This window comes from Leucoraja erinacea, chromosome 10 (assembly GCF_028641065.1).
Source record: "Leucoraja erinacea ecotype New England chromosome 10, Leri_hhj_1, whole genome shotgun sequence".
Taxonomy (NCBI): Eukaryota; Metazoa; Chordata; class Chondrichthyes; order Rajiformes; family Rajidae; genus Leucoraja; species Leucoraja erinaceus.
Genome location: NC_073386.1, coordinates 58,873,483 through 60,026,915, shown reverse-complemented (window position 1 = coordinate 60,026,915; position 1,153,433 = coordinate 58,873,483). Strand labels below are relative to the sequence as shown.

The following is a 1,153,433-nucleotide window of genomic DNA, read 5'->3' as shown; positions in this document are numbered from 1 at the left end:
CCACCAATGGGGCATCTGCCTCTGATGCTGTGTCACACACAGGAGAAAGGGCTGCTTTGCTGCCTTCAAATGAGGCAGTGAAGGATGGGGTGGTGGTGGGGACATGTACTACCACCCTGGTCTCCTCCTCCAGGCGTCTCTCATGCAGGGCTACCTCCTGTACTAACACCTCCTGTGGCATCACCTCCTGCCGCTCCTCCTCCTGGGTGGGCAACAACTGCATGGCAGGTGTTTTTCAGAGTTGTGCCGTCCCCCTGCGCTGCTGCCTTTTTGGTGCCATCTCTAATACACAACAAGTCTCCTCTCCAAAACACTCTCCAGCTATGAATGAACATGCCTTGGAGTGACAGAGGTGACGTTCTGCTGTTTAAATTACCTTTTTTGTTCTCTACTGACCTTTATTTCACCCCGGAGCCCTTACCTACTGCCTCCGACCACCTACGACTACCATCACCACCTACCGTCACTACTACGACCTACCTACGACCAACCTACGAGTAAAAATTATCAATTTTTTCCATGCCGATCGTTTTTTTACTCGTGGACATTTTTTATCAGGCTAGAAAAAACGCCGCGACCTACGTGAGGCCACGTGTACGCGGAGCCCACTCACGAGCATGAGGAAGACCTCCTACGACCTGCTACAACCTCCTACGACCTCGTGGCAGAGGTCGTGAATTAGGTTGTGAAAGTGGGACATGGGCTTAACTCCAGCACTCCATGTCTATCTTCAAAATAACATTGTTGGGTTTGTCATTTCACGTCAAGTGTCAAGAGTGTTTTATTGTCACATGTTCCAGATAGAACAATGACATTCTTACTTGGAGCAGCACAACAGAATATGTCAACATAGTACACTGTAAACAATATAATAAACAAGAAAAGTTCAAGCCAATCTCCAATGTACTGAGCTACAGGGGATGTCAAGTGGAGGAGATGTCAGTCTTGGCTGTTGTCTATGTATCTCTCTCTGCTTGTGTTGTGGAATTATAGTACACCGTAAGCTGCAACGTAGGCTGCAGTGCAGGCGAATCTCTGAGCAGATCCTGGAAACATCTTCCACATGACCCCCACTCGGATGCACACTCCGTGGATACCAGCATGCAGGACCATCGTCAGTAGACCCAGCTCTATTGCCCATAGTTGGGCACTAGGTCATCCCTACTGTGAGCCAGTACCAGTGGAGGGTGATGCACAGTTTCATAGCTGTTGTATGAGATGCATTGTTGGCCTGGCCACTTCAGCTTGTGATCCATTTGATAAGGTCCCACATAGGGGATTAGTGGGCAAAATTAGGGCACGTGGTATTGGGGGTAGATTGCTGTCATGGAATGAAAATTGGTTGGCAGACAGGAAACAAAGAGTAGGGATTAACGGGTCCCATTCAGAATGGCAGGCAGACTAGTGGGGCACCACAAGGCAACCAGCTATTTACAATATATATTAATGATTTAGATGAAGGGATTCAAAGTAACATTAGCAAATTTGCAGATGACACAAAGCTGGGTGGCAGTGTGAACTGTGAGGAGGATGCTATGAGAATGCAGGGTGATTTGGACAGGTTGGGTGAGTGGGAAGATGCATGGCAGATGCAGTTTAATGCGGATAAATGTGAGGTTATCCACTTTGGTAGCAAAAACAGGAAGGCAGATTACTATCTAAATGGTGATGTTGGGAAAAGGGGAAGCACAACGGGATCTGTGGAAACTTGTTCATCAGTCAATGAAAGTAAGCATGTAGGTACAGCAGGCAGTGAAGAAAGCGAATGGCATGTTGGCCTTCATAACAAGAGGAGTTGAGTATGGGAGCAAAAAGGTCCTTCTGCAGTTGTATAGGGCCCGAGTGAGACCACACCTGGAGTATTGTGTGCAGTTTTGGTCCCCTAATTTGAGGTAGGACATTCTTGCTATTGAGGGAGTGCAGCGTTGGTTCACAAGGTTAATTCCCAGGATGGCGGGACTGTCATATGCTGAGAGAATGGAGCAGCTGGGCTTGTATACTCTAGAATTTAGAAGGATGAGAGGGTATCTTATTGAAACATATAAGATTATTAAGGGTTTGGACACACTAGAGGCAGGAAACATGTTCCCGATGTTGGGGGAGTCCAGAACCAGGGACCACAGCTTAAGAATAAGTGGTAAGCCATTTAGAATGGAGACGAGGAAACACTTTTTCTCACAGAGAGTTGTGAGTGTGGAATTCTCTGCCTCAGGTGGAGGCCGGATCTCTGGATGCTTTCAAGAGAGAGCTTGATAGAAACATAGAAACATAGAAATTAGGTGCAGGAGTAGGCCATTCGGCCCTTCGAGCCTGCACCGCCATTCAATATGATCATGGCTGATCATCCAACTCAGTATCCCGTACCTGCCTTCTCTCCATACCCTCTGACCCCCTTGGCCACAAGGGCCACATCTAACTCCCTCTTAAATATAGCCAATGAACTGGCCTCAACTACCCTCTGTGGCAGAGAGTTCCAGAGATTCACCACTCTCTGTGTGAAAAAAGTTCTCCTCATCTCGGTTTTAAAGGATTTCCCCCTTATCCTTAAGCTGTGACACCTTGTCCTGGACTTCCCCAACATCGGGACAATCTTCCTGCATCTAGCCTGTCCAACCCCTTAAGAATTTTGTAAGTTTCTATAAGATCCCCTCTCAATCTCCTAAATTCTAGAGAGTATAAACCAAGTCTATCCAGTCTTTCTTCATAAGACAGTCCCTTCTCTGCACTCCCTCTACATCCCAGGAATCTCCCCCTTTCCCAAACGGCCACCATTTAGATAATAGTCTGCTTTCCCGTTTTTGCCACTAAAATGGATAACCCCACATTTATCCACATTATACTGCATCTGCCAAACATTTGCCCACTCACCCAATCCAAGTCACCTTGCAGTCTCCTAGCATTCCGGGAAAAAACTGCCCCCCAGCTTAGTGTTCCGTGGAGATATTGTCCAGTTCATTAATATATATTGTAAATAGCTGGGGTCCCAGCACTAAGCCTTGCGGTACCCCACTAGTCACTGCCTGCCATTGTGAAAAGGACCCGTTTACACCTACTCTTTGCTTCCTGTTTGCCAGCCAGTTCTCTATCCACATCAATACTGAACCCCCAATGCTGTGTGTTTTAAATAGGGCTCTTAAAGATAGCGGAGTCAGGGGATATGGGGAGAAGGCGGGAACGGGGTACTGATTGTGGATGATCAGCCATGATCACATTGAATGGTGGTGCTTGCTCGAAGGGGCGAATGGCCTCCTCCTGCACCTATTGTCTATTGTCTATTGTCTATCACCATCAACACCAAGTTTGTAGGTTGCTCGTACAAAGCTGATTTAATAGCAGGTGAGCGAGAATGAATCCCAGCGACTCAGACTGCATATGTCAGACATGCAGAAAAGTACTTAGCAGCAGTAAGGCCCTCTCATGATCGGGTGGCTCACCGGTAGAGTAGCTGACACTACAGAACCAGAGACTCGGGTTAGACCCTGACACTGCGGAGTTTGTATGTTCTTGCTGTGACCAAGTAGGGTATTTCCGGTTTCCCTCCCACACTCCAAAGACATGCAGGTTTGTAGGTTAATTGACCAAATTGCAAATTGTGTGTAGGATAGTGCTGCTGTTTGGGGTGATCGCAGGTCTGCACAGACTTGGTGGGCCGAAGGGCCTGTTTCCATGCTGTTCCCTAGACTAAAGTAAATCTGTGCCACATGGAGGAATCACCAACTACCAGCAGGTTTTAAGTTGACTATCTTCCACTATCCCTCCCTCTGGCTTCGCATTTCAATCCTCCATTTCCATCCTTGTCAGATTCCTGATCCTCGGTTACGATCCCCACCTATCATTCATCATCACCTGGGTCCATCTACCATTTGCCTGGCTTTGTCCCACTTTCCCCCACCAATCTTTCCCAGCTTTCTCTCCTCCACTCCATCGGTCTGAAGAAGCATCGCCTGGCCCGCTGAGTTAATCGGTTATTTTGGCATTTCCTGGTTTCATTAATTAACGATGCTTTTTTTCTGCAAGACAGGCAATATCTCTGGAGAGACGGAATGGGTGACGTTTCGGGTCCAGACCCTTCTTCAGACCATGGATGTCTACACCTATCTAGTTTCCTGCACCCCATTTAAAACTATTCCACTGGGGTGTCTACTTTAGATTAGAGAATCAGCACGGAAATAGGCCCTTCAGCCCACCAAGTCTGCGCCAACCAGCAATCACCCCATACACTAGCACAAAGTGCAATTTACAATGTACAGAGCCACTTAACCCACAAACCTGTACGTCTTTGGAGTGTGGGAAGAAACTGGAGCACCTGGAGAAAATGCATGCGGTCACAGGGAGAACGTGCAAACTCCGTACAGGCAGCACCCGTAGTCAGGTCGAACACAGGTCTCTGGTGCTGAAAGGTAGCAACCTTTCACTGCTAACATAGAAACATAGAAAATAGGTGCAGGAGGAGGCCATTCGGCCCTTCGAACCAGCACCGCCATTAATTGTGATCATCGCTGATCATCCCCAATCAATAACCCATGCCTGCCTTCTTCCCATATCCCTTGATTCCACTAGCCCCTAGAGCTCTATCTAACTCTCTCTTCAATCCATCCAGTGATTTGGCCTCCATTGCCCTCTGTGGCAGGGAATTCCATAAATTCACAACTCTCTGGGTGAAAAAGTTTGTTCTTACCTCAGTCTTAAATGACCTCCCCTTTATTCTAAGACTGTGGCCCCCTAGTTCTGGACTCGCCCAACATTGGGATTTTTTTTCCTGCATCTTGTCTGTCCAGTCCTTTTATAATTTTATATGTTTCCATAAGATCCCTCCTCATCCTTCTAAACTCTAGTGAATACAAGCCTAGTCTTTTCAATCTTTCCTCATATGACAATCCCGCCATCCCAGGGATCAATCTCGAGAATCTATGCTGCACCGCCTCAATCACAAGGATGTCCTTCCTCAAATTAGGAGACCAAACTGTACACAATACACCAGATGTGGTCTCACCAGAGCCCTATACAACTGCAGAAGAACCTCTTTACTCCTATACTGAAATCCTCTTGTTATGAAGGCCAATATTCCATTAGCTTTCTTCACTGCCTGCTGTACCTGCACGCCAACTTTCAGTATTGTCCTTAGGTCCATTCTTATTGATCTCCTGATCAATATTTGCCAATGAACACTCTCATGTGCGAAATTTCCTCCACTGCGTACTAGTCAATGGCAACAGGCTGCAAGATAATGGGGCAACCCATCTGAGATCTTCATGTTTAATCATAAACGGAATCTGTTGGAGGTGAAATAGCATTCACTGCTCCATTTCCAGCTCCTCATTTTGTTAAACAGTTTTAACAAAGAGGAATGTTGTGGCTATAGTAATTGGCAGGGGGAAAGACGTTATAGGCGGTGGAATGGAGACTTTTAGCGTGATCACTGCACTGGGATTTCTCTGTGGTGCTCAACACAGCGTCTGGACAAGTGCCAGGCACCTCCGCCCCATTAAAGTGCAACGAGCAACTGCAAATGGAGTCAGTGCACAGCAGTGAGCACTTTATATCAAAATATTAATATTTAATAAATGTGTAATTTTGGTCCCAGTCTTTTAATTTAAAATTAATCAAGCTTAGATTATTTGTAATCACCAGCGTTATGCGGTGGCGCGGTGGCGCAGCGGTAGTATTGCTGCCTTACAGCGCTTGCAGCGCTAGGTTCCATTCTGACTACGGGTGCTGTCTGTACGGAATTTGTACGTTCTCCCCGTAACCTGCGTGGGTTTTCTCCGAGATCTTCGATTGCCTCCTACACTACAAAGACGTACAGGTTTGTAGGTAAATTGGCTTGGTACAAGTGTAAATTGTCCCCAATGTGTGTCGGGTAATGTTAATGTGCGGGGATCGCTGGTCGGTGCGGACTCGGTGGGTCGAAGGGCCTGTTTCCGCGCTGTATCTCTAAACGTTACTGGTTAGAATCTGAGCAATTCTGATTGGTTATTTTGTTCACCTCGTCTCTAAATATCTTTTGTAATTGGCTGTAGGGCTGCCCATTGCTTCATGGCTCATTCTCATCTCGATGTGATAGGATAAAGAAAGTCTATATAGAAGGATCCTGAGAAGAGGTTGGTACAGAAACCCCGTCATCTGTCCATTCCCTCCACAGATGCTGCCTGCCAGGAGCTGAGTTTCTCCAGCATTTTGTCTTTGGCTCAAGATCCCAGCTGGTGCAGGTTCTTCAAAGGTTTCAAAGGTCTTTTATTGTCACGTGTACCAATTAAGGTACAGTGAAACTCGATTTACCATACAGCCAAACTAAAAAAGGCACCAAGACACACAACTACATAAATGTTAACATAAACCTCCACCACAGTGCATTCCCTACATTCCCCACTGTGATGGAATGGCAATAAAGTCTAATCTTCTTCCTCCTTTTCCCCCGTGGTCCATTCGTGGTCGGGGTGATTGAAGCTCCCGCATCAGGGCGGTCGAAGAGACTGCGTCGGGGCGATCGAAGCTCCTACGGTTGAAGCTCCTGAAGTCGGTATCTAACCAGGGACCGCGAGCTCTGCGATGTTAAAGTCCGCAGGCTCCGGCAGTTGGAGCTCTGAGGTCGATCCCCGACAAGGACCGCCAGCTCCACGATGTTAGGCCGCAGTGCGGGTGGAGATACGACACAGTAAGAGATTACAAAAAGTTTCACCCAACCCCCACCCCCCACATAAAACATACATTTAACACATGCTAAAAAACAACAGAGAAAGAAGGGACAGACAGACTGTTGGCGAGGCAGCCATAGTGGGCGCCACCTGGTGGTTTCCATTGGTGCAGAAAGAGTTTGTCCATCCATGCTGGTGGATCTCATAGCAGGGGACTGTTTCTCATCAAACACTTAACACGCACAGAGTCCTCAAATACATGGTGAAGTGCCCGCGGATGGAGTAGTGGGGCATTTCGCAAAATTGACAATTAAGTGGATTACGGCTACATGCAGACATCTTGATCCAACTGAATAATGGTCCCATCAAAGGAGAACACAAACATGGGAAGACACAGAGTGCTGGAGTAACTCAGCGGGTCAGGCAGCATCTCTGGAGAACATGGATAAGTGATGTTTTGGGTCGGACCTCTATGCAAACCAGCATTTGGGCTGGGCAGATGGTGCAATTTTACCGCATTTGAAAGATTTATGAATGAAAACATTACAATTCACCTCACAGTGCACAAAGATAGTGTTCATACAGAAAGGCTTCCCGCCCAATGATTGAAAGTTAAAAGAGTGAGCATCAAAGTCTCCCTCCCACTGTCAGCATTGAGATTACTTACTATCACTCATACGTAATGCCACCGGTTCATTACAACACCATGTCACTGAACATTTACTGAAATATTACTTATCAATTATAACATGAATTAAAGCAAATATTCCTACTTTACTCCTTTTACACCCATGTATATTTATTAATATATATATAAAAATATATATTTGTTATAAAAAATGATATTTAATTTTTAATGCTGCCAGTGGTTGTAGTCAAGGCAGGGGCTATAGCAGAAATTTAAAAGATAGATAGATAGAGATAGATAGATAGATAGATAGATAGATAGATAGATAGATAGATAGATAGATAGATAGATAGATAGATAGCAATAGATAGATAGATAGAAAGAGATAGATAGATAGATAGATAGATAGATAGATAGATAGATAGATAGATAGATAGATAGAGATAGATAGATAGATAGATAAAAGAGAGAGATAGATAGATAGAAAGATATAGATAGATAGATAGATAGATAGATAGATAGATAGATAGATAGATAGATAGATAGATAGATAGATAGATAGATAAAAGAGAGAGATAGATAGATAGAAAGATATAGATAGATAGATAGATAGATAGATAGATAGATAGATAGATAGATAGATAGATAGATAGATAGATAGATAGATAGATAGATAGATATAGAGAGAGATAGATAGATAGATAGATAGATAGATAGATAGATAGATAGATAGATAGATAGATAGATAGATAGATAGATAGATAGATAGAGGGACTAGCGTGGATGGGGTATATCGGGCAGGATGGGCAAGCTGGGCTGAAGGGCCTGTTTCACGCTGTATGCCTTCATGACTCTATGGCCACCAGCCACAGTTGCTGGAAATGTAAAATGCTAATAGAAAATGCTAGTAATGCCCCTGTCCCACTTAGGAAACCTGAACGGAAACCTCTGGAGACTTTGCGCCCTGCGCAAGGTTTCCGTGCGGTTCCCGGAGGTTGCAGGTAGTGGAAGCAGGCCGGGAGACTGACTATAACCTCCGGGAACCGTACGGAAACCTTGGGTGGGGCGCAAAGTCTCCAGAGGTTTCCGGTCAGGTTTCCTAAGTGGGACAGGGGCATAAGACTCCAAGTTGTGACGAAGGGTCTCATTTCCACCAACATGATGACAAGCTAAGTACAGGACTAGCAAGGTGTTCCACACTACACACTCTCGTCCATTTTCTAAATGCCATGATGTTGATTTGAATCTTTCATTGGCAGGCCGCTGAAATGTTAATGCTTCTGAATAAATGGAAATGATGTTGATTTATTGATTTGGATTTGCTGTTTGTTTTGGACCTTATCCCTCGTCATACACGGCAGAATCGCACACATTATTAATGCATATTGACCAATGCATAGAAATCCATTGCAGTATTAAAGCAGTGCAGAAACATAATCATCACTAACTCTTCCAGGAGTCAAAGAATTTTGATTGGTTACTATTTTTGTTTTTACTCTGTACCTTTGAACTTTATTCAGAAAATAATGTCTATTTCTGTTCTGAAATGTGAATACAGTAATATGCTTCAGTGGTAGAAGTGACTTGTTGGACCCAACTTCAGACTGATGGAGTACGAGATGGGAGAAAGCTGGAAAAGAGAGGTGGGGGCAGAACAAAGCCTGCCAAGTGATAGATAGAGACACAGAGTAACTCTGTGGAGTTGGGGAGGGGGGGAGGAGCGATTGGTGGGTGGGTGAAGTAAGTGACAAAGGCTGGAGGTGAAAAGGAGACAAAGGGTATCTGATAAGGAGAGAATAGGCAGTCGGAAAAGTCAAACCGGGGGAAGGATATGGGTGGAAGGAATCAGAGATGGGGAGAATGCTGGATAATGAGGCTGAGGTAAAGATAGATTAGCCATGATTGAATGGCGGAGTAGACTTCATTGGGGCCGAATGACCTACTTGTGCCCCAATGAAGTAAATAGATCCGGCTATAGAACAGCGGGGAATCACCCAGGGCAAGGTTTGATTTATGCTCAAAACTGCAGGTGTGGGCACCAATTCAGTTCAGTTCAGTCTAGTTTATTGTCACATGTACTGAGGTACAGTGAAAAGATTTTGTTGCGTGCTATCCAGCCAGTGGAAAGACAATACATGATGACACTCAAATAATTCACAGTGTGCAGGTACATGATAAGGGGATAAGAAACAAGGGAGTAAGCAGTGCTGAACTACTATCTACCTCAGTGGTGACCCTCAGCCTATCCTTGATCGGACTTTGCTGGCTTTTTACCTTGCACTAAATGTTATCCCCTTATCATGTATCTATACACTGTAAATGGCTCGATTGTAATCATGCATTGTCTGACTGGATAGAAAGCAACAAAAGCTTTTCACTGTACCTCGGTACACGTGACAATAAACTAAACTGAACTGAAATGTTGCTGCAGGAATGTGGAGCGATTGTAATATGTGATTCTGTGACGAGCACGCAAACAGTCGCTTGCGTTGGGCGCCATCTTGGAATTGTTACTCTGTTCCTGCCACCACTAAATCCAGACCCTATTTCTTCTTCAATTTGGTTCCGAGCGATATTACCCATGAATCATTTGCAGCCATGTGTTTCATCCCAACCTTTGACATCAGAGTCGGAGGCAATATTCGCAACAGTGGGAATAGACTCTACAAAACACAGAATCAAATCGGCCCATATTAAACTTTGACATCAAGCAAATGAATTAGGTGGATCAATTTGTGGTGAATGCGTGACACTCATGAATGGAATATTTTATACAGAGCCGTTCCCAGTTGCCTCTGATCACTCATTAGAACCAAACCACTTTTACAGGGTTAAAGTGTAACATGTAAGCAAGCAGGTTTCACAGATATCGGACAGGGTTTCATTCTGCAACTCAGGCAATTAGCAGTGTTCCACGGCTGGCGTTTGATAAAAGGTTCATTGTTGCGGTGCTTGTGGTTAATCCGTGAGTTAGTGTGTTTAATGGGGTGGAACTGTCTGTGCAACTGCTCGGCTATCTCTCACAAGCCCGGCCACGATTGCCGTCAAGTCCTTGGGTATTTAAGCCCTCGTGCAATTGTCTCCCCTCACTGTACACAGTGGACCTGCGCCGTCTGTAAGAGGGAAACGGCCGCTGTGCGGTTCGCATCATCCCAGCGGAAGGCGTGTACTCTCTGGGTCCTGGACAGCCCTAAATCATTCATGCCCAGGGCACTTTAGTTCTCTCCAAACCACTCTGCAAGCGGCTGTATCAACACACAGCACTCCAGCCTGGCTCTGATTGCAAATTAACTAAGTAGATGGTTTTAATCGGAATTAATCAGGTCAAGCGCATGTGGAGTGGGACAAGACGGCAGTGCTGGCTGATGTATCAGAGTACACTCTGCTCCTGTCAGCAGTCTGTGTTACACACTCCAGCCCTCGCTCCTGCTTCAGCCTCACCAAGGTCTTGGCTCCTCGTCTGAAGCACACACTGCTTTCTCACTTATTCACCGTCCTGTTCACCTCTCTTTATACCACTTCTTTTGCCTCTCTCTGTCACCCAGTCGTGCAACGCGAGCATTTATTTCACGAGGGCTAGAATACGAAAACAGGGATGCAATGCTGAGTTAGGCACAAAATGCTGGAGTAATATCAGCGGCAAAAGGCAGCATCACTGGAGAAAGGGAATGGGTGATGTTTCGGGTCGAGACCTTTCTTCAGACTGATTAATGTAATGCTGAGGCTCTATATGGCACTGGTCAGGCCGGGTTTGGAGCATTGTGAGCAATGAGGAAGGATGTGCTGGATCTGGAGAGGGTCCAGAGGAAGTTTTATGAGAATGATCCCAGGAATGAGTGCTTGAATTGAATTGAATTGAATCCTTTATTTGTCATTCAGACCTTTCGGTCTGAACGAAATGTTGTTGCCTGCAGCCATACATGTAATAATAAACAACACACAATAAACACAAATTAACATCCACCACAGTGAGTTCACCAAGCACCTCCTCACTGTGATGGAGGCAAAAGTCTTAGAGTTACTGTCTCTTCCCTCCTCTTCTCCCTCTGCGCTGAGACGATACCCCACCGGGCGATGGTAAGTCAGTCCCGCGGTTCAAGCTCCGCGGCCCGGGGGTGGTCGAAGCTGCCGCCCTCCAGTCCAGCGGACGCAGCTGTTGCCACGGGAGCTCCGGAAAACAGGCACCAGCCTGTGACCTGCGAGCTCCCGACGATGCCGTCCACTGGCCCACGGCCGAGCCCCGGATTCAGGTCGCCGCCGCCAGAACGCAGCCTCAGCCACCGGAGCACCGTCTCAGCCCCCGCACCGGGCTGCCCCCACGGGAGCGTCTCAGCCCTGCACCGGGCTGCCCCCACGGGAGCACCTTCCAGCCGGGAGCCGGGCCGCCCACACGGGAGTGTCTCAGCCCCGCGCCGTCCGCCCTCACCGGACCGTCGAGTCGAGCCGCTGCCCGAAAGCCGCCGCAGCTCGAAGACGGCCAGCCTCGCGTTGGTAAGTCCTGGCTGGCTCTACCTCTGGATCCTCGAGGTCGGTCGCAGGTTCGAGGCCGCCAGCTCCGCAATTGGGCCTCAGCTCAGGCGGGGGAAGAGAAGGGGGATACGACAAGAAAGTCGCATTCCCCCGAAGGGAGAGACAGAAAGCCCTGTTTCACCCCCTTCCCCCCACAAATCTTAGTTAGCATACGATGAGCATTTCAGGTCAACACTTTTTTCTCACAGAGTGTGGTGAGTCTATGCAATTCTCTGCCTCAGAGGGCGGTGGAGGCAGGTTCTCTGGATGCTTTCATGACAGAGCTAGATAGGGCTCTTAAAAATAGCAGAGTCAGGGGATATGGAGAGAAAGGCAGGAACTGATTGTGGATGATCAGCCATAATCACATTGAATGGTGGTGCTGGCTCGAAGGGCCAAATGGCCTCCTCCTGCACCTACTGTCTATTGTCTATTGCCTATTGGGCCTGTACTCGCTGGAGTTTAGAAGAATGAGGGGGGACCTCATTGAAACGTACCAAATAGTTTCCTTTAGGAATGAGATGGGAAGGAGTTTCTATGGTCAGAGGGTGGTGTATCTGGAATTCCTTGCCACAGATGGCTGTGGAGGCCAAGCTAATGGGTATTTTGAAGGCAAAGATAGATAGATTCTTGATTAGTACATGTGTCGGGGGTTATGTGGAGAAGGCAGGAGAATGAGATTAGGAAGGAGAGATACATAAGCCACGATTGAATGGCGGAGTAGACTTGATGGGCTGAATGGCCTAATTCTGCTCCTATCACTTATAACCTTACGACCTTATGATCCAGTCCATATCCTCATCTCTGTCTCCTTACGGTACAGTGGCACCAAGGTAGAGTTGCTGACTACACCACCAGAGACCCGGGCTTTATCCAGACTACCTGTGCTGTCTTTACGGAGTTTGTACGTTCTTTCTGTGGCTGCATAGGTTTCTCCAGATGCTACGGTTTCCTCCCACACTCCAGAGATGTGCATGTTTGTAGCTTAATTGGCTTGTGTAAATTGTCCCTCATGTGTGGGATGTAACTAGTGTGGAAGGAGGATCGATGGTTGGCGTGTACGCGCGCGGTGAGCTGAAGGAACTGTTTCTACACCGTATCTCAAAACTAAACTGAAAGTCTCCCTTTCCCTCTCACTCTCTTGTGCTCACCTCCTTCTCCCCTCCCTCTGTTTCTCTCTCTCCCCGACAAAACCTTTTTTTGCATCACAATAGTGAGATGTTTCTGATGTTGATGGATCCTATAAGCGCTCTCATACAACGACGCATCGTGACACGTAAATTCTGTCACGTAAATTACGTTCAAATGACGGTCAAGTGGGACAGGCCCTTTAATCTCAGGGCCAGGAGACACACAGGAGGATATGAATACATAAAGGATATTAGTTTTAGTTTAGTTTAGAGATACAGGACTTTCGGCCCAAGTCTGCAGAGACAATTTACATTTATACCAAGCAAATTAACCTACAAACCTATACGCCTTTGGAGTGTGGGAGGAAAGCGAAGATCTCGGAGCAAACCCACGCAGGTCACAGGGAGAACGTTCAAACTCTATACAGACAAAGGTTCAAAGGTTTCAAAGGTCTTTTATTGTCACGTGTACCAATTAAAGTGCAGTGATATGCAAATTACCATACAGCCATATGAAAAAAGACATACAAATGCATAAAAGTTAACATAAACATCCACCACAGCGGATCCCACACATTGCTTACTGTGATGGAAGGAAAGAAATGTTTAAACTTCTTCCTCTTTATTTCTCCCGCATTTGGAGCAGTCAAACCATCCGTCAGGGTGATCATAGCTCCCACAGCCAGCGGCTGAAGCTCTCGTGTTGGGGCGATCGAAACTCCCGCCCGCATTGGGGCGGTCGAAACTCCCACGGCATGGATTTTCCAGTCCAGTCTCTGACCAGAGACCGCGGACTCCATGACGGACTGGACGGTGGGGGCGCTGTGAGTTGGCTGCCCTGCCAGCAGCGTGTTCGTTATTTTGACTTTTTATGGGGTTTTTTGTGTGTGTCTAATGTTAGTTTAGGTGTCTCTTGGTGTGTCTTGTGGGGGGTGGTGGGGAAGGGGGGGGGAAGGGGGAAGCGCTTTCAGTTGTCTCTTCGACAGAGAAGTAACTTTTTCCATGTCGACTCCTAACAGCATAGAAACATAGAAACATAGACATTAGGTGCAGGAGTAGGCCATTCGGCCCTTCGAGCCTGCACCGCCATTCAATATGATCATGGCTGATCATCCAACTCAGTATCCCGTACTTGCCTTCTCTCCATACCCCCTGATCCCCTTAGCCACAAGGGCCACATCTAACTCCCTCTTAAATATAGCCAATGAACTGGCCTCAACTACCCTCTGTGGCAGAGAGTTCCAGAGATTCACCACTCTCTGTGTGAAAAAAGTTCTTCTCATCTCGGTTTTAAAGGATTTCCCCCTTATCCTTAAGCTGTGACCCCCTTGTCCTGGACAAGGGCAGCATGAGCGGCCTTTCCCGGAGTCGGGCCCAGAGAATCGGCAGCAGGCGCAGCGGGCGAACACTTGCCGGGGGTCGTCAGAGAGGAGTGCTCCGATCGCTGGTCTGGTGACTTTGGCATCATGGGTCTGTGGTCTGCGGAGCTCCTAGCCACGGGCGTGGCGTGGATTTGCCATCCGAAGTCTGGGATTCCTCGCCGAGGATTGCCGGAGAAGAGCTCCGACCGCCGGCCTGCGGCCTATAATATCCTGAAGCCATGGTCTCCGGTAGGAAAGTGCCGATTTGGGCAATCCAAGCCGCGGGGTGTGTTTGACCGTAGTGACATCAGAGTTTTGATCATCCCGACGAGAGGGCCTGTACATCCGGCCATCCGTAGCGGCGACTGCGGAGGTTTATGGCCCCGACCACGGATGAACAAAGGACGAGGACTGGCTGAACTTTGTTGCCTTCCACCACAGTGAAGAATGCTGTGGTGGATATTTGTGTTAAATTCTATTGCGTATTGTGTGTTCTTTTTTTAACTGTATCGCTGCTGGCAAATTCATTTCACTGCACCTTCGGGTCCATGTGACGAGTAAAATTGACTTTGACTTTGACTTTTAAGTCTGCAAGAACCCACGGTTGCAGCTCCGAGGTCGATCCCTGGCAAAAAGGATCGCAGGCTCCGCAATGTTAAAGTCCCGTAGGCTCCAGCGGTGGAGCTCTCAAAAGTCGGTCTGTGTTTCCTGCATAACATACCACTACCCTCAGAAATAATTTGATAATGGCAACTTTGAAATTCAGTTCCTAAATCCAAAATAAGGGTCATGAAGTTATACAGTGTGGAAACAGCCCCTTCTGCCCAACTTGCCCACATCCATCAACATCCCCATCTACACTAGTCCCACCTGCCTGCATTTGGCCCTTATCCCTCTAAATCTGTCCTATCCATATACCTGTCGCAATGTTACTTAAATGTTGGGATAGTCCCTGCCTCAACTACCTCCTCCGGCAGTGTGTTCCATACACACACCACCCTGTGTGTAAAAATGTTATCTACCTGTCAGGTTCTAAGGAAGTTGCCCTTCGGATGCATAAAATGATTCTAACTTCCATTTTCAGTGGTTTGAAAGTGACCACAATGTGACCACGTTTTGCAAAATGCACCGACCACCAGCATATCATGTCAAGAGTGTTTAATTGTTAAATTTACTGGCAATGGAACAATGCAATTCTTATTGCTGCTGTTTTGCAGGCCCATTCATGCAGCAACACACAGACAGATATATAATATCAATAATACAATCAAGTAATAATCATTAAAAATAAAATAAAAAACAAATTCTGTGGTGCAGAGAAAGTCCAAAAAGACTCAGTGCCCGTTGAACACAAGTCCAGGTTCCAATGGAGAATCAGACACAAAATGCTGGAGTAACTCAGCGGGACAGGCAGCATCACTAGATAGAAGGAATGGGTGACGATTCAAGTCGAGTCCAGCATCTGCAGTTCCTTCCTACACATTAACTGCTCCACTGCGAATTCTCCACAAGGTATGCCTACTTTGAAGAGGTTCTCCTCCTGTCTCTGACCAAGAGATGCTGCCTGTCCCGTGGAGTTACTCCAGCATTTTGCTTCTATCTTCGGTGTAAACCAGCATCTGCAGTTCCCTCCTACACTCCCAGTGGAGAATGCTCTTGTAGGTTGCATTTGGGTCATGTTTGGCACACAATGAACCTGTACATACCATACACACTGGACTGTTAAGCCTCTGTTTTGCAACCAACATTATCCAACCCAGGATAGTAGTATCCAACAAATGATCCTTGGAACGTTGATCCACGTTAAAATCTTTCACATGCATTACTTTGTACAGCCAGAAGAACAGAATCACATCAGTACATCAGGCAGATGTGGGCAGTAATCCCTGTATCCACTCTGATCTATTCCTCTCATGATTTTATACACCTCTATAAGATTACCCCTCATCCAAAGATAAAATCTTACTTTTCCACAAACAAAGTCGTTGGCTTGGTTTCTTTCAATAGATTGAAGGGATAACTTTTCTCCATGTGTCCACAGCATTGTACCTCCACCAGTTGTGCCACAAATTCTAACATAAAAAGCTCAGTTCAGTTCATTGTCACGTGTACCGAGGTACAGTGAAAAGCTTTTGCTGCGTGCTATCCAGTCAGCAGAAAGACAATACATGATTACAATCGACCCATTTACAGTGTATAGATACATGATATGGGAATAACGTTTAGTGCAAAGTAAACCCAGCAAAGTCCGATCAAAGATAGTCCGAGTGTCACCAATGAGGTAGATAGTATTTTGGGACTGCTCTCTGGTTGTGGTAGGATGGTTCAGTTGCCTGATAACAGCTGGGAAGAAAGTGTCCCAGAATCTGGAGGTGTGCGTTTTCACACTTCTGTACCTTTTGCCTGATGGGAGAGGGCAGAAGAGGGAGTGGCCAGGATGTGACTTGTCTTTGATGACACCAAGTACATCCTACATATGCCTCACCTTGCCTCAGGGAACCAACTCAGTGAGCCAAGCAAACCCATTTGCAGTTAAAGGTCATGTATATGATGCGATAGAATTTTATTTAACCCAGGAGGGAAATTGGTCTGCCAACAGTCATGAAACACAACAACATCCACGAAACATGAAATTAGAGTGACGAGTGGAAAGGATTGGGGATGTCAAATGTATAACTTAAAAACCTGAACTTAACGTCATTGGACAGGTGTTGTGTCATCGAGTGACCAGGTCATGGAGCTGTATAGCAGAGGAACTGCCCCTTGGGACCACCTTATCCCTGCACACTACATTAGTACACCGGGCCAGTTCCTGTATTTGCCTACATCTGGCCCATATCCCTCTGGATCCTTCCTATCTATATACCTGTCCAAATGGCTGTGTGGGAATGGGAGGGGGTGCTAAAGAGTTTAGCAAAGTGCTTAGTCACACTTTAACTCCCCTTCCCATTCCCACATTGACCTTTCTATCCTGGGCCTCCTCTACTGTCAGAGTGAGGCCCAGCGCAAATTGGAGGAAGAGCACCTCATGTTTTGCTTGGGCAGCTTACATCCCAGCGGTATGAACATTGACTTCTCTAACTTCAAGTAACCCTTGCTTTTCCTCTCTCTCCGCCCCTCCCCCATCCGATTTCTCCGACTAGTCTGACTGTCCTCATTTACATTTTATCTCTGTTTGTTTTGTTGTTTCCTTCTCCTAACTAACAGTCATCTGTTGTACATATTCCTTGATCTCCACCCCCTTTGTCTCCTTTTCACACCTTATACTTCCTTATCTCTGTATCTCCCTCTCCACTGAAGAAGGGTCTTGACCCGAAACATCACCCATTCCTTCTCTCCAGAGATGCTGCCTGTCTTGCTGAGTTACTCCAGCAATTTGTGTCCATCCGCAGTTGAAACCAGAATCTGTAGTTCCTTCCTCCTACTGTATATATATAAATTGTTGCTGTTTTTACAGATGTTTACAGAGTGCTATGTTTGCGGATCTGTTGTTCTGCTGTAGGTAAAAATTTCATTATTCCGTTTCGGGACATACGGCAATAAAACACTCTTGGCTCTTTACTTTCCTCCGGCAACTCATTCCAGAAACTGAGACTCGCTGAATGCAATAGTTACCTCTGCAGTACTTTTTAAATCTCTGCCCTCTCACCTTAAGCCTGTGCCCTCTAGTCCTCTAGCACCTTAATCCTCTCTCCTCTGAGTATTCATTTCATCCGTGTCGCTCAAGACTGTGTTGAGTGTTAATGCCCCTGTCCCACTTAGGAAACCTGAACGGAAACCTCTGGAGACTTTGCGCCCCACCCAAGGTTTCTGTACGGTTCCCGGAGGTTGCAGGTGGTTGCCGGAGGTTGCAGGTGGTTGCCAGAGGTTGCAGGTAGTGGAAGCAGGTAGGGAGACTGACAAAAACCTCCGGGAACTGCACAGACACCTTGGGTGGGGCGCAAAGTCTCCAGAGGTTTCCGTTCAGGTTTCAGGTTTCCTAAGTGGGACAGGGGCATTAGTCATAAGGTCATTAGTGATAGGAGCAAATTAGGCCTTTCAGCCCATCAGGTCTACTGCACCATTCAATCATGGCTGATTTATCTCTCCCTCCTAACCCCATTCTTCTTCCTTCTCCCCATAACCCCTGACACCCGTACTAATCAAGAATCTATCTGTCTGCCTTAAAAATATCCATTAACTTGGCCTCCACAGCCTTCAGTGGCAATGATTTCCACAGATTCACCACCCTGTGACTAAAGAAATTCCTCGAAGATAGACACAAAAAGCTGGAGTATCTCTGGAGAGAAGGAACGGGTAACGTTTTGAGTCGAGACCCTTCTTCAGAAATTCCTCCTCATCTTCCTAAAGGAATATCCTTTAATTCTACAGGACAAGGGGTCACAGCTTAAGGATAAAGGGGAAATCCTTTTTAAAACCGAGATGAGAAGAACTTTTTTTCACGCAGAGAGTGGTGAATCTCTGGAACTCTCTGCCACAGAGGGTAGTTGAGGCCAGTTTCATTGGCTATATTTTTAGATGTGGCCCTTGTGGCTAAGGGGATCAGGGGGTATGGAGAGAAGGCAGGTACTTCTGAGTTGGATGATTAGCCATGATCATATTGAATGGCGGTGCAGGCTCGAGGGGCCGAATGGCCTACTCCTGCACCTAATTTCTATGTTTCTATGTTTCTATGTTTCTAATTCTGAGACGGTGACCTGTAGTCCTAGACTCTTCCACTAGTGGAAACATCCTCTCCACATCCACTCTATCCAGGCTTTTTACTATTTGGTAAGTTTCAATGAGGTCCCCCCCCCATTCTTCTAAACTCCAGCGAAGTACAGGCCCAGTGCCGTCAAACGCTCATCATATGTTAACCCACTCATTCCTGGGATCATTCTCGTAAACCACCTCTGGGGAGGATGTCCCTGGAGTGAAGTGCACGCCGTTTCAGGGAAATGTTCTCTGCTCTTTGCTGAACCGTGGGCTGAATTGGCCCTGGTAGCCAAGTGACACCTCCACTGTGTAGAGGCCTTGCCTTCCATGCAGAACCAAAGTACCTCTGCTCCAGTAAATCCTGCATAGAGTTTCAATTTTCAAAAAAGTGGCTGATTTTTTATTATCTACAAAGACTGAAGGCGGCTCGGTACACATGCATATTTCACTCACTGTGGATTTATTAAAAATAAATCTAGCACCTCTTTTGGAATGATTTCAGACTGTAAAGAAAGTACATTTAATTACTGTTCTCTATTAGGCACAAGCTCACCAAAGGGCAATATAATTTTATTACCTCATACTTAACCTTCTGGTGAACAGTTTCTATCGAAGATTTAGGAATTGGCTTTTAACTGCACCCTCTGCAGGAGTTGAAACATCTCTCCTAGTTTATCTAGATCTGGTTGTTGTTCCTCAGTCAGCTCTCCATTGCAGCGGCCAAGTCGAACAATTCAACCCACCTCCTGGACTGGCCCTTCCTTCATGAGCTTAACACAGTTATTCCAATTTGATTCTTCTCATTTGCTTTTGGGAAAATATTTCCCAATTAGTATCTTGATCCTGCCAAGTGTGGTGATTAAACTGGAGAACTTCCAGGGTTTATGAGGAAAGGATAAGAGTTGCCACGTAACACTGCGTCGTTTAACACAACCGTGGCGATTGCTTCCCACTTAGTGCAGAAAATAATTGACTTAATGACCAATGAAACATCAAACTCCGTCAGTGCCAGTAAATTTCCACTTAAAAAATACCCAATGACGGCCCCCACTGCCGTCTGTGGCAATGAATTCCAAAATTCACCACCCTCTGGCTAAAGAAATTCCTCCTCATCTCCCTTCGAAAGGTATTTGACGACACTGACGGCATTGGCTGGAGTTTAGATGAATGAGGGAGTCCTCGTTGAAACTTAGTGAAAGGCTCGGATAGAGGTAGGTTCTTTATTGTTATTATAACATGTAAACATGTACAACAAAATTAAAAATGCCAACCAGTCAGTGCACCATTCACACATTATCTAAAAGCTAACGATACGTAAAAGAGAATATCTGAAATAAACAACTAAAATAAATAACATGAAAAAACCAAGCATAAACACACAACCATACATTCTTCTGTCGATTGCACAATCCCTTTGGTATGTAGCGCACCTGCGCTCATTTGGTGGCTATATTAAGTGTAGTTATTGCTGTGGGATAAAAACTGTTTTTGAGTCTGTTTGTCCTTGTCCTCATTGATCTGTACCGTCTGCCTGATGGCAACAGTTCAAACAGGGAGTGTCCGGGGTGGGAAATGTCCTTTATAATGTTCTGGGATTTCTTGAGACAGTGGGAACTGTGTAAGTCCTCCAAGGTGAGGAGAGGGCAGCCGACAATCTTCTGGGCATTGTCAATAGCCCTCTGGAGTGCTTTCCTCTTAGCCGCTGTGCAGCTGGTGTACCACACGCATACACAGTATGTTAGGATGCTCTCTATGGAGCACCGATAAAAGGACAGCAGCAGTCTCTGAGTGATGTTGTTCTTCCTGAGCACCCTCAGGAAGTGCAGTCTCTGCTGAACCTTATTCAGCAGCGCAGAGGTGTTCACGCTCCATGTCAGGTCCTCCTCAATGTGGATTCCCAGGAAGACATCCCATAGAGTGGATGTGGAGAGGATGTTTCCACCATTGGGAGTGGCTAGGACCAGAGGTCATAGCCTCAGAATTAAAGGACGTTCTGGTCTAGACTCTCCAACTATTGGAAAGCCCAGCACCTGATTGCAGGTCATCGTAGGCTCACATAATGAAATGTTCTTTGGAAACAGGAGCTGGTACTTTAGTAGAAGAAAAGGTTGGACAAACTAATGCAAAATAAGTTGTCAGATGTTAAAGAAATACCTGGGAGAGGAGTGTTCATGCTTCCCTGGTGAGTCAGGCCATGTCCTGGAACAAGGACATGGCAGACCAATTGAATAACTACTTTGGTTCTGTCTTCACTAAGGAAGACATAAATAATCTGCCGGAAATAGCAGGGGAACGGGGGTCAAATGAGATGGAGGAACTGAGTGAAATCCAGGTTAGCCAGGAAGTGGTGTTAGGTAAATTGAATGGATTAAAGGCCGATAAATCCCCAGGGCCAGGTAGGCTGCATCCCAGAGTACTTAAGGAAGTAGTCCCAGAAATAATGGATGCATTAGTGATAATTTTTAAAAACTCTTTAGATTCTGGAGTAGTTCCTGAGGATTGGAGGGTAGTTAATGTAACCCCACTTTTTAAAAAGTGAGGGAGAGAGAAAACGGGGAATTACAGACCAGTTAGTCTAACATCAGTAGTGGGGAAACTGCTAGAGTCATTGTGGATGATGTGGATAGAGAATTGGATCATTGAACCACTGGATCATTGGATCATTGAACCATTGGACTAGAGATATTTTAAAAAACGGGTTATGTAGCATCTCTGGAGGACATGAACAGGGAATGTTTTGGGTCGGGACCCTTCTTCAGGTCCATGTCTCTGCCCACCAGAAATGCTGCCTAACCCTCTGAATTATCCCAGCAGTGTATTTTATGTAAAGCAGCATCTGTAGCCCCTTGTGTCTATATTCAGAGATAATCATGTCTAAGTATGAACATAAAACGTAGAACAGTACAGCACAAGGCCAGGCCCTTCGGCCCACAATGTCTGTACTGTACATAATGTCAGGTCCAACTCTGATCTGCCTGCATATGATCCATATCATTCCTTGCAAAAAGGCTGCAATCTTCATCCAATCACTTTACATCGCACTTTAGTGTTAATTACCGGATTGATTAGAAGTCTTAGGTGAATTAATAATCTATCAGCATTAATAATCAGATAAGGACTGACGGACTGCAGTGAGACCGTAGGGCCTCAACCTGAAACGTCACCTATCCATGTTCTCCAGAGATGCTGCCTGACCCGCTGTTACTCCAGCACTCTGTGAAACGTCACCTATCCATGTTCTCCACAGATGCTGCCTGACCCGCTGAGTTACTCCAGCACTCTGTGAAACGTCACCTATCCATGTTCAACAGAGATGCTGCCTGACCCGCTTAGTTACTCCAGCACTCTGTGAAACGTCACCTATCCATGTTCTCCACGGATGCTGCCTGACCCACAGAGTTACTCCAGCACTTTGTATATTTTTTCCCCTCCATTTTTTTTACCGCATTCTGTCCCAATTCCTTACACAAATTGTACAATTTAGATGAGGTGTTTGACACAGCTTCAGACAAAATGTTTGGCTGTGGGCTAACACTTTATTTCTGTCCTGCAGCAATGTTCTTTGGCTATTGTGGCTGTCGGCAGCTTTGTGTTGTCAGATCAATGAGCTGAGGCAGTTTTCATTCCAAGCAGTGGAATTTCATTCCAAAGTGCCAGTGTGTCGTTACTCTGCAAGTTCCATGCTCACAGCTCTAGTGCGTATATTCACAGATTAACCCTGTCTCTGAGCATCAGGTTTGGATAGAGTGGATGTGGAGAGGATATTTCCACTTGTGGAAGAGTTTAGGACCAGAGGCCGTAGCCTCAGAATTAAAGTACGTTCCTTTAGGAAAATGAGGAGGAATTTCTTCAGTCAGAGTGTGGTGAATCTGTGAAATCTGTGGAGGCCAAGTCAATGGATATTTTAAAAGTAGAGATAGATAGATTTTTGATCAGTATGGGTGTCAGAGGTTATGGGGAGAAGGCAGGAGAATGGGGTTAGGAGGGAGAAATAGATCAGCCTATTGCATGGACCATACTTGATGGGCCAAATGGCCTAATACTGCTCCAATCACTTATGACCTTGTGACCCAGACTTTGGCTTCCTCTAAGTAATTCACATCTGCAGGGTTCAGTTTCCATGCATAAGTCTCGGTAAGCCTTGTGCTGTTGGGAGCTAGCATAGGTCTGTGAAGTCTTGACTAGGTCTCAGCCGTCTATTGATAGGCATCTGAGAACACTTCAATCTCCTGCCTGTATGGCTGTGCTTTGAAAATGTTTTATTATTTTGTCAGTGGATCCACAGAGACCTCCTCCAGAACTTTTCTAATCCATGCCAGGGCTCCTAAAAGTCTAACTCCAACATGCACTGCCTCTCATGGATAGAAATCAGATCCTCTGCTTGTGATCTGCCTTTCCATAAAAATACACACATCTTGATTCAATATTGACACCTCTTACAGGGAATATGTACTGGTGGTTTATAGAGGGGGTAGATTGTGGTGCTCTGATCCATGGTGGGATTTAGGCACTGGGCCAGTGGGTAGCTCTCTGTAGCAAGGTGCCCCCTACACCACATCCAGCACTGAGATCCCCCATCAGAACCAGGGCTCCCTCTTCGACCACCTGAATGCCAATCTCAGTGTGAAGAAGGGTCCCAACGCAAAACATCACCCAGGATAGCAGATGTTGTGGACTGGAATGGCATACTTGTGGCACAGTGAATTCTTTGCTTGCATAGACAGGGTATGCAAATAGGTGCCACATAGAGGGCGCTTACAAAGTTATGAAGTACACAGGTACCTCCTTTGTTCTGCCCCCCCCCCACCCCCCTCCTCCCCCACAGTGGCCCCCCGCGCTGGGTCCCCATTGTCCATTGTCCATTGTGAAGATTAATGTTTGATTCTGTCCAAACACCTTCACACCTTGACCACCTCCTGCCTTCCACGAGATTCCTGATATCACCTGTGTTTCATTACAATACACTTATATAATTCACAACAATACAATTGTGTAATCAAAATAATTAGCAAAATAATTAGGTACAAGCTATAACAAGCACAAAGTGATTAGCATTTTAATAGCAGCTGACGTGTGGGATGTACTGTGTCATAAGTTCAATGTTGCCACACAGATTTTTCCAGCTTCTCTCTGGCCCCTACAATTAGTCTGTGGAAGGGCCCCAACCTGAAACGTCACCTTTCCATATTCTCCACAGATGCTGCCTGACCTGCTGAGTTACTCCAGCACTCTGTGTCTATCTCCCTGTGGAACCACCTCTGGTTAAGGAAAGAGATGAGGAACTGCATAATAAATGTCACCACATTGGTTCCCGCTGCAGGAACACCTCATTTTCTAAACCAGTGTGTGAATTACTAAAGTGCAGGTGTTGATTGTAAAAGTTTAGGCCTTGTAAAATAAGGCCACGTTCGCTCACAAGACCATTCAGTGCGGCAGAATTGGACCTGACATTGGTCCATCCTTACATCAGGTATAAAGTGGGTAGTAGGATGAGCCGGGTCCCAGTGCAGTTGCAATGTGATTGATCGTAACTCCTGCATCAGCCAGACTGCATGGACAGGCAACTTTCATTGATTGTAATAATTGATTGCATTCTACTTCTTCTTCTTCGAGCCCGTTGCAATCTCAGATGTCGTTCTGCCAGTATCTGGCGCAGGTCACAGCTCGGGTCGGGTCGGTTCAGCCAGGTCCTGGGGGCTGCACTGGGGGGCGTCGTCACACTCCAGTAGGTGGGACATTGTCTGTACTGCTCCACAGCTGCATGTGTCTTCTGCCTGGTAGTTCCATGCTTTCATAAGTGCTTTGCACCTCCCCTGCTCCACTCGTAATCTGTTGTGGGTCTTCCAGGTTGGCCACGGGAGGTCGTGCCCGCTGGCGAGGCATTCAGTCGGAGTGATTCCTCTCTCCATCCAGTCGTGGGCTCGTGTGTTGAGCTGGTTCCATTCATCTTTCCAGATGTTGGTCCTTGCTGTTTCTTTGGTTGTCTGGAGAGGTGGGACTGTCTGCAAGAAACTGGCTCTAGATTTCAGTCGGGGTGGAGGTGCTGTGTGTCCGTGCAGGGGGTGCCTGGTATCGGTCTCCTGTGCTCTCCGCTTGTCTTGGGTGATGATGGGTCGTCTGATATGGGGGGGGGGGGGGCAATACCAGCTAGGGCGTAGAGGCACGGGACTGGCGTTGTCTTTATGCATCCCGTGATAATGCGGCAGGTGTCGTTGAGGGCTGTGTCAACCAGTTTGGTGTGGTGGGAGCGGCTCCAGCTTGAGCACGCGTATTCAGCTGTGGAGAAGCACAGGGCTAGGGCAGTTGCACGGATGGTTGGTGGATCAGCGCCCCATTTTGAGTTTACCAGTTTGCGCAGGATGATGTTGCGAGTGTTGACCTTGGCTTTGGTGTTCTGAAGGTGGGTTTTGAAAGAGAGTGTCCTGTCGAGTGTGACTCCGAGGTACACGGGGTGGAGGTGGTTGGAGAGTTTGTGGCCATCCCATGAGACGCTCAGTTGTTTTCCTGCATCTCGATTTTTAAGATGGAAGCTGCATAGTTGGGTTTTTGATGGGTTGGGTTTCAGGTGGTTGTTATTGTAGTAGGTTGTCATCTCTTGGAGGGCGGGCGCTTTCCAGGACAGACTCGATCTTCTGGAAGTTCTCCTGTTGGGTGGTGATGCAGAGGTCATCAGCATAGATGAAGCGGTGGCATTGTGGGGGAAGTGGTTGGTCGTTGGTGTAGATGTTGAAGAGGAGGGGGGCCAGTACGCTGCCTTGTGGTAGGCCATTTTTTGGGCTTTCCATTTGCTCTTCTTGTCGTTTAGTTGAATGAAGAAGCACCTGTTGTTGAGAAGGCTTTTGATGACTTGGCACAGGTCGAGGTCACCAGTCATGTCAAAATGTTTCCTGATCGTGGTGCGGTGCTGGACAGTGTCGTAGGCAGCGGTGAGATCTATGAAAGCTGCTCCGGTGATGAGTTTGCACTCAAAACCGTCCTCAATGTGTTGGGTGAGGTTCAGTATCTGCCCGGCACAGGAGCGACCAGGGCAGAAGCCAGCTTGATCTTTAGTAAGCTTGGAGTCTATAAGTGGCATAAGGCGTTGGAGTAGTAGCCTCTCGTAGAGCTTGTAGGTGGTGCAGAGGAGGGAAATGGGTCTGTAGCTCTTAGGGGATGATGGGTCCTCCAGGTTTGGGAATTGCGACAGTCTTGATTGCATTGATTGCATACAATAGGTTGGGGGCGCTGCGAGTCGGCTGCCCTGCCAGCAGTGTGTTCGTTATTTCAACTTTTTTTGGATTTTTTAGTATTTCCAAATGTTTGTTTTATGTGGGGGGTGGTGTGGAGAAAAGGGAGAAACCGTTTTTCAGTCACTTCCTCGATGGAGAGGTGACTTTTTCCATGTCGTTTCTCCGCCTCCCCTCTTGCGGCCTAACAGATTGGAGCGGCTTTCCCGGAGTCGGGCCCAGAGCCTCAGCAGCAGTGACTTTGTCATCATGCGGGCTGTGGTCAACGGAGCTTCTAGCCGCGGGCGTGGCATGGACTTACCATCCAGAGCCTGGGACCCTTTGCCGGGGATCGCCGGAGAAGAGCTCCGACCGCCGGCCTGCGGCCTATAACACCCTGAAGCCGCAGTCTCAGGTAAGAAAGTGGCTGATTCGGGTACTCCAAGCTGCGGAGTGAGTCCGATAGTCTCGACGTCGGAGTTTCGATCATCCTGACGAGGATCTGTACATCGGGCCTTCTGTAGCGGCGATTACGGTGAGTTTATGGCCCCGACCACGAATGAACAAAGGAGAAGGACTGACTGAACTTTGTTGCCTTTCATTACAGTGAAGAATGCTGTGGTGGATGTATAAGTTAAATTCTATTGTGTATTGTGTGTTCTTTTTTCAATTGTATCGCTGCTGGCAAATTCATTTCACTGCACCTTACTTGGTGCATGTGACGAATAAATGTGCATTGTATTATATTGCATTGGTTGTAATCATGTATTGTCTTTCTGCTGTTTGGACAGCACGCAACAAAAGCTTTTCACTGTACTCCGGTACACGTGACAATAAACTAAACTCTTAATTGCATTTGAGGACCAGAGACCAGTATTGCAGGCACCAGCACTGGGCATAGTGCATGCACCAGCATTGGTGACTTGTCTTGTGATACCCGCCTCATGGTATGAGATCTCCTCATGTTCTGAGTTGTCCGTGTTTGATCTGGTCATCATTGGGTCAGTTTCGCATGATTTCCTGAATGGAAAAGTAACAGCATGGTTGCCATTCCTTAAAATGGTATAGAGTCATAGAGCGATACACCGTGGAGACTGGCCCATCGGCCCAACCTGACCGTACCGACCAACATGTCACAGCTACAGTAGTCCCACCTACCTGCGTTAGGCCCATGCGATCTTTCCTTCCTCCTGATCACAATTCTCCACACAACTGGGTGTGCTGGTGCAATGAAATCTCCAAGAGTTTTCTATTTCCCTGGTGGGATATGTGACAGCTCTCTCATCCAAGGAGATACTGGGGAGCTGGTTGTCATGGAGGCCTTTTGCCCAAAGTAGGTGAATCAAGAACCAGAGGACATAGATTTAAGTTGAGTGGGGAGATATTTATAACCAGAGGGGTAACTTGTTCACACACAGGGGGGTGGGTGCATGGAATGAGCTGCTGGTGGAGGTAGATGAGGCAGGGACTATCGCAATGTTTAAGAAACATTTAGACAGGTAGATGGTCCCACCTGCCTGATATGGGCCAAAACAGGCAGGTGGGACGAGTGTAGATGGGACATGTTGGCCGGTGTGGGTAAGTTGGGCTGAAGGCTGCTGTTTCCATGCTATAAAACTCTATGACTATGCAGCTGAATCTAACCTGCAGACTATTAATTTAAACCCAGTGTGGACCCGTCACCAATTGAGCCGTTCCTCTCACTATGGTACGCTAGGACTGATGCTAGGACCTGCCTTCCTGAGATTATGTAAATCATTCGGATTAATTCCGTCTTCATACACATGATGGTGAGTCAAAGAGGTTACTGCCTGTCTATCCATAGGCATTGATCATTCCATTCTCTGAAATACTAGAGCAAATTTCCAACATGGCTTTGCTAATTTTGCTCGGATGAAACAAATCTTCATCTCCTGTGCATAGTGCGGGCCCAGTCACTGCTTTCAAACAAAGGGCATCTGATATGAAATCCTCCAGCCCTACAAACCTCCATCATCTCAGCATCCACACAGTTTTTGACCCTTATGCACGTTGACATCTACTGGCAACTTGTTCTTTAACATGTTCAGTAAAAACTCGTGTCATGGTCAATAGTGATAAAAAACTTGACAGTGAACAGGTTAACAGTCTGGGTTTTAACACCTGAAAAATTGCCGTGGCCTCCATCTTATCCTCCTCCTCGAAATCTACCTCTGTGATCTTGGTTACTGTCATCTATCCCAATCTCTGTCGGTGCCTATGTGTGAAACATACGTGTAGATGTACCATTGAAACAGGTGTAGGAAGGAACTGCTGGTTTACACTGAAGACAGACACCAAATGCTGGAGTAACTCAGCGGGAAAGGCAGCATCTCTGGAGAGAAGGAATGGGTGACGTTTCGGGTGAGACCCTTCTACAGACGGAGAGTCAGGGGAGAGGGATTTGGGCTTTCTCAACGATTTGATGGTCTCAAACCAATAGTAGAGCTAATAGGACTTGATATTTCAATCCCTGTAGTAGGTCGACACTCTTGGTATTAGCAGTGGGATTAGACGTGTGAAAGGTCGGGTAGGTACATATTCGGGGTCATCAGGCGGGCACCCTCCTTCTTTGACATTTCATTGATAAGCCCACAACATCTCCAGAGAGCTCAACGGTGATACCTGGCGTCCCAGATACACCCCCTCAATTCCATACCCTCCTGTCTTCATCTTGCAGCCCAATTGTTATCTGTCCTTTTACTCCAAATCCAATTGCTGCTTTTTTCTGCAGAATTTGACAATGACTTGATTGCTTGTTGGAGGGAGCGACCCCTCACCCCCATTTTCTTTAATAGCCTGGTCATAGATGTAGCAACAGATCCCCTGCATCCCACTTCTACACGGAGAATCTTGGTCTTCCAGCCATTCTGGGAAGCTTCAGTTGCCAGCTCAGAGAACTTGGTCTTTTTCCTCTCATAAGCTTCTTCAACACCATCGTCCCATGGAACTGTCAATTCCACAACGTATGCCAACCTGGCTGTTGTGGACCACAGGACCATGTCTGGCCGGAGTGTTGTAGCCACAATGTATGGGGGAAACACAAGGTTTTTATCCAAGTCCACGTCCATTTTCCAATCCCGAGCAGGCTGCAGAATGCTTGCATCTGATGTTATCTGGTGCTCTGGAGGTTGGCCTGCTGGTACAAATGTTGTGGAGTGGACATTTCCTGCCGATGTTGGTGGGGAAGCATTTGTGATTGTTCGCCTCTGTTCCAGGATTGATGCCAGCTGTCTGAGATCGTGGTTATGCCGCCAAGTGTAACGCCCTTGGGCGAGGCTCATAGTGCATCCTGTTAAAATGTTCCTTAGTGATGCAGGTGCTTGGCAAAGGGAGCAAGTGGGGTCTTCTCCGAACCACTGCTTCAGGTTCTGGGGTGATGGTAGAACATCATGAGTGGCCCTGATGACAAAACTTAGCCGAGTTCCCTCCATTTGCCAGATGTCACGCTAGCTGAGTTTCCTCTTTTCCAGGCTCTCCCAGTTAGTCCATTGGCCCTGCTTGGCCATTGAGACGGCCTTGGCGTGTTGCTCTGCCTCCTCCCGTCTTCTCACCTCCTCCACCACGAGCCGTCTCTTCTGCACTGATGTTGCCTTGTGCCATTGAGGAGGTTTTAGGACCAGCCCGAGCCCGACTATCCCGTGTTGGACTTGGCCAACCACATCCCGGAAATGAAGAGCAGACACAGGACACTGAACGGCTTCAGATGGGGTCCACTTCCTCCCCGTTGCCACAAGGGGGGCCGCTGTTCGAATAACAGTATCTGCAGATTTAGTGAGGGCCATGACCAACCTTGCATTAGTGCATTTGAACTCTTCCACAAGTCCTGCAATGGGTAATTCCAATTTGCCACTCCCGTACAGTCCGACAGCACTTAAGCATCGTGGACGTCCAAGCCACTGTTTCACGTGTGTGCTGACCATTCTTTCCAGCTTGTCCACTTTGTTGATGGGGATTTCATACATAGTTAAAGGCCACATGATTCTTGGTAGTATGCCAAATTGGAAGCACCACAGCTTGAGTTTTCCTGGTAGCAAGGTCTTGCTGATGCGACCTATGTGCGTGATCCTTTTTGAGTTGTTCAAACTGCTCGGTGTCCTTGAGCTTTGCATCATACCATCGGCCCAAACTCTTCACTGGCATTTCTGAAACAGTTGGAACAGGTATTCCGTCAATATGAAATCTTTGGTCCTTGACTTGCCATTTGACAATGGAGATGCTTCTGTACTTGCTGGGTTTAATCCTCATCCTTGCCCATGTGATGTTTTGAAGAATTTTTTCCAGAAGTCTCTTGGTACAGGGGACAGTTGTTAGTGTTGTTATATCGTCCATATAGGCGGCAATCGCTGAACACACTGTAGCCAATTTCCTCCCACAACCCATTTTGATGCTCTGATAATGAGCTCCATTGTCATAGTGAAGGTCAATGGGGAGATGGTGCACCTTGCCATGATGCCTACTTCCAGTGGTTGCCACGCTGTGGTGAAGTCTGATGTTGGGAGACAGAATTACAGATCCTGGAAGTAGTTTTTTACCAGATTTGTTATTGTTGCATGCACCTGAAAGAATTCTAAAGTAGTCCGCAGTAGCGAATGAGGAACTGATCAATAGACGTTGGCCAGGTCGAGGAACAAGACATGCAGATTCTTTCATTCTTTCTTAGCAGTCTGGATTTGATGCCATATGATGCTGGGATGTTCAAGGCATCTCGACAAGCCTGCTATGCCAGCCTTTCGGATTGACGTATGGTTTTGTTCCAGATATTTTGTAAGTCTTTTCGCCACCACACTGAAAAATATCTTGCCTTCTATGTTATGAAGGTTTATTTGCCGAAACTGTTCGATGGTGGAAGCATTTTTTTCTTTTGGGATCCCGCTCTTTGCCAGGCTTTGGGGATGACTTCCTTTTCCCACGCAACCCTCATGTTTCTCCAGAGGAATTTCAGAATACCTAGGGCATTCTTGTAGACACAATACAGAACACCATTAAGGCCTGGTGCAGAGGCTGTTCTTACCTTCCTCACTATCACCTCACTCAGCTTGGGAGAACTGATGTCAAATTGATGTTGTGGGGGTGAGATTGATGGGATGTCAGTGGGGACAAAAATCGGTTCATCTTTTAACTCATCATTGTGGATGGTTCTGATGTGTTCTTCAACCTCTTTTTTTGACGCTTTCTGGGATCCGCTTTCCTCTATTGTGAAAATGTCTTTCACAAACTTTCACAGATCTTTGTAGGTCTGTTCTTGCTTTTTGCGTTGATTCCTTCAATTCTCCGCTCTGCGCAGCTTCGAGAGCCTTGAAGGAGATTGATGCCATCCCTTTCTTGTGCTGTTGCTTTTTTCCACACCTTCCTCAGGCCTTTCTTTAACAAGTCATTGGATTTCCTGGAGACGACGGGACTTGGGGGGAGGAGGCCTCTTTCCTGCTGAATTGTTCTTTCTCACCAAATGTCTCCTTTCCATAGCTGTAGACTAGATCACCCATCTCCTCCGACTTCCTTTCTGCTGATCCCTTGATTCCACTTAAGATTAAGGTTACATCTGCATTGATAGTTTCCCACTCCTTGCTATTAGACTTTGGCCATTTCACCAACGGCTTACATCCTTGCATGTTCTCCACTTTACCATGTGCCTAGTTGCGCCTTGGACTGTTGTCTAAAACGTCTGCCACATCCCATAGGTTGCTGATGCTCTGCGGACAGTGGATTTTTTCCTGCCTCTGAGTTTCGTCCGAATGATTTGACCTTGCTCTTGACAGAATCAGGTCAATGCGGGGCCCTGCGTTGGGGATTTTCAAGCATTTCTTCCGTCCCTCATGAATTTTGAGACCACGAGTTGATGTAACTTTAGTCCAGCCACACCTACAGGTCTGAAGAACGTGCCCAACTGCTCATTTTTCAAGAGTTTTGCCACTTACCTGATTCAACGTCATGTCCGTTCCAAGGTTTGTTACCGGGTGGTCAGTCGATGAGTCATCTTGCGCCCCCGCTCTCGCAGACTCTGGGGGTATTCTTCTCTTTGAACTTTTTGTAGCCAAGTGAGGGTGGCTCTTGTGCCCTAACAAGGTGACGGAGCCAGCTGTTATGGGTAGCTAGCCCATAACAGCCCCGTTGGGGTCTATTTCCTCCTGTCAGCTGTCACCCCAAGCTGTCACACGGTTGTCGTCAGCTGCACTTTCACAGCAGTCACTGATTTTTTCTTCCAGAAGATCAGTAGATGTTTCAATCCCTGTAGTGAGTCAGCACTCTTGATATTGGCAGTGGGATTGGAGTGGGAGTTGTGGGAGAGAGATTTGGGCTTTCTCATTGAATTGGAGGTCTCAAACCAATGGTTTATTCATAGGTTTACATCCAAACTTTGTAAAATAAAAACAAAATAGTGCAAATAGTCACAGGGTATTCATAAAGCAGTGGAGTGATACTTTACAGGCTATTGGCCCTCTATAAAGGGCTGTACTTTAAACGTGAAGCAAAGTTGTGCACCATCATAATGAACGCACAGACTATATTTCTTGCCATGTGTGTTCCTGTTCTCCGGAGTCTTTTAAAATATATAAATATATCTGTGTACACAGTGCTGTTAAACCGATTCCCAATATTTATCTGGCATGTTGAGATTTTGCTAATGTAGTAAAAATTCTTAAAAGCCAAAGAAATCAGAACAAGATGTTCTGTGTCTTAACTTGGGCGCCTATAATCTCTGAGCTTGCAATTTTAGTTTTCAAATAATTTCTATGCATTTTGTTGTGTGCTAAGTGGCGACTTGCAGGCAGTCATAATATATTTGCAGAGGTTTTTAATCCGAGCATTGGATCTTATTGACGGAGAGCAATGGTGGAGTTGGCTACAAAGGTTACTTTCTGACTTACTGACAGGACTAAGATTGCAGATTGAGTCTCTGGTCATTTACTCAGAACCCACCTGCCCAAACTTGAAGCAAGGTCTTGACCCAACACCTATCCATGTTGCGTAGAGATGCTGCCTGACCCGCTGAGTTACTCCAGCACTCTGTGAAACGTCACCTATCCATGTTCTCCAGAGATGCTGCCTGACCAGTTGAGTTACTCCAGCACTCTGTGAAACGTCACCTATCCATGTTCTCCACAGATGCTGCCTGACCCGCTGAGTTACTCCAGCACTCTGTGAAACGTCACCTATCCATGTTCTCCACAGCTGCTGCCTGACCCGCTGAGGTACTCCAGCACTCTGTAAAACGTCAGCTATCCATGTTCTCCACAGATGCCGCCTGACCCGCTGAGTTACTCCAGCACTCTGTGTCCTTTAGTGTTCTGTTACAGATCCAGTCAATGAACAGTCATCAGCATCCCACTGATTTCTGGGAGGAAGTCAAACCACCAGGAATGAGGGAGGGTGAGGTGCAGACCATGAGTTAACAATACTACTTCCTTCCCAGTTGCGGTCGTGCTGCAGACCTGATAACACAGGAACTGCCACCGGCTTGTGGCGTTTTGGGAGCTCAGCTGATTACTCAATAGTTTTATTATTTGTTTAAAATCCCTGGTTTGGTGGTCAGTGCAGAACAACAATAATAACATACACATACTGAGTTCTAGAGCTTTATGCAATATTTAGCAACACATTAGAACAGGCAGATGACAGTATATTGAACTATCTTTTGAAATAATGAACAGGTTTAGTTTAGTTTAGTTTAGTTTAGTTTAGTTTAGTTTAGTTTAGTTTAGTTTAGTTTAGTGATACAATGCGGAAACAGGCCCCTCGACCCACCAAGTCCGCGCCAACCAGTGATCACCCATTCATACTCGTTCTATCCCACAGACTGCGCACAATTTACAGAAGCCAATTAACATACGTCTTTGGAGTGTGGGAGAAAACCAGAACACCCAGAGAAAAACCACGTGGTCATGGGGAGAACGTACATACTCCATATGTGCAGCATCTGTAGTCATGTTCATAATGTCACATTTGACCAGCTAATGTTTTGTTTGTCATTCTTAACTGTCACTGTATGTCATGTTGTCACTTGCGGGCGGAGCACCAAGGCAAATTTCTTGTATGTGAATAAACTTGGCCAATAAACTTATTTATTCATTCATTCAGCGTGTAGAAATGAGGAACTGCAGATGCTGGTTTACATGGATAAGTAATGTTACATAGAAACAAAGATACGTGCAGGAGTAGGCCATTCGGCCCTTCAAGCCAGAACTGCCATTCAATATGATCATGGCTGATCTTCCAAAATCAGTACCCTGCTCTGGCTTTTTCCCCATATCCCTTGAAATCCAGAAAATGCTGGAGTAACTCAGCGGGTCAGGCAGCATCTGTGGAGTAGGTGACGTTTCACAGCGTGCTGGAGTAACTCAGCGGGTCAGGCAGCATCTCTGGAGAACATGGATAGGTGACGTTTGTAACTCAGCGGGTGGAGAGAACATGGATAGGTGACGTTTCACAGAGTGCTGGAGTAACTGCTCAGGAGTGGAGAACATGGATAGGTGACGTTTCACAGAGTGCTGGGTCAGCGGGTCAGGCAGCATCTCTGGATAGGTGAACAGAGTGCTGGAGTAACTCATGGGTCAGGCAGCATCTGTGGAGAACATGGATAGGTGACGTTTCACAGAGTGCTTGAGTAACTCAGCGGGTCAGGCAGCATCTGTGGAGAACATGGATAGGTGACGTTTCACAGAGTGCTGGAGTAACTCAGCGGGTCAGGCAGCATCACTGGAGAACATGGAGAGCTGACATTTCAGGTCAGGACCTTCTCCCTAACACAGATTTACATCGACAGAAAACAAAGTGAGCAGATTGTCGTGAGTCAGCACAGTGACACAGAGTGGTTTCAGGATGTGGTGAGGGGCGAGGTGTACTGACAGACCAGACTGATAAATTAATGAGTGCTTCTTTCATCAAAGCTTTCTGCATACTTCCAGGGAGGATTTGTTGTGTCGTTGTTCCAAATCTCTCTTTCTTAATTATGTTTAAAAACTTCAATCTGTGACTTACACCATGGATATTGTCAGACGACAGATACAAGCTGCCAAAAGATACACAATGAGCTTTCTCTACGGACTGCTGAGTTACACGGTGTACATGTTATACTGATCACTGATATCAATTTCCCAACAGCAATATACTCATTCATGGTATAACATTACAATTCTTCAATCAGCTATCTATTTTTGTAAAAATGTTAAACTTGGATACCTGTATTAACAATTGTCATTTTTCTGGTAGTATCAGCCGTGAATTGTTGAATTTCTCACCTGAATATGGTCATTCTTCTCTGCTGTGAATTGCTGCCTGGTTTTGATGTTTGGGATGCCTGTTGATCCAGTTCCTGATGTTACACCAGTTTTGTTAGTTCTAATGCAGATGGAGATGGATTCGTAGTAACTCAGCGGGTCAGGCAGCATCTCTGGAGAACATGGATAGGTGACGTTTCACAGAGTGCTGGAGTAACTCAGCGGGTCAGGCAGCATCTCTGGAGAACATGGATAGGTGACGTTTCACAGAGTGCTGGAGTAACTCAGCGGGTCAGGCAGCATCTGTGGAGAACATGGATAGGTGACGTTTCACAGAATGCTGGAGTAACTCAGCGGGTCAGGCACATCTATGGAGAACATGGATAGGTGGCGTTTCACAGAGTGCTGGAGTAACTCAGCGGGTCAGGCAGCATCTGTGGAGAACATGGATAGGTGGCGTTTCACAGAGTGCTGGATTAACTCAGTGGGTCAGGCAGCATCTCTGGAGAACATGGATAGGTGACGTTTCACAGAGTGCTGGAGTAACTCAGCGGGTCAGGCAGCATCTTGGAGAACATGGATAGGTGACAGGGGGGACCGACTTTCTAGCAGGCACGTGTAGGTTTAAACTAAATAGTAGGGGGGAGGGATTGACAAATTGGGAGTATAAAGGTGGAGTTAAAGGGGAAGTGAGTACAGGAAAAGTTACAAAAGACTCCTGAATTAATGGGAAGGAAAGTTTGAGAAGGGATAAAAGAGCAAAGCGGGCCAATTGCGAGCAGTGCGAGGGGGAAGACGTGAATACGGAGTTGTATATGAGTGTGCAAAGTGTTGTATATGAATGCGCAAAGAATAAGAAATAAAATGAACGAGCTTGAGGCTCAGTTAGAAATTGGCAAGTATGGTGTTGTGGGAATTACAGAGACATGGCTGCAAGAGGGCCAGGGCTGGGAACTGAATATTCAAGGGTATACCTCCTATCGAAAAGACGGACAGGTAGGCAGAGGGGGTGGGGTAGCTCTGTTGGTGAGGAATGAAATTCAGTCCTTTGCAAGGGGTGACATTGAAAAAGGAGGTGCATTCAATATGGATAGAACTAAGGAATTGTAAGGGTAAAAATAACCTAATGGGACTTATCTACAGGCCCACAAACAGTAGCCTGGATATAGGGTGCAAGTTGAATCAAGGGTTAAAATTGGCATGTCGTAAAGGTATTGATATGGATGTTATGGGAGATTTCAACATGCAGGTAGACTGGGAAAATCAGGTTGGTACTGGACCCCAAGAAAGGGAGTTTGTGGAGTGCCTCCATGATGGATTCATAGAGCAGCTTGTATTGGAGCCTACCAGGGAGAAGGCAATTCTGGATTTAGTGTTGTGTAATGAACCAGATTAAGGAACGAGGTTAAGGAGCCATTAGGAAGTAGTGACCATAATATGGTAAGTTTTAATCTACAATTGGAAAGGGAGAAGGGTAAATCAGAGGTGTCAGTGTAACAGTTGAATAAAGGGGGGACTATGGGGCCATGGGGTGGGAGATTGCAACCTTCATGTGGTCCACCCTGTTTCAACAAATGCAATGAACCTGGCGTTCAGAAACAGAAGATCATACAGAACAAGTTTTCTTACAACTTTAGGCTGTGCACGCCATATGCAAGAAGAAGAAGATGGAGCTATGTGGGTGGAGCTGGCCAAAGTTGACTGGAAAGATACCCTAGCAGGGATGACAGTGGAACAACAATGGCAGGTATTTCTGGGAATAATACAGAAGGTGCAGGATCAGTTTATTTCAAATAGGAAGAAAGATTCCAAGGGGAGTAAGGGTCGACCGTGGCTGACAAGGGAAGTCAGGGACTGTATGAAAATAAAAGAGAAGTACAACATGGCAAAGATGAGCGGGGAGCAAGAGGATTGGGTAATGTTTAAAGAGCAACAGAAGATAACTAAAAAGGCAATATGGGGAGAAAAGATGAGGTACGAAGGTAAGCTAGCCAAGAATATAAAGGAGGATAGTAAAAGCTTATTTAGCTATGTGAAGAGGAAAAAATTAGTTAAGACCAAATTTGGACCCTTGAAGAATGAAAAAGGTGAATTTATTATGGGGAACAAGGAAATGGCAGATGTTGAACAGGTAGTTTAGATCTGTCTTCAATAAGGAGGACACAAACAATCTTCCTGATGTACTAGTGGCCAGAAGATCTGGGGTGATGGAGGTACTGAAGGAAATCCACATTAGGCAGGAAATGGTGTTGGGTAGACTGATGGGACTGAAGGCTGATAAATCCCCAGGGCCTGATGGTCTGCATCCCAGGGTACTTAAGGAAGTGGCTCTAGAAATCGTGGACGCATTGGTGATCATTTTCCAATGTTCTATAGATTCAGGATCAGATCTTGTGGATTGGAGGGTAGCTAATGTTATCCCACTTTATAAGAAAGGCGGGAGAGAGAAAACAGGGAATTATAGACCAGTTAGCCTGACATCGGTGGTGGGGAAGATGCTGGAGTCAATCATAATATGAAATAGCGGCACATTTGGATAGCAGTAACAGGATCGGTCCGAGTCAGCATGGATTTACGAAGGGGAAATCTTGCTTGGCTAATCTTCTGGAATTTTTTGAGGATTCAATTAGGAAAATGGACAACGGAGAGCCAGTGGATGTAGTGTACCTGGACTTTCAGAAAGCATTTGATAAGGTCCCACATAGGAGATTAGTGGGCAAAATTAGGGCACATGGTATTGGGGGTAGAGTGCTGACATGGATAGAAAATTGGTTGGCAGACAGGAAACAAAGAGTAGGGATTAACGGGTCCCTTTCCGAATGGCAGGCAGTGACTAGTGGGGTACCGCAAGGCTCGGTGCTGGGGCCGCACCTATTTACAATATACATCAAATTCAAAGTAGCATTAGCAAATTTGCAGATGACACAAAGCTGGGTGGCAGTGTGAACTGTGAGGAAGATGCTATGAGAATGCAGGGTGATTTGGACAGTTTGGGTGAGTGGGTAGATGCATGGCAGATGCAGTTTAATGTGGATAAATGTGAGGTTATCCACTTTGGTAGCAAAAACAGGAAGGCAGATATCTATGTGGTGTCAAGTTGGGAAAAGGGGATGTACAACGGGATCTGGGTGTCCTTGTTCATCAGTCAATGAAAGTAAACATTCAGATACAGCAGGCAGTGAAGAAAGCGAATGGCATGTTGGCCTTCATAACATGAGGAGTTGAGTATAGGAGCAAAGAGATCCTTTTGCAGTTGTACAGGGCCCTAGTGAGACCACACCTGGAGTATTGTGTGCAGTTTTGTTCCCCTAGTTTGAGGAAGGACATTTTTGCTATGGTGAAGTACAGCGTAGGTTTACAAGGTTAATTCCCGGGATAGCGGGACTGTCATATGCTGAGTGAATGGAGCAGCTAGGCTTGTAAACTCTGGAATTTAGAAGGATGAGAGGGAATCTTATTAAAACATATAAGATTATTAAGGGTTTGGACATGCTAGAGGCAGGAAACTTTGTTCCCGATGTTGGGGGAGTCCTGAACAAGGGCCACAGTTTAAGAATAAGGAGTAAGCCATTTAGAACAGAAATGAGGAAACACATTTTCATACCAAGAGTTGTGAATCTGCGGAATTCTCTGCCTCGGAGGGTGGTGGAGGCCGGTTCTCTGGATACTTTCAAGAGAGAGCTAGATAGGACTCTTAAAGATAACGGAGTCAGTAGATTGTTGGGGAAGGCAGGAACAGGGTACTGATTGGGGATGATCAGCCATGATCGCATTGAATGGCTGTGCTGGCTCGAAGAGCCGAATGGCCTACTCCTGGACCTATTGTCTATTGCCTATTGTCTATTGTGACATTTCACAGAGTGCTGCTCAGCGGGTCAGGCAACATCTCTGGAGAACATGGATAGGTGACGTTTCACAGAGTGCTCGAGTAACTCAGTGGATCAGGCAACATCTCGGAGGAACATGGATAGGTGACATTTCAATGAGTGCTGGAGAAACTCAGTGGATCAGGCAGCATCTCTGGAGAACATGGATAGGTGACGTTTCACAGAGTGCTCCAGTAACTCAGTGGATCAGGCAACATCTCAGAGGAACATGGATAGGTGACGTTTCACAGAGTGCTGGAGAAACTCAGTGGATCAGGCAGCATCTCTGGAGAACATGGATAGGTGACGTTTCATGTCGGTACCAGTTTTCAGTCATGTCCTCCAGAGATTCCACCTGATGAGTTGAATTACTCCAGCGCTATGTTCCACACAAGATTCCAGCATTTGTACTTTCTTGTGTCAACAGAGGTAGATTTCATATCAGTAGGTTCCATATCATCTGTTAACTTGCCTTGGTTTCAACAACATACCACTCTCAGTAACAATTTTATCAACTCATTTAACCAGTTGGATCCTGTGCTTGTTCTCTTACCAAGTCAAGTTCAAATTAAACTTGGTCATGTTCTACTGGGTTTAGGTATCAGTGTTGGGACCTCTATTGTTGTGATGCATATATAAATGAAAATACAATACAATACAAATTTATTATCATTTGAGCCCCAGTGAGACTCAAACGAAATGTTGTTTCCACAGCCATACAAACAAAGACACTGTCTTACAGACATACACATAATTAAATTCACACAAACATCCATCACAGTGGACCCACTGTGATGGAAGGCAAGTCTTTTCTCTCCCCTGTTCTCCGTGTCTCTCCCGATGTCCAAGCCCCAGGCGGGCGATGATGAGTCCCACGGCCATTTTAGGCCGTGCCGGGCGATTTACGGCCCCGCTCCCGGTCTAAAAGTCACAATGTTGGAGGCCCCGGCGGGCGCTGGAATGTCCCACGGCCATGAAGCCGCGCCGGGCGATGTTCGACCCCGCTCCGGGTCGTTCCAACCCCGCGACACGGGCTGGAGAAATCGCGTTGCGGGAGCTCCGGGAAGCGGTCTCTCTCTCTCCCCCCGGACCCGCGAGCTCCCGATGTCCCAGTCCACCGGACCTGCGGCTGCGTTGCTGGAGCCTCCGAGCCCCAGGAGTCGAGTCGCAGCAGCGAGTCACCACCGCTCCCCACGCTCCGAGGCCGGCCAGCCCCACGATGGTGAGTCCGCAGCTCCGCAGCTCCGCAGTCTCCCGAGCCCCCGGGTCGTTCAGGTTGGAGGCCGCTCCACGGTGCTAGGCCCCAACGACAGCCGAGACCCGACAGGGAAAAGTCGGGTCTCCCGGACAGGGAAGAGATTTAAACAGTTTCCCCCCCCCCGCCCCCCACATTTACACATTTAAAAATACTATTAAAAAACACCAACACTACATTTAACTAGACAAAAAATAAAAAAAAGACAGACAGGCTGTAGGGGCCGCTGCAACGGGTGAGTCGCGCCGCCAACCACAAATGTAAATTGGTTAATAAGCTGACAGACGATACACAGATTGGGGGTTGTTGCAGACAGTGAAGAAGACCCTCAAAGCAAAGTAAACAGTTAATGGCAACACCTTTAACAACATTGATGCACAGAGGGATCTTAAGACCTAAGCCCATTGATCCTTGAAAGTAGCAAGACAAGTAGGTAGAGTGGCAAGGAAGTTTGTATCTTCTCCCTGTGATGTATAACCATGTGAGTTTTCTCCGGGTGCTTCAGTTTCCTCCCTCACACCAAAGACGTGCAGATTTTAGGTTAATTGGCCTCTGTAAATTGTCCCCAGTGTGTAGGATAGTGTTTGTGCACAGGGATCGCCTTTCGACATGGACCTGGTGCCTGTTTCCACCCTGTATCTCTAAATGAAACTAAAAATAAGAAAGGCTTGGGAAAAGAACCTCTTTCGAGTGTTAGGACTCCATTTGTCCACATCTACTTTGTATAGACTTTCAAATAGTTCTTGCCAAATATCTGAGATCAAGGTTATATCCTTCAAAAAACTTCCCTTCCTCTGTGTAAAAATTGCATTTCATTTCTGGACCGATTAATATGAGGTACTTTGATGTTCACTCACTTTAAATCGTTGCTTTTGCTGAACGCATAAATTCCACTTTCCATTAATTGTTTTACTAAAGCAGTGAACTGGATGCCCCCCTGAATGTGGTTAATAGCCTTCGGAAATTCATTTAGCTTCAATTACTTCCAGCATAAAAGTCATTCACTTAATAATTGAGGCTCGTAGTTCCTCTGATCTCTCATTTAATAAAAGCTCTCCAAAGTAGAGCCGAACCACAGTGCACAGAGAACTCTCAGCTCCATCCCTGGGTTGTGCTGGCTGATTCCAATGTAGTGTGGAGACCTCGAGGTTCAGGAGAGGAGAGTGGAAAGCCTCACCCAGAAAGGAAGCAAATGTACAGATGAAGCCCAGGGTCAGAAATTGAAAGACTTCATCCCCCCCACCCCCAACAACCCCCCCGAGAACTCCCACCTAGCTTGCAAAGATAATCTCTGAGTGTGCAGCAGGTAATATTGGCTTCTCCCACTGGGCAAGCTGATACAACTGGGGTTGTAAGCATGCTCTGGAGATGCTGCCCATTCACTGCTCAGTCCAAGGTTAAATATGGGCATGGATTAATTCTATTCCAGTGTCTTCAGGAAAGGTTGAATGAAGGGAAATATTTTAGTCATCAAGACACAGTAGACTGGTAATTCTGAGTTTAAGGAATAAGGGAAACCTCTGTTAACTAATAGGCAGTGAATTCAGTAAATTAATATTCCTTTCAATTGATCAGGTAAATAAAGCTACTATATTTAATTTGATTATGTACAGTACATTCAGGGGAGGGGAAGGCTGGAGCGGCCCATCCTGCCTTGCGAGTGCATTGTGACGTCACTTGGATTTTCTTCCCGAAAGAGTTTGAAGAAATCGGGTTGTTTTTTTAAAATTCAACGATTATTAACTTCGGAAATATAGGTGGAAATGCGACGGGAAGATGTTTATCGCCACCACGGGAAAATGTTAGTAGGATGTGTGAAAATGTGAAGGCTGTGGCCTAGCATTTGGAAGAAAATAGGAATTAACCAGATTGACACACACACACACACACATCATGGGTACAAACAAGACAAAGACTTTTAGTTATATAGAGATAACTGTAGCGAATTCCATAGCTTTTTTTTGTATTAGTCTTCGAGATACAGCACGGAAAAAGGCCTTTCGACCCACCGACTCATCACCGGCCAGCGATCCCCGCGCATTAACACTATCCTACACACACTAGGAACAATTTTACATTTATAACTAAAGGGCCTGCCCCACGAGCATGCGACTCCACGAGCATGCGACTCCATGCGGCGAGCGCGACCAAACCAGAAGCGGGAGCCGCGCGGAGGTCGAGTAAGTGACATGAAGTTCAAGCGAAGTCCGTGGGAAGTTCGCGTATGACGTACGGCGTCGAGGCGGCTGCAGCACGTTGCCGCGCGGAATTTTTGAACACGGTCGGTTTTTCGGAGCCCCGCACAATGTTGGGACCAGCTCCGCACAACTCCATACGGCTCCGACGATCAAAGTGGGACAGGCCCCGCGAGACTGTACAGGTCAAGCAACCACGTTAGGTCGCGCTTGCCGCATGGAGTCGCATGCTGGTGGGACAAGCCCTTTAGGTCGCGCTTGCCGCATGGAGTCGCATGCTCGTGGGACAGGCCCTTAAGCCAATTAACCCACATACCTGTACGTCTTTGGAGTGTGGGAGGACATGGGGGATCTTGGAGAAAACCCATGCAGTCACGGGGAGAACGTACAAACTCCGTACAGACAGCACCTGTGGTCGGGATCACACCCGGGACTTTGGCGCTGTAAGCGCCTAAAGGCAGCAACTCTACTGCTGCGCCACCGTGCTGCAGCGTGCAGCTCATTCCTGCCGTATTCAGAGGTCTAACTTGAAACCTTGACCAGTGTTTCTGTTCAGGATTTGAGTGACACAAGTACAATGGCAGAGCCTGCAGACTGCAGTAGGACCAAGATCAATATTTATGGTAACGACACGAAGTGGTGAAAGCAATTCTAAGAAGAAATGTGTCCCATCCCAGTGCCACAGCTGGTGGAGCTGTTGCCACACAACATCAGCGACCCCGGTTAAATCCAGGCTCCTGGTGCTATCTGTGTGGAGCTTGCATGTTTTCTCAGTGACTGTTCGAAGTTCGCCCGTGTGATCCGGTTTCCTCCCACATCCCAAAGATGACTCAGTGGGTTCATTAGCCATTGTAAATTGGCCCCAGTGTGTGGATGAGGGGAAGAATCTGCAGAGAGTTGATGGGGACGGGCGAGAATAAAATAATTAGCATGGACTCAGTGGGCCGAAGGGCCTGTCTCCATATTGCATGATTTTGTGACTGTATCAGTGCTGAAGTAAGAATCTTTCTGAAAAAAGGGATGTGTTAATTAGAACATAGGTACCGCAGAAGAGTCAGACTGGAAACACAATTGTAAATATGTCCAAGACGATATTATATATCTATCTATATATATTGCGTCTTGTTTGGACGTCTGTCTGCGTGCGTGCGATCTCAAGGATCTACGCCAAAGTTGTACACAATAGTGCAGCAATGTTTGCACCACTTCACTCACCTAATTGGCCTGTGGTTGTTGTATCAAGTTTCATTCAGATTGATGTTATATTTCACAAATTATCACATTTTTTTAGTTTACTAAATCTACTTTGATAATCACTTCAACATTTCAGTACTGGCACTTGCAGCTATGACATCACAATGGGATCTCACAGTCCTCCACCGACATTTGCAACAATGTTGCCATCATAGAACACTTAGTCGTGGTCCTGGCAGCAAGTGATTGAACAGGATGGGGATGTGCCAGGGGTGGTGGAATTGGAATTGGAAGTGCTGCGGGAGGCAGGGGAAGTGCAATTGGAATTTATTTTTGGTCCAGTGCTGGGGAAGCAGGGGAATGGTGGAATCTTACGTTGGGGAACGGGTTGGATTGGGGGACCAGGCCACCCGTCGGGGCAATGGGTGAGTGATGGAATAATGCGTTGGGGGAACGGGTTACATTGGGGGAATGGGTGAGTGGTGGGGAATAGGGCCCAATGGGTCCCACTTGGTCTAATATATAACTAAAAGTCTCATCTTGTATGTATGTATGTATGTACGTGTGTATGTATGTGTATATGTTCCTGAAATTCAGTGAAAATGGTACACGATAGTGCAACAATTTTAGGGGCACCTTACTCATTCGCCTACGATGGGCAGTATCAACTTTTGTTCGATTTTACAAAGAAATTCCCTTTATTATCATTAATTAACTTTAAAGTGTGAACGGAACAAGTTAAGTGTGTATGAAATCCTCATCAACAAAGTGGAGAAGCTGGAAAGAATGGCCAGCACACACGTGAAACAGTGGCTTGGACGTCCACGATGCTTAAGTGCTGTCGGACTGTACGGGAGTGGCAAATTGGAATTGCCCATTGCAGGACTTGTGGAAGAGTTCAAATGCACTAAAGCAAGGTTGGTCATGGCCCTCACTGAATCTGAAGATACTGTTATTCGAACAGCGGCTCCCCTTGTGGCCACGGGGAGGAAGTGGACCCCATCTGAAGCCGTTCAGAGTGCTAAGTCTGCTTTTCATTTCCGGGATGTGGTTGGCCAAGTCCAATATGGGAGAGCTGGGTTTGGGCTCTCCCCAAAAGCTCCTCCATGGCACAAGGCAACATCAGTGCAGAACGGCTCGTGGTGGAGGAGGTGAGAAGACGGGAGGAGGCAGAGCGACATGCCAAGGCCGTCTCAAAGGCCAAGCAGGGCCAATGGACTAACTGGGAGAGCCTGGAAAAGAGGAAACTCAGCTGGCGTGACATCTGGCAAATGGAGGGATCTCGGCGAAGTTTTGTCATCAGAGGCACTTATGATGTTCTACCGTCACCCCAGAAGCTGAAGCAGTGGTTCGGAGAAGACCCCACTTGCTCCCTTTGCCAAGCACCTGCATCACTAAGGCACATTTTAACAGGATGCACTATGAGCCTCGGCCAAGGGCATTACACTTGGCGGCATAACCACGATCTCAGACAGCTGGCATCAATCCTGGAACAGAGGTGAATGATCACAATTGCTTCCCCACCAACATCGGCAGGAAATGTCCACTCCACAACATTTGTACCAGCAGGCCAACCTCCAGAGCACCAGATAACATCAGATGCAAGCATTCTGCAGCCTGCTCGGGATTGGAAAATGGACGTGGACTTGGAAAAAGGGCTTGTGTTTCCCCCATACATTGTGGCTACAACACTCCGGCCAGACATGGTCCCGTGGTCCACAACAGCCAGGTTGGCATACGTTGTGGAATTGACAGTTCCATGGGAAGATGGTGTTGAAGAAGCTTATGAGAGGAAAAAGACCAAGTTCTCTGAACTGGCAACTGAAGCTTCCCAGAATGGCTGGAAGACCAAGATTCTCCGTGTAGAAGTGGGATGCAGGGGATTTGTTGCTACATCTATGACCAGGCTATTAAAGAAAATGGGGGTGAGGGGTCGCTTCCTCCAACAAGCAATCAAGTCATTGTCAAATTCTGCAGAAAAAAGCAGCAATTGGATTTGGGGTAAAAGGACAGACAACAATTGGGCTGCAAGATGAAGACAGGAGGGTGTGGAACTGAGGGCGGTGTAACTGGGATGGCAGGTATCACCGTTGAGCCCTCTGGAGACGTTGTGGGCTTATCAATGAAACGTCAAAGGAGGAGGGTGCCCGCCTGATGACCCCGAATACGTACCTACCCGACCTTTCACACGTCCAATCCCACTGCTAATAGCAAGAGTACCGACCTACTACAGGGATTGAAACAGCAAGTCCTATTAGCTCTACCATCTGTACTTGACTGGCGACTCAAAAGGGACCCAATGGGTCCTCAGCCTTGCCTGCGCAGTTCGGGGAGGGTTGCCAGGACCGTTATCCGCCCGCACATGCGGAATTTGAAATAACTGGACGTGACTGGCAGCACAGCGGGGACCCAACGGGTCCTCGGGTCGTCTAGGATATTATCAGTCAGCAATATCAAAATAAATAGATGCACAAGATGCTGCAGATGCTGGAATCATGAGTAAAACACAAAGTAACAATGGACCAGGCAACCTCTGTGGAGTACATGGACTGACAATGTTTCACATCAGGGCTCTTCTCTTCCCCAGTCGAAGCCAATATGGTCAACATTTACATGAATTATTTTGCAACTAAGAGGCTTTTACATAAGCAGATAGGGAGAGGTAAGTAGAGCATGGATCACACACTCAACAATACACTCACTGTGCTATTGCACTCCTTAGAACTCCATTTAAGATTTGAGCCATCGAGAATTTGTTCTCTCAATTCTCCATCTCCTGTTGCCCTCCCCTAATTCTCCATTTACCATTGCCCTGAAGAACTACCCAGGGAAAACCCACACGGTCACAGGGAAATCACCCACGATCAGGTTTGAACCCAGGTGTCTGACTGTGAGGTGGCAGCTCTCCCTCCCTGGTGCCCTCCAATAACTCCCTCCCCTCCATTTACCAGTGCCCTCCCCTAATTGCCCATTTACTGGTGCCATCCCCTAATTGCCCACGTTACTGCCTGTTATGTTGTTCGATGTTCTATATCCTATGGGCTATTACAATGGATCTAATTGAAAGAATGAAGATAGGCACAAATTGCTGGAGTAACTCAGTGGGACTGGCTGCATCTCAGTAGAAAAGAAATAGGTGACATTTCAGGTCAAAATCCATTGTCAGACAGGTTAAGAAAAATGGTTTGTTCTGACAAGCACCTATTTTGCAAATTGTTATTGAGAGATGATCCTAGAACGGGAGAGGTTTCAACGTGGCAGTCGCGCCAGCGCAGTTCGCTCCCACTTGCCGTGCCTGTCAGCCTCGTCACAATTGGAAATGGTGCCAGGCCCGGCAGCCCCTCCCCCAACTGTGCAGGCGCGGTTGACAGGCTGAGATCGCCATTTTCAGATCGCCATTTTGATCAAATACGTCCGTGTGTACTTGACTGGTGTCACAATGGGGACCCAACGTCTAGTAGAAAATAAGCATTGGCAGTGTGTAGGAAGGTACTGCAGATGCTGATTTAAACTGAAGATTGACGCAAAAGCTGCAATAGCGGGACAGGCAGCATCTCTGGAGAGAAAGAATGGGTGATGTTTCAGGTCGAGACCCTTCTCCAGACCTTGGCATTCAACATTGTCAGTCATTGGCACACTGCTGGAGAACTATGGTCTATTGTCTATGTGAAAAATATACATCTTCTGGGATGCATCTTCAGTGATGTGACCTGTGGTCATCGGGTGTTTTGCGTCTCACAACATCAGACACCCTCGCCCAGGCGACCCAGCCGGGGTTGATCAGGCCCTGACTTGCGTCCCAGCAGCAACCGCCCATGGATCAGCCATCTTAGTAACCACTCTGCAGGGGTTGGGAGACTCTAGTGCGTGGAGGGACTGGGCTCTGTGGGGTGAGTCTGGGCCAGGCTCCTCCTGCGTCTCACCAGGTTCAAGGCCTGGGCGCTGCACCTCTTTCTCCTTCTCCGACCATTTCATTCTCGCCTGATGGATTTTTAGGCCACAGCTTTGTTGGGTGTCTTTCTCACGAAAGACACAGACTGGGGTGCTAACCCAGCCATCTATCCATGCCGTCAACTGTCTCTCCAGTAGTCACCAAACTATTCTTGGTTGTCACCCAGTCTATTCCTGGATGCCACTGGCTGAGCCGGACTTCAGTGTGAAAAATATACATCTTCAAGATGCTCTGGGACGCATCCTCAGCGATCACCCAAGTTAAGGGTTTGAAACCAGGTCTCTGGTGCTGTGAGGTGGCAGCTCTCCTTCCCTGGTTCCCTCCTGTAACTCTCCATTTACCTTCTATAATTCTCCCTTTACTGGTACACTCCCCTGCTTGTCCATTTACCAGTGCCCTCTCCTAATTCCCTATTTACCAGTGCCCTCCCCTAATTGTCCATTTACTGGTGCCCTCCCCTAATTCCCCACGTTACTGCCTGTTATGTTGTTCGATGTTCTATATCCTATGGGCTATTACAATGGATCTAATTGAAAGAATGAAGATAGGCGCAAATTGCTGGAGTAACTCAGTGGGACTGGCTGCATCTCAGTAGAAAAGAAATAGGTGACATTTCAGGTCAAAATCCATCGTCAGACAGGTTAAGAAAAATGGTTTGTTCTGACAAGCACCTATTTTGCAAATTGTTATTGAGAGATGCTCCTAGAACGGGGGAAGTTTCAACGTGGCAGTCGCGCCAGCGCAGTTCGCTCCCACTTGCCGTGCCTGTCAGCCTCGTCACAATTGGAAATGGTGCCAGGCCCGGCAGCCCCTCCCCCAACTGTGCAGGCGCGGTTGAAAGGCTGAGATCGCCATTTTCAGATCGCCATTTTGCTCAAATACTTCTGTGCGTACCTGACTGGTGTCACAATGGGGACCCAACGGGTTGACGGGTTGTCTAGTAGAAAATAAACATTGGCAGTATGTAGGAAGGAACTGCAGATGCTGATTTAAATCGAAGATAGACGCAAAAGGGTGGAGAAACTCTGCGGGCCAGGCAGCATCTCTGGAGAGAAGGAATGGGTGACGTTTTAAGGCCAAGACCCTCCTCCAGATCTTGGCATTCAACATTGGCAGTCATTGGCACACTGCTGGAGAACTATTGTCTATTGTCTATTGTCTATTGTCCATAAATCATCTTCCCCTTTCCCCCGTCAGGCAGTTGTTGCAAAGGCTAGAGAGCATGTACCATCGGATTCAGGAACAGCTCCTGTTATCAAACTACTGAATGGTCCTCCCATAAACTAAGGTGTAGTCCTAATCTTCCATCCTACCTAACTGTGGACATTGGATATATTCTCTGCAGCTGTAATACTATATTCTGAACTATGGTACTTTTCTCTTTGCACTATCTGTTGCGCTTGTGAATAGCTTGATTGTACACATGTGTGGTACGATTTGATTTGAATGGATGGCAAACAAATATTTTTCACCATTCCTCGGTACAGGGGACAATAGTAAACACTGTTGCTTTATCAAACTTTGATCAGACTCTTTTTGTTTAGTTTAGTTTAGAGATACAGCGCGGAAACAGGCCCTTTGGCCCACTGAGTCCGAGCCGACCAGCGATCCCCGCACATTAACACTACCCAACACAAACTAGGGACAATTTACACTTTTACCAAGCCAATTAACCTACAAACCTGTATGTCTTTAGACGCATGCGGTCACGGGGGGAACGTACAAACTCCGTACAGACAGCACCAGTAGTCGGAACGGAACCCTGATCTCTGGCGCTGTGATGTAGCAACTCTACCGCTGAGCCACCGTGTCGCCCCACTGTGCTTCAGTATCTTGTTACATTGATTTAATCATGGAGTGCAGAAAGTAGAGAGGCGGGAAGCCAAGTTTGATGCAGAGATGTGATTGATTCAGATTGAGGAGAAGCATGGCTTGGCATTGGGGCACCAAGGCAAAGAACACATTGGATTGCAGATTATTTGTCCATCAATCACATCACACTAGTGGGAGAGTAGGACCAGAGGTCCCTACTTCAGCATAAAAGGACATTCCTTCAGGAGGGAGATGAGGAGGAATTTCTTTAGTCAGTGGGTGGTGAATCTGTGGAATTCATTGACACAGAAGGCCGTGGAGGCCAAGTAATTTGTGTATTTTTAAGGCAGAGATAGATAGGTTCTTGATTAGTATGGGTGTCAGGGGTTATGGGGAGAAGGCAGAAGAATGGGGTTGAGGGGGGAAGATAAATCAGCCATGATTGAATGGCAGATTGTACTTGATGGGCCGAATGGCCTAATTCTGCTCCTGCAATTTATGAACGTATCATCTTAGAGATTAGAGAAAGATAATCTTTGCAGCTCACCACTCTCAGTGATGTGAGAGTTATTGACAAACCTCAGTCAAAATCTCAAAGAAAATAAACAATCCCAATTGTAAAATCTTCCTCCTCCAGGTCATGTATTGTTGATAGAGACTCAAGACGTCAACATTTCTTGGCTCCATATCTCGTTATTTTTTTTTCATGATCATAATCATATTGGGATACTGGGAGAGCTTGGTGTGGGGCCTCGCATTGACCATTACCTTCTAAGAGGTAGGCCAAATCAGTCGAGTGAAGCCCAGTGGCAGGTTGACCACCAGTCCACAGGGTATCAGCACCCCAGGTGAAGCTCAACCAGGTACTGTCTCACCAACGGACACGAGTCCAGAGCCCAACTAGCCACAATCAGCGGTAGAGAGGAAGATGGAGGGAAAAAAGCAGAATGGAGCAGTCACTGGTTGTGACTGAAGAGAAAAGATGCTGTCTGGGCTGCTACGTGACCATCTAGAGGCTAACCACAAGACACACACCCAGGGCTGATCACCCTGCGGTGGGCCTGCCTCGACTGAGGGTGTCTTGTGATAAAAGGCCGAAACACCCAGTGATGTTGAGGTACACAACTGAAGATGTGTCTGATTGGTAGCAAAATCACCGAGTGGTCACCCCCAAGGTGTCAGTTGTGGTGAAGAACCTTAGGGATTGTAACATCCAGTCCTACTCATCAATAACAATATTCATCATTGTAATTTATTAGCCAAGGATGTTTTGCAACATTAGATGAATTTGGTTTGCCATACAGTCATACCAAAAAAGCAAAAAGACACACAACTACATGAAAATTTGACATAAACATCCACCACAGCGGCTCCTCCACATTCCCCCACTGTGATAGAAGGCAATAAAGTCGTCTTTCCTCCTTTCTTGCCGCCAGCTCCACGATGTTAGGCCGCAGTGCAGACAGAGATACGACACGGTAAAAGTTGCATCTCCTTCGAGGAAGAGATAAGAAAAGTTCCTTAAACCCCACCACCCCCCCCCCCCCCCCCCCCCCCCCCCCCCCCCCCCCCCCCCCCCACGCCACCCCACGCCCCCCTACAAATACAAAACTAAAGTTAAACTGAAACATACATTTAACAACAAACTAAAAACACAAGAAGGAAAAGGACAAAGACAGACTGTTGGCGAGGCAGCCATCGTGCGGCGCCCATTGGAGGAATTCCATTTGCTAATTCACTCAGACTCACTGCCCCCGTTATTCACCATGTACGCAGTCTCTCTGATACTCTTGTTATCCCTATGTTAAAATGCAGTCTCAGCTGTACTGAGGGCAATACGGTGGCACAGCGGTAGTTGCTGCCTTACAGCACCAGAAACCTGAGTTCGATCCTGACTCTGGGTGCAGTCTGTCCAGAATTTGTACATTCTTTCCGTGACCTGCGTGGGTTTTCTCCACGTGCTCCAGTTTCCTCCCATCGGTTTGTAGGGGTGAGGGTAAGGGTAGGGTGTTGACGTGGATAGAAAATTGGTTGGCAGACAGGAAGCAAAGAGTAGGAATGAACGGGTCCTTTTCAAATGGCAGGCAGTGGCGAGTGGAGTGCCGCAAGGCTCGGTCTTAGTGCGGCAATTATTTACCATATATATTAATGATTTGGAAGAGGGAATTAGGAGCAACACTAGCAAGTTTGCGGATGACACAAAGCTGGGTGGCAGTGTGAACTGTGAAGAGGATGTTAGGAGGTTGCAGGGTGGCCTGGACAGGTTGAGTGAGTGGGCAGATGCGTGGCAGATGCAGTATAATATAGATAAATGTGAGGTTATCCACTTTGGTGGCAAAAACAAGGGGGCAGATTATTGTCTCAATGGGGTTAGGTTAGGTAAGGGAGTGGTACAGCGAGACCTTGTACACCGGTCACTGAAAGTTGGCGTGCAGTTACAGCAGGCAGTGAAGAAAGCTAATGGAATGTTGGCCTTCATAACAAGAGGATTTCAGGATAGGAATAGAGAGGTTCTTCTGCAGTTGTATAGGGCTCTGGTGAGACCACATCTGGAGTATTGAGTACAGTTCTGTCTCCTAATTTGTGGAAGGACATCCTTGTGATTGAGGCAGTGCAGCGTAGGTTCACAAGATTGATCCCTGGGATGGTGGGACTGTCATATGAGGAAAGATTGAAAAGACTAGGCTTGTATTCACTGGAGTTTAGAAGGATGAGGGGGATTCTTATAGAAACATATAAAATTATAAAAGGATTGGACAAACTAGATGCAGGAAAAATGTTCCCAATGTTGGGCGAGTCCAGAACCAGGGGGCCACACTTAGAATGAAGGGGAGGCCATTTAAGACTGAGGTGAGAAAAAACTTTTTCACCCAGAGTTGTGAATTTGTGGAATACTCTGCCACTGAGGCCAAATCACTGGATAGATTTAAGAGAGAGTTAGATAGAGCTCTAGGGGCTAGTGGAATCAAGGGATATGGGGAGAAGGCAGGCACGGTTTATTGATAGGGGATGATCAGCCATGAATGGTGGTGCTGGCTTGAAGGGCCGAATGTCTTCCTCCTGCACCTATTTTCTATGTTTCTGTTTCTATGTAAGTTATTTGACTTGCTATAATTGTAAATTGTCCCTAGTGTGTGTAGGGTAGTGTTCGTGTGTGGGGATCGATGGTCAGCGCGGACTCCGTGGGCCAAAGGGCCTATTCCACGGCGGAATGTCTACACACGATTCTGCTCAAGTCATCCATACTGTACAGGTATAGGATGGAAGGAATAACCTTTAGTGCAAGATAAAGTCCAGTAAAGTCCATTTAAAGATAATGTGAGGATCTCCAAAGAGGTAGAGTCAGAGTGGGTTAAAATGTGGTCATAGAGTGAAGAAGTGTCTCGACCCGCAACGTTACCCATTCCTGCTCTCCAGGGTTGCTGAGTTACTCCAGCTGTTTGTGTCTATCTCTATTTCGTTGTCTCTGTACAGTACACTGCACAATGACAATATAGTTTGAATCTGAATCTGAATCTAAAGACTGTGCAATCCTGTTCCTTCTTGACCTCAGCGCAGCATTTGATACTGTCGACCACACCATCCTAATTGACCATCTCCGGTATGGGGTTGGTATCGATGGCACTGCCCTGAGCTGGTTCATCTCCTACCTCAAAGGTAGGAGTTTCTCTACTAACATAGGTAACTCTTTCTCCTCCCCAGCTAATCTCTGCTGTGGGGTTCCACAAGGTTCCATCCTTGGCCCCATTCTCTTCTCCCTGTATATGCTCCCCTTTGGCCAAGTCATTGAAAGGCACGGCATTTCCTTCCATCGCTATGCAGACAATACACAACTCTATCTCCCCCTGTTGCCCAAAAAACAATGACATCTGCTTAACCTTACCCGCTGCCTCGAGGATAAAAAGTGCAGGATGGCCCAGAACTTCCTCCAACTAAACGAGAGTAAGTCTGAGGTCATCCTTCTCGGCCCCTCGGACTAAATCAAAATGATAGCGGGCAGCCTTGGAAGCCGTACCCCACTACTCAAACCTCACGGCCAAAACATCGGCGTGATATTTGACTCAGCATGAAATTTGACGAACAAGTTAATGCCGTGGTAAAAGCTAGCTTCTTCCAGCTTTGGACGATAGCTAAAATAAAACAATTCCCCCACTTTGATGACCTCGAAAAGATCATCCACACATTTATCTCCTCCCGCCTAGATTACTGCAACTCCCTTTACACTGGCATCAGCCAATCTTCCCTGGCCCGCCTGCAACTGGTCCAAAACGCCGCAGCGAGACTCCTGACGGGCACCCGAAACAGAGACCACATCACCCCGATCCTGGCCTCTCTCCACTGGATGAAGCTCACACCAGGGTCTCATCTATACCCGCAACACTGCTCTCTCTCCCCATCCCCGCACTTGCAACAAGGGCAGAGTCCCTCTGGTCCTCACCTTTCACCCCACCAGCCGGCAAATACAACCCATAATTCTCCGCCATTTCCGCCACCTCCAACGTGACCCCACCACTCGCCACATCTTCCCATCTCCCCCCTTGTCTGCTTTCCGCAAAGACCGCTCCCTCCGCAACTCCCTTGTCAATTCTTCCCTTCCCTCCCGCACCACCCCCTCCCCGGGTACTTTCCGTTGCAACCGCAAGAAATGCAACACCTGTCCCTTCACCTCCCCCCTCGACTCCATTCAAGGACCCAAGCAGTCGTTCCAGGTGCGACAAAGGTTCACCTGTATCTCCTCCAACCTCATCTACTGCATCCGCTGCTCTAGATGTCAGCTGATTTACATCGGGGAGACTAAGCGGAGGTTGGGCGATCGTTTCGCCGAATACCTCCGCTCACTCCGCAATAACCAACCTGACCTCCCGGTGGCTCAGCACTTCAACTCCCCCTCCCATTCTCAATCCGACCTCTCTGTCCTGGGTCTCCTCCATTGCCAGAGTGAGCAACAGCGGAAATTGGAGGAACAGCACCTCATATTCCGCCTGGGGACCTTGCGTCCGGATGGCATTAACATTCTCCCAATTTTGCTAGCCCTTGCTGTCTCCTCCCCTTCCTTAATCCTCTAGCTGTCTCCTCCCACCCACCCGCCCTCGGGCTCCTCCTCCCCTCCTCCCTTTTTCCTTCCTTCTCCCCCCCCACCCCCCATCAGTCTGAAGAAGGGTTTCGGCCCGAAACGTTGCCTATTTCCTTCGCTCCATAGATGCTGCTGCACCCACTGAGTTTCTCCAGCAATTTTGTGTACCTTCGATCTTCCAGCATCTGCAGTTCCTTCTTGAACACTCTCTCCACTGGCTCCCTGTGCGGTTCCGTATACATTTCAAGACCCTCCTCTATGTCTACAAAGCCCTCAATGGACTTGCCCCCTCCTACATTAAAAGTCTTCTCACCCACCACTCCACCTCCAGGTCCCTCAGATCGGCCGACTTGGGGCTGCTGAATATCCCGGGGTCTAGGCATAAGCTCAGGGGCGACCGTGCCTTTGCGGTTGCAGCTCCTAGACTGTGGAACAGCATCCCCCTCCCCATCAGAAATACCCCCTCCATCGACTCCTTTAAGTCAAGACTAAAAACTTATCTATACTCCCTAGCCTTTCCTGACGTCCACTGAGCGAGGGCTATATGTATATATGTATGTAGTTTGCTTGTTTATACTATTCTTATAACAAATGTAAAGCACTTTGGCCAACGAGAGTTGTTTTTTAAATGTGCTATATAAATAAATGTGACTTGACTTGACTTGACTAAAGAGGTAGATGGGAGGTCAGGACCACTGTCTAGTTGGTGATCGGATGGTTCATTTACCTGATATTAGCTGGGAAGAAACTAAAGCCTAAACATACAGAATCAAATCTAGCTAATGTGGCATTGCACAAGATGCTTTGTTCAACTAACGTGTGTGTTTACCATGTCAAGTACTGTGGCATCTTGATCGGCATGGATGAGTTGGGCCGAAGGGCCTGTTTCCATGCTGTAGAACTGTGACTTTGTGACCATGTAACAGTTCCCTGACTCCTTTCTCCTTCATACACCCGGTGTTATATTGAGCGGATTAAATTAAGAAAGCTCTAAAATTATAATCAAAAACGGTGGTCGAGCAGTCACCATTCAAATCATCCCAAATGTTGACACCAAAAGTCCACACCTGGAGTATTGAGTACAGTTTTGGTCTCCAAATCTGAGGAAGGACATTATTGCCATAGAGGGAGTGCAGAGACGGTTCACCAGACTGATTCCTGGGATGGCAGGACTGTCTTATGAAGAAAGACTGGATAGACTTGGTTTATACTCTCTAGAATTTAGGAGATTGAGAGGGGATCTTATAGAAACTTACAAAATTCTTAAGGGGTTGGACAGGCTAGATGCAGGAAGATTGTTCCCGATGTTAGGGAAGTCCAGGACAAGGGGTCACAGCTTAAGGATAAGGGGGAAATCCTTTAAAACCGAGATGAGAAGAACTTTTTTTCACACAGAGAGTGGTGAATCTCTGGAATTCTCTGCCACAGAAGGTAGTTGAGGCCAGTTCATTGGCCATATTTAAGAGGGAGTTAGATGTGGCCCTTGTGGCTAAGGGGATCAGAGGGTATGGAGAGAAGGCAGGTACGGGATACTGAGTTGGATGATCAGCCATGATCATATTGAATGGCGGTGCAGGCTCGAAGGGCCGAATGGCCTACTCCTGCACCTAATTTCTATGTTTCTATGTTTCTAAGTAATCTCAATCTTAGCAAGGATCGCACAGTTTGGGTGGGGGTACCACGGTGGAGCAGCTGGTAGAGTCGCTACCCCACAGCACCAGAGACCCGGGTTCAATGCTGACCTTGGGTATGGAGTTTGCACGTTCTCCCTGTGACCGCTTGGGTTTCCTCATGGTGCTCCGGTTTCCTCCCACATCCCAAAGACGTGCGTGTTTGTAGGTTAATTGTCCCTCTGTAAATTGCCCCCTACTGTGTAGGGAGTGGGTGAAAAAGTGGGGTAACATAGAACTAGGGTAAAGGGGTGATCGATGGTCGGAGTGGACTCGGTGGGCAGAAGGGCCTGTTTCCTTGCCTTATCTCTAAACTAAACCGAAGACGTGATAGTGTTAAAAAGAACTTTCTTATTAAAAAAAAAAACTGATGACCCAGCTCAAGTGAAAGTTTGACGCAACTGGAGACAGTATTTCTAATCAGTTTCTATTATCTTGTCCTTTCTCTGTTACCTAATCTTGGCCTAGACACAATAATGTTGGAACTACAGCAGATTCAGAGGGATATCTCGAAGAGACAAAAGCCTATTGAAAAAAGGCACAAACATGAAATCTTTGCAAAGCAAACAGTTTTAAAATTTGTTTTTTTTTTAATTGTACGAGTAATACTTAGCGATAACCTGTGACATAGTCTGATTCTCTTCGAAATATAACGTGGAGAGTTATGTGAAAGGTTTGTTTTAAAGTGCTTTACTGTTGGAGTTTTTAATTATTGATTCTTTCATTGGCAATAGCTCGTTGGTAATCCATTTCTCCCCTTCCCTTCTCCATACAAAATTATTTCACTGGATTCTCTCATTGATTTTAGTTTCAGATATTCTACATATTTTATGGTGCATTACACAGATTATGGACCTCTTGCAAAACTGATTAGTTGCTTGGCTGGCATTGATTTTTGTTAAGATCCAGAATCTGTAAGTATTTCATTGAACGTTTTTTCATCTTCCAGCACTGTGTGACCTCTTTAAGTGATCGCAGGTCCAGCGCTTATTCTGAGATGGCGATCGTGAACTTAAAACACAAGCTTGAATGCATCTTATAGAACAGTACAGCACAAGAACAGGCCCTTCTGCCCATTATGGGGTCACAGTGGCTCAGCGGTAGAGTTGCTGCCTTACAGCAAAATGCAGCGCCAGAGACCCGGGTTCGATCCCGACTACGGGTGCTGTCTGCATGGAGTTTGTACATTCTCCCCGTGATCTGCGTGCGTTTTCGCCGAGATCTTCGGTTTCCTCCCACACTCCAAAGATGTACAGGTTTGTAGGTTAAGTGGCTTGATCAATTGGCTTGATAAAAATGTAAAATTGTTCAAGTTGGCGATATGCAGAGTACTGCCCTGCCGACTACAAAATTCAGAAACATAGAAACATAGAAACATAGAAATTAGGTGCAGGAGTAGGCCATTCGGCCCTTCGACCCTGCACCGCCATTCAATATGATCATGGCTGATCATCCAACTCAGTATCCCGTACCTGCCGTCTCTCCATACCCTCTGATCCCCTTGGCCACAAGGGCCACATCTAACTCCCTCTTAAATATAACCAATGAACTGGCCTCAACTACCCTCTGTGGCAGAGAGTTCCAGAGATTCACCACTCTCTGTGTGAAAAAAGTTCTCCTCATCTCGGTTTTAAAGGATTTCCCCCTTATCCTTAAGCTGTGACCCCTTGTCCTGGACTTCCCCAACATCGGGAACAATCATCCTGCATCTAGCCTGTCCAACCCCTTAAGAATTTTGTAAGTTTCTATAAGGTCCCCTCTCAATCTCCTAAATTCTAGAGAGTATAAACCAAATTATGTCTTTGCCCAAATTGATGCCAAGATTAGCCCCATCTGCCTGCACACGACCCAGATACCTCCATTCCATGCATATCCATGCAGCTATCCGGAAATCTCTTAAACACCGCGCCTCCATCAACACTCCAGGCACTCACCTAAAAAACTTGCCCCACACTTCTCCGTTGAACTTTGCTCCTCTCAACTTTAAGCTATGGTCTCTAGTATTTGATCTTTCCAACCTTGGAAAAAAGTTGCAACTGGTCACCCTATCTATCCCTCTCATCATGTTATATACTTCTATCAGGTCTCTCATCAACCTCCAGCGATCCAACTTGTTTTATGTTTTATTATTAAATGTTTTATTATTCATGTTTAATGTTTTATGTGTCATTCCTAACTGTCACTGTATGTCATGTTGCCAGTTGCGGGCGGAGCATCAAGATAAATCCCTTGTATGTAAATTCTTGGCCAATAAACTTATTCATGCATTCAGTCATTCACTCATTCATGCATTGGGAGAATTGTGAATCTGTGGAATTACCCAGAGAGTTGTGAATCTGTGGAATTCTGTAGTGAATCTGTGGAATTGGAGTGAATCTGTGGAATTCTCTGCCACAGAAGGCAGTGGAGGCCAATACACTGCACGTTTTCAAGAGAGAGTTACATATAGCTCAGGGTTAACGGAATCAAGGGATATGGGGAAAAAGCAGGAACAGGGTACTGATGTAGGATGATCAGTCATGATAATATTGAATGATTTGAAGGGCCAAATGGCCTACTACTGCACCTATTGTCTATGTTTCTATGTTGACTTAATTTCTATGAGGCAGCATCTGTTCCATCTCAAGAACTGATTCTTGGTCTAAAGAAGGGTCTCGACATGAAATGACACGAAACGATGCTGTCTGACCCGTTGAGTTACTCCAGCTTTTAATGTCCCTCTCCAGTACTTTACAAGGGGTCACAGCTTAAGGATAAGGGGGAAATCCTTTAAAACCGAGATGAGAAGAACTTTTTTCACACAGAGAATGGTGAATCTTTGGAACTCTCTGCCACTGAGGGTAGTCGAGGCCAGTTCATTGGCTATATTTAAGAGGGAGTTAGATGTGGCCCTTGTGGCTAAGGGGATCAGAGGGTATGGAGAGAAGGCAGGTACGGGATACTGAGTTGGATGATCAGCCATGATCATATTGAATGGCGGTGCAGGCTCGGAGGGCCGAATGGCCTACTCCTGCACCTAATTTCTATGTTTCTATGTTTCTATGTTTATCATCTCATTTGGGAAATCCAGCATTGAATCACTTCAGAGAAGACATGGATGGCCATGGTCTTCATTGAAGATGATTGTTAGGGAGTTTCTCACACACAAGACCACGATACTGCAATGGGACTGGTTTGGACTTGGTAGGCGACAATAATTATGGTAGAAAAAGTGTAATAAGGCTCAAATGTTTCCTCAATAATAGTTTTTCCTTCTCTCCCTGATTCCATCAATACTTTACTTGGCAGTCAATTATGCCTTCACAACATTTCAGCTGTAGGGTTTGAGAAGCAGCAGCCAATTCTGCATTCCATGTTAATACCCTAAGGGTAGCTTTGTACTGACTTAACGATGCAGCGTATTTATACCCTGAAGCATGCACACTTTAGACTGAGATCACTATTGCTGTAGGGCATTATCACTGTACACTAAAAATAATTGCAAATTCCAATCCTCTCGAAGGCATTCCTTCTCATATCATCCCACGTGAATGTTCCTGGGAGCTCCATAATTATACACAGGTACACACTTTGCATCCTGAAATTCAATACTCGGTCAGAAGCCTGGATTTTAACATGGGTGCCGCTGTTAATCTTTTAAAGAGGTGGATTTCTGTTGAGGTGGAGCAGTTATTGGTGTCTCGATCTTATTGCCAGCTCACACTTTTTTTACGGTTTCCCATATCAAAGCACAATTGCCTAGTGACTTCTGCTGGGAGGTGTTTATAGACAGCATGGGGTATGTGGTGAGGCTATAGATCGGGGGCTTGCATGGAGAAACTACTAACCTACTTCTTGTTCTTTATGCAGATGATCAGACTGGTGTCGGGAGGACTGGCTTTGCAATGGAGATACATGGTAATTTGACCATTACATTATTAACCACCAAGCTTCGTTGGGAGATTGATGCCATGGCAACCTATGCTTGCAATGAGTGAGGGGGAGATTCTATTTCTGCTGTTCAACCTCACATTTTATTTTCAATATGCTTGTCATATCGAAAACTCTGACCGATCACTTGGTAAATGGAGGAAATCAGCAGACTTGTGTAACTTGGTTGGCGCCAAGGCATGGTGACACCTTTGTACTGCCTAGGTGAGATGTTTAGGGAGGAACTACAGATGCTAGTATAAACTGAAGATAGACACAAAATGCTGGAGTATAGTGGTGACGTTTCGGGTCGAGCTGGAGTTTTTACGGACATTTTCAACCTCTCACTTCTCAGGTCCGAGGTTCCCACCTGCTTTAAAAGGGCATCAATAATACCGGTGCCCAAGAAGAGCAAGGTGACGTGCCTCAATGACTATCGACCAGTGGCACTAACGTCTGTGGTGATGAAGTGCTTTGAGAGGCTGATCATGGCTCAAATCAACTCATACCTCGACAAAATCCTGGATCCGCTGTGGTTTGTGAATGAGGGAGTCGAGGATCCAATTGTAGAGGGAATGCGCAGAGACCTAGATCTGAGAGCTTGGTAACCAGCTTGGAGGGGATGATCAACGGTGGATGTGATCTCACTGGCTCTCCCCTCCGCTCTGGACCACTAGGACAACAAAAACATATGTCAGGTTGTTATTCATTGACTACAGATCGGCATTTAATTCTATCATTCCCTCCAAGCAGGTTACCAAGCTCTCAGATCTGGGTCTCTACACATCCCTCTGCAATTGGATCCTCGACTTCCTCATCCACAGACCACAGTCTGTCCGTATTGGTGGAAACGTGTCATCCTCGATAACAATCAGCACGGGAGCACCTCAAGGCTGCATGCTCAGCCCCCTGCTGTACTCACTCTATACTCATGACTGCGTAGCCGGACACAGTGCAAACTCCAACATAAAGTTCGCCGACGACATCACTGTCATGGGACGTATCACTGATGGTGATGAGTCAGAGGATAGAAGCGAGATTGACCGATTGACCAAATGGTGCCAGCACAATAACCTGGCTCTCAACACCAGCAAAACCAAGGAACTGATTGTGGACTTTGGAAGGGGTAGGATAGGGACCCACAATCCTGTTTATATCAACGATGGTGTAAAGGGTCGATGGTGGAAAGGGTCAAGAACTTCAAATTCCTGGGCGTGCATATTTCCGAAGATCTTTCCTGGTCCCAGCACACTGATGCAATTATAAAGAAAGCACATCAGCGCCTCTACTTCCTGAGAAGATTACGGAGAGTCGGTATGACAAAGAGGCTTCTCTCTAACATCTACAGGTGCACAGTAGAGAGCATGCTGACCAGTTGCATTGTGGCTTGGTTCAGCAACCTGAGCGTCCAGGAGCAGAAAAGACTGCAAAAAGTCGTAACCACTGCCCAGTCCATCATCGGTTCTGACCTCCCTACCATCGAGGGGACCTATCGTAGCTGCTGCCTCAAAAAGGCTGGCAGCATCATCAAGGACCCACACCATCCTGGCCACACACTCATCTCTCGGCTGCCATCGGGTAGAAGGTACAGGAGCCTGAAATCTGCAGCATCCAGATTCAGGAACAGCTTCTTCCCCACAGCCATCTGGCTATTAAACTCACCATCAAACAAACTATGAACTATAACAGCCTATTGCACTTTATCTGTTACTGATGTGTATATATATATATATATATATATATATATTCTATGGTAGACGGACACACTGACTACAATATTCTGTTTAAGAAGGAACTGCAGATGCTGGAAAATCGAAGGTACACAAAAATGCTGGAGAAACTCAACGGGTGCAGCAGCATCCATGGAGCGAAGGAAATAGGCAACGTTTCAGGCCGAAACCCTTCTTTAGACAGTCTGTTGTGCTGCAGCAATGCAAGACTTTCATTGTCCTATCTGGGACACATGACAATAAACTCTCTTGACTTGAATTGACTTGACTTGACCCTTCTTCAGACTGAAGAAGGGTCTTGACCCGAAACGTCACCCATTCTTTCTCTCCAGAGATGCTGCTGAGTTACTCCAGCTTTTTGTGTCTATCTAATGCCTAGGTGAGGTCTGCTGTATGATTTTACCAGGTTGTATGCAAAGCAAACTATTTCTCTGTACCTAGGTACATGTGACATAAAAGCATCATTGAATCATTGAATCATTGAAGTTTATTGGAGACATGAGCAACTGCAGATGCTGGTTTACCAAAATAGTTACAAAAGTGCTGGAGTAACTCAATGGGGCAAGCAGCATCTCTGGAGATCATAGACAGGTGACGTTTCGGATTGACATCCTTCTTCAGACTTATTGTGGTCGAGGAGAGAAAGCTGGTTGAGAGGTGTGTTTCACAGGGTAACCAACCTTCTCAGCAGAGATGAGAATTGTCCAGTTGTGATGGCAGGTCATCAGACTCAACATTAACTCGACATTTCTCTCTTTACAGATGTTGTCGGCCAGCTGAACACTTTTATTTCAGATTTCCAGAAACTGCTCTGGTCTGTGTTTCAGTTGGTATAATTTTCCACAATCGAGCCTCGCTCACTCCTCCTTCAATCAATCCTCATTCATTCCTCATTCACTCCTCATTCACTCCCTCATTCACTCCTCATTCACTCCTCATTCACTCCCTCAGTCACTCCCTCATTCACTCCTCATTAACTCCCTCATTCATTCACTCCCTCATTCACTCCCTCATTCACTCCCTCATTCACTCCTCATTCACTCCTCATTCACTCCCTCAGTCACTCCCTCATTCACTCCTCATTAACTCTCATTCATTCACTCCCTCATTCACTCCCTCATTCACTCCTCATTCACTCCTCATTCACTCCCTCATTCACTCCTCATTCACTCCCTCATTCACTCCCCTCATTCACTCCCTCATTCATTCCTCATTCACTGCTCATTCACTCTCATTCACTCCCTCATTCACTCTCTCATTCATCCCTCAGTCACATTCATTCCTCATTCACTCATTCACTCACTCATTCATTCCTTCACTCCTCCCTCTTTCACTCCTCATTCACTCCCTCATTCACTCCTCATTCACTCCCTCATTCACTCCCTCATTCATTCCTTCCTCATTCACTCCTCATTCACTCCTCATTCACTCCCATTCATTCCTCATTCACTCCTCCCTCTTTCATTCCTCATTCACTCCTCTTTCACTTCTCCTTCACTCCCTCATTCCCTCCTCATTCACTCCTCATTCACTCCTCTTTCACTCCTCATTCACTCCTCATTCACTCCCTCATTCACTCCCTTATTCATTCCTCATTCACTGCTCATTCACTCTCATTCACTCCCTCATTCACTCTCTCATTCCTCATCCCTCAGTCACATTCATTCCTCATTCACAACCTCATTCACTCATTCATTCATTCATTCCTCCTCCCTCATTCACTCCTCATTCACTCCTCATTCACTCCCCTCACATTCATTCCCTCCTCATTCACTCCCTCATTCACTCTCCTCATCACTTCACTCCCTCATTCATTCACTTCCTCATTCACTCCTCATTCCTCCTCACTCCTCACTCCCCCATTCATTCCTCATTCACTCCTCATTCACTCTCATTCACTTCCTCATTCAAATTCCTCATTCATTCATTCATTCCATTCACTCATCCACTCATTCACTCCTCATTCACTCCTCATTCACTCCTCATTCACTCACTCCTCATTCATTCCTCATTCACTCCTCATTCACTCCTCATTCACTCCTCATTCACTCCTCATTCACTCCCATTCATTCCTCATTCACTCCTCCCTCTTTCATTCCTCATTCACTCCTCATTCATTCCTCATTCACTCCCTCATTCATTCCTCATTCACTCCTCATTCATTCCTCATTCACTCCTCATTCACTCCTCATTCACTCCTCCATCATTCACTTCTACTTACACTCCATAGATCTGCTGGAAATACAACCATTCATTGCTTGATGGTAGATATTTAGACAGGTTCATGGATCGGGCAGATTTGGAGGGATATGGGCCACACCCAGGCAGGTGGGACATGTTGGTGTGTGTGGGCAAGTTGGGCCGCTGGGCCTGTCTCAAAGCTGCATCACTCTATGACATCAACACTGGTGTTACCAATAAACCTCAGTCTCCACCTCTCACTGTCATTCCCTTTATTTTCCCATTCCTCCCCTTTCTCTGTAACTTTTAAAACATTTTTGTCATTTTTTTACATCTCCAGTTCTGTTCAAATGTCATCAAACTGAAACACTTACTCTCGTTCTCTCCACAGACATTGCCAAACCTGCTGGATACATCAGTCATTCCTTATTTTAGAGAAAAGATTTGCTTCCATTTCCATTAGATATTATATCTAATAAATAAACAGGGTAAATAAAGAGGATAGACAGCAAGAAGCTATTTCCCAAGATGGAAAAATCAAAGACTAGAGGGCATAGCTTTAAGGTGAGAGGAACAAACTTTAAAGAAGTCAAGTCAAGTGTTTTATTGTTATATGTCCCAGATAGAACAATGACATTCTTACTCACAGCAATGCCACAGAATGTGTAAACACTGTAAACAATATAATAAAGGAGACAAGAGTGTGTTCATATACACATACTCTCACATACACAGTAACACACAGTACACACGTTCACAGAAAAAACAAACAAATAATAATTGTGCAAAAAGACAAAACCAATACCCCCAAATCTATGTTTAAGAAGGAACTGCAGATGCTGGAAAATCGAAGTTAGACAAAAATGCTGGAGAAACTCAGCGGGTGTGGCAGCATCTGTGGAGCAAAGGAAATAGGCAACGTTTCAGGCTGAAACGTTCTGAACTCTTCAGAAGAAGGGTTTCGGCCCGAAACGTTGCCTATTTCCTTAGCTCCATAGATGCTGCCTCACCCGCTGAGTTTCTCCAGCATTTTTGTCTAACCCCAAGTCTATGTAGTGCAGAGCTTATTTGAGGTTGTTGTGTTTAATAGCCTGATAGCTGAAGGGGATAAGCTGTTCCTGAACATGGACGTTACAGTTTTCAGGCTCCTGTATCTTTTTCCCGATATGCAGGGCAACTTTTTAACATAGTGGGTGCCTGGACCAAGCGCAGGCAAGTGGGACAAGTGTAGCTGGGACATTGTTGGCCGGCAGGGGCGAATTGGGCCGAAGGGCCTGTTTCCATACTGTATCACTCTATGACTCTTTGACTCTATTTATCTATTAATATAGATATAAGTGCCTGATTGTTGGCATGGACTCAGTGGGCCGAAGGGCCTGTTACAATGCTGCATCTTTCCATCAGCCTGTTCCTCTCTTTGTGAAGGGTTTGTGAGGGCATTGTCTTTGAAATACTGTGACTTCATGCCATATAATAGAACGTGAAGAGAGCAGCAGAACACGGGTGGAAATGTAAGGGCCTGTCCCACTTATGCAACCTATCGGCCCGCGTACGCACACAGGCGCATTGCGTCTTGACGGCGTACGCGTAGCGCGTGGCATTGCGTGATGACGTCACCGCCCGGCGTGGCGTTGCGCGATGATGTCACTGACGCCGTGCGATGCACAAATTCAGTCGGCCCGCCTCCTGCCCAGCTGATTTGTAAGCTTGACATAAATGACGTCACTCGCGAACTCCGGTTGGTCGCGCCAAACGCACGCAATCGCATGCAAGTGGGACAGGCCCTTAAGGAACACAACCTACCACATCTTTCCTTCTTTGCACAGATTGTTTCAAAGTTGCCGAATTGATCAAGACATACCGCAAAGTCAGAAGAGTGCTGGGCTGGATGCAAATCCAGGTTTGGGAAGTTGAAGGGCTAGCTCTAATTTAGCATGTCTCACTTTTCTTTACGTTCCTTTAGACTTCAGAGATACGGCACAAAAAACAGGAGCTTCTGCTGGGTCCACGCCACCCAGCGATCACCCTGTACACCAGCACTATCCTACACACACTAGGGACAATTTACAATTTTACCAAAGCCAATGAACCTACAAACCTGTATGTCTTCGGAGTGGGGAAAGAAACCGGAGCATCCGGAGAAAACCCTCACGGTCACAGGGTGAAGGTACAAACTCCGTACAGACAAGCACCCGTGGTCAGGATTGAACCCGGGTCTCTGGCGCTGTGAGGCAGCAACTCTACCGCTGTGCCACCGTGCCGCCCCTGCATCTGCACATGCCAGTCTGTACAATGTTAATATTAGGATTTGTGGCAATCAAACTCCTTGGGAATCACTGTTTTACAATATCAGGGAGCGTTGCACGGATTTATTTGGTCTCTTCAGGAAGCAGTTACACTCCTTTCCATGAATTCACTCATGGTTTAAATTGTAAGCCAGAACTTTGTTGTGTTACATTAAGTCATAATGTCTTGGTTCTGAACCAAAAAGTCACTTACCTGAAGTACATGATTGTAAAGAAATGTTAACCAGCCCCAGAGGATGGGAGAGTGATGATGTTGACCTTGGATACATGATTATGGGTTGTTATTATTATCTATGATGCTGCAATCAGTAGTTATACATGGAGCCAGGCTGGCCAGTTGGAATAAACGTAGAACACAATGTCTAAGACCAAGCGCAGGCTCGGCGATCGTTTCGCTGAACACCTCCGCTCAGTCTGCCTAAACCTACCTGATCTCCCAGTTGCTAATCACTTTAACTCCCCCTCCCATTCCCACACTGACCTTTCTGTCCTGGGCCTCCTCCACTGTCAGAGTGAGGCCCAGCGCTAATTGGAGGAACAACACCTCAAATTTTGCTTGGGCAGCTTACAACCTAGCGGTGTGAACATTGACTTCGCCAACTTCAAGTAACTCTTGCTTTCCCTCTCTCTCCATCCCTCCCCCTTCCCAGTTCTCCGACCAGTCTGACTGTCCCCGACTACATTTTATCTCTGTTTGCTCTGTTACCTTCTCCCAGCTAACAATGATCTATTCTACATTTCACTCGAACCCCAGTCGCTATGTCCCCTGTATTCACACCTTACGCTTCCTTATCTATGTATCTCCCTCTCCCCTGACATCAGTCTAAAGAAGGGTCTCGCCCCGAAACGTCACCGTCACCCATTCCTTCTCTCCAGAGATGCTGCCTGTCCCACTGATTGAGTTATATGATGGTCAGGGCTGCGTCCACAATTCTCCGCAATATCTAGCGGTCTTGGATGGAGCTGTTCCCAAACCATGCTGTGATGCATTCTGATAAAATGCTTTCTACAGTACATTGTTACATTTTGGGTTATTGGGGACAGGCTGAACCTCTTAAGCCTTCTAAGGAAGTAGAGACATTGGTGTGCTTTCTTGGCTATTTTTTCAATATGGGTGGTCCAGGACAAGTTGTTGGTGATATTCACTCCCAGGAACTAGAAGCTTTCAAGCATCTCTATCTACACGCCGTTAAGGTATACGAACTTCATAAGTTCACAAGTTCATAAGTTATAGGAGCAGAATTGGATCATTCGCCCCATCAAGCTTACTATGCCATTTAAACATGGCTGATCTATTTATCCCTCTCAACCCCATCCTGCCTTCTCCCCATAACCCCCCACACTCCTACTAATCTAGAAACTCTCAATTGCCACAGATTCACCTCCCTCTGAATGAAGAAATCCCTCCTCATCTTTTTTTCTGAGGCAAGGCTATGGTCTCTGGTCGTAGTCTCCCCCACTGGTGGAAACATCCTCCTCACTCTCACTCTATCCCGGCCTTTCAATGTCCGTTATTCAACATGAGAGTGGGTTCAACCAGAGAAAGGAAGGTGGAAGTGGAAGGGATGTGATTCAGAAAGTGTGAATGACACAGGCATGGCGAGGAGATCAGAGGGAGTGGACATCCAGCTGGGACCAGGAGGCGGAATTATTGTGGTGGCCAAGAGCATCAGGGGTGGGAAGGGAACTGACAAGAGGAGAGCAAATATTGTCAAAGAAGGAATGATTACGGGCAAGAGCGGGAAGAAGCAACAGGTCTAAGAGGAGTCAAAAGAGTTTAATTATCTGAAGATGGTTTCTGATCCAAAACCGTCACCCATCCTTTTTCTCCAGAGATGCTGCCTGAACCGCTGATTTACTCCAGTACTTTGTATCTCTATTCAGTATAAACCAGTATAAACCAGCATCTGCAGTTCCGCCCTGCACAGTTTAGTTGTGATATGAGAATCATCGTCATAATGCATAAAACAGGCCCTCAGCCCAACTCGTCCATGCTGAGAAAGATGCCACATCTAAGCTAATGTCATTTGTCTGCATTTGATCCATTTCAATCAATCAATGTGTTCCTGCAAGGAACAATAACATGGTTACTTGCTGCAACTTTACAGGTCCATTCAGACACAGCTACATAAGCAATAATCAATAATATAATATACCACAATAGGTCAAATCTGAAGTACATAGTGTTACCACCATACTTGTGGATCTTGAAGTGGGTGGCTAGAAGCAGGTGCTTGAGGAAGTGGATGGAAGATCTTAACAGGAGATGTGGTTTAGAAACCAATGGACTAGATCTTCACAGGAGATGTTGTCTGGAAGGTGATGGACATACTCAGTGGAGACATCATGGCCGAGAGTCATATGAAGAGGTGTCAGAGAGTCCACATTTGCAAAGAGAGGGAACCTTGTCAAACAGCAGCAGAAGTGCCACATTTGTCGGTTGGCGTGATGACAATGTTGAGGTTGTCTTTAGTGACTTAGTGCTAAAAGTTCAAAGTAGGGCAAGCCTGAACAAGTATATGAGCTGGTCAATGTAACTTCAGTCATTGTCCATGGATAGATCTTGAGAGATGAGAAACCAAAGGGAAAGGCCCAATTGGACCAAGAATTCTGGAGATAAAAGTTTGGGGTAAAGACTTTGTGGCCAAATAAGTGTGCATGAAGGCAAAGGTAGGAGGGAGGATACTATACAGGATACTACTATCTACTGATCAGTCAGGATCATAGAGGCAAAGATCAGAAGAAATAATGAAAAAAAGGCAAGGGCGATGACTTCAGAGGGAGATGAAATGAGAGGAAATTGAAGAAGGGACAGATCCGGGAGAGAATTAAACTTCAGGGCCAGTGGAAGTTGCAACCATTAATGCATGAAAGAAAATATACATTGAAGAACCATATCCAGTGCAGAGTAAAATGGAATTGTGGTCCAGGAAAGCTTTGAAATTGTGCTGCTGAAAAGAAAGTGCATGTGTTCATACATGACATTAATTTTGGACACAGAGTGCTGGAGTAACTCAGCGGGTCAGGCAGCATCTGTGGAGAACATGGATAGGTGACGTTTCACATAGTGCTGGAGTAACTCAGCAGGTCAGGCAGCATCTGTGGAGAACATGGATAGGTGACGTTTCACAGAGTGCTGGAATAACTCAGCGGGTCAGGCAGCATCTGTGGAGAACATGGATAGGTGACGTTTCACAGAGTGCTGGAGTAACTCAGCGGGTCAGGCAGCATCTGTGGAGAACATGGATGGGTGACGTTTCACAGAGTGCTGGAGTAACTCAGCGGGTCAGGCAGCATCTGTGGAGAACATGGATAGGTGACGTTTCACAGAGTGATGGAGTAACTCAGCGGGTCAGGCAGCATCTGTGGAGAACATGGATGGGTGACATTTCACAGAGTGCTGGAGTAACTCAGCGGGTCAGGCAGCATCTCTGGAGAACATGGATGGGTGACGTTTCACAGAGTGCTGGAGTAACTCAGCGGGTCAGGCAGCATCTGTGGAGAACATGGATAGGTGACGTTTCAGGTGGTGATTCCTCTTCACAGTGGAGAAGAATCTGAAGAAGAGTCTCGACCCTAAAAGTTACCTATCGGTGTTCTCTAGAGATACTGCCAGACCTGCTGAGTTACTCCAGTAATTTGCGTATTTTTGTGCGTAAAGCAGCATATGCAGTTCCTTGTTTCAACATTATGTTTGTATCTCAGGATGCAATGAGAATGGTGATTCAGGAATGCTGCATAGTGTGAACCTATCCAACATTACCCGACCCGGAAATGTGAACGGGATAGAATTGGAATATGTGGGAGCAGGAGACATTCAGGAATGAGGTCCAAAATGCTCGAGTAACTCAATGGAACTGGAGAGAAGGAATAGGTGCCACTTTGGGTCGAGACCTTTCTTCAGACGGGGATGTCACCCATTCAGTAATAGACAATAGACAATAGGTGCAGGAGTAGGCCATTCGGCCCTTCGAGCCAGCACCGCCATTCATGTGATCATGGCTGATCATCCACAATCCTGCCTTCTCCCCCTATGCCCTGACTCCTCTATCTTCAAGAGCCCTGTCTAGCTCTCTCTTGAATTAGTTCTCTCCAGAGATGCTGGCCGTCCCGCTGAGTTACTCCAGCATTTTGTGTCTACCTTCGGTGTAAACCAGCATCTGTAGTTGCTTCCTCCCCATTCAGGAATGCGATGTGACTGGAGAGGTGTTTGGATCAATACCTTATCAAAAGCAAGAAGGGAAATAGAAAGCAGTTAGTCCTGACGTTTGTCCAGTTGTTGATGGCCTTTGTTGCCGGGTTACACAGTGCCAATTGAGAACGTTTAAAATTAGCTGGTGCGGAAAGGCTGGATTTCCCCACAGTGTCCAACACTCTCAGATTCATATGATATCAAACAGTGAAACAAAGGAATATCAAGAGATCACTGAGAAAGAAAAGTATCAGGAACTACTTCAAACTTTACTAGAGCTGCTTGCAACAACTCCATGTGCGTTAGGCCCCTCTATATATAGATGAGGGGTAATTAGAGATAGTCTTATAAAGTTTATTGTAGGGCAAAAGTCATAAATCTGGTTCAATCTTGTTCTGGGCTGTACAATTACTGGCAGACACAGTGAACAGCTGTCTCTTTAGCCCAAGAATTACACACACAATCTAATCTCTTCCTCTTTAATCATCCACTCCTCCCTATCACGACAGTGGCAATCACAAAGCGTTGTAAAGATTTATTGAAGGAACATTATTACAATATTGAGTGAAGTATTTTAAGATTACATTACTTGCAGTAACAAGATTCTTAAGCTAATTATAAAATGGACTGCGTGATTTAAATGTTTGAAGAATCGCAAACAGGTCTCATATAGAGTCATCGAGTGTGGAAACAGGCCAACTTGCCCACACCGGCTAACAATGTCCCAGCTACACTAGTCCCACCTGCCTGCGCCTGGTCCACATGTCCTATCCATATATTTTTCTATTCTCTTGCTGTATCTGTATAAACAACTTTCAATGTTTATATAGGCTACAGTTATGCTGCCGCCTTATCAATGATGCAGAAATGTTTTCAGTACAAAGCAATGAAAAGTGAAAATATCATTTGCTACATATCTTGTGTTCTTTTATTTTAAAGTTCAAATGATACTGCGTTAATCAGTGGAGACACTGCAGATGCTGGCTTACTGAAAAAGACACAACGTGCTGGAGTAACTCAGCAGGCCAGGTAGTAACTCTGGAGAGCATTGATAGGTGACTTTTCAGGCCACGACCCTTCTTTAGACTGATCTTAATCCATACATTGTGTTTACATTCACTTCTTGGAACCCAAATTCGTATTTTGAAAAAATCTTTTTTTTACAAAAAACTAATATGTTTCGTGCTAATAATAGTTTGTTCAGCCATCTTTTAAAAAGACAGGTACATGTTTTGTTTCATTGGGCAGCTCTGGTCATGAATACAGTTGTTTCGTTCAGATCAGTTTAGTTTATTGTCACGTGTACCGAGGTACAGTGAAAAGCTTTTGTTGCGTGCTAACCAGTCAGCAGAAAGGCAATATATGATTACAATCGAGCCATCCACAGAGTATAGATACATATAACCATATAACCATATAACAATTACAGCACGGAAACAGGCCATCTCGGCCCTACAAGTCCATGCCGAACAAATGTTTTTTCCCCTTAGTCCCACCTGCCTGCACTCGTACCATAACCCTCCATTCCCTTCTCATCCATATGCCTATCCAATTTATTTTTAAATGATACCAATGAACCTGCCTCCACCACTTCCACTGGGAGCTCATTCCACACCGCCACCACTCTCTGCGTAAAGAAGTTCCCCCTCATATTACCCCTAAACTTCTGTCCCTTAATTCTGAAGTCATGTCCCCTTGTTTGAATCTTCCCTATTCTCAAAGGGAAAAGCTTGTCCACATCAACTCTGTCTATCCCTCTCATCATTTTAAAGACCTCTATCAGGTCCCCCCTTAACCTTAACATGATAAGGGAATAACATTTAGTGCAAGGTAAAGCCAGCAAAGTCCGATCAAGGATTGTCTGAGGGTCACCAATGAGGTAGATAGTAGTTCAGCACTGCTCTCTGGTTGTGGTAGGATGGTTCAGTTGCCTGATAATAGCTGGGAAGAAACTGTCCCTGAATCTGGAGGTGTGCGTTTTCATTTACTTTTGCGTGATGGGAGAGGGGAGAAGAGAGAGTGGCCAGGGTGTAACTCCTCCTTGATTATGTTGCTGGCCTTGCCGAGGCAGCGTGAGGTGTAGATGGAGCCAATGGAAGGGAGGTTGCAGTGGGGCATCTGCTGACAAAGGTGGTGCATGAGTGTTTGTGTGTTTGCGTATGTGTGCGTGTGTGTGTGTGTGCGTGTGTGTGTGCGTGTGTGTGTGCATGTGCGTGCGTGTGTGTGTCTGGAAAAGAGCAAGAATAGTGGGGTAACATAGAATGAGTGTGAACGAGTGTTCGATGGTCAGCATGGACCCGGTGGGTTGAAGGGCCTGTTTTCATGCTGTATCTCAAAACTAAACTAAATGCCCAGCCTCCAGCAGACTCTGCTGACACAGATGCAACTTAGAGTTAGCAGTGTGATGTGAAATGTTTTGCTTAACATTGATTTAAAAGGCACTTGGACAGGCACATGGATAGGAAAGGTTTAGATGGATATGGGCCAAACACATATTGGGGTTATGAGGAGAGGACAGGTGGATTGGGCTTGAGAAGAAAAAAATAGATCAACAATGATTGAATGACAGAGTAGTCTTGATGGGCAGAATGGCCTAAGCCTACTCCTATGTCTTACGGTAACACAGGGAAATGGGGCTAGCACGTCTGGGGCATCTTGGTCGGCATGGACAAATTGGAGATACAAGAACTGCAGATGCTGTTTTATGCCAAAGAAAGACACAAAGTGCTGGAGTAACTCAGCAGGTCAGGTGGCATGTCTGGGTGAATAAGGGACAAATTAGGCCTGTTTCTGGGCTGTTTGACTCTAACTTTGAAATAGTGTTTTATTAAACGTCAGGTTGATTGTGTTTCATTTGAATTCCATTGAGTAAGCAGTTTACTGTTATTGTTCTTTTTGTTGGTTAAATCTATTTAAAACAATGATTTCTTTTTGCTGACTTTTCAAAACTGAAGAAGGGCCCAAGATTAACAATGTCAAAGCACGAATATACCAGGAATTACTAATTACAGGTTGGGTGGCTAAATAATTACACCCAAATATTATTTTGCTTTATTTATTAATAAAACACAAATTAACTTAACGTAACTATTAACTTTCAAAATTCCAAGAAGGAGAAATGTAAAGGCTTCTATTTACGAGAAATGTGTCTGATTTCATCGCAGGAACTTTAATGACAGGGAACTCCAAATTTCTAGTCAAAACCTTTCTTTTCCAAATAAAATTGTGAGGTCAAAAAGTTATTTCATAATATGAATTATATTAATTAGGGCGGCATGCTGGCTAGCGAGGCTGGAGGGGGGCCCACCGCTGGGGATGTGCACACATTCTCGGTGTCAGAGCATGACGTGAGGAGAACTCTGACACGTGTGAACACGAGGAAAGCTGTAGGCCCAGATGGTATATCTGGGCGAGTACTAAAGTCTTGTGCTAATCAGCTAGGTCCAGTGTTCACCACAATATTCAACCTCTCCCTGGCCAAGTCCGTGGTCCCTGCCTGCTTCAAAAGATCCACCATTGTACCAGTGCCTTAGAATGCCTCTCCAGCCTGCTTGAATGAGGTGGCCCTCGCCTCAGTGGTCATGAAATGCTACAAGAGGCTGATCAAGGACTATATCTGCGCCTTCCTCCCTTGCAACATGGATCCGTTGCAGTTTGCATACCGTCCGAACAGATCCACGGATGATGCGGTCTCCTAGGTTTTGTACACTGCTCTCTCTCATCTTGACAGCCTGAAGGAGGGCTATGTGAGGATGCTGTTCATAGACTTCAGTTTAGCTTTCAACACCATAGTTCCCACCAGACTGGCTGAGAAGCTGCTGGAACTGGGGCTGAACATCCCCTGTGTGCCTGGGTCCTGGACTTTCTCACCGCCAGGCCCCAGGTGGTCAAGATGGGGAGACATACCTCCAACCCCCTCACCCTGAGCGCAGGATTCCCCCCAGGGTTGCGTCCTCAGCCCCCTACTGTACTCCCTGTACACATATGACTGTGTGGCTAGGTTCAGCTCCAACTCTATGATCAAGTTTGCTGATGACACTGGGGTGGTGGGCCTGATCTCAGACAATGATGAGAAGGCCTACCTGGAGGAGGTGGCTGATCTAGCACTCTGGTGTCAGAACAACAGCCTCCTCTTGAATGTCACTAAAACTAAGGAGCTGATTGTGGACTTTAGGAGGGCACAACATCCGAGGACCTACACGCCACTGGGGGTAAATGGGACTACTGTGGATAGTGTGAGCAGCTTTAAATACCTGGGAGTCCACATCACAGAGGATCTGACATGGACAACACACACTGGTGAGAAAGGCAAGCCAGCGTCTTGGCCACCACAGGCAGCTGAGGAAATTCAGAGTCTCTCTGAGGATCCTCCAGTGCTTCTACTCAGGGGCTGTAGAAAGCATCCTGTCCGCTAACTTCTCTATCTGATTTGGGAACAGCTCTGCCCAGGACAGGAAGGCTCTGCAGAGAGTAGTGCGTTCGGCCAAACGTACTATGGGAACTACACTCGCCCCCTGCAGGAACTATACACCAGGAGGTGTAGATCCAGAAGCCAGCAACATTATGGGGGACCCCTACCACCCCAGCAATGGACTGTTCCAGCTGCTACGGTCAGGCAAACACCTCCGCTGTCACGCTGCGATAACAGAGAGGATGAGACGGAATTTCTTCCCACAGGCCATCAGGACTGTAAACTCTGATCTCACCAGAGCGTAAATACTGTTGTGTGTTCTTTTTAAATGTAAATACCGGTTCTGTTCTGTTCTGTTGTTTTGCACAATCCCACAAGCATTGCCACTTTCATTTCACTGTACATCTTGTATGTGTATGTGACAAATAAAGTTGACTTGACTTAACTTGGTGCAGCCTCAGAGCATCAGAGACCCAGGTTCGATCCTGACTACGGGTGCTGTCTGTACGGAATTTGTACTTTCTCCCCGTGACCGCGTGGGTTTTCTCCGAGATTTTCGATTTCCTCCCACACTACAAAGACGTACAGGTTTGTTGGTTAATTGCCGTGGTTTGAGTGTAAATTGTCCCTAGTGTGTGTAGGATTGTGTTATCGCTGGGGATCGCTGGTTGGTGCCAACACGGTGGGCCGCGCTGTATCTCTAAACTTAAAGGATAATTTAACAAAATTTATTACTTTAAATAATTACTAGGCTTAATAAGATAATTATTTACATTTTTAATAATTGTGTTGTTGCAGGTGCTAACTGATTGGAAACATAAAGATAGCTTTGTAACATGTCCGCAAGTGTAAATGCCAGGTTAAAGAAGACAACTTTAATTTGGTCTTAAGTCAAAGGAGTTAGTCTTATCATCATGTTCAGGGCAGACATTGCCTGTTACTGTCCTGTTCCATGATCTATATTGTATGCACAAAGGTACAGGCAAGGTGGTGACAGTATGTGTGCCTGGATGAATCTTGTAGACCACAGGGCAACACAGTGGTGCAGCATTAGAGTTGCTGCCTTAAGGGCCTGTCCCACTTTCCGCACCTTTGCGGTTGCAGCTCCTAGACTGTGGAACAGCATCCCCTTTCCCATCAGAACTGCCCCCTCCATCGACTCTTTTAAGTCAATACTAAAGACTTATCTATACTCCCAAGCCTTTCCTGACGTCCTCTGAGTGAGGGCTACATGTATATATGTATGTAGTTTGTTTTGTTGTGCTATTCTTATAACAAATGTAAAGCACTTTGGCCAACGAGAGTTGTTTTTTAAATATGCTATATAAATAAATGTGACTTGACTTGATTTTCGTGAGTTATTCACGAATTCCCCCGAGTTTTCCCCTTGATTCGAACTCGCAGAAAGTTCGTAACGAGTCCGTCGGAGGCCGTAGGAGTTCATGGATATATCGTAGCGGCTCGTTATGCCAGCCGTAGGTACTCGTGGCATCAGGTAAGTCGGGACGTTTTTTCCAGCAAGATAAAAAATGTCCACGAGTAAAAGAATGGTCGGGATGAAAGAAATTGCAACTTTTTACTCGTCAGGAGGGCATCGCAATAGTCGTGGGAATTCGTAGACGTACTCGTGGGAGTTCGTGAACATCGTCGTGGAAGGTCGTAGCAGTTCGTATATTACCACGATCTTGATGTTTTTTAGATCCTTTAAACTCGGCAGAGGTTTTGAATTGTCGTGAAAGTGGGACAAGCCCTTTACAGCACCAGACACCCAGGTTTGACCCTGACCTCTGCTGCTGCCTGTGTGGAGTTTATATGTTCCCCCTGCGACCAGGTAGGTATCCTCAGGGTGCTCCGTTTCCTCCCACATCCCAAAGATGTTGGTTAATTGGCTTCTGTAAATTGCCCCTAGTGTGTACGGAGTGGATGAGAAAGTGGGATAACATGGAACTAGTATGAATGGGTTATCGATGGCCGGGGTGGACCCTATGGGCCGAAAGAAGGGATGTAACTGTGCATTGCAAAAAAAGATTTAAAAAGAACATTGATCCCAGGCACAGAAACTAAATCCCTCCTGCAATTAATCCTAAAGTAGACAGACAAAGCTGGAGTAACTCAGACAGCATAAGGTTATGTCATAAGAAATAGGAGCAGAATTAGGCCATTTGACCCATCAAGTCAAGTCTACACCACTCACCATACAATCAATGCTGATCCATCTCTCCCTCATAACCCCATTCCCCTACCTTCTCCCTATAACCCCAGACCTCCACAGTTGTCTCTGGCAAAGAATTCCACAGATTTCACAGATTCACCACCCTCTGACTAAAGACATTTCTCCTCATCTCCTTGATAAAAGAACGTCCTTTCATTCTGAGAAAATAAATAAGTGACGTTTCAGATCGAGACGAGATCCTTCTTCAGGTCTGGTCTCAACCCGAAAGGTCACCTATTCCTTTTCTCCAGAGATGCTGTGTGATCCGCTGAGTTACTCCAGCTTTTTGTGTCTATCTTCGATTTAAACCAGCATCTGCAGTTCCTTCCTACACACTCCGATTGCTCCTGTTGGCCAGTGTTTGATCTCAAGCTTTAGAGTTTCAAATGTCCACTGAAATCAATGTGACTCTAGCACGACAATGATTGTTTAGATGGGTTTTGTGTAGTTCCTGGCTATCTCCATGCAGTCATCAGTCCATGTTAATCCCCATCCCCTACCTAAAGAGTCACACAAGACAGCAGTTAAATAGTACAAGAGTGGAAATAGAAATGGGCAGCATACAAGAGCTTGAGCGACAAGTAGTTGCCACTTCCATACACTGCCCGTTGTCGTTATGCGACAACATCTTCAGTATTTTAGCAATTAATCACTGAGACAGGCTGGACAATGGCTTGTCGACACAAGGAACTGCAGATGCTGGTTTACTAACGCCAACACAAAGTGCTGGAGTAACTCAGCGGGTCAGGCAGTATCTCTGGAGAACCTTTTGGGTGAGGACCTTTTTTCAGTCTGTTGTGTTACTCCAGCACTGCGAAATATCACCTATCCATGTTCCCCACAGATGCTGCCTGACCCGCTGAGTTACTCCAGCACTCTGTGAAACGTCACCTATCCATGTTCTCCACAGATGCTGCCTGACCCGCTGAGTTACTCCGGCACTTTGTGAAACGTCACCTATCCCTGTTCTCCACAGATGCTGCCTGACCCGCTGAGTTACTCCAGCACTCTGTGAAACGTCACCTATCCATGTTCTCCACAGATGCTGCCTGACCCGCTGAGTTACTCCAGCACTCTGTGAAACGTCACCTATCCATGTTCTACAGAGATGCTGCCTGACCCGCTGAGTTACTCCAGCACTCTGTGAAATGTCACCTATCCATGTTCTCCACAGATGCTGCCTGACCCGCTGAGTTACTCCAGCACTCTGTGAAACGTCACCTATCCATGTTCTCCAGAGATGCTGCCTGACCCGCTGAGTTACTCCAGCACTCTGTCATTTTTTGAACAACAGGTAGGTTTTCTTTTGATAATCTTGAAGTGTACCCACATCACTGGGTAATGGAAAATGATCCCTAGACGTAAAAGTCTAGTATTTGATTGTGAGGATGGCAGTTTCATCGATGCACCTTGCTCTTGTTGAGGGCTAGGTTTTCAGTGAGTTTGGTGAAGAGTTACACTGAATCTTGCATTATTTTGGTGGAAATTTGAAATGCTTAAACTAGAGATGAAAATCTTTAGCAGGCAGCAAGTTCCCGTATCACTCATTGGAATGTTTATAAACTGATTCACCTCAGGGACGCTCAGAGGGGGGGGGGTTCAGACAAATAGTGGTCCAGGGTTAGACACAACTAACGGACACTTCTGAGCCAGTGCAGTCAGATGAAAGGATTGACATCGTCCAACATGTAAGGAGATTGCTGGCTTCTGATCTGAAGGAGCAGGTGGGGATTGATGGCAGGAAATGCACCCAATTCCACACACAGCTTAACCTACAACATAAAGGTTCTCACTTCTCGATGTTGCACCAAAAAATGATAACGAAAGGGGATCAGGTAAACTATGGTCCTCTGAGGCACTGTCTAATTCTGCTGGTTAATGGGATACGCTATCTTCAAGTATTGGAAATGGACTTAAACGGAAAACTGAAACACAACTTTTACTTGAGATAGGCACAAAAAACTGGAGTAACTCTGCGGGTCTGACAGCATCTCTGGAGAAAAGGAATAGGTGACATTTCGGGTCAAGACCCTTCTTCAGATAACCAAGTGCAGTTTACATCCAAACTCATGGAGACCCTACATCTAGGAAGAATTAGACTTGTCCTTAATGGACAAACAAGAACTTTTTGTTAAAATATGGGCTCCGTTCATTAATTATTTGAAGGGATTAGACTGGCCCGGCACGAAAACCCAACTGAAGCTTGAACTCAGGATTAGATGAAAAGTTATACTTTATAATCTGCGAACCTATCTCCAATGACGTATTATAAGTAATTCATTCCACCTTTCCTCTTTTTTGATATTTGTAATACTTTTTTCTCTCTTTCTCACTCTTTCTATCTATATAAAAAAACACTAGAAGCAGAAGTAATCGATAATTGAAATTTTAATAATGTATGACTGATGTATATGAAATGTTTTTTACTATAATATGTAACTATACTTTACCATAATATGTTTGCTTCTAATAAAAATATAAAAAATAAAAAAAAATGTACTCATGAATATTTCAGCACCTTTCTTCAATCTTTTCTGGTCACAGTTCCTGCTTCCTTGTCTATTGTCCTGGCCTGGAATTGGATCATAGAAAGCTTTCTGTTACATATATATCGGGCGGTACGGGCACGGTGGCGCAGCAGTAGTGTTGCTGCCTTACAACGCCAGGGACCCGGGTTCGATCCTGACTACGGGTGCTGTCTGTAGGGAGCTTGGCCGTTCTCCCTGTGACCTGCGTGGGTTTTCTCTGAGATCTTCGGTTTCCTCCCACACTCCAAAGACGTACAGGTTTGTAGGTTAATCGGCTTGGTATAAATGTAAATTGTCCCTAGTGTGTGTGGGATAGTCAGGGCCGAGAAGAGAGGGTTGCAGAGAGCACATCGTACCCAGGCCCGGGGTCCAAAAGGGGGCCTGGGAGCCAAAGGAGGGGGGACGGGAATTTCCTGAAATCTCAGAAAATGTTTGCATATATTTTGTGAAGACTAGCATTCACATTTTGTGTTAGCCTACAGAGTTTTATATATCGTAATTCATAGAAATTGTGATCCATAATAAAGCGGGGAATTTTAACCAGCGGGTGTGTGGTCGGGGTAACCTGATTAAAAGAGGGGGAAATGGGAAGACCCATCACTACTGATGGGTCTTCCCTGTAGGAGGGAGGGTGGAACACTAGGACCCAGCAGAGCCAGACCACGTGCTGTCTGCATGGTGGAGGTTGTGGGCCTGGTGCTGAGCGGGGAACTCTGGTAAGGTGACGGTTCTGGCCCGCTGGTGGCTGGTGGAGAGGCGAGGGAGGGTCGGCGGAGTCACTGGTGGAGGCCCGTGGGGGGCTGGAGTAGAGATACGGGCAGCAGCATCGGTGGCTTTATGAAGACAGTGAAGGTCGGCGACAGTGGCTGTTGTGGCCGCGCCCGGAGAGGTGGTGAGAGTCGGCAGCCGCGGGAGGCAGTTTCAGTCCGGGCCTGGGTTTGGCCAGGGAGGTGGTGTGGATCGGAGAGGCGGTGGATGTTGTTGCTGCTCCTCGTGGTGGCCATCTCGGCTTCATGGCGGTCAGGCAGTGAGCGCCGTGATCCAGCGGTGGAGCTCTGGGCCTCTTCCTTCTTCTATATAGTGTTTTTTGGCGGTTGGCAAACAACTTTTTTGGTGCATTACCGCCACCAACTGGCATGGAGTGTGGATCAAACAACACCATTACATATACTAATAAGCTATATCCTTCTGAACAAATTGGTTACCCTAAGAAAAAGCAACAGGATTTGATAGCACTTATATGAACTCCCTTGCAAAATATCTATCAAATCAAATTGTACTCTTTCTTTTCTGAACTGCTCACTCATCCGTTCTCTCTCCTCCTCATACCTCTCACAATGTACAATGACATGCTCTATTGTCTCTTCTTGCCCACAGTATTCACATCTGCCTGTATGATGCTTGCCTATTATAAAAAGTGTACTGTTCAGACCAGTGTGTCCAAATCTAATTCTTGAAATTACTGTTTCCTCTTTTCTGTTTTTTTCCTGCACATCTCATCTTTCCCACTTTCCTCTGGACTCTGTAGAACCACCGCCCTTTCCGCTCTTCCTCCCATTACTTTTGCCATCTTTCCTTCAGTCTTTGCTTAATAATGTCTTTGATTTCAGTTTTACCTATATTAATACTTAAATCAATCTTACTTCTTTTTGTTACCTCTTTTGCTACCTTATCTGCCATTTCATTTCCTCTAATGCCAATGTGTGCTGGTACCCATAAAAATATGACTGTAAGCCTGTAAGACATTTGAATTCTGAATAGTGTTTGTTGTATTTCAATCAAAATGTCTGGTCTACTGTCTGAATGGCTGTGCTGTAAACTCTTTATTGCTAAACTTGAATCTGAACAAATAACTGTCCTTAAAGGCCTAGTATCCTCGACCCACTGTACCGCTAACAATATTGCAATCATTTCACCTGTGTATACTGAGACTTCATTATTGATCCTCTTCCCTACTTTGATGTGAAATTCTGGTACAATAAATGCTACTCCTACTTTATCTACTGAATCGTTTGATGCATCTGTATAAATTTGGACAAAACTGTAGTATCTGTCAATGTATTCCTGTATGATGACTGAATTATACATATGTTGTTTATCCCTGTTTTCCTGTTCTAATATTGTAAAGTCTACTGTTGCATCTGGAAGTATCCAAGGTGGAATTGAAGGTAATGGAACCGTTGGAACCACATTTAATTGTGCTATGCTGATTTGTAATGCTCTCTGGGTCACTGTCCATCCAAAACTTTTTGTTTCCCTTCTCTTGGGTGTGTGTGTGTGTGTGTGTGTGTGTGTGTGTGTGTGTGTGTGTGTGTGTGTGTGTGTGTGTGTGTGTGTGCGTGTGTGGGTGTGTGTGTGTGTGTGTGTGTGTGTGCGTGTGTGTGTGTGTCTGTGTGTGTGTGTGTGTGTGTGTGTGTGGGTGTGTGTGTGTGTGTGTGTGTGTGTGTGTGTGTGTGTGTGTGTGTGTGTGTGTGTGTGTGTGTGTGTGTGAGTGGGTGTGTGTGAGTGAGTGTGTGTGTGTGTGGGTGTGGGTGTGTGAGTGGGCGTGTGTGGGGGTGTGTGTGGGTGTGTGTGTGTGTGTGTGTGAATGGGTGTGGGGGTGTGAGTGAGTGTGGGGGTGGATGTTGGCGTGTGTGTGTGTGTGAGTAGGTGTGCGTGAGTATGTGGGTGTGTGTGTGTGTGAGTGGGGGTGTGTGAGTGGGTGGGTAGATGTGTGTGAGAGTAAGTGGTGTGTGTGTGAGTGTGGGTGTGTGTGTGTGTGTGTGTGTAAGTGGGTGTGTGTGTGGGTGAGTGGGGTGTGTGTGGGTGAGTGAGTGTGTGTGTTAGTGGGAGCGTGAATTTTGTAAATGCACAGTTAAAGCCATTAGATCTGATGAACTTGTTAACAAAGTACAGACTTGGTGACCTGTTTCCAAATGTTTGTGTTAGCTTAAGAATACTATTAACAATTCCTGCAACAGTAGGTTCTGCAGAGAGGTCATTTAACAAACGCAAGCTGATTAAGAATTATATAAGGTCAACAATCTCAGGAACGTCTTGTGAATTTGGCCAGGGTAAGTATTGAACCAAACATTGCCAGAACATTACATTTCCATGCTGAGTTTTTGACATTTTTCACAAAAAAAGGCCAGGAAAGCTCTTTATTTAAAGTAAGTATTAAGCCTATCTAACTTTGTTCTACTTTTTGCTGATAATTATGTCTTCTGATGATCTGATCTGCATTGAAATATGAAAGGATGTTTCAATGTGAATTCTTTCTCCTTATCTGTATTGTTGCAGATAGAAAAATGGTCAAAACAAATGTTCTTTCTTCTCCCTGATCCTTTTATTTGATTTATATTTATCATTGAGGGAGTATAGGAGCATAAGGACTCAAATGCAGAAAATCAACAGAGCGCTCCATTCCACCCCTCTCTCATCTTCCATACCCTTTCTGGCCTTACAGGCAACACGTGGCATAAAACCGTGGTGGATCAAAACAGGATGACTAATGGAGAAGGGAAGAAACTTTGTACCCAATGATAAAATTCCTCTCAGAAGGCCCTGAGGATAGTGTTAGTGTGCGGGGATCGCTGGTCGGTGTGGACTCGGTGGGCCGAAGGGCCTGTTTCCACGCTGTATCTCTAAACTAAACTAAATAATGGAACCAAATAACACTCTTCAATGGTAAATCTGGATGGATCAAACTGATTTACTCTTCAGATTCAGATTCAATTTAATGTGTCATTGTCAGTGTACAGTACAGAGACAACGAAATGCATTTAGCATCTCCCTTGAAGAGCGACATAGCAAACGATTTGAAATAAAAAATAATAAGTGTCCGGTGGGGGGGGGGGGTGGTGATTGACAGTCACCGAGGTACGTTGTTGAGTAGAGTGACAGCCGCCGGAAAGAAGCTGTTCCTCGACCTGCTAGTTCGGCAACGGAGAGACCTGTAGCGCCTCCCGGATGGTAGGAGGGTAAACAGTCCATGGTTGGGGTGAGAGCAGTCTTCCGTGGTTTCTTCCGTGGTTTCAGCTCAGCGGGGAGTCAAAGTTATGCCAATCTGTAGCCACTTCAGTGGAATTGGATTAAATGGGGGGCAATGTAAGGTGCGAGGGGCAAGGTTTAAAGGAGGTGTGCGGGGCAGGTTTTTTAACAGTGCCTGGAACATGCTGCCAGGGGTGATGGTGGAAGCGGATACGATAGTGGTGTTTAATAGATTTTTGGATAGGCGCATAGATATGCAGGGAATGGAGGGAATTGGGTTATGTGCAGGCAGATAAGTGATGGTCTTGGCATCATGTGTGGCAGGGGCATAGTGGGCCGAAGGGCCTGTGCCTGTGCCGTACAATTCCATGTCCTATGATGTAGCAATGTTACAAAATTTTGAGATTTTAAAAATCAAGTCTGCAATTGATCCCATCAGATAAAGCATAACAATAAGTTTAATTTGACACCTAATTCACTTTCATATCTCAAGTAATAAAAAGGTTATGGCCATTTTCATACTCGGAAATTAGCATCTTGTTCCCTATTGATTTTCTATGGACATAACAAAAAAGCTGTGATCGTGGACAATCAAAAGCCCATAACCTTCTTAAAAATTAAGAGAACTGAATGAAATTTTCAGTTATCATAGATTGAAGCATTCTGAAACAAATATAAAATAATCTTACTTGGATGACCCGAAATTAAAGCATATAATTAGTTAGTTACCCAATTGTAGCTAATTTCAAACTTCAATTTCAAACTTCAAACATCTATCCATTTCTTAATAAATGATTAACATTTTTAAATAGCCCAAGTGTCCAAATAATATTCACAAATAATTCACAATAAAACATGATTTTTAAATCTCATTTACATCAATTTATAGGCCAAATGGAAGGAATTTAGTGTTCATTTGCTGTAAATTAAAGTAAATTTAAATCGGCTTTCTAGTGGGTTCCTGTGAACGCGCTGGTTTAGAACGTTCACATTGCGCTGGATTTGTGCCCTCAAATGCCCAGAAAAATACTGCGGGATATAAAGAGCCCAAAATGAACTACTCGCTATAGAAAACTTTATATACAGGGTTATACACAAGCCCCATTTAATGTAAAAATAAGGTACATACCTTTAATTGTTTGCTTTATAAAACCCTGGGGCTGCGAGAGGTTGCGGAGTGAGAGAGTGATTTTTAAGCTACTATAAATATTATACAAGGCCATAAAAACTAATAATACCTTTTGCGACGGGGTCTTTCAGCGATTTTCCATTAATGATTTACTAGGCTGAACATTTTCGATTGGAACAGCCTAGTAAAAATCGAGTTTTAAACCCGCCCCCTCTAAACAGCGCCAAAATCGCGCACACGGGGCAGGGCAGATGCTCAGCCACGATTCAGGTAGGTTTTGTAACATACCTATATGATGTACTTTGGCTCAGCACAAAGCATCATTCACTCATAGAGTAGACAATGAACTTCTTCAAAGTCTGAAGAAGGGTTTTGGCCCGAAATGTTGCCTATTTCCTTCGCTCCATAGATGCTGCTGCACCCGCTGAGTTTCTCCAGCGTTTTTGTGTATATTCACTCATAGGATTCTGTTTATCAGGATGTCGAAGGAACAACACAAACAATTTGAATATTTCAGTGACCTTCGCTGTTACTGTTCATTGCTGAGATGCGAACAATGTTGAAAAGAGCAGCATTTATTGCCCAATGCAACAGGTCTCAGAGGACGTGGTGGTAAATGTCTTCTCAAAGTGCTGCTCAAAGGGACTTCCAAAGAAAATTAAACATTCATTACAATATTATAACGTTTTCACACACAGGGTGGTGGGCGTGTGGAACAAGCTGCCAGAGGATGTAGTTGAGGCAGGGACTATCCTAATGTTTAAGAAACAGTTAGACAGGTTCATGGATAGGACAGGTTTGGAGGGATGTGGACCAAACGCAGGCAGGTGGGACTGGGACAATGTAGATGGGACATTATTGGTCGGTGTAGATGCCACATTGTCGTCCGGTGTGGGCAAGTAGGGCTGAAGGGCCTGTTTCCACGCTGTATCTTTCCATGAATCTATAATGTTTCATGTTACATTTAAAAGCGATAACCTTTATGTGGGATTTAGATGCAAACGTGAGGAAGTAATGATATATTTTTCAAGTCAAGATGTTATGTGGTTGAACGGGATGTGATGCATGTTGTAGAATCAGGAGTTTTGAATAATCCATTCCAAAGAATAAACTAAGAACCATATAATCAGTCATACATTTGAACCTTGGCCCGATGTAGTGTTGAGCCAAAGATAGACACAAATTGTTGGAGGAACTCAGCGGGTTAGGCAGCAACCCTGGAGAACATGGATAGGTGCCATTTCACCAAGCGCTGGAGTAACTCGGTGGGTCAGGCAGCATCTCTCCAGAAAAAGGGTGGGTGATGTTTTGTCAGGGAACTTCTCTTTTCTCTAGTGATGCTGCTTGACCCGCTGAGTTACTCCAGCACTCTGTCAAATATCACCTATCCATGTTCTCCACAGATGCTGCCTGACCCACTGAGTTACTCCAGCACTCTGTGAAACATCACCTATCCATGTTCTCCACAGATGCTGCCTGACCCTCTGAGTTACTCCAGCACTCTGTGAAACGTCACCTATCCATGTTCTCCACAGATGCTGCCTGACCCGCTGAGTTACTCTAGCACTCTGTGAAACGTCACCTATCCATGTTCTCCAGAGATGCTGCCTGACCCGCTGAGTTACTCCAGCACTCTGTGAAACGTCACCTATCCATGTTCTCCACAGATGCTGCCTGACCCGCTGAGTTACTCCAGCACTCTGTGAAAACGTCACCTATCCATGTTCTCCACAGATGCTGCCTGACCCGCTGAGCTACTCCAGCACTTTGTGTCGATCTTTGGTATAAATCAGCATCTGCAGTTCCTTCCTATTACAAATGGGTAGTCCTGAGCTGGTCTGCCATGGATGGGTGATGGAGTGTGGGATTGAGCGTTGTATGGCACCAAGCCTATGGTTACGGTGGATCCTCACTCCCTGATTGAAGGTCCTGGATAGAGTGCCCAACTTGTCACACGCTGACAAGGTGGGCTTCGTAGCTTGTCACCTGCCAACACATTGGATGTTGAACTAAATAAACAAGCTTTTGTTTTCTGCATCAGCTCGGTTAGTTTTCATGCTGGCAGCAGTACATTCATCTCCTAACTATATTTGACGGATGAAATGGAAGCTCATAGACAGTACGCTGGCTAAACAGAGGTGGCCAGACAGAGAACCAGCAAGGTGTATTGATCTGTCATCGAATTATTTATGTGGGAATTGTAAATGAACAAAAAGGGAAGCTGTTCGATTAAAACTACATCGGGATGCTTTCACTGTGTTTACCGTTTGCCCGGGCTTGTGGGAATCACTAACTATTATAACTAGTTAAACCAGTGATACATTCACCCGACATCCACTCTGGGTCCCATCTCCCTGAGGCCATGCAGTCTGCGGCAACCGATCTTGTCTATCCCACCTGACCAGGCCCAAACCATACAAAGTGCCAGGACTAGGCCCAGACCACATGCCCAAGGCCCCAGCACCAGGCCCAGACACAGCCACAGGCCCAATCCTAGACCCCGCCCCAGACCCCAGCCCCAGGCCACAGGACTAGCCCAGACCACAGGCCCCAGGCCCAATGGTTTTTAGTTTAGTTTAGAGATACAGTGTGGAAACAGGCCCTTCAGCCCACCAGCTATCCATGCACATTAACATATCCCTACACATACTAGGAACAATTTTACATTTATACCAAGCCAATTAACCTACAAACCTGCCTCAATGACTATCGACCAGTGGCACTAACGCCGGTGGTGATGAAGTGCTTTGAGAGGTTGATCATGGAGCAAATCAACTCCTACCTCGACAAAAACCTGGACCCACTGCAGTTTGCTTACCGCCACAACAGATCAACGGTGGATGCGATCTCGCTGGCCCTCCATTCCGCACTGGACCACTTGGACAACAAAAACTCGTATGTCAGGCTGTTATTCATTGATTACAGCTCGGCATTTAATACAATCATCCCCTCACAGAACTGGGTCTCTGCGCATCCCTCTGCAATTGGATCCTCGACTTCCTCATACACAGACCATAATCTGTTCATTTTGGTGGAAATGTATCAGCCTCGATAACAATCAGCACGGGAGCACCTCAAGGCTGCGTGCTCAGCCCTCTGCTGTACTCACTCTATACTCATGACCGCATAGCCGGTCACAGTGCGAACTCCATCATCAAGTTTGCTGACGACACCACTGTTGTGGGACGTATCACTGATGGGGATGAGTCAGAGTGCAGAAGAGAGTTCGAGCAACTGTCCATATGGTGGCACAATAACCTGGCCCTCAACACCAGCAAAACCAAGGAACTGATTGTGGACTTTGGAAGGAGTAGGAGGGGGACCCACAGCCCCATTTATATCAACTGGTCGATGGTTGAAAGGGTCAAGAGCTTCAAATTCCTGGGCGTGCACATCTCTGAAGATCTTTCCTGGTCCGAGAACACTAATGCAATTATCAAGAAAGCTCATCAGCACCTCTACTTCCTGAGAAGATTACAGAGAGTCGGTTTATCAAGGAGGACTCTCTCTAACTTCTACAGGTGCACAGTCGAGAGCATGCTGACTGGTTGCATCGTGGCTTGGTTCTGCAACTTGAGCACCCTGGAGAGGAAAAGACTACAAAAAGTAGTAAACACTGCCCAGTCCATCATTGGCTCTGACCTTCCTTCCATCGAGGGGATTTATCGCAGTCGCTGCCTCAAAAAGGCTGGCAAGAATTTCATTGTCCTATCAGGGACACATGACAATAAACTCACATTGGAGTGTGGGAATACACCAGAGTTCCTGGAGAAAACCCACGCAGTTCAGGGGGAGAACGTACAAACTCCGTACAGTCAGCACCCGTAGTCAGGATCAAACCCGGGTCTGTGGCGCTGTAAGGCAGCAACTCTGCCGCTGTGCCACACTGGTGTTGGGCAAAGGCCCTGCGTCTTTAAGGATTATTGTAAAAGGAAAGGATATTTGTAATGCTTTGTCATATTTCTAATGTTTGGGGGACAATAAGAGGAGGCTAAAGTTCCTGTAAAAGGATCCAAAGTAAAATGTCAGAACATCTTTTTGTTGAGCTACCTTTCGGCACACAAACAGAAAAGCACACATCCTCTGTTCAATCATCCTTGCTCTCTCTTTCATCAAATGAACTCAGTTACAGTTAGAGGAATAGGATAAATGATTTTCTTTACTATTTTCTATTTTCATGAATTACATGCTGAATATTGGCTGGAGTAAGGTTCAGTGTTTCACATAACAGCTTTGGGCAACTACACTGCAGCTGGAGTTAGAATTAGTTCAGTTTAGTTTATTGTTGTCAAATGTGCCGAGGTACAGGAAAAGCTTTTTTGTTACGTGCTAACGTCAGCGGAAAGACAATACATGATTACAATCTAGCCGTCCACCATGTACAGATAAAGGATAAATGGTGTTACAAAATTTTGAGATTTAAAAAATCAAGTCTGCAATTTATCCCATCACATAAAGCATAAAAAGAAGTTTAATTTGAAACCTAATTCACTTTCATATCTCAAGTATTCAAAACGTTATGGCCATTTTCATACTCGGAAATTAGCATCTTGTTCCCTATTGATTTTCTATTGACATAACAGAAAAGCTGTGATCGTGGACAGTCAAAAGCCCGTAACTTTCTTAAAAATTAAGAGAACTGAATGAAATTTTCAGTTATCATAGATTGAAGCATTCTGAAACAAATATAAAAATCAATCTTACTTGGATTACCTGAAATTAAAGCATATAATTCGTTAGTTACCCAATTGTAGCTAATTTCAAACTTCAATTACTAGATCTAAACATCTATCTATTTCTTAATAAATGATTAACATTTTTTAATAGCCTAAGTGTCCAAATAATATTCACAAATAATTCACAATAAAACATGATTTTTAAATCTCATTTACATTAATTTATAGGCCAAATGGAAGGAATTTAGTGTTCAATTGCTGTAAATTAAAGTCAATTTAAATCAGCTTTCTAGTGGGTTCCTGTGAACGCACTGGTTTAGAACGTTCACATTGCGTTAGATTTGTACCCTCAACTGCCCAGAAAAATACTGCGGGATATAATGGGCCCAAAATTAGCTACTCGCAACTTTAAACTTTGTATAAAGGGATCTTAAGAAGCCCTTTTAAATGTAAAAATAAACAGCCTACCTTCTGTTGTCTGCTATATGAGACCCTGCCGGTTGCTGGTGGTCGCGGGTTTAGAGGTTAATTTTTAAACTACTACAACAATTATATAAAGCCTTTAAAACTAATAATAGCTAAAGCGACGGAATATTCCAGCAATTTTCCGTTAATAATTAACTAGGCTGAACATCCTCAATTGGAACAGCCTAGGGAAAATCGTGTTTTAAACCCACCCCCCTCTAAACGGCGACAAAATCGCGCACACCCGCAGCGACAGATTTTCAGCGACGCTTCAGGTAGGCTTTGCAACATGCCTATAAATGGTACAAGGTTCTGGGGACAGATTCTCCCCAGCTGTTATCAGGCAGTGTACAGATACAGGATAAAGGGAATAACATTTAGTGCAAGTTAAAGTCCGATTAAAGATCGTCTGGGGGTCTCCAATTGTAGCTCAGGATCTCTCTTTACTTGTTGTTAGGATGGTTCAGTTGCCTGACAACAGCTGGGAAAAACCTGTCCCTGAATCTGGAAGACTGAGTTTTCACACTTCTGTATCTTCTACCCGATAGGAGACGACGGGAGAAGAGTGACGAGAGAGGGGAATATGGTGGCACGGTGGCGCAGTGGTACAGTTGCTACCTTACAGCACCAGAGACCCGAGTTCAATCCCGACCATGGGTGCTGTCTGTACGGAGTTTGCACGTTCTTCCCATGACCGCGTGGATTTTCTCCGAGATCGTCGGTTTCCTCCCACTCTCCAAAGACGTACAGTTTTGTAGTTTAATCGGCTTGGTGTAAATGTAAAATTGTCCCTAGTGTGTGTAGAATAGTGTTAATGCCCAGGGATTGTTGGTCGGTGCGAACTCGGTGGGCCGAAGAGCCTGATTCCGAGCTGCATCTCCATAAACTAAACTAAACTTAAAGAAGGAGTGTCCGGGGCCTCAGCAGAGATGTAGAAGCTTCTAATTCCAAGTACTATCGCAGGGAATTGATTTGCACCATACCCCGAGACCTCAGTACAGCATTAGGGAGCGCACTGTCCATGGTCCTGAGATGCCATCAGAAGTATCTGTTGAAGGTGTAGGAGGGAACTGCAGATGCTGGTTTACACTGCAGCTAGATACAAAATGCACAGTACTTCAGCAGGACAGGCAGCATCTCTGCTTAGTAGGAATGGGTGACGTTTCGGGTCGAGACGCTTCTTCGGACTGATTAAATATTATTTTGTATGCCTCATACTCACCTGCATTTAGTTAACAATCTCTTCTACATTTTCCTTGAACTTCGTCCCCTTTAATCTCTTATTTTCACACCTTACCCTTCCATATCTCTGTGTCTCCCTCACCCCTAAAACACAGGAGACTGGCCAATATTCATAACTGGAAAAAAACAGCATATCTGGCCATTGTTGTACCCTGAGCCTTATTGCGTACAAATCTACCTCCATGTTTCATGCATTACAAGAATCACTTCACCTCTAAGGCCACGTAAGTGAAAACCAAAAGAAACTGCAGAGGCTGGAAACTTGAAATAAAACAGAGAGTGCAGGAAGAATCAGGAGGTCAGGCAGCAACTGAACGGACACTGACTTTTGTCTCAGATTCAAGTCCCCACGTCAGATGTTGCACGGGTCAGTTCTGATAAAGATGTTTCGAGCTGAAATATAAATTCTGTTTCTTTGTCAACAGATGTTGTCTGAACCATTGAATGTTTCCAGCAGTCCCTGTTTACCCGTGAAGTGCTTTGAGAATCCCGAAAGGTGCTAGTAGGATGAAAGAATGGGTTGGTATTCACTAGAATTTAGGATGAGAGGGGATCTTCTAGAAACATATGACATTCTTAAGAGATAGGACAGGCTAGATGCAGGAAAAATGTTGCAGAATCACAGTTCTTCTTCACGGCCTAAAGTTGTAGGACAACTTGTTCTATTTAATCTTATTTGATTGTAGTCACAGTTTAAGAATAAGGGGGAGGCCATTTAGGACTGAGATGAGGAAAAACCTTTTCAGCCAGAGAGTTGTGAATCTGTGGAAGGAATTCAGAAGGCAGTGGTAGCAAATTCATTGGATGCTTTCAAGAGAGAGTTAGATATATCTCTGAGGGCTAACGGAATCAAGGGATACGGGGAGAAAGTAGGAACAGGGATACTGATTTTGGATGATCAGCCATGATCATGTTGAATGGCGGTGCTGGCTCGAAGAGCCGAATGGCCTACTCCTGCACCTATTTTCCATGTTTCTATGTTTCTATTTTAATGCAACTAATTCTACCTGGCCTCACTTGTTGAACAGACGTTACTTTGTTGGTGAGATGCAATTGCATGTTATTGTATGAGCCATCGGTTTAAATAATCACAGAGCAGTTGACAAAGGTTATATTTCAATGAAATGCATTGGGAATATTTAATTCTGAAAGTAGGCCAAATCTTTCCTCCGACACCCTAGCTAATTAAATAACAACTGAAGCACTCAAATTGAAAAATTGCTGCATTCATCACAAAATCGTAGAAAATCCTAAAGTGATCTTTACTGATCCATTTAGGTAAACGGATACAACCTGTGTCACAGAGGAAGGGGAACAGAGAGAGAGACAGATGGACGGAGACAGAGACAGACACACACACAGACAGACAGACGGGGAGAGAGAGACAGACAGACAGACAGAGAGATGGAGAGAGATGTTGAGAGAAGGAAGGGGAGGGGGGGAGAGAGGGGGGAGGGGGAGAGGGAGATGGAGTGAGAGGGAGATAAGGGAGAGAGGGAGATGGGAGGGTGAGGAGAGAGGGAGAGGGGAGGGTGAGAGAGACAGATGGGGGAAGAAAAGGGAGGGAAAGGGAGAGAGGGAGAGAGAGGGAGATGGAGCGAGAGGGAGAGAAGGGGAGGGAGAGGAAGACGGGGAGGGGGAAGGAGAAGGGGGAGGGGGTGGGAGAGCGGATGCTCTGGTCTGTTAGAGGACTCTCTCTAGCCTGAGTCCTGTCTGCAGGGACCTATCTAAGAGAGAGGTTGTCAGGTAGATACACTACAGTACAGCATGTTGTTCACATATTGAGGCTCCTGTCAATAACAGGCCAGGGCTTTGAGCTATCCCTTACGTGAGACTAATTAGTTTTCTCCTAAAACATACAACGGATCAATGCGGGGACGTAAAGAGCTGTGCATAATGATGAGGTGCATTAGAGGGACCCCAGGTGAAACCACACGCAATGGTGTCTTCAGCAGCCTTCCTGAGCCGTGCACGGCTACCTTAGGGACCTTCCCAAAAGTTGTACCCCACGGGGCAGCTAAAGTAGTGGGCTGTTCCCTGAGGCTTAGGTAGATTTGTCAATTTTAGAAAAATGAATAGTTGTCATTATGTTTGGCTGGATAGTGATGAATTGGTGACCAGACAAAAAGACTCAGATATCAATCCAACGGGTTGAAAATGATCCACCTGCTGATGTATTCATCATTCATTACAACAAGGAGGTTGCAGCATTTCACCTTTCCTTTTCACAAAGTCTCATCAGAATAACAAGAACCGGAAAGGCTTGTGATTTATCTCCCGATAAATCACCCAGGTGCCATGCTGGAAACTGTCTTAAAGTGGAGTAACTCAGCGGGTCAGGCAGCATCTGTGGAGAACATGGATAGGTGACGTTCCACAGAGTGCTGGAGTAACTCAGCGGGTCAGGCAGCATCTGTGGAGAACATGGATAGGTGACGTTCCACAGAGTGCTGGTGTAACTCAGCGGGTCAGGCAGCATCTGTGGAGAACATGGATAGGTGACGTTTCACAGAGTGCTGGAGTAACTCAGCGGGTCAGGCAGCAACTGTGGAGAACATGGATAGGTGACGTTTCACAGAGTGCTGGAGAAACTCAGCGGGTCAGGCAGCATCTGTGGAGAACATGGATAGGTGACATTTCACAGAGTGCTGGTGTAACTCAGCGGGTCAGGCAGCATCTCTGGAGAATATGGATAGGTGACGTTTCAGGTTGGGACCCTCTAAAAGAGAAGCACAAAGTGATGGAGGCTTCCATAGCTACCTGATACAGTTGGGGCAACATTCCCAGTCAATTAAATTGTTTCAATGGAGACATTGCTTCAGGCAAAAAAAAAAGACAAGCTATTGATGTAAATTTATACATTCACTTTGTAATGTGATTTTTTTAGATAAGTTTCACAGATTTCATCGAGTTCATAAGTTCATAATGATAGGCGCAGAATTAGGCCATTCAGCCCATAAAGTCTACTCCACCATTCAATCATGGCTGATCTATCTCTCCCTCTCAACCCCATTCTCCTGCCTTCTCCCCATAATCCCTGGATTATGTACTAATCATATCTCTGTGCTAATCATATGTCTGCTTTAAAAATATCCAGCAATCATGACTTTTGTCTTGTACATAAATTGCATTGCACTTCACGTAAATTTAATTTGGAATCAACTCTTTTTTTCACCACTCTTATATTTGATTCCTTACTACACATTTTGACTGCTTCACTGCAAAATCTTTTCTCACCATCCTGATCTCCAAAGGTTGAAGCACTACTTGTTAAAACGATAAACACTTATTTTACACCCAAAGGATACAGTGAACTCCAAATTGTGGCATCTCAGGGCCAACCAGAGTACAAGCCAACAATGGCAATTGTCAAATTGCCCCACCACTGACAAAACTGATCGGTATTATTGATCCAAGAAGTTTGCCAGCATTTCCAAGAGTAATATATAATACTAGATCAAGTGGGACTGGTTGGGCCCCATCCACCAATGCAGGGCGGGGGGGGGGGGCGGACATGGTGTCACATGGGAGGTCTGGTCCCCGAACGCAGAGTCAGTGCTCACCCCGGAGCCAATCACCCCCATCACCCGTTCCCCTAACGTAACCCATTCGCCCAACACAATATTCCACCAACTCACCCGTAAGCCCCAACTGTGCAGGTGCGGCTCATTTCCCCTCCAACACTCCCTCCTCCACCTCTCCCTCCCTCTCCTTTCCCTTACCCTCACTCAATCCCTACCCTCAGTCACTCCCTCCCACCCTCCATAACCCCACTCCCCTCCCTACCCCTCTGATCCACTGGGTCCCTTTTCCCAAATGGAACATTCCACCACGCACCCAGTTCCCCAACGCAACCCGTTCCCCCAGTGCAATCGATCCTTCCCACATGGGGGCGGGGAGGGGGGTGGGGGGGGGGGGGGGGGGGGGGGGGGGGAGGGCGATCGTAGGCGCTTCCCGGAGTCAAGTTCTAGTTCAAGTTATATTTATTGTCACGTGCAGCATTGGGTACAGTGAAATTTGAGTTACCGTACAGCCATACAAATAACAAGAACGTAATACACATTAGAGTTTAACATAAACATCCACCACAGTGGAATCAACATTTCTCACTGCGATGGAAGGCAATAAAGTCAATCTTCTTCTTTGTTCACTCGTGGTCGGGGTCTAGAACCCTCTGCAGTCGCCGCTACAGACAGCCTGAAGTACAGGCCTTCTCGCCAGGATGATTGGAACTCCGACATCGGGATGGATCGGAACGCACTCTGCGGCTTGGAGTACTCGAATCAGCCACTTCTTACTGGAGGCCACGGCTTCCAAAGTCCACAGGCCGAGCTGGACGGAGCTCCAACACTGGCGATCATTGAATGGACTCGACTTCTGGGTCGGTGTTGGGGCTCTCTTGAGCCAATCAATCCTTCTCACATGGGGGAGGGGGGTGAAATTTCACTCTCTCCTTACTCCCCTTGAAGCGGCTGATCCCTTTGTCTCTCTGTCACCTCTCCCTCCCCCCCCTTTTCCCTCCCTCATCTCTCCCCTTTCGCACCCCCCCCATTAAAGACAATGTTTAAATACAATTTCTTCTCCTCCCATCCCCCACTCCGTCAACTCTCACAGCTTCTGTCTTGACAGCAGAGATCACATTGTGTTGCCATGTTCAGTTGTCAGAATGTTCACTGCAGCGTGTACCTGAGATCCCGTTGTGATTGGATGACTGTGAGATGCCATTGTGACATCATCACTGGAAGATGCTAGAAAAGTCTCACTCTCACAGGCAGTTATTATTTTCCAATTTGGCTTTTTTTTAAACTTTAAAGATCAATAACTTGTGAAATATAACATCAAATGTGAAGAAACTTGATACTAACGACAACGGGAAAAAGTAGAGTAAGATTCTGCAAAAAGAATTATGTTATTGTGTACCACTTTGGCGTAGTTCCTTGATCTCACAGACAGACAAACAAGCCAAGACTTTTAATAGTATATAGATAATAAAATCACATTATAACTGAAGCAGCTTAACAATGTCAACAAAACCCACAGATAATTGAAGAAACCATTAACTTATACTGCAATAGCCATTGCTGTTTCCTGATTCAATCTTACATAGTTTTAGATTTTTTTTAGTTTAGTTTAGAGATACAGCATGGAAACATGCCCACCGACAAGCGATCCCTGCACAATAACACTATCCTACACACGGTAGGAACAATTTACAATCTTTACTGAAGCCAATTAACCTACAAACCTGTTCATCTTTGGAGTGTGAGGGGAAACCGGAGTACCTGGGGAAAACGTACGCAGTCACAGGGAGAATGTCCAAACTCTGTACAGAATGCCCCGAAAGCCAGCGTTGAACTCGGGTCTCTGGTGCAGTAAGGATCAACTCTACCGCTGCGCCACTGTGCCACTCGATTATTCGGGAAACACTTCCTACTTTAGGGAGGTTGTGAAGCTATTCATTTCAGCCATGTATAGTTGATGCTTTCAGTCTGACTCGTGCTTTCATCCAGAAGCCTCACCAACCACTAAGTAAGAGCCAGAGGGGAAAGGGCAGATATCAGTGATACGATCTGCCAGAATTCCGATGAGGCTCTAACTAGTGCAGTCTGTTTCGAATAATTCCTCAAATGTTCTGATCAGATGTATGCACATCAGGTGCTAACTTCTGAATTGCTGTACATTTCCTTCAAATAATTCCACATTTGTATTCAGGAAGATGGAAATTTGACCAATTAACAACATTCAATAAGTAATTTCACCCAGTCGATGATTAACAAAGTCAGGCAAACTTTGCCTACTTCAAAGGGGAATTCCCTTCCCATTAGGCAGCTGTTGCTGTTCAGTGAATACACAAGCTTCTCATAAATAGGTTAGTTTAGAGATACAGCACGGAAACAGGCCCTTCAGCCTACTGAGTCCATGCCGACCAGCGATGCCCGCTGTGTATTAACACTACCCTACACACACTAGAGACAATTTTACATTTATACCAATTAACCTACAAAACTGTACACCATTGGCGTGTGGAAGGAAACCAAAGATCTCGGAGAAAACCCATGTGATTATGGGGAGAACCTAAAAGCTCCGTACAGACAGGACCCGTAGTCAGGTTCGATCCTGGGTTTCTGGTGCTGTAAGGCAGCAACTCTACTGCTGCGCCACCATCACAAGTTTCAAACAAACCTCAATGGCCCAGAAACTGGGCTTTAGTGAGTAATAAAGGTCCTCGTTAAACGGAATTTGTATGATGTCATAAACAATGAGAGACAATTCTTTGTGTAACTTATTGCGGTTCCCTGGACCCCTAGTTTAATCATTATTCCCAGTGGTGTATTATCGTCCCTGAATACCTTATGACCTTTTTGATACAAATACATGGATAGATGCTCCTGAACACATCATCAGTGATGTAACCTGGGGTCATTGGGTGTTTCGGGTCTTTCAACATCAGATACCCTCACCCAGGCGACCCAGCCGTGGTTGATCAGACCACGACTTGTGTTCAGGTGGCATTCGCTCCTCCCCATGGACCTCCTCTCCTGATCCAGAGCCATCTTGATGCCTTCTCCGCTGCCTCTGTGGTGTTCTTGATGGCCCTTCTCCTCGCCACTCCGTTGATGCCCAGTGCACTCAAGGCTTTGTAGAGTGATTGCCCTGCAAAACCTCTGCAGCCAACCTCGATGGGCATACACCTTGCCTTCCAGCCCTGCTCACGGCAGTCTATGACCAGCTCATCATAGTTGGCCATCTTCCTCTCGTGGGCCTCCTCCAGACGGTCCTCCCACGGCACTGTCAGTTCCAACAAGGCGATGTTTTTGGTCGCCTCTGAGACCTGGAGGATATCAGGAGAAATATAAACGATGATAGCGAGATAAAATCTGTAAGACTCTGATCACTGTGAATGTAATTACAACAAGAATTACCACAAGAAGGCACAGGAGCCTGAAAACTGTAATATCCAGGCTCAAGAACAGCTTCGTCCCTACAGCCATTCGGGCAGTCACGGTGGCGCAGCGGTAGAGTTGCTGCCTTGCAGCAAATGCAGCGCCGGAGACCCGGGTTCGATCCCGACTACGGGTGCTGTCTGTACAGAGTTTGTACATTCTGCCCATGACCTGCGTGGGTTTTCTCCGAGATCTTCAGTTTCCTCCCACATTCCAAAGATTTGTCGGTGAATTGGCTTGGTAAATGTAAAAATTCCCCCTAGTGGGTGTTAATGTGCGGGGATCGCTGGTCAAGGCAGACCCAGTGGGCCGAAGGGCCTGTTTCCGTGCTGTATTGCTAAACTAAACTAAACTAAATTAGGCTGTTAACAACCATAGCCTCAAATAAGCTGAACTACATAGACTATTATTGCAGTTATTGGTTTTTGTGTGTGTGTGTGTGTGTGTGTGTGTGTGTGTGTGTGTGTGTGTGTGTGTGTGTATTTGTGAGTATGTGTATATAAAATGTATATGCACATATATAATATATATATGTACATATATACTTTTTATATATACAAACACATACACTCACACAAACGCTCATATATGTATATATATATATATGCACACAGCTTTGGTCTCGTTTATCATGTTGTTTACAGTGTACTATGTTCACCTATTCTGTTGTGCTGCTGCAAGTAACAATGCCATTGTTCTATCTGGGACACATGACAATAAAACACTCTTGACTCTCAAATGTGTGTCACAACAAAAAATATAATCAAGGAATGATATCCTAATTTAAAAGAAAAATTGTTGGTCTATTGTGGGGCATCAAATAAATGTAAATGTAAAAACAATGCCTTTATAGTTTGAAGTAGGAGCATTTAATTGTTTTAGATTTCCTACCATGTTGCCTCTTACAGCAGGATATCGTTGCAAATTTGTGATATGAATTTCATTCTTTGACGGTGCTCCACTTGGCAGTAACCAAATTGATGCAGGATAGGACCGGTGGTCCTGGTACTGTCTCTGTTGCCTCCAGGGCCTGTGGGAGAGAGGGGAGCACTACATACAAGAAGGTGGCTGGCCAAGATGCGAATGTGAACTCACATCCCCCAGTCAGAACGCTTGTCACTTCCTCAATGAGCCTGTGAAACGCCGACATGTTTGAGTACATTTTGATCGCTGGAGACATGTTGAAAGGATCAATTGTATCGTTTTTCTCTCGGATGATATATGACTGAATGTGTCAGAACGTTCTTATCTGACATGGTCTTTCATGCCGTTTCATCTGTAATGCTTCATAAATGTTTGATTTTTTACTTCCTGAGACAATGGTAGTCAAACATGACAAGAGACAGCTCCATAATACGGTGTCTTGAAAAGGCACTTTATAATTCATATTTCAGCCCACTAACAGCAGTCCATGGATCAAGCTGAGCTGCTGATGGGGAGTTCCCGTAACTCATAACGCTAAGAGCCACTAATAGCTAAGCAGCGTGCACTCCTGACTGACATGGCTCTGTCCACTCGTGGGGGCATCAATAGTAAGGAGCGCGATTACTGTAACAACAACCCACGGAATCAGGCAAATTGCTCTCCTGGCAAATTGTGTACATCATGCACGCTTTCCCAATTGTGCCTTGAATGTTTGTCATAGCAGCTTTGAGAGAAACCAGGAAAATGAAGATGCCATTTGTAACATATAAAACAATGCAATCAAATCTCATTTAAAGTTCCTACCAGTCCTCAGCCTTGCAAAACTGATTAATGATTTGGACGAGGGAATTGAATGCAACATCTCCAAGTTTGCGGATGACACAAAGCTGGGGGGCAGTGTTAGCTGTGAGGAGGATGCTAGGAGGCTGCAAGGTGCCTTGGATAGGCTGGGTGAGTGGGCAAATCATGGCAGATGAAGTATAATGTGGATAAATGTGAGGTTATCCACTTTGGTGGCAAAAACAGGAAAGTAGATTATTATCTGAATGGTGGCCGATTAGGAAAGGGGGAGATGCAACGAGACCTGGGTGTCATGGTACACCAGTCATTAAAAGTAGGCATGCAGGTGCAGCAGGCAGTGAAGAAAACAAATGGTATGTTAGTATTCATAGCAAAAGGATTTGAGTATAGGAGCAGGGAGGTTCTACTGCAGTTGTACAGGGTCTTGGTGAGATCACACCTGGAGTATTGCGTACAGTTTTGGTCTCCTAATCTGAGGAAAGACATTCTTGCCATAGAGGGAGCACAGAGAAGGTTCACCAGACTGATTTCTGGGATGTCAGGACTTTCATATGAAGAAAGACTGCATAGACTCGGTTTGTACTCGCTAGAATTTAGAAGATTGAGGGGGGATCTTATAGAAACTTACAAAATTCTTAAGGGGTTGGACAGGCTAGATGCAGGAAGATTGTTCCCGATGTTGGGGAAGTCCAGAACAAGGGGTCACAGCTTAAGGATAAGGGGAAATCTTTTAGGACCGAGATGAGGAAAACTTTTTTCACACAGAGAGTGGTGAATCTTTGGAATTCTCTGCCGCAGAAGGTAGTTGAGGCCAGTTTATTGGTTATATTTAAGAGGGAGTTAGATGTGCCCTTGTGGCTAAAGTGATGGGGGGTATGGAGAGAAGGCAGGTACAGGATACTGAGTTGGATGATCAGCCATGATCATATTGAATGGCGGTGCAGGCTCGAAGGGCCGAATGGCCTACACCTATTTTCTATGTTTCTATGTTTCCCTGTGGCAGGAGGTCATCAAAGGCAGGCGTGAAATCTAACTCGCATTCTTGAGCATGTTGACCAGTCTGCAGTTGCTAACATGCAAGCATTATGCACAGTGCACCCTCTATCTTTTATCCATGCACTGTGTAGGAAGGAACTGCAGATGCTGGTTTACACCGAAGATAGACACAAAATGCTGGAGTAACTCAGCGGGACAGGCAGCATCTCTGGAGAGAATGAATGGGTGACGTTTCGGTTCAAGACCCTTCTTCAGACTAGGGAAGGGTTTTGACCCGACACGTCACCCATTCCTTCTATCTAGAGATGCTGCCTATCCATGCACTGTGGACAGCTAGATTGTACTCATGAATTGTCTTTTCTTTGACTGGACCGCACACAAATGAAAGCTTTTCACTGCACCTCGATACATGTGACAATAATAAACTAAGCTATATTTAAGCATACTTTCCACTGTATTAGCCACAAACACACAACGACAATTACACCTCTGAACAGTTTGAACAGTGCACAAGGAAAACTAATATGCATTTAAATATAGAACATAGAACAGTACAGCACAAAAAACAGGCCCTTTGGTCCACAATGTCTGTGCTGTGCGGCACAGTGGTACAGCAGTAGAGTTGCTGCCTACAGCGCTTGCAGCACCGGAGAGACAGGTTCAATCCCGACTACAGGTGCTGTCTGTACAGAGTGTGTATGTTCTGCCCGTGACCACGTAGGTTTTCTCCGAGATCTTCGGATTCCTCCCACACTCCAAAGACGTAAAGGTTTGGAGGTTAATTGGCTTGGTATAAGTGTAAATTATCTGTCGTGTGTGTAGGATAGTGTTAGTGTACTGGTCAGTGGGTCGAAGGACCTGATTCCGCACTGTATCTCTAAACTAGACTAAACTAAACTAAACTAAACTAAACTAAACTAAACTAAACTAAACTAAACTAAACTATAAATAAATAATGCCATGTGCCTGAATATAATCCATATCCCTCAATCCCCTTCATATCCATGTACCTATCCAAAAGTCTCTTGAATACCACTATCATACCTGCTTCCACCTCCACCCCCAGCAGCGCGTTCCAGACCCCACCACCCTCTGTGGAAACAATAACCTCTCCCACACATCTTGTAACTATCAAAAATCTCGTCTCCGTTAAACGTTCCCCCTCTTACCTTAAAGCTATGCCCTCTAATACGTGATTTTACTTTGGAGTCACGTGAGTGACTACGTGAAGAGCCCGCTCAGCACGCATGCGCGGCATTTACGTTCAGCAGTGCAACAGCGGCGCATCGGGAGTCAGGCGCTCCCGCTACGGGGTGAAAGAACGGACCGTCAGGTAAGCTCTGAGGTCGGGGTTTCTTTCACAGAGAGCCTTCTGCTTTCAGGCAGAGAAGAAAGGCTCTAGAACAAACCTGTCCCCCGCTCGACTCCACAGAGGAGAGTTCCATCTGGGGGGGGGGGGGCAGCAACAAGGCGGTAGGACCGCTTACCGGGCGCTCCGCTATTCCCCGACACCACGCTGGAAGTAAAGCCACGGAAGAGGCGTCCGGCCGGTGGCTTCCGACTTGTCGGACGGGGACGTCTCTCCACCCGCCCGGGGGAGAGACAGCCGCCTGAGCCGCATGGAGCGGCTCCTGGAGCAGGAGCTCCAGCGAGACGCGCTTCGTGAGGGGCGCTCTCGCAGGGGGAGTTCAGGCACTCCCTCCACAGTGCCTTCTGCACTGTCCATTGCTTCCTCCTTACCCGAGGGTAGCTTTGGTGACCAGGACTGGGCTGGTCAAGAAGAGGGGACGATGGCTGAAGATCTCGGGAGTATGCAAGGGGTGCAGGAACAGGAAGAGCTGCTAGGTGTGGTGGACCGCTACGTGGCAACCCCACGTGCAGGAGGCCGTTAAAGGCCAAACCAGCGGCCAGCATTAACCACCTCTCCAACAGGCCCCTACAGGAGAGGTGGTCAATAAGGCCTTAGAAAACTGCAGCGGATCCTCAGGCTCCTGACGTCAGCCATCACATCGTTTGCTCGTTCCGTGGACAAATACGGAGATGACCACAACCTTCGTAAACAAATCATAAAACCTGCCATAAAATCCTAAATTTGCGGGGTTGTGCAAAACCCCAGCCACTGAGCCAAGACCCACTGCTCTTTGGCAAAAACCTCACAAAGCATATGAAGGATATGGAAGAGGCTTTAAAAAACTTTCGGTCTCATGAGGGCAGGCCCCGGGACGAGCAAACCAAAAACAATAATTCCTAAGCAGCAGCACCCCATCGTGTCCATCAGTCGACGTCTACCATATGGGACTGGTGAAAGCTTGGGGTCCGCATTCTATCCCCGGAAGTCTTCTTTAGACCAGGGCCCAGAGCGGACCCCATGGAAAATGCGCCACCCCCCAACATCACTGCCACGTCAGACAACGTGCAAGACTCGTTGGACCGGCAGGAAACAGAACAATACCCATAACCATGGAGGTAGGTGGGTCTGGTTCCTACCAGCATATAGAAAATAGGGGCTTAATACTAACAGGGGGGAGATTACACCTGTTTTAAGAAGCACGGGAGTCTATCACGAGTGATCAGTATATACTCAATGGCATTAGTGGATATAAAATACAATTCATGCTAGAAAAAATTGCCACCAGGTCAACATTCACCCCAGAGGGTATTTTCCCTCTCCGTTAGAGAAACGAGAGGGACAAGCTGAACTGGTGAGACTAATTACAAAGGGTATCATGGGAAAACATGAACCCTTGGAATTTGTATCAAATATTCGTCACTAAACCCAAAAAAGATGGTGGATGTCACATCATCATTGACTAAACTTCACTAAATATGTTTGTTAAGTATATACTTTCAAAGGGAAACGGTTGTTACTGCCAAACAACTAATTTCCAAAGGATACTTCATGGCAAGCATTGACCTTAAAAATGTTTACTATTTAGTACCATTCACAAGGATCATCGCAGATACCTGAAATTTACCTGGATGGGGCAACTATGGCAGTTTAAAGCGTTACCCAATGTATTCACATCAGCCCAAGATTATTCACCAAGATACTAAAACCAGCTCTGGCAATATTCAGAAGACAAAAGCATATTGTCATGGTATATCTTGATGATATCTTAAATAATAGGCAAGACCATGGAATTGACTATGTTAGCTGTATCAGCGACCAAACAGTTATTCGAAACCCTGGGATTGTCTTACATCCAGATAAATCTAAGTTGAAGCCATCCACAATCATGGACTACTTGGGCTTCACAATTAATTCAGTCTACGTGACTGTAACATTGCCAAGGGACAAAACAGTTGAATTGGCACAATCATGCAACAATTTAATGATTCGGACCTTTGCACTGTCAAAACTTACAAAAAGCAAAGGTACAGGCACCAAAACGACACACAGGTCATTATGATCGTGTCATAAAGTTACCCACTGAAGCAATATCAGAACTACAGTGGTGGGCAAAAAACGTTTGGCATAGTTTCAGCCCTATTATCATCACTAACCCTACGTTAGTTATCCCAACAGATGCCAGTGCTCAAGGCTGGGGAGCAACTAACTCTATATCCAGCACAGGTAGTAGATGGACTAACCCAGAGTCATTGTTACCACTTACACTGGGCATTAATTATCTAGAGATGTTGGGTGACTTTTATGGTTTAAAAGCATATGCACAAATATGCATCACTTGCATGTACGGTTACAAATAGATAATACTACGGTGGTGGCCTACATTAACCATATGGGCGGCATAAAATCGGTATCATGCGACAAGTTGGTCAACACAATTTGGCAATGGTGTGTCAAAAGACATATTTGGCTATCAGCAACTTACCTGCCAGGTAAGCTAAATACAGTGGCAGACACCAGGTCACGTAAATTTAATGACAACATCGAATGGATGTTAAACCCCAAAAAATTTGCAAAAGTTATCAAGCAATATGGCACGCCAGATATCGATTTATTTGCATCAAGGCTAAATCACCAGGTACCTATGTATGTCGCTTGGGAACCAGACCCTGAGGCAGCAGCGGTAGATGCGTTCGCGCTGGATTGGGGAAATTCTTCTTCTATGCATTTCCTCCCTTCTGCCTCATCAGTCGGGGACTACGCACAATACAAATGGATTCTGCTTCAGGTATTTTGATAGTACCCGACTGGCCTACGCAGCCATGGTTCCCAATACTCCATGACATGGTTGTTGAAACTCCGATGGTATTCCCCAGTGACCCAGAGTTATTAACACCCAGTGTCGGGCACAAGCCACCCGTGCCATGAAAAAATCAAACTCCTGGGTTGCAGATTCTGCACAAACCACTTCTGGGACTGGGATTATCAGAACAAACCGTCGACACCATGTCAGCATCCCTCCGAACATCCACTAAAAAACAGCACTTGTCCAGCATCAAAAAATGGGAGAAGTACTGCTTGGATACAGGGACCACCTACTCAACCGCTACAGTTACCAACGTACTGGAATTCCTGGCGAACCTTCACCACGATGAAGGACTCAGCTACAGAGCCATCAACACAGCTAGAAGTGCCCTGCCTGTCTATTTAAAACCAGCTCCAGGACAACAGGCCATGGGGTCCCACCCGCTGGTGGTCAAACTAATGAAGGGTATTTACAACTCTAAACCCCCTAGACCAAGGTACACCCATATATGGGATGTCAGTGTGGTCCTGACATACCTCAGGGGATGGCCACCAGCCAGATCCCTCAACCTGGAACAATCTATGCTCAAAACACTCATGTTGATGGCACTTGTATCTGCACAGAGGGTCCAGTCACTACACCTATTGCGACTGGACAGCATGCTCACAGCTCCAGACCAGATCTCTGTCGTTATCCAGGGACTGATCAAACAGAGCAGACCAGGAACACCTAATCCAGTCGTGGAATTCCGGGCTTACCCGCCAGAACCACGGTTATGTGCCATGACCCACCTACTATCCTACATAGACACAACCAAAATATTCGCGGGAGATGAAAAGCCTTGTGGGTCAGTCATAAAAAACCTTATGGTCGGGTGACGAGCCAAACCATTTTGAGATGGCTCAAGCAGGTGCTAAAAGCTGCTGGGATAAACACTAACATGTACAAATTTCATTCCACCAGGGCAGCATCCACGTCAACGGCTAAAAAGATTGGACGTGCCTAAAGACCACATCCTGGCTACAGCAGGATGGTGGGGGGAAAGACCGTTCAGAAATTTTATAATAAGCCGTTGGCAAAACCTGTTTTATTTGCAGAAAAGATTTTACAGACTGCAAATATTTAATTTAAGCCCAGGGGAGCAATTTAATTTCTTTGTTGTTATTGTTAAAAAAATACCATTGTGTTTTTCTACAAACAGATTCATTGGTTGATTACGATAACACACTTCCTCCCTCAAGGACTTCGGCAGTGCGTGAAGTAATACCTGTTACACGGTTTGAAATCACAGAGCTTTGAAGTCTTCACGTAGTCACTCACGTGACTCCCAAGTAAAATAGTAAGATTAAACGAGAACTTACCAGTTTGAAGTTTGATCTGTATTTTATGAGGAGTTACGATGAGGGATTACGTGCCCTCCGCTCCCACCCTCAATAATATGGGTCAAACTGATAAACTGATGTCTCTTTGTCTTTACTATGTTTACTTCAATAACTGTGTCTATCTGTGATTCCACACCGCTGCTTTGAAGTATGCCGCGCATGCGTGCTGAGCGGGCTCTTCACGTAATCCCTCATCGTAACGCCTCATAAAATACAGATCAAACTTCAAACTGGTAAGTTCTCGTTTAATCTTACTATTTTTCCATCCTGGGACTAAGGTTCTGACTACCATTTCTATGCCTCTCATAATTTTATACACTTCTGTCAGGCCTCCCTGCGACTTCTGGCATTGCAGAGACAAAATTGAGATATGATCACAATAACTGCACCTGCATGTTTACTTTGACCCATTTGAACATTTTCAATTGAAAGCAGGGAAGTTTGCTGATCAGTGTGAATTCTACACTCACCTAGTATTTGTTGAGTACATGTACTGGTGAAGTACCATGAAGTGTTCCATGTGAGTCTACATCGGGCGTTCTGTACTGAACTTTGTGCACAGAAAAAACAAGAGTTGTGTTGAAACTACATCAGTGGTTGGTCAGTAACACTTATCAGACGTTGTTGTCCTGTAAAATCAAACAGCATTCCTGTACTCAACGGGAATGCAGTGTTGTTGCTAGAAATGTGTCTCTGTACTGATTTGAATGAGGATTGCATTGGGTACAATACATCGATAACCAAATGACTGCCGATCTTTGACATGAACACCCAGGAAGTAGGGTCTCGACCCGGAACGTCACCCATTCTGTTTCTCCAGAGATACTGCCTGTTATTCCAGCATTTTGTGTCAGCCCATGAAGAATAATTGCCTTGGGTTAAGCAGTAAAGAAACACTTTTGTCCATAGGACTACATGTCCAATACTATCACCAGTTTCAGAAGAAATGTAGAGAGATTTTGAGAAGAGTGAAGTTACTTTATTTAAAATAGAAAAGAGAAAAACTGATGTTAAAATTATTGAATTGTTTTTAAATCTGCAAATTTAGTTTAGTTTAGTCTAGTTTAGAGATACAGTGCGGAAACGGGCCTTTCGGCTCACCGAGTCTGCGCCGACCAATGATCCCCGCAGATTAACACTATCCTATACACATTAGGGACAATTTAAATTTACACCAAGACAATTAACCCACAAACCTGTACGTCTTGGGGGTTCAGTATTGATGTGGATAGAGAACTGGCTGGCAGACAGGAAGCAAAGAGTAGGAGTAAATGGGTCCTTTTCACAATGGCAGGCAGTGACTACTGGGGTACCGCAAGGCTCAGTGCTGCGGCCCCAGCTATTTACAATATATATTAATGGTCTGGATGAGGGAATTGAATGCAACATCTCCAAGTTTGCGGATGACACAAAGCTGGGGGACAGTGTTAACTGTGAGGAGGATGCTAGGAGGCTGCAAAGTGACTTGGATAGGCTGGGTGAGTGGGCAAATGCATGGCAGATGCAGTATAATGTGGATAAATGTGAGGTTATCCACTTTGGTGGCAAAAACAGGAAAGTAGATTATTATCTGAATGGTGGCCGATTAGAAAAAGGGGAGATGCAACGAGACCTGGGTGTCATGGTACACCAATTATTGAAAGTAGGCATGCTGGTGCAGCAGGCAGTGAAAAAAGCGAATGGTATGTTAGCATTCATGGCAAAAGGATTTGAGTATAAGAGCAGGGAGGTTCTACTGCAGTTGTACAGGGTCTTGGTGAGACCACACCTGGAGTATTGCGTACAGTTTTGGTCTCCTAATCTGAGGAAAGACATTCTTCCCATAGAGGGAGTACAGAGAAGGTTCACCAGACTAATTCCTGGGATGTCAGGATTTTCATATGAAGGAAGACTGGATAGACTCGGCTTGTACTCATTAGAATTTAGAAGATTGAGGGGGGATCTTATAGAAACTTACAAAATTCTTAAGGGGTTGGACAGGCTAGATGCAGGAAGATTGTTCCTGATGTTGGGGAAGTCCAGAACAAGGGGTCACAGTTTAAGGATAAGGGGGAAATCTTTTAAGACCAAGATGAGAAAAAAAAATGTTCACACAGAGAATGGTGAATCTCTGGAATTCTCTGCCACAGAAGGTAGTTGAGGCCAGTTCATTGGCTATATTTAAGAGGGAGTTAGATGTGGCCCTTGTGGCTAAAGGGATCAGGGGGTATGGAGAGAAGGCAGGTACGGGATACTGAGTTGGATGATCAGCCATGATCATATTGAATGGCGGTGCAGGCTCGAAGGGCCGAATGGCCCACTCCTGCATCTAATTTCTATGTTTCTATGTTTCTATGTTTCTATGTCTTTGGAGTGTGGGAGGAAGCCGAAGATCTCGGAGAAAACCCACTTGGTCACGGGGAGAACGTACAAACTCCATACAGACAGCACCTATAGTCACGATCGTACCCGGGTCTACTGGTGCTGTAAGGCAACTATTCTACCGCTGTTTTTAATACAGGAAATTCTGTTATCACATGTGTTTCCAGAACTTTAATTCAAATATAACGCAAATGATGAATAAGGGACTCTAATGTATTATGTGTGCAGCAATGATTATAACAATTTCAATTGGAATCCAGAGAACCATTTAAATGTTGCCTAGGACATAAACAGAATAAAAATCTGACTTCATACAAGTCAAGAGTGTTTTATTGTCATTTGTCAAAGATAGAACAATGAAAGTATTACTTGCAGCAGCACAACTGAATATGTAAACATAGTACACTGTAAACAATATGACAAAAAGTTCACTGTGTATGCATATGCACACACCTACAATATGCATATACAGTGTATAGATCAAATACACATATATATATATATACAGATGGCTGCAATTGTGGGCTGCATCCGCATGAATACAGAGGTGTAATCAATGACTTTGTTGAATGGTGTGGGCTCAATCACCTGCAGGTCAACACCGACAAGACTAAGGAGTTAGAGGTGGACTTTAAGAGGAGAGGCACACCCCTGTCCCTTGTCTCCATCAAAGGTGTGGGTGTGCAGTTTACCAGGGAGTACAGATACCTGGGAGTGTACCTGGCCAGTAAACTGGACTGGTCCAGGAACGCTGAGGCACCTGTACAAGAAGGGACAGTCGGCTGTACATTTTGAGAAGGCTCCGCTCCTTCAACATCTGCAGTGAGATGCTACAGATGTCCTATCAATCGGTGGCAGCCAGTGCCATCTTCTTTGCTGCCGTGTGCTGGGGCAGCAGGGCGAAGGCTGCAGACGCAAATATATCAACAAACTCATCAATAGACAATAAACAATAGGTGCAGGAATGCTGCCATTCGGCCCCTCAAGAAGGCTGGCTCCATCCTGGGTGTGGAGTTGGATTCATGGGAGGTGGGCTTGGAGTGGAGGTACTCCACAAACTGCAGAGCAGCCTTGTCAATACAGCTCACCCCCTCCATGACACACTGGTCAACCTGAGGAGCACCTTCAGCAACAGACTGGTTCCACCAAGATGCAGGACAGAACGCCACAGGAGATCCTTCTTCCCCGTGGCTATCAACCTATACAACTCCTCCCCCTTCTATCATTGGGTAGACTGAGACTGACTCAGGAGCAACCGTGATGCTGAGAGAGTCCATAGTGTTTAATTGTCCTACGTTCCAAAATAGAACAATACAATACTTACTTTCAGCAGCATAACATGCCTATAAACACAGCACTTAATAACTGAGGAAGGAACTGCAGATACTGGTTTAAACCAAAGATAGACACAAAATACTGGAATAACTCAGCAGAACAGGCATCATGTCTGGAAAAAAGGAATGGGTGACGTTTCAGGCCGAGACCCTTCTTCAGATACCCTCAATAGTTTAGTTTAGTGTCACGTGTTACTCCAGCTTTTTGTGTCCAGCCATTCCCCTCTCTAACAACTATAGCATTTGGGATATGTAGGAAGGAACTGCAGATGCTGGCTTAAACCAAAGAAAGACACAAAAAGCTGGAGTAACTCGTGACACTAAATTAAACCAAGGTACAGTGAAAAGCTTTTGTTGCGTGCTATCCAGTCAGCGGAAAGACAATACTTGATTAGAATGGAGCCATTCACAGTGTGCAGATACATGATAAGGGAATAACGTTTAGTGCAAGAGAAAGCCAGCAAAGTCTGATCATGGATAGTCCGAGGGTCACCAGTGATGCAGATAGTAGTTCAGGACTGCTCTCTGGGTGCGGTTGGATGGTTTAGTTGCCTGATAACAGCTAGAGATAACATATTAAAACAAACAAAACAAGGAGCTCAATAAATTAAAAATAACAATATTATTGTAAAACAAAACATTATCCAAAGTCCCTAGTGCAACCAAGACAGTTTTTAGTTTTAGTTTAGTTGGAGCTTGAGGTGATCGATAGCATGATGGTAGTTTAGAGGAAGCTGCTCCCGAACCTGGTGGCTGAGGTTTTCAGACTCCCACATCTTCCTAATGGCAGGGGTGAAATGAGTGTGTGGCCAGGGTGGTGTGGGTCTCCGATGATGCTGACTGCCTTTTTGAGGCAGCGCCTCCTGTAGATCCCATCGATGGTAGGGAGGTCAGTACCTGAGATGGACCATGTGTAGGAGTTTCAGTGAGGGGGTCACACTGAGGGTGAAGGTGGCAGGTTGCAGGGGGACCACCAGGAGAGGTAGAGGGCACAGCATTGGCCCTGAGGCCATTCCCCTCTCTAACAACTATAGCATTTGGGATATGTAAAAAGGAACTGCAGATGCTGGCTTAAACCGAAGAAAGACACAGAGTGCTGGAGTAACTCAGCGGGTCGGACAGCATCTCTGGAGAACATGGATAGGTGATGTTTCACAGAGTGCTGGAGTAACTCAGCGGGTCAGGCAGCATCTGTGGAGAACATGGATAGGTGACGTTTCACAGAGTGCTGGAGTAACTCAGCGGGTCAGGCAGCATCTGTGGAGAACATGGACAGGTGACGTTTCACAGAGTGCTGGAGTAACTCAGCAGGTCAGGCAGCATCTGTGGAGAACATGGATAGGTGATGTTTCACAGAGTGCTGGAGTAACTCAGCGGGTCAGGCAGCATCTCTGGAGAACATGGATAGGTGACGTTTCACAGAGTGCTGGAGTAACTCAGCGGGTCAGGCAGCATCTCTGGAGAACATGGATAGGTGACGTTTCGGGTCGAGACCCTTCTTCAGGCTAAGAGTCAGCGGAAAGGGAAACAAGAGATATAGATGGTGATTTATAGAGATATAGAACAAATGAATGAAAGATATTCAAAAAAGTAACGACGATAAAGGAAACAGGCCATTGTTAGCTGTGGGCTAGATGAAAATGAGTTACAGACAATGTTTCACTGGTGTTTACCTATGATGAGAAGGTTTAGCCAGTGATCAATGACAACGATGCAGAACCTTGTGTTGGCTGAATGGGTGCCTCATTTTAACGCGTGTTTTCAAAAAGACAATTGTCGGCTGCAACAATTAAACATCAAAGGTTTGTGCACTGGGTCAGAGACAGCATAGACTTGTTTACGTTTAATTGATTTGTACATTTCTGAATAGTTTGAGATTTTTGAGATCACAATGACTTTAACTGAGTCATTCCTGGTGCCATGGAGCTGTCAAATGGAACAAAGCACAGAGACAGAAATAAACACATCCACACACAGAGGGCATCAGCGCTTCTGCAAAAGAACACTTCATCAGCCTTGCATTCATACTTATTTCAATTACAATTCTGAAAGTTAGCCTGAAATCAAACTTAGTTTAAAGCCAGGAGTTACGGTGATACCAAGGAATCAACACCAATATGAGATTCCTGACTGTGCAAGTGCTGCCCCGGTCTAACGTACCAAAGTGCAGCATCTAGTGCAACACCAGACAGGGACATGGATAGGATAGGACCAAACACAGGCAGGTGGGACTAGTGTAGGTGTAGATGGGGAAGGTAGGTCACTGTGGGCTGAACAAACTGTTTTCATGCTGTATGACTATCTCACACTTGTCAGGGTTAAATTCCATTTGCCATTCCTTGGCCCACCATCCCAACTGATCTAGATCTTGTTGTCAATTGAGATGCTCACTGTCCACATGGCCAGCTATTTCAGTGCCATTTCCAAATTGACTACAATTACATTCTCATCCAAATTGTTAACGTTGATAACAAATCATTGATGACTGGGTTACTCCACTGGGCACTGAAGAAGAACTCCTCACACCTACGCTTTGACTATCTCTTTCAGGCCAATCTCGAATACAAAGGACAGCACACCTTTGACTCCATGTGATCTGACTTACCAGACCAGCCGACAGTGTGGGACCTGAGGCCAGTGGGCATGAGGGAGGTGGAGAGGCAGCGAGGTGAGCCGTCACTAATAATCAAAGCCTTGTGATGGCTCCATCAGGAAGATAATGGCACCTTGACATATCAGGCCATGTACCAAATAATGCTCTCCTTTGCAACATTTGGAAGCTGTTTGAAGAGAAAACAATCCAGTTCCGTTCAATTTATTGTCACGTGTACTGAGGTACAGTGAAAAGCTTTTGTTGCGTGCTAACCAGTCAGCAGAAAGGCAATACATGATTACAATCGAGCCATTTACAGTGTATAGATACATGATAAGGGAATAACGTTTAGTGCAAGGGAAAGCCAGCAAAGTCCGATCAAGGATATTCTGAGGGTCAGCAATGAGGTAGATAGTAGTTCAGCACTGCTCTCTAGTTGTGGTAGGATGGTTCAGTTGCCCGATAACAGCTGGGAAGAAACTGCCCCTGAATCTGGGGGTGTGCATTTTCACACTTCTGTGCCTTTTGCCTGCTGGGAGAGGGGAGAAGAGGGAGTGGCCAGGGTGCGACCCATCCTTGATGATGCTGCTGGCCTTGCCGAGGCAGCGTGAGGTATAAATTGAGTCAATGGAAGGGAGGTTGGTTTGTGTGATGGTCTGGGCTGCGTCCACAATTCAAAGCTGTAACCACGCCCTGTTTAATATGTCCAAGGTTCTGCTCCAATCTTCAGGAACCACTCCTAACTCAAGTGATTCTTGCAATATCACAACTAATGCCTCCACAATCCCTCCTTCAGAGCCCCAAGGTGCAGTTCAGACCCTCTCCCTCCCTCCTTCTGTAACAGGTGACTTATCCACCTTCAGACCTTTCTGTTTTCCTAGCACCTTCTCCTTACTAATCGCCACTCCACTAACATCCACCCCGACTCATAGGTTTGCAGGCACACTGCTGGTGTCTTCCACTGTGAAGACTGATGCAAAACGTTATTCAACTCCTCTGCCATTTCTTGATTCCCCATTATCACTTCTCTGCATCATTCTCCAGCGGCCCAACACCAAATCTTGCCTCTTTTTTACTCTTTATATATCTGTAGGAATTCTAGCTGTCCTCTTTTATATTATTGGCTTGCTTACATTCGTCTTTTCACTCCGTAGTGTCCTTTCAGTTAGCTTTTGTTGCTCTTTAAAAACATCCCGCTCCTCTGGCTTCCCACTAATCTTTGCAATGTTATATGTCTTCTCTTTTTCTTTTATGTTGTCCTTGACCTCCCTTCTCAGCCATGGTCGTTTTATTCTCCCCCTGGATTTTTTCTTCCTCTTTCTTCTACTAGATACATGATACGGGAATAACGTTTAGTGCAAGGTAAAGCTAGCTAAGTCCGATCAAGGATAGTCCGAGGATCACCAATGAGGTAGATAGTAGTTCAGGACTGCTCTCTGGTTGTGGTAGGATGGTTCAGTTCCCTGATAACAGCTGGGAAGAAATCTGGAGGTGTGCATTTTCACACCTATATCCTGCCTGGTGGGAGAGACAATAGAAATCGACAATAGGTGCAGGAGTAGGCCATTCGGCCCTTTGAGCCAGCACCGCCATCTAATGAGATCATGGCTGATCATCCACAATCAGTACCCTGTCCTTGCCTTCTCCCTAGATCCCCTAACTCTGCTATTTTTAAGAGCCCTATCTAGCTCCCTGTCTCCAGAGAACCAGCCTCCACCGCCCTCCACCGAGAATTCCACAGACAAATAACTCTCTGTGTGAAAAAGTGCTTCCTCATCTCCGTTCGATATGGCTTGCCCATTATTCTTCAACTGTGGCCCCTGGTTCTGGACTCCCCCAACATCGGGAACATGTTTCCTGCCTCTATTGTTGTCCAAACCCTTAATAATCTTATATGTTTCAATGAAATACCCCTCTCAGGTGTGCAATTTTCCAATTTCCCAAGGTGAATGCTCCACCAGATTTGGCCAGGATTCCCAAGTGATGATGCTGCTGGCCTCCACTTTAAAAGAGTCAATAGAGGGAGTGGCCAGTCGAGGCTGTGCTGACTCACGCCTTGATGATGTCTAACTTGCTCCAATCTCCTGCCCAAGAGTGAGGTATAACTTGGCGAAGTCAATATTTCCTGATGTGAGATGGGCCACTACAATGCAGCTTGTGTTATGGTCTAGGCTGTGTTCCACAATTCTTGTCCAAGCTGTACCCACAATTTGTCTCCTGTTTAAACTAAGTGTCCAAGGTCTTGCTCCAATCTCCTGCCCAAGAGTTATACAACACCTGTTGTATAACACAAGTTAAACATAAATCGCACAACTTACACAAATTTTAAATGTCGGTGTAAAGAAAGACTGAAAAAAAAACAAGGCATTAGTGCAAGAGTAAACAATGAGAAAACAAGTCCATGGCAGTGGGAGAGATGAGCTGCAGAGTTCCGTTGTTGAGATAGGATTAGGGTCATAGACTTACAGAGTGATACAGTGTGGAAACAGGTCCCTCGGCCCAACTTGCCCACACCAGCCAACATGTCCCAGCCACACTAGTCCCACCTGACTGCACTTGGCCCACATCCCTCCAAACCTGTCCTATCCATGTACCTGTCTAACTGCTTCTCAAACGTTGGGATGGTCTCGACCTCAACGACCTCCTCTGGCAGCTTGTTCCATGCACCCTTTGTGTGAAACAGTTACCCCTCATATTCCTATTCCCCTTCACCTTAAATCTATGTCCTCTGATCCTCGATTCCCCTACCCTGGGCAAGAAACTCTACCCGATCTATTCCTCTCATGATTTAATACACCCTCTATAAGATCACCCCTCATCCTCCTGTGCTCCAAGGAATAGAGTCCCAGCCTGCTCAACCTCTCCCTATAGCTCACACCCTCTAGTCCTGGCAACATCTGTTTTCTACCCTCTCTTGGTTGACAGCATGGTGCCCAGAACTGAACACAATACTCGACATGCGACCTCACCAACGTCTTATACAACTGCAACATGACCTTTAAGGTTGTGCAGGTCGGTTCATGAGCCTGATGGATGCAGGGAAACTGCTGATCCTGAATCTGGCGGTGTGGGACTTCAGGCTTGTGCACCTACTGCCCGATGGTCTCAGTGAGAAGAAGGCACGGCGATGGTGATACAACAGAATTTCATGCCGTTATCCCTGAACTAATCATTGAAACCAACGCAAATCTTGCCTACCACAGGACAAAACTCTCACCAGCTCTTGACGGATGCACCAAAGAAATTGGGAAAGGAAATGGTTAACAAATGTAATGTACGTACCACCTCGATATTAAGGCATAATTCACACAGAAATGGAAGAATCGACATGCCTTCAAATATAAATCTATTCTAAATTAAACAAATCTACAATTGGAAGGATACAACAGGATATATTTATGATAATTTTCCAATTTGGAAAGAGAACGAGCTGCTGTGGAGTGGATTACAAGCCGTTTCTCTCATAGTCTATCTCTTTGTTTTGCACTCCCAAGTCAGAATGCCTCCTCTTTAAAAGCAGAATGCATGTGTTTTCGACTTGCTGTCTTCGCACTGTGCTATTTCAATGGGATTTCATATTTACATCTTCTAATCTCAATGAAACAGAATGTTCCTTGGTATATTTCTCTCCGTGCTGTTTGGCTGAAAGGAAACAATTGGGCTTTCATTTCAGTCTCTAGTTCTAGCAGCGCTTCTGAATACAGGTGTGTGGTACTATTGATGCTGCAAATTGCTGCACCTCATATTCAATGCTGCCTTTCTGTTTCAAAGATTGTCACTCTAGACTTGCATGACCTTGGGAAGAGAAAGGCACGCAGCTTCTCTACAGCCGAGGAATTCCGTATTATTAAATACTTCTTTATTCTCTTCTCTCCCTCTTATTTTGTAATGTTCTCCTTATACTAAAAAAATTGTAATAATTCTGTGTAGGAGTCTCTTTCTCTCAGCAGTTGCTATGCAACGTCGCCGAGCTGTCTGCGGCCTTATTTCACCGTTCAGGATAGACAGTGGAGTACTTGGTCGTTTTGTGTTCTTCTACACCCCCTAATCAGGCCACGAGGCTGAGGGGTGATCTTACAGAGGTGTGTAAAACAAAAATGGACAGACAGGGAGAATACACAGGGCTATGTCATAGATGCAGAATTAGGCCATTTGTCCAATCGAGTCTACTCCATCATTCTACAGGTGCACAGTCGAGAGCATGCTGTCCGGTTGCATCGTGGATTGTTTCGGCAACTTGAGCGCCCTGGAGAGAAAAAGACTACAAAAAGTTGTAAGCGCTGCCCAGTCCATCATCGGCTCTGACTTCCCTACCATCGAGGGGATCTATCGCAGTCGGTGCCTCAAAAAGGCTGGCAGTATCATCAAAGACCCACACCATCCTGGCCACACACTCATCTCCCTGCTACCTTCAGGTAGAAGGTACAGGAACCTGAAATCTGCAACGTCCAGGTTCAGGAATAGCTACTTCCCCACAGCCACCAGGCTATTAAACTCAACTCAAACAAAACTCTGATCATTAATAGCCCATTGCACTTTATCTGTTTATTTATGTGTGTGTATATATATATATTCATTAGTATATGGTCACACTGATCAGATCTGTTCTGTATTTATTTATGCCTACTATATTCTGTATTTCATTGTACTACTGGGACACATGACAATAAACTCTCTTGAATCTTGAATCTTGAATCTCATTCAATCCTGGCTGATCCATCTTTTCCTCTCAATCCCATTCTCCTGCCTTCTCCCCGTAACCTTTGACACCCTTACTAATCAAGAACCTATCAATCTCCGCTTTAAAATAACCATTGACTTGGCCTCCACAGCCGTTTGTGGCAATGAGTTATATCGTTCTATCCGACACACTAGTGGCAATTCACACACACCAATTAACCTACAAACCTGCACGTCTTTGGGATGTGGGAGGAAACCGGAGCATCCGGAGAAAACCCACGCAGTCAAAGAGAGAACGTGCAAACTCCACACAGCCAACAACTGGGGTGAGGATTAAACCGGTGTCTCCGGTGCTGTGAGGCAGCAACTCTACCATCTGAGCTAAGGTGCAGTCTAATTATGACTGTCTGACTACACAAGTCACTAAAAACCTTTCTAAATGGAATCCCTTTGTCACCCTTGATGGTGCCTTTGTCCAATTGATGACAGCCACTGGAGTTTTTAAGCAGGCAAAATTCTGCGGAGAAGTGGAAAGGGGTAATGCTGGTCGGCAGCACGGCACATCCAATACCGGGCTTGTTATTGAGAGATAATCACAGTATCACAGTACCGTGAGCACATTTTTGACCAATATCTGAGGAGGGATGTGCTCGCTCTGGAGAGGGTCCAGAAATGGGATTAGGAGGCAGAAATCAGCCATGATTGAATGGTGGTCGACTCGATGGGGCCGAATGGCCTAATTTTACTTCGGAGTCACGTGAGTGACTATGTGAAGACCCCGCCAGCACACATGCGCGACATAGCGTCTCATGCAGTGCACAGCGACAGATGGGAGAATGAGCTCTCCCGCAGCAAGTTTAAAAACGGGACCTCCAGGTAAGTAAACTACTCTGAGGTCGTATTTTGGAAATCCTTGTTCTGCTTCTCGTTACAGCGCAATGAACAAGGGAAGACAACCAAAGAAGGTTGTACCCCGTCCGACTGCGATGGACCAGGAGGGTCCCGGCAGTGGGTGGCGACCGGCGGCACCTGGACCGCACACACTGCGGTCCTCAGTCACCGACAATATCTCCGTACAGCCAAGCCCAGTGCCGGCAATACTAAGAAAACAAAAACATATTGTCATGGCATATCTTGATGATATTTTGATAATAGGCAAAACCATGGAATTAGCTAATTCAGCACGATTAGCTTAAACATTTATTTGAAACCTTGGGGTTTGTCATACATCCAGATAAATCTAAGTTGACACCATCCACAACTATGGACTATCTGGGATTCACAATTAACTCAGTCCACATGTCTGTAATGTTGCCAAAAGAAAAATCAGCAGAATTGGCACAAGCCTGTAACAAATTAATGGTTAATAATCAACCATTCGACAAGTGGCAAGAGTAATTGCAAAATTAGTAGCAGCATTTCCAGCTACCCAGTTTGGACCTTTGCATTATCAAAACTTACAAAGAGCAAAGGTGCAAGCGTTAAAACAACATGCAGGTCACTTTGACCGAACCATGAAATTACCAATCGAAGCAATATCAGAGTTACAATGGTGGAAAGAGAACATTTGGCATAGTTCCAGTCCCATCATCATCATCAATAATCCAACATTAACAATACAAACAGTTGCTAGTGCTCAAGGCTGGGGAGCAACTAATACTATATCCAGTACAGGTGGTAGATGGAATAATCTAGAATCATCATTACTACAGACACTGGGTATAAACTATTTGGAAATGTTGGGTGCGTTCTATGGGTTAAAAGCTTATTGTTCAACTATGCACCATTTGCATGTCCGCTTACAGATTGACAATTTTTAGATTTAGATTTAGATTTTTAGATTTAGATCCTTTATTTGCCATTCAGACCTTTTGGTCTGAACGAAATGTCGTTGCCTGCAGCCATACATGTAATAATCTATATATCTATAAAAAAACACACAATAAACATAAATTAACATTCACCACAGTGAGTTCACCAGGCACCTCCTCACTGTGATGGAGGCAAAAATCTTAGGGTTACTGTCTCTTCCCTCCTCTTCTCCCTCTACGCTGAGGCGATACCCCACCAGGCGATGGTAAGTCAGTCCCGCGGCTCACCGAGCTCCGCGAAAGTGCCGGTTCAAGCTCCACGGCCCGGGGGGGTCGAAGCTGCCGCCCTCCAGTCCAGCGGACACAGCTGTTGCCGCAGGAGCTCCGGAAAACAGGCACCAGCCTGTGACCTGCGAGCTCCCGATGATGTCGTCCACTGGCCCGCGGCCGAGCCCCGGATTCAGGTCGCCGCCACCAGAACGCCGCCTCAGCTACCGGAGCACCATCTCAGCCCCCCGCCGGGCCGACCCAACCTCGAGTCATGCCGCTGCCATCGGAGCGTCTCAGCCAGCACCGTCTCAGCCCCGCGCCGGGCCGGCCTCACCAGAGCGCCGAGTCGTGCCGCTGCCACTGGAGCGCATGAACGCCGCCACAGCTCAAAGTTGGCCAGCCTCGCGTTGGTGAGTCCTGGCTGGCTCTACATCCGGAGCCTCGAGGTCAGTCGCAGGTTGGAGGCTGCCAGCTTCGTCATTAGGCCTCAGCGCAGATGAAGGCAGAGAAGGGGGATATGACAAGAAAAAGTTGCATTCCCCCGAAGGGAGAGACAGAAAGCCCTGTTTAACCCAGCCCCCTCCCCCACACATAACCCCCCCATGCATAACACACACACACATAACACAACCTAATAACCAAAATTTTAATTAAACAAGACAAAAAAAAAAAGTAAAAACAGACGGACTGCAGGCGAGCCGCTGCCGTTCAACTTCCAGACAATACCACGTGGTGGCCTATATTAACCATATGGGCGGGATAAAATCGATATCATGTGATAATCTGGTCAACACAATCTGACAATGGTGTGTCGACAAACATATTTGGCTATCAGCAACTTACCTATCAGGTAAGCTAAATACAGTGGCAGACACCAGGTCACGCAAACCCCAAAGCATTTGCTGAAATTACAAAGCAATATGGAACACCAGATATCGATCTCTTTGCATCCCGACTGAATCACCAGGTACCACCATATGTCACTTGGGAACCAGACCCTGAGGCAGCGGCAATGGATGCATTCTCGCTGAACTGGGGGAACAACTTTTTCTATGCCTTTCCCCCCTTCTGCCTCATCAGTCGGGTACTACGCAAAATACAGATGGACTCTGCTTCAGGTATTTTGGTAGTACCCGACTGGCCTACACAGCCATGGTTCCCAGTGGTCGTTGACAGGGTCATTGAACCACCCATGACCATTCCCAGCAGACCAGATCTACTGATCCGCCCTGTCTTAGGCGAAAGTCACCCATGCCATGACAGAATAAACCTGTTGGGTTGCAGACTCTAAAAATACCTTTACTGGACCTGAGATTGTCAAATAGGACCATGCACATGATGACAGCATCTCACCGACTTTCCACCAAGAAACAATATCTCTCCAGTATCAGAAAATGGGAAACATACTGCTCAAGAACAGGGACAACATACAGATCAACAACCATAACTAATGTACTGGAGTTCCTCTCCAGCCTTCACCACGATGAAGGTCTGAGCTATAGCACTATCAATTTTGCTAGAAGAGAACTGTCAGCCTATCTGGGGCAGGCACCAGGACAACAGGCCATAGGGTCTCATCCGCGGGTGGCCAAATTAATGAGAGGGATCTTCAATACAAACCCCCCTAGACCTAGGTACACCAAGATCTGGGATGTCAGTGTTGTCCTGACATACCTAAGGGGATGGCCACCAGCCAGATCCCTCACTCTGGAACAGCTAACCCTGAAAACAGCTATGCTGATAGTGTTAGTCTCAGCACAAAGGGTCCAGTCCCTTTACCTAGTCAGACTGGACAATATGGTCATAACATCAGACCAAATAACGTTCACTATTCCGGAGCTGGTAAAACAGAGCACACCAGGAACAGGAGCCGACCAGGACTCATTATGGAATTCCGGGTGTACCCACCTGACCCCCGTTTATGTGTCATGACACACCTACTACAATATATCAACACATCCAAAGATCCCCGAGGGAGAGAAAAGGCACTATGGGTCAGCTACAAAAAGCCACATGGTCGGGTGTCGTGTCAAACCATCTCCAGATGGCTCAAACAGGTATTGGGAGCTGCTGGAGTGGATACTGATATTTACACATCTCACTCCACCAGGGCAGCATCTACATCGGCGGCTAACAGAATGGACGTGCCATTGGACCACATCCTGGCAACAGCGGGGTGGTCGATGGAAAGAACTTTCCAAACATTCTACAACAATCCAATAGTAAAACGTGTTTCATTTGCAGATATAATTTTAGACTCTGCAAATATATAATTTAAGCCCGGGGGATCATTATTTTCTTTGTTATTGTTTCAAATAAATATCATTATTGTTTTATAAACAGCTTCATGGTTGATTACGATAACATACTTCCTCCCTTGGATGACTTTGGCAGTGAGTGAAGCATGGACTGTTACATGGTTTGAAATCACAGAGCTTTAAAATCTTCACGTAGTCACTCACGTGACTCCAAAGTAAAATAGTAAGATTAAACGAGAACTTACCAGTTTGGAGTTTGATCTTTATTTTATGGGGAGTTACGATGAGGGATTACGTGCCCTCCGCTCCCACTGGTATCTTAGTTCTCCTTATCTTTACTATGTTTATTTCAATTATTGTGTTGTTTCTGTGATTCCACACCGGTGCTTTGAAGTATGTCGCGCATGCGTGCTGGCGGGGTCTTCACGTAATCCCTCATCGTAACTCCTCATGAAATAAAGATCAAACTTCAAACTGGTAGGTTCTCGTTTAATCTTACTATTCTACTTCTACAACTGGTGAACCTGTGAACATGTGTTATGAGTGATAATGTTGGTGAACAGTAAGTTAGTAAGTAAGTAAGTAAGTTTATTGGCCAAGTATTCACATACAAGGAATTTGTCTTGGTGCTCCGCCCACAAGGAACAACATGACACACAGTGACAGTTACGAATGACTCGGAAAACATTAATAATAATAAAACATTAATGATAAAGCACCATTGATCAAGCATGTGTAGGGTTTTCACAGACAACACAAATGAACAAACACATACAAAACAGCAAGGAGCAGTACACCGTGACCGCCATCGTCAACGCCAACAGCAGCAAGCAGCAGCAGCAGCTACACTGCTAGGCTTGTTATTGAGAGGTAATGTTGGTGTATCACACTACACTTGCAATGCCTAGGGTTATAGAGTGCACATGCTGGTGAACTAGATGCCAGGCACATTATTAGGAGGTAATGTGGTGAATTATACAACACATCCAATGCCAGACTCGCTATTGAGAGGTAACACTGGCAAACAGCGCTACACTTCCAATGTCAGGCAAGTTTTTAACAAGCCGTTAGTTGCTGCCGCTTCACCTTAGTCGATGTCCAAGCTGCACTGTTGCCATCAGATCACCAGCAAAAATCGTCTCACCGTTTAAAGGTATCAGTTTGAAGTGCAGCTAGCCCTATGATAACCTACACAATCTGCTGGCAGCGTTGACTCTGTTTGATTCATAGTGCAGATGCCATTTTACACAAAGAAGTTAATATTTTATCAAGAGAACCCAGAATTATTTACGATTCCAATCAATATCTTCATTTGCATCGGCTTAAAATGTGAGTCTGATCATTTCTCTCCTCAGCACCTGTGAGAAAGCCTCCAGTATGATCAGTGGGAAGGAACGCCTCTCTATGTGGACACTTGTAGCTCAACAGCAGAACAATTAAAAGCTAGACATTGAGATGATGTCCTTTCTGTATCTTCCATTAGTAACAGTGCCAGTGACAGGATCGGCTGACGTCAACCACTCGGAAGGCGGTGATCAGTCTCGAGGACAATCGCCAAAGCCGACTCGTTAGTGCCAGAGACAGGAGGAAGGCTGCAACCCTAAGGAACATCGTGGACAATACAGCTCACCCCCTCCATGACACTGGTCAACCTGAGGAGTACCTTCAGCAACAGACTGGTTCCACCAAGATGCAGTACAGAACGCCACAGGAGATCCTTCTTCCCTGTGGCTATCAAACTGTACAACTCCTCCCCCTTCTGTCGTGGGTAGACTAATTCCCCCCCCCCCCAATCTGTGTACATACCCAATCCTATCCACTTGTCACTTTAATTTCATGTTTCATGTATTTTGTGTTTTAATGCTGTTGGCAGATCAATTTCCCTCCTGGGATAAATAAAGTTCTATTGTATCGTATCGTAAATCCCTTCACAGCGGCCTTCATGTGCTCCCGCGTACGTGTATGGCTCGCACATCAGACTCCTGAGCCACACTCCATCCCATGAGACACAAGACTGCACAACCATGCTATCATCGTCTACGAAGGGCCACCACCATCTACCATCAGACAATACTCTCCACGGTGCATAATACCAAATATAGCTTCCATCACGCCCATGTCTCATAGAAAATGAGTGGAAAATGAGCTTAAAAGAGTATCGATCTTACCTCGACAAGAACCTTTACCCACTGCAGTTCGCGTACCGCCACAACAGATCAACGGTGGATGTGATCTCACTGGCCCTCCACTCCGCTCTGGCCAACGTGGACAACAAAAACTCATATGTCAGGCTGTTACTCATTGATTACAGCTCGGCATTTAATACAATCATCCCCTCCAAGCTGGTTACCAAGCTCTCAGATCTGGGTCTCTGCGCATCCCTCTGCAATTGGATCCTCAACTTCCTCATCCACAGACCAGTCTGTCCGTATTGGTGGAAATGTGTCATCCTCGATAACAATCAGCACGGGAGCACCTCAAGGCTGCGTGCTCAGCCCCCTGCTGTACTCACTCTATACTCATGACTGCGTAGCCGGACATAGTGCGAACTCCATCATCAAGTTTGCCGATGACATCACTGTCATGGGACGCACCACTGATGGGGATGAGTCAGAGTATAGAAGTGAGATCGACCGATTGACCAAATGGTGCCAGCACAATAACCTGGCCCTCAACACCAACAAAACCAAGGAACTGATTTTGGACTTTGGAAGGGGTAGGATAGGGACCCACAGTCCCATTTACATCAACGATGGTGAAAATGGTCATAAACTTCAAATTCCTGGGCGTACATATTTCGGAAGATCTTTCCTTGTCCCAGAATACTTATGCAATTCTAAAGAAGGCACATCAGCGCCTCTACTTCATGAGAAGATTACAGAGAGTCGGTATGTCAAGGGGGACTCTCTCGAACTTCTATAGGTGCACAGTAGAGAGCATGCTGACTGGTTGCATCGTGGCCTGGTTCGGCAAACTGAGCGTCCAGGAGCGGAAAAGAATGCAGAAAGTTGTGACCACTGCCCAGACCATCATCGACTCTGACCTCCCCACCATCGAAGTGATTTATCGCAGTCGCTGGCTCAAAAAGGCTGCCAACATCATCAAGGACCCACACCATCTTGGCCACACACTCATCTCTCCACTGCCATCAGGTAGAAGGTGCAGGAGCCTGAAGACTGCAATGTCTAGGTTCAGGAACAGCTTCTTCCCCACAGCCATCAGGCTATTAAACACGCCATCAAACAAACTCTGAACTATAACAGCCTATTGCACTTTATCTGTTTATTTATGTGTATGTTATATGGTCTATGCTATATAGACACACTGATCTGTTCTGTATGTATGCTTACTATATTCTGTTGTGCTGCAGCAAGCAAGAATTTCATTGTCCTATCTGGGACACATGACAATCAAACTCTCTTGACTTGACTTGACTTGACTTGATCAGCATGTAACCCCAGAGGAGCCATCACTAGGGAATGAATGCCAGGCCAAATAGATCACTACCGTAGTATCAAGGCATTCTCCCTGATCACCTTGAATGTTTATCTTTACATCCACCAACATATTAGATGCCCATTCTCATGTTGAATTCTCGCATTGTATTGCATTTGCACTGTAAGGTTTGGCTGGTACATCACCCCCCATTGCAGGTGATGTGCCGACATTTCCAAAGGACTTCATTGGCTGTTATTCTATTTGGGATGGCCTGGGAATGAAAAAGGGGCTTAATAAATGCAGAAGGTTCCAGAACCTTTCCAGGGACCAGAAGTCCAGAAATCTAGAAGAGACTACACCCGAAACGTTTCCTATCCATGTTCTCCACAGATGCTGCCTGACCCACTGAGTTACTCCAGCACTCTGTGAAACGTCACCTATCCATGTTCTCCAGAGATGCTGCCTGACCCGTTGAGTTCCTCCAGCACTCTTTCTAAATTAAATTCTTACTTCAAATTCTTTGTCCAAACACGTTGGTAGCAGTGAAGGTTACACAGAAAGGCTGGAGAAACTCAGCGGGTGCAGCAGCATCTATGGAGCGAAGGAAATAGGCAACGTTTCGGGCCGAAACCCTTCTTCAGACTGATCGGGGGCGGGGGTGGGTGGGGACAAGAAAGGGAAAAGGAGGAGTAGCCGGAAGGCTGGAGGGTGGGAGGAGACAGCAGGGGAGCTGAGGAAGGGGAGGAGACAGCAAGGACTAACAGAATTGGGAGAAGTCGATGTTCATGCCCCCGGGATGCAGACTCCCCAAACGGAATATGAGGTGCTGTTCCTCCAATTTCCGGTGCTGCTCGCTGTGGCCATGGAGGAGACCCAGGACAGAGAGGTCGGAGGCGGAGTGGGAGGGGGAGTTGAAGTGCTGAGCCACCGGGAGGTCAGCTTGGTTATTGCGGACCGAGCGGAGGTGTTCGGCGAAACGATCGCCCAACCTCCGCTTGGTCTCACCGATATAGATCTGCTGACATCTAGAGCAGCGGACGCAATAGATGAGGTTGGAAGAGATGCAGGTAAACCTCTGTCGCACCTGGAACGATTGCTTGGGTCCCTGAAAGGAGTTGAGGGGGGAGGTAAAGGGACAAGTGTTGCATCTGCTGCGGCCGCAAGGGAAAGTGCCCGGGGAGGGGGTGGACCGAGAGGGAAGGGAAGAATTGACAAGGGAGTTATGGAGGGAGCGGTCTTTGCGGAAGGCAGATATGGGGGGAGATGGGAAGATGTGGCCAGTAGTGGGGTCACGTTGGAGGTGGCGAAACTGACGGAGGATTATTTTTTGTATGTGATGGCTGGTGGGGTGAAAGGTGAGGACTAGGGGGACTCGGCCCTTGTTGCGAGTGCGGGGATGGGGAGAGAGAGCAGTGTTGCGGGGTATGGAAGAGACCCTGGTGCGAGCCTCATTTATGGTGGAGGAGGGGAACCCCCGTTCCCTGAATAGTGAGGACATTTCAGATGTCCTGGTGTGGAACGCCTCATCCGTGGAGCAGATACGGCGTAGACGGAGGAATTGGGAGTAGGGGATGGAGTCCTTACAGGAAGCAGGGTGGGAAGAAGTGTAGTCCAGATAGCCATGGGAGTCAGTGGGTTTATAGTGTATGTCGGTTAGAAGTCTATCACCTGCAATGGAGATAGTGAGGTCAAGGAATGGTAGGGAAGTGTCGGAGATGGTCCAGGTGTATTTCAGTGCCGGGTGGAAATTAGTGGTGAAGTGGATGAAGTCAGTCAGTTGTGTGCGGGTGCAGGAGGTGGCACCAAAGCAGTCGTCGATGTAGCAGTGAATGTAATTTGATGACCAAGTAATCATAACCTTTGTTAACCATAACCATCAGACCAACCAGTGTGTAGTAAGGAACTGCAGATGCTAGTATAAACCAAAGATAGACACAAAGTGCTGGAGTAACTCAGCGAGACAGGCAGCACATCTGGAGAGAAGGAATGGGAGACCCTTCTTCAGACCAGCCAGACTAACCAGTGACTGGTGTCAAATGCTGGAAACCTCTATGGGTTTCCAGAAGCGGTGTGTCAGAGATGGGTACCCATCAGATGAGTGTACACCACTCCTTGTTAAACAAAGCCAGGATTATAAATAGTTGTCACATTCTTGCATGGCTTCAATGTTGTCTCCATGTGTTGACATCTTTGCCCACAACTTTGAGATGTATATGCTAACTGATTCTAATCTATTGATTAATCTCAAAATGAATGCTTTTACCGTTGGTATGTGTGTGATTAGCTGCCAGGGCCTGTGGTGTTGGGGATGTCGCTGGGTTGGACAGTGACCACACCCTCGCTCGCAGTAGGGTCAACTCGCATGGTGTCATTTATTTAAAGTGGTAATGAAGCCCAGGACCACATGGGGGCGCTGTCCCTTGCCATCAGGGCACAGGCGGTAGGTGCTGCCGATCTTGAGCTTGTCCTGGTAGCTCAGTCCTGGTCTCGATGGAGGAGGCGCGCTGATCTCAGGTTCATCCCATCAATCTCAGGTGTATCCCCGTCATATCAGGTTTGGGCTAGAGGAGGCACATTGACGGTCTTTGGATTATCCTGACGGCTCTCTCTCTCTTTTTTTTTTTTTTTTTTTTTTTTTTTCAAAGACTTTATTCAACACATCAAATACTACAACAGATCAAGTCATACACAAAACGGACTTACATTATATCGTGTCATTATAGTACAACATTACAATCATTATTCACAATACTCTCAACCCCACGCGGTGACCAGGGCCCACGGAATACCTCCAAAGTCCCCGTGAGCACCGCATGTTCCCTCTCCAGGGACACACGGCACGGACAAAGGCCCGAAAGAGGGGCAAGCAGCCGACTATTGCCTGACCATCCACCGCCTGCTGCCTACGGCTCTCTCTCTCTCTCTCTCTCTCTCCTCCTCCTCTCTCTCTCTCTCTCTCTCTCTCTCTCTCTCTCTCTCTCTCTCTCTCTCTCTCTCTCTCTCTCTCTCTCTCTCTCTCTCTCTCTCTCTCTCTCTCTCTCTCTCTCTCCTCTCTCCTCCTCTCCTCTCGCCCTCTCTCTCTTTCTGTCTCTATCTATCTTTCTTTCACTTTCTTGAACAACACAGAACACCAGTAAGTCCGGAACGGGTCCCAACCAGAAACGCACCTATCCATGTTCTCCACAGATGCTGCCTGACCCGCTGAGTTACTCCAGCACTGTGTATCCTTTTCAGCAGTGGTTTCCAGTCACTGGAGGGAAGAATCTGCAATGCATTTATGGTCATTCATAGAAACATAGAAACATAGAAAATAAGTGCAGGAGTAGGCCATTCGGCCCTTTGAGCCTGCACCGCCATTCAATATGATCATGGCTGATCATCCAAATCAATATCCCATACCTGCCTTCTCTCCATACCCCCTGATCCCTTTAGCCACAAGGGCCACATCTAACTCCCTCTTAAATATAGCCAATGAACTGACCTCAACTACCTTCTTTGGCAGAGAATTCCACAGATTCGTCCCTCTGTGTAAAAAATGATTTTCTCATCTCGGTCCTAAAAGACTTCCCTCTTATCCTTAAACTGTGACCCCTTGTTCTGGACTTCCCCAACATCGGGAATAATCTTCCTGCATCTAGCCTGTCCAACCCCTTAAGAATTTTGTAAGTTTCTATAAAATCCCCTCTCAATCTTCTAAATTCTAGCGAGTACAAGCCAAGTCTATCCAGTCTTTCTTCATATGAAAATCCTGCCATCCCAGGAATCAGTCTGGTGAACCTTCTCTGTACTCCCTCTATGGGAAGAATGTCTTTCCTCAGATTAGGAGACCAAAACTGTTCACAATACTCCAGGTGTGGTCTCACCAAGACCCTGTACAACTGCAGTAGAACCTCCCTGCTCTTATACTCAAATCTGAATATACTCATATATTCAGAACTGAAAAATCGATGAAGGCATCTGCTGGGATACAACTAGCCTACAACTGTTACCACATTTATTCTTCCAAAAGGAATATGAAAATGTATAGGTAGAGAAAAACACTGGAGAAACTTAGGGGGCGAGGCAGCATCTATGGAGAGAAGGAAATAGACCACGTATAGGGTCAAGACAGAAAAAGTATAGGAGCCATTCTTGGAAAGGAACCATTGGTCACATCAGTGAGACCAAGTCTAGGCTTGGCGATCGTTTCACCGAACACCTCCGCTCGGTCCTCATTAACCAACCTGATCTACCTGTGGCTCAGTACTTCAACTCCCCCTCCCATTCCGAATCCGACCTTTCTGTCCTGGGCCTCCTCCATGGCCAGAGTGAGCACCACAGGAAATTGGAGGAGCAGCACCTCATAGTTACAGAGAAAGGTTGAACAAGTTAGGGCTTTATTCTTTGGAGCGCAGAAGGTTAAGGGGGTACTTGATAGAGGTCTTTAAAATGATGAGAGGGATAGACAGAGTTGACGTGGAAAAGCTTTTCCCACTGAGAGTAGGGAAGATTCAAACAAGGGGACATGACTTGAGAATTAAGGGACTGAAGTTTAGGGGTAACATGAGGGGGAACTTCTTTACTCAGAGAGTGGTAGCTGTGTGGAATGAGCTTCCAGTGAAGGTGGTGGAGGCAGGTTCGTTTTTATCATTTAAAAATAAATTGGATAGTTATATGGATGGATAGAGAATGGAGGGTTATGGTCTGAGCGCAGGTATATGGGACTATGGGAGATTATGTGTTCGGCACGGACTAGAAGGGTCGAGATGGCCTGTTTCCGTGCTGTAATTGTTATATGGTTATATGGTTATATGGTTATATTCCGTGCAGTTTGCACCCTAGCGGCATGAACATTAACCTCCAATTTCGAGTAGCCCTTGCTGTCTCCTCCCTTTCCTATCTCTCCCTCAGCCCTCGGGCACCAAAAAGGATCCTCCTTTTTCCTGTCTTCTCCCCGCCCCCACCCCCAATCAGTCTAAAGAATGGTTTTGGCCCAAAACGTTGCCTATTTCCTCCACTCCATAGATGCTGCTGCACCCGCTGAGTTTCTCCAGCACTTTTGTCTACCTTCGATTTTCCAGCATGTGCAGTCCCTTCTTAAACACCATTGTCAATATATGTGCAAGAGTTTTACAGTGGTTTGCAAAAGGAAAAAAAGTACTGTAATAGTTTGTGTTATTTGCTTAACGTAAACCATTAACTAAAGCCATGGGAAGCTTTGTGTTTGTCTCCTGGCCATAAGGCACTCTCTGAATACGTTGCAGAGATGGAATGTGGGTGGACATCAGCAGGAAAGACATAATTACTATGGAAACCTTTCCATTAAATTAGTGAGAGAAAATGGCCAATTAATTAGAGAAGTGGGGTGTGCTCCTCTATAATAGATATCTCTCTCTGCACTGTCTGACAAGGTCGAGATCTCTTTCACCCTCCACATAAGCTGCCTGACCTGCTGAGCATTCCTGCTTTTTCTGCATTTAGTTTGGATTTTTAGCATCCATATTATTTGGCTTGTGTGAGAGCAAGATGTCTTTGCAGTGTTTGGCAAAGAGACGCAGAAATCTGAGGCCAAGCTACAAAGTCCCTTCTAAAAAGCAACATTGTGGCAGTTCCCGGGGAGTAGGCCACTCCCTGGGTCATCCCCCTCGGCACATGATGGGCAGGTCCGGAGGCGCCTTCCAGCTACGAAGATAAGAGCGGGGATTTTTGGCGCGAGACCAGTCTACAGTCTCTCACTGAAGCGGAGAGTAGTGTGCTGTGCTCATTAAAGACTACAGAATTTGCCTGGCTCCTCGCCTTCATTCCGGGCTCTCTCACACACACACTACAACATCTTTAAAATGTTGCAGACTCTCAGAGATGCACAGTCTAGATTTTGTGGTCGTTGGTCTGGAGAATGACCTGAATCCATGACCATCGATAACCTGATGTCAGGAGTTATGGGAAGAAGGCAGGAGAATGGTGTTCGGAGGGAGATATAGATCAGCCATGATTGAATGGTGGAGTAGACTAGATGAGCCAAGTGGCCTATTTCTGCTCCTATCACTTATGAATTTATGAATTTATGAACTCATGCTATCACAGAAGTGCCACTACTGACTAGTATCACCCCAGTAAACAATCAGTTGGAGCCACAATCATGTGAAGATGAGATGAGAATGAGAAGGGATGGGATGGGATGGATAGGTTGGGATGGGATGGGATGGGATGGTTGGGATAGGGGGATGGGTTGGCATGGGGTTTTGGGATGGGATGGGATGGGATTGGATGGGTTTGGGATGGGATGGGTTGGGATGGGATGGGATGGGGTGGGATAGGATGGGATGGGTTGGGATGGGATGGGATTGGGATGGGATGGGATGGATGGGATGGGTTGGGATGGGATGCAGCTGGGGATGGGATGGGAGTGGATTGGATGGAATGGTAGGAATGGGATGGAGCTGGGGATGGGATGGGATTGGATTGGATGGAATGGTGGGAATGGGATGGAGCTGGGGATGGGATTGGATTGGATTGAATGAAATGGTGGGAATGGGATGGAGCTGGAGATGGGATGAGATGGGATTGGATAGGTTGGGATGGGATGGGATGGATTGGGATGGGTTGGGATTGGGGACGGGATGGGATGGGGAAGAATGGGATGGGAGATGAGATGAGATGAGATTAAACGAGATGAGAGATGGGATAGAATGGGATGAGATGGGATGTGATGAGGAGATTAGATGGGATGAGATGAGAGATGGGATGGGATGGGAAGGGATGAGATGGGAAGTGATGAGATGGGGTGAGATGGGACAGGATGCGGTGGAATGGGATGGGATGGGATGGGATGAGATGGGATGATATGGGGTGGGGTGGGGGGGATGGGATGAGAGGACAAGAAACCTTATTCTGCCGAACATAATAATGACCATCATAAAGTTAAGGTATTGGGCAACAAATAGAAGATCAGTAAATACCTCTGTTGATGAACGTGGATGTTGTCCCTTGTTGACCATGAATATTCTGTTGGCATCCAAAAGCACTACCACAATTCACAAACCACTAAATGTAGATCCTGATATTCGAAGATAACAGATGAACAGAGAACAATAGAGCACAGGACCAGGCCCTTTGGCCCACAATGTTAGTGGCAACATGATGGCAACCAAACTCCTGTGCATGCATGTGATTCCTATCCCTCCTTTATCTGCACGTCCATATGACTATCCAAACGTCTCTTTAAATGCCACCATTGTATTGCGTCAACCAATGCGATCCAGGCACCCACTGCCCAGTGTGTATAAAAATTTGCACACCTCCTTTAACCTTCACCAAGAGTCATAGAGAGATACAGCGTGGAAACAGGCCCTTTGGCCCAATTTGCCCACACTGGCCAACAATGTCGCAACTACATTAGTCACCTGATGCTGTGCCCTCTAGCATTTGATTTTTCCATCTTGCAAGAAAGGTTCTGACCGTCCATCATTTCCTGTACCTCTCAGATTGCTTTTAGCTTCTATCAGGGTTCGGCTCAACCTCTGATGCTCCAGAGAGTAATGGAAGGAAGCTAGATGTAAGATCTAGGAAGGGACTCTGCCACAACCCGTCTTTCAGATAAGCTCCAGATTGACTTGTAAAAAGCCTGCCATATTGTGCAGCAAACCAGAGGGGCTATCTACGGTATCGCAAGCCCGTGCCAATATGTATCTCCCCATCAGCATTTTAAACAGATGATCAGATCTTTAGACAGACACAAAATGTTGGAGTAACTCGGCAGGTCAGGTAGCAGCTCTGGAAAGGAATGGGTGACGTTTCTGGTCAAGACCTTCCTTCAAACTGAGAGTCAGGGGAGAGGGACACTCAGAGATATCGATGGGTAAGGTGTGAAAACGAGACATCAAAGGGGACGCTGATTAATAGAGTAGATCATTGTTAGCAAGGGGAAGTTGACAACGAAGCATACAAAGATAAAATGTAATCAGGAGGACAGTCAGCCTGGTTAATAAACTAGGATGGGGGAGGGATGGAGAGAGAGGGAAAGTGCGGGTGACTTGAAGTTAGAGGAGTCACTATTCATACTGAGCTGTAAGCTGTCCAAGCAAAATATAAGGTGCTGCTTACCTTTATCTTGCTGCTGTTTGTGGATCTCATAGAGATAAGAAAGATGAGGGGAAAGGTTTAATGGGAACCTGAGGGGTAATTTATTCACACAGAGGGTGGTGGGTGCATGAAACAAGCTGCCAAAGGAGGTAGTTGAGGCAGGTACTATAACAACATTTAAAATATTTTTGAGCAGGTACATGGATAGGAAAGGTTTAGAGAGATATGGGTGTACAGCAGGCAGGTGGGACTAGTGTAGATGGACCTTGTTGGTCCACACGGGCCAACAGGCCTGTTTCCATTATGCATAACTCTATAACTCCAAGACACAGAGTTCCAGTCCCCAAATATCAGCAGGAAAGATACTTCCAAATTATGGGATTGAGTTTCAGGTGCATGATATTTATAATGAAGTGCCCATAGAAACATAGAAACAGAAATTAGGTGCAGGAGTAGGCCATTCGGCCCTTCGAGCCTGCACCGCCATTCAATATGATCATGGCTGATCATCCAACTCAGTATCCCGCACCTGCCTTCTCTCCATACCCTCTGATCCCCTTAGCCACAAGGGCCACATCTAACTCCCTCTTAAATATAGCGTGATTTAAAAAATAATTACCTTTTTTTAGAACTTTTATACTTTTGGAACCTTATTCAGAGCAAACTTAGAACCTAGAACTCTCTGTAACTAGCTGAAATATTTTTTATTCAATGTTCATGGTATCAAGATTGGACATAATCCATTTAGAGAGGACTGGTGTTTTGGGTTTAGATTTGCAGACTTCACTATTTTTTAATTGACACTTTGTGCACTGAGAAACCAAATACAGGTAGAGTCATAGAGTGTCGACTATGGGCTGTCAGCGAGTGGCGACTATGGATCAGCCATTATGGGACCATGGGTCACCACTGGTTGGATATCACGGGCCATTATTGTGCAACCACTAAGGGATCATGGGCCAATTGCGACTTGTGACCATGGGCCACCCACCATTTGAGTGGAGACCAGAGGCCACTGTCGAATGGCCACCGTGGGATATCAGTGGTGGCCTCCAGGTTGACAACGAGTGGCTACCAGGGGAACTTGACTGGCCCACTGGCGTGTGTCTCGTCTGACTGGGAGATGATGAGAAGCTTTGACCAGAACCCTGGCAGGTGTGGGGCAGCGGCAGGTGTCTCTTATTCTGGCATCTCATCCCTAAAAACATCTCTGGGGTGTGATGGTTGTATTCGCGTGGTCGCAGCTCAGCCTCCACAACAGAGGCAGGTGCCTGGCCTGGGGCCATGGGGAAGGGTGCGCTGGAGGGAGGGAGTGAGGCCAGAGGAAGGGGGGGGAGGGTGGGGAGAAGGAGAGAGAGCGAGGGGGAGAGCGAGAGTGGTCGGGGAAGGGTGGAGTGGGGGGAGGAATGAAGGGGGGGGGAGAGAACGAGGCCTCGGGAGCGGAAAATGAGCGAGGGGAGAGGGGATTTATTATTGTAAATGTGTCTAATTATTATTGTAAATAATAAATAGACACATTGGTAGAAAGTCGCGAGAGAGAGAGAGAGAGAGGGGGGGGGGAGTTGGGAGAAATGTATAGAAACATAGAAACATAGAAATTAGGTGCAGGAGTAGGCCATTCGGCCCTTTGAGTCTGCACCGCCATTCAATATGATCATGGCTGATCATCCAACTCAGTATCCCGTACCTGCCTTCTCTCCATACCCTCTGATCCCCTTAGCCACAAGGGCCACATCTAACTCCCTCTTAAATATAGCGTGATTTAAAAAATAATTACCTTTGAAAAATACTTTTATACTTTTGGAACCTTATTCAGAGCAAACTTAGAACCTAGAACTCTCTGTAACTAGCTGAAATATTTTTTATTCAAGGTTCATGGTATCAAGATTGGACATAATCCATTTAGAGAGGACTGGTGTTTTGGGTTTAGATTTGCAGACTTCACTATTTTTTAATTAACACTTTGTGCACTGAGAAACCAAATACAGGTAGAGTCATAGAGTGTTACATTGTGGAAACAGGCCCTTCGGCCCAACTTGCCCATACCGGCCAACATCCCAGCTACACTAGTCCCACCTGCCTGCATTTGGCCCATATCGCATCAAACCTGTCCTATCTGAATTTCGCTGAGTTTCTCCAGCATTTTTGTGTACCTTCGATCTTCCAGCATCTGCAGTTCCTTCTTGAACACTATCAATTTACATGTCTAACTGTTTCCTAAATTTTGGGATAGTTCGTGCTTCAACTACCTCCTCTGGCAGCTTGTTTCATGCACCCAGCGTGTGAAAAGGTTACCCCTCAATGGTTTCCCCTTCACCCGAAACCTATGTCCACTGGTCGTCGAGTCACCTACTCTGGACCGGAGGCTGTGTTTGTTTTATGTGGAGGGTGGGGGAGGGGGTCGGGGGAACCTTTTTATCAATCTCTTACCTTGCCGGAGATGCGATTGTTTTCCGGATCGTATCTTCGGTCGCTCTGCGGCCTAACATCATGGAGCTGGCGGCCTTGTTCGAGACTGACTTTGAGCCCCACTGTGGGGCTATGCACTTACCATCGGAGCCTGCGATCCTTTGCATGTGATCGACACTCGGGTAGAGACTGATGTCAAGAAGCTACAAGCGCAGGAGGTTCAACCAGCCCCGACTCGGGGTCTGATCACCCGGCGCGGGGAGCTGAGATCCCCCAGTGCGGGAGCTTGATTGCTCCGATGCAGAGGGCTCGACCGCCGGCTGCAGGAGCCAAGTTCACCTCGACAACGGAATGTTTGAGTGCCCCGACCGCGGGAGAACAAAAAAGGGAAGAAGATTGAATATTTTTAGCCTTTCATCACAGTGAGGTCGCTGTGGTGGATGTTTATGGTAAAATATTATTGGGGTGTCTTGTTGCCCTTTATTGGTATGTCTGCATGGCAAATCAAATTCCTCGTATGGTGCAAAACATACTTGGCTAATAAAGTACTATTATGATTATGATGATCTACCGGATCTAATGATTTTATAATGAAATAGACCAAGGGGGAAACGTTGGGTCCCGTCCCCTCAAAGTGCGGTTGAGGGGGGAGGGGGGGTGGCCTCGGGCGTCACACACACACACACACACTAACCACCCTCCACACACACTAACCCCTTGATATTATATTAATATTATTAATTTGCTCCTTTTACCCCATCCCACACCCTATCCACTCACGCATAGCCCCCAACTGCGCAGGCATGCTAGAGAGGTGGGGGGGGTGTGGAGAGGGAGGGGGAGAGGGGTAGAGAGGGAGAGGGATGGGGGTAGAGATTGAGGGGTGGGGGGAGGGAGACACGGCATCACAGGGGAGGGCTGGTTCCCGAATACTCCACCACTCACCCTTGTAGGTCTCAATATTCACTACTCCCTAGAGAGGGATGGGGGCAGAGATGGGGGGGGCAAGGGAGGCAAGGGGGGGGGGGGGGCAGAGACGGAGGGGGGGCAGAGAGGGAGGGCCCCCTTTCCCCCCTCTCCTCTCCCCTTTTTCCTCCTCCCTCTCCCCCTCTCCTCTCCCCCCTCTCCCCCACCCCTCTCCACTCCCCCTTCTCCACCCCTTCTCTCCCCCCTCCCTCCCACTCGCCCTCCCTCTCTTTCTCTGCCCCGGGGAGGTGGTAGAGAGGGAGGGAGGGATGGAGGCAGCACCTACACCGATCGTAGAGCAGGCTTCCCCACCAGGTGCTGGGCCCGAGCTACGTTGAGGACGGTGAAAAGCAGCAGAGGGCCGGCCGATCGTGGCTTCCACAAGGGGAAGCACAGCCACCACCGTGATAGATGATCGGGTGGGGGAGACGGCGAGGAGGTCATCCCCTGTGACGGCCGCCATGACCACTTTTCAACTGCGTTTGTCCGTGGCCACGCTGTGATAACAAACGCCGCCGCCATGTTGTACAACTTGAAGGAGCCCAGCGGAGCGTGCAGCACGACTTAACTACGTGTTCAATGGCTTCAATCCAGAGCCGGAGGAGGGGAGAGGGCGGCTGGACCACGTAACTCACAGCTCGTGGCCCAGACTACCCTCTGAGTGAATAAGTTGCCCCTAAAGTCCCTCTTAAATCTCTTCCCTGTCACTTTACATTGATGTCCATTACCCTGGGAAAAAGAATGTTCACTTTATCCGTGCCCCTCATGATCTTGTACATTTCAGAATGATCACCCCACAGCTTCCTACTCTCCAAAGAAAAAACTCCCAGACTGTCCAACCTCTCGCTTTGATTTAAGCCCACAATCCCAGGCAACAAAGGGCGGCACAGTGGAGCAGCGGTAGAGTTGCTGCCTCACAGCACCAGAGACCCGGGTTAGATCCTAACTACAGGCACTGTCTGTATGGAGTATGCACGTTCTCCCCACGACCGCATGGGTTTGACCCGGGACCACCCCCACTCCACAGATGTACAGGTTTGTAGGTTAATTGCCTTCTGTAAAAATTATAAATTGTCCCTAGTGTGTAGGACAGTGTTAGTGTAAGTACAGGGATTATTTGTGGGCACGGACTCGGTGGGCTGAAGTCCTTGTTTCCAATCTGTATCTATATATGTTACATAAAGTCTCATCTTGTTTGTTTGTTTGTTTGTTTGTGTCCGTGATTTCCGGAATCTCCGCCAAAATGGTACACGATAGCGTTACAATTTTTGGCCCACCTTACTCACCATTGTCCTGCGGTGTGCATTAGCCAAATTTCGTTCAGATTGATGATGTATTTTACAAGTTATTGACATTTTAAACTTTACAAAAACCACTTTACAAAGACACTTTTCCTCTTGCCCTGTCCGTCAGCCGCATTCAACGTCACAATGATGTCACAATGGGATCCGAATTTAATTTACATTAAAAAATCACGATTTTCATTGACATTGAATTTATTATTTTTAAAATTCTCTTTTAATCAAATTCTTCCGTTTTCATTAATAGCTAACATTGTGTTCAGGTTATTTTAAAGAAAAAAACACGATTTTCATTGAGAATTTCATTTCAAAAACCCTCATTGTTCATTCTGGGGGAAGGGGGTGGGATAGGGAGGAGGTGAGGAATGGGGAAGCATAAAAAACACAATTTTCATTGTGTGGGGTGGGGTGGGATGGGGGGAGCGACCGGAAAGCACTGCAGAGGGTGGTGAAAATTGCCCAACGCATCACCGGTTCCTCGCTCCCCTCCATTGAGTCTGTCCAAAGCAAGCGCTGTCTGCGGAGGGCGCTCAGCATCGTCAAGGACTGCTCCCACCCCAACCACAGACTGTTTACCCTCCTACCATCTGGGAGGCGCTACAGGTCTCTCCGTTGCCGGACCAGCAGGTCCAGGAATAGCTACTTCCCTGCTGCTGTTACATTACTCAACTGGGTAACCCGGTGATTTCCACCCCCCCCCCCCCCCGGACACTCCTTCCACCAAGAAAAAAAATAATTGCACTACTATGACTGTATGCATGTAAATATATTTATTTATTGCTCATATTCTATGTCGCTCTTCTAGGGAGATGCTAACTGCATTTCGTTGTCTCTGTACTATACACTGGACAATAAAGTTTGAATCTGAATCTGAATCTGAATCTGGGAGGTGAGATGTGGGGGAGCAGAGAAAAAGCGATTTTCATTGAGAATTTCATTTAAAAAAACATTGCGATTTTCATTGTGGGGGTGAGATGGAGAAGGTGAGGAGTGGCGGAGCAGGTGAATAGAGGGAGAGGAGGGGGTTAGGGAGGGGAGAGGCATTATGGAGGGAGGGAGGGAGGGAGGGAGTGACTGAGAGTAGGGAAAAGAAGAGGTAGGGAGGGAGTGGGGGAGCGGAGGAGAGGGGAAAGTAGGAGGGTGAAGAGGAGGGGGAGGGAGTGCTGGGGGATGGAGGAGGATAGGGATAGGAGGAGGGATGGCGAGGTAATGGAGCAGGGGAGGGGGAAGAGGGAGGAGGGGAGGGAGGGGTGAGGGGATGAAGCAGAGGAGGGTTGATGGAGAGTTGGTGGAGGGTGGGGAGATGGAGCATAATGGGGGAGGGGAACAAGAGATTGAAGAGGGAGAGTGAGATGCGTTCACTTTGATCTTATGTTTTACATGTTATTGCCATTTTGAACTTTAAAAACGTCTCAGTCGCACTCCCACTTATCGGCTCGCGCCTGCGCAGTTGGGTAGGATTGTAACGTGTAACGTGCCACACCAAGGATCTCTGGCATCACAATGGGAACCCGTCATCCGCACTGCGTAGATTGGTGGAATATTGCGTTGGGGGAACAGGGCCCAATGAGACCCACTTGTTCCGGTCTCCAATAAAAAACATCACAGTGAATTTTCAGGAGGGATTATTAACAGGGTCTGATTTTACCACAATCCTCTTTTGGCCCAAATCACATGGATTGATATCAATATAGATTAGTTTAAAGATGCTGCTCGAAAACAGGCCCTTCCGCTCACCCTGACCGACCAGAAATCCCCGCACATTAACACTACGCTACACACACTGGGGATCATTTTACATTTATACGAAGCTAAATAACCTCATGTGCGTGTCTTTGGAGTGTGGGAGGAAACTGAAGACCTCGGAGAAAACCCATGCCAGTAATGGGGAGAATGTACCGACTCTGTACAAACCATAGTCAGGATCGAACCCGAGTCTACATTTATCCAAGATAGACCAGAGTTGTGATAGAGTTATAGAGCTGTACAGCATGGAAACAGGCCCTTCGGCCTGCCTGGTCATTCTCTCTCTCTATCTATATATATATATATATATATATATATATATACACACACACACATATGTACCAATAAAAAACAAACAACAACACAGTTGGTCATATCTTTCTAAACCTGTCCTATCACTGTCCTGTCTGTTGTTTTCTCACTAACAAGTGAGCTTCAGTATAATTTGGATATCGCTAACAGCTTGTCAAACAGTTGACTTTAAACCAAAGTTCTTGAGTAACAGGCATTATCTCTGGACGACATGGATAAGTGACATTACACATCAGGGCCCTTCTTCAGTCTGGAGATGCTGCCTGACCCACTGAGTTACTCCAGCACTTTGTGTTATTTTGTGTAAACTAACAACCAGGGTGGCACAGTGGCGCAGCGGTTGAGTTGAGTCCTGGGCGTGCACATCTCTGAAGATCTTTCCTGGTCCGAGAACACTAACGCAATTATCAAAAAAGCTCAACAGCGCCTCTACTTCCTGAGAAGATTACAGAGAGTCGGTTTGTCAAGGGAGACTCTCTCTAACTTCTACAGGTGCACAGTAGAGAGCATGCTGACCGGTTGCATCGTGGCTTGGTTCGGCAATTTGAGCGCCCTGGAGAGGAAAAGACTACAAAAAGTAGTAAACACTGCCCAGTCCATCATCGGCTCTGACCTTCCTTCCATCAAGGGGATTTATCGCAGTCGCTGCCTCAAAAAGGCTGGCAGTATCATTAAAGACCCACACCATCCTGGCCACACACTCATCTCCCTGCTACCTTCAGGTAGAAGGTACAGGAGCCTGAAGACTGCAACAACCAGGTTCAGGAATAGCTACTTCCCCTCAGCCATCAGGCTATTAAACCTGGCTCGGACAAAACTCTGATTATTAATAACCACTTCCTGCTACAGGTGCACAACCTTTTATCCGACAGCCTTGGGACCAGACACTTTTCGTAATTCGGAATTTGTCGGCCTTCGGAATGGAAATTTTTTAGCGTAGATTTTAATGGCTGGCTCAGTGGTAGAGTGCTCGGCTCATATCCGCAAGGTCGCGAGTTTGCGCCTTGATCCCAGCAGTTCCTCGGTCGTGAGTTTGAGTCTTCAATGTAGTTTTTTCTTGCAGAATAAATGTCTGTATGAAACGCAGTGTGTTGAATGAATTCCTGAATTTGTAAATGTGACCGCAGCATTGAATCACCTCCCGCACTCATGTCACCCTAGTGGGGTTACATGCCCTAAGGCGACATTTTCACACTCTTATATCCGTGTGCAGCAGAGGCGACGTGCGTTTGGCGCCAAACGTGAGCTTTGGTGTGCAAACGACATCCTGGAAAAAATGTCCGGTTTCTTCCAGGTAGGCGATATACCCTCCCAGGCAATATACCCCCCACTTCTCTTTTATGAAGGTGATTTAGTTCCCCTTTCTTCCAGGACCGACCCGAGGTTCCGCTGTCACCTCTGCGGGCCACCCTCGGTGAACGCTCACTCAACTTTGTCTTGGGATTCCTACTCTCCCACGCAATGTACCCTCACCTTTTCTTTTATGAATGGGGAATTAGTTCCCCTTTCGTCGAGGACCGACCGGAGGTTCCGCTGTCACCTCTGCGGGCCGCCCTCGGTGAACGTCCTGTCTCCCTGTCCCTGGGATAGCAGGGGGCGATCAAACAGCACAATACCCCCCTCCCCCTCCAACTCCAGAGGAATCCGCTCCCCGATGGGCCGCTACGGCGACAAGTGGCAGTTCGCCCACAGCCCGAGCTGCGCGACCCCAAGAACAATACGTACCTTGAACACCATCAGCTTCTGCCCATACTCACTGTGTATCGTGAGTCTACCGTGGGAACTTTTAAACTCAGCGGGCAGACAGCAGCATATTGTCAATTATTAACCCTCCCGCGCAATATACCCTCACCTTTTTTATGAATGGGGATTTAGTTCCCCTTTCTTCGAGGACCGACCGGAGGTTCCCCAGTCACCTCTGCGGGCCGCCCTTGGTGAACGTTTTCAAAGACCTTTCTTCAAGGACTGAAAAAATGTCCGCTATTCGGAGGTTTTCGTTATTTGGATCTTCGGATAAAAGGTTGTGCACCTGTATTTGCACTTTATCAGTTTATTTATTCATGTGTGTATATATTTAGATCAGGGTATATGGACACATTTATCTGTTTTGTAGTAAATGCCTACTATTTTCTGTGTGCTTAAGCAAAGCACGAATTTCATTGTCCAATACAGGGACACTTGACAATAAACTCACTTGAACTTGAACTTGAACTTGAACTTGAGTTGCTACCTCACAATGCTAAAGACCTTGGTTTGATCCTGGCTACTGATGCTGTCTGTACCGAGTTTCCATGTTCTCCCTGCGACCACGTGGGTGTTCTCCAGGTGATCCAGGTTTCATCCCACATTCCAAAAGGTGCGCAGTTAATTGGCTTCTGTAAATTGTCCCCAGAGTGTAGGATAGAACTAGTGTACAGGGTGATCGCTGGTCAGCATGGACTCATGGAAAGCCTTTTTCCACGTTGAATATGAATCAATCAATTAATCAATCAATTAATTAATTGCTACTTTGTTGTTACATATGACAAGTCACAGTGAAATTCTTTGCTTGTCCCACATAAAGTGCGCTGACAAAGTTATAAAATACCTGACAAGGTTATAAAATACAGGCCCCCTTTTGTTCTCCCCCTCCCCTCACGACAGTCGGTCTCCCCACGCCTGGTCTAAACTAATTTATACTGTAGTTGCTTGTTTCTGATTTTTTTTTTACTGCTGGGTTTCTCTGGGTACAGTCGCTATAATAGGTCACATGCCGATCGCACAGACGTTTGTTCAACATTGCTTTGGTTAATAAATCCCAAAGCTTCCCGGGCTCTCGTTCTGCTGCTCTGTGACCCTGCTGAGGGGTTGGCTGCCCTGAGAGTGTAGTCACTGTGAACAAAGGGGGCGGGCTCTGAGGGAATTATCTGTGTGACCCTGAATAAGAAGTTAAAGATCTTTTGCATCCCCTCTCTCTCTCCTTCCCTCCCCCACCCAAGTTGTGGTACTAGGTTCAAACGGTCTTGAGTTTCATTGTCTGTAACTCGTTTTCACCTAGCTCACAGCTAACAATGGCCTGTTTCTGTATCATCGTTACTTTTTTGCATATCTTTCATTTAATTTGTTCTATATCTCTCTACAACACCGTCTATATCTCTAGTTTCCCTCTCCCCTGAACGTCTTGACCCGAAACGTTATCTATTCCTTTTCTCCAGAAATGCTATCTGACCCGCTGAGTTACTCCAGCATTTTGTGTCTATTTTATATCTTTGAGTTTACTTGGATCATAGAAATCTTTATTTATCATTGCAAAAAATGTAACTGTAGACCTGAAACTATTGCATAAATTTAGAGCACGATATCCCAAATAAGAAACATAGTGTTTTCACTAAACTGTTTATGGATCGGAGTGTGTCGGAAGGAACTGCAGATGCTGGTTTACACCAAAGACAGACACATAATGCTGGAGTGACTCAGCGGGACAGGCAGCATCTCTGGAGAGAAGGAACTCTCAGTCCCTCAGTTAACTCAGACTCGTTACCACATCCACGTGTGTTTCGTCGGTGCTTGCCTACACCATCTCTGTATGCTTCGTTGTCACCTTCTCCTACCTAACAATTATCTATTCTACATTTTCATTGAGCTGCATCCCCTTTGATGTCTCGTTTTCACACCTTACCCTTCCTTATCTCTGTTGTTTGTTTGTTTGTCTTTTTGCACAAAGTCCGCGAGCATTGCCACTTTTCATTTCACTGCACTTCTCGTATGTGTATGTGACGAATAAACTTGACTTGATTTGACTAGACTTGAACGGGTGACGTTTCGGGTCAAGACCCTTCTTCAAGGTTCTTTATGATTTTGATGGACAACTCTTTATGGACATTATATCCCAGTCTTAACGATTTGGGGATCAAGTAAAGGAGGAGGATAAAATGTGAAGGGTCCTGACCCGAAACGTCACCTATCCATGTTCACCACAGGTGCTGCCTGACCCGCTGAGTTACTCCAGCACTCTGTGAAACGTCACCTATCCATGTTCTCCACAGATGCTGCCTGACCTGCTGAGTTACTCCGGCTCTGTTTGTCTGTTTATGTAAACCTGTATCTGTAGCTCCTCGTGCCTCCTAGGATGAATAATTTGTCAGGTCTGCTGAACGGTATTATCAAGAACATTTGGTATGGAAGAGGAATGAAATGGTCAAACACTCCATGACTCAGTGGTTCAATGATTCCTTTATTATGACGAGTTTTAAGATACAGATCTTTTTACGTACAGATCAGAAAATTTGTTGCCATACATAAGTACAGTCCCTGCTTAGGTACATAAAGTATACAAACAGGCCACTGAGCTCCACTGCAAAATCTTCTCAAGGTATGTCAACTTTGAAGAAGTTCCCCTCCTCTCTGCTGCCTGTTCCTCTGAGTTACTCCAGCATTTTGTGTCTACCTATATGCAATAGTCGCCTGGTTTTGGTGCCATTTTTAAAAGGTCTAAGTACCGGGAGAATGGCAGCAAGTATGAGATGTCCTGATACATCCAGAGAGTACATCCAGTGCCGGATTTAGATGAAGAGATGCCCTAAGCTGTTCCACTTGTGAGGCCCCCAACCACCGGACAGCCATGGCGGCCAAATCTCCCACAATTCAAAGCGAGGGAGGAAGTGCCGAGCGCCGACTATTTGCCGTTGCAGTGCGCATGCGCAGGGCGGCCGATGATGTGCTGGCCGTGGTTGTGCGCATGTGCAAGGCGGCCTGCCGTGCCGGCGGATGAGGAGCGAGCGGAGCCCGGCGGCCCGGACACGGATAGCGGGGGGAGATGGAGAGAGAGAGAGATAGAGAGGGGGGCCGCCCAGAGTTGAACGGTAGGTGTCCTGCCTTGGCCGGAGGCCCCCCTAGACCTTGAGGCCCATCAATTTATTCGTGGGCCCCCTAGTAAGTGGGGGCTCTAAGCTATAGCTTGTTTAGCTTATACGTAAATCCGGCACTGAGTACATCCTTATTTAGACAGCTCCCTGAGCCAGTTTCTCACGGGGCGACTGCCCCAGAGAGTCTCGGCTTTGTCTGCCCCTATTAGTGAGAGCCTGGGATCCACACCAAACATGCGTGGAATTCACTCATGTTTGTCTTGCTTCTCTTTCAGGTTCAACTGTGCCTGTTTCAAACAAAGGGATTATTGATGGAGATAAGGATGACGCATCAAAAAGGCCAGTGTGTGTCAAATGCGGTAATAGTTTAAAATTATTCATTAAACAACAGATAAATAATATACAGTCACAGCCAAGTGAAGTGTCCAGAATTTGCAATATTAACGGATCATTTCAGGATTCAGCACCATTGCTGCACAGTTGGGGGCTATGGGTGAGTGGTGGAATATTGCTATGGGGGAATGGGTTGCTTTGGGGATCGGGTGAGTGGTGGAAATGGGTTGCGTTGGAGGAACGGGTGAGTGGTGCAATATTGCATTGGGGGAACGAGGCCCAACGGGTCCCACTTGGTCTAGTATCTCTTTATATCCATCTACATCTCTCATTTCCCATTCCCCTTGACTCTCAGTCTGAAGAAGGGTCTTGACCCAAAACGTCACCTATTCCTTTTCTCCTGCGATGCTGACTGATCCACTGAGTTACTCCAGCTTTTTGTGTCTATCTAGTGTCATTACCATGCTTATTCTTCCAAAAGAAGCATGTCCAGGTACATTATATCCACTGGCTCTCCCTTGTCCATTTTCCTAGTTACATCCTCAAAAAATTCCAGAAGATTAGTCAAGCATGATTTCCCCTTCATAAATCCATTGATCAAGTCAAGTCAAGTCAAGTTTATTCATCCCATACACATACGAGATGTGTAGTGAAATGAAAAGTGGCAATGCTCACGGACTTAGTGCAAAAAACAAACAAACAAACAAACAAACAAACTACAAACAGAATGGAACAGAATCACATATTCTTTTACATATTACATATTGTGGGAGGAAGGAAAAAGGGGAAAAAAACAGCAATTTAAAAAAAAAAAACAGTAAAATGGGACTAGGGGAGAATACGTGTTCGGCAAGGACTAGAATGGTCGAGATGGCCTGTTTCCGTACTGTAATTGTTATATGGTTATATGGTTATAATGGTACGGTAAAGTTAGTCCCTGATGAGATAGGGGCTGATTCGGACCCGATATTGTTCTAACTTATAATGGTTGTAAGGAGAAAATAGTTTAAAGGTATTTTAAAGGTGGTTAACGTGAGGTTACTGGAGAAGGAGTTTGAATTCCGGGAGACTAAGTTACTCTGGTAGATGAGCAATGCCAGGTTACATCACAGACTGTGGTGAGAAACTGTACAGATACGTTGAGGTCAGTAATACATAACATCAGGGTGTGACTGGGATAACTGTTTGGCCAGTGTGGACATACCAAGAGAGAGCTAGTGGGGGCGTGATAAATCCCACCATGTCTCCTCCATGTAGCATGCAATATTGTCCCATTGTTCCTCCATCTCTTGTTTCCATGATCATTTCCCAGCTTCAGACAACTTGATCCCATTCTCTGAAGCCGTAGATCCAAATGTACGTCCCGCAGCTCACGGGAGATGTCACCTGAACATAAAATGAAATCCGGATTTCATCAATAATTCCATCCATTCTTACATTTAACATTGGCGCGGCTGGTGGAGTTACTGCCTTACACCGCCTGTTAACCGGGTTCAATCCTAGACTATGGGTTCCGTCTGTACACCTTGTACGTTCTCCCCGTGACCCGTGTGGGTTTTCTCCAGGAGCTCCGGTTTCCTCCCACACTCCAAAGAAGTACAGCTTTCTAGATTAACTTGACTCTGTAAAATGCCCGCCAGTGTGTAGCAAGTTGATGAGAAAGTGGGCTAATATAGAACTAGCGTGAACAGATGATCGATGGTCGGCATGGACTCGGTGGGCCGAAGGGCCTGTTTAGACGATTGAGGGGGTGATCTTATAGAAACTTACAAAATTCTTAAGCGGTTGGACAGGCTAGATGCAGGAAGATTGTTCCAGATGTTGGGGAAGTCCAGAACAAGGGGTCACAGTTTAAGGATAAGGGGGATGAGGTGAGGAAAACAGAGAGTGGTGAATCTCTGGAATTCTCTGCCACAGAAGGTAGTTGAGGCCAGTTCATTGGCTATATTTAAGCGGGAGTTAGATGTGGCCCTTGTGGCTAAAGGGATCAGGGGGTATGGAGAGAAGGCAGGTACAGGATACTGAGTTGGATGATCAGCCATGATCATATTGAATGGCGGTGCAGGCTCGAAGGGCCGAATGGCCTCTACTCCTGCACCTAATTTCTATGTTTCTATGTTTCTATGTTGTATCTCTAAAACTAAACTAAACCAGGAAAATGATTGAATACATCAATAATGCTCTCCAGCAAGTCCAGTCACTAAAAGTCACTCTGATAGAGCGCTGGGCAAATGTTTAACATTAATATAATATTGCTCATTTAAGCAACACTGTTCTCTCTGCTGCCAAACTGGTTCCAGTTGTATATATGGGCTGGTATAGCAAGTGGATAGGTTGCATGTGCAGGAATGAATTGCAGATGCTGCTTTAAACCAAAGACATACACAAAAAGCTGGAGTGGCTACAGGTGACGTATTGGGTCTAGACCCTTCTTCAAAGAGTTAAGCTGCCCAAACGAAAAATGAGGTGCTGTTCATCCAATTTGCGTTTGGCCACTCTCTGAGGCCCAGGCCAGAGAAGGTCCTGAAGAACCTGAAGAAGGGCCTCGACCCCAAACATCACCTATTATTTTTCTCCAGCGATGCTGCCTAACCCGCTGAGTTACTCCAGCTCTTTGGGTCTATCTTCAGATAGTTGACATTTCGGGTTGAGAAACCTTCTTCAGGCTGAATCTGAATTTGAGTCTGAATTTGCGCCTGAAGAAGGGTCCTGATCCGAAATGTCACCTATCCATTTTCTCCAGTTACTCCAGCAGTTTGTGTCTATCTATGGTATAAACCAGCATCTGCAGTTCCTTTCTATTGCACTTGATGTAGCAAGTACCTGTCTCTCACTGGCAGTAATTCAATTCAAGGGTTTGACTAAGGTTCATAAAGCACTCGAGTCAGCTCCTGCAGTTTATGACACCAGAGCCACTAGACTGACTTACTGCTCACACACCTGCCCTCCTACATCTATTAGCCCGTACATAAAGTATATGAAGAATTTTATCTGCTCAGTATTTTATGAAAGGGAGAAATTACCACATCCAGCATGGTTGTAACTCACGCAGTTGCAATTTTCCTGATTATCCATCATTGACACATAATTCTTGCAGCCAGCAGTAATCAAAATGGAATGACAATTCCAAAAGCTTTTCACTGTACCTCAGTACACATGACAATAAACTAAACTAAACACAATTCCTGCAGAGTGTACCAATTAAAATGGAATGAAAATTCCTCCAACAGTTGAATTTATGGAATACTAAGCACCGCTCAGCCCAATGCATCTCAGGCTTTAATTTCAGAGTTTAACAGTGTGTATTTGGAAACACGTCAAAGGTTACAGGGAGAATGCAGAATGGGGTTGAGAGGGGAAAATAGATCAGCCATGATTGATGGGCTGAATGGCCAAATTCTGCTCCTATAGGGCCTGTCCCACTTGGTGCTTTTTTTTTCGGCGACTGCCTGCATCATTGACGGACGTATCAAGGTCTCTGGAAGATTTTGCACATTTCAAAATCCAGTGGCGACAAAACAAATGTTGCAACACTCGAGGGAACACCGCACGTCAATACATCATCACGCCGTGACTTTTTCGGTGACCTGATACGCCAGTCAATGATTCCAACAGTTGCCGAAAAAATCGCCAAGTGGGACAGGCCCTTTATGTCTTATGGTCTTATATGTTCTTCCCTTGCCAGAGATGCGATTGTTTTCTGGATCGTATCTGCGGCCTAACATCTTGGAGCTGGAGGCCTCGCTCGGGACTGACTTTGAGCCTCCCCGAGGGGCATGGACTTACCATCGGAGCCGATCCCTTGCTTGAGTTTCGCTCCAACCATGGCCCGTGGACTTTACCATCGTGACCTCACAGTCTCGGGAGAGATTGAGTCGGGATACTCCAACGACACAGAAGGTTGGACCAGCCCCGACCCAGGGTCAGATCGCCTGAGATGAGCTGAGATTCCCCCCACTGCTGCAGGAGCTGGATCATCCCCAATGTGGAGGGCTTGACCACCGGCCACGGGAGTAATTTGATTTGATTTGATTTGATTTAATTTATTGTCATTGTCTTCAATTAAGAGACAACGAAATTCTCTCTCCCTTACTGTCATACAACAAATAAAATTTAAATAAACAAAAACACAGACCACAGTAGTCCACAACACAAACATCCCCACATCAGCACCAACGTTCCCCACTGTGAGGGAAGGAACCAAAGTCCAGTCAATCTCCTCACTGATGTTCCCCAATGTTCACCCGTGGTCGTGGCCTCCCGAGCCCCCCGCAGTCGCCGCTACAGGCGATGGAATCCCGGCGTAGAACGGGAGAACGTCCTCATCCTCTAAATCAGCCACCTCCCACCGTAGTCCGCGGCTCCCGAAGTCCACAGGCCACGCTGGGTGGAGATTCGCGCTGGCAACCCCCCGGCAAAGGATCCCAGGACTCGGCAATGTTAAAGTCAGCGCCGCCCGCATTGAGAGCACCGCACCCACTGTTCCGCGATGTTGGAGCAGCGGCCCAGCACTCCGGAGCTCAAAGCGGCAATCCCAGGTAAGGCCTCGCCCGCTCCGCGATGTATCAAGCGCAGCGCCGCCGCTGCTGAAGCTCTGGTCTGGTCCCGGCAGGAAAGGCCGTGCCAATCCAGTTGGTAGGCCGCGGCGGGGGGGGCGAGGATGAGACTTGGATAATAGCCGCATTCTCGCCAGGAAGCGACAAAAGGGCGATTTCCCCCTTACCCTACCCGCTTCCCCCCACATAAAATACTGAAAATAACTAAAAAACACACTTTAAACATAACAAAAAATAAAAAAGACACCCAGACCGTGGGCGGAGGTAGCCAATAACAGTGCCACCAGATGTCCAGATCATTCTGAAAACAAAGAAGGGAAGAGATTGAACTTTTTTTCGCCTTCCATCACAGTGAGGAATGTGGAGGAGTCACTGTGGTGGATGTTTATGTTAAAATGTATTTTGTGTGTTCCGTTGCTTTTTATTTTTATAACTGACTTGGCAAATGAAATTCCTCGTATGTTGTAAAATATACTTGGCTAATAAAAGATTATTGTATTATATTGTATGTTATGCTCCTTAAAATTTCCAACTTCCTGCCCTTGGCAATTAAAAAGATTTGTGTCATTACTATTACTATCAGTGAACTGAACCATCCTACCAGAGAGCATTTCTGAACTACCATCCACCTCATTGGGAATCCTCGGACTATCTTTGATCTGACTTTGCTGGACTTTATCTTGCACTAAACGTTATTCTCTAATCATGTATCTGTATTTTGTGGACGGCTCGATTGTAATCATGTGTTGTCTTTCCACTGACAGGTTTAGCACGCAACAAAAGCTTTTCACTGTACCTCGGTACACGTGACAATAAACAAAACAAAACTAATAAAATTTGGATGAATGTGGCAGTGTGTTCAGCTCTGTGAATATTGTAGTGTGTCTGTTCCTTCTGCCATATAAGTTGGTGGCATCTACACTGATATCTCATCATGCACTTTCTATCCTCTACAAAGCTTTTCGTGCAACAAATTATGAGGTATTTTGATTTTAATGCTTCACGTTTCCAGCACCAAAGGGCTATGGGTAAGTGGTTGAATATTGCTTTGGGGAACAGGTTGTGTTAGGGCACCAGGCCTCCCGTGTGACAGAGACCCAACGGGTCCCACTTGGTCTATCTATATCTATATCTACTATCTAAATCTATCTATCAATCTATCTATCTATCTATCTATCTATCTATCTATCTATCTATCTATCTATCTATCTATCTATCTATCTATCTATCTATCTATCTATCTATATCTATCTATCTATCTATCTATCTCTGTCTGTCTGTCTGTCTGTCTGTCTATCTGTCTTCTGTCTGTCTGTCTGTCTGTCTGTCTGTCTGTCTGTCTATCTATCTATCTATCTATCTATCTATCTATCTATCTATCTATCTATCTATCTATCTATCTATCTATCCTCCCATAACTACGTAAAAATGGTACACAATAGCACTAACATTTTTGCACCACCTTAATCACAATTGTCCTGTGGTTGTTTTCTGTCATGTTTTGTTCAGATTGATGTTATAATTCACAAGTCATTGACATTTTTAGATTTACAAAATCCAATTTGAGAAAAATGTCTCCCCTGCGCTTACAGCTATGACGTCACAGTGGGATTGTAGCATCACTCGCAACATTGTTGCTATCCAAGTACACTGAGTCCTGTTAGCTCTAGCAGTTGCAAATGCATTTTTCTTAAAGTCACAGTACACTGAATTTTTTTAAAGTTTTAAATGAGGGAGGGTGAATAAGGCAAAATGAGTAGCCCCTGCGCAGATGGGGGGCTATGGGTGAGTGGTGGAATATTTAGTTGGGGGAATGGGTTGCGGGTTGGGGGAACGGGTGAATGGTGGAATATTGTGTTGGGGAACAGATTGCGTTGGGAGACCAGGCCTCCCTTGGGGGCTATGAGTGAGTGGTCAAATATTGCGTTGGGAGAACAGGTTGCGTTGGGGGATCAGGCCTCCCATGTGACAGGGACCCAACTGGTCCCACTTGGTCTAGTATATAACTAAAACTCTCATCTTGTCTGTGTGTTTGTTTGCGTGCTTGTGTGTGTGGGATTCATGGCTTGAATTACGCCAAAACAGTACACAATAGCGCTAAAATTGTTGGACCACCTTACTCACTATTATCCTGTGGTGTGTTGTATCAAGTTTTCATTCACATTGAGGTGACTCCCACAGCCGACCTTGGGGGCACAGAAGGTAAGACCCTGGTTCCCTCTTCTGCTTGTCACTGCTCCTCACGTCCGAGTTTGCCGCCTCCCTCCTCTCTGGTTCTCTGGACCGGGGAAGAGTAGGGGCCAGACTCGGCACACCCCCCCCCCCCCCCGCGGACCACGGCCAGCTGATCTGTGTTGGGAAACTGAGTTTACATTTCATCAGAACTAGAATAAATGGAGGTGGCCAAGATTCCAAGTAGCAGAGAGAGCAGGTGAAGGAATGTAGGAACGAACAAGGTGGGTGAAGGGGGGCGTGCGAGAGAGATGGGAACAAAAAGTGACTTCCTCTTGAAATACTATCCCACCATGGAGCAATGGAAATATTCCTGTGTAGGAAGGAACTGCAGATGCTGGTTTTAAATAAAAATCAAACTCGTGGTATTCTACCAACTCCTACGACCTTCCACAAGTATGTTCACGAGCTCCTCCTACGAATAAAAAGTAACGATTTTATTCATCACGAGTATCTTTTTACTCGTGAATTTTTTTCAAAACTGTGAAAAATGTCCACGAGTAGAAAAATACTCGTGATGAAAAAAATTGTTACTTTTTACTCGTAGGAGCTCGTGAACATACTCGTGGAAGGTCGTGGGAGTTCAAAGAATATCACGAGTTCGATTTTTTTTTTAAACTCGGGAGAGCTCTTGGGTGAATTCGCATCGTGGGACAGTCCCTTAAGGCTGATGGGCGCAGATCAAGGGAACAACACGATGTGAATGATTCCCTTCCAAGGTGCACGGGACACAACACATAAAGGCAGCGGTGGGCTAAATGCAAGCACTGCTATTCCTGAGGTGCACGTCTCCCGTTCCCACAGACTGACACTTCTCACCTCAATCAGCAGAATCTGTCATCAGAATATATTTATGGAATACCTTCATGCATTTTTCTCTCAAACAAATTGTCAGTGCTGCATTAAAAAGTTGGTAGGTAAACAGGTTTGAAGGAAAGAGTAATGTGTACACATAGTAATGTACAGAGAGATATGGTGGCATGCACTATCCATCTTCCCCTTAGTCGGACAAGTCTTATATTGACTTTATTAAGATGTAAGCATGCAATTATCAGCTTCCGATTGATAGATCCTGTGACATTAACAACCAGTTCACTGCATTATCAGATGAGAAGAGATCTATTCATAATTTAGCTTCAACCATTGAGTGTTTTCCAGAGCTGTGAAAATTAATCGCCGAGCTTCTCAAAGACACACACAGCGCTGAGCTTTGATAAAGCAGAGGAACATGGAAGAAAGGTCTCGACCCGAAACGCCACCCATTCCTACTCTCCAGAGATGTTGTCTGTCCTGCTGAGTTACTCCAGTATTTTGGGCCTACATATGGAATGTGTGTTCACCCATATTCCGGGCTCCCTGCCTGAGTGCACGGGCCAGATGGAACGGAATCTCAGAATTACCCACTCAGGCTGTGGCCACACATCGACAGCAGGCCCTGCCGCGGAAACAGGAGTCCACCTGAAATCATCCGAGGCTCGTCTCCTGCTCGACTCCGAAGACTGCAACCATGGAGGAGGGTGGTGGGAGTCGGCGATGGCGGCGGACGTTGAACAAAGCACCATTTTCAAGATGGCGGTGGATGGTGAGGATCAGTGCCGCCATGGCAACGGGCCTTTAAGACCAAGATAAGACTGCAATCTTAACAACTTTGAAACTCTGTGGAAGCCAGAACCGTGACAACGCTTTGTGCAATTCCTCTGCCGACCACAGTCTGTCGGGTCTCCAGGATTAACCGTGTTTCTTTGTGTGTTTTGTGTGGGGGTGGTGTGGGGGGGGTGAGGGGGAAACCGTTTCGGTCGCCTCCTCCATGGAGAGGCGACTATTTCCAGGCTGCCTCCCCCGTGGCCTAACAACAAGGATCGGTGCGGATTTTCCCGGAGACGCACCTGAGGTTCCAGCGGCGGGCGCAGCGCGGGCTCTCGGCGCGGAGCGGGCGAGCCCTCACCGGGGCTCGCCGGAGGGGAGCGCTCCGTTTCGCTGGCCCGCGGCAGCCTGGAGCCGCGGTCTGTAGAGCTCCAGCTGGCGCGGCGTCTGCAGCCTGGGATCCCTCGTGGGGAACTCAGGAGAAGAAGAAGCTTCCACCGCCGGCCCGCGGCCTATATCTACCGCGGGTGCGGAGTCGACTTACCATCAGGAGTGGGGTCCCTCGCCGAGGACCCCTAGAGGGGAGCTTTGACCTTCGGCCCTACGGTCTGCGGTGCTTCTGGCTGCGGCACGGCGGGGACTTTAAATCTTCGGCCACCGGCCTGTGGCCTACACCAACCTGAAGCCGTGGTCTCCGGTGGGGAAGAGCCGATTGTGGACTTTCCTGGACTTTTTACCTTGTTTGCACATCTGGACGCCCGCAGCAACGGCTGCGGAGGGTTGAGGTCCCGACCACGGGGGAAAATGGAGGAGGACTGGCCAAATTCTGTGCCTTCCACAACAGTGATAAATGCTGTGGTGGATAACCATATAACCATATCACAATTACAGCACGGAAACAGGCCATCTCGACCCTTCTAGTCCGTGCCGAACACGTATTCTCCCCTAGTCCCATATACCTGCGCTCAGACCATAACCCTCCATTCCTTTCTCATCCATATAACTATAACTGGATGTTTGTGTTACATTTTTATTGTGTATTGTGTGTTTTTTATCATTGTACCGCTGCTGGCAAATTCATTTCAATTGCACTTTATGTACAATGTGACGAATAAAACTGATTGGTGTTATTGTTGATGATGGGGGACCAGCTCAGTGGGATCTCCTGGTAGCCACAATCTGCAGTGTCTTCCATTCTGGCTAACAATGGTGGTTTCATTCATCAAAGGTGATCAGTATGGAGGAGATGTGTAAACAGGAGGGGAAGGAAAACAGTGGAGAGACTAAGCAGATAAATGAAAATACGGACACGATGGATAAAAGCACTGACGGAACCATGGGATTCAAAATATGGAGGGAACTGAAATTCCCTCCCACACTCCAGAGAAATACAGGGTTGGAGGTTAATTGGCTTGGTATAAATGTAGAATTATCCCTAGTGTGTGTACGATAGTGTCAGTGTGCGGGGATCGCTGGTCGGTGCAGACTTGGTGGGCTGAAGGGCCTGTTTCCGTGCCGTATCTCCAAACTAAACTAAACTAAACTAAATTAAACTAAAAGCAGCGACTGCTGAAAATCAGTCAAGTTGTGACATGGAACACAGAACATAGAATATACAACATTGAACATAGAAGATTGAAATTAGAACATACAACATACAACGTAACAGCACTAGTACGAGCCTTCAGCCCCCCAATGTCGGTGCCGAACATGATGCCGCTAATCCATACCGCATCAACACACTAAACAGGCTATACAGAAACATCAGCATGTATCTTGGAAATGGAAAGGAAATCAGTGGCAAACTACAACATGGTGACGTAACCAGAACTAACCAAGAACAAATTCAAAACCAATTAAATCCACTCGACTCTGAAGAAGGGTCCCAACCTGAAACGTAGCCTATCCATGTTCTCCAGAGATGCTGCCTGACCCGCTGAGTTACTCCAGCACTCTGTGAAACGTCACCTATCCATGTTCTCCAGAGATGCTGCCTGACCCACTGAGTTACTCCAGCACTCTGTGAAACGTCACCTATCCATGTTCTCCAGAGATGCTGCCTGACCCACTGAGTTACTCCAGCACTCTGTGAAACGTCACCTATCCATGTTCTCCACACACTCTGCCTGACCTGCTGGGTTACTCCAGCACTCTGTGTCTTTTTTTTGTAAACTAGTATCTGCAATTCATTGTGTCCACTTAAGTCAACAATTTCAGATAACCGTTTTTTCCAATTTTTGGTAAACTAACTGGTTTTGATGAAAGATCATCAAACTAAAACACTAACTATATTTTCTCTCTTCACTGATGCTGCCAAACATGTTAAATGTCGTGTCCTTTATCCTGTATCTGTACATTGTGGACAGCTCGATTGTAGTCTTTTCGCTGACTGGATAGCACGCAACAAAATTTTTTTTATTGCACCTCACTGTATGCATGATAGTAATAAACTAAACCAAACTTTGATGGCACAGTGGTGCAGCCTTACAGCACAAGAGACCCGGGTTTGATACTGACTACGGGTGCTGTCTGCACAGACTTTGTACGTTCTCCCCATGATTGTGTGGATTTTCTCCGAGATCTTCGGTTTCCTCCCACATTCCGAAGACGTACAGGTTTGTAGGTTAATTGACTTGCAATAAATGTAAAATTGCCCCTAGTGTGTGTCGGATAGTGTTATTGTGCGTGTGTCGCTGGTTGGCGCGGACTCAGAAGGCCGAAGGGCCTGTTTCCGCGCTGTATCTCTAAACTAAACTAACTAAATGATAGTAAAATAAAATATTCCCAACATTTTTTGCCTTGATCATGGAATGAAAATTTGGACACTTAAAGGTAGTGTATGCATTTTATTGCATTTGGAGCTTATGACCTTCAACTTTTAGTGAACTGATTGCCAAAATAAAAACTCTGTCCGTAGAACTGAAATATCTCTCATCAGTTAAATCTCACCCAAAATCCGCCTATAAATCTCTGCCATCACCAACAGAAAAGATGAGCCCTGTCCCGGGTCTCTCCATAGCAGGGCATGCTGCATGCTTGTCATACTGAAATCAATTGCTTTTTATGCCCATATAAAAACAACAAGAGACCTGGAGAGTTGTGTCTGTTTACTGAGCCCAGAATAGCAGTATTTTCCAGCAACCTGAATAATTCTTTCCGGTCCTTCAGATCAATAAGTGCTTGTTTTTTCCCCCAGACGATTTAGTATTCAATACAGCTGTCATCAGTTTTAAAACATAGGTAGTTTATATACATTTGTTAGTAGATGTTAACTAAGATTTATATGATAGATGTTGGCCATTGAGGACAAGGTACTTGGGGGTTTTTTGTTCATTTATTGACAGTATTTGCTGTTGTGCAGATCCATCAATGAGTGTCACTGCTTGGCGTTCTTGTCTGCCAGCATTCACAGTGAAATATAGGAAAACACCAATACACAATATGATGACTATCGGTAGCTCGAAACAAACCACCGTCTTATAATTAATCACTGAAGCTGCACATGAGCTTGTAAATATTCACAATAAACTGATTGGGTCAATGGAGTAGATTGGAACTAATCACTGAACATTACCGCTCAGTCTGACTAAACCTACCCGATCTCCCGGTTGCTAAACACTTTAACTCACCCTCCCATTCCCACACTGACCTTTCTGTCCTGGGCCTCCTCCACTGTCCAAGTGAGGTCTAGCACAAATTGGAGGAACAGCACCTCATACTTTGCTTGGGCAGCTTACACCCCAGCGGTATGAATATCGACCTCTAACTTCAAGTAACCCTTGCCTTCTTTGTGCCTCCCCCATCCTAGTTCCCCAACCTGTCTGACTGTCCTCCTGATTACATTTTCTCTCTGTACACTTTGTTGTCACATTCCCCTAGCTAACAATGATCCATTCTCCATTTTCCTTAAACCTCATCCCCTTTGGTGTCTGGTTTTCACACCTTACCCTTCCATATCTCTGTGTCCCCCTGTCCTCTGATTCAGTCACCCATTCCTTCTCTCCAGAGATGGCGCTTGTCCCGCTGAGTTACTCCAGAATTTTGTGTCTATCTTCGGAGAAAGCATCTCTTTATTTGCTACTTTTATTAATGTAAGCGAATTTGAATCAGATTTATGATCTATACCCGACCTGGTAATCGTGAAGTTAAAAGGTGCTTTTGATTTCACCCTACGTTTTGTGTGATCACTTGTCTCTCTTTAGAATTCACCTCAGCAGAAGCTTTCCCGTTCTTTGTGAACGAGAGGCCGACCCTGTGTCGCAGCGGGTAGAGCTGCTGCCTCACAGCGCCAGAGGCCCGGATTTGATCCTCCAGGTTTATCCTACATCCCAAAGATGCTCGGGTTGGTGGGTTAATTGGTCCTCCATGAAAAAGTGTATAGAGAGCAGATGAGAAGTTGGATAACATAGAACTAGAGTGAGCGGGTCAGCATGGACTCGATGGGCCGAAGGGCCTGCTTCCATGTTGTATATAAACTATACCATGAATTTCCCTAATTCCCCATACTCTCCTTTCCACTAAGTTTATTTCTGTTTAATATACATAATGTTTAAGATGTCCAGTTTGTACATATTGCTCTCTCCGGCTATTTTTCTTTGATTCAGTTTTATTTTTTTTTATAGCTATATATCTACTGAAGTCAATGAAAATTTAAAAATAGTATGAACGTCTAGTTGAAGGTAGGGCATTGGGGGTATGAACAGCACTGTAGTTAATTCTTCAGCTTTAAAGCAGCTGAAGAAACTTGTAACGATATGCAGCTTCGAGGTAAACAAGGCTAGGAGTGCATTATTAATGTTAACACACTGTTAACTAACTTGTGCAGAGGAGGGGTAGGGAAGTCCAGTTACAATTTATAGCTAGACTCGAAGGCATGACTTTAGGCTGAGAGGGGCAAAGTTTAAAAGAGATGTGCGGGACAGGTCTTTTGCAGGTGGGTGCCTGGAAAGTAATGCCAGAGGTGCTGGTGGAAGCAGATATGATAATGTGTTTAAGAAGGAACTGCAGATGCTGGAAAATCGAAGGTAGACAAAAATGCTGGAGAAACTCAGCGGGTGCAGCAGCATCTATGGAGCGAAGGAAATAGGCAACGTTTCAGGCCGAAACTCTTCTTCAGACTGATGTGAGGGTTGGGAGGTGGGAAGAAGAAAGGAAGAGGCGGAGACAGTGGGCTTGAGGGAGAGCTGAGAAGGGGAGGAGACGGTAAGGACTACCTGAAATTGGAGAAGTCAATGTTCATCCCGCTGGGGTACAAACTGCCCAAGCGAAATATGAGGTGCTGCTCCTCCAATTTACGGTGGTCCTCACTCTGACCATGGAGGAGGCCCAGGACAGAAAGGTCGGATACGGAATGGGAGGGGGAGTTGAAGTGCTGAGTCACCGGGAGATCAGGTTGGTTAATGCAGAGCGAGCGGGGGTGTTGGGCGAAGCGATCGCCAAGCCTGCGCTGGTCTCGCTGATGTAGATCAGCTGTCACCTAGAGCAGCGGATGCAATAGATGAGGTTGGAGGAGATGCAGGTGAACCTCTGTCGCACCTGGAATGACTGCCTGGGTCCTTGAATGGAGTCAGGGGGGGGGGTAAAGCGACAAGTGTAGCAGTGTTTAAGAGGCTTTTGGATAGGCACATAGATATACGTGGAATGGAGGGATATGAATCACAGGAAAGGAGGCCAGTTTCACTTGGCATTGTGGACCAAATGGCCTGTTCCTACACTATACTATTCTATGCTCTAGAGTAGGAATGATTTAGTTAACAAGATTTATTTTATGATAAAATATTCTTTGAACTTCAAACGTTTGTTTGATTGGTCCTGAGCAGCACTATAGAAAACAATATGCAAAGTAATATGCCTGGAATACGTGTAAATGGACATTTTATTTCAATGAAAGGTTAAGATGTGACCCAGAGGGAAGACCAATGTTTTCCACCCTTATGAACAAATACTATTACTAATAATGGGAGTTATTTTGATGCGTAATGTTAGTGTAAGATGTGTAATTGGCAAATTAGCAGCCTTATTTATGTACATCTTGATTTTTATTTCAATTTAGGTCAATTAAGTCTATTCAAGAGGGTCGGTGCAGTGGCGCAGCGGTAGAGTTGCTGCCTTACAGAGCTTGCAGCGCCGAAGACCCGTGTTTGATCCTGACTATGGGTGCTGTCTGTACAGAGTTTGTACCTTCTCCCCATGACCTGTGTGGATTTTCTCTGAGATCTTCAGTTTCCTCCCACACTCCAACGGCCAATTTGCTTGGTGTAAGTTTAAAATGTCCCTAGTGTGTGTTGGATAGTGTTAATGTGCAGGGATCGCTGGTCGGCACAGACTCGGTGGGCTAAAGGGTCTGTTTCCGTGCTGTATCTCCAAACTAAACTAAACTATAGGAGCAGCATTAATCCAATTGGTGCTTCAAGTCTACTCTGCCATTCATTCATGACTGATATATATTTCCCTCTCAACCCCATTCTCCTGCCTTCATAAGTGAAAGGAGCAGCAATAGGCCCATCAAGTCTACTCCGCCATTCAATCCGGGATTCGATCTATCCTTCCCTCCTAACCCCATCCTCCTGCCTTCTCACCATAACCTCTGACTCCAGATAATTTCTTACTTTAAACTACCTTATTTAAAAACCCATCAAATATGAGTTGAAAGCAAGTGGCATTAAATTGAGGTTATTGAAATTCAAACTGGCATGTTAACTATCCATGGGTTTCCCAGTTCACTGAATCACCTTTCTCTTGTTGAAGTCACTGCTCCTATTAACCTTGTGAATAAAATCTTGTGCAGAAGTGAGAAGGGTTTAATGCTTGTATTCGACTTCTTGAAGACATTGCATTTGATTGAACCTGGACGACCCTCCTACAGACGACACCTGGGAACATTAATGAATGACTAGGACGAGGAAGAATGTCATTACAACTTTGTCGCCAATAAGGCAAGCGTTAAACCTATTCTAGAAGCTACTCTCAGTGAATTTAAAACTAAAAAATTAAATTTGACTGAGTGCAGCCCTTTTGCAACAATCAACTGAGTGGCAGATACAAGGTTCACCAGAGAAGGGATTGTGACTGGATTGTTTTAAAGACTGTTAGAATGTTATTTACAGCTGAATGATGATACACAATATGAATATGCTGAATGAATTAGTTGGTGGATCTCCAACCAACCTCCCTTCCATTGACTCCATTAATACCTCACGCTGCCTCGGCAAGGCCAGCAGCATAATCAAGGACGAGTCGCACCCTGGCCATTCCCTCTTCTCCCCTCTCCCATCAGGCAGAAGCTATAGAAGTGTGAAAACGCACACCTCCAGATTCAGGGGCAGTTTCTTCCCAGCTGTTATCAGGCAACTGAATCATCCTACCACAACCAGAGAGCAGTCCTGAACTACTATCTACCTCATTGGTGAGCCTCGGACTATCTTTTATCGGACTTTGCTGGCTTTACCTTGCACTAAACATTATTCCCTTATCATGTATCTACACGCTGTAAATGGCTCGATTGTAATCATGTATTGCCTTTCCACTGGCTGGATAGCACAGAATAAAATAAACAACAAACTAAACTGAAACTGATAAACTAAACTGAACTGAAACAATATTACCTGCACTAAGCAGAAGTATACTTTCATATGATAGAGACAAAAAGCTGGAGTAACTCAGCGGGTCAGACAGCATCTCTGGGGAAAAGGAATAGGTGACGTTTTGGGTCGAGACTCTTCTTCAGAGTATGCAGACAAGGGCAGTGCGGACTTGGCTACTATTCCCCTGCTTTGTATGAGCAGCCGACAATAGTAGCGCAGCGGTAGAGTTGCTGCCTTACAGTGCTTGCAGCGCCGGAGACCCAGGTTCGATCCCGATGACGGGTGCTGTCTGTACGGAGTTTGTACATTCTCCCCGTGACCGCGTGGGTTTTCTCCGAGATCTTTGGTTTCCTCCCACACTCCAAAGACGTACAGGTTTGTAGGTTAATTGGCTTGGTATAAGCTTAAATTGTGTATAGAATAGTGTTAATGTGCGGGGATTGCTGGTTGGCGCTGACTCGGTGGGCCGAAGGGCCTGTTTCCGCACTGTATCTCTAAACTAAACTAAACTAAAACAGATTGTTCAGTATTGTTCAGTTGGGCTTGCGATGGTTTTCAAGCCGTGCAAGATTCAAACAAAAACTCCACAGAATGTAACTTTTAATAGCTGTGCCGTTTAATCCCCAGGGGTAGCAGGCTTTATGGGGTCAATCACAATAAGATGACCATGTTGAGGACTGGCAGTTTTATGCTGACTTGGCAGTGTACAGCTGGCAAATATTGATCACTGAGAAATATTTGGAGGCTTGCATCACTAAAGTTGCTTACAAGGGATATTCCATCAGGTCAACAGCAAACACTTGAAGCCACTTTGTTTTGATGATAAATAGCCTTCCCTTGACAGTTAGTTCTTTTCTACCTATAACTGCAATTTGTACCTTCGTTCAGGCCACAACCTATCTAGTTTTCTTTTAAGATGACAGATTTCTTGCTATCGTACGGAGGAAAATATACAGAGTGAAAAGCTTGGTTAGAACACAGAAGTAAAACATTAAAGCACAAAGCTAGCTACTTTGTGCTATTTGTACATACCTATCTTGTGATGCTGTACTCTGTGCCGTACAAAACAGAACATGTGCCTGGCTTTTTAATTTGTGAGTTTAACCACTTCTGACACATTCAGATATGAACTGTACAATTCAACTTCTTATTTCCATGTGCAATGATTTCCCGCACTTCTTGAAAGGATGTTGGTCCCCACTTGCATACTGTGATGGCACACAGCATTAATCCAGCCTGTGAGCACCTTGCATTTGACACCAAACCACATATGGGGCCAGGAACCTGGAATAATAACTGACCCCTGGCATCTGCAGCATTGCAATGGCTTGTATTTGACCCTGTGACCCACCACCACTGTCACGTACCAACTACTTGTTATAGAAAGGGCCAATCTCCAGGAAAGCACAAAGGTGGATTTTCCTGAGATTCAAATGTTTCAAAGGACTTTTATTGTCATGTGTGCCAATTAAGGTACAGTGATATGCAAATTACCATACAGCCATACTAAAAAAGCAACGACACACAACTGCATAAACGTTAACATAAACATCCACCACAGTGGATTCCCACATTCCTCACTGTGATGGAAGGCAATAAAGTCTAATCTTCTTCCCTCATTTTTCTCTCGCGGTCGGGGCAGTCGAACCATCCGTCGGGACGATCGAAACTCCTGCGTCGGGGCGATTGAAGCTCGCATGTTGGGACGATCGAAACTCCTGCGTTGGGGCGATTGAAGCTCGCATGTTGGGACGATCGAAACTCCTGCGTTGGGGCGATCGAAGCTCGCATGTTGGGACGATCGAAACTCCTGCGTTGGGGCGATTGAAGCTCGCATGTTGGGACGATCGAAACTCCTGCGTTGGGGCGATCGAAGCTCACGTGGCTGGGAGTTCCCAAAGTCAGTCGCTAAACAGGGACCGCGAGCTCCGTGACGGTAAGTCCACAGGCTCCCGCGGTTATTGCTCCCAAAGTCAGTCGCCAGCAAAGGCCACCAATTCCTCGATGTTTGGCCGCAGTGCGGACGGAGATACGATAAAGAAAAAAAATCACATCTCTGGCGAGGTAAGAGATTAAAAAAAAATTCTCCCAACCCCCCTCCACCCCCCATCCTCCACATAAAACAAGCTAAAGAACACTAAAAACATACATTTAACAACATAGGAGGAAGGGACAGACAGACTATTGGCGAGGCAGCCATTGCTAGCGCCACCCGGTGGTGTTCATGCAATTTAAGTGCATTTTCAGTACTCCGTGCTACCCATTTAAGCTAGAGAGAGATTAAAATGTCTTTGCAAATACCACGGAGGAGCTAAATATAATTGTTATTAAAGTCAAAGTAATTTGACTTACCTTGGCTTTACCTTGCATGAAATGTTATTATAAATGTTATAAATGGATAGACTCGACTTGTACTCGCTAGAATTTAGAAGATTGAGGGCGGATCTTATAAAATTCTTAAGGGGTTGGACAGGCTCGATGCAGGAAGATTGTTCCCGATGTTGGGGAAGTCCAGAACAAGGGGTCACAGTTTAAGGATAAGGGGGAAATCCTTTAGGACCGAGATGAGAAAAACATTTTTCACACAGAGAGTGGTGAATCTGTGGAATTCTCTGCCACAGAAGGTAGTTGAGGTCACAGTTCATTGGCTATATTTAAGAGGGAGTTAGATGTGGCCCTTGTGGCTAAAGGGATCAGGGGGTATGGAGAGAAGGCAGGTACGGGATACTGAGTTGGATGATCAGCCATGATCATATTGAATGGCGGTGCAGGCTCGAAGGGCCGAATGGCCTACTCCTGCACTTATTTTCTATGTTTCTATGTTATTCCCTTATCATGTATCTATACTCTGCAAACAGCTGGATTGTAATCATGTATTGTCTTTCTGCTGACTGGATAGCATGCAACAAAAGCTGTACACAGTACCACGGTACATGTGATAATAAACTAAACTGAACTGGAACTTGATTCATAACAGACCAAACTATAGTTGTCAGCTGTGTGTGGTGCTTTCGTTATCCCGGTCGAAGTCCACCTTCATAACTAAATGAGAAGTAACTAGAACAAGGCAGCGATGGAATTGTGATCAGTATTGTATTAGACACAAGTTCGCAAATTGAAAATAATGTGGGAAAGAATAAAATTATCTACTTGGGTGTGAAAGCAGATTTCAGAAAATAGAAGTATTCAGAGCAACTTATAAATCATCTCAAGCTCATTTGCATTTTAGCAAACAACAAGCAAGGCAAATTATATGTCAACTTCTACCGCTGCACCATCGAGAGCATCCTTACCAACTGCATCACAGTATGGTATGGCAACTGCTCTGTCTCCGACCGGAAGGCATTGCAGAGGGTGGTGAAAATTGCCCAACGCATCACCGGTTCCTCGCTCACCTCCATTGAGTCTGTCCAAAGCAAGCGCTGTCTGCGGAGGGCGCTCAGCATCGCCAAGGACTGCTCTCACCCCAACCATGGACTGTTTACCCTCCTACCATCCGGGAGGCGCTACAGGTCTCTCCGTTGCCGAACCAGCAGGTCGAGGAACAGCTTCTTCCCGGCGGCTGTCACTCTACTCAACAACGTACCTTGGTGACTGACAATCACCACCCCCCCCCGGACACTTATTATTATTTATTCAAATCATTTGCTATGTCGCTCTTCCAGGGAGATGCTAAATGCGTTTCATTGTCTCTGTACTGTACACTGACAATGACAATTAAAATTGAATCTGAATCTGAATCTGAATCTGAATCTGAGATATTATACATTAGTACCTCCACCAATGTAAAGCATTTTGGCCAACGAGAGTTGTTTTTTAAATGGTTCAGACAGCATCTCTGGAGAAAAGGAATAGGTGACATTGTTCTCCAGAGATGATGTCTGACACATTGAGTTACTCCAGCATTTTGTGCCCATCTTCGGTTTAAACCAGCATCTGCAGTTCCTTCCAACACATTATATGTCAGTGCTTACTGCAGGGGAGCGGGGAGATTAGACGATGGGATTGCTCCAATTATATGGATCTCTGCACTCATTACCCTTCCAAAAAATGGATAAACTTACCTTGCAGACACTTGCAGTCATTGATCCCTGGGATAAGATCACTGTCCCGTCGGTAGAGATTGGGAGGAGATTGGGCGGAGGAGAGGATTTGGATGTATTGATGCTACAACTGCCTCACCTCAAGTGACTGTCTGTTGAGGACTGAATCAAGGAGAAATGTCTTCACCAAAGGAGTGTTCTGAAATTTTGGATATCTCTATCCTTGAGAACCGTGAATGCAGTTATTAAGCAAATTTAAGACGAGGACTAATATATTTTTTCGGATCTGAAAGGATGAATAACAACACGTACAGGTTTTAGTTTAGTTTAGAGATACAGCATGGAGACAGGCCCTCCGGCCCACCGAGTTAGTGGTGCAAACCAGCGATGCCCGCACATATTAACATTGCCCGACACACACTAGGGACAATTGCCACATACACCGTCAATTAACCTACAAACCTGTATGTCTTTGGAGTGTGGGAGGAAACCGAAGATCTCGGAGAAAACCCACATGGTCATGTGGAGAATGTACAAACTCTGTGCAGACAACAGCCAGAGTCGGGTTTCTGGCGCTGCAAACGCTGTAAGGCAGCAACTCTACCGCTGCGCCACCGTGCCAATTGAGGAGGTGATGTTGTAAATGACTGACTCAAAGAGGTGCATGGTTATCTCAACACCTATTCCATCTGGCCTTATGTTCTGAAGCAGAGACTCGTTGACCTGGTTTCACCGTTTTGTGCATTTGGGCTTATTTTGCCCAAAGTCTTCCTTTGGCCTTGAATCCCCATATAGAAGGCACAGATTGGCAGTGATCCATTAACATTCCATTGGCTGGTCCATTCAACCTTTTATTTAAGTTTAGTTTTAGAGATACAGGTGCACAACCTTTTATCCGAAAGCCTTGGGACCAGACACTTGTCGGATTTCGGACATTTTCGGATTTCCGAATGGAAGATTGTTAGCGTAGATTAGGTAGGTAGCGCGGGCGGCTTGAAAAGTCTGGAGCAGCTGCCTCCTCCCCGGAGACCGGGAGAATCATTGCATAAATGTTAGTCAGTTAGTTTGGAGGGATTTTATGTGGTGGTGGTGGAGTAGGGGTGAAGGGGGAAACTTTAATTCTTAGTCCCCTACCTGGTCGGCGACTCCCAACCTCGCGGAGCTGGGGCGTCCGGCCGCGGGCCGCGCTGGATTTGGAGCGCCCGGTTGGAGCTCCGACCCCGGCAACTCTACCCCTGGCTGCGCGGCTCCAAATCCAGCGACGCTCCGCGAACGTTGGGAGTCGGCGGCCACAGCGCTCCGGAGCTTGCCGCACGGCGACCCGGTAAGGCATTGCCTGCTCCCCGCTGGTATCCCAGTGCTGCGGCGCCGCCGACTCCCGACATTCGCGGAGCTGGGGCGTCCGGCCGCGGGCCGCGCTGGATTTGGAGCGCCCGGTTGGAGCTCCGACCCCGGCAACTCTACCCCTGGCTGCGCGGCTCCAAATCCAGCGACGCTCCGCGAACGTTGGGAGTCGGCGGCCACAGCGCTCCGGAGCTTGCCGCACGGCGACCCGGTAAGGCATTGCCTGCTCCCCGCTGGTATCCCAGTGCTGCGGCGCCGCCGACTCCCGACATTCGCGGAGCTGGGGCGTCCGGCCGCGGGCCGCGCTGGATTTGGAGCGCCTCGCAGCCAGGGGTAGAGTTGCCGGGGTCGGAGCTACAACCGGCGCCACCCGCTGCCCCACCGGCCACAGCGCTGCGGAGCTTACTGCATGGCGACCCGGTAAGGCATTGACCGCTCCCCGCCTCTCCGACCAGGTAGGGGACTAAGAATTAAAGTTTACCCCTTCACCCCCCCTTCACATAAAAGCCCTCCAAACTAACTGACTAACATTTAAGCAATGATTTACAGATGTTTAAGCGTCTCCCGGTCTCCGGGGAGGAGGCAGCCGCTACAGTAGTACAGACCTGGGTTGACCGTGGGTCGTTTCGGGTCAAGTTTGGCGCCAAACACGAGCTTTGGTGTGCAGACGACATCTGGAAAAAATGGCCGGTTTTCGGAGTTTTTCGGTTTCCGGAACACCGGATAAAAGGTTGTGCACCTGTACAGCGTGGAAACAGGCCCTTTGACCAACCAGCGATACCCAGACATTAACACTATCCTGCACATACTAAGGACAATTTTACATTTGCACCAAGCCAATTAACCTATAAACCTGTACGTCATTGAAGTGTAGGAGGAAAGCGAAGATCTCGGAACAAACTCTGTACAGACAGCACCCGCAGTCAGGATCGAACCCGGGTCTCTGGCGCTTTAAGGCGTAGCACTACCGCTGAAGCCTTGTGAAAAAGTGTTAGCACATCACTTCAACTCTGCTCAATTCTTTCCATCTCATTACCAGTCGCTTGTCTGAACTATCGTGCTCAGTTCCAAATACCAGCGACAACATTTTGTAACGTATTCCAATATTCCTATTAGTTCTTTCTCATTTTAATCAAACAAATGTTTTATTGATGTTAGTTGTTAAGTTGGGGGTTTTAATGAAAGACATCTGTACACAGACTATACCATGCAGTTTGTTTTTTAATTGACTAGATTGTTTTTTATCCAAATAACTCTGATGGTGCAGAAATAGTTTGGATGACCATTGATCTGTAGTAGAGTTGCATTGAACATAGAACATGAAAAAGATTTCCGAAGGGTCTCAATCCGAAACGTCACCGATTTCTTTTCTCCAGCCTGACCGGTTGAGTTACTCTATCTTTTTGTGAGTATCTTCGGTTTAAACCAGCAAATGGAGCCTTTTAACACATTTTATCTGAAAATCAGCGCATTGTGTTATTAATTGAGGAAGTAGGAAAGCGGTACTAATAAAATTTTAGATAAGGGTAATTTGAAAAACATAATTCCGTTTTGTAAAATGATTTGCTCATAAAATCCATAACAAAATATGCCCAACCATTTTAACAATTCTGGATCTGAATTTTTTAAATTCCACAAAAAGTAATGGATTGAATTTTGTTCTTGAGATTAAAAATCGTTAAAATAAATATAAAGAAGATGTTTCTCTAAGATCCTGGTGTAATTCGGTATAAATAATGACTAATTATGCACGGTGGCACAGCAGTAGACTTGCTGCCAGTGGATACTGCCAATCTGTGCCTTCTATACGGCGATTCAAGGCCAAAGGAAGACTTTAGGCAAAATAAGCCCAAATGCAAGAAACGGTGAAACTAGGATGATTGGTCTCTACTTCAGAACATTAGGCCAGATGGAATAGGTGTTGAGATAACCAAACATCTCTGAGTTAGTCAATCCACTCATTTACATCAAACACCTACTCAACCAGCATGGTGGTGCAGCGGTAGAGTTGATGCCTTACAGAGCTTGCACTGCCAGAAACCCAGATTCAATCCCAACTACAGGTGCTGTCTGTACGGAGTTTGTACGTTCTCCCCGTGATCACATGGGTTTTCTCCGAGATCTTCGGTTTGGTATAGTTGGTCAGTGTGGACTCGATGGGCCGAAGGACCTGTTTCCCAAGGTACCCCTAAGTTGAACTAAACAAAACCAATAGTTATAAAACTTGCAGATTTTGGAATGCAAACCCTGATCTTCATTTTCCAATGCACCCAGTCAGGAAGAGTGTTGAATGATACTTCTGTGTCTTCAAAGAGGGGACTAATGCAACACTGAGTTTTTCAGTTGCTGCAGACGAGCACTTTAACTGCTCAAGTCAAGTCAAGTTTATTTGTCACATACAAATACGAGATGTGCAGTGAAATGAAAGTGGCAATGCTCGCGGACTTTTGTGCAAAAGACAAACAACAAAACAACCAAACAAATTATAAACACAATCATAACACACATATTCTTTTACATAATAAATAATGGAAGGAAAAACGTTCTGTAGAGTTAGTCCCTGGTGAGATAGGCGTTTACAGTCCGAATTGCCTCTGGGAAGAAACTCCTTCTCAACCTCTCCGTTCTCACCGCATGGCAACGGAGGCGTTTGCCTGACCGTAGCGGCTGGAACAGTCCGTTGCAGGGGTGGAAGGGGTCTCCCATGATTTTATTTGCTCTGGAGTTGCACCTCCTGTTGTATAGTTCCTGCAGGGGGGCGAGTGAAGTTCCCATAGTGCGTTCGGCCGAACGCACTACTCTCTGCAGAGCCTTCTTGTCCTTGGCAGAGCAATTCCCAAACCAGATGGTAATGTTCCCGGACAAGATGCTTTCCACCGCCGCTGCGTAGAAGCACTGGAGGATCCTCGGAGACACTCTGAATTTCCTCAATTGCCTGAGGTGGTAAAGGCGCTGCCTTGCCTTACTCACGAGTGCTGAGCCGTGTGATGCCCATGTCATATCCTCGGAGATGTGGACTCCCAGATATTTAAAACAGTTCACCCTATCCACAGGATCCCCATTTATCCTCAATGGAGTGTACGTCCTCGGATGATGTGCCCTCCTAAAGTCCATGATCAGCTCCTTCGTTTTTTTGATGTTCAAGAGGAGGCTGTTATCCTGGCACCAGTGTGCTAGATCAGCCACCTCCTCCCGGTAGGCCTTCTCGTCTTTGTCTGAGATCAGGCCCACCACCACAGTGTCATCAGCAAACTTAATTATTGAATTGGAGCTGAACCTAGCCACACAGTCATGTGTGTACAGGGAGTACAATAGGGGGCTGAGGACGCAACCCTGGGGCGATCCTGTGCTCAGGGTGAGGGACTTCCGATGTATTCCCTCCCATCTTGACTACCTGGGGCCTGGCGGTGAGAAAGTCCAGGACCCAGGCACACAAGGAGGTGTTGAGCCCCAATTCCAGTAGCTTCCCGGCCAGTCTGGTGGGGGCTATCGTGTTGAAGGCTGAACTGTAGTCTATGAACAGCATCCTCACGTAGCCCCCCTTCTGGCTGTCCAGATGGGAGAGAGCGGTGTGCAAGACCTGGGAGACCGCATCGTCCGTGGACCTGTTCGGACGGTATGCGAACTGCAACGGGTCCATGTTCCGAGGGAGGAAGGCGCAGATGTGATTCTTCACCAGCCTCTCAAAGCATTTCATGACTACCGAGGTAAGGGCCACCGGACGGTAGTCATTCAGACAGGCTGGGGAGGCATTTCATGACTACTGAGGTAAGGTATTGTCACCATGTTCACGTGTGTTCAGTGCAGTTTTTTGCTCATTCTTTAATTTGGTTCAGGGGAATAAAATAATTTTCTGAATAATTGCAAATAATTGGATAGGCTGGGTGAGTGGGCAAATGTTTGGCAGATGCAGTATAACGTGGATAAATGTGAGGTTATCCATTTTCTTGGCAAAAACAGGAAAGCAGACTATTATCTAAATGGTGGCCGAGTAGGAAAAGGGGGAGATGCAGTGAGACCTGGGTGTCATGGTACACCAGTTATTGAAGGTAGGCATGCAGGTGCAGCAGGCAGTAAAGAAAGCGAATGGTATGTTAGCTTTCATAGCAAAAGGATTTGAGTATAGGCGCAGGGAGGTACTACTGCAGTTGTACAGGGTCTTGGTGAGACCACACCTGGAGTATTGCGTACAGTTTTGGTCTCCAAATCTGAGGAAGGACATTCTTGCGATAGAGGGAGTGCAGAGAAGGTTCACCAGACTGATTCCTGGGATGTCAGGACTGTCTTATGAAGAAAGACTGGATAGACTTGGTTTATACTCTCTAGAATTTAGGAGATTGAGAGGGGATCTTATAGAAACTTACAACATTCTTAAGGGGTTGGACAGGCCAGATGCAGGAAGATTGCTCCCGATGTTGGGGAAGTCCAGGACAAGGGGTCACAGCTTAAGGATAAGGGGGAAATCCTTTAAAACCGAGATGAGAAGAACTTTTTTCACACACAGAGAGTGGTGAATCTCTGGAACTCTCTGCCACAGAGGGTAGTCGAGGCCAGTGCATTGGCTATATTTAAGAGGGAGGTAGATGTGGCCCTTGTGGCTAAGGGGATCAGAGGGTATGGAGAGAAGGCAGGTACGGGATACTGAGTTGGATGATCAGCCATGATCATATTGAATGGCGGTGCAGGCTCGAAGGGCCGAAAGGCCTACTCCTGCACCTAATTTCTATGTTTCTAATAAGTGGATACGGTGATGTTCCACTTAGGCGATTTTTTCAGCGACTGCCGGCGACCGTCACAGTCGTAACAGGTTGCCGAAAAAGATGCAACTGGACCCCCCCCTACCACCTAGTCGACGTCAAGCTACAGAAAGCTACCGACAATTGGCGACCCATTAGGATGTCCACCTATGACCACACCTACGACAACCTACGACAACCGGTTAACGTACGCCCACCCGCGACAAGCAACGACCCTGTCGGCAACAACTGAAGACAATTCAGTCGCCGGTACCTGGCGCCGGTTGACGTAGGTAGTCGTCAATGGAATTCACCAAAGTCAGCACCCGGCAACAACCAACGTCACCTAGCGACAACCTACGTCATCCTGCCGACAACCTACGACAGCACCTACGTCAGGAGAAGACAAGCTACGTCAAGCCCACAGTCGCCAAAAAGTTTTGAACATTTCAAAACCCAGCGGCGTCCAAAAAAACGTTACCACTCTTTAGGCGACTTGAGGAGACTCCTCACGACTACACAGGCGTCACCCCACGACCATGTGGCGGCCGGCAGCCTAGTCACCTGTTGTTGCCAACAAAATCGCCTGAGTGGAACAGGGGCTTTATGAGTTCACTGAATACAAAGTGTTCAGCTGTGTGCATTGTCTGAACTCGGCAATGTAAACCATTTGACCGACTCACAGTAAGTGGATCAAGTTGCATATTGTAAAGATCTTGGATGACGCTACAGCAGACAGGGTCAAATGATCTATTTCAGCCACTGTTGATGTAGTCCTGTTCCCAGGGGCACAAATTGAAACCTCGTCCAGTTCACATCTGTAGCAAATGGTGCTGCAAGTAAATGACAAAGGCATTGGTTATTTTAAGTGATGATAGAATGAGAGCAGATGGACATCAGAGTCCTCTTCATCCAAAGTTTTCTTGCAAGAGCCAAAGTGTGTCTTCAGATCATCAGCGACCACTATCATCCACAGCTGGTTTGAACCCATGAGCAATGTATTGTAGTGCCATGTGTGATGTGTGATTTGCGGGGCAGTGGGATGTGGTGATGAGATGTGGGGGGGTGAGATGTGGGGGGGGGGGCAGGGAGAGGTTGGGGGGGTGGGTGGGGGGGGGGGGTGGGGGGGTGGGGGTGGGGGTGGGGGTGGGTGGGGGGGGGGGTGGGGATGAGATGTGGGGCGATGAGGTTTGTGGGGTTGGAGGTTAGATGTGGGGGAGGGAGCGGGGAGAGGTTGGGGGTGTGGGTAGGGGTGAGGGTGGGGGAAATGGAGGGATTGAGGGAGAGCGTGGAGGAGGGGTAAGACGTGGGGATGGGTGTAAACAGCATTTAATATTTCGCTTGGGCAGCTTACAACCCAGCAGTATGAATTTGATTTCTCGAACTTCAAGTAGCATCTGTTTTCCCTCTCTTTCATCCTTCCCCCTTCCCAGTTCTCTGACGAATCTGACTATCCCTGGTTACATTGGATCTCTGTTTGCTTTGTTATTACTATCTCCCAGCTAACAATGATCTATTCCACATATTCCTTGATCTCCACCCCTTTTGGTGTCTTTTTCTCACACTTCCTTATCTCTGTATCTCCCCCTCCTCTGACTCTCAGTTTGAAGAAGGGTCTCGACCTGAAACGTTACCCATCCCTTCTCTCCAGAGATGTTGTCTGTCCCGCTGAGTTACTCCAGCACTTTGCGTCAATCTTCGGTGTAAACCAGACATCACCAGCATCTGCACTTCCTTCCAACACATTTTGTCTGCTCCACTGTGCTGACATTGTTCAGCCCTCCACAATAAACCTCAGCAGACTAACTCCTACAGCTGAAAACGGTTTGTTCAAATCTCTTTGATTGCCACTGCTAAGTGATCCTTTTCTCAGAGTGAGCCGACAGCAAAGGAAGATGGTTTAGCCAGTTTTATTTTATTGACAGCAGGCAGGTTTACAATCCCAAGAGAGTTAAAATGTGATGCCTGTTCCTCCCACACTGGGGTATTGTCACCTGGTGACTATACAAGCAGTAATTCTGTTACTGCTAAAGCTGCAAATCTTTACACAGTAAGTGTGAGGCGTATTATTTATTAATTTCCTGCGGTGACATTTATTATTTTAGGCAAAAAAAGTATATTTCTCGTGAAGAACGTTTTGAATTGTCCGATCTTGTTGCTGTTTTAGTAGCTCCCATTCCTGCACAGACTGAGTGCCAACATGGCTAACAGGTTAATAGTTAAACTCACTGTTTGCATTGCCATTAAATCCACTGGTGTGGTACAAGAACAGAGCCTGATGTAAGTACAGGCTCGTGAAGCAAGGGCTGTTCAGTTCTGGACCCTGCTTTAACTTGCCCATAGAATGCACGCAGCACAAAATACCAGGCCTATTTGATCAAGTCAAGTCAAGTTTATTTGTCACATACACATACGAGATGTGCAGTGAAATGAAAGTGGCAATGCTCGCGGACTTTTGTGCAAAAGACAAACAACAAAACAACCAAACAAATTATAAACACAATCATAACACACATATTCTTTTACATAATAAATAATGGAAGGAAAAACGTTCTGTAAAACGTCAGTTCAATAAAATGGGTCGCGGGACCAGGTAGCATTTCTGTATAGAAGAAGGATCTCGACCGGAAACGTCACCCATTCCTACTCTCCATAGATGCTGTCCGTCCCACTGAGTTACTCCTGCATTTTATGTCTATTTGCAGTTCCATCATACAGATTCAGATTCAGATTCAGATTCAGATTCAGATTCAGATTCAGATTCAACTTTAATTATCATTGTCAGTGTACAGTACAGAGACAACGAAATGCAGTTAGCATCTCCCTGGAAGAGCGATTTAGAACATGATTTCAATAAATAAATAATTTATCTGTAAGATCACAGATTATACAAATATAATCTGTGATCTTACAATGAAGAACTGCTATGCATACTTAAAAGGAACACAGTATTTTACTTTTAAACTTGTCTGAGTATTCCTTATTCCAATTATTTGCTCGTGTTGCAGCTATGTCTCTGTGTTCGGCTACATGTACAATGTACAATCTTCAATGTATTTTGCTGAGTTGATGCCTTATCTATCAGCTTGGCTCCAATCAACCCTCTGCCCACCGTTGGCCCGAGGAGGATTTAGAGATTCTCCAGACATATTTAACAGAGGGCTTCTCCTGAAGAGCTTGCAAATGTCTCATTCCATTAAACTTACTCCTGATGCTTGCAAGCCAGTTTAAGTGTGTTCAGTTTCCTGTATTCTGCCTCGTAGTATAGCGTTTGGTGGGAATTGTGATTGCAATACTCATCGTCTGTGTTACAGGAACCTGAAGGACACAATTAATTCCTCTGCTCCAAGGCTCTCACTTTGGTTCTCTATGGAGATGGTGTCCACACAGCTAACATGCTGCAAATGCTGGTTTACACAGAGTGCTGGAGTAACTCAGTGGGTCAGGCAGCATCTGTGGAGAACATGGATAGGTGACGTTTCACAGAGTGCTGGAGTAACTCAGCGGGTCAGGCAGCATCTGTGGAGAACATGGATAGGTGATGTTTCGGGTTAGGACTGAAGAATATTTCTCCAGAGATGCTGCCTGACCCGCTGAGTTACTCCAGCACTCTGTGTCTATGCCAGACATCATAAAGGTGCAATCAGTAGTGCCAGAGACTCAGGTTCAGTACTGACCTCAAGTGTTGCTTTGTGGAGTTTGCACGTTCTGCCTGAGACTCTGGTTTCCTCTGTATGGTCTTTTCTTCCTCCCACACCCCAGAGACAAGCGGGTTATGTAGATTAATTGGCTTCAGTAAATTGTCAGTAGTACGTGTAGGTGAGTGGTAGAAGGGTGGAATTGATGAGAATGTGAAGACGATTGTCAAAGTGGGATTGATGTGGAATGAGTGTAAATGGATGGTCGATGATTAAAAAAAAGCAGTGGGTCGAGAGTCCAGTTCCCCTGCTCCGTGACATGATAACACTGATCTGTTTCTGATTATCTATCATTTAAAACATTACCAAGTAATTACCAGTTTGTACTGAAGGTCATAATCATAGAATCATGGAGTGATACAGTGTGGAAACAGACCCTTTGGCCCAATTGTCCATACCGGCCAACAATGTCCCATCTACACTAGTCCCACCTGCCTGAGTTTGGCCAGTATCCATCCAAGCCTGTCTTATGTACCTGTCCAGCTGTTTCTTAAATGTTGGGATAGTCCCTACCTCAACTACCTCCTCTGGCAGCTTGTTCCATACACCCACCACCCTTTGTGTGAAAAAGTTACCCCTTAGGTTCCTATTAAATGTTTTCCCTTTCACCTTAAACCTATGTCCTCTGGTCCTCCATTCCTCTACTCTGGGCAAGAGACTGTCCATCTATCCGATCTATTCCTCTCATGATTTAATACACTATAAGATCACCCCTCAACCTCCTGCACTCCAAGGAATAGAGTCCCAGCCTGCTCAACCTCTCCCTATAGCTCACACCCTCTAGTCCTGGCAACATCCTCGTAAATCTTCTCTATACTTTTTCCAGCTTGACAGCATCTTTCCTATAACATGGTATAACTGGGTAAATTAGAAACTTAGAAACATAGAAAATAGGTGCAGGAGGCCATTCGGCCCATCGAGCCAGCACCGCCATTCATTGTGATCATGGCTGATCGTTCCCAATCAATAACCCGTGCCCGCCTTCTCCCCATATCCCTAGATTCCACTAGCCCCTAGAGCTCTATCTAACTCTCTTAAATCCATCCAGTGATTTGCCCACTGCCCTCTGTGGCAGGGAATTCCACAAATTCACAACTCTCTGGGTGAAAAAGTTTTTTCTCGCCTCAGTCTTAAATGGCCTCCCCTTTATTCTAAGACTGTGGCCCCTGGTTCTGGACTCGCCCAACATTGGGAACATTTTTTCCTGCAAATTGACAAATTCCCTGAAAATTCAGAATTAAGCTGAGAATTCTGAGTTAGGGGTGAAGTTAGTAGTTTTAAAGAACGCTAATTTCAGAGGGAAAGCTCCTCAGAAAAAACGTTTGGTTCACGACTGTACAAAGACAGTGTAATATACTGGACTGTAATCCATGATTGTTCCAGTAAGGTATATATAATTCACTATGCATTATGTATTTGAACATTTAAAGAAAAAGACAACAATTTCAAAGATTGTTCCTCCGAAATTTTTGGAATAGTAACAACCTTGGAATTCTCAACATAGTTGGATTCTCTGCTGCAGCAGAAATGGTGCAGTATGTAACAGTGTGTCTGGCCAGAATCTGTCACTAATTCATCACCTCTCTTGCATCTAATACTGATTCTCCCAGTATTAGAATGTGATGTGTGACAGATTGGGCAGCATGGTAGCGCAGCGGGTAGAGTCACTGCCTCACAGCACCAGAGACCCGGGTTCGATTCCGACCTCAGGCGCTGACTATGTGGAGGATGCATGCACTCCCCGTGTGACTGCGTAGGTTTTGTCCGGGTGCTCCGGTTTCCTCCTACATTCCAAAGACGTGTAAGTTTGTAGGTTAATTGGTCCCTAGTGTGTCGGGAATAGATGAGAAAGTGGGAACACATAGAACCAGTGTGAACATTGATGGTCAGCATGGGGACTCAGTGGGCCGAAGGGCCTGTTTCCATGCTGTATCTCCAAACTAAATGATAACGCATTGAGAAAAAATGGTCTTTTTACCAACATTATTTTAAATATTTTGATGATTTTGCTTGAGTTTACCAACCTCCTCAATCAATCCTGAGTGGTAGCAACCCAGGACCTTGGCACTTCATCTAACACATCCATGTAACAGAGAGAGTAGGAACGAACTGAAGATGCTGGAGTAACTCAGCGGGACAGGCAGCATCTCTGGAGTGAAGGACTGGATGATGATTCTGGTCTGGACCCAACTTCAGACTGAGAGTTAGGGGAGAGGGAGTCTGGAGATATGGAAAGGTAAGTTGTGAAAACGACAGATGAAAGCAGATGCTGACAGAGTGAGGCCCAACGCAAATTGGAGGAACAGCACCTCATTTTCACTTGGGCAGTTTACACCCCAGCGGCATGAATATTGATTTCTCTAACTTCAAGTAACCCTTGCTTTCCTCTCTCTCCATCCCTCCCCCATCCAAGTTCTCTGACTAATTTCACTGTCCTCCGAAATAAATCTGTATGCCTCACTGTCACCTTCCCATCAGCCAACAATTAACCATTTTACATCTTCCTTATTAGCATCTGCTTTGATGTCATTTTCACACCCTACCCTTCCATATCTCTAGACTCCCTCTCCGCTGACTCTCAGTCTCGAGAAGGGTCTTGACCCGAAACGTCACCCACTCCTTCTCTCCAGAGATGCTGCCTGTCCCGCCGAGTTACTCCAGCATTTATCTATCTTTAGTGTGGGGAGTGCTGCTTTGAAGAATGTTGCACTGTGTAAATCCCACACTGTTAGAGCCAACCATGTTTAGAAGAATGGAAGGGGATTTTCTGTCCTCCAATTCTTCCTTCAAACAACAGAGCTAAAAACAAATTATTTCATTGTGCATCCATTTGTGGATCTATGATGTACAAAGTTCCAATAACAGCAGTAAGTTCATTCCAAAAATAATTATATGATAACATCAAAACATTTTGGAAATACTTTTGGCCTTTATAGAAGTCGTAGGTTCATTGGTTCTCATGTGATGTCTCGGTAGTGCATCAATGCTCACCTTCTTTTTATTGAGTCCACAACACAAGATTAGAAATTGTTCAGCCAGAGCTGAACACACTTCTCGGCATCTTAGCAAAAGGATTTGAGTATAGGAGCAGGGAGGTTCTACTGCAGTTGTACAGGGTCTTGGTGAGACCACACCTGGAGTATTGCGTACAGTTTTGGTCTCCTAATCTGAGGAAAAACATTCTTGCCATAGAGGGAGTACAGAGTAGGTTCACCAGACTGATTCCTGGGATGTCAGGACTTTCATATGAAGAAAGACTGGATAGACTCGGCTTGTACTCGCTGGAATTTAGAAGATTGAGGGGGTATCTTATAGAAACTTACAAAATTCTTAAGGGGTTGGACAGGCTAGATGCAGCAAGATTGTTCCCGATGTTGGGGAAGTCCAGAACAAGGGGTCACAGTTTAAGGATAAGGGGGAAATCTTTTAGGACCGAGATGAGAAAAACATTTTTCACAGAGAGTGGTGAATCTCTGGAATTCTCTGCCACAGAAGGTAGTTGAGGCCAGTTCATTGGCTATATTTAAGAGGGAGTTAGATGTGGCCCTTGTGGCTAAAGGGATCAGGGTGTATGGGGAGAAGGCAGGTACAGGATACTGAGTTGGATGATCAGCCATGATCATATTGAATGGCGGTGCAGGCTCGAAGGGCCGAATGGCCTACTCCTGCACCTATTTTCTATGTTGCTATGTTTCTATCTGCATATAATGGCGTCTTGCGCTTCTTGCGCTTCTTGTGCGTGGTGGTGGAAACAAGGCCGCGACGTGAACGCTCTTTCCTTGACCCCAACGCTCACCTGATTAACATGTTGTGTTCACCAGGTTGTAGTTTGTTCTTTGCCCCCCTATGTTCAACATTTTCAAATTACTTCCTCCTTTAGACTTTACTGAAAGAGCTGCAGCGTGGAAACAGGCCCTTCGGCCCACCGACCAGCGATCACCCCGTACACTAGCACTATCCTACACACACTGGGGTCGATTCACAATTTACCTACAAACTTTGTGTAAGAAAGAACTGCAGGTGCTGGTTTAAATCGAAGGCGGACACAAAATGCTGGAGTAACTCAGCAGGTGAGGCGAGCAGCTCTGGAGAGAAGCAATGGACGACATTTTGGGTCGAGACCCTTGTCTCAACCCGAATCGTTGCCCATTCCTTCTCTCCAGAGATGCTGCTGCCTCACCTGCTGAGTTACTCCAGCATTTTGTGTCAACCTATAAACCTTTACGTCTTTGGAACGGAGGGGAAAACCCACACGGTCATATGGAGGACGTGCAAACTCCGCACTCGTGGTCAGGTTCAAACCGGGGTCTCTGGCGCAGTGGGACTAATTATCCTTCAAAAATGAATAGTGGGCCTGCCAGACTAAGATCTGATTCCCACTTTGAGATTATTTCCTTTAGATAGTTGATAACAAAAAGAGCATAACTCATATCAAACAACTCCCCTCTAACCGGATCTTTAGAGCTGGAATCCCCTCCTGTACACAACACCAAGGAGAGTGAGAGCATAACAGCGCTGGCATGAATTAAAACTAACACTGATCACCCCAGCACATATGTAAGCTCACACAAACCTAACCCTCAGCATGGACCAGTTCTATTGAATTTAAGAAACTCAGCATTTAGCACCTGGCTTTGATAGTTTATAGCTAAAGAAACTCTATCAGAATCGTGGTGGGAATGCAGCAACGGGTAAACCAAAAGAATTTCTCCTGACTCATGCGATTGTTTAAAAAAAGGTAATTGGCGGTAGGAATCCACGGACAGAATCATTCTTCAAATCTTCTTTGCAAACTTTCTTTCTGATTGATATGAGAACCTCGCCAGCTGGGCGTATAGATAATGTGTTTTACAAAGTTCAATTGAGAGAAGGTAAACATGCTGACATTTTATGGCGCTAATAATTAAACGAATAATGCGGGGTTTTCTAGTGGAAAGACTAGCGTGCCAAAGAGACCTGTCATTGTATAAAGCTACACTTTGTCATCCAAATGAACCAGTCGACATCCATCGTGATTAAATACAAGATGGCGCCAAAGTCAGGTGACTCAGCGAGCTGGTCCCAGAAGCGCATCTGCTATTTATATAATAATAATAATAATAATAATTTTATTTATAGAGCACTTTAAAAACAAACATAGCTGCAACAAAGTGCTGTACATCACTAATCATTGACAAAAAAGTTAATACACACCAAAAATAACAATCAAAAGAAATAGTAGGAAAAGACATGTAAAATAAAGAAACATCAAAAACACCACAAACAGAAGCAAAGCCTCAGGCATGGTCAAAAGCCAGGGAGTACAAACGCGTTTTAACACTGGATTTGAAGATGGACAGTGAGGGGGCCTGTCTGATGTGCAATGGCAGGGTGTTCCAGAGTGCCGGAGCAGCAACAGAGAAGGCTCTATCCCCTCTGAGCCTCCGACTAGACCTCGGTACCTCCAGGAGCAGCTGACCAGCTGACCTGAGGGACCGGGCAGGAGTGTATGGGTGGAGCAGCTCAGAGAGGTAAGGCGGGGCGAGCCCATTCAGAGATTTAAAAACAAATAACAGTATCTTAAAATGAACCCGAAAGTGCACCGGGAGCCAGTGTAGGGAGGCCAGAATTGGCGATATGTGTTCCCTCTTTCGAGTCCCTGTTAAAAGGCGAGCAGCAGCATTCAACCATCAATTACAATACCCTTTATCCTGTATCTGTACACTGTGGATGGCTTGATTGTACTCATGTATAGTCTTATAGTCTCATGTATAGACTTTGCTGACTGGATAGCACACTAAGGTACATGTGACACTAGCAAGAAACCAAACTAAACTAAACCAAACCAAACTTTTTAACTTGACTTGACTTAACTTCCGAAAGACACAAAAAGCTGGAGTAACTCAGCAGGACTGTCAGCATCTCTGGAGCGAGAGATTGGGTGACATTTTGGGTCAAGACCCTTCATCAGACAGGTAACAACTTAACTTAACTTAAGACTAATGCCTTACCGACACCAAAATACCATCCTGGAAAGTTTCCAATCAGGTTTCAGGGCCCACCACAGCACAGAGTCTGCGTTGGTGAAGATACACAATGACTTGCTTCTCGCCATTGGCTCCGGCGACTGTGCAATCCTGCTCCTTCTCGACCTCAACGCAGCATTTGATACAGTGGAGCACACCATCCTAATTGGCCGTCTCTGGTATGGGGTTGGTATTTACGGCACTGCCCTGAGCTGGTTCGTTTCCTACCTCAAAGATAGGTGTCTCGACAAACATAGGCAACTGTTTCTCTTCCCCAGCTAGCCTTTGCTGCAGGGTTCCACAAGGCTCCATCCTAGGCCCCATTCTCTTCTCTCTGTACATGCTCCCCCTCGGCTGACATCTAGAACTTCTCCCTTGACTCCATTCAACGACCCAAGCAGTTCGTTCCAGGTGCGACAGAGGTTCACCTGCACCTCCTCCAACCTCATCTATTGCATCTGCTGCTCTAGATGTCAGCTGCTCTACATTGGTGAGACCAAGCGTAGGCTTGGCGATCGCTTCGCCAAACACCTCCGCTCGGTCCGCATTAACCAACCTGATCTCCCTGTGGCTCAGTACTTCAACTCCCCCTCCCATTCCGTATCCGACCTCTCTGTCCTGGGCCTTCTCCATGGCCAGAGTGAGCAACACTGGAAATTAGAGGAGCAGCACCTCATATTCTGCTTGGGCAGTCTGCACCCTAGCGGCATAAACATTGAATTCTCCAATTTCCAGTAGCCTTTGCTGCCTCCTCCCCTTCTCAGCTCTCCCTCAGCCCTCGGGCTCCTCCTCTTCCTTTTTCCACCTCCTCCACCACCCTACATCAGTCTGAAGAAGGGTTTTGGCCCGAAACGTTGCCTATTTCCTTCGCTCCATAGATGCTGCTGCACCTGCTGAGTTTGTTCACCACTTTTGTGTACATTCAAAGGAAAGGCATTTCCTTCCACTGCTATGCAGACGATACACAGCTCTATCTCCCCGCTGAAACCCAACAACCGATCAAATCTACTCAGTCTCATGCACTGCTTCGAGGATATAAAGTGTTGGATGGCACAGAACTTCCTCCAACTAAACGAGACCAAGTCAGACTCCATCAAAATGATAGCAGGCAGCCTTGGAAGCCTAACCTACTTACTGAAACCTCACATCAAAAACCTTGGCGTGATATTTGACTCTGCATTGAAGTTTGATAAACAAGTCAATGCTGTGGTAAAACCCAACTTCTTCCAGCTTCGCACGATAGCTAAAATCAAACTATTCCTCCAATTTAATGACCTTGAAAAGATCATCCACACATTTATCTCCTCCCGCCTTGATTACTGCAACTCCCTTTACACTGGCATCAGTCAATCATCCCTGTCCCGCCTGCAATTGGTCCAAAATGCCACAGCGAGTCTCCTGACGGGTACCCGTAAAAGGGACCACATCACCCTGATTCTGGCCACTCTCCACTGTCTCCCAGTCCAGTACAGAATCAATTTCAAGCTCCTCCTGTATGTATACAATGCCCCCACCTACATCCAAAATCTGCTAACCCACCATTCCACCTCCAGGTCCCTCAGGTCAGCCGACTTGGGACTACTGACCATCCCGCGGTCCAGGTTTAAGCTCAGGGGTGACCGCGTTTTGCAGTTGCAGCACCTAGACTGGTACAGCATCCCTCTTCCCATCACAATTGCCCCCTCCATCGACTCCTTTAAGTCTAGACTTAAACCCTATTTCTACTCACAAGTGTTTCTTGAGGTCGTCTGAGGGGGCGCTGTGTGTATGTATGTATTTATGTATGTATCTATGTTAGATCTATGTACCACTGTATGTAGCACATTAGTACCTGCACTGATATAAAGCACTTTGGTCAACGAGAGTTGTTTTTAAATGTGCTATAGAAATAAATTCGACTTGACTTGACTTAACTCAACTTAACTTAAGTCAACTTAACTTAACTACAAAAGCCCAGTTGTTGTTTACCTTGTCTTGGATGCACACGTGAAAATCATACATTCATAGCTACATCTCTTCTCCAGATAAAAACTGTCCAGGGTCTAACCTCACAAGAGGAGCATGGGTGAAGCTCAACAGACTTGCTACTGGAGTTGGGCGTTTCAATGCCAGCGTGTGGAGATGGGGGCTCCGCCAGAGCCCAGCCTGTGAATGTGGAGCAGAACAACAGACAGCCAACCCTGTCATCTCTGGGTGCCCGCTCTACCACCCACCACATGGAGCTCAGGGCCTGGCAGACATTGACGCAGAGACACCAACCTGTCTGTTCAACACCCGGCTTGAGATCGAACTATTCCTTTGGTTTATTTAGGTTTCATTCGCTGGAAGAAGACAGAGTCACAGACTCATGGAGTTTTACAGCGTGGAAATGGCCCACACCAGCCAACATGTCCCATCTACACTAGTCCCACCTGCCTACATCTGGCCCATATCCCACCAAACCTGTCCTATCCATTTCCTGTTACACCAACTGAACCATGCCTGAGCTGGAGCTGTTTGTGTGAAGGTTATTTTTGCCCAGATCATCACAAGGATTAGATGGGATACCAGCTTTACACCTCAACAGTAAGGCATGGAGTATAGAGGTTGGGACGTTATGTTACAGCTGTACAAGATGTAGGTAAGGCCACACTTGGAGTACTGTGTTCAATTTTAGTCTCCATGCTATACGAAAGATGTAATTAACCTGGAAAGAGTGCAAAGAAGATTTACAAGGATGTGGCCAGAACATGAGGAACTGAGCTACAGGGCCAATTCGGCAAGCTAGGACCTTATTCCTTGGAGTATAGGAGACTGAGAGGCGTATAAAATCATGACGGGCATAGATATAGTAAATGCACGTAAGGTTTGAAAATTAAGTGTTTGGCGGCACTGGGCCAGTACTCACTGGAGTATAAAAGAATGAGGGGGGACCTCATTGAAATGTACAGAATAGTGAAAGGCTTGGATAGTGTTGATGTGGAGAGGATGTTTCCACTAGTGGGAGAGTCTAGGACTAGAGGCCATAACCTCAGAATTAAAGGACGTTCTTTTAGGAAGGAGATGAGGAGGAATTTCTTTAGTCAGAGGGTGGTGAATCTGTGGAATTCTTTGCCACAGGAGGTTGTGGAGGCCAAGTCAGTGGATATATTTAAGGCAGAGATAGATAGATTCTTGATTAATACAGATGTCAGACGTTATGGGGAGAAGGCAGGAGAATGGGGTTAGGCTGGAGAGATAGCCAATGATTGAATGGCGGAGTAGACTTGATGGGCTGAATGGCCTAATTCTACTCTTATCACTTATGATCTTATGATCCTATGATCTAAACAGCATAGGTTTCAGGTGAAAGATTGAATTGGATCCTGAGCGGCAACTTTTCCACTCAGAGGGTGGTGGGTGCATGGAACAAGCTGGAAGAGGAGGTAATTCAGGCTGAAGAAGCAATATCAACATTTAAGGGACATTTTGTACAGGTACATGGATGGTAAATGTTTAGAGGGATATGGATCAAATGTGGGGCTGGGCGAGTTGGGCCTGTTTCCACGCTGGATGACTATAACTAAAGAGTTAAAATTCCACATCAGACTGATCTTGTCAGTTTGCAGACTGTCAAGTGAAATTTAACTTGCTCTTTATGTTTCCGCTGTAAGGATTGGCTGTTGCGTGGCTACCAAGGTCACACTCGATGCTGCTGCAGATGCTTGATTGAAGTGTGTCTCGGTTCCATCTATTGTAGACTAAGGGCCATTCAGTTATAGCGGCGCTGTTTGCTGCAGCACCCAGCAAACGGTGTGCACAAGCACCAAGCAACGATGAAACTAATCCTTCCCCTCATCATCATCATTCCCAACTTGAAACTTTTCCCAGCGACGGGAAAAGGAAATACTAGAGAAAATAGCTTTAACGTCAATGGGGCAAAGTTTAAAGGTTTAGTTTAGTTTAGGTTATTGTCACGTGTTCCAGTGAAAAGCTTTTGTTGCGTGCTATCCAGTCAGCGGAAAGATGATACATGTAAAGTTCAATCAAAGATAGCCCGATAGTAGTTCTTGAGCAGGGTCTCGACCCGACACATCACCCATTCCTTCTCTCCAGAGATTCTGCCTGTCCCGCTGAGTTACTCCAGATTTGCGTGTCTATCTTTGGTTTAAAGCAGCATCTGCAGTTCCTTCTTACACAATAGTCCAGCACTGCTCTCTAGTTGTGGTAGGATGGTGCAGTTGCTTGATAACAGCTGGGAAGAAACTGTCCCTGAATCTGGAGGTGTGCGTTTTCACACTTCTATACCTTTTAACTCGATGGGAGAGGGGAGAAGAGGGAGTGGCCAGGGTGCGACTCATCCTTGATTATGTAGCTGGCCTTGCCGAGGCAGCGTGAGGTATAGATAAAGTCAATGGAAGGGAGGTCCTCGCCACTTTCTACAGAAGCACAATTGAGTCGGTCCTGACCAGCTGCATCTCTACGTGGTGCGGCAGCTGTACAGCTGCGGACTGGAAGTGCCTTCAGAGAGTGGTGAGGACAGCGGAAAAAATCACTGGGACTTCTCTTCCTTCCATCATGGACATGGGGTACAAGCGCTGTCTGAGTAGAGCTAAGGGCATTACCAGAGCCCCCACACACCCACAATTTGGACTGTTCATACTGCTTAACTCTGGGAGGAGGTACCGCAGCATGAAGAGCGGGACAACCAGGTTCTGCAACAGCTTCATCCCCCAGGCCATAAGATTACTGAACAATCAAAAAAACCGAGGCTAGAACTTTTTAAATATCGTCACTTTTAAAAACTTTTTAATATATATTTATTTTACAGAACCATGCACATGACGCATTTTTATGGACGCACCTGGAACTTTTAACTTTTAACTGATTTTGGAGAGTAAAATGCAACGAAATTTCGTTCAAGGTGCACTGTGTCTAGGTGTATATCTGAATGACAATAAAGTTTTCATTCAGTTCATGCATTCATTCATTCAATCATTCATTCATTCATTCATTCATTCAGGTTGGTTTGTATGATAGTCTGGGCTACGTCCACAATTCGCTACAATTTCTTGTGGTCTTGAATTTTTTTGCACAGAGGGGTGGTCAGTGCCAGGTGGAGGCAGATAGGATAGTGGTGTTTAAGAGACCTTTGGGTAGGCACATGGATATGGAGTGAATGAAGCTTGTGTGGACCTGAGATCCTGAGAGTGATGCGGTCTGGAGCTATGCTCCTGGAAGGACCACCCATGGCTGTAAGGTCGAGGAGGAGATCCCTGACAAAGAGCAATCCAACCAAGACCTCAACGGTGGAACAGGCGGAGGACGATGGCTGAGAATGGAGCGTCACAACGGCTGGGAAGGCGGATGAAGGCTGCAGCAGAAAAAGGTCTCCAGTCGTCTTGGCACTAGATCCTGACCCAGATCTGTCTAGGACCGTGTGGTGGCTGTCTGTGCACCAGTCTCCCCACATTAAACAAAGTCACACACAGGCGTCCTCCATATAGGGAATAGCACCCTGGAGACATCCATGGTCAGCCACGACTGAAGGGGGCCTAAGAAGGGATATGGATTACGTGCAGGTAGATAAGGTTAGATCTTGGCATCATGTTCAACACTGACGCTGTGGGCCGAAGGGCCTGTTGATGTGTTGTACTGTTACATTCTCTATGTTCTGTGGCCCAACTTATTTATCTTTAGAGTCAGGGTAGAACCAAAATTCCAGGACTTTACTCATTCTTCACTTCTGTTATTCGCCCTTAGTATTGAGTCAAGAATCAAGAATTGTTGCATGCACCGGAAACCGAACAACTTAACTCCCATCTGCTGCATCTTAACGGACCTATTAATGCAATAACTCACCAACTACGTATACAATAATCAATAAAATAATAAATTAATAATCACCAATACAAGGGAACCAGACCATAATAGTGCAAATCCGAGGTCTGCACTGCAGCCAAAACAGCTTCCATTGGAGATCACATTGGAGGTAATGGCAAGTTGTGCAGTGTTCAAGAGCGCTCTGGTTGCTAATAATTCCATGATCCCTGTGGCTCAGCAATGATTCGATTCAAATAATTATCTCCCTCCTTATCCTTTAAGACTTGCGATGCCTTTCATAATCAGCTACTGATCTAATGGTGATGTAGCTGTAGAGTTGCTGCCTCACAGCGCCAGGGACCTGGTTTCGATCCTGACTATGGGTGCTGTCTGTTCTCCCTGCGAACTGTGTGGGTTTTCTCCGAGATCGTCGGTTTCCTCCCACACTTCAAAGACGTGCAGATCTGTAGGTTAATTGGCATGGTATAAATGTAAATTGTCCCTAGTGTGTGTAGGATGATGTTAGTGTGCGGGGATCGCTGGACGGTGCGGACTCGGTGGGCCGAAGGGCCTGTTTCCACACTGTATCTCCAAACTACGAAGCTACTTAACCTCGTCTATTTCAAGACTTGAACTTCAAACAGAGAATTAAAATTCCAGCTGCAAATTTCCCTGCACTTCCAAATTCCTGACAGAAGATAAATAAAGCAAAAACCAAAATCCATTTTATATTCCATGTTGCTATAATTCGTTAGAAAAAATTGTTTCTCGTTATTTTCTAAACTTAATGCCATCCTTTCTTTACCTTTATGTCAATGGAAATAAATCCAGATCTCATAATAGTTTCGAATTTGCTTCCAGAATCACCTTGTTTTTAGTTCACCTCTGTTTTTAAATGATAAATTCTGAAAATTGTAATTGATATTTGAAATGTGCATTCAATGCGATTTAGGAAAGTCTCAAGCAACTTTGTGAAATGCTTTTGTGATGGATTCCAGTGCCTGGCACCGTAAACTTGCTGAACAGATTCAAAATATTTTTTATCATTCAGCAAATGCTCAAAAATATCACGTTAAAATACTTTCCAATTCCATTCTTCTCCTGAAGGCACACACGTAGGTTTTTCATGTTTGTAGGAAGGAACTGCAGGTGCTGGTTTACACGGAAGATAGACACAAAATGCTGGAGTAACTCAGCGGGACAAGCAGCATCTGTGGATTAAAGGAATGGGTGACGTTTTAGGTCAAGACCCGACTTCAGACTGAAGGGTCTCGACCCGAAACGTCACCCATTCCTTCTTTCCAGAGATGCTGCTTGTCCCGCTGAGTTCAGCATTTTATGTCTATGTTTCATGTGTCCTGGGTCTAATGCTTAAAACGATTACTTTATTGTACAGTTTTAAGGAATAAAAGACTAGACTAAGTGGGACCTGTTGGGTCCCAGCTTCACACGGGAGGGCTTGTCCCCCAACGCAATATTCCACCTCTCCACCAATTCCAATATTGGTGGCCAGTGAGAGGAGATGGGGGGGGGGGGGGGGGGGCTTTCTAGGGAGCCCTAGTATGGGTGTTGTGGGCTGAAGGGACTGGTTTCCAGAGGGCTAGTATGGACATTGTGGGCCGAATGGATTCTTGGGCTGGCGGCTCAGTCACGCAAGCCTGGTGTGCTGGCAGCTCACTCACTCACAGCTGGTGGGCTGGCAGTTAACTCACGGCTATTCCTTGAAATTCCACTTCAGGCAGGGTGCAAGGCCACCAAACTCAAGTGCAGTTTCATGCCACTTCAGGCACGGTGCAAGGCCACTAAACTCAAGTGCAGTTGCATACTACTTCAAGCAGGGGGTGCAAGGCCACCAAACTCAAGTGTACTTTTATACCATTTCAAGCAGGGTGCACACCACATTTTCAAAGCAACCACATTTTCAAAGCAACCACCATTTTCACTTTCAAATCAACCACCATTTTCAAAGCAAACACCATTTTCATTTTCAAAGCAACCACCATTTTCATTTTCAAAGCAACCACATTTTCAAAGCAACCACCATTTACATTTTCAATAAGCCAAAAACAGCCTTTGCATTTTCAATAAGCTAAAAACACTTTAGCATTTAAAAACCAAAAAACAATTTTGCATTAAAAAAAAACATTTTCACACCAGATTAAGGGCACTGACAGGTCAGTAAAACCATTCACAGTTTAGTAGACATGTGTTAGAAACATAGAAACATAGAAAATAGGTGCAGGAGTAGGCCATTCGGCCCTTCGAGCCTGCACCGCCATTCAATATGATCATGGTTGATCATCCAACTCAGTATCCTGTACCTGCCTTCTCTCCATACCCCCTGATCCCTTTAGCCACAAGGGCCACATCTAACTCCCTCTTAAATATAGCTAATGAACTGGCCTCAACTACCTTCTGCGGCAGAGAATTCCAGAGATTTAACACTCTCTGTGTGAACATTTTTTTCCTCATCTCGGTCCTAAAAGATTTCCCCCTTATCCTTAAACTGTGACCCCTTGTTCTGGACTTCCCCAACATCGGGAACAATTTTCCTGCATCTAGCCTGTCCAACCCCTTAAGAATTTTGTAAGTTTCTATAAGATCCCCCCTCAATCTTCTAAATTCTAGCGAGTACAAACCGAGTCTATCCAGTCTTTCTTCATATGAAAGTCCTGACATCCCAAGAATCAGTCTGGTGAACCTTCTCTGTACTCCCTCTATGGCAAGAATGTCTTTCCTCAGATTAGGAGACCAAAACTGTACGCAATACTCCAGGTGTGGTCTCACCAAGACCCTGTACAACTGCAATGTTCAGTGTTATTCACAGCTCAAACTGAGAGTCGTGACCAGTCGCTCCGCCATCTTGCAGAGAACTGAGGCACCTCCACTTCTGGGTTGTATAGTCCCTCCCCCTCACACCAGAAGGGGTGTGGCCTTCATGGCATGATTGACAGGAGAGAGAATCTCAACATTTTAAAAAACATTAATGTCTTTTATTTTTCATTGATGGGAAAAATCCTCTTGTTCTGCACAGCAGAGAGGGACTCTGAGTAAGATGGCCATAAAATCACAGCTGTAAGTGGTAGCGTTTTTTCTAAAATCAATATGCAGTGCAGCAGGAAGTGGTCAAGATCAATGTTTTAATTATACTGATGTATTAAACAGTTTAATTTTCAACTTTTCTTTTATACCTCTGTTTTCCTGTAAAACCATTCCTACCCAAACCTACCACTGGAGAAATGTCAAAGGTTATTGTAAGGGGTTCTTCAACAACAGCATGGCTGGTATGCAACTCTTTTATGTTGGAAGGGACTGCAGATGCTGGTTTAAATCACAGATGGACACAAAAGCTGGAGTAACTCAGCAGGTCAGGCAGCATCTCTGGAGAGAAGGCGCAGGTGACGTTTCGGGTCGAGACCCTTCTTCACATTTTTTATTTGAACTCAATCAAACATTGAGTGAGATTTGTTTACTGAAGATCCCTGATTAGTTCAAAATGGTTCAATCTGATATGTTGTCTGAATCATCACAGTGTTTGTTTCAACAGCAGCTGGGGATCAGCACTTGAGTGGATTATGTGGGATTAGTCAACCAGGGTATGTCACATACTTTCTACTTTGTTCAGAAATACCTGTGACGCCAGGTCTATTGTACAGCAGGAGGTGGCTGTTATAGCAACAGACGATACGAGGATACAGTAAATAGTCCCCGATGCATAGGGAGTGGATGTGAAAGTGGTAAGGATTGCTGCCTTACAGCGCTTACAACGCCAGAGACCTGGGGTTCAATCCCAACTACAGGTGCTGTCTGTATGGAGTGTGTATGTTCTCCCCGTGATGGCGTGCATTTCCACTGAGATCTTGTGTCTCCTCCCACACTCCAAAGACATACAGGCTTGGAGATTAATTGGCTTGGTGCAAATGTAAAATGGTCCCTAGTGTGTGTAGGATGATGGTACTGTGCGGGGATCGCTGGTCGGCGTGGATTCGGTGTGGGCCGAAAGGCCTATTTCTGTGCTACATCTCCAAACTAAACTAAACTAAACTAAAAGTGGGCAATGTTGGGTTGAGGCTGATGGAATTGGGATGTTGTTGGATTGTGAAATCTAGGTGTAATATCGTCCGAACAGTTTGTAAGTTATAGGAGCTGAATTAGGCCATTCGGCCCATCAAATCTACTCTGCTATTCAATCGTGCCTGATCTATCTTTCTCTCTCAACCCCATTCTCCTGCCTTCACCCCATAACCCCTAACACCCTAACTAATCAAGTATCTCCATCTTAAAAATTGCTTGGCCTCCACAGCCGTCTGCGGCAATGAATTCCACAGATTCACTACACTCTGGCTAAAGAAGTCCTAAGTCTCAGGTCAGACGTCCTGCCTCATACAACGGGTTTGTGTGGTTGGAGGCATTGGAGGATTCTCAGCAGTGAGCAGCTTTCAATGACCGTAAGACTTGTCGTAAGCTAGACCTTGCTGGAGGGCTGCAGTTGGTGGAACCAAGCGTGAGAGTTTGCTGATTCCCGATTCTATTTACCACCAGATAGATTTCTAGAATTAAGCAAAAGTCTTTTCAATAGGATACTGAATTTCAACTCAGCATCAAATTCGAATCCTGCACTGAATATTGTCTTCCCCCGCCTTGTATGTGAGCTTGGTGAAACAAGGAATTGCAGATGCTGGTTTACAAAAAAAAAACACAAAGTGCTGGAGTAGCTCAGCGGGGCAGGAAGCATCTCTGAAGAACATGGATACGTGAGGTTTTGGATTAGGACACTTCTTCAGGCTGAAAGGTGGAAAAGCCCAAAACGTCACCTACCCATGTTCTCCAGAGATGCTGCCTGACCTGCTGAGTTACTCCAGCACTCTGTGAAACGTCACCTATCCATGTTCTCCACAGATGCTGCCTGACCCGCTGAGTTACTCCAACACTCTGTGAAACGTCACCTATCCTTATTCTCCATATGCTGCCTGACCCGCTGAGTTACTCCAGCACTCTGAAACGTCACCTATCCATGTTCTCCAGAGATGCTGCCTGACCCACTGAGTTACTCCAGCACTCTGTGAAACGTCACCTATCTATGTTCTCCACAAATGCTGCCTGACCAGCTGAGTTATTCCAGCATTCTGTGAAACATCACCTATCCATGTTCTCCACAGATGCTGCCTGACCCACTGAGTTACTCCAGCACTTTGTGTCTTTTTTATATGTGAGCTTCACCAGTCCCAGTTCGATCCACTAGATGGAGCACAATACAGCCCCGTACTTTGGAAGAGGTAAAAAATATTTGGAAGGGAGTTGGAACAGGAAACTTCAGAAAGGTTACAAACTTCAGAAAGGCTACGCGCGCAAAATATTGTACATTAGATCATTAGTGTGCTTCAACTCATCCACAAAAAGGCAAGATATCGTGAACAGTGGGAAACTAGGTTAGAATCGCAAATTAACTAGGGATGTAATAGACCATCCCAAAGACAGATGTATCACTGCTACAACATGTTAACAACTGCATGTAAATTGCTTTTGACAATTTTAATAAGCATTATCTTTTGTTAATGATTATTTTCTAAATGCACATTGTGAATGACAGCACAGAGAAACAAAGAGATTCAGATGACTGACAACGTTGGCCACTTAACATTCCATCGCCAGCGAACATCTACACCAGTCTGACCCACCACTTCTCCAAAAAGTGTCGGGTCAGACAGCATCTCTGGAGAGATAGAATAGGTGACGTTTCAGGTCAAGACCCTTCTACAAACCTTCTTCTTCTGACCCGAAACGTCACCTATTCCTTTTCGGCCATCAGATCTGCTAGATTACTCCAAAAGGTTTAGAGATACAGCGCGGAAACAGACCCTTCAGCCCACTGACTCCGCACCGACCAGCGATCGTCAAACTCAGTACAATAGGTAGAGGAAAGGGGAAGATACAAAGTGCAGAATATAGTTCTCAGCATTGTAGCGCACCAGTTCTAGAGTCAAAGTCCAATGTCCACAATGAGGTGGAGGTGATGAAGTAACAAGGTTCAAGTGAGTATGTCACTTTTCCGCACAGATTGTTGAAAATCTCCCAGCTGAGGCAGTTTCTGTTGCTTTAACATTGGTGAGATAGATCTGCATGGGAATGAGCCTGAGTCAAACCGTTATGTTTTAAATGGCAAGGCAATTTTTAGTTAAATATGATCAGAGCTGAACGTTTATCATGAGCAGGAAGATGAGATTATTATATCTTGGCATTGTCTTTGGCACAGACATTGTGGGCTGAAGAGCCTGGTGCTGTGCTGTACTATTCAACAGGTAGACACAAAATGTCAGAGTAACTCAGCGGGACAGGCAGCATCTCTGGAGAGAAGGAATGGGTGACGTTTTGGGTCGAGACCCTTCTTCGGACTGAGTCAGGGCAGAGGGAGATACAGAGATAAGGGAGTGTAAGGTGTGAAAATGAGACAAAGGGGATGGTGATCAAGGAAAATGTAGATCATTGTGATGTAGGAGAAGGTAGCAACAAAGCAAACAGATAAAATGTAGTCAGAAATGGTCAGACTTGTCTGGGAAGTGGGAATGGGAAGGGACGGAGACAGTGGGAAGGCAAGGGTTACTTGAAATTAGAGAAGTCAATGTTTATACGGCAGGGTGTAAGCTGCCCAAGTGAAATATGAAGTACTGGTCCTCCAATTCGCATTGGGCCTCAATCTGACAATGGAGAAGGCCAGGACAGAAAGGTCAGTGTGGGAATGGGAGGGGAGTTAAAGTGTTTAGCAACCCCCACCCTCCACCCATTCCCATACTGCACCTGTGCACAACAATACCCCATATTCCGCTTGGCAGCTTACACCCCAGCGGTATGAATATAGACGTCCCTGACTTCAGGTAACCCTTGCCTTCCCCCTCTCATCATCCCTCCACCTTCCGAGTTCTCCGAATAATCTGACTGTCCTCGTTTACATTTTATATATTTGTTTTGTTGTCGATTTCTCCGAGATAACAATGATCTATTTTGCATTTTCCCTGATCTCCATTCCACTTTGTCACATTTTCACACCTTACACTGCCAACTCTTTATCTCAGTCTGAAGAAGGGTCTCATCCCGAAACGTCACCCAATACTTCTATCCAGAGACGCTGCCTGTCCCGCTGAGTTACTCCGGCATTTTGTGTCTATTTGTGTCTAACTGCACCTGCAGTTCCTTCCCGCAACTGTACTGTTCTTTGTTCCATGGTCAAAGCTGAACATTATTCAACATGACATGAAGTTCTTCTTGGTTCTTGGTTATAGGGCCTCCAATATATTCCAAATGATGTCTTGATGGTAAATGGATACCCGTGGACTCTGGGCTGGAGTCCTTACAGTTTCTAATCTACATGGTGATCTGATTTAAGGAACACAATGCAAGGTGATTGAAGATGCCGTCTGTACGGAACTAGGAAAGTGATTGCAATTTGAGAAGTTTAGCAGGAACTAAAGAAGGAACAATTGCAAGTGGACAAATGTGGCAACTGGAATTGAAACACATATTGCTACTAATAAAACATTACAAACTGGAAGGAGATAATAGAATTAATGGCCACTCATTGTGGACTATTAACATGGCTGGATGGGACTGCAAAGACTGCAGAAATATGTTGACTATTTAGGAGATCGAGTCAGTTTACAACAGCAACCAACACCTCCCACAACAAAACAGAATCAGACCTTTGGAAATAATTAATTTTATATTCTCTGACTGTGCCCACAGTAAAGGGCCTGTCCCACGAGCATGCGACCTGCATGCGGCAAGCGCAACCGAACCGGAAGTGGGGGCCGCAAAGGTCCGTGGGAAGTTCGCGCGTGACGTACGGCGTCAAGACGCTGCGTTCGGCGACAAGACGCTGCGTACGCCCATCGAGGCGGCTGCGAGCCGGCAGGCCGTTGTTGCGCGGAATTTTTGAACACGGTCAGTTTTTCGGAGCCCCGCGCGATGTCGGGACCAGCTCCGCACAACTCCATACAGCTCCGGCGATCGAAGTGGGACCGGCCCCACGAGGCCGTACGGCTCAAGCGACCACGTTAGGTCACGCTTGCCGCATGCAGTCGCATGCTCGTGGGACAGGCCCTTAACTACCCTACTTGGTTTCAGTCCAATTGGCCAGGCCAATGTTGACTTGTGTATCCCTGCTGCATCTCACTGTGGAGGCAGGGGTGGGACAAAGCCGGGCCCCTCACCTCACGTCAGATACCTGACACGTCAGGATGTACCTCGTATTCTGTTACACCTCAGGGTTTAGACAGCAGACTTTGGCAAGACATTCTGATGCATTCTCTGTGTGTCAGGTCCCATCCATGTAGCCTCTTCTCCAGCGGGTGAATGAGAAATGACCTCTCCAGCCACATTAAATGTCTACAATGAGTCGGAATGCTTCTATTTCCAGCTTGCAATGTTTTATAATTAGCAGGTATATGTTTCAATACCATTTGCCACATTTTGTCCACTTGCAATCGTTCCGTCTTTAGTCACTTCTCAGCTTCTCAGCTTGCATTCCTAGTTCCGTACAGACCGCATCTTTCATCACCTTGCCTTGTGCTTCTTAAACCAGGTCACCATGTAGTTTAGAAACACTCATTGAGTCATGAACATTTAAGAGAGACTAAAGGGTTGATGCTGTGAGCTATCCCACTAATTGGAGGATTGAGAGTTAGAGGGAGCATGTGCTCAAGATAAAAGGCTGGCCATTTAGATCAGGGATGGGAAGATAGACACAAAACGCTGGAGTAACTCAGCGGGTCAGACAGCATCTCTGGTGAGAAGGAATAGGTGACATTTCAGGTCGAGACCCTCCTACAGAGCTTCTTCTACTGACCCGAAACGTCACCTATTCCTTTTCAACCAGAGATACCATCAGATCTACTAAGTTACTCCAACTTTTTGTGCATAGCTTTAGTTTAAACCAGCATCTGCAGTTCCTTCCTACACCAGGATAGATTTGTTTATTTGGGGTCATTGCAACCTTAGTTACTCCAGAGGGTGTGAATGTTCAAAGGATGAATATATTTAAGGCTGAGACAGTTTGTTTAAGATAAGAGAATCAGAGGACACCATGATTTGACAGCAGGGTCAGCCCTGATCCTACTGCACAATGAAGCTACTCAAAGGAACATCGTCTCACTCCCAATGTTCATTTTATGTCACAGTATCTGGTAATGTTACATTTAGGGTGAGGATGAATTTTGATGTGATGCTAGGGTATAGTTACGATCTTCCAACCAACCTCACTTGACTTTTTCTCTCTAACTGTAACTCTATAACACTGTGACACTATATTCTGCAATCTGTTATTTTTCTCTTTGCATACGTTCCTGTTGAACTTTGACTGGATACATACAAAAACTTTGCACTGTCTCTCAGTGTGTAACAGTAAGAAACCAAATCAATCCTAATACTCTAATGTCATAGACTGGAGGTCCCACGGAGGCAAAGGATAATTGCCAGTCATTGAAAAGTAATGATCAGATTTGGTTTGCTGATGCTTATACCCAGTAGGGAATTTTAAGAGAGAGCTAGATAGGGCTCTTAAAGATAGCGGCGTCAATAGATATGGGGAGAAGTCAGGAACGGGGTACTGATTGGAGATGATCAGCCATGATCACATTGAATGGCGGTGCTGGCTGGAATGGCCGAATGGCCTACTGCTGCAGCTATTGTCTATTGTCTATTGTCTACAGGGTTATTGAAACGTAAATCAGATCTTGAGGCCCGAACAATGACAAAATTATGGAGGTGTGGAAGCCACTGACAGCATGACATTTTCACAACACTGTAAGTATCATCGATGGATACAACACAGGAGAGCTTTCAGGCCAACGCCAAGATGTATCTGAACATTCTCCTGTCCATTTATAAATCAATAAGTGGATGTAGTGAGCAGTCTGAAGAAGAGTCCCGACCCGAAACATCATCTATAAAGGTTCTCCAGAGATGCTGCCTGACCCGCTGAGTTATTCCAACACTTTGTGTCCTTTTTAGAAAAAACAGCAAGTTTTGTAAAAATGTCAGGAGGTTCCTATGAGTCTAAATAGTATCTGGAATTGTTTCCTTGGTACAAGAGTAAAAACTGTAACTCTGAAACCATTTAGATGTTATTTTTAGCTGCAAAACCCCATATAAGGATAAGGTGGCAAGATCAACTTGTTTCCCTCAAATGCACTTGAGTTTGCTACAGAACTGGACAAGAATTGACCAAGTGAAATTAATGAGCTTTAAATGCAGTCTTCGAGATGTTGACTCCATAGTAGCTTTCCAGAGAAAATAACTGATTTTATACATTTAATACCAGATAAAATATACTGGCATGTTAAGAGAGGATAGACACAAAAAGCTGGAGTATCTCAGCAGGTTAGACCCGCTGAATTACATCTCATATTTTGCTTGTTTAAGAAGGAACTGCAGATGCTGGAAAATCGAAGGTAGACAAAAATGCTGTAGAAACTCAGCGGGTTAGGCAGTATCCATGGAGCGAAGGAAATAGGCAACGCTTCGGGACAAACCCCTTCTTCAGACTGAAGAAAGGTTTCGACCCGAAACGTTGCCTATTTCCTTCGCTCCATAGATGCTGCCTCACCCGCTGAGTTTCTACAGCATTTTTGTCTACCCTCATATTTCCCTTGGGCAGCTTACAGCCCTGTGGTATGAATATTGAGTTCTCTAACGTCAAGTAGCCCCTGCATTGCCTCTCTCTCCATCCCTCCCCCACCAAAGTTGCACCAGCTTCTCATTCTCACCTAGCAAACAACTAACAATAGCGTTTCCCTCATCATCATTACTTTTTTGCACATCTTTCATTTGTTTGTTGTATATCTCTCAATCTCACCATCTATATCTCTTGTTTCCCTTTCGGCAGTAGGGACTCGACCCAAAACATCACCCATTCCTTCTCTCCAGAGATGCTGCCTGTCACGCTGAGTTACTCCAGCTATTTGTGTCAATCTTCAGTTTAAACCAGCGTCTGCAGTTCCATCCTACACATGGGCAGTACGGTGGCACAGCGGTAGAGTTGCTGCCTTACAGCGCTTGCTGCGCCGGAGACCCGAATTTGATCCCAACTACGGGTCTGTACGGAGTTTGTACATTCTCCCCGTGACCGCATGGGTTTTCTCCGGGATCTATGGTTTTCTCCCACACTCCAATGACGTACTGGTTTGTTGGTTAATGTATAAGTGTATAAGCTATAAGTGTAAATTGTCCCTAGTGTGTGTAGGATAGTGTTAATGAGTGGAGATCATTGGTCGGCACAGACTCTAGAGTTCAGAAGGATAAGAGGGGATCTCATTGAAATATAAAATTGTTAAGGGCTTGGACACGCTAGAGGCAGGAAACATGTTCTCGATGTTGGGGGAGTCCAGAACCAGGGGCCACAGTTTAAGAATAAGGAGTAAGCCTTTTAGAACGGAGACGAGGAAACACGTTTTCTCACAGAGAGTGGTGAGTCTGTGGAATTCTCTGCCTCAGAGGGCGGAGGAGGCAGGTTCTCTGGATGCTTTCAAGAGCGAGCTAGATAGGGCTCTTAAAAATAGTGGTGTCAGGGGATATGGGGAGAAGGCAGGAACGGGGTACTGACTGGGGATGATCAGCCACGATCACATTGAATGGTGGTGTTGGCTCGAAGGGCCGAATGGCCTACTCCTGCACCCATTGTCTATTGCCTATTGTCTATTGACTCGGTGGGCTGAAGGGCCTGTTTCCACGCAGTATCTCTAAACATGTTAAAGGGGGTGGGGGCCTGGAAAGACTTTGCTGGAGTATGTCTCAGGCGAAAAGAGGTTGTGGATGCTCTGTGTAAGATATAGTCTCATAGCATGGTGTATAGGTTCTGGGCATTGCAAATAGTTGAATTATCTGGTCATTGAATTGCGTTTGCTCACATACCAAAGACCAACCAATTTAACAAATACACTTTCCTAATTGTTGCCAACTTTGTCATTTCAACACATTCGGGAAAATTATCCAATTGACTAAGAAAGCAGATAATTAAGTTAATTACTATATGTAACTGTCTGGATTTAAACAATATTGAAACAAGTGGAACAAAACAAAATGTATGGCAAAGTTAGTCATGATTCCAGGGTTGCAGGGTTGATTTCTAAAGAGTAACAACATTTTCTCTCTCCACAACAATAATAGAACTGTACTTACCATTTAATGTATAACTAAGGCCTGGTGAATGAATGTGGGGTAATCAATAAGTTAAGTCAATGCCTGGCAGGATTTCCAATCCGTGGCATTTAGTGCTTAAAAATGGATCATTCTTTCCTGTTCCTTTTCACCGTGTCCAAACTATGAATATAAATTGGATTCTCTTCACCTCAGTAATTTCCCAAAGACCCTGTGCTAACTGTGGGAGGCTTAGAAGCTTGGCTCAAGGCCTAAGCAATGCCAGTTTCAGAGAGGACTTCCCACCCACGCATTCACTCACCACCCACTCCTCAACTCTCCCCGATACTGGGTGAAACCAGGAAGAATTAACCAGGCTTCTCATGACTGAGACTGTCGCCACCCAAGCTACTGCGGAATGTATGTTGGCAGGAACTGAGAACTTCTTTTGTATGTTCTCCCCGTAACCTGCGTGGGTTTTCTCTGAGATCTTTGTTTCCTCCCACACTCCAAAGATGTACAGGTTTGCAGGTTAATTGGCTTGGTATAAGTGTAAATTGTAAATTGACCCTAGTGTGTGTAGGATAGTGTGAATGTGCAGGGATCGCTGGTCGGTGCGGACTCGGTGTGCCGGCAGGCATGTTTCTCCATTGTATCTCTAAAACTAAAACTCGTTGACACATCGAAAGCAAAGCATTGGAATAAACAGGTCCATTCCAGGCTGGAGGGATGCAACTGGTGGAGGGACCCAGGGTTCAACAACTCTTCACTATCTACATCAATGAAAATGAAGGGGGTGCAAAGTGTCAGGATTCCAAGTTGGTCAATGTTACGAAAATAGATGGGCGGCATGTTGTGTTAAAGACCTTGTGGCTCTGAATGGAATATAGACACAGTGAATAATTGAGCATAAACTGGGCTCAAGGTGAGGGTTTGCGGTTCGGTAGGAGTATAGAAAGATGAAGCGACTGCAAATAAGTGAGGTTCAGGAGATTTGAGGTGTTCTAGTGCACTAATCACAAAGTTGGCAGGCACAGGTGCTGTGGGTACACAACAGGTATTTAAGAAAAGGGAAATAGACAGATAAGGCTAAGAATGGTTTAGTTCCAGTTGTACGTGATGTTGGAGAGACCTTGTTTAATTTGCTTTACTTTAGTTTAGAGATACAGCGCAGAAACAGGCCCTTCGGCCCACCGAGTCCATGCTGACCAGTGATCCTTACACAGTTACACTACCCTACACACACTTTGGACAGCTTACATTTATACCAAGCCAATTAATCTACAAACTTGAAGGTAGACAACAATGCTGGAGAAACTCAGCGGGTGAGGCAGCATCTATGGAGCAAAGGAAATAGGCAACGTTTCGGGCCGAAACCCTTCTTCCCGAAGCGTTGCCTATTTCCTTCGCTCCATAGATGCTGCCTCACCCACTGAGTTTCTCCAGCATTTTCGTCTACCTTCGATTTTCCAGCATCTGCAGTTCGTTCATAAACAATCTACAAACTTGCATGTCTTTGGAGCGTGGGAAGAAACCAAGGATCTCGGAGAAAACCCACACAGGTCATGGGGAGAATGTACAAACTCTATACAGACCAGCATTCATAGTCAGGATCGAACCAGGATCTCCGGAACGAGCTGCCAGAGGAGGTAGTTGACACGGACACTTAAAAGACATTTGGACAGGCACAGGGATAGGAAAGGTTTAGAGGGATATGGGCCAAATGTGGGCAGGTGGGACTAATGTAGATGGGGCATCTTGATCGGTGTGGGCTAGTTGGGCCAAAAGGCTTGTTTCCCTGCTCTTTGACACTCTCTTTAAGAGGTGTTGAGGGGACCATAAGTTGGATGAAGGTGTGTGGGAAATTACACAACATGTGCACCTATATTAACAATTCTTTGTCCAACGTTATTGATCATTTATTGAAGTGTACAGCGCTGATCAGCAGGATAGTGTTTAAAATAATCACCGGCTACAGTCATTGAAACGGTGGCTCCTTCCAGAGAAGGCCCAGCCTCACAACCGCTGGATGTGATCTTCTGTCCCCTGCTCCACATCAATGTCACCCCCCTCCCGCTCTTCATGTTAATCATTCCCCTGCCGCTATCTGAGCAGGGTTCTTATCTCCTGCGACTCTCAGTCGTAACCTACGCCGCATCAGGTGTCGTGGTCCACGCCTGTAGCTGCCTCCCGGTGTCCACCCCCTTCTGAGTGGAGCCGGCATGTGGTACACTGTTCCCCGCCGACCCCCGGCCATTGAGGCGGCTCAGAGTTCGGCCGGTACCCGCTGGTCCTGAACCAACCCCGCTCCAGTTGCAACTCCGCACGTCCCGCTCCAAGGTGGGACCGACCGGCAGACTTTCCTGTCCCGGGACTTCCCGCTGCAGGTCGGCGGCCTCGACTGAAGCATCGGCCGGCGTCTCCTCGCCCTGCGTTCCCCGGTAGGTGGGTGGCGATTGTTAAAGTGGTCAGCGCGGCGACTGATGGCGGGAGTGGAGATGGATTGGTGGCCACCGTGGGATATCAGCGGGTGGACATCATGGACCACCATTGGGAGATGTCAGGGGCCATCATTGAGGGACATCATTGGCCAGTGGCTATCAGGGGCCATCATTGGGGGACATTGTGGGCCATCATTGAGTTGCTATTAGGGACCACCGTTGTGTGGCGTCCATGCACAATCATTAACCATATAACCATATAACCATATAACAATTACAGCATGGAAACAGACCATCTCGGCCCTACAATTCCGTGCCGAACAAATGGTCTTCCCCTTAGTCCCACCTCCCTGCACTCAGACCCTAACTCTCCATTCCCCTCTCATCCATGTGCCTTTCCAATTTATTTTTAAATGATCCCAATGAACCTGCCTCCACAACTTCCACTGGAAGCTCATTCCACACCGCTACCACTCTCTGAGTAAAGAAGTTCCCCCTCATATTACTCCTAAACTTCTGTCCCTTAATTCTGAAGTCATGTCCTCTTGTTTGCATCTTCCCTATTCTCAAAGGGAAAAGCTTGTCCCCATCAACTCTGTCTATCCCCCTCTCATCATTTTAAAGACCTCTATCAAGTCCCCCCTTAACCTTCTGCGCTCCAGTTGAAACTCCGCAAGACCTAACTTATTGGGACCTTTCTCTGTAACTTAGTTGTTGAAACCCAGGTCAACGGCCTCGACTAAGCATCTCCTCTGTACTCTCTCTATTTTGTAGGTGGGTGGCCTTCCTATAATTGGGCGAGCGCAAAATTGTACACCATACTTGGTGGCCACCGTTTGGTCTCACCAATGGCCTTGTACCACCATTTTAATGTCACATCCCAGCATTCTATACTCATTGGCCATGGCTATTTTAAAAAATCATTTACTTACTTGTGGGCCACCATTTGGTGTGCTATTAGGAACCATCATTGGCTATCATGGGCTATCATTGTATGCCGACCAGGCACCATCATTGGAGGACATCATGAGCATTAATTGGGTGGCGACCAAGGGGGCAACATTGGATGGCGACTGTTGGATATCAGCGGGTGGATACCACAGGCCATCATTTTGTGGTGCCATTCCCCACAGTAGAAAGCGTTGATTCTGCTGTTGCGGGGACGTTCGTGTTGAATCCTATAGTGTATTGTGTCTTTGTTTCTTCTTCTTTTATTTTATACGGATGTATGGTAATCTAATTTATTTTTCTCTGTAAAACAGTTTGTCTTCAACATGATTTGATTTTAAAGTGCTATATATATTAAAAAATTACTTACTTACTTGTGAGCACCATTTGGTGTCCATCGTGAACCATCATTGGCTATCATGGGCTATCAGCGAGTGGCGACTATGGATCAGCCATTATGGGACCACGGGTCACCACTGGTTGGACATCACGGGCCATTATTGTGTGACCACTAAGGAATCATGAGCCAATTGCGACTTGTGACCATGGGCCACCCACCATTTGAGTGGCGACCAGAGGCCACTGTCGAATGGCCACCGTGGGATATCAGTGGTGGCCTCCAGGTTGACAACGGGTGGCTACCAGGAGCACTTGACTGGCCCACTGGCGTGTGTCTCGTCTGACTGGGAGATGATGAGAAGCTTTGACCAGAACCCTGGCAGGTGTGGGACAGCGGCAGGTGGCTCTTATTCTGGCATCTCATCCCTAAAAACATCTCTGGGGTGTGATGGTTGTATTCGCGTGGTCGCAGCTCAGCCTCCACAACAGAGGCAGGTGCCCGCCCTGGGGCCACGGGGAAGGGTGCGCTGGAGGGAGGGAGTGAGGCCAGATGGAGGGGGGAGGGTGGGGAGAAGGAGAGAGAGCGAGAGTGGTCGGGGAAGGGTGGAGTGGGGGGAGGAATGAAGGGGGGGGGGAGCGAACGAGGCCTCGGGAGCGGAAAATGAGCGAGGGGAGAGGAGATTTATTATTGTAAATGTGTCTAATTATTATTGTAAATAATAAATAGAAACATTGGTAGAAAGTCGCGAGAGAGAGAGAGGGAGAGGGGGGGAAGTTGGGAGAAATGTATAGAAACATAGAAACATAGACATTAGGTGCAGGAGTAGGCCATTCGGCCCTTTGAGCCTGCACCGCCATTCAATATGATCATGGCTGATCATCCAACTCAGTATCCCGTACCTGCCTTCTCTCCATACCCCCTTAGCCACAAGGGCCACATCTAACTCCCTCTTAAATATAGCCAATGAACTGGCCTCAACTGCCCTCTGTGGCAGAGAGTTCCAGAGATTCACCACTCTCTGTGTGAAAAAAGTTCTTCCCATCTCGGTTTTAAAGAATTTCCCCCTTACCCTTAAGCTGTGACCCCTTGTCCTGGACTTCCCCAACATCGGGAACAATCTTCCTGCATCTGGTCTGTCCAACCCCTTAAGAATTTTGTAAGTTTCTATAAGATCCCCTCTCAATCTCCTTTTTACGATCACTGAGCGGGGTTGGTCATAGTCATAGAGTGATATAGTGGAGACAGGCCCTTCGGCCCAAGCTGCCCACACCGGCTAACATGTCCCAGCTACTCTAGTCCCACCTGCCTGCGCTTGGTCCTTGTCCCTCCAAACCTGTCCTATCCATGTACCTGCCTAACTGTTTCTGAAATGTTGGGATGGTCCCAGCATCAACTACCTCCTCTGGCAGCTCGTTCCATACACCCACCACTCTTTGTGTGAAAATGGTTACCCCCTCACATCCCTATTGAATCTTTTCCGCTTCACCTGAAAATGTCCTCATGTCCTCGATTCACCTGCTCCGTGCAAGGGACCCGATCTATTCCTCTTGTGATCTTATACGTGTCAATAAGATCAGCCCCTCCTCATTATGTACGCTGGTTGGTGCATTTTGTACAACCTTTGGTGGAGGTGCCTGGGGTTTATTAATGGGCAGATGGACAATTGATAGAAACTTGGTGGGCAGACAGAGGCTGCGAGGCGGCGTGATTCACAGACCGCCGTGGTAACCTCACCATACTAAACTGCACTGTATTTAAACACGGACAATGTGGCATCTTAATCGGGTTGAGGACGGTTTCTCTTTAAATAACTGTTATCGGATCATTGCACCAAATGACAATACCCTGTTACTATTCCGATATATTTATCAAACTCGGAGAAAAAGTGATGATAAGCAAATATAACCGTTCAGTGCAAGAAGGAACTGCAGATGCTGGTTTAAACTGAAGATAGACACAACATGCTGGAGTGACTCAGCGGGACAGGCAGCATCTCTGGAGGGAAGGAATGGGTGACATTTCGGGTCGAGACCCTTCTTTAGACTGAGAGTCAGGGGAGAGGGAAAGGAGAGATATGGAAGGGTAAGGTGTGAACACGAGAGGTCAAAGGGGACGCTGTTCAATGAACATGTAGAATGGATCATTGTTCGCTGAGGGGAAGTTGACAACGAGGCGTCCAATCAGTAATATTAATCAGGAGGACAGAGAAACTAGTCAGAGAACTAGGATGGGGGAGGGACTGACCGAGAGGGAAAGTAAGTAAGATAAATCAATATTCATACCGCTGGGGTGTAAGGCGAGCGGAGAAGCGAGGAGATAGATAGCTAGGATTAGTTTGAGCCGGTGTTGTATTCTTGGCAGTCTAGGGTGAGTTCGTTGTCAGGGTTGTGTGAAATGCGCTGGCCAGCGAGGGAGAGAGAGAGAGAGACCTTTGCAAGTATGTGCGCTGTCAGGAGCCGAGCAAAGAATAGCGGGCAGTATTAATGACTCCTGAAGAGTGTGAGATTCACTCAGCGCGGCTGATGTTACAATAGGGCACAGCTAGCGAGATTCTCTCTACCTCATCGCCTCTATCCACACCCTTGAAATCCCGACAACATTATCCGACACCGTTAGATTGGTGCAGGAAGGAACTGCAGATGCTGGTTTAAATCGAAGGTAGACACAAAAATGCTGGAGTAACTCAGCGGGACAGGCAGCATCTCTGGAGAGAAGGAATGGGTGGCGTTTCGCGTCGGAAATCCTTCTTCAGACTGACAGTCATGGGAGAGGGAGACACAGAGATAAGGAAGGGTAAGGTGGGAAAACGAGACATCAATGGGGATGGAGATCAAGGAAAATATAGAATAGATCATTGTTAGCTAGGAGAAGTTGACAACGAAGCATACAGAGATAAAATTTAATCAGGGGGGTGCAGTCAAACTGGTCGGAAAACTATGAAGGGGAGGGATGGAGATAGAGGGGAAGCAAGGGTTACTTAAAGTTAGAGAAGTCAATGGGGTGGAGGCTGTCCAAGTGAAATATGAGGTGCTGTTCCACCAATTTGCGCTGGGCCTCACTCTGACAGTGGAGGAGGCCCAGGACAGAAAGGTCAGTGTGGGAATGGGAGGGGGAGGGGGAGGGGGGGGTTATTCAGTGTGGAACAATGTGGCAGCCATGTGTAAAGTCTTAGATTTATAAAATATGGTTTGTGAGGGTGGAGGGTGTGAAGGGAGGTTTATTCACGACTTTTACCGGTGCACGTCTAGTGTTTAACGGGGGAGGGGGAGACCATGCATTTATGTGGCGCCTTTGACTCCAGGCTCTGAAGAAGGGCCCCGACCAGAAACGTCATCTGTCCGTTCTCCACGGATGCTGCCTGACCCGCTGAGTTACTCCAGTATCTTGTGTCTATCGTCGGTGTAAATCAGCATCGGCGATTCTTTCTTACACATGTGTGGCGCCCCGAACGCCCTCTCGTCTGACGAACAGGGGCCGTAACGCCCACATTGCAAACTCTCACAAGTTGCAACGCCGTTTTTTACAAATATTGATGTACGGATGAATCTCACGCGGGCGCCGGGGATATCTCCCGTTTTCAGTAACGCTTGATGCGAGATTAACGGTTAACGGTTCAGCCGCAGCCCCCGGCCTGGCCACACTCACCCGGGGCTGGGCCGATCCTGATGTTGCTATTCTAGTCTTCAGAGTAAGATTGGATCCCACAACCGCCCCCAGAGAGGCGAACGCCCGACCCGACCCGACCCGACCCGACCCGCCTTCTCGCTACAGGTGAATCCTCGCCGACACACCTGCATCCCCGACCCCACGCCCCGCACTTTCCTCTTTAAAACTCAAGGGACTAAATGACAAAGTTGACCACAGCGTTCATTGTGTCCTTTCCCGCGGCATTCCCAAACAAAAATGAAAACGAAGTTGCAGCAACGAATGTGTAGGAAGGAACTGTAGACGCTGGTTTATACCGAAGTGCTGGAGTAACTCAGCGGGTCGGGCAATATCTGAAGAAGGGTCCCGACCCGAACCGTCACCTATCCATGTTCTCCACAGATGCTGCCTGACCCGCTGAGTTACTCCAGCACTCTGTGAAACGTCACCTATCCACGTTCTCCACAGATGCTGCCTGACCCGCTGAGTTACTCCAACACTCTGTGAAACGTCACCTATCCATGTTCTCCAGAGATGCTGCCTGACCCGCTGAGTTACTCCAGCACTCTGTGCCTGTCTTGCAGCAACGAATGCTTTGTGCAGACCTTGCCCGCCGGATCGAAAGCGAGCGGTGTATCCGGATAGCGTGGCCACATTCTGCAGCAACCCCGGCAATAGCACCTCTCCTCCCAACGCCAGAAACGTGGGGCGCTTTTACGAATCCGGGCCAACGTGCCTCTGGAATAACACAACCCCTCTTCAATTCCTGCTAAATCCAACTCCGAACATTCTTTGTACAGGAAGGAACTAGATGCTGGTTTACACCGAAGATAGACACAAAATGCTGTAGAAACTCAGCGGGACAGGCAGCATCTCTGCAGAGGAGTGGGGGGTATTCTTCGAACATTCTTTGCATTGGCAGTAATCCCATTACCTCTGCTGACGGGACTGTGAGCGAGATTCTGGTTACCCGTGTTCAATCGGATTTCCCAACCCATCCACGCTAGTCACAATAAATGTGATCAAAGATATTCCCAATATTCTACCGGTTTATAAACCGTTTATAGTGGAGTGACATCAGAGACACGTTCACTAATTGCAGTTTATATTAAACCACCGTTTGATGCACAATAAATGGTTTGTGACATTTGTGATGCCCCGTGGGAGATTGTGCGCCGTGAACACAACCCTGAATGAAATAAGTGGCCATGTTTTAACACGGGCGCCAACACTGTTATTGTCATAGAGTCGTGCAGCGTGGAAACAGCCCCCTCGGCCCAACTTGTCCACACCGGACAACGAGCCCCGGCTACACAACCCCCACATCCTAACGAATGGCCCATATCCCTCCTATCCATGTCCCTGTCTAGCTGTTTCATAGACATCGAAATAGTCCCTGTCTCAACTATCTCCTCATTAGGAGATAGTTCGTTCCTTGCACCCTTTGTGTGAAAAGGCAATGCCCCTGTCCCACTTAGGAAACCTGAACGGAAACCTCTGGAGACTTTGCACCCCACCCAAGGTTTCCGTGCGGTTCCCGGAGGTTGCAGGTGGTTGCCGGAGGTTGCAGGTAGTGGAAGCAGGTAGGGAGACTGACAAAAACCTCCGAGAACCACATGGAAACCTTGGGTGGGGCGCAAAGTCTCCAGAGGTTTCCGTTCATGTTTCCTACGTGAGACAGGGGCATCACCCCCCATGTTCCGATTAAATCTCCCCCCCTCCTCTCCCCTCACCTTAAAGCTATGTCCTCTGGTCCACGATTCCCCTACCCTGGGCAAGAGGCTCTGTGAGTCTGCCCGATCTTTGGCGATGTACGCTCTGACTCGCTCTGCAAAGAGGGGAGACGAGTTGAAGTGAAGCGCAGCTTGTTAGACAATAGACAATAGGTGCAGGAGGAGGCCATTCAGCCCTTCGAGCCAGCACCGCCATTCAATGTGATCATGGCTGATCATCCCCAATCAGTACCCCGTTCCTGCCTTCTCCCCATATCCCTTAATTCCGCTATGAGACTGACACTTCACACCTGTTCAAACCACTTGCCAATTCCGCACATCCCACACAAGGAACTGCAGAGACTGAAGCCTGGAGCAAAACACAGAGTGTAATGGAACTCGGCGGGTCCTGCAGTACATGTGGGGTTAGGGAATGGACATATTGGATCATTTTTGTGTCGCTTTCCACTATATTAGGGTTGGTGTGGGCTGGAGTTCGGGACCAAATCCACAATCAAATTCTCTAACTTCAAGTAACCGTTGCATTCCCCCTCTCCGTCCCTCCCCCACGCGTGTCCGTTATACTAGTTTTATTGTCGTCCTGCTGAGTTTCATTGTCTGTAACTCGTTTTCACCTAGGCCACCGTTGCCTAGATCATCGTTACTTTTTCTGCACAAATTTCATTCATTTGTTCTTTATCTCTCTGCATCACCGTCTATATCTCGTTTCCCTCTCCCCTGACTCAGTCTGAAGAAGGGTCTTGTTCCGAAACGTCAGCTATTCCTTCTCTCCAGAGATGCTGCCTGACCCGTTGAGTTAACTCCAGCATATTGTGTCTATGTTCTCTTTAGGTGGCGATCTCTTTAATCCGCCCTTGCCCGACCCAGTGACTTGTGGCAGCAAGTAAAACAACTCAGTGAATGATGTTAAGCCAAAATACATGACACTATGAACATGTGTGTGACTCTTGGCATCTTCCATACGTGCAAAGGAAACATAATCTGCGGAAAATGAACGATATAACGCCGCAAACTGCAGGCCTTGTGACCCTGCAGTGGCCAGGGAAAGGGTTATTAGTTCCTAGTGTTAGATTTTGATGGGTCGCGGGTAGGGGAAGGGGCGGCGAGCGGGATAGAGTATCGTAGCCGCATCCCCTTGTTCCTGCAGGCGTGTGAGACTCTGTGGGGCAGGCGGGGGTGTAGAGGCCTTGGAGAGGGGAGATGAGGAAGGGGGGGATGTTCAGGGTGGAGGAGGGGATGGGAGGTGTGGGGGGTGGGGAAATGTTGGGGAGGGCGGGAGGGGAGTGGTGTGTGATGGAGGGAGTGTTGAGGAGGGGGTGGGTGGAGGGGAGCGGGGTGCTGGCTGAAGGGGGCGGCGGGGAGGTGATGGGGGGCGGGCAGGCAAGGAGGGAGAGGAGGAGAGGAGGAGGGAGAGGAGAGGGAGGGGGATAGAGGGAATGGGAGAGATGGGTGGGTGGAGGGAAGGGGAGAGAGGTGTAGGGGAGGGGAGGGATTGAGAGAAGCGGAGAGAGGGGTGAGGGAGGGAGAGAGGAAGGGAGGGAAGGGACAGGGGAGAGAGGGGTGGGGGAGGGAGACGGAGGGAGGGGGGAGGGAGTTGTAGGGGAAGGGGGAGAGGAGGGGTGAGAGGGAGGGGATGAGGGAGAGGAGGGAGAGGGGAGGGAGAGAGGGAGGGAGGGGAGGAGAGGAGAGAGGATGGAGGGAAGGGGGAGAGAGGGGTGTAGGGGAGGGAGAGATGGATGGAGGAGGGAAGGGAAGGGAGGAGATTGAGGGGTGAGGGGGGTAAGGGGAGAGAGGGGGAGGGGGGAGGGAGGGGAGAGGGGAGGGGAGGGAAGGGGAGGGAGAGAGGATGGAGGGGGGAGTGAGTGAGATAGGGGAAGGGGAGGGGGAGTTGAGAGGGGGAGGAGGAGGAAGGAAGGAAGGGGAGGAGGAGAGAGAGTGCAGTGCCACACATTGACCCCAGCAAGCAGAGACACCGCTCGCCGCTGTCCCGCCCCGCCCAGCCCAGCCCGGCCCAGCCCAGCCCGCTGTAACGAGTTTTGCCCCGTTCAGGTGGAGTGTGGATCCGCGCACGGATCGCGGCGGCGGCGACGGCCGGGACACCAGTGATATGCTGCCCAAGGCGGAGACTGGAGCGCTGGCTGCCGGCGGGTGGCGAGGGGAGCGGATGCACGGTGAGATAGCGCTGGACGGGTGCGGGGTGAGGGGGAGCGGGGAGACTGGGCGAGGGGGGACTTATAGCCACCGGCTTTGCCACTGCCAGAGTATTCCCAATGCTGATCGCTGGGGGATATGTGGCCGTGTGTGTGTTGGCCGTGCGCCGTGAGCTCTGTGCTGGCGAGAGGTGAAGCTTTGAACCCTGTAGCGGCGCGCAATGACCCGGGCACGGGGGTTAGACACAATCCTCCAGTGACAATTGTCCCAGAAACACGCAGCAATATCCCTGGTAGAAAGCGGGTGCTTGCGCGACACTTGTTCCCTCTCTCTCCTGGAACCTTCACAATTTAATCTGTTCCGGCTCTGGGGGGTGCAACTAATGTATAACAAACTACATCTCCGGCGGGGAGAAGGGGCCGGCTGCTTCCAGTTAAGACTCTGGGCTTTTGCAAGACGAGGTGCGGCGGTTTTGAACGCGATAATCCCACCGTCAGATGCAGAGCGGAGCGGCGGCACACTTGAAACTTGTGCGGTGATGGGTTGTTGCGTTTTTGGAGAGAGTGTATAGAGTCGGACATGGTTTTAGCCGCGGCGGGGCTGCTGTAACTCCAGCCTGGAGGGTCTCTCTCCCGAGTGTCATGCCTACAGGCAGATTCATAGATCACGGCAGCGGTAACACTTTAGATCCAGCCGGGAGACTTAACTCTGCGTGTGGGAAGGAACTGCAGATGCCGGTTTACACCGAAGATAGACACAAAAAGCCGGAGTAACTCAGCGGGACACGGGGCATCTGTGGAGAGAAGGAATGGATCGAGACCCTTCTTCTCTCCAAAGATGTCACCCATTCCTTCTCTCCAGAGATGCTGCCTGTCTCGCTGAGTTACTCCAGCATTGTTTATATCCCCAGAATTAGCTACGATCCTTGTTTTCGCGTTTAAATAAGCACACAATAGCCGAAGCCCAATCACACGGAGATTTACAAATCGGGACACGTGTGTGTGTGTCCGAATTAATTTGAATTTGCAACAAAAATAATAATTCTGGATGTTGACATTAATTTGCCGGGAGTGCGCTGGACAAGACGGGAGCGCGCGTTCCACTTTTGTCCAGTCCCGGGACATTTCCCCGTCTCGCAATACCCGCGCTCCGATCTTCGCCTAATATGTTGCCCCCCGGCCCGATCTACGATCTCCCGGGGTAGGAAGAGGGCGCAGGGATGAGTGGTCGCGGTTTTGCCCGGGGAGGTGAGCGGGGAGCTGCTCCCGGTGGCCAGTGACCGAGAGACAGGGCTGCCGCGGGTTCCCAAACACCCCGGGCAGGTCTTTCACACCCCCCCCCCCCCCCCCCCCCCCCCCCCCCTCGGCTCCACGGTCTGTTGGCCGTTTGTGGATGTAAAGTCGCACCGTCTGTGTCTCAGGTGAGAAAGTGCACCCGTTCTTCACCCCGTGTGGACCCCACACAGTCCCGGCACCACTCCAAGCCCCGGGAAGGTTAGATTCGGTGGGATAGTGAAGTGTGGCGGGGCAAAGTGCCGCCATCCCAAATCTGGGCAGATCCACTGGCCGTTTGAACCAAGTCTTTCCTTGCACCTGTTTGGCCCGGAGACACGTGGCGGGCGATGTTATCCCAACCACTTCAATTCACAACATCACAATAGGCGTATAAATAACGGCGCCCGAAATAGAGCCGCTCGCACGGCGCTAGAAATAGCGGCGGAACAACAGGCAGTTTCTCCCCGCGCTACAATTCCACACACAGTTCGCTACTGTTTCAGAAATAAAATGAACTAGGAAGACAAAATCCGTTCGTGTGGCCTCCCGTTTTACTCCAGCCCCCAAGTCGCGTTTCCATCTCTGTATTCCCTGACACCAGAACACAAAACAAAACCAGAACACTTGCAGAAACATTAATATAATACTTTGTGATCAATAAACAGAGCTGTCGGCCCCGTGACCGCACGCTTAATCCGCCGCGCGTTTCTTATATAAACAGGTTTCTCTTTGAAACTGCGAGCAGACAACGAGCAAGAGTTCACGTTTTGTTTCTCAACAAAAGTTTGAAAAGAATGTGAACTTTAGCCCGTGGACAGGGCCGGGGCTAGAGGGATAGATTAGACTATCGAGCGCCGCAGTGATTGCACAAGCCATCCGATACTCCCATTCACACCAACATTTCTCACCTCACGAACCACCACACACGCCAATTGCCAACAATCTCCTAGACACTTTCTATAGGGAACATGTATGTTTCACTGATACATTGAGGGGATATGTCTAGCGTCCCACCCAGGCACCCGTTTCCCGTCAACATAGCAGCAGACCCCCGGGATTTACACGCGCGGTTCAAACACAACTCTGTGGTTTAAATAGATCTTTAAATGCATGTTGCTGGGCGAAACAAGGCAGTCAGCGTTCTGTTATCCCCCGGTTGAACGGACCCGTTTAGATCTGAGCAGAGGTGATCCAGGGAAGAAATTGTGAACCTTCTGTGATCAGAACCCCGCTCTGTTCTGTCCCCGCCAGCGCGGGGTTCCTGACTCTGCATGCACGATATTCCCTGCCATCCTGACTCACTCTCACTCTCACACACACTCACACTGTAACCCCCACACACACTCACACTGTAACCCCCCCCCACACTCACACTGTAACCCACACACACACTCACTGTAACCCCCCCACACTCTCACACTGTAACCCACACACACACACACACACTGTAACCCCCACACACACACTCACACTGTAACCCCCACACACACCCACACTGTAACCCCCACACACACACACACTCACACACACACCCACCCACACACACACACACTCACACACTCACACACCCACACACACACACACTCACACTGTAACCCCCACACACACACACACTGTAACCCCCACACACACTCACTGTAACCCCCACACACACTCACACTGTAACCCCCCACACACACACTCACACTGTAACCCCCACACACACACTCACTGTAACCCCCACACACACACTCACTGTAACCCCCACACACACTCACTGTAACCCCCACACACACTCACTGTAACCCCCCCACACACACTCACTGTAACCCCCACACACACTCACTGTAAACCCCACACACACACTCACTGTAACCCCCCCCACACACACTCACTGTAACCCCCCACACACACTCACTGTAACCCCCACAACACACACTCACTGTAACCCCCCACACACACTCACTGTAACCCCCCACACACACTCACTGTAACCCCCACACACACACTCACTGTAAACCCCCACACACACACTCACTGTACCCCCCACACACACACTGTAACCCCCACACACACACTCACTGTAACCCCCCACACACACACTCACTGTAAACCCCCACACACACACACACTGTAACCCCCACACACCTCACTGTAACCCCCCCACACACTCACTGTAACCCCCACACACACACTCACTGTAACCCCCCACACACACACTCACTGTAACCCCCCACACACACTCACTGTACCCCCCCCACACACTCACTGTAACCCCCACACACACTCACATTGTAACCCCCCACACACACTCACATTGTAACCCCCACACACACTCACATTGTAACCCCCCCACACACTCACTGTAACCCCCCACACACACTCACGCTGTAACCCCCCACACACACTCACATTGTAAACCCCCCCACACACTCACTGTAACCCCCCCACACACACTCACATTGTAACCCCCACACACACTCACATTGTAACCCCCCCCCACACACACACACTCACGCTGTAACCCCCACACACACTCACATTGTAACCCCCACACACACTCACATTGTAAACCCCCACACACACTCACGCTGTAACCCCCCACACACACTCACATTGTAACCCCCCCCACACACGCACACTCACACTGTAACCCCCACACACACCCACACTGTAACCCCCACACACACACACTCACATTGTAACCCCCACACACACTCACATTGTAACCCCCCCACACACTCACACTGTAACCCCCCACACACTCACACTGTAAACCCCACACACACACACACTCTCTCTCTCTCTGCTCTCTCTCTCTCACACACACTTTGTCTGTCGCTATCTGTCTGTCTCCCCACACCCCTCCACCCCCCACACACACACTCTCTCTCTCTCTCCCCCTCTCCCATCCCTCTCTATCTATCTATCTCTCTCTCTGTGACCCCCTCCTCTCTCTCGCTCTCTCTGTGCCCCCCTTCTCTCTCTCTGACCCCCCCCCCTCTCTCCTGTTCGCCCTCTCCCCCTCCATCTCTCTCTGTGCTCCCCCCCTCCTCTCTCTCCTCTCTCTGACCCTCTGACCCTCCCACCCCCCCCTCTCTCTCCCCCCCTCCCCCCCCTCCCCCACCCCCCCCCCCCCCCCCCCCTCTCTCTCTCTCTCTCTCTCTCTCTCTCTCTCTCTCTCTCTCTCTCTCTCTCTCTCTCTCTGACACTGCGGCTCCACAGTCACTCGCACAGTTCACATCGCCGAGGGTAGATGGGCAATTCTTTCTGTGATCTGTGGCGCCTCTCCGCGACTTTCGGCTGCTCGTTCTCGCAGCGGGGCCGAGAAGGTGAGGGGTCGGGCAGTTTTGTAACCAAGGGCCGTGCCGGCGAGTTTCCGGCTCGTTTGTGGCCACGAACTTTAAAGGCGAGAGTCTGGCAGCTTTTAATTGAAAGGTGAAGTCTGATTAAAGGCACAGTGACTCGGGCACGGGGAGTGAAGCTGGGCCAAGCGAACAGCTCCCGCGGACAGGGGGTCGGCCGGCCGGCTGTGGTGGGTTCACTGTAGAACCGCACTCCCGGGTCTATCAGCACAGTATTGGCTGGATTCCTGTTCACCTGTTGTGTGTGTGTGTGTGTGTGTGGCAGCCACACGATGCTTTGTAAAGTGTGCCGCCGCCGTGGGTATCAATGGATATATCTTATGTTTGGCGACAGAAGCGCGTCGGCAGTGAAGTGAGACAGGGTTGGCTTGTGTGGTTCTGGGATCAGACTGGATCCAAGCCCGGGAGCAGCGCAGAGCACAGAGCCCAGACCCGAACCCGCCGCCCCAAACACAGCCACTGTTCACAAACACCGCCACGGCGCAGCGGGCTGAATATCTCCCGCTATCTCCTCCCCGTAAAGTTCTCATTCGGAGGTAGTTCACATTGTCTGTGTCGCTCTCTCTGCCCCTTCGCTGACGCCAGCCACCCGAGTCAGAGTCAGAGTCAGAGTCAGAGAGCTTCTTGCCCGAAATTGAGGAGCTTGAGAGTTGAGAGCAAAACGATCGCAGTTTCACAGTCAGTGCGACCAGGTGCGTTGCCAATACCTGCGCCTTCAGTTTAGTCTGCGCCCGCTCTCCAGACATGAAACCCGCTGAATATAGCCGCTCTCGTGTAGGGATCTTCAATTACTGCCCAACCTGTGAACACCTATTTGTCAGCAATTGTCCCCCTTCTCCTTTTCTACACCACCTCCTTTCTCTAACCTCCCTCCACCCCCTTCTGTACACCCCCCCCCCCATGTTCAAACACCTCCCCCGCCCTCATTCTCTACACTCCCTCCATTCTCTCCATCCTCTACACTTCCTCCTCTCTCCCATTTTCTGCCCCCCCCCCCCCTTCTCTATCTACACCCCCCCCTCCACCCCCGTCTGATGTGAAGTATCATTTGAGTAATAAGATCCGTGCCCCGACCCCCGCCCCGCGCACTCCACTCCGCCGGCAGCACCGCCGCCACCTCTCCTCCTCCTCCACCGCCCGTGTATTTAGCGGGAGTGATTTACAACCCCCTCTCCCCCTCCCCCCCTCTCTCCTCCCTGGTGAGATGTACAGCTACCCCACCCCCTCCCATCCCACACACACACACACACACACACACACACACCACCAAGTGAGCTATGTGAAAGAGGTGTCGTGTTGTCATCCACAGCCGCCCGCTCTCAGATGATGGAGTATGCCTACGACGAAGACCTGGACGAGTTGTGCCCCGTGTGCGGCGACAAGGTCTCGGGATACCACTACGGGCTCCTCACCTGTGAAAGCTGCAAGGTTCGTGCCGCCCGCTCCCGCCCCCCAGTATTTCCTGCGTTATTGCCGGCCGCCCCCCCCCTCCCTCTCCCTCCCCCAGTCCCCCCCCCTCCAGCCCTCCCTCCATGCCAGCTACCCCACCCCCTCTCCAGCCCACACCCCTGTCCCGAGGCCCCCCTCCTCCAGCCACCCCCCCTGTCCCGCCGCCCCCCCCTCCACTCTCCAGCCCCCACCCCCTGTCCCGCTGCCCCCCTCCACTCTCCACCCCCCACCCCGTCCCTGCCCTCCCTCCACTCTCCGCCCCCCCCCTGTCCCGCCTCCCCCCCCACACTCTCCCCCTCCTCCAGCCCCCACCCCTGTCCGGCTGCCTCACCTCCACTCCCTCCAAAGCCCCACCCCTGTCCGGCCGCCCTCCCTCCACTCTCCCCCCCACCCCTGTCCCGCCGCCCCCCTCCCCCCCCCCCCCCCCCCCGTGTGTGCCCATCTATTCCCGGCCGTTTCATCCACACACGGGGAGCCGCAGATGCCGGTTTACAAATGGAAAAAATACACAGAGTGCTGGAGTAACTGAGCGGGTCAGGCAGCATCTCTGGGGAACAGTGTGAAGAAGGGTCCCGACCCGAAACGTCATCTATCCATGTTCTCCAGAGATGCTGCCTGACCCGCTGAGTTACTCCAGCACTCTGTGTGTCTAGTTTGACCACATTGTTGCCTTGAACCACTACCTACATCTGTAGCTGACCTTCCTGCACCGACACTCGCACTCAGATGTGCCGTTTGCTTTGGGAATCAACAATCGCTCGCTTTTAAATAAAACTCTCCGCGTTGTCTGTCGGTGGATGACCGAGCGGGTTCCCGCCGCGGGACAAGGCCGTTTCTCGGAGGAGCCGCCGGCGGGGACCTGAGGGACCTGGGCCTCGCAAAGTGCTCCCACCTCCCTCTTGCATGCTCTCACCTTCCCCCTCTCCTCTCTCCAGGGTTTCTTCAAACGCACAGTTCAAAATAACAAGAGGTACACGTGTATAGAGAACCAGACCTGCCCTATCGACAAAACTCAACGCAAGAGGTGTCCTTACTGCCGCTTCCAGAAATGCCTCAACGTCGGGATGAAGCTGGAAGGTAAATCAAGGCAGCGGGATGCGGTCCCATGGGTGCTCCCAGGGTGGGCGAGGGCTGAGAAAGCTCGAGATACAGACATAATGCTGGAGTAATTCAGCGGACCGGGCAGCATCGCTGGAGAATGTGCATCAGGTCCTTTCTTCAAACCCGAAACGTCACCCACCCACCCTTATTCTCCAGAGATGCTGCCCGATCCGCTGAGTTACTCCAGTACTTTGTGCCTATCTTTGGTATAAACTTTGGTGCAAATTTGTATGTCTCATTGTCTGCAACTCGTTCTCACTTAACACAACCTAACAATTGCTTGTTTCCTTTTATCATCGTTACGTTTCTTTCATTCATTTGTTCTATATATCTCTACATCACCGTCTATATATCGCTCGCTTCCCTCTCCCCCGACTCAATAGACAATAGACAATAGGTGCAGGAGTAGGCCATTCGGCCCTTCGAGCCAGCACCGCCATTCAATGTGATCATGGCTGATCATCCCCAATCAGTTCCCCGTTCCTGCCTTCTCTCCATATCCACTGACTCCGCTATTTTTTAGAGCCTCGCTCTTGAAAGCATCCAGAGAACCGCCCTCTGAGGCAGACTCCCAGCCTGGAGAAGGGACTCGACCCGAAACGTCACCCATTCCTTCTCTCCAGAGATGTTGCCAGTCCCGCTGAGTTACTCCAGCATTTTGTGCCAATCTCTCTAATCCGCCCTTGCCCGACTAGTGACTTGGGGCAGCAATCGTTGATGTGTATATGATGTTAAACTAATACGTGACTATAAACACGTGTGTGAGTCTTGGCATCTGCCATACGTGCAAATGAATCAGAATCTGCAGAAAATTAACAATATAACTGCAGGCCCCGAGAGCCTGTGACCCACGAGAGGTTTATTAGTTCCTAGTATGAGATTGAGATGGAACGCGGGCAGGGGAAGGGGCGGCGAGCGGGATAGAGTATTGTAGCTCAAATGTCACTCCACTATACACGGCTGTGAACCGGTGGAATATTGTGAATATCTTCGATATAATTTGGCCACTGATTGCGATTAGCGGGGATGGTTTTTGAAATTTACCCCGGGTAACCAGAACCTCAACCCCGACAGTCCCGTCAGCCGAGGTCGTGGCATTATCGCCAATCCAAAGAATGTTCAAAGAATACATATTCCTTTTCTCCAGGGACGCTGTCTGACCCGCTGAGTTACTCCAGCTTTTTGTGTCTATCTTCGGTTTAAACCAGCATCTGCGGTTCCTTCCTATGCATAAACCAGCGTCTGCTGTTCGTTGTTTCGACAATGTCCGAGCATTGTCGTTCCGTCTAACGAGACGTAAATGCGAGTTGACCTGTAGAAGGGTCTCGTCACGAAACGTTGCCTATTTCCTTCGCTCCATAGATGCTGCCTCACCCGCTGAGTTTCTCCAGCATTTTTGTCTACCGTCGATTTTCCAGCATCTGCAGTTCATTCTTGAAGAGTAAATGCGAGTTGCTGGCTAGATTGTGGAATCAACGAAACCTCCTCGAAACGTTTCGGGTCGAGACCCTTCTTCAGACAGTCTCGACCCAAAACATCACCTATTCCTTCTCTCCAGAGTTACTCCAGCATTTTGTGTCTCTCTTCGGTAATTCCCTCTCGCCTGTATCTGTGCACTGTGGATGGCTCGATTGTAATCATGTATAGTCTTTCCGTTAGCAGGCAAAAACATGTTTCCACTGTATTTCAGCATACGTGAAAAATAAAATATACTGCACTAAAAAGGGGTCGGGTGACGGGGATCTTGTAAAGGGGATCTTGTAACGGGGATCTTGTAACAAGTGATCGTATAACGATGAATCGCGTAACCGGGGATCTTGCAACGGGGATCGGGTAACGCGAACAGGTCACGGGGAATCGGTTATCGAGTGATCTTGTAACAAAGGAGACGAGCAGGCGACGGCATTCGGTCTCCTGTACTCGGACTGAGGCGACCTCCCACGTGTCGGACATGTTCACCCGCGGCCAACTACAATACAATTTCACCCGTTATAACCCTATAACCATATAACAATTACAGCACGGAAACAGGCCATCTCGGCCCTTTTAGTCCGTGCCGAACATTTACTCTCCCCTAGTCCCATCTACCTACACTGAGACCATAACCCTCCATTCCTTTCCCATCCATATACCGATCCAATTTATTTTTAAATGGTAAAATCGAACCTGCCTTCAGCGCTTCCGCTAGAAGCTCATTCCACACCGCTACCACTCTGAGTAAAGAAGTTCCCCTCATGTTACCCCTAAACTTCTGTCCTTTAATTCTCAAATCATGTCCTCTTGTTTGAATCTTCCCTACTCTCAATGGAAAAAGCTTATCCACATCAACTCTGTCTATCCCTCTCATCATTTTAAAGACCTCTATCAAGTCCCCCCTTAACCTTCTGCGTTCCAAAGAATAAAGACCTAACTTGGTCAACCTTTCTCTGTAACTTAGTTGCTGAAACCCAGGCAACATTTTAGTAAATCGCCTCGTAAATCTCATTATATTCAAATCAATTTATTAGCTCCTATAAAAATATTATTTAAAAAAAAATTATTAGCTCCTGTCTTATAGATTAAAAAAGAATAGAACTAACCAAAATTGAAAATTGGTTATCCAAACTTCCTGCTTTCCAGGAATCGGTGTCTTGATGGGCGAGGGGAGGGGGGGGGAGGCAGGTTAAACGTGATGTGATTTGTAACTGCGAAGGAAGGAACTCCTGATGCTGGTTGACACCGAAGGTAGACGCACAATGCTGGAGTAACTCAGCGGGACAGGCAGCATCTCTGGAGGGAAAGAATGGGTGACGTTTCGGGTCTGAAGAAAGGTCTCGACCGGTATCGTCACCCATTCCATCTCCCCAGAGATGCTGCCTGTCCCGCTGAGTTACTCCAGCTCTGCTGGATATTATTAGTTGGAAACATTGTACGGTGTGGAAGATGGGTGCGGTTACTGTTGCTGTGTGGTGTGGGGGGGGGGGGGGGGGGGGGGGGGGGGGGGGGTGAGGGAGCGCAGGAAGGTGAGGGGTGATCTTATAGAGGTACACAAAATCATGAGATGAATAGATCGGATAGATGCACAGAGTCTCTTGCCTAGAGTAGGGGAATCGAGGACCAGAGGGCATAGGTAGTTGAGGCTGGGACAATCACAACGTTTAAGAAACAGTTAGACATGCACATGGATAAGACAGGTTTGGAGGTATATGGGCCAAACGCGGGCAGGTGGGACTAGTGTAGCTGGGACATGTTGGCCGGTGTGGGCTAGTTAGGCCGAGGGACCTGTTTCCACGCTGTATCACGCTCCGACTCTCTGACTGTGGCTGTATGGGTCAGGTCAAACTCCAGACCACTCACTTGCCAATATCAATACCGTGCATCTGCAAATACAGTGTCTACAGACCCGTTGTGCTGCTGCAAGTTAGAATGTCATTGTTGTGATTTCGGCACCCGTGACGATTGAAACACCCTTAACCCGACTCTTGGGTCTGAGCGATCACCTGTTACAAAATGTGCAGGAAGGAACTGCAGATTCTGGTTTATACCGATGATAGACACAAAATGCTGGAGTAACTCAGCGGGGCATGCAGCGTCTGTGGAGAGAAGGAATGGGCGACGTTTCGGGTCAAGACCCTTTTTTAAGATAGCGGAGTCAGGGGATGTGGGGAGAAGGCAGGAACGCGGTACTGATTCTGGATGATCAGCCATGATCACATTGAATGGCGGTGCTGACTCGAAGGGCCGAATGGCCTACCTCTGCACCTATTGTCTATTGTCTATTGTCTATTTAGACTGTGGTAAACTGCAAGACCGTGTAGGTGGTCGGGGTAACGAGGCCTCGGTCACGCACCCGCTCCCGCTCCCGCTCCCGGCCGCTTAGTTGTGGCTTCGGGCGACTGTTCACTGACGGACCGCAGCCAGGAGTTCAGTTTAAGTTGCACCGTTCACCGTTCAGTTTTAATGGAACGGCCGCGGGTGGATAGGTGTCTGAAGAAGGGTCTCAACCCGAAATGTTACCGATCCCATCTCTCCAGAGATGCTACCTGTCCCGCTAAGTTACTCCAGCTTTTTGCGCATATCTTCGATGTAAACCAGCATCTGCAGTTCCTTCCTACATATCGTAACGTCGTGTGTTCCCCTTTAGCAGAGGGGCCGCGGGTGGACGGAGACAAGTTACAAGCGGGCTGGCACGGTGCGACTTCAATGCCGTCCATTGATCGTTGCCAATCTGTCCCAGCATTGGGACAGTGCCCACACACTAGCCTTCACCCCGAGTTAATAAAGGCATTCCCAGCACATGGCCACGCTGTTCTGTGTGGATGCCCGCCGGTGGTCACATTGGCTGCAGCATTTCTTACTGAATGACCGCGCTTGGAAACCGTGTAGGAAGGAACTGCAGATGCTGGTTTACACCGAAGATAGACACAACATGCTGGAGTAACTCAGCGGAGCAGGCAGCTTCTCTGGAGAGCAGGAATGGGTCTCGACCCGAAATATCACCCATTCCTTCTCTGCAGAGACGCTGCCTGTCCCGCTGAGTTGCTCCAGTATTTTGCGTCCATCAGCGCTCGAAAACTGCCTGACCGGGTTTAAAGCGCTTTGGGAAGTGATAGGCGCTACATAAATGCAAACAGGAACTGTTGTAATTGCTGGTTAGATCGGGGAACATCCTGGAGTGAGGGAATCGGGGCCATCGCTTCCTATAACCACACAATTCCCGTCTCTCTCTCTCTCTCTCTCTCTCTCCATACACCCTGCCAACCTGCCCCACAGTCTCCCAGCTAAAACTCCACACACTCCACTAGTTCATCGCAGACCCATTGATATCGCCGCACGACCGCGGGGCTGAGAGAATTGTCCCATCTCCCCGCTCTGTCGCTTTGCCCTTGAGAGGCGTCGATATAAGAGTTTTAAAAACTCGTTGATAAAAATTCCGAAACTGTTCAAGAATTGTCAAGTTGCGAGCAGCGAGCAAGTAAAGGATTCCGACACCCTTGCTTTAGAATAAGGGAGACTGTAGTTCCAGCAATTGCATTTTCAACATGTAAAAGCGGCCGGGGAGGATCGGCCGTAGAATGACTGGAGTAGCGGGGATGAAATTACACCCAATGCCGCTCTTGTCAGCTCCTTTCAATTGATTTGGAAATTAAAAAATTTAATTTAAAAGGAACGGAAGCGTGCGTTTAAACCTCCCCGCGCCGTGCCTTGGTATTGAACATTAGATCAGGTCACCTCCCTGCTTTTTCCCCACACCAACCCCGCCGGCCACCGGCTGCCCTTCGTGGATTAACAGTTAGATTTCGTGGCCATTGATTCAGTATTTCGTGTGTGAGTCTTCCATTTGACCACTTTAAATACAAGCGAATGTCCCGATGTTAAAAGCAAACCAACCTTGATAATAGTAACCGTGAAACGACAGCAATCTATTTCATGAAAACCCCTCTGGATGGGAAGCCCCCTGTTTTAAAAAATATCCAATCTGAGATGTGAACTCAGATCTCGCAATCTCGTTGATACTTAATTGCCCGTCGGTTCAAGAGGCAATTAACTGAAGATAGACACAAAATGCTGGAGTAGCCCAGCGAGACAGGCAGCATCCCTGGAGAGAAGGAATGGGTCGACACCCTTCTTCATAAACAGTTTCCCATTTACACTTCATCTCGCTACTCTTGCTCGGAATCTCCGCCGCGACGACCCCTCTGCCTCATTTTAACATCATCCCATCTGATGCTATTGTGTGGTCCGATACATTTTACAGCTGGGCAGATGTAAACACGGGGTTTCCAAAGCTTCCTGTTCTCTGAAACAAAAAAAACAAAGTGGAATTGTTGTAACAAATAAATTGAACATAATATTACAAGGTATTACGAAACATTCTTAGTGGAGGATAGAAGATTTTTTTTGCTCGGTATAAATAATTTTAATTTGATCCTATTTCCTCGTCATTCTGGACTACATCACTGCCTTATGTTTTATTTGGTTCTAATTCCTGTCCTTTTGTATAATTCTCTAAAGATGCATCTTAACCCACAACTACTATCAAGGGTAGCTCTACATCCTGAAATTCTCCCGTTAATTCCATATTTATATACACCATTTGAATATATATATATATATATATATATATATATATATATATATATATATATATATATATATATATATATATATATATATATATATATATATATATATTATATATATATACAATTCACCCATCCCTCCTTCAGGGATATATATATATATATATATATATATATATATATTGAAAGAGAGATGGGTGAATTGCCACTGGTAATATCAGAGAATTGGCAACAATTTACTGTTCACAATACAGTGTATATTGTGTACACAAAAATGCTGGAGAAACTCAGCGGGTGCAGCAGCATCTATGGAGCGAAGGAAATAGGCAAAGTGTATTTTGGGTGTTGTTTGATGCACAGAAGCCTCAAGATTATTCAAAATAATCCAGTTAATGTACAAACTAATAGATTTAAACAAATACAACATTTGAAGTAGTATTTTAGGATATTTCAGATCCTGATTCTTATAATTTTTGTGATGTAAAGTTTAAATTACTAGCCTGACTACCATTGCATGTTAACCATGGTGAAGATTTCAAAACACTTCTGAAGAAGTTCATGGTGCCCCAGGAGCAAGAATATCTTTAATTCTGAAACAATAGTGTCTGCAATAGGGTTTTTTTCTGTGGCTCTTAGTAAACTGAGAATTAATCAATTCAGTGTCCAGCCTGAACAAGATAACCCCAGTCTCTGGCTTACACTTGGGTAGCTTACAACCCAGCTGCATGAATATTAACTTCTCTAACTACAAGTAACCCTTGCATTCCGACTCTCTCCATCCCTCCCCCATCTTAATTCTTCGGCCCGTCTGGATGTCCTCCTGATTAAATTTTACATAGTTTTCCTCGTTGTCACCTTCCCCTAGCTAACAATGGTTTATTCTGCATCTTCCTTGAACTTTTCCAGCTTCGACCTCTCATTTTCACACCTTACCCTTCCGTATCTCTCGTTTCCCTCTCCCCTGACTCTCATTCTTAAGAAGGGTCTCGACCCGAAACAACACCCATTCCTTCCTTCCAGAGATGCTGCCTGTCCTGCTGAGTCACTCCAGCATTTTGTGTCTATTTTTGACACAACCTTCCTCCACATTCTGGCTTTCAATATTTGTACAGTTTACACCAAGAGTGGCCACTGCAGGGTCCTGAACACACACCGTACAGAGCTGCTTCTTTTAAAAACAAATCAATGTATTGGTGGTTAATAATGAATCAACAATCTATTATTGGGACACAATAGGGAACACTGGATGAGGATCTGTGATGCCAGGAATGCTGGCGAATAGTTACCAATGCACATTCCACCATGTAGGTTTAAACCTCCAATTGTCAAAAGTCTTTAAAATGGATACACACAGCCGACTACACATTTTTAATGTGGTGCTAATTTCTAAGATGACTCATAGTTCTCATGGCAACCTCAAGTGTGAGTCTCAGCAGTCTCAATATGTCGCAAAGCAGTCAAAGGTCCAACATTAGCTTTGGTAACCAGTGGATGAAACGGGCTCAGAGAGAACTTCTCAAAAGCCGTTAGACCTATTCGCCACTGACAGACACGGCTGTGACTGAGACCATTAAAATAGCTCCCAAGACGTCCATTGAATTGGATTTGGTTTAATTTTTTTTTCCAGAGATATTACAATATATAACCCTGACACCAGCTCTCTCAAAGAGCTCACATTGTCTACCTTGAAAGCATTACGTTGGTGCACTTCAGCTAATATTTCTCTTCAGCGAAAAGAAAAGGGGCATGCAGGCAGAAATATTGTAAGGAGCTGCAAACAGAAATTAAATAAGGACAAAAATATCAAGCTCCAGGAATTAGAAAAAAAATATTCATTAAACAAGAGACAAATTAAAAAGTTTAAAAATAAATCTTGAAAAGGAAAAGTTCAGAAGAATGCAACAAGCACATTTTCTTTTAACTAGGCACGGGGGAATTTTAGAATAAAGTTACTTCACAGATACAAGAGCATTTAATGTAAAGCCTGAAATGGCTCGATTGACAATAGACAATAGACAATAGGTGCAGGAGTAGGCCATTCGGCCCTTCGAGCCAGCACCGCCATTCACTGTGATCATGGCTGATCATCCCCAATCAGTACCCCGCTCCTGCCTTCTCCCCATATCCGCTGACTCCGCTATCTTTAAGAGTAATCGTGTGTTGTCTTTCCACTGACTGGTTGGCACGCAACAAAAACTTTTCACTGTACCTCGGTATACGTGACAATAAACTAATCTGAAGCTGATCTGAACTGAAATGATGTTAGAGAATCAGACGGTACCATGAATGTGTTTAAGATGGAACCGCAGATGCTGGAAAATCGAAGGTAGACAAAAGTGCTGGAGAAACTCAGCGGGTGCAGCAGCATCTATGGAGCGAAGGAAATAGGCAACGTTTCGTCCCGAAACGTTGCCTATTTCCTTCGCTCCATAGATGCAGCTGCACCCGCTGAGTTTCTCCAGCACTTTTGTCTACCTTTATGTTCAGTATCGCTGGCGTCCCTTGTATCATTGCACAGTACTGCCATTGTGAACATAGTGACGATCATTCAAGGCAGAATGAGTGGCGGTTCATTCTTGCAAACACATAGTCATATAGGTGCGTCCAATCTAAAGGTTTGAAATGCTTTGTTCCAACAGGTAAATGCAAGCCTTCCTGAAGCACGTTCTAAGGCACCCATTTACTGTGGAGTAAAGGCAGGCACAGAGTGCTGGAGTAACTCAGGTGGGACAGCATCTCTGGAGCGAAGGAATGGACGACGTTTCAAGTCAAGACCCTTCCTCTCTCCAGAGATGCTGCCTCACTCGCTGAGTTACTCCAGCATTTTGTGTCTACCTTCGATTTAAACCAGCACCTGCAGTTCTTTCTTACACATCCATTGTAATTGTCAACAAAAATAGAGAGAGTACAGAGGAGATTTACTAGAATGTTGCCTGGGTTTCAACAACTAAGTTACAGAGAAAGGTTGAACAAGTTAGGTCTTATTCTTTGGAGCGCAGAAGGTTAAGGGGGGACTTGATAGAGGTTTTTAAAATGATGAGAGGGATAGACAGAGTTGACGTGGATAAGCTTTTCCCGTAGAGAGTAGGGAAGATTCAAACAAGGGGACATGACTTGAGAATTAAGGGACTGAAGTTTAGGGGTAACATGAGGGGGAACTTCTTTACTCAGAGAGTGGTAGCTGTGTGGAATGAGCTTCCAGTGAATGTGGTGGAGGCAGGTTCGTTTTTATCATTTAAAAATAAATTGGATAGTTATATGGACGGGAAGGGAATGGAAGGTTATGGTCTGAGCGCAGGTATATGGGACTAGGGGAGATTATGTGTTCGGCACGGACTAGAAGGGTCGAGATGGCCTGTTTCCGTGCTGTAGTTGTTATATGGTTATATGGTTATATGGTTATAGTAAAGATTTTTATTCCAATTAAAATGATGGTTGGCCTGTTAATGGTCGTGTCACAAACCAACCAAACCAGTCAAGTTAAATTTTGGGATGCACAAATTGTAGTCTAAATATTTTTGAATTAAACCAGTACAATATGTGCAATTAAGTGTACAATACCCACTTCCTCTTTTCTGTATTATTTTACAGCAATAATGTTTGGGAATGCAGCTATCAGGAGATGTTGGACAAATTGCCATTGCTTTCTCTGGGGCATTAGAATCTGTGGGGAGACCTGATAGAAATGTATTTAAAAAATGATGAGAGGCATAGATGAGGTAGACAGTCAGAACTTTTTTCCCAGGGTGGAAATCAAATACTGGAGGGCACAATTTCAATGTGAGAGAGGCAAAGCTTGAAGGAGATGTGTGGGGCAAGTTTGTTACAAAGAGGGTGGTGGTGGAAGGGAATGCACTGCTGAAACTGGTTGTAAGTTGACTCCTACACTATAGGCAGATAGTGGCATTTCAGAGGCTTTTACTTGGCACATGGATATGAAGGGAATGGATCACATTCAGCAGATGAGATTATTTTGCCTGCTTTACCTTGCACTAAACATTATTCCTTTATCATGTATCTATACACTGTGGATGGCTCGATTGTAATCGTGTATTGTCTTTCCGCTGACTGGTTAGCACTCAACAAAAGCTTTACACTGTACGTCGATACACGTGACAATAAACTAAACTGAACTATATAATCTTAGCATCATTTTGGACACATACTGTACATTGTGTGCCAAAGGGTTTTTTTTTCCTGCGTTGTACTGTTTTATGTTATGTGAGAATCAATTATTTCTTAGAGTGCAGGAGGATGAGGGTGAGGTGACCTTATAGAGGTGTACAAGATCACGAGAGGAATAGATAAGGTAAATGTACAGAGTCTTCTACCCAGAGTTGGGGAATCAAGAATAAGAGGACATGGGTTTAAGGTGAAGGGGGAAAGATTTAATAGGAATCTGAGGGGCACTTTTTCTCACAAAGGGTGGTGGGTGGTAGACAAAAGTGCAGGTGTGGCAGCATCTATGGAGCGAAGGAAATAGGCAACATTTCAGGCCAAAACCATGGTGGGTGGATGGAACGAGCTGCCGGATGAGGTAGTTGAGGCAGGTACAATGGGAATGTTTAAGAATCATTCAGACAGGTGGATAGGGCAGGTTTAGAGGGATATGGGCCACATGCAGGCAGGTAGAACAAGCGTAGATGGGGCGTGTTGGCTGGCATGGGCAAGTTGGGCCAAAGAGCCTGTTTCCTTGCTGTATGACTCTAGCACTCTTCAACTCTGTACATCCATGTTCCTGTGTTTTCATCCCTCGGTAGATTAATTTCTCCAAATGCACTGTACTCCACAGCTGTGAGGGCTGATCGCATGCGGGGAGGTCGAAACAAGTTTGGGCCAATGTACAAGAGGGACCGGGCTTTGAAGCAGCAGAAGAAGGCTCTGATCCGAGCAAATGGACTTAAGCTAGAAGCCATGACTCAGGTGATGCAGACCATGCCAACCGACCTGACAATATCTTCTGCCATTCAGAACATCCACTCAGCCTCCAAAGGACTACCTCTAAACCACCCTGCCTTGCCACCCACAGACTACGACCGAAGTCCGTTTGGCACGTCTCCAATTAGTATGGCAATGCCGACACACGGCAGTCTGCAAGGCTACCAGACCTACAGTCCTTACCCGAGTCGTACCATCAAGTCCGAATATCCCGACCCTTACACTAGCTCGCCCGAGTCTCTCATGGGCTACTCCTACATGGACACTTACCCATCCAGCTCTCCATCCAGCATCCCACACCTGATCCTGGAACTCCTGAAGTGTGAGCCCGATGAGCCCCAGGTGCAAGCCAAGATCCTGGCCTACCTCCAGCAGGAGCAGGCCAGCCGGGGGAAGCACGAGAAACTCAACACCTTCGGACTAATGTGCAAGATGGCCGATCAAACCCTCTTCTCCATCGTGGAGTGGGCCCGAAGCAGCATATTCTTCAGAGAACTTAAGGTATGGCCATCATTTTTTGCATTGTAATTGTATGTCAGAGAGGCCGGCAGAGGTAGTAGGAGGATGGCGGCAGCTGTGATATATCAACGGGTGCACCATCCACATTTTGATCAGGCGAGTTTATACACTCCCGAAAAACCACTGGAGTGGATTTCCGACTGTGTCATCTGGTCTTAAGTTATGACCTTGGGCAGCCTGTAGCATGGGAAATATGGAGGGAAGTACCGTGCTAAATGAATGGATAAAAAATTAAATGGGATCAAGGATATCATCCGTGCACTTGTTATGTATCACACCTCCCTAAACACTACCACACTGGTGCTACATTTAACTCAATGTATGATATCGCTGCAAGGTCTTGAACCTGACCCTAATTTTATCACCAGTGTCAGGTCCAATATTTACATTGCTTCAATATTTCTGGGCTAGTCACCATCAAAAACACCATCAAAGTGAGCAAAATGCAAAGGTTCCAGGTTTTATATACTTTCTTCCTCTGTCAGGTTCAGTCGTCTTAGAAATAGATTTTCCTTCAGTTAATTATTAAAAATCCATCCTTTCAAAGTGCATAAACAAACTCAAAAGTCAATTCACCAGAGACGATCAAAGATTTATTAGCTCTGAAAAATAATGGACATAGCTGTTATACGTACAAAGAAAATGTTTTCAAATTTGGGTATGCTTTTGTAAGAAATATTCCTGAAGTGTTTGGTGGTATATTTTGCCAGAGGGGCTGCAAATGCATAATACTGAATAGTTCATGTTTCCGATTATTTTCTGTTATTCATGACTGAAGAAGAAAACCTTTGTTTGATGCTGGTTAATCTTCTAAAATGTGGCGTTCGATATTGTCTCGTTGCTGTACAGAATTGCAGGTGCCTGGGCAGGGCATTCAGTGAGTACTCAGCATCGTATTCAATCAGAACTGAAGTTGCGAATGTTCTCCTGATTCTCTGCCCACGGCTCAGAACTAACCATTTATCTAATCTTGACTAATCTTCTGGGATTTTTTCAGGATGTAACAAGTACAATTGATAAGGGAGAGCCAGTGGATGTGGGTATATCTAGACTTTCAGAAAACCTTTGACAAGGTCCCACACAAGAGATTAGTGTGCAAAATGAGAGCACGTGTTATTGGGGGTAGGGTATTGACATGGATAGAGAACTGGTTGGCAGACAGGAAACAAAGAGTAGGAATAAACGGGTCCTTTTCAGAATGGCAGGCAGTGACTAGTGGGGTGCCGCAAGGCTCGGTGCTGGAACCCCAGTTATTTAGCATATATATTAACGATTTAGACGAGGGAATTAAATGTGACATCTCCAAGTTTGCGGATGACGCAAAGCTGGGCGGCAGTGTGCGCTGTGATGAGGATGCTATGAGGCTGCAGGGTGACTTGGATAGATTGAGTGAGTGGTATAATGTGGATAAAGGTGAGGTTATCCACTTTGGTGTCAAAAATTGGAGGGCAGATTATTATCTTAATGGTGTCAGATTAGGAAAAGGAGAGGTGCAAGGAGATCTGGGTGTGCTTGTATATCAGTCACTGAAAGTAAGCATGCAGGTACAGCAGGCAGTAAAGAAAGCTAATGGCATTTCGGCCTTCATTGCGAGAGGATTTGACTTTAGGAGCAAGGAGGTCCTACTGCAGTTGTACAGGGCCCTGGTGAGACTGCACCTGGAGTATTGTGTGCAGTTTTGGTCTCCTAATCTCAGGAAGGACATTATTGCTATTGAGAGAGCGCAGCATAGGTTCACCAGGTTAATTCCTGGGATGGCGGGACTGACAAATGATGAGAATAGGTTGACTGGGCTTGTATTCACTGGAATTTAGAAGGATGATGTTATAGAAACATCTAAAATTCTTAAAGGATTGGACAGGGTAGATGCAGGAAACATGTTCCTGATGTTGGGGGAGTCCAGAACCAGGGGTCACAGTTTAAGAATAAGGGGTAGGCCATTTAGGACTGAGATGAGGAAAACTTTTTCACCCAGAGAGTTGTGAATCTGTGGAATTCTCTGCCACAGAAGGCAGTGGTGGCCAATTCACTGGATGTTTTCAAGAGAGAGTTAGATTTAGCTCTTAGGGCTAAAGGATTTAACGGATATGGGGAAAAAGCAGGAACGGGGTACTGATTTTAGATGATCAGCCATGGTCATATTGAATGGTGGTGCTGGCTCAAAGGGCCGAATGGCCTCCTCTTGCACCTGCATTTCTATGGTTCTAACTACAAAAGGTGAACTCCAAGGTTTTGCTGCAAGAACTGGTACCAGGTTTTCAGATCAAGGTTGCAATGGTTGTCACGAACAAACAGACTTGGTGGAAAGATTGCTTGTGGATCCTTCTGCATATAGTCTCAGCACAAACAGTGTACATGCAAGTGTGTAGGAAGGAACTACAGATGCCTGTTTACAAAACTACATATGCTGGTTTACAAGATAGACGCAAAATGTTGGAGTAACTCAGTGGGACAGGCAGCATCTCTGGAGAGAAGGAATGGGTGACGTTCTGGGTCGAGACCCTTCTTTAGACTGAGAGTCAGGGGAGAGTGAGACAGAGATAAGGAAGGGTAAGGTGTGAAAACGAGACATCAAAAGAGGTGGGGTCAATGACAATGTAGAATAGATCATTGTTAGCCAGGGGAAGGTGACAATGAAGCACACCAAGATAAAATTTAATTAGGGGGAGCAGTCAGACTGATCGGAGAACCCTGAGTGGGGTGATGGTGGGGTGGATGGAGAGAGAGGGAAAGCAAGGGTTGACATTTTTAGTATTGATTTTTTAGTTGAGTTTGGAGATCTTTATTTGTTAGTTCTCTTTGGTGAAATCAGGTGGTTTTTGGTTTTTAAAACTGATTCTGTTTGAATAAATTGCAACTGAATTAGTAGTGACGATAAACAAGTACGCAACGTGTTGAAACTCACCTATTACCAGCGGGTAATTTACGTACAAGTCAGGTCTGAGACTAACCTAGCTCCTGCCCATAGACAACTGTAATTGGTCGGTAGTCTGTGATTACTATTAAAACACAGAGTACTTGTGCTATAACATCTGGATAAGCGCTCAACCAAGGAAACTAAGCCCAAAGCCAAAGTACTGTCGAAACAGATTATACAAACGTATGCGAAGGGTAATAACTAACTCCAGATGCAATAATCAGCTGCCTACATGTTAACAAGTTCATTAAATAAAACTGCTTGTGTAGATGCCAGTATATCATTGGGGTTATCAAGTGGGCACCTCCCGTCACTGGTGTTTCGTTGAGTTAGCCCCACGACACCTCGGGAAGTTAGTTCTGACGTCCCAGAACAACCCCTCTCAATACCTGCTCTCATCACCAATACTACCAATATTCACTCAATAATGGAAATCACAGATGATTGATTCACTCTAACAAATGCTACACACTCGCATCTTGGTTTACACTTATCCTAACCCATCATTAAACTCGTCACAAATATCAACCTTCATTAAACGCGCCACAAATATGAACCTTGCAGGAAAACCGGGATATGCTTACCTAGAAATACATTATCGGAATATAAAAATATTGGCAACACAGTGATTTGTCAATGTGAAGAACAAGGAACAAAGCTTTGAGGCAGGTTTTCAGAGCGGCTCTTTTCAGTACGTCATTGAAAATGTAACATTTCAAGCCCAATAGGGTGTTAGTGATTTCAACCTTTTATCAAACCTATTGCTGAGTCATATGTCGGGACAAATTTTGACTTTGTCTTACAGATGATATGATGCAGGCAGCCTGTTGTGCATCATTCCTAGTTTTAATGTTCACTTGTTGCTAAAGGAAACAGGCTGTGAACTCATCATCACCCATTTAATCAGTGTGGATATGTCGAGCACACAAGGGAAGAAAGCCACAAGCATCATATATCCCCCTGGGCCACTATAGTTCCCGACCAAGCCAGATTTTAGACATTTTTCTTTTTCCAAGAGTCAAGAGTGTTTTATTGTCATATTTCCTGAAACGGGAACAACAAACTTCTTGCTTCCAATAGCACAACAGATAGGTAAACATATTACTCTGTAAAACCCATAATAAACAACAACAATAGTTCACTATATATTTTTTTAAAAAGCAGACAAATAAATAGACAAGAGTAGTGCAAAGTCAAAAATAATGTCCCCAATGGGCCTGTCCCACTTAGGCGACTTTTTAGGCGACTGCAGGAGACTATGCAGTCACCACATGTTAGTGGGTGTTTGCCGGGGAGTCGCCTTCATGGTCGTGAGGAGTTCCCGCATTCTGGGAACTAGTCGCGGCCTCGTTTTGGTCGCCGTGAAATTTTCAACATGTTGAAAAATTCACGGCGACTAGAATGTAGCCGCCATGGAGAGTAGCGAGAACTCTCGTGATGTAGGTGCGGTGGTGGTGGGTTGCCAGGAGGTCGTAGGTTCTCGTAAGTTCTTGTAGGTTGTAGCCGGTGCTGACTGGTGAATTTCATTGGTTCATTGGGAAAAAAAAACGGTAAGCAGTAGTTTTCAGAACCAAGGATAACCGACCGGTAATGTTAAATGTCCGCCGAGCTTCAGTCCCAAGTCCGCCAAGTTGTCTCCACTAACACCCCCCCCCCCCCTCCCCCCCTCCCCCCCCCTCTTTTAAGGGACAGGTGACCCTTCCCGTACACTGTTCTTTCACCGTCTTAATTACAGCGCCAACCTTCCAGTTCATCGCGGTGTGTGTCTGTATCACATTGGTTTTGCACCGTGTGAATTTCACTCAGACAACGCTCCCCCCCGCTTGCCCTGTCCCCCGCCTGCATAGCGGGATGGTGAAGGAAGCGATGTGTGTGTGTGTGTGTGTGTGTGTGTGTGTGTGTGTGTGTGTGTGTGTGTGTGTGTGTGTGTGTGTGTGTGTGTGTGTGTGTGTGTGTGTGTGTGTGTGTGTGTGTGTGTGTGTGTGTGTGTGTGTGTGTGTGTGTGTGTGTGTGTGTGTGTGTGTGTGTGTGTGTGTGTGTGTGTGTGTGTGTGGATGTGTGTCCTCACCTTAGAGCCAGCAGTCCATAGGTTCAAGACTGCTGTAGGAAACTCCAGGGTGGCACGGTGGCACTGCGGTAGAGTTGCTGCCTTACAGCATCAGAGACCCAGGTTCGATCCTGACTAAGGGTGCTGTCTGTATGGAGTTTGTACATTCTCACTGTGACCTGATGGGGTTTCTCCGAGATCTTCGCTTTCCTCCCACACTCCAAAGATGTATAGGTTTGTAGATTAATTGGCTTTATAAATGTATAAATGTAAAATTTCCCCTTGTGTGTGTGTGGGATAGTGTTAATGTGCGGGGATTGCTGGCCAGCGAGGACTCAGTGGGCTGAAGGGCCTGTTCCTGCATTGTATCTCTAAACTAAACTAGAACACATGGGGCTAAGCTGGAACATGGAGGATTGCTGCACTGTCAGCAGCTTAGTCTGTGGTACACTGAAGATCCTTTAAACTTGTTGTACCAAGACCACATCAGGTAGCTTTAGGATTAGGGGTATTCTAAATCTAATTTAATAAGTTCATTAGGCAAAAGAGCAGAATTAGGCCCTTCGGCCCATCAATATTCCGCCATTCAATCATGCCTGATTTATCTTTCCCTCCCAACTCCTTTCTCCTGCCTTCTCCCCGTAACCTTTGACACACTCACTAATCAAGAACCTATCAATCTCCACTTTAAAAATACCCAATAACTTGTCCGTGTTATATAACAGCCGTCTGTGGCAATCAATTCCACAGATTCACCACCCTCTATCAACATTCCTCCTCGTCGCCATTCTAAAAGTATGTCCTTTTATTCAGAGGTTGTGCCCTCTGATCCTAGACTCTCCCACTAGTGGAAACATTCTCTCGGCGTTCACTCTGTCCAGGCTTTTCATTATTCCGTAAGTTTCAATGAGATCTCCCTCTGCTTTCCCGAGGCAGCATGAAGTGCAGATGGAGTCAATGGCGGGGAGTCTGGTCTGTGTGATGGACTGGGCAACATCCTCAAGCTGTGATGCACCCCGACAGTATGCTTTCTACAGTGCATCTGTTGATGTTTATAAGAGTGCCTGGAGATATGCTGAATTTCCTCAGTCTACTAAGGAAGTAGAGGCACTGATGTGCATTCTTGTCCGTCGCACCAATGTAGTTGGTCAATGACAGATCGTTGATCATATTTATGTGAAGGAACTTGTAGCTTTCATAGAAACATAGAAAATAGGTGCAGGAGGAGGCCATTTGGTCCTTCGAGCCAGCACCGCCATACATTGTGATCATGGCTGATCATCCACAATCAGTGCTTGCCTTCTCCCCATATACCTTGATTCCTTGGTTCTTAATCTGAGGAAGGACATTATTGCCATAGAGGGAGTGCAGAGACGGTTCACCAGACTGATTCCTGGGATGTCAGGACTGTCTTATGAAGAAAGACTGGATAGACTTGGTTTATACTCTCTAGAATTTAGAAGATTGAGAGGGGATCTTATAGAAACTTACAAAATTCTTAAGGGGTTGGACAGGCTAGATGCAGGAAGATTGTTCCCGATGTTAGGGAAGTCCAGGACAAGGGGTCACAGCTTAAGGATAAGGGGGAAAATCTTTAAAACCGAGATGAGAAGAACTTTTTTCACACAGAGAGTGGTGAATCTCTGGAACTCTCTGCCACAGAGGGTAGTTGAGGCCAGTTCATTGGCTATATTTAAGAGGGAGTTAGATGTGGCCCTTGTGGCTAAGGGGATCAGGGGGTATGGAGAGAAGGCAGGTACGGATACTGAGTTGGATGATCAGCCATGATCATATTGAATGGCGGTGCAGGCTCGAAGGGCCGAATGGCCTACTCCTGCACCTAATTTCTATGTTTCTATGTTTCTATGTTTCTATGTTTCCACTAGCCCCTATAGCTCTATCTAACTCTTTTAAATCCATCCAGTGAATTGGCTTCAACTACCTTCTGTGGCAGAGAATTCCACAAATTCACAACTCTCTGGATGAAATCGTTTTTTCTCACCTCAGCCTTAAATGGCCTCCCGTTTATTCTAAGACTGTGGCCCCTGGTTCTGGACTCGCCCAACATTGGGAACATTTTTTTGCATCTAGCTTGTCCAGTCCTTTTATAATTTTATATGTTTCTATGAGATCCCCCTCATCCTTCTTCTTCTTCTTGCGTATGGCGTGCACAGCCTAAAGTTGTAAGACAACTTGTTCTGTTTGATGTTTGTGTTCAAGAAGGAACTGCAGATGCTGGAAGATCGAAGGTACACAAAAATGCTGGAGAAACTTCAACTCCCCCTCCCATTCCCAATCCGACCTCTCTGTCCTGGGTCTCCTCCATTGCCAGAGTGAGCAACACCGGAAATTGGAGGAACAGCACCTCATATTCCGCCTGGGTTGCTTGCGTCCGGTTGGCATGAACATTGAATTCTCCCAATTTTGCTAGCCCTTGCTGTCTCCTCCCCTTCCTTAACCCTTGAGCTGTCTCCTCCCATCCCCCCCACCCTCGGGCTCCTCCTCCTCCCTTTTTCCTTCCTTCTTCCCCCCACCCCCCCATCATTCTGAAGAAGGGTTTTGGCCCGAAACGTCACCTATTTCCTTCGCTCCATAGATGCTGCTGCACCCGCTGAGTTTCTCCAGCATTTTTTTATACCTTTGTTCTGTTTGATCTTCTGTTTGTGCACGCCAGGTTGATTGCATTCGCTGAAACAGGGTGGACCACGTGAAGGTTGCAATCTCCCACCCCTCTCATCCTTCTAAATTCCTGTCAAACCCAGTCTGTCCAATCTTCCCTCATATGACAGTCCCGCCATCCCGGGGATTAACCTCGTGAACCTACGCTGCATTGCCTCAATAGCAAGGATATCCTTCCTCAAATTAGGAGACCAAAACCGCACACAACACTCCAGATGTGGTCTCACCAGAACCCTGCACAACTGCAGAAGGAACTCTCTACTCCTATACTCAAATCTTCCCGTTATGAAGGCCAACATGCCATTAGCTTTCTTCACTGCCAACGTTCAACAATTTCCACTTCAGCACCATTGATGCTGATTGGGGCATGTACTCCACCATGCTTCCTGAAGTCAATAACTAGCGCCTTCAGATGCTGAAGGTGATGGTTGACACCATGTTACTAAGTTCTCCATCTCCTTCCTGTACTCCATATTGTCATTGTTGGTGATCTGGCCCACCGAACAAATGCTGGTCTCCTCTAATGACCCAACTTCTCCATTATGCCCATCCATGGTGAAGTTACTTATTAAAAATCTATTCTCTGGCATAGTTGCTACCAGATCATTTCTTCAGACAGGCCATTTGTACAATTGCTGCCCTCAGATCAGCGACTGTTGCTTGAATGTTTGCCTGTTTCCTGTTTGCACGCAAATGCTCAAATTAGTTGACATAGTATGCATTTTATGTAAAGTATTACGAGATGGGAATTGGCAATGACAAGAGTCTTGTTTATTCCAATTGTAGCAAACCTTTGATACTTTGTGCATTGACAACCATTGGTGATAAAAGATTGCAACTGTGTAACTGGCCCCAGTTCCTGCCCCTTCTTCTCCAGTCGAGTTTGGCAACACAACCTCACTGCGATCACTGGAAACTCTCACTTTCAGAAATGCTGCTGTTGAACCTGTTGCCTCTCATTGCTCCTCTCTGCTTAGTTGGAAGCAGCTGTAATCGACCGATATCCAGTGAGGCTCCTGACATGATTTATGTTTATGAAGTGGGACCTATTAGTTTTAAAGATGCAGCGTGGAAACAGGCCCTTCGGCCCACCGAGTCCATGCCAACCAGCGATCACCCATGCACTAATTCTATCCAGCACGCTACTGACTATTTACAGAAGCCTATTAACCTACAAACCCACGTCCTTGGGATGTGGGAGGAAACCGGAGCACCCGGTAGAAACCCACACGGTCACCAGGAGAACGTGCAAACTCCCCAAGGGCAGCACCCAAGGTCAGGATCGAACCGGGTTCTCTGGCGCAGTGAGGCAGCGGCTCTACCTGCTGTGCCACAGTGCTGCCCTTCCCCTCAGAGTTGACGCTGCCCGGAATTGGCACCATCGCTGCCAGAACCACGCTGACATTTCGGTTGGATGTGGAATCTGCTTACGCAAAGCATTTGAAACAATTTCTACTCTGAAACATTTTTATCGTCCATAATTTTCTGCAGCAGTGAATCGATGAACTATTTTTTAAAAGCATGTGTGACAATTTTGTGGGCGTTTTTAGACGCTGATACCTCTTTTTACTCAGGCTCATGTATCTTCCTTTGAGAGATTTAGAGATGAACTCAATGTTTAAAAGTCCTTTCCTTTAAACAGGCTGGAGCTGTTGGCCATTACCAGAGGGTCATGTCCTCACATTAGTGTCAGCGGTCCATAGGTTCAAGTCAGCTGTACAAACCCACAGGCACAGCGGTAGAGTTGCTGCTTAACCGGGTCTTCAGAGACCCAGGTTCGATACCGACTACGGGTGCTGTCTGTACGGAGTTTGTACGTTCTCCCCGTGACCCTGGTGGGTTTTCTCCGAGATCTTCGGTTTCCTCCCACACTCCAAAGACGTACATGTTTGTAGGTTAATTAGCTTGGCACATACAGTGCATTGAGAAAGTATTCAGACCCCTTCACTTTTCCCACATTTTGTTACATTACAGCCTTATTCTAAAATTGGTTACAGTCATTTTTTTAAATCATCAATCTGCGCACAACACCTCATAATATAAAAGTGAAAACAGGTGTTTAGTAATTATTGCAAAATAATTAAAAATAAATAACTGAAATATCACATTTACGTAAGTATTCAGACCCTTTGCTGTGACTCTCAAAATTGAGCTTTGGTGCATCGTGTTTCCATTGATTATCCTTGAGATGTTTCTACAACTTGATTGGAGTCCACCAGTGGTAAATTAAATTGATTGGACATGATTTGGAAAGGCACACACCTGTCTATATAAGGTCCCACAGTTGACAGTGCATGTCAGAGCAAAAACCAAGCCATGAAGACGAAGGAATTGTCTGTAGACCTCCGAGACAGGATTGTGTTGAGACACAGATCTGGGGAAGGGTATAAAACAATTTTTGGAGCATTGCAGGTCCCGAAGAGCACAGTGGCCTCCGTCATTCATGAATAGAACTTTGAAACCACCAGGGCTCTTCATAGAGCCTGGCCAAACTGAGCAATCGGGGGAGAAGGGCCTTAGGATAGAGACTTACTAACATATTCAGGGAGGTGACCAAGAACCCGATGGTCACTCTGACAGAGCTCCAGAGTTCCTCTGTGGAGATGGGAGAAACTTCCAGAAGGACAACTATATCTGCAGCACTCCACCAATCAGGCCTTTATGGTAGAGTGGCCAGACAGAAGCCACTCCTCAGTTAAAGGCACATGACAGCCCGCTTGGAGTTTGCCAAAAGGCACCTAAACAAGATTCCCTGGCCTGATGAAACCAAGATTGAACTCTTTGGCCTGAATGCCAAGTGTCACGTCTGGAGGAAACCAGGCACCGCTCATCACCTGGCCAATACCATATCTACGGTGAAGCATTGTGGTGGCAGCATCATGCTGTAGGGATGTTTTTCAGCGGTAGGAACTGGGAGACCAGTCAGGATCAAGGTAAAGATGAACGGAGCAAAGTATAGAGAGATCCTTGATGAAAACCTGCTCCAGAGCGTTCAGGACCTCGGACTGGGGCAGACGTTCACCTTCCAACAGGACAACGACCTAAAGCACACGTCCAAGACAACGCAGGAGTGGCTTTGTGACAAGTCTGTGAATGTCCGTAAGTGGCCCGGCCAGAGCCCGGACTTGAACCCGATCGAACATCTCTGGAGGGACCAGAAAATAGCTGTGCATCAACGCTCCCCATCCAACCTGACAGAGCTTGAGAGGATCTGCAGAGAAGAATGGGATAAATTACCCAAATACAGGTGTGCCAAGCTTGTAGTGTCATACCCAAGAAGACTTGAGGCTGTAATCGCTGCCAAAGGTGCCTCAATAAAGTACTGAGTAAAGGGTCTGAATACTTATGTAATTGTGATATTTCAGTTATTTATTTTTAATTATTTTGCAAAAATTTCTAAACACCTGTTTTCACTTTTTTTATTGTGGGCTATTGTGTGTAGATTGATGATAAAAAAAATGAATTTAATCCATTTTAGAATAAGGCTGTAACGTAACAAAATGTGGAAAAAGTGAAGGGGTCTGAATGCACTGTATGTCTAAATGTAAAATTGTCGCATGTGTGTGTGGGATAGTGTTAATGTGTGGGGATTGTTGGTCAGTGCAAACTCGGTGGGCTGAAGGGCCTGTTCCCGCTAGTGTGAGTGGTGACAATGAGGGCAAGCCGAGTGATTGGGGAAGATCACCATGGGCGTGGGAACAATGCTTGGTGACAAATAAGTGAAGGTGTTTCAATTCAATGTCAGGTCAGGTCGTGAAAGGGAAATAAAGCAAGGATACGGTCATGGTGTATAAGAGGCTTTTAGATAGGCACATGAAAGTGCAGGGAATGGAGGGATATGGATCACCTGCAGGCAGCTGAGATCAGTTCCCGCTGGTGTCAGAAACATTGTGGGCTGAAGCGCCCCTTCCTATGCTGGCCTGTTCTGTAGATGGACACAAAAAGCTGGAGCATCTCAGCGGTTCAGACAGCATCTCGGGAAAGAAGGAATAGGTGACATTTTGGGTCTGGACCCTTCTTCAGACCTGAAACGTCACTATTCATTTTCTCTGAAGATACTGCCTGAACCGCAGAGTAACTCTAGCTTTTTGTGTCTATCTTCGGTTTAAACCAGCATCTACAGTGCAATAGACAATAGACAATAGGTGCAGGAATAGGCCATTCGGCCCTTCGAGCCAGCACCGCCATACATTGTGATCATGGCTGATCATCCACAATCAGTAACCCGTGCCTGCCTTCTCCCCATATATCTTGATTCCACTAGCCCCTAGAACTCTATCTAACTCTCTCTTAAATCCATCCATATCTAGCTCTCTCTTGAAAGCATCCAGAGAACCTGCCTCCACCACCCTCTGAGGCAGAGAATTCCACAGACTCACAACTCTCTGTGAAAAAAAGTGTTTCCTCGTCTCCGTTCTAAATGGCTTACTCCTTATTCTTAAACTGTGGCCCCTGGTTCTGGACTCCCCCAACATCGGGAACATGTTTCCTGCCTCTAGTGTGTCCAAGCCCTTAACAATCTTATATGTTTCAGTAAGATCCCCTCTCATTCTTCTAAACTCCAGAGTGTACAAGCCCAGCTGCTCCATTCTCTCAGCATATAACAGTCCCGCCATCCCGGGAATTAATCTTGTAAACCTACGCTGTACTCCCTCAATAGCAAGAATGTCCTTCCTCAAATTAGGGGACCAAAACTGCACACAATACTCCAGGTGTGGTCTCACTAGGGCTCTGTACAACTGCAGAAGGACCTCTTTGCTCCTATACTCGACTCCTCGTGTTATAAAGGCCAACATGCCATTCGCTTTCTTCACTGCCTGCTGTACCTGCATGCTTACTTTCATAGACTGATGTACAAGGACCCCCAGATCCCGTTGTACTTCCCCTTTTCCCAACGACGCCATTTAGATAGTAATCTGCTCTCCTGTTTTTGCTACCAAAGTGGATAACCTCACATTTATCCGCATTAAACTTCATCTGCCATGCATCTGCCCGCTCCCGCAACCTGTCCAAGTCACCCTGCATTCTCATACTGTGTCTTCCAACACTGTGCTGTTCTGGGTTCTATTTTCCAAAAGGGGAAGGCAGATTAGGATAAAGAGGGGAGAAAAGCAGCTCTGAAGAGATACAAGGAACTGTCGGTGCTAGAATCTTGAGGAAAAGATACAAAGTGCTGGAGGAACTCAACGGGACAGGCAGCATCACTGGAGTGAATGTCACAGATGCTGCCTGGCCTACTTTGTGTTTTACTCACAAAGTAATGATTGATTTGATTTCAATTATTTTACATCTCCGAGTGTTCAGATCGGAAGGAGTGGGGCTCTGCAGTAGTTTTTGGTGCTTTGAATGCCTTTCCTTGCCTTGCCTTGCCTTCAATGCCTTGCTTTCAATGCCTTTCCTTGCTTGCAATGTATTAGTGTGCAGAACATGCATCTCCTGCACCGCTGAATCACTTCATTGGAGCACAATGTCATTTTCTCAAAAATAATGGCCCGTGAGACAGTAAATTTCAGATTTCCGCATTTAACCACACATTTGTCCACCGCTGAAATTGCTGCAGGACTCGAGCATGCCGTTAGGCTCACCGCTACTCTGACAAGGGATTATGTCTCATTAAATTTATGGTGCATTTTGTGCACTCCCTATTTGGGCATTGCATGGTCTAACCTGCAGCCAGACATGACCACCATGAAGAGATCTCCCATCCCCAGAAGTGCTAGATTCACACTCCACGCTTACATTAATGCGCAAAGGTCTCTTTATCCCAAGCTTATCCTTGATCTGTGCAATGTGGACAGTTTACTGGTTCAATGGAAGACAGACACAAAATGCTGGAGGAACTCAGCGGGACAAGTAGCATCTGTGGAGAGAGAGAGAAGGAATCAAGTCAAGTCAAGTCAGATTTATTCGTCACGTGCATACTAAAGTGCAGTGAAATGAATTTACCAGCAGTGATACATTAAAAAAAGGAACACACAATACACAATTTTGGGGGGGGGTTGAAACAGGGCTTGCTGTCTCTCCCCTTCGGGGGAATGCGACTTTTTTGTCGTATCCCCCTTCTCTGCCTCCGTCTGCGCTGAGGCCTAATGGCGGAGCTGGCGACCTCGAGACTCCGGAGGCAGCCAGTCAGGACTTGCCCTGGGCTCGCTCCCGTGAGGGCGGTCCGGCTCGGGGCTGGAACGGCGCTCCCGTGAGGGGCTGTGACGCTCCCGTGAGGGCGGCCTGGCGCGGGGCTGAGATTCTCCCGTGAAGGGCTGTGGCACTCCCGTCGGGGCGGCTCAGCTCGAGGGAGGAACGGCACGCACGTGAGGGCGATCCGGCTCGGGGCTGGAACGGTGCTCCGGTGGCTGGGACGGCGTTCTGGTGGCTATGACCTGAGTCCGGGGTTCAGCCGCGGGCCGGCGGCTGCGCCCGCTGGACTGGAGGGCGGCAGCTTCGACCACCCCGGGCCGCGGTGTTTGAGCCGGCCCGTTCGCGGGGTTCGGTGAGCCGCGGGACTGTTTGTACCATCGCCCGGTGGGGAATCGCCTCAGCACAGAGGGAGAAGAGGAGGGAACAGACTGCAGCCCTAAGATTTTTGCCTCCACCACAGTGAGGAGGTGTTTGGAGGACTCACTGTGGTGGATGTTAATTTGTGTTTATTGTTGTTTATTATTGTATTATTGTATGTATGACTGCAGGCACGAAATTTCGTTCAGACTGTAAGGTCTGGATGACAATAAAGGAAATTCTAATTCTAATAAAAATCCAACACAAACATCCACCACAGCATTCATCACTGTGATGGAAGGTACAAATTCTAGTCAGTCCTCCTCCATTTTCCCCCGTGGTCGGGTGACGTTTCGGGTCGAGACCCTTCTTCAAACTCGTTTAGTTTAGTTTAGAGATACAGTGCAGAAACAGGCACTTCGGCCCATTAAGTCCATGCCGACCAGCGATCCCCGCACACTTAAACCCCGGTCCCATGGTACGAGTTCATTCCAAGAGTTCTCCCGAGTTTGCCCTGATTCGTACTCGGAGATTTACGGTAATGGCCACTCGTCAGTACTCGGGGCTCTCGTGGACATTTTTCAACACGTTGAAAAATCTTCACGAGTCTTCCCGAGTACCTGCCGTTAGCGAGTCTTCCCGAGTACCTGCCGTTAGCCTGCCTTCTCCCCATATCCCTTGATTCCACTAGCCCCTAGAGCTCTATCTATCTCTCTCTTAAATCCATTCAGTGATTTGGCCTCCACTGCCCTCTATGGCAGGGAATTCGACAAGTTCACAACTCTCTGGGTGAAAAAGTATTTTCTCACCTCAGTCTTAAATTAATCCCCTTTTATTCTAAGACTGTGGCCCCTGGTTCTGGACTCGCCCAACATTGGGAACCTTTTTCCTGCATCTAGCTTGTCCGGTCCTTCTATAATTTTATATGTTTCTATAAGATTCCCCTCATCCTTCTAAACTCCAGTGAATACAAGTCTAGTCTTTTCAATCTTTCCTCATATGACAGTCCCGCCATCCCAGGGATATATAGAAACATAGAAACATAGAAAATAGGTGCAGGAGTAGGCCATTTGGCCCTTCGAGCTTGCACCGCCATTCAATATGATCATGGCTGATCATCCAACTCAGTATCCTGTACCTGCCTTCTCTTCATACCCCCTGATCCCTTTAGCCACAAGGGCGACATCTAACTCCCTCTTAAATATAGCCAATGAAGTGGCCTCAACTACATTCTGTTTTTCTCATCTCGGTCCCAAAAGATTTCCACCTCATCCTTAAACTGTGACCCCTTGTTCTTGGACTTCCCCAACATCGGGAACAATCTTCCTGTATCTGGCCTGTGCAACCACATTTTGTAAGTTTCTATAAGATCCCCCCTCAATCTTCTAAATTCTAGCGAGTACAAGCTGAGTCTATCCATTTTTTTTTCATATGAAAGTCCTGAAATCCCAGGAATCAGTCTGGTGAACCTTCTCAGTACTCCCTCTATGGCAAGAATGTCCTTCCTCAGATTAGGAGACCAAAACTGTACGCAATACTCCAGGTGTGATCTCACCAAGGCCCTGTACAACTGCAGTAGAACATCCCTGATAATAAGCTAAACTAAAGAATTCCACCCTGAAAGCCACAGTATTGTGTCTGTGTTCTCCTAGTTCCCAACTCGCTATCATCATTACACTGATAGTGCTTTCGATAGATGTTTATTTGCCACAAATGCAACTGCAGAGTGAAATTCATTGTGCATATATTACATATGCAGGTGCTGCCTTTTTTGGTGCCTATATTCAAAGTCCAAAGACCAGTTTATCTAACAAAGATCTATTCTACATCTTCCTTCACCGTCTCATTTTCACACCTTACTCTCCCATATCTCAAATAATTGATCTTAGATATTTAACATCAGATAAAAGATACTGGCATGTTAAGAAAGGATAGACACATACATTTTGCTTGAGCAGCTTACAGCCCAGTGGTATGAATATTGATTTCTCTAACTTCAAGTATCCCCTGCATTCCCCCTCTCTCCATCCCTCCCCCACCAAAGTCACACCAGCTTCTCATTCACACCTAGCAAACAGCTAACAATGGCTTCATCACCGTTACTTTTTTGCACATCTTTCATTCATTTGTTCTATATCTCTCAACCTCACTGTTTCCCTTTCCCCTGACTCTCGTCGGCAGAAGGGTCTCGACACAAAACGTCACCCATTCCTTCTCTCCAGATATGCTGCCTGTCCCGCTGAGTTACTCCAGCATTTTGTGTCTATCTACAGGGTTATGTATGACCTCAGTATTATTGGTATTCGTGGTCTGATGCCTGGAGGCCACTCTAGAAGCCATTCCATGGACCTTGCTCTGACAGCCTTCCTTGCTCTGACAGCCTTTCTGCTGCGTCCCTCTTCATTACCTCAAGCTTGAGGACATTGATCTGAATTATCTGTAACTTTTGGTAGTAATTGGCATTCGCTCCTGAAGTTTACACCCAGATTTCAGAGTCTAGCGTGTCCTTCCTGTGAAACACACAGCCACATCTCTGTGCTGAGGGACTGATGTAAACACATGTTGTTCAAGCCTTTCATCGGTTTTCAAAGTGGTCAATTGGAAGATCTAACACAACGAGGTAGATAGAGCTCTAGGGCTAGTGGAATCAACGGATATGGGGAGAAGGCAGGCACGGGTTATTGATTGGGGACGATCAGCCATGATCACAATGAATGGCGGTGCAGGCTCGAAGGGCTGAACGGCCTCCTCCTGCACCTATTTTCTATGTTTCTATGTTTCTAAACATCCCTTGATTTGCTGGAAGGGAAAGTTACACCTTTACCAAGAATGTACACAAATAAAGGGCCAACGTTACAAATCTATACATTCAAAGGCAAGTCATATGTTGAATTGTGAAAGCATCTGGACATTGTGCCAGTGTTTCTCTGATGAATAAGCTGTAGTGTCTTCTTGCAAATTCATCCATAAAGGAGAACATTCGATTAAAACAGTGAAATTATGCCAGCAGGCTGGATCTAGAAACGTGTAGTTGGGCAGAAGGGCCTGTTTCCACACTATGAATGTATCTCCCTGCTGCTCGGCAATATCATTTGCTTTCATTATCTCTGCTCTACCACCAAGGGTGAGTTTAGAGGATGCAGTGTTCCCTTTACCACCAATAACACTCTCCATTCTTTCCACCTCCCACACACACACCCACACACACACCCACCGTAAACAGACACTTTTAAAAAATTCAATAAATATATACAATACGGGAACTTTGTAGAAAATTCTTCTGACATTTTCAGAGGCTGTACATTCATTCAATTAGTCATTACATAGTGTTTACACAAATGACCCAATTTTACCCCACACCCATGCCACTCGTGTGGGCCCCTGGCGTTAACTACCTTCCCTTAATTAGCGGGGGTGTCACCACCACACCCTGACTCCCCCCATGTTAAACGTTTGGGCCCCATCTCTAATGAATGATGTGTTGGCTCTGTAGAGGGTCCAGAGGAGGTTCACAAGAATGATCCCAGGAATTAGTGGATTAGCATTCGATGAGCGTTTGACAGCACTGGGCCTGTACCGGCTGGAGTTTAGAAGGTTGAGGGGGGACTTCATTGAAACTTACAGAATAATGAAAGGCATAAATAGAGTAGATGTGGAGAGGATGTTTCCACTGGTGGTCGAGTCTAGGACCAGAGGTCGTAGCCTCAGAATTAAAGGGCGCTCTTTTAGAAAGGAGAAACTTCTTTAGTCAGAGGGTAGTTAATCTGTGGAACTCATTGACACAGGAGGCCAAGTCACTGGATAATTTTAAGGCAGAGATAGACAAATTCTTGATTAGAACGGGTGTCAAGGGTTATGGGGAGAAGGCAGGAAAATGGGATTAGGAAGCAGAGATCAGCCATGATAGCGGAGTAGACTCGATGTGCCGAATGGCCTAATTCTACTATAACGTGTGATCGTGTCCAGCAACGGAAGGAAACTAGACTGTCGTCTCAGTTCTGGTCTTCTCCGCAGGTGTTATCAGATGTGACCTCACAGGGGAGAGAAATGGAAACAGATAAATGATTGTAATCACCTCCTGGCCCGGGTTGTACTGTTTCAGCTCCTCGGTTGCTCCCGTCTGCAATCGATCCTCCTCTTTTGAAAACAGCCGCTTTTCCCAGAACACCAGCATAACACGATACTCCCAGCACAGATGTTTCCGATTGAATTGTAGACATTTCAGCTGGAGTTTGGGCCTGATATTTACTTCTCTTTTGTGGACTCTTGACTTGCAGGCTCATGAGCTGCCCTGTTTCCGCTCCAGTCTCCTGCAGTGGTTAGCGTGAGGTTACACCAGCATGCACTCATTGATCCAAGTTTATTCTAACTTTCTGCAATATGACGGATTTGTTCCCTTAACTAAAAGGAACACGCTGGGTGTTCAGGGGCAATGGAAGGGCTTTGTTTCCCAAGGACATGTGTACTTTCAAGAGTCAATAGTGTTTTATTCTCATATGTCCCAGATAGAACAAATACATTCTTAAGGGCCTGTCCCACTTTCATGATTTAATTCAAAACCTCTGTCGAGTTTAAAGGACCTAAAAAAACCCCCAAGATTGTGGTCATCTACGACCTTCCATGAATATGTTCACAAACTCCTATGAACTCCTATGAGTACGTCTATGCATGCCCACGGCTATTTCGATGCCCTCCTTACCAGTTAAAAGTTGCAATTTATTTCATCCCGAACATTTTTTTACTCGTGGACATTTCTTATCGGGCTGGAAAAAACGTCCCGACTTACCTGATGCCACGAGTACCTACGGCTGGTATAACGAGCCGCTACAATATATCCACAAACTCCTACGGACTCGTTACGGACTTTCTGCGAGTTTGAATCAAGGGGAAAACTCGGGAGAATTCGTGAATAACTCGGGAAAGTGGGACAGGCCCTTTACTTGCAGCAGCACAACAGAACATGTCAACATAGTACCCTGCAAACAATGTAATCAATGAGAACAAAAGGTTCAGTGTATGTGTATATACGTTTACACATACACACATACGTACACATAAAAAACAATAATGGTGCGATAATATTATTATAGTGCAATAATAACTGGAATTTAATACAGATAAATGTGAGGTGTCATAGAGTCATGGAGTGATACAGTGTGGAAACTTTAGGCCCTTCAGCCTAACTCGCCCATACTGGCCAACAATGTCCCAGCTATACTAGCCCCACTTGCCTGCATTTGGCCCATATCCCTCCAATCCTGTCCTACCCATGTACCTCTTAAATGTGGGATAGTCCCAGCCTCAACTACCTCCTCTGGCAGCTTGTTCCATACACCCACCACCCTTCGTATAACAAAAAGGTTACCCTTCAGATTCCTATTAAATCTTTTCCTCTTCACATTGAACCTATGGCCTCTGGATCTCGATTCCCCTACTCTGGGCAAGAGACTCTGTGCATCTACCCGATCTATTCCTCTCATGATTTTATTCACCTCAATAAGATGCCCCCTTATCCTCCTGCGCTCCATGGAATAGAGACCCAGCCTACTCAACCTCTCCCTATAGCTCACACCCTCTAGTCCTGGCAACATCCTGGTAAAATCTTCTCAGAACCCTTTCAAGCTTGACAATATCTTTCCGATAACATGGTGCCCAGAACTGAGCATGATGTTCTAAATGCGGTCTCACCAACGTCTTATACAACTGCAACATGGCCTCCCAACTTCTATACTCAATACTCTGACTGATGAAGGCCAATGTACCAAAAGCCTTATCTACCTGAGACTGGACCTTCAAGGAACCATGCACCTGCACTCCTAGATCCCTCTTCTCTACAACACTCCCCAGAGGCCTACCATTCATTGTAGCTTCTGTCCTTGTTAGACGTCCCAAAACACAACACCTCCCCATTCTCTGTTAACCAGTGCAAACCAGTCAGCAAAGGACAATACATGATTACAATGGAGCCATTTACAGGATATAGATATATGATGAAGGGGATAAGGTGAATAACATTTAGTGTAAGATAAAGTCCAGTAAAACCTGATCAAGGGTAGTTTGATCCACTGCGGATGGTGGGAGGTCAGGACTGCTCTCTATTAGCTGGTAGGATGGTTCAGTTGCCTGATTTCTCCATGGGGTGGGTTCTGGCATGTCTGATGGGCGATCACTGGGGAAGACATGCTTCCAACCTCAAGTGATCTGGTGTCAATTTGTAATTGGTGATGTTTACACTGAGAATACAGGCCTTGGCAGGTCTGTGAGTAGCAACAAACCAGCTGATTTGAAGCTGGGATTGTCAGGAACTAGACCTCACTGGGGAATATTGACATGGAGATTTAGCCTTTTACTGCCAAGAATTTCAGTCACTTCCTGTGATAAGATGTCAATAACTAAGATTCTGTAGCCTCCCTTCAAAGATATGAACATTTTGAACGTAAATGTGCAGTATCTGTCATTCTGCTAACTAATTTTAAATTATTCCGAGCAGGCTAACTTCTCTGAAGCATTTTAGTTTAGGAGAAATAGTTAGCACAATAATTTGGAACAGTATTTCCCTAACACTAAGCACCAAGATACAATTGTTTGAATCCTCCTCTAAGTCTTCTAGCATAGCTACAATTGTCCTGTTCAGTTCAGTTTTGTTTATTGTCACGTGTACCGAGGTACAGTGAAAAGCTTACGTTGTGTGCTATCCAGTCAGCAGAAAGACAATACATGATTACAATCGAGCCATTTACAGTGTGCAGATACATGCTAAGGTTTGCAAGGTAAAGCCAGCAAAGTCCGATCAAGGATAGTCCGAGGGTCACCAATGAGGTAGATAGTAGTTCAGCGCTGCTCTCTGGTTGAGGTAGGATGATTCAGTTGCCTGATAACAGCTGGGAAGAAACTGTCCCTGAATCTGGAGGTGTGCGTTTTCACACTTCTGTACCTCTTGCCTGATGGGAGAGGGGAGAAGAGGGAGTGGCCAGGGTGTGACTCATCCTTGATTATGCTGCTGGCCTTGTTGAGGTATAAATTGAGTCAATGGAAGAAGAAGGGTCTCGACCTTAAACAGCACCCATTCCTTCTCTCCAGAGATGCTGCCTGTCCAGCTGAGTTACTCCAGCTTTTTGTGTCTATCTTCAATGGAGGTTGGTTTGTGTGATGGTCAGGGCTGCGTCCAAAATTTGTTGCAATTTCTTGCGGTCTTGGGTGGAGCTGTTCCTAAACCAAGCTGTGATGCCACCTGATAAAATGCTTTCTATGGTCCTGAGTGAATTAACTGAGTATTGTGTTGTCTCAAATTTGATCAGTTAGGAACGTAGCAACCCCAGGAAGCTATCACTTGGAAATAATTCAGGTTTAGTAGAGAAAGGTGTAAAAAACAGATTATTTAGGATACAATTGTCTTGCTAAAGCAATAGAACTTCAATTGGTTAGTTTTTAATCTACGTTCATCAGCCTTTAAACAGGGTCTCGTCCCGAAACGTCACCCATTCCTTCTCTCCAGAGATGCTGCCTGACCCGCTGAGTTACTCCAGCATTTTGTGTCTACCTTCGATTTAAGCCAAATGTTGCGAGTGCAATGTGGCAAAATGTGCCAAACCGTCCCACCCAGTTCAAAGTTGGAGAATGCAAACGCAAGAAACTGCAGATGCTGGCTTACATTAAAACACAAAGTGCTGGAGTAACTCAGCAGGTCAGATAGCAACCGACACTGCTGCAGCACTGTGTGTCTGTCAAAGTTGGGGAATATTTTTTGCACTGGACAACTAATCTACAATGTGTAGGAAGACACTGCAGATGCTGGTTTACACAAGACACAGAAAGCTGGAGTAACTCAGCGAGTCAGGCAGCATCTCTGGAGAAAAGAAATAGGGTGCGTTTCGGATCGAGACCCTTCTTCAGAGTGAGAGTCGGAGGAAAGGGTAATGAGAGATATAGACCGTGTTAGAGATATAGAACAAATGAATGAAAGATATGCAAAAAAGTAAGGATGATAAAGGAAATATTGCATTGTTGGCAGTGGGCTAGGTGGGTGGTGATCTGAATATGTACTGCATCAGCTGGGAGATAGGATTTGGAAGTGAATAACACAGCTGATGAAAGGCATCACATCGCAGATTGCTTCTCTCATCATGCTGTCTTGACAGACCATAAGGATATTTTTGTTGATTTTTATAGGTTGCAGCTGGATCCTGTTATGATGTACACACAGCATGAAGGCACCATTACTCAACAGTGTTTCCGTTTTAGACTTTACCACCTATTCCAGTTGAAAGCTCCAAGTTTGGATGCAGTCCTGATTAAGATACATTAAGTTGCTCCAATGAGCTCACAATGTTCTTTACTAAGCAGAACAATGTGTTGGAAGGAACTGTAGATGCTGGTTTAAACCCAGATAGACACAAAAAGCTGCAGTAACTCAGCTGGACAGGTAGCATCTCTGGAGAGAAGAAATAGGTAATGTTTTGGGTCCAGACTCTTCTCCAGACATCCTGCGCCCAAGCAGAACTCACGGACTTCATTAACTTCACAACTAACTTCCAAACAGAACAAATTAACTTTAACATTTATATTTTCCTGATCAATTTGCTCACAGATGTTTCCTTTGTTGAAACAACTGCAAAACCTATAATAAAATCACCCTGGTCATTGCAACGTCCCCAAGCTGTAGCCGGGCATGTAGACCTCAGATAGATGGTTAGCCTGATGAATGTAACACAATTTAAACCTCCTACCTTCTCAAAATGAGAAGTGTAGTCCCTGCAGCAAAAACATCTCAGTTACAATCTACATCCCAGGTTGCAGGGGAGACTGAGACATTGCCTGGCATAGAAGGCACACTGCAATATGCTTTGTCAAACATTGGCTTGGATCACTGGTAGACAAAAGTGCTGGAGAAACTCAGCGGGTGCAGAAGCATCTATGGAGCGAAGGAAATAGGCAGCATTTCGGGCCGAAACCCTTTGTCAGAAAAATATAAATGTTTCGGCCTGAAACGTTGCCTATTTCCTTCGCTCCATAGATGCTGCTGCACCCGCTGAGTTTCTCCAGCATTTTTGTCTACCTTCGATTTTCTAGCATCTGCAGTTCCTTCTTAAAGGCTTGGATCCCTGTATGTCTTGATTAACCATTCAAATTTGGTTTGGTTGGGTTTAATTTAGTTTAGTTTAACCATATAACCATATAACAATTACAGCACGGAAACAGGCCATCTCGGCCCTACAAGTCCGTGCCGAACAAATTTTTTTCCCCTTAGTCCCACCTGCCTGCACTCGTACCATAACCCTCCATTCCCTTCTCATCCATATGCCTATCCAATTTATTTTTAAATGATACCAATGAACCTGCCTCCACCACTTCCACTGGGAGCTCATTCCACACCGCCACCACTCTCTGCGTAAAGAAGTTTCCCCTCATATTACCCCTAAACTTCTGTCCCTTAGTTTAGTTTAATTTCGTGATACAGCGCCGAAACAGGCCCTTCGGCCCACCAATTCTGCACCGACCAGCGATCCCCGCACATTAATACTACCCTACATACACTGGGGACAATTTTTTTTATATCTATACATTTATACCAAGCCAATTAACCTACAAACCTGTACGTATTTGGAATGTGGGAGGAAACGTAAGATCTCGGAGAAAGCCCGCGCAGTTCACGGGAAGAACGTGCAAACTCTGTACAGACAGCACCCGTAGTTAGGATCAAACCCAGGTCTCTTGTGCTGTAAGGCACTCGCTCTACCGCTGTGCCACCATGCCACACGCAACAGTTAGTTCAGGTTAGATCAGACTAAGTACTTCAAGTCAAAGTAATTTGCTTTGTATGACTTCAGTGTCCTTGATCAATATTTGATGTTTCAGCCTTGGACAGATCAATAATATGTTTAAGATTGGATTGGGTTTATAAAGATATAGAGTGGAGTGCAGAGTCTGTTCAAGTAAAAATACACCAAACCCTTACCTGATCAAATCCACCCACAAACCTGACGTATCCCAGTACATCATGTATCTTCCACTGCCAGCCCAAGCTGACATGATTGGCAACCACTGTCAATATAACACTGACCATGCTGTTGATGTATCAGGGTGAAACACCAACACAACATCTCAGCTTTCTGACCCTTACCTGCCAACCAAGTCACCCGGACCTGATGATGTTCCGTGTCACCATGGCATATTAATGGCTCTAAGGTCATAAGACCATAAATTATAGGAGCAGAATTTAACGCAGAGATAGATAGATACTTGATTAGTACGGGTGTCAGAGGTCATGGGGAGAAGGCAGGAAAATGGGGTTAGGAGGGAGAGATAGATCAGCCATGATTGACTGGCGGAACAGACTTGATTGGACGAATCACTTATGATCTTATGGTCTTATGATATTTGCACCAGCGTTGGATGTTCCTATCTATTTAATATCCTATATAAAATAAAGTGCCTTTAAAGGAGATGAGGAGGAATTTCTTTAGTCAGAGGGTGGTGAATCTGTGGAATTAATTGCCATAGATGGCTGTGGAGGCCAAGCAATGGATATTTTTAAGGCGGAGATTGACAGATTGTTGATTAGTATGGGTGTCGGGGGTTATGGGGAGAAGGCAGGAGATTGGAGGTGAGTGGGAAAGATAGATCAGCCATGATTGAATGGTGGAATAGATCCAGTGAGCCGAATTGCCGAATGCGGCTCCTATGTCATATGAACCTATGTTTTTTTTAAATTACTAAATTTAAATCATATTGTGATTTTGCAATTGCAATTAATAGTGATTTTTTTAAATGATTCATTTGGATGAATACCAGGTTGTCTGTAATGCTTGACTCCTTGGCACTATAGCGACTATTGTCATTGCCTGACTTAGAACATGGAAACTGGCTTGTATAGAAAATACAGTATGTATCGCACCACCAATATGGGTTGCTTATTTTGGCCTCTACTGCCCCGCCTTCGTCAAAAAGAGTAAAGAAAATTTGCCAAAATAGTTAAGAAATAGTTATACAGGCGCATAGATAGGACAGGTTTGGAGGGATATGGACCAAATACGGGCAGGTGGGACTAATGTAGCTGGGACATGTTGGCCAGTGTGGGGCAAGTTGGGCCAAAGGGCCTGTTTCCACGCTGTATCAATAGACAATAGACAATAGGTGCAGGAGTGGGCCATTCGGCCCCTCGAGCCAGCACCGCCATTCAATGTGATCATGGCTGATCATCCCCAATCAGTACCCCGTTCCTGCCTTCTCCACATATGCCCTGACTCCACTATCTTTAAGAGCCCTATCTAGCTCTCTCGTGAAAGTATCCAGAGAACCTGCCTCCACCGGAGAGGCAGAGAATTCCACAGACTCACCACTCTCTTGTGAGATAAAGTGTTTCCTCGTCTTCGTTCTAAATGGCTTACCTCTTATTCTTAAACTATGTCCCCTGGTTCTGGACTCCCATTGGGAACATGTTTCCTGCCTCTAGTGTGTCCAAACCCTTAACAATCATATATGTTGCAATGAGATACCCTCTCATCCTTCTTAACTCAGTATCACTCTATGACTCTAAACACCAGCATGACTGAGCTACACAACGGCAACAATTCCTGTACCTGTACTTACTATTGTGGCACTTACAGAATTAACATTGAACTGAAAATAGACTGATCTTTCCTACAATGTGAGTTCATACATAAACAAATCGAGTTGTAGATCGTATCTGTACACTGCTCCTTAAACTGCACTGCTCCAACACTTTCACTGATGTTGAAACTCCAAATGGATTGTGGAAGGAAGTGTTCTATCATATCTCATCTGAGAGGCCGAGCAGCTACTGAGGGAGCTGCTTCCCAATACTCTGAGACCTCTCTTTCCAGTAACTAATGGCAGCAATTGATTTGTATTTTCTTAACCACGCACAGATCATTTATAGCAGATAAGCGTGATTGTGTCAAACTTGTGTACTCATCGTATTCTTGTGGAGAACTGCATTCCATTCTTAGAACACAATAGAAATAGCTTTGGCAGGAAGTCGTGTATTATTGGCAAAGGTGCGTTGTGCTGAGTCTTTGTTGAGACAAGAATTCCTCAGTGTTTCCACTGTAAGTTTCTAAAATCGGATTGCTGAGATTTCTTCAGGATTCACCTGTCCTTTGCACACATTAAAACACAGATGTTCAGGAACTTGGAAGAGTCGACCCCTCTCTGCGCTTCCCCTCAACAAAGCAAAGAGAGAGGAGTAGGCTTTGGACGGGTTCTACACAATGCACACACTGCAGGTGTCTCTCTTAAAATAGCCGCAAGAGACAGTGTAAATCTCTGTAGAGTGTTAGAAAATAGTTGGCAGGCCTGAGCTGCATGGTAACCCCTTAACTTAGAATTAGAATGAGCTATTGATCTCAAAGTAGTGTGGGAGTCAGTGACCTCCTGCCGTTTAGTTTAGTTTAGTTTAGTTTAGAGATACAGCGCGGAAACAGGCCCTTCAGCCCTCCGGGTCCGAGCCAACCACTGTGTGTGCATGTAATTCCCGCACATTAACACTACCCGACGTACACAGCGGACAATTTACATTTAGACCAAGCGTTTTGGAGTGTGGAAGGAAACCGAAGATCTTGGAGAAAACGCTCGCAGGTCACGGGGAGAACGTGCAAACTCCTTACAGACAGCACCCGTAGTCATAGAAACATAGAAACATAGAAAATAGGTGCAGAAGGAGGCCATTTGGCCCTTCGAACCAGCACCACCATTCATTGTGATCATGGCTGATCATCCCCAATCAATAACCCGTGCCTGCCTTCTCCCCATATCCCATAGAAACATAGAAAATAGGATGGAAACAGGCCCTTCGGCTCAACTTGCCCACACCGGCAAACATGTCCCATCCCTACTAGTCCCACCCGCCTGTGTTTAGAGCATATTTCTTTAAACCTGTCCTATCCATGTACCCGTCTAAATGTTTATTAAACATTGTGATAATATCTGCCTCAACGACCTCCTCCGACAGCTCGTTCCATACACCCACCACCCTTTGTGTTAAAAAGTTAACCCTCCTATTGCTATTAAATCTTTCCCCCCCCCCCCCCCCCCCCCCCCCCCCCCCCCCACAAACCTATGTCCTCTGGTTCTCAATTCCCCTACTCTGGGCAAGAGACTCTGTGTGTTTGTCCAAATTTGAAAGGACTGGAATATTAAAAGTTTGTAAGATTGGAGTTTATGATATTAGGATGTTCACCGTGTTAATAGGATGTTCGTGTAAAGGGGCTGTCCCACTGCGGCGACCTAATTGGTGAGTTTAGAAAAATGACTCATAATGCAATGGTGACACTAATCAATTTCGTTGTCTTAATGTCATTGTCGTTGTACTGTACAGAGACAACGAAATGACAATTTTAATTGAATCTCCCTCTGAAAGGGAGACACAGGGTCCGTCGCGGTGTAACTCTCCGCCTGCCGCCAGTAGTCCCCCGCAATCAATGCCTCAGCTGGGCGTGGCGTACTTGCCCAACATGCTGAACAACTGACAGTAAAACTCCAAGGTCGCCATTTGAACCGGCTACGATTTATGTTCGCCAGCCGTTTTAGAAGTATTGTGCTATCTGTCGCCATGGTAGTTTAGAAGAGTTTGCCCTCGAAGGTACTTGCGGCATGGTCGACACGATCGTCCGAAGCGAGGTTCTTTGTAACTCGTCTTCATCTCCATTAGTGGTGTCCGCATTTTCAATGCCTCAGCTAGTCGTGGCGTATTCTTCAACATGACACTTGTTGCGAAACTCTAAAAAACTGTTCGCCATGGCCAAAATGGATTATTTTGTTTACTCGGAAGGTTTAGTCGAAGTTGGTCGTAGTAGGTTGGCATGTTAGTCGTAGGTAATCAAGGGTAGTCGAAGGTAGTTCGTAGATAGTCGTCAACATCGTCGAAGCGAGGTTGAAGGAGACCGTCTTCACTAAAAATGTGGATGTCCAATATGTCCCGAACATTACATCGAAGAGAAGAACTTTTTTCACACAGACACTTTTTGAATCTCTCCTAACTCTCTTCCACAACTCGCCAGATTGGATTATCTTTAAGAATATTAGAAGGGCCCTTGTGAACTAAATCAGGGGGTTTCAGAAGAATTTATTTAATTACGGGTTGGATGATGGGAAAAAAGATCATACTTAAATGGTGGTGCAGGCTCGAAGGGCCAACAATAAAAATGTGGATACCTAATTTGTATGAAACATTACATCTGGTTTCTATGAGATTCCTCTTAGCAGGTAAAGCAGACCAATTCCAAAAGACGTGGTCTATGTTTCTGGACCTATTACAAGTATGAGGTGCAATAGTAATTTAAATAAACAAATAAATAAATAAATGGTATCAGGACCTGGTAACGGGAGGTAAAACAACAAAAACAGACTTGGTTGGTAGTCCCCTTTCTGCGGAGTTTAATGTTATAATAGAGCGATTGTTCCTATTTTCTTTTTCTTTCTTTTCTAGGGTCTATTTTCTCACTTTACTTCCTTCTCTAACTTCTTTTCTAAGGGGCTTTCTTTTCCCAACACTCTTGCACTTCACGACTTGCGCACTTTCTTTACTTTCCTTACTTCTATCTTTTTCTTAAAGCTCAAAAAAAAAATGAAGCGGTACAAAAAATGTATTAAGATATATGTGTTGTGTAGGATTGTAATTTACCGTACTTCTAATAAAAAAACAAATTTAAAAAAAAAACTCGCCAGTTAGGTTGCCGCAGTGGGACAGCCCCTTTACTACAGATCACTCTCGTGGGAGGTTCATACTCAGTGTTTTGTTCACAGCATGAAGTTCTCAATGCGAGTTCATTAAGGTGGGTGAGTATCAGTGTCCATGACACATGTATGTTCCAGACATACATAAGCGGCGGCACGGTTGTGTAGCAATAGAGTTGCTGCCTTAAGGGGCTGTCCCACTTGGGCGACCTAATTGGAGAGTTTGGAAGAGTTTGAAAAAATGACATGTTGAAGACCTCCTTCAACTGTGGAAGACCTCATTCGACCTCCTTCGACTATGTTGAAGACTATCTACGACTACCTTAGACTACCTTTGATTACCTTAGACTACCCTCGATTACCTACCACTAACATGCCGACCTACTACGACTAAACCTACGAGTAAAAAGGTATTGATTTTTTCCGTGACGACCTTTTTTTACTCGCGGGCATTTTTTAACATATTGAAAAAAACGCCGCGACCTAGCTGAGGCCTCGAGTAGGCGGAGACCACTCTCGAGCATGAAGGAGAGTTATGAAGACCTCCCACAACCTTGTGTCGACCATGCTGCGAGTATGAGTCGAGGGCAAACTCGCCAGAACTCGCGGATTAGGTCGCCCAAGTGGGACAGGCCCTTTGCAGCGTAAGAGACCCGACTACAGGTGCTGTCTGGATGGAGTTTGTACATTCTCCCCGTGATCTCCGAAAACTGATGGCTTTCAAGGGATTGTGAGAAATGGGGCTTTGCTGAGGTAGAAGGGAGCTCAAGAAATGGGCTCCGTACAGACAGTACCCGCAGTCAGGATCAAACCCTGTCTCTGGCGCTGTGAGGCAGCAACTCTACCGCTGCACCACCTGGATTCCCCATCCCTGGGGAGTGTCACAGGCGAGTGGGAATGAAGATTTGTGGGGAAGGATTTCTTCTCACCAGAAAGTATCTGGAGCTCACTGCCAGAGGAGGTATTGGAGTCAGTTACAGCTGTGTTGAAGAAGCATGAAATAAACTGGGGATAGAGGGCTACTGACCCACTATAGACAGATTGTGTGGATGAGCAATAGGATTCTATTTTGTTTCTTTGCTGTACAACTCGATGACTGAAACCAAAACAGATAAACTATCATTGAATATTATTGCTGTTGTGGGATGTTGTGTGTATTGGCAGCAGTGTCGTACACTACAACTGTGGTTACTGTGCAATGATTCCTAATGTGCTTTGGCACAGTCTGGTGTTAGGAAAGGTGTTAGCAAAACACAAGATTATATTTTCTGTTTTGCTCGTCCAAGAGCTGAATTGTGCCTCAGAATATCCAAATCACTAGCGTAAGTGATAAAGAATTGAGCGATTACTGTTCGCTGTTAAATCACCACTTTTCCGATACGACTATTGTGAATCAATATAAAATATAACAATATTTGACCCTCCTGAAAATCATTGTCTGCTGTGTGATTTTGTTTTCAGTAAATATCAGCAAAGCATGAACACCTAAGTTTGTTTCAAAGTGTTCTCCTGCTTTTTCTCTCTTAAATCCTTCGAGGTTATGCATTGGGCAAATTTCTTTCATTACTTTCCCCTACTTGTTCAAGGCCAGCAGCATAATCAAGGACGAGTCGCACCCTGGCCACTCTCTCTTCTCCCCTCTCCCATGTGTGAAAACGCACCCCTCCAGATTCAGGGACAGTTTCTTCCCAGCTGTTATCAGGCAACTGAATCATCCTACCACAACCAGAGAGCAGTGCTGAACTACTATCTACCTCATTGGTGACACTCGGACTATCCTTGATCGAACATTGCTGGCTTTACCTTGCACTAAACGTTATTCCCTTATCATGTACACTGTAAATGGATCGATTGTAATCATTTATTGCCTCTCTGCTGACTGGTTAGCACGCAACAAAAGCTTTTCACTGTACCTCGGTACACGTGACAATAAACTAGACTGAACTAAATGGAGGCTGATCTGTTCTATTGAGTGGGAATGGATACAAGAATACTTGGTGTAAACATTTTAACACACTGCTGTTCCTTCCTCCACTCTTGATCTCTGCACACCTCCAGCCTCTTGCACATCCACAGTTTTCATTGCTCCATCTGGTGAGAGCGGCAAACTTTAACGGAGATGGCTGGGGCAAGTTTCTTTACACGGAGGGTGATGGGTACTTGGAACACACTGCCAGGGATGGCGGTGGAGGCAGATATGATAGTGTTGTTTAACAGACCTTTGGAAGGGCGCTGCGTGGATACGCAGGGAAATGGATTATGTGATAAGAATTAGTCTTGGTATCATTATCGGCACAGACATTGTGGGGCAAATGTCCTGTTCCTGCGCTGTGCTGTTCTATGTTCTATCGTAAGTATCCATTTCTATAGCGGATTGGATTCATAAATCCAAATGTGTAGGAAGGAACTGCAGATGCTGGTTTACACTGAAGATAGACACAAAATGCTTGTGTTACTCAGCGGGACAGGCAGCATCTCTGGAGAGAAGGAATGGGTAATGTTTTGGGTTGAGAAGGGTCTGGACCCATAATATCACCCATGTCTTTTCTCTAGAGATGCTGCTGCCTGTTACTCTATCTTCCAAAATCCTCTACCTATGCATCGCATTGACTTTACCTTTTTTTAAATGCTCCTTCAACCTATTTCTTTGAGCTGTCTTGATGCGGCTTTGATTTTTGATAAAAGATTATGTGGCCTCTTTGATGTTTCGTCCACAAAGTGGGATGGGAAGTGTTAGAGAGAGGACAGTTCATGATTACAGGCGTTTGTTGTGTGTGGCTCTGGGGATCACTAGAAACGACGTCTCTGTAACTTCAGCACAATACTTATCTCCCAATGACCAACTTAGGACTGTTTGTTTGTGTATACTCAGCTAAGAATAGCATCCTCTTCACTGTGTATTTATAGAGTACAATAAGGCTCTATCAGCAGAAAAGCAAGTCATATTTCCTTGCTTTACTCTCTCACAAGTTTTTTTTTAATTGCACTATTGAAAAATGTAGTGGATCTATAAAACATTATAAAATGTCTGGAAGCCAACTGCTGCACCAAAGTGGGACAGACACAATTATAACAAGGTCACAAGTTATAGGAGTAGAATCAGGCCATTCGGACCACCGAGTCTACTCCGCCATTCAATCATTGCTGATCTCTGCCTCCTTATCCCATTATCCTGCCTTCTTCCCATAACCCTTGACACGCGTTCTAATCAAAGACTTGTCTATCTCTGCCTTTAAAATATCCACTGACGTGGCCTCCACAGCCCTCCGTGGCAATGTTTCACAGATTAACCACACTCTGACTAAAGAAGTTTCTCCTCACCTCCTTTCTAAAAGAGCGCCCTTTAATTCTGAGGCTATGACCTCTGGTTCTAGACTCTCCCACCAGTGGAAACATCCCTTCCATATCCACTCTATCCAAGCCTTTCACTATGCTGTAAGTTTCAATGAGGTCCCCCCTCAACCTTCTAAACTCCAGACAGTAGAGGCCCAGTGCTGTCAAACGCTCATCCTATGCTATATACGTGGGATACAAGGCCACCAGTCTGTGGCTAGGATGTTGCCATTAACAACTCTGTTATACCGACCACTGGTCTTCCAAGTGATGTTCTTCTATTTAACAGGGATACAGGGAAAAGGCAGGGGAATGGGATTAGGAGGGAGAACCATCTTCTTGCGTACAGCGTGCACAGCCTAAAGTTGTAGGTCAACTTGTTCTATTTGATCTATTTGTTTGTGCATGTTGTGTTGATTGCATTAGTCGAAACTGGGTGGATGGACTGGGTGGATGAAGGTTGCAATCTCCCACCCCAGGAGGGAGAAATAGATCAGCCATGATTGAATGGCGTAGTAGACTTGATGGGCCAAATGGCCTCATTCTGCTCCTATCACTTATGAACATTTGGGATAAATGCAGTGGTACCAGGGAGAAGAATCTTTCGAAGCGTATTCTATGATCTCTCACGCCAGACATTTAGTTCTTGTTACAATGTTCCAAAAGGATGGCATGGCAGAGAATGCAGTACTCAGAACTGCACAGACTTTACATTGCATTCTCCATAATGCGAGGCAAACTCACCAGCCTGTAGTTCAACGGTAATTGTGATATGAACAGACAGCAACAATAAGTTACAGCCATACAACACCCTCAGCACTTCTGCAAAGTGTTTCAGGAACACAAGAAGCCAACAGTTTCTACAATGACCCTTCCCCCATCCTCCGCAACCAGTTCCACTGTCCGCATGCGTGTGTCCCTCTTGTTATCACACCTTCCATGGCCAACAATGGGCCATTATGGGCCCCACCCTTCCTGAGGTCATCTATTGCCGGTTCTGATACGTTCTAGATATTTCTCACCTACAGTTTATTTCCTGCCCCCATCCTCATCCCCACTTGTAGCCTGAAGAAGGGTTCCGACCCAAAACACCACTTACTCTTTTTCTCCAGCGATGCTGTGTGAAATGTGATGTCCAAGACTAAGGCTTTTGCCTCCATCACAGTGAGGAGGTGCTTGGTGAACTCACTGTGGTGGATGTTAATTTGTGTTTTTTGTATGTTTTGTTATTTATTATTATTGTGTATGACTGGAGGCAACAAAATTTCGTTCAGACCAGAAGGTTTGAATGACAATAAAGGAATCAAATCAAATCAAATCAAATCAAAACATACTCTCACTGCCATAGTGGAGGTCTTACAATAAACAGAAAAGTTAGCTGGATCCAAAGAGAGACACAGAATACTGGAGTAACTCAGCGGGACAGACAGCATCTCTGGAGACCATGGATAGGTGACGTTTTGGGTCGAGACCCTTGTTCAGAGGTAAATCACAGGCTTCCATAACCTCCCATGGACCCAAGCACTCCTCCACAGGTTAACTATGATTGTACATCATCCAAAACAAAATATATCGATGGATAATTGACTCTGATATTATAATAAACCAGTATAAATATCCTTCCAGCATGACATTTAGGAGTACGCTCATTATAACACAATTACAGATTTACGTTATAACACTTCAATATCGAAAAATCTCAAATAGGACATATTGCATGTTCTAACCTTGCAGTATAACAATCAGGAATATGGCAAACCACATCATGCAGCATATTTTGTTATTAAAAATCTTAGATTAGTTTAGATATACAGTATGGATACGGACCCCTTGGCCCACCGAGTCCGCACCGACCAGTGATCCCCGCATATTAACACTATCCTCCACACACACACTCGGGATAATTTTACACCAAGCCAATTAACCTACAAACCTGTACGTCTTTGGAGTGTGGGAGGAAACCGAAGATATCGGAGAAAACCCACGCGGTCACGGCGAGAACGTACAAACTCTGTACAGAATTGAATTTGGGTCTTTGGCGCTGTAAGGCAGCAACTCTACTGCTACAGCACCGTCTGTGGCATACACTTGTAGTGACTGTGTATCATGTGTCATGGACACTGATACTCACCCACCCTAATGAACTCGCATTGAGAACTTCATGCTGTGAACAAACACTGAGACCATGAAACTCCCACGAGAGTGAGCTGTAGTAACACGAACATCCCATTAACAGGATGAACATCCGCATATCACAAACTCTAATCCTACAAACATTTAATATTCCAGTCCATTCAGGCTGGTGGGACTAGTGTAGATGGGACATGTTGGCCAGTGTGGGCAAGTTGGGCCGAAGGGGCTGTACTACTCTAGAATTCTCTGTAACTTATTAAATACAATTATTTCCATTAAATATATAACTTCTAGCGTTATGCTTCTTGTAATTAACAAATCTATCCAGCCCTCCATTTGTAAAGAAATTTTTTCATATAATGCATGGGAGCTACAGCCTGAATGCAACAACCTTGGATAAAAGACCATCACAGGTCTAGAACCAGGAGATCTACAAACAGCATGGTGGTAGAGTTGCTGCCTTACAGCACCAGAGACCCAGGTTCGATCCTGACTATGGGTGCTGTCTATACGGAGTTTGTATGTTCTCCCCGTGACACGCGTGGGGTTTATCCCAGATCTTCGGTTTTTCTCCCACTATCCAAAGATGTACAGGTTTGGAGATCAAGTGGCTTGGTGTATGTGTAAATTGTCCCTAGTGTGTGCAGAATAGTGTTAATGTGCGGGGATCGCTGAACAGCGCGGAAGTGCCCGTTTCCACGCTGTATCTCTAAACTGGAGTGCAGAGGTTGAAGGTGAGAGGTGACCAGGGTGCACAACAGGAGCAGCAACTCGAGGTATAGTGCTTCCTCTATGGTCCACACCTGCTGCTTACAGGTAATAACTGTAATGCCCCATGTCTATTTTCACGTTGAAGATGCTTCAACGCATTGCCACAGTCGGAGACCGCAGGAAGTCTGCGTGACTGGGGTATCCTGCCCTAGACCTCAGCCTCTCCACAGAGTAATTCTGTATAGATGTAAGGCTGTAATTCCTGCTGCTCTCTTCCTCGTTAAAGTGCACTCCGGATGGTTGGTGTTAGAAAGGCCTCATCGAATAGTGACTTGGAATGCTTGCCATCCATTGAAACCAGCAAGCAAGACTGAATATCAGGCAGAATGCAGGCCATGATCTAAACTAGAGTCTCAGCCCAATGCTTGAATCGAAGGTAAACCCACCCCTTCCAGCTCAAGGCAAGGATGCCATCGACTGATGTCACGGAGTCTTGCTCATGAGTTATGTCCCAGGTTGTGGCTTGCCGAAACTTCCGTGTCAATGGAAACCCTCAGAGTAGGATCATTTCGCGATTCGTAACGACAGGCTATGTGGCAATTTGAGAGGCAACACTTGATCAGTTCCGTAAGGGAAATTTACCATTCATGATCAAAGCCAATGCAAACCTCATAACCAGGGCCTTTAGAAATCCTGCTCATCCCTTGTCAGCATGGGCCAGGTGGTAATTAGTTCAGTTTAGTTTATTGTCACATGTACCGAGTGACAGTGAAAAGCTGTGTACTACCCAGCCAGCGGAAAGACAATACACGATTACACAAGTATTGAGGATTGAAGATTCGGAACTGCACAACTTGTCTCTGTATTTGCTTTTGTGAATAGAAATCTGAGACTCAGATCTTTTCATCCACTTTTCCCAACAGTCACGTTTACAGTAATTCTCTGGTAATCTCGTTGGCGGTGTCGGTCTGGCAGATTTTCTACACAATTGGATATTTCCCCTTTTCATAAACCAAAGCACTTCTAATTCACATTTTTCTTTCGATAAGACACCACAGTATCATGAACGTTTCGGGAATCTGATAGGTTTCATAAAGTCGTGAGGAATAGGATTAGAATTAGGCCATTCGGCCCATCAAGTCTACTCCGCCATTCAATCGTGGCTGCTCTATCTCTCCCTCCCAATCCCAATTCCCTGCCTTCTGCCCATAACCTCTGACACCCGTACTAATCAAGAATCTATCTATAGTATCTCTGTCTTAAGGGGGTGTGAGAAATGTGGCTTTGGTGAGGTTGAAGGGAGCGCAAGATATGGGGATGGGAAACCATGGGGCATGATGCCAGTGGGTTTACAAGCGAAACAGAGCATACAAGCTGACCAAACCATGAGGGACATGAACTGGTGAACTTCAAGGATATGCAAGAAAGAGCCGTGGATAGTTTCAGATCTGTAGAGAAACTTCACCCAGTGAATTTATCATCTGCCGAGCCAGACACCAAACAGTACAATAGATACGATAAGATAGAATTTTGTTTATTCCAGGCTGGAGATTGATCTGCCGATAGTCATAAAACACAAAATACATGAAACATGAAATTAAAGTGGTGAATGGAAAGGATTGGGGATGTGCAAAGATTGGGGAGGAGGGGAGTCAGTCTACACCACGACAGAAGGGGGAGGAGTTGTACAGTTTGATAGCCACATGGAAGAAGGATCTCCTGTGGCGTTCTGTGCTGCATCTTGGTGGAACCAGTCTGTTGATGAAGGTGCTCCTCAGGTTGACCAGTGTGTCATGGAGGGGGTGAGCTGTATTGTCCAAGATGCTTCCCAGTTTGAGGAGCATCCTCCCCTCCAAGACCATCTCCCATGCATCCAACTCCAACTCCGCCACCAGGATGGAGCCAGCCTTCCTGATGAGCTTGTTATCCTGTTAATGTCCGCAGCCTTTGCCCTGCTGCCCCAGCACATGACAGTGAAGAAGATGGCACTGGCTACCACCGATTGGTAGAACAGGGCCTCTTGTTCCTGGACCAGTCCACTTTACTGTCCAGGTACACTCCAAGGTACTTGGTAAACTGCACATCCACACCATTGATGGAGACTCCTCCTAAAGTCCACCACTAAATCTTTCGTCTTGTCGATGTAGAGCTGCTGGTGTTGAAACAATCGACAATTCCCCTTCATTGTATCGTTAACCATCAGAATGTCATTGTATGTCATTAGAGTTAGTGCTGGATGCAGTTAATACAGATCTTCCTCAGTTTTTAGATGCTTCCACTGAAGTCATTGTTTAGCTTAGATTAGTTTAGTTTAGAAATACCGAGTGAAACAGGCCCTTCGGCCCACCGAGTCCGCACCGACCCACGGTCTCTGCACATTCACACTATCCTACACACACCAGGGACAATTTTACATTCTATCCGGCCAATTAACCTACATACCTGTACATCTTTGGAGTGTGGGAGGAAACCAAAGATCCCGGAGAAAACTCATGCAGGTCACGGGGAGAACGTACAAACTCCATAAAGAAAAGCACCCGGAGTCAGGATTGAACCCGGGTCTCTGGCGCTGTGAGGCAGGAACTCTACCACTCTGCCGTTGCCATACCATTTCATAAATTTGCCATCTAGAGTCATATAGAGTCTGAAGTCATAGAGCCCACCCTAAACAACACCCCTGTAGCCCACCCCTCCTGTAGCCCACCCCTCCAGTAAACCACCCATCCTGATTCCTGGGATGTCAGGACTGTCTTATGAAGAAAGACTGGATAGACTTGGTTTATACTCTCTAGAATTTAGAAGATTGAGAGGGGATCTTATAGAAACTTACAAAATTCTTAAGGGGTTGGACAGGCTAGATGCAGGAAGATTGCTCCCGATGTTGGCGAAGCCCAGGACAAGGGGTCACAGCTTAAGGATAAAGGGGAAATCCTTTAAAACCGAGATGAGAAGAACTTTTTTCACACAGAGAGTGGTGAATCTCTGGAACTCTCTGCCACAGAGGGTAGTTGAGGCAGGTTCATTGGCTATATTTAAGAGGGAGTTAGATGTGGCTAAGGGGATCAGGGGATATGGAGAGAAGGCAGGTACGGGATACTGAGTTGGATGATCAGCCATGATCATATTGAATGGCGGTGCAGGCTCGAAGGGCCGAATGGCCTACTCCTGCACTTAATTTCTATGTTTCTATGTTTCTATCCCCTCTCCTTCCCCTCGCCTCCTGTAACCCACCCCTCCCCTCCCTCACCCTCCTGTAGACCACCCCCTCCCCTCCCTCCTCCCCCCTCCCCCACCCCCCGGTAAACCCACCCCCTCCTGTGGCCCACTCTCCCCTCCCATCCCCCACCTATCCTGTAGCCCACCCCTCCCCCAACCACCCTGTAGCCTGCCCCTCCCCTCCCTTCCCCTCCCCCACCTCTCCAGTGGCCGACCCCTCCCCCGACCCCTCCCCTCTGCTGACTCCCTGCAAGAGTGCTGGCACTGAGACAACAATGCAGAGCCAGGCCCGGTACTTAGTGTCCAGTGTCAGGGTGCAAGAGTGACCCTGACCCACCCGGGCAGCCCTGCGGCTCCACACCTGCGGTGGTGCTGTTCCTTCAGACTGGCCCACAGACTGTGTGTCCACCAGCTCCTATCCCAGGCCACTGATCTAATGCTGAGGCTCAGGCTGGAGTGTGAGCACACAGAGTGGTTTAACACTGTGGGCACCATGGTGGCGCAGCAGTAGAGTTGCTGCCTTACAGCGCGAGACCCAGGTTCCATCCTGCCTGTATGGAGTCTATACATTCCCCCCGTGACCTGGTCGCTGGTGGGATTTCTCCGGCTGCTCCAGTTCCCTCCTACACTCCAAAGGCATACAGCTCTGTGGGTTAATTGGCTCGGTATCAATGTAAATTGTCCCTAGTGTGTGTAGGATGGTGTTAGTGTGTGGGCATCACTGCCTCAGTGCCTTTGAATCATTCCACCAGCCCCTCTGCTTCACGTTACACACAGTCGAACAGTCGATGAGCAGGAAGTGGAAGTGAAACCAAGGGCAAGAGATGGTGTGAAGGGGAAGGGGAGACAAGTGTAAGGTTAAGTGACTCTGAAGTACTTGTGGCTTGATGTATGGCCTTTGGGCCTGAAATGGGCATTGGCTTTTAAAAGATATATTATTTCATTTGAGAACTTGCATTCCAAAGTTGCTGCGTTTGTCCCCCTGATAGATGATCTGCCGCCCGCAATCGTGGTGCCATGCCAGCCAGCACTGGCCTCATTCTGCATCTGAGGATTGTGCTGAGCTGGTCAACCCTTCACATTCCTCTCCTGGCCAGCGATCTGATCCGCAGCCTCCTGCTGTAACTCTATCTGCTTGTACGGGACAATGGAAGGCGGGGGGGAGGGGATGCGTGGGGGGGGGGGGGGGGGGGGGGAGGGGGTCCATTCATAAATAGCGTGGCAAAAAGCAAACCTGTCAAACAACGAGCACCGCTCTTAGTCCTCTGTGTGCCTGCACACAAACACAGTCCTGGAGAGGCAAGGTCTAAAATAACAGAGTAACTCAGCGGGTCAGGCAGCATCTGTGGAGAACATGGATAGGTGATGTTTCACAGAGTGCTGGAGTAACTCAGCGGGTCAGGCAGCATCTGTGGAGAACATGGATAGGTGATGTTTCACAGAGTGCTGGAGTAACTCAGCGGGTCAGGCAGCATCTGTGGAGAACATGGATAGGTTTTTGGTCAGGACCCTTCTTCCAGATTTCTATCTATCGTTCCCATAATTCTCAGCCAGGGCCACCCTGAGCTACCAGTCGCTACATTTTAATTGCCCTTTCTACTCCCACTATGACTTGGCTATCGGCCTTCTACATGGCTGAACAGGACATCAACATGAGTTCAACATCAACAAGTAATTATAATCTTGACACCTTTTCTCAGACAGGTTATTAGCCGGGGCTATGACAGAAATATTTCAAATGTCATTAGAAACGGGAATAGTCCCCGAGGATTGGCGTACTGCGCATGTTGTTCCATTGTTTAAAAAGGGGTCTAAGTGTAAACCTAGCAATTATAGACCTGTTAGTTTGACTTCAGTGGTTGGCAAATTAATGGAAAAGATACTTAGAGATAATATATATATAAGCATCTAGATAAACAGGGTCTGATTAGGAACAGTCAACATGGATTTGTGCCTGGAAGGTCATGTTTGACTAATCTTGAATTTTTTGAAGAGGTTACTAGGGAAATTGACGAGGGTAAAGCAGTGGATGTTGTCTATATGGACTTTAGTAAGGCCTTTGACAAGGTTCCTCATGGAAGGTTGGTTAAGAAGGTTCAACTGTTGGGTATAAATGCAGGAATAGCAAGATGGATTCAACAGTGGCTGAATGGGAGAAGCCAGAGGGTAATGGTGGATGGCTGTTTATCGGGTTGGAGGCAGGTGACTAGTGGGGTGCCTCAGGGATCTGTGTTGGGTCCTTTGTTGTTTGTCATGTACATCAATGATCTGGATGAAGGTGTGGTAAATTGGATTAGTAAGTATGCAGATGATACCAAGATAGGGGGTGTTGTGGATAATGAAGAGGATTTCCAAAGTCTACAGAGTGATTTAGGCCATTTGAAAAAATGGGCTGAAAGATGGCAGATGGAGTTTAATGCTGATACAAGTGAGGTTCTACACCTTGGCAGGACAAATCAAAATAGGACGTACATGGTAAATGGTAGGGAATTGAAGAATACAGTTGAACAGAGGGATCTGGGTATAACCGTGCATAGTTCCTTGAAGGTGGAATCTCATATAGATAGGGTGGTAAAGAAAGCTTTTGGTATGCTAGCCTTTATAAATCAGAGCATTGAGTATAGAAACTGGGATGTAATGTTAAAATTGAACAAGGCATTGGTGAGACCAAATCTGGAGTATGGTGTACAATTTTGGTCGCCCAATTATAGGAAGGATGTCAACAAAATAGAGAGAGTACAGAGGAGATTTACTAGAATGTTGCCTGGGTTTCAACAACTAAGTTACAGAGATAGGTTGAATAAGTTAGGTCTTTATTCTCTGGAGAACAGAAGGTTAAGGGGGGACTTGATAGAGGTCTTTAAAATGATGAGAGGGATAGACAGAGTTGATGTGGACAAGCTTTTCCCTTTGAGAATAGGGAAGATTCAAACAAGAGGACATGACTTCAGAATTAAGGGACAGAAGTTTAGGGGTAATATGAGGGGGAACATCTTTACTCAGAGAGTGGTAGTGGTGTGGAATGAGCTTCCAGTGGAAGTGGTGGAGGCAGGTTCATTGGTATCATTTAAAAATAAATTGGATAGGCATATGGATGAGAAGGGAATGGAGGGTTATGGTATGAGTACAGGCAGGTGGGACTAAGGGAAAAAAAGTTGTTCGGCACGGACTTGTAGGGCCGAGATGGCCTGTTTCCGTGCTGTAATTGTTATATGGTTATATGGTTATATGGTTATTTCCACTCACTCCCCCCTCTGCATCTTAAAACATGCTTGTCTTCTATAGTTCTGATTAATAGATGCCTGATGCAGAGTTTCAGTTTAGTTTTTAGTTTCAGTTTAGTTTATGATCACGTGTATCGAGGTACAGTGAAAAGCTTTTGTTTCGTTTCTGTCCAGTCAGCAGAAAGACAACACATGATTACAATCGAGCCATTTACAGTGTAGAGATACATGATAATGTTTAGTGCAAGTAAAGCCAGCAAAGTCCAATCAAGGATAGTCTGAGGGTCTCTAATGAGGTAGATAGTAGTTCAGCACTGCTCTCTGGTTGAGGTAGGATGGTTCAGTTGCCTGATAACAACTGGGAAGAAACTGTCCCTGAATCTGGAGGTGTGCGTTTTCACATTTTTATACCTTTTGCCCGATGGGAGAGTGGAGAAGAGAGAATGACCACGATGAGACTGGTCCTTGATTATGCTGCTGGCCTTGCCGAGGTAGCGTGAGGTGTAGTTGGAGTGAATGGAAGGGAGTTTCGGGGAAGCACGGTGGCTTAGCAATAGAGTTGGTGCCTTGAGCGCCAGAGACCCGGGTTCGATCCTGACTGGGGGTGCTATCTGTACGGCATTTCTACGTTCTCCCTGTGACCTGCGTGGGTCTTCTCCTGGTGCCCTTCCCACATGCCAAAGGACGTGAGGTATGTAGGTTCATTGGCTTCTGTAAATTTCTAAACTGGCCCTTTCTATGAGTCTCACCCTGTTTCATCACCTATTGAAAACACGTATTTTTTTTTTCGTTTCATTGCTGCCTTGAGCGCCAGAGACCCGGGTTCGATCCTGACTGGGGGTGCTATCTGTACGGCATTTCTACGTTCTCCCTGTGACCTGCGTGGGTCTTCTCCTGGTGCCCTTCCCACATCCCAAAGACGTGCAGGTTTGTAGGTTAATTGGCTTCTGTAAATTTCTAAATTGTCCCTAGTGTGTGTGGGATAGTACTAGTGTCTGGGATGATCGCTGGTTGGCGTGGACTCGGTGGGCCGAAGGGCCTGTTCCCGAGCTGGATCTCTATAGTCTAAAAGATTCGCTGCCCGTGGCTACTGCCTGGCCTGCCGAGTACTGCCAGCATTAAATCCTCACTTTGTCTCAGTGGTCAGCTGATATCTATCCAAGCTACACACAATACTCCACCTGTCACATGGATGTGATGTTAATCTGTTGCCTCAATCTGATATGTTTTGGTGCATTTACCGACTGAACACTTGATACCAAGATCTGAAGTGAGTTTGAGAAATCCACATTAACATTTATAACCAAAGCTTCAAATGTTTCTGCTTTGCCGCCACTTTCATTCTTTCATTCTGATTTTGGTCTCCTAATGCGAGGAAAGACATTATTGCTACTGAGGTAGTGCAGCATAGGTTCACCAGGTTAATTCCCGGGATGGCTGGACTGACATATGATGAAAGAATGGGATTTTAGATTCATCTCTGGAATTCAGAAGGATGAGAGGTTTTCTTGTAGAAACATATAAGATTACTAAGGGATTGAACAGGGTAGATGCAAGTAAAATGTTCCCGATTTTGGGGGAGTCCAGAACCAGGGGTCTCATTTTAAGAATAAGAGGTAGGTCATTTAGGACAGAGATGAGGAAAAAAAAATTCACCCAGAAAGTTGTGAGTCTGTGGAATTCTCTGCCACAGAACGCAGTGGAGGCCAATTCGCTGGATGTTTTAAATAGAGAGTTAGATTTAGCTCTTAGGGCTAATGGAATCAAGGGATATGGGGAAAAAGCAGGAACAGGGTACTGATTGTGGATGATCGGCCATGATCATATTGGATGGCTCGAAGGACCGAATGGCCTACTCCTGCACCTATTTTCCATGTTTCTGTGGGTCTATGTTTCATCACCTATTGAAAACATTTTTTTTATCGTTTCATACAATAAAACATCCAGTTTCAGACTTGCACAAAAACAAACGTGTTTCAATATTTAAATACTTTAATCAATTAAGTATTAAATTAAACATTCAATCCCCTTATTTACTAATTTATTTAGAACCATGATTGACATTCTCAAAGTTCATCTGAAACTCCAAGAAACAATCCAGTTACAATGGGTATATTTATTTGCCCACTGACAATGTTAGCGTCAAGAATAGATTCTGTTTATATGTTCCCTTCCCCTTTCCCTAGCTAACAATGATCTATTCTACATTTTTCTTGAACTTATTCTCCTTTGATGCCGCATTTTCACACTTTATCTTTCCATATTGTGTCTCCCTCTTCCTGACTCTCAGTCTGAAGAAGGGTCTCAACCCGAAACGTCACCCATTCCTTCTCTCCAGAGATGCCGCCTGTTCCGCTGAGTTACTCCTGCATTTTATGTCTATCTTTTGTTTATACATTTCCTTTGATGTATTTATTTAATAATAACTATGGACGTTGGAAACCCTTCCTGCTCCATTGCCCAACAATCAGTTTATTCATACAACACTGATGTGCTTGGCTATGCTGACTTTGTTTTTTACAGTGGGTGTTCTGGTATAACATTATGTAAGTGCCATATAATTAAATGGCAAGATCAATATCAGACTAACATCAAGCTTTACGGCCTCATTATTGTCTCCCTGCTCCAGCTCAGTAAATCTTCCATTGGTACTAAGGCTGAGTGGTTCTCCAGATTTCTCTCGAGATCGATGCCTCTGTAATGCCTTTGGTCGGCATACATGTTCTTGGTTTAGGAAGAAGGACCTAATTTCTGTCCATTTCAATGGAGTTGAGAGGGAAAAAATGATCAGCCATGATTCAACGGTACAGTGGATTCAATGGGCTGGATGGCCTATTTCTGCTGCTATGTCTCCTGGTCTTATGATGGGCCATTGCCATGTATGGACGGGGTAAGGTGGAAGATGGAAGGTTCCCAGAGAGCTAGCTGGAGGATTAACGTGGCACAATAGGTGAACGTTGCTCAGTTCACCTTAGTTTATAGTCATGTGTACCGAGGTTCAGTGAAAAGCTTTTGTCATGGGCTAACCAGTCAGCTGAAAGACAATACCTGTATACAATCAATCCATTGACAGCGTACAGATACATGCTAAGGGAATAATGTTTAGTGCAAGGTAAAGCCAGCAAAGTCCAATCAAGGAAACTCCGAGAGTCACCAAAGAGATAGATAGTAGTTCAGCGCTGCTCTCTGGTTGTGGTAGGATGGTTCAGTTGCCTGATAACAGCTGGGAAGAAACTGTCCCTGAATCTGATGGCGTGTATTGTCTCTCTTCTGTTATTGGGGAATTCTTACTTGCAAGACTTTACCATAAACCTAGAATGGTGAGTTTGAAGAGGTCTCGGGAAGATCAGGGAGGGATCTAGTCTATCATAGACATACAGAATGGAAACAGGCCCTTCGGCCCAACTTTCCCACACCGACCAACATGTCCCATCTACACTAGTCCCACCCGCCTGCATTTGTCCCATATCCCTTTAAACCTATCTTATCCATGTACCTGTCCAACTGTATTTTAAATGTTTTTACAGTACTCTCCTCAACTACCTCGTCTGGCAGCTCATTCCACAAACGGAATATATAGAGTAGAATATATATGTCAGGGATAATTTTGTAAATGTTCTTGTTTTACAGAACGAGTTCTTTAATAAAAGGTTAGTGAGAATGGAGTCATTGAAATGTCAATGGTGATTGGCAATGAGTGTTATCAGGTATCTGTGGAAGTCTACCTTCAATTTTATTGCTGAACATTAGTTTTCATGGCCCTATGCTATCGTTATTAGTTCCTTTCCCATCATCTGCCCGAATCTGTATTTCAGAAGTGACACAAATCAAATAACAAGTGCCGCTACTTTGTAAATCCAGCTTGTCAGGACTGAAGAGCACTTTTAATGGGTCATTAAATGAAGATTGAGATGAATTATCCCAGGTCTAATCGGTTGTATCTGTCTCAAATTGTTGGAATCCTTTCGACAACGAGGAAGTCTGATTATGTGTAAATTTTCAACATCTTTTTGCTGCTGAGAGGAATGTGTGATTCCTTAAACCAAGAAAATGTGCCTTTGGTCTGAAGAAGGGTCTTGACCCAAAACGTCACCAATTCCTTTTCTCCAGAGATGTTGTCTGTCCCGCCAAGTTACTCCAGCGTTTTAGAAACATAGAAACATAGAAATTAGGTGCAGGAGTAGGCCATTCGGCCCTTCGAGCCTGCACCGCCATTCAATATGATCATGGCTGATCATCCAACTCAGTATCCCGTACCTGCCTTCTCTCCATACCCTCTGATCCCCTTAGCCACAAGGGCCACATCTAACTCCCTCTTAAATATAGCCAATGAACTGGCCTCAACTATCCTCTGTGGCAGAGAGTTCCAGAGATTCACCACTCTCTGTATGAAAAAAGTTCTTCTCGTCTCGGTTTTTAAAGGATTTCCCCCTTATCCTTAAGCTGTGACCCCTTGTCCTGGACTTCCCCAACATCGGGAGCAATCTTCCTGCATCTAGCCTGTCCAACCCCTTAAGAATTTTGTAAGTTTCTATAAGATCCCCTCTCAATCTCCTAAATTCTAGAGAGTATAAACCAAGTCTATCCAGTCTTTCTTCATAAGACAGTCCTGACATCCCAGGAATCAGTCTGGTGAACCTTCTTTGCACTCCCTCTATGGCAATAATGTCCTTCCTCAGATTTGGAGACCAAAACTGTACTCAATACTCCAGGTGTGGTCTCACCAAGACCCTGTACAACTGCAGTAGAACCTCCCTGCTCCTATACTCAAATCCTTTTGTCTATCTTTGGTCTAAACCAGCATCTGCAGTTCCTTCCTACATATTTTGTCTGTCTTTTGTTCTTGTTGCACCAGTCATCTCGATGCTCAATAATTTTTGAGCAACTCAAGACTCTTGTTCAGCTTTTAAAACGGTATTTACTTTAGAATATCTGGTCGAGGGATTGAAAGACAGTTCCATTGCTGGTCTTCCAGCACCAAGGATTTTGAGAGTGTCAGAACACGACATCCATTTGGTTTAGTTCAGCTTATTGTCACTTGTACCGAGATGCAGTGAAAAGCTTTTGTTGCATGCTAACCAGTCAGTGGAAAGACAATACGTGATTACAATCAAGTCATCCACAGTGGACAGATACATGATAATGGGAATAATGATTAGTGCATGATGAAGTCCAATAAAGTCCAATTATAGGTTGACCACGGGTCACCAATGAGGTAGATGGGAGATCAGGTCCACTCTCTAGTTGGTGATGGGATGGTTCAGTTGCCTGATAACAAGTTGCCTGATCCCAAAGCCCAGGGGAAGGTTTAACGTCAATGCAAAGTGGGTGAAAAACTCATCGCACCAGATACGCACTCCAAAGACGTACAGGTGTGTAGGTTAATTGGCTTTGTAAATGTAAAAATTGTCCCTAGTGGGTGTAGGATGGTGTTAATGTGCGGGGATCGCTGGTTGGCACGGACACCGTGGGCCGAAGGGCCTGTTTCCGCGCTGTATCTCTAAACTAAACTAAACTATATTGAAATAAAAGCGGAAATGCTTGAAGCATTCAACCGGACAGGCAGCATTTGGCCCATCAAGTCTACTCTGCCATTCAATCATGGCTGATCTATCTCTCCCTCCTAACCCCATTCTCTTGCATTCTCCCCGTAACCCCTGACACTCGTACTAATCAAGAATCTATCTATCTCTGCCTTAAAAATATCCATTGCATTGACCTCCACAGCCTTCTGTGGCAATGAATTCCACAGATTCACCACCCTCTGATGAAATATATTCCTCCTCATTTCCTTCTTGAAGGAACGTTCTTTCATTCTGATATTACAACCTCTGGTCCTAGACTCTCCCATGGGTGGAAACTCCACATCTAGCCTATCCAGGCCATTCTTGGCATCTCTTCACTTTCCGCAGTTGCTGCCGAAGCTGCACAGTGTCTCCACCAGTTCCCGCTTTAATCTCGAATGTCCAGCACCTGTGTTGGAACCTGTGCTGGTTTCCACCTGATGTTCGGTCTGCTCGAGCTCAGTGACAGATTGACAGGGTGGTCAAAGTGGAGTTTCTATCCCACACTGACTGAACCTCACTAGTTCAGAGTCCAATCGCTTTATGTGTACCAGAGAGCGGTGATATTCCTTGTTCACATGGAGCTCACTGTGTAAGCAGCACCGGTTAATGATCGATGCATCGATGAATACTGAGACCAAGGCAAGGCAGCAGAATGGTGCAATATTGTCGTGCAATCTGCTATAAAACTACAAGTCTGCATCACTCCGATGTAAATGCATTTCCGCTGTTTGCAAATAGTTAAATGTAACTCTGCATACACCAACTCCATTACACCCTATCTCCCCTACACCTCACCTCCCCTACACCCTAACTCCCCTACACCCTCACTCTCCTACACTCACTCCCCTACACCCTAACTCCATTACACCCCAACTCCATTACACCCAAACCCCTGTCCGACTTAGGAAACCTGAACGGAAACGTCTGGAGACTTTGTGCCCCACCCCAGGTTTCCGTGCGGTTTCTGGAGGTTTTTGTCAGTCTCCCTACCTGCTTCCACTACCTGCAACCTCCAGCAACCACCTGCAACCTCCGGGAACCGCACGGAAACCTTGGGTGGGGCGCAAAGTCTCCAGAGGTTTCCGTTCAGGTTTCCTAAGTGGGACAGGGGCATAATTACTCCCCTACACTCTCACTCCCCTCCACCCTAACCCTTACACCCTCATTCCCCCTCCACCTTTGCTCCCCTACACCTGAAACCCGTACACCTTAACTAGGTATGTTACAAAACTGACCTTTAGTGGCGATGCAATTCTGCCACTGGCCGTGTGCGGGATTTTGGCGCGTTTGAGGGGGGTAGGGTTTAAAACGGGGTTTTTTCCCGACCTGGTCCTGAATTATATTTGTTGGATGCAAGATGTTGCTAAAGAATCGTTCCTACGGCCGTTCTGTGTGTTTTAAAAAAAAATTCACCCGACAAGTTAATCGCTGGAATGATTTAAAATCAGCTTCTGAAGCCGTGAATGCCGACAACTGGGACGGATTTTATGGAGGACCACGTAAAAGAAAGTAGTTTATTTTTATGTATAAACGTGTTTCTTAAGATGTATTTAATTCACATTTTAAGTTACGAAACGGTGATTTTTCCCCCCGAAGAACTGGCAGTGTCTTTGCTGCCGATATGGGGGTATAAATTCATTACATCTGAACGTTCCAAATTGTCCCGTTCCAGAAAATCCCACTCGTAAGCTGATTTAAATGGCCATTAATTTACAGGTATTAAATATTAAATTCCTTCCATTTGGCCTATAAACCCATGACAATGAGATTTAAAAATTATGTTATATTCTGAATTCTTGTGTGAATGTTATTTGGACACTTCGGCTATTTAAAAATGTTAATCTATTCTTAAGAAATGGATAGATGTTTAGATCTGGTAATTGAATTTTGTAATTAGCTACAATTAGGTAACTAACTAATTATATGCTTTAATTTCGTCATCTAAAAATTAAGGGAACTGAAATAAATTTTCAGTTATTATGGATTGAAGCATTCTGAAACAAATATGAAACAATCAAGATTGTTTCATATTTGTTTCAGAATGCTTCAATCCATAATAACTGAAAATTTATTTCAGTTCCCTTAATTTTTAAGAAGGTTATCGGATTTTAAATGTTCTTGATCACAGTGTTAAGTCAATGAAAAAGCAATAGGGAACAAGATGCTCATTTCCAAGTATGAAAATGGCCATAACTTTTTTAATACTGAAGATATGAAAGTGAATTAAGTGTCAAATTAAACGTCTGTTTATGCTTTATCTGATGGGATAAATTAAAGACATGATATTTAAAATCTCAAAATGTTGTAACATTGCTACCGTTTATCAGATGCCACAGTGTAGGTTACTTTCTTGTTAGACCCACAAAATTACAGTGTAAAAATGTTCCAGATCTTCACATCCACTTTGGTGCTGACTTGCAGCACAGATATCCGCGGGGTTGCCACACCGACGCACATCGTGAGCTTATTGTGCGTTGATTATCAGACGGATTGATTGATTTGCCTGACACAATCTTGATAAATCCAACAACCAGTTCATCTTCCACAGATCTGTACCCATATCATGCTGAATTAACATAGATTATTGACTTTCCCTACGGTCAATAGATCAATATTTTCATATTCCCAGCACTGATATACCAATGTTTCAATATTCCCATCACCTACTGAGTGCTTAGAAAAGAAAATCGATAAGTGCGATCAAGACATTTGTGGTTCCGCATTTATTGGTATCAAGATCGCTTCACATCAAGACCCCGACCCTGTTTGGTACAGATGCTGAAGCGGCACTTACACGCCAGCACATCAGATTTGTGATTAGCAATAGTTAATTTACCAAACTCTCCATCAATCACGCAACGTGGAGCAGGCGAGTGCGTGGAAAGCGTTCAGACACAGTTCATTAGGGATCTCCTTTGCAGAGTTTCATCAGTCAAGTTGCACTCTAGCCACTTAATGAACTGTAGATTGTACAGTTCATATTTTTTAAATCGCGTAATGCACACTCTCTGGTGCATAAACATTTGTTTCCCCGATGCCTGGGTTTCAAGATGCGTGTGACCTCGCGTGTGAGGCTGAAAATGAGTATGTGAGTGCAGTTTGTGCTATTGACAAGTGGGGTTATTTAGCTTTACAGTCTCTCTCCCACAGGAGACGAACACTAATTAATAGGAAACAGAGACCTTTGACCTGCATTACTCTTATTCAGAAAATGGTGAGGTTGAATTGTGTTTAAGTCATTCTGCTGGTCAGAGTTCACGTTTGGGAGTCTCTTAATGCGGTCACCGAGGGAACTGATCAATCTCCATACCTTAATTCATTGATCTGCACCTCATCAGTCCGCCCCACCTGCACTCCATCCACTGGTGGGCAAATGCACGCCCAGAAGACCCAAAGGAACATGTGAATCAACTGGAGTGCACTTACACCACGATTTCTTCGAGGAACCTGCTGCTTTCTCGTGCTAGTGTCAGGTTGCACTGGCGAGGGACAGCTTATGTGCGGGAAGGAACTGCAGATGGTGGTTTAAACCGAAGATGGACATAAAAAGCTGGAGTAACCCAGCGGGACAGGCAGCATCTCTGGAGAGAAGGAATGGGTGACGTTTCAGGTTGAGACCCTTCTTCAGACAGAGAGTCAGTGGGAAAGGGAAACGAGAGATATAGATGGTGATATAGAGAGATATAGAACAAATGAATGAAAGATATGCAAAAAAGTAATGATGATGCAGGAACCAGCCCATTGTTAGCTGTGTGCTAGGTGAAAACGAGTTACAGACAATGAGACTCAACAAGATGACTTTGAAGCTAGTACAACTTGGGTGGGGGAGAGATGGAGAGAGAGGGGATGCCATGGGTTACTTGAAGTTAGAGAAATCGTAATTCTGGGTTGTAAACTGCCCAAATGAAATACGAATTGCTGTTCCTCCAAATTGTGTTTAGCCCCACCCTGACAATGTGGGAGGTCTAGGACAGAAAGGTCAGTGTGGGAATGGGAGGGGGAGTTAAAGTGTTTGGCAACTGGGAGATCAGGTAGGCCCAGGCGGACTGAGCGGAGGTTTTCAGTGAAACGATCGCCCAGTCTGTGTTGTGTCCGTTGAGCGTTTGTACTCCCTTCTCCTTCACCTCAGGCATATACAAACCGTGCTGAAGTACAGACGATTACAAACACACACGATTACAAGATGATTACAAAGTAGCGCTGATATTTCTTGTTCCCTGTAAACTTTATCAAAACATATTCTGCTCTTTAGCAGCCAATAACGAATGTTCCAAATGAGCAAAACAAATAGGATTGTAGAATTTGCTACCCAGATCCTTTAAGACAGAAGAATAATGCTCCTGTCCTCAGAGATTTGGAGGATTTGTTCGTAAGCCTGTTATATCCATGCAAGGTCCAAGAGGATTTTTGAATGGAGTAACGAAGAATTCTTGTATGAATCCTGGGGTCTACCGGGTGTTAGGGTAGTGTGTGTGGATGCTTAGAATAGAGGCATTTAATTAACTCGAGCAAATGATTCTTTGAACATGTGATGTGTATTTTAGTGTAGTTTAGCTTATGGTTTAGTATCACAGCTCCATCCACAACTGCATGAAATTGCAGTGAATTGTAGACGCAGCCCAGACCGTCAAACCAACCTCACTTCCATTGACTCCATTTATACCTCACGCTGCCTCGGCAAGGCCAGCAGCATCATCAAGGATGAGTCGCACCCAGGCCACTCCCTCTTCTCCCCTCTCCCATCGGGCAAAAGATATAGAAGTGTGAAAACGCACACCTCCAGATTCAGGGACAGTTTCTTCCCAGCTGTCATCGGGCAACTGAATCATCCTACCACAACCAGAGAGCAGCGCTGAACTACTATCTACCTCATTGGTGACCTTCAGACCATCCTTGATCTGACTTTACTGGCTTTACCTTGCACTAAACGTTATTCCCTTATCATGTATCTGTACACTGGAAATGGCTCGATTGTAATCATGTATTATCTTTCCGCAGACTGGTCTGCACGTAACAAAAGCTTTTCACTGTACCTTGGTACACGTGACAATAAACTAAACTGAATAAACTAAACTGAAAGTGTACCGAGGTAGATTGAAATGCCTTTTTGTCGCGTGCTAACCAGTCAGCATATAGACGATATATGATTACAATCGAGCCACAGATACAAGATAAAGAGAATAACATTTAGTGCAAGATAAAGTCCAGCAATGTCCAACTAAAAATAATCCGAGGGTCTCCAATGAGGTAGATGGGAGGTCAGGACCACTCTCTAGTTGGTAATAGGATGGTTCAGTACCACTAACAATAAGTAGCCTCTTTTTGCATGATTAGCACGTGCAGATCCATCGTGGAATCTTACAGCGCGGAAACAGCCCTTTCGGCCCATGCCAGAATGTTGTACAGATTTTGCTAATAGCCCTGTCCCACAGTACAAGTTCATTCCAAGAGCTCTCCCAAGTTTTAAAAAATCGAACTCGTGGTAAGCACGAGAATGAACGTAGCGGGTACGTCGGAGCTCGGGGACGTCTGTTAGCGGCTTGTAACGCTAACGGCAGGTACTTGGGAAGACTCGCTTACGGCAGGTAAGCTCGAGAATACTCGTGAAGATTTGTCAACATGGAGACGGCGAGTAGCGACGAGCGGCCATTACCGTAAATCTTCGAGTTCGAATCAGGGCAAACTCGGGAGAAATCTTGGAATGAACTCGTACCGTGGGACAGGGCTTTAAGGAGTTGTGAATGGAATTGAGCATTGTGTAAGATCAGTAAACATCCCCCACATACTGGGAGGCAAGTCACTGATGAATCAGCTGAAGAAAGTTGGGCCAGGACACTGTCCTGAAGATCCGAGTCATACAGAATGGAAACAGGCCCTACGGCCCGACTGGTACTGCCAACCAAAATACCCCATCTACACTAGTCCCACCTGCATGCATTTGGCACATATACCTCTCACTTTTCCTATCCATATACCTCTCAAAATGATGTTGTGATGTTATAAAGGTTAAATGATTAAGTGATCTTATAAGTGTTCAAAGGCCAGTTTATTGTCACGTGTACAGTGAAACCCGAATTACATATAGTACCTGCCTCCGCTACCTCCTCTGGCAGCTCGTTCCAAACACCCACCACCCTCTGTGTGAAAAAGTTGCCCATCAGGTTCCTATTAAACCTTTCCCCTATCATCTTAAACCTATGGTTGTTGATTCCCCTACTCTAGATAAAAGACTCTGTGCGTTCATCCTATCTATTCCCATCATGGTTTTATTCACCTCTATAAGTTCACCCCTCAGTCTCCTGTGCTCCAAGGAATACAGTCCTAACCTGCCCAACCTCTCCCTGCAGCTCTGGCTCCTGAGTCCTGGCAACATCCTCGTAAAATGTACTAGGATGAACCTCTGCTCTCTTAAGAAATTAATTGTGAGAGGAATCTGTGTGTGTAATTATGTGCACTCACCCAGGACCATACACTAGTCTGGTGAGATTTTCAGATATGTTATTATAGTCCTTGAGGTATTGAATTTTATTTACGTTGGCCAGGAGGCGAGGAGCAGGCATTGAGAGACCTGAATTAAATCGACAAGCAGCATGATCTTCAAATCAGTTTTATTCATCCTTCATCCAAAAATCTATTTTAATTTACAGATATTGTATAACAAGAAGAACGTTTCCTTATAATATAAATTCCTTTTGTGGAAAGGAATCTGCTGAATAGCCTTGGACGTATTCATTCATTTTGTACCCAGCATGCTTGCTTTGAATGCCCCCTCCCACATCAGTCTGAAGAAGGGTCTCGTCCCGAAATGTCGCCAATTCCTTCTCTCCATCGATGCTGCCTCACCCGCTGAGTTTCTCCAGCATTTTTTGTCATGCTCGCTTTGAAGATTATTTTTCCAAGTCTTGTATCATAGATATAGTGTGGAAACAGGACCTTCGGCCCAACTTGCCCACACCGGCCAACATGTCCCAGCTACACTAGTCCCACCTGCCCGTGTTTGGCCTGTATCTCTCCAAACCTGTCCTATCCATGTACCTGTCTAACTGTTTCATAAACGTTGGGATAGTCTCAGCCTCAACTACCTCATCTGGTAGCTTGTTCCATGCACCCACCTCCCTTTGTGTGTAAAAACTACCCCTCGGATTCCTATTAAATCTTTTCCCATTCACCTCAAACCTATGTCCTCTGGCACTCGATTCCCCTATAGGCAAGTGAATCTGTGCATGAGATTACTTCCAAATGGTTCGGTTGGATGGGTGGTCTGAGTCTGATTTGTCTTCCCAGTCGGGTTAGACCACCCCCTCTTTGGGACTAGTGTTCAGGGGAAGGGTTGCTTTGGAGGAGTGGAGGGAGAGCCTTTGTGGATGTATGGTTCTGCAGGCACTTCAACAATGCAGAGTTAGGGAGGCAAACTTTGCTCATTGTATCCAGGTTCAGGCTCGGTAAAGTGAAGCCAGGCGCAAAGTGCTGGAGTAACTCAGCGGGTCAGGCAGCATCTCTAGAGAGAAGTCTTCTTCAGTCTGACAAAGGGTCTCGACCTGAAACATTACCCATACCTTCTCTCCTGAGATGCTGCCAGTCCTGCTGAGTTACTCCAGCATTTTGTGTCTATCTTCGGCATAATCCGGCATCTGCAGTTCCTTCCTACACACTCCTATCCATAAAGAGTTTACCGAAAACACTATGTTTCTTATTTGGGATATCGTGCTCTAAATTTATGCAATAATTTCAGGTCTACAGTTACATTTTTGAAATGATAAATAAAGATTTATTATGATCCCAGTAAACTCAAAGATATAATATAGACACCAAATGCTGGAGTAACTCAGCGGGTCAGACAGCATTTCCGGAGAAAAGGAATAGGGGTGACATTTCGGGTCGAGACCTTTCTTCAGACTGAGATTCAGGGGAAAGGGAAACAAGAGATATAGACGGTGATGTAGAGAGATAAAGAACAAATGAAAGATATGCAAAAAAGTAACGATGATGCAGGAAACAGGCCGTTGTTAGCTGTGTGCTAGGTGAAAACGAGTTACAGACAATGAGACTCAACAAGATGACTTTGAATCTACTACAATGACAAGGGTGGGTGAGGGACGGAGGCAGAGGGGATGCATGAGTAGTACTTCATTTCTTTCCTACACATTCGGAAAAGCAAAAGGCAGGTTGTGATCTGGCGTCTGGCTTTAGGAGTCTCAGAGAGATTACACAATGAGGCTGCGCAATGTGCGTGTCAGTCCGTGTCTTCAAAAGAGAGTGCCAGGATTAGTAAGGATTAGGAAGGGCAAGCCAACACTTCAGACTGAGATCCCCCCGCGGTGGAACATTGCCACTTCTGCTGCACACACTAAGTCTTTACAATCCTCAACAACATCCCACAAAAAATAAATTCTTCCAGCTTTTTTGAAGTGCAGCCTTTGGAATAAAAGGTATTTAAAATATAATAGGAATTGTATTTGAATGATTGAATGGTCGGCTTCTGAATGCCCTGACCTCACGCAGATGTTTCCTGGTTCTGCGTGTGTCAGTACTAGCAGCTCTAAGATTACATATTGCTGCCGTGACATTAGGGAACACATGTTGGATGAGTTCATTTGACATTTCTCCGCCTGTTATTATGATGGGAGATTTAACCCTTGGCGTTTCGGTTTTTTGTAGGCTAATGTCTCCCTCGGAAGACCATTTCTTTCACCCCTGGGACCTTAATTCAGATCACCAGATTAAATTGGATGAGAAGGTCACTTTGCGTCTTAATTTATTCATCCGGACTGACCTTCCACTTATCCCTATCCACTGCAACATCTGATTACTCAAGATGATGGGTTGCTGTTTTAACTTCAATACTCCACCTGGAACATATTCCCCTCTGTGGATCCTACATTGTTGGTAGCACCCCTTGCCACTGGCTCCAACTTTACTTTCGAAACTAATGTAATCATTCAAATCCTGGTCCCCATATTTTACTTTTACAATAAGACAAGGGAATGGTGGAAACGCTCACAGGTGGAGAGAGAAACAGAGTTTACATCTCTTGTTAACGGCTTGTCTCAGAGCTGAAACTTAGTCATAGAGACATAGTCATAGAGTGATACAACTTGGAAACAGGCCCTTCAGCCCAACCTGCACACACCAAACATCATGCCCCATCTACACTAGTTCCTCCTGCCTGCATTTGGCCCACATCCCTCCAAACCTGTCCTATCCATGTACCAGTCTAACTGTTTCTTAAACGTTGGGATAGTCCCTGCCTCAACTACCACCTCTGGCAGCTTGGTTCATACAACCACCACCCTTTGTGTGGAAAAGTTACCCCGATTCCTATTAAATCTTTACGCCTTCATCTTAAGCCTACTGTATTCTCTGGTTCTTGATTCCTACGTAAAAGACTCGATTCCCCTACTCTGGGCAAGAGAATCTGTGCATCTACCCGATCTATTCCTCTCATGATTTTATACACCTCAAGATCACCCCTCACCCTCCTGTGCTCCAAGGAATAGAGACTCAGCCTACTCAACCTCTCCCTGTAGCTCAGACTCTTTAGTCCTGGCAACATCCTCGTAAATCTTGTCTGTGCCCTTTCCAGCTTGACAACCTATTTCCTATAATATGTTATTGATCAGATCTATTCCAGAGTTGTCTGATCCATACAGGTGGCCGTGCTTTGTAACAGTACTGCATCAGTATTGAAATGCAGATACCCCCGAATGGGCGCGAGAACTGCCTTACGGACGGATAATGGAGAAGTCACTCTTGATACAACCATCCTGCAAGAAGCCCGCAGAGAGTACCAAGGGTGTGAGCGTCCATTCAGCTCTCTGACTCTGTGAGGCACTGTCTTCCATCAGGTGAAAAATCCCACAACAGTATTTCAACAGGAAGGTTCCCACCAGTCGATCTTTATCCATCAGCCATAAACATTAAAACTATCTAAACCATTTAATCTTCCTACTTCCAGTACACTGCTGAATGTAGATTGGGTGTCAATATTCCTACGTTAAGTCCCTGTCCCACTGTACGAGTTTACCCAAGAGCTCTCCCGAGTTTAAAAAAAAATCAAACTCGTGGTAAGTACGTAGAATGTACGTAGCGGGTACGTCGGAGCTCGGGACGTCTCTTAGCGGTTCGTAACGCTAACGGCAGGTACTCGGGAAACGCGGTAAGCTCGTGAAGTTTTCAACAGTGCGGAGAGGGTCCACAACAGCCCCCGAGTACCTACGGACGGCTATTACAGTAATTCTCCGAATTCGAATCAGGGGAAACTCAGGAGAACTCGTGAATTACCTCGTACAGTGGGACAGAGGCTTTACAACGCGTTAATAAGTTAATTGCACTTGAAGGAAGAGCGTTTCACCAGCGCTAGAGATACTGCGGATGTACTGGATAGACACAAAAAGCTGGCGTAACTCAGCGGGTCAGACGGCATCTCTGGATACAAGGAACAGGAGACGTTTTGGGTCGAGACCCGATCCAGTGGGATTACAAAAAGGATTGGATGTGCAGACTTTTGCTTGTCTTCTTTCTGTTGAGGAGATCATAGAAAACTTGTATTATGCTGAAACAATGCTGGAATTGTACAACGCTTAGAGTGTAGAATGTGTGTTAGGTTTTTCACACTAGCTGAGTGTCTGGGTTTGGAACGTAGGGCAGCAGTTGCATGCGAGCTAGCAGTGCTTGGTCCAACAGGAGACCAGTCATTGTAACGAGGTCCCATTGCAGCCGACAAGGTAGCTGGTTATTTTTATAACACATCCTGCTTGACGGTTTACACAATGAGAAAATGTTCCCTGCAAAAGATAAACAGGATATATATTTAAATATCAGTGGTTGGGGACATTTTACATGGATCGGGGAAGACTGCTGGTTTCAAACCCTCAAGAATTGGGAGAGGGTGGTGGGAGATGACCTGGAACAGGTGTCCAGAGAGGGGGAGGAGTAGCGTTGGATGGAGAAGGGGGAGGGGGGGGGTGAGGGGTGGCCGAGGAAGGGGCACGAGTGGACAGGTCACAATTGAGTCGTTGAGAAATCACCTCAGCAGAGAATGGCACAAGCTTTGTTCCTGACATCCCATAATTTTCCCTTAAAAAACTGAGCAGTGTAATTAGATTGTAGGCATCCCAGGATAAGAACACATCACCCTGGAGATTTAACCAAGCATTGGTGAATTGCTTGTGGATGCTATGACTCCTGTACAGATGGTGTAATGCAGCTTGGGGCTTCTAATGTAGAAGGGCCTTGCCCTACCTGGCTAGAATGTGACCTTGGTAACTCACCAATGACACCTCTCCTCATCCCCCTACCCAAGCTGGTTATAGAAACATAGACATAGAAACATAGAAATGAGGTGCAGGAGTAGGCCATTCGGCCCTTCGAGCCTGCACCGCCATTTAATATGATCATGGCTGATCATCCAACTCAGTATCCCGTACCTGCCTTCTCTCCATACCCTCTGATCCCCTTAGCCCCAAGGGCCACATCTAACTCCCTCTTAAATATAGCCAATGAACTGGCCTCGACTACCCTCTGCGGCAGAGAGTTCCAGATATTCACCACTCTCTGTGTGAAAAAAGTTCTTCTCATCTCGGTTTTAAAGGATTTCCCCCTTATCCTTAAGCTGTGACCCCTTGTTCTGGACTTCCCCAACATCGGGAGCAATCTTCCTGCATCTAGCCTGTCCAACCCCTTAAGAATTTTGTAAGTTTCTATAAGATCCCCTCTCAATCTCCTAAATTCTAGAGAGTATAAACCAGGTCTATCCAGTCTTTCTTCATAAGACAGTCCTGACATCCCAGGAATCAGTCTGGTGAACCTTCTCTGCACTCCCTCTATGGCAATAATGTCCTTCCTCAGATTTGGAGACCAAAACTGTACGCAATACTCCAGGTGTGGTCTCACCAAGGCCCTGTACAACTGCAGTAGAACCTCCCTGCTCCTATACTCAAATCCTTTTGCTATGAATGCTAACATACCATTCGCTTTCTTCACTGCCTGCTGCACCTGCATGCCTACTTTCAATGACTGGTGTACCATGACACCCAGGTCTCGCTGCATCTCCCCATTTCCTAATCGGCCACCATTTAGATAATAGTCTGCTTTCCTGTTTTTGCTGTTATCAATCCCCACAGGTTGCTACCCCTCCCCGTTCCTTCCCCATCCCACCCAGCTACACCCCCCCCCCCCCCCCCCCCCCCCCCCCCCCCCCCCCGAGAGTCCCTACCCCCTCACAGGTCACTCCCCCCCCCCCCCAACTTCCTGTCCCTACCCAGCCATGACCAGGATTCCTTCTCATTCCCCATTTGTAGCAGAATTCTGTGAAATGTGGTTTTCATTTGCTGCAGTGAAGTACTGTGTGACTCTTCACAGAGTCCCCTCTGTGGACCCTCAGTGGACCCTCTGCATAAAGAACTCAAAGGATGCTGGTCCCCACAGGCCTCTGTAGGTCACAGTCATATCCATATAGTGATACTGCAAGGAAACAGCCCCTTCAGTCAAACCTGCCCATTACACTAGTCCCACCTGCCCGCGTTTGGTCCATATCCCTCCAGTCCTATCCTATCCACACCATCATGCCTTCAGCAGCCTGGGTCCTCCCATCATTGCAGCTTTGGTTCTTTCAGAAAGAAGCCCTCCGAAGCCCTCCACACCAGCTGAGGAATGCTGCTTGTATTGCATCATTTCCTCAAACTCAACAGCGATAAGACAGAATTCCTCCTCATAAGCTCCAAAGCCACACTCTTTGATTCCACACTCTCCCTTGAGCCTCACATCCGCCATGTCATTAAAACCTCCTTCTTTCATCTCCGCAACATCGCCAAACTCAGACCCTCTCTCACACTGCCCGCTGCTGAAAGACTCATCCATGCCTTCATCTCCTCCCGACTGGACTATTGCAACTCACTTCTCCTTGGCATCAGCTCCACCTACATCAACCGTCTCCAACTGGTCCAGAACGCAGCCGCCCGACTCATCACCCACACCAAATCCTGGCATCACATCACTCCAGTCCTCAAACAACTTCACTGGCTTCCCATCTCCCACCGGATCACCTACAAAATCCTGATCCTCACCTACAAAGCCCCCCACCATCTGTCCCCCCCATATCTCACCGACCTCCTCTCCCCCTACCAACCCTCACGGTCCCTCAGATCCACATCAGCCGGTCTCCTCTCCATCCACAAGTCCAACCTCCGCAGTTTAGGGGACAGAGCCTTCTCCAGGGCAGCTCCCAGGCTCTGGAACTCCCTCCCCCAACTGATCCGCAATTCCGCGTCTCTCACCATCTTCCAGTCCCGCCTCAAGACCCATCTCTTCACCTCTGCCTATCCTTAGCCCCACGTCCCCCTCCCTTTTCATCTGTGCATTAATTGCCTTATTATTGTGTTTTGTATTGAATTATGTCTTTTCTTTGTGTACTAGTCATGTCTCTACTATTTATTTCATTCCCCTTATATGTTTTTCCTCTAGGTGCTAAATTTTTGTAAGGTGTCCTTGAGACTCTTGAAAGGCGCCCATAAATAAAATGTATTATTATTATTATTATTGGGCTCTATCCCTTTAAGAAAGGTTGTTGTTGCCCCAAGTGAAGTGCCGGTGGGGAGAGAGATCATGTAGGTCAATAGAGTCCCGCAGTGGGCTGTAACTGATACTGTGGCTTTGCAACTGTACATTGCAAACTTCATTGGTGAATTACAAACAGCATGTACAACGCTGTCTCCATGCTGTATCACTAAAGGAAATACATGCTGTATCTCTAAAGTAAAGTCGGAAAGTAATTCCTGGACAAACAAGACAAGAGGGAGACCCAAGTGTGTGAGATGCAATTTGGCGACAAATCAGAAGGCTAATATTTTGATAAATGATTTGTCAAATCTTTGATTTTTCTTTCCCTTCTGGGTTCCCAAAGTTTAATTGAGAAACTAAGGATAATGTGTGCACAAAGTGTTCTTACTCTAGATCAATATTAATTTATAATGTGCAGGGTGGCGCAGCGGTAGAGTTGCTGCCTTACAGCACCGGAGACCCGGGGTCCATCCTGACTACGGGTGCTGTCTGTACGAGTTTGTACGTTCTCCCTGTGACCCCGTGGGTTTTCTCCGAGATAATCAGTTTCCTCCCACACTCCAAAGACAAACAGCTTTGCAGGTTAATTGGCTTGCTATCATTGTAAATTGTCCCTAGATTTGATTAGATTCGTTTATTGTCATTCAGACCTTTCGGTCTGAACGAAATTTTGTTGGGTAGGATAGTGCTTGTGTGCGGGGATCGCTGGTCGGCACGGACTCAGTGGGCTGAAGGGCCTGTTTCTGTGCTCTAAATCTAAACTAGACTAAACTAAAACTAAACATGTAACGTGGGAACAGCTGACTGGGTCACGATGCAAGAACGGAGACGAGGAAACACTTTTTCTCGCAGAGAGTGGTGAGTCTGTGGAATTCTCTGCCTCAGAGGGCTGTGGAGGCAGGTCATCTGGATGCTTTCAAGAGAAAGCTAGATAGGGCTCTTAAAAATAGCGCAGTCAGGGGATATGGGGAGAAGGCAGGAACGGGGTACTGATTGTGGATGATCGGCCATGATCACATTGAATGGCGGTGCTGGCTGGAAGGGCCGAATGGCCTCCTCCTGCACCTATTGTCTATTGTCTATTGTCTATTGCAACATTGCAATATAATGTTACAATGTAAAATTAATCTTCATAATTTTTATTATGTCTCGAATGTGGTAGTTCAGATATTCTCAGCATTGTTGGTGCTATTGGTGAGGACACTCATTTATACACATAAAGAAATATTAACTCACGATATTCAACCTCGAGGCAGAGTAATGGCCATTTGTTTGCACTGATGTACATGAGATTGCACCTGTTAAAACAGTGAAAATAGGAAGGAAGATTTATGGGGTATGGATACTTTCCAAACTGCATGTTTGGAATCCTGCACTGTCCTCTGATCTCTGAAGATAGACACAAAATGCTGGAGTAACTCAGCGGGACTGGGTGGGAGGAATTGGTGACGTTTCAGGTCGAGACCCTTCTTCAGACCATCTCTGAACTCAATCTAATTCCACAAGTCCACAATCGCAATATATGTTCATCAGTTTGTCCGATTTTGGAGGCACCTCCTGCTGCAGTTTTTAAGTTGGTAGGCTTAATTACGAGATGAGATGGGGATAAATCGAGTCTCACCCCAGTGTTACTGTAAACACTGATTCTGCGGAGTGGGTCAGGGGCAGAGCTGCTTTTGCATAAATGCACTGGCTATTTCTAAAGCTTTGTGAATCTTTGCAGAGTTTTAAAGAGTTTCCCATTTGCCGGGCCCTGTTTAAAAAAGATCAAGTGCAGGCTTTAGTATTAGAAACATAGAGAAACATAGAAAATAGGTGCAGGAGGAGGCCATTCGTCCCTTTGAGCCAGCACCGCCATTCATTTTGATCATGGCTGATCGTCCCCTATCAATAACCCGTGCCTGCCTTCTCCCCATATCACCTTGATTCCACTAGAGCTCTATCTAACTCTCCCTTAAATCCATCCAGTGATTTGGCCTCCACTGCCCTCTGTGGCAGGGAATTCCACAAATTCACAACTCTCTGGGTGAAAAAGTTTTTTCTCACCTCAGTATTAAATGGCCTCTCCTTTATTCTAAGACCATGGCCCCTGGTTCTGGACTCGCCCAACATTGGGAACATTTTTCCTGCATCTAGCATCTAGGAATTCCTCCATTCCTGAGGTACTTTGAACAAGCAATCAGCTTAGAATATAATAAGGACTGTTAGTTAGCTTTAGTTTCAGTTTTAGTTTATTTTATTGTCATGTGTGCCGAGGTACAGTGAAAAGCTGTAGGAAGGAACTGCAGATGGCTGCTTTAAACCGAAGATTGATACAAAAAGCTGGAGTAACTCAGCGGGTCTGACAGCATCTCTGGAGAAAAGGAATAGGCGATTTTTCCAGTCGAGGCCCTTCTTCTGAATAAGGATCTCAACTCGGAATGTCACCTGCCCCTTTTCTCCAGAGAATCTGTCTGACCTGTTAAGTAATGCCCCTGTCCCACTTAGGAAACCTGAACGGAAACCTCTGGAGACTTTGCGCCCCACCCAAGGTTTCCGTGCGGTTTCCGTGCGGTTCCCGGAGGTTTTTGTCAGGCTCCCTACCTGCTTCCACTCCCTGCAACCTCCGGCAACCAAACTGCAACCTCCGGGAACCGCACGGAAACCTTGGGCGGGGCGCAAAGTCTCCAGAGGTTTCCGTTCAGGTTTCCTAAGTGGGACAGGGACATTACTCCAGCTTTTTGTATCTATCTACAGTGAAAAGCTCTTTGTTGCATGTTAATCAGTCAGCGGAAAGACTATACATGATTACAATCGAGCCGTCCACAGTATTTAAAAGAGTGGGTCGATTGTAATGAGTGATTGCAGATCTACCTCTGAGATCAGCACGTGGGCAGTTTGGCCACCATCTTCCGTCAATGAAGATGATCTATTGTCACAGTTATTATTCCTGAAACAGAACAGCATGAAAGAGGCTTTGAGAGAAACCTTTCTTGTTTTTCGTATTCTAGAATCAAAGAAGATTTATTTTAACACTGAATCCAATACTTTAAACGTTTGTTATTTACTGCAACATCTATGCAATTCTTTCTCATCCTGCTTTTGTGGGCCATCAGCCATGGTCACAATGAATGGGGGCGCTGGCTCGAAGGGCCGAATGGCCTCCTCCTGCAACTATTGTCTATTGTCACCAGGCTGCTGAGGCACAGTTGGTGATTCAGATTCAGATTCAGATTCAATTTTAATTGTCATTGTCAGTGTACAGTACAGAGACAACGAAATGCATTTAGCATCTCCCTTGAAGAGCGACATAGCAAACGATTTGAATAAAAAAATAATAAGTGTCCGGGGGGGGGGGGGGGGGGTGGTGATTGGCAGTCACCGAGGTACGTTGTTGAGTAGAGTGACAGCCGCCGGAAAGAAGCTGTTCCTCGACCTGCTGGTTCGGCAACGGAGAGACCTGTAGCGCCTCCCGGATGGTAGGAGGGTAAACAGTCCATGGTTGGGGTGAGAGCAGTCCTTGGCGATGCTGAGCGCCCTCCGCAGACAGCGCTTGCTTTGGACAGACTCAATGGAGGGGAGCGAGGAACCGGTGATGCGTTGGGCAATTTTCACCACCCTCTGCAATGCCTTCCGGTCGGAGACAGAGCAGTTACCATACCATACTGTGATGCAGTTGGTAAGGATGCTCTCGATGGTGCAGCGGTAGAAGTTCACCAGGATCTGAGGAGACAGATGGACCTTCTTCAGTCTCCTCAGGAAGAAGAGACGCCGATGAGCCTTCTTGATCAGAGTAGAGGTATTGTGGGTCCAAGAGAGGTCATCGGAGATGTTGACTCCCAGTCATGATGGAGTCATAACGGTGTGGAAACAGGCCCTTCAGCCCATCTTGCCCGCACTGACCACCCTGACCTGCTGACTACACTGACATGCCCCATCCACACTTTAGTTCCATTAGCCTGTGTTTAGCCCATATCCCTCTAAAGCATCTCTCTTGGCTGGCCCGGTGGCGTAGCAGTAGGATTACTGCTTTACAGGGCGCTGTCTGTGTGGAGTTTGTACGTTCTCCCCGTGACCTGCGTGGGTTTTCTCAGAGATCTTCGGTTTCCTCCCACACTCCAAAGACGTACAGGTTCGTAAGTTGTTGTTATAAATGATTGGTTGTTAGAAAATAGTATAAATAGGTTTTTGAAAAACTACGCATCTGTAGCGGTGTGGAATGAGCTCCCAGTGGAAGTGGTGGAGGCAGGTTCATTAGTATCATTTAAAAATAAATGGGATAGGCATATGGATGAGAAGGGATGGAGGGTTATGGTGAGTGCAGACAGGTGGGACTAAGGGGTCGGCATGGACTTGTAGGGCCGAGATGGCCTGTTTCCGTGCTGAATTGTTGTTATTTTGGTTTTTTGGGGGGGGGGTAGGGTTGAGTAAACATAATGTGCAGGAGTAGGGGCTCGCCCTTCGGTCAGTGCGCCATTTAATATGATCACGGCTGATCATCCAACTCAGTATCCCGTACCTGCCTTCTCTCCATACCCTCTGATCCCCTTGGCCACAAGGGCCACATCTAACTCCCTCTTAAATATAGCCAATGAACTGGCCTCAACTACCCTCTGTGGCAGAAAGTTCCAGAGATTCACCACTCTCTGTGTGTAGGGTAGAGTTAATGTGCGGGGCTCGCTGGTCGGTACGGACTCGATGGGCCGAACGGCCTGTTATCCGCGCAATATCTCTAAACTAAATTAAACTAAACCTTTCCTACGCCTAATTGCTTCTGGAGTAGAGAAAGAACGGTCTAACGACACAAGCTCACAACATCCCAGACTGCTCTCCAGCCAATTGAGAATTTTTCACCACTATAGTGGGTCCAATAAGATCACAGTGGCCAGGATTGACCATCAGTTCTCTCCCCTTGTTCCAGAACGTTCTTCTGCCTGAATCTCAGCTGAAAGCGCATCAGAAGTTGAAGGGAGACTTGACTGAAGTATAAAATATTATGTGAGGCATAGATGTGGTGGACAGTCAGAACCTTTTTCCCAAGGTGGAAATGTCCAACAGTAGAGGGATTAGCTATAAGATAAGAGGGGGAATGTTTAATGGAGATGTAGGGGGCATGTTTTTACATAAAGGGTGGTTAGTGCCTGGAATGTGCTTCCAGGGATGGTGGTGGAAGCGGATATGATAGTGGTGTTTAAGAGGTATTTAGATGTGATCACATGCAGGCAGATGAGATCAGTTTAACTTGGCATCATGCTTGGTGCTAACATGGTGGGCTGAAGGAGTCAGGCCTGTTCTGTATTCTGTGTACGTGAAGCTGCGATAGTCAGAGCTAAATGACAAACACACCTCACCACTACGCTGTGCTCTCTGCATGGGTGAGACAGTCTCAACCACCTGAGATCTCCCCACACTGACAGCTTTTACTTTGTAGTGTTCAAAATGTTGACCTTGAATTGACTAGTGCTTTCAACCGCACGCCACTCCCAGGGTATGTCCTCACCTATAATATGTTCGGCACATGCAGATGCGTCAAATACAGTGAGCAGTAGAGCACACAACAGGCCCTTTGGCCCATCATGATGCCGTTAAACTAGCCCTTTCTGCCTGCTCATGATCCATAACCGCCCATTCCAACCATATTCATACACCTATCTAAAAGCTCCGAAAAGTCACGGTTGTATCTGCCTCCTTGGCAGCGTCTTCTAGGCACCCACCCCTCTCAGTGGGGGAAAAACAACTTGCCCAGCACATCTCCTTTAACACTGGTCCTCCTCACCTTAAAGCTGAGGGGCTGTGGTGTTTGAGACCCCTTCAGGCGCCGACAGATTAATGGTGCAAAATGGGGGCTCCAGGAGCAAGGGGGGGGGGTTCCAACAGCCAGAGAGGGGGTTCGAACAGGAAGAGAGGGGGCAAAGAGGGGCTCAATGGCAAGAGGGGGGGGCAAACGTCATTCAACTCATCTCCTCATTAAAAGTCCACGAAAAGGGAAGAAGGTACAGGAGCCTGAAAACTGCAACATCCAGGTTCAGGAACAGCTTCTCCCCTACAATCACTTAAACACAACAACCTCCAAATAAGCTCTGAAATACATAGACATGGGAGCAATATTTTTGCACTACTATTGTCTATTTAATTGTCTTATACATATATATATCTTTCAAGTCAAGTCAAGTCAAGAAAGTCAAGAGAGTTTTATTGTCATGTGGCCCAGATGGGACATGACATTCTTGCTCGCTGCAGCACAACAGAATATTGTAAGCATGAATACAGAACAGTACCATGTGTATATATAGCATAGACCATGTATATACACATAAATAGTAAGATTAAACGAGAACTTGCCAGTTTGAAGTTTGATCTTTATTTTATGAGGAGTAACGCTGAGGGATTAGGTGAAGACCCCGCCAGCACGCATGCGTTTCAATCTTCAAAGCAGCGAAAAGGTGTGAAATCACAGACAACAGTTATTGAACTAAATATAGTAAGATAAGAGAAACTAGAACACCAGTTAAACTTTATGATAGAGGGTGGGCGTGGAGGGCACGTAATCCCTCAGAAAGCGCCTGGACCTGATGGTATACCCGGTCGTGTTCTAGAAACCTGTGCGGACCAACTGGCTGGAGTTTTTACGCACATTTTTAACCTCTCACTTCTGAGGTCTGAGGTCCCCACCTGCTTTAAAAGGGCATCAATTATACCGGTGCCCAAGAAGAGCAAGGTGATGTGCCTCAATGACTATCGACCAGTGGCACTAGCGCCGGTGGTGATGAAGTGCTTCGAGAGGTTGATCATGGAGCAAATCAACTCCTACCTCGACAAAAACCTGGACCCACTGCAGTTCGCTTACCGCCACAACAGGTCAACGGTGGATGCGATCTCGCTGGCCCTCCACTCCGCTCTGGACCACTTGGACAACAAAAACTCATATGTCAGGCTGTTATTCATTGACTACAGCTCGGCATTTAATACAAACATCCCCTCCAAGCTGGTTACCAAACTCCCAAGCTCTCAAGCCAAGCTTTCACCCCAGAGATGCTGCCTGCCCAGTCGTGTTACTCCAGCATTTTGTGTCTATGTAGACATATTACTCTGTAAAACTATATTATTGAACTTTTTAATAGTTTTTTATGGGTTTTACAGAGTAATATGTTTACATAGACACAAAATGCTGGAGTAACACATCGGAACAGGCAGCATCTCTGGAGAGAAGCAATGGGTGACGTTTTGGGTCAAGACCCTTCTTCTGACCTCTCAACCCGAAACGCCACCCATTCCTTCTCTCCAGTGATGCTGTCTGATCCGCTGAGTTACTCCAGCTTTTTGTGTCTAACTTTTTGGTGAAGTTAGGTTTAGAGATACAGCACGGAAACAGGCCCTTCAGCCCACCGAGTCCGCACCAACCAGTGATCCTTGCATATTAATACTACCCTACACACACTCTACCAACCAGTACGTCTTTGTAGTGTGGGAAGAAACCAAAGATCTCAGAGAAAACGCACGTGGTCACGGGGAGAACATACAAACCCCGTGCAGACAGCACCCTTAGTCGGGATTGAACCCGGACCTCTGCCGCTGAAAAGCGTTGTAAAGCAGCAACTCAGCCACTGCGCTACCATTCCACCCTATGCTGCACATTTTCACCTGTACATACGTTGACAAATGTGGTGATAACTTTAATGAAGCCCAACTTGTTGTTACTTTATTTGAGTATTTGATATGTGGATACGGCAGGTTTGGTGGGATATGGACCAAACCGCCGGGCTGCTGGGACTAGTGTAACTGGGACATGTGGGCTGGTGTGGGCAGGTTGGACCGAAGGGCCTGTTTCCATGCTGTATCACTCTAATTAGTTCATCTTTCATTGCAGTTGGAAGCATCAATTTTCTATTGGCTGTTAATGAATCATTCAAGAGGGGACGATGCCGTTTTAAATGTTCCACAACTTATTAAAGATTTGGATCAGGTCTTAACAACTGAAACAGATGAGATGCAGTTGGGGTCACAAATCTAAGTTCATGTTTGTCCATGGGCACTGATGTACAGATGACAGACTGTTTAATTGCTGATTTATTGGCAATTTATCGCCACTTATGGATCACAGTTAAAGAGCTTCAGTCATTAAACCAGTATATGAATTATTTTCTAAATACAGTTTTGTCAGGAGAATATTTCCTCAGCGAAATGCTTCTTACAGACTTGTTTCACCTTTTTATGCTGATGAGCTAAAGTACTTAGAAGTATGAGGGGGGAACCTCATTGAAACTTCCGAATAGTGAAAGGCCAGGACAGGGTAGATGTGGAGAGGATGTTTCCACTAGTGGGGGAGTCTAGGACCAGAGGGCACAGCACCAGTAAAACAATACATCTCTTTAGAAATCTGGGGTTTCTTTAGTCAAAGGGTTGTGAATCTGTGGAATTCATTGCCACGGACGGCTGTGGAGGCCGTCATTCGGTATTTTTAAAGCGGAGATTGACAGATTGACAAATAATTGATTGGTACGGGTGTCAAGGGTTATGGGGAGAAGGCAGGAGAATAGGGTTGAGAGGGAAAAATAGATCAGCCATGATGGAGTGGCGGAGTAGACTCAATGGGCTTAATGGTCTAATTCTGCTCCTATGACATGAATGTATTAGTTTGTACTCCAGTGTAGAATGAAGTACAGATAAATCTGTTGCTGTGTTGACACAAAAGGACACCAAGTGCTGGAGTAACTCAGCGGGTCAGGCAGCATCTGTGGAGAACATGGATAGGTGACGTTTCATAGAGTGCTGGAGTAACTCAGCGGGTCAGGCAGCATCTGTGGAGAACATGGATAGGTGACGTTTCACAGAGTGCTGGAGTAACTCAGCGGGTCAGGCAGCATCTGTGGGAACATGGATAGGTGACGTTTCAGGGAGGGCTGGAGTCAACTCTGCGGGTTGCATACTTGTAAGATACGGGGGAACACAGCTCGACAGTTTCAGTTCAATTTATTGCCACGTGTACCGAGGCACAGAGAAAAGCTTTTGTTGCGTGTTAACTAGTCAGCAGAAAGACTATACATGATTACAATTGGGCCATTCACAGTGTACAGATACATGATGTAGGAATAACGTTTAGTGCAAGGTAAAGATCAAGGATATTCCGAGGGTCACCAATGAAGTAGATAGTAGTTCAGCGCTGCTCTCTGGTTGTGGTAGGATGGTTCAGTTGCCTGATAACAGCTGGGAAGAAACTGTCCCTGTATCTGGAGGTGTGCGTTTTCACACTTGGATAGCTTTTGCCTGATGGGAGAGGGGAGAAGAGGGAGTGGCCAGGGTGCGACTGGTCCTTGATTATGCTGCTGGACATTATACTCAGATCCACAGGAAACCTACAGGAGAGGCACAAATCCACATTTGGCAACAATGTGTATGGTTTTGCAGGGCTTAGGTCCGTGCACTGGGCTTTTCATGGTCCCTCTGTGAATGATCTCAATGTGAATATAAGGGCCATTGTCCCTATGCTGTTCTAATTAAGGCATTTGTCACGACACTATATTTACCCATATGGCTGATGATGAGGTAGGAAGATGCAGACGCGTGAGAGAACACATTGGAGGAGGCAAACGTGGGTGAGGAACAGGCAGTAAATAACAGAAGATCATGGGAGTGGGACAGGCCACTCGGCCCATCGAGGCTGCACTGTCGTTCGGTGGGATCATGCTTTGCATGCCTCAGTCTCATCTCCTCATCTGTACCCCAGGAAGGCAACAAAGTGATGTGGACAGCATGCCCATGATTTTTAGAAGGCAGTGTTATAGACAATAGGTGCAGGAGTAGGCCATTCGGCCCTTCAAGCCAGCACCGCCATTCAATGTGATCATGGCTGATCAACCCCAATCAGTACCCCGTTCCTGCCTTCTCCCCATATCCCCTGACTCTGCTATCTTTAAGAGCCCTCTCTTGAAAGCATCCAGAGAACCTGCCTCCACCGCCCTCTGAGGCAGAGAATCCCACAGACTCACAACTCTCTGTGTGAAAAAGTGTTTCCTCGTCTCCATTCTAAATGGCTTGCCCCTTATTCTTAAACTGTGGCCCCTGGTTCTGAACTCCCCCAACATCGGGAACATGTTTCCTACCTCTAGTGGCAAGTGAGAGAAGGCATAAGGAATACAAGTGCAGAGAGATCATTCAAGAACTTTATAACACATTAGTCAAGCTGCCTGTACTGTGAACAATTCTTCTCTTCAAACTTTCTCTCCCCACCCACCCCCCACCACAATCAATCTGAAGAAGGGTCCCACTCCAAAACGTCACCTACCCATGTTCTCCATAGATGCTGCCTGACCTGCCCAGTTACACGAGCACCTTGTTTGTTTTTGGTAAACCACCATCCGCAGTTTCTTGTGTCTCTCTAAGGAGAATAATCTTTTAACTACACTTCACTTGGCCTCAGAACAACAGAAATTCAAAGCCTTCATTTTGCACATTAGATGAATTCAGAGAGTCTTGCGTTCCAATGAATCATTTTTCGAGTCTAATCGCTGTGGGGAGCAGTGAATATTGTAGCTGGGTATACGAATGTACCACAACATTGGGGTATTTTTAAGGTGGAGATTGATGGGTTCTTGATTAGTATGGGTGTCAAGGGTTACAGGGAGAAGGCAGGAGAATGGGGTTGAGAAGGAAAGATAGATCAGCTGTGATTGAACGGCAGTGTGGACTTGAAGCACCGATTGGATTAATTCTACTCCTATAGTTTATTTTATTTTATAGAAAATAAACTGGAGTAACTCAGAGGGTTAGGCAGCATGGAAACAGGCCCTTCGGCCCACTGAGTCCGCATCGATTGGCGATCCCCACACATTAACACTAACCTCCACACACTCAGAACAATGTTCTACATCTATACCAAGCCAAATATCCTACAAACCTGCACGTCTTTGGGGTGTGGAAGGAAACCGAAGATCTCGGAGAAAACCCACACAAGTCACGAGGAGAATCTACAAACTTCATACAGACAGCACCCGTAGTCAGGATCGAACCCGGGTCACTCTACCACCGCCCCAAACATATAGAACAACGAGAAGTGGGAATGTGAGTGGAGAATCCTGTTGTGCTGATACTAGTTGTGGGGGTAGAGGTTGCCAAATAGCCTGCAACACACCTTGTTGAGGACCCAACATAGCCATACCTTCCAGCACAAAGCGAAAATTACAATTTGTCCTTTATTTGAAGAAAAGTGATAAATAGTTTTGTGGAATGTCACAGAATGTACAACGGATGGCTACAGTGTGGAGATAAGGGGAACACAGATGTCACTTTACTGGTGTAGGAAAGAGATTTTTCTTCAGCTGTTTGCCGAGTTCAATGGGCCCGTTCATTGATCAGCAACAGTTTAAGTGAACGATTGTGAGGAGGTGTGGGAAGAGCGAGGCAAACAACAATCATGCTCTTGTTCAGGCCCGGACTCCTTCATATTTAATGACACCTCAGGCATTTGTTTTGGCTTGCAGATTTACTAGCTGAAGATAACCCCTAACTGAAGCAGAATGAATAATAAATGATTATGCAGACCTCACTAAGCAAATTAATTAATTAATAACTTTCACAAAGGCCGCGCACGTCACAGGGAATAGTTAAAGTTGGACAGTTTGGGAGATTGGATGACACAATGTATTTGTGTGTGAATTGACACAAAATCTCGCCTCCAACATGGAATGTCCACTTCAATGAGCATTGAGTGCAGTGTCTGGGCATTCTGTCTGGGCAGCTGCCATTGGGGAGAAGCCAAGTTGTTGGGGCGGTGCTTCTGGTAGGAAACTTCAGCACTGCTCGATGCCTGTGCTAAAACATCGTGGGGAAAGCCTGATCACGGGTCACGGGGACAGTGCAACCTTGTGTTAATCAACTCCTTCACCCTTGCTTCACTGGGGAGAGAAGCTACTGTCTTTACTCAAGTTACTTCTCATCATGGACTGCACTCAATATAACATATAACATATATATATATAACATATAACAATTACAGCACGGAAACAGGCAATCTCGACCCTTCTAGTCCGTGCAGAACACATAATCTCCCCTAGTCCCATATACCTGCGCTCAGACCATAACCCTCCATTCCCTTCCCGTCCATATAACTATCCAATTTATTTTTAAATCATAAAAACGAACCTGCCTCCACCACCTTCACTGGAAGCTCATTCCACACAGCTACCACTCTCTGAGTAAAGAAGTTCCCCCTCATGTTACCCCTAAACTTCAGTCCCTTAATCCTCATGTCATGTCCCCTTGTTTGAATCTTCCCAACTCTCAGTGGGAAAAGCTTTTCCACGTCAACTCTGTCTATCCCTCTCATCATTTTAAAAACCTCTATCAAGTCCCCCCTTAACCTTCTGCGCTCCAAAGAATAAAGCCCTAACTTATTCAACCTTTCTCTGTAACTTAGTTGCTGAAACCCAGGCAACATTCTAGTAAATCTCCTCTGTACTCTCTCTATTTTGTTGACATCCTTCCTATAATTAGGCGACCAAAATTGTACACCATACTCCAGAATTGGCCTCACCAATGCCTTGTACAATTTTAACATTACATCCCAACTTCTATACTCAATGCTCTGATTTATAAAGGCCAGCACACCAAAAGCTTTCTTTACCACCCTATCTACCACCCAATATGTTATATTCAGTGTAAAAATCCACTTCTAACTGTACAAAATGAGTAAGCATTCACAGTGTGGAATGGGGAGTGATTTAGGACAACTTTGACCATTTCCTGTTGCTGAACTGTGTCTGTTTGTTTAAGGGAGCACCTGACTTGTACGTTACCCTACCTAGCCATGGTAATCCAGGCGTAGAAGCGTAAAGCAGAACAAACAGTTCCCAGGCCAGGTTAAGGGAAGCATATTAATATTTTGTTTCACTCAATCATATGTGTTGGACTTTAATTCCAGAGATGTCAACTCGGTAATGTCAGGTTGCCTTCTCACTGGCTGGATAGCGCGCCACAAAAACACTTCCACGGTACCTTGGGACTGAACTAAGCCAGACTAACCGTGTGCGGACAAAAACCCGAAGCAATAAGTCGAAGCCAAAGAACCGAATGGAAACGGAGCTGAAACGCCAATAAACCGAAAGAATGGGATGCCTAAAAGCAAATTCACCGAATGGCCGCTGTGTCGAAACGCCACCTACCCGAAAGGCCAATGAACCGACTGCCGCTCAACAGAAAAGTCCAATAACAGACATGACGTTGCTGGGGGGGGCGGGACTTGTCAGCGATTGGTCCAGACCCCCGCGTCCATCACATCAAACCTTCGCTCCACCCGACCCACAGCCATGGCCGTGGGAGAGTGGGGGCTGCCCCGAGGGATGCACACCTTCGGCCACTTACCACTTGGTGCTTGGGTTCAGATTGCCCAGTCACCTATGGCTTGTGTGGAAAAATTACCCCCATGCACCCGTCTCCCACTTCTCTCTCCCCTCTTCTCTATCTCCCCCTCTCTCTCCCCCTCTCTCTCCCTCTCTCCCTCTCTCTCTCCCCCTCTCTCTCTCTCTCTCTCTCTCCCTCTCTCTCTCTCTCTCCCTCCCCTCTCTCTCCCCTCTCTCTCCCCCTTCTTTCTCTGATCCTCTCTCTCCCTCTCTCTCTCTCCCTTCTTTCTCTCCCCTTCTCTCTTTCTCTCCCTCTCTCTCTCTCTCTCTCTCCCTCTCTCCCTCTCTCTCTCCCCCTCTCTCCCCCTCTCTCGCCCTTCTCTCTATCGCCCTTCTCTCTTTCTCTCCCCCCTCTTTCTCGCTTCTCTCTCCCCTATCTCTCTCCCCTATCTCTCCTCCTTCTCTCTCTCCCCCACTTATGCAGAGCTGCTATGGAAGTTGAGAAAAGTGGCACTGACAGCAAAGATAGACACAAAATGCTGGAGTGACTCAGTGGGACAGGGTGGTGGGTGATGTTTCAGGTCGAGACTCTTCCGACTCAGTCGTCAGGTCTGAAGAAGGGTCTCGACACGAAATGTCATCCATTTCTTCTATCCAGAGATGCTGCCTGTCCCACTGAGTCACTCCAGCATTTTGTGTCTATCTTCGGTTAAAACAGTTTACAGATTCTGGTGTTTTGTGCGTGGGAGCTTGCTGTGTGCATTCCCGAGGGAGATGGGGGCTGTCCCGAGGGATGCGCACCTTTGGCCGATTACAACTTGGTGCTTGGGTTCAGATTGCCCAGTCACCACGGCTTGTGTGGGAAAATGACCCCCCCACCCTACCACCAGTGGAGACGGAAGAGTAAGAGGGGGAGAGAGAGAGGGGGAGAGAGAGGAGGGGGAGAGAGAGGGGGAGAGAGAGGGGTAGAGAGAGAGGGAGAGAGGGAGGGGAGAGAGAGAGAAGGAGAGAGAGAGGAGGGAGAGAAGGGAGGAGAGAGAGAGGGAGAGAGAGAGAGAGAGAGGGAGAGAGAGAGAGAGAAGGAGAGAGAGAGGGTAGAGAGAGAGGGGGAGAGAGGGAGAGAGAGAGAGAGAGGAGAGGGGGAGAGAGAGAGAGAGGGGGAGAGAGAGGAGAGAGAGAGAGGAGAGAGAGAGAGAGAGAGAGAGAGAGAGAGAGAGAGAGAGAGAGAGAGAGAGAGAGAGAGAGAGAGAGGGGAGAGAGAAGAGAGAGAGAGAGAGCGGGAGAGAGAGGGGGGGTAGAGAGAGGGGGAGAGAGAGGAGAGAGAGAGAGGAGGAGAGAGAGAGAGAGGGGGTAGAGAGAGGGGGGGAGAGAGAGGGAGGGAGGGAGAGAAGGGGAGAGAGAGAGAGGGAGAGAGAGAGAGAGAGAGGAGAGAGGAGAGGGAGGGAGAGAGAGGGAGAGAGAGGAAGGGAGAGAGAGAAGGGAGAGAGAGAGGGGAAGAGAGAGAGGGGAGAGAGGGAAGAGGGGTGAGAGAGGGGGGAGAGAGAGGGGGGGGAGAGAGAGAGGGGGAGAGAGAAGAAGGGGAGAGCGAGAGAAGGGGGAGACGCGAGCATGGGAGCGTGGGTCATTTTCCCACACAAGCCATAGGTGACTGGGCAATCTGAACCCAAGCGGCCAAAGGTGCGCATCCCTCGGGACAGCCCCCATCTCCCTCGGAACGCACACAGCAAGCTCCCACACACAAAACACCGTAAACTGTTTTAACCGAAGATGGACACAAAAAAGCTGGAGTAACTCAGCGGAACAGGCAGCATCTCTGGAGAGAAGAAATGGGTGACTTTTCATGTTGAGACCATTCTTCAGACCTGAAGACTGAGTGAGAAGGGTCTTGACCCGAAACACTACCCATTCCTTCTCTCCAGAGCTGCTGCCTGTCCCACTGAGTCACTCCAGCATTTTGTGTCTATCTTTGCTGTCAGTGCTAGTTTTCTCAACTTCCACAGCAGCTCTGCATAAGTGGGGGAGAGAGAGAGAGAAGGGGGAGAGAGGGGTGAGAGGGAGAGGGGGGAGAGAGGAGGGGAGAGAGAAGAGGGGAGAGAGAGAAGGGAGAGAGAGGAGGAGGGAGAGAAAGAGAGGGGGAGAGAGAGAGAGAGGGGAGAGAGAGAGGGGGGGGGAGAGGAGGAGAGAGTGGGGGGAGAGAGAGGATGGGGTGAGAGGAAGAGAGAGAGAAGAGTGGAGAGAAAGGGAGAAGGGGAGAGAGAGAGAGAGAGGAGGGGGAGAGAGAGGAGAAGAGAGGGAGGGGGCAGAGAGAGAAGAGGGGAGAGAAAGAGAGAAGGGGAGAGAGAAGGAGAGAGGGGGAGAGAGAGAAGGGGGAAAGAGATGAGGAGAGAGAGAATGGGGTGAGAGAGGGGGGAGAAAGAGGGGAGGGAGATAGTGTGAAGGGAAAGAGAGAGAAGGGAGAGGGAGAGGGAGAGAGAAGAGGAAAGAGAGAAGGGGGAGCGTGGGGGTCATTTTCCCACACAAGCCATAGGTGACTGGGCAATCTGAACCCAAGCACCAAGTTGTAAGCGGCCGAAGGTGCGCATCCCTCGGGACAGCCCCCACTCTCCCACGGCCACCCGCCGCGGGCTGTGGGTGGGTCAGGTGGAACAGAGGTTTGGGACAATGTTCATGCCTTCACAGTCCTGCCCCCCGGCAACGTCATGTCCGTTATTGGACTTTTCTGTTGAGCGGCAGTCGTTTCGTTGGCGTGTAGGCAACGCCGCCTTTCGGGTAGATGGTGTTTCGACAGAGCGGCCGTTCGGTGAGTTTGCTATTAGGCAACGCAGCTTTTCGGTTAGTTGGCTTTTAGGCGTCCCATCCTTTCAGTTTGTTAACATTTTGGCTTCGTACGCTTTCGGTTATTTGGCGTTTCAGCCTCGTTTTTATTCGGTGCTTTGGCTTCGACTTCTTTGCTTCGGCTTCTCATCCGTCGGCACCACGACACCGTGAAAACGAGACATCAAAGGGGACAAAGTTCAAGGAAAATATAGAATAGATCGTTGTTAGCTAGGGGAAGGTGACAACGAAGCATACAGAGATAAAAATTAAATCGGGGGCCAGTCAGACTGGTCTGAGAACTAGGATGGGAAGGGATGGAGCGAGGGAAAGCAAGGGTGACTTGAAGTTAGAGAAGTCAATATTGATACAGCTGGGCAGGAGGCGGGCCGACTGAATTTGGACGTCGCACGGCGTCGGGCAGTGATGTCATCACGCAACACCACGCGCTAGGCGTACGCCGTCAATATTGATACTCTGTGTCCATGTGTTTATTAACGCTGTGTCTAACCTTCTTTAGAATACATTTACATCAGAGAGAGTTCTTTACAAACGGAAAATTCTGATTGGGTCTCAAATGAGCTATGAATCATAGCGAGTTGAAAATGAATGAAAATGAATGAAAAGTAGAAGATTGAGGGGGGATCTTTACAAACGGAAAATTCTGAGGGGTTGGACAGGCTAGATGCAGGAAGATTGTTCCCGATGTTGGGGAAGTCCAGAACAAGGGGTCACAGTTTAAGGATAAGAGGGAAGTCTTTTAGGACCGAGATGAGAAAAACATTTTTTACACAGAGAGTGGTGAATCTCTGGAATTCTCTGCCACAGAGGGTAGTTGAGGCCAGTTCATTGGCTATATTTAAGAGGGAGTTAGATGTGGCCCTTGTGGCTAAAGGGATCAGGGGGTATGGAGAGAAGGTAGGTACAGGATACTGAGTTGGATGATCAGCCATGATCGTATTGAATGGCGGTGCAGGCTCGAAGGGCCGAATGGCCTACTCCTGCATCTATTGTCTATTGTCTATTGTATCTGTGACTCAGAGGAACAGGGCAACTTGCCAAGGATACCAAGGTTGCACAGAATTCTCTGAACTCGGACAACAACACTGTATTGCAGTTTCCCTTAACTTTGTGGGAATACATGCCTTATGCTAGTTTCCGATCATCATTCTGGCGATAGACACTGCCCAGACCATCACCCAAACTAACCTCCCTTCCATTGATTCAATTTATACCTCACGCTGCCTCGGCAAGGCCAGCGGCATAATCAACGACGAGTCCCACCCTGGCCACTCCCTCTTCTCCCCTCTCCCATCGGGCAAAAGGTTCAGAAGTGTGAAAACGCACACCCTCAGATTCTGGGACAGTTTATTCCCAGCTGTTATCAGGCAAATGAACCATCCTACCCCAACCAGAGAGCAGCGCTGAACTACTATTTACCTCATTGGAGACCCTCAAACTATCGTTGATCAGGTTTTGCTGGCTATCTTGCACTAAACGCTATTATCTTATGTATCTATGCATTGTAAACGGATTGATTATAATCATGTATAGTCTTTCCGCTGACTGGTTAGCACCCAACAAAAGCTTTCTCTGTACCTCGGCACACGTGACAATAAACTAAACAAAACTGAACTAAACCTTCAGCCACCTTGATTGTCAGGTTCTTGATTAGTAAGGATACCAAAGAGTTTTGGTTTGAGATTGAGGGAAAAATAGATCAGCCATGACCTTCTTCTTCTTATCGTGTCCATCTTGTTACAAATGTTTACCTCGCTGTCATCGTCCGCCCTGACTGGCGGAGTAGACTCAAGGGGCTGAATGACTTAATTCTGCTCCTATGTCTTATGATGTTAAGGGCCTGTCCCACCAGCATGCGATTGCATGCGTCTAGCGTGACCAAACGCGGTGGCTTGAGGCGTGCGGCCTTGCGGGGCCGGTCCCACTTCCAACCGCGGAGCCGTCTGGACTTGTGCGGGGCTGGTCCCGACATCATACTCACCAATCAGCTGGGCAGGAGGTGGGCCGACTGAATTTGGACGTCGCACGGCGTCGGGCAGTGACGTCATCACGCAACAGCACGCGGGGCGGTGACGTCATCGCGCAACACCACGCGCTAGGCGTACGCCATCAAGACGCTGCATACGGCGTCCAGATGTTGCGTACGCCCGTCGAGACGCTGCGTACGGCCTCAATGTGGCAGCGGGCTGACAGGCCGTTGGCGCGCGGGATTTTCGGAGCCCCGCGCGATGTCGGGACCAGCCCCGCACAACTCCATACGCCTCCGCCGATCGAAGTGGGAGCAGCTTGGTCGCGCTAGACGCATGCTATTGCATGCTGGTGGGACAGGCCCTTTATGATCTTGTCCGAGTTGGCCTAGTTGTATTTGCCTGCAATTCGCCAACAGCCAAGTCCTTCCTATCCATATATCTGTCCAAATATCTTTGAAATGTCCCAGTAACTATATGCAATGTCCAGGGGCTCTTTTATTAGTCTGTGCCACTGCTTCTTATTACTGATTATGTGAGGCAATTGTAAAACTGAAACTCTGAACTTTGAGACTTGAAGATAGGTGTTGCCTGGTTGAAATAAACTCTTAACACCTTGTTCGACCAGTGGTCTGGTCAATAGACAATAGACAATAGACAATAGACAATAGGTGCAGGAGTAGGCCATTTGGCCCTTCGAGCCAGCACCACCATTTATGGCTGATCATCCCCAATCAGTATATAAGAAGGAACTGCAGATGCTGGAAATTCAAATGTTACACAAAAATGCTGCAGAAACTCAGTGGGTGCAGCAGCATCTATGGAGTGAAGAAGGTAGGTGACGTTTCGGGCCGAAACATTGCCTATCTCCTTTGCTCCATAGATGCTGCTGCACCCGCTGAGTTTCTCCAGCATTTTTGTGTAAATCCCCAATGTACCCCGTTCTTCCCTTCTCCCCATATCCCTTGAGCGCTATTTTTAAGAGCCCTATCTAGCTCTCTCTTGAAAGCATCGAGAGAACCTGCCTCTACTGCCCCCGAGGCAGAGAATTCCACAGATTCACCACTCTCTGTTCTTACTCCTTATTCCTAAACTGTGGCCCCTGGTTCTGAACTCCCCCAAAATCGGGAACATGTTTCCCGATTTTGGGGGAGTTCAGAACCCTTAACAATCTTATATGTTTCAATAAGATACCCTCTCATCCTTCTAAACTCCACAGTGTACAAGCCCAGCTGCTCCATTCTCTCAACATATGACAGTCCCGCCATCCCGGGAATGAACCTTGTAAACCTACGCTGCACTCCCTCAATAGCAGGAATGTCCTTCCTCAAATTAGGGGACCAAAACCGCACACAATACTCCAGGTGTGGTCTCACTAGGGCTCTGTACAACTGCAGAAGTTCCTAGAAACAGCATTCAAATCCTCCAAAATGATAGGTTCTGAAGGCTCTGAATGAATTTCACAGGGATGGGGGTGATTTGGATTTCAGAAGAAATTGAAGAAAGATGCGAGTCGTGAATCAGAAACTACGTTGAGCACCAGGCAGGTTTTTACGAGAGGATTCGGTTACCACCGCAAATAAATTTATAGTTTCCTTTATTTCATTGGATTAGTGTGTCAAGTTCAAAATGGCAGCGCATGTGGTTTTGGGCCAGATGCCTTTGTATATTCCAGCCCAGAAACTGAAGGAAATGGGCTCAGCAATGGGCCTGTGCTGACACGCTGAGCATCTGCTACAGTACTCAGTCAGCAGCACAATGAGTGCACGGGATTCCTACATCGCACAGCTCACGACTTCCCCGGACTCCGCTGATGTGCAGCATGGTCTGGGGGCTCTCGGATGTGGTTCCAGGCCTGAGGGAGGTTGGAGCTGAAACGGGCAGCGGATATGTTCTTCCCCCAAACAAGCGGGAGCCCTCCCGACCATGGAGGTCGGCCTTGTCTCTGCATTATCAGAGCTGTAGGAGACACAGTACATCATTCACCAACGATGGTCCCTACCGTGACAATCAACTGAACTGATATGATAGAAATATTATTGGTGAGACGGGCAGCGGAATATCATCCACTTGCCCACTCCAGCTCCCAACAATCACAGTCGCCAATTGATTTCCAAACAAAACCGTGGCTTTTCACTGCTTTGGTATACAGGAGGGAGTTGAATTTTGAAAATTGCTTCTTCACCGAGATTAAATATCTAGCTAATTTTCATTACCCAGCCAATTTCAACCAGATTGGTCTGAGATGGAGATTCTGTTTATACCGCATGTCAATTGTAAGTGACGGGTGGTCCCAGTGTGTGCTTTGGACCAGTGGACCAGAGAAAGCTGTAAGTCAACTCTAGAAAATGATTCTCAGAAATGTTTTCAGAATGTAAAGGGAATCTTGATAGTGGAAACAAGGTGTGTTCTCCTTGAGGCCAGTACATAGGAAATACTTACATGAAATACCCACTAGTGCAAACATCCTCTCCACATCCACTCTATCCAAGCCTACATACTTACATACTTACACACTTACCGAATACTGAAAGGCTTGGAGAGAGTGGATGTGGGGAGGATGTTTCCACTAGTGGGAGAGTCTAGGACCAGAGGTCGTAGTCTCTGAATTAAAGGACGTTCCTTTCGGAAGGAGATGAGGAGGAATTTCTTCAGTCAGAGGATGGTGAATCTGTGGATTTTTTTTACCATGGGAGGATGTGGAGGCCATCGATGGATATATTTAAGGCAGAGATAGATACATTCTTGATTAGTATCAGGGTGTCAAGGGTTATGGAGAGAATGCAGGAGAATGGGGTTAGGAGGGCGAGAAAGATCAGTCATGATTGAATGGCGGAGTAGACTTGATGGGCCGAATGACCTACTACTGCTCCAATCACTTTTGACCTTATGACCTTATGAAATTGTCCCCTCCTTATAAAATGAGGCGTGTCTTTGGTGAGTGGTAGATAGCAAGTCTCAGGATGAATAGCAAACCGCTTTTACTAAAGAAGACCAAATACCATGCACGACATGGCATTGAATCAGCAGTTCTGATCTCCTTGGTCTAGAGGTGCGGCAACATTAAACTAGGTCCATCGCAAAGAGCTACGGAGAAAGTATCAGGAAATGAGCGACTTCAGAGCAAAACAGATCCACTCCATTATAAGTACGTCTAACACAAAATGTTAAAAGTCAGCACACAGCAGAATTGCCAACAGAGGGAGCAGGGAACTGGAGAGTACACATTTAACTTCCAAAAGAAATTCTATCTGCTATTGGCTGTTACAAAGAAAGCTGGAGAGATAATGTTCACAATTGGTCACATTGAAGCATTCATTACAACTAATAAAAGTGCTAATAAACGTGTTTGTTCACAGTATGGTGTCTTTGGTACCATTAGATGATCTCTTTAACATTTAGGACACAGCCAACTCTGATAACTCTGCGTACAAGTTTCACTGATTGGATCATCAAAGGGGCCATTGATGAAGAACTAAGCATTTTCTCTCCTGCTGATGATAATTAAGTGTTGCTATTACCCAAGTGGATATTTTGACACAAGGAACTGCAGGTGCTGGTTTACAAAAAGATACCCAGAGTGCTGGAGTAACTCAGCGGGTCAGGCAGCATCTGTGGAGAACATGGATAGGTGACGTTTCACAGAGTGCTGGAGTAACTCAGCGGGTCAGGCAGCATCTCTGGAGAACATGGATAGGTGACGTTTCACAGAGTGCTGGAGTAACCCGGGTCAGGCAGCATCGTGAGAACATGATTTGATGTTTTAGGAATTCCTTCTTCAGACGTGTAGTCCTGGTTTTCATTTGTCTTCATTAGTACTGGTCAGTTTGTCATGTTGTAGTTTGTCTCTGATTTCCTTTCCATTTCCAAGCATCGCGCTGATTTTTCTGTCAGCGTGTTTAGTGTGCTGGAAGGAACTGCAGGTGCTGGGTTGAAGCGAAGTGTGTTGATGGGGATGGATGGGATGGATTTGTGGCCAAGCATCACCTTGTGCATGAGGAGATCCATGTACAAAACAGCAAACGGGACGGGATGGGAGGTGGGAGGTGGCAAAATGCATAAAATAGTTTTCTACATCTCTCACCTTGCCCTATACACCAAGGCAATGACAAGCCTATAAAAGATTATCGTACTGGTGCCACATTTCCAATGAAATATTAGGACAGATTGTCCAAGCCGTTTTATGCACCAGCGGCACGATATCACTTGGCCTGAGGGATCTTCACAATTAGGCTTCTTGAGGTTCTCAGGACCAGGGAAGACCCCCCTCCCTCTCCCTCTCTATCCCCCCCCTCCCTCTCTAGGGATTGAAGAGGGAGGGTGAAGAGGAGGATGAGGGAGTGCTGCGGGATGAGGACAAATGAGTTAGGGGCTATGCGTGAGTGGTGCAATTTCATTGGGGGAATGGCTTGCGTTGGGGGAACGGGTGAGTGGTGGATTCTTGAGTTGGGGAGCAGACCCAACGGGTCAGCACTTGGTCTATGTTCATTTAAATCAATGCAATATATATGACTAACACATCATTTATTTATTTCAGATCTGGGAAAATGTTAAGTGAAAGGTGTAGAAAGCAGTTTACAATTTTGATAATTAATTCCTTTGCCAGATTCATGATTTCTTGTGCACATTAACTATTCTCCATGATGCAGTTGGCAAGATGTTGATGGGGTCATGGCAGGGTGGGGAGGAGGTGTCCTCTGGTGGGAAGATGTTGAAACAGGGGTTTCTGTTGAAAGGTGAGGGGTCGCCCATTAAATCAGGGCCAGCCTTTATTCCTCTCTTGTTCAAAAGAGTACAAGTGTTTGGAATTGCTTTCCTCGAAGGAAACTGAATATTTTTTACCAAAGATAGACACAAAAAGCTGGAGTAACTCGACTGGACAGGCAGCAACTCTGGAGCGAATGAATAGGTGAAGTTTTGGGTCAAAACCCTTCTTCAGTGAGAGTCAGGGGAAAGAGAAACGAGAGATATAGACAGTGATGTAGAGAGATATAGAACAAATGAATGAAAGTTGTGCAAAATAAGTAACGAATGATAAAGGAAAGTTGTTAGCTGAGGGCTAGGTGAAAATGAGTTACAGACAATGAGACTCAACAAGACGACTTTAAAACTAGTACAACGACTTGGGTGGAGAGGGATGGAGAGAGAGGGGATGCAAGGGTAATATTTTTACAGCAGGTGTAGAAAGAATCTTCAAAAGAGAGGAGACAGTCCGTGATGGAGAGTATTGCCCAGAGTTGAGGCCTCAGTCGCACTGACCACCATCTTGCTGAATGATGGAGCAGGCTCGAGGGGCTGGGTGGCCTTCACCAGATCTGATTCCGATCACATGATCAAGAGCAGATGGACAGGCACTGAGGTCCACTCTTGGGTAAAACTCATTTGAACATCCATGTAATGGGGAAGTGCATCGTAACTTGAGAGGCAAGGCCTGTTTCCGCAGCCCATCCTGGACTGTGGTTGGGGAAGTCAGAGGCTTCCATTTTCTGAGGAGCTGTCATTGATGTTCAGTCCCACACGTTACACGTAACCATGGTCTATGGCCAATGGTTCTTTATTATCACATGCACAGACGTAAAGTTAAATTCTTTGTTGCACACAGTTCAGTAAAGTATTACCAAGCCTAAGCACGATCCACGACCCATCGTCCCTTCAGCCCTTGTGCCTCCTGCAGCCAACCTAGAAGGCGCGGAAGATAAGACCCCGGTTCAGTCTATTACCGGCCCTTGATGTTGCGTCCACCATTGCTGGTTCCATCTTCCTCTCAGGTTCTCCAGTCTTCAGAGGACGAGCAGAGGGCGCGACCTGCCGGTCCTTCCTTCTGGCCACACGATCTTGTCTTTGTCACACAAAATCGCCCTTTTCTGATTATCTCTACCCAACACCTCACTACCCAGCTAGAAACCTGCACCCCAATGTCTATTCCTTCGATGTTCATTTCCCCCACAGTTTTGGCCCTCCCCTGACAACCCTGACTGCTTGTTCCATCCATGCAATAAACCCCATCTCCCAAGCAACCCACGGACCACCTCCGTTGCCAGGCAACCCCTGGCCTACCCCCGTTGTCAAGCAACCCTATGCCTACATCTGTCGCCAGGCCACCCAGGGAATTCCTTCGCCGCCTGGCAACCCCGGGCCTACCTTTGTCACCAGGCAACCCAGGCCTACCTCCGTTTCCAGGCAACTCAGGGCCTACCACCGTTGTCAGACAACCCAGGGCCTGCATCCTTCGCTAGGCTACCCTGGGCCTACCTCTGTCATGAGGTAATCCTGAGCATACCTCCATTGCCAAGCAACCCAGGGCATTCCTCCATTGCCAGGCTAGCATGCCGACGTGGAGACGGGCCATGGTGCATGTCTGCGTGTGTGCTTTGTGCCAGCTGCCTTGCATCTCATGCGTGACACGACATGGGCACCGAGGGGCAGCCGGGCAAATTGTTTGGGCCATCTCGTCCATCTGTGCAACTGCTAATGTTGGCCAACCTCTTATACAAACCTGCAATGTCTCAATACTGGTGGATCTCAGTGCCTGTACTCCCATTCTTGGTCACTGGATGATCGAGAATTGAACAGGTCTCGATCTGTGAATATGATCGATGGACGGGGTGGACTTGGTGGGCCGAAGGGCCTGTTTCTGTGCTGCATCTTTCAATTGATCAAGGTGAAGATCACACAGCCCCTGGAGCCCTGCCCCATCATTCAGCAAGATCGCGGTGTGTGACTGTCACCTCTGCGCTACGCTCCCCTCTCCCTCACCACCGACCCACACCAAACTGTTCACACCTCACCTTCTCAACATTCCCACAGCTGCCGTAAAACTCACTGTTCAACGTCACTCACAGTGTGTTCGTGCTTTTGTGGATATCAACATTGTAGACACGGCGATCAAAACAGATTTTTGAAATCTCATAATTGAAGCACAAATATTTTAGATTAAATTCCTTGACACAGTGTACTTATAAAAGGCCACGGCAAAGAATTTCTAGCTCACACTATGTATAGATTTCAGATAAGTATGTATCGATCACCTGTCAGCTGTTACTAGTTACATAATGCAGTTATTAATATTCCTCTGAAAAATATAACTTGAGGACTGCACAGTTATTAAAATGTAACCTATACTATTGATGCTATGTTATTACAGATTGAAATCTCTTTTGTGAAAAAAAAATGGATCCATTTGGGCAAATAATTAGCTTGAAACTTATTCTTGTCCAGGACCACAAAAGAACCCTTCAGCCCATTATGTCCGTACCAAACTTTTTGCCCATCTACAAATCCCATTTGGCCCTATTATGTCTGTTCTCGTTTCTTATGCCTGTTTAAATATCATTTAAACACAGCGTCTGTATCTAACTCCACTACCTCCTCTGCCAAGTGAGTTCCAGATGTCAACACTGTGTGTGTGTGTGTGTGTGTGTGTGTGTGTGTGTGTGTGTGTGTGTGTGTGTGTGTGTGTGTGTGTGTGTGTGTGTGTGTGTGTGTGTGTGTGTGTGTGTGTGTGTGTGTGTGTGTGTGTGTGTGTGTGTGTGTGTGTGTGTGTGTGTGTGTGTGTGTACGTCTCTGTATGTCAAAGTCTCTATTCTTCCAGGGAAAATAAACCATCAAATATCAAGGTGTGTAGGAAGGAACTGCAGATGCTGATTTACACCGAAGATAGACACAAAATGCTGGAGTAACTCAGCGGGTCAGGCAGCATATCTGGTGAGAAGGAATGGATGATGTTTCGAGCCTCGACCCGAAACCGCACCCATTCCCTCTGTCCAGAAATGCTGCCAGTCCTGCTGAGTTACTCCAGCATTTTGTGTCTATCTTCATCATAGGCCTAGTCTCTCTCCATAACTAATGTCCTGCAACCCAGGTGAATGGCCTTTGCATTCTGCCAAGTGCAATCACATCCTTCCCGTAACCAGAACTACACAAGCTACTCTGTGCGGTATAACCAGTGGTTTGGAACAGTTCCAACATCCCAATTTTTATATTCTACATCCTAAAGTATGAAGGCATGCATGCCATATGTGTGCTGTTTTGCCCCACCTACCTGAATTGCCATTACCAAGGAACGGTGGACTTGAACCCTAAGTTCTCTCAACATTCCTCTGTCCCCGACCCTGAGAAGACACAAAGTGCTGGATAGTTAATGTTTTGAGTCGGGAGCCATCTTCAGACTCACCATGCCCTATCCATGCTCTCCTGAGATGCTGCCTAACCCGCTGAGGTACTCTAGCAACCAGTGTCTTCTTTTGTAAATGAGTATCTGCCATTCCTAGTTTCTATATCTCTATGACCTGCCCCTGGGTATTTCTTTGCAGTTCTCTGGATTAAATTCCATCTGCCAGTGTTCCACCCAACTTTCCACCTGATCTAATTCCTGCTGTAGTCTTAGGCAACCTTCCTCTCTGCCCACTGAATCACCAACATCCCTGCCATTCAGAGAAGCGCACATCACACCTCCTACATACACGTCCAAGTGGTCAATGTGAATCAGATGGAGCAAAGGGCCCAGCACTGAGCCCTGCTGGACACTACCATTTGTGGCCTCCTCCCACCATCAGCCTCTGGCTCCCATCACTTGCCCAAGACCACGCACCACCTTGAGGACCAGCCTACCATGCAGGGCCTTGTCAAAAGCCTCACTCAATAGACAATAGGTGCAGGAGTAGGCCATTCAGCCCTTTGCACCAGCACCACCATTCAATGTGATCATGGCTGATCATCCACAATCAGTACCCCGTTCCTGCCTTCTCCCCATATCCCCTGACTCCGCTGTCTTTAAGAGCTCTTAGCTCTCTTTTGAAAGTATGCAGAGAACTAGCCTCCACCAGGCAGAGAATTCCACAGACTCACAACTCTCTGTGTGAAAAAGTTTTTCCTCACATCCGTTCTAAATGGCTTACCCCTTATTCTTAAACTGTGGCCCCTGCTTCTGGACTCCCCCAACATCAGGAACGTGTTTCCTGCCTCTAGCGTGTCCAATCCCTTAATAATGTTATATGTCCATGTGGATGATGTTTCCTATTCCAGTGTCAGTATTACAGTGCAGTCTAATGGACTGACTATGTGTTGGAGTCATTGTGCCCATGTGTGGTCCCACTACTGAGGGAAGGCAGTCTGCCATCAAAACAGTAAATGTTGGGCAATTGAACACTGACCAAATGTCTCTTTGTCTGTGTTGGCAGGTTGATGACCAAATGAAACTACTTCAGAACTGCTGGAGTGAGCTTTTAATCCTGGATCACATTTACAGGCAAGTGGCACATTGGAAAGAAGGTGCCATCCTCCTGGTGACTGGGCAGCAGGTGAGTGTCGAGTGCAAGACCTACCCTGATGCAAAGACCTTGGGTCCAGTTACTGGTCTCTCACCCCTTTACAGTACTGCAAAGAAGCTATTAAATTCTGCTTTCTTCCAAACACGGCATCCAGCCTATATTTGTTTTAGCGGTAATAAAACTAACATCAATACCTCCCCACATAGCTTGTGTGGCATCATTTGTTGGTGACAGAGTGATGTTGAGATAACGACATGGGGGATAATCCCATCCATGAGAATAGTAATTCCATTTTAAAAGTGTACAAGATGGAAACAGGCCCTTCGGCCCAACTAGCCCATGTCAACCAAGACACCCCACCTACACTGGTCTAACGTGCCCTCGTTTGGCCCAGACCCTTCCAAACCTAAACCTTTCCGAAGAAGGGTCCCAAGATGAAGCGTCACCCATTCCTTTTCTCCAGAGATGCTGTCTGATCCGCTGAGTTTTTTTGTCCATCTTCGATTTAACTGCATCTGCAGTTCCATCCTACACCTATCCACACTACTAGACTGGAAACTTACATAAAACTGCTGCCAGGAAACAGTGAATGAAAATTTGGTGTGTTGTTATAAAGACATAACGGGAATGCTAATTTATGCAAAGGAAGCCCGGTTCTGGAAGGACGGTTTTTAGTTTAGAGAAGATAGACACAAAAAGCATGAATAACTCAGCGGGTCAGACAGCATCTCAGGGATTTAAAGATACAGCATGGAAACAGGCCCTTCAGCCCACCAGGTCTGTGCCAACCACCGCTCACCCACTGACATTAGTTGTATATTATCCCCCTTTCTCATCGACTCACTACACATTCAGGACACTGTACACAGGAAAATTCATTTACAAACCCTCACATGTTTGGAGTGTGGAAGGAAACCGAAGCGCCCAGAGAAAATCCACATGGCCACAGAGAGGACGTGCAAACCCCGTACAGACAGCACTCAATTCAGGATCAAAGCCCAGTCTCTGGCACTGTGTAGCAGCACGTCTACCTGCTGCACCATTGTGCCGCCCACTAATGTTACATCAATGGGTTTGGCTGCATATTCGGGATGTTGTGCATCCTAGTGGCGATGAAGCCCAGACAAGTGCAGGGAGGTCCATCACTCTCCTGGCCTGTGCTTCGTAGATGGTGAAAAGGCTTTGCGCAGTCAGGAGATGGATGACGTGGAACACAACATCCTGCCTCTGATCAATGTCTGTAGCCACACTCACCCTGGAGTTAATCTGGGCATGCTTCTGCTGTATGGTGAAGCCCAGGATAGATAAGACCATATGAGCGGGATTAGGCCTTTCAGCCCATCGATTCTACTCTGCCATTCAATCATGGTTGATCTATCACTCCCACTCAACTACCTTCCCCTGCCTTCTCCCCATAACCTTTGATGTCCTTTCTATTCCAAAACCTATCTATCTCAGCTTTAAAAATGCCCAATGGCTTGGCCTCCACCACCACCTGTGGCAATGAGTTCCACAGATTCACCTCCCTCTGACTCCTCATCTCCAATCTATAGGTACATCCTTTTATTCTGAGGCTGTGCCTTCTGGTCCTAGACTCTCCCAATACTGGAAATATCCTCTCCTATCTTGGTCTTTCATTATTTAGTAAGTTTCAATGAGATCCCCTAATCTTTCTAAACTGCAGCGAGTACAGGCCCAGAGCTATCAAACCCTCCTCATGTTAACCCAATCATTCCTGCAATCATTTTTGTACACCTCCTCTGGGCCATGTTCAATGTCAGCACATCCTCAGAAATTAGGCCGAAAACTGCTCACAATACTCCAAAGCTGGCCTCATAAACCCTCAGCATTCCATCCCTGCTTTCATATTCTTGGTGAGACCACACCTGGAGTATTGCGTACAGTTTTGGTCTCCAAATCAGAGGAAGGACATTATTGCCATAGAGGGAGTGCAGAGAAGGTTCACCAGACTGATTCCTGGGATGTCAGGACTGTCTTATGAAGAAAGACTGGATAGACTTGGTTTATACTCTCTAGAATTTAGGAGATTGAGAGGGGATCTTATAGAAACTTACAAATTCTTAAGGGGTTGGACAGACTAGATGCAGGAAGATTGTTCCCAATGTTGGGGAAATCCAGGACAAGGGGTCACAGCTTAAGGATAAGGGGGAAATCCTTTAAAACAGAGATGAGAAAAAACATTTTTCACCCAGAGAGTGGTGAATCTCTGGAACTCTCTGCCACAGAGGGTAGTCGAGGCCAGTTCATTGGCTTTATTTAAGAGGGAGTTAGATGTGGCCCTTGTGGCTAAGGGGATCAGAGGGTATGGAGAGAAGGCAGGTACGGGATACTGAGTTGGATGATCAACCATGATCATATTAAATGGCGGTGCAGGCTCGAAGGGCCGAATGGCCTACTCCTGCACCTAATTTTTATGTTTCTATGTTTCTATGTTTGGCCTCTCAAATTGAATGCCAACATTGCATTTGCCTTCCTTGCTACATCCTACTTCCATACAACTACATTGATGGGTGGGATATTCAGCTGAGGTGTTAGTAGGCATGTTTGACCTTGGCCCGGGCTCAGGGTCATGGCCCACCATTGTTACTGCCGTTGAATGTAGTTTGGATACAGCTTTGTACACACGTGGTTTGCTTCAGTGGAATTGTTCATGTGAATTAGTATTGATCACAAAATATGTTTCCCAACTTCACCAGTTTTATACAACTCCTTCTTCTAGATCACTCAGTTTGTGCACTAAAGATCCCACAAATCAGATGTGTTTGGAGCATAGAGTGGAGCTCTTGCATTGTGTAATTTATACAATGTGAACATAAAGACACATGTACTGCTCTATCACTTTAGCCTTTAGAGATACAGCGTGGAAACAGCTCGCCAACCAGCAATCACCCTATGTAACTAGCACGGTCCTACACTCTACGGGCATAGAAACATAGAAACATAGAAACATAGAAAATAGGTGCAGGAGTAGGCCATTCGGCCCTTCGAGCCTGCACCACCATTCAATATGATCCTGGCTGATCATCCAACTCAGTATCCTGTACCTGCCTTCTCTCCATACCCCCTGATCCGTTTAGCCACAATGGCCACATCTAACTCCCTATTAAATATAGCCAATGAAATGGCCTCAACTACCTTCTGTGGCAGAGAGTTCCAGAGATTCACCACTCTCTGTGTGAAAAATGTTTTTCTCATCTCGGTCCTAAAGGATTTCCCCCTTATCCTTAAGCTGTGACCCCTTGTCCTGGACTCCCCCAACATCGGGAACAATCTTCCTGCATCTAGCCTGTCCAACCCCTTAAGAATTTTGTAAGTTTCTATAAGATCACCCCTCAATCTTCTAAATTCTAACGAGTACAAGCCAAGTCTATCCAGTCTTTCTTCATATGAAAGTCCTGCCATCCCAGGAATCAGGCTGGTGAACCTTCACTGTACTCCCTCTATGGCAAGAATGTCTTTCCTCAGATTAGGAGACCAAAACTGTACGCAATACTCCAGGTGTGGTCTCAATTAAAAAATTTACCGAAGTCAAATTAACCTGCAGAATAGCACTTCTTTTGTATTTTGGAGGAAACCTGAGCACCCAGAGGAAACCCACGCAGTCACAGGGAGAACATACAAACTCTGCGCAGACAGCACCCATACTCGGGATCAAACCCAGGTCTCTGGCGCTATAAGGCAGCAACTCGACCGCTGCCCCACACAACCAGCTAGTTGCCTTGTGCGCTGAATAAACATTTGAGCATTTGAGCCAAACAGATCTCACTTCTGCAGAGGTTATTTTGGTCAAAAAAGTACAAGTCATTTCTCTGTTCTTGGAGCATTAAAACACAGCTCTCTGAATGTCACACACACACACACACACACACACACACACACACACACACACACACACACACACACACACACACACACACACACACACACACACACACACACACACACACACACACACACACACACACACACACACACACACACACACACACACACACTGGTCTTTAAGGCAATTAAAGAACGCTCCAGTTTAAATTACTGGCCATGAGTGGCAGATTCTTTTGTTACTTAATCAATAGTTCTTGAGGAAGTTTTCCGCCTCACCAGCACAATTTCCTCTGCTGCTCGTGTTTGTTAGTTAGTCCACACATAACCCTAGGTTTGATATATTGTGTGTGACGTTGAAAAAGCAGCCAAAGGCGAAATAAAAGGAATAACAATTTTTTGTCTTGTTGCATTGTCTGCTGCAGAGTGTTATCAGTATTGTGATTGGTATCATAACAGCAGGTTATTTATAATTAAGGCTTAATGCTTTGATGCATTTTTGCAAAAGCCGGGGGGTGATGTTTCAAGCTTTGATGCCTCACTGTAAGATATGACAGGACGATAGCACAAGATCACTGTTTTCAGATGGATTAAGTTGTTTGGGATTTTTTTTAAATTCTAATAAATAAGTCAACACAGCTTTAAAGTTGAGTTGATGCATTGTGAGGAGTTTTTTGCTTGAGCAGTAGGCACAAAGCTTTATTTAATCACACAAACAAGCCCGCTGATCTTCCTCACTGTACACATCAATGAGTTATCAGTGTTGAGCATTTTCGGAAGTTATTTGATTCATTCACTAAGCAACGGGAATGGTTTCCAGTCTTTCTTCAGAAAATATTTGGAAGTGTATTGGTTGGCCACTGCTGAATGCAATATTTAACTCGGTAAATTCGTCTCGGCTCTGATAAGCATAACTGATACCTTCTGTGATAGTAGCAGGCAGTGATGCACATTTTACCCAGGAATGAATGAGTTAACATACGATGAGCATTTGACGGCACTGGGCCTGTACTCGCTGGAGTTTAGAAGGTTGAGGGGGGACCTCATTGAAACTTATCGAATAGTGAAAGGCTTGGATGGAGTGGATGGGGAGTTATGTTTCCACTAGTGGGAGAGTCTAGGACTAGAGGTCTCAGAATTAAAGGACGTTACTATAGGAAGGGGATGAGGAGGGATTTCTGTAGTCAGAGGGTGAGGAACATGTGGAAGGCTGCGGATCTTCTAAGGCAGAGATAGATAGATTCTTGATTAGTACGGGAGTCAGCAGTTATGCGGGAGAGATAGATCAGCCATGATTGCATGGCAAAGTAGACTTGATGGGCTGAATGGCCTAATTCTGCTCTGATCACTTCTGTCCTAGTGACCTTTTGACATTAAATTGATGTCCCTTTCACTCATAAAAATGGACCATTGATATCAGTCTTGCCTCATGTGGACTGAGTGAGACTGGGGGTAGGTTCAGCTTTGAGGGGCCCCAGGGCAAGTAGGTATTTATGGGCCTTTGTCCACAAAGACCATCTCTGCAGAAGGACTAAGTAACGGGCACTGAAATTGGTTTAGTAAATGTGGTAAGTTGAGATATTATCTTCACCACACCAGGGCTGCCATCTGATAGCAGTTATAATAGTCTGGGAAATTCCACAGGCTGGAATTCCATTTCTGATTCAAATATGACCACTCACTGATCTGGAAACACACAGGAATGTTTTCTCATTACTTCGCCCTTAGATCAGAGAAACCGCTCTCTGCAGAAAAACAAGACGCGTTTGCGATCTCTTCCATTTCATTGTGCATCTGCCCAGGTCCGGTGGCGTCCCCAGCTGTAATTACACATGTGACGTAATAAGCTGCGAAATACTAAATTAAACATTTGCCACAAATTTCTCCGCTTTCCCAACAATTCTCCAAAATTGTGAACTGTGTGATTTCAAAGATGAAAAGTTAAAATGTGCGCCAATTATAAGCAAACTATTTTCTTCTCAAAATCACTCATTTGGATCACACCTTTTAAATTTCAAGGACATTTGATGTAGTGGGAAAATCATTGAAAATTGCACATCATAAAACTACCATCCAATTTCTTGATTAGTTCGGGTGTCAGAGGTAATGGGGAGAAGGCAGGAGAATGGTGTTAGGAGGGAGAGATAGATCAGCCATGATCGAATGGCGGAGTAGACTTGATAGGTCGAATGGCCTATTTTTACTACTATTCCTTATGACCTTAATATAGATTTGCCTGCACATACCCGCTTTTGATGCTAAGATGGCCGCAAATTGCTGGAGTAATGTCCCTGTTCCACTTAGGAAACCTAAACGGAAACCTCTGGAGACTTTGCGCCCCACCCAAGGTTTCCATGTGGTTCCCGGAGGTTGCAGGTGGTTGCCGGAGGTTGCAGGTAGTGGAAGCAGGTAGGGAGACTGACAAAAACCTCCGGGAACCGCACGGAAACCTTGGGTGGGGCGCAAAGCCTCCAGTGGTTTCTGTTCAGGTTTCCTAAGTGGGACAGGGGCATAACTCAGCAGGTCAGGCAGCATCTTGGTGTAGACCAGCATCTGCACTTCCATCCTACCCGAGTTGGGGCTTTTGGACTTGAATGCTGGTGTACATATGATGGGTGAGTCAGTACTGTACAGCATTCACGTTGTCAACTCTGTTTCTCAGCAGCGCAAGGTTCCCGTGAGAGGGCAGCAGCACTAGTTCTCCCCGAGTACACACCAGCCTCCATTTACATGCACGTTGCGGAACTCCAACAGCGTGCTTGCCTGCAGGTCACAAGCGCTGCTCTTTGCCGGCATTTGCATACACTGATTAATGAACATCTGGTATTGCTTTGCCATTGGGGAACAACTCGATGCCAAACAGTTCATTATCTTCCATTATTTTACACTCTATTAAAATGACAGGCATCAGCCAGCATCTCCCAACTAAGTCCGTTTGTTAGGGAGCACGTGAAACGCTACCCTCCCTTTGCAGTTGTTCCTCCTAATTCCAATTGATGTTAACGGATTATCTAATTTCATGCCAGTGTACATCGTAGTTTCAAACTGAAACGTGTGACATGAACAAAACATCGAACACGTTTAATCTGCGCTGACAGTGTACGCTGAACCACACCTACTATTATGGGGTTATGGGGAGACGGCAGGAGAATGGGGTTAGGAGGTAGAGTTAGATCAGCCATGATTAAATGGTAGAGTAGACTTGATGGGCCAAATGGCCTCATTCTACTGCTATCGCTTATGACATTATGACCTAATAACTACCGGGACATTTTGAATGCTAGGTTTTCAGTCCTGGTTGTAGACCATCGGGCTAAATACCTCATTATCTATGGCGTGTTTGCCTGAGCTCACAGCTACCCTCCAACCTACCTGCTTCACCTCCCAAGAATGCTCATTTAAACCAAAGATGGACACAAAAACCTGGAGTAACTCAGCGGATCAGACAGCATCTCTTGAGAAAAGGAATAAGTGGTGTTTCGGGTCGAGATCTTGTTCAGACATCTCCAGAACACTGATCCGGGAGATCTGGCTTACTTGACATCCTGTAGCAACATTCCTGATGGGAATATCAGCAGATCGCTGGTCAACGTTGGTTCAGAATGAATCCCCATCCCACAGATGGATCTAAACACTGACATTGACATCTCTCTATCAATAATTGCAAATTAACACTGTTAGCTTATTCCACGTTTAATTTTGAATTCAATTTTTTTCCCTGTCACATCTGTGGCAGTTTTATTCCTCGCTAGCTCACCCTACACCTGTATGGAGAAGCAGGAGAAACACTTTGGGCCAAAGCCAACACTGAAAGGGTGTGTGTGTGGCTGTGCTGGAATAATCCCCTTGTTCCTTCTCTCTCTGCCCACTGCTATAATCTCGGAGAGTATCTGTTTCAGACAGCCAGTCTATACTCTTCTGTACATCATGTGGGATCAATCTCTGGCACTGAAATTGTTCCATGGCTGCACAATTTTTTTAATTATTATTTATATACACACGCACACGCACGCACTCGCACACACACACACACACACACACACACACGCACACACACGCACACACACACACACACACACACACACACACACACACACACACACACACACGCATATATATATTGTGTAAGAAAGAACTGCAGATGCTGGTTTAAATCAAAGATAGACACAAAATGCTGGAGTCACTCAGCAGGACTGGCAGCACTTCTGGAGAGAAAGAATGGGTGAAGTTTTGGGTCAAGACCCGAAGCGTCACCCATTCCTTCTCTCCAAAGTGCTGCCTGTACTGCTGAGTTACCCCAGCATTTTGTGTCTATTTTTGGTTTAAAGCATGTATATATATATATATATATATATCACATACACTCACATATATTCGCATATACCTCAGATTCAATTTTCAATTTTAATTGTCATTGTCAGTGTACACAGAACTGCTGTATATATACTGTACACCAACTGTCTCATAGAAACATAGAAACATAGAAATTAGGAGCAGGAGTAGGCCATTTGGCCCTTCGAGCCTGCACCACCATTCAATATGATCATGGCTGATCATCCAACTCAGTATCCCGTACCTGCCTTCTCTCCATACCCCCTGATCCCCTTAGCCACAAGGGCCACATCTAACTCCCTCTTAAATATAGCCAATGAACTGGCCTCAACTACCCTCTGTGGCAGAGAGTTCCAGAGATTCACCACTCTCTGTGTGAAAAAAGTTCTTCTCATCTCGGTTTTTAAAGGATTTCCCCCTTATCCTTAAGCTGTGACCCCTTGTCCTGGACTTCCCCAACATCGGGAGCAATCATCCTGCATCTAGCCTGTCCAACCCCTTATGAATTTTGTAAGTTTCTATAAGATCCCCTCTCAATCTCCTAAATTCTAGAGAGTATAAACCAAGTCTATCCAGTCTTTCTTCATAAGACAGTCCTGATATCCCAGGAATCAGTCTGGTGAACCGTCTCTGCATTCCCTCTATGGCAATAATGTCCTTCCTTTACTAAACATCCTTTACTAAACATGAAAATGACCACATACAGGAATACATACATTTTTCAGTGCTGTGGGCTAGGCAGGGGAGTTGGATAAATACTGGGAAGGTATTAAGTTGCAGGTACGTGTAGAGAGAGAGTGCCAGCATTGCTGCAGGATAGAACTAGTGCAGGCTAAACAAGCTCCTGTTCTGTTACAGTCAGGAATCTCCAGCACATCAGTGCCGGTTTACTTCAAGTGAGCTGCCTTTCAACTGACTCCAAATGTACAGTTAAGGCCAACTATGACGAACATTCTTGTTTCTGTATAGTGTGTTTGCTGGAGTCCCTTAAATCAATCCGATGTCATGGCCTGCAGTCACAATTACTTAGACAGTTGCCTGAGAACAGCAGTCGGAGCGTTACTTAAAATAAATGAAAGATGCCTGCTGGTAAATTCCATCACACGTGGTTACTGCAGGAAATGCAGTTGCTGGTTTCAACCGAAAAAAGGCACAAAAAGCTGGAGTAACTCAACGGGTCAGGCAACATCTCTGGGAGAAAAGGAATAGGTAACGTTTCAGGTTGAGACCCTTCTTCGGACTGTCTGAACAAATCAGACTGTCTGAAACATAGAAACAGAAACATAGAAAATAGGTGGAGGAGTAGGTCATTCGGCCCTTCGAGCCTGCACCGCCATTCAATATGATCATGGCTGATCATCCAACTCAGTATCCCGTACCTGCCTTCTCTCCATACCCCCTGATCCCTTTAGCCACAAGGGCCACATCTAACTCCCTCTTAAATATAGCCAATGAACTGGCCTCAACCACCTTCTGTGGCAGAGAATTCCACAGATTCACCACTCTGTGTAAAAAATGTTTTTTCTCATCTCGGTCCTAAAAGACTTCCCCCTTATCCTTAAACTGTGACCCCTTGTTCTGGACTTCCCCAGCATTGGGAATAATTGTCTAGCCTGTCCAACCCTTTAAGAATTTTGTAAGTTTCTATAAGATCCCCCCTCAATCTTCTAAATTCTAGCGAGTACAAGCCGAGTCTATCCAGTCTTTCTTCATATGAAAGTCCTGCCATCACAGGAATCAGTCTGGTGAACCTTCTCTGTGCTCCCTCTATGGCAAGAATGTCTTTCCTCAGATTAGGAGACCAAAACTGTACGCAATACTCCAGGGGTGGTCTCACCAAAACCCTGTACAACTGCAGTGGAACCTCCCTGCTCTTATACTCAAAACCTTTTGCTATGAATGCTAACATACCATTCGCTGACGAAGGGTCTCGACCCGAAACGCCACCTACCACTTTCCTCCAGAGATGCTGCCTGGCCCGCTGAGTCACTCCAGCCCTTTTGTGTCGACACATGGACTCTGAGCATCCTTGTTACATCGGTTCACATCCGATACATCCACATTGTCAACAAGTTTCAGATTGGGAGACGCCAGGAGAGGTCACATTCAATTAGTTGTAACTGATTCAAGTACTAAGCCGCCTCTGCCTTGATGCACACAGGTAGCATCATTAACATACTTTCCAGCGCAATTAAATTGATGTACAATGATTGACACCTTTGGGTGAGAGTTTCACTGACATAATTATTTCTCCGGATCCATCATAGGAGAAAGAGCTGGTCTCCATCTCAAATTCTCTAGGCTTGCAGATAAAACTAAAGATTCTACTCATCATATTTACTCAATAAAAAATTCAAGTCTGCCTTGTTTTTAATTGCAAATCCTTCTCCAGAGGATGGCTTACTTGCTTAAGAGGCAGCAACGTTGGTTTCACCGCTGAACGTACTGCAGTCAATTATGGTAATGAATTGTCAATAAATATAAAAATTTAATATAGTCGACTCTGAGTGAGTGGCAGATATGGACCTGCCTCACAGACAAATCTGCTACTGCTGCAAATATTAAGTGCACCTGAAAGAGCTGCTGGCAAGCGGACAAGTCTGGAAGGACCAACAGCACAGCTCGGGGAGTTGAAGAAGTCCCAGGTGACGGCATCTCACCATGCTCTCAGAGCCAACATCCACCTCAACGTTGCAAAGTACTTCACAGTTAAGATCAAAGGTCTGAAGTGAAAATAAATTAGAGGAGACCACAGAGTTTTTAGAGCTCGCCATTTCCTGGTGAGCCTTCGCTTATTGTTGATTGCTGGGATTAAATAAGGGTTGTGGGAAACCAGCGCACTACATGGGCAGGCTTTGGTCTCGATCCTTTATTAATCTGTTCTCCATTGTTAAACCACAAAGCAAGCAAGCAAGCACTTATCTCCTGGTTTAAAAGTTAAACCGCATTTTATTATCGATGTGATCACATCTTAAGTTGAAGCAGGGAATATAAAAGTTATTCCTCGGAATTAAAATTGCCGTAATAAATTATAAATTTTAAAAGATCAATTTGTTTTGTGTTGTCCAGGTGGATTTCTCCGTGATTGCCTCACAAGCCGGGAGCACTCTGAATAATCTCATGAGCCACGCTCAGGAGCTTGTGGTGAAACTCCGCACACTACAGCTCGACCAGCGAGAGTTTGTGTGCCTCAAGTTCCTGGTGCTCTTCAGCCTTGGCAAGTATCTCACATCTGATTCATTTTCATCAAACGCTGATGCCCTTGGCCTTTTGTCCCCAGGTACATTGCCTCTCGAGCTAAGATATTGTGGGCAGTTGTTCACGGTCTTTATACATGGGGAGATGTTTATCTTATTCTCTGGAGCTCTGGCTTCTGGTCATGTTAAAGCAAAATACAGCAGATGCTGGAAACCTGAAATTAAAGCAGAATATGCGAGGGCGCTCTGCAGGTTGGGCAGCATCTGCGGAGAGAGAAACAAGGTAAGGTTTCAGGCCTCTCATCACACTTGCATCCCACACTGTTGATTCTATTAACCTGGGTGGAAATGTATCATTTCCTGTATGTATCAAATGAAATGTATCATTTAGTTTAGTTTAGAGATACAGCACGGAAGCAGGCCATTCGGCCCACCAAGACCGTGCCGACCAGCGATCCCCGCATATTAACACTATCCTATCACACTAGGGACAATTTACAATTATACCAAGCTGATCAACCTACAAACCTAAAGGTCTTCAGAGTGTGGGAGGAAACCAGAGCACCCGGAGAAAACCCATGTGGTCCAGGGGAGAGCATACAAACTACACACAGACATCACCCATGGTCGGGATCGAACCAGGGCTGTAAGACAGTAACTCCACCGCTGCACCACCACACCGCCTCTAGTATAAGCCCTTGGACATGTCAAACTCAGGGGATCAAAACAATTTTCCCCGTCAGAGTAACAGGATATTACTGTAAGTGTACAGAGTAAATCGAAATGTGTGGGAAGGAACTGCAGATGCTGGTTTAAACTGAAGATAGGCACAAAATACTGGCGTAACTCAGCGGGACAGGCAGGAGAGAGAGTGACAGGCAGGTGATGTTTCGGGTCAAGGCTCTTCTTCAGACTGAAGAGTGAATCACTGAGCCAGATGTGGGAATCTCTGAGATGAATGAGATTGGGAACTAAAGGCCTCTATTATTGTGCGGTGGGAACATGCTTCCCCTTATCTCCATCTTGAGGAGGGATATACGCAGTTTGAAGCCCACATTCTAATCTCCCCATAAGAAGGTAGATACTCTGGACATTTGAGTGTCCAGCCCCTTCAAGTTCTCGTTTAGTTTAATGAGATTACTGCTAAATCTCCCCATCACATCCTGCTCAACATTTCCTGTAAAAACCACCTCTTCATTCCAGAAATCTATCCAGTGAATCTTCTGTGGAATCCTCCCGATGCTGGGATATCACTCAACTGTTCATCACCCTTTCACACTGGTGAACAATGTCAGTGTCAGGGCAGGTGTGTCAAGCAGACACTTCAACCACTGCCAATGAATCCACCTACAGCCAAAATTGAAAACTCACCACTAGTGGGAGAGTCTAGGACCAGAGGGCACACTCAGATTAAAGGACGTACCTTTAGAAAGGAGACGAGGAGGAATTTCTTCAGCCAGAGGGTGGCGAATCTGTGGAATTCATTGCCACAGACGGAAGTGGAGGCCATGCCATTGGCTAATTTCAAAGCGGAGATTGACAGATTCTTGATTAGTCCAAGATTGTGGGGAAATGTAGGAGAATGGGGTTGGGAGGGAAAGATGATCGAATTGCAGAATAGACTCGATGGGCTGAATGGCCTAATTCTGCCCTTATCACTTCTGACCTTATGATCCTTTGATGACAATGGTGGTTAGGACAGCCATTGATTGGTGGTGAGGATACTGCTTCTCGTTAATCCCTCATTGTTAGTCAATAGCCACTTTATTGTAATGATATCAATGCAGGTTTATCATATCATTAATGGCAGCAATGCCATCTCATTCATCACCTGGAAAATTATGAGGTCAATATATGTAAATCCAAATGAATATTCTGTCATATCAGTGTTTAGAGTTGGGTGTTGCTTCTTTGGTGAAGATCAGCAGGATTTGTTGGTGTGGCAAGAGGGTTCGTTCAGTGCCATCAACATAGACGGAGATTGTGGGTGAACACAGGGCAAGAATGTGTTGTTCTTTGCCACCGTGCCAGTATCCTCAGGGCACCTGACCACGAAAGCCACCTGAGAAATGTGTACAGGTTCCATCCTGACCCAGATGCTGTCTGTACGGAGTTTAAACATCCTCCCCGTGCTTTGGTTTCCACCAACATTCCAAAGACGTGCAGCTTTGTAGGTTAATTGGCATCTGTACATTGTCCCTAGAACGTATGATAGAACTAATGTACGGGGTGATCATTGGTCAACATGGACTCGGTGGGCCGAAGGGCCTGTTTCCACACTGCAAACCCTAACACTAAACTAAACTAAACTAAACTAAACTAAACTAAACTAAACTAAAACTAAACTAACCTAAAAGATAATTTTGTGTAAGAAGGAACTGGAGATGCTGGTTTAAACCGAAGATAGACACAAAAAGCTGGAGTAACTCAGCGGGACAGGCAGCATCTCTGGAGTGACGTTTCGGGTCAAGACCATTCTTCAGACATAATTTTTTCAGAAAAGATAAGATTATTTTTTCGATGTATCTGTTCTTTAAGGGTTTGTGCAATAGTGGGAGGGCCTTGAATTATGCTCTGGGCCTCTCGTACAGTGGTGGTGCTGGTCCCGTTAGATCTCAATGGATTGCTGGCACTGCAGAATGTCTGAATGGACACCAGTTGATGGTTTTCCACAGTGGAGGGGTGGTCCCACTGTCCATACCCTGTGGCTGAATCCCTCTGCCTGACATGGTTTTCGAAAGATCACAGCAGAAGTTGGCAAAGATTTACATCAGTGAAAAATAACTGGAGGATGTTTTTTAAATAAACCAAGAATTAAAGTTCTAATCCAGAAAGCCTTGTCACTCACGGCCCATTCATTATCCACACTGCATGTGAATTGATACGAGAAATGAGTAGGTATTGATCAAATCCATCTCCACGTTCTTCACTTAATCAAATATTTAGGTGAAGTATTGGCTGTGCACCTGGTGCAGGAGAAAAGCAAAATGAACAGTCGTTCAACATGTGTAGAAACAAGGAATTGCAGATGCTGTTTAATACACAAAAGGACCCAGAGTGCTGGAGTAACTCAGAGAGTCAGGCAGCATCTGTGGAGAACATGGATAGGTGACATTTCACAGAGTGCTAGAGTAACTCAGCGGGGTCAGGCAGCATCTGTGGAGAACATGGATAGGTGACGTTTCACAGAGTGCTGGAGTAACTCAGCGGGTCAGGCAGCATCTGTGGAGAACATGGATAGGTGACGTTTCACAGAGTGCTGGAGTAACTCAGCGGGTCAGGCAGCATCTGCGGAATACATGGATAGGTGACGTTTCACAGAGTGCTGGAGTAACTCAGCGGGTCAGACAGCATCTCTGGAGAACATGGATAGGTGACGTTTCACAGAGTGCTGGAGTAACTCAGTAGATCAGGCAGCATCTCTGGAGAACATGGATAGATGACGTTTTGGGTTGAGACCCATCTTCAGACCAATCCATGTTCTCCACAGATGCTGCCTGAACCGCTGAGTTACTGCACACTTTGGGCCCTTCAACAGCTGTTGCTCACTTTAGCGTGTATCAGTATTATTATCCTGATCACACACTCATTTCACCCCTGCCATCGGGAAGAAGGTACAGGAGCCTGAATACCATAACGTCCAGGTTCAGGAACAACTTCTCTCCTACAGCCTATGGATACAGGCTATTAAGTACTACCACTTCCATTAAGGTCTGAACTACATAGACTACTATTGTTATTATAATGCACTATTATTGTTGTTTGGTTTTTATTATTACATATATGTGTGTGTATACATGTGTAGGAAGGAACTGCAGATGCTGGTTTAAACCAAAGATAGACACAAAAAGCTGGAGTAACTCAGCGGGCCAGGCAGCATCTCTGGAGAAAAGGAACAGATGACATTTTGAGTCAAGACACATCTTCATATATATATATTTATATATATAATACATATATGTGTGTGTGCGTGTTTGTGTGCGTTGTGACAGTATGTGTATATATATACACACACTGAGCTTTTTTTCTCGTTAATTATTTTGTTTACAGAGTACTATATTTCCATATTGTGTTGTGCTGCTGCAAGTAAGAATGCCATTGTTCCATCTGGGACACATGACAATAAAACCCTCTTGAGTCTTGACAAAGCAAAAACTCATCTAGGGTGAAGCATATCGTAACATTTCAGCATGAGTATCTGTGTAGTATAATCTGCAGTCAGCAGGCATAGACTTCTGGTGGCGATTTGCCAGCGATGTGCGTGCAGAATGCTGACGTAAAAACTCGGTGACATGCAGGTGGGTGGGTGATATCTCCAGCCTAATTATTTCATCGTCCTTGCAACCTTTAACTTAAAACCTGCTGGCAGGGTGTGGGCATTGCTCACATAGTGTTGGCCATCCTCAATTCTTGTTAAAAAACACCTGAGAGAACTGAAGATAGAAAAAAAGCTGGAGTAACTCATCGGGACAGGCAGTATCTCTGGAGAGAAGGAACGGGTGACGTTTCGGGTCAGAGAAGAGATACCTCACCGTTTTGGTGGGCTGGAGTCACATATATAGACCAGGGCCCGAGCAATGGTAAATCCGTAAGGGGCATTGGTGAATCTGATGGGATGTTACAACAATCATATGTTTTGTGTTCACTATCAGTGACGTTGAGTTATCTCATCCCACATTTATTTAATTACTTGGTGTTAAGTTTCACCACTATGATGTAGTGCTTGAACTCATGATCCAGATCAATAATCCATCCCTCCAGTGACCACTTCAGTATCTGATTGTCAGCCTGATTCCCCTGTGGTGATAGTGTCGCTTTCACTTGACATCATTGTGTAAGCAACCAGCCAACAACAGTATGTTAGTGAAACCTGATGCCAGATTACACCTCAATAATATCGCTTCTGTTAACATCGTCAAATGGTTCACGTCTAGGTGAATGTTACAGAATCTGAAGGGGGTAGTCTCTGAATCCTGGGCTAGTTTATCAAGCCAGCAATCAGGGAAATAAATAATCTGTAGGTAGGAACTGCAGATGCTGGTTTACACCGAAGATAGGCACAAAATGCAGGAGTAACTCAGCGGGTCAGGCAGCACCTCTGGAGAAAAAGGATAGGTGACGTTTTGGGTCGAGACCCTTCTTCAGTCTCCCGGGGTAATCTGGATATTCTGAATCTCTTTCATACCATGTGAGCTACTACCTTTTCAATGAAAAGATTTTGTACATTCTTCCCGTGACCACAAGGGTTTTCCCCTGTGCTCCAGTTTCCTCCCACATCCTAAAGACGTACAGGTTTGTAGGTTAATTGAAAATTGTAAAATATCCCTAGTGTGTAGGATGGTGATAATGTGTGGGGGTCGCTGGTCAGCACGGACCCGGTGGGCCGAAGGGCCTGTTTCCACTCTGTATCTCTAAACTAAACTGATAGAAAAGTCACAGAGTAAAAGCCATCTTGGTTTGAAAGAAATTGATTTTAATGCAGAGTGGGATCGTAGAAATGGTTGTTAATGCTATTTAATCTCAGCTGCGTTGACCAGTGACAGCTCTGACTATCAGCCAAATCTCATGAGGGTTAAAATAGACTAGGGAGCAAACTGGCAATGGGTAGTGAGCATGTGGTGGGATGAGGTCTCTCTCCCCCCCGACTCTCAGTTGGAAGAAGGGTCTCGACCCGAAACGTCACCCATTCCTTCTCTCCAGAGATGCTGCCTGACCCGCAGAGTTACTCCAGCTTTTTGTGTCTATCTTCTGTTTTATCCCCCAGACAGCATTTCCCTCTCTCTGTAGTCCTCAATGGTGTTTTTATGAAAGATGAAAAGCATCCATAGAAACATAGTAACATAGAAAATAGTTGCTGGAGTAGCCATTCAGCCCTTCGAGCCAGCACCGCCATTCAATGTGATCATGGCTGATCATCCGAAATCAGCTTTCTCCCCAAATCCCTTGATTCCGTTAGCCCTAAGAGCTATATCTCACTCTCTCTTGAAAACATCCAGGGAATTGGCCTCCACTGCCTTCTGTGGCAGAGAATTCCACAGATTCACAACACTCTGGGCGAAAAAGTGTTTCCTCATCTCAGTCCTCAATGGCCAACACCTCATTCTTAAACTGTGACCCCTGGTTCTGGACCCCCAACATCGGGAACATGTTTTGTACATCTAGCCTGTGCAATCCTTTAAGAATTTTATAAGTTTCTATAAGATCTGCCTCTCATCCTTCTAAATTCCGGTGAATACAAGCCCAGTCGACCCATTCTCTCATCATATGTCCAAGTCAGAGGAAGGTGAATTCATTGAGATTGAAGGTAAAAATGTAAAAGCAAAGGCAGTAAATGACTGTGAATGGCGTGGCTGTGAATATTGCCCTGCCAGGGTGAGTGGTTGGACTATACGGGAGCATCAATTTGAGGAGCACTGTGACAGAGTGAGCCTTCATTAAACGGGGAGCGGGTGGAGCAAGGTGCAGTATTTCATGTAATTCAGGTAGTGACTCTCTGGCGGAGCGGTCAATGATTGTTCCCAGGCCAGTGCACACACCTGACAAGCTGTGCATGTGTACGATGAATGCATGAAGGTTTAAAAGTCATCTGCACTTGCACTGCATGATAAATATTTATGTCAGAAGCACGGCATCCTCTGCCATGTTATTGATGGTGCAGATTTACCTCTTAACAAGACTGCTTATAGTGAAGGCATCGACTTTGTCTTCTCATCTGCATCGTAAAGGCATGTGATGCAGAGGCACTGAAACATCAGCTGCAGGCGTGTAGTTATTTGTTGTGACTTTGTAGAATGCTTGCAAAATTGCATTATCATGGGGGATTAAACCAAACTTCAACATTTTAAAAAACCAAGCCTCAAGATAGGTCTCACCCATTCCTTCTATACCGAGCCAGTACAACTGAGTTGAAAACCAGCATCTCCAGTTCCTTCCTACACATTAAAAGCCCTGTCCCACAGTATGAGTTCATTCCAAGAGCTCTCCCGAGTTTGCCCTGATTCGAACTCGGAGATTTGTGGTAATGGCCACTCGTCGGTACTCGGGGCTCTCGTGGACATTTTTCAACAAGTTGAAAAATCTTCACGAGTCTTCCCGAATACCTGCCGTTAGCATTACGAGCCGCTAAGAGACGTCCCCGAGCTCCGACGTACCCGCTACGTTCATTCTCCGTGCTTACCACGAGTTTGATTTTTTTTAAACTCGGGGGAGCTCTTGGAATGAACTCGTACCATGGGACAGGGCTTTAGCAACGTAAATGACTGGAAGTGGTGCTTGGACAAACTATTTGCTTAACTGGGGTCTCTTGTTCTTAAACCAGTTATAGAGCTATGAGCAAAAACAAAGAATTTGTGAGGATGTTGCCAGGACTTGAGGGCCTGAACTACAGGGAGAGGTTGAGCAGGCCAGGACTGTATTCCTTGGAGCACAAGAAGCTGAGGGGTGATCTTATAGAGGTGTATAAGATCATGAGGGGAACAGATAGGGTGGATGCACAGTCTTTTACCCAGAGTAGGGGAATCAAGAACCAAAGGATGTAGGTTTAAGGTGAGAGGGGAAAGAGTTTTGATGATCAGTCTTGCATTCACAAAGAGAAATCTGAGGTGTGACTTTTTCACACAAAGGATAGTATGTTTATGGAGGAGGTAGTTGAGGCAGAATCGATAACAACATGGATGGGAAAGGTTTTGAAGGGTTTTTTTTCACACAGAGAGTGGTGAATCTCTGGAACTCTCTGCCGCAGAGGGTAGTCAAGGCCAGTTCATTGGCTATATTTAAGAGGGAGTTAGATGTGGCCCTTGTGGCTAAAGGGATCAGAGGGTATGGAGAGAAGGCAGGTACAGGATACTGAGTTGGATGATCAGCCATGATCATATTGAATGGCGGTGCAGGCTCGAAGGGCCGAATGGCCTACTCCTGCACCTAATTTCTATGTTTCTATGTTTCTATGAAGGATATGGGCCAAATGATGGCTGGTGGGACTAGTGTAGATGGGGCACCTTGGTTAGCATGGGCAAGCTGGGCTGAAGAGCCTGGTTCCGTGCTGTATGACTCCATGACTCTAGTAAACTACAGATGCTGGTGTACACAACGTGCGGGAGTGAATCAGAGGATCAGGGGTCATCTCTCGAGCTATTGTTGACCGAGTCAGAAACTACTGCCCTGATTGTGCATCCATTTTAGATAATCAAAGTTTCACGAACACAGAGATTTGTGCTAACATTTTTTGTTCTAACTTCAGATAGCCCCTGCCTTCCCTCTCTCTCCATCCCCTCCCCCTTCACAGTTCTCCGACCAGTCTTACTGAGCCATTCATACTCTCCAGAGATGCTGCCTGTCCCAATGATTTGCGCCAGATTTTAGTGTCTACATTTTATCTCTGTTTGTTTTGCTGTTTCCTTCTCCCAACCAACAATGATCTATTCTAAGGTACACAAAAATGTTGGAGAAACTCAGCAGGTGCAACAGCATCTATGGATGCTGCTGCACCTGCTGAGTTTCTCCAGCATTTTTGTGTACCTTCAATTTTCCAGCAGTTCCTTCTTAAACACAATGATCTATTTTACATTTTCCTTGATCTGCATTCCCTTTGTCCTGTTTTCATACCTTCGACTTCATTATCTATACACTTCCTTAACTATGCACCACCCACTTCCCTGACATCAGTCTGTAGAAGGGTCTCAACCCGAAACGTCACCGATTCCTTCTCTCCAGAGATGCTGCCTGACCCACTGAGTTACTCCAGCATTTTGTGCCTATCTTCGATTTAAACCAGCATCTGCAGTTCCTTTCCGACACAGAGATTCGCGCTGTGCATAAATCGTCATCCATGTTATTCCCACCAACCTTAAATGTAGGATTATCCGGCTTCTTGATAAGAGCGGCTTTGACTTGTATTCCACCACCCGCAGTGGTACCAAGTTCCACCTACTCACCACTCTGAGCTTTTCCCACTCCTGTACATACAATATTCTAAGGACAAGTGGTTCAGGTTGCAAATCTGCTGTGGAATTGGGCATATTTTAAAGCTAAAAGCAATAAGTAAATAGTGTTTAAGTCTTGCTTCTCATCACCATGGAAACCATGGCAAAGAGGACGCCTCAATTTGTGAATGCAAGACTGATCATCAAAACTTAATTCTGCTTTTATATTTTACACTTCCTGTGGCTAAAAGTTATTTCAGGTTATTTTCTTTGGGATCTGAAAGTGTTTCCTGCATTTGTTGAACTCCAGGTTTAAATTATATTAGCTGGGGGAATGAAAGGCATCTTTGCAAGAGGCATTTTGTTTGCTACCTGCTTCAACTACAGATCTTATTACCATGTTCTTTAACTACCGCAGGACTCCATTCCCCTTCACTACAAATCTCTGATTAACAGCAGTCAGCTCTGTGGCTAGCCTCCAAGAGGATATCAATTATTTAATGCATCTCATGTTTTTTATTCATTCATATGATGTGGGCAAGGTCAGCATTTATTGCTTATCCCAACAGCTCTTGTGAAGGCAAAGGCAAGTCTGTTTTCTGGAACTGCTCCAGTCTGTGTTGGGAAGTTACTCCCTGAAGACTGAGGCAGGGACTGAACCAGTGATCTGAAGGATCGGTTCTTGGTTCTTGGTTTCTTGGTCCTCCAAAATATTCCAACTGGAATTTAAACTGGAGGTGGTGAAGGGAGGGCTTAAGCCAGAAAAGGTTATTGGGAAGAAAGAGCTACTTTAAATGTCGTTGCATCTGGTTGGGTAACTATAGTTGGGTGGAGATTATTCCATGCTTTAATTGTGCGGGGGAAGAACGAATTGCTGTACACATCTGTCTTTGTAGCTGGGATCACAAATTGGATCGAACACCCTCGTCTGCTCCTAATTGGTTTGGGTTTGGTGTAGGTCTTGTAGTCTATGTCGAGTTGACCATTTAACATTTTGTAGTAACAGGTCAAACGGTGAGCTTCAGTTGACCGGGTGGGTTTTCTCTGTGATCTTCGGTCTCCTCCTACACTCCAAAGACGTACAGGTTTGTAGGTTAATTGGCTTGGTAGAAATGTAAAAGATTGTCCCTAGTGTGTGTGGGGTAGTGTTAATGTGTGGGGATCGCAGGTGGATGTTGTCCCATTGGGCTGAGGGGCCTGTTTCCACGCTGTATCCCTAAACTAAAGTCGCCAAGTCTTAGCGCCATTTCCAAAGTCCAAGTTGTTTTAAATGCAGCTGGCCGTAAAGGCCCATTGTCCATCGACCTGGCCATAAAGGCCCATTGTCCATCGACCTGGCCGTAAAGGCCCATTGTCCATCGACCTGGCCATAAAGGCCCGTTGTTGCAGGGTCGGCCTGGCGAAGCAAAGTTGTAGATGTCCTCCACTGTTGCTCCACTGCAGGCCGCGTCAGGCCCGCCCGCTCAGTCTGTTTTGATGCATTAAAAGGGCTACTTTACCCTGGGTGGTGTTGACCTTCTAGTTTGGCCTGTGATGCGTCTTGTCCAGAACTATGCTTTGTTTATGCTGCAAGGTTATGATGAGAGGGGAACAGCAATGGTAAATGGTCAACCCATGGTGGACTATTGCAGCCATACATTTGGAGGGATTAGGGCTCGCTTTTTGTGATGCAGTTGAACAGAGGTTTTCACTCTGAAGATGGTCACTGCTTGGCCCTGTATCCATTCGCATCGTTGTTCTGAGTACTGACTTCTGCAATGTGTGGGAAGGAACTGCAGATGCTGGTTTATACCGAAGATAGACGCACAGTGCTGGAGTACACGGCCCGTCCCACTTTCACGACCTTATTCACAACCTTTTTTACTCGTGGACATTTTACATCAGGCTAGAAAAACCCCCCGACCTACTTGATGCCACGAGTACCTACGACTAGTATCACGGCTGCTACGACCTACCTACGACCTTGGGACGACCATGATGCGAGTATGAGTCAAGGGCAAACTCGGCAGAGGTCGTGAATTAGGTCGTGAAGGTGGGACAGTCCCTTAACTCAGCGGGTCAGCGCAACGTAGGCCAACTAGGGTCGGGGGGAGGGCAGAGGGGGAGGAAATGCAGGAGTTACTTGAAATTGGTTTCTGTAATGGTGGCTACTGTTATATCATGATAGATCTTGCAGCCAGCTTCAAACTACGAAACTCATCAGCCTCCCATATGGATTGGGTGCATGTGGCTACATTGCTGTTGTAAATGGGGATGTTTGTGGCATTTCCTGCACACATCAATTGCTTTATCGACATCGGTGACTAGATATGGTGAAAAAACAGTAACAATCTCACCTTCAGACCAGCACCTACATCTACAGTTCCTTGTTTCTGTATCCCAGGTGATCACGCATGCCACATGTCCATGTCCAGGCTGGATGCAGACAGAGAATTTCCTTTACCAAGGAACACCAGTGCCCATCTGAGGTTTACAGCAGTTTAGTTTAGTTTTAGTTTAGCATTAGTTCACCTTTAATTTAGTTTATTGTCACGTGTACCTAGGTAGAGTGTTTAGTTTAGTTTAGAGGTACAGCGTGGAAACAGGACCCTTTGGCCCACCGAGTCTGCACCAGCCAGTAATACTCGCATATCAACAATATCCTACACACACCAGGGACAAATTAAAACGATACCATGTCAATCAACCTACAAACCTAAGGTAGACACAAAATGCAGGAGTAATTCAGCAGGACCGGCAGCATCTGTGGCTGTGGATGATCAGCCATGTGAATGGAGGTGCTGGCTCGAAGGGCCGAATGGCCTACTCCTGCACCTATTGTCTATTGTCTATCATCTCTGGAGAGAAGGAATGGGTGACGTTTCGGGTCGAGACCCTTCTTCAGACTTAACTTTAAACCAGTATCTGCAGTTCTTTCCTACACAACCTACAAAGCTGCACGTCTTTGGAGTATGGGAGGAAATGAAGATCTCGGAGAAAACCCACGCAGGTTACGGGGAGAACATACAACCTAGTCAGGGTTGAACCCGGGTCTCTGGCACTGGAAGGCAGTCACTCTACTGCTGCGCCACCGTGCTGTAATTAAGCAATTAAGCAAAAGTGAAAAGCTTATTTTGTTTTTTGATAACCTCAAGGTCACAATGTTTGATGTTATGATTTTATCTCCTGATTATTTCATGAATCGAATTTAAACCTCTGACCTGCGATGCTGCAGGTTCATGGGCCTCGGCATTTGTCCACGTGAATGGAACCATTCTGCCTCCACTGCCAAGTGTATCCTTATGGTTTACCTTGCAGGTATTTATATAAATGTGGGAAAGCCCACAGTTCGGGCGCAGCGGTAGAGTTGCTGCCTTACAGAGCCAGAGACACGAGTTCGACCCTGACTACAGTACGGAGTTTGTACGTTCTCCCCGTGGCAGCGTGGGTTTCCTCCTACACTCCAAAGCCATGCAGGATTGTAAGTTAATTGGCTTTGGTGAAATTGTAAATTGTCCCTGCTGTGTAGGATAGTGCAAGTGTTTGGGGTGATCGCTGGTCGTCGTGGACTCGGTGGGTCAAAGGGCCTGTTTCTGCACCGTATCTCCAAAGTCTACAGTTCATCTTCAGGCAGCACTGCACAAATTTCTCGGGCCCTCACCATTCACCACCAATACTCAGTGGGTTTTGAAGGCAGGCTAACGATGAACTGTTCCTTCCACAAGAAGTACGATCTTTGACTAACTGAGTAGTTTTGCATAATGTGGTCTCGAAGGTCAGTAAATATGTTTCAGAGGAATTATGTAGATGCACGACGTGTTTAACCAATGATCTCAGCATTTAAACGTGAAATCTCAAATTCTGCTGTTCAGTGCAGAACAAAAGATTTACATTTTGGACAATATATTTCCCAATGTGGCAAAGCGCTTGATGTAGCTGAAGTGTATTCGATGAAGCACTGTGTGCTAGCAAGGAGCTAGGAATGTCCATAATCTGTCCTTCTTCACACCACTAGCTGATATCCTGAGTCATTTGAGGATCATTCTGCCTGGCTCCCTCCTGTTCAGGAAATCACCCTTCAACAACCCAGGAACTACCAGGCATGAGTTACTGGGCGATATCGGCCAAGCTCTCCGGCTGTTAAGGGATTGCAGGGGAAGGCAGATGACTATCCATGATATTTAGGCCTTTGTAGATCCCACATATAATGCACGATTCTGTATCAGAGCTGACAATGTTGGGAGGGGGTCTCAGATCTTGCCTGGAGAGAGCATTCTGGAGTGAAACATAGAAACATAGAAACATAGAAAGTAGGTGCGAGAGTAGACCACCAGGTCCATCGAGCCCGCACCGCCATTCGCTCATGGCTGAACACTAAACAGACACACTTACCCACAAACAGTAGACACAAGACACAGAACACAAGACACTACCCTCCCCTTTATACCGCTATCACCCCTCTCCACCCCAAGAACCTCGTGATCTCCTGGGGGAGGCAAAAAAACGGATAAAAACCCAGGTCCAATTCGGGAAAAAAATCCGGGAAATTCCTCTCCGACCCCAATCAAGGCGATCGACACTTGTCCAGGAGATCACTCAGGTCTTACTATACTAACCATACCTAGGTCCATATCCCTGCCCTCTCCCCGTAGCCCCTTATCCCCTTGGCAGCTAAAAAACCATCTATTTTAGTCTTAAATATATTTAAAGTTTCTGCTTCCACTGCTCCCTGGGGCAGTGAATTCCATAAATTAACCACCCTCTGGGTGAAGAAGTTCTTCCTCATCTCAGTTTTAAAAGAGCCCCCCCTTATTCTGCAACTATGTCCCCTAGTTCTAGTTTCCCCGATCATTGGGAACATCCTCGGTGCATCCACCCGATCAAGGCCCCTCACGATCTTATATGTTTCAATGAGACCGCCTCTCATTCTTCTAAACTCCAAAGAGTAGAGTTCCAGCCTACTTAACCTTTCCTCATATGTCAATCCCCTCATTGCAGGAATTAATCTTGTAAACCTTCGCTGCACTGCCTCCAGGGCTAGTACATCCTTTCTTAAGTATGGACCCCAGAACTGTACACAGTATCCCAAATGTGGTCTCACTAATACTGTGTACAGCTGCAGCAAGACCTCCGTGTTTTTATACTCAATCCCCCTAGCAATAAAGGCCAAAACTCCATTGGCCTTCCTGATTGCTTGCTGCACCTGCATACTAACTTTCAGTGATTCATGTACTAATACCCCTAGATCCCTTTGCGTTGCATTACAACGCAGCTCCTCCTCATTTAGAAAATAACTTGCCCTATCATTTTTTTTCCCAAAGTGAATGACTTCACATTTATTAGTATTAAATTTCATCTGCCAAGTTGTTGCCCACTCACCTAGCTTATCTATATCCTTTTGCAGACTCTTCCTATCCTTCTCATCCCCTACTTTTCCTCCCATTTTTGTATCGTCCGCAAATTTTGATATATTACACTTGGTTCCCTCCTCCAAATCATTTATATAAATTGTGAACAACTGGGGTCCCAGCACCGACCCTTGCGGAACCCCGCTAGTTACCGGTTGCCATCCCGAGTATGAACCATTTATCCCCACTCTCTGCTTCCTATTTGTTAGCCAATCCTCTACCCATGCTAATATATTACCCCCAATCCCATAATTTTTTATTTTTAACAATAGTCTCTTATGTGGCACCTTGTCAAAAGCCTTTTGGAAGTCCAAGTATACCACATCCACCGGTTCCCCTTTATCCACCCGGGTTGTTACTTCCTCAAAGAATTCGAGCAGATTCGTTAAACAGGACTTCCCCTTCACAAAACCATGCTGGTTCTGTCCGATGAAGTCATGTTTATCCAAGTGCCCCGTTAGTGTTTCTTTAATAATTGTCTCTAACATTTTACCCACCACCGATGTTAGACTAACCGGTCTATAGTTACCCGCCTTCTGTTTACTTCCTTTTTTAAATATAGGTGTTGCATTGGCCATTTTCCAATCCACTGGGACCGTTCCTGCCTCCAGGGAGTTTTGGAAAATTATCACCAATGCATCCACAATCCCCACCGCTATCTCCCTCAAGACCCTTGGATGTAATCCATCAGGCCCAGGGGATTTATCCTCCTTCAGTCTCATTAATTTCCCTAATACCACCTCCTTGGTGATCTTAATAGTATTTAGCTCCTCCATTCCTACCGCCCCCTGTTTATCCAGCGTTGGAATATTTTTTGTGTCTTCTATGGTGAAGACTGATACAAAATACTCGTTTAATGCCTTTGCCATTTCCATGTTCCCCACCAACAACTCTCCAGTCTCACCCTCCAATGGACCAACGTTCACCTTAGCCACCCTTTTTCTTTTTATATAGCTATAAAAACTCTTACTATTAGTTTTTATGTTGTTCACTAAATTCCTTTCATAGTCTATTTTCCCCGTCTTAATTAATCTCTTAGTTATTTTTTGCTGACCTTTAAATGCTTCCCAATCCTCTACCCTCCCACTATCTCTGGCTACCTTATATGCCCTTGCCTTCAGCTATCCTTTATAGTTTTACTGAGCCATGGCTGACTGTTCTTACCCTTACCCCTTTTTTTCTTCATAGGAATAAATTTTTCTTGAAGGTTATACAGTATACCCTTAAACGTACACCACTGCTCATGTACCGTCTTATTCTTGAGTCTGCTATCCCAGTCAACTTTGATCAGCTCAGTCCTCATACCTTCATAATCCCCCTTATTTAGACTAAGCACCCTAGCCTGAGTTTCAACCTGCTCCCCTTCTATTTGAATATGGAATTCGACCATATTGTGGTCACTTGTTCCCAACGAGTCCCTAACTATGACATTTTTAATTAATCCTGCTTCATTACACAGGACCAGATCCAAGATTGCCTCCCCCCTTGTCGGTTCTGTGACATACTGTTCTAGGAACCCGTGGGGTGATGTATCAATAGGAGACACAGAGTGCTGGAGTAACTCAGCGGGTCAGGCAGCATCTCTGGAGAACATGGATAGGTGACGTTTTGGCTCAGGACCCTCCTTCAGATTGATATGTTATGACGGTTATGGATCAAACTCTAGTTTGGTCCAGTTTAGTTTTGTTTAGAGATACGGCATGGAAAGGCCCTTCGGCCCATCGAATGCGCACTGACCAATGATCACCCATACATTCCTTCTGTCCTACATGCTAAGGTCAATTTACAGAAGCCAATTAACCTACAAACCTCTACGTCTTTGGAGTGTGGGAAGAAACTGGAGCACCTGGAGAAAACCCACACGGTCACAGGGAGGATGTACAAACTCACAGACAGCACCCACAGTCAGGATCGAACCCCAAACTCCGGCGCTGTGAGGCAGCAACTCTACCACTGCACCACTGTAATAATCAGGAATGGAAAATATATTTAGCTCTGATCACAAGACAAAAAGTAATTAAATTAGATGTGCCAGTCACAGGATTGTATTGTATGGGGTGACTGCGTATTACCAACCCATATCCCTCTCTCTGAAAAATTGTAGAATTATCATCAGTGTGGAGAACGTTGTGTGTAAAGGCCATTACACTGAGCCTACACAGCAGATGGTGTGGTTTCCACCTAAGCTTTGTGGGCTGAATGCATTGTGTGGGTGAAATATGTTTGTGGGATGATTCAATGTTAAGCACACTTAGTACAAAGTCTATCCAGAATGATATAAAGTGTTCTAATATAAGGGTCTAGTTCCACGTCTTCCAACCTATCTCCTGGCAGCCGTTGCACTTTTTTACCTGCACTTTATTTGTAACAGTAATGCCATGACACCGTAACAAACCCAGGTGCATGGATGGGGAAGGTTTCGAGTGATATGGGCCAAACGCGGTCAATTGGAACTAGTGTACATGGGGCATCTTGGTTGGGACTGGCAAGTTGGGCAGAAGGGCCTGTTTTCGTGCTGTATGACTCCATGGTTATATTCAGCTCGCTGATTTGCCTGGATAGCATGAAGACACCTTTTTCACTGCATCTCCAGTGCACTTGACAACAATAAACCAACACCAACCTTCAGGCAAGTTGGGCAGAGAGCAAGTAGAGTTCTGTCAGCAAACGTTTCTGGATTAGAAGGCAGACAGAATGGTCACGGTGAGAATGTCCAAGACACACCGATACCACTGGTCAAACCATCAGCTGTGTGGAATACTAGTGATTATTGGTAGAAAAGTGGAAAGTCTCTGAATCTGAGTCCACCTTTTTTGGGGGGAAAGGCCCAAGATAATAGATAAAATAGCCACAGAGGTATTGTCACATGGAAACAGACCCTTCAGCCCAACTTGCCCACACCAGCCAACATGCCCCAGCTACACTAGTCCTACATGCCTGTGCTTGGTCCATCTCCCTCCAAACCTGTCCTATCCATGTACCTGTCCAACTGTTTCTTAAATGTTGTGATAGTTCCTGCCTCAACTACCTCCTCTGGCAGCTTGTTCCATACACTCCATGTAGTTTGTTTGGTTGTTTGTCTGTTTGTCCTTTTTGCACAAAGTCCACGAGCATTGCCACTTTTCATTTCACTGCACATCTCATATGTGTATGTGTCGAATAAACTTGACTTGACTTGACACCCACCACCCTTTGTGTGAAAAAAGTTACCCCTCAGATTCCTGTTACATTTTTTCTCCACCACCTAAAATCTATGTAGTCTGGTCCTCGATTCACCTACTCTGGGCCAAGAGACTGTGCATCTATTCCTCTCATGATCTTATACACCTATAGAAGATCACTCCACATCCCCCTGCGCTCCAAGGAATAGAGTCCCAGCCTACACAACCTCTGCCTATAGCTCAGACCTTCTAGTCCTGGCAACATCCTTGTAGATCTTCTCTGTACTGTTTCCAGCTTGACAACATCTTTCCAATAACACAGTGCCCAGAACTGAACACAATACTCTAAATGTGGCTTCACCAACATCTTATACGACTGCAACATGACCTCCCAACTTCTATACTCAATACTCTGGCTGATGAAGGCCAATGTGCCAAAAGCCGTTTTGACCAAAAAGCCGATCTACCTGCGACTCCACCTTCAAAGAACTATGAATGAATACGCTTATTGGCCAAGTATGTACACATACAAGGTATTTGCCTTGGTGCTCTGCTCGCAAGTAACAACATGCCATACAGTAAACCATTAAGAATAAAATATAAAACATTAAAACATTAAGAATAAAACATAATCGATTAAACCTCTGATGAAATAAAATACCAGATCAAAAGGAGGCTACAGATTTTTGGCTGTTGAGTAGAGCAACTACTCGTGGATAAAAAATGTTTTTATGTCTGGCTGTGGCAGCTTTGACAGTCCGGAGTTGCCTTCCAGAGGGAAGTGATTCAAAGAGTTTGTGGCCAGGGTGAGAAGGGTCAGAGATGATCTTGCCCGCTCGCTTCCTGGCCCTTGCAGTGTACAGTTCGTCAATGGGGGTGGGTTGCAGCCAACAAACTTCTCAGCTGATCGGACGATTCGCTGCAGCCTCCGGGTGTCGTGCTTGGTGGCTGAGCCAAACCAGACCATGATGGAGAAGGTGAGGACAGACTCTACGATGGCCGTGTAGAATTGGACCATCATTGCCTGTGGCAGATTGTGCTTCCTCAGCTGCCGCAGGAAGTACATCCACTGTTGTGCCTTTTTGACTGTGGAGTCGATGGTGGCCTCCCATTTAAGGTCCCTGGAGGAACTTAAAGGACTCCACAGATGTGACTGTGGTGGTGAATGGGGGGAGGGGAGGGGGAGCTCTCCTAAAGTCTACAATCAATTCAAAACCTTATGCAAATGCATAAGGAGCAAGCTTGACTTAATAATGAGATTTACTAAACCATGCAAGGCCATTAAATGAGCTGGAGAAATCCAAAGCAAATGATATCTGAAGAAAGGTCCTGACACAAAATATCACCTGTCCATGTTCTGCAGAGATGCTGCCTGGCCTTCTGAGTTCTCCAGCACTACATGTCGTTTTGTGTGATATCTTTGACTACATTTTAGTTCAATAGACAATAGGCAATAGGTGCAGGAGTGGGCCATTCGGCCCTTCGAGACAGCACCGCCATTCAATGTGATCATGGCTGATCATCCCCAATCAGTACCCCATTCCTGCCTTCTCCCCACATCCCCTGACTCTGCTATCTTTAAGAGCCCTATCTAACTCTCACTTGAAAGTATCTAGAGAACCGGCCTCCACCGCCCTCTGAGGCGGAGAATTCCACAGACTCACAACTCTCTGTGGGAAAAATTGTTTTTCCTCGTCTCCGTTCTAAATGGCTTACCCCTTATTCTTAAACTGTGGCCCCTGGTTCTGGACTCCCCCAACATCGGGAACATGTTTCCTGCCTCTAGCGTGTCCAAACCCTTAATAATCTTATATGTCCATGTAGGCGATATTTTCTGTTCCAGTGTCGGTATTACAGTGCAGTTTAATGTACTGACGTTGTGTTGGAGCCATTGTGTCCATGTCTGGTCCCATTACTGAGGGAAGGCAGTCTGCCATCAAAACAGTAAACGTTGGGCAATTGAACACTGACCAAATGTCTCTTTGTGTGTGTTGGCAGGTTGACGACCAAACCCTTAACAATCTTATATGTTTCAATAAGATCCCCTCTCATCTTCTAAACTCCAGAGTGTACAAGCCCAGCCGCTCTATTCTCTCAGCATATGACAGTCCCGCCATCCCGGGAATTAACCTTGTAAACCTACGCTGCACTCCCTCAATAGCAAGAATGTCCTTCCTCAGATTAGTGGACCAAAACTGCACACAATACTCCAGGTGTGGTCTCACTAGGGCTCTGTACAACTGCAGAAGGACCTCTTTACTGGTCATGGAAGCCAAAGAGAGTACAGTACAGTGGCGCCATGGTGCAGCAGTAGAGTTGTTGTCTCACAGCACCAGAGACCCGGGTTTGATCCTGGCTATGGGTGCTGTCTGTACGGAGTTTGCACGTTCTCCCCGTGACCACGTGCTATTTCTCCGAGACCTTCGGTTTCCTCCCACACTCCAATGACATACAGCTTTGCAGGTTAATTGGCTTTTGGTAAGAAATGTAATATTGTCCCTAATGTGTAGGATAGTGTAAGTGTATGGGGATCGCTGGTCGGCACAGATTCGATGGGCCGAAGGGCCTGTTTCCGCACTGTATCCCTCAGCTAAACTAAAGGGTGCAAGTTAATAGAGTTTCAATGCAATGCATGTGCGGTTAGGGCCCGGACTAATGGAAGGTGGCAGAGGAGATAAGCAGTGATTTGTCACTGGCTGTGTTTGACCGGGTGCCTGTAAAATGAAGTGCCAATAAAGATGAGGTTAGACATTACTTGACCCATGTTCTCCTCAGTCAGCAGCTTGTCTTTACACTGAAACAAGCACCAAGTGACTGGCACCACATTACAGACACTGTCAAGCCTTAGATAAATGTAGTTCATTTAAAAATGAAGGGTTTATCAATGAGCAAATAATTGCAGAGCACTATTGATTCCTTGCATCTCACTCAGCCTGGGACATCAGGGTTTGCTGAAATGGTAAACATTTAATCAGCATGCATGTCAAACAATGGGCTCCATTCACCAGCTGCAAACCAGTGCAAAGAAAGACCAAGAGACTTTAAACACCACTCTGACCTGGCCTGACAATACATATTTAATCTACTGTGTCCACATGTTATATGGTGCAGGAGGGGATATATTTTTGCTTTTTCTGCCTGATAACAGAAGCATTAGCAAACCGCCGCGGTTGTCTGCCGATTGTCTTAAAGACATGATACACAGAATGTGATGATATTTACTGAGCACAAGTCGGGGGAGGGACGTCTAATATTTGCAGAGCCTGACGGAGCTTGGTGTCCCGACCAGCCCAAAGGTCAAGCATTGTAATTGTAAATGTGCGAGTCCTGGCTCACCACTTAGCTTGGCTCCTGATGCTCAGCGATCCGGGCACTTGTGTTCTACTTTGTAGACACAGGTCACAGAGCACTGTAAATTCTAATATCGTGTAAAGTAAGTTGAGAGATGATCCTGGAGCAAATAAAAGGACAATAGCTCATTAAAGCAATAATTGAATATTGGCACATTGTGTGCTCAGGCAGCTGGTTCCCTTAAATTAGAATTCCAGATCATCTCCAGCAGGGAATGAATTGGGGCTGTTAATATCATTGGAACACGAGAGATGCATATCTCAATTTTATTTTTCTAACAGTAGCGAGCGGGGACTTGACATGCACACTTTGAGTATGAGGGGTGTCATGCACGCACACACCAAACTCGACTATATGGAGATGAAACATTCCTCTTGTACAACGCTGGCTGTTCATTGCAAGTAGACTTAGAAATGGATGGCTTAAAGACAATAGACAATAGGTGCAGGAGTAGGCCATTCGGCCCCTCGAGCCAGCACCGCCATTCAATGTGATCATGGCTGATCACCCACAATCAGTAGCCCGTTCCTGCCTTCTCCCCATATCCCCTGACTCCACATCTCACACAGATGGAATATTGGGCGTTACAGTTTGAAACGAAACGTATCTTTAGTTTAGAGATGCAGCGCGGAAACAGGCCCATCGGCCCACAGAGTCCGCACCGACCAGCGATCCCCGCACATCAACACTATACTGCACACACTGGGGACAATTTCACACTTACGTCAAGCTAATTAGCCGACAAACCAGTGCGTCTTTGGAGTGTGGGAGGAAACCGAAGATCTCGGAGAATTCCAACGCGGTTACGGGGTGAACGTACAAACTCCGTACAGACTGCTGCGGCAGTCGGGATTGAACCCGGGTCTCTGGCGCTGGAAGGCAACAATTCTACCGCTGCACCACCGTGCCACCATCTTGTGCGTGGTGAAATTATTATAGTGTCCAGTCAGTGTCATTGGACCCAATTCAACTAATATCCGTTGAGGAAAATGTCATTGAAACTCGATTGATAAATGAGCAGAGACACATTGTCGCTCTGATGGGTGGACTAACTATAACACATCTTTACAGCTGCCACTGCCACAGGGATAGCACGGAGGCTGAATATTTCTCAGAAACATAGAAACATAGACAATAGGTGCAGGAGGAGGCCATTTGGCCCTTCGAGCCAGCACCGCCATTCATTGTGATCATGGCTGATCGTCCCCTATCAATAACCCGCCTGCCTTCTCCCCATATCCCTCGACTCCACTAGCCCCTAGAGCTCTATCTAACTCTCTCTTAAATCCATCCAATGATTTGGCCTCCACTGCCCTCTGTGGCAGGGAATTCCACAAATTCACAACTCTCTGGGTGAAAAATTATTTTCTCACCTCAGTCTTAAATGGCCTCCCCTTTATTCTAAGACTGTGGCCCCTGGTTCTGGACTCGCCCAACATTGGGAACATTTTTTCCTGCATCTAGCTTGTCCAGTCCTTTTATAATTTTATATGTTTCGATAAGATCCAACCACATTTGTGTTCAATGCAATTCTCACAACAGGCACTAACATTATACGACAATAAAATGAGAATGTCGATTAAACGCAGTGTGGTTTAAACCCACTAATGGACACAAAGTGCTGGAGTAACTCAGCGGGCAAGGCAGCATCTCTACAGAACGTGGATAGGTGATGTTTAAGTTTGTTCGGATGAGCAGCAAAAAAACCCAATGGGTTAATTTAAGACCAAACGATATTTTCAAACAATGATTCTGACCATCCCTCGCTCATCGCATACTATTTTCTATCGAATTCCCAGAAATAGTAACCTAATTAACCACAAATGCTATCAGCTGTCAAAATTGATGTTCATTTCTTTATAATGTGCATACAAGGGAGTTTGTGGTTATGTACTCCAGAGACAAGAGAACACGGTTTGCAAATTACCATTTCTTAAATATATGAAATAATTTTAAATTCTGTAAAGATTGATTAACATTCAGTGGTGGTGACGGTTCGATATTTACACCTCTGAGAGTTGGCAGAAGCACATTATGGTGCATAAAACTGCTGGTATGTCTTAATTAACTGCAAGATAATAGGAGTGTTTTTTTTAGTGAGCAAAGCAGTTCGGCAGTTGCTGAATATAAGTCATTTCCAAGTTCAGAGTTTACGATTAATCAATGTGGCACAAGCAGGAAGCAGAGTCCACGCTGGGAGCTGGGAGCTCTGGCCGTTTGAGGTCTGACAAGCAAGTGGATCTGAGACACTTTAAACACAATCAAAGGGCAAACGCATGAAATAGAATTGGAAACAGCAAGGACGTCGTTGCCATTACAATCAGTGTTTGTTAACGTGTGGAGAAATGGGTAGAAAGCTTTCGGCAATCAAACAACACAGCCCATTGTGCACTGGTGTGTACCAGGTGTAGTCTGGAGAATGGTCTCAACTCAATCCAAACCCGAAGATAGACACAAAAAGCTGGAGTAACTCAGCGGGACAGGCAGCATCTCTGGAGAGAAGGAATGGGAGACGTTTCGGGTCGAGACCCTTCCTCAACCCGCAACCTCATCCATCCCTTCTCTCCAAGTTACTCCAGCTTTTTGTACCAATCTTCTGCTGTTACTCACAAACGCAGCTGACGTACTTCTGTGGTAGAAACAAGGAACTGCAGAGGCTGGGTGACAAAACAAAAAAGACACAAAGTGCTGGAGTAACTCAGCGGGGCAGGCAGCATCTCTGGAGAGAAGAAATGGGTGAGCGGACAGGAAATGGGTCCACTGCAACCCCCGCATAGTAACACTATCCTACACACATTTACAAAGCCAATGTATCTACAACCTGTACATTTTGGGAGTGTGGGAGGAAACCGAAGATCTCGGAGAAAACCCACGCAGGTCACGGGGAGAACGTGCAAGCTCCGTACAGACAGCACCCGTAGTCAGGGTCTCTGGCGTTGCAAGCGCTGTAGGGCAGCAACTCTACCGCTGCGCCACCGTGACTGCCCTAACCTGTGGGAAATATTACACAATAGCAGCAGGGAGCTTCGAGAATGTCAGAGCAAGGTTTATGATTTGAGGAAGACATGGAGGACGGCAACTAAGATAAAAAAGGTTCTGAAAGAAGAAATGTAGGTTAAAACAAACAAACCAAAATCAATCAGCAAATTGGGCCATGCAGAGATACAGTGTGGGAACTTGCTCTTCAACCATTTACATTCACACCAGCAAAGCTTTTTATTCAATTGTGGTTGCTACATACAGGACTGGCTTCATGTTAAGTCCATTCACCTTACATAATGCCATGACTCCCTTGCTAATGCCATCTCCTGGCATTAAGCATTGTTCATTACTTCTTCAGTCAGAGGGTGTGAATCTGTGGAATTTTTTGCCACAGAAGGCTGCAGAGGCCGTCAGTTGTTATTTTTAAGGCAGAGGTAGATAGATTCTTGATTAGTACATGTGTCAAGTTTATGGGGAGAAGGCAGGAGAATGGAATGGGAGGGAGAGATAGATCAGCCATCATTGAATGGCAGCATAGACTTGATGGGCCGAAAGGCCTCATTCTACTCCTATCACTTATGACCTTATGGCCGCCTATTAATTTATCCCAGTAAGGCTGTTATGGCTAATGCTAAAGTTAGATAAGTAGAAAGAGTCATAGAGTGTAGAAGCAGGCCCTTCGGCCCAACTTTCCGATGCTGACCAACATACCCCATCTACACCAGCCCCACCCACCTGCGCTTGGCCCATTACCCCCTAAGCCTATCCTATAAAAATGTACCTATCCAAATGTTTCAAAGATTGAAAATAAAGTTGTGAAATGCTCTACATACGCAGCAAGGACTGGAGGAACTAATTGTCCTTCAAATACTATATCTCCGTGTTATTTGGTCAAATGTTTTTGCACCATTTTGTGTGAGATTCTCAAAAATGTTGCCATTTGTGTTCTGATTGTTATGATCTCAGCGGGTGCCAAAGTCTTAAAAACATTGGCATTAGTGGATCTAGTTTTAATATTGTTCACCGATAACTCCTAAACATTCCATCAAGAAACAGGCTTGCTGATAATACTAAACCAGGCAATATGAACAGACTAAGATAACAAATGTTTTGATAAAGAAAATAGACACAAAATGCTGTAGTAACTCAGCAGGACAGGCAGCATCTCTGGAGAGAAGAAATGGGTGAGCGGCCAGGTTAAAGTGGCCCTGTCTCACGGTGAGAGTCCACCCACGAGTGATCCTGAGTTTAAAACAAATCAAACTCGTGGTAATCACGTAGAATTAACGTAGCGGGAACATCGGGACTCGTAACGCTAACGGCAGGTACTCGGGAAACTTGTTAACTCGTAAAAATCTTTCAACATGATGAAAGATTTCAACAAGTCAAATTTACTCTTGAAGTAAACATTTTAAACTTTTAAACTCGTTGTAAGAACGTTGTGGCCCGTGCGTTTACCGTAGTGACCCGTGAGTCTACCGCGGGCAGTCTTTAACTCAGTGCGCCAGGCAGCATCTCTGGAGAGAAGGAATGGGTGATGGGATGACGTTTCCAAAATTCTGCTGTGTGTTTGTGTTACTCCAGCACTGAGTGTTCACTTTGTGTTACTCCAGCACTGTGTGTTCACTTTGTGTCAACCAGCATCTGCCCTTTCTTGTGTATGACATTATTTGTATCCGTGGCAGTTGATTGTCACTCCCTTCAGACTGAGAGCCGGGGGAGAGGAAGTCTAGAGATATGGAAGGGTAAGGTGTGAAAATGACAGATCAAAGCAGATGGTGATAAGGAAATGCAGAATGGTTCATTGTTAGCCGAGGGGAAGGTGACAATGAGGCATACAATCAGCAATATTTAATCAGGAGGACAGTAGAATGAGTCGGATAACTAAAGTCAAAGTCAAAGTCTTGACCAGGGGTTCTCTTCCCTCCAGAGATGCTGCCTGTCCCGCTGAGTTACTCCAGCATTTTGTGCCTATCTTCGGTGTAAACCAGCATCTGCAGTTCCTTCCTACACTTTACTTTAGGATAAAACATTCTTAAGTTTGCGTTACTGGTATTCACATTGACACCTGCTTTAAAAACAGCAGTAATTGAGCATATCATCTATTAGTTCAAATAAAACAAATTCTTAATCAAAAACCACTCTAAATAAATGAAATAAACAACATGCATAAGGGGTGGACGTGGAAACAAGTAGGAAGGCAATTGATTATTACAAAGTAACAATTTTGTTTACTTGTCTGTGGATTAGAGAGAATGCAGGAGGTGAGTGGTTATAGGTTGTGATCATGAGGAAGGTATTGACTCTCGGGAGATCAGTCTAGTCAGTGCAGTCTGTTTGGGGCTCATCAGAAACATTGTGCTTATACTCTCCTGTTGGTGCATCAGGTGTCACTGTTTGAATGCGCTGCAGGCAAATCAATACCCAGTCATCGTTCATGGATCTTTAAACAAAGGAGGGGATATCAAGGTGCTAACAGCCCCCACCACCCACTGTGGTCGAGTTGCTGCCTTACAGCGCTTGCAGTGCCAGAGACCCAGGTTCGATCCTGACTGTGGGTGCTGTCTGTATGGAGTTTGCACGTCGACCCCGTGGGTTTACGCCGAGAGCATCATTTCCCCCCACACTCCAAAGACGTGCAGGTGTGTAGGTTAATTGGCTTGGTATAAATATAAATTGTCACTAGTGTGTGTAGGATAGTGTTAGTGGGCATGGATTGCTGGACGGCGCGGTGGGCTGAGGGGCCTGTTTCCGCACTGTATCTCTAACCCCCCCCCCCCCCTTTCATAAACATCAGAGTTTACAGTGTAAAAGCATAGACAAGCTTAATGGACCTATTTACCACTCTAGTACTCTTGCCTCCCTCAGTGGCCAATTTGGCGTTTCTAAATCGCACGTGGATGGCCTCCTTGTTTATCTCCCAGGGGTTTGCTCCGGGACCCTCGTATTGTAGTGGAAAGCTTTCCCCGACCATTGGAAATCTTACTCATTGAGTCACACAGTGTGGAAACAGGACCCTCGGCCCAACTTGCCCACGCCGACCAACATACCCCATCTACACCACATTTTTCAGCAACTGAAACCCAATGAAGCCAAAGACTTTGTCCAAATTCACCCAAAGAAATCACAACTTCCTGATGTGAAATCACAACTTCCTGGTGTGAAATCACAACTTCCTGATGTGAAATCACAACTTCCTGGTGTGAAATCACAACTTCCTGATGTGAAATCACACTGTGATATTGACCAACTCCACCATTTCTATCTCCATCTGGATTCTCCCATTTCACTCTTTATCCAGTCTTGAAGAGCCTTTATTTCCTTCAGCCAAGCACTTCAAAGATGGAAGGCATCCTCCCCAGTCACACATTCCGTGCCCTTTCCCTAGCTACGAATGGTGACTGCACTGCACCATTTGAGATCCTGTCGTATAAACCACTGATTTACGCTTTACATGATAAAGATCAAACGTTTGTACTTGTGACGTTATCCAGAGTGCCCGCTCATCTGCTGCTGTATACCTCCCCCGTCCTTTCGATTCAATATGATACGATACAACACAACTTTATTTATCCCAGGAGGGAGATTGATCTGTTGACAGTCATAAAACGCAAAATACACGAAACATGAAATTAAAGTGACCAGTGGAGAGGTTGGGGGGGGGGAGTCAGTCTACCCCACGACACAATTGGGGAGGAGTTGTACAGTTTGATAGCCACAGGGAAGAAGGATCTCCTGTGGCGTTCTGTACTGCATCTTGGTGGAACCAGTCTGTTGCTGAAGGTACTATTCCTCTTCTAGACTCGGTGTTCCTCGGCTCCGCTAGCTCATCCCCCCCTATCCCAGCTTCTCACAGATCTGACACAGATGTCAACTCAGCCGCCAATGCTCTCATCCATTCACCCACTCGTTCCTTCTGCCCCCCATCTTCATCCAATCCTGCAACATCTACAATGTAAGGTTCATAAGTTCATCAGTGATAGGAGCAGAATTAGGCCGTTCGACCCATCAAGTCGACTCCGCCATTCAATGATAGCTGATCTATGGCATGAGTGGTACAGTGTGGAAACAGGCCCTTCAGCCAAACATGCCCACACCAGCCAACATGTCCCAGCTACACTCGTCCCACCTCCCCGCATTTGGCCCATGTCCCTCCAAACCCGTCCTATCCATGTACCTGTCTAACTGTTTCTTAAACATAGGGATAGTCCCAGCCTTAATCACCTCCTCTGGCAGCTTGTTCCATACACCCACCACCCTTTGTGTGAAAAAGTTACCCCTCAGATTCTTATAAAATCCTTTCCCCTTCACCTTCAACCTATGTCCGCTCGTCCACAATTCACCCACTCTGGGCAAGCTATCTCCCTCCTAACCCCATTCTCCTGCCTTCTCCCCATAATCCCTGACACCTGTACTAATCAAGAATCCATCCATCTCTGCCTTATACATATCTGTTGACTAAGGTGATCATCTTTTTGTTCAACTTACTCCAGCTCCTTGTTTTGTTTCACATGGTGGCTGTGTCCACAACGCTGACTCCTAGTGGGAACATCTGAGCAGATGAAGTTCCCTGTAGCCTGGTTCCCCATTCAATTATCCTGGCAGATTTGAGAAGTTAATATCTATATTCATCTTTTGACACATATCCTTAACCAGCTGATGGTTGGAAAATGTTTCGCGATTTCAGAATGAATATTTGACGAGGACTGTGTTCTATCGTTCTATCTCCATGCCGTCATCCTTCTGAGATGGTGAGGAGATGGGATTGTTGACTGTTGTAGTGCGTGTGCTGAATATTCTCCCACAGGGCTGCCCGACATGGAGGTACAGATTCATATCTGACTTGTCCAGATCAGGAGAACGTGTGCACCTCTGACGTAACACAGTAATCTTCCCTGGGATTATATGGTCAAACCTCTACCATGGGACTCCAACCCCTGACCCAGGCAAGACAGTATCATTGCAAGCCTAGGGCTTGTAAACTTGCACCATGTTAGCAGACCTTGGGAACATTAAGAAGGCAGGCCCACCGAATCTGCATAGTTAGTATCGAAGCCATGTCCCTGGCGATGAAAGGCAGCAACTCTACCACTGCGACTCTGTGCCACCCTTGTTGGGTACATTTGAAGAAGGTCTGGTCCCATGGGCTACTTGCACCAGGGGATCTGTGCCACTTGGTAAAAACACTGACCTTCAGCCACCTGAAGTCTCCTTTCCACAAGTGAATTGATGAGGGTTTCAAACTGAGTTTGACACCTGATGAATGTGAATCCCGCAGTTTAGTGCAAGACCTGGAATAGCCACAGTCATACAGCACGGAAACAGACCCTATGACCCAACCTTCCCAATGCTGCCCTAGTTGCCTCAGCTATACTAGTCCCACCTGCCCACGTTTGGCCCATATTCCTCTAAATCTTAGGTAGACACAAAATGCTGGAGTAACTCAGCGGGTGAGGCAGCATCTCTGGAGAGAAGGAATGGGCGACGTTTCAGGTCGAGACCCTTCTTCAGGCTGCAGTTAATATATATATTCAGACTGAAGAAGGGTCTCGCCCATTCCTTCTCTCCAGAGATGCTGCCTGACCCGCTGAGTTACTCCAGCATTTTGTGTCTACCTTCGATTTAAACCAGCATCTGCAGTTCTTTCATACACATTTCCTCTAAATTGGCCCTATCCATGCGCCTGTCCAGATGTCTTTTAAATGTTGTTATGGTCCCTGCCTCAACTACCTCCTCTGGCAGCTCATTCCACATACCCACCAAAATTTGTGTGAAAAAAATGGACAATAAATAAATAAATGAAATAAATGTACAAAAAAGCTTCAAGCACATTTACAGGAAGAACTGTCCTTGTTCTAAAAGCCTGAAAGGGAAGATATACAATGTTATTGCACGCTATAATATTTGTATTCTTCCTGTGGAACGTTGGGGCTTTTGGCTTGCAGAGCAACAAAAGCTTCAATCCAGACTACAGGTGCTGTCTGTACGGAGTTTGTACGTTCTCCCCGTGACTTGTATGGGTTTTCTCTGAGATCTTCGTTTTCCTCCCACACTCCAAAGACGTACAGGTTTGTATGTTGACAAAAATGCTGGAGAAACTCAGTGGGTGAGGCAGCATCTATGGAGCGAAGGAAATAGGGAAAGCTTCAGGTCGAGACCCTTCTTCAGGCTGATTTGAGGGTGGGGTGGGGGTGGGGGGGGGGGGGGGGGGGCGGGAAGAAGAAAGGAAGAGGAGGAGCCAGTGGGCTGAGGGAGAGCTGAGAAGGGGAGGAGAAAGTAAGGACTACCTGAAATTAGAGAAGTCAATGTTCACACCGCTGGGGTACAAACTGCCCAAACAAAATATGAGGTGCTGCTCCTCCAATTTACGGTGGTCCTCACTCTGGCCATGGAGGAGGCCCAGGACAGAAAGGTCGGATTTGGAATGGGAGGGGGAGTTGAAGTGCTGAGCCACCGGGAGATCAGGTTGGTTAATGCGAACCGAGTGGAGGTGTTCAGCGAAGTGATCGCCAAGCCTACGCTTGGTCTCACCGATGTAGAGCAGCTGACATCTAGAGCAGCGGATGCAATAGATGAGGTTGGAGGAGGTGCAGGTGAACCTCTGTCGCACCTGGAACGACTGCCTGGGTCGTTGAATGGAGTCGAGGGGGGAGGTAAAGCGACAAGTGTAGCATTTCCTGCAGTTGCAAGGGAAAGTGCCCGGAGAGGGGGTGGTTCGGGTGGGAAGGGACGAAATGACCAGGGAGTTACGGAGGGAGCGGTCTCTGCGGAAAGCAGACAGGGGAGGAGATGGAATGATGTGGCAAGTTGTGGGATCGCGTTGGAGGTGGCGAAAATGTTGGAGGATTATTTGTTGTATGTGACGGCTGGTAGGGTGGAAGCTGAGGACAAGGGGGACTCTACCCTTGTTACGAGTGGGGGAGTGAGGAGCAGAATCTCACTCCCCATTACTTGATGGGGAGTGAGAGCAAAACCATGGGGTATAGAAGAGACCCTGGTGAGAGCCTCATCTATAGCAAAGGAATAGGCGATGTTTTGGGTCTCGACCCGAAATGTCACCTATTCCTTCGCTCCATAGATGCTGCCTCACCCGCTGAGTTTCTCCAGCATTTCTGTCTACCTTCGATTTTTCCAGCATCTGCAGTTCCTTCTTAAACTATGTTAGTATTCTTCCTGTAGAACTTGGGGACTTTAGCCTTGCAGGGCCACTTTGAGTATCAGTCAGAAAGAGATGGAAATGGACACATTAGTGAGCAGGGCTTGTCAACATTGACCATTATACGAAGGAGAGACTGGAGAGCAAGGCCTGGAGTTTGCAGGCGGGGAAGGTAGAACGAGGAGAGAGTGGCCATGTTCAGCTGTGCACCAGATGTGACCATAGAAACGTAGAAATTAGGTGCAGGAGTAGGCCATTCGGCCTTTCGAGCCTGCACCACCATTCAATATGATCATGGCTGATCATCCAACTCAGTATCCCATCCCTGCCTTCTCTCCATACCCTCTGATCCCTTTAGCCACAAGGGCCACATCTAACTCCCTCTTAAATATAGCCAATGAACTGGCCTCAACTACCTTCTGTGGCAGAGAATTCCACAGATTCACCACTCTATGTGTGAAAAATGTTTTTTCTCATCTCGGTCCTAAAAGATTTCCCCCTTATCCTTAAACTGTGACCCCTTGTTCGGGACTTCCCCAACATCGGGAACAATCTTCCTGCATCTAGCCTGTCCAACCCCTGAAGAATTTTGTAAGTTTCTCTAAGATCCCCCCTCAATCTTCTAAATTCTAGCGAGTACAAGCCGAGTCTATCCAGTCTTTCTTCATATGAAAGTCCTGACATCCCAGAAATCAGTCTGGTGAACCTTCTCTGTACTCCCTCTATGGCAAGAATGTCTTGCAAGTTGCAGCCCTGTGCGTGAGGAAGAACAATGAGCTCCAAATGTGGGCAGCAGGGGCTTCAGGGGGGGATGTGGAGTGAAGCACAAATACTGCAATTGGTGGTGAAGAAATCAATAGGCTTTTTTGTTCAGAGTGACAAAGTGTTTGTAAAAGTAAAGATCACAGCAACTGCAGATATTATGGGCAGGGGCAGAGTGCACCATGAAGATTGACTGAGCCATTTGGAGAAGGTCTCGAGACCTTGACCTCTGGATCGAGAGTGTGGTCACTCTGAGCGTCTGCATGGGGTGAGAGTGGGGAGTTATCCGATTCCTTCACTAAACACCAAACCATTTGAAGCCATAGCTTCTATACCAAATGGATCAATTATTCATTCCTCACCTTTATTGATCGATTGCTGAATTTTTATCTTTTATTATTTATGGTGGACAAGCCTTAATTTCATGCTTCTCTAATATCCCAGCAAAGTCTTTGATATCGTCAGTGAAGTAGGGGCCGAGGGGGGTGAAATGACTCATGTCAATATCTCCAACTAACAAAGAGGTTTTCTGGAGATCTGATAAAAATGTCCCACATAAGCAATTCTCCTATTTGTTACAGCAATTTGTCAAAACCAGAAAAATGGTCAATATGTCACGGAGATACAATTGTGAAATGTTCCTTGATTTCAGAATGAGCTTTTGCTAATAACCATACAAGATACAAGATACAAGATACATTTAATTGTCATTTGGACCCCTTGAGGTCCAAACGAAATGCCGTTTCTGCAGCCATACATTACAAACAAATAGACCCAAGACACAACATAATTTATATAAACATCCATCACATTGCTGTGATTGAAGGCCACACAAACTTAACTCTCCACTGCACTCCCCCCCCCCCCCCCCCCCCCCCCGATGTCAGAGTCAAAGTCAAAGCCCCCGGCTGGCGATGGCGATTGTCCCGCGGCCATTAAAGCCACGCCGGGTGGTGCGAGGTCGCACACCGGGTCTTGGTGTTAGAGCCCCCGGCGTGCGCTCGCAGAGTCCCGCGGCCATTCCAAGCCACGCGGGGCGGTGATGTCAGGCCCCGCTCCAGGAGCTCTTCGACCCCGCAACTCGGGCGGGGGAAGTCGCCGTTGCGAGAGCCCTGAAAAAGCGGACTCCCTCCAGGGACCCGCGGGCTCCCGGTGCCGCCGTCCACAGACCTGCAGTTGAAGCCTCCGACTCTCCGGTCGGGCCGCAGGGCAGCAGCAGCAGCAGCAGCAGCAGCGCTCCTCCACCGCTCCACCCGCTCCGGACTCGGCCAGCTCCGCGACGGTGAGGTGAGTCGTCGGCACCAGAGTCCCCGGTCTCTTCCTGTTGGAGGCCGCTCCTCATTGCAGCCCCAACGATAACGGAGACCCGACGAGAAAAGGTCGGGTCTCCCGTGCAGGGAGAGATTTTAAAAGTTTCCCCCTCCCTCCCCACCCCACCCCCCCCCCCCCCCCCCACACACACACACCCCAATAAAAAATAACAAAAACCACATAAAAACATAGACAGAAAATAATAAAACGCGGACGGGCTGCAGAGGCCGCTGCTGACCAGAGTCGCGCCGCCCACCGGAAGGTGTTGGGCAAGTTATATGGTTATATATAACCATATAACAATTACAGCACGGAAACGGGCCGTGCCGAACACTGATTCTCCCTAGTCCCATCTACCTGCACTCAGACCATAACCCTCCATTCCTTTCCCATCCATATACCTATCCAATTTATTTTTTAATTATAAAATCGAACCTGCCTCCACCACTTCCACTGGAAGCTCATTCCACATGGCCACCACTCTCTGAGTGGTACACACTCAGCCTCATGTTACACACTAACCCTCATGTTACCCCTAAACTTCTGTCCCTTAATTCTGGTCATGTCCTCTTGTTTGAATCTTCCCTATTCTCAATGGGAAAAGCTTGTCCACGTCAACTCTGTCTATCCCTCTCATCATTTTAAAGACCTCTATCAAGTCCCCCCTTAACCTTCTGCGCTCCAGAGAATAAAGACCTATCATTCAACCTTTCTCTGTAACTTAGTTGCTGAAACCCAGGCAATGGGGTGAACCACCCTGATCCCATACCTGTGGTGCATACCCAATGCATGCCACCTTGTGTAGACACCCCTGAGAAGTCTACATGTTAAAGGCCATCCAGATGGATCTCCTCCACTGCTCGTATATGCTTGCACTTGGAGTATCGCGTTCAGCTTTGGCTGCCCGTGCACAGAAGGTTTATGAAGATGGTGCTAGGACTTGAGGGCCTGCCCTGAGCTAAAGGGAGAGGTTGGGCATGCTAGGACTGTGCTCCTTGGCGTGCAGGATGCTAAGGGTTGATTTTATAGCTCGTGAAGGGAATGGATCCTCTAGACACACAGAGTCTCTTGCCCAGAGTGGGGAAATCAGGAACCTGAGGACATAGGTTTACGGTGAGAGGGGAAAGATGGCCGAGGAGAACCTGAGAATAGACAATAGACAATAGGTGCAGGAGTAGGCCATTCGGCCCTTCGAGCCAGCACCGCCATTCAATGTGATCATGGCTGATCATCCCCAATCAGTACCCCGTTCCTGCCTTCTCCCCATATCCCCTGACTCCGCTATTTTTAAGAGCCCTATCTAGCTCTCTCTTGAAAGCATCCAGAGAACCTGCCTCCAGAGAATTCCACAGACTCACCACTCTCTGTGAGAAAAAGTGGTTCCTTGTCTCCGTTCTAAATGGCTTCCTCCTTATTCTTGAACTGTGGCCCCTGGTTCTGGACTCCCCCAACATCGGGAACATGTTTCCTGCCTCTAGCGTGTCCAAGCCCTTAACAATCTTATATGTTTCAATGATATCCTCTCATCCTTCTGAGGGGCAGCTTTTTCCCACAGAGGGTGGTTGGGTATATGGAACGAGCTGCCAGAGGAGGTTGGTGAGGCAAGTACAATTAAAATACAGTTGGACAGGTGCATGGATAGAAAAGGATTAGAAGGATATGGGCCAAAATCTGGGCAGGTGCAACTAGCCTAGATGTGGCATCTTGGTTGGCATGGATTGGGCATCTTGGATGGCGTGCTGTATGAATCTATGACTTTATAAATGAATTGATAATCATCACAGCATAGACATCGGACTTAGACGTCCACATATGTATTGTGCCACACATACCATTGTGGGAGCATTAAGGTTGACACTGTCTGAGAAGGAAAGCCAAAGATAGACACAAAACGCTGGAGCAACTCAGCAGGACAGGCAGCATCTCTGGAGAGAAGGAATAGTTGACATTTCTGGTCGAGACCCTTCTTCAGACTGAGGGATGATGTTGCCTGACCCGCTGAGTTACTCCAGCATTTTGGTGTACTCCATCTTTGGTGTAAACCAGCATCTGCAGTTCCTTCCTACACAGAAGGAAAGCCAATATTGGCTGATTGCCAAGCCTGTCCATCATAAAAGGTATGCTGAGATCTCGGCTGAAATGGAAGAAGTCGCTATGGGCAAAAGTCAGAATAGATCACAGCAACATCCTGAACAAAAACCTCTTCGCCACTTCCATGCTGGACAATGTTCAGAGAATACAGACTATGTCACATTTTTCTCCAATGAAGCTCAAATCAAAGTAATAAATGAATGAATGAATTAATAAGTTTAAGTTTATGAATACGTTTATTGGCCAAGTATGTACACATAGAAAATAGGTGCAGGAGTAGGCCATTCGGCCCTTTGAGCCTGCACCGCCATTCAATATGATCATGGCTGATCATCCAACTCAGTATCCCATCCCTGCCTTCTCTCCATACCCCCTGATCCCTTTAGCCACAAGGGCCACATCTAACTCCCTCATACAAGGAATTTGCCTTGGTGCTCCGCTCGCAAGTAGCAACATGACATACGGTAATTAAGGATGACACATAAAACAGTAAACATTAATAATGAAACATTATAGTTTAAACATTTGAATGAAATAAAATACCAGAGCACATGGAGCAAAAGTGGATGGTGTCTGTTCCAGCACATGTCACTGATGGTTCCACTTGATGCCAAATCCTGTCTCTGGAGCCTAAATGCTGATATATAATTTGTCACCACTTCAATGAGATTCAAAGGCCAAACACCCAGTGAATCAAAAGGCCACAACTGGTTGATCCAGGAAACATAGAAACATAGAAATTAGGTGCAGGAGTAGGCCATTCGGCCCTTCGAGCCTGCACCGCCATTCAACTCAGTATCCCGTACCTGCCTTCTCTCCATACCCTCTGATCCCCTTAGCCACAAGGGCCACATCTAACTCCCTCTTAAATATAGCCAATGAACTTGCCTCGACTACCCTCTGTGGCAGAGAGTTCCAGAGATTCACCACTCTCTGTGTGAAAAAAGTTCTTCTCATCTCGGTTTTAAAGGATTTCCCCCTTATCCTTAAGCTGTGACCCCTTGTCCTGGACTTCCCCAACATCGGGAGCAATCTTCCTGCATCTAGCCTGTCCAACCCCTTAAGAATTTTGTAAGTTTCTATAAGATCCCCTCTCAATCTCCTAAATTCTAGAGAGTATAAACCAAGTCTATCCAGTCTTTCTTCATAAGACCGTCCTGACATCCCAGGAATTAGTCTGGTGAACCTTCTCTGCACTCCCTCTATGGCAATAATGTCCTTCCTCAGATTTGGAGACCAAAACTGTACGCAATACTCCAGGTGTGGTCTCACCAAGATCCTGTACAACTGCAGTAGAACCTCCCTGCTCCTATACTCAAATCATTTTGCTATGAAAGCTAACATACCATTTACTTTCTTCACTGCCTGCTGCACCTGCATGCCTACTTTCAATGACTGGTGTACCATGACACCCAGGTCTCGCTGCATCTCCCCTTTTCCTAGTCGGCCACCAGTCATGTCTGTTTAGTTTAATGAGGCTAAGCATGCTCCCTGGAGCCACCTCCTTGTGTGTTTGATAGTGTTCTTAGAGTCACAGATTGGAAATCTTACTCATAAGTCATACAGCATGGAGACAGGCCCTTTGGCCCAGCTAGCCCATGCCGATCATTAGTCCCACCTGCCCGCATTTGGCCAATATCCCTCTAACCCTCTTCTGCATGTAGGATAGCACAGGTTATCCGTGAGTGAATTAGGGAACATTTGACGATCCCGTTGAAGAGTGGAGTGAGGGCATGTTTGCATCGTTCCTGTGTCTGAAAACCTTCATCCTTCAATAACAGTGAAAGATACAAACCATCCTGCAGTTAGAAGGCATGGGATAATTGATTCCACACTGTGCCATGTCTGGCTTCTGAGACATGCAGGAAATGCTTGTGTACTCTTGCTTAAAGAGTAGTCTATTTTAGACCAGCTGAAATGGCGCACAGCTCCAAGGTACACTGAACTGCAGATATTATTCATCCATAATCAGTACAAGAATATTACCTTGGAATAAACAAATGTACATGATAACACATTTCTCTAGTCAGCAGGTATTGCCATCGTCAAAGTTTGGAAAAGAAAAGAAAAATTTGCAATATGGATTAGCTGTCCTTCACGCACAAAATATACATCCCAAGACACTTCAATGAATTATTAATTAAAATTTGTCAAAAAATTATTGATGGAAGCTTGGCTTTAATGACCTCATTAGGTGAGCAGTTTCCAACCACAGGCTTGTGAGCTTCCCTCAGATTCACAACAAGAACAGATACTTGACCCCAGAATGATTTTCTGTCATTTTTGGCCCCTTCTTACCAATAGTCAGTGAATATTAGATTTAATTCACCTCTTTGCTGCTTCTCATTTCAGAGCAGACTATGTACATTAACGGAATCCAAATATTAATGGAATCGTCATACGTACCTCTGTACCTGAGTCACGGCCTCCTGGGTGGCCTCCCAGTTTGCTGGGTGGGTGGCGGACTCCAGAGGCACCTGAGAGCTTTGTGATTTGGCCATTTAAAACTAACCACATGTGGTGGTTGAACTGGCGTGTAGGGGGCCAGTCCAGGTGTACCGGGATGAATTCCCTCACATATGTGTGAAGTTTAGCTTGGTTTAGTTTAGACACACAGCGCAGAAACAGGCCCTACGGCCCACAGTGTCCATGCCGACCAGCGATCCACGCACATTAACATTATCCAACACACGCTATGGACAATTTCACTTATACCAAGTCAATTAACCTACAAACCTGTACGTCTTTGGAGTGTGGGAGGAAACTGAAGATCTCGGAGCAAACCCACACGCGATCATGGGGAGAGTGTACAAACTCCATACAGACAGCGCCCATAGTCAGGATCGAACCCGGGTCTCTGCCGCTGTAAGGCAGCAACTCTACCACTGCGCAACTGTGCTCACCTGGAATGGTGTAAAAACCTATTGCGTTTGGTCTTTGCAAATGTGACTCCAGTTCCAAGTCCCAACGAGGTCCGACCTGTGGGCGCCTCTTCCTCCCCAACCTCTCCTGACCCACAACAAAACCGCCACCCCCGCCTAAAATAAACATCCCGAATTATATGTGTCGGAAGGAACACATCTTCACTGGTGGGAGAGTCTAAGACCAGAGGTCATAGCCTCAGAATTAAAGGGTGCTCTTGAAGATAGGAGGTGAGGAGAAACGTCTTTAGTCAGAGGGTAGTTAATCCGTGGAACTCTTTGCCACAGAGGGCTGTGGAGGCCAAGTCAGTGGATATTTAGAAGGCAGAGATAGACAAATTCCTGATTAGAACGGGTGTCAAGGGTTACGGAGAGAAGGCAGGAAAATGGGATTAGGAGGCCGAGATCAGCCATGATTGAATGGTGGAGTAGACTTGATGGGCCGAATGGCCTAATTCTACTCCTATAGCGTGAACTTGTGAACGCTGCCAATCAAAAGCACATCAAAATAACTTAAAATGGAAGCATGAGATTTTAGACAGTGAAAATCATTGCCACAGGGCTGTGGAAACCATCAATAGATATTTTAAAAGCAGAGGTAGATAGATTCTCGATTAGTACAGGTGTCTAGGTTGATTAATTTAAGTATTATTTATTTTTAATTTATTTATATATATTTTAAAAATATTTTGTTATTTTTATATTTTTTAAATTAATAAAGAGTTTACTAAAACACAGAAAAGTAGAATTATTTTGGAGAGATATGGGCCAAACCTCTCCAACCGTTATAACTCTTTCACCTTTATACGGTGGAACGGACTTGATGACAAACAGGGACTTAAATTGTTGAAATTCTTTGCAGCCCAGATTCTGTTTTTTTTTGTTTTTTCTAGTTTACGGGGTTTTGTTTTTCTCTTTTTTCTCTTCTTTTTTTTTTTTTTTCTTTTTATCTTTTGGTTTTTATATATACTTTTAAACACTTAACTTTATTTACATAGAGACCAGGAGGTCTATCTATACTCAATGTGTGTTTTGACTGTGGACTCATATTTAGGTTATACCTGTTATTATTAATCCTGTGTTTAAGAAGGAACTGCAGATGCTGGAAAATCGAAGGTACACAAAAGTGCTGGAGAAACTCAGCAACTATGGAGCGAAGGAAATAGGCAACGTTTCGGGCCGAAACCCTTCTTCAGACTGATGGGGGGTGGGGGCGGGGAGAAGAAAGGAAAAAGGAGGAGGAGGAGGAGCCCGAGGGCTGAGGGAGAGATAGGAAGGGGAGGAGACAGCAAGGGCTAACAAAATTGGGAGAATTCAATGTTCATGCCCGCAGGATGCACACACCCCAAGCGGAATATGAGATGCTGTTCCTCCAATTTCTGGTGTTGCTCTCTCTGGCCATGGAGGAGACCCAGGACAGAGAGGTCGGATACGGAATGGGAGGGGGAGTTGAAGTGCTGTAATCCTGATCCCTATGTATCAATATCATTGTTACGTTTATCATTATTCTTTTTGGTTTGGTTTTTGAAAAAAACGAATAAAAAGATTTTAAAAGAAAGAGAGGACTAGTGTGGATAGGGCATCTTGGTCCGCGGGGGCAAGTTGTGCCGCAGAGCTTGTTTCTGTGCTGAATGACTCTAGAAATACTTTATAAAGATTAAATAAAGGAAGATATTAGTTATTTCAAGATGTATGGAAATGAATGCTTCTTGCCGCAAACAGGCTAATTCAGTTTCCAAAGTGGTGGAGGTGTTTTTCTACAATGGGTATCAACTAAAAGGTAGTAAGTAACAGGTAAAAGATAGCAAGAGAGATGCTGCCTGGCCACCTGAGTTACTCCAGCATTTTGTGTCTATCTAAACTAAACTAAATACTTTTATTTTACTTAAATTATCAACGGGTTCTATGTGTTGCACCAGTGCAGTTAATGAAACAGTCTATTTGGTGGATCTTTCATTCATTCTCAGGGTGCAGCAATAACATTTCTTGCACATCTAATTGCCCTGAGGTGATGGTTGCCCTTTCTAGACCTTGGAGAGCAGAATGATCGAAAGTCACGTACTAGATGCACTGAGCAGCATGTCTCAACCTGTTTGATTTTCATGGTCACTTTTACCCAAAGCAGGCTTTTATTTATTTCCAGCTTCTTTCAAATTGAATTTAAATCTTTCAACTCAATTGCAGGGATTTAAACCCAAATTCAGTGGAGAATTGGCCCAAGCCTTTTCGAGGGCTCTTTAACCGACGGCTAGCCCCATCAGACGGTTTTGCCGTCGATCATAAATAGAGTACGGACATGCCGATGATGCATCGGTGTGAAGCAGCATTGTGTACACTGGAGGTTGCAGCATAGCACAGCCCACTCAGGCAGCCTACACCAGGCACACACGCAACTGAGCATCGGGATTCCATCAGGGACCTGATGACCTGGAGGAGGAACTCCATTGGTGACCCTGGTGCAGGGTCCATGGGCACATATTGACCTAGTGTAGACTCCATCAGGTACATGGTGATCCTGGTATAGGTCACACAGTGATCTGGTGCAGGAGGTCCATGAGCACAAGGTCATAAGGTCATAAGTGATAGTAGCAGAATTAGGCCATTCAGCCCATCAAGTCTACTCCGCCACCATTCAATCATGGCTGATCTATCTCTCTCTCCTAACCCCGTTCTCCTGCTTTTTCCCCATATCCTCTGACACCCGCAATAATCAAGATTCTATCAGGAGGTCCATGGACACATGGTGTTTGGTGCAGGGTACATGGTCAGAGTTGTACAGGACTGGTGCGCATGTAGCATTGTACACAGCAGTATTAAGCATTCAAAGCCATTGTCGAGGCAAAATTAATTCCTAACTGTTTTGTTTGGACTTCTGCTGCTCTGCCTTTATTCTTCTTATGTTCAAACTTACTATCAGTTTTGTTTTCGACCTTAAAAGAAAACAAAGACAGCAACCAACATTGTTCTTGAAAAATGTTTCAGCCAACTTTACTCATTTGTATCACCAAATACTTGAGTCACGTATCCATGTTCTCCAGAGATGCTGCCTGACCTCGGCATTGTTGCATCTTATTTATTAGTTCACCTCTATGGCTGCTCTGGATCAGTTATCAATGATTTAAGATCTAAACTATTGTACTGGCGGTCATTGTGTTGGCTCAGTTGGATTTGGGACGAAGACTGCTGCAGTCCATGTGGTGGAGACCCCTCCACAGCTGGGGAGTGAGCACCCGCACAGACACAGTGGTGGAGAATGACCAAGTCAGGAGCGTACATCACTCGGAGGAGACTGCAAGCTGTGTGGCTCTGGGGGGTGGAAGTTGTAGGTTAGGCGTTATCCTCAGAATGGCCAGAGCGAGTGGCAGCACAGCCACTGTCTATCGTGACTGCGGTATCAAGCATGTAGCATTGCACACATGGTATCAAGCATGTAGCATTGCACACACGGTATCAGGCATGTAGCATTGCACACACGGTATCAAGCATGTAGCTTTGTACACAGAAATTCACTGATAGTGGTTGGTCACTGATAGTGGACATTAATTGATAGTGGATACTCACTGTGTAGTGACCACAGTGTGTGTGTGTGACCAGTGTGTATTGTGTGTGTGTGTGTGTGTAGTGACCAGTGTGTGTGTGTGTAGTGACCAGTGTGTGTGTGTGTGTGTGTGTGTGTAGTGACCAGTGTGTGTGTGTGTGTGTAGTGACCAGTGTGTGTGTGTAGTGACCAGTGTGTGTGTGTGTGTAGTGACCAGTGTGTGTGTGTAGTGACCAGTGTGTGTGTAGTGACCAGTGTGTGTGTAGTGACCAGTGTGTGTGTGTGTAGTGACCAGAGTGTGTGTGTGTGTGTAGTGACCAGTGTGTGTGTGTGTGTGTAGTGTGTATGTGTGTGTGTAGTGAGTCTCGTGTGTGTGTGTGTGTGTGTGTAGTGACCAGTGTGTGTGTGTAGTGACCAGTGTGTGTTTGTGGTGACGAGTGTGTGTGTGTGTAGTGATCAGTGTGTGTGTGTAGTGACCAGTGTGTGTGTGTAGTGACCAGTGTGTGTGTGTGTGTGTGTAGTGACCAGTGTGTGTGTGTGTGTGTGTGTAGTGACCAGTGTGTGTGTGTGTGTGTATAGTGTGGGTGTGTATATATAGTATCTGCGTGTGTGTAGTGTGTGTGTGTGTGTGTAGTGACCAGTGTGTGTGTGTAGTGACCAGTGTGTGTGTGTAGTGACCAGTGTGTGTGTGTAGTGACCAGTGTGTGTGTGTAGTGACCAGTGTGTGTGTGTGTAGTGACCAGTGTGTGTGTGTAGTGACCAGTGTGTGTGTGTAGTGACCAGTGTGTGTGTGTAGTGACCAGTGTGTGTAGTGACCAGTGTGTGTGTGTGTGTAGTGACCAGTGTGTGTGTGTGTGTGTGTGTAGTGACCAGTGTGTGTGTGTGTGACCATTGTGTGTGTGTAGTGACCACTGTGTGTGTGTGTGTGTGTGTAGTGACCAGTGTGTGTGTGTAGTGACCATTGTGTGTGTGTATTGACCAGTGTGTGTGTGTGTGTGTCTAAGTCACCAGTGTGTGTGTGTGTGTGTGTGTGTGTGTGTAGTGTGTGTGTGTGTGTGTGTGTGTGTGTGTAGTGACCAGTGTGTGTGTGTAGTGACCAGTGTGTGTGTGTAGTGACCAGTGTGTGTGTGTAGTGACCAGTGTGTGTGTGTGTGTGTGTGTGACCAGTGTGTGTGTGTGTAGTGACCAGTGTGTGTGTGTGTGTGTGTGTGTGTGTGTGAGAGTGATCAGTGTGTGTGTGTGTGTGTATGTAGTGATCAGTGTGTGTATGTAGTGATCAGTGTGTGTGTGTAGTGACCAGTGTGTGTGTGTGTGTGTGTGTGTGTAGTGACCAGTGTGTGTGTGTAGTGACCAGTGTGTGTGTAGTGACCAGTGTGTGTGTGTGTAGTGACCAGTGTGTGTGTGTAGTGACCAGTGTGTGTGTGTAGTGACCACAGTGCACTGTGTATGTACAGTGACCACAGCAACTACACAGCAGTGTATCTGGAACTGCTCTCCCACAAAGGGTTAAATGACCCAGGGTGGGGAGGAGCGCGGGGTTGGACTGTCGTGGTGTTTGGGGCCCCCGCATGGTCAGACCCTACCTGTAAATTGAAATAAATGTCATAAATGCTTGGAGTAGAATTAGGCCATTCGGCCCATCAAGTCTACATTCAATCATGGCTGATCTATTTCTCGCTCCTAACGCCATTCTCCTGCCTTCTCCCCATAACCCGTGACATCCATACTAATCAAGAATCTATCCAAGGAGAGAAGGAATGGGTGACATTTCGGGTCGAGACCCATCTTCAGGTTACCCATTCCTTCTCTCCAGAGATGCTGCTTGTTCCGCTGAGTTACTCCAGCTTTTTGTGTCTATCTTCGGTTTAAACCAGCATCTGCAGTTCGTTCCTACAAAAATCTGTCTATCTCTGCCTGAATAATATCCATTGACTTGGCCTCCACAGCCTACTGTGGTATCCGGAAGTGGCGGCACTGCCCTAGCAGCTGCGGCTCGCCTGCAGTCCATCTTTTTCTTTTGACTTATTGCAGTATGTTTTAGTTTATTTTTAGTTGTGAATGTGCGGGAGAAACTTGTTTTAGTCTCCTCCTGTGGTAGGGGGGAGGGGGGTGGGGGTGGGGGGGGGGGGGGGGGGGGGGAATGCGACCTTTTCTTTGTTGTACCCCCGTCTCCATATGCGCTGAGGCCTAATCGTGGAGCTGGCGGCCTCCAACTGGGACCGACCTCGAGGCTCCCGGGGACTTCGGGGCTGTGATGGCGCTGCGGCGGCGGCCCACTTCGGAGGCGTCGGAGGCTTCAGCCGCGGGCCCAGTGGACGACAGCATCGGGAGCTCGCAGGTCCAAGGTTGGTGACCGATTCTCCGGAGGTCCTGCAACAACCGCTGGACTGGAGGGTGGCTGCTTCGTCCGCCCCGGGCCGCGGAGTTTGAACCGGCCCGTTCACAGAGCTCGGATTCGGCCGCGGGACTTACCATCACCCGGCGGGGGGGCCCAACATCGAAAGCCTGCATTGTCTCAACGCAGAGGGAGAACAAGGAGGGAAGAGACAAGGACTTTTGCCTTCTATCACAGTGAGGAGGTGCCTGGTAGACTCACTGTGGTGGATGTTAATGGCCGGTTCTCACGGTGCGACCTGACACAAGATGTCACCCGAGTGAAGTGGTCGTGGTCCAGCACGAGTTCCGCACGATATAACGGGGGGTAGATAAAGAGTTCCCACGGTACTCGGCAATTCTGTCATTTGTGCGAGTGACTTGTCCGTCTCCTGATCTTTCCCGTTAATCGTGAATGAACATCGTGGACTGTAGTGTAGTTAATCACGTGGCACAAATGATGTCACTTTTTTCACACACTATATAAATATCCTCTGTTCATAGAATTGGCTCATTTGCAGGCATGCCTATACAAAGTTGGTTCGAGTACAGGCTGGTTGTTATTTTCATTGACGCGCTGTATTAGAGACATGATTCCTACTTCAAACAAAGAGGGTCTGTCTTTCAAACTTACTACTTCCTACTTCAAAAAGCTGTCTGCCACTACTTTTACATTGCAGCTGCAGGGAACAGACAGACTTATAAGATAAATGAAAGGTAACTGCAAAAACAGCACTTTTACATCTGTAGCATTGTATGTTTTTAAATCATGGATAACATTAAATTGTTCTCCTGTACATAAACTAATATATTGTTATAGATACTCACATGAGCACCCGGGATACTCTGCAGCCTTCGTCTCCAGCAGGTTGCGCTTTCGCTCCCTATTTCTATAATCCTCTCTGGATTTGTCATAGAGAATCTCATTGCATTGGTACCACTCCACCAGTTCCCCCTCTTGTTCCCTGTTGAAGTTATATGGCCTTACCTTCTGCCATCTTCCCTTTATGTTATTGTCTGCTGAGGCTATTGGGGAGGCAACAGCTACTGGGGAGGCAATCTCAAATCCACCTTGATCACCCTCTCCCTGCTCCAAGGAGCCCACAGGCAGTGGTATCTCTGGCATCTCCTCTTGCCTCTCCACCTGTCTCTCTTGCTGAGTCTCCTCCTCATTTACCTGCATGGCTAAAAACTTTCTGACTTTCTTTGACCCATTTCTTTGCGCTTTTCTGAGAGGCATCTCTGCAATTCTTACTGTGTAAAAGATTCTCAAACAATGACAATTAGGTGGGACGTCCTCGATGGACACATGGTCCATTGGCGATATTGAGACCACCTTTTTTACTCACCTTATGTCCCCTCTGTCAAGCTTCCGGGTTTACCGTTCGCAGGAGTTCCCACGGTACCCGCAAGAGTCATTACGGATATCGCACTGGCATCTGCGTTCATACAATGTTGCAACACTAACCAAAAAACGCTGCTCAAGTCACTCTTGGAGAAATTCAAAAATGTTTGAATTTTCTCCCGACCTTACAAAGTTACACGACTACCTGCCGTTAGCGCCACGGAGGTCCTCGGTGGTCCACGAATGCCGTACTGTTATCGCAGGAGGTTCCCACGATGTTAAACTCTTGTTAAGTCTTGCGTCAGGTCGCACCGTGAGAAAGCCCTTTAAACTGTGTTAAGTGTGTGTTCTGTTATTTTATTCTCTGTCATGACTGCAAGGCACGAAATTTCATTCAAACCAAAAGTTTGAACGACAATAAAGGAAACGTTATACTTTATGAGTTCCACAGATTCACTGTCCTCTAATGCGGGAGGATGAGGGGTATACTTGGCCTTCAGCATCTTCCCAGCCAGTCGGTCCTCAGGGCTGAGCTGGTAACTGGAATGTCTGTATCTGTGGCCAACAGGCAAATCCTGAGGGTGCTTTGCTCAGCTCAGCCTTGATGGGAGGTTGGGGTCAGGGACAGTCCATGGCTAAATGTTGTAATTGGGCGTTGGGCCAACTCAACCCATTATTACAACCATTATTGCCTTCCAATTGAAAGAGGACAGTTACTAATAGGCATTGATAGAGTTAGTTTCTGCTGCTACTCCTGGCATTTATACTACATAAATTGATTGCCTTCTTTATTATGTGAGTGAAACGTGCATTAGAGAGATCGATGATCATCTTCACCAACCTTCTCAATGAGGACTCTATTTATAGTCACAACGGAAAATTGAAGGTAATGCTGTCAATATGTAAAGAGGAGTTTTGTAAAGTGTAACTTGTAGACCCCAGATCAGGGGAAACAGCAGGATCGCAGCAAGAATGCCTTGAGAAACATAATAGCATTATGCCCCTGTCCAACTTAGGAAACCTGAACGGAAACGTCTCGAGACTTTGTGCCCCGTCCCCAGGTTTCCGTGCGGTTCCCGGAGGTTGCAGGTAGTTGAAGCAGGTAGGGAGACTGACAAAACCTCCGGGAACCGCACGGAAACCTTGGGTGGGGCGCAAAGTGTCCAGGGGTTTCCGTTCAGGTTTCCTAAGTGGGACAGGGGCATAACTCAAGGCCTTTCTGAAACCATGTTGGCAACAGTCATATAGCATAAAAACAGGCCCTTCAGCACAACTTGTCCAAGCCAACCAAGATGCTCCATCTGCACTTGTCCCACCTACTGGCTTGTTTGGAAGAACGTGCCATCGGATTCAGGAACACCTTTTCCCCCACTGTTGCATGGATCTCTTTCATAAGCCTGGGGTGTGTTTCCAATCACCCAGTTTATCTTGTTGTGTCCTTGCAAAGGCGTGCGGGTTTGTAGGTTAATTGTCCCTCAGTAACTTGCTCCTGGTGTGCAGGGAGTGGATGAGAAAATGGGACAACATTGAACTAATGTGAATGGGGAATCGCTGGTCAGCGTGAACTCGGTGTGTCGATGGGCCTGTTTCCATGCTGCATCTCTAAACTATCACACGCAGCGAGAACAATAATGGCAGCTTGAGTTTTAGACATGGGAGCAAGTTCCATGCTGGTACTTGTCTATAAAATCCATCTTGGGTCCACATTGGGTTCTGTATCATAGAGTCGTACAGTGTGGCAACAGGCCCATCAGCCCAACTTGTCCACGCTGGCCAACATGTCCCAGCTACACTAGTCCCACCTGCCTGCGCTTGGTCCATATCCCTCCAGGCCTGCCTTATCCATAGAAACATAGAAACACAGAAATTAGGTGCAGGAGTAGGCCATTCGGCCCTTCGAGCCTGCACCGCCATTCAATATGATCATGGCTGATCATCCAATTCAGCATCCCGTACCTGCCTTCTCTCCATACCCTCTGATCCCCTTAGCCACAAGGGCCACATCTAACTCCCTCTTAAATATAGCCAATGAACTGGCCTCAACTACCCTCTGTGGCAGACAGTTCCAGAGATTCACCACTCTCTGTGTGAAAAAAGTTTTCCTCATCTCGGTTTTAAAGGATTTCCCTCTTATCCTTAAGCTGTGACCCCTTGTCCTGGACTTCCCCAACATCGGGAACAATCTTCCTGCATCTAGCCTGTCCAACCCCTTAAGAATTTAGTAAGTTTCTATAAGATCCCCTCTCAATCTCCTAAATTCTAGAGAGTATAAACCAAGTCTATCCAGTCTTTCTTCATAAGACAGTCCTGACATCCCAGGAATCAGTCTGGTGAACCTTCTCTGTACTCCCTCTATGGCAAGAATGTCCTTCCTCAGATTTGGAGACCAAAACTGTATGCAATACTCCAGGTGTGGTCTCACCAAGACCCTGTACAACTGCAGTAGAACCTCCCTGCTCCTATACTCAAATACTTTTGCTATGAAAGCTAACATACCATTTGCTTTCTTCACTGCCTGCTGCACCTGCATGCCTACTTTCAATGACTGGTGTACCATGACACCCAGGTCTCGCTGCATCTCCCCTTTTCCTAATCGGCCACCATTTAGATAATAGTCTACTTTCCTGTTTTTGCCACCAAAATGGATAACCTCACATTTATCCACATTATACTGCATCTGCCAAATATTTGCCCACTCACCCAGCCTATCCAAGTCACCTTGCAGTCTCCTAGCATCCTCCTCACAGCTAACACTGCCCCCCAGCTTAGTGTCATTCGCAAACTTGGAGATATTGCCTTCAATTCCCTCATCCAGATCATTAATATATATTGTAAATAGCTGGGGTCCCAGCACTGAGCCTTGCGGTACCCCACTAGTCACTGCCCGCCATTGTGAAAAGGACCCGTTTACTCCTACTCTTTGCTTCCTGTTTGCCAGCCAGTTCTCTATCCACATCAATACTGAACCCCCAATGCCGTGTGCTTTAAGTTTGTATACTAATCTCTTATGTGGGACCTTGTCGAAAGCCTTCTGGAAGTCCAGATTCACCACATCCACTAGTTCTCCCCTATCCACGCTACTAGTTACATCCTCGAAAAATTCTATAAGATTCGTCAGACATGATTTACCTTTCGTAAATCCATGCTGACTTTGTCCAATGATTTCACCACTTTCCAAATGTGCTGCTATCCCATCTTTAATAACTGACTCTAGCAGTTTCCCCACTACCGATGTTAGACTAACTGGTCTGTAATTCCCCGTTTTCCCTCTCCCTCCCTTCTTAAAAAGTGGGGTTACGTTTGCTACCCGCCAATCCTCTGGAACTACTCCAGAATCTAAAGAGTTTTGAAAGATTATTACTAATGCATCCACTATTTCTGGAGCTACTTCCTTAAGTACTCTGGGATGCAGCCTATCTGGCCCTGGGGATTTATCGGCCTTTAATCCATTCAATTTACCCAACACCACTTCCTGACTAACCTGGATTTCACTCAATTCCTCCAACTCCTTTGACCCGCGGTCCCCTGCTATTTCCGGCAGATTATTTATGTCTTCCTTAGTGAAGAGGGAACCAAAGTAGTTATTCAATTGGTCCGCCATATCCTTGTTCCCCATGATCAACTCACCTGTTTCTGACTGCAAGGGACCTGCATTTGTTTTAACTAATCTCTTTCTTTTCACATATCTATAAAAACGTTTGTAGTCAGTTTTTATGTTCCCTGCCAGTTTTCTTTCATAATCTATTTTTCCTTTCCTAATTAAGCCCTTTGTCCTCTGCTGTTCTCTGAATTTTTCCCAGTCCTCTGGTATGCTGCTTTTTCTGGCTAATTTGTACGCATCATCCTTCGCTTTGATACTATCCCTGATTTCCCTTGTTATCCACGGATGCACTAACTTCCCTGATTTATTCTTTTGCCAAACTGGGATGAATAATTTTTGTAGTTCATCCATGCAGTCTTTAAATGTCTTCCATTGCATATCCACCGTCAACCCTTTTAGAATTAATTGCCAGTCAATCTTGGCCAATTCACGTCTCATACCCTCAAAGTTACCTTTCTTTAAGCTCAGAACCATTGTTTCTGAATTAACAATGTCACTCTCCATCCTAATGAAGAACTCAACCATATTATGGTCACTCTTGCCCAAGGGGGCACGTACAACAAGACTGCTAACTAACCCTTCCTCATTACTCAATACTCAGTCTAAAATATCCATGAGACTGTATAACTGTCTCTTAAATGGTGGGATAGTCCCAGCCTCAACTACCTCCTCTGGTAACTCGTTCCATACACCCAATATCCTTTGGGTGAAAAAGTTACCCCGCAGATTCTTATAAAATGTTTTCCCCTTCACCTTGAACCTGGGTCCTCTGGTTCTCGATTCGCCTACTCTAGGCAAGAGACTCTGTGGATCTACCCGATCTATTCCTCTCATGATGTTATGCACCTCTGAAAGATTACACCGCATCCTCCTGCACTCCATGGAATAGAGTCCCAGCCTACTCAACCTCTCCCTGTAGCTCACACCCTCTAGTCCTGGCAACATCCTCGTAAATCTTCTCTGTACCCTTTCCAGCTTGACAGTATCTTTCCTATAACTTGGTGCCCAGAACTGAAGACAATACTTTAAACGAGGCCTCACCAACATCTTATACAACTGCAACATGACTTCCCAACTTCTATCCTCAATACACTTCCCTGTCATTCCTCCCGGTATTCGCTCATCCCTGGATGTGCATGTTTATGCATTTCAAACATTATAGCAATGCTACCCTTATCCCTAAATCCAACAGGTTCCCTCGATACCAACCTTTGAATCTGAAATTGGAAGTGTTTAGCCTTCTGGCGACCTGCTTCAAACAAAATGCCAGCAATAATGGTCAGTTCAACAGTGAATTAATGAAGATAGACACAAGATGCTGGAGTAACTCAGCGGGACAGGCAGCATCTCTGGATCCCTTCTTCAGACTGAAGGCTCTCGAGCCGAAACGTCACCCATTCCTTCTCTTCGTTGATGCTGCCTGCCCCGCTGAGTTACTCCAGCATTTTGTGTCTTTCTTCGGTGTAAACCAGCATCTGCAGTTCCTTCCTACATATTTACTCCATATTTTAGTGTGCTTTTGAAACACATAAAATCACAGCCAATAATCAGATTTAAATTTCAGGAAAGGCGCTGTGCTGTGCTGTGCTGTGCTGTGCCTACGGTTGTTTGTTTGCAAATCACTGTGTGAAAATGCCACTGACTTTCCGTACGTGTATCTCTGTGAAACGACATTCTACACAGTGTGATATTCAGGTGAAACGAGGTCCAGGCATCAGGCTACACACGACATAGAAACATAGAAACATTGAAATTAGGTGCAGGAGTAGGCCATTCGGCCCTTCGAGCCTGCACCATTCGCCATTCAATATGATCATGGCTGATCATCCAACTCAGTATCCCGTACCTGCCTTCTCTCCATACCCCCTGATCCCCTTAGCCACAAGGGCCACATCTAACTCCCTCTTAAATATAGCCAATGAACTGGCCTCGACTACCCTCTGTGGCAGAGAGTTCCAGAGATTCACCACTCTCTGCGTGAAAAAAGTTCTTCTCATCTCGGTTTTAAAGGATTTCCCCCTTATCCTTAAGCTGTGACCCCTTGTCCTGGACTTCCCAAACATTGGGAACAATCTTCCTGCATCTAGCCTGTCCAACCCCTTAAGAATTTTCTATAAGATCGCCTCTCAATCTCCTAAATTCTAGAGAGTATAAACCAAGTCTATCCAGTCTTACTTCCCAGGAATCCCAGGAATCAGTCTGGTGAACCTTCTCTGCACTCCCTCTATGGCAATAATGTCCTTCCTCAGATTTGGAGGAGACCAAAACTGTACGCAATACTCCAGGTGTGGTCTCTCCGTTGTCGTTGGGGCTGCAACGTGGAGCGGCCTCCAGCAGGAAGGACCTAGGGCTCCAGTCGCGGAGCTGCGGACTACTCATCATCGTAGAGCTGGCCGAGTTCAGAGCGGGTGGGGCGGTGGTGGCGCACTGCTGCGACCGGACCCTGGGGATTCGGAGGCTCCAACCGCAGGTCTGGTGGACAGTGACACCGGGAGCCCGCGGGTTTCCGCAACGGCGACTTCACCCGCCCGAGTCGCGGGGTCGAGGAGTGCCTGTAGCGGGGCCTTACATCATCGCCCGGCGCGGCTTCAACGGCTGCGGGACTTTGCTAACGCCCGCCCGGGGCTCCAACAACAAGACCCGGAGCGCGGCCTTGCATCACCCGGCGTTAATGGCCGCGGGACAATTGCCATTGCCTGCCGGGGGCTTTGACTCTGACATCGGGAGGGGAATGGGGAGTGCAGGGGAGAGATAGGTTTTTTTGCCTTCCATCACAGCGAGGAGGAGATGCGCTGTGATGGATGTCTGTGTAAATTGTGTTATGCCTTGGGTCTTTTTTTCTTGTGTGTACGACTGCAGAAACAACATTTCATTTGAGTCTCTATGAGGTTCAAGTGACAAATAAATTGTATTGCGTATTGTGTATTGTACCAAGACCCTGTACAACTGCAGTAGAACCTCCCTGCTCCTATACTCAAATCCTCAAATCCTTTTGCTATGAACTATTCAATCCCCATTTCAAAGCCCGTGCCTCAGCTGTACATAGACAGTTTTAGTTATCAATGTATATACAGGAATTTATAATAGAATTAGATGGCACAAAGGATCAATCTATTGCGAGGGTGAATGTGACAAGTCCAGAGAAAACATGGGCTTCTGATGAAGAGGGTTTAGAGCAGAGGGAATAATTGGACAATGGCAACCAGCATAATTCAATATTACATTCATATTTCTCTCATAAATTCCTGCGTCCACATTTACAATGGAACTGCTGTGAACATGTCATACTGTAATTATAATCCCCGTTATAAATCTCTGCGGATATTTACGGTGGGAAACTACATGAATGCTCCACGTTTAATAGTATATGCAGTGCTTCGATCATGACTGCAAGAATCCAGTGCTCTGTAAATGATGCTGCTGCGTGTTTATTAGGGATGATATCTGAATGATTAAATAACATGATGATTAAAAACTCAAACTATATTTTTATTAGAGGATACATTCTGCAACGGTAGCTGGTTATCTTGGCATAAAATGATATGCAGATACGGGACTCAATGGAACTATATTTTCCTGCTGCAATTTGCGGGTGGTCAGTGGTTTATCAGCTTGTCAACGGCTGATGGCTCTTGTTGCATTTGGTGAGTGGATAACGTCCAATTACAGGTGGGGGAAGCTCATAAGTGACAGGAGCAGAATAAGGCTCTTCGGCCCATCCTCTACTACCCCATTCAATTACAGCTGATCTATCTCTTCCACCTAATCCCATACTCCTGCCTTCTCCCCACAACCTCTGACACCCGCACTAATCAAGAGATATAGAGGTGGTGGTGTGTAGGAAGGAACTGCAGGTGCTGGTTTAAACCAAAGATAGACACAAAATGCTGGAGTAAGTCAACGGGACAGGCAGCATCCCTGAAGAGTCTGAAGAAGGGTCTCGATCCAAAACGTCACCCATTCCTTGTCTCCAGAGATGCTGCCTGTCCCGCTGAGCTACTCCAGCATTTTGTGCCTATCTATTAGAGTTAGTGATGGTTGGGGTATGATGCTGTGAGGTCCAGGAGCTCTCCGGCTTACAGTACATGAATATTACAGAATAGCTACACTGTTGAAAGTGCTGACGGGGTGAAGCTGTGCGGCAGATAATGAGCTGAAAGTAAATTGGCCCCAGTCTATGAAAAGATAATCAATTATGCAGATGGGCTGGGATATGACGGAAGATTCCTAATGCAGTCTTGAATAGAGGGTAATGTATATATGAGCAGGTAATCGTTAATGAGCCGGGGTCTTGTTGTGTATTGTGTCAGTAGATTGTTGAGACACCAAACCAGTGGGGTACAATCGCAACGCAAGGGTGCAGGATAGGGAATGATGGGCCCACCCTGAAGAAAATATCAAACAACATCCAAACCAAAAATCTGCAGCAAACAGACTAAAACCGGAAAGGTTTCCTCCTGATTGTTGACATCACTCTGAGCTTTGCGAAGAAGTTCTCAATTAAACATTGTGGTACAAGAGGGCAGCTTCAAACACTGACCGTCTGAACGAGAATGACTGAAGCAGCAGGGGCAAGTCCTGACCCACGGACCATGTACAGTAGCACAGCAGTAGAGTTGCTGCTCACAACGCTTGCAGCGCCAGAGACCCAGGTTCGATCCTGACTACGAGTACTGTCTGTACAGAGTTTGAACACTCTCCCCAGGACCTGCAAGTTGCGGGAAGACCTGGTGGTAGTATATAAAATTATGAGAGGCATTGAAAGGATCGACAGTCAAGATATTTTTCAAAACCAGTCTTGGCGTCTAGTTACAAGCCATGGAGCTAGTGACATCAAATACTAGAGGGCATAGCTTTAAGGTGAGAGGGGGGAAAGTTTAAAGGAGATTTTTTTTTAACACAGACACAGATATTTCTCCGAGATCTTCGGTTTCCTCCCACACTCCAAAGACGTGCAGGTTTGTAGGTAAATTAGCTTGGTACAGGTGTAAATTGTCCCTGGTATGTGCAGGATAGTGGAGGATCTCTGGTCTGTGCGGACTTGATGGGCCGATGGGCCGGTTTCTGCACAGTACATCTAAAACTAAAAACTAAAAGTAGCCCCTCCTCACAGTGCAGATCAGGACCCACTTTATTACGTTAGACGACTTTGTTAACTAACCCACTATGATATGCGGGGGGGCTGGTGGAAAGTTGAAAAGATTCACAGAGCAGAATGTTTTAACCTGACATCATGACTCTCAGTCTGAAGATGTTTCTCGACCCGAAACGTCACTTGTTCATTTTCTCCAGAGATGCTGCCAGACCCGCCGAGTTACTCCAGCCTTTTGTGTCCATCTTCGGTTTAAACTCTGCATCTGCAGTTCCTTCCTGCACATCATGGTTGGAGTATTGCATGCTATTTGATGTAATGCGGGCAGTTCTGGTCAACGCATTAACGGACGGATGGAGAGGACACAGAGGAGGTTTACCAATGGTGCCTGAATTAGAGGGTTTCAGCTACTGGGAGAGCTTGGACAGACTTGGATTGTTTTCTCTGGAATACTAAAGGGTGCGGGAAGACCTAATAGTGGTATATAAAATTATGAGGGGCATTGAAAGGATTGACATCAAAGCATTTTTCAAAACCAGTCTTGGCATCTAGTTGCAACCCATGGAGCTAGTAAAATCAAATACAAGAGGGCATAGCTTTAAGGTAAGAGGGGGAAGGTTTAGGTGAGAGGGGGAATGTTTAAAGGAGATTGTTTCTAACACAGAGATTGGTGGGTGCCTGGAATGCACTGCCAGAGGTGATGATTGAGGCAGATACGATAGTGGCACCAGGGACTTTTAGATTGGCACACGGAGGGATACGGATTATATGCGGGCCAGATATGAGTTGGTGGGCACCAACATTGTGGGCCAAAGGGCCTGTTTTTGTGCTGTACTGTTCTCAATTGTGACCAATTACTGTTCTGTGACCAACTTCCCTCCTGGGCTATCATAGATCATATCTGTTCTATGTGTTTGCTGGAGACCAAAGATGCTGATGTACAAGGTGTGATGTTGCATACAGAGAAGTGTGAGGTGTTGGGATGTCGAACAAGGGCAGAACATACACAATTAATGGTAGGCGTTGTAAAACAGAGGGATCTAGGAGTTTTGAAGGTGGAGTCGCTGGTAGATAAAGTCATCAAAAAGGCTTTTGGCATTTTGGCCTTCATCAGTCAGAGTATTGAGTATAGATGTTGGGAGGTCATGTTGCAGTTGTATAAGACGCTGGTGAGACCGCATTTAGAATATTGTGTTCAGTTCTGGGCACCATGTTATAGGAAAGATATTGTCAAGCTTGAAAGGGTTCAGAAAAGATGTATGAGGGTGTTGCCAGGATTAGAGGGTGTGAGCTATAGGGAGAGGTTGAGTAGGCTGGGTCTTTATTCAATGGAGTGCAGGAGGATGAGGGGGCATCTTATAGAGGAGTACAAAACCATGAGTGGAATAGATTGGGTAGTTGCACAGAGTCTCTTGTCCAGAGTAGGGGAATCGAGGACCAGAGGACACAGGTTCAAGGTGAAGGAGGAAAAGATTTAATAGGAATCCGATGGGGAACTTTTTCACACAGAGGGTGGTGGGTGTATGGAACAAGCTGCCAGAGGAGGTAGTTGTGACTGGGACTATCCCATTGTTTAAGAAACAGTTGGAAAGGTACCTGGGTAGGACAGGTTTGGAGGGATATGGACCAAGCACAGGCAAGTGGGACAAGTGTAGATGGGACATTGTTGGCCGGTGTGGGCAAGTTGGGCCGAAGGGCCTGTTTCCACACTGTATCACTCTATCACTCTAGGACTCTATGAGGTAAGGTCTTTAAAGTAAAGCCACAGGGCAGAGACGCACACCCCTGTGTCATTACCCAGATACTGAGAATATTTTGTCCAGAAAGCAGCATTAAACTGTGAAGTTTAAGGTATTACTCCATATTATACAGCACTGCTTGATAATTGAAGAGGATTTTGTGTCACCAATGTGGTGAAGTAACAGATGATATATTCTGTAAGGCCAAACTCGTGAGTAAATTTGGAGTGGAACAAGCCTTAACTTTCTTTAGTTTCATCTGGAGATAGAGCTTGGAAACGGTCCCTTCAGACCACCGAGTCCCCACTGATCTCCCGTTCACACGAGTTCTATGTTATCCCGCATTTTCACCCACTCCCTACGCACTAGGAGTCAATTTACAGAGGGCCAATTATCCTACAAACCCGCACGTCTTTGGGATGTGGGAGGAAACTGGAGCACCAGGAAGAAACCCACACGGTCACAGGGAGAACGTGCAAACTCCAAACAGACAGCACCCGAGGTCAGGATCGAATGCAGGTCTCTGGCGCTGTATGGCTCTATGAATAAAGAATTTGTGAGCCTTCATCAGGTATCTATCTACACCTTCGTTAGAAACTACCTTTGCTTTGGTGTAGTGTGAAGCTAGACAGAGAATTGCAACTTTACCTGATGCAGCATAATGAGCTATAGGGAGAGGTTGAGTAGGCTTGGAGCGCAGGAGGATAAGGGGTGATCTTATCGAAGCGTATCAAATCATGAGAGGAATAGATCAGGTAGATGCACAGATTCTTTTGTCCAGAGTTGGTGAGTCATGGACCAGTGGACATAGGTTTAAAGTGACAGGGAAAAGATTTAATAGGAATCTGTGGGGTAACATATTCACACAGAGGGTGGTGGGTGTATGGAACAAGCTGCCAGAAGAGGTAGTTGAGGCAGGGAATATACCAACGTTTAAGAGACAGTTAGACAGGTACATGAATAGGGCAGGTTTGGAGGGATATGGGCCAAACGCAGACAGGTGGGACTAGAGCAGCTGGGGCATGTTGGCTGGTGTGGGCAGGTTGGGCCAAATGGCCTGTTTCCACACTGTATCACTCCATGACTATGAAGAAAGAATTTGTGAGCTGATGCATCAGGAGACTGTTGAAATGAGACACTGCATTATCCCTTCAATGGCTACAAGGAACAAGTTTATTCATAAAGTACCATCTAACATTAACCTACAACGCTCTATTCTGCAGTCAATCAGCAAGTTATAGCACTAGGGTACTTTGTATAATTAATGATATAGTTCTGGATAAAGATATATATGACTCGATGACTCTAAATGATTCATGTATTGTGAATGCTACACGGTTTGAATGATCAAAAGAACAATTGTCGTTGGTTTCGATACAGAAATTGTGTTGTGCGACTTTGTTAAAATTATACCAGTTAGCGTGGAGTATTCAAAGATCTAACTAGCACCCAATGAAACTGGCAAAGGGAGATACAATCGTTTGCTGGCATTTGTGTTGAACAGCAGATTGTGAAGTGATAATCACCTGCCTTGCACTATTGTGTTTAAGAAGGAACTGCAGATGCTGGAAAATCGAAGGTACACAAAAATGCTGGAGAAACTCAGCGTGGTGCAGCAGCATCTATGGAGCGGAGGAAATAGGCAACGTTTCGACCCGAAACCCTTGGGTTTCAGGCTCTTGGATTTACGTTTCATTTTTCATGCTAAAAGTCTCCAGCACTGTGTGTTATTTTTCTAAACTGTATCTGCCAGTTCCTGGTGATTTGATTTTATATACCTCTTTTTCGCTCTCTTATGGGTGGAAAATATTGAATGAATATTGTGCAAATCAGTTGACCAGTATAAAATGGGTCTCTCACACATATGAGCCGGTAGTAATCAAGTGCATTAATAAAGTTGCCTGACTTTGTGCAAGGCCAGAATTGAATCTTATGTAACAATAATTAGAGAGGGGTTTTGGGCTGTTTGATGAGCAGCTCGTAACACAATAGAGTCTTGGCGTCTCGTTATAACCCACAGAGCAAGTAATGACTGCTATTGATTTAATTTGTTTTCCTACGGTTGATAGATAGAAAAATCAGTCCATTCCTTGAATACTATGAAGGTTGGGAATTTGGGCCACAGGCAGAGAGAAAAATGCAGCCCAGTGATATCTTTGTAGAATAATCTGCTGTAGCCTAGATTTCAATAAAGGTGTCGCTTTCACTTAAAAAGAAGTGGGGGAAAGCATTCCTCACGGACCCTGCATACAACGTACTTCATGCTTACTGGCAATTTTTTTTAAAAAAATCAGAAAAGCAGAACATTTACGAGATTATGGAATCTTAAGATGACTTTGATTGTTATTGGCACACAGGCAATAGTCTGAGATGAAACAGACCATTTTAACATTCGATTCTTTTCATACTGTCCTTTTACCCACAAGAAACCGGTAAGAATTAGGAGCACTTTAGCAGCCATTAGAAAAGGGGAAATTGCAAATGTGCTTTTTTTAATGTTGTCACGAGGTCGAAGGGCATTCCAATGTGGTGTCCCCCGTGAAGGACACGCACGTCATTTACCTGCAACTCATCACTCAGACAGCATCTCCGTCCAAAGGCTTGCGCGGACGATTATTTTATGAGCCATCTGACTGTAGCAGATGGTTCATTACACATGTGCGCACAGGTCAAAGGCTTCCAGTGTCACAGAGACGCAGCAGACCAAAACAAAACCATCGTCACGTTTCAACCAGGACGTACAGCAAAATGTTTGGATATTAATTCAATATTTTCAATTTAGCATGAAAAATGAAACGTCCTGATTAGAGATATGAATTATTATTAACCAAAGCCAGTGGGGAAGTAGAGTTTCTGTGGATCCTTGTGTGTAACATTCTCTAGAATCCATGGGCTATTACTCTGTGATAGAAGAATATTTGCAAGAGCCAGCCCCTCTAACCTATACGTGTCCATCTGCGCACATTAATAGTGCAAGGCAGGTACACAGAAATGCTGGAGAAACTCAGCGGGTGCAGCAACATCTATGGAGCGATGGAAATAGGCAACGTTGCTGAGCTGATATTGAATTAATTTAGTCAAACATGCAGGTAATTCGGAAATATAGGCAGCATAAAAAAGGACTGCTTCGTGATTTTATCACATTCAGAATATTCCCCAACACATCATATTGCAGGATTACAATGTATAATGCAATCTCACTAAATGCGCCTTACCGCACAGTTCCCTCTGTTCATTTTTCCTCACACACACCGAGGAAAGACAACAGCATTATCCTTCCCGCAAACCTGCACTTGAAAGCAAAAAAAACGTAAATGTAATCGGATTCCAATTATCAAGCACATTCTTCCAATGATTTGGCCTTCACCTGTAATACTGTAACAGTTTTAACCTTTCAATATAATGCAGCCGTTTATTTCCTTTCCCCATTGTAATTGGAAGTTGAGGAATAAAACCAGTGGTGACGGCATCATCTATCATTGGGAATGGAGTGCACCTGCAGGTTACTAATTAAACACTGCATGTTGGGAAAGAAAGACGCAAATGCATTCTTGCCACCACACCCTCTCCATTCATCTCCACACAGTGGGATTCATTGCCACAGAAGCTGTGGAAGCTCTCAGTGGATATTTTAAGGCAGAGACATACAGATTCTTGATTAGTACGAGTGTCAGAGGTTATGGGGAGAAGGCAGGAGAATGGGGTTCGGAGGGACAGAGAGGTCAGCCATGATTGGGTGGCGTAGTAGACTTGAAGGGCCGAATGGCCTAATTCTGTGCCTACGACATCAATTTATCTCAGACTGCTTTAGCTGGTTTATTAATCAAGGTTCAACTGTTTCTTGCAGATGTGAAAAACCTGGAGAACTACCACCTGGTTGAAAGTGTACAGGAGCAGGTGAATGCCGCACTGCTGGACTACACGATATGTAATTATCCACAACATACAGACAAGTTTGGGCAGGTGCTGCTTCGACTACCTGAGATCCGAGCGGTCAGCATGCAGGCTGAAGAATACCTCTACTACAAGCACCTGAATGGAGATGTACCCTGCAACAACCTTCTCATTGAAATGCTGCATGCCAAACGAGCATAGGCTGCAAGGCCAGGGCCTCTGCACCTCCAACAAGCCTTCTGGGCTGCACCATGCAATCGTAACTTTAAATGGGGAAGCAGAAGAAATGTTTCAGTGCACTGTGTGGCAAGGAGACAACACAACGAGATCTGGTCGTCATTAGGCACGGGATGGATCAGGCTCTTGCCTTGGAATCTGATCCAGGGATCCCACCACACCTTCAATGCATCAACCACCCACCCCCAGCCCCCCCCCACACCCACCCCACCCAACCCCCCCCCAACTCCCCCCCCCCCCCCCACCCCCTCCCCCCCCCCACCCCACCCCCCCACCCCCACCCCCCCTCCCCCCCCCCCACCCCACTCCTCCCCCCCCCCCCGCTCTCCCCCCCCCCCCCCCACACCCCCCACACCACTCCCTCCACAAGGGAAACCTCTGAGAGGCCTTTAAGGAAGAGCTTACTCATATCAAGTTTAATATCACAACATCATTTCCCGTCTCTTTAGATAGACCATTGAATCTGGGAAATGTAAGAATAAGAGTGGGTCTTGTGCACTATTGGTATCGCAGTTGGGGCCTCACATGCACCAAGATGCCCAGAGATTTCAAAGCATGTGGGACTGGAAGCAAACCCGGTGTTAGTAACGAGCTCTCATCAACCTAGTCCCTCCCTCCTCTTCCCCAATGAAAGTGTCCCTGGTGATTGTAGGTATGGTACCTGATACGGGATCTGAAGGCCCGACTCCAAAATGGCTTCATTCTCCATTAGTTTGCTCAGATCCCATCACAAGAGCCCATCACTGTGTTGGGCCCAGACAGGCAGCAAGGAACCATCTGTCAAGTCATTAGCTTGACAGTCACCTTACGTACCCATTAGGTTTCCTTAGCCAGAGTGCGTACACTGTTTGACGACCAAGGCCTGGCCGCAGAACAATCATGGGAGAAGGAAAAGCAAACTTTAAACTGATCTGGGATGTCAAAGGCTCATTTCACATTCACAACTCTTAATACTTAGCATTGTAGTATTAAACCTGTGATGTCACAGTTAAGTAGAGCATTGCCTTATTTCTGTGAATCTTGAATATGCGAAAGATTATAATTGAAGTATTAATACTTCAAACTCAGCAACGAAGCTGTTTACATTTACGAGCTCCTCTGTGAAGAACTGTGATGATATGAATTGCAAAGCAATGACTTCCTTCATTACTTCCTTCATTACGTTTGATCGGTAACTTTTTTACCAGTACTTAATGTTTATGTCGTGAGACACTAAAATCAAAAAGGGAATTCTCACTAAGACTTTTAATTTCAACAGATCAATCTTTGACCACAATGATCACTTGTATATACAATTAGATTTTTTTTTTTGTCGGGATTGTTGGCTTTGTCACTGGACTAGTTCCGTTGATATTGTACATCATAGTTTACGGAGTAGACAATTATGTTACTATTTATTTATCCGTTGTCTCATCTCGCTGTGGAAGAGAGCACGACTGACAAAGCCAAATAACTGCATAACTTTCACTGCAGCACCTTTCAAAAATTTGCAGTTACAGCCAGTTCAGGGACAAACATATCTTAAAAAGAATCGAGCAGTTTGTTTAAATATATATTATATATATAGTAGGAATCAGATAATGTAAAAAAAAAAGATAAATCTGTTGCAAATGATGTGAATTATGGCTTCATCTTTAACTAAGCAGAAAGCTTTAAAGTTGAAATCTTGCATTAAATAATAAATTGTCTTGTAAACTATATGTTCTATACCAAAGACTGTAGTTAGCTTATGTTTTTCTGTACTCCGTGGTCTTACTGCAGTGCAGAATTGTAAAACCGTGATACTTACTTCAATGGGCATACTGATAGCACTGAACAAGCTTTATCTGCTCCATGGAGAGTGAACGCGTGGCTCCTCCTTATACTCTTAGCTGCCTGCTCCAGGTCTTAGGAAATCCCTTTACTGACGTCTTACAGAACATTCGTGAAGCTTCTTCTCCTCTTGTGTTGTTTACAGTTCTTTTGGAGGGTGTTGGAATTCAATCAGAACAGTTCTACCTTGCGATTGACTTCAAGGACACTGCTAGGCCAAAGAAGGGCTCCTTTCACACTGCCCAAGACTGTACATTAACGAAATAGGCTGCGGTAAAATGATTCATCTGGCCAGCTCTGGTAGTAATTATAAAAGGATGCAGAGAACACAAAATAATGTTAAGCTTTTACTGTTTTCTGATTGTGCTACACTTTGTGAACAGACATTCTGTCTCATCAGTACTTTCCATGTAGGCTGTTGTTCTTTGGCTCCCCTTGGATTTCAGACCATTCAGCCCATCATCAGTGTGCAGATACTCCACCCCTCCTCTCTCAATGTACAATATAACGGCTGGAATGACATGCTGTCATTTCTGGCCAACAGTTTCTTTACACTGACTGGTGGAGTTTTACAGTATTTCAATAAATAATGATATGCACGGCATATCGCTTGTCGAGTCCACAACCTTTGTCGTGTTATTTGTGTGTGCTTTACTTTGTACCAGAGGGAAATCAAATGAACACTGCACATTACTGCTTACATTGATATAACCACCATGCACTGAACTCATTCCTCTGTGTCTGGTGAAGGATATGTTGAAAACTCACTATCTCACTACTGGCTGCTCCACACCCACCCAATTACTTAGTTAGAACATAGAACAGTACTGCGCAACAATAGGCCCTTCAGCCCACAAAGTCTGTGCTGAACATAATGACTATCCCTTATCTCACTGCACAAAATCCACATCCACCTCCATAGGCCAGCACGGTGGCGTAGCGATAGAGACCCGGGTTCGATCCTGACTGCGGGTGCTGTCTGTACGGAGTTTGTATGTTCTTCCCGTGACCTGCGTGGGTTTTCGTCGAGATCTTCAGTTTCCTCTCACACTCCAAAGATGTACAGGTTTGTAGGTTAATTGGCTTTGGTGTAAATGTAAAAGTTATCTCTAGTGTAGGATTGTGTCAATGTGCGGGAATCGCTGGTCGGTACGGACTCAGTGGGCCGAAGGGCCTGTTTCCGCGTTATATCTCTATAACTAAAAACTAAAACTCCGCTATATGTTAAACTGGGTTGCTGTGTCATGTGTAACATATCAAAAGCACAGCAGCAAAATAATCGATGACTGCCTTACTAGAAAATAGTTCGTTCTAATAGATTATCGAGCATCTCTTCTAACTCGTCTCTGCAAATGTTTGCACTTTTACAAGACCAAGTTTGGGGTATAACTCTCAGTTGCCCCTTTTTTACAGCTGCCACCTAAGCAAAGTCACCTAAGCCGAGCCTGTGAAACTATGACATCCTTGCCATTGAGGCAGCATAGTGTAGGTTCACGAGGTTAATCCCCGGGATGGCGGGACTGTCATATGAGGATAGATTGGAAAGACTGGGCTTGCATTCACTGGAATTTAGAAGGATGAGAAGGGATCTTACAGAAACGTATAAAATTATAAAAGGACTGGGCAAGCTAGATGCAGGAAAATGTTCCCAATGTTGGGCGAGTTTAGAAACAGGGGCCACAGTCTTAGAATAAACGGGAGGCCATTTAAGACGGAGGTGACAAAAAACTTTTTCACCCAGAGAGTTGTGAATTTGTGGAATTCCCTGCCACAGAGGGCAGTGGAGGCCAAGTCACTGGATGGATTTAAAAGAGAGTTACATAGAGCTCTCGGGGCTAGTGGAATCAAGGGATATGGGGAGAAGGCAGGCACGGGTTACTGATTGTGGATGATCAGCCATGATCACAATGAATGGCGTGCTGGCTCGAAGGGCCGAATGGCCTCCTCCTGCACCTATTTTCTATGTTTCTATTTTCTATGTTTGATATCCTAAACATTACGAACAAGTTCTCCGGTGCTGTCTTACCTGTTGCACACAGAACATAGCTAAGTACAGCACACGAACAGGCTCTTTGGGCTAAAATGTCTGCGCCAAACATGAAGCCAAGACAAACTGGCATTCTCTGCCCATACATAATCCATATCCTTCCATTGCCTGCATATCCACGTGCCTATCTAAACACCACTGTTGTATCTGCCTCCACCATCACCCTTGACAGCGTGTCCCAGGCACCCACCACTTTGTGGAATATGAAAACTCGCCCCCCCCTCGTACCTTAAAGCTATGCCCTCTAGTATTTAATTTTCCCACCCTGAGAAAAAGATTCTGACTGTCCACCCTATCGATGCCTTTCATGATGTTAAGTACTTCTGTGAAGTACAGTTAAACATACTTTAGTCCATCTGTAAATATTCTGGAACTTACCTTATTTCTGAGACCAAAATATTGAGCAGAGGTTTAAAACATGTGGCAAATGCTGGGTACCTCATAAACTAACAATGGATAGGGCAGGTTTTGAAAATCCTCGGGGGGACAGGGACATCTTGTTTGTCCCCCCGCCCCCCCATGTTTTGGGAGGTGGGGGACAAACCCCCCCATGTTTTATGAAACATGTTGCAGTAAAACCACCACCACAGCCTCCGAGGTCAGCCAGCTCCGTGATGGTCAATCGACAGGCTCTGGTCGATTCCAGTTGGAAGCCGCCAGCTCCTAGAATCTAGCAGCACGGGACTAGCTGTTGGGCCCACGTCAGCTCATCTGCCCCGGGACTGGCTGTAGCACCCAGGTCAGCTGGCAGGTCTCGTTGTAGCGCCCAGATTGTCTGCGTGCCCTGCAATTATCAGGTCGCGAAAACTAATTGAAATAAAATATGCCTGCGGGCCAGATGATTTTGGGTTAAGGGCCGGATCCGGCCGTGGGTTGCCGACCCCTATCCTAAATGTCAGACCTCATTGTATCCCCCCACCCCCCCCATTTGATAAAAGCGATTTCTGCCCATGTTTGGTGGGATATGGACCAAACGCGGGCAGGTGGGGCTAGTGTAACTGGGACATATTGGCCGGTGTAGGCAAGTTGGGCCGAAGGGCCTGTTTCCACGCTGTATCACTCTACGACTCAAGTGGAAAGAGAAGTAGCTGAAGTGAATGGGCTACTCAGTATCTGAAAGAGAAACAAAGGCCATCTCTGGCCTCAAGCATCAGCCTGACCCGCTGAGTTCCTCCAGCACTTGGAGTTTCACTGCATACTGATTGCTATGTATGGAACAAGCTGCCAGAGGAGGTAGTTGCAGCAGGGACTATCGCAACGTTTATGAAACAGTTAGACGGGTACTTACATAGGACAGGTTTGGATATGGGCCAAACGCGGGCAAGTGGGACCAGTGTAGCTGAGACATGTGGGGCAAGTTGGGCCGAAGGGCCTGTTTCCTTCCACGCTGTATCACTCTATGACAATGCATTTCGTTGTCTCTGTACTGTACACTGACAATGACAATTAAAATTGAATCGGAATCTGAATCTGACTCTACGAATAAAGAATTTGTGAGCTAATGCATCAGGAGACTGTTGAAATGAGACACTCTGCATTATCCCTTCAATGGCTACAAAGGAACAAGTGTATTCATAATTTACCATCTAACATTAACCCACATCTCTCTGTCCTGCAGTTAATCAGCAAGTTTTAGCACTAGGATACTTATTATAATTCAAGCTTTCTAAGGTTTCAAGGCCAGTTTCTAATTAACGATATCGTTCTGAATAAAGATACATTTGTGCATGTTATCTTTTGAAGCCCGTGACACATCAAGTAACTCTATGGAATAGTTAACAGCATGAAAACCCATGTAGAATGAATTATGCTTTAAAACTTTTAGACTACTTCTGTACAAAAGTACCTCTAGTGAGTTGATGGTGAAACTCCAGGATTATTTCAATGCTACATAGACAAATGATTTCACTCACTGCAGAACAAAATCGAGGGTCACACACACGTGATCCATTACAATATATTCATAACAGATGCAATCCATTTTAAATGCATGTCATGTAGAAAGTGACAATAATGTGACAAGCTGTAAATCTCACCACAGCCTGGAGAATTTAAAGTCCTTTGAGTTATGTTCCTCTGTTAATCTATCATAATTACAATTGTTATGATAGATTTTAACCACTATAAAAAAGCAAATGACGACAATTAATTTCACGTGTCTCAAATATCGATACATCATGGGCATGGCAACATTTCTTCTTCACAAATTGGATCTCAGTGGTAAATCCTGCAGGTTCTAACGAAAACATATTTGTAGCATTCAGATTCCTTTGTGTATCTGATAATATTAGCTTATCGTATTATCAAATGATAAAACTAGTGCTACATGCAGCACCTCAGATTTGTGCATTTCCAACAAGAATTAGTCCATCCTTTTGTGATTATTGACGAATAATGTTTAATATTTGGTAAAACAGATACAGAGTAATACCAAGGTCCAGTTACTATGCAGAGTGACAATCTCTGATTAATATTGAAGATAGTTACATGCATGGTGTTTAAGAATTGGTTGCTACGTCAGGTCGTGTTGCTCTTTATATTGTATGACTTTGACCATCGGTTTTTACTACAAGTGTTAATAACTACAACTCACACAATCGTTACTTTTGCTACTTTCAACTGGAGTAATTATTTCAGTCAGGAGTCACGTTCCAGATATAAGATAAAGAGCAATAAATAATAGTTGCTAACGCTGTTTCACAGTAAAAACTCAAAAATGCCATTTCCCTAAGGATTGTTGTTGGTCTGATGTGTTTTAGTCAAGTGGAACACAGTTAAACTGGAGACTAACCTCCTTGGTCTTATGAAGGATAGCAATTGTTTAGGTGGCAGAGAGTGCCGGAGTATTAATGATGACAGAACGCCCATCATCAATCTGTTTTACCAGAGTTCTTAAAGACACTCAAGAGCATTCGGCACCGCACACCAAGGTTCCGCTGCAGCACCGTTACTTCCCAACCTTGTGCATAACACAAGTCAGAAGGACACCCTGTCATCTTGATTTAATCAGTCCAGATACAAGCTGCCAACTTGCTTTATAGCCGTGACATTCAGCGAGAGGCAAGAGTGGTCCTCCAGCTCCAGAGGAACGTGCAGGCTGCAAACATCTTCCTTGTTCTCCTGTCCTCTGGCAAGTGGGTCGGCAGCTTTGCAGCCCTGCGGGGAGAATAAACAAAAGGTGTTGAATTAAGACAAGGAGCAGCATTTCTTCCTCTTTAAGAGCTCAAATGTCCCGGAAACTATTACTATCTTTCAAAAGCATCACGGATGAGTGATCTGTTGTCTTGGTGGCGACTTTCAAATCCCTTTTAATTGGTTTGCGTTATTCTGAGAGTTTCCACCTGCTTGACAGAAAATCCTTAACACAAGAACTCAATGGCAAATATCACATTTATTCCCATGTTGTCTGGGTTTCTCCGAATGCTCACAAAATTCCCACCCGTTAAATGAATGCTAAATAAATTATTATTAATATTATTTGACAGCGTCCTGCAAAAAATATATGTTTTGGGAATAATGTTTGAAAAACGAATTGAAGCAGACTAAAATTATTCTGTTTATATAAAAAGCCCATTTTCAATCTCTTCCATATGCTGCGGCTTTTTATAAAATGATAACGGCCACAAAGTAAGTTCTATTGAAGAGAAAAATATTTAGATGCTGTAATGTGGTTTACATCAAATGCCAATATAAAGAAAAGAAAAAGCCAGAATGGGTTTCTGATTTTGGATCTTCAGCCATGATCATATTGAATGGAGGTGCTGGCTCGATGGGCCGAATGGCCTACTCCTGGCACCTATTTTCGATGTTTCTATAAAAAATACATTCAGAGCATTTTGAGAAGTTCTTTAGAATGCATCGATGAAAGCTTTATATTTTTTCCATCCTTTCAATAGTAACAATCTTCGCTGCCCAACCACAACATTTCCCAACATCCCATTAATTAACAGAACAATGGTCAGGCTTTACAAAACCAATCTGTCAGATTCAAAATACAAATACACAATTCAGCCTCTTCAGGCACAAAACCCTCCCGTGGTATTTAAATTGTACAGACACAACATAAAAGATTCAAGGCTACCTACAATCGAAAGCCCAAGCAGTACATTGACAAAAAAAAATAGAACAACTAAATAAAAGATGTCATCCTTTTAAAGGTGGCTTCAGCGTGAACTCAATTCTCAGGTTATCTGTCCTTTTTTCTTCGGTCTTTTTAAAACCTCTGCTTTGCACAAAGCCCTGATATGTGGGCCGAAACTCCTCCATTTCCTGAGTCCTGGTGCACATGCTCGTTGCCAACTTGGTGAGAGCTCCGACACTTCCTGGCGTGAACACGAACCTACCTGGGAAGCTCAGACCACTCACGCCTGTGTCCAAGGTGTCGGCAGAGAAACAAGGAAGTGCAGATGCTGGTTTATATTACTGTATTCTCCAACACCAGTCCGAAGAAGGGGCCCGCACCCAAAACGTCACCTATCCATGTTCTCCACAGATGCTGCCTGACCCGCTGAGTTACTCCAGCACTCTGTGAAACGTCACCTATCCATGTTCTCCACAGATGCTGCCTGACCAGCTGAGTTACTCCAGTACTTTATATGATCTTACCCTCTGCTCCACTGGTGCCCATGGTATCTTATTCACCTCAGCACCCAACTGCCTTTGTTCTTCATGACTTGTGACCAATGATTAGACCTCTTCTCTAACAGTCCTTCCAGTACGTTTAGCACCAATCTCCAATTACTGAGCTGTGCTCTGTTTGAGTAGCAAGAAACTGCAGATGTTCAAAGTTCAAAGTTCAAGTTCAAAGTAAACTTTATTGTCAATTCAATTATGCAACAGTAGTTACACAGAGGATCGAAATTACGTTTCCCCATACTCCAAATGTGCAAGTAATATTAAAAACACAGACAGACAACATACCAATAAATATAGACAATAGACATACATTATTTAAAATATTAAAATATTCACAGTATGCCAAAATGTAGCAAAAACGTTGAGGTATTTTAAAAAGGGTGCAACAATGAAAGGTGCAATATAGAAAAAGTGCTAATTTCGTACTGGAGACATTGAGCCAAAGTTATTTTCACAGTTTGTTGTCTTTGTTTGGATATTGTTCATGGAATTTTCTTAAGTGTGTTGAGTAGTCTGATGGCCTGAGGGAAAAAGCTGTTTTTGAATCTGGTGGTTTTGCTCCGCATGCTGCGGTAGCGCTTACCGGAAGGTAGGAGGGTTAACAGATGCTGGTTTAAACCAAAGATAGACACAAAATGCTGGAGTAAGTCAGAGGACAGGCAGCATCTCTAGAGAAAAGGAATGGGTGACATTTTGGATTGGGACTCTGGAGAGAAGGAATGGGTGACGTTTCGGGTGGAGATCTCTCACCCATTCCTTCTCTCCAGAGATGCTAAGTTACTCTTGCATTTTGTGTCTATCGTCAAGTTTATGTGAGAGGCACCAGAATTTAGGAGAGGGAGATGGAGTTGAAACATGCATGATCCTGAGAGCTCTCAGTGGGGTGGATGTACAGAGGACCTACATGGAAGAATCAAGAGACAGCGGTCACAACTTTACAAATGAGGAATGGTCCATTTCCGACATATGTCAGTTTCGGGACATATGACAATAAAACACCCTTGTCTTGAAATATCATTCTCTCTGCTAGAAGCAGAGGCTTTGAATACTTATGCAGCAGAATCTGGAGTGGTGTTGCTCCTAGATTAGCCTTGATCTCACCAACCCAAGGAGCGGGCTGAGGGCGATTGCTGATCTATACTCCTACCTCCAAGGTCTCCATGTTCAGGGGAGGTTGGCCTGCTCTTACTGAAGTGGAAGACTTGCTTGACATGATCAAGTCAAGGGTGTACAGTTTAGTTTAGTTTCTTGTCACGTGTACCGAGGTGCAGTGAAAAGCTTCTTGTTATATGCTAACCAGTCAGCGGAAAGACAACACATGATTACGATAAAGGGCCTGTCCCACTGATGTGACTTTTCAACGACCTTCAAGCTCGCTTGAAAAACCTCGAGCTGGATCGACCGTCAGCGATGAAACCGCGAGCCAGATCAACCGTGTGCGCACACACACACACACACACACACACACACGCACACACACACACGCACACACACACACGCACACACTCACGCACACGCACACGCACACGCACACACACACACACGCATGCACACGCACGCACACACACGCACACACACACACACACACACACACACACACACACACACACACACACACACACACACACACACACACACACACACACACACACACACACACACACACGTTGGGGGGCCAGGGACAGCAGGGGAACGCTGTGTGAAATTCACACCCGCGATGAACAGGAAGGTAAAAGACGGCTGGCACAGTGTACGGTAAGTCCTTTTGAGAGGGGGGGGGGCGAGAAGGGGAGAGAAGGGGGGGAGACACTTTATAAGAAGCCAGCCAACGTTTAATAAAGTTTAGCGGGCATTTAACATTACCGGTCGGTTTACTTCCCTTTCGTTGCTCTATGAGCTTTACCTTCGACTACCTTCGACTACCTTTGATTAACTCCCATTGACTTCGATTACCTACGATAGCATTACGACCTACTATGACCTACCTCGACCAAACCTACGAGTAAAAAAAATAACGACTTTTTTCCATGGCGACCTTTTTTCACTCTCGGTCATTTTTCAGCATGTTAATGTCACAGAGAGTTGTGAGTCTGTGGAATTCTCTGCCACAGAAGGCAGTAGAGGCAGGTTCTAGATACTTTCAAGAGAGAGCTAGACAGAGCTCTTAAAGATAGCGGAGTCGGGGGATACGGGGAGAAGGCAGGAACGGGGTACTGATTGGGGATGATCAGCCATGATCACATTGAATGGCGGTGGGACTCAAAGGGCCAAATGGCCTACTCCTACACCTATTGTCTATTGTCTATTGTTTATTTCCCAGGGTATTCTAAAACTTGAGCGCTTAGGCTTAAGGTGAGGATGGAGAGATTTAAGAGTGACCTCAGGGGTAATTTTTTCACTTTGAATCTTAGAGGGTAGCCAGTATCTGGAATAAGCTGCCAGAGGAAGCTATAGACATGGATACAATTACGACTGTTAAAAGGCGATTGGACATATGGATAGGAAGGGAATAGAGGATACGGGCTAAATGTAGGAAGATGGGATTTGCCAAGAATCTCATCTTGATCAGCATGAACAGGGTGGGCTGAAGGGCCTGTTTCTGTGCTGTACGACTCTGATTCCATGAAGGTGGACAAGAGTCAAATCAGAGCGTATAAAGGAATAGCAGAAAGAGGCCAGTAAATACCAATTCAGAACATTCCTATTTCTCTTACAAAAACATTTTTAAGAGATTAGATTAGATAATAATACCTTTCTTGGTGAATTACAAAACTCAGAGGATAAACAAAAATCAGTTCTACAAATCAAAAACTAAGGGCGGGCTTGCTCTTCCAAATTTCAGATTATATTACTGGGCCTCCGCCATTAAGTCCTTTCCTTTCTGGCTGGCCACCTCAAATATCCCTCCGAATTGGCTAAAAGTAGAACAAGGAGATTGTCACCCATACTCAATAGCTACCATCCTACTAGCTCCTATCATATTATGTATTTAATCCTGTTATGCACAATTTGATACGTGTATGGAAGCAAACCAGAACCCATTTTGAACTTAAACCTATATCTTCTCGCTTTGCCCATAGCAAACAATCCCACATTCAAGCTATCTATTTTAGATAAGACTTTCTCTACATGGAGTGAATTAGGAATGCACAGTGTCAGAGACCTATATATCGATGGTACATTTGCCACCTTTACACAGTTACGAAAGAAAGTTGAACTCCCAAATAGTAACTTCTTCAGATACTAGCAAATCAAGGATTATATACGAAAGCATGTCGGGATTTGAAGTTGAGAGGCAGTCTCAAATAGATGACTGCCTTAAAACATCACCATATCAAGACAAATCCATCTCCTATATGTGTGATGTCCTATCAATAACCTCTACATCCTCTAGCAAGTGTAAGATCAATTGGGAAAAGACATAAATGTGCAAATACCAGATGAAATATGGGAGGAAAGCCTCAAACTTATACATAGGTGCTCAAACAATGCCTCATACAGTTCAAAATTATACATGGACTTCACTACTCCAAGGCAAAAATACACAGTATATATCCAAATGTTTCTCCGACGTGATAAATGTCACTCCTCAGATGCTACTCTTTGTCATAACTTTGTATGGTGCCCTAAACTCACCTCTTTCTGGTCTGATATATTTAAGAATATCTCAGACACTCTTAACATCCCATTAAACCCTTATTAATCATCTTTGGGGTATCTGAAACATCAAGACAACTCGCAACTGCTCAACGACAATTCCTCTCCTACTGTCTCATCACGGCAAAGAAACTACTGCTCATGTCATGGGAAAAAAACAACAGCTCTCAATTCAGAATGTGGCTTCATGTCTTGACTGGTACAATGCATTTAGAAGGAATAAGATATGTTCTAAATAAGATATGCTATATTTAAGAGGGAGTTAGATGTGGCCCTTGTGGCCAAGGTCATCAGAGGGTATGGAGAGAAGGCAGGTACGGGATACTGAGTTGGATGATCAGCCATGATCATATTGAATGGCGGTGCAGGCTCGAAGGGCCGAATGGCCTACTCCTGCACCTAATTTCTATGTTTCTATGTAAAGGATAGAGTCAACTAATTTAATAATATCTGGCAACCATTTATGTCATTGCTTGCACAGAAGAATATTGACACGTAACACAAACCTACCTACACTCTAAACTGTCCATTTTAATGAAATTATGAGTAAGGGATATAACCATATAACAATTACAACATGGAAACAGGCCACTCAGCCCTTCTAGTCCCTGCCGAACACTTAGAAGAAGAGAGATAGAAGCTTTAGAAACAAGAGTCTCCATAAAGAATCATTGCACGGAACTGCAAAATTATTGATTTATTATTATTTTTCAATGTTGTTTTTATAAACATACCCGTCCATATTGTTTGTATAATACTCAAATGTTCCGTTTTGATATGTACATTTGGAAAAAATGAGCTTGGATATGGCAACATAATCTGTGACCATTTGTTTTATTGCTCAAGAAAATTTATATATAAAAAAATAATAAAAATAGTGTAGCATGCATGCCATGCCTGACAAGTGCCATGTAGGAAGGAATTGCAGATGCTGCTTTATATTGGACAGGCAGCCTCTCTGCATAGAAGGAATGGGTGACGTTTCGGGTCGTGACCTTTCTAGGGACTGAAGAAGGGTCTCGACTCGAAAGGTCTCCCATTCCTTCTCTCCAGAGATGCTGCTTGTCCCGCTGAGTTACTCTGAGTAACAGAGCAACTCAGCTTAAACAGCTGAGTGCTGAGATGTGTGGCACAAAGTTTAACAGAGTGTGATCAAAGGGAGTACGGCTGAGCATTGGTTTGCACTCCCACCAGATTCACACTGCTTCTTCTCATGATAAACACCCGTGACTACCTGTCAGCAACCTGTCACAGCTGCATCACTCACTCCAACAAGCCCTCCTGCTCCTCGCAAACACCCCTCATAGTCGACAGCCTGGTAATGAACAAGAACATAGGCTGGGCAGATCTAAATACACATTAGGATTAACACAAAGTGCAACAAGGAGACACTTTCCAGAGCCTTAATGAAGGCAGTGCCTGAGGATACGAGCCCTTTTGAAAAGCAAATTGCCCATCGTGTGAATCTAACCCACATTTAACATTTAATTGAAGAGATTTAATAGGAGTAACTCAGCGGGACAGGCAGCATCTCTGGAGAGAAGGAATGGGTGACGTTTCGGGTTGAGGAACTTCTTCAGACCTAACATTTAATTGAAATCTAACGTCGTCTAAAGCAGAGCAGTAGGAGACAGAATGCCTGGATCTCTCTCCAGTAATTTACTGCCCTTGTGCGGGAAACTTAGGAGGTGCATCCCTAACGTAACCTGGTGCATTTTTACTGGTTGTTTGCACACTGCCCCTGCAGCATTCCTCTTCCGCCTGTGTTTGTTCGATGTGGGAGAGAGCTGTCTCAAGGTTAATTCTTCCCATGCAAGCGAGCAAAACACTTACGCATTCATTTGTTTCAGGTTGTAGCATTGAATTAATTCTCAGTGGCATTGGTAACTAATCCATTCGCAGAGACTTGCTCTATACCTTTCAGTGCCATTACAAAGCACTTAGAAATGTGCATCCATTAGCTGACACCGTATGAACCCTTAAAGTAACTGACATCTTCCCCGCACCCCATGTATTTATAAAATAAACTCTGTCCCCCTTACTCTTTGATATTGCTCTGGAGCCCCTCGCAATAGGTATCAGGAGTCACCCAAACATCAGGGGAATGTGGAAAGTCGTGTGGGGCTTTACGCCGATGACACATTACTATATCTCTCCGATCCAGAAACCTCTGTTCTTCCCTTGTTAGATTTTATTAAATCATTTGGCAAGCTTTCTGGATACACAGTCAACTGGAGTAAGAGCGAGTTCATGCCTTTATCAGACAATATAGATTCAGATTTTCTTGAGGCTCTACCATTTAAGATAGTATATGACCATTTTACATATCTAGGACTCAAAATACCCCTAAACCCCAAACTTATATTCAAACTCAACTATGCTGATATGATTACAAAGTTAAAACTGAACATAGAGAAATGGAGGATTTTACCCTTGTCTATAGTGGGGTGTATTAACGCTATCAAGATGGTGTCTCTTCCTAGATTCATATATTTAAGCCAAAATCTTCCAATTTTTCTTACTTCATCATTTTTTTAAAAATTGGACTCCACTATCCTTCCATTCATTTGGGGCTATAAAGCCCACCGTATATCAAAGGCACATCTTCAAACGCCAAAAAATGAGGGAGGCATGGGCCTTCCTATATTTAGGCAGTCAATGCTAGAGCTCTGATGTACTGGCAATGGGGATTCCCAGATGAACCTCTGGATAATAATAATAATACCCCTTTGTGGCTAAACATTGAAAACACAGCAGTGAAAAATTCCTCCCTCTGTACTTTGCTTTTTTCCAAAACAGAATCCCCACATAAGTTGGTTGGTGAGAACTTCATTTTAAGAAATTCTATTCGAATCAGATAAGAAGTTTCAGTACATTGTCAAATGTCTCTATTTACACCCCCATATGTCACAACCACTCCTTTTTGCCATCACAGACAGATGGGGTGTTTGCTGTCTGGAGGGACAAGGGCCTTGCGACCCTCAGAGACCTATATATTGACAAAAAGTTTGCTTCGTTTAATCAGCTGAAATCAAAATTTAACCTTTCCAACTCTCATTTTTTTTGCTATCTCCAAATTAGGCACAATGTTAAAGATCAAATTGCAAATTTTCAAACCATGCCTGACAGTTGCCCACTCTATGAGCTCCTGCAGCTTCCTCCAGACTCCAAACATCTAATATCTCGCTTTGTGAGTCTATTCACCACCTCTGTATCCACTACCCATCTGAAAGAAGCCTGGTCTACTGAGCTGAATTTCGAGGTGTCTGACGACACTTGGAATGAAGGTCTGACCAGAATCCAAACTTGTTCGATCAATGTCAGGTATAAACTGATTCAGTTTAAAGTCATCCACAGACTCCATTACTCAAAGACCAAATTACATCGAATCTACCCTGCTATTTCTCCATTATGTGACAGATGCAAAAGTGCAGATGGTTCTTTAACACATATTTTCTGGCTCTGTCCTCATATACAAAGATACTGGTCTAAAATATTTAATTGGTTTTCTGGGGTCTATGGAAAAGATATTCTCCCTGATCCAGAACTGGCACTTTTTGGATGCTCAGAGACTGCTTTGTACTTCACGTCTGAAGAACAACAAGCACTGATGCTTGGTATGGTGGCAGCCAAGAAAATGATCCTAACAGACTGGAAATCATCTACACCCCCCTGCTTCGAAAAATGGCTCAATGAAATGATAATAATCATACAGATGGAAAGGATACGCTTCTACAACTCCAAGGTACCAAACAACTTTTTAAGTGTTTGGGGACCATTTATCAACCATCTCAAAGTCCAATAATTTCATAATTTCATATTATCTGCAGTGATGTAGTCCTGTGACCTTTACTTCTGCTTTTGCAATGCATGACTGTGTAGCACCATGTGGATTGTACCAATACTGTTATGTCTGGCGGCTTTGTTTTATTATTATTTTTTTTTAAATTATAATTATTTTTTTTTCCCTCCTTTTTTTTTCCTGTTGTCTTTTTCAGTTTTTTTTTTTTTATTTTATTTTGTTTGTTTTGTGAAAAAATTGTATAAAATAATAAAAAATATTAAAAACAAAATAAAATAAACTCAAGTTTTAGGACACCAGTCAAAAGGGCGGCAAGGTGGCACAGCGTTGGAGTTGCTGCCTCACAGCGCCAGAGACCCAGGTTCGATCCCGACTACGGGTGCTGTCTGTACGGAGTTTGTACGTTCCCCCGCGACCCGCGTGGGTTTTCGCCTGGTGCTTCTGTTTTCTCCCGCACTCCAAAGACGTACAGGTTTGTAGATTGATTGGCTTGGTATGATTGTAAAATTGTCCCCCCTAGTGTGTGTGTGTGGGATAGTAATAGTGTGCAGGGATCGCTGGTCGGTGCGGACTCGGTGGGCCAAAGGGCCTGTTCCCGTGCTATACCTCTAAACTAAACCAATCTCTCCAAAAATGGCACCACAGGAATTTAACACAAGTACGCTCACTATTTTTACAATAAAAAATGATCCATGTTAAAGCAAGGGGATTGGTACAAGTGCTCAAGTCAGGGGAACCTCAACAATCAAACAGAACATTATGTATACAAACTAATCAGAAATTCTGTTCACATTTATACTTTATAAACTGCAGATATAAGAAAGCAAACTCCTTCATCGATGTATTTGTTCAATGAATTAATTATTAACAAAAAAAAAATCACATTACAAAACGATTTCCTGACAGTCATGCATCCCATGGGAGTTTAAGGTTATGGGGAGAAGACAGGAGAATAGGGTTGCAAAAGGGAGATCTACAAACACATAGTAGAATCGCTCCGCACTCTAAATCTTTAGACAATAGACAATAGGTGCAGGAGTCGGCCATTCTACCCTTCGAGCCAGCACACCGCCATTCAATGTGATCATGGCTGATCATCCACAATCAGTACCCCGTTCCTGCCTTCTCCCCATATCCCTTGATTCCGCTATTTTTAAGAGCCCTATCTAGCTCTCTCTTGAAAGTATCCAGAGAACCTGCCTCCAAGCAGGCAGAGAATTCCACAGACTCACCACTCTCTGTGAGAAAAAGTCTTTCCTCGTCTCCATTCTAAATTGCGTACCCCTTATTCTTAAACTGTGGCCCCTGGTTCTGGACTCCCCCAACATCGGGAACATGTTTCCTGCCTCTAGCGTGTCCAAACTCTTAACAATCTTATATGTTTCAATGAGTTACCCTCTCATCCTTCTAAACTCCAGAGTGTACAAGCCCAGCTGCTCCATTCTCTCAGCATGACAGTCCCGCCATCCCGGGAATTAACCTTGTAAACCTACGCTGCACTCCCTCAATAGCAAGAATGTCCTTCCTCAAATTAGGAGACCAAAACTGCACACAATACTCCAGGTGTGGTCTCACTAGGGCTCTGTACAACTATCTATTCCTATAGCACACTGTAAATGGCACCATTGTAATCATGTATTGTCTTTCTGCTGACTGGTTAGCACACAACAAAAGCTTTTCACTGTACCTCAATATACATGACAACAAAACGGAGATCAGCCATAATCGAATGGTAGAGCAGACCTGATGGACCAAATGACCTAATTCTGCTCCTATGTCTTATGCTCTCATGGACGACTTCAAAAAAGATTCCAACGGCTTCAAAAAAAGTCTTTGCACAAATGAGTCACTGTCTAAAAATGGAATCAAGATCTGTAGCAACATTCTAAAGCATCCTCCTGAAAGTTACAATTGCCAATGTCCACATTCAGACTGCAGTCTTGGAATCACGGTGTGATACAATGTGGAAACAGACCCTTTGGCCAAAGTTGCCCACACAGGCCAACATGTCCCAGCTACACTAGTCCCACTTGCTTGCATTTGGCCCATATCTCTCTAAACCTTACCATCCATGTACCTGCCTATCATTGGGGTAGTCCCTGCCTCAGCTACCTCCTCTGGCAGCTTGTTCCATACACTCACCACCCTTTATGTGAAACAGTTACCCCTCAGATTCTTATTAAAACTTTCCTCCCTCACCTTGAACCTATGACCTCTGGTCCTCGATTCACCTACTCTGGGCAAGAGACTCTGTGCTGCATCTACCCAATCTATTCCTCTGATGAATGTATACACTTGTAGTGCAACACAAACCTTGATCCAGGTCCTTAAAGAAACAACTGTGTATAAACAGCATACATGGGAATTTAACATGAGTGCATTGGTCGGCTATAACTTTGGGTCAGATATTCAAAGTTACCTCTGAATATCTAAGGTCAAAGTTGGAACTGTGATGGAGATAGACAAAAGTGCTGGAGAAACTCAGTGGGAGCGGCAGCATCTTTGGAGCGAAAGGAATAGGCAACATTTCGGGTCGAAACCCTTCTTCAGACTGCTGAGTCAGATTCAGATTCAGATTCAATTTTAATTGTCATTGTCAGTGTACATTACAGAGACAACGAAATGCATTTAGCATCTCCCTGGAAGAGCGACATAGCAAATGATTTGAATAAATAATAATAAGTGTCCGGGGGGGGGTGGTGATTGGCAGTCACCGAGGTACGTTGTTGAGTAGAGTGACAGCCGCCGGGAAGAAGCTGTTCCTCGACCTGCTGGTTCGGCAACGGAGAGACCTGTAGCGCCTCCCGGATGGTAGGAGGGTAAACAGTCCATGGTTGGGGTGAGAGCAGTCCTTGGCGATGCTGAGCGCCCTCCGCAGACAACGCTTGCTTTGAACAGACTCAATGGAGGGGAGCGAGGAACCGGTGATGCGTTGGGCAATTTTCACCACCCTCAGCAATGCCTTCCGGTCGGAGACAGAGCAGTTGCCATACCATACTGTGATGCAGTTGGTAAGGATGCTCTCGATGGTGCAGCGGTAGAAGTTCACCAGGATCTGAGGAGACTCGGCCCCAGTAGTAGCAGTCAAATAAGGAACAAGGGCAGTCCCCTATGGGACAAACCGATTTAGCCCAATGTACGGGATGACCCGGCTAATACAGGATAGTTGGCAACCCTAAATTTCCCCTTTGCCAGGCTGCTTATACTGAGGCAGGTGCAACATATCCACTCCTTCCCATTGGAATCAACCTTCTCTGCACCCGCCAGTTGCCATTCATCAACACCTCAACCGAGTTTGCTTTCTTTGCAAATATAATATTGGGCATGTTAGAAGTTGGGAGGTCAAGTTATATAAGACATTGGTGAGGCCACGTTTGCAGGATTGCGTTCAGTTCGGGGCGCCGTGTTATAGGAAAGATGTTTTCAAGTTGGAAAGGGTGCAGAGAAGATTTACGAGATCGCGGCCAGGACTGGAGGGTCTGAGCTTTAGGGAGAGGTTGAGCAGCCGAGGTCTCCATTCCTTGGAGCACAGGAAAATGAGGGGTGATCCTATAGAGGAGTAAAAAATCATGGGGGATCGATCAGGTAAACACACAGATTCTCATGCCCTGAGTGGGGAAATCAAGAACCAGAGGACATAGGTTTAAGGTGAGGGTGGGGGGGAGGGAGAGGGGGAGGGGGAAGATTTAATAGGAATCTGAGAGGTTTATTATTTTTTTACACAAAGGGTGGTAGGTGTATAGAACGAGCTGCTGGAGGAGGTATTTGCGGCAGGGACTATCGCACCATTTAGAAAACATTTAGACAGGTACATGGATAGGACAGGTTTAGAGGGATAGGGGCCAAATGCAGGCTATAGACAATATGTGCAGGAGTAGGCCATTTGGCCCTTCGAGCCAGCACCGCCATTCAATGTGATCATGGCTGATCATCTCCAATCAGTACCCCATTCCTGCCTTCTCCCCATATCCCCTGACCCCGCTATTTTTAAGAGCCCTATCTAGCTCTCTCTTGAAAGCATCCAGAGAATCTGCCTCCACCACCCTCCACCAGGCAGGTGAGACTAGTGTAGAGTCAAGTCAAGTCAAGTCAAATTTATTTGTCACATACACATACGAGATGTGCAGTGAAATGAAAGTGACAATGCTCGCGGACTTTTGTGCAAATGACAAACAACAAAACAACCAAACAAATTATAAACACAATCATAACACACATATTCTTTTACATAATAAATAATGGAAGGAAAAACGTTCTGTAGAGTTAGTCCCTGGTGCATGGGGCATGTTGGTTGGTGTGGACAAGTCGTGCTGAAGGGCCTGTTTCCACGCTGTATGACTCGATTACACCAGAAGCTGGGAACTATTTCATTAAAGAGCTGTATTGATGCTTTTTAGGGAAATGCAGCAGGGTGTCAGTGCAGCAGGTGCCACTAATCAATGTGAATGTGTTTGGGGAGATGCCCAAATTCACCAATGTACAGTGTGATCACAGCAGCATTGTAATGTGATATGGTCTGGGGAGCACATTCACAGAGAACTCTCCCAGACTGGGCTTCACATCTGGGACCAACTTCAGTCCCTGGGAATGCACAAGGGCTTTTCAATAGGTCAAGGTGTTTGTGAGCATTGGGAGCAGGGCTGGAGTAGAGTGGCCTGCTTGGACGCAGGGGTGGGATCCAGGTTTTGAAGTTGCCGTTGAAAGGTAAATATTGTGAAACCTTATAACCTGAGGCCAAAGTAGAAAGGACACCCTGGACCTGCTTGTGTTGCTCGTCATCAATCTAAAGCTCAAACAAGTGAAAAATAAAACTAACAATGCAGCTTTATTGCCTGACGACCTCTGAGCCGTGAGAATTATACCATTGGTTCACAGGCCTCAATATCGTGCACTCGAGATAAACTGTGAGAAAGCTAAATGATCCTTCATTTTTATAAATCTATATTTGCATTGATTTTCTGACCTGCACAAAATATATGGTCAAATGGACACAAAAAGGGAAACCTCTTCTGCTGTAAACACCATTAACTAAAACATGTCTTCATTGATAGGATGTGTGTGATGTATCGCTGTTGGTTTATGATTGTAACGTTCACCGAGATACAAGGAAAAACTTTGTTTGCCTGCTATCCAGTCAGATCATCCGTACATACGTACAATCACGCCAAATGTGCCAGATATTTAATTATTCCTACAATTATTCCTACTTACACCTTTTATAGTAAGTGTTTCTCATTCAATTAATGTTATTTTGCAATCATGAAATAATGTAGTTTAGTTTAGTTTAGAGATACAGGCCCTTCGGCCCATCGTGTCTGTACTGGCCATCGATCGCCACACATTAATACTATTCTACACACACTGGGGACAATTTTACACTTCACACCAAGCCAATTTTAATCTTTATACACCAAGCCAATTAGCCTACAAGCCTGTGTGTCTTTGTAGTGTGGGAGCAAACCGGAGATCCCGGAGAAAACCCACATGGTCACGGGGAGAACGTAAAACTCCGTACAGACAGCACCCCGAGTCAGGATCGAACCCGGGTCATAGAAACATAGAAAGTAGGTGCAGGAGTAGGCCATTCGGCCCTTCGAGCCTGCATCGTCATTCAATATGATCATGGCTGATCATCCAACTCAGTATCCCGTACCTGCCTTCTCTACATACCTCCTGATCCCCTTAGCCACAAGGGCCACATCTAACTCCCTCTTAAATATAGCCAATGAACTGGCCTCAACTACCTTCTGTGGCAGAGAGTTCCAGAGATTCACCACTGTCTGGGTCTCCGGCGCTGCAAGCGCTGTAAGGCAGCAGCTCTACCGCTGCACCATCGCGCCGCCCTATATACTGAGGACAATATTGCCTTTGTCACTGTGACGGCTTCATAAGGACTTTCTCTTGGCTATCAGTACACACAGGAAATGTTGAAAATGTTTAAAGTGACGCGTGGGTGCCCCAATGTGCGACCTACAAAGACAAAGGGAATCTTTACGTAATATTTAATTGTTACCAATACTTACATATGGTCCTTCAACCTCGCATAACTGATGATCAATTTGCAAACTGGATTGAATGGAAGCAACCCTTTAATAAACTACAGGCTGTATGCACTAGATAGACAGAAAAAAAAAGCTGGAGTAACTCAGCAGGACAGGCAGCATCTCTGGAGAGAAGGAATGGGTGACGTTTCGGGTCGAGACCCTTCTTCAGACCTGCCACGGCTTTGATATAAAAACAAACATACTTTCTTGAAAATTGAAGTTTGAATTTGGTGCCCATAAAATCTCAGTGCATATCAATCCTTCAGAGCCCAAGACGAATTGCAACATTCAATGAGATCACAGATAATCTGGGATCAAACGCCATTCAAATAAGTTTTCTTTATTTCCCCCCATACCTATTTTTAACAAAAAAATATCGACCTCACATTCAAATGTAACAGCAGACCAAGTCATCCACTGTTCCTCATGAGCTCCATGGATTGAGGCATTTACTAACCCTAACATTTTGAAAGATTCAATGAAATTACTGGTTACATTTCTAAAAGGTGAATATAAATAAACTTTTTGGTATGTGTAACAAGAGCTGGTATGATTTCATGCACTTTGATGATGAAATAATTGTAGCCCATTGTAGCGTTTTACAATTTTATATGTCTGGGAATTCTAAAACTAAAAGCACATCGTCAACTCTGGGCTAAAATGTGTAATTCAGTGAGTCATCGTGCAAATATTGAAGAGAACGGCAGCTCTGGTCTGGAACTAATTACTCCAACTTACTGAAGAAAGTTCTATGAAGATCGCCTAATGGTTTAATCAGTTCAGTTTAGTTTATTGTCACGTGTACCGAGGTACAGTGAAAAGCTTTTGTTGCGTGCTATCCAGTCAGTGGAAAGACTATACATGATTACAATCGAGCCATCCACAGTGTATGGATACATGATAATGGAATAACGTTTAGTGCAAGGTAAAGCCAGCAAAGTTGCCGAATATGATGATTATTAATTTAATGTACTTCTGATTATTATATATAACTTAGTGCAAGGTCGGTGCACAAATATTGTTGATACCGACAGAACAATCGGTGAATAACTAAAGGACATGTATTGAGCTGCTGGGAGAAAGGTATTAAGAGTTCCTGAAAGTTAATTTGCTCTGATCAATGAGAAAAAAATGTTCTTTCAGTAACGCAACAAACTTCCCGTATATTTATTAAAGCTATTTCTTTGCAGACCAAAATGTTCCCTTTTCAATGTAGGCAAAACACTATTTCCAAAGTGTTTGAAAGAGGTGTTGGTGAGTGCATGTAACTGTCGATGATTAAATAATAGAGTGGCTCACTTAAAGTGTGAGTCAGTGCGATATGGGAAGGAAGGAACTGCAGATGCTGGTTTAAACCGAAGAAAGACACTGGAGTAACTCAGCGGGGCAGGCAGCTTCTCTGGAGAGAAGGAATGGGTGACGTTTCGGGTCGAGACCCTTCTTCAGACTGATGTCAGGGGTGAGGGAGATGAAAAGATAAGGAAGTGTAAGGTGTGAAAACAGGACAAAGGATATGAAGATCAAGGAAAATGTAGAATAGATCATTTTTAGCCGGGAGAAGGTGACAAAAAAGCAAACAGAGATAAAATGTAGTCAGAGACAGTCAGACTGGTCGGAGAACTGGAAAGGGGGAAAGTAGGAGAGAGAGGGAAAGCAAGGGTTACTTGAAGTTAGAGAAGTCAATGTTCACACCGCTGGGTTGCAAGCTGCCCAAGCGAAACATGAGATGCTGTTCCTCCAATTTGCGCTGAGCCTCACTCTGACAGTGGTGGAGGCCCAGGACAGAGAGGTCAGTGTGGGAATGGGAGGGGGAGTTAAACTGATTAGCAATTGGTGGATCGGGTAGGTTTATGTGGACTGAGCGGAGGTGTTCAGCGAAACGATTGCCGAGTCTGCGCTTGGTCTCGCCTATAAATAGGAGCCCACTCCTGGAACAGCGGGAACAGAGGATGAGGTTAGAGGAGGTACAAGTGAACCTCTGCCTCACCTGAAAAGACTGTAGGGGTCCTTGCACGGATTCGAGGGGAGGAGGGTAACGGGTACAGGTAAAAAGTACCTGGAGAGAGGGTGGTTTGGGTGGGACGGGACGAGTTGACCAGGGAGTTGTGGAGGGAACGGTCTCTGCGGAAAGTGGTGGAGATGGGAAGATGTGGCGAGTTGCGGTATCCCGTTGGAGGTACCAAAAATATCAAAGGATTATGTGCTGTATGTGACGGCTGATGAGGTGGAAGGTGAGGACTAGAGGGACTCTGGACACTCCTTTATGCTCCTGAAAACTGGAGGAAAAGCTGGAATCTCAGCTCTTTAATTTCACATCCTATACCAATCCAAATATCTCTGTTAGCAATTTTAGGCCCCATATCTGGGGAAGGATGTGATGGTGCTGAAGAGAGTCCAGAGGAGGTTTACAAGAATGATCCCAGGAATGAGTGGGTTGGCATGCGGTGAGTGTTTGATGATGATGGGCCTGTACTCGCTGGAGTTTAGAAGAATGAGGGGGGGCCTCATTGAAACAAACCGAACAGTGAAAGGATTTGAGTATAGGAGCAGGGAAGTTCTACTGCAGTTGTACAGGGTCTTGGTGAGACCACACCTGGAGTATTGCGTACAGTTTTGGTCCCCAAATCTGAGGAAGGACATTCTTGCCATAGAGGGAGTACAGAGAAGGTTCACCAGACTGATTCCTGGGATGTCAGGACTTTCACATGAAGAAAGACTGGATAGACTCGGTTTGTACTCGCTAGAATTTAGAAGATTGAGGGAGGATCTTATAGAAACGTACAAAATTCTTAAGGGGTTGGACAGGCTAGATGCAGGAAGATTGTTCCCGATGTTGGGGAAGTCCAGAACAAGGGGTCACAGTTTAAGGATAAAGGGGAAATCTTTTAGGGCCGAGATGAGGAAAACTTTTTTCACACAGAGAGTGGTAAATCTGTGGAATTCTCTCCCGCAGAAGGTAGTTGAGGCTAGTTCATTGGCAATATTTAAGAGGGAGTTAGATGTGGCCCTTGTGGCTAAAGGGATCAGGGGGTATTGCGAGAAGGCAGGTACAGGATACTGAGTTGGATGATCAGCCATGATCATGTTGAATGGCGGTGCAGGCTCGAAGGGCCGAATGGCCTACTCCTGCACCTATTTTCTATGTTTCTATGAAAGGCCTGGATAGAGTGGATGTGGAGAGGATGTTTTCACCAGTGGGAAAGTCTAAGACCAGAGGTCATAGCCTCAGAATGAAAGGACTTTCCTTCAGAATGGAGATGAGGAGGAATTTCTTTGGTCAGAGGGTGGTGAATCTGTGGAATTCATTGACATAGAAGGCTGTGGAGGCTGTCAATGGATATTGTTAAGGCAGAGATAGATAGATTCTTGATTAATAAAGGTGTCAGGGGTTATAGAAACATAGAAAATAGATGCAGGAGTAGGACATTCAGCCCTTTGAGCCTGCAGCGCCATTCAATATGATCATGGCTGATCATCCAACTCAGTATCCTGTACCTGCCTTCTCTCCATACCCCCTGATACCTTTAGCCACAAGGGCCACATCTAACTCCCTATTAAATATAGCCAATGAACTGGCCTGTGGCAGAGAATTCCACAGATTCACCACTCTCTGTGTGAAAAATTATTTTCTCATCTCGGTCCGAAAAGACTTCCCTCTTATCCTTAAACTGTGACCCCTTGTTCTGGAGTTCCCCAACATCGGGAATAATCTTCCTGCATCTAGCATGTCCAACCCCTTAAGAATTTTATACGTTTCTATAAGATCCCCCCCTCAATCTTCTAAATTCTAGCGAGTACAAGCCGAGTCTATCCAGTCTTTCTTCATATGAAAGTCCTGACATCCCAGGAATCAGTCTGGTGAACCTTCTCTGTACTCCCTCTATGGCAAGAATGTCTTTCCTCAGATTAGGACACCAAAACTGTACGCAATACTCCAGGTGTGGTCTCACCAAGACCCAGTACAACTGCAGAAGAACCTCCCTGCTCTTATGCTCAAATCCTTTTGCTATGAATGCTAACATATCATTCGCTTTCTTCACTGCCTGCTGCACCTGCATGCCTACTTTCAATGACTGGTGTACCATGACACCCAGATCTCGTTGCATCTCCCTTTTTCCTAATCGGCCACCATTCAGATAATAGGGGAGAAGGCAGGAGTGTGGGATTAAGGGGGGAAGATAGACCAGCCACGATTGAATGGCAGTAGATTTGATGCGCCGAATGGGCTAATTCTGCACCTATCATTTATGAACTTATGAACTTATAGCAGTCTGTATGGAGTTTGTACGTTCTCACTGTGACTGTGTGAGTTTTCTCCGGTTTCCTCCCACGCTCCCAAGACGTACAGGTTTGTAGGTTAATTGGCTTGGTATAAATGTAAATTGTCCCTAGTGTGTGTAGGATAGTGTTAGTGTGCGGGGATCGCTGGGGTTTGTGCGGACTCTGTGGGCCGAAGGGCCTGTTTCCGCGCTGTATATATAAAACAAAATAAAACGAAAGTTAAAAAAACAGCTTTTTTCCATGAGCAGTAGCTCTACTCAACAACCAAAAGTCTGTAGCCTCCTTGTGCTTTGGTATTTGATTTCATTCTTCACATGTTTAAATTATAATGTTTTATATTTAATTGTCGCCTGTATATTGCGTTGTTATCCTTGCGAGCAAAGCACCAAAGCAAATTCCTTATATGTACACATACTTGGCTAATAAAATGTATTCAATTCAATTCAAGTTAGTGCAATCTCATTGTCCATATTGTCCAGCAAAACATTTTGAGATATTGACAATATTTCATATGTTCCACACACATAAAAATACTTTGGTCTCAATAAATAAATGCTGGGTGTTATCCTAATGATCATCAATATGGAGCAGGAACTCGATTCCAGCTCTTGTAACTGGTTCGAGCACAACAAGCAGATATACATTTCCTCCACACAGCAACAGAAGTCATTATTAATATTACTATTACATTAGTACAAATATATAAAACTAAACCAGGGCACATGTTCGTCATTGCAACACATAATCCATTACCTGCAGGGAGAATTCCTACGCCCATCAATGCGTTCTCAGATAACACTCGAAGGCAATGTTTTGACATTGGCATCTAGTTAATAGCTTTCCCTCTTTAAAAAAAAAGCCTATTTGATACCAGTTTATTCTCTGAATCAGCTCCTGCCAAAACATTTTGCAGGCGAGAATGGCTGAAGTTAAAACTAATTAGGCAAAATAGCCAAAAGGGAATACACAAGAAAGAAAACGCAGAATTTAAGTCTATGCCAACTCCATTTAGCTTGAAGATAGACACAAAATGCTGGAGTAACTCAGCGGGACAGGCAGCATCTCCGGATAAAAGGAATGGGTGACGTTTTGGGTTGAGACCTTTCTTCAGACTCTTTTTTTAAAATGGGGACAAAGATCAAGGAAAATGTAGAATAGATCATTGTTTGTTAGGGGAAGGTGACAATGAAGCATCCAGAGATTAAGCAGCATACAGGGGGGCAGTCAGACTGATTGGAGAACTGGGTAGGGGGAGATGGAGAGAGAGGGAAAGCAAGGGCTACTTGAAGTTGGAGAAGTCAATATTCATACCACTGAGCTGTAAACTGCCCAAGCAGAATATGAGATGCTGGTCCTCCAATTAGCACTGGGTCTCACTCTGACAATGGAGGAGGCCCAGGACAGAAAGGTCAGTGTGGGAATGGGAAGGGGAGTTTAAATGTTTAGCAACCTGGAGATCATTTAGGCGGACTGAGGGGAAGTGTTGAGACAAACGATAGTCGAGCCTGCGCTTGGTCTCGCTGATATATAGGAGTCCACACCTGGAACAGCGGATACATTAGATGAGGTTGGAGGAGGTGCCCGACAACAGCATTGGACTGATTCTACACCGTCCACGAAGCGGACGATTCTGAGTCTCCTAGAAATGATTAGTTATTTAATCAATAACACAACGAGAATTTGCAATTCCTTACAGATGACACTGTAAGATCGAGAATGTCTGGAGTTCAGTGGGAGTAGACAGATATGCAATAACTTGAAAACTTACAACTTAGAATACTGCAGCACAGGAACAGGCCCTTTGGCCCACAACGTCTGTGCTGAACATTAAGCCAAGACGAGATAATAGAGCAGGCCATTCGGCCCATCGAGCCTGCACCACTATTCACTGTGATCATGGCTGATCATCCACAATCAGTACCCCGTTCCTGCCTTCGCCCCATATCCCTTGACTCCGCTATCTTTAAGAGCTCCATCTAACTCTCTCTTGAAAACATCCAGAGAATTGGCCTCCACTGCCTTCTGAGGCAGATCATTCCCCAGATTCACAACTCTTTGGGTGAAAAAGTTGTTCCTCATCTCCGTTCTAAATGGCCAGCCCCTTATTCTTAAAGTGTGGCCCCTGGTTCTGGACTACCCCAACATCGGGAACATGTTTCCTGCCTCTAGCGTGTCCAACCCCTTAATAATCTTATATGTTTCAATAAGATTCCCGCTCATCCTTCTAAATTCCAGAGTGTACACGCCCAGCTGCTCCATTCTTTCAACATATGACAGTCCGGCCATCCTGAGAATTAACCTCGTGAACCTACGCTGCACTCCCTCAATAACAAGAATGTCCTTCCTCAAATTTGGAAACCAAAACTGCACACAAGACTCCAGGTGTGGTCTCACTTGGGCTCTGTACAACTGCAGTAGAACCTATTTGCTCCTATACTCAAATCCTCTTGCTATGAAGGCCAACATGCCATTTGCTTTCTTCACTGCCTGCTGTACCCGCATGCTTACTTTCAATGATTGATGAACAAGGACCCCAAGATCTCATTGTACTTCCCCTTTTCCTAAATTGACACCATGCAGAAGTAATCTGCCGTCCCGTTCGTGCCACCAAAGTGGATAACCTCACATTTGTCCACATTCAACTGCATCTGCCATGCATCTGCCCACTCACCCAACCTGTCCAAGTCACCCTGCATTCTCACAGCATCCTCCTCACTATTCGCACTGCCACCCAGCTTTGTATCATCTGCAAATTTGCTAATGTTACTTTGAATCCCTTCATCTACATCATTGATGTATATTGTAAATAGCTGTGGTCCCAGCACCGAGCCTTGCGGTACCCCACTAGTCACTGCATCTCACCACTAGTCACTGCATCTCACCACTAGTCATTGCTTCACTAGTCACTGCTTAACTAGTCACCGTTTCACTAGTCACTAATCTCCTCAACATAATCCATATCCCTCCATTTCCCACATATCCATGTTCCTATTCTAAAGCCCCTTAGATGCCACTATGGTAGTTGCCTCTACCCCCACCCCTGGCAGCACATTCCAGGCACCCATGACTCTATGCATAAAAACACACCCTGCACATCTCCCTTTAATGGTCCCCTCAAGCAATGCCCTCCAGTCTTTGACATTTCCATCTTTCGTGGACAACAAGCAACAGGAAACCTGGGCCTCTGACCCTCTACTCTTGTCCCTGCCTGTCATCATTTATGGTGGTGTGCTGGCCTTTATAAATCAGAGCATTGAGTATAGAAGTTGGGATGTAATGTTAAAATTGTACAAGGCATTGGTGAGGCCAATTCTGGAGTATGGTGTACAATTTTGGTCGCCTAATTATAGGAAGGATGTCAACAAAATAGAGAGAGTACAGAGAAGATTTACTAGAATGTTGCCTGGGTTTCAGCAACTAAGTTACAGAGAAAGGTTGAACAAGTTAGGGCTTTATTCTTTGGAGCGCAGAAGGTTGAGGGGGGACTTGATAGAGGTCTTTAAAATGATGAGAGGGATAGACAGAGTCGGCGTGGATAAGCTTTTCCCAATGAGAGTAGGGAAGATTCAAACAAGGGGACATGACTTGAGAATTAAGGGACAGAAGTTTAGGGGTAACATGAGGGGGAACTTCTTTACTCAGAGAGTGGTGGCTGTGTGGAATGAGCTTCCAGTGAAGGTGGTGGAGGCAGGTTCGTTTTTATCATTTAAAAATAGATTGGATAGTTATATGGACGGGAATGGTATGGAGGGTTATGGTCTGAGCGCAGGTATATGGGACTAGGGGAGATTATGTGTTCGGCACGGACTAGAAGGGTCGAGATGGCCTGTTTCCGTGCTGAAATTGTTATATGGTTATATGGTTATATACTTTTATTAGGTCTCTCCTCAGCCTTCAACACTCCACAGAACACAATTCAGGATTGTCCAACCTTTCCTAATCGCCATCACTTTAATTCAGGCAACGCCAGTGTAAACCTCTTAGAATCATACAGCATGCAGCATGGAAACAGGCCCTTCGGCCCAACTAGCTGATGGCAGCCCCATCTACAATTCCCACCTACCCGTGTTTGACCCATATTCCTCTGAACCTTTCCTATCCATTCTCTGCACTCTCTCTAAAGATTCTGCACCCTTAGATTAATGGGGCGATCACAATTGAACGGAAGGACAGACAACATCTCTGGAGAAAAGGATTAGGTGACGTTTCGGGTCGAGACCTTTCTTCAGGGTGAGACTCTCTCCGTTTGAAGAAGGGACTCAACCAGAAATGTCACCTATTCCTTTTCTCCAGAGATACTGCCTGTCCCGCTGAGTTACTCCAACTTCTAGTGTCTAAACTTCAGTGTAATCCAGCATCTGCAGTTTCTTCCTACACTGTACGGAAGGTAGTTTACTTCGCTACTCCTCATCAACCACCAACCCTCCTCGTGAACACACCTTCCCCCATCGTCCCTTCTCATTGAGTCGCCCTTTAGTAGGTATGTTACAAAACCTACCTGAATCGCCATTGGGAATCTGCCCTCAGCCAGGCCCACGATTTTGGCGCTGTTTGGAGGGGGCGGGTTTAAAACGCGATTTTTACTAGGCTGTACTAATCGCACATGTTCAGCCTAGTAAATCATTAACGAAAAATCGCTGCAAGACCCGGTCGCAAAAGGTATTATTAGTTTTATAGGCCTCGATAATATAGTTCTAATAGATTTAAAATTACTGTTTCATTTCGCAACCTCTCGCAGCCCCAGGGTTTTATAGAGCAAACAATTAAAGGTATGTACCTTATTTTTACATTAAATGGGGCATATATATAACCCTATATATCAAATTATCTATAACGAATAGCTCATTTTGGGCTTTTTATATCCCGCAGTATTTTTCTCGGCATTTGAGGGCACTAATCCAGCGCTATGTCAACGTTCTAAACCGGCGCGTTCCACATGAACCCACTAGAAAGCCGATTTAAATGGGCATTTATTTACAGCAATTGAACACTAAATTCCTTCCATTTGGCCTATAAATGAATGTAAATTAGATATAAAAATCATGTTATATTGTGAATTATTTGTGAATAATCTTTGGACACTTAGGCTATTTAAAAATGTTAATCTTTCCTTAAGAAATGGGCGTTTGATTATCCAAGATCACAGCTTTTTTGTAATGTCCATTGAAAATCAATAGGGAACAAGATGCTAATTTCCGAGTATGAAAATGGTCATAACTTTTTTAATACTTGAGATATGAAAGTGAATTTGGTGTCAAATTAAACTTATTGTTATGCTTTATCTGATGGGATAAATTGCAGACTTGATTTTTTAAATCTCAAAATTTTGTAACATTGCTACCTTTAGTAAAGGCTTCCACATCTGCAATGCTACAGAGAAGCTGCTGAACACGACTTGTGCAGGTTCACATGGGTTAAGCTTCACAGTCCCCAGTAAACAGAAGTGGGAGCCTGTACGGAGTTTGTACCTGACTTGCATGGGTTCTCTCCGAGATCTTCGCTTTCCTCCCACACTCCAGATATGTACATGTTTGCAGTTTAATTGGCTTGGTATAAATGTACAAATTATCCCTAGTGTAGGATAGTGTTAATGTGCAGGGATCGCTGGTCGGTGCAGACTCGGTTGGCCAAAGAGCCTGTTTCTGCCCTGTATCTCCAAACTAAATTTTAAACTAAACTAAACTAAATTAGGTGAAGCATTAGCGGTACAACATCAAGGCAATGTTGGGCAAATTAAACCCATCAGTTATTGTCTGATGGACACAGAGTGCTGGAGTAACTCAGCGGGTCAGGCAGCATCTCTGGAGAACATGGATAGGTGATGTTTCACAGAGTGCTGGAGTAACTCAGTGGGTCAGGCAACATCTGTGGACAACATGGATAGGTGACGTTTCACAGAGTGCTGGAGTAACTCAGCGGGTCAGGCAGCATCTCTGGATTACATGGATAGGTGATGTTTCGGGTCAAGATTCTGAAGGAAGTTCCGACTCGAAACGTCACCTATCCATGTACTCCACATATACTGCCTGACCCACTGAGTTACTCCAGCACTTTGTGATATTTGGGTACTAACCCGCATCTGAAGTTCTTTACTTCCGCCAGTTATAGTCTAATAACTTGGACTCTTAGCCAATTTGGTTTTGGATGTTAACTGTATTTTTGAGATGGTGTTTTGAGATCCTCGTCACAACACCAGGAACTGCGGGGATATCTTTATTGAACAGCAACAAGCTCAGAACTGAACTGCAATTGAGGCACAGGGCAAGGGTAATGGCAGTCAATGTAGCTTCCCTTGTCAATCCCTGCATTTCAGCAAAAGAGCAGTCTGCCAAGGACTTGACTGGCTGATTTTATGAAAAATATCATTTTATTGAATTTTCCCACCTTGACACATCATGACATTATCATGCTTTTTACCATAGATTGAAATTACTCAATGATCAGCTGAATGTGACCACATAATTCATTCAATGGTTTAGATTTGATAGGATAATTACGAAGAAGGGTCCCCACCCGAAACGTCACCTACCCACGTACTCCAGAAATGCTGCTGGAGTAATGCCCCCTGTCCCACTTAGGAAACCTGCACGGAAACCTCTGGAGACTTTGCGCCCCACCCAAGGTTTCCGTGCAGTTCCCGGAGGTTTTTGTCAGTCTCCCTACCTGCTTCCACTACCTGAAACCTCCGGCAACCACCTGCAACCTCCGGGAACCGCACGGAAACCTTGGGTGGGGCGCAAAGTCTCCAGAGGTTTCCGTTCAGGTTTCCTCAGTGGGACAGGGGCATTACTTCAGCACTCTGTGAAACGTCACCTATCCATGATCTCCACAGATGCTGCCTGACCCGCTGAGTTACTCCAGCACTCTGTGAAACGTCACCTATCCATGTTCTCCACGGATGCTGCCTGACCCGCTGAGTTACTCCAGCACTCTGTGCTTCACTTATAATTAAGAAGCATATTCCTTTTTAAAGAGTTCAAGTAAGATCACCTTTCTTACTCCACAGAGAATCACCAGGAGGTTGGGCTGAGCGGATAAGGTTTGTCGCAAGCAAAATGTGTAGGAGAGAACTGGAGGTGCTGGTTTAAAGCAAAGATGGTTACAAAATGCTGGAGTAACTCGTCAGACAGCATCTCTAGAGAAAAAGAATGAGAGACATTCCGGGTTGTGGAATGGTCTTGACCAGAAACGTCACCCAATCCTTCTTCACCCATCAGAGAGCCGTCTTCAGTGTGCTGAAAGTCTCCGTGTTACTGCCACCGGCAGATTACTACGCCCTTGATGATTTCAGATCATCAACCGTTGCTGGCACTCCCTCAAGTAAATCACCTCATGTAAATATTTTTGAACTATATTCTACACTGAGCCTTGAAGGCATGAGACGGGAAGAACCAGAGGGCTGCCTGGCTGGATGCAAAAGGCATGGTGTGTCACGGAATGCGGGGTGGGGAGGCGCTGAGATCGTACCCCGAATACCGGACAACCCATGATGAGGGACACGTTGAGCAAGACTGGTAGGAAAGTGAGCTGGGGGTCACACCTTCCGCACCCTCATGGCTGGCTACGGGAGGCACTACTGTGGCACAAAGGTGGGCAAAGAGAGGGACAACTGTCCACTGAATGATCCAGACAGAGGCAATGGCTGGAGGCCCTACAGCAGCCTGAGGCTTGCCTGGATCGGGGGCCGCTCCATAAGACCAAGATCGTGGATCCAGTTTTGGAAATGGCACCACATCTAGCAACTTGAAAAAGAATGTGCCTGTGTTTTGTACATGTGACATTAAGCTCCGTTGAAGTGAAATAAAGATTGTGAGGAATGAATAAATGTATTTATGGTCCAAGACACAGGAGGGGAGGAAGGGTTATTGACTGTGGTTTACAGTGCGTTGAATGTTAACCGTTTGATAAGCAGCAGAAACATAGGGAGGGAGCAAAGGAGAACTTTGGACATGCAGACAAAAGGCAATGGGGCATACAGCTGTGATTTAATGGGAACCTTTTTTCCCCCCCAAATAGTGGTGGGTGTATGGAACAAGCTGCTGAGGAGGTAGTTGAGGCAGGTACTATTGCAATGTTTAAGAGACATTTCGACAGGTACATGGATAGTTGAGGTTTATGTGGATGTAGGTCAAACGCAGGCAGATATAAGATTCCATATCATTCCTCTTTCTCGTCCACTCTCCACACACTAGGAAGCAATTTAAAGAGGCCAATTAACCTGCACAATTGCAGGTCTTTGGAATGTGAGAGGAAACCAGAGCACCTGGAGGAAACCCACGCAGTCACAGGGGGAAGGTGCAAACTCCACACAGACAGCACCCAAAGTCAGGATTGAACCCAGGTCTTTGGCGCTGTGAGGCAGCAGCTCCAACAGCAGTGCCATCGTGCCGCCCCTCAGCAAGTACCAATACCCTCTTTATTGCGCTACCACCTCTGACGGGCAGAACAAGATACAAGATACATTTAATTGTCATTTGGACCCCTTGAGGTCCAAACGAAATGCCGTTTCTGCAGCCATACATTACAAACACATAGACCCAAGACACAACATAATTTACATAAACATCCATCACATCGCTGTGATGGAAGGCCAAATAAACCATTCCACTGCACTCTCCTCCCCCCATGTCAGAGTCAAAGTCAAAGCCCCCGGCTGGCGATGGTGATTGTCCCGCGGCCATTAAAGCCACGCCGGGTGGTGCGAGGTCGCGCACCGGGTCTTGGTGTTAGAGCCCCCGGCGTGCGCTCGCAGAGTCCCGCGGCCATTCCAAGCCGCGCGGGGCAGTGGTGTAGGCCCCGCTCCAGGAGCTCTTCGACCCCGCAACTCGGGCGGGAGAAGTCGCCAATTTACAGAACAATTTACCTTCACTGATTTAACACTAAAGTTTGAATTTCAATGCCATCGGGCGGAGCATGTGTTGATGTCGAAATCAACTAGTTCCATAATCAACTCGTGTAACTAGAAACCAACAGTAGGAATCCTGGGGTTTAAAACCATTAGCCAAATCCAATTTAAGACCCATGTATAGGTTTCCCTTCAGCGGTTCCGATCAGTTTGTGCCACATTCCTATAATGTGTCTGGTCACTGTAGCTGAACATTTGGAGCAGCTAATTAAACACTCTGCCCACCCTTTTGCATCGTATAGTCAAACTCATTTAGTACCGCTAATTCAGATAGAAACTGGTCACTCAAAGTGAAGCAGCGTGAAATAAGAAACTGCTCAAAATGATTGTCGACGTGCTTTATAACACCCCGCTGTTTATCTCACTCAGTGAATTTGAAGCACCTTTAAGCGTTCCGATCCTGTCTTCACTGTGACCTAGGACAACATTTAATTTGCTTCTCACTAACCCCAAAGAAAAGAGGGGCAAGCATGCAACACGAAAACAAAGAGATTCTAGAAATCTGAGATTAAATCAGATAAGCATTCAAGACAATGATCTTTAATCCAAAGTTTCAAAAAATGTTTCAACAACTAATTAAAAGAACAAATGGCCCATGTACAAAACACATTTATATTACTAAAACTCTGCCCTTGTTTGTGTGTGTGTGTGTGTGTGTGTATGTGTGTGTGTGTGTGTATATGTGTGTGTATATGTGTGTGTGTGTGTGTATACGTGTATGTGTATATATGTGTGTGTATGTGTGTGTGTGTGAGTGTGTGTATATGTGTACGTATGTGTGTGTGTGTGTATGTGTGTGTGTGTGTGTATATGTGTGTGTGTATGTGTGTATTTACGTGTGTATGTGTTTATAGATGTGTTTTGGTGTGTATATGCTTGTGTGTGTGTGTGTGTGCGTGTGCGTGTGCGTGTGCATATGTCACCTGAGCACAATCTGGTTAATTCCTATTTTCTTCCAAACGTTAGTCCACAGCATTCCCATTTTCACACATCCTACTCACATTTCTCTCCTGGAGGCAATAAACATCTTCCCGTCGCATTTCCACCTATATTTCTGAACTTTTTGATCCTTGAAATTTAAAAAAAACAGCCGAAACTCACCCATTTTGAGGAAAGAAATCCGAGTGTCATCACAATGCACTCACAAGGCAGGACGGGTCACTCCGGGAGGGAGAGGCACTCCAGCACTCGCGGTCCAGAGCCCAACGCCCAAGTGACGTCATAATGCATTCGCAAGGCAGGACGGGTCACTCCGGGCGGGAGAGGCACTCCAGAGCTAGCGGTGAATGAGGAGTGGCGGCAGCTGCCGACGCCTGGTGCCTGGTAGGGAGGCTGTTGCCGCGGGCCGAGCCCGGCAACTGGGCCTAGGCTGGAGCCGAGCCTGGAGCTGGAGTGTGGGCCGAGCCGGGTGTCCCCTTCCCATTAGTATGGAACATTTGCATTTTTCAGTATGAAATTGTGCAATATGGTGCATACTGTAGCGAGTCTTTTAACTTACACTTGAATGCAATATATATGCTTTAAATTGGATTTGAGCGTTTTTGAAAGGGGGGGAGGCTGTGCGATCACTGATCAGTGGCCTTGGGGGTACCTGGTGAGGGAGTGGAGCAACCGAGTGGGGAGAGGGCGTGGAAGAAGGGTGTCCCCCCTTCCCAACTTTTTGAAATTTGATGGATTAAAATCATGTTTTAGTGCACTGTAGAAGTATGATTTCAATGTTTTTTGTATGAAGTATTTTTAAGAGGTGACTTTTTAAGGGGTAACTTTATCCACACAATGGGTGATGGATGTATGGAACAAGCTGCCAGAGGAGGTAGTTGAGGCAGGGACCACCCCAACATTTAAGAAAAAGTTGGACTGATACATGGATAGGACAGGTTTAGAGGTATGGACCAAAAGCAGGTGGCGTAGCTGGGACATGTTGGCGGGTGTGGACAAGTTGCACGGAAAGGTCTGTTTTCACACTGTATCACTATGACTACATTATACCTCCACCATGCATGAATGCTTCAAAATTAAGTGATCGAGTTTTATTGCCATATACACAAGCATTGAAACATAGAAAATAGGTGCAGGAATAGGCCATCAGCCCTTCGAGCCAGCACTGCATTCAATATGATCATGGCTATTCATCTAAAATCAGTACCTCTTTCCTGTTTTTTCCCCATATCCCTGGATGTCGTTAACCCCAAGAACTAAACGTAACTCTCTTGAAAACATCCAGTGAATTGGCCTGCACTGCCTTCTGTGGCAGAGAATTCCACAGATTCACAACTCTCTACGTGAAGAAAGTTTGTCCTCATCTCAGTCCTAACTGCCCCCCCCCTTTATTCTTAAACTGTGACCCCTGGTTCTGAACGCCCCCAACATCGGGAACATTTTTCCTGCAGTTACAGTAAGTGAAAATCTAGAAGGCAAGCAGGATGCTTTCACCAACCACCCCCATTTGAAGTCCACTATCTTCCACCGTTTCTACCCAGTGCTTGGTACTTACTTCCAGCAGCCACTGGTTGTCCTCCAGGATGCGCCGAGCCGCAGCCTGATCCATGCTGGTCACCTGGGCGAATTCGGCACAGAGACTCTCACGGCAGCAGCGCAACGCTTCGACGCCTCCGACGGCCTGGGACTCTTGCACTGAGGCTGCTCCATGGCTGGAGCTGCAGAGAACGACTCGCCAGCCCGGCAAACACTCTCCAGCCCCGCTCCCCGTCCGCATCTGTCCCCGCCGCTGCTTCTGCTTCCAACACCCGCGGCCCATGCAGTTGATATGAGTATTGAAATTTTCGTTATCACAGAATTTCTCACAACAGAGCGAGAGAAATTTGTGATCGGCGTGAGAATTTGGTGAAATGCGTGATTCTCACGCTCAATGCATGGGAGTTGGCAGCCCTGCCTCTCTATCCACCTCTCCCTCCCCTCTCTCTCCCCCCCTCTCTCTCCACCTCTCTTTCTCTCCCCTCTCTCTCTCCCTCCCACCTCACTCTCCCTCTCTCTCTCCTTCCCTCTCCTCCTCTCTCTCTCCTCCCTCCCTCTCTCTCTCCCCCTCTCTCTCTCTCCCCTCTCTCTCTCTCTCTCCCTCTCTATCTCTCTCTCTCTCTCTCTCTCTCTCTCTCCTCCCCTCTTCTCTCTCCCTCCCTCTCTCTCTCTCTCTCTCTCTCTCTCCCTCCCCCTCTCCCCCCTCTCTCCCCCCCTCTCCCCCCCTCTCTCTCCCCCCTCTCTCCCCCTCTCTCTCCCTCCCTCCTCCTCTCTCCCCCTCTCTCTCCTCTCTCCCTCCCTCTCTCTCTCCCCCCTCTCTCTCTCTCCTTTCTTACCCTCTCTCTCCCGCCCTCTCTCTTCCCCCTCTCTCCGTCCCACCTCTCTACCCCTCTCTCTCGTCCCCCCTCTCTCTCTCTCCCCCTCTCTCTCTCTCCCCCCTCTCTTTCTCCTAACTCTCTCCCCTCTTCCCCTCTAACTCTCTCTCTCCCCTCTCTCTGTTGACACTTCTCTCAGTCCTCTCTCTCTCTCTCTCTCTCTCTCTCTCTCTCTCTTTCTCCCTCTCTCTCTCTGTCTGCCTCTTAGTCTCTGTCAACCTCTCTGTCTCTCAATGGCTCTGTCTCTCCCTCCCCCAGTATCTCCGTCTCACTCCTCGTCTCTCTCTCCCTTTCTGACTCTCATCTCTCTCTCTCTCTCTCTCCCTCATTTCACCTTTATCGCATCTCTCTCTCTTTCTCCTCTCTCCCTCTCTCTTTCTCTGTCTCTATCTCCTCTTTCTCTTTCCCCCTCTCTCCCCTCTCTCTCTCTTTCCCTCTCTCTCTCTCTTCTGCCCCTCTCTCTCCCCCTCTCTCTCTCCCCCCCTCTCTCCATTCACGCCCCCTCTCTCTCCTCTCACCCTCTCTCTCTCTCCCCACTGTCTCCCTATCTCCTTCCCCTCTGTCTCTCTCTCCACCTCCCTTTGAGAGTCTGTCCCTTCGGCACAGAGACTCTCGCGGCAGCGGCAGCGGCACAACGTTACCGATGCCCCCAACGCCCCGGGACTTGCACTGTCCGGAGCGCTCCATGGCCGGAGCTGCAGCGTCAGCACCGCAAACACTCGCCAGCCCCGGCTCCCCGCATCTGTTCCCGCCGCTGGTTCTGCTCCCATCCCTCCCGCAGCCCCTGCTCCCCAACACCCGCGGACCATGCAGTTTATCCGAGTTTTGAAATTTTCGTTGATCACAAAATTTCTCACCACTGAGCGTGAGAAATGTCTGATCAGCGTGAGGGCGTGAGAGATTGCTTGAGGGCGTGAGTCTCACGCTCAAAGCGTGAGAGTTGGCAGCCCTGCAACGAAAACACAAAGGACTTGTGTTATAACTCCATGATAAGCGCTCAACTAAGAAAACTAAGCCCAAAGCCAATGTATTATCTAACTATATATACACCAACCTACAATCAATAACTCCGTATGCAAAAAAACAGCCACCTACATATTAACTAGCTCTTTAAATAAAACTGCTTGTGTAGATGCCAGTATATCATTGGGGTTATCAAGTGGGCACCTCCCCTCACTGGTGCATCGTTGAGTTAGGCCCACAACACCTCGGAAAGGCATCCCAGAACCACCCCCCTCAATATCTGCATTCACCACCTATGCTACCAGTATCTAGTAAATATAGGAAGCTGCAGTCACAATGAGCTCACTCTGACAATTGCTATACACTTGCATCCTGTCTGAAACTTATCCCAGCCCATCATGAAGCTTGTAACATCACAAACATCACCCTTGCATAAGACCGGGATACACTTACACAGACTACAATTACAAAGAAACACACATACTGCATGTCATACGTTTCCTCTCTGCCCCCAACTGACGTTATTTCTTCTCCACCAATTATTATTATTTCATGTTTTCACTGCATCAAAATGGGTTCAATTTGCACCTGGATAGATCCTACATCAGGTTAACACCAATGTCAAATGTAGGTGTCGCGTTACGGCACTTTGTCAATGATTACTCTAAATTGCTGCATTCAATTCAGCCTTTTTTTCCGTTGCCGGAACAAAGTTATTCTGATTAGATTCGACTTTGCTGAAAATTAAATCCAGACATGTTCGTGGAGTATGAATTCCTGTTACATATCTTTTAAAAAACTCATTGCGTGCAATAGAAATATATTGGCGATCCCACAAAGCTTTTGATCTGTACCATCTTATTAAAGTTTTATGAAAAATCAATAAGGGTTCAATCTTGTTATAGGCCATACCACAAACCTCTGTCAGCTGTGAACTAAGGTTATTGAACACATGTATTACTGCTTGTGCACACAATCATCCCAGTTTGTAGACAAATAGAATGATGTGAATCTATATACCACCAGACCTAAAGCAGACACAAAGTGCTCTATATTAGTGATCACTTCTGTATTAAGTGATCCATGTCTGTCCACAGACATTCCCCCAGTTCCAGCGGTAAAGATTTTAATGGGAGTCACAGTCACCCGTCCCACCCAACAAACTCGGTCCCGTTAAGACATCCAATGCATGACTCCAATGACACATTCTCTCCACCACATACAAACCAGGATCGATGCAAAATGCTGGCGTAACTCAGCAGGACAGGCAGCATCCATCCCTGGAGAGAAAGAATGGGTGGCATTCACTATTCGGTAAATTTAACTAATAGACGCCACTATTCGGTAAGTTACAATGAGGTACTTCTAAACTCCAGCGGGTAGAGGCCCAGTGCCATCAAACGCTCATCATATGATAACCCACTCATTCCTGGGATTATTCTGGTAAACCTTCTCTGGACCCTGTTCAGTGTCAGAATCTGTGCTGCCCAATCTCCATCTCCATCTCCTACAGAGTCACAAAGCTGTACAGCACAGAAACAGGCCCTTCGGCCCACCTTGTCCATGCCGACTCAGTTGACATACTGGGCTAGTTTGATTTGACTACAAACTTTAGAGAGCCCCTAGCTCTCTAAAGTCGTCATATCCATAATCCATTTATCTGTACAAGTATCTTAGAATCAGAGTCATTCAGCAGGGAAACAGGCATTCACCCGATCTATTCTCTTCATGACCTCTATAAGATCACCCCTCATCCTCCTGCGCTCCAAGGAATAAAGTCCGAGCCTGCCCAACCTCTCTCTGTAGCTCAGACCCTCATGTTCTGGGGACATCCTTGTAAATCTTCTCTGCATACATTGAAGGGCCCGTCCCACTTTCACCACCTAATTCACCACCTTTTTTACTCGTGGACATTTTTCATCAGGCTAGAAAAACGCCCCGACCTACTTGATCCCACGAGTACCCACGACTAGCATCACAACCTACCTACGACCTCGCTATGACCCCCTACGACCTCGTGACGGCCATGCTGCGAGTATGAGTCAAGGGCAAACTCGGCAGAGGTCGTGAATTAGGTCGTGAAATGGGGACAGGACCTTTAAAAGTCATAAATAGCTTCCTCTGGCAGCTCATTCCAGATATGGACTACCCTCTGAGTGAAAAAGTAGCTACAGTGGCCACTAGCCAAATCATACTAATACAACGTATGGACACTAGTGAAACTATAACTCACTATTTGAATGTTCTTTATTTTCATTGCTCACTATATGAAATTTCTATCCATGATTCAGATTCAGATTCAGATTCAATTTTAATTGTCATTGTCAGTGTACAGTACAGAGACAACGAAATGCATGATGTCTGTGCATACAATAATTATATGCTCAGATCAGTTTTTTTGATTTTAATTCCAAGTGTAATGAAATGTACCTTGCCCGATCAACCAATGGAGTAGGCAGTGAACAGGCTGGGTGAGGTTTTAAATTATAGTGAACTGTGAAATAATGAAAGGCATGAATAGAGTGGATGTGGAGAGGATGTTTCCAGAGTAAAGAATGGATCAATTGGGCTTATATTCACTGGAATTTAGAAGGATGGGACAGGATCTTATAGAAACATAAAGGCTCGATGCAGGAAAAATGTTCCCGATGTTGGCGGAGTCCAGAACCAGGGGTCACAGTTTAAGAATAAGGGGTAGGTCATTTTGGACTGAGATGAGGAAAAACTTTTTCACCCAGGGAGTCGTGAATCTGTGGAATTCTCTGCCGCAGAAGGCAGTGGTGGCCAATTCATTGGATGTTTTCAAGAGACAGTTAGATATAGCTCGCAGGGCTAACGGAATCAAGGGATATGGGGAGAAGGCAGGAACGGGGTACTGATTTTGGATGATCAGCCATAATCATATTGAATGGCGGTGCTGGCTCGAAGGGCCGAATGGCCTACTCCTGCACCTATTTTCTATGTTTCTATGTTTCCACTCGTGGGAGAGTCTAGGTCCAGAGGTCATAGCCTCAGAATTAAAGGACGTTACTTCAGAAAGGAGATGATGTGAAATTTCTTTAGTCAGAGGGTGGTGAATCTGTGGAACTCATTGCCACAGAAGGCTGTGGAGGCCAAGTCAATGGATATTTTTAAGGCAGAGATACAGTAGATTGATTCATGATTTGTTCGGGTGTCAGGGGTTATGGGGAGACGGCAGGAGAATGGGGTTAGGACACAGAGATAGGTCAGCCATGATTGCATGGCAGAGCAGACTTGATGGGCTGAATGGCCTCATTCTGCTCCTATGACCTTATGAACTTATGAAGATCCTTACTCAGTAGCTGGATAGTCTGCACTCCACCCCACCAGCCAGAGGGCTGCCTTTTACTGAGCCCCACCTTCAGACAACTGCAAACACGGTGGCGCAGCGGTAGAGTTGCTGCCTTACAGCTCCAGAGACCCGCCTTCCATCCTGACTACGGGTGCTGTCTGTACGGAGTTTGTACGTTCTCCCTGTGACCGCGTGGGTTTTCTCCGGTGATCCGGTTTCCTCCCACACTCCAAAGACGTACAGGTTTGGAGGTTAATTGGCTTGATATAAATGTAAATTGCCGCCAGCATGTGTAGGATAGTGTTAATGTGCGGGGATCGCTGGTCGGTGCGGACCTGGTGGGCCGAAGGGCCTGTTTCCGCGCTGTTTCTCTAAACTAAATTAAACGAAAATCAAGTAAACTATTTGCGGCATTTGTTCATTAGTGCAGTAAACGCCCGCCAGCAGTTACAAACATGCTTGCTCCGCACACCTCACCCTCCTGAACAAGTCACCAGGCCCACGTTAAACGCTGTTAGAGTTGGTGTCATATATCGCATTCTGTAGATCATAAATGAATTACAGACTTACGTTGGGTACCCTAGTTATACTCTCAAACAAGCAGTGGTAGAGTTGCTGCCTCACAGCGCCAGAGACCCGGGTTCAATCCTGACCATGGCCGCTGTCGGTGTGGAGTTTGTACATTCTCCCTGTGACCACGCGGGCTTCCTGCAGGTACTCTGGTTTCCTCCCACATTCCAAAGACATTCAGATTTGTAGGTTTATTGGCTTCTGTAAAGGGCCTGTCCCACTGTACGAGGTAATTCAAGAGTTCTCCCGAGTTTTCCCCTGATTCGAACTCACAGAATGTCCGTAGCGGGTCCATAGGAGTTCGTGGATGTCCCGTAGCGGCTCGTACGAGTAACGGTAGGTACTGGGGAAATCCAGTAAACTCCTGACGTTTTTTTCAACACTGTGAAAAATATCCACAAGTAAAAAAATACTCGCGATGAAAAAAATGGTTACTTTTTACTCGTACGAGCCGTACGAGCCGTACGAGTTCGAATTGGGGGAAAACTCGGGAGAACTCTTGAATTACCTCGTACAGTGGGACAGGCCCTTGAATTGTAACTTGTCCCCAGTGTGCAGTATAGTGCTAGTAATCGCTGCTCGGCGCAGACACGATGGGCCGAAGGGCATGTTTCCACGCAGTCTCTCTAAATTCTAAACTAATTGTGATTAAAAAAACGCTTGAGAATCACAGGGGATTATTGTTTCTCCAGCTTATTTGCAGAATGACAAAGCCATTATCAAATTATCCACAGCATGCTGAGTAATTACAAATGCCAAGAGGCGATGACAGCATGAAAAACACCATCATTTACACTGCAGCTCTCATCCTGTTTTCTCCGTATACAACATCCTCCCATGGGAACCCCATCCTGCACCAACTCCTGAACCTGACTCACTACAAACAGGAAGCCCCATGTGTTCCCGGTCTCCCAATACTCAGTCTGTAGCCATTCAGACATCAGCAGCTCTGTAGACCCACCAGCATCAGACAAACAAACACTTTAGGTTCTAAGGTGCGAGTGTTGAGATGTTTCCAATAATGGGAGCCTCAAACAAGGAGAAGGGGGGGAAAGTCATTTAAAACTGTGGTGTGTCTGACTTACTTGTACCAGAGGTGAATCACACAGTCGATAGACACAAAATGCTGGAGTAACTCAGCGGGTCAGGCAGCATCTCTAGAGAAAAGGAATAGTTGACGTTTTGGGTCAAGACCCTTCTTCAGACAGTCGAGACCCGAAACGTCACCTATTCCTTTTCTCCAGAGATGCTGCCTGACCTGCTGAGTTACTCCGGCATTTTGGATCCATCTTCGGTTTAAACCAGCATCTATAGTTCCTTCCTACACATGAATCTCAGAGAGGTGGTGGAAGCAATCAACTCTCAGCTAGCAGGTTGGACCAAAGGGCCCAATTCCACGCTGCATGACTCCATGACTTTATGAGATCACCCGACCAACAGTGATGGACCTGGCATGAGATTTATTTTAAAGGAGCAGCAACTAGAATCTAAATAGAGCTACAGGGTTTGGTACATGTCAGGTCAGCTAGGAGCACATTCATCCTGTTCAAGGGATGAGTGCTCGACTCCCATATTCTCTCCACTCTTCCCCCCGGCTCTGATGAGGGGCTCCACACACCTGAAACATCAACTGTTCCACAGTCCCACACCTGAAACATCAACTGTTCCACAGTCCCACACATGAAACATCAACTGTTCCTCTGTCCACAGATACTGTGAGCCCTGAGTATTTAAACCATTGGCACCATGTTCAGCATATACATTCTGGGCCGTTCCTATGCTGCGCTGGACTGTTCTATGTTTAGTTTAGTTTAGAGATACAGTGCAGAAACAGGCCCTTCAACCCCCCGTGTTTGCGCCGACCAGCGATCCCCGCACACTAACGCCACCCTACACACACTAGGGACAATTTACAATTTTAACCAAAGCCAATTAACCGAAAAACCTGTACATCCTTTGGAGTGTGGGAGTAAACCGGAACACCTGGAGAAACCCACTCAGGTCTAGGGGAAAACGTACAAACTCCACACTGACAGCCTTTGTAGTCAGGATCGAACCAGGATCTCTGGCACTGTAAGGCAGCAACTCTACCGCTGCACCACCTTACTGCTATGCTCATTCTCTGTCACTATTCCAGATTTGCAGCATCTGCATTTTTGTTTGTTGTCTACACTCCTGGTTTAATTTGTATCTTTGTAGAAACACATGAGATGACTGTACACAGAGCTCACATCTTGAGAGGCAGGGATTGTCCATCGGGACTGCCGCATGCCTGTTAGCTCCTCTCGTTCCCTCCCTCAAGGAAATCAAAGCTGAAGTGCCCCTGAATGAGGCACAGTGATACTGAGCTGTTGTCAGAAGATCATGTGATCAGAGTAGAAAACATAGAAAATAGGTTCACGAGTAGCCAGCACCGCCATTCAACATGATCATGGCTGATCATCCAAAATCAGTACCCCATTCCTGCTTTCTCCCCATATCCATTGATTCCTTTAGCCCTAAGAGCTATATCTAACACGCAGTGAATTGGCTTCCACTGCCTTCTGTGGCTTGATCTATCTCTCCCTCCAAACCCCATTTTCCTGCCTTCTCCCCATAATTCCTGACACGTGTACTAATCAAGAAACCTGTCCATCAGTTTCCACAATGTACAGGTTAGCTTGTAATCTTATTGAAATATTTTAGGTTCTAAGGGGCGGATGTTGAGATGTTTCCAATGATGGAAGAATCTCAAACAAGGAGAGGGTGTTACAGGTGAAAGGTGAAGGTCATTTATAACTAAGGTGTGTCTGACTTACTTGTATCAGAGATGGATCTCTGAAACTCCCAGACTGCATACAGACCCGATCCCTGGGGATATGTATAGAGGAGGAGATCTGGGGCAGCAGGAGGATGGCGCTGAGGTCCGTTGAGATACGGTGCATCAGCCTGATTCAACTGTTCATGACAATGTCTTGCTGAGGGCAGCAAATACTATAGTGCTGCACAAAGGCATGAACCATTCAGGGATGGGGTATGAGGAGAGGATGTGCACAGGATGCGTTTAATTTAGCATCTTGGTCAACAGTGATGGGCTGGAGGAGGTGTTACGCTGTGCTGTTCTACATTCTATGCTTGAAGGGGCAATCGAGTGGGGAGGATTGCAACATACATAACTCTGATCGCTGGTCGGTGCAGAGTCGGTGAGCCGAAGGGCCTGTTTCCTCGCTGTATCTCTGAACCAAAAAACATTTAACTGAGATCAACACCTACCCCAAAGAGTAGCAATGTTACAACATTTTGAGATTTTAAAAATCAAGTCTTTAATTTATCCCATCAGATAAAGCATAAAAAGTTTAATTTGACACCTAATTCACTTTCATATCTTCAGTATTAAAAAAGTGATGGCCATTTTCATACTTGGAAATTGGCATCTTGTTCCCTATTGCTTTTCCATTGACTTAACACAAAAGCTGTGATCGAGAACATTTTAAAGCCCATAACTTTCTTAAAATTTAAGAGAACTGAAAGAAATTTTCAGTTATTATATATTGAAGCATTCTGAAACAAATATGAAACAATCTTACTTAGATGACTTGAAATTAAAGCATATAGTTAGTTAGTTACCTAATTGTAGCTAATTACAAAATTCAATTACTATATCTAAACATCTATCCATTTCTTAAGAATAGATTAACATTTTTAAATAGCCTATGTGTCCAAATAACATTCACGCAAGAATTCACTATATAACATAATTTTTAAATCTCATTGTCATGGGTTTATAGGCCAAATGGAAGGAATTGAATGTTTAATACCTGTAAATTAATGGCCATTTAAATCAGCTTGCGAGTGGGGTTTTCTGGAACGGGACCATTTGGAACGTTGAGGCTGCAGTGAATTTATACCCCCAGATCAGCAGCAAATACACTGCCGGTTCTTCGGGGGAAAAAATCACCGTTTCGCAACATAAAATGTGAATTAAATACATCTTAAGAAACACTTTTTTACATAAAAATAAACTACTTTCTTTTACCTGGTCCTCCATAAAATCCGGCCCCGTTGTCGGCGTTGACGGCTTCAGAAGCTGATTTTAAAATCATTCCAGCGATTAACTTGTCAGGCTAATTTTTTTTTAAAAACACACAGAACGGCCGTCGGAACGATTCTTTAGCAACATCTTGCACTCCAACAAATATAATCCAGGACCAGGTCGGAAAAAACCCCGTTTTAACCCCCCCCCCCCCCCAAACACGCCAAAATCGCGCACACGGCCAGTGGCAGAATTGCAGCGCTGCTGAAGTGTATTGTAACACACCTACAAAGAGGAAAATCTGCATATTGAAAAAGAAAGAGAGATGCAACAATGACTAATCCAAGAAAGATCAGAGGCAAAAGACAAGTAAAATGTGGATCCTGCCTGTGGGGTGGGGATGGATAAACAGCGACAAATGTGTTTCGGAGATGAAACTCTACAATGAGCCTATGGTCAAGGTATGTTCACCATTAATGCCGCCAATCTTGTACATGCAGAGCAGCACTCTCCATAGACCACCCTTCATCACGTGCTGTGATAAGCTGAAGATGCCTGTGAACGGGTCACGGCACAAAACTTCACCTATTCCTTCTCTCCAGGGATGCTGCCTGTTCCGCTTTTGTATCTACGGTTTAAACCAACATCTGCAATTCTTTCCGAAACATTATAAGCTAGTTCTCCAACCAGTCCACCTGTCATCCTCATTAAATTTTATCTTTGCATGCTTCGTTGGCAGCTTCCCTTAGCTAACAATGACCTATTCTACATTATCCTTGAACTTTGTCCCTTTTGATGTTTTGTTTTCACGCCATGCCCTTCCATATCTCAGTCTCCCTCTCCCCTGACTCTCAGTCTGAAGAAGGGGGTTGACCCAAAACATCACCCATCCCTTCTATCCAGAGATGCTGCCTGTCCCATTGAGTTACTCCAGCATTTTGTGTCTATCTTCAGTGCAGTTCCTTCCTACACATTATGAGCTGTGACAGACCTTTCCCTCAAGCCTTACAGTCTCAGTGCTTGGGCAATCAGTGTCCTTGGTTATAACACACAGTTTGGAATTGGTAGTCAGTCACTAAGTTGGAGCTGTGAGTTGCTACTCTGATAGTTACAACTGACAAAAGGCAGAACAGGCTGCCAACATCTCCACAGGCAATTTCCCACTTTCAGCAAGTAATTTTTGCCACAATTACAATCTCTGCAGAATCAAAAATTTGTCAAGATTTTCCAATTTCCCACAATACACGAGTTACATGCTGGGAAGCTGTACAGTCTTCTAATTATAGGAAATAAACTACAGGCTCTCAAATTGGCCGTGGTATGGGCTCAGGAACAATGAAAACATGCAGCTTATTGTTGCCGTAAATACATTGCATAACGTTTCGCAGCAGTTTGCGTTTCTGAGTGTATCCCGTTTGAACTGAATCCTGTGAGTAATGGATTTCCTCAGTTGTCTGTACTGCTTAGTGCAACAGTCTCTTGAAAAATTATATTCTGTGACGGTTTAACAACAAAATAGAACTAGTTGACAATGGTATGACTTCATTATGTTTCTGGAGAATGAACAGATGTAGATTTGGAAAGTAGACAAAAAATGCTGGAGAAACTCAACGGGTGAGGCACCATCTATGGAGAAAAGGAGTAGGCGACGTTTCGGGTCGAAACCCTTCTTCATTTGGGCTCATTACGAAGATCCTATACATGATTTTTATATGAGCGCCGCTGACATGAATCCAACTAGTTGGAATGCCATAAGAAGTGCAGCAATAAGATGATCAACTTCCAGCACCAAAACATCAATATTGCAACTCCCTGCCTTTGCCCATCAGGCAAGTTGGTGCAGCGTGTTTCCTGCAGGATGTGGGAAGTCTGGGACCATGCCGGTACTTCTGGAAACCACACCTGTGGAAATTGTGTCCAGGTGCAACTCCTGAATGGACATGTTGGGGAGCTGGAGCAGCAGTTGGATGACCTCAGGACCATCCGGGAAAATGAGAATTTCCTGGGCAGGACCTTCCGTGAGGTTGCCACACCAAGGATACAGGAAGAGTGAAGGTGGGTGACTGTGAGAAAGAGGAGTACCCATGGAGTGCTGGTGGCTGTACCTACTGAAAACAGATACACCCTCTTGGAAGCAGACGACGCAACAAGACTGAGTGGTAGCCAGGGCTGTGATTCCAACCCTGGTGCTGAGGCTCAACGGGGAAGAGTGACGTCAGGCAGAGCCATAGTGGTGGGAGACGCCATTGTCAGAGGTGCGGACAGGAGATTCTGCGGCAACAGGTAAGACTCCAGGATGGTGTGTTGCCTCCCTGGTGCCAGGGTTCAGGACGTCTCGGAGCGGCTGCACGGCATCCCCAAGAGTGAGGGGGAGCAGCCGGAGGTTGTTGTACATGTTGGCATGAATGATATAGGTCGGAAGAGGGAGGTTCTGCAACACGGGTTTATGGAATTGGGTAGAAGACTGAAAAGCAGGACCAGCAGGGTAGTGATCTCAGGATTGCTTCCAGTGCCTCGTGCTAGTGAAGGTGAGAACAGGAAGATAGAGGGAATGAATGTGTGGCTGAGGAGTTGGTGCAGGAGGCAGGGATTTCCATTTCTGGATCATTGGGATCTCTTCCGGGGCAGGGGTGACCTGTACAAAAGGGACGGGTTGCACCTAAACTGGAGGGGAACCAACATCCTAGCGGGAAGGTTTGCTAATGCTACACGGGAGGGTTTAAACTAGATTGGCAGGGGGGGTGGGATCTTGTGCAGGACAGAGGCACGTGAGAGGCTAGAAGTTGTTATGGAGGGTGGTGTGGGAAAGGTTAGTGGACACAATAGGCAGGTGAAAGGCGGAGAGTGAGGAAGGAGGGTTGGTTTAAACTGCACGTATTTTAATGCAAGGGGCCTGACGGGTAAGGCAGATGAGATTAGCGCACGGATCGGTACGAGCGACTGGGACGTTGTAGCCATGACTGAAACCTGGTTAATGGAGGGGCAGGACTGGCAGCTCAATGTTCCTGGGTACAGGAGCTTCAGGAGAGACAGGGGTGAGGGAAAAGGAGGAGGGGGGTTGCATTGTTGGGTAAGGAGGCTGTCACGGCTGTGAGCAGAGGTGACATTACGGACGGTTCGTCTAGTGAGGCTATATGGGTGGAGCTGAGGAACAAGAAAGGGATGATCACCTTGTTGGGGGGGTACTACAGACCCCCAAATAGTCAACGGGAATTAGAAGAGCAAATGTGCCGGGAGATTGCAGACAGCTGCAGGTCAAATTGTTGTAGTCGGGGATTTCAACTTTCCCAATGTGGACTGGGAAAATCATAGCATGAAGGGTTTAGATGGGGTGCAATTCCTCAAACGTGTTCAGGAGAGTTTTCTTAAACAGTTTGTGGAGGCCCCCACATGTGAGGGGGTAATGCTGGATCTAGTATTGGGGAAATTGGGATGGGCAAGTTAATGACGTGTGTGTGGAGGAGCCTTTTGGGACCAGTGACCACAGTTTGATTAGGTTTAAGATAGTTATGGATCGGGACGGAGAGGGGGAAGTGGGGGGGGGTGGGGAGGGGGGGTGTATGTGGGGGGGGGGGGTGTGGGGGTAGCAGGGGATGGGGGGGGGGGGGTGGGGGAGGGGGGGTGGGGGCGAAGGGGGGATGGGGGGGGGTGTGGGGGTTGGGGGGGGGGGTGTGGGGGTGTGGGATGCGGGGGGTGTAGGGGGGGGAAGGGGGGGTGTGGGAAGCGGGGGGTGGTCGCAGCAGAAGCAGCCCGCACGCTGCTCTCTGCCAGCCCAGCTTGTGGACATAATCAGCACGGTTCACGGACACAGCCACGCCAACGGGGCTTTATTCTCCTCGTCCCGGTGATTGACAGCGAGTGCCGGAAAGGGTGTTACCTTTATGGTGAGTGACAGGCGAGAAGATCAATCTGCTGATCTCACAATTTTTTAAACCTTCATAACTTTTGTAATATACCACCAATTGGAACAAAACTTGATGCTCGTGGAGCAGAGGAGAACGGTGAGTAAGGTGGCGAAAAATCCTAGCAATATAGGGTACCGTTTTTGCACACATTTAAAAACAGCACAGACCGGAAGAGGACAAGATGAGAGTTTTAGTAATAGTATAGATAGATATAAGATTATTAAGGGTTTGGACACGCTTGAGGAAGGAAACATGTTACCGATGTTGGGGGAGTCCAGAACCAGGGGCCACAGTTTAAGAAGAAGGGGTAAGCCATTTAGAACGGTTCTCTGGATGCTTTCAAGAGAGACCTAGATAGGGCTCTTAATGATAGTGGAGTCAGGGAATATGGGGAGAAGGCAGGAACGGGGTACTGATTGTGGATGATCAGCCATGATCCCATTGAATGGCGATGCTGGCTCGAAGGGCCGAATGGCCTACTCCTGAACCTATTGTCTATTGTCTCTCCCATGACTATGACGCTATGTATATAACCTTCATTCATCCCCTGGTTTTTCCACAACCATCTGTTCCTATATTATGACCAGTCTGACACCTTCCGCCTGCCACACACTCGTACTTGTCTAGGGACTTGTGCTACTGCCCATCATACAACTCGCACAAGGTTAACTTTCATTCAATAACAAGGAACTGCAGATGCTGGTTTACACCAAAGATAGACAGAAAGTACTGGAGTGGCTCAGTGGGTCAGGCAGCATCTCTGGAGAAAATGGATAGGTGACGTTTGGGGTCGGGACCCTTTTTCAAACTGACTGCAGGGGGTCGCGGGAAAAAACTGGGCGTGAAGAAGGGGAGCAGACAAATCATGGCTGGCAACAGATGACCTTGCAGAGAAAGATTTGAGCACTGCTGGACACTATCCTGAGGAAACCAGGGAGGATTCCTGTAGTTGGTAGGCTGCTCGGAGGCAACGTTGAAGTCCTTGATTGCACCAAAAGTCCTCACTTCCACAGCAAAGAAGACAAAACATTAGCAGAAGTAGCAGAGGCTGAAGCCGGAAAAGAATTGGAAACACCGGGGCCAATCAGGACAACAGTCTGAGATGATTTGTGAAGTTAGTGGGAAAATGTTGTGGAGTAGGACGCCAGTTTGTCGTTGGGAAACGCATCCCCAGACTCAGAAACAGCTGGTTATTAGGCCTCTGAACACTTCTTCCAGAAGCAAGGGTACTGTCTGATTCACCTCTTCCCCCATTGCGGACATTGGGCTTTGTCCATGGAACTCTTGGCCTTACGTGCTGAGAACTATATTCGCCACTCTTTGCTCTACCTATTGTACTCAAATGGACAGTTATATTTACGTACAGTATGATCTTATAGAAACTTACAAAACTTATAAAAACTTACAAAACTCATAGAAACTTACAAAATTCTTAAGGGGTTGGACAGGCTAGATGCAGGAAGATTGTTCCCAATGTTGGGCAAGTCCAGAACAAGGGGGGTCACAGTTTAAGGATAAGGGGGAAATCTTTTAGGACCGAGATGATAAAAAAAAAAAATTCACACAGAGAGTGATGAATCTGTGGAATTCTCTGCCACAGAAAGTAGTTGAGGCCGGTTCATTGGCTATATTTAAGAGGGAGTTAGATGTGGCCCATGTGGCTAAAGGGGGTGTGGAGAGAAGGCAGGTACAGGATACTGAGTGGATGATCAGCCATGATCATATCGAAGGGCTGAATGGCCTACTCCTGCACCTATTTTCTATATTTCTATGTTTCTATGATCTGATTGATGAGATAGCATGCAACACAAAGCTTTTCACTGTACCTCGGTACACATGACAATAATAAACCTAAACTTGAGGGGAGGAGATGACCTCATGCCTATTTGCCACATCAAGGTATCCTATGCAGGGAGAGTGAAGCTTCAGTGTGAAGAGGGTAACCAAGGAAAGAGATTTAGTGCAGGTAGGAACTGCAGATGCTGCTTAACACCGAAGATAGTGACAAAATGCTGGAGTAACTCAGCGGGACAGGCAGCATCTCTGGATGGAAGGAAAGGGTGATGTTTCTTCGAGAGTTAGAGGAGAGGGAGTCTAGAGATATGAAATGCAAAATGCTGGAGTAACTCAGCGGGAGACACAACACGCTGTAGGCAGCTGATCAAAGCACTTTGCTGAATCTTCTGATTCACTGAAGAGAGGTAACTTCAAATTTAAGGTATAATTTAACTAAGAATTTCATTGGTATATATTTCATTCTGGTGTATTTCATTCTGTATATATGACAATTAAACACTCTTGAAGTACCACATATTGGTGGTTGAAGACCATCGTATTGCTCGATTTGCTTAGTCCCGAGTTTCCACAATCAAATAATAATCATGTGCCAGTGATCTCAGCACAGGGCTTAAAATTAGCCAGGATACTCTATTAAAATCTACAAACACATTAAAATTGCTGATCATTGGTTTTCTAACGACATAGTTATTACAAGTAATGGTCTCCGCAATCAATAACTGATGCGTACAATGCATTCAAACGTACAGTTATGAACAGCTGATCCATAACCTTGTGTAAAATGCCTCACAGCTTACACAAAGGTGCATGTGAAGACTTGTGCTGCCACGGAAACCACCACAAACCTAAAACATGCATAAGGTATACTGCCAAGGATGGACAGGGGCCCCAGCGGGCCAGAAACATCACTAGAGTTGTCAACATGAAGAGGGTTCATAATATGGAAGAATGGGATGTCATTATAAAGAAGCTGCATACTTACAACAAGTACACCGCAAACCAGCAGCATAATCAAGGATGAGTCGCACCCCTGGCCACTCCCTCATCTCCCCTCTCCCATCAGGCAAAAGGTACAGAAGTGAGAAAACGCACACCTCCAGATTCAGGGACAGTTTCTTCCCAGCTGTTACCAAGCAACTGAATCATCCTACCACAACCAGAGAGCAGTGCTGAACTATTATCTACCTCATTGGTGACCCTGGGACTATACTTGATCGAACTTTGCTGGCTTAACCTTGCGCTAAACATTATTCCCTTATCATGTATCTACACGCTGTAATGTGTAATAAAAGACTACTGACCGACATCTACTACAAACCCACTGACTCCCATGGCTATTTGGGCTACATTTCTTTCCACTCTGCTTCCTGTAAAGACTCCATCCCCTACTCCCAATTCCTCCGTCCACGCCGCATCTGCTCCCAGGATGAGGTGTTCCACACCAGGGCATCGGACATGTCCTCATTCTTTAGGGAACGGGGGTTCCCCTCTTCGACTATAGATGAGGCTCTCACGAGGGTCTCCTCTATATCCCGCAGCTCCGTTCTCACTCCCCACCCCCCGCTCATAACAAGGGCAGAGTCCCCCTTGTCCTCACCTTCCCCCCCTACCCATTGTCACATACAACAAATAATCCTCCGACATTTTCGCCACCTCCAACAGGATCCCACCACTGGCCACATCTTCCCATCTCCTCCCCTGTCGGCTTTCCGCAGAGACCGCTCCCTCCATAACTCCCTGGTCAATTCGCCCCTTCCCACCCAAACCACCCCCTCTCCGGGCACTTTCCCTTGCAACCGCAGGAAATGCTACACTTGTCGCTTTACCTCCCCCCTTGACTCCATTCAAGGACCCAAGCAGTCTTTCCAGGTGCGACAGAGGTTCACCTGCACCTCCTCCAACCTCATCTATTGCATCCGCTGCTCTAGGTGTCAGCTGATCTACATCGGTAAGACCAAGCATAGGCTTGGCGATCGCTTCGCCCAACACCTCCGCACAGTTCGCATTAACCAACCTGATCTCTCGGTGGCTCGGCACTTCAACTCCCCCTCCCATTCCAAATCCGACCTTTCTGTCCTGGGCCTCCTCCATGGCCAGAGTGAGTCCCACCGCAAATAGGAGGAGCAGCACCTCATATTTCGCTTGGGTAGTTTACACCCCAGCGGTATGAACATTGACTTCTCCAATTTCAGGTAGTCCTTGCTTTCTCCCTCCTTCCCTTCCCCTTCCCAGCTCTCCCGCAGCCCACTGACTCCGCCTCTTCCTTTCTTCTTCCCACCCCCCCCAACTCCCATATTAGTCTGAAGACGGATCTCCACCCGAAACGTCACCTATTCCTTTGCCCCATCGATGCTGCCTTAATCCTCTGAGTTTCTCCAGCATTTTTGTCTACCTTCGATTTTTCCAGCATCTGTAGTTCTTTCTTATACACACTGTAATGGATCAATTGTAATGATGTATTGTCTTTCTGCTGACTGGTTAGAATGCAACAAAAACTTTCCACTGTACCTCGGTACACGTGACAATAAACTGATCTGAACATTGAGGTGCTGTAAGGTACAGGCTAGCTTTAAAAGGAAGAGAGAGTATTGAGGATTAATAATGAAATGGATTATATAGCAACGTTACAAAATATTGAGATTTAAAAAATCAAGTCTTTAATTTATCCCATCAGATAAAGCATAAAAAGAAGTTTAATTTGACACCTAATTTACTTTCATATCTTCAGTATTAAAAAAGTTATGGCCATTTTCATACTCGGAAATTGGCATCTTGTTCTCTATTGCTTTTTCATTGACTTAACACAAAAGCTGTGATCGAGAACATTTAAAAGCTGATAACTTTCTTAAAATTTAAGAGAACTGAAAGAAATTTTCAGTTATTATAGATTGAAGCATTTTTATATGGTTTATAGGCCAAATGGAAGGAATTTAATGTTTAATACCTGTAAATTAATGGGCATTTAAATCAGCTTGCGAGTGGGATTTTCTGGAACGGGACCGTTTGGAACGTTGAGGTTGCAGTGATTTATACCACCATATCGGCAGCAAAGACACTGCTGGTTCTTCGGGGAAAAAAATCACCGTTTCGCAACTTAAAATGTGAATTAAATGTATCTTAAGAAACACTTTTATACATATAAATAAACTACTTTCTTTTACCTGTCCCCTACATAAAATCCGTCCCCGTTGTCGGTGTTGACGGCTTCAGAAGCTGATTTTAAAATCATTCCAGCGATTAAATTGTCGGGCAAATTTTTTTTAAAAACACACAGAACGGCCATCGGAACGATTCTTTAGCGTTTTAACCCCGCCTCCCCCCCTCAAATGCGCCAAAATCGCGCACACGGCCAGTGGCAGAATTGCAGCGCCGCTGAAGGAAGTATTGTAACATACCTAGATTATAATCCCAGAATATGACAACAAGAAATCAGGCCAAGGAAATGACACAGTGGTGATATATTAGACAGTGAAGATGGTTATCAAGAATTTTCAAAACTCGTGTGATCTTAATCAGATAAGAAAGTGGACCGAGGAATGGCTAATGGCATTCAATTATTAGAAGTATGAGATGTTACATTTGGGAAATTAAACTGGGACAGGATTTTCACGGTGAAAGGTAGGGCACTGGGAAGTGTTGTAGAGCAGGGATCTACAGTAGCAGTGCCAGTACGTAGTGCCCTGAAAATGGCATCGCAAGTATATAGGATGGTAAGGAAGGCTTTTGGCACATTGGTCTTAATCAGTCAGGGAACTGAGTATGAAAGTTAGACCACAATTTTACAGTTGTACAAAACACTGGTGAGGCTGTCCGAGCTGTCTTGTATTCAGTTTTTGTCTCCCTGTTAGAGCAAGGAGGTCCTTCTGCAGTTGTACAGAGCCCTAGTGAGACCACACCTGGAGTATTGTGTGCAGTTTTGGTCCCCTAATTTGAGGAAGGACATTCTTGCTATTGAGGGAGTACAGCGTAGGTTTACAAGGTTAATTCCCGGGATGGCGGGACTGTCATATGCTGAGAGAATGGAGCAGCTAGGCTTGTACACTCTGGAGTTTAGAAGGATGAGAGGGTATCTCATTGAAACATATAAGATTGTTAAGGTGCTTGGACAAACCAGAGGGAGGAAACATGTTCCCGATGTTGGGGAGTCCAGAACCAGGGGCCACAGTTTAAGAATAGCCATTAGAATGGAGACGACGAAACACTTTTTCTCACAGAGAGTGGTGAGTCTATGGAATTCTCTGCCTCAGAGGGCGGTGGAGGCAGGTTCTCTGGATGCTTTCAAGAGAAAGCTAGATAGGGCTTTTAAAAATAGTGGAGTCAGGGGATATGGGGAGAAGGCAGGAACAGGGTACTGATTGGGGATGATCAGCCATGATCACATTGAATGGCGGTGCTGGCTCGAAGGGCCAAATGGCCTCCTCCTGCACCTATTGTCTATTGTCTAAAGGAAGTTGAAGCTGGGAACAGTGTAGATAAGATTTTCAAGGACCCAAGCTACAGGGAGAGGCTGGGCAGGCTAGGACATTATTCCTTGGAGCGCAGGAGGATGAGGGGTAAATATAGAGGTGTATAAAATCTTGAGGGGAATAGATAGGCACAGAGTCCTTTTCCCAAGTTATAGAAATCAAGACTTAGAGACCATAGTTTTCAAGGAAAACTTAATAAGAACCTGAGGGACAACTTTCCCATGCATATTTGCCAGAGGAGGTAGTTGAGGCATGTACAATAACAACATTTAAAATGCATTTGGACTGGTACATGGGTAGGAAAGGTTTTGAGGGATATGGGCTAAATGGGACTAGCTTATATAGGGCATCTTGGTCTGCTTTGGATGAGCTGGGCAGAAAGGCCTGTTTCTGCACTGTATGAATCTATGTCCCTCAAAGCAAGGCAACGGACAAAAAATACAAATTGCTTTGGAAAATAAATTGTGGTTATAATACCATGTGTATTATTAAAAATGGGAAGTAAGATATGTCCAAACTTTGCAGTAATGCTCAGGATAAGAAATGATAAGATGGATAAGGGCCTTTAAAGATCCAGGGGATATCTAGAGGATAGTGGGCAGGTGGGACTAGTGTAGATGGGGCATGTTGGTAGGCATGGGCAAGTTGGGCCGAAGGGCCTTGCTGTATGACGCTATGACTCTCTGAATACATGGGCAAAAGCATCTGCAAGTGTGAACTAAGGAGGAAGGAAATGTTGACAATCACAAGAAGTAGATGTGAAATTGCCGCATGAGAAACAGTTTCCACCACTTTGTATTTGAATGTGAAAATGCAAGGAGGCTGATGGTTATTAATATGAATGATGCCACCTCCACAGACTAGAATAACTTGAGTATATTCTCACTTGATGACCGTCGAGCCTTGTACAAAAGATAAATTGATTACACGATCTGATGGTTCAGCATCTGCAGCAACTTTGAGTTACGTTATGCTGATGTGATCCAGGCCGTTACCTTTAGAGGCTGAACGAGTTTTAAACTCATTTCGTATGACAGATGGGTCCATTGCTAGAAAATAAAGCAACTTTAAAAAAAGGTTCATAACTCGTGAGACTTCAATTTGGTTCAGATACACAGAAGTCTCCTCAGACAGAGAAAATAATGGTTGTAGAATTCATCTCGTTCTCATTAACGAAGGCTGCTTTAAAATGCCGCCAGAAAATGGAAGAACCAAATTTTAGTTAATTGTGTAGCTACTTCTCGCCGAGGATGTTTAGCACAGACACAAACTATTTGTATACTTTAGCTTTAGTAATTAGTACAGGTGTCAGAGGTTATGGGGAGGGGGCAGGAGAGTGGGGTTAGGAGGGAGAGATAGATCAGCGGAGTAATTGAATGGCGGAGTAGACTTGATGGGCTGAATGGCCTAATTCTGCTCCAATCACTTATGATCTTATGACTTTCGTTCTTAAGGACAGTGGATTGGAAAAAAAGACTCATCTTTTCTTTAAGGCTTTAGAGTGGCACGGTGGTGCAGTGGTAGGGTTTGCGCCTTACTGCGCTTGCAGCTCCGAAGACCCAGGTTCGATCCCGACTACGGGTGCAGAGTTTGTACGTTCCCCCTGTGACTGCATTGGTTTTCACCGAAATCTTGAGTTACCTCCCACACTCCAAAGACACAGAGGTTTGTAGGTTAATTGTCTTGGGTTTGTATACTTGGTGTAAGTGTAAATTGCCCCTAGTGTGTCGGCTTGTATTAATGTGTGGGGATCACTGGTCAGTGCGGACTTGGTGGGCCGAATGGCCTGTTTCCGCGCTGTATCTCTAAAATAAATAAACTAGCTATGTTTGTTATAATCTGTTGCCCCATGATACGCTACAGGCAGGAAACATGTTCCCAATGTTGGGGGAGTCCAGAACCAGGGGTCGCAGTTTAAGAATATGGGGTATACCATTTAAAAGGGAGACGAGGAAATGCTTTTTCTCTCAGAAAGTTTTGAGTGTGGAGTTCTCTGCCACAGAGGGCGGTGGAGGCCGGTTCTCTGAATATTTTCAAGAGAGAAGTAGATAGGGCTCTTAAAGATACGCGGAGAAGGCAGGAACGAGGTACTGATTGGGGATGATCAGCCATGATCACATTGAATGGCGGTGCTGGCTTGAAGGGCCGAATGGTCTACTCCTGCACCTATTGTCTAATGTCTATTGATATGATTTTGTCTGAAGAAGAGTCCTGACCCGGAACGTCACCTGTCCATGTCCTCCAGAGTATTACTCCGGCACTTTGCGTCCCTATTGTAAAGCAGCATTCTGCAGTTCCTTGTCTACACACGTGTAGTCATATTAGTTATCTGCTGATAGGAATGATAATGTTAGTGTATGGACACAGATATTGGTTTACTTAGTGTGCAAATGGTTGAGTACAAGGACGTTGCAATGTGTGATCCCAGCATGAGAACAGAACCCCCTGCATCATTACTGTTAGTGGTGGCCATCCACAAAATGAGATGGATTGATTGGGCACGGAGGCCGAGGGCATTTCTGGTGCCAGTCAGCTGCTGAAAGCCCGATGGGCATCACCATCACTGAGTTGAGTTTTATGTTAATAACAACAATTAAAACAGCCAAAACGTCTTCACTCCAATTCTGTAGGTGGGACTAAGATATAGACTTGCATTGATATAAAGATGTTAGTGCACTAAACGTTATTTCCTTATCATGTATCGGTACACTAAATGGCTAAATGTACCCATGTATTATCTTTCCGCTGATTGGATAGCACGCAACAAAAGCTTTTCAATGTACCTCAATACACATGACAACTGAAACTCATCCCTTCTAAGATAGACACAAAATGCTGGAGTAACTCAGCGGGACAGGCAACATCTCTGGAGACAAGGAATGGGTGACATTTCGGGTCGAGACCCTTCTTCAGACCCTTCTATCCAGAGATGCTTGCTGTCCAGTTAATTTCATCCAGCATTTTGTGTCTATCTTTCCTGCCATGCATTCTTTGTCAAATTAAGTAATGTGTTCAATCTTAGCACCAGAAGTTAATTGTTCATGGAAGAACGACATCAAGTGCTGGAGTAACTCAGCGGGTCAGGCAGCATCTGTGGAGAACATGGATAGGTGACGTTTCACAGAGTGCTGGAGTAACTCAGCGGGTCAGGCAGCATCTGTGGAGAACATGGATAGGTGACGTTTCACAGAGTGCTGGAGTAACTCAGCGGGTCAGGCAGCATCTCTGGAGAACATGGATAGGTGGATAGGTGGGTCAGGCAGCATCTGTGGAGAACATGGATAGGTGACGTTTCACAAATTGCTGGAGTAACTCAGCGGGTCAGGCAGCATCTGTGGAGAACATGGATAGGTGACGTTTCACAGAGTGCTGGAGTAACTCAGCGGGTCCGGCAGCATCTGTGGAGAACATGGATAGGTGATGTTTCACAGAGTACTGGAGTAACTCAATGGGTCAGGCAGAATCTCTAAAGGACATGGATAGTTGACGTTTCAGGTCGGGACTCTTCCTTAGCAATTAACTATTCATAATCTTCTTTCATACTGGAGGTTAGTTGAGTTAAATTTATTGTCACGTGTAAAGCTTTTGTTGCGTGCTAACCAGTCAGCGGAAAGATAATACATGATTACAATCGAGCCATCTACAGTGTACAGATGCATGATGGACCGATTGTAATCATGTATTGTCTTTCCGCTGACTGGTTACCACGCAACAAAAGCTTTACAATGTACCTTGGTACACGTGACAATAAGCTAAACTAAGTTAAAAGTAAAGTAAAGGGAATAATATGAATAAGTTAGACGAATGTTAGAAGCAACGCTCTGAACAAGTACTATACATATTGCATTTTTCAGTCTTTTGTGAATTGTGTGGGGTGGGGGGGGGGGGGGGGGGAGGGGTGGTGGTGGGGGTATAGAATTTAGACATGGTGATGGGGAAGGACTGGTGGTATTTTTCCAAGTCCGGGAGGTGGAGAAATTCCCAAGGATTCGGTGCACGGTCCTGGCCCGAAGCATCACCTATCCATTTTCTCCAAAGATCCTGCCTGCCCATGTTACTCCAGCACTGTGCCTATCTTTAGGAAATATTCAACAGCGCACAAATAATTTACATACTAATTGTTCCTGCACAAGTATTTCCAGGAGATTTTTCTCACAGGTCAAAAGATGTTCAGACAACGCATCTAAAAGGAAGAGTCATTAGTGTTTTACTTTCTTCTCAGTAACACAAATAATCTGGTTTTGCTCTTGAGGAAGTCCTATCATCGTTTAAGAACATTGCATTAATTCTGTGCTATTTTCTAATGAGACTGCTTACAGATTCATGATTTCAGCAGTGAACACATACTGAATCTTGGATACAAAGTGATGGGAATAGGATTAAAACAAAGAACTCCGAAATTAGAGAAATGATTCACATTCCTAAATGTAATGCAATGTTTACACAGAATATGCTGGTAACCTATGGAAAATTATTTCAGACTCAAAATGAAACTTAAAAAAATTAATAAGCCAGCACTTGAACAATGTCTTAGAAATATCAACTCCCTCCCATACTGCTAATAATTTACGGAATAAGCTGCCACCTAGTGCTAAAAACTCCCTCTCTACATCGAGAGAAGTAAATCAGTGCTTCCTGCAAAATGCGGATGTTTAAACTCAGGGCAGAAGTTTTGAAGAAGCTATTCCCCTCATTGCAGGAAAATGATGGAGTGCTTAAAATGGGCCAATCTGGAAATTTAATATCTGCACATTTTCTTGTAGCCAGCAATAACAAAAGGCATCTTCTACATTTCTGACGCTTGGGTCATTGACTCCCGAAGATAGAGTATTCTCGGGGAGTCAATGAAAAGCTGGAGTAACTCAGCGGGACAGACAACATCTCTGGAGAAAGGAATAGGTGACGTTTCGGGTCTTCAGACTTGTCTGACTCTCCCAGTTGCTAAACACTTTAACTCCCACTCCCATTCCCACTCTGACCTTTCTGTCCTGGGCCTCCTCCACTGTCAGAGTGGGGCCCAGTGCAAATTGGAAGAACATCATCTCATATTTCGCTTGGGCAGCTTACACCCCAGCAGTGTGAACATTGACTTCTCTAACTTCAAGTACCCCTCACAGCGTCTCTTCTTCCTGAGGAGACTGAAGAAGGTCCATCTGTCTCCTCAGAACCTGGTGAACTTCTACCGCTGCACCATCGAGAGCATCCTTACCAACTGCATCACAGTATGGTATGGCAACTGCTCTGTCTCTGACCGGAAGGCATTGCAGAGGGTGGTGAAAATTGCCCAACGCATCACCGGTTCCACGCTCCCCTCCATTGAGTCTGTCCAAAGCAAGCGCTGTCTGCGGAAGGGCGCTCAGCATCGACAAGGACTGCTCTCACCCCAACCATGGACTGTTTACCCTCCTACCATCCGGGAGGCGCTACAGGTCTCTCCGTTGCCGAACCAGCAGGTCGAGGAACAGCTTCTTCCCGGCGGCTGTCACTCTACTCAACAACGTACCTCGGTGACTGCCAATCACCACCCCCACTTATTATTATTTATTCAAAGCATTTGCTATGTCGCTCTTCCAGGGAGATGCTAAATGCATTTTGTTGTCTCTGTACTGTACACTGACAATGACAATTAAAATTGAATCTGAATCTGAATCTGATCTGAATCTTTCCCTCTCTCTCTCCAACCCTCCCTCATCCCAGTTCTCCCACCAGTCTGACCGCTCACCTGATTAAGTTTTATCTCTGTATGCCTCGTTGTCACATTCCCCATGCTAACAATGATCGATTCTACATTTCCCTTTGATGTCTGCTTTTCACACCTTATCCATCCATATATCTGTGTCTCCCTCTCCACTGACTCATTCTGAAGAAGGGTCACGACTCGAAACGTCACCCATTCCTTCTCTCCAGAGATGCTGCCTGTGCCGCTGAGTTACTCCAGCTTTTTGTGTCTATCTTCAATAATGTACAAGCTGCTGATCAATTGATGGCATTCTATTCATTGGCCAATTGACCCTTTGCTTGTTCAGACATCTACCTGGGCTGTTGTGTAGGAAGGAACTGCAGATGCTGGTTTAAATCGAAGATAGACACAAAATGCTGGAGTAACTCAGCGGGCCAGGCAGCATCTCTGGAGAGAAGGAATGGGTGACCTTTCGGGTCGAGGCCCCTCTTCAGACTGATGTCAGGGGAGAGGGAGATACATAGACAAGGAAGTGTGGGGTGTGAAAACAGGACTAAGGGATTGGAGATCAAGGGACATGTAGAATAGATCATTGTAGGCTGGGAGAAGGTAACAACAAAGATAACAGAGATAAAATGTAGTCGGAGACAGTCAGAATGGTTGGAGAACTGGGAAGGGGGAGGGATGGAGAGAGAGGGAAAGCAAGGGTTACTTGAAATAACGTGGGCTGTTTTAAGTTTTCAAGCTTTCTTTAAATTCTCTGACAACCTGAGTAACCCAACACAATGATTTGATGATTCATCTTTGGTTTACAGTGAGTAGGTTTGGCCTTGCTATTCTGAAAACCTTAAAATCATTCAGTGATCCTCCAAATTACATCTCAATGACACTGCAATAGTTGAGTACTGGATTTGTGCCATGCGAGTGAAGGAACAACACAATTAATAATAATAATAATAATCACTTTATTTATAGAGCACTTTAAAAACAACCCCTGTTGCAACAAAGTGCTGTACATGACTAATCATGGACAAAAAATTATTACACGACAATAAAAACATTAAAAGAGAGAGTAAAGGCAATAAAATTAAAAACATTAAAAGCACTAAAACAGGAGCAAAGTCTCAAGCAGGGTCAAAAGCCAAGGAATATAAATGTGTTTTAATACTGGTTTTGAAGATGGATAGTGAGGGGGCCTGTCTGATGTGCAACAGCAGAGTGTTCCATAGTGCCAGAGCAGCAACAGAGAAGGCTCTATCCCCTCTGAGCTTCCACTTAGACCTCGGTACCTCCAGGAGCAGCTGATCAGCGGCACCGGGCAGGAGCGTATGGATGAAGCAGCTCAGATTGGTAAGGCGGGGCGAGCCCATTTAAAGATTTAAAAACAAATAAAAGAATTTTAAAATTGCATTATTTATTTCACAAAGATAGGTTTACCATTGTTATACGCGCCTCCTTAGACCAATACAGCATGGCAGGAAACATAGAAACATAGAAAATAGTGGCAGGAGTAGGCCATTCAGCCCCTCTAGCCAGCACCGCCATTCAATATGATCATGGGTGATCATCCAAGATCAGTAAGAGTTATATCAAGTCAAGTCTATTCGTCACGTACACATACGAGGTGTGCAGTGAAATGAAAAGTGGCAATGCTCGCGGACTTTGTGCAAAAAACAAACAAACTACAAGCAGAATGGAACAGAATCACATATTCTTTTACATATTAAATATTGTGCGCAGAAGGAAAAAGGGAGAAAAAAAAAAACAGCAATTTAAAAAAAAACTCTCTTGCAAACATCCAGTGAATCGGCTTCCTGGTTTTATAGTCCCTCCCCCTCCCTCCAGCGGGGGCAGCAGAGAGAATGGGGAATTTTGTAAAAACATTAATATCTCTCTCATTTTTCATCGACGGGAAAAATCCTCGGCACATACTCGGCGGAGGGGGGCTCTGAGGGAGGTGGCCAAAAATGACGGCCGTAGGTGGCGGCGTTCTCTCAGAAATTGCAGCACAGGTGGCAAAAAGCGGTCAAGAACAGAGATTTAGTAATATATAGATAAGCCCATCATGTGGTGAAACATGATGTAGTGTTTAACGGGTATTCTTGTGACTGGAAGGCCCTTATCAGAAGGTTTCACAGGCTTCAGACAATATCTCAATAAATTAGACAAATATGTAGGGGCAGGAGAAAACTATTTGCAGATGAGAAGGTTGGTTTAGACTGAGCCAATATGGATATGGAGAGTCCAGCCAGTTAGGCACTAACTATAACACGAACCATACTTTGGTTTTGCACTAACATGTCCTGATTTAGTTTAGAGATGCAGCGGGGAAACAGGCCCTTTGGCCCACCAAGTCCGCACCGATCGCCGATCCCCACACATTAACGCTATCCTATACACACCAGGGACAATTTTAAATTTACACCCAGCCAATCAACCTACAAACCTGTACGTCTTTGGAGTGTGGGAGGAAACCGAAGATCTTGAAGGTCATGGGGAGAACGTACAAACTCCGTACAGAGAAGCACCCACAGTCAGGATCGAACCCAAGTCTCTGGTGCTGTAGGGCAGCAACTCTACTGCTGCGCCACCGTGCCACACTGAAGGCCAACTTGCTCATGTAGACCAAGATGCCCCATCTACACTGCAGGGGCAACGTCTTCACACAGAGGGTGGCGAGTGTTTGAAACAAACTACGAGGGGAGGTAGTTGCGGCAGCTACTATAACAATATTTAAACCAGGTGGGTGCATGGATGATAAAGGTTTAGAGGGATATGGGCCAAATGCAGGCATATGGAACTAGTGAAGATGGGGCATCTGAGTCAACGTGGATGATTTGGGCCGAAGGGCCTGTTTCTATGCTGTATAGGAATAAGCAGCGTTTCGGGTCGAGACCCTTCTCCTACCCTGGCCAGCAATACTAAACACACCACGTGGTTGCAAAAGACCATTGTGCCCTATGTCTGAAGCAACTGAATTTCAGTGGCACGATCAATTCAGCACCAGAGACCCGGGTTCAATCCCAACCTTGGGTGCTGTCTGCGTGGAGTCTGCACGTTCTCCCTGTGACTGCGTGGGCTTTCTCTGTTGCCAGTCAACAATTTCTTCAGCTACTCATCCCCACATTTCGCAGTGTCTGATTTTCAATGGTCTTTCAACTGGGTTTGTTTGAAGATCTGTTGAAACTCTAGATAAACTACATCTAACACAATAGCCGTTGTTGCTTGAAGGGACACTAAATGTTGGAGTGGGATCTCAGTGGGGCCGGCAGCATCTCTGGAGAGGAGGAACGGGTGATGTTTTAGGTTGAGAGTCTGAAGTTTAAAGAAGGGTCTCGACCCGAACGTCACCCATTCCGTCTCTCCAGAGATGCTGTCTGACTCGCTGAGTTACTCCAGCATTTTGGTTATGACTTTGGTGTAAACCAGCATCTGCAGTTCCTTCCTACCCAACCACCGCTGCTCGCTCATCTCATCAGCACCACACCATTGGCCAGGGACAGCCTTTGTAGTGTCATTTGCGGAGCGTGAGGGAGGGAGGACCTTAGTTTGTTGCGAACTGTAATCTATCTCTGGTTTGGGTCAGGACCTCTGCCTCGGCACCTTAGAGCTGTGATCCAGCCTTGAAATCCGATCACAGTAAAGGACAAGAGGGAGCCCACCACGAGTGGTGGCCGCTGGCTGCTTCAGAAGCTCAGTGTCTGGGCCAGCTGTGTGTGGCAGGTTTTACACATCATTAGCACAGAAACACGATCAGCTTACGCTGCATCGATGAGTTGAGAGGCACACTGTCTGCCGGTGGGCAAACCAGACTACAGAGCATTCACCAACTCCATTCTAACTGCAAGTGAAAACTCACTAATGTGTAACAGCATCTCCACTCATACTCCTCCGAGAGGTGATGAAGTGGTTTCGAAGATGTAACAGGAAGTACGACAATGAATGATCAAACGCTGGTTGTTCCAATCAAGCACAGGAGCTTCTGGAGGTTGGCCTGTACACTGGGTGGGTCACATTCATGTGAGGCAGCGGCTCAGAGCTCCTTGTCTCTTGACACCCCACCAGCAATTAGCCCGGACACACCGCACCTTATTCATTGTAATTGTACACAGGTTGGGGTGGCACTGGGGCGCAGCAGTAGAGTTGCGGACTGTCCCACTTAGGCTATTGTTTAGTCGACTACAGGTGACTCGGCTATTGCCACATGATCGTCAGGGTGTCGCCTGTATGGTCATGAGTAGTCTCCTCAGTCACCCAAAGAGTCGTGGCGTCTGTCTGGTCGCTGCTGAATTTTCAACATGTTCATAACCTGATGTAGGTGATATCGCAGGTTGTCGCCAGGTGGCGTTGGTGCTGACTTTGGTGAATTCCATTGGCGACTACCTACGTCAACCGGCGACAGGTACTGGCGACTGAATTGTCTTCAGTTGTCGCCGACAGGGTCGTAGCTTGTCGCGTTGATTTCGGTTGTCGTCTGTGTGGTCCTAGGTTGTCGTAGGTGTGGTCGTAGGTGGACGTCCTAATGGATCGCCGGTTGTCGATAGTTTGCCGTAGCTTGACGTCGACTAGGAGGTAGTTGTTGTAGTTTGTCGTAGACATTGTCATCGGGGGGGGGTCCAGTCGCCAGTTTTGCAGCGACCTGCTCCAACTATGATAGTTGCCGGCAGTCGACTAAAACATCGCCTCAGTGGGAATCGCCTAAGGGGAGACCCAGGTTCCATCCAGACTACAGGTGCTGTCTATACGGAGTTTGTACCTTCTCCCTATGACCACGTGGGTTTTCTCCTGGTGCTCCAGTTTCCTCCCACACTCCAAAGATGTGTAGGATTGTAGGTTAATTGGCTTCGGTAAAATTGTAAATTGTCCCTGGTGTATAGGGTAGTGCGAGTGTATCGGGTATTCGCTGGTCCGAAGGGCCTGTTTCCAGACTGCATCTCTAAAGTCTAAATGAAAGTCCACAGTTCCTCCAGCATTTGGGTTACCTTCAGGTTCCCTGCACATCCCAGAGATTTCTCGGTTAATTGGCTTCAGGAAAATTGTTTTCTAGTGTGTGTGTGTGTAGAATAGCGTTAATATAAGGGGTGATCGCTGATCGGCGGTGGGCAGACTCGGTGGGCTGAAGGGTCTGTTTCCATGCTGCGTCTCCAAATTCTAAAAGTCATTCTATCGTTGGCTGCCATGTACATTGCTGGGAGTTGCAGAGACCAGGACTCGGAGAAAGGAGATCAGCCAAATCTCAAAGCTAGCCCAGCTGCCCACGGATATGTTGCCTCCAGCAATAGCAAATTAAAAGATAAATACAGCAGATAAATATGCTTTTAAAATATCTCTGCCAATGTGTGCACAGTATCTGCCTAACAAGCATGCAAGCAAAAGCAGGCTTCATTTGGATCATAGTCTCCCTGTTTACGAGGTCGACCATCAGAATTGACTTTATATTCTACACTTCTACAGAGAGCATACTGACTGGTTGCATCGTGGACTGGTTTGGCAACTTGAACGTCCAGGAGAGGAAAAGGCTACAAAAAGTTGTGACCACTGCCCAGTCCATCATTGGCTCTGACCTCCCCAACTATCGAAGGGATGAATTCGAGTCGCTGCCTCAAAAAGGCAGCCAACATCATCAGAGACCCACACCAACCTGGCCACACACTCATCTCACCACTGGCATCGGCAAGAAGGTACAGGAGCCAGGTTCAGGAACAGTAACGTCCAGGTTCAGGAGCAGCTTCTTCCCTACAGCCAACAGGCTACTAAACACTACAACCACATAAGCTATGAACTACAATAGACTATTATTATTGCTCTGTTATTATTTGGGGTGTTTTCTGAGTTTTTTTTGTTATATTATTTATTATGATTATATATTGTGTTGTGCTGCTGCAAGTAAGAATGTCATTGTTCTATCTGGGACACATGACAATAAAATACTCTTGATGCTTGCATTCCTCTCTTTCCATCCCTCCCCTCCCCCACCCCCCCCCGAATTCTCCAACTAGTTTCACTGCCCTCCTGATTAATATTACTGACTGTATGCCTCCTTGTCACCTTCCCCTCAGCTAACAATGAGCCATTCTACATTTCCTTACTATCGTCTGGTTTGATCGGTCTTTTTCACACTTTACCCTTCCATATCTCCTGGCACTCTCTCCCCTGAATCTTAGTCTGAAGAAGGGTCCCGACCCGAAACGTCACCCATTCCTTCTCTCCAAAGATGCTGCCTGTCCCCGTGAGTTACTCCAGCATTTTGTGTCTATCTTCGGCATATACCCAACACCTGCAGTTCCTTCTGCCATAAATGACTTTGTGTCATTCATCAGGAGCAAGACAATAGTTTCAAAAGCCAGAGTTTATGTGGTATCTATTTCCAGTGAATGGTAGCTCTGTGGTGAGTGGGTCTGCTACAGTACAGCTCGGCTGCTGATGGAGCAGTCCTGGTAGATCTACCCAAGATAGTGCTGCAGTAACTCAGCAGCTCAGGCAGCGTCTCTGAGGAACATGGATAGGGACATTTTAGGTCAGGAACCATCTTCAGACTGATTGTAGACAAAAGTGCTGGGGAAACTCAGCGGGTGCAGCAGCATCTATGGAGCAAAGGAAATACGCAACGTTTCAGGCCGAAACATTTATATTTTTCTGAAGAAGCGTTTCGGCCCGAAACGTTGCCTATTTCCTTCGCTCCATAGATGCTGCTGCACCCGTTGAGTTTCTCCAGCACTTTTGTCTACCTTCGATTTTCCAGCATCTGCAGTTCCTTCTTAAACATTCAGACTGATTGTACTAGGGGATGGGTGGGGGGAGGACTAGAAGAGAGGAGGGACAGGACAAAGCCTAGTAGGTAACAGGTTCATACAGGTGAAGGGAGTTTGTAAGTTCATAAGAGATTGGAGCAGAATTAGGCCATTCGACCCATCTAGACCCATAGATTCAATCATGGCTGATCTATCTTTCCCTCCTAACCCCATTCTGCTGCCTTCTCCCCATAGCCCCTGACACACATACTGATCAAGAATCAATCTACCGTATCTCTGCCATAAAGATATCCATTGACTTGACCTCCACAGCCTTCTGTGGCAATGCATTCCACAGATTCACCACCCTCTGTCTAAAGAAATTACTCCTCATCCCCTACCTAACGGAATGCCCTGTACATCTGACCCTATGACCTCTGATCCCAGACTTGTTTCCACTCGTGGAAACATTATCCCACATCCACTCTATCCAGGCATTTCACTATTTGGTAAGTTTCAATGACGTCCCCCTCATTCTTCTGAACTCCAGCGGGTACAGGCCCTTTCTGATGGTGGACAAAGGCCAGAGATGCAAAGATAGATGATGTGAGACAAACGGATTGAAGAGTTGCAAATTGTGAAGCTAGAGGAAGGAATGTAGGAGGAGGGAGGAAATAGGTGGGACACGGGGAGATTGTGGGGGAAGAAGAAGATGGGGGGGTTTTGTACTTACCTAAAAATGAAGAATTCAACATTCATACCGTTAGATTGTAAGTTTCCCAATCGGAATATGAAGAAGAGCCCTGACCCAAAACGTCACCTATCCATGTTCTCCACAGATGCTGCCTGACCCGCTGAGTTACTCCAGCACTTGATGTCTTTCTGCCTTTCTGTTGGCGCAAAAATGGTACGCGAAGTGCTACGATGTTTAGCCACCTTATTCACCACTCTCCTGTGCTGCAAGTTTTGTTCGATCAGTGGTATATTTTAAAAGTTATTAAGTTTTAAAAATCGAAAAAACCGCGCATGCGCAGATTGGTCTCCTCTCCTGTCACTCACATCTGGGACGGCGATGTCCCTTCCTGCACATTCACTGCACCGATTAGCCGTGTCCACTGTCCGCCCGCCTCTGCCCAGACCGCTTCTGCCCAGCGCTGTTTCCGGTCGGTGCGGACTCCGGTCAAGGCAATGGGGGAGGTGAGGAGGGTGACTACGGGAGGAGGGGGAATAGAGGGAGTGGAGGGAGTAGGGACGGGAGAGGGGAGAAAGTGGGGGAGGTGAGGTGGGACAGTGGGGGAGGAGGGGGGGATAGAGGGACAGGGGGGAATTTTGGTGAGGGGAGAGGTGATACGGAGGGAGGGAGGGAGTGACTGAGGTTACGGGAAAGGAGAGGTGAGGGAGGGATTGGGGAGGGTAGGAGAGGTGAAAGAAGAGGAAGGTGAGGAGGGAGAGTGGTGGAGGGGGAATAGAGGGAGGAGCGGGGAGTGGGGGATAGAGGGATAGGAGGGAGGTAGCGAGGGGAGAGGAGTTATGGAGGGAGTGACTGAGTGTAGGGGAAAGGAGAAGGGGGTGAGGAGGGAGAGTGGCGGCGGGGGAATAGAGGGAGAGGAGGGGGGGGGGGGGGGTGTGTGTGTGGGGGGGGGAGGGGGGGCGTGGGGGGGGGGGGGGGGAGATTTTAAACCTCGCTCGTTTGCATTAGACCACCGATTGGAACGACACTTGGTGCAATCGCAGCGTAGGGGAACGGTGAGTAAGTTGGCGAAAAATCATAGCGCTATTGCGTAACGTTTTTGCGCAAATACAATGATCGCGCAAACCAGAAGATAACACGATCAGAGCTTTATTTATATATAGATAGATAGATATACATGTGTGTGTGTGGTTGGGTGTGTTTGCATGCATATATATATATACTATACCAAGTGCAAACACGTTAGGTCTGTTCCCACAACGTGCGGTTGTGGGGGGGAGGCGGCATGCAGCGTCACACACATTAATTATATCCCCCCAAGCCCCCCCCCCCCCCCCCCCCCCCCCCCGCTCACGCTAATTACCCCCCTTGATATTATATTAATATTATTAATTTGCTCCTATTACCCCATAACCACCCCTATGACGCATAGCCCCCAACTTGCAGTCACATCTAGAGAGGGTGGGGGGGGGGGGGGGGGGGGTGGTAGAGAGTGAGGGCAGGGGGGGAAGAGGAAGAGGGAGAGGGGGGGAGAGGAGAGGGGGGAGGAGAGGAGGGAGGAGGAGAGGGGGGAGTGAGGAGAGGGGGGAGTGAGGGGGGTGTGCTGAGGGGGGGTGAGATGAGGGGAGGGGGAGCAGGGAGGGGGAGGGGGAGGGGGAGGGGGAGGGGGGTGGAGGGAAGGGGGTAGGGGTGTTCTGAGGGGGGAGGGGGGTTTTAGGGGATGGATGTTTGGGGGAGGAGATGGAGGGGGAAAAAAAAGAGGGGAGAGAGAGGGGGGGGAGTGGAGAGGAGAGGAGGGGGGGAAGAGGAGAGGAGGGAGAGGAGAGGGGGAGAGGAGAGGAGAGGGGGGAGAGGAGGGGGGGGGAGGAGGGGGGGTGAGGGGGGGGGGAGAGGAGGGGGGGAGAGGAGAGGGGGGAGAGTAGGAGGGGGGAGAGGGAGGAGGGGGGGGGAGGGGGGGAGAGGAGGGGGGGGGGGAGAGGAGGGGGGGGGGGGAGAGAGTGCCTTTTTATTTCAACCCAACCAACCATTTGCAGGCAGTGCTTTTTTACTTTAACCATATTTTCATTTTCAAACCACATTAAGGGTACTTACTCACAGTTGTGTGGTCATGTGTTCAGTGTTATTCACAGCTCAGAGAAACGTGACCCTCTGCCTTCCTCCAGCTTGCAGACTAATTGAGGCTCACCACTTCCTGGTTTTATAGTCCATCCCCCCTGCCACCAGCGGGGGCAGCAGAGAGAATGGGGAATTTTGTAAAATCATTAATATATCTGTCATTTTTCATCGACTGGAAAAATCCTCGGCACACATGTGGCAGAGGGGGGCTCTGAGCGAGGTGGCCAAAAATGGCAGCCGTAGGTGGCAGCGTTCTCTCGGAAATCGCAGCACAGATCGCCAAAACCGGTCAAGAACAGACTTTTAGTAATATAGATATATATATATCATACATATATACATACACTGAACTATTTTTTTTCTCGTTTATTATATTGTTTACAGTGTACTATGTTTACATATTCTGTTGTGCGGCTGCAGGTAACGATCTCATTGTTCTATCTGGGACATATAACAATAAAACACTCTTGACTCTTGACATTGCCAGTATCTCCATCAACACTCTGTTCCACAGCAACAGCAGGTTGAACTGAGACAGTATCTATTGTTGTAGGAAGGAACTGCAGATGCTGGTTTACACCAAAGATAGACACAAATTGCTGGAGTAACTCAGCAGGTCAGGCAGCATCTCTGGAGAAAAGGAATAGGTGACGTTTCGGATCTGAAGAAGGGTCTCGACCCATTCCTTCTCTCCAGAGATGCTACATCCATTGACTCCACACAGACCCATCACAGGGACACAGTGGCAATCTTACTCTGTTGCAAACGCACTTTTAGCAATTCTGTGTTCAGACTGGCTACTGAACAGAACATTACACATGATGTTATGGGACAGTTAATCTGCTAATAAATCAAATCAGACCATCAGTTTGCGTCAGGCTGCCCCGTATATTGGTTTCAGTGTGTAACTTGCATTTGGAGCTGATTTGTAACGTGGAAACGGCACTATTTTTACTGTCAGTGTGAGATTAGATTTTGCAAAGTGACAAGGCTACTTTAATCATTAATCGACAATCCAAATCAGGCATCAACGGACCGATAAGTACGTATCAGTTACTTAATCAAGAACATCACATTGTCCTGGTTCCCAATGTTAAACGTGGGAATCTGCACTAAATATGCTTTGTTTCAAGTCTAAAATTTCCCTCCAACCTTCTCCCATCGGGCAAAAGGTACAGAAGTGTGAAAGCGCACACCTCCACATTCAGAAGGTAGGCAAAAGTGCTGGAGAAACTCAGCGGATGAGGCAGCATCTATGGAGAGAAGGAATAGGCGATGTTTCAGGATGTTTCCGTTTCTTCCCAGCTGTTATCAGGCAACTGAATCATCCTACCACAACCAGAGAGCAGTGCTGAACTACTATCTACCTCATTGGTGACCGTCAGACTATCCTTGATCGGACTTTGCTGGCTTTCCCTGCACTAAACATTATTCCCTTATCATGTATCTATATACTGTAAATTGATCGATTGTAATCATGTATAGTCTTTCCGCTAAATTGGTTAGCACGCAACAAAAGCTTTTCACTGCACCTCGGTACACGTGATAATAAACTAAACGAACTAATTACCAGAAATCTTATCTTTTGTAGTATATGATGTACTGTTGCAATTTTTCAATCATGAGATCAGAGTAGCAGAGAATTTAAAAGCAGGGCAGTTCAGCATTAAACAGTCGGCACCTTCGCAGAGCTGGGAATGTAATAGTGAGTCGTTCTCTCACACTGATGATAATATGGCCCCACCGCGCCCATTACTGTCACCGGCACAAAGACTCGGAATTTCCCTCCAACCTATTTTACAGGAATGTGAAACAAATATAATTGTTGCTAACAGTAATGTCAGAGGAATGGCAGGCAGGCTATTTCTCACTGAGGCACAGACGAAAGATCGAAGGGTCTTGACCCGAAACGACGCCCATTCCTTCTCTCCAGAGATGCTGCCTCAGTTACTCCAGCATTTTGTGTCTATTGAAAGATCGAATCGTTTAGTTTCAATATCTCCGTGTCTCAAGGCATGCAGGAGAATTCATAATTTCGGAGGAAGTGCTTAATTAGCACCAGAACAAGGACCTTGGACTATAATTTTGCTGGGCTGAGTAAATTAATGCTTATTGCAGGTGTGTAAAAGTGCCTTGCACAGGAGTTAAGATTCCAACAGTTTAGTTTGATGATAAATGAGCACAGTCTCGATTATTCTCAGGGGAGGAGGTTTGGTGGGGGGGGGGGGGGGGGGTGGGGGGGGGCGGCGAGCAGCTGGGGGGAGGGATGCTGAACTGCACATGGGTCAAACAGGAGCCACACATCCTTCCACTGAGTCGACAGTCTGGTCCCACATTTACCACAGCCAGTGGCTGAAGCACTCAACGTGTAGGAAGGAACTGCAGGTGCTGGTTTACACTGAAGATCGACACGAAAAGCTGGAGTAACTCAACGGGACTGGCAGCATCTCTGGAGAGAAGGAATGGGTGACGTTTCGAGTCTGAAGGAGGGCCACGACCCGAAACATCACCTATTTGTTTTCTTCCGAGATGCTGCCTGACCCACTGAGTTACTCCAGCTTTTTGTGCCTCTCTGTGGAGGGACTGGTCGGATGACATTATGGATCAGGACCATTCTCCAGACTCTTCAGCTGAGGATATACGACGACAAGAGGAGTAGCAAAACACAACAGCTGATTTCCAACATGTTGTTCCACAGTCACAGGTCACAGACCCTATTTAGGACATATCCATCCACCAATTACCTATTTACTTTTCCCACTCAGCTGTTCAGAGGTGGGTAGAAAAGGGCAGAAACCCTTTTCATTTTCATTACATAGAATCATTACTTGCCTGCACAAAGGTGAGAACCAACAGTCCACACTCTGTTCTGACCAGCGCTTTCTCTCTCCACAGAAACTGCCCGACCATTAGTGCAGTTTTAGATATACAGCACAGAAACAGGCCCTTCGGCCCGCCAAGTCCATGCAGACCAGCGATCCCCGCACAGTAGCACTATCCTACACACACTAAGGACAATTGTTTTACATTTATACCAAGCCTATTAACCTACAAATCTGTATGTCTTTGGAATGTGGGAGGAAGCAGAAGATCTCAGAGAGAGCTAGATAGGGCACTTAAAAATTGCAGAGTCAGGGGATATGGGAAAAATGCAGGAACGGGGTACTGATTGGGGACGATCAGCCATGGTCACATTGAATGGCGGTGCTGGCTCGAAGGGTCAAATGGCCTACCCCTGCACCCATTGTCTATTGTCTATTGTCTATAAAACCCACGCAGGTCACGGGGAGAACGTACAAACTCCATACAGAGAGCACGTCTTCAGGATGGAACTCGGGTCTCTGGTGCTGTAAGGCAGCAACTCTACCGTGCTGACCCAATGAGTGTTATTTCATATTTCCAGCATCTGCAGGTTTCTTTGCCTTCCGATCCAGAGTTGGCACCCAATTTACCACATTAGCAGGTTAATGTCTGTGCTGCCGACAGCTCAGCTTAAATGGGCTAGCTGAGGTTCCTGGTCAGCTGCAGCCTGCAATTGCCAAGCGTCACAGGAAGAGGTAGATGTGCACAGTGAGGAAAGTTATGGTGTCAATTTTAGGCTCATGGTGTGAGCTCAGGTAACAGAGTGACAAGATCAGATTGTGAATGTGGGGTGGGAGGCAGAACAGGCATAGACACGGAGAACTGCAAGTGCAGATTAATACACACAAGGACAAAAAAAAATGCTGGAGTAACTCAGCGGGTCAGGCAGCATCTGTGGAGAACATGGATAGGTGACGTTTCACAGAGTGCTGGAGTAACTCAGCGGGTCAGGCAGCATCTGTGGAGAACATGGATAGGTGACGTTTCACAGAGTGCTGGAGTAACTCAGCGGGTCAGGCAGCATCTGTGGAGAACATGGATAGGTGACGTTTCACAGAGTGCTGGAGTAACTCAGCAGGTCAGGCAGCATCTCTGTTCTATAAAGTTCTATGGTATCATATCCTATCTATGAGAACTTGTGTTTACAGTCCTGTTAAGCTGCTGCAAGTAAGAGTGTCATTGTCCTGTTGTCGGTACCGATGACAATTAAACATTCTTGACACTTGAGCCTAAAGTGTGGCAATTCTGCCTTGACCAGACTGTCATAGTACCACATCTGCTGAGACTGGGCCAGGATTTTCTGAAGCTGATATCCAGCTACTGCTAGTTTTGCAGGTTGTGCCTATCCCCGATGTAGAAGGGGAACATCGAGCTCTGCTGTTAGAGCTTTGCATTATAAATATTGTATCGCTAATGTGCACGTCTATGCATTTACGTTGGTATCGGTGTTCGGACTTGATTAAAATCCTTCTGTCACAAATGCACTGAGCTGACTCAGCAGCAGTGAATTAATAAACAACAGACTTATTGACATTGCTGTCTGCTTTTGATAGATTGTAATACGCAGACTTACAAAAACCTGCACTAGTACTGTACACTTCTCTACCTTAATTTTGCAACACAAACTTCAATCCTCAACCCGTAACCCCCCATCCACAACAGTAAAAAAAAATTAACCTGCTGAATGCTCTGCCGAGGTCAAAGGGCATCTGTTCCGAACATGTTCTCTCAGATGCATCATCCATCAAAAAGGTCAGAGGTCGGTCACCCCCAAAAACACCCAAGACCAAATTTGCGATGAACTTCCATGAATATTTTTGTCTTGGCTATCGAATAATTTATTCTGTTCCTTTAATTAAATCTGCAATTTTACATTTGTGAATGAGAGGCAGGGAAGGAAACAGGTGGCTGAGGGTTGGAATATTCTGTTCTGTTCCGATCGCTATGCTATAGGGAATATGTGTTTAAGCTATTCAAAATGTGTAACCTTATGGAGGTTCATAAAATCATGAGGGGCATGGATGATGGATGATCAGGCTCTTTTTCAGGGTATGGGAGTCCAACACTAGAGGGCGTAGGTTGAGGGCGAGAAGGGAAAGATTTAAAGTGAATTTGAGGGGCAAGTTACTCATACAGAGGGTGGTGGGTATATAGAACAAGCTGCCAGAGGAAGTGGTAGATCTGGGTACAATTACAATGTTTTAAAGATATTTAGACAGGTTAATGGATTGGAAAGAATTAGAGGGATATGGCCCATATATATAACCATATAACAATTACAGCACGGAAACAGGCCATCTCGACCCTTCTAGTCCGTGCCGAACACGTATTCTCCCCTAGTCCCATATACCTGCGCTCAGACCATAACCCTCCATTCCTTTCCCGTCCATATAACTATCCAATTTATTTTTAAATGATAAAAACGAACCTGCCTCCACCACCTTCACTGGAAGTTCATTCCACACAGCCACCACTCTCTGAGTAAAGAAGTTCCCCCTCATGTTACCCCTAAACATCTGTCCCTTAATTCTCAAGTCATGTCCCTTGTTTGAATCTTCCCTACTCTCAGTGGGAAAAGCTTATCCACGTCAACTCGGTCTATCCCCCTCACCACCTCTATCAAGTCCCCCCTTAACCTTCTGCGCTCCAAAGAATAAAGCCCTAACTTGTTCAACCTTTCTCTGTAACTTAGTTGCTGAAACCCAGGCAACATTCTAGTAAATCTCCTCTGTACTCTCTCTATTTTGTTGACATCCTTCCTATAATTAGGCCACCAAAATTGTACACTATACTCCAAAATTGGCCTCACTAATGCCTTGTACAATTTTAACATTACATCCCAACTTCTATACTCATTCCATCCCAACTTCTATACTGCAGGCAAATGAGACAAACCCAGGAAGGCATATTGGTCGGCATGGATTAGTTGGTCTGAAAGGTCTGACTAGGACACCTGCTGTGACTGGCTCAATGGTGTATGGTCCACTCTGCATCAAAAGATTCTCGACTGACACTTCAGTGGAGACCATAGGGATATCTAAAAGACAGTGCTTGATCCATTGCATTTTAAAGCAAGGCTAGTCAATGCTCTCAAATGACTACAGCACAGTTGGTGAGACTTAGCTGTGTGCAAGTAGCTCTTGCGTTCCCTATATTACAGCAGTGATTGAATTAGAGTTTGTAGGACCCTCCTGAAGTTATGAAAGGCACCATGTCAACACAAATGTCCTTTTCCTCTTCAAATCGGTATTTAATGAGGTTGATTCACGGGAACAGTTAACCCTTTCTGTTCTTATTAAATTACAATACCCAGACTTCAGCATAAGAACCCTTCTCATTTCACAGTGGCACACTGGTGCAGCGGTAGAGTTGCTGCCTTTGTGGTGCTGTCTGTACGGAGTTTGTACCTAATCCCTGTGGCCTGCATGGGTTTCCCCTGGGAGCTCCACTTTCCTCCCATATGGTTTGTAGGTAAATTGGCTTGGTAAAATTGTAAATTGTCCCTAGTGTGTGTAGGATGGTGTTAACGTGCGGGGATCGCTGGTCGAGGCAGACTCAGTATCTCTAAACTAAAACAACTAAATGCCTCAATGGACATCATGTTACACAGAGGATTACTCAATGATGGCAAATAGCAATGTCTGTAACAAATGGAAAGATAGCAATGTTCTTCAACAGTTTATACAATCAATCAATTTAAATGAAAGTTGAGCTGATGGCACAGATTGGTATGGTCTTCTGTTTGATGGTATAGATGTTATGTTCTAGTTGATGGTATAGATGTTATGTTCTGTTTGATGGAATGGATGGTATGTTCAATTTGATGGTAAAGATGGTATGATAGATGGTTGCTGGTGCAGACATTTGTTTTGTTTGATGGTTTAGATGTTGAGTATGATTTTCAGTTTGATGGTATGGATGTTACATTCTGTTGGATGGTATAGATGGTATGGTAGATGTTTGATGTTCGGTGAAGCCTACAAGCGTGAGGTGCATTGAGATTGATGTCAAACTTTATCGCGAGACAAGGGTGTTCAGCAACTGGTCATTGGGCTGTAACCAACAAGTCTATGCAGAGAAACCACTACCTCAAGAGCTACAACATTCAGCAAGGGAAGAAAGCAGAGGAGAAAATATATTTTACATTTGTGGTAGATCTGGTCTACAACCGGTCTACAACCGATGATGAGGCAACAAACCCAGGAATGACACAACTTGCCAGCCAGTCTGCATGGACTTCCTTCAGCTTCATGAACATTGAATGGCAACTTTGACTTCCAAATGTTTGACACAGTAGCTGCTTTTGTACAGTCATTATCAACTAGCATTTATTTTGAGAGCACTAGAATATGGGTGTCAGAGGTTATAGGAGAAGGCAGGAGAATGGGGTTGGGAGGGAGAGATAGATCAGCCATGATTGAATGGCGGAGTAGACTCGATGGGCCGGGTGGCCTAATTCTACTCTTATCACTTATGAATATAAAAACAGGGATGCAATGCTGAAGTTTTATAAGGCACTGGTCAGATCGCATTTGGAGTATTGTGAACAGTTTTGGGCACCAGATGTGAGGAAGGATGTACTGGCGTTGGAGAGGGTCCAGAGGAAGTTGACTCGAATGATCCCAGGGATGAGTGGTTTATGATGAGCGTTTGATGGCATTGGGCCTGTACTCGCTGAAGGATGAGGAGGGATTTCATTGAAACTTACCGAATAGTGAGAGACCTGGATAGAGTGGATGTGGAGAGGATGTTTCCACTAGTTGGAGAATCTAGGACCAGAGGCCAGAGCCTCAGAATTAAAGGACATTCCTTTAGGAAGGAGATGAGGAGGAATTTCTTTAGTCAGAGGATGATGAATCTGTGGAATTAATTGTCACAAAAGGCTGTGGAGGCCAAGTCAATGGATATTTTTAAGGCGGATTAGATAGATTCTTGATTAGTATGCGTGTTGGGGTTATGGGGAGAAAGCCGGAGAATGGGGTTGAGAGAGAAAGATAGATCAGCCATGATTGAATGGTGGAGTAGCCTTGATGGGCCGAATGACCAAATTCTGCTCCTACAACTTATGAACATGAACTAGATTTACCAGAGAAACCTTAAGTTGAGATTGTATCTTGCGGCCTAAATTTTTTATTTTTTAGTTAACTTGAACAGATACATGGACAGGAAAGGTTTAGAGGAATGTGGAGCTAACACAGGCAGGTGGGACTAGCGTGGATGAAGTATTCACGAGATGGGCCTAAGCCTAGGCGCTGTTTCCATGTGACTCGTGCATTGCTTCCTTGTTTTTGTCACTTTTTTCCTCTTAACCCAATGTTTCTTTCCATCTCGATGTATCTTTCTGCATCTGATATGACATTGAATGTATCCAACTCTGATTCAGTCCTTCCCCATTCATTCTTCAGTCACTTAATCTCATTAGTATTGTCACCATGATTTCAGGTGTCCTGTGCGTGCCATTATAAGATTATATGTCCAATGAACTGGTGACCAAAGATATTTGGGTCCATAAGGACATAAGAGATAGGAGCAGAATTAGACCACTCGGCCCATCAAGTCATGGCTGATCTATCTCTCTCTCCTAACCCCATTCTTCTGCCTTCTCCCCATAACCCCCGACACCCTGATACTAATCAAGAATCTATCTATCTCTGCCTTAAATATATCCATTGACTTGGCCCCCACAGCCTTCTGTGTCAAAGAACTCCACAGATTCATCACCCTCTGACTAAAGAAATTCCACTGAAGAAGAACCATAAAGGTATTGTAACAAATCTAACACATAAAATGATGCAATGATTGACGTTACTGTAGCAAAGTCTAGGTGAAGTAGTTTTGGCACAACGCCAGATATGTTCCATCAACGAGATAAATGTTGATAGTTTTGTTACTCGTTGACATGGTGCAAGGTCAGCAGATATTGCCGTTCCGAACTGCACTTGAACCGAGTAACCAACTATTCCATTTCAGTTAGACCGGATCGGGCAAGGACTCTGTCCCCTTCAGCAAAGAACGTGCTTGCAACAACCTTTTACAACAATCAGCAGTCTCATAATCTCGTTCACCGATATCAATGCTCTGCAGATTTGTAACCTCGTGTCCCTGATTTACTCACACTTCGTAGACTACTGCCTGACAAAACACCTCCACCACTGATTTGTTGTGGCAATGCGTTCCTATTCCTCAAACCCAGTGACAGGAGTCGCTGCCTTTGGCAGCCAGCATCATCAAAGACCCACACCACCCCGGCCACACACTCATTTCACCACTGCCATCGGGCTGAAGGTACAGGAGTCTGAAAACAGTAACGTCCTGGTTCAGGAACATCAGGCTATTAAACACTACAACCTCAAATAAGCTCTGAACTAAGACTATTATTGTACTATTATTGTTTGTTTGGTTTTTATGTGTACCTATGCATAAGTGTGTGTGGCTATATAAATACAGTATATGTGTATGTGGTTTTGTTTCTCATTTATTATACTGTTTAGAATGTACTTTACATATTCTGTTGTGCTGCTGCAAGTGAGAATTTCATTGTTCCATCTGGGACAAATAACAACAAAACACTCTTGACTCTCTCGATTCCCTGTACAGTTTGGAGTTTAAGAAAGCCAACACTAACAAACGATGCAACGAGATTTCCTCGGCAACTGCTTATCATTAGAACGAAAGCCCAGATTATCGCCAGAGTCTCTCTACCAAGTTCCTTCAAACTGAAATCAATTAGATCAGAGGATAACAGTCTGTGAACAGTATAGTGCAGGAAGGAACTGCAGATGCTGGTTTAAACCAAAGATAGACACAAAATGCTGGAGTAGCTCGGCGGGACAGGCAGCATCTCAGGAGAGAAGGAATGGCGGATGTTTCGGCTCAAGACCCTCTTCATTTTGGGTAGCAGTAAAAGGATTGGTCCAAGTCAGCACTGATTTATGAAGAGGAAATCCGGTTTGACTAATCTTCTGGATTTTTTTTGAGGATGTCACAAGTAAAATGGATGAAGGAGAACCAGTGGATGAAATGTATCCGGACTTTCAGAAAGCCTTTGATAAGGTCCCACACAAGAGATTAGTGTGCAAAATTAGAGCACATGGTATTGGGGGTTGGGTATTGACATGGATAGAAAATTGGTTGGCAGACCTGTTGATACAAATACATGGATAGATGCTCCTGAACACATCATCAGTGATGTAACCTGGGGCCATTGGGTGTTTCGGGTCTTTCAACATCAGATACCCTCACCCAGGCGACCCAGCCGTGGTTGATCAGACCACGACTTGTGTTCAGGTGGCATTCGCTCCTCCCCATGGACCTCCTCTCCTGATCCAGAGCCATCTCGATGCCTTCTCCGCTGCCTCTGTGGTGTTCTTGATGGCCCTTCTCCTCGCCACTCCGTTTATGCCCAGTGCACTCAAGGCTTTGTAGAGCGATTGCCCTGCAAAACCTCTGCAGCCAACCTCGATGGGCATACACCTTGCCTTCCAGCCCTGCTTGCGGCAGTCTATGACCAGCTCATCATAGTTGGCCATCTTCCTCTCGTGGGCCTCCTCCAGACGGTCCTCCCACGGCACAGTCAGTTCCAACAAGATGATGTTTTTGGTCGCCTCTGAGACCTGGAGGATATCTGGCCTCGGGGTGGTCGTGGCAATGTGCCGTGGGAACTTCAGCTGTTTCACCAGGTCTACGGAAAGCTGCCAGTCCTGCGCAGTCGGTAGGATTCCTGACGGATTCCTGGCTGCTGTGGTTCTTGGCAGCTGCACTCCGGCCTTCACGAAGGTGATCATCTGGGTGGTGGGGCGTGCTCGTCTGCAGCTGCTGATTCCCATGCTGATGGTTTCTGCAATGGGTTTGAGAACCTGGTCGTGATGCCATGTGTACCGGCCCTGCCCAAGAGCCTTTGGGCAACAGCTCAGGATGTGTTCCAACGTCCCCTTGCCTGAGCATTGCGGGCAATCTGGAGATTCTGCTTTGCCCCAGATGAAGAGGTTCGATGGGCTGGGCAGGACATCATACACTGCCTGGACCAGGAACTTGATGCGCTGTGGTTCAGCCTGCCAGAGCTCAGTCCATGTGACTTGTCAGTCCATGGCCTGCTCCCACCATGTCCAGGCTCCCTGCTGCCTCAATCCAACTGCTCTGGTACACCTCTCCTCCTCCACCACTGCCCTCACTTCCTCCTGGACCAGCCTGCGCCTCTCCTTCCCCTTGGCCTTGTCAAACTGGGGAGATGGGAAGATTCCCAGGCCTGCTCTTCCCCAAGTCACTGCTCCCACCAGGACTCTGTGGCGTATCCGGGACTCTGCTTGCAGCACGGCTTCACCAGCTCTCCACTTCCTCCCAGTTTTCACCTCCACCCCTGCTTGAGCCACCTTGGGGTCGCTGGAGTCCCTGTACAGCATCACCTCTCTGGCCCGAGTCACCTTGAACTCCTCCTCCAGGGACTTCAGGGGCAGCTGGAGCTTGGTGTTATTTCCGTAAAGGGCGATGCTGCTAAGGCTCCTGAGCAGTCCCAGCCACCTTTTGAGAAAGCTGCTGACTTTCCTCTCCAATCTCTCTACAATGGATATTGGGACTTCGTAGACAAGCAGTGGCCAGAGTATCCTTGGCAGGATACCATGCTGGTAAATCCATGCCTTGAACTTGCCGGGAAGCCCCGACTGGTCCACTGCTCTCAACCAACTCTCCAGCTCCTGACAGGTTGCCTGGACAGATGCTGTATCCTTCGGGCTGATGTTAAACACCTTGCCAAGACTCTTCACTGGCCTTTCGGAGACAGTTGGGATTGGTGACCCTTCGATGCTGAAGCGGAACCTGTCCGTGACTTTGCCCTTCTTCAGCACCAGTCACCTTGATTTTCCTGGCTTAAACCTCATCGTTGCCCATCCAATCAGTTTCTCCAACCCCCGCAGGATCCACCTGCCTCCTGGCACTGACTCAGTGGTGACAGTCAGGTCGTCCATGAAGGCTCTGATTGGTGGTTGGCTCATTCCTGACTTGGTCCGAGGGCCCTGGCACTCTGTCTCAGCAGACTTGACGATCATGTTCATCGCCAAGGCAACAAGGATCACAGAGATGGTACTTGATGGTGATGATCCCAACCTCCAGTCTGTGCCACTCTGATGTTGCTGACCCTGATGAGACTCTCATGCTGAACTGGTTGTAATAGTCCAGGATGAGATCTGCCACTTGGCCCGGCACATGATGCTTGGTCATGACTGTCTGGATCAGCTTGTGGGGGATGGAGCCGTAGGTGTTGACCAGGTCAAACCAGAGCACTGTCAGGTCACCCTTGTTCTCCCTGGCTTCTCCGATGTGTTGGGTCACCACTCCCGTGTGCTCTAGACACCCCGGTACTCCAGATAAGCCTCCCTTTTGCACTGAGCTGTCGATGTAACCATTGCTGGAGAGGAAGTTGGTCAGCCGCCTCGCCACTATGCTGAAGAAGATCTTGCCTTCAACGCTTAGCAAGGAGATGATTCTGAACTGATCGATCGTCTTGGAATCTTCCTCCTTTGGGATCCAGACTCCTTCAGCGAATCGCCACTGCTGCGCCACTTTTCCTCTCCTCCAGATGACTTTCAGGATCTTCCACAGCCGTTTCAGTAACAAGGGGCAGTTCTTGTAGACCCTGTAGGGGACTCCGCTCGGGCCAGGGGCTGAGCCAGCTCTTGCTCTCTTCACAACGTCCTGGACCTCTTTCAGGAGTGGCTCTCTACTATCAAACTCCTTGATGGGTGGAGGTGGTTTTATCAGGATGTTGCACTGGCCCAGCTCCTGCTGCCTGACGGGGTCACTGTAGGTCGTCTGGATGTGCCGGTCGATCTCCTCCTTAGAGCAAGCCAAACTCCCACTGCGCTTCTGCCCGAGTAGTTGTTTGGTGAAGCCGAAGGGGTTGGCTATGAAGGATGATGCTCGCTTCCTGGCTCTTTCCTTCCGGTGTCTTCGGTGCCACTCAGCTCTACGGAGGGTCATCAGCTTCTTCCTCAGGATGGTTCACAGCTCAGCCAAGGGGGGGACGTTGCTTTTCCCTGGCCTCTTTATACTGCTTCTTGAGGGACTTCAGTTCCTGCTGGATCTTGTGGATCTTTGTTGCTCGTTGGTTCATGGTGAAAGGTGTTCTGGCCGGCTTCTTCTCCGCTTCTCCAAACCTTTCCACAGCTAGGCTGACGATGATTGTCATCATCGACCTCAACCTTCAGTCCACATCTCCCTTCGCAGTTGCTTCTAGCACCTTGTCGACGTCCTCGTCGAACTGATACCAGACTGCCGTCTTGCAGGCCTGAGGCCATCTGACTCGACGAGACTCAAGAGATTAGTGTACAAAATTGGAGCACATGGTAGTGGGGGTTGGGTATTGACATGGATAGAAAATTGGTCGACAGACCGGAAACAAAGAGTAGGAATAAACGGGCCCTTTTCAGAATGGCAGGCAGTGGCGAGTGGAGTGCCGCAATGCTCGGTGCTGGGGCCCCGACTATTTACAATATATATTAATGATTTAGATGATGGGATTAAAAATAACACTAGCAAATTTGCAGATGACGCAAAGCTGGGTGGCAGCGTGAACTGCGAAGAGGATGCTAGGAGGTTGCAGGGTGACTTGGGACAGGTGGAGTGAGTGGGCAGATGCATGGCAGATGCAGTATAATGTAGATAAATGTGAGGTTAGAATAAAGGGGGGGGGGCATTTAAAACTGAGATGAGAAAAAACGTTTTCACCCAGAGAGATGTGAATTTGTGGAATTCTCTGCCACAGAAGGCAGTAGGGGCCAATTCACTGGATGAATTTAAAAGAGAGTTAGATAGAGCCCTGGGGGCTAGCGGAGTCAAGGGATATGGGGAGAAGGCAGGGTTACTGATTGTAGATGATCAGCCATGATCATATTGAATGGTGGTGCAGGCTCGAAGGGCCAAATGGCCTCCTCCTGCACCAATTTTCTATGTTTCTGTGTTTCAGAATGAGAGTCAGGGGAGAGGGAGACACCCAGAGAGGGACTCTCAGTCTGAAGGGTCTCGACCCGAAACATCATCCATTCCTTCTCTCCAGAGATACTGCCTGTCCTGCTGAGTTACTCCAGCATTTTGTGTCTATCTTCGATGTGAACAGTATATGTATGTACACTTGCACAGTATATATACACAGTGGCACTGCAGCACACACACACATGCAAGTCTATTACATGAATGTGTGCATATATAATTGTTTTATATACATTTGCATGCTTATATTCATGGACCTTTACATTAAATGTGCACGTTACACATAACATACATGTAATATAGGAAACACAATCTTCTGAAAACCTTAGGACAACAAAAGTTTATCACAGCTTGCTTGGGTCAGATAATCACAGCATGGCCATGGGTGTTGATGTTGTCTGGGCTACGGGATTACAGGCTGGTACAAAAGGTTAGTGTGGAGACCGTACCTTGGTGCAGGTGGAGGGGCTCTGAGAACAGCTGGACAGCTCATCATCCGCTCCTGCTGGCAGGCTGGGTGTGGACATCTGCCCTGTGGGACAGCAAGTACCAGAGGGGACAGTCATTGTAACATCACTCAATCCAAATCCAACTATACATCTGCTCAAGTTAACATTGAAATCACAGTGACCGAGGTGACTACTTCCTGGAACGTTGCAACGCCTACTGTGGTGAAGAAAGCACGTTGGCCTTCCTCAGTCAAGGCACTGAGTACAGGCGTTGGGATGTCATGCTGTAAGTGTGCAAGACCACACTCGGAGTATCGTGTGCAGTTCTAATTGCCTTGCTATTGGAAGAGTGTGATTAAGCTGGAACAGTACAGGAAAATTCACCAAGATGCAACCCGGCTGGAAGGCTTGAGTTCATAAGGTCATAAGTGAAAGGACCCATTCGGCCTATTAAATCTACTCTGTCATTAAATCATGACTGATCTATCTGTCCCTCCTGACCCCATTCCCCTGCCTTCTCCCTGACACCTGTATTAATCAAGAACCTATCTATCTCTGCCTTAAAAATACCCATTGACTTGGCCTCCATAGCCTTCTGTGGCAATGAATTCCATAGATTCTCCACCCTCGAACTAAAACAAACCTCCTCATCTCCTTCCTAAAGCAACGTCCTTTAAATCTGAGTCTATAACCACTGGTCCTGGACTATCCCGTGAGTGGCAACATCCAGTTATGAGGTTGGACAGACTAGGACCTTTTTACCCTGGAGTGTCAGAGGTTGAGAGGTAGCTTTAAGGTTTGGGTTATAGAATTATATAAAATTGTAAGATGAAAAACCAGTCTTTAACCCAGGACAGGAGAGCCAAAACTAGAGCATACAGATTTAAAATGCGAGGGGGAAGATTTAATATGCACCCGAGGGGCAAGCCTTTCCACAGAGAGGGTGGCGGGACTAGCATTGACATTTTGGTCAGCATGAACAGGTTGGGCTGAAGGGCCTGTTTTTGTGCCACTTAACTCTCTCATTCTATTCAATGGTTCCCTTCAGTGTGAACCTTGGCACTGCAAGTCAAACATGGCAGATAACAACAACAACTTTGATCGTCTCGTCATTATATATGATCTTCCACGGGGGGAAAATGAGATGAAATAGCTCACAAATGAAGCAGTCACCTCTAGATTAACTTCGACAGTATGTAACGTCATAATGCACCGAGTTCACATACCACGCACGTTATCTAACAGCAGGAGATTTATATTTTTAAACATGGAAAATTCGTCCTAGTCTTCTTTAAAGACTTCATAATAGTGTACACTTCCATGATTGACACTAAAACCTCGTTATCTCATTGAGGATGCATCAGGATCAGGATCATTATCAGGAGGCATCACAGCTGGGATTGGGAACAGCTCCATCCAAGACTGCAAGAAATTGCAGTGGATTGTGGAGGCAGCCCAGACCATCACACAAACCAACCTCCCTTGACACCATTTATACCTCACGCTGCCTCGGCAAGGCCAGCAGCATCATCAAGGACAAGTCACAGCCTGGCCACTCCATCTTCCCCCCTCTCCCATCAGGCAAAAGGTACAGAAGTGTGAAAATGCACACCCCCAGATTTGCGAACAGTTTCTTCCCAGCTGTTATCAGGCAACTGAACCATCCTACCACAACCAGAGAACAATGCTGAACTCCTATCATTGGTGACCTTTGGGCTATCTCTGATCGGATTTTGCTGGCTTTACCTTGCACTAAACGTTATTCTCTTAACGTGTATCAAGTTCACTGTAAATGGCTTGATTGTCATTTCTTTCTGCTGACTGGTTAGCATGCAACAAAACCTATTCGCGGTACCTCAGTACAAGTGACAATAAACTAAACTTATAAACTGATAGCGGAAGACAATGAAGGATGTCTTCAAATAGAAGGAACATCAGTACCAATCTCAATTAGATCCTCACTCTTATGCTCTTCACTTCACCATTGGCTTGTAGTTAATGGATAGATACTTTACTAACAGCCCAGCAGTGCCCATTATTCAAACACCATCAGATCAAAGCAGGCACTGATTCAGCCCAAATGGACATTTAATTTAATGCAGGAAGGAACTGCAGACACTGGCTTATACAGAGAATAGGCACAAAATGCTGGAGTAACTCAGCGGGTAAGGCAGCATCTCTTGAGAAAAGGAATAGATGACGGCTCGGGTCCGAACCCATCTTCAGACATTCTTCAGGGCATTTCATTCCATTCATCTTCTTTTAAAATCTATTGACAATGAACTATTTAATGGCTTCAGAGTGGAGCGTACGTGGGGAAACTGGTTTCAAAGAATTGTAAACCCGCTGATCATCATCACCTCTTTCACTAAACAATGCTAACATATGCATTTCAGAAATTGCGCTCCTAATATTGATTGGATGACCAACTTGAGATTCATTCTAAGGATGAATGCTCGGAATAGATTTGGATACAGAAATCAATTCAGAAGTTATTCCGGAAAGTGCAGGATTGCAGCATTTAATCCCACATACCTTACCTTGACATCAACTCTAGAACCTTTACGTAAGATAAGTTCGTAAGTTCATAAGTAATAGGACCAGAATTAGGCCATTCAGCCCATCAAGTCTACTCCATGGCTGATCTAACCTTCCTTCTCAACGCCATTCTCCTGCCTTCTCCCATAACCCCTGACACCCGTACTAATCACAAATTTATCTCTGCCTTAAAAATATCCATTGACTTGGTCTCCAAAGCCATTTGTGGCAATAAATTCCACAGATTCACCACCCTCTGACTAAAGAAATTCCTCCTCATCTCCTTCCTGAAGGAATGTTCTTTTATTCTGAGGCTATGACTTCTGGTCCTAGACTCTTCCATGATTGGAAACACCCTCTCCACATCCACTCTAACCAGGCATTCATCTGGTGTGAGCTCATTACACTGCAGGGTTAATACGAACAATCGTTTTTTTTTTGCTCATGCCGTATAAATGTTGGGAGCTTACGAGGTTCAGAGCTGCGATGGAAGCGATACGTGGAACACGGCGACTTGGCATCCTCACGCTATTTATTTGTAGCACAAAATAAAATAAGTCGTAGTACTGGAAGTTGATGTAAACAGCTGGAAATAGCAGTTCACATCTTGTGCACTTTGTTCAAGCCATCTGGATGTCCCATTGTGTTTGGTCAGCTCCGACTGTTGACATCTGACAGTTGATGTATGTTCTGTTCATGTAAACCACCGAGCCTGCTCTTGGGAACCCTGTGCTTCGGGATCTTAGATTTTTTCCGTGAAAATTTCTGTCAGACGGGAACAAAGTTGTCCGTATCCTCTGTGGCAACGCACCAAATTCCTCGGGCATTTTATTGGAGGGCTGTTCTGCTTTAGTTCTTTGTGGGTTGTGAAAACTCTGCCAAAAAGTTCCAGTTAGCAGCTGGGAGTATGTCAGCTGACAGGAATGATCTTTCAATATGCACGGTGGAATACAGAGGAAGCTGCTCCTGAGAGAATCATATTTGTGTGTGTGTTTGACAAGAAAGACATCGAACAAATGAGCCACTACAGAAGTCACATCATTGTTGTTTGATATTCTTCTGTCCCTCTAGCACAGAGGAATGACAGGGGAGACTATACAGCATTACCAACGGAACAATGGTATTCATTGGTAACTGCACAACACATACACATAGATCTGGACTAATATAGTTGCAAGCTCAGCTCACCCAAATATCATTTAAATCATAGAAACATAGAAAATAGGTGCAGGAGCAGGCCATTCGACACTTCGAGCCAGCACCGTAATTCAATACGTCATGGCTGATCATTTAAAATCAGTAGGTACACAAAATTGCTGGAGAAACTCAGCGGGTGCAGCAGCATCTATGCAGCAGCATCTATGGAGCGAAGGAAATAGGCGACGTTTCGGGTCGAAACCCTTTGGGTTTCGGCCCGAAACGTCGCCTATTTCCTTCGCTCCATAGATGCTGCTGCACCCGCTGAGTATCTCCAGCAATTTTGTGTACCTTCGATCTTCCAGCATCTGCAGTTCCTTCTTGAACACATTTAAAATCAGTAGCCGGTTTCTGCTTTTTCCCCCATATCCCTTGATTCCTTAAGAGCTATACCTTAAAAACATCTAGTGAATTGGCCTCCACTGCCTTCTGTGGCAGGGAATGCCACAGATTAACAACTGTGGACTGAGAATGATGGAGCTCATTCCAGGTACAAACATTAATCAAGACCAAAACACAAAGTGCTGGAGAAACTTTCAGAGGAATCGATCGGATGGATACCCTTGCCTAGAGTAGGTGAATCGAGGACCAAAGGTGAAGGGGACAAGATATTATAGGAATTTGAGGGGTAACTTTTTCACACAAAGGGTGGTGGGTGTATGGAACGAGCTGCAGGAGGAGGTACTTGAGGCTGGGACTATCCTAATAACCATATATAACCATATAAAAATTACAGCACGGAAACAGGCCATCTCGACCCTTCTAGTCCGTGCCGAACACGTATTCTCCCCTAGTCCCATATACCTGCGTTCAGACCATAACCCTCCATTCCTTTCCCGTCCATATAACTATCCAATTTATTTTTAAATGATAAAAACGAACCTGCCTCCACCACCTTCACTGGAAGCTCATTCCACACAGCCACCACTCTCTGAGTAAAGAAGTTCCCCCTCATGTTACCCCTAAACTTCTGTCCCTTAATTCTCAAGTCATGTCCACTTGTTTGAATCTTCCCTACTCTCAGTGGGAAAAGCTTATCCACGTCAACTCTGTCTATCCCTCTCATCATTTTAAAGACCTCTATCAAGTCCCGCCTTAACCTTCTGCGCTCCAAAGAATAAAGCCCTAACTTGTTCAACCTTTCTCTGTAACTTAGTTGCTGAAACCCAGGCAACATTCTAGTAAATCTCCTCTGTACTCTCTCTATTTTGTTGACATCCTTCATGTTTAAGAAACAGTTAGACAGGTAGATGGATAGGACAGGTTTGGAGGGTTAGGGACCAAACGTGGGCAGGTGGGGCCAGTGTAGCTGGGGCATGTTGGCAAGTGGACAAGTTGGGCCTGTTTCCACAGTGTATCACTTCTATGACTCTATAACTCATTGGGTAAGTGCAGCAACTGTGGAGGGGATGGACAGGTGATGTTTCAGGTCGGGACCCTTCCCCAGATTGAAAGTTAGCCAACCCATTTACTTTCTGCTAACTTCATCCTACATCAGACTCCAGCCTGCGTGAGTTATGCAGGACGAGGTGACAACTCGTTCAACGTCCATTGGGTGAGATCTAGTGATCCAACAGCAAGCTCCAAAGCCTCTGGAGTTGTTCTGCGATCTCCAGAAATTAAAAGCAAATCTCTTAACCAGCAGCGTGAGTAAAACCCAGGAGAAAAATTCTTCAGAAAACCATGAAAAAACCGAAGGTGGACACAAAGTGCTGGAGTAACTCAGCTAGTCAGACAGCATCTCTGGAGATAAAGGATGGGTGACTTTTCAGGTGGGGACCTTTCTTCAGATTGAAAGCAGAGGGGAGGGAACTGGAGCAAAGCAGGACAGGCGATAAATGGCCAAGGAAGGTTGGAGCCCACAATGGCCCATTGTTGGCTGGGGAAGGGATACATAGAAACATAGAAACATAGAAAATAGGTGCAGGAGTAGGCCATTCGGCCCTTCGAGCCTGGACCGCCATTCAATATGATCATGGCTGATCATCCAACTCAGTATCCTGTTCCTGCCTTCTCTCCATACCCCCTGATCCCTTTAGCCACAAGGGACACATCTAACTCCCTCTTAAATATAGCCAATGAACTGGCCTCAACTACCTTCTGCGGCAGAGAATTCCAGAGATTCACCACTCTCTGTGTGAAAAAAGTTTTCCTCATCTCGGTCCTAAAAGATTTCCCCCTTATCCTTAAACTGTGACCCCTTGTTCTGGACTTCCCCAACATCGGGAGCAATCTTCCTGCATCTAGCCTGTCCAACCCCTTAAGAATTTTGTAAGTTTCTATAAGATCCCCCCTCAATCTTCTAAATTCTAGCGAGTATAAACCGAGTCTATCCAGTCTATCCAGATACAAGGATATGAACAGTGGAACTAGAAGGACAACCAGGGTGGGGGCGGGCGAGAGAGGAAATGCAAGAGTTGTTGGAAAGCAGAAGCCAATATTCATACCACTGGGGTGTAAGCTGCCCAAACAAAATAAGAGGTCCTGTTCCTCGAATTGGGACCTGCAGAGTGTCCGGTTTTGGTTTGGAGTCCTGATGCCAGGAGTACTGGCTGAGCCCAGGGCACTCCCGATCACCAGGGCACGGTGTGTCAGGTCTCATGGGCAGCCGGGCAAGGCCTACTCTCAGAGCAGTTGAGGGCTCATGGTAGGAGCCAGCCCTGCCGAGCTCACTCAAACACCAGACTGGTAAACTCCCAAGCAATCCTCACCCACTGCAAAGGGACACAGAGTGCTGGAGCCCGCCAGCCCAGGCCAGGCACCATCTCTGCAGCACATGGACAGGTGACGCCTCAGGTCCAGACTCAACAACTTCAACTTGCTGAAGATAGCTCATAAGTGATAGGAGCAGAATTAGGCCATTCGGCCCATCACGTCTACTCTGCCATTCTATCATGGCTGATCTATCTCTTCTTACTTACCTCATTCACCTGCCTTCTCCCCATAACCCCTGATACCCACATTAATCAAGAATCTATCTATCTCTTCCTTAAACATATCTTTTGACTTGGCCTTCAAAGCCTTCTGCAGGGTTGAATTCCACAGATTCACCACCCTCTGACAAGAGAAATTCCTCCACATCTCCTTCCTAAAGGAACGTCCTTTAATTCTGAGGCTGGTTAACACAAGTGGAAACATCCTCTCCACATCCACTCTATCCAGGTCTTTAGCTATTCGGTAAGTTTCAATGAGGTGTCCCCTCATTCCAGAGGCTCAGTACTGTCAAACGCTCATCGTATGTTAACCCACTCATTCCTGGTCACAAAGGAAACAAAAAGGTGGAGTAACTCAGCGGGTCAGGCAGCATCTCAGGAGAACCAGGAACAGGCGGCGTTTCGGGTCGAGACCCTTCCTCAAACATCCGACTCACCTTCACCTTGCTTCTGTCTATATCTGGTTTCAACTGTATCTATATTTCACACTAACTATGATATCCAAGGTTGCATTATCAATTCTGCTCTAGATCACTCCCGGATAATGCATTGTGATCTTGTTCAACGTTATGTTTATTTTTATCAACAGAAATTCTGCGTTGCCGGAAAGCAAAGACCCAAACATGTCTTTTGGCAAAGCATCGTTCCAAGATCACTTCATCAGTGGAATTCCACGCAAAGAAGAGTCAATTAACCACCGAGTGGTCAAATAAAATCCATGCAACCAAGGTGGCCGTTAGAATAACTTGACCACCTCCAACTTCAGCAGTCCCTTGAGATTGAGTATGACTTGCTTCCACTCTGGTTTTGAGGGTTCTGGTGAGACTAGTGTGGGAACCGCACTGCCTTCAGGGTGATGCTGGGGACAGGCAGGTGAGTACTGTAGCTTTGTGGTGATACACTCGCTCAATTCATAACTTCATAAGTGATAGGAGTAGAATTAGGAGTAGAATTAGGCCATTGAGACCATCAAGTCGACTCGGCCATTCAATCATGGCTCCCTCCTAACCCCATTCTCGTGCCTTCTCCACATAACCTCTAACACCCGTACCAATCAAAAATCTGTCTATCTCTGCCTTAAATATATAGATATAGATATAGATATGCCATTTATTGTCACTATACATGTACAGTGAAACTGAAAGCTGCTCGTACTCAGTGCATACATACAATTAGCACAAAAAACAAGAAACAGAAAAAACAAAAAACAGAAGGGAGATGGAATAGAAGGGGTGGAATAGGTGCACAAATTCTGCGGCGCTACATACATATATACATATATACAGATGGAAGTCCGTGTTGGGCGGTGTAGTCAGTGCATGTGTGAATTTGAATTTATAGTAGATATAATTCTCGGAAAGCAACTATTCCTGAGTCTGTTTGTCCTGGATTTGATGCACCTATAGCGCCTTCCAGAGGGCAGCAGGTCGAACAGTCCAAACGCAGGATGGGAGCTGTCTTTGATGATCTTCTTTGCCCTGCTAAGGCAGCGGGAGGTGTAGATGTCCATCAGGGAGGGGAGAGGGCAGCCAATGATCCTCTGCGCTGTCCTGGTTACCCTCTGAAGCCTCTCCCTGTCTGCCATGGTGCAGCTGCCATACCATGCTGTAATGCAGTATGTCAGCAGGCTCTCGATGGACGAGCGGTAGAAGGTCAGCAGCAGGTTAGAGTCCAGGTTGTGCTTCCTGAGGACCCTCAGGAAGTGTAGCCGCTGCTGAGCCTTCTTGATGACCGCTGTCGTGTTGTCCGTCCAGGAGATGTCAGCAGCGATATGGACGCCGAGAAACCGGAAGGTGTTGACCCTCTCCACACACTCGCCGTTGATGTGTAGGGGGGCTAAGTCGGTGCTGTGCCTCCTGAAGTCGACAATGAGCTCTTTTGTTTTCCTGGTGTTCAGAGCCAGATTGTTTTCTGAGCACCAGGTTGTCAACTCCAGGACTTCCTCTCTGTAGGCTACCTCGTCTCCCTTTGAAATAAGTCCGACCACAGTAGTGTCGTCAGCAAATTTGACGATGCAGTTGTTGTGGTGGGCCGGACTACAGTCGTAGGTGTAGAGACAGTATAAGAGGGGGCTTAGCACACAGCCCTGTGGGGAACCGGTACTCAACCTGAGAGTGGAGGAGAGGTGGGGGCCGAGTCTCACAGTCTGGGGCCGATTGGTGAGGAAATCCTTTATCCAGGCACATGTGACAGTGGGGAGGCCGAGAGTGACCAGTTTACCAATGAGAATGTCCGGAATGATTGTATTAAAGGCTGAACTAAAATCCACAAAGAGCATCCGGACGTAGCTCTGCCCCTGCTCCAGATGGCTCAGCACAGAGTGGAGAGCTACGGTGATGGCGTCTTCTGTGGATCTGTTTTTGGCGATAGGCGAATTGGTGGGGGTTGAAGTCTGGTGGTAGATAGTCCTTGATGTGCTGGAGGACCAATCTCTCGAAGCACTTTGTGATTACCGGAGTGAGGGCCACAGGACGGTAGTCATTAAGGCTGGTGATGGGAGACTTCTTCGGCACAGACTTATCCACTGACTTGGCCTCCACAGCCGTCTGTGGCAAAGAATTCCACAGATTCGCCACTCAAAGAAATTCCTCCTCATCACCTTCCTAAAAGAACTTCCTTTAATTCTGAGGCTATGACCTCTAGTTCTAGACTCTCTCACAAGTGAAAACATCGTCTCCACATCCACTCTATCCAAGCTTTTCACTTTTCTGTACGTTTTAATGAGGTCAGCCCTCATTCTTCTAAACTCCAGTGAATACAGGCCCAGTGTCGACAAACGTTCATCATATGTTATGCTACCTACACACAAACTCTCTGTGCTCCCATGGAACAGCTACAGACACTCAATGCCATTCCAAGTGCTCCGTGTCCACTTTGAGCTGTCCATGGAGATAGTAATTGACAGCAGGAGGTGAAGCGCTGCACATACCAGTTTGCATTGACGGTGCTAAAGTTGAGACGGTTGAAAACTTCAGATTCCTAGGAGTAAATATCACCAATGACATCTCCTGGACCACCCATATTGAAGCAACAACCATGAAAGCACACCAATGCCATGACATCCTTAGAAGGCTCAGAACGTTCGGCATGTCCCCTACAACTCTCAACAACTTCTACAGATGCTCCATAAAACACATTTTATCGGGATGCATCACTGCATGGTTTGGGAACAGCTCCATCCAAGAGCGCAAGAAATTGCAGCGAAATGTGGACGCAGCCCAGACGATTACACAAACCAACCATTGATTCCATCTACACCTCACGTTGCCTCAACAAGGCCAGCAGCATAATCAAGGATGAGTCGCACCCTGGTCACTCCCTCTTCTCCCCTCTCCCATCAGGCAAAAGTTATAGAAGTGTGAAAACGCACACCTCCAGATTCAGGGACAGTTTCTTCCCAGCTGTTATCAGGCAACTGAACCATCCTACCACAACCAGAGAGCAGTGCTGTACTACTATCTACCTCATTGGAGATCCTTGGACTATCTTTGATTGGACTTTACCTTGCATGAAACGTTATTCCCTACACTGTATCTCTACACTGGGAATGGCTGGATTGTAATCATCTTCAAATCCAGTGTTAAAACACATTTGTACTCCCTGGCTTTTGACCATGCCTGAGGCTTTGCTTCTGTTTGTGGTGTTTTTGATGTTTCTTTATTTTACATGTCTTTTCCTACTATTTCTTTTGATTGTTATTTTTAGTGTGTATTAACTTTTTTGTCAATGATTAGTGGTGTACAGCACTTTGTTGCAGCTATGTTTGTTTTTAAAATGCTCTATAAATAAAATTATTATTATTATTATTATTATGTATTGCCTTTCCGCTGACTGGATAGCACACAACAAGAGCTTTTCACTGTACCTCGGTACATATGACAATAAACTAAAACGGAAACATGGCCAGAGGTTTCTGTGTTGTCACTGGGGATGTTGTTTTTGGAGATCCCCAAGGAGATTTTGAGTTCATCCTTGATTAGATTTTCTGTTGAATGGCTTGATAATTGCTCCCTATGACAGGGCCCCAAAATGAGAGCCTGCGTCAAAGATAGAGTTGAGGGCAGGATGGATGTGACGTGCCCAACATATCTGACCAAGGATAACAGCTGGAGATGTGGGCTACAGACTGGACACTGGTGTTGGTTAACTTGTCCTTCCATTGACTATGAGGATATTGCCAAGACAAGAAGATGAACAAGACCTTGACACAACTCAATGACCATCAAATACATATTTTGGTGAGGTTACAAAGATATGCCAGGATGACTCCAGATATACAGTAATACCACAAAGAAAAGCTCTTTGGCCCACTGCTGACCAAAATGCCCCTTCGAAGCTAACTTGGGGTTCAGTAAGTGAGCAGAGATATGTTTACGGCAGAAAATGCAAAGAGCAGATTTAATAAGCACACTTAACATCATAAATTGTTTCTGTTGAGTAGATGTGAATATGAGCAGTCGGTCAGTGAGTCAGATTGATGATAATTGCCAAGAAGAAAAGAGAAATGTTGGCTTGTTGTGAGATGGAACTTATTGTCTGAAAGGGAACCACATTCATTAAAAGAAATGTGGGAATTACATATTTGCGGCACGGCACTGGAAAGAGTGGGAGAGGTGAGGAGTCTTTCTCAAAGACCCGTCACAGGCCCGGTGGGCATGAATGCTGTGATCCAACACAATCTCCAACCACATGGAAACATGGTTTGGCTGTGGCAAGCTATATATCTGCAGAAAACTACAAGGCATAAAAAGTTAAAACTCTGTACTTAGAAGCAATTAAAATAATGTTTCTGTTTAGCAGGAATCACAGATTTCGAAATATACTGTATATTCTGCTATTAAATCAATTTTGCAGCTGTTATTTGCAGCGAGCCAATTTTAAGGCTTTCCAACTCAAGCTCTTCCTCCCCCATGGCTATTTGGATTAAAAGACCGAAAATCACCACTGATTTAATATAAGAACAACAGTTTGAAGGACCCAATTTCTTCCCAATATTTCCATCACAATATACTTATTAATCTCTTACTAATATGCAGGGACATCCACAGCATGGACTCCGCAAACACCATTGCTTTGTATGGAGTAGTGATGTCCAAGATAAAGCTGAACGATCTCTATCTACATCCCAATCAAGAACACTCCAGGGCAGCTGCAAGTTACCGACGCTCAGCAATGGAATGTGTAGGAAGGAACTGCAGATGCTGGTTTCTGCCGAAGATAAATGCTGGAGTATCTCAGCGGCACAGGCAGCATTTCTGGAGAGAAGGAATGGGTGATGTTTCGCGTCGAGACCCTTCTTCAGAATTCAACTCAAACCGTCACCCATTCCTTCTCTCCAGAGATGCTACCTGTTCCATGAGTTACTCCAGCATTTTGTGTCTATCCTCAATATTAGAATGCCTGCTTGTCTTGAAGGACTTTGAATGGAGAAATTTCAAAGGAATTAAATTTGATCCTGTGCATACGCTACCCTCTATTACATCAATAAACGCTTGCAGTACATAAGCCTTTAAAATAAAATTTCAAAGCATTAAACCTGACACCACTAAATTTATAGAAAGTACTTTAATATTAAAAGAGCCTACTGTCTATGATCTGTGGCACAATGCTAAGAAATTTAATGCAAAGGCTTCATTCAGAAACTCTTTTGTACTCTCACCTCTGGCAATGTAAAAAAAAAAATCAAAATTTTATAGTGCAACTGGGAACACGAGGATACGAGAAAACTGTGTAATTACCTTAATCTTTTTATTATAATTCATGATTTCAAGAGCACTCACTTTATGCAATAATCTTTAAACCTCCCATCAAACCACGGTGGGCCATTAAGCAGGGAAAGGAAAATGCACTGAGGCATGTCATCACATATTTACAGTAACTGCGGATTTTAACAGACATGGCCAAATCTATATGACACTAAGTAAATACATGTAACGCAAATTAAATGGTAATTTAAGGGTAAGTTGGTTTTTTATCAAAGATAAAGGAATTAATGATATCTAAATTGTGAGGGTAATAATTTTGCTGATGAAGTAGTTATTTCCTCTGGTGCCCTATTCATTATGTAAAGTTAAAAATGTACCGTAGTCCGTGCCACAAATTCCTTAATGATATCCAGCACCTGCTCATCTGGTACATTTTTAATTAACACTCTAAGGAGGTTTGTCAGTAGTAATCAAAAACATTGTCACTTATAAAGCTGTGGCAAAAAATCAATAGTTTTTCATCAGAAAAGGTTATTTCTGGCATAAGTGAACCATTTAATTACTTCATTCAAATAAACAGAACTGCACATTTTAATGCCTCGATTCTATGAATCAATACAGCCCATACATTTTATTAAGCAGCAACATGTAGGAAGATATTTTACTCCTTCTAATCAAGGCACAAGCATGTTCCTTATTTTCATTTCCTTGGCAACGGCAATAAGTTTCAAGTCCCATGCAACCCTCTGATTTATACACAGGAATTGACTCCCGTGGCAGAAGCACAGTGATGGGTGACTAGTTCTCAACAGTAACCTACTGGCACTTGACAAAGTGCCTGGAGCAGAATGAATTCACTTCTTTTTTCCTCGGTCATCAACAGGCTCTGCCCTGAGCCCCCACCCCCGGCCTGATGTATGTGACAGGTCTCGTCGTTTTTGACTGGGAAACTGACTGGCAGGGCTCATCCTTGCAGTGCCAACTTTGCATTCTCCGTCTGCAAAGTGGGGCCGGGAACACGAGAGGATTTAACGCTAACATAACATTTATGGATAGTTTGAAACAATGACACTGAACTGCAACTCCCGACACAAAAAAAAAAAAAATAGAAGAGCATTAACTTTCAATTCTCCTCCAGGCATTGCTTCACAGCTCCTGGCTATTGCTTTTTGCAATTTCTCCCCAGAGAGTCAGGAGTTATTACCCCTGTCGATGGAGGAGAAAGGGATGTTATTCCCCCGTCACCCACCCAACTCTGGCATATTCCCTTCCCTGATCTATAGCCTTCCACAGAAACAGAGGCTGACATGCTGTTAGTTCTCAACTATGTCACATTCATCTAGCTGCACTGCTGCAATTATTTCAGGACCAGATTGGCACAATGTCGGATGAAAGGAGTCAGATGAAAGGAGCTTCAAAGCAGAAATGGTGCAAAAGACACAGCTACACTGAAGCGAATGCAAAAGGTGCAGAGTTACCATGATGGCCATTATCTACATCCGTGTTAAAACCAGAACCCGGCACTGAATGAGCAGGCCTTACATGTCCTTTGCATTGTCCTGGTCTACAGTATGTAAATAAATCACTGGTTTGCATTTGAAAGCAGAACCAATAACTCTGATTAATTGTGGTTTTAACTGGTGCTAGAAGACAATAAAGACATATTTTCTGGGCAGCAGATGCACTCTATACTGCGTCTCCACAATATGGATTTTCACTGGGATGACAGCCTGATTAGGTTGTGTTTTTAAGTGCTTTACATGGAGAAATATGGAATAATATCGACAGATTTCGCTGGTTGGAGCTGGCATTTACAATTGGAACCACCATTGTTCAAGTAATTAAGTAAGTAAAGTAAGTAAATAAGTTTATTGGCCAAGTATTCACATACAAGGAATTTGCCTTGGTGCTCCGCCCACAAGTAACAACATGACACACTGTGACAGTTACGAATGACTCAGAAAACACTAAACATTAATAATAATAAAACATTAATGATAAAACACCATTGATCAAGCATGTGAACCAACAAAAGACCAGATCAAACGGAGGCTACAGATTTTTGGCTGTTGAGTAGAGCAACTACTTGTGGATTTTATGTCTGGCTGTGGCAGCTTTGACAATCCGGAGTCACCTTCCAGAGGGAAATGATTCAAAGTCAACTGTGTGAAGGTAAAGGGCCTGTCCCATGAGCATGCGACTCCATGCGGCAAGCACGACCTAACATGGTCGCTTGAGCCGTACGGCCTCGCGGGGCCGGTCCCACTTCGATCGCTGGAGCCGTATCAAGTTGTGCGGAGACCATGCTCGACGGGCGAAAATGCTGGAGTGACTCAGCGGGCCAGGCAGCACCTCTGGAGAGAGGGAATGGGTGATGTTTCGGTTCGAGACCCTTCTTCAGACTGAGAGTCAGGGAAGAGGAAGACACAAAGATAAGGAAGGCTAAGGTGTGAAAACAAGACATCAAAAGAGATGCAGCTCTTAGCTCAGAGAAGGTGACAACAATCAGCTGCCTGAAATGAAATGTCCATGTTTCAGACAATATGAGACGATGAATGTACTCTGTGACTGAGAACATCTAGCTGCTCAGCCTTATCTTCTTCATGGGAGGTCAGACCTCATCATGGGATGTCAGAAGGATGAGAGGATATCTTAGAGAAACATATAACATTTTTAAGGGATTAGACAGGCTAGATGCAGGAAAAGTTTTCCCGATATCAGGGGTGTCCAGAATCAGGGGTCACAGTTTAAGAATAAGGCGTTGACAATTAAGGACTGAGATAAGGAAAAACCTTTTCACCCAGAGAGATGAGAACCTGTGGAATTTTCTGCCACAGGAGGTAGTGGAGGCTAATTCACCGGATGTTTTCAAAAGAGAGTTCGATATAGCTCTTAGAGCGAATGGAATCAAGGGATATGGGGAGAAAGCAGGGAAGGGATACTGATTTTGGATGATCAGCCATGATCATATTGAATGACGGTGCTGGCTAGAAGTGCCGAATGGCCTCCTCCTGCACCTATTTATATGTTTCTATGGTTGTCATCTCAGCCCTGCCACCTAGACCCAGGGACACTGTAGGCTGGGTATCCCCAGCACCATCTCACCCATGTTCTCCACATATTCTCACTGACATCCTACTTGCTCACAAAGATACAAACATTACGCCCAACAGAACCAAATTATATATTTTAATACAGTTTTACGGCCAGTGAGAAAAAAAAAAAAAAACATTTCCAGGTAAGATTTAAAATATTTAGGAGAATTTAAATATTTGTTTTTAAGTGGCAACAATATTGTATGAGAATATAAAATTTATGACCGTTATGAGACACAAAATGCTGGAGTAACTCAGCGGGACAGGCAGCATCTCTGGAGAGAAGGAATGGGTGACGTTTCGGGTCGAGACCCTTCTTCAGACCCGAAATGGCACCCATTCCTCTGCAGAGAGGCTGCCTGCCCCGCTGAGTTACTCCAGTATTTTGTGTCTATCTTCGGTGTAAACCAGCATCTGCAGTTCCTTCCTACACATTATAACCATTGTGCATCGGGGGGAATGTGTGAGCAGAGTATTAATTGATAGAGGTGGATAATCCACAGACAATAGACAATAGGTGCAGGAGTAGGCCATTTGGGCCTTCGAGCATGGCTGATCATCCCCAATCATTACCCCGTTCCTGCCTTCTCCCCATATCCCCTGACTCCGCTATTTTTAAGAGCCCAATCTAGCTCTCTCCTGAAAGCATCCAGAGAATTCCACAAAATCGCCACTCTCTGTGAGAAAAAGTGTTTCCTCATCTCTGTTCTAAATGGCTTACTCCTTATTCTTAAACTGTGGCCCCTGGATCTTGACTCCCCCAACATCGGGAACATGTTTCCTGCCTCTAGCGTGTCCAAGCCCTTAACAATCTTATATGTTTCGATGACCATCTGAGTGTTATAGAAACCGGCTGAATCTGTGGCACTGTGAGTGTACGAGACTGGTGTATTCCCAGCGAGCTGAGGCTCTATAAAGCGCTGGTCAGGCCGCATTTGGACCACTGTGAGCAAATTTGGGTTGTGCTGGCTCTGGAGAGGGTCCAGAGGAGGTTTCCAAGAATAATTCCAGGAATTATTGGGGTAGCATATGATAAGCGTTTAACAGCACTGGGCCTCTACTTGCTGGAGTTTAGAACATTGAGGGGGGAACCTCATTGAAACTTACAGAATAATGAAAGGCACAGATAGAGTGGATGTGGAAAGGATGTTTCCACTGGTGGGAGAGTCTAGAATCATAGTCTGAGTCAAAGCCTCAGAATTAAAGGGCGCTCTTTTATAAAGGAGGTGAGGAGAAACTTCTTTAACCAGAGGGTAGTCAATCTGTGGAACTCATTGCCACAGAGGGCTTTGGAGGCCAAGTCAGTGGATATTTTTAAGGCAAAGATAGACTTGTTCTTGATTAGAACGGGTGTCAAGGGTTGTGTGGAGAAAGCAGGAGAATGGGATTCAGTGGCAGAGATCAGCCATGATTGAATGGCATAATGTGCTTGATGGGCCGAATGGCCTAATTCTACACCTATAACTTGTGAATTTGTGAATCCACACTGACTCGTGCATATCCACTGGTTACATGAGCCTGGTTTTACAACTTTCCCTGCAACAATGGCAACGTATCATGAAAATCTGGTCAGCTTGGGACACTATCGGAAACGTGACATATTGAGATTGTTAAATATAAATCTCATAAACTATGTACCACTAGATTCAACTAGTTTCTCTAATAACTCTTAATGCAAAACAAATAAAGGAACAATAACTTAAAAATGCTTACATTTGAAAAAAAAAAAAGCTTTTAAAACTATTTATTTCAAAAAAGTACACAAAATATTGGATGACTAGTAATGAACAGAACCAATATGTACAATATTGTACAATATGTACAATATGTACAAATCCAGAATCAACAAATTTACCCCCTGGGTAGGCAAAACGTACCCTCTGAGGGTAACTTTACCCCAGGTTGGGAACCCTTGCTCAATGACTCTACAAGTCCCACTGACTTTTAATTCTTCTGATGATACAATTCTGGCATATTTCTCCCGTTAATCACTGGGCAACTGCAGGTTAATTCTTACGCTGAGATAAGTGCAATTATTAGATGAAGAGGAATGAACTGGAAATGGGGTGAATGTGGCAACTATGAAGACACAGTGGTCATGACACACTATTTACTGTAACTTAGCTACAATTAAAGCCAGAGTTGCAGAAACCAGCTGTCAAACAGTTGACAAAGAGGGGAAGTTTAAAGCTAGTTTGGGCTTAAAATTAACAGTCCCCTTAGGAAACTGAATCTGAGGTCAAACAATTTATTTTATTAAGCTTCATTGTTTGTTGCGGTACTTGTCATTCCTGGGGATTCTTCTAAATTAGACTACACCCAGGGCGTGTTCTCACGGAACTAGTGGCCAGTCTCTTATACTGTAGTTTGGTTGTTAATTATGCATTCTGTAAAATCATTTATTTATTTGTTTGCAATAACACACAGAGTGAAGCAAATCCTATCAAAGAATGCAGGAGGACATTGCCGTCAAGACCAGCCTTTCCAAAGCATGTACAATCCCAGCATTAGGGATTCTGTGATTTAATTATAATCTTGTAAATGAAAATAATTAAGGGTGAAATCTCAGACCACTCTCACAGAGAGTGGTGAGTGTGTGGAATTCTCTGCCTCAGAGGGCAGTGGAGGCAGGTTCTCTGGATGCTTTCAAGAGAGAGCTAGATAGGGCTCTTAAAGATAGCGGAGTCAGGGGAAATGGGGAGAAGGCAGGAACGGGGTACTGATTGGGGATGATCAGCCATGATCACATTGAATGGCGGTGCTGGCTCGAAGGGCCGAATGGCCTACTCCTGCACCTGTTGTCTATTGTCTATTGAATGCAAATAAAGAGTTCAGAGGCTGCAGCCCATGTCCCACTTTCACGACCTAATTCACGACCTCTGCCGAGTTTGCCCTTGACTCATACTCATGGTCGTCACGAGGTCGTAGGAGATCGGTAGGAGGTCGTAGCGGGCCGTGATGCTAGTCGTAGGTACTCGTGGCATCAAGTAGGTCGGGGCGTTTTTCTAGCCTGATGAAAAATGTCCACGAGTAAAAAAGGTGGTGAATTAGGTGGTGAAAGTGGGACAGGCCCTTTACTCCACCATGGTTGAGCCAAATACTATTGTCACATCTACACTCCTCACATTCATTTATGGGACCTGAATTATACCCAAACTTTCTGCTGATGAAAAATAAGCTGCAAATACTTGGATCATTCTCTGAAACTTGCCCAAAGAGAAAGAGCTTCCCTGGTGCCATTCCTCATCACAGGGCCTTGTCATGTTCTCTGCAACCAATAAAGTCATTTTGACCAAAATAGGACACAAAGTGCTGGAGTAGCTCAGCGGGTCAGGCAGCATCCATGGAGAACATGAAGAGGTGACGGGGTGGCAAGGTGGCGCATTGGTAGAGCTTACAACGCCAGAGACCCAGGTTCGATCCTGGCTACGGATGTTTGTCTGTCTGGAGTTTGCACGTTCTCCCCGTGACCCGTGTGGGTTTTCTACGAGAACCGGTTTCCGCACCATAATCCAAAGGCGTGTAGGTTTGTAGATTAATTGGCTTGGTATAAATGTTAAAAAATTGTCCCTAGTGCAGGATAGTGTTAATGTGTGAGGATTATAGGTCGGTGCAGACTCGGTGGGCCGAAGGGCCTGTTTCCACACTGTATCTGTAAACTAAACTAAAGGAAGCTAAACAAAACTAAACCACACTAGACTAAACTAAACTAAGGTGACGTTCCACGTCGAGACCTTCTTGCCTTTCATCCTCCCTGTGTGATTGATCCATTAGAGTAACCCTACGCTGAGCCTAACCGCAGCCTACACAGAATCCCAGGAAGCCCACACTCCACCCAGCTGCTCGGTGCCGCAAAATCAACCAACCATGGTGGCTGGAAATCCATCAGCAAGTTTGTCACTTCCTGATTTGGAAATGAAGTCCACCTGGACCCACCTGATCTACCAGTTGCGAAACAGTCTCCCATTCCCACACTGACAGGGTCTGAAGAAGGGTTTCGGCCCGAAACATCGCCTATTTCCTTCACCCCATAAATGCTGCTGTACCCGCTGAGTTTCTCCAGCAATTTTGTGTACCCACACTGACATTTCTGTCCTCGGTCTCCTACTTTGTCAGAGTGAGGCCCAGCGCAAATTGGAGGAACAGCATTTCATTTTTCACCTGTGATCTCGCTAACTTCAAGTAATCCTTGCATCCCCTCTCTCTCTCTCTCTCTCTCTCTCTCTCTGTGTCCCTCCCTCACCCGAGTTGTACCGGCTTCATAGTCACCCTGGTGAGTTTCATTGTCTGTAACTCATTTTCACCTAGCCCACAGGTAACAACAGCCTGTTTCCCTGATCATCGTTACTTTTTTGCGTATCTTTCATTCATTTGTTCTATATCTCTCGACATCACCGTCTATATCTCTCAGTCCGAAGAAACTCTCGACCCGAAACGTCACCCATTCCTTCTCTCCAGAGATGCTGCCTGACCCGCTGAGTTACTCCAGCACTCTGTGTCTATCTTCACACCAAAGTCCCAGTTGTTCAGTGAGGTTCTGCTGCCAAAGTATTGCAGGAATCTGTTGGTTCCTTCCTAACCATCCGGTCAAAACTGTCTCCAGGGGCAAATCTCCAGACACATGGACCTGGTTTAGAATTCACCACCTGAACTGGTGGTGGAACCAGCTTCAGTGATAACTTTCAAAAGGAAATTGGATACCAACTGTAAAAAGATACATCAGCAGAGCTACAGGGTCAGACTGCGGGAGGGGGGTGATCAAGTAATTTGTTCAAAAGGCATAGTTATAATAAACCAAGTGTAAACGATGCAGGGGAATTCATTACAGCGTTTACTGGCTGATCAGTAACAGACTCACTTTTGTTGCATTCTTTGAGGCACTGCTCAATAGTCAGAGCAGATTCTTCCCAAGGTAACAAGCAAAAAGATGGCGGTGCTGCCTTAGCAGCTGCGTCTCGCCTGCATTCTGTCTGTTTTATTTTCCTTTTTTTGTGTTGTTCTTTTGTCCTGTGTAGTTGATTTTTGGTTTATTATGTTGTGTATGTGGGGGGGGAACACGTTTTTGCGACTTCTTTTGTCGTATCCCCCGTCTCCGCCTGCGCCGAGGCCTAATGGCGGAGCTGGCGGCCTCGGAGCTGGGACAGCGGCGACCAGAACTCGGAGCTGGGGCACGTTCCGGCGGCAGCGGCCACTCGACCCGACCGCGGGCCCAGTGGACGACAGCGGCGGCTGGGACAGCGGCAGCGGCCTCGGCACAGAGGGAGAATAAGAAGGGATGAGACAAAGACTTAAGACTTTTGCCTTCCACCACAGTGAGGAGGTGCCTGGTGAACTCACTGTGGTGGATGTTAATTTGTGTTTATTGTGTGTTTTGTCATTTTTACTATATGTAGGACTGCAAGGCAACTAAATTTCGTTCAGACCGCAAGGTCTGAATGACAATAAAGGCTACTTGTTACTTGTTACTTGTTAAAACCTCCCATGCCAACCATAAGATTGACTTGGCACTTCACAATGTCCTACTTCATAGAAACATAGAAAATAGGTGCAGGAGTAGGCCATTCGGCCCTTCGAGCCTGCACCACCATTCAATATGATCATGGCTGGTCACCCAACTCAGTATCCTGTACCTGCCTTCTCTCCATACCCCCTGATCCCTTTAGCGACATCTAACTCCCTCTTAAATATAGCCAATGAACTGGCCTCAACTACCTTCTGTGGCAGAGAGTTCCAGAGATTCACCACTCTCTGTGTGAAAAATATTTTTCTCATCTCGGTCCTAATCCCTTATCCTTAAACTGTGACCCCTTGTTCTGGACTTCCTCAACATGGGGAACAATCTTCCTGCATCTATCCTGTCCAACCCCTTAAGAATTTTGTAAGTTTCTATGAGATCCCCCCTCAATCTTCTAAATTCTAGCGATTTATGAATAGGCGTTGTAAGAACAGGTGCAATTATGATGTTGAAAAGACATTTCGACAGGTACATGGATGGAAAAGGTTTGGAGGGATATGGGCCAAATACAAGCACAGGGCACTATCTGAGTTAAGGATAGCATGGATGAGTTGGGCCGATGGGCCTGTCCCCATGTTGTATAACTCTATGATAGACACAAAATGCTGGAGTAACTCAGCGGGACAGGCAGCATCTCTGGAGAGAAGGAATGGGCGACGTTTCAGGTCGAGACCCTTCTTCAGACTGAGAGTCAGGGGACAAGGGAGTCTCGAGATATGGAAGGCTAAGATTTGAAATCGACAGATCAAAGATGATGATAAAGGAAATGTAGATTGTTAGCTGAGGGGAAGTTGACAACGAGGCATTCACTCAGTCATATTTAATCAGGAGGACAGTAGACCTAGTCAGAGAACTAGGGTGGGGGAGGGACAGAGAGAGAGAGGGAAAGCAAGAGTTACTTCAAGTTAGAGAAATCAATATTGATACCGCTGGGTTGTAAGCTGCCCTAGCAAAATATGAGGTGCTGTTCCTGTGACTTGATAACCTTTGTTACAACCTAATGCCTCTGTCCCACTTAGAAACCTGAACGGAAACCTCTGGAGACTTTGCACCCCAAGGTTGCAGGTGGTTGCCGGAGGTTGCAGGTAGTGGAAGCAGATAGGGAGACTGACAAAAACCTCCGGGAACCTCACGGAAACCTTGGGTGGGATAGAAAGTCTCCAGTTCAAGTTCAAGTGAGTTTATTGTCATGTGTCCCTGCATAGGACAATGAAATTCTTGCTTTGCTTAAGCACACAGAACATAGTAGGCATTTACTACAAAACAGATAAATGTGTCCATATACCATGATATAAATATACACACACATGAATAAATAAACTGGTAAAGTGCAAATAACAGAAAGTGGTTATTAATAATCAGAGTTTTGTCTGAGCCAGGTTTAATAGCCTGATGGCTGTGGGGAAGTAGCTATTCCTGAACCTGGTTGTTGCAGTCTTCAGGCTCCTGTACCTTCTACCTGAAGGTAGCAGGGAGATGAGTGTGTGGCCAGGATGGTGTGGGTCTTTGATGATACTGCCAGGCTTTTTGAGGTTTCCGTTCAGGTTTCCTAAGTGGGACAGGGGCATGAATGCTAGCGGTGACCGAGATTCCCCGCTTGTCTGCTTCTCTCGCTCGAAGGATGAAATGACTGTTGGTCACTTTTGCCCACATCCGAATGGCTGCCTTAGGAATGACCAGCGAGAAGCATCCAAGAGCATCAACACATCGACTTTTTCAACTGGAAAGCGTCCATTTTGCAGGGAAGGTAAATTAAGGACAGGAAATGAGTTTCATATTTTATTTTTGTGTATAGTGTATGTTGTCCCCACAGGACTCTGATTGCGTCAGAACACCACAGACCCCTCTAGCCCTGCTCTGGCCTCATTATGCAATTTTCTCCACCACCGATATAATTCAAAACACATTCACATTGTTCAGGCAGTTGTGCTGCGCACGGCAGTCTTAGAATTGGTTTCTTAAGGGAAGTGATTAAACTCACAAATAATCTGATGAAATGTGTACAGTCTCAGATAATTGCCTTCCATGCTATCATACATTTTAATAGCTACCAGTGTAATGAGCTTTGATCTTCCTGAGAAATTGTATGCGTTGAACTGGGTCTGTGTTGAATATTTTGGAGACTGGTTCAGATGCATCATTTTATTGCCACAGATGGTCATGTCCATTGAGAAGTGGAGACATGCACCGTTGATGCCAATCAGACTCAAGGAGGCTGAGTTGACGGCATTACAACAGGGTGATTGAAGCATTATTGGGAATGATGCAGGTCCATGGATGGAAATGTTATGGAGGGATTATGGAGGGAACGGGAATGGCCCAAATGCAGGGACCAAGAGGTGTTTGCTGGAGGGGCAGATGGCAGCACATTTTCCCCGCGATCCAGAATGTGTAGAATACAAAACTCTATCCACAGCTAGGTAACATGAGGGGAACTTCGTTACTCAGAGAGTGGTGGCTGTGTGGAATGAGCTTCCAGTGGAAGTGGTGGAGGCAGGTTCGTTTTTATCATTTAAAATAAATTGGATAGGTACATGGATGGGAAGGGAATGGAGGGTTATGGTCTGAGTGCAGGTAGATGGGACTAGGGGAATATAAGTGTTCGGCACAAACTTGTAGGGCCGAGATGACCTGTTTCCGTGCTGTAATTGTTATATGGTTATATGGTTATCCAAAATTGTATACTTTTAAACATGCAAATGTGTGGCTTTTCTCTGGGATCTCTGTTTTCCACTCAAACACCACAGACGTACAGGTTTGTAGGTTGTAGGAAGGAACTGCAGATGCTGGTTTAAACCGCAGATAAGATACAAAATGCTGGAGTAACTCAGTGGGACAGGCCGTATCTCTGGAGAGAAGGAATGGGTGACGTTTCAGGTTGAGTCTGAAGAAGGGTCTCGACCCGAAACATCACCCATTCCTCTCCTCCAGAGATGCTGCCTGTCCCACTGAGTTACTCCATGCTTTAAAGACACGATTGTTAGATGGGTTCTGTATTAACCCTCTATTACCCCAAACAGAATAGGCTCGAGAGACACACTGTACACCTCTCTCGCTGTGACATCGGGATGATCTGAGTCTGAAGCCGATGAGATAGTGACACACCTGTAGCACCATCGCCATCAGGCACCTGGAGCTGCCCTGAACCACAGGCTACAGGTGAATGTCAAAGGATCAGAAAGGTTCAACAAATCGAGTTATAGTCAAACAGCGTGGAAACAGGCCCTTCGGCCCAACTTGCCCACACCAGCCAACATGTCCCCTGCCTGCGTTTGGCCCATTTCCCTCTAAACCTGTCCTATCCATGTACCTTAAACGTTGCGATATTCCCTGCCTCAACTAAATGGAAGCAGGTTGAGTGCTAGTGAAAGGAGCACCTTTTATCTGCTTTGTTAGTGGGCCACCTTAGTACAAATAATTGATGCACCCTTCTGTCCGTTACCTCCAGTGAAATGCTGCCTGTGCCTGTAGTTCACTCACTGGTTCGAAATAACAAGTTCCATTCAGAACCAATGTACTAAGGTCACCCCCCAAAATAATAGACAATAGACAATAGGTGCAGCAGTAGGCCATTCGACCCTTCAAGCCAGCACCGCCATTCAATGTGATCATGGCTGATCATCCCCGATCAGTACCCCGTTCCTGCCTTCTCCCCATATCCCACAGTTCACACTGCCACCCAGCTTTGCGTCATCTGCAAATTTGCTAATATTACTTTGAATCCCTACATCCAAATCATTGATGTATATTGTAAATAGCTACGGTCCCAGCACCGAGCCTTGCAGGGACTGCAGCTATTTAGAGTGATGCAATGTGGATTCAGGCCCTTCAGCCCAACTTGCCCACACTGGCTAACATGTCCCAGCTACACTAGTCCCTCCTGCCTGTGCCGGGTCCATATCCCTCCAAACCTATCCTACCACTTTGCTTGTCTAACTGTTTCTTAAATGTTGGGATATTCCCAGCCTCAACTACCTCCTCTGGCACACAAAATTGCTGGAGAAACTCAGCGGGTGCAGCAGCATCTATGGAGCGAAGGAAATAGGCGACGTTTCGGGCCGAAACCCTTCTTCAGACTGATGGGGGGGAGAAGGAAGGAAAAAGGGAGGAGGAGGAGCACGAGGGCGGGGGGGATGGGAGGAGACAGCAAGGGCTAGCAAAATTGGGAGAATTCAACGTTCATGCCATCAGGATGCAAGCTGCCCAGGCGGAATATGAGGTGCTGTTCCTCCAATTTCCGGTGTTGCTCACTTGAACACATACCTCCTCTGGCAGCTTGTTCCATACACTCACCACCCTCTCTGTGAAAAAGTTACCCCTCAGGATCCTATTAAATCTTTCCCCTTCACCTTAAACCTATTTCTTCTGGTCCTTGATTCCCCTACTCTTGACAAGAGACTCCGTGCATCGACCCGATCTCTTCCCCTCATGGTTTTATACATCGTTTCTTCGTTGTATCGCTGTTTCTGTCTTTGTTCAAACCTGGCTCCTGATATCATGCACAATCCCACACGAGATTGTGGGCCGGCTGACTGACACAACGATACCTCATGTGGCATACAAAAAACTAAAATCACTTGATTAAAGGCATGATAACGAGCGAGCACACACCCGATCTCGGCACTGTGGGTCCTCAGCAGAGTTTCACTCGTAGGCCAACGAGGCTGATTACGCTCAACACCTTCTGTGGGTTCCTGTGGTCTACTACAGCTGCCACTCCGATGCCCCCCACCCCCACCCCACCATATCGTGCATCTTGCTACAATAGCCATGCTAAGAAGCAGAGGGTGCTACAAACACTGAGTTAGTTTCAGGCAGGGCAAACCCACTCCATCCCAGTTGCAGATAGACATTCAAAGAGTGATAGAACGTGGAAACAGGCCCTTCAGCCCAACGTACACCATGGCAACCAACATGCCCCATCTATACAAGTCCTTGCTGCCTGCGTTTGACCCATATCCCTCTAAACCTGTACTATCCATGTACCTGTCCACATGTTACTTAAATTTTGTGATAGTCCTGCCTCATATATTTCTTCCAGCATCTTGTTCCATACACCCACCACCCTGTGTGTAAAAAAGTTGCCCCTCGGGTTCCTTTTAAATTTTTCCCCCTCCACCTTCAACCTGTATCCTCTGGTTCTCAGTTCCCCGACGTTGGAGCAAGAGGCTCTGTGCATTTGCCCGATCTATTCTTCTCATGATTTTGTAGATATTCAGACACTGTAGAAATAACGTATATCGAACTTTAATGAAACACATCAAAATGATAGGATCGAGAATATCAATATTCATTTGCAATAATTGCTTCAAAACATCTTCGCTGAACTCCTAATGTAAGTCAATGGACTGGGACCATGCTGGTTGGGTTGGAGTTTGTGCAATGCAGAGGAGCCAGATATGGACTGTATCCAACCCCTCCACCCATTGAGAGGATGAACCAACTCTGTGGGTGGCAACATCGGAATTAGTCCCCCTCTTCCAGGTTACAGTCAGAGGTGGGAATGACCCACAAGCACCAACCTGCACATGCCCCATAATGTTCCACCTGATATACCCTCTCCATTGCCAGGGAATCCAGAGATCTTTCCATGATGAGCCGTGTCATACACTTAGTACCGATTCATAAAGCCAGTCGTGCTTGCCGAGAGTAAACCGGGCCTGACGTAACCAGGCAGCATCGATGGGGGGAGAGACAAGCCCCATTCACAGAACTACTGATAGACACAAAAAGCTGGAGTGACTCAGCGGGTCAGCCTACACCTCTCGAGAAAAGGAAAAGGTGACGTTTCAGGTCTCGACTGTCTGAGGAAGGGTCTCGGCCCGAAACGTCACCTATTCATTTTCTCCAGGGATGCTGCCTGACCCGTTGAGTTACTCCAGCTTTTTGGGTCTATCTTCGGTTTAAACCTGCATCTGCAGTTCCTTCCTACACAAAACTATCGAGATATTCCAATACCAGTGGAGCCAGACCTGTTTGGCACTGTTGTCTGGCAAGAGGGTTAAGCATTTGAAATGCTGCTGAACGCAACAAATACCATCTGCTCTGAGTATTGAGGTGCATCAGATGAGTAAAACTCCCCCCAGGGAGAGGCATGTTGTTGGTTACTTGTTTCCCAAACTAGCTTCTATCAGAATTAAAACTGGGCTTTAAATATCAGAGTACATCACAGGGACTGCAAAGCAAATAAAAGGCCCCAGAGATCTCCGTAACAAGGATTATTGATTATTTTCAAAAGCTATGTTCCCTTCAACTTTTTTCAGAATGCTAGCAGATTTAGTTTCGAATTGGCCATTATTCTCAAGTATTATTTCCTTGTAGCCATAAAAGAAGTCTTTCATTTAGAAAATAGCCCACGTTTAGATGAGGCAAATATACAAACGTTAAAGCTAAAGCAGTAAACAGTGTGTAATGTGGCTCCTACAAAGGAAATGGTGTCGATTACTCCCCAGCGGCAGTCACCTTGGGATCGTGGTGCTCTAGATATTCACAAAGGAGCGGTCTTTTTACCCTGAAGATAGACACAAAATGCTGGAGTAACAGCGGGACAGAAGGAATGGGTGGCGTTTCAGGTCTAGACCCTTCTTCAGACTGAGAGTCGGGTGCAAGGGACACATAGAAACATAGAAAATAGGTGCAGGAGGAGGCCATTCGTCCCTTTGAGCCAGCACCGCCATTCATTGTGATCATGGCTGATCGTCCCCTATCAATAACCCGTTCCTGCCTTCTCCCCATATCCCTTGATCCCACTAGCCCCTAGACCTCTATCTAACTCTCTCTTAAATCCATCCACTGATTTGGCCTCCACTGCCCTCTGTGGCAGGGAATTCCACAAATTCACAACTCTCTGGGTGAAAGAGTTTTTTTCTCACCTCAGTCTTAAATGGCCTCCCCTTTATTCTAAGACTGTGGCCCCTGGTTCTGGACTGGCCCAACATTGGGAACATTTTTCCTGCATCTAGCTTGTCCTGTCCTTTTATAATTCTATATGTTTCTATAAGAAGGAAACGAGAGATACATACGGTAATGTAGAGAGACAGAGAACAAATGAGTGAAAGATATGCAAAAATGCAACGATGATAAAGGAAACAGGCCATTGTTGGCTGTTTGCTAGGTGTGAACGAGAAGCTGGTGTGACATGGGTGGGGGAGGGATGGAGAGAGGGGGAAAGGAGGAGGTTCTTGAAGTTAGAGAAATCAATATTCATACCACTGGGCTGTAAGTTGCCCAAGCGAAATATGAGATGCTGTTCCTCCAATTTGCGTTTAGCCTAACTGACAATGGAGGAGGCCTAGGACAGAAAGGTCTGTGTGGGAATGGGAAGGAGAATTAAAGTGTTTGGCAGCCGGGAGATCAGGTAGGTTCAGGTGGACTGAGCGAAGGTGTTCAGCGAAACGATCGCCCAGTCTACGTTTGGTCTCGCTGATGTATAAGAGTCCACATCTTGAACAACGGATACAGTAGATGAGGTTGAAGGATGTGCAAGTTAACCTCTGCCTCACCTGAACGGACAGTCGGGGTCCCTTTTACCCTCGACTACAACGGGTCTGTTAAAGGCCCTTGAGACCCTGGGAAGTTTGGAATGGAACAATGGAAGTACAACGGAAGATTGCAGATTGCCTGTACCATCCTGGACCTTGGACAAACACCAGGGTGAGTGGGCCCTACATCCACATCTCAGAGGCAGGGGGATACAGAGGCAGGGGGGCGCGAGGGGGAGGGTACGAGGCAGAATAGGAAAGGAGAACATGTTTTACAAGGAGCACAGTTTTTGTACAAACTCCAATATCTTTGACATTACCGCCCAACCCACTGCAAATTGTGATTCAGCATTTAGACATTGGTCTTCAGAGAAGGCAGACACAAAATGCTGGAGTAACTCAGCGGGGCAGGCAGCATCTCTGAAGGGTGAAGGAATGGGCTTTAGAGATACAGTTTAGAGATACAGATAGACTTTAGAAATATAGGGCAGAAACAGGCCCTGCCAACGTGTCCAAGCCGACCAGTGATATTATTATCTAATCTAATGGCCCATATGTTTCTCTGCATCATACAACAGTTATCAATTCTCCAGGAAAAATTGATCTAAAGTAAGTTTACTACATGAAGTACATAATCTATTCCATATGGCAAATAATCTGCTGATTTACTAAACCTCACTTTTTCCCCACAAGAAGTCAGAACTGCTGACTAGGAGTGCGCGACTATTGTTGTCCATCCTATAGTGTACTGATGGCCATTGCTGACAGCATCTGTATCGTCATGTCCACAGAATCTAATCCTTGACGTCAAACATCAGGGAAAGGTGGCAAAAACCTTGACTAAAATCACAGCCCCACAGTGTGGATACACTACCTTCAGCCCAACTTGCCCACGCCAACCAACATTCCCCATCTACACAAGTACCATATCTCTCTAAACCTGTACGATCCATGTACCTGCCCAAATACTTCTTAAACCTTGTGATAGTCCCTGCCTCAACTATCTCCTCTGGCAGATGAAATGACCACTCAGGTTCCTATTCAATCTTTCCCCTCTCACCCCATGTCCTCTAGTTCTTGATTCCTGAACTCTTGATAAAATACTTTTCATTTACCTTATTTATTCCCCTTATCATCTTATACACCTCTGTAAGATCACCCCTCATCCTCCTGCATACTAAGGAATAAAGTCCCAGCCTGCTCAACCTCTCCCCATAGCTCAGGATTTCGATTCCTGGCAACATTCTTGTAAATCATTTTTGCATCCTTTCCAGCTTGACAACATCTTTCGGATAACAGGGTGACAAAAACTGAACACATGACTAAATGTGGCCTCATCGATCTCCTAACATGGATTGGAGTTCTAAAGGTGCAGTTAGAAGGGAACTCACTTTCATTCGCAGCAGTTGTATTTTCGTATATGACACTGTTGTCGTAGAAGGACATCTTGCAAATGCCCTGCAGGTTGACTCCGTCTGCAATCTCGTCCTTGGCGAGACTCTCGGAGCCTGTCACGGGTGAGCTGGCAGGTCTGGAGCTGGTCAAGGAGCTCGACGGCCGAGAGGTGGCACAGTTCTGGCAAATTGAACAGAAGTACGTCTGGATTACTCCCACAGTTCACTAAATTACTGCTCAAACCAAAGTTTGACCGTCATCTTTGTTTCAAAATGATCATTTTAGGGAATACATTTCTGGAACAAGAGGTAGACAAAAATGCTGGAGAAACTCAGCGGGTGCGGCAGCATCTATGGAGCGAAGGAAATAAGGCAACGTTTCGGGCCGAAACCCTTCTTCAGAACAAGAGACTTACTTGGCCTTTCAATGCAAAAAGGGGAATTATAGCACTGGAAAGCAGAAATAGAAACAGAGACAAGAGATACTGCAGATGTTGAAGCTTTGAACAAAAGCCAAAGTGCTGGAGGAACTCAATGAGTTAGGCAGCTTCTTTTTGAAAAAGTTCAGTTTAGTTTAGAGATACTGCGCGAAAACAGGCCCTTCGGCCCACCGAGTCCATGCCGACCAGCGACCCCCACACATTAACACTACCCTACACCCGCCCGGGACAATTAACATTTACACCAAATCAATTAACATATAAGCCTGTACGTCTTTAGAGTGCTGGAGGAAATTGAAGATCACAGAGAAAACCCATGCAGGTCACGGGGAGAGCGTGCAAACTCCGTAGAGACAGCACCCGTAGTCAGGATCGAACCCGGATCTCTGGCGCTGTGAGGCAGCAACTCTACCGCTGCGCTGCCCTTTATTTGCCTGATGTCGGGTAATACTACTACTGACCTGACACCTCTATTGTGTCTTGCAATCTACAAAAATGCAGCAAAATTGGCTGCCAAGAATTCTACCCCCAAATCAAATCCTCGGGCCGAATAGATTCAGCGCAAACATGTTCGGCACAGATTGCACTGTCATCACATAAATACAAAGCACCTTTTTCCATTCACAACTTCTTTCCCAAATCTGAGCCACAAGATATATTAAATATTCCATGTTTAAGATATAGCGTGAACATTTAATCCATATTTTGCACTGATTTTAACTCAGTCCACTTTAAGGGCTACTCGGAGAATAAAGCTGAAGATAGCGAATATTAACTTAGCAAGACTACACGTCCATTGTTTTATTCCTCTAGCATCTTGTCACAGCGTGAATTAGGGCCAAAAACTAATCTGCTTCCAATTTAATACCATATTTCACTCCTGTCATAACACCGTGTGGAACGTATTGGAAGACTATCATTTTTTATTGTGAGAGTGGTACTGGACAGCTTTATTTCACGAAGCAATTTGACACTGTGGCTACCACCCGCAGGTCATGCAGGTCATTCACCACTGCTGGGCCATGCAGGTAAGAGGAGATTTTCACCCACAACACCATTCTGGACCATAAAATGCAAAGTACTGAGTCATGAATCTTATGCCTTTCAAATGCAGGTCCACCGAAACACGGCGTACTGTGTAAATCATAGCACAAAAAGCACGATAACTAACGGCCACAACAGTCCATTATTGAAATGCAGATCGTTAGCATGGGGGGGGCTCAGACAACAACACGGAGAAATCAGAAAAGCTGCAGGAACAGTAAAATATTCCATTTAGGTCACGTCAACTGGGACGTTTGTCACCAGTAAAAAAGAGGAAATAAGCGCTGACTAATAGCTCAATAACAACATTTAGACAAAGGGTTTTTTTTTAATGCGATCGATAAATTAAAACATGTGGGTTTAAGGCTCCATTCTGAAGGTTGTGGTGGTCTAAGTCAGGGGTGACCATGCAAGTGGCCTTGCTCCTGCTAATCCCAAGGTGTTGATGCTGCTGGGATTTAGAATCTTCTGCTGGGATTTAGAAAGTTCGAGCTCGGAGGTAAACTGCAGCTGAAAACTTCAATCTAAAAAGTTACCAGACAGACCAGAAAAGACAACATACAAAATGGAGTTCAGCATGGGGGGCAGTGGGAGAGAGAGGGGGGGGAAATAGGGAGGTGGGGCAATGGGGAGATGGGGGGGCAGAGAAATGGGGCAATGAGGGGATGGGGGCCAATTTGAGAGATGGGGGCAATTGGGGAGAGATGGGGCGGCGATGGGAAGAGTGGGGGCAATGGGGAAGGAGGTGGCGTGGAAGAGAACATTTAAGCCACCCTTGTGCAGGAAAGAACAGCAGATAGACACAGAATGTTGGAGTAACTCAGCGGGACAGGCAGCATCACTGGAGAGAAGGAAGGGGTGACGTTTCGGGTCGAGACCCTTCTTCAGACTGATGTCAGGGGAGAGGATGGCGGGACAAAGATGGAAAGCCACTCTATCTGTGCACTGTTGATCTAACAGTGTGATTTATGCAATAAAACAATGACCCTTCTGAATATAGACCTGGCTGTCCCCGCTCAGCTAGTGCTGCACATTTCCTGTATCTGTGCCATGTAGGTGAGTGAGGGGGTATGAGAGGTTTGGCAATGAACCATGTGTACGAGGGAACTGCAGATGCTGGTTGAAACCAAAGATAGATACAAAATCCTGATCCTGAACTTTCTGACGGAGCGACCGCAGGCAGTGAGACTGGGCCCGCACCTGTCCTCCACTATCACCCTGAGCACCGGCACACCACAGGGCTGTGTACTAAGCCCCAAGCTCTACTCCCTCTTCACTCACGACTGTGTTCCTGCATTCGACACCAACACCATCGTGAAGTTTGCAGACGACGCTACGGTGATTGGGCTGATCACCAACGGGGATGAAACAAAATACAGGGCGGAGGTGCAGAACCTGGCGGACTGGTGCACACGTAACAACGTAACTAAACACCTCCAAGACCAAGGAGCTGATTATTGTCTTCAGGAGGTCCCATAATGGAGAATACGCCCCAATCTCCATCTACGGGGACAGTGTGGAGAGAGTGTCCAGCTTTAAGTTTCTGGGCACTCACATTTCAGAGGACCTCACATGGTCCACCAACACCGCTGCGCTGGTCAAGAAGGCACAGCAACGACTGTTCTTCCTGAGGACATTAAAAAAGACTGGTCTGCCCCAACGGCTGCTGACAACGTTCTACCGCTGCACCACAGAGAGCATATTAACGTATGGCATCTCTGTGTGGTATCTCAGCTGCACGGAGGCGGAGAGAAGAGCTCTTCAGCGCGTCGTCCACAGAGCGCAGAGGATCATTGGGACAGAGCTACCAGCCTTGGAGGGCATCTACCACACACGGTGCCTCAGGAAGGCCGTCAGCATCCATAAAGACTCATCACACCCCTGTAACGGACTGTTTGAACTACTTCCCTCCGGCAGACGTTACAAACGCCCGAACCTCCAGACTCAGAAACAGTTTTATTCCAAGAGCTATAGCGGCTCTGAACCAGCCCTGCTGAGTGCCCCCCATCCCCCCCTGGACTGTCTCCCTCGGATGGTCACGACACACAGCTTATTTATTTATTTTACTTTTCTTTTTCATCGGTTGGAGCTGCATACTAAATCTCGTTGCACTGACGTGCAATGACAATAAAATATTATTATTATTATTATTATTATTATTATTATTAAAATGCTGGAGTAACTCAGCGGGACGGGCAGCATCTCTGGATTGAAGAAATGGGTGACGTTTTGGGTTGAGACCATTCTTTCTTGGGCAATGGACCACCGCTTTCTCTTTCTCGTTACTCATGTCTCAACTGTAGCAGGTTATGCAGGTGTACATGGAGCAGTCCCAGTTGCTCTGTTCAACATCGCCAATCTGTCCATTTGTCAATGTTGAAACCATACAGCACTATCCTCATTAAAGCGCCTGTCGCACTGTACGAGGTAATTCAAGAGTTCTCCCGAGTTTTCCCCTGATTCGAACTCGGAGAATGTCCGTAGCGGGTCTGTAGGAGCTCGTGGATGTCCCGTAGCGGCTCGTATGAGTAACGGTAGGTACTTGGGAAATCAAGTAAACTGGTGACGTTTGTTTCAACGTCCACAAGTAAATTAATGCTCGTGATGAAAAGAATTGTTAATTTTCTCGTACGAGCCGCTACGAGACATCCACGAACTCCTACGGACATTCTCCGAGTTCGAATCAGGGGAACACTCGGGAGAACTCTTGAATTACCTCGTACAGTGGGACAGGCCCTTAACGCACCATCTTAAATCGTCACTTGAATTCTTCAGGAATAGATTTTTGAAACGTTGAGAGTCATGCAATTCGAGCGTATCGTCACATTATTGGGCCCCTGCAATATACCTCAAATGCTCGGCAGGACCTGATACAGATGCTCAACACACCCACAGAAATGAGAACAAGGAAATGCAGCTAGTGTATCCCAAAAATCTCAGCGGGTCAGGCAGCATCTGTGGAGAACATGGATAGGTGACGTTTCACAGAGTGCTGGAGTAACTCAGCGGGTCAGGCAGCATCTGTGGAGAACATGGATAGGTGACGTTTCACAGAGTGCTGGAGTAACTCAGTGGGTCAGGCAGCATCTGTGGAGAACAGGGATAGGTGACGTTTCACAGAGTGCTGGAGTAACTCAGCGGGTCAGGCAGCATCTGTGGAGAACATGGATAGGTGACGTTTCACAGAGTGCTGGAGTAACTCAGCGGGTCAGGCAGCATCTGTGGAGAACATGGATAGGTGACGTTTCACAGAGTGCTAGGTCAGGCAGCATCTCGGGGGAACATGGATAGGTGACGTTTCGGATCGGGAAACCTTCCTCAGACAAGCAGCTGCGGAAATGTTTATTTGGGGGTCTCACAGACCAGGAGGCCACTGGATGCATGTCTGTGGTCGTCACACACTGCTATATAAAACATTCTCCACACTAATTCAGCAATCTTCCATCTCCAAGGCTGCAACCTTTATCAACGACCGTTCGCAGAGTTAACAGAAAAAGCACATTAGCAACCGCGGGACTGTATGAGGGACAATACTTAAATGATATTTACACTCAAACAGAATAATGGACAGAGCAATTGATGAGCTGGATTGAGATGACTGGTGATACATGGTGCAGTGAACAATGGCCTGTCTGTAAGATGCACACACATGGTGGCAAGAAAGGTCATGAATGTTCGTGTTTAGGAGATGAGAAGGACTCATAGATGAATTGACCGGTCAACTGTCTTGCATGCACAAAGGTTTGTAGGCTTTTTTTGGCATAATATTGGGTTTTTACATTTATTGAAGTGTTTTTATTTATTATAATCTATGAGCGTAGGGAGGAACTGCAGACGCTGGTTTAAACTGAAGACAGACACAAAATGCTGGACAGGCAGCATCTCTGGAGAAAAGGAATGGGTGACGTTTCGGGTCGAGACCCTTCTTCCGATGTGCGTTGTATTTGCAGGCCTGTTTTGCTGCTGCAAGTAAGAATTTCACTATTCTGTTGCCAGTACAAATGACCATTGAACATTAAGATGGTCTGAAGGGTCTCTATTCCTACAGGATTTCCTCTTCATAAATCCATGCTGACTTGGACCAATCCTTTTACTGCTACCCAAAATGAAGAGGGTCTTGAGTCGAAACATCCGCCGTTCCTTCTCTCCAGAGATGCCGTCTGTCCTGCTGAGTTACTCCAGCATTTTGTGTCTATCTTTGGTTTAAACCAGCATCTGCAGCTCCTTCCTACACATTGAAAGTAGGTGATACAGACAGCTGGAGCAGCGGGAATGACGTAGATTGTTGGTGGAACTGGGGTTGACTGTGGTCTCAGACACGTTGACTAAGGTTGCAGAAACCCCTTATCGTCAGACCGATGCCCATAAACATGAGAAGCATCCAAGTAAACATGGCTGCAATCTGCGGACGTGGCGTGGAAGGACGAGAAGCTGCAGCAAAGAAGTCAAAGCAAAATTACCGAATGGAAACGAAGCCGAAACGCCAAATAACTGAAAGGGCGTGATGCCTAAAAGCCAACGAACCAAAAGGCTGCGTCGCCTACAAGCCAACTCTGTCCAAAGCAAGCGCTGTCTGCGGAGGGCGCTCAGCATCGCCGAGGACTGCTCTCACCCCCCCCCCCACCACCCCCCACCCCCCCCCCGGACACTTATTATTATTTTTTTTTATTCAAATCGTTTGCTATGTCGCTCTTCCAGGGAGATGCTGGCAATGCATTTCGTTGTCTCTGACTGACTGTACACTGACATGACAATTAAAATTGAATCTGAATCTGAATCTGAATCTGAACTCACCGAATGCCACTCTGTCGAATAGTCATATAATGGCTTGCGTGGGAAAATGCCCCCCACCCTCCCGTCTCCACCGGCCAGTGATGTGATGGACGTGGGGATCTGGAACAATCGCTGACCAGTCCCGCCCCCTGGCGACGTCATGTGCGTTATTTGACTTTTCGGCCGAGCGGCATTCGGTTAACTGACTTATAGGTGACGAAGCCTTTCGGTTCGGTGGCGTTTCGGCACAGCAGCCATTCAGTGAGTTTGCTTTTAGGCATCGCAGCCTTTCAGTTCGTTGGCATTTCGGCTTCGTATGTTTTGGTTATTTGGTGTTTAAGCTTCGTTTCCATTCGGCTATTTGGTGTCGACTTCTTTGCTTCGGCTTCTCGTCCTTCGATGCCACATCCGGGTACCCTACGGCACAGCATGTGCTTCATCCTGCGCTGATCTGTTACTTGGGAAGACGGTGCAGGCCCCGTGACCATTTCCCAACGAACATCCACTCCTTCCTGCGTCTCCCAGGTGCTTGGGCTTGCCAGGGCCTTCTCTGCATCTCCCTCTCATGGTTCGAAGGCCGAGCAGGCCATCCACGAGTGCAACCAACCTCCTCAAAACAACACACACACAGCACCCGCAGAATAGTTTGTGGAATTCAACACAGAAAGTGGCCATAAATTAAACCCAAAACGAGTAGCTGAGAAAAACCACCAGCCAATGAACCTTGTGGGTGGAAGGTGACAGCTCCAGGCTCTGTAGTGCTTTTGGTTCAGTGCACACACAGTCTTCAATGCAACAGACCAGCTCATCAGTCCCCAAGGCAACACTAATTAGATGCTGTTACATTGTGGGTATGGAGCAGGTGAGTCGAACGGTGTTGTACAGCTCTGTGGTGGACCCCATGAAATTCATCATGCGCCAGACAGCCACGGGTGATCCAGCATACGGCTGTAGGAAGAACACTGTCCATCTGAAGCCATTCTCAACTCTAGCTTTGACAATTTGCCAACAAGCATCGATCTGAAGCAATGACTTTTCCCTCCATGGTGGTGCAGCAGTAGAGTTGCTGCCTTACAGCGCCAGAGACTCGGGTTCCATCTTGACTATGGGATACTTGTTTGTACCTTCTCCCCATGACCTGCATGGGTTTTCTCCGAGATCTTCGGTTTCCTCCCACGCTCAAAAGCCGTACAGGTTTAATTGGTTTGGTATTAAAAAAATTACGAATTGCCCTTGGTGCGTGTAGGATAGTATTAATGTTCGGAGATCGCTGGTCGGTGTAGACTCGGTGGGCCGAAGGGACTGTTTCTGCGCTGTATCTCTAAACCAAACTGAAGATGCTGCCTAACCTGCCAATTATTTACCGCATTCTGTTTACCAGAATTTTCTTTTGGCTTTTCAATAGAATGATTGAATGGAGGTTTGGCGGTGTGATGGTGTGATATTTGGAGCTTGAGAAGTGGCAGCTCTGATGTTGGTCAGTCCTTCCACCTTCCAGAGTTTGAGGTGCTCGGGGCAAGCTTTCTACAGGATGCATGTTTTCACTGGCACCAGTTACAATCCATCTTTCCCCAAGAGGGCAGTGTACCGTGCAAGCAAGCCTTGGAGCATTTGTAAGGGCAGGAGAGGACCTTTGAATGTAAGTTGCAGCCTGGGTAGATGTTGATTGCTGGTAGGCACGTTACAGGTTTGTTGAGGTTGGTGGTGGGAAATGAGCTGTGAGAATGGGATGGGATTGGAACGTTGGAAATGCACAAGGTTCTTAAACCTCCTGTAGTCCCGCGCCCATGCTTGGCTACCTTGACAACTCAGTCGCCTCGATCTCAACCATCTTCCAGGAATTTTCCCAGTGAGAGTAGGGAAGATTCAAACAAGGGGACATGACTTGAGAATTAAGGGACAGAAGTTTAGCGGTAACATTAGGGAGAACTTCTTTACTCAGAAAGTGGTGGCTGTGTGGAATGAGCTTTCAGTGAAGGTGGTGGAGGCAGGTTCGTTTTTATCATTTAAAAATAAATTGGATAGTTATATGGACGGGAAAGGTATGGAGGGTTATGGTCTGAGCGTAGGTGTATGGGACTAGGGGAGAATACGTGTTCGGCACGGACTAGAAGAGTCGAGATGGCCTGTTTCCGTGCTGTAATTGTTATATGGCTATATGGTTATATGGCTGCTTGTGGATGTCGTCAAGTCAAGTCAAGTTTATTCGTCATATACATATACGAGATGTGCAGTGAAATGAAAAGTGGCAATGCTCGCGGACTTTGTGCAAAAAGACAAACAACCAAACAAACTATAAACAGAATGGAACAGAATCACATATTCTTTTACATATTAAATATTGTGGGCGGAAGGAAAAAGGAAAAAGGGAGACATTCCAAGGCCCCATTGAGACAAGGTCCTCTCTTCCCCTCTCCTCTGTCATGTTGTATTCTTGCCTCCTCTCTGACAGTCCCTCCACAAAGATGTTAGCGCCTGCAGGCATGGCCTTAAAACACAAGCACCTACTGTTGCAGATGCTGGCCTGGTTTAATCAGTGCTGCCCAACCATTCACCCCGTCAGGGCCAGTGGCTGTGAACGGAGCTAAAACCAGCACACCAACGCCTCTACTTCCTTCGAAGGCTTAGCAAGTGCGGCATGTCCCCTACAGCTCTCACCAACTTCTACAGATGAACCATAGAATGCATTGTATCAGGATGCATCACAACTTGGTTTGGTAACAGCCCCATCCAAGCCCGCAAGAAATTGTAGCAAATTGTGGACGCAGCCCAGACCATCACACAAACCAACCTCCCTTCTATGGACTCCATTTGTACCTCACGCTGCCTCGGCAAGGCCAGCAGCATAATCAAGGGCCAGTCTCACCCCGGTCACTCTCTCTTCTCCCCTCTCCCCTACAGAAATGTGAAAACGCACACCTCCAGATTCAGGGCCAGTTTCTTCCCAGCTGTTATCAGGCAACTGAATCATCATACCACAACCAGAGAGCAATGCTGAACTACTATCTACCTCTTTGGAGACCCTCGAGCTATCCTTGATCGGACTTTGCTGGCTTTACCTTGCACTAAACATTTTTCCCTTATCATGTATCTATACACTGTAAATAGCTCGATGGTAATCATGTATTGTCTTTCTGCTGACTGGTTAGCACGCAACAAAAGCTGTTTACTGTACCTCGGTACACGTGACAATAAATTAAACTAAACTAAATTCCACTGGCTGGTGTACCAGCTAGAGGTGACAGGTCAAACATAGAAACATAGAAATTAGGTGCAGGAGTAGGCCATTCGGCCCTTCGAGCCTGCACCGCCATTTAATATGATCATGGCTGATCATCCAACTCAGTATCCCGTACCTGCCTTTTCTCCATACCCTCTGATCCCCTTGGCCACAAGGGCCACATCTAACTCCCTCTTAAATATAGCCAATGAACTGGCCTCAACTACCCTCTGTGGCAGAGAGTTCCAGAGATTCACCACTCTCTGTGTGAAAAAAGTTCTCCTCATCTCGGTTTTAAAGGATTTCCCCCTTATCCTTAAGCTGTGACCCCTTGTCCTGGACTTCCCCAACATCGGAAACAATCTTCCTGCATCTAGCCTGTCCAACCCCTTAAGAATTTTGTAAGTTTCTATAAGATCCCCTCTCAATCTCCTAAACTCTAGAGAGTATAAACCAAGTCTATCCAGTCTTTCTTCATAAGACAGTCCTGACATCCCAGGAATCAGTCTGGTGAACCTTCTCTGCACTCCCTCTATGGCAATAATGTCCTTCCTCAGATTTGGAGACCAAAACTGCACGCAATACTCCAGGTGTGGTCTCACGCAGACCCTATACAACTGCAGTAGAACCTCCCTGCTCCTATACTCAAATCCTCTTGCTATGAAAGCCAACATGCCATTCGCTTTCTTTACTGCCTGCTGCACCTGCATGCCTACCTTCAATGACTGGTGTACCATGACACCCAGGTCTCGCTGCATCTCCCCCTTTCCCAATCGGCCACCGTTTAGATAATAATCTGCTTTCCCGTTTTTGCCACCAAAATGGATAACCTCACATTTATCCACATTAAACTGCATCTGCCAAACATTTGCCCACTCACCCAGCCTATCCAAGTCACCTTGCAGTCTCCTAGCATCCTCCTCACACCTAACACTGCCCCCCCAGCTTAGTGTCATCCGCAAACTTGGAGATATTGCCTTCAATTCCCTCATCCAGATCATTAATATATATTGTAAATAGCTGGGGTCCCAGTACTGAGCCTTGCGGTACCCCACTAGTCACTGCCTGCCATTGTGAAAAGGAACCGTTTACTCCTACTCTTTGCTTCCTGTTTGCCAGCCAGTTCTCTATCCACATCAATACTGAACCCCCAATGCCATGTGCTTTAAGTTTGTATACTAATCTCTTATGTGGGACCTTGTCGAAAGCCTTCTGGAAGTCCAGATACACCACATCCACTGGTTCTCCCCTATCCACGCTACTAGTTACATCCTCGAAAAATTCTATAAGATTCGTCAGACATGATTTACCTTTCGTAAATCCATGCTGACTTTGTCCAATGATTTCACCACTTTCTAAATGTGCTGCTATCCCATCTTTAATAACTGACTCTAGCAGTTTCCCCACTACCGATGTTAGGCTAACTGGTCTGTAATTCCCCGTTTTCTCTCTCCCTCCCTTCTTAAAAAGTGGGGTTACGTTTGCTCCCCGCCAATCCTCTGGAACTACTCCAGAATCTAAGGAGTTTTGAAAGATTATTACTAATGCATCCACTATTTCTGGAGCTACTTCCTTAAGTACTCTGGGATGCAGCCTATCTGGCCCTGGGGATTTATCGGCCTTTAATCCATTCAATTTACCCAACACCACTTCCCGACTAACCTGGATTTCACTCAATTCCTTCACCTCCTTTGACCCGCGGGCCCCTGCTATTTCCGGCAGATCATTTATGTCTTCCTTAGTGAAGACGGAACCAAAGTAGTTATTCAATTGGTCCGCCATATCCTGGTTCCCCATGATCAACTCACCTGTTTCTGACTGCAAGGGACCTACATTTGTTTTAACTAATCTCTTTCTTTTCACATATCTATAAAAGCTTTTGCAGTCAGATTTTATGTTCACTGCCAGTTTTCTTTCATAATCCATTTTTCCTTTCCTAATTAAGCCCTTCGTCCTCCTCTGCTGGTCTCTGAATGTCTCCCATCCTCCGGTATGCTGCTATTTCTGGCTAATTTGTACGCATCATCCTTCGCTTTGAAACTATCCCTGATTTCCCTTGTTATCCACGGATGCACTACCTTCCCTGATTTATTCTTTTGCCAAACTGGGATGAACAATTTTTGTAGTTCATCCATGCAGTCTTTAAATGTCTTCCATTGCATATCCACCGTCAACCCTTTTAGAATTAATTGCCAGTCAATCTTGGCCAATTCCCGTCTCATACCCTCAAAGTTACCTTTCTTTAAGTTCAAAACCATTGTTTCTGAATTAACAATGTCACTCTCCATCCTAATGAAGAACTCAACCATATTATGGTCACTCTTGCCCAAGGGGCCACGCACAACAAGACTACTAACTAACCCTTCCTCATTACTCAATACCCAGTCTAAAATAGCCTGCTCTCTCGTTGGTTCCTCTACATGTTGGTTTAGATAACTATCCCGCATACATTCCAAGAAATCCTCTTCCTCAGCACCCCTGCCAGCTTGATTCACCCAATCTATATGTAGATTGAAGTCACCCATTATAACTGCTTTGCCTTTGTCGCAAGCATTTCTAATTTCCTGTTTGATGCCATCCCCAACTTCACTACTACTGTTAGGTGGCCTGTACACAACACCCACCAGCGTTTTCTGCCCCTTATTGTTTCGCAGCTCTTCCCATACCGATTCCACATCCTCCAAACTAATGTCCTTCCTTTCCATTGCGTTACTGTGTGTACCAGTGTACAGACTCAGTTTAATTGCACATTGTGTACACAGTGTCCCGTATCCAGCACTTCCAAAACCAAGGACTAAAATGAGACAGACACAGAATGCTGGAGTAACTGAACGAGACAGGCAGCATCTCTGGATAGATGGAATGGGTGATGCTTCAGGTCGAGACCCTAACACACTCTGCAGCTGAGAATGAGAATCAAGGCCCAGACCAGTGAACAGTCTGCTTCCAGTCTAGGGAATAAACTCCCCAGCACTGCCTGCCGTGGGTAATTATCTGTTTCACCATCAGTCCAACCAAATGTCCAGCCTTTTTTTTACCCGATGAAAGACGAGAAGCTGAGTATTACAGGATTTTTTTCCCCTAAAGAAAGGGCTTCCTCCCATCAGAGGCAGCCTCTTCAAAAGATGGAAAATCATTTTGTGTTACCTACGGGATGTCAGCAGCCTAAATATATTACTGACTGATCATTTTTTACAAGTCACAATTTTTGTAGTGTCAACCTGTCAAAGGTCAAAGGGGAAAACATGCAAGATTCCCAAATCAATCTGGCTGTAGAAACTGTCTCATTTCATTTCAAATTACCTGCTGTGCCCGCAGTCTGGGACAGGCTGCCTGATCTCATAAAGCATGACAACTTGGGTCAAGCTAATGTGATCATTCATAATGGACAAGTCATGCCACAGCTCCTATTAACTATTTTTAAACCAGTTCACTGAGGTACGTGATCTCTGCCAACAGCACAAAACATAAATAAACCTGTTGACAGGTTAATGCCAAAGGACACTGCTGAAGGCATTTGAAACTTTGTGGCTTTATAACAAAGTTGACGCTATTTTTCATGGCCGCATCAGGCAGACAGAGGAAAACATGCATTGATTTTTACGTTAATTAGGAAAATCAACTCCATGGACTTTTCGGTGATATATTTATATTGTCTATATTCCTTTTCTTCTTCTGGAAACCACATATTGATTAACTAATTGATGCATTGATCAACTCATGTATCTTCATTTATCATAACCAGACAGATTACAAGCAACCGCTAGGTTCTGCACTGGTGGGGAAAGATTTGCTGGAAACCACACTCGCACAAATCTTTAAAATCATTTTCCAACAGGAGGTTGCAGTGAGAATGACTTTTTTTTTTAAATTGTGTTGCCTTGTTTCAGAGCAAGGCTCCTTCAAAAATAAACAAACGTAACCTCATGGGTAAAATGGTCACGTCAGCAGATCTTCTTGCAAGTTTTCAGCTTTGATAAAAAGTGCGATCTACACTTACTGTCCATCACGAAAATAAGTGTGTAGGAAGGAACTGCAGATGCTGGTTTAAACTGAAGAAAGACACGAAATGCTGGAGTAACTCAGCGGGACAGGCAGCATCTCTGGAGAGAAGGAATGGGTGGCGTTTTGGGCCGAGACATCAGAAGGAGGGTCTCGACCCGAAACGTCACCCATTCCTTCTCTCCAAAATAAATGATTCAGGAGAATACATAATAAGGGTTTGTATACGAATTAGAAAAACTACCTCAGGAATCAATGGGTTTAATGACCATTATCTCACATGCCGTGCACTTCACACAAGGAGTCACACTATTTTAAAATTTAAGTTCAAAAGGATATAAAAGTTGGAACACAAGAGTGCCGTCAAGAGCCTTGGATCACGGTGTCATGTCCACTCTCTCTCCTTATCCTCAGAACCTGCGATCCCATTACAGTCCAGACATCTATCAGTTAAATCTTGAGTCAACATTTTCTTAGCTGGTTAGCTTTCTAATTGTCAAAATGTTAACTGGTAAAAAGTACATGAATGAGATCCAAACCCCTGTATATAACGTCAGGTCTGGAGCGTTTGACAGCACTGGGCCTGTACTCGCTGGAGTTTAGAAGAATGAGGGGGGGGCCTCATTGAAACGTACAGAACAGGGAAAGGCTTGGATAGAGTGGATGTGGAGAGGATGTTTCCACTGGTGGGAGAGTCTAGGACCAGAGGTCACAGTCTCAGAATTAAAGGATGGTCCTTCAGAAAGGAGATGAGGAGGATTTTGTTTAGTCAGAGGGTGGCGAACCTGTGGAATTCATTGCCACCGAAGGCTGTGATAGATTCTTGATTAGTATGGGTGTCAGAGGTTATGGGGAGAAGGCAGGAGAATGGGGTTAGGAGGGAGAGATAAATCAGCCACGATTGAATGGTGGAGTAGACTTAATGGGCCAAATGGCCTAATTCTGCTCCACTCACTTGTGATCTTATGATCTTATGGAGAGCATGGGCGAGTCGTGTAACAACTTCACTTCAGACCTATTTACAATGTTGCTCCTGCATCTTTGCAACCACCCAGTAATAACTTACTATTGAGACAAGACAACACAAGAGACATTTATTGTCACATGTACCAACTGGTACGGTGAAATGTGTGGTCACCATACAGCCACACGAATAAAAAAGAGCACAGAACACGATAGTCTTTAACATAGACATCCCCACACAGTGGGATTAATGTTCCCCACTGTGAGGGAAAGGCACCAAAGCTCAGTCATCCTCCGCTATTGTTCACCTGTGGTCGGGGGGCTCCCGCACCTATACGGGCGGCCCGATGTTCAGACCCACTCGCTGGATGATGGAACCGACGTCAGAATGGGAGAAACTTCTCAACGGCTTGGACTTCCGAATCGGCCACTTCCTACCGGAGACGGCGGCTCCCGAAGTCCACAGGCCGAGCTGGGCGAAGACTCACGCAGAGGGCCCTCGGCAAAGGGATCCCAGGACTCCACGATGTTGAAGTCAGCGCCGCCCGCGCTGGAAACTCCACACACCGCAGCTCCACGATGTTGAAGCAGCGGGCCCAACACTCCGGAGCTTCAAACGGCGATCCAGGTAAGGCATCGCCCGCTCCACGGTGAATCCAGTGCTGCGCCGCCGCTGAAGCTTTGGCCGGTCCCCGGCAGGAAAGGCCGCGCCAATCCAGTTGGTAGGCCGCGAGGAGGGGGGCGAGGACACGATACGGAGAATAGTCACATCCTACACAAGGAAGTAACTGGGAAACGGTTTCCCCTTTACCCTACCCCCCTCCACCCAAAACAAAATCCTCCAAAACGTACTTTTAAACAAACTAAAAACATTTTTTAAAAAAAGCAAAACAGACTGTAGGCAGAGTCTGCCATCATGCGGCGCCCCTAGTGGCCAGGCTATAAAAGTGTGCGATTTCATATTGAAAGAATGATTGAATGAATGCATGATTGAATGAATGAATGGTTACTGAATGAATGAATGAATGAATGAATGAATGAATGATGAATGAATGAATGGATGCATGAATGGATGAATGAATGAATGAATACTTTATGTGACAAGCCACAGTGAGATTCTTTGCTTGCATACCCAAGGTATGCAAATAGTGGCTACATAAGGGCACTGTCAAAGTTCCACAGTATCCACACCAAGTCCCACTTTGTTCTCCCCCCACACCGGGTCCTCCTTTGTTCCTTCCCTCGACAGCGGCGTCCTCACTTCCACGTGTCAGTCCTCATCTGTCTGTCGGCACCATCATCGGCCACCTCACAGACCTCTCTCTGTACTATCACCGCCATGTCCTCTCCGGACGCCTCTGTGGCAGCGACCCAGGACCCAGCCGTGGGCTTAGTCTACTTCACCGTCTACTCACCATGGAGGCTCCGGCCTCGGCTCCACCGGGGCTCACCTAGGAGGCGTCTCAGGCCCTCGACAGTTGTACAAGGCATTGGAGCGGCCACATTAGGAGGGTTGTGTTCAGCTTTTGCTATCCTGCCATAGGAAGGATGGCATTAAGCTGGAAAGGGTGCAGAGAAGATTTACGAGCATGTTGCCTGGACTCCAGGGCTTGAGCTACAGGGAGGGGGTTGGGCAGGCTGGGACTTTATTCCTTGGAGTGCAGGAGGCTGATGGTGATGTTACACAGGCGTATAAAATCATGAGGGGAATAGATGGGGTGAATGGTCTTTCACCAAAGGTTAGGGTATCAACAACCAGTGAACATGGATCAAGGTGAGAGGCGAAAGATTTAATACAAACACGAGGGGCCAATGTTTTCCACACAGAGGGTGGTGGGTATATGGAATGACCTGCCAGAGGAGGTAGTAGAGGCAGGTGCTATAATGGCTTCTATGGCAAGTACTAGGCATGTACATGGGTTGGAAAGGCTTACAGGGATATGGGCGGAACACAGGTGAGTGGGGCGAGCTAAGATATTGCATTTTGGTGAGCATCGGGTTGGGTCAAAAGGACAGTTCCTGTGCTGTATGACTCGAATACATCACATATATATTTGCCTTAAGTGTTCTAGTTTAAGAATACACCAGAGTAAATATTCCTAGTGTCCCTTTGAACCCCAATAGATTTGCAATGATGTTCATGGAATTTAAATTGCTTCATACCATGAACTGCTGGTTTGTCTTTGCCTCTGTGAAAGTTGGTTCTCCTCAGCTCTGATCTTCACACCAACAAGTCCTTCAAGACTCTGAAAGATCACTTGTTGAAGAACTTAAGGTGCAGCGTTAATCCCAATAGACCTCCTCAGTCACCAATCGCTCTTTAAAGGTTTGTGATGGACAAATCTGTCTTCTAAGGCCCACCTGTCAAAACCCATTTGTGGCATCCAGCACCAGGAAGGTCATAAGTGATAGGAGTAGAATTAGGCCTTAAGGCCCATCAAGTCTACTCCGCCATTCAATCATGACTGATCTATCTCTCCTTCCTCACCCCATTCTCCTGCCTTCTCCCCATAACCCCGTCACCCATACTAATCAAGAATAATTAAGAAATAAGGTTAGATTGATGTTTTGCCCACCTCTGGTAGAAAATCTACAATCGCCTTCAATGGATAATGCTCTCCTTCAAGTCGAAGTCAGATAACCATATAACCATATAACAATTACAGCACGGAAACAGGCCATCTCGGCCCTTCTAGTCCGTGCCGAACACGTATTCTCCCCTAGTCCCATCTACCTGCACTCAGACAATAACCCTCCATTCCTTTCCCGTCCATATAATTATTCAATTTATTTTTAAATGATAAAATCGAACCTGCCTCCACCACCTCCACTGGAAGCTCATTCCACACAGCCACCACTCTCTGAGTAAAGAAGTTCCCCCTCATGTTACCCCTAAACTTCTGTCCCTTAATTCTCAAGTCATGTCCTCTTGTTTGAATCTTCCCTACTCTCAGTGGGAAAAGCTTATCCACGCCAACTCTGTCTATTCCTCTCATCATTTTAAAGACCTCTATCAAGTTCCCCCTTAACCTTCTGCGCTCCAAAGAATAAAGCCCTAACTTGTTCAACCTTTCTCTGTAACTTAGTTAATGAAACCCAGGCAACATTCTAGTAAATCTCCTCTGTACTCTCTCTATTTTGTTGACATCCTTCCTATAATTAGGCGACCAAAATTGGATTCAAACAGGAGTGTGGGAACAATGGACAATGGGGACCTGGCGTGGGGGACCTGGCGTGGGGGGAGCGCTGGGGGGGTGGTGGTGGGAACAAAGGAGGAGCCAGCGTACTTGGTAACTTTGTCAGTGCCGTAGGTGACCGTTAGTTGTACACCTTGGGTTTGCAAGCAAAGAATTTCACTCTGCCATTTCACATATGACAATAAAGTATTCTATTCCATTCCATGCCATCACCAATTCCATGGTTGACTGTTACTAAGGATACAGCACCATTACCAACCTGGAACTGTCCCTTCCTTCTACTTTCATCTGAAGATTGAAGATCTCATCGAAGTATTTGATCTCTTGATTCACTTAATTCACTTGATTTGATTCACTTATTCCATTTTCTCTGTGGCTTGATCCAATGCCATGAATTTGATTTCATTAAACATTTCTTCGAATATGTCATGCAAACTGCGACATGCAAACTGGCCTAGTCCCTTTACTAGTGTTCCTGCACGCTACTAGTCTCCACCGGCAAGAAAACCAAGGCATCTTCTTGCATTTGTGACATTCCCTCCCTGGTCTGGACTTTTAGACATAGAACATAGAAACAGCGGTAGAGTTGCTCCCTCACAGCGCCAGAGACCCGGGTTCGATCCCGACTACGGGTGCTGTCTGTACGGAGCTTGTACGTTCTCCCCGTGACCTGCGTGGGTTTTCCCCGAGATCTTCAGTTTCCTCCCACACTCCAAAGACGTACAGGTTTGTAGGTTAATTGGCTTGGTAAATTGTCCTTAGTGTGTGTCAGGTAGTGTTAATATATGGGGTTTGCTGGTCGGCACGGACTCGGTGGGCCGGTGGGCCAGTTTATACCCTGTATCTCTTAACTAATATAAAACTGAACTAAATCTGCTCCAGTGCCTGTCATTTGATGAACAAAGTATAATACAAATGTGCTCAAATATGCAATTGATTGAAATGCGTATTAAATGATAATATTTACTACTTATTTGCTTACCGAAAAGTTCAAAGCTTTTCTTCGCTCTTGTAGTCTTTTGATTGTACTTCTTACCTGTGAAATGAGAAGCAGTATCTTATTTAGATTCCATATCTCAAGAACAAATAGTGCTTTGGCAATTATGGCCATATGGTCATGGGTCAGACACACGTACTTTAACAGAGCATTTACTTCCCATCAGTTCAGTTCAGTTTAGTTTATGTGTACCGAGGTTCAGTGAAAAACCTTTTGTTGCGTGCTAACCAGTCAACAGAAAAACAATACATGATTACAATCAATCCTTCTACAGTGTATTGATACATGATAAGACACGTATCAACGCTGAAGATGACTCAGCAAAGACAGTAAGAAAGATAAATAGAGTCTGAAAGCGGCACGGTGGCATTGTGGTAGAGTTGCTGCCTTACACCGTTTGCAGCACCAGAGACACGGTTCGATCCCCACTATGGGTGCCGTCTGTACACAGTTTGTGCGTTCTCCCCGTGACCGCACGGGTTTTCTCCGAGGCCTTCGATTTCCTCCCACATTCCAAAGACGTACAAGTTTGTAGGTTAATTGGCTTGGTGTAAATATAAATTGTCCCTTGTGTGTGTGGGGTAGTGTTAATGTGTCGGTGCGGACTCGATGGGCCGAAGGGCCTGTTTCCGTGCTTTATCTCTAAACTAAACTAAACCTTGAGGATGCTCAGAGGATTTTTCACAAATGCATAACAAATTATAGCATTCTGCTATTTTCTAAAATGGATAATTTTTCTGACATGTCAATGTTGATATGCATTTGGATATATACATATGAACACTGAAGAGACCAATCTGAGAGCTCGGGCTCCAGTAGAAAGAAGGGCTTAGTGTTAAAAAAATATGATTTCCATGTGAGTTTTACATCGCATTGTCAGTCACACTTACACAAGTCTCGAAGATAGACACAAAAAGCTGGAGTAACTCAGCGGGTCATACAGAAAAGGAAATAGTTGATGTTTCGGGTCAAGACCCTTCTTCAGACAGAAATGTATCAAAAAGTCACCTGTTCCTTTTCTCCAGAGATGCTGTCTGACCCGCTGAGTTAAGCCGCTGTCCCACTTTCACGACCTAATTGGCGACCTCTGCCGAGTTTGCCCTCGACTCATACACGCAGCATGGTCACCACGAGGTCGTAGGAGGTCTTTGTAACTCTTGCTCACGCTCGTGAGTGGTCTCCGCGTACTCGTGGCCTCAAGTAGGTCACGGTGTTTTTTCCAGCCTGATAAAAAATGTTCACGAATAAAATAAAGGTCGGCATGGGAAAAATCGAAACTTTGTACTCATAGGCAGGTCGTAGGTAGGTAGTGATGGTAGTTGTCGGTAGTCATAGGTTGGTAACTGGTCCGAGAAAAAAAATGTAAACATGACATCATTTTATCATGTGATCATTTTCCACTCGTAGCTAGTCGTGGTTGGTCTTAGGTGTGGAAGACTGAGGTCGAGGGGGGTCATAGGAGGTCGAGGGGGGTCGTAGGAGGTCGTATCCTTCGTCAAGTCAACACGACCTTGACATTTTTGACTAGGGTCTTCTAAACTCGTGGATTGGCTCGTCCAAGGGGGACAGGCCCTTTACTCCAGATTTTGTGTCTATCTTTGTTTAAACAAGCATCCGCAGTTCCTTCATACACTTACACAGGTCACCACGGCATTGTCAGTCACACTTACACAGTCTCCCCACTGTCAGGGTTTTACACTGCGGGACTTATCCAGATGATAATACCATGCACTGGGGCAAACCAGCATGGTGCATCATCTGCGGGCACAAGCCCAATACAGCTGGCAACATTGCAGAGGCTTCACTTGCATGCAACATCTGCCTGTCCAACTGATCCAACCTGTGATGTACAAAGGCTAAATGGGCAATGACCCCGAGTCGCATTCAGCTTCTGCGCAACAATAATGTGGAAAGGTGGAATTCTGCACAAATTATTCTCCTGCATAATCAACAACAATCCCTTTCATCTTTAACCTGTGCCATAGAATCAAAGAGAATGGCATGAACAATATAACATAAATATATGTAAGAAAGAACTGCAGATGCTGGTTTAAATCGAAGATGGACACAAAATGCTGAAGTAACTCAGCGGGTGAGGCAGCATCTCTGGAGAGAAGGAATGTGCGATGTTTCGGGTAGAGACCCTTCCTCAGACATCAAAATAAATCTATATTATGAGGACATATGTTTAAGGTGAGGGGGGAATGATATGATAGGAATCTGAGGGGTAACATTTTCACACAAAGGGTGGTAGATGTATGGAACAAGCTGCCAGAGGAGGTAGTTGAGGCAACGTTTAAGGAACATTTAGACAGGTACATGGATAGGACCGGTTTGGAGGGATATGGGCCAAATGCAGGCAGGTGGGACTTGTGTAGCTGGGACATGTTGGTCTGTGTGGGCAAGTTAGACTGAAGGGCCTGTATCCATGCTTTGAGACTCTATAACTATATATTCTATATCAGTAAGTTTTGTTTCTTGAAAATAAACAAGTCTATCCAAAGCACAATCACTTTAAAATTGCCATTTCAATGCCGTTTGACAAACTGGGAATAGTGCACAAATATTTTCCCCATTACCATTATGACCAAGATGATGAAGATTTCATGAGATCTCTGCACAAACATACCAAGGCAGTGGGAAAGTATTTTACGCGTATGGATTTTCTGACAGACAAATATATTTACTACTCTAATGGGCAGTGAAACTGACCATTGGATTACAGCAGGCGGCTTTTATTTGATGTTTTCACATGTTCACCATTATGTAGGAATGATTCCAGCAAAAATTAAATTCCTGATAAATTCAGCTGTAAGAGGTCATTAATTCCATACAAAACACTGAGCTTTAAAGCACTGCAGACACAGAAAGCAAGACCTTCATTTGTGTAACATCTTTCACATAGCATTTAGGAGTTGCAAGCATTGGATAGTCCAGCAAAGTACTTTGTGAAATTTGATCATTGTCAAAATGTGGGAAATATCAGGGTATATTTTGTGCAACATGTTTGCTCAAACAGAATTATGCTGAAAACCACATTACCAAGTTTAATAATGGGAGCGGAATACATCCAGGGCTGTTACCCCTGGTAACAACTACTCAGCTTTAAATTGGTACCAAAGGCACCAGTGATGGCAGCCAGGACTTCAGTACAACACTTACAAGAACCTGCACTAGTCGATGTGTTGGGACACAAATTCAATTTTCTGACTCAGGGGAGAGCTTGCTACAGCTCGGTAACAACTCGCAGAAAAATGCTGAATGCTATTCACAAAAGACTGAGGAAGGGCCTCGACCCAAAACATCATCCAATCCTTCTCTCCAGAGATGCTGCCTGACCCGCTGAGTTATTCCAGCACTCTGTGAAACGTCACCTATTCATGTTCTCCAGAGATGCTGCCTGGCCCGCTGAGTTACTCCAGCACTCTGTGAAACGTCACCTATCCATGTTCTCCACAGATGCTGCCTGACCCGCTGAGTTACTCCAGCACTTTGCAGCTTTTTAGAAACATAGAAACATAGAAATTAGGTGCAGGAGTAGGCCATTCGGCCCTTCGAGCCTGCACCACCATTCAATATGATCATGGTTGATCATCCAACTCAGTATCCCGTACCTGCCTTCTCTCCATACCCTCTGATCCCCTTAGCCACAAGGGCCACATCTAACTCCCTCTTAAATATAGCCAATGAACTGGCCTCAACTACCCTCTGTGGCAGAGAGTTCCAGAGATACACCACTCTCTGTGTGAAAAAAGTTTTTCTCATCTCGGTTTTAAAGGATTTCCCCCTTATCCTTAAGCCCCTTATCCTTATCCCCCTTATCCTTCACAAAAGACACTCTCTAGAACAGGGGTTCCCAACCTTTTTCATCCCGTTTACCCCACGTAACGATGTTATTTCACTTATTTATGAACAACTTTATTTAAACCATCTCTTATTGATAAAACATATAACCAATGGGAAAGTCTCGGAATTAAAAGGATCGGAGATATGTATGAAATGGGAAACCTACTATCATTCCAACAATTACAATTAAATTTTAAATTGAAAAACAACCACTATTTTAAATATCTTCAGATTTGCGATTTCATGAAAAAATACATACAAGGATATCAAAAAATAACTCCTGACTTGAGGGAAGAAGCAATGAATATTAAAGCCGACTCACAAAAATTAATATCATATTTATATAATAGTATTTTAAATATAGACCTACCATCGACAGAGGTACTTAGAGAAGAGTGGGAATGGGAATTAATGATAAAAATTACGAAGGTTACATGGGAAAAGTACTTGATATATATTCACAAATGTTCGATTAATGTAAGACATAATCTAATTCAATTTAAAATTTTACATAGATTATATTATTCAAAAACAAGATTGAACAAATTCTATCCAAATATACCCCCCATTTGTGATAAATGCTTATCCCAAAACGCAACTATAACACACTCTTTTGTTTTCTGGACTGAAGGGCGGCATCTTCGGCCTGGATTGATCGCCTCAGCGCAGACGGAGAACAAGGAGGGAAGAGACAGAGACTAAGACTTTACTCCATCACAGTGAGGAGGTGCTTGGTGAACTCACTGTGGTGGATGTTAATTTATGTTTATTGGATGTTTTGTTATTTATTATTATTGTGTATGACTGCAGGCAACGAAATTTCATTCAGACCAAAAGGTCTGAATGACAATAAAGGCATCTAATCTAATCTAATCCTGCATAAAACTTTATAGATTTTGGAGTGATATTTTTGAAATATTAAAAAAATTATTTAAGATAAGAATGGAACCTAAAACTGAAATGATTATATTTGAAGTAATGGAAGATTGGAATAAATTGAACTCATCTCAAAATTTATTTTTAAATTATGGTTTAATAATAGCAAAAAAATAATAATATTTAAATTTTGGAAAAATACATCAATACCAACGCTTAAAATGTGGATTGCAAGTATGTTGGACACCGCTCATCTTGAGGCAATGCGATTATTCCTAATGAATAAATTAGACCAATTCATAACGAGTTGGTCTCCATTTGTCATCTTTTTGGAACCATATGGTGCAACACAATTGTAAAAACTATCTTGTCCCCACCCACCCCCACCCCCGATCAGTCTGAAGAAGGGTTTCGGCCCGAAACGTTGCCTATTTCCTTCGCTCCATAGATGCTGCTGCACCCGCTGAGTTTCTCCAGCTTTTCTGTGTAACCTGTAAAAACGATCTGTTTCAGGACTGGACGAGGGTTGGTCAAGATTATAAACAATGATCTCCTTACTTCTTTTCTTTATGTCTTATTCTCTTTTTCCTATTTTCTTTTCTTCAACTTTCTTCATTCATTCTTCTTTTTTCTTCTTCTTCACACACTATACATCTCACGTCTTTTTATCCTTTACTATCTAATTTATTTTTCTTATTCTTATTTTTCTTTATTATAACAAAAAAAAAAAAAGAAGCTGTACATAAAATGTATTATGAACATATATAGTAGGCACTTTGGTGCCATATGATTGTACTTACTTCTAATAAAATAAAATATTAAAAAAAAAAAAAAAATGATGGATAACTAATGATGAACAGTGTACCAGAACCAAACACAGTCAGTCAATGAGAAAAAATACGTACAAATCCAGAATCAACAAATTTACCCCAGGTTGGGAACTGAGTTGGATGATCAGCCATGATCATATTGAATGGCGGTGCAGGCTCGAAGGGCCGAATGGCCTACTCCTGCACCTAATTTCTATGTTTCTATGTTTCTATGAAAATGTCTCATCACTGAGATTTGCAAATAATGGCAATATGATTTGTTAAATTGCAGTTCTTCAAATGAAGATATCGGGATCAATAATTAAAATACTTCAGAAATTCTTCTATATTCTAAGACTGAAAAGTTAAACTTTGATTTAGTATTTCCAGTCACAGTGTTTAGCTCAAAGCTACGAGAAGCAAGATGATAGACACAAAATGCTGGAGTAACTCAGGCTGCACCTCTGGAGAGAAGGAATGGGTGACGTTTCGGGTCGAGACCCTTCTTCATGCTCCAACATTTTGTGTCTATCTTCAGTTTAAACCAGCATCTGCAGTTCCTTCCTGCGCAGAAGAAAGATGATGTTGAATGTGAACCACATCAAATGAGAAAAAGCATCAGCAAAATACAGCAGGAATCCTCCCATGTGCTGTTGTGACGGAAACAATTTAGAGGAATGCATATGAAACATGACTGAAGCAATGCAAGACATTCCATAATGTTTGGTTATATAATGGCTGAGAATTGTTCCATCTACAATATTACTGATAGGGTCAATTGCAGAAAAGTAAATGTGCACATAAAATGATCTGAATACCTAATTTATAGCCCCTAAAGCTTTCTTTCCTCATGTAAAAAACAGAGCTATTTTTCACATTAATGTAAAGTGGCTCATTTAAAGTGTCACCCTGTTTAATCAAAATAATCCGGCATCAATTTTGATAACTGAACAATTTGTATCCCAGTTGATAAATACTCTTCCTTTTGGACTTGCAGATGATGAAATTTCCCACCGTGTAGATAAGGAAGGGGAGGGGAAAGCGACAAGTTGTATTCACTGATCCAATCGGCAATCATTCATTCCTAATGTTCACGGTGAAAACTAACTAAGAGCGGCGTTGAACAGATGTGGAGTGGTTCTGAAAACAGCAGGATTAGAAATCATAAATAAAAACAGCCGACTGTGTCAAGGGAAAGAATTGTGAGTGAGGCAGTGGCAGAGAAGCGGAGGAGACGGCTGCTTTGGGCTTTAAGTGATCATGTGTCACCAGCAGCTCTCAGCAGCACTCAATTTGTACAGCTTATGTACTCAAGTATTGACACAGAGCTGGAAGTTGTTGCAAGCAGCCAAATAGTTGGAAGCAATTAATGAATGGGAACAACAGACGGCGCGTGCCAGTGCGATGATACAGCATATCCGCACAAACACAAAATATAAATACAAAAACAGAGATGTAATGCTGAGGCTCTATAAAGGCGTTGGTCGGGCCCATTAGGAGTACTGTGGGCAAATTTGGACCCCAAATCAGAAGAAGGAGAGGGTCCAGAGGAGCTTTACCGGAATAATTCCAGGAATTATGGATTTGCATATGATGAGCTTTTGGGCCTCTACTCGCTGGAGTTTAGAAGGTTGAGGGGGGACCTCATTGAAACTTACAGAATAATGAAAGGGATAGATTGGGCAGTCACGGTGGCGCAGCGGTAGAGTTGCTGCCTTACAGTAAAATGCAGCGCCAGAGACCCCGGTTCGATCCCGACGATGGGCGCTGTCTGTATGGAGTTTGTACCTTCTCCCCGTGATCTGCGTGGGTTTTCTCCGAGATCTTCGGTTTCCTCCCACACTCCAAAGATGTACAGGTTAGTAGGCTGATTGGCTTGGTAAATGTAAAAATTGCCCAGTATAAAATTGTCCAGTGCTGAGTGATGTTCTGCCTAGAGCTTTTCATCATACTACACCCAGATCCTGATCCAGATAGAGTGGATGTGGAAAGGATGTTTCCACTGGTGGGAGAGTCTGAGACCAGAAATCATAGCCTCAGAATTAAAGGGTGCTCATAGAAGCATAGAAAATAGGTGCATGAGGAGGCCATTCGGCCCTTCGAGCCAACACCGCCATTCATTGTGATCATAGCTGATTGTCCCCTATCAATAACCCGTGCCTGCCATCTCCCCATATCCCTCCACTCCACTAGCCCCTAGAGCTCTATCTAACTCTCTCTTAAATCCATCCAGTGATTTGGCCTCCACTGCCCTCTGTGGCAGAGAATTCCACTAATTCACAGCTCTCTGGGTGAAAACATTTTTTCTCACCTCAGTCTTAAATGGCCTCCCCTTTATTCTAAGAATGTGGCCCCTGGTTCTGGACTTGCTCAACATTGGGAACGTTTTTCCTGCATCTAGCTTGTCCAGTCCTTTTATAATTTTATATGTTTCTATAAGATCCTCCTCATCCTTCTAAACTCCAGTGAATACAAGCCTAGTCTTTTCAATCTTTCCTCATATGACAGTCCCGCCATCCCAGGGATCAATCTCGCGAACCTACGCTGCACTGCCTCAATCACAAGGATGTCCTTCCTCAAATTAGGAGACCAAAACTGTACACAATACTCCAGATGTGGTCTATAATTAGTTAGGTAACTAACTAATTATATGCTTTAATTTCAAGTCATCTAAGTAAGATTGTTTCATATTTGTTTCAGAATGCTTCAATCTATAATAACTGAAAATTTCTTTCAGTTCTCTTAAATTTTAAGAAGGTTATGGGCTTTTAAATGTCCTCGATCACAGCTTTTGTGTTAAGTCAATGAAAAAGCAATGGGGAACAAGATGCCAATTTCCGAGTATGAAAATGGCCATCACATTTTAAATACTGAAGATATGAAAGTGAATTAGGTGTCAAATTAAACTTATTTTTATGCTTTATCTGATGGGATAAATTAAAAACTTGATTTTTAAAATCTCAAAATATTGTAACATTGCTACATGTTGGCTGTGGGCTATGTTTAGCTTAGTTTAGTGTAGAGATACAGCGTGGAAACAGACTTGCAGTCCACCAAGTCCGCGCCGACCAGCGATCCCCATTATATTAGCGCTATCCTACACACCAGGGACCATTTTTACAATTTTACAGAAGCCAATTAACCTACAAATCTGCACACTTTTGGAGTGTGGGAGGAAACCGGAGCACCCGGAGAAAACCCACGCGGTCACAGGGAGAAGGTACAAACTTCGTACAGACAGCACCCGTAGCCAGGATCGAACCCTGGTCTCTGGCGCTGTAAGACAGCAGCTCTACCGCTGCACCACCGTGCTGCCCCTGATAGCGGGTGGTAACAAGTTATACAGACAATAAAACTCACCAAGATGATAATGAAACTAGTACAACAACTAGGGTGGAGGATGGATGGAGAGCGAGGGAATGCCGGGGATACTTGAAGTTAGAGAAATCAATAGTTATTCCGGTGCATTGTAAGCAGCCCAAGCAAAATATGAGGTGCTGTTTGCCTTCGACCTCCCTCTGACAACAGAGGAGGCCCAGGACAGAAAGGTCAGTGTGGGAATGGGAGGGGGAGTTAAAGTGTTTGGCAACTGTGAGATCAGGTTGGCCAAGGCGAACTGAGCAAGATTTAAACCAGAATGATTCAAATGTATTGCACAGTTCCACAGATTCCCCCCATTGCGAGAGGAACATTGCAGGAGAAAGGTCAACATTTCGATTCTGTTCTGCAGGATGAAACTTTCTGACACAAGTGGCTGGACATTCAAGCAAGCTTCACGACAATCGAAGAACCTAAAGCCACAATCATTTGATTGTTGTCGCACGAGAAGTTCAGGTGAGAATTGGTCCTGCCCAACTGCCTGCGTTTATAGCTTCCAAGATGGCGCCCAACCCGTGCTCGCTACAGAAGCAGAACTACAAACCCGTATTACAATCGCTCCACACTCTTAAAGCTCTATTTCTATAGCAACATTTCTTACTTTAATTATGATCTTCTTAAACTCCTTTATACACTGTAAACGGATCGATTGAAATCATTAATAGTCTTCCTGCTGACTGGTTAACACGCAACAAAAGCTTTTCACTGTACATGTAACAATAAACTAAACTGTAACTGAAATTTAGTATGATATTCACACAGACAATGCACAAAAATTCTTGCTATTGAGGGAGTACAGCGTAGGTTAACAAGGTTAAACCTGGGATGGCGGGACTGTCATATGCTGAGAGAATGGAGCAGCTGGGCTTGTACACTCTGGAGTTTAGAAGGATGAGAGGGAATCTTATTGAAACATATAAGATTGTTAAGGGCTTGGACACGCTAGAGTCAGGAAACATGTTCCTGATGTTGAGGAGTCCAGAACCAGGGGCCACAGTTTCAGAATAAGGGGTAAGCCATTTAGAATGGAGACGAGGAAACACTTTTTCCCACAGAGTTGTGAGTCTGTGGAATTCTCTGCCTCAGAGGGCGGTGGAGGCTGGTTCTCTAGATACTTTCAAGAGAGAGCTAGATAGGGCTCTTAAAGATAGCAGGGTCAGGGGATATGGGGAGAAGGCAGAAACGGGGTACTGATAGGGGGTGATCAGCCGTGATCACATTGAATGGCGGTGCTGGCTCGAAGGGCCAAATGGCCTACTCCTGCACCTATTGTCTGTTATCTATTGTCTAAAATGAAGTGAATGATGAATAATCTTTGCAATGTCACAATATGTTGTGCATGAAGAATTATTAGATATAATACCTTCAATGTAGGTGGCATGAGTGCTTTTTGCTTGATTGTAAACCACAGCTTAGCATTAGCGCAATGCAGAATTGCCAGATTAATACAGAATTAATAATGCACCACATTCTCACTAGCAATTAGAGTTGGGCAATTAAATGCTAGCTCAGCCAACAAAGCCCACAGCCTGAATTAATAAAAGGAGTTGCCACATCTTGTTCTCGTGGGATGGACAAGACAGGTCTGCTGGACTTAAGCATTGTTCAGAGAACGGACTTTGCAGCCCACTGCCCATAATGACACGAGATCCAAATTACTGCAAGAAATTGCTGGCACTGATAAACGCACAAGGACTTGGAACGAGCAGTAGAGTCCCACAGCAAGTCCACAGGCCCTTCAGCCCAACTCATTCATGCCCAGCACAATGCATATCTAAACTGGTCCCGTTGGCATGCATCCAGCACCCCACCCATGTCAAACAGATTCATGTATCTCAGCCATTTGACTGCATCCTACAGCAACACATCTGAGCCACATCCTATGGCACCACATCTGAAACACATCCTGCACAGTGGCGCAGCGGTAGAGGTGCTGCCTTGCATCCCTTGCAGCGCCAGAGACCATGGTTCAATCCCGGCTGCGGGTGCCGTCTCCAACATCTGCGGTTTCCTCCCACACTCCAAAGGGCCATTCTTGGTCACGTGTGTGACTAAAACCATGAAACATTGCAGAATACATCTCTTCCGATTCTGAAATCATTACAAGTACGTTATTTTGTACTGCATATATGATTCATATTCATATCAAGTGAAATATTTATGTTGGTTCAGGGTCAGAGGTCAAACAGGACTGGTCACGTGTGTGACCTCGCACGGAGGTTTTTTTTTCATAACTCAGTTTTATCTGACAAACTACTTGAACTTTAAAAAGCTAGAATGTTCATATCTTTAGCAGACATGCATTATAGTTCTGTAGGTGGGGAAATAGCAATGAATAAGATTAATCTCTTACAAGAATTTTTAAATGTATTACTTTATGTGACGACGTGTGTGACACTTGGTTCACTTTGCAAAGAATGGCCCCAAGACGTACAGGTTTGTAGGTTAATTGGCTTGGGTTTGTATACTTGCTATATGTGTAAACTGTCCTTAGTGTGTTAATGTTAACTGTGGTGCAGACTCGGTGGGCCGAAGGGCCTGATTCCGCGCTGTATCTCTAAACTAAACTAATCTATGCCACATCTGGGCCATATCCTGCCTGCCACGTCTGGGCACATCCTGCATGCCACATCTGGGCACATCCTGCATGCCACATCTGGGCACATCCTGCATGCCACATCTGGGCACATCCTGTATCATCTGCACATCCTGCATTCCACATCTGGGCACATCCTGCATTCCACATCCGGGCACATCCTGCATGCCACGTCTGGGCACATCCTGTATTCCCACGTCTGGGCACATCCTGCATTCCACGTCTGGGCACATCCTGCATTCCACATCTGGGCACATCCTGCATGCCACATCTGGGCACATCCTGCATTCCACATCTGGGCACATCCTGCATTCCACATCTGGGCACATCCTGCATGCCACATCTGGGCACATCCTGCATTCCACATCTGGGCACATCCTGCATTCCACATCTGGACACATCCTGCATGCCACATCTGGGCACATCCTGCATGCCACATCTGGGCACATCCTGCATTCCACATTTGGGCACACCCCACAGCACCACAGCTGGGCACATCCTACAGCACCACATCTGGATCACATCTTACAGTGCAACATCTGGCCCACATCCCACAACACATCTGGGCCACATCCTGTGCCATCACATCTGGGCCACAGCCTACAATGACACATCTGGCCCACATTCTACATCACCACATCTGGGCAACATCCTACAGCACAACACTCAGACCACATCCTACAGTTCCACATCTGGGCATCCTACAACGCCACATCAGGGCACATCCTACCCACATTCAGCACCACACCTGGGCCACATCCTACAGCACACCTGGGCCACATCTTATGGCACCACATATGGGCGACATCCTCCAGCGCCACATCTGGGCCACATCCCACAGCACATCTGGGCCACACCCTATGGCACCACATCTAGGTCACATCCTACACTGTCACATCTGGGCCAAATCCTATAGCCCCACATCTGGGCCACAGCATACAGCAACACATCTGGCCCACATCCTACAGTGCCACATCTGGGCCACATCCTGCAGCACCAGTTGACTCTCCACCCATTCCAAGTTGGTGAGGGATGAGGGAGGCAGAGGGTAGGAGGTACACCAGCCTTGCTGGGACTCCTTCATTCATCCACCAGCCTGCCTGGGGCAAACAGATGTTGCACAAAGCGTTGCAGCCTTGATGCATCTTCAGAACTGAGTTAACTTGCTCAACTTGTTCAGAAGTGTATCCCAAGACCACTATCCTCCCAGCAACATCAAGATGTCACAACAAATCCACCTCTTGGGGCACCAGATTCTGGAGGTAATATATTTCATAAAAAAAGAGAATATTAAATATTTAAACAATGATTGAATAATGTGATGTTGATAACTTATTTATGGAATTATATGTACATGATTTAGTGCTCAATCCAAAAAGCTCCATCTACAAAGTGCTGTAAATACATTAAGAAAAAAATTCAATGCGTGTCCATCAACACAACACACAAGTACCAGAGGTAACGGTGGAGCCAACTCCCACACAATGCGAACAAGGCACATTTTGAATCTAAAGTCCTTGGCTGCAGCAAAGATTGTTCATTGTTAAGTCTGAGGAATAATGAAAAGTAAGATACCGCAATCCATGAATTAGGTTCTAATAGTCATAGAGTCATAGAATGATACAGCATGGAAACAGGCCATTCAGCCCAAATCGGCCAACATGTCCCAGCTACACTAGTCCCACCTGCCTGTGTATGGTCCATATCCCTCCAAACCTGTCCTATCCATGTACCTGTAGAAACATAGACATGGAAAATAGGTGCAGGAGGAGGCCATTCGGCCCTGCGATCCAGCACCGCCATTCATTGTGATCATGGCTGATCATCCCCAATCAATAACCCGTGCCTGCCTTCTCCCCATATCCTTTGATTCCACTAGCCCCTAGAGCTACCTGTCTAACTGTTTCTTAAATGTTGGGATAGTCCCAGCCTCAACTACCTCCTCTGGCAGCTTGTTCCATACACCTGCCACCCTTTGGGTGAAAATGTTATCCCTCAGATTGCTATTAAATCGTTACCCCTTCACCTTAACGCTGGTTCACGATTCACCTACTCTGGGCAAGAGACTCTGTGCATCTACCCAATCTATTCCTCATGATTTTATACACCTCTATAAGATCACCCCTCATCCTCCTGCTCTCCAAGGTATAGAGACCCAGCCTGCTCAACCTCTCCCTGTAGCTCACACCCTCTAGTCCTGGCAACATCCTTGTAAATCTTCTCTGCATGCTTTCTAGTTTAACAACATATTTTCAATAACATGGTGCCCAGAACTGAACACAATATTCTAAATGCGGCCTCCCCAACATCTTATACAACTGCTACATTACCTCAAAACGTCTATACTCAATACACTGACTGATGATGCCAACTCTGTATTCTGGCTGAAAGGAACAATGAAGAACAAATTAAACCAAGCTTTCAGCCAAACATTGCATGAAATGATGCATGAAATGTTTTTCTCTCACAATAAAGAGTTCTGCCAAACTGTAACTTTCAATTTAAATGTTTGATAAATCACATGGTACCACAGACATTAGTTTAGAGATACAGCGCGGAAACAGGTCCGGTTCACCGAGTCCACACCGACAGCGATCCCATAACACTACGCTACCCTACACACACACTAGGGACAATTTACACTTATACCAAGCCAATTAAACTACAAACCTGTACATCTTTGGAGTGTGGGAGGAAACCGAAGATCTCGGAGAAAATCCACGTAGGTCACGGGGAGAACGTACAAACTCCGTACAGACAGCACCCGTAGTCGGGATTGAACCCGGGTCCCTGACGCTGTAAGGCACGAACTCTACCGCAACGCCACTATGCCGCCCGATCATAAAATTGATCATAAAAAGATTATCACTCTATATCAAAATGGATCAGCTGCAACTTTTGCTCATCATTCCTCCTGTTGTAGTACAATAGCCAGCATGAGCTCCATCTACACATCTCCTGGTCACAACCATGTCATCCCACGACACCCAGAGTAACTCAGCACCAGGCCCAAAGATGCTTTGTTGCTCTTTGACCATAACAAAAACTGAAGCTAAAACAAGTAAAGAGATGGTGAAACAATGACTACAAACTTGACAGGAGAGTAAGTTCTAGAGAACACTCATGTAAGAAAAGATAGTTTGAGAGGGTAGAAGGGTTTGGGGAGGGATAATTTTCTTACATTCCTGTTTCCTTGCATTGTTCCTCGTTATAAACTGTGCATCGTGTGATTAAGACAAATGATGCGAAACTAATGTTTGTTTCTATACAGATTCATTTTCTGTGCTCCCTCTTTAAACAGCCCATTTTTATTGCTGATTTCCTTTATCATCGTTACCTTTGTACATATCTTTCATTCATTTGTTCTATATCTCTCTATATCACCGTCTATATCTCTCGTTTCCCTTTCCAGTGACTCTCCGTCTGAAGAAGGTCTCGACCTGAAAAATCACCTATTCCTTTTAACCATATAACCATATAACAATTACAGCACGGAAACAGGCCATCTCGGCCCTACAAGTCCGTGCCGAACACCTTTTTTCCCTTAGTCCCACCTGCCTGCACTCATACCATAACTCTCTATTCTCTTCTCATCCATATGCCTATCCAATTTATTTTTAAATGATACCAATGAACCTGCCTCCACCACTTCCACTGGAAGCTCATTCCACACCACTACCACTCTCTGAATAAAGAAGCCCCCCTTCATATTATCCCTAAATTTCTGTCCCTTAATTCTGAAGTCATGTCCTCTTGTTTGAATCTTCCCTATTCTCAAAGGAAAAAGCTTGTCCACATCAACTCTGTCTATCCCTCTCATCATTTTAAAGGCCTCTATCAAGTCCCCCCTTAACCTTCTGCGCTCCAGAGAATAAAGACCTAACTTATTCAACCTATCTCTGTAAGTTAGTTGTTGAAACCCAGGCAACATTATAGTAAATCTCCTCTGTACTCTCTCTATTTTGTTGACATTCTTCCTATAATTGGGCGACCAAAATTGTACACCATACTCCAGATTTGGTCTCACCAATGCCTTGTGCAATTTTAACATTATATCCCAGCTTCTATACTCAATGCTCTGATTTATAAAGGCTAGCGTACCAAAAGCTTTCTTTACCACCCTATCTATATGAGATTCCACCTTCAAGGAACTATGCACGGTTATTCCCAGATCCCTCTGTTCAACTGTATTCTTCAATTCCCTACCATTTACCATGTACGTCCTATTTTGATTTGTCCTGCCAAGGTGTAGCACCTCACATTTATCAGCATTAAACTCCATCTGCCATCTTTCAGCCCATTTTTCCAAATGGCCTAAATCACTCTGTAGACTTTGGAAATCCTCTTCATTATCCACAACACCCCCTATCTTGGTATCATCTGCATACTTACTAATCCAATTTACCACCCCTTCATCCAGATCATTGATGTACATGACAAACAACAAAGGACCCAACACCGATCCCTGAGGCACCCCACTAGTCACCTGCCTCCAACCCGACAAACAGCCATCCACCATTACCCTCTGGCTTCTCCCATTCAGCCACTGTTGAATCCATCTTGCTATTCCTGCATTTATACCCAACAGTTGAACCTTCTTAACCAACCTTCCATGAGGAACCTTGTCAAAGGCCTTACTAAAGTCCATATAGACAACATCCACTGCTTTACCCTCGTCAATTTCCCTAGTAACCTCTTCAAAAAATTCAAGAAGATTAGTCAAACATGACCTTCCAGGCACAAATCCATGTTGACTCTTCCTAATCAGACCCTGTTTATCCAGATGCTTATATATATATTATCTCTAAGTATCTTATCCATTAATTTGCCCACCACTGAAGTCAAACTAACAGGTCTATAATTGCTAGGTTTACTCTTAGAACCCTTTTTAAACAATGGAACAACATGCGCAGTACGCCAATCCTCCGGCACTATTCCCGTTTCTAATGACATTTGAAATATTTCTGTCATAGCCCCGGCTATTTCTACACTAACTTCCCTCAATGTCCTAGGGAATATCCTGTCAGGACCTGGAGACCTATCCACTTTTATATTTTTCCAAAAGTGTCAGTACTTCTTTTACTTTGAAACTCATAGTATCCATAGCTACTCTACTCGTTTCCCTTACCTCACATAATTCAATATCCTTCTCCTTGGTGAATACCGAAGAAAAAAAATTGTTCAATATCTCCCCCATCTCTTTTGGCTCTGCAGATAGCTGCCCACTCTGTCTCTCCAATGGACCAATTTTATCCCTCGTTATCCTTTTGCTATTAATATAGCTGTAGAAACCCTTTGGATTTACTTTCACCTTACTTGCGAAAGCAACCTCATATCTTCTTTTAGCTTTTCTAATTTCTTTCTTAAGATTCTTTTTAAATTCCTTATACTCCACAAGCACCTCATTTACTTCATGCTGCCTATAATTATTGTAGATCTCCCTCTTTTTCCGAACAAGATGTCCAATTTCCCTTGAAAACCAGGGTTCTTTCCAATTTTTACTATTTCCTTTCAACCGAACAGGAACATAAAGATTCTGTACTCTTAAAATTTCCCCTTTAAATGTCCTTCATTTCTCTTCTACATCCTTCCCATAAAACAAAATGTCCCAGTTCACTCCTTTTAAATCATCTCGCATCTCATCAAAGTTAGCCTTTCTCCAATCAAAAAGTTAGCCTTTTCTCCAGAGATGCTGCCTGACCCGCTGAGTTACTCCAGCTTTTTGTGTCCATCTACCGTTTATATTGAGGTTCTGCACAGTGATAGTTTTGGGTTGATTAGATCCTCAGTCAATAAGACACTGTTTGTCAGCTATCTTGTTCTTGTCCATTGAACCTTCCTTACCACTTTTTATTTAGATGATATGCAAGCAACAACTAGAAAGGAAACAAGGACGGTCACGGTGGCGCAGCAGTAGAGTTGCTGCCTTAAGGGCCTGTCCCTCTTTCACGACCTAATTCACGACCTCTGCCGAGTTTGCCCTTGACTCATACTCACAGCATGGTCGTCACAAGGTCGTAGGTAGGTCGTAGCAGGCCGGGATGCTAGTCGTAGGTACTCATGGCATCAAGTAGGTCGGGGCGTTTTTTCTAGCCTGATGTAAAATGTCCACGAGTAAAAAAGGTCATGAATTAGGTCGTGAAAGTGGGACAGGCCGTTTACAGCAAATACAGCGCCGGAGACCCGGGTTCGATACTACCTCCAGGTCCCTCAGGTCGGCCGATTTGGGGCTACTGACCATCCCGCGGTCTAGGTTTACGCTCAGGGGTGACCGCACTTTTGCGGTTGCAGCACCTAGACTGTGGAATAGCATCCCGCTCCCCATCAGAACTGCCCCCACCATCGACTCCATTAAGTCATGACTCAAAACCTATTTCTACTCCCTAGCGTTTTTGAACCCCTCTGAGGGGGCGCTGTAAACAGCTTATGTATGTATTGTTAGGTCTGTCCACCATTGTATGTATCAAATTAGTACCTGCACTGATGTGAAGCACTTTGGTCAACGTGAGTTGTTTATAAATCTGCTATACAAATAAAAATATTATTATTATTAACGTTGCTGTCTGTACGGAGTTTGTACGTTCTCCCCGTGACCTACATGGGTTTTCGCCAAGATCTTTTGTGTCCTCCCACACTCCAAAGACGTACAGGTTTGTAGGTTAATTGGTTTGGTAAATGTAAATTTGTCCCTAGAGCGTACAGGATAGTGTTAATGTGCGGGGATCGCTGGTCGGTGCAGACCCGATGGACCAAAGGCGTTCTATCTCTAAACTAAACTAAGTTGCAGCTGCAAGTGACAGCACCCACTGCTTGAAAACAAATACTGTTTGTGACCTGATCGCTCATTATATAACTCTGCAGAATAACATTTCCGCTGCCTTGTTCTGTATGCCAACAATATTTCAAACTTAAGAAGAGATGGGCCAGGCAGGATATCCTTAGAAAAACAATGCAATATATATGTCTCCTTTTGAAATACATTGGTCTAACAAAGTTACATTTCAAACATATCATGCATGTAGAATGGGTGCATGCGCATGCACAGAGCATGTGTAAAGATCATGGTGATTGCTTGTACATCGTGTACAGGAGTCCAACAGCACGCCTGGCCTGGGCCTCCTCCATTCTCCTAGCCTAACGCAAACTGGAGGAACAGCATTTCATATTTCACTTGGGCAGCTTACACCTCAGCGGTATGAACATTGACTTCTCTAACTTCAAGTAACCCTTGCTTTCCCTCTCTCTCCATCCCTCCCCCTTCCCAGTTCTCTGACCAGTCTGACTCTCCGACTACATTTAATCCATTTGCTTTGTTGCCACCTTCTCCTAGCTAGCAACGGTCTATTCTACATTTTCCTTGATTTGCATCCCCTTACGTGGTCTCATTTTCACACACTTTACCCTTCCTTATCTCTGTGTCCCCCCTCTCCCCCGACTCACAGTCCGAAGAAGGGTCTCAACCCCAAATGTCGCATATTCCTTCTCTCCAGAGATGCTGCCTGTCCCGCTGAGTAACTCCAGCATTTTGTGTCTATCTCCGATGTCCAGCTGCACATGGCTGTTGAGGTAGGACGTTGGGGCAGGAGATGCTGATGCAAGATATTGAGGAGAATCCAACAGGATGAGGAGGAGAACCCGACTTGTACAGCAGCTGAGGCTAAGAAGGACTGATGGGCTGAATGGCCTAATTCTACTCCTATAATTTATGATCGATTTAGAAAATAGACAATCGGTGCAGGAGTAGGCCATTCGGCACTTCGAGCCAGCACCGCCATTCAATGTGATCATGGCTGATCATCCACAATCAGTACCCCGTTCCTGTCTTCTCCCCATATCCCCTGACTCCACTATCTTTAAGAGCCCTATCTAGCTCTCTCTTGAAAGCATCCAGAGAACCTGCCTCCACTGCCCTTTGAGGCAGAGAATTCCTCAGATTCGCAACTCTCTGTGTGAAAAAGTGTTTCCTCATCTCTGTTCTAAATGGCTTACCCCTTATTCTTAAACTGTGGCCCCTGGTTCTCGACTCCCCCAACACCGGGAACATGTTTCCTGCCTCTAACATGTCCAAACCCTTAATAATCTTATATGTTTCAATAAGATTCCCTCTCATCCTTCTGAATTCCAGAGTATACAAGCCCAGCCGCTCCATTCTCTCAGCATATGACAGTCCCGCCATCCCGGGAATTAACCTTGTGAACCTACGCTGCACTTCCTCAATAGGAAGAAAGTCCTTCCTCAAATTAGGGGACCAAAACTGCACCCAATACTCCAGGTGTGGTCTCACTAGGGTCCTATACAACTGCACAAGGACATCTTTACTCCTATACTCAAATACTCTTATGATGGCCAACATGTCATTCACTTTCTTCACTGCCTGCTGTACCTGCATACTTACTTTCATTGACTGATGAACAAGGACCCCCAGATCCCGTTGTACTAACCCTTTTCCCAACTTGACACCACTTAGATATCTGCCTTCCTGTTTTTGCTGCCAAAGTGGATAACCTCACATTTATCCACATTAAACTGCATCTGCCATGCATCTGCCCACTCACCCAACCTGTCCAAGTCACCCTATATTCTCAAAGCATCCTTCTCACAGTTAACACTGACACCCAGCTTTGTGTCATCTGCAAATTTGCTAATGTTACTTCATATAAATCCCTTCATATAAATCATTGATGTATATTGTAAATAGCTGCGGTCCCAGCACCGAGCCTTGCGGTACCCCACTAGTCACTGCCTGCCATTCTGAAAGGGACCCGTTAATCCCTACTCTTTGTTTCCTGTCTGCCAACCAATTTTCTATCCATGTCAGCACTCTACCCCCAATACCATGTGCCCTACCTTTGCCCACTAATCTCCTATGTGGGACCTTGTCAAATGCTTTCTGAAAGTCGTGGTACACTAAATCCACCGGCGCTCCCATGTCCATTTTTCTAGTTACATCCTCAAAAAATTCCAGAAGATTAGTCGAGCATGATTTCTCTTTCGTAAATCCATGCTGACTCGGACCGATCCTGTTACTGCTATCCAAATGTGCCGCTATTTCATCTTTTATGATTGACTCCAGCATCTTCCCCACCACCAATGTCAGGCTAACTGGTCTATAATTCCCTGTTTTCTCTCTCCCGCCTTTCTTAAAAAATGGGATCACATTAGCTACCCTCCAATTCACAGGAACTGATCCTGAATCTATAGAACATTGGAAAATGATCACCAATGCATCCATGATTTCAATTTTAGCTGACTGAATATTAGCTTGTCTCTTCAACCTAGCACGGTTTAATCCCGTATACTTTACTTTAGAGATACAGCATGGAAACAGGCCGTTTGGCCCACCACATCCGTGCCAACCAGTGCACTAGCATTATTCCACACACAAGGGGCAACTTACAATTTAGTGTAGTCAATTAACCTACAAACCTGCACATTTTTGGTGTGTGGGAGAAAAACAGAGCACCCGGAGAAAACCCACGTGGTCACATGGAGAAAGTACAAACTCTGTACAGACACCACCCATAGTCAGGATCGAACCGAGGTCTCTGGTGTTGTAAGGGAGCAACTCTGCCATTGCACCACTGTACCGCCCCTGGTATACAGGGGACTCAAAAATGATGGATCCCAAAGGAGTGCACTCCTTCCCAGACCCAAGACTGAGATGTGCGTATTTGCATAACATGAGGGGAATAGACAGGGTGATCACACGGACTCTTTTACCCAGACATGGGGAATTAAGAACCAGATACTAAGGTGAGAGGGAAAGATTTAAAAGTAACTTGAGGGGCAACTGTTTCACTCAGAGAGGGAATGATGGTATATTATGGAACAAACTGCCAGAGGAGATAGTTGAGGTAGGTACAATCGCAACATTTACAAGAAGCGTGGACAGGTACATGGATAGGAAAGGCTTTGAGGGTTATAGGCCAAACATGGGCTAATGGGACTAATACAGGGGCATCTTAGTCAGCATGGTTGAGTTAGGCTTAGGAGCCTGTTTCCATGCTATATAACTATGACTCTAAAATGGCATTTCAGAGTGCTGGAGTAACTCAGAGGGTCGGGCAGCATCTCTGGAGAACATGGATAGGTGACGTTTCGGATGGGGATCCCAACCCAAAATGTCACCAGCATTGCCCGACTCGTTTAGTTATTCCAGCACCTTGCATCTTTATTTGTAAACTAACATCTAGAGTTCCTTGTGTCTCCAGGTGACCTTGTGACGTAGTTCATAAAAGAAGAAATGGAAATTTGCAACAATTCCTTAAAGAATAAACATTACAGCTGATATATTTTCTTTAAAATGAATAAAGGAATGTTGCTGGAACAGACTAGGATTGACATTGTTTGCTGTTTGAACAAAACACTACACTTGCTCACATGCCCTATTTAGGACATCTACCAATTACCTATTTAAGTTTCCCACTCAGCTGTTCAGAGGTGGGCAGAAACCCTTTTCATTTCCATTACACAATCACTACTTGCCTGCACAAAGGTGAGAACCAGCAATCTATAATCCGTTCTGACCAGCGCTTTCTCTCTCTCCACAGAAACTGCCCGACCTTTAGTTCAGTTTTAGATACACAACGCAGAAACAGGCCCTTCAGCCCGCCAAGTCAATGCAGACCAGCGATCCCCGCACAGTAGCACTTTCCTACACACACCATATATAATATAACCATATATAACAACCATATAACAATTACAGCACGGAAACAGGCCATCTCGACCCTTCTAGTCCGTGCCGAACACATAATCTCCCCTAATCCCATATACCTGCGCTCAGACCATAACCCTCCATTCCCTTCCCATCCATATAACTATCCAATTTATTTTTAAATGATAAAAACGAACCTGCCTCCACCACCTTCACTGGAAGCTCATTCCACACAGCCACCACTCTCTGAGTAAAGAAGTTCCCCCTCATGTTACCCCTAAACTTCAGTCCCTTAAATTCTCATGTCATGTCCCCTTGTTTGAATCTTCTCTACTCTCAGTGGGAAAAGCTTTTCCACGTCAACTCTGTCTATCCCTCTCATCATTTAAAAAACCTCTATCAAGTCCCCCCTCAACCTTCTGCGCTCCAAAACACTTTTCACACTTTTCTTACATTTATACCAAGCCTATTAACCAACAAACATGTACATCTTTGGAGTGCTGGAGGAAGCCGGACACCCTGTGGAAACCACAGCACGTTCTCCCAGCGACTTGCGTGGGGTTTCTCCGAAAACATTGATTTCCTCCCACACTCCAAAGGTGTTTCCGCGCTGTATCTCTGAACTAAAACGCTAACACTGGTGATCAGGCCCCCACTGTAGAAACTGCTTGATCTTCATTTCTTCGGAAGGAAGGCAAGTGATCAAATGACACAAGGGGTGACGGTGCAAGGCGATAGGCAATGGTAATGAGACAAGAGAGAAACAAAATATGGGTTGAGAGGAGTCGTAAATTACAACAGCAGGCTCATTACCGGCAGCTGTTGCCCGAAACATAGGAGCACCAGTTACGATCAGAAACTGTTGAACTCAGTGTGACGTGTGGGTTGTAAAAGCCCTAATGGAAAGATGAAGTGCTGCTCCTCCAGCTTCATTTGAGAAGTGTAGGAGGCAGAGGGCTGAAGGGTCAGGCAGTGAGCGAGTTGGAAAATTAAAGTGACAAATACAATCGTCCCTTCCGTCAGTTCATCTCCCCTGACTTCATTCATTTAAGATGAGGATCGGACCATTTTTATCGCAGCGGAGAATGCCCGAGAAGGTTTATGTCCATCCTTCATCTTTGCTCTTTCCTTCGTCCCTACCTCTAAATTACACCCCTTGCTTTATCTGCTTCTAATTAGAAGCCTTTGAGCTGCTGCGGTATAAACCAGTAGCTGCAGTTTCCTTCCTATGCATCAGCCCTGTTCATTCCACTCACACCCACTCCTGTCCAGATGCTGTCTGACCTGCAGAGAATTGATTGCAATTTGGGCCTGTATTTTAGATTTCCAGCATCTGTTTGTCCATACAGACAATGTTCACACAACCACAGAGTGACTGCAACGCCATGACAATGGCAGGGCTGGTTACAGGCTGATTCGGGGGCAAGAATGCCCACACACTTCCTGCACCCAGCCGAGTGCAGTTAATAAAAACTCTGGCGTTCAAGCAGTGTTGGTAGAAATATGACACAAAATGCTGGTGTAGCTTGAATGGCACAGTCTATTATAGTTCAGAGCTTATATACGGTTGTAGTGTTTAATAGCCTGATGGCTGTAGGGAAGAAGCTGCTCCTGAACCTGGACGTTACAGTTTTCAGGCTCCTGTACCTTCTTCCTGATGCCAGTGGTGTAATGAGTGTGTGGCCAGGATGGTGTGGGTGTCTGATGATGTTGGCAGCCTTTTTGAGGCAGCGACTCCAATTCATCCCTTCGATAGAGTGGTGGCGGTGTGGAATGAGCTCCCAGTGGAAGTGGTGGAGGCAGGTTCATTAGTATCATTTAAAAATAAATTGGATAGGCATATGGATGAGAAGGGAATGGAGGGTTATGGTACGAATGCAGGCAGGTGGGACTAAGGGGAAAAAATTTGTTCGGCATGGACTTGTAGGGCCGAGATGGCCTGTTTCCGTGCTGTAATTGTTATATGGTTATATGATAGTTGGGGAGGTCAGAGCCAATGATGGACTGGGCAGTGGTCACAACCTTTTGTAGTCTTTTCCACTCCTGGACATTCAAGACGCCAAGCCATGCCATGATGCAACCAGTCAGCATGCTCTCTACTGTGCACCTGTAGAAGTTCAAGAGAAGGTACACAAAAATGCTGGAGAAACTCAGCGGGTGCAGCAGCATCTATGGAGCGTAGGAAATAGGCAACATTTTGGGCTGAAACCCTTCTTCAGATTGATGGGGGGTGGGGGGGGGGAGAAGAAAGGAAAAAGGTGGAGGAGGAGGAGCCCGAGGGCTGAGGGAGAGCTAGGAAGGGGAGGAGACAGCAAGGGCTAACAGAATTGTGAGAATTCAATGTTCATGTCACCAGGATTCAGATTCAGATTCAATTTTAATTGTCATTGTCAGTGTACAGTACAGAGACAACGAAATGCATTTAACATCTCCCTTGAAGAGCGACATAGCAAACGATTTGAATAAATAATAATAAGTGTCCGGGGGGGGGGTGGTGATTGGCAGTCATCGAGGTACGTTGTTGAGTAGAGTGACAGCCGCCGGAAAGAAGCTGTTCCTCGACCTGCTGGTTCGGCAACGGAGAGACATGTAGCGCCTCCCGGATGGTAGGAGGGTAAACAGTCCATGGTTGGGGTGAGAGCAGTCCTTGGCGGTGCTGAGCGCCCTCCGCAGACAGCGCTTGCTTTGGACAGACTCAATGGAGGGGAGCGAGGAACCGGTGATGCGTTGGGCAATTTTCACCACCCTCTGCAATGCCTTCCGGTCGGAGACAGAGCAATTGCCATACCATACTGTGATGCAGTTGGTAAGGATGCTCTCGATGGTGCAGTGGTAGAAGTTCACCAGGATCTGAGGAGACAGATGGACCTTCTTCAGTCTCCTCAGGAAGAAGAGGCGCTGGTGAGCCTTCTTGATCAGAGTAGAGGTATTGTGGGTCCAAGAGAGGTCATCGGAGATGTTGACTCCCAGGAACCTGAAGCTAGAAACACGTTCCACCTCCGTCCCGTTAATGTGGATGGGGGTGTGCGTGCCGCCTCTGGACTTCCTGAAGTCTACAATGAGCTCCTTGGTCTTCTTGGAGTTAAGGGCCAGGTTGTTGTCAGCACACCATGCTGCTAAGTGCTGGACCTCCTCCCTGTAGGCCAGCTCATCGTTGTTGCTGATGAGGCCAATCACCGTTGTATCATTTGCATACTTGATGATGGTGTTAGTACCATATACAGGTGTGCAGTCATAGGTGAAGAGGGAGTAGATGCAGACTGCCCAAGCGGAATACGAGGTGCTGCTCCTCCAAGGTGCTTGCTCTGGCCATGGAGGAAGCCCAGGACAGAGAGATCGGATACAGAAAGGGAGGTGGAGTTGAAGTGCTGAGCCACCGGGAGGTCAGGTTGATTAATGCGGAGGTGTTCGGCGAAACGATCGCCAAGCCTCCGCTTGGTCTCACCGATATAGATCAGCTGACATCTAGGGCAGCGGATGCAATAGATGAGGTTGGAGGAGGTGCAGGTGAACCTCTGTCGCACCTGGAACGACTGGGTCTTTGAATGGAGTCGAGGGGGGAGGTAAAGCGACAAGTGTAGCATCTCTTGCGGTTGCAAGGGAAAGTGCCCGGGGAGGGGGTGGTGCGGGAGGGAAGGGAAGAATTGACCAGGGAGTTACGGAGAAGTTCAAGAGAATCCTCTTAGACATACCGAATCTCCGGAATATGGCTTTCTTTATGATTACATCATTGTGCTGGGTCCAGGAAAGATCTTCGGAAATATGCACACCCAGGAATTTGAAGACGTACAGGTTTGTAGGTTAATTGGCTTGGTATAAATGTAAAATGGTCCCTGGATTGTGTGAGGTAGTGGTAATGTGCGGGGATTGTTGGTCAGTGCAGACTCCGTGGGCCGAAGGGCCTGTTTCTGCGCTGTATCCCTAAACTAAACTAAACTAAAACTAAACTAAACTCGGCGGGACTGGCTACATCTCTGGAGAGAAGGAATGGGTGACGTTTCGGGTCAAGACCCTTCTTCTAACTGAGAATCAGGGGAGAGAGACAAGAGTTGTGGAAGGGTAAGGTGTGAAAATGACAGATCAAAGCAGGTGATGATCAAGGAAATGTAGAATGGTTCATTGTTAGCTGAGAGGAAGGTGACAATAAAGCAGACAATCAGTAATATATCAGGAGGACAGTGAAACTAGTCAGAACTAGGGTGGGGAGGGATGGAGAGAGAGGGAAAGCAAGGGCTATTTGAAGTTAGATAAGTCAATATTCATACCGCTGGGGTGTAAGCTACCCAAGTGAAATATGAGGTGCTGTTCCTCCAATTTGCGCTGAGCCTCACTCTGACAATGGAGGAGGCCCAGGACAGAAAGGTCAGTGTGGGAATGGGAGGGGGAGTTAAAGTGTTTGGCAACTGGAAGATCGTGAAAGAGAAACAGTTACCAGGTCTGAAACTCTGTCAGAACTAGGAAAGTGAGTCGGTGTTGAGTTGCAGAGATGGTTGGGGAGGGAAGGGTGGAATAAAGGGAGCACTTGATAGGGTGAAACTTGGTTGATGTAGCAGTTAGAAAATCAACTCAACACTTTTACAACGGCTGAGGATGCTAATAGTGAGTTTTGTATCAGTTGCTGGTGGATAAGACTCCACAGGATGAGACTAACTGGGTTAATAGACGTGGAGATGATGTTTCCACTAGTGCGAGAGTCCATGACTAGAGGTCGCAGCCTCAGAATTAAAGGACGTTCCTTTAGGAAGGGGATGAGGAGGAATTTCTTTTGACAGATGGTTGTAAATTCTTTGGCACAGAAGGATGAGGAGGCCAAGTCAGTGGATATTTTTAAGGCAGAGATAGATAGATTCTTGATTAGTACGGGTGTCAGGGGTTAGGAGGGAGAGATAAATCAGCCATGATTTAATGGCGGAGTAGACTTGATGGGCCAAATGGCCTAATTCTGCTCCTATCTCTTCTGATCGTATGACAAGGTAAAGGAAAATTTCAAAGCATTTTGTCAGCACATTAAGGGTGAGAAGTGACCAGGAAACTATGTCCCTGTAAAGGACCAAAATGGAGTCATAGGAGGCAAACACAATCTTCAATAATTATTCTCTGGATTTTAGAAAAATTGGAAAATTCGAAGCGGGATGGATAGTGAATTACCATTAAAAGGGGGTGTCAAATGTGTAATAGGCCTTAAAGATGGTTATATCCCCAGATTCTGATGTGATTTGCTCCATACAACTGTTGGAGGCAAGAGTGGAGATGAATAGAGAACTAACAGAGAGTTTCAAACCTTAGATGGCCATGGGTGAGACACCAGATGACTGGAGGACAGTAAATGATGTTATTCAAGAAGGAAAGCAAGAATAAGCCAGGGAATTGTAGACCTCTACGTCAACCATCAATGGGAGGAACATCAATGGGAAAAAACTCAAAGTGGTGTTAACATAGGATATTCTACTTGACTAATTTGCTTGAATTTTTCAAAGTGGTAAATGTATTGATGAGGCCACTGCAATTCATCAGGTCGACATAATTTTTAAAAAAAATCCCTCATGGGAAACTATATTAAAAGATTAGAGCCAAGGAATTCAGGGAGAGATGGCACATTGAACCAGACATTGTTTGGTCAGAGGAGGAGTGGAGCTAGGGGATTGGTACTGGGATCAGTGGAGATGGGACTGGGATCAGTGGGATTGGGATCAGTGGGATTGGGATCAGTGGGATTGGGACTGGGATCAGTGGGTTTGGGACTGGGATGAGTGGGATTGGGACTGGGATGAGTGGGGCTGGGATGAGTGGGATTGGGGCTGGGACAGTGGGATTGGGGCTGGGACAGTGGGATTGGAGCTGGGACAGTGGGATTGGAGCTGGGATCAGTGAGATTGGGGCTGGGATCAGTGGGATTGGAGCTGGGATCAGTGGGATTACTGGGGCTGGGATCAGTGGGATTGGACTGGGATCAGTGGGATTGGAGTTGGGATCAGTGGGATTGGGACTGGGATGAGTGGGATTGGAGCTGGGACAGTGGGATTAGGGCTGGGATCAATGGGGTTGGAACTGGGATCAGTGGGATTGGAACTGAGACCAGTGGGATTGTAGCTGGGACCAATGGGGTTGGAGCTGGGATCAGTGGGATTGGGACTGAGTCCAATGGGATTAGGGCTGGGATCAGTATGTTTGTTACATACAACTATGATTAGTTCTGGCCCTGTTTAAATAACTGATCCCACCCATCAGTTGCAAACATATTGCCGTGTGGAGTTTGACAAAAAAGGAAACTTGTATCTGCAAAAATAAATTAGTATTTACTAAAACTTGCTGTGGACAGCAGGCTGAATTCCACCACGGGAGACCTGATGTTGAGAGAGCAAAGCCCTGCTATGCAGCCTTCACAAACTAGGCCCAGAAGAAGCCCCACCCATGTATCCAGCCTGACCACATTCCTCATTATGCCTGTTTAAATGTCAAATTTGATCATTTTTAACAAGGTGCTCACTCTATCACGAATAAACCCACAAGAACTCCACATGTAACAGTGTCAATTCCACACAACTGGCACCTTCCATAAACCTGACAGAAACATTCACCTCACAATTGGACTGTTGGACTAGAGACAAGGACAACTTCATCAAGTGACATTAAGAAGCTGAGTTGAGTGATAGATATTCTCTGAGAGGAGAGGAGAGCAGGAAGAGTTAAATATGGCCAATCAGCAGACCATCTACTGGGGAAAAGGAATAGGTGATGTTTCGGGTCAAGACCCTTCTTCTGTCTGAAGAGGGCCTCGACCCAAAACATCACCTATTCCTTTTCTCCGGAGATACTGCATGACTCACTGAGTTACTCCAGCATTGTGTGTCTACCTTCAATTTAACCCAGCATCTACAGGTCCTTCCTACACACACCATCTCCTGGCTCAGTCTAATCTTTTGGCCATGAGTACTATTTTGCTAAATTAAGGCAGACAAGAATATGTGTCTTGTCATGGTAGAAAAACATCTTCATCCTCTAAATGTTGAGAGTAATTTGATGCATGAGGTGTAACTACAAGATCAAGATGGTCATTACAAAACACTAGTCATTATTTAGACCCTCATTCAAATTTAAACACAACCATTCCACTGCTGATTCATTCATAATATGTGTTGTCCGCTACTGATTCATTCACACCACGTGTTGTCCACTACTGATTTATTCATAATATGTGTTGTCCACTACAGACTCATTCATAATATGTGTTGTCCACTACTGATTCATTCATAATATGTGTTGTCCACTACAGACTCATTCATAATATGTGTTGTCCATGACTGATTCATTCATAATATGTGTGGTCCACTGCTGATTCATTCATACCAGGTGTTGTCAAATACAGACTCATTCATAATATGTGTTGTCCACTACAGACTCATTCATAATATGTGTTGTCCACTACAGACTCATTCATAATATGTGTTGTCCATGACTGATTCATTCACACCAAGTGTTGTCCACTGCTGATTAATTCGTACCATGTGTTGTCCATGACTGATTCATTCATAATATGTGTGGTCCACTGGTGATTCATTCATACCATGTGGTCCACTACTGATTCATTCATAATATGTGTTGTCCACTACTGATTAATTTATAATATGTGTTGTCCACTACTGGTTCATTCACACCATGTGTTGTCCACGACTGATTCATTCATAATATGTGTTGTCCACTACACATTCATTCATAATATGTGTGGTGCGCCACTGATTCATTCATACCTCATGTTGTCTACTACATATTCATTCATACTATGTGTTGTCCACTGTTGTTTATATCATGAATTGCTGTTCTTTCACCTCAACTTTTGCCCCATATTGTTTAAACTTTGGCTCATCTATATTTATATGTTACCAGAAAAACACAAGTGCTGGAATAACTCCATGGGTCTGGAGAACATGGATATATGACATTTCAACGAGTGCTGGAGTAACTCAGCGGGTCAGGCAGCATCTCTGTGGAACATGCGTAAGTGACGTTTCACAAAGTGCTGGAGTAGCTCAGCGGGTCAGGCAGCATCTCTGTGGAACATGCGTAGATGACGTTTCACAGGGCTGGGGTAACTCAGCGGGTCAGGCAGCCTCTCTGGAGAACATGGATAGGTGACGTTTCAGGTTGAGACACTTCTTCAGCCACCTCCTCATACCTACCCCTTGACCATGACCCCACAGATGAAACCTCAACACTTTATATGCAGCGAACTGTCCTTGCAAATGGCCAAAGCTCTAACCAGTCTTGTTCACAATCTCCATCACTAATGCACACATCCCGGGAGCGAGCAAGCAATTCTCATGAGGAACTCATCTTCCTTATGAACTTCTGCACAGAGCATCATGCCACAGTTGCAGCTGCACAACAGGATGTCCATCCCCTTGTAAAGCTTCAACTCAATGCCTTCAAAATCCACCCACACCAGAGATATGGTTACCAGTGTGAGTTTAATTTCCCGACGACTGATCAATTTTCAAGAGTGTTTTATTGTGATTTGTCCCAGATAGAACAATGAAATTCTTACTTGCAGCAGCACATCTACATCTGAATGGAAAGGGTGAACTCCGATCTGAAATTCCTTGCCTTACCTTTCAATGCTTTCACGTTAAGAGTCGGCCAAGACTCGACACGATGTGTGTACACATAGTCAGACCCACTGCCTCTTCATCAGATGGCAAATAAAGAAAACTATCTCAATCACATCAACCTCCATCAGGACAACCACTTTGTGGGAAGATCTGCATTCTGTGCATTCTGTCTACATTTCCACAGCGCTCTATTCCACTACAGGGTAACGCTAACAAGAAGTGCTCCAGTCTACATCCACACAGTGGCACAACCGATAATAGAGGAAGAAGTGAAATGCCATGATAGACACAAACTGCTGGAGTAACACAGCGGATGAGGCAGCATCTCTGGAGAGAAGGAATGGGCGACGTTTTGGGTCGAGACTCTTCTTCAGACCTGATGTCAGGGGAGGGGGCGGGACAAAGAAAGAATGTAGGCAGAGACAGTAAGACTAGTGGGAGAACCGGGAAGGGGATGGAGAGAGAAAGCAAGGGCTATCTGAAGTTAGAGAAGTCAATGTTCATATCGCTGGGGTGTAAATTTCCCAAGCGAAATATGAGGTGCTGTTCCTCCAATTTGCACTGGACAAAATTGAAAAGCCATGCATGAATGGTATATCTATATAACTAAAAGTCTCATCGTGACCACTTCCTGTCTGCACTGTATATTGATTTTAGAAAAAACGCTACCTTATATCACTATGATTTTTGGCCATAGTCCTCCGAAGGCAGCCCCAAAGATTTTTCCGATCGATGAAAAATAACAAAGTTATGAGTGTTAAAAACATCGTGAGATCAGCTGATTGGTCCTCTCGCCTGTCAATCACCGCAATGAAGGTTACATCAATTCCGGGGGGGCGGGAGGCAGGACTATAAAACCCCGTATGCTTGGGCGTGTCAGTCATTCTGGAAGATCGCGAGGGAGAGGCCACAACTTTGATTCTAAGCTGTGAATCAACTGAATTGTGAGTCTGCAATGTACTTGCAATAAATTATTTGTTAGCCCATAATGAAAATGCAATGAGTTGTTTGGCCAGCTCTGTGCTTGAAACTGCAATGGAAATGGCAATGAAATGAAAACAAAATGAGTTGTTTGGGCTGCCCTGTGCTTGACACTGCAATGGAAATGGAAATAAAATGAAAATTCATTGAGCTCTTTGGTCTGCGCAGTGCTTGAAACAGCAATGGAAATGGAAATGAAATTAAAATGCAATGAGCGGTTTGCCTGTCCTGTGCTTGAAACTGCAATGGAAATGAAAATGAAATGAAAATGAAATGACTTGTTTGGCCTGCCCTGTGCTTGAAATTGAAATGGAAATGGAAATGAAATGAGTTGTTTGGCCTGCCTTGTGCTTGAAATTGAAATGGAAATGAAATTGAGTTGTTCGGCCTGCCTGAAACCACCAATTTCGGCCAACAAGGCCCCTATTAGCCGAGAAACCAGTCCCTTTTGCCCAAAGTGCCCGTATTAGCCCAAGAGAAGCACTTTGGCCCAAAAGGCCCGTGCAGGCCAGGAAAAGTCCAGAAAAAGTGCCTTCCACTGAGATTTCACCAATTTTTTTAAGAGCCCCTTCGGCCCATCAATAAGTATTCCCCCCCCCCCCCCCAGTGGCCACCAATATTGGAATTGGTGGAGAGGTGGAATATTGCATTGGGGGACCAGCCCTCCCGTGTGAACATGGGGCCCAGCGGGTCCCACTTATTCTAGTTGTGGGGATATATCCATATCTACTCCCATTCTACCTTCATTGAACTGTATTTTAAGCTTGCCTTCCTCAAACTGCCTGCAAACATGACCTAGCTGTCCATTCAGTTGTATGATTGTTTCCCCTGTGTATCTGGATATTTTCAAGTTTTGTTCCGTCTCAGCCTTCGCCGTTTCAATCAAACAGACCTGGATGCTCACCCCGTTTCCTTGGATATTCTTCTCAAAGCTAGTCCGCTCATTCAAGAGTCAGCTCAATAGAGTTATGCCAGAAGGAAGCTGTACTTGACACTCATGAAGAATCGTTTTTTACTGGCCGTGTGAGAATAGCCTTCAATGACAAATTAAGCAATAACGCCTACACGCTGGGCTGGGAAATTGAGGATAAGCTGGACAATTGAAGGATGAGGCTGCAGACCTTGTCCTTCGATTGCCTGGTTTATGCTCAGTTCCTCGCTTCTGTCGGGGTACAAATACGTTCTCGTTACATGGCCCACAGTCTCAATATACTAAAGGCACACTTGAGCAAACTGGACAATTATCTTGTGGCACCACTTTCATCATAGGTCACCATCTATCCAGTCCGAAACCCTGGTTTCAAACCCATTGGAATATGAAATTGTCTTCAGGTATAATTAAAAATATATAGTCTTCCAACTTGTTCTTACATTGCAGATTTACTCGCCCACTGCTGATTGATATGTTCTATATATACAGCCAGGGCAATTAGTAGAGTTTTAAGTGGAAACTAAATTAAATATGAAACAAATTCTATTATAATGCATTAGAAAAACCATTAGCAATCAAATGTATAGATCAGCTCTTTTTCTGAAAATTGATCTGAAGATTGTTAAGAGAGATACATGGAAAATAACAAAACCTCAGGAGAATTTAAGTGATATTGTTACATACTTAATATTTTCCATAGTATTGTACTATGCAAGGTCTTGCACCTTGGCACTTAATCTCTCTATCCCGGTCTTAAGTGCCAGTCCGTAACTCTAGCAATAGTTCTAAACATTAAACTGCATCACTCGGTGAACTTACGGTGGCTGAAAAATAAAAAGGACTTTGAAATATTGGTAAGTGACTATGAGAAATGTATCCGTTTCCATGTGGTTGTCAGTGTTTAATGGTAAACCAGGATGCATATGGGGCAGTCCAAGCATGAAGGGCAGTAGGACATTCAAGCTGAGAGCTGCTCTGTCCCTCTGTGAGATCAGACGCCTGTCACTTCTCTCATCCGGCTGTCAGCCTTGAGACACTATAACTTGCCTTACCTCTGTGTTGTACACTCCATATATCAGGAAGATGAAGAGACCCTATAAAGACAAAAGGAGGGGAAAAAGCTGTTAACTGTAATCATTTTTTTTCACTTGCAATTTTGAAACGAAGTTTCCCTGAGAACAAACACAATAGAGGTTCTTGCAACAGACAAGGTCAATTTTTATTTTTCAATTTCATGAACTGTAGCTCAAGTATCCACCACAGAGGAACGCAGCTTTTTACAAATCTCTCTTATCCAACTGAATAGTAAATCAAGGTTATCGGGGGAACTCGGGGGGGCCTTGAAAAGGAACAGGTCCCCTTGAAACCACCTCCACAATTATTGCAATCACTTGTGATGCAGAACGTCATCAAGATGCACAAAGGTCAGTAATATTACACACTTTGCAACACTGCCAGGCTAAACAGGCAGCATAAATTCACCCGATCCTGCATCCACTATAGGTTCACATGAGATCGCTTGTAGTCGAGTACCGGACGTTATAGGTCATAAGATCATGTGATAGGAACTGAATTAGGCCATTCGGCCCATCAAGTCTACTCTGCCATTCAATCATGGCTGATCTATCTCTCCCTCCTAACCACATTCTCCTGCTTTCTCCCCATCACCTGTGACAACCGTACAAATCAATAACCTATCTATCGCTGCCTTAAAAAATATCCACCGACTTGGACTCCACAGCAAAGAATTCCACAGATTCACCACCCTCTGACTAAAGAAATTCCTCCTCATCTCCTTCCTAAAAGAACGTCCTTTAATTCTGAGGCTATGATCTCTAGTCCTAGACTCTCCCACTAGTGGAAACATCCTCTCTACATCCACTGTATCCAAGCCTTTCACTGTTCTGTATGTTTCAATGAGGTCCCCCCCTCATTCTTCTAAATGAGGGGGGAATCTCAGAGGGTGGTGAAAATTGCCCAACGCATCACCGGTTCCTCGCTCCCCTCCATTGAGTCTGTCCAAAGCAAGCGCTGTCTGCGGAGGGCGCTCAGCATCGCCAAGGACTGCTCTCAACACAACCATGTACTGTTTACCCTCCTACCATCCGGGAGGCGCTACAGGTCTCTCCGTTGCCGAACCAGCAGGTCGAGGAACAGCTTCTTTCCGGCGGCTGTCACTCTACTCAACAACGTACCTCGGTGACTGCCAATCACCACCCCCCCCCCGGACACTTATTATTATTTATTCAAATCGTTTGCTATGTCGCTCTTCCAGGGAGATGCTAAATGCATTTCGTTGTCTCTGTACTGTACACTGACAATGACAATTAAAATTGAATCGGATCTGAATCTGAATCTAAACTCCAGCGAGTACAGGCCCAGTGCTGTCAAACGCTCCAGATCTGATAAGTATGTTATATGCACCAGGAGTTTGGATCTCATTTGTGTACTTTTTACCAGTTAACATTTTGACAATTAGAAAGCTAACCAGCTAAGAAAATGTTGACTCAAGATTTAAACTAATAGATGGTTGGACTGTAATGGGATCGCAGGTTCTGAGGATAAGGAGAGAGTGGACATGACACCGTGATCCAAGGCTCTTGACGGCACTCTTGCTGATGATACAGTTCGTGGTTTTGCAGATAGTGAAGATGGTTGTGAAAGATTGCAGCAGGATCTGTATCGAATGACCAGAGGAATGGTTGATTGAAGTGTGAGGTGTTGCATTTTGGGACGTCGAACTAAGGCATGACCTACACAGTGAATGGTAGGTTTCTGGGTAGTGTAGTGCAGAGCAGAGGGATCTAGGAGTACAGGTGCATGGTTCCTTGAAGGTCAAGTCACAGGTAGATAAGGTGGTTAAAAAGGCTTTTGGCACTTTTGCCTTCATCAGTCAGGGTATTGAGTATAGACATTGGGAGGTCATGTTGCAGTTGTATAAGACGTTGGTGAGACTGCATTTAGAATATTGTGTGCAATTCTGGGCACCATGTTGCAGGAAAGATATTGCCAAGCTTAAAAGGGTTCAGTGAAGATTTACGAGGATGTTGCCAGGACTATAGGGAGAGGTTGAGTAGGCTGGGTCTCTATTCCATGGAGCGCAGGAGTATGAGGGGAGATCTTATAGAGGTGTACAAAATCATTAGAGGAATAGATCGGGTAGATGCACAGAGTCTTTTGCCCAGAGTAGGGGAATCGAGGACCATTTGAAGATTCAAGATGAAGGGGAAAAGATTTAATAGGAATCCGAAGGATAACTTTTTCACACAAAGGGTGGTAGGCGTATGGAACAAGCTGCCAGAGGAGGTAGTTGAGGCTGGGACTATCCCATCGTTTACAAAACAGTTGACAGGTACATGGATTGGACAGGTTTGGAGGGATATGGACCAAACACAAGCAAGTGGGACTAGTGTAGCTGGGACATTGTTGGCCGGTGTGGGTGAGTTGGGCCGAAGGGCCTGTTTCCATACTGTATCACTCGATGACTCTATGAATAGAGCTCCAAAATTACATCCCTGTACGATTCATCCTACTCCACAATTTGGGCACAAAGGTGAAGTAGGAATCATAGTGCAGTGCTGGAGGATTTCTGCCTTAGCGATGGCCATGTCTTGCTGCCAACCTGTTAAACTAAAGATAGACATAAAAAGCTGGAGTAACTCAGCGGGTTAGGCAGCATCTCTGGAGAGAAGGAATGGGTGATGTTTCAGGTCGAGACCCTTCTTCAGACTGAGAGTCAGGGGAAAGTGAAGTTATGGACGATGGTGTAGAGAGATATAGAACAAATGAATGATAGAAATGCAAAAAAGTAACGATGATGCAGGAAACAGGCCATTGTTCGCTGTGTGCTAGTTGAAAACAAGTTACAGACAATGAGACTCAACAAGATGACTTTGAAGCCGGTACGACTAGAGTGGGGGAGGGATGGAGAGAGAGGGAATGCAAGGGTTACTGGAAGTTAGAGAAATCAATATTCATACCACAGGGGTGTTAACGAAATATGAGATGCTGTTCCTCCAATTTGCGTTGAGGAGGCCCAGGACAGAAAGGTCAGTGTGGGAATGGGAAGAGGAATTAAAATGTTTGGCAACCTCACTTCTAAAATCAACTCAAGCCTCACTTCTCTCATCGTTTGAAAGTGTTTCTCTCCTGAACTACTCAGCTCCGTTTTTGCAGCAGCCCAGTTTGCTCTTTGTGGTCCTAGCAGTATGGGAGTTTTCTCCACATCTAACCTCACCAAACCCTCAACGAATTTCACTCATGTTTATGGGACATTAACCAAGTCAATGAAGATTATAATAATTTTATTTATTTATCATATTTTCATAATAATAATCTGTTTATTTCATGCACTAATAATATCCTATACACACTAGGGACAATTTCCATTTATACCAAGCCAATAAACCTACAAATCTGTATGTCTTTGTGTGTGGGAGGAAACCGAAGATCTCGGAGAAAACCCATGCGGTCACGGGGAGAACATAAAACTCCGTACAGACAGCGCCCGTAGTCAGGATCGAACCCGGGTCACTGGCGCTGTAAGGCAGTAGCTCTATCGCTGCACCACCTAATGTCAGTCATTTATTACAAAGTTTAAAGCTTCATTTCAAACAGCGTGAAGCAAAGGCCAAAGTATATTTACTGCAGAAGACACAATCAAAAAGGTGACACATTAACATTGTGGATACATTTCATGCAATGCCACAATATCATAAATATTTTAAATCACTCACATCCCTTGGGAGTTGCATTATCGTTACTAATGTTGACAAGAATAAGAATTTAAATGGTGTCTCTTCAAATGGTGGAAGAATACTTCTATAACCAAGAAATGTAATAACATACTATCAATACAACCCATGTTAAGGATTGGAATAACTAAATACAAACACAGAATTTGGTAAAGTGCTCAAGTATATTTGAACCAAATGCAGGAGCCAGTCCTATCATGTAATCCGGGTGCAGACACTAATGAATATTTAACTCCAGAATGATAAAATTTATCGTACAAATTTCCTTGATGAATCAGTGCAGTTGTTTGATCAGTGACTGAATCCTTGGTTTTATCAACATTCACTGGCAAAGACATTCATTGAAGATAGACACAAAAAGCTGGAGTAACTCAGCGGGACGGGCAGCATCTCTGGATAGAAGGAATGGGTGACGTTTCGGGTCGAGACCTTTCTTATTTAATTGTAGGTTATTAATCTAATGGGCCTGTCCCACTTAGGCGACATTTTAGGCGACTGCAGGAGACTATGCGGTCGCCACATGTTCGTGGGTGTTTGCCGGGGAGTCGCCTTCATGGTCGTGAGGAGTTCCCGCATTCTGGGAACTAGTCGCGGCCTCATTATGGTCGCCGCAAATTTTTCAACGTGTTGTGAAATTAGCGGCAACCAGAATGAAGCCGCCATGGAGAGTAACAAGAATTCTCGTGCCTTAGGTGGGTCACCAGGAGGTCCTAGTGGATTGCCAGAAGGTCGAAGGTTCTCATAGGTTCTCGTAGGTTGTAACCGGTGCTGACTGGTGAATTTCATTGGCTCATTGGGAAAAAAACCGTAAGCAATTTTCATAACCAAGGATAACCGACCGGTAATGCTAATGTCCGCCGAGCTTCACAGCCGTGTATCTCTGGATTCTTAAAAGTTGTCTCCACTCCTTCTCTCCCCCTTCTCCACCCCCCCCCCCCCCCCCCCCCACCTCTTTTAAAGGACTTATGTGACCCTTCCCGCACACTGTGCTTTCACCATCTTATTTACAGCGCCAACCTTCCTGTTCATCGCGGTGTGTGTCTGTATCACATTTGATTTGCACCGTGTGAATTTCACTCCGACATCGCTCAACCAAAGATAGACACAAAAAGCTGGAGCAACTCATCAGGTCGGACAGCATATCTGGAGAAAAGGAATAGGTGACGTTTCGGGTCGGAAGAAGCGTCTCAACGAGAAACATCACCCTATTACTTTTCTCCAGAGATGCTGCCTGACCCGCGGAGTTACTCCAGCTTTTTGAGTCTCTCTGCAACTGAGATAATTCAATTCAGTTTCAGTTTAGTTTATTGTCACATGTACCGAGGTACAGTGAAAGGCTTTTGTTAACCAGATAACCATATAACAATTACAGCACGGAAACAGGCCATCTCGGCCCTACAAGTCCGTGCCGAACAACTTTTTTCCCTTAGTCCCACCTGCCTGCCCTCATACCATAACCCTCCATTCCCTTCTCATCCATATGCCTATCCAATTTATTTTTAAATGATACCAACGAACCTGCCTCCACCACTTCCACTGGAAGCTCATTCCACACCGCTACCACTCTCTGAGTAAAGAAGTTCCCCCTCATGTTACCCCTAAACTTCTGTCCCTTAATTCTGAAGTCATGTCTTCTTGTTTGAATCTTCCCTATTCTCAAAGGGAAAAGCTGGTCCACATCAACTCTGTCTATCCCTCTCATCATTTTAAAGACCTCTATCAAGTCCCCCCTTAACCTTCTGCGCTCCAGAGAATAAAGACTTAACTTATTCAACCTTTCTCTGTAACTTAGTTGTTGAAACCCAGGCAACATTTTAGTAAATCTCCTCTGTACTCTCTCTATTTTGTTGACATCCTTCCTATAATTGGACGACCAAAATTGTACACCATACTCCAGATTTGGTCTCACCAATGCCTTTTACAATTTTAACATTACATCCCAGCTTCTATACTTAATGCTCTGATTTATAAAGGCTAGCATACCAAAAGCTTTCTTTACCACCCTATCTGTATGAGATTCCACCTTCAAGGAACTATGCACGGTTATTCCCAGATCCCTCTGTTCAACTGTATTCTTCAATTCCCTACCATTTACCATGTACGTCCTATTTTGATTTGGCCTGCCAAGGTGTAGCACCTCACATTTATCAGCATTAAACTCCACCTGCCATCTTTCAGCCCATTTTTCCAAATGGCCTAAATCACTCTGTAGACTTTGGAAATCCGCTTCATTATCCACAACACCCCCTATCTTGGTATCATCTGCATACTTACTAATCCAATTTACCACACCTTCATCCAGATCATTGATGTACATGACAAACAACAAAGGACCCAACACCGATCCCTGAGGCACCCCACTAGTCACCTGCCTCCAACCCGACAAACAACCATCCACCATTACCCTCTGGCTTCTCCCATTCAGCCACTGTTGCATGCTAATCAGTCAGCAGAAAGACAATACATGATTACAATGTATTTGTAATTAGAAGGGTTTCGGCCCGAAACGTTGCCCATTTCCTTCGCTCCATAGATGCTGCCTCAACCACTGAGTTTCTCCAGCACTTTTGTCTACATGATTACAATCTTTCCATTTGCAGTGCATAGATACATGATAAGTGAAAGATGTTTAGTGCAAGGTAAAGCTAGCAAAGTCTGATCATGGATAGTTCGAGGGACATCAAAGAGATAGATATGTAGATAGGTAGGGTGATGGTAGTGGTAGACAGAAATCCACTTAGTCATATGGATGGGAAAGGGTTAAGTGCAAGCAAATGGGACTAGCCCATGGAGCACATGGCATTGGGGGTTCAGTATTGATGTGGATAGAGAACTGGCTGGCAAACAGGAAGCAAAGAGTAGGAGTAAACGGGTCCTTTTCACAATGGCAGGCAGTGACTAGTGGGGTACCGCAAGGCTCAGTACTGGGACCCCAGCTATTTACAATATATATTAATGATCTGGATGAGGGAATTGAAGGCAATATCTCCAAGTTTGCGGATGACACTAAGCTGGGGGGCAGTGTTAGGTGTGAGGAGGATGCTAGGAGACTGCAAGGTGACTTGGATAGGCTGGGTGAGTGGGCAAATGTTTGGCAGATGCAGTTTAATGTGGATAAATGTGAGGTTATCCATTTTGGTGGCAAAAACGGGAAAGCAGATTATTATCTAAACGGTGGCCAATTGGGAAAGGAGGAGATGCAGTGAGACCTGGGTGTCATGGTACACCAGTCATTGAAGGTAGGCATGCAGGTGCAGCAGGCAGTAAAGAAAGCGAATGGCATGTTGGCTTTCATAGCAAGAGGATTTGAGTATAGGAGCAGGGAGGTTCTACTGCAGTTGTATAGGGTCTTGGTGAGACCACACCTGGAGTATTGCGTGCAGTTTTGGTCTCCAAATCTGAGGAAGGACATTATTGCCATAGAGGGAGTGCAGAGAAGGTTCACCAGACTGATTCTTGGGATGTCAGGATGGTCTTATGAAGAAAGACTGGATAGACTTGGTTTATACTCTCTAGAATTTAGGAGATTGAGAGGGGATCTTATAGAAACTTACAAAATTCTTAAGGGGTTGGACAGGCTAGATGCAGGAAGATTGTTCCCGATGTTGGGGAAGGACAAGGGGTCACAGCTTAAGGATAAGGGGGAAATCCTTTAAAACCGAGATGAGGAGAACTTTTTTCACACAGAGAGTGGTGAATCTCTGGAACTCTCTGCCACAGAGGGTAGTTGAGGCCAGTTCATTGGCTATGTTTAAGAGGGAGTTAGATGTGGCCCTTGTGGCCAAGGGGATCAGAGGGTATGGAGAGAAGGCAGGTACGGGATACTGAGTTGGATGATCAGCCATGATCATATTAAATGGCGGTGCAGGCTCGAAGGGCCGAATGGCCTACTCCTGCACCTAATTTCTATGTTTCTATGTTTCTATGCCGACTTGGTCGGCCTGGACAAGGCAGGCTTAGAACTCTTTCTGTTTGTACAGCTCAACGACGCTCTCTATCTCTCCTACAGTTGGCTGAAATGTTCACAGAGAGCCCTCATTTAAGGCAGAAACACTACTCACCGTGCTGAGGGTGGCCTGGGTGCGGGGGTGGGAGACAACCATTTGGCCTTATGATCGGATAAAGATCAGCTTTTACAAGATACGTTTGAACATAATTTTTAGATCTTTTACAGTTGGCAAATATTGTCACAGTCTGAAACGTCACAAAATTCATAGTTTATGAAACAGAAAAAAAATCTCAAACTGGGCTACAATCTTTCACCATTGAAGCCCTGTTCCATGGTACGAGTTCATTCCAAGAGCTCTCCAGAGTTTAAAAAAAAATTAAACTCGTGGTAAGCACGGAGAATGACGTAGCGGGTACGTCGGGGCTCGGGGACGTCATTTAGCGCTAACGGCAGGTACTCGGGAAGATTCGCTAACGGCAGGTAAGCACGGGAAGACTCGTGAAGATTTTTCAACATGATGAAAAATGTCCACGAGAGTCCCGAGTACCGACGAGTGGCCATTACCGTAAATCTCCGAGTTCGAATCAGGGCACAAACTCTGGAGAGCTCTTGGAATGAACTCATACCGTGGGACAGGGGTTTTAGCTAAAAGAATCCAGTGGTAGTCCGGATGAATATTTACATGTTAAAGAAAGCTAAATACCAGGTGAAATCTGTTTAGTTTAGTGTATAGATACAGCATGGAAACAGGCCCGTGGGCCCACGCAGACCAATGATCACCCGTACACCAGTTCTATCCGAACGTGTATCTAGAGAACGTGCAAACTCACGAGATTGGGATAAAACTCAGAACGCTGGCGCTGTGAGACGACAACTCTACCGCTGCGCCACTGTGCGGGCGGCCCTGTCATGAGTTGCCCTGTCCTTTTAAGAAGGTGCTTTAAAAGGATTTCACTATAGTATAGTAAATGCACCACTATCAATCACACATTACATTTAGACAAATGCCTCTCATCAACTGTACTATACGAACATGGATTTTCTAGGAACAACCACTTAATCCAATATTAATTTTTTCATAAATGTGGTACAATCAGTTTGGTTGTCCTGGAGTTAAAATTATTATTCCTCCTATTGGAACATGACAATTTAGAATTTGGATGACACTGAGAATCTAGATTAATCATCAAAAGAACCAAGAACTTTCGCCAGGTCTGGCAGCGCCTCTGAACAAATGGAATAGGTGACATTTCGGGTCTAAACCAGCATCTGCAGTTCCTTCTTGCACAAGAACTTAGCTGCCTGTATGAGTTTCAATATAATTGGCACAAACATACTGAATTATTTCAGAACAGCAGGGAATACAAAGCAACAGGTTCCAAAATCTCACACGACATCTAAACCAGGTGTATCACTTTGGCTTAACTACTCTGAAGAAGGGTCTCAACCCGAAACATCGCCCATTCCTCTTCTCTAGAAATGCTGCCTCACCCGCTGGGTTACACCAGGTTTTTGTGTTTCACTTTGGGTACGGTCTATTTCAGTATCAGATCTGAATTATTTTCAATTACTGAGCATTACTTCTTGTTCCTACTTGAAAGAACTAAAGGTATATTAACCCCTTAAGTTAAAGGTATTTATTCTTATAGAAACTTACAAAATTCTTAAGGGGTTGGACAGGCTAGATGCAGGAAGATGTTCCTGATGTTAGGGAAGTCCAGGACAAGGGGTCACAGCTTAAGGATAAAGGGGAAATCCTTTAAAACCGAGATGGTCAACTTTTTTACGCAGAGAAACAGAATCTCTGCTGACTCTCTTCTGCAGAAACGGTAGTTGAGGCCAAGTTGCACTTCAGAACTAAATTTTGACAGGGAGTTAGGACCCCCCCAAAGTGGCTATAGGGGATCAGGGGGTATGGAGATCGCCAGGTACGGGATACTGAGTTGGATGATCACCATGATCATATTGAATGGCGGTGCAGGCTCGAAGGGCCGAATCGCTACTCCTGCACTAATTTCTATGTTTTGTTTCTATGTCCCCCTTAGGTTAAAACTGCATTAAAATTCTAGTGAAAAGTACATTAACCCATAAACCTGACTTCACATAACTTTTCCCTTGCCTCCTTTACCAAAACAGCTTTATACCTGTAGGAGCTTTCTGCACAAACATTAGTTGTATTAAATACACTACAATGGCAACTGCACTTCAGAACTAAATCTTTGACAGCAAACTGCATTGGGACCCCCCCAAAGTAATTATAGGTGTGTCCTGGAATTCATCGCCAGATTCAGGGGAGTTTCTTAACGAGCTGTTATCAGATTCCTGAAGTTTCCTGCCTCAACCAGCTGACAACTTTGCAATGTTCTCCACAGATGCTGCAGGAAATTGCAGTGAATTGTACTCCGGAGCCCTGTGAAATCACACCTATCCATGTTCTCCTTCCATGACTCCATTTATACCCGCCCGCTGCCTCGGCAGGCCAGCTGCATAATCAAGGTCACCCTATCGCATGTTCTCCTCCCAGATCTCCCCTCTCCCATCGGGCAAAAGGTATAGAAGTGTGAAAACGCACACCTCCAGATTCAGGCACAGTTTCTTCCCAGCTGTTATCAGGCAACTGAACCATCCTACCACAACCAAACGTCACCTATCCATGTTCTCCACAGATGCTGCCTGACCCGCTGAGTTACTCCAGCACTTTGTCTTCCAACTTTGAGACATGGACATGCAAAGAAAATAATTGCCAAATACATTTAACAATCTGTCCCAAAGCTGATTGCCAAGCCTCAAACTGGTGAAGAAATCTTCATTGTAAACTTTACATTGCTTCCACAAGCCAGAAGTATTTTTGCAGATTACAAAAAGAAAGATTAGACCCATCCCTCCATCTTCCTCTGCTCAACCAGAGTAACCTGTGGGCACTGACCAGCAATGGACCAACAGGCAAAGTACACAAGAGGCTAGCACAGCCTGGAGTTGCTGCCTCACAGCGCCAGAGACCCAGGTTCCATCCTGACTACAGGTGCTGTCTGTACGGAGTTTGTATGTTCTCCCTGTGACCACGTGGGTTTCCTCCCACATTCCAAAGGCGTACAGGTTTGTAAGTTAATGTCTTTTCTAATTTGTAACTTGTCCCTGGTGTGCAGGATAGTACTAGTGTATGGGTTGAATGCTGGTCGGTGCGGATTAAAGGGCCTGTTGTGTGGGCTAAAGGGGCTGTTTCCCCACTATCTCTACAGTCTAAGGACACCAGCAAAACAAAAACCTCATAGTCACAAGGTCATAACTGACCAGAACAGAATTAGGCCATTCGGCCCATCAAGTCTGCTCCGCCATTCAATCATGGCTGATCCATCTCTCCATCCCAACCCCATTCTCCAGGCCTCCCCATAACCCCTGCCTCTGTGATGGTGAAAGATTGTAACCCAGTTTGAGACTTTTTTCTTTCATAAACTATGAATTTTGTGACGTTTCAGACTGTGACAATATTTGCCAACTGTAAAAGATCTAAAGAATTATGTTCAAACGTATCTTGTAAAAGCTGATCTTTATCTGATGATAAGGCCAAATGGATTGTCTCCCACCCCTGCACCCAGGCCAGCCTCAGCACGGTGAGTAGTGTTTCTGCCTTAAATGAAGGCTCACTCTGACCATTTCAGCCAACTGTAGGAGAGATAGAGAGAGTCGTTGAGCTGTACAAACAGAAAGAGTTCTAAGCCTACCTTGTCCAGGCTGACCAAGTTGCCATGTTGGGCTAGTGCCATTTGCCTGCATTTGGCCCATAGTCCACTAAATCCTTTCCCATCCATATGATTAAGTGGATTTCTATCTACCACTACCATCTCCCTACCTATCTACATATCTATCTCTTTGATGTCCCTCGAACTATCCATGATCAGACTTTGCTAGCTTTACCTTGCACTAAACATCTTTCACTTATCATGTATCTATGCACTGCAAATGGAACGATTGTAATCATGTAGACAAAAGTACTGGAAAAACTCAGTGGTTGAGGCAGCATCTATGGAGCGAAGGAAATAGGCAACGTTTCGGGCCAAAACCATTCTAATTACAAATACATTGTAATCATGTATTGTCTTTCTGCTGACTGATTAGCACGCAACAAAAGCTTTTCACTGTACCTTGGTACATCTGACAGTAAACTAAACTGAAACTGAATTGAATTATCTCAGTTGCAGAGAGACTCAAAAAGCTGGAGTAACTCAGCGGGTCAGGCAACATCTCTGGAGAAAAGGAATAGGTGACGTTTCGGGTCGAGACCCTTCTTCAGACGGAGAGTCAGGGGAAAGGGAAACGAGAGATATAGACGGTGATATAGAGAGATATAGAACAAATGAATGAAATATATGTAAAAAAGTTACGATGATAAAGGAAATCAGCAATAAAAATGGGCTGTTTACAGAGGGAGCGCAGAAAATGCTCGGCATCTTGTTCACATCTGTATACAAACAAACATTAGTTTCACATCTTTCGTCTCAATCAGATGATGCACAGTTTATAACGAGGAACAATGCAAGGAAACAGGAACGTAAGAATATTATCCCTCCCCAAACACTTCTACCCTCTCAAGCTATCTTTTCTTACATGTATGTTCTCTAGAACTTACTCTCCCTGTCAAGTTCTTAGTCATTGTTTCACCATCTCCTTACTTGTTTTGGCTTCAGTTTTTGTTACGGTCAAAGAGCAACAAAGCATCTTTGGGCCTGGTGCTGAGTTACTCTGGGTGTCGTGGGATGAGAAGGCATGTGACCAGGGGATGTGTAGATGGAGCTCATGCTGGCTATTGTACTACAACAGGTATTAGCAACGTGGTGCAACAGGAGGAATGATGAGCAAAAGTTGCAGCTGGTCCATTTTGATATAGAGTGATAATCTTTTTATGATCAATTTTATGATCGGGCGACATGGTGGCGTTGCGGTAGAGTTCCTGCCTTACAGCGCCAGGGACCCGGGTTGAATCCCGACTACGGGTGCTGTCTGTACGGAGTTTGTACGTTCTCCCCGTGAACTGCGTGGGGTTTCTCCAAGATCTTCGGTTTCCTTAAAAGATTGTCTTGACCTGAAACATCACCCATTCCCTCTCTCCAGAGATGCTGCCTGTCCCGCTGAGTTACTCCAGAAGTAAATCTTCGGATTGACAAGAATCATTTAACTTAATGAGTGGCAGATTTTCACAAAATGCTTAATTAAATTATGTATCACTTACAATTATCTAACCAGAATTTTGATGCGGATGACCCAAGAAACATTGTTAAATAATTCACAGGTTGGAATCAGCAAATGGTTCCTCACCCTTTGTCCTCAAAGCAAATGGTATGCTTGGTCATTTGAGTGGAGGGTTTAGAAACACTGTTATATGCAGTACCGACAGCAGTCATCTTTTCCCACTTTAATGAACCACATCCCTGTTCAATGGGTAGACAAAAGTGCTGGAGAATCTCAGCAGATGAGGCAGCATCTATGGAGCGAGGGAAATAGGCAACGTTTCGGTCCGAAACCCTTCTTCAGACCACATCCCTTTTCAATAGCTTCCTCAAAGTAATGGGATTTGTGTTCATTACTCCTGTGGACATGCACCACAAGACAAAGTGTGCTAACTATTTAAAATGTTAATACTCAGATGTTTCAGGTGGTGAGTCATGAATCAAATTAAAGACACGTTTACAATCAAAATAGATGCCTACCTAGCTTTGGCTTGTATTAGTTGATCTCTGAATTCACAACTACAGTTGCATTTCCTCCCACTCTAATATACAGTCTTTCACACCCCCATGAGAAAACAATAACTTCCTTAATCCCATGTTTATTCTCTGAGCAGTATAAGAATCTTCCAGTAACCTCGCAGCATTTGAATTTCCTTCAAAAAACGACATTTGCCATTATTCTCATGACCACATCTGTCGATAGTAGTTGCATTAGTAACATTATGAATATCAATCCAGTGCTTTATTCAGGACCTGCCCAGAAACGTCACCTATCCATGTTCTCCACAGATGCTGCCTGACCCGCTGAGTTACTCCAGCACTCTGTGAAACGTCACCTATCCATGTTCTCCACAGATGCTGCCTGACCCGCTGAGTTACTCCAGCACTCTGTGAAACGTCACCTATCCATGTTCTCCACAGATGCTGCCTGACCCGCTGAGTTACTCCTCCAGCATCTGTGAAACGTCACCTATCCATGGTCTCCACAGAGGCTGCCTGACCCGCTGAGTTACTCCAGCGCTCTGTGTCATAGTTTATAAACCAGCATCTGCAGTTCTCCTTCAGAATTACACACAAGGAGCAACGTGTGGTGCAGGAATGACACTCGAGAGTGCCAGTAACTGAGGAGCTCTGATACCCTGGTTTGAAGGCACAAGACATTGCAGTCTCAGCGGGTCAGGCAGCATCTGTGGAGGGAATGTGTGAAGACAGCAGAGAGACAGCAATTTGGTTCAGGACCCTTTTTCAAACTGAACAGCTGCTACTGTTGGCTACTTTTGCAGTAGCCAGTTTTGCAGTTGACCAATTTACATCAAGCCTGCAAATGAAACACATGCAAAGACAGACTGCACCAATGAATCCGAGCATTAATTGCAAGAAATGCAAGCAAATTCTTCTTGCAAAACCACCTTCTAGTCTACATTCTGAGATGCCCACCTTCTTATTTTGTTGATTAAGCTTCACTTAGCAATAATCAACACACAATAAAAAGTGCATCTAAATAATACAGTATTTTTATTACTGGCATTTTACTTCAATTAAACCTGCCGCACCAGGGCATATTTTCATAGCCTAAAATGTTACTTTAAGTCACATTGAGCTGAGCAAAATACAATGAATTAGATAGATTATGATTAAATATAATAACTGTAACCACACATGCTATAAACCTTCACAGAATCTATCCAAGCATGTAGTAATTCCCAAAGCTTCGCTATAATGTAGAGCACGAATATTTCTGTTCAAATTTGATGTGATATATCAGTGAAGCATTTACTGCTAAAAAGAGATTGAGAGCAAATGTATCTTCGGCCACTATGAATAAAAGCCCTAGTTTCTCATTACTTTGTGACAAGAGCCAGGAATTCACTTTAGTTTTCATTTAGGCTTTCTGCCTCGGTTTATGGATGTATGACTTCACGCTTTTATTCCTCCTTCGCTTCACACATATGTAATAAATGATTATAAATTTTCACAGCCGACCGCCTTTCTTCTCCACTCACACAGAGTGCACAAACTTCGGAAGTTGCAAGTAAAACTCAACAAACACAATTATTTATGATGTTGTCCTTGGTAACCGAGATTTCAATGTACTGATGAAAAGTATGATTAAAGACAGACTGTGCCACGACAAGGAGAACCAGGGACAAGTTTCTATTTTTCACTGCAAATATATAATAGCACTTGACACCAGTTTCATACAAAATTCACCAGCTACAGCGATAGAAACTAGCTGGAGGCATAATTGCCATCGCTTTTTTCCCCCAAAAATACCTCTATAAACCAATCAAACTGCACTCGTGCTGAGTAAAGGGATACTAATTTACCAAATAATTTTCAATTTATTTATACCTACACTCAGTACTGTTTTTGCATAACCCACGAGTCACAGATTTGCTGCTGTCTAATTAAAATCAAAAAGTGATCATTGTTCTTAATTCTCTGCATCAATGTCATTTTCAAAAAGGCAAGTTCTCGTTCATTTCCTAACAATTCCTTAAAATTTTCAGTACGTTTTAATCAAAATTATTTTGCTTAGATTTATCCTGAAATTCGTATAAATTTCTTTCTTAACTTGGTTGTCATTTTTCCTCCATGTTTAATGATCAGGGAGGATTAGTAAAATGACTGCAGTGATTCCCAGAGAATTATACCATCAATCTGAACAAGGGTCCCGACCCGAAACGTCACCTATCCATGTTCTCCAGAGATGCTGCCTGACCTGCTGAGTTACACCAGCACTCTGTGAAACATCACCTATCCATGTTCTCCAGAGATGCTGCCTGACCTGCTGAGTTACACCAGCACTCTGTGAAACGTCACCTATCCATGTTCTCCACAGATGCTGCCTGACCCGCTGAGTTACTCCAGCACTCTGTGAAACGTCACCTATCCATGTTCTCCACAGATGCTGCCTGACCCGCTGAGTTACTCCAGCACTCTGTGAAACGTCACCTATCCATATTCTCCACAGATGCTGCCTGACCCACTGAGTTACTCCAGCACTCTGAAACGTCACCTATCCATATTCTCCAGAGATAGAAACATAGAAACATAGAAAATAGGTGCAGGAGGAGGCCATTTGGCCCTTCGAGCCAGCACCACCACTCATTGTGATCATGGCTGATCGTCCCCAGTCAATAACCCGTGCCTGCCTTCTCCCCATATCCCTTGATTCCACTAGCCCCTGGAGCTCTATCTAACTCTGTCTTACATCCATCCAGTGATTTGGCCTCCACTGCCCTCTGTGGCAGGGAATTCCACAAATTCACAACTCTCTGGGTAAAAACATTTTTTCTCACCTCAGTTTTAAATGGCCTCCCCTTTATTCTAAGATGCTGCCTGACCCGCTGAGTTACTCCAGCACTCTGTGAAACATCACCTATCCATGTTCTCCACAGATGCTGCCTGACCCGCTGAGTTACTCCAGCACTCTGTGAAACGTCACCTATCCATGTTCTCCAGAGATGCTGCCTGACCCGCTGAGTTCCTCCAGCACTTTGTGTCGTCGTCTTACGATCCAACCATTCTTGCCCTCCCCGAGCAACAATGGCCACTGCAGCACTTCATGCACTGGAATCCCGCGCTCAACGTTTTGGTACTTGGTTCAAAATCCAAAGAGCCCCGTGTTTTTCAGTCGAGGCCTTGAAAGCCCACCAACCACTTGCTTTGACCTTTCAATCCTCCATCAATATAACACACATAGGCAAATTTCATTCAGTCAAAATTCATTAAGTGTTCATAAACATTTAAAACAGCAACTTTACCAAAGCAACAGGAAAAGGCAATGTGGACAACAAATCTTTTTAGCTGCTGAGTTGTGTGTAAATAAATTGAACTCTCATTTGGTACTCACCCCGAGAGCAGCTTGATCGGCTTACTGAGGTGAGGACAGGTCTGACTGAGGGAGTGGGACATGGGAGAAGGGGAATATACTTTAATGAACAGGAGTGGGATACAGGAGGAAGGCAATGTATTTGTGCGCTGAGAGTCTACACAAGGCATTAATGAACAGGAGTGGGACATGGGAGAAGGGGAATGTATTTGCCAGTCCCTCTCTTAAAACACGTGAGAAGCAACTAATGGGTGGTCCCTCATCTAGGTCTTTGGGGTCTCAAGGAAAAATGGCCAGTTAAATGGTTGGACACCGTACACAGATCGTGTTTCCATCGCTGGTGGCAGGGCTAATAGGGATCAAACTCTGGCAATGGAAAATTGTTCTCAGACAAGTACTAAATGCACATGAGTGCATGTTGAACTCCACTGAAGTTAATGGAACCAATTTCATGAAGCAGTTACCACACACATACAGTGCTATACGGCACATTTAGTGCTTGCAATTGTGAATGAATCTCTGAAGAGAAGCAACCATTAAAATATAATGATTCCATTTCATACACATTCCTCTCCTGGATGGAATGGAATAGGAATGCAATGGAATTATTTTTATTTCTATTGTCACATGTGACAAGGCAGAGTGAAATTCTTTGCTTGCATAGCCAAGGTGTACAAATAGCAGCCACGTACGGAGCTGACGGGTCCTCCATTGTTCGTCTCCCGTCTCCCACCCCCCCCCCCCACATTCTCATTTGAAGCATATTAATACAGAATTGGCTGGCAGTTGCATAAGGTGGCGCAGTGAGGTTCGGCATGAAGCATGTTGTTGGGTTGATGCCACCATCTTGTTCAACATCTGTCTTCGACCGGCTGACAAAAGCAAAACCACACGGACTTGTATAACCCCAATACAAAAGAGAGTCTGCAAGCACTTAATAAAAAGGGATGTTAGACAAGGCTCAAGGCAAGAAGGCAACTCAACAACAGATCCAAATATGCATATTTTGGGACATTCAAAGATAGCTTTTGGGTGAGAGATACAATGGCTGTCTGAAGCAACTTGACGTATGTGATGATTACCGTGGATGCCAATTGTAAAAATACTCTCGAGTTCCAACATCTCAATGTAACGAGCAATCAAATATATATTTTAAATAAATATTTCAATTTTGGGCATATTGAGGTGAAGTTCTGAATACTAATGTACCCCGTGTTTCAATGGGAACTAAACCACCAAATTGGCACAAAACTCAACAATGCAAACTCGGTGGTGAAGTGAACAGTGTCTCCGCAATTGGTCAACAACCCACACATCCAACACCACGGCAAACTTCAAACACATCATGTGTAGGAAGAAACTGCAGATGCTGGTTTATCCCAAAGACAGACCCAAAATGTTGGAGTAACCCAGCGGCTCAGACAGCAACTCTGGAGAAAAAGAATAGGTGACGTTTCGGGTCAGAATGCATCATTCTCTCCTTATTGAGGTAGGCCAAATCAGTCGAGTGAAGCCCAGTGGCAGGTTGACCACCACAGTCCACAGGGCACCAGCACCCCAGGTGAATTTCAACCAAGTATTGTCCCACCAACAGACACGAGTCCAGAGCCCAACCGGCCACAATCAGCGGTAGAGAGGAAGATGGAGGGAAAAAAGCAGAATGGAGCAGTCACTGGCTGTGGCTGAAGTGAAAAGATGCTGTCTGGGCTGCCACGTGACCATCTAGAGGCTAACCATAAGACACACACCCAGGGCTGATCACCCTGCGGTGGGCCTGCCTCGACTGAGGGTACCGTGATAAAAGGCCGAAACACCCAGTGATGTTGAGGTACACAACTGAAGATGTGTCTGATTGGTAGCAAAATCACCTAGTGGTCACCCCCAAGGTGTCTGTTGTGGTGAAGAACCTTAGGGATTGTAACATCCAGTCCTACTATTCAAAAAATTAGTGTCCTATCACAAAATAATCCATTACATATTATATACTGCCCAGTCTGAAGAAGGGTCTCGACCCGAAACATCACCCATTCCTTCTCTCCAGAGATGCTGCCTGTCCCGCTGAGTTACTCCAGCTTTTTAGCTTTTTGTGTAAAACCAGCATCTGCAGTTCCTGCTTACACATGATCCATTACATACGTTACATTGCAGTAAAACCGTGACTTATTCTTTTCAATAGTACATGCATCCAAGAAAGTCCTTTTTACCCCAAAGATTACTCACCAAGATATACACAAAAATGGGGAAGTATGACGTTATGATCACAATGAATCACAATGAATGGCGGTGCTGGCTCGAAGGGCCGAATGGCCTCCTCCTGCACCTATTTTCTATGTTTCTTTGTGCAAACGCACATACTTTTTTGTCTAAATTTAACCTGATCACGGCTTTTCAGTATTTAAACTACAACAGCAACCCGTACAATAAGGTTACAAATACTGTGTGTCTCAGAAGTGGGCAACCCAAGTGGGTTAAATGACCAGAAAGGACATGAAACGGGGAGTAAAGGCTGACTGTGATTGTAGAATAATTTGGCACATGGTTGGTCGCTGTGTTATAACTCTAGGCTGTTTAAGATCAACTTACAAAGACAAACAGAAATGGATTTAACAGCTTTTAAAATTATTCTTTGGAATATTTGTGTAATTCTGGTTCAATGTTTGGTCACAATAGAAAGATTGGAACTATTAACCCTTATTTTGCCCGACTGTTTAAAGCCAATCTCTTGTCCTTGTTCCCTTCAGTACCTGATCTTTCTTCAGAGCATTCTGCCTAAATGTTAGTGACACTGCACATATGGAGCCCATTGCAGAAAAGTGCCTGTGAGGTTAAACACCGCTAGAGAGTTCAAACTCTATGTAAAGGACATAATAATGCCTTTGACCCATCTCACATCAACGCATTAATCACAGTATTTGATGGCTTTTAACCCAACTTATCAAAGCCCAAGGAGAGAGTTTTCAGTCAATTATAACTTTCAAGTTGAAATACTACAGAAACGCAAGGAGCGACAGCAAATTTTCAGAGACATTTTGTTAACAGAGTCATTATTCAAACAAAATATCCAGTAATCAGTGATAACAAATGCACTGCTTGACGAAATACCCACAGCTCACCACGCCTGTATTCCTGTACATCGGAGCGAGCGTTAGGGAGAGGGCTGGGATGGATTTGCCGTCTGCTGTGGGGCTACAGGCATCTTCTCCCGGGTGGAAACTCAGACTGCACTCACATATTCACTTTGTCACCCAGAATTGCGAATCTGTGGAATTCTCTGCCACAGTCGGCAGTGGAGGCCAATTCAATGGATGTATTCAAGAGAGAGTTAAATGTAGCTGTTAGGGCTATAGGAACCAAGGGATATGGGGAGAAAGCAGGAATGGGGTACTGATTCTCAATGATCAGCCATGATCATATTGAATGGCGGTGCTGGCTCAAAGGAACAAATGGCCTACTCCTGCATCTTTCATATCCGATCTACGAACTGCTCGTGTAACACACGGTTAAAAATAAAAACATAGAAACATAGAAGATAGGTGCAGGGGGAGGCCATTTGGCCCTTCGAGCCAGCACCGCCATTCATTGTGATCATGGCTGATCATCCACAATCAGTAACCACGTCGCCTATTCCTTCGCTCCATAGATGCTGCCTCACCCGCTGAGTTTCTCCAGCATTTTTGTCTACCTGTAACACTAATTGCATCAGTTAATAATTCCCAGGGACAATTAGAGGCTGGGATTACTTGATATATAATCTGGCAGCACCAAATACCCACCTTCCCGACCTCAAAATTGCAAATGGAACAATTATGGAACAATTATGCATGGACTGAAGAAATGTCACATACCTACACCAAAATCCTTGCCTATTGTGTTCTCAATAAATAGATTCCTGGCCTAGGTAAGAGTTCAAGGGTGGGCTGGCAAGTGATAATATGCTGGGGGGGGAAAAATCAAGTTGGTTGCCACTTTAGATTTGTTTTATCTGTTTACCAATTCCTTGATTTACTCGTAGCTAAAGAATTTAACATCGCACAGAATACAAACACTGTAACAGAATTCACATCCCAGTATAAACAATGGTCTCCTAAACACTGTAGTATGTGATCTGCACACTTCAATGTTAAACGGACCAAGTCCTGATAAATCGAATTAATATACGTGGATACTCGATGGTTGGCACAGCCATGATGGGCTGAAGGGCCTGTTCCTGTGTTGTATGACTCTCTCCACATAAGCTGGGGAATGGCTGAGTTTTCCTACCAACACAATGGGGTCATCGTGCAGCTGAACTGTCAAGTGAAATCACATGTAGGAAGGAGCTGCAGATGCTGGTTTACACTGAAGATAGACTCAAAATGTTGGAGTAACTCAGCGGGCCAGGTAGCATCACTAGAGAGAAGGAATGGGTGACGTTTCGGGTCTTGACCCTGAAACGTCACCCATTCCTTCTCTCCAGAGATGCCGCCTGTCCCGCTGAGTTACTCCAGCATTTTGCTTTTATCTTAAATGAAATCACACGATTACTTAAAACACTTTGCGTTATTATCCTCTCTAAATGCTGAATCATGGGGAGGAATCAAGGTAGAATAGGAGCAGCCGGTGGTGTTGTATTGTAGTAGAGCCGCCTCCCTGGCAGAAACACAACGGCAAGCCCATCACCCAACAAAATATTTTCCAGAGCTGAAGATACAGAGGATGATTGGGTTAACATAGGAGGAACGTTTGACGGCACTGGGCCTGTACTTGCTGGAGTTTAGAAGAATTAGGGAGGACCTCGTTGAAACGTACCAAATAGTGAAAGGCTTGGATAGAGTGGATGTGGATAGGATGTTTCCACTAGTGGGAGAGTCTAGGACCAGAGGGGACAGCCTCAAAATTAAAGGACATTCCTTCCGGAAGGAGATGAGGGGGAATTTCTTTAGTCAGAAGGTGGTGAATCTGCGGAATTCTATGCCACAGGAGGCCAAGTCAATGGATATTTTTAAGGCAGAGATAGATAGATTTTTGATTAGCGCAGATGTCAGGGTTTATGGAGTGAAGGCAGGTGAATGGTGTTGAGGGAAAGATAGATCAGCCGTGATTGAATGGCAGACTATACACAATAGACAATAGGTGCAGGAGTAGGCCATTCGGCCCTTCGAGCCAGTATCGCCATTCAATGTGATCATGGCTGATCACCCCCAATCAGTACCCCGTTCCTGCCTTCTCCCCATATCCCCCGACACCGCTATCTTTAAGAGCCCCTATCTAACTCTTTCTTGAAAGCATCCAGAGAACCGGCCTCCACAGCCCTCTGAGGCAGAGAATTCCACAGATTCACAACTCTCTGTGGGAAAAAGTGTTTCCTCATCTCCGTTCTAAATGGCTTACCCCTTAATCTTAAACTGTGGCCCCTGGTTCTGGACTCCCCCAACATCGGGAACATGTTTCCTGCCTCTAGCGTGTCCAAATTCTTAATAACCTTATATGTATCAATAAGATCTTTTGATAAGATTTTTTTTTAGTGAGTCCTATTTTGTTTTAGTGTCTCTCGGTATGTCATGTGTGGGGTGGTGGGGAGGGGAAAGGGGGGAACTGTTTTTGGTGGCCTCCTCCATGGAGAGGCGACTTTTTCCATGTTGCCTCCTCGTGGCCTAATACCATGGATTGGAGCGGCCTTTCCTGGAGTCGGGCCCAGAGCATCAGCCGCAGGCGTAACATGCCTTTCCATCGTGGAGCGGGCGAACCCTTGCTGGGAATCGCCAGAGAGGAGTGCACCGATCGCTGGCCTGGTGACTTTGGCATCACGGGGCTGTGGTCTGCGGAGCTTCTAGCCGCCGGCGTGGCGTGAACTTACCATGCGGAACCCGGGATCCCTCACTGCGGATCGCCAGAGATGAGCTCCGACCGCTGGCCTGCGGCCTATAACATCCTGAAGCCGCGGTCTCCGGTAAGAAAGCACCGATTTGGGACCTCCATGCCGTGGAGTGCGTTTGACCATCCCGACGAGGGGGCCTGTACATCGGGCCGTCCGTAGCGGTGACTGCGGAGGTTTATGGTCCCGACCACGGGTGAACAAAGGAGGAGGACTGGCTGTACTTTGTTGCCTTCCACCACAGTGAAGAATGCTGTGGTGGATGTTTATATTGTACTGTGTGGTTTTTTAAGTTTATTGCTGCTGGCAAATTCATTTCACTGCACCTTCGGGTGCATGTGATGAACAAAATTGACTTTGACTTTGAAGATATCCTCTCATCCTTCTAAACTCCAGAGTATACAAGCCCAGCCGCTCCATTCTCTCAGCATATGACAGTCCCGCCATCCCGGGAATTAACCTTGTAAACCTACGCTGCACTCCCTCAATAGCAAGAATGTCCTTCCTCAAATTAGGGGACTAAAACTGCACACAATACTCCAGGTGTGGTCTCTCTGGGGCTCTGTACAGCTGCAGAAGGACCTCTTTGCTCCTGTACTCGACTCCTCGTGTTATTCTGAGAGTAAGCAGAGTAGACTAGTTGGGCTGAATGGCCTCATTCTGCTCCCATAACTTATGAGGGTTTTATTTTTACATCATTATATTCTATTTCCACGGGTGTCCAAGTTGGGGCGTGGATGATAGTTTGAAAAGATAGAGCAACAAACCTTCAATGATTATCACCCAAAATTGACCATGACTTGAAGTGATGAATACACACTCCACACTTTAGGCCCGTGGATTCAGGCACGTCACTTCAAATATCTGTGTCCATCACAAGATCAGAGTAGTTTTGGTGCTATCAACAAACTCCATGGCACCAATTGTTGTGCCTTTTATGATAGCATGCCCAATCTAAACTTTGAGTAAATCTCGTCTCCAAACAAATGGTGCCAAAACCTGGCGACTCTTGCATATAGACTGAACAGTTTTATTTTCCCATCTCTTGCTACCTTTAAAACATTAATAGGTGCTGCTCCCTTCTGGAACGAGGACTCATCTACAAATCAACCCGGCTGTTGTGTCAGCTTCACTGATGTCCCAATGTGGGCTTCCGTTTCCATACATTGTGAACTTAACTGGGGATTGTACATATGGCAATAATCTTACCGATCTGTATGCAAAAAAATAATTTCACTGCACCTTGGTACACATGTTAATAAAGGGACTATTAAATGCCGCCTTTATATTTCAACAACTTTTCAATCTGAATAATATCTTGCAGGAAAGAAGACACACACTCATTCTAATATTTTTGGCCAGTTTCCTTTATCATCGTTACATTTTTGCATATCTTTCATTCATTGTTCATTATCTCTCCACATCATCGTCTATATCTCTAATTTCCCTTATCCCTAACCAATCTGAAGAAGGGTCTCGACCCGAAACGTCACCCATTCCTTCTCTCCAGAGATGCTGCCTGTCCCGCTGAGTTCCTCCAGCATTTTGTGTCAATCTAATATTTTTAAAACCAGGCCTTGAGACACAAGTATCAAGAGAAAAAAAAATGAAGGATGGATCACTAACCTTGACAAGAACAGTTTGCTTGAGAAAAACTATTACCCCTTAATTCTCCCAGGAGTGTTTAAAACAATCTCCGCAACACGACCATTGTACAGAGTAGAATTGATATAGTCTTTAGGTTTTATGGCCAGTTTGTTGTGGAAGCTTCAAAAGGATCAATTTTTGGAATTGATTGTGATTTACTGCCATTGATGCAGTATTGGCAAATGATGGTGTTTGATTACCACCGCTACCAGAATGCACAACCCAAATTAGATCACGTGTCACCCAAATGTGAACTGCAGAAGCAGAAAGAAAGCTGCCACAACCATAAGGTACAGTCATAAAACATTTTCAGTTATAGACACAAAATGCTGGAGGAACTCAGCGGAACAGGCAGCATCTCTGGAGAGTAGGAAAGTCTAAAGAAGGGTCTAGACCCAAAATATCACCCATTCCTTCTATCCACAGATGCTGCCTGTCCCGCTGAGTTACTCCAGCATTTTATGTCCATCGTCAGTGTAAACCAGCAGCTCCTTCCTACATATTAAACATCTTCAGATGTCCTGCCTTTTTCTATGGTTACCCTGGCCAGAGTTATCGCGATTCTGGTTTAAGCTCCCAAAAGCAGGTCATGCAGCCTGAGAACATGCCATCTATTACCCTTTTGTTCCTCCATCTGATCCACGAGGACAGCTCCATGAAGCCACCCAAGGACAGAATGACCTGGAGGTGATATCTCTTATTTCCCTTTCCCCTGAAGAAGGCTATCGACCCAAAACGTCACATATTCCTTTTCTCCAGAGATGCAGCCTGACCCGCTGAGTTACTCCAGATTTTTATGTCTATCGGTGGTTTTGAACATGCAGTTCTCCTTTGTCTTCCAGTTTAGGTGTGACCTGTCCTGATTGAAAACTGCCTGTGGTCTTTCATTTTGATTGCACAGAATGTTTGCTAAATCTCATCGTTTTTTTCATTTCAATCTGTAATACAGGTTCATTTTTGAAGATAGACAATAGATGTAGGAGTAGGCCATTCGGCCCTTCGAACCAGCACCACCATTCAACGTGATCATGGCTGATTATTCCCAATCAGTACCCCGTTCCTGCCTTCTCCCCATATCCCCTGACTCCGCTATTTTTAAGAGCCCTATCTAGCTCTCTCTTGAAAGCATCCAGAGAACCTGCCCTCACTGCCCTCTGAGGCAGAGAATTCCACAGACTTACCACTCTCTGTGAGAAAAAGTGTTTCCTCGTCTCCGTTCTAAATGGCTTACTCCTTATTCTTAAACTGTGGCTTCTGGTTCTGGACTCCCCCAACATCGGAAACACGTTTCCTGCCTCAAGCGTGTCCAAGCCCTAAACAATCTTGTATGTTTCAATGAGATCACCTCTCATCCTTCTAAACTACATAGTGTACAAGCCCAGCTGCTCCATTCTCTCAGCATATGACAGTCCCGCCATCCCGGGAATCAACCTCGTGAACCTACGCTGCACTCCCTCAATAGCAAGAATGTCCTTCCTCAAATTAGGGGACCAAAACTGCACACAATACTCCAGGTGTGGTCTCACTAGGGCTCTGTACAGATGATTGCTGTCCCCTTGAAATTGTGAAGAGGGAGAGTGGTATGCATTGCACTTGGATATTATAAACATGAGGGGGCCAAATTAAATCTAGAGTGACCCTGGCAAATATATCCAAAAACTATGACAGAACGACTAACCAGTTGCAACTCCCCATTGGAAACATTACTGCAGACTTCATCAACAAACAGTGGAAGAGGCAACGGATGTCCAGTCCTTGGAGCCCGCTCACCATTCAATTAGATTAGTACTTTCATTCCACTAGTCCGTCTTTGCTTCATGTTGTTTAGTTTAGTTTAGTTTTGTTTAATCTAGAGATACTGTGTGGACACAGGCCCTTCGGCCCACCGAGTCCGCGCTGACCAGTGATCACCCTGTACACTAGCACTTTCTTACACACACTAGGGACAATTTACAATTTTACTGAAGCCAATTAACCAATAAACCTGCACGTCTTTTCGATGCGGGAGGAAACCGGAGCACCCGGAGAAAACCCACACAGGTCACGGGGAGAACGTACCAACTCCGTACAGACAGCACCCGCAGTCAGGATCGAACCCAGGTCTCTAGTGTTGTACGGCAGCAGCAACAATGCTGCGCCACCGTGCCACCCAAATAGCTTGACCAGCTATTTCTAACAAACATCTAGATTCCCAGCTTACCAAATTTGGTTTAAAAACAGGTGATTTTTGCTTTTACTTAGGCCAACATCAAGAGACACAGTGGAATCAGAGTACCAGAGTAATGCCGGAGGATTGATGTGTCTGCACCAGAGTAATACTGGGCCAGTGTGCCTCAGCCAATTGTCTGCCGCACTGACAAAGTTAAACCCCAGTCCCACGGTACGAGTTAATTCCAAGAGCTCTCCCGAGTTTGCCCTGATTCGAACTCGGAGATTTACGGTAATGGCCGCTCGTCGGTACTCGTGTCTCTCGTGGACATTTTTCATCATGTTGAAAAACCTTCACGAGTCTACCCGAGCTTACCTGCCGTTAGCGAGTCTTCCCGAGTACCTGTCGTCAGCCGCTAAGAGACGTCCCCGAGCCCCGACGTACCCGCTACATTCATTCTCCGTGCTTACCACGAGTTTGATTTTTTTTTAAACTCGGGAGAGCTCTTGGAATGAACTTGCACCGTGGGACAGGGGCTATTAAATGAGCAGAACATGCAATGTAAAGGTTTATGTTCCTGCAAATGTTAGAAATCTGAAATGAAAATAGACAATTGCTGGAAATCCTCAGCAGGTCAGCCAGCATGTGTGGAGACAAAAACAGCGTTCACTGGTCACCGAACTTGCATCAGAATTGGATAAAGTTTGCAACCAAATGAGTTCTGCATTGCAGAGGAGGGTGGGGGGCATTGACAGAAGGAGAGCCAGTGCCTGCGTGGAGGTGGTGAGATTTTGAACGGTGGAGGCTGGTGGGGGGGGGGGGGGGGGGGGGGGGGGGGGGGACACACGTCTAAATGCCAGTGATCGAGGCCAGGTCCGTCTGGACGAGATGGCGGTCAGAGAACGCAAGTAAAATCCAAGCTACTGCAAGAGGGGAGAAAACCAGTGCTGGAAATGTGAGAGACGGCTGAAATGGCAGATTATTTACAGTTGCCGCACCCTGAAGGCCGCAGAGTGTTGAATCAGGCGATGAGGTGCAGTTTGTTGAGTGTCGTGGGGAAGAGAGTTCAGAGTTGAACTGTGCTGGAAATTGACACTGACAGTAGCCAGGAGCTCAAGGACAACCTGGCAGACAGAATAGAGACATTCTGTAAACTTGCCACAAAACCAACACGAGCTTCCCCCCCAGGAGTGAACATTGTGAGCAACGAATGGAGGCTGTTAAATATGTACCTTGGGCATGGGAAGCATCTCAGTGCAGGTTATTTACACCTATTGTTGGAGGCTGAGTGGGTGTCAGAGAGAGGTGGCAGAGGTCACGGGGAGAAGGCAGGAGAATGGGGTTAAGGGAGAGAGAGATCTGGCATGATTGAAAGGTGGTGTGGACTTGATGGGCCGAATGGCCTCCTCCCCTCCCTCCCTCCTCCCCTCCCCGTACTCGGGGTCTGAAGCACGTTCGGGGACCAGACCCAATGGGTCTGCACTTGGTCTAGTAAAAACTAAATGTGTAGATGCCAGTAAATCATTGGGGTTATTCCCTTCACTGGTGCATCGTTGAGTTAGGCCCACGACACCTCGGGGAGGCTCAACAGTTAAGGGCCTGTCCCACTTGCATGAGATTGCGTGCGTTTGGCACGACCAACCAGAAGCGGAGTTCACATTAAGTTCACGCGTGACGTCATTTAGTCATGCTTACAAATCAGCTGGGCAGGAGGCGGGGCGACTGAATTTGGGCGTTGCACGTCAACACGCAATGCCACGCCGGGCGGTAAAGTCATCACGCAACGCCACGCGCTAGGCGTACGCCGTCAAGACGCTGCGTACGACCGCAATGCGCCTGCATGCCGACAGGTCATTGCCGCTCAAAGATTTCGGTCACTGCAAGAATTTCTGAACCCCGCACGATATCGGGACCAGCCCCGCACAACTCCATACCCCTCCGCACTTCAAAGTGGGACTGGCCCTGCACGGCCATACAGTGCCCGTACGCCTCAAGTGACCACGAGGTCGTGTAATTTGCGAGCCAAGGTCGCGTAAGTGGGAAAGGCCCTTTAGTTCTGTCATCCCAGAACCATCCCCATCAATACCTGGTCTCACCACCTACTGCTGTGACTAGAATTGTGGACTGATAAAATGCCCAAAGATCACATATGTCCCTCAAACATGTCTAGGTTCTTCTACAGCAGGTTCAGTGGCACCGAGCCAACATGGTTCACCTCAATACATTATGAATGAATGGCCACCAATACTCAAACGTTGACCACATGTGTCTCGCAATGCCCGCTATGGTCAGCCTCATGGGCCACAGTGGACCCGGCAGTGAGAGAGGTGGGGGCCGCGCTAACTCTCGCACCGGTCGATGACGGCGCTGACCCGCAGACAAGGGCAGAAGTGAGGGCGCCGCTGCCGGAGGAAGGAACAAAGGGGGCCCAGCGTGGGGGACTGCCGTGAGAATTGGTGGTGGGGGGGGGAGGGAGGACAAAAGAGGACCTGGGGCTACTTTGTAACTTTGTAAGTGCCCTTTTATAGGTGACTATTTGCATACCTTGGCTCTGCAAACAAAGAATTTCACTGTGACTTGTCATATGTGAGAAGGACACATTCAATTCAATTCAACCCAGTAGATACGATCCACAAACACGAAAGAACGGACACCTTACCGACCATTTCTGTCAGCCTCCTGCCTATGCCAAGCCCATTAAAAAAGCCTACAAGCTACATGTTTAATTTAGAGATACAGCATGGAAACAGGCCCTTTGGCCCACTGAGTCCATGCCGACCATCGATTACCCGTTCACTCCACTAACTACACCACCACCACTATGCTAGCCCACTTTCTCACCAACTCCCCATGCACTGGGGAAAATTACAGAGGCCAACTGACCTACAAACCCGCACGTTCTTTGGGATGTGGGAGGAAACCCACGGGGTCACAGGAAGAACGTGCAAACTCCACACAGACAGCGCTGGGGGTCAGGATCAAACCTGGGTCCCTGGCGTTGTGAGGCAGCTGCACCACTCTGCCGCCCTTAACATTAATGAAGCCCAAATTCTCCAAGTGAAGTCCATCCATTATTCTGCTTTGTAGTCCTTAGTATGTAAAACTACCGCACATTATCATTCCTATTTGTCCATGTGCATGGGTCCAAATGAAAGCACTCACTCCAATCAATACAGCATACAGCCCCAGTGACACTATCCACAGCTTAGCTGGCTATTTTATAATGTATACAAAGTTTTGCAGGCTTAGGGACACAACAATGAATAAATCCTAATCATGCAGTGCAGTTTGACCAACGTACCAAGTTGTTTGAGCACATTCAACTCTACTGCTACTTGAACCTTTCATACGTAAGATACTAGCTCGCACTAGATTAGCTTGGTATATAGTTTAACGAGTGCGAGGCCTTTGCAGCCTTTAATACTGGTACATAAATCTTGAAATACACCTGTATGTTGCTCTGGATGTTCATCTATGAGTGTTGACAAATTACTCTCACACAGAGATCTTCCATTCCACCAATACTTCCTTGAACCGGCCCTGCTGAGTGCACCCCACCCCCACGGACTCGGATGGTCACGTCGCACAGACACATCTGCACTAGTGTGTTTTAACTATTTAACTGTTGTAATGTTCTTAGTACAAACCATGTTCTCGGGGTATCTAAACCTAAATTTTAGTAGTTACTTAAGTTATGATGTCGGATGGAAGCTGCATACCAAATCTCGTTGCACTTATGTGCAATGACAATAAAATATATTATTATTATTATTGAACCAATCTATCCTCAACAGAGTGCCTACCACAGGGCTAACTTAACACAGGGCTAACTTAACCACAGGGCTAACTTAACCACAGGGCTAACTTGTGTAGGAAGGAATGGCAGATGCTGGTTTACACCGAAGATAGACACAAAATGCTGGAGTAACTCAGCGGGACAAGCAGCATCTCTGGATGGAAGGAATGGGTGACGTTTCGGGTCGAGACCCTTCTTCAGACTTGATAGATTAAGTGGCCTCTGTGAATTTCCTCCAGTGTGCAGGACTAGGTAGAATCTCAGAGGAGGCGAGGGGGAAACTGGGCGAATGTAGTGGAATGAAAATGGTATTAAGACAGGAAAGTCTCCCATTCCTTCTATCCAAAATGCTGCCTGTCCCGCTGCGTTACTCCAGCATTTTATGTCTAACTTTGCTTTCGACTTGTTACGAGGAGCTACAATGCCACCTGCCTGAGGGTGGTCACCATCTCACTGCAATACATATGTAGAGATGGTCAAACGCAGTCAGATGCAAAAGATAGACACAAAATGCTGGAGTAACTCAGCGGGTCAGGCTGCATCTCTGGGAAACAATGAATAGGTGACGTTTTGACTCGGAACCTTTCGTCAGTCAGATACAATCTGTAATTCTGCCTCATGAACAGAATGTGAACCAACTTGTTTTCTGCTAACAAGCACTTTGCTAAATCTCATCTCCCGACCCATAGTCAGCAGTTGTATTGATGTTCAATGATCATTAACCTTCATTTTATTTTAAAAATCATTGCATTTTCAGAAGCTCAGCAGCTTCAATATTATCCTAGACCCTCCCAGGAGGCTCACAGTTATCAATGCTTCCCGACATTACGAACCTATGTGTGTAGGAAGGAACTGCAGATGCTAGTTTACACCGAACATAGATATTAAATGTTGGAGTAACTTAGCAGGACAGGCAGCATCTCTGGAGAGAAGGAATTGACAATAGGTGCAGGAGTAGGCCAATTGGTCCTTTGAGCCAGCACCGCCATTCAATGTGATCATGGCTGATCATCCCCAATCAGTTCCTGCCTTCTCCCCATATCCTCTGACTCCGCTATTTATAAGAGCCCAATCTAGCTCTCTCTTGAAAGCATCCAGAGAACCTGCCTCCACCACCCTCTGAGGCAGAGAATTCCGCAGACTCACCACTCTCTGTGAGAAAAAGTGTTTCCTTGTCTCCGTTCTAAATGGCTTACTCCTTATTCTTAAACTGTGGCCCCTGGTTCTGGACTCGCCCAAGATGGGAACATATTTCCTGCCTCTAGTGTGTCCAAGCCCTTAACAATCTTATATGTTTCAATGAGATACCCTCTCATCCTTCTAAACTCCAGAGTGTACAAGTCCAGCTGCTCCATTCTCTCAGCATATGACAGTCCCGCCATCCCGTGAATTAACCTTGTAAACCTACGCTGCACTCCCTCAATAGCAAGAATTTTAGTTTAGTTTATTGTCACGTGCACTGAGGTACAGTGAAAAGCTTTTGTTGCGTGCTAACCAGTCAGCGGAAAGACAATACATGATTACAATCCAGCCATTTACTGTGTATACATATGTGATAAGAGAATAACGTTTAGTGCAAGGTAAAGTTCAATTAAAGGTAGTCTGAGGGTCACCAATGAGGTAGATAGTGGTTCATCCTGTGGTAGGATGGTTCCATTGCATTATAACAGCTGGAAAAAAACTGTCCCTGATTCTGGAGGTGTGTGCTTTCACACCTGTACCATTTGCCTGATGGGACAGGGGAGTGGCCAGGGTGCAACTCATCCTTGATTATGCTGCTGGTCTTGCCGAGGCAGCGTGAGGTGTAGATGGAGTCAATGGGAGGGGGGTTGGTTTGTGGGAAGGGAAGAGGTTGGAGGATGGAGCTGTTCCCAAAACAATCATCCCAAACCAATGCATTCCGATAAAATGCTTTTGGCATAGTGCATCTACATTTGTGTATTCCCAGTGAATAACATGCAGAGTGTACTGCCATCCGCAATTCCCCGGATCAGGGAAGCATGCAGGGACACCACACACAATTCCAGCTGCTAGATCGGGTACTGACAGATCTTGCCTCTCCATAGCTGTAACCATACCAACCATAGGTGAATCAAACCATTGATGTGGGAAGGAACTGCAGACGCTGGTTTAATCCAAAGATAGACACAAAATGCTGGAGTAACTCAGCGGGACAGGCAGCATCTCTGGAGAGAAGGAATGGGTGATATTTCAAGTCTGAAGAAGGGTCTGGATCCAAAACGTCACCCATTACTCCTCTCCAGAGATGCTGCCTGTCCAGCTGAGTTATTCCAGCACTTTGTGTCTATCATTGAATCAACCATTGTTTGATAATATGCATATTAAGAAGAGTTCTTCCACATTTCGGGTTACGTCTGGCCAATAACTTGCAGAATAATGGTCTTTAAAAGTAGCCAGGGACAGTTGGATGATCAGCACCTCATATTTCGCTTGGGTAATTCACACCCCAGCGGTATGAACATTGACTTATCTAACTTCAGATAGCCCTTGCTTTCTCTCTCCATCCCCTCCCCAGTTCTCCCACTAGTCTTACTGTCTCTGCCTACATTCTATCTTTGTCCCACCCCCTCCGCTGACATCAGTCTGAAGAAGGGTCTCGACCCAAAACGTCACCCATTCCTTCTCTCCATAGAAGCTGCCTGTCCTGCATTTTGTGTCCACCAGGGACAGTAAGCTGAATGAAATGACGAGGATTCTCCGGCACTTGTACAAATCCATGCCCTATCCACCAGGCAACAATAAAGTGATTGTAATTGTACTGTCTGCAACTCGCCAACATTCTTCACACAGCACCTTCAAAACCTTCAAAGGAGTAAGCCATTTACAACGGAGACGAGGAAACACTTTTTCTCACAGAGAGTTGTGAGTCTGTGGGATTCTCTGCCTCAGAGGGCGCTGGAGGCCGGTTCTCTGGATGCTTTCAAGAGAGAGCTAGATAGGGATCTTAAAAATAGCGGAGTCAGGGGATATGGGGAGAAGGCAGGAACGGGGTACTGATTGGGGATGATCAGCCATGATCACATTGAATGGCGGTGCTGGCTTGAAAGGCCAAATGGCCTACTCCTGCACCCATTGTCTATTCTCTAAAATGAAGTGAATGATGAATAACCTTTGCAATGTCACAATATGTTGTGCATGAAGAATTATTAGATATAATAACTTCAATGTAGGTGGCATGAGTGCTTTTCTGCTTGATTGTAAACCACAGTTTAGCATTAGCGCAATGCAGAGTTGCCAGATTAATACAGAATTAATAATGCACCACATTCTCACTAGCAATTAGAGTTGGGCAATTAAATGCTAGCTCAGCCAACAAAGTCCACAGCCTGAAAAAATGCACCAAACATAGGCACAAAATGCTGGGGTAGCTCAGCAGGACAGGCAGCGTCTCTGGAGAGAAGGAATGGGTGATATTTCGGGTGGAGTCCAAACCCACCTCATCTACCAGCGACTAGGATCGGGGTAGCAGAAACATGGGACCACCACCAGCTGGGAGGTGTCCACCAAGGCACACACCATACTGACTGGATAAAATCATTCACGTTCCTTCACCGTCGCTGGCTCACAATCCTGCAACTCTCTCCCTGACCGCATTGTGTGCTTCCCCACACCTTTAGTTTAGTTTAGAGACACAGCGCAGAAACAGGCCCTTCAGCCCACTGAGTCCGCTACGATCAGCGATTCCCGCATATTAACACTATCCTACAAACAGTCGGGACCACTTACGTTTTATACCAAGCTAATTAACGTACAAACCAGTACGTCTTTGTAATGTGGGAGCAAACCCACGCGGTCACGGGGAGAACGTACAAACTCAGCACCCATAGTCAGGGTCGAACTGAAAGCTGAAAGCGCTGGACAGCAGCAACTCTACCACTGCGCCACCGTGCCGTACTGAAAGACCTGACACAGCGATGATTCAAGGAGGAGGCCCATCAGGCACCTTCTCAGCTGGGGCAGGCAATGAAATCCCAGCTCAGCCTAGATCATAAACGACACACCAACATCCCTCTGGTTGCTAAACATTTTAACTCCCCCTCCCATTCCTACACTGACCTTTCTGTCCTGGGCTTCCTCCATTCTCAGTGAGGCCCAGCGCTAATTGGAGGAACAGCACCTCATATTCCACTTGGGCAGCTGACAAGCCAGCGGTATACACATTGACTTCTCTAGCTTAAAGTGACCCTTGCTTTCCCTCTCTCTCCATCCCTCCCCAACCCTAGTTCTCTGACTAGTTTCACTGTCCTCCTGATTAACTTTGCTGTTTGTATGTCTCATCACCTTCCCCTCAGCCAACAGTGAACAATGTTTCCTTGATCATTGTCTGCTTTGATCTGTCGTTTTCACGCCTTACCCTTCCATATCTCTAATGTCTCCCTCCCCTGACTCAGTCTGAAGAAGGGTCTCGACCCAAAACGTCACCCGTTCCTTCTTTCCAGAGATATTGCCTGTCCCGTTAACTCCAGCATTTTGTGTCTACCTTCAATGTAAACCAGCATCTGCAGTTCCTTCCTGCACCCCTGGCTGTGTGTTCTTGTTGAAACAATTAAGCTATTTAGAAATGCCTGCATTTACATTGTTAACTGTATGTAATACTACACACTAGGCTCAATAGGTCAATGTACGATCCTTGCCCTTAACCAATGAAAAGAATAATCCAGTGATTAAAGTCAAAAAGACTTATCTCATTCGCAGAACATAACTCCAAATTTTTCCCAGAGCAGATTACTGCCAATTCCAAGGACATTCCCAGGATCCACAATCTACAACCAGTCACCGCCCTCAGAATCTGAGCCCACAAAAACAAGGTGCAGGAGACCACTTCAATGCGTTCTTTCTCTCAGAGCCCAAGCTTGGTTGCGGTCTGTCCAACCATGCGGGCTAGTACACTAGTCTTACTCAGGACCTGAGGAATTCATGACACTTCTCATAAGATCATAAGATGTAGGAGCAGAATTAGGCCAATGGGCCACATCGAGTCTGCTCCACCATTCGAACATGACCTTGGTGGCAGACAGTGGTGCGACTCTTCATAAGGCCTGATCAATCTTCCCAGGAAGGATGAGTCACCATGTTTGAGCGCTGGCCTCATTCACAGCCCCTCCACATGCCCACACCATGTTTAGCCAGAGATGTCTCAACAGTCAATGCGGGAAGTGTATAAAGTCACGAGAGGAATAGATTGGGTAGACACACTATCACGGTAGAGCCTCTTGCTGAGAGTAGAAGAATCGAGAGTCAGAGGGCTTAGTCTTAAGGTGAAGGGGGAAAGATTTAATAGGAATCTGAGGGGTAACATTTTCACACAAAGGGTGGTGGGTGTATGGAATGAGCTGCCAGAGGAGGTAGTTGAGGCTGGGACTATCGCAATATTTAAGAAACAGTTAGACAGGTACATGTGCAGGAAGGAACTGCAGATGCCAGTTTAAACCGAAGATAGACACAACAAGCAGCATCTCTGGAGAAGGAATGGGTGACATTTTGGTTTGAGGCCCTTCTCTCCAAAGATGCTGCCTGTCCCGTTGAGTTACTCCAGCATTTTGTGTCTATAGACAGGTACATGGATAGGACAGGTGTAGAGGGATATGGGCCAAACGCAGGCAGGTTAGATTTGCATAGATGGGGCACGTTGGCCGGTGTGGGCAAGTTGGGCCAAAGGGCCTGTTTCCAAGTTCTATGACTCTATGAGTTGGTTCATCATCAGGAAGTGCGGTTAATTTGACCAGAAAAGCACAAACATAGGACAACCTCTACATGCCCTTCCTCAAGCCAGGAAACAAGATGACGGTGCAAATATCCGACGAGAGATTCTCATACATAAATCTGGACTTCTATGCATACATTAACCCTTCTTATTGAGTCTGAAGTTTTACAACAAATTCAGCATATCTAATTTTACGCCCTCTTCGAACTGTGGAGGAAACAGCTCGGAAATAAAACTTCATGTAGCAGAAACGCAGGGCTCAGCTGAACCACACACTTATACGGCCAACATAATTGAATTTACCTCTAATAAATATGATTTTAAGCATGCTCACAGTATCAGCACAAAACTTTATTATGTGGAAAATTCCTTCTGATCTCCAAATTGCGGGATTTCACATGTAATATAATTGTTCTTGCTCTGGTGTGGGGTCACTGCAAGAGAAACTGTGGTGTAAAGCAGTAAATTTTCATTTTGACACGCACTCTAATAAACAAAAGCAAAGCTCCCCCCAGTACTTCCACCTTGGTAGTTTATATTCCAAGCCATCCCTTCCTAAGTTGCTGCTCATCCGGCAGAGTCTGGTCTACCATTGACTTCATTCATCCACATCATGTTTTATATTCGCCCGCTCACAAATCGACACAAAAGAATAATCTCATTATCCCTTCGCATTAAAGAGTTGCTCAGCTCAACTCAACAAGCCCCAAGTCCATTCCTCCCTCCTTGCACCATTCGCACCAACACATACTTACTGCACAATGACATGACCCTGCTTTCCCCTTCAGTGCTTGTTCTGGGAGTAGAGAGGATCAACACTTGAACAAGACCAGCTGGTTGGATCACACTCAGCTCAAAAACTGTATCAGTTCATGAATGAATGAACAAATGACCACTTTATGGTCACAAGTGACAAGTCACAGTGAAATTCTTTGTTTAGCGTACCCAAGGAATGCAAAGAGTCACCACATAAAGGGCGCGGAGAAATTACAAAGTGTCCCGCACCAAGTCCTCCTTTGTTCTCCCCCCTCCTCTCACGGTGGTCCCCCCACACTGGGTCCTCCTCGCAATTGTTCAAAACGCAAAGGGCCACAAGCAGCAATGCTCCTTAGTCTGTTCGCGACTTATTCCAATAAAAGACAGGACATAAAAACTAAAAAAATTCTTTTAGATTAAACTAGACCAGGTGTGGACCCGTTGGGCCCCGTTCCCCAAGGCAATATTCCACCACTCACCCATAGCCCCCAACTGCGCAGGCGCGGCCGAGAGATTCCCGTTGTGATGCCAGAGATCCCCGTTGTGATGCGAGTCATGGCAACCCTCCCCCAACTGAGCCTCGCCATCCCTCTTCCTACCCCTATCCTCCTCCATTCCGCCTCATCCCTCAGCATTCCTTCCTCCTCCTCTTCGCTCACCCCCTTCTTTCCGCTATCCGCCTCCCCTCCCCCACTCCCTCCCTCCCTCTCCCTCTCCCCCACACAATGAAATTGCGTTTTTACTTTTAAATAACCTAAACACAATGTTAGCTGTTAATGAATATGGCAGAATTTGATTCACATTATTTTATTTTTGTAATCGCTATTTTTTATGTAAATGAGATTCGGGATCCCATTGTGACATGATTGTAATGTGGCTAATGGGCAGGGTAAGTTGAAAAGTCGTTTGAAAAGTATTTTTTATAAAGTTTAAAATGTCAATAACATGTAAAATATAACATCAATCAAAAAGAAACTCGTTTCATTTACATCCCAGGACAATGGCGAGTAAGGTGGGCCAAATATTCTAGCGCTATTGTGTCCCGTCTTGGCGGGGTTTTGGATATCACATCCACGCACGAAAAACCAAACAAGATGAGAGTTTTAGTAATGTACTAGCCTAAGTGGGCCCCGTTGGGTCCCTGTCACAGAGGAGGCTTGGTCCCCCAACGCAATATTCCACCACTCACCCATAGCCCCAAATGCACAGGCACAGCTCATTTCCCCTCCCCCAATCTCTCCCTCACCTCTCTCTCCCTCTTTTTTCCCCGGACTCTCAGTCTCCCTCCCTCATTAACTCCTTTCACCTCCCTACCCCCTCCTACCCCTATATCCCCCACCTCCACTCCTCATCCTCACCCTATCCTCCACCACTGCCCTCCTCTCCCTCTATTCCCCACTCCCTACCGATGCTACTCCCCCCTCCTCTATACTCCCTTCCTCTCCCTCTATTCCCCCTCCTCCTCACTCTCCCTCCTCACTCTCCCTCCTCACCTCCTCCTACCCTCCCCCAATCCCTCCATCACCTCTCCTTTCCCCTAACCTCAGTCACTCTCTCCCTCCATAACTCCTCTCCTCTCCCCTCCCGTCCCCCTCCTCTCCCTTTAACCCTTCTCCTCCCCCACTCTCCCTCCCCAGGTTCTCGAGGTTGCCGCTCCTCTCCCTTCTTGTGTGCCCCGGAGGAGCATCAGCGTCGGCGCGGATCCTCGGCTCCGTCCGGAAACACCAACAGCTACGGCTGCTCCGGCGGGAGGGGGAGAGCTTGGAGAAAAGTCGGGGAAAGAGCCAAGGGGGAGAGGGAGGTATCACGAGGGAGGGGGCAGGAGCCAGCGAGGGGGACCAGAGGGGGCTGGAGCTCTCCTCTGCCAGAATTAGATTCTCCACTTTCCGTTTGGTGACATCTCCCGGGCCGGGCTGCTTCCGGTCCCTTCTGTGTCCAGTTGGAGACTTCCGCCGGCCACCCGCAGCATCCCTCAGCTCCAGTAAAGACACGATGACACGGAGTGACAGGAGAAGAGACTAATCTGTGCTGCACAGACAGGCAGGAGAGGAGATCGACCTGCGCACGGGCGTTTTTTAAGATTTTTAAACCTCGCTAACTTTTACAATATTCCACCGATCAGAACAATATTTGTTGCACTCACAGCACAGGAGAATGGTGAGTGAGCTGGCGACAAATTGGAGTGCTATCGTGTACCGTTTTTGCGCAAATAGAAAAAACTCGCAAACCGGAAGAGCACAAGATCAGAGTTTTAGTTATGTACTAGACCACGTTCACACGGGAGGGCTGGTCCCACAACGCAATATTCCACCTCTCCACCAATTCCAATATTGGTGACCAGTGGGGTGGGGGGGCTTTCTGGAGAGCTGTTATGGGTGCAGGGACTACTGGTCTCCAGAGGGCTAGTATGGACGTTGTGGGCCAAATGGATTCTTGGAGTGGCAACTCAGTCCCTCAAGCCTGATGTGCTGGCAGCTCACTCACAGCTGGTGGGCTGGCAGTTAACTCACGGCTATTCCTTGAAATTCCATTTCAAGCAGAGTGCAAGGCCACCAAATTCAAATCCATTTTCCTACCATTTCAAGCAGGGTGCAAGGCCACCGAATTCAAGTGCATTTTCCAACCACTTCAAGCAGGGTGCAAGACTACCAAATTCAAATGCAGTTTCATACCATTTCAAGCAGGGTGAAACCACCATAAAACCACACAAAACACCACACACAGTTCAGTAGACGTTCAGCGTGTTCAGTTGATTCACAGCTCAGAGTTGTGACCTCACCCTCCCCCATCATACAGAGACTGAGCCACACCCACACTTCCGGGTTTTATAATCACTCCCCCTTCCACCGGAAAAGGTGTGGCCTTCATGGTGTGATTGACAGGAGAGAGATTTTCAACATTTTTCAAACATTAAGAACCATTCGCAGTGCATTTTGACTTCATTAGCAGTGCATTTTTACTTGGTCCCAAACAATCATTAGCAGTGCATTTTTTCTTCATTAGCAGTGCATTCTTACTTAATTAGCAATGTATTTTTACTTCATTAGTATTGGATTTTTGGGGTGGCAGCTCAGTCCCTCAATCCTGATGTGCTGGCAGCTCACGGTTGAGTAGACATGTGTTCAGTGTTAATCAGAGCTCAGAGAGACATGATAGCTTCCTCCATCTTGCAGAGACTGAGTGAGGCACACCACTTCCTGGTTTTATAGTCCCTCCCTCTCCCTCCAGCAGGGACAGCAGAGAGAATGGCAAATTATTTAAAAACATTAATATCTCTCTGATTTTTCATCGATGGAAAAAATCCTCCGGTCCCGGAAGGCGGAGGGGGGCTCTGAGCGAGGTGGCCAAAAATGATGGCCGTAGTTGGCGGCGTTCTCTCGGAAATCACAGCACAGCGAGCCAAAAGCGGTCAAGATCAGACTTTTAGTAATATAGACTAGACTAAGTGGGACCCGTTGGGTCCCATGTTCATACGGGAGGGCTGGTCCCAGACGCAATATTCCACCTCTCCACCAATTCCAACATTGGTGGCCAGTGGGGGGGGGGGGGGGGCTTTCTGGAGTGCTGGTATGGGTTCTGGGGGTGGCAGCTCAGTCCCTCAAGCCTGATCTGCTGGCAGCTAACTCACGGCTGGTGGGCTGGCAGTTGACTCATGACTATTCCTTGAAATTCCTTTTCAAGCAGGGTGCAAGGCCACCAAATTCAAGTGCAGTTTCTTACCACTATGAGCAGGGTGCAAGGTCACCGAATTCAAGTGCAGTTTCCAACCACTTCAAGCAAGGTGCAAGGCCACCGAATTCAAGTGCAGTTTCCAACCACTTCAAGCAGGGTGCAAAGGCCACCGAATTCAAGTGCAGTTTCATACCACTTCAAGCTGGATCCATGGCCACCAACTTCAAGTGCAGTTTCATACCACTTTCAGCAGGGTGCAAGGCCGCAAAATTCAAGTGCAGTTTCATTCCACTTCAAGCAGGGTCGAAGGCCACTAAATTCAAATGCAGCTTCATACCATTTCATGCAGGGTGAAACCACCATAAAACCACACACAAAACACCAAACTCACAGTTCAGTAGACATTCAGTGTATTCAGTTGATTCACAGATCAGACAGAGTCATGACCTCTTCCTCCCCCATCAGTGCAGAGACTGAGCCACACCCACACTTCCGGGTTTTATAATCCCTCCCCCTGGAAAAGGTGTGGTTTTCAGGGCATGATTGACAGGAGAGAGATTCTCAACATTTTTTAAACACTACTAACACTTTTGTTTTTCATTGATGGGAAAAATTATCTGCACCTGCTCAGCGGAGGGGAGACCGAGTAAGATGGCCAAAAATCACAGCCGTAAGTGGTAGCATTTTATCTTAAATCAATATACAGTGCAAACAGGAAGTAAGTGCATTTGCAGTAGTGCCTTTTAACTTCAAGCCAAAGCACCCAAGCCACCATTTGCAGTAAGAAGTGCCTTTGAACTTAACTTCATGCCACCATTTGCAGTAAGTGGTGCCTTTCAACTTCAAGCCAAAGCACCCAAGCCACCATTTGCAGTAAGTAGTGCCTTTCAACTTCAAGCCAAAGCACCTGAACAAACATTTGCATGTGGTGCCTTTTACTTCAAACAGACCATATTTTCATTTTCAAACCACATTAAGGGTACTCACAGTAGTGTAGACATTTGTTCAGTGTTATTCAGAGCTCATAGCGACGTGACCCTTGGCTTCATCCATCTTGCAGAGTGAATGAGGCACACCACTTCCTGGTTTTATAGTCCCTCCCCCTCCCTCCAGCAGGTGCAGCAGAGAGAATGGTGATTTTTTTAAACTTCAAGCCAAAGCACCCAAGCCACCATTTGCAGTAAGAAGTGCCTTTCAATTTCAAGCCAAAGTGCCTTTCAACACCCACCACCATTTGCAGTAAGAAGTGCCTTTCGACTTCGCCAAAGCTCCCAAGCCACCATTTGCAGTAAATAGTGCCTTTCAACATCAAGCCAAAGCACCCAAGCCACAATTTGCAGCAAGTAGTGCCTTTCAACTTCAAGCCAAAGCACACAAACAACTATTTGCAGGCAGTGCCTTTTTACTTCAAACAAACCATATTTTCATTTTCAAACCACATTAAGGGTACTCACAGTTGTGTAGGCAATTGTTCAGTATTATTCAGAGCTCAGAGAGAAGTGACCCTTGGCTTCTTCCATCTTGCAGAGACTAAGTGAGGCACACCACTTCCTGGTTTTATAGTCCCTCCCCCCCCCCCCCCCCCCCCTCCAGCAAGGGTAGCAGAGGGAATGGTGATTTTTTAATAAAACATTAATATCTCTCTGATGTTTCATCGATGGGAAAAATCCTCCGCACCCGTAAGGCTGTAGGTGGCGATGTTCTGTCGGAAATCGCAGCACAGTGGGCCAAAAGCGGTCAAGATCAGAGATTTAGTAATATAGATAGATATACTAGACCAAATGGGACCCGTTGTGTCTCTGGTCCCCCAACGCAACTCGTTCCCCAACGTAAGATTCTACCACTCATGCGTTCCCCCCAACGCAACATGTTCCCCAATTGCAATATTGCACCACTCACCCATGGCTCACTTTTTCGCCCTCCCTCATTTTAAACTTTAAAAAGAACACTAACATTTTATTATTCTTTAATGTGATGTAGGTGCCACCAACAAGGCCATTAAACTTTGCTGTGGTTTGCAATCACACATGTGCTGGTTTAGGCTGGCAGATTCTTCAACTGAAGGACATTTGCTGTCAAGGACAATGTCCTGGGATAGCAACATCGTAGCTAGGGCATTGTGACATCGTAGCTGGTAACTGCTAATTCAGATTTTTAGAAATCCTTCTCAAAGTGGGGTTTTGTAAATGTTTAAATGTTAATAACTTGTGAAATATAAAATCAATCAGAACAAAACTTGACACAAAAGACCACAGGACAATGATGAGCAAGGAGATGCAAAAATGTTAGCGCTATCGTGTACTGTTTTGGCGTAGGTCCAGGATCACACGGTGAAACACGCATAGATACATAGATAGATAGAAACAAACAAACAAGGTGAGAGTTTTTGTAATACACTAGACCAAGTGGGAGCTGTTGGGTCCCTGTCACATGGGACGCCTGGTCCCCCAACACAACCCGTTCCCCATCTTAATATTTGACCACTCACCTATCGCCCCCACGTGTGTCCTGGTCCCCCAATGCAACCCGTTTCCCAACGCAATATTCCACCACTCACTTATAGCCCCCACGTGTGTCCTGGTCCCCCAATGCAACCCGTTTCCCAATGCAATATTCCACCACTCACCTGTTCCCCCATATTTCAGCACTCACCCATAGCCCTCAACTGTACTAGGGCGTATCCCCCAGCACGGCCTCCCCCTCCTCTTGCTTCGAGGACTAAAAAACAATACAATAGCACTTCCCCTGATTCCCTCAGCACTCCCTCCCCCTCCTGTTCTGTTTTTAAAGGCTAAAAACTTGCTGGCAGGACTGAGTGTTCCTGGATTGTAACTTTGTTGCAAGCAGGTCCAGCAAGGATTTGGATCCCAATACCTGCTCATTTTTTCTTAAACTTGAATTTGTAAATCTAAAAAAGTTAACACGTAAATATTAACATCTATCTGAACGAACCCTTAAAATGAGGGAGGGTGAAAAAGTGAGCCACTAGGGGGCGCTGTCCTGTGCGCGGCTGCCCTGCCAGCAGTTCTCTGTCTTTTCACCGTTGTAATCTTGTATTGTCTCTTTGCTGACTGGTTAGCACGCAACACAAGCTTTCACTGTATCTCGGTACATGTGACAATAAACTAAACTAAACTAATCAACTGGTTAACGGGAATCAGAGAGTAGTCATGAACTGTTTATTTTCTGGCTGGCAAGATGTAACAAGTGGAGCTTCACACAGATTGGAACAGAGACCTCAGTCTTTCACATTTATGTATTTGGGTGAAGATACTAACCACGTTGTTGTTGCATTTGCCAAAGACACAAAAATGAACAGGAACGGTTGTGGTGAAGAAGGGATAAAGAGATGGCAGAGTGTCCGGTCAGATGGGGTGCAATGAATTGGCACGGAATATGTTGTGGGCAGAGCACACACCAAAGTACATCTTCAAAATGGTGTCGCATTCAGAATTTCACTCCTTCAACCAGGAAGAATGTAACAAAATATGTTGTAACTGAGGTAGCAAATTACAGACAAAATGCCAGAATAACTCAGCAAGAACATGGATAGGTGACGTTTCACAGAGTGCTGGAGTAACTCAGCGGGCCAGGCAGATCGGCCACGTGGGTGGGGTAACGTTGATGCCAGTGGTCTACACTGGCCATCCACTCGCACCCCTGCACTGGCCCGAAGAGGATGGTCACCGCACTCTCGCCCCTTCATAAACCTAGCCGCAATAACTGTAAACTCAAAAAGATAAGGTAATTTACATGAATCGTCGATTACGGGACGACAGATGGCGCAATGGGCTAAGTGTTCGGCTGGTGACCGGAAGGTAGCCGGTTCGAATCCCGCTTGGAGTGCATACTGTCGTTGTGTCCTTGGGGCAAGACACTTCACCCACCTTTGCCTGTGTGTAAATGTAATGTAATTATGTAAAGCACTTTGTGGTCAATGCAAGTTGACTCAAAATGTGCTATATAAATAAGATTAGTAAGATATAATCGTCAACCGATTCTTCACCATATCCTGAACAAAAGATTGCGAATCTAATTAAGTTTGTCCCAAAAAAAATCTTTGCTGAATCTCCTCTAATGGTGATGTTGTTGACTGAATGGGAATTGTGCCAAAATCAGTGTTCTTTTTCTTTTCCTTTTAAAGTGTGAATTTTGTTGGCAAATTGCAGAATAATAGTGTTTAATTGCACTGTGCATACCTAATTTATAACACATTCTTACGTTAAGTGTGTAGTTCCTCCATCATTATCATGATAGCAACTAACAATTCATCTTAAATTACTCAAACCCCAAACCTTAACAATAGATGAATTGTATACATGAAACTTAATCAGCACAAACAAGGAGCCGGAACTTGGACCACAAAGAAACCAAACTTCTGAAACTTCAACGGGTTGATCAGCGTATGTGAGGGGAAAGGTATGGTTGATATTTCGGGACGAGAATCTGCATCAAGACTGAGAATGTGAAGGGGAGACAATAGGTGCAGGAGTAGGTCATCCGGCCCTTCGAGCCAGCACCGCCAATCACTGTGATCATGGCTGATCATCCAAAATCAGTACCCCGTTCCTGCCTTCTCCACGTACCCCTCGACTCTGCTATCTTTAAGAGCTATATAGGTACAATGCAAATCTTGCTCGCAGCAGCATCACAAGGCTAGGTTTATGAAGGGGCGAGAGTGCGGTGACCATCCTCTTCGGGCAGTGCAGGGGTGAGTGCGGATGTCCAGCGTATACCACTGGCAGCAACGTTACCCCACCCACGTGGCTGATGTGTCCCTGGTGTGCCGGCAGCTGTCCGAGCGATGGCTACAGGTCAGTGCCCCCCCCCTCCCCTCCCTCTCCAACGCTCACACACCACCCCCCCCCCCCACGTCACTCACCTCCCCTCCCATCCCCATACCATCACTCACCCCCCCCATCACTCAATCCTCATCCACGTGCCTTGATGATGTGTCAGCAGCACCCGGGAGAGAGGGAGGGGAGGTGGGTGGGAGTGGGGAAGTGAGCGAGGGGGAGAGATGGGGGCGGGGGTAGAGGGAGAACAGTTGACTGTAAACTATCACAGCTGGAATCTTGCTTTGCTTTACTGTGCTGTCCCTCTGCTGATGCGGAATACCTCCCTACTGGACTCCTCGGTCAGTGGGGTTTTCCACTGGTCTGGCAATGAGCAGATGGCCAAGTTCCAGATGGCTTGCACCATGGCAGACGCCTTCAGACTCCCCAATGCCCACCTGCGCCCGGTAAGTGTGTGTGTGTGTGGGGGGGGGGGGGCAGGCTAGAGTGGCTGAGTGGCCTCTGGCATCGCTTCCAACGCTCTGATACCTGGAACTGAAAAGGATTTGCACATAGAACTCAAGACACATAAAAACATAAATTACATAAAACATTAAAAAAAGCCAATGCCCAAAAATTTTCAAAGGCGTACATCTGCTTCTCGATGGCCTCCTTTCAGCCGGTGTTGTGCTCAACCCATATTACCGTTCGCAGGAGTTCCCACGGTACCCGCAAGAGTCATTACGGATATCGCACGGATATTGCACTGGCATCTGCGTTCATACAATGTTGCAACGCTGCTCAAGTCACTCTTGGAGAAATTCAAAAATGTTTGAATTTTCTCCCGACCTTAACAAGTTACACGACTACCTGCCGTTAGCGCCACGGAGGTCCTCGGTGGTCCACGAATGCCGTACTGTTATCGCAGGAGGTTCCCACGATGTTAAGTCTTGTTAAGTCTTGCTTCAGGTCGCAGATGTGAGAAAGACCTTTTAGGCCTTTCGGCCCATCCAGTCTACTCCACCATTCAATCCTAGCTGATCTATCTTTTCCACTCAACCCCATTCTCCTGCCTTCTCCCCACAACTCCTGACACCCGTACCCATAAAGAATCTAAGATAGACACAAAAAGCTGGAGTAACTCAGAGGGACAGGCAGCATCTCTGAGGAGAAGGAATGGGTGACGTTTCAGGTTGAGACCGTCCTTCCCGCTGAGTTTTTTTGTGTCTATCTTTGGTTTGAACCAGCATCTGCAGTTCCTTCTTACACTAATCAAGAATTAACCATCTAGGCCTTATCCATTGACTTGGCCTCCACAGCCTTGTGTGGCAATGAATTCCACAGATTCACCACCCTCCACTGAAGAAATTCCTCTTCATCTCCTTCCTAAAGGAACGTCCTTTAATTCAGAGGGTGTGCCCTCTGGTACTAGACTCTCCCACTAGTGGAAACATCCTCTCCATACCCACACTATCCAGGCTTTTCACTATTCGGTAAGTTTCAATCATTCTAATCTCCAGCGAGTACCGGCCCAGTTGAGACTGCAGATGCTGGAATCTGGAGTACAACACAATTTGCGGAACCCTTCCTCAGACTGATAACATTCCTATTTGTCTTCTGTACACCTGCTCCTTTCTGGAAGAAACCAAGGATCTGGAAGGTGCTGTCAGAGGAGCCCAGTCAAGTAACTACAATGTATTTCGTAGATAGGGCATTGTTCTGCCACAGTGCTCAGTGTTAGGGTGAAAGTGTGTTAGCGTGGAGAATGGGTGTCAGAAGGGACTATTTTTAAGCGTGCACCTATCACTGTTCTGGCAAGCAGTACACAATCAAAACAAAGAGTCCGCTCCAAATATCAAGAGCTTAGTTTCTACTGGTCTGAAGAAGGGTCCCGACCCGAAACGTCACCCATCCCTTATCTCCAGAGATGCTGCCTGTCCCGCTGAGTTACTCCAGCATTTCGGGTCTATCTTCAGTTCGTTTCCACTATTTATTGCAATTATAAAGGAAAATCTAATTTTATCACAAAGTCAAATCTAAGACAACAGGTTGGGTAATCTCTGGCTAAAATCTGTAAAACGCAACAGATTCTACAGATGTAGAGTACAGCATGCATATACCTTTTCTTAATTTGGAACTCCAACGTCTAAGAATAGGGCGGCACAGTGGGACAGTTGCTGCCGTACAGCGCAGGAGACCCGGGTTCGATCCTGACTACGGGTGCTTGTCTGTACGGAGTATGTACGTTCTCCCCGTGACCTGCGTGGGTTTACTCTGGGATCTCCGGTTTCCTCCCACACACCCATGCCATGCAGGTTTGTAAGTTAATTGGCTTGTTAAAAATATAAATGATCTCTAACGTGTGTAGGATGGTGCTAGTATACGCGGATCACTGGTCGGCAGTGCGCCGAAGGGCCTGTTTCCGCACTGTATCTCTGAACTAAACTAAACTAAACTATGATGACTGGTGCAAGACTGAATGGAGTCGTATCAATTTAGATGGAAAAGATCAATTCAGATCAGAGTCGTGCAAAAAACAAGATGTCCAAGATCAAAAACCTCAGTGTACAAGTAATACTGCTGCGTATAATCCCACTGTAATCAACAAAAACAATTGTACCTTTATAACGAGGACACAAACAACAATTCACATCTAACAAGAGTTCAGTGAGCTGACTAGACACAGTAACCACGATCAGTCAGCAAGGCAGAAGAATTATTAGTTTCACCCTGAACCACCTACTTAACGTAGGGCCACTGATGATGGTTAACAGAGCCAGGCAGAGGTGACAGGCTTTGGACCTGCTTGAGGAAATCCAATTGAAAAGCAGTCAAGGGGAACAAAAGGGTAGAAACAGATGTTCAAGCTACCAAGAGTTACAGGTCTGTAGGGAGTATTTATGACTAAGGCTCCACACACATTCCAGTGTTGGAGCTGAACTTTTAGACAAGTTACCTGCACACACCTAGTCTATTCAGCTTGGCTCCTGCTGTGAACCCAATTCACAACAAACCCCCTCTCAACATGAAGATAGGCACAAAATGCTGGCTTCACTCGGCGGGACTCATGAAATGAATGTGTGAAAATAATGAACTCCGACTTTTCCACGCAAAATCTCCTCCACTCAAAGGGAGTTTGAAAGAGCGGAGCAAAAAAACTTTCATTGCAAACACATGCCAGATCGAGTTAGCCCATAAATAAACTAATTTTAAACACAAGCTGCACAGAGCCAAAGAAAACAAACCAAAGGAAAAGTGACACTCTTCACACACGTAAAATTAACAGATTGGTGTACTGTAGTTTATCAGGTTTAGACAAGTCTGGGCTAACACAGAACTTAGAGGAAATGTTTAATATGTTATCCTGTGGAAGATCCAACTTTATCAACGGATAAGATCTCTGCAGCTTAGTGCAGTGTGAGTCAGGGAACTCTGGCCAATAGTTTCAATTCAAGAGTCAAGAGTATTTGATTGCCATACAGTATGCACCAAAGTGGAATAATTAATGTTTTACACCCTGCAGCAGCATAACAGGACTGTGAACACAACACTTAATATATAACACAATAAACAAAAGTACAGTTCTATAATTAAAATAAAACCATCTTATTGCGAAACAAAACAGAAGCTCTCAGACCCCAGTGCAACCAAGGCAGTTCTTAGTTCGAAGTTTAGTTGGTGTTTGTAGTGTTCAATAGCCCAGAGAGGGAGCTGTTCGTGAACCTGGACTTTCCAGATTTCTGTACCTTCATCCTGATGGCAGGAATGAAATGAGAGCATGGCCAGAGTGTGTGGGATCTTAATGCTGGCTACTTGTCTGAAGCAGCACCTCCATCGATCATAACTGACTCGCTTGAACCTGTACAAGTGTACAGTAGAGAGCATATTGACTGGTTGCATCACGGCCTTGCTCGGCAACTTGAACACCCAGGAGCGAAGAAGACTGTAGAAAGTGGTGAACACTGCCCAGCCCATCATCGGTTCTGATCTCCCCATCAAAGGGATTTCCAGGAGTCACTGCCTCAAATTGGGCAGCCAGCATCATCAGGTGCCCACACCACCCTGGTCACACTCTCATTTCACCCCTACCATCGGGAACAAGATACACGAGCCTGAATACTGTTCCCGAACGTCCAGGTTCAGGAACAGCTTCTTCCCAACAGGTATCAGGGTAATAAACACTACAACCTCCAAATAAGCTCTGAACTAAATAGACGACGGGCAGTGGTTCTATCTTGTTGCACTATTATTGTTTGTCTTTTGTGTGTGTATGAACATATATATATATACGCAAATACACACACATAGGCAAATATATATATAATGCATGTGTGAGTATGTATATATACACACAGACTGAACTTTTCTCTCATTTACACTGTACTATGTTTACATATTCTGTTGTGCTGCTGCAAGTAAGAATTTGATTGATCTATCTGTGACCTATGACAATAAAACACTCTTTAGTTGATTTTTGTCTCTCTGAATCTCTCTGTCCTTATTGAGGTAAAAGAGACTAAAAAATATAATTTCAGTCAGGGCGCACTGAAAAGGCTACTGTGATTATAGGGTACAATTTGCAGCAGGAGTTAAAACTGGCATGTAACAAAGGTAACGCCACTGTGGTGATGGGGGATTTCAATATGCAGGTAGACTGTGAAAATCAGGTTGGTTCAAGACCCCAAGAAAGGGAGTTTGTAGAATGCCTCCGAGATGGATTCTTACAGCAGCTTGTACTGGAGCCTACAAGAGAAAAGACAATTCTGGATTTAGTGTTGTCCAATGAACCAGATTTAATAAAGGGAACTCAAGGTAAAGGAACCGCTAGGACATAGTGACCATGATATAATTAGATTTCATCTGCAATTTGAGAAGGAGAAGGTTAAATCGGAAGTGTTAGTGATGCAGTTGAACAAAGGGGACTATGAAGGCATGAGAGAGGAGCTGGCCAAGGTAGACTGGAAAGGGATCCTAGCAGGAATGACGGTGGAACAGCAATGGCAGGAATTTCTGGGCATAATCCAGAAGACGCAGGATCATTTCATTCTAAAGACAAAGATAGATTCTAAGGGGAGTAGGAGGCAACCGTGACTGACAAGAGAAGTTAGGGATAGAATAAAACTAGAAGAAAAGGTGTATAACACAGCAAAGAGTAGACGGAAGCCAGAGGATTGAAACTTTCAAAGAACAACAGAAGGAAACAAAAAGGATAGAAAAGATGAAGTACGAAGGGAAGCTGGCCAGGAATATAAAGAAGGACAGTAAAAGCTTCTTTAGATATTTTAAGAGAAAAAGATTAGTAAAGAAAATGTGGGTCCCTTGAAGGCAGACACGGGTGAAATTATTATGGGGAACAAGGAAATGGCAGAAGAGTTGAACAGGTACTTTGGTTCTGTCTTCACTAAGGAAGACACAAACAATCTCCCAGATGTACTAGAGGACAGAGGATCTAGGAAGACAGAGGTACTGAAAAAAATTACATTAGGCGAGAAATAGTATTAGGCAGACTGATGGGACTGAAGGCTGATAAATCCCCAGGGCCTGATGGTCTGCATCCCAGGGTACTCAAGGAGGTGGCTCGAAAAATCGTGGACGCATTAGTGATCATTTTCCAATGTTCTATAGATTCAAGATCAGTTCCTGTGGACTGGAGGATAGCTAATGTTATCCCACTTTTCAAGAAAGGAGCGAGAGAGAAAAAGGGGAATTATAGACCAGTTAACCTGACATCAGTGGTGGGGAAGATGCTGGAGTCAATTATTAAAGAAGTAATAACGGCACATTTGGATAGCAGTAAAAGGATTGGTCCAAGTCAGCATGGATTTATGAAGGGGAAATCCTGCTTGACTAATCTTCTGGAAATTTTTGAGGATGTGAGAAGTAAAATGGATGAAGGAGAGTCAGTGGATGTAGTGTATCTGGGCTTTAAGAAAGTCTTTGATAAGATCCCACACAGGAGATAAGTGGGCAAAATTAGAGATTGTGGGTTGGGTATTGGTTAGTTGGCAGCGCGGAAACAAAGAGTAGGAATAAACGGGTCCCTGTCAGAATGGCAGGCAGTAGCGAGTGGAGTGCCGCAAGGCTTAGTGCCGGGTCCGTAAATATTTACAATGATTTAGATGATGGGATTAAAAGTAACACTAGCAAATATGCAGATGACACAAAGCTGGGTGGCAGTGTGAACTGCGAAGAGGATGCTAGGAGGTTGCAGGGTGAATTGGACAGGTTGAGTGAGTGGGCAGATGCTTGTCAGATGCAATATAATATAGATAAACGTGAGGTTATCCAATTTGGCGGCAAGAACCAGGAGGCAGATTATTATCTGAATGTTGTCAGATTAGGAAAAGGGAAGTGCAACGAGACCTGGGTGTCCTTGTACAACAGTCACTGAAAGTAAACGTGCAGGTACAGCAGGCAGTGAAGAAAGCTAATGGCATGTTGGCCTCCATAACAAGAGGATTTGAGTATAAGAGTAAAGGGGTCCTTCTGCAGTTGTACAGGGCCCTGGTGAGACCACATCTGGCGTATTGTGTGCAGTTTTAGTCTCCTAAATTCAGGAAGGACATCATTGCTATTGAGGCAGTGCAGCGTAGGTTCACAATGTTAATCCCTGGGGTGGCCGGACTGTCATATGAGGAAAGATTGGGAAGACTGGGCTTGTTTTTGCTGGAGTTTAGGATAAGAGGGGGGATCTTATGGAAACATATAAAATTATACGTTTATAAATAAAATTATTTAAAAAAAAACATAGAAACATATAAAATCTTTTAGGACCGAGATGAGAAAAACATTTTTCACTCAGAGAGTGGTGAATCTCTGGAATTCTCTGCCAGAGAAGATAGTTCTTATAGAAACTTACAAACTTCTTAAGGGATTGGACAGTCTAGATGCAGGAAGATTGTTCCCGATGTTGGGGAAGTCCATAACAAGGGGTCACAGTTTAAGGATAAGGGGGAAATCTTTTAGGGCCGAGATGAGAAAAACATTTTTTTCACACAGAGAGTGGTGAGTCTCTGGAATTCTCTACCACAGAAGATAGTTGAGGCCACAGTTCATTGGCTATATTTAAGAGGGAGTTAGATGTGCCCTTGTGGCTAAAGGGATCAGGGGGTATGGAGAGAAGGCAGGTACAGGATACTGAGTTGGATGATCAGCCATGATCATATTGAATGGCGGTGCAGGCTCGAAGGTCCGAATGGCCTACTCCTGCACCTATTTTCTATGTTTCTATGTTTCTATAAAAGGACTGAACAAGCTAGATGCAGGAAAAAATTTCCCAATGTTGGGCGAGTCCAGAACCAGGGGCCACAATCTAAGAATAAAGGGGAGGCCCTTTAAAACTGAGGTGGGGAAAAACTTTTTCACCCAGTGCGTTGTGAATTTGTTCAATTCTCTGCCACAGAAGGCAGAGGAGGCCAATTCACTGGATGCATTTAAAAGAGAGTTAGATAGAGCTCGAGAGCCTAGTGGAATCAAGGGATAAGGGGAGAAGACAGGCACGGGTTACTGATTGTGGACGATCAGCCATGATCACAAGGAATGGCGGTGCAGGCTCGAAGGGCCGAATGGCCTCCTCCTGCATCTATATTCCATGTTTCTAGGTCTCAGTAAATTGCTGCTGATCAACAGGTAATGCTCAAAGATAAACAAAATGCTGGAGTGATGCAGCATGACAGGCAGCATCTCTGGTGGGAAGGAATGGGTGATGTTTGGGGTCGAGACCTTTCTTCAGCCAGGTGATGGTCTTCAATCTGAAGAAGGGTCTCGACCCAAAACCTCACCCATTCCCTCTCTCCAGAGATGCTTCCTGTCCTGCAGAGTTACTCCAGCACTTTGTGTCTATCTTCGGTTTAAACCAGCACCAGTAATTCCGTCCGGCACAATGGTCACTGTGTGACTGGTCCCTGGTCATTCAAAGCGCGACGTCCCTCCAGCCCTCACAATCCGTTACCCTACCTGGTCGCACGGTATTCCAACTGATTGAGAACAAGGTCACTGCTATCCGTCTTCTGAAGTCCCACAAGATTTTGAGAGGACAAAAAATAAATCATTGCTAAATACAGGATTTAATTTGCGGGATGCCAAGAGTGTTATTTTCAGCATGAGGTACGACACTGACCATTCAAATTGCCTGCTGCAAAAGATTATTCGCAAAAAAAGCAGCATTAATGCATGAGATCAGTCATCAAGGCTGTACATCTATTACGAGGATGCCTCTTGGAACTTCAAAATATTCTAAGCTGATCAATGAGGTGTGCAAAAATGAAAACTTCTCATGATTCCTCTGCTGCTGTCGTCATTTTATCGGCAGAACGTTAATATTTACAATTTGCTATATAATTTGTTTTATTGTTTATCAGCAGCTAGTTATTATTCGGGTGCCCAATTTGCAAAGTCAATTTAACTTCTACCTACGCTCGTGACAATTAACGGTTTCCTTTATATTTATGCCGCTGTCCCACTTAGGAAACCTGAACGGAAACCTCTGGAGACTTTGCGCCCCATCCAAGGTTTCCGTGCAGTTCCTGGAGGTTGCAGGTGGTTGCCGGAGGTTGCAGGTAGTGGAGCAGGTAGGGAGACTGACAAAAACCTCCAGGAACCTCCAGGAACTGCACGGAAACCTTGGGCGGGGCGCAAAGTCTCCAGAGGTCTCCGTTCAGGTTTCCTAAGTGGGACAGGGGCATTACTTACCTACCACTAATTGTTAAATTACACACACACAATATCAAATAAGGTTTCAACGTCGGAGAACAAATGAGAAACCGGGTCCTGTGTGCAGTTCAGTTTAGTTTAGTTTATTGTCTCATGTACCGTGGTACAGTGAAAAGCCTTTGTTGCATGCTAACCGGTCAGTGGATTGAGCCATTTACAGTGTATAGATACATTATAAGGGATTAAAAGCGATTTTACCCCATAAACAGCAGACTGGTCAAGTTTTCTCCGCCATTTTAGATCTGCAATTCTTTGACCAAACCTTGACGGCCTGAGATAAAAGTAGCTCATCCCTCCCAATGACGATCTTCTTCTTCTTCTGTCGTATGTCTTATAGACCTGCAGCTCCGTTGAGGCGAGCCAGGACAACGTGTCATCGTCCAGGTCAACCAGACATCGTTCACCATTCGGTGGCCAACCGGTGTTTGGGGCAACTGGTGACCATGTGCTCCACTGTCTGTGTTGGGTCCCCACACTCGCAGGAGGCCATGTCCACGAGGCCCCGTCTCTTCATCGCTACTCCATTGCGTCCGATGCCCGTCCTCAAGCGGTTGAGGGTTGTCCACTGCTTTCAGGGCAGCTCCTGGCCAGGGACGTCCATGGGGTTATTGATGTAATGGTGTAGCCTAGATGGTTCCGCTGACTTCCACTGGTCTCTCCATCTCATCTTGGCCCAGGCGGCGTTAGAAACATCAGCCGGTGTTGTACAGAGCAGCTCTTGGGCTTGCGTGGCAAAGGGGTGCCGTGACTTGAGACGCACTCGTCGTGGTGTCTCTGTGACGGTCTGATGGAGGAGGTGGGATTCACTGGTCTGTGCCATTCGAGAGAGGACCAGACTAGGCCACAATGATGATCAGTGCCATCTATTCGCTCACCATAGCATTTGTCCTAGAGTCCTAGATTCCTACAGCCCTGGATTCCAATGGCACAAGAGACCTAGATTCCGACAGCCCGTCTGAGGGTCAGAGAGCATGGAAACAGGCCCTTCAGCCCAACTTGCCCATGGCGACCAACATGCCCCGTCCACACTAGTCCCACCTCCATGCGTTTGACCCATATCCCTCGAATCCTGTCCTATCCATGTACTTGTCTAACTGTTTCTTAAACATTGCAATAGTCCCTGCCTCAACTACCTCCTCCGGCAGCTCGTTCCATACACCCACTACCCTTTGTGCAAAAAAAAGTACTCCTCAGGTTCCTATTAAATCTTTCTCCCCTCACCTTAAACCTATGTGCTCTGCTTCTCGATTCCCCTACTCTGGGCAAAATGAATTTGAACACCAGTAGATCACCCCTGATCCTCCTGCGCTTCAAGGAATGAAGCTCTGGACTGCCCAACCTCTCCCCATAGCTCAGGCTCTCAAGTCCTGGCAACATCCTCACCCTAACCAAAAATCTCTGCTGAATGGTTCAAATGTAGTACTGTGGACAAGTACAGACATTTGCACGAGGCACTCACTTCATACTGTCGAATTCAGAGACAAATTCTGTTGTTAGTAACATGCAGCGAGAGGTGAAATTCTCTAACAAATATCTTCACCACCACCTTCCTCCTCATATTCACATCCAACTTTGTCCACAAGGTATTGACACTGGTTTTAAATTGTCATGTGTACCAAGATACAGAGAGAAAACAAATACTAGTGTGTTATCCAGGCATATCATACCATCCACGAGTGGTACTCTCCAGACACAGGTTGTGCAAGAGGAACAAATATCAGAGGGCAGAATACAGTGTTGCAGCTACTGGGAAAGTGCAGATAAAAGGGCCACACTCAGGTAGTTTGGGAGATTGGGACTAATCCCAAGTTAGACAAAAATGCTGGAGAAACTCAGCAGGTGTGGCAGCATCTATGGAGCGAGGGAATAGGCAAAGTTTTGGGCCGAAACCCCTCTTCAGACCTTCTTCGGCCCGAAACGTTGCCTATTTCCTTCTCTCCATAGACGCTGCCGCACCCGCTGAGTTTCACCAGCATTTTTGTCTACCTTCAATTTTCCAGCATCTGCAGTTCCTTCTTGAACACCAATCCCAAGTTTATGCATAGGAAGGAACCGCACATGCTAGTTTAAACCCTCAATCTAAAGAAGGGTCTCGACCAGAAAAATCACCCATTCCTTCACTCCAGAGATGCTGCCTGTCCCGCTGAGTTACTCCAGCATTGTGTGCCTAGTACCCTGGCTTATCCAAGGTCTGTTCAGTGTTCTGATAACAGCGGGGAAGGAGCTATTCCTGAATCTGGTGGGCCGAGCAATCAAGATTTTGGATTTTCTACCTGATGGGAAAGGGGAAAAGTGGGAATGACCGGGGGTGGAAATGATATATTACAAGCAGGTGCTTCTTCCATTTATTTGTGCGTATCACATTTTTGTTTCTGCTTAGTGTCCAGAATCGCAGCACCATGTTACGTGCTCTAACGATGGAAACACAAGAAACTGCAGATGTTGGAATCTTACAAATTGCTGGAGGAACTCAGCGGGTCAGGCAGCATCCACGGAGGGAATGGACAGATGATGTTTCTGGTCAGGAGATTTTGCAAGCATGGATCCACTGCATAGGTCACCAACAGCATTCTACCATCTGGCAGAGTTTTACCGCCACAGAGCAACAAGTTTTAGAAGAACAGTCGTTTGTCTACAGAATTAGCCAGGTGTTTCAGAATGTTCCCTGCTAAATGATTTAAAAACTCAGTCATGGAGTTTCACAGAACAGAATCAGATCCATTAGAGGCCAGCAAGTCCTTAATGAACCCCTTTACATAGATTCCCCTTTACTAATCCAACACTCCGTCTAGAGTACCTTTCACACCAATCCCCCTTCACGAATCCCACACTCCAACCAGATCAATTCAGTTTAGTTTATTGTCACGTGTACCGAGATACAGTGAAAACCACCACCCCTTTACACTAATGGCCCTGTCCCACTGTACAAGCTATTTCAAGAGTTCTCCCGAGTTTCCTCTGATTCGAACTCGGAGAATTACAGTAATGGCCGCTCGTCGGTACTCGGGGCTCTCGTGGACATTTTTCAACATGTTGAAAAATCTTCACGAGTCTTCCCGAGCTTACTGCGTTTCCCGAGTACCTGCCGTTAGCGGTACGAGCCGCTAAGAAACGTCCCGAGCTCCGACGTACCCGCTACGTACATTCTACGTGCTTCCACGAGTTTGATTTTTTTTTTAAACTCGGGAGAGCTCGGGAGAGCTCTTGAATTAGCTCGACAGGGCCTTAATGCCCCTTTACTGATCCCACACTCTCCATCCCCCTTTACATTGATTCCCCTTTACTAATGCCACACTACATCCAAGACACCTTCACTCCTAATCCCCCTTCACTCTCTCCCCACCTACTAATCCCTTCACGAATCCCCATCGCTCCAAGCACTGCAGAGTTCACCACCCACCTACACATTCAGGATAATTAACCTGGATATCCATGCAAGGGGAAGGAATTTATTCAGTTTATTCAGCTCAGTTTAGTTTATTGTCACGTGTACCGAGGTACAGTGAAAAGCTTTTGTTGCATGCCAACCAGTCAACAGAAAGGCAATACATGACTGCAATCGAGCCATTCACAGTGTATAGATCTTGATAAGGGAATAACGTTTAGTGCAAGGTAAAGCCAGCAAAGTCTGATCAAGGATAGTTTGAGGGTCACCAATGAGGTAGATAGTAGTTCAGCACTGCTCTCTGGTTGTGGCAGGATGGTTCAGTTGCCTGATAACAGCTGGGAAGAAACTGTCCCTGAATCTGGAGGTGTGCGTTTTCACACTTCTATATCTTTTGCCCGATGGGAGAGGGGAGAAGAGGGAGTGGCCAGGGTGCGACTGGTCCTCGATTATGCTGCTGGCCTTGCCGAGGCAGCGTGAGGTATAAATGGAGTCAATGGAAGGGAGGTTGGTTTGTGTGACGGTCTGGGCTGCGTCCACAAAACAAGTGGGAGCACATGTGGAGGGCAGGAGCGACGAGGCAGCATCTGTACGCTACTACTGACCTATTAGACTGGGATCTAACGCCAACCAACATCCTGACTGCCAAGTAGATGACTCCCTGATGTGACTATTTTGCATCGTGCAGCATTCATCTATTTTTGTTACACGCTCAATGAGACCCAGATCCAAGATATTACCTAACCCAGGCGACTCTTTGCGGCTAGTCGCGGAAGTGGATCTGCAATCACACGTTGTCAGATCCACACTCCTTTATATCTCTACTCCGACAGCAATATTTCTTACTTTAACTATGCTCTGTACACTGTGAATGGCTCAATTGTAATCATGTATTGTCTTTCCGCTGACTGGTTAGCACCCAACAAAAAGCTTCTCACTGTACCTCGGCACACGTGACAATTTACAAAACTAAGTGGCCCAAAATATCTTTAGTTTCTAAATTTACTAACGGTGTCAATGTCATCAATTTTTGTTATCCTTTGTGCATTTTTAAAGAAGAATCATATTGTAAAATTGCATTTTGGTGCTGCACAAAGTAACGATTTTTAAAATGCAATATAATATTTCAAGGTTACATTCAAATTGCCGTACAAAGTGCTGGACAAAACTTTCATATGTTTAACTGCAATTTAATTATGTACAGCAAGGAACTGCAAATTTAGTTTAGTTTAGTTTCGAGATACAGAACGAAAACAGGCCCTTCGGCCCACCGGGTTCGCACTAAACAGCGATCCCCGCACATTAACACTATCCTACACACACTAGGGACAATTTTTACATTTACCAAGCCAATTAACCTACAAACCTGTACGTCTTTGGAGTGTGGGACGAAACCGAAGATCTCGGAGAAAACCCACGTTGGTCACGGGGAGAACGTACAAACGCCGTACAGACAGTACCCGTAGTCGGGATCGAACCCGGGTCTCCGGCGCTGTAAGGCAACAACTCTACCTCTGCTCCACCGTGCAGCCCTGGTTTACATTGAAGCTGCAAAATGCTGGAGTAACAGCGGGACTGGCAGCATCTCTGGAAAGAAAGAGGGGTATCTCTGGATAGAAGAAAGAAGGAATTTAATTAAGCCTGCCTTTACCTGTGTTTGTAGTGTTATTTAATCAAATGCCTGATTTAGTCTCTCCAGACCATTTTAGGAAATAGCAAAAATCAGGAACCAGGTCCCTTCAATGCTAAATGTCAATTATTTTATTTTAATTTCCAAATGAGCCAATTACTCCGTTACAATGACTGCATTCTTGTGTAACAAACTAAAATTGTTTTCACACATATTGAACCATTAAACCATAGCAAGATTACACCTAAATATGCTCCTTCTACTCTTTTCCAAAAGGTACTTTTATGTCAAGTCAAATAACATCAGATAAAAGTCCCAACCATGTCAAGAGTTAGAAAAATACATTTGCAGGAAATCTTATTTTTGAACAGGATTTTGTGTTTAATGGCATGCATCAACAGTGCAGACATGTTGTACCTTCAAGTGTAAAGTTGATTGGCACATACTTTTACAAAATGACTGTAATTACAAAGAAAAACAACTACAAACTACATCTGTTCTATGTAACAGGCGTGTGTTCCCATTGAAATCACATGCAGAATGTCAGAAATGCCATTCGCACCACTTCACATGTCGTGTCAGTTGGGGATGACGAGAAACAGTTTAATAAGCATCAGCAGGACTTGGTAAACAAACTAACCAAAAAATGCCCCAAAACTGTGAGACTCCATTGATGACAGTAACATAAACTTGGCACTTTGTGAAGCCAATGTTACCAAGCTGGACAATATACCCACAGGAAACATGCATTTCAGCTTTACATCTGCAAAATATTTCAAATTGTCACAGGGAATTATAAAGCTAGCAGTAGATTTCAGTCTTGGAACAATACACTTTTATTTGACGAATTATACCAATCGTTGTACAACAAAGGTGATTATTTCTCAGTTCTTCCCCAATTGTCAATATAACCAACATTTTATTTTATATTTTCTATAAACAGTTGCCGTCAGCCTTTTTATTTTAACGATACGAGGCAATATGATACGATAAACTTTAATTTGGTCTGCCATCAGTCACAACACACAAGGTACACAAAAACTTAACATTAAAAGTGAAAAACAAAAAGAAAAAGGCAAGTGACTGTTGTCTGGCTGTCGTGGGCACAGCACCTTCACCAGAACGAACAAACAAACAAGCACAGGCTCATCCCCACGGCAGAGGATTCTAAAACTACAGTGCCCCTCCCCCCCACCCCACGTCTGATCCCCCTTGTTCATCACGGGTCGCCCACACAGGGTCCCCATTGTCCCCCCCCTCTCCCCACCTTCCACCGCCACCGAGATTCCAGCCGCCGCCGAGGCTGCCGCTGCCACCGAGGCTCCCATCGCTGAGGCTCCTTCGACCCAGACAGGCCTCGACGCCTGGCTTCTCTGCAGTACCCGGGAGGCCTGTAGGGTGAGTCGAGCCTACTGGGGAGCGTTCCGGTCTTTAGGCGTCGCTCCAGTCATTGGCGCCGCAGTGGTCCGTCAGTTGGATCGGGCCGGCGTGGCACCACGGGGCACTCCGCCACCCGCGCGGGATACAAACACGGCTCTTTCCTGCTGCTTCACTGCTAACTTCTCTCCTCCAGCCCAGGATACATGACACAAAACACCAGCAGGGATGACCAGATCAACGTCTTCTTAACAACCAATTTAAGGCCATCTTCTGCACAGTAAAGTTAGTCCAATTCTGGTTCTTCCCAATTCGAGGACCAGAGGACGTAGGTTTAAGGTGAAAAGAAAAAGATTTAATAGGAACCTAAGGGTTAGATTTTTCACACAAAGGGTGGTGAGTGTACAAGCTGCCAAAGGAGGCAGTTGAGGCTGGGACTATCCCAACATTTAAGAAACAATTAGACAGGTACATGGATAGGACAGGTTTGGAGAGATATGGAACAAACGCGGTCAGGTGGGACTAGTTGGCTGGGACTTGTTGGCTGGTGTGGGCAAGTTGGGCCGAAGGGCCTGTTTCCACATTGTATCACTCTATAACCCTGAATATAAACCTTGACATCTTTGGGGTCGAAGGAATGGGTGAAGAAGGGTCTCGACCCAAAACGTCACCCATTCCTTCTAAACAGAGATGCTGCCTGTCCCGTTGAGTTACTCCAGCATTTTGTGTCTATATTCGGTGTAAACCAGCATCTGCAGTTCCTTCCCACTTTTGACATCTTTGTGTCCATGTAAATTACTGTCACAAGTACAAAGGTACCGTGAGAAACTTTGTGTTGCATGCTATCCAATCAGATCAGATAATACTGTATATAAATACAATCGTCAAACTCAAGACACAGAGTGCAGAATATAGTTCTCAGCATTGTAACGCATCAGTTCCACAGACAAAGTCCAATGTCCGTAATGGGGTAGAGGCGAATCGGACAGTACCCTAGCCATGGTTTATCTCTAAAGCTCATCTCTAAAGGCCATCACCAGCATTTGAGTGCATCAATAGATAGCTGTGCAGATCCAAGAGCTGCAATGCACCTTCTGGTGAGGTTGGAACGTGTGCTCAGCTTGTACATTCCCTCCCCCCCACAACCAAAGCAACCAGTTGAGCTGCTTGTCAAGGTTAATAGCAGCGCTTTCTACCAGATCCAAACAAATGCACATAATTACCTGAAACAGTTTCATTTAATATTTGAATAATTCTATCTAACCTAACGTGTTATGCATCTTCTGTTAGTCAAGGTAAAGACACTTCATAAAACAAGAGCAGTCTTCCCTTTTATCCTGGTATGTAAAGAACCCAATTGTTACGATTTAAACTGTTTCAGAGCTGCTTAATAGTTCGGAGTTTATTATTTAAAAAAATAAAGGGTCAAAAAGTCATAGCAGCCTCATCAACTGATCCACAAAGTTCAGTTGGTGCGCTGGCTCCGTTTGCTTTTCTATGACAGAAAACATTATGTGCAAAGCCTATTTGATGCTAAACTGTTGCACAGACATGATTTGCACATTTCTACGTAACATAGAAAGTACAAAGATATTGTAATTAAAAAATGAAGCAAACTAACTCCAAGGGCGGCACAGTGGTGCAACAGTAGAGTTGCTGCCTTCCAGCGCTTGCAGCGCCAAACCCGGGTTCAATCCTGACTACGGGTGCTGTCTGTACAGAGTTTGTACGTTCTCCCCGTGGATTTTCTCCGAGATCTTCGGTTTCCCCCCACACTCCAAAGATGCACAGGTTTGTAGGTTAATCGGCTTGGTATAATGAAATTGTGCCTAGTGCATGTAGGATAGTGTTAATATTCGGGAACAGCTGGTCGGCAAGGACTTGGTGGGCCGAAGGGCCTGTTTCCGCACTGCATCTCTAAAGCTAAAACCTAAAGCTAAAACCCTAAAGATGAAACCTTAAAAGAAAGAAAGATCAGGACACTCCCGGGTAAATATATATATGATATAACAGTTCTTTAGAAAGCACATGGAGATAAATTATGCAGAACTTACAAAGAAGTTGATCATGTCGGTCTATCATAAGCAATGCTGGTAAAGATTTTAACATACACGAAAATTAAAAAAAAATGGTGATACTGGATAACTGAAACAAAATTAAAACATGCTGGAAACAACTCAGCAGGCCAGGCACGATCAGCGGGACGAGAACCAGAGTTATCGTTTCAAATTGAAGACTTGTCTTCAAATATCAGATTTGGGAAAGAAAGTAAGCATGTTCATCTTAAGTGCAGAGATGAAAGAGGGATGGAGAGGACAAAAGGATTACTTGTGATGGGGTAAGATCAGGGTAGAACTGGTCGCCCAAGCCATTCCCTTCACAACTCCCTGGACCATTCTCCTGGCCATAACAACCGCTTCCCTTCTTCCAACACCTTCTCGTAACCCTGGCCTTTAACCTTCACCCTGCCCATCACCCAGGAAGCCAAGCAGGTGCATGATCCCCTGCTCTTATTCCAACTCATGGAAGATCATTCTCCTGCATTCAGCCATTACTTTAGACTTTAGAGATACAGTAGGGAATCAGTCCCACACGCCAACCAGCGATCCCTGCACTATCCTACACACTGCGGACAATTCACAGAAGGACAATTAACCTGCAAACCAGCACGTCTTTGGAGTGTGGGAGGAGACCAGAGTACCTGGGATAAACTCACGCCAGTCACGGGGGGGAATGTACAAACCGCACCTGTCAGGATTGAACCCGGGTCTCTGGTGCTGCACTACCGCTGCACCACCGTGCCTCCCCAGTAGGAGTGGGAATGAGATGGAGAAGTACAATGTGGTCTCCTCTGCCATAGAAGCACGGTGGCGCAGCGGTAGAGTTGCTGCCTTACAGCAAATGCAGGGCTGGAGTCCCGGGTTCGGTCCCGATTACGTGTGCCGTCTGTACATAGTTTGTATGTCCTCCCCGTGACCTGCCTGGGTTTTCTCCGAGTTCTTCAGTTTCCTCCCACGCTTCAAAGACGTACAGGTTTGTAGGTTAATGGTTTGGCAAATGTAAAAATTGCCCCTAGTGGGTGTGGGATAGTGTTAATGTGCAGGGATTGCTGGTCAGCATGTACCCGGTGGGCTGAAGGGCCTGTTTCCGCACTGAATCTTTAAACTAAACTAAAACTAAACATAGAAGAACCAGATGCAGTCTGAATGATTATTTATGGGTTTGAACTTGGGTGCATTCAGTCCGCAGGGGCCACAGAGTTCTCAGGATTTAATTTTCCATCTTACTCTGACTCTAGCTTGCCTCCACATCCTGTACTATTGCAAGCCTCAAATTATTCTCCATCCACAATGCTGCCTGACCTGCTGAGTGTGGCATCATAGACTGAAGAAGGGTCTCGACCCAAAACGTCACCCATTCCTTCTCTCCAGAGATGTTGCACGTCCCACTGAGTCACTCCAGCATTTTGCACTTATCTTCGGTGTAAACCAGCATCTGCAATTCCTTCCTACACAGTGTTTCAGTATTCCTGTTAAGTTCTATCATGACTGGTTTAAATCTTACACCACAAGAGGGCAAGGAAATAACACTTTAAAAATTAATACTGATCTTGCCTTTTCTGCATCTGTACAGAATTAAGTTTATGGTTACAAATTTGATGCCTCATTACTGATCGCTGTCCCACCTGCCTATCTCTCTCTTTATCTCTCCACATCATCATCTATATCTCTCGTTTCCCTTTTCCATGACTAGTCTGAAGAAGGGTCTCGACCCGAAACGTCACCTATTCCTTCTCTCCAGAGATGCTGCCTGTCCCACTGAGTTGCTCCAGCTGTTATAGTCTATCTTCGGTTTAAACCAGCATCTGCAGTTCTTTGCTCATTTAGCCAGGTTTCCTTGCATTCCATTTCTCCAATTACCTGTCTGGAGTTTGGTTCAGACTAGGTCCACTCTACTCAGATCAGTTCCACACCAGTGGTGTATGTCCTTTAGGTTAGTTTAGTTTAGAGATACAGCGCGGAAACAGTCCCTTCGGCCCACCGGGTCCGTGCTAACCAGCAATTCTCGCACATTAACACTACCCTACACTCACTAGGGGCAATTACATTTTATAGCAAGCCAATTAACCTACAAACCTGCACAACTTTGGAGTGTGGAAACTGGAAAACCCAAGCAGGTCACGGGGAGAACGTTCAAACTCCATACACACAGCATCTGCAGTCAGGATCGAACCCGGGTCTATGGCGCTGTAAGGCAGTAGCTCTATCGCTGCACCACCGTGCCTTCCTAGTGAAATGCAGGGACAATCCTTAACCAACTGGTGTGACTAAATGTGGCAGATATTGTCCAAGTGGAGAGCAGAGGTGGGGTTTCAGGAGAGGCTGTACTCAGCAACGCAGAAACTATCCGGGGATTCTCTGCCACTCGTACAGATGTCACTGGGAAAATGTCACACCAGTGTGACGCTCACACCCTCCACAGTATCTGGCCGATTACTTTGGTCACAAATACTTCCTCCATTCATCAGAATACCAAAGAATCAAGTGGAAATGTATCGTGAAGGAGGCATCTGTCTGAAGAATGTGTGGCACGGCCCTCGGCTCTTTGTTCTAAAGATAGATCCACTCTCCCACTTTTACCCCAGGAAACTCTGAAGGCAAGATTCCTCACGTCACGGTTGGCATGCATTCCCGAGTTTCCTCAAAGCAGCTGCTGCTGCTGCGGCATCTTGGCATCTGACTGAACACCCTCCGGAATTCGCGGAGGGAAGAGGCTGCACTAGCAGCAGTGGGGAGCGGGATGAGGAAGTCCTTTGAGCAGGAGAGACACAGCTGTGAAAGCTGAAGAAGAATAAGCATGTTCTGAAATCTCCACACTTAACACAACGTCCATTAATCACGGGTTATCAAGCAAGCCCACCAGTCAGATGGCACACACTAGCTCATTCATGTGCCCTGTGTGTGCACCCAGCTCATCTTGTCAAAGTGGCCACTGGTATTCTAAAGGCAATACCTGGCAGGTAAAGTCTTCAATGAGTTTTGATTTTTCTAAATCACATTCTAAATAAACGCTCACCATTTCTCCACTCTCACATGGTTTAGATAGAAACATTGGTGCAGGAGGAGGCCATTCGGCCCTTTGACCCAGCACCGCCATTGTGATCATGGCTGATCGTCCCCAATCAATAACCCGCGCCTGCCTTCTCCCCATATCCCTTGATTCCACTAGCCTTTAGAGCTCTATCTAACTCTTTCTTAAAGCCATCCAGTGAATTGGCCTCCACTGCCCTCCGTGGCAGCGAATTCCACAAATTCACAACTCTCTGGGTGGAAACGTTTTTTTCTCACCTCAGTCTTAAATGACCTCCCCTTTATTCTAAGACTGTGGCCCCTGGTTCTGGAGTCGCCCAACATTGGGAACATTTCTCCTGCATCTAGCTTGTCCAGTTCGTGACAGAGTAACAATCCATTCTCCTCTCCTTTCAATTAAAGAATGTTTAAATACTCCTCCAAAGAATAGGTCAGTTTTAGTTTTAGAGATGCAGCACGGAAACAGGCCCTTCAGCCCACCGAATCCACACCGACCAGTGATCCCCGCACATTAACACTACTTTACACACACTAGGGACAATTTACATTTATACCAAGCCAATTGACTTACAAACCACCTTTGGAGCGTGGGAGGAAACCAAAGATCTTGGAGAAAATCCACGCCGGTCACAGGGAGAACGTACAAACTCTGTACAGACAGCACCCGTAGTCGGGATCGAACCCGTGTCTCTGGTGCTGTAAAGCAGCAACTCTACTGCTGCGCACCGTGCCGCCCAAAGATCCCCCTGAAATTAATCTTTATGCCACTTATTCATGAACTCTCAGCCCAAACGCTGTGGGTCACACTATAGCCTCATAATTTGATTCCCCACCTCCCTATTCCCCTATTCTCCGTGAATACTTGCAGGAATAGCACTGCACCAAGCTGCTGAATGTAGATCATTACAGGAAGGATTTGCTGTATAAAAAATCCAGACTAATTGCACCATGACCTAATGTGATCATTCCAAACCACAGGAACACAAGAGGCTGAGGAGAGTGGTGGACTCGGCCCGGTCCATTGAAAGCATCTACACCAGGCCCTGCCCCAAGAAGGCAGCATTCATCATGCACGATCTCCACCGTGTGAGCCATGCCCTCTTCTCACCACTACCATCGGGCAGGAGGTACAGTAGCTTGAAGTCCCACACCACCAGGTTTACCAATAGCTACTTTCCCACAGCCATCAGGTTCAGGAACTAACCCGAACATCCCTAATCCTACCTTGACAATGGAACACTATGAACTGGCACCACCATGGACATGTCTTTGTAATAATTGTGTTTTATAGGAATATCTTGTTTTTTAGCATGGGTCAAAGGTATCAAAGGGTTTTTATTGGTCGCATTCACATACACCGAGGTGTAGTGAAGTGAAATGCTTTTTGCCATTTTGCAGCACACAAAAAGAATACAGACATAACACCAATGAGAGTCTTAAACACATAGAACATCCCCCCACAATGGCTCCCACCATGAGGGAAGGCACAAACTCCAGTCCCCAACCCCAGTTCACCCATAGTCGGGCCTATTGAGGCCTCCACAATTGCCTCTACGGAGGCCAGATGTTCCTGGCCGTTCTCGCCGGGTGGTGGTGCTCCGGCGTCGGGAGAGTCCTCACAGTGGCATGGGAACCCTGGAACGGCCGCCTCCGTACTGGAGGCCGCGGCTTTCGAAGCCGACAAGGCCGCGCCGGTTGGAGCTCCACAACTGGCGATCTCGTCGCGAGATCCCAGGCTCCCGGTGTAAAGTTCGGCGCCGCCGCCCGCAGCTGGCCGCTCCACAGTCCCGCAGCTCCGCGATGTTTTACCCGGCGGTCTCAGCTCACCAGAGCTCCAGCGCGGCGACCCAGGCAAGGCATCGCCCGCTCCGCGATAGCGCTCCAGCGCTGTGCCGCCGCCGAAAGCCGTGGTTCTGGGCGGTCCGCAACAGGAAACGCCGCTCCAGGCCCGCTGGTAGGCCGCGAGGACGGGTCGAAGCTGCAGCCCGGAGAAAAGCTGCCTCTCCGACCAGGTAGGGACCCTTGAAAGGCAGTCCCCCCCCCCCCCCACATAAAAAAAGTCTAGACCTCCAACAAAACACTGTAACTAACTTAAAATAAAAATAAAAGATGACGAGACAGGCTGGGCAGCCGTGCACAGGACAGCGCCCCCTAACCTTATTTTTTCTTTATACTGTAATTTATGTACATCTTTTGTTTTTGTGTGTTGCCATGCGGCTGTTAAACAGTACAACCTCAAATAAGCTCTGAACCATATAGAATATTTTTATTATTGCACTATTATTGTTTGTTTTTTGTGTGTTCGTCTGTGTGCTATCAGTGTGCTTGTTAACAGCTTGTTAATTAGGAATTAAGGTTAATTTGTGTACACACACACATACTGAACGTATCGTTTATTATATAGTTCTATCATGCGTGTGGGACATTTGGCAATATATGACTCTTGTCGGAGTCTATGTTTGTATCTTGCTGCAAGCAAGGTTTTACCTCACCGTACCACACTCTAAACTCCAATAGTACTTGTTTTAGTACCCTCAACCGCACCAATGCGGGGCTGTAGTCTGCTCTTTATTAAAGTTGGCTTTTAATTGGTTTAATTAATTAAATTAAGGTTAATTGGCTAATTAGCTTAAGGGTATGCAATGTAGAAATTGTCCCCAGTGTGTGTAGGATAGTGTTAATATGCGGGGATCGCTGGGATAGCTTGGTGGGCTAAATCTATACTGTGTCTTTTTGGCAATCTACGTGCAAGATGATATATCCATCTGTAAACCAGGGACAGAAGGTACATGTAACCGTAGTGAATGAGAATGGTATTCACTGAGATGTTAGACCTGAAAGAACCAGCTCAGTTTTTCCAATGGGAACTCGAACTGAAAACAAGCTGCGTATTCAGCAAGGAGCAAGCTGCAGTTAAAATCATTTTCGGCCATTGTTAAGCCTTGGTTAAAATACCATATCAGTAAACATGTATCCACAGCTGGCAAAGAGCAAACAATACTATTTTAAATGATTGGACTGAATATTATAAAACACTAGACCATGTGCAGATACGTTGGGTCTGCTCCCCCAACGGTGTGCTCCCCCAAAGTAATATTCCACCACTCACCCGTTCCCCCAATGCAACTGAACCCGTTCCCGAACACAAGATTCCAGCACTCCCCTGTCTACCTCAGCAGTGGACTTTAAAAAATAATTCCAATTGCACTTCCCCTACTTGCCGAAGCAGTTCCAAATGCAATACCAACTGGCCCTCCACCTCCTGTTGAAATATCCCATTGAGGTGAAACGTTCAGAGTGTTCCTGTATTGCAACTTTGTGTCGAAGTGTGTTGGAAACTGGCAGGAAGGATTTTAACAGTAAAGATCTTGTAAAAGTTGGCATTTTTGAAGCTTTCATCATCAATAACTCTTTCTGCTGCAGTTACTATTGGCAACGTCCCATTGTGATGTAATTGTGGCACTCAGCAGTTTGAGAGCCAATTGTGATTGGTGCACTGTGAGTGACATTGTGACATCATCACTGCAAGCTGCTGGAAAAAGGCACTCTGTGAGAAGCGGGTTTTGGCTTTTTGAAATCTAGAATCGTGAATACCTTGTGAAATATAGGAAGAAATCTTAAGTGAACCAGAGTACGACGTGGACGGTAAAAATGTGAGTTAGAATATGTAAAAATGTGAGCTTTGGCACATAGTGTTTTGAGGAAGATACAAATATAACACAAGATGAGAGTTTTATAGGTATACTAGACCAAGTGCAGACCCGTTGGATCTGTTTCCCAACGTGCGGTAGAGGGGGGGGGAGGGCGGTGAGAAATTTGAATTAGTTATTTTGGCATGAGCTTGTAATGGATAAAACCTAACCCAGACAAGCACAAGCATACACATTTAAAATTCCTGTATTTGAGAATAAAATTCAACTACTTCTTCACCTAAAACAATTTGCCACATTTCAGAATGCTACATTGCATAAAGAGGATTCAGTGTTACCAATTTTAAATATCTATAATTTCCAGTAGAACATAATGCTGGAGAGCGGGATTGGGTGATGTTTCAGGTCAAGATCCTTCTACAGATGGAAAGTCAGGGGTGAGGGAGACATAGAGATATGGCATGGTTAGGTGTGAAAATACAGATCAAAGGTGTTTTCACACCTTACCCTTCTTTATCTATATCTCCCTCTCCCCCGACTCTCAGTCTAAAGAAACATCACCTATTCCTTCTCTCCAGAGATGCTGCCTGTCCCGCTGAGTTACTCCAGCATTTTGTGCCTATCTTCGGTGTAAACCAGCATCTGCAGTTCTTTCTTACTCATAGCATAATGCTGAATGTCAGATCTTGTCACATTTGTTGACCCATTTACAAGATATCATGTTGGCAAAGCAGGCGTTTGCAAGATTTGCCTTCAATCCAAATTAGAGAAGTGTTATTGAGAGTCCATTACGTTGTCGAAGATTTCAAATGAGTTGACCATAGACAATAGACAATGGACAATAGGTGCAGGAGTAGGCCATTCAGCCCTTCGAGCCAGCACCGCCATTCAAAGTGATCATGGCTGATCATCCCCAATCAGTACCCCTTTCGTGCCTTCTCCCCATATCCCCTGACTCCACTATTTTTAAGACCCCTATCTAGCTCTCTCTTGAAATCATCCAGAGAAGCTGCCTCCACCGCCCTCTGAGGCAGAGAATTCCTGTGAGAAAAAGTGTTTCCTCGTCTCCATTCTAAATGGCTTAAGAGCCTGTCCCACTTACGTGTCCTTGGCACGCAAATTACGAGACGGTCGAGCATAGGTCGGGCGCGATTACATGCGTACGCACAGACGTCTGTAATGTGTGATGTCATTTGAAGATGGACACAAAACTGGAGTAACTCAGCGGGACCGGCAGCATCTCTGGAGGGAAGGAATGGGTGACGTTTCGTGTTGAGACTCTTCTTCAGTCTGAAAAGAAGGGTGTTGACCTGGAACGTCACCCGTTGCTTCTCTCCAGAGATGCTGCTGGTCCCGCTGAGTTACTCCAGCATTTTGTGTCTATCTTCAATTTTCTTGGCCCCGCTCTGTGAGTAGAAGTGGGGGCGGATCCGGACCGCAACGGCCGTGAGCCCCAGGCCGAGCTCGGCGATCGTTTTCCTGCTTCTGCTGCTGTTGGAGGTGAGACGTTGCGTCGCGCCAGGGTCTTGGGCCTGTCCCACTTTGGCCATCAGTTCCGCGACAGACTTTTGACGCGCAAAGATTTAATTCACTGCAAGAATTTCAGAGCCCCGCGCGATGTCGGGACCAGCCCCGCACAACTCCATACCCCTCCGCACTTCTAAGTGGGACCGGCAACGCGCGACCACACGGTGCCCATACGCCTCAAGGGACCACGAGGTCGCGTAATTTGCAAGCCAAGGACGCGTAAGTGGGACAGGCCCTTAACTCCTTATTCTTAAACTGTGGCCCCTGGTTCTGGACTCCCCCAACATCGGGAACATGTTTCCTACATCTAGCGTTTCCAAACCCTTAATAATCTTATATGTTTCAATGAGATCTCCTCTCATCCTTCTAAACTCCAGAGTGTACAAGCCCAGCTGCTCCAGTCTCTCAGCATATGACAGTCCCGCCATCCCGGGAATAAACCTTGTAATCCTACGCTGAATGTTCTTCCTCAAATTAGGGGACCAAAACTGTACATAATACTCCAGGTGTGGTCTCACTATGGCTCTGTACAACTGCAGAAGGATCTCTTTGCTCCTGTATTCGATTCCTCTTGTTATAAAGGCTAACATGCCATTCGCTTTCTTCACTGCCTGCTGTACATGCATGCTTACTTCATAGACTGATGTACAAGGACCCCCAGATGCCGTTGTACTTCCCCTTTTCCCAACTTGACGCCAGTTAGATAGTTGCACTTGATGTTGCACTTTAAACAAAAGAACTGTCAATAAAGGTCAACGTTACAGATTGGTTTGTGACAATTTCTCAGCCAGCTGAGATGCTCGAACCACAAACAACAATCCATGTCTCAGTCTCTTAACGATGTACTCAACTTGGAATAAAAGGACAAAACGATTGCAATGTTAAATTCTCTCAGGTTAAAATGGGGAGCCATGAGGTTATGTAATATTCTTCATGTTTCAGCAGGTTCCCTGCATGTTCTTTGAAGAAGTCTGAACAAGGGTCTCGACCCGAAACATCACCTTCCTTCTATCCTTAGATGCTACCTGTCCCGCTGAGTTACTCCAGCATTTTGTGTCTACCTTCGGCAAGAACACACCAACCATGACAGCCACACATACTTATCCGTTATATCAAGATTCATTCATTTACACAACATTAGCAGGCTGGTTTGGGAAGAGTTTGCGAACCATATTAACTACATTCAACATCTTCTATATGTACATAACTGATCGATTAATGTAAGACATATTCTAATCCAATTTAAAATACTACATAGACTATATTACTCAAAAACTAATCTGAACAAAATGTTCCCAAATGTATCTCCCATCTGTGACAAATGTTTATCCCAAGAAACAACTATAACACACTCCTTCGCCTCTTGCATAAAACTCCATAAATTTTGGAAAGAAATCTTTGAAATCTTCTCAAAAAATTATTAAAAACAAAACTGGACCCCAATACGGAATTGATTATTTTTGGAACAACAGGTGCCTGCTCTGAGCTATCAATATTTCAAAGACGTTTCCTCAACTACGATTGATAATGGCAAAAAAACATACTTACATTTTGGAAAAATACATCCACCCCAATGCTTAAAATGTGGATCACAAGCATATCTGAGACGCTACATCTTGAAGATATGAGACTCGTCTTAGCAGGAAAATCAGAGCAATGTTTAAAGACATGGTCTCTTTTTATTGATTCATTACAAGTATAGTATGATGCAACGCAACTCTGGAAATAAACCGATTCACGAACTGGGTGATGGGTGTGGTGAGAAATGAAGCAGGTATATCAACACATAAGGGTCGCTTTTTTTCTTTTTCTTTATTCATTTTGGTTTTTTGTCTTCTAACTCTTCTATAGGCTTTTACTCGTTCACTCCTGGACTGCACTATCTGGTAGTCTAGGGATTTACACATCACTATTTCTATCGCTTTCTCTCTTGTTCTACTTCTCCCTTGTTAAATTTAAAATAAAAGATGTACATTAAATGTATTTTGTCATATGCCACAGCAATGTCTTTTATGAGTTTTTAGATGTACAGTTGCTTCTAAGCGGCAAAAATTCCAGAAGCAAATAAAGGCTCTAAAGCTTCCGCTTAGACCCTTGGTACCTCAAAGCACTGATTCTGAACCGGGCCCATGGGTGGAGCATTAGGTGGCGAGCCCAATACGATAATAAAACAAATTATTTTTAACTAAAGCACTTTGAAGGGACAAAATTGGCAGTTCGAGTTCCACAAAGCGGCAGCATTTTGCTGGAGACATGAGAACTGCATGTTAGATTCAAGATTCAGATTATTAATTGTCAAGTGTACAGCACAGAAAACGAAATGCATTTAAATCTCCCTTGAAAGCGACATATAAAACAGTAAAAATTGATTGGCAGTCAAGGTACATTAGTAAAGCAGCTGCCGGAAAAAACCTGCTGGTTCGGCAACGGAGCAATGGTAGGAGGGTAAACTCAGCCATGGTTGTCGAAAGTCCTTGGCGATGCTGAGCAGAATGAAAAAATGAGTTTTTGAGGGTTGGGCAATTTTCACCACCCTCTCTGCAGTGATTTGAACAGAGCAGTTGGACCACTGTGATGAGTTGGTAAGGATGCTCCTGGTGCAGCTAGATGTGCAGGATCTGAGGAGACAATGGACCTTCTTCAGTCTCCTCAGGAAGAAGAGTGCCTTCTTGATCAGAGTAGAGGTATTGTAGGTCCAAGAGAGGTCATCGGAGATGTTGACTCTCCCAGAACCAGCTAGAAAACAGAAAAGGCTCTATCCCCTCTTGGAGAGCTTCCGCTTAGACCTTGGTAGGCCCTCAAGGAGCAGCTGATCAGCTGACCTGGTGGAGCAGCTCAGAGAGGTAAGGCGGGGCGAGCCCATGTCAACGATGTTTTAAAAACAAATAAAATAATTTTAAAATGAACTCGAAAGTGCACTGGGAGCGGTGTTCAGGGTGAAGGGAGGCCAAGACTGGGGTCTGTTGGTTAGAAAGGTATCCGTGCAGATGTGCTCCCTCTTTCGAGTTCCGAGTTTGGTGATCAGTTTTTTGAGAATAATGGTGTTGAGCTGGCAGAACAGCATTTTACATAAGTGTCTCTGTTGTCAGCTGGGGAGGGCGGAGTGAGCCAATGAATGGCATCCTCCGACTCCTGTTCTTGCAGAGTAGATCCAGTGTGGGGGTTACAGCTTTTGAGGTGTGCCAGGACCAGCCTCTCGAAGCACTTGTGACGATGGGGGTAAGTGCAACTGGGCGGAGTTTGAGGCTTGCCGCAGTGGAAATGGCACTGCCGCTTCGAGAAGTGGGGCTTGGGCAAGTGAAAGGTTGAAGAATGTCTGTCAGCTGCGCAGCACAGGCCCTGAGCACGCGCCCGGGGATGCCTAGCCTAGATGTAATAAAGGCATGGATTACTGTTTCAAATTGCTGCCGCTCGAGAATGGGCTTCAAAATAAATGCTGAGAACATACAATTCCAACAGTAAAGTTTAAAAATAATTTTGGACTTCACCGGCATTATCTACGTGTAAATGGCAACAACACCTTCATCTTTCCACACAGGCACAAGCTAAAATTTCACTTGGAGCATGTGTACTTTCCCCCCCCCCAGTTTTCATACAACAAGTTGCAAAGACTGCCAATAAATAAAACATCGCAAAAGTAATAGAAATGAATGAAAAGCTAATTTAAAATTCAACTAAAGTAGTAGGAGAAATGAAGAAGGAAATAACCTGACATAATATTGCTTCTGCCACACAGGCTACAATTAAAAGCAACAGTGTCAGTTTCCCTCCACCACCCTGTAATCTGACGAAGAACCACTTACAGTCATACTCTCAGACTCAGGCAATGAAGAAAGTCATGCCAAAAAGGAGAGAAAATCTTCTCGAGTGAATGTTAACATCTATCAAAGTGAAATGAGGCTGAGTAAATCCAATCTGGGTGTTCCAGAGAGCAATGGTGACCTGCCCTCAACTGGATTACTGCTTTGTAGTAATTCATCTGCAGGTACCCATTGCCTCCAACTCATTCACTCTGCCCACTGTGCAGATAATGGATTTGGTAACAATTAGGAAGGTCACAGACACTTGCTAGGTGATCCTGCTAAAGCTGGTAGATAAATTGTTTTATTGTTCAAAGTCTCCATTTTTATTACTGAACAGCTGAGGTCCACTATAAATTATTGCTGGTATTGGCAACAACCTGCAGATGATTGACATTCTGAATGAATGCACCTGAAATTTATATCTATTTTCATTTTGCTGAACACTGTACAGATTTCTAGAGGGGGGAAATTATCTCTGCAATGTTCTCACAAATGTTTAACATTCTTGCAGTAAATAACTCGTTCTAGTAAGGCAAGAACAGCAACTCTTAACTAACACCACCAGAGGACAAGTATCATTTAATTGACCATCTAGTTATTTTGCCAACATTTCTCTCCTCAGTTTTCCAATCTTAAAAAAGTCCATGCAATGAAAAAAAAAATAACGCTGCACTTCAAAACTTTGAAGTAAAATGATGATCAGATCCCTCGAGAAAACTCAGTTCGGGGAAGCAGGACAGTGGACGGAGGCTGAGATGAGGCGATGTTGCCATCTGGTGGTAGGCATTGGGAAGTTGGCTGCTTCCCAGAATGGCGACGGTCAAGGACTTGCTGCTTTGAAGCAGACACATCTTTGTGCAATGCAGGAGGCAAAGGTGAGGTTGAGAGTACTAATCACTCATTGCGTGGAATTAATTACTGGTTCGTGTTTTTGCAGTCTCCAGTATCTTACGGCTGCGTGCTTTCTGCTCATTAATCGCAGATGCTTCAATTAAGCAAATGTTAATATCCCTTTGCAAATTGCATGCTAGCCTTTAAACCACAGCATGCATGTTTCTGTATTGTGGAACACAGGACTGGATGTAAACATACGTCACTAAAACAGGAGGTAAACAAAAGTGCTGGAGAAACTCAGCGGGTGCAGCAGCATCTATGGAGCGAAGGAAATAGGCAACGTTTCGGGCCAAAACCCTTCTGCAGACTGATCAGGATTGTTAATTGCTCACAACTTATCCCATTCCATTTCTAAGCCAGGGGCAAACGTAGATCCAACCTCAGCACCAGCATTCCAAACTAAATTCTCAGAAGATGACAACGTATTCCACTGGGTGGCGCCGTCAGCGATGGCAGCCTCGCCAACAGTTTGTCTGTCTTTTCGTCTTTTTTTTGTTATTTTTAATGTTTTAAAGGTATGTGTTAATGTCCTCTGGTTTGTTTTATGTGGAGGGTGGGGGAGGGGGTCGGGGGAAACTTTTTTTCAATCTCTTACCTTGCCGGAGTTGCGATTGTTTTCCGGATCGTATCTGCGGTCGCTCTGCAGCCTAACATCGTGGAGCTGGAGGCTTTGCTCGAGACTGACTTTGAGCCCCACCGTGGGATCTGGACTTGCCATCAAGGCCGATCCCTTGCATGGGATCGACGTTTCAACGTGACGCTGAAAGCCTGCGGATTTCACCATCGAGGAGCTTGCAGTCTCGGGTAGAGACCGATGTCAGGAAGCTCCAACTTCACAGACCCGGGGTCCGATCGCCAGGCGCGGGGGAGCTGAGATCCCCCCCGATGCAGGAGCTTGATCACACAACGACACCAGGGCCCAAACGGCGCCGGCTACGGGAGCCAAGATCGTCCCGTCAACGGAAGGCTCGAGGCCCCCAGGCACGGGAGAACAAAGAAGGGAAGAGATTGAACTTTGTTTCGCCTTCCATCACAGTGAGGAATGTGGAGGAGTCACTGTGGTGGATGTTTATGTTAAAATGTATTTTGTGTGTTTTGTTGCTTTTTATTGGTATGACTGTATGGCAAATCAAATTCCTCGTATGTTGCAAAACATACTTGGCTAATAAAGTTTGATTATGACATAGCTAACAAAATCTATCAAAAAACAAATATCCAAGTGTCTGACATTCTGGTGATAAAACATTGATAGCATTCATGAGCATTCAGAGGATTTCCTCACCACATAATTGTACTCATTTATGGGATGTATACACTCCTTCTTCTCGCGTATGGTTTGCACCGCCTAAAGTTGTAGGACAACTTGTTCTAGTTGATCTTATTTGATTGTGCACGCTGGGTTGAACGCATTCGTCGAAACCGGGCAGACCACATGAAGGTTGCAATCTTCCACCCCGATGTCAACATGGGCAAATATTGCTGATTTCTAAATGCTCTGATAAAGATAGAGGGACGCCGCTGTTTTAAACAATTGTCATCTGTGTGAAGCAAGTGCTCCCTAGGAGCTCCACGGAATGGATGCCTTCATCATTCTCTGTGATAGAACCCAGAAGTCTACAATGATGCATCTAATGTGTGGGAAGGAACTGCAGATGCTGGTTTAAACCAAAGATAGACACAAAAAGCTGGAGGAACTCAGCGGGACAGACAGCATCTCTGGAAAAAAGAATAAGGTCTGAAGAAGGGCCACGACGCAAAACATCCTCCAGTAATGATGCATCTAATGCAGGCTAATGGACAAGTTATACAAATTAATCTTATTAAAGTGGGGGGGTTTTGGCGGCTGGGGATGAGAGGATGCGGCCTGCAGCGGAGAGAAAGAATAAAGGGGAGGTCATTTAAGACTGAGGTGAGAAAAAAAAATTCACCCAGAGAGTTGTGAATTTGTGGAATTCCCTGCCACAGAGGACAGTGGAGGCCAAATCACTGGATGGATTTAAGAGAGAGTTAGATAGAGATCTAGGGGGCTAGTGAAATCAAGGGATATGGGGAGAAGGCAGGCACGGGTTATTGATTGGGGACGATCAGCCATGATCGCAATGAACGGCAGCGATGCTGGCTCAAAGGGCCGAATGGCCTCCTCCTGCACCTATTTTCTATGTTTCTAAAGCGAGACACTTTGCCCCACTTTATTGTACAGAGAGTTGGGAGGTTCCACTCATGAGCCTCTCATTGAAGCGGAGCTGGGGAAATACTGTCGGTGGGGACATTATGCTGCGACTCCCTATTGCAACCTCACCGACTGAAACTTATGACTAGTCATCACTACTGCCCAACGTCTAGAACAGAAGCATTGAGAAGAACGAGCAAAGCTCCTTCCACTGCAGAACTGACCGTTCCTCAGGCGGAGATGAAGCAATTGTGAACAAGTTTGGGCCCCTTATCTGAGGATAACTCAGTGCTGTCTCTGGAGCGGGTCCAGAGGAGGTTTACGAGAATGATCCCAGGAATGAGTGGGTTCACATATGATGAGCATATGACGGCGCTGGGCCTGTACTTGCTGGAGTTTAGAAGGATGAGGGGGAATCTCATCAAAAAGTATAGAATGCTGAAAGGCTTGGATAGAGTTATGTGGAGAGGATGTTTCCACTAATGGGTCCAGGATGAGAGGTTATACTCACAATTAAAGGACGATTTTTTAGGAAGGAGATGAGGAGGAATTTCTTTAGTCAGAGGGTGGTGAATCTATGGAATTTATTGCCAATGAAGGCTGTAGAGAGGCCGTCAATGGATATTCCTAAGAAAGACTCTTGATTAGTACGGGTATCAGGGGTTATGGGGAGAAGGCAGGAGAGTGAGGTTGAGAGGGAAAGATAGATCAGGCATGATTGAATGACAGAGTAGACGATGGGCCGAATGGCCCAATTCAGCTCCTATCACACATGAACATGAGAATAAATCTTCCTTGCCTTGAAAAGGACTCTCTGAAGACTGCCAAACAGTCTCAATCTTTCTCAATTAATGAAAGCCAAAACAAAGATAGTTTTATGAACAACAGCTGTAGTGGTGAGGATTTCTTGGCAAAGCCAAAGGAAATCATTACAGGCAATCAACTGGTTTAATTTGGGATCATTAACAAGATGCACGATGATTAAACAGCTGTACCAGCAGCCACATATCTGTCTCTCTCAGTACTGGGTCAGAACGGGACAGGACAGGACCAAGTCTGTGATCATCTATTTTCCATTGACCACAGTCTGACCACAGGATTACAGTGCAATCAATATTGAGCTTTGTGGCACAAAGCAAGTGCCATGAGACACAGGCGCACACAACATTGTCCGTGACTAGTGAAGGGGTGGACCTCATCAAGACAGCAAAGTGGCATCTGTGACATTACTATTTCTAGGTCTGGGTGGTCAGGTAGACTCACTGGAGGCCACATCATTAGATGCTGCAGATCCAGCCACAGTACAAATGAAGAAAGCTACCCATTCCCGTAAAACACTGCCTCTCCCAGTAACATAGCAGTTTCACACACCTAGCTGAATGCAACAGTGAACTGGGAAAGCAGAACAGAAGAAATGTATAGGAAAGAACTCGTATAAACTGAAGATAGACACAAAATGCTGGAGTAACAGCAGGTCAGACAGCATCTGTGGAGAAAAGGAATAGGTGATATTTTGGGTCAAGACCCTTCTTCAGACTGAGAGTCAGGTGAGAGGGAAAGAAGAAGGGTCTCGACCCAAAAAGTCACCTATTCCTTTTCTCCAGAGATGATGTCTGACCCGCAGAGTTACTCCAGCTTTTAGAGTCAAAAGCAGAAGTTGGTGTTCAGAATAAAACTCTCCAACCAACTTTGCAACTATCTGCACTGCATTTAGAAACACTGTAAATAGGTGCAGGAGTAGGCCATTTGGCCCTTCAAGCCAGCACTGCCATTCAATATGATCATGGCTGATCATCCAGAATCAGTACCTTGTTCCTGCTTCCTCCCCATATCCCTTGATTCCGTCGGCCCTAGGGGTTACTGTATATCTAATTCATTAATTTAATTAAGTGTAAAAAATGTCTTACAGTACTTTATTTTCAATTTACAACCTTTAATACATTTAAAAAATATAAACTTGAATATAAATTTGAAAAGACTGTATTAAAAGCTAGAGAATTAGATTTGACCAGTTTTTCACTGTTGTGGACGAACACTGATTTTAGTTGAATTTAATTTAATGTAGAGATACAGCGTAGAAACAGGCCCTTCGGCCCACTGAGTCCACACTGACCAACGATCCCCACACATGAACAGTATCCTACACACTAGGGACAATTTTCCACATCCACCAAGCCAATTAACCTACAAACCTGTACATCTTTGGAGTGCGGGGGGAAACCGAAGATCTCGGAGAAAACCCACGTGGTCACAGGGAGAACGTACGAACTCTGTACAGACAGCACCCGTAGTCGGGATCGAACCGGGGTCTCTGGCGCTGTAAGCTGTTTGGGGAGGATGCCGGCACAACCCAACCAAACCTGAAGCTCCTCACTGCCAGCAATGAGAACGAACAGAGCAGCGGGCTGCTGCTCGACTCAGACTGAGCCCCTGCAGACTGAAGAGACAAAGGGCATTGCCAGAGAACTGGGGGTGGTCACAAGCACTGGGTAAAGGACCCTGAAGTCTGCTCTCGCCTTCAAGGTGATCAGATATCTGAGATATTCCAGGTTCAAAGCATCACTTACAGATTGAATGATCCTTCAACACCACCCCGACCCCACTTCCCAGTGGAGCTGGACACAACAGCTGCTGCCTGAAGGACATTTTACAAACATTGAAACTCGAGTATCTCAAACTACTCTGGGAGACCACCCATTCACACAGAGGCAGTGGATGCCCAGTCACACACACGGAGACAGTGGGTGCCCAGTCACACTGAGACAGTGGATGCCCAGTCACACACACAGAGACAGTGGGTGCCCAGTCACACAGAGACAGTGGGTGCCCAGTCACACACACACACACAGACAGTGGGTGCTGATCACACGGATACAGTGGGTGCCCAGTCCCTGACACTGCAATTTAAATATTCTACTTCCATGGAAGGCGTAGGAAGTTCAGCATGTTCCCACCAACCCTCACCAACTTCCACAGTATTTGACGGCTCTGGGCCTGTACTAGCTGGAGTTTAGAAGGATGAGGGGAGACCTAGAGTCATAGAGTGATACAGTGTGGATCACTCCATGACAGGCCCCTCAGCCCAACTTGCCCACACCGGCCAACAATGTCCCTGCTACACTAGCCTGCACTTGATCCATATCCCTCCAAACCTGTCCTATCCATGTACCTGTGTAACTATCTCTTAAACGTTGTGAAAGCCTCAACTACCTCCTCTGGCAGCTTGTTCCATACACCCACCCTTTGTGTGAAAAAGATACCCCTCGGATTCCGATTAAATCTCTCCCTTTTCACCTGCAACCTATGTCCTCTGGTCTTTGTTTCCCCTACTCTGGGCAAGAGACTGTGCATCTACCCGATCTATTCCTCCCATGGTTTTGTACACCACTATAAGATCACCCCTTATCCTCCTGCACTCCATGGAATAGAGACCCAGCCTACTCAACCTTTCCCTATAGCTCACACCCTCTAGTCCTGGCAACATCCTCGTAAATCTTTTCTGAACCATTTCAAGCTTGACAATATCTTTCTTATAACATGGTGCCCAGAACTGAACACTATATTCTAAATGCGGTCTCACCAACATCTTATACAACTGCAACATGACCTTCCAACTTCTATATTCAATACTCTGACTGATGAAGGCCAAAGTGCCAAAAACCTTTTTGACCACCTTATCGACCTGTGACTCGATCTTCAAGGAGCCCATGCTCCTAGATCCCTCTGCTCTACAACAATACCCAGAGGCCTACCATTTACTGTGCAAGACCTCACATTTCTCTGTATTAAATTCCATCAACCATTCCTCCGCCCACCTGGCCAATCGATCCAGATCCTGCTGCAATCGTGTACAACCATCTTCACGATCTGCAAAACCACCCCCTTTTGTATCATCAGCAAACTTGCTAATCTTACCCTGCATGTTCCCATCCAAATCATTGATGTAGATGACAAACAGTAACAGGCCCAGCACCGAACCCTGCGTCACACCACTAGTCGTAGGCCTCCAGTCTGAGAAGCAACCTTCTACCATCACCCTCTGCTTCCTTCCATGGAGCCAATTTGCCATCCATTCAGCTATCTCTCCTTGGATTCCATGCGATCTAACCATCCAGAGCAGCCTACCATGCGGCACCTTGTCGAATGCCTTAAGGAAGTCCATGTACACAACATCTACAGCTCTGCCCTCATCGACCTTTTTGGTCACGTCTTCAAAAAAATCAATCAGATTTGTGAGACACGACCTCCCACAAAACCATGCTGACTGTCCTTAATCAGATCTTGCCCATCCAAATGCACGTAGAACTTATCCCTCTGAATACGCTCTAGTAACTTACCAACTACAGATGTCCAGCTCACCAGCCTACAGTTGCCAACATTTTCCCTGCAGCCCTTCGTGAAAAGAGGCACAACATTTGCCACCCTCCAGTCTTCCAGCACCTCTCCTGTATTTAAGGACGACTCGTAAATTTCAGCCAGGGCTCCCACAATTTCCTCTCTAGTTTTCCACAATGTCCTCGGATATATCTGATCAGGCCCTGGAGATTTGTCTACCTTCATACACGACGGTATCTTCAGTACTTCTTCGACAGTAACCCCGACTGCTCTGAAGCCACCTCCAGTGGCTGCCACAAGTTCTTCTGTCCTACTGTCTTTTTCCTCAGTAAATACAGAGGGATGCAAGGAGACCAATGCAACAGCCACCGGATGGACGAGACCCAGTCGCATCTTCTCGACCAGCTAGGGGATCGTGTCCTGAGAAATACGGCACCCAGCAATGACTGAGAGACGTCGGCAACAATGCAAAGAAAGAAGTAAGAATAAATTCATTGCTAAAGCCGGCGTGGTGATACAGCGTAAAAAAGTGAAAAGAAACAAAACAAACTACAGTGAGCAAACAAGTGCAAAGTGTTAGGAAATTTCAAATTGTCCAGTGTCCATGGTGCAGGATGGGAAGCTGTGCTGGAAAACTGGAGGTTGCAGTGACAGCCTCCGACCATTTGGTGCCGATGATGCCGGCGGTCAGGCTGCAGGAACGGCATCCGGCCGGAAGGTAGCGCTGTGGATGGTGGTCGGACTGCAGTTGCAGCATCCGGCCGGAAGGTGGCGCTGTTGATGGCGGTTAGCGAAAGTCAGGCGTATCGTACGGCCGGCTGCGGCGGCCATTTTTGCTGTCACTGCGGCTGCCATGTGGCAGGTAATTCGCGGATGCGTGCGTGCGGGGCAGCCGGCATCGACGGGCCTCGCCCCACCGCTGCAGGTATGGAGTCCACGCACTGTCGCTTTTGGAGACCGGCTGCGCTGCAACGCCCTCGACGATGACTGGAAGTTGCCCCTGAATCCGTCGCGGGACCGCCAACTCACGACAGGCCAAGGCCCCACCCTGCTGCTGGGCCGGACGGGCAGCCAGCGCCCAGGGATCTTCGGGATCCGCATCGGTGAGGACGTCTTCGGGCAGCTGCCCCAGGTAGGCCCGCCCTATCGGGTGGCTAGGCCTTGAGCAGCTGCTGGCGGGGTAATGGGCGGGCCCGCTCTCTCCTCACTCCCGGGGCCGTCAGGCGGCCAGCGATGATGCTGGGGGCTGCTCCACTCGCAGCTCCTGCAGCAGCTGGTGGGTGAACGGCGGCAGCTGCGGTCTCTCAGCCCTGGTGGTTGGCTCCGCGAGGGTCATGCAGGAGAGCTTGACAGCCGTCACACGAGGCCTGGACCGCGTCCATTGACCCGGGCGGCCTGCGGCATACCTTAGGGTAGGGCCGGGTTGGCGGCAGCGTCGTTCTGCAGGGCTGGGTAGTCGGCTGCAGACATCAGGTCTCCCGAGGCTGTGTGCGTCGGGAGAAATCCAAAATTCCAATTTGGATCGTCGGGGTCACCAATGTAGCGGCACCAAACGTGGTGAATAAACAGTTGCTTTATTCAGGTGTTACATGCACGTTTGGTCCATTAACACAATTGTCATTGCTGCTGTAGCTGAGCGAGGGTGTTGTCTCGAGCTCAGCTACCTGTTGACTCGGGTAATTTCAAGGTGAGATATGCTTATGTGGCAGGACACTCCCCTTAACCCATGACATCACGTGACAGCCTACGTAACCACTGATGAGGGTTCTACCCTAAGTGGTCTGTCTATAAGCTGACACCACAACGTACATATGAGCTTTCTTCAGTACACTTTTAAAAACATCCCTCTTGGCAGATGTTCCTTTCCCCTCAAATAACCTGCTCCTATCAACTTGAGCGAGACCTTCTCTCATACCCTCAAAGGTGGCCTTACCCCAGTTGAGCATTTTAACACGTGGACCCTCTCTGTCCCGATCCATAAACTATCTTAAACCTCATCAAACTGTGGTCACTGGTCCTAAAAGGCTCCTCCACACACACGTCATTAACTTGTCCTTCCCAATTTCCCCAATACTAGATCCAGCGTTACCCTCTCACGTGTGGGGGCCTCCACATACTGTTTAAAAAAAACTCTCCTGAACACGTTTGAGGAATTGCATCCCATCTAAACCCTTCACGCTATGATTTTCCCAGTCCACATTGGGAAAGTTAAAATCCTCGACCACAACAAACTTATTTGACCTGCAGCTGTCTGCAATATCCCGGCACATTTGCTCTTCTAATTCCCGTTGACTATTTGGGGGTCTGTAGAAACCCCCAACAAGGGGATCATCCCTTTCTTGTCCCTCAGCTCCACCCATACTGCCTCACTAGACGAACCGTCCGTAATGTCACCTCTGAACACAGCCGTGACATCCTCCTTAACCAACAATGCAACCCCCCTCCTCTTTTTCCCTCACCCCTGTCTCTCCTGAAGCTTCTGTACCCACATTGAAACTTATCGAATAGTGAAAGGTTTGGATGTGGAGAGGATGGTTCCACTAGTGGTAGAGTCTAGGACTTGAGGTCATAGCCTCAAAATTAAAGGGTGTTCCATTACGAAGGAGATGAGGAGGAATTTCTTTAGTCAGAGGGTGGTGAATCTGTGGAATTCTTTGCCACAGAATGCTGTGGAGGCCAAGTCAATGGATATTTTTAAGGCAGAGATTATTGAATGGCAGAGTAGGGGCGGTCACGGTGGCGCAGCGGTAGAGTTGCTGCCTTACAGTGAATGCAGCGCCGGAGACCCGGGTTCGATCCCGACTACGGTTGCTGTCTGTACCGAGTTTGTACATTCTCCCCGTGACCTGCGTGTGTTTTCTCCAAGAACTTCGGATTCCTCCCACATTCCAAGGATGTACAGGTTTGTAGATTAATTGGCTTGGTAAATGTAAAAATTGTCCTTAGTGTGTGTAGGATTGTGTTAATGTGCGGGGATCGCTGGTCGGCGCGGACCCGGTGGGCCGGTTTCCGCGCTGTACTCTAAACTAAAAATCTAGACTTGATGGGCCAAATGGCCTAATTCTGCTCCTATCACTAATGACCTTACAGATGTGCCGTAGAAAGCATTTTATCGGCATGCATCACGGCTTGGTTTGGGGACAGCTCTATTCAAGACCACAGGAAATTGCAGAGGATTGTGGACAAACCAACCTCCCTTTCATTGATTCTATTTATACTTCACACTGCCTCGGCAAGGCCAGCAACATAATCAAGGACGAGTCACTCCCTCTCCCCTCTCGCATCTAGGTATTCACAGTGGTCAGATACATGAAAGGGAATAACATTTAGTGCAAAGTAAAGCTAGTAAGGTCTGCTCAAAGGTAGTCCAAGGGTCACCAATGAGATAGATAGTAGTTCCGCACTGCTCTCTCGTTGTGGTAGGATGGTTCAGTTGCCTGATAACAGCTGGGAAGAAACAGTCTCTCAATCTGGAGGTGTGCGTTTTCACACTTCTATACCTTTTGCCCGATGGGAGAGGGGAGAAGAGGGAGTGGCCATGGTGAGATTCACCCTTGATTATGCTGCTGGCCTTGCCGAGGCAGCGTGAAGTATAAATGGAGTCAATGGAAAGATGGAGGCGCAGATAATCACAGAGAAAACACACTTGGCTGTGGTAGCGGATCCGGGTTAAAACATAGTCATAGAGCAGGAGGAATCACAGAGGGGAAAGAAGTGAGAGAGGATGTTGCAAACCTCCGGAGAAAGTCCATGCTTTGGCTGAAGAAGGGTTTCGACCCGAAACATCACCTACACATTCTCTCTAGAGATGCTGCCTAGCCCACTGAATTACTCCAGCTTTTTGTGTCTATCTTCACTTTAACTTCTGGGTCGACAGGTTTGCCTTATCACCAGCAGCTAAAGAAATTTGATCTTCTTCTTTTGAGTTTAAAAGAACGAGGGCTTATCTCATCAAAGATGTTAGCTGGCATTTCAGGGTAGATATCAAAATATGTAAGCTAGCTATCGCTCAAGGGGATAGAGTTACAAACTTAGGGGGCAGTCATTGAAAATTGAGATGCTCAGGAACTTTGTACAGGGCTGCCAACTCTCACGCTTTGAGCATGACACTCACGCATTTCAGCCAATTTTCACGCCCTCACGCTGAAGACAGAAATCTCACGCTGACAGGCTGTCTTCGGTCCATGCACAGCAAAGATCCTATAGCGGAGCTGTATAGCGGAGCCTGTATAGTGGAGCTGTAGGATCTTTGCTGCACAGTTTGTCTCTTTGCTCCACATGACAGCGATCTGCAGGGATTGGGGAAGCGCGTCGGTCCCGGGCAGCGGGTGTCAGCGCTTTTGTGCGCCGTCTGCGAGCGCTGCATTTCCAGCTGCCACGGCAACCTCGCTCCCTCCCTCCCTCCCTCCTGCCCTTCAAATCACACGGCAGCGCCAGCGCCGCCAATCCACGCTACACCGTGCCCGCTAGACTCCCCATTGGGTGGCCGGGGAGAGAGAGGGAGGGGGGAAAGAGAGAGAAAGAAAGAAAAAAAGGGAGGGATGCAGGCAAAGAGAGACAGGGGAGGGATTGAAGGAAGGGAAGGAGAAAGGGGAGAAAGAGGAAGCGTGAGGAAAAAGAGGGAGGGGGAGGAAAGAGGGAGGGATGGGGGGGAGGAAGGAGAGGGATGGGGAGGGTGGAAAGGTAAAGTCTAGATGTGTGTGTCTGTGTCCCTGTGTGTGTCTGTGTGTGTGTGTGTGCGTGTCTCTGTGTGTCTCCCTGTGTGTGTGTGTGTGTGTGTGTGTGTGTGTGTCTCCCGTGTGTGTGTCTGTCTGTGTGTGTGTGTGTGTGTGTCTGTCTGTCTGTGTCTGTGTGTGTGTGTGTGTGTCTGTCTGTGTGTGTGTGTGTGTGTGTTTGTGTGTGTGTGTGTGTGTGTGTGTGTGTGTGTGTGTGTGTGTGTGTGTGTCTGTGTGTGTGTGTGTGTGTGTGTGTGTGTGTGTGTGTGTGTGTGTGTGTGTGTGTGTGTGTGTGTGTGTGTGTGTGTCTACCTGTGCATCTGTTGTCACATCCTGGCCTTAGACAGGGCTGCCAACTCGCACGCTTTGAGCGTGAGAGTCACGCATTTCAGCCAATTCTCACGCTGATGACAGAATTCTCACGCTGTCTTCAGTCCCTGCATGGTTTGTCTTTTTGCGCCACATCACAGCGATCTGTGCGGTCTGGGGAGGTGCATCAGTTGGCGGCTGTGAGTGACGTTGCATCTCTTCTCTTCTTTCTTGGTTGGATGTACAGCCGCCGACAACATGAAGCAGCCGGAGATAGAACTAACCAGGTGAATCGGTTGTAAAACATGGGGAGGACCACAATGAGGCCAAACATCTAGGACAGGGTTCGGCAACCTACGGCACACGGGCTTAATCCGACCCGTAACCCGAAAAACCACGGGTTTTTTCAATTTATTTTCGCAGGGTCGGGGCAGGCGAGCCGACCTGAGAACTGCAGCCAGTCCCTGGGACGCGAGCTGATCTGGGAACGGCAGCCAGTCCCTGGGCATGCAGAATGCCAACTTGATCATTACGGACAAATTGGGCCAGCCACGTACATGTTGTATAACTCTGACTCTATGAAGATCTGAATGGGCTTAGAATGACCATTTAAGCAAAATTGCCCCCACTTTCCCTATTTTGATTCTTGAGATTAATATCCCTTTGCTCTGTTAACAGCGTTAAAGTAATTATGAGGTCGAGTCAGGAAAGGGAACATGTTATTTCTTTTTAGTTTGCTTTAATTTGTTAGTTGATTGTTTGTTGAGTGCCATCATTTCTGAAATGGTCTTAAAGTAATTTAACTGTTATAAAGCAGTAATAAGTGATTTTTGTCCAAACAATTGGAACTTGCATAAAATGTTTGCACTATTAGCAGGACTGCCAACTCTCACGCATTGAGCGTGAGACTCGCGCATTTCACAAAATTCTCACGCTCTCACGCTGATCACAATATTTCTCACGCTCAAATATCTGCGGGTGCTGAAAGTTCAAAATAAAGCAAAAAATCTTTTAGAGGCGAGTAAAAACCATGAGGGGAATATCAGGTGAATGCATAGTCTTTTTCCCAGGATATGTGATTCAAGCACTAGAGGGGATTGGTTTAAAGCAGGGCTATCAAACTACCAGCACCAACCCCCCTCCCCCTTCCTCCCTGAGGCACGGCACACACCTCCCACCCTCACCTCCAGCGGCTCTATGTCCGTCGACCGCTCTGTCCACACCCCATGGAGTTTTAACCCCGGCCCGGAGCCAGGAGCTGACCGGGTGAGTGGGGGTATTGGTGCTGCCTCTGTAGCCTACTATGGGAGGGGGAAACACACCCTCCCACACCCTCCCTCGCAATTTTTCACTCTCAACTCTCACCCAATGTTGGCAGCCCTGTTTGTATCACAATGGGTGGTGAATCTCTGAAATTCTCAACCCCAGGAAGTAGTTAAAGAGGAATCAGATACATTTTTGACAGTTCAATGGTGTTTTTGACAGTTTCGACTGGTACAATGGAGGGAATGAGATTTGACAGGATCAGCGATGGTGATATTGAACGGTGGATCAGGCTGCAGGGGCCGAGTGGCCAGCTCCTGTTATTATGATTCCTTCCAGCCAGAGAAGGACTATAACCATATAACCATATAACAATTACAGCACGGAAACAGGCCATCTCGGCCCTACAAGTCCGTGCTGAACAACTTTTTTCCCTTAGTCCCACCTGCCTGCACTCATACCATAACCCTCCATTCCCTTCTCATCCATATAACTATCCAATTTATTTTTAAATGATCCCAACGAACCTGCCTCCACCACTTCAACTGGAAGCTCATTCTACACTGCTACCACTCTCTGAGTAAAGAAGTTCCCCCTCATATTACCCCTAAACTTCTGTCCCTTAATTCTGAAGTCATGTCCTCTTGTTTGAATCTTCCCTATTCTCAAAGGGAAAAGCTGGTCCACATCAACTCTGTCTATCCCTCTCATCATTTTAAAGACCTCTATCAAGTCCCCCCCTTAACCTTCTGCGCTCCAGAGAATAAAGACCTAACTTATTCAACCTTTCTCTGTAACTTAGTTGTTTAAACCCAGGCAACATTCTAGTAAATCTCCTCTGTACTCTCTCTATTTTGTTGACATCCTTCCTATAATTGGGCGACCAAAATTGTACACCATACTCCAGATTTGGTCTCACCAATGCCTTGTACAATTTTAACATTACATCCCAGCTTCTATACTCAATGCTCTGATTTATAAAGGCTAGCATACCAAAATCTTTCTTTACCACCCTATCTATATGAGATTCCACCTTCAAGGAACTATGCACAGTTATTCCCAGATCCCTCTGTTCAACTGTATTCTTCAATTCCCTACCATTTACCATGTACGTCCTATTTTGATTTGTCCTGCCAAGGTGTAGCACCTCATATTTATCAGCATTAAACTCCATCTGCCATCTTTCAGCCCATTCTTCCAAATGGCCTAAATCACTCTGTAGACTTTGGAAATCCTCTTCATTATCCACAACACCCCCTATCTTGGTATCATCTGCATACTTACTAATCCAATTCACCACACCTTCATCCAGATCATTGATGTACATGACAAACAACAAAGGACCCAACACCGATCCCTGAGGCACCCCACTAGTCACCTGCCTCCAACCCGACAAACAACCATCCACCATTATCCTCTGGCTTCTCCCATTCAGCCACTGTTGAATCCATCTTGCTACTCCTGCATTTATACCTAACAGTTGAACCTTCTTAACCAACCTTCCATGAAGCAAAGGCCTTACTAAAGTCCATATAGACAACATCCACTGCTTTACCCTCGTCAATTTCCCTAGTAACCTCTTCAAAAACTTCAAGAAGATTAGTCAAACATGACCTTCCAGGCACAAATCCATGTTGACTGTTCCTAATCAGACCCTGTTTATCCAGATGCTTATATATATTATCTGTAAGTATCTTTTCCATTAATTTGCCCACCACTGAATTCAAACTAACAGGCCTATAATTGCTAGGTTTATTCTTAGAACCTTTTTTTTTTTTTGGACTGTTGATTAAGGAATACACATTACCGGATAAACTCTTGGCCTGTTACTATCTGGATTTGGAAGCAACCAGTGCAAGGTCGTTTCAGAGAAAGTAGAGAAACCAAATGGAATCGAAATACTCTAGTTAAATGCAAAACTATTGTTAACATTTGACAACCTCAAGAACTTAGTTACACATGCTCAAACGTACAGTACCAAACACAAAACTTGAATACTCTCATAAACATAGGCCAGTGAGAATCTCTGCTCCACTGCGGGCAATTTAAAAACGTGCTTTCTGCCAAATTTCCAGGAAAACAAAAATCTGTTGGACTAATGAAAAACATCACCCCGAGACAAAAATACTTCAACATCATAAGGTTTGTTAACAGTTTGCTGAAAAGCAGATGTCAAAATATTCCTGTTTCACTGCCAACTTGTGAATTTCCTTGTAAGAGATGACAATATAATCTTTGCCAGTCATGCTACTGAAAACACACAGTGTTCCCATCACAACTGACTCTGAAAAGTTTCCAAGTATAGACTGCAGATCACAGTACGATCCATTGAATGGACAGACCACGTTAAACCCACAGACATTGAGAAAGGTAAGGCATAAAAGGATCAAACTTTCTTTAAGAAACAATCTAACAAACAAGATGAAAAGCAACAAATGGCTTTCATGCATTCAAGACAACATGATCAGAGGGACAACATAGGAAGCAAAGAACACTTGATGTGGTATGGAGGACAGTGGTCACTCACCTGCAGGGAGTTGAGGATGACAAAGGTATAGGCCATGACGACAGAGAGGGGAACGAGTACTCCACAGAGCCACGTGAGTCCCAGAATGGGCAAGAGTACCAGCACTGCTTTCACTGCAGCCCTGCAACACAACACTGGCGTCAGAATGAAGCAAGTCACGCATGATCAAAACAAACCGCTGAGCTTGCTGCAGTCAACCCCATGTCAGAGTGACAGAAATAACCTACAGTCATACAGTCAGAAAGTGCTGGAGTAACTCAGCGAGTCAGGCAGCATCTCTCGGGGTTGTTCCCACAGTGCCGGAGTAACCTCCGTCAGAGATGCTGCCTGACTCGCTGAGTTACTCCGCCACTTTCTGTCTCTTTTTGTGAACCAGCATCTGTGTGTGTGTGCATGTGTGTGTGTGCCTCCTGTCATTGTGTGTGCTATGTTTCTGCTCTGGGTCTACAGTCTGGACAGTAGCCAAGGTGACTATGTGAAAGGGTAAACTAGCAAAATGGGAAATGGAAATAAAAATTGGACCATCCATATTTTTCTTAAAAATCTGTCAAATTATCAAGGGTTCTAAATAAAGAGCAATTTCGTTCAGACCATAAGGTCTGAATGACAATAAAGGAATTCAAATTCAATTCAATTCAATTCAAAGCTGGAATTCTTCCTGATGAATTATTTCCACGTTGCTTTGTGCTAACCGCTATGCTTCCAGCTTGTCTGTTTTACTTTTGCATTTTACGTAACTGTAAATAGACACAAAATCCTGTAGTAACTCAGCGGGACAGGCAGCATCTCTGGGTAGAAGTAATGGGTGACGTTTTGGGTCAGAGCCATAGTCACAGAGTGATACAGTGTGGAAACAGGCCCTTTGGCCTAACTTGCCCACACTGGCCAACATGTCCCAGATACACTAGTCCCACCTGCCCACCTTCGGCCCATATCCCTCCAAACCTGTCCTATTCATGTACGTTTCTTAAACAATGGGATAGTCCCAGCCTCAACTACCTCCTCTGGCTCCAAACACCCACCACCCTTTGTGTGAAAACCTTACCCTTCAGATTCCTATTAAATATTTTCCCCTTCACCAAAAACCTGTCCTCTGGTCCTCAATTCCCCAACTCTGGGCAAGAGACTCTGTGCATCTACGCAAACCATTCCTCTCATGATTTTATACACCTCTATAAAAACAGCCCCTCATCCTCCTGTGCTCCAAGGAATAGTCGCCTACTCAACCTCTCACTATAGCTCAGACCCTCTAGTCCTGGCAACATCCTTGTAAATCTTCCCTGCACCCGTTTCAGCTCAATAATATCTTGCCTATAACATGGTGCCCAAAACAAAATGCATATTCTAAATGCGGCCTCACCAACGTCATTACAACTACAACATGACCTCCCAACTTCTTTACTCAATATTCTGATTGATGAAGGCTAATGTGCCAAAAGCCTTTTTTGACCAAGAGTCCCTTCTTCAGACTGAGAGTGAGGGGAGAGGGAGACATCAAGATATGGGAGGGTAAGTTGTGAAAACGAGACATCAAAGGGACTTTTATATGTCAAGAAATGTTGATGGTTTCTGAAGGGAGATGCAATGCAATTGAACACCGCCCTCTAGAGGCCTGCTGCCCTCATGACTGCTGACCTGATCTGGTCGTAGGCTTGCTCCATGGGACTGCTGTTGACAGCAAGCATGCTCGCCCGCCGCTTGGCTGTGGTCATGGTGATCAGCACAACCCGCGTCAGCACAAATATGTTCACCTGCACAAAAGTAACATTCATCGTCTCAGTAGCCACACCAGGAGCAACAGGTGAACATGGCGATCGGCACATTAGGACATACAAACATAGAAAATAGGTGCAGGATTAGGCCATTTGGCCCTTTGAGCCAGCACCGCCATTCAATGTGATCATGGCTGATCATCCAGAATCAGTACCCCGTTCCTGCCTTCTCCCCATATCCCTTGATTCTGTCAGCCCAAAGAGCTTAATCTAACTCTCTCTTGAATACATCCAGTGGATTGGCCTCCACTACCTTCTGTGGCAGAGAATTCCACAGATTCACAACTCTCAGGCTGAAAAAGTTTTTCCTTATCTCAGTTCTAAATGGCTTATTTTTAAACTGTGACCCCAGGGGTTCTGGACTCCCCCAACATGGGGAATATTTTCCGTGCATCTAGCCTGTCCAATCCCTTAAAAAGTTTATATGTTTCTCTAACGTTATTATTATTATTGCACTATTATTGTTTGTTTTTGTGTATGTACATATGTGTGCGTGAATGCTGTGGAGTAACTCAGTGGGGCAGGCAGCATCTCTGGAGAGAAGGAATGGGTGATGTTTCAGGTCAAGACCCTTCATATATATATATATATATATATATATATATACACATATATATATATATATAATATATATACACACACACACAACACATATATACCATATATACAATAAAGGGCACGGAAACATCACCCATTCCTTCTCTCAGAGATGCCCTTCTAGTAACCGTGCCGAACACATACCCTTCTAGTCCGTGCCCATATAGTCCCCCCCCATACCATATACCTGCGCTCAGACCATAACCTTCCATTCCCTTCCCGTCCATATAACTATCCAATTTATTTTTAAATGATAAAAAAGAACCTGCCTCCACCACCTTCACTGGAAGCTCATTCAACACAGCCTCCACTCTCTGAGTAAAGAAGTTTCCCCTCATGTTACCCCTAAACTTCAGTCCCTTAATTCTCAAGTCATGTCCCCTTGTTTGAATCTTCCCTACTCTCAGTGGGAAAAGCTTTTCCACGTCAACTCTGTCTATCTCTCTCATCATTTTAAAAACCTCTATCAAGTCCCCCCTTAACCTTCTGCGTTCCAAAGAATAAAGCCCTAACTTGTTCAACCTTTCATATATACATACACATATATACACACACACTGAACTTTTTTTCCTCTCTCGTTTATTATACTGCTTACAGTGTACTATGTTTACATATTTCGTTGTGCTGCTGGAAGTAAGAATTTTATTATTCTCTCTGGGACAAATGACAATAAAACACTCTTGACTCTTTTCCATGGAGCACAGGCCAAGGATGACTTTGTAGAGGTACATGAGGGCCATAAATAACATGAATACAGTCTTTTTCCCCAGGGTAGGGGAACGCAATACTACAGGGTCTAAAGTTTAGAGTTTAGAGATACAGAGCGGAAACAGGCCCTCTGTCCACCAGGTCCGGGCCGACCAGCGATCCCCGCACACTAACATTATCCTACACCCACTAGGGACAATGTTTACATTTACACCAAGCCAATTACCCTACATACCTGCACGTCTTTGGAGTGTGGGAGGAAACCGAAGATCTCTGAGAAAACCCACGCAGGTCACGGGGAGAACGTACAAACGCCGTACAGACAGCGCCCGTAGTCTACCGCTTCACCAACGTGACGCCAAAATATAGGTTTAAGGTGAGAGGAAAACGATTTAAAGGTGACCCGAGGGGCAGCTTTTCACCACAGAGGGCGGTAGGTGTATGGAACGAGCTGCCAGAGGAAGTGGGAAATGCAGGTACAATTACTTGGGCGGCACGGTAGCACAGTGGTAGAGCTGCTGCCTTACAGCGCTAGAGACCTGGGTTTGATCCTGACTATGTGTGCTGTCTGCACGGAGTTTGTACATTCTCCCTGGGACCGCATGGGTTTTCTCCGAGATCTTCAATTGGTATAAAATGTAAATTGCCGCCAGTAGGTGTAGGATGGTGTTAGTGCGTGGGAATCGCTGGTCGGTGCGGATTTAGTGTGGTGGAGAAGCTGGTGTGGTCCTGAGATCCTGAGAGCGATGCCGTCTGGAGCTATGCTCCCTGGTAGGGCCACCCATGGCAGTAAGGTCAAGGGGGAGGTCCCTGACAAAGAGCAATCCAACCAAGACCTAAACGGTGGAACAGGCGGACGACGATGGCTGACCTTAGTGGAGCGTCACAACGGCTGGGAAGGCGGATGAAGGCTGCAGCAGAAAAGGGTCTCCAGTCGTCTTGGACTCCATGCCACTGGATCCTGACTCAGATCTGTCAAGGACCATGGGGTAGCTGGCTGTATATCAGTCTCCCCACATTAAACAAAGTCACGCACAGGCGTCCTCCATATAGGACAGTCATACTCATTTCGAGTGACCGTCGATGATGATTTCCGCATTGTATCTCTAAACTACACTAAACGGAACTTCTTGCACGGGTACATGGATAGGAAAGGTTTGGAGATATATGGGCCAGGGGTTGATTTGGCACCTGGATCGACATGGGGTGGAGTCAATGTTCCTGTGCTTAATAACTCGTTGACTCTCAGTAAACCCAAATATAATTTCAGGGCAACTTCTTCAAACTAACAGACATGAATCGCAAAATTAGTTGTGGTGTTTTAATGAATACACTTTTAAAAGACGAAATGGTTATTCAGCATGGAATCAGACCCTTTGGCCCAACTCATCCATGCCACGCAAGAAGCTCCATCTAAGATAGTCCCATTTGCCCTTGTTTGGCCAGCATCCCGTTATAGCTGGAGAGCTATAACGGGATCTATAGCTCTCGTTGCCTGTGGAAGGCATCACGCACATTAAAGGACTCATCTCATCCCCCACATCACTTGTTTGTCCTTCTGCCCTCAGGAAATTGTTACAGGTCCATCAAATCACACATCACAAGATTAACGAACAGTTCTACCCCAACACTACCCCAACAAAGGATTTGAGTATAGGAGCAGGGAGGTTCTATTGCAGTTGTACAGGGTCTTGGTGAGACCACACCTGGAGTATTGCGTACAGTTTTGGTCTCCAAATCTGAGGAAGGACATTATTGCCATAGAGGGAGTGCAGAGACGGTTCACCAGACTGATTCCTGGGATGTCAGGACTGTCTTATGAAGAAAGACTGGATAGACTTGGTTTATACTCTCTAGAATTTAGGAGATTGAGAGGGGATCTTATAGAAACGTACAAAATTCTTAAGGGGTTGGACAGGCTAGATGCAGGAAGATTGCTCCCGATGTTGGGGAAGTCCAGGACAAGGGGTCACAGCTTAAGGATAAGGGGGAAATCCTTTAAAACCGAGATGAGAAGAACTTTTTTCACACAGAGAGTGGTGAATCTCTGGAACTCACTGCCGCAGAGGGTAGTCGAGGCCAGTTCATTGGCTATATTTAAGAGGGAGTTAGATGTGGCCCTTGTGGCTAAGGGGATCAGAGGGTATGGAGAGAAGGCAGGTACGGGATACTGAGTTGGATGATCAGCCATGACCATATTGAATGGCGGTGCAGGCTCGAAGAGCCGAATGGCCTACTCCTGCACCTAATTTCTATGTTTCTAACACCATCACCACTCTGAACTGATCACACACCCCCCACAGCCAATATTTTGTACTGCCACAACACTATATTGCAATATTGAAATATTGCACATTATGACGGCATTTTCTTGCCGTTTTTGTATTCGTTATTATTTATCTGTTACGTTGGAGCTCCGTTCAGGCAGTGCGCCTGGAATTTTGTTGTATGTATTTACAATGACAATAAAGTGTATTCTTATTATTATTATTATTATTATTATTATTAAACCTTTCCTATCCATGTACCTGTCCAAATGCATTTGAAATATTGTTATAGTGCCTCTCTCAACCATCTTCTGTGGCAGCTCTTCCCATATCCCCAGGAATGATTGACCCTAACATCCTCCCGATCTCCTCTCCTCTCACCTTAACCCTATCCCCTCTAGTTTTATATCTGTGGAATTCTCTGCCACAGAAGGCAGTGGAGGCCAATTCACTGGATGTTTTCTAGAGGGAGTTAGATTTGTCTCTTAGAGCTAACGGAGGAACGGGAGGAGGAATGCTGGAGGAACTCAGCGGGTCAAGCAGCAACCTGTGATACACAAAATGTCAACTCACACCACTTGCTTCCTCTGTGTGACCTGCCCCGCTGAATTCCTCCAGCATTCTTTGGTTTGTTCTTGACAACACACCATGGTCACACCTTCACCAGGAATATACACACAAAAAGCTGGAGTAACTCAGCGGGTCAGACAGTATCTCTGGAGAAAAGGAATTAGAGATGTTTCCGGTCGAGACCCTTCTTCAGACTGAGAGTCAGGGGAAAAGGGAAACGAGAGATATAAGTGGTGATATAGAGAGATGTAGAACAAATGAATGAAAATTATGCAAAACAAGTGCCAATGATAATGGAAACAGGCCATTTTTAGCTGTCGGCTAGGTGAAAATGAGTTACCGACAATGAGACTCAACAAGACAACTCTAAAGCTAGTACGAATTGGGTGGGGGAGAAAACAGAGAGAGAGGGAATGCAAGGGTTACGAAGTTAGATAAATCAATATTCATGCCCCTGGGTTGTGTGCTGCCCAAGTGAAATATGAGGTGCTGTTCCCCTCACCAGGAAGGTTGGATGAAACAAACCAAAGGAGCATTGCAAATCCCAACACATAACTATTCATGGTGCACTGTACTCTCTAGGTTTTGAAGTCACTTGATGAGCCTTACCATGATGATGAAGATAACTGGCCCAACAAAGGCCCAGATGACTCCATTGTGGACGTTGAGCCAGCAGTAGCGATCGGCGATGTACTTGTCATGTGCCGCTGCCAGTGTGATGGTCACTATTAGAACCGGAATACCTGCAATCAAAGCGCAAACCCTCGTCTTCAATAATGGCATGAGCACGTTCTAAAGATTAATGTCAACCAGTGGATTGTCATGAGACAATGGTAACAGTCCTTCCATAATCTAGGGTACTGTTTGATTTACCTCTACCCCATTGTGAACATTGGACTGTCTAAGGGACTGATGCAAGAAGTTGGACAAGCTAGGACAGGCTTAGTCGCCGTGGGAAAGCTCAGAAGATCAAAAGGTCATAAGTGATAGAAGCAGAAACTTAGAAACATAGAAATTAGGTGCAGGAGTAGGCCATTCGGCCCTTCGAGCCTGCACCGCCATTCAACATGATCATGGCTGATCATCCAACTCAGTATCCCGTACCTGCCTTCGCTCCATACCCTCTGATCCCCTTGGCCACAAGGGCCACATCTAACTCCCTCTTAAATATAGCGATGAGGCCATTCGGTACATCAAGTCTACTCCGCCATGCAATCATGGCTGATGTATCTCTCGCTCCTAGCCCCATTGCCCTGGCTTCTCCTCAGAACATCTGACAAGAATCTATCTATCTCTTCCGTAAATATATCCACTGATTTTGCCTCCACACCCTTCTGTGGCAAAGAATTCCACAGATTCACCACCCTCTGACTAAAGAAATCCCTCCTCATCTCCATCCTTTAATTCTGAGGCTATGATCTCTGGTCCTAGATTCTCCCACTGGTGAAAACATCCTCTACACATCCACTCTATTCAAGCCTTTCGCTATTCTGTACGTTTCAATGAGGTCCCCCTCATTCTTGGGACAAAGAGCCCATTTCCATGCTGTATCACATGCTAAATTGCTGAGAACTATATTCAGTATCTTCGCCTTTCGTATTGAGTTTGAACTGATTGCATGTATGTATGGTACATCTGATCTGTTTAGACAGCATTAAAAAAAGCTTCTCACTGCACTTCGGGACACGTGACAAAAACCTGAACCTAGCATACTGTGTAATTTTACCTATAAATTCTGTACCTTCCCTACATGTTAATGAACATAACATGATTACCCACAGTTTATTAGGTATAAGCGCACAACAAAAAAGATCAGACACATTCAGGTTACCTTTACCATGGATTTGATGCAAGTCTATGCACTGTATATGGCTCGATTGTAATCATGTATTATCTTTCTGCTGACACGCAACAAAAGCTTTTCACAGTACCTCGCTACACATGACAATAATAAACTAAACTAAGTCTGTGTCCAAATTTCCTTCTCATATATTCAGCGATGGCAGGATAGTGTATCGTTCATTTCATTTACTGAAGGAGTTTTAGGAACTTGGACTTGGTTATATCTCATAGTCATACAACACAACACAGATTCCTTTGGTCCACTAGGCCCATGCCTACCTATGCTGATCTGCTTTGCCTACTTTTACCCCATATCCCACTATGCCTTTCCTCTTGGATGTCTTTCCAATGTTGCAATTGTATCTTCTTCCACCTACCTCCTCTGGGGCAACTCCTTGGGGATATCACAATCCTCTGGGTGGAAACTCACCCCTCAGATCTCCTCTACTCCTCACATTAAGCAGTTTCTTCCCAGCTGTTATCAGGCAACTGAATCATCCCACCACAACCAGAGAACAGTGCTGAACTACTATCTACCTCACTGGTGACCCTTGGACTATCCTTGATCAGACTTTATCTTGCACTAAATATTATTCCCTTGTCATGTATCTGTACACTGGCTCGATTGTAATCATGTATTGTCTTTCTGCTGACTGGTTAGCACGCAACAAAAGCTTTACACTGTACCTTGGTACATGTGACAAGAAACTAAACTGAAGCTGAAACTTCTGCTCTGGAGGACCAGACACCCCTGTCTTCCCCGTACCCCATGTAGCTTTGTGACAGTCAATGGGGATCACATTTCTCCGAAAACTCTTGGAAATCTCTCGCAACATCAACACTGAACAACTAAATTGAATGCAACCCAGTTGGAGAGAGGATTTAAGTATCCATCCTCATCCTCAAGTTTTGACTCATTCTCAATCAGATAATATACAGTCTTCTCTTCGGAAAATGTAATTCGTACAAATTGGCCTGTTCTTCATCAGTATAGATTCCATATCTCCATTAAACCCGGCATCCAGTTTCAACAGCAACCTCAGGAAGTGCAACACTTCCTTGTTCACACAGACGGTGGTGGGTGTATGGAACAAGCTGCCAGAGGAGGTAGTTGAGGCTGGGACTATCCAATCGTTGAAGAGACAGTTAGACAGGTACATGGATAGGACAGGTTTGAAGGTTATGGGACTAGGGTAGCTGGGACATTGTTGGCCAGTGTGGGCGAGTTGGGCCGAAGGGCCTGTTTCCACACTGTATAAATCTATGACTCTATGTCCCCACCTTCTCCTCCCCCCACCCCCCCACAAACATACAGGCAGCCAAACAGTGATCCACTTCCACCTCATGAGATTTTGTGTTCACACTGTGTTCCCTTCTACAAATGCCAATTAACTAATTGTTTTGTGGAGTACCTGTATTCCATTCCAGAGAGTGCCCTCCTGTTTTGTGCCATTTTAATTCATCATGCCAGGCCCACTCTAGTCTGTCTCCGTCCCAGCCCTGTGTCAGTGAGTTATAGACACAGACACATAGAAAATGGGTGCAGGAGTAGGCAATCGGCCCTTCCACCCAGCACCGCCATTCAATATGATCATGGCCTATCATCCATAATCAGTACCCCGTTCCTGCTTTCTCCCCACATCCCTTGATTTCGTTAGCCATAAGAGCTAAATCTAACTCTCTCTTGAATACATCCAGTCAATTGGCCTCCACTATCTGCTATTGCAGATTCACAACTCTCTGGGTGATTTAAAAAAAATAAAAATATCAACTGCAATGCACAATTCACATTTTGAACAATCCAGTGTAATGGGTGGAAAGTGTATAAAACCATGAGAGGAATAGAGTCTTTTGCCCAGAGTAGGTGAATCGAGGACCAGAGGACACAGGTTTAAGGTGAAGGGGAAAAGATTTAATAGGATTTTGAGGGGTAACTTTTTCCACACAAAGGGTGTGGTGGGTGTAAGGAACAAGCTGCCAGAGGTGGTAGATGAGGCAGGAATTATCCAAACGTTTAAGAAAGGTACATGGATAGGACATGTTTGGATGTTTGGAGGGCCGCCAAGGAATGCAGGGGCGAGACATACTAAGGTACTGTGGTACACTGTGAAATCGACAGAAGGATGGAGGGTTGGGTGTTTATGCGTGCTATTTTCGTGATATTTATTTAGTGTAGCTTGGTTAGCTTTTAGAAATGTTTGAATGGTGTGTGGCTGACATTTTTAAATAATCATGTTACACACTGTATTCTATTTATTCTCTATGGCCAAATGCGCAGGTGGGACCAGTGTACTGTGGGCACTACACACTGTATTACTCTATGCCGCTTTGAGTAACCTACACCGTACATCTTTGAGTAACCTAAATGAAATAATAATATTTCATCCTCCGCTCTTCACTCAAGTTGACGGTGACGACTTTACTCCAGAGAAGCAGCCCTTCCACCATCATCCATGCAAATGCAGCCATGAAGAACAGATGCAGAAGAGCAGTGACTGCTGTACATGCAGTCTGGAAAAAGATGCAACTGATTAGGTTTCTCATTAAAGCAGAGGGGCTTTAGGATAGGAAACATGGAAGTGTAGGAATGGATGGAAATGGATCACGCACAGGCAAATGAGATCAGTTTAACTTGTTTGGCACAGACATAGTGGGCTGAAGGGGCCGTTCCTGTGCTGTCCATCCTATGTTATATGTTCGTAACTGCAGATCAAGCAGGAGGCTCAGTTCATCAGGAGGTTACGGGGTGACTATGCAGAGTCTGACTACCATGGCAGGGACACAGGCCGAACTCCGGGACCATCGCTGGCAACGGAGCTTCTCCCCGCATCAGCTCAATGCCTTTTACACCCGTATAGAACAGGCAAACAAAGTTAATCCACTACGCATCCCCACCATCCCCCCACCGTGATCCAACGACACACGGGTTACCCAAAATTATATGGCAAAGTATTGGTAACATCAGCAACAGTGCTGTGGACAAATTAAGACACAGAGTGCTGGAGTAACTCAGCGGGTCAGACGGCATCCCTGGTGAACATGGATAGGTGACGTTTCAGGTCAGAACAAATTGATCCACATAACATAGTGGTGGTGACCAGAATATGAAATGTCTTGCACATGCCCATGCTTGAAGGCCCTCTAAGAGCAGTAGGGGTATAGGAGGCTCGACATACCTTACTGTCTGTTGCCGAGTCACTACTCAGTAACACCATCTGTGCTGCAATCAGAGCCACAAACAGGTTTTTGTGAATGGAAGTCCGGTCAGACTTTGGAATACTGGAGATTAAAACAGACACTAATTACACTCAGTTGCCATTGTTGCTGCCTGAAGTAAATTATCTGAATGACTCCGATCGTTTCAATGTACAACAAATCAGCAGAAATTATTGAAGGTGAGTGGCACGGTGACGCAGTGGTAGAGTTGCTGCCTCACAGCACCAGAGACCCAGGTTCGATCCCGACTACTGGTGCTGTCTGTTCGAAGTTTGTACGTTCTCCCCGTGGCCCGCATGTGGTTTTCTCCGAGATCTTCGGAATCCTCCCACACTCCAAAGACGTACAGGTGTGTAGGTTAATTGGCTTTGTGTAAATGTAAATTGCCCCTGGTGTGTGTCGTGTATTGTGGATGTGTGGGGATCGCTGGTCGGAACAGACTCGGTGGGCCGAAGGGCCTGTTATAATGCTGTATCTCTAAACTAAACTACCTACAAAAGGTAAACCTATTCAAATACTTACTCCAGCACAGTGAAAAGAATCAAAGTCACCACCAGGGCACAGAGAGAGGCTCCAGATCCAATGAAGGTCAGTTTGTTTAAAACCGTCTCAGTCTCCACACCCCACTGTACAGAACACAAGAAGAGTATAAATATTCTATAAACTGTTAATTTGAAGAAATATGATGCAGTGGTCACCGATTTAGAGTTTGTAATATTCCATATCATTCACACAGAGATAAATACACAGAGAACGTTAATTCCCAGTTACTCCATCCTCGCCCCTCTTCCTTCAGGCAAGAGGTACAGAAGTGGGAAAACGCACACCTCCAGATTCAGGGACAGTTTCTTCCCAGCTGTTATCAGGCAACTGAACCATCCTACCACAAACTTAACATCTTCCTAATTGGAGACCTTTGAACTAATCAGACTTTATCTTGCACTGCATGTTGTATCCTGTATCTGAGCACTCTGGACAGCTTGATTATCATCATGTGTGGTCTTTTCTTTGACAGGATAGCATGCAACAAAAAGTTTTTCACTGTACCTCGGTACACATGACACTAATAAACTAAACAAAACCTGCACGCATGTCCTTTTAATCACAATTGTGCCCCTTGAGAAATGGTAAATGGGAGGCGAGCAGAGACTGACATACATGCTATCCCATTGTCCAACATCCCCTGAAGGACCTCACAATTCACACTCTGCTAAATCCTTGCCCAAACATCTCCCACTGCACCCTCTTCGTTTGCTTAGCACCAATACATTGTCAATCATCAGAGAGTTCTGAATCATAGACTCATAGAGTGATACAGTGTGGAAACAGGCCCTTTGGCCCAACTTGCCCACAGCAGCCAACATGTCCCAACTACACTAGTCTCACCTGCCCGCGTTTGGACCATATCCCTCCAAACCTGTCCTATTCATGTACCTGTCCAACTGTTTCTTAAACATTGGGATAGTCCCTGCCTCAACTACCTCCTGTGGCAGCTTGTTCCATGCACCCGCTACCCTTTGTGTGAAAATGTTATCCAACAGATTCCTATTAAATCTTGCCCCCTTCACCTTAAACCAGGGGTGGGCAACCTTGTTCTGCATAGGGGCCAGGACGCATGTCTGTGAGCGGATGGCAGGCCACATATATCACGTGAACACATGGATCCCGCCCTCAACCCGCCCCGGATGGCAGACATCAAATCACGTGTTCACAGAAGGTGCGCGGCCGTGCCGGCGGCTTTGCGCAGGATTCGGTACAGCCAGAGCTCGCCGTTCGGCCGCGATCAGCCACGATCAGCCACAATCAGCCGCAATCGCCGCTTGGCGGGCCGGATGATTACGGGCGAAAAAAATCTGCCTGCGGGCGGGATGATTCCGGGTTACGGGCCGCATTCGGCCCAGGGGGCCGCAGGTTGCCAACCCCTGCCTCAAACCAATGTTGTCTGATCCTTGATTCAAATGATACTCATGTGTGTAAGCGCCTTGTAAACTGTGGCATTCACACAATGTGGCCAACTTATAAAACAAATTAAAGGCAATAACAAATAATTTGGAACCATTAAAATACCTGAAATATTAGTGTAGATTTACTGTGAAAGATTTCATGATGAGTGCAAGGAAATCATACAGAAATAAAAAATCTGCAGATTGATATTGAGTCTTACAGCACATTGTTCTAAAATCAATCGATGTGTGTAGATAAACTGGTGTTGTCAACATAGTTCATCCTCATTCATGCTTCAAACTTCATTAAATGTGGGAAGTGCAGCTTTACATCATGCAGCAAATATTTTTAATCACATTTGCCACGTTCAGTCACTATGTCACCAACAAAGACCTCCATATTGATCGGTGTGAAATATGTGGAACTGATGCACTGGTGACATTGGACCTCCAGGACTGATGCTGGACAGTAAAACTCTCTGCTGACAAATCATCAACACCATTGAGACACAAAGATGAGTGTTGTTTCCAAAGCGTAAAGACTTTCCTAACCAGACCTATCACGAACAAATCTCAATATTTGTGCACTACAGATCGATTAATACCAATTTTTTGCTTATGGTTCATAGGCGCAGAACTAGGCCATTCAGCCCATCAAGTCTACTCCAGCATTCAATCATGGCTGATCTTTCTCTCCCTCTCACCCCATTCTCCTGCCTTCTCCCCATAACCCCAGACACCCGCACTTATCAAGAATCTATCTATCTCCGCCTTAAAAATATCCATTGACAGCCTCCACAGCCTTCTGTAGCAATGAATTCCACAGATTCACCACCGACTGACTAAATAAATTAGTCCTCATCTCCTTCCTAAAGGAATGTCCTTTACTTCTGAGGCTATGACCTCCCACTGGTGGAAATATCCTGTCCACATTAGCAAGTTTGCAGATGACACAAAGCTGGGTGGCATGTTGAACTGTAAGGAGGATGCTATGAGGATGCTGGGTGACTTCGACAGGTTGGGTGAGTGGGCAGATGCATGGCAGACGCAATTATCCATTTTGGTGGCAAAAACAGGTAGGCAGATTATTATCTGAATGGTGTCATTTTGGGAAAAGGGGAAGTACAGCGAGACCTGGGGGTCCTTGTTCATCAGTCATTGAAAGTAAGCATGCAGGTACAGCAGGCAGTGAAGCTAGCGAATGGCATGTTGGCCTTCATAACAAGAGGAGTTGAGTATAGGAACAAAGAGGCCCTTCTGCAGTTGTACAGGGCCATTGTGAGACCACACCTGCAGTATTGTGTGCAGTTTTGGTCTCCTAATTTGAAGAAGGACATTCTTGCTATTGAGGGAGTGCAGTATAGGTTTACAAGGTTAATTCCCGGGATGGCGGGACTGTCATATGCTGAGAGAATGGAGCGGCTGGGGCTTGTATACTCTGGAATTTAGAAGGATGAGAGGTTATCTTATAAGATTATTAAGGGTTTGGACACGCTAGAGGCAGGAAACATGTTCCCGATGTTGGGAGAGTGCATATCCAGGGCTCAAACGATTAAGAATAAGGGGTAAGCCATTTAGAACGGAAATTAGGAAAAACTTTTTCACACAGAGAGTTGTGAGTCTGTGGATTTCCCTGCCTCAGATGGCAGTGGAGGCCAATTCTCTGGAGGCTTTCAAGAGATAGTTAGATAGATCTCTTGAAGATAGCAGAGTCAGGGGATATGGGGAGGTGGGAACGGGGTACTGATTGTGGATAATCAGCCTCGATCACAGTGAATGACGGTGCTGGCTCGAAGTACCGAATGGCCTCTACTGCTGCACCTATTGTCTATTGTCACTCTATCTTTCAAATTGAAAGTAAAGTTCCCACACTTCCCATGTTGTGAAGATTGAAAGGGTACAGAGAAGATTTACGAGGATGTGGCCAGGACTAGGGTCTGAGCTACAGGGAGTGGTTGAGTAGGCTGGGACTCTATTCCTTGGAGCGCAGGAGGATGAGGGGAGATCTTATAGAGGTCTATAAAATCAAAAGAGGAATAGATCAGGTAAATGCACAGCCTCTTGCCCAGAGTAGGTGAATCGAGGACCAGGAGACGTATGTTTAAGGTTAAGGGGAAAAGTCTTAATAGGAATCTAAGAGCTATCCTTTTCACATAAAGGGTGGTGGGTGTATGGAACAAGCTGCCAGAGGCAGGGACTGTCCCAACGTTGGAGAAACAGTTAGACAGGTACATGGATAGGACAGGTTTGGAGGGATATGGACAAAACGCGGGCAGGTGGGACGAGTGAGCTGGGACATGTTGGCCGGTGTGGGCAAGTTGGGCCTGTTTACATGTTGTATCACTCTATGACATGACTCAATCTGTAACCAGATGGCAACCTGTGTGTTTGGGTTGTTTCTTGGGATGGTGTGAGAATGCTTTGTTCGTCCGTAAACAGACCTGCATTTCTGTGAATTGCATCAACACGGCAAAGTTAGTAGTGTGGCTGCAGAAACAGACGGTAATGTCAGACTCAGCCCGGACCACGTGGCAACCTTGACTTGACCATCCGACAAAACGGCCGTCTCTGAAAGAAACGGGATTAAAACATTCACACACACAGCAGATCCGCAGTGTCAAAACCAAACAGTTTCAGATAATCAAGCACACCTTTAATAGGCATGTTACATTAATAGTTAACTGTGAAGCAGATTGAGAAGAATCAAATACACAGGACTAGATGTTAAAAGTCCCTTGTGCCAATAGGTCTTACAGAGTCTTACAGCACAGGAACAGCTCCTAATGTCCACATATCGATATGAATCCCATTTACAGCACTTACTCCACAGCCTAGGTGCCTTGACAAGCGCTGATCCAGAATCCTATTAAATGTTGGGTCTCTTTGTTAGTAACTAACATTTAGTAACAGCCCTGACAGCCCTTTAAGTTTATAAATTAACCCGTATGTCACAGAATCAGGAAGGTCATAGATCTATGTGGGCAGATGCTGGTTTACTCTGAAGAGCGGAACAAAATGCTGGAGTAACTCAGCGGAAAAGGCAGCATCTCTGGGTTGAAGGAATGGGTGACCTTTCCAGCCAAGACCTTCTTCTGATTGAGAGTCAGGGGGAGAGGGAGACACAAAGATATGGAAGGGTAAGGTGTGAAAACAAGACTTTAAAGGGGAATAAGATCAAGGAAAGTGCAGAATAGATCATTGTTAGCTAGAGGAAGGTGGCAACAAAGCATACAAAGATAAAATTTAATCAGGAAGACAGTCAGATTGGTCAGAGAACAAGGATGGGGGAATTCAACCCCCCTATCACCCATTCCTTCTCTCCAGAGATGCCGCCTGTCCCGCTGAGTTACTCCAGCATTTTGTGTTTATCTTTGGTGTAAACCAGCATCTGCAGTTCCGTCCCACACAGGAGAAAAGTCACCCTCTGTTCCTCCTCTTCCACTTCCAGTGGTCCCAGTTCAATTGGAACTATATGCTTTCCCTTATTTACTCACAGCAAGAAAAGATTGGATAGGAAAATCTGGTTTATTCTCACAGCAACGATTTTAATGACATGAGCAAATGTAGAAAAACAAAAATAGACACAGTGCTGGAGTAACTCAGCGGGTCAGGCAGCATCTGTGTAGAACATGGATAGGTGACATTTCACAGAGTTGGAGTAACTCAGCGGGTCAGGCAGCATCTGTGGAGAACATGGATAGGTGATGTTTCACAGAGTGCTGGAGTAACTCAGCGGGTCAGGCAGCATCTGTGGAGAACATGGATAGGTGACGTTTCAGGTCGAGACCCTTCTTAACACTGTGGGAGGGGAGAGGGCAAAGAAAATGGGAAGAGAAGAGGAGCAGAACAAAGCAATGGCAGGCAATAGGTGAACAGTAGGCAGATGTTTATGAAAACTCCCTCCCCTGTCATTGCCGATCAAAAATCCCTTTGTTCCTGCACAGATTACTTGGGTGACCATTCCTTGGGCACTAATTGTTGACAGATTTAGATTGAACATTGATCAGCTACAGTGAAGCCCAGGAATGATGGGGAAAAATGAGCTGTTGATCCCTGTTAAGTCTGCACTGAAAGCAATAATCTGCGCTGACCAAAGTCTGGTACTTACTGAAGACTGAAATTCCAAAACACACATGCAGGGGTGGCGAATTTCGAAAATCCAACCTTAAAATGAGAAGATAAACAGTTGGTCAAACCGGGCAAACTGCGTGCCAAGTTTCATTTACACTTGAAAGAACTCCAAAATCTCAGAACATTGACCTGTAAATGAGTTGTTAGTTGGATACTGCTTATTTGACTTGTATGGACCTAAAAATGGATTTTACCTGCTGGTTATAATCCCCATAAATAATTCAAAATTCTGTGATTTTACAATGATAAAAATGTTGAGGCTCATTTACAATATTCCAGGTTAAATTTGCATTGTTGATCTACATGCTCCAGTCCTGTTTTGTAACCAATTTAAGAAACGTTTTATTCTCTCCTTAATTGTGGTTTTTCATGCATGTCTATTGATTAATGCGGATGTCAGGGATTATAGAGAGAAGGCAGGAGAATGGGGTTGAGAGGGAAAGATGGATCAGCCATGATCGAATGACGGAGTAGACTTAATGGGCCAAATGGCCTAAAGGGCATGTCCCACTGTACGTGTTTACCCAAGAGCTCTCCCGAGTTAAAAAAAAAAATCAAACTTGTGGTAAGTACGTAGAATGTACGTAGCGGGCACGTCGGAGCTCGGGACGTCTCTTAGCGGCTCGTAACGCTAACGGCAGGTACTCGGGAAACGTGGTAAGATCGTGAGGTTTTTTCAACATGTTGAAAAATGTCCACGGGAGCCCCGAGTACCTACGAGCGGCCATTACCGTAATTCTCTGAGTTCGAATCGGGGGAAACTCGGGAGAACTCTTGAATTACCTCGTACAGTGGGACAGGCCATTAATTCTACTTATGAACACCTCACGTTTTATATATGCGGAGATTGGTGGTGGGAGGGAGAAGGTAGGGGGTGGGAATGGGGCTATCATTGCCTTTGCCTTTGATTGCCGGCTGATACCACCCCTCTCTGACTCCATCATTCCTGCCATTGCACACACCATCAAATCTATCCGAGAACGGAATGCATGCAACCAAGGGTTCAGCTATTCTAATCGGCCAGAACTATAACCTTTATTATTATTGAATATTATTCATTTTGAAGACCAGTCTCAGTTTGCTTACCACAGGGCGATGTGACAGAGAGTATTGCACAGCTGTTGGGATGTTTCTTGCTTTGACTGGATCACGTACAGTCGATGAGATTACAGCTGTTTGAAGCTGGCTTGCTTGCAAATTGGAATCATAATAGATGACGTTGTATCGGCTGCTTTCACTGCAAAAGTTATACAGTTAGACCCATTAAACTCACTGCGTTTCAATTTGCAATGAATAAAATAGTTCAGTTTAGTTTAATGTCATGTGTATCGAGGTACAGTGAAAAGCTTTTTGTTGAGTGCTGTCCAGTCAGTGGAAAGACAATACATGATTACAATCAAGCCATTTACAGTGTACAGATACATAATAAAGGAATAACATTTAGTGCAAGGTAAAGCCAGCAAAGTCCAATCAAGGATAGTCCAAGGGTCACCATTGAGGTGGATAGTAGTTCAGCACTGCTCTCTGGTTGTGGTAGGATGGTTTAGTTACCTGATAACAGCTGGGAAGAAACTGTCCCTGAATCTGGAGGTGTGAGTTTTCACACTTCTATAACTTTTGTCTCATGGGAGAAAAGTGAGGTGGCCAGGGTGTAGATGATGCTGCTGGCCTTGCCGAGGCAGCGTGAGGTGTAAATGGAGTCAATGGAAGGGACAGTTGGTTTGTGTGATGGTCTGGGCTGCGTCCACAATTCGCTGCAATTTCATGTGCTCATGGATGGATCTGTCACCAAACCAAGCTGTGATGCGTCCTAATAAAATGCTTTCTCTGGCACATCTGTAGACGTTGATGCCAGTTGTAGGGGACATACCAAACCTCCTTAGCCTTCTACCATGGCTGATATTGTAGTGATAAGGAAGCGAGTTGATATTGTAGGGCCAGGAAGCGAGCGGGCAAGATCATCTCTGACCCCTCTCACCCTGGCCACAAACGCTTTGAATCATTTCCCTCTGGAAGGCGACTCCGGACTGTCAAAGCTGCCACAGCCAGACATAAAAACAGTTTTTATCCACGAGTAGTTGCTCTACTCATCAGCCAAAAATCTGTAGCCTCCCTTTGATCTGGTATTTTGTTGGTTCACATGCTTGATCAATGGTGTTTTATCATTAATGTTTTATTATTATTAATGTTTAGTGTTTTTGTAACTGTCACTGTATGTCATGTTGTTACTTGTGGGCGGAGCACCAAGTCAAATTCCTTGTATGTGAATACTTGGCCAATAAACTTACTTAGTTACAAATCAGTCTGCTATTTCACTGTTAAAATCATCAATGATAGAATTAACAAATTTGTTCTGTATTATTTATAATCATAACCTTACCTTTTTTCCTTCCTGCCGGCCACCAATACAGAGTCTACGTTGTGAGGTGCCAAATGATTTTCTACACTACGGTAGTAAACGTGTATAAATATCAATTCATTGTACCCTAGAAATGAAAGAAACACAGTATTTCACTTAGCAACAGCCAACAATGATTGCAGCATAACAATCATTTAGTTCAAAGTTCAAAGTAAACTTTATTTTCAATTCAATTATGCAACAGTAGTTACACAGAGGATCGAAATTACGTTTCCCCATACTCCAAATGTGCAAGTAATATTAAAAACACAGACAGACAACATACCAATAAAAATAGACAATAGACATACATTATTTAAAATATTAAAATATTCACAGTATGCCAAAATGTAGCAAAAACTTTGAGGTATTTTAAAAAGGGTGCAACAATGAAAGGTGCAATATAGAAAAAGTGCAAATTTCGTACTGGAGACATTGAGCCAAAGTTATTTTCACAGTTTGTTTGTCTTTGTTTGGGTACTGTTCATGGAATTTTCTTAAGTGTGTTGAGTAGTCTGATGGCCTGAGGTAAAAAGCTGTTTTTGAATCTGGTGGTTTTGCTCCGCATGCTGCGGTAGCGCTTACCGGAAGGTAGGAGGGTGAACAGTTTGTGTGCTGGGTGGGTGGTGTCTTTGATGATATTGCTTGCTCTCTTGCGACAGCACAACACCACCACACCACAAAATTATTATAACGCAGCACAACACCACCACAAAACCTGTGGAGAGGATCAGTTCCTACAGATACTGCCTGACCCGCTGAGTATCTCCTGCATTATGTCCTTTGCTCAGGATTCCAGCATCTGCAGTTCCTTGCGTCACCAGCACCACTGGACCTACCAGAATGTATCAGGATGCATCACAGCTTGGTTTAGGTTAACAACTTCATCCAACCCCAAGAAATTGCAGCGAATTGTAGACGTAGCCCAGACCATCACACAAACTAACCCGACTCCATTTATACCTCACGCTGCCTCGGCAAGGCCAGCAGCATGATCAAGGACGGGTCGCGGCCCGGCCACTCCCTCTTCTCCCCTCTCCCATCAGGGCATAAAAGAGGTAGAAGTGTGAAAATGCACACCTCCAGATTCAGGGACAGTTTCTTCCCAGGCAACTGAACCATCCTACCACAACCAGAGAGTAGTCCTGAACTACTATCTACCTCATTGGTGATCCTCGGACTATCCTTGGTCGGACTTTGCCGGCTTTACCTTGCACTAAACGTTATTCCCTGATCAGGTATCTAATGGCTCAATTGTAATAATGTATTGTCTTTCCGCTGACTGGTTAGCACGCAACAAAAGCTTTTCATTATACCTCAGTTATTGATTGGGGACAATCAGCCATGATCACAATTAATGGCGGTGTTGGCTCGAATGGCCGAATGGCCTCCTCCTGCACCTATTTTCTATGCTTCTATGGTCCATGTGAAATAGTAAACTAAACTTAAACTGATGTAGAGAATGCTAGTGGTTGGTAACTGTAGTCAAAGATAAATAATAGACACTAAATGCTGGAATAACTCAATGGGACAGGCAGCATCTCTGGATCGAAGGTATGGGTGACATTTCAGACATAAATCTGACATAAATATTCCTCAATCTGTTTCATTGCTCATTCATGAGGTTTGGACATCAACAGTCAACGTACATTGCCCATCCTTAGTCCCGAAGCAGTTCAGATCCTAGGGTGGACCTGAGGTCACACATCGCCCAGACAACATTGGTTTCCTTCTGTGATACAACTGCGCCTTCACATAATCCTGCAGTTTGGTGCCCAGTGTTGCTCAGGCAGCTTTAAGATTTAATGCCAGAACAACGGGTTTCACAGCTTGAAGTCCCCAGTTGATGTACTCAGTTGAATCCATGACTAGGTCAGTGGCCCAGGTTGCTGCCTGGAGGAGGAGAGGTTGTGGGGGCGGGGGGGGGTGTGGGGTGGGGGAGGAGGTGTGTATGTGGGCAGGAGGGGGTGTGGGGGGGGGAGGAGGGATGTGTGGGGGAGGGTGTGCGTGTTGAGGGGGGTGTGTGTGTGTGGCGGGGGGGGGGTTGGGGGTGTGGGTGGGTGGGGGTGTAGGGGCGGGGGGGGTGTTGGCAGGGGTGGTATGGGCGGGATGAGAGTGGGGGGGTGTGGGCGGGGGGGGGGGGGGGGGGGGGGGGGGGGGGGGGGGGGGGGGGGGGAGGGGGGGGGGGGGGGGGGGGGGGGGGGGGGGGGGGGGGGGGGGGGGGGGGGGGGGGGGGGGGGGGGGGGGGGGGGGGGGGGGGGGGAAGGGGGGGGGGGGGGGGGAAAGAGCCAGCGAGGGGGACCAGAGGCTGGAATTGGCGGTGCGATGGGGACTCCTGGCGCCGGTCGCTGGTCGTTCTCCTCCGTTTTCCGTTTGGCGACATCTCCGAACCTGGGCTGGGCAGGGTCACCAATGCTGGCTTGGGTCCGGTCAGGTCTCTGATGCTGTGGCTGCTTGGGGCTGGGCTGCTTGGGGCTGGGCTGCTTGGGGCTGGGCTGCTTGGGGCTGGGCTGCATCGGGTCCATCCAAAAATTGTATCCAGTTGGAAACCTCCGCCGGACATCTTCAGCTCCAGTAAAGACGCGATGGTGCCGGAAGGGGCGGACCGTCCCAGTGAGTGACAGGGGAAAAGACTAATCACCATGGCATTGAACGGCAGGAGTAGAGATCGATCTGCACACGCATGGTTTTTATAAATTTTTTAACTTCGCTAACTTTTACGACATTCAACCATTCGGAATGAAACTTGGTGCAATTGCAGCACCGGAGAACGGTGATTGAACAGGCAAAAAATTGTGGCGCTATCGGGAACCGTTTTTGCGCAAATAGAAAGATTGCACAAACCGGAAGATAACAAGATCAGAATTTTAGTTATGTATAGATGTGTTGGCACGCCAACATATTTAATAAGGATGATTAAACCAGTGCTTAGTAAACTAGCTACGTCCCTCGACATTGTACTATTTGCCCTGAAGTACAACAAAGCCTCTATACTCCAGCAGTGTTTAGTTTAGTTTTGCATAGAGATACAGCGCAGATACAGGCCTTTCAATCCACCGAGTCCGCACTGACCAGCACACTGACACTATCCTACACACTCCAGAGACAATTTAAAATTATACTGTGCCAATGAGTCTGAAGAAGGGTCTCGACCCAAAACGTCACCCATTCCTTCTCTCTAGAGATGCTGCCTGTCCTGGTGAGTTACTCCAGCTTTATGTGTTATCTTCAATTAGCCTATAAACCTGTATGTCTTTGGAGAGTGGGAGGAAATCGAAGATGTATGAGAAAACACACGCAGGTCACAGGGAGAACGAACAAACTCCGTACAGACAGCACCCGTAGTCAGGATCGAACCAGGGTCTCTGGAGCTGTGAGGCAGCAACTCTACTGCTGCACCACCATGGCGCTCACCACTGTTCTCCACTGTAACATTTTCAACACCTACCAATTTACTGCAGTCAAAGATAAATGAATCCAAAGCCAACCTAACAATCACATCAATAGTCCTCAACCTCTCAACCTCTTTCATTGCTCATTCATGAGGATTAGACATCAACAATGACAGCATTCATTGAAACTCCACAGAAAGAACCTCACTAAGTTGGTTCCAACTCGTGCTTGAGATCTGGATTGAGATGTTCGGTATCACTTACCTAAAGTGAGAAGTCGAGACATCTCAGAACCAGGAACCTGGATTTCATCCACTCGATCCCGAGCAGAAAGACACGTTGGTTTGTAGACAAGACCATCTTCCACACTAGATAGTCGGCTGGCTTTGATCTGCACATCTACAAGGAGAAACCAGGAAATGTCATGCACAATACTGTACACTTTCTCTCCCTGAGGCTCATCCTAAACCGTCTTTTCTGGACTTTTGCAGAGAATATTCCACTGGCTGGCCATTACTGTACAGCAGAGAGCTGAGGAGAGAGCGAGGGGATAGAGAGCTGGGGGGGGGGGGGGGGAGGGGGGGCGAAGAGGGGGGTGAAGAGCATGGGGAAGAAGTGAGGGGAGTGAGGGAGGAGAGGGAGTGAGTGGGGAAGAGGGAGAGAGGGTGCGGGGGGAGAGGAAGCGGGGGGAGAGGAAGTGGGGTGGAGAGGGATCGGGAGGAGGGACCTTCCTCTCTTCCCCGGCCCATCACGTTGGCAATCAGGAATAATGATACCAGGCAGAATGGTGTAAAACTAACAGGGTGACAGCAGTGGAGGATTCCAACGTTCTGAACATGAACTGGAATCGATTAATTGCAAGGGGCTTAGCTGAGGTAGAAACGTGATTTACTTCTGTTAAACTAAGTTCTTTTGTCAGTCTAATTCAAGAAAACTTGATTCAAACCATTGCTGCTAAGATCCATTCTTTATTCTGACATCTTCAGCTCTCGCTGCCTTGGCAGGGCAGCCAACATCCTGAAGGACCCTTCCCACCCTGGACACAACCTGTTCCACATGCTGCCCTCTGGCAGACGGTACAGGTCTTTCAAAACTCGCACAAACAGACTCAGAGACAGCTTCTACCCCTTAGCCATACGTGAACTTAACAATGCAAAATAAGAAATGGTTCAACTGAATGGTTCTTACTCACAAGCACCTTAAAAACATCCTGAATGTACTTAACCATTTGCACTACTATATAACTGTATATAACTGTACAACATCGAATACCTCATAGTGGCAAATTAGTGGCAAAAATTATCTGTAATTTTTTTATATGTATATATTTTTACATTTTCTTATATATTTAAAATTGAATCGCACAGTTGGATTGACTTTTAAATTTTGTTGTACCATGTGCAATGACAATAAAGAGATTCAATTCAATCTAGCAAGTCCCTCGATTAATGTAGAGGGTGCAGGACCGTATTTAAAATAGTTCAGAAATATATGAAAGATATTGCAATATCTATTGCTTACTCAAGATGAGGAAGTGAAAAGTTCACCTTGTGTTTATCAATTAAATGTAGTGAAATGAGAAATAGTACTAAACTTGATTCCAAAGAGTTCAAAATTGGAGGTCAAAATTTGCTTCCAAAAGTTCACGTTGATAAGTTAAGGAGCTGAATTACGTAGAAACATAGAAAATAGGTGCAGGAGTAGGCCATTCGGCCCATCGAGCCTGCACCGCCATTCAATATGATCATGGCTGATCATCCAACTCAGTATCCCGTACCTGCCTTCTCTCCATAGCCCCTGATCCCTTTAGCCACAAGGGCCACATCTAACTCCCTCTTAAATATAGCCAATGAACTGGCCTCAACTACCTTCTGTGGCAGAGAATTCCACAGATTCACCACTCTCTGTGTAAAAAATGATTTTCTCATCTCGGTCCTAAAAGACTTCCATCTTATCCTTAAACTGTGACCCATAGTTCTGGATTTTCCCAACATCGGGAACAATCTTCCTGCATCTAGCCTGTCCAACCCCTTAAGAATTTTGTAAGTTTCTATAAGATCCCCCCTCAATCTTCTAAATTCTAGCGAATTAGGCTGTTCGAGGCCCTTCGAGGCCATCAAGTCTACCGATGGGCCTGTTTTCTTTGTATCTCTAAACTAAACTAAACAAGACTTACCGATGTTGTCTGTGGACAGGACAATACTTGGTTTAATAGAAAGCAAAATACTGGACAGCCTTTCAGTCAACATATCAACACTTTGAATGATAACGTATGGACCAGGGATCACCTGTGGAAAAGTAGAAGTAACAATATAAACATTTCGTCACACATTCACTTATGAACAACACTTGAAATCCATGAAGAGACTCAGATGCAGAGTCACGAAAGTTCACTTGTACATTATCAAATCCTCTTAAGCCACAAGTGTGAAGAACGTGAACTAATCCCTCCATTTTATATTATGTGTTATAAAGTAATATTTTGTTCAATTTTCAAAGCATACAACATCCATACAGATGTGTTGGAAGGAACTGCAGATGCCAAAGATTAGACACAAAATGGTGAAGTATCTCAGTGGGACAGGCAGCATCTCTGGATAGAAGGAATGGGTGACGTTTCAGGCCGAGACCCTTCTTCAGGCTGAGAATCGGGGAAGGAGGGAGATACAGATATAAGGACGGGTAAGGTGCGAAGACAAGACATCAAAGGGGATGTGGTTCAAGGAAAATGCAGAATAGATCATTGTTAGCTAGCAGAATAGATTAAATTTAATAAGGGGGGCAGGCAGACGTTGGAGACTAGGATGGGGGAGGGGTGGAGAGAGAGTGAAAGCACAACTTGAAGTTAGAGAAGTCAATGTTCATACTGCTGCCCAAGCGAAATATGAGATGCTGTTCCTCCAATTTATGTTGGGCCTCACTCTGACAGTGGAGGAGGCCCAGGACATAGAGGTCAATGTGGGAATGGGAGGTGGGGGGAGTTAAAGTGTTTTGGCAACCGGGAGATCGGGTAGGTTTAGGCCGACTGAGTGGAGGTATTCAGCGAAATGGCATACGTTCATACACTATAGGGTTTGTTTGAATAGAGCATTTACCACAAACAAATCACCTCCACCATATACCAACATCAACCACCATCAGCGACAGTGCAGCCCGACTCACACACAATTCCAGGCCAGTTCCATCTCCCTCCCATTCCCACAACCACCGCACTGTCCTTGATCTTCTACACTGCCAGGATGAAGCCCAACACAAACTAGAGCCAACGTCATCTTCCACCTGGATGAAGCCCAACGGGACACGGTTGTTTGGATGTCTACAACCCAATGGAATGAACAGTGAATTTTCCAATTTCTGGTAACCTTTATCTCCTGTAGACCCCACCCTGTCTCCTTCTGATCTGTTTCCCGTCTCACCTCCCCCCTACACACCATCGTCATGCATTTCCACCCCCCTCACATTCTGGTTCCACTCATCCACCACCCACTGGATCCCCTCCACATCTGGCCTTCACCTCTCCCTTAATGGGTCCTTTCTTGATGATCTCAGATCCCAGCTCTGGTAGCCTGTGTTGCTGCTTCTCCCCTTCCAGCAACCGTCTCCACCTTCACCCCCACCCTCCCCTCGCCCACTCTCTGCTCCCTCTCCTCCCCTCCCTCCCCGTCCTGACGCACGTCTCAAACTGCAAAGTGGACAATTCCTTCCTCCCCACAGATGCTGCTCGGCCCACTGAGTTCCTCCAGCAGTTTGTTTATTGCTCCATCTTCAATCCCAGCTTCAATTTTTCCGACATTCCTTCAGGAAATAATAGTGCTCATAAAATTCATATATTTCAACTTTGTTACAAAGAAGGTTCATCGCGAGGGACTTTAGGTTGGTGTTTTACTAGTGGAGGCATCATTATCAAGATACTAAAGGGCCTGTCCCATTTATCCCACCTTTTCGGCAGCTGACAGCATCCACCATAGATCGCCGAAAATCTTCAACATGTTGAAAATTCAGCAGCGATCAGAAAGACACTACGACTCTTTGGGTGACTTGGAGACCTCTGACGACCATACAAGCGACCTCTCATGACCATACAGGTGACCCCCTGGCGACATGCCCCCTGGTGACACCCCGCGACATGTCGCCAGGGATCACCTGCATGGTCGTGAGAGGTCTCCTAGTCACCCAAAGAGTCGCTGCTGAATTTTAAACATGTTGAAAATTTTCGCCGACCTATGACAGATGCCGGCAGTCGCTGAAAAGGTTGCGTAAGTGGGACAATCCCTTTGCATATTTTACTGTGCTTTATAACATAATGAAATGCAGCATTCTCACCTCGGATATCATGAGCCATTCCAAGGAACATTCAGCATCTATCATTTTGCTAGCCAATTTCACGTAGTTAGTGGCCAAGCTCAGAACTGTTTCTGAATTGTTCCCTTCTGCCTCAAAGTCAAGCTGAGCAACATTCCCGAGGAGCCGTGTCAGAGCCAGCAGGTCGGCAGCCGTCAGCTCCAGGCCACTTTCATCCACGGCTTCCACTAACACACTGGCAAGGACATTTGCACTCATCATATCTCGCGGGTAATCACTTCTGTTCAGCAAAAGATAATCTGCCATCTGGAGCAATGATAAACAGTAATATGCAATGATACATCGTCACCACATGGACTCCATTATTAACCTTGTATGTTTCAAATAGTCTTACAAGTATCTCTAAATAGCAAGCTGACAGTGTGCCTTCCAAGTTGTCTTTTGCTGCTTGTTGCACTTTATTTGAGCGTTCAGGGAGTGGTCATCTTGCTGATGAACACTTCATGGTTCTCTTGTGCTGCCTGTTAGTTCCTGTGTAAAGTGTGTGTGTATGATCGCGCCATGGTGGGCGTGCGAGGGTGTGTGTATGAGGGTGTGAAAAAAGTGCACAAGGGTGTGTGAGAGTGTGCATGTGAAGTGTGGGCAGTGTGTGTGTGTGTGTGTGTGTGCGCGTGTGTGTGTGTGTGTGTGTGTGTGTGTGCGCGCGCTCCGTGGATTGTCATCTTGTCGTGGTGCAGAAGCTTGTGTGGACCTGAGATCCTGAGAGCGATGCCGTCTGGAGCTCTGGTATGGCGATAAGGTCGAGGGGGAGGTCCCTGACAAAGAGCAATCCAACCAAGACCTCAACAGTGGAACAGGCGGAGGACGATGGCTGACATTAGTGGACCGTCACAATGGCTGGGAAGGCGGATGAAGGCTGCAGCAGAAAAGGATCTCCGGTCGTCTTGGATTCCATGCCACTGGATCCTGACCCAGATCTGTCAAGGACTGTGGGGTGGCTGTCTGTGCACCAGTCTCCCCACGTTGAACAAAATCACGCACAGGCGTCCTCCATATAGAACAGTCATACTCGTTTTGAGTGTCCGCCGATTGTGTGTGTGTGTGTGTGAGTGTGAGTGTGAGTGTGTGAGTGTGTGTGTGTGTGTGTGTGTGTGTGTGTGTGTGTGTGTGTGTGTGACCGATTGTGTGTGTGTGAGTGTGAGTGTGTGTGTGTGTGTGTGTGACATTGCACGTCCAGTGTATGTGCACTGCAATGCTGTAAGCAGTAAGGCATGCTCTAATAACACAACCATAATTCAGAATGAAAATGACAAACCCCTATTCAACTACTTACTGGAACATCAGTAGGCTTTTCCTTTACGTGTAGGTATAATGCAGAGGGAGGTAGAGAAGTAAAGACCTGCATTTGTTCATAAACCTCTGAAAAAGAAACAGATAACAGGAGTGTTCAACACATTGCTGGGATTGTATTCCTTTGAGCATTTGGAATCAAACATTGCCATGTGTACATATATGCAAGCTGCCTTGATATTTCTCGATTCCTCGTAACATGAGATATCATCTCGCAACTCTTCCTTCCAACAGTGTTTCACAACATTGGCAAGTATATTCTTTGTCCATTGGCCAGGAGACTAACTGAGAGAATTAAACTCTTCTCTGCGCATAGTACCTGTACAGCCAGTCCATTGAGTTAATAGCAAATTTAAATTAAACATGCGTTAAATTAAAAACAAATCTCTTACCCACATTCGTTCTTATGAACAAACTTTATTTCTGCCTTTGTAACACTTGTTTTATATATATTTCAACATCCTTATTTACAATGGATACTTCCGGCCATCAACACACACACTTCAGTCTGTTGATCTTGCAAAATAATTTCTATATTCCACGACGGCACAGCGGTAGAGTTGCTGCCTTATAGCGATTCCAGCGCCAGAGACCCAGGTTCGATCCCGACTATGGGTGCTGTCTATGTGGAGTTTGTACGTTCTCCCCGTGATCTGCATGGGTTTTCTCCGAGATCATTTGTTCCCTCCCACACTCCAAAGACATACAGGTTTGGAGGTTAATTGCCTGGGTATAAAAGTAAATAGCCCCTAGTGTGTGTAGGATAGTGTTAATGTGTGGGGAGCGTTGGTCGGTGGGGCCGAAGGGCCTGTTTCCACGCTGTATTTCTAATTTCACAATTTCTTATCTTCCCCCTTCTAACCTCTTTATAAAACTATATTCAGTCTCAATTTTTCATATGTAATTTCACCATCAGTTGCACAGTACAGATAAAATATTGTAGCACGAGAAGATTCTAGAATGTGACGTGTTCACAAGGGTGCCCATCAGGCACACTGAGACATGAACTCAAAAACATGAATATGGTTTATTCAAAATGTCCTCACATCCCAGCTGTCAACATTCTACGCACACCAACGACACAATTCTTTATTCAATATTCACAACCAATATTGCTACCGATCCCAGGCTAAATATCCCTGAAAATAAGCAGTTACAGCAACCACTGAAGAATATTCATATGTTGCTGCACTAACTCTCAAACAATCAACATCAGAGTAAAACAAACAGCAACACAACTCTCCTGCCTCACAGCGCCAGAGACCCGGGTTCAATCCTGACTGCAGGTGCTGTCTGTACGGAGTTTGTACATTCTCCCCGTGACCTGTGTGAGTTTTCTCAGATATCTTCGGTTTCCTCCCACACTCCAAAGACGTACAGGTTAATTGGCTTGGTATAATTGTCCCCAGTGTGTGTAGGATGGTGTTAATGTGCGGGGATCACTGGCCGGTGCAGACTTGGTGGGCCGAAGGGCCTGTTTCCGTGTTGTATCTCTAAACTAAACTAAACTCAGAACTCTCTCAATCTCGTTAACGTAGAAAATGTTCTCACAAACTTTAAACGGAATAGCAGCTTTTGAAATGTCATAAAGGTTAGACTGTATATTACAATGCTGGATCCAGAGGCAGTTGAGCTGCTTCAAGAAAGCAAGATGAAGGGTCTCAACCCGAAACATCACCTATCTATGTTCTCCACAGATGCTGCCTGACCTGCTGAGTTACTCCAGCATTCTGTGAAACGTCACCTATCTATGTTCTCCACAGATGCTGCCTGACCCGCTGAGTTACTCCAGCACTCTGTGAAACATCACCTATCCATATTCTCCACAATTGCTGCCTGACCCACTGAGTTACTCCAGCACTCTGTGTCTATTTTTGTTAAATGTAAATTCTGCTTTCTAAAGGTATATTTTCACAATCCCCAACTGATAAAGAACCTCGCACCTGAAGTTCCTTAGTCACTTGTCCAGTATTCAATCTTCACTGAAGAGCCGGGGCTTTGAAGATCAGCATGTTCCTTGACCTGGAATTGCAGCACACTACAATGCTGGTCCTAATCAGTTTGTTTTAGCCTATGTTCAGTTGAATACATTGCAGATGAAGGAACCTCTATTATTTTATGTTCCTCGTGCAGGTTAATTTCAGTGATAGTCAATTGGTTATAACCTTTGAGTCATCGAATGATACAGCGTGGAAACAAGCCCTTTAGCCCAACTTGCCCACACATGCCAACATGTCCCATCTACACCAATCCCACCTGCCCACGTTTGGCCCATATCCCTCCAAACCTGTCCTATCCACGCATCCGTCTAAACGGCCTGTCCCACTTCCGCGACTTGTTCGGCGACTGCCAGCACCCGCCGAAAATGTTCAACATGTTGAAAATCCAGCGGCAACCAGAAAGATTCTACGACTCTTTGGGTGACTAGGAAACTGCTCACGACCATACAGGTGACACCCTGGCGACATGTCGCAAGGTGAAGCCTGTATGGTCGTGAGTAGTCGCCCAAAGAGTCGTACCTTGTTCTGGTCGCCGCTGGATTTTCAACATGTTGAAAATTTTCGGCAACCTGTAACGACCTATGACGGGTGCCGGCAATCGCCGAAAAAGTCGCGTAAGTGGGACAGGCCCTTAACTGTTTCTTAAGCCACCTCCTCTGGCAGCTTGTTCCCACAGGCTATAAGACTGCTAAATGGACTTTGCCCCCTGCCAAGTATCGCGCACCGACCACCAACCTGGACACACTGCAGCAGAGCCACTGTTGTGCCGCTGCCGATCGGAACGCCTGTTGAATGGTTAGTAGAGTGTTAAATTTGTTCATGATACATGTATTTTTATTTCTATTTATTTTTAATGCACACTGAATGGACACTGGTTGAGCAACGTTTTTTTGTTTCCTCTGGGTATGTGAATACTCAGGAAATGACAATAAAGATATACAATACAATACAATACAATACACCCATGTGAGAAAGTTACCCCTCAGATTCCTATTAAATCTTTTCCCCTTCACCTTAAACCTATGTCCTCTGGTCCTCGATTCCCCTACTCTGGGCAAGAGACTCAGTGCATCAATGATCTATTCCATTCATGATTTTATACACCTCTAGACGATCACCCCTTATCCTCCTGCGCTACAAGGAATAGAGTCCCAGCCTACTCAACCTCTCCCTATAGCTCACACCCTCAAGTGCTGGCAACAGCCAAATAAACATTGCTCAAATGTTTGCTCAAACATTTCTCTCCGACACACTGCAAAGCCTTACTATGAACTATGTGAACCATCTAATCTCAACACTTGCCACAGCTCCTGCCCTTTCAAGATCCATCAGGTCAGTGCACCCCTCTCTGTACCCAAACCCGCAGAGTTCCTGTTCAATCCTGTTGCTGTCTCGAGTAACAGGTGCAGCATTATTTGGATGCGAGTCCCACCGAATGAAACCTCAGGTTAGATATGAAGAGAAAGAAGAGACTACGCAGGAGAGTACTGAGAGCAACTCGATGAACCAGCGACTAAAAGGAGACCATAACCCTCACAGCGAGAAAGGGCAGATGCTTCCTCTAGTGATGACTGAGCTCCATTGCCTTTCAGTGAAGGTTAAAATGAAGCCTTGGATATTAATGTGAAGGAAGGAACTCCAGATGCTGGTTTAAACCACAGATAGACACAGAATGCCTTGGCAGAACAGACAGCATCTCTGGATAGAAGAAATGAGTGACATTTCTTGAAGGGTCTCAACCCGAAACGTCACTCATTCCTTCTCTCCAGAGATGCTGCTTGCCGCACCCAGCACTTTCTGTCTACCCTTGAATATCAACCCATCTGGTAAAAATGTTTTTGTAAAATCCATTGATTTTCTCATTATCCAAACTATTGGCTAATATTTCCACCAATATATGACATTTAAGACTGAAATACTGAAGGCGGGAATTTTGTGTGGCATCCCATCCGTACCCTGTATCTGGCTTTACTTAGATAGGCACAAACTAAAATAGCTCGTAGATCAGTAGATCAAATCTAGAGCCAACAAGATCATGGGGGACCCCTTCCACCCCAGCAACAGACTGTTCCATCTGCTACGGTCAGGCAAACATCTCCGTTGCCATTCTGTGAAAACAGAGAGGATGAGAAGGGGTTTCTTCCCAGAGGCCATTAGGATTGTAAACTCCTATCTCACCAGTGACTAACTTACTGTACCAATTTACTGTTGTGTGGTGTCCTTTTAAAATGGCTGTTTTTTCATTTTTTTCTCCCACAAATATGTAATTACTGATTCTGTTCCATTCTGTTTTGTAAGGTTTTTTTTTTTGCACAATCCACAAGCATTGCCACTTTTCATTTCACTGCACATCTCGTATGCTTATGTGACGAATAAACTTGACTTGACTTGAGTGGTGAGTTTATCTAACAAGTTGGCTTTTGAAGGCCTTAACAGTGCGCTCTGAGAGATCCCAAAGTGTTTCAAATATTCCCAGTGCCTACAGCATTTTATATTCTCATGACACAATGGTTACTTCTGGATTTGAAATAAGTCACCATTAATCAATGTCTCTGTAACCTTTCATCCTTGTCTTTCCCCCAGAATTACCACTAACCCCACGCTTCCTATTACCTTAAAAATCTCTATCCCGTAGATACCATAGATACAAATCAGTGCAATCTCAAGGTTGCAACGGATAAAAATCTAAACACATCTGCAAACAACTATCCCCCTCAATAGATAAGGAAACAGGCTGTTGTGAGCCATCAGAATGTGAGCTTTATTACTTTCAACTATTTACAACCACCAATGTTGACCCTACCCAAGCTAGCTGTGCGATGGTAGCTCAATACATTGGAACATCTATTTAATACCCTCCTAACATCCAATGTTCACCATTTTCCCCCATCATGCTTCCCCCGCATGTGAGCTCTGGGGTTAAATAGACTATAACCTCCTTATAATTTCCAAATTTCCAACAACAAATGCAAAAAAAACTCAGGTAGACACAAAAAGCTGGAGTAACTCAGCGGGTCAGGCAGCATCTCTGGAGAACATGGATAGGTGACGTTTCACAGAGTGCTGGAGTAACTCAGCGGGTCAGGCAGCATCTGTGGAGAATATGGATAGGTGACGTTTCACAGAGTGCTGGAGTAACTCAGCGGGTCAGGCAGCATCTGTGGAGAACATGGATAGGTGACGTTTCACAGAGTGCTGGAGTAACTCAGTGGGTCAGCAGGCAGCATCTGTGGAGAACATGGATAGGTGACGTTTCGGGTCGAGACCTTTCTTCAGACCTGAAACGTCACCCATTCCTTCTCTCCAGAGATGCTGCCTGACGCACTGAGTTACTCCAGCAATTTGTGTCTACCTTCGATTTAAACCAGCATCTGCAGTTCTTTCCTACACAAAATAAATCTCACTAAATTAGGCAGATTAGGATGAGAAACTGATTGACACAAAATGCTGGACGAGACTCTTCTTCAGACTGAGAGTCTCGACCCGAAACGTCAGCCATTCCTTCTATCCAAAAATTCTGCCTGAGTTACTCTGGCATTTTGTGTAGATCTTCGGTGTAAACCAGCATCTCAGTTCGTTCCGACACATGATAAAGTGATTGTTGTTAGCAAGTAACGTAATTTTAAATGAATATTTTGAGTACATTTACCTTTGGCATATCTACAAAGTGCGTGCTTCTGTTTGGAGCAGTCTTCAGAGGTCCACACGGCACTCAGTGGGTTGAAGGCTACGCACTCTCCCTTGTTCACCGGACGGCCGACATCTGACGAGATGTTGTGAAAAGAGGACATCGTTCCATCCACCCAGGCAACATCAAACGGTTCTGTCGTTTGGAATCCATCTCCTTTGTAATAAACAAACAAGTAAATATCATAAGCTGCAAGATAAGGGCCTTGACCCGAAACATCGCCCATTCCTTCTCTCCAGAGATACTGCCTGACCCGCTGAGTTACTCCAGCATTTCGGTGTAAACCAGCATCTGCAGTTCCATCATCTGTTGCCACAAATCCCAGACTCACGTGGTCAAGGAAACTGTTCACACCACTGTGACTAGCTCAGATGTACCCCGTCCTGCTGAAACATTCCTTCGTAACGCTAGCAGTTTAGTTCAGTTTAGTTTATAGCCACGTGTACCGAGGTGCAGTGAAAAGCTTTTGTTGCGTGTTAACCAGTCAGCAGAAAGACTATACACGATTACAATTACGATTTCCTTGGTCAATTCGTCCCTTCCCTACCCGAACCACCCCCTCTCCGGGCACTTTCCCTTGCAACCGCAAGAAATGCTACACTTGTTGTTTTACCTCCCCCCTTGACTACATTCAAGGACCCAAGCAGTCGTTCCAGGTGTGGCAGAGGTTCACCTGCACCTCCTCCAACCTCATCTATTGCATCCGCTGCTTTTGATGTCAGCTGATCTACGTCAGTGAGACCAAGCGTAGGCTTGGCGATCGTTTCGCCCAAAACCTCCGCTCGGTTCGCATAACCAAGCTGATCTCCCGGTGGCTCAGCACTTCAACTCCCCCTCCCATTCAATATCTGACCTTTCTGTCCTCGTCCTCCTCCATGGCCAGAGTGAGGACCACCGTAAATTGGAGGAGCAGCACCTCATATTTCTTGAGCAGTTTACACCCCAGCGGGCAGTCTGCACCCCTACCTTCTCTTCCCCTTCTCAGCTCTCCCCCAGCCCACTGGCTCCTCCTCATCCATCCTGGCCCCCCCCCCCCCCCCCCCCCCTTTCCCCCCCCCCCCCCCCCCCCCCCCCCCCCCCCCCCCCCCCCCTCCCCCCCCATCCGTTTTACCGTAGAGATACATCTAAGGGTCATAGAAGAAGGGTTTTTGGCCCGAAACGTTAATCCTGCCTAGGCTTTCCTTCGCTCCATAGATGCTGCTGGGACACCCGCTGAGTTTCTCCAGAACATCGTTTTGGTCTATACATGATTACAATTAATCTGTTTACAGCGTAGAGATGCATGCTAAGGGTAAATGTTTCTAAGTTTGCTTCCTAAGCCCGGTTTGAATACATAGTATTATTGGGTTTTTTTACGACATTCCCCAAATTAAATGAGCCAATGAAATTCGAGATCCTGAGATACTGTGTCCCGCAATGGCTGCAACAACCTAAAAGAACCTACGACAACCTTCCACCTCCACGAACGCACACACACACGAACACCACCTACGGCACACACGAACACACACACGAATACACACACACACCTTCCTTTACCATTCTCGCTACTCTGTCTGAGTGAAATTCACACGTGCAAAGGCTTCGATTCTGGTTGGACGCTGTAATAAGATTTCAAAGCACAGTGTTTCACGTAAGGGGGAGATGGGGGATGGGGGAGAAGGAGGGAGAAGGAGTGGAGACAACTTTTAAGAAGCCAGGCATACACGGCTGTGAAGCTTGGCGGACATTAAAATTAGAGGTCGGTTATCTTTGGTTCTGAAAACTACTGCTTACGTTTTGGTTCCCCCAATGAGCCAATGAAATTCACCGGTCAGCAATGGCTGCAACCTACAAGAACCTACGAGAACCTTCGACCTCCTGGCGACCCACCTACGGCACGGGAATTCTCGCTACTCTCCATGGCGGCTTCATTCTGGTCGCCGCTAATTTTTCAACATTTCATAAGTTTGCTGCCAACCATAATGAGGCCGCGACTAGTTCCCAGAATGCGGAAACTCGCGACCATGAAGACGACTCCCCGGCAACCACCCGCGAACATGTAGCAACTGCATATTCTCCTGCAGCCGTCTAAAAAGTCGTCTAGGTGGGACAGGCCCGTTACTCCAGCATTTCGTGTCTATCTTCGGTGTAAACTAGCATTTGCAGTTCCTTCATACACGGAAGTTAAATCTCATGGTTTTGACATCACACAAAACATGGAAGACTCAACACAGCAAAGATTGTGGGTGGTCGCAGGTGGGGTTGGATGCACAATGGCACACGAGGAGCTCTGCGGAGTGCGATGCTGGCAACACCGGAATAACTATGGCCACATTATCATTACACTGTATTTTGGTACACGTGACAATAAACTCAAACTATGATCTGCTCTGGAAATCTGCAGATGACATTAGAGAGACACACTACCTCTCCTGGTGGACTAACCTTAAACTGCATTTAGAATCACTAACACAGCACAGTGATGTGTATGAAGCTCCATTTCCAAATGCTTGTATCTTGGTCTCCCGATACACAGTTTGTGGTCATCTACAGTTTGCCCATTGCGGTGTAATTATTGTAGTTATTTAAGGCCATAAGGTCATTAGGAATAGTAGAATTAGGCCATTCGCCTATCAAGTCTACTCCGCCATTCAATCATGACTGATCTATCTCTCCCTCCTAACCCCATTCTCCTGCCTTTCTCCCCATAATCCCTGACACCCGTACTAATCAAGAATCTATCAATCGCTGCCTTCAAAATATCCATTGACTTGGCCTCCATAGCCTTCGGTAACAATGAATCCACAGATTCACCACTATCTGACTAAAGATACTGTTCCTCATCTCCTTCCTAAAAGAACGTCCTTTAATTCTGAGGTTATGACCTCTAGTCCTAGACTCTCCCACTAGTGGAAACATCCTCTCCACATCCACTCTATCCATGCCTTTCACTATTCTGTATGTTTCAATGAGATCCCCGCTCATTCTTCTAAACTCCAGCGAGTACAGACCCAGTGCTGACAAATGCTCATCATCGGTTAACCTACTCATTCTTGGGATCATTCCTCTGGACCCTCTGCAGAGCCAGCACATCCTTCCTCAGATATGGTGCCCAGAATTGCTCACATTATCCCAAATGTGACCTTACCAGCGCCTTATAATGCCTCAACATTACATCACTGATTTATCTCATGCCTTTTGGTGGCCAGTGCCATCTTCTACACAGTCATGTGTCTCGACCCCAAATGCCACCCATTCTCCAGAGTTGCTGCCTGACCCGCTGAGTTACTCCAGCATTTTCAGTCTATCTTCTGTGTAAACCAGCATCTGTGTTTCGTTCAATTGTAGATCATTTTGGTTTTCCCCGCCCATTGTGAAGTCCTCTTGTATTTCTTGAAACTTTCCATATTTCCATTCTTGCAACATTGACGTGTGTTGTGGCCGTCAACCTTCCTAACAGTATCAGAGCATTCCTGTATTGCAGAGGTTAATGGGAATGCTGCTGCTTTTGTAAAAGCACCTTTAATGTTTTCAGCCACTGGTTAGGTTGATTTATTAGCACCTTAAGCTATGTTAAATGATCAATATAACAGATGATCGATCAGCTGATTGGTTTAAAAGATCACCAATCTAAACTAGGTTGCCAAAAATCTCAGGTTTTGAAGACAATCTATTTTAATTATAATGAAATACATGTGTTTCAAAGGATCACAAATCTAAATTGTTGCCAGATATCTCAGGTTTTGAAGGCAAGCTATTTAATTATCATGAAATACATGTGTTTAAAACAAGTGTTTTGCCCATACAATCATTAAACCTGTTCCTTTTCACAAGTGGGGTTCAAAAGAAGAGATTTGATTTTTCTCGGTAACTTTATCAATGACTAGTTATTTCTGCATTGTGCAAACTTGCACAAACAGTAGGAAAAAAACCTAGAGAGAAACGAGGAACTGCAGATGCTGGTATACAAAAGAAGACAGAGTGCTGGAGTAACTCAGCGGATCAGGCAGCATCACTGGAGAACATGGATAGGTGACGTTTCACAGAGTGCTGGAGTAACTCAGCGGGTCAGGCAGCATCTCGGGACATGGATTGGTGATGGTTCCGGTCAGGAACCTTCCTCACAAGCATATGGAATTTCAAGTGGAAAGAAGTTTGAATCTTCACTGCTGTGGACACAGAACCATGATTAGCGGTAATCAAACTCAGCCACTTCCCAGTAGCTGGACCAAGAGCAGAATCACAAGAAAATAGGAGCAGGAGTAGGCCACTCAGCCCTATACAGCCTGCCCCACTATTTAACATGATCATGGCTGATCTAATCTGGCCTCAATTCTTCCGCATCAGTTCCCCATAAATCTTAATTCTTCAAACATTTCAATTTCAATCCATCTCCAGCGAAACTATACCTGCCGATTTGACCACCAACACCCTTGGGGGCAGAGAATTCCAGAAGTTCATTATATTCAGAGAAGATGCTGCATGCCTCAGATTCAAATGAACGGTCCCTTATATTGTAATGAAGTCACCTTGTTGGTGGCTCTCCATTCATGGATTAATCGCAACATCTCTCTTGTCTGTGCCTCTCAGGATACTGGATGCATGAATCATGTCATACCTGATTCTCCCAAGGGATACAGATCCAATTGCCCAGCCTCTCTTGATAAGACAACCCTCTCATCTAAGAATGAGCTGGGTAAATCTCCTTTAGACTGCCTCCAATGCTTATATATATATATACACATATATACACTTTTTCTTTTAGGTAAGGGGACCAAAACTGTGTGTGGTGTTCCTGGTGAGGCCTAACTAAATCCCTGCACAACAGGAATACCACTGTATTCTTGAAAGTCAACCTCTTTGTAATAATGGCCAACTTGCTGTTCACGGCTACAGTCATAGAGTGATGCAGTGTGGAACCAGGCCCTTTGGACCAACTTGCCCACACTATCCAACATGTCCCAGCTACACTAGTCCCACCTGCCCACATTTCATCTAAATCCCTCCATACCGGTCCTATCCATGTGCCTATTTGACTGGTTCTTAAATGTTGGGTTAGTCCCCGCCTCAACTACCTCCTCTGGCAGCTTGTTCCATATACCCACCACCCTTTGTGTGAAAAAGGTTACCCTTCAAATTCCTATTAAATCATTTGCCATTCACTTCAACCTGTGTCCTCTGGTCCTCGATTCCCGTATACTGGGCAAGAGACTCTGTGCATCTACCCGATCTATTTCTCTAATGATTTTATGCATCTCTATAAGATCATCCCTCATCCTCGAACAAGGACTGCGCTACCAACATGTTCACCTTGTTAACTGCCTGTTGCCCCAGCCTGCTAACCTTTAGTGATTCATCTCGATCCCTCTGAATATCATATTTGCAGTTGTTTCTGCTTGGAGAACATCGCACCCCTGGAGTCCTTGTACCAAAGCACATGAACCCACAGATGCTGCATTTCCCCAGTTTCACCCACACAATTCATACCCCATTGCAGATTCACAGCAGGTTCTCCCATCTATTCTCATATCACCAGCAAACTCGGAAACCCGACGCATTCACCTTATCCTTACAAGCATTGGAGACCCGGCAAAACTCATCTCCTATCTTGTTTTGCATTAAGAATGTAGTGAAAAATAATCTTCTATGGACAAGAACTGTTCTTCCCAACCTGCAAACATTATTAAAGTAAAAAAGGAAATTATCAGCGTCCCCACTAACCAATTACTTCAGAACTCCAGAGCAGGTGAGTAGGGACATAGGTTTACGGTGAAGGGTAAAAAATTTAATAGGCATCCGAGTGGTAACATATTCACACAAAGGGTGGTGGGTGTATGGAACAAGAGGTAGTTGAGGCTGGGACTTTCCCAACGTCTAAGAAACAGTTAGACAGGTACAAGGATAGGACAGGTATGGAGGGATATGGATCAAACACAGGCAGATGGGACTAGTGTAGAATGGGAATGTTGGCAGGTGTAGGCAAGTTGGGCCAAAGGGCCTGGTTCACACTGTATCGCTCTATGACCATGGCCTTTATTGCAAAGAGGTTGGAGCTCAAGAATACAGTGGTCCATATCCCTCCAAACCTGACCTATCCATGTACCTGTCCAACTGTTTCTTAACCTCACCCATTCCTTCTCTCTCGAGAGGAGTTACTCCAGCATTTTGTGTCTATCCCAGGAATCAGTGTCTGCGCTTTAACCACAACCCAGGCAGTAACCAGGAGCCATCACCGGGTGTGAGCCGGTCGTCCGAATGTAGGAATCGAGACACTTTGTTCAGAACCAACCCAGCCCGGTAGGAAGGTCTCGCCAGGCGATGAGGTACACTGATGGGTTTGGCTGTAGGATAGCAAGTCTAGTGAGAGAATCGCATGGCTTTTAGAAGATTAGCCCCAGGGCAAATAGGACTAACCAAATGGTGAACCTGTTTACTTCAACCAAACCCAAAGCTGAGCCGCCCCCCGGCCGAACACTGGAGAATTTGCCTTTACAAGGAGGTGCCATGTTCAGGGCGTTAATCGGTAAAATGCAACAAAGAAATAGCCACATTAATGGGTCGATTAAACCAAGTGTAGGAAGGAACTGCAGATGCTGGTTTACACCAGAGATATTCACACAATGCTGGGGTAACTCAGCTGGACAGGCAGCATCTCTGGAGAGAAGGAATGGGTGACGTTTCGGGTCGAGACCCTTCTTCAGACTGAACCTCCAAGTGACTGGCTGTATCAGAGAACATTTCTTCATTCCCATCTTAGCAAGATGCAGAAAGTTTAAGAAACATGAAGGAATTTGCAGGTAATAAAGCATAAATGGAATGAGATGCACAAACTTAAATTTAAACACCGAATCCAACTGAATATTAAATCGTAATAGTGATAGTAATAAGTCTATTGTTCTATATTGCATTGCGATGTTCCAACAATTATTTGGCTGAAAAAGAAACACTTTTACATATTGAAAACTACAATTAACAAGCAATTTGCTAATCTCAAACAGTGTGCTTACTAATAGTGCACAATCAGTAAAATACATGGCTAATGTCAAATATGTTTTCTTAGTTATTACAAATTCTTAGTTATTACATATCACAAAAATTATAGAGAGTATTCAAAGAAGAACCAATGTGATTTTGAAATATTTTAGATTTTACAAATCTTCATGATGTGCAAACTGTTTGTATTTTTTTAATAAAAAATAATTTAACGAGTCATGGCAACCGATATTGTTCTTTTTTTCCCCATTGCTTAATTTCCATTTCCATTTCATCTGATGTCACTGTACTTGTTTCTTTCTGACTTTCTACCACTGGGGAGCAGTATTCCCTATTGTTCCATCTCAAGACTTCACAGTCAAGAGACAAGCGTGTTTTATTGTCATGTGTCCCAGATAGAACAATGACATTCTTCCTTGCAGCAGCGCAACAGAATATGTAAACATAGTCACTGTAAACAATATGATAAACGAGAAAAAAAGTTCAGTGTGTGAACGTTTTGGGTCAAGACCGAACTTCACAGCCTTCTGAAGAAAGGTCTCGACCCGAAACATCACCTATTCCTTCTCTCCAGAGATGCTGCCGATCCCACTGAGTTACTCCAGCATTTTGTGACTATCTTTGGTGTAAACCAGCATCTGCAGTTCCTTCCTACACATATATACATACATACACATACAGTATATACACACACATGCATATACACACACATGCATATACACACTCGTGCTTATACACACTCGTGCTTATACACACACGTGCATATACACACACACGTGCATATACACACACATAAAAAACAAACAATAATATTGCAAAAAGACAAAAACAATGCCCCCAAGTCTATGTAGTTCAGAGCTTATTTGAAGGTTGTAGTGTTTAATAGCTTGATGGCAGTAGGTAATAAGTTATTCCTGAACCTGGATGCTACAATCTTCAGGCTCCTGTACCTTCTTCCCGTTGGCAGGGGTGCAATGAGTGTGTGGCCAGGGTGGTGTGGGTCTCTGATGCTGCTGGCTGCCTTTTTGAGGCAGCGACTGCTGTAGATCCCTTCGATGGTGGGAGGTGAGAACCCGTGATGGACTCGGCAGTGTCCACCACTTACCAGTGAATACCACAGTAATTTAATGATAAATATGGAAACACAAATGTATTCATTGTTGGCACAAGTTTGGTACCATAATGTTGAATTCTGGGCTGTCTTTGTCCTCAGTGTGTGGCCATGAACCACCTCTGCCCCACCCCTGGGTTTATTGGTCTCACTTTCAGAATATTTAAAAACATCACTTTGGATGGCAAGAATCGCATGGGATCCAAGGAGAGAGAGTTGACTGGACAGCAAATTGGCTCCATGGAAGGAAGCAGAGGGTGATGGTGGAAGGTTGCTTCTCAGACTGGAGGCCCGTGACTAGTGGTGTGCCTCAGGGTTCGGTGCTGGACCCGTTACTGCTTGTCATCTACATCAATGATTTGGATGAGAACATACAGGGCAAGATTAGCAAGTTTGCTGAAAGTGGCTGGTTTTGCAGATAGTGAAGATGGTTGTGAACGATTGCAGCAGGATCTGGATCGATTGGCCAGGTGGGCAGAGGAATGGTTGATGGAATTTAATACAGAGAAGTGTGAGGTGTTGCAATTTGGGACGTTGAACAAGGGCAGTAAATGGTAGGCCTCTGGGTAGTGTTGTAGAGCAGAGGGATCTAGGAGTACAGGTGCATGGGTTCCTTGAAGGTCGAGTCGCAGGTAGATAGGGCGGTCATAAAGGCTTTTGGCATTTTGGCCTTCATCAGTCAGAGTGTTGACTATAGAAGTTGGGAGGTCATGTTGCAGTTGTATGAGACGTTGGTGAGACCGCATTTAAAATATTATGTTCAGTACTGGGAACCATGTTATAGGAAAGATACTGTCAAGCTTGAAAGAGTTCAGAAAAGATTTACGAGGATGTTGCCAGGACTAGAGGGTGTGAGCTATAGGTAGGGGTTTAGTAGGCTGAGTCTATTCCATGGAGCGCAGGAGGATGAGGGGAGATCTTATAGAGGTATACAAAATCATGAGAAGAATAGATCGGGTAGATGCACAGTCTTTTGCCCATAGTAGGGGAATTGAGGACCAGAGGACATGGGTTCACGGTGAAGGGTAAAAGATTTAATATGAATCCAAGGGGTAACCTTTTTCACACGAAGGGTGGTGGGTGTATGGAACAAGCTGCCAGAGAAGGTAGTTGAGGCTGGGACTATCCCATTGTTTAAAAAACAGTTAGATAGGTTTGGAAGGATATGGACCAAGCGCAGGCAAGTGGGACTTCCGGTAGGCGGCGCGGCTCTGGCCAGCAGCGGCCTCTGCAGCCTGTCCGCGTTTTTATTATTTTTTGTCTGTGTTTTCATGTAGTGTTTGTTATTTTATGTAGTGGGGTGTGTGTGTGGGGGGGTGGGGGGGGTGGGGTGGGGTGGGAGGGAGGGGGAAACTTTTTGAATCTCTCCCTGCACTGAGACCCGACCTTTTCTCGTCGGGTCTGTCGTCGTTGAGGGCAACGAGGAGTGCCTCCAACGGGAAGAAGCCGGGGACTCGGGTGTCGGTCAACGTCGTGGGGCTTCCGGAGCGGTATGCTGGTGCTGCTGCTGCTGCTGCTGCTGCCGGAGAGTCGGCGGCTCTCTACAGGTCTGTGGACGACGGCGCCGAGCCCACGGCTCCCTAGGGGGAGACTCCTCCCGCCCGAGTTGCGGGGTTGAAGAGCTCCTGGAGCGGGGCCTGCCACCACTGCCCCGCGCGGCTGGAATGGCCGCGGACTCTGCGAGCGCACACCGGGGGCTCCAACATCAAGACCCGGTGTGCGACCTCGCACCACCCGGCGTGGCTATAATGGCCGCGGGACAATCGCCATTGCCAGCCGGGGGCCATGACTTTGACTCTGACAGCGGGGGGGGGGGGAGAGTGCAGTGGAGAGGGTAGCTGGGACATTGTTGGCCGGTGTGGGCAAGTTGGGCCGAAGGGCCTGTTTCCACACTGTATCACTCTGTGACTCTAATCTTTGCATCTCCATCAGTTCTGATTGCCAAAACATTGGGGGGTTTTTAAAATTTATATCTCAGGCCATAGTCGACACAAATTGTATCGCAAATGTGGCATGTCCTTGATTTCATAAGTGTTTGTATCCTGGCCTCTTTCCCCATGGGAGAGGAGATGGGAGACCGTTGATAATTCCGTGGTTATTTTTAAATTGTTCATTAAATGATAAATAATAATAATAACATATTTCTTTCCGGGTTGACTGTGCCTGAACCCCTCTGTCGGTGGATCACCAGCTTCCTGACAGACAGGAAGTAGCATGTGAGGCTGGGAAAGCACATCTCGGACCCACAAACCCTCAGCATAGGAGCACCGCAAGGCTGTGTACTCTCCCCTCTCCTCTACTCTCTCTACACCAATGACTGCACATCTACTGACTCCTCTGTCAATCTTCTCAAGTTTGCGGACAACACAACCCTGATTGGACTGATCCAGGATGGGGAGGAATCTGCCTACAGACAGGAAGTGTCACAGCTGACATCCTGGTGCCATTGCAACAACCTGGAGCTCAATGCTCTTAAGACAGTGGAATTGATTGTAGACTTTAGGAGAGCTCCCCCTCCCCTCACCCCACTCACCATCAACAACACCACAGTCACATCTGTGGAGTATTTTAAGTTCCTGGGAACCATCATCTCCAAGGACCTTAAGTGGGGGGCTACCATCGACTCCACAGTCAAAAAGGCCCAACAGAGGGCCTACGGCAGCTGAGAAAGCACAATCTGCCACATGTAATGATGGTCCAATTCTACACGGCCATCGTAGAGTCTGTCCTCACCTTCTCCATCATGGTCTGGTTTGGCTCAGCCACCAAGCACGACATCCGGAGGCTGCAGCGAATCGTCCAATCAGCTGAGAAGGTTATTGGCTGCAACCTTCCCTCCATTGATGAACTGTGCACTGCAAGGGCCAGGAAGCGAGCAGGCAAGATCATCTCTGACCCCTCTCACCCTGGCCACAAACTCTTTGAATCGCTTCCCTCTAGAAGGCGACTCCGGACTGTCAAAGCTGCCACAGCCAGACATAAAAACAGTTTTTATTCACGAGTAGTTGCTCTACTCAACAGCTAAAAATCTGTAGCCTCCCTTTGATCTGGTATTTTGTTGGTTCACATGCTTGATCAATGGTGTTTTATCATTAATGTTTTATTATCATTAATGTTTAGTGTTTTCTGAGTCATTCGTAACTGTCACTGTATGTCATGTTGTTACTTGTGGGCGGAGCACCAAGGCAAATTCCTTGTATGTGAATACTTGGCCAATAAACTTACTTACTTAACTTAACAATAATAATAAATACACTAATGGAGAGAAGGATGTATCGGTGACCTGTCTGACTAATATAAGCTGATTGGAATAACCTATTTTACAATCAAGCCATATAATCCAAAACTCTAAACCTAAACAGTTTTACGTATATCATGATGACACCACATGAACTCCATCTCAAACGTTTGTCTTTAAAATGAGCATTCCCACCCCGAAACAGAAAAATAGTTATTCTTCATCAATTTACCTTTACACTGGGAAAATCCTTTGTGCATTTGCACTGTTGGTTCAACTTCAAAGACGGAGAGGTTCCATTGAAAGTACAATCCGAGCGGAACAACCAAACAATTTCCTGCTAGAACGTGGATCTCACTGGCATTCAGAAGACGATCCCAGATGTGAAGTTGTGTAACATTCCCAATGAACGATTCGTCCTTCTTAAATGATCCGCCAAATGTGTCCTGTTCTTGGCCAATGATGAAAACTCCGCCTGCTCCTATATCTCCAGAAATGTACAGGTGATCTCCAGACGCAATGACAGATCCATCTGCTGCAATGGCCCAGGTCCCACCATGGCTGCTCCAGCTCAAACACACGTGATGCCATCTGCCATCATTCTCCACCGCCTGGGAGTAAGGCGTGTGGACCCCGTGGACAAGCAGCGCGAGTTGGATTTGTTGCTCATGGACAATGTTTGCACGCAGCTGAAACTCGTTGATAAACGATGGAATTGAATAGGAGAAGACGGTGGAAACTCCCACGTAGCTCGCATCAAATTGCACTTGTGCGCAAATGGTCACGGAATGCATTTGAGGAAACTGCAGGAGAAGCTTGGCATATTTGGTGTCAGTTTTGGTGGCAAATGTCAGAATGTGTGAACCAAAGGTACCTGAAAGAAAGAAAGAAGATGAATAATTATTGGACTGTGGTGTTCTGCTCATGACAGCTGTCTATCTCAATCAACCAATTCTCCAGTTGTGTGTAGGAAGGAACTGCAGATGCTGCTTTAAACCGAAGATAGATACAAAAAAGTCAGCCGAACTCAGCAGGACAGGCAGCATCTTTGGAGAGAAGGAATAGGTGATGTTTCGGGGTCGAGACCCTTCTTCAGACTGAAAGTCACCAGAAAAGGAAATGCGAGATACAGACGATGATGTAGAGAGACATAGAACAAATGAATGAAAGATATGCAAAAAGGTAATGATGATAAAGGAAACTGGCCATTGTTAGCTCTTTGTAGGGTGAGAATGTGAAGCTGATGTGAGTTGGGTTAGGGAGGGATGGAGAGAGAGGGAATGCAGGAGTTACTTGGAGAAATCAAAATTCATATCACTAAGATGCCCAAGCGAAATATGAGATGCTGTTTTGTACGTTCACAGTTGGAATAGAATTAAGCTTTGTCAAATGCTCCCATATCACATTAATTAATACACAATGATAAATATCCAATGCATCTTTTTTTAATCATAACCTAAATTCATTCAAAATTCTTATTTATGCAAAGACAGTTACTTATCCTAAAGGGAAAGTTATTTTTAAGTTATATAATTCCCAGCTATTAGCACGACAAGAAACCTAGTAGCTGATTGAGGAACAGTAAATTGAGCTGTTAATTGTGAAAATTATTATGCAAGGACATTTGACCAATCTTAACAGTAATTATCTATGATTAATATTTCCCACTATAACAAATTAAATGTTTTTGTTTCAGTTAGGTATAGTGTAATTTTGTAAAAGGAATGTGCAACATAATATGATAGAGATAAGTACATTAAATAAAAAATACTCCCATTTTAGAAGGGATTAAAACGAATAAAAATAATGAAGATTATATAAGGTTACTAGACTAAGTGGGACCCGTTGGGTCCCATGTTCACACGGGAGGGTTGGTTTAACGCAATATTCCACCATTCCACCAATTCCAATATTGGTGGCCAGTTGGGGGGGGGGGGGGGGGGGGGGGGGGGCTTTCTGGAGGGCTGGCTATGGGTGTTGTTGGCTGCAGGGACTACAGGTCTCCAGAGGGCTAGTATGGACATTGTGGCCAAATGGATTCTCGGGGTGGCTACTCAGTCCCTCAAGCCTGATGTGCTGGCAGCTCACTCACGGATGGTGGGCTGGCAGTTCTCACAGCTATTCCTTCAAATTCCTTCAAGCAGAGTGCAAGGCCACCAAATTCAAATCCATTTTCCTACCATTTCAAGCAGGGTGCAAGGCCACCAAATTCAAGTGCAGTTTCTTACCTCTTCGAGCAGGGTGCAAGGCCACAAAATTCAAGTGCAGTTTCATACCATTTCATGCAGGGTGCAAGGCCACCATTTCATTCAAATGCAGTTTCATACCATTTCATGCAGGGTGCAAGGCCACCATATTCAAATGCAGTTTCATACCATTTCAAGCAAGGTGAAACCACCATAAAACCCCACAAAACACCACACACAGTTCGGTAGACATTCAGTGTGTTCAGTTGATTCACAGCTCAGACAGAGTTGTGACCTCTCCCTCCCCCATCATACAGAGACTGAGCCACACCCACACTTCTGGGTTTTATAATCCCTCCCCCTTCCACTGGCAAAGGTGTGGCCTTCATGGTTGACAGGAGAGAGATTTTCAACATTTTTTAAACACTAACAACCAATAGCAATGCATTTTTACTTCATTAGTAGTGCATTTTTACTTCAATAGCAGTGCATTTTTACATAGACATAGAAAATAGGTGCAGGAGTAGGCCATTATGCCCTTCGACCCTGCACCTCCATTCAATATGATCATGGCTGATCATACAACTCAGTATCCCGTACCTGCCTTTTCTCCATACCCCCTGATCACTTTAGCCACAAGGGCCACATCTAACTCCCTCTTAAATATAGCCAATGAACTGGCCTCAACTACCTTCTGTGCCAGAGAATTACAGAGATTCACCACTCTGTGTGAAAAGTTTTTTCCTCATCTCGGTCCTAAAAGATTTCCCCCTTATCCTTAAACTGTGACCCCTTGTTCTGGACTTCCCCAACATCGGGAACAATCTTCCTGCATCTAGCCTGACCAATCCCTTAAGAATTTTGTAAGTTTCTATAAGATCCCCCCTCAATCTTCTAAATTCTAGCAAGTACAAGCCGAATCTATCCAATCTTTCTTCATATGAAAGTCCTGACATCCCAGGAATCAGTCTGATGAACCTTCTCTGTACTCCCTCTATGGCAAGAATGTCTTTCCTCAGATTAGGAGACCAAAACTGTACGCAATACTCCAGGTGGGGTCTCACCAAGACCCTGTACAACTGCAGTAGAACCTCCCTGCTCCTATACTCAAATCCTTTTCCTATGAATGCTAACATACCATTCGCTTTCTTCGCTGCCTGCTGCACCTGCATGCTTACTTTTAATGGCCGGTGTACCATGACACCCAGGTCTTGTTGCATCTCTCCTTTTCCTAATCGGCCACCATTCAGATAACAGTCTACTTTCCTGTTTTTGCCACCAAAGTGGATAACCTCACATTTATCCACATTATACTGCATCTGCCATGCATTTGCCCACTCACCCAGCCTATCCAAGTCACCTTGCAGCCTCCTAGCATCCTCCTCACAGCTAACACTGCCCCCCAGCCTCGTGTCATCCGCAAACTTGGAGATGTTGCATTCAATTCCCTCATCCAAATCATTAATATATATTGTAAATAGCTGGGGTCCCAGCACTGAGCCTTGCGGTACCCCACTAGTCACTGCCTGCCATTGTGAAAAGGACCCGTTTACTCCTGCTCTTTGCTTCCTGTTTGCCAGCCAGTTCTCTATCCACATCAATACTGAACCCCCAATACCGCTTTAAGTTTGTATACTAATCTCTTATGTGGGACCTTGTCGAAAGCCTTCTGGAAGTCCAGATATAACACATCCACTGGTTCTTCCCTATCCACGCTACTACTTACATCCTCGAAAAATTCTATAGGATATGTCAGACATGAATTACCTTTCATAAATCCATGCTGACTTTGTCCAATGATTTCACCACTTTCCAAATGTGCTGCTATCCCATCTTTGATAACTGATTCTAGCAGTTATTTACTTCATTAGCAGTGCATATTTACTTCAACCCAAACAACCATTAGCAGTGCATTTTTACACCATTAGCAGTGCATTTTTACTTCAACCGAAACAACCATTAACAGTGCATTTTTACTTCATTAGCAGTGCATTTTTACTTCATTAGCAGTGCATTTTTACTTCATTAACAGTGCATTTTTACTTAATTAGCAGTGCATTTTTACTTCAATAACAGCGCATTTTTACTTCATTAACAGTGCATTTTTACTTCACCTAACAGTGCATTTTTACTTAATTAGCAGTGCATTTTTACTTCATTAGCAGTGCAGTGCATTTTTACTTCATTAACAGTGCATTTTTACTTCATTAACAGTGCATTTTTACTTCATTAACAGTGCATTTTTACTTCATTAACAGTGCATTTTTACTTCATTAACAGTGCATTTTTACTTCATTAGCAGTGCATTTTTACTTCATTAGCAGTGCATTTTTACTTCATTAGCAGTGCATTTTTACTTCATTAACAGTGCATTTTTACTTCATTAACAGTGCATTTTTACTTCATTAGCAGTGCATTTTTACTTCAGTGCATTTTTACTTCATTAACAGTGCATTTTTACTTCATTATTTTTACAGTGCATTTTTACTTCAATAACAGTGCATTTTTACTTCAATAACAGTGCATTTTTACTTCAATAACAGTGCATTTTTACTTCAATAACAGCGCATTTTTACTTCATTAACAGTGCATTTTTACTTCATTAACAGTGCATTTTTACTTCATTAGCAGTGCATTTTTACTTCAATAACAGTGCATTTTTACTTCATTAACAGTGCATTTTTACATTTTCATTAGCAGTGCATTTTTACTTCATTAGCAGTGCATTTTTACTTCATTAGCAGTGCATTTTTACTTCATTTTTACTTCATTAGCAGTGCATTTTTACTTCATTAGCAGTGCATTTTTACTTCATTAGCAGTGCATTTTTACTTCATTTAACAGTGCATTTTTACTTCATTAACAGTGCATTTTTACTTCATTTAACAGTGCATTTTTACTTCATTAGCAGTGCATTTTTACTTCATTAGCAGTGCATTTTTACTTCACCTTAGCAGTGCATTTTTACTTCATTAGCAGTGCATTTTTACTTCATTAGCAGTGCATTTTTACTTCATTAGCACTTCATTGCATTTTTACTTCATTAGCAGTGTGCATTTTTACTTCATTAGCCGAGCATTTTTACTTCATTAGCGGTGCATTTTTACTTCATTAGCAGAGCATTTTTACTTCATTAGCAGTGCATTTTTACTTCAAACCAACCATATTTTCATTTTCAAACCACATTAAGGGCACTCACAGTTGAGTAGACATGTGTTCAGTGTTATTCAGAGCTCAGAGAGACGTGACCCTCTTGGTTCCTCCATCTTGCAGTGACTGAGTGAGGCACACCACTTCTGGGTTTTATAGTCCCTCTCTCCTCCCACCAGCAGGGGCAGCAGAGAGAATGGCAATTAAAAAAAAAAACATTAATATCTCTCTGATTTTTCATCGATGGGAAAAATCCTCCGATCCCGGAAGGAGGAGGGGGGCTTTGAGCGAGGTGACCAAAAATGACGGCTGTAGGTGGCGGCGTTTTCTCGGAAATCATGCCACAGCGAGCCAAAAGCGGTCAAGATCAGACTTTTGGTAACATAGATAAAGTTAGTAAAAGTTTTAACTGTCATAATTTTAGCCTAGATTATGAAGTGCTGGCTGTGTCCCTGTTACAATACTCTGATAGCATATTATTCAACTTTTAAAATCCCCCAAAACAGTTGCTTTCTTGAAGTATCTTTAAGGTTTGTGGGCAATAGGTGCAGGAGTAGGCCATTCGGCCCTTCAATAAAAAAGATGACATTTTTACGTTTGTTTAGGAAGGAACTGCAGATGCTGATTTAAACTGAAGATAGGCACAAACAGCTGGAACAACTCAGCGGGACAGGCTCTCCATCTCTGGAAAGAAGGAATGGGTGACGTTTCAGGTCGAGACGTCTGAAGAAGGGTCTAGACCCGAAGCGTCACCCATTCCATCTCTCCAGAGATGCTGTCTGCCTCGCTGAGTTACTCCAGCTTTTTGTGTCTATTTTACATTTTTACATTTTACTTGAATGACAAGTTGGAAGATGTTCCAAATCAGCTTATATCGATCAGAATTGTAAATTAATTCAGCAAAGTCTTCTTCCTGCAAATGCCGACAAAATAGGAAGATGCTTTCAGCCCTCTCCTGATACCCACCACAGACGGCCATTTGAAGACATACTTTGATACTAAGCCAGCATGATTCGCTTTCTGATTTTCCCTTCATTCCAATAAAAAGTAAGTTGCCTCTGCTTCAGGCAGTCATGTAACATACAAAGCCCAGTCATCCACTGGAATGGAATGAACATTCCACAGTTCAGTGGAACAAAGAAGTGGAGCTCCATGGCACCAAACCACTCAAAAGGTGGCTTTTTATTTATGGTTTATGTCAAAAAGATCACCAGAGCACCAGAATACAAATATCTTGGTGAATGGGGGTGGGGGAGTTGGTAGTGAAGAAGGGCATTCAACTCAGGTAGATCCACCAACCATAGCAACACATGATACTCCAGTAACTAAATACAACTGTCGCTTCAGCGACTTTACTTGGCCTCTCTGTCCTGCCCTAAAAGGCCTTTCCAATTTTTAATCATTCTTTATCAATATCCAGTTATCAGGGATGAGCTTGACTTTTGCTAGCTTTCACTATATAGATCTCACCCTGCAAGCGAGGCTGCGCTGAATGAAACTCAAAGTTCTATGCTGACACTAGAAAGCCCAGACTTACACACTACCAATTTACCAGAAAAGTTCTGCATTCTACAAACTGCTGGAGGAACTCAACAGGTCAGGTCTGGTCAGCTGAGTTCCTCTCGCAGTTTCCAGCATCTGAACTCTCTCTTATCTCCACGTACAGCATTTGATATACTTTGTCATCACTGATCTTCAAGGCAGAGAGAAATAGATTCTTGATTAGTATGGATGTCAGGGGTTGTGGGGAGAAAGTATGAAATTGGGGTTGAGAGGGAAAGATAGATCAGCCATGATTGAATGGCAGATTAGTCTTGATGGGCCGAATGTCCTAATTCTGCTCCTATTACCATTGAATATCTCAAAATAACAAAATGGTGATTCTATTTCTCCTCCCAGATTTATTTTATAGCCAGCAGTGCTCCCAGCATTGGCTCAATAAAGTTGCAAAAATTAGTTCAAATATTAAGACGTATTAATAATATTAATATAATATTAATACATGACAAAAGCTGAGTGACCGCGTTGGGAGTCAACCTTTGTCAAAGCAACCATGTAGACTTTTGAGTCACAAGAACCTGCAGATGCTGGAGTCTTGAGCACAACACAAGTGCTGGAGGAACTCAGTGAGTCAGCGGACCATCAGCGGATGGAATGGAGAGACAACGTTTCGGATCGGGAACCTATACTTTTACGCACCCCTGAGCAAGTTAAAACATCCCAAAGTGTTTCAGTGGATAAATATCAGAGGGTTTACTAGTGAGCTTTGATGGAAAAATGAAATGGAGAAGGTGAGGACAGTGAGCTGCAGGGAGGGAATTTGAACTCAGGCCCAAAAAAGCTGAATCCAACTGAAGTAAGGATTTGTAGGATGGGACTGCAGATGATGAATAAAACCAGATAGACACAAAAAGGATGGGTGACATTTCGGGTCAAGACCCTTCTTCAGACAGAGAGTCAGGGGAAAGGGAACCGAGAGATATTGATGGTGATTTCGAGAGATATAGAACAAATGAATGAAAGTTATGCAAAAGAGTAACGATGATAAATGAAACAGGCCATTGTTCGCTGTGGGCTAGGTGAAAATGAGTTACAGACAATGAGACACGACAAGACGACTTTGAAGCTAGTATGACTTGGGTGGGGGAGGGATGGAGAGAGAGGGGATGTCATGGGTTACTTGAAGTTAGAGAAATCATATTCATACTGTTGGCTTGTAAACTGCCCAAGTGAACTATGAGATGCTGTTCCTCCAATTTTCGTTGGGCCTCACTCTGACAATAGGGGAGGCCCAGGACAGAAAGGTCAGTGTGGACATGGGAAGGGGAATTCAATTGTTTGGCAACCGGGAGATCATGTAGGTCCAGGAGGACTGAGCTAAGGTGTTCACCGAAGCAATCACCCAGTCTACGTTTGGTCTCGTCGATGTAAAAGAGTCCATAACAGATACAGTAGATGAGGTTGGAGGAGGTGCAAATGAACCTCTGCCTAACCCGAAAGGACTGTCGGAGTCCCTGGCCAGATTTGAGGGCGGATGTATAGGGATTGAAAGATCAGCGACTTAAGTGGTTTACCAACCACGATGGCACTCTGTCCTTGCGTAAAGTTGCCCACAGAGACCAGCATTCTTTGCGTTGTGGGCTTCCTTTACCCTGCGGGTAGATGCTATCAGGAATCCATTCAAGCTATCCTTGAATCCAACAACAGTGGCCTCAACAACTTGGGTGAGCAATTAATTACATTGAGTCGTTTCAGGGACATTCATGGAAGTATAAACACCACATCAAGGTGGAACTGAAATATGTATTGTTGGGATCATAATTTACCTTAAAATCTTTATTTGGAAATATTTAACTGAGAAAATTACATTCCACCTACATAAAGCCAGGTATTTTGCTAAACAATAATTGCATGATGTCTCGGTTTTAAAAAAACCATATACTATGTATGATGCAACAAAGCATTTTTGAATATATTTAATAGTCAAACTATTTTAGAACGAACTGAACCTCCATCAATTTACATTAGTCCCCCTTGAATTCTGATGAATTAATTGTAGGCTACGTTCAAAGTCTGAAGAAGGGTCTCGACCCAAAACGTCACCTATTCCTTCGCTCCATAGATGCTGCCTCACCTGCTGAGTTTCTCCAGCATTTTAGTCTACCATAGGCTATGCATGAGAGCTTGGTAGCAGCTTCAGCCTGTCGGCTTTATACCCGAAGTATGTAGGTATACTTCATGTACAGCTACATACATGTACACAATGTGAGGCCACGTTTAGAGTATTGTGTTCAGTTCTGGGCACCACGTTATAGGAAAGATGTTGTCAAGCTGGAAAGGGTACAGAGAAGATTTACGAGCTATAGAGAGACTGGGACTCTATTCCTTGGAGTGCAGGAGGATGAAGGGTGATCTTATAGAAGTGTATAAAATTATGAGAGGAATAGATCGGGTAGATCACAGAGTTTCTTGCCCAGAGTGGGTGAATCGAGGACCAGAGGACATAGGTTAAAGGTGAAGGGGCAAAGATTTAATGGGAATCTGAGGGGTAACTTTTTCACACAAAAGGGCAGTGGGTGTGTGGAACAAGCTGCCAGAGGAGGTAGACACAGAAAGCTGGAGTAACTCAGCCGGACAGGCCGCATCTCTGGGTGACGCTTGGGGTCGAGACCCTTCTTCAGTCTCCACCCGAAATCTCACCTATTCCTTCTCTCCAAAGATCACAATCACAATAATACTTTATTACCCAAGTATGTTTTGCAACATACGAGGAATTTAATTTGCCAAGTCAGTCACACAAATAAAAAGCCTGTCCCACTGAGTTACTTCAGTTTTTTGTGTCTCTCTTCGGTTTAAAGCAGCATCTGTAGTTTTTCCTACCTGGGGAGGTACTTGAGGCAGGGTCTATCCCAACGTTTAAGAAGCAGACAAGTGCATGGATAGGTCAGGTTTGGAGGGATATGGGCTAGACGCGGGCAGGTGGGACTAGTGTAGGGACAGGTGGGACTAGTGTGGGACAGGTTGGGCTGAAGGGCCTGTTTCCACGCTGTGCCACTCTAAGGTGTGGCCGTGAATCGTCTCACCAGGAGCCGCCGCCCGCACCATGGCTCCGATCCACAGGGACTCGGTCACCCCGACCGACCGCAGGGCGCCGCTCAGTCTCAGGTTGTCGTCGGCAGTCGCGACGCTGGCCAAGAACCCGAACCTCTGCCGACAGAGTTTCTCGGCCGCTGCCCAGCGTAGCCGCTCCGGGCGGTACACACAGTAGTAGTGGCGGTGAAAGACACACGGCGTGTCCCCGGCCGCTACACGCGACTCTGCGGAGAGAAACAAACACCTTCAATACCCACTGTCCTGTCGAACAAAGCCCCTAGGTTCAACTTCAAAGCCTGGTCACCGCGGGCTCCACTCACCTGCTGCCACCAGCGCCCCGGACACACACAGGAACTGTGGGCGAAGCAAAGACATGTCACCCGCAATTATAAACACAGCAAACCAAATTAGAACAATTATGATTTAGAAAACAAGTAGTCTCATTTACCAGAACGGCCGCACGTGGAAAGATCGCGCCCACGACCATCTCCTGTTTGGAAAAGGGTTTTTTTTAAGACAAAAAAAAAGCGTTTCTATGCGATGAGCGGATTCTGGACAAAACGGAGCAAGAGTGATGTTTAAATTGTGTAGGACAAAACTGCAGATGCTGGTTTACACCGAAGATAGATACAAAATGCTGGAGTAACTCAGTGGGACAGGCAGCGTCTCTGGAGAGAAGGGATGGGTGGCGTTTCAGGTCGGGATCGCTCTTCAGACGTGATGTTTACATGACCGAGTGAGCGACCCTCGCTATCCCTGGCGCACAGACGAGGGGAACAATGAACAAACAGGATGTCTCCCTCTGCTCACCACCCCTATCATCCCACTAACATCAGCTCTCCGCTTCTCAAGGTTCACACTATCTTCTGAAGGAGGGTCCCGACCCGGAGCATGTTCTCCAGAGATGCTGCCTGACCCGCTGAGTTACTCCAACACTCCGTGTCTTTTGTGTATTAACCAGCTCCTGCAGTTCTCAGTTTCTGCAATAACTTCGTTAGTTCAAAAATCAACAGAGAAGGTCAGATTTCCACATTAATCCGTCTAACTGCCGCATTAGAATGGCTTTAAAGCAAGCTAGTTCGCACCTAACAACGTTAACAATAGCCCGTTTAATTTATCATCGTTACTTTTATGCATATATTCCATTAGTTTGTTTTAAATCTCTCTATATCACCGTCTATATCTCTCGTTTCCCTTTCCCCTGGCTCTCAGTCTTAAGAAGGGTCTCGACCCGAAATGTCAACTATTCCCTTTTCTCCAGAGATGCTGCCTGTCCCGCTGAGTTACTCCAGCACTCTGTATCTATTTAAGGAATTTAAACCGCTGGCCAGGTCGCCTCTAGCCCTGGCCACCCACATTGCAATGCCAACTGTGTTTCGCCGCTTCCAAGTCGCGAAGTACACAAACAGTAAAACGCGCCGCCCCGTGTCCTACCGGTTTCTTGGGAGAAGGGTCGAGTCGTCGTCCAGGGACACGGGATACATCCCCTGTAGCCTCAGGGCAGAGCCCACCGCCGCTCCCCATCGCCAGCGCCTACCTCCCTCCCACCCCGTCCACCTCCCGTTCGCTTTCGTCGGTTCAAATGTCCATTCTGCCAAACGTGCTTTTAATTTCGATGCCCTACTGTTGGGAGACAGCCCCGGGATGGTGCATCCTCACACCCAGGAGAGTAGTCCGGCTCTGTCCCCACACACAACAGCGAATGCAGAGAGTGCGGTGACACACTGCACCGCCAACTACAACCTATCACCGCTGCCCATGGTTTAGATACCCAGACAGTCGCAACGGGACTTCAACAAAGTTACGTTTGTAGACACAAGTTGCAGGATGCTGTCAGCATCCAACTCGAAGGAATGCAACGGCTTAACGAGGTCGGGGTAGGAGCAGTGAGCGAGACTCCACAGATATGAATAACCCTTGCTTTCCCTCTCTCCTCCCTCCCCACCCTAGTTCTCCGACGTTTCACTGTCCTCCTGATTAATTTTACTGTTTGTATGCCTCCTTGCCACCCGCCCCTCAGCTAACAATGGACCATTCTACAATTCCTTATCATCGATTGCTAAGTTTGGAGGAACAGCGCCTCGTATTTCACTTGGGCAGTGTACATCCCAGCGGTATAAACAGTGTAGATTAACCCTTATTAATCCATGCCATTAATAATCTCCACTACACTGTACATGGTATTACGGTACTACACAGCTTTATACTAGCAAGGTCAGCTCCTCTCTTTCCCACACTAGCCACGCCGAGCTGGATACGAATGTCTGAAAGTTTAAATGTTCCTGTTTGATTATGGAATAAAAACTGATCTTTCACTGGGTGTGTTGTTGTGGATCAATCATAAACAAATAGTGACTTCACTAATTTCAAGTAAGCCTTGCTTTCCCTCTCTCGCCATCCCTCCCCCATCCTAGTTCTCTAGTTTCACTCGAGAAACTAGTTTCACTGTCCTCTTGATTAACGTTAAGGGCCTGTCCCACTTTCCCGAGTTACTCACGAACTCTCCCGAGTTTCCCCCTTGATTCGAACTGGGGAATGTCGGTAGCGAGCTCGTGGGTGTCCGTAGATGTTTCGTAGCGGCTCGTAATGCCAACCATAGGAACTCGGGGCATAAGTCGGGACGTGTTGTCAACATGTTGAAAAATGTCCACGAGTTAAAAAGAAAAAGCCCCTAGTACCTACGAATGGCTATTACCGTAATTCTCCTAGTTCGAATCAAGGGGAAAACTCGAGAGAGTTCGAAAGTTTGCATGCCTCCTTGCCGTCTTCACCTCAGCTAACAATGAACCATTCAACATTTCCTTGATCAACGTCTGCTTTGATATCTCGTTTTCACGCCTTACCCATCCCTATCACTGTGTCTCAATCTCCCCTGATTCTCAGGCTAAAGAAGGGTCTCGACCTGAAACGTCACCCACTCCTTCTCTGCAGAGATGCTGCCCGTCCCGTTGAGTTACTCCAGCATTTTGCGTCTGTCTTCGGTGTAAACCAGCATCAGCTGTTCCTTCCTACACACCCCACCCCTGGTCGGTCTGCGGAACGAAGCACTTTGTTGACAAGCCTGGCGTGGGTGACAGAAACAGGTAGTCGGGCAAGCGAAACAGGGTCAAGGCTCCTATGTTGCTTGTTCGTAAAAGCGATGCCGCGTTCGGGAAGCAATCGTTTTTAAGCTGGGAGGTAAAACGATATTTGGATGAAAAGAGACTGTATACTTTGAACTAAAATCGCGGTCAGAAGTTAACTGGCAATAAGGCATGGGACGAGGCAAACGGGATAGACACAAAATGCTGGAGTAACTCAGCGGGACAGGCGGTATCGCTGGAGAGAAATAATGGGTGACGTTTCGGGTCGAGACCCTTCTTCAGACTGAGAGTCAGGGAAGAGGGAGACACAGAGATATGGATGGGTATGGCGTGAAAACGAGATCAAAAGGGACGGGGATCAAGAGAAAAAGTAGAATGTTAGCCAGGAGAAGTTGACAACGAAGCATGCAGAGATAAAATTAAACCCGGGGGACAGTCAGACTGGTCAGAGAACTATGAAGAGGGAGGGATGGAGAGAGGGTTGCTTGAAGTTAGAGAAGTCAATCTTCATATCCCTGGTACGTAACCTGCCCAGGCGAAATATTAGGTGCTGTTCCACCAATTTGCGAGCACGTTCGTTACTCGAGCACGTTGTGTAAACCCGCATCTGCAGCTCCTTATTTCTGCACAGAGAGGCTATTCCTCAAACGTAATCAGCTTCGTCGCAACAGAGAAGGAAGGAGAACACGGAAAGGTCAGGCAAGACACGTTGAAGGATTAAATAACACGGGCACTTCTGGATTGACGGACCTGCTGATGAAAGAGACCGTTCCCAGTGAAGCGCTGGTGTTCCCTACACATCAGTAAATCACTGCTTCGCCCGAGTATATCGGGAGCGTGAAGGACGAGAACGATAGTTATTACATCTCCTGCGTTTGTGTGGAGGAGCAGCTTGAAATGGGTGGGCGTTAGATCGGGGTTTCCCTGGGAAGGTAAATCAAAGTTAACGTGTCAGTTCGATCTAATATCGAAGCGATCTCTCTTTTCCCACAGATGCTGCCTGACCAGATGAGCACATCCAGCATTTCCTGCTATGTTTTATATTTTCAACGGGTATTTTTGATTGTCATGGAGGATACCTTCATTATGCTGATGGAAGGGTGGAGTCATCCCAGAGGCGATGGGGATGAGTGGGACTGATTCACTGCACGGAGCGGGACAACTGGGCATCATCTGGATGAAGGGAAGGGGCAAGAAGAGGAGGGACGGGGAGAGAGTGGCCTGGCCAGTAGTTGCAAAGTGCGGCCTGAAGTCCTGGGAAATAACATCGCCCACCCCGTGCGAACAGATGAGGCACAGGAAGAATGGGACAGGGCCCCACAGAGACACGGTAGAAGGATGGGGTGTAGCATCCTTCAGATTTCACCAGACGTGTGTCAACAACATTCGCTGATTTCCCAAAAGTTACACACACGTCAAAGAAAGTAAGGCAAGATTCTAAAAATTGTCCAGGTCACAGCGAAAGCCACAAACAAACGATGGTCAACTACTTTTTAAGAGGGAGATGTTGGATCCCCGTTGAACCGGAACAAAGAATTTATCCCACGTGTAGGAAGGCAGAACTACAAATCACAAGTTGCCGCAGCAACGGGTTTTATGCTGCGGACGCAAGTAGAATCAATGGGGAGGTTGTTCAAGCCGATTACGAGTTGGCCGAGGAAGAGGATGCCGCCGTGATCGTTCTCAACGTAGACACGTGGAATTGCAGATGATGTTTGGCAAAAAAAAGACAAAATGCTGGAGTAACTCAGCGGGTCAGGCAGCATCTCTGGAGAACATGGACAGATGATGTTTTGGGTCGGGACCCTTCTTCAGACCCAAATAAACTTCGCCTATCCATATTCTCCACTCCAGCACTCTGAAACGTCACCTATCCATGTTCTCCACAGATGATGCTTGACCCGCTGAGTTACTCCAGCACTCTGTGAAACGTCACCTATCCACGTTCTCCACAGAGACCCGCTGAGCTCCAGCACTCTGTGAAACGTCACCTATCCACGTTCTCCAGAGATGCTGCCTAACCCGCAGTTACTCCAGCATTGTTCAAGGAAGAACTGACCTTTAGGTCCTGCTGCTGATGTAGTGCCACTGGAATGCCAGGGGGAAAATCAGACAACGGGAGACTCATGCTAGACAAGAGCATTAGGTATAGTGGTGAGAGGAGACCAATATAAAGGGAGGCAGGGTTTATAAAAAAGCAACAGAAGACATAGTTCCATGGAGAAGAGGATGCTGTGATGGTGTAACTATCAAATCAGTCCTACTTGTGGATCTTGGGAAGAAGGAGTTAGGATGCAAGTGAATTGTGTATAGAAACATTTAAAAAAAAAAGGTGCAGGAATAGGCAATTTGGCCCTTCGAGCCTGCACCGCCATTCAATATGATCGTGGCTGATCATCTAAAATTAATACCCCGTTCCTGCTTTCTCCCTATATCCTTTGATTCCTTTAGCCCAAAGAGCTAAATCTAACTCTCTCTTGAAAACATTCAGTGAATTTGCCACCACTGCCTTCTGTGGCAGAGAATTCCACAGATTCACAACTCTCTGGCTGAAAAAAAAAAAGAATCCTCATCTCAGTGTTAAATGGCCTACCCCTTATTCTTAAACTGTGACCCCTGGTTCTGGACTCCCCCAACATCTGGAACATTTTTCCTGTATCTACCCTGTCCAATCCTTTAAGAATTTTATATGTTTCTATAAGATACCCTCCCTCTAAATCCCAGCTGCTGCAAGGACGAATGTCAGTGTTCTTTTTCAGGTAATTTGACAGTAAAACACTCTTGACTCGACTCCTGACTCTTCACAGAGACCTTGCCATTGAGTCCAGTGAATTGAAAAACAACGGTAGTTCACATGCATTTAAGAAGGAACTGCAGATGCGGGAAAATCGAAGGTACACAAAAAAAGCTGGAGAAACTCAGCGGGTGCAGCAGCATCTATGGAGCGAAGGAAATAGGCAACGAAACCCTTCTTCAGACATGTAGTTCACATGTAGTTTGAGAATTGGTCGTCTTCCAGAAAGGCCGATTAGTACGGGTGTCAGGGGCCATGGGAAGGCAGGAGAATGGGGTAAGAGGGGTAAGAGGGAAAGATAGATCAGCTATGAGTGAATGACTGCGGAGACTTGTTGAGCCGAATGGTCTAATTCTGTTCCTATCACTTATGAAGTTCTCCAGTAAGGATGTCAATGATGGCCACAGACAATCGTGTAACGTATAGAGGTGGGTCAGAGTCATAGGGAAGATGTGGTTGGTGCTCAAGGTGCCCAAGACCCATTTTGCCAACCTACCACCCTTGGCAGCAAATACATTAACTATAGATGCATCTATTGACAGACAAATATAGATAGAAACATTAACAATGTCAGGTTGACCAGTTTTCTTCCTCGTTACATCTCACTTTTCAGAATACTTCCTACTTGCACTGTGAGATCACATCATACAAAATCCACTAATTTGAAACACAACTGTGGGTGATTACATCTGTTAGTGTAAAAATTGTAAAACTGTTCTCCTTTTCCAATGCAATAATTTAATATCAAGCATTACATTCAAGCATTCAGCCATATAACCAGAAACACTGCCATTTCAAACACAAGAGCTTCAAACAATGTAATGACTGAGCCATTTATAACTTGCATAGATGAAGCAAGGATGGTAGAGGAAATGTTTATTCCAACAAAGTCCTTTTGACAAAATGCTTGGATCAGTCTTGTGATAATCAACATCTTTAAGTGAGGAGGCTGACAGGTGATCTTACAGAGGTCCATAAAATCGTGAGAAGAATAGATAGGGTGAATGCACAGAGTTCTGAATAGGGGAACCAAGAATCAAAATGCATAGGTTTAAGGTGAGAAAGGAAAGATTTAACAGGAATCTGAGGGGTGACTTTTTCCACACAGATTTTTATGTGGGTATATGGAACGAGGAGAGGAGGCAGTTGCGACTGCTTGTTCCATATACCCACATACAACCTTGGATAGGTATGTGGATAGGAAAGATTTAGAGGGATATGTGCCAAACATGGGCAGGTGGGACTATTGTGGATGGGGCATCTTGGTCGACATGGACAAGTTGGGCCGAGGGGCCCGTTTATGCGCTGATGACTCTATGAACCCATTTTGTCAGGGACTTGCTCAAGACGAGATGGTAACACCCACAATCCAAGCAATGCCATCTGTTCAAATATGTCTTCAGAGGTCATCAGGATGCCCCAATCACCTGGTGGTACTGATGACTGTTGGATTGAACACCATCTAATCCACTCTGTCATCCCCATCAACCTAATCCCAACACCAACAGAAATACTGTCCAAAGTAAACCAGCTTTCAGTATCCAGTATGCCATAAAGATAGCTTTTCTCAGAGAGTCCCTCACAGCCTTGTTTTTCACAAGATGGCACCAGATGGCACCAGAGAGAAGCAGCATTTTGCAGGCAACAAACAGAAGAACACTTGAAACCTCATGTATTGATGTTCCATTACTTAAGTCTGCAGCCAGAACTCCAGCTATAGAAAACAGGTTTGTAAACCATCATCAACGCAGATCAATCTGGCAATGGGCCAATGAACTCAACCCCCAATGCACGCACAGCTGGTGGAAGCATCAGAGAGGCCTCCAATGTACTGGAAAACTTAATCACTGGGGACGTCCAGCCAAGGCTGAAGTGCATTTTAACTACATTAATCTTCACCAGGCTCCAAGACCACAGCCCTCATGCCTCCCTTTGCCACTAGATCTTTGACTTTCTCATTGGTAGACCTCAATTAGTGTAGATTGGTAACATTTCCTCCCCATTGGCCATTCTCAACAGTGCACCTCAAGACTATGCATGTACTCTCATGCTCTACTCTCTTGATACCCATGACTGTGCAGCTGAGCACAGCTACTTCTCTACAACCAACAGGTTTTTGAACCACTTGAACTAACCCTTATCACATCTCAGCAACAGAAGACCATAGACTTCTTTCACTACCATGGACTTGTTTTCCAATTGTGTTTAGCACTAATGTCTTAGTTTGCACTGTCTTATTAATTGTCACTATCTTGTACAACTTATGTATAATTTATGTTTTGTGTGATGTCTGAGCCGATGTACCTGTGACGCCACTGCAAGCAAGTTTTCATTGTCTGTACATAAGGCAATAATCTCGACTTGACTCAACTACAGAGAGAAATCACAGCATGTCCAAGATGCCTGAAGTGCACCAATAATTATCATCTGTGGAGAGACTCTTACCTTCTCCATTAGGAAACAGTAGGAGTGGTTCACTGATTATAACCATGGATCCAAGAGACAATTAACCACAAACACAAGGTGATAAGCCAACTGGAGAAGATAAAATGTTAAGGAACCTGAAGCCCAAAGTCTGACAAAAAACGTACGCCTTAAAAATCAGATGATAGGTCGAAAAAAAAAAAATACTGGATCTCCAGCAGTTCATTGATAACCATTAGAATGCCGACCAGATACCCATTGACCCACCCAACTGAGTCCACTTTATCCGGTACCAAGGATTAGTTGATGCCTGCTAGAAGGAACATTTGAAAGAACTCAACTTGAGAGGTAGGTGACCTATTCTATTCCAGTCGTCTTATCACCACCTCTGACTGACAGACGGCAAGCCCACATGCTGGCTGAAAACAAGGCGGCCTTGGTGGCCAATGATATCCCAATTAAGTTCTAAAACTTGGCAGAGAGGAACTTCAGTTGCAAATTCACAAGTTATTCTTCCACAAAGGACATATAACCACCATATAACAATTACAGCACGGAAACAGGCCATCTCGACCCTTCTAGTCCGTGCCGAACACGTATTCTCCCCTAGCGCCATACACCTGCGCTCAGACCATACCCCTCCATACCTTTCCCGTCCATATAACTATCCAATTTATTTTTAAATGATAAAAACGAACCTGCCTCCACCACCTTTACTGGAAGCTCATTCCACACAGCCACCACTCTCTGAGTAAAGAAGTTCCCCCTCATGTTACCCCTAAACTTCTGTCCCTTAATTCTCAAGTCATGTCCCCTTGTTTGAATCTTCCCTACTCTCAGTGGGAAAAGCTTATCCACGTCAACTCTGTCTATCCCCTCATCATTTTAAAGACCTCTATCAAGTCCCCCCTTAACCTTCTGCCCTCCAAAGAATAAAGCCCTAACTTGTTCAACCTTTCTCTGTAACTTAGTTAAATGACATGCTGGAGAATCGCTGTGATTACAGCTATCCTTTTGGAAAACTATGTGGTATCATCAGAGGGGTCTTCCACAAGGAGGTCTCACAAAGGTCCTCTTCCAAAGAACTGCCCCATGAATCATTGTGCAAATTCTATGCCGAATGGACCTCATCTATACCCAACAAAGGCAGAGAGCAGAATCAACCACAACATGAGATATGAAATATTAATCTCCCATTGCAATGACCTGAAGATTCTTTATACCGAAAATTTTCCATTATGTCTTCTAAATTTATAAAACTCATAGAATTGAAAGAATCGAAAGAGTCTCTACTTTAGAAGCAAGCAATAGTTTATTTAAAAATGTGAAAGTTTCCCTGCACTTGAATTGCATAATTGTAAAGCAGCAAGGCACTTTTTGAGTACAGATCAGTGAAGTTGACACATCTGGGTGATGGGGTAAATAAATTAGTCTTTAATGCTATAACAATGCAGTATTCCTTAACCCTTTGCTTTGCAAGACTGAACAGTGATCTTTGGTTCTTGAAATACAAGGAATGACATGTCAATTTAACCAGAGATCTTTTTTTAATTCATATAAAATAAACCTGACCAAACCAAAAAAAAAATATTACCTGAGCAGTTTACATTCTTGCCTCCAATTTTACCATACTCTACTATTTTCTTTGGACTACACACAAAAAAACATATTTTGAATACAACCTCCCAGATGTTCACAAATGAGAAGAGTATATGCTGAAGAGAGTTATCCAGAAACATTTTAACGATAAAACAATTACAATAATTCCAGGTTGAACTGTACAGTAAAGCACATGTGAATTGCATAGCCTGACACACAATATTGATCAGGATCCATCCACTGCACCACCATTCACATTTTTCTGGTAGCTAGCAACTCCAACAAACTCAGAGAATTTGCAAACCATGGACAGCTTTCAGACCAAAACCTTTTCATACATTACTTTTGCAGTGGTAGATAAGTTTTTTCATCACATAATACTCATCTGAAGTGAACAGTTAATGTACCTGTTGTAATGTACCTGAACAAGCCATTGCACCTCAATTACTTCAATTTCAATTTAAATGGCTGTGTTATGAGAAATAAACTATATTCATTATTAGTTTTAGATATTATTGCAGGCATACTTTGGTGCTTTTATCCAAAACAACAAATTTCACTTCAATGAAAGCGTCAGATAATAACCGCCTAACTCACATTACTGAAGCAGCTGAAATACATGGCAGTACGATTCTCCTTGTGTCTCCAAGGTCACATGTTCTTTCCCTGTAAGATTTATTCTTGGATGGACTCTGCCCGTTTTTGCTTGGGAGAGGTAGGAAGAGCTCTATAGCCAATTTTAAATGAGAAATTGCAATTAAAATGATTAGCAGTGCAAGCTGAAATTTAATCTTTTATCTGCATATATGGAAATATTTTGATAGTCTCAAACGTGCCCATCATTGGCAAATTAAAGGTATGAACTTATTCAAACAATTGTCCAGCCTGGATCACAAAACAAAAGCTTTTTCCCTTCAAAAGCCTCATGATCACTTGACAGAACAAGGCCAGTACCACTGAGACCCTGACCCACGGTCCCATGATGCAGCTACTCATCTCCAGATTCACAGGTTTGGCTGATCCACACAGGATGGAATATTAACCCCTTTTACCTGCCGTTGTTCTCATCAGCTTAAGAACATAAGGAAAATATTTTTGTGAAACATGGTACTAGCTCTTCAGGGAAGTGAGCAAAATATATTTTGTACAAGACAAAAAAAGAGGGCATAGGTAACAAAAGTTTACAAAAATTGAATTGAAAAAGTTCAGTGATAAATAGCAACAATATTACAAGTGACTGTTTCATTTCTAACATTAAATATATACAGCAGGTTCTGCAGATCATAACCTTTCATAACTTAAGCACAATGAAACTGTTATTTTATTGCTTATGATATATAATGTTTGATAAATTTAAGGCAGGTAATCTTTCAAACCCATTGTCTTTTTTCCTTGGAGTGTGTATATACTTTTTTTAACTCCTTTACTGCACCGAGTAGCAGAGTTAACATCTGTAGAAGCATTGATCTTCTCTTCATCATTTTTAGTGGTGTCAGTGCATCTTGGGTGTTGCTCTTTATCCTGGAGGTATTCAAGTAAATCAAGGAGAGAGCTGGCAGCCAGGTCGATTTCACGGAATGCTAACCAAGATTCTTTTGTGTCCCACTGGCTTTTTCCGGCAAAGGATGCATTTACCTCATCACATGAGGCGGCCCAAAGCTCACCAAATTTACCAGCCACATGCTTTACTGATGAACAAACCAGCTCTATGAACTTCTTCAGCTGCTCATTGGCTGCGAAATCACCTATATAGAGCACCAAAAACATGGATTAAAGGTTTCCATACCGCAGTAAAGAGAAGCTGTGTTCAGGTTGCAGAAATGCAATGTTAACAGAGGAATTGGAGTTTCAAAGTAAGTAATCTTCCTACATCAAATTAAAATTAACAACAGGAGTAAAAATATCTATGGTATCTAGGAAAGGCAAGTAAACTGCAACGTACAGAGGAAACATGTTCATTGATAAGGTTTTCATTAGATATCATGAATCTGAATAGAATCAAGATAAGCAAGTTTTATCTCGATAAGCCTTATCTGATCTCGAATTACAAATGAATAAATAGGTCCTATTTTAAAGGCAAATTAACTGTGTTTAGTTCAGTTCTATCCAAGAATCCAAATGTTATGAATATTCAGGAAATTCACAATATTAAAAAACATATTCCATATGCACAGAACCCATCTATTGTTTTACTTACATTAAGATAGTGGCTCAAATATGATTGCACCATAAAATAAAAGTGGACTAGTTTAAACTGACTTGCACACCTTTTGAAAGTATGATATCATCTACCAACCAATGGAATTGGGAAAGTGAGGTGGAGTCATGTTGTAGGATCTATTGTGATCAGATTAATTATGACCATTCACGAAATGAAGATCTGGGTTCCTGAAACTAGATTTTTTTTGGTTGTGTGCATAAATGGAAATGCTAAAACCCAACGTATGATGATTAAATAATTTCTCACCTACCAGAGAGCTGTAAAAAAGCCAGGTTTCCACACCTTATGTATTTGAGTTTGTGCATATTTCTGAAGATCTCTCCTGGTCCGAGAACATGGATGCATTTATAAAGAAAGCACATCAGCGCCTCTACTTCCTGAGAAGATTACGGAGAGTCGGTATGACAAGGAGGACTCTCTCGAACTTCTACAGGTGCACAGTAGGGAGCATGCTGACCAGTTGCATCGTGGCTTGGTTCGCCAACTTAAGCGCCCAGGAGCGGAAAAAACTACAAAAGGTGGTAAACACTGCCCTGTCCATCATCGGCTCTGACCTCCCTTCCATCGAGGGGATCTATCGCAGTCGCTGCCTCAAAAAGGCTACCAGCATCATCAAAGACCCACACCATCCTGGCCACTCACTCATCTCCCCGCTGCCTTCAGGTAGAAGGTAGAGGAAGCTGAAATCTGCAACATCCAGGTTCAGGAATAGCTACTTCCCCACAGCTATTAAACTCAACTCAAACAAAACTCTGAACATTAATAGCCTATTGCACTTTATCTGTTTATTTATGTGTGTATTTATATATATATATTCATTGGTATATGGTCACACTGATCTGTTCTGTATTTATTTATGCCTACTATATTCTGTTGTGCTGAAGCAAAGCAAGAATTTCATTGTCCTATCTGGGCCACTTGACAATAAACTCTCTTGAATCTACATGTGACTGTAATAAGGCTCAAAGGATTCTCATATTTCAGTTGATGGAATATTTTAGACTTACTCGAGTGTTTGGTTGCATCAGTATAAAACCCTCAAACTTGAAGTACGCTCCAAAATGACTATCCGAAAGGTCGCAGGATCAAAAAACAATGACAATTATCACCGCATTCAAAATGGGCAAAAATGGCTGTCTGGATTTCATACTCCAGAAATTATTGCTTCAGTAATTGAACAACATACACACAAATGATAATAGGAACACTGTGCCCATGTTATCCTTCTTTTTGCCTGACGGTTCAGAATGAAAAGGCGAATTCTCAACCACAACAATGACAAGAGGGGGGAAATAATATTCATTTATTTTAAACAACATTTAAAGCAAGTCTTTTTGAGAGAATTTATTATATTTATTGTTTGCATTTAAAAATGAAATGGCATAATTTCAAATAAAAAGGCTGAGTTAGACAAATATCTGCTCTGGGATTTTGTTTGCACATATTAGGATCTATACACGAGCATAAGAACCAAATTACTGAATGCAGTTGTAAATCCAAAAAGCGAACTTTCACGATACCACCAAATTAAACTACAAATGTAGATAAACTTCAGATAAGGGAATATATAAGGAAGATAGACACAAAATGTTGAAGTATCTCAGCAGGACAGGCAGCATCTCTGGAGAGAAGGAATGGGTGACATTTTGGATTGAGACCCTTCTTCAGACTCAGAGACTGGGGAGAGGGAAACTGGAGATATGGAAGGGTACAAAGAGGATGTAAAGTGTTAAAACCACAGATCAAAGCAACCAATGTTCAAGGAAATGCAGAATGGTTCATTGTTGGCCGTGGGAAAGGTGACAAAGAGGCATCCAAACAGCAAGATTAATCGGGAGGACAGTGAAACTAGTCAGAGAACTAGGGTGGAGGAGAGACGGTGAGAGGGGGAAAGCAAGGGTCACTTGAAGTTAGAGGTCAATATTCATACTGCTGGGTTGTAAGCTGCCCAAGCAAAATATGAGGTGCTGTTCCTACAATTTGCATTGGCCTTATTCTGATGGTGGAGGAGGCCCAGGACAGAAAGGTCAGTATGAGAATGTGAGGGGGAGTTAAACTATTTAGCTTTAAGGTGATTTTGTAGGCCTCGGCGGACTGAGCAATGGTGTTCAGTGAAATGATCGCCGAGCCTGCGTTTGGTCTCGCTGATATATAGAACCCACACCTAGAACAGCTACCACAAGGGAATATAAGAAGTTTTAAGTACATAGTAAAACACTATCTTAATATTCTGGATAGAAGTCCCTCTAGTTAGATTGCCCAAGTTAATTTTAAATACTTTACCTCTCATCACTGAAGTCATCATCTGGTACAAATTGTCAGAACTTTCATTAAACTTCACCATTTCAGCAGCAGCTGTGAGCAAGGTCTTCAGGGAGTCAATATAACAAGTCGTGTTTTCTTGGATTTCACCATCCAGCTCCTTCCACAACAAAATCAAAATACATCAGTGGTTAGAATGAAACTGTCAGTAAATTCAGAATGCTGGTTCCAGCATGTAGTTATAACGTTCCATTTCACAGGCCCAGTTAATCAAGAATCTTTATTCACTCACTTGTGCACATACAATGCAATTCCTCATCCACCAGGCAGACTTACTGAAAGCTAGTTCATCATTCTATTTACATATAATGCCCTATGTTTTATGTTATCAAAATTGGCTGATCCAGTCGGTGTTAATTTTACTCCTGCATTGTGGAGTGACCCAGCTGAAAAACCTGGCTGTAAAATAACAGAGCCAGGATCCCTTTGAGGTGCAGGAGGCAAGGGGGAAACAAACCACTTCCTCCATTTGTCTGGTCAGGGAAGTGATAGAGCACACTGAAAATAGGAGCAGCCTGATATATTCATGGTTGATCTACCCCAGGCCTCAACTCCTCATCTGTGCCAGATCCCCAAAGCCCTCATCCTCCTAAAGGTAGGTTAACCAGCTCCATCCCAAATACATCTGATACTTAGTCTCTAGGGTATGGTTTAGTATCTTGTAGGATAGATTCACATACTTTGGTTTTCAATGATGACCCCTTACTTTGAAACAGGAACCCAGGCTTGAGACACGCCCACTAGTGAAAACTTCTTGACATCTACCCAGATGGAGTGGATGTGGAGAGGACGTTTCATGTAGTGGGAGAATATAGGACCAGACGGCACAGCCTCAGAATAAACTGATGTACCTTTAGAATGGAGATGAGGAGACATTTCTTTAGCCAGAGGGTGGTGAATCTGTGGAATTCATTTCTGCAGATGGTGGTGGAGGCCAAAAAAATTGTTTTTTTAAAGCGGAGCTTGATTCTTGATTAGCAAGGGTGAAAGGTTAAGGGGAGAAGGCAAGAGAATGGGGTTGATAGGGAAAAAAAATCGATCAACCATGATTGAATGGTAGATGATGGTCTGAATGGCCTAATTCTGCTCCTGTGTTTTATGATCCCCTTAGTATTTCTACGCTTCAATGAAATTAACCCTCATTCTTCTAAACTCAAAAAGAATCGACACTCAATATCTTGATAGGATAATCCTCTCATCCCAGGAATTAGCATGGTGTGTGGGCTGATAAGAAAGATTCTGTTGGTTCTAAAGTGGAGGTGAATGAAATAGAAGGAAAACTGAAAGGAAAGGTATGCCATGGTATACCCGCCAGCCTTTCCAAAGAAACCATCCTGCACTTGCTCTGCATGATAGATAATATTTTATATCCTAATGCCATAACATTTGTGGTCCTGTAAATTAATTTATTAACATGATACATACAGAAACCCTGCTCAATTAGTACTTTTCAGAACCAGAATGGTTTGAAATAAATGATACTTGGACCGAATTATTACTTAATAGCGTCTTTGATAAAGGATGCCTATAGCAGGATTTGGTGTCCAAACACAACATTGTTTCAGGACTGAAATGAGTACATTTCGCAATACCACCATGAGAAAACAATTGAAGAACCTGTATTTTGCCATAAAATCAGTAGATATTTTTCATTTACAAGGTTACATTGAGTGACCCCAAAAATAAATGTAAATATGCAATTTAATTACACATACAGGCAATTAATAAAAGTTAGCATGGAAACCTAAGCAGTGACCAAATGAACAGAACAATGAATTTTAAATATCAGTTTCTTTGCATCAGACAAAATAGTATTTTCATAACTACTGAAAATCACGTACTCCTTTGTCTACTAACCAAACATTTCAGCGTGACAGTCTCCTTTGTGGGTTTTAAATTAGTAACAAAGAGTGGGCCATGTGAGAGCGATACTTCTCAACTTTTCTCTCCCCACTTCAATAAATCACAAGACCTTGCAAATGTCCTGTGGGCTCCTTGTTCAAAGGAAATACTTTCTGTAAACATGAGATGTCTAAAAAATATATTTTCAGTTTGTAAAACTGAAAATATTTTCTATTGCATGCCCTTCTTGGGTGCTGAACATTTTCAAGTTTCAAATGTGCTCGCTAAATAAACATTCAGTTTCCATTTAAGTTGAATGCAATGTGTTACCAAAAGTCAAGTTTAACTGCAGCATAACAACCAAGCGCCAAGATGCTTGCTGCAGCAACAATAGAAATGCTGTTCCCTCAGTTGGACGATGGTAAATGATGACAAATTATCTTGTCCATTCACAGAGCAAGAATTGAAATGGACTTTAACAAGCAATTTATAAAACTGGTCTCCATCACAAATTCTTCTTTCAATGCAACTTGCAGATTTTCTGTTGTCCGTGCTGACTTAACCTACAAATTGTTTGTGCTATATCAGAAATGAGAACGTGGTGCTAGAGATAACAGAGTCTGTTTTCTACAGATAAGATTGCCATTGAACACAAGCGGTAATAACTGGGTGTGAACTTATAGATGGATTCAAGACTCCGTAAATAAGAATTTGGGGATGTCAATCACAAAAAATATTCTAATTCATATTATATTGTAATTGAACTGGAAAATTAATTTCAATTCATTTATTGCAAGGTAGGCAGCCACTAAAACATTCAGCAGAATTTATAGGTGATTATTAGTGATGTCAGATTAACGTGCTATTTTTCTTTAGAAAGGTTGCAAATCATGACGGCTCTATACTCGTTACCATGCTCATCATAAAATCCCAGTTATTTTCATTTAAAGGTATATTCATGGTGATAATCAAACAACCTTGGTCTGAAGCAAATTTATGAATAAATCACCATTTTAAACTTGATACTAAGTTAAAAAGTCCTAATTGTAAATATATCATCCAATTGCATTTAAAAATGTGCCGATGAGGTAAATGAAAACAGACCCATCCCTTGTTCTAGTGAGAATAAACCCAGTCTATCCAACCTCATCAGATCACGGATGCACATTCAGAGAAAAATTAACAAAAATTACAAAGATTATAAAAATTCCCCACCTTTTTTAATTCAATGAGACAATTTTGAATCGATACAGACAGTGCCATACTCCTCTTCTTCAGTTGCTCAAGTCCCTGTTAAAGAAAGATCGACACAAAAAGCTGGAGTAACTCAGCAGATCAGGCAGCATCTCTGGATAAAAGGAATGGGGACGTTTCGGATCGAGACCCTGCTTCAGCCAGAGTCATGGGAGAGGGAACTGAGAGATATGAAAAGATACATCGAACAAATAAATAAAAGATATGCAAAAAGACAGATCAAACCATGTGGGACGCAGAGTGAGCTGCGAGGAGGATGCTATGAGGCTGCATGGTGACTTGGATAGGTTGGGTGAGTGGGCAGATGGAGTATAATGTGGACAAACGTGAGGTTATCCACTTTGGTGGCAAGAACAGGAAGGCGATTATTATCTGAATGGTTTCAGATTAGGAAAAGGGGAGGTGTAAAGAGACCTGGGTTTGCTTGTACATCAGTCACTGAAAATAAGCATGTAGATACAGCAGGCAGTGAAGAAAGCTAATGGCATATTGGCCTTCATTGCGAAAGGATTTGATTTTAGGAGCAAGGAGGTCCTATTGCAGTTGTACAGGGCCCTGATGAGACTGCACTGGGGTATTATGTGCAATTTTGGTCTCCTAATTTGAGGAAGGACATTATTGCTATTGAGTGAGTGCAGTGTAGATTCACCGGGTTAATCCCCGGTATGGCGACTGACTATGATGAAAGAATGGGTCGACTGGGCTTGCATTCACTGGAATTTAGAAGGATGATGGGGATCTTATAGAAACAGATACAATTATAAAAGGACTGGACATGCTAGATGCAGGAAAAATTCCCCGATGTTGGGGGAGTCCGGAATCAGGGATCACAGTTTAAGAATAAGGAGTGGGCAGTTTAGAGCTGAGATGAGGAAAAACATTTTCACCCAGAGAGTTGTGAATCTGTGGAATTCTCTGCCACAGAAGGCATTGGAGGCCAATTCACTGGATGGTTTCAAGAGAGAGTTAGATTTAGCTCTTAGGGCTAAAGGAATTAAGGGTTATGGGGGAAAAGCAGGAACTGGGTACTGATTTTAGATGATCGGCTATGATTATATTGAATGGCGGTGCTGGCTTGAAGGACCGAATGGCCTACTCCTGCACCTATTTTTGTATGTTTCTATGTTTCAAGAAAGATGTTAATGCTTTACAGCTGCAAATTTAAGAACCAACCAAGATTTGTAGGTTAAACCATATGACAGAGAAACAAATTGATTACAATGGGGAGACAAAGTGTACACTGGAGAATAAACAAAAATGTCATGAACTGCACTAAATAAACAGAAATTCTTTCATTAAAGAATGAAAAAACTCACAATAACAGTGGTCCAATCATGGTTAATAAATGAAATCAAAGATAGTGAAGAATAGTATTGGATTAAAGGGAGATATTCAAATATTACCAAAGAGAACAGCAACAAACTCATGCTATTTCCAAAAAACTGAGCAGGTGTGGATGAGCCAAATGGCCTATTCCTGCTCATATGCTTAGATATCTTAGATATGGTGAATCCATCTGTCAGGGCATTGAGTAAGGCAGTTGAGACATTATATTGAAATTGTACAAGACGTGGCAAGGCCTCACTTGGAGTTCAAGTTGTCATATACCATTAGGAAAGATACCATTCAGCTGGAAAGAGTTATGGTGTTGCCAGGACTCATGGGCCTGAGTTCAGGGCGAGGTTGGCTAGGACTTCATTCCTTGAAGTATCTTTCTTGGAGGGTGTATTAAAATCATGAAGAGCATAGATAGTGTGAATGCAGAGAATCTATTTTTCCCCAAGGATTGGGGAATCAAGAATTAGTGGGAATAATTTAATTAGAGAGGGGAAAGATTTAATAGGGACCCGAGGGGCAACATTTTGCAGAGGGTGGTGGGTATACGGAACGAGCTGCCAGAGGACGTGGTTACAATAACAGAACATTTATTCAGATACATGGATAGGAAAGGTTCAAATGAATATATGCCAAATAAAATGGGACTAGTGTAGATGGGTATGGACAGGTTGGGCCGAAGGGCCTATTTCTTTTCTGTATGACTCCGTGACTCTATTATAACCATGTAACCATATAACAATTACAGCACGGAAACAGGCCATCTCGGCCCTACAAGTCCGTGCCGAACAAATTTTTTTCCCCTTAGTCCCACCTGCCTGCACTCATACCATAACCCTCCATCATCATGGCAATTTATTTTAAATGATACCAATGAATGCCTCCACCACTTCCATGGAAGCTCATTCCACTGCTACCACTCTCTGAGTAAAGAGTATTCCAATATCATTTAAGACATGAGGTATTTATAGAATTCATGGCAATAAGAATGTGATATCTGATGTTACGTCTTCAGATGATACAGTGGAGATGGAGCACATAGATAAGAAATAGCAGGGGCAGAAGCAAAGAAATTAAGGTAAATCAACAGGGCATGGGAGTAGAAGGAAATCTGCAGATTGCGACCAGAATGTTTAAGGGAAGGAACAAGCAAGATTTGCAGCACCATTCTGGTGAACATTAAAAGGAAGGCTTTGGACGGTGATGGTCTGCTTCATTACATCAAAGATTACAGGCAAATCAACACGGGAGCTTCGACCATCGGCTGCGGGAGCTTCGATCGCCCCAAAGGATGGTTCAACTGCCCCGACCGCGGGAGAATAAGGAGGAAGATGATTAGACTTTATTGCCTTCCATCACAGTGAGAAATGTGGGGAATCCGCTGTGGTGGATGTTTATATTAACTTTAATGTAGTTGTGTGTTTTGTTGCTTTTTTAGTATGGCTATATGGTAATTCGCATATCACTGTACCTTAATTGGTGCACGTGACAATAAAAGACCTTTGAAACCTTTGAAAAGGTGCAGTGATATAGTGCAGTACAATCAAAGGGGATGCCATTTCTACTTTGATTAGGTCTGTTTCAGTATCTCATTTAGGACAAATAACTGTCTAAACTAAGCTGCCAAAAAGTTAGCTAAACTGAGAATATCAAAATGAAGTGGATGCAAGACCCGATCAATAGTTGCAAAATTATTTTGGCAAATGTTTTGGCAAAGGACAGCTGTTTGGTACACTGCAAATGCTGGAACCTTGAGTTAAAAACAAATAATAGTGCTGGGGAACTCATCGGGTCAGGCAGCATGTGTGGAAGGAATGGACAGACGATGTTTTAGGTCGGAATCCTTCTTCAAACGGATAGAGTGGGGGGGGAGAGAAAGGTTGGAGGTAGGGCAAAGTTAGGCATGTTATGTGGAAGGAGATGAGAAGGTTGATTGTCAGATGGGTGGAGTAAATGACAAAGGTTAGAGGTAAAAAGAAGACGAAAGTGTCAGAAGAAAATTCCAAAAGGAAAGAAGAAAAACACGAGTAACGATTGTGCAATTAGGTGTTGACTCTACAGCAGAGATTTGCAGACTATGTACAAAATGTATCACCAGGTGAAAAATGGTACCACTAAGAGCAAGGGATCACGCATGGTAAGGACATGGTCTTGAGGAGACTGTGAATGGTTATGTGATCTTAAACAATGAACATTTTTATGAAAGCTGCTGTTTGTCCCCTTAAACGAATGGCATTCTGAGGTTAATTTGATATCTCAAGTGATGAATGTACATTGCTGGGATCAAAGTTATAAGGCAACATTATAACATTACAGCACCTACGTAAATATCCAAGTGCTAAACATCTTACATTTATCTCCATCAACATACATTAAATGTTTCCAATGAGCAACCCACTCGGTGCCCTTATTTACAAAGAAAAAAAGCTTAATGTTGCCATGCAATCAAATAAGTACAAGGGATATGAGTACTGCTGATTGTGGCACTCGTCGTTTTATATAATTCCATCAAGTCTTCCTGCAATCCCTAGCGTTCCAAAGAAAACAATCCAAGTCTGTCCAACCGCTCCTTGTAGCCAGCCAATCCAGGCAGTTTCCAGTTCTGGTACACTTCTTCTACACCCTCTCCAAAGCCTCCACATCCTTTCTACAATAGGACAACTGGAACAGCACACAATACTTCAAATGCAGCCTTACCAAAGTCCTATAAAGCTGCATGATGACTTTCTGACATGTTAAATACCTCTATCAGTGCCCCAACCTATGAAACCATACCATAAGACTTCTTTACTACTCTATCTACTTGTATCCTACTTTCAGGGAGTAATGGACTAGGACCCCAAGATACCTCTTCACACTGCTCACGTCATACAATTAATTGCATTGGACCTCCTCATGCCTTGCTCGGATTTTAAACTCCCAGCTTCTGCCATTTTATACTCTATACGTGCTATACTCAACTATATAATTCCATCAAGTCTTCCTGCAATCCCTAGCGTTCCAAAGAAAACAATCCAAGTCTGTCCAACCGCTCCTTGTAGCCAGCTAATCCAGGCAGTGTTCTGGTACACTTCTTCTGCACTCTCTCCAAAGCCTCCACATCCTTTCTACAATAGGACAACTGGAACAGCACACAATACTTCAAATGGAGCCTTACCAAAGTCCTATAAAGCTGCATGATGACTTTCTGACTGTTATACTCAGTGCCCCAACCTATGAAACCATACCATAAGTCTTCTTTACTACTCTATCTACTTGTATCCTACTTTCAGGGAGTAATGGACTAGGACCCCAAGATACCTCTTCACACTGTTCACGTCATACAATTAATTGCATTGCATTTGACCTCCTCACACTTGCTCGGATTAAACTCCATCTGCCATTTTGGTGCTAGTCCCGTGCATCTTAAATCTTCTGGATCAGCAAACCATGGGGGATTTTATCAAATGCCTTACCTTTATCACCGGCCTATATTTCCCTGGATTCTCTCTACTCTCCTTTTTAAATAAAGGAACATTAGCCACTTTCCATTCCAACTGGCCTCACATTCAAACATCTTCATTAAGGCTCCTGCAATCTCATGTTTTGCTTCTCTCAATAACTTGGGATAAATCCTATCAGGTATTGGGGATTTATCTGCCCTAATGCTTTTCAAGAAGAGCTGCACCTCCTCCATCTTAATCTAAAGATGCCCTTATATATTATTATTCTCCACATTGACCTCTTTGTTGTCCATATTCTTCTCCTTGTGTGAAAAGTGTTCATTTAGTACCTCACCTACATCTCCAGACTCCGAGCACAAATTCCCATCTTGATCCTTGAGCGGCCCTACCTTCTCTCTGGTTATACTCTTATGTTTAATATAGGTACATAAAGCCGTGGGATTTTCTTTAATTTGATTCACCAAAACCATTTTGTGGCCCATTTTGGCCCTTCTAATCACCCGATTGAGTTGTTTCTTCCTTTCTTTATATTCCCGTCTATTTCCATCCTCTTAAGCCTGCCCTGTTTGAATCCATCCTCTTAAGCATCACTGCTCAGATTCTGTAGAATGGGTTGTCCAATAATGTTTTGTATAATATGCTATTGTCATAAAATTGTACATGAATGCATTAAAATAAAATATTGGTATTTCTCACATCTTAACAAATATTGTAATGAGTGATAGGTTATAATTTGAAATGTAAGTTTGTTGATTTAAGGGGCTGTCCCACATGGGCGACCTAATTGGCGAGTTTAGAAGAGTTTGAAAAAATGACATGTTGAAGACCTCCTTTGACTATGTAGAAGACCAGCTTCGACTAGCTACGACTAACTTCGGGAAAATTGGACACCGAATAATGGAGAGTGAAGATGATCTCCTTCGACCGCCCTTCGACTATGATGAAGACTATCTACGACTACCTTAGATTACCTTCGACTACCCTTGATTACCTACGACTAACATGCTGACCTACTACGACTAAACCTACAAGTAAAAAAGTATCGATTGTCCATGGCAACCGTTTTTTACTCGCGGGCATTTTTTAACATATTGAAAAAAACGCCGCGACCTAGCTGACACGTCTAGTACGCTCGAGCATGAAGGAGAGTTACAAAGACCTCGTACGACCTCGTATCGACCACGCTGCGAGTACGAGTCGAGGGAAAACTCACAGATTAGGTCGCCCAAGTGCGGATAAATGTGAGGTTATCCATTTTGGTGGAAAAAACGGGAAAGCAGCCTATTATCTAAATGGTGGCCGATTGGGAAAGGAGATGCAGTGAGACCTGGGTGTCATGGTACACCAGTCATTGAAGGTAGGCATGCAGGTGCAGCAGGCAGTAAAGAAAGCGAATGGTATGTTAGCTTTCATTGCAAAAGGATTTGAGTATAGGAGCAGGGAGGTACTACTGCAGTTGTACAGGGTGTTGGTGAGACCACACCTGGAGTATTGCGTACAGTTTTGGTCTCCAAATCTGAGGAAGGACATTATTGCCATAGAGGGAGTGCAGAGACGGTTCACCAGACTGATTCCTGGGATGTCAGGACTGTCTTATGAAGAAAGACTGGATAGACTTGGTTTATACTCTCTAGAATTTAGGAGATTGAGAGGGGATCTTATAGAAACTTACAAAATTCTTAAGGGGTTGGACAGGCTAGATGCAGGAAGATTGTTCCCGATGTTAGGGAAGTCCAGGACAAGGGGTCACAGCTTAAGGATAAGGGGGAAATCCTTTAAAACCGAGATGAGAAGAACTTTTTTCACACAGAGAGTGGTGAATCTCTGGAACTCTCTGCCACAGAGGGTAGTTGAGGCCAGTTCATTGGCTATATTTAAGAGGGAGTTAGATGTGGCCCTTGTGGCTAAGGGGATCAGAGGGTATGGAGAGAAGGCAGGTACGGGATACTGAGTTGGATGATCAGCCATGATCATATTGAATGGCGGTGCAGGCTCGAAGAGCCGAATGGCCTACTCCTGCACCTAATTTCTATGTTTCTATGACAGACCCTTTAGTATTTGCCGCTGATTTACAATTTCACATTCTTAGTATGTGACGTGCAATACAAACCAACATTATTAATAAAAACATTAATGACTATATTCACACACACACATACACACACAGATTTATACACATACATAGATATGAAAAAAAGGTCAGATTACCATATTTGATGATGTTTTTTGCAGCATCTTCTGATGCTCTTTTATTCTTTTTAAGCCAATATCCAGGAGACTCTCCATTCCAGATCTTGCTCCCTCAAAAAAACTGGCCATAACATTTCTCTGAAGTAAATCCAATTTTGGAATTAGCTTAAAATGATCATCCATATACTATGACCAAAACTCTCATCTTGAGGTTGTAATTAAATTTGCGCAAAAACGATCCCCCATAGCGCTACAACTTTTCGTCACCTTACTCACCATTCTCCTCTGCTGCAAGTCAAATAAGTTTTGTTCCAATCGGTGAAATAGTACATAAGTTATGAAGGTTTAAAAATCTTAAAAACCGCCCTTTCCGGAACCCGCTGTCAATAACACAGCGAGGAGAATAAAAAGCTGAAGGGGCGGACTGCTTCTGTGGCGACCAGCACGACCAGCTGAGTGAGCCTCTGAGTGAAGCCGGAGTGGGACCGGGACCTGCTGCGTGAGGCCGAAAGTGCGGGGTGAGCAGAGTGCGAGCTGCATCTGCACACCACCCCCCCTCCCCACAAGCCACATCCCCCTCCTCCCACTTTCCCCACAACCCCCCTTTCCCAACACCCCCCTCCCCCACACGCCCCCCCCCACACGCCCCCCTCCCCCACACCCCCCCCCCCCCCCCACCCCCCCCCCCTCCTCATCCCTGAGTGGTGGAATATCGCTTTGGGGGAACGGGTTGCATTGGGGGAACAGGTGAGTGGTGGAATATTGCGTTGGGGAATGAGTTGCGTTGGGGGGACAAGGCCTCATGTGTGACTGGGACCACTTAGCCTAGTTCAAACCAAAGCTATGCTCTCTACCAAATGTTTGAACTTAGGAGGTATGCTGAAGTATGTTTTTTCCCCTCGTGAAAAGTCATAGTAATCTAGTTTGGCTATAAAACCAAAACAATGTAAAATCTAAGAAAATTACGTGAGGTATGCAAATGTGAAAGCAGGCCCTACTGAGTGAAAACTTGGGGTGAAAATAATGCAAAAAAACCCGTCATGTATCAATGGTTCATTGTGATGGGCCACACGTTTTGGGTCGAGACCCTTCTTCAGACCTGCCTCTGAGTTACTCAAGGACTTTATGTCTATCGTCGGTTTAAACCAGCACCTGCAGCTCCTTCCTACACATCAGATAAATGAGTCAATTTGTTTAAATGTAAATAGATGTCAACTAGTTTGGTACCTAAAGGTCACAATGCATTCAAGCGAAGGTTTATACCGGCGACAATTAAGCTGCAAGCTAATTTTCAGCTGTTTCTTTACAGCTGTTTTCCTTCCAGATAAATGGGCACTTTCTGCTGATGATCAGGGGCCAAAATAAGGGGAATGCAAAGTTGACCAACTCTTAGGCTGAAAATAAAAACAATGGATCTGGCAAACCTTCTAATGAAGGTTCCAGATTATTGTAGAATTGTTACTTGATATTCAGAGATGCAAACATTTCAAAATATATTGGTTGATGTAGTGTCATACTAAATAAAAATATTTCAAAAATGTATAATTGGGGAAAAATCATTTGATTAGTTGACCTCAATCTTGCAAGAGCTTCCTATTCAAAAATCACCTTGTAACTATGTGAATCATCCACGTTCTCCTCGTCAGAATGCAACTCCATGCCCATGAAGGCTGCCAAGTGACCTATGTGCTTTGCAAGTCTTCTAATTGTTTGTCTTATTTTGTTCCAAGCTTCCACCACCATAGAGGAAATATCTGAATCACAGCCCTGGAAACATGCAAACAGACATCAGTTTGCAACAAGGTATTGAATTAATTATACTTAAATTATTTAACAAGACCTAACAACCATTTCTCCAGCGTTTAGAATTCATTTACTGGACAAAATACAAGTATAAAACAATTCTGATACTTAAAAAAACAAAAATGTGACAATTAGCAGTAGGTATGCTGAAAATAAAATACTCCAAATATTCAATTATCTACTGCAGCTTCTGCAAATAAATTGTCCTGAAGGAGATTTCAGGTTATGCCTGGTATAGTATTTAAGATGTTGAAAGTAAATTAGAAGACTAGTTAGCAGAAATTTGAAACAAAAATAAAATCAACAAGGCCCTGTTTAATAAACTCAACACAATTATGATTCGGTCAGCCAGAATTTAACCTGTTCAGTGTTACCCCCGAGTATATTCGGGTCATAGCCAATCGTGAATAAAAAAACGTGGCAGTGAACAGTTTAAAACATCAGGTCTTGTTTAACGTTATTCATGGCCCTCCTCTTTATGCACCAAACCTACAAAAGACAGAGAGCTGGAGTACTCAACAGGTCAGACAGCCTTTCTGGAAGGGGGGGGGGGGGGGGGGGGGGGGTGCTAGAAGAGAGGTGCTGGTGGAACAAAGTTGGGCAAATGATAGGTGGATACAGGTGAAGGGGGATATTGATTGACAGCTGGATGGATCTTTTTAGTTTGGTCTCAAGTATATGAAGATTTATAATTATCTACATTAAAGATTGTACAAAAAAAAAAAAAAACCTGAAATCATTATCTTGAATGTTGCATATTCTTCTATTTTCTCCTGCACACAAATGAATACCTGCCTACCTGCAATAGCAGTTGTAAGTTTCGTCCCAATGTTCTAACTTCCACAAGCAGTTCATCGCCAATCATCCCAAAGCAAGTGTCCTGCGGGCCACTGTCTATCCAAAGCTTCACTAGAATGGTCACCCTTTCAAAATTTGATGTCACTCTGATGCAGCATGTCTGCATAGCTTGATTATTGGTGAACACTAAAAGAAAAGTGAGCAATTTAAAGCAAGATGTTAGTCTAAAGTTATGTATGTCAATTAAACAAAAGTAACCAAATATGATTTCAGGTCTGCTTCAATGTCAATATTGCAGTTTGCTTTCCAATCTCCAACCCTTACACAGTTAGGAGTCCTATTGGTTCAAAATAAATATTTCATGATATTATTGCAAATAAGTTTTTAAACAATCTTCTCCTTAAATATGTGCCAGGTACTTCCAGAGAAGGAGAATACATTAAAAAAAAATGAAATTGTAGACTTACAATTTTCTTGACTCCCTTCATCAAGCTTTTCATAGGCATTGGAAATTTCCATTGTTCCCTGATGCACAGCAAGGAGATCAGTAACAAGTCTGTCAGGAATGTTCTCTTGTGATACATGATTTCTTCCCAGAAAATCAACAGCTGCGCCCAGAATTTCCTTACAAATGGCAGGCAACTTTGATTCGGAGGATACTGGGCACATACTTTGAGACATGTTCAGTAACTCTGTTCTCACATGGAAAGAAGGTGAAATGACTTGAAACCGTGTTTTAATTCTAGCCAGGCCAATAATAAAAGCAAACTGGTACACATAAAGTGAGAAGTAATGCACTTAAAATGTTCATCAAATCTAAACAAAGGTTATTCTGCTTCAGCAGGTGACTTACATGGAATATTACACATCACGTCCAGCATGGGAAAATACAAGTTATTTTGGGGAAATCTACAATAAACCCATTGCAGGGGTGATGTTTCTCATGAGCTCCATCAACTTTGCAACAGCAGCACTTCCAGCCTCCAGGAAACACACAAAAGCAGGTCAAATCATCAACTATCTGCTGTGCAACTTCTGCCCCGGAGAGATAACTCAGAGGCTCCCTGTATTCCTCATCATACCATAGAAGACCCATTGTTGCCTCAAGCTCAACAAGGCAAGCAACTGAACATAGACAAAAATGCTGGAGAAACTCAGCGGGTGCAGCAGCATCTATGGAACAAAGGAAATAGGCCACGTTTCGGGCGGAAACCCTTCTGAACATGTGGTATCTGCAGTGTTGCCACGGTGAGAACAAGAATAATTTTACTTCGAGCACAAATTCATAGCAAAACCCATTTTTAGATGGCAGAAGAACATTTCCCAGTAATTTAAGTTTATAAATTTCAAAGCAGATTTGCAATCGTTGAGATAGATGTAATTTATCTGCACTAGATAAACGATAGCTGTTGATCAATCGGACACATTCACTGCACACATCAGAAAACAGACAATGCATCAGAAGTTCCTTATTTAATAGATGCAAGGTTGAATAATCGGTATTTCCTCAGCATTTCCTCTCTGTAATATAATAACATTTAAAAACAAGTATATCTGGTTATTAGTAGATCAGATTTTCAGTTTCTTTAAAAAGGACAAAAAGGTTGTTTCACCTTGTCCAGACAATACAACTGTTTTAAAGCAGGGTGCACCATCAAAGCATCCAGCTATCTCATCCCTTGCTTTCCTGGGACAGATCTAATCCAGCCCTGGGATTTATTAATCCTTATGCATTCCATCTGGGCACCTTATCCGAGGAAGGATGTGCTGGCTCTGGAGAGAGTCCAGAGGACGTGTACAAGAATCATCCCAGGAATGAGTAAATTAACCTATGATGAGCGTTTGACGGCACTGAATGTATTCGCTGGAGTTTAGAAGAATGAGCGGGGGACCTCATTAAAACATACAGAACAGTGAAAGGCTGTAGTGGATGTGGAGAGGATATTTCCACTAGTGGGAGAGACTAGGATTAGAGGTCATAGCCTCAGAATTAAAGAACATTCTTTTAGGAAAATGAGGAGAAATTTCTTTAGTCAGATGGTGGTGATTCTGTGGAATTCTTTGCCACAGAAGACTGTGGAGGCCTAGTTAGTGGATATTTTTAAGGCAGAGATAGATAGATTTTTGATTAGTACGGGTGTCAGATTTTATGGGGAGAAGGCAGGAGAATGCGGTTAGGAGGGAGAGATAGATCCGCCATGATTGAATGGCGGAGTAGACTTGATGGGTCGAATGGCCTAATTCTACTCCTATCCATTATGACCATCTCAACCACTTTGACACAGAGAATTATAGTCACTGTTTCTAAAATGTTCCCCCACTAACATTTTAACTACATATTTCATTTCTTAAGATAAGATCGAGGACTGCCAGTTTCTCTCAAAGGACTATCTGCAGGCCATGTAATAAAATTCTTGGATGCTTTTAAATTCTACTCCATCTAAGCCCCTTGCACTCAGGCAGGCTCAGTCAATATTAGGAATGTTAAAATCCTTTTCTAATATATTTTCTAATCACTTGCAGTGCCTGAATACCAGCCTTCCACAAATGATGTGCTATGACGCCCAGACCCCTCTGTTCTCAGATGTTTACAGTCCTTCACTATAGATTACATGGGTTTAAAAAAAAAAAAACTTTCTTAAATATATCTTGCAAAATGAACAACTTTACATTTGGTGTCTTTATAATTGTTTGTTTTGTTGTCTCTAAGAATGTTAATTAGTTCCAGTTATCACAGTTGTTGCACTCCATTAATTCTATTGAAATGATCCTTAAAAAACAATTATTTCCAGTCTCCCAGGAGGCAGCCGTGACAGATGCCGAAAAGCCGACCGGCACCGTGGAGGTATCGGGAGGGTCCCGGCAGCGTTCGTGGCGAAGGTCGGTGCGGCGGTCGAGGACGGGCCATGCGGGAGCCACAGGACACACCACTGGGAATAAAATAGGACTCGTCGTGGGGGAAGCGCTGTGAGGGGGGGTGGGAGAAGAACAGAGGACCTGGCGTGGGATACTTTGTAACTTTGTCAGTGCCATTTATGTGGCGACTCTTTGCATACCTTGGGTGTCACATGTGATAATAAAGAATAATTCATTCATTTTCAGACACCAAGATGTTCATGCAAATCTTTTTTTCTAAGACTACTCCTCATTTTGCCACTCACTGGGATTTTTCGATTCCCACATGAAGAACAGATGCTTACCAAGTCTTATCATTGCTCCCTGATCTACATTCCAACAATCAATTAATAAATCAGGACAAGAACTTTGGGACAGGAAAAGGAGGTAAATAAATCTACCAAAATAAATTGATAAAATTAGCCTCAACAACTACAAGTGAAGACAATAAAGCAGTATTCAGTATAGGTACAAGACAAATTATTATATGGTTATAAAATAATATTTTAAATACCTGTATGTGTTGACTGCATATTTTGACTAGTAAGTGCTTGGATTCCTGCTAAACATCCAGACATTCGTTTGCTTTTGAAAAAACTTTTGCTTCTAAGTGGAGAAATGAGAAGGAGTTAGATAAAATACTTCATTTGCCACATTTATCTAGGCAGCATCAGAATCAAAATATCTAAATGCAGTTTGATGGACTGCTTTCCAAGTCAAGATACAAGTACACTCAAATGCAACACACAAATATAGATTCAATACTCAGGAACACAAGAGGCAGCAAAGGGTGGGCTCAGAGGGTTCAGCCCTCCCATCACTGAAAGCACCTGCACGAGGCACTGCCTTGAGATGGCAGCATTGTGAAGGATCCTCACCATCCAGGTCATGTCCTCTTCTCACTGTTACATCAGCAGGAGGTACAGATGCCAGAAGTTCCTCAACACCAGATTCAGGAACAGCTACCTTCCTACAACCATCAGGTTCTTGGACCAATCTACACAACCCCAACAATAAAACAATTTCTGCCTTTTGCTGATCAATCACAAAATATATTAAAGGTAGACACAAAATGCTGGAGTAACTCAGCGGGACAGGCAGCATCTCTGGAGAGAAGGAATGGGTGACGTTTCGGGTCACGTGTCGGTGACATCACACATTCCTTCTCTCCAGAGATGCTGCCTGTCCCGCTGAGTTACTCCAGCATTTTGTGTCTACCTTCGATTTAAACCAGCATTGCAGTTCTTTCTTACGACCGGAACGACCTGGGGGCTCCAGTCGCGGAGCCTGTGGACCTACCATCGTGGGGCTGGCCGGCTTCGGAGCGTGGAGAGTTGTGGTGGTGCGCGGATGTGACCCGGCTCCGGAGCTCGGAGGCTCCAGCCGCAGGTCTGGTAGACGGTAACATTGGGAGCTCTTGGGTCACAGGTGGGAGACCGCTTTTCGGAGCTCCCGCAACGGCAACTTCTCCCGCCCGCGTTGCGGGGTTCAAAATGACATGGAGCGGGGCCTTGCATCGCCCGGCGCAGCTTTAACGGCCGCGGGACTTGCCATCGCCCGCCGGGGGCTTCAACATTAAGACCCGGAGCAGCGCCTTACATCGCCCGGCGCAGCCTTAACAGCCGTGGGACTTGGCATCACCCGCTGGGGGCTTTAACATCAGGAGAAGAAATGGAACACAGGGGAGAGACAATGAGTTTTCCTTCCATCACAGTGAGAAGGAGATTCACTGTGATGGATGTTTGTGTAAATTGTGTTGGCTGTGTGTGTCTTGGTTCTTTTCTTGGTGTATGACTGCAGAAACCAAATTTAGTTTGAACTTCTTTGGAGGTTCAAATGACAATAAATCGTATTGTATTGTATTGTATATATTAATATAATCTGAAAATAACTGAACTTTTCAAATCAACTAATTTAGAAGGAAGTAGATTTTAAAAACTACGCACCGTCTCTTGGAGAAAGAGGAAGAGAGCGTCAAGTCAGTTTCCCAGTCATCATTTGGGTCATAAAATATGTCTTCATCTCCAGAATGCCCGGTGCCCTGTTGGGGAGAATAAACAGAGCTCCACTATTTTCAATAAACAACAGTAAACAATAAGACAATACAGGACGTTGTGTACCATATTATTTCACAATTTTTGACGTTGGCCACAGAAAAGACATGGGAGAGAGCTATACTTAAATATCAAGATGTAAAATCAAGTGCATTTTTCAAATATAAAATCAAATACGATGAAATACAAATATAAAATAAAATACAATGATAAAAGTAGCCCATATTGATCTAGGCAAGGTGGCGCAGCGGTAGAGCTGCCCAACAGCGCCAGAGACTCGGGTTTGATCCTGACTACGGGTGCTGTCTGTGCGGGGTTTGTATGTTCTCCCCATGACCATGTAGGTTTCCTCAGAGATAGAAACATAGAAAACAGGTGCAGGAGGAAGCTTTTTGACCCTTCGAGTCAGCACCACCATTCATTGTGACCATGGCTGATCATCCACAATCAGTAACTGCCCTCTGTGGCACAGAATTCCACAAATTCACAACTCTCTGGGTGAAAAAGTTTTTTCTCATCTCAGTCCTTTTATGATTTTATGCGTTTCTATAAGATCCCCTCTGGTAGGCAGTGACTAGTGAGGAACCGCAAGGCTCAGTGATGGCACAACAGCTATTTACAATATGCATTCATGATTTAGATGAAGCGATTAAAAGTAACATTAGCAAATTTGCAAATTTATTCTTAAACAGTGGCCCCAGGTTCTGGACTCCAACATCGGGAACATGTTTCCTGCCTCTAGCGTGTCCAAACCCTTAATAGAAACATAGAAAATAGGTGCAGGAGGAGGCCATTCGGCCCTTTGAGCCAGCACCGCCATTCATTGTGATCATGGCTGATCGTCCCCAATCAATAACCCGAGCCTGCCTTCTCCCCATCTCCCTTGATTCCACTAGCCCCTAGAGTAGTAACATAGAAAATAGGTGCAGGAGGAGGCCATTCTCCTAATAATCTTATATGTTTCAATAAGATCCCCTCTCATCCTTCTAAACTCCAGAGTGTACAAGCCCAGCCGCTAAATTCTCACAGCATATGACAGTCCCGCCATCCTGGGAATTAACCTTGTAAACCTACGCTGCACTCCCTCAATAGCAAGAGTGTCCTTCCTCAAATTAGAGGACTGAAACTGCACACAATACTCCAGGTGTGGTCTCAGTAGGGCCCTGTACAACTGCAGAAGGACCTCTTTATTCCTATACTCAACTTCTCTTGTTATGAAGTTAACAACACATGTGGTATCTGCAGTGTTCCCACGGTGAGAACAAAAATAATTTTCCTTCAAGCACAAATTCAAAGCAAAACCCATTTTTAGATGGCAGGAGAACATTTCCCAGTAATTTAAGTTTATAAATTTCAAAGCAGATTTACAATTGTTGCGATAGATGTAATATGTACTGTTGTGACAGAATGGAGCGGCTGGGCTTGTATACTCTGGAATTTAGAAGGATGAACTGTGAACTGTGAGGAGGATACTACGAGGATGCAGGGTGACTTGAACAGGTTGGGGAGAGGGCAGATGCATGGCAGATGCAGTTTAGTGTGGATAAGTGTGAGGTTATCCACTTTGGTGGCAAAAACAAGAAGGCAGATTATTATCTGAATGGTGTCAAGTTGGGAAAAGGGGAAGTCCAACGAGATCTGGGGCCCTTGTTCATCAGTCACTGAAAGTAAGCATGCAGGTACAGCAGGCAGTGAAGAAAGCGAATGGCATGTTAGCCTTCATAACAAGAGTTGAGTATAGGAGCAAATAGGTCTTTCTGCAGTTGTACAGGGCTCTAGTGAGACCACACCTGGAGTATTGTGTGCAGTTTCTGCTCCAAATTTGTGGAAGGACATTCTTGCTATTGAGGGAGAACAGCGTGGGTTCACGAGATTAATTCCCGGGATGGCGGGACGGTTGACACAATGGAGCGGCTACGATAGTATACTCTGGAATTTAGAAGGATGAGAGGAGATCGTATTGAAACATATAAGATTATTAAGGGTTTGGGCACGCTAGAGGCAGGAAACATGTTCCCGATGTTGGGGGAGTCCAGAATCAGGGGCCACAGTTTAAGAATAAGTGGTAAGCCATTTAGAACAGAGATGAGGAAAAACGTTTTCACACAGAGGGTTGTGAATCTGTGGAATTCCCTGCCTCAGAAGGCAGTGGAGGCCAATTCTCTGGATGCTTTCAAGAGACTTAGATAGAGCTCTTAAAGATAGCGGAGTCAGGGGATATGGGAAGAAAGCAGGAACGGGGTACTGATTGTGGATGATCAGCCATGATCACAGTGATGGCTCAAAGGGCCGAATGGCCTCTCCTGCACCTATTGTCATCCTTCTAAATTCCAGCGAATACAAGCCCAGTCTTTCCAATTTTTCCTCATATCCTGCCATCCCGGGGATTCACTTTGTGAACCTACGCTGCACTGCCTCAATAGCAAGGATATCCTTCCTCAAATGAGAAGACCAAAACTGCACACAATACTCCAGATGTGGTCTCACCAGGACCCTGTACAACTGCAGAAGGACCTCTTTACTCCTATACTCAAATCCTCCTACACTCCAAAAACGTACAGGGTTATAGGTTATTTGGTTTGGTGTAAATGTAAAAATTGTTCCCAGTGTGTGTAGGATATTGTTAATATGCAGGGATCACTGGTCGGTGCGGACTCGGTGGGCCGAAGGGCCTGCTTCCGTGCTTTATCTCTTAAAGTAAAACTGGATACGAAGGAAATGTTTGAAAAACCTGCAGCTCTATTCAACGAGAGCATGACTTATGCACAATCCAAATCCATACAACAGCAATCAATTAATGTCTTACAAAAATCTAACATGGATTTTAAATTATCAATTGTCTCTTTATCTGTTGCCTTTGGAAAAGAGAATTCCAATCCTATACTCCCTCCACAATTAAAATAATAATTTAATTTTCTGAAAGGCCTGACACTAGCTTTGATTTATGTCTTTTCACCGCAGACTCCCCAAACAGAAGCCAGGCAGCAGCTTTTGATGACCTCCTCATCCCTTCCCCCAGACCATGACTCCATGTCAAGAAACACAGGTGGAGTGAAAAGTGAGATTGAAAAGAAGTCAAAAACATAGAGGGTATTACATAATTTAAAGGCACAAAATACTGCCAAGTACTTCTACAAAAGCTTAATAAATTCTCAAACATTTTGCAGTGTACAAAGTATGTTCAAGATCTGAAAAGGTTGTTTGGAAAATCCACATATTCACCTATTGATTAAACTTCAGTGGGAGAAGCTAGAGGATTGGATCTAATATCGAGGCCCAGACTAATGGTTTGTGATGTTTGGATTTGTTTTATCAGAACGTCTCCAGATTGCTTTTTGTATGGGCCATGAATCCCCCTTGCCAGGCACAAGGATACCATTTGATTTTTAAAGGATTGACTTTACATTTACACCACTGCTTATCAAGCCACAACAGCAAGGGCACAAATCGGAGAAACAGCTGCCCATCAGACAACATTGGATCTGTGATGTAGTATTGAATAGAAAGGTTTGACGAAGTGTGGGATTCTGCATAATAATAGGCAAAAATAAATAACCATCAATTAATTAAATGTGGCACAATAGCAAGGGCTTTGTTCAAACATAACAAAGGAAATCTTATATGGTTCAATGTTACAATACTAATTTGCATCACTGTTCCACAAGACTTAACAGATCAAATCATATTAACAAAACTAAAGTTTTCTTTTTGATTTCCTTTATAAAGTGCAACTTGTAAATCTCAGCCACGTATTTTAAGATAAAAACATGCATACATCACTTACGCGAGACGTGTTGATTCTAATCATAACCCAGAAGACAAATTGTTTGGCCAAAAAATGCAGAATTGAAAATAAACAATCTAAAAGGCCAACAAAACAGGTAATTAAAAGTTTAAAATAATTAAGTAATAGCAAAGGGTAAGAAAGAAAATGAAGATATGCAAGCTTCAAAGAAAATGGAAAATAATATTATTCCTTTGTACAGTTGTCAGGAAGATATGGATGTCCTTACAAAAGTCTTTACAAATTATTTCTCTGTGATACAACTCAATATTATGAAGTGCCTGCATTTGACACCCACTCAGAACAAATACATATAACTTCAATTTTGGTGTAATCTCAGACAAATTATTTAAAAGAAAGAGTGCCTCTAAATAATTATTTTTAAATATGCTTGAATTTTAGTTTATTATTTTGGATCAATATGTCAAATAGATTATACTGACTTGTATCAGCAATCTCAAATTGTGAAATGCAGTAAAGTGGCTGCTTGTTTATTTATATTTTCTGTTCAAAGGTTGAGAAATGATCGAGTGCGGGCAGACAACAAAGACAGATATCATTCATAACTGAAACGTGAATTTTTACCTGATAGAGTTCTCTCATTGCCGCCAGCTTGCATTCAAATTTCTCCAAGCTCCAGAAAGTGCTAATGCCCAATTTAATATTCTTAACTTGAACCTGAATTGGAATTTGAAGGCTTTCATTCTTGTTGTCAGTCTCGTGTCTACAAAAAATAAAATTAACTTCAAACTCGGTCAAACTTACGCTCCAGACATCTCAAATACAAATGGCCCCACAGGCTCACCATTTATATTAAATTACACCGACAAAGCAGCTTAATGTGCTGGTGACTGGCCCCTTAAACTATTTGGACTCACCTATCAGATACATTGCATTTGTCCTATACATCCCTCCCACACCTTATCTCCTACCGAAAACTGATCTGTATTTCTCTTTCCCATTCTGACGAAGGGTCCTCGACTCAAAGCATGAATGGTGTCTCCATGTGCTGCCTGATCTGCTAAATGCTTCCAGCATATTTTGTTTTTTATTTCAAGAGTTCCAGTTTCTGCAGTTCTTTTGAGTTTATTTTCATTTTGTAATTATATGTAATAATCGTTCAATCCATTATAATGGGGTTAGTGGCTCAGCCAGCATCTCTGGAGAAAAGGAAAAAGTGATGTGTCCAGTCAACCCGAAATGTTACCTATACCGTTTCTCCAGAGATGCTGCCTGACCTGATAAGCTACTCCAGCATTTGGTGTCTATCTTCGGTGTAAACCAGCATCTGTAGTTCTTTCCTATCCACATTATGGGGTTAGTGGCTCATCGGCCAAAAGCAGAAATGACACATTGAAAAACAAGTACAGATGCTCTCCTCAATGGATGCATAAATCAGCACTTTCTATATCTGGCATAAATTCATAGCAAATTAGGGTCCTTAACTTTTAAATAGGCTGTAGACTATTTCAAATAATCTTTTTTTCTTGCATATTAGCTTTAATATTATACACAATGTTCTGAAAATACTGAAAATAAAAGACATTTCTACAAGCTCAATATTTCTTAAGGTTATCTATTCCCCTACTATTAACTATTACCTTATCTGTAAAGAAAAGGTATGAACGACACCAGCTGTTTGTTGCATTCTCAGATTGTATACATGAAGGCAAAGGGTTAACTTTGCTTAGTTACATTCAATCATTGACATTTAATTGAATTGGGGCAATGTAGATACAAACAAATATATAATCAGATTGAATCCTATATACAAGGATGCATAGTTTAAAATGATTTGAAATAATTTTTCTAATTCAGATGTTTACAATGTCACGTAAAAAGGAATAATTTGACATGAAAATCAAAAGTGTGAAGGGTGTTCAGCAGTAAGCAGATTGTGTATTTTATATGGGGGCTATTTTGGCGATGCTGACCTACTGAAAACAGTATGCTTCCTCAAGTTGTTGCTAATGGTATTCGCTTCTTGAACCATCACTGAAAGTTTCATAGAGTTCCAATATGAATGGTCTGAAACACAAAAATAGAAAGACATAACTAGGCCCTGCTAAAGAAAATACATAAAACATTCTATTTTTAAATATTTACCAGCTGTCTCTCTCAGTTTGATCAGTACTTTATAAAATTGTTCACAGTATCATTCTGCACTATGGGAGATGCAACTTAATGCTCTAAAATTCCTCGGTCACTCCAAAAAGACTTTGGAATCTTGGGACTGCAAATATCAGATGTACAATGTGAGCATATTTTCAATTTTGGCTGAATATCATAAATTGAGATTAAAAGTCCAGTCAAGGTAGAGATTGATGCAAGTAGCTTGCACAGTCATTGTGTAATATTTAAAAATGTAACATACTTGTACATGGAGTAATATTTTGAGTCTTCCATCTCTTTTCTTGCTGCATCCTCTCCAAGTCTTGTGCCATCTTTCTCTTCTCTGCTTCCAGAGCATCCAGAAACTTTACGTGCCGTATATTATGATCTTGCAGAGCCTGAGAGAGTATTTTAGAGCACAACCGTTTGTCAACAATTAGGCACTCACTTCCCAAAGCACCCACCAATTGCCCTCCGCAATGGCATGAAAATAAGAGTTACAATGAAACAAAAAAAAACACAATTAAGTATGTAAATTGGATGTGTAAAATAAATTCTGAGCAACCAATAAGCAGTGACATAGTAGGTTCTGGGCCCAGATTGCATTTTCATGCTGAGTTGTCCAATCCTGGAAGGGTTCCAACAATTGTCACTGCACCCAAAATAGCACAACACTGGGAGAAAGCAGAAATGGACTGGATCACAAGGTAGAATCACCTATAAAGTATCCTACAAAGTTCACGTCTGATTCATGATCATATGGATGACGTGTCAATGTAACCATAAGTTTTTAAAAGAGGATGACAAAATAATTATCACAAAAATTGGGAGAAAGCACAGAAGAAATACTGCTCATATTTCTCCACTACTTCCTACCCTCACCAACACAGAAATATGTTGAAGCCTATTACATAAGTAAGTCAAGTCAAGTCAAGTCAAGTCAAGTTTATTTGTTACATACACATACGAGATGTGCAGTGAAATGAAAGTGGCAATGCTCGCGGAACAACAAAACAACCAAACAAATTATAAACACAATCATAACACACATATTATTTTACATAATAAATAATAGAAGGAAAAAAAACGTTCTGTACAGTTAGTCCCTGGTGAGAAAGGCGTTTACAGTCCGAATTGCCTCTGGGAAGAAACTCCTTCTCAACCTCTCCGTTCTCACTGCATGGCAACGGAGGCGTTTGCCTGACCGTAGCGGCTGGAACAGTCCGTTGCAGGGGTGGAAGAGGTCTCTCATGATTTTGTTTGCTCTGGAGTTGCACCTCCTGTTGTATAGTTCCTGCAGGGGGGTGAGTGAAGTTCCCATAGTGCGTTCGGCCGAACGCACTACTCTCTGCAGAGCCTTCTTGTCCTTGGCAGAGCAATTCCCGAACCAGATGGTAATGTTCCCGGACAAGATGCTTTCCACCGCCGCTGCGTAGAAGCACTGGAGGATCCTCGGAGACACTCTGAATTTCCTCAATTGCCTGAGGTGGTAAAGGCGCTGCCTTGCCTTACTCACCAGTGCTGAGGCGTGTGATGCCCATGTCATATCCTCATTAAAAATTACTCCTCAAGTAATATTTAAATATCCTGACTTTTAACAGCCAAGGATTATAATTTATGATGTATTTTACATACAATCACCTCTCCATTGCGAAAACAATTTGTTTTTGATCAATATGGATCTGGTGTCCTTATTGCAGAGAAAACAATGCTTTGACTTGTTGCTAATATTCCCAGTTGTAATCCAAATCCTTAAAATGTTTTTTTAATTCAGCTTATTTATAGTGGATCTTTATTTCAAAATTGGAAAATCATTCATATATCCAAACGCAAACGACAAATCATGTTCACTAAAAAAAGATCTGAAACATTTTAAGACACAAGATAAGTCAAGGATTCCATTGCAGATAAGACGCCATTTTCTGAACGTACCGAATCTAAAGAAAGTATGAGTAGGGTTAATATTTATAGATGGTTAAAAGATGTTTTAATATCACCGTACCTGTCTTGTGGCTGAAGCTTCCATTTCGAGGCGTTTCCTGTTCATCTCCAACTCTTGTTCAAGTCGTCTGTTTATATTCATCTCCTGCTGAAGCTGCTTTTTTACATTCAGCAGCTCTATTTCTTTCTTTTTTCTATTTTCATTCACCTGACCAATCAAGAAAAGTTAGGCAATGCATAAATTATTCAGTTTTTACATTAAGAAAAATTAATCAAGGTCTACAGTGCTCACTCCCAGTAAGAAAAAGTCAGATAGACAACATTGGCTCCTCTATTCTGCTAGTGCTAATTTAGAAAAGCTCCAACCATTCTGTCAAATGCAATATCCCTTTCATAAAAGGTGGGAATGGAAGGTTGGTTCGTGAACAGTACAGAGAGGATGCTAGATTGGGAGGCTATTGCTGATGGGGGGGGGGCTGTAGGGATCAGCATGGGACCCCAGCTGTCCCAATTACATCAATCATTTTGATGGAGAAATCAAGTGTAATACACCAAAAATAAAACCAAAAATGTAAAAATATTCAGCAGGTCACTCAGCGTCTGTGGAGAGAAAGAGAGTGTTAACGCTTCAGGTCATTGCTCTGCCATGGTGGAAAAATGTGAAGTCATCCCCTTTGGAAAACGTAATAGAAAGCACAAAACAAAAAATGTCATTATCAGTAGATAATGAGCCTTAAGAATTCTCTTCCCTAAAGGGCAGTGCAGGCTCAGTCTTTGAGTAAACTTAAAACAGATAGATATTGAGTTTGAGTTTAGTTTATTATCACGTGTACAAAGGTACAGTGAAAAGCTTTTTGTTTCGCAATAACCAATCAGTGGAAAGACAATACATGACTGCAATCGAGGCATCCACATTGGATATTGAATGAAATGAAACAATATGGAGTTAGTGCAAGTGGCATTGGATTCTTGGTTCTTGGTCCTCCAAAATATTCCAAATGGAATTGAAACTGGAGGTGGCGGAGGGCGAACATATACAAAAAAGGGTTCTTGGAGAAGACGAACTACCTTAAATTTAGTTGCGTCTGGTTGGGTAACTATGGTAGGGTGAAGACTATTCCATGCTTTAATTGTGCGGGGGAAGAATGAATTGCTATACAAATCTGTCTTGGTAGCTGGTATCTCAAATTGGATCGAATGCCCTCGTCTGCTCCTAATAGGTTTGGGTTTGATGTAGGTTTGGTAATCTATGTTGAGCTGACCATTTAACATTTTGTAAAAACAGGTCAAACAGTGAGGTTTACGTCCGTCTTGGAGAGGGTTCCACCCCGACCAGTGAATTCAGTAGTTTGGTAACACTCGCTTCTTTCTCATAGGTATTTGTAACAAAACATTTAGTGCAAAATGTAAAAAAAGGATGGAAAGAAAAAAGATCAGCCAAGGCCTTATTGCATTATAAGCCAGGTGCAAGGGCTAAATATCCCAAAGAGAATCACAGGAACACATACACATGCAATGTGGGATATACACAGAATTAGAGATTTGATAAAAGTAACGTGGTGCATCTTTCCGTGAAATTTTAATGTTAAATTAAATCTCCACTGAACTTTACTCAACAGTTTCTCTCTCCCATAGTATTTTTTTATTCTGACTTGGTCTGCAGCAGTGTGAAGGTCCTGACAGAAAATAAGGTGAACAATAACAACAGAAGATGCTGCAAACACTCGGAGTCAGGCAGCATCTGTGGAGGGAGAAACCATGAAATGTTTCAGATTCAGATTCAATTTTAATTGTCATTGTCAGTGTACAGTACAGAGACAACGAAATGCATTTAGCATCTCCCTTGAAGAGCGACATAGCAAACGATTTGAATAAATAATAATAAGTGTCCGGAGGGGGGGGTTGGTGATTGGCTGTCACCGAGGTACGTTGTTGAGTAGAGTGACAGCCGCCGGAAAGAAGCGGTTCCTCGACCTGCTGGTTCGGCAATGGAGAGACCTGTAGCGCCTCCCGGATGGTAGGAGGGTAAACATGGTTGGGGTGAGAGCAGTCCTTGGCGATGCTGAGCGCCCTGCGCTTGCTTTGGACAGTCAATGGAGGGAGTTTCCGGTGATGCGTTGGGCAATTTGTACTAACTAATTAACCCAAAATACTAAGTGTTTCTCTTTCCACAAATGACATTTGACTTGAGTGTTTCCAGTATTATGGGCTTTTAATTTGCCTCCCGGATTTCCAATATAAACAAATAATAACCACATTAGAATTTTAAAAAAATTACCAATTCCTCTTCAAGCCCTCTTATTTTATTTTCATACAGAGATTTTTGACTGCACAATTCCTCTTGAGCCATTTGTTTTGCAAGTTGGATACCCTGCATCATCTCTTGCTTAGCTTGCAAACGTGCCTCTTCGATTTCAACTTCAAGTCTGTAAATACAATTGCAGGAAAAAATTGGAGTTGCAAAGTTACTAAAAATAGTGAACTAACATCAACTTTTCACTTTTCAAAATTAAAATAGAATTTCATCCCTCAACTCTATAGACTTGAATTATACAACATCCCAAAAGAAAAAGAGTGGATTTCATCCTGACGGTGGTGTGACATTGCAAACCTGTAACAAATTTCCCCAAAACACCCTCCAGTATTCATCGATAACCTAGGTAGGGCTCCCCATGGGTTGGCTACCAGCCCATGTTAAATTTTAATATAATTCACAGTGGAAATCAACATCGGGTGAGGTAATTGTTTAATTAATATTGCAGTGACATAATAGGTTGAGACAATAGACAATAGGTGCAGGAGTAGGCCATTCGGCCCCTCGAGCCATTCAATTCAATGTGATCATCCACAATCAGTACCCCGTTCCTGCCTTCTCCCCGTATACCTTGACTCCGCTATCTTTAAGAGCTCTGTCTAGCTCTCTCTTGAAAGCATCCAGAGAACCAGCCTCCATCGACCTCTGAGGCAGAGAATTCCACAGACTCACAACTCTCTGTGTGAAAAAGATTTTCCTCATCTCCATTCTAAATGGCTTACCCCTTATTCTTAAACTGTGGCCACTGGTTCTGGACTCCCCCAACATCGGAAACATGTGTCCTGCCTCTAGCGTGTCCAAACCCTTAATAATCAAATATGTTTCAATAAGATCTCCTCTCATCCTTCTAAATTCCAGAGTAAACAAGCCCAGCGGCTCCATTCTATCAACATATGACAGTCCTGCCATCCCAGGATTTAACCTGGTGAACCTATGCTGCACTCCGTCAATAATAAGAATGTCCTTACTCAAATTGGGAGACCTAAACTGCACACAATACTCCAGGTGTGACCTAACTGTACAACTGCAGAAGGACCTCTTTGCTCCTATACTCAACTCCTCTTGTTATGAAGGCCAACATGCCATTCGCTTTCTTCACTGCCTTCTGTACCTGCATGCTTACTTTGACTGATGAACAAACTAGTCACAAAATACATGACAATACTGCATTACCACTGGCTCAAATGGCTACCACTGGCTCAAATGGCTGGACGTGTACCTTCCTGGATACATCTGCTTGACTATCCTTGATGTTTTGATTATTGTTCTGTCTAGGAAATATTACTCCATGACACTGATTTACCGCAGCAGTTGTGACCACAGATCAGCATATTTCACAGAAGTATATTACATCAATCTCTTATTTCCTAAATTTCTGCCTTGTTCGGTATGACTGGTGGTGACACAAATTGAATGTGCTGAATAAAGCAGCTGAGTTTGAGTTTAATTTATTGTCCCATGTACTGAGGTACAGTAAAAAAAACTTTTGTTTCATGCTAACCAGTCAGCGGAAAGACAACACGATTACAATCGAGCCATCCACAGAGTACAGATGCATGATGAAGGGTATTACCTGAATAACATTCTTTCCTGCATTTCCTAAAAGTAACACCAAGATGACATTAACAAGTATTTTACTTTTCCCATGCATTTCACACCTCAAGCATTTTTAGAAGTTTAAACTCTGAAACTTCTGAGTAGACAACAAACTAACAAATTTAAAAATACAAAAATGTTCAAGTTCATGAATACAAGATTATCAGTGAACTTCCTCCACAGCAATAAGATAGATATTTTGAAAATCCATATGTCCCCTTTACCTTTTCAAAATCACCATTCAGTAACCACTAAATTTGTCAGACTATAGTGTGTATTTTGCAACCCACATCTGTAAAACAATTATTAATTAATCTTTATAAGCACTGAAAATACTGGTGGGACCCTAAAGTTGAATAGACAATCAGCTGAAATGGTACACATTTGGGATGCCAGAGGAAATTGGAAAAGGAATAGTGGATTAGAGGAGTTTTATATCACATTATTTCATTTGATCAAAAATCAGTTTAAAGGAGAAAACATTTACTTGTATTTCTTAAACAATTATAATGTAACTCGCTTATTACATGCTTCTGACAAATATAGAATGCGGGGGGGGGAATAATCAGCTGGAGGAGTTGAGCAAAGGCAGCATCTATGGAGGCAGAAGATGGTTACATTTGTTTTGGTCGATTTCTGCATCAGGACTCAGTAATGAGTTCAATCCAAAATATCGAACAGCCCTCTGCCTCCATAGATTCTGCCTGGCCTACTGAGTTCCTCCGATACTTTGTTTTTTTGCTGCAGATCTCAATAGCTGTAGTAGTGCCAGAAATGGTGTACTGTTGTGTAGCTGAATGTAGTAATGCAAGTATTTTACTACGAGAAATACCTCCATTGCAGTTTGCATTTGCAGTAAAAAAAGATCAATTATCAATGAAGCTCACTTAAATTTTCAAGCAATTAACCAAATATTCAGAAATAGCTGTTAGAACTTTGTTTTACCTTGCCTGTTGAGCTTGCATAAGTTCATTTCTTGCAAATTCAAAGTCTTTTGGAGCATCTCGATGGAGTGCATTCGCTGAAGATGCTCTTTGCCCACTCTGAACTTCCAGTGGATGATTAAATTTAAAGTAATGATCTCCACCAAGTATTACTCTGTCGCCCTTTAAAATGTACAATATATATTTATAACTGTACCAAATACCTTACCTAGAACATAGAACAGGAAACACAGGGAAGGCTCTTCAACCCACATTTGCAGGGCATGACTTAAGTTAAACTAATCTCATCTGCCTGCACATAATCCATTTTCCATCATTCACTGCATATTCATATGCCTATCCTAAAGCCTCCATAATGCCACTACCATATCTGCCTCCACCACTACCCCCGGCAGCGCATTCCAGGCACCAACCACCCTCTATGTAAAAAAACACCCGCCCTGCACATCTCCTTTAAACGTTGCCCCTTTCACCTTAAAGCTACCGGGTGGCGCCAGCAATGGCTGCCTCGCCAACAATCTGTCTGTCCCTTCCTTCTTTGCTGTTTCTTTAGCATGTGTTAAATGTATGTTTTTATTGTTCTTTAGCTTGTTTTATGGGGGGTGGGGGGTGGGGGTTGGGGGAAACTTTAAAAAAATCTTTTACCTTGACAGTGATGCGATTTTTTTCTGTATCGTATCTCTGTCCGCACTGCGGCCTAACATCGAGGAGCTGGAGGCCTCTGCTGGAGGCCGACTTCGGGAGCTCCCACCGCGGGCACCTGCAGGACTTTAACATCGCGGAGCTGACGATCCCATTGCCAGGGATCGACCTCTCAGCTCCAACTGCGGGAGCCTGCTGAGTTTAACATCGTAGAGCTCGTGGTCTCTGGTTAGAGACCGACTTTGGGAGCTCCAAGCCGCAGGAGCTTCGACCGCCCCGACGCGGGAGCTTCGATCATTCCGATGGGGGGGGGGCTTCAACCGCCGGCTGCAGGAGCTTCGATCGCCCCCCAACGGATGGCTTGATTCCCCCGACCGCGGGAGAAAAATGAGGGAAGATGGTTAGACTTTATTGCTCCATCACAGTGAGGAATGTGGGGATGTTTATGTTACCTTTTATGTAGTTGTGTGTCTTGTTGCTTTTATTAGTATGGCTGTATGGTAATACGAATATCACTGTACCTTAATTGGTACACGTTCCAATACAAAACCTTTGAAACCTTTGAAGCTATGCCCTTTAGTCTTTGCAACTAACTGAGAAATTTGAGAAATCTGACTTGGAGTCAGATTTTCTCATTTAAATTTGAGCATTTAACCAGTTCTTCAAAATGTATATCCTTAATCCTAATCCTTTGTGCTCTCATCCCGCATATTCGCCAGCCATGTAATTTACTCCCCTATTGTTCATCCCTCCCATTCCCTGCCTCCCCTGGTACAAGGCATCCATCATCCCATCCTCATCTGGTTCCACCTATCACCCACAATTCTCTATCCAAACAGTCCCCACTCCCCCTCCCCTCAACATAGTTCCATTTGCCCTTCATTCCCTCTCCATCTGGTTCCATGTAAGACCAACCAGCCTCTATCCCACCCTTCTACATTCTGCTATATACTAGTAATCATTCCCGTTCCCTCTCAGTCCTGGTATCTTGACCCAAAATATCGACCAACTCTCTTCCTCCACAGATGCTGTTCGATCCCCTGAATTTTTGCTGCATTCTGTTTTTATTCCATTTACCCTCTGATCCAATCTCTATTCAGTACTTTCTCTCCATAACAGTAATGTCATTTCTCTTCCTGAATAGATAAGCTGGCAACCTATTCTGAGGCTCTCCTTTACATGAAATGTCCATGCATGATTATAGACTAAATTAATTTGAGATCTCTCCCACCAAGAACAGCTCAACTTTGGTGCAACTCAAAATAAAAGAGCATTCTACATTCAAGCCATATTTTCCCCATTGACCAAAAATAGTTGCCTAAAGGCATTCTCTTATTTTGAACATAAACACTATATATTCTGTTTAAAACAGGACAACACTACTTTATGTCTTATATGACATAAAAAAACACCCACGCTATGCAGAGCAAAACAAATATAAATGGTGTTTAGTAGGAAAGCTTGTTCAGTTAACATACATCACATTAAAGTTACTTACATGATGCAGTGCTGTTGACTCCGTTATATGGTGTCCATTGACGTATGTATTTGCATCTCCTATTGGTGCAATGCTAACTGCACCTTTTAAGTTTTGTATGATACTGCAAGCAAGAATTATGCATTGAATATTTTAGATAAGATTATACATTTCAAGTACATACATTCTGAAAACCAAATTAATATTTTAAAGTATATTAACGTATATTAATCAGCTTATTTTCACTATATTCATAATTTGCTTTCTCAGGATCTTTGGTTTTAGTAAAATAAAAATCAAACCCACTTGGGATCCTACTGGAGTAAAAGAAAATCCTGCCTTCCCATTAAATATTAGAAGAATCGCACTGTATCATGTGGGTTCAAACGCAGGGCAAGATTTCAGCAAGTAAATCAAGGTTGCCACTTCTGTGTCACTGTTGTTACATGTGATGCTGCAATCCAAATGCCTGGTTGTTTGACCTGTTTCTTAAGTCCACACAAATTAAATTGTAATTTCAACTTTTCAATATTTCCAATCGCATACCAAAAGGAAATTGGTGTAAAATGTTTAGAAGAAAAACAGGCCATAATTTTCTCCATGTCGAGCTGCGCAGAAAATTCAGAATTATCCAACTCACCAATGATCATCAGCAATGAGTGCCCCAGACAGCTGAATGTCATGCTTGGAGTTTGGCTGTTGCTTCCCCACTCTTGTAGAGCCTTCTTTTATCATATACAAGAGCATCTCCGAAATCTGTGGATCTTCATTCAAATTTACCAAGTTTGGTAAACTGTTATCCACTTTAAAAGTAATCCCCGCTTTCTGTGGAAAGAGTTTCCTGTCAGCAGGTGAAATGTTCTTCCCCTACTACTAAAAGTAATTGTTCGATTAATAGCAGGATTTTAATATTGTATCTGTAAAGATTTTTATTTGCCACCCCCCCCCATCACAAATCGTTTTGAAAAATACTCTCACATCCTTACCAACAACTCTCAAATTGCTATCAATCAAAATATATTTGAAACACTTACTGATCTATTGCTTAGACACAAAATTCTGGAGTAACTCAGCAAGACAGGCATCACCTCTGGAAAGAAGGAATGGGCGACGTTTCAGGTCGAGACTCTTCTTCAGAGTTACTCCAGCATTTTGTGTCTTTCTTCAGTTTAAACCAACATCTGCAGTTCCTTCCTACACAAGATGTATTGCTTTCAAGATATGGGACATGGTGCAAAGATGAAGACCTGGAGTAGGTTTTCAGATTCAGTAGCAGAGCCTGCGACATTTAAAGAAGCCAAGGGGTTAATTTCTTTGGCATTTTTGCTAATATTCTCCAGCAATCTGACAGAGCAAAGCCTCCGAAACCCTTACTGGAAAAACAATGGGAAGCTCTTCAGTAAAATCATTAAGCTGCACTGAGAATCTCCCACACAACTACTGGAGCATCACTGCATCCAAAACCTGGACTTTTGCTGGGTGTTCAAAATTAGACAGTTTAAGTAAATTTACCAGCTGTTTTGTTGGATTACTCATTTTGTGAACGATCTGAATGCCCAGAACCCTGAATATATTCTTTTAGCGCAAAATTATTCCGCAACAACAAAATGGAAGTGACCTCACTTAACAATAACAATAGACAATAGGTGCAGAAGTAGGCCATTCGGCCCTTCTAGCCAGCACCGCCATTCAATGTGATCATGGCTGATCATCCCCAATCAGTACCCGTTCCTGCCTTTTCCCCATATCCCCTGACTCCGCTATTTTTAAGAGCCCTATCCAGCTCTCTCTTGAAAGCATCCAAAGAACCTGCCTCCAATGTTTTCTGAGGCAGAGAATTCCCAGACTCACCACTCTCTGTGAGAAAAAGTGTTTCCTCATCTCCGTTCTAAATGGCTTACTCCTTATTCTTAAAATGTGGCCCCTGGTTCTGGACTCTCCCAACATCGGGAACAATTTCCTGCCTCTAGCGTGTCCAAGCCCTTAACAATCTTATATGTTTCAATGAGATCCCCTCACATCCTTCTAAACTCCAGAATGTACAAGCCCAGCTGCTGCATGACAGTCCCGCCATCCCGAGAATTAACCTTGTAAACCTACGCTGCACTCACTCAATAGCGAGAATGTCCTTCCTCAAATTAGGGGACCAAAATTGCACACAATACTCCTGGTGTGGTCTCACTAGGGCTCTGTACAACTGCAGAAGGACCTCTTTGCTCGTTAACTTGACTTGGACAACTTGACTAGCCATAAAAATATACTAACCTGCAGTTCTCTTGCTTCTTCAAGTTTTCTCTTCTCTGCATCGTCCAATCTTTCCCTCCATTTCCTATAAATGGCATCACACATCAGTTTGATATGAGAAAAGTGTGGTGCATCAGTCAGAGAATGTTAATAACAAAAGTAACAAAGCTTTTGTCACTTAGACCCGATGATTACAAGAAGCATTTGACCCCTGTCGTAGTTATGCATGCAGACATTATAAAAAGTGTGAATCAAACAATGGAGTGGAATACTTTATTGTCACATGTAACAAGGGCCCAATAGCAGAAGCGTCTATGTCGCGGGGCTGGAAACTGGAAGTATCCTGAGCTAGTTCTGCTACCACCATCATCTATTGCGACAAGTGATGGCTTCCACTGATTGTCGCCGGAAGCTTGCGTCCTTTTCAGGACGGACGATGACAGCGCGGTCACCATTTGTAACAAGATGGACACGAAAAGAAGAAGACATGTGACAAGGCAGTGAAATTCCTTGCTTGCATACCCAAGGTGTGCAAATAGTCACCACATAAAGGGCACTGACAAATTTACAAAGTATGCCATGCCGGGTCCTCCTTTGTTCTATCTCCCACCCCCCCCCCCCCCACGGTAGTTTCCCCCACCCTGGCTCCTCCATTGTTCTTCCCCCTACCCTCATGGCGGTTCCCCCACGCCGGTTGCAATGGTTAAATAATTGAATAAATGCAAAATAGTTATAAGAAGGTAAAACCAAAAGACAGTTTATGAACATAAACTGTTATCAATGTGTGATTAAAATGTTAAAAGAAATTTACATGCCATTTATTTTTCTATTTTAACACAAAAGTAGAAAACAGCTATAACAATGTGTGCAAGAACAGTTGTACGACTAGAAAACAATTTGAAAAACTGGATCAGTTTCAGTCTGCAAAGTGACAGCAATCGAGCCATGTAGTCTGCAATACAATCGACAGCAAGCAAGCAACAATGAAGGGATACACTTATTTAAATGATGGGGAAAAGTATGCGATGGGTAAGAAGACTTTTCATTTGAAAGGTATGCCTGCAGCAACAGCGACTGATTGTAAGTGGCACTTAAATAAAGTGAATTCAAATTCTCTCATTGTTCCATCCTACATATTTTATATCTTGTGCATCTGATTTACCATCTTACCTGTGTGCTTCTGCCATTTCTCTCTCCTGTTGACGAAGCTTCAATTTTAAGGCTTCTATTTCACGTTGGGATAATTTGTATCTCGCAGACTGCATTCCTAGGCTACTCATCTGAACAGCTTTCAACTTTTCAATCTCTAATTTCAGATCTGATTCAACAAGAAATAAAAAGAAACAAGTTGGAATTAGATTCAAATGACGATGCTGAGATGTCAAAATACCAAATATAACAAATACAGAGCTTTTAATGATTAGGCTGGATTAAAGATGTGAATAAATTTCACTTTAACATCTGTGAAGCTGACAGCAACATAACCAGCAAACAAATGGATGCATATAAACACAAAATCACAGATTCACTTGCTGGACAGTTGAAGAGTTGATTATTCCCCATCATATTCCGTGGAGTTCTAACCAAAATTACATGCTTGTGAAAGTGTACCAGTTAAAATGTGGTGAAACCTAGTTCATAACATTAATTCAGATTCAAAACTAATTTCAATTCAAATAATTTTTACAATCCAATTATGATCCACATTTTACTATTTGAAGTTAAATACTCTCCCCATTTCCCTATTAGAGCTTGAGCATAACAAATACAATTTAAATTCCATACAACAGCATACTGATGTTATTGATGACCAAAGTAATCTTTGTGGCTTTATCCATTTATGCAAATATTTTTGTGATTAGCAAGCAGCTAATACAATCATAAGAAAAAGCTCCTAAGTACACGTTATTGTTGCAAAAACAATAAACAGTATATATTAAATGCCAACAAAAGCAAAGGAAGAGGGTTTATAGAGTTTGCTTCTAATGGCTAATAATTTAAAATTTGTATACAAAACTGCAATTAAAACAAAATGGAGTTGCATTGCATTCACCATAAGCTTCCTTCAATAGTTTTACAAATGAGAAAATGCTAAAATTATAAAGTGTACTTTCTCCTAGTAACCCCATGTATTTTAATAACTTGTACCAATGTACATACTACAGAAATTCATTTGAATGAGAAATGTCAGCCAACCTCGAATTAATCTTGCACTTGAGTCTTCATTCACTTTTGCGACATTGATAATTTGACGAGCTTGTTTGGCATATCGAAGTGTACTCAGAGTCTCCTCCACATTAGAAGCTGAAGGGCTGATAGTAGCTATCATAGCTGTTTTCGAATTGCCACCAAGACTGTCCTTCAATAACCTGCAGCAAATAAATGGCAAAGAAAAGCAGAGTCTGAAATGTGACCGAGCAGCTGCAAATGAGAAAAGATTTGCAACTGCCAACTGCACAGTATGGTGAAATATCCCCATGCACTCATTTTAGGAACAGATTTGTAATTTTTTATTTCCAATTTCTATTTAGTTTAGTTTAGAGATACAGCATGGAAACAGGCTCTTCGGCCCACCGATTCCCCACCAACCAGAGATCCCCGCACATTAATACTGTCATGGAGCTGCGATCCCCTTGCCGGGGATCACCTGTGGAGAGCTCTAGCCGCGGCCCTGTGGGCTTTAACATCTTGGAGCATGGTTTAAACATCACTGTCCCTGGTTAGAGACTGTCGGGGCTCCAAGCCGTGGTGAGTTTCAACCGTCCCGACGAGGGAGCCCCATCACCCCGACGAGAGGACCTCGGATCGCCGGCTGCGGGAGCTTTGAGGGCCCCGAACACAGATAATTTGACAGCCCCGACTGGAGAGAAGAAAGAGAGAGAGAGATTTGACTTTATTGCCTTCCATCACAGTGAGGAATGTGGAGCCGCTGTGGTGGATGTTTATGTTAAATTTTATATTATGTGATTGTGTGTCTTATTGCTTTTCACTCGGTGTGGCCTTACGGTAACTCGAATTTCACTGTACCTTATGGTACATATGACAATAAACTCATCTTGAATCCATCACACACAATTTACTTACATATCTGTACATCTTTGGAGTTTGGGAGGAAATCGCAGATCTCGGAGAAAACCCACGCAGTCACGGGGAAGAACGTACAAACTCTGTACAGCCAGCACTTGTCGTCAGGATTGAACTCGGGTCTCTGGCGCTGCAAGGCAGCAATTCTACCACTGCACCATCGTGCCACCCCATATATATATCATATCATTATATCCTTTATTATAACTATAAAACTCTGATCTTGGATTTTGGATGTGTGTGTGTGTGTGTACTTATCTGTGTATAATCACATCTTCGTGACAAATCGACGCACTAATGGTAACATTTTTACATATTCCGGTAGAGATTTTCCTCCTGGCGTCCAAAATCGCCTTATCTGAAAAATTCATGCTTTATTTCTCGAGTAATTTATGAAAATGTTCACAAATCCGAGAAAACTTTGAAAATAAGAGATGGTCTCGCTGATGACATCACAATGGTGTTCCACGTGATGCGAGTGACGTGACCCCTCTCTGCTGAACTCGTAATCCTTTGGTTGACACCTATTCCCCCCCACTGCTCTCTCCCCCTCCCCGCCCCTGTCCTCCCCCACCCCAAACAGGTCCCAGTGTGTGAGAGTGTGAGTGAGAGTGAGAGTGTGAGTGTGAGTGTGAGTGAGAGTGAGAGTGAGAGTGTGTGAGAGTGTGAGTGTGAGAGAGTGTGAGAGAGTGTGTGAGAGTGTGTGAGAGAGTGTGAGAGTGTGTGAGAGTGTGTGTGAGTGTGTGTGAGTGTGTGTGAGTGTGCATGTCTTGGGGAAGAAACTACGTGCTAACGGTAAAATTTTTACATATTACGGTAGAGATTTATCCCGTTGACTCCGAAATCGTCTTATCTGAAAAATTCATGCTTTATTTATCGAGTTATTAATCAAAATGTTCAATAATCTGACAAAACTTTGAAAACAAAACCAGTTTTCGCTGATGACATCACAATGGCCCTGCTCTGCGTTGTGTTCCACGCGCTGCGAGTGACGTCACCCCCCCCCGACCCCTCTCCCCCCCCCCCCCCCCCCCCCGGTTTTTTTGCTGTGTTCCACACGCCCCCAGACCCCGGTTATTGAAAAGACAAGCAAGTCAGGTCCAGTACTCAAGCTCCCCTGAGATCCCCCGAGTACAGCAAGCTTCCCTGTACTCCTGTGAGCTATCCGGCTCATCTTTCCAGAAAATTCCCAACAGTTATTCTCACTGATGCACGATGCTTCATGCTGACTTCCACATTTTGAAAGATAAGCGTCTGATTGAACTTCATTTTTGAACTTCATTTTTTTTGCTTGAACTTCGAAACTTTTAATACATTAACGTTGCTTTAAAGTCTTCCAGATTTAACATTTAACATTTAATTTCAAAGACAGCGGATTTCTTCGTGATTTCTGCGTTTTTTAAAACTATTTTCTTATGTTGCTTTTCCCCGTTTTTTTCTCCTGGTTTTTCATCGATTTAACTTCCCCTCCCCCCCCCCTTCCCCCTGGCCCCTCCCCCCCCCCCCCCCCTCTCCCCCCCCCCCCCCCCCCTCTCCCCCGCCTCTCCCCTCCCCCTCTCTGTCTCTGCCCCTCTCACTGTGTCCTCACTGTTTGCCCCCCTCCCTCTCTAGACGCATCTGCGAGTTGGGGGCTATGCATCAGTGGATAGGGCGGGGATGGGGTAAAAGGAGCCAATGAATATTAATATAATATCAAGGGGGGTGGTTAGTGTGTGCGTGTGTGTGTGTGTGTGTGCGGGGTAATTTTGTGTGTGTGTGTCTGTGACGCCGCAGAACCCACAACCCAACGGGTCCCACTTGGTCTAGTATATATATAAAACAAAGAATAGGTCATGGGACCATAAACATGCCTTCACAGTGGCGCAGTGATAGATTTGCTGCCTTACAGCACCAGAGACCCAGGTTCGATCTTATCTACGGAGCTAACTGTACAGAGTTTGTACATTCTCCTTGTGACCGCATGGGTTTTCCCCAGATGACCCTGTTTCCTCCCGCATTCTGAAGACACGCAGGTTTGTACGTTAATTGGCTTCCGTAAATTGTCCCTAGTGTGTACAATAGAACTAGTGCGTGGATGATGGCACAGAGTTGGTGAGCAGAAGGGCCTGTATCTATGCTGTATCTGTAAGCTAAACATTTGATGGTAGCAATATACCGTGATTAAAACTCACCACGTTAGCACAGACTCCCTGTAAGGGATGAAGACCTTTTTCTTTGCCTGAAAATATTCCGAAAGTGCAGAAATCACCTTCCCCAGGGTGAAGAGAGATTTATTTATGCTCACACCCTCCTGTAATAAAGATGATAAAATTCAGCTGCTTGTTATGTTAAAGGGTTGCCCTCTAGTGGTGTATGTGTCATTTACAAAGCATCATAAACGTACAATATTCCAGCTGGCAAGGAGACTGTCAGATATATTAATAATAAACAAATCAAACCGAGTGCGATTAAAACAAAGGACAACAATAGCTGAGGCAAGTTTGCAGCTCCAAGTTCTCCTCCTAAGGTTGTCAAAATTAAAACTGTGGTTCACAAGATTTGTATTGCTTTATTTTTAGCACTTGCACTGAGATAGTGAAAAACTTTGAGTGTGCCAAGCAAATCACACCACACATGATTATATTAGGGAGTGCAAAAGAGAAAATGTATAGTGCAAAATATAGTGTCACAGCTACAGAGAAAGTGCAGATACACAAAATGTGCTGGAGGTGAAATGGAGAGTGCAAGAGAAAGAATTTACCCTTAGGATATGACCGGTTCATTCAAGAGTCTGAGTAGCAGGCAAGTAACTGTTCTTGACCAACAGGAGAGGGGAGCAGAGGGAACGACTGGAATGTGAGTGGTCTTCAATTATGTCAACTGCTTTCCAATGACAGGTGAATGTCGTGGAGATGGGGAGAGAAGGCTGGTGTGCGTGATGGACTGGATGTGTCCACACTCTCGGAGATATCTGGGGCAGAGTAAATGCCACTTCAAGCTGTGATGCATCTGGATAGGATGGTTTCTCTCGTGGATCTGCAGAAATCAGTAAGACATAGAAGACATGCTTAATTTCAGACTGAGAGTCAGGGGAGAGGGAGACACAGAGATATGGAGAAGTAAGGTGTGAAAATGAGACATCAAAGGGGATGAAGTTCAAGGAAAATGTAGAATAGATCATTGTTAGGGGAAGCTGACAACGAAGCATACAGAGATAAAATGTAGTCATGAAGACAGTCAGACTGATCAGGGAACTAGGATAGGGAAGGGGTGGAGAGAGGGAAAGCAGGGGTTACTTGAAGTTAGAGAAGTCAAGTTGGGTTATAAGCTGCCAATGCCTCTGGTCATGATCTCTGCCGTTCTGTAACAAGGTAGGGACGATCTACAACAGGTATTTCAAAGCACTGGAGAGATATGACTATAACTGTCCCAGACAATCCTCTGATATACCAACACAACAAGTGCACCAATGTCAGTGTCCTTTCATAGAGCAGTCTCCTTGCCAAATCAGCTAAATCACAAGAGATTAGTTTATATCCTTACCAAACAAATTAACATTTACCGTAACAGAGAAGATGCTTGAGAAAACAATTTCTCTCATCATTCATGTGTGCAGAATTTCATACAAGAGGATTAATGACAAATGTAATCACTTTAAGGTTGAGAACTACTCAACTTTACTTGTAAAACAAACATCCAAAATTGAACATTTTACATAATAATCCAATTAAATATTAGTAACAAACTCTCCCACCAATGACATTTACTAGTGGGGCCAGATGGATGAACTGAATCAATCTACGCTCTCACAACAAGTTTGCCAGCTTCAAAAGGCAAGTCACTCAGTTGTGGGTATCATGGGCATGTTTACCCACGCTCCATTGCCTTCAAGAAAGTGATGGTGGACTACCTGCTGAAACCATTGCAACCCATGTAATACAAGTGCTTTCAGAATGACGTTACGAATTATGAACCAACTAAAACATTCTTACGAATCAACTAATCTTACTGAAGAATAACTAAAAGAGTCCCAGTCGCAATAACAAGAAATTAATAGAGAATGAAATACCTGGGGCAGTATTAGGGGGCTATTCAGACAAATAACTATCTTTACTAGAAAATAGAGCTGGAAAAGCATTGACCTTGAGCCTGTTGCCGCTGGTCTGGGAGGTAAAACAACGTTCACTTCCTGCAAGGTCCACCAGGTTTATTCTGCTTGTTACAGAATGCTCATGCTCCTGCTCAGCTACAAATTCAGTCTGCAGGAAGATGGAAAAGTACATAAATAGGCTGGACAGTTTTTCAATGGTAACACCCATCGCCAGTCATATTTACATAACACTTGACATGGTTGGACTTGTATGTCTGAGGAACGGCTATTATGAGCCAAGGATGAAATATATTTTACAACAATTTGTCAATGTTAATTAATCAAGACAAAAAATACAAGAAAGGTTTGCAGCATCTAAAAAAAAGCACACTTGAAAAATGTTTTACAGCAAAGAGAATGCAAACAATGGGCCATTTATAAAGAAATAAAAAGAAAAATCATATTCCAATACTGTATTCCATGAAAGCAAAAGAATAAATGACGTGTTCTGGGAGTTTAAGGTAAAGTTTGCTCCTGTAGCTTATGTTGCATTATTAAATGAAGGTGTCATACCAGTGCTGCTCCATACCCTCTCCATGTAGCATGAAATCTGTATCACATTGAAAAGTACAGCACAGGGACAGGCCCTTCAGCCACACCTAACTTAATGCCAAATAGCTAATCCAGGCAGCATTCTGGTAAACCTCTTATGCATCCTTTTCAAAGCCTCCACATCCTTCCTGCATTTGGGGATCAGAACTGCATACAATACTCCAAATCAGACTCAACAGGCAAGAGTGTTTAATTGTTATATGTACCGAAATGGAACAATGAAATACTTACTTGAAGCAGCACAACAGGTTTGTAAACATAGTGCACAATAATATAACAAAAACAAATGTTAAAAAAAGTTAAATAAATAAAATGCCCTATACAGTGCAAAAAACGTAAATAAAGCCCAGTCCCTAGTACAACCAAGCCAGTTCATAGTTCAGAGTTTAGTTGGAATTCGTAGAGTTTACTAGCCTGATAGTTATTGGGAAGGAGCTGTTGCTGAACCTGGAAGTTAGTTTTCAGACTGCTGTACCTTCTTCCCGATGGCAGCAGTGAAATGTGAGCATGGTCCTTGATGATGCTGGCTGTGGTTTTAAGGTTGAACCTCCTGTACATCCCTTCGATGGTGGGAAAGTCAGTACTGTGATGCACCACTTTTTGTAATCTCCTTCGTGCCTGGGCATTTAAGTTGCCGAATCAGGCCATGATGCAATCATATTCTCTCTACCGAACACCTATATAGAAATTCGTCGATATACCAAATCTTCTCAATCTTCTGAGGAATTAGGGGCGTTGATGGGCTTTATTTATGATTGCATCAGTGTGCTGAGCTCAGAACAGATCTTCAAAGCTATGCACACCCAGGAAGTCCCTTGGTAGATTACTCTTTCCACCACCGCCCCATTGAATACAGGTTTGTAGAAGTTCTGCCTTCCTCTTTTACAGTTAACAATCAGTTCCTTGTTTTTACTGATGTTGAGAACAAGGTTGCTGTTCTGGCACCATTTGATCAGATCATCAATCTATTTCCTATACTCTGACTCATCATTAAACTCACGCTCACCCTACTGATGAAGACAAGCATGCCATGTGCTTTCTTAACCACCATCTATTTCTGTTATCACATTAAGGAGCTATGGACTTGGATTCCAAGATCCTTCTGTAGATCAATACTGTTAAGGGTCTTGCCATTAATGTATACTTTCCTCTTACACTTGACCTCCCAAAATACCATGCACTTGAAAACATTTCCTCCAAATAAGAATAAACATTAGTTTTATAATTTTTGAGGGTGGAAACCATGTTTTAATAGCAAAATACTCAAATACTGACTTGTGGGATACCATCCCGGGAAAAAAAGTGTTTGTTTATATGATGAATGGATAGGCAAAATCTGTTGTAGGACTTTAGTTTAGTGAAAATTCATAAAGAAGATCATGAAGTTGGCTAAAAATGGTCAACAATAATAATACATTTTATTTATGGGTGCCTTTCAAGGGTCTCAAGGACACCTAATAATGAGGAACATGTAAAGAAAATACAGCTAAATTGTCATCAGCTGGGATAACTACTTCAGAAGTTAAATTGACAAACTTAAATAAAATGAGTTGGTACCTTAGTTTGGGTCATGACAAGTGTGAAGACAGAATGAGACCTGGAACTCTTTTCATTCATGCCTGTGGCTGCTGTGGCCCTTTGTTTGTTCCCTAGTTCTAGCCACCCCTAATAGGGAAAGATTAAACAAATAAAGTATCTGCAATAATGGGTTGTAATAAATTAGGAAAATTATGCAAAATCAGCCTTTTATACACGACAGATGAGTATAATTTTCTTTAGACCTCCAATAACAGCATAAAATACTCACATGAATATCTGCATAAGAAGTGACAACATTCCTAAGAAATAGAAAGAATTCCAAAGTTAGCATTGAGGCAGAACATGCACACTGCAAGAAATTATATCAAAGCTGGGGAAACTCTTTCGCAAACAATGGAAAATAACTTGAAATTCGGCATGAGCTGGGAAGTCTAAAGACGTGGTAAAAAATTAACATGCCTTTTCATTTTTCAAACCAATAGACAAGTTAGTTCTTCATTTCCAAATCATTTCTGAACTACTTTCACTACTGATGTATCAATTCGGACAATACATAAAATATCTACTCCATTTATTTCTCAATAAAGTACAGGCTTGAGAGCAATTAGAGTACTGCATCTAATTCTAGCCACCACTTTATAGAAAGGATGTGAAGGCCTGGGCTGGTCTTTGTTCCCATTGCATCACCTGCATGGCTAGATGAAAAAGCTGGGATTATTATTTTTGAGGGCTGTTTTGACAGATATGTTCAGTTATGACATCAATTAATTGAAATTATTTTATTTAGAATAAGACAACCTTTTTGGCAATTATTTCCTATCCCTAACCATCTGGAAAAAAAAAATCACAGCCTTTTTACGAATTTACTCCCACACTAGAGGCTCATAATCATCCGAGCAATAAGATGTGGGATCCACTGAAATAGGTGCAAACGGTTCCAATTGTGGCTTTCAAAGCAAATCAGCTTGGTTTGGGAACAGCTCCACCCAAGTCTGCACAAAATTGCAGTTGTTGCACAGACCATGCTCCACATCATGCAACCTTGGGAAAGCAGCCAAAGGTTACACAACCAGACTCAGGAACAACTTCGTCCCCTCTTCGTCCAAAGGCTAGGGTACAGTTCGATTCCCCTCAATCATATTGCTGACATTAGACTTCGTTTATGGACTGGTGCGCTACAATGCTGATAACTATTCTGCTCTCGGAATCTTCCCCTTTGCTCTTTCTACTGTACTTGTGTCTGGCTTGATTGAAGTTACGTGTAGTTTCATCTGATTTGATTGAATTGCATACGAAACAAAGCTTTTCACTGTACCTAGGTACATGTGACCATAATACAGCTAAAATAGAACTGGATTTATCACAGAGAGGAGGGGAAAAGGCAAGGTTTGAAGGAAGAGGAAAAAGCTTATGCACAGTCACACTTGATTGCTTATGCACAGTCACAACATAGTTTCCATCTGTGTGCTGCCATGATTCTTCAACTTCACAAATGAACCCTTTGAGAGTTTAAAGATCTAGCATTTTCCCTCATCTCTCATCCACACACCATTGGAAAAGAATGTCTAACACAAATATCAGCAAGGGTTTGTACAAAAATGTGCAAAGCTTTCATAGAGTGCGGAAACAGGCCCTTCTGCCCAACACGCCCACGCTGACCAACATGTCCCATCTACAATAGTCCCACCTATCCGCATTTTGCCCATAACCTTCTAAACCTCTCCTATCCATGTACCTGCCCAAATATATCTTAATTGTTATGATAGTATCTGCCTCAACTCCCTCCTTCGGCAGCCCGATCACTCGATCAATATACTCACTACCATTTGTGTAAAAACATTACCCTATGTCCTCTGATTCTCAATTCCCCGACTCGGGCCAAAAAAACTGTGTATTTAGTCCGCTCAATGATTTTATACACTTCTATAAGATCACTCCTTATCCTCCTGCACCCCAAGGAATAAAGTCGTAACATGCTCAACCTCTCCCTATAGCGCAGAGTCCTGGAGTCCTACATCCTCTTAAAACATCCCTGCACCCTTTCTAGTTTGACAACATCTTTCCTATAACATGGTGACCCTAACTGAATACAATATTCTACATGTGGCCTCACCAATATCTTACACAACTGTAACATGACCACCCAACATCTATACTCAATACTCTGACTGATGAAGGCAATGTGCCAAAAGACATTTTGACCACTATCTTGACCTGTAATGCAACTTTCAAGGAACTGTGTACCTGCACTCCAAGATCCCTCTGCTCCACAACACTCCCCAGAGCCCTACCATTCACTGTCCTTTCCTTAGACTTCCAAAAATGCGCCACTTCACATTTCTCTGTATTAAATTCCATCAACCATTCCTCAGCCCACTTGCCCAACCGATCAAGGTCCTGCTACAATTTCTAACAACCATCTTCACTATCTACAATACCACCCACTTTAGTGTTAACTGCAAACTTGCTAATCATGCCTTGTACGTTCTCATCCAAATCATTGATTTAGATGACAAACACCAAACCCTGAGACACACCACTGTCATAGGCCTCTAGTCCGAAAAGCAACCTTCCACCATCACCCTCTGCTTCCCTCCATGAAGCCAATTCTCTATCCATTCAGATCTCTTTCCTTGGATCCCATGCAATCTAACCTTTCAGTACAGCCTACCATGCAGAACCATGCCAAATCTAAGAGCAGTCTACCATGCAGAATCTTGTCAAACACTTTCATGGACACAATATTCTTCTCAATGCTTATGAGCACCTGGTGGAAAAGATGCACCTTTGAACTGTGAAACCTGGGCCAGATCTTGCACTACTCAGTTTAGTTTTAGAGATACAGTGTGGAAACCCTTCGGCCAACTGAGTACATGACGACCAGCGATCACCCGAACACTAATATATGCTACACACTAGGGACAAGCAATTAACCTAGAAACCTGCACCTTTGATCTCTGCGTGTCAATCCCTCAATTTAAAATGAATGTTTGTGAATGTGTATTCACAACTAATCACCTGCCAAAAATAAAAAATAAATGAAAAATGTACAATGAAAACAGTTAAACTGCTAATTAAACCAAATCAAAACTCTCCTTCCTGTCATTGTTTTCCAAAAGGTGCTGCATTTTAATCAGGTTAACATGGTGGGGGTTCCAGACCAGACCAATTTCCCATCAAAGATTGAAAATACAAGCAAATACAAATTGGTCAAAGGCCAAACGCAAATTGGAGGAACAGCACCTTATGTTTCTCTTGAGCAACTTACAACCTAGCAGTATGAATATTGATTTCTCTAACTTCAAGTAACCCCTGCATCCCCTCTCTCTTTGTCCCTCCCCCACCCAAGTTGTTGTACTAGGTTCAAAGTCATCTTGTTGAGCCTCCTTGTCTGTAACTTAGCCCAGTGCTAACAATGGTCGGTTTCCTTGATCACCGTTACTTTTTTATATATCTTTCATTCATTTGTTCCAGATCTCTCTATAATCACTGTCTATATAATCACTTCCCACCACCAGGGCAGGGAAAAGTGCCTGGGAGAGCTTGGTGTGGGGCCTCGCATCGACCATTACCTTCTAAAAGGTAGGCCAAATCAGTCGAGTGAAGTCCAGTGGCAGGTTGACCACCAGTCCACAGGGTATCAGCACCCCAGGCGAAGCTCAACCAAGTGTTGTCCCACCAACGGACACGAGTCCAGAGCCCAACTAGCCACAATCAGCGGTAGAGAGGAAGATGGAGGGAAAAAAGCAGAATGGAGCAGTCACTGATTGTGGCTGAAGAGAAAATATGCTGTCTGGGCTGCCACGTGACCATCTAGAGGCTAACCACAAGACACACACCCAGGGCTGATCACCCTGCGGTGGGCCTGCCTCGACTGAGGGTGTCTTGTGATAAAAGGCCGAAACACCCAGTGATGTTGAGGTACACAACTGAAGATGTGTCTGATTGGTAGCAAAATCATCTAGTGGTCACCCCCAAGAATACCGGGTGTCAGTTGTGGTGAAGAACCTTAGGGATTGTAACATCCAGTCCTATTAATCAACTATATCTCTCATTTCCCTTTCCCCTGACTGTCAATCTGAAGAAGGGTCTTGACCCAAAATGTCACCTATTCTTGTTCTCCAGATACTGCCTGACCGGCTAAGTTACTCCAGCTTTTTGTGTCTATCTTCAGTTTAAACCAGCATCTGCAGTTCCTTTGTGTAAGAAAGAACTGCAGATGCTGGTTTCAATCGAAGGTAGACACAAAATGCTGGAGTAATAGCGGGTGAAGCAGCGTCTTCATGCATCCCCTTCTCCTTCCCAGTTCTCCCACTAGTCTTACTGTCATTCAATCTTTGTTCCATCCCCTCTCCTGACATCAGTCTAAAAAAGGGTCTCGACCCAAAACGTCGCCCATTCCTTCTCACTAGAGATGCTGCCTCACCCAAGTTACTCTAGCATTTTGTGTCTATCTGCAGTTTGTTCCTATACATTGAAGGTGCGCAAAGAATGTGTGTAGAGATGTGCTGTAGCTTGTGCTCTGCTGAGCAAAGTACTACACTGCAGTCTCTGTTCGAGAACTGTTCAGCAGCAGATCCATCATACCCCATTAACTTTTCAACTCTGAGCAACAATAGGGATATGCTAGAAACAAGGAATTGCAGATGCTTGTGTATAAAAGAGACACAAAGTGCTGGAATAACTCAGTGAGCCAGGCAGCATCTCTTTAGAACGTGGACAGGTGACATTTCGGGTCAGAAACTTTCTACAGGCTACGGATATGCTGTCGGCAATGGGAAGAACAGCTAAAATCTTTATCCAGTAAGACTCCGGAATGAAAGAATGGAGTGGATGAAGGAAATATCATTGAAGAAAGATACCCATACATGGTACAAACACTTTGAATGGCAAATCCCTTTTAAAGGATAGGAAAGAGGTCCATGCTGTATCTCTTTGTGATTCTATGACTCCACAATGATATTTCCACTCTACCCCACAGATGACAAATTCTTATTCATTTCCACAGTTTTTAAAGAAGCTATTGTTTCCTATTTTGTCACCATTACCACACTTGACTAAGTATCTATGAAAGCAACATTCATTATCAACACTTCAGTATCAACACATGGACTTACAAAGAGAGATCGGCCACATAAGGTCCGAAGACTGGATGTTCTCTCACTCGCAGCTGCACATAACAAAGAAAAGAGTCGACAAAATAACACAGAATTTGCAACACAGTCGATAATACATCATGACAAAAGCATTAAAACCAGTTGAGCTCTTCATAGGAGGTCAAATTTTAGGGGGAAATTACTTTTACTGCTGTTAATTAGAAACAACTCTATGGAAGCTCAGCTGATATGTCCATGTGCAAAGAGACTCAAAGACCAGGTGGATTCCAGACCTAATCATTAATTTCTACATTCATTATTAATTCACCAACAATTGGCTGTAGATAAGCAGTCAGCTTTGCTTTCCATGGGTTTGCATGGAGAGAAAAATTGAACTGGCATTATATCATAGAGAAACAAGCAACTGCAGATTCTGGTTTACCAAAAAAAGGCACATTGCTGGAGTAACTCAGCGGGTCAGGCAGCACCACTGGAGAACATGGATAGGGGATGTTTCACAGAGTGCTGGAATAACTCAGCGGGTCAGTCAGAAGAAGCGTCCTGACCTGAAACGTTACCTATCCATGTTCTTACGACTTCTAACGCCTTCAACATCACGGATCGCAAGTGTAGGACAAAACAAAAGGTATGTTATTTACTTAACATATTATCTTACTTTTTGGTGTGGCTTCATTTTAATCTCATTATGCGAAAAATGTTATTTAGGCCCCCATATGAATCGGCCAGGTCTTGCCTGCCTATATGGGCTTAAAATTTATGGCAACGGCAACATTCCAGAAACATCCACTCTCAAGATAATCAAATTCATTATTTGTTTGCACAATCATGTCATAAGAACATCTAAATCACCTATATTTTGTGTTATTGTCTATCCATGATCAATATTTTCCTAATAAATATCCACAGTACAGTTTTAGTCAGATGTATTGTGCAAAAAAAATGATTTTGATTATCTTGAGAGTGGATGTTTCTGGATTAATTTATGCTAACTAAACATTAAATTCCTTCCATGTTTAAGAAGGAACTGCAGATGCTGGAGAATCGAAGGTACACAAAAAAGCTGGAGAAACTCAGCGGGTGCAGCAGCATCTATGGAGCGAAGGAAATAGGCAACGTTTCGGGCCGAAACGTTGCCCATTTCCTTCGCTCCATAGATGCTGCTGCACCCACTGAGTTTCTCCAGCTTTTTTGTGTACATTAAATTCCTTCCATTTGGCATATAAATTCATGACAAAGTGAGATTTAAAAATCATGTTAAATTGTGAATTCTTGTGTGAATGGGATCAATTTGTTCTTAGAATACTTAGTCTATTTACAGGTTTTAGCTTTTTCTTAGGAAATGGATAGATGTTTAGATCTAGTAATTGAATTTAGATGAATTTAATTGATTAGGTGAATTTAATTGATTTGATGAATATGGAATTTTTGGTTGCGTATTTACTATTTGTTTTAGCGTTTAACTTCATAATTTCTACCTTTTTTCTGCTGTTACGGACCTGTCTGTTTACCTGTCTATTACGGACTTGTAGCATATAATATAATAATATTAAAGTTCTGATCTTGAGAATACAGGGTATCACTGCACCTCGGTACATGTGACAATAAACTGAAACTGAACTGAAACGGCCATGGCTGACCCATGTTGATGTATTTGTATTTGTCTTTGTCCCACATCCTTAGAGACAATATTCCATCAACATAATTCAACATCAACTTAACAACTGACTACAGTCTCCAAGTTTATATCTCCCGCTGTGAAGAAGTGTTTCCTAATTTAATCCCAATTAGCACAATTGATTTCTCTCCATCTACATTTCGCAATTTATGGAAAGGATAATGAAAAGAGAGATTATAGCAAGGTTCAAGAGGAAACACTAATTCACTTCACCTCAACTGTAAAACAGCAGCTCACTCCCAGTACTCCTGGGCTAAGCAATAATGCAAATCTTAAACAAATAAATGTAAAATAGAAGGAAATGGGAAAGAAAGTATTTGTATTTACTGGATTGATTTTTTTAAATCTGAAATAAAATTAATTTAATAAAGACAAGCTTTATCTAAGGAAACTGTTTTCTTCAGACTTACAGATTGTTTTATTTCCATTTTACCATTTCCACCAACCAACAAGTCATGAATTTTCTCATTGTAGACTTCAAAGTAGCTCATTTCAATGCAGTAAGCAACCTTTGAAAACAAAAAATATGGTTAACAAAACAGTTTTCAGTTCCCAGTCCCGGCAACAATGACCCCACTCGAAATGTATTGTGGTAGAGAGGTTTTCCAGGAACTATCCAGACACACAAGCAACATAATAGCCCTCTCCCACGGTACGAGTTCATTCCAAGAGCTATCCCAAGTTCAAAAAAAAAATCAAACTCGTGGTAAGCACGGAGAATGAACGTAGCGGGTACGTCGGAGCTCGGGGACATCTCTTAGCGGCTCGTAACGGTAACGGCAGGTACTCGGGAAGGCTCGCTAACGGCAGGTAAGCACGGGCAGACTCGTGAAGATTTTTCAATATGTTGAAAAATGTCCATGAGAGACCCGAGTACCGACGAGTGGCCATTACCGTAAATCTCCGAGTTCGAATCAGGGCAAACTCGGGAGAGCTCTTGGAATGAACTCGTACCGTGGGACAGGGCTTTAAGTTAACAGATTAAGAGGCTATGGACAATGGGGTGACATCTCTGCAACAGTAATCCAGATGCTTGGACTAATTATTCAATGAAATGAGTTTAAATCTAACAGTGTACCTGGGCAATTTAAATATAGTTATATAATCCTGGAATTGGTAAGATTATGAAACCTCCCTTACGAAATAAAAACCTATTTAGGTCACTAACATCCTTTATAGAAAGTAATACAGAATGTCTCGCCATAACCCATGTCATAATCTCCACAACAGGAAATGGTCTGCAAGCTAATTTAAGCGTAATTGGAATTGGCAACACCACAATACCAGTTATGCTCAAATGCTAAAAATAACATTTGAAATGATGTTAGATTACTAATCAGATAAATAACATAATTGCATGAACAAATCAAAATATTTTTTCGACAAGAAAATTTTAATTTTACTCTTCAAGGAGAATTTGACCCCTTCTACCTGTTGAAATTGGACAGATAGATAAGTAAATTGCATGTTGGGCCTCTTTACTTGTTTGTAATTTGCAGCCAGTCTACCAGCTAGATTTCAAGGCCAGTCACCAGCCACCAGCTTTAGGCAAAGCGCACACCATTGGCAAGTAAATGTGGCTGAGAATTTAAAAAATACTGGAGCCTCACAAAAGTCTGCATTTGGATTTCTGCTCTGGGGCAAAAATCAAAGTTTACCTCTGAACAGATGTTCTAAAAAAAATCTACTAAATTCTCTGCAAATTGAAGGCGACTAGGTATGAAATATTACTCGTAGTTAAGAATATTTGTCAATAGAATACTAACCTGCTGGTCAGGTTTTGTTACCCTGGCAAACAGCTGTTCACAGAACCTTGGAATGACTCCCTTGACACTGAAGCCCATCATTCTTCAAAGCAAAAGATATGTTTAAGGATCAGAAGTTAATTTAATGAATTATAGGTAAAATGAAGCAATAGTTACAGTTATACATAAGAAAATATTGCAACTGAGAATATAGATCAGATCAGTTAGCATGTACAGTGCATTCAGAAAGTATTCAGAATCCTTCACTTTTTCCACATTTTGTTACATTACAGCCATATTCTAAAATGGATTAAAACATTTTTTTATCATCAATCTAAACGCAATACCCCATAATAAAAAAGCAAAAACAGGTGTTTAGAAATGTTTTCAAAGTAATTTAAAAGAAAAAACTGAAATATCACATTTACATAGGTATTCAGACCCTTTACTCAGTACTTTGTTGAGGCACCTTTGGTAGCGATTACAGCCTCAAGTCTTCTTGGGTATGACGCTACAAACTTAGCACACCTGTATTTGGGTAATTTCTCCCATTCATCTCCGCTGATCCTCTGAAGCTCTGTCAGGTTAGATGGGGAGCGTCGATGCACAGTTATTTTCATATCCTTCCAAAGATGTTAGAAACATAGAAAATAGGTGCAGGACGCCATTCGGCCCTTTGAGCCAGCACCGCCATTCATTGTGATCATGGCTGATCATTCCCAATCGATAACCCGTGCCTGCCTTCTCCCCATATCGCTTGATTCTACTACCCCGAGAGCTCCATCTAAATTTCTCTCTTAAATCCATCCAGTGACTTAGCCTCTACTGCCCTCTGTGGCAGGGAATTCCACAAATTCACAACTCTCTGGGTGAAAATGTTTTTTCTCACCTCAGTCTTAAATGGCTTCCCCTTTATTCTAAGACTGTGGCCCCTGGTTCTGGAATGTTCGATCGGGTTCACGTCCGGGCTCTGGCTGGGCCACTCAAGTACATTCAGACTTGTCACAAAGCCACTCCTGCATTGTCTTGTCTGTGTGCTTAGGGTCGTTGTCCTGTTGGAAGGTGAACCTCTGCCCCAGTCTGAGGTCCAGGACGCTCTGGAGCAGGTTTTCATCAAGGTTCTCTCTGTACTTTACTGCATTCATCTTTCCCTTGATCCTGATTAGCCTCCTAGTTCCTGCCACTGAAAAAGATCCCCACAGCATGCTTCATCGTAGGTATGGTGTTGGCCAGGTGATGAGCGGTGCCTTATTTCCTCCAGACGTGACACTTGGCATTCAGGCCAAAGAGTTAATCTTGGTTTCATCAGGCCAGAGAATCTTGTTTCTCATGCCTTTTGGCAAACTCCAAGCGGGCTGTCATGTGCCTTTTACTGAGGAGTGGCTTCCGTCTGGCCACTCTACCATAAAGGCCTGATTGGTGGAGTGCTGCAGATATAGTTGTCCTGCTGGAAGGTTCTCCCATCTTCACAGAGGGCCTCTGGAGCTCTGTCAGAGTGATCATCGGGTTCTTGGTCACCTCCCTGATCAAGGCCCTTCTCCCCCGATTGCTCAGTTTGGCCGGGCGGCCAGCTCTATGAAGAGTCCTGGCGGTTCCAAAGTTCTTCCATTTAAGAATGACGAAGGCCACTGTGCTCTTCGGGACCTGCAATGCTGCAGATATTGTTTTATACCCTTCCCCAGATCTGTGTCTCGACACAATGCTGTGTCAGAGGTCTACGGACAATTCCTTCGACTTCATGGCTTGGCTTTTGCTCTGACATGTACTGTCAACTGTGTGACCTTATATAGACAGGTGTGTGCCTTTCCAAATCATGTCCAATCAATTAAATCTATCACTGGTGGACTCCAATCAAGCTGTAGAAACATCTCAAGGATAATTAATGGAAACAGGATGAACCGAAGCTCAATTTTGTGTGTCATAGCAAAGGATCTGAATAATTATGTAAATGTGATATTTCAGTTATTTCTTTTTAATTACTTTGCAAACATTTCTAAACACCTATTTTCGTTTCTTCATTCTGGGGTATTGTGTGTAGATTGATGATAAAAAAAAATGAATTTAATCCATTTTAAAATAAGGCTATAACATAACCAAATGTGGAAAAAGTGAAGGGGTGTGAAAACTTTCTGAATGCACTATGTCATATGTAAATAATACCAATTTGATAATCTGATATTTAAGATTCTAATTTATAAATCAAACCAATCGCAAATTAAATTAAATTGCTCTTGCTGTGAAGAGTGTACAAGGATTAGGTGTTGCTGGCATTGTGAATCTTTATTTCAAGAAATAATACGTTTAAAACGCCTGTTGAATCTTATACACTTTGTGTTAGATGAGAAGGCTATCTAATCAGGATATATTATGTTGAATTATTACATGAGAAGCTAGAAGTTTAATTTTTAAACATTCCTTTGGTTAACCATCAGCCACATTCATCAGTGATTCGGGTGACAACAACATATAGTCAGATATATTCTAATCCAACAATTGAAGGTGTAATTCAACTTACGTATATGATTTTCCAGAGCCAGTCTGCCCATATGCAAAGAGACAAGTGTTGTACCCATCAAAAGCTTTCTCTAGCAGAGGAAGTCCTATTTTGTTATACACAGTTTCCTGGCTTGAAAATTCAGGATGCAATTCATCAAACGACCAAAATGAAAAGTCATAAGCAAATGAGTAAGTGTGGTTGCTGTCTGGATGTTTCACAACTGTGTCCTGTCCTTTCATGGACACTACCACTTGTGCATTTTCATTTTTTTCCCTGAATAAAAACGAGAGATGTGTTAAATATAAACATTGGGAGAAAGTTCCGTATCTTCTCTAAATAATGTAAAGAAAGTCAAATCAATGTGTGTGCAAATAAACACGTTGTCTTTTAAATCGTTATCAACATTGCAATCCCTTTAACATCATGGCGATTGCACATGGTCTTTACAGTGTACTATGTTTACAAATTATGTTGTGCTGCTGCAAGTAAGAATTTAATTTTTCCATCTGGGACATCTATGACAACAAAACTCTTGACTGTTACATTCTGCGATAAGAATTGTTTTAATCCATGCCCCTTCATAACTCGTCAAATTAGCTACATTTATAAGCCTATACCTGTAAAAAGCTGTTGTTGAATGGTATAGAATGGAGCTTCCCAATTTTAAATTTTAAATGAGCTGGCATTAGGACCAGGGGAGGAGGAATAAAATGGAATGAGTCTCAAGAAAATATATTTTCAACCAGAATCAACTCCATATCAAGGTGACTACAACTGAAACAACAGTGTCACTATAATTTATCTATTTATTTGTGCAGAAACTTGAAGTGCCAAACCACCAGGCGTGCCCTCTCATCCATCCTCAGCAACCGTAGATTTAGGGTCTCACTTGGGAACCAGACCAGCTCTGTCAGGACCCTGAATGACGGTCTCCCCCAGGGCTCTGTCCTAGCTCCCCTACTCTTCCAACATTTATGTGAGTGACATGCCAACTACCGTGTCCAGGAAGTTTGCATATGCAGATGATATGCCCTTGCCTACAAGGGAGCTACAAGGGAGCTGCCCTAACCCATCTAAGACAACCTTTCACCTCAGCAATCGGTTCACCAATGCAAAGTTCCGAGTGTCCTTTTGTGGGAAGCCGGTGAAGAATGAAGAATTCCCCAAGTACCTCGGAGTCACCCTGGATCGCACCCTCACCTATCGTGAACACCTGAAGAGGGTGGCTGATAAACTGAAAGCAAGGGTCAACATCATCAGGAAACTTGCTGGCAACAGCTGGGGATCCAATGCACACACCCTCCGCACCACAAGTTTAGCCCTAGTCTACTCAACAGCCGAGTTTTGCTCAACAGCTTGGGCTAATAGCTACCGCACCAAACGAGTTGACACTGTCCTTAACTGTGCAGTGCGGGTCATCACAGGGACGCTTAAGTCAACACCTTTGCAGTGGCTCCCTGTCCTCTCTCATTTTGCCCCTCCCAGCATACGCAGAAGGGAGAGGATGTTGAAAGATTGGTGCCCCATCGAGGCTAACCATGACCTTCCCATCCACGCTGACATGAACAATCTGCCCAACATGCGCCTGAAGTCCCGCAAACCCTTCTGGTCTTCCGTTAAATCCCTGGAAGACTTGACTGCAAGACTGAGTGGCGCAGAGCCTGGAAAGATGCCAACACCATCAACGGAGAGGTCATCATAGACCCCACAGTGAACCATCGGGTTTTGACCTCCATCGCAAGCAATGGCTAACCCTGAACAGAATCCGTACCCTCCATGCAAGAACAACCCATCACCTGCATAAGTGGGGGATGACAGACAGCCCTGCTTGCGACTGCGGACATCCAGACCAAGCCATCCTACACATCGTGAATGACTGCCCACTGAGGCTTTTCCCTGGAGGCATCAAAGCCATCCACCCAGTAATTGATGCTGTCCTGGCCTGGATGTCGACCTTTGATCGACAACTTTAGGCTGTGCACGTGATACGCAAGAAAAAAGGAACACCTAAGAATCTTCGCTCCTGATGATGATCCAAGTTACACCGGTAGAAACCTGTTGATTTACTTGCATGAACACAGGCAAATATACAGTAACTGTGTCCCAAAAAACAGGTACACATTAAACCAGTCTAGTCCTGTCAACAGCATTTAAATCTACTAAAATGATAGGCAAATTTAAAATCATACTCCCAACTCCAGAACATAGCTCCTTTACCTCTACAAATAAATTGTTTTGGCATTACAATAGAATTGTCATGCAAAAGTAACATTCCAGCTTCTGCTCGATATTGGACTTCAGCATTCAAGCGCAGCAGTGACAAAGGATATTTTTAGGGTAGAGATAGATAAATTCTCGATTAGTACGGGTGTCAGGGGTTATGGGGAGAAGGCAGGAGAATGGGGTTCGTAGAGAAAGATAGATCAGCCATGATTGAATGATGGAGTAGACTTGATGGGCCAAATGGCCTAATTCTACTCCTATCACATTACCTTATAGTTAATAAAACACAAATTTGCGTCCATATACAAACTACACTAAGGTGAGAAAAAATATATTGATCAAAGCCCACTTTTCATAAACACTTCAAGAGCCTAAGTTCTGCGAACAGCTGAGAAGTTTAATCAAACAATCTAATTTTTTTTAACTATCTTTATTTCATTCATTTACCTGTTGCTGAGAGGTCTCACGCGGACAGCCACGGTCACAGCACTGTCTTCTCCATTTGAACATTCACTCCCTGTGCATGATCTCTGCGACGATACCTCTGCCTGTGGAAGACTTCTTGCAAGTGTACCACTTTCAAGTGGATTTTGATGTCCATTATTCGCTGAAATTCCAGAGTATTTCATGTTATTGATCTCGCAATCTACTTTTGGCTCCGTGGTCTGGAAACCTTTGGCCATTGCTTTTACAGAAAGTTTAGATGGGTGTTTTGCTCCTTGCTGATCACCAAGCTTCATTGCTAATTTGATTCCATCACTAGTTAGGGTCCTGGTTCTAAACACATTTTGTTCAGTGGGTACTTTAAAGGTATTTTTGTCTGTTTTTTGCTTGTTACCATTATCAGTAGATTTACCAGCTGTCACTTTTTTAACAAGTGTAGTTGACCATTTGTGCACAGTCTCTTCTTTTTTGACAGTTATCACATTTTCTTGTTCCTTGCTAACTGAAGCATGCTTTGGAAATGTCACAGGATAACTTCTGGTATCTGTCACCTTTTGCATCAATGAAGGTTCTGCAGAGGATCGAAAACCTATCACATCAGTGTATTTTGGTTGCAATAGATTATGACTTTGGCCCAGAGTTGAAGCTGTTAGTATTTTACCTTGTGAATGTTCCTGCATAGAGATAGTTCTTTTTGAGTTACCCACTTTAATACGCCGTTGCAAAGTAAGCCTTTTTTCTCCTTCACCCACACCAACATTTATGTTAGTTTCATCATGAACACGGTGATTTCCTTTATCGACTGTTTTTCTTCTCTGAAGGGATAACTTCTCAGTTTTAGACAGCATAGGTGTTCCTGGAATTCCTGAAGCCACAACACACGTCTTGTCAATATCATTGCCTTTATCCAGAGAAAATGTTGACTCTTCTTGTGTCTGGCTATCCTGTTCTTGGGATAGATGCTGGATACCAAATCTTCTGTTTCCTTTCTTCAGAATATTGCCTGGATTATTTGGCACTGATCGTAACATACCAATTACCATGGTGTGATCTCTGGAAAATGGAGTTTGAAAAAGTCACCTAAAAGCAACTATTCTAATTTCAACTAATCAAGAAATCCACACCAAAGGAGAAGTACCATCAGTAGATATAGGCATGCTTATAAACTTCAAATAAATGCACAAAATGAAATTGCAAGACAATTAAAACCGAAATTTACAAATATACTGCACTTCTACGCAATCGATCAAGAACCCATCCTGCAATCTTCAGAACATCTTTTATAATAGGGTTGTAGCTTTAAAGATCCTGCCACAATCTTCAATTGGTGTTTTAATTAATACTTAATTTCAGTGGACAGCACAATGGCGCTGCGGTAGAGTTGCTGTCTTACAGCACCAGAAACCCAGGTTCGATCCTGACTGTGGATGCTGCTTGTACGGCGTCTGCACATTTTTCCTGTGACCGAGTGAGTTGCAGTGTGAAGCCAGAGGAAGGATTATAGGTAGAAGGGGAGGTGGAGGGGAGAAATGTAAGCTATATAAGATAATTTCTGATGCTGTTTGTTTGCACATGGCCTCACTCTGACAGTGGAGGAGGCCCTGCACAGAAAGATCAGTATGGGAATGGGAATTAAAATGATTAGCAACTGGGAGATCCAGTAGGTCATGGCAGACTAAGCTCAAGTGTTCCGCAAAACTGTCAGAGTCTACGCTTGGTCTTGCCTATGTACAAGGGGCAACATCGGGAACATCAGATGCAGTAGATGAGATTAGAGGAGGTGCACGTGAACCCCCGTTTCACCTGGAAGGACTGCTGGGGTTCCTGGGATGGAGGTGAGGAAGGAGTTATGGGGACATGTAGTACATCTCCTGTGAATGTAGGGCAAAGTATCTGGGGAGGGGGTGGATTGCGTGGAAAGGGATGAGTGAACCAAAGAGTTGCGGAGGGAGCAGTTGCTACAGAGAGTGGAAATGGGTGGAGATTCGAAGATGTGACTGATGGTGGGATCACATTGGAGGTGACGGAAATGTCGTAGGATGATGTTTTGAACGTGTGGGTTGGTGGGGTGAAAGACGAGGACCTGGGTAATCTATCCTTGCTCTGTTTGAGGGAGGGGGAGAGAGCAGAACTCCAGATCAGAGAGGAGATGCAGGTGAGGGATCTAACTGTGACAGCTGGGAGTAAACTATATTTACTACAGAAAGAGGACGTCTGGCACATCCTAGAGTGGAAACCCTCACCTTGGGTGCAGGTGTGGCAGAGACCGAGGAATTGAGAGTAGGGGATAGCGTTTTTGCCCCCTAAGAGTAAGAGGCAGGGTGGGGGGAAGAGTCATCCAGATAACTACTGCGGGACTCAGATATCACACAATGCTGGAGTAACTCAGCGGGACAGGCAGCATCTCTGGAGAGAAGGAACAGGTAACGTTTCGGGTCGAGACCCTTCCTCAGACTGTGGAGTGAGGTGTCCAGGGGAATTTGAAGGCAGAGTGGAAGTTAAAGTAAAGTTGAGGGGCGGGACCGGGGGGGGGAGAGGACATGGAAGTCCTGAGGATGAGGAAGGAAGGAAGGAAGGGCACAAAGAAAGGGCAGGAGCGGCGGAGGCGCCGTGTGTCCCGGCCCGGCCCGGCCCGGTCACCCCCTCCCCTCACCCGCGACCCCGGCCCCGCATAACTCCCCGCGCGCTCTCCCCCCTCCCCTCACCCTCTCACCCGTCAGGCGCGCGCCCCCCCTCCCTCGTTCTTTCATTCACAGCCGCCAGGCAGGAGCGCGAGCACGCGCGCGCCCACCTCTCACCCGTCCGTCCACGCGCGCTCCCGCCTCGCTCATTCGAATCTGGCAGCCGCTCGCGCATTGGCTGGCCCCAGGCCCGTGACGTTGCGGCGGCGGCCGGTGCCCCTCCCCCGCGGCCCGTGAGGGGCAGCGTCACACCCCGGGCCCGTGAGGGGCAGCGTCACACCCCAGGTACCAGGCCCGTGAGGGGCAGCGTCACACCCCAGACCCCAGGCCCGTGAGGGGCAGCGTCAGACCCCAGGCCCGTGAGGGGCAGCGTCAGACCCCAGGCCCGTTAGGGACAGCGTCAGACTTTAATTTGAAAGTGAGGGGCAATAATCGGCGTCAGACCCCAGACCCCAGGCCCGTGAGAAGGGCAGCGTCAGACCCCAGGCCCGTGAGGGGCAGCGTCAGAACTGCAGTACCTGGCCCGTGAGGGGCAGCGTCAGACCCCAGACCCGTGAGGGGCAGCGTCAGACCCCAGGCCCGTGAGGGGCAGCGTCAGACCCCAGGTACCAGGCCCGTGAGGGGCAGCGTCAGACCCGTGAGGGGCAACGCCAGACCCCAGGCCCGTGAGGGGCAGCGTCAGACCCCAGGCCCGTGAGGGGCAGCGTCAGACCCCAGGCCCGTGAGGGGCAGCGTCAGACCCCGGGCCCGCTAGGGGCAGCGTCAGACCCCAGGCCCGCGAGGGGCAGCGCCAGACCCGAGGCCCGGCAAGTAGGTAGGCAGGCGGCGTTAGTGGACTAAAACTTTAATTTGAAAGCACAGAATTTGTAATAATCGGAACAGTTGGAGCTAAGGGGCCGATCGACATTCAGTCTGAAGAAGGGTACATTCTGACTACTTGTCCATGTGTAGGAAGGAACTGCAGATGCTGGTTTAAACCGAAGAATAGACAATAGGTGCAGGAGGACTTACTTTTGATGCCCTTGAGCGAGCAAACGCGCCATTCGATGTTTGGATCTTTAAATCTCCACAGCAAATCCTGTTCACTTCCGCTGTTTTCCTTCAGTTCCCCTTACCTTACTTTCATTTTTTTTTGACTCCGCTATTTTAAGAGCCCTGCTTCACGGTCACCCGCTTGACTAGCATCCAGAAAATTCCAGCTCACCTCTGAGGCAGAGAATTCCACAGACTAACGGGTGGAAAGAAAAAGTGTTTCCCATTCTCTGATCTAAATGGCTTACTCCTTATTCTTAAACTGTGGCCCCTGGTTCTGGAGTCCCCCAACATCGGGAACATGTTTCCTGCCTCTAGCGTGTCCAAACCCTTAACAATCTTGTATGTTGCAGTGAGGTACCCTCTCATCCTTCTAAACTCCAGAGTGTACTAGCCCAGCTGCTCCATTCTCTCAGCATATGACAGTCCCACCATCCCTGAAATTAACCTTGTAAACCTACGCTGCACTCCCTCAATAGCAAGATTGTCCTTCCTCAAATTAGGGGACCAAAACTGCACACAATACTCCAGGTGTTGTCTCACTAGGGCTCTGTACAACTGCAGAAGGACCTCTTTGCTCCTATATTCAATTCCTCTTGTTATAAAGGCCAACATGCCATTCGCTTTCTTCACTGTCTGCTGTACCTGCATGCTTACTTTCATAGACTGATGTACAAGGACCCCCTGAAACATCACCCATTCCTTCTCTCCAGAGATAGGTGACATTTTGGATCTGAAGAAGAGTCCCCGCCCGAAACATCACCCACTCCTTCTCTCCACAGATACTGCCTGTCCCCACCGAGTTACTCCAGCATTTTGTGTCCACCTACTTATCCATGTTCTCCAGAGGGGCTGAACAACCCAGTTGCACCCGCGCTTTGTGTTTTATTACACATCTCTAGAATATCGCTTTCAAAGCGACTTTACTGAAAACATGGGCTACAAGGGTTGAAGCTGAGTTAAAAGATGCACTGTAAACATATCTCAGTTCCCTTCTAGACCCGAAATGTCCCTATCCATATCCTCCAGACATGCTGCCTGACCCTCTAAGTTACTCCAGCACTCAGTGACCTTTCTATGAAAGTTGTTTTTTGTATTTTTTCGTTCTGGGTCAACTTTCCCCTGATGAATTCCACTGCCCAGCGGGTGACTGGGGCTAGAAGCTTCAGCTCGGACCGATGGGCATCTGACTCTGCCAAAACCAGTTTCACATCTTCGCAACTAAAAGCAAAATAAGACGATTGTCTAAAGTGTCTTGTTCTGCCCATTAGAATTCTTCAAAGTTGTATGTATCCGTACATTAAATTCAAGGAATGATGTATCACAGAAGAAAGTCATTGAATCCGAAGAAGGCCTGAAACGTTACCCATTCCTTCTCTCCAGAGATGCTGCCTGCCCTGCCTAGTTGCACCAGCTTTTTGGGTCTATCTCTAGTTACAACCCTTCTGCTGCACTAAAATGTTTTCTACAAAAGATTTGAAAAAAAAATTTTTAGCTGTACAAAATTATGAAAATAAACTATTTCAGAAGTACATTTGTTTTCTCCTAAATAAATCAAGATGAATAACGATTTATTGGTAACTGAAAGAATGTGCCAAGGAACGAATCAAAACAGAAAATTATTATTTTTGTGTTCCTTAAAGTTACAACCAATTTTCTATCCACATCTACACCCTACCCCCAATACCATGTGGTCTAATTTTAGTCACCAGTCTCCCGTGCGGAACCTTATCAAAGGCTTTCTGAAAGTCTACATACACTACATGCACTGGCTCCCCTTAATCCATTTTACATGTCACATCCTCAAAAAATTCCAGATTAGTCAAGCATGATTTTCCTTTCATAAATCCATGCTGACTTGGACTAATCCTTTTACTGCTATCCAAATGCCCCATTATTACCTCTTTAACAATTGATTCCAGCATCTTTCCCACCACCGACAAACGAAAAGTTCCAGACGTCGCAGATTTGCTTCAAGAGACTTTATTGCATGATATCATGGAGAGATGGCAGCAGAATAATAATAATAATAATAATACATTTTATTTATTGGGCGCCTTTCAGACATCTCAAGGACACCTTACATAGGTTAACAGGAAATATAAACATATAATCAGAATAAAATAAATAATAAAGACATCACAGAAACACAAATTAAAAACAGAATTCAGTCCAAAAACAAAAATCAAAAACACAATGTGAAATGGCTGCTCACCAGTTCTCTGACTTCACATCAGAATTGGCTGACAGTTATACTGTGCAGTATTGTATTGTATAGTATTTTTTAATGACCACACAGCCAGGCTGGTGGAATTTGTTATCAGTACAGGTTCCAACATTTCATCAACATTAAACATATAGCATAGATATACATACAGACAGACACATTACATAATACATAAGGGCCATGCTTATTCTTATTCCTCACCGCACAGAGTTTAAAATGTTAATATCAGTGGGAATGAAACTGTTTTTGAAGCGGTTTGTTTTGGAGGCAATTGTCCTGTAACGCCTCCCAGAGGGCAGTAGCTGAAAGGCATAGTGTGCAGGGTGAGTAGGATCAGAGATGATCTTACAGGCTCTGTGTAGTGTCCGTTTGTGATAAAGTGATTCAAGGGATGGTAAGGGTAAGCCATTAATTTTTGAAGCTCTGTTGATGATGCGCTGTAATTTCTTCCGGGAGAGTGAGTCGAGAGTGCCGATCCAGACTGTGATGGATGAAGTGAGGATGCTTTCGATGATGGCTGTATTAGAAGCGGAGCATGAGATGAGACCTTACTCTGAACTTCCTGAGCTGTCGGAGATGGTAAAGTCTTTGCTGGGCTTTCCTATAGATGTGGTCTGCGTTTGTCCTCCATTTGAGGTTGTTGCTGATGTGGGTTCCAAGGAGTTTGAATGTGTCAGTGATGGAGATGGATTCACCTTTAATGAGCACAGGAGTTTTGAGGGATGGCTGGCGTCTTGGGTCGATGATGAGTTCTTTTGTTTTTGATTAATTGAGTAAGAGATCATGGTCTGTGCACCAGGTCACTACTTGTTGACCTGTGCACGGTATTCAGTTTCTTGGTTGTTGGTGATGAATCCTATGATGGTTGAGTCGGCGGTGTACTTGTACAGGTTGACGGAGCTGTGGTGGGATGTGAGCTGGTTTGTGAAAAGGGAGAATAGCCAGGGTGCGAGAACACAGCCTTGGGGTGTGCCTGTACTGAGGAACAGAGGGGAGGATATGTTATTGTTGAACCTCACCCTCTGTTGCCAGTTCCAGAGAAAGCTGTGAATCCAGTGGCAGATGCATGGGTCAATGTTCATGTCCAGTAATTTATTGAACAGTTTGGCTGGGTTTATTGTATTAAATGAAGAGCTGAAATCCATGAACAGGATGCGGGCATATGTGTTTGCGGACTCCAGGTGGTTCAGAATGTGATGAGTTGCTAAGTTGACGGTGTCCTCAACTGACCTGTTGGCTCTAAGTAAATTGGTATGGATCCATGAGTGGGGTGGTGACAGTTTTCAGGTGATTGAGTATGATGGGCTCAAATGATTTCATGACTGCCGATGTCAAGGCAATGGGTCTGTAGTCATTGAGGCAGGAGACGGTCTTGGTCTTGGGAACCGGGATGATAATGGATTCTTTGAATAACTTTTGTTTTTTGTTTGATACAACTATACAAAAATATACTTCATCCTTGGCTATATGTTTTTCTATAACTATTATCTACTACATGGGTATTAATTATTTCATCAGTCATAATATACTTTCTGCTTATTGTAATCTTATTCAACAACAGATGGTTAATACAAGTCAAACACAATATAAGGAAATCTTGACATTATTCTATCTGATCTTTCAAGCAACCCATCGCCATTCTGATCCGATCATAAGCCTCCCATTTACTGCAACATATCTACACTGCCAGCGGTAGGGGGCGCGGGTGATCCACTTAACTCTGCAGAAGTGTAAACAAACTTCGTTATCAGTTAAACTATTTCATGTTTACATTACAATCCACCCTTCATCATATCCCAAACAGGAGTTAAGAACATCTAATTTTCTTTGCTGTTTTCCACGGATTCTCTTCCACACCTGGTCAGGACAAAGATTTCCAATACTCTTCTCTAAAACACCATTTCGTTACCTTGTTCAATTCCAATCAAATAAAGAAGGATATTAATTTTTCTTCCATAGTTCCCTCCTTGTTGATTTTTATGATCAACACATATTAAGAAAGGATAATAATATTTTCTCATTAACCAGTTGCACAAATGGAGACATATATATCCAATTATAATTTTGATTGAAACCTGTCCTTGAGCAGGCAAAGAGATACCTCCTTGTGTATGCGAAGGAATATGGGCATAAACCCAACATTCTAATCAGATGTTTACTTAGAGCAGCAAATTTATTGTTTTTTGTGTGAAGGTTGTTTGTCGATTTCATACTCCTTCACCCTCATCCTCTCTGATCCCACACAATGTTAGTATATTCATAAGTTTTTAATACTACAAAAATAATGAATAAGGAATATGTCTCCATTTTAATACTCTTATTTATCATTATAAACTTTAACGATTCTTGTGTTTCCTTCTCTTCGAAGGTTCCGTCTGAGTGATACAGTTTACATTTAGTAACATGTACCCAATCAGATTTTTCTTTTACTTCTTCTGCTGTTCGTGTTGTTAGAAGCACCAAATATGGTCCTTTCCATCTATGAGAGAAAGAATAGTAAGATTAAACAAGAACTTACCAGTTTGAAGTTTGATCTTTATTTTATGAGGAGTTACGATGAGGGACTACGTGAAGAAGACCCTGTCCAGCCGCACACGCGTCAATCTTCAAAGCAGCGGTGTGAAATCACAGATAATAATTACCAAAGTATAATAGTAAGATAAGTGAGGACTAGAACTTCCAGATGACCTTTATGAGGGGTGGGAGCGGAGGGCACGTAGTCCCTCATCGTAACTCCTCATAAAATAAAGATCAAACTTCAAACTGGTAAGTTCTCGTTTAATCTTACTATTTTACTTAGGAGTCACGTGAGTAACTACGTGAAGATTTCAAAGCTCTGTGATTTTATGCCGTAGATTCAAATCCAGGCGTCTCACTGCATTGATTGACTCTGAATAAGTAAAGTAATAAACAATGCAAAACCATAATATTGATGCAATCAGTTAATGGTTTATTTATCACGACAAAAATTTTACCCCTCTCTCCCAGAGGGGAACTTAACACTGAATCCATAAAAAGCACCACCAAATACCCCAGGTTCTGCAATCTCTTTATGGTAATACTTGTGAAACATCCGTTCACTTGCCCATCCTGCGGCCGCGAGGATATGGTCTATTGGAATGTCCAATTCCTTGGCCGCTGATGTTGATGCCGCCCTGGAGGAATGAGATTTAAATTTGTCAGTATCAATCCCTACATCAACCAGCACCTGCTTCAGCCACCTTGAGATAGTCTGCACCGACACTTTCTTATGTGGTTTTTTATGGCTGATAAAGAATGCTGATTCTGCACCTTTTACTGTTCTGATGGCTTCAATGTGACATCGTAAATGTGACACTACACATAGTCGTGGATCCGTAGGATATGCTGAAAAAAACAACTTACTCCAGGTCTGCTCTGTTTTAGTAAATCATAGACATAGAATGTAATGGCATCTGCTGCTATTTCCATCTATTTGTAGTTTCTGCAATGTCTGCACTCTCTGTGCTGAAACTAGTGCCATGAGCAAACTACCTTCATGGTAACTTTGTCCAAAGACAGAGCTGAAATAGGAGCCCATTGACGAAGGAGCATCAGCACATCCCTCACATTCCAGATTACTGTATACCTGGGTCTAGGAGGCTTGGAATTGAAAATTCCCTTCATAAACCTACAGACCAAAGGGTGTGACCCTACAAGATATTGATCTGATTCCCTCCATAAATATGCAGAGAGGGCATTCCTTGCAGTATTGATCGCATTATAACTTAACTTAAAATCAAAATAGAGTCGACAGAAACTCTAACACATCTGGGATATTTGCAGTGTGGTATGTAATATTCTGCCTTAAGCAAAACACCTCCCATTTTCTTATGTATGAAATGTACTGCTTTTGGGTACTATCCCTCCAGGCTGCCGCAATAACATCCACAGTACGATCTGATAGTCCTCTTCCGAGATATGGCCTCTTTAGAATCTGCAAATCAACAAACCAATACGATCATGTAAAGGATGCGAATCACCAGTTACAGGGTGCACAAGTAAGTTTTCTTATTTCGGAATAATCATAAGAGGTTTTGTGATCATTTTTAACACCAGTGGGTACCATGGTTGTGTAGGCCAGTCTGGTACCACCAATACTCCTGAAGCGGAGTCCTGTTTGATCTTTGTAGACATCGACATACGAGACAAAATGGAAGAATTGCATACAAAAACATTCCACCCCAAAGCATCCACCGCTACAGCACCAGGATCTGGTTCCCATGAAACATATTTAGGTAACTGGTGGTTAAGTCTAGATGCAAACAAGTCAATTTCTAGCACCCCGAATCGTGCAACAATTTTATTAAATTTGTCACTATTCAACATCCATTCTGTATTGTCATTAAATGTACGTGACCTGGTGTCTGCTATTATGTTGAATCCACCTGGTAGGTAGATTGCCAAAAACCAAATGTTTCTGCTAATACACCAGTTCCAGATAACGTTTGCCAATCAATCACAAGATTCTGACTTGATTCCACCCATGTGATTAACATACGCCACTGCCGTAGTGTTGTCAATCAGTACCTGCACATGCAAGTTTTACACATTAGAGCAATAAGCTTTAAGCCCATGAAATTACCTAAAAGCTCTAGGTAATTGATCCCATGTGCTTGGAGCAATGGTACTTCTTCCACATTCCATCTAACTCCACAGCTGGAAATAGTATCAGTAGCGCCCCAACCTAGAGCACTTACATCAGTCTGCAGAATAATGGTAGGTGTTTCAACCAGAATTTCCCTGGAAACATTTGAGACACTCTTGATCCATCATTATATTTCAGCAATAGCTGTAACTGGTAATTGCATGGGCCTGTCAAAATGCCCCGAATGTCTCCCCAATGCTTGTAACTTTGCTCGCTGCAATTGCTGATAATGCAGTGGACCAAACTGCACAGTTAGAAATGAAGCTATTAGTTTGCCAAGCAAGCTTGCCACCTGCCTAATTGATGGTTGATGCTGTGTAATGAGCTTGATACAACCCTCAATTAACTGCAGCTTTTTATCCTTGGGCAGAGTCACTATCATGTGTTCTGAATTAATAGTGAAACCCAAGTAATCAATTACTGTGCTTGGTGAAAATTTGGACTTCTCTGGATGTATAATAAATCCCAGCCTCTCGAATGTGAGCTTGACTATTGACACCGATACTTCTGTTGTAGCCCGAGTGTCCCCCACAATCAAAATATCATCCAAATAGGCCATTACCAAATGGCCCTGAGCTCTTAGCAGTGCTAAGACTGGTTTTAATAATTTGGTAAATAGTCTAGGGGCTGAGGTTAAACCATTCAGCAATGCTTTAAACTGCCATTATTGACTCGTCCAGTTAAATTTTAAGTATCTCCGATCATTACCATGCACAGCCACAGAGTAATATGCATCTTGCAGATCTATGCTGGCCATATAGCATTTTCTTGAAATTACAGTGGCTTGCAAAAGTTTTCATACCTCTTGAACTTTTCCACATTTTGTCACGTTACAACCACAAACGTAAATGTATTTTATTGGGAATTTATGTGATAGACCACCACAAAGTGGTGCATAATTGTAAAGTGGAAGGAAAATGATACATGGTTTTCAAATATTTCACAAATAAAAAACTGAAAAGTGTGGCGTGCAAAATTATTCAGCCCCCCTGAGTCAATACTTTGTAGAACCACCTTTCACTGCAATTACAGTTGCAAGTCTTTTGGGGTATGTCTCTACCAGCTTTGCACATCTAGAGACTGAAATTTTTTGCCCATTCTTTGCAAAATAGCTCAAACTCAGTCAGATTGGATGGAGAGCGTCTGTGAACAGCAATTTTCAAGTCTTGCCAGAGATTCTCAATTGGATTTAGGTCTCGACTTTGACTGGGCCATTCTAACACATGAATATGCTTTGATCTAAACCATTCCATTGTAGCTCTGGCTGTATGTTTAGGGTTGTTGTCCTGCTGGAAGGTGAACCTCCGCCCCAGTCTCAAGTCTTTTGCAGACTCTAACAGGTTTTCTTCCAAGATTGCCCTGTATTTGGCTCCATCCATCTTCCCATCAACTCTGACCAGCTTCCCTGTCCCTGCTGATGAAAAGCATCCCCACAGCATGATGCTGCCACCACCATGTTTCACAGTGGGGATGGTGTGTTCAGGGTGATTTGCAGTGTTAGTTTTCCGCCACACATAGCATTTTGCATTTAGGCCAAAAACTTCAATTTTGGTCTCATCTGACCAGAGCACCTTCCTCCACATGTTTGCTGTGTCCCCCACATGGCTTGTGGCAAACTGCAAACGGGACTTCTTATGGCTTTTTTTCAACAATGGCTTTCTTCTTGCCACTCTTCCATAAAGGCTCGATATGTGGAGTGCACGACCAATAGTTGTCCTGTGGACAGATTCTCCCACCTGAGCTGTGGATCTCTGCAGCTCCTCCAGAGTTACCATGGGCCTCTTGGCAGCTTCTCTGATCAATGCTCTCCTTGCCCGGCCTGTCAGTTTAGGTGGACGGCCATGTCTTGGTAGGTTTGCAGTTGTGCCATACTCTTTCCATTTTCGGATGATGGATTGAACAGTGCTCCATGAGATGTTCAAAGCTTGGGATTTTTTTTATAACCTAACCCTGCTTTAAACTTCTCCACAACTTTACCCCTGACCTGTCTGGTGTGTTCCTTGGGCTTCATGATGCTGTTTGTTCACTAATGTTCTCTAACAAACCTCTGAGGCCTTCAAAGAACAGCTGTATTTAAACTGAGATTAGATTACACACAAGTGGACTCTATTACTAATTAGGTGACTTCTGAACGCAATTGGTTGCACTGGATTTTATTTAGGGGTATCAAAGGGGGCTGAATACTTTTGCATGCCACACTTTTCAGCTTTTTATTTGTAAAAATATTTGAAAACCATGTATCATTTTCCTTCCACTTCACAATTATGTGCCACTTTGTGTTGGTCTATCACATAAAATCCCAATAAAATACATTTACGTTTGTGGTTGTAACGTGACAAAATGTGGAAAAGTTCAAGGGGGATGAATACTTTTGCAAGCCACTGTAGCTGTATGGCATTGGCAAATGTCTCCATTTTAAAATGTTTATACTGTACAAAGGAGTTAAGACTTGTCAGATCGAGAATAATTCTACAGCCACCATCCTTTTTTGCTCCAAGAAAAAGACTTGACACAAATTGGTGGTGTTGGTGAACCGACTTCTCAATGACCCCTTTTTTACGCAATATTTAAAGTTCTGCCTGAATCTCCATATTCTCTTCTTTTGAGAAAATACATGTCCGACTTTAAACATGTTGAATAGGAGGATCCAAATATGGGTAGAATTCAATTCTGAACCCCATAATACTGCACAGTATAAATGCATCAAATGTTATTTTTTGCCATTCTTTTAGGAAGAATTGTAACCTTCCCCCAATTTGTAAATGTGAAACACTTAATATGTCTCTTTCAGGACCAGACCCACCTACCTCAGGGTTTGCCGGTGACAATTGTTGTCCCCTGCTTTTAGTGGGAACACTGTAACCTCCACATGTCCCAGGAGCAGTGCGCCAATAACGCATATATGGGAACGACCGATGTGTTCCTTCACCGGCCCCAGTCACCGCCCTTCGGTAGGGAAATTGCCTTCGAACTGATCTGCCAAGCACCGGTGGTTTTATCATCCCCACGGTTTTTGCTTCTTCATTCAGATCTTTAACCCTTTTGGCTAGATTCTCTCCAAAAAGCAGATTAGGCAATTGAATATTAGTTGGTTTACAGAGCCCCGCAAACTTAGGATGTATGTTAGGCCTTATAGCACATTTACGAATACAGTTTATTTCAATGTGTGCATTACACATGAGTGCTAAGGCATCCTGTTGTGACACAGTCACGTGTTCTTCATCCAAGCCTCTGGCAAAAGCCGTAATGCCTGACCCCAGCAACTTCAACACCCGCTGTAATTTCATTTCTTGTGCATGTACTGCCATGCCCAAATAGCCCCATATTACATTATTTACTGCTGGGACTGCTAGCAGTGCGCAATTCTGCGGGGTTTAATTTATTTATTTGTTTTGACAGTCTCGTACATAGTCAGTTCCTGGAGCTGATGGGAGAGCAAGTAATTTATTGTCATTGCCATTTCTTCTCCCAAAGGTTCCCCTTTCAGTCTGGGGACGGCAAATTTTTGGGCCAGACCTGGTATTCTGGGCTCTGTTATTGGGCTTTGGTTCTCATATGATTCGTCATCCGAACCTTGCTGCCCCAGAATATATTGCTCCTCATAGTGGGGGCGATCTGGTATCACTGCTTCAGGTGTTTCCAGCGCTGGCTCTCCCATAGACCTACGCATAGTAAACCCTTTTGCAGGTACTTTCCTCGCGGGCTCTCCCGCATAACCAGCCCTTTTCCAGGTGCTGCTGGCGCTGGCTCTACTGTAGGCCAACGCTGAGCCGGACATTTTCCAGGCACTCCCTGCGCTGGCTCTCCCGAAGGCCAACGCGTGCTGTACTCTTCCTGGAGTGGGTCCTGATAATAATAATAATAATAATAAGTTTATTTATATAGCACATTTATAGTCAATTTTCATTGACCCCAAAGTACTTTACATAATTTAAAAGTCAGTTCCATACAAAGCATAAAGATGGGTTAACAAAATAATAAAATGCATAAACAGGACACAACATGTAACATAAACATCCGCCACAGCATTCATCACTGTGGTGGAAGGCACAAAAAGTTTTGGCCGTCCTCCTCCATTTCCCACCCCCCCCCCCGTGGACAAGTCCAGAGTCCAGTCCAGGATCGGTCTTTCCTCACCGGAGACCACGGCTTCAAGATTGTGTAGGCCGCAGGCCGGCGGTTGAGATTTAAAGTCCCCGCCGCAGCCAGAAGCACCGTAGACTGCAGGGCCGGCGGTCGAAGCTCCCCTCCAGGGGTGATGGTAAGTCCATGCTGGGCCCGCGGTAGAAGTTATCCGCGGGCCGGCAATGGCGGCTTCTTCTTCCCCCGGGTCCCCCACGAGGGATCCCGGGCTGTAGACGCCGCAGCAGCTGGAACTCTGCAGACCGCGGCTTCAGGCTGCGACTTCAGGCTGCCGGCTGCCCCGGGCCAGTGAAACGGAGCACTCCCCTCCGGCGAGCCCCAGCGAGGGCTCACCCGCTCCACGCCGAGAGTCCACGCTGCGCCCGCCGCTGAAGCCCCGGGCACGTCTCCGGGAAAGACCTCGCCGATCCTTGATGGTAGGCCACGGGGGAGGCGACCTGGAAAAAGTCGCCTCTCCATGGAGGAGGCGACCGAAGCGGTTTCCCCCTTACACCACCCACACCACCCCCCACACAAAACACAAAAAAACCCCACTAAATACACACTTTAAAACATACTAAAAATAAAAAATAAAATTGAAAGGCTGACGCGCTGCTGCCATGGCTGCCGCCAGAACAGCATGGGGATAAATCATTTTCCCCATGAGGAATTCTAGATTTGCGACATAACGTCTGTCTGAGGCGGGGAAACCTCCGGGTCTGACTCCTCAGAGTCTACTGGCCGAACAGATTTCCCCTTGGCCTTGCACCCTAAAGGTGCTGTAACGGTACTTTGCGTAACTGCTTCTGTAGTCGCTGGCTTTTCTGCCACCGACTACTTAATCGGGCGCCCGCTACTCGCAGACCCGCGGTCCTCTCGAGTTTTACCTGCAGTACGCCTCCCCTTGCCTTTATGCACTTTCTCCATAGTAAACTTGTCTGGCACTCAGCATAAGTCTCCCGGCAGAAAGCGACCTGAAAGCGAAAGTGAAACCACTTACATTCAGGCTTTTTACACTTACCCACTTGGAGGACCGGTCTCTGCGCTATGCGTCTGACGATATGACGCGTGTGCGGCTGGACAGGGTCTTCTTCACGTAGTCACTCACGTGACTCCGAAGTAAAATAGTAAGATTAAACGAGAACTTACCAGTTTGAAGTTTGATCTTTATTTTACGGGGAGTTATGATGAAGGATTACGTGAAGACCCCGCCAGCACGCATGCGCGACATTCTTCAAAGCAGCGGTGTGGAATCACAGGAATAGTAATTGAAATAAACATAGTAAAGATAAGAAGAACTAGGATACCAGTTGACCTTTATAATTGAGGGCAGGAGCGGAGGGCACATAATCCCTCATCGTAACTCCTCATAAAATAAAGATCAAACTTCAAACTGGTAAGTTCTCGTTTAATCTTACTATTTTAAAAGAAGATTTTAAAGCTCTGTGATTTCAAGCCGTGTAATAGTCCATGCTTCACTCACTGCCGAAGTCATCCAAGGGAGGAAGTATGGTATCGTAATTAAACATTAATCCATTTTTCAAACAATAACAATATTTATTTTTTAAACAAAGAAAATAACGCTCCTCCGGGCTTAAATTATATATTTGCAGAACTTAAAATCCTTTCTGCACACAATGCAGGTTTGGCAATCGGCTTGTTATAAAATATTTGGAAAGTTCTTTCCGTGGACCATCCCACTGTTGCCAGGATATTGTCCATTGGTACCTCCATATTCCTGGCCGCCGATGTTGCTGCTGCCCTGGTGGAGTGAGATTTTAAAATGCCAGTATCCACCTCAGCAGCTCCCAATACCTGTCTGAGCCATCTTGAGATAGTTTGTACTGACACCCGACCATGTGGCTTTTTGAAGCTAACCCACAGTGCTATTTTGCTCCCTCTTAATGCTTTAGTTGTGCTACAGTATAGCAGCAGATGTGACATGACACATAAACGGGGGTCAGGTGGGTACGCCCGGAATTCCATCGTCAGTCCCGAAGTTCCCGGTCTGCTCTGCTTGACCAGCTCCAAGATTTTGAATGTAATTTGGTCAGCTGATGTGACCATATTGTCCAGTCTTAGATAGTGTAGGGACTGGACCCTTTGGGCTGAGACCAAAGCCATCAGCATTACAGTTTTCAGAGTGAGCTGTTCCAGAGACAGGGATCTGGCTGGTGCCCAACCCCTTAGTAATGACAGGACAACACTGACGTCCCAGATCTGGGTGTACCTTGGTCTAGGGGGATTGGTATTGAAAATACCGTTCATTAGCTTGGCCACCAGTGGATGTGATCCTATGGACTGCTGTCCTGGTGCCTGCCATAGATAGGTTGACAGAGCACTCCTAGCACTGTTAATTGTGCTGTAACTCAGCCCTCATCGAAGTGAAGGCTGGATAGGAACTCCAGGACGTTCGTTATTGTAGCTGTTCTGTATGCTACCCCAGTCCTCGAGCAGTACGCTTCCCACTTCCGGATACTGGAGAGGTACTGCTTCTTGGTCGATTGTCAGTAGGCTGCCATGATCATGTCCATGGTCCTGTTTGATAGTCCCAGATCCAATAGTGGCCTTTTTAAATTCTGCAACCCAACAGATTTATCCTTTCATGGCACGGATGACTTTCGCCCGTAACAGGGTGGACCGACAGATCTGGTCTTTTGGGAATGGTCATGAGTGGTTCAGTGACCATGTCGAGGACCACAGGGAACCATGTGTAGGCCAGTCGGGTACTACCAAATACCTGAAGCAGAGTCCATTTGTATTTTGCGTAGGACCCGACTGATGAGGCAGAAGGCATAGAAAAACAAATTTCCCCAATTCAGCGAGAACGCGTCCATCGCTGCTGCCTCAGGGTCTGGTTCCCAAGCAACATATGTTGATAACTGATGATTCAGTCGGGATGCAAAGAGATCGATATCTGGTGTTCTATATCGCTTTGTAATTTCAGCAAATACTTTAGGGTTCAACTTCCATTCGGTGTTGTCATTGAATTTTCATGACCTGGTGTCTGCCACTGTATTGAGCTTACCTGGTAGGTAAGTTGCTGATAGCCGAATATGTCTGTCGACACACCATTGCCAGATTGTGTTGACCAGATCGTCACACGATATCGATTTTATTCCACCCATATGGTTAATATAAGCCACCACTGTGGTATTGTCAATTTGTAGGCGAACATGCAAATGGTGCATAGCTGAACAGTAAGCTTTGTGCCCATAAAGCGCACCCAACATTTCTTAATAATTAATACCCAGTGTCTGTAGTAGTGATGATTCTTATTTGTTCCATCTACCACCCGTACTAGATATAGTGTTAGTTGCTCCCCAGCCTTGAGCACTGGCATCCGTTTGTATCGTGATTGCTGTGTTACTGATAATGATGGGGCTGGAACTATGCCAAATGTTTACTTTCCACCATTGTAACTCTGAAATTGCTTTAGCTGGTAATTTCATGGGTCGATCAAATGACCTGCATTTTGTTTTAGCGCTTGCACCTTTGCTCTTTGTAAATTTTGGTAATGCAAAGGTCCAAGTTGAGTAGCTGGAAATGCTGCTATTAATTTCCCAATTACTCTTGCCACCTGTCGAATAGTTGGTTGATTGGTAACTATCAATTTTTTGCAGGCTTGCACCAATTCTGCTGTTTTTTCTTTTGGCAACGTTACAGACATGTGGACAGAGTTAACTGTGAATCCCAGACAGTCCATAGTTGTGGATGGTGTCAACTTAGATTTATCTGGATGTATGACAAACCCCAGACTTTCAAACAAATGTTTGGTACCTAATATCGCTGATTTAGCTAATTCCAGGGTTTTGCCCACTATCAAAATATCATCAAGATGCGCCATGGCAATATGTTTTTTTTTTTTTTCTTAGTATTGCCAAGGCCGGTTTTAATATCTTGGTAAATAGTCTTGGGGCTGATGTTAGGCCATTAGGCAACGCTTTATACTGTCATAGTTGCCCCATCCAGTTAAACTTTAGGTATCTACGATGATCCTTATGAATGGGTACTGAAAAGTATGTATCTTTCAAATCGATGTATGCCATGAAGTATCCTCTGGAAATCAATTGTTTGGCAGTAACAAATGTTTCCATTTTGAAATGTATATACCTAACAAAAGTATTCAGTGTTGTCAAGTCAATGATGATGCGATATCCACCATCTTTCTTGGTTTTTGTAAAAATATTTGATACAAATTCCAAAGAGTCATGTTCCATTTTTTCTATGACTCCTTTTGTATGTAACCTCACCAGTTCTGCCTGTCCCTTGTATTTTTCTTTTTGTGAGAGTGTAAACTCCCTGTGGGGTACATGCTGAATTGGCGGCATACTTTTTTGGATGAATTCAATTTTGTATCCCTGAATATTTTGTAGTATATATTTATCAAGAGTGATAGTCCTCCATGCTTCCAAAAACAGGTGCAACCTTCCCCCTGTTAGTTCAGGCCCTGCACATTTTATGTTCTGGAAGGAACCAGACCCACCTACCTCCATTGTTACCGGTAGGGTGTTCATTTCCTGGGTTTCTGTTTCTTCATCGGTCGAGGTGTTGCAGTGTGGGGTTGGCGCATCTTCCATGGGGTCCGCTCTGGGCCCTGGCCTAAAAAAGACCTCTGGGGATGATATGCGGGCCCCATGCTTTCACCAGCACCCTGGTGTTGACACCTGCTGGTGGATGCATAGGGGTGCTGCTGTCTGGGTTGTGTGGCTTTGCTCGTTCCTAGGCCTGCCCTCATGAGTCCACGTGCTTTCAACTCCTCATCCAGATCTTTAACCTGTTTCGACAAGTCCTTCCCAAACAGCAAGATTTGCGGTTGTGATGTTGCAGATTTGCACAACCCTGCAAATTTTGGATTGAGGGCAGGCCTGATGGCATCCTTCCGCAGGCTGTTTATCTCATACTGTGTGTTGCACAGTAGAGCCAGAGTGTCCTGCTGGTTGCCGGTCATTTCGACCCCATCCACTGAACGAGCATAAAACGTGATAGCTGACGTCAGGAGCTTCAAGATTTTCTGGAGCTTCATCTCCTGGGTTCGTATGCCCAACCCAATGTACCCGCAGATTTGGCTGTTAACGGCCGGTACATTGAGTGAGATGCAGTTCTCCGGAGGCGTGTATCTATCCATCGCCACATTTATTACCTGTTCTTGTAGTGGGTTGAAGGACAGGTAGTCAATACTGGCCGCCAGTTTTGACTGCAATGGCTGTCCCGTTCGTGGTGTTACCGCATAGTGGTTGACCACTCCCAGCAGCTCTTCCTGGTCCTGCACCCCCAGCACACTGCTGTTGTCTTCAGCCACGGACCCCTCTTCTAGGCCAGCCCAGCCCTGGCCCCCAACGCTCCCCTCTGTCAAGGGAGATGCAATGGACAGTACCGTGTATGGCACTGTTGTAGGTGTGCGTGCACTCCCATGGCGGGCTTGCCCCATTTCCCGGAGCAAGTCCCGCTGGAGCATCTGCTCCATCAACCGCTCCATGCGGGACAAACGGTCACCTTTGCCGCTCTCGGGCAGCGCGTCTTCCTGACCGGTCTCATCCGAGTCTATCGGCCGGACCGACTTCTGCTTTGCCTTGCCTCCAACCTGCTGTGGTGGTTCGAGCTGAGCAGCTTGCGGCGTTGGGCTTGGCTCAGCAGAAATTGCGTCGGTGACTGTGGACCGCAGCGTCCAGGTGCCGCCGGTCGCCCCCCACTGCTGGAACCCTCCTGGGCCATCACAGTCGGACGGGGTGCGACCTTTTTTGATTTTCTCCCCTTGACCATTTGTTCTCTAGAGCACAACAAGGGTTTTGATAATAACGACCTCCAAATAAGTTTTACCTACCTAGAGGTCCCGTTTTAAACTCTATTGAGGGAGAGATCGTTCCCCCGCCCGTCGCTGTTGCACTGCGTGAGACGCTATGTCGCGCATGCGTGCTGGCGGTGTCTTTACGTAGTCACTCACATACTCCGAAGTAAAATCTTTATTCATTGCTCGCACATAAACCTGATCTCCTGGTTTAAACCGGTGCATATATCTTTCTGCTGGAGGGACCTTCCTGCTTAACTTTCTCATACATTTTACCAGCTATTTCACACATGGCTTGAGCATATCTTAAAGATTTTTCATCATTCCAAATTAAAGCTACCTTCTCAGTAGTCATCGGGAGTCATGTTCCTGGTGTCATAGGTCGTCCCATCAAAATCTCGTGAGGTGTAAGGCCCGTGTTTCTATTTTCTGATTTCCCAGGGCATACATCACAATGGGCATGGCGTCTGGCCACAACAACCTATTTTGCTGGCATACTTTTCCCAAAGTAGCTTTTATCTCTCCATTTATTTACTGAGGGCTGTGGTTGATATAGTATGTGTCATTTCCACTGGAACCCAATGCCTTTGACAAGTTCTGAATTAATTTACTGGTAAAATGAGTTCCTCTGTCACTGTTTATTCCCATGGGTATCCCAAATCTAGGTATTATTTCTTTCATTAAAATATTGACTACCGTCCTTGCATCATCCCTCCTCGTGTGGTGTGCTTCCACCCATCTAGAGAACATATCAACTATGACCAGAATGTACTTAAAACCCTTTTCTGCGGGCATATGTACAAAATCAATTTGCAAATTCTCAAAGGGCATTTTAGGTTGTGGTAGGTGATCAAATTTTGCAGGCGTCTTCCCTCTATTATTTTGTTGACACACCAGACATGTTCTTGCAACTTTATCAATTATGACTAATATACCTGGTGCTTACCATTGTTGGGACAAGGCGTGTGCCATCCCCCCTTTTTCTAGCAGCTGTGAAATGCTGTGTAACTGCCAAGTTCAATAGACTCAAACATGAGGACCAGTCATTACACACGGGTGATCAAGAACGATGGGGATTGATCTTTCTATCATTGTAGCCGCCACCGCTACAGCTAGCAAGCAGGCTGGAGGCATGCCACTTACTACAGCTGGTAAAGCCACGGAATAATAGGCTCCCAGTCTTTTTCCCCCTCCATGTTCTTGAGCCAGGCTCCCAGTCGCAAACCCCTTTGATTCATTTACATAGAGTTGAAAGGGCTTTATATAATTTGGCAATCCCAGCACCGGAGCAGTAACCATAGCGTTCTTTAGATTTCTAAACGCCTGGTCTCTTTCTGCATGCAGTCCATACTACTCTGGAGGGTTCAGTCTGCAAGGTGGCTGAACGCAATGCTGCATCTAGTTGCATGCAGTCATTGATCCATTGTCTGCAGTAACCCACCATGCCCAAGAAGGAGAATGTCCCCCTTTTTCTTCTGTACTGGGACGTTCTCTATTGCTTTTACTTCCAAATCTCCTTCTGTCTTCCTGCAGCTGGAATCCCAGGCAGATCCTGTACACTAGGCTGGCAGAACTCTAATTTTCCCAGGGATACTTTATGCCCTCTTCCTGTCAAATGTTGCAGCGATTTAATTTAATTTAATAGACCTCTCTGATAATTGACATTCCTCCAGATCATTTTTCACTGCTGCTTGCATATACGGCTGGGCTTCAAGTATATCCCTGGGGTAGCCTAGTCCAGGTGTATTGTTGATCTTTGTAGGTAAAAGCAAACAGGAACTGGCTGTCTTTATGCAGGGGTATGGAGAAAAATGCTGAACATAGGTCAATGACTGTAAAGGTGTCGGCTTCTGTCTGTATAGATGACAGAATAATATTGGTGTCAGGTACTAAAGGAGCAATAGGGATCACTATTTTGTTTTAATAGCTCTCAGGTCTTAGACAAAACGCCATTCATTTTGTCTTCGGGATTGGCAGAATAGTAGTATTACACGGACTTTATGTTTTCACTAATACTCCTTGTTGTAATAAAGACATGATGACTATACTAGCTATCCCTTCTTCAGCCTCCGGGGTCAGTCGATGCTGTTTTAAACATGGCAAGGCAGCACCCTTTTTTAAAGTCACTTTATGTTCAGGGGCTGAATGCACTCGTCCCATATGATTCTTATGCTTTGCCCATAGTTCAAAGGGTACTTTGTCCAGAGCCATTGGTAACCTTGGTGGATCCCAGTAGGTGGCTGTTGCTTTTCATAAATAGTGTCCCATTCCTTTCTGGCCATTCCATGTGATCTTTCCTTCTGTGTCAATTGCAACTTTAAAACATGAATTGACTGTTTGTCCTTCAGCCTTTTTATAATTTCTCCTATTTCTTTCACTGTTGCTGGAGGTCTAGTAGCTACTTTTAAGTGTGCCTCAGAGGTGTCTCCCACCTCAAATCGATCCCTTTGGTTTTAAGAGAGGTGGGCCATCTATCTATACTATTACTAAAACTCTCATCTTGACCACTTCCAGTCTGCATTGTAATTAAATTTGCGCAAAAATGCTACCCGAAATTGCTAGGATTTTTTCGCCACCTTACTAACCGTTCTCCTCTACTCTAAGACACCAAGATTTGTTCCGATCGGTGAAATATGAGAAAAGTTACGAAGGTTTAAAAAATCGTGAGGTCAGCAGATTCGCCTGTCAGTCACCATGAAGGTAACACTCCTTCCGGCACCCACTGGAGAATAAATACCTGGAAGAGGGGCTGAGTAAAATAGCCGTGTTAATTGAGTCTGAAAGAGACTAGTCGGGAAAGCCGCTGTGTGGAGTCGGGAGGTGCTGTGTGGTGCTGCGGCTGGTGGTTGCTGAGTGGAGTCCCTCCCCCCCCATACACATCCCCTTCCCCCCTTCTCCCCTCCCCCTCCTCCCCACTTCCCCTCTTCCCCTCTCCCCACACACACACCCCCTTCCCCCACACACCCACACACCCCCTCTTTACCCGTTCCACCCCCCACCCCCCCCCCCACCCCCCCCACCCCACCCCCCCACCCCCCCCCCCCCCACCCCGCCCCCCACCCCCCGCCCCCCCCCCCCTCCCCCCCCCCCACACCACCCCCCCCCCCCCACACCACCCCTCTCCCCCACACCACCCCCCCCTCACATCACCCCCTCCTCCCACACCACACCCTCCATCTCACACCACACCACCCCCTCGCTCCCACATCACCCCCTCCCCCCCCCCCTAATCTAGTTATTCCTAGTCCCCGGACCCCAGAGAACAAATGAGGGGTCACCGCTAATTGCTCCCAGTTTCCAGTAACGGGATTATAAAAATACCTGCAAGATGCTAGACACCCTCCCTGTTAGGCGTTCCTTTGCTGTAGCTGTGGGGAACATTTGCAATCTCCAGCCCAATGTCCTTTCCCACCACATCTCCAGCATGTACTTTGTGTTGTATCTTTTAATTGCCATTGTCCCCTTCCTCTGTCATGTTCACAAAGCGCTGTGACCACATTCTCCCACGGCTTATTTTGCCCATTTAAAAGCTTGAGCCAGTCGGGGCCGCAAACAATTTAGTAAAGTGTAAACAGCTAGAGGCCCATTTTCAGGTAGAGACCTTCCGGCATGTTCCTGGGATCTGGGATCGTCTCTTCTTTGTGTTGCAAGCATCGCACCACCTCCCCTTTATCACAATGTTTTCCTGCTCCCCCCCCCCCATTATAACCTCCTTTCCTCTATGGGCCATCCAGTGAATGAGGGACTCATTTCCCTGAGCCTGGTGATCATCATTTTGCTGCCACTTGCTTTGGCATAATAGGCACGTGACTGATGAACAAGGATCCCCAGATCTCGTTGTTTGTGTCTTCCTTAGTGAAGACAGATCCAAAGTGCCTGTTCAACTCATCTGCCATTTCCTTGTTCCCCATAATAAATTCACCTATTTCTGTCTTCAAGGGATCCACATTTGTCTTAACTAATATTTCCTCTTCACATACCTAGAGAAGCTTTAACTATCCTCCTTTATATTCTTGGCTAGCTAACCTTCGTACCTCATCTTTTCTCTCCGTATTACCTTTTTAGTTATCTTCTGTTGCTCTTTAAAAGTTTCCCAATCGTCTGGCTTTGCTATGTTATAGTTCTCTTTTATTTTTATACTGTTCTTGACTTCTCTTGTCAGCCATGGTCGCCTCCTGCTCCCCTTAGAATAATTCTTCCTCTTTGGAATGAACTGATCCTGCACCTTATGTATTATTCCCATAAATACCTGCCATTGTTGTTCCACTGTCATCCCTGCTAGGGTGTATTTCCACCCTGAGGGAGTTCCGGGACCGCTGGGCTCCGCAGGGTGTTGAATGTATCCTCAATAAGGATTGTATCATAATTGTATAATAGTTTAGTATGGATATATGTTTGTATTGTATTTATGGTGGTGGGTTCTGGCTTGTTTTATTGTAGTGTAAATATTATTTTTTAATAATTGAATAAATTTTTTGATTTAAAAAAAAAAAAAAAAAAAAAAAAAAAAAAAAAAAAAAGGGTGTATTTCCAGTCAACTTTGACCAGCTCCTCCCTCATGGCTCCATAGTCCCCTTTGCTCAACTGTAATACTGACACTTCCGATTTTCCCTTCTGCCCTGACCTTACTCTCTTATCCCTTCTCGAACTTTCCTTCCCATTAATTCGGGAGTCTTTTGTAACTTTTCCTGTACTCTCTTCCCCTTTAACTCCATCCTTATACTCTCAATTTGTCAATCCCTCCCCCCACTATTTAGTTTAAACCCACACGTGTAGCCATAGCAAACCTGCCAGAAGGTTGGTCCCCCTCCAGTTAAGGTGCAACCCGTCCCTTTTCCACAGTTCACCCCTACCCCAGAAGAGATCCCAGGGGTCAATAAATCTAAATCCCTGCTCTCTGCACCAGCCCCTCAGCCACACATTCAGATCTCCTATCTCCGTGTTCCTGCCCTCACCAGCACGAGGTACAGAAAGCAATCCAGAGACAAACATATAACATATAACCATATAACAATTACAGCACGAAAACAGACCATCTCGGCCCTAAATGTCCGTGCCGAACAATTGTTTTCCCTTAGTCCCACCTCCCTGCACTCATACCATAACCCTCCATTCCCTTCTCATCCATATGCCTATCCAATTTATTTTTAAATTATACCATCGAACCTGCCTCCACCACTTCCACTGGAAGCCCATTCCACACCGCTACCACTCTCTGAGTAAAGAAGTTCCCCCTCATGTTACCCCTAAACTTCTGTCCCTTAATTCTGAAGTCATGTCCTCTTGTTTGAATCTTCCCTAGTCTCAAAGGGAAAAGCTTGTCCACATCACCTCTGTCTATCCCTCTCATCATTTTAAAGACCTCTATCAAGTCCCCCCTTAACCTTCTGCGCTCCAGAGAATAAAGACCTAACTTATTCAACCTTTCTCTGTAACTTAGTTGTTGAAACCCAGGCAACATTCTAGTAAATCTCCTCTGTACTCTCTCTATTTTGTTGACATCCTTCCTATAATTGGGCAACCAAAATTGTACACCAAACTCCAGATTTGGTCTCACCAATTTGTGCAATTTTAACATTACATCCCAGCTTCTATACTCAATGCTCTGATTTATAAAGGCTAGCGTACCAAAAGCTTTCTTTACCACCCTATCTATATGAGATTCCACCTTCAAGGAACTATGCACGGTTATTCCCAGATCCCTCTGTTCAACTGTATTCTTCAATTCCCTACCATTTACCATGTACGTCCTATTTTGATTTGTCCTGCCAAGGTGTAGCACCTCACATTTATCAGCATTAAACTCCAAATGCCACCTTTCAGCCCATTCTTCCAAATGGCCTAAATAGTAAGATTAAACGAGAACTTACCAGTTTGAAGTTTGATCTTTATTTTATGAGGAGTTACGATGAGGGATTACGTGAAGAACCCGCCAGCACGCGTGCGCGACATTCTTCAAACCAGCGGTGTGGAATCACAGAAAATAGTAATTGAAGTAAACATAGTAAAGACACGGAGAACTAAGATACCAGTTTACCTTTATAATTGAGGGCAGGAGCGGAGGGCACGTAATCCCTCATCGTAACTCCTCATAAAATAAAGATCAAACTTCAAACTGGTAAGTTCTCGTTTAATCTTACTACTTTACTTCGGAGTTACGTGAGTGACTACGTGAAGATTTTAAAGCTCTGTGATTTCAAGCCGTGGAACAGTCCATGCTTCACTCACTGCCGAAGTCATTCAAGGGAGGAAGTATGTTAATGTATTCAGACATGCATCCAATTCAAGCAATAACTATTTATTTTAACAAAATAATCCTCCCTAGGGCTAAATATATTGCAGAATTCAAACTTGATTCTGCATTACCGCAGGTTTGGTTATTGGCTTATTATAAAGAATTGGTAGGTCTTTCTCTTGACCATCCTGCTGTAGCCAGGATATGGTCCATAGGCACTTCATTGTCTCTAGCTGCCGGTGTTGCTGTTGCCCATGTGGATAGAAACTTAAGATGTCAGTATCCACCCCAGCAACTCCCAAGCCTGTCTGAGCCATTTAGCGATGATTAGTGCTGATACCCGGCCATTAGGCTGTTTATGGCTGCCCATAGTGCTAATTTACTTCCTCTTAAGTTTTAGTAGTTTTAAGGTATAATAGAAGCTGTGTCATTACACATAGTCGGGTGTCAGTTGGGTATATCTGGAATTCCAAATTTTGTCCTGATGATCATGGTCGATCTTGTTTAACAAACTCTAATATGTGAAGTTGTCTTTTCTGGAGATGCCATCATTTATCCCAGTCTCAGTGTATGTAGAAACTGGACCCCTAGAGCTGAAACCAGTATTGTCAGCATACTGTTTTTAAATGTTTAAGAGGGAACTGCAGATGCTGGAGAATCGAAGGTTACACAAAAAAGCTGGAGAAACTCAGCGGGTGCAGCAGCATCTATGGAGCGAAGGAAATAGGCAACGTTTCGGGCCAAAACCCTTCTTCAGACTGATCGGGGGCGGGGGGGTGGGTGGGGACAAGAAAGGGAAAAGCAGGAGGAGCCCGAAGGCTGGGGGATGGGAGGAGACTAACAAAATTGGGAGAATTCGATGTTCATGCCCCCGGGATGCAGACTCCCCAAACGGAAAAACACATATGGACTCAACATCAAGTGGCTTGAAAGTACCTGATTGGCCTACACAACATGGATCCCTCCCTTCCGTTTGGGGAGTCTGCACCCCGGGGGCATGAACATCGAATTCTCCCAATTTTGTTAGTCCTTGCTGTCTCCTCCCCTTCCTCAACCCCCCTGCTGTCTCCTCCCAACCCCCAGCCTTTGGGCTCCTCCTCCTTGTCCCTTTCTTGTCCCCACCCACCCCCGCCCCCGATCAGTCTGAAGAAGGGTTTCGGCCCGAAACGTTGCCTATTTCCTTCGCTCCATAGATGCTGCTGCACCCGCTGAGTTTCTCCAGCAGCTTTTTGTGTAACCTACTGTTTTTAAATGTCAGTTCCCCCCCCCCCCCCCCCAGGGACAGGGACATTGCTGGTGCCCCTAGCAATGTTAGTACAACACTGACGTCCCATATCTGGGAGTACTTCCCTCTAGGAGGGTTGGTGTTGAAAATAATCCTCATAAGTTTGACAACTAGAGGGTGAGATCCCATGGAGAGTTGTCGTGGCGCCTCCCACCAGCAAGCTGACAGGGCACTCCTGCATAATTATAGTACTGCAGCTCAGTCCTTCATCTACATCAGCCCCTCTTCCGGGTATCGAGCTCATGGTCCTGTCCACCAGCCCGGATCTAGCATGGTGGACTATGGTTCAGAGACTATGTCCGAGACCACAAGGATCCATGGCTGTGTAGGCCAATCAGGTACTTTCAAGCCACTTGATGTTGAGTCCATATGTGTTTTTGCTTAGGATCCGACTGATGAGGCAGGAGGGAAAAACATTGTAAACAATTATTCCGCATTAAGTGAGTAATGTTGTTGTTGCCTGGGTTTCAACAACTAAGTTACAGAGATAGGTTGAATAAGTTAGGTCTTTATTTTCTGGAGCGCAGAAGGTTAAGGGGGGACTTGATAGAGGTCTTTAAAATGGTGAGAGGGATAGACAGAGTTGATGTGGACAAGCTTTTCCCTTTGAGAATAGGGAAGATTCAAACAAGAGGACATGACTTCAGAATTAAGGGACAGAAGTTTAGGGGTAATATGAGGGGGAACTTCTTTACTCAGAGAGTGGTAGCGGTGTGGAATGAGCTTCCAGTGGAAGTGGTGGAGGCAGGTTCATTGGTATCATTTAAAAATAAATTGGATAGGCATATGGATGAGAAGGGAATGGAGGGTTATGGTATGAGTGCAGGCAGGTGGGACTAAGGGGAAAAAAAGTTGTTCGGCATGGACTTGTAGGGCCGAGATGGCCTGTTTCCGTGCTGTAATTGTTATATGGTGTTATATGGTTATATGGCCATTGCTGCTGCCCGAAGTGTGGTTCACAAGCGGCATATGTTGGTAACTGGTGATTGGGTCTAGATGCAAATGGATCGATATCTGGTGTCCCTCATTTGGTAATATCAGCAACTTTTTTGTGGTCCAACAGCCATTCGATGCTGTCATTGAATTTTCATGACCTGGTATGTGGCTCAGTATTGAGCTTACCTGGTAGGTAAGTTTGCTGATAGTCAAATATGTATGTTAACACACCATAGCCAAGTATATTGGCCAGATTGACACATGGTATTGATCTTTTCTCCCATATGATTCACATATGCCACCACTGTGATATTATCAATTCGTAGGCGGACATGCAAATGGTGCATTGATAGCAGTAGGCTTTTAGACCATAAAACGCACCCAACACCAGTGTTTTTAGTAATTAATTATTTTGTAGGTTTATCCAAGTCTGCTTTACTCTTTGGCAATGTTACAGACATATGGATAACATTAATTGTAAATCCCAGAAAGTCCAGTTGTGGATGCCGCCGACTTAGATTTATCTGGATGGAGATGACCCCAGAGTTTCACCCTATGTTTGGTAGCTAAAGCTGCTAATTTAGCTAGATCAGGGTTTTTTCCCCACAATTGATATCTCATCAAGATATGCCATGACAATATGTTTTTGTTTCTAATATTGCCAAGGCCCGTTTTAATTTCTTGGTGAAAAGTCTTGGAGCTGAAGTTAGCCCATTAGGCAACGCTATGCCCTGCCACAGTTGCCCCATCCAGTTAAATTTTAGGTATCGACAATGATCCCTCCATGTCTCCCAAAACAAGTGTAATATTCCCCCTGTTAGTACAGGTCATACACCTTTATGTTCTGGAAGGAACCAGATCCACCTACTTACCTGGTTGCCGGTGGTACGTCCCTTTCTTCAATTTCTGCCTCTTCTGCGGAAGAGGCACCGGAGTGCGGGGTTGGCACGTTTTCCATGAGGGTCGCTCTGGGCCTTGGCCTGAAAGGACCTTCGTGGTGCTGTGCGGCCCTCATGCTTTCACCAGCGTCCTGGTGTTGATACCTGCTGGTGGTTGCATAGGGGTGCTGTCGTTGCTGATGACGCTGTTATGAGCCCGACGGCTTTAATCTCATTGTCGAGCTTTTCTCTGTACCATCGTCTGGGCGAGCAACCAATGATATGCCCGCTGTCAGAAGTTTTGAAATCTTCTGTAGTTTGACCTCCTGGGTTTTTGTGCCAGTCCAACTGTACCCCCAGATCGCATTGTTTGCTGCAGGCATTTTTAAAACAAAGTAAAGTTCACATGAGGCCTATACTTCTGCGAAATTTTGTTGCCTGTTCCTGCAGAGGATGGAAGTACAGGTAGTCTTTTTGTTGATCCGTAATTTTGGTGATCACTCCCAGTAGCTCCTTAGGATTCTGCACCCCCTGCACACTGCCGTTTTCTTCAGCCACATCCCCTTCTTCCGGACCAGCCCAGCCCTGGTCCACAACGCATTCCTCTATCGAGGGAGATGCATTGTTTTACAGCCCTCAATAAGGTGCTGTTGTGGGAGTGCGAAGACTCCCATAGTGAGCTTGCTCCATCTCCCGGAGCAAGTCACGGGCGGACCTCTGCTGCACTCGGGCAGCGCGCCCCTTTGGCCGGACTCAGATGAGTATGATCGGCCGGGCTGAATCCTGCTGGGCTTTGCCTCCAGCCTACTGCGCTGCTTTGAGCTGTATGACTCATGGCGCTGGATTCAGCTTGGAGTCGGTAAGTGGACCTTAGTAACCACGCCAACGGTCACTTTCACTGCCCTTGGGCAGTGCGTCCTTCTGGCCGGACTCCCCGAGTCTATCGGCCGTACCGACTCCTGCCTGCCTGCAGCCCGCTGTGTTGTTTCCAGGTATACAGCCTGCGCCGGTCGTACCCGGCTGTCGGCTGCCGGAACCTTCCTAGTTCCCCACAGCCTGTGGTCCTGGAACCACTGTTTGCCCATGGCTGTGGGTTGCCGGAATTTTCCCTAGTTCCCTGCAGCCTGCGGTCCTGGAGCCGCTGGACGTTAGTGGTGTCAGCTGCCGGGACCTACCTGGTTCCCCGCTGCCTGCGGTCCTGGAACCGCTGGACGTTTAGTAGTGTTGGCTGCCGGGACCTACCTGGCTCCCCGCGCGGGCCTGCATTCTTGGAGTCACTGTACGTCTCTGGTTGTCGGCTGCTGGGAACTGCCTTGTTCCCCTCGGCAGCCTGCGTTCCTGGAGCCGCTGGATGTCTCTGTTTCAGCTGCCGGGACCTACCTGGTTCCCCGCAGCCTGCAGTCCTGGAGCCGCTTGTGTAGGTCCGTTTGAATTTTTCCTGCGGGAGCGTTCCACCCCCGCCCGTCGCTGTTGCACTGCGTCAGACGCAATGCCGTGCATGAGTGTTGGCGGGTTCTTCACGTAGTCACTCACGTGACTCCGAAGTAAAATCACTCTGTAGACTTTGGAAATCCTCTTCATTATCCACAACACCCCCTATCTTGGTATCATCTGCATACTTACTAATCCAATTTACCACACCTTTATCCAGATCATTGATGTACATGGCAAACAACAAAGGACCCAACACAGATCCCTGAGGCACCCCACTAGTCACCTGCCTCCAACCCGACAAACAGCCATCCACCATTACCCTCTGGCGTCTCCCATTCAGCCACTGTTGAATCCATCTTGCTACTCCTGCATTTATACCCAACAGTTGAACCTTCTTAACCAACCTTCCATGAGGAACCATGTCAAAGGCCTTACTAAAGTCCATATAGACAACATCCACTGCTTTACCCTCATCAATTTCCCTAGTAACCTCTTCAAAAAAGTCAAGAAGATTAGTCAAACATGACCTTCCAGGCACAAATCCATGTTGACTGTTCCTAATCAGACCCTGTTTATCCAGATGCTTATATATATTATCTCTAAGTATCTTTTCCATTAATTTGCCCACCACTGAAGTCAAACTAACAGGTCTATAATTGCTAGGTTTACTCTTAGAACCCTTTTTAAACAATGGAACAACATGCGCAGTACGCCAATCCTCAGGCACTATTCCCGTTTCTAATGACATTTGAAATATTTCTGTCATAGCCCTGGCTCTTTCTACACTAACTTCCCTCAATGTCCTAGGGAATATCCTGTCAGGACCTGGAGACTTATCCACTTTTATATTTTTCAAAAGTGTCAGTACTTCTTTTACTTTGAAACTCATAGTATCCATAGCTACTCTACTAGTTTCCATTACCTCACATAATTCAATATCCTTCTCGTTGGTGAATACCGAAGAAAATAAATTGTTCAATATCTCCCCCATCTCTTTTGGCTCTGTAGATAGCTGTCCACTCTGTCTCTCCAATGGACCAATTTTATCCCTCGTTATCCTTTTGCTATTCATATAGCTGTAGAAACCCTTTGGATTTACTTTCACCTTACTTGCCAAAGCAACCTCATATCTTCTTTTAGCTTTTCTAATTTCTTTCTTAAGATTCTTTTTACATTCCTTATACTCCTCAAGCACCTCATTTACTTCATGCTGCCTATAATTATTGTAGATCTCCCTCTTTTTCCGAACAAGATGTCCAATTTTCCTTGAAAACCAGGGCTCTTTCCAATTTTTACTGTTTCCTTTCAACCGAACAGGAACATAAAGATTCTGTACTCTTAAAATTTCCCCTTTAAATGTCTTCCATTTCTCTTCTACATCCTTCCCATAAAACAAAATTTCCCAGTTCACTCCTTTTAAATCATTTCGCATCTCATCAAAGTTAGCCTTTCTCCAATCAAAAATCTCAACCCTAGGTCCAGTTCTGACCCTCTCCATAATTATATTGAAACTAATGGTATTGTGATCACTGGACCCGAAGTGCTCCCCAACGCATACCTCCGCCACCTGTCCCGTCTCATTTCCTAACAGGAGGTCCAGCACCGCCCCTCCTCTAGTAGGTACCTCTATGTATTGCTGCAAAAATCTATCCTGCACACATTTTCCAAACTCCAAACCATCCAGCCCATTTACAGAATGTGTTTCCCAGTCTATGTGTGGAAAGTTGAAATCTCCCACAATCACTTCCTTGTGCTTACTACTAATATCTGCTATCTCCTTACATATTTGCACTTCCAATTCTCGATCCCCATTTGGCGATCTATAATACACCCCTATAAGTGTTCCTACACCTTTCCCACTTCTCAGTTCCACCCAGATAGCCTCCCTAGATGAGCCCTCCAATCTATCCTGCCAAAGCACTGCTGTAATATCTTCCCTGACAAGCAATGCAACACCTCCACCTCTTGCCCCTCCAATTCTATCACACCTGAAGCAACAAAATCCTGGAATATTTAGTTTCCAATCACAGCCCTCCTGCAACCACGTTTCACTGATCGCCACAACATCATACTTCCAGGTGTCTATCCAGACTCTAAGCTCATCCACCTTTCTTACAATGCTCCTAGCATTAAAATATGCACATTTAAGAAACCCCCCGTCTCTTATTCTCTGTTTATTTCTTTTTTCTTCTTTCTCCTCTTGTGTCCGAGTGCTTCCCTTTTCTGCTTCCTGCTTCCCATTCTGTCTACTAGCTTTCTCTATTTGAGTCCCTCTATTTGAGTCTCTATTTGACAACCACTCGAGAAGTCCTGCTTTTCAGTCTTCCTAACTCTTTAAATTCATGTAGCAGAACCTCCTTCCTCTTTTTCCCGACGTCGTTTATGCCCACATGCACAACTACTTCTTGCTGTTCACCTTCCCTCTCGAGGATGTTCTGAAGTCGGTCCGTGACATCTTGGACCCTGGCACCAGGGAGGCAACACACCATCCTCGAGTCTCGCCTGCTGCCACAGAAGCTCCTGTCTGCACCTCGGACAATGTAGTCACCCACTACTATGGCTCTGCCTGACGTCGGTCTCGCCGGTCGAGTCTCATCGCTAGGATTGGAGCCACCGACCTGTCCGTCGCTTGGACTGGAAGCATCGTCTGCCCCGACAGCTCCCAAGAGGGCGTACCTGTTTTCATTAGGCACAGCCACTGGGGTCTCCTGCACTCCACGTTTACTCCCCTTTCTCACAGTCACCCGCCTTCACTCTTCCTCTATCTTTGGCGTGATAACCCCACTGTAGGTCCTGTCCAGGAAACTCTCTTTGAACTCTCGTAGGCCCTGAGGTCATCCAGCTACTTCTCCAGTTCCCCAACACGTTGATGCAGGAGCTGCACCTGAACACAATTTCTGCAGGTGTCGTTTCCAGAAGCTCCAGCGGTGTCCCTGACTTCCCACATCCTGCAGGAAACACACTGCACCAACTTGCCTGCCATTTCTTCAGTGGGGAAAAATCACAAATTTCGATCAAGTGTGGCCTCCTTACCTCGGTCTCCTCACCGAAGACTCTCAAGCCAAATACTCACAGTTTACTCACCAAGGCACTTCACCTCAACAAGGCTTCACCTCTACAGTTGCCTAATCAACTACTCTCTATCTGTTACCTAATCAACGACTTACAAGATACAAGATTCAATTTATTTGTCATTTGGACCCCTTGAGGTCCAAACGAAATGACGTTTCTGCAGCCATACATTACAAACAATTAGACCCAAGACACAACATAATTTACATAAACATCCATCACATTGCTGTGATGGAAGGCCAAAAAAAAAAACTTATCTCTCCACTGCACTCCCCTCCCCCCCTCCCCCCCCCGATGTCAGAGTCAAAGTCAAAGCCCCCGGCTGGCGATGGCGATTGTCCCGCGGCCATTAAAGCCACGCAGGGCGATGCAAGGTCGCACACCGGGTCTTAGTGTTAGAGGCCCCGGCGTGCACTCACACAGTCCCGCGGCCATTCCAAGTCGCCGTTGCGGGAGCCCTGAAAAGCGGTCTCCCTCCAGGGACCCGCAGGCTCCCACAACCAGACCCACAGTTGCAGCCTCCGAATCTCCGGAGGTCGGGCCACAGCAGCGCTCCACCACCGCTCCACCCGCTCTGGACTCGACCAGCTCCACGACGGTGAGGTGAGTAGTCGGCACCAGAGCCCCCGGTCTTCCTGTTGGAGGCCGCTCCTCGTTGCAGCCCCAACGACAACGGAGACCCGACAAAGAAAAAGGTCGGGTCTCCCGTGCAGGGAGAGATTTAAAAGTTACCCCCTCCCTCCCACCCCACCCCCCCCTCCCACACACATACCCCAACAAAAAATAACAAAAACTACATAAAAACATAGACAAAAAATAATAAAAACGCAGACGGGCTGCAGAGGCCGCTGCTGACGAGAGTCACGCCGCCTACCGCCTACTTTAGGGCTAATTTGTAAATTACTTGAACCTGGGCCTTTGGCGCTCTTTTTAAATCTTCTTTCCCTCTGACTAACCTACTTCCAGCCAATACTAGCTCTTGCTGCTTCTTGCTGCTGCTTCTCTCCGACCTTCACGGAAAACACTTGAACCCGTTGAGTTCCTCCCAGCACTTTGTTTTCTGTTCAGGTTTCCAGCATCTGCAGTTCCTTGGTCATTAACATAACTCTGTCGTGGCCTTCCATATTTAAAATAATTCAAAGATTGCATGGTAAAATAATGTAAAGGCAATAAAAATGTCAGCCTGCCCCTGTTTGTAACTGAAGATAGAGACAAAATACTGAAGTAATTCAGCGGGACAGGCAGCATCTCTGGAGAGAAGGGATGGCCTTTTCCTTCTCTCCAGAGATGATGCCTGTCCCACTGAGCTACTTCAACATTTTGTGTCTATGGTGTAAAACAGTATCTGCAGTTCCTCCCTATACTGTTTATATCTGGACATGCTCCATGGCGAGTGTGAGGAATATCATGCATTATTCCCTGAAGTGATCCATGAGTATGCTTGCTTTCTGAAAAATGCAGTTTGTAACTTACTGTGGAAACTGTAGTTCATCAGGAACCACACCTCTTCCTGCACTTTGTTTGTCATTTTCTCTGACTTGACCGGTGACCCAGTGACGACTGCAAGCAGGAAAGCTGTAGAATGCTCCAGTGAACAGCATGAGCCAGAATATCACTTCCACCAACAACAACTGCATTAAGAACAACTCTAGTCTAGAATTCAAGTTTATGTTTAAAGTTCTAGGAAGTTAACAGTATTCAGCTCTGTCTACGGATTATGAAATACAGCTCTTAACACTTCACAAATACCATTGATTCCTCTGTGCTGTTAAACTCCCTATCTATTGCAAAGTCTATCGCAGTAACCATGAATTATAGGATGAGAAAATGGTTTAAAATCTTAAATTGTGACTGTGATATTTTGATTGTTTATCTTTAAGTTTATGTTTTATTTATTCAATTGTACAATGGAACAAATTTATCACACTAATTGATTTTCAAGCAGTTACAATACAATACAATACAATACAACGGTTTATTTGTCACATTGCACAAAAAGTACAAGTGAAATGATACGTCAGCAGCGATACAATGATAAAGGGCACACACAAAAACACAATAAATTTTAAACATAAACATCCACCACAGCATTCATCACTGTGGTGGAAGGCACACAATTTGCCCAGTCCTCCTCCATTTCCCCCCGTGGTCGGGACCTCAACCCTCCGCAGCCATTGCTGCGGGCGTCCAGATGGTAAAGGACAAGGTACAAGTCCAGGTAAGTCCAGAGTCGGCTCCTCCCCACCGGAGACCGCGGCTTTTAGTTGGTGTAGGCCGCAGGCCGGCGGCCGAAGATTTAAAGTTCCCTCCACGTCGCAGCCGTAAGCACCGCAGTCTGCAGGGCCGGCGGTCGAAGCTCCCCTCCAGGGGTGATGTTAAGTCCATACCGGACCCGCGGTAGAAGTTGGCCGCGGGCCGGCGGTGGAAGCTTCTTCTTACCCCCGGGTCCCCCACGAGGGATCCCGGGCTGTAGACGCCGCGCCAGCTGGAGCTGTGCAGACCGCGGCTTCAGGCTGCTGTCTGCTGCGGGCCAACGGAACGGAGCGCTCCCCTCCAGCGAGCCCCAGCTCCGTGCTGACAGTCCACGCTGCACCCGCCGCCGGAGCCCCGAGCCCCGGGCGCGTCCCTGGGAAAGGCCGCGTCGATCCTCGCTGTTAGGCCACGGGGGAGGCGACCTGGAAAAAGTCGCCTCTCCATGGAAGAGGCGGCCGAAACGGTTTCCCCCTTACCCCCCCACACCACCCCCCACACAAAACACACTAAGAAACACTAAAAACAGACTTTAAGACATACTAAAAAAATAAAAAAAGTTGAAAAGACCGGTATCAAAAAAAAAAAAAAGGTTATATGCCACCTTTGATATTTTCAGGATGTGCCAATGTACGTTACACCCAAGTTAATATATTTATCTACAACATAACAAGGCCATTTTGTCCCATAAAGTTTATCTCAGGTTACAGTGTGACACTGTTTCCTATTTTTTCCACATGTTATTCCCTCCCATTCCCATCAAGTCCCCTGGATTTTACCACTCAAATCCTCACTAGGGTCAATTTGGAGGGGGCAATTAACTCCCCAAACCACCATTTTTTATGACTAGAGGGGGGTGGAGGGGTGGGGGGGGGGAGGGGGGTGGAGGAGGGGGGGGGGGGGGGGGGGGTGGGGGGGATACCAAAGTAGACAGGAGAAATTGCATAATTACAGGAAGATATACAAACTCCACACAGATAGCACTGGAGGCAAGGAGTGTCATACAGCACAAAAACAGGCTCTTCAACACAACTCATCCATGCCGAACATCTACACTTTATACACCTCGTATAAGTTGTGAGACAGTCGATCTACTTGCTATGCTGCCATGTTGTCCGTTCTAAAAACAACATATTTAATACTAAGTGTTTAAGAAGGAACTGCAGATGCTGGAGAATCGAAGGTTACACAAAAAAGCTGGCGAAACTCAGCGGGTGCAGCAGCATCTATGGAGCGAAGGAAATAGGCAACGTTTTGGGCCGAAGAAGGGTCTGAAGAAGGGTTTCGGCCCAAAACGTTGCCTATTTCCTTCGCTCCATAGATGCTGCTGCACCCGCTGAGTTTCTCCAGCTTTTTTGTGTAATATTTAATACTAAGATTGTTTCTGTTTTTAACTCAGATAATCTGCAAACAATGCCTTTCTTTATATCACCAAAAGATCTGGCTATTTCAGTGCCCTCCAACTATAAATTCTATCCCATCAAATGTTCTGTTTATTGAACTTATCCTGGCCATGTTCCGTTTAGCTTGCATCCTGCCTTCATTCTATTCTGTGCAAACTTGAAGTCAATCAAAACTGCAGCTATATGTTATGTTGCATTATCTAATTCATCCTATTTCTCAATGCTTACTAACCAACATTCTCTCCTGCTTAAATATTAGATCAATTTTAACATTTTTCACCACTGCTTTCAATTACCTGCAGAGTGTAGCCCTTCCCTACCTCTGTAATTTTCTCCATCCCTGTGACCTTCCAGGTTACTGCACTCTTTCAAATACAGTCTCTTGCACACCCACAAATGTAATCCCGTCACCACTTACAGCCATGCCTTCAGCTCTCAATGTTCTAGAGTTCACTCCCTAAATCACTTTGTTCTCTTTCAAGGCTCTATGACTAAGCTGTTCTTGGATTTTGTAGACTAACACTCCCATGAAGAGCCTTGTTAACAATTGTTGTTAATCTTCTCACTGATCTATGTTGAATCTGTTATTTTCTTTAAATTCTTGTCAATAGTATGTTGCGCCCTTGTGTAATTGTATTTCCCTTCACAGTTCTTGTCACATAGAAACATAGAAATTAGGTGCAGGAGTAGGCCATTCGGCCCTTCGAGCCTGCACCGCCATTCAATATGATCATGGCTGATCATGCAACTCAGTATCCCGTACCTGCCTTCTCTCCATACCCTCTGATCCCCTTGGCCACAAGGGCCACATCTAACTCCCTCTTAAATATAGCCAATGAACTGGCCTCAACTACCCTCTGTGGCAGAGAGTTCCAGCGATTCACCACTCTCTGTGTGAAAAAAGTTCTTCTCATCTCGGTTTTAAAGGATTTCCCCCTTATCCTTAAGCTGTGACCCCTTGTCCTTGACTTCCCTAACATCGGGAACAATCTTCCTGCATCTAGCCTGTCCAACCCCTTAAGAATTTTGTAAGTTTCTATAAGATCCCCTCTCAATCTCCTAAATTCTAGAGAGTATAAACCAAGTCTATCCAGTCTTTCTTCATAAGACAGTCCTGACATCCCAGGAATCAGTCTGGTGAACCTTCTCTGCACTCCCTCTATGGCAATAATGTCCTTCCTCAGATTTGGAGACCAAAACTGCATGCAAAATTGTCACGTTTTGCTTCACAAGCTTCATTGGTTCTCAATGCTTTAGATTACAATTGAAACACAAAGTACTTGTGCTGTAACACCAGGATAAGTGCTCAACCAGGAAAACCGAGCCTAAAGTCAAAGTAGTGTCTAAACTGCTTATGCTAAGGACAATAACTAACTCCATATGCAATAATTAGCTATCTATATGTTAACAAGCACATACAAACTGATTGTGTAGATGCCAGTATATCATTGGGGTTGTCAAGTGGACACCTTTCTTCACTGATATTTTGTTGAGTTAGGCCCACGACACCTCAGGAAGGCTCAACAATTAGTTCTGGCAACCAAGAACCATCCCCCTCAATACCTGCATTCCCCACCTATGTTACCAGTATCCACTAAATAAAGGAAACTATAGATGATTTATTCATTCAAATGCTACACACTCGCATCCTATTTTGCACTTATCCTAACCCATCATTAAACTCGTAACGCCACAAATATCAACCTCACATATAAAACCAGATATACTTACATGGAATTAAACTTACAAAGAAATATACCTATACATTTCCTCTCTGTCCACAACTGACACTGGTTCTTCTCCACCAAATCCACCTACAGACTTGCTCTGCTGCCTCTGACATCTCCTTTACGGCCTGACGCACTCTGTCCATAAATTCCTAGCTCTCCAAATAGCGAGGTGGTCGATCGCGCTATGAAACCTCTACAACCCACCTCTTCCATATGTACTTTTGCTTTCCATCCTCACTGCTCAACTTATGCTGCCAAATCTACATCTCTAAGCTTTTTCCTTTCATACACCTCTTCCACTAAGTTTTCCCAAGACACCGTCAGTTTTATGAAATGCACTATCCGCTGACAAACTGGCCATAACACTATATCTGGCCTATAGTGCATGAGGCCCCAAACTCAACAAATGGCCTCAAATTCAACACATCTCCCAAGTCTCTACTTCCCAGGTCTTTTGATGCCAAGAGCCAAGAGTGTTTAATTGTCATATATACTGGCAATGAAACAATGCAATTTTTCCCTGCCACAGCTTAACAGACCCATTAGCGCAATCACACACAAATTCATAGCCAATTATAAATAATACAATAAATGAATCATCAGTAATACTAGGTAACCAGATCATAATAGTTCCAACTGAATTGTACTGCTACCAGACTAAAGTGTATAGTTGATCATAGTTGCTGAAGTAGGGTTGTGGTCAGGTGTTGTTAACTGACTTTTGGCTCTTGGCAATGTGGTTTCACTGAAAAGTGACCATGAGGACCTAAACCAGAGTAAATAGGAAGAAGCTGTTCCCTTAGCAGAGGGGTCAAAAAACAGGGAACATAGGGTTAAAGTGATTGGTTGAAAGATTAAAGGAGAAATGAGGAAACATTTTTAAGCCAAAGAGAAGGTGAGGATTTTGAACTTAAGAATTTAAAAAATGTTTGGTGCTTAGTCTTCTGACTTCCCCTTTCTCGTCAGATTAGTCCCTTGGTCTTGTTGATATTCATTGAGGTTGTTGTTTTATCTCTCTCCTATACACTGAATCATCATCACTCATGATTTGGACAACCACAGTGGTATAAACAGCAAATCTGTAGAGTTGGACAGCAGCCTGCCATGTTTTACTGTATGTCAATGGTCTAAAGCAGAGTGGAGAGCCAGTGAAACAGTATCTGCCGTGGGCATGATTGCATTATCTGCCATGGCAAATTGAAGCTGATGCGGGCCATTCCTGAAGCAAGAGTTGATTCACACCATAACCAACTTCTTGAAGCACTTCATGATGGTAGATGTAAATGCTATTGGAGGGTAGTTATTGAGGCAGGTCACCATGCTCTTCATAGGCACCGATACAATAAATGCTCTTTTGAAGCAGATGGGTACCTCAGACCGCAGAAGCGAAGGGTTGAAGATGTCCATGAATACTCTAGCCAGTTGGTCCACACAGGTCTGCAGAACTTGGGCAGGTGTATCATCTGGGCTCGGTGCCCAATGTGGATTCACCTTCTTGAAGTATGCTCTGGCGTTAACACCAGATACTGAGATTACAGGGTCATCTGGTATGTGGCCCCACATGTAGGTGGGTCATTGCTCCTCCTTTCGAAGCGTAAAAGTTGTGCTCATCCGGAAACGGCATAATTGTGACGCATGTTAACTGGCTCACCTTGTAGGAGGTGAGAGCGTGCAAGTTCTGCCACTGCTGTGTGTGTCTCCAGCCTAAGCTCAAAGTTGTCTCTCCATGCTCCCAGTGGCCTTCAGGATACCTAGACTGCCAGGGATCAACACAAAAAGCTGGAGTAACTCACCAGGACACCTTGTTGGAGACTGATCATCAGTATCAGTGGAGAAAAAAAAGACTGAGTAGAGATGTGATACTTTTACAAGATCATGGTAGGTTTACATTGAGTGAATAGAGCAAAGTGGTTCCATTCGCAGATACTTTGAGGACTAGAGAACACTGATCCAACAATCAGAGGTGGAATCTGAGGAAATTATGGTTGTGAAATAAAACTCAGTGCCTGTAATGATTATTGGAAGAAGTTCAACAGGCTTTCAAAGAGAGATACCAGTCTGACTAAGTGTCCCGGCCCAGAAACGTCACCTTTACAAGTCCTCTACAGATGCTGCCTGACCCACTGAGTTATGCCAACACCTTGGGTTTTTTATGTAAGCCTTCAAAAGGAAATTCGATTGCAGCTTGAGGGTAAATAATTCTCAGGGCTGTGTAGATAGAGCATTGGATGTAACTGAACAGGTTACTCTTTGAGGAGTGTCTAGGAAGGAACTGCAGATGCTGGTTTAAACCAAAGATAGACACAAAAAACTGGAGTAACTCAGTGGGTCAGATAGCATCTCTGAAGAAAAGGAATAGGTGACGTTTTGGGTTGAGACCCTTCTTCAGACGAATCAGGGGAAAGGGAAACGAGATATAGATGGTGATATAGAGAGATATAGAACAAAGGAATGAAAGATATGCAAAAAACTAATGGGCCTGTCCCATTTAGGCGATTACTTTCATATTAGGGACCCCCCTACAACAATGTCTACAACAATGTCAACAACAACCTACCTCCTAGTCGATGCCAAGCGATGGCAAGCTACCAACAACCGCCGACCCATAGGATGTCCACCTACGACCACACCTACGACAACCTATGTCCACCCAAGCTACGACAAGGTAAAGCAATTCAGTCGCCGGTACCTGTCGCCGGTTGACCTAGGTTGACGTAAGTAGTCGCCAATGGAATTCACCAAAGTTAGCACCGGCGACAAACTCCGTCATCCTGGCGACAACCCACATCGTGGTGACAGCACCTTCGTCAGGCTACGAACGTTGGCATCAAGCCCACGGGCTCCGACTGTCACCAAAAAGCTGTGAACATTTCTAAATCCAGCGGCGACCAGAAAAAAGGTACAACTTTGGGGGACTGAGAAGACCCTACAGGCAACACCCCGGCGACCAAGTGGCGACAGCCTAGTCTCCTGGAGTCACCTAAAACATCGCCTAAGTGGGACGGGCATAACGATGATAAAGGACGCAGGCCATTGTTAGCTGTGGCCAAGGTGAGAAGGAGTTGCATAAAATGAGGCTCAACAAGACGACTTTGAAGCTAGTACAACGGCTCTTTGAGGAGCTGGCATGGATGTGATAGGTTTAAGGGTTTCTCTATTGTCTATGATATACTAAAAAATCAAAGTATTATCTTTGAAAATTAGCTGGAAAGAAATCTTCAACATAACACATGCAGGATGTCGCCGGGCGCTGTGGGGATAATCCTGTGGTGAATATAATACACCATTAAACTAATGGTGTTTACCTATTCACTTAATTAAGTTAAACATTTTAAACTGTGATGCTAACAAATCCCATGGAAAAGGTTTGCGGGGATAGATTCGAGCGCCTCAGCTGTGGCTGTGTTTTTCTTTGGCTCCTATGGTAGTTCTGTCAGCTATTGAGTAGAAAGGCTGCGCATTCTAGTCCCACACCAAGAAGCTGCACTTCTTTGTTGATCTGAGTGTCTGCTGCTCTCAGAGCTGTTGCAGTCCTTCAGATGAGAAGGCCCCGCTAACTCTCTCAGCACAATCTACCACAGGAGCAATTGAGTTTTATTTATTGTGTAGGAAGGAACTGCAGATGATGTTTTAAACCGAAGATAGATACAAAATGCCGGGGTAACTCAGCGGGACAGGGTGACGTTTCGGGTCGAGAGCTTTATCTTTATTGTCATGGTCAGATCTATCCTTCATTCAACTTTAACAAAGGGGATAATTCGGTCGTACACAAAACTGCTGGAGAAACTCAGCGGGTGCAGCAGCATCTATGGAGCGAAGGAAATAGGCAACGTTTCGGGCCGAAACCCTTCTTCAGACAATTCGGTCCTTTCGCTGTGTTGAGGTTCCGACTTTACAATTGGGATAATATTTAACATAATTACAATTGGGACAATATTTAAAGATTTTATAATTGGGACAATATTTCCGAATTACTCGTTTAATCATATTTCAGAAATGAAGTCTTCAATCAAACATTCACATTAACGATTTGACAATATTGTTTTACTTTAAGTTGGAACGAATTATCGCATTATTTTCCTTATAATATACCTTTGGTATCTGGGGGGTATGTTGTTACAATGTTTCGCCGATAAATAACCGTGGTGAATTAATTCTACCATAAACATTAACAACGCTTTGGCAAATATGCTGTCTGCATTGGGCGATCCGCTGTCTTCAACTGGTGTGTCGTTTTGAAACAAATGTCATATCGTATCGGTTAATCAAACGTTATATGAATGCTCCAAGTATAAACGACGCGTGTGGTGCATCTATGAGAGAGACAGAGACAGCTACTGTTTACTGCTTACAGCTGCAAGAACGTGTAGCGACCAATAAAGGGATAGAGGTCTATTGCGAGTTTATGTACAGGGACATATCTATCCATGCACTGTATACTTGTATTTATACTTATGCATTTTAAATATGTATGTCATGTTTTATACTTTGGCAATATAACGATGTATTTTACCATGCCAATACAGTTTTTTTTTTTTTAATTGAAAAATTGAAAATTGAAATTGAATTGACAGAGAGATGCGACTTTCAAAAATAATTTATTTGTGTAGACATTGTTTGGGAAGTGAGGTCTCACTAACATTGGCTCTGAACTACATAGATAATAACTACATATTGTTATTATTGCTCTATTAATGTTTGTTATTTAATTGTACTTATATGCGCGTGTGGGTATATATTTGTATATATATGCATATTATATATGTGAGTATGTGTACTGTATATATACACATACACTTCTTTTTTTCTCGTTTATTACACTGTTTACAGTGTACTATGTTTACATATTCTGTTGTGCTGCAGGGAGTAAGAATGTAATTGCTCCATCTGGGACATGTATGACAACAAGGCAATCCTGCCTCTGATATTAAGTGCATGGAATGGGGAATGATGGAGCAGCAGCGGACACGACTGGTGTTGAAATTGTCGGCTCCTGGTTTCCAGGAAATGATGTCTGTGATGAAGGGGAGGCAGAAAATGCGGAGACTGGAAAAGAGGACATAGGGAAGGCGGGCGGGCGGGCGGACGCGCAGTGCGCGGGCACGAGGAGTGTCCGGGGGCGCGCTGGGAGCCGGGAGCGCGCCGAGTGCTGGGTGGAGCTGGAGCCGTGACCCGGGAGGCTGCCGGCGGTCCCGGTGCAGCAGCAGCAGCAGCAGCAGCAACAGCAACAGCCCAGTGACAGCTAGGAGCGGAGGATGGAAGCGGCCGGGAGCAGGCGGCCGGCCCCCGCCTGCAGCCGTGGGTAGCCCGGGGAGGGGAGAGCCGCGCCCGGGGAGGCAGCGGCCACAGCAGCCGTCCCGTCCCGTCCTCTCGGGGAATAAACAGTCCGGATCCGCCTGGTTGACTTGGGAAGGAGCGGCGGCGGCGGCGGGATGCCGTAAGAGTGACAGGCCGGGGGTGTATCTGCGGCTCAGCCGAGCGCTTCAATGATGGGCGACGCCACGGACCCGGCCAAAGACATGAAGAAGACGTTCATTGTCCCTGCCATCAAATCCTTCGATCACTACGACTTCTCCAGAGCCAAGATCGCCTGCAGCCTGTCGTGGTTGGTGGCCAAGGCGTTCGGGACAGGTAGGCGGCGGGGGCAGCGGAGCTGGGGGTGGGATTGCCGCAGCCCGGGGAGGGGAGGGGGGCTCTCGCTGGGCGGCCGATCGGCTATAGTTGCAGACACATCAGCGCCCTGTGAACTGCCGGCCTCATTAAACACTTCAAACACCAAACGGTTTGCAAATGCATTGACATTTGGTCGGCTCTGAATTCCCAGGAAGGTTGTCCAGTTCTTGTGCCCCAAAAGGAAAGATCCCATTTGCCTTGTATTCCTATATTTCAGGAATGCATAGTTGGTACATGGGTTTGTTTGTTTCTATATAAATCAATCAACGAACTACACAATTATCCTTCCAAAACGGGGGTCGAATGATTGTAAGAATTATTGACACCACTGTAATTATTCCTTGTTGTGCGGGAATTTTGTTTATATACTACAGTAATAACACGAATATATACCCTGCATTCATTTGTGGAAACAATGTTTTACCTGTAATACACAATTTTTACTCTATCAAATGCCTAAAGGTAGGTAAGAGAAGGTCAAGGACACACGAGGACAATTTCTGGAAAATCTGCTGTTCACATCTATAGCATGGGGGAAATTAGATTCATATATGATTTCTCTACGCTATTTACACTGCTTCTTGTAAAAGTGTATGGCTGTTATTTTAGAGTGGCAGGTGAACTAGATGCAGAACAAGAAGTTATGATGGTGAGTTGCAGCAACTGACCAAGAGTGGGGTAAATATTTAGTTGTTTTGATGAGTTTCTTTTGAAGCCCTGTCAATTCAGGGCAATATCAACACTAAGAAGGCCCCAATGCCCCATAAACTGTGGTTTGCACATTACATATGACATAGGAGCAGAATTAGGTCATTCAGCCCATCGTGATTACTCTACTATTCAATCATGTCTGATCTGTTTTTCCCTCTCAACCCCATAACCTTTGACACCCTTCCTAATCAAGAAACTATTAATCTCTGCCATACAAATACCCAAATGATGGCTTCCACAGCTGTTTGTGGCAATTAATTCTACAGATTCACCATCCTCTGGCTAAAGAAATTCCTCCTCATCTCCATGTTAATGGTACTTCCTTTTATTCTGAGGCTGTGCCCTCTGGTGCTACCTAATGTAATGAATTCTCTGTCACACCTGCCACAGACGAAGGCTGTGTTGAGAAGTGCAGCCTTTGTCTCATCTTGTCTGCTTTCTCAGCCTACCAAGCTTTCCATTTTTCCATTCCTCTTCTGAAGCTCTTGTGATCGGGAAGCGTCGGACCTCCTGACCACGGCAGCTTTCATTGAAGTCCATATCTTCTAACCTTGCGGGTAGACACAAAATGCTGGAGGAACTCAGCGGGCCAGGCAGCATCTCTGGAGATGAGGAATGGGTGATGTTTTGGGTCAGACCCTTCTCCAGAGATGCTGCCTGCCCTGCTGAGTTACTCCAGCATTTTCGGTCTACCTTTGATTTAACCCAGCATCTGCTGTTCTTTCCTACACATCTTCTAACCTTGCTTCCATTTGTCCTTATAATGAAGATATGGACAGGAAGCCATTGCCAGTGTTGGGTTCAACATGCAGAATTTGCTTGGAAATAGACCCGTTAGTCATGTGGTGAATGTGCACTTCTTCTTCTTGTGTATGGTGTGCACAGCCTAAAGTTGTAGGTCAACTTGTTCTAATTGATCTACTTATTTGTGCACGTCGGGTTAATTGCATTAGTCGAAACAGGGTGGACCACGTGAAGGTTGCAATCTCCCACCTCTGCTAATCAGTGTAAAGGTTGTTGACTTAATAACAAGAGAGTGCTAATAGACGGTCCTCTCCAGAATATTGTCATGTCGAGGGATACCTAGAATGTGTTCAGCACGGCAAAGATGGAAACAGGGACACAAAGAACTGCAGATGCTGGAATCTTGAGCAAAAACACAAGTGCAGGAGGAACTTAGCGGGTCAGGCAGCACCTATGAGGGGAATGGAGAGACAACATTTCGGGTCAGGACCTTTCTTCAGAAGAAGGGTTTCGACGTGAAACGTCACCCATTCCTTCTCTCCAGAGATGCTGCCTGTCCCGCTGAAATACTCCAGCTTTTTCTATTTACCTTTCTTCAGACTGATTGGTGTAGGGGAGAGAGAGAGGTGGGCACTACATGAAATTGGACTGTTTAACGTTCAAACTGTTGTAAGCTATCCAAGTGGAATAGGATGCACTATTCATCCATTTTGCTTAAGGCCTCACTTTGGCAATGGAGGAGCCCAAGGTCAGTTTGGGAATGGGATAGGGAGTTAAAATGGTTAGCATGTGGGAGATCCAACAGACCTTGGCAGACTGAGCATACACTTTCTGCGAAAGGGGCGCCTAGTCTATGCTTGGTCTTGTTGACATAAAGGAGGTCACATGAGAGCTCTGAATGCAGTTGATGAGGTTGGGAGAGGTGCATGTGAACCTCTGTCTCACCTGGAAGGTGTGCTGGGGTCCTGGGATGGAGGTGAGGGGGAGGTGTTACATCTCCCATGGTTTCAGGGAAAAGTGACTGGGGAGGGAATGGGTTGGGTGGGAATGCAATCGCAAGCCTTGGAGTTGTGGGGAGAGTTGGCTCCATGCAACATGGAAAGTTGAGACCATGTTGAAGCTGGTGGAAATGTCGGAGAAAGATGTACTATCCTTTATCAGCTCGGGGAGGAGGAGACGGAGCAGAATTGTGCCATAAGAGACACGGTTGAGGGTAGACAAATAATGCTGGAGTAGCCCAACCGGGACAGGCAGCATCTCTGGAGAGAACGAATGGGTGACATTTTGGGTCGAGACTCTTCTTCACATTGAGTGTCAGGAGAGAGGGAGACACAGAGATAAGGTGTGAAAACACAACATCAAAAAAAGATGCAGGTTAAGAAAAATGTAGAATAGATCATTGTTAGCTAGGAGAAGGTGACAACGAAGCAAACAGAGATAACATTTAATCATATGGACAGTCAGACTGGTTGGAGAACTAGGAAAGCGGAGGGATGGAGAGTTTAGTTTAGATATACAGCGCAGAAGCAGGTCCACCGAGTCCTCGCCGGCTAGCGATCCCTGCACATTAACATTATCTTACACACACACAAGGAACAATTTATATGTACCAAGCCAATCTACCTATTGCCCATGGTGCCCCACCGAGAACGAGGGAAAGCAAGGGTTACTTGAAGTTAGAGAAGGCAATATTCATACCTCTGGGGTGTAGGCTGCCCAGGCGAAATATGAGGGTTCTGTCCACATAGCAGGGGGGCATGCCGTGTCAATTGACGAAAGAGGACATCTCTAGAATGGAAAGGCTCGTCTTGGGAGCTGATGTGGCAGAGACCATGGAAGTAAGGTTAATGGATTGTATCCTTGCAAGAGGGAGGGTGGGAGCAGCTGTCTTTCCTCATGCCCTATATGCGTTGCTCAGGTCTTGCTACTGTAGAGGTGTGGAATCAAAACATCAACTTGGAGGACTTGCAATTTCTGTTAGGTTGCTGTTGTTTCACACTCTTTTACCGAGCGTTGGATATTAATAGCCCAATTGGTGTTGCATCTTTTTAGGGCAGTGTGATCGCAAGATAAGCCTTTACTTGTTTTCTTTTCCTTACAGACATTTTTGAGGCAAACATAATGGTACTAAAGTTTATTTTACATTCCAAAAACATTTGAATTTGTATGTTAGGTTAGAGTATTGAGAATGTAATGGAGCATACAGTTTAAGGCTATATATATATATATATATATATCTATATTGGTAATGTACACTCATATTCCATCAATTTGAATCCAGTATAGAAACATGTATACTGTAATAGTTTGCAATTTAAGTTGTATACTTGAGGTTATCTAAATGTCTGCTTCTTTCCTTACCATATAGTGATTGACCTACAGTATATTGGTCACAGTTCAAAGTGCTTTGATTTTTTTTAATTCTCACCATTCTAATTGTCAATTTTTCAATTGAAGACTAGTTATGGACCTGCGGTGTTCATCCTCAAACTGTACTTGGAATTCTATCATAATGTCCCTGGGATCTTTAACCACAAGGTGCCTTCTTAATCCTCCCTCATTACACAAGACCAAGTCCGAACTAGCCCGTTCCTTGGTAGGACCTGCCTGATCTCCCGGTTGCCAAACACTTCAATTACCCTTCCTATTCCCACACTGACCTTTCTGTCCTATGCCTCTTCCATTGCTAGAGTGAGGCCAAATGCAAATTGGGGGAACAGAATCTCATTTCACTTGGGCAGTTTACAACCCATTGGTATGGGTATTGATTTCTCTAACTTCAAGTAATCTCTGCATTCCCTCTCTCTCCATTGCTCCCCCACCCAAATTGTACCAGCTTCAAAGTCGCCTTGTTCACTGTCATTGTCTGTAAATCGCTCTCACTTAACAAACAGCTAACAATTACCTGTTTCCTTCATCATCATTACGTTTTTGCATATCCTTCATTTATTTGTTCTATTTCTTCTATCACCCTCTATCTCATCACCAGTGTCTCTATTCCTTTATCTGTTTTCCTTTTCCCGGCCTCTCCTGCCTGTTTTTGGTAGGACCTGCCTGATCTCCCGGTTGCCAAACACTTCAATTACCCTTCCTATTCCCACACTGACCTTTCTGTCCTATGCCTCTTCCATTGCTAGAGTGAGGCCAAATGCAAATTGGGGGAACAGAATCTCATTTCACTTGGGCAGTTTACAACCCATTGGTATGGGTATTGATTTCTCTAACTTCAAGTAATCTCTGCATTCCCTCTCTCTCCATTGCTCCCCCACCCAAATTGTACCAGCTTCAAAGTCGCCTTGTTCACTGTCATTGTCTGTAAATCGCTCTCACTTAACAAACAGCTAACAATTAATTACCTGTTTCCTTCATCATCATTACGTTTTTGCATATCCTTCATTTATTTGTTCTATATCTCTCTACATCACCATCTATATCTCTTGTTTTCCTTTTCCCGACTCTCCTGCCTGAAGAAGGGTCTCGACCCGAAATGTCTCCTATTCCTTTTCTCCAGAGACCCACTGAGTCACTGCAGCATTTTGTGTCTATCTTCACTCTAAAAAGCTCCCCTCGCATTCCACAAATTAATCTTCCACAAGGCCCTGCCGATGTGGTTCATGCAATCAGTATGTAGATGAAATCTCCCATGATAATTGCAGTTCTCTGCAAATGTGCCGTAGATATTTTCCTATTTCTCTTACGAATAATTGAGAGTCCATATTTTGGGGTCAATAGACTACTCTCATCCACGTCTTCCATCTCCCGCTATTCATGATCTAGCTGAAATACCTGATTCTCCTTCACCATTCTGGTTTAAACTGAAGATGGACACAAAACTCAGCGGGACAGGCAGTATCTCTGGAGAGGAGGAATGGGGGACGTTTCGAGTCAAAACTCTTCTTCAAACCCGTCAGACCTTTTTGTGTCTATCTCCATCATTATCCCCTAGTTTTCTATCACGACACAGCATTTCGATGCCACCGCACTGTCTTGTCCCTTTGGCCTATCTATTCCTTTGGAACAGTGTATAATGTGAAATACTAAGCATCCAGCCCTAATCTCCCTGCAATCACACTTTTGTAGTAGCTACTGCATCATATTCATACATTGATATCTGCACTACCAACTTGTGTATCATGTTGCAAATGCCACATTCATTGACATTAAACATTGACTTTCCTTTTTACCAGTTATTTACAACTCTGGATTTCCTTGGTTGCATATATTTCTGTCTGCACTTTCTGTCCTGGCCGATCACGCTACCACATTATCCTGTGCCACTGCTCTCTCATTTCCTCCTGGTAATTAACTCCACTGTTCTTGGAGACCTTCACCATCCCAGTGCCCGATGACAATGGTGTTGACTACCTCCAGTTATTACTTATTGATGACCTGTACCCATTTAAAAAAAAAATGCAACTGCAGTTCCTTGCGTTTACAAAAATGCTTTACCATCCACCTCTGGGTGGAAACCTGCCACCTTCATCACTATCATAGGAGCTCCTTGGCATCAGCTCCACTTACATCAACCGACTCCAACTGGTCCAGAACGCAGCCACACGACTCATCACCCACACCAAATCCTGGCATCACATCACTCCAGTCCTCAAACAACTTCACTGGCTTCCCATCTCCCACCGGATCACCTACAAAATCCTGATCCTCACCTACAAAGCCCTCCACCATCTGGCCCCCCCATATCTCACTGACCTCCTCTCCCCCTACCAATCCTCACGGTCCCTCAGATCCACATCAGCTGGTCTCCTCTCCATCCACATGTCCAACCTCCGCAGTTTTGGGGACAGAACCTTCTCCAGGGCAGCTCCCAGGCCCTGGAACTCCCTCCCCCAACTGATCCGCAATTCCGTGTCCCTCACCATCTTCCAGTCCCGCCTCAAGACCCATCTCTTCACCTCTGCCTATCCTTAGCCCCACGTCCCCCTCCCTTTTCATCTGTGCATTAATTGCCTCATACTGTGTTTTGTATTGAATTCTGTATTTACTTTGTGTACTAGTCATGTCTCTACTATTTATTTCATTCCCCTTACATGTTTTTCCTCTACCAGCTAAATTTTTGTAAGGTGTCCTTGAGACTCTTGAAAGGCGCCCATAAATAAAATGTATTATTATTATTATTATTATTGTCAAGCAGAAGAATGAACGCTAACCAATTAATGAAGTTATTCTGGCCCTTTCCCGTACTGCAAACCAATGGCAAAGAACTTCCTGGTCCATTTAAAGTCAGCCATTGTAATTTTCTGCAGTTCATGAGAAAGGATATAAACATGGTGGCAGTGTGGTGCTGGAGTTTACATTGTCTATGAAATACCAAGTTTACAATTTTTTGTTCCCTTGTCTTCAATAGTCATTCGAGTATAGCAACATTTGAGTCACTAGAACCTACATGGCAAGAACATTTGAGTTGCTAGCTCTGGGTATTCTAAGTTCCAGTCCAGTAAACTACCTAAACTTCTCTCTTGTCCCCCTGTTATTTTGTTCTCGTGTAAGATCCTGGCAAAGCTTTTGCCCAAGAGCTGTTTAAGATTGGGTCAAAATTGGGAGTTTGCAGAATATTGAAGGTTGCAGCGGGACACAGATCCGCTACAGAAATTGGCAGAGAAATTGCAGATGGAGTTTAATCCGAGCATGTGTGAGGTGTTACACGTTGGGAGGTTGAATGTAAGTAGAAATAAAATTAATAGCATTACCTGAACAGCATTAATGTACAGTGGGAATTTGGGGTCCAAATCCATTCCTCCCTGAAAGTGATGACATGTTGATCGAATGTTTAAGAAGGCATGTGGTATGTTTGCCTTCATTGGGCAGGACATTGATTGTAAGGGTCAGAAAGTCATGTTGTAGCTTTATAGGACTTTGGTTACGTCACATTTGGAGTATTGAGTGCAGTTCTGGTCGCCCCATTGTAGGAAGGATCTGGGAACTTTGGAAAATTTACCAGAATGCTGCCTGGATTAAGGGATACAGGAAGAGGCTGGACAGACTTGGATTGTTTTATCTGCAATGGCAAAAGCTGTAGAGAGACTTGATAGTGGTATATATAATTGAGAGGCAAAGAAAGTGTATAGAATCAGAATGGTTTTTACGGGATACTAAAACAAAATAATCGAGAGCATAGTATTAAGGTGAGAGGGACAGAGTTTAAAAGATGTGCGGGGCAAGTGGGTTTTTTTACACAGAGAGTAGTAAGTGGCTGGAACGGGCTGCTGGGGGTGGTAGTTGAGACAGACACGATAGTGGCATTTACGAGATTATTGGATAGGCATATGGATATGCAGAAATACGATTTGGTCTTGGTATTATGTTCGGCTTAGACATTGTGGGCCAAAGAACCCATTCCAGTGCTGTTCCCTGCTCTATGTACCAATGTAATTTGAGCACATCTATACATAACTAAAAACTCTGATCTTGTTATCTTCCGGTTTGTGCAGTTTGAGTAAAAACGGTATGAGATAGCGCTATGATTTTTTTGCCAGCTCACTCACTGTTCTCCTGTGCTGCGGGTGCAACAAGTATCGTTCCTATCGGTGGCATATTGTAAAAGTTAGCGAGGTTTAAAAATCTTAAAATACGCACGTGCGCAGATCAACCTCCTCTCCGGCCAGTCAGTGCCGCGCGAATTAGTCTCTTCTCCTGTCATTCCCCGGGACGGTCCGCCCCTTCCTGCACGATAGCGCCTTTACTGGAGCTGAGGGACGCTCTGGATGGCTGGCAGAAGTCTCCAACCGGACACAATTTTCGGAGGGACTAGAAGCGGCCCAGCCCAGCGCGGAGTCGGAAATATCACCGATGTCGCCAAACGGAAAGTGGAGACTCTGATCCCGGCGGAGGAGAACGACCAGCGCCCTCTGTGAGTCCCCATCACACCGCCAACTCCAGCCCCTTCCCTTCTGGTCTCCCTCGTTGACTCCTATCCCTCTACCCCGTGATATCCCCCTCTCCCCCATGGCTCTTCCCTCTTCTTTTCTCCATGCTCTCTACCCCCACACCGCCCACACAACCCCCCCCCACACAACCCTCGCCCACACACCCCTCCCCCCCACAACCTCCCCCTGCCCCCGCACCCCCCACACACCCCCCCTGCCCACACACACCCCTCCCCCTGTCCCATACCCGTCCCCCCCCCCATACCCTTCACCCCCGCCCACACCACCCCCGCACACCCCTCCCCCTGCGCACACCCCTCCCCCTGCCTACACCCCGCATACCATCCCCCCCGCCCACACCCTCCCCCCCGCCCACATACCCCGGCCACCCCTCCCCCTGCCTACACCTCCCCGCCCACACACCTTCCCCCCCGCCCACACACCCCTCCCCCCGCCCCACACCCTTCCCCCCCCCCCACACACCCCCCTCTCCCCGCCCACACCCCCCCCCCGCCCACACACCCCTCCCCCCCGCCCACACCCACCCTTCTCCCCCCCCCCAAACACTCCTCCCCCATGCACCCCCCCCCCCCCCCTCCCCCCCCCCCCCACCCCCCCCCCCCATACCCCCCCCCCCCCCCCCCCCGCCACAAACCCTTCTTCCCTCCCCTCCCTCATATGAAGAGGCGGGGGAAGGCATGCTGTGGGGATGAGGGGAAATGAGCCGCTCCTGTGCTGTTAGGGGCTATGGGTGAATGGTGGAATATTACTTTGGGGGAATGGGTGAGTGATGGAATATTGCGTTGGGGAATGGGTTGCGTTGAGGGGGGGGGGGGGGCAAGCCTCCCATGTGACTGGGACCCAACGGGTCCCACTTAGTCTAGTAATGCACTAAGCGGCACTGGTCAACTGTAGTGTGGTTATAAAATATCCAGCAAAGTGCACTTTAGATAAGTATGACAATCTTCCAATATTAGAAAATCATTTGATTCAATTGAAGAACGATAAATGCTTGTGATAATTTTTTGGTAAAACAATCCTTATAGGGTCATTTACGATCCAGTTGGATGGTACAATGGGAAAACTAAGAGGATGAAGCTAATGGGGTTAAATACTCTTTCCTCATCCATGACCTCGAAAACTGGTTGGCTGCATTCCCCATGGGTACAAATATATGGCAGCAAAGTTGGCAGGGAAGAACAAATTGTTGGATTTGCAATTTAATAGAAAAAGTGACTTTTGAGATGAGTCCAGCGAGTAATTATTTGTAAACTCTTTCCTACAGAACATTTTGCATGAAAGTCGTATCACTTTATAACGTTGTCTTGCTTCACATTTTTGTTAGTAATCAAAAATGAATGCCTTAAAAATATTGCCCATTCTCAGTGGAATGTAAGTAAATATTTTGGAATAATATCTGATGCATTGACCAAATTTGTAACTGTAGTGTGCATAAAAAAGAGAAATCAGTTCATCTGAGGAACAAAATAGTTCATCTGATTATCCAAATCATTATCAGCCTATAATATGGCGTCATTGTAACAGCATTTGGTTTTCTTGTAGTTGAGTCCCATTTGAATGTAATGAAATTCCTCTACTATCTTAAGGTTTAACATAATTGGTTTTGAGTATCATTTCCAACTTGTAATGTTACGTATTTTACATTGAAGAAAATCTGTTTTTCCAAAGCAAAATCATTTTCCAAACATTATGACATGCAGTACTGTCCTGAAAAGGAAAAGACTGAGAATTATGCCTGAAATCATTTATTTGACTATAATTGGCAAATAAATTGTTTCTGCAAAAACAAACATTCTGAAGAAATTGAACTTGTGTCCTGCCATCTTGCCGTATAGCTGGAATTGAATTGTAGGAAGACCTTCCTTTTGTCAAAAGTGAAACAATAATTATATCAAACACATCAGGGCAGGCAGCATCTCTGTAGTGAAGGAATGGGTTAGTCTGAAGAAGGGTCTTGACCCAAAACATCACCCATTCCTTCTCTCCAGAGATGGTGCTGTCCTGCTGAATTACCCCAGCATTTTGTGTCTATCTTCGGTGTAAACCAGCAATTCCTTCCTACAAAATAATTAGATCATTTGTTAAGGGTTCACTTATAAACTCCACTAGTTAGGAGTTATGGGCCTGTTCCACTTAGGTGATTTTTTTCGGCGACTGCTGGCAAATGTCATAGTCGTAGCAGGTCACCGAAAAAACGGTGACTGGACCCCCCTACGACAATGTCTACGACAAGCTACATCAACCTACCACCTAGACTTGAGGAGAGACCACTCAGGCATCACCCCGCGGCCATGTGGCGACAACTTAGTCGCCTGTAGTCGCCTAAAAAATCGCCTTAGTGGGACAGGCCCCATTACTGTCAGAGCTTTCGAGAAAGGTTAGTATTAGTGTTTGCATTTTCAACATTTGTTGATGGGCTTGCTCTGCCATTCCAAATATGGATTTGTAAAATTTGTTTATTCAGTTTCAAATCATTTCCATACTTTGTTGATGTTACACTTTTACTGTTTCCTATGTTGGGCTTGATAGAAAGGCAAGCAGTTCAGTTTGGTGCTACTAGCATTTATCCACCTAATTCTCTGCACCACCTTGCCCTATCTCCACCCCATCCACTTATATTTCTGGAGGTTTGATACTCAGAACAAGTTTAAAGAAATCAAGAGCTTGCTATTGCTCACTGAGGCTTTTGCCAACTGTAATCTAATGTCAGATAGCTGGACTTCCTGCAATCCCCAGTAGTCAGTTACTATGTGAAATGTCCTTCTTGAATTGATGCCAGATTGCATCTACCACAGGAACACCAGGGTAAATGAAGAGGGTAAGAATTAGGATGGTATGAATTGATAGCGTTTGCTTAAATGCTTTCAATTGTCTATGTGTTTTTTTATGTTTTACTTTGTGCATTTTGAACACACTTTGAAATATAATTGATTTTAAGATGGGTTTTGGGTGTCAGGAACATTGAGAAGTGTTCATGGTCCTTGCCAGGTTTGGCAGTCGATTACATTTTAGTGTATTGGCTTACCTGGTGGTCCAATGTTTAATTTCAGCTGCTTCATGGCAGCACGTCTTCTTCTTGTGTTTGAGGCAGCAGGGTGATGCCATCCGGTTCGACGTCCTTGGGTGCCCGCCCTAAAAAGGACATATGCTGCTGTTGTCACTGTTTGTTGTCGTTCGCCCGACTGAGGTCAGTCGACAGGGCTAACCATGGGGAGGTCGACAACATCATCCCCAATGGCAGCACTGTAATGATTGAATGGATGAATGTGTGAATGAATGAATGAATGCATGAATGAATGATTGATTGAGTGATGCTTCAGTATCACAGGTGACATGGCACAGTGAGATTCTTTGTTTTGCATACACAAGTATGCAAAGAGTTGCCACAGATAGGGCGGCAACAAAGTTACACAGTATTTCATTTGGTCCCTAATGGTCCCTCTTTGTTCTCCGCAGCCCCCCCCCCCCCCCCCCCCATGCCAGGCCCCCCATAGGAATAATGGCCATCCCTTTCAATTGAGTTGAAAATTCTCAGAGGAGATTTAAGACTGTTTTAGATTATGAATACTTTTGTTGATAAATATCAAAAATATTTATATTTCTCAGAGATTCTGAATGCTTATAAATATTCAAACTTAATGATTCATTGATCAATTAAATCATTCAATAGATCGAAATTAAAACACCTTAAATGCTTTCCGGTTGTAGTGTGCTAGTTATGCAACTTATTCCGATTCCCCTTTTGCTTTTATTATCAAGATCACGTGCCAGAGGAACTTGGGGAACCATTTTACACAGACCAGTACGAACAAGAACACATTAAGCCACCTGTTGTCAACCTGCTTCTCTCTGCCGAGCTGTACTGCCGTGCTGGGAGCCTGATCTTGAAAAGCGATGCTGCCAAACCATTCCTGGGCCATGATGCAGTTGTACAAGCGCTTGCACAGAAGGGCCTTTACGTCACCGAACAGGAAAAGCTGGTGACTGAGAGAGATCTTCGCAAGAAACCAATTCAGATGGTGAGTGTTTGAAATAAATCAAATTGCATTTGAGTGTTATAATATTTGTTATTTATTTTGTCTTGAAAATTAAGAAACATGTCGTACAAACATTTTGTGCAGTGAAATATTGCACGAAAACAGTCTTTCGCATATAACCTTTGAATGCATTTCCAGTTGTTCTGATGGAAAATAAGCAGTGGTGGGTTTCAGATGCATACTGAGGCTGAAGGGTTAGGGATGTGTCCCACTTAGGCTATTTTTTAGTCATCTAACGGGGGACTAGGCAGTCGCCAGGGTGTCGCCTGTATGGTCGTGAGTAGTCTCCTCAGTCGCCCAAAGAGTCGTGGCATCTTTCTGGTCGCTGCTGGATTTTCAACATGTTAAAAACATTTCGGAGACAGTCGGCAACAGTGGGTTTGACGCCAATGGACGTAGCTTGACTTCTCCTGACGTAGGTGCTGTCGTGGTTGTCGCCAGGTTAACGTAGGTTGTTGCCAGTGCTGACTTTGGGTTTTTTGTTGTTGTTAAAGTAATGATTCTATTTCAAATTTTATGTCAAAGGTGAGTCCAGTTGCCGGTTTTTCGGCGACCTCCAACGACTATGGCAGTCGCCTAAAAATAGCCTAAGTGGAGCAGGCCCTTTAGAACAATGGAGGGTACACTTTAATCATGTTCATCTGTGTAGCCAAATAAACTTCACGTGAAGGTTACACAAAAAAGCTGGAGAAACTCAGCGGGTGCAGCAGCATCTATGGAGCGAAGGAAATAGGCAACGTTTCGGGCCGAAACCCTTCTTCGTTCCCTCTTAAAAACTTCACGTGAAAATGGGTGTTTTTAAATTGACAATGGCTTCTTGTTTAATCCTGTATATTAATGAACAATATTCATGGACTCAAATTGCCTCTGGTTTGCAGAGGCCCAGCAGTGAGAAATAGCATTGCAAAGCTTCATACAAGTGCAAGGAAAAAGAAAGTAAACAATTTAACATAACCTTTGGCTTCCATTCATGTTTCAAATCCTCCAGGGTTTGACCATCTTGTGATTTCTCCATGCGCTTTATTGCTCCAAGGTATCTCATTTATCCAGTTTTGTTCGCTGAAGTATCCTTAATGTTAATCATTGTTGGAGGCAGTGCCGTCAGCTGCCATGGCCCTTTTTTACAATTCATCCCGATTGCCTCTTATATCATTTCAATTGCTTCTTAAACCCTTTCAGTGACCAATCTGCCCCAAGAGGATATGAATCTAATGTTTGATAACTGCCTTGATAAGTGGCGCAAGTATATTAAAGGTGTTGTATCATGGTCATTTTAGATGTTATTAAGCTGATAGTTGCTTGTCAGAGAAGCATGGTCTGTGCTCTCCACTTTTCACTTTGGATTCTGTTACAAGACATTGTCACTGTGATTCACTTGTAAACAGAAGAACTGACTTCCAGAGGTGAGATCAAGGCTGTGCAGGATTAAGCACTCATAAAATTGAATTCCGTGAGATTGGAGAGGGATGTGTGGGGGTAGATTCATACCCAATGCAAGAATAGGTCATTGTGTTTGTTGGAATTTGGTCATTTCAGACCCAGGACATTGCTGTAAATGTTCTTGGGGGCAGTATCCCAGACCCAGTTATCATCAACTGCTTCATCAGTGTCTTTCTTTCAATGCAGGTTCAGAATTGGCACTGATCGCAGTGTGCATTAATATTTTCTTAAATAAGTTGAGTTTAGTTGAGAGATACAGCAGGGAAACAGGCCCTTCGGCCCACTGAGTGCCCGCACATTAGCACTATCCTACACTAGGGACAATTTTAATATTTATACCAAGCCAATTAATCTACAAACCTTTAGAGTGTGGGAGGAAACCGAAGGTCTCGGAGAAAACCCACGCAGGTCACGGGAAGAATATACAAACTCTGTACAGACAGCACCCGTAGCCAGGATTGAACCCGGGTCTCTGACGCTGTAAGCGCCGTAAGGCAACAACGCTACCACTGCACCACCATGCCGCGCGGGAATAAAAAGTATATTTGGTATTCAGCAACATAATCATCACTAAATCCCCCATTGCCAGTGTCATTGAATGGAAATGTAACCATTGCTCATGGCTATTATTAAACGACTGTGTATGTAACTGGAGTTGAAGATGCTAGCTATATTTATCGCACCAAACTGAAACTAGTTGAACATTTTATTGATTTCTTTGGTGTACAATAGTTATTGAGAACTGTTTTGCAAGGTATTATTTGTTCTGCAATACATCTACTCTGTGGATAGAACATGTTGATTTTTGTGATTGCCTCTGTAGAACTAAGCCTGGTTTTTGTCAGAAACGTAAAATGCTGAGAGAAAATTCATGCATTGTTTTCCAGTATTTGTGTTCATGAAATTGCTCAATAGTTGGTGAAATGATGAGGTAGCACAAGGTGGATTTGGTGGTTTCAGGATGGCAGTGTTACAATAGAACAAATAACATCTTGTGCAAGGAATGTTGTTTGTCTGTTGACTTGGCCAATTGTGGGTACCATAACTTTAAAGAACCAGCACACTACAGGTGAAATATGTAGGAAGGTGAAATGTGCAGATGCTGGCAATGAACCATCTTTACATTTCCTTGATCACCTTGTTGTTTTAATACATTGCCCTTCCATATCCCTGGTCTCCCTCTCCCCTGAATCTCAGTCTGAAGAAGGGTCTCGACCCAAAACGTCACCCATACCTTCTCCCCAGAGGTGCTGCCTGTCCCGCTGAGTTACTTCAGCATGTTGTGTTTATCTACACTACAAATGAAGCCTGTTGAATCCATGTGGTTTAGTGATGAGCAGTCCAGTTTGCCCCATCTCCAGTTCTTCTCTCTACTGCTAGATTTTTTTTCCTTTCAGGTGCTTAACGAGTTGCTGTTTGAAAACGGCAATTGAATCTGCTTTCACCTTTATTATAGAAGCTGCCCTCCAGATCATGAATCTTCACTGTCCGAAAACATCTCATATCTCCTTTTTCCAATCAATCCTCTGCTTCTTGACCTTGACTAGACCCTTCATGATTCTAAACCATTCTATCACATTTGCTCTCGTCCTTCCCTGCTCCATTTTCTCCAGTCCATTGATGTAATTTTCATTCCTCTTTCTTGGGACCATTTTCCAAAGACGTACAGGTTTGTAGGTTAATTGGCTAGGTAAATGTAAAAATTGTCCCTAGTGGGTATAGAATAGTGTTAATGTGCGGGGATCACTGGTCGGCGTGGGCCGAAGGGCCTGTTTTCACGCTGTATCTCTAAACTAAAATGTTTGTAAATGTCTTCAACTTCATTAAGGCTTATGCTTATTTGAAAGCATGGTAGCCGTAAATAGGCATGGTCCTCCATTTGTCCTCCAACAACCTTTTTTTAAAGTGCAATAAAACTTCCTTGGTTCCATTCAGAAAGTTCAAGATCAGTATGCTATTTTGTAATATTTTTCGGAAATGTAAATAAATTTCTATTCATAAAGGTGACTTTTCCTGAAACCCTTAGAGATATATATGCTTAAAATTAGCAGGATTTACTTTCCCTTTCAAAATATTTAACTATGTACGATATCATTCACCAATTGTCATCCCAAACATCAGTTTAACAATCTAGATATTGAAACCATTTAGAGTCTTGGATGTCATGAATTATAAATTATTTGGTGCTGTTCCTGATGAAACAGGTGACAAAGACTTGGATAGAGTGGATGTGGAGAGGATGTTTTCACACGTGGGAGAGTCTAGGACTAGAGGTCATAGCCTCAGGATTAAAGGACATTCCTTTGGGAAGGAGAGGGGGAATTTCTTTAATCAGATGGTGGTGAATCTATGGAATTCATTGCCACAGAAGGCTGTGTAGGCAAAGTCAATGGATATTTTTAAGGCTGAGATTCTTGATTAGTATGGGTGCCAGGGGTTATGGGGAGAGGGCAGGAGAATGGGGTTAGGAGGGAGAGCTAGATCAGCCATAATTGAATGGCAGAGTAGACTTGATGGGCTGAATGGCCTAATTCTGCTCCTATCACATGACAATAATCAAGCCTTTATGTCTACAATTGGTGTATATCCATTTTTTGGTATCTTTCTATTGCTTGTTTTCTTTTGTTCTCTCCATCTCACATTTATACTAAAAGAAGGTGGTGTGTGCATGTTATGTTAAGAGTGAATAATTCTTTCAGATCGATCTTTGTGTAGATGTTTGGAATTTGTGCATTTGTATAATAAAATACAGGAAGGCAGACTTTAAACCTCAATCATTACTAAAGACGATGTGACCATCACAGCAAAATTAATTGTTTGAAATCCTAAACCAATGGCTTAAATGAAGTCTTCTCATTAACTGCTCTTTAGAATGATCGGTAATTATATTCATGGAAGAAACAGAGAATGTGAGAGGATGTGATTCCTATTTTTTAACATAGACATCAGATGACAAAATGTGAAGAATTAGACTGAGCATCTAGGGCAATGAGGTGAGTATATTAAGATCAGGGTACATAATAAATCAGACTCGAGTGAGACTTCATATTATAAGACAGCAAATAGGTCTGTAATAAATTGCTGAGTTTGAACTGAACAGCTTAAGTTTGAATGTTTTTCCAATTTAACATCAGAAATTGGGATTTCATTGAAGCTAATGTGAATGAAGAATTTGCAATTTAATTGGTACTTGTGTCCTTGAAATTTAGAGACGGGTTTATGGAGAGAGTTGGGGCTGCTGGTGGGTTGTAGTGAGATTGGGAAATGTGGGAGAATAAAGTTTAAAGAGGCGCAAGAACCTACAGTTGCTGGAACCTTGAGCAAAACACAAAGTGCCTGACCCAAATCAATGTGGAGGGAATGGACAGATGACATTTCGGGGCAGGACACTAGATTATCTGTGTAGGAAAGAACTGCGGATGCCGGCTATAAACCGAAGATAGACACAAAATGCTGGAGTAACTCAACGGGGCAGGCAGCATCTCTGGAGAGAAGGAATGGTTGACATTTCGGGTCGAGATCCTTCATCAGAATGAGAGCATCCTACTTGTGAACAGCTTACAACCCAGTGGTATGAATATACCTCACCCTAGTTCTCCAACTAGTTTCACTGTCCTTCTGATTAATTTTACTGATTGTATGCCTCCTTGTCACCTTCCCCTCAGCTAACAATGAGCCATTCTACATTTCCTTCTCATTGTCGGCTATGATCTGTTGTTTTCACACCTTACCCTTCCACATCTCTAGACTCTCTCTCCCATGACTTTCAGTCTGAAGAAGGGTCTCGACCTGAATCGTCACCCATTCCTTCTCTCCAGAGATGCTGCCTGGCCCGCTGAGTTACTCCAGCATTCTGTGTCTACCCTAGATTATCTACGAGATTTCTTTTTGGTGAGGATCACACTGACAGACACTGGAACTGAAGGGGAAGGGAGGTGGTAGGAAATGTATTGGGCGAGAAGCCTGCTTCACAAGGGCACAAGAATCTGGAACAAATTGTGTACTGAGGGATTGACAGAATGATATGAGGAGGAGGAGGTGGTGGTGATGCGAATCCTTGTGATTTAAGAGCAGTGTCAGTGGTGAAAACGGATGGAATTTAATGTTTCAATTATACTTTATTGTCATCTAGTTACAGTGAAATTTATTTTTTTTCATTTAATTCACTAAAAATCTTACTATACACAAGTTTACTATAATAAATAAGTTTATAAGTTCTAGGAGCACAAGTAGGCCCGTCAAGTCTCCTCCGCCATTCAATCATGGCTGATCTATCTCTCCCTCTCAACCCCTGCCTTCTCCCCATAACCCCATACACCCATACTAATCAAAAATTTACAATCTCTGCCTTGAAAATATCCATTGACTTGGCCTTCACAGCTGTCTGTGGCAATGAATTCCACAGATTCACCACCATCTCACTAAATACATTCCTTTTCTTCTCCTTTCTATAGGTAGATAATAGGTCATTTTGTTCTGAGGCCTTGACCTCTGGTCCTAGATTCTCCCACTAATAGAAACATCCTCTCCACATCGACCATCTAGGCTTTTCATTATTCGGTAAGTTTCAATGAGGTCCCCCTCATTCTTCTAAACTCCAGCGAGTACAGGCCCAGTGCTGTAAAACGCTCATCATATGTTAACCCAATCATTCATGGGATCATTCTCCTCTGGGCCCACTGTAATGCCGACACATCCTTCCTGAGATATAGGGCCCAAAATTGCTCACAATACTTCCAATGTGGCCTAGCCAGGGCTTGGAGAAAACACATCTGCATCATTAGGTTGACAAGTAGTGCTTTCTGGAAATCTGTTAACGACATGGTTTCAAACCTTACCACCTGCTTTCAGTCACCTGTCGTCTGTTTTCTGAGGCCAATGAAACCAGGGTGCACCAGGAGATCCCATTCCTTCTCTCCAGAGATGCTGCCTCACTTGCTGAGTTACCCCAACATTTTGTGTCTACCTTTGATTTAAACCAGTATCTGCAGTTCTTTGTTACACACTGCACCAGGAGATTCACTCAGCTCCTCCAACAGTGTGTTTCTTTGCTCCGGATCTTAGCATCTGCAGCCTTATGAATATATTGAGTCTGAAGGAAGATTTCGACCCAAAACGTCACCCATTCCTTTTCTCCAGAGATGCTGCCTGACCCGATGAGTTACTCTAGCTTTTTGTGTCTTATCTCTTGTGACAAAAAAAAGACTCTCTGTGAAAATGAAAGCAGGAAGCCTGAACGCCCCATCTCAATGGCACCAAGGGTGGAGTGGTTATGAAGCACGTTCGGTTCCTGCTTAAGTCTTTATTCATTTCAAAATGTGGAGTAACTGCAACCCACCTACTTTTGGGAGATATATTTGAGCCAAAGTTGAATCTTTTGGCACCATTCCTCTTCACTAAATGGAACGGGTGGAGACGTGTTGCTGCTTCCTGCGTATTTTGCCTAATTAAAGATCAACTGATCCATTGTTATCATTGGATCCAGATATGTTCGGGTCCTGTCTGTTATAGATTTCAGCTTCTCTTTGTGCTGTTTCGACTCCGACCTCATTATCTGCTGATTTGCTAGCTGCAGAGCATGTAATAATGAGATTGCCAGGCTTTGTCTCATGCTTTTTCAAATGCATATCTGTATGCATGCACATATTGAGGAGCCAATCATTGTTTGGAAGAAGGGTCTCGAACTGAAATATCACCTATTCCTTTTCTCCCGAGTTACTGCCTGTCCCGCTGAGTTACCCCAGCATTTTGTCTTCCTTGATTGTTTGTGTAAAGGCTTTGATAAATTTCCACTGGTTAAGTGAGTCCCTGCTGCGTGCGTGGTCTTTGTTTACACAGCAGAACCTTATAATTTCAAAATTGATCACTTTTTGCAATTATCAATGCAATCAAGTATTTCCCAACAAAGATAATGTCCTTTTCCGTACTTAAACATTGTAGTGTGTTTAAAAGTGCTTGTTACTTCTCTAAGAACATTAGTAAAGCATAATTATTTGTGGGGTTTATTTGTTACAAAGTAGATGTGGATGTGGAGAGTTTGTATCCGTTGTATACAAATGGAGGCATGAAATGGCGTCGACAGGGGTGAAGCCTCAGCGGTGGTGAAGCCTCGCGATGATGGGGCCTTGGCGGTGGTGAAGCCTCGTGATGATGGGGCCTTGGTGGTGGTGAAGCCTTGTGACAATAGGGCCTTGGTGGTGGTGAATCCTTGTGATGATGGGGCCTTGGCGGTGGTGAAGCCTCGCGATGATGGGACCTCGTCAGTGGTGAATCCTCATGATGACGGGGCCTCGCGATGATGGGGCCTTGGCGGTAGTGAAGCCTTGTGATGATGGGGCCTTGGCGGTAGTGAAGCCTTGTGATGATGGGGCCTTGGCAGTGGTGAAGCCTTGTGATGATGGGGCCTTGGCAGTGGTGAAGCCTTGTGATGATGGGGCCTTGGCAGTGGTGAAGCCTTGTGATGATGGGGCCTTGGGGGTAGTGTGATGATGGGGCCTTGGCGGTAGTGAAGCCGTGTGATGATGGGGCCTTGGCGGTAGTGAAGCCTTGTGATGATGGGTCCTTGGCGGTAGTGAAGCCTTGTGATGATGGGGCCTTGGCGGTGGTGAAGCCTTGTGATGATGGGGCCTTGGCGGTGGTGAAGCCTTGTGATGATGGGGCCTTGGCGGTGGTGAAGCCTTGTGATGATGGGGCCTTGGCAGTGGTGAAGCCTTGTGATGATGGGGCCTTGGCAGTGGTGAAGCCTTGTGATGATGGGGCCTTGGCAGTAGTGAAGCCTTGTGATGATGGGGCCTTGGCGGTGGTGAAGCCTTGTGATGATGGGGCCTTGGCAGTGGTGAAGCCTTGTGATGATGGGGCCTTTGATGGGGCCTTGGGAGGTGGTGAATCCTCATGATGACGGGGCCCCTCGCGATGATGGGGCCTTGGCGGTGGTGAAGCCTTGTGATGATGGGGCCTTGGCGGTGGTGAAGCCTTGCGGTGGCGGCCATGCTTTGCGGGGCAATCCACAGTCAATGAGACCGTGGAGGACCACCGTGAGGGGGAGGAGAGGAAGAACAATGGTGGACCCGGGTGGGGGGGGGGGGGGCGCTAGTGAGAGAGGTGGGGGGAGAAGATGGACAATTGGGCCTGGGGAGAATTAAGGAGACCGAGCGTGGGGGGGAACCGCTGTGTGTGTGGGGGGGGGGGGGGGGGAATTCTAGTGGGAGAGTCTGTCAGAGAGTGGTGAATCTGTGAATTCATTGCCACAGAAGGCTATGGAGGCCAAGTCAATAGATATTTTTGAGGCAGAGAAAGATAGATTCGTGATTTGTACTGGTGTTGGGATTATGGGGAGAAGGCAGGAGAATGGGGTTAGGAGGGAGAGATAGATCAGCCATGTTATAGGAAAGATGTTGTCAAGCTGGAAAAGGTACAGAGAAGATTTACGAGGATGTTGCCAGAATTAGAGGGTGTGAGCTATAGGGAGAGGTTGAGTTGGGACTCTATTCCTTGGAGTGCAGGAGAACGAGGGGTGATCTTATAGAGGTGTAGAACATCATGAGAGGAATAGATCGGGTAGATGCATAGAGTCTCTTGTCCAGAGTAGATGAATTGAGGACCAGCGGACATAGGGTTAAGGTGAAGGGGGAAAGACTTAATAGGAATCTGAGGAGTAACATTTTCATACAAAGGGTGGTGGGTGTAAGGAACAAGCTGCCAGAGGAGGTAGTTGAAGTCGGGACTATCACAATGTTAGACAGGTACACGGATAGGACAGGTTTGGATGGATATGGACCAAACGCAGGCAGGTGGGACTAGTGTAGCTGGGACATTGTTGAGCAAGGTGTGGAAAGGTGGGCCGAAGGGCCTGTGTCCACCCTCTATCACTCTATGACTATCACTGATTAAATGGTGGAGTAGACTTGATGGGCCGAATGCTCCTGTCACTTGTGTATAATTTATATAGGCCTGGTGGTGTCAGTTTTATTTGTATTCCATGGGAGTTCCATGCCTCTATCCCTGATGGATGGCAAAAATTTGTACTGTAATTACAACTTTTATGGTCAGCTGCCTTGTTCCTAGAAATACGCTTGTATTGCCGCTAAACGGTATGCCCACTGTGTGAATAGCTGACAAGTATGAAAGTGCTCATGTGCAACTGTGCTACATATGATTTTACGTTGAAATAACAATTTTATCGGTGATGAACCGGCTGAGCAGAAATATCACTTGAGAGCCCAAAGCAAGAAAATATGCTGTTGCATATTTGGAATGAGTCATCCTTGCAAATATTCTTGACCGGAAGCTGGAATGTGGCAGTGTTTTCACTTGTAACACAAACTGCTGATTTGATCAGTGAGCATAGAACTAATTTATAACTTCTGTTCATTCAAACCATGAATCATAAATGTACAATAACAAATTGTTCCAAAGTACTAAACTGTGTGGTGAGTATGCTGGAGTAACTCAGCGGGACAGGTAGCATCTCTGGAGAGAATAATAATAATAATAACTTTATTTATAAAGCGCTTTTAGACAACATCAGTTACCACAAAGTGCTGTACATGGGAAGTCAACAAAAAGTTATTACAAACTACTAAAACCATTAAGACGACAGGACTATAAAAACAGTAAAAATTAAAAGACATTAAAAGCACTAAAACAGGAACAATGTCTCAGCCAGTGTCGAAAGCCAGTGAATAAAAGTGAGTTTTTAGGGAGGATTTAAAGATGGACAGTGAAGGGGCCTGTCTGATCTGCAGCGGCAAGGTGTTCCAGAGTGCCGGGGCAGCAACAGAAAAGGCTCTATCCCCTCTGAGCTTCCGCTTAGACCTTGGTACCTCAAGGAGCAGCTGATCCGCTGACCTGAGGCACCGGGTAGGAGCATATAGGTGGAGCAGCTCAGAGAGGTAAGGTGGGGCGAGGCCATTCAATGATTTAAAAACAAATAAAAGAATTTTAAAATGAACTCGAAAGTGCACTGGGAGCCAGTGAAGGGAGGCCAAAATTGGCGTAATGTGCTCCCTCTTTCGAGTTCCGGTTAAAAGGCGAGCGGCAGCATTTTGGACCAACTGGAGACGAGCCAACGAAGCTCGTGAGACTCCAGAGTAGAGCGCGTTACAGTAATCCAGCCGAGATGAAATAAAGCTGGGATTGGAAAGATGAATCCTGTCTGGTTCAGAGCCATTGGCAGCTTTTTTTTCAATATTCAAGAGTGTTTCATTGCACTGGGGACAGATAATGAGGCTTTAACTTAGTTTCGTTTATTGTCACGTGCACCAAGGTTTCACACTTGAGGGAGTACATCATAGGTTCACGAGGTTAATCACTGGGATGGCGGGACTGTCTTATGAAGAAAGATTGAAAGACTGGACTTGCATTCACTGGAATGTAGAAAGATGAGAGGTTATCTTATAGAAACTTATAAAAGGACTGGACAAGTAGATGAATGAAAATATTCCCAATGTTGGGGGAGTCCAGAACCAGGGACCACACAGTCCAAGAATAAAGGGGAGGCCATTTAAAACTGAGATGAGAAAAACACTTTTTCACCCAGAGAGTTGTGAATTTGTGGAGTTTTTTTGCCACAGTGGAGGCCAATTCACTGGATGAATTTAAAAGAGAGTTTGATAGAGCTCTAGGGGCTAGCGGGTTCAAGGGGCATGAGGAGAAGGCAGGAACGGGGTACAGATTGTGAATGATCAGCCATGATCGCAATGAACGGCCGAATGGCCTCCTCCTGCACCTATTTTCTATGTTTCTATGAACATTAATGCAACAACACGAGAATAAGAATATGGAAGATAGGCACAAAATTCTGGAGTAACTCAGCGGGAAAGGTAGCATCTCTGGATAGAAGGAATGGGTGATGTTTTGGGTCAAGAACCTTCTTAAGAAAATTGTATCATACAATAGCACAAAGTATCAGTCATACTGAGGAACTAGACCATAATAGTGCAAGTCGACAATAGTTTGATGTTAAGGTAGGTTCATGGATCCTCAGCTTTCCCTTCCTGAAGATCAGCTCCATTGGTCTTCCTACCATTAATAAATGTTGTTCTGGTATCCCTCAACCAGGTTATCTGTAATCTGACTGATTGTTCCCCATTATTTATCCAACAATGGTGGTATCGTCCACAAATTTACATCGGGCGATAGGATATGAGCAATACCAAGAAAATCATTGTCCAAGAAAGAGTCACAAAAAGCTGGAGTAGCTCACTGGGACAGGAAGTATCTCTGGATAGAAGGAAGGGTAATGTTTCAGGTCGAGACCCTTCATTGTCCATGCACCCTTCATTACAGTCTACAAGCACGGTGACATTACTCCTGAACAGAAGTATGTATGACTAGGATGGACCCTAAGAGGCAAAAGGTTTACATGCAACCCCTTGTCAGAGGTCAGTAATTTAATTGTCAGTTGTCTGACAAAAGAGAAATAAATGTGTAGGAAGGAACTGCAGATGCTGGTTTACACCCTAGATGGACACAAAATGCAGGAGTAACTCAGCGGGTCAGCAGCATCTCTGGAGAGAAGGAATCGGTGACATATCGGGTCGAGACTCGAGACGGTAAAAGGGTCTCAACTCGATATGTCACCCATACCTTCTCTCCAGAGATGCTGCCTGCCCCGCTGAGTTACTCCAGCATTTTGTGTCTACAGGGAAATAAATGTCACTAGACTAAGACTGGTCGCCCAACGCAATATTCCATCTCTCCACCAATTCTAATATAGGTGACCAGTGTGGGGTGGGGGAGGGTTCTGGAGAGCTAGCACGAGTGTTGTAGGTTAAGTCAAGTCAAGCACGGTGAGTGCAGGGCCAACAATCCTTTTCGTGTCAAGTCAATCCATTTCAAGTCAAGCAAAGGGCTGGCAGGGCCAGCCAACAATACAATCCATTTACTTTTATTTCAGGTGAGGTCAAGCAAAGCAAAGGAAAAGCACAGGGCAGGCCAAACAACTAATTTCCATTTTCCATTTCAATTTCAAGCACAGGGCTGGCCAAACAACTAATTTTATTTCATTAAGGGCTAACAAATCATTTATTGCAAGCACATTAAGGGTTAACAAATCATCATTCATTGCAAGCACATTGCTGGCTAACAAACCATTTATTGCAAGCACATTAAGGGTTAACAAATCATCAATCATTGCAAACACATTGCTGGCTAACATTATTTATTGCAAGCACATGAAGGGTTAACCACATAAAGCACATAACCACATAAAGCACATAAAGGGTAGACTCACAGTTCAGTAGACTCACAGCAGAATCAGGGTTGTGGCCTCACCCTCGTGATCTTCAGAGTGACTGACTCACGTCGAGGCATCCGAGGTTTTTTAGCCCTGCCCCCCCCCCCCCCCCCCCCCCCCCCCCCCCACGAAGGGGCGTTTCGTTCATCATGGTGACTGACAGGCGAGAGAGGACCAATCAGCTGATCTCAAGATTTTTTAAACATTCATAACTTTTTTTATTTTTCATCGATCAGAAAAATCCTCGGGGCTGCCTCAGCGAAGGAGGACTGGAAGATGGCGAAAAATCATAGCGATATATGGTAGCGTTTTTTCTAAAATCAAGATACAGCGCAGACAGGAAGTGGTCAAGATGAGACTTTTAGTTATAGGGATGTCAGATACTAATCCATCTGTAGTGTAGTGTAGTTAATGGACTCCAGTCTGTCTTGTCAGTTACCTACATCTGTTATTTACCAGGGCATGGTAGTGCTACAGCAAAACAGTTCAAGATGACTTTCATTTCAAGTCATAAATCAGTATTCTTCAAAATGTCTCTATTATTATCAAACAGTTTTAGTAATGGTAAGTTCTCCAACCGTTTTAGTAGTGATAAATCTTGATAAAATGCCAGCAGTCAGGCCACAATTTTCAGTTTTTTGACGATAAAAGATATTTCTCAGTTCCATTTCTAATGCTTTTCCTGGGGAGTATTGTCACAGTCTGCATCTTCTGTAACAATATAATTTAATAATTTATCATTAAATTGATTTGTGACTGGAGTCCATTAACTACACCTGCGATAGATTATTATTTGAGTCCTGCTCATCGTTTGTAAAGATAATATGTAAATAAAAGTGGTAATAATGAATTATGACTGACATTATAAATCTAACATTTATAAATAATGCAAAACTCAACTTCTGCCTAGCTGGTCTCTTAATTGTTGGAAGTCACAATTACAGAGCATGTTTTCTCTCAAGCTGAGCGTTAAGATGTTAAGTTTGCTCTATAATTCCAAGTCAGCTTACAACATGAATCGTAATCAGAGGCTCAGGAAATAGAGCATTAATTTAAACACAAAAAGCTGGAGTAACTGAGCGGGACAGGCAGCATCTCTGGAGAGAAGGAATGGGTGACTATACAGGGCATTAATTTAATACGTGCGAGTCTTAGTTTATTGTGTGGTCAGAGGATCATGTGAAAACTAGAGGCTTTGCCATTCTATCTAATCTTACTTCTAAAATCATGTGTGATTTCTCTATTCCACAGTTGATAAACATGTAATCTGAATACTACTATGCTTTAGGTAAAAACAAACTTCCACAAACTCCGGTTCAGAGTTTAAATCATTACATTTTTTAATTCAAATATCTCTTTTTAATGGTGTTTAACTAATAACCATCTGTGAATTTTGAATTACCTATTTAAATATCTGTGAATTTTGAATTCAATAAAATGAGTAATTTTAGGGTTAGTGTCAGATAAAATGACTCGGAGGGGGGGGGGGGATCGGTCACTAAACTGTACTGTTGCATGTCTCTTTAAAAAAAGGGACATGCCATGCTAACACTTAGGTGTGATGCCAGCTCACATGATATGGCTGATTCTTAGCGCCATCCGCAGATCTAGTAATGGGCAGCAAAGTACCATCTTGCCTGAGTCGCCTTGTTTCATACACAAATAAATGGCAGCTATAGTGACTACTTGGAGACTGATAGATGCAATTTAAATGTTCCTTAGATTCTTTAGCACACTGTTGAAAAACTTGACACATTTCTGACAAAACTTGATAGAACTATCATTTGAATTAGTCAGGATCAGCTTTGATAAAATTGTGATGTGTTAGCTCGTGTACCGAAACACTATTTTGAAACTACTGAGTATAGGTCATGTTGCAGTTGGTGAAGACGCTGGCGAGGCCTCATTTAGAGTATTGTGTTCAGTTGCAGAAGGTTACAGAGAAGATTTACGAGGATGTTGCCAGAACTAGAGGGTCTGAGCTCTAGGGAGAGGTTGAGTCGGCTGGGACTCTATTCCTTGGAGTGCAGGAGAATGAGGAGTGATCTTATAGACGTGCATAAAATCATGAGAGGAATAGATCGGGTCGATGCACAGAGTCTCTTACCCATAGAAGGTGAATCGAGGACCAGAGGACATAGGTTTAAGGTGAACGGGAAAAGATGTAATAGGAATCTAAGGGGTAAATCTTTCACACAAATGGTGGTGGGGGCTTGTGGAACAAGCTACCAGAGGAGGTGGTTGAGGCAGGGACTATCCCCATGTTTAAGAAACAGTTAGACAGGTGCATGGATAGGCCAGGTTTGGAGGGATATGGACCAAACACAGGCAGGTGGGACTAGTCTAGCTGGTGTGGGAAAGTTGGGCCAATGGGCCTGTTCCCACACTGTATCACTCTAGGACAAAGGACATTTATTGTCACATACACCATTTTTGGTGTAATGAGATTTGACTTGCCATGACTTTATGACACACTTTCGTGCAGAAGCTAATTTTTTTTTTTGTTCTTGAAAAAAGTGTGAATAGAATAATTCTGATGCATCAAACATTCTGCAGCATTTCTTACAGGGGACTGGAAAATAAAGATTTGATTTGATTGGTAGGGAGGGGGGGAGAATAGGTGTAAATGAATACAGCATTCACGTCAAACAAACAATCTGCTGGAGGAACTCAGTGAGTCAGGCAGCTTCTGTGATTGTTGACTTTTTGGGTTGAAACCCAAAATCTTCAGTCTCTAGTTCCTTCATATATTCTGGAAATCAGTCTAGGGATTCAGTTCTAACGAGGCAGATGTTATTAAATTCCAATTTTGAAAACCAAGTGCCACCGTGCGAATGAAAATGAGCAGAGTAGTTTAAGAACCACCAAAAGGAGGTGACAATTGGCAATCGATTACCATCTAAAAGATTACTAGAACTCAAGGTGGTGTATCATCCTTGGAGCAAGATTGCACTGTTGCGGACCTGGGATGTTTAGGAATCTAACATTTCGTACATTTGACAACCATTTTGGAATGCTTGAAAGGTTGGTGTCAGCTGTGGTTCAGTTGCTGACACTCCCGCCCCACAGTCAGATGGTGGAGGATTCAACGAGCATTCTGGAGGTTTCAACACAAAAACTATCACACCGAGCGAGGCTCCATCTGCTCTCTCAGCATGCACATTCTGAAGAGGAGCAAAGCTGTTATCCCCAGTGTCCTGGCTGCGATTTATTATAGAATTAGCACCATTAAATAAGTAGATTATTTTCATTGGTGTATTTGTTCTGGGAATTAGCTGTGCTCAAATTGGTTGTCAAGATGTGAGCGCTGTCCTGAAGTCTGTCGATTTATTTATATTTTTGTCGATTTATCTACTTTTGTGGGGAATCGATGAAGTGAAATTGCATGAGAGAGCAGAGGATTGGAACGGCACACAATGTCTTTGTTATGTTGCAGTGTAACTGAAGGAGAACGAGCCTACAGTGATCAATAGATCACTGGAATCTCCAGTACAGCACAAATGCTCAGCACAGACGTATTAATGTGTGTGTGTGTGCGCGCATGTTCACATATATGTGTGTGTGTGTATATATATATATATATATATATGTGTGTGTGTATACATATGTTCCACCGCCAGGCCCCAGGTAGTCAAGATGGGAGGGAATACATCGAAGTCCCTCACCCTGAGCATAGGATCGCCCCAGGGTTGCGTCCTCAGCCCCCTATTGTACTCCCTGTACACACATGACTGTGTGGCTAGGTTCAGCTCCAACTCAATAATTACGTTTGCTGATGACACTGTGGTGGTGGGCCTGATCTCAGACAACGATGAGAGGGCCTACCGGGAGGAGGTGGCTGATCTAGCACTCTGCTGCCAGGATAACAGCCTCCTCTTGAACATCAAAAAAACGAAGGAGCTGATCATGGACTTTAGGAGGGCACATCATCCGAGGACGTACACTCCATTGAGGATAAACGGGGATCCTGTGGATAGGGTGAACTGTTTTAAATATCTGGGAGTCCACATCTCCGAGGATATGACATGGGCATCACACGCCTCAGCACTCGTGAGTAAGGCAAGGCAGCGCCTTTACCACCTCAGGCAATTGAGGAAATTCAGAGTGTCTCCGAGGATCCTCCAGTGCTTCTACGCAGCGGCGGTGGAAAGCATCTTGTCCGGGAACATTACCATCTGGTTTGGGAATTGCTCTGCCAAGGACAAGAAGGCTCTGCAGAGAGTAGTGCGTTCGGCCGAACGCACTATGGGAACTTCACTCGCCCCCCTGCAGGAACTATACAACAGGAGGTGCAACTCCAGAGCAAATAAAATCATGGGAGACCCCTTCCACCCCTGCAACGGACTGTTCCAGCTGCTACGGTCAGGCAAACGCCTCCGTTGCCATGTGGTGAGAACGGAGAGGTTGAGAAGGAGTTTCTTCCCAGAGGCAATTCGGACTGTAAACGCCTATCTCACCAGGGACTAACTCTACTGAACGTTTTTCCTTCCATTATTTATTATGTAAAAGAATATGTGTGTTATGATTGTGTTTATAATTTGTTTGGTTGTTTTGTTGTTTGTCTTTTGCACAAAAGTCCGCGAGCATTGCCACTTTCATTTCACTGCACATCTCGTATGTGTATGTGACAAATAAACTTGACTTGACGACTTGACTTGTTCACATGTGTGTGTGTATATATATGTGTGTATATATGTGTGTATATATATATGCCTTCTGCACTCACCTATGCTCCTCCAATGTTGAGAAAGGCTAGGCAGACACATCATTGGGGTTAAATGAATTAATACCACAGATAGATTCTGGTGCAGTAGCTGGGGCGGGATGCTCAATACTCCACATTATACACTGCTCCAAACGATGAGTCAAAGGAATACGAGGCGGTCGGATAGACATAAAGTACTGGAGTAACTCAGTGACTTTGTGTGTGAAGAAGGGACTCGATCCGAAACCACCCATTCCTTCTCTCCGAGATGCAGCCTGTCCCGCTGAGCTACTCCAGCATTTTGTGTCTATCTTTGTTTTAAACCTGCATCTGCAGTTTCTTCCTACACAACAGGTGGGCGGCATTGTTAGTCATGGAAGGCACCAGAGTAATGATATAAAAGTGATGAAATCATGAATAGCGGGGGAAGGAAGGCATGGATGTGAGTAGTAGATCCCCAGAATGTGAAGGGAACTACATCAGGCTTAGGGCTCATTACCACTCGTCAACCCCAGACAGCACCCTTACCACTGAGTCACCTTGTCTTTCATATTGGCCACATACTCTATGTCTATTTCATTTCACCACCTATCATGCATGTTATGTCAACCAGGCCAACCTGCTCAATGAACAGTCACCAATACTGCAAGATTCTCTCCACCATTGCATTAAAAATGTCATCTCCTTGGTATTGATGCAGGTTTATTTTGTTTAGTTTAGAGATACAGCGCGGAAACAGGCCCTTTGGCCCACCGAGTCTGCACTGACCAGCGATATCCGCACATTAACACAAGCCTCCACACAATAAGGACAATTTGTTTCTCGGTGTGTCTTGTGTGGGGGGTGGTGAGGGGGGTAAGGGGGAAACCACTTTGGTCGCCTCCTCCACTGAGAGGCGACTTTTTCCATGTCACCTCCCTCTCGCCTAACACAAAGGATCGGTGCGGCCTTTCCCGGAGACGGGCCCGGGGCTTCAGCTGCGGGCGCAGCGTAGACTTTTTCATCGTGGTACAGGCGAGCCCTCACCGGGAGCGCTCCGATCGCTGGCCCGCGGCAGCCTGAAGCCACGGTCTGTGGAGCTCCAGCTGGCTCAGCGTCCGGAGCCTGGGATCCCTCGTTGGGGACTCCGGAGGAGAAGAGCTCCGCCCGCAGCCAACTTGTAACCGCGGGCGCGACGGGGACTGACCATCGGCGGGGATCCCTGGAGAAGAGCTCCAACCGCCGGCCCGCGGCCTACAACATCTTTTGAATCCTCGGTCTGCGGTGTTTCTAACTGTGGCGCGGCGGGGACTTTAGATCTTCGACCGCCGGCCTGCGGCCTGCACCATCTTGAAGCCGCGGTCTCCGGTAGGGAAGCACCAATTCACGACTTACCTTTTCGGCACATCTTGCCCCCCGCCGCAGCAACTGCGGAGGGTTGTGTTCCCGACCACGGGGGAAAATGGAGGAGGGCTGACTAAACTTTGTGCCTTCCACCATAGTGATGAATGCTGTGGTGGATGTTTGTGTTACATTTCTTATTGTGTATTGTGTGTTTTTTATTGTACCGCTGCTGGCAAGTTCATTTCTCTGCACTTCATTGTGTACGTGACGAATAAATCTGACTATTGACTATTGATTTACACTTATACCGAGTGTACAAACCCAAGCCAATTAACCTACAAACCTGTACGTCTTTGGAGTTTGGGGGGAAAACCAAAGATCTTTAGAAAACCCACGTGGTCACTTGGAGAACGTACAAACTCCATACAGACAGCTAGTTGGGATCGAACCCGGGTCTCAGTGTGCTGCAGTCGCTGTAAGGCAGCAACTCTACCGCTGTGCCACTGTGCAGCAGATTCTTTATGTGCTTTGGTTTCTATCTGGAGACTTGAATTTATATACGTTTTTTCAGCATTTGTGTATTCTTCTCATCACTTGGCCCACTCTTCTCCAAACTATACTTGCCCTTAAGTCATTACACTCTGTGATGTGAATGAGTTGCTTCTATTTTCTCATTCACCAGCGTGTGTGTGACCATCTTGCCATCCTAGACGCCTCACCTTGCTGACATTGGGAATTTCATCACACGACCAGCATAGCCAGCATCCTAAATATAACCATAGTTACAGAAACGTTGGAGGGATTGCAATCAAAACTTCACCAGCCCCCCTTTCCCTTGTCTTTTTCATTCTTTAGTTCCACAATCTACTGTCTTTGGCAAGCTGATAGACCATAAATCAAATTATATTAAATGCCTAGAGATAGGCACAAAAAGCTGGAGTAATTCAGCGGGTCAGACAGCACTTCTTGAGAAAAGGAATAGGTGATGTTTTGAGTTGAGACCTTTCTTGTTGCTTTCTTTTTTTAAAATAGCGGTTTCACAAATAACTTGGAGGTTTGTGCATCTGTAGGTAAAGTCAACTTGCAGTGACTGGAGTACAGTGCAGACATTGTCTATTTACCTTTGGTGGAAGGAATTCAGAACGTGATGTATGGTCTACCCCTGTATTAGTATATAGATGGCGTTTATATACCTCTGGTATTTCATTCTGTGGGTGTCCCATTTTCCATGAGTGAGTAATAGCAGGTTTATTTTTCTTTTAACATAGCCCGAGGTGTTCAACTGTAACTAGGCGGAGACACTTGCAGTTTTAGTTCAAAAACCAAGGAGGGGATCTGAGAGTAGCCAACAAAAACTTGTTTGCTTCAAAAGCTACAAACTGCTTTTAAAATTTAGTGGTGAATGGAGATCAGCCATGATTGAATGGCGGAGTAGACACAATGGGCCGAATGGCCTAATTCTACTAGAACCGTGAACTTGTGAAAGGGAGATGATTTGCGACACAGAGCACTATCTGCCCTTTTACTCCATTTTGGTAAGCTGATGAAAATGAGGAATTCCTGATCCATTCTGCTCCTTCCGACCCTCCTGACTTGAGACCCGAGTAAGGACAAGTTCAAGCTTGGATGTACAATCATGGGTTAATTGGGCAATTACATTTTTGTGTGAGGAATTAGAGGGTAGATTGCATTCATAGAACTGTAATCCAGCAAGAATCCATGCCTCAACACGAACAGATAAATAGAGACATTTTTATATGAAATCAGACACACACAACTTAAAGTGAGTAAATGTTAAATCAACCTGACTACAATCCACGCCCTAGAGGAAAGGCATGACTTGACATGATAAGCCGATAATGTGTCATGAAATATTCTGTTTGTAAGAAGTTTGTGTATTTAATACAAGACACTTTTATTCCTGCCCATTAATTTGCATGTTGAAGGACAAACCAACCATGACATCTTAACAGTTGAAATTTATTGAATTAATACATTGGTGAGGAAGATTTTGAAAAAAACTTTAGAACAAAAGCTTATTAATTTTGCTGCCTGAGGAGTTGCAGTTTTTGGTGGGGGTGGACTGCAGGCGCTGTCCCTGCCCCATCCGGAAGAGACCTGCTTGGCTGATGGATGTGCTGGGTGTGTCAGCAGTATTTTTCTGTTGAGAAGGCTTTGTCGTTCTTCCAACCCTCCAGTCCCTTCACTCCAAAGCAGTCGTAATACATAAATTGGAGGTGTTTGTGGGTTGGACATTAGTAGCTGCTTATGGAGAGAGCCTGTTGAAACCTCTGAGAATGGTGTGTCCCATTCTGCTCGTTGTCAGGCAACTGAATCATCCTCCCACAACCAACTACTATCTACCTCATTGGTGACTCCTGCACTCCTAGATCCCTCTGCTCCCAGAGCCCTACCATTCACTGTGTAGGTCGTTAGACGTTAGACGTCCAAAAATGCAACACCTCACATTTCTCTGTATTAAATTCCAGTGATAAGGATTAATTTCCCTTTCCTCTTCCACTTTGTCGAACGCTTGGAAGTCAATGATGGGCAATGAAAATCTTGTGAACAGATACAGGAGAATTCTGCCCAGATACTGCTCACTTGTGGTATAGGTGGGCATGTTTTGTGCATTGAAGTTTCCTGGGCACCTCCATTGTCACTAAACACAACATGCCTGGTGGCACACAGAAGCATTGATGCCCAGAGGAAACAAAATTAACCATAACTTTGGTTGCAAAAATTGTATCAAATCCAGACTAATATCAAATGCTCCACATTATATCATAAGGCTCAACATATTGATGCAACTGTAAAGAAAGCTCACAAAATCCTCTACTTCCTCGAATGTTTGAGGAGATTTGGCATGTCATTGAATACTCTATGGAAGTTATACATGTGTTCAGTGGAGAGCATACTGACTGCTTGCATCATGGCCTGGTTCAAATGCCAAAGAGCGAAAGAGTCTGCAAAATGTGGTCGATTTTTCCCAGTCCATTATTGACCTTTCCATCATCAAAGAAATGTACAGTAAAGGCTGCCACAAGAAGGCAGCTAATATCATCGAAGGCCCTCACCACCCTGGCCATGCTCTCATCTCACTGCTACCAACATGAGCCTGAAAACTGTTACCTCCATGTTCAGGAACAGCTTCTTTCCATCAACCATCAGGCTCTTGGAAGCACCATGCTCAGCTCTAACTACAATCCTACCTCAGCTCTGAACCACTCTGGACTTGTTTGTTGTAATTAATGTGCCTGTAAATCTGCAGCAAGAAATTATTTCCTCATTCTGCTTTAATTGCATGACAATTAAAAACAACTCTAATATCATCTGCCTGCTCATAGTCCATTCCCGGACTTTCAGGGTGTCTATCTAAACACCTCGTAAGCTTCTGCTATGTCCACTGACAACATGTTCCACACACCCACCTCTCCCTGTGTTAAAACAAACTTGCCTAATCAGTCACTGGCTATCTGTGACTATCCGATCTGTGCGAATTGTATATTCATTTATTTTTGAATTACAGTAGGGGGAGTTTCTGGCCGTGTTAACCAATACTTGCATCAAATATTTACACACAGCAGCAGCTTGTCTCCTGCGGGTGTGAGTTGAATTTTTAGTTTCTTCCAATTAACAGCTTGTAAGATCACGTGGGAAGATGTCTTTGTGGAAGATTGGAGGGGGGCAATGCGGAAGGCAGACATTTTTTTTCCCCCCCGCTCAGTTGGTTGGAGAAATGGAGCAAAAATCAGACGAGTCAGGAATGGGCACTGATTTTAAAAATAACCTGATGCTGTATAAACCCATCCCCACCTTTCTGGTATTTCACAGCCTTGAGCTGAAGGCGTTTGTTTCCATGGTGATTGATTGTTCTGCTATGAAGGAAGGCTGCCGTGTTAGGACTACAGCCTTTGGACAGCCTTTAGAATCTGTCATTGGCGTCTAACATTTTCTGGCAAGTCACACAATGTCGCTGTTATTAAAGAAATATTGATTGATATTGCTTGCAAATCAAATCAAAACCATGATGCATTTTTATATATAGGAAGGAACTGCAGATTCTGGTTTAAACCGAAGATAGACTCTAAATGCTGGAGTAACTCAGTGGGACAGGCACCATCTCTGGAGAGAAGGAATGGGTGACGTTCAGTCTGAAGAAGGGTCTTGACACGACACGAAACGTCACCCGTTCCTTCTCTCCAGAGATGCTGCCTGTCCCGCTGAGTTACTCCAGCGTTTGGTGTCTACGGTTTAAACCAGCATCTGCAGTTCCTTCCTACACTTTTTTTTAGATGGGTAAAAGCAGTGGTAATTTGAACAGAATCAATGCATTCAGGGCAATGATAGCCACTTTTATTACTAACAGGTAATTATATTTCAGTTTATACTACCTATTTATACTGGCCTATAGCAATATATTGAGTGTTCAGGTTTCCTTGTGTCATCATCCTTATGTCATCATTGCATCTGGTAAACTAAATTGATTGCACATTAGTCTCTGCAGAAATTAATGATTCTGAAGCAGTGCTGAAAATAGAATAGATTACTTTTTATGTACAATGAGCCAAAATATACAGCAACCTTGCTCAGTGTTATGTAGTTGCTTGCATTCCTGAATGTACGATGTCTATTTTCCTTTGTGTGATAAACTGCTCTCTGTGCTTCCTGATTCATGTTCTGAAGAGGCGTGTACCTGTTAGGAATGAAGCGATCTCGAATTTTTCAATCATTATTGTAATTACTATACCACAAATAAGACCTTTTGAGTGGATGCTTTTAGCTTGCTGTCAGCAAGTTGGAACAGCTACAGCGACTGAAACTCTTTGGAATATTGTATGCATTCACCACTGCCATATTTAGCAAAGGTGTCAAACTTTGCACCTGGAGAAAGAATTATTTCTATGAAATTCATGTTCATAAGTGATAGGAACAGAATTAGGCCATTCGGCCCATCAAGTCTACTCTGCCATTCAATCATGGCTATCAAACCCATTCTCCTATCTTCTCCCATAACCCCTGATGTGAGTTACATAACTTATTATTTCTACTCAGTAATGCTTAATTAAGTATAACGCTATATTACACACTTCTGCCCCCCCCCCCATAACTATATGAAGTAAGAAGTAAAAATAAGAATTTCCTCTTGCCCAAAAGTTTAAGCCAGATTATTTTTATAATTTACATTTCACAAATTGTTTCAACATGCAATCATCTTTTTAACCTAAAAGGTGATAGATAGTATTTAATAATTGACATCAAAGACATATTCCATTGACAGTAGAGATTGATGAAGGATGATCCATCTGTGGTAAACTAATGGCCCTGTCTCACGGTGCGATTCCACCCACGAGTGATCCAGAGTTTAAAACAAATCAAACTTGTGGTAATCACGTAGAATTAAAATAGCGGGAACATCGGGACTCGTAACGCTAACGGCAGGTACTTGGGAAACTTGTTAACTCGTGAAAATCTTTCCACATGATGAAAGATTTCCACGTCAAATTTACTCTTTAAGTAAAAATTTTAAACTTTTAAACTCGTTGTAAGAACGTAGTGGCCCGTGAGTTTACCGTAGTGACCTGTGAGTCTACCGTGGGCACTCTTTAACTCAGCGGGCCAGGCAGCATCTCTGGAGAGAAGGAATGGGTGACGGGATGACGTTTTCAAAATTCTGCTCAAAAGTTTAAACAGAGAGCTGCCAGTTTAACACGTGGGAATTTAAACAAAGAGCTGTTGGCTGCAGCGCTATGGGTTTTAAATATAGCGCAATCGGCTGCAACACTATGGACTTTAAACTTAACACTATGGGTCACAGACTGTTCGGGAAAATGCTCGTATAACAATGAGTCTTTGGAAGTCTCTTTATTAGTGGATGTTGAGCCCTTGGAATATTTTTCAGGCAGTGGTAGAATTCTGGATAAGCCTCGTGGTGAAAAGTAACCAGTGGGCGGTGGGATTGGCCCCCCCCCACACCCCCGCGCTCTCTAAAGGACTTATTGAACTCTGTGGCAGCCGTTTACCTTCATCTTCATCGCACAGACAGTGCTCCTCCTTTTTCCCTGGCCCCCACCTTCGTGATGTGTTTGTGTATGTGTGTGCGGTCGGTAGATGCAGCTCGCGGTTCGGTCGATCCAGCTCGCGGTTTCAACGCGGCCGGTCGATCCAGCTCGAGGCTTTCCAGGAGAGTGCCCTCGAGCTTGAAGGTCGAAGGCACTCTTCTGGACTCGCGCATTAGGTCTCCCAAGTGGGACAGGCCCTTTAGAGGCAACGAAAGCCACCTTGCATAACACTGAACAAGTGCGTAACTGAAGCAGGCAGATATGATGTGGTTACATAGATCTCTTTTGCCTTGGTCTTCTTTGTGTTGTTAATGTGTGCCTGCAAAAAAAAAACTACAAATAACACGGAAGCATTTTTGAAAATTCCAGGAAATACCATCGAATTCCAGGAAATTTGGGATTCTATTTAAGGACATTTTTTTTGGGGTGTGGAAGCGCTGGCTTTACCCCAGATTGGCATTGGGGAATCAATTCCCAATTCGCACTGCTCAAAACAACAGTTGGTACAGAGGCCAATCTTATAGCCAGTGAATCTCTGCAGATTCCTGTTTGAAGTCATTAGGCTTGTTGGTCATATAATGAGATGAGCATGCTTGGAATCTCAGCAGGAATTTTTTAATGCCTATCCTCGTTGTACAAGTAGGTAAGTAGGTTTATGTAGAGTCTCTGCCAATATTTACTGCTGAGTTACTATCTCTGCAAAATTTTTTGTCAGGAAGCAGCTTTTAAAGTGGAAGTAACAGCTGTGTGGTGTTTGTACACTCTCCCCGTGACCGCGTGGGTTTTCTCCGAGATCTTTGGTTTAATCCCTCATTCCAAAGATGTACAGGTTACTTGACTTTGTATAATTGTAAATTGTCCTCTATGTGTAGGATACATAGATACATAGAAAATAGGTGCAGGAGTAGGCCATTCGGCCATTCAATATGATAATGGCTGATCATCCAACTTAGTATCCTGTACCTGCCTTCTCTCCATACCCCCTGATCCCTTTAGCCACAAGGGCCACATCTAACCCTCTTAAATATAGCCAATGAACTGGCCTCAACTACCCTCTGTGGCAGAGAGTTACAGAGATTCACCACTCTCTGTGTGAAAAATGTTTTTCTCATCTCGGTCTTAAAGGATATACCCCCTCATCCAAAAGCTGTGACCCCTTGTCCTGGACTTCCCCAACATCGGGAACAATCTTCCTGCATCTAGCCTGTCCAACCCGTTAAGAATTTTGTAAGTTTCTATAAGATCCCCCCTCAATCTCCTAAATTCTAGCGAGTACAAGCCAAGTCTATCCAGTCTTTCTTCATATGAAAGTCCTGACATCCCAGGAATCAGTCTGGTGAACCTTCTCTGCACTCCCTCTATGGCAATAATGTCCTTCCTCAGATTTGGAGACCAAAACTGTACCCAATACTCCAGGTGTGGTCTCACCAAGACCCTGCACAACTGCAGTAGAACCTCCCTGCTCCTATACTCAAATCCTTTTGCTATGAATGCTAGCATACCATTCGCTTTCTTCACTGCCTGCTGCACCTGCATTCCTACTTTCAATGACTGGTGTACCATGACACCCAGGTCTCGCTGCATCTCCCCTTTTCCTAATCGGTCACTATTTAGATAATAGTCTGCTTTCCTGTTTTTGCCACCAAAGTGGATAACCTCACATTTATCCACATTATACTGCATCTGCCATACATTTGCCCACTCACCCAGCCTATCCAAGTCACCTTGCAGCCTCCTAGCACCCTCCTCACAGCTAACACTGCCCCCCAGCTTAGTGTCATCCGCAAACTTGGAGATGTTGCATTCAATTCCCTCGTCCAAATCATTAATATATATTGTAAATAGCTGGGGTCCCAGCACTGACCCTTGCGGTACCCCACTAGTCACTGCCTGCCATTGTGAAAAGGACCCGTTTACTCCTACTCTGTGCTTCCTGTTTGCCAGCCAGTTCTCTATCCACATCAATACTGAACCCCCAATACCGTGTGCTTTAAGTTTGTATACTAATCTCTTATGTGGGACCTTGTCGAAAGGTGTGGAAAGCCTTGTGAATTTTGAAGTCCAGATATAAACACATCATAGTGAAGTTTTCTGGATGTTCAAAAATAAGGAAATCGCAATAAAATTTAATTGCTGTAATTACACTGGTGGTTCCAATATTTTATTTAAAAAATTGGAAGGTGTGGAATCAGAGGAATAGTACTGGACCCTATCCACGCTACTAGTTACATCCTCAAAAAGTTCTATAAGATTCGTCAGACATGATTTACCTTTTGTAAATCCACGCTGACTTTGTCCAATGATTTCACCACTTTCCAAATGTGTTGCTATCCCATCTTTCATAACTGACTCCAGCAGTTTCCCCACTACCGATGTTAGACTAACTGGTCTGTAATTCCCCGTTTTCTCTCTCCCTCACTTTTTAAAAAGTGAGGTTACATTAGCTACTCTCCAATCCTCAGGAACTACTCCAGAATCTAAAGAGTTTTGAAAGATTATCACTAATGCATCCACTATTTCTGGAGCTACTTCCTTAAGTACTCTGGGATGCGGCCTATCTGGCCCTGGGGATTTATCGGCCTTTAATCCATTCAATTTACCCAACACCACTTCCCGACTAATCTGGATTTCACTCTGTTCCTCCATCTCCTTTCGGAATAAATAAAATAAATAAAATTAAAATACAAATATACTAATCTCTTACCGCGGTCTCCTGCTATTTCCGGCAGATTAGTTCCTTAAGTACTCTGGGATGCAGCCTATCTGGCCCTGCGGATTTATCGGCCTTTAATCCATTCAATTTACCCAACAACACTTCCCGACTAACCTGGATTTAACTCAGTTCCTCCATCTCCGGACCCGTGCTATTTCCGGCAGATTATTTATGTCTTCCTTAGTGAAAACGGAACCAAAGTAGTTATTCAATTGGTCTGCCATATCCTTGTTCCCCATGATCAATTCACCTGTTTCTGACTGCAAGGGACCTACATTTGTTTTAACTAATCTCTTTCTCTTCACATATCTATAAAAACTTTTGCAGTCAGTTTTTATGTTCCCTGCCAGTTTTCTTTCATAATCTATTTTCCCTTTCCTAATTAAGCCCTTTGTCCTCCTCTGCTGGTCTCTGAAAGAGTGTTGATGTGTGGGGATTGCTGGTCGGTGCGGACTCGGTGGGCCACAAGGCCTGTTTCCGCGCTGTATCTCAAAACAAAACTGTGCATTCTCAAGCCCATTGCAGGATTTCTGCCAGAGATTTCATTGTTCTTCAGCTGTTGTTATTAGTTGCTTTTCCTGGGTGTGCTTAAAGATGTACATATTTTTCCACCAGTTTTTGTATGATCTCTGAGGTCTGAGTCATGCTCAGCTGAATGTTATGCCCCTTCCATGGCAATGCATTGATGTTTGGGAGTTATTATCCTTGAATAGTCTGCCTTCCCATCACAAAGCATCTCATCTGTCCTCAGTTGATGCTTGTGATGGCATAGCCAATATGATATCTCATTGTGTGATGAGTTCCATCGATGTGGGTGGCCCCTGCAGAAGCGCATTGCTGGCAACTGTTGCTCCTCCTTCAGACTTGTGGACAACTTGCAAGGAGATGTTACTTCAGAATTCCCCGGACGATGAGAAATATTCTCTTTCAGCACTGGGTGTTGGATAGTTCAATGCACTTTCACTGAAATGGTTAATTACACAATGTGAATGGGCCCCATATATGAGGAAGGGTATGCTGGCTCTGGAGGGGGTCCAGAGGAGGTTGATCCCAGCACTGAGTGGGTTAACATATGATGAGCGTTTGGCGGCACTGAGACTGTACTCACTGGAGTTTAGAAGAACGAGGGGGGAATATCATTAAAACTTCACTGAATAGTGAAAGGCCTGGATAGAGTGGATGTGGAGAGGATGTTTCCACTAGTGGGAGAGTCTAGGATTAGAGGTCATAGCCTCAGAATTAAAGGACATTCTTTGGGAAGGAGATGAGGAGGAAATGCCTTTAGTCAGAGGGTGGTGAATCTGTGGAATTCTTTGCCACAGAAGGCTGTGGAGGCCAAGCCAGTGGATATTTTTAAGGCAGTGATATGCCAGCTGAAAGTTACCTGACCTGCCCCTGCCTTGACAGATACTGTCCCTGCTGAAGTTTTAAAACATAGTGGAATGGATTTCTCTCAAACCAAGGAACGCCTTCTCTTATCTCTTCTGGTTTTAATCGATTCACCAGTTCCACTGAAAAATTAGCTTTTAAAAAGGAGGTGAGGAGAAAAAATTAGGTTAAGTGTCATATCTGAATGAAGGGGGAAGACTGAACTGTTCGGTTGTACTATCACCATATGAACGTGTTTGCAGCCGGCATGGCTGATGGACATCGGGGCACAGCGGCAGAACTGAAGAGGTGGGACACAATTACTCAGGTATTTTTGGATTGTTCTGTACTTGATATGAACAGTAATCTCAGAAAGTGAATGAATGATTGATACTTTATTGTCACATGTGACGAGTCACTGAAATTGTGCATACTCAAGGTATGCAAAGAGTCGCTAAGTAAAGGGTGGCGACATTGTTACAAAGTATCCTGCGTGGGGCATTCCTTTGTTCCGCTCCTCATCAACTCCCCCTCGCCCACACCGGGTCCCCCTTTGTTCCCGGCGGCACGTCCTCCAGCAAGGCTCTGTCCACCCTGGCAGTCACTGCCCCGCTTCTCTGCAACCTCCTGGGAGTGAGAGCAATGGATGGGGCATTAGGGTGGAAGTGAATGCTTTCACTATATAGATAATATAATCACTAATCTGCAGGTAGTGAAAGGAAGGTCGTGAAAGGTGAAACTTTAGGCGACATTAGAAATGGCTTTACGAGAAGAGGAATCAGAGCTGTTGACTTTAATAAAGCGACAAAAACAAATAAAGAAGAAGGCAGTGCCAAGGTCGATAAAGGAGGAATGGCACCAAAAGTGGAATGAGATCATAAGTCACAGTTCCACAATGTCATCTTTGCATTAATAAATTGTTGATTCAGGTTCATTGTACATATTTATACACAAGAAACTGCAGATGCTTTAATCCAGAGTAAAAAAAATATCAGAGGAACTTGGCGATCAGGCAGCATCATCGGAGGTAAGGGTTAGTCAATATTTCAGTTCAGGATCTGCGATCGGGTCTCGAGCTACCAATTAGGTACACAATGATTTCCAAGGAAAAGGAGAATATCTAAAAAGTCAAATCCTTGCACACTGCTCTGGAAATTGTAATGTGCTCTCCATGTTTGTAAACATAATATTAATTATTATGATATCTGTAAATTGCATGTACATTAAGTATGGGGAGCGAGCAGGACGGTATTAATACAGAGGATGACCTGTGGATCTGTTGTGTAACAGAGCATGCTCAAAGGGCTTAATTGCCAACTCTTGTCTCCAGCTTTCTATGTGTAAAATGGAACTGCAGATGCTGGTTTAAGCTGAAGATAGACACAAAAAGCTGGAGTAACTCAGCGGGACAGGCAGCATCTCTAGGGAGAAGGAAAGGGTAACGTTTCGGGTCGAGACCCTTCTTCAGTCCCTATGTTCTGTTCTCAAGCAGAACAAGAACATCTTCAAAGTAATAGGCAACATGAATGGTTATCTTTGATGTGGTTTGTTGGTAATTCCTTTTTTGAGGCCTATCACATGCAATAGGTCATTTGTTAAACTCAGTCTTTTTAAACATCTCTGCTCTTGGTGCCTCTATTTATAGAGGGTGCAAACAAGGAACTTTTATACACAGTGGTCAGATCTTGGTCAGAGTATTGTATCTAATGCTGTGCACAATTGAGAGTAGAGGGGAAATGCACTGTAATGGTACTAATGGTGGAAAACTTGTGTTGTGTACGGAGATTAGAGCAACTGGAATTGGTGCTTCTAACCGGTAATGTTACTGCAAATCACGCATGAAAATCCACCCTGAAATTTGTTTACTGTCTGTTGATTTGTTTCAAAGACTAGATTTTGGACAAGACTAATAGTAACTTTTGAACTGTGATGAGGAATTTGGGTCGGATTTCTTTGACAAACTTACTGAAGCTTAGAGGTAACTGGCCAGTTACTCTGGGAGATGTATATGCACATGTGTACACATCTATCAATGGCAGCCTATTCAGAATAAAGAAAGCAGCCACTGTTTTTCTTAAGCTGCTTCCTGTCAAAAGTAAAACTTGGTTATGTTTCAGAGTGGGAACTGTCAGTAGCTTGTTGTCGCGTGGAATCCAGTGTTTACTTGGGAGAAGTGAGTGTTCCTGAAACTCTACCAGTGCCAGACTATCCCTGGCTCTCTTGACAGGATGTATTCTGGGGCAAATGACCTCAACGTCGTTCTGTTTGGGGGAAAAAACTTTGCACTTCTGGGATGCGGATATTTATTTTGGCTGTTTTGAGAATCAGCTTGACAAGTCTGCAGTGTGGAGGGCTCACATATTATGTCCTGAATTAAGTTGTAGTTATGTCTGTGGACGTGCTGTTGATTTTGCTGAAGCTTTAAATTATTTGCTCACAGGATGAGGTTTGCACCGGCAACGTCATGATATATAGTCCTCCCTGGATTGATTCCTGAGCTAAGGGGCATGCTAGGATATTTCAGAGGCTGCTGAACTCGCCCACATTGTGAGCAATAGTGGGCCTGAGGAATGATGTGTTGGCGCTGGAGAGGGTCCACAGGAGATTGATCCCTGGAATGAGTGGGTTAACATCTTCTTCTTGCGTATGGCATGCACAGCCTAAAGTTGTGGAGCAAGGGTAGGCATCCAAGCCAGGACAGCATCAGTTACTGGGTGGATGGCTTTGATACATGCAGGGTTCATTTCAGTAACCAAACCACTGATGTGGGATGGCCTGGTCTGGATGTCCGCAGTCGCAAGCAGGGCTGTCTGTCATCCCCCACTTATGCAGGTGATGGGCTGTTCTTGCATGGAGGGTGCGGATTCTGCTCAGGGTTAGCCATTGCTTGCGATGGAGGTCAAAACCCGATGGTTCACTGTGGGGTCTGTGTTGGCATCTTTCCAGGCTCTGCGCCACTCTGGTTAACATATGATGAATGTTTGACAGCGCAGGACCTCTACTCGTTGGAGTTTAGAAGGATGAGTGGGGACCTCATTGAAACTAACTGAATAGTGAAAGGCCTGGATAGAGTGGATGTGGAGAGGATGTTTCCACTGGTGGGAGAATCTGGGACCTCGGAAAAAAGGACATTCCTTTTGGAACGAGATGAGGAGGAATTTCTTTAGTCAGAGGATGGTGAATCTGTGGAATTCATTGTCACATAAGGCTGTGGAGGCCAAGTCAATGGATATTTTTAAGGCAAAAATAGATAGATTCTGATAGATAGATAGATTTGGAATGGGGTTAGGAGGGAGAGATAGATCAGCCATGATTGAATGGCGGGTAAACTTGATGTGTAAGAAGGAGCTGCAGATGCTGGTTTAAACCGAAGATAGACACAAAAAGCTGGAGTAACTCAGCGGGACAGGTAGCTTATTTTTGTCCCGCTGAGTTACTCCAGCTTTTTGTGTCTATCGCAGAGTAGACTTGATGGGCCAAATGGCCTAATTCTGCTCCTATCACTTATGAACATTGAAGAATCACCATTCATCCAGAAATATGTCATCAATGGAATTTAAATTATCCAGTGGCCTTGTGTTTGTATTAGTAACCCAGGACTTTGTATGCTGGTCAAACAATTGAACAACTGCGATACTGTTCCCATAGTGATTCATTTTCTGAATGTAAAATGCAAAATGAATAGAAAGAATATACTGGTTAATTTGGCTTATTTGTAACTCGAGGAATTATGGATTCAGGAGACCTCCACTCTTGCCCCATCTGATCGCTGTACTTTTTGTGAGGAATTGGTCTTGGAATAGTTATCTGAACGCATCAACAGTAATGTCACTGTGCTGATACAGCACCTGTGGTGTGGATCTCGTGTGTGCATTATGGTGACAGCAGCAAGAACATAAATGAGTGAGGAGGAGACCATTTTGCACTTCAAGCTGGCTCTGCTGTTCATCAAGAGCATACTGTATCTGATCTAGTACCACATCTCTGTTTGGCTTCACTATCCCCATATCCCTTGATCCCTTAACCTCCTGACATCATCTCTGTTTTGAATGAATTCGGCAACTGACCCTCCTCGGCCTTCCAGAGAATTCCAAAGATTCACCACTTGGAAGAGAAATGTCTCATTACAGTTCGATTTGACAGGTTTCGCACATGTCCTTGGTGAAATACAGATTTGTTATTTTCTGAATCGGTCTCCTTTTAAAACTCAGTCAGTGTATGATGTGTGCTGCATTATAACATATAACAATTACAGCACGGAAACAGGCCATCTCGGCCCTACAAGTCCGTGCCGAACAATTATTTTCCCTTAGTCCCACCTGCCTGCACTCATACCATAACCCTCCATTCCCTTCTCATCCATATGCCTATCCAATTTATTTTTAAATGATACCAACGAATCTGCCTCCACCACTTCCACTGGAAGCTCATTCCACACCGCTACCACTCTCTGAGTAAAGAAGTTCCCCCTCATGTTACCCCTAAACTTCTGTCCCTTAATTCTGAAGTCATGTCCTCTTGTTTGAATCTTCCCTACTCTCAGTGGGAAAAGCTTGTCCACGTCAACTCTGTCTATCCCTCTCATCATTTTAAAGACCTCTATCAAGTCCCCCCTTAACCTTCTGCGCTCCAGAGAATAAAGACCTAACTTATTCAACCTTTCTCTGTAACTTAGTTGTTGAAACCCAGGCAACATTCTAGTAAATCTCCTCTGTACTCTCTCTATTTTGTTGACATCCTTCCTATAATTGGGGAACCAAAATTGTACACCATACTTCAGATTTGGTCTCACCAATGCCTTGTACAATTTTAACCTTACATCCCAGCTTCTATACTCAATGCTCTGATTTATAAAGGCTAGCATACCAAAAGCTTTCTTTACCACCCTGTCTATATGAGATTCCACCTTCAAGGAACTATGCACGGTTATACCCAGATCCCTCTGTTCAACTGTATTCTTCAATTCCCTACCATTTACCATGTACGTCCTATTTTGATTTGTCCTGCCAAGGTGTAGCACCTCACATTTATCAGCATTAAACTCCGTCTGCCATCTTTCAGCCCATTTTTCCAAATGGCCTAAATCACTCTGTAGACTTTGGAAATCCTCTTCATTATCTTGGTATCATCTGCATACTTACTAATCCAATTTACCACACCTTCATCCAGATCATTGATGTACATGACAAACAACAAAGGACCCAACACAGATCCCTGAGGCACCCCACTAGTCACCTGCCTCCAACCCGACAAACAGCCACCCACCATTACCCTCTGGCTTCTCCCATTCAGCCACTGTTGAATTATATAGGGAGAATGCAAGGTGCAGTTCAGAGGAGTTGCCAATTAACTTATTTCAGTTTGTCTTTGTTCTTCACCCTTCTTCTTATCAAGTCAACATCAAGGCCATTCTTTGGAAAGTGAACCGAATTGGGGCAAATGACCTCAACGTCGTTCTGTTTGGGGGAAAAAACTTTGCACTTCTGTGATGCGGATATTTATTTTGGCTGTTTTGAGAATCAGCTTGACAAGTCTGCAGTGTGGAGGGCTCACATATTATGTCCTGAATTAAGTTGTAGTTATGTCTGTGGACCTGCTGTTGATTTTGCTGAAGCTTTAAATTATTTGCTCACAGGATGAGGTTTGCACCGGCAAAGTCATGATTTATAGTCCTCCCTGGATTGATTCCTGAGCTAAGGGGCATGCTAGGATATTTCAGAGGCTGCTGAACTTGCCCACACTCGCCCAGCAATAGTGGGCCTGAGGAATGATGTGTTGGCACTGGAGAGGGTCCACAGGAGATTGATCCCTGGAATGAGTGGGTTAACATCTGCTTCCTGCGTATGGCATGCACAGCCTAAAGTTGTGGAGCAAGGGTAGGCATCCAAGCCAGGACAGCATCAATTACTGGGTGGATGGCTTTGATGCCCCCAAGGACAAGCCTCAGTGGGCAGTCATTCACATGTGTGGGATGGCCTAGTCTGGATGTCCGCAGTCGCAAGCAGGGCTGTCTGTCATCCCCCACTTATGCAGGTGATGGGCTGTTCTTGCATGGAGGGTACGGATTCTGCTCAGGGTTAGCCATTGCTTGCGATGGAGGTCAAAACCAGATGGTTTCACTGTGGGGTCTGTGTTGGCATCTTTCCAGGCTCTGCGCCACTCTGGTTAACATATGATGAATGTTTGACAGCGCAGGACCTCTACTCGCTGGAGTTTAGAAGGATGAGTGGGGACCTCATTGAAACTAACTGAATAGTGAAAGGCCTGGATAGAGTGGATGTGGAGAGGATGTTTCCACTGGTGGGAGAATCTAGGACCTCGGAAATAAAGGACATTCCTTTTGGAACGAGATGAGGAGGAATTTCTTTAGTCAGAGGATGGTGAATCTGTGGAATTCATTGTCACATAAGGCTGTGGAGGCCAAGTCAATGGATATTTTTAAGGCAAAAATAGATAGATTCTGATAGATAGATAGATTTGGAATGGGATTAGGAGGGAGAGATAGATCAGCCATGATTGAATGGCGGGTAAACTTGATGTGTAAGAAGGAGCTGCAGATGCTGGTTTAAACCGAAGATAGACACAAAAAGCTGGAGTAACTCAGCGGGACAGGCAGCATATTTTTGTCCCGCTGAGTTACTCCAGCTTTTTGTGTCTATCGCAGAGTAGACTTGATGGGCCAAATGGCCAAATTCTGCTCCTATCACTTATGAACATTGAAGAATCACCATTCATCCAGAAATATGTCATCAATGGAATTTAAATTATCCAGTGGCCTTGTGTTTGTATTAGTAACCCAGGACTTTGTATGCTGGTCAAATAATTGAACAACTGCGATACTGTTCCCATAGTGATTCATTTTCTGAATGTAAAATGCAAAATGAATAGAAATAATATACTGGTTAATTTGGCTTATTTGTAACTCGAGGAATTATGGATACAGGAGACCTCCACTCTTGCCCCATCTGATCGCTGTACTTTTTGTGAGGAATTTGTCTTGGAATAGTTATCTGAACGCATCAACGGTAATGTCACTGTGCTGATACAGCACCTGTGGTGTGGATCTCGTGTGTGCATTATGGTGACAGTAGGAAGAACATAAATGAGTGAGGAGGAGACCATTTTGCACTTCAAGCTGGCTCTGCTGTTCATCAAGAGCATACTGTATCTGATCTAGTACCACATCTCTGTTTGGCTTCACTATCCCTATATCCCTTGATCCCTTAACCTCCTGACATCATCTCTGTTTTGAATGAATTCGGCAACTGACCCTCCTCGGCCTTCCAGAGAATTCCAAAGATTCACCACTTGGAAGAGAAATGTCTCATTGCAGTTCGATTTAACATGTTTCGCACATGTCCTTGTTGAAATATAGATTTGTTATTTTCTGAATCGGTCTCCTTTTAAAACTCAGTCAGTGTATGATGTGTGCTGCCTTATAACCATATAACAATTACAGCACGGAAACAGGCCATCCCGGCCCTACAAGTCCGTGCCGAACAATTATTTCCCCTTAGTCCCACCTGCCTGCACTCATACCATAACCCTCTATTCCCTTCTCATCCATATGCCTATCCAATTTATTTTTAAATGATACCAATGAATCTGCCTCCACCACTTCCACTGGAAGCTCATTCCACACCGCTACCACTCTCTGAGTAAAGAAGTTCCCCCTCATATTACCCCTAAACTTCTGTCCCTTAATTCTGAAGTCATGTCCTCTTGTTTGAATCTTCCCTATTCTCAAAGGGAAAAGCTTGTCCACATCAACTCTGTCTATCCCTCTCATCATTTTAAAGACCTCTATCAAGTCCCCCCTTAACCTTCTGCGCTCCAGAGAATAAAGACCTAACTTATTCAACCTATCTCTGTAACTTAGTTGTTGAAACCCAGGCAACATTCTAGTAAATCTCCTCTGTACTCTCTCTATTTTGTTGACATCCTTCGTATAATTGGGCGACCAAAATTGTACACCATACTCCAGATTTGGTCTCACCAATGCCTTGTACAATTTTAACCTTACATCCCAGCTTCTATACTCAATGCTCTGATTTATAAAGGCTAGCATACCAAAAGCTTTCTTTACCACCCTGTCTATATGAGATTCCACCTTCAAGGAACTATGCACGGTTATACCCAGATCCCTCTGTTCAACTGTATTCTTCAATTCCCTACCATTTACCATGTACGTCCTATTTTGATTTGTCCTGCCAAGGTGTAGCACCTCACATTTATCAGCATTAAACTCCATCTGCCATCTTTCAGCCCATTTTTCCAAATGGCCTAAATCACTCTGTAGACTTTGGAAATCCTCTTCATTATCTTGGTATCATCTGCATACTTACTAATCCAATTTACCACACCTTCATCCAGATCATTGATGTACATGACAAACAACAAAGGACCCAACACAGATCCCTGAGGCACCCCACTAGTCACCTGCCTCCAACCCGACAAACAGCCATCCACCATTACCCTCTGGCTTCTCCCATTCAGCCACTGTTCAATTATATAGGGAGAATGCAAGGTGCAGTTCAGAGGAGTTGCCAATTAACTTATTTCAGTTTGTCTTTGTTCTTCACCCTTCTTCTTATCAAGTCAACATCAAGGCCATTCTTTGGAAAGTGAACCGAATTGTCACACACGTTACCAAATGGCATCACATAAAGTAATACATTACATAGAAACATATACATAGAATCATAGAAATTAGGTGCAGGAGTAGGCCATTCGGCCCTTCGATCCTGCACCGCCATTCAATATGATCATGGCTGATCATCCAACTTAGTATCCCGTACCTGCCTTCTCTCCATACCCTCTGATCCTCTTAACCACAAGGGCCACATCTAACTCCCTCTTAAATATAACCAATGAACTGGCCTTAATTAAAAAATTATTGTACGAGATTGACCTTATTCATTGCTATTTTCCTACCTACAGAGCTATAGTGCTAAAGATATGAACATTCTTGATGTTTTTAAATTCACAGAGTTTGTCAGATAAAACTGAGTGATGAAAAAATGCTTCCGTGTGAGGTCACACACGTGACCAGTCCTATTTGACCTCTGACGCTAAACAAGCATTGTCAGCATGACATAAATATTTTACTTTGAAAAAAGTATGAATTGTATATACAGTACAAAACAATATATCTGTAATGCTTTCAGAATTAGAAGAGATGTATTCCACAATTTTTCATATTTTTGGTCACACACGTGACCAAGAATGGGCCTTCACAAGATTAGAAATTGTTCAGCCAGAGCTGAACACACTTCTTGGCATCTGCCTACAATGGCATCTTGCGCTTCTTATGCTTCTTGTGCGTGGTGGTGGAAAGATTGGTGGAAACAGGCCCACAACATGAACACTCTTTCCTTGACCCCTCTTTACCCTTATACTTGTGGTTATAAGGTCTTAAGTGATAGGTACAGAATTAGGCCATTCGGCCCATGAAGTCTACTCCGCCATTCAATCCTGGCTGAGCTATCTCTCCCTCCTAACTCCATTCTCCTGCTTTCTCCCCATAACCCCTGACACCTGTACTGAAAAGAGTTTAGTGGTTAAAAAGATTTTAATTAAAAATCAATAATTAATTCTGCATTAAATGCCAAAGTAAGTTTAAAACTTCTCCTACCCTCTCCACATGGAAGTGTTTTCTAATGACAGTGTTTAAAGGTCTGGTTGTGAATCTGTAAGCTTTACCCGTAGTTTTCTAACTTGTAAACCGTGTACATTTTCTCCATGCATCTCTAATGAATGCAAAACATATCGTTTTTTAATAATCTCCCTTGGGCTCCGACATCATTCTGGTATATCTGTGTGGTATTCTGTCACAGCAACCCCCTGAGCAAAGGTAGAGGACTTTCAAAGTAAGGAAGGGGCTTAGAAAAGAGTAAAAAACTAAAGACCCCCTTTCCTTGTCACTAAATCTTCACTGGTATTAGAATTCCAACAATATTTCACAGAGTAGATCTGGGAAATATTTCTTACTCCATTTTATAATTGTCAACATTAGTACTGTCTTAATATAATCGATAGAACATTGATTTTGGATGCAAGTTATTTTTATTTTTCATTTGATCACATGAGTAATAACTCAAAACAACTCAAATGATACGCAATCGTGACCCAGGTGTCTGAAGAAGGGTCTCGACCTGAAACGTCACCCATTCCTTCTATCCAAAGATGCCACCTGACCTTCTGAGTTACCCCAGCATTTTGTGTCCATCTTCAGTTTAAACCAGCATCTGCAGTTCCTTCCTACAATTGTCGACTTTATGTTTGTTTTATTGTCTGCTTGTTTCAACTTACAAACTTCAGCCTGATGATAGCAAAACAAGTAAGGTTTAGTGGATAGATTATAACCTGAAGCTTGCCACCAAAACACTGTTTAGAAATGTTCAATTGATGTAGCTGAGCAGTTTTTGCTGTGGGATTAGGTTTCCGATTTATGTGAAGAAAAGCCTGTCTCTAGTTCTAAGATTACATTCCCTTGACCTCCGATTCCACCTGTTGAGTTGTTTCTGCTCCATAAAATAACCGGCAGATTTTGGGACTTCAGTCATAAGATTTCATTCTAGGAACAGAATTAAGCCATTCAGTCATGTCTGGTCTATCTTTCCCTATCAACCCTATTCTCCTCCCTTCCTCCCATAACATTGACATCCTTGCTAATCAATAATCTGTCAATATCTGTCTTAAAAATACCCATTGACTTGGCCTCCACAACTGTCTGTGGCAATAAATTCCACAGATTCACCAACCTTTGACTGAAGAAATTCCTCTTCATCTCCTATCTATAACTCCATCCTTTTATTCTGAGGCTATGCCCTCTAGTCCTTGACTGTCCCACTTGTGGAAACATCCTCTCCATATTCACTCTATCCAGGTCGTTCACTATTCAGTAATTTCAGAAGGTGTCCCCTCATCCTAAATTCCAGGACCTAAAAGTACAGGACCAGAGCCGTCAAACGCTTAGAACTGGAACATGGTAAGGTCAAAATTAATTGAGGTCTTGATATATCCAACCGAGGAATGGAAAAGCTACTTGTTTTGCAGCATTTGTGCAGAGAAGGAATGGGTGACATTGTAGGTCGAGAACCTTCTTCAGACTGAGAGTCAGAGGAGAGGGAAATTATATATGGAAGGGTAAGGTGTGAAAATGACAGATCAAAGCAGACAATAATCAAGGAAATATAGAATGGTTCATTGTTGGCTGAGCAAAGGTGACAACGAAGCATACAATCAGTAAAATTCATCAGGAGGACAGTGAAACCAGTCGGAGAACTAGGTTGGGGGAGGGATGGAGAGAGAGGGAAAGTAAGGTTTTCTGTATATCGGAACTCGGAAGACTCCTCGATCCCGAGGACTGGTGGAGAAGTATAACTAGATGTTAGATCAAGATTCATGGGAGGGACAGAATTCATCAAATTAATGTGTGATCTGGGACTAAAGCAAAATTATAGCTTTTATTTTGGACTTAACCTATTTGGTAGAATTAACATGCAGATTTGACCAAGGTGGTGAGTAACTGGGCAATGACACAATAGACAATAGGTGCAGGAGTCGGCCATTCGCCCCTTCGAGCTAGCACTGCCATTCAATGTGATCATGGCTGATCATCCCCAATCAGTACCCCGTTCCTGCCTTCTCCCCATATCCCCTGACTCTGCTATTTTTAAGAACCCTATCTAGCTCTCTCTTGAAAGCATCCAGAGAACCTGTCTCCACTGAGGCAGAGAATTCCACAGACTCACCATTCACTGAGAAAAAGTGTTTCCTGGTCTCCGTTCTAAATGGCTTACTCCTTGATCTTAAACTGTGGCCCCTGGTTCTGGACTCCCCCAACATCGGGAACATGTTTCCTGCCTCTAGCGTGTCCAAACCCCTAATAATCTTATATTTTTCAATAAGATACCCTCTCATCCTTCTAAACTCCAGAGTGTACAAGCCCGGCTGCTCCATTCTCTCAGCACATGCGCTCTTTGGGAGAATGGTTTGTCCCAGTACTCAGGAAACAAAATTACAAAAATTGTGCACCCAGCCCAGACCATCATACAAGTCATTTCCCTTCCATTGATTCCATTCACACCTCACGCTGCCTGGGCAAGGCCAGCAGCATAATCAAGGATGAGTCGCACCCTGGCCACTTCCTCTTCTCCCCTCTCCCATCAAGAAAAAGGTATAGAAGTGTGAAAACGCACATCTCCAGATGTAGGGACAGTTTTTTCTTCCCAGCTGTTATCAGGCAACTGAATCATCCTACCACAACCAGAGAGCTGTCCTGAATCACTATCTACCTCTTTGATGATTCTTAGACTATCCTTGATCAGACTGCTGGCTTTATCCTGCACTAAACATTATTCCATTATCATGTATCTGTACACTGTAAATAAACATCTTAGAAACATGGAAAATGGGTGCAGGGGTAGGCCATTCGGCCCTTCGAGCTAGCACCGTCATTCAATATAATTATGGCTGATCATCCAAAATCAGTACCCCGTTCCTGCTTTTTCCCCATATCCCTTGATTCCCTTAGCCCTAAGAGCTAAATCTAACTCTCTTGAAAACAACCAGTGAATTGGCCTCCACTACCTTCTGTAGAAGAGAATTCCACAGGTTAACAACTCTCTGGGTGAAAAGGTTGTTCCTGATCTCAGTCCTAAATGGCCTCCCCTTTATTCTTAAACTGTGACCCTGGTTCTGGACTCCGCCAACATCGGGAACATGTTCCTGCATCTACCCTGTCCAATCCTCTACCTATTTCTAACAAGATTCCAGCAAATACAAGCCCAGTCGACCCATTCTTTCATCATTTGTCAGTCCCGCCATCCCGGGAATTAACCCGGTGAACCTATCCTGCACTCCCTCAACAGCAATAATGTCCTTCCTCAAATTAGGAGACCAAATATGCACACAATATTCCATGTGCAGTCTCACCTGGGCCCTGTACAACTGCCTTCCTTGCTCCTAAACTCAAATCCTCTCGCAATGAAGGCCAACATGCCATTACCTTTCTTCACTGCCTGCTGTACCTGCATGCTTACTTTCAGTGACTGATGTACAAGCACACCCAGGTCATTGCACCCACCCCCCCACCCCCCCCCCCCCCCCCCCCAACCCTTCTACTAATCTGACACCATTCAGATACAAATCTGCCTTCCTGTTCTTGCCACCAAAGTGGATAACCTCACATTTATCAACATTATACTGCATCTGCCATGCTAACGTCCACACCCAACCAATCAAAGTCACCCTGCATCCTCATAGTATCCTCCTCGCAGCTCATACTGCCACCCATCTTTGTGTCATCCGCAAACTTAGAGATGGTACATTTAATAGTAAGATTAAACGAGTACTTACCAGTACGAAGTTTGATCTGTATTTTATGAGGAGTTACGGTGAGGGATTAAGTGAAGACCCCAGCTCCAGTGCGCATGCGGCATACTTCGAAGCAGCGGTGTGAAATCACAGAATAGACACAATATTTGAAGTAAGATAGTAAAGATCACGAGACATCAGTTTATTAGCTTGATCTGTATATTGAGGGTGGGAGCGGCGGGCACTTAATCCCTCACCGTAACTCCTCATAAAATACAGATCAAACTTCGTACTGGTAAGTACTCGTTTAATCTTACTATTTTACTTCGGAGTCACGTGAGTGATTCCGTGAAGACTTCAAAGGTCTGTGATTTCAAACCGTGTAACAGTTTTTATTTCACTCACTGCCGAAGTTTATGAGGGAGGAAGTGTTATCGTAATCAACCAGTGGATCTGCTTTCAAAAGAAACAGAAAGGTATTTGTTAACAATAACAACATAACAGAGCTCCTCTGAGCTTAAATTAATATTGCAGTTTGTAATATTCTCCTGCAATTAAATCAGGTTTATCAACGGTTTATAATAAAAAATGTTCTGAACGCGGTTCCCTTGACCATTCTGCTGTATTGAAAATGTGGTCAACCGGGATGTCCATTCGTTCAGCCGCTGATACCAATGCTGCCCTAGTGGAATGGGATTAAATGTATTATTATCTATTCCGGCAGCTTTCAGTACCTGTTTGAGCCACCTTGGAGTGGTTTGGCTCGTACCCCATTTTGGGTTACTGTGGTTGACCCATAGGCTTTCCTCTCCCTCTAAGATAGTGGGTTGTGTCTATATATAGTAGTAGATGGGTCACCACACTCAACCTGGACTCTGGTGGGTAGGCCCGGAATCCCACCAGTGAATCGGGCGTTCCTGGTCCATATAGCCATATAACGACTACAGCACGGAAAACACAGGCGATCTCGACCCTGCTAGTTCGTGCCGAATCCATATACCTGCGAGTTAGATTTTACCAGACCTAAATATGAACTTGATGCGTCTGGGGTAATCACCATGTATCCAGTCTAGTTTATGGAGTGACCGGACTCTTTGAGCGTGTACGAGAGCCATAAGCATGAGCCTTTTTTAAAACATAGATTAAGCAAGCCGAGGGATCTGGCTGGTGCCATTCTCTGAGGTATGTCAATATCACACCAATATCCCATACATGGGTATATACCTGGGTGTTTGGGGCTTATATTATAGTTGCCCTTCATAAGTTTACCTTCAGTGGATGGGATCCCATGCTCTGCTGACATGCGGTTTTAGATAAGCAGATAAGGCGCTCCATGCTGTATTTACGGCACTGTAACTCACCTTTTAGTCATGGTGTAGATGTTCCAGGAACTCCAATACGTCAGTGGTTGAATAGTTCGTTGTCCCTGCGTCGTGGCAGTATTTTACCCATGTTAGCTTTTAGTGACTGTTCGCAGGGATGCCGACATGGTGGTAATGGTTCCTTTGGATAATCCCAGTCCCTGGTAAGGTCTATTCAAAACCTGCACCCAGGAGTTTGATGTTTCCCTGGCATGGGTGGCTTATGCCTGATACTGGGTTGAGTCAGCAACCATGGTCCACTAGGGAAATCCATAGGTGACTCGCCCACCGTGTCGTGATGAACTGGGAACCATGGCTGTAGGCCGGTCGGGCACGTTCAATATCTCGGAGACAGATCCCATCTGTATTGCGAAGTGCCCGACGGATGAGGCAGAAGGGAGGAAGGCAAAGCAGAAATTCCCCCTTCCAGCGTATAGGCATCTATCGCTGCTGCCTCTAATCTGGTTCCTAAGTCATATACATGGGTTACTGGTGATTCCGTCTTGTGCAACCAAATTGATATCTGGCTTTCAAACTGCTTAATAAATTTAGCAGATATTTTGGGTTATGACATCTATTCAATGTAATCATAAATTGTACCCCGTGACATGGTGTCTCCTACTGTGTTCTAGCTTCCTAGGACATAGGCAGCTGATAGTTAAAATGTCTTTTGACACACCATTGACAGATTTGTTTGACCAATTTGTTGCACAATAATGATTATTATGCTCCCCATATGGTTGATATAAGCCACCACCATAGTATTATCAATCCGTAACCACATATGTACGTGCTGCATTTGAAATGCATATGCTTTTTAGCCCAATAGGCGATCACCAATCCCAAGAAGTTGATGCCCGGTATGTGTAGTAACGATGTTTGTGACTTGGTCCATCTGTTACCTGTGCTGGATATGGAGTTTAGTTGCTCCCCAGCCTAAAGTACTGGCATCGGTTTTTAATAACCAAGTTGGGATTGGTGATGATAATAGGGCTGAAAACTATGCCAAATATATGTCTGCCCACCACCTTAATTGTGATATAGCTTCAGTGGGTACATTCATGATTTGATTATAGTGACCCAAGTGTCTTGGCAAAGTAACAGTCATATGGACGGAATTGTTATTGAAGCCCAGATAATCCTTGGTAGTAACGCTTCAATTCTGGTTTATCTGGGCGTGGGATGAACCTCAGCTTTAGGGAGCTGTTTCGTAGCTAGAACTGCTCCACAGCTAATTCCTTTGTTTCCCCTAATATGAGGATATCATCCAATATGTGCCATGATTATGCTTGTTTTCTTAATATTTTCATGGCCATTTTTAATAGTTTAGGGCGGAGGTTTAGACCATATGAAATGCTATATGCTCCCATGGTTGCCCTAACCGGGATATCCATGATCCAGGTAAATATATTTAGGTATCTATAATGATCCTAGTGTATGGTATAAGATAGTTAGCATCTCCCATATCAATGCTCCCCATAGGTATCCTAGGGAGATCAGATGTCTGGCAGTGACAAAACTCCACCTCCATCTTAAAGTGGATATACTCAACAGATTTATTTAGTGATATTAGATCAATGATGATGCTACATTCATCATCTTTTATAGTTTTGGTGAATATATTCGATACAAATTCCAATCCGTTTAGTAATGTGCCTGTTTAGTTCAGCTTGCCTTCTCACTTCTCTTTTCTTAGAGGGAGAAACAGCCCTTTGGGCGCATTGCTGAACTGGCAGTAAAATGCCCAATTTGAATTCGTTTTTATCCTCTAATGCTGTTGAGTATATTTTGGTTATTTGTGACAGCATCCCATGCTTAGCCCACTCCCCATGCAGTTTAGTAGAACACCCTTGTTTTAGTGTAAACTGGGAGGAACCAGACTACCTACCTCCATGCTTGTTGTTTTTCATGAAGGCGTAGTTTGCTGGTATGCTGGTGCTGTCGGTGGGGCGGCGCATCTTCCCACGGCTCCGCTCTGGGCCTCGTCTAAAAAGAACTATGGGGGATCTGCAGCGGTCACCAGGCTTTCACCAGTCCTTGTTTGATATTGCTGGTGGATGCAGAGGGGTGCTGCCAGCTGGGTGTTGGATGTGATGTCCTGCTCGTCCCATAGCCTGCTCCCTCTTCCCGCAGCAGCGCGGTTTGCATAGCCCCATATATTCGGGGGTTGCGGGCAGGTCTATATGCACCATCGTTCAGTCGAGTATCCCAAATATGGGAACATCTTAGGCGTCAGCACCAAAGGCGAGCAAAGGTGGTAACATCTTGACCTTCTGTAGAATTCGCTGCTTGTCTGTGAGTCTACGAGACCCAGCTGCCTGCGGATTTGCCTCTGGAAAGGCCTGTTCCTGCAGGCTTTTGTTGGGAAGATGGGTCGCGTGGAGGAGCCATGTAGTGGCCCACGACACCCAGTGGCTCTTCCTGATCCTGCTCCCCTGGCATACTGCTGTTCTCGTCCGCCTGCCCAGCACTTAAGCCAGCCCAGCCCTGGCCTCCTTAGCCCTTAAAAAAGGAGCATAAAGGATGCGCTAAATGGGAGGAGGCAAAGCACTCCACTCCGCTGTTGCATCAATCCCTCGACAAGGGAGATGGCTAGTGCAATAGCACTGGGGTAGGAGTCAGCTCCCTTGGCATTCAGCCAGTGCCCCTTTACACCGGCGGCACAGGGAGCGGCTCGGTGTCGAGTGAGCGGGAGCATTGAAATAGCTCCACCGCTACCGGTGGCTGCCTCCCAGATAAGGACCCTCGTGTGGAGTTGGGCAGGCAGTCCTTCTCCTGGAGGTGAACTTCATGACCTCCTCTGGCTTGGGGAGACAGACATACTCATTTTTGCTGTCTCCAACCTGTTCCAGCTTGGAGGAAGATGGCTCCTGTAGAACCTGTAAATTGGTAAGATTTCCCCTTACCTGCATGTAGAGGCTGCCTGCCGTTTTCCAGGCGGCGTTGTGGCGGTTCCCGGGCGGTGATTCTCCTGGTCAGGAGTCTGCAGGGCTGCCGGTCGGGTTTTTTAAAATTTCCCGCCGGTCCGCGGCTGTACGGAACAGCTGTTCAGCGGACCGGCATTAGCGCAGCTCCTTGCAGCGGTCCGCAGCGTTTGCGGTCCGGGTAGCGCCTTTTCCCCGTCACTGTCGGCCCCACGCTGGAGTTGAAACGGGGCCCGCTCACCATGCCTCACTTTGCTCCCCCTGGAGCAAAAACCACAAGGCCCGATTAAGGTAAGTACTTACCTCTCGTCCTTGGATGCGGGAGCTGCCGACTCCCGCTGGCTGCCGCGTTCTGCACGCTGTGCGATTATGCCGCATGCGCACTGGAGCTGGGGTCTTCACGGAATCACTCACGTGACTCCGAAGTAAAATTCCCTTGTCTAAATCCTTAATATATATTGTAAAGAACTGGGGTCCCAGCACCGAGCCTTGCGGCACCCCACTAGTCACTGCCTGCCATTCTGAAAATGACCCATTAATTCCCACTCCATGCTTCCTGTCTGCCAACCTGTTCTTTATCCATGTCAATACTCTACCCCCAATAGCATGTACTCTAATTTTTCACACTAATTTCTTGTGTGGGACCTTGTCAAAGGCTTTTTGAAAGTCTAGATACACCACATCCACTGGCTCTCTCTTATCCATTCTACTTGTTACATCCTCAAAATTCCAAAAGATTAAAGCATGATTTCCCCTTCATAAATCCATGCTGACTTTGACTGATCCCGTCACTGCTTTCCAAAAATGCTGCTATAACATCTTTAATAATCGACTCCAGCATCTTCTCCACTACCGATGTAAGGCCAACTGGTCTATAATTCCCCGTATTTTCCCTCCATCCTTTCTTAAAAAGCAGAGTTACATTGGCTACCTCCAGTCCACAGGAACTGATCAAGAGTTGAGAGAACATTGAAAAATGATCACCAATGCATCCACAATTTCTAGGGTCATCTCCTTGAGTACTCTGGGATGCAGACCATCTGGCCATGGGGATTTATCTGCCTTCAGTCCCAACAGTTTACCTAACACCATTTCCTGACTAATGTGGATTCCCTTCAGTTCCTCCCTCCCACTATATCCTCGGTCCCCTAGTATTTCCGGGAGATTGTTTCTGTCTTCCTTAGTGAAGACAGAACCAGTCAGTTTTTATATTCTCCGCAAGCTTTCTTTCATGCTCTGTTTCCCCCCTCTTAATTAACCCCTTTGTCCTCCTCTGTTGAGTTCTAAATTTCTCCCAGTCCTCTGGTTTGCCGCCGCTTCTGGACAATTTTTTGCCTCTACCTTGGATTTAACACTATCTCTAATTATGTGACCCAAGCCCACGTTAAAATACAACACATGTTAATTAACTAACTTACAGCATAGGATCTGCAGTAGGTTACAGCTCCGAGCTGCTACATCTGCTGGCTAATGTAGGTGAACTCTTGATATCGTAAAATACATACTAGTTGGGGCTACTACTAACAAGCACAATAATTGGCTAGCATGCAATAGCCAATCTGAATCTCTTCTTGTAGAAATAAAGAAAAACATCGGTGGCTAAGCAATATAAGCGGAACATTAAGAACATACTAGCAAAGTTACACAAAATCGCCATATCTAACGGGTAGCCTACAAACCCGTCCGGCCCTTGTGCGGTACGAGACTGCCTCACCTCCTTTCGCGGGAGAACAGACCGGGGAGGGGAATGGGGAAACAGCCGGCGACCCGACAGGCAGGGTGGGAGATGAGATAGGCGAGCCAGGCACCAAACGACGTGGGGAGACCGCGGTAGGAACGACGGTTGGTGGTGGGGGAGCGGGACCGACTGTGGGAGTGAGCACGAGACGCGGGGCATCAGGATATGGAGTCGCAGGACGCGGTTCCTTCACCGGAAGGATGTGTTGACGGTTACATCTGTAGATGACTCCGTCCACTTCGACCAGGTATGAACGTGTTTCTTTGGCAGGGCAGTGGATGTGTCCCAGTCGTGCATGGCCCTTGTCGGTTTGCAGACGAACCGCTTGTCCACGCGCAAGTAGCTTGCTGGACTTGTCGAAGAACCGCTTTTGCGTGTCACATTTAATCTGTAGTTGTTTCTAAACCGCAGAGTCATGATGGGTGCAGAATCCTTCCCCCGTAAGCCCGAAGCGTTGCGGAGGCCTATTTTTATTTTTTAGCCAGACAGAAATCAACAGTTTCTGGAGTTCATCCATGCGGTCTTTAAATCGTCACCATTGCATCTCCACTGTCAACCCTTTAAGTATAATTTGCCCGTCTATCCTAGCCAATTCCCATCTCATACCTTCACACTCTCCTTTCTTCAAGTTCAGGACCGTAGTCTCTGAATTAACCGTGTCACTCTCCATCCTAATGCAGCATTCCACCATATTATGGTCACGGTTGCCCAAGGGGCCTTGCACAACAAGATCGCTAACTCAGGCATGAGATTTCTCTGCGTCCCGCGGGATTTTGAAATTCATTTAAAAAAAAATTGAAATCTTTATAAATCTATAAATGGCTTTCAGCGAGTCTGATGATCGAGGGCGCTGATTAGACGAGAGGGACGTCAGTCAGCAGGCAGTGGGGGGACATGATGATTCAGCGCGATGATTAGAGGGAGAACATCCGGGAGCGGGGCAAGGCAAGTTTATTTGTATAGCACCTTTCAACAACAAGGTCATTCAAAGTGTTTTACATAAAACATTTAAAGCATTGGAAAGAAACACATATAAAATGACATTTAGATGTAAAACGATTATTAGATTATTCAGATAAAATAATTACAAAATTAAAAGCAATCAAATAAAATATTTAAAATAGAATAAAACCAGGAATAGAAGTTACAGTGCAGTATAGGTAATTAATAAATTGTATTGTTTACTGAAAGGCAGCGGCAAACAGAAAAGTCTTCAGTCTAGATTTAAAAGAGCTGAGAGTTGCAGCAGACCTGCAGTTTTCTGGGAGTTTGTTCCAGATATGGGGTGCATAAAAACTAAATGCGAGGCCTGGTGGACTGGGCTGCCGGGAGCGCAGGTAGCGGCAGCCCCGGGGGACGGCGGTGGGAGAGTGGGCACTGGGCTGGGAAAGGCCGGGGCACGGCTGCAGGGTCGGGGCCTTGTCGGTGTCAATAAGCGTTTTAATGCAAGTAGAGGGAGTGTGTGTGTGAGCATTGGTGAGCAGTGGGAAGAGTCTCTGTGAGTGTGAGTAAAGGTAAGGGGACGTCCCTGTGAGTGTAAGCAGTGAGAAGGTTCCCTGTGAGTGTGAGCAAAGGTGAGTTTCCTGTGAGTGTGAGCAGTAAGGGGGTCTCTGAGTGTGAGCTGAGCAGTGAGGGGGTCCCTGTGAGTGTGAGCAAAGGTGAGGGGTTTCCTGTGAGTGTGAGCAGTGAGGGGTTTTCCTGTGAGTGTGTGTAGTGAGGGGCTCCCTGTGAGTGTGAGCAGTGAGGGGCTCCCTGTGAGTGTGAGCAGTGAGGGGCTCCCTGTGAGTGTGAGCAGTGAGGGGCTCCCTGTGAGTGTGAGCAGTGAGGGGCTCCCTGTGAGTGTGAGCAGTGAGGGGCTCCCTGTGAGTGTGAGCAGTGAGGGGCTCCCTGTGAGTGTGAGCAGTGAGGGGGGCTTCCTGTGAGTGTGAGCAGTGAGGGGGTTCCTGTGAGTGTGAGCAGTGAGGGGGGTCCCTGTGAGTGTGAGCAGTGAGGGGTTTCCTGTGAGTGTGAGCAGTGAGGGGTTTCCTGTGAGTGTGAGCAGTGAGGGGTTTCCTGTGGTGTGAGCAGTGAGGGGTTTCCTGTGAGTGTGAGCAGTGAGGGGTTTCCTGTGAGTGTGAGCAGTGAGGGGGTCCCTGTGAGTGTGAGCAGTGAGGGGTTTCCTGTGAGTGTGAGCAGTGAGGGGTTTCCTGTGAGTGTGAGCAGTGAGGGGCTCCCTGTGAGTGTGAGCAGTGAGGGGCTCCCTGTGAGTGTGAGCAATGAGGGTGGTCCCTGTGAGTGTGAGCAGTGAGGGGCTCCCTGTGAGTGTGAGCAGTGAGGGGCTCCCTGTGAGTGAGTGGGGAAGACCCTGTGAGACATTAAGGGTAAACAGGCAAGGAAACTGTGTCATTCATTGCAAGATGCAATTACCAAAACAATTCTGCATAAAGGGGGCACTGCCCCCATTTACCCCCACCAGGGCCGATGCCCCTTGGAATCCTACCAGGGGGCAATGGCCCCTGGACCCTCATCTCTCTTCCTCTTTTTTCAGGTTTTTCCTGTCCCATGCCTGCTAACTAGTCTTTCCTCATTACACAATACCCAGTCTAGGATGGCCTGCCCTCTCGTCGGTTCCCCTACATATTGGTTTAAAAGACCATCCCGTATACATTCCAGGAAATGCTCCTCCTCAGCACTGTTACCAATTTGGTTGGCCCAATCTATATGTAGATTAAAGTCACCCATGATAACCTCGCGATTGCAATCATGTATTGTCTTTCTACTGACTGGATAACTCACAACGATAGCTTTTAACTGTACCTTGGTACACGTCACAGTAATAAACTAAACTAAACAGTGTTTACCGTGAGATCGGAAGTACCATTAGCATCGAAAGTATGGAAAGTAATCTGGCCACAAATATACTGGCAGAAATACCTGAATCACACTGTATTTTATCCCCTGTTAAAGCCCTGTCCCACGGTACGTGTTCATTCCAAGAGTTCTCCCGCCCTGATTCGAACTCGGAGATTTACGTTAATGGCCACACGTCGGTACTCGGGGCTCTCGTGGACATTTTTCATCATGTTGAAAAATCTTCACGAGTCCTCCAGTGCTTACCTGCCATTAGCATGTCATCCCGAGTACCTGACGTTAGCGCTAAGAGACGTCCCCGAGCTCCGACGTACCTGCTACGTTCATTCTCCGTGCTTACCAGGAGTTTTTTTTTTTTTTAAACTCGGGAGAGCTCTTGGAATGAACTCGTACCGTGGGACAGGCCTTTTAAACTGTTACGGTTGGAATTGTAGCTTGTGGCAATTTGTGTAGTAAGTTTTGGTAAATTGTGTATCTTATCAGCTCACTCTGTCTCTCTCTCGAGGCAGCAGATGAGTAATACCACATATGATACCTGGTACAACATTGAGCAGGAAGGAACTGCAGATGCTGGTTTAAACCAAAGAGTCGGAAGAAGGATCTCAACCCGAAACGTCACCCATTCCTTCTCACCAGAGATGCTGCCTCTCCCCGCTGAGTTACACCAGCTTTTTGTGTCTGTCCTGGTACAACATTGTTGCCTCTGGAATTGTCACTGGACCTTGTTGCATTCAAATGATCACATACACAGAAATGTGAAACTTTCAGAGGAAGAAATAAGGAAGGCCAGGGGAAGAGATAAGGAAGACCAAAAATAGTCTACATTTTTGAAAGCACGATGTATAAAAAAAATTGTAACTTGGAAAATATTGTAAATGCATGTGAATTTTCAGGATCCCATTTAGATGAAATGGGAGAGAAATTTACATAGTTTTTCTATACAACAGTTAATTTCAAAGCTTTTCAGCCCAAAATGTTGACTTGCATGGCAAGTAAAGATCATGGTAAAATAATCTCAAATGCAGTGGGATTAAAAGTAAATGCTGCCTCCTTCTGTGTTGCCTCACTCTCCATGTCCAGAATCTTCGTGTCTTTCTTTGGTAAACCAACAAATGTAGTTCTTTGATAGAAATAGAAAATAGGTGCAGGAGAAGGTAATTCGGCCCTTCGATCCAGCACCGCCATTCATTGTGATCATGGTTGATCGTCCCCAATCAATAACCCGTGCCTGCCTTCTCCCCATATCCCTTGATTCAACCAGCCCATAGAGCTCTATCTAACTCTCTCTTAAATACATCCAGTGACTTGGCCTCCACTGCCCTCTGTGGCAGGGAATTCCACAAATTCACAACTCTTTGGGTGAGAACGTTTTTTCTCACCTCAGTCCAAAATGGCCTCCCCTTTATTCTAAGACTGTGGCCCCTGGTTCTGGACTCGCCCAACATTGGGAACATTTTTCCTGCATCTAGCCTGTCCAGTCCTTTTATAATTGTATATGTTTCTATAAGATAACCCCTCATCCTTCTAAACTCCAGTGAATACAAGCCTAGTCTTTTCAATCTTTCCTCGTATGACAGTCCCGCCATCCCAGGGATCAATGTCGTGAACCTACGCTGCACTGCCTCAATCACAAGGATGTCCTTCCTCAAATTAGGAGATCAAAACTGTACACAATACTCCAGATGTGGTCTTACCAGAGCCCTATACAACTGCAGAAGAACCTCTCTACTCCTATACTGAAATCCTCTAGTTATGAAGGCCAACATTCCATTAGCTTTCTTCACTGCCTGCTGTACCTGCACGCCAACTTTCAGTGACCGGTGTACAAGGACACCCAGGTCTCGTTGTACATCCCCCTTACCCCTTGATATGGCATTTATTACTCTTCTCCATCTGTGTAGAAGGGGATATGCTGATTGGGATGCTGTTCATGCTGCATAACTGAGAGCATCAATGAAAGAGACTGGCGACGTGTAGATTTAGTATAATGCATTTCTTAAACGGCAATTTAAAAATAAATTATTGGCCTTGCGTGATCTGCTTTCAGTGAGATTTGCACATGCAAAGTCTGTTATACCAATGTCAGTGTGACAATGTGTAGGAAGGAACTGCAGATACTGGTTTACACCGAAGATAGACACAAAATGCTGGAGTAACTCAGCAGGAAAGGCAGCATCTCTGGAGAGAAGGAATGAGTGACGTTTTGGGTCGAGACCCTTCTTCAGACTCTGAATTCTCTGAAGAAAGGTCTTGACCCGAAACATCATCCATTCCTTCTCTCCACAGATCCTGCCTGTCCTGCTGATTTACTCCAGCATTTTGTGTCTATCTTCATTGAGACAATGCTTCACCTCAAGTTTCGCTACTGGTGCATGGCCAGCAAGGTGACTTAATTTGCCTTTTGCAGTCATAGAGTCATTGAGTGATACAGCATGGAAACAGGTCCTTCGGCCCAACATGTCCCAGCTACACTACTACCATCTGCCTGTGTTTGACCCATATCAACTCCAAACCTGTCCTATCCATGTGTCTGTCTAACTGTTGCTTAAACGTTGGGATAATCCATGCCTCAACTACCTCCTAACGGATTCCTACCCCAGGGGAGTCCCAGTGTAAGAGACTTACTGATAGCAAATTTTTAGAGGGGTATGGGCCAAACATGGGCAAATGGCACTAGGTCAGAATGGACGAGTTGGGCCGAATGGCCTGCTTCCTTGCTGTATGACTCTGACTCTACATCAAAGCCAATTATCTGATTGGTCAACTTAATTGGTGAAACACCGGCTGCTGATATTTCACTGCATTCCATAGCTGGTGTTATTTGAAGAGGGATATGAATGCAAATTATTGTCAATTATGTTGGAGTTGCTCTAGCTTCAGTGCCTTTAATATTCTTTAAATACAGCAATAACTGCCGACAAGGAAGCGTTTTCTCTTTTGTTCATATGCTGTAAAGACTCCAATACTGAATTGTTACAGAAAATCTGCATTTGGACTGTTAGTGGCTCCCTTAATCTTCATGTTAACGCCAGTAATGTTCATGTTCTATTTTATTTTAGGTTACTGTAATACCAGCTGTAAAAACAACTTCCTTTATCCTGGATCTGTACACAGTGGATGGCTCTATTTTCTCTGCCTGGTTTAAAAAAAAAGATCTTGCTTATCCAAGAAAGAGATTATGCTTATCCAAGAAATCCAAGGAAGAGGCATATAAATTGACCAGAGGAAGCAGCAAACCAAAGGACTGGGAGAAATGTAGACTTCAACAGAGGACAAAGGGGTTAATTAAGAGGGGGGAAATAGAGCATGACAGAAAGCTTGCGGGGAATATAAAAACTGACTGTAAAAGCAACTATAGATATGTGAAGAGGAAAGGATTAGTGAAAACAAATGTAGGTCCCTTAGAGTCAGAGAGGTGAATTTGATTATTGAGGTGTCACTTATAAAATAGCTTTACCAAGCCTTGCAGGGTGACCTTTGTTTTTCAATTAGACAAAAATAGGTACCAGAGTCTGATCGTGTAAAGCAAGCAAGTACTTTCAGTTGAGTTTATTGTCACGTGTACCAAGGTACAATGAAAAGCTTTTGCTGCGTGCCATCCAGTCAACAGAAAGACTATACATGATTACAATCGATTCATTTACAGTGTACAGATACATGATAAGGGAATAACGTTTAGTGCAAGGTAAAGCCAGCAAAGTCCGATCAAGGATAGTCCGAGGGTGATTAAAGAGCTAGATAGTAATTCAGCACTGCTCTCTGGTTGTGGTAGGGTGAGTCAGTTGCCTGAATTCATAGCAAAAGGATTTGAGTATAGGAGCAGGAAGGTTCCTACTGCAGTTGTACAGGGTCTTGGTGAGACCACACCTGGAGTATTGCGTACAGTTTTGGTCTCCAAATCTGAGGAAGGACATTATTGCCATAGAGGGAGTGCAGAGAAGGTTCACCAGACTGATTCCTGGGATGTCAGGACTGTCTTATGAAGAAAGACTGGATAGACTTGGTTTGTACTCTCTAGAATTTAGGAGATTGAGAGGGGATCTTATAGAAACTTACAAAATTCTTAAGGGGTTGGACAGGCTAGATGCAGGAAGATTGCTCCCGATGTTGGGGAAGTCCAGGACAAGGGGTCACAGCTTAAGGATAAGGGGGAAATCCTTTAAAACCCAGATGAGAAGAACTTTTTTCACACAGGGAGTGGTGAATCTCTGGAACTCTCTGCCACAGAGGGTAGTTGAGGCCAGTTCATTGGCTATATTTAAGAGGGAGTTAGATGTGGCCCTTGTGGCAAAAGGGATCAGAGGGTATGGAGAGAAGGCAGGTACGGGATACTGAGTTGGATGATCAGCCATGATCATATTGAATGGCGGTGCAGGCTCGAAGGGCCGAATGGCCTACTCCTGCACCTAATTTCTATATTTCTATGTTTCTATAACAGCTGGGAAGAACTGCCCCTGAATCTGTTGCAATTTCTGCTTTGTCTTTGTTGTAACTGTGAGATTTGAAGAATATTGTGAATCTTTTGTTTTTGCAGAGTGCCCATTTGGCTATGATTGACACACTGATGATGGCTTACACTGTCGAAATGATCAGCATTGAGAAAGTGGTCTCTTGTGTGCAGCAGTTCACAAACTTCTTCCCAGCCACAGAACTTCCCTATGACATTGAAGATGCCATCGTCTGCTGGATAAATAAGGTAAAATGTCATCATTCTGATGAAATGAAATTCTTCAGCAACGATTGAGAATGGCGACAACTGAAGTATCGTATCGTGTGGGATTGAGGCTTGTCCGGAGGAACTGCAGGTCATAAGAGATAGGACCAGATTTAGGCCATTCAGCCCTTTGTCTATTCCGCCATTCAATCATGGCTGATCTATCTCTCCCTCGTAACTCCATTCACCTGCCTTCTCCCCATAACCTCAGACACCCATACTAATCAAGAATCTATTTATCTCTGCCTTAAATATATCCACTGACTTCACCTCCACAGCCTTCTGTGGCCAAGAATTCCACAGATTCACCACCCTCTGACACAAGAAATTCCTCCTCATCTCCTTCCTGAAAGAACGTCCTTTAATTCTGAGACTATGACCTCTAGTCCTAGACTCTTCCACTGGTGGAAACATCCTCTCCACATCCACCCTATCCAAGTCTTTCACTATTCTGTACATTTCAATGAGGTCCCAACTCCATGCTGGTTTATACCGAATTACATTGTAAAGTTTATTAGAAGATCAGATGGGAATTCAGCCGAAATGTTCCCAGTTAGCTCGCAGAAGGAGATCGCAGCATTAATTTGGCTTTGTTTAATAGTTGCAAAGCATTTTCATTTGCTTCTTTTTACCCAAAGCACATATCATAATTTACATCTGCAAACAATTATACAAACATCATTTGGCTGTTAAAGCCTCCTCTGGCTTTTAATAGAATTACTAGTTCAGCTCAACCTGCCTGCACTAACCCTAGAATACTTCATCTTTCCCCCCCCCCCCCCCCCCCCCCCCCCCCCCCCCTCCCCAGTAGCCAATAATTCTTTGACTTTAACTTACTCAGCTACGGAACCTTAACAGCCACCTTAGACAGACATTTCCAAAAATTCACTCCAATCTGGATACAATTTTTTTTTTTTTACTCATCTCTATATTGCATGGAGACATGGCAGCTCTATGGACTCTGCCCTCCAGCACAAAGTGTTCACAGTCCATCACATGTGATGAAGTCGAGTTTTAGTTAAAAATATAAGAAGATATTAAATTGGCTTCTGGGCTAGCTTACAGCTTATATTTAGTGTCAAATTAGGCTTGCCTCAGGTTGCGGTGTGTGTGAGATAATAAATACTATAACATTGTCTCCCAAGTGAAGGAGCTAGAGAGATATCTTTGAAAGTAAGATGCCATAAACCAAATGACCAATGTTTATGGGGGAGGAGGCAATAAAGGAAGAGAGAAATAGATAGTCACATCTTTGTAAACAAATGACTTATGTTTATGAGGGACCAAATGACAGAGGAAGCAGCGAAAAGAGCTAGGGGTGGTCTATTTGGAGATAAAATGAATCTAAAGCCAATGTTTTTAGTATATCTTGTACCATGTAAACAAAAGGTTTGATGTGATGCATTCTGTGGAAACCTTTTCCTGTACCTCTGACATGATTAATGTCTGTGGAATGTGCTAAGGGGACAAAAAAACCCTATTTAAGGCAATGTAATTCTGTTGTTCAGAGAAGGTGGCTGAGCACAGTCAAGTGTCTGTGTTGGTCACTTGACTGGAGTTCTCGCTCCCTTCCATCGGCCGATGTTAAGTAAAGTTTTGAACTGGTCTACCAAACAGTTTGTGTGGTGTCTGTTTATTAAGAAGCGAACCTGGTTTAGTAGTTAAGATAAGTAGCTTTTTCACGTGGACCAGGTGGTGTCGTCGGGTAAAGGATGAGGCTGCGGCATCTGCCTCATGGTAAATTCTTCACGGTGCATGGACATGGTGGTCCTGTCCAACTCCTGCTCTTCCCACCTGTATCATCCGCCAGTTGATGTTGGATCAACTGCTTCCCATCCACCTCCCTTGGGAATTCACCTCCATCATCATGTCTACAGTCTACATTCCACCCCCTGGCCTGATGTTTGGCTTGCACGAGGAACTGTGGTCAACAAACACCAGATGGTATATCCCAACATCTCTCCATCGTTGCCAGGGACTTCACTTGGGTTAGTTTGTAGAAGACACTTCCAAACTATGATGACCACATTTCCCGCAGCACCAGAGGACCATCTTCAGAGTCAGTTATCACTCCATCACTTGCCCGCACTTTGGAAAATCAGTTCACCAGTCTGTGCTGCTTTTTCCTGGATACAGGCAGTGACTAAAAAGTGTAGCTCCAGTGGTGAGGATAGTAAAGAGCTGGTCAGAGGAGGCAAAGGAGTGACTTTGTGACTGTTTGGACATGGTAGACTGAATTATGTTCAAGACCTGGCAACAGATCTGAACAAATACACCACGGTTGTTACCACCTACATAAGGAAGTATTCCTACTAAAACTAGCCAAGCGATCCTGAGCCACTAGCCTTGGCTGAGCCAGGAGATGCTCAATATATGGAGAACCAGATCTGCGACAATCACTTCAGGCGATAAATGGAGTCCAGGTCCACCTCCTGAAGGCCATCAAGTCGACAGAGACACCTTTGATCTAAACTGGAAAGCAGACTGATGCTCAGCCACTTGTGGACAATAGGTTCAGGAGTAGGCCATTCGGCCCTTCGATCCAGCACCGCCATTTAATGTGATCATGGCTCATCATCCCCAATTAGTACCCTGTTCCTGCTTCCTTCCCAAATCCCCTGACTCCGCTATCTTTAAGAGCCCTATCTAGCTCTCTCTTGAAAGTTTCCAGAGAACTGGCCTCCACCGCCATCTGAGGCAGAGAATTCCACAGACTCACCACTCTCTGTAAGAAAAAGTGTTTCCTCGTCACCGTTCTAAAAGGCTTACCCCTTATTCTTAAAACTGTGGCCCCTGGTTCTGGACTCCCCCAACATCGGGAGCATGTTTCCTGCCTCTAGCGTGTCCAAACCATTATTTATCTTATATGTTTCAATAAGATCCCCTCTCATTCGTCTAAACTCCAGAGTATACAAGCCCAGCCGCTCCGTTCTCTCAGCATATGACAGTCCTGCCATCCTGGGAATTAACGTTGTAAACCTACGCTGCACTCCCTCAATAGCAAGAATGTCCTTCCTCAAGTTAGGGGACCAAAACTGTACACAATACTCCAGGTGTGGTGTAATAGTAGAGTTACACCACACGATAAAAAACTAAGTAGCTGAAATGAAAGTGACACATTAATCCTGGACACATCCCGGCTTTCTATGCTCGCTTCAAAAGTGAGAACAACACTGCACCTTCACAAGCTCCCATATCCCCTGAGGGTACTGTGATCTCAGTCTCAGAGACTGAAGTCAGAGATCCTTCATGAAGGTGAAACTTCAAAGCACATCCAGCCATGATGGTGTCCCTGGCTGCATTATTAAACCCTGCATGGACCAACTGGCTGGAGTTTTCACGGGCATCATCAACCTCTCACAACTACAGTCCAAGGTCCCCCCTTACTTCAAAGGGGTGTCCGTAATACCAGTGCCCAAGAAGAGCAATGTAATATTTGTAAGAAGGAACTGCAGATGCTGGTTTACATCGACGATAGACACAAAATGCTGGAGTAAATCACTCATTCTCTGGTCTCTGGTGAAAAGGAATCGGTGAGGTTTCGGGTCGGCACTGAAAAAGGGTACAGGAGCCTGAAAACCATGACCTCCAGGTAGGAAAACAGCTTCTTGCCAGCAACCATTAGGTTTTTGAACCAAAGATAGACAAAGTGCTGGCGTAACTTAGAACTGAAGAAAGGTTCCAAGCCAAAACATCAGCATCCTTTATTCTCCAGAGATGCTTCCTGAGCCACTGAGTTACTTGAACACTTCGTGTCTATCTTTGATATAAACCAGCATCTGCAGTTCTGTTGTTTCTGTCGGTTTGGTTTAGTTTAGAGATACAGCGTGGAAACCGGCCTTTCGGCCCACCGGGTCTGCGCCGACCAGCGATCCCTGCACATTAACACTATCCTACACCCACTAGGGACAATTTTTACACTTACCAAGCCAATTAACCTACAAACCAGGACGTCTTTGGAGTGCGGGAGGAAACAGAAGATCTCGGATGAAAACCCACGCAGTCACGGGGAGAACATACAAACTCCGTACAGACAGCACGTGTAGTCGGGATTGAACCTGGGTCTCCGGCGCTGCATTCGCTGTAAGGCAGCAACTCTACCGCTGCGCCACCGTGATTGCCAGTTCTAGAACAACCCTGCACAACCGTAACCACTGCCCTCTCGTCATTTAACCACTATCGGCCTTGTATAAGGTTGCACTATTATGGTTTGGTTTATCTCGTGTAGCTGATAATTGTATTGTTGTTGCGTTCAATTACCACTTAATCTGCAGTAAGTAAGAATATCATTGTTCCATTCCTGGTGCATATAACAGTTATTCTAGACTCATCTCTTGATTTGACTCTCTGAACCCAAGTTTCGCACACACAGCCAGGGTAAACATGCGTTGTATGTTTCAATGCGATTATGTCTAATTCTTTCCCTGAGAGTGTGGGTCCAGTCTAGTCTAATCTACGGAATCTTCAGGGCACACCCTCAATCGTCCTTACAGGAAGTGTAACCCTGTTCTCAGTATTTCAGGCACAGTACTACATAATTAGAGCAAGAGTATTTTACTCTCGTGCTCCTTCACTAAAGTCTAGTAATGGGTTTACTTTCCTAATTGCTTGGCACAGCTACATGTTTCTGAGCAGGACATTGGCACAACAGTTTGTTCTGCTGCTTCTCGGCTCCAGGACCGTGAGTGTTTTCTCCCTGTGACCACATGGATTTCTTTGGGGTGCCCGTGTTTCATTCCCACATCCTAGAAGACACGCAGATAGTCAATTTTGGTTAGTTTAGAGATACAGCGGGGAAACGGGCCCTTCGGCCTACCGAGTCCACACCCACCAGCGATCCCCGAGCATTAACACTATCCTACACACACTAGGGACGATTTTACATTTATACCAAGCCAATTAATCTACAGACCTGTACGGCTTTGGAGTGTGGGGTGAAACCGAAGATGTCAGAGAAAACCCATGCAGTCACGTGGAAAACATACAAACTCTGTACAGACAGCACCCGTAGCCGGGATCGAACCCGGGTCCCTGGTGTTATAAGCGCTGTAAGGCAGCAACTCTACTGCTGTTCCACCGTGCCGTCACAATTGGCTGCTCAGTGGCTCTGTCGTCATTTTGTGACCTCTCACCGGGTGAAAGAAAGTCTCATTTTCTGCCTTATCTCCAAGGTGGATGACTTCCCAATTTCTATTTTGTAAATCATTTCCTTTCTCACCTTAAATTGTCTATTTTAATGTTTAATAGGAACCTGATGGGCGATATGTTCTCACAGAGGGTGGTGGGCAAATGGAGCAAGGTGTGTCAACATCTAAAAGATATTTAGACAGGTACATGGATAGGATGGGTGTATTGGGATATAGGCCAAAAGTGGGCAGTTTGCACATGAGGCACCTTGGTGGGCATGGGCAAGTTGGGCTGGAGGGCCTGTTTCTATGCTGTATGAGTCTAATAGGGAATTTGTAATTGCACAATTCACAGCAATGAAAGTATAAATATTTTAATTACTACCAACAAAATTCTGGTGATAATTAGAGCCTTTTAAAAAGCAATGTTTTATAATTGAAGCGATGTTCTTCGCTGTTTATATCTCTGACAACTGTTAGCAATTAGAACGTTTTCATTTTCTGTGTCTGCCACAGCTAATAATAGGCAAATAATGAAAGGGTTTTTGTTTGAGAATTGAACTTGAACTCGGTTGCAGTAAGGGAAAATATCTGTTCTTAAGCTTAATGCAGTTGAGAAAGTACAAGAGCTTCCCTGGTGGTGTCATCAGGACTGCCTTTTCTATGTCCTTTATTGTTGATGTAAGCTTGCTCTTTCGCTCCTTGCAGTCAATACAAATTCTGGCATTGCCATCTACAGTGGTGTCTCAAATCCAGGGCCTTGTAGAAGCTGAAGAAATAGACAATATGCGCAGGAGTACCTTTTGGCCCTTCGAGCCAGCACCACCATTTACTGTGATCATGGCTGATCATCCACTATCAGTACCCCTTTCCTGCCTTCTCCCCATATCCCATGACTCCACTATCTTTAAGAGCTCCATCTAACTCTCTCTTGAAAGCATCCAGAGAATTGGCCTCCACTGCCTTCTGAGACAGAGAATTCCACAGATTCACAACTCTATGGGTGAAACATTTTCATTTAGGAAGCTAAATTTCCATGTGGACTCGCATGCTGAGGCAACTATGAAATAAATTTGAAAAAGATAATCTTGTGACGAGATTTGAGTTTCTAATAAAAGTGAGAGTTGGATCCACATTAGGTGGCACGATGGCAAAGCGGTGGAGTTGCGGCCTACCAGCGCTAGATGCCCGGGTTCGATCCCGACTACGGATGCTGTCTGTACGGAGTTTGTACATTCTCCCTGTGGCCAGTGTTTTTTTCTCAAGATTTTCAGTTTCCTCCCACATTCCAAAGGTTTGTAGGTTAATTGGCTTGGTATAAATGTAGAATTGTCCCTAGTGTTAACCTGCGGGGATCACTGGTCGATACAGACTCGGTGGGCCGATGGGCCAGTTTCCTAAACTAAACTAAACAGCTTCTCTCATATAGCTTTTGAATCGCCCATTGACACAAATAATATGCTTCCAAACTGCACATTTTGGTTTTCAGAATTAGTTACACCCAGCCCCCTCCCTCTTGCATTATGATAGATTAATGTTTTTTTAAAGACCGTTGTCATTGATAGCACTGAAACAAACCTTATTGTCAATTCATCTCTGTGATCTTAATTAATGGAAACAAGTCTCCCAAAGCATTTCACATTAAATGAGCTTGGACTATATCTCCCCCCCCCCCCCCCCCCCCCCCCCCCCCCCCCCCCCCCCGTCTCTAAGCCCCCATATCAGTGCTCAAATATTGGAGTGTAAATCTCCACAACAACATGTTCTTTCACCCTTTTTGTTATTTTTAGTGCATCTAAATGTATGTTTTAATATCTCTCAGTATGTCTTATGTGGAGGTTGTTGGGGTGGAATAGGAGGAAACCGTTTCTCAGTCACTTACCTGGACGGAGATGCATCTTTTCTCCATGTTGCATCTCCCCCCCCCCTCGAGGCCTACCAACTGGATTGGCGCGGCCTTTCCTACCGGAGACCGGCCCAGAGCTTCAGCAGCAGGCGCAGCTCGGAATTACCATCGCGGAGCGGGGCGATCCCTTGCCAGGCATCGCCAGTGCTGGAGCTACGGAGTGTTGGGCATGCTGACTTTAACATCGTGGAGCAGCGGCCTGCTGAGCTTCTAACCGCGGGCGCGGTGCTGACTTTAACATTGTGGAGCGGGGCGATCCTTCGCCGGGGATCGCCAGTGTTGGAGCTCCGTCAAGCGGGGCCTGTGGTCTCGGAAGCCGCGGGTGATTCGAGAACTCTAAGCCGCAGAATGTGTTCCTGCATCCCGACGTCGGAGTTTGGATCATCCCGGCGAGAGGGTCTGTACATTGGGCCGTCCATAGTGGCGACTGCGGAGGATTCAAAGGCCCTGCCCACGGGTGAACTTTATTGCCTTCCCTCACAGTGGGAAACGTTGATTCCACTGTGGTGGATGTTTATGTTAAACTCTATTGTGTATTGTGTTCTTTATTTTTGTATGGTAACTCAAATTTCACTGTACCCATTGGTGCATGAGACAATAACTGTGAACTTGAACTTGTTTCTGTCAACCTACTGCACTCGCTTATGTGTCACTTTACATTTCCTGTTCGAATCTCCTGCATGGATATAAAGCCAGAGATCAATAATGTAAATGACAAAGTTAGCAGATGTTTATATCATTGTTGCCTATAGGGTGATTTCACCAAAGGCATTATTAACTTACTTTTGATGAAATTCAGCGAGCAAACGCGATAATTCCCGATATTTTGGATCTTAAAATCACCACGGCAAATGTCAGCTGTTCACTTCCGCTGCTTTCTACCTTCAGTTCCCTATTGTAATTACCTCACTTTCTATCTTTTTTTTTGCCTGAAAATTTAGGTCGCTGTGTTTCACGGTCACCCCGACTAGCACAGAAAATTTCAGGTCAAAAATCCGCCGTTTTCCATGTTTTTAACGGGTGTGAAAGTGCGTGTTTCCCCATTCACTTACATGTACCGATCTGACATATGTCCTCCAGTTAAAATTTTCGGTCACGTGAGGGGGGATCTACGCTCATTTGACCTTTGATGAAATCACCCTATATTGAATATGATCTTAAATATTTTATTTTTCTGATTGTTCCAGGTAAACGAACATTTGAAGGCAATAGTTGGCCAGGAGCAGAAGCCGAGGCGACCAGAAGGTCCAGAAATACCTGGAAATCAAAGGGTAGGAACTCGGAGTAAACTTAGTCAAAAGCATTGTATTTCTCAGAAACAACTTCAGTGTGCATGTATGAAAACAAACTTTATTGCCTGAAGAATGTGCCTGCTGCCTTGCCTGTCAAATAGCAGGATGACTATCTGTCTTTTCAATCATGGTCGAGTCATTTTTTAGACGTAATGTGTTTACAGCAGTAAATAAGACCCATTGAAGAATACTCTTTGCTTTCATGGAAATCCATGATACTAAATAACAAGACATTCTTTGATATTTCTTTAAACAAAGCCCAAATGGCATTGTTGGAATGCAGAAAATTTAGATAGCTTCAAATGAACGAACTGAGTTGGAGTTCTTGGCTAGATTCCAGTTGATTTAGTGATACAAATCCTATAGTTAGTAATAAGTATTATTATTGCAGTGACTGTTTTATATATTCTGTTCATGAACCCATTATTTTAATGTTCCAACATTTTGTGATTTTTTTTTTTTCACACTGGTTCAGAAACTCAACGTGGCAATTTCTGTTCTACATTATCTTGGGTGTCATGTTAAGTGGTCAGCTGGTGTTTGGTCTTTTTTGGCCAACTGATAAAAATCATATTTTCCCAGCCAAAATCTAACGACATTTAGCAACAGAGGCAAAATGTGCTGGTGAGGATTGGCCCTCACTCTGGAGAACGTTTCATTGTGTAGCAACTGCAGTGTTGTACAAAAGAGATTTGTACTCAAGGTATGCAATAGTCGCCACATAAAGGACTTTTCCAAAGGTACAAAGTATTCCGTGCCAGGTCCACCCTTGTTCTCCCCCTCGCCAGGACTTCCTTTGTTATCCAAGAGGCAGAAGTGGAGACTGGCATGTACCAAAACTCTCAATCAGTTTAGGAAGAATTTATATCATTTAACTGAGATAGATGGGTGGTCACGGTGGCGCAACAGTAGAGTTGCTGCCCTGTCAGCGCTTGCAGCGCAAGAGACCCGGATTCAATCCAGACTACAGGTGCTGTCTGTACGGAGTTTGTACGTTCTCCCCGTGACCTGCGTGTGTTTTCTCTGAGATCTTCCGTTTCCTCCCGCACCCCAAAGACGTACAGGTTTGTAGGTTAATTGGCTTGGTAAATGTAAAAATTGTCCCTAGTGGGTGTAGGATAGTGTTCTTGTGTGGGGATCGCTGGTCGGCACAGACCCGGTGGGCCGAAGGGCCTGTTTCCGTGCTGTATCTCTAAACTAAAGTAAAGTAAACTAGATAAGTCAATTTAACGAATTACTTTTAGAAGCTAAAGATAGACACAAAAGGCCTGTCCCGCTGAATTACTCCAGCATTTTGTGTCTATCTTTGGTTTAAACCAACATCTGCAGTCCCTTCATACACATTTAGAAGCTAAATACTTTCTCATCTTTCACAGAGGTTGGAAGTGCTGAGGACATACAGGATATGGGTGCCAAAAACTCTTATAATTAATTTTAATAATTGATGATTTTCTAATGGTAGATTTTTTATTTAAACAGCACATTGTGTGAATCAGAATATCAACATTTCCCAGCCATGTGACAATCCCAGCTTATGCTTGGCCTTTGTGGTGGTCTGCTTGTCTCAGACCGTTTTTAGCTGTGTGTTTTGTTACTGAAGCTGGGCTGGATTGCAGTAGATTCAGCCCCGCTGGCTGTGCAGACTTGCTGCCCATGGAGCCCAGCCACCCGCAGGAACCTGAATCGGGCACTGTGAAACAGCCATGCCCACCCTCCACACCACGGAGTCCTCCTGAAGAGTGGGCAGTGGTTCCTGAAATTCCCCCCAGTCCAGTCCCAGAAATCTCCCATGGTCTTTTGACAGCTGACTATTTTCGAAGAACCTTGAACTTTTATTAATGTTTAAGAAGGAACTGCAGATGCTGGAAAATTGAAGGTAGAAAAAAATGCTGGAGAAACTCGGGTGAAGCAGCATCTATGGAGCGAAGGAAATAGACTGTCTGCAGAAGGGTCTCGACCCGAAACTTTGCCTATTCCTTCGCTCCATAGATAGCATTTTTATTTACCTTTGAACTATTATCAAATGCCTCTGATATTTGGATGTATCTAAAAACAGCTCAAGTAGGCTTCAATGATCAATTGAAACGAGAGTGCAATACATTTAATTACATTCATTTTAAAGTCGAAGTAATGAACAAGGTAGAGAACAAACAGGTAAATCATTTCCCATTATGTTCAGAGTTAAGGACTCCATTGAAATGAATGGGGTCGGTGACAGCTGCTGCTGGCACGCTGAGTGGCTCAGATGTAGTCGGTTCAGCTGTGGGATGGTGTCCGATCCCTATCATCTTAGCTATAAGAGGTCAGGCAGCAGTGCACTAACATCTGCTTTGGCTCATCTACCATTTCCACATTTCAATGCACCAACCTTGAAGCCTGAGGTGAACAGTGGATGGTTAAAATGTAGTCTCAGCTGACCAATCATAATCAGAAAATAAGTGTTCGGCACGGACTTGAAGGGCCGAGATGGCCTGTTTTCCGTGCTGTCATTGTAATATGGTTATAATCACATTTTACTAACCAAGTATGTTTTGCAACATACGAGGAATTTCATTTATGTTTCAAGAATTATATTCTGCATTTTTGCTGCCTTTCAGTTTTTCTAGATACTTTTCTATATTTCTAGGTCAGTTTAGTAACCGATCAGCGATCCCCGCATATTAACACAACCCGACCCACACAATTCAACATTTATACCAATGCCAATTAACGTACAAACCTGTACGTCTTTGGAGTGTGGGAGGAAAGTGAAAATCTCAGAGAAGACCCACACAGGTCACGGGGAGATTGTACAAACTCCGTACAGACATGCACAGGATTGAACCTGCGTCACTGGCGCTGTAAGGCAATATCTCTACCACCACGCCAGAAATTAAATTGTGCACAACTACTGTTGTGGCTACACAAGAGGCTGTAAATGCTGGAGGAACTCGGTGGGTCAGTCACATCTGTGGAGGGAATGGATGCCAGTCTGAAGAAGGGCCCAATTTGAATGGTTGTCTGACCCTTTCCATCCACAGATGCTGCCTGACCCGATGAGTTCCTTCCTACCCAGCACTTTTTGTAGGAAGGAACTGCAGATGCTGGTTTACACGGAAGATAAACACAAAATGCTGGAGTAACTCAGCGGGTCAGGCAGCATCTCTGGAGAGCAGGAACGGACATTTCGGGTTGAGACACATCTTCAGGTCATCCATTTCTTCTATCCAGAGATGCTGCCTGTCCCGCTGAGTTATTCCAGCATTTTGTGTTTATCTTCAAACACGTTGCAGTTTGTTGCTATGGTTAGTTTGTTGCCACTTGTATAATGTCATATTGTCTTTCACATTTGTCTTTCACATCAGCAATAAACAAATAAAAACCAACTGCTGGGCTAACTCAGCACATCTGTGGGATCACTGGTCTATTGTCACAGATGCTGCTCAATCCGCTGAGTTCCTGCAGCAGTTTGTTTTTCTCCAAATTCAAGCATCAGCAACACTTGTATTTGCTAGAGAATTAAATGTGCACTGGATGTGGCTAATTTATTCGAGATACATTTAGTCATAATTTTCCTCTCAAATCAGCTGCAGATTCATGGTGCTGAGGAATGTACAGGAAAAATCTACATGTGTCCCTTGCTCATCTCTCACACATTTGATGCAGTGCTGGCTCGATGGGCCCAATGGCCTACAGCTGCGCCTATTGTCTAGATATAACCCTGCATAGATTTATTGCAAAAATAAGCCAATTAATTCCCGATTTTATTCTTTGAATTTGATAATTTGGTGTCTGGTGGACAGTATTTTCTGAGCTAAAGATCTGCTTCTAAATCGCCAAGATGTGCTCGATGGGATTGTTCTGTGCAAACATACATTATGCACAGGGGCAGGTGAATCCGAGTTCCAACTTCAGCAGTTAACTTATCACAATTATATTTCAATCCCATGAGGCCATTGAGAAGCAGAGTAGCCAAATAGCATTGTTTAAAAAGTCCAAAGAATAATCTGCAATTATTAAACGAATGAAGCAAAGTGATTCATGGATAAGATGGGGCTTCTGTGCTGTATAACTCTACGAGAGTCTCTGCGATCCTCTGCACTGTTCGAATGCAAGCTCATCCTCCATCCGAGCATGTTGCGGCATCCCATGCCAAGTATCAAATTCTACAACTTTTGTTAATGCACTCTCTCTGTGTAAGAACTGGCCTTTGACAATGCAAGTAATCCAGTTATAACACTGACCTGGCTTTCTCTCTCCATTTACACAGCCTGATCTGCTGGGCATTTCGCAATATTTTTAACACCTTTCACTAGTTTTGCTCTCTAAGTGTGGCTATCAACCCCTCAACCACCACCTACCCACATGTTCAACCTGTCCAAATTTGCTCCCATCCCATCATAGATGTGCCCTTTCTCTGTCTTTCCCAACACAATTAATACGTTTTTCTCGTTTTCCCAGTTCTGATGAGCCTTCAACTTTCCCCCCAGCCCACAGATACTGCCTGACCTGTTGAGTGTTTCCTACATTTTCTGTTGCATGAAAGTAAGCATGCAGGTACAGCAGGCAGTGAAGAAAGCGAATGACATGTTGACCTTCATAACAAGAGGAGTTGAGTTTAGGAGTAAAGAGGTTCTTCTGCATTTGTACAGAGCCCTAGTGAGACCACACCTGGAGTATTGTGTGCAGTTTTGATCTCCAAATTTGAGGAAGGACATTCTTGCTATTGAGGGAGTGCAGCGTAGGTTTACAAGGTTATTTCCTGGGATGGCGGGACTGTCATATGTTGAGAGAATGGAGTGGTTGGGCTTGTATACTCTGGAATTTAGAAGGATGAGAGGGGATCTTATTGAAACATATAAGATTATTAAGGGTTTGAACATGCTAGACGCAGGAAACATGTTTCCGATGTTAGGGGAGTCCAGAACCAGGGGCCACAGTATAAGAATAAGGGGTAAGCCATTTAGATCGGAGATGAGGAAACACTTTTTTCACCCAGAGAGTTGTGAATCTGCCTCAGAGGGAGATTCAAACATAGAAACATAGAAATTAGGTGCAGGAGTAGGCCATTCGGCCCTTCGAGCCTGCACCGCCTTTCAATATGATCATGGCTGATCATCCAACTCAGTATCCCGTACCTGCCTTCCCTCCATACCCTCTGATCCCCTTAGCCGCAAGGGCCACATCTAACTCCCTCTTAAATATAGCCAATGAACTGGCCTCAACTACCCTCTGTGGCAGAGAGTTCCAGAGATTCACCACTATCTGTGTGAAAAAAAAGTTCTTCTCATCTCAGTTTTAAAGGATTTCCCCCTTATCCTTAAACTGTGACCCCTTGTCCTGGACTTCCCCAACATCGGGAGCAATCTTCCTGCATCTAGCCTGTCCAACCCCTTAAGAATTTTGTAAGTTTCTATAAGATCCCCTCTCAATCTCTAAATTCTAGAGAGTATAAACCAAGTCTATCCAGTCTTTCTTCATAAGACAGTCCTGATATCCCAGGAATCAGTCTGGTGAACCTTCTCTGCACTCCCTCTATGGCAATAATGTCCTTCCTCAGATTTGGAGACCAAAACCGTACGCAATACTCCAGGTGTGGTCTCACGAAGACCCTGTACAACTGCAGTAGAACCTCCCTGCTCCTATACTCAAATCCTTTTGCTATGAAAGCTAACATACCATTCGCTTTCTTCACTGCCTGGTGCACCTGCATGCCTACTTTCAATGACTGGTGTACCATGACACCCAGGTCTCGCTGCATCTCCCCTTTTCCTAATTGGCCACCATTTAGATAATAGTCTGCTTTCCTGTTTTTGCCACCAAAATGGATAACCTCACATTTATCCACATTATACTGCATAGGCCAGTTCTCTGGATACTTTCAAGAGAGAGCTAGATAGGGCTCTTAAAGATAGTGTAGTCAGGGGATATGGGGAGAAGGCAGGAACTGATTGGGAATGATCAGCCATGATCACATTGAGGCTTGAGGGGTCGAATGGCCTACTCCTATCCCTTGCCTATTACCATTCCTTTAAACTGTGTAACCATTTCTTCCTACATAGTTTGCATGTGTAAAACACAGAGAACACGCTTCTTGCATTCAAGATTGTGAAAGAGGTAAATGCAACCAGAATAGCAAAAGCTAATATTTCACAAACCCTTTCAGTTCATTTATCTTTTCATCATCAACGTGAGGGCAGTAATGGATTTTGAAGTTGCACAAATGAACCTTGACAAAATTGTGATTTTTTTTCCTCTCATTGCTTCCATCTTTTCTCTCTTCCTGATGCTGCTTCCTCTGAAGTCTCCAACCAAATGGTATTGGAAACTGGTTCCTGTAAGTTAATTCAACGAGTAGTGATCACTGTATTTGTGAATATTTCATTTTCTCTGTTGCCCGTTCTGATTAACACATGTTGTTTTTTCGCCCGCTGTGATCCATCGTTATTTTCAGCTATTAACCTTCATTTCCGCTGTTCATTTTTTTAAAAGATGAATCGCACCATTCTTGCCGCTTACATTCACTCCTCTCCCTTCTATCGAATGTTTACTTTTTAAGAAGCTTTCTTTGTTTGTTTAAGATTTTTTTTTAAATATGTCAACTTGGAAGTTAGTATTGAGTATGTATGTGTGTGTTGAAATAACTGATGAATTAGTCCATTCTTAAGTGCCTGTCCCACGAGCACGCGACTGCGTGCGGCAAGTGCGACCTAACGTGGCCGCTTGAGCCGTACGGCCTCGCGGGGCCGGTCCCACTTCGATTGCCGGGGCCGTATGGAGTTGTGTGGAGTTGGTCCCGACATCGCACGGGGCTCCGAAAAACTGACACTGTCCAAAAATTCCGCACAGCCGCATTGAGGCCGTACGCACCACCTCGACTCAGTGCAGTGTCTCGACGCTGTACGCAGCGTCTTACGCCGTACGCCTTCGCTCGAACTTCACGTCAACTCGTACGGGATCACTCGACCTCCACGCGGCCCCCGCTTCCGGTTTGGTCGCACTCGCCGCATGCAGTCGCATGCTGGTGGGACCGGCCCTGTACGGGGATCACTCGACCTCCGCGCGCCCCCCGCTTCCGGTTTGGTCGCGCTTGCTGCATGCAGTCGCATGCTCGTGGGACAGGCCCTTTACTATGAACACAGCACAGGTAAAAATCTGTTTTTTAATAATCTCTGAGACAAGGATGTTAATTAATAGTTAGCATAAGTTGCACATACTTGGAGTCCACAGTTAACACTGGTCTGCAACATCTCTGCTTCAAGCAAAAATCTCATGCACCAACTTCCACATGGGGAAGACGCTGAAACCATTTACAGCAATTTAGGCAAAAAATATAGCACATCCTGTGGCCTGATTATTAAAGAATGGGCAGCAAGTTTTGGAAATTATTATAAATGTGAATGAAAAAAATGTTTACGGTACATAATATTTCACATTGTCAAGTCATCATATACACATCCCAAGCACTTCAATGCCAATTAGGTATGTAGTAATTGTGGACATTATTGCAAGTTAAATAATGTTTGTTTAACATTTAATTCAAAAGACAACTTCTCCAATATAGAAGCATTTGCTCAGTTTGGTCTCAAAGTTTCGATGGCATCTCAAATCCCTGTACCCAATGATCATAACGTGCTGGAAGAGTGAATCCAACAGCATCTTCGACCTCACTGCGGACATTGTAGTGAGATGAATTTACTGTCTGACCTCAATGTTGTGAGGAACTTACTCTCTGGAGTTTTAGTGACCAAGCCAGGTTACCTGGTTCACTAATTGGATTCCTACAATGACGGCACAAGGCAGAGAGGGAAGTATAAACCACAATCAAATCAGACACAGAAAGAAAAATAAAGAAAAGGGTAAAATGGGATTAGGGGCGAATTAAAAAAAAAAAAAAGCGTTTGCGAAAAACATGAACATTTTATATTATCCCGTTAAAACCAAAAGCCATGAGAATATTTCTACTTAAACCTTTTTAAAATAGTTCTCAAGAAGTAGAGAATTTTTTGGAAATACTACAGAGGGATGGTGACCTGCGTTGAACCACTCGTGTGCTGTACATAATAATGGGTTTGGTTCAATCTTGCTGTAGATCCTGCAGAGTGTCATAACATCACAGCAACACAGACATAGGCCATTAGCCCCCATCATGTTCAGGCCAGTTCTCTCTGGAGCAGTTGGTGCAATCCATTGCCATTTATCCCCGACAATATTATTCCCATCAAATGCAGGTGTAAAGGGATTTTGCTCTCTTCCTGCCAATGTTATGGCAGCAAATTGTACCACAACGTGTAGAAAAGCAGCAGTAGGCAAGTCTCAATGTCTGCCACAATGAAATTATAACACAATCTGTAATACTGCACTTCGGATCAATTTAACAATCAAATTTGGAAGTAGCAAATATAAGGAAGTGACTCGTCAAGACATTATTTTAGGTTGAAAGTGCCACAAATTAATCCTGATTCAAGGATAACCCTAAAACTTGGATTCTACTAGCAAAGATGACCTTCCTTGTCAGACAATTGTGAAATCCTGCTAAATTACTCATTAACATTTTGTTCTCCATGATAACACCATCTAATTTATACAGAATAATATTTTTCTTTCCAAAATAAATCAGTAGAACCACACAACATTTCTGCGTCAACTAACCAAGCCTTTGTTAGTCTCTACAAAACTCTATTATATTCCAGCCTTCTTATTATAAAGGGGTTTTTTTATTTGCCATTTTGAATGGGTTTTTAACTTGATTATAGAAACATAGAAAATAGGTGCAGGAGTAGGCCATTCGGCCCTTCGAGCCTGCACCGCCATTCAATATGATCATGGCTGATCATCCAACTCAGTATCCCGTTCCTGCCTTCTCTCCATGCCCCCTGATCCCTTTAACCACAAGGGCCACATCTAACTCCCTCTTAAATATAGCCAATGAACTGGCCTCAACTACCTTCTGCAGCAGAGAATTCCAGAGATTCACCACTCTCTGTGTGAAAAAGGTTTTCCTCATCTCGGTCCTAAAAGATTTCCCCCTTATCCTTAAACTGTGACCCCTTGTTCTGGACTTCCCCAACATCGGGAACAATCTTCCTGCATCAAGCCTGTCCAACCCCTATAATAAACCCCTTATTAATTATAGAGTACAGTGATACATTGTGAATGATACATTACAGGCCCTTCGGCACAACTCTCCCACACATTAGATACATGTCCCAGCTGCCTGCCCGCATTTGGCCTACATCCCTCCAACCCTGTCCTGTCCATGTACCGTTTAAGTAATTTTTGAACAAGGACTCCAAAATCATCAGATATCAGTTCTTCTCATTTGCTTTTCCTTATTTAAGTAATAACCAGAATTGCATTTTGCATTCAAAATAGACGATCCTTGAAAGTGGCCTCACACTCCATTCATCTATCTATCTGTATCTCTCAATTTGTTATTAACTGGAAAGGGGTTTCATTAGATACATTGATTGCCATCACTGCTATGTAGCTTCCAAGGAATACATCCTTTCATGTGAACCATAAAGGTTTGATTCATGCATCGCTAATTACTTAAATGTATTTGTAGCTGATTAAAGATAAGGATGATCAAAGAGCATGAGGTCATAAGTGATAGGAGCAGAATTAGGCCATTTGGTCCATCAAGGTTCCATTGCCATTCAATCATGGCTGATCTATCTCTCCCTCCAAAGTCCATTCTCCTGCCTTCTCCCCATAACCCCTGACACCCATACTAATCCAGAATCTATCTATCTCTGCCGTAAAAATATCCGTTGACTTGGCCTCCGCAGCCTATTGTGGCAAAGAATTCCACAGATTCACCGCCCTCTGACTAAAGAAATACTTCCCCATCCCCATGCTAAAATAATGTCCTTTAATTTTGAGGCTAAGACCTCGAGTCCTAGACTCTCCCACTAGTGGAATCATCCTCCCACATCCACTCTATCCAAGCCTTTCACTATTCTGTAAGTTTAAATGAGGTCCTTCCTTACTTTTCTAAACTCCAGGGAGTACAGGCCAAGAGCCTGTTAAACATTCAGCATACATTAACCCAATCAAGCATTAAACTATAGTGTGCTAGCAGAGAGCATGATACCAGTACTTATGTATTGTACATTCTGCTGATACTGCTATTTAAATTAATTTCTGTTTCGGCTGCTGTAACCAAGCCAATAACATTGGGTTGCATAACGTGGCATATTATGAAGTAAAATGACACTTCCCAGTGTCAGCCACTCAATGATTATGATCTGCCTAGGGTGTGAAATTATTTTAAAGGGAATGCCCTGGATTTAAACTTTGCGGTGGGGCGATTAGAGGCTGACGGCTGGGGCCATCTGGCAGCTTGTCACAGCCCACACTGCCATCTTGTGTTGCAACTGATCCTTGTTTGCAGTGGTGCTAGTATAGAGCTAGGTGGCAGTGTTAAGGGCCAGTCCCACTGTACGAGGTAATACAAGAGTTGTCCCGAGTTTTCCCCTGATTCAAACTCGGAGAATGTCCGTAGCGGGTCCGTAGGAGTTCGTGGCTGTCCCGTAGCAGCTCGTACGAGTAACGGTAAGTACTCGGGAAATCTGGTAAACTTGTGACGTTTTTTTCAACACTGGGAAAAATGTCCACGAGTAAAAAAATACTTGTGATGAAAAAAATTGTTACTTTTTACTCGTACGAGCCGCTACGAGGCATCCACGAACTCCTATGGACCCACTACGGACATTCTCCGAGTTCGAATCAGGGGAAAACTCAGGAGAACTCTTGAATTACCTCGTACAGTGGGACAGGCCCTTCAAGGAACACAGTGCTGGAGTAACTCAGCAGGTCAGGCAGCATCTGTGGAGAACATGGATAGGTGACGTTTCACAGAGTGCTGGAGTAACTCAGCGGGTCAGGCAGCATCTCTGGAGAACATGGATAGGTGGCGTTTCACAGAGTGCTGGAGTAACTCAGCGGGCCAGGCAGCATCGGAGAAGAACATGGATAGGTGACGTTTCAGGTCAGGACCTTCGTCAGTTTTCAGCATGTTGTGGTAGTGCTGGCTGTGAACAGATGCATGGAGGCCTCGGGGAATTTTGGAGAAGTTAAAGGAATGGGCAGATGGAACTTCATGTGGGCTGATGTGAGGCCACCCCCTTGTGCAAAAAAAACAAAAGAAAGTTGCAATATATTTTTAAATGGTGAGAAACTGAAATGTTGGTATTTGAAGGGGCCTGGATGAAGTAGTATGTGAGCTAGGGAAAGGTAATTTGCAAGTACAGCAAGTAATTAGAGAGGCAAACAGTACACTGGCCTCTACCCAAGTGAATTTAACAACAAGAGTTACCAATCTGGATGTAAGCCAGTGTACTGTTGAGAATGTGGCCGTCAGTACCAGTGGGTTAAATCAGCAACGTCAACAATGAGACTATACTGATAAGAAATTTAAATTACATTGTGACCATGGAGCACCGGTGAAGTTGCCTCTGGGTTTTTGCATCTGGTCTCCCTATTCAGGAAATAATGAAAGAATCCACCCAAGTTGTTTCCAGAGGAATACTTTATTATCATATGTGACTGGGCACAGTGAGATTCTTTGATTGCATTCACAATGTATACAAATAACAGCCACCTACGGCGCTGATAAAGCTGTCGTCGACCGTGGGTTGACCCGCGAGGGATCGCCACCGCCGTGGCCCCATCGTCGCGAGGCCTCACTGCTGTCGACGCCCCACTTCACGCCTCTGTAGTGACGTCCTGGGCCCCAGCCGCGGGCTCTGTTAGCCACTTCGCCCGACTTGGGGTTCTACCCGCAAGGCCCCCTCCGGGCCCCGACCCGCGCTTCTACACGGCGATCCGGGAGGCATCGAGACCGCGGCGCCTCGATAAAGGCCTCCGGCTGCGTTCCCAGTCTACAGCCGCGCCTCGTCTAAAAAGCCTTCTGGCCGTGCAAGATGAAAGGAAATCTTGACAGATGAAACAAAATGTTTTCACAGGGAGGGTAGTAAATCTTTGACACTCTACCCAAAGGTGCTATTGTCAGTTGTTCAGCTTATTCAAGAGAGAGTCCAGTTTTGTTTAGATATTAATGGAGTAGACATAGGTGTCAAATGTAGAGGAGTGGAGGTGAAACATTTAACAGGTGGAGCAGGCAGGAACATCCAGTTGTCTCAGTTCCATTCCTGATGCTGATGTTTCTATGTTATCTACTGCTGCAGAAAAGATTCCACAATTGGTGATAAATGCTAGAGAAAATATATTTCCATTCTTGTGCTAAATGACAAGGACTAAGTTGTATGAGCACTGCTTTAAAATGGTATTTATCTGTCCAAAACATCTATTTGGTTACAGGCTCGTTACAGGAAGGATCAAGCTCTACCCAAGCAAGTGCCCTGTATCCCAGCAGTGGAAAACCTGCTGAAGGATACCACGGATGGATGCTCGTTAGCTGCTCTGATTCATTTTTACTGTCCTGATATTATCCGAATGGAAGGTGAGCCTTTCTTTGTGAATGGGGATCAACATCATTGAATTTACCTGAAGTGGATTGGGAGTTAATTTGGGATTAATATGGTGGGAGTCTACTGAACATTGCTCATCTCAATTGTCTTATTTTAACTGGGATGCATTTCGTCATCATTAACTAAATCGCGTACGTATCACAAGAGTTTTGATTTGACAATTCCATCAACAGCCAAGCTCCTGCTTCAAGAGGCACAACATTAGCCTGTCTTCCTGCACCCCTTCTGTGCCTGAAGATGGGGCAATTTTTTTTTCATTAACTTCCCACTGTATCCTTGGATATCTTTGGCCAGGTCCTGGGGATTTATCCACCTTAATATTCCTCTCTCTTATAATTTGGATATGGTTTGACACATCCATCACCTACTCTTTTCCCCTCAATTCCTTTGAGTAAATACAGTTTACAGTAAATTCAGATGAAAACGAGTCATTTAAATCATGGCCCACTCCTGTGGCTTGATGTGTAGGTGATCATGTTGAACCTTAAGGGAGCCTATCCACTCCCTGTTTACCCTTTTGCTCTTGATAAACTTGCAGAGTCTCTTAGCATTCTTCTTTCACTTGGCTGTCAGAGCTATCTCATATCCTCTTTTTGCCCTCCTGATTTCCCTCTTAAATCCACTTGTACATTTGTTATATTCCTCAGGGGATCTCCTTAATCCTAGCTACCTATACCTGACACCTGCCTCTTTTTTTTCCGACCAGATCCTCAGCATCCTTTGTCAGATAGTGTTCCATACTTCTTCCAACCTTGCCTTTTACTTGACTGGGAACATGTTTACACTGAGCTCTCAGTATCTCTTTTATAAGCCTCCCACTTGCCAGGCTTACTTTTACCCCTCCCAATCAAACTTCGCAAGTTCCTCTCCATTGCCATCAAAATATATCATAGAGTCATAGAGTGATACAGTGTGGAAATAGGCCCAACTCGCCCACACCGGCCAACAATGTCCCAGCTACCCTCGTCCCACCTGCCTGCGCTTGTTCCATAACCCTCCAAACCTGTCCTATCCATGTACCTGTCCAACTGTTTCTTAAACGATGGGATAGTCCCAACTTCAACTACCACCTCAGGCAGCTTGTTCCATACACCCGCCACCCTCTGTGTGAAAAAGTTATCCCTCAGATTCCTATTAAATCTTTTCCCCTTCACCTTGAACTTATGTCCTCGGGTCCTCGATTCCCCGACTGGGTAAAAGGTCTATTCCTCTCATGATTTTGTATACCTCTATTAGATCTCCCCTTATCCTCCTACGCTCCATGGAATAGAGACCCAGCCTACTTAACCTCTTCCTATCGGTCACACCCTCCAGTCCTGGCAACATCCTCGTAAATCTTTTCTGAACCTTTTCAGGCTTGCCCTAATTTGGGACGTGGTCTAATCCTATCTTGGTTTTGACCTATTTTAAATCTAGTGGAGCCATGGTCGCTGGTCCCAAAGTGTTCCCCCATTGACACCTCCTCTCTCGTGGAGTCATCTAGATATTGCCTCTGAAAGCCTTCCGGGATACACAACAGATTCTACCCCTCTATCATGCCTGTATTATTCATACACTGGGACCTTGAGCTGCCAGTCCTCCCTCTCCCTCGACCATGTTTATGCAAGACCTGTAATATCCCAGTGCCCATCCCTGCCTTGAGTTCACCTGCCGCACCTTCCATTAAAATAAATACTGTTTAGTATTTCTTGCAATAAAATAAATACTGTTTCGTCCTCAGATCTTCCTCGCCCCCTGTCCTCGCTTACCAGTCCCGTGTAACGAACTTGCTTGGTTTTGCTTGAAATAAACTTGTAGAATCCCTGAGGATTTTCCTTTATCTTGCTTTGGGTACAGCCGTCCTGCCAGAGGAATGTAATTCTTCCCAAGTAGCTCTAGCAAATATCCCCACCAAGATACTAGTGCCCCTCCAGTTATGTATCGATTTGTCAACAAAATGAAATCTTAAAATTGCGTTGGCAAGTCTTGAGATTTCACCTCACAATGTTTTCATTTACAATGCAAGGAGTTTGTACATTCTCCCCGTGACCGCGTGGTTTTCTCTGGAATCTCCATCGGATGGGGCTGCAGGGCTTTATTTTGGTCCAAAAATTGTAAAAATCAAAGTCCGTATTTAAGTGTCACTCTTATTTTAATTTAGAGATACATCGTGGAAACAGGCCCTTCGACCCACCGAGTCCGCGCCGACCAGCGATCCCCGCACATTAATACTATCCTACACCCACTAGGGACCGTTTACCATTTTACCAAGCCAATTAACCTACAAACCTGTACTCTTTGGAGTGTGGGAAGAAACTGGAGATCCTAGAGAAAACCCACGCGGTCACGAGGGGACAATACAAACTCCTTATAGACAGTGCCCGTAGTCAGGATGGAGTCTGTATCTCTGGCGCTGTAAGGCAGCAACTCTACCGCTGCACCACCGTGCCGCCCATATATAATTTGTTCCTGAAGGGATTCTTGCCAAGGACTAGTGGAAAGAATCAGTGACATGTAATCAGTGTGTAACTTTCTTGTTACAGATATATGCTTGAAGGAGACTATGTCGTTGGCTGATGGCTTGTACAATCTACAATTGATTCAGGAATTTTGTGAAGGTTACCTGAATCAGTGCTGCCATTTCCTTCTGGAAGACATGCTCTATGCATCTTCATCAATCAAGGTAAAGCTGGAGACAGACACAAAATGCTGGAGTAACTCAGCGGGACAGGCAGCATCTCTGGAGAGAAGGAATGGGTGACGTTTGGGGTCGAGACCCTTCTTATTGCTTGGAGAGATTGCTGAGTTACGCCAGCATTTCATGTCTATCCTGCTTGGTACTTATTTGCTTCATATTTGGACTCTGATTTTTGTGTTGCTCCAACAATTGAATTGTCGGCTGTTTGAGCAGTAAGCCTAGCGTAGATCAAACAAAGTTAGAAAATGAAGAGTGACCCAAAATGCTGGAGTAACTCAGCGGGACAGGCCGCATATCTGGAGAGAAGCAATAGGTGGTGTTTCAGGTCGAGACCCTTCTTAAGTTAAAAGTTCAGTTGAAAGTTTTAAAAAATGGTTTCATTCACAGTAATAGACCTGTAGAAATCTCTGCCTTACAAGACAATGGAAGTGAATCTGCTGAATATATTTAAAAATAAAGTAGATAGCTTTCTAGACACAAGGCATGAGAGAGGGATCATTTGGTATTTACATCGAGGACCAGCCAGGATTGTGCTGAATGGCAGAGCAGAGTTGAAGGGCACGATGACCTACTGTGCTTCCTGCCCAACCCTGTCTCCATGCCCAGTTTATGCCATCATTACCTTGTGCATTATCAGGTTGTACAGCCAAAGGCAGCATGCTTAACTCATTTTCTTTTTTTTTTTCTTTTTACACTTTGGAGCCGACACATTCTATACATGGAGCTGGCCAAAGATAAAATACACACTGAGTCATCTGTGCTATCTTGTCCCCTTGTGAACTGGGATTCATTCTATACTGATTGTCCTTTCTATCTGTTCGTTCATCTTTTTTAGAAATGCAACAACATTCATCATCGAGTCGTACAGAAATGCCCTTTGGTTCACCATGTCTATTACAACAATTTTACACTAAATCCACTTACCCTCAGAACCATATTCTATTTCTTGCCTAATTCAAGTGCATGTCTAATCACCTTAAATATAGTGACTGTATCCATGACTGAAATCTAAAGTAAAGACTCTTGCAATACTTGAATGTGTAAAAGGGTCCCTTCATTTTGCTTTGCATTTATCCACAAGGATATTTTAAATTGACAGCACTGACTGAATTTATGGTATGTCTTCATCCAGTCATAAAAATATTATTTTCCCCCTGTGCTCTTTGTAACTCAGACAATGATTTCAAAATTCTGCCCAAATTAATGTTAAAGATCTGTGGAGACAAATTATCCTGCAGACAGCTATGCATTCAAAGGTGACAGCACCAAGCACAACTTGTTAATGCTCCACTTCCATACTCCATGTTTATTGATTGAGTATTTGCAAGGAGTGTTAAATTGAGCAGAGAACATTTCAATCAGCATTTGCTTTCTAACTCAGCACATAATTGCAAACAAGATCGTCCAATGTTCACTTTCTTTGAATTATGCTTGAAAATATTTTGTAAGTGACTGAACAGAAGACAATAGGCGCAGGAGTAGGCCATTCGGCCCTTCGAGCCAGCACCGCCATTCAATATGATCATGGCTGATCATCCACAATCAGTACCTCGTTCCTGCCTTCACCCCATATCCCCTGACTCCGCTATCTATAACAGCCCTATCTAGCTCTCTCTTGAAAGTATCCAGAGAACTGGCCTCCACTAAGTAAGGACATTGGGCAGGAAATGAGGACAAGCTGCAGACATATGAAAACTGCTGAACCTTGCACGATCTATTGTGACAAAAGTTGGTGTCTTCAATTGCTGGATTTACACCCCATAAACCATGTCTGAATCCAAGGTAGACAAAACTGCTGGAGAAACTCAGTGGGTGAGGCAGCATCTATGGAGCGAAGGAATCGTTGACGTTTCGGGTCAAGGCCTTTCTTCAGACTGATGTGGAGGGGGGGGGGGGGAAGAAGAAAGGAAGAGGCGGAGACAGTGGGCTGTGGGAGAGCTGGGAAGGGGAGGGGAAGGAGTAAGAAAGCAAGGACCAAAGATCCTATAGCAAGACAAATAGTGCACTCGACGAAAAAGACGTAGTACGGTCATGGGTAGGTTCGTGGGTAATCTTCGGCCCCATTTCAGTAACCTGCTTCCGTCTCCGCCATCTTTCTCCGCCATCTTTGTCCGCCATAGATACTAGTGCGGAGACGGAAGCCGGTTACGGAAACATCCTTGTAAAAATCAACGATCTTTGGTAAAAATCTTCTCCTTATTTTCTCTCTGCCCCGTTAAAGAGACTTACTGACGGGGGAGGGGAAAGGGCAGGCATGAGGTCCGGCCCTTCGGTTTCTTCCCCCATCATGCTCGCTGCCCGGCTCCCAAACTCCGGACCGGTCTGCTCTTTTTGCGGAAAAAATAAACAACTAATTTTGAAAAGGCACAGCGGAGACAGAAAGAGGGAAACATCTCCCCTTTTACAGTGCCGTGTGGGCACAGACTCTTTGCCCTCAGTGTCCCCTCCACCCTTGCACAGTCCGATCCCAATCCCGGGGCTTCAAATCCAAAACATTAAAAAAGAAAATTAACAGAACTATAATTTATTAACATATTAATCATTAACAAAAAGTAACAGAATTATGAATCATGAATCTAACGCTGTATCACACACACAAACTGTTCCCCCGCAACTGCGAGAGAGATATATAAAGTCGGGTCAGGTTACTGAAATGGCCGCCAAAAACGCTGACGTTCCACTCCGTAGCGTACTACACGTCTGCCCATAGGTTTTAGCAGGAGTGCACTATCTTGCTTGCTATAGGATCGTTGGCAAGGACTACCTGAAATTGGAGGAAGTCAATGTTCATACTGCTGGGGTGTAAACTGCCCAAGCGAAATATGAGGTGGTGCTCCTCCAATTTGCGGTGGGTTTTACTCTGACCATGACCCAGGACAGAAAGGTCGGATTCGGAATGGGAGGGGGAGTTGAAGTGTTGAGCCACCGGGAGATCAGGTTGGTTAATGCAAACCGAGCGGAGGTGTTGGGCGAAGCGATCGCCAAGCTGGGGCTGCGGGCGTCGCCGGTTGTAGCTCCGACCCCGGCAACTCTACCCCTGGCTGCGCAGCACTCCAAATCCAGCGTCGCCTGTGGCCGGACGCTCGCAGCCCCAGCTCCGCGATGTTGGGAGTCGGTGGCCACAGCGCTCCGGAGCTTACCGCACGGCGACCCCGGTAAGGCATTGCCCGCTCCCCGCCTCTCCGACCAGGTAGGGGACTAAGAATTAAAGTTTCCCCCTTCACCCCCTCCCCACCACATAAAATCCCTCCAAACTAACTGACTAACATTTAAGCAATGATTTACAATGATTCCCCGGTCTCCGGGGAGGAGGCAGCCGCTCCAGACTTTTCAAGCCGCCCGCGCTACCTACCTAATCTACGCTAAAAACCTTCCATTCCGAAATCTGAAAAATTCCGAAATCCGAGAAGTGTCTGGTCCCAAGGCTTTCGGATAAAAGATTGTGTACCTGTACCAGGGGAGGGGGTGGTTTGGGTGGCAAGGGACGAATGTCTGAATCCAAGGCCTTTTGCTCTTTTTAAAAATTGTCATTCCCCTTCCCCTCCCGTTAAATGATACTAGTTGCGCTTATTTATGGAATTTCTGCATTGAAGACTGTTTACAGTGAAGAACTAGGAGCACGATTAAGAAATTAATCTTACACAGGAAATATTTCTTATTATGTGTCATTGATTCCTGCATCGTTGTTTGTGATGCAAAAAGCTAACCTGATTTAGAGTTATTGTTACCATGGTTGTGTTTCTGAGAGCAAATGGGTTGATGTGTTGAAAGCATGTCCCCACCATCTGCTGAAAACAGATTGTGGTTCAAACGATTCCTGAAAATCTGAGAGAAAGAATTCAAAAGGCAGTAAAATAGCAACAAATTTCAGATCTGCTTCAATAAAGAAGATTGTTCGATAAATATTCACTGCAGTCAGATGATGGTTATAGGAACGAGACATCATTTGGTAATACTATATTGAAATCTTTGTGTTTTGAATAACTGCAATTCGGCTTCAGGAAGCTGCTTATTTCATAACTCCCGTGAATGCAAGACTGGATTAAAAAACTACAGGGGCGCACTGTGGCATAATAATTAGACCTGCCCTATAACAGAAGTGGCCAGGAAGTATTTGAGCTTGAATTATGCAGTCCCATGCAAATGTAATTAAACATTACAGTCAGCTTTAATCAATTTGCTCATGCCTGTCAAACCTTTTTGAGCCCAACATATATACAGACCATTTCAACCTGAAAGGCATGTTTCCAGCCTTGAAAAGAAAAACAATTTAGAATGCAACAATTACGATAAATCATGGTACTGCAAGACAAACAAATAAAATTAAAAATTGTGAGCAGTTACTTAACAGGTGTCTGATAAATAATGTTTGTCAAATACTGCGTTCATCGTTAACATTATAAAATTGCAGCAAACTTTAAATGTGATTAACTTTAACAATGTTGAATTAAATCATGTAATAATAATCAAGAACATCTAATTGCAGTTAATCATGCGATCAGAATATATAATGAAATAGCAATGTTTTTAAACATTGTAAAAGGAAAGGTTTGAGTGAGGTTCTCCATGACAACAAACAAAAACTTAATTTGTACATGAGGGTAAAAAGAGAAAGATTGTGCACAAGCGAGGGTTAGTGCAAAACACGATAAGAAAATCAAGTCCGTAATAGTGCAAGAGGGAGTTGTTAGCGGTGCTGGCTCGAAGGGCTGAATGGCCTCCTCCTGCACCTATTTTCTGTGTTTTCAATGTTAGATAATAATTCAATGTGAATTATTATTAACATTGAGCAGGTCAGTTTAGGAGTCTGATGTTTGTATGAAACTGGTCCTGAACTTCAGGCTTCTGTGCCTCCTGCCAGATGGTAGCAGCTAGAAGAGGGGATGGTGGGGATCCTTGATGATAGATGCCGCCTTCATCAGTCAGCACCTCGTAGATACTTTCGATGGTGGGGAGGGCTGAGTCCACCACTTTCTGCAGCTTCTTGCCTTCCTCTGCATTGGAATTGTTGTACCAGTCCATGATGCAAACTACTCAGGATAGTTTCTACCGTACAACTGTAGAAGTGTGTTCAATGTTTAAGGATGGTGTGTTGAGATTAATGCTTAAATAAGAACAAATCTAGTTATATGCATTTTCCCCTGCGGGCAATGGATGTGTTTTAATACGGAAATACAGCATTTTTGTTACAAAATGTGTCGAATTTTGCATCTACTAAATTTTTATTTTTTTTGCAGAATAACTACCTGGTATTTATGGCAGAGCTGTTCTGGTGGTTTGAGGTCGTAAAGCCCCCGTTTGTACAGCCCAGATTGGCTTCGCAGTTGGAAGGTGAATTTTAATGTGTAAAATGTGTGATGCTCCCATATGTTGTGGTTCCAGCTGAGATTCTCTGGAGATTTTGGGTCCTGCAAGGGATATCCAGTGGTTGAAATGTATTTTTCGTACAACTCCTCACAGTTTAGCTGATACAGTCATGCCTGGCCTTGCCATGATGTTATATTGATCTTGGCTGAGAAAAAGACACTTCGATACCACAGCCACATCTGCTTCCTCGGGGCCTGCCTGCGCCTCCATCTCATACCCCATGGCTTCCAGCTCCAGTTCCCTATCTCCCAGTTCGGACCCCAACCGGACCATCGGTACCGACTGGCTATCCACCGGCACACCCAGCAATTCTCCAAACCGGGCACTGAGATCCACCCTGGTCGCGATGCGCCGGCACCAACAGGACCTCACATCGACACTCCCTGCACTTCAGGCCTCACTAACCCAGACCTGCAACGGACCCCAGTTATATTTCATCCGCCGGAAGATCCACCTCTTAAGACTAAGCGTAGGTTGGGCGATCGTTTCGCCGAACACCTCCGCTCAGTCCGCAATAACCAACCTGACCTCCCGGTGGCTCAGCACTTCAACTCCCCCTCCCATTCCCAATCCGACCTCTCTGTCCTGGGTCTCCTCCATTGCCAGAGTGAGCAACAGCGGAAATTGGAGGAACAGCACCTCATATTCCGCCTGGGGACCTTGCGTCCGGATGGCATTAACATTGAATTCTCCCAATTTTGCTAGCCCTTTTAAAACCAATGGAGAAAGTTGTGGAACATTATGGAATATGCATTCCCAATTTAGATCCTTCTGGTGTGACAAACTTGTTGAAGAATAAATACAATGAAGATTCTCACAACATTAAAAATGTGAGCTCTACAGCGGGTTAAACAACATTTTGGTGTGCAGTGAAGTGCGTGTGAACAAGTACAATTTTACTTCGGAGTCACGTGAGTGACTTCGTGAAGAACCCCGCTTCCACGCATGCGTGTCATATCGCTACACGCATTCGAACTCGTCATCGCTGGAGGAAGGACGTTCCTCCCAATCGGCAGGGGAACCTGCAACAGGTAAGGGAACTTTGTTTTTCCTTACTTACCCTTGTTTATCAAGAAGGCTGATGAAGCTGGCTGGGGAGAGTCTGCAGATCTGCAGGCAGCCAGCAGCGGCCGGGGCCCGTTAATTTATTTTTAAATAGAAACGGAGCCGACTTTAGCTCCAGGACAACGGTCACTGGAGCAAAGAGTTTTCCCGACAATTCGGAAACAGCCCCACTAGTCATTTAATGGAGGGGCTGGAAGGTGCGGAACTGGCGCGTTATCGGGGGTTCCGCAGGTCTAAAAATAGCGGCGAGCGGTCAGTGCCCGAGATCACTGACTACGCGTTGGACCCGCTGGACCGCGCTGGAGCACCGCAAAGGCAGAGGGGGGGGGGGGATACAGACAGCAGGAACAGGCTGAACTCCCGTAATCAGAATAACTGTGCCAGACTTACCCCCCCCTGCCCGACTTTTGCTCCTGTTTTTTCCTCCCGAATTTTGCTCCCAACTTCGCTCCGCGCCGACCACGGCTGGTCGGGAGAGGAAGGCACAGAGTCGTTGAATTCGAGGAGAAAATTGAAAGTCGGGAACAGCAGGTAAGAGACTCTGCGTTCCTTCCACTTACCCTTTAGGTGCAGACATGGACCGGGTCCAGTGCAGACATGGACCGGGTCCATGTCAGCTGCAGGAAGCCGGCGGGAGAACCGCGCAGTGCAGGCAGCCGGCAGGAGAGCAGCAACGGCAGCCGGCAGCGGCAGGAGCAGCAGCAGCGGCAGGAGCAGCGGCAGCAGCAGCGGCAGCGGCAGGAGCAGCGGCAGCGGCAGGAGTAGCGGCAGCGGCCGGAGCAGCGGCAGCGGCACATCGTTTCCCAGAGAGGGAAAACACCTGTGCCCGACTTCGCTCCCGCACCAGGAGAAAAATTCATTTTCTCGACCAGTATGCCAGTCTCGCTTTGGAAGCGAGTCTGGCTTCAAGCAGCGCTACCGGCCAGCGCCGAGGCCAAGGACATAGCAGTGGACTTGACTGGCTGCAATCGACCGTGAGGGATCAGTACTGTGAGTACCGGGGTCGGTCCCAGCGGGTTCTTTAGTTACAGAGATCGCTTCCTGGCCTTTTGGCTAAGATCAAGTATAGTATCTGTTTATTATCAGTTTTAATATCTAATACGTCCCTTATCTAAGGACCATATAAACAGGAATGCCCAGAACTGAGGGCATTGGATTGGGGTGGACCGGCTGCAACGACCGCGAGGGACCAGTACCGTCAGTACGGGGGTCGGTCCCAGCGGTCTGAGATAAAGGAGCAGCCAGGAGCGCTGAGAGCATTGGAGCCGGGTCAAAGAAAATGGGCTAGATGGAATCAGCTGTGCCAGATGTCCTCCACACCGGCCATATCCACTCCACGGAAGGAAGGACAAAGCTGGAGAAGGAGGACCGTGGAACAGCGGGCAGCCAGCAGCAGCCAGCGGCACTTGGATCAACCGTAGTGGGATCAGCTGTGCCCGATGTCGGCCCCGCACCGGCCAGATCCATGCGGCCGAGCGGTAAGGCTAGACACAAATCAAACAAAGTAGTGGACTCAGAAGGGTCCGACTTTGCATAAAACCGCCGGCAACCAGCGCCCGAGAGGGCTGGAGCGGGAAGAAGCGGTGTATGGAGCCTTGCTCCAACGTGATAACCCACAGCAGTACCTCTTAGAGGGCTGCACAATGCTTCTACCCCATCAGAGGGGAGCACTGTGGGTCAGTTCTGGGTTGACTTGCAAGAGGGGTCCGCAGAACAAAAGACAAGTGGGCAGCAGTCAAGCCCCACATGGGTACCCCGTGCGGGACCCCTAGAGATCTCTAACTCTATAAAAAAGAGTAGGCAGGACCCTGATGGGCCAGAGCCTGGTAATACAGCGTCCCATGATCCTAACACAGCAGGGACTCTGCTGGACATGGTGGCTGATTACTTTAACCAAGTCAAACATGGGTAGACTTGGATCCAGGATGGCAATAGTATTACTATATGTCTGGCCACAAACGCCAACAAGAAAAATTTACAAACACTGGCCAGACATCTGCCACCTGGCAACGGTGAGGCATTACAGGTGCCCAGTGTAAACCAATGCATTTGGCAGCATATGGACGAACATCAGGAACCAGGACCTCAAGATCCAGAGAACCTTAAAGGGATTGACGGAAGGCATCATAGCATACACCCGCACCCTGGACTAAACGTAGGTAACCAAAGACCATCAAGACGCACTAGCTCTGTTTAATAATATGCAATATGACCTGAACTACACGTGGAAGGCGGCCATTCGGCCAGCACTAGGACCCCAAAAACGCTACCATTTGCAAACAAAGAACCGTGTGTGGACTAAGCCAAGACACTGGGGCTCATCAAGGCCAGCGCAAGGGCCTATTTTGGAGCATGATACCGGCCACAGGCAACGCCATAAAAATGTGGCTCATACCAGTGGCAGTGTCAGAAATCAATATAACCCGCAGGATCCGTTTAAGGGTATGGCCAGGGCGGCCACCCTGGAAGATGCGGAAGCCTCAACCTCCCACACAACCCCGAACAAGAGATATCAAACCAGAACCTTATTTTCAAAAAACCAAGGAAATAACACAACCACCGGTAACCATGGAGGTAGGTGGGTGGGGTTTCTTCTGTTAAAATAGGGACCTACGATGGTAGGGGAGGTTGCAACACTACAGTTATGTATGGTATATAATCACTACAGATTCATATAATCTCAGCAGTATTCAGGGTTATCTGATAGGGTTTACTCATCCCAATAACCACAGTACAACATACACCAGAAGGGCATTTTGTCCTTACATAAACCAAACAATCTAAAACCCACATGGTGCTACAAAAATTGTACACATAAGGTGGGATTAAGCATACTTTTCATGGAACATTAGAATTGTATCAAACATATTTATTAAAAATAAAATAGAGTAGGGTTGCAGGATTATCATTGATTTTAACCCTAAACACATTTGTTCTAGATATTCATTTTAAGATGGATGCTCTTATTATTGATAAAGACTTGGTGTCAGTTGCGGGTTTCTATATGGCAGGCAATATAGAGCTTACAAAAGGGGCAATCATTAGCCCAATATTATGTACTAAAATTCTAAAACCAGCTTGGCATTGTTATGTAAATAGCCATAGGGTGATGTTTCCCCCATTCGGACCCATCAATGGGGTACTAGGGGAAATTCAACTACACTCGGCGTCTGGAATTTTCAGAGTACCCGACTGACCTTCTAAATCATGGTATTCAGTCATACAGGGGATGGTGTTAGAACCATGTTCCCTAATGAACCTAGCCAAAAATTATTGATGTATCCAGTGACTGGAGGCAGTCATCCATGCCATAAGACTATGGATTTGTTGATTTGTAGAGTCTAAAAGACCCACTACACGGCATTGGGCTGTCAGACAGGACGATGAATCTCATCTCATCTGTACTAAGACTGTCAACACGGAAGCAGTACCTTGGACACATCAAGAAGTGGGGCATATTCTGCTTGGACAACAACCTCGACCAAAAGGCCAAGAACATTCTGGCCGTATTGGAATTTTAACAAGCCTCCATTATGATAATCGATGGAGCTACAGTGCCATCAATAGTGCCACAAGTGCACTCTCCAATTACCTATCACAAGGAACGGAGCGGCACGCGGTGGGAACGCACCCCTGGTAAGAAAACCAGGTACTCCGAAATCTGGGACATGGGTGTCGTTTCTCAACATGCTGAGGAGCTTGTAGCTCATACAGCGTTGTCACCTCAGTAACAGACCAGGAAGATGGTTATGCTCATGGTGTTATTTACTGCACAACAAGTCCAGCCATTAAGCAAACTGCGCCTGGACTCCCTGATCATCTCACCGAGAAACTGGTGTTGTCATACAGGATTTAATAAAAGAAAACTGATCGGGTTCCTCCGGTCTAGGGTTTGATTTTATGGTACACCCATATGGCAAACGACTGTGTATAACAAGACACATCTAACAATACATAGAATATACTCAGAACATTCGAGGTCAGAGTATGGAGTTGTTTATCTCTTACAAGAAACTGCATGATAGGGTCACGACTCAAACTATATCAAGGTGGCTCAAATAGGTCCTAAAAATGGCAGGAATAGACACTAATGTTTTAACTCTCATTCCACCAGGACTACAGCAACATCCGCAGCAATATTGTACAGGTACCCACAGACCAAATCCTCAGAATGGCAGGAGGGTCATTTCAAAAAGGGTTTTCCACAGGTTTTATAATAAACCAGTTATTTTTTGGAGCCATCATTGTATTAAGAAAACATTTTATGTTCTACAAAATAATTTGCCCGAAAGGTTACAGGGTTATGATTCTCAAATTTAAAAAAATGTTATATTTTTTCGTTATACCACACAACTCTTTGTATAATTGTGTTTTAAAATTACTAATGATGCTCTCTCCCAATACCCAAGGCAGTTGTGAAGCATGGACTCGTTCCACGGCATGAGGTCACAGAGCTTTGAAATCTTCACGAAGTCACTCACGTGACTCCGAAGTAAAATAGTAAGATTAAACGAGAACTTACCAGTTTGAAGTTTGATCTGTATTTTATGAGGAGTTACGATGAGGGATTTCGTGCCCTCCGCTCCCACCCTCTTATGATCATATCAAAAACTGGTATCTCTTTGATAATCTTACTATGTTAGATCATTATAGGTTCCTGTGACCTCACACCGCTGCTTTGAAGAATGACACGCATGCGTGGAAGGCGGGGTTCTTCACGAAATCCCTCATCGTAACTCCTCATAAAATACAGATCAAACTTCAAACTGGTAAGTTCTCGTTTAATCTTACTATTTTTTGTGGTAACTTGTAGCAAAACACACGTGCCTTTCTTCAGTATATTTCCCCTAGCTCCAGAGGCCCAGAGGTTTAGCATTTTACGTGTTTGTACTTTGCAAATATTGATTGTGCATCTTTTTGCCCCAGCAGAACCGCTTCACCCAACAAGGAACATGCCTGCCTCTTTACCGATATCAAACGCTACTCGAAAAAGCTTCACGGACACCGGTTCCAACTCTGAGTTTGACTGCAGGTAGAATTTTGCTGAATTATTCAGAGCACATACTTTCAGTCGAAATGTAAGATAGCAAATGTTCACCAGATTAAATTAGTTGAGCAGAGCTGTTGAATCAGATGACAACTAATTTCATTCATGTGCATGCACACAGATTAATTTTTGTAGTGTGTATTCTTAAAGAAAAAATAGAATTTGTGTAGATGCTTCAGTATTATATCAGATAAGCAAGGTGATTTACAAATGGACAACAGGTGCAGGAGTAGGCCATTCGGCCCTTCGAGCCAGCACCGCCATTTTATGTGATCATGGCTGATCATCCCCAATCAGTACCCCGTTCCTGCCTTCTCCCCATATCCCCTGACTACGCTATTTTTAAGAGCCCTATCTAGCTCTCTCTTGAAAGCATCCAGAGAACCTGCCTCCACCGCCCTCTGAGGCACAGAATTCCACAGACTCACAACTCTCTGTGAGAAAAAGTGTTTCCTCGTCTCCATTCTAAATGGCTTACTCCTTATTCTTAAACTGTGGCCCCTGGTTCTGGACTCCCCCAACATCGGGAACATGTTTCCTGCCTCTAGCGTGTCCAAACCCTTAAAAACCTTATTTTTCCATTATGGTTTCATTTAAATAGTTTTGTACTAAAGAACTCAACATGCGTGTAGTGCTCAACACTTGGGTAAAACTCAACAATTTACTGAACAAGCATTTCAGCGAGACTATTTTGTGACTAATTGAGGAATCACTCAGGAGTGTCAAGAGCAAGGCCCAGCGCATTTTGGAGGAACAGCACCTTATATTTTGCTTGGGTAGGTTACTTTGAACATTGACTTTTCTAACTTCAAATAGCCTTTTGCTTTCCCTCTCTATCCCCTTCCCCTTCCCAGTTCTCCCACCAGTCTTACTGTCTCTGATTACATTCTATCTTTGTCCCGCCCACTCCCCTGACATCAATCTGAAGAACGGTCTCAACCCGAAACGTCACCCATTCCTTCTCCCCAGAGATGCTGCCTGACCCGCTGAATTACTCTAGCATATTGTGTCTACCTTCGATTTAAACCAGCATCTGCAGTTCTTTCTGACACAAGTAGTCGAGGGAGGTACAATAGCAGCATTTAAGCAGGAACATGGATAGGAATAGTTTAAAGGATATGTGCCGAACGCAGGCAAATGGGACTAGTTTATATGGGGCATTTTGGTTGATGTGGACAAGTCGGGCCATAAGGCCTGTGTCCATGGTGTTTGACTATGACTATCTGTATTGGAGTGGGCACACAACATCCAATGGCCAGGAATGGCTAGTACACAAATCCATACAATACCTATATAGAGTTCTCGGTTTCACATTGTAGGTTCTCAACCCCAAATTTAAGCTATATTCTCTCCTGAAATATATTTTGATGAAGAATCTTGAATGACCCATTATGTAATCAAAGGGAGTTGAAAGCCCACTGCTTCCTCATTGCATGTGCCCAGTCCAAACTGTGCACAAATGCCCATAGCATTAACTTTGCTGCAATCAGGTCATTTTGGAGGTTACGTTAGTCTTGGTGAAACTGAAATGTTGTCTTCCAAACTCATTGACGATTGCTCCTTCCACGTTTTGCTTTCAGTCTGGCAAAATCTCCATCTGTCTTTCTAATTACATAATGCTGGTGGGGCTTTCAATAAATATGATCATGTGCACCCAGACTTGGACGACTAATTCTCAGGACATTTTAAAACATTCTCTGGCAAATCAATTAATTTTTCCAAGTTTATTGTATTAAACAAGAATGCATGACTGATCGTGGATACCCTATTTTGTGGTAGCTTTAACTATATTAACATTGTATTATAAAGCAAAAGATGGAAGCAGCGCCCCTCAGTTAGAAGGATAAAGTATTAATCTCAAAGCCCAACAAATAACATCCAAAATGGACTGACTCTAATGATTGTGGTTTGACTGAACTGGCAATTTGGCAGAAGATAGACACAAAAAGCTGGAGTAACTCAGCGGGTCAGACAGCATCTCTGGTGACACTTCGGGTCGAGACCCTTCTTCAGACTCAAGTTGGCAGGATGCCTTGTTTAGTTATCAGACCTTTTTGTGGGGCATAAAATGTGAAGACTGAAGTACTCGTTTGCAATGAATCAAAATAATGCATTTGTGTTGTTAGCATCGAATGAACATGAAATGCATGCTTCTAACCTGGATAATTCCTGGTGTTATTTAAAGAAATGTCTCTTTTTCAGCAAAGCGAGTCCAACATTTTCACCATCGCAGCCCCTTCTGCCCTTGCGGCACACTCAGCAACGTCCACATTCATCAGATTCAGGTACAAACATGTGTTACATATTTACCTGTCAGGTGCCTTGTGTAGAGCTTGAGTTTCATTCCACTGTCAGGTTCCAAACCATGAATCCATTGGTAATTCTGCTGCACTCCATGTCTTACACCTATAGCAAATGTAATGGGATCAGATCACTGATATAAACTGTATTGCTCAGATGCACCGTAACTTGCTGCACTGCTGAGCTTGAAGTGATCCAGTTTCTTTAAATTAGTTAGAATTTCATTTGTTTTGCACCGTTTGTCTTCTTATGCAAAGCCCATTATCCTATATGCTATTTCTTCTGATTCTGCAACTTGTCCTGAACTCTCATTATTTATATTGGCATCTTTATACACTTGAACTTCCTCATTGCTAACTCACCATTTGTCTCAAGTCTGCCTGTTCCTGCTGCTTTGTCGCCACCAGCCACTCCTACAATGTTACATGCCACACACCTGTTCCCAGCATAAAAACAAAGTGCTGGAAATATTGGTCAGAATCGGAGAGTTACCGGTTTAATTCCCACTGTAGAGACCCAGGCGCACACACACACCACTCAAATACTGAGGGAGTTTGAGACTGTAAGAGTGCTTTCTTCTGGATGGTATATAAGGAAAGCCTCCATCTTTCCTTTAAAGTCGAGTAAAACATCCCGCAGTGATCTCTTAGAGAATATCAGCTATGTTCTCCCAGGTGCCCGCCAGTATTTTTTTCTTGGTCATCTTTATTAAAACATCTGCATATGATCATTCAGTAGCTGTGAGATCTCTACTTTTCCAGCAGCTTCTCCAAAGCTTTGATGCTCAAGTCTCTGTGGTGGGTGTGAATAACTATAGCTTCATAAGGTCATAAGGAATAGGAGTAGAATTAGGCCATTCGGCCCATCAAGTCTACTCAGCCATTCAATCATGGCTGATCTGTGTCTCCCTCCTAACCGCATTCTCCTGCCTTCTCCCCATAATCTCTGACACCTATATTAATCAAGAATCTATCTCTGATTTAAAAATATCCACTGACTTGTCCTCCACAGCCTTCTGTGGCAAAGAATTCCACAGATTCACCACCCTCTCACTAAAGACATTTCTCATTTACTTCCTAAAAGAATGTCCTTTAATTCTGAGGCTACGACCTCCACTCCTAGACTCTCCCACTAGTGGAAACATCCTTTCCACATCCACTCTATTCAAGCCTTTCACTTTTCGGTACGTTTCAATGAGGTCCCCCCTCATTCTTCTGAACTCCCGCGAGTACAGACCCAGTGCCGACAAACGCTTCTCGTAGGTTAACCTACTCAATCTTGGGATCATTCTCATAAACCTCCTCTGGACCCTTTCCAGAGCCAGCACATCCTTCCTCAGTTATGGTGCCCAGAATTGCTCACAATATTCCTAATGCGACCTGACCAGCGCCTTATAGAGTCTCAACATTACATCCCTGCTTTTGTATACAAGCCCTCTTGAAATAAATCCTAGCATTGAGTTTGCTTTCTTTACTACAGATTCGAAGCAGATTAACTTTTTTGGGAATCCTGCACCAAGTCCCTTTGTATCTCTGATTTCTGGATTCCCTCCCCATTTAGAAAATAGTCTACACCTTTATTCGTACTGCCAAAATGCATCTCCACACTTTGCTACACTTAAATCCATCTGCCACTTCTCTGCCCGTTCTCCCAACCTCCTTCTGCAGAGTCCCTGCTTTCACACCCCTCCACCTATTTTCATATCATCCTCAAATTTTGCAACAAAACCTTCAATCCCCTTGTCCAAATCATTAATGTGCAACGTGACGGGGAGCAGTCCCAGCATGGGTTTAGTTTTAGTTTATAATTGTCACGTGTACTGAGGTACTGTGAAAAGCTTATCCAGTCAGCGTGCTATCCAGTCAGCGAAAAGACTATACGTGATTACAATCAAGCCATCCACAGTGCACAGATACAGAATAAGGGTTATAACATTTAGTGCAAGATAAAGTCAGATTAAGTATAGTCTGAGCATCTCCAAAGAGGTCGATAGAAGGTCAGAATTGTTCTTGAGCTGGTAGATGGTTCAGTTGCCTGATAACAGCCGTGAAGAAACTGTCCCTGAATCTGGAGGCATGCTTATTCACACTTCTGTACCTCTTGCCTGATGGGAGAGGGGAGAAGAGGGAGTGGCCGGGGTTCTTGATTGTGCTGGTGGTCTTGCCCAGGCAGCATGAAGTATAGTGTTTTAATGAGGTGAGGAAATATGAGAAGTACATTTTTATGGAAAAATCTGGAAAGGAATTGGCACAATTCACTGAAGGTGAACAAGATGAGCAGCCCGGTTTGATATTTTTGAAAAACTGCACGTGATCCTGGGTTTTCGTTCATGCAGTTTAAAATTGGTACGCTAAACCTGCAATGATGTCCTGGTTGGTCCTCGTATTTCTGTCCACATGAACTTAGGGGGAAATGCTATTGGTAAGAGAGCTGGGAATGTGGGATTTAAGTTACTGTAGATACAGGGAACTGAGGCTAATTGAATAGTTTGCAGGAGACACAAGGTGCTACGAGATTTGGTTTCAGTATTGTCTCAGATGTGGAGAGGCATAGTTCAAAGCAAAAAAACTGTAGTTGCTGAAGATCTCTAATACAATCAGAACATTCTGGAAATGCTCGACAAGTAGGTAGCATCTTTTGGGATTGTGAGTGTGTCTTTGAGCTTGTGGTTGCCGTTCTAAATATGTACCCTACACCTTTTCTGCTTTTTTTGCCTTTGGTTTACAAGATACAAGATACAATTTATTTGTCATTTGGACCCCTTGAGGTCCAAACGAAATGACGTTTCTGCAGCCATACATTACAAACAAATAGACCCAAGACACAACATAATTTACATAAACATCCATCACATCGCTGTGATGGAAGGCCAAAAAAACTTATCTCTCCACTGCACTCCCCCCCCCCCCCCTCCCCGCCCCGATGTCAGAGTCAAAGCCAAAGCCCCCGGCTGGCGATGGCGATTGTCCCGCGGCCATTAAAGCCACGCCGGGTGGTGCAAGGTCGCACACCGGGTTCTTGATGTTAGAGCCCCCGGCGTGCGCTCGCAGAGTCCCGCGGCCATTCCAACCGCGCGGGGCGGTGCTGTGAGGCCCCGCTCCAGGAGCTCTTCGACCCCGCAACTCGGGCGGGAGAAGTCGCCGTTGCGGGAGCCCTGAAAAGCGGTCTCCCTCCAGGGACCCGCGGGCTCCCGGTGCCGCCGTCTGCCAGACCCGCAGTTGCAGCCTCCGAATCTCCGGAGGTCGGGCCGCAGCAGCGCTCCACCACCGCTCCACCCGCTCCGGACTCGGCCAGCTCCGCGACGGTGAGGTGAGTCGTCGGCACCAGAGCCCCCGGTCTTCCTGTTGGAGGCCGCTCCTCGTTGCAGCCCCAACGACAACGGAGACCCGACAAAGAAAAGGTCGGGTCTCCCGTGCAGGGAGAGATTAAAGGTTACTTCCTCCCTCCCACCCCCCACCCCCACCCCCACCCCCCCACACACACACCCATACTAGTGATACAATCTAAGTTGAAGGATTAACATTTGCAGTCAGGACTGAATGTTGCAGATAACAGATTAAAATATCATGCATATTACAAACGGCCTAGGTTACTCTCTCTTACACTAATACAAATATGGAAAAGCTGTTTTTCACAAGCCGTTACAACTTGAGGTGCAAGTTGGTAATTTCCAACAGAGATGGAGATTGGAGCCAAAGTCTATGAAACGGGCATTGCACATACCGGGAAACCCGAATGATCAGCTGTCAAACTGTTCAGAGATCCTTTTGGTTTAACATCAGACTCACTTGTTCTGTTTCGTGAACCCTCTTTAAATTCACATGAGACCCAATTTCCATGCTCCTTATAAACACCTGATTCACTGGACAAATATCTGTGTAACGTCGAAGAACAAAATAATTACAAGTGTGTGTGAATATCTGCTGGTCCAGTTCCGCAACCTCTTGAGGATCCCACATTATTGGAATTTTCCTTTCTTGTTCAATTCACAAATACATTTATTTTAAATTGTTTCTTCTAGGAATCATGCGTCGATCTACCTCCATGTCTTACATGGAGGGTTACGCTGGGACTTGGCCTGAAAAGAAACACAGGTTAGTCATTTTTTCAAAAGACACAGAGTGCTGGAGCAACTCAGTAGGCCAGGCAGCATCTCTGGAGAACATGGATAGGAGAAGCAGCATCTGCAGAGTCACTCCAATATTTTGTGTATTGTTTTGTAACCTAGCATCTGCAGTTCCTTGTTTTTTTCCAACGATTAATTAGTGCTATTTTAAGAAGTCTTTGACCAGGTGCGAATTATCACATATGGTATTTAACCTGAGGGGTCTTGACATGGTGGATGTTAGGACAATACTTTCTCTGGTGGATAACTTGGGATCTCTCTGGGATAACTTGGAATTGTACGTAAGAATGCTGTTCATCGATTACAGCTCAGCATTCAACACCATTATACCATCAAAACTGATCACCAAACTCGGTAACCTGGGCATCGACCCCTCCCTCTGCAACTGGATACTGGACTTTCTAACCAACAGACCCCAGTCTGTGAGGTTAGACAAGCACACCTCTTCAACCCTCACCCTGAACACCGGCGTTCCACAGGGCTGTGTGCTGAGCCCCCTCCTCTACTCCCTCTTCACCTACGACTGCACACCTGTACATGGTACTAACACCATCATCAAGTATGCAGATGATACAACGGTGATTGGCCTCATCAGCGACAACGATGAGTTGGCCTACAGGGAGGAGGTCCAGCACTTAGCAGCATGGTGCGCTGACAACAACCTGGCCCTTAACTCCAAGAAGACCAAGGAGCTCATTGTAGACTTCAGGAAGTCCAGAGGCGGCACGCACACCCCCATCCACATTAACGGGACGGAGGTGGAACGTGTTTCTAGCTTCAGGTTCATGGGAGTCAACATCTCCGATGACCTCTCTTGGACCCACAATACCTCAACTCTGATCAAGAAGGCTCACCAGCGTCTCTTCTTCCTGAGGAGACTGAAGAAGGTCCATCAGTCTCCTCAGATCCTGGTGAACTTCTACCGCTGCACCATCGAGAGCATCCTTACCAACTGCATCACTGTATGGTATGGCAACTGCTCTGTCTCCGACCGGAAGGCATTGCAGAGGGTGGTGAAAATTGCCCAACGCATCACCGGTTCCACGCTCCCCTCCATTGAGTCTGTCCAAAGCAAGCGTTGTCTGCGGAGGGCGCTCAGCATCGCCAAGGACTGCTCTCCCCCCAACCATGGACTGTTTACCCTCCTACCATCCGGGAGGCGCTACAGGTCTCTCCGTTGCCGAACCAGCAGGTCGAGGAACAGCTTCTTTCCGGCGGCTGTCACTCTACTCAACAACGTACCTCGGTGACTGCCAATCACCACCCCCCCCCCCCCCCCCCCGGACACTTATTATTATTTATTCAAATCATTTGCTATGTCGCTCTTCCAGGGAGATGCTAAATGCATTTTGTTGTCTCTGTACTGTACACTGCCAATGACAATTAAAATTGAATCTGAATCTGAATTGGATGCCATGGCCAAGAGGTCATGACTTCAGAATTAAGGGACAGAAGTTTAAGGGTAACATGAGGGGGAACTTCTTTACTCAGAGAGTGGTAGCGGTGTGGAATGAGCTTCCAGTGGAAGTGGTGGAGGCATTGGTATCATTTAAAAATAAATTAGATAGGCATATGGATGAGAAGGGAATGGAGGGTTATGGTATGAGTGCAGGCAGGTGGGACTAAGGGAAAAAAAGTTGTTCGGCACGGACTTGTAGGGCCGAGATGGCCTGTTTCCGTGCTGTAATTGTTATATGGTTATATGGCACTAAAAATTGCTCATTTAAACTGGAAATGTGGCAAAATATTTTCCGAGGTGTAGCTTTGGACCAAGCTTTCTATAAGAGCCGAGTAAATGGACTGTTTGAAAGTTATTAAGGCAGGTTTAGGCAGACATTTGATAAGCAAGGGGGTGGAATATTATCATGGATGGCCAGGATGTGGGGTTGAGGTTATATTTGGATCAGCCATGATTGAATGGTGAAGGGCTGAGGACCTGCTGCTCCTCATTCATTGATCATATGATCACCAGTATGGGGCTTGGTGATGACATTTGATTCTGGTACAAATGAATCGTGCGACATATAAAACAATTAGATTTTAATTTATTAGATTCTCCTTTTAATTCCTGTTTGCAAGCTTCACAAATATTGATTCATTGTCATTATTTACAGCGTAAGATATCTAAAATTGTTATATTCTACCAAGAACATATATACTTGCCTATACTATGGAGAGGAAGCAACTGTAGTATAAGAACAATTTACTCAATGTGAGTGCAGAATAGATCTAATTGGGGGATGGCAAAGTAGGAACAAACCACTTCCAAGTCCGTGCCACTTTTTATATTTTAAATCCACTGTATTAGTGTACCCAGTATTTTAGAAGTCTGTTGATGGGTCTCTCTTTTGAATGCATCTAGTGAATCGGCCTCCACTGCCTTCTGAGGCAAAGAATTCCACAAATTCACTACTCTCTGGGTGAAAATGTTTTTGCTCATCTCGGTTAAATGGCTTACCGTTTATTCTTAAAATGTGGCCCCTGGTTCTGGAATCCCCCAATATCGGGAACATGTTTCCTGCCTCTAGCGTGTCCAATCCCTTAATAATTATATATATTTCTATAAGATCCCCTCATCCTTCTAAATTCCACTGAATACAAGCCCAGTCGCCCCATTCTTTCATCATATGACAGTTTCATCACAACGGAATTAACCTCGTGAACCTACACTGCACTCCCTCAATGGCAAGAATGTCCTTCCTCAAATTAGGGGACCAAAACTGCACACAATACTCCAGGTGTGGTTTCACCAGGGCCCTGTACAACTGCAGAAGGACCTCTTTGCACCTTTACTCAAATCATCTTGTTATGAAGGCCAACACGCCATTAGCTCTCTTCACTGCCTGCTGTACCTGCATGCTTACTTTCAGTGACTGATGTACAAGGACATCCAGGTCTCGTTGCACAACCCCTTTTCCTAATCTGACACCATTCAGATAATAATCTGCCTTCTTGTTCTTGCCACCAAAGTGGATAACCTCACATTTATCCACATTAAACTTCATCTGCCCACTCACCCAACCTATCCAAATCACCCTGCATCCTCTTCACAGTTCACACTGCCACACAGCTTTGTGTCATATGCAAATTTGCTAATGTTATTTAATTCCTTCATCTAAATCAATAATATATATTGTAAATAGCTGCGGTCCCAGCACCGAGTCTTGCGGCACTCCACTCGTCACTACCTGCCATTCTGAAAGGGACTCGTTAATTCTTACTCTTTGTTTCCTGTCTGCCAACCAATTTTTTATCCATGTCAATACCTTACCCCAATATCATGTGCTCTAATTTTGCCCACTAATCTCCTATATGGGACCCTATCAAAGGCTTTCTGAAAGTCCAGATATACTACATCCACTGGCTCTCCCTTGTCCATTTTACTTGTTGCATCCCCAAAAATTCCAGAAGATTAGTCAAGCAAGATTTCCCCTTCATAAATCTATGCTGATGTGTTACTCCTGCCACTGCTATCACATGCACAGACTCAATCAGCATGGAAAAACATAAATTATAAATTACATAAACGCTAACACTACCCTACACACACTAGGGACAAGTTGCATTGATACCAAGCAAATTAACCCACAAACCTGTATGTCTTTGGTAAGTGGGAGGAAACCGGAGCTCTTGGAGAAAACCCGCGCCGTCACGGGGAGAACGTACAAACTCCGTACAGACAGCTCCTGTTGTCGGGGATCGAACCCGGATCTCCGACGCTGTAAGAGCTGTAATGCTGCACCACCAAGAATTCACAATAAGGAAAACAGGTCCATGATAGTGCAAGAGGTGGTCCGTAGAGTTCCATTGTTGAAGTAGGATTAGGTTCTGAGGGTCAGTTCAATAACCTGAAAGTTGTAGGAAAGTAGCCATTCCTGAACCTGGTGATTTGAAACTTCCGGCTTCTGCAAGACCTACCAAATGCTGGTGGCTGCAACAGAGCCGTATCCAATGGTGGGGATCCTTGATGATGGATTCCGCCACCTTGAGGTAGCGATTCATGTCGATGCTTTCACCGGTGGGCTGTGTCTATGCTCATAGTGTCAAGTGAGTACAGCAGGGGCTAAACACACAGTCTTGCAGAGCACCAGTGTTGATGATCAGTGAGAAGATGCTGTTACCAATCTGCATTGGTTGAAGTCTACTGATGAGGAAGTCAAGGATCCAGTTGCAACAGAAAGTGCAGAGGACAAGCTTTTGGAGCTTTGGACCTTGTTCATGAGTTTGGAGATGATAGTGTTGGACGCTTTGCTGAGGTCGATGAACAAGCAGCCTGATATATATTTTTCATGTCTTTATTTCTTAAAATGACAATATTTGTTAGTTATAAACCCCTTGTTTTTCTTCCACAGATCCTTTCCCCAAGCAGTGTCGTTCAAAATACCCTTTGATTCAGACAATGATATTGATCCATCCAGTAAAACTAACCAAACTTTAATCAGATCAATTAGTAATGACAGCTTAATTTCAAACGTTAACAACACTCCTAAACATTTGGTTAGAAATGAATCTTTGCAGCCAATGAACGGGCAGAGCAACGGGACAGAAGAAACACATGTGTCTAGTCACGATGAGAGACTTGAATGCTCAGCCAGGGGTCCTGGTTCAGCAACGGACAATCTGCGAAGATGCCCCCTGCAAGATGCAGTGTCAAATGGCCCAAAGGAAAATAATTTTGGTGTTGGAGACTACGAGAATCACAATGGCCCACCAAGCATTGAAGAAGCTCTACATATAATTCATCATGTAGACCAGCCTTATTTAGAACTTGAATCTGAACAACTAGCTGATGGATTCTTCCTGCATGTTAAAAATTCCAATGACATTATTGCAAAATCCAACATGAATCAAACCAGCAGCCTGGATTCTATTGCAGAGGTTAAGGACACTACTAGCTCCTTGACTGATAATACAGAGGTGGACACAGGAATCCATGTTCCATCCGAAGATATTCAGGAAACAATTGATGAAGATTTTTCCTTTAGAGACTACACCGTTAGTATGGATTCAGATATGGAAGACACGTCCAAACCTCATGACTCTGATCTGAAAAATGATGATCCTTTCATTTTACTTCCAGGCTCAAATTGCTTGGCTGCTGGTTTACCATCTGGAAATGGCATTTCTCCAGGTTCTGCAATTAAGATGACAAGTTTTGCCGAACAAAAGTTGAAGAAGTTGAACACCCCTGATGCCAGATTGAGCAGCAGCAGTTCGCAGAAGACTACTCCAGAGAGTTCAGAGCTTTGCACCCCTGGTGTGGTCTCCAGTTGCCAGTTAACTGAGCTAAGTCTCAGCAAACTAACCAGAGATCCGGCTCAGCTGCTGGCTTCTGAAATGATTCAGCTTAAAATGAAGCTCGAGGAAAAACGGCGAGCTATTGAAGCCCAGAAAAAGAAGGTCGAAGCTGCTTTTACGAGGCAAAGGCAAAAAATGGGCAGGACAGCATTTTTGAATGTTGTGAGAAAGAAGGGCGATGATAATTCTCCATTGAAGAAGCCTGGAAGTGAACATGAAGAGAGATTGGGGGGTGGTGAGGAGAAACTTGATGCAATTGGAATGACGGGCAACTCCACAGATAGCAGTACACATGGTGTTCAGTCTTCAACCACTGCCGTTCATTCAGAAAAAACGAGTTGGCTGGAATTTAAGCAGCCCCACTGAAGAAGCTATGGGAGATGTTGACATCATGGAATACAACAGACTAATTGAGAAGATGAATACGGCTTTACACGCCTTACAACAAGAGATGCAACGCTTGGCAAACCAGCAGGAATTAATAATGCAGATGAGAGAACAACAGCAACAGCAGGCATGGGTAATATCTCCCCCGACTCAATCATCCTCACCACAGAAGCAAGTCAGAGAGCTGCGATCCTCTTCACGGTCAACCGGGTCACAATCTCCTTCCCTTTCCTCTTCTGGAGAATCTCCTCGTTCCACCCAACGCTCTCCTCAAACTGTTAAGCGAAGGTCTTCATTCTCGCACGTGAAGAATTCGAAATCGAGGCCAAATGAATTGAAGATAAAGCCATTAAACCGTGTTCTCACCCCGACGTGTTCTGTCGACCGGCTTCCTCATCTCAGGCAGTTTTCCCCCAGCCAGACCCAGATGAGGTCATTCATTTTCCTCAGAGATGTCGAACCAGAGGACATTCCGAAAGCAGACTGTGAAAAATCCACGACTGAGGTAGCGAAGCCACAAAGTGAAGTCACAAATGAAAAGCCTTTTAAACCAGAGGCTTGTGAGTCGCAATTTGAGCCCAAAATATTGCAAGGGCCCATGGTGTCGACGGAAAATTCTGAGCCTTCAGCAGACACTCCGACTAAAAGAAAATATCCCGTTGACCGGACTGGAAAGCCAACCTTAATTGAGGTTTCCCTTTCTGAATTAAAGCTGTCTGACGAGGAAACGGAAGGGGATGAAGCAAATAATGGTGAAAAAGAACATGTTGAAGAACAGAAATTGTGTTGTGGATTCTTCTTTAAAGTAAGTGGCAAAGGGTTTGCATTCTCGGTTGAAAGTGTATCAATTAAAATTAATTGAAACCAAAGGAGATTGATAGTTTACATCAAGGTTTTTATCTATATTACTAAATCTCTGTTCTTGACCGCTTTTGGCCGTCTGTGTTGCGATTTCCGAGAGAACACCGCCACCTACGGCCGTCATTTTTGGCCACCTCGCTCAGAGCCCCCCCTCCGCCGCATGTGTGCTGAGGATTTTTCCCGTCGATGAAAAATGACAGAGATATTAATGTTTTTACAAAATTCACCATTCTCTCTGCTGCCCCTGCTGGAGGGAGGGGGAGGGACTATAAAACCAGGAAGTGGTGTGCCTCAATTAGTCTCTGCAAGATGGAGCTCTGTCAAGTCTCTGTCACTCTGAGCTCTGAATGACACTGAACAAATGTCTATATCCCTCCCCACTTCCTCCCCCTCCCTGCTCCCCACCTCTCTCCCTCACCCCCCTCTCAGCACTCCCTCTCTCTCCCCCTCACTCTCACCCTCTCTCTCTCCTCCCCTCCTCCCCCACCTTTCCCCCCTCACCCACCCTCCCTTCTCTACTCTCCACCCCCCTATCCCTCTTGCCCCTCTCTCTGTGTGTCTCTCTCTCTCTGTCTCTACCCCTTCTCCCTCTGCCCTCACTCTCTACCCCCACCCCCCACCCCCTCTTTAGATGTGACTGCAAGTTGGGGGCTATGCGTCAGTAGATAGGGTGGTTATGGGGTAAAAGGAGCAAATTATTAATATTAATATGATATCAAGAGGGGTGATTAGCGTGAGTTCGGGGGGGGGGGGGGGGGGGTAGGTAGTGTGTGTGATGCTGCATGCCGCCCCCCCCCCCCCCCCCCCCCCCCCCACAACTGCACGTTGGGGGAACAGACCCAACGGGTCTGCACTTGGTCTAGTATCTCATACAATTCCAACAACTAACCCTTTAATCATGCATCACCCCATGTCTGAAGTTGCATCAATAACACTGTATTGGCTTTATGATGTGGCTACAAATTTTGCCTAGTTAACAATTTTGGTGTTTTTCCATTTGATTTGCCTGTAGTTATAATTATTGCACATTGCCCACTCATCAACACCCTTTTAATGTCTTCATTTGCCTTTTTCGGGACTGCATTAAAGTATAAAATCACAATTTAATTCCACACAATGTGGAGCAATCTTGCAGGGAACATCATCAGCAATTTTCTATTGCATCATTCCTATAAAAAGTCTGCTGGAATTGAATAGTAACTTCAGTATCCTGAGCAAAATAAATCTTTTGTCCCAGGTTGCCAAACCTATGTGCATAATTAAATATTTCTTCAATTAATTTATTTGTTTATTTTTTAAAAGCCTGATAAAAAATATATTTCAAACCTCTTCTGTTGTGAACAGCCAGATCCATTCCCATCGCCCAGCTCGCACTTACTAAGTATGTTTCTTTTAAAATGAATTACATATTGAAATAAGTGTTTTGTAAATGTACTGTCAAGTGAACAACCTTGACCATATATAGATTGGGTGACCTGCCTTTCTGAATTCCAGTAGCCACTCACTGAGTGAACCATTATTTTATTTCCTACACATTATTTTCTTTTTAGGTTTCGTTTCAAATACTCTTGTCATTTAACGACTGCATTTTCTAATTAGAAGTAGTCATTGTTCAAGATTGAAATAGTTAAAAAATTGTTTGAATGTCTCTGGTATGATTTTTATAGCATGAGATTACAAAGAGTTTCGATTGTCATATTGGCAGTTTACCTGAATCTACCTATATTACTAAAAGTCTGATCTTGACCGCTTTTGGCCCACTGTGCTATGATTTCCGAGAGAACGCCGCCACCTACGGCCGTCATTTTTGGCCACCTCGCTCAGAGCCCCCCTCCGCCTTCCTGGTCCGGAGGATTTTTCCCATCAATGACAAATCAGAGAGATATTAATGTTTTTGAAAAATGCACCATTCTCTCTGCTGCCCCTGCTGGAGGGAGGGTGAGGGACTATAAAACCAGGAAGTGGTGTGCCTCACTCAGTCTCTGCAAGATGGATGAAGCCAAAGGGTCACATCAATCTGAGCTCTGAATAACACTGAACACATGTCTACTCAACTGTGAGTCCCCTTAATGTGATTTGAAAATGAAAATGTGGTTTGTTTGAAGCAAAAAGGCACTGCCTGCAAATGGTTGTTTGGGTGCTTTGGCTTGAAAGGCACTGCTTACTGCAAATGGTGGTTGCTTGGGTGCTTTGGCTTGAAGTTGAAAGGCACTACTTACTGCAAATGGTGGCTTGGGTGCTTTGGCTTGAAGTTAAAAGGCACTACTGCAAATGCACTTACTTCCTGTTTGCACTATATTGATTTTAATAAAACGTTGGCTTGGGGCGTTTGGCTTGAAGTTTAAAAAAGGCTACTCAATCACTGCAAATGGCGGCTTGGGGTGCTTTGGCTTGAAGTTGAAAGGCACTACTTATTGCAAATGGCGGTTTGGGTGCTTTGGCTTGAAGTTAAAAGGCACTACTGCAAATGCACTTACTTCCTGTTTGCACTATATTGATTTTAGATAAAACGCTACCACTTACGGCTGTGATTTTGGCCATCTTAGTCCCCCTCTGCTCAGCAGGTACAGATAATTCTTCCCATCAATGAAAAGTAAAAGTGTTATTAGTGTTTAAAAAATGTTGAGGATCTATCTCCTGTCAATCATGCCATAAAGACCACACCTTTTCTGGGGGGAGGGGGAGGGGTTATAAAACCCAGAAGTGTGGGTGTGGCTCAGTCTCTGCATGATGGGGGAGGGAGAGGTCACTACTCTGAGCTGTGAATCAACTGAACACACTGAATGTCTACTGAACTGTGAGTTTGGTGTTTTGTGTGGTTTTATGGTGGTTTCATGGTGGTGTCACTCTGCATGAAATGGTATGAAGCTGCATTTGAATTTGGTGGCCTTGCACCCTGCTGAAAGTTGTATGAAACTGCACTTGAATTTGGTGGCCTTGCACCCTGCTTGAAATGGTAGGAACATGGATTTGAATTTGGTGGCCTTGCACCCTGCTTGAAATGGAATTTCAAGGAATAGTTATGAGTCAACTGCCAGCCCACCAGCCATGAGTGAGCTGCCAGCAGATCAGGATTGAGGGACTGAGATGCCACCCCAAGAACCCATACCAGCGCTCCAGAAATCCCGGCCCCGGATATAAAGTTGGCCGCGGGCCGGCCTTCTTCCCCCGGGTCCCCCCCCCGGGCTGTAGACGCCGCACCCCCCCCCCCCCCCCCCCCCCCCCCCCACTGGCCACCAATATTGGAAATGGTGGGGAGGTGGAATATTGTGACCGGGGGACCAGCCCTCCCGTGTGAACATGGGACCCAACGGGTCCAACTTAGTCTAGTAGAATATATACCCACTACGCATCATAGTCGGGACGAGGATTTGTCATGGAGAATTTGAGCTTAATTATTAAACTGCCATGCTATATATATTTGCTGAAAATCATGGAAAATGTTACCAAGATAGAATAAATTGCTGGGAAGTTGCATATGATTGTCAGCATAGTTTGTATTAAGAGAATAATTTTAATTTGTCAATCCTGCACCCACACCTTAGTAGTGAAAGTGTCAGGACCATAGCAAAGACTTCCTCAAGGCATCGTGATCAGGCAACTTTACCATATATCAAAAGAAGGGAAGTTTCCTTAACAGACATGCAAATCATCAGACATGAGGAAAAGGTGAAGGTATTTGTAATCTTCATGACAAAATCTCAAGTGTAACAGTCAAGGGAATTCTTTTTGAGCTGGTGTAGTGAGGTGAGAAGCACTCTTTGTCAATTCTCAACCTTTCCTTTGCATTAAACTTCTGTAGATGTTGAGATGTAACATGAAGGGACGACTTGTAACATTAAACAAGATACCTTGAGTTGTTGGTAGATGCCTGTATGGTTACCTGGTAAACTGGTTTCTTCCAGAATCAACTAATATAAATTTGATCTGTTTAAGACAGGGGTTGGCAACCGACGGCCCCCGGGCCAAATGTGGCCCGAAGCCCAAAATCATCCGGCCCTCAGGCGTATTTATTTTCTCGTAATCATCCGGCCCGCAGACTTCCATCATCTCCGGTACCTTCCGAGGCTCCAGCATTTTGTGTCTATTCACAAGTACCCATGGAAGCATTATATGGAATTATATAACTGGTCTGGACTGATGGTGGGATGGGACAGGTGGGGTGTCTGCTGTCCATTGATATAATTAGATATAATTTATTGCCACACAACCAGGGTCGGTGGAAATTTGGGTTGTCAGCAGCAGTACAATAATAAAGAACACACAACCACAATAAAACTGTAACACAAACATCCACCACAGCATTCATCACTGTGGTGGAAGGCACAAAATTTGGCCAGTCCTCCTCCATTTCTCCCCCATGGACAGGACCAGAGTCCAAAGTCAGTCCAGGATCGGCTCTTCCTCACCGGAGACCACGGCTTTAAGATGGTGTAGGCCGATCGGTCGATATTTAAAGTCTCCGCCGCAGCCAGAAGCACCGTAGACTGCAGGGCCGGTGGTCGAAGCTCCCCTCCAGGGGTGTTGGTAAGGGGGTGTTGGTAAGTCCATGCCGGCCCCGCGGTAGGAGTTGGCCGCGGGCCAGCAGTGATGGCTTCTTCTTCCCCCGGGTCCCCCACGAGGGATCCCGGGCTGTAGACGCCGCACCAGCTGGAGCTCTGCAGACCGCGACTTCAGGCTGCCGACTGCCCCGGGCCAGCGAAACGGAGCGCTCCCCTCCAGCGAGCCCCAGCGAGGCCTCACCTGCTCCACGCCGAGAGTCCACGCTGCGCCCGCCGCTGAAGCCCCGGGCGTGTCTCCGGGAAAGGCCGCGCCGATCCTTGATGTTAGGCCACGGGGGGAGGCGACCTGGAAAAACTCGCCTCTCCGTGGAGGAGGCGACCAAAGCGGTTTCCCCCTTACCCCCCCCCCCCCCACACAAAACACACAAAGAAACACAAAATACATACTTTAAAACATACTAAAAAATAAAAAAAGGTTGAAAAAACTGACGTGCTGCTGACATGGCTGCTGCCAGAGGCAGCGCCCCCTACCATATGCTTTCTGTAAGAGCAGTCGATTTACTGCCATGTATCTCCCATAACCTGTTTCAGTTCAGATGCTTACCAAAACATAAATTATACATAAATTGTACAAGACAGTGAAAAGAAAAATACTGTGCAATGAAATCAAAACATCACACCAAACAGCCCAAACTCCGGTGCAACCCGTTCCACCTTAATCCCTCTGCTCGCGATGATCATGAACTAAATCTCCTCTCAGCCTTTGCTCCTCGTAAAAGATATTCTCCAGCATTGCAACCAAAGTTCCAGGTCGCATGGCTGTTCTCAGAAATAGACACAAAATGCACAGAATAGACATAACCAAAGAAGGGGCTCGTTCTAAATCGTCACCCATTCTTCTCCCCAGAGATGCTGCCTGTCCCGTTGAGTTACTCCAGCAATTTGCGTCTACCTTCGGTGTAAACCAGCATCTGCAGTTCCTTCCTACACTGTTCTAGTAAATCTTGTCTGTGCTCACTGCCGTGCTTTCGCGCTATATAGTGCAGTGCCCAAAATCCCAGCCTTAAGAAAATTAATGTTTCACGAGCTCCTTGCCTTTGTACCCAGCACCTTCAGTTACAAACCCGTGCAAATGGTTGGCATTGTTGATACTGCATATTGTGCATAGTGCATATACTGCATAGTAGAGTATCTTGCTGCGCTCTATGAACTTTAGCCGTTGGCATCCTCGAAGGGGCGGAATCTATGTGAACACGTGATTTGGTGCCTGCCATCCAGGGCGGGATCCTTGTGTACACGTGATATATGTGGCCCACCATCTGCTCACAAACATGCGTCCTGGCCCCTTTGCAGCACAAGGTTGCCAACGCCTGGTTTAAGTGATATGTTTTACCACCAGAGGGCGCCGTAGGATGGCTGCCTCACCAACGGTTTTTCCTTCTTTGTGTTTTTAGTTTGTTGTAAAATGTGTGTTTTAGTTTATCTTTAGCTTTGTGTTATGTGGGGGAAAGGGGGGAACTTCGGAGCTTGTCGAGTTTATGGAAAGGGGGGAACTTTTTTTATCTCTTTCCTCGACGGAGATGTGACTTTTTCCATGTCGTATCTCCGTCCGCACTGCGGCCTAACATCGTGGAGCTGGCAGTCCCTTTGTCGGGGATTGACCTTGGAGCTCAAACCGCGGGGGCCTGTGGACTTAACATCATGGAGCTCGCGGTCCCTGGTTGGAGACCGACTTCGGGAGCTCCAACCGCAGGAGATTCAACCGCCCCGATCACGAGAGCTGCGATCGCCCCGACGCGGCAGCTTTGATCACCCTGACTTTGATCACCCTGACCGCGGGATCTTTGATCGCCGGCTGCGGGAGCTTCGATCGCCCTGACTGCGGATGGTTCGACTTCCCCAACTGCGGGAGAAAAGGAGGAAGAAGAATAGACTTTATTGCCTTCCATCACAGTGGGGAATGTGGAGGAGCCACTGTGGTGGATGTTTATGTCAAATTATTATGTCGTTGTGTGACTTGTTGTTTTTTTGGTATGACTGTAGGGCAAACCAAATTCCTCGTATGTTGCAAAACATACTTGGCTAATAAATTATGATTATTATTATGATAACTGTGAATCCCTAATGAAGCCCTCTTTTTGAAGGATGATCAGAAAGATGAACAGATTGCAATGAAACGAGCAGCTCTCTTGGAGAAACGTGTGAGGAGGGAGAAGGAAAAACAGATCAAACAACAGCAGTTGGAAGCAGAGCTGGAAGAGAAGAAGGAAGAAGCAAGGTGCTACCTCATAAATATTTTACCATGTGATTTGCATAATAATACAATAGGCAGTGATTACAGTCTAATGTGATGAATGTTAATTTTTTGGGGATTTCAGAGGAGATATAACGTTCTGTGTGTTTCCCAAAGCGTAGGTCATAGGGCCAACTGAGGCCACATTTGGCCTGTCATGGTGATCAGATGTTGGATTCCACATCTGTCCACACCTGCCTCACATCTGCCTACCCTCTGTCAGACCCCTTTTCCCCAATGTCAGGCTTTGCTAATCGGATATGAAGTCAGAACACTGAAAATACATCTAAGGAAATATTTATTAAACGATAAAACAGAAATTGTTGGTCATTTAAAAAAATCTGCTGAAGATCTAATGTATAAAACAATACTTTATAATCCTAACTAATAACATTGTTTTTAAATTAAGGAGATATTTGGCGCTGTTATGTTTCAGTCCCTACTGTATTAACTGATTTAACTGTGTAATCCGCTGCACTTGTAATCAGGAGTAATCATCTTTGTTGTAGCTCTGATCTATTAACTATATTTTCTACAAAGTTTCACCAGTTGTTGACACAAGAACGGAGAACTATATTCATAAGTTCTAGGAGCAGAATTAGACCATTCGGCCCATCAATTCTACTCCGCCAGTCAATCATGGCTGATCTATCTTTCCCTCTCAACTCCATTCTCCTGCCTTCTCATAACCCCTGATACCCATACTAGTCAAGAATCTATCAATCCTCACCTTAAAAATATCTATTGACTTGACCTCCAGTCTTCTGTGGCATTGAATTCCACAGATTTATTACCTTTTCACTAAGGAAATTCATCCTCATCTCCTTTGTAAATGTACGTCCTTTTATTCTGAGGCTATGGCTCCCACTAGTGGAAACATCCTCTCCACATCCACTCTATCCGGGCCTTACACTTTTCGGGAAAAGTTTAAATGAGGTCCCTCCTTACTGAACACAAAGGATGGACCTGGCAAAGGGAGGCCATCAGGAGATTCTGACCTGACATTAATCACCGTAGTGTAGACCTCACTTCATCTTATTTCTGAATCAGAATCGGTAGGCGGCGCGACTCACGTCAGCCGGTAGGCTGCGCGACTCACGTCAGCAGCGGCCTCTGCAGCCCGTCCGCGTTTTTATTATTTTTGTCTATGTTTTTATGTAGCTTTTGTTATTTTTTTGTTGGGGTGTGTGTGTGTGGGGGGGTGTGGGAGGGAGGGGGTTAACTTTTAAATCTCTCCCTACACGGGAGACCCGACCTTTTCTTTGTCGGGTCTCCGTTGTCGTGGGGGCTGCAATGTGGAGCGGCCTCCAACAGGAGAAGACCGGGGACTCTGGTGCCGACTCACCTCGTCGCGGAGCTGGCCGAGTCCGGAGCGGTGGTGGAGCGCTGCTGCTGCTGCTGCGGACCGACCTCCGGGGATTCGGAGGCTGCAACTGCGGGTTTGGCAGACGGCAGCATCGGGAGCCCGCGGGTCCCTGGAGGGAGACCGCTTTTCAGGGCTCCTGCAACGGCGACTTCTCCCGCCCGAGTTGCGGGGTTGAAGAGCTCCTGGAGCGGGGCCTTACAGCACCGCCCCGCGCGGCTTGGAATGGCTGCGGGACTCTGCGAGCGCACGCCGGGGGCTCTAACACCAAGACCCGGTGTGCGACCTCGCACCACCCGGCGTGGCTTTAATGGCCGCGGGACAATCGCCATCGCCAGCCGGGGGCTTTGACTTTGACTCTGACATCGGGGGGGGGAGAGTGCAGTGGAGAGATAAGTTTTTTTTGGCCTTCCATCACAGCAATGTGATGGATGTTTATGTAAAATGTAAATTATGTTGTGTCTTGGGTCTATTTGTTTGTAATGTATGGCTGCAGAAACGGCATTTCGTTTGGACCTCAAGGGGTCCAAATGACAATTAAATTGAATTGAATTGAATTGAATTGAATTCACATCCTCCAGGCTGACCCTTCATTCAGCAATGAAAGATTGATGTACTTTTGGAAGTAACAATTTAGTGAGTGACGCAAAACAAAGTTGTATCTTATTTCTTCAGTATACGATCCCTTGATCATTTTCCAGGGAAAGCAGAGAGTTCATCTGTGTCCTGAACAGTGTGATCCCACAACACAACATGATATGTTTGAAATGCCGACTGTAAACCTTATTGCTGATTAGGAACATTCATATTGGCTGCTGTGTTTTCTTGCTTGACGAGTTGCCTCAGTTCAGATGTATGTCATTGATTGGGAAGCACTTTGAAATCAAAACATAAAAGACTGCTGGTGCTGGAATCTTGAGCAGAAGTGCTGGAGGAACTCGGTGGGTCAGGCAACATCTGTGGAGGAAATGGACAGATGATATTTTGGGTCGGGACCCTTCGTCAGATTGATCTGTCACTGGTCTGCTGGAAGAGCTCAGTAGACCAGACTCCACTATGCCCCCTTTGAAAAGGTTCACTCTCCAACAGGAGCTCTATGAGACCCTAACTCATCACTCCCTCTCTGAGATCAGTCTGAAGAAGGGTCCCGACCTGAAACCTTACCTATCCATTTCCTTTCTCTGTCCCACTGAGTTCGTCCAGCAATTAGTTTTCATCACGTTGAAGTCGTAAGGTTCAAATGAATATACTTACTAATGTGAGAGCTTTGTGCCTTGAACTCCACACAGAGTAAAAGCGGAAGAAGAGCGGCAAAAGAAGGAAGAGGAGAGGTCACGAAGAGATTTCATTAAACAAGAGTATCTCAGGAAAAAGCAGTTGAAACTAATGAAGGACATGGATAGCGTGATCAAGCCTCGTCCTACCAGCCTGAAACTGAAGAAGGCCCGTCCAAGATCTTTTCGAGAGGATTCATCAAGTCCACGAACACCTGTCAGATCATCAGCAGGTTTGTAAAAGGGCTTTCTGCCATTTGTAAATCCTTTTTCCCTAGTATAATTGATTGATGAATGTAGAAACATGGTCGGAAGAGCTCTAAATGCACAGTGGGAAACATTTTTTAAATGCGTTCTGCATTCAACTTGTATCTTCTGTTTGCGCACACATACACACACACACAACTACTCTTTGTGTTTCTCTGTCTCAGTTTATTCCCCCCACCACCGCCATCAATACCCACCAATATTGGTCTCATATTTCACAGAAAACAGTAATAAGTACTTTAAAGTAGAGCATTAATTTTTTGCTTAGATATTTTGTCTTTGTATACATTCATATGTGCTCGTTGTTTTCCAGTTTCCTGTCTGTCTCTGGCATCATTGAACACTGCAGATGCTGATAGTGTACGTTCAGGAAAGAAATCTCCCAGGTAAGACTAAACATACTGGACACAATCCTTTCATGTTGAGACGGCCGTTCACTATCATATTTTGGAATCAGATTTGAATAGCTCTGTGAAATCTTGCTTGGTCAGGTAGAAACGTTACCTGTAATTTTGATCATTACATTGAAAAAGTAATTAAATCACTGAAACAAAGACTGTGGAACAAATAAAGTATATGATGTCACTTTCGTTTACACAAAGAAAGACAGCCATATTACTATTGGCATTCACTCAAAAAAGTACGTTTGAAAAACATCTTAAATTCTGGGAAGCAGATCACTCTCAGGTCAAACACCAAAGTGCGTGGGTCATTTCACACTGATATATATCCATTCAGGGCAATTTGTACATATTTTAAAAATACGCAGTCTCCGGAGGACATAGATAGATAGCTTTTTGGATCGGGACCCTTCATCAGATATACCTGTCATCTCGCTCTCCACAGCCTTGCATTTTCAGTTGTTATTTCGGGTTCTTTTTACATTTAAACTGCATCGTTTTCACTGTTGTCTGTGGTAGACCCTCACCTCTTCAGATGTAAAGAGCTTTGCTTATCTCCCCTCCAATCCATGCCTCTTGGCTTGAACCTCGCTGCTGGGAGATCCTTCCCACCACCCCGCCCTGACTGGGTCTATTATAATTTTATTTATGACAATTTAAAATGTTTCTGCAGTTATTTTCTCCCTTTCTTATTTGAAGAGCCCAGGGTACATTTTATCTGTGCTTGAGTTGAGTTGCATAGTCTCTTTTTTCGCTAATTGACAATGAGTGAAGCAACTTGGATACAGAAAACAATGATTTTAAAAATGTTTAAGAAGAAACTGCAGATGCTGGAAAATCGAAGGTACACAAAAATGCTGGAGAAACTCAGCAGGTGCAGCAGCATCTATGGAGCGAAGGAAATAGGCAACGTTTCGGGATGAAACCCTTCTTCAGACATTTTAAAAGTGCAGTTAGTCATCTGATTCTAAACATCCCCTTGTTATATTAAGGTAGTTCACAATATCAATATAATCACATGACTGCCCTTAAGGAAAATAATTTGTGTTGAATCTTGCGAGGGAAGACATAGGGATGACGAGGTAGGGTCACTGTGGATTGAGTTGAGGAATAGTAAAGGCAAGATGACACTAATTGGTGTATTCTACAGACCCCCAAATAGTAGCCGGGATGTAGGGTGTAAGTTGCAGCAGGCGTTAAAACTGGCATGTAACAAAGGCAATGCCACTGTGGTGATGGGGGATCTCAATATGCAGGTAAACTGGGAAAATCAGGTTGGTTCAGGACCCCAAGAAAGACAGTTTGTAGAATGCCTCCGAGATGGATTCTTAGAGCAGCCTGTAATGGAGCCGACCAGAGAAAAGGCAATTCTGGATTTAGTGTTGTCCAATGAACCAGATATGATAAGAGAACGAGAGGTAAAGGAACCGCTTGGAGGTAGTGATCATAATATGATTAGTTTTAATCTGCAATTTGAGAAGGAGAAGGTTAAATCGGAAATGTCAATGATGCAGTTGAAGAAAGGGGCCTATGAAGGCATGAGAGGGGAGCTGGCCAAGGTAGACTGGAAAGGGATCCTAGCAGGAATGATGGTGGAACAGCAATGGCAGGAATTTCTGGGCATAATCTGGAAGACGCAGGATCATTTCATTCCAAAAAGGAAGAAAGATTCTAAGGGGAGTAGGAGGCAACTGTGGCTGACACTCAGAGACACTCAGACACTCTTCTTTACTCAGAGAGTGGTGGCGGTGTGGAATGAGCTTCCAGTGGAAGTGGTGGAGGCAGGTTCATTGGTATCATTTAAAAATAAATTGGATAGGCATATGGATGAGAAGGGAATGGAGGGTTATGGTATGAGTGCAGGCAGGTGCGACTAAGGGAAAAAAAGTTGTTCGGCACAGACTTGTAGGGCCGAGATGGCCTGTTTCCGTGCTGTAATTGTTATATGGTTATATGGTTACAAGAGAAGTTAGGGATAGAATAAAACTAAAAGAAAAGATGTATAAAACAGCAAAGAGTAGCCGGAAGCCAGAGGATTAGGAAACTTTCATAGGACAACAGAAGGAAACAATACGGGCTGAAAAGATGAAGTACGAGGGGAAGTTGGCCAGGAATATAAAGAAGGACAGTAAAAGTTTCTTTAGATATGTTAAAGGAAAAAGAGTAGCAAAGTCAAATGTGGGTCCCTTGAAGGCAGACACGGGTGAAATTATTATGGGGAACAAGGAAATGACAGAAGAGTTGAATAGGTACTTTGGATCAGTCTTCACTAAGGAAGACACAAACAATCTCCCAGATGTACTGGAGGACAGAGATCTAAGGGGGTAGAGGAACTGAAAGAAATTTTCATTAGGCGAGAAATAATATTGGGTAGGCTAATGGGACTGAAGGATGATAAATCCCCTGGGCCTGATGGTCTGCATCCCAGGGTCCTCAGGGAGGTGGCTCTAGAAATAGTGGACGCATTGGTGATCATTTTCCAATATTTAATAGATTCAGGATCAGTTCCTGTGGACTGGAGGATAGCTAATGTTATCCCACTTTTCAAGAAAGGAGGGGGAGAGAAAACGGGGAATTACAGACCAGTTAGCCTGACTTCAGTGGTGGGAAAGATGCTGGAGTCAATTATTAAAGAGGTAATAATGGGCCATTTGGATAGCAGTAAAAGGATTAGTCCAAGTCAACATGGATTTATGAAAGGCATATCATGCTTGACTAATATTCTGGAATTTTTTGAGGATGTGACAAGTCAAATGGATGAAGGAGAGCCATTGGTGTAGTGTATCTAGATTTTCAGAAAGCCTTTGATATGCTCCCGCACGGGAGACTGGTGACTAAATTTAGAGCACATGGTATTGGGGATAGGGTAGGGTCCTTTTCAGAATGGCAGGCAGTGGTGAGTGGAATGCCACAAGTGTTGGGGCCGCAACTGTTTACCATATATATTAATGATTTGGAAGAGGGAATTAGGAGCAACACTAGCAAGTTTGCAGATGACACAAAGCTGGGTGGCAGTGTGAACTGTGAAGAGGATGTTAGGAGGTTGCAGGGTGACCTGGACAGGTTGATTGAGTGGGCCGATGCATGGCAGATGCAGTATAATATAGATAAATGTGAGGTTATCCACTTTGGTGGCAAAAACAAGGGGGCAGATTATTATCTCAATGGGGTTAGGTTAGGTAAGGGGGAGGTGCAGAGAGACCTGGGTGTCCTTGTACACCAGTCACTAAATGTTGGCGTGCAGGTACAGCAGGCAGTGAAGAAAGCTAATGGAATGTCGGCCTTCATAACAAGAGGATTTCAGTATAGGAGTAAAGAGTTTCTTCTGCAGTTGTATAGGGTTCTGGTGAGACCACATCTGGAGTATTGTGTCCAGTTTTGGTCTCCTAATTTGAGGAAGGACATCCTTGTGATTGAGGCAGTGCAGCGTAGGTTCACGAGATTGATCCCTGGGATGGCGGGACTGTCATATGAGGAAAGATTGAAAAGACTAGGCTTGTATTCACTGGAGTTTAGAAGAATGAGGGGGGATCTTATAGAAACATATAAAATTATAAAAGGACTGGTCAAGTTAGATGCAGGAAAAATGTCCCCAATGTTGGGCGAGTCCAGAACCAGGGGCCACAGTCTTAGAATAAAGAGGAGGTCATTTAAGACTAAGGTGAGAAAAAACTTTTTTACCCAGAGAGTTGTGAATTTTGGAATTCCCTGCCACAGAGGACAGTGGAGGCCAAATCACTGGATGGAGTTAAGAGAGAGTTAGATAGAGCTCTAGGGGCTAGTGAAATCAAGGGATATGGGGAGAAGGCAGGCACGGGTTATTGATTGGGGACGATCAGCCATGATCACAATAACCATATAATAACCATATAACAATTACAACACGGAAACAGGCCATCTCGACCCTTCTAGTCCGTGCCGAACACGTATCCTCCCCTAGTCCCATATACAATGAATGGCGGTGTTGGCTCGAAGGGCCGAATGGCCTCCTCGTGCACCTGTTTTCTATGTTTGACTACATTAGAATGCTGAATTCCTGATAAGATTTCTCCGTGGATTGTCACCTTGTCGTGGTGGAGAAGCTTGTGTGGACCTGAGATCCTGAGAGCGATGCTGTCTGGAGCTACGCTCCTGGTAGGGCCACCCATGGCAGTAAGGTCGAGGGGGAGGTCCCTGACAAAGAGCAATCCAACCAAGACCTGAACAGTGGAACAGGCGGAGGACGATGGCTGACCTTAGTGGAGCGTCACAATGGCTGGGAAGGCGGATGAAGGCTGCAGCAGAAAAGGTCGTCTTGGACTCCATGCCACTGGATCCTGAGCCAGACCTGTCAAGGACCGTCTGTGCACCAGTCTCCCCACGTTAAACAAAGTCACGCACAGGCGTCCTCCTTATAGGGAATAGCACCCCGGAGATACCCAAAGTCAGCCATGACCGAAGGGGGGCTAAGAACAAGAAGATAAGATGTATACTTAACAATGCATCTTAAAAATACAGCAATCTGCAGAAAAAGTCAACATATTGTTTCAACCTCGCAACCTTTCCCAGCAAGGATAATCTAAAGACTCTGCAAAATGTATTGTAATATCTACTATGCTTGATCATTGTTTAATTGACTGAACACATTACAATGCAAAAGGAATAAAGGATAACAATAATCTAGAAGGGTTGATTATTTTTCCTACAGTGGGTTAACTGCCAATGGGATATGGTGTAATGGATAGTTAAACTATGCAATGAAGTTTAAAGATTTTTATTTTCCTAATTAAACATCTAGGACAGAATCAGTGGATGGATTTATATCGTCAGGTTGTTCTGCCAATCGGAATGGTGAAAAAGACTGGGAGAATGAGTCAACAACATCTTCGGTTGCTTCTGCAACGGAATATACAGGTAGAATTCTCGGTAATATTTTTGCAGCCTTTTACTTTCACTTGCCCAACAATCATGTGAATGTTCAGAGAATTGTAGAGAGTGAACATCACAGGATAGGATGCTTGACTTAACTTATATCGAAGAGTAGAAATCCAGCCAAATCTGGTCATAAATCCCACTGTACAATTAGACGAACAAAGGACATTGCCATCCTGACAAGATGGTGCAGCCCAACTCTGGTTGAACCTTTGCGAATGTATCATTCCCCCTTGTCTTGAACCAGAAGTGCAAAGTAGAACACCATCTCTGCCATCTTCTCAGGTCCCCTCCATCCCATTTCCCAGTCTTCAAACATATTAATGCACTTCATTGTAAGCTGACTGCACTGAATACAGAAATTTATCATCCCTGATAACATGCTGGCTTTGAGACTTGTGACCCAGAACCAGATACATATGTAGCTGAAGATAGGCACAAAAAGCAGGAGTAACTCAGCGGGACGGGGAGCATTTCTGGAGAGAAAGAATGGGTGATGTTTCGGGTGGAGACCCTTCTTCACACCTGAAACATCACTCATTCCTTCTCCCCAGAGATGCTGCCTGTCCCGCTGAGTTACTCCAGCTTTTTGTGTCTATCTTCGGTTTAAACCAGCATCTGCAGTTCCTTCCTATACATATGTAACTGACCTGTTGCAGTATAGTTGTGTATCTACAGGACAGTGTGCAATGTTAACCACATTCGTTCTGTCCACAAAAGGGCATATTCAGTCTGGCCAGTTCCCACCCCATCGATCTGTTCCTCTTACCAGCAGAGTGACATATGATGTGGCTGACAGTCCAGTCAAGCTGAGTTTAACAGTCACCAAAGCTCCAATATAGTTTGATATCTTTTAGGATCATTTAAGTCCAATCATGAAGATCTTGGTCCAAACATAATCAGTCTGAATTCTATGAAAGAGGGAAGAGTAATGAGAGACTCCCATTAAAATTAAGACAGATTGGACCTAATTAGCATCATGTTCTGTTATTTCTCCAGCCTTCAATTATGACAGATGTAGGGGTATGCTTTCATGATTGAACATTGATCATTTCCGTATATTTGCTATGCGATTACCATCTTTTTTTATTCAAACATCCTAAGCATTTGCTCTTTACATTCAACTAACATTGTCAAAATCCCCTTGTTTATACTGGGGTGGTTGAAGGTGTGAGCGAGAGGAATGGCTAACATTGATCAGAAGGACTGACTGGAATGGTACTTTTTTCCAATCAATAAGTGGCCATTAGACAATTAAAAACAGACAGAATTATTTCCTTTAATCCTCGTATTAAGTTCACAAATTTCCATAACATAAGGAGACATTTGAGTTTGTTCTCTTGGTGTATGAATTTGTTTATTTATGTTTGCAGGACCAAAATTATACAAAGAACCCAGTGCAAAATCTAACAAACACATAATTCAGAATGCAATTTCCCACTGCTGTTTAGCTGGAAGAGTCAATGAAAGTCAGAAGAACAAAATACTTGCGGTAAGATTGGAATTTCCAATTTCACATCTGAAACGCCAAAGCTGGATTATATTATTATATTCCCCATACTACTGGGTACATTAACATTGTGATTAACTTAATTCAGAATTAAAGGATGTTTTTTTAGGAAGGAGATGAGGAGGAATTGATTTTGTCACGGGTGATGAATCTGTGGAATTCTTTGCCACAGAAGGCTGTGGAGGCAAAGTCAGGGCATAAATAGATAGATTCTTCATTAGTACGGTTGTCAGGGGTTATGGGGAGAAGGCAGGAGAATGGGGTTCAGAGGGAGAGATAGATCAGCCATGATTGCATGGCGGAGTAGACATGATGGGCTGAATGGCCTAATTCTACTCCTAACACATTAACTTACTGGGCTAACATTTCAGAGACTAAATGTTTATTTTAATTAAATTAAATTTTGAAATGCAAAGTTAAAAGTAGTATTGGTGATGATGGCCATTGTATCAGGCTCTTGAACAAACCTTGTGCGCTAAAGATGTATTTCTGACCTAATTTGTCGTGGCATTTGCACGTTTTATTTTTTCTCTGCACTTTCCCTGTAGCTGTAATAATATATTCTGTACCCTGTTTATTTTCTCTTTTGCATTCCCTATTGTACTCGTGTGGTATAATCTGCCTGGATGGCACAGAAAACAGAAGTTTTCCATTGTAAATTTAGCAATAATATACCAATACTAATAATATTAAATACATGATTATCCTAAAAAAAAAACCTTCTGCTTCCCTAATTTCCACTCTGTAACAGACTTGTACCAAACTTTCAACTTGACTCATAACTGTCTTTGAAATGGCCTCTCGGAAGCCCATCACTTGAAGTGTAATTCGGGACTGGCTGTGCTGGGATTGCTATTGGCATCCACATTTCCCAGCTGAACTTAAGTAGTGCATCAAATTCAACTTGAATCTTCCATAATCATGAAAAAGCTCTGTGGTTTTACTGAGGAACACTGTAGCATGAAAAATACAAAGCTTGGCTAAAGTTTACTTTTTCTTAGAATTTATCTTTTCAGCTTTGCTCAATCTGTTTTTACACACAGACTTCTTTATGAATTGAAAATCATCAAAATATACCACCGATGCCATTTTAGTTAGTGTGAAGACAGCACCCATTTAGCGCAATGACATCGCTGTGTGACTGTAGACTGTGACTCTAAAAGTCAATCAATATAGTTGTAATATATTCATTAAAGCTTTCAGTAATTTATGACCATTTATTTTGTATTTTTAGGAAATGGAAAATTCTGAAGCCAATAACTTTTTGATCCTTTTCCGCGATGCCAGTTGCCAATTCCGTTCACTCTACACCTACAATACTGAAAACGAAGAAATCATTAAGTTGACAGGAATAGGACCTAAACACATTGGATGGAAAATGATTGAGGCACTCTACAAATACAACTCTGATCGCAAGCAATTCAGCCGCATTCCTGTCAAATCATTGTCTGCCTGTGTGGACGCGATTATCATCCATGGCCATCTGTGGCAGCATAAAAGACCCAGCACTCCCAAATTGCTCACGCCAAGATCATAGTGAGGACAACCATCACAAAAATAGTAATGGCATTAAGCAATTGCACTTCATCGTAACTGCCTGAGGACAAGGGATTTTCCAGTGGCCCAGAGCATTCCTTATGTTTGTAAATTTAATCTGCCCAGTACAAACAATGGAAACTGGACACCAAACTTCACTTTCAATATGCACAACTGGAATGTATAGGTTAAGGGTCTTAGAAGGACATCACTGTTACAATTAGAAGTAAAATGATTCATTGTGAAACTTTTTATTGCTTTATCATGCTTGCAGTTTACTATTTGACAATTTGTAACATCACTGCCATAACTTGTCCTTTGGTACACTGGAGAATCATTAATCTGAATGATACCTATTTAAACTAGTAATACTTCTTTTGCTGTGTCACATTTGTTAATGTTGTTACAACTGTCATACAATTTGGCTCATGTTTTAAAGGGGAGGTCTTTGATATCCTTCAGCCTTTAATGTTTGTTGTCCTTCAGTATTAGCCATGTCAGCATAAAGGGGCTGATGTCTGCAGATTAGTGCAAAGGTGCTATGTCGCACTGATTTACTTAAATACAAAGCTATTGGCCTGATACAATTTTTCCAGAATATATATTTGAAGCAGGTTTTATAACAGTATTACAAGTTAACCCAAAAAACGTAGGTCTACAGTGTTAGAAGTACAGCATCATTGACGTGACAAGATTGAACATTTTCTTCTGTTGCATGCAACAAAGCCATGTGAACTCGCATTAACTCCATTGACTTCAGTGGAACCTAATTTCAGTAGTGGAGTATTACATGCAGACTCTACTGCATGAAGATATGGGGTAAATTTTCATTCCTATGCTTCAAAGCTATGGCAAGAATCTGTAAAACTGCAGCGTAAAGTAGCTATTGCAGTGCTTCTGCTGCAGATGTGCACAACAGTACAGGGGAATGGTGTTTGCTTGCTGCTTCTGCTGTTTTACTTGGTTTCAGCAAATACATGGTTTCCTGTATATACAGAAGGGATGGTGATAGTTATTGTACTGTGAGTAATGGATAGAAGTAGAGGCTAAAATCTAAGACCAGACCAGTTATAATGACACTGGACAGTGGGCAAGGTAAGATGACTGGAAAAGAAATTGTGGAAATGGTAAAGGAAGTAGAGTTTTTAATTGTTTCAATTCATGGTTAGACAAGTAGTTAGACAAATGATCCTATATGTCTTTATTGTATGGTATAAAACTAACCACAAGAGAGACATCATTCACATTCCCATCTCTTGAGGATGCATTCCATTTGTGAATCACATGCACTAAGTTTTGCATTGAGATTAATGTCAGTAATTTATTGTGTACCACATATGTGGAAGGTCTCGCATTGCGGTGACAAGTCGTGTGCCATTCCAAAGTCAAAAACAAAATGCTGGAAATAATCAGCAGATCAGGCTGCGGTTGTGGGAAGAACCGCAACCAGAGTCAATGTTTCAGCTTGAAGACTCTTCGCCAGAAAAATCATGGGTCATCAACCTGAAACATTGACTCTTTTCTTCCACACACACACAAGCTGCCTGCGCTTGTGAGTATTTCCACTGTTTTCTGTTTATATTTTAGATTATTTATTTTAGATTTCTTGCATCTGCAGTTTTCTTGATGCTTACGTGCCATTCCAAATTGCTGTTATTGTACCATGGTGAACGGATGACTCCAGAATATTGTGGACTATTAATTTATAACCATGTGTATGCTCCCCATCATTCCAAAAAAATCCTACTTCTATCTGTTTTTTTTTTGTCTGGTGAGTGGATAGCACACAACTCTTCTCACACCCATGCCACCAGCCAAATAAATTTCTCACCGCATTTTCTTCAGCCAATATCATTTTCACTTTACCACTGACATTCCCCACTGACTGTTTGTTCTTGTCCATCTAGTGCACTTGTTACCGTGAAGCTGCTTTCTCAACATACTGTCCCATTGTATGTAATTTGACATTTAATGCTGTTCTTAGTAATCAGTTATTGAGGCTTTCAGATTTTTGGTTTGTTTTGTTGCGATATCAATCTGCAGAATTCTCAGTATTTTCCACTCCTTTTCTTTCTGTATCACGGCCCATCCTGATGATGATCCTTTAAATTTCTCATGCTGTTTTTTACAGCTGAGATGCATTTCAGATCTTGGTTTATTTCATGCTATCCCCCCCCACACCCCCACACCTCTTGTCATTCCTTTCAACTGACGTGTGGTTGTTTTATTTTCCTTCTTCCTTTAATCGCCTTATGATATACACCCTCTCCCTTACGCTAACTATATCTCTCCCTGTCCGTCTGTTCTCTGCCCATAATGCAGGCACTCTTTGCCTAATTCACTTACATTTCTGTGTTCATCGTCTCGCTCTCTTTCACTCTGTTTGTATTTAGAAATTGACTAAGAAGTACAAGTGACGGTATCTTGGCTGAAGTGATTTTAAAATATTCCCTTTGTAGATCTTCTGTTGATTTTATGTGCCTTTAATCTTTTAAAGTTTTCGAATCGCTTGAAGAAGTTATGATTTGCTCACTCTTGCCTGAAAACTCACTTCTTACTGCAATAGCTTTTGCCATGGTCAACTATATCTGTGTCATATAAGGTTTGTTGAGATTATCTGCTCACTCACATGTATCAGTATTGCTGCTTATAATGATGGGAAATGTATTCCAATGTTTAATTCTTGAAAAGCTTAATATCTTCTTGGTCTTTCATTGGACCAGCCGGAAACTATAGGAATCTTATTCTGACGGGTACACATTTTCATACATTAGTTTGTTTAGTTTGTTTTATTTGGCTTGCTTGGATTTGATCTTTAAGCAGTCGATTTCAACTCCTGCCTTCCGATCAGATTTTTGACTTTTCTGCCAATTACTTGAGCAAATCCTTTTTTGTTGCACTGTCTGCATGTACATGGAATTATTTTAGGATTAATACAAAAGTGAAAGTGCTGTACTTGTACAAGTATAATAAAATTCTAGACTGAACTCTATGGTGGAGCTCACCATTTGGTCAGTTCAATTGTTGAAATAGTTTGTTTTACATTTTGAAGTTCTCAATGCCAGAGGTTCCGAGCAATTCAATTGCTTATTGCTGGTTTTGTTTATTTTACTGCCTATCCTTCTCTTTCCCAAATGCCCATTATCCTGCAGTTATCCATTGTGACAACCACATCAGTAAAATCAACCATCTCCAAAATAATGTTATTATGTCTATTAACCATGAAGTGAACATTAAAAGTTTGAATTAAATGCTGTAATACCTAAAGTACAATTTTTTGAATTAAAATAAAAAAAGCCCACTTAGCGAGATAAGTTGGGAGCCCAGATGATAGCTTTTAGTAACAAATAATGTTTCTAAAAATATGTTTTTTACTTGGAAGCCACATCCGCAGAATGAGGTGATTGGAAAGTGTGTGAATTTTTAAATTTGTGATTAGAGCTACATTTTGTAATGCAGTGATTACAATTGCATAGAAAGTTCAGCTGTGCTTTGCTGTTGGCATTTCCAATTCATTGCAGTCTTCCATTTCCAGCATCTTTGTAGTTGTTTAGTCTCAGTTTTAATCTGTCACGCACGCAAAGTAACTTCAGCTTCTCAAAGGTTATTTACCAACTGCCTATCTTTGCTTGAAACCAGGAGTAGATAGACTGGGTGGACAGGTGTGCAAGCAACAATTTTAGCTGCTATCCTGTACAACCTATTTAAAAATCTATGGTTTAGAAATACAGCATGAAAACAGGCCCTTCGGCCCACCGAGTCCGCGCCAACCAGATTACCCATTCACTAGTTCTATCCTACAAACTAGAGACTATGTACAGAAACTAATTAACCTACAAACCTGCACTTTGGAATGTGGGAGGAAACTGGATAACCCGGAGAAAACAGGGAGAATGTACAAATTCCATACAGACAGCACCAGTAGTCAGGTTCAAACCACTGTGCTGCTCAAAAATACACTGACAATATTGAACTTTTCAGAAATTCATTTTACCTTTTAAATAATAAATGCATTGGTTTCCTGGAGGTTGTTTCCCCAAGGACAACAAGGAAGGGAATAATAATGGGATAAATCAAAGTTCTTACATTTGGCATCCAAGGAAAATTTGAAGCCATGTGTGACATTGATTCCCTTTTTAATACATATTTATTTTTAAGTGTCACATTATTAAAGGATATGAATAAAGACTAGTTTCAGAACTGATCACAAAAGGAAAGTTGTGTTGAGCTGCATTACTCCGATAGGCAGGAACATGGTCTCCAAATCTATCACTTCCTACATTTAATAACCTGGCCAATATTTGTCTGTCCATGCGTAGTTGTTAAACTCAAAATACGTTGGGTTCATGGTGTCTGTGACAGTAAGAGAAATCTCTTCCCTGATCTCTTACTATCTCGAAATCTCTTCCTTGATCATTTTAATGATTTTCTGTGGCGATTTCCTGGGAACTTTTAGAAAGGGACATAAGATTGAAGGGGCAATTTTCACACCAGTGTAACTTGTAAACGATCTATAGAATGATACATTTTCCCAGAATATAGGTTACGGCATCATCTGGGTTGTCATTTGGTGCCTCACATGTTAGAACTCTTGACCAAGTTGTTTCCAAACCTTATGATCCGAGCCGCAAGTTTTCCCAGTCTGCAGATACTGGTTTAAAAAAAGATAGAAACTGCTGGAGTAACTCAGCAAGTCAGGCAGCATCTCAGATACTCTTGTACTTTATCTTTGTCATTTTTCCCCAGGCTGAACTGTGGAACGATGCTGGATATTTTATAAGAAAAGTTTTTTTTTAAATTAACTTATTTCCTCCCCACCAAAAAAAAAGGAGTGATTCATACATGTGGTTTGACACATTTTACAATAACTGACAATTTATTTGCTTACAATTGCTTTAATCTTTCACATTCCATTTGTTTGTCTGCAAACATTATGGTTTCAGCTGGGATATTCTGATTTTACTCTGACCTTAAACCCAAACTTTGGAAAGGTCGCAGTGGTTTGAGGACAAAACAAAGATACACATCTTGCTTCATGTTCATTCCTTATCTCCTACATTAATATAAATCATGTATAAACAAGTTATACAGCGTGGAAACGGGCCCAGCAGAGCAACTTGCCCACTCCGACCAACATGTCGCATCTACACTAGTCTCACCTTGTCAGCATTTGGCACATATCTCTCTAAACCTGTCCTATCCATGTACCCATCTAAATGTTTCTTAAATGTTGCGATAGTACCTGCCTCAACTACCTCCTCCGGCAGCTTGCTCCATACACCCAACACCATTTGTATAACAAATAATTACCCATCAGGTTCCTATTAAATCTTTCATCCCTCACCTTAAACTTATATCCTCTAGTTCTCGATTCCCCTACGCTGGGCAAGAGACTCTGTGCATTTACCCAATCTATTCATCTGTCGATTTTGTATACTTCTATAAGATCACCCCTCATCCTCCTGTGCTCTAAGGAATAGAGTCCTAGCCTGCACAACATCTCCCTATAGCTCAGGCCCTAGGGTCCTGGCAACATTTTCGTAAATCTTCTCTGCACCGTTTCCAGCTTGACAAAATTCTTTCCCATAACATGGTGCCTAAAACGGAACACAAAACTCTAAATGTGGCCTCACCAACGTTTTATATATCTGCATCCTGACCCTACCAAATTCTATACTTAATACTCTGACTGGTGAAGGCCAAAGTGCTGAAAGCCTTTTTGACCACCCTATTTACATGCAATGCCACTTTCAAGGAACTACAGTTGGTACCTGCACTCCTCGGCCCCTCTGTTCTACATCACTTCCCAGAACCCTGACATTCAGTGTAGGTCCTGCCCACATTGTACTTTCCAAAATGCAACACCTCACATTTCTCTATATTAAACTCCATCCACCATTCCTCAGCCCACCTGCCCAACTGATCAAGATCCTGCTGCAATTTTTGACAACCATCTTCACTATCTGCAATGCCACCCACTTTTGTGTAATCTGCAAACTTGTAAAGTAATTTGGTTTATTTTTTAAATCCAGCCCATTTGTGCTTAAAAACTGCAGATATCTGTTTTTTTTCTAAACTGTTGGAATTTGTCTGGCATTGATTTCTGTTTTTTTCTATCATATAAATAACATTTATAACATAAATTAAAAAATGAAGAGTTAACCAACATAGCATTATTTAACAAAGGGCAAGGTTGTGACACATTGAACTAAGCAAATGAAGAGTAATATCAAAATTGTAGCATCAATAAAAATTTAATGATGGCTTAATATTTACACAAGGTCAATTCTAATTTCATGCTTTAAATGTATCGTTTGTGCAGAAGAAGTTGCATGTTGGTGGAAATAGAAAATCTGTTTGTGTTTCTTTATAATTATGTTCTATACTATGTAATCTGATGCCAATAGGTTACCATTAATTTCCGAATGATATTCTGTTATCCACCACTAAGTGAAGACCTTCAGGTGAAAAACTATACACTGATTCGTGCATTGATACTTTGTCAGCCAAACCTCTGGTTTCCTATATGAAGCATTGTAAAATGACTTACTGCATGTGTTCAGCGCAGTTGTGGCAATGGTTCTAACGGGAGGGGCAAGGGGCAATTTTTAATATATTCTCCAGGTAGAGTGTGTGATCTGAAGTTTTGATTGTATTGATTCTTCTCCAACCCTTTGCACTTTGCTTGACCTTTGCCCTAACATAATCAACTTGTCTGCCAGGTATAATGTTGGACATACGATGTACAGTGCCTCAGCATTTTTATCAGCTGGTGATTCCTCTTCTATTTGCTCAGAAGCTTCAAATTCTTTAGATATGAAATTAATATCCAAAACATTTTGAATACTTAAATATAATTTATGCATTCATTTTTGTACTTTCCTTAACTATATACAAAACCCTAGTTTATGGACTTTAACATGATTAGTAACTGAGAATCTTATTTAAATTTGTAAATTGCAATAGTTGATACTTAATAATACTGTTTGCATGTTACCAATGTTGAGGTTATATATGATGTATTGATTTGTATAGCTGAGCATGTACACAACCAATATTCAGAGTCTGCTTTGATCAGCCACATTTGGCAAGTTAATCCTATCGTTCCAGACCCATTTAAAAATTCATGAATAGCAACCGTTTTTAAAATAATAATTACTACCGTGAATCAAATGATTAATATTTTGAAAACGGAATGAAAAAATTATAAAAATCATGAAATACATGCGTAAACAGGCAGGTTACAAAATCTAATGATCTATGTTCCTTCACTCGTTTAAATTTGCACTTCCGTTTGGGTGACATTTTCAGTATTTTTTTTATATGTTAGCAGGAGTTGCAAATAACCTTCTCTTGGATGGCTAAGCCAAAATCTTTCAATTACAAGGACCAGAGGTATTCAGAGTCATTTCAAGATGTCACCTCTTTTGAGGTCTGTGCATCATTTTGCAATCTGGTTGTTAGTGCACATGTGCAATAATGTATATTGTTTCGTATTGTCCAATGTTTATATATTAAACAAGCCTTTTTCAAAAGTCACGTTCTTTTCAAAATCTGGGTGTCCAAACCAAAAAGCTACAGAGGTTATGAGCAATGAAGGACAATGGGAGCAGGTCTTTGTATTATTACTACAGTTCCCTCATGTTTGATCATTATTGTACTAGAAGGATACTTGTGCAGTGTGTTCACAAACCATAATAAGTCACTTTTAATTTAATATCATTTTATTTTTTGAATTGTGGTTGAGAAGAGGAATGGCAAAAGGTGTCAATGGACTTGTAGCTTTTCTTACAGTTAGTTATTATTGGAAAAGCTCATTTAGGGATTGTGTGGTGTTCCACCCAGTCAGCTACACTGGTGCTTTCATCATGGCTATATTTATAGAAAATAAAATATATTTGTTTCTCCATGGAAGTAATTTTGCCTGTCATTAAGTTACTGAAACCTTCCTGATTTTTCTCTGGAGTTTTATCTCAGTTGACTGTTTCATAACATTTTGGCTGTTTAAAGCCAGAATGAACTAATATTTTTTTTCCTCGTCTTGGTTGCTAAATGTACAATATGTTCTATGTTGAAACCTCAGAATCTGTCCACTTAAATAGAGCTCTGCTTCAATTTATCAGATGCTGTGCTGTCTAATTCTGTCATGCCATCATTTAGTTTGCTAGATACTAGTACTGTGGAATACTTTTTTTCATTGAATAAAGTAAATAAAGCATGACACTTTGAAGATTATTTGGTCTTGTTTGGAGAGCATGTTACGACTATAGGATATTCTGAACAATACACTACTTTTATGTTTCCCTTCATTTTGTATTTACAGATTTAAATGTATTAATTTAATTTCCCAGCTACATTTCGTTAGTATTGTAACATAAATAATAATTTTCTAATTCTCCCTTTCAAAATTCGCCTCATTTGCTACATCTTTGCGTTAATCTACCTGTGAATCTGCAACAGGTAGGAATGTCATTGTTCTGTTCATATTACAATGATACACTCTTAGCCGACTCTTCGAAAAAGTCAAACAATTAATGTCACTCTCATCTCCTAGAACCTTTGATTTTTTTTTTCTCTCTTGAAGTATGTGTCCCTTCAATTAGAAAATTCTGATTTTAATCGGTCTCCATCGCTCTTTCAGACACTGAATTCCAGATCACGATGCATTCAAAAAGCTAATCCTTAACTTAACTTATGTTTTAATTTCAATTCTGCCCTTTTGTTCAATTCTGGTTTACCATTGAAAACAGATTTTTCTATTTTGCTAAGATTTTGAACGCCAATCAAATAATTCTGCCTAAAGATCAGGAACTCGTCCTTCACTTGATTGTCCAGAGGATGAGAAGGCCAGCAAAAGGGATTTATAAATGAATAATATTATTTTGAACATTTTACTTTAATCTTTTGAGACATAGAAATAAAAAATTCTATGCTCGATGCCAAATCAGTTACTAGTTATAGCACTGTCCTTAGATGCTGCTGCACCCGCTGAGTTTCTCCAGCATTTTTGTGTACCTTCGATTTTCCAGCATCTGCAGTTCCTTCTTAAACACTAGTTATAGCACATTTGTTTTTAAAGGCCACGAGTAATCTGGAACTGAATACCAACAAATGTACGATACAATATAACCCAGGAGGGAAATTGATCTGCCCGTCATAAAACACAAAATACATGACATTTTTTAAAGTGGTGGAAAGGATTGGGGATGTGCAAAGATTTAGGGAGGGGGGAGAGAGTCAGTCTACCCCACGACGGAAGGGGGAGGAGTTGTACAGTTTGATAGCCACAGGGAAGAAGGATCTCCTGATCCTGAGCCAGCCTTCCTGATGAGGTTGTTAATCCTGTTGGCATCCATGCCCTGCTTCCCCAGCATATGACAGCGAATAAGATGGCACTGGCTACCACCGATTGGTAGAACATCTGTAGCATCTTGCTGTCGACATCGAAGGAGCAGAGCCTTCTTAAAATGTACAGCCGGCTCTGTCCCTTCTTGTACAGATGCCTCAGTGTTCCTGGACCAGTCCAGTTTACGGTCCAGGTACACTCCAAGGTATTTGTACTCTTTGGTAAATTGCACATCCACACAATTGATGGAGACAGGGGTGTTCTTCTCCTAAAGTATTTACTAACTCCTTCGTCTTGTTGGTGTTGAGCTGCAGGTGATTCAGCCCACACCACTCAACAAAGTTGTTGATTTTGTATTCAGCTTCCCTCCCCACAGATGCAGCCCCCAATTGCAGGGACATCCGAAAACATCTGCAGGTGCAGGAGTCCGAGTTATATCTGAAGTCTGAGGTGTAGATGGTGAACAGAAAGAGAGAGGGGACCGTCCCCTGTGTTGCTCACCTCCATGTCCGAGACACAGTTCTGTAGCCTGACATATTGTGTTCGTCCAGTCATGTAGTTGGTAGTTTTTGCATCGGTTGATCTTTGATTAAACAGTTATAGATGGGCTTTAAGGCATTAAGAAATCCACTATTGTGTACGCTCTCTAAATTACTTGCTAATATGCTCAGCCAAACATTCTAAATACACAAAACTATCTCCGTAAATGTGAATTATTTGATGGAAATTTGCGATTCAGCGACGATTTGTTCAATCGTTGGTGCACGAGTTAGCGCACATGCCGTGTGTTGGAGTTAGAATCATAGAAAACGTCACATTTATCTGCATTATACTGCATCTGCCCACTCACTCAACCTGTCCAAATCATCCTGCAACCCCCTAGCATCCTCTTTGCAGTTCACATTGCCACCCAGCTTTGTGTCATCTGCAAATTTGCTACTATTACTTTTAATCGCATCATCTAAATCACTAATATATTGTAAATAGTTGTGGCCCCAGCACTGAGCCTTGCAGCACTCCACTCGCCACTGCCTGCCATTCTTACAGGGACCCGTTTATTCATAGAAAAATGGGTGCAGGAGGAGGCCATTCGGCCCTTCGAGCCAGCACCGCTATTCATTGTGATCATGGCTGATCGTCCCCAATCAATAACCCGTGCCTGCCTTCTCCCCATATCCCTTGATTCCACTAGCCCCTAGAGCTCTGTCTAAAGGGCCTGTCCCACTTGCATGTGATTGCATGCGTTTGGCGCGACCGGCCAGAAGCGGAGGTCGTGCATGACGTCATTTACGCATATAAAGGGGGTTGCTGGCTGCTATTCCATGATCGTCATGGAAGGGATACAGATTGCATTGCTACAACAGCAACAGAGACTTCTGTTAGCAGCAGCCCTCATGTTTACAAATCATCCAGGCAGGAGTACAACAAGGAAGGCTATCAAGAAACCCAGGAAGAGGTCTGTGTGGACGAGGTCTTTGTTCTAGATGAGACCCACTTTGGGCCAGTATGAGATCATGATGACGGATCTGCAGCGGGAAGATGAGGCTGCCTTTAGAAATTTCACCAGGATCCCCCCCGACCTGTTTCAGGAACTAAAGACACGAGTCGGTCCTCTTCTGCAGAAAACGGACTCCTTCATGGGGAAGTCACTGGAACCAAGCCTGCGCCTAGCCATCACTCCCCGCTACCTTGCATCAGGGGATTCCTACAAGAGCCTCTCCTACAACTTCCATATAACCATATAACAATTACAGCACGGAAACATCTCGGCCCTTCTAGTCCGTGCCGAACACGTATTCTCCCCTAGTCCCATCTACCTGCACTCAGACCATAACCCTCCATTCCTTTCCCGTCCATATAACTATCCAATTTATTTTTAAATGATAAAATCAAACCTGCCTCCACCACTTCCACTGAAAGCTCATTCCACACAGCTACCACTCTCTGAGTAAAGAATTCCCCCTCATGTTACCCCTAAACTTATGTTCCTTAATTCTCAAGTCATGTCCTCTTGTTTGAATCTTCCTTACTCTCAGTGGGAAAAGCTTATCCACGTCAACTCTGTCTATCCCTCTCATCATTTTAAAAACCTCTATCAAGTCCCCCCTTAACCTTCTGCGCTCCAAAGAATAAAGACCTAACTTGTTCAACCTTTCTCTGTAACTTAGTTGCTGAAACCCAGGCAACATTCTAGTAAATCTCCTCTGTACTCTCTCTATTTTGTTGACATCCTTCCTATAATTAGGCGACCAAAATTGTACACCATACTCCAGAATTGGCCTCACCAATGCCTTGTACAATTTTAACATTACATCCCAACTTCTATACTCAATGCTCTGATTTATAAAGGCCAGCACACCAAAAGCTTTCTTTACCCCCCTATCTACATGAGATTCCACTTTCAGGGAACTGTGCACAGTTATTCCCAGATCCCTCTGTTCACCTGCATTCTTCAATTCCCTACCATTTACCATGTACGTCCTATTATGTAACACCTCACACTTATCAGCATTAAACTCCATCTGCCATCTTTCAGCCCACTCTTCCAACTGGCACAAATCTCTCTGTAGACTTTGAAAAACTACTTCATTATCCACAACACCACCTATCTTAGTATCATCTGCATACTTACTAATCCAATTTACCACACCATCATCCAGATCATTGCCTTTCATAAATCCATGTTGACGTAGACTAATCCTTTTACTGCTATCCAAATGCCCCATTATTACCTCTTTAATAATTGACTCCAGCATCTTTCCCACCACCAAAGTCAGGCTAAGTGGTCTGTAATTCCCCATTTTCTCTCTCGCTCCAAAAGTGGGATAACAATAGTTCAAGTTCAAGTGAGTTTATTGTCATGTGTCCCTGATAGGACAATGAAATTCTTGCTTTGCTTCAGCACACAGAACATAGTAGGCATTTACTACAAAACAGATCAATGTGTCCATATACTATAATATAAATATATACACACATGAATGAATAAAATGATAAAGTTTTGTCCGAGCCAGGTTTAATAGCCTGATGGCTGTGGGGAAGTAGCTATTCCTGAACCTGGTTGTTGTAGTCTTCAGGCTCCTGTACCTTCTACCTGAAGGTAGCAGGGAGATGAGTGTGCGGCCAGGATGTTGATGATACTGCCAGCCTTTTTGAGGCAGAGACTGCGATAAATCCCCTCGATGGAAGGAAGGTCAGAGTCGATGATGGACTGGGCAGTGTTTACTACTTTTTGTAGTCTTTTCCTTTCCAGGGCGCTCAAGTTGCAGAACCAAGCCACGATGCAACTGGTCAGCATGCTCTCTACTGTGGACCTGCAGAAGTTAGAGAGAGTCCTCCTTGACAAACCGACTCTCCATAGTCTTCTCAGGAAGTAGAGGCGTGATGAGCTTTTTTGATAATTGCATTAATGGTCTCGGTCCACAGGAACTGATTCTCCAGTCCACAGGAAGTGACCCTGAATCTATTGAACATTGGAAAATGATCACCAATGCGTCCACTATTTCTAGAGCCACATCCCTGAGGATCCTGGGATGCAGACCATCACGCCCAGGGGATTTATCGTCCTTCAGTCCCATTAGCCTACCCAATACTATTTATTTCTGTTCCTGTACCCCCTTAGATCCTCTGTCCTCCAGTACATCTGGGAGATTGTTTGTGTCTTCCTTAGTGAAGACTGATCCGAAGTACCTGTTCAACTCTTCTGCCATATCCTTGTTACCCATAATAGTTTCACCCATGTCTGCCTTCAAGGGACCCACATTTGACTTTGCTACTCTTTTTCCCTTAACATATCTAAAGAAGCTTTTACTGTCCTTCTTTTCATTTCTGGCCAGTTTCCCCTCGTACTTCATTTTTTCAGCCCGTATTGCCCGTTTTGTTTCCTCCTGTGGTCCTATGAAAGTTTCCAATCCTCTGGCTTCCGGCTACTCTTTGCTGTGTTACACATCTTTTCTTTTAGTTTTAATCTATCCCTAACTTCTCTTATCAGCCACGGTTGCCTCCTACTCCCCTTAGAATCTTTCTTCCTTTTAGAAACATAGAAACATAGAAATTAGGTGCAGGAGTAGGCCATTCGGCCCTTCGAGCCTGCACAGCCATTCAATATGATCATGGCTGATCATCCAACTCAGTATCCCGTACCTGCCTTCTCTCCATACCCTCTGAACCCCTTAGCCACAAGGGCCACATCTAACTCCCTCTTAAATATAGCCAATGAACTGGCCTCAACTACCCTCTGTGGCATAGAGTTCCAGAGATTCACCACTCTCTGTGTGAAAAAAGTTTTTCTCATCTCGGTTTTAAAGGATTTCCTCCCTATCCTTAAGCTGTGACCCCTTGTCCTGGACTTCCCCAACATCGGGAACAATCTTCCTGCATCTAGCCTGTCCAACCCCTTAAGAATTTTGTAAGTTTCTATAAGATCCCCTCTCAATCTCCTAAATTCTAGAGAGTATAAACCAAATCTATCCAGTTTTTCTTCATAAGACAGTCCTGACATCACAGGAATCAGTCTGGTGAACCTTCTCTGCACTCCCTCTATGGCAATAATGTCCTTCCTCAGATTTGGAGACCAAAACTGTACGCAATACTCCAGGTGTGATCTCACCAAGACCCTGTACAACTGCAGTAGAACCTCCCTGCTCCTATACTCAAATCCTTTTGCTATGAAAGCTAACATACCATTCGCTTTCTTCACTGCCTGCTGCACCTGCATGCTTACTTTCAATGACTGGTGTACCATGACACCCAGGTCTCGCTGCATCTCCCCTTTTCCTAATCGGCCACCATTTAGATAAGTCTGCTTTCCTTTTTAGAATGAAATGATCCTGCGTCTTCCTGATTATGCCCAGAAATTCCTGCCATTGCTGTTCCAGTGTAGTGGTTGATAGGATAGAGGCATCTGAGACTAATGGATGGGCACATGGATATGGATTATGCAGGCAGATAAGAATTAATATTGGCATCATGCTCGGCACTATCATTGTGCTCCAAAGGGCCTGTTCTTGTGCTATACTGTTTTGCCTTCCTAGCAAACATCCTAAACAATTCATGTCTTGCGATTAACTTGACATAATACCATCACACTAAAGTTTCCTGCATTTTTGTATTACTGTTGATTACTTTATGTGCACATGGTTATGAATACTAGGCGCTATTCCTTATTTACTTATCCATATTTAAACACGGCAAAACAGTGCAATGCAACATGTAGGTTCTCTCAATATCTATTAATGTGTTACAAATGGAACTACATGTGACTTTACACACTACTCCCATTTGGGTGCTGGTTAGCAACTTTTTTGTTTAGGAACCTTCAAACATATACAGATGTATTGCTGGGATTAAACCTACTCGATAAAACTGCAAAGCTGAGCAATGCTGATGAGCTTTTTTGATAATTGCATTAAGAAGTACTTATTGATCCAACTATGTTATTGGCAAAAGCCTACAAGGTTATCGGAAACAAAATGAGCAAAATTTGCCTTCTTGTAGGATTATCAAACTATGTCCCATTAATGGATCAGTTTAATACCTTGGAGCACTGTATTGGCATATATATTAGATTATAGTGCTATTTATGCATGTGTACAAAACTGCACAATGTCACGATTCCTTATTTTATTGCACTGTAATCAAATGCTGATTTTTAATGGCACTGTTCGAAGTATAAGAATTGTTCAGCAAAATAAAAAACATGCTGTTATTGATGCTGTTATATTTTTACGTTATTTCTATAAATTAGATCTATACCCTTTGATTTAATAAAGTTTTTATAACCGATATGTAATAAAAAATTAAACTCTCCTTGATTGCCTGAGCTTTCTAATATGTGCTAATGATGGATGTCAAATGGGATAGTCATGGACGGAGTTAAAGGGAAAGAGATGGTTAATGACCCCAGAATTAACGGGAAAGGAATCTCACAAAGGGATAGGAGAGTATGGCCAAGTGTAATAGGGATCGATGTGAAAGGTGAGATGTGTAAGGAATTACAAGTATTGTATAGGAATGTGTGAAGTATAAGAAGTAAAGTAGATGAGCTTGAGGCTCAGTTAGAGGTTGGTAGATATGACATTGGAGGGGATTACTGAGACGTGGCTGCAGGAGGATCAGGCTTGGGAACTTAATATTCAGGGTTATACATCCTATAGAAAGGGCAGTTATGTGGGCAGAGGAGGGGGGATAGTTCTGCTGGTGAGGGATGGAATTCAGTCCCTTGTGAGTGAAGACATAGGGACTGACGAGGTAGAGTCACTGTGGATTGAGTTGAGAAATTGTAAAGGAAAGAAGACACTAATTGGTGTTATCTACAGACCCCCAAATAGTAGCCCGGATGTAGGGTGTAAGTTGCAGCAGGCATTAAAACTGGCATGTAACAAAGGCAATGCCACTGTGGTGATGGGGGATTTCAATATGCAGGTAGACTGGGAAAATCAGGTTGGTTCAGGACCCCAAGAAAGAGAGTTTGTAGAATGCCACCGAGATGGATTCTTAGAGCAGCTTGTAATGGAGCCGACCAGAGAAAAGGCAATTCTGGATTTAGTGTTGTCCAATGAACCAGATATGATAAAGAGAACTCGAGGTAAAATAACCGCTTGGAGGTAGTGATCATAATATGATTAGATTTAATCTGCAATTTGAGAAGGACAAGGTTAAATCGGAAGTGTCAGTGATGCAGTTGAACAAAGGGGACTATGAAAGCCATGAGAGGGGAGCTGGCCAAGGTAGACTGGAAAGGGATCCTAGCAGGAATGACGGTGGAACAGCAATGGCAGGAATTTCTGGGCATAATCCGGAAGACGCAGGATCATTTTATTCTAAAAAGGAAGAAAGATTCTAAGGGGAGGAGGCAACCGTGGCTGACAAGAGAAGTTAGGGATAGAATAAAACTAAAAGAAAAGATGTATAACACAGCAAAGAGTAGCCGGAAGCCAGAAGATTGGGAAACTTTCATAGGACAACAGAAGGAAACAAAACGGGCAATACGGGCTGAAAAGATGAAGTACGAAGGGAAGCTGGCCAGGAATATAAAGAAGGACAGTAAAAGCTTCTTTAGATATGTTAATGGAAAAAGAGTAGCAAAGTCAAATGTGGGTCCCTTGAAGGCAGACACGGGTGAAATTATTATGGGTAACAAGGAAATGGCAGAAGAGTTGAACAGGTACTTCGGATCAGTCTTCACTAAGGAAGACACAAACAATCTCCCAGATGTACTGGAGGACAGAGGATCTAAGGGAGCAGAGGAACTAAAATAAATTTTCATTAGGCGAGAAAGGGTATTGGGTAGGCTAATGGGACTGAAGGATGATAAATCCCCTGGGCCTGATGGTCTGCATCCCAGGGTCCTCAGGGAGGTGGCTCTAGAAATAGTGGACGCATTGGTGATCATTTTCCAATATTTAATAGATTCAGGATCAGTTCCTGTGGACTGGAGGATAGCTAATGTTATCCCACTTTTCAAGAAAGGAGGGAGAGAGAAAATGGGGAATTACAGACCAGTTAGCCTGACTTCGGTGGTGGGAAAGATGCTGGAGTCAATTATTAAAGAGGTAATAATGGGCCATTTGGATAGCAGTAAAAGGATTAGTCCAAGTCAAAATGGATTTATGAAAGGAAAATCATGCTTGACTAATCTTCTGGAATTGTTTGAGGATGTGACAAGTAAAATGGATGAAGGGGAGCCAGTGGATGTAGTGCATCTAGACTTTCAGAAAGCCTTTATAAGGTCCCGCACGGGAGACTGGTGACTAAAATGAGAGCACATGGTATTGGGTGTAGGATGTTGACATGGCTAGAAAATTGGTTGGCAGACAGGAAGCAAAGAGTAGGAGTGAACGGGTCCTTTTCAGAATGGCAGGCAGTGGCGAGTGGAGTGCCGCAAGGCTCGGTGTTGGGGCCGCAAATGTTTACCATATATATTAATGATTTGGAAGAGGGAATTAGGAGCAATACTAGCAAGTTTGCAGATGACACAAAGCTGGGTGGCAGTGTGAACTGTGAAGAGCATGTTAGGAGGTTGCAGGTGACTTGGACAGGTTGAGTTAGTGGGCAGATACATGGCAGATGCAGTATAATATAGATAAATGTGAGGTTATCCACTTTGGCGGCAAAACCAAGGGGGTTAGGTTATCTCAATGGGGTTAGGTTAGGCAAGGGGGAGGTGCAGCGAGACCTGGGTATCCTTGTACACCAGTCACTGAAAGTTGGCGTGCAGGTACAGCAGGCAGTGAAGAAAGCTAATGGAATGTTGGCCCTCATAACAAGAGGATTTCAGTATAGGAGTAAAGAGGTTCTTTTGAAGTTGGTGAGACTACATCTGGAGTATTGTGTCCAGTTTTGGTCTCCTAATTTGAGGAAGGACATCCTTGTGATTGAGGCAGTGCAGCGTAGTTTCACGAGATTGATCCCTGGGATGGCGGGACTGTCATATGAGGAAAGATTGAAAAGACTAAGCTTGTATTCACTGGAGTTTAGAAGGATGAGGGGGATCTTATAGAAATGTAAAATTATGAAATGACTGGACAAGCTAGATGCAGGAAAAAATGTTCCCAATGTTGGGCGAGTCCAGAACCAGGGGCACAGTCTTAGAATAAAGGGGAAGCCATTTAAGACTGTGGTGAGAAAAAAACTGTTTCACCCAGAGAGTTGTGAATTTGTGGAATTCCCTGCCACAGAGGGCAGTGGAGGCCAAATCACTGGATGGATTTAAGAGGGATTAAGAGCTCTAGGGGCTAGTGGAATCAAGGGATATGGGGAGAACGCAGACACGGGTTATTGAATAATAATAATAATAATGTTTATTTATATAGCACTTTTCAACAAAATCAATTTGAACCAAAATGCTTTACAGAGATGATCAGCCATGATCACAATGAATGGCGGTGATGGCTCGAAGGGCCGAATTACCTCCTCCTGCATCTATTTTCTATGTCTTCAGATTTTAATACTCAACGAATGGAATATGGAACACGAGCTAGGAGCTAACTCCGGCAGTAATTAGTTAAGTGCATTTTCAATTTAACCCAAGTTTACAGTCCAGCATTTTCATGCACATCAGCATTCTGCGTTTAGGAAAAATAACTATAGACCGTTATTGTGGCAGATCATCCATTTGACATGATGCATTTAATTTCAAACTTTGTTCTGAATAAAAGGTTATGTGCTTGGAATCGGTTCCTTCCTTTACTATTGCTGCTGATCTGATGTATATCTGCCATTTTCTGCTTTAATTCCCAATCTCGACAATACTCTCCAAATATAACCGTGTTCAGTTCTGGGCACCATGTTGCAGGAAAGATGTTGTCAAGCTGGAGAGGGTACAGAGATGATTTACGAGGGTCTCGAACCGAAACATCACCTATTCCTTTGCTCCATAGATGCTGCCTCACTCCAGCTAACAGGGCGTAATTTACTCCGAGCGGACAGGGGCACTAAGACCAGAGGTGGGGGTCTGTGCATTTATGTAAATAAAGCATGGTGCACGGACTCCACCATCATCGAGAGTCACTGCTCAGCTAACCTTGAGTTCCTCTTGGTTAGATGCAGACCGTTCTATCTGCCCAGAGAGTTCACCTCCACTGTTGTGACTGCAGCCTATATCCCTCCTGATGCTAATGCCAAGCTTGCAATGAAAGAGCTGCATACTGCCATTAGCAAACAACAGACGAACAACCCCGAGGCAGCCTTCATTGTTGCAGGTGACTTCACTCACTCCAACCTGAAGACTGTACTCCCCAAATTCCACCAACATGTATCCTTCTCCACTAGAGTAGACAAGACACCGGACAAAGTCTACACTAACATGGCTGAAGCTTACAAAGCTGTCCCCCTCCCCCACCTTAGTCAGTCTGATCACCTCTCATTGTTTCTGCTCCCTAAGTACTCCCCACTCATCAGACTGGTTAAACCCACTGTGAGGACAGTTAAAGTCTGGTCAGAGGAAGCGGACTCCACACTTCAGCAGTGTTTTGGAAACACTGACTGGAAGGTGTTTGCAGCCCAAGCCACCCTTGACTCCCACACGGACATTGATTCCTACACATCCTCTGTTCTGGACTTTATAAACTCCATCATCAACAGTGTCACTTCCCTCAAACGGGTCACCATATTCCCGGATCAGAAGCCATGGATGAACAGTGAGGTCAGGCTACTGCTGAAAGCACGGGACACCGCTTTCAGGTCAGGCGATGCTCGAGCCTACAGTTCATCCAGGGCTAATCTGAAGAGGGGCATCAAGAAGGCCAAGCACTGCCATAAGCTCAGGATTGAGGAGCACTTCAACAACAACTCTGACCCCCGACGCATGTAGCAAGGCATCCAGGCCATCACAGACTATAGACCCACCAACACCACCCCCACATCCAACGACGCCTCCTTCCTTGAGGAGCTTAACCACTTCTATGGCCGCTTCGACAGGGACAATCTAGAGACAGCCATCAAGGCTGTGCTCCCTGCTGATCACCAACCCCTCACACTCACCCCCTACGACATATACGTGGCACTGAGTAGGAATAATGCACGTAAGGCTGCTGGCCCTGACGGCATCCCCGGGCGCGTCCTCAGGGCGTGTGCTGCGCAGCTGACAGACGTCTGGACTGACATCTTCAACCTGTCACTTGCCCAAGCAGTTGTTCCCACGTGCCTTAAAACCACCTCCATCGTGCCGGTGCCAAAACACTCCACTGCGGCAAGCCTCAACGACTTCCGCCCAGTTGCACTTACCCCCATCGTCACCAAGTGCTTCGAGAGGCTCGTCCTGGCACACCTCAAAGGCTGCCTACCCCCTACATTGGATCCCTATCAGTTTGCCTACCGCAAGAATAGGAGTACGGAGGATGCCATCTCAACGGTACTTCACTCCGCCCTCTCCCACCTCGACAACAAAGACACTCGCGTAAGAATGCTGTTCATCGATTACAGCTCAGCATTCAACACCATTATACCTTCTAAACTGATCACCAAATTCGGTAACCTGGGCATCGACCCCTCCCTCTGCAACTGGATACTGAACTTTCTAACCAACAGACCCCAGTCTGTTAGGTTAGACAAGCACACCTCTTCAACCCTCACCCTGAACACCGGCGTTCCACAGGGCTGTGTGCTGAGCCCCCTCCTCTACTCCCTCTTCACCTACGACTGCACACCTGTACATGGTACTAACACCATCATCAAGTATGCAGATGATACAACGGTGATTGGCCTCATCAGCAACAATGATGAGTTGGCCTATAGGGAGGAGGTCCAGCTCCTAGCAGCATGGTGCGCTGACAACAACCTGGCCCTTAACTCCAAGAAGACCAAGGAGCTCATTGTAGACTTCAGGAAGTCTAGGGGCAGCACGCACACCCCCATCCACATCAACGGGACGGAGGTGGAACGTGTTTCCAGCTTCAGGTTCCTGGGGGTCAACATCTCCGATGACCTCTCTTGGACCCACAATACCTCAACTCTGGTCAAGAAGGCTCACCAGCGTCTCTTCTTCCTGAGGAGGCTGAAGAAGGTCCATCTGTCTCCTCAGAACCTGGTGAACTTCTACCGCTGCACCATCGAGAGCATCCTTACCAACTGCATCACAGTATGGTATGGCAACTGCTCTGTCTCCGACCGGAAGGCATTGCAGAGGGTAGTAAAAATTGCCCAACGCATCACCGGTTCCTCGCTCCCCTCCATTGAGTCTGTCCAAAGCAAACGTTATCTGCGGAGGGCGCTCAGCACCACCAAGGACTGCTCTCACCCCAACCATGGACTGTTTACCCTCCCACCATCCGGGAGGCGCTACTGGTCTCTCCGTTGCCGGCTTCTTCCCTGCGGCTGTCACACTACTCAACAATGTACCTCGGTGACTGCCAATCACCCCCCCCCCCCCCCTCGGACACTCCTCCCACAGTAAAAACACTATGTCTGTATACATGTAAATAGATTTATTTATTGAAATCATATTCTATGTCGCTCTTCCAGGGAGATGCTAAGTGCATTTCGTTGTCTCTGTACTGTACACTGACAATGACAATTAAAGTTGAATCTGGATCTGAATCGGATCTCACCCGCTGATTTTCACCACCATTTTTGTCTACCTTCGATTTTTTTCCAGCATCTGAAGTTCTTTCTTAAAACATTTACGAGGATGTTGTCAGGGAGAGGTTGAGTAGGCTGGGTGTCTGTTTCATGGAGCACAGGAGGATGAGGGGTGATCAGATAGAGGTGTATAAAATCATGAGAGGAATAGATTGGATCGATGCACAGAATCTCTTGCGCAGAGTAGGGGAATCGAGGACCTGAGGACATAAGTTCAAGGTGAAGGGGAAAAGATAGGAATCCGGGGGGGTAACCTTTTCACACAGTGGGTGTCTGGAACAAGTTGCCAGAGAAGGTAGTTGAGGCTGGGACTATCCCATCGTTGAAGAGACAGTTAGACCGGTACATTGATAGAGTGGTGAATCTGTGGAATTCTCTGCCACAAAATAGAGAGAGTACAGAGGAGATTTATTAGAATGTTGCCTGGGTTTCAACAACTAAGTTACAGAGATAGGTTGAATAAGTTAGGTCTTTATTCTCTGGAGCGCAGAAGGTTAAGGGGGGACTTGATAGAGGTCTTTAAAATGATGAGAGGGATAGACAGAGTTGATGTGGACAAGCTTTTCCCTTTGAGAATAGGGAAGATTCAAACAAGAGGACATGACTTCAGAATTAAGGGACAGAAGTTTAGGGGTAACATGACGGGGAACTTCTTTACTCAGAGAGTGGTAACGGTGTGGAATGAGCTTCCAGTGGAAGTGGTGGAGGCAGGTTCGTTGGTATCATTGAAAAATAAATTGGATAGGCATATGGATGAGAAGGGAATGGAGGGTTATGGTATGAGGGCAGGCAGGTGGGACTAAGGGAAAATAATTGTTCGGCACGGACTTGTAGGGCCGAGATGGCCTGTTTCCGTACTGTAATTGTTATATGGTTATAAGGTAGTTGAGGCCAGTTCATTGGCTATATTTAAGAGGGAGTTAGATGTGGCCCTTGTGGCTAAAGGTTTCAGGGGGTATGGAGAGAAGGCAGGTATGGGATACTGAGTTGGATGATCAGCCATGATCATATTGAATGGCGGTGCAGGCTCGAAGGGCCGTATGGCCTACTCCTGCACCTATTTTCTATGTTTCTATGTTTGGAGGGATATGGACCAACCGCAGGCAAGTGGGACTAGTGTGTACCTGGGACATTGTTGGCCGGTGTGGGCGAGTTGGGCTGAAGGGCCTGTTTCCACACTCTATGACTATATAACATCGTTGATACAACATAGATGATAAATCAAGAGCGGGCAGCTCGATGTGAAGTGGACGGACGCAGATAAATCTCGACTCGGGGAATGTGAGGTATATCCGCACAGTTGCTCAGGAGCTGCGGCCGCGGTCAGTGGGTACTGCCTCTGCCTCTTACCGACCAGAGCGAGTGTGCCCACGGCCTGCTGTATCTTCACGGGGCGGAGAAGGCGGGTGAATGCAGCGACGCAGAACAAGCATCAAGACGGGCCGGACCCGGACCCGGACCCCCGGCCGCACCACTCACGTGGTGAGCGGCCAGAACTTTCTGGAACACGCGCCGTCCAAACCAAAGATTATAGTGGAGCTCCTCTAGGATCTTTGGTCTCGGCGACCCCGCGCGAGCCCCGCCGCATCAGCCCCGCCCCCACTAACCCGCCCCCGCCCCCATTAGCCCCGCCCCCCCCGCTAGTCCCCCCCCTCCATTACCCCACCCTCTATTAGCCCCCTCCATTAGCCCCCCGCCCCTCCGCTAGCCCCGCCCCTCCATTACCCCACCCTCTATTAGCCCCCTCCATTAGCCCCGCCCCTCCACTAGCCCGCCCTTCATTACCCCACCCTCTATTAGCCCCCTCCATTCGCCTCGCACCCCATTAGCCCCGCCACTCCGCTAGCCCCGCCCCTCTATTACCCGCCATCCATTAGCCCCACCACCCCTCCGTTAGCCCCGCCCCTCCGTTAGCCCCGCCCCTCTATTAGCCCCCCTCCATTCGACCCGCACCCCATTAGCCCCGCCCCTTCCATTCGCCGTCCCCTCTATTAGCCCCGCCCTTCCATTCGCCCCGCCCACCGCGCGTCGCGTTGCCGCGGTGACGGGCGCGCAGGGCGTTTCCTGCTGTCGGCGGCGATGGCGACGCGAGTAACGGTCGGCGGTGAGCGGCAGTAACGCGAGTGAAGGAAGGGGCAGCTCAGCGGGCCCGCAGTGTCGGCTGACGGTAAGGTTCGCAGCCGCGGGGACGACTTGCGCGGGGCCAGTGGCCGCATGATGGCCCTAACGTTAAATCCGCTCGCAGCCCCGCCGCCGGCTTGAGTAGCGGCGCCGCGGCCTTGTCTGCGCTCTCGGGCGGGTCGGCGACGGGGAGACCCGGCCCCGGGGGCGGCCGGCTTTGTCCTAGATGGTCACATTCATTAAGCCTCATTTGGTCTTTGCTTCAATTCACCATTTAAAAAAAAAATCAAAATGCGGATAAGGGCGTGAATTCACGTCGTGGTAACCCCGGACAACTGGACAAAGCAGGGCTGGTGTAACTCAGCGGGTCGGGCAACATCTGTGGAGGGAATGGACACGGGTCCCTTCTTCAGACATCAGTAGTAGAGGGGAGAAAGCTGGTTCACCTATCGCTCTCCAGGCTCTGGCCCGTCCCCACCTCTTCCAGCTTTCTTCCTCATCACTCTGCATCAATGTGAAGTAGGGTCCTCACCCCAAACACCATCTGTCCATCTCCCTGCACAGATGCTGCCTGACCCAATGAGTTTCAGTTTGTTAAGATTGCAACAACTACAGTCTCTTGTGCTTCCAACTTAAAAAAAGGGTAATATTTAATATCTAAAATTTAAAAAAAACACAGTTGGAAATATTCTGCTCATCAGGCTGTGTATTTGGGAAGAGAAACATAACTAATGATTAGTTATGATTGACTTAACTAGAGGTTTTTTAATGTCAAAGTGGCTCTTATACAAAATAACAAGTTTCTAAGTATTTAATTAGCTGTACAAAGCTTTGGCCAAAGATTGTAATGAGGGCTACATGAAAAACATTTTGTTCTTTTCAACTGTGGATGACCATAAAAGTATTGGTAGGGCTGATTGCCTAAATATATGACTGGATTCCTTCTTGCTGTGGTTGTATAGTTGCTTTATGAAGAGAAATTGAGTAGAATAAGAAATTATTTTCTTGAAAAATACAATTATTGGGCTTGACAGGGCCGATGTTGGAAGTCTGTTCCCCTTGACTTAGAATTGCCATACATAATTATACAATAAAATATTTTGAGATGAGATATTACTCCACAGGGCAACGTAGTGGCACAGCGCTAGAGTTGCTGCCTCACAGCGCAGGTTCCATCCTGACTACGGGTGCGGTCTGTATGGAGTTTGTACGTTCTCCCTGTGACCAGGTGGGTTTTCTCTGGGTGCTCCGGTTTCCTCCCATACCCCAAAGGCAACCAGGTTTGTAGGTTAATTGGCTTCAGTAAAATTCTAAATTGTCCCTAGTATGTGGGATTGTGCTAATGTATGAGGTGATTGCTGGTCGGCACAAGTTAGGCCTTGATTAGTAAGGATGTCAGGGGTTGAGAGGTTGAAAGATAGCTCAGCCTTGATTGAATGGTGGAGTAGACTTGATGGGCCGAATGGCCTAATTCTGCTCCTTGAATTACAGTGTTCCCGCACTGTAGTCGCATATTAGACCTATAGAGCGTATTTAGCCAGTGGGATATGTCCCAGTTGATTGAGTATATTAGCCTTTCTGTGTTATAAAAAAAAAAATTAGACAATACAATAGATGCAGGAGTAGGCCATTTGGCCCTTCGAGCCAGCACCGCCAATCAATGTGATCATGGCTGATCATCCATAATGAGTACCCCATTCCTGCATTCTCCCCATATTCCCTGAGTCCGCTATCTTTAAGAGCCCTATCTAGCTCTCTCTTGAAAGTATCCAGAGAACCAGCCTCCACCGCCCTCTGAGGCAGTGAATTCCACAGACGCACAACTCTCTGTGTCAAAATCCTTTTCCTCATCTCCGTTCTAAATGGCTTGCCCCTTATTCTTAAACTGTGGCCCCTGGTTCTGGACTCCCCCAACATCGGGAACATGTTTCCTGCCTCTAGTGTGTCCAAACCCGTAATAATCTTATATGTTTCAATAAGATCGCCTCTCATCCTTCTAAACTCCAGAGTGTACAAGCCCAGCCGCTCCATTCTCTCAGCATATGACAGTCCCGCCATCCCTGGAATTAACCTTGTGAACCTATGCTGCACTCCCTCAATATGATATGATATGCCATTTATTGTCACTATACATGTACAGTGAAACTGAAAGCTGCTCGTACTCAGTGCATACATACAATTTTACACAAAAAACAAGAAACAGAGAAAAACAAAACAGAAGGGAGATGGGGGGGGGGGGGGGGGAGGGAATAGGTGCACAAATTCTACGGCGCTACATACATATATACATATATACAGATGGAAGTCCGTGTTGGGCGGTGTAGTCAGTGCATGTGTGGATTTGAATTTATGGTAGATATAATTCTCGGGAAGCAGCTATTCCTGAGTCTGTTTGTCCTGGATTTGATGCACCTATAGCGCCTTCCAGAGGGCAGCAGGTCGAACAGTCCAAACGCAGGATGGGAGCTGTCTTTGGTGATCTTCTTTGCCCTGCTAAGGCAGCGGGAGGTGTAGATGTCCATCAGGGAGGGGAGAGGGCAACCAATGATCCTCTGCGCTGTCCTGGTTACCCTCTGAAGCCTCTCCCTGTCTGCCATGGTGCAGCTGCCATACCATGCTGTAATGCAGTATGTCAGCAGGCTCTCGATGGACGAGCGGTAGAAGGTCAGCAGCAGGTTAGAGTCCAGGTTGTGCTTCCTGAGGACCCTCAGGAAGTGCAGCCGCTGCTGAGCCTTCTTGATGACCGCCGTCGTGTTGTCCGTCCAGGAGATGTCAGCAGCGATATGGACGCCGAGAAACCGGAAGGTTAGCAAGAATTGCCAGCGTCTGCAGTTTATTTCAAATTCTACTTTCTCCTTTGATATCTTAAAGGTGTATGATTTGTGTGACTGATGCCATAGTCATACAGCACAGTAACATGTTCACAGTAACACAGTAACCAGGATGCTCCATCTACACTCGTCCCACCAGCTTACGTATGTCCCATATCCCACTAAAGATTTCCTATCCATGTGCCTGCCCAAATGTCTTTTAAGTGTTGTTATAATACCTATCTCAACTATCTCAGCTCGTTCCAGACCCTCTGCACCACCCTCTGTGTGAATAGGTTGCCCTCCCCAATTAAATATTTTCCCTTTCACATTAAATCTGTGTCCTTGATTCCCCTATTCTGGGCAAAGACTCTTCATTCACCATACCTATACCCTCATGATTCTATACACCTTTGGAAGATCACTTTTCAGTCTCTAGAACTCCAAGGAATAAAGTTCTAACCTGCCCAACTTCTCCCTATTGCTTAGGCCCTCAAGTCCTGGCACCATCCTCATAAATGTCTCGGCACTCTATCCAGTTTAATAACAACATTCTTGTACCAGGGTGACCCAAAACTGAACACAATATTCCAAATGCGGCCTCACCAAGGTCTTGTACAAATGTAGCGTAACGTCCCAGCTTCCATACTCAGTGCCCTGAATGATGAAGGCCAATGTACCGAAAGCCTTCTTGACCTCCCTATCTACCCGAGACCACTTTTAACTAACTATGTGTCTATACTCCTAGATCCCTCTGCTCTACAACATTCCCAAGGGCCTTTAGCAATTCCCTAGGACATTAGGAACTTTGCAGATGACACAAAGCTGGGTGGTAGTGTTAACTGTCAAGAGTATGCTATGAGAATGCCGGGTGACTTGGACAGGTTGGGTGAGTGGGCAGATGCATGGCAGATGCAGTTTAATGTGGATAAATGTGAGGTTATCCACTTTGGTAGCAAAAACAGGAAGGCTGATTATTATCTAAATTGTGTCAAGTTGGGAAAAGGGGAAATACAATGGGATTTGGGGGTCCTTGTTCATCAGTCAATTAAAGTAAGCATGCAGGTACAGCAGGCAGTGAAGAAAGCGAATGGCATGTTGACCTTCATAACAAGATGAGTTGAGTATAGGAGCAAAGAGGCCCTTCTGCAGTTGTATAGGGCCCTAGTGAGACCACACCTGGAGTATTGTGTGCAGTTTTAGTCCCCTAATTTGAGGAAGGACATTCTTGCTATTGAGGGAGTGCAGTATAGGTTTACAAGGTTAATTCCCGGGATAGGGGGGACTGTCATATGCTGAGAGAATGGAGCGGCTGGGGCTTGTATACTCTGGAGTTTAGAAGGATGAGAGGATATCTTATTGAAACATAAGATTATTAAGGGTTTGGACACGCTAGAGGCAGGAAACGTGTTCCCGATGTTGGGGGAGTCCAGAATGAGGGTCCTCAGTTTAAGAATAAGGGGTAAGCTATTTAGAACGGAGACGAGGAAACACTTCTTCACACAGAGAGTTGTCAGTTTGTGGAACTCTCTGCCTCAGAGGGCGGTGGAGGCCGGTTCCTTGTGTTCAGTGCCTTGTGTTCAGTTTTGGTCATCCTGCTATAGGAAATATGTTGTTTTAGCTTGAAAGAGTGCAGAGAAGATTTATGAGGATGTTTGCCAGAACTTGAGGGCCTGAGCTATATGGAAAGATTGGGCAGGTTAGGACATTATTCCTTAAAGCGAAGGAGGTGAAAAGGTAAATATATAAGAAATACATGGTGGAATACATGACTGTAGGTTGTAGCTTGTATTCTGAGAGAGAGAGAGAGAGAGAGAGAGAGCGAGAGAGAGAGAGAGAGAGACAAGGTTGATGTATATTGAGACAATGACCGATGCCTTTGAAATGTCTTGTCCTGAAAGTATCATCTAATAAGAGACAGGTGTTTAACATCATGAGGGGAATAGATAAGGTGGGTGCACAAAGTATTTTACCCAGTGTAGGGGAATAAAGAACTAGACGACATGGGTTTCAGATGTGAGGATAAAGATTTAGTGGGAACCTGAAGGGCAAATGGGATTAGTGTAGATAGGCACAATAATCAACATAGACAAAGTGGGCTGAAGGATCAGTTTCTAAGCTGCACGACTCCCACTCTGACATTTTTTTATTTTTGGAATTTGCCCTGCGACATATGAATCTGGAATTCGTATATTTAAGATTTATTTTCTTTGCTTGGGGAATAGGATATGGGATTGGAATGTGAAGGTAGAAGATTACCCTTAGCGAATTGTCCATAGGTAATATTTATCCTTTTGCTCTATTCTATGGATTTGATTTTTTAAAAAGCTCCAGAAAATATGCATAGGGTTGCTGGTTTTGGAGTGGATCCTCATCACCTGTGTCTTTGCAGTATTGGGTGTAAGACCAAGTTTTTTGAGGCAGCTTTTGAGAGTTTGTCCGTCTTCTCCTGCATTTGTATCTGTGTGGGTGAAAGGAGAGCTATGTCGTCTGCAAAGCCAAGATCATCTAGCTGCTCCTACATTGTCCACTGAATTCCATTTCTTTTCCCTTCAGTTGTTTCCATCATGATCCAGTCAATTGCCAGGAGGAACAGGAATGGTGACAATAGACATCCCTGCTTGACGCCCGTCCTGACACTAAAGCTCTGAGAGAGCTGGCCTGCATGCATAACTTTGCATGAGGTTCCATCATACGAGTTCTTGATTAAGTTTATGATCATGGTGGGATTAGGTGCCATAGTGTTGCCCTATCTAAGCTGTCAAAACGCTTTCTCAAAGTCGATGAAGTTGATGTACAGGGACGTGTTCCATTCAATAGACTGCTCAATGATGATGCGTAATGTTGCTGTGTGGTCTGTGCATGAGCGATCCTTCCTGAATCCTTCTTGCTGGTCCCGTAGCCTCTTGTCTACAGCTTCCTGAAGACGGTTGAGGATGACCTGGTTGAGAATTTTACTGGGTACAGAAAGTAGGGTGATCCCTCAGTAGTTGTCACATTTTCTTAGGTCACCTTTTTTTGGGCAATTTCACGATGTATCCCTCTGCCCACTCTGAGGGTGTCTTTTCCTCTTCCCAAATTCTCCCAAAAAAGCCATAGAGCATGTCTATTGATGAGTCTATGTCATTTCAGGGCTTCAGGTGGAATATTGTCAGGGCCAGCAGCCTTGCCAGTTTCCTGTTGCTTGATTACAGCCTTTATTTCTGATTTTGTTGGTCTGTCACACTTAATTTGTAGTGGTATCCTGGCTTTGGGAATGTGTGTCTGTAGAGCCGGTGGTGGCCTGTTTCGGACTTCTTTGAAATGTTCTACCCATCTGTTGAGCTGCGCCTCCTGGGTTGAAAGCAGTTGACTGTTCTTGTCTGTAATTGGTTTATTACTATGCAGATATGTCCCAGACAATTGCCTTGTGATGGTATATAACTCCCTCATGTTCCTTTGAGTTGCCGCAATTTCTGCCTCTTTGGCTAGCCTATCCACCTGAGCCTCCTGATATTCTTTCGCACTTCTTTGTGACATCTGTTGTACTCCTTTTGGGCTAAAGCCTTTTCAGCTCTTGTTCTTTCACTTTCTCCTCTGTTGTTCACTTTCTCCTTTAACTTTCTCCTCTGTTGAATTGTGTTGAGGGTTTCTGGTGTTATCCACTCTTTGTGCTTTTGGGTCCTTCTCTCTAGGGTCTCTTCACAGGTTGAGCTCCAAGCAACTTTTAGGTGTTCCCACTCCACATTTATTGTCCATCCTTCCTTCCTTCCTTCCTTCCTCCTCCGCTCCCTCCCTCCCTCCCCTCCCTCCTTGTAGCTCTGCGTTTTCCCTTGAGAGAGTATCCTTGAACATCTTCACCACTACTGAGGTATTCAATGTTGTATTTAGATCTTTGGCTTTTGGCCTGGTGGTGTCTCTTCAGCCTTTTGGGCTAAAGCCTTTCAGCTCTTGTTCTTAGGCAGATTCTTTCTCCTCTGTCAGTGCAATCAGGGTTGTTCGTCCGCCTTGAGAACTTTCTCCTCTGTTGAGATTGTCATGGTGTAGGGAGTTTCTGAGTGTTATCCAGCCTTCTTTGCTGCTATTTGGGTCCTTCTCGAGATGGCTCTCTGAAAACAGTTACTTTTGAACTTAAACCAGGTTCGCTTCTTAATAAACAGACACCACACAAACTGTTTGGTGTTCCCACTCCAATTTATTGTCCATCCTTCGATGGAAGGGAGTCCTCCTCCTCCTGTCTCTGCGTTTTCCCTTGAGAGAGACATCCTTGAACATCTTCACCACTACTGAGGTATTCAATGTTGTATTTAGATCTTTGGCTTTTGGCCTGGTGGTGTCTCTTCAGCCTTCAGTCTCTGCAATGGCACCAGGCCACCAGCTGTGACACTTCCTGTCTGTAGGCAGATTCTTTCCCCATCCTGGATCAGTGCAATCAGGGTTGTGTCGTCCGCAAACTTGAGAAGCTAGACAGAGGTGTCTGTGGAGATGAAGTCATTGGTGTAGGGAGAATAGAGGAGAGGAGAGAGTACGCAGCCTTGCGGTGCTCCTATGCTGAGGGTCTGCGGGTCCGAGGTGCTTTCCCAGCATCACATGCTACTTCCTGTCTGTCAGGAAGTTGATGATCCACTGACAGAGGGGTTCAGGCACAGTCAACTGGGAGAGTTTGGAGTGCAGTAGCTCTGGCACAATGGTGTTGAATGCAGAGCTAAGATCCACATCCGGGTCTCTGCGCTGGCCCGTCTGACTGCCGACCAAAGATCCTATAGCAGAGGATCTTTATGCCGACCTCTCTGGGGTGGGGGGGTACTCGGGAGGGGACAGGACAGCGCCAGAGACCCGGCCGGGATCGATCCTAGCTGCGGATGAAGCGCAGGTCTGTGCTACGTCTCCCTCCTCCAATCACCGTGCTCTATCCTCAGTATCTACTTACCACCACCTTTGCGGCAGGCAGGGACAGTGCAGGATTGCAGGGACCAATTGAAAATGTTTGTGTAGACTGGTGCCAGTTTTTTGGCACAGAGCTTGATGGTAAAGAGGGAGACATTGTCCAGTCCTGGAGATTCCTGGCTTTTCTGTCTCCTGAATAGCTTTTCCACCTTCTCAATTGCTACTGTTAGTGATGGAGAAGTGGCCAGACTAATGTTTGGCGGCAAGGAGGAGGTGGGTAGTGGACGAGGGCCCAGTCTTTGCAGACTGGAGTCAGGCTGTAAGTGGGTGTGAAGTGGTGATTGGGGAAGAGTGCGTGGGGAAGGGTCCTGTCCTTGCATACTGGAGTCAGGCTCGAAGTAGGTGTGGTGGTGATTGGGGAGGAGTAGGTGGGTGGATGTGTGAGGGAGGGGGTACCAGGGCTATGTTTCTGTCTATCTGTCTAAAGTGCCTGCCTGAACTACTTCCTCTTGCAGCTCGTTCTATATGCCTGCTATCCTTTGTGTGAAAAAGTTGCTCTCTAGATTTCTATTAAACCTTTTCCCTTTCACCTTAAGTCTATGCCTTCTAGTTCTTCATTTTTATACCCAGGGGGGAAATTGTGCATTCACCCTATCCTCTTTATGCTGTTATATACCTCTATAAGATCACCCCTTAGTCTCCTACACTCTGAGGAATAAAGTTCTAGCCTGCCCAACCTCTCCCAAAGCTCAGACCCTTGTTCCTTGAAACAGGCACAACATTCTGGAGTATCTCAGCGAGACAGGCAGCGTCTCTGGAGAGATGGAATGGATGACTTTTCTCGTCGAGACCTTTCTTCCGACTCGGGGGCGAGGGTGTCTAGAGATATGGAGGGCTAAGGTGGGTCACAGAGGGGGGGGGGAGCAGCGAGAGAGGGTGTTGCAGAATGTTGGAGAGAGGAGGAGAACTTCATCACAGTAGGCAGATCTTGAGGAGATTTTACAGTGGAGCACACAAAATAGTTAGGAAGGAACTGCAGATGCTGGTTTGCACTGAAGATAGACACAAAATAGATACATAGAAACAGAAAAATATGTGCAGGAATAGGCATTTCAGCCCTTTGAGCTAGTAGCGCCATTCAATATGGCTATCATCTAATTCCTGCTATTTCCCCTTATTCCTTGATTCCTTTAGCCCCAAGAGCTAAATCTAACTCTCTCTTGAAAACATCTGGCGAATTGGCCTCCACTGCCTTCTGCTGCAGAGAACTCCACAGATTCACATTCTCTGGGTGAAAATGCTGGAATAACAGCGAGATAGGCAGCATCTCTGGAGAGAAGGTGTGGTTATGGGTCGCGGCCCTTCTTCAGATTAAGAGTCGGGAGAATGAGTCTAGAGATATGGAGGAGTAAGGTGAATCACAGGGGGAGCAGTGAGAGAGGGTGTTGCAGAACTCGTTGGAGAGAGGAGGAGAACTTCATCAAAGTAGGCAGACCTTGAGGAGATTTTGCAGTGGAGCAAACAAAATCTGTAGGAAGGAACTGCAAATGCTGGTTTACACTGAAGATAGACACAAAATGCTGCCTATCCCACCGAGTTACTTCAGAATTTTGTATCTATCTTCATCGTAAATCTTCTCTGCACCATTTCCAAACTGCATTCTTGTTTTTCATGACACTGACCAGCTGTTTCTGACCTGAGGAAATCTAGAGCATCATGTTACAGAAACAATAGTGCCATTTTTGGAGGCCTTTAGATGGCCACATGAATGTGCAGAAAATGGAGGGATATGGGTTTTTGCAGGCAGAGGTGTGTAGTTCAATTTGGCACAGACATTGTGGCTGAAGGGCATGTTCCTGCGTTGTCTTTTATGAGTCATCTATTTAAAAATATGTGATTTAGTTTTTTTTTTTTTTTTTTTAGCAGGATTAGTTTTTTGAATTCTTCCCTAAAGGTGATAGAAGCAATGTCTTTAAATATTTTTAAGGTGGTGGTAAGTAGATACTTGATCAGCAAAGGGGTATTGCATGTGGACAAGAATACAAAGTTAAGGTTACAATCAAATCAGCCAGAATCTTATGCAGATCAGGCTTGAAGGGCCAAGTGACCTTTTCCTATTATAGTGTCATACAGCTTGGAAAGTGGCCCTTCGACCCAACTCGCTCATGCCAACCCAGATGCCCCCATCTACACTAGTCCAATTTGCCTGCAATTGGCCCATGTCCCGCTAAACCTTCCTATCTATGTACTTGACCCTGTTTCTAATTTGTCTGCCTGCATTCTTTTTTGTGACATTAGTTGAGGGAGAAATATTAGCTGGGCACAGGATGAGCCCACTAAATTATTTTTGAATCATGATAGGGTAGACAGCGGGCTTCAGCTTAATATTTCTTTATCGTGACTTATCTCTCAATGGGATGTTCATGTCAGGGTTCAGATTGACATTGGAATGCTGTCATGAATCTAAGAAGTTGCAAAATTAGAGGCCACTCATTTGAAATGTTGGAACTTCTTGCATATGGTGGTAAACATTTAGAACTCGAAAATTGATACAATTTGAAAAATCAGGGAATTGAGGATGGTGGGGAATTAGCACAAGAAAGATGAAGCCTGAGGCAGAGGAGCCGTGATTGTTTTGAAGAGCAGTGGAGGCTAAAGGTAAAGGCTAAAGTGGCCTGCTACTATTTGTTACTATTCCTATGTTTTTCTGCTAATGCGCGTACTGCTTTCACTTGAATAAAACTAGAACTGAAAGGGTTAAATGGAGGTTACTGCGAGTGGCATTATTCCGTTGTGTTTATAATGTTGTGGGTGATCATACATTTTTAATAAGATAGATTTGTTGGTATGGGTACTGGTCTATTGGTTGTGCTAAGTGAATCCAACACAAAGTATAGAGGAAAGGGTAATGTTGGAACCGGAGCTCGGCTGAATGGTTACGCTCAGTAAATGTTCACAACTCTTTTAAAGTAACTTGTGGCCCTTTTGTGAAATATGGAATTGATTGTGCTAAGTAAAACTCAGAAGACTGTAGGTACACAAAAGTGCTGGAGAAACTCAACGGGTGCAGCAGCATCTATGAAGCGAAGGAAATAGGCAACCTTTCGGGCCGAAACCCTTCTTCAGACCCGAAACGTTGCCTATTTCCTTCGCTCCATAGATGCTGCTGCACCCGCTGAGTTTCTCCAGCATTTTTGTCTACCTTCGATTTTCCAGCATCTGCAGTTCCTTCTTAAACACTCTGAAGACAGTAGGTTCTGTAAAAAATATGAATGAGTTTTGCACGTTTGGTAAATGGAGGCTTGTTCGTGCGCATTAATATAATTTTTGTACTTTCAGAAAAACCTGACATTGTGAGTATTTTTGTATTTATAGATATTTGACCTGCAAGACTGATCTATGTGTTTAGCAAATTCACATGGAGCACTTAAATATAAAGTAGGTTCCTTCACTGAAGTGAAGAATTTTTAAGCAAACTGCTGCGCTAAGACTTGGGGGACGGTTTATAACATTTAACATTTTAATGCTATTGATTGACTAACATGGTGAAAGTGATTTTGTTTGTAAAATGGGCTATATAATCAGCATGTTGAGGGGTATTGGTTAATTTATCTAAAATATAATTACTTGATGGAGTAATGTAACATCTAATCTTAACCTGGGGTCAGTTTAAAATGTAAATAGTTAGGAGCAGTCATTTGGGGCTGAAAATTTTCATTTAAAGCTAATAATTATGAACAACAAAATAGATTAGAGAGATCAAATGGTTCAGATTATTTTGTTTGGCAATTATGGATTGAAGATTAAAAACCATGTTATGTATTTAATGTGTGAAGCACAGTAAGACTTTAAAATGAAATAAATTATATGCTTTATTTACAGGTTATACCAATTAGAAAACAGTAATCATGACAGCGGAAGAGACTATCAATGTTAAAGAGGCAGAAATAATCAAGCTAATCCTGGATTTTCTTAATTCAAGGAAACTCCACATTAGCATGCTATCTCTTGAGAAAGAGAGTGGTATCATAAATGGACTGTATTCAGATGACATGCTTTTTCTCAGGTATGTGATGCAGTAGACTTTTTTACATAATTTTAACATTAAAATATCCCTTTACAAATTGTTTGAATCGATCGTTTGAATATTTCATTCCACGTTGCTTTTACCATCATTTATTTAATCAAACCTTTCCTGCATATTACAGCCAAAACGTGGCTGTTGTTCTTTCTTGGCCCTTCCCTTTCCCAGACTACTTGCTTAATAATATTTCAACTCGGATGTCTTCTATTTCCACCTGAGTCATGTACCACATGTTTTGGGCCAATTGCCTGCTCTATTTTATACTTACGTTATCTAGCTTGCATATACTACAAGATTGATTATTTAGAGTGCTCTTATGTGCTGGATTGGGAGCAGCTGTTTGTTGTTTTTGTTTTATCACCCTAGACTTCAGCTTTTGAGATATATGAATAGATTATATAATTCAATTAATTGAACATGGAATAGTACAGCACAGGAACAATCCCATTGGCCCACAAGGTTTGTGTCAAACATAATGCCTGGTTAAATTGATATCATTTTCCTGTACATGATCCATATCCCTCTCTTCCTTGCATTTCCATGTGCCTATCTAAAAGCCTCTTAAACGCCACTATTGCCTCCACCACCACCTCTGGCCATGTGCTCCAGGTTGCACATCACTCTGTGTATTAAAAAAAACTTTTTTATTAATATTTTTATTAGAAGCAGTGTACAGTAGTATAAAGCATGGCATATGACAAAATACATTTATTGTACATCTTCTATTTTAATTTTGACAAAGAAGAAGTAGAATAAGAGAGAGAGAGCAAGAAAGAGAGAAAGTGAAAGAAATAGTGAATGTGTAAACCCCTAAACTACCAAATAGTGTAGCCAAAGAGTGAATAAGTAAAAACCTAAAAAAGAATAAGAAGACAAAAACAAGAAATAATTTTTAAAAATGGACCAAAACGTGTTGATATTCCTGCTTCATTTCTCATCACACCCATCAACCTGTCCGTAAATCGGTTTAATTCCCAAATTGTGTTGCACCATACTATACATGTAATGAATCAATGAAAGGAGACCATATCTTTGAAAATTGCTCTGATTTTCCTGCTAAGACGAGTCTCATATCTTCACGATGTAGCGTCTCAGACATGCTTGTAATCCACATTTTAAGAGTTGGGGTAGAAGCATTTTTCCAAAATTTAAGTATACTTTTTTTGCCATTATCAGGCCGTAATTAAGGAATTATTATATCGGCAATAAGTGATTTTAATTGGGCAAGAATCTTACCCCTTTTAATTGGCTCATTAGCGCCCCTTATGTTCCAGCTACAAAACGTAATTCCTCCAATTTTCTTTTGAGTGTCGTCTTGCATTATAAGTTATATTGGTTCCATTATTTCAGATGGTGCAACACAATACCTCAAGCTTCTGGGTGTTGGGTGGGTGCTCTCAGCTGCTGAACTCTGTAGGTATATCCCTTGGAAATATGCCCTTAAAGAAAAAATCAAAAAAAGTGCTAAATAACATAAATAATATGAAAAAACTGTGTTAAAAAAAAAAATATTGTGTGGGAAAAAAAACACCAAATGGTGGGAGAAAAATTCATGAAACCTCTGTAGTTATATTAAGTTCCCTTGAACAAGTATTATAAAAAAGAAAGAGCAAGTCAAAACTGGGTAATATATTCAAAGAGAAAACAAGCCATTATGTACTGTGATTAGTACCTCTGGTATCTTAAACTAAACAAGTATTTACTATTTAATTACTGTATTTAACTTAGAAGACAAACCCCAGTATATTTAAGTAAGAGTCCTGGTTGGAAATGGGTTAAAATGTGTTTCTCGGCAACTGGCCAGAATGACTGACAAATGTCTCGACCTCGAAGCTCGGTCAAGGAGGCAGAATTTAAGGATAGTTGAAGTGAGAGAAGGAAAGGAGACTGGAATGGACGCTCAGGAGTTCACTGCCAACTTACTTCAACAAGTACTCAAGCTTGGTCTTGGTCTTCTTTCATTCTCTTCATCGCTTCAGACATATCCTTCATCGCAATATCCAGATCTTTAATAACACTGCCTTGTTCTGCAGAAGTAGTGAGAACGGGCTCCAGCTTTTTATTGCAATCTTCTTCAACCCGTTCAATTTCTACTCTTAGATCGGTCTCTACTTCATCAATACGTTCCTTTAGAATACCAATTGTATCGATAACTTCCTTATTCCTGAGCTCCAATCTTGCCGACAGTATGGAAATCTGCTTGTGCCACATATCAGCAAAGTCTTTTGACACAGCTTCTCTTAAAGATTGTTCTTGTTCTTTTACTTTTGCTTCCATTTCAGCAATAAATCTTTGTCCTTCAGTTTCTTCTTCTTCAGATCCTTCTGGAGTTGTTTGAGGTGTTTCCCCAACTCTTTAGCGAGCAGTCTGGTCAGAGGTCTTGTGGGTCTTTTAGGTAAATTACATTTTGGCATTTAAAAGTGCCAGAATCCCCGTTAGTTTGCAGCGATTTCCATTACATCTCCATTTAATATTTCCCCTCTCATCTTATAGCTATGCCCTCTAGTGTTGGACATTTTCACCCTGGGGAAAAGGTTCTGAGTGTGTACACTATCTATGCCTCACATAATTTTATATACTTCTGTCAATTTGCCCCTCAATTTCTTAGGGTCCAGAGAAAACAATCCAAGTTTATTTAATCCCTCCTTGTAGCTGAAAGCCTCTAATCCGGACAGCATTCTGGTAAACATCTGCACCCTCTCCAAAGCCTCCATGTTCTGACTGTAATGGGGCAACCAGAACTGCAGGCAAAACTCAAAATGCAGCCTAACCAAAGTCTTATAGAGCTGCATCACGACTTGAATCATACACTCAATGCTCCCAGCAATGAAGGCAAACATACCATTCACTTTATTTACCACCCTATCTACTTGTACTGCTACCTTCAGTGAGCTATGAACTTGGACTCCAAGATCCCTCTGCACATTAGTGCTATTAAGGCACTTGCCATTAACTGTATAACCTCCCCTTACATTCTTAAAACCTGTGGAAATGCTCAGCAGTGTAGAATCATTTCCTGAGAGTGTTCCATATAGACTGAGCCAAGAATTACCACAAGCCTTCATTGGTGATCTACCACAAACTGAAACCGTTCCTGTAACATCCCTTTGTGCCATCTTGTCTCTTGAAGTTGGCCTGCTTTTGCTAATCTCCAAGTACACAAAAGCACTGATGATCCAGTTGCTTGTAAATTCTGATGGTAAGGAATCTAGCTCGCAAAAGTTCTGTTTCCCATGGTCCATTGTAAAATTTATTACAGTAAACCCTTGCAATAATGGACCTCTCTATAGTAGAGTTTGTTTATAGCAGACTGAGGCTACTGTTGCACCCCCCCCCCCCCCCCCCCCCCCTCCTCCGCCAACTTCCGCGAGTTACCCAATGAGCTGGTGCCATGTGATGGGAGCTTCCAGTTGTGAGAGCGAGGATGACGTGGTGTGAATACCGGGCCCGTCCCTGGCGCATTGCGTGAGGCCGGGTGCTCTGCAACCCCCTGGCCTGTGAATTCCCACTAGTTTAACCTCCCCCTACAAACGCTGTGTTTCGAACTTCCCGGTTTCTTCCTTTACCCTTCACACTGGTTATAGCGGACAATCAGCAATAACGGACACCACCTTCCCACGCCCGATGGTCTGCTATTGCGAGGGTTTACTGTACTAATTTTCTAAAAAAAATGTTAAATCAATTAAAATATTTCAGGATATTAATAGGTAATAGCCAATAGGTGTGGAAAATTTTCCAATCTGGTACTACCAAAGCAGCCAGGTGTGGATAAGCATAGTTCCCAGCACTCTCAGTCAACCTATTTTCATGAAGGTACGAAACTTCACCGATCCATGTTCTCCAAAGATGCTGCCTAACCCGCTGAGTTACTCCAGCACTTTGTGTCCTTTTTTGTAGGCCAGCATCTGCAGTTTCTAGTTTCAACAATATTACATGTGGCTTCACGTGTTTTTCACCCCCTTTTTAAAATTTATAACTCCAATACTCAGCGGGTCAGCCAGCATCTCTGGAGAAAAGGAATAGATGATGTTTCGGGTCAGAACCTTTCTTCAGTCTGAAGAAGGGTCCTGACCCGAAACGTTACCAATTCTCTCTAGAGATGCTGAGTTGAGCCGTTGAGTTATCCCAGCAGTTTGTCCATCTCTGGTCCGAAGTAATGACTTCCAAAATATTTTGAGGCACCCTTTATCCAGCGCTCCCTTGAGATCATTCGGGCCCCATTTCCCTTCTCTTGTGCTAGATATTGCAGTACAGCCTATTAAAATAATTTACTCATTTCTGTCCTACATGGATGACATGGACGATTTTGAGACATGAATTGTTTCTATAGCAGTGGGCCTTTCCAATATTGACACGATACTGCTGTTTGCACTGCACAATCACATTTCATGCATTCACATTTCATCTTTGGTTGCAGCATGTAACCAAGTGCAACCGTCTTTCACATTATACATAATGTTGTTTAATCAGACATCAGTGTAGGAACATGTCATTTTAACACTATATGGTTTTGGTATCAATTTATAATAAGGTCCAGCTCAGATCAAAGTTGGAGCCATTCTGGTCAAGATGATTGAGATTCACATGCTATAGATTAAAGATATAGAAGCAGGGATAGAAAATCTACATCTATAGAAAAGTTACCTTTCTACCTTTACTGCCTTGGCAAAAATGCAGAGATGGGAGAACTAAAAGCCATGTCCCACTCTACGAGTTCATTCAAGAACTCTCCCGAGTATGTCCTGATTCGAACTCGGAGATTTACGGTAATGGCCGCTGGTCGGTACTTGGGGCTCTCGTGGACATTTTTCAACATGTTGAAAAATCTTCACGAGCTTCCCGAGTACCTGCCGTTAGAGTTACGAGCATCTAAGAGACGTCCCTGAGCTCCGACGTACCCGCTATGTACGTTCTAAGTGCTTCCACGAGTTTGATTTTTTTTTTTTAACTCGGGAGAGCTCTTGAATGAACTCGTACAGTGGGACAGGGCTTTAACGCAAATAATATTTCTTGAGTGAGTATGGTGATATTTTCTATAGGTTCCTGATTCAGTTATTTGCAAAAATAAATGCTTGTTTGTGTCATCTGCAAGTGTTCAGTACAGTAGTTTTCACACTTTTATATTTTGCAGGCAACTCGTGCTTGATGGCCATTGGGATGAAGTGCTTCAGTTTATTCAGCCACTTGAGTGCATGGAAAAATTTGATGGAAAGAGGTGAGACAATTTTCTCTACTGTTTCACCTCTCAGCCTTTAAGCAAACTGTTTTGCATGAAGTGCTTAAAACTCAAGAAAGCTGATAATGTGCATATCAATGTTCAAAATATGTTAGTTTGTAAAACAGTTCCTTCAGCTTCAAGGACAGTTATTTGTTGACAGTTCAAGAACAATAATTGCCTTTCATGTTTGTACTTTCTGGTTGAGGCCAAATAGATAATTACTGTTTGTGTTGCTTAGGTCTGATGATCACCCTTTTCTCTCTTAACTGGAGGAGCTTGTTGAAATAACTTTCATTATTAAAATAACCTAATTAATAGCAACAAATGGCATTATCTTTAAGAATGTTTATCGAGTAATTCATAGTAGTAGTAGTTGACAAAGAGTTGGTAGGCAAATTTGTTTCTCGGGAATGGAGGGGAAACAGCATAAACTACACAAGCAGTTTTATAACTTTTGTAGGATTTTATTTCTATGACTATCATTGATGTTGATTATAGTTTCTATGGAGAGCTAAGGGTCTTCTTTTAAACTATCAGCATCATTCTCACCTGAGGACGTGAGTCCAAATGATGGTGCACTGGGCCCTGATAACCCAGAAAGTGGGCTAACTCTCTCCCTCTTGGCTTGGGGAACTTTGACCCCATTGCTCAGCCTGAACAGCCCTGGAAGTAGGTTCCAGTAGCTTTGCAGTGACCTCTCACGGGCAAGGTAGTTTGGTTTCCCAAAAACCTTCTGCAAGGTGAATTCAATTATTTGTATAATGTCCCCCACTACTAATCACTGACCCCCCCCCCCCCCCCCCCCCCCCCCCCCCCCCTAACCTGAGCCAGTGCATTTTAATCATGCTGCAAGCTCTTCTATCTCACTATGTTCACTGTATCTTCTCTGGTTTAGGGTGACTGCTCCTTGTGACTCATGTCTAGTAGTTGCTCATTATGGCCTCATTGAAATGTATTTTGATCTTGTATTCTTAAACAATGTCATTAGTGATCATAAATAATGATGATGAAGATCAGTTTAAAAATTGTGCTGGCTATTTTTAGTTGAGATTAGTGATAGTTAATTAGGATGTGCTACCAAATGTTCCAATCATTGGTATTTTGGAGGAAAATGGTTGGCAGAGAATATCCGAAACCTAGATTGAATTGCTTAGCTGCATTGGATAGGATTGCCTTTTTTTTTGTTAATCTCAATTGCATCTGAAGTATCAATCTTTGAAATGGGTCACCTGTTCAATTCATTTGAACATTGTTGGAGAATGGTAACTCATTAATTCAATGTGTTGACTTAGTTTAGTTTGTTGTTACGTGCATAGAGGTACAGTGAAAGGCTTTTGCTGTGTGCTGACCAGTCAGCGGAAAGACAACACATGATTACAATCGAGCCATCCACAGTGACGAGGTACATGTTAAGGGAATAATGTTTAGTGCAAGGTAAAGCCAGTAAAGTCCAATCAAAGATAGTCCAATGAGGTGGATAGTAGTTCAGCACTGCTCTCTAGTTGTGGTAGGATGGTTCAGTTGCCTGATAACAGCTGGGAAGAAGCTGTCCCTGAATCTGGAGGTGTGCGTTTTCACACCACTATACCTATTGCCTGATGGGCAAATCTTTATTACCTGATTGAAAGGAATTTTTGGGTTTAGTATGAGAATGTCCTAATACCTATGTCTAACCAATTTGATAATACTGTAGTATAAAATGGTTTGTTTTAATCTGATTTTCCAGGTTCCGGTACATTATAATGAAGCAGAAGTTTTTGGAGGCCTTGTGTGTCAACAATGCAGTGTCAGCAGATGATGAACCTCAACATGTAAGTACTTGAATCATTGAGTTAGCTGTTTAGTGTTTTGTTCCATATGGTAAGTTAAAATGTTTGACAATTAAATTCATATTAAGCAGAGTACCTGCGTTATCTTAACTTTAAAAGGTGGTTGTGTTAATTAGTTAGTTACTAATAATGTAACTTTAGAGCCTTTTTGAATTCTGTTATTCTCTCGTGAATTTGTCTTTTTGTGATGACAAAGTTCTGTCGTCTTCCACTTGATTAAATGAACCCTGTCATGGATTTAGACAGAAACAAAACCTTCATTCGTGTTGTTGCCACTTCCAGATTCCCTTATTCCATTAGCCTCCTAATTGATCTTCATAAGATAAGTCAATAAATTGTCCAGCCCCCAAATCGTTGAAATTCTCACTGAGGCTTCACTGACCTTCCATTTACACCAATTATAAGATGCTTTTATACCACATTTGAGCAAGTTTTTAATCATTCCTCTACAGATTTATGACTCCAATATTGTGAAGTGTCACATTTATGTATTTATTGTGGCCAGAAGTATATCATGAATTTAAAAAGTTGCTAGTGTTAGGTTGGTTGCTAGGTTGGGTTAATAAGATTTTTTGTTTAACAGATACAAAACAAATAAAAAGTTTAAGTTGATTGTTCAACAAAGACCTTGGAAAAGGTTCAGGGTAATGCTTTCTCAATTTTTGTGCAACAAAGTGAAGATTATACTGGTGTACTAATCTGTCCATCTCATTGATTGTAACTCTTAATTCACATAGCAACAAATGGATTTGATGCTGTTGCCTGGCTTATATGCCTCTGCTTTCTTTTCCCCAGCCTGTGAAAGATCCTTCAGTTTTTAGTGGAGGGTAATTTCAAGGTAGACATTTTATATAGACTGTTACTGAATTATCTTAGCATTTTCCCATTTCTGTTTGAATTTTCTATTAAGAATATTACAACTAACAGTACATTTCTAATTTAATTTTCTAAACTGCTTTGTACTAAAATACATTTGCAATAAAAACATCCCTTATATAGGAAATTCTTTGTTGCAGTTGGAGTACACAATGCAAGAGGCTGTGAAGTGTCTCCATGCATTAGAGGAATATTGCTCCTCCAAGGATGACTACAGCAAACTCTGCCTACTGCTTACCCTTCCTCGGTTAACGAACCATGCAGAGTTTAAGGATTGGAACCCCAGCACTGCTCGTGTTCAGTGCTTTGATGAAGCGTGTATAATGGTGGCAGAGTTCATCCCTGCTGACAGGAAGCTGAGTGAAGCTGGGTTCAAAGCCAGCAATAACAGACTATTTCAACTTATCATTAAAGGTCTACTATACGAGTCGTGTGTAGAATTCTGTCAGAGTAGAGCCACTGGTGAAGAAATCAGCGAGAGTGAAGTGCTGCTTGGAATTGACTTACTCTGTGGAAATGGATGTGATGATCTTGATTTGAGTCTTCTCTCGTGGCTGCAGAATTTGTCACCTAGTACTTTCTCCTGTGCCTTTGAGCAAAAGGTTTTGAATATCCACACAGACAAACTTGTGAAACCCACGAGATCTTCATACACTGATATTTTAACGCCCCTAATTAATAAATTGTCTCCTTATCCATCATCTCCAATGAGGCGCCCACAGTCTGCCGATGCATACATGTCACGTTCCTTGAATCCTGCGTTGGATGGCCTGTCCTATGGATTGACGAGTCAGGAGAAGCGCAATGCCGAATTAGTAAACAGAAATTCTCCCATGTCACATTCCTTTGCTAACTTTCACTATCCTGGCACGCAAAATCTTTCCAGAAGTCTCATGCTGGAAAACACGGACTGTCACAGTATATATGAGGAATCACCAGAGAGGTTAGTTTATTTTTGTATTACTTCAAATGATTTTTAAAATTTGGTGCATGCCATGCATGCCGCATTGTGATATGTTTAGTCCTAGTCCTGAGTTAGGCAAGATGGAAACAAGCTCTTCATTCCAACTTGTATATGCTGACTAAGGTGCCTTCCTGAGCTACTTCCATTTGCCTGCATTTGGCCCATGTCCCTATAAACCTTTTCAATCCATTAGTCTGTTCAAATGTATTTTAAATGTTGTAATTGTACCTGCTTTTACCACTTCCTCTGGCAATTCAATCCATTTACCAACCATCCCTTGTTTGAAAAATTTGCCCCTCAGGTCTTCTTTAAATTTTCCTCCTCACCTTAAATCTACACCCTCTAGTTTTAGGCTCCCCTATTTTGGGGAAAAGACAAGTACCATCTACCTTATCTATGCCCCATATGATTTTATATACTTCTTATAAGGTTAAGGGTTTGTATTAACTCTCCATCACTCCAGGCAAAAACAGCCCCAGACTATGCAGTCACTGCTGTTAACACAAACACTCCTGCCTCGAAAATATGATTGAAGAATATTTTCCACACCCTCTTGCTTAATCACACACTTCCCATAGTATGGCAGCCAGAGCTACACATAGTATAGAGACAGAAGGAACAGCAAATGCTGGTTTACCAAAAGAAGACTGCTGGAGTAACTCAGCGGTTCAGGCAGCATCTGTGGTGGGCATGGATAGGTGATCTTTTAGATCGGAACCCATAGAAACATAGAAATTAGGTGCAGGAGTAGGCCATTCGGCCCTTCGAGCCTGCACCGCCATTCAATATGATCATGGCTGATCACCCAACTCAGTATCCCGTACCTGCCTTCTCTCCATACCCCCTGATCCCCTTAGCCACAAGGGCCACATCTAACTCCCTCTTAAATATAGCCAATGAACTGGCCTCAACTACCCTCTGTCCAGAGAATTCCAGAGATTCACCACTCTCTGTGTGAAAAAAGTTTTTCTCATCTCGGTCCTAAAGGATTTCCCCTTTATCCTTAAGCTGTGTCCCCTTGTTCTGGACTTCCCTAACATCGGGAACAACCTTCCTGCATCTAGCCTGTAAGTTTCTATAAGATCCCCTCTCAATCTTCTAAATTTATCTTCTAAATCTTCTAAAACCCTTCTTCACGCATAGTATTCCAGGTGCCGTATCATCAACAACTTGACAGCTGTACCATAATATCCCTACCCTTACACTCACTATCCCATCTGATGAAGGGCAAGCGTTGCAAAAAATGTTCTTCACCACTTTGTCCCTGTCATTTACTGTATATGTCCTGCTTGGTTTAATTTCCCAAAATACATAACATTGTACTTGTCTGAGATAAATTTTGCCTGCAATTCCTTGGCCTAGTTGATGTAGATCCTGCTGTAACTTTGCTCACTGTCCACCATACCACCAATCTTGATACATAGACAATAGGTGTAGGAGTAGGCCATTCGGCCCTTCGAGTCAGCACCGTCATTCAATGTGATCATGGCTGATCATCCACAATCAGTACCCCGTTCCTGCCTTCTCCCCATACCCCTTGATTACGCTAGCCCTAAGAGCTCTATCTAACTCTTTTGGATGCATCCAGTGAATCGGCTTCCACTGCCTTCTGAGGCAAAGAATTCCACAAATTCACGACACTCTGTGTGAAAAGGTTTTTCCTCATCTCAGTTCTAAATGACCTACCCCTTATTCTTAAACTGTGGCCCCTGGTTCTGACTCCCCCAACATCGGGAATATGTTTCCTGCATCTAGTGTGTCCAATCCCTTAATAACTTTATATGTTTCTATAAGATCCATCTAATCATCCTTCTAAATTCCAGTGAATTCAAGTCCAGTTGCTCCATTCTTTCATCATATGGCTGTGCCGCCATCCCGGGAATTAACCTCGTGAACCTACGCTGTACTCCCTCAACAGCAGGGATGTCATCTGCAAACGTACTAATCATGTCACCAGCATTCTCAATGCAGCGATTTCTGGTAATCGCGTTTTGGAGGAGCAGGAAATGGTAGCAGCATCTTGTGCATTCTGCCCGTAACTGTACATGCTTCATTTTCATGTCAATGTCAACATCAACATTTAGACCACTCTTCTAGATACCTTCTCAATTTAACTTAACTTATAACTTGAAATGATTTGTTCCCTGAAAGTGGCAGCACACGTAGATAGTGGTAAAGAAGGCGTGTGGTATGCTCACCTTTATTGATCGGAGCATTGACTGTAAGGGTCAGGAAGTCTTAGAGACTTTGTATGGTTAGGCTACATTTTGAGTATTGCGTGCAGTCTAGTCACCCCTTTACATGAAGGATGAGGAGGCTTTGGAGAGGATGCATAAGGGCTTTAGTGGAATACCAGCTGCTCTAGGGGGGATTACCAATGAGGAGAGGTTGGGCAAACCATAAGTAAGACCTAATGGAAGAGTATAAAATGATGAGTGCATAAATAGGGTAGACAGATGTTTTGCCCATGGAGGAAATGTCAAAGACTAGAGTGCACAGTTTTAAGATGAAAGTGACAACGATTAAGGAAGATGTACAGAGGGTGGTTGTGTGCCTCAAATATCCTGCCAGCATTGGTGAAGGCAAATACGATAATGATTTTAAATAGATATGCGGGGAATGGAGGGATATGGTGACATCATCAGCTGTCAGGTGAGATTAGTTTATCAAGGCATCATGTTTGGCATGGATATTGTGGGTTGATGGGCCTGTTCCTGTGCTGTACTTTTCTATATTCCATTTGCAGGCAATCTATTCCATGAGAATAATTCTATCTCTTTGTGTTGTATTTTAATGCGGTTTTTGCTTTGCTCAATAAGCTAGTTTTCCCGTTGCATTTCCCCATGCCTCAATAGGACAGAATCCCCAATGCCAAATGTTCAACAGTCTACTGGTACTGATGAAGCTTCAATTCTGGATGAAACATCCCCATGTAATTCAGTAGAAGCAGCATTAAATTCAACTACCCCAAAAGTGGAGAAGAATGAGGTAAGTGTTAAATTGCATGGAAATTGTTTGTTTAATTTTCCATATTATATCTGACTTTGTATTTTCAAAGTTCATTGTGCATTTATATACCTGGAGAGGCTATGCTTGCAATAAAGTATCATACATTATATGTGAGCAAAACAAATTAAGGGTAGTTACACGAATGTTTGGTAGACTGGGGATAAGGGATGTAGGTTAATGCTGTTTAATTAAAGCTGCATTCATTATCACTGTAGGATTTAGAAAGAATATGCCAAGATATTTAAAGATCACTTCCTGTTGGAAGGAATATTTAAGAAAGAACTGTAGATGCTGGAAAATCGAAGGTACACAAAAAGGCTGTAGAAACTCAGCAGCATCTATAGAGCGAAGGAAATAGGCCAACTCGTCCATGCCAACCTAAGTGCCCCAAGCAAATAAGACATATTGTCAGCGCCTGACTCGTATCCCTCTAAAACTCTCCTATCCATGTATGTGTCCAAATGTCTTTTAAATGTTGTTATTACATTTGCCTCAGCTACTTCATCTGGCAATTCATTCCATGTACTCATTACCTTCTGTGCCCAAACTTGCCCTCTGGTTCCTATTAAATCTTTCCCCTCTCACCTTAAACCTATGGCCACTGGTTCTTGATTCCTTTACTTGGAAAAGACTGTGCATTCACCCTATCCATCTCTCTAAGATCATCCCTCAGCCTCCTGCACCCCAAGGAATAAAATCTGCCTGTCCAACCTCTCCCTGTAACTCAGGCTCTCGAGTCTCGACAATTTTCCAATATTCTGCTTTTATGTGGGCATTCCATTGTCCACGGAAGTAAATTGAAATAACACGCTTAACTACTAAATTACAGGCATGTCTTGTAAGAGCTTGTCTTCTGCATGTAAATGCGAAAAACTGTTTTCAGTAGCTTAAGTGCACACTGACGGCGAGTGCTTAAGATAGTTATAGTGCTTGTTATTCCATGTTTCACAGTTTGAATTTATTATGGTCTTCAAATTCATCTAATTAATTGCAAATTTACAATCCCATCCAGTGTTTCCACTTTGAAGGAAATTACCCGTAATTTGGGAAATTCTGGTTGTCTTCAGGTAATTTTAGGGAAATTAAACAATTTCGGGAACTTTCCCGGCCACTGTAAGCCTTCTCCAACTGCGCATGTGCGACTGCTGTCCCGACTGCGCACTCACGGATACCGGGCACACTGATGCACGAGCGGGGAGATCCGAAGGGGTCCAATCAGGCCCGCGGTATGATTTGCGGTAAAAAAAGTATATACCTGTATATTTACGACCATCCCCGCCTGCGCAGTTGGAGGAAGCCCGTCAGCCGCGTCACAATTGACAATGGCGCCGGTGAAGCGGTAGGGACGCCGTCTCCCCGAGCCCGGTATCCGCGCGTACGTGGTTGGGGCGGCAGTCGTACATGCGCAGTTGGAGAAGGCTTACCTGGCTGGGAAATACCATCAAATTCCAGGTAATTTGGAATTCTATTTCAGGAAGAAAAAACATTTGAGGTGTGGAAGCCCAAAATATCAAATAATGTGAAATGTGTTTCAATCCACTAGAACTAAAATTAGGTGAGGCCATTCGTTATTGCCACACTGATCTGACCAAATTATTTTCTCGAATTTTTGATTATCAAATGTACGTTTTCAGGATCATGTTCTATATTTTGTCAAGGAATGTCATATGAATTAGAAGTACAAGCTGTTTGTTGTATACTTGGCCTTCCCATCTTGGTTTCTGGTTCAAAAAAACGTGAAATGGTTGTTTTTGTTTCCAAAGAATGCCACTTAAGAGTGGGTGTCAAGAGCTGGAGTTTTGATAAGCTACAGTGCCCTCCTTAATGTTTGGGACAAAGACCCATCATTTATTTATTTGCCTCTGTAATCCACAGTTTGAGATTTGTAATAAAAATAAATCACATGTGGCTAAAGTGCACATAGTCAGATTTTATTTCAGGCCATTTTTATACATTTTGGTTTCACTATATAGAAATTACAGCTGTGCTTATACAGTCTCCCCATTTCAGGGCACCATAATGTTTGACACATGGCTTCACAGGTGTGTGTGATTGCTCAGGTGTGTTTAAATGCCTCCTTAATGCAGGTATAAGAGAGCTCTCGGCACCTAGTCTTTCCTCCAGTCTTTCCATCAGCTTTGGAAACTTTTATTGCTGTTTATCAACATGAGGACCAAAATTGTGCCAATGAAAGCAAAGAAGCCATCATGAGACTGAGAAACAAGAATAAAACTGTTAGAGACATCAGCCAAACTTTAGGCTTACCAAAATCAACTGTTTGGAACACCATTAAGAAGAAAGAGTGCGCTGGTGAGCTTACTAATCGCAAAGGGACTGGCAGGCCAAGGAAGACCTCCACAGCTGATGACGGAAGAATTCTCTCTATAATAAAGAACAATCCCCAAACACCTGTCCGACAGATCAGAAACACTTTTCAGGAGGCAGGTGTGGATTTGTCAATGACTACTGTACGCAGAAGACTTCATGAGCAGAAATACAGAGGCTACGACTGTGTTGTCTATTGTCTACGCTGCAAGATGCAAACCACTGGTTAGCTGCAAAAATAGGATGGCCAGGTTACAGTTTCCCAAGAAGTACTTAAAAGAGCAACCACAGTTCTGGAAAAAGGTCTTGTGGACAGATCTGACGAAGTTTAACTTATATCAGAGTGATGGCTAGAGCAAAGTATGGGGGAGAGAAGGAACTACCCAAGATCCAAAGCATACAACCCCATCTGTGAAATACGGTGGTGGGGGTGTTATGGCCTGGGCATGTATGGCTGCTGAAGGTACTGGCTCACTTCATTGATGATACAACTGCTGATGGTAGTAGCATAATTAATTCTGAGGTGTTTAGACACATGCTATCTACTCAAGTTCAAACAAATGCCTCAAAACATTGGCTGGCGGTTCATTCTACAGCTAGACAATGATCCCAAACATACTGCTAAAGCAACAAAGGAGTTTTTCAAAGCTAAAAAATTGTCAATTCTGCGGTGGCCAAGTCAATCACCCGATCTGAACCCAATTGAGCATGCCTTTTATATGCTGAAGAGAAAATTGAAGGGGACTAGCCCCCAACACAAACATAAGCTAAAGATGGCTGCCATACAGGCCTGGCAGAGCATCATCAGAGAAGACACCCAGCAACTGGTGATGTCCATGAATCGCAGACTTCAAGCAGTCATTGCATACAAAGGATATGCAACAAAATACTAAACATTACTATTTTCATTTAATGACATTGCTGTGTCCCAAACATTATGGTGCCCTGAAATGGGGGTGTGGGGGGGGACTATGTATAAACACTGCTGTAATTTCTACATGGTGTAACCAAAATGTATAAAAATGTGACAATGTGCACTTTAACCACATGTGATTTTTTTTTTTCTATTACAAATCTCAAATTGTGGAGTACAGAGACAAATAAATAAATGATGGGTCTTTGTCCCAAACATTATGGAGGGCACTGTTTATCTAAATGCTTAGTCATAAAATCAAATTAACATAATGTTAGGGTTGTATGACTTAGAATAACATTGCCAGCGTCTTTCATTGTGTGGGTGTGATTTAAAAAAAATGTTGTAGCTTACATTGAAATTGATCATGAGCTTTCTGCAATTTGAGAGAAGGGACAGACTGGGATGGTCTGTGGTTGTGTTCTTAATGTGTTCTGGCTATGTTGCTGTTGATTGCTTTCTTCAGTCACCTGGAGCTGTACTGAAACTTTATGATAACCTGAGCTGGAGTTCAATAATAAATCCACCTTGAAGATGGTGGTGCACTTATTGATCCTTTGACTGTCTCAAGCTCTTTAATCTTGTATAGCGGGTCTTTTAATTCTGTTTTGAAGATAAAGATTCTTCACCATATTTTAAAAAACAGAAGTTTGCTTAAATAATTGAATGATCCTGTTCTTTTGCGGTTTGAATTATGGAGATTTTGGGGATTGCAGAGCAGAATTAGCAGTGGTCTTACCATGTGGTTAAAATATGAAGCTAGAAGATACATTTCTTGACAACAGTTGTGCAGCTCAGCAGAACATTAACATAAATATGCTGATTTGACAGAAATGGAAAACAGAAAAGTTCAAATGATACTGAGTGTTATAATAAATGCAAATAGTTTTAGATCTCATGTTGTTTAATCTCAGCTGAAGGAATCTACAGATCAATTTCAGGAATACTATCGACAGCGGATGCGCTACCAACAGCATCTGGAGCAAAAGGAGCAACAAAAGCAACTGTACCAGCAGATGTTACTGGAAGGGGGAGTCAATGAGGAAGGTGGAGCAGCTCAGCAACAGAACCTCACAGAGCAGTTCCTCAGCAGGCAAGTTTCCACTCTGGTACAAACATGCCTTCATTAGCATTTTTCTTGCCCTCCTAAAAGTAATTGTTCACACATCACCCACCCACCTTTCTGTCCTGGGCCTCCTTCATTGTCAGAGTGAGGCCCATCGCAAATTGGAGGAACAACACCTCATATTTTCCCTAACTTCGGCTTCCCTAACTCCGACCAGACTGACTGTTTGATCTCCGTTTGCTTTGTTGTCACCTTCTAGCTAATATTTATCTATTCTGCACTTTCCTTAAGCCTGATCTCTTTTGATGTCTTGTTTTCACACCTCACACTTCCTTATCTCTCTGCCTCCCTCTCCCCTGACTCTCAGTCCAAAGAAGGGTCTGGGCCTGAAACATCACCCATTCCTTCTATCCATAGATGCTGTCTGACCCGCTGAGTTACTCCAGCATTTTATGTCTATTGTCATTGTCAGTGTATAGTACCAGTATCTGCAGTTCCTTCCTGCAGATACGTATCTTGTACCATGTTTTCCTGGTAATATTTTGTGAACCTGTTTTTACCGAGCCAGATCTGAAATTTATGCTTTGATTTTTGTTTTAAATAGATCGATGCAAAAATTGGAAGAATTAAATTTAGGAATGGAGAATGGGAGCACAGAGGCACTGTCTCCTAATCAACAGTGCAATGGAAACCAGTCAACTGTACAAAATGATTCTTCATCGCCTGATTTTATAACGCCTCTTGAAGTTCAACAACAAAATTCAGAAGTAACAGATGGCACAAGTACTCCAACGAAACCCAACACTGGAAATGTGTTCCCATATTCTGAAACATCTTCATTCTTTTCTATGCACAAGTAAGACATTTGTGTGTATTAATTGAAATTATGTAGTGGTAGCTTTTATTAGAAGTCTCATAGTTCCCTATAATTGCAATGCACTGGAGAATTTGTATGAAGCATGTGGAACAAATTTTTTAGACTTGGCCAGATACTAAGGCAGTGCTTCCAATATTGTAAATTGAGAGGATTTGCATGATGGCAAATTCAATATTAATAGTTTTTTTTCTCAATCATTTTGATATAACCAGTAATGTTATGAGCATAGTATTATAACTAATTATACAAATCTTGGTTCCAAACTAACTGACATAAAATGCTGCCTCAACTGAAACAATTTGCATTTACATCACAATCACCCTTAAAGATCATGTTTTTTTTTAATTTAAAGTATGGAATCCTAAATATAAAATAACTGCTGGGCAATGGGGTGGAGGAGATGGAGAGCTCAGGACTGTCCCCAATCCCAGTCAATGTTCCCCATTCTGTCTCTTTTTGCCTATCCTGTTGCTGATACCAAGTCAAATTTGAAATTAATGCTGGAAAATGACTGGTACACAAAAAAGCTGGAGAAACTCAGCGGGTGCAGCAGCATCTATGGAGCGAAGGAAATAGGCAACGTTTCGGGCCGAAACCCTTCGTCTGAAGAAGGGTTTCGGCCCGAAACGTTGCCTATTTCGTTCGCTCCATAGATGCTGCTGCACCCGCTGAGTTTCTCCAGCTTTTTTTGTGTACCTTCGATTCTCCAGCATCTGCAGTTCCTTCTTAAACACTGGAAAATGACTATCCATTTCCGGGTCAAGTCCCTTGTTTGCTTCCAGGCTGTTTTCTAGTGATGATGGTGATACTGAGTTAGTCTAGCCTGGCACAATGTGGCATGATTCGACCCAAACCAGGATATTCTGCCACAACGTAGCATAGAGGTTGGGATGTCATGTTACAATTGTACAAGACATAAAGTATTGTGTTCAGTTCTGGTCACCCTGTTATAGGAAAGTTATGGTTAAGTTGGAAAGGATGCAGAGAAGGTTTACGAGAATGTTGCCAGAATTCGAGGGCCTGAGCTACAGGGAGAGGTTGAGCAGGCCAGGGCTCTATTCCCTGGAGTGCAGCAGGCTGATTAGTGATCTTATTGAAGTGTATAATATCATGACAAACATTGGGTAAATGCACAGGGTCTTTTACCCAGAGTAGGGGGATCAAGAACCGGAGGACTTGGTTTAAGGTGAGGGTGAGGATGGGAGGGGAGAATTTAATAGGAACCTGAGAGAACCTCTGTACACAAAGATTGGTAGGTATATGGAATGAGCTGCTAGAGGAGGTACTTGAGGCTGATTCAGTCACACCATTTAAAAAAAACATTGGGACTAGTGTAGATGAAGCATGTTGGTCAGTGTGGGCAAGTTGGACCGAAGAGTTGATTTCCACTCCGTATGATTCTATGACTCTGTATGACTCTGTTGGATGGGCTCCAAATTTAACCATGAACTTGAAGAGTGATCGTGATGTACTGACAGAGCTGAAGCAGCATTTTAAGTCAGTTGGTTTGGAACCAAGATTTTTTTTAATTAGTTATCTTCATAATTATATTAGTTATGTCACACAACCAGTTAATAGTGCGGTTATCTAAATCTTTCCATTTTTTTTCCTACAGGGGAGATTGTACTGCTTCAACAGATCTTGCAATAACCCCACCAAGAGCAGAAAACCTGAGCGGAAATAGCACAAAGCATGAAGAGGTGTGGTTCATTTGTGCAACTTTCTCCATGATCGAATTAGTGTCTGCTTCATATTGTGAGAGATCAAAAATTCCCTTGCATTCAGAATGAAAGCAATTATGTTTAATTGTAATCCAAAAACAACCCTTTTTTTTTTTTTTTTTGTAAACGATCTATGTAGCTTTAGAAAAAAATGTTCCCCCCCTCGGTCCCCCCCCCCCCCCCCCCCCCCTTCTATTTGACAACTCTTGTTTCGTATTGGTATTTTTTTGACCTAAGAAATTTTAACATTTCTTTCCTGAGCCTTTATAACAAGATATTATTTTTTTGCTTGAGTATTCTTTCTCTTGTCCTCCCCTTCTCCCCGCTCTTACATTCCTTCCTCTTGGTTCACAATTTGTAACTCTTCAATCCATCTGTCTCACGCCTCCTGCTATTATCTGTTCCAATCATCCAGCTATCTAAAACAAATACTCACCTGTGTCCACCTATTATTTGTCATGCTTTGACCTGCCTCTCTCTTCTACCTTTCTTCACCCCCACTCCACAACCATTCTTCAAGAAGGATCCCCACCTGAATCGTCACCGATCCATGTTCTCCAGAGATGCCATTTGACTTGCTGAGATACTCCAGCACTTGGTGTCCATGTTTCTGCATTTTACCATACTTCATCCCTCACTTTAAATTTTCGTGCAATGTCTTATGCTGCCTTTTTTAAAAAATTGATTTTCCCCTTGTGTTACAGAAGTCAACTTTATTTTTTACCAATTTTGACTTTGGAATTCTCTTAAGTATGCTTACTACCTTGCATGTTCCTTGCTGATTTAAAAAAGTCCACACCGTGGGCTTTTCTGTGACCAAATAGCTCAGTTTGATGGCATTCTAAATGAATTAAGCTGTCAGAGGGGATAGAAGCCTTCCCTCTGTTCATGACCATGCAAACCCCACTCGATATACTCATCAGTCAAGGAATAGTGAAGCACATGTATGTTAGTGAATTGTTGAGTACTTTCTCCATAAGCAAGTTTATTTCCTACTTCCTCGTCAACTGCATTTGGTAAGCCTGATGTGGTCTCCTTTACATTGCTGAGACCAAGCTGAATCCTGGGCCTCCTCCATTGCCAGAGTGAGGCCACATACAAACTGGGGGAATAGCACCTCGTATTCTGCTTGGGTAGCTTACAACCAAACGGTATGAACATTGAATTCTCCAGTTTTATGTAGTTTCCACCCCTGCTCTTTTTTCCTCCCTCCCCCCTCTCTTCCCTGTGCCCCACCTGGATGCACACCTATTTCTCTCGGTAACCTGCCCTCTCTTTCCCCTTCCACCATCCCTTCCTCTGCTACTCCAGCACTTTGTGGTTTTTGCTGAAGATTCCAGTATCCACAGTTCCTGACCCTTCAGTTTCTAGTTTTGTGTATGTGTGAGATATTCTTGAATAGGTTGAGATCAAACGTTGAATTATCTATGAAATCAAAACTCACTGATCCAAGAAGCAGTCAAAACCCTAAAAGCACTGTCACTAATTTTCAAATACATACATCTTGTATTTTAATTAATCTGATGTAAAACTGTGTTTTATATATTATGTAGATTGTTTATCTTTAAAGCTATAATGTGAATTTTTGTTTTTATTGCATGAACAGGAAGATAAATCCAAAAAGCAATTTATTGCCATTAATACTCTTGAAGATACTCAAGCCATAAGAGCTGTGGCGTTCCATCCAAGTGGAAAACTCTATGCAGTTGGTTCAAATACCAAAACCTTGCGAGTTTGTGCATACCCTGATGTTATAGACCCACGGTAACAACCAACACAATAATTAATCTTGTGATTTTGCTTTATTCCTGATCAACTGTTGATGTCAATGACTTGACATACTGCCACGCTTGCTCTGTTTGTCCCATGCACTCAAGCCTATTTACAATCTAATTACATTATTGTTTTTAAAAAAACTGTATTTTGAGCTTTAAGATTTTTTGTGAGGCAATCTCCAATTCAATTTTTATATACTGGGCTTTATTTACCTATTAGCAAAATTATCTACAAATAAATACTGAATTGAATTGAATCCTTTATTTGTCATTCAGACCTTTCGGTCTGAACGAAATGTCGTTGCCTGCAGCCATACATGTAATAATAAACAACACAATAAACACAAATTAACATCCACCACAGTGAGTTCACCAAGCGCCTCCTCACTGTGATGGAGGCAAAAGTCCTAGGGTTACTGTCTCTTCCCTCCTCGTCTCCCTCTGCGCTGAGATGATACCCCACCGGGCGATGGTAAGTCAGTCCCGCGGTTCCAGCTCCGCGGCCCGGGGGTGGTCGAAGCTGCCGCCCTCCAGTCCAGCGGACGCAGCTGTTGCCACGGGAGCTCCGGAAAACAGGCACCAGCCTGCGACTTGCGAGCTCCTGACGATGCCGTCCACTGGCCCGCGGCCGAGCCCCGGATTCAGGTCACCGCCGCCAGAACGCCGCCTCAGCCACCAGAGCACCGTCTCCGCCCCGCACCGGGCCGCCCACACGGGAGCGTCTCAGCCCCGCACCGGGCTGCCCCCACGGGAGCACCTTCCAGACGGGAGCTGGGCCGCCCACACGGGAGCGCCATCTAGCCGGGAGCCGGGCCGCCCACACGGGAGTGACTCAGCCCCGCGCCGTCCGCCCTCACCGGAGCGCCGAGTCGTGCCGTTGCCCGAACGCCGCCGCAGCTCGAAGACGGCCAGCCTCGCGTTGGTAAGTCCTGGCTGGCTCTACCTCCGGAGCCTCGAGGTCGGTCGCAGGTTGGAGGCCGCCAGCTCTGCCATTGGGCCTCAGCTCAGACAGGGGAAGAGAAGGGGGATATGACAAGAAAGTCGCATTCCCCCAAAGGGAGAGACAGAAAGCCCTGTTTCAGCCCCCCCCCCACACATAACACAACCTAATAACCAAAAGTTTAACTGAACAAGACAAAAAAAACAACACAAAAAAAGTAAAAACAGACAGACTGCAGGCGAGCCGCAGCAGTTTCACAGCGCCGCCACTTCCGGAATCCCTCCCTATTGTGTTCTAATTTTCCTGGGTATTAAACATCGTTTTTAGCCTATTATCTTGCTAGAGATAAGCGTAATAGAACTAATTTACAAAATTTAAACGTGAAGTCAATTAGTTTTTTGTGGGAAGACAGAATTGTTATGTTAGTATCTGTCACTTAATCTTGTTTTTAAAACCATCTTCCTGCTTTTATCCCCATGAATGTTCCCACCTTTTGTAGTGCATACAGTTCACCTGAGCAACCTGTAGTTAAGTTTAAAAGGAACAAGCACCACAAAGGATCGATTTATTGTGTGGCTTGGAGTAAGTGTGGACAACTGTTGGCAACTGGATCGAATGATAAATATGTGAAAGTGCTGCCATTTAGTGCAGAGACCTGCAATGCTACAGGTACGTTGGAGCGCTATTTTGTGTGATTGATATGGTTTTTTAGATTGGGAATGAAAATACCCTTGACTAATTATATCCTTTCATGTTAACAAGGTTTAATTTGATATTTGAGTTCATTGCTAATTTTCAAAATTAAAAGCCAAAGTTTTAATGTGCAAAATCTGCAACCAAATTGAAATAACAAAGACATACAGAAACAAGGAATTGCAGATGCTGGTTTATAAATTAAAAAAAGACACAAAGTTTGGAGTAACTCAGCAGGTCAGGCAGCATCCCTAGACAAAAGATAGATATAAAAAGCTGGAGTAACTCAGCAGGTCAGACAGCATCTCTGGAGAAAAGGAATAGCTGATGTTTCGGGTCGAGTCCCTTCTTCAGACCTTATAAGCATCCCTAGACAACTCGGATTGGTGACATTTCAGGTTAGGATCCTTCCACTTTGTGTGTTTGTTGTTAAACAAAGACAAATATTTGACTTCCTTTCGCTTATATTCCAGTGAGATGAGCGGGGAGCTGGGCTGGAGGGGAGAGAGGGGTCACACACAAACCATAATCTGCTGCTGCCTACACTGGTGTATCGTGTCTACCGTGGGGAAACTTTAACTCAGCGGGCAGACAGCAGCATATTGTCAATTATAATAACCCTCCCGCGCAATATACCCTCACCTCTTTTATGGATGGGATTTAGTTCCCCTTGGGACTGTGGGGCCGCCCTCGGTGAAAATAACTTTATGCAAAGATGGGGAAATTGTCTCTGAGGCAACAAGTCTCAGAGCTGTATTACTTTAATTTTAACATCAGCAGACATTTGCCCCCAACTGGGATGTTGTGCTTACCAAGAGATGCGTAGACTATTTTCTAAATGGGGTGAGAATCCAGAAAATGGTGGTGCAAAGGGACTTGGGAGTGCTGGTGCAGGATTCCCAAAGAGTTGAAACGGCAAGTCGAATCGATAGTAAAGCAAGCAAACTCAATGCTAGCATTTATTTCAAGGGGTATATTTTATATCCCTTGAAGCAGTGATGTAATATTGAGACTCTATAAGGCGCTGGTCAGGCCACATTTGAAATATTGTGAGCAATTTTGAGCACGATATCTGAGGAAGGATGTGCTGGCTCTGGAGAGAGAGGGTCCAGAGGAGGTTTACAAGAATGATTCCAGGGATGAGTGGATTAACCCATGAGGAGCGTTTGTCGGCACTGGGCCTGTACTCGCTGGAGATATTTGAGTTCATTGCTAATTTTCAGAAGAATTGAAATGAGGGTTTATAAATAAAAAAAGACACAAAGTTTGGAGTAACACAGCAGGTCAGGCAGCATCCCTAGACAAAAGATAGATATAAAAAGCTGGAGTAACTCAGTAGGTCAGACAGCATCTCTGGAGAAAAGGAATAGCTGATGTTTCGTCTTTGGACTGAACTCATTGAAACATACAGAATAGTGGAAGGCTTGGATAGAGTGGATGTGGAGAGGATGTTCCCACTAGTGGGAGAGTCTAGGATTAGAGGTCATAGCTTTCTCAGAATGGGAAAAAAACAAGTCTCAGAGCTGTATTCTTGTAGGAGGGACTGGATGTTGTACCAAGAGAGGAATTTCTTTAGTAGCAAAGGGACTTGGGAGTGCTGGTGCAGAATTCCCAAAGAGTTGAAACGGGTGAATCTTTGGAATTCATTTTTTGCACAGAATCTGAGGAAGGATGTGTGGGGACCAAGTCAGAGGAGTTTACAAGAATGATATATTTTAACCCAGGCACTGGGAGATAGACTCGCTGGAGTTCAGAAGAATGAGGGGGAACTCATTGAAACATACAGAATAGTGGAAGGCTTGGATAGAGTGGATGTGGAGAGGATGTTCCCACTAGTGGGAGAATCTAGGATTAGAGGTCATAGCCTCAGAATTAAAAGACGTTCTTGTAGGAGGGAGATGTGGAGGAATTTCTTTAGTAGAGTGTGGTGAATCTTTGGAATTCTTTGCCACAGAAGGCTGTGGATAACAAGTCAGTGGATATATTTAAGGCAGAGATAGATAGATTCTTGATTAGTACAGGTGTCAGGAGTTGTGGGGGGAAGACAGGAGAATGGGGTTCGGAGGGAGAGATAGATCAGCCATGATTGAATAGAGTAGACTTGATGGGCCAAATTCTACTCCTATTCCTTATGACCTTATGCTGTAAATTAATCCCATCCTATGCTTATCCCATTCTGGCTGTAGGTCAGGAGACTAGTCTATGTCATATTACCTTAGCTGTGGTCTGCCCAAGAGTTGATTTCCATCTTGCTGTAGGCTGATAGTATGCAGGACTCTAGTGGATCAGCCATGGTTTTTAATATTGGCAGTTTCCAAAAAACTGGAAGATCCGCTAGAGTCCTGCATTTATTTTAGACACTTGCAAATATGCTATTTAATAATGGACTTGTACATTGGTGCTCAGGAGCGAATGATGCCTAATAGTCAATAGTCTGAAGAAGGGTTTCGGCATGAAACGTCGCCTATTTTCTTCGCTCCATAGATGCTGCTGCACCCGCTGAGTTTCTCCAGCAATTTTGTGTACCAGCCAATAGTGACTATTGGCCAAATGAGTGTTCGCATTCTCTCATGGTCTCTTCCCCACACCAACTCTTTTCATTAGTTGTATGATCATTTGAGCGTCTGTGGTAACCTGTCCGGGTGCTGGTGATGCCCCTGCAGTTAAAGCATGTGCATTCACCAGTCTGTCCATTACATGATGATGCACTGCTACAGCTTCCTCAGTTGCAAGGTTAAGAGGAGGAGTAGAGTAGCCAGTGTCTTGGTTCCAGAGATAGACACAAAAAGCTGGAGTAACTCAGCGGGTCAGACAGCATCTCTGGAGAAAAGGAATTGGAGACCCTTTTGGTCGAGACCCTTCTACAGACCCCGGTTTAAACCAGCATCTGCAGTTCTTTCCTACACATCATTGGCCCAGCCTACCTTCATGAATCATCCTGGCAAGAGACGAGTGGGACGTTTGTGTCTGTGACCTTTGAGGCTTTGTGTGCTTGTTTAAAAATGTTTAGAACTTCAGACAAGTTTTGTACAAAAAGTCTTAGATATGATATATATACAAGTCATTTACAAGATATGTTGGGGGAGTCCAGAACCAAGGGCCACAGTTTAAAAATAAGGGGAGGCCATTTAGAACGGAAATGAGCAAAAACATTTTCACCCAGAGAGTTATGAATCTGTGGAATTCTCTGCCTTAGAAGGCAGCGGAGGCTAATTCTCTGGATACTTTCAAGAAAGAGTTAGATAGAGCTCTTAAAGAGAGCGGAGTCAAAAGATATGGGGAGAAGGCAGGAACGGGGTACTGATTGTGGATGATCGACCATGATCACACTGAATGGTAGTGCTGGCTCGAAGGGCCGAATGGCCTACTCCTGCACCTATTGTCTATACATGTAAACTATACATTTTTTTAATTCCTGGACACTTTTGTTTATTTCATGTTATCTTTTATTGTACCTTGAATAATGCTTCAGTTAGAGCAATGTAGAAAAATAATCTTTTTTTTTTCAAAGACCTAAGTAGCAATTGTTGTAGTGAATGCACCATTGAAACATCCAAAATCCAAGACTCAAGTGTTTTATTGTCAAGTGTACCAAAACACAATAATTAATTTTTTACTTGCAGTAGCACAACAGGTTTGTAAACGCAGTACTCAATAAAAAAAATAAAAAGAGAAGCTCAATAAATTAAAAAAAAACCCGATATAGTGCCAAACAGAATAAAGCCTGGACCCTGGTGTAACCAAGGCAGGTTAGAGTTGGAGTTTGTAGTATTCAATAGCTTGATGGCTGTTGGGTAGAAGCTGTTCCTGAACATGGACGTTAGTTTTCAGACTTTTCTATGTCCCTGAAGGCAGGAGTGAAATGATAGCGAGGCTAGGGTGGTGAGACCCGGTTGATGCTAGCGGCCTTTATGAGCCGGCATCTGTAGATCCCTTCGATGGTGGGGAGGTCAGTACACATGATGGACCACAGCTTTAGTACATCACGTCATGCACTACTTTCAAATGTTGGATCTGATGTGTTCATGAGTCTGGAGTGTGCCCTCACTTTAATTGCTCAGAGGTTGTGATAGCAAAATGATGCTCTCCATGATAGTTGCCTCCCTTTAAATTAGCTTCTGCAATATAAGAATTACAGCCGTGAGATTTTCCTGTCCTTTCCATTGTGGGAATAATCAACTTGCAGTTTCACTAATCCTCATATTGGATCGTTCTGGAAGAATACCTGGAGTTGTAATTTCCGTGAGTGTAGTCAAAGTGCTCAGACCAGTTAATTTACCATTATATTTTGACATGATGGTTGCAGCAAATTGCAAAATTAAAGCTAGTAAATCTATCAGAAAATGCCAGATACACTTTGAGTGGAGGAATATCTGTGGAAAGTGAGTCTATTTCAGACTGAAGACCCTTTATTTTAACAAATCACATAGTTGTGCCTTTATTGCTGGAGTTGTTTAAAATCTAAACTGTCGTGTGTCTTCCCCACAGGTCCCGACTTGGAGTTCAGCATGCATGATGGTACAATTCGTGATCTTGCTTTTATGGAGGGCCCAGAAAGTGGAGGGGCAATCTTAATCAGTGCCGGTGCTGGAGATTGTAATATTTACACAACAGATTGTCAGAGGGGCCAGGGATTGCACGCACTCAGTGGACACACTGGTATGAAATAAACTGAAAACATCTTGAGCTTGATATTGCCTTCATAGCTAGAAAGCATGTGCAGAGAATTATGGAAAAGGCGGCATTTATAATCAGACAAATGACATAGTTGATAAGTGTACATATATTGCAATGGTTAATGCGTTATTTAACGCAACACCAATGTACCAGACCTAGTGGAGCATGGTCAGCATGAAGCATGGTTGGCCTGAAGAGGCCTGTTTCCTTGCTGTGTGATTCTATGAGTCTGTAACTAATGTGCCCATTGGGCCTGTGCTCCCTTCTTTTAGGATTCTAGTGTCCAAACCATCTGGGCCAGGGTTCCTATCAGCCTTTGGATTTATTATTGTAAATGCCGGGCTAAGTAGAGTGAAGGATTAGTTTTAATAAGATCATTCAAAATCATATTCTTGCACTTTATACTTGGGGAGGATGGATGATTGCTTCTGGCTCACAAGACAAGACTGTAAGATTCTGGGATTTGAGAGTACCAAGTTGTGTTCGTGTTGTTGGGACAGCATTTCATGAAAGAGGAAATTTGTGTTAAAAATATATCTGTGTTCATCTGAAAGGTGCTGTTTCAAATCTAATGTTTTTACAGAGTGATTTAATATGGTACTGTCAAAGATGCAGAAGATTGTAGTTTTGGATGGAGCCTGGAGAATTAATAAACTTTTTCAAGTTACAATAATATTTGAACGGACAGGATGATTGTCCCGCTAACCCAGAGACCTAAATGAAATAAATTCCTGCAAAGAACTCTTCATCTTCGCTGTGTTCCAACAAGCAAAAATCCAACGAGTAAAAGCACGGTGGTGCAGCGGTAGAGTTGCTGCCTTACAGCGAATGCAGTGCCGGAGACCCGGGTTTGATCCCGACCACGGGTGCTGTCTGTACAGAGGTTGTACGTTCTCCTTGTGACCTGCATGGGTTTTCTCCGATATCTTCGGTTTCCTCCCACATTCCAAAGACGCACAGGTATATAGGTTAATTGGCTTGGTAAATGTAAAAATGGTCCCTAGTGGGTGTAGGGTGGCGTGAATGTGCGGGGGTCGCTGGTCGGCGCGGACTCGTTGGGCCGAAGGGCCTGTTTCGCCGCTGTATCTCTAACCTAAACTATATGATGAATCATAAACTACAATGGTAGACATTGGTTTGTTCTCAGACAGAATAAGCAATTTTATTCCACAAACATTGACAAGGCACATGCTCTGCTTTTACCACTTTGGTTACTTGTGTTAATTTTTATCCATCTCCTTACATGTACTCACATAAAACATGACTATTGCCTGAATGGTTTTTGAATTTGTGGATTTTAGTTTTAATTTAGAAATGCAGCTCGGAAACGGCCCATTCGGCCCACTGAGTCCGCACCGACCAGCGATCCCCGCACATTAACACTGCCCTACACACTATAGTCAAATCAAGAGTTTTATTGTCATGTTTCCCAGATAGGACAATGAAATTCTTACTTGCTGCAGCACAACAGAATATGTAAACATAAAACAGAACATGAGATAAAAGTACAATGTGTCTATATATCATAGTCCACATATACACAATAAATAAACAGATAAAGTGCAATAGTAATAATAGACTGTTATTGTTCAGAGCTTGTTTGATGTTGTGTTTAATAGCCTGATGGCTGTGGGGAAGAAGCTGTTCTTGAACCTGGATGTTCCAGATTTCAGGCTCCTGTACCTTCTTCCTGATGGCAACAGAGGGATGAGTGTGTGGCCAGGATGGTGTGGGTCTTTGACGATATTGGCAGCTTTTTTGAGGCAGCGACTGTGATAGATCCCCCTCGATGGTGGGAAGGTCAGTGCTGATGATGGACTGGGCAGTGGTTACAACTTTCTGCATTTATTTTCCCGCTCCTGGACGTTCAAGTTGCCGAACCAAGTCACGATGCAACCGGTCAGCATGCTCACTACTGTGCACCTGTAGAAGTTCGAGAGAGTCCTCCTTGACATACCGACTCTCTGTAATCTTCTCGGGAAGTAGAAGCGATGATGTGCCTTTATTATTGTATCAGTGTGCTGGGACCAGGAAAGATCTTTGGAAATATGCACGCCCAGGAATTTGAAGTTTTTGACCCCTTCCACCATCGACCCGTTGATATAAACGGGATTGTGGGTCCCTATCCTACCCCTTCCAAAGCCCACAATCAGTTCCTTGGTTTTGCTGGTGTTGAGAGCCAGGTTATTGTGCTGGCACCATTTGGTCAATCGGTTGATCTCGCTTCTATACTCTGACTCATCACCATCAGTGATTCGTCCCACAACAGTAGTGTCGTCGGCAAACTTGATGATGGAGTTCGCACTGTGTCCGGCTACGCAGTCATGAGTATAGAGTGAGTACAGCAGGGGGCTGAGCATGCAGCCTTGAGGTGCTCCCGTGCTGATTGTTATCGAGGATGACACGTTTCCACCAATACGGACAGACAGTGGTCTGTGGATGAAGAAGTCGAGGATCCAATTGCAGAGGGATGCGCAGAGACCCAGTTCTGAGAGCTTGGTAACCTGCTTGGAGGGGATGATGGTATTAAATGCCGAGCTGTAGTCTATGAACAACAGCCTGACATACGAGATTTTGTTGTCCAAGTGGTCCAGAGTGGAGTGGAGAGCCAGTGAGATCACATCCACCGTTGACCTGTTGTGGCGTTAAGCGAACTGCAGAGGGTCGAGGTTCTTGTTGAGGTAGGAGTTGATATGCCCCATAATAAACCTCTCAAAGCACTTCATCACCACAGGCGTTAGTGCCACGGGTCGATAGTCGTTGAGGCACATGACCTTGCTCTTCTTGGGCACCTTGATGCCCCTTTAAAGCAGGTGGGAACCTCAGACCTCAGAAGTGAGAGGTTGAAAATGTCCGTTAAAAACTCCAGCCAGTTGGTCCGCACAGGTTTTCAGAGCACGACTGGGTATGACATCAGGTCCAGGCGCTTTCCGAGGGTTCACCCCTCTGAAGGATCTTCTAACGTCGGCCTCTGTGACTGTGACTGAAATACCATCACAGCGAATGGGGGCTCGGGAAGGTACATCAGTATTCTCTCTATCAAAGCGTGCGTAAAACGCATTGAGCTCGTCGAGGAGTGATGTTTCGCCGACATTTGAGCTGCCTCCTGATTTTGCCTTGTAGGAGGTGATTGCATTCAATCCCAGCCACAGCTGCCGAACATCCGTCTCATCCTCCAGTTTGGAGCAGGAGTCCCTTTTGGCCTTTTTGATGGCCTTACCAAGGTTGTATCTGGACTTCTTGTAGACCTCTGCATCTCCAGACCTGAATACCCGGGATCTGGTCTTCAGAAGAGTGCGGATCTCATGGTTCATCCAAGGCTTCTGGTTAGGAAACACTCGGAAGTTTGTTGTTGGGACGTAGTCCTCCGCACATTTCCTAATGAAGTCTGTAACGTGTGGCGTATTCAGTCGGCTCTGTTGCCTGAACATTGCCCAGTCTACAGACTCCAAGCAGTCCTGGAGTTGTTCCTCTGCCTCCCCCGACCCGTTCTGTACAGACCTCACCTGTAGGCAGGAAGCTCTTTAATTGCTGCCTGTAGGCATGAAGAAGCAGCATTTACCGAAGTGAGGGCGAGGGATAGAGGGATAGGCATTCTTGATGGTTGTGTAGCAGTGGTCGAGGGTGTTTGGTCCTCTGGTGCTGCAGGAGACGTTGGTGGAAGTTGGGGAGCAATTTCTTCAGGTTGGCTCTGTTGAAATCCCCGGCAATGGTGGTAAATGCCTTGGGGTATGTCTGGTGCTTGTTGACCACAACGTGCAGCTCCTCCAGTGCCAGACGGACGTCTGCCTGGGGTGGGATGTAAACCGCGGTCAGGATGATGGAGGTGAATTCCCTCGGTAGGTAGAAAGGACGGCACTTCACCGCCAGATGTTCGAGGTATGGAGAGCAGGAGTTAGACAGGACTGCCACATCTGAGCACCACGCAGAGTTGACCATGAGGCAGACCTCTCCCTTTCCCAGATGCCAGTGTACGGTCCATGCGATGGATGGAGAACCCTTCAGGCTGGACCGCTGAGTCTGGGGAGCTGGGGGTGAGCCATGTCTCTGTGAAACAGAACACAGAGCATTCCCTCCGCTCCCTTTGGTAAAGCAGTCTTGCCCTTAAGTCCTCCACTTTATTTTCTAGTGATTGTACGTTGGTCAGTAGGATGGTAGGGAGAGGGGGCCGAAGTCCCTTGCGCTTCAGTCTTACTTGTAGCCCTGATGACGACCACATATCCGTACTCCATGAAGGCCTCCTCGGTGTTTATAGGTACAGTACTTGCGAGTTTCCGCGAGGTCGGGGATTCCCCTGCGATCGGGAATTCCCTTACAGTCGGCACCTCCAGCTCCATTGCTGCTGGGAGATCCTGCCCGATGGCCTCGATTCCGGACTCCCCGGTGTTTACAGGTATACTAGAGACAATTTCAACATACACCAAGCCAATTAACTTACAAATGTGTACGTCTTTGGAGTGTGGGAGGAAATCGAACTCAGAGAAAACCCACGCGGTCACAGGGAGAACGTACAAACTCCATACAGACAGCACCCATAGTCAGGATCGATCCCATGTCACTGGCACTGCAAGCACTGTAAGGCAGCAACTTTACCGCTGCTCCATTGTGCCACCTATATCATAAAAGTTATTTTACTACTTTTTTTTAGAAAATAAAAATAAATGGCCCCATAAAATTATAAATAACTGAAAATTATAGCATAAATAACCCATATCTGGTATTCTAAAGTTGCTATATTATCCCTGGAATGAAGTATGACTAATATTGCGTACTCTGCTTTTAGTAATTATCACTCCACGTAAAATTAGATAAACATAGAAGCAGGAGGAGGCCATTTGGCCCTTCGAGCCTGCACCGCCATTCATTGTGATCGTGGCTGATCATCCACAATAAGTAACCCGTGCCTGCCTTCTCCCCATATCCTTTGATTCCGCTAGCCCTTAGAGCTTGATAAACTCGATAATCCCATGTTATTACATAGATAGAAACATAGAAATTAGGTGCAGGAGTAGGCCATTCGGCCCTTCGAGCCTGCACCGCCATTCAATATGATCATGGCTGATCATCCAACTCAGTATCCCGTACCTGCCTTCTCTCCATACCCCCTGATCCCCTTAGCCACAAGGGCCACATCTAACTCCCTCTTAAATATAGCCAATGAACTGGCCTCAACTACCCTCTGTGGCAGAGAGTTCCAGAGATTCACCACTCTCTGTGTGAAAAGATTGCTTGGTAAATAATCCTTGAACACATTCGGTCAATTATTTTATGGTCCTTATAGCCACTTTCACTTGGTAAATAACCATTGTTTATATATGCTTTATGTTGAATGTACTTGATAACACTAACATAAAGTCCACCTGCTGCCTTTTGAAATGTTGAAAGTGGCATTGTATCGTTGTGTTACTTCCATTATCCAGGCAGTGCTGTTGCTTCTGTGGCTGTGGATCCAAGTGGGCGACTTCTAGCTACAGGCCAGGAGGATTCCAGCTGCATGCTGTACGATATTCGAGGAGGGAGAATGGTACAAATTTACCAACCGCATAGCAGTGATGTACGTTCAGTGAGGTTCTCTCCAGGAGCTTACTACCTACTTACTGGATCTTATGACACCACTGTTAAAGTCACAGATTTGCGAGGTAAATCCTGTTAACTGTAGATTTGGATTGTCATTTCACTCAATTCTTTGGACTATCAGTCAAGTTTTGTATATTTTCTGTGTTTTTTTCTTTGCCTCTACTAAAGGTAATAATTTCTATTTTTAGTATGTCAAAGGTAGGGAGAAGCCTGCATCCATCATTTAATCTTGATGCCATCCTTGATCAGTGAGGTTTTCCATTGAGAATTGTTCAAGCAGCTAAGCTATTGCTCAGATTTAGTGTCAACCTTTCATTCATCTGTTCTTTGTACCTCTTCATCTCTGTAATTTCCCTCTCCCCTGGATCTCGATCTGAAGAAGTCTCGACCCGAAACTCCACCTATTCCTTTTCTCCAGGGATACTGCCTGACCTGCTGAGTTGCTCCAGCATTAATTGGCCATCTTACTAGATAACAAGGTTGACTATCTTTAACCTGGTTGACATGGCTAAAACAAACTTCAACCCGATCTAGATAGACACAAAATGCTGGAGTAAGCATCTCTAAAGAGAAGGAATGGGTGACATAGAAACATAGACATAGAAACATAGAAAGTAGGTGCGAGAGCAGACCACCAGGTCCATCGAGCCCGCACCGCCATTCGCTCATGGCTGAACACTAAACAGACACACTTACCCACAAACAGTAGACACAAGACACAGAACACAAGACACTACCCTCCCCTTTATACCGCTATCACCCCTCTCCACCCCAAGAACCTCGTGATCTCCTGGGGGAGGCAAAAAAACGGATAAAAACCCAGGTCCAATTCGGGAAAAAAATCCGGGAAATTCCTCTCCGACCCCAATCTAGGCGATCGACACTTGTCCAGGAGATCACTCAGGTCTTACTATACTAACCATACCTAGGTCCATATCCCTGCCCTCTCCCCGTAGCCCCTTATCCCCTTGGCAGCTAAAAAACCATCTATTTTAGTCTTAAATATATTTAAAGTTTCTGCTTCCACTGCTCCCTGGGGCAGTGAATTCCATAAATTAACCACCCTCTGGGTGAAGAAGTTCTTCCTCATCTCAGTTTTAAAAGAGCCCCCCCTTATTCTGCAACTATGTCCCCTAGTTCTAGTTTCCCCGATCATTGGGAACATCCTCGGTGCATCCACCCGATCAAGGCCCCTCACGATCTTATATGTTTCAATGAGATCGCCTCTCATTCTTCTAAACTCCAAAGAGTAGAGTTCCAGCCTACTTAACCTTTCCTCATATGTCAATCCCCTCATTGCAGGAATTAATCTTGTAAACCTTCGCTGCACTGCCTCCAGGGCTAGTACATCCTTTCTTAAGTATGGACCCCAGAACTGTACACAGTATTCCAAATGTGGTCTCACTAATACTAGACTTTTCGGGTTGAGATCCTTCTTCATACCGATCTGGTATTTTCCTGAGCCGTGTGGTGTGTTAGCCCACTAAATTAATTCAGGATGTCAAGAGCATTTAATTTTCATGAGTACTGACAATGGAACAATGAACTGCAATATTCTATCACTTCCGGATTAAAAATAATTAATTTTTGTTTTCAAAATTATTTTCAACGTTATTTTCAACATTACCAATGAAACTGAAGAATAAATCTATGTATCTTGCAGCAATATTGCCTTAAATATTTGTATTTTCTGCAGTTATAGACTTGGGTAACATTTAATTATTTGTCAACAGGAGATCTAATAAAGCCACTTCCTACAACAGTAATATCTGAGCATAAGGACAAAGTAATCCAGTGCAGATGGCACACCGAAGATCTGTCTTTCTTATCTTCGTCTGCTGACAGGACGGTAACCCTCTGGACTTACAATAGTAGTTGACTCATTGATGCCAATGCAAACAAAGCACAATTGTAACTGTCATTTGGCAATCATAGATTGGTCACTATAAGTGATCAGTCGAAATATATGAGACAACACAGATCAATATGTGCTACTGTTGAATTTAAATGGAACTGCTATGTTTGTATTATGCTGTGCTTAAGTCTTCCCTGTGTGATCATGCTGTCAGTGAGATCAGACACCAAATGTACACAATGACTGAATCAAGTGAGGCAAATGTTCATTTAGTATTTATGACATGTTCATGGCACCAGTGACTGATGTAAAAAGTTGCCTGAGTATTACAGATCCAATTATTGCTTGTACATTTTAGTTTTGCATAAACTGACAACTACTCATTTAAGCACTAATTTGTTGCTCTGATGCAAGAACTGCTAAAATTCATCAAGTCTGATAACACAAAAGTACATGCACACCATTTTCGATATGATTACTATTGGCATTAGCATGGCATTTACATTGTGTGTCTACTTGTGTGGACGTGTGTATACACGGGATGATAGTATCGTACGTGTCCATGAACGATAATGCTTGTGTTGTGGTTAGTATTAAATAAGTAAATTTTATTTTTTTGTTTATATGTAATGCTTTATTATATTTTCTATTGTACAGTTTAATATAAATACTGAAACATTGGGTTTATTAATATTTAATGTGTATTTGCATTTTGGTTACAAGGAGCTTAATGTAACAGCAGTAGTGTAGTGTTAAAGTTACTGGACTAGTATCCAAAAACCTGGACTATTTAACTAGAGACATCAATTTTAATCCCACTGCAGCAGTTGGGAATTTAAATTTGAGTAATTAATTAGATCTGGAATAAAAAGCCAGTGTCAGCGAAAGGAGGCATGAAACTACTGGATTGTTGTAAAAGCTAATCGAGTTCATTGATGTCGTTCAGGGAAGGAACTCTGCCAAGTTTGCTTGGTCTGGTTAAAGACTTGACTCCAGACCCACCTGTGATGTTGACTCTTACATGCCTTCTCAATTTAGGGTAATTAGAGATGTACGCAATGACTAAAAATCTCACCTCTTTTTGTCTTAACCCTTTTAATTAAAATTGTATTGACAATTCTGAAGTGTGATAGTGCAGTGTTCTCAATAAAATATTTGATGACAAATCATCAAAACTTCCAGATTTGGTGTGTACCAATGGCTGTTTCAATTTAGCTTGATTGATATGTTTTTCTGTGCACAGATGGCAATATTGCAATTTTCCCTGTAACTGTGGCAGTCTCCAAGCTCAATTTTTTATCTTTGTTTTCTGTACAAGCCTCTCGTTTGTCAGATGCATCTCAGTGACACTGCACACCTTCGCATGACTCGGCATCACAGTGGAAGAACAATCAACACTTTGGTCTTGGATGTCCTTTCTCTGGACAAAGTTTGTCCTCTGATTAATAAAAAACAAATTCTGACATTTGTTTTTGTTTTATCGAGTTTGACTTTCACCAAAACCCATTTTGGCCACATTATCTCTGCAATTCTGCTAATAATTGACAGTTACTTGGCCCTGTCAATCCTGTCAACTTCAGTGCAGCCATTCCATCTAATAGAAATCTTATAGAAATTAGTGTTTGGTATCTGGAGCAAGTGGGATCTCACTATTTCAATAAGCTGAATATTGTGTAGGAAGGAACTGCAGATGCTGGTTTATACCGAAGATAGACACAAAAAGCTGAAATAACTCAGACAGCATCTTTGGAGTAAAGGAATTGGTGACATTTCGGGTGAGTCTGAAGAAGGGTCTCGACCTGAAACGTCACCTATTCCTTTTCTTCAGAGATGCTGTCTGACCCGCTGAGCTAAATATTGTTCCATGCGGGGGTAAAATGTCCCCCGACTGGGTGGGGGGGGGGGGGGGGGGGGGGGGGGGGGGGGGGGGGGGGCGGAGCTACGGGATATAGATCCTGTGATGGCCTCATCTATGTTGGAAGAGGAGAACCCCCGTTATTAGGGTCTGACTTAGTGGATGGGTTCTGTTTCAGCCTTTGTTGGGAAGGTCATGAGTGAGAAGGCACCAGAAATCCAAACTAGAGTGAATGAAGCAATTGCCTTCAGAGGAGGTAATCCATTGGAATTAAGAACACTTAAAATACAAAACCTTTTGCAGTTGGAGAGATCATATATTATCAAAACCAGTAGATTAATTAAATGTGTAGCTCTTGACTATAGGTAAATATCTGCTTATGGTATATAGTTTTCATTAATGTGAGTCCAACTGCTATTGGAGAAAGCAATATAGGAGATGGTGTGTAAGCAAGCAACGCTAGTTGCCACAGCCAATTAAACTACAAATCAGCACAGTTTTGATACGTGGGAAGAAACTAAAGCACTCTGAGGAAACCTGCCTGTTTGCAAGGAGAATGTGTCCATTCCAGCAACAGTAGGGGTCAGGAATGAACAGTTAAATAAGATATTGCCTGACCCGCGTCTTTCCAGAATTTTCAGTTTATATTTTCGATTTTCAGCATCGCTCATTTTTCAAGTTTTCGTTAAACAAAGATTGCTGGACAATGAGGATGCTCCCCTGAGCTGTCTGACTAAAGGGCCTGTCCCACTTGCATGCGATTGCATGCGTTTGGTGTGACCAAACATGGTCGCTTGAGGCGTATGGGCACCGTATGGCCGCGCGGGGCTGGTCCAACTTAGAAGCGCGGAGTTTTGCGGGGCGGGTCCCGACCTCGCGCGGGGCTCCGAAGATCTGACTGTCCGAAATCGTCGCGCGCAAACGGCCTGTTGGCACGCAGGCGCATTGCAGTCGTACGCAGCGTCTTGATGGCGTACCCCCAGCGCGTGGCATTGCATGATGACATCACCGCGTGGCGTTGTGTGATGACGTCACTGCCCGACGCCGTGCGACGCCCAAATTCAGTCAGCCCGCCTTCTGCCCAGCTGATGACGTCACGCGCGAACTTAGCGCAAACTTCGCGTGAATTCCGCTTCCGTTTGGTCGTGCCAAACGCATGTAATCGCATGCAAGTGGGACAGGCCCTTAAGTAACCGTACAGAGGAACCTAGTGGTGACAGCGTGACTAGCAAAAGGTACTTCAGCCGGGGAGGGTTTAGGGTGTAAACTGGAGAAGGTGAATACAATCTTTGTGTGAGAAGGGAGAAATACAAGGTTTTAAATAAAATAAAACCAAAGATAAAAATAAAGAAACAAAAGGGAGAAATACATTGCATGACGATTAAGTTCTGTTTCCAACACTGTTCTTTCTGGACTTCAAAACTCTATATTCAGCATTCTCAGACCAGCAGCAACTCCAGCCCAGAAGTTTGCATTTCATTAACTTTTCTTTGCAATTTCACACTTGATCGTAGAACATGGAAACATTGAACATAGATAAAAAATACAGCACAGCAACAATGCCTGTGCCAAACAAGAAGCCATGACAAACGAGCCCGCCTAGATGCAGGAAGATTGTTCCCGATGTTAGGGAAGTCCAGGACAAGGGGTCACAGCTTAAGGATAAAGGGGAAATCCTTTAAACCGAGATGAGAAGAACTTTTTTCACACAGAGAGTGGTGAATCTCTGGAACCCTCTGCCGCAGAGGGTAGTTGAGGCCAGTTCGTTGGCTATATTTAAGAGGGAGTTAGATGTGGCCCTTGTGGCTAAGGGGATCAGGGGGTATGGAGAGAAGGCAGGTACGGGATACTGAGTTGGATGATGAGGCTCAAAGGGCCGAATGGCCTACTCCTGCACCTAATTTCTATGTTTCTATGTTTCTAAACTCATCTACCTGCATATGATCCCTATTCCTCCATTCCCTGAATATCCATGTGCCACTCTAAACGCCTCAAATGCTTCTATCATATCCGGCTCCACTACCACCACTGGCAACATGTTCCAGGCATCCACTACCCACTGTGTGTTAAAAAATCAATATCTCCACGCATCTTTAAACTTTGCTCCTTATCTTAAAGCCATGCTCCTTAGTTTCATGTGATAGGAGTAGAATTAGGCCATTCGGCTCATCAAGTCTACTCTGCCATTAAATCATAGCTGATCTATCTCTCCATCTCAGCCCCATTCTCTTGCCTTCTCCCCATAACCCCTGACACCCGTACTAATTCATTTTTGTTTACTTTTCTCAGGCATTTGAAACTTTAATCGCTTCTCTCTCCTTAGATGCTGCCTGACCCAAGGCGTTGATCAATACCTGATTAGTGCACAGTAGGTCGGGGTGATTGAGTTAAACGCCCAGGTTCAACCACATGGTGCCTCTGGTTAGCCGGTGTACCCTTCCAACTGTACCCCTCCCTCTGGCTTTACATTTTACTTCTTATCTGACACCCTTTTGTTTCATTTTCATTTCCACCCTTTGTCACTTACTTCAACCACCTGCCAACCACTTGCCCCTCACCCATATCCACCCATCATGTCTGAAGAAGGGTTTCGGCCCGAAACGTTGCCTATTTCCTTCGCTCCATAGATGCTGCTGCACCCGCTGAGTTTCTCCAGCTTTTTTGTGAAACCTTCCACCCATCACTTGCCAGGCTTCAGTACAGGCCAGTTGGTAGTCTGTTCCCTGTGATGGAGACCGAGAGAGAGGTACCACAGATAGGAAAACAAAGGAATGCATGCGATTGTCCCCTTTACCTGGTCCCCAGTCCGTTCCCAGGAGAGACCTCTGTTAGGTTCTAAAGCAAAATACAGATACCAGAAAACTGAAATTGAACCAAGAACGCCGGAAATCCAGGTTCTCCCCGGGACACGAACGGTTCTGTTCCTGAATATATTAAATTAAAAGGAACTGCAGTTGCTGGAATCTTGAGCAAAGCACAAACTGATGGGGGAACTCGGCAGGTCAGACTAACCTACCAACTCCCACAGTTATCTGGGCTACACTTCTCCCACCGTGCCTCGTGCTAACATTCCGTACCATACTCTCATTGTTTTGCATTTCGGCCAAATTAATCTTGCCACACCAGAACCTCCTTGTTCTTTAAGAAATGTGTTTCCCTCCTGTCATCGTAGGATCCCTCACCAGCTTCTGAGTCCTGTAGTTTTGCTCTTGTTTCCCCCCCCCCCCCCCCCCCCCCCAGACAGAACAAGCGTAGAGTTCTCCTGGTCCATACTTTTCCACCCACCAGCCTCCGCATCCAACACAGATAGTGAAAATGGTTGCGAAATATTGCAGCAGGATCTTGATCGATTGGCCAGGTGGGCTGAGGAATGGAATGGTTGATGGAATGTAATACAGAGAAATGTGAGGTGTTGCATTTTTGGAAGTCTAAAATGAGCAGGACCAACAGATTGAATGGTAGGGCTCTGGGTGGTGTTGTACAGCAGAGGGATCTAGGAGTGCAGGTGCTTGGTTCCTTGAAGGTGGAATTGCAGGTAGATAGGTGTGGTCAAAAAGGTGTTTGGCACATTGGCTTTCATCAGTTAGAGTATTGAGTATAGAAGTTGGGAGGTCATGTTGCTGTTGTATACGAGGTTGGTGAGACTGCGTTTAGAGTATTGTGTTCAGCTCTGGGCACCATGTTATAGAAAAGATGTCAAACTGGAAAGAGTACAGAGAAGATTTATGAGGATGTTGCCAGGACGAGAGTGTGTGAGCTATAGGGAGAGATTGAGTAGGCTGGGACTCTATTCCTTGGAGCGCAGGAGGATGAGGAGCGATCTTATTAAGGTGTATAAAATTATGAGAGAAATAGTTCAGGTAGATGCACAGAGTCTCTTGTCCAGAGTAGGTGAATCGAGGACCAGAGGACATAGATTTCAGGTGAAGGGGAAAAGATTTAATAGGAATCTGAGGGGTAACTTTTTCACACAAAGGGAAGTGTGTGTATGGAACAAGCTGCCAGAGGAGGTAGTTGAGGCAGAAACGAACCCCACATTTAAGAAACAGTTAGTTACTTGGATTGGACAGGTTTGGAGGGATAGGGACCAAATGCGGGCAGGTGGGACTAGTGCAGCTAGGACATGTTGGCCGGTATGGGCAAGTTGGGCCGAAGGGCCTGTTTCCACACAGTATGACTATGACATAATTCACCTACATTTCCATCACCTCCAATGTGATACCACCGGTCACATCGTCCCTCTCCACCCCTTTACGCATTCCCTCCACAATTCCATGGTCCACTTATCCCTTCCCACCCAAACCACCTCCCACCCCCAGGACTTTCCCTTGCAACACCTGTCCCTATACCTCCTTCATCGTTGCCATCCATGGAACCCATCAATCCTTCCAGATGAGACAGAGGTTCACAAGCACCTCATCTGGTGTTCCCGATGTGTGCTCTTGTACATTGGCCCCTGTCCCACTGTACAAGGTAATTCACGAGTTCTCCCGAATTTTCCCCCGATTCGAACTCGGAGAATGTCCGTAGCGGGTAAAGTATTTTTTTACTCTCGTGGACATTTTTTGCAGAGATGAAAAAACGTCACGAGTTCTCGGATATCCCGAGTACCTACCGTTAGCATTACGAGCCACAACGAGACATCCACAAACTCCTACGGACATTCTACGAGTTCGAATCTGGGGAAAACTCGTGAGTTACCTCGTACAGTGGGACAGGGGTTAGACTTGGCAACCATTTGTGCTTGGTATGCCGAGGCCTACACAATTGCTAACCATTTTTTCTTCTATACCCATTCCCACACTGACCTTTCTATCCTGGACTCTTCCATTGCCAGAGTGAGGAACAGTATCACATATTCTGATTGACTGTTACAACCCAATGGTATGAACAATGAATTCTCCATTTTTAGCTAACAAGGCGGGCACAGTGGCACAGCGGTAGAGTTGCTGCTTTACAGCGCTTGCGGCACCAGAGACCCGGGTTTGATCCTGACTACAGGTGCTGTCTGTACGGAGTTTGTACGTTCTCCTCCTGACCTTGTGGGTTTTTTCTCCGAGATCTTCAGTTTCCTCCCACGCTCCAAAGGTGTGTAGGTTAATTGGCTTGGTGTATGTGTAAATTGTCCCTAGTGTGAGTAGGATAGTGTTAATGTGTGGGGATTGCTGGTAGGTGTGGACTCGGTGGGCCGAAGGGCCTGTTTCCATGCTGTATCTCTAAACTAAAACTAAACAACACTCCCCCCCCCCATGCCCCATCCAGACCTGCATGTATTTCTCTCCTTCCACCTACATTTCTTTCCCTAATTTCACAATTTGCAAATCTTCAATCATTTTGTTCCTTCTGCCTTTTCATCTCTGGCCTTTGTCCATCTGCCTCTCAATAACCCCCCTCACCGGTATCCACCTGTCACCTATCAGTCTGAAGAAGGGTCTCAACATGAAAATTCAACTATGCCTGACCAACTAAGTTCCAGCATTTTGTGTCTATCTTCAGTGTAATCCAGCATCTGCAGTTCTTTCCTACACCTATCACCTGCTATGCTTTATCATGCCCCTCCTCTCTTCCAGCTCTCTCCCACCCCCCCCCCCCCCCCCCCCCCCCTCACCCCCACCCCCAGTCTGAAGAAAGGTCCTGGGCTGAAACGTGCCCTGTCCACCTTCCCCACAGACGCTGCCCCATCCACTGTTAATCCAGCACTCTGTGTCCACTCATTCCTTTGTGTAGGAAGGAACTGTGGATGCTGGTTTACACCGAAGATTGACACAAAAAGTTGGAGTAACTCAGTGAGCTGGCAACATCCCTGGAGAGAAGGAATGGGTGACTTTTTAGGTCTTAGTGGAGAGGATGTTTCCACTAGTGGGAGAGTCTAGGACCAGAGGCCAGGGTCTCGGAATTAAATGACGTTCTTTTAGGAAGGAGATGAGGAGGAATTTCTTTAGTCAGAGGGTGATGAATCTGTGGGATTCTTTGACACACAAGGCTGTGGAGGCCAAGTCTTGTGGATTATTTTAATGAGTACACGTGTCAGGGGTTATGGGGAGAAGGCAGGAGAATAGGGTTGGGAGGGAGAGATAGATCAACCATGATTGAATGGAGGTGGATGCTTGATGGGCCGAATGGCCTCATTCTATCCTATCACTTATAACTTTAAGAAGGGTCACCCCCATTCCTTCTCTCAAAGAACGTAGCCCAACGTTGTCATCCAGCACTCTCCACCCTCCCTACAGACTTCGCCCTCCATAGATGCTGCTGCACCCTCCTCCTTGCCCTCCCGGCTTTTCTGTGCCCACAGTCCAGCGCCTCCTCCTGCCCGCATCGGCTGGCCCCCCGTAAACATTGCCTCCCCCTTGCCCGGCCGGCCTGGGCCGAATGGTCTCATTCTACTCCCACTTGCCCTTTAAGAAGGGCCCACACCCCCATTCCTCTCTCCTTGCCCGGCCCGCTGTCACTCCAGCACTCTCTCTACCCTCCCCACAGACGTTGCCCTGCCCGGCCCACCGTGCCCACAGTCCAGCGGCCTCCCTCCCTCCCCCCTGCCCGGAGTTGTTGCTGCTGCTGGCCAAAGATCCTATAACTCTGCTATAAGATTACATTGCGAGTCGGGTCGGGTCGGGCCGGCAGGATCAGGTTGCTAAAATGGATTCCCTCCATAGCTACTACACGCCAGCCCATTGTGTTTGGCAGGAGTGGCCCATCTTGCTCCGCTATAGGATCTCTGCTGCTGGCCGCCGCCCACCGTGACCACAGTGTGCGCCCTCCTCCAGCCGCCCGGCCCGTCGCCCGGCCCACCGTCCAGGACCACGGCAATGACGCAAGCCCCCGCCCGGCCCACAGTTCCGTATGTGTGTGTGTTGCCCGGCCCGGCCCCGGCCCAGCGCACTCCTCCTTGCCCACCCCGGCCCCCACCCCAGCGCCTCCTCCCTCCCTCCCCCTGCCCGGGGTTGTTGCTGCCCCTGGCCAAAGATACCTATAAGCTGCTCCTCGCGAGTTTGCTCCTTCCTCCGGGTCCTTTGGGGAAAGGTTGCTAAATGATTCCCTCCGTTAGCTACATCACGCCTCTCCTCCCCGGCCATTGTATTTTGCAGGAGTGGCCCATTTCACTCCGGTATAGGACTCTGCTGCTCCCATCTTGCAACCCCCAAATTGTAACGTCGTGTGACCCGGATCTTTGCCGAACCGTGCATCACGCGCGTTCGCTGACCGTTGTCACTACAGCCGGCCCAGGTGCAAGCCCGCGACGTGTAAGTTAGTTTTGTGTGTGTGTGTGTGTGAGATTTTGCCGGCCCTTGAGGGCGCACCCCCTCCCCCACCGGGATGGTGGCGAAACCTCCCACCCCTTTCGGAGGGAAAGCAGGCCCCCCGCGCATTCAATTTCTTACCTTGCCGGAGATGCGTTTTATTTCCGGATCGCATCTCCGGTTGCTCCCACCCCAATCCCCCAACCCTTGAGATTTAAAAAATCAAGTCTGCCATTTATCCCCCACCAGATAAACCCCTAACAGCGCATCCTTTAATTTGACACCAAATTCCCTTTCATTCCTCCTCCTCCCCCCAAAATACCAAAAAAGTTATGGCAGCTTTTCGATACTCGGAAATTAGCCCTCCCCCTTTTGATTTTCAATGTGATTCCAAAACCAGCTGTGATCGCCTCTCCTCCCCGGCCATTTGTTTAAGGCAAGGACCATTAACCTGGTTGAATAGCCTAAGTGTCCAATCTTGCAACCCCAAATTGTTCACACTACACAAGGATCTTTGTTTGCTACCGCAAGCGATGCAACGCTCGTCGTTTCTATTCCATTGTCACTACAGCCTTCCCAGGTGAAGCAGCGATTTGCGTGCACATTTTGAAACATTGAGTAATCATTTTGCCGACCCTTGAGGGAGCGCAGCGTTGGTTCACCAGGTTAATTCCCGGGATGGTGGGGAGAACTTAACTTTTTCGTAGGGAAAGCAGGCGGGGAAAGAAAAAAATTCAATTTCTTACCTTGCCGGAGATGCGTTTTATTTCCGGATCGTATCTCCGGTTGCTCTGTGGTCTAACATCATGGAACTAACATCATACTCTCTAGAATTTAGGAAATTGAGAGGGGATCTTATAGAAACTTACAAAATTCTTGAGGGGTTGGACAGGCGATGCAGGAAACAGTAATTTTAAACTAGTCCAGGACAAGGGGTCACAGCTTAAGGATAATAAAATCCTAATAATACCGATGAGGAGAACGGGTTTTTCAGCGATTTTTCGTTAATCTCTGGAACTAGGCCACAGAGGGTAGTTGAGCGATTTCATTGGCTATATTTAATCGGGAGTTAGATGTGGCCCCCTCCAAATCAGAGGGCCAAAAGAGAAGGCAGGTACGGGATACTGAGTTGGCAGATCAGCCATGATCAATAAATGGCGGTGCAGGCTCGAAGGGCCGAATGGCCTACTCCTGTAACATACCTTCTCTGTTTCTATGTTTCATGGAACTGGTGTCCTTGCTGGGGATTGACTTTGAGCCCCACTACGGGGCCGTGGACTTACCATCGGAGCCGATTCCTTGCCTGGGACTTTAACATCAAGGAGCTCGCAGTCTTCGGTTAAGCTTCTTGGGAAGCTCCAAAAGCCGCATGACGACCCGGGGTAGATCGCCCAGGCGTGGGGGAGCTAAGATCCCCCCCTCGATGCAGGAGCTTGTTGCCCCAACGAGGAAGGCCCGCCGCCGGCTATGGGAGTAAGAACGTCCCGTCAACAAGGCTCGAAAGAAGGAGATTGAACTTTGTTTCGCCTTCCATCACTGAGGAATGCAGAGGAGTCAATGTGGTGGATGTTTATGTTAAAATGTATTTTGTGTGTTCTGTTGTTTTTTATAAGCGAGTTCAGTATTCCGACTGCGCACGCCCAGGTCATAGGTCACTTGCGATAAACTGTCGGCAACGGTGGTGCTGCATTGTGTGCAGGCTTGCATTTCGTCCGTGGTCGGGGTCGGACCCGGCTCTCTGTCGCTGCGGGTGCTGTTGAGTTGCTGTTAGGGCGCTCCCCTCCCCTCCCCGGTGTCCCATCCTTATCCGGAAGTGTCCAGGGTGGCCCTGGGCTGGCGGGGTGACCCCGGACTTGCAGCCACTGGGGGCTCCAGCTCGGCTCTGCCTGTACCGCCAGGTTGGCCGGCAGCCCTCCACCTCCACCCCCCTCCCCTCAGTCTGACACCGAGATCCTGCTGAAGGTGGGAAGCCGCCGGCCCTGCTCGAAGCCGGGCGACTCGGAGCCGCTGCTGCTGGAGTCATCCTGGTCGGAGACTCTGCGGCCGGCTCCTGATAGGCATGGACAAGCCATGCGCCCACTGGAACTGCTGATGCTGGGGGTGCTGGCAGCAGCAGCAACCTCCCCCTCCCTCCCTTGCCCAAACTCCTCCCCCTCCCTTGCCCAGCCTCGAGGTTGTGGATGAAATGGCAGTGGGTACCGTAGGGGCAGAAGCCGGTGGTGTGCAAGGTCTGACGTACTTGGGGTGGCGGCTGAGGGAGCGCAGCTCGGCCAGGCTATGGGCGAACTGGCAAATGTTGCCACAGGAGAGCATGTTCCTCTGGAGTTGGAGCTGGATTGGGCTGGAGTTGGCGCTTCTTCTCCGTGCTGGCTGTGGGCCTGGGGCCGCTGGTGTCGTCGGTCCGGGGCTGTAGGTTGGCCCGGCGGGAGAGGCGGAGGTGAGCTGGGGTTGGTGCTTCTCTGCGCTGGCTGTGGGCCAAGACGTCTCCAGCCGCTCCCTGGGCCGGGATGGGACACACGAGTGGGGGGGGGGGGGAAACTGGGGACGGTGAGTGGCGGATGCGCTTGCCGCGCCGGGAACACAGATTCCATCCTGGCTGCAGATGAGGCGCGGTTCTGCGTGCATGCAGCTGCCGAGAGCCGGTCCAGTCCCCCCCCCCCCCCCCCCCTCCCCGGTATCCCACTTATATCTGCCCCCTGACAAACACAAATTTGAAAAAAGACAAAAAATCAGACCTAAACTATACTCACTGTATTTACAGTGCTTCATTCGATTTTTATTTATAGCCTTTGACCTTTCACAAATCCCATGATTCCTTGTGTTTTTCAGAATACCGAACTCACTTATTGGTATGACTATGGCAAATTAAATTCCTTGTATATTGCAAAACATACTTGGCTAATAAAATATGATTATGATTACGAAATGCTGCATTGCTATTGATATTTGTCGGTCAGCACATGATGAAACAACTAACAATGTTTGAGCTGCGGAGAACCTTGGTACTGTGGTCACTCAGACTTGCCCTCTTCAGGAATGTGTAATTTCCCTCTTCCCACCCACCGTCCCCTCCTCTCGGTTGATGATAATCCACGACATTTCCGATCAAGACTGCATATAAATTCAAGCCATCTTTTAATTCCAAACTATAGGATTGTGATTTTTACCATTCTCGTTGAGGTCAAAAACACCAATTCCTGTCAAAAACTGAGAATACTTCATTTTGAGTGTTAGATTTAACTCTTAGGGCTAAAGGAATCAAGGAATATGGGGGGAAAAGCAGGAACGGGGTACTGATTTTAGATGATCAGCCATGATCATATTGAATAGCGATGCTGGTTTGAAGGGCCAAATGGCCTACCCCACCTATTTTCTATGTTTCTATGCATAAAGAACCATGAAAAGCACCTTGCCCCACACATCTCAATTAGTCGTTCTCCCTTGCACCTTATCGCAATGTCCTCCAGCATTTCCACCCTGAGCATAACGTTCTGATTATTCTCCCTATATATGCCTCTCATCATTTTATGTACTTCTTAGCAAGTCTCCCAATTTGCAAACTTGAGGAGCAGCACCTCATCTTCTGTCTGAGCCCATTGCAGCCTTTTGGACTTAGTTTTAAATTCTACTAGACTAAGTGGAAGTGAGAGCTCGGAGAAAAGACGGTGAAGAGCCATGGTGGAGATGCGGTATCATGGGTGAGGGGGGCAGGAGCCTGCTAGGGGGACCTGAGAGGAAAGGGGTTGGGGGTGCGAAGGGGTCTCACAGTGGGCGCTGGGCGCTTCGCTGGTCATTCTCCTCTGCCGAGAATCTTCGCTTTCCGTTTAATCTCTTCCCGGTACGGGGACGCAACCTTTTCCCTGTCGAGTCTCCGTTGTCGTTGGGGCCTAACATCATGGAGACGGCGGCCTCCAACCGGAATTGACCTAGGGCTCCAGTCGCAGAGCTTGCGGACTTACCATCTGGCCGACTTCAGAGCGCGGAGCGCTGTGGTGGCACGCGGCTGCGACCTGACTTCGGAGGCTTCGGCTGCAGGCCCTGTGGACGGTAACATCGGGAGCTTGCGGGTCCTTGGTGGGAGACCGCTTTTCGGAGCTCCCGCAACCGCAACTTCGCCCGCCCGAATCAAAGGGTTTAAGTCGACCCGGAGCAGGGCCTTACGTCGCCCGGCGCAGCTTAAACGGCCGCGGGACTTATCATCACCCGCCGGGGGCTCTAACATCAAGAGCCCCGATCAGCTCGATGCAGCAGTTTGACTGCTTGACTGCCGGAGAAGAATAAAGAACAGAGAATAGGGAAAAGATAAGACTTTTGCCTTCCATCAGAGTGAGGAGGTGGTTGGAGATTCACTGTAATGGATGTTTGTGTGGAATTGTGTTAATTGTGTGTTTTGGTTTTTTGCTGTTATGACTGCAGGAACGAAATTTCATTTGAACCTTGTTTGTTTGAATGACAATAATTGGCATTCTATTCTATTCTATCTCATCAATGGACAAGAATGAAGCTAATGCCTTCAAATTGGCTGTTTTCAGATAGAAACCATGAAGTGCTGCGCTGTCAGTGAAGCCTCTATACAGTGTATCTATCCCCGACATCAAGAGTCGATTGTTCCAGTTGATAATACTTTTCCTCTCTCCACGCACATTCATTGAGTTCCTAAGTCATTCCAACATTTTCTGCTTTTGCTTCAAATTAGTGGCATCTGCAGTTTTGGTACATTTTTATTTCCAATATTGCTTGCACATTTTTCGCACTTTTTTTCTGCTTTTGAGTTAAGTTTGTATATCAGCTTGTATCAAACTCATTTTGGGTTCATTGCGTGTTATTTAATGGAAAGGCGAAGCAAGATGCATTTGTGTAACACTTGGGACTCCTAATACCCTCAGCCGCTTAATTTGCAAGAAGCATGTTGTGGATAAAAGAATCAGGCATTTTGGCTCACTTTTGTTTGAATATCAAACTGAATGAATTTGCAAAGGTACTTCTGGTAATTTGTCCTTGCCTATTCTATTCCTTAGAGTTCAATCATGTCTGTGGTATGGTTGATATTCCAAGTGCTGCTGGTAGTGAATGGGTTACAAGCGGAAGAGGACGAGTGGATTGATCCAACAGATATGATCAACTATGATGCTGCAAGTGGCAGAATGAGAAGGTCACATCTGGTAATTACCTGCGCAAATTGTTTTAGGAAACTTCTGTTAATAGATGTAGGATTCGGCGCTTTTCCAAATTTCTGTGTTTAAATGTCAATTGCTACATTCAAAAATTGGAATTCTGTTCAGCTTGATAAAGTGAATTTACGGATTTTGCATTTCTCTATGTTTCTCTCCCCCTTTTCCACTTGCATGTGTTGACTGCCCCAAGGTCATAGAGTGATACACAGTGTGGAAACAGCCCCTTCGGCCCAACTTGGCCACACTGGCCAACATGTGCCAGCCACATTAAGGTCCAGTCCCACTTACCTGATTTTTTCGGCGACTTGCCGGCACCGATCTTAGTCGCACAGCAGGTGGCCAAAAATTTTCAACATGTTGAAAATCCAGCAGCGACCAGAAAAAGGTGTGAGATTCAAAAATCACAAATGCTCTTGAGACAAATTCAGACAAAGAAGTGTTTTTATTAATTTCATATTCTGCAGAATAGGTGCCTCTAGTGGACCTCAGAGGAGGGGCACCTATTCTGCAGAATATGAAATTAATAAAAACACTTCTTTGTCTGAATTTGTCTCAAGAGCATTTGTGATTTTTGAATCTCGAAAGAGTTAACAGGCAGAGTTGATTTAGACTAGGGATAGAAAAATAACTTAGAAAGAAATAAGGCAGAAACCAGACTGCTAGTAGATTAGAAAGTAACGATATAAGAACAGAGAGAAATTCTAGATAAAAAGTAACAGAGAAAGACTTCAGCAGGAGATAGTAAAGAAATTAGAACGAAGGGGAAAGGGACACGAAGTCACGCTCAACTACGCATGCTTGATGAGATTACATGAATATGTACACACACCCACTATGACAAGATGCCTAATTTAAATGCACATGCGATGCATGATATGGGAGGTGTCTTTGACGTTAGGTGGGCGTTCCGAGACGTTCTCGTGGGAAACAGGGCTTTATGTTATGATTGGAAGAAGCTCAATGGGGAGGGATGAGAATGTGATAATAATGAAATGAACTGTATAAAGATAGAAAGCATCTCCATCTTCTTTGTGCCTCTAGTGGACCTCAGAGGAGGGGCACCTATTCTGCAGAATATGAAATTAATAAAAACACTTCTTTGTCTGAATTTGTCTCAAGAGCATTTGTGATTTTTGAATCTCACAAAGGTACGACTCTTTGGGCGACTACTCACGACCATACAGGCGTCACCCTGAAAACATCGCGTAAGTGGGACAGGCCCTTTAGTCCCACCTGCCTGCGTTTGGTCCATATCCCTCCAAACCTGTCCTATCCATGTACCTGTCTAACTGTTTCATAAACGTTAGGATAGTCCCTGCCTCAACTACCTCCTCCAGCAACTTGTTCCATACACCCACCACCCTTTGTGTGAAAACGTTACCCCTCAGATTCCTATGAAATCTTTTCCCCTTCACCTTAAATCTGTCCTCTGGTCCTCGATTCACCTACTCTGGGTAAGAGACTCAGTGCATTGAAATGTATATTTCGAATGCATTTTAGATTCCTCAAAAGGCTTTTAAAAGAGTAACATTTCCACAAACATATACCCCCCTCAGATACCTATTAAATCTTTTTAAGCACCACAGTGATATGGATCACATTCAAGCAGAGAAGATTAGTTTAACATAATGTTAGTGCACGTATATAGTGCGCCGAAGGGCCATTTCCTTTGCTATATGTTCTAACAATAATCAATTAACTACAGTTTCAATGGCAATAATTGTCTAGTAAGTTTTAATATATTGAATGAAGACAAGTTACTTCGCAGAACTATTTACAGTGAGAGTATATTGTAACCTCCACGACCTCCCTGAATATTCAAATACCTTTGCTCGGACAAATGTTCCAGAGATTCTGAGAACAGAGAAACTGGATACCCAACAATATTGCTGTGTGAGCAGACTATTGTAAATACACAAATATCCCAGTTATTGATAGACAGACAAATATACCAAGTTTAGCTTGTTGTTTGGTGGTGAGGCTTTTAAAGGGGCATGGCAGTGCGGGGATTGGAGGCATATGGATCATATACAGGCAGATCAGATCAGTACCTGGCATCATAATCAGTATAAACACTGTGGGCCAAAGGGCATGTTCATGTTGTGCTGTTTTATGTCTATATTAAGTGTCAGATAAGTCTGGTCTGAAAGCTTCCTTCAACTCTGTCACAATGGTGTGAGATCACTTCAGCTGATGATCTCTGCTTTGACATAAGACAGTTAACATTGCCATTGTCTTATCTGGACCACATTCCCTCCCATCCTGCCTCTTGCAAAGGCACTATCTCCTACTCGTAATTTTTCTGTCTCTGTTGCATTAGCTCCCAGGATGAGACTATCCATTCTAGGAAATCTGAGATGTCTTCTATGTTTAATGACCATGGTCCCTCCGCCCCCCCCCCCCCCTACAGTCACGGATTGATTCCTCATCCACATCTCCTCTGTGTCCCAGAGTTGTGCTCTCACTCCTCCTCCCCACAGGTGGAACAAGAATAGAGTTCTCCTGGTCCTCTCCTTTCACCCCACCAGCCTCCATGTCCAAGACGTGCTGTTCCTTGTCTTGATGGTAAGAATCCCACTGTAACAAGCAAAGTGCTGGAGAAACTCAGCGGGCCAGACAACATCAGGGTCAGACTGAGGAGAATCCACACCATTCCAGGGAGCACCAGAGATAGCTTAGCAAAGGACACTGGTGCTGACTTACACCCCCGTGGCAATCAGCAGCAAGACTGGTCAGACATGCCTCTCTTCTTGATCGTGGTTAGGAACTCAACATCTCCAAAGGTCCCCAGTCTATCCTTCTCTTCCTGCACTCTCCCCATTCACCATCTACTGTCCAAGTCTTGGGATTTCTATTTGACATCTGCCTTCAACCACCTATGGAGCTGTTTCTTTCTCCTTGAGGAATGGTGGAGTTTCTCACACAGGAATGCCTTGCATTTGTACTACATTAGCTCCAGATCTTAATAAAGATCTATTTGATGGTTCCAGGCAAACAAGCTCGTATGTAAGAGCTGTGGATGTTAGGGCAGCCCATATGTGGTGGCACTTAGCTGGTCCTGTTGCCTGGTTAATGACAGGTTGTGTAGGACACGTTATCTGAGTAGAGTTACTGTTCCAGGAACCTTGAGATCATTGACATCCAGTTTCTCTTCATGCTGATGTTTTTGTGCCAGGTTGATGAAGATTATTGGTTGATTTGCAGCACCTATTGGTATTGGTACTTCTAATGGTACAGAGGCTGCGGATCTGTGGACGTTTTCTCTACCTTGTGAAGCTGAGAGACAGAGTGGGCGAGCAGCCATTTTGCTGGAGAAAAAAAATCAACAGACGGGAAAATATCGAAGAGTGTTATTGTTTTTTTTAGTTCACTGTGATGCTAATTGAGAAGGCAGGACTTGGATCGAAGCAGACGTATGATTGCTTAGCTAGAGGGAGAGTAGTGAATAAGAAGAAAGCAAGCTCAAGCAGAGCGGCTTGTTGGGAGTGATCGTGTTGAGGTGAAGTGCTGTGTAATTTGGCTCGTGAGGCTTTGGAGGAGGGCTGAGGAGAGAAGTGCAGACCTGTCAAGCCCAGAGCAGCAGGTAGACACAAAATGCTGGAGTAACTCAGCGGGTGAGGCAGCAACTATAGAGAAAAGGAATGGGCGACAAAGATAGAATGTGGTTGGAGACAGTAAGACTAGTGGGAGAACTGCGATGGGGAAGGGGATGGAGAGAGGGAAAGCAGGGGTTATCTGAAGTTAGAGAAGTCAACGTTCATACCGCTGGGGTGTAAACTACCCAAGCGAAATATGAGGCGCTGTTCCTCCAATTTGCGCTGGGCCTCACTCTGACAATGGAGGAGGCCCAGGACAGAAAGGACAGATTGGGAATGGGAGGGGGAGTTGAAGTGCTGAGCAACCGGGAGATCAGGTAGGTATACGGACTGAGCGGAGGTGTTCAGCGAAACGATCGCCGAGCCTGCGCTTGGTCTCGCCGATGTGGAGAAGTTGACACCTGGAACAGCAGATACAGTAGATGAGGTTGGAGGAGGTGCAAGTGAACCTCTGCCTCACCTGGAAAGACTGTTTAGATCCTTGGATGGAGTCGAGGAGGGAGATAAAGGGACAGGTGTTGCATCTCCTGCAGTTGCAAGGGAAAGTACCTGGGGTGGGATGGGGTGGGGTGGTTTGGGTGGGAAGGGACGAGTTGATCAGGGAGTTACGGAGGGAGCGGTCTCTGCAGAAAGCAGAAAGGGGTGGAGATGGGAAGATGTGGCCAGTAGTGGGATCCCGTTGGAGGTGGTGAAAACTGGGAGTTGACGACCTGGAGTCTGAGCTTGAAACACTGCGGCACATCAGGGACGGGGAGAATTACCTGGACGCTGTGTGTCTGGAGGAAGTCACACCTGTTAGAGTAACTGCTTCCAACGTGGTCACGAGGAGGGTGTGACTGCAAGTGAGGGGGGCAGGGGAACAGAAGTAAGGACAGTGTTACAGGAGCCTCAGCCCTTGAGCCTGTCAAGCAGGTCTGAGATTCTTGCTCCCTGTGCAGACAAGTGTGGGGACTGTAGGAAGGATGAGCAGCCTAACCAGGGCACTGTGGTTCAGGGGAGCATTCAAGAGGGGACAGGGAAGACAAACCTTGTTGTAATTGGGGATAGTATAGTTAGGGGCATTATTCTCTGTCACGAGGATCGAGAGTCCCAAAGGCTGTGTTGCCTGCCTGGTGCCCGGGTTCAGGACATGTCATCTGACCTGCAGAGGAACTTGGAGTGGGAGGGGAAAGCTCCAGTTGTTGTGGTACATGTGAGTACCAATGACGTAGGTAGAATGAGGAAAGAGGTTCTGCGAAGGATATTTGAACCGTTAGGTACCAAATTGAAATGCAGAACCAAAAAGGTAATCTCTGGATTGCTCCCAGAGCCACGTGTAAATTGGCATAGGGTTGAGGAGATTAGAGAGTTGAATGCATGGATCTTCATGCATGTGGAAGAAGTGGGTTTGAATTTGGGTGACATTGGCGCCCGTATTGGGGAAGGAGGGAACTGTTCCGACGGGATGGACTCCACTGGAACCCGGTTGGTCCAGGTTCCTGGCAAACCGCATAACCAGGGCTGTAGATAGAGCTTTAAATTAAAAGGCACAAGATACATTGTTTGTCATGTACATCAATGATCTGGATGAAGGTGTGGTAAATTGGATTAGTAAGTATGCAGATGATACCAAGATAGGGGGTGTTGTGGATAATGAAGAGGATTTCCAAAGTCTACAGAGTGATTTAGGCCATTTGGAAGAATGGGCTGAAAGATGGCAGATGGAGTTTAATGCTGCTAAATGTGAGGTGCTACACCTTGGCAGGACAAATCAAAATAGGACGTACATGGTAAATGGTAGGGAATTGAAGAATACAGTTGAACAGAGGGATCTGGGAATAACCGTGCATAGTTCCTTGAAGGTGGAACCTCATATAGATCGGGTGGTAAAGAAAGCTTTTGGTATGTTAGCCTTTATAAATCAGAGCATTGAGTATAGAAGCTGGGATGTAATGTTAAAATTGTACAAGGCATTGGTGAGACCAAATCTGGAGTATGGTCTACAATTTTGGTCGCCCAATTATAGGAAGGATGTCAACAAAATAGAGAGAGTACAGAGGAGATTTGCTAGAATGTTGCCTGGGTTTAAACAACTAAGTTACAGAGAAAGGTTGAATAAGTTAGGTCTTTATTCTCTGGAGCGCAGAAGGTTAAGGGGGGACTTGATAGAGGTCTTTAAAATGATGAGAGGGATAGACAGAGTTGATGTGGATCAGCTTTTCCCTTTGAGAATAGGGACGATTCAAACAAGAGGACATGACTTCAGAATTAAGGGACAGAAGTTTAGGGGAAACATGAGGGGGAACTTCTTTACTCAGAGTGGTAGCGGTGTGGAATGAGCTTCCAGTGGAAGTGGTGGAGGCAGGTTCGTTGGTATCATTTAAAAATAAATTGGATAGGCATATGGATGAGAAGGGAATGGAGGGTTATGGTATGAGTGCAGGCAGGTGGGACTAAGGGGAAAAAAAAGTTGTTCGGCACGGACTTGTAGGGCCGAGATGGCCTGTTTCCGTGCTGTAATTGTTATATGGTTATATGTTTATATGGTTATGGGGGTCAACAAATTGGAAAGGTATGGATGAAGTTAAAGGAAAGGAGTGTGCAGGAAAGGTTACGGAATTCTCAGAACTAACAGGACAGGAGGTTTAAGAAGGGATTAGAGACATCTTGTTTAGATATCTGTCACACTGTTGCAAGGAAACATGTCATTGTTCCGTTTTGGGACATATGACAATAAAACACTCTTGATTCTTGACTCTAATCTCATTTGGAGCTATCAGTTTTTCTCTGGTATTTCAGATTTTGTTTGTCACTGATTGGCACCTGTTTAATATTCTTTCAGCTGGCACCACCACTCCATGTAGCATTTACTCCCTCTTGCTCTCCAACTGATCGCAAGCTCTACATCTTCTGCTGGCTCCAGCTCTCCATGTTTCTCCACTTGAAACTTATTGCATTTATGACCTGGTGACAGAATGATGTATTACATAGGTGCAGGAGGAGGCCCTTCGGCCCTTCGAGCCAGCACCGCCATTCATTGTGATCATGGCTGATCGTCCTCTATCAATAACCCGTGCCTGCCTTCTCCCTATATCCCTTGACTCCACTAGCCCCTAGAGCTCTATCTAACTCTCTTAAATCCATCCAATGACTTGGCCTCCACTGCCCTCTGTGGCAGGGAATTCCATAAATTCACAACTCTCTGGGTGAAAAGTTTTTTCTCACCTCAGTCACAAATGACCTCCCCTTTATTCTAAGACTGTGGCCCCTGGTTCTGGACTCGCCCAACATTGGGAACATTTTTCCTGCATCTAGCCTGTCCAGTCCTTTTATAATTACTAATTTATAATGTATTAATATACATAAAACATAGAACAGTACAGGAACAAGCCTTTTAACATCTGGTGCCGAGTTAATCTCCTCTGTCTGCACCTGATCCACATTCCTCCCTTCCCTGCCTATTCAATAGACTCTTAATTGTCACTGTCACATTGTCTTCCATTGCCACTCGTGGCAGTATGCATCCGATACTCTGTGTTAAAAAACTTGCCCTGCACATCTCCTATAAACATTGCCCTCCTCAACTCAAATCTATGCCTTCTAATCTGTGACATTTCCACCCTGGGGAAAAACGTTCTGACTGTCTACCCTATCTATTCCTCTCATAATTTTAGACACTTCTATCAGGTCTCCCTTCAACCTCTGCCACTCCAGTCTGTCCAACTTCTTATAGCTCACACCCTCTAATCCAGACAGCATCTTCTGTACCCTCTTAAATACTCACATTCTCCCTCGCTGTAATGGTAATCAGAGCTACACGCAATCCTCCAACTATGATTCTCTAAAGCTGCATTAGGGTTTAAATCTGCTATTTCTACTAGATATCTTTGAGAGACACAAGCTAATGTTAAAATGTACAGTGCCCTCCATAATGTTTGGGACAAAGACCCATCATTTATTTATTTGCCTCTGTCCTCCACAATTTGAGATTTGTAATAGAAATCAATCACATGTGGTTAAAGTGCACATTGTCAGATTTTAATAAAGGCCATTTTTATACATTTTGGTATCACCATGTAGAAATTACAGCAGTGTTTATACATAGTCCCCCCCATTTCAGGGCACCATGATGTTTGGGACACTGCAATGTCATGTAAAGTAGTCATGTTTAGTATTTTGTTGCATATCCTTTGTATGCAATGACTGCTTGAAGTCTGCGATTCATGGACATCACCAGTTGCTGGGTATCTTCTCTGATGATGCTCTGCCAGGCCTGTATTGCAGCCATCTTTATCTTATGCTTGTTTTGGGGGCTAGTCCCCTTCAGTTTTCTCTTCAGCATATAAAAGGCGTGCTCAATTGGGTTCAGATCGGGTGATTGACTTGGCCACTCAAGAATTGACCATTTTTTTAGCTTTGAAAAACTCCTTTGTTGCTTTAGCAGTATGTTTGGGATCATTGTCTTGCTGTAGAATGAACCGCCGGCCTGTTTGCTCAATAGTTACAATTTAAAAGAGTAAAATGATAATCAACTATCAATTTTGATGTTACATGGAAACTTCACCTGGATTCGTGGTTCAATCAGTTTTTTGAACCAAATCGGGGATGGATTTCAAATCTTGCCAGCAACGTTCACCTAGCAGAAATGTATTTGATTGATGAGTGCGTATTTAATATTTAAGTTAATTCTTTACCATTCACTTTGAAGACTAGAAATGAGCAAGAAGATGCTGAGACTCATAAAGATACAGCAGGAATTAATCAGGACCAAGGATCCTGTCCGGATTTTGAGAGACCCCAACCTGATAGATTAAGCAAGGTTAGTAACCTTTCTCCCAGTATATTGTGAATGGTTGCGCCATAGCAAAAAATTGTCAATTAAAGAAAAGCACAAGAAGAGTAATGGAAGATATGTAGTCTTGTACAGTGTTACAAATGTATTATGAAAACTATTCTTAGAGTACCTGGATCGCCTCAGCGCAGAGTGAGAACAAGGAGGGAAGAGACAAGGACTTTAAGACTTTGCCTTCCATCACAGTGAGGAGGGAGGTGCCTGGTGAACTCATCCCTGTGGTGATCTTTTAAAATTATTTTATTTTGCTTTTAAATCCCTGAATCTTGGTCTGAGCTTCTACACCCATACACCCGCCCGCCTCTCTCAGGTCAGATTATCAGCTGCTCCTGAGTGGGCCTAAAACTAAGCTGAAGCTCAGAGGGGACCGTGCCTTTGCTGTGTCGGCACCCAAATTATGGAACGATCTGCCTCTCCACATTAAACAGGCCTCTTCTCTGTCTGTTTTAAAATCACTTCTTAAAACCCATCTCTTCTCCGTGGCCTTTGATACCCAGTAAGATGTCGACTTTATTTATTTACTTGATTTAATTTCTTATTTTTTGATTGCTTTTATTCCGTGGCTATTATATTTACTCATGTTTTATTTCTTTTAATTTATTGTTTTATTTCTTTTTTTTTTTTTTTTTTTTAAATTTTATTTTTATTAGAAGTACGGTAAATTACAATCCTACACAACACATATATCTTAATACATTTTTTGTACCGCTTCATTTTTTTTGAGCTTTAAGAAAAAGGTAGAAGTAAGGAAAGTAAAGAAAGTGCAAGAGAGTCGTGAAGTGCAAGAGTGTTGTGAAAAGTAAGCCCCTTAGGAAAGAATTTAGAGAAGGAAGTAAAGTGAGAAAATAGACCCTAGAAAAGAAAGAAAGAGAAAATAGAAACAATCGCTCTATTATAACATTAAACTCCGCAGAAAGGGGACTACCAACCAAGTCTGTTTTTGTTGTTTTACCTCCCGTTAGCAGGTCCTGATACCACTTATTTATATATTTGTTTTTTTTAAATTACTATAGCACCTCATACTTGTAATAGGTCCAGAAACATAGACCACGTCTTTTGGAATTGGTCTGCTTTACCGGCTAGGAGGAATCTCATCTCTTCCAAATGTAATGTTTCAAACATATTTGATATCCACATCTTTTATTGTTGGTGCCGGCGCACTGTTCCAGCACTCTAGTAGAAGCTTTTTTCCGATACATGGCGCGTAATTAAATAAATTCTTCTACGTTTAATTCAGGGTTACCTTCCGATATTCCGAAGATAATCCATTCTGGTTTTGGTACCAGTTTTATTTTGATCAATTTTGAAAAAATATCAAATATTTCATACCAGAATTTTTGGATTTTTGTACAAAAAACAAAAGAGTGCGCTATGGTAGCTTCTTGACACAGGCATTTATCACAGATTGGTGAAACATTAGGGAAGATTTTATTTAATTTAGTTTTTGAATAGTATAATCTATGTAATATTTTAAATTGAATAAGAGTATGTCGTACGTTGATCGAACATTTATGCACCTGTAGTAAATGATTATCCCAGGTCTCTTTTGAGATTTTTATAGCTAATTCTTGTTCCCAATCTTTTCTAATTCCATCTGTTGTGGGTATTTCTATGTTTAAAATGATATTATATAGGTACGATATTAAATTAGCTGATTCCGCCTGGTCTTCATTGCTTCATCAATAAGTCGGAAGGCATATTATGATAGTCTTTTTGTGTGTTTTTTCAGATAATCACAAATTTGAAGATATTTAAAATATTGGTTATTTTTCAATTTCAGTTGTAGTTGTTGAAATGATAGTAAATTCCCCAATTCATACAGATCTTCGAGCGTTTTAATTCCCATTCTTTCCCATTGTATAAATGATTTGTCTATGATTGATGGTTTAAACGATGGATTATTGACTATTGGTATTAAAAGAGATAGGTTTCTTAATTTTAAATTCTGTTTTATTTGTTTCCATGTTCTTATTGTGTTATGTATAATTGGATTTTTATTATAATTTTTATTATTCAAATTTATTGGTGAGAGGATGGTCGCTCCTATATTACTCGGGAAGCAGTCCCCTTTTTCCATTACCATCCAGTCCCCCTGCTGTGTAGAATTGTCCAGCAGGTGAATCATATTTTTAATATTTACTGCCCAATTATAATACATAATATTAGGGAGCGCTAGACCCCCCAGCTCTTTTCGTTTATTAAGGTGTGCTATTTGTATTCTATGGGATTTATAATCCCATATAAAATTTGTAATGTCTGAGCCAATTTTTTGAAAAACTTTTTTGGGAGATATATAGGTATTGATATTGTTGTATTTCATATGTGATTTTTGCGCCTCATGTGAGCTGTTATGGTGTCTGTTTATGATGTCTTGTTTATTCTTCTGTACAGCACTTTGGCCAACATTGGCTGTTTTAAAGTGCTTAACAAATAAAGTTGGATTGGATTGGATTGGTGGATGTTAAATTTGTGTTTATTGTGTGTTTTTATTATTTTTATTATATGTATGACTGCAGGCAACGAAATTTTGTTCAGACCGACAGGTCTCAATAACAATAAAGGCTACTTTACTTTACTTTACCTGTATATGCAATAGATGGCAAATGATTTATGTAACTTAAATTTAATTCAAGAGAATAATTTGTTATTTACAACCTTCAAAACTCAAGTTTTATATGCGGAAATGTAAATTCAGGGCAGCAGGGTGGCGCAGCAGTAGAGATACTGCCTTTCAGCGCCAGAGATCCGGGTTTGATCCTGACTACGGTACTTGTCTGTACGGAGTTTGTACGTTCTCCCCATGACCGTGTGGGATTTCTCTGAGATCTTCCTCCCACACTCCAAAGATGTACAGATTTGTAGATTAATTGGCGTGGTATAAATGTAAAATTGTCCCTTGTGGGTGTAGGATAGTGTTAATGTGTGGGAATCGCTGGTCGGTGTGGACTCGGTGGGCCGAAGGGCCTGTTTCCACGCTGCATCTCTAAACTCTTTAAAAAATACTCTAAAATGATCTGAAAATGTTGGAAGTTAGTCTAATTTCTTTATGTAATTAATAATAATTTCTGTTTGTGTGTCCATTTGCTTGTGATGCTGCAAGCAACATTTTCATTGCACCCGTATCTCACTGCAATTGTGCAAATGACAATAAAATCAACTCAACTTGACTAATATTCCTTTTGTGGGTACATCGGTGCTTAGGCAAGTTTGTGTTGAAATGTGTTCTGGGGGAATTGTATGGATTATTCAGTACTGAATTTCAAAGGGCCACAAAAAAGACCAATTATTATTTTTTACACTTTATTAACTACAATCATGAACAGATTATCCTACCACAGGAATACAATAAATCCTAGTTTTATGTAGACATTGCACTTCGTTAAAGGAATAAAGAAGCCTCGATACAATGAGTAATTTCAAAAGGGAAAATAATTTAAAAGTACAAATTGATATGTTTTTGATACTCGTATGAGGCAAGACCAGGAATTGAATACCAATAGGTATGGGCTGTGAAGCTTGATTCATGCTGATGTGTGTGTCAATTGGTGGTGCCTCTGTGGGCTAGTGCTTATTGCCCCACTTGCGTTTTATTGCTAAAATACCTTTGCTATGGAGAACACAACAGATAACTTACCTTCTTTTGATTTAAACCAGTATGAAGAAAATAAACAGGTGCCATCAGCTGAGGCACCAGGAATCAGTTGCAATCCTGTTTTTAAGAGGTATCTGAATAAGCTGCTGCTGGAGACGGAAAAATTAGGTTTGGTAAGTAGTCATCCTTACCAAATATTTGAAAACAATTTTACTCCTTCATCTATGTGTAGGAAGCAATTGCTCATGCTGGTTTAAACCGAAGGTCGACACAAAATGCTAGAGTAACTCAGCGAACAGGCAACATCTCTGGAGAGAAGGAATGGTTGACGTTTCGGGTCTGAAGAAGAGTCTTGACCTGAAACGTCATCCATTCCTTGTCTCCAGAGATGCTGCCTGACTTGCTGAGTTACTCCAGCATTTTGTGTCAACTTCTTCATCTACATTGCTCCAGCTGGAATAAATGTACATAAATGTACAATAAATGTACATAAATAAATATACGTTTGGTGTTGAGATAGGGTGGTAAAGAAAGCTTTTGGTATGCTAGCCTTTATAAATCAGAGCATTGAGTATAGAAGCTGGGATGTAATGTTAAAATTGTACAAGGCATTGGTGAGACCAAATCTGGAGTATGGTGTACAATTTTGGTCGCCAAATTATAGGAAGGATGTCAACAAAATAGAGAGAGTACAGAGGAGATTTACTAGAATGTTGCCTGGGTTTCAACAACTAAGTTACAGAGATAGGTTGAATAAGTTAGGTCTTTATTCTCTGGAGTGCAGAAGGTTAAGGGGGGACCTGATAGAGGTCTTTAAAATGATGAGAGGGATAGACAGAGTTGATGTGGACAAGCTTTTCCCTTTGAGAATAGGGAAGATTCAAACAAGAGGACATGACTTCAGAATTAAGGGACAGAAGTTTAGGGGTAATATGAGGGGGAACTTCTTTACGCAGAGAGTGGTGGCGGTGTGGAATGAGCTCCCAGTGGAAGTGGTGGAGGCAGGTTCATTGGTATCATTTAAAAATAAATTGGATAGGCATATGGATGAGAAGGGAATGGAGGGTTATGGTATGAGTGCAGGCAGTTGGGACTAAGGGGAACAAAATTTGTTCGGCATGGACTTGTAGGGCCGAGATGGCCTGTTTCCGTGCTGTAATTGTTGTTATATGAATGTGTACTGTGAATTTTACGATCTGTGGCCTATTCCTAGACCACAACTAGAGATTGGAGTAACCTTACATTCACCTTACAAGGGCTATGTAGCTATTTCATCTCAGGTAAAATGTCCTTGACCATTGGGAATGGAACCCAGAGCATTGTCAGTCAAATGAATTGTAAATGCTGTGATGCTGAACTTGTGATTGTAAGTTATAGTCACAAAGCATTGAGGGAAATGTTGTTGGCATGTTTTAAGTAGTCCCACACATTTTCAAAGAGCATGCATGTTTTACGCTCATTAAGACTGGGCAGAAACAATCCTTATCCGCAAAGTGTGTAGGTAAATTTAAAAATGAAATGGAGAGGTAGAATAGTGATTTCAGTGTAAATGCATCTCAAAAGGCTTTAGAATAATATTAGGGCCCAAGTGCTGCTTTCTCAGTGAAATTCAGAGGAATTAAACCTATTCTTGAATGTAGCTCACCTCCTTGTGAACCCCCTGGTTCCCCTGTTATTGAATGTTCCAGTCAACTTGTTCCTCTGCTGGACACAAGCTGGAGTTACTCAGGGTCAGGTTGGGTCAGGTAGCATTTCTGGAGAATATGGAGGTGATATTTCGGATCAGCACCCTACATTGCGGGCGGCACTGTGGCGCCAGAGACACGGGTTCGATCCTGACTATGGGTGCTTGTCTGTATGGAGTTTGTATGTTCTCTCCGTGACCTGTGTGGGTTTTCCCCGGGTGCTCCAGTTCCCTCTCGCACTCTAAAGAGGTACCGGTGTGTACATTATTTGGCTTTGGTATAATTGTAAATTGTCGCTAGTGTGTGTAGGATAGTGTAAATATGCGGGGATCATTGGTTGGCACGGACTCGATGGGCCGAAGGTTCTGTTTCTGTATCTCTAATCTAAATTAAAATGGTGCTGCACTGCTGAAGATCGATCTAATATGAGCAGCAAATGCTGAATAAGTGTTGCCCAGCAGCCGTTTCACTGTTCGCCAATGAAACAGTAGATATTTATAACATTGTAAGTAAGTTACAGAGGACACATTTTGTAAAGGAGGAAAACATTTAAGATTAGGAAGAATCCTGAAGCCACCACAGCCAGACATAAAAACAGCTTTTTTTCCACGAGCAGTAGTTCTACTCAATAACCAAAAGTTTGTAGCCTCCTTTTTGCTCTGGTATTTTATTTCATTCACAGGTTTAAACTATAATGTTTTATTCTTAATGTTTTATGTTTTATTCTTAATGGTTTACTGTATGTCGTGTTGTTACTTGCAAGCGGAGCACCAAGGCAAATTCCTTGTATGTGTACATATATGGCCAATAAACGTATTCATTCATCTTAGTTTAATTCCTCAGCATTTTACTAATAAAGTAGCAATGTTACAAAAGTTTGAGATTTTAAAAATCAAGTCTGCAATTTATCCCATCAGATAAAGCATAACAATAAGTTTAATTTGACACCAAATTCACTTTCATATCTCAAGTATTAAAAAAGTTATGGCCATTTTCATACTCGGAAATTAGCATCTTGTTCCCTATTGATTTTCAATGGACATTACAAAAAAGCTGTGATCTTGGATAATCAAAGGCCCATTTCTTAAGGAAAGATTAACATTTTTAAATAGCCTAAGTGTCCAAAGATTATTCACAAATAATTCACAATATAACATGATTTTTATATCTAATTTACATTAATTTATAGGCCAAATGGAAGGAATTTAGTGTTCAATTGCTGTAAATAAATGCCTATTTAAATCGGCTTTCTAGTGGGTTCATGTGGAACGCGCTGGTTTAGAATGTTGACAGCGCGCTGGATTAGTGCCCTCAAATGCCGAGAAAAATACTGCGGGATATAAAAAGCCCAAAATGAACTACTCGCTATAGATAACTTGATATATAGGGTTATATAATGCCCCATTTAATGTAAAAATAAGGTGCATACCTTTAATTGTTTGCTTTATAAAACCCTGGGGCTGCGAGATGTTGCGGAATCAGAGAGTAATTTTAAACTATTATAACTATATTATCGAGGCCTATAAAACTAATAATACCTTTTGCGACCGGGTCTTGCAGCGATTTTTCGTTAATGATTTACTAGGCTGAACATCTGCGATTAGTACAGCCTAGTAAAAATCGCGTTTTAAACCCGCCCCCTCCAAACAGTGCCAAAATCGCGGACCTGGCTGTGGGCAGATTCCCAATGACGATTCAGGTAGGTTTTGTAACATACCTAAATAAAGCAGCAGGTTGGCTACACTGTCATTCTAAAGCAAGGGTTCCCAATCTGGGGTAAATTTTACCTACCCAGGGGATAAATTTGTTGAAGGTACACAAAATTGCTGGAGAAACTCAGCGGGTGCAGCAGCAGCTATGGAGCGAAGAAAATAGGCGACGTTTCGGGCCGAAACCCTTCTTCAGACTGAAGAATTTGTTGATTCTGGATTTGTACATATTTTTTCTCATTGACTGAATGTGTTTGGTTCTGGTATACCAATATCTCTTCATCATAAGTTGTTCATAAATAAGTGAAATAACATTGTTATGTGCTATTAAAGTTGCCAGGGGTAAATGGGACAAAACAGTTTGGGAACCCCTGTTCTAAAGCAACTTTCAACCCTTTCTTCCACACTTTTACAACATTGCTTCTTTGGAATGCTTTAAACAATTCAACCAGCTCTACAATAGTCTTTCGTAATGGCTGAAGATATTGCCATTGACCATGACTTATAGATCAGTTAAGTACCCAGTTTTGGCTTTGGGCTTGGTTTTGGCTTTGGGCTTGGTTTTCTCAGTTGAATGCTTATCCTGCTGTTACACCTCAAGTTCTCGGTGTTTTAATTGTAATTGTCAAAGTGGTCACTTTCCCTTTCATAATCTGCTCTGAGGAGGCTGACTCTGGCAAATGAAAAGAAAATGATGGGGTGTGGTGTAACTCTGACCATAAAGGTGTGGCCATTTGCATGCTACTGCTTGCTCCAGCTCTAGCTTTGTTTCTTCCCCATTGCCTAACACCGACATTACTCCAGAGCTCCCGTGGTCTGCTTCAAATATGATCATCTAGGGCTAGGCTTATACCTAAACCTCTCCAAAATGCCTTGGATTTTTCATAACTTCATCATTTTTGATCTTGGAGCGGAAGCTTTATTTCATATTTCCAAAGGTTTAGACTATTTTGGAGTTGAATGGATAGTATCAGGTAGGTTAGTAAGACTGCAACTCATTTTCAGAAGCCCAAGAGCAATCAATTTGGCCCAGATCAAAATAGATTGTTGTTAAGTATTATGTGAACAGCTATTGAACTATGTGTAGAATTAACAAAACATCACATCCTCACATTTGGTTTGAACTTCAGCAATTTCTATATGTGGCCAATAAAGAAATATTGGCCACTAGAAAGTTTGGCTCCTTGGTGCTGAGTCTTTCAATAACTGCTGACATCCATTTTGGCAAATTCTCAAGTTGGGTAATTTGTTAAAATTATTAAGCTACAAGAATATTACAATTTTTATTAAAGGAGTTGTGCGTTTTCATGGTTTTCCTATATGTTATTATCACCGCAGTTAACTTGTTTTTCATTTTCTTCCTGTAGCCAGACAATGATAATGAGGTCCATTACGATGCAGAGATTTACCTGACAAAGCACGATGTGTCTGAGATTAAGAAATTTCTCGATGGTAAGCCGTGGAAACCTGGTCCTTTGGATGATGCACTTAGTAGACTTCTAGTTAATTTTAAGCATCATGACCCCGAAGTTTGGAAGTGGAATTTTGAGGACGTATTTGGAGTGGATCTCTTAACAATACTTCAGGTGAGAAATATTTTTAACGTTAAAAATGGCTGTTTTGAAAATCCAGGCCACAAACTGAAATAGTTCAGAATCATTAGTTTTCGTTGCTGTGATTTTTGTTTCGATTTTCCATGGGTTAAACAGTATAGTATGGTATTGGTGTAAAAGTTTCACCAGAATGTAAATGGCTCTGTAAAACACTGTAAATGGCTCGATTGTAATCATGTATAGTCTTTCTGCTGACTGGTTAGCACGCAACAGAAGCTTTTCACTGTACCTCGATACACGTGACAATAAACTAAACTGAACCAAACTGCACTGAATGTGGTATGGGTACTAGTTCCACCATCTTGAATGGTGCTGTGGTGAAGTTTTGAAGAAGTGCTGAAATCAGAAATGGCGTCTCGTGGAATAGATATTTCCCACCCATGGAGTGAGTCAGCTTGGAGTTGCTGATCCTGTGGCACTAGTTTAAAGAAGAGCTGTAAATTATCCCTGTACACTGGGATATAATTTACATTAAAATATGGAAAGACGTTTGGAGGACATGTTGCAGTTGTATAAGACGTTGGTGAGACCGCATTTAGAATATTGTGTTCAGTTCTGGTCATGTTATAGAAAACATATTGTCAAGCTTGAAAGGGTTCAGAGAAGATTTTTACGAGGATGTTCATAGGACTAGAAGGTCTCAGCTATAGGGAGAGGTTGAGTAGGCCGGATCTCTATTCCTTGGAGCACAGGAGGATGAGAGGAGATCTTATAGAGGTGTATGAAATCATGAGAGGAATAAATCAGGTAGGCACACAGAGTCTCTTGCCCAGAGTAGGGGAATTGAGGCCAGAGGACATGGGTTCAAGGTGAGGGGGAAAAGATTTAATAGGAATCCAAGGGGTAACTTTTTCACACAATAGGTGGTGGGTGTAAGGAACGAGCTGCCAGAGGAGGTAGTTGAGGCTGGGATTATCCCAAATTTTAAGAAACAGACAGGTACATGTATTGGACAGGTTTGGAGGGATATGGACCAAATGCAGGTAGATGGGACTAGTGTAGCTGGGACATGTTGGTCAGTGTGGGCAAGTTGGGCCGAAGGGCCTGTTTCCACACTGTATCACTATAACTCTCTGACTCTATTAACTGGAGTTACTGCCTTTAAGTGAGAGGCATTTGCATTCTAATTAACTTGAATTTTTTCTTGTTTTCTCCAGTTCTTGGCCTGCCTGGTTTGTATTTTACTAATTTTTCGCCTGGCGTGGACAGCATTGACACGACCCTATCGTTTCATATTATTCTGCTTTTTGCTGAGTTTCGTGTGGAACTGGGTGTTTTTGTACAAGGTATGTACAGCTAAGATCTCACTTTTGTAAGTGGTAGACTGTTCTGAAAGTTTAGATCGCATGGGATCCAGGGAGAGAGAGAACTGGACAGAGAATTGGCTTCATGGAAGGAAGCAGAGGATGAAGATGGAAGGATTTGTACCAGACTGGAGGCCTGTGGCAAATGGTGTGCCTCAATGATCTGTGCTGACCTGTTGCTGTTTGTGGTTTATATCAGTAATATGGATGAGTATAAAAGGAAGGTTTGCAGATGACACTAAAGTAGGTGGTATTGTAGATAGTGAAGATGGTTATCAAAGATTACAGCAGGTCTCGATCAGCTGGCTGACTGGGCTGAGGAATGGTCAATGGAGGTTAGTTTAGTGTGGAGATACAGCATGGAAACAGGCCCTTCGGCCCACCGGGTCCGCGCCGACCAGCGATCCCCGCACACTAACACTATCCTACACCCACCAGGGACAATTTTTACATTTACCAAGCCAATTAACCTACAAACCTGTACGTCTTTGGAGTGTGGGAGGAAACCGAAGATCTCGGAGAAAACCCACGCAGGTCACGGGGAGAACGTACAAACTCCGTACAGACAGCGCCCGTAGTCGGGATCGAACCGGGGTCTCCGGCGCTGCATTCGCTGTAAGGCAGCAACTCTACCACTGAGCCACCGTGTGAGATGTTGCATTTTGTGATGTCAAACCAGGGCAGGACCTTCAGAGTGAATGGCAGGGCCCTGGGGAGTGTTATAGGGCAGAGAGATCTTGGAGTGCAGGTGCATAGTTCCCTGAAGGTAGTGTCACAGACCCATAGGGTGGTCACAAAGGCTTTTGGGCCACTAGCCTTCATCGATCAGAGTATTGAGTATAGAAGATGGGACATTATTGCACGAGATGTGGGTGAGGCCAGATTTGAAGTACAATATTCCGTTTTGACCACCCTGCGGTAGGAAGAATGTCATTAAACTGTAGCGAGTGCAGAAAAGATTGAGGATGTTGCAACGACTTGAGAGGCTGAGCTACAGGAACAGGTTGGCCTTTGGGGAAGAAAGCAAAATGACATGCCATCCACTGCTCGGGCATATCTGCTTACAGGATGCTGCAGGGCAAAAATATTTCCCCATCCCTCTTCCTGGTCTGTCCCATCACAAAGACATGAGGCAAAATTTTTGCTTTAAATATTTTTTTAAAAAGCTTGTGCTTATGTTAAACCATAATCATAATAATACAGGAGCACAACCTTTTATCCGAAAGCCTTGGGACCAGACACTTCCCGGATTTCAGAATTTTTCGGATTTCCGAATGGAAGATTTTTAGTGTAGATTTACGTGGACGATAGCCTAAAATCTATATCTACTGAGTTAGAGGTAATTCAAATGGTGAAACACCTAACCTAGGTAGCGCGGGCGGCTTGAAAAGTCTGGAGCGGCTGCCTCCTCCCTGGAGACCGGGGAATCATTGTAAATCATTGCTTAAATGTTAGTCAGTTAGTTTGGAGGGATTTTAAGTGGTGGGGGGGGGGTGAAGGGGGAAACTTTAATTCTTAGTCCCCTACCTGGTCGGAGAGGCGGGGAGCGGGCAATGCCTTACTGGGTCGCCGTGCGACTCTACCCCTGGCTGCGTGGTGCTCCACATCCAGCGCTGCCCGCGGCCGGACGCCCGCAGCCCCAGCTCCTCGATGTTGGGAGTCGGCGGCGTCGCAGCGCTGTGATACCAGCGGGGAGCGGGCAATGCCTTACCGGGTTGCCGTGCGGTAAGCTCCGGAGCGCTGTGGCCGCCGACTCACAACATCGCGAAGCTGGGGCTGCGGGCGTCCGGCCGCGAGCCGCGGGCGGCGCTGGATTTGGAGCCGCGCAGCAAGGGGTAGAGTTGCCGGGGTCGGAGCTACAACCGGCGCCGCCCGCGGCCGGATGCCCGCAGCCCCAGCTTCGCGATGTTGGGAGTCGGCGGCCACAGCGCTCCGGAGCTTACTGCACGGCGACCCAGTAAGGCATTGGCCGCTCCCCGCCTCTCCGACCAGGTAGGGGACTAAGAATTAAAGTTTTCCCCTTCACCCCCCCCTTCACATAAAGGCCCTCCAACCTAACTGACTAACATTTAAGCAATGATTTACAGATGTTTAAGTGTCTCCATGGTCTCCGGGGAGGAGGCAGCCGCTACAGTAGTACAGACCTGGGTTAACCGTGGGTTGTTTCGGGTCAAGTTTGGCGCCAAACGCGAGCTTTGGTGTGAAGACGACATCCTGGAAAAAATGGCCGGTTTTCGGAGCTTTTCGGTTTCCGGAACTCGGAAATCCGGACCGGAGATAAAAGGTTGTGCACCTGTACTTTATTAGTCAAGTATGTTTTGCAACATACGAGGAATTTGATTTGCCATACAGTCATATCAATAAAGAGCAACAAGACACCCAAATAAAATAACGGTGACCCCCCCCCCCCCCCCACATTCCTCACTGTGATGGAAGGCAAAAAATCTTCCCTACTTTGTTCTCCCGCGGTTGTGGTTTTTGAACCTTCCGTTGTCGAGGTGATCTTGGCCCCGCAGCCGGTAGTCGAGCCCTCTGCGTCGGGGCGATCAAGGTCCCGCATCAGGGGATCTCAGCTCCCCGCGCCGGGTGATCGGACCCCGAGTCGGGGCTGGTCGAACCTCCTGCGGCTTGGAGCTTCCCGACATCAGTCTCTACCCGAGACTGCGAGCTCCTCGATGTTGAAATCCGCTGGAGCGTCGATCCCAGGCAAGGGATCGTAGTCTTTGATGGTAAGTCCACGTCCCCGCGGTGGGGCTCAAAGTCAGCCTCGAGCAAGGCCTGCAGCCCCATGATGTTAGGCCGCAGAGCAACCGGAGATACGATCCGGAAAACAATCACATCTCCGGCAAGGTAAGAGATTGAAGAAGTTTCCCCCTCCACCCCCCCCACATAAAACAAACCAGAGAACATTAACACAAACTTTTAATAAACACTAAAAATAACAGAGAAGACAGACAGATTGTTGGCGAGGCTGCCATCGCTGACGGCGCCACCTGGTGGAAATGTTGCCCTTATTTACATTTGAAAATCCTGCCAATATGTAGCAGTATTTCTACTTTTCCTGTTGGTTTTCTCGTCTCCAGAAAATGCAAATCACACAATAAAATGTTCTGGTACAAGTCTTTATGTTGTAAATTGTTTTCTCTTTGCAGACAGCTTTTGCTAAGCGACAAGCTAATTTTGCCAAGATGGAACATGATAAACCAATGTGTACAGGAGTCCACAAGTTGGATTGGAGCGGCAGTCTGGTTGGTAAGTCCTTTTCATTGAACGAGTTTTTCATTAAAATGATACCGTTCGGATAGAACATCTCTTGGTGATTTGCTTCGGTGAGTGTGGCATTATTGGCAAATGAAGGGCACCTTGGATAATGGAAGCGGTTGTAAATTTGGACCAAATGGAAAAGGAAGAGCATGCAAGGTTTACAAGGATGGAATCAGACAGGGCCTTTGAGGAATTTAAAGAAAGGAGGAAAGTCCATGGGAGGTGTGTTTGTGGTTTTTGCAGTGTATTAGGGTTGTGTATTAGGCTAGTGATGGTCACCTCAAGTAGCTGCTGCTTAATCTGGTGGTGTGGGACTTTGGGCTTCTATACCATCTGCTTGAAGGTAGCAGCAAGACAAGGGCAAGGCCTGGATAAGGGTCTTTGATGGATTCTGGCAGCAGTGCCTCACTTAGATGCTTTCAATGGTTGGGAGGGCTGTACCCACGATAGACTGGACTGAGTCTCCCCTTATTCCTCAATTCTCTCATGTCAATAAATGTATTGATCTCTATTTAAAGTGGAAACAACAATGGAGATTCCACAGTTTGAAGAAGGGTTTCGGCCCGAAACGTTGCCTATTTCCTTCGCTCCATAGATGCTGCCTCACCCGCATCCAGCTTTTTTTTATCTACCTTCGATTTTCCAGCATCTGCAGTTCCTTCTTAAACATGTTTTGGGGACAGAGCCTTCTCCAGGGCAGCTCCCAGGCTCTGGAACTCCCCCGATCCGCAATTCCGTGTCCCACACCATCTTCCAGTCCCGCCTCAAGACCCATCTCTTCACCTCTGCCTATCCTTAGCCCCACGTCCCCCTCCCTTTTCATCTGTGCTTGCCTCATATTGTGTTTTGAATTGAATTCTGTCTTTAATTTGTGTACTAGTCATGTCTCTACTATTTATTTCATTCCGCTTACATGTTTTTCCTCTACCTGCTAAATTTTTGTAAGGTGTCCTTGAGACTCTTGAAAGGCGCCCATAAATAAAATTTATTATTATTATTATTATTATGGAGATTCCACAGCTGTCTAGGGTAGAGAATTGCTAAGGTTCACCTTTGAGTGAATACATTTCTCCTCATCTCAACTGTAAACGGCCTATCCCTAATCTCAAACTGTGCCCTCAGTGCCGAGCTCCTCCGTAGCTCATCCCCCCCTGCCTTTCTTTTGTTGTAAATAGACACAAAATGCTGGAGTAACTCAGCGGGACAGGCAGCATCTCTGGAGAGAAGGAATGGGTGACATTTTGGGTTGAGGCCCTTCTTCAGACTGATGACAGATTAATTTGTTGAGACCTACTCTCACTTTTCTAAACTCTATAGAATAGCACAGTAAACCCACCACAGTTAATGATATAAATTGGACAATATACTTTTTTTCCGCATCACCCTTCTACCTATCCATTCCCACTGAATTTACTCCACTGTGTATGGATGTAGGTCCTTTGGAAACACTGTCTTGGTTCGTTTACAATTTTCTTTAATTTAGGAAAGTGCCTAAATCTTTTAAAGTGCAAAAGGGTACAAAGGCAACGTTATTCTGAACTTGTAAAATGTGGCCACTTTAGCCACTCCTGAACAGGTAGCCGTATAAAAAACACAATTGGCTACTGGACAGGTTTGTGGGTTTATATAAAATGTATTTAAAAGGGTCCATTACGGCCTCCTCTTTACACACAGGACAATCACGCGTTGTGGTTGGAATAGATTGCATAAGGGGTTTACCAGAAAGGCCCTTTGGGCAAGATTTGGCACCAGAAAAATTGATTTTGTCAGAGTTTTGTCATGATTAAATATAGTCCCAAACTTGGAGTAACATGGAATATTGTTAATTCTTCTTCAACAGAGTGGTTCAGGCGAAGGTGGACACTGCAGGATGACCCATGTGAGAAATACTATGAAGCCCTCCTGGTCCATCCAGTTTGGGAGGTGCCACCAGCCAGGGTAAAAAGCAAAATCAATGGTCAGAATGCAAACAGATTCATTCAACGATCCAGTGATGTCATCTGTGTATGTGTTTTTTTTTTAGGCCCTGATGCTCACCATAACTACACTCGTCACTGAACCATTGAAACATGTCGGGGAACCCATCAGTCAGTTTTTTCGAGACATCCTTAAAGATCTACCATGGCTTTTGCAAATTCCCGTGACTCTCGCGGTAGTTTTGTGTTTTATTGTAAGTTGCAATTTTAATAAGCAAATGGAATGATGTTTATTAGAAACATAGAAAATAGGTGCAGGAGGAGGCCATTCGGCCCTTCGAGCCAGCATCGCCATTCATTGTGAACAAAAGACAATAGGTGCAGGAGGAGGCCATTTGGCCCTTCGAGCCAGCACCACTATTCAATGTGATCATGGCTGATCATACCCAATCAGTACCCCGGTCCTGCCTTATATCCCCTGTTTCATTTTTGAGATAGATTCTTGTCATCCTTCTACAGAGAAACTCCAGAGTGTACTTGAAAGACCAGCTGCCTCCACCGCCCTCCATTTCTCTCAGAAAAATATGATTCTTAAACTGTGGCCCCGCTGGACTCCCCCAACATCGGGAACATATTTCCTGCTTCTAGCGTGTCCAAGCCCTTAACAATCTTATATGTTTCAATGAGATATCCTCTCATCCTTCTAAACTCCAGAGTGTACAAGACCAGCTGCTCCGTTCTCTCAGCATATGACAGTCGCGCCATCCCGGGAATTAACCTTGTAAACCTACGCTGCGCTCCCTCAATAGCATGAATGTCCTTCCTCATATTAGGGGACCAAAACTGCACACAATACTCCAGGTGTGGTCTCACTAGGGCTCTGTACAACTGCAGATGGACCTCTTTGCTCCTGTATTCGATTCCTCTTGGCTCCTCCTCATGGCTGATCGTCCCCAATCAATAACCCGTGCCTGCCTTCTCCCCATATCCCTTGATTCCAATAGCCCCTAAAGCTATATCTAACTCTCTCCTAAATCCATTCAATGATTTGGCCTCCACTGTGGCAGGGAATTCCACAAATTCACATCTTTCTGGGTGAAAAAGTTTTTTTTCACCTCAGTGTTAAATGGCCTCCACTTTATTCTAAGACTGTGGCCCCTGGTTCTGGACTCGCCCAACATTGGGAACATTTTTCCTGCATCTAGCTTGTCCAGTCCTTTTATAATTTTATATGTTTCTATAAGATCCCCCCTCATCCTTCTAAACTCCAATGAATACAAGCCTAGTATTTTCAATCTTTCCTCATATGACAGTCCCGCCATCCCAGGGATCAATCTCGTGAACCTACGCTGCACTGCCTCAATCACAAGGATATTCTTCCTCAAATTAGGAGACCAAAACTACACAATACTCCAGATGTGGTCTCACCAGAGCCCTATACAACTGCAGAAGAACCTCTTTATTCCTATACTGAAATCCTCTTGTTATGAAGGCCAACATTCCATTAGCTTTCTTCACGGCCTGCTGTACCTGCACGCCAACTTTCAGTGACTGGTGTACAAGGACACCCTTACCTAACCTAACCCCATTGAGATAATAATCTGCCCCCTTGTTTTTGCCGCCAAAGTGGATAACCTCACATTTATCTATATTATACTGCATCTGCCACGCATCTGCCCACTCACTCAACCTGTCCAGGTCACCCTGCAACCTCCTAACATCCTCTTCACAGTTCACACTGCCACCCAATTTGTGTAATCCCCAAACTTGCTAGTGTTGCTCCTAATTCCCTCTTCCAAATCATTAATATATATGGCAAACAGTTGCGGCCCCAACACTGAGCCTTGCGGCACTCCACTCGCCACTGCCTGCCATTCTGAAAAGGACCTGTTCACTCCTACTCTTTGTATATGGTCTGCCAACCAATTTTCTATCCATGTCAACACCCTACCCCCCAATACCATGTGCTCTAATTTTAGTCACCAGTCTCCCGTGCGGGACCTTATCAAAGGCCTTCTGAAAGTCTAGATACACTTCATCCATTTTACTTGTCACATCCTCAAAAAATTCCAAAAGATTAGTCAAGCATGATTTCCCTTTCGTATTTATTGAAATACAATTTTCTATAATAAATAGGGATTCAGTTTTCTGCTGCCCCAGGTCCTCATTTCTCCTAAGGAAACCTATCAAGGTTGTTTCCGCAGGGTAGAAGGTTGACATATTGAGGTTACTGACTTTGCAAGTTATTTTTAAGTGGCAGTGGTCCTGAAATGTCTCTTTTGGATTTTGGTAAGAATTTGTATAATGGGCCTGAAAAGAGTGGGTGTGGAGAGGATGTTTCCACTAGTGGAGGAGTCCAGGACCACAGGTCATAGCTTCAGAATTAAAGGACATTCCTTTGGGAAGGAGGTGAGGAGGATTTCCTTTAGTCAGAGGGTGGAATTCATTGCCACAGAAGTCAATGGATATTTTTAATGTTCTGGATTAGTACGGGTGTCAGGGGTTATGGGGAGAATGGGGTCAGGAGGGAGAGATAGATCAGCCATCATTGAATGGTGGAGTAGAGAGAGTACAGAGGAGATTTACTAGAAAGTTGCCTGGGTTTCAACAACTAAGTTACAGAGATAGGTTGAATAAGTTAGGTCTTTATTCTCTGGAGCGCAGAAGGTTAAGGGGGGACTTGATAGAGGTCTTTAAAATGATGAGAGGGATAGACAGAGTTGATGTGGACAAGCTTTTCCCTTTGAGAATAGGGAAGATTCAAACAAGAGGACATGACTTCAGAATTAAGGGACAGAAGTTTAGGGGTAACATGAGGGGGAACTTCTTTACTCAGAGAGTGGTAGCGGTGTGGAATGAGCATCCAGTGGAAGTGGTGGAGGCAGGTTCATTGGTATCATTTAAAAATAAATTGGATAGGCATATGGATGAGAAGGGAATGGAGGGTTATGGTATGAGTGCAGGCAGGTGGGACTAAGGGGGAAAAAATTTGTTCGGCACGGACTTGTAGGGCCGAGATGGCCTGTTTCCGTGCTGTAATGGTTATATGGTTGGAAGATGGGCCGAATGGCCTAATTCTGCTCCTATCACTTATGAACATGAATTTAATGCTCGGTAATTTTCAGATGTTACTATATGTACCCCTCTTTTTTGTTTTGCAGGCATTCTGGTATTCCTGTGGTCAGTCAGTTGCCCGGTATGGTTTACCTAGATTCTATCCTGATGATAGTTCCCGATCTGCAATTGCACAGCATAGTGCGCCGTGCATCATGCATAATGGCACCGTCTACCAAAGGGCAGGGTATGTGGATTACCAGGCTGGGGGAGATGCTCGATATCTCCCCAACATCAGAAGAGAGAGCAACCATGACGAGTCTGCAGTTCCAGGACGAAATAACATGAATCACCAGGGTGTTGAAGAGATAATGAGTCGGGAAGGAGCTGGGGTTTGGGAGAATGGGCGAGGTGATAACCATCTACGCAGGCGAAGAGTACCGGGCGGGACTTCTGCGCACACTTCTGAAGATCCGAGGGCAAATTGTGACATCTTTTTGTCCACTGAACCACTGCCACTTGGAGAAAATCAGCAACCTGCTGCCAGAAATGTCACAGAAGATAAGATCCCCCCTCGGGATGGACTGGAGGTTGGACAGAGTGAAGATGGTAAACAGCAAAGTAAGAACAAAGCTGGTTTCCCTCACAGCAACTCCAATAATAGATTGTGCGGTGAGAAAAGAACGGAGGAGAAGAATATGCCAGCGCCTATACCAGCTCGTGAAGATTCCTGTACAGCTGAAAGCTCCCTTCATGTAGTTCCACGGCATCCATCAGACAGGAGTCACACAGACACTGAGCCCATTGGGAACAAGACTCTTGAGGAAGAGAAGCCTGAAAATGAGGAAGCCTTCGTAGAAAATGTGGGAGCACAGGTAAATTTTCCCAAAATATTCAGTATTGGTCGTCCCTGGGAAACAAACGGTTTCTGTTGGTTTGTTATTAGGTCTAGCTTGTCCATAAGTCACGATGTACACAAAGATCACTCGACGGAGAGTATTGTAATGAATGACATCGTGGAACGTGCTGCCAGGGTGGTGGTTGAGTCAGATACAACAGAGGCATTTAGGAGACTTTTGGGTAGGCACATGGATGTGTTGGGAATGGAGGCATGTGGATGAACGAATGAATATGTTTATTGGCCAAGTATTCACATACTAGGAATTTGCCTTGGTGCTCCGCCCGCAAGTAACAACATGGCATACAGTGACATCAACTACAAGCAGATAAGATTTGGTCTCGGCATTGTGTTTGACACAGTCATTGTGGGGCAAACGGCCACTACCTGTATTGTACTGTTCTATGTTCTAAAAACACATAAGACTGGTAAAGAACATTCACTCAATGTGTTGAGAGAGAAACTAGTTCTGCCATTTGTATTATCATATCTGTGTACTTTTGTTGGACTTTTAAATGTAAGAATATTACAGAAGTACACACATAAATATTGGTGGCCATAACTCGGGATGGCCTGTACTGCTCCGATCAGATTTTGTTTTCAGTAAGTTCTCAGCAAACTGAACACAGCGTATTACAGTACAGGAGGCCATTCGGCCATGGAGACCATGGTAGTCCAGCATTCTGATTTCAGATACAAATGCAGATTAGTTTATTCTCATACATACCATTCTTGGAAACAGGCCCTTCAACCCAACTTGCCCACACCAACCAATATGTCCCTTTACACTAGTTCCACCTGCCTGTATTTGGCCCACATCCTTCTACATCTATCCTATCAACATACCAGTTTGTATGTGATAAAACCTGCCTCAATTACTCCTGTCAGCTCCTTTCATACACCCACCACTCTTTGTGTAAAAACGTAGCCCCTCAGGTTCCTATTGAACCTTTCGACTTAAGCCTTTGTCCTCTAGTCTTAATTCCCTACTTGGGGTAAGACTCTTGTGCATTTGCCCTATCTAATCCTTTCATGATTTTATACACATCTATAAGATCACCCTCATCCTACCCTGCTTAACCTCTCCCTATAGCTCAGCCCCTTGAGTCCTGGCAACATCTTTGTAAATCTTCTCTGCACCCTTTCCAGCTACACATCTTCCCTATAACATGGTGACGAAAACTGAGCACAATACTCCAAATGTGGCCTCACCAATGTCTTGTCCAATTATAACATAACCTCCCAACTTCTTTACCCAATAGTCTGACTGATGACGACAAGAAAGCCTTCGTGACCTGTGACGCCTCGTTCTAGGAACTATGCACCTGTACCCTGGGTTCTTCCGTGTTCAAGAAGGAACTGCAGATGCTGGAAGATCGAAGGTACACAAAATTGCTGGAGAAACTCAGCGGGTGCAGCAGCATCTATGGAGCGAAGGAAATAGGCGACGTTTCGGGCCGAAACGTCGCCTATTTTCTTCGCTCCATAGATGCTGCTGCACCCGCTGAGTTTCTCCAGCAATTCTGTGTACCCTGGGTTCTTCTGCTCTACGCACTCCCCAGACCCCTGCCATTCACTCCGTAGGTCCTGTCCTGGTTTGCCTTGCAACATGCAACACCTCCCACCTCTCTGTATTAAACCTCAGCCATCCCTCAGCCCACCTGCACAACTGATGAAGATCCAGTTGCAATTTTCGACAACCATCTTCACTATCTACAATACTATCCATTTTAGTGTCATCTTTAAATTTACTGATCATGTCTTAGAAACATAGAAAATAGGTGCAGGAGGAGGCCATTTGACCCTTCGAGCCTGCACCGTCATTAATTGTGATCATGGCTGATCATCCACAATCAGTAATCCGTGCCTGCTTTCTCCCCATATCCTTTGATTCTGCTAGTCCCTAGAGCTCTATCTAACCCTCTTTTAAATTCATCCAGTGAATTGGCCTCCACTGCCCTCTGTGGCAGAGAATTCCACAAATTCACAACTTTGGGTGAAAACGTTTTTTTCTCATCTTAGTTTGAAATGGCCTCCTGTTTAGTCTTAGGCTGTGGCCCCTGGTTCTGGACTCTGTCATCATTGGGGAAAATGTTCCTGCATCTAGCTTGTCCATTTCTTTTATAATTTATATACGTTTCTATAAGATTTTATACGTTTCTATAAGAAACGCACGTTTCTTGTACTTTCTCATCCAAATTATTTATCTAGATGAAAACAGCAATGGGCCCAGCACCGAATCCCAAGGCACACCACTAGTCACAGGCCTCCAGTCTGATAAACAACCTTCCACCATCACCCTCTGCTTCCTTCCATGAAGTCAGTTTTCTATCCATTCAGCTATTTCTCCTTGGATCCCATGCGATCTAACCTCCCAGAGCAGCGGACCCTAGTCAAATGCCTCGCTGAAATCCATATACCCAACATCTACAGCTCTGCCCTCATCAAACATTTAAGTCACATCTTCAAAAAAACTCAATTGGATTTGTGAGAAATGATCTCCCACGTACAAAACCATGCTGACTATCCCTAATCAGCCCTTGTCCATCTAAATGCGTGTATATCTTATCCATCAGAATATTCTCTGGTAGCTTTCAGACTACAAATGTAAGGTTCACTGGCCTACAGTTCCTAGATTTTTCCCTGCAACCCTTAAATAGAGACACAACCTTCACCACCCTTGCAGTCTTCTGGTACATCATCTGTATTTAATAATTATTTATGAGCCAGGATGTTTAGGCGCTAAAAAAACTCTGAAATAGACAGGCAAAAAGGCACGGAAAAGGCATTTAGTGACAAAAAAGACGTGTATTTTCACCACCAAAATATGGTTAAAAATGATAATATAAAGGTATTCTACATTAAATGACCAAGGTTGCCTGGTTGCACATAATTACTAGCATTTTGTTTCAAATTATCTGGTGTTATAATATGCCATCTGTCAGACAGAATATGCTTCAGTTGAGAAAACGTCTTTCTACCCCAGCAGAGGTCACTGGTGCATACCTGAAACAAGCTACCAACTCTATATTCATGTTGATATCTTTGCATTACAACTACCTTTGAGAACTTGAGCTATGTTTTTTATTTCTTCAAGATCTTTGTTGGCTAAAATCATTCTCTCACATTTTCCTTGTTTGTCTTTACCTACATCGCCAGGAATTTTACGGATATCATCAGTTACTTTGTTGAAAACCTGCAAGTTATTCACTAATGTTTCGCCACGTTTCTCAAGGGAAGTAATAGCTTGTGGGAAGTTTGCAAAATTGGAAGCAACAAACACAAGATCGCGGTGGAGGGACTTTTTCTGCATGATTTCACTGGCGATCCTGACTGCAGCAGATTCTTTTTCTTCAAAACAGTTGACGATTTATTTTATCTTTTCAAAATTTGCAGCGTAGTAGAGTACAACAGAGAGCCATGTACCCCACCTAGTCAAAACAGGCTGAGGTGGTAGCGGAATCTTGGGTGCCATTTCCTTGAAAAACTGCACACGTGACGGTGCTTTGAGGAAGATTTTCTTGATATTGGAAACTAGGTGATCAACATTTGGGAACAAGCTACGTCAGGGGTTGACAATTCTATGAAGTCATTGAGCTAAGCATGTCAAAAAAACTTTAAGAGCACGAGCAGCTTTTTTCATGTACGGAGCTGCATCAGTCACAAACGGAAGAACATTCTCGTGTTTTATACCTTCTGGCCAAAATACAGCAAGTGAAGATGTAAACAACTGAGAAATAATTGTGCTGTTTGACTTCTCCAATACTTCTGATGTCAACAAATACTCCTTTGATGGTTGACCTGCATCCAGTGTACCGATGACCACATTGGCAACATATCTCCCCACAGCATCGGTTGTCTCGTCTATTGAGATCCATATTTTGTTGCATGCAACTTCATCTCTAATTTTCTGCACAATGTTGAAGTTGCCATCAACATACTTTTTCAGTAATGATGATTCGCTTGGTATATGTTCCTCTGTGTATTTCTCTAAAAAATAACTCTTTTGAGGGATTTGTTTTCCAATTTTCACATTGGAATTCCAGCATCAATGAATGCCTTGCTCGAAAACTCAGATTTACGACTGGAGCCAGCAGTAAATGTAGTGAGGAGACGAGCTTGGGTATTTCGCTTGGGTAGTCTACACCCCAGAGGTATCAACATTGACTTCTCTAATTTTAGATAGCCCTTGTCTTGTCCCTCCTCCCCTTCCCAGCTCTCCTTCCAGTCCTACTGTCACTGCCTCTTCCTATCTTCCCCCTCCCCCTCCCCCCTACCCCCCCACATCAGTCTGAAGAAGTGTCTCGACCCATTTATGGCAAAATCCTGGCTCTACTCATAAATCTCAGCCAGAGCACCTGCAATCTCCTCTCTAGCTCCCCAATGTCTTTGGATGTATCTGATCGGGCCTGAGTGATTTGTCTTCCTTCAAATGCGTTAGGACCTTCAGCAGCTCCTCGGCTGTAAGACTGACTGTTGTCAAGACACTTTCATTGACTGCTTCAAGTTCCCAGGTCCTCATGTCTTTCTCCACAGTAAAAACAGAGGAGAAATACTCATTGAAAACCTTGCCCACCTCGTGTGACTCCACAGATTGGACCACTTTAATTCCTGTACTATTCTCTGTCTAGTTACCCCTTTTCCCTTAGTAAAATCTCTTAAGATTATCCTTAATATAATCTGACTGAGATATCTCCTGTCCCCTTTTTGCACCAACTTGCCTTTTTTAGTGTACTCCTCGGTTTTTGAAATTCCTCCAGGGATATACGATCCCAGCTGCCTATACCTGCTACATGCCTCCTTCTTATTCTTGACGAGAGCTTCAATTTCTCCTCATCCACGTTTCCTTGCACCCACCTACCTTGCCCTTTACTCTACCAAGAACATGCATATCCTCGACTCGTCAGCACACCTTTGAACACATCCAATTTTCCAGGCCTTTTCTGCTACTATCAACTCGAACGAGTTCCCGTCTAATACCTTCAATAATCCTCATTGGAAATCAAGGGATGTGGAGCTAGTGGAGTAAACTGCCACTGAGGAGAAAGGTCTCCCATGATTTATTGGATGACAGAGCAGGCATGAGATGCCAAATATTTTTATTTCATTTTCCTAATTGCCAGTGACTACTTTATTTTGCATCTGCAATGAAGTGATGTTTTGTCTATCATTAATTATTGCTGGAAGTCACAACTTCTATTGTTTTTTCACCAGTATTACTGTATCGGGTGAGTCATTCCTTTAAGTACATTGATTTTGGTGAGTGTGCAAATTTTTTGTATGGTTTCTCCTCCTCTTGACATTAGGTTTATGAGAATGATCCGAGGGATGAAGGGTTTTATCATTGAAACTTACTGAATAATGAAAGGCCTAGATAGAGTGGGTGTGGAGAGGATGTTTCTACAAGTGGGAGAGTGAAGGACCAAAGGGCAAGCTCAGCAAAGATTTTTTTGAGCCAGACAGTGGTAAATCTGCGGAAGCCATGTCTTTTGAGATTCTTGATTAGTACGGGTGTTAAAGGTTACGGGAAGAATGGGGTTGAGAGGGAAAGATAACGCAACCATGATTGAATGGCAGAGTACTCGATTGGCCATATGACCTACATCAGCTCCTCTGACATGAACGTGATTGGGTTAACGTGTGAGGAGTGTTTGATGACTGGAGCCTATGATGATGCTACCTTATTGTCACTTGAACCTAGCTAGGTGCAGTGAAATACTTTCCTTCTGCATACAAAGTACACAAGAGTCACCACAAAGGCATCGACTAAGTTACAAAAAGTACTCATCACTTCTGCCCCCCCTCTCCTTTTTTGTTCTTGGCGTCAATTGCCATCCATTTCGGCCCATCCTCCCCATCTCCGGCCCAGACCACCTCGCGTCCACCACTCTTCCGACATCTGACAAGTCGGACCTGCTTGCTGGGAATGTCCCGGCCCACTGCTCGCTGGGAGTTTAAATGGACGAGGGGGGAATCTCATTGACATCTATTGGATAATGACAGGCTTAGATAAAGTGGATGTTTCCAGTAATGGAAGAGTCTAGAGCCAGAGGGTACAGCCTCAGATTAAAAGGACGTCCATTTGGGATGGTGGTGTTGGGTGGTAAAGAAAGCTTTTGGTGTGCTGGCCTTTATAAATTAGAGCATTGAGTATAGAAGTTGAGATGTAATGTTAAAATTGTACAAGGCATTGGTGAGATCAATTCTGGAATATGGTGTACAATTTTGGTCGCCTAATTATAGGAAGGATGTCAACAAAATAGAGTACAGAGGAGATTTACTAGAATGTTGCCTGGGTTTCAGCAACTAAGTTACAGAGAAAGGTTAAACAAGTTAGGTCTTTATTCTTTGGAGCGCAGAAGGTTAAGGGGGGACCTGATAGAGGTCTTTAAAATGATGAGAGGGATAGACAGAGTTGACGTGGAAAAGCTTTTCCCTTTGAGAATAGGGAAGATTCAAACAAGAGGACATGACTTGAGAATTAAAGGACATAAGTTTAGGGGTAACATGAGGGGGAACTTCTTTACTCAGAGAGTGGTAGCTGTGTGGAATGAGCTTCCAGTGAAGGTGGTGGAGACAGGTTTGATTTTATCATTTAAAAATAAATTGGATAGTTATATAGACGGGAAAGGAATAGAGGGTTATGGTCTGAGTGCAGGTAGAGTAGGGGAGTAGGACTAGGGGAGAATACGTGTTCGGCACGGACTAGAAGGGCTAGATGGTCTGTTTCCGTGCTGTAATTGTTATATGGTTATATGGTGATGAGGAGGAATTTCTTCAGTCAGACTGGTGAATCTGGAATTCATTGCTTCAGATGGCTGCAAGACATTTGGGTATTTTTAAAGCAGAGATTTATAGGTTCTTGATAAGTAAGGGTGTTAAAGGTTATGGGGAGATGGCAGAAGAATGGGGTTGAGAGGGAAAATTAGATCAGCCATGATTGAATGGCAGGTAGACTCGATGGTCTAAATGGACTAATTTTGCTCCCATGTCTTGTGGTCTTTGAATGATCTTTGAAATAAAGGTTTAAACGTTTTCCAGAAAATCGTCCCAATTTAGCATATATAAAACATAATGTGGATAGAGCAACATGTCTTCCAATTATAGATACAATGAAAAGTGACTATTTTTAATGCTTTGGGTAGAATAATGCTCTTTGTTCTGTAGGATTTCAACAATCTAGACTCTGGACAGAATCATGGAACATGAAGACTCATGTTGCAGAAATCACGTTAGTTATAGCATGTAACATACCCTGTAATAATAATTGGTGATTAGAAATTTATGCTGACATATGAGACACGCCATCATTTAAGATTGGCATGATATAAAACCCAATGCAATTTCTCGTTATTGCTACATTTTTGAAATTTTAATGTAAGTTCTCTCTAGAGAATGTAAATGAAACTTACATTCTCTAGTAGTGCTGACACATCACTGATCTATTTACATCAGTGCTGCCATGCAATTTAAATATCTTTAACAATACTCCAAGTTTGGCTAATGATTATTTTAAAGAGTTGGCATAACTTTCTAATTTTAGACCTCAGTTATTTATAGCGTGATAGTTTCACATTTTCCTTAAAGATCAAAAATGCCATGTATTTTATTTTGTCAAATTTCATCTCACTGTGATACCTGCTGAGATGTATACACGTTTCAATGTCTCTGTTCCTGCAATCTTTAGTATACACTTATGCATTGTAGTAAGGATGGAATGCAATATAATTTCACGTATTTCAATAAGATTACATTTCTGATATTTTAAGTCAGATCTTTTGGCCCTGCCTACATGAAGTACCTTGATCTTCTATACTAAAAACAACACAAGAAAACCGTGATGGGGTTGGGAGTTGCAATGTGTGGGGGTGGGAGTTGCTTTCCCATATGAAGAGTGAGACTGGTGGTCACACTTCGCCTCAACATGAGACTCCACCCAGATACAAATGCAGTGAACATTAAATGGTTTGTAACAAAATTTAATCAACTTCTCAACTGGTAACTCATGCCGAAATGATTGAAGGCTTCACCTATCCAAATGTTGTGAATATTTCAATAGACAAGCCTGGATTTTTCACTGATGATCATTGCATTAATCCACATACATTTAATGGTGAAAGTTGTCAAAAAACATGTCCCTAGTTTTTGTAGCATCCAAATAGGTTAAATTGTACATTTGTACCATTTACATTGTTCCAATCGCCCAGTCTAATTGGCCACACAGCTTTTATCCTGACTCAGACAAATGAGAGAGCAAACCATATTCTTATTTTTTTTTACTGTAGATGTAACAAATGTCATGATTTCAGATTAGCACCCTACTTTGTTTGAAGAAATGTACATCTGTTTGCACTGAAACCTAAGATAATTCACTGTCATTATTTATCCAAGAATACAAACGCAGCTTGTAACACTATACTACTGTTATTAAGTGAATATTAAGCTATTCAACTATCAGTGAAGCTATGTCAATGAGTAATTTATTTTCCAAAATCACAAGCTTGGGATCCTCTGTAAATCTTTACTGCACAATAGGTCAGGCATTTTAATGTTCAATAATCAACTCCTACTGCTATGTATTTTGGAAAATTAAGACTCAAGAAATAAGTTTACAGTACAAATATTTTGAATAACGCTAAATAAATCAATTATGGGAATGTTTGAACATTTGTAAGATACATCATTAACAATTTCTTAATCCAGTGGTAAACATTTTGATTTAAATTTAAAACTCAATCTCTTGCTTTTCTACATACATATTTCTAAAGTTTATCCACACAATTATGTTTTTGATAATGATATTCAAAACTGTACTACTAAAATGTATACATTTTATTCCCCAATTGTAATCAAGGATACAATAAATGATCAGGAGTTGAATTCAAAGCATTAAGCTAAACTTCATTTTCAAAATTGTCACATTCCCAAGCACTACAACAAATAAAGCATTTTCAGTCACACTGACATTATTAATGCATAATTCAGCAATAAATGTTTATCAAGAATAATCATATTTCTTTCCGATACAATTACAAAGAAAGCCCTAAAATTCTGTACAATTTAAAGTAGGTACCTTGAAACTGAGAAAGAGTAAAAAGACTAGCACTTGGTAGCTCAATGTTCTATGGTAGAGGTGCTTCTGGACAGAAGTGAGAGTAAAAGAGGAGGGGGGAGGGGATGCATTATTGGTTAAGGAGGATGTCACGGCAGCAGTCAGAGGGGACATTACACATGGTGCGTCTAGTTAGGTTATATGGGTGGAGCTGAGGAACAAGAAAGGGATGATCACCTTGTTGGAGGTGTACAACAGGCACCCAAATAGTCAACAGGAATCAGAAGAACAAATATGCCAGGAGACTGCAGGCAGCTACATGTCTAATAAGGTTGTTGTAGTAGGCGATTTTAATTTTCCCAACATTGATAGGGAATGTCATAGTGCAAAAGGTTTAAACGCCTTTTTCACGGGGCGACTTGACACAAGAGGTAACCAGAGTTTAACATCGCGGGAACCTCGTGCGATAACAGTACGGCATTTATGGACCACCGTGGCGCTAATGGCAGGTAATCGTGTAACTTGGGTACTCGGGAGAAACGAGCAAGCTTGAATTTCTCCAAGAGTGACTTGTACACTTGTGGTTGAGCATTGCAACATTTTATGAACGTAGTGACCAGTGTGATATCCGTAGTAACTCTTGCGGTTACCGTGGGAACTCCTGCGAACGGTAAACCCGGAAGCTGGACAGAGGGGACAGAAGGTGAGTAAAAAAGGTGGTCTCAATGTCGCCAATGGAACATGTGTCCATCGAGGACGTCCCACCTCATTGTCATTGTTGAAGAATCTTTTTAACAGGAACACGCAGAGATGGCTCCCAGAAAAGCTCAAAGAAAGGTGGTAAAGCGTGTCAGAAAGGTTTTAGCCATGCAGGAGAATGAGGAGGAGACGCAGCAAGAGAGACAGGTGGTGAGGCAACAGGAGATGCCAGAGATAACTGAGTTGGATGATCAGCCATGATCATATTGAATGGCGGTGCAGGCTCGAAGGGCCGAATGGCCTACTACTGCACCTAATATCTATGTTTCTATAACACTGCCTGTGGGTTTCTTGGAGCAGGGAGAGGGTGAGCAAGGTGGATTTCAGATTACCTCGCCGTTGTAGGAATAGCCTCTACAGACGCTTCTGTAAAGGGAAGATGGCAGGCCATATAACTTCTCCAGGGAACAAGAGGGGGAACTTGCAGAATGGTACCAATTTAATGAGATTCGCTACGATAAATCCAGAGAGGATTATAGAAACAGGGAGAGAAAACAGAACCTGCTGGAGACGAAGGCTGCGGAGTATCCCGGGTGCTCATGTGAGTATATATAATGATATATCAGTTCATCAACAGGAGAACCATTTAATGTTATCCAAGATTTAAAAACATACAATGCTATAGATGTAAAAGTGCTGTTTTTGCAGTTAACTTAAACTTCTCTTATAAGTCTGTCTGTGCCCTGCAGCTGCAAAGTAAAAAAGTCGCAGACAGCTTTTACACCCTTTGTGTTTGAGGTTGGAATCATGTCTCTAAGAGCCATAAAATAAATTATGACATAATTTGCGTCACGTGATGATTTAATTACACTTGACAGTTTACAATGTTCATTCAAGATTTAACGGGAAAGCTCAGGAGACAGACAAGTCACTCGCACAAATAACAGAAATGCCGAGTACCGTGGGAACTCTTTGTCTACCCCCCCCCGTTATATCGTATGATATCGTGCTAGACCACGACCACTTCACTCTGGTCACATCTTGCGTCAAGTCGCCCCGTGAAAAAGCCCCATTAGATGGGGTGAATTTGTCAAATGTGTTCAGGAAAGTTTCCTCCAGCAATATTTTTAGGGCCCGACACGGGAGATGGCAAGGAACTGCTGATGCGGAGTCTGATGAAGGGTCACCTATTCCTTTTATCCAAAGATGCTGTCTGACCTGAAGTTACTCCAGCTTTTTGTATATCTACAGGAGATGGCAACACTGGATCGAGTCTGGGGAAATTGAGAGGGGCAAGTGGAAGAAGTGTTCATGGAGGAGCCATTTGGGACCAGCAACCACTGTTTTATTAGGTTTAAGATGATTATGGATAGGGACAGAGCAGGCCCACGAGTTAAAATGCTAAATTGGGGCAAGGCCAACTTTGAGGGTATGAGACAGGAACTCGCTCAAGTAGATTGGAGCAGGTTGTTTGATGGGAAAAAAAACGTCGGGAAAGTGGGATGTTTTTTTAAAGAGTGTGCTATATTCAAGAAGGGCTGCAGGGTAAAAGCTGGGTATTACAGGCCAATGAGTGGCCGGAAAGTTACTACAGAGTATTCTGTATGCATTTAGATGGACAAGGGCTGATTAGGGAGAATCAACATGGTTTTGTATGTGGGAGGTCATCATGACACAAATCGGATTGGTTTCATCGACCTTTTTGGTCACATCTTCAAAAAGTTCAGAGCTGTAGACATTGTATACATAGACATACAGTAAGGCTGCTCTGGATGGTTAGATCTCATGCGATCTAAGGAGAGATAGCTGAATGGATAGAAAAGTGGCTTTATGGAAGAAGACAGAGGGCTGGAGGCCTGTATCTAATGCTGTGCCTCAGGGTTCGGTGCTGGCCCCATTGCTGTTTATCATCTATATCAATGATTTGGATGAGAACGTATGCGGCATGGTTAGCAAGTTTGCAGATGACACAAATTGGTGGTATGGAAGATAGTGAAGATGGTTGTCAAAACTTCTAGTATGGTCTTGATCAGTTAGGCAGGTGGGCTGAGGAATAGTTGATGGAATTTTATACAGATATGTGAGGTTGCATTTTCGGAGTACTAACATGGGCGGGACATACACAGTGAACGGTAGGGCTCTGGGGAGTGTTGTAGAGCAGAGGGATCTAGGAGTACAGGTACATAGTTCGTTGAAAGTGCCATCACAGGTAGATAGGGTGGTCAAGAAGGCTTTTGGCACATTAGCCTTCATCAGTCAGAGCATCGAGTATAGAAGTTGGGAGGTCATGTTGCAGTTGTATAAGACGTTGGTGAAGCTGCATTTAGAGTAATGTGTTCAGTTATGTGCACTATGTTATAGGAAAGATGTAAAGGGTGCAGAGAAGATTTACAAGGATATTGCCAGGACTAGAGAGTGTGAGCTATAGGGAGAGGTTGAGTAGGCTGAGACTCTATTCCTTGGAGTGCAGGAGGATGAGGGGTGATCTTATAGTGTATAAAATCATGAGAGGAATAGATCGGGTATATGCCAAGAGCAGGGGAATCGAGGACCAGAGAACATAGGTTTAAGGTGAGGGGGGGGATAGATTAAATAGGAATCTGAGGAGTAATCTTTTCACAGAAAGGGTGGTAGGTGTATGGAAAGAACTGCCAGAGGAGGCAGGTACTATTGCAACATTTAAGAAATATTTGGACAGAATAGGAGGGATATGGGCCAAAAGCAGTTAGGCGGGACATGTTGGCCGGGGTGGGCAAGTTTCCACGCTGTGAGACTCTGATTCTATTAAGACCAAGACTGCCAGCACAAGACTTAATTAAGGCTACACTTTTGTACATTTGAAAATAGTTCCATTTATAAATATCAATTATATTCTGCAGTTATTGATTAAAAAAAAGTCACGGAAGACCCCAAAATAAGTAGTGTACATTTTTCTGCTAATTAGAACATAATTATGTTTGCTGGTAACTCAACATTTCTCCATCTACAACACGTAAAACTACAAATGAAGATAATCCTATTCCTGTTAGGATCATCTGAAGATGAAGTGCTTTCAACTGAACGATAATGCTGGCATATTCTTCAATCAGGCCGTGTGACTGCACAGGAACCGAGATGTTTCCAGTTTACTGTTTAGAACCTTCTGTTAAGTTACATTCCTGTGAAATATTTCCAGGCCAGTTAAAAAAAAAAAAAACAAACCTCAAGCAATTGAGAATTCAAAGTAAACTTTCGGCCAAAATCCCAGGTTGCTAACAAACCAAAGTGCATTGTGAATTTTACCCACTCCCATTCATTCCTCATGAAGACTTGGCATTTGAATTGCCGATAAATACGCCTTTATTTCAGTGGGATGAATTCCTCTTGGTTTCCTCACGTGAAGGAAGTGTTACACGTTGTTCATTCATTCGCCTGGCCTGACATCGAAGGATCAGGCTGAAGAAGTCTTCGTCAGGAACAGTTACACATTTATGTACAAATTGAGGCGGTGTACTTCTCTGATCATCCAGCCTGCAGCTCTGGTGAAATGTACAAGAAATACTTTCACAACATGCATTCTTTTTCCAAAAGTTACTTAAAATTGGTGCTTACAAGTAAATCTTTTACCATTGCAAAATACAGTTTGATAATATAACTCAATTCACAAAGCTGTATTTATTTTACAAGGCAGATAAAATGTATGTGTAAAGATATTGTTTGCAGACAAACTGCAGATTGTTTAATTTGGAAGAACTTGGACCAGGCAGCACATATGGATGGAAACAGACAGATTACTTTTATGTTCAGGTTCTTTCTTCACATTCATGTTCATAAGTGATAGGAGCAGAATTAGGCCATTCAGCCCATCAAGTTTACTCTGTCATTCAATCATGGCTGATCTATCTCTCAACTTCAATTCTCATGCCTTCTCCCCACAACCCCTGGCACAGATGAAGAAGAGGGGAGGTACAAAAAAATGAACAAAAGGGTCGAGGCAAGAGATAGCCAGTGACGGGTGAATCTAGGAAAGGAAGGTTGGTTGGCAGATGAGTCAGGTGGGAGAAGAAATGGGTAGAGATAGTGAACAAAGCTGGATCTGATGTGGAGGAGACAAACGGGTGCAAACTGATCAGAAAGGAAGGTAGGATCGAAATACAATAGCCGGATGGATGGATGGTGGGCAGAAAAGGTGGGGGGAGATGGAGGACCCAGATTAAGGAGGGATAGGTGGTAAAGGATGTGAAGAAGGGGAAAGGAGTTTGGAGTCGCAGACAGGGGGCAGTGGAAAGAAAGGTATGTGTGAGAGGGGGAAAGCTGGGAAGCAGAGGTAGACATCCTTTGGAGGTGTTTATGGGACAGGGGAACATATTTAAGAAATCGGAAGGGCACAAAGGAAGCAGAAGATAACAGATATAAATTAAGGAGAATCCAAAGAGATTTTATGTATATTCAGGAAAGGAGGATAACCAGAAAGCACATAAAGGACGCACAGAAATCAATGTGTGGAGCCACGGGAGATGGGGAAATGCATTATACACTCTGTGACTGAAATTGGTCAAATCCATTTTGAGATGTTCATACAGCTTCTACTTTAGACACTTTTAATTATGGTGTTTTATTCCAGTCTAAAAGGTATTTATTTGCCTTAAAATTGCTTGCATTTAATCTTTAGTAATTCTTACATTAAGATTACTCAACTTGGATCAGGTACCGTGCTAGAGAAATTCTAGTTCATATTGAGAAATTACATCTATGATTAAAATGCATCATTGGAGGTGAATCTGTGGAATTTTTTGCCACAAAAGACTGGAGGCGAAGTCAGTGGATATATTTAAGGCAGAGATGGATAGATTCTTGATTAGTACAGGTGTCAGAGGGTGTACAGAGAAGACAGGAGAATGGGGTTGAGTGGGAAAGATAGATCAGCCATGATTAAATGGCAGAGTAGACTTGATGGGCCGAATGGCCTTATTCTACTCCTGTCACTTATGACCTTACGACTTGTGATGTTGAAACATTTTTGAAAGAAAGCTACTTACTTGACATTTTAAGAGCATGTCAAAGAAAGGATCGTCTGGATGCTTGCGGTCACCACTGATCAAATGGCTGTCAATGGTGTGGCTATTATCCTGCTTCAGTCGCAAGCCAGGAAGACTGCCGCTGCTCGCACGTTGATCATCTAATCGACGGCTCTGCGAACCAGCAAACCGGTCCAAAAACTCTTCAGTCTGTGTTGAGACAACTGACGTGGAGCGAGCTGAAATGAGATAATACTGAAACTTAATAATCACTAAATGTATCTCAATGAAGAACCTAATTACACATTTATCTTTGCAGGCTTCGTTGTCATCTTCTAGCTAGCAATGATCTATTCTAAATTTTCCTTCAACTTCCTCCCCTTTGATGTCTCATTTTCACACCTTACCCATCCATATTGCTGTCTCCCTCTTCTTTAACTCTCAGTCTGAAGGGTCTTGACCCAAAATGTCACCCATTCCTTCCCTTCAGAGCTGGTGCCTGAACGGCTGAGTTACTCCAGCGCTTTGTATCTCGCTTCGGTGTAAACCAGCATCTGCAGTTCCTTCCTGCACAAGAACAACTTTCAGCTGGATTTGCAATTTGTATTTAAAGGTCACGGGCCCTACTGGAAAAGTACATAACCGCGTAGCATTCTAAAGTGAATTAATATCACTCAACAACTCTAGATCAGAAAATCTGCACCAGTCCCCGGGTGCCCGGTAATTGGAGTACTTGGTCATTTAATTTAATAGTTGCATACATATTGACCCAAGCCAATCTTCAAAGTGGCAAACATTGCCCTGTCCATCACAGGGTTGTCACTTTCTTCCATCCAGTCCATCTTCAAGGAACTGCAGGTGCTGGTTTACATAAAAGGACACAAAGTGCTTGGGTAACTGCGGGTCAGGCAGCATCCCTGGAGATGTTTCGTGCCAAGACCCTTCTTCAGGCTCGTGGTGCATTACATCAGGAAGGCTGGAGGTACACGTAAGAGATCGAGAACCTAACGTCATAGCATCAGGACACCAGCCTAGCCCTTAACGTCAGCAAGGCAGCAGAGTTGGTTGTTGACCCACAGAAACGAGGGGATCAACACAACCCTGTCTTGAATGGAACTGCTGCAGAGGTGGTCACTTGGCAGCCTAACCTAGTCCCTTCAGGTGAACACAAAACCAAATCAGCATATTTACTTAAGATAAGAGTTGGCATGTTCATAAGGATTCTCCCAACTTTTGCAAATGTGCTATAGAACCCATTCTCGCATGATGCATGGTATGGCAACTGTTGTGCTCTTGTCCACCTGAACCTGCAGAGTGGTGAATGCAGCTCAGTCCATCACAGGCTGGCCACTTCCTTCCATCCAGTCCATCTTCACAGTGCGTTGCAAGAGGAAGACTGCGAGTATCGCCAAAGATGCCTATCGTCCTGGCCTTTCCCTTTTCTCTCTTCTTGGAGAAGATGCAGGAGTTTGAGAGCTTAGGCGTCCAAACTTGAAAATAGCTTCTTCCCTGCTGCTCAAACTCCTGAAGCAATCACTTCTTTCACATCCCATTCCTTGAGGTAGCCATGTAAGATCATAAGATCATGTGAGATTAGGCCATTCGGTCCATGAAGTCTACTCCGCCATTCAATCATGGCTGATCTATCTCTCCCTTTGAACTTCATTCTCCTGCCTACTCCCTATATAACCTCCGACACCTGTACTAATCAAGAATCTATTTGTGCCTTAAATATATCCACTGACTTGGCTTCTGTGGCAAAGAATTCCACAGATTCACCACCCTCTGACTAAAGAAATTCCTCCTCATCTCCCAGAACATCCTTTAATTCTGAGACCTCTAGTCCAAGACTCTCCCACGAGTGGAAACATCCTACCCGTTATCTACTTTGGTTATACCATTATTTTACTTCAATATTCTTTTGCATTATATTATTGTACGATTTTACACCCATTGTTGTATTTATTGTTAAGTTTAACATTAATGTATACTATTTACTCTGACCTATGAACAAGGTATTTTATATAATAATAATCTAATCTGAATTGACCATTTTTACCCCACAAGATTGAGGCAAAGTCAATAATTACAAGTGAAGTTAAAACTGCTTGCTGAAATCTCCACCACCTCAAAACAATTAATCTTATTTAAAAAGTCTCCAAACTAAACAACCGTTAATCAGATGTATATTTGAAGAGCACAACAAACAGCACTCAGAGGACCAGCATGGTGCACTGCTAAGGATTTTGCTGCAGATGGCAACAAGCCACTTGCAAACGATGGAACAGGTGTTCCTCTACTCAGATGTACAACTAGTCCATGCTGCAGTAAATGCAGCTGCAGAAATGTGGCATTTTGCAAATTTACAACTAAATAAATTAAATAGAGAATTCTTCTGCTGAGCTGGCAAGCACTGGCTCGGAAGCCCCTAGCCGTTCCAAAGTTTGGCTGAATACAAACTTAATTCAGGCATAAAGTCAGGAAGATTAAAAGGCACACTCACCTACGGGTTTTGTTGGTGCAGATGAGGCAGACACTGCCTTCATTGCACAACTCTGCCTGACTGTCAATGAACATCGCTGATCGTCCATTCGATTACTCTGGAACCGACTCAATAAGTCAAAGAAGCTTTCATCAGCTGTACTTGAACCCATCTTCTGAAATTAAATTTTAGAAATCACTATTATTTGCCCATGCTGACCAAGATGCCCCATCTACACTAGTCTCACCTATGTGCATATACTTCCATACCTATCCATGGACCTGTCCAAATGCCTTTCAAATATTGTTATCATCAACATGCATCTGCCTCAACCACCTCCTCGGGCAGCTCATTCCATATACCCACCACTCTGTGTGCAAACGTTGCTCCTCAGGTTCGTATTAAATGTTTCCCCTCTCACACTAAACCTATGTCCTCTGGTTCTCGATTCCCCTAGTGTGGGTAAAAGTCACATTTACCATTTATAATCCCAGGTGGGAGAGATGAATGAAGGAATGGTTTGAAGGAGCAGTCTCTGCAGAAAGGAGTAGCGATGGGAAGACGGGATTGGTGGTGTGGCCATGTTTAAAATGTTCAAAGATTTAAATAGACCACTGTGGCACCACGTCCAGGAGAGCACAAAAGTATTTTTTATTTACTTGCAGACATTTTTCAAATTAAGTCATAAAGGCATCATTTGTGCATTCAGGAATCCTTCTTTTCCCAATCTCCTCTCAACCTATTTCCCAAATCATACATAATCCTTTACCAAATTATAGAGCATGAAATTTCCCTTTTGGTGGAGTGCTGTTAAATGCACAAATATTAATCAGATTATTCAAGATGAACATTCTTTTGCAAATGGTGGGAGCGTTTGAGAGAAGCCATCCATTTAGAAACATAGGAAATATGTGCAGGAGGAGGCCATTCGGCCCTTCGAGCCAGCCTCGCCATTCATTGTGATCGTAGCTGATCGTCCCCAATCAATAACCCGTGCCTGCCTTCTCCCCATATCTCTTGATTCCACTAGCCCCTAGAGCTCTACCTAACTCTCTCTTAAATCCAACCAGTGACTTGGCCTCCATTGCGCTCTGTGGCAGGGAATTCTGCATCAATAACGATAAGTTCCCTTGCTTATACCACATGTTCTAGATCCAAGATTCCGAGTTAGTAATCCAGTGGAGATTTGGTACTGAGTGGTACTTGGAATTCAAAGCGCTCTAATTAAGAATTCAGTATGTTCTGCATAATTTAGCAAACAAATAACCGGGCTTAATTCAGCAAACCCAGAAACTAAATAAAGAAAACCGCTTACCTTTTGTGGGATATGACCTTTGCCGTCATTTTTCACCATGGAATTACTGGTATCTTTAAGAACGTTTGCAGATGAACTGTTACTTTTATGCTTTTTTCCCCTGAATCGATTTATAAACAGCAACTTAGTTGATTGCTTCCAAAGGGTAGGTTTCTGTTTTGTGTGAGTCTCACTCTTCCAACTCTGACCCTAGACAAAGTTCAGTTCATCATTACAAAACCTGCACATCAAAATACTTTAAAAAAATTATAAATGTGGCAGCCTCCACACGTCATCTTCCAACCAATTCAACAAATAATGTCTCCACCAAAGAAGTCTTCTGTCTCTAATCAACATTCTGAAGGGACTGTTCACTCAACATCCAAACCCTTTACCACATAAGCAGAGAGATGTCACATCAACCCTTTCAAGGGCAGCACAGTGGCACAGCGGTAGACTTGCAGCCTTAAAGCGCCAGAGATCCAGACTCCAGGTGCTGTCTATATAGTTTGTACGTTTTCCCCGTGAGTGTTCTCAGATCTTCGGTTTCCTCCCACTCTACAGGTTTGTAGGTTAATTGGCTTGGTATAAATGTATAAATGGAGGCAGCATGTTGATGGGGGTGGGAACATAGAAAATAGGTGCAGGAGTAGGCCATTCGGCCCTTCAAGCCTGCACCGCCTTTCAATATGATCATGGCTGATCATCCAACTCCGTATCCTGTACCTGCCTTCTCTCCATACCCCCTGATCCCTTTAGCCACAAGGGCCACATCTAACTCCCTCTTAAATATAGCCAATGAACTGGCCTCAACTACCTTCTGTGGCAGAGAATTCCACAGATTCACCACTGTGTGAAAAATGGAAAGGTGCAGAACAAGTTGTGTGCATAAGTCACAACCACAATTACTTGGCAAACAACAAGTAGTGTAACTCTAACCTCCAGTATCTATTACCTCTTGAAAGTGGTGGATATAAATGGTATCCTCCTCCCAAAGGCCATATCCTTGCAACATTTTTGTTATTGGATTAAAAGGTTTACAGTGGCCAATAAACTTACCAACGCATGCCTTTGGAATGCAGGAGGAAACCAGACACTTGGTCACAGGAAGGAAGTGTAAACTCGCCACAAACCACCCATGGTTTGGATTGAACCCAGGCCTCTGGCACTAGCTGCACCACTGTGCTGCCCCAATTGTCCAACACTTCTACATCTCTCCATCTCCGGCCTTTCTGCAGCCAGTTTTACTTTGCACCACTGTTGACAGCAATGCCTCAAATGTCTGGGAATCAACCTCCTCAAAGACTTTACGCTTCTTTAAAACCCTCAAGGAATGTTTTTTTTTCCTCCGCCTTATGAAATAGTACGAGCTTCTCCAATATTGCCAGAAATTTTTAAACGCCCATACCTTTTCTGCTGATAACTTCAGTAATTCCATTTTCTCCATACTCTGCCTAAGGTCCAGTCTTGGTCGAGCACCTTGAAAGAGCAACAAAAGGTTAACTGTCTTTAGTCCTGCTTTCATCCTTGGACATTAAAGGCACCATCTATAACTGTGAAGGAAGGATCTGCAGATGCTAGTTTATACTGAAGATACACAAAATGCTGGAGTAACTCAGCGGGTCAAGCAGCATCTCTGGAGGAAAGGACTAGGTGACGTTTCTGATCGAGACCCTAAGCTTCACCCTTTCCTTCTCTCCAGAGATGCTGCTTGCCCGCTGAGTTACTCCAGCATTTTGTGTCTATCTTCACCACCTACAACTGTCCAAATATACATCCTCTTATTTTCTCTTGCAGCCACTTTCAAAGATTGATTAACTAGTTTAGTTTAGAGATACAGGGCGGAAACAGGCTCTTCGGCCCACCGAGTCCGTGCCGACCAGCGATCCCCACACACTAACACTATCCTACACACACACTAGGAACAATTTACATTAATACCAAGCCAATTAACCTACAGACCTGTGCGTCTTTGGAGTGTGGGAGAAAACTGAAGATCTCAGAGAAAACCCACGCAGGTCACAGGGAGAAGGTACTAACTCCGTACCTTCTCCCAGTGCAGGGAGAAGGTACAGCGCCTGTAGTCAGGAATGAACCCGGGTCTCTGGCGCTGTAAGGCAGCAACTGTAGCGCTGTGCCACCGTGCTGCCGGTACTGTAACTACTGTACTTGCAAGTGCTGATCCATTTAAGCATTACCATGCACACAGATAATTGGTGCATCTCTACCATTACCAATTGTTGAAAGATCACCAGTTTCATCCCACTGGCAGCTTAATCATTGAAGGAGTAGTATCAGAGGAGCTGGAGGCTGATAGAGCAGTGGAAAAGGGGCAGTCTGCATCATTAACACTGCTAAACGCTGCTTCCAATATGAATTCCATGGAAGGAAGAGGTAGGTGATTAGTAGCCCAGGGCCATGGGAGCAGCCACATGTCAAACACAGGCTACAGGTAGGATAAATGTTGTGGTGTCTTGCCAAAGGAGGGAAATCTGCGCATCAGTACCCCCTCAGGGGAATTTGACAGGATGATATTATGCGAAGGATGGTGGAATGCACGAAAGCTGGCAAGTAGTCAGGCTGGCCTGACCAATTACATCAGATTGCAAGGATTATGAGGGAGTCTGCTCGGAGGTGTCATCCACTTCAATGTCACTATCTCATTCTGCAGTGTATAGGAAGGAACTGCAGATGCTGGTTTAAACCAAAGATAAACACAAAATGCTGGAGTAACTTAGCAGGACAGGCAGCATCTCTGGAGAGAAGGAACGGGTGATGTATCAGGTCGAGACGTGTCTGAAGAAGGGTCTCGACCTGAAAAGTCACTCATTCTGTCGTCTTGTGAACAAACACTCACTTGACAAGGAAGCACAGGCTGATGCTGTCCAAAGTCCCAGGCAAAGTAGGTGGGTTCAGTATGTTTTAGAACAATATGTTTTAGCTCATTGTACATGGATAGAACAGGTTTGGAGCTACATGGACCAAAGATGGGAAAAGTGTACCTGGGACATGAGGTGAAAGATGAAGAAAACTTTTTCACCCAGAGAATCTGCCACAGAAGGCAGTGGAGGCCAATTCACTCGATGTTTTCAAGAGAGAGATAGATTTAGCTCTTAGGCCCAAGGGAATCAAGGGATATGGTGAAAAATCCCAAATTGGTTATTGATTTTGGATAATCAGCCATGATCATATTGAATGGCTCGAAGCAGGGGCGGAAAACCCAGGGGGGCCACGTCCCCCCCCCCCATGCTTTGAGAGGTGGGGGACATCCCCCCCCCAAGTTTTTGTGATCCCGATTTTAAAATCGCCGTTTTTAGCGCTGGATTGAGCCTCCGAAGCCTCGTGTGTGCGCGTGGCCGCCAAAACATTGTATCCCCTGTCCCCACCATGTTTTGATAGCGAGTTCCGTTCTTGGCTCGAAGGGCTGAAGGGCCTACTCCTGCACCTATTTTCAATGGGCAATGTGGGCACGTTGGGCTGAAGGGCGTGTTTCCACACTGTATCACTCTATGACTGTGTACTTTGCCAACCAAGTGTAGTGCCCCATGACTTTTGATGTCTATGGAATGTGGACTTGAGTCAAGATTAAACTTTTAAACATCTATTTATTTAGTTTTCCATTAGAGTATTCATTTGTAGTTCAAAAGAAAATACAGTGCCCTCCATAATGTTTGGGACAAAGACCCATCATTTATTTATTTGCCTCTGTACTCCACAATTTGAGATTTGTAATAGAAAAAAAAACACACGTGGTTAAAGTGCACATTGTCAGATTTTAATAAAGGCCATTTTTATAGATTTTGGTTACACCATGTAGAAATTACAGCAGTGTTTATACATAGTCCCTCCCATTTCAGGGCACCATAATGTTTGGGACACAGCAATGTCATTAAATGAAAATAGTCATGTTTAGTATTTTGTTGCATATCCTTTGTATGCAATGACTGCTTGAAGTCTGTGATTCATGGACATCACCAGTTGCTGGGTGTCTTCTCTGGTGATGCTCTGCCAGGCCTGGATTGCAGCCATCTTTAGCTTATGCTTGTTTTGGGGGCTAGTCCCCTTCAGTTTTCTCTTCAGCATATAAAAGGCATGCTCAATTGGGTTCAGATCGGGTGATTGACTTGGCCACTCACGAATTGACCACTTTTTAGCTTTGAAAAACTCCTTTGTTGCTTTAGCAGTATGTTTGGGATCATTGGCTTGCTGTAGAATGAACCACTGGCCAAAGAGTTTTGAGGCATTTGTTTGAACTTGAGCAGATAGGATATGTCTATACATTTCATAATTCATTATGTTACTACCATCAACAGTTGTATCATCAATGAACATAAGTGAGCCAGTACCTTCAGCAGCCCAGGTCATAACACCCCCACCACTGTGTTTCACAGACGAAGTGGTATGCTTTGGATCTTGGGCAGTTCCTTCTCTCCTCCATACTTTGCTTTTGCTATCACTTTGATATTGTTAATCTTCATCTCATCTGTCTACAAGACCTTTTTCCAGAACTGTGGAAAATCCACACCCGACTGCTGAAGAGTGTTTCTGATCTGTCGGACAGGCGCTTGGGTTTTTTTCTTTATTATAGAAAGAATTCTTCTGTCATCAGATGTGGAGGTCTTCCTTGGCCTGTCAGTCCCTTTGCAATTAGTAAGTTCACCAATGCTCCCTTTCTTCTTGATGATGTTCCAAACAGTTGATTTTGGTAAGCCTAAAGTTTGGCTGATGTCTCTAACAGTGGTATTCTTGTTTCTCAGTCTCATAATGGATTATTTGACTTTCATTGGCACAACTTTGGTCCTCATGTTGATAAATAGCAATAAACTTTTCCAAAGTTGATGGAAAGACTGGAGGAAAGACTATGTGCTGAGAGCTCTCTTATAATTGCATTAAGGGGGCAATTAAACACACCTGAGCAATTACAAACACCTGCGAAGCCATGTGTCCCAAACATTATGGTGCCCTGAAATGGGGGGACGAGATATAGATGTATATATAAATATAAACACAGCTGTAATTTCTATATGGTGAAACCAAAATGTGTAAAAATGGCCTTTATTAAAATCTGACAATGTGCACTTTAACCACTTGTGATTTTTTTAAAATTACAAATCTCAAATTGTGGAGTACAGAGGCAAATAAATGAATGATGGGTCTTTGTCCCAAACATTATGGAGGGCACTGTATGTAACGTGACCAAGCAGAACAGCTGACTGGACAGGAAGTTAGAGGCACATGTAACAATAATAATGGAATATTTTAATTTACACACGTACTAAGCACAGAAAATCAGCAATGAACTTGGGGGAAAAAATTCCAAGGACTACAAAATAGTTGAGAATCTAACAAGGGAACACGCTATTTTAGATCTAGTATTTTAATTCAATTCAGACTAGTGTGAGGTGCTGCTTTTTGGGAAGTCAAACCAGAGCAGGACCTTCACAGTGGGACCCTGCAGAGTGTTGTAGAGCAGAGGGATTTAGGAGTACAGCTGCTCCTCGACCTACGATGGGGTTATGTTCCAATAAACCCATCGTAAATCGAAAATATTGCAAGTTGAAAACGCATTTAATACAATTTGATCACATGACCAGAAGTGAGCTGTGGCTCGCTGCCATTGCCCAGTGTCTGCACCATTGTAAAGTCGAGATATTGCAAGTCGAAGCATCGTAAATCAGGGAGCATCTGTACCAGTACATGGTTGCCAAAAAGTGACGTCACAAGGAGATAGCGTTCTGAAGAAGGCTGGTCTTCATCTGTAAGGAAAGTGAGTATGGAAGTTGGGACATTATGTCACAGATGTACTGCATGTTGATGAGAGCACATGTGGAGTGTTGTGTTCATTTGAGGTCAACCTGCTATAGGAAACATGCCATTAAGCTGGAATGAGTATAGAGAAGCTTTACAATTATGCCAGCACTCAATTAATTAAGATATAATTGAGGTTGGGCAAGCAAGGCATTTATTGCTTGGAGCACAGGAGACAGGAGTTGTAAAAGTTTGTGATCGTATAAACGCGTATAAAATCATGGGGAATAGATAAAGTGAACAGTCTCATTCCCAGTATTAGGGAATCAAAAACTAGAAGGCATAGTTTGAGTTGAGAGGGGAAAGATAGAATATGGACCCAAGGGGCAGCGTTTCCCACAAAGAGGATGAGGGTATATGGAACGAGCTCCCAGAAGTAGTAGTTGAGAAGTACAATATCAACATTTGAACGGCATTTGGACAGGTACATGGATGGGAAAGGTTTAAAGGGATATGAGATAGTGCAGGCAAATCGCACTCGTTTAGTCGAGACATCTTGGTCAGCATGGATGCATTGGGCCGAAGCACCCGTTTCCATGCTTACGACTGTGACAAAAAGGGTTAATTAATAATCCAAAATGAAGAAATATTTGATGAAGACCAATGATGATAATGCAAATTTTTTGTAGACTGCAAGTAAGTTAGTTCAATCTGAAACCTGGGTATTAAATCTAAAACAATGAAGAAGGTTTAAGCACAAATTAAACTCTGCTAGTTTGAAAAGACAACAATGGAAAAAGTGTAGAGAAAATAAGATGAGGGAAAGAATGTAAAAATGAATGAGACAAAAGAATAATAAATCTCCTGTACTTAATTTTCTGAATCTAGACTTGAAAGAGGTGGCTTTGGAGAAAGTGGAGGCGCTAGTGTCAACTTCAAAATGACAGATTCTAGATCGGATCCCACCAGAAAGAAGGCAATTACACTTCTGTGCATGAAGGAACTGCAGAATGCTGGTTATACACCGAAGATAGACTCAAAATGCCAAGATTGATCCTTCTTCAGAAGGACCGCAACACTAAAGATCACTCATTCCTTCTCTCCAGAGATGCTGCTTGTCCCGCTGAATTACACTTCTACCTTTCATTCATAAATATCGGGGACAGAAAATCGGAACCACAGACCAGTTAGCCTCAGACTATAAGTAGGGAAACTATTGAAGGCCAAATAAGTAGACGTAACAGCGGACTAGAAAAATACTGCCGTCAGGCTGGAAGGAAAGTCACATTTGGCAAGTCTTTTGCAGGGAGCAACAATCAAAATAAATGGTAATAATGTCATAAGGAATAGGAGTACAATTAGGCCTTTCGGCCTTCAAATCTCCTCCGCCATTCAATCATGGCTGATCTATCTCTCCCTCCTGACCCCATTCTCCTGCCTTCTACTCATAATCTCTGACACCCGTACTAATCAAGAATCTATCTATCTATCTCCGCCTTAAAAATATCCATTGAGCTTTCTGTGGTAAAGAATTCCAGATTCACCACCCTCTGACTAAAGAAATTTCTCATCCTTTTCCAAAAAAGAACATCCTTTAATTCTGAGGCTATGACTAGTCCTAGACTCTCCCAATAGTGGAAACATCCTCTCCATATCCACTCTATTCAAGCCTTTCACTATTCTGTATGTTTCAATCAGGTCCACCCTCATTCTTCTAAACCCAAGCGAGTACAGGCCCAATGCCGTCAAACGCTCATCATGGGTTAACCCACTTATTCCTGGGATCATTCTTATAAACCTCCTCTAGAACCTCTCCAGAACCAGCACATTTCACTGCACTTTATTGTGTATGTGACGAATAAATCTGACTATTGACTATTGACATCCTTCCTCAGATATGGTGCCCAAAATTGCTCACAATACGAGAAGTTGAAAGGTGAAAGTTCAGGAACTACCTGGGTGTCCAGTCACATAGAAACATAGAAAGTAGGTGCGAGAGTAGACCACCAGGTCCGTCGAGCCCGCACCGCCATTCGCTCATGGCTGAACACTAAACAGACACACTTACACACAAACAGTAGACACAAGACACAGAACACAAGACACTACCCTCCCCCTTATACCGCTTTCACCCCTCTCCACCCCAAGAACCTCGTGACCTTCGTCACAGAAGTCATTGGAAATTGCCATGAAGGTAATGTGGGCAATTAGGAAGGCAAAAGGTTTTTCAGTCTTTGTCACTAAATATTATGGCAAACAAGCCTGTTGAGTTTCTAGATGTGTTCCGTAACACTACATAATTCACCTACACAAACAGCTTTGTATTAAATCATGGAAAATGTATCTGCTGACTGGCAGGAAATTGTCAATACTGGGCATAATGCGTGTTATCAGATTTGCCTCGGGCAACTCAAAAGATTGTCCTGAATGCTGCTCCCCACTTCATCACAGAGTTAATAGTGGGATCCCAAGGGATTCTTTGATGATTTCTCTTTGAGTACCCACCTTGAGAGTTATAATCCAGTTCATGAATTGTGGATAACATAGAGTTGTTTGTGCTGTAACTGACACCCAACACCAACTGAAGATCTGAAAGATTCATTCGGGCGGTCAGTTCACCACTTTTATCTCCTACCTGCAAGAAAAATGATTTTTCTCATAAAACACATTGTATTCAATCTTTTGAACAATGGCCCTATTTTGTTTACCCGACAAGGTATATAATAAGTGGAAAATGGAATTTGACGCCTCGATAGGAACACAAGTAGCAACACGCATTTAAAGATATTACTTCAGTGTGCAGGAAGGAACTGCAGATGCTGGTTTAAACCAAAGATAGACACAAAATGCTGGTGTAACTCAGCGAGTCAGACAGCATCTCTGGGGAAAAGGAATATGTGTCGTTTCGGGTCCAGATCTTTCTTCAGACTGAGAGTCAGGGGAAAGGAAAATGAGAGATATAGATGGTGATGTAGAGAGGTATAGAACAAATGAATGAAAGATATGCAAAAAAGTGACAATGATAAAGGCAACAGCCCATTGTTAGCTGTTTGGTAGGTGAGAATGAGTAGACTCAATGAGACTCTGGTCTTGGACAAACAAGACGACTTTGAAGCTGGTGCGACGAGTAGGGGAGAGATGGAAAGAGAGGGGATGCAGGGGTTACTTCCGTGATCTATTCAGCTTTTCCTTTCTATGTATTCGACCTGATCTGAGGCATATTTCCATGTTCCATTTTGATCATGGAAAGTTAGTTTGCAATTAGTGAGCACCTCAAAAAGGGGCAGCACAGGAGCACTGCTTCCCAGCACCAGCAAGCAGAATGCATCCTAGCCTCTGGTCATGTCTGCCATAGAGGGAGTGCAGAGAAGGTTCACCAGACTGATTCCTGGGATGTCAGGACTGTCTTATGAAGAAAGACTGGATAGACTTGGTTTATACTCTCTAGAATTTAGGAGATTGAGAGGGGATCTTATAGAAACTTACAAAATTCTTAAGGGGTTGGACAGGTTAGATGCAGGAAGATTGTTCCCGATGTTGGGGAAGTCCAGGACAAGGGGTCACAGCTTAAGGATAAGGGGGAAATCCTTTAAACCCGAGATGAGAAAAACTTTTTTCACACAGGGAGTGGTGAATCTCTGGAACTCTGCCACAGAGGGTAGTTGAGGCCAGTTCATTGGCTATATTTAAGTGGGAGTTAGATGTGGCCCTTGTGGCTAAGGGGATCAGGGGGTATGGAGAGAAGGCAGGTATGGGATACTGAGTTGGATGATCAGCCATGATCATATTGAATGGCGGTGCAGGCTCGAAGGGCCAAATGGCCTATTCCTGCACCTAATTTCTATGTTTCTATGTCTGTGAAGAACCTGCACATCTTGCACTCCATATCGAAGCAAGCACAACCATAGTTTAAAAATAGTAGCTACTCTTCAGCATTTGACGCAAGACATAGAATATTAAATAAACACATCAAGTATAGTTTGGCAATATCCCCCAAAAAAATCATTGATCTGAGATATTATTGTGTAGGAAGAAACTGCAGTTGCTGGTTTAAACCAAAAATAGACACAAAAAGCAGGAGTAACTCAGCGGGTCAGACAGCATCTCTGGAGAAAAATAGGTGACATTTCGGGTCGAGACCCTTCTTCAATCTGAAACGTCACCTATTCTTTTTTCTCCAGAGATGCTGTCTGACCCTCTGAGTTAGTCCAGCCTTTTGTGTCTATCTATCTGAGATTTCAGTATAGATCTCCGGGTGACAAATATATGAGCCACACTCATGGATGCTAATAACTATTTGGTAAAAAGAATTGTACCTCTCTTGAAATGTCAAAGTGTTTCTCTGCAAAATGCACAGCTTGTTCATGGTTTCCAACTGCAGTGTAGGCATTTCCTAAACTCCAACAAGCTCTCCCTTCTCCAATCCTAAAATTCAAAAAAGATGGATTTAACAATCTATGCCATTTAATTTTACTCTCCCCTTTTCTTTTAACCCGTTTTATCTCCAACCATCCACATTTACTTGCAAAAAGTCTAGTTACACCTCGTTCACACTAGAAAGAAAAATGATGCAAGTCAGTTAATTATTTTAAGTTGTAAGATCAAAGGGTCGTTTGCCAAGCTTGACATCGCTGAGGTACGCATCATAGATACTTGTCTACAGTTCACAAAATACAGTCACAGAGATGGGAACAAGCTCTTCAGCCCAATTATGTCAACCAAGAAACTAGTCTTATCTGCATTCACCTGCCCCATATCCCTCTTATCCTTTCCTATGTCTTTTAAATGATGGTATTGTACGTCCCTCAGCCACTTCCTCCGACAGCTTGTTCCATTCACCCTAATTCTTCCACTCATGATTTTAAACTCTTCGACAATATAATCTCTCAGTTTTCTGTACTCCTAGAAATATCCTAGACAGCCCAACTATATAGCTAGAATCCTGGAGATAGTCTCGTAAGAGCAGCACAGTGGCGCAGCAGTTTTTCTTCAGGTGATCTGGTTTCCTCGCACATTCAAAAGATGTGCAGGTTTGTGGGTGTACATTGTCCCCAGTATATACTAGTGACCGTCAGTCAGTGTGGATTCAGTGGGCCAAAGGGCCTGCTTCCACACTGCGTATCTAAACAAAACTGAATCTTATTTATAATATTTTCAGTTTAATGGCATCCTTCCTGCAGCAGGGTGACCAAAACGGAACACAATACTCCCAGCGCTGCACTGATTAGTACAGGTGTCAGAAGTTATGGGGAGAAGGCAAGTCAATGGGGTTAGGAGAGAGATATAGATCAGTCATGAATGAATGGCGGATTAATTCTACTCCTAACGGTCTTATGACCAATGTCTTGAACAACTGCAACCTAACATTCTGACTTCTATACTTAATTTCCTCTCAGAAGCCCAGCCTTCTTTTCCACCTATAATGCTGCTTTTGGGGAATAATGTACTTGTACACCTAGATCCTTCTGCTCTACAACACTTCTCTGGGCCCTACCGTTCACTATGTAGGCCAGGCCTTCATTCAACTTTCAAAATTGCAGCTCCTCACACTTATCCAAATTAAATTCCGTTTGCCATTCACGGCTGATTAATATCCCACTGCAATTCTTGATAAGCATTTCCACTCACTATGATACCAGAAGACAGAGCTTCTCAGAGGACTGGTAGTTTAATGGTAGGGCATATCTCACTCAGCACCGAGTAGAAAAGCCGAGCATGCTGTGAAGGTGACCTAAGAATCACGGAAAAAGGCCAAATAATGATACCAGTGACACACCCCCTCCCTCAGAGGGAGGGAGAGAAGCAGAAAGAGAGGGAGAAAAAGGGAAGGGAGGGAGAGGGGGTTGGAGGGGGGGGGAGGGGGTTGGAGGTTGGAGGAGGTGAGGGGGTTGGAGGTTGGAGGGGGGGGGGTGAGGGGGTTGGAGGTTGGAGGGGGGGGGTGAGGGGGTTGGAGGTTGGTTGGAGGGGGGGGGGGTTGGAGGGGTGGGAGGGGGGAGGGGGGTGGGAGGGGGGGAGGGGGGGAGGGGGAGGGGGGGGAGGGGGGTTGGGGGGGAGGAGTTGGAGGGGGGGGGGGGGGGGGGGAGTTGGAGGGGGGAGGAGTTGGAGGGGGGAGGAGTTGGCGGGGGGGAGGAGTTGGCGGGGGGAGGAGTTGGCGGGGGGGAGGAGTTGGAGGGGGGGGGGGGAGGAGTTGGGAAGGGGGGGAGGAGTTGGCGGGGGGAGGAGTTGGCGGGGGGGGGGGGAGGAGTTGGGGGGGGGAGGAGTTGGGGGGGGGGAGGAGTTGGCGGGGGAGGAGTTGGGCGGGGGGAGGGAGTTGGCGGGGGGGAGGAGTTGGCGGGGGGGGGGAGTTGGGGGGGGGGGCGGGGGAGGGGGGGAGGAGTTAGCGGGGGGGAGGAGTTGGGGGGGGGGGGGGGGGGAGAGGATGGGGAAGGAGGGGGGTGGTGGATGGAGGGAGGGTGGAGGGAGGAGGAGGGACGTCTCCCTGCTTGCTGTACTCCTGTCGCAGGTTTAGCAGACAACTGAGCCACTGAGACAAAATCAGAGCCAACCAGCGACACACGCACAAAGACTCAACTGCCAGTTTAATACAAGACATCACAGGAAATGGGAGTGGTGGGTACAATTAGGACATTTTAAATGGCATGGACATACAGAGGAAATGGGCCAGATGCAGGAAGTGGAAAAACGCATGGACCGTTTAACTTTATTTATTAATTTGTTAAGAGGGTGTGATATAAACATGTATGGTTTACACACAAAATGGTCATCCCCTGCCAACAGTATACAAAAGGGTATACTTGTTTGAGAGGGGAAAGACCACAGATTCCAGCACTCTCTGCCTACTCCTTTTCCTGGTGGTCACCCATCTACTTTCGGCTTGGACCTTGGATGTAAACCGCCTTGCATCCCCGGAAGCTCAGTCTCCCGGGCAATCCTGAGGCCGGCCAGCTCCAGTTCCCTCAGACGATCAGTCGGGAGCTGCAGCTGGACACCTTGCCCACAGACGTCATCTCCAGGGACTCTGGAACATTTCCTGATCTCCCATAACTGGCACGAGTTGGAATCACAAACCTGTCTAGAATCACAAATAAACCAGGATTGCCAGGGCTGCACATTTCACGGCTCAGTTGTGGAGGGTGTTTCCCTGCTTACTACAACTGGTGCTAGCTTTATACTACAGGTTTAGTTTAGTTTAGAGATACAGCGTGGAAACAGGCCCTTCAGCCCACCACGTCCGCACCGACCAGCAATCCCCGTACATTACCACTATCCCACACACACACACACACACACACACAAGGGACAATTTACATTGATATCAAGCCAACTATCCTACAAACCTGTAGAGTGTGGGAGGAAACCAAAGATCTGAGAAAACCCACGTGGTCACAGGGAGAACGTACAAACTCCATACAGACAGCACCTGTAGTCTGGATCGAACCCAGGTCTCTGGCGCTGTAATTTATACCAAACCAATTTATTTACCTACAAAACCCACGGGGAGAATGTACAAACTCCGTGTCGATATAGTCGGGATCTCCGTACCACCGTAGTCGGGATGCCACACTGCTTTAGCTGATTACTATATTTTAAATTCTACACCATCAGGTTTTGAATGAATTAATTTAGGTATTTGAATTACAGTTGATCATGACCAATGATAACAATATACTCAACACTAAACAAATATTTACACATTTAAACATTACCTATCGCAAAGCTCTTGTGCTATCATAAGATGTTTCAAATGATATTCAATGGCCTTCTCATAGTCTTGAAGGAGAGTGTAAGTGTTTCCAAGACTGTAGCAGGCTTGTGCTTCGACAGCCCTGTCCTTTAGCTGTCGAGCAAGATACAACGTTCTCCTGAATAAACAGTAAAGAAGTTGGGTGAAGATATTTTATCCAACATTCAAACATTTCAATATTTTGTAAAAGAGATTGAAATGGATCTGCAACTCCCATCTCCCATCCCCTCTCCCACCAAAACACCTCACGCAGAAGAGTAAATACCATTGGCCTGAATTTACATTCAATGTGGAGCTACCTAAATCATTCCAGAGATCCTGCCTGTCAGTTACTCCTGCAGTTTGTGTCCATCTTTGGTGTAAACCAGCACCTGCAGTTCCTTCCTACCTAATCATACCACTGACCTAAAAGTGCTCGCACAAATCTTGCATAATCTTACCAGTGCAAGGTGCCATCCAAATCCTCAGCGGCCCGCCCAGGAAGATAAAAACAAATCAGGACAAATAAATCCCACCCAGAAGACTTGCTGAGCAACTGAAAACTGATAGCTGGCTAATCCTCTGGGTTATAAAGTGAAATAATTTGAGACAGGAAATAGTTTTAAGATTTAATTATAGAGATAGAGTGGAAACAGACCCTTTGGCTCACCGTGTCCGCGCCGACCAGCGATCTCCGCACGTTAACGCCACCCTACACAAACTAGGAACAATTTACCAAGCCAATTAACCTACAAACCTATACGCCTTTATAGTGTGGGGGGAAACCAGAGCACCCACAGAAAACCTACAGGGAGAACATACAAATCCCGTACAGACATCACCCGTGGTCAGGATCAAACCCAGGTCTCCGGCACTGTAAGTCAACAACTCTACCCCTGCACCACCCTGCATGGTTAATAGTTGAAAACTATTCCAACCTATATTTTAATCTAAAATACAAACACGGAAAAAGTAAATCCAAAATCGATAGTCCTCTGCAGCCAACATCCCAAACTAAGAAATCCCTGATGCAAATCCCTTCATGGTGGCACAGAGTTGCTGCCTTGCGACCTGGGTTCAATCCTGACTACGGGTGCCGTCTGCAAAGAGTTTGTACGTTCTCCCTGTGGGTTTTCTCCGGGTGCACTGGTTTCCTCCCACATTCATAAGACCTACAGGTTTGTAGGTTAGATGGCTGCAGTATTAATTATAAAATATATCCTAGTGTGTAGGATAGTGCTAGTGTGCAGGTAATTGCTGGTCAGCGTGGACTCGATGGGCCTGTTTCCATGCTGTATCTCTGAAGTCTAAATCTAATCATCCGAAGATCCAACCCGTGGATGTCCTACGACATGTAACAAAATTTCACGCACTCTGCTAACAAATGATGAACAGTCATTTTGTTACACTATGCTCACATGTCGAGATCCTGACACCTGCACAGTTAACATACAGCATTGTCAGTTCTTTTAAATCGGGGTATTTTATTAGACTCATGGCCACATGACTGAGTTTGTTCCATGGTGTAGTAGTTGGATATGTGAAGCACAGGTCTCGAGGTAATCAATCAAAATCCTTGTCATTGTGTGGGCTATTCAAATTGGCCAAAGTATCTCACTTTAGAAAACATCTTATAGGTTTCATATACATTATAATAGCATGGGTCCAAAGTTAATGATATTTCCAATCCTTAGCCACTGATTCGCCCATACCCCACACACAACAAAGGAAAAACTGGACAACAGCATTAACCTATAAGATTTATTAACACACTGAAGGCTTCTAATATAAAGAATGCTCACTTGTAATATTCAGCAGCCACTGCAAATTCACCAAGAAACACGTGGGCATTTCCCAGATTACTGCATGCTCGCCTTTCAGCTGACCGATCTCCAAATTCTTTTGCAATTTCTAAGCGCTGCAATCATGAAATAAATTAATCAATGACAAACAATTTGCAATTTACACATACTGTATTCAATGCAGGAGGATGCAGACCATTGTCTTTGATAACATTGGTTAGCTGTTTTTCCTCTGAACTGTTCAAGAAGGAACTGCAGATGCTGGAAAATCGAAGGTAGACAAAAATGCTGGAGAAACTCAGGGGGTGCGGCAGCATCTATGGAGCGAAGGAAATAGGCAACATTTCGGACCGAGGTTTCGGCCCAAAACGTTGCCTATTTCCTTCGCGCCATAGATGCTGCCTCACCCGCGGAGTGTCTCCAGCATTTTTGTCTTCCCTCTGAACTGTATGTGTTTAGAACAAGGAAGCTTCACACAACATTATTAAGTATAATGACTGCAGCATTTGTAAATAATTTAAGTTACTAGATATTGTGCAAATTCCATTTGTACACTCAAACGTACAGGTTTGTAGGTTAATTGGCTTGGTAAATGTAAAAAATGTCCCTAGTGAGTGTAGGATAGTGTTATGTGCAGGGATTGCTGGTCGGCGCGGACCCGGTGGGCAGAAGGGCCCGTTTCCAAGCTGTATCTCTAAACAGAACTAAACTAAATGGAAATCTCTTGAATTAATTAGAGTTTATACTGAGGATAAAATAAGGATAGTAGGAAAAGGGGAAAAGAATGAATCAACACAGTTGAGAGGCTTTATACCTTGAAGGTGTTCACTCCAAGGTCAGTGATCTACCGATCTACCACAGCAAATGGACAACAAAGATAGCCAAATTTCCAACAAGATGCAAGATATTCTACTCAAATCCATGGGAAAATACTTCAACAACAACCATCCATTGGAATCTCCATGATGGTACCTGGAAATAGGGTCAAACTGCTTTCAATATCCTTACCTGTTGATGAGATCGAACTGCTTTTCTGAAGTTCCCCAAAAGATAATGTGTATTTCCTAGATTCCCATAAGCCCGTCCCTGGGCTGCTCGATCTCCAAGCTCTTTAACTATTACCAAGTTTTCCCTGTGAACAAAGTGGTTACAGTTGTCATTTGAACTTTGTTTAAGACAGGAAAATTCAATATCCTTTAGGACCAGAAATTAATTTTTCCAGAAAAATATCAAATGACTTGGCCATTACGGCCTTCTTACAGTGGCCAGTTTCAGGTTCAACAACCTTAAAGAAATCCCTCATATTTAATATCCCCTGCCCTGTAACTGAATGAATAAGTTTATTGGCCAAGTATGTACACATACAAGGAATAAGCCTTGGTGCTCCACTCGCAAGTAACAACATGACATACAATTAAGAATGACACATAAAACATTAAACATTTATAATGAAACATTATAGTTGAAACATGTGAATGAAATGAGCAAAAGGAGGCTACAGATTTTTGGTTATTGAGTAGAACTACTACTCGTGGATAAAAACTGTTTTTATGTCTGGCTGTGGCTTTGACAGTCCGGAGTCGCCTTCCGGAGGGAAGTGCTTCAAAGAGTTAGTGGCCAGGGTGAGAGGGGTCAGAAATGATCTTACCCACTCGCTTCCTGGCCCTTGCAGTGTACAGTTTGCAAGCGGACGATTCGCTGCAGCCTCTGGATGTCGTGCTTGGTGGCTGAGCCAAACCAGACCATGATTGAGAAGGTGAGAACAGACTCTACGATGGCCGTATAGAATTGGACCATCATTGCCCGTGGCAGATTGTGTTTCCTCAGCTGCCGCAGGAAGTACATCCTCTGTTGGGCCTTTTTGACTGTGGAGTCGATGGTGGACCCCCATTTCAGTTGGCCTCCCAAGTGGAAACCATGACCCTTCTTTCTAGCCAACCTACGCTCCCACATTCAGTCTACCCAATCTCATCAGAAATGTGTAAGTGTCGGCACGGTGGCGCAGCGGTAGAGTTGCTGCCTTACAGCGCCAGAGACGTGGGTTCGATCCAAACCACGGGTGTTATCTGTATGGAGTTTGTTATTTCCCTCGTGAACTACCTGGGTTCTCTCCGGGTGCTCCAGTTTCCTCCCACATTCCAAAGACGTACAGGTTTGTAGGTCAATGTAGGTAGTGAAGATGGTTGTAAACGATTGCAGAAGGATCTGGATCGATTGGCCAGGTGGGCGGAGGAATGGTTGATGGAATTTATTACAGAAAAGTGTGAGGTGTTGCATTTTGGGATGTCGAACAAGTACAGAGCAGAGGGATCTACTGCAGGTGCATAGTTCCTTGAAGGTCAAGTCGCAAGGAGAAACAATGCCCTCCATAATATTAGGAAAAAGACCCATCATTTATTTATTTGCCTCTGTACTCCTCAATTTGAGATTCCCAATAGAAAAAAAAAATCACATGGTTAAAGTGCACATTGTCAGATTTTAATAAAGGCCATTTTTATACATTTTGGTATTACCATGTAGAAATTACAGCTTTTATACACAGTCCCCTCCCATTTCTATTACAAATTGTGGAGTACAGAGGCAAATAAATAAATGATGGGTCTTTGTCCTAAACATTATGGAGGGCACTGTAAGGTGGCCAAAAAGGCTTTTGGCACTTTGACCATCATAAGTCAGAGTACCTAGAAGTTGGGAGGCCATGTTGCAGTTGTATAAGACGTTGGTGAGACTGCATTTAGAATATTGTGTTGTTCTGGGCACCATGTCGTAGGAAAGATATTGTCAAGCTTGAAAGGGTACAGAAAAGGTTTACGAGGATGTTGCCAGGACTAGAGGGTGTGAGCTGTACTGCCCTAATTTGACAAAAGGAAGCAACTGACAATTTTGTCAAAATTGAGTTATTGCTTGTTTTAGGGTATTTGAGATACTCTACACAATGGTGAACAAAATAAGTCTTCTCCGAGTACAATTTGAAAATATTTATACCAGTTATAGAAATTATCACAGAGAGCTGAAAGAAAAATACGTTTTTCTCATTTACAAGAAAACGCCTTTGTCAGTTGCTTCCTTTTGTCAAAGTAGGGCAGTATAGGGAGAGGTTGAGTCGGCTGGATCTCTACTCCATGGAGTGTAGGAGGATGAGGGGAGATCTTATGGAGATATACAAAATCATGAGAGGAAGAGATCAGGTAGATGCACAGAGTCTCTTGCCCAGAGAACAATAGGTTCAATGTGAAGGGGAAAAGATTTAATAGGAATCCAAAGGGTAACTTTTTCACATAAAGGGTGGTGGATGTGTGGAACAAGCTGCCAGAGGAGGCTGTTGAGGCTGGGACTATCCAATCGTTCAAGAAACAATACGACAGGGACATGGATAGGACAGGTTTGACGGGATATGGACCAAGCGCAGGCAAGTGGGACTAGTGTAGCTGGGACAATGTTGGCCGGCGTGGGCTAGTTGGGCCAAAGGGCACGTTTCCACACTGTACCACTTTGATAGTAGTGTAGAGCGAATAGTGCTGTTGAGGTTTTTGTGCATAATCTCTTGATTATTGTTTGGTTCGTTAAAGTTTCGACCCGAAACTTCACCCATTCCTTCTCTCCAGAGATGCTGCCTGTCCCGCTGAGTTACTCCAGCATTTTGTGCCTATCTTTGACCAGACTTTACTAACTTCATCTTGCACCAAACTTTATTCACGTTATTCCCTTATCATCTATCTATACACTGTGGATGGCTCCATTGGAATCATGTATGATCTTTTCCGGAATCTTGTGCAGAACTCATTGCTGGAGAACTTAGGTCAGGCAGCACCTCTGGACAATCTGAGTCAGGGGGGCGGAAATCACGGGGGGGGTTGGGGGCACGCGTCCCTCCTCTCTGACTTTCTGACAGAGAGACCGCAGTCAGTCCGTGTTGGCAAGAACAGCTCGGGCTCGATCACGTTGAGGTTGTGTGCTCAGCCCGCTGTTGTTCACATATGACTGTGCTGCCAGATTCAGGGACAATAAGATCATAAAATTCGCAGATGACACAACAGTGGTAGGACTCATCAGCAGAGATGATGAATCAATGTACAGGGAGGAAGAGAAACAACTAGTGGACTTGTGCGGCAACACCAATTTAGCATTAAACGTCGACAGAACAAAGGAGATGATTGTCGACCAGGAAGTCGCAGCCAAAACACACACCCCTCAACATCAGTGGCACCACGGTGGAGAGAATGGAGAGCATAAAGTTCCTCAGAGTGCAAATTACAGACAGCCTCACCTGGTCCAGGAACAACACTGGGATTGCCAAATCATTAATCAGCGACTGCACTTCCTGAGGAAACTCAAACAGGCCTCACTCCCCACCAACAACCTCAGGACATTTTACAGGGGCACGGTGGAGTCTGTACACACGTGGTACTCCAACTGCAACTGCTCAGACAGGAAGGCTCTGCATAGGGTAATGAGGGGAGCAGAGAGGATCATTGGCGTCTCCCTACCCTCGGTACAAAAACTGTTCCAGAGCCGCTTCCTTAAAAAAAGCTCTGAGAATAGTGAAGGACAAACTGCACCCCCTCCACACACACCTGGATCTCCTGCCATCAGACAAAAGATACCGTAGCATCAAAGCCCGGACTACCAAACAGCTTCCTGACATAGGCTGTGAGGCTGCTAAACAGTCACTCCACCTGATTCTGCAGCTTTGCACTGACATTTTAATAACTCTGGCACTGGCCACTCAAATCAGCTGCCCTGGACATTTTAATGACTGTTTTTACTGTATTTTAATGTTGCTGTTTTACCTGCTTTTAACTATTTATACTGTTTCATCAGGGACTGGATTGTTTTTACTGTTATTATGTGTGAAATGTTTAGGTTTTATGTGCGATGCTCCAGTATTCCCTGGGAAACGTCTTCTAATTTTGCACTGTACAAATGCTGCTTTGCAAGATGACAATAAAGGTTGATTTGATTTGAGAGGGGGGGACGATTCCCACCCCCCCCACCCCATTTTTTGTAAACTGGATTTTAAAACCCAGTTAAAACTCCGCTTTCCGCGAGGCAGTTAAGGTGGGACTGCTGATCGAGGGCGACGATTGGACGAGAGAGAGACATCGGTCAGCAGGAAATGGGGGCGGGACATGACGATGCAGTGCGATCATTTGAGGAGGGAAATGTCAGTCAGAGGCGGAAGTAGGGGTGGTGGGACTGAGGATAGAGCGCGGTGATTGGAGGAGGGAAGACGTGCCAAAACACCCCAGCAGCCCTGGACACAGACCTGCGCCTCATCTGCAGCCAGGAACGATCCTGGTCTCCGGTGCTGCAATCGCTGCCGAACCGCCACTGCCCTCACCCCCCCCCCAGGGCTGGCGAGATGTTGGGAGTCAGACGGGAGCTGTGCACCCAGGCCCACAGCCAGTGCAGAGAAGCAGCGCTAAACCCAGCTCAACTCTGCCTGTCCCGCCAGGTTAACCTACCTGGACTCACGGGAAAGATGGCCCAGGTTTACAGCCAGCGCGGAGAAGCAGCGCTAGCTTCACGGCTCCAGGCTGGTGTCCAGTCAGTCCAGGCAAGGCTTGTAGGTTAACCCGGCGAGACAGGCAGAGTAGAGCTGCATTTAGAGCTGGATTGAGCCTATGATTGAGCCTGTGGACCATATCTCGGTTGATTTCATACATATACATCAGCTGAGTCTTTGTCTCATAGGTTTGACCAAAATTTTGAGCCTCTCCCTCGAAAGATGAAACAACCTTTGCTTGGTTAAAACTCCAAAAATATGTTATGTGTATATTCAGAAATCTCAATGGTGAATCTCTGGAACTCTCTGCCACAGAGGGTAGTTGAGGCCAGTTCATTGGCTATATTTAAGAGGGAGTTAGATGTGGTCCTTGTGGCTAAGGGGATCAGGGGGTATGGAGAGAAGGCAGGTACGGGATACTGAGTTGGATGATCAGCCATGATCATATTGAATGGCGGTGCAGGCTCGAAGGGCCGAATGGCCTACTCCTGCACCTAATTTCTATGTTTCTATTTCTATGTTTCTATGAAGCCTCGCGTGTGTATGTGCGCATGCACACACGGCCGCCAAGAAATTGTGTGTCCTCCGGTCCCCCCCCCCTATATTTTGATAGCGATTTCCGTGCCTGATCTGAGTAAGCGACATTTCAGGTTGGGACCCTTCTTCATTCTCAAAAAGAGTTTAACTTTTTCCTCTGGCAACATCCCTCACTAAACATAGTAGGAAGCAATATCCATTATTGCCTCAAATTTTGAAACACTGAATATTTTAACATAAAGGAAAATGTGGTACAATGGTAGGGCAGCAAAATTAAGTGAATGTGCAGGAAGGAACTGCAGAAGCGGATTTAAAGCAAAGATGGACACAAAAAACTGGAGTAACACAGCAGGTCAGACAGCATCTCTGGAGAGAAGGCATAGGTGATGTTTCCACTAGTGTCTTTCTAAAATTAAGTGAATAGTGTGTTCAAAAGAAATGCAAGCCAGAAAAGCAACTCAAACCTCTATGAATTCATGCAAGAGCTACTCACTTATAGTATTCTGAAGCTTTCTGTAAAACGTCCATCACCTCTTCTGGAAAGTTGCCTGGGTCTTGTGCTTCTGCACAAGCCAGGGATTTACCATGGGCATGGTATGCATTGCCCAGGTTGTACAGTGCTCTTGCTTCACCCACCTATTCAGCAGCACAAAATAGGAAAGCATAAAATTGCATAATAAAAGTGCAGTACAGAGTCAGCAAGGCCCTGATAATCATTAGACATTTCAAGGGTGTGAGCATGTATCCAATCATGAATTCTGTTTGTGGTTAACACCACTCAAAACTCTGCTTGCCCCAGAATGAGGACCATTCATTCACAGAAGAATTCTGAGCCAACTTATCACCTTTGCAATCCATCCTGTGGACCATATCTCGGTTGATTTCATACATATACAACAGCCGAGTCTTTGTCTCATAGGTTTGACCAAAATTTTGAGCCTCTCCCTCGAAAGATGAAACAACCTTTGTTTGGTTAAAACTCCAAAAATATGTTATGTGTATATTCAGAAATCTCAATGGTTCAGGATCTGGCTCAACAGGCCCCTGTTCCTGCTCTCCTTCCACTCGCCAGGCCCATAATTCTTTCACTCCTTCCACTAAAACGTTTCACTGTATCTCAGTACACGTGACAATAAGCTAAACTGAAACTCTCAAGGGCCATAGTTCCTGCTCTCCTTCCACTCTCCAGGGACATAGTTGCTGCTCTCCTTTCACTCTCTGGGAATGTAGCATTGCGATTGCCTTCCTTACTACTGATTCGACTTGCAGATTAACCTTTTGGGAGTCCTGCACCAGCACTCCCAAGTCTATTTGCACCTCTGATTTCTGGATTCTCTCCCCGTTTAGAAAACAGTCCACAGGGCCAGTTCCTGCTCTCCTTCAACTCCTGACATCCATAGTTCCTGCACTCACTTGTAACTCCCTATTGTAAATTTAGTATTCTGTGTAACATTTAATTAAAAATGGATTGAAAATATTCTGAAGTATCAATTCAAATAATATCAATAGCCTGATAAATATGATAGTCTAGAAACATAGAAAATAGGTGCAGAAGGAGGCCATTCGGCCTTTCGAGCCAGCACCACCATTCATCATGATCATGGCTAATCGTCCCCAATCAATAACCCGTGCTTGCCTTCTCTCCATATCCCTTGATAGAAACATAGAAAGTCTATGGTCTAATACCACCCAAAGTTCTGAACATACCAAATTAATAGAGTTTTACTGTAATTTTCCTTGAATGTGAACTTTATCTACTCCACAGTAATTCACTTTCACTGCAGTGCTTAAATAATTCACTCATTGTTTTCTCAAAGTAAGGACGATAAGCAATATCCCTCCATTGGCATATACATTTTAGACAGAGATTGACCATCAATCTTCCTCTAGAAGTAATGGTGATAAGCAACTACTTGTCTCCACGATTTCCTTTAAATTTCTAATGTCATCATAAAAAAGTCACAATGAACACCTGATGTGTATAAGTGATAATATCATTCCTTAAAATGGCATTGAAATACAGATGACACGTCACATAATATAATGACCAATACCTTATCACAGAGCTCTCTTGAAATATCCAAATGTCTTTGGCAGCAAACTACAGCTTCATCAAAACGTCCCAAAAGCTTAAAGGTGTTGCCAAGGTTGCCACTGGCTTTTGCTTCACCCAGTCGGTCACCAATTGTTCTGAAAATTAAGCAAGTTAAGCAAATAGATTTTAACATGCAACTAGCAACACTTCCTGCATTGCACTTGTCCTTAATACTCACCTCATCCTATTGAAGCAGCAAGCATTGTGGATTACCTTGAAGATTATGTACCTTGAAGACTACCTTCAGGATGATAGTCTTCAAGGTACATGCAGGTGTATGATGTTGAGACGTGTGCGTTTAGATGCACCGAGTCTCTTGCCCAGAGTAGGTGAATTGAGGACCAGAGGTTTAAGGTGAAGGGGAAAAGATTTAATATTAATTTGAGGGGTAATTTTTTTTCCACACAGAAGGTGGTGAGTGTATGGAACAAGCTGCCAGAGGAAGTAGTTGAGGTAGGGACTACCCCCATGTTTACGAAACAATTAGACATGGATAGGACAGGTTTGGAAGGATATCGACGAAACATGGGCAAGCGGGGCTAGTGTTGCTGGAATACTTTGGCTGGTGTGGGCAAGTTGGGTAGAAGGACCTGTTTCCACTCTGTATCACTCTATGACTGAGGATGTCCAGCTTCTAATCAGTTATGATACCAACACTATTAATCAACCTTCTGAGGTTTCTGGTGACTGATATGAGAATTGCAGGGAAGGGAAGTCTGCCCTCTGTACTATGTGTGTTTTGGCATTTATCCTGCTACCTCCTCAGACTGTATCGTGGTCTAATGAATGCAAAGAGCTGATCATCATGCAGTTAGAAAACATTCTTAACACCGACGTGGAGGAGAAAATGTTATTAAAGCTATTGATAAAGCTCAATGCTCCAGATACCCCTGCAACAATACCATGCTCTGAGCAAAATGAACAACCATCTTTCTCAGTTGTAGGTACTGAAGATATCACTGAAGTGTTTTCAATAGCAGTTCTTCTGGAGTTAAGTGTTTCTTGGAACCACATTCAGCTAAATGCTACATGACAACAAAAGCAATTCATAATTTTCAGCAGAATGCTGACATTTGTCTCTTGTTCGTAATAGCATTAATGGAGTCAAAGTCACACAGTGTGGAAACAAGCTCTTCGGCCCAACATGTACACGCTGACCAACATGCCCCATCGACACTAGTTCCATTTGTCTGCGTTTGGCTCATATCCTTCTAAGCCCATCCTATACAAGTACCTGCCCAAATGTTTTTCGATCGTTGTGCGATAGTACCTACCTCAACAACCTCCTCTTGCAGCTCTGACCATACAAGATACAATTTATTTGTCATTTGGACCACTTGAGGTCCAAACAAAATGACGTTTCTGCAGCCATACATTACAAACAAATAGACCCAAGACACAACATAATTTACATAAACATCCATCGCATTGCTGTGATGGAAGGCCAAAAAAACGTATCTCTCCACTGCACTCCCCCCCGATGTCAGAGTCAAAGTCAAAGCCCCCGGCTGGCAATGGCGATTGTCCCGCGGCCATTAAAGCCACGCCGGGTGATGCAAGGTCGCACACCGGGTTCTTGGTGTTAGAGCCCCCGGCGTGCGCTCGCAGGGTTCCAAGCCGCGCGGGGCGGTGATGTCAGGCCCCGCTCCAGGAGCTCTTCGACCCCGCAACTCGGGCGGGAGAAGTCACCATTGCGGGAGCCCTGAAAAGCGGTCTCCCTCCAGGGACCCGCGGGCTCCCGGTGCCGCCGTCCTCCAGACCCGCAGTTGCAGCCTCCGAATCTCCAGAGGTCGGGCCGCAGCAGCGCTCCACCACCGCTCCACCCGCTCTGGACTCGGCCAGCTCCGCAACGGTGAGGTGAGTAGTCGGCACTGGAGCCCCCGGTCTTCCCATTGGAGGCCGCTCCTCGTTGCAGCCCCAACGACAACGGAGACCCGACAAAGAAAAGGTCGGGTCTCCCGTGCAGGGAGAGATTTAAAAGTACCCCCCCCCTCCCTCCCACCCCACCCCCACCCCCCCCACACACATACCCCAACAAAAAATAACAAAAACTACATAGAAACATAGACAAAAAATAATAAAAACGCAGACGGGCTGCAGAGGCCGCTGCTGACGAGAGTCGCGCCTGCCACCATATACCCACCACCCTTTGTGGGGGAAAAAAGTTTCCCCTCTGTTGTATTTACCCTGTTAAATAACCTGCTTGTCAATACTTGGTTCAAGCACTCCAAAGTTGCACTGCTGATGATCTTAGTCATAGGGTGGTGAATCTGTGGAATTCTTTGTCACTGGAGGTTGTGCAGGCCAGCACTGGATATTTTTAAACCAGAGGTAGATAGATTCTTGATTAGTACGGGTGTCAAGGGTTATGGGAATAAGGCAGGAAAACGGGGTTATGAGGGAGAGATAGATCAGCCATGATTGAATGGCAGATTAGACTTGATGGGGCCGAATGGCCTAATTCCCCAGCTTCCCACTAATCTTTGCAATGTTATATGCCTTCTCTTTTAGTTTTATGCTGTCTTTGACTTCCCTCGTCAGCCACAATCACCTAATTCTCCCTTACAATCTTTATTTTCCTTTGGAATTAAAAGATCTTGCATTTTCCCAATTGTTCCCAGGAATTCCTGCCATTGCTGTTCCACCATCATTCCTGCTAGGGTCCCTTTCCAATCAATTTTAGCCTGCTCCTCCATCATGCCTCTTTAGTCACCTTTGGTCAACAGGAATTCCAACATCTCCAATTTCATCTTCTGCCTCTCAAGGGTTGAGTTTCATCTTATTATGGTCACTACCTCCTAGTGGTCCCTTAATACAAGTTCCAGAATCAAACCTGGTTCATTACAGAATAACACATCTCAAATTGCCTTTTCCCTCAACTACAAACTGCTCTAAGACACCATCTCATACATTATAGATCAGCGGAGTAGACTCGATTGGCCAAATGACTTAATTCTGTTCCTAGAAGCTGGAAGTTGTTTAACACATTGTTGGGGCAGCACATAGTGATCAGTTTTGGTCACTCTACTGTGAGAAACATAGAAAATGGGTGCAGGAAGTTAGTGTAGAAATAGCAGGGACTATGACAGAAATATTTCAAATGTCATTAGAAACAGGAATAGTGCCGGAGGATTGGCGTACTGTGCATGTTGTTCCATTGTTTAAAAAAGGTTCTAAGAATAAACCTAGCAATTATAGACCTGTTAGTTTGACGTCAGTGGTAGGCAAATTAATGGAAAGGATACTTAGAGATAATATATATAAGCATCTGGGTAAACAGGGTCTGATTAGGAACAGTCAACATGGATTTGTGCCTGGAAGGTCATATTTGACTAATCTTCTTGAATTTTTTGAAGAGGTTACACGGGAAATTGATGAGGGTAAAGCAGTGGATGTTGTATATATGGACTTCAGTAAGACCTTTGTCAAGGTTCCTCACGGAAGGTTGTTTAAGAAGGTTCAATTGTTGGGTATTAATGGTGGAGTAGCAAGTGGATTCAACAGTGGCTGAATGGGAGATGCAGAGAGTAATGGTGGATGGTTGTTTGTCAGGTTGGAGGCCAGTAACGGGTGGGGTGCCACAGGGATCTGTGTTGGGTCCACTGTTGTTTGTCATGTACATCAATGATCTGGATGATGGTGTGGTAAATTGGATTTGTAAGTATGCAGATGATACTAAGATAGGTGGGGTTGTGGATAATGAAGTAGATTTTCCAAAGTCTACAGAGGGATTTATGCCAGTTGGAAGAGTGGACTGAAAGATGGCAGATGGAGTTTAATGCTGATAAGTGTGAGGTGCTACATCTTGGCAGGACAAATCAAAATAGGACGTAGAGGGAATTGAAGAATGCAGGTGAACAGAGAGATCTGGGAATAACTGTGCACAGTTCCCTGAAAGTGGAATCTCATGTAGATAGGGTGGAAAGAAAGCTTTTGGTGTGCTGGCCTTTATAAATCAGAGCATTGAGTATAGAAGTTGGGATGCAATGTTAAAATTGTACAAGGCATTGGTGAGGCCAATTCTGGAGTATGGTGTACAATTTTGGTCGCCTAATTATAGGAAGGATGTCAACAAAATAGAGAATACAGAGAAGATTTGCTAGAATGTTGCCTGGGTTTCAGCAACTAAGTTACAGAGAAAGGTTGAACAAGTTAGGGCTTTATTCTTTGGAGCGCAGAAGGTTAAGAGGGGACTTGATAGAGGTCTTTAAAATGATGAGAGGGATAGACAAAGTTGACGTGGATAAGCTTTTCCCACTGAGAGTAGGGAAGATTCAAACAAGGGGACATCACTTGAGAATTAAGGGACAGAAGTATAGGGGTAACACGAGGGGGAACTTCTTTACTCAGAGAGTGGTAGCTGTGTAGAATGAGCTTCCAGTGAAGGTGGTGGAGGCAGGTTTGTTTTTATCATTTCAAAATAAATTGGATAGTTATATAGACGGGAAAGGAATGGAGGGTTATGGTCTGAGCGCAGGTATATGGGACTAGGGGAGAATACGTATTCGGCACGGACTAGAAGGGTCGAGATGGCCTGTTTCCGTGCTGTAATTGTTATATGGTTATTTGGCCCATCAAGCCAGCACCTCCATTCAATATGATCATGGCTGATCATCCAAAATCAGTACCCCTTTCCTGCTTTCTCCCCATATCCCTTGATTCCATTAGCCCTAAGAGCAAAATCAAACTCTCTCTTGAAAACATCTAGCAAATTGGCCTCCACTGCTTTCTGTGGCAGAGAATTCCACAGATTCACAACTTTCTGGGTGAAAAAGATTTTCCTCATCTCAGTCCTAATGGCCTACCCCTTATTCTTAAACTGTGACCCCTGGTTCTGGACTCCCCCAACATTGGTAACATTTTTCCTGCACCGATCCTGTACAATCCCTTAAGAATTTTATACGTTTCAAAAAGATTCCCTCTCATTCTTCTAAATTCCAGTGAATGTGATGGCATTTAAAATAAGATGGCATTTGGAATATTGTGAAGTTTTGGGCTCCATATCGGAGGACGGATGTGCAAGCATTGGAGAGTTCCAGAGGTTTAAGAGAATGATCCTGGGAAATGATTGGGTTAACATATGAGGAACGTTTGGGTATTGTTTCACAAGTATGAATAGACGCAACTCTAAGTGACCACCCAGAGTGAAACTGGCAGTGTGTTTGTAAGAGTCAATTGTGCTTGATTACAGTGGAGAAGTTACATGTAAACTTTGAGATTGAATTTAGTTGACTGAAATTCATAGGTGCTCATTTATATGTATTGGTCGTTTGTAACCCGGGGTGGGCCTGTAGAAGACCATAATCTTTAAATTAATAATAGAATGGCGCCGAATCAGAAGATTGCAAGGTGTGATTATTTTTAAAAGAGATGGAAAAGATCTGTAGGAACAGTCATACAGCGTGGATACAGGCCCTTCGGCCCAACTTGCCCACACGCCCCATCTACAACAGTCCCAACCACGTGCGTTTGGCCCATATTCCTGTCCTATCCATGTACCTGTCTAATTGTTTCTTATACGGTGCAATAGTCCCAGCCTCAACTACCTCCTCTGGCAGATTGTTCCTTACACCCACCACCCTTTGTGTGAAAAGGTTACCCCCTCAGATTCTTATTAAATCTTTCCCCCTTTTCCAAGGCACACCGCTGGTTCCAGGCCGCCAATCCGAACAGCAACCTTCTGCTATCACCCTCTGCTTCCTTCCACGAAGCCAATTTTCGATCCATTCACACATCTCTCCTTGGATCCCATGCCATTTAACCTTCCAGAGCAGATCACCATGAGGCACCTCGAGTTGAGTTTAGTTATTTTATTGTCACTTGTACCGAGGAGGAACAGTGTAAAACTTTTTTTATTTACATGCTAACCAGTCAACAGAAAGACAATACCCGATTACAATCGAGCCATCCAGTGTACAGATACATGATGGAATAATGTGAATAATGCTTAGTGCAAGATTATATTAGTAAAGTCTTATCAAAGAGTCTGAGTGTCTCTAATGAGGTAGATAGTAGTTCAGGAAAGCTCTCTAATTGTGGTAGGATGATTCAGTTGCCTGATAACAGTGGGGAAGAAACAGTCCCAGAATCTGGAGATGTGCATTTACACACTTTTCCAACCTTTGCCCGATGGAGAGAGGAGAGAAGAGGGAGTGGTCAGGGTGACTCATCCTTGATTATGCTGGTGAACCTTTTCAAATGCCTTGCTGAAATCCACATAAACAACATCTACAGCACTGCCCTCATCAACATTTTTGGTCACATATTCAAAAAACTCAAACTCATTCATGAGACACGACCTCCAACGTAAAAAAAAACATGCTGATTCTCCCTAATTAGCCCTTGCCCGCCTGTATATCATATCCCTCATAATACTCTCTAGTAACTTTCCAACTACAGACGTTAAGCTCACTGGCCAGCAGATCCCAGCCTTTTTTCCTACAGCCCTTCTGGAATAGAGGCACAACAATCAGATCAGTTAACATCACATCAATAAATAAATACCGGAAACCACTGCCAAGAACATTATTCAGTTCAGTTCACTGTAGTTTATTACCAAGAATGTTATAATTTGCAGAGTAAGCACAGAACTACAAGATTATTATAAAGCCGTCATCATGAAAACTTAGTAATGCGCAACAAATGCTGACCGTTATTTAATAGAGATTAAAGGAGGTAGGGGGAGAAAAGAATATATTGTGTAGGAAGGAACTGCAGATGCTGGTTAACACCGAAGATAGACACAAAATGCCGGAGTAACTCAGCGGGAATATACTGTGGTATATCTTGTGTACATGGTTATTAAAAGGCATTCACTGGATATAGAGGGATTCATTTCAAATCAAAAGAATCTTTGAACTGAGTAAGTAGCCAAAAATGAATCCAGTGATGTTGGAATACTTGACGCTTACCTTGCTAGGGTGAGGTCATGATGGTGGAACTCCAGAGCTTTCGAATAATCGTGCAAATAAAAATACGCATTTCCAAGCTGACTGTAGATGGCGCTGAGAGTTTTCAGATCCTCCGTTCCAACCTGAACTGCTGCTTCAAAAAAGGATACACCAGCTCGACAGTCACCTGCTTTACAAAGCCGTTCACCTTCTAGAGCTAGCTCCAAGCAGGACGCTTCCATTCTGCATAAAAAAGAATTGTTTAACAGAATATATTTGCACAAGTGTTAATTGAAGCAATGTCTTGTCAATTTCAATGATTACCTGCAGTTAAGGCAGTGTGTTCTTAAGAGATAAGGTGTGGGTGAGGTTATATAGAAATGGGTCGTCTTCCACCCTAGATAGACACAAAAAGCTGGAGTAATTCAGCGGGTCAGGCAGCATCTCTGGAAAAAAGGAATATGTGGCGTTTCGTGTCGAGGCCCTTCTTCAGCCAGGTCACAACCCGAAACGTCATCTGTTCCTTTTCTCCACAGATCCTGCCTGTCCCGCTGAGTTACTCCATCATTGTGTGTCCATCTTGGGTGTAAAACAGCATTTGCAGTTCCTTCCTGCACATTTGTTCTTCCACCCTATACGGTTTCAAAATTCTTAAGGGGTTGGACAGGCTAGATGCAGGAAGATTGTTCCCGATGTTGGGCAAGTCCAGAACAAGGGGCCATAGTTTAAGGATAAGGGGGAAATCTTTTAGGACCGAGATGAGGCAAAACTTTTTTCACACAGAGTGGTGAATCTCTGGAATTCTCTGCTGCAGAAGGTAGTTGAGGCCAGTTCATTGGCTATATTTAAGTGGGAGTTAGATGTGGCCCTTGTGGCTAAAGGGATCAGGGGGTATGGAGAGAAGGCAGGAACAGGATACTGAGTTGGATGATCAGCCATGATCATATTGAATGGCGGTGCAGGCTCGAAGGGCCGAATGGCCTACTCCTGCACCTATTTTTTATGTTTCATTCAAAGTGTTTATTTTCTTCATGTCAATTACCAAAGTAATTTTTAAGTGGTTATCTAGTTCCCCATATAAACTTACTAGCATCCACCCTCTCAAAAAAAACCCGAGGCCATGTAAATTCTATCCCAAGACAAACAGGTTTGCTTTACACCTTTAGAAATTAACCAGATAACTTCAACCTGCAACTCACCCAGTGCCCATTAGTCAATTCTATTAAATTAATCCAAAGTTCAATGTCCAAGTTAAATTTGAATCACTGCTTTGTTTACACACATTTCTGACCAATTCAAATAAAGAAAAAGTAGGACAAGTGTTTCTTAAACCAAAAGGAAATAAAAATCCAATAAATACTTTAGTACTTAAACATACAAGGCACACATGGCTCAAGTGCTGAACTACTATTTACCTCATGGGTGACCTTCGGACTATGCTTGATCAGACTTTGCTGGCTTTACCTTGCACTAAACTTTATCCCCCTATCGTATCTTTACATGGTAAATGGCTCGATTGTATTCATGTTTTGTCTTTCTGCAGACTAGTTAGCAAGCAACAAAAATTGTTCACTGTACACGTGACGATAAATTAAATTGAACTTTCTGAACCTAATCAACATTTCAAAGAGACGATCTAACAAAGCATTTAGCTGCTGTTGCTCAGCCACCTTTTCCTATACCTGTAGTTAAATATTCTCAAGCATCTGCATCACGCAAGTTGCCTACATTTAACATACCATGCGTTAACTTTAAATGAAGCAATTACACATAGAAAAAAGCAACCATTCCTTTTGCCACAATCAAACCTCCAGTTGGAGACATGACTCAGCCAGCACAGATGTTTCTCAATATCCATCCATATTTTATAACTTCATTACTTTTTTAAAACTGGTAATGTAAGAGCACTCAGATCAATTTCAACCTTTTGTATGTTAGTTTAGAGATACAGCGTGGAAACAAGCCCTTCGGCCCACCGACCGGTGATCCCCACACATTAACACAACCCTACACACACTAGGGACAATTTAAATTTATACCAAGCCAATTAACCTACAAGCCTGTACATCTTTGGAGTGTGGGAGGAAACCGAAGATCTCGGAGAAAACCCAGGGGAAGAATGTACAAACTCCGAAAAGACAGCACCTGTAATTGGGATTGAAACCGGGTCTCTGACACTAAGGCAGCAACTCTACCACTGTGCCATCCTTTGTACCTGAACACAAAATAATTAGACCAGCTAAATTTTTGAAGGCTTTGGATACGAGTTGCACCCATAGGGTTTTAATTAGTTTGCTGTATTTGAGACATTTCCAAGTGAACCACCCACAGGCAATTTCTCATTCTCAGACTTTGTAAGCATGGAATACCGTCCAGCCCACAAACAGCAATGTCCTCTTTGCCAGTTCCCAACTCTACTCGAAATGACTGCACTATCCAACCTGCTGCTGGCGGCTGTCACCATCATTTGACGCTCCCAAATAGAAGTCACATTGACAAATGAGGAAAGCAAGACCAGGCACTGAGAGAAATTCCTGCTCTCACTTATGGACTGGTGCAGTGGTCACTGAGGTTGTGGAGGAAAAGTAATGCATCGGCACAGTCGGCACCAGTTTACACTTGTCCAGGTGCATTAGTTTCATGTGTAGGAAGGAACTGCAGATGCTGGTGTAAACTGAAGAGAGACACAAAACGCTGGAGTAAATCAGTCAGGCATCTCTGGAGAAAAGGAATAGGTTACGTTTCGGATCGTGGCTCGTCTTCAGACAGTCTGAAGAAGGGTCTCAACACAAAATCATAATAATGACAGGATCACTGGGCTTTTTTGCATTATCATGCTTTTGGCTTATTCGTTGTCACTGTGATGGATATCAGGAATTAACAGTACAAACAACCCTAACATTACAGAGTTGTATCCCAAGTAAATGGTCCACAACTTGCATTTTCATAACACAAAAGTCTGTGCAAGAAGTGAGAACTAAAATATGTATCATTTTAACATAAATTCCACAAGAACAAATTATTTTTCAATTTCTCAAGTTTTGGGGTGGTGATCTGTGAATTCTGTAAGGGCAGATTTCCATTACCTGAATGGCCATAATGTGAAGGGGGGGGGGAGAAGAGGGTCGCCTGTATGTTTTTTTCCTTGTTCATTTATTTTTGCTTCAAAGGCTGAAACAAGACCAACTCAATCAAGAATTTCACTCAAACTAGATGGTGGATGAAATAATGTTCAAATACATCTACAACTAAATAAACTGCATTTATTAAAATCACTCGTCAATTATTTTAGATTAGCCCCACAAATTGAAAGTTCAACATCATTTCTGTGTTGTTTTCCTGCCATTGCAAGTACCACTGCAAATCATTCTTTGCACGAACATAGCCACAAAAAGCTAGAGTAACACAGACCCTTGTCTGAAGAAAGGTCCCGACCCAAAATGTCACCTATTCCTTTTTCTCCCGAGTTACTCTGGGTTTTTGTGTCTATCGGTGGTTTATACCAGCATCTGCAGTTCCTTCCTACACATTGTGTGGTCAGCGTGGACTCGGTTGGTCGAATGGTCTGTTTCCGTGCTGCATCTATAAACTAAACTAAAAAACAAAGCTATCAGAGTTTCAAGAATTCAAACTAACTGAGCATTACATACACCAGAGAGCTGTGCTCCCACATTCCACTTCAAATTACACATATTCTGCATTAGGACTATGGTGGAAGCCAGCCAGCCAGCTCCCTTGCACAATCACATGAACCTATGACAAGGCAGAGCACGTTCTCTGAACGAGTATTCTATTCCAGACAAACTCCTTCCATGAACCCCGAGCCTAATAAGAGAATTGGACAAAACTGTCTTCTTAAACGAATGGCTGGAAGGGCTATGCCTATTTATTGCCATCATTATAACACCATCATTTCCTTGATTTCCTTACTGTCCACCCTAACCAGTCAAGTAATCCACTCGTGCAAATTCATTAAGACTACTTAGAGCCCCTTTGGGACAAACAGTTTAGATTTGTTTACTGTCACGTGTTTTGTTGCGTGCTAACCAATCAGCAGAAAGACAATACATGATTACAATCCAGCCGTCCAGTGTACAGATATGATACGAGGAATGACATAGTGCAAGATAAAGCCAGTAGTCAGATTAAAGATAGTCCGAGGGTCCCTGATGAAGTAGTACAAGCTCAGGTCTGCTTTCTAGTTGTTGGTAGGATAGATGGTTCAGTTGCCTGATAACAGCTGGGAAGAAATTGTCCCTGAATCTGGAGGTATGAATGAATAAGTTTATTGGCCAAGTATTCACATTCAAGGAATTTGCCTTGGTGCTCCGCCCGCAAGTGACAACATGACATAGTGAGTTAGAAATGATGCTTAAAATATTAAATATTAATAAAACATTATTGATTAAACATGTGAATTAAATAAAATACCAGAGCAAAAGGAGGATACAGATTTTTGGTTATCGAGTAGAGCTATTACTCGTGGAAAAAGGCTGTTTTAATGTCTGGCTGTGGCAGCTTTGGTAGTCCAGGGTCACCTTCCAGAGGGAAGTGATTCAAAGAGTTTGTGGCCAGGGTGAGAGGGGTCAGAGATGATCTTGCCCGCTCGCTTCCTGGCCCTTGCAGTGTACAGTTCATCAATGGAGGGAAGGTTGCAGCCAATAACCTTCTCAGTTGATCGGACGATTCGCTGCAGCCTCCGGATGTCGTGCTTGGTGGCTGAGCCAAACCAGACCATGATGGAGAAGGTGAGAACAGACTCTACGATGGCCGTGTAGAATTGGACCATCATTGCCTGTGGTAGATTGTGCTTCCTCAGCTGCCGCAGGAAGTACATCCTCTGTTGTGCCTTTTTGACTGAGGAGTCGATGGCAACCCCCCATTTAAGGTCCTTGGAGATGATGGTTCCCAGGAACTTAAAAGACTCCACAGATGTGACTGTGGTGTTGTTGATGGTGAATGGGGGTGAGGGCAGGGGGAGCTCTCCTAAAGTCTACAATCAATTCCAGTCTTAAGAGCATTGAGCTCCAGGTTGTTGCAATGGCACCAGGCCGTCAACTGTGTCACTTCCTGTCTGTAGGCAGATTCTTCCCCATCCTGGATCAGTCCAATCAGGGTTGTGTTGTCCGCAAACTTGAGAAGATTGACAGGAGTCAGTGGAGGTGCAGTCATTGGTGTAGAGAGAGTAGAGGAGAGGGGAGAGTACACAGCCTTGCGGTGCTCCTATGCTGAGGGTTTGTGGGTCCGAGATGTGCTTTCCCAGCCTTACATGCTGCTTCCTGTCTGTCAGGAAGCGGTGATCCAGCGACAGAGGGGTTGAGGCACAGTCAACTCGGAAAGTTTGGAGTTTAGTAGCTCTGGCACAATGGTGCTGAATGCTAAAATTAACAAACAAAATCCTTGCATAGGTCTCAGAGGTACTGGATGATGACGTGCAAGCCCAGGTTGACCGGGTCATCCACAGATCTATTGGCCCGATATGCAAACTGCAATCGTTTGTGATATTTTTCAGCTTGGCCAGCACAAGCCTTTCAAGGGTCTTCATGACTACAGAGGTCAGTGTGACAGGCCTGTAATCATTAAGACCAGTAATCCTTGCCTTTTTGGGTATACATTTTCAAACTTGCCCAATGGGAGGGGGGAGAAGAGGGAGTGACTGGGGTGAAACTCATCCTTGATTATGCTGGTGGCCTTGCCAAGGCAGCATGAGTGAAGATGAAGTTAATGGATGGGAGGGAGGTAGGTTTGCTTGATGGGCTGGGCTACGTCTACAACTCTCTACAATTTCTTGCGGTCTTGGATGGAGCTGTTCCCAAACCATGCTATGATGTATCCCGATAAAATCCTGTCCACAGCACATCTGTAGAAGTTGGTGAGAGTTGCAAGGATATGCCAAACTTCTCTGGAAGTAGATGCATTGGTGTGGTTTCTTGGCCATTGCTTCTACATGGCTATTCCAGGAGAAGTTGTTGGTGATATTTACTCCGAGGAATTTGAAGCTTTCAACCATCTCTACTTAGGTGCCATCAGTGTATACCAGGGTTTGTGTACCACTTCACTTCCTGAAGTCCATCACTATCTCCTTTGTCTTACTAACATTGAGAGACATAACAGGACATGAGGTACTCCGCTCACCTTGTCATTATTTGATATCCAGCCCACTTGGTGGTGTGGTCTGCGAAATTATAAATTGAATCGGATTGTACTTGGCTCAGTCACTGGTATAAGGAGTAAAGAAGGGGGCTGAAAATGCATCCTTGCAGAACACCAGTGTTGAGGATTATTGTAGAGGATGATTTGTCCCCTATCCTCACTCATTGGGGTCTGTTGGTGAGGAAGCCAAGGATCCAGTTGCAGGGATGAATGCTGACTACAAGTTCCACGAGTTTGGTGATGAGCTTGGATGGTATAATAATGGTATTAAAGGCAGAGCTGCAGTCTATGAATCAGAGTCTGACATAGGTGCCTCTCTTCTTTAGGTGTTCTAGGGATGAGTGTTGGGCCAGGGCAATGGCATTGTCTACGAGCCTGTTGTGGCAGTAGGTGAACTGCTCGGGGTTCAGACTGGATTTAATGCATCCATAACTAGCCTTTCATGATGATGTGTTGTCAAGAAGTGTTTTAGGCATGAGATCTTGCTTTTCTTCTGCACCGGGATGATAGTTGTCTTCTTGAAGCAGGTGGCTACCTCAGAACGGATTAAAGATGTCCATGAATACGTCCCGTTAGTTGGTCCGCGCAGTTTCTAAGGACACAGCCAGGAACTCAGTCCGGGTCAGATGCTTTCCGTGGGTTCACCCTTAGGGAGGCCGATCTAACCTCCGCAGCAGTGACCCTGGGAAGAAGTACACTCAAGTCTGAAGGGACGGTGTCATCATCCCGTTGGCCTTCTGTTCAAACCAAGTTTAGAAAACATTCAGATCATCAGGTAGGGCTGCTTTGTAAACAGCTGAAGAACGGTATCGACCCGAAACATCACCCATTCCTTCTCTCCAGAGATGCTGCCTGTTACTCCAGCATTTTGTGTCTACCTTATCAACAGCAATGTTGCCTGACCTCACTTTGCAGCCAGTGATAATAGTCAGACTGTGCCTCATTCTGCGGGTGTCCGAATTATTGACTGGGACTCGAGTTTGTCCCGGTATTGTCTCTTGGCATCCTTGATGGCTTTGCAAAGATCATAGTGAGCTTTTCTTGTACCACTCAGGATCATTTGCACTAGACCTGGCCTTCACCTGTGAATGTACCTCACAGTTCACCCAAGGATACTGGTTGGGGGACACTTAGATTGTCTTCTTCAGCACACACTCTTCTATTCACTTGCTGATGAAGTCAGTCACGGCAGTGGCGTACTCATTCAGGTTAGCAGCGGATTCCCTGAACATGGACCAGTCCACTGACTCAAAGCTATCGCGTAAGATGTGATCCGTGTCTGTTGACCAGCATTGAACAATTCTCTGTACCGGATCCTCCTGCTTCATTTTTAGTTTGTAGACAGGGAGTAGAAGCACAGCTAGGTGATGAGATTTCCCAAAACTTCGGCAAGGAACAGAGCACTAGGCTTTTTTTTTTTAAATAAAAAGGACAAGCAAATGATCAAACGTAATAAATTTGATGATGTTTTGGAATTTCGTTTCATTACTGTTAATATCACAGGCAACGATTGTATAGAAAGGTTTATTCCTGGCAATTCAACATTATACCACAGTTATGCTTTAGAGAAAAATTAAACCAGTGTTATTCATAGCGCCTTTGAAAAGCAATGCTATAATTGAAAAGTGCATAAAAGTAAAAAATGCTTCAAAGCACAATTGTTTTATCTTCCAAAGGAACCATAAGGAGCTTTAACATTATTGGGGAACAGAATGTGAATAATAGCAAGAAAATACGAGGGAAAAACAGGTTAAATCACAGACACTTTATTTAACTGAAATTACAGTGCATTTAAGAATATAGGATTCAGTTTATAGACACAAAGTGCTGGAATAACTCAGCGGGACATGCAGCATCTCTGAAGAGAAGGAATGGGTGACGTTTCTGGTCGAGACCCTTTTTCAGACAGAGTCGGGGGGAAAGGGAAACGAGAGATATAGGCGATGATGTAGAGATATAGAACAAATAATTCACTTTCAGTTCAATATAAAACAAAGATTCAGTTTGAAATGTTTCGAATCAAAATTAAGTAAAATAAATAAAGTAATAGATCCCTATTAATATAGAAATATGCAAGTATTTTTATAATTCACTACTCATCTCTTTAATGAATGAAATTAAACCTACCTGTAACGGATGTGATACGGGTGTTCATGAGGGCTAACCAAAATATCATTTGCATCCATTCAACTGCTTAATGTAGTGATGCTCAACATATCCACTGTAGGTTCAGCCACAATATCAATACCACGTAATGTCACAAATTTAACTGAGCAAATAAATAGAGATTCCATAAAAGTGAAGGTTGTGGGAATGTTGACTATTTCCCAAGCGCGGCTTCATCCTTTCTCTCCAAACTATACAAAACTTTGTGTAGGAAGGAGCTGAAGATGCCACAAAAAGTTGATGTGATACATAAAACTTGCCCAAAATTCTTGTAATTGTCCTTTTCAATTCTTCAAGTAATCTGCAAAATGAACATAAAACCAAAGTCTCATAAATAATCACTCTGCTGACGTGGATGAGTATTAGTGACATAAGCAAGTCCCTCCTCCCACCCCACCCATAGACAGAAGGGTAGTTCATGCCTTTGTTCTGGTCCTGACCTTTCACCCCACCTGCCTCCACATTCAACACGTCATTCTCTGATGTGATCCACCATCAATTACATCCCCACCCATTTCCAGAAAACTCTCTGCAAATTCTCAATTCATTCATCCCTTCCCACCCAAACTACCCTCTCCCCTGGTACTTTCCACTACAAGTGCAGGAGATGCAACACCTGACCTTCTACCTACTCCCTCACATCCATCTGGGAAACCAGCAGCCATTCCATGCGAGACAGCATCTTCTCTACACTCATCTATTGCACTCAGCGCTTCCAATGTCACCTCCATTCCATCAGCTCGACCAAATATAGACAAGGCAACCATTTCACCAAACACGTGCTCGGTCTGCCAAGGTTTGCTGTAACTCCTGGTAGCTAACTATTTTAACTCTCCTCTCCATTTCAACCTTCCTATTCTATGGTCTTCTCCATCATCAGAGTGAGGGCACACACAAACTGAAAGGACATATTCAACATGGATAAAGTATAAAGGGAAAAAAGGGACAAAGTGCTGGAATAACTCAGCAGGTCAGCCAGCATATGGAAAACATCAATAGGTGACATTGGAGGTCAGGAATCTTCTTCAGTTTGAAATAAGTGTGAACATGGAATTTTACAATTTTAGATAACTTACCCCGACCCTGGTTTTCACCCTGTTCTCTACCAAGATACACACCAGTGTCTGCCTTTCCCTCTGGCCCCCTCCACTTATATGCCTTCCTCTAGCATTACATTTCACACTTCTTTCACACTTTATCTTTCTACCTCTAGTCTTTATCCACAGAAGTTGAACTTTATCCACAAAGAGATTAAGAGTTGCGAAATGTGAAGGTAGAGGCAGGAATACAAGTGGAAGCGCAGGGAAGAAATAGATGCGAGCCAGGTGAGAGGGGAAATCAATGATCATACCATGAGGTTGGAAGCTAAATACGTGCATTAACACTTCAGCGGCTCACTTGGCCATTTCCCAAGCGCGGCTTCAAAGTCTCTCTCCAAAGTTGTGTATAAACACTTTAACTATTAATTAAACCGAACAATGGGCAATAAGGTAAAGAGCAAGGTTACACAGAAAAGCTGGAGAAACTCAGCGGGTGCAGCAGCATCTATGGAGCGAAGGAAATAGGCAACGTTTCGGGCCGAAACCCTTCTTCAGACTTCTCCAGCATCTGCAGTTCCCTCTTTAACAAGGTAAAGAGCAAGCCGCTTGCTTATATTAGGGCAGGGGAGAGGCGATGAGGGGGGAGGGCGAAGGGAGAATGAGTGACCCGGGCAGGGAGAGAAGCGCCGGTCCGGCCGAACACTCACCGGTCACCTCAGCGCCGCTCACCCCCTCCCGCCGGGACTGTCAGCTCGGACACCCGCCGCAGCTCGGGTCCCAGCCCGGTGAGTGTAGACGGGCCGCTCGGGTCCCAGCCCGGTGAGTGTAGACGGGCCGCTCGGGTCCCAGCCCGGTGAATGACCACGAGTATAGACGGGCCGCTCGGGTCCACTCGGCGCCAATCTGCAGCCGCTTCACCAACGGCAGTTTACAAACTGAGCGACACTCGCAGCCCATTGGCGCGGTTTGAATGTAACCCCCCCACATCGGCCCCCCCACATCGGCCCCGCCCCGCCCCCCCTCACGCCGGCCCCGCCCTCCACATCCGCCCCGCCCCCACAGCGGCCCCGCCCCCCACGTCGGCCCCGCCCCCCACGTCGGCCCCGCCCCCCCCATCGGCCCGCCCCCCACACCGGCCCATCGCCCCCCCACATCGGCCCCGCCCTCCACATCGGCCCCGCCCTCCACATCGGCCCCGCCCCCACATCGCCCCGCCCCGCATCCGCCCCGCCCTCCACACCGGCCCCGCCCTCCACACCGGCCCCGCCCCCACATCGGCCCCGCCCCCCACATCGGCCCCGCCCTCCACACCGGCCCCGCCCTCCACACCGGCCCCGCCCCCACATCCCCCCGCCCCACATCCGCCCCGCCCCACAGCCGCGCCCCCCCCACATCCGCCCCGCCCCCACAGCGCCCCGCCCCCACATCCGCCCCGCCCCCACATCCGCCCCGCCCCCACATCCGCCCCGCTCATACAACATTTGTCACTCGCCCACCCCGGGGACACGGCGACACCACTCTTTAAAACTGAGCCGCGAGTGGCATTGGCATTGGCAGTGTCCAAGACTTTTCATATTACGGCCATCAACTAAAAAGGATTGTAACAACCTGTTGTAAACTGCCTTTTCTGAAGTATTTCATCGCTCTGAATCCACTGGAGTCATTAGTTTGATTGTAGCGCCTTGCACTGCTGTTTGCTGCAAACAAGCTCATTCACTTTCCAATGCGGTAGCGTTATGTTCGTACAACGGTTGTCAACTAAAAGGTGGTAAGTAATAACGTGTTGTAAATTGCGTTTTCTGATGTATCGGGAGGTTGCACGGCAGTCGAGGTCACGGCCCATGACCCGTACTGTTGCTACGCAACGCCAACTGGAGTACAAGCGGTGAACGTCAGGTAATGACTGGCTGCCAGTGCAGGGGTGGGGGGGGGGGGGGTGCAGTGTGGTCAGTGACTCTGGGTGGGTGGATGGACCAGACTGTCCACAACTCTGCTGTAGCTGACGGTGACGTTGCCGGGTTTTCGTCCCCGTGTGTCCGCTGCCCGGAGCCACGTGTGTGGGCGCTGCCGACCCACAGCCCGTGGGGGAGACGGGGCGGGGGGAAGAGAGTGAGGGCTGTCCCGAGGGATGCGCTCCTTCGGCTGCTTACACCTTGGTGCTCGGGTTCAGAGCAAAGATACTAGAGGAAATTGTTCAGAGCGCGCAGTCACCCTCTACAATTATGTTCACCGCAAAAATGGACCATTTTGGCGGTTTTTAACAGGTAAGAAAGTACGCGCTTCATGTGCTAACAGTGTATGCCGGAGGCTGCCATGACCTCCAGAAGGATTGAGCTGCTTCGTGCGTCACGCCCTTTGACCTGATGACCTTGCGTGCAACCCCCACTATTTCATCACTCTCCATCCATTGGAGTCGTTGGTACGATTGTATCACATTACACTGAAAAGTTATTTCAAGATGTATGGAAATGAAATTATTACAAGACAGAAACAAAAAGCTGGAGTAACTCAGCGGGTCAAACAGCATCTCTGGAGAAAATAAATCTGTGATGTTTTGGGTCGAGACCCTTCTTCAGACAGAGATCAAGGGGAAAGAGAAACAAGAGATATAGACAGTGAAATAGAGAGACATGGAACAAATGAATGAAAGATATGCAAAAAAAAAAGTAACGATGGAACGTGTTGGCTATGGGGGCCCTTTCGCATCCAGTAACGAGGTCTGGGTAATCACTGTTATCATCAATGGGGTTGTTCCACGACAGATCACCACAAATATTAATTTCTGTCATAAGTTTTAGTTTACGGCTAGCCTACATGATACTTTAATAACCTTTTAATTTTTATTTTCACTATTATTTTGTATTGACATACACTTATTAAATTTTTTTAAAAAACCCCGTCTCATACAGTAGATTCAAAAATTTTAAGCAATGTGAACTAAGCATGATATTCACCTCCAGAAAAAAATTAGGAAGTATTGGCCGGGGGTCCAAGAGGCTGGCTAGGCCCTAGGCGGGGTGGGGGTTCAGGGGGAAACTCAACAGGATGGCAATAGACAATAGGTGCAGGAGTATGCCATTCAGCCCTTCCAGCCACTACCGCCATTCACTGATCATGGCTGATCATCCACAATCAGCACCCCATTCCTGCTTTTCCCCCATATCCCTTGACTGATATCTTTAAGAGCTACTAGACTAAGTGGGACCCGTTGGGTCCCATGTTCACATGGGAGGGCTGGTCCCCCAACGCAATATGCCACCTCTCCACCAATTCCAATATTGGTGGCCAGTGGGTGGGAGGTGGGCTTTCTGCAGTGCTAGTATGGGTGTTGTGGACCGAGGGGACTGGTTTCCAGAGGGCTACTAGTATGGACATTGTGGACCGAATGGATTATTGGGCTTGGGCTGGCAGCTCAGGCCTGGTGGGCTGGCAGCTCAGTCACTCAGGGCTGGTGGGCTGGCAGCTCAGTCACTCACGGCTGGTGGGCTGCTAGTTCACTTACGGCTATTCCTTTTGATTCCATTTCAAGCAGAGTGCAGGCCACTAAATTCAAATGCAATTTCATACCCTTTCAAGCCGAGTGCAGGCCACCAAATTCAAATGCAATTTCATACCATTTGGGTTTATACTCCTGCCCCGCCCCCCAAAGGGGCGTTACCTTCATCATCGTGATTGACAGTCGAGGGGACCAATCAGCTGATCTCAAGATTTTTTAAACATTCATAACTTTTTTATGTTTCATCGATCGGAAAAATCCTCGGGGCTGCCTCAGCGGAGGAGGACTGTGAGTAAGATGGCCAAAAATCATAGTGATCAGGGCTCGAAATTAACGGTTGCCCAGGTGCCACTTACCACTCAATGCGCCGCCAGGCAACCTAAACACAGAGTCATTTTGCCCGGCTTGGCAACCAGATACTGGTTTGTACCGAAGATAGACACAAAAATCTGGAGTAACTCCGCGGGTCAGGCAGCATCTCTGGAGAAAAGGAATGCAACATTTTGTGTCGGCGGTGACGGGCCCCGAACAGTGGTTCCATCTCCTCCTCCTCCCGCCCCCCCGCCCGCCCTGATAGTGGCCGCTGCTTGCAAACCCGCTAACGACTCTTGCAAAACAAATCCTCCCGTACACCGAGGCCGGGAGAAGGGAGGGAGGGGGAGGCCTCGGCGGCGCCATTAGCGGGTTTGCAAGCGGGTGGGTGGCGGGATGAGGAGGAGATGGAGCTGCTGTCGTGGCCACTGCTGCTGCTGTGCGGGGCCCGTCATTCGCTCCGACCCTTCTGAAGCAGCTGCACCAGAGATCCTATAGCTATAGAGATCTTTGAGCTGCACCGCTCGGCCCCGCACTTTGCTGCTGGCTGGCGGAGGAGAGGAGGCGGTAGTGAGGAGTTCCCAAAGGCCATGGCAGCGGGGCGATGTTGTCCGAGGAGTGCTGACCCTCCTTCCTCCCCACCTCGCCCCCCCCCCCCCCCTCTCTCTCTCTATCTCTCTCTCTTTTACGCCCCCTCCACCCCCCCCCCTTATCCTGGGACTCCTCCTCTCCATCCTGCACTGATCCCCATTCCAGCCTCTAATCTGTCCTCACTGGACATCCCCTGTGCTCACCTCCCTATCTACCCCCCCCCCCCCCCTCATCTATTCACACTGCGCTGATCACCCTATCCACCTCGCATTGATTCTCCTGCCACCTCCCCCATCCATCCTACACTGATTCCCCAATTTCCTGTACTTACACCCTTCCCATCCATCCTGCACTTCTCCACACATTCATCCCCGTACTGACCCACCCTCCATTTACCCTGCACCTTCTCCTCATTCATCCTGCACAGACCCTCCGATCCACATTGTACTGACCCGCCCTCCCCCATTCATCCTGCGCTGATCTACCCCCCCCATCCATCCTGTACTGATCCTCCCATTTAAGAAGAATGGGGGGAACAGTCTAAAGAAGGCTCTCGACACGAAACGTTGCATATTTCCTTTGCTCCATAGATGCTGCCTCACCCGCTGAGTTTCTCCAGCACTTTTGTCTACACCCATCCCATTCAACACCTCTGACATCTGCCGTGCTCTTCCCTCACAATTTTACCTACTCCAACCAACACGTACTAATTCACCTGCCTCAATCCATCCATTCTGCACCGACTGCCTTCTACCCCCCCCCCCCCCCGCCATCTATCCACGCCGCACTGATTCACACACACCCCCCTCCCTGACCCTTTTGTCCTGGAAATGTCTTCAGAGCGAACATTGACTATGTTTGATAACGGAATGCAATCAAATGTGTTTTAATTTCCAATGTTATTATTTGTTTTAATCTATAAAGATGGATTAATAAAATTGTGAACACATGAAACATTAAAACCACAGTGTTCGATTGTCACTGCTGCCGTTGACACGTTATTACAGAATTCATTTTAACGGCAAATCAATGCTCTTAATATGGAGTATCAGTACTGTAGTTATTTAATGAGCAACATTCACAACTATATGTATGCTTATATGCTACCATGGTCCAGGAATTACTGACACAGGTTGATTATACACTGAATAATCCAACCACATTTTTGTTTGGAAGTGGAAAGAACTAATAGAAATTGCATTAATTGCAACGTGTGAAAAGAGTTGAGATACTTTTAATTTCTTATAATTTTGCTGCATGTCATTGTGGGATATATCATGTCTTGATTGGTGAATATGTTTAGTTTGTGACTTTATTTGAAGCAGAAATAATATGTGAATGCTTCATTGAGCATAATTCCGACCGGTAACTACGCACTTCGTCCGAGCACATTATCGCACGCGTCATGCAAGCCATTTAAATGACCACCTAAACTGTCATTTGGCAACCTAAAAAGCTGCCAAGGTTGCCTGGCTGGCAACAGGGAAAAAAAGTTAAGCGAGAGCCCTGGTGATATATGGTAGCGTTTTTTCTAAAATCAATATACAGCGCAGACAGGAAGTAGTCAAGACGAGACTTTTAGTAATATAAGAAGATAGATATCTATACCTCTCTTGAAAGCCTCCAGAGAATTGGCCGCCACTGCCTTCTGAGGCCGAGAATTCCACAGATTCACAACTCTCTGTGTGAAAAAGTTTTTCCTCATCTACGTTCTAATTGGCCTACCCCTTATTCATAAACTGTGGCCCCTGGTTCTGGACTCTCCCAGTATTGGAAACGTGTTTCCTGCCTCTAGCGTGTCCAAACCCTTAATAATCTTATGTTTCAATAAATGGCCTCATACAGCTAAACCAATCTTTACAAAAAAAATTACCTGAAATGTCTCTTTGCCTAGCACTGAGAAGAGAAAAAACGTTTTCACCCAGAGTTGTGAATTTGTGGAATTCTCTGCCACAGAAGGCAGTGGTCTCGTCTCCTTCAGCTGCACCTCTGTCTCCCTTCCTGAGCTCAGACACCCACTGCTCCTCTTCTCACCTACGCTCACTTCTGCTCACCTACATACTTACACCATGACTAATCCCCTCGCCTCACTAAACCCCTCGCCTCAACGATACCTCACTATCAAACTTCTCCTCACACCTAAACCTCGCCTCGACTAAACCGTACCTCACTAAACCTCACCCCTCAAATAAACATTTCGCTTCACATCTTAACCCCACCTCAAATTAACTAAACTCCACCTCACACCTAATCCGCGTCTCAACGAATCGCCGCCTCTCTCTCGCTCCCGCTATTTATTGCCCCCTCCCGGCCATTGGCGGTGCCGCACGTGAATGGAACGGCTCGAACCAGGGGGGCGGTGCCAGGGCCAAGTGTGTTGACGCCAAGCTCGAGCCCCGCCCCCCGCGGCGGTTGTCACAGCCCCTCCCCGCGGGAGCGGAAGAGAGGCGGTGATTAGTCGAGACGGGGAATATGTGTGAGTTGGAAGGTTTAGTCGAGTTGAGGGGTTTAGTCGAGGTGAAAAATTAGATGAATTTCTAAGAAACCAAAAAAAGAATATCTGGACTAAAGTCGCTTCTGGGGCCCCTCGGGATTAGGGGCCTCGAAGCTCAATGCTTCATTAGTTTCACAGTAGATCTGCCCCTGGGTGGGGAGGGGAGAGAGGGGTGAGTCTACCCCATGACAGAAGGGGGAGGAGTTGTACAGTTTGATGGCCACAGGGAAGAATTGAATTGAATTGAATACCTTTTTCGTGCCTGTAGTCATACATACAATCATACAATAATAAACAACAATAAACACAAATTAAGATCCAATAACAAGAAGGATCTCCTGTGGCGTTCTGCGCTGCATCTCGGTGGAACCAGTCTGTTGCTGAAGGTGCTCCTCGGGTTGACCAGTGTGTCATGGAGGGGGTGAGCTCTATTATCCAAGATGCTTCCCAGTTTGAGGAGCATCCTCCCCTCCAAGACCATCTCCCATGAATCCAACTCCACCCCCAGCACACGACAGAGAAGAAGATGGCACTGGCTACCACCGATTGGTAGAACATCTGCAGCATCTTACTGCAGATTTTGAAGGAGCTGAGCCTTCTCAATAAGTACAGCCGGCTCTGTCCCTTTGTGTGCAGGGCCTCAGCGTTCCTGGACCTGTCCAGTTTACTGTCCAGGTGCACTACAAGGTAAACTGAATAACAATTTATGCTGACAATGAAACTCAACAGGACAACAGTGAAACTAGTAAAACAACTAGGGTGGGGGCTGGGCAGAGAAAGGGGGGATACAAGAGGTACTTTAAGTAAGAGATATCAATATTCATACTGCTGGGTTGTAATATGTCCAAGCAAAAAATGAGGTGCTGCTCCTCCAATCTGCATTTGTCATCACTCTGACAATATAGGGAGGATGCACGGCAGTCGGGTCACGACCCATGACCCGTACAGTTGCTACGCTACGCCAGTACACACAATGAACTGCAGGCAAGCACTGACCATTGTTTCCAGCATAGTGGGCCCGTTAAAACCCGCCGAAGTTGTCAACGTTTACGCTGTAAATAATTATGGAAATCAGGATAAGCGTGAGAGACATTTATTTCCAAAAGTGAGGAGAAATGATGATAGATAGAAGCGAGAGCAGAAGGGACAACGACAGACAGTGTGCTTGGCGAACATTGGCCGTTTGCTCACTGCATTTCATCAACAGTAAGGCATTATTTGTGTTTTTTTCTTGATTCCTTTGACATCTAAAAAGTTTCAGAATAGAATTTTAAAATCGCCCATGGTTCTCAAGTGGGTTTTTACATACAAAAAGAAAACGCCTCTGAAGCAAAATTTATCATTAAAAAAAAATCACAAACCATACGTGAGTTTTGAATTACATTTTACTCAGATGCAAGCCAAGGAATGGCATAATTGTTAGCTGTTAATTGGACATAATCAACCTCAGCAAATTGACAATATCCTATTGAAAGGGAGTGGGTGTTTAAGCAGTCAGGACATTTTATTATTTGCCAAAATATACATCTCAATAGCATAATGATAGAAGACTTACTTTTCCACACTCCACTCGTAAGTCTGGAGATTTTTTTAATGATAAATTGAGCTTCAGAAGCGTTTTATTTTTGCGTGTAAAACCCCGCTTCAGAACCATGGGCGATTTTAAAATTTTACAGCCAGATTTATCACTTCTGAGACTTTTTAGATACCAAAGGAATCAAGAAAAAACACAAATAATGCATTACTGTTGATGAAATGCAGTGAGTAAACGCGATGATTCCCAATATTTTCAATTTCGATATCTGCATGGCCAATGTTCGCCAAGCACTTTAGCTGTTGTTGTCCCCCGACTTCCACAACAAAATAAATTCACCATTTTGGCGGTTTTTAACAGATAGGAAAGTACGCGTTTCGTGTATTAACAACATATACCGGAATAGTCCCTCGTGTGTGTGCGATAGTGTTAATATGCGCAAATCGCTGGTCGGCACGGACTCGGTAGACCAAAGTGCCTGTATCTCTAAACTAAACCAAAGTGCAGTATTGGCTAATTTGCAATAAGCAGCATTCACTTCCATTCAAATTGCAATAACTTTTCAGTGCAAAATGCTACAACAAAGTAAACGATTCCAATGTATGAAGCGTCATGAAACACACCAGAAAAGAAAACTTACCACAAGTTATTACTAACTACTATTTAGTTAATAGTTGATGCATTAAATATAACTCTACTGCTTTGCAACTAGTGACTTGGCATGTTTGCTGTAAGCAGCATACATTTCCATTCATCTTGCAATAACCTTTCAGTAGAAGGTCCTGCAATAAATAAATTACTCCAATCGATGGTATCATGAAACACATAAGAATATATTGTTTACATCATGTTATCACTTACCACATTTTATTTAATAGCTCTTGTATGAAAAGCACTTCTACTGCTTTGGAAAGTGAATTAGTCTGTTGCAGAAAACAGCATTTCCCATTCATCTTCGAACAACTTTTCAGTGCAAGTTGCTACAATCGAATAAATGATTCCAATGAATGCAGCATCTTGAAATACATCAGAAAAGTTAGTTTAGAAGACGTTATTACATACTAACATTTACTTCATAGCCGTTGCATGAAATGTATCTCTACTGCTTTGGAAATACTGAATTGGCCCATTTGCAGTAAGTCAGTTCCATTCATCTTGCAATAACTTTCCAGTGCAAAGAGCTACAGTCAAATAAACATCTCCCAATCAGTGCATCATCATGAAATATATCAGAAAACGTACTTTAGCAACTGGGAGATCACGTAAGCCAAGTCGGACTGAGCGTAGGTGTTCAGCGAATCGATTGCCCAGTCTACGCTTGGTCTCACCAATATATAAGAGTCCACACATAGAACAACGGATACAGTAGATGAGGTTGGAGGAAGTGCAAGTGAACCTTTGCCTCACCTGAAAGAACTGTCGGGGACCATGGACAGATTTGAGAGAGAAGGCATAAGGACAGGTGTTGCATCTCCTGCAGTTGCAGAGGAAAGAATCTGGGGAGTCATCAAATAAATGATTCCCATCGATGCAGCTTAATGAACTACATCAGAAAATGAAGGTTACAACATGTTATTACTAACTACATTTTAGTTAAAAGCCATTGTATGAAAAGTAACTACTGTTGTGGAAACAGTGAATTAGCCTGTTTGCAGAAAACTGCATTCATTTCCAATCATCTTGCAATAACTGTTCCGTCCAAGGTGCTACAATCAAACAAAAAACTCCAATGTATGCAACATTTTAGTTTTTAGAGATACAGCGCGGAAACAAGCCCTTCGCCCTACCAGTTCCGCGCCGACCAGCGATCCCCACACATTAACACTATCCTACACCCACTAGGGACAATTTTTACATTTACCAAGCCAATTAACCTACAAACCTGTACGTCTTTGGAATGTAGGAGGAAACCGAAGATCTCGGAGAAAACCCACGCAGGTCCCGTTGAGAATGTACAAACCCCGTACAGATAGCACCCGTAATCGGGATCGAACCTGGGTCTCCGGCGCTGCATTCGCTGTAAGGCAGCAACTCTACCGCTGCACCACCGTGACCGCCCCTTTTTTTTAAATTTTAATTTATCTGCATTCTTTACAAATCCCAACTTGCCATGAACGTTTCCCTGTTTTTTGCTTTCTTGAAACGTCTTGAACTACCGGAAAAGTCAGTTTACAACATGTTATTACTACTATTTACTTAATAGCCGTTGGATGAAAGATATCTCGACTGCTTTGGAAATACTGGAATGGCTTGTTGGAGTAAGCAGCATTAATTTCCATTCATCATCTTTAACATTTCAGTTGAAGCTGCTACAATTAAACAAATGATGCCTATTGATTTAGCTTCATGAAAAACATCAGAAAATGTAGTTTACAACATTACTAAATTTTAGTTAATAGCTGTTATATGAAAAGGGTAAGTTGCGACAATCAAACAAATGTCTCCAATGAATTCAAGATCAAGAAATACATCAGAAACATTAATTTACAACACGTTATTACTTGCTACTATTGCTGTTGTATGGAATATATCTACTGCTTTGGAAATACTGAATTGGCCCCTTTGCAGTAAACAGCATTCATTTCCATTCGTCTTGCAATCAGCTTTCAGCTACAATCGAACAAATGACTGCAATTGCTGCATCCTCATGAAATACTTCAGAAAATGAAGGTATCGGCACATTGTTGCTAACTACATTTTAGTTCATAGCCGTTGTATGAAAAGTAACTTTCCTGGCTTCGGATAGGAACATAGAAGCACAGAAAATAGGGGCAGGAGAAGGCAATTCAATATGATCATATGATCCAAAATCAGTACCCCATTCCTGCTTTTTTTCCCACATCCCATGATTCCGTTAGCCCTAAGAGCTAAATCTAACTCTCTTGAAAACATCCGGTGAATTGGCCTCTACTGCCTTATGTGGCAGAGAATTCCACAGATTCATAACTCAGTCCTAAAAGGTCTACCCCTTATTCTTAAATTGACCCCTGGTTTTGGACTCCCCCAACATGGGGAACATTTTTCATGCAATCCCTTGAGAATTTTAAATGTTTCGATAAGATCACCTCTCATACTTAAATTCCAGTGAATACAAGCCCAGTCGACCCATTCTTTCATCATACGTTAATCCTGCCATCCTGGGAATTAACCTGGTGAACCTATGCGGCACTGCCTCAATAGCAAGAATGTTTAATCCTCAAATTAGGAGACCATAACTGCATACAATACTCCAGGTATGGTCTCACCAGGGCCCTGACAACTTCAGTAGGACCTCCTTGCTCCTAAACTCAAATCCTCTTTCAATGGCCAACATGCCATTAGTGTTCTGCATTGCCTGCTGTACCTGCATGCTGACTTTCATTGACTGATGTACAAGGACACCCAGGTCTCGTTGCACCTCCCCTTTTCTTAATCTGACACCATTCAGATAATAATCTGCCTTCCCATTCTTGCCACCAAAGTGGATAACCTCACATTTATCTACATTATACTGTATGTGCCATGCATCTGCCTACTCACCCAACCTATCCAAGTCACCCTGCAGCCTTTAGTATCCTCCTCGCAGCTCACACTGGCACCCAGCTTTGTGTCATCTGCAAGCTCGGAGATGTCACATTTAGGTCCCTCATCTAAATCATTAATATATATGGTAAACAACTGGTCCCAGCACTGAGCCTTGCGGCACCCCATTAGTCACTGACACAGAGAATTAGCCTGTTTGCAGAAAACAATAATTTCTATTCATTTTGCAATAACGTTTCAATGCAGGGTGCTATAATCAAACAAATGACTCCAATGTATGCAACACCATGAAATGCAACAGAGAAGTTAGTTGAGACTATGTCATCTATCTCTATATTACTAAAAGTCTGATCTTGACCACTTCCTGTTATGCATATTGCTTTTAGAAAAAAATCAGGCTGTGATTTTTGGCCATCTTACTCAGAGTCCTTGTCCGCTGCGCAGGACAAGAGGATTTTTCCCATCGATGAAACATAAAAGAGTTATTAGTGTTTAACAAATGTTGAGATTCTCTCTCCTGAAGGCCATGCCCCTTCCGGAGGGACTATAAAACCCGGAAGTGTTGAGTGCCTCAGTCAGTCTCCGCAAGATGGGGGAGCGAGAGGATCACGTCTCTCAGCCTGAGCTGTGAATAACACTGAACACTTGTCTACTAAACTGTGAGTGGTTTTACTGATGTGGTTTGAAAATATAGTTTGGAAATGCTAAAGCTGTGTGGCCTTTGGTTTGGAAATACTAAAGCTGTGTTGCATTTGGTTTGGAAATGCTAAAGCTGTGTTGCCTTTGGTTTAGAAATGCTAAAGCTGTGTTGCTTTTGGTTTGGAAATGCTAAAGCTGTGTTGCCTTTGGTTTGGAAATGCTAAAGCTATGTTGCCTTTGGCTTGGAAATGCTAAAGCTGTGTTGCCAAATTAAAGTTGCCTTGTCTAATTAAAGTTGCCTTGCCTAATTAAAGTTGCCTTGCTTTCTATATAATTAAAAGTCTCTGCAAGATGGGGGAGGGAGAGGTCATGACTCGCTGCCTTTAATGACCTTGCACCCTGCTTGAAATGGTATGAAACTGCACTTGAATTTGGTGGCCTTGCACCCTCCATGAAGTGGTATAAAACTGCACTTGAAATTGGTGGCCTTGTATCCTGCTTGAAGTGGTATGAAACTGCACTTGAATTTGGTAGCCTTGCATCCTGCTTGAAATGGAATTTCAAGGAATAGTCGTGAGTCAACAACCAGCACAACAGGCTTGAGTGACTGAGCCGCCAGCCCAAGAATCCATTCGGCCCACAATGGCCATACTAGCCCTCTGGAAACCAGTCCCATCAGCCCACAACACCCATACTAGCGCTTCTGAAAGCCCCCCCCCACTGGCAACCAATATTTGAATTGGTGGAGAGGTGGAATATTGCGTTGGGGGACCTGCCCTCCCGTGTGATGCTGGGACCCAACGGGTCCCACTTAGTCTAGTATGAAATATATCTCGACTGCTTTGGAGTTTGTCCATTCTCCCCATGACCTACGTGGGTTTTCTCTTGGAGCTCCGGTTTCCTCCAACAATCCAAAGACGTACTGGTTTGTGGGTTCATTGGCTTGGTAAAATTGTCATTCATCCCTAGTGTGTGTAGAATAGTGTTAATGTGCACGAATCACTGGTCGGCGCCTACTCGGTGGGCCGAAGAGCCTGTTTCTGCGCTGTATCTCAAAACTAAACAAAAAATATGGAATTTGCCCATTTGCAGTAAGCAACATTCATTTGCATTCATCTTACAATATCTAACTACTAACTACATTTAGTTAATAGCAGATACATGAAATATAACTCTACTACTTTGCAAATACTGAATTGGCATGTTTGCTGTAAGCTGCATTAATTTCCATTCATCTTGCAATAACCTTTCAGTGGAAAGTGCTACAATCAAATAATGCAGCAAATAATAATCAATCCAATCAATGCAGTTTCATGAAATACATCTGAAAACATTGTTTACATCACATCACTTACCATGTTTTAGGAGTTTGCTGTCATGTGAAAAGCAGTTCTACTGCTTTAGAAACAGTGAATTGGCCTGTTTGCAGTAAGCTGCATTTCCATTCATCTTGTAATAACTTTTCACTGCTGCAATCAAACAAATGATTTCGATGGATAGAGTGTCATGAAATACATCAGAAATGTTAGCTTACAACAAGTTATTACTAACTACTATTTAGTTAATAGCCGTTGTATGAAATATATCTCAACTGCTTTGGAGTAGGTATGTTTTCTCTGTGACCTGAGTGGGTTTTCTCCAGGTGCCCTCGTTTCCTCCCAAACTCCAAAGAGGTACAGGTTTGTAGGTTAATAGGCTTGGTAAAATTGTAAATAGTTGCTTGTGTGTGTAGGACAGTGTTAATATGTAGGGATTGCTAGTCGGCGAGGACTCGGTGGGCCGAAGAGCCTGTTTCTGCACTGCATCTCTACACTAATCTAAATTATAATTGCTGAACTGGCCCGCTTGCAATAAGCAGCATCACTTTTAATTCATCTTGCAATAACCTTTCAGTGCAAGATGATACAATCAAGCAAATGACTCCAATGGATACAGATTCATTGACAACATGTTATCACTTACTATATTTCAGTTAATAACCGTTGAATGAATAGTAGTTCCAGAAATCGTGGATGCATTGATGATCATTTTCCAGCGTTCTCTCAACTCTGGATCAGTTCCTGTGGACTGGAGGGTACTCCGCTTTTTTAGAAAGGAGGGAGGGAGAAAACGGGGAATTATAAACTTACATCAGTAGTGGGGAAGATGCTGGAGTTGATTATTAAAGATGTTATAACAACGTATTTGGAAAGCAGTGATTGGATCAGTCAAATTCAGCCTGGATTTATGAAGGGGAAATTATGCTTGACTAATCTTTTGGTAATTTTTGAGGATGTAACAAGTAGAATTGATAAGGGAGAGCCAATGGATGTGGTGTATCTGGACTTTCAAAAAGCCTTTGACAAGGTCCCACACAAGAGATTAGTGTGTAAAATTAGAGCACATGGTATTGGGGGTAGGGTATTGACATGGATAGAGAACTGGTTGGCAGAAAGGAAGCAAATAGGAATTAACGGGTCCTTTTCAGAATGGCAGGCAGTGATTAGTGGGGTGCCACAAGGCTCGGTGCAGGTACCCCAGTTGTTTACAATGTATATTAACGATTTAGATGAGGGAATTAAATGTAACATCTTTAAGTTTGCGGATGACACAAAGCTGGGTGGCAGTATGAGCTGTGAGGAGGATGCTATGAGGCTGCAGGGTGACTTGGATAGGTTGGGTGAGTGGGCAGATGCATGGCAGATTCAGTATAATGTAGATAAATGTGAGGTTATCCACTTTGGTGGCAAGAACAGGAAGGCAGATTATTTCCTGAATGGTGCCGATTAGGAAATGGGGAAATGCAACGAGGCATGGGTGTCCTTGTACATCAGTCAATGAAAGGAAGCATACAGGTACAGCAGGCAGTGAAGAACACTAATGTGAGAGGATTTGAGTTTAGGAGCAAGGAGGGCCCTGGTGAGATCGCACCTGTAGTATTGTGTGCAATTTTGGTCTCCTAATTTGAAGAAGGACATTATTGCTATTGAGGTAGTGCAGCGTAGGTTCACCAGGTTAATTCCCAGGGGTGGCGGGACTGACGTATGATGAAAGAATGGGTCGACTGGGCTTGTATTCGCTGGAATTTAGAAGGATGAGAGGTTATCTTATAGAAACATATACAATTCTTAGAGGATTGGACAAGGTAGATGCAGGAAATATGGTGCCGATGTTGGGGAGTCCAGAACCAGGGGTCACAGTTTAAGAATAAGGGGTAGCCCGCTTGGAGTGCATACTGTCGTTGTGTCCTTGGGGCAAGACACTTCACCCACCTTTGCCTGTGTGTAAATGTAATGTAATTATGTGAAGCACTTTGGGGTCAATGCAAGTTGACTAAAAATGTGCTATATAAATAAGATATATATATTTTTTTAGGCCATTTCGGACTGAAATGAGGAAAAACCTTTTCACCCAGAGAGTTGTGAATCTGTGAAATGTGCAGGTTTGCAGGTTAATTGGCCTCTGTAAATTGTCCTCAATGGATGAGAAAGTGGAATAACATAGAACCAATGTGAATGGGTGATCAATGGTCAACATAGACTTGAGACAGACACATGATGTTGGAGTAACTCAGTGGGTCAGGCACCCTTCTTCAGGCTGAGAGTCAGGGGAAAAGGGGAATGAGAGATATGGATGGTACTTGGCAGAAATGAATGGAAGATAGTGAAAGGCTTGGACAGAGTGGATGTGGAGAAAATGTTTCCACTAGGTCCGGAGATCATAATCTTAGAATTAAGGGACGTTCTTTTGGGAAGGAGATGAGAAATTTCTTCAGTCAGAGGGTGGTGAATCTGTGGAATACTTTGCCACAGAAGGCTGTGGAGGCAAAGTCAATGGATATTTTTAACGCAGAGACAGATAGATTCTTGATTAGTACGGGCGGCAGAGATTATGGGAAGAAGGCAGGAGAATGGGGTTAGGAGGGAGAGATAGATCAGCCATGATTGAATGGCGGAGTAGACTTGATGGGCCGAATGGCCTAATTCTGCTCCAATGACATGATCTTATGATGCCAAAATCAACAATAATCAAGGAAATGTAGACCCCACAGTGTGGGAGAGATGATAACGAGTTGTATGGACAGTGGAACTCAACAGGACAGATAGGTCAGTACGGGAAGAGGAGTTAAAGTGTTTGGCAACAGGAAGATCATGTAGGCCTAGGCGGACGGAGCGAAGGTGTTCAGTGAAACAGTCACCCAGTCTGTGCTTGGTCTCGCCGATATATAGGAGGCCACACCTGGAACAGCGGATATAGTAAATGAGGTTGGAGGAGGTGCAAGTGAACCTCTGCCTCACCTGAAAGGACTGTCGGGGTCCTTGGACAGAGTCGAGGGAGGAAGGATATGGACAGGTGTTGCATCTCCTGTGGTTGTGAAGGAATGTACCTGGAGAGAGGACAGTTTGGGTGGGATGGGATGAGTTAACCTGAGAATTGCGGAGGGAACGGTCTCTGCGGAAAGCAGAAAGGGGTGGCGATGGGAATGCGTTGGAGGTGACGAAATTGTGGGAGGATTATGTGCTGTATGCGATGGCTGATGGGGTGAAAGATGAGGACTACGGGGAGTCTATCTCTGTTGCGACAGGGGGAGGGGGAGGGGGAGAGAGGGCGGTGCTGCGGGGTACCGAGGAGAGGCGTGTGAGGACCTCATCTACGATAGAAGAGGGGAATCCCCGTTCCCTAAAGAATGTCTTGGCATGGAACACCATAGTGGTGGTGGCACTGCCCAAGCAGCTGCGGCTCGCCTGCAGTCAGTCTGTTCCTAATTTTTGTTTTCTTTTGTCTTGTTAGATGTATGTTTAGTTTATTTTCACTTCTGTATGTGTGTGGGGGTGGGAGAAACTTGTTTTAGTCTCTTCCTTCGGGGGGATGCGACCTTTTCTCTGTCGTATCCCCGTCTCCGTCTGCGCTGAGGCCTAATCGCGGAGCTGGCGGCCTCCAACTGGGACCGACCTTGAGGCTCCGGAGGCAGAGCCAGGACTCACCATCGTGAAGCTGGCCGACTTCGGGGCTGTGGTGGCGCTGCGGCGGCGACCCGACTTCGGGGCCACGGAGGCTTCGGCCGCGGGCCCAGTGGACGACAACATCGGGAGCCCGCAGGTCCCAGGTTGGTGACGGATTCTCTGTAGCTCCCACAACAACAGCTTCGTCCACTGGACTGGAGGGTGGCAGCTTCCACCGCCCCGGGCCATGGAATTTGAACCAGCCCATTCGTGGGGCTCGGATTCGGCCGCGGGTCTTACTTGCCATCACCCGGCAAGGTCGCAACATCAAAAGCTTGTATCGCCTCAGCGCAGAGGGAGAACAAGGAAGGAAGAGACAAGGACTTTAAGACTTTGGCCTTCCATCACAGTGAGGAGGTGCCTGGTAGATAGACTCACTGTGGTGGATGTTAAACTGTGTTCATTGTGTGTTCTGTTATTTTTTTATTTTTTTTGTTATGACTGCAGGGGACGTAATTTTGTTCAAACTGGAGATAGTTTGAATGACAATAAAGGAAACTTGACTTGACTTGACTCATCTTGGGAGCAGATGCGCCGCAGAAGAAGGAATTGGGGTAGGGGATAGAGTCCTTGCAGGAGGCAGGGTGGAAAGAAGTGTAGTCATGGGAGTCAGTAGGTTTCTAATAGACGTGTAGACACGGTGGGTCGAGGGGTTGTGTTCAGGCTGTATCTTTAAGCATAAATTAAACTAAACTAAGAGCTCCACCCTGTGGTCATTTATATATATATCCTTTTAAATGTGCTTGAAGTTCTCCATGTAAACAATTGGAAACTATTTCCCAGGATGGAGATGTCAAACACTCGAGGGCATAGCTTTAAGTTGAGAGGGGCAAAGTTCAAAGGAGATGTGCGGGGCAAGATTTTTTACACATAGGATGATGACTGCCTGGAACTTGCAGTCAGAGATGATGGCGGAGGCTTTTGGATGGGCATATGGGCATGCAGGGAATGGAGGGATATGGATTATATGCAGGCAGACAAGAGTTGGCCTTAGCAGCATGTTTGGCGCAGACATTATGGGCTAGAGGGCCTGTTCATATATGTTGTGTTCAACCATTCAATGCCTGCTCTTCCATTCGTTACACACCATGATCGTTCTTTTACCTCAGTGCTATTCCTCACTAACACTAACATTCCTTTAATGTCTCTAGACCTTCGTTACTCCGAAATAACTGATGTTTTAGTGATGGACCGTGTCATAGATACAACCATTAGCAGCACCAATACTTCACCAATAATTTTCATTGGTATTGCATAAACATTCCCAAAGAACGATATTAAGCAAAAATAGATTTGATCCTGATCAACACAATAACGGAACAGAAAACCAAAAACATCAGCAAAGAGGTAAAGTAAAAGGGGTGTCTAAAGGAAGAAAGTGCTGAAGATTTTTCATTCAGGAAGACCAGAGCCTAGACTGGTGAAGTCATGACTAACATTTCTGAACCATTAGTTTAATTTAATTTTGGGATATAGTATGGAAACAGGCCCTTCGGCCTACCATGTCATTGCTGGCCATCCATCATCCATTCACACTAATCCTGTTATCTCACTTTCCCATCCACTAGTGTCAATTTACAGAGGGCTAATTAACCTACAAACCTGCACGTCTTTGGGATGTGGGAAGAAACCGGAGCACTCGAAGGAAACCCATGCGGGGAACATGCAAACTCCACACAGCCAGCACCCGAGGTCAGGTTTGAATTTGGTCTCTGGCGCTGTGAGTCAGTCAGCAGCTCGAAAAACTATTTCAGAGGTTTGAAGTAACATCTTATCTGGTCATAATTAAATTCTGGGATGCTTAAGAGACTAAAGTTAAAGGAATCAAGGGAAGAAAATGTTAATGACATGAAGACATTGGACGATTTGGATGGGAATTTTAAAGTCACCAATTTGCCAAATTGGAACCCAGTGTGAGTGAGAACAGGAGAGATGGGTGAATAGATGCGCACAAGAATGATCCCAGGAATGAGTAGGTTAACCTATGATGAGCGTTTGTCGGCACTGGGCTTGGGCTCGCTGGAGTTTAGGATGAGAGGGAACGTCATTGAAACATACAGAATAGTGAGAGGCCTGGATAGAGTGGATGTGGAGAGGATGCTTCCACTAGTGGGAGAGTCTCGGACTAGAGGTCATAGCCTCAGATTTAAAGGACATTCTTTTAGGAAAAAGCTGAGGAGAAATTTATATAGTCAGAGGGTGATGAATCTGTGGAATTCATTGCCACAGAAGGCTGTGGAGGCCAAATCAGTAGTTATTTTTAAGGCAGAGATGGATAGATTCTTGATTAGTACGGGTGTCAGGGGTTATGGGGAGAAAGCAGGAGAAGGGTGTTGGGCTAGAGAGATAGATCAGCCATGATTGAATGGTGGAGTAGACTTGATGGGCCGAATGGCCTAATTCTACTCCTATCACTTATGACAATAGGACTTGGTCAGAGTTCGGGCAAGAGTAGCAGGATGTTGAGTGACCTTCAGATTAGAGTAAAGAACAAGGAAAGCTCATCAGGATCGCATTAAAATAGTTGCCACAAGGTGGCGCAGCAGTAGAGTTGCTGACTCACAGTACTTGAGACCCAGGTTCGATCCTGACCACGGGTGTTGTCTGTACCCAGTTTGTACGTTCTCCCTGTGACTGTGTGGGTTTTCCCCGGGTGCTCCGGTCTCCTTCCACACTACCAAGACATACAGATTTGTAGGTTATTTGGGGTGTGGGATAGAATTAGTGTATGGGATGATTGTTGGTCGGCACTTACTCGGTGGGCCGAAGGGCCTGTTTTCGCACTGTATCTCTAAAGTCTACAGTAGCATGCAAGTTAACAAAACCATGGGGCAGTCTAAATTCCGCTTTACAGATTTTACATGCATCGTACTTTGGTTCGAAGGAGCAAGTAGCCAGACCCCAGCCAATGAAGCATTGCGTCTGCCTCTCTACGCCATCACCAATGGGGAAAATGGCGTAAGACAGGGAATCTTGCATTCGATTGCCTCATGAAATAAAGTCAGGCACAAAAGACCAAAAAGGCCTATCCTACTGTGCATGAATATTCTGGACAAGAACAAGACAAGAACAGTGAGATTAACTCATTGGGCTGGTCATAATGGCGGCCATTTTACCTTGTTCTTACCTCCCAATGCCTATCATTTGTCTTTGTTCCTCGAAAACCATAAGAGTCTTCCCCAAGGATTTTCAGGAGTTGCTGCCTCAAAAAGGCAGCCAGCATCATCAAAGACCCACAGCACCCTGATGGGGTGGGAGATTGCAACTTACACCTGGTGCATCCTGTTTCGACTAATTCAATCAACCTGACGTGCACAAACATAAAGATCAAATAGAACAAGTTGACCTACAACTTTAGGCTGTGCACGCCATACGCAAGAAGAAGAAGACCACCCTGGTCACACTTTCATTTCACTCCTGGCATCGGGGAGAAGGTACAGGAGCCTGAAAACCATAACGACCAGGTTCAGGAGCAACTTCTCCCCTATTTGAACACTACAACCGCTAAATAGGCTCCAAAACCAATAGTTTAGGACGTTTGTTTAAACTTACAAAATTCTTAGTTACAGGCTAGATAGAGATGCGAGCGGAAGTCCAACAGGCCCTTTAAGGGGGAAATCCTTTAAAACCGCGATCAGTACGCAGAGAGTGTGCTCTGGAACTCTCTGCCACAGAGGGGTCACATTGGTACATTTAAGAACAGATGTGGCCCTTGTGGCTAAGGGGATCAGGGGTATGGAGAGAAGGCAAACGGGATAATTTACGATGATTTAACGAAGTGCAATTAAGGGCCTACTAAACCTGTACGTCTTTGGAGTGTGGGCGGAAGCCAGAGTACCCGGAGAAAACCCACGCAGTCACAGGGAGAACGTACATATTCCGTACAGACTGCATCTGTAGCCAGGATTGAAGCCGGGTCTCTGGCGCTGTGAGGCAGCAACTCTACCACGGCGCCACCTTTGATGCGTCTTGGAGACGTTATTTTTGCAATTGAATTTCATTGTTTCCTTTCGGAACAAGTGAGAATAAAACACTTGACTCTTTTTTCAGAATGTAAGCTGGCTGTGAGCTGAGCTGTTGTTTACTGTGTCAATGTGAAGAATAGACACTGTGTTGGAGGTTTAAGGTGACAGCCTACCCCTACGGTAAGGGTACGTTGTTGGTTTATTGATGTGCTAACACTGTTATTAACGCGTACTAATAGGAATATGATTCTGCTCATGTCTAAGACAGAACTGCAGATGCTGGTTTAAATAAAGTATAAAGTAAAGTATTCTTTATTTTCATTCAAACTGTTTCCAGTTTGAACAAAATTGCATACCATGCAGTCATAACAGAAAATAAAATAACAAAACACACAATTAACACAGTTTAACATCCACCACATTGAGTCCACCAGACACCTCCTCACTGTGATGGAAGGCAAAGTCTTATAGTCCTTGTCTCTTCCTTCCTTGTTCTCCCTCTGCGTTGAGGCGATCCAGGCTTTCGATGTTGGGTCCCCCCGCCGGGTGATGGTAAGTCCCGCGGCCGAATCCGAGGTCCGCGAACGGGCCGATTCAAACTCCGCGGCCCGGGGCGGTGGAAGCTGCCACCCTCCAGTCCAGCGGACGAAGCTATTGTTGCGGGAGCTCTGGAGAATCGGTCACCAACCTGGGACCTGCGAGCTCCCGATGTTGTCGTCCACTGGGCCCGCGGCTGAATCAATGGTAGACACAAAATGCTGGAGTAACACAGTGGGATAGGCAGCATCTCTGGAGAGAAGGAATGGGTGAGGTTTCGGGTCGAGACCATTCTTCAGACTGATCTGAATTCTGAATGATCATGATTCTGCTCATGAAGGAGCGATCATCGTGTCCAGTTTCAGTCCAAACATTCTTCAACTAAACTAAACTTGTTGCTAATGACCCATATACCCAATGTAAAAACTGGTGCTAAAGTAATCATAGACTCACTCATACAGTACGGAAATAGATCCTTCACCTAACTTGTCTATGTTGACCAAGATGCCCCATCTAACTTAGTTCCACTTCTCCCCATTTGGTCCAAATGCTTCTAAATCTTTCCTATTCATGTACATAGAAACATAGAAATTAGGTGCAGGAGTAGGCCATTCGGCCCTTCGAGCCTGCACCGCCATTCAATATGATCATGGCTGATCACCCAACTCAGTATCCCGTACCTGCCTTCTCTCCATACCCTCTGAACCCCTTAGCCACAATGGCCACATCTAACTCCCGCTTAAATATAGCCAATGAACTGGCCTCGACTACCCTCTGTGGCAGAGAGTTCCAGAGATTCACCACTCTCTGTGTGAAAAAAGTTCTTCTCATCTCGGTTTTAAAGGATTTCCCCCTTATCCTTAAGCTGTGACCCCTTGTCCTGGACTTCCCTAACATCGGGAGCAATCTTCCTGCATCTAGCATGTCCAACCCCTTAAGAATTTTGTAAGTTTCTATAAGATCCCCTCTCAATCTCCTAAATTCTAGAGAGTATAAACCAAGTCTATCCAGTCTTTCTTCATAAGACAGTCCTGACATCCCAGGAATCAGTCTGGTGAACCTTCTCTGCACTCCCTCTATGGCAATAATTTTTTCTTCTGTACGCAATACTCCAGGTGTGGTCTCAACAAGACCCTGTACAACTGCAGTAGAATCTCCCTGCTCCTATACTCAAATCCTTTTGCTATGAAAGCTAACATACCATTTGCTTTCTTTACTGCCTGCTGCACCTGCATGCCTACTTTCAATGACTGGTGTACCATGACACCCATGTTCGCTGCATCTCCCCTTTTCCTAGTCAGCCACCATTTAGATAATAGTCTGCTTTCCTGTTTTTGCCACCAAAATGGATAACCACACATTTATCCACATTATACTGCATCTGCCAAACATTTGCCCACTCACCCAGCCTATCCAAGTCACCTTGCAGTCTCCTAGCATCCTCCTCACAGCTAACACTGCCCCCCAGCTTAGTGTCATCCGCAAACGTGGAGATACTGCCTTCAATTCCCTCATCCAGATCATTAATATATATTGTAAATAGCTGGGGTCCCAGCACAGAGCCTTGCGGTACCCCACTAGTCACTGCCTGCCATTGTGAAAAGGACCCGTTTACTCCTACTCTTTGCTTCCTGTTTGCCAGCTAGTTCTCTATCCACATCAATACTGAACCCCCAATGCCGTGTGCTTTAAGTTTGTATACTAATCTCTTATGTGGGACCTTGTCGAAAGCCTTCTGGAAGTCCAGATACACCACATCCACTGGATCTCCCCTATCCACGCTACTAGTTACATCCTCGAAAAATTCTATAAGATTCGTCAGACATGATTTACCTTTCGTAAATCCATGCTGACTTTGTCCAATGATTTCACCACTTTCCAAATGTGCTGCTATCCCATCTTTAATAACTGACTCTAGCAGTTTCCCCACTACCGATGTTAGACTAACTGGTCTGTAATTCCCTGTTTTCTCTCTCCCTCCCTTCTTAAAAAGTGGGGTTATGCTTGCTACTCGCCAATCCTCAGGAACTACTCCAGAATCTAAAGAGTTTTGAAAGATTATTACTAATGCATCCACTGTTTCTGGAGCTACTTCCTTAAGTACTCTGGGATGCAGCCTAGTGAAGATGGAAATTTACCCAAAGTAGTTATTCAATTGGTCAGCCATATCCTTGTTCCCCATGATCAACTCACCTGTTTCTGACTGCAAGGGACCTACATTTGTTTTAACTAATCTCTTTCTTTTCACATATCTATAAAAAACTTTTACAGTCAGTTTTTATGTTCCTTGCCAGTTTTCTTTCATAATCTATTTTTCCTTGCCTAATTAAGCCCTTTGTCCTCCTCTGCTGATCTCTGAATTTCTCCCAGTCCTCCGGTATGCTGCTTTTTCTGGCTAATTTGTACGCATCATCCTTCGCGGGTACCTGTCCAAGTGTCTTCCAAATACTATTTGTAGCTTTATGGTAACTGCCTCAAGCACTTCCTCTGGCAGCTCGTTCCACATACCTGAGTGAAAATGTTTCCCTTTAGCTTCTTGACCTTCTCACCTTAAACATGCTGTATGTTCTCTGGTTTTTGATTCCCCATTCTGATTCAATGATACTTTAGTGGCTCTGTAGAGTGAAATGCTTTGTTCAGCATCCAATCTGGTAAAATCACACAGCAGACCTCACCTGGGCAGTACATAAAAAGTTTCTGGTGCCAACAAAGTTTACAAAATGTTAATTGAACAGTCTTCCTATGTTCCCCTCATGATTTTGTATAGCTCTATAGGAACATCCCTTGGTCTCCTGTGCTCCAAGGAATAATGATCTAGCCTGCCCAAGCACTCCCTTTAGCTCACGCCTCAAATCCTGGCAACATCCTCGTAAATCTTCTCTGCACTCTTTCCAGCTTACATACATGCTTCTTATAGCAGGATGACCAAAACTGAACACAGTACACCAACTGCCACCTCACTAACATCTTGTACAGCTGTAACATAACATCCCAACTTCTATACTCCGGCGACACAAAGTGCTGGAGTAACTCAGCGGGTCAGGCAGCATCTGTGGAGAACATGGATAGGTGACGTTTCACAGAGTGCTGGAGTAACTCAGCGGATCAGGCAGTATCTCTGGAGAACATGGATAGGTGACGTTTCACAGAGTGCTGGAGTAACTCAGGTCAGGCAGGAGTAGAGAACATGGATAGGTGACGTTTCACAGAGTGCTGGAGTAACTCAGCGGATCAAGCAGCATCTCTGGAGAACATGGATAGGTGACGTTTCACAGAGTGCTGGAGTAACTCAGCGGATCAGGCAGCATCTCTGGAGAAAAAGGAATAGGTGATATTTTGTGACGAAAACGAGAGATTTAGAAGGTACATAGAACAAATGAATGAAAGATTTGCAAAAAGCTACGATGATGAAGGAGAGGTGGAGCCCACAATGATTCATTGTTGACGGTGGGCAAGGTGATAACGAGTGATACAAATGGTTTGCTGGTTCCCCCCCACCAACAATCCTTTGGGTCCAAATAGGTTACTTGGTCCCGTCAACTGAAGATCGACGACCCACGGGAACCCATCCAGAGGGCCGGTGAGCAGACGGGCTGTGGGGGAGAGCGCACGGCCTCGACGGGGAAATGGGCCACTGGAGGCCCTGCAGCAGCCTGGGCCTCGGCTGGACCGGGCGCCGCTCCAAGAGGCCGAGTACGTGGACCGCACGCGGCTACGCTTGGCCAGGCCGATCCTGCAACGCCGCCGGGCCAACAGAGCTTCATGGTCAGGTCACGATCCCTGCACTTACAACAACTGGGACTTGAAAATGGGGCCAAACTGGTGACTCTATACCGTCTCAGTATAGTACTGCTATACATTTATATTCAAATGTCACTGTACTTTAATTGGTTATGTGACAATAAATGCAAACTTGAACATGAACAAACTTATATCTAAGGTGCGTATCCAAGATGTATCTAAGTGCTTATGTGTAGTGATACTTGCACTGAATTGGATACAATAATACATTTATTTGGGCGAGGTCCTGCCAACCAATGATCCTTCAAGGGCCCGTCGCACTTAGGCGATTTTTTTTCGGCGACAACCGGCGACAACCAGCCTGTATTGTCGTGAGTTGTCTCCTCAAGTGTCGTAACTTTTTTCTTGTCGCCACTGTATTTTGAAATGTTTAAAACTTTTCAGCGACTGTGGGCTTGACGTTGCTTGTCTTCTCCTGTCGTAGGTGCTGTCGTTAGTTGTCGCCAGGTGACGCAGGTTGTTGACTTTGGTGAATTCCATTGGCGACTACCTACGTCAACCGGCGACAGGTAGCGGCGACTGAATTGTCTTCAGTTGTCACCGATAGGGTCGTTGCTTGTTGTAGCTTGTCGCGGGTGGGCGTAGGTTAACTTTGGTTGTCGTAGGTTGTCACCTTTGTGGTCATAGGTTCTCGTAGGTGGGGTCGTAGGTGGACGTCCTGATGGGTTGCCTGTTGTCGGTAGCTTGCTGTAGCTTGACTAGGTGGTAGGTTGTTGTAGCTTGTCGTAGACATTGTCGTGGGGTGGGGGTGCAGTAGCCACTTTTTCAGCAACCTGTTACGACTGTGACAGTTGCCAGTAGTCGCCGAAAAAATGGTCTAAGTGGGACAGGCCCTTCAGGCTGCAGTGACAATGTGTATTGACGGCTCTACACTCTTGCTGTGACGATCTCATCACTATCTCCTGAGGAGCCAACAGGAAAGTTTCCAACAGTGCAAACACATGCTTCACGCACAGTGCAAAAGGCTCAGTTTGACTTCTGAAACACAGCCAACCCCATACTTCCACTCAGTAGGGAACAGTCTGTTAGAACAATGCCAAACCATCATTGCTCGGCACACTCTCTCCTGCAACCAGTTAAAATATTGGCCAGAATTAACTGTGTTTATCACCCCATTGTCGCTCTTCCAGCTTTCCCCATTAGTAACTTGGCCAGCAGATGAGATTACTCTGAATAATGACCACTTTGCTTTTTATTACTTAAATCCAGCTAAGTAATGAACAAATGTTCTGAACAGTTCCTGCAGAGTGCCCCTGTTGAGCTGCAATGAAATTTTGGCTGCAGCTCAGGAATCTCACTGAACCTCTCTCTCTGGTATGGTCTGTGAATTGTGCATTTGCAGGTTTAGAAATGGACCGAACATCTGGAAGTACAAATGTGTACTGGGACGACATGGTGGCGCAGCGGTGGTGTTGCTGCCTCACAGCGCCAGAGACCAGGGTTCAATGCTGACTAAGGGTGCTGTCTGTATGGAGTTTGCATGTTCTCCCCATGACCATGTGGGTTTTCTTTAGGTGCTCCGGTTTCCTCCGGTATATATATATATCTAAATAACTAAAACTCATCTTGACCACTTCCCGTGTGCGCTGTATATTGATTTTAGAAAAAAACGCTACCATATATCGCTATGATTTTTGGCCATCTTCCTCGCAGTCCTTCTCCGCTGAGGCAGCCCTGAGGATTTTTCCGATTGATGAACAAAAAGTTATGGATGTTTAAAAAATCTTGAGATCAGTTGATTGGTCCTCTCGCCTGTCAATCACGATGATGAAGGTAACACCCCCTTCCGGTGGGGTGGCAGGGGGCAGGACTATAAAACCTCGGATGCCTGGAGATGAGTCAGTCACTCTGGAGGATCGCGAGGGAGAGGCCACAACTCTGATTCTGGTGTGAATCTACTGAACTGTGAATCTACTGAACTGTGAGTCTACCCTTTATGTGCTTTATATGGTTAACCCTTAATGTGCATGCAATAAATGATTTGTTAGCCAGTAATGTGGTTGCAATGAATGATCATTTGTTAACCCTTAATGTACTTGCAATAAATGATTAGTTAGCCCTTAATGAAATGAAATGAGTTGTTTGGCCTGCCCTGTGCTTGAAATTGAAATTGAAATGGAAATGAAATGAAATGAGTTGTTTGGCCTGCCCCGTGCTTTTGCTTTTGCCTTTGCTTTGCCTTTTCTTTGCTTTGCTTGACCTCACCTGAAATGAAAGCAAATGGATTATATTGTTTTAAAGAGGGAACTGCAGATGCTGGAGAATCGAAGGTTACACAGAAAAGCTGGAGAAACTCAGCGGGTGCAGCAGCATCTATGGAGCGAAGGAAATAGGCAACGTTTCGGGCCGAAACCCTTCTTCAGACTTGTTGGTTGGCCCCACCTGCCTTATGCTTGGCTTGACTGGACTTGAAATGGATTGACTTGACTTGAAATGGATTGAAATGGATTATTGACCCTGCACTTACTGTGCTTGACTGGACTTGGCCCACAACACCCATGCTAGCGCTCCAGAACCCCCCCCCCCCCCCCCCCCCCCCCCCCCCCCCCCCCCCCCCCCCCCCCCCCCCCCCCCCCACTGGCCACCATTATTGGAATTGGTGGAGACGTAGAATATTGCGTTGGGGGACCAGCCCTCCCGTGTGAACCTGGGACCCAATGGATCCCACTTAGTCTAGTATATATATATTTTTTACAGTGTACTATGTTTACATAGTCTGTTGTGCTGCTGCGTCAGAATTTCATTGTTCTATCTGGGACACATGACAATAAATCACTTTTGACTTGACTCCACACACTAGGAACAATTTACAGAGGCCAATCAGCATACAAACCTGCACGTCCTTGGAGTGGGGGAGAAAGCCTGCGCAGCCTCGGGGAGAAAGCAGGAGAATGGGGTTGAGGGGGAACGATAGATCAGCCATGACTGAACGCCGGAGCAGACTCAATGGACTGTAAGGCCTAATTCTGCTCCAATGTTTTATGGTAGGTTTGAACAGCCAGTCTAGTTAATAGTCCCAACTCCACCAATTGTAAGGCATGAGCATCCTTCAATGTAGGGGGCTA

At 45.0% G+C, this 1,153,433-nt stretch overlaps 7 protein-coding genes and 1 pseudogene across 14 annotated transcripts; 5 read left to right on the top strand and 3 right to left on the bottom strand.

Moving 5' to 3' along the window:
* Positions 1-210,105: 210,105 nt before the first annotated feature.
* nr5a2 (nuclear receptor subfamily 5, group A, member 2) lies at positions 210,106-388,273 on the top strand. Of its 3 annotated transcripts, XM_055642450.1 has the most exons (7): positions 214,712-214,816; positions 216,159-216,277; positions 217,234-217,375; positions 228,254-228,900; positions 316,783-316,902; positions 328,117-328,264; positions 387,823-388,273. In XM_055642450.1, the coding sequence occupies exons 1-7, from the start codon at positions 214,741-214,743 to the stop codon at positions 388,068-388,070; spliced, it is 1,500 nt and encodes a 499-aa protein (XP_055498425.1). In that variant the 5' UTR covers positions 214,712-214,740; the 3' UTR covers positions 388,071-388,273. The 3 variants fall into 3 exon arrangements, with proteins under 3 accessions (XP_055498424.1, XP_055498425.1, XP_055498423.1); XM_055642449.1 differs by lacking the exons at positions 214,712-214,816; positions 387,823-388,273 and adding an exon at positions 210,106-210,251 and having other exon boundaries at positions 328,117-330,554; XM_055642448.1 differs by lacking the exon at positions 387,823-388,273 and having other exon boundaries at positions 328,117-330,554.
* Positions 388,274-393,516: 5,243 nt separating this feature from the next.
* LOC129700667 (adhesion G-protein coupled receptor D2) lies at positions 393,517-705,201 on the bottom strand. Its single transcript, XM_055641248.1, has 25 exons — positions 704,735-705,201; positions 703,749-703,790; positions 703,621-703,654; positions 703,291-703,524; positions 693,604-694,245; positions 682,009-682,203; positions 676,343-676,428; positions 675,031-675,315; positions 672,884-672,995; positions 670,972-671,106; positions 667,298-667,403; positions 666,004-666,154; positions 664,895-664,950; positions 663,228-663,354; positions 659,366-659,469; positions 658,804-658,906; positions 658,001-658,138; positions 654,395-654,577; positions 649,507-649,622; positions 647,872-647,992; positions 557,400-557,441; positions 523,653-523,706; positions 505,029-505,212; positions 475,174-475,256; positions 393,517-395,121 (listed from the first exon to the last, which is right to left on the bottom strand). The coding sequence occupies exons 1-25, from the start codon at positions 704,822-704,824 to the stop codon at positions 394,972-394,974; spliced, it is 3,573 nt and encodes a 1,190-aa protein (XP_055497223.1). The 5' UTR covers positions 704,825-705,201; the 3' UTR covers positions 393,517-394,971.
* A 7,693-nt stretch (positions 705,202-712,894) lies between these two features.
* kif14 (kinesin family member 14) lies at positions 712,895-778,351 on the bottom strand. 4 transcript variants are annotated; one of them, XM_055642444.1, is made up of 30 exons: positions 778,130-778,351; positions 775,420-776,469; positions 772,768-773,022; positions 770,274-770,355; positions 768,918-769,016; positions 766,833-766,885; positions 761,984-762,014; positions 761,734-761,841; positions 759,617-759,733; positions 757,667-757,785; positions 754,608-754,780; positions 753,582-753,729; positions 752,433-752,496; positions 750,808-750,992; positions 750,189-750,291; positions 748,050-748,210; positions 745,473-745,620; positions 743,256-743,402; positions 741,516-741,651; positions 741,076-741,169; positions 739,727-739,865; positions 735,250-735,344; positions 733,818-733,909; positions 730,876-731,100; positions 730,410-730,594; positions 729,416-729,574; positions 727,826-727,945; positions 720,801-720,875; positions 717,705-717,843; positions 712,895-714,945 (listed from the first exon to the last, which is right to left on the bottom strand). In XM_055642444.1, exons 1-30 carry the CDS (start codon positions 778,270-778,272, stop codon positions 714,554-714,556), a joined length of 5,037 nt encoding a protein of 1,678 aa, XP_055498419.1. In that variant the 5' UTR covers positions 778,273-778,351; the 3' UTR covers positions 712,895-714,553. The 4 variants fall into 4 exon arrangements, with proteins under 4 accessions (XP_055498419.1, XP_055498421.1, XP_055498422.1 ...); XM_055642446.1 differs by having other exon boundaries at positions 778,208-778,351; XM_055642447.1 differs by having other exon boundaries at positions 778,122-778,227.
* Positions 778,352-820,282: 41,931 nt separating this feature from the next.
* On the top strand, positions 820,283-963,180 carry camsap2a (calmodulin regulated spectrin-associated protein family, member 2a). The gene is given in 18 exon segments (XM_055642443.1): positions 820,283-820,786; positions 832,945-833,204; positions 888,797-888,958; positions 897,196-897,279; positions 909,604-909,745; positions 912,296-912,435; positions 917,688-917,781; positions 923,809-923,914; positions 926,132-926,214; positions 930,252-930,324; positions 934,709-935,996; positions 935,998-936,846; positions 943,549-943,682; positions 946,350-946,567; positions 946,915-946,987; positions 951,780-951,895; positions 953,287-953,405; positions 954,658-963,180. Coding segments are annotated over 18 exon segments (4,389 nt in total). The 5' UTR covers positions 820,283-820,641; the 3' UTR covers positions 954,961-963,180.
* On the top strand, positions 919,916-920,020 carry LOC129701320 (U2 spliceosomal RNA; annotated as a pseudogene).
* Positions 963,181-978,394: 15,214 nt separating the features above from the next.
* Positions 978,395-1,026,052, top strand: LOC129701280 (WD repeat-containing protein 47-like). The gene is made up of 15 exons (XM_055642441.1): positions 978,395-978,550; positions 990,063-990,246; positions 995,396-995,479; positions 997,209-997,293; positions 998,328-999,130; positions 1,002,007-1,002,139; positions 1,006,313-1,006,491; positions 1,007,069-1,007,320; positions 1,008,957-1,009,041; positions 1,010,669-1,010,826; positions 1,012,277-1,012,446; positions 1,016,959-1,017,131; positions 1,017,533-1,017,671; positions 1,022,568-1,022,786; positions 1,024,458-1,026,052. The coding sequence occupies exons 2-15, from the start codon at positions 990,089-990,091 to the stop codon at positions 1,024,601-1,024,603; spliced, it is 2,784 nt and encodes a 927-aa protein (XP_055498416.1). The 5' UTR covers positions 978,395-978,550; positions 990,063-990,088; the 3' UTR covers positions 1,024,604-1,026,052.
* Positions 1,026,053-1,038,419: 12,367 nt separating this feature from the next.
* On the top strand, positions 1,038,420-1,074,193 carry clcc1 (chloride channel CLIC-like 1). Of its 2 annotated transcripts, none has more exons than XM_055642433.1 (10): positions 1,038,420-1,038,837; positions 1,047,133-1,047,243; positions 1,050,931-1,051,041; positions 1,055,630-1,055,848; positions 1,057,033-1,057,161; positions 1,060,332-1,060,431; positions 1,062,284-1,062,381; positions 1,062,467-1,062,613; positions 1,065,521-1,066,288; positions 1,073,479-1,074,193. In XM_055642433.1, exons 1-10 carry the CDS (start codon positions 1,038,703-1,038,705, stop codon positions 1,073,518-1,073,520), a joined length of 1,860 nt encoding a protein of 619 aa, XP_055498408.1. In that variant the 5' UTR covers positions 1,038,420-1,038,702; the 3' UTR covers positions 1,073,521-1,074,193. The 2 variants fall into 2 exon arrangements, with proteins under 2 accessions (XP_055498408.1, XP_055498409.1); XM_055642434.1 differs by lacking the exon at positions 1,073,479-1,074,193 and adding an exon at positions 1,069,471-1,070,572 and having other exon boundaries at positions 1,038,421-1,038,837.
* A 379-nt stretch (positions 1,074,194-1,074,572) lies between these two features.
* Positions 1,074,573-1,125,374, bottom strand: LOC129701275 (G-protein-signaling modulator 2-like). Of its 2 annotated transcripts, none has more exons than XM_055642432.1 (15): positions 1,125,203-1,125,374; positions 1,123,417-1,123,756; positions 1,115,158-1,115,379; positions 1,108,206-1,108,341; positions 1,106,645-1,106,787; positions 1,101,117-1,101,240; positions 1,100,109-1,100,224; positions 1,098,290-1,098,445; positions 1,094,900-1,095,008; positions 1,093,089-1,093,218; positions 1,086,244-1,086,314; positions 1,084,857-1,085,045; positions 1,083,563-1,083,713; positions 1,081,081-1,081,298; positions 1,074,573-1,079,580 (listed from the first exon to the last, which is right to left on the bottom strand). In XM_055642432.1, exons 2-15 carry the CDS (start codon positions 1,123,473-1,123,475, stop codon positions 1,079,407-1,079,409), a joined length of 1,998 nt encoding a protein of 665 aa, XP_055498407.1. In that variant the 5' UTR covers positions 1,123,476-1,123,756; positions 1,125,203-1,125,374; the 3' UTR covers positions 1,074,573-1,079,406. The 2 variants fall into 2 exon arrangements, with proteins under 2 accessions (XP_055498407.1, XP_055498406.1); XM_055642431.1 differs by having other exon boundaries at positions 1,083,563-1,083,716; positions 1,125,203-1,125,373.
* Between the last annotated feature and the right edge of the window lie 28,059 nt (positions 1,125,375-1,153,433).

Bases quoted from the DNA above. Each gene is read 5' to 3' on its own strand.
- nr5a2 (XM_055642448.1), top strand. From the start codon at position 214,741: ATGGGCAATTCTTTCTGTGATCTGTGGCGCCTCTCCGCGACTTTCGGC. The intron at 214,817-216,158 runs GTGAGGGGTCGG...TGTCATCCACAG, and splicing joins CTCGCAGCGGGGCCGAGAAG to CCGCCCGCTCTCAGATGATG. The intron at 316,903-328,116 runs GTGAGTGTCGAG...TGTGTTGTCCAG, and splicing joins TCCTGGTGACTGGGCAGCAG to GTGGATTTCTCCGTGATTGC.
- LOC129700667 (XM_055641248.1), bottom strand. From the start codon at position 704,824: ATGGGGAGCGGCGGTGGGCTCTGCCCTGAGGCTACAGGGGATGTATCC. The intron at 658,907-659,365 runs GTAAGTATTTGA...TTTAATCTCCAG, and splicing joins ATTCTTTTCACTGTGCTGGA to TATTCCAAAGTCTGACCGGA. The intron at 395,122-475,173 runs GTACGGTCTCCA...TTCTCCCCGCAG, and splicing joins GCCCCTCCACCTGCACCAAG to GGCTGCAAAGCTGCCGACCC.
- LOC129701275 (XM_055642431.1), bottom strand. From the start codon at position 1,123,475: ATGGATGCAAATGATATTTTGGTTAGCCCTCATGAACACCCGTATCAC. The intron at 1,106,788-1,108,205 runs GTATTGGTCATT...GCTGCTGAATAG, and splicing joins CAAGAGAGCTCTGTGATAAG to GTGGGTGAAGCAAGAGCACT. The intron at 1,098,446-1,100,108 runs GTGAGCATTCTT...CTGTTTATTCAG, and splicing joins GTGGCTGCTGAATATTACAA to GAGAACGTTGTATCTTGCTC.
- LOC129701280 (XM_055642441.1), top strand. From the start codon at position 990,089: ATGACAGCGGAAGAGACTATCAATGTTAAAGAGGCAGAAATAATCAAG. The intron at 1,002,140-1,006,312 runs GTAAGTGTTAAA...GTTTAATCTCAG, and splicing joins CAAAAGTGGAGAAGAATGAG to CTGAAGGAATCTACAGATCA. The intron at 1,007,321-1,008,956 runs GTAAGACATTTG...TTTTTCCTACAG, and splicing joins TCATTCTTTTCTATGCACAA to GGGAGATTGTACTGCTTCAA.
- kif14 (XM_055642444.1), bottom strand. From the start codon at position 778,272: ATGCGCGAGCGGCTGCCAGATTCGAATGAGCGAGGCGGGAGCGCGCGT. The intron at 773,023-775,419 runs GTAAATGAATGA...GTTTTTATTCAG, and splicing joins GTGAGACCTCTCAGCAACAG to GGAAAAAAATGAAAATGCAC. The intron at 752,497-753,581 runs GTAAGATGGTAA...TGCCATTTATAG, and splicing joins GAAATGGCAGAAGCACACAG to GAAATGGAGGGAAAGATTGG.
- clcc1 (XM_055642433.1), top strand. From the start codon at position 1,038,703: ATGTCTGTGGTATGGTTGATATTCCAAGTGCTGCTGGTAGTGAATGGG. The intron at 1,057,162-1,060,331 runs GTATGTACAGCT...TTCTCTTTGCAG, and splicing joins ACTGGGTGTTTTTGTACAAG to ACAGCTTTTGCTAAGCGACA. The intron at 1,066,289-1,073,478 runs GTAAATTTTCCC...TTTGTTCTGTAG, and splicing joins TAGAAAATGTGGGAGCACAG to GATTTCAACAATCTAGACTC.